The following is a 1,153,433-nucleotide window of genomic DNA, read 5'->3' on the forward strand; positions in this document are numbered from 1 at the left end:
GATGGCAAAGAACAACATAAAACTGCTAACGTATTAACAGGGAGATTTAAAGATGACGTGGCACAGGCATTTGTGTAACTGTGCTTTGTTGAGCTGAGCACGGGTACAGTTCTTGGCTGCTTGGGTCATTTAACTGGCCTAAGACCAAAATATACACTTAATATTCAACAGCCACTTATGCCCAGTAATGACAGTGTCCTCCAGTGACACCTTAGCTATGTCAATAGAATATTAGCTAAATAGTAGCTGGGGTTTTCTGGTTAAAAGAAAACTAGACTTTCATTAAATTCTAAGATAAGGCAAAAAAAACCCCAAACAACTTCTTTCACTATTTAATCTGGTTATCTGCCATGTTAACTTGGTGACTGGATAATTTGAATCTGCTAATTTATTGATTTAACTGAAACTCCAGCCTAAATCATATAAAATATAGAGCATTGCTTTGTTTTTAATCAGTTGGGTGAAACAATTAGTTTATTAGGTAAGTATTGTCCTTTGTGAGATTCCTGTTTGTGCATTCACCCTTCCTATGCAACCCATACATGGGACATGAGATTCGTTTATTTCATCAGACCACAAGCTGGGTCACAAACTCTGAAGGTGTACAGAAGCTCTGGTGTGGAATTCCAGGCCTCTAAAGTGATCACCTACATCCCTTACGTTACACAGGCTGTAACATCCCTGATAAAATGACACTGATAGATACTGATCTTGTAATACTGAGAATTGCAGAATCACAGAATGTTAGGGATTGGAAGGGACCTCAAAAGCTCATCCAGCCCAATCCCCCCACCGGAGCAGGAACACCCAGATGAGGTTACACAGCAAGGTGTCCAGGCGGGTTGGAATGTCTGCAGAGAAGGAGACTCCACAACCCCCCTGGGCAGCCTGGTCCAGGCTCTGTCACCCTCACTGAGAAGAAGTTTCTTCTTAAATTTAAGTGGAACCTCCTGCGTTCCAGTTTGTATCCATTGCCCCTTGTCCTATCATTGGTTGTCACCGAGAAGAGCCTGGCTCCATCCTCCTGACACTCACCCTTTACATATTTATAAACATGAATGAGGTCACCCCTCAGTCTCCTCTTCTCCAAGCTAAAGAGCCCCAGCTCCCTCAGCCTTTCCTCACATGGGAGATGCTCCACTCCCTTCATCATCTTTGTTGCTCTGCGCTGGACTCTCTCCAGCAGTTCACTGTCCTTGAACTGAGGGGCCCAGAACTGGACACAATATTCCAGATGTGAATGTAGATCACAGAATCACAGAATGTTGGGGATTGGAAGGGACCTCGAAAGATCATCTAGTCCAATCCCCCTGCCAGGGCAGGAACGCCTAGGTGAGGTTACACAGGAAGGTGTCCAGGCGGGTTTGAATGTCTGCAGAGAAGGAGAATCCACAACCTCCCTGGGCAGCCTGTTCCAGTGTTCCGTCACCCTCACTGAGAAGAAGTTTCTTCTCAAATTTAAGTGGAACCTCTTGTGTTCCAGCTTGAACCCATTACCCCTTGTCTTGCTGTTGGTTGTCACCGAGAAGAGCCTGGCTCCATCCTCGTGACACCTACCCTTTATATATTTATAAACATTGATGAGGTCACCCCTCCGTCTCCTCCAAGCTCAAGAGCCCCAGCTCCCTCAGCCTTTCCTCATAAGGGAGATGCTCCACTCCCTTCAGCATCTTCGTGGCCCTGCGCTGGACTCTCTCCAGCAGTTCCCTGTCCTTCTGGAACTGAGGGGCCCAGAACTGGACACAATATTCCAGATGAGGTCTCACCAGGGCAGAGTAGAGGGGAAGGAGAACCTCTCTGGACCTACTAACCACCCCCCTTCTAATCCACCCCAGGATGCCATTGGCCTTCTTGGCCACAAGGGCCCAGTGCTGGCTCATGGTCATCCTGCTGTCCACCAGGACCCCCAGGTCCCTTTCCCCTACACTGCTCTCTAACAGGTCATTCCCCAACCTGTACTGGAACCTGGGGTTGTTCCTGCCCAGATGCAAGACTCTACATTTTCCCTTGTTATATTTCATTAAATTTTTCCCCGCCCAACTCTCCAGCCTGTCCAGATCTCGCTGGATGGCAGCACAGCCCTCTGGCGTGTCAGCCACTCCTCCCAGCTTGGTGTCATCAGCAAACTTGCTGATAGTACACTCAATTCCCTCATCCAAGCCATTGATGAATATATTGAATAGTATTGGTCCCAGAACTGACCCTTGAGGCACTCCACTAGGTACAGAAACTAGATGTTTATAAATTATAAATATGTGCTATGGATCTGCTAGTGTGCCTTCAGTCACTTGCATTAAGTCAACATGAGGCACAAAATTGCCAAATATTTTCACCTGTTAGAGCATCTGACCGCCTGCTGCAGCACAAACCAGCCCCAGCCTCCCTTCCCGGCCTGCTGGGGTAGTGCCTTTTCTCTTCGTTTTTACTATATATCATGTTCCCTGGAACACGGTATGTAATAAAACACACAGGGTGATGTTTTGGCACCGGGGGAGAAGGCTGCCTCTGTCTTGTCTGCGATGTTGCAGCTGTGGTTGGACCCCTAGAAGGGGACAAGATGCTTTTCTTTAGTACAGTTAAGCATGATGAGTTGGGTGAAATATTTTAAGAGCAGGATGGGACAGAAAGAAACTTTTGAAAGACAGGACCTACCCTACAAGGAGTTAATTTAGAAACCTGTTTCTGTTTTGCCTCATTTGAAGTGTTCTCTCCTTTAAAAAACAAAACAAAACAAAACATTCCTTTATGTTTTAATGAAATCTAATTACTGAAGTCAAGAGCTTTGTGTTTTGGAACATTTTTTGCAAGGGAGAACTGGAGGCAGGTCCACCTCAAAGATCTGCTGCCCCTACGAGAGAGCTAATGTCATTAAATCTGTTTGTTACCACCAACATTAATTTGCCTGCCTTCAGGTGCCTTGCAGGATTATAATGTGAATTCCTTAGTTAACTGCCGAAAGTGCGGTTCTTCTGCCCTGTGCTTAGTGCATTGATTTGCACACTTACAAGGCAAGAGTAAACTGCAGAACATAGCGATTTCAATTGAAACCATTGCTAAACTTTGGCCTGGAGGCACCAAGTTGTTGTCCTGATCATTCCCATTACACATGCTGAGTACAGAGGTGAAGAGCAATGAAAGGGCAAGGGAAAGGAGAAAGACTCATAAAGCACCTTAGCAGAACTAACTGCATTAATCAGTCTGATTTTTGCCCTTTTAAATGCTGGTGTTTTTGCAAAGTTTGCAGCATGAGGCCCTTTATAACAGAATAACAAAGCACATTTGCTGCCCCTCTACTTATTTATTCGCTAGTATGTAATTTTTACGGTGTTTCACATGGTGTGGGTGAAACAAATAGGAACCTGTGTACATCCTTATTCCTGTGATGGAAGCAGTGAAGGGGGGAAAGGGAAAAAGGAGAAGCCAGAATTTCTGCTAACAGGAAGAAAAAGCAGATAGATGCTAAAAAGATTTTATGAGCAAACTATTAATGTGGCTGCTTACTGCTGAGTTCTGCTGCAGCTCACCAGTCCATCAGATTGTATATATTCTGCTTATTTGCTATATTAACTTGGTGACTGTATAATTTGACTCTGCTCATTTATTGTCTTAACTGAAATTATAGCCTAAATCATAGAAAATATAGAGCATATATATATATATGGATTATCGAGGGTCGGTTTCATTATGGGGCTAGATGCTGGCTCCTTTCACAGCACTGAAGTGGTTAATTAGACACAGGAATACACGACTTTAACCCTCTGTCTAAATATATTTAAAATTATGTCAAGCTGCCCAAACAAGGTGTTGTCTCATATAAACCGAGCTCAAAGCAAGAACTGATCCTGACCAAGCTAGTAACCTGTCCTAATTCCTGTCTCACTTGGCACATCTCCAAACCCTGATTCTCACTGTATGTCCCAAGACACCAGCTGCTCCCAGTGTCCAGAGAACAGTTCGTTAATTCCTTACAGATTGTTTATGACTGACAATATTTAAGTATTTTTTGGACGAAGTGCTGCAAACAGGGATACTAGGCAGCTGTATGTTCTTACTGCATGCAGATAAACTGTAGTTGGAGTTTTTTTCCCTGCTAGCAATTCAGGCAAAGCAATTGTAAAAGCGCTTGGGAATTAGCCGAGGAGTTTTATGATGGCTTGGAGAAGAATATTGTGAGTACTTCTTTAAACATCCCCACTTGGGGGATTGCTTTACTGTAGGATTTACAGTGGATTGTTTTGCTGTAGTGTCTATGGAGTCCTTAAAAAGATTTCACTTTGGTTCAGCGTTACTGGGGCTCAACTGGAAAGGCAAGGGCTTTAGGCAGCACCAGTCCAGGTAGAAGTCCTTGTGCTTTTATCATTTTGTCTTGCAGCCTGGCAGAGCGGGCTGTCAGGCACAGATCTGCCGCAAGGCCCTTCTCTCGAGGCCACATTCGCTGTCCCCTCCGTGTCCCCTCTACCAATGTGACACCATTGCACGAAGGCGATGAGCAGGGCCTACTGAGACCATGGATGAAGGAAGGGCTGGTTCACCTGGGCCTTGTGCAGGAGCCCTCAGGCAGGGTCTGAAGAGGCCGTGGCTTCATGCCCCATCCCACCCACCCTCAGGCACATTCCACCTCCTCAAAACCTTTGCAGCACAGCCAGGGTGGCTTTCCTCTTCCTATAATGAAATAATTACTCTGCTACAACCAAAATAGGACTTTTTTTTTTTTTGGAAGGTGGCATGTGTATGCAGCTACGAGGCTTTGGGGATCCTCCGGCGATGGATGCAGGCAGGGCATTCCAACTTGGAAGTCCTCAAGAGCAGCACAAAAGGTGTATAATCATGTCTTTCTGGCCCTGTGTAAGGTGCATTTATGTGTCATATACTTAATATTAAATGGACTAACTAGGTCACTTGGCTTCTCTTTAATTCTTTTAATCTTACAAGATACAAAACGGGCTTAAGTCAAAAATTGTTCCTTAATGTAAAGGGTTGAGGGGGGTGGCTGCTGGCTTGGCTGTTTGGTGATGGTGACAGCTCTCCCCCTGGGTTTGCAGAGCGCTGATACCCGTCTGCTGAGCAGGTTTACACATCCTTACTCAATATCCATAAAGATTCCTGGGAGGCAATTACAATCATAGCAGTAGGAAGAGTCAGACTGTAGTTAAACCTTCCAGCCCACACACGGTAACAGGAAAATCCTGTTTGAGGCATCAGGGAAGAGCCTCGTCTGGATAACACGAGATCATGTGCTGATAATGCTGCAATCCCTCCACCTTCTATGTAGTTACTCCAGTGTAAGTGACCACAGAGTCCGGCCCACTGTGGGTCTTTTTTTATATATATATTCTTTTATACCAGAGGGCTGTCCAGGCTGGGATAAGAAGAGATGGTTTTCTTGGAAGCATTTGTGCAGTTGAGCTAGCAACAATTTGATGTAATGACCACGCAAGCTCAGGTCAGTGCAAAAAATAATTGTTTTCTGACCCATGCATGAGTTTTCCAGGCTGAAAATTAGGAGAGGTGTGTTGGTAGAGAGGTGCAGAGCAGTGCAAACCATCCAGCACGGGAGTGGGAAAAGCCCCTGTGCAAGGTCCTGTAAACGTTAATGTTGGTGGAACGCAGCTGGGTGAAGTAGGTAAGAGTTAAAACACCATCCTGAGACCAGATCTGCCCTTCTCAAGAGAAACGCTGGAAACCCTTTGCAGTACAGTACACGGAAAAAGTTTTTTCACCATAATAAGAAGCTATGGTTGGTCTAGTAGTGTAAGCTGAATCCCAAAAACTGACACTTTCAGGCAAGTGAGAACAGATTTTTAACCACAAATCAAAACATTTTTCCCAGATAAATGCCCTGAGGAGCAGTATCCAATTCTTGGAGCTTTCTTTTAATCTAACTGAAGAGCTAGAAAGGAGCACAACCCACCTTATCTACTGATTGGGGAAAACTACTTTGCATCTCACAGTCCAATCATGCATTTTCTGATGGACAGCGTGCTTTTGTTTAAGAAAATCCGAAGATTTGCTTTTAGTTAAAAAAACCCAACACAAATGTATATTTTTTTAAAAATCCTTGCAAATCTTTGCCAACATTTCATTTTTTTTTTCGACAGTAGGTAACAAAGACATTAGCAACTGGCAACATAAATTGAGAAAACAAACTTATCAAACCAATAGAAATCCTTGTATGGGTAAGAAGCCACTTAGGGGGAAAAAAGCACTGAAGGTGTCCCCTTCAGTAGCACTTTTGTCGTACATAACTGTCCCATAAGCAAAGCAGCTGAAACTTCTGTGGGGCTGGTGCAAAACCGGTTGTGTAACAGTACTCAGAAAATATTTATCAGTGATTCATGGGCAGAGCAGAGCGGTGCCCCTGCAGGGGTCCATCTGCTTCTGCAAAGATGTAAGGGAACAGCTCTTCCTTTTAAGAGCTTGCTGTTCACATTGGCTTTTTCTTTTTTTTTTTTTTTTCAACAGTGTTTTACAGTATCGGTGCAAAGATCAGATGATTCTCTGGTAGTCAGATCCTGGCTCACTGGGAGCATGCAGTTGTGCAGGCTGTAAATTCATTATGTAAATCGCTTCCAGCATTTCTCGTGGGTTAATGTAAAGCGTGTGACTTTAATGCCAGCAGTAAGAAGCGGGATCTGATGGTTTTGCTCTTTGGAACTGACGAATGAAAGAGTAGCCATCTTGATTTCCTTCACTTTGGAGCAGATAAAAAGTTATTTGCAAGCATTTGGAAAATAACAAGGAGAGGAGTAGCAGCTACCATAGATTTGTCAGGTAGAAATTATATCAGGTAGAAATTGCAATCAAATTTATTTCCATGATAGGCTAAAGACTAAGAAATAAAAAAAAAGCAGTACATATTGGGATACGTGGACTTCAGTGAAATTTTTGTGTCCTGGTGCATTCTCATAAACGAACCTGCTGAAAGTCCTGCAGGGTCAGTACAAACCTGGTTTCACAAATTTTCAATGCAGAAAGGTGGCTGCTGGGGTCTGTCCTAGTGCGTTTGATGTTTTCACTAACAATGCGGGTTATAGAATAGAAAATATGTGATGAAATTTGCTGATAGTGCAAAACTGTGAAGGCTGCAGTTATAATGGAGATGGGATTCAAAATCAAAGCAAACTTGACAACCAGACTGATGTTTTGAGGATTAAAACTCAATGGGGACCACCGCAATGTTGTACATGGGCATGAATGATCAGGCACATGGATACAAGCTGAGCAGGGACTGGTTTTCCCAAAAGTTGGTTTCCCAAACGGATCTGGAAAGTAAAACAGATCACAACATGCCTTCCATCACCCGTCGTGCCCTGCAGCTGCTTTCTGCGTCAGAAATGAAATAGGACTTTACCCTGACATGGATCCATGTGCCATCGCTGTTTGGAGCAGAAGCTACAACCAGGAGTCTTGAGCTTTCCAGTCTCTTTATAGTTTACTCCACAGACTTGGCAGGCTGGAAACATTTCTAAAAAGGGATCTAGGAAAAGCACCTACATTCTCCCACATCAACTTCAATACGTTTACTAAGATGGTGCAATGCACAGAGGTGCCAAAATAGAGAATATCCTGCAGACAGCTGCAGCTGCGATCAGGACAGGGAGGCAGGAGGGGCTGTAAATCAGGTGGCAGCTCCCAGCACAATGACCTGGCACCCACAGGCTCCAGCAGATGCAGCTGACTGCTACAAAAGATAAATAACTTGTAAGCACTAAAGGACTTCTTTATTTTTACATGAATTACATACCATACGGTGTGCTTCTTATCAGCCCACACCGCAACATAATAAAAACATCAGTCCATGACTTGAGCAGCGGCCAAGGTAGCTGCAGTCATGTTAAAAACAAATACAACCTAAACGCTATTTAACTGCATGGAATTTATTCACAGAGCTCTTGAGCAATTGACTTGCTAAAGGTGGATGAGAACTTGACTTGCCCAAACACTGCTGCAGACTACCCCATCTATCCCGTATTCTCGGACGTGTATCCTGCATTCATTGACATTCGTCCCATATTCATTGAAAATAGTTGGAAAAGGGGATGTTGTTGTTGCAGAAGGAAGAGTTGAACTCCCAGATCTGAAGAGCAGAAGCCTGGCTGAGAGGGGGATGGATTCAACACTAGGCTGATAGTTTGCATAGACAGGAGAAGTCAGAGTGAGAGCAGTTTACAACTTGTACAGAGGGAATCCTCATGAATTTGTGTATAGAAGAGGTATTTTAGTAGTTATACAGCTTAACATCAAGTTTTGATGGGCAGTTCCAGCACCGTGAGCCAGCAGAGCCCAAATCTCATGAGAGAGATGTCTGTGCCCATGGGTAAGGATGGCCAGGCAAATCTGAAACGCCGGGGCATCTTTTCCAGGTTAGTTCCATGGTGTTGCGTGGTGTGTGCTTTATCAGTCAGAGAGGCAGCTGCCTCCTTGGCGGCTGTACTGCAGCGAGGGGCAACTCCTGGAGCGTGATGCGATGTGATAGGAGTGGGTTTAGTTAAACAAAGAGTCCCTCCCGTTATCTTTCTGAAAAAGCGGTTTACAGAAGGGCTTGCTGGTGCTGCCCATCTCTAAAAAAATGAGGCTCTGAAGCGAAACGTTGTGAAAATATAATATACTTTAGCAAACATGCCTTTAATTCTCTGGGTATGTGTTCCAGCTAATCACAGCTGCTTTCCTTTGAGCCACCAGCCTGCTCGTTGGGAAGGCACGGAGAGCAGGCCAGCCAAAATGTGAATTATTTATGTTTCTGCTGAAAGCATGAGTCTTGTCACTAGAGCCTTGCTTGACTGAATGGATCCGCAGAGACAGTTTCTGTAGCAACCCAGAACCTTGCCCAGCAAAATGTTGCCCAGAGATAACACAGAACAGTAATAAGTATCTGCCTGGGAAGCTGAAGATGACACAAAAGTGCCACAGTAAAATAGATCTGGGTTTTGAGTCCTTCAATCTCCCAAGATCCACCAAGATGTCATTTCAGAAGCTGAGTTAGGAGCACGCCAACTCAGGTACCAGTAACAACCTGGCTGTGACAACATGGGGTTTTGAAAGATCACACGAGCTTTTGTGGGAAGTCAGCAAGTCCTTTGCACCAGGAACATGAGCTGCTGCGGTCAGGCCCTTCCTGATAGTTCAGCTGGTTCGAGTCAGCGTAAATAAAGATGTGGTTCCCGAGAGCCTCCCATCACATATTTGGGTGTTATGTCCACATACTGCATTTGATAATGTTGTCCAAAATATTTCAGAGATCTGGTTTTTATGCCACAGTATTTAGCGTAGGTCGACAACGGCAGGAATATGTAGATTCGATAGTTTCTTCCTTCTCTATCTTTTGCTTTTGATCCCGGCTCGTTGCTATTTGTAGTCTGCGTGCCTTCTTGTAAAGTTGAACCCATCACAATGAAAATGTTACGGAAATTACAAGCTGTCAGGACTGTCTTGTAAAGCTTTGAAGGGCAATATAGGTTAGTACATTTGTTTAGACATACTAAACGTATTTTTCAGTATGTTAGTATTTGGATTTTTCCTAATAACATATCAAATTATTTTTTCCTAAATATATTCAGTTTGTCTTAAGAATTTCTGAGCCTGTGAAACCCAAACCATATTAGAAAAGCTACATATGCAGCATTTCGTAAGTACAGGAATGTTAGTAGATGGTTCCTTCATTATGCGTCTCCAGCTCTGTTCACCACCAGGTACTGGAAGAGTAAACTGCAATTTTTTGTGCTTTTCCTGAGCCTGTAATTCCAGTGTTTCCTACATTTTGACCTTACAGACAAAACCAGGCTCTCTGCTTAGCTCTAAACAGGAGATAATCCAGTTATAAAAAGCTTATGACAGTCAGAGGTCACCAAGGTGTGACTCTAAATGTGAATAAAAGTGAGGGAAACTGCAAGAGACCTCCTTAACCTAGACCAGGAGCAATCTGGCTGGCCGATGACAGAGGCCTGGTTTATATTTACAAGTTTTGCCCATTTAGCAACACCAGGACTATAACAACATTTATTAATCAATACAGCTTTGCTGGCTAAAACCTGCAGATGTAGTTTCAACAGCGGAACATCCTTTGCAGTTCGCAATACATAGTCATTAAAGCAATGTAAAGTAGATCCCGTCTCTAGGAGACTTCACCAGCTCTTCTGTAGCTACATTGGCAAACTTTCCAGTCGAGGCTGTTCTACAAACCGGCGGCTGAGGAGCGCGAGGCCGATGCCAGCGGAGCTGCTTGGGAGGCAGGAGGAGAGCGGGAAGATTTCCACCCTTTGGGAGGAACCAGAGAAACACCGTCTGCTTCCTTCAGTCAGTCTCGGCTGGAGAACAAAGGGCCTCAGCTCATAGCAGAGGGGTAATTTACATCTCATTAAACCAATATTTAAAAACCTACACTGTGTTTGTTTCCTTAGTGTCACCGTTCTTCTTTTCTAAACATGTCAAAAAAGCACGCATTTTAATTTTTTTTTTTTTTTTTTTTTTTTTTTACTTTTCCAGAATGAAAAGCAGCAAGCACATTTCTGGGCACCTAGAGATCCTTTTTTTTTCCTATCCTCGCCTAGCTATGGAACACTTGAAAGGAATTTTATTAAACTTCCCAAGAAAATTCACCTCAAGCATTTTACACAAGTATGAGTATTTTCAAGCACAACTACAGATATTTTAGAATGTAATATACTCTTGAAAGACTTCTTACTTCAATATATTTTCTCACGTAGCACTATAATTTCACAACTATCCAGCAAAACTTGTTTAATTATCAGTTGCTGGTGATTCTTGACCCAAGTGTGCTACACGTAGTTCTAGTCTAGAGGCTTTTCAGTGGGTTTTATTCCAGAAAAACCCCTACCCTGTTTCCCGGAAAATAAGACATGGTCTTATACAATTTTTGCTCCAAAAGATGCTTACTTGTTTACATGCATAGCTGCCTGGACACTATTTAAATTGTCTTTTTAAATGAACTGTAACTAGGGTTTATTTTTGGAGTAGGGCTTATATTTCGAGCATCTTCGAAAATCCTAAAAAATCATGCTAGGGTTTATTTTCGGGGTAGGGTTTATTTTCAGGGAAACAGGGTAACTGTATCTGTAAAACAAACAAGCAAACAAAAAAAAACCCCAGAAACAAAGCTTTAACTGACAGCTATGTAAACTGGGATAAGAAGAGGTGGGAAGTAGCTGTACCAGAAGTATTTCTAATGAATATGCTTTTATATCCTATGCTTTTAGATAGGACATCATTTCAAGAACACACATATGAAGCGTGCTTTTGCAGACAGAGATAAATCCACACTCTGCACATATTGCTGGTACGATATAATTCCTTGCAATAATAAACAACTTTTCATTAGAGAGCCCAAGGACAGACTCAATGGGCATTTCTGTGCCACCTTTAACGAGCTGTTTGGAGAACTGCTTAGAGCACAGAGCGGTCCCACAGCTCATCATCTGGGGGCCTCACGGGCAACTTCTCCCTAGCAGCCTGTAGACCTTGCTGGGGAACTTCTGGCTTCACACAAAGACCAGTGAAGATGAGCCAGTAACATAGTGAAATACTGGATGTGCTCAGGCACGTAGGGTGTGCTCGGTCTCGGGGCGCCGGGTGTGTTCTGGAGGGCAGCAAATAATAAGTAAACAGCAAATCTGGTTTTGAGGGTGGCCTCGGACCACACGGCATCCTCATCAAGGCAGTCTTGCTCGTGTTATTGGTTTTGCTCCTGTAATTAGCGCGAACGAGCATTCTAACTTATAAATGTAGTAATCTGAGGAGGAACTAGGTTTCCCCACCTGCACATTTTTTCCCCTACGAGCAGCACAATATGTATTGGTTTTGCCAAATAAACTGGGTTTACATGGTGGCTCGATTCCTGGTGCGTAATTAATATTCTTCACAGACAGCGTGCTTTTGAATAGCCGGTTAATATTTACACTGAGAAAAAGCCTTGCGGGCCCAGCTTTGGTCGGCTGGAGACAGGAACTTTAGTTTCATTTTCTTATCTGGCGGTGACACTGTCCGGGCCGAGCGGTGTGTACGAAGTTCAGCATTGGGAGGCTGGCAGGAACAAACACCAACACACAGTTCCACGGGCAGATAAAAGATGCTGCTGCGTTTCCTGACCCTCCTTCCCTGTTTGGAAGGTCACTTTTTTTTTTTTTTTTTTCAGGAAGAAGATAAAAATATGAGCATAGAAATAACATTTTTAGCCACACCAGCACCCAGCAGTTTTCACCAGGAACTCGCCCAGTCTCCGGTTTTGGTCTCTTTCTGCTACATTCGCAGAATTTGCATTTTAAAAAATCTCTCATGGAATGTGTTTTTTTTTCAAAGCGTGTTTTAATGAAGCATTCACCCATGGCCTACTTTCAAACGCCGGCAGTTCTCCACGGTTAATAAGTAAAATGCATCGCGGCAGGCGGGGGGAGTTACGGCTGTATTTTAAAACACTTTGCAAGCAAGTTAAACTTCCAGGAGGTACCTTTGGGCCAATCTCACAACCAAGAGCAGGTTTTGTGACTTTTGCCTACACCAGGACTCTCCTATGGGGTAGTAGGAAGAAGAAACGCTGCTCGCGGCTCTGTTTAGCGGGGCCATGACTGAAAAACACTGGCGTGAGGGGTAAGCAGATAAAAGGTGTAACACAGATGGGTGCCAGAGATTTAGGGAGGCCAGCGTCGCGGCCTCCCACCGCTGCAGAGGCAGATGAATTCCCGTCAGGTACGGAAAATGCGGCTCTGCCGGGCAGCACCGGGACCCTGTGAGGCCCTGAGGCCGCCGCCCGCCACTAGGCCGCAAACCCGCCCGGGGCGGTGGGCGCCGGCGTTGCCATGCCAACGGCTGAGCCAATAGCGAGCGGCGGGCGGGGCGGGGGGGGGTGGTCAACGGCGTTGCCACGCCAACGGCTGAGCCAATAGCGAGCGGCGGGCGGGGCGGGGCCGCGCGGTCACAATTGAGGGCTCGGCGGACAGGCGGGAGTGCGCGGGGATACCAGTTGGAGCTCAGTGCAGTGCGGGAAGGTGGTAGGAGGAGGCACAGCGAGTCAGGAGCAGCGGAGTAGGGAAACGCAGCCAATTGCAAGTCGGGACTCAGGGTTGAGAGCGGGGCTTTAGCGCAGGGGCCAATCAGAAGAAAAAAAAGGCGGGCCTAGCCAACTAGGGGCTGCCGTGGTGGCGGCTGAGCCAATTGCGGGCTGAGCAGGCGGAGCCGCCGGCCAATCAGGGCGCAGTCAGGGAACAAAAGGGGCTTTCCAAAGCTCCGGCCCTTTTCGTGAGAACAATTTCACATGACGCAACGGTTGGAGGAAGAGGTTTGCGAACCGTAGCCGCCGCCGCCATTTTGTGAGCGTTGAGACTCGAGCCGGCGGCGGCCGAAGGAGCAGCAGCACCGACGGCAAGAGCACAGCCAGCGGGAGCCGCAGCCCGGAGGATGCGGTAGAGGAGCCCAGCGGCAGCGGCGGGGGGGGCGGCGGCATCGCTCGGCGGCGGCGGCGAAGGGGCTCGCGGGGAGGGGGCCGTCGGTCGGTGGGTCGGGTCCTGGTGCGGGCCCCGGGCGGAGCAGCATGTCGGCCCCGGAGAGCAGCGCTGGTAGCAGCGAGGCCCGGGAGGACGCGTGCCGCGATTACCAGTCGTCGCTGGAGGACCTGACGTTCAACAGCAAGCCGCACATCAACATGCTGACCATCCTGGCCGAGGAGAACGTGCCCTTCGCCAAGGACATCGTCTCCCTGATCGAGGCGCAAATCGCCAAGGTTTTTATATTCCACCGACTACTACTCCTACCTATACTGCTGGGGGGACTGGCCGGGGCAGCGGGCTAGGGCGGCCCCGGGGGCCAGGAGGAAGGGCCCGGGGGAGCGGGCCTGCTGAGGGGCGCGGGCGGAGCCGGGCTGAGGGGCGGCAGGAGGCGGAGGAAGCGGGGAGAGAGGACAGGGAGAGACAGCGGAGCGAGAGGGCCCGAGGGACGGGAAGCGGGCGAGGCCCGGGGGGAGGCAGCGGCGGGGCGGGGTGGGTGTAATTCGGGGAGGGGAGGACTCAGGTAGGTAGTGGGGGGATGGCTAAATTAGGGGCCGAGGGGGGAGCAGGCGGAGGGAAGCGCGGCCGGAGGGGTGAGGGAGCAGCGGGGCCAGGCAGCGGGGGCTCCTCCTTGCATCGCTCAGTGTGAGGCTGCTGCTTCTTCTACCCCCCACCCCAGGGAGCAGGGGACTCGAGGGAGGGGAACAGCCCCCACACCACCCTCTTCGGAGTGGTGGGGGAAGGGTTTGGGACTCGCCCCACCAAAAGCGCTGGGAGGGCAGCGTGCCTGGCGGTTTTCGCCCCGTGTAAATAGCAGACACAACATGGCGGCCTGGCAGTGACTGGGCAGCTGCAGCTCGCCCTTGGAGCTGGGCTTTCCCCCTTACATGGAGCCAGGCTTCAGTGTCTCGGATCTAGTGTCTAAACCCTTGCATTTAGCGATTTCGACAGTAAGATGAGCATCGCGATCATTAGACAGGGAGATTTTGTGGAGGCTTTTTTTTTTTGTGGGTAGTTTATAATAATGAAAATAAGCTTAAGTTTATAGCATGCGAATTATCCACTTCTGAAGGGCTAAATATAATGACTTCTAAGTATCAGTTAAGATAAGGCTATTTTCCCAGTGCGGTCCCTGTGAGATATTAATTTGGGAGCGGTGGGAGGGGGCACCCTGATCTGATAGGAAAGTTTGTGGGTGAAAGGTGATCATCTGCTCTGGATAGAGAAGTGTGCGTGGTGGTGATGGGGGTTGTTTTTTTCCGCCTGATTAGAGAAAATTCTGCGGGTTTGGGATAGTCTGTTTGGATTTCAGGTGGTCTGTGCCCTGAGTGATGGTAGTGTTGTGTGTGTGTTTCATTTAATTTGGCTAGAGAAGTTTATTGGTTGAGGATGGGGAAGAAATTCTCCCTGACTGTAGAAACTGCAGCAGCCTGTAGGATCCTAACATGGCGTCTGAAAGGCACATGATATAAAAAGAAGGGAAAGAGGAGGCTCCCTCTGAGCCCAGCCCAGGCAGTTGCTGACATCAGTCAGCCACAGCACATGGATGGGGGTTTACTGCACCTTTTTAACGAGAGCATTCTGTAAGAAAAGGGTTCTTCTTTCAATCTTCCCCCCCGCCCCATTCCTGCCAGTCACCCCTCCCTCGTTGTTTCCCTTGCTCCCTCTGATCTCAGGTGTTGAAAGGCTTTTTTCCTTTGGCTTTAAATCGTGGTTTATAATGGTGAGAATTGTACTGTCTAATGATGGGGAGGGAAGGATCTCTTAAATTATTTAATCTGTCTTTCTATCAATGCAGGATGGCTTTTTAGTGTTCCACAGACCTCTTCCAGTCTTGTTTTAAACGCTGCCAGTGGCTGACTTTTGCCATTCCTTGGGGAGATGACCTCATAATCTAATAGATCTCACCATTATATCTCCTAAAGGGCAGTGGATGTATATGAAATGATCTGTGAAAAATATCAATGCTGTCATTTTTTTTCTTTTTCATTTCTGGGTGATTTAGAACTTGCCCTGAAGTGTGTTGTTGTTTTTTTTTTAAAGATGTCTTAAATCCTGTACCAATGGTTAGTTTTGCCTAGTTACTGTTTGTGACTGTGGTTTGTTCAAGGCAAGTTTTTAGTTGTTTCTGGGAAAGTGATCTCCTTTACTAAGCCACTTTTAAAAAGTGTTGCCTGGAGACAGTTTGTTTAGTGTAAAATTTGAGTGGCCTGCTTTACATTTTATTAAATGGTTCTGAAATGTGTGACTGGTATTATAAAATATGTAAATAAAAAGTGTGAAATATGTATTTGTCTTTTTATTTACCATTGTATAGCGCAGAATTTGTTTGCAAGACCCATGTTGTGTACAAGGTTGTTTTTTTTGAAAACAAGTTTTTGCACAAGTTTGTGATTTGGAGTTCAATTGCCAGATATGACTTTAAACTTGAAAACTTTTAGGAAACTAATAAAAAAGAGCCACACATTTCCAACAATAGCTTTCCTACGTTATTTGAAGGAACAGTGGGAATTGTGTAATGAAGTCTTTCATATTATGCTGGCGAGCTCAGAGTTAGCATTCGTCTGTGTTCTGGTGGTTATGTGGCGCCTCCCTGCCTCTGGTTAGTGTCATGTGGGCATCTTTCTTGCTAGGGGGTACCGTATAGACTGCCTGGGAACAAAATACATTCAAATCTGGGATTCTCTTTGTGGTTATTAGAATATGCGCTAGGACCTTGACATCATAAACATTTCCAGAAGAGAAGACTTAAATATTCCAACTGTATTTAAGTCATGGTTCTTAAAATGCAAAACCTGAGTTGCTTACGTTTGAAGCAGGGTACGCTGCTCAGCTGCTGGTTCTGTGCCGTGGTTTGCAGTAGATGACGGTGCTTCCATCTATGAGGACTTTTAACAACGTGATGCATAACGGAAGTGACTTAAGCTTGTGCCTTTGCTACTAAATGCATCTGAAAACCTGGAACTTAGTGGAGGGTAGTGAGCTAGTTCCATACATTGGTGAAATGGAAGAACATAACATGTAGCTCTTGGATGTAGGTACTTCTGAGGCAGCTCTTTGTTTCCCTAGCAGCTTACTTCAAAAGTCAGAAACCGTGCACTGTCAATTTTTTTTTTTATAAAGGCAGGCATTCAGAACTTAATGTAGTGTTTTTAATCTGCCATTGTGCAGGCTAATTTAAAGAAGAAACCAGTATTTCACAGGTATTTTAAGTAACTTTAGATCCACAGTCTTTGATTTTTGAGGCTAGAGATATGCTTTTACTTTAACACTTGCATATTAGTGTGTTTACAGCTCAGAGTTAGGCTGTATGTTCAGCACTCAGATTAGGTAGTACAGCTAGTGTAAGATGTGCTTTTAATGTAGTGCAATTAGTTTTAGCTAACTTAACTCTGCATTTTTTTTGTCTTTTTATGTACAAAGTACACCACGTGCCTATTAACTTTTTTCAATATGCTGGAAGGCAGTGACACCCCCCCCCAACTAACAAGGGATTCTACCCTCTTCAATACTAAGCTTCAGGTCATGGCAAATTAATACACATTTAAGGGGGAGGATACATTGTGATTTACCCATATAAAAGTATTGTTGACTCGGTGTCCTTCTGTGAACCACCTTAAAGGGGAAGGAATTAAATCTGAAATTGTAAAGCAAGGGCACTTCCACACACTTGTCTGGACAATGGGGCTGTGAAGTGAGGCGGTGTTAATTAACCGAGTAGCATGTCCTGTTTAAAATGAGCAGTGAATGAAGTTACTTGGATTTTATCCTGATCTTACCAGATGGTGAATGGGACCCAAAGTATTACAAGTGGATGCTCTTCTAAGGCGATCACGGTCAACACAGGGCTTGTGGTGTTGTCTTTCATGTTGTCCTCTTCAACAAGGCTGTGTACTTGCTGATGTTTTTGAGAACTTTGCCTTCTGCTTGTGAGAGCCAGTGATGGGCATTAAAATCACTGTGATTTGGGCCAGTAGTGCTTGGTGTACATTAGAAGTTGCTGTGGCGGTCCAGTGTCACCACACTTCCATCGCATAAACTTGCTACAAGTTTTGAAAATGGATTAAAAAACCATCCAACAACAAAAACCAAACAACAAAATCAAAGCCTCCTCTTGTAGCAAAGATGTGTCTGGAGTTTGAAGACTCCCTTCCGTGAAAATTGTGGTTGCAGTTCCTGAGCTTGTCTGTGCATTTACCCGATGGACTAGATGATTGAGTTTTGCCTGGATTTTGGACTTTGTTCTGACTGTACATTTTTGCTTGCACTCTGGAAATTTGAACTGTCAGTATCTGCAAGTGCCAAGAGAGAATGGGACTCCTTGCTCCGTCCGTTTGGATTACAATGAAATAGTTGCGTCCTCTGCTGCGTGTAGTTTATGAAAAGACTGTGATACTTGGCATATAATCTACATCTACAGAAGTTCACTCCTTTGGGCTATTTGCCAGAAGTCTGATTTGTGCTCTGTGAAACCCAGAAAAACAAGCATTCAGGAGGCTTGAATTATAAACTGTTTTTTAGAAGTTCCTTGAAGTGATAAGGATGTTTCCTGCTAAGTTAAAGTTACTTTCTCAAGTGGATTTTGAAAGGTTACACTCAGTGCACTAGCGGCAATACTGTCTTGTGGGCTTCTTTTTTCTTCCTTTTTTTCCTTTTTCCAAAGCTTTGATACGCAAATGAAATAACCTAAGGTGTTGCTTTTTTTTTTTTTTCCTGTTTTTGTGTGATAAACCCACTGCATTATACTTTGAACTTGAGTATCGATTTTCCAGATTAAGTTTTTGTATAAACACAAAATCCCAAGCCAAATCCCTTGGTGTTTATAGTGGCAACCAAAAAGAGAGGTCTGTATTTCTGGGATTGGTAATCCCTTTATTTAAAAAGCTTAAAATATGTTTTTGTTGTACTAAACTTCTCAGTTTCTTCTTATTACTCCAGGCTCCTGCATCAGAGAAGCTCCCAGTTATGTACCTTATGGATTCCATTGTCAAGAACGTGGGAAGAGAATATCTTACTGCATTTACTAAAAACCTAGTTGCAACATTTATTTGTGTATTCGAAAAGGTATATACATTTTCAGAAAAGTTATGTATTCTAAGCAGAATGTGTTCCGGGCAAAATAAATACATGTTTTTGGTTTGGGGTTTTCTTGGGTGGTGGATGATACGAATTGTTGGTTTTTATAAATCTCAGTACTGTCTCTATACTGTGGAAGATTATTCCTGCTGCTATCAAGCATGTCAGTTACATGTTAGCTGAAAGATGCGAAGTCTTACTTAATTTAACTTTGTTCATAAAAGTCTGTAATTTTCCTATCCAGGCAAGATTTTACTAACAACATTTTGATTACTGATTGCTTACCTGGATGGACTTTCTGTAATGTATAGACCAATTAATTATGAATTGTTGGTTTATTTTTAAGACAGTAAATAGTCTTTATATCAAGAGCAGACTGAGAATCAATTTCTTGTGGATTTCTCAGAGCTTCTCCTGTAGTTATCTGTCTGATTTACTTAATTCATGATGTGCAAAATCAGTGCTTAAACTGTGAAGAGTGACTAGCACTGGCACCTGATTCTCTCCTGGTGGTCTGGGATTTGAAAAAATTGCTGGGAGGGGAAATTATCTTAGAACATATTTCTATATTACATCACAAACGTGTTGCCACACACTTTAATTTTTGCTCTTAATCTTGAAACCCAGTAAAGTAATCGCGCTTATTTCTCAGTGAGAAAGGCAAATCAAAGTCCAGTTTTTGAAAGGCTGGGCTTGAATGAGTTTAAGTTGGATGAGAAATGAAGGGTTGACTTCTATGGTTTTCTGTATTGCTGTGGCATCCTGTATCATAGAACCATAGAATGGTTTGGGTTGGAAGGGGCCTTAAAGATCATCTAGTTCCAACCCCCGTGCAGTGGGCAGGGACACATGAATGCGGTAAATGGAGCTTTTGTGTATTTATCATTACCTATCAGCGAGGATCTAAGATCCCAGTATGCTTATATACAGTTTTCAGATGTAAAACATGATGAAATAAGAGATGGATTGTAATAATGACCAGAGAAGACTTAAACTCCTGTGTGTAGAGTAGATTGGTAGATAGTCACATGTTTATTCACTATTAAATTGTGAATGTTCTTACTGAGTTGCATTTAGTGTTGCAGCTGAAGCTCTGGGTACTAAGCTAGCTAGAACTGCTTAATGTGTATTAAATGTGCAAAGTGACATTCACTTCTAATAGCCTAATGGGTGATGTTAAAAGATGCAAGTAGAATTCCAGGACTGACATTGTTAAAAATGTTGTTTTATCAGTAAATGGTCACTAAGATATCATTAGACTCTTGATGAAGTCAGGAACTTTTGCTCAGTCACTTCTGCACTTTTGCAGTGAACTTCATGCCCTCTCGTTGAAAATTGTTTAGAGGCATCCCCCCAGTAGCTAAATATGGATTTTTCTTGTTGAAGTTCTTGCTCCTCCCCGAAAGAATCTCTGAACTTTCCAGACTGTTGTATGTCTTGCTGTAACATTTTAAAAACCAAACTGCAGCAAAAACTGCACAGTCAATACTTAATGATTGAATTGGAATATTGACATTAGGACAGCTGCATATATTTTGTCCTCAAATGTTTTAAATGTATTGTTTAATCGAACTACCCAAGTTGTGACATGAACTAAATTTTGCTTTACTGTAAATTTCTAACTTACCTGTCATGAGACAATCCAAACTAATTGTTTGTGAAGAGATAAAATGGGCACTGGTCCTACAAGAACACTTGATCTATTGCTCATAGATGAGTCTAGTTTTGCAGCTGAAGTGAAATATAATTGACTTTATTTTTTATAATATCTGTTTTGTTGCATTTGTTTTGAAAACAATAATTCAGTGACTAAACAGCTGAGCAAAACACCTTTTTTTTGTTCACAAAGTTGGTTGTTTCATGATTGATTTGTCATTGTTATGCTCCATTCAGCACAAACACTTGACTAATGTATTGTCTTAGAGGCTGTTGCCTTTCAATAGTTCTGTAACTGTATTTTTTCTACAGAAATTGGTCAAGTAAAATGAGAATTTTGGTAATGGAAAATTTGAAAGAAAATTCTCAGAGAAGGTAATACACAATAAAACCTTCAGATGGCCTTGAAACAACAATGTCACATTTGAGCTTCTGTTACTTATTCTGCTGGTATAGATGTATGATCTGCCCTTATAAATTCTGTTCAATGGGTTAAAATGGCAAACTGTTGATAAAAGTTGGAAATAAATCTTAAGTGGTACATAAAAGTTTAAGAAATCGTTTTATATTAACTTAACAAGCCATAGAATTGTTTTATTGTTTTAGGTGGATGAAAATACTAGGAAAAGTTTATTTAAATTACGCTCCACCTGGGATGATATTTTTCCTTTGAAGAAACTATATGCACTTGATGTCAGAGTCAACTCATTAGATCCTGCTTGGCCAATTAAACCTCTGCCCCCAAATGTGAATACTTCTAGCATCCATGTGAATCCTAAGTTTTTAAATAAATCGGTAAGTTTTTCTGCCTACTGTATGAACAGATGGTAATATGTGTAGTTTTCATTGTTTATGTGCTGCTTTTTGACAGTTTAGTAAGAATGAAGTGTCTGACCTTTGTAGGCAGGTCAGAGGAATTTTCGAATTCATAATATTTGATGCATTTGTTTTTTATATTTCAAAACTGTATTCTACATTTTGGAACAACGATGAATTTGTGTTAAACACCTGTCACAGCAGGCAAATTCTAGCAGGGCACAACTTTTAAATTTAGTTACATTTTGCATTAAAAACGCAATTTATAACTGCTGTGGAAGCGAAGTCCCCTAAGTACTGGATCTGATAACAGTTAAAGGAGATGGAGTTAGTTGATTTCATCAAGATTTTAAATGTAACTTTTTAAATTCTATTTCTAGCCAGAGGAATCTGCTGCACCTACCTCTGCTGTCACTTCTGGTGCCTCTACTCCTCCAGCTGTTCCTGAAATGCAAAAGAATTTGACACAGGAGCAACTGATCAGGCAGCAATTGCTTGCAAAGCAAAAGCAGTTGTTAGAACTTCAGCAAAAAAAATTAGAGCTGGAGCTGGAACAGACTAAAGCACAGTTGGTGAGTAGGATAGTTGATGAAACTTTTGTAGTTGGGTCTCACTTTTATTTGGACAGTACTTAGCTGTCCTGGTAGCTGCAGTATGTTATCTTTTCCTCATGGTGGCCAAGCGTAGCTATTTTAGGACTAGAGCAATGCAAGTTGATCTGGGGTTCCTGAGCAGTATTTGTTACCTAAAAAGCTTAATACACTCAAAATAGAGGTAAAAAGTGAAGTTCTTGGGTTTTTGTTTTTAACTTCTCTCCAAAATGATACCTGCCTATGGTCCTTGTCTTCCACCTCTTCTCATGGTTCACACCCAACTGGGCTTTTTCAAATACATTTACTCCTACAGAACAAGGAAACGTGATTGTTGGACATAAAGACAGTTTCCTCATTAGGTCAGTTTGGTTAGATGCCACTGTCTGAAGGTGGCTGTTAGGCTGTATTGTTTTACATTTGTAATTTAAAGTCTCACCATGTTGACAGTTGCTTATACCAAAATAAAGCATCTTTGAAGTGTAGAAATATGAAAATTTTATCAGATGCTTGGCAGCTTGTTGCTTTGAGCCTATGAAATACATAGAAAAGCTGATGTTGTAATGAGAACATGTGCCTGAGTTACGTGTTTTTCTGTATTGACTTCGTAGTACTGATTTTGCATTATATTTGAATTCGATCATTTGTAACAGTGCTACGTTATTTTAACACTTGTAATTAGCAATTAACAGATCATTTTCAGTTTAGTGGCTAAATCTCTTTAACTTTCAAGACAGTTCTATTTATAGTTTTGGTTTTGAAACAGAATACGATCGTCTTTGGGTAGGAGTTGGATCGTGCAGATTAATGCTGGATTTTTTCCTATTTCAGGCTGTATCTCTTAGTGTTCAGCAAGGATCATCTACTATAGCTTCAGTTCCAGCACCTTCCAAGCAACATATGTCTCCCACACCTCATATGACAGTTAAACCACCTCATCAGACTACTGTGCAATCTGAAAAAATAAAACCATCCCCAAGTCCTCCACTTCATGATATCAAAATAGTAAACAGGGATCCTCGACTTAATAGGATGACTCAGCATTCTTCTCATGCTAAAGATCAATCTCATAGGAAAGAATTTCCACCAAACGCGACCAGTCAGTCTGATAGCAAGGCAAGCAAAACACAGGCTGAAAAACAAAACTCAACAAAGCAAGAAAAAATCAAAATGAGTGAAAAAACACAGAAGAAAGAACTTGACCAGTCAGAAGCAAAATGTAAATCACCATCCCCTTTGAAAAATAAGCTGCCCAGTACTAAAGATACTAAAACCCAGGAATGTGAAAGCACAAAAGTATCTGAAATTAGTAAGCGGGATCCAAGACTGAAAAGACATCTTCAAGATAAGTCAGAGGGCAAGGAGGAGGAGGTGAAAGAAAAGAGGAGAAATACAGAGAAAAAAGAAAAAGATGAACATAAGACTGGTGAACATAGACCAGTAGGCAGCAGAAATAAAGTAATTAATGGTGCTGTTCAGAAACAAGACATGACTACAGAGGAGTCAGAAAAACAAAGTGGAAAACAAGGGAGAACAAGTAATAGAAAACGGTCACGATCACGTTCTCCTAAGGCACGGTCACCATCTACACATTCTCCAAAAAGACGAGAGAGGAGATCACCAAAAAGAAGACTGAGGAGTTTATCTCCCACTTCTTCAACTCCTAAAATAGGAAAGATACGTCAGATAGGCCCTAAGCAGTCTCATGCTGAAGAAGGCACACAAGCAGCAAGAGACGAACGGAATTCTAATAAGAGAAATGCTAAACAAGAGGTGCGAGATCCGAGGAGAGTGAAAAAAGCCCAAGAAGACAGGCCCCAAGAAGCAGCAAGCCAGCATTCTACAAAAGCTTCTCCAGATCCGAAGGAGAATGCAGAAAACTGGCAAGGATCCAAATCAGGCAAGAGGTGGAAATCTGGTTGGGAAGAAAACAAAAAGTAAGTTGCTATCTTTTAAATAACTTCTGTTTGAATTCAATGGAAATTCTACTGCTGACTTCAGTATAGTCAGCTTCAGGAGGCAATGTTCAGATGGTTAAAATTGATAAGTTTAACTTATTTCTGCTAATGAAATACGGATATCATGCATACTTAGATTTGAAGGCGATAGTGATATTTTGCCATCATAAGTTCTAATAGGAGTTTAAGTTGTGTCCCAAGTAAGTAATCTATATTTTAAATGTGTTCTTGCTTTCAGCTCACAGCAGAATGAAGAACACCAAGCAAGTAAATCCCCTCACCAAAGACACCGGGAAAACTGGCCTGCTGGTAAAGGAGTTTTGTCACCCCGAGCACCAAAGCAGCAGCACCGGTTAAGTGTGGACGCCAATTTACAGATTCCCAAAGAATTGACATCTGCAAGCAAGAGGGAATTACTTAAGAAGGTAATACTAATTAATTTGTCTTGATACGAGTGTCCTGGATATAGTTTGCTTTTCTCTCCCTTTTTTTTTTTTTTTTTAAATCTAAACTTTATATTATAGGCCAATGAACGCTTAACATCTGGTGAAATAACACAAGATGAGTTCCTCATGGTAGCTCACCAGATCCGACAGCTGTTCCAGTATCAGGAAGGAAAACACCGGTGTAATGTCTGGGATAGCCCGACAGAGGAAAAATGTGGTTTGAAAAAGAAACCTCTTCTATCGGATGCGGAATTAACATATTATGAACATAAGGCTAAACTAAAAAGGACACAAGTTCAGCATTCATTGTCAAGGCTTGATCTGTTGGATCCTGATGATATCTTGGATTATCATTTACCTGATGCCTTGCTTTCTGGCATAGAATGTGAGCAAGCAAAAGCCAAGCGTGGAGTACAGTTTGACAGAAAGGAACCATTTGGAGAAAGGTCACGGAGACACTCTCCTGTAAGTGGCACTAATAGACCTTTTGCTGAGAACCTTTCACCGCTTGAGAGTCGACGAAGAGTTGAGGAGCAAAATGCTACTAAAGGAACAAGAGGTTCTAAGAACTTCGATCCTTACGACAGCTGGGGAGAATCAGATGAATTGAGAGATGCTCTCAGACAACAGGGGAAAAGCACAACAGAGTTCCAGAAAATAGATGGTGATGCAATTGGCAGATTTGATAATCGTGAAGAAAGACAGCTTCTTGGGAAATCTGGTATGTGGTTTCGCATTATGTTACAGCTGTTAACCACTCACTAAAATGTTGCCAATTATTTTTGTGGTGTTTTTGGTTTTTTAGGTATTCGAGAGGAACCAAGATCACCATTCAGTGAACGTTTCAAAAGAGCTAGATATGAAGATCCAGAGAAAGCCCCGTTTCCGGAAAGTCCAGGATCGAGATTTGGAGCTGTTGAAGCGAAGCAGAGGATAAGTGCACTCATGGAAGACAGACCTCTGTTTGATGGCTCACCTAGACCAGCTGCTGCAAGGGTTGGGGTAGATGGCCCAGGAAGTCCTTTTGTTGATGGACCTGCCACTGGTTCAAGTTCCAGAATTGATGGGCCACCTGGGCAGGCTGCTATGAGATTTGAGGGGCCTTTGGTGGGGACAGGTGCATCTCAGTTTGATGGACCACTGGCAGGAGCAGGGGGAGCTGGAGCCCTAAGATTTGATGGGCCACCAGGGCAGCTGGCAGGAGCCCTGAGGTTTGAAGGACCTCCAGCACAGGTTGCTGGAGGAGGTCCACTGAGGTTTGAGGGACCTCTTGGGCAGATAGGTGGGCCTCTGCGGTTCGAGGGGCCTGCAGGGCAGCCAGTAGGTGGTCCTAGATTTGAAGGACCTGGAGTTGGTCTCAGGTTTGAGGGTCCCCGTGGTCAGCCTTCAGGTGGCCTCAGGTTTGAAGGCCCTCATGGCCAACCTCTGGGGCCTCGAGGTCAACCAGGGGGTGGTCTCAGGTTTGAGGGACCCCATGGTCAGCCCTTGGGGCCTCATGGTCAACCAGGGGGTGGTCTCAGGTTTGAGGGGCCACATTTACAGCCCTTGGGGCCACACGGACCATCAGGTGGTGGACTCAGATTTGAGGGGCCGCATGGTCAGCCTATGGGGCCACATGGACCATCAGGTGCTGGACTCAGATTTGAGGGGCCCCATGGACCATCAGGTGCTGGGCTCAGATTGGAAGGACCACATGGACAGCCAGGTGTAGGTCCTAGGTTGATTGATGGACCAATACACCAGGGAGCTGGTGGACTTAGATTTGATGGTCCTCTGGGTCGAGCCGGTCCAAGATTTGATGGTTGCCACGCAGCTGGATTTGATGGCCAACCCAGTCAGCTATCTCTCTTGCAAAGATTTGATGGAATTCATGGACAGCCTGGGCCGAGATTTGAAAGGGCGCCTGGTCAACAGGCACAGCCACGATTTGACACAGCCATACCTCAAAGATTTGATGGACCTCACCAGCCAGCCTCTAGATTTGACTTGCCCCTTGGCCTTCAAGGTGCACGTTTTGAAAATGTAGCTAACCATCCTGCCTCAAGACTAGAAATGTCACCATATGGACAAGGTGGTCCATTTGTCGACCATCCTGGCCAGGGCTACAATGGGCCGTCTCATGGGATGCAGTTCCAGAGGCCTGATCTATTTGATGGTTCACCTGGACCAAATTTCAATGGGCCAGCTGGCCCAGGAGCACAGAATTTCCCACTGAGAGCAGCTGGACATTACTTTGAGGAAAAAGGTCTTCAAGGTCCTCAATATGGAAACTTCAATAATATGCCAATAGGGAGCAATCAGGTAAGAATCGATTGCGTTAAATGATTTGCATGCAGAAGTGGTTTTGTATAGAAAATTAGCAGTTTTTCTGCCTCTAAACGTTGAAGATTTTTCTGAAGAGCTGTCAGACTGGGAGCCAGTTGCAAGCTAAAAAAGTCATCCTTCACTAGTTTCTAGATAATTTAAGAAGGATGTGCACTGCTGTTTTGCAAGAATATTTTTTTAAGAATTAAAATAGTGGCTCTTTAAAATCACTTTTTAGTTCAGAATATGACAGTGAAATTGGTATTTTTAATTTGAAAGCAACATTGGAACTCTATGGTATTTTCATTAAACTTGCATAAAAGTGAATTTTGTATAAAACATGAAAGATAATGTAAGTGAATATATGTGATTAGTTTTTCTAAGAGGTGCAGAATTAGAATGGATCAAAGGAATTCTGTTGTCTTTTTTCATCTGTTGGTACTGGTGACAAGCCAGTTTTAAAGAGATGATCTGTAACTTGGGGGAATTGAGAAAAATATGGACCATGTGGAACTGCAGTCTTTTAAAATTATCTTAGCTCCAGCATGCTTTATAAGTTCAATTGTCTTTGCCTGTTGGAAATACTTTCTTCAAAAAGGGAAAAATGATACTTGATACTCAGAGAAAACTATGTCATTTCTTTCAGTAGATTAGAGATTTTAAAAAGCATTTCTCATTTGGGGCATATGTATTGAAGATGAAGAGTTAAGTGATTGCACAAAAGCAGGTGATGTGTCCTGCTAGTCTCTAACGGGATAAAATTTTAAACTTATTTGTAAATCCAGAAAGCAGCCAGTTAAAAAACACCCACACTTTTATTACAAGTGTGTTATAAAAACTTTTTCTGTCTGAATCTTACTGTAGATGGTTTGCTGAAAAATCCTGCTTTCAAGATGTGTTTTGTGTAGCGGATGCTGTATCAGTCCTTAGACAAGAATGAATTGTGGCATTTGTTCATAGACTTTTACTGGTTTCTTGAGTTTCTTTTCTGATGAGCTCCATTTTGGTGAGCAAGAGTAATTTAAAAGGAAGTACTATGTTTGGAAAATGTGATTTAAGGCTCCATAGGTAGAATAAAAGGTGTTTAGTTTGGGAGCATTTGTTTTACTTTAAATGTTAGGCAAAATGAATATGTGTTCTGAATTTTTTCTAGTGGGAAATGAAGAAGAGGGAAAGGTGGTATTATTTGTGGACCTTTCAATACCAGACTGATGTGGTTCACTCCTGAAAGGGGTTAAATATATATAAAATCATTGAGAAACATCTAGAAGTTAATGATAAAAAAGTTTATAATTGCGTTATGATGCAAAAAATACTTACACATATACTTTCACAGGTTTCTCTCATATCTGGTCAACCAGGGCCTTATGGCCAAGGTCAACAGTATTTGCCAAATCCTGGAAGTTTTGCTCAGAACCCTGCAGGTGTGTAACAAAATAATTAACTTAATTTTATTTCCTTTGGATTGTTCTGTTTGTTATTGGCCACAAAAATTACCCTTTTGTAATGTCCTGGTGTACACAAGTCTGTGTGGACTAAGAGAAGCCTCAGTGTGGTGGCCATAGATGTGGTTTCTGTAGTATGTTCATCTCTGTAGGGGTTTCCCTCAAACAGCAAAGGCTTTTATTAGTTTTCATTCACTGTGTGGTTTTGGTACGTAGTTGTGCTAAAAAAAAAAAAAAAAAAAATTGGTCTGCTTTCCTGGAAGGCACTGATGTGCAGGTCTGGCTTGCATTTGCCAGGGTGTGTGAACATACCCCGTGTGTGAGTCGTTAGAAAGAAAAGCTTCTAAAAAATCATACATGGTTAAAGTATGTGATGGAGATTGGTCCTGGTGAAATACTTAAGTGTAAAATAAGGAAAATACTGCATTTCAATAGACACTATCCAGTAGAAATCTGTGTGTGGGCAACCAGCTTAGATAGGACTTCAAGAGTACATTATGAAGGAAGCTGCCGTAAAGGAAGAAATTAGCCAAGGACTAGACATAAAGCAAAAAGAGTCAATAAATAGTTTGAAATGGAAGAGACAGGAGGCAGAAGGAGAAGTATGTTGTGAAATACAGTGTTAAAAGTGAAGTAAATTTCTGACGCTGACCTTTTGTCTCCTTGAATGTCATTGGTTTTTCCCCAGGAACCCTTCCACATTCATATCCTGATAACCACCTTGGGCAGCTTGATGTCAATGAATTATTTGCTAAACTGCTGTCAACAGGGATCCTCAAACTGTCAAAAACCGATTCCACTTCAGCACGTATGTAGATCCATTATGTTCTAACTGCTTAGCTTATCCACAGCTCAAGTGTAAAGCTAAGTATAAAATCTTTCGTGAACTCCTGCGTGTTTTTTTTTTAAACTGAACTTTGTTTTTTGGGAAGGGATTTACTGTGTGTGGAGGAGTCAGTTCTTAGTATCTTGTTTAATTTGTACGCTTCAGCTGTCTGATGTATTAAAATTTTGATAAAACGATATCTTTGTTTTCTAGAAGCAAATGAAACATCAGCCCAGCCAGGTGCTGAAGAGGAAGATGATGACCAGAATGAAGATCAGAATGTTCCAGACCTCACTAACTTCACAGTTGAAGAACTTAGACAGTATGTATAGCAGAATGAGTTTATAGTGCCGTAATAATAATGTAGTATCTAGGTTAATTGAGTTAATCAAAGACATCTGAGAGCTTTGAGAAGATTGCATGTTACTCTGTGACTAAGAGGACCTGAAGTTTTTGATGTTGGCCTTGGAGAATTTGAGGGAGGGAAAATTAACCCGAGAAAACTATCTTTACACAAGTTGCATATTGTTACTTAATCAGCAAGGTTGTGAGATGAAGTCAGTGTTTCTTGCTTTGTTACTGATTTTACCACCTTTGTGGTAGTCTGCAAAGCTGAGCCAAATGCATGCACCACCATTTTATGCACCCTTAGGCGATGAAGCGAGTAGGCATGAAACACAACACTGGTGTGATTCTCAGGAATAGTTAATATGAGCCCATTGTTTATTATTTGAATGAATGTTTCAATGTATTATGTTATGAAAATCAGGAAGAATTTAGCTATATTGCGTGTATTAACCTTGCAGTAGATTGATGCTTTTCCTCTAGTCTTGTGGGCATATGAAGCAGTTGCTTTTACTGAGAAACTTCTTACCTGTTGCTTTTCAAGGAAATGTTAAGACTCTTCTTTTTTCCTTTTTTGTAGGCGTTATGATAGTGTAATAAATCGACTGTACACTGGGATTCAGTGTTACTCGTGTGGAATGAGATTCACTACTTCACAGACAGATGTTTATGCGGATCATTTAGACTGGCATTATCGTCAGAACCGGACAGAAAAAGACGTTAGCAGAAAAATTACACACCGAAGGTGGTACTACAGTTTAACAGTAAGTAATGCAGTATACGTCTTGGTAAATTACAGGCTGGATTCTGTGTTTTACTTATGTACATGCTGTAGAATTGCAGTTGAAATGACATCATCACAGGAGTTGGCCTTTGGTAAACAAAGATGTCTTAGATATTTCAAGTAGTTTTCATAAATGCCTGTTAAAACACAGAAGGCAATTATATGATGAACAATAAGTGATTTGAAGCTGTTGGTACTGTTTTGATCACACTGAGAATGGAATGGAAATAAAAGGGTAGTGTTTTTTCTGGAAAAAGCTTTTTTTGAAGTGTAGCATTGTGAGAAAGAGTGCACTGTGCTAATGCTGTGTGTAAGGAGCATTTCAGTGTTAATGAAGTAAGATTTATTAGATGTGGTACTTTTTTGATGTCTTTTTTTCCCCCTGAGATTTATTTTAAACATTTCTGGCTATTTGTCCATGTCCAAATATAAATGAAAACTTTTTCCTTAGGACTGGATTGAATTTGAAGAAATAGCCGATCTAGAGGAACGTGCAAAAAGCCAGTTTTTTGAAAAAGCTCATGAAGAAGTTGTGTTGAAAACACAAGAAGCTGCAAAAGAGAAGGAATTTCAGAGTGTCCCTGCTGGACCAGCTGGAGCAGTTGAGGTAAGTCTCAGTATGTCTTTATTAGCCCAGATACTGAGAATGATAAAACTTCAGAGAAGTTTACAGCATTTGTTTGTACAGTGGGCTGTATGCAGACTGAAGTCCTGTTGTTGGACCTCTGTGCAAGACACTTTATAGGTGGAGTATTTGTGTATGTAATGGTTGTTGCCCAGTGGCAGATAGTACTGTAAATTACAAAAAAAAAAAAAAATCTACAGCCACTGGCATTCCATCATTTTAGCAAAATGGAAATGGGGAAAGTGTGTTAATTTACTGAAAGAGCAAATAGAGCAAATGAATTTGAAATGGTCCTTTGTAATTCAAATAATGATTTGGTTTACTGGGTTTTGATACTTTTATACAAATATTTATTTTTCAGTGGAAGATAGACATTAAGACAAATGTCTCAAAGTAACAAAGAAATATCCTAAAGTAACCAGTAGATCTGTGTTTTGGTAGATGAATCAATGTAGTAATCGAATACACGTGTTGGTAGAATTACAATTTAGTTTAACATGCTAAGCCTCTGAGAAACTGGCTATCAAGCTATGAAGACCTTTGTTTAAATTTGTTCTCAAACTTAGTTGTTATGCACAGTAGTACTAAAAATATTAATAATTCATCTAGAAGTTCTGCCTTTTTTCATTTGAGACTCCAGATTAAGGGGAAGAGTGAAGATAATGCCATAAATTAGTTAAATCCCTGTACTCAATTGTCTTGCATGACAGTAAAACAATATTGGATTTTTACGAAGTGTTTTGCAGAGACTTTGTAGCTACAAGGGCAGAGCTTAAATTTCTCAGACTTCAAGGCTGGATGGTGATCGTTGCTCATTCTGCAAACTATACTCAAATTATAATTATGTTTTCTAAAGTTATCTTAAAAATGCGGAGGAAAGATCATGTTGTAATCTTAATGTATTTGTCTTCATTTAAAAGAACCTGGTTTGACTGTTACTAGGTTCTTGAAGTTCACGTATTCAGTAAATTTTTGCAATAACTTCATTTATGTCTTTTATTCCAATAACTTTCCAGAGCTGTGAAATTTGCCAAGAGCAATTTGAACAGTATTGGGATGAGGAAGAGGAAGAGTGGCACCTGAAGAATGCTATCAGAGTAGATGAAAAGGTGATCTCATCTTATTTACATGTGATACTTATTTATAGTAAAAAATCTGAAAAATGAGCAAAAAATGGGAGAGCCAAGTGTTGTTTCTCTCCTGAAGGATTCCCATGGTAGTTTTCCTGACTACCAAGTACATAACTATCTCAGCTTTTGGAAGCGCATGAAGTCCTGGTCTCATTAGTATAGACTCACTGGACTGCCCTTATACTGCAGTGCTAGGGAAAAAAAAAATTGTTTTTTTATATATGTGTGTCGATACTGGTTCAATTATTGCTGTATGCAGCTGTACACAAATAACTCCCAACACTTTCCAGCCTTCCTTATGGTAACTTTTCCTAAATAAACATACACAAAGTATTTTCCCAGTTGTATTTGGCACCACGCTTGGCCTGCTTGTACCATTGTTTTTCTAGACAAGTTGTGTGATATGTGGAATTGACAGTGTTCTGTCCATAACTAGTGATCTAGCTATAATTTGTTATGTATTTAAATGTGTTAACAATTCTCTTCCAGATTTACCATCCATCTTGCTACGAAGATTACCAAAATGTAAGTGAAACCTCCTTCCTATATTTTTAAGCATTTTTGTTTTCAGTTTGTTTGCTTGATCTCTGGCTTTGCAGGGAGCAGGTGTGTTGAGAATGTGCTGCCTGTTTGTCTTGCCTGTGACTAGAGTGAGACTTGGAGGCCTTGGGCAGGGCAAGTTCATAACTCGCAATTAGCACAGGCGTATTTCTTGTTGTGATGTACTGTGACGGCTTGTGTGTCATACACGACTAAAGCGAAACCATGGTTTGAGAACACATCATCCATTTATTGTTGAGTAATGTGTGTAATTTTAGGAATTTGTAAAAATGGAGCAAATGGGCGTTGGTGTGTGTTACATTTTTAATGCTTTGGGAGTTACAGTTTCCCTGGGGAGAGCAGGGAGTAGTTTATGGCAATGTGTTCAGCATTTCGTCAATGCTTGGATGATACCTTTTCAAAGCAATTGTGAAAAAATAACACTGTTGAAGAACGACTTTGTTTTCTTACGATCTTGGTTAAGTAGAAGTTTGGATTTTGAGTGCCTATCAATTGTGTTTGCATTTTGAAAAAGAATAAAAGGGATATAAGCAGCTAAAAATGATTATTTTAATGTGTGTTAACGCTACATTGACTTTGACTTGGCAGACATCATCGTTTGATTGCACACCATCTCCCAGCAAGACTCCTGTAGAAAATCCACTCAATATAATGTTGAACATTGTTAAACAAGAAACAGAAGAGCCCTGTGACCCACCTAAAATCAAAGAGGAGCCTGATGACACCCCAACAGCCTGTGCAGAAGAGAGCACACCTGCATCTACAGAGATAAAAACAGAACCTGAGGAGTCTGTTTAAATGAACTGAGGTATTAATTTTGTTTTTTTACAGAAGAGCTGCTGTGTTAATTCTGGAAGGCAAATAACTTTTTATATGAAATAAAGATGTTCAACTGAGGCAGGGCCTCAACTACTGTTTGGTTAATAAATACATTCTTGTATTTGAATTTCTTATTGCCTGCACAGTTTCAGGTGTCATTGTGTGAAAGTTCTGTAGATGCGTGAAAATTTAATGGAATGAAATGGTATATGTAAAAATGTACAATTTTCACTTGTGGAAATGTAAATTATAAATAAAAGATATTTTTGCTATATATGGAGTGTAATGTTTATGCACACCATCAAATGAAGACAGTGTTTCTGTACTTTTTTCAGTTTAAATGGAATTTAAAAAATTTTGCTCAATAAGATTCAGAAAAATGAAAGCAAATAACTTCAGTTATCCCATAGGTGGGTTATCAAGGGAAGCAGTGCAGGAACTTCTCAGACAGACGACCGTAGATTTCTTTTCTTTTTAAACTTATTTGAACAAACTTACATATCCAGATATTAAGGAAAAAAAAAAAAAAAACCCACACAAAAAACACCAAAAGCCACAAAACTAAAAAAAAACCCCAAAAAGATAGTCCTGGGTAGCAGGGGAGAATTTAACAAACCAACCAGAGTGCTTGATTGTGAACACAAGTGCCAACAAACAATTAACAAACCAGGATGCCTGGTAGTTAAGACATTTTTAATGAATTTTTTTTCTTTTCCATTAGTTAAATGCGTAAGAATTTAATACAGCTAAACAAACTTTTCTTTACAGGGGGGGAATGAATGTAAGAATGCTCATTTGAAACATGGTTAACACTTTTTTTTTTTTTTGGTTGCTTATGACTGGACTTAGATGGCAAGCCAGATATCCTGAGATGTTAATATTTCTTAAATGTAATAAATAAAATTAAGCATATATTTGAGCGTGAGTCTCTTCCTTTCAGTAGTGGGTTTGCGTGGCTGGCATGTTTGTGGGATTGAAAATAATCATACAATTGTGTGTTTTAGGACAATAATGCATTTAATGTATTATTCAGTCTGCTCTGTGTGTGTGGTGCATAGTTTTAAAGCTGCTGGGAGCAAGATGTCAGCAGTAGAAGTCGAGGAGCGATGTCAGAGTCCTGGTGTGTTTCTCTTGCAGTGAGGACACTTGGGAGATCAGAATTCACCTGCAGTGTGTGATGTAAGTAGAAATAACCAGCTGTGCAGGTGATGTTGCTATTGGCTGTGACACTTCTTCCCATCTTCACAGCCAGCTTTGAGCAGCTTTTAGGATGTGGATAATTCCTTGACTCATGTTAAGGTTGTAGCTGTTATTGTGAGTGAGCCCTGGTCTAGATGTCCAACCTTAAAAATATCTTTCAGCTGGAGAAAGCCTGGAGGAACAGAAATGCCGAGGAGGTTGATCAGGGCTAAGCCAGCCTGTAGGATGGTGTGTGTGGCTGCTGGCTGTGCTGTTGGGAGTTACTGGTGTCACTGGTGGCAACTTCTTCCTGAAACAGGCATGTAGGCTTGGTGCATTGACACTTTGTGTCCTGGGACACTGTAAGCTTCTCTTAAGTGATACAAAGTCCAATTCAGACCAGGCTGAGCAGGGATGTGATGTATTTAAATATGTAGAAGGCTGTTAGGAAAAGAGAGCTAATTATTCAGTCCTCTGGGGACAGAACAGACCTTTAAATAGCAGCAGGAGGATTTGTGGCGAATTTCTACTGACAAGGATAGTTGATCTTTGCATGGATCTTACTTGATGTGTGTTTACCAAGGCACACCCGTAGATCTAATGGGGAAGGGTTCATTCTGCCTGGAAGCAGGACTGGAAATGCAGGGAGCTTTTCTTTGCCCCATCAGAGGAACCTGGGTTCCCTCCAGGGCACCAGCTGCTTTTGGAACAGGATAAAAACCGTGTACCCTACGAATGTCTTGGTGCAGACAGGGTTAAATGAAACAAATTGGAGCTGGAGGTGCGTAGAGTGTGAACTGGTTAAATACCTCATGGTCAATACATCCCTGGTGGCTTGGGAGATGAGGATGCTGACTAGCTACACTTCTGCCTGAGGACATTAACATTTTCAGCAAGTTTATGAGAAACTTAGAGTTCTGTTTCACAACGATTAGAAGTGGCCCAGAGTTGAGAGTATGAGCAACCACATTTCTTTCATGTCTAACTCCTGCCAAGCTTTACAGAAAAGACATTCCTCCTCTTGTTTAGCTTGAAATAAAAACCCAAACCAGCAATAAAAAAAACCCCTCAAAACCCTCGACTCCCCAAACCCTGCAGTATCCCATTTTTAACACATTAGTGTAGGGATCTTGTCTCGGCAGCCTAGTTTCATCCAACGCGCCTGAGGAATGTCATGGAGAGGCTGCCAAAGAGCACCGCCCGGCAACGCAAGCCCCTCACGCCCACCTTTCCCTGTTCTCCCGCCCCTCGTACGCCACAGCGATCCCCAGCCAGCGCTACTGCAGCTGGGACGGGTGAGCGCCGGGCAGCCCCTCCTCCCTCCCTCCGCCCCCTTGGGCGAGCGGGCTCCGCCGCCCCGTTCCCGCGCTGCCCGCGCCGCCCTCAGCGGCCACGCGCCGCCCTGCGCCCCGCCCGCCGCTTTCCTCCCTCCCGGCAGGGCGGCAGCGCACACCGTGCCCATGGCAACCCCGCTGCGGCGTCGGGCGCGGGGAGGAGGAGGAGGAGGAGGGTCCGCTGAGGGACTCAGGCTCCCGCTGACGGTGGCGGCTCCCGGCCGCGCTGCTCTGAGGGGCCGCCGTGCCGACGGCCGCCGCGCCGCCTCCCCCTCCGGCCGGTGAGACCGGTTCGCCCGCGCTCCTTCTTCCCCCGCTCCTTCCCCCTTTCCTTCCCCCGCTCCTTCCCCCTTTCCTTCCCCCGCTCCTTCCCCCTCTCCTTCCCCCGCTCCTTCCCCCTCTCCTTCCCCCTTTCTTTCCCCTTTTCCTTCCCCTTTCTCTTCCCCCTGTCCTTCCCGAGCACCGCGGCGGCGGCCCCGCTCCCGCCCGGGCCGTGAGGGGAAAGCCCGGCGGGGCGGCCGTGGAGCCGAGCGGGACCGGGCCCGCCCGAGGCCGCGCTCCCGCGGCTCTGCCTCTCCTGAGGTATTTTGCCCGAAATCCTCAGGCTGTGACACGGGCCTCCGCCGGGATTCACACAAAATACCGAGATTGCTCCATATTCGCTAAAACGTGTCACCCCCGGGGAACAGGAGCCTCCGCCGGCTGCGGGACTAGGCCGGGGCTGGCAGCCGCCCCTCGGCCCTGGAGCTGCTGCCGACGTGTGCTGCATACCTTTTTTTCTTTTTTTTTTTTTAATGTGTGTGTGTGTAGAAATACTGGAAAACGTAAAATTATCCCTTCCCCTCCATTTTGAGCCATATTCTTCTTCTTCACTTAGTTTCTTTAATGAATTTCGGGCAGGTACTCAGCTCCACGGAAGGGGCTGTCGGGCATTGGAACAGGCTGCCCAGGGCAGCGCTGGAGTCACCATCCCTGGAGGGGTTTAAAAGGCGTTTAGAAGAGGTTCTTAAAGACATGGTTTAGCTCTAGATTTAGGTTATGGTTGGACTCCATGATCCTGAGGATCTCTTCCAGCCAAAATTATTCTATGAAATACTTAATTATCTCTACAAAGGAATTTTCTAAGAGAAACGTCCAATGAGCATTTGATAACAGTTTGGGTCAAAATCAAAAACTGTGGTAAAATTATGGAAACTGAAACTGCCCTTCACTTTCAAAGTCAACATGTTTTGTACAGAATTCACGTTAACAGCTGTTTACTGAGCTTCAGTCCCGGGGCAGCTGCCGTCGGCGTGTTGGCGGTGGCCCGTGCCAAGAAGCCGGAGCGCTTGACATGGATCTCTGTGCAGTTGTATGTCTCCAGCGGGAGAAGGGAGACAAAATTCACTCTGCTGGTGGGCCTTGTTGTTTGCTTTTCTTCTCTATTAAAAAAAAAAAAAAGGGGTTACCTTGAACTCACTGCACTGGAACATTGTGTTAAACACGTTAGTACTTTGGCAAGTAGTGTGATTGGCCAGATCTTCCCCTGATGTAAGTCTGTAAAATTGAGATGAAGCTTGTGACCCTCACTTGGCTTAATGAGAAATGGCTCCCATGTGGGTAAATTATGTCCTGGTGTTATTGTCTCTAAAATAACGACTCAAACCACAAAACACGTTTCTTTGGAAACAGGAACTAGATGACCTCCTGAGGTCCCTTCCAACCTGAAGCATTCTATGTTGCTGCTGTTTGTTCAAACAATATTTTGCAGTATGGCATTCTGGTTCCTGACAAGCTGCGCTGTGCGTGGCAGCGCTGACAGCCTGTGGAGCTGGGGGAGGTGGAAGTGGAGCGATCCACAGCCACGAGAGCGAGTGGTGTGTTACAGCACAGGGTGTGTCATTGTCAGCCTGGATTACTGAAACAGCGTCAGCCCGCTCTTGCTCTCTGTGGCAACCCCAAATCTGCCTGAGCGCTACTGTCATGCTGCAGATCACATGAAAACAGGCACTGGTGAACTGTGAAGACTGTTTTTTTTAATCATATTTAGTGCTTTGCACATACCACAAGGATTTTCATGCAACCTCTTTAATATTGCTTTAATATTTTTTTATGTCAAATTACACGACAATTTTAACTACTACTACCATTTCCTCTCCACAGGTGGAGAAGCTGAGGCACTAATACCTTAAGACCAACATTTTCATGCTTGACTTGCAAAACAGCAGCCCAGCTCTTCATGAGTTCTAACAGCGTGAAATCTAATGAAACAGTGCTTGTGCATTTTGGTACTGGAATGATGACTACTCTAGAAGGTGATTACTAATTGTTTTAGGTTCCTCTTGTGCTTGACTATCTGAAGTTAGCCCCCTCAGCCATTAGATCTACTTACATCACTTATTTCTGTTTATGAATTTTGGCAAGATTTCAAGATGTTGCAAGGGGATTTGGATATGCAACTCATATTGTTTGTTGTCATTTTTCTTCTAGATCTTACTGTTTTGGGCCCTTTTCTGGGGCTTGACAGGACATGGCTGTCTCAGGTTTTTGCATATTGCTCTGTTTCTGACAAACAGAAGTGATTTAGGATTCCTGCTGATACGAACCTCAGTCTCATAGGTTACTCCCAACATTTTCATTGGTTCCCGTGAAGCTGACACCCCAATGTTTCTTTGATTCATCACTTATTTCCTATCTCCTAAATGTTGCTGAACTGACTAATGCCCTTTTATTCCTCCTCACTAGCTGTCAAGAAGAAGCAAAATTATACCAGTGTACATGAGGCAGTGAGAGCTGGTGATGTAGAACAGCTTGCGTCAATGATAAAAAGTGGAGCCAATATTAATGAGGTGGATTTAGCCCACAAATTCACACCGTTGCACTGTGCTGCCCACTCTGGAAGTCTGGAGGTAAACCAGCATGTTAGCGTTCAGACACAGCTAGGTTTTACTTGGTTAATGTCTTCTGTCCTTGGGAGACGCTGGACACAAAATTGCTAGTTTTGATCAAGCGAAATCAATAATCTCTGCCTGTTTTTCTCATTAAGTGTATTCACCAAGAGCAGAAGTATAGGATTTTAGGTTTTTATTTTCCCTTTCCGAAGCCCCAGAGTGTTCATATAGTCAACATTGCTAGATTTTACAAAATCAGTGATTTTCTTACTCTGAGCAAAGCATGCCCTGTGGTCTCCCTTCCAGACCTTCTTTTGTCCCTGTTGTGTTTTCCCCTTCTCTTTGGACAGCTAGAAAATCCTGCAAAATGTGTAAAATGTTCTGCAGGCGATTGAAACAGGTGAGAAATGACATGAAAAATTGTTCATTCTGTTTACCAATGTCCCTTCCCATGCCTCATTCTCTGTAGAAATAGCCCGATATATTTTATTTTAATAGATAAAACCATTGAATATTGATGGCAAAATCAGAAGGTTCTTGCATGGATGTTTGGAACTTCCAGGAGGATGGAGCTGCTGTATTCAGCACAACATTCACCTTCTTGTCGTAGTCTCCTTGTACAATCTTTACAGCAATCTGACCTTGAAGCAACAAGGCCATGAATAACCATATAAAAATTCATGTCCCGAGGGAAAGAATGTAAAGTTCTTGCGAAACTCAAGAAATACTAAGTGCAGTGCTGTTACTGGAATGTACAGGAACTGTCAGGAAAATGCTGATCATCATGTTGTCAGCCCTAAGAATGGATTGCTTGCCCACCCTTTCCTGCCTCTATAAATTCTGCCATTTTTCATTTAACTCTCCTACTTTGAAATCAATGCATTAGACTTTATTAAATTATCTGTCATCTATTCATCACTAAGCTCCTTTGTGGAAACAGTGGAGGAACCAGAGCCATAGGCTGGCTTAAAAGAAGATAATAAATCATAATAAGATATAATAAAAAGTTTTAACTTGTCCTCTAGCCATTTTTGTATAGTCCATAAAGCTTTCCTTTGCAAGCAGTAGTATCTGCTGGAAAAAAGTGAATAAGCAAAACTACTCTGTGGCAAGATGAAAAGAGAGATGGGAGCCTAATAAATTAAATGAGGCTTTAAATTTTGTTCATGGTACTTTTCTTGCCAGTAATTTTAGCTGAATTCAAGTGAGCATGTTTGTATTGGTTTGTCCAATGTGTTTACCTCGTGCCATGTGAATACTCTCACAGGTTACATTTTAAATGTGGAAGACTAAAATTAAGAAGCCACACTGTAAAATCAATGCTAGGGTCTGAATAAGTAGGTTATTTGCACTTTTTGTACCTTTGGGTGAAACTTGGAAAGTATAACTTACCTGTAAGTTCTTAAGGCACAAGTACCCTATTTCCCCAAAAATAAGACCTACCCCAAAACCAAGCCCCAGCATGATTTTTGAGGATGCTTGAAATATAAGCCCTACTCCAAAAATAAGCCCTAGTTACAGTTCATTAAAAAAAAAAAGTCAATTTAAATAGTGTCCAGGCAGCTATACGTGTAAAAAAGTAATAAGTTTTGGAGCAAAAATTAGTATAAGACCCTGTCTTATTTTTGGGGAAACAGGGTATCTGGCTGAGGCCGGCTCTGGGGTGACATATTCCATGATGAAGTGTTGCGATACTGCTTTGAAATGTAACGTTGACTGATAAATTAGAGTTAAAATGTGCCTCAGACACACGATAAGAACAGTTAACTAGAAAACCTCTGGTTTTGGTTGTGCAGTGCCTTCACTGGTTGCTCTGGCACGGAGCTGACACCACATGTGTCACCGTGGGAGGCTGGACAGCCGCTCACCTCGCGGCCATCCGAGGGCAGGACGCTTGCATGCAGGTACGGGTAAATATTCACTCTCAGCAAAAGTAAGCAGGGCAGACCTTCAGTTTAGACAAGTTCATTATGAAGATCAGCTCAGACAGGTCCTAGTGGAGCGACGAGTGTCACATCTTGATGTCTTTACATCTGGAATCAAGTCACTCTTGTTATTAATAAAACCAGTGCACCCATCTGCACTATCTGTGCGAACAGATTTATTTTGTGTAACGTCATTGCCTTGAGGTCAGCCCAGAGTTCTCCTGCTGATCCTCTCAACTCATCCTGCTCGGCAGCGTTTGCTTTTTCAGCTTGTGAACTGAACTCCTGCTTTGTGTTTCTTTCAGGCTTTGTTAATAAAAGGAGCAAACGCAGAAGCTCAGGATGATGGTGGGTGCACCCCATCCCACTTGGCTGCGGCCCATGGGCAGTCGTACACCTTACAAACCGTATTGAGAACTGGAGCGGTGAGAGACTTGTACCCCAAGTTCCCTAGTGCAGATCCCAAGTCCGGTGTCTTTTCCCAAACAAAACCCTAAATTAAACCGAGAATTCAGACTGTAGATTAGTTACTGTTGGTATGTTCTTGTTGGCAAATTTATTTTTGGGGTAAATTTCCAATTTTTTTATTGTAAGATGCATTAGGGAAATGGTCCAAAAATCTAAAGAGAATGAATAATGTGAGTAAATCACATTCCACTGAGGATGTAATTAAATGAAGATCAGGCACTGTGGTAGTTGTGACTTTTTGTAGTCGTGCAAATCCTCTATAGTGAAGGAGACAAACTTAAAAAAATCCAGATGCATATTTGAGGAACAATGACCAATGCAGTGAAAGAATTATGTCTAAAAATTTGCCTTTTATATGTGTATTATTTAAATAGAATTAAAAACCTGTGAAAAGTACCTGTTTTGGAATGGGAACTGCACACATGGCTTGAACTTTGAAAAAAACTATTTGGTTTTATTTCAATAATTTAACACAACGAACAGCTGATTCCTGTTTATTAAAATTTGTCTCATGTCTAAGATTCATAAATGAGTGAATTAACCTGCTGCTTTTGTTTTAGAATGTAAATGTTTCAGACAGGAATGACTGGAAGCCTGTTCATTATGCTGCTTTTCATGGTCGTTTGGGGTGTTTGCAGCTTCTTGTTAGATGGGGAGCATCTATAGATGATGTGGATAACAATGGAAACCTTCCAGGTATGTCAGGAGAAATCATACTTTTTTTTTTTTACCTTAGGTTTACAGTTGTTGTATGATATGATAATTGTAGCGAGTGGTAAGTAATGCACACCAGCAGCATTTGCTCTTTGATTCCGTGCAATCAACATAGTGATGCCATTTTTATAATGATGGAAGAAATTAAAAAAATCCACAGTATCGGTGACAGTTCCCTGTTCACCTCCTGCTGCTGCTGGCAGGGGTCAGAGCTCCTGGGTGCTGGGACAGGGAGCGGGTGATCCTGGCTGGGAACTCTGGGGCTGGGCAGCATCTCCTGTGCCTGTGCTGGAGCCCATGGAGGTCACAGGAGGAGAAGGGCGGGTGGACCAGGAGGCAGTTTCAGCTGCTGTAATATATGCTTCTTTCTGAATTTGTGCCAGGCTTTAATGACGGTGCCAGTGTGATCAGATTCTGTCATGTTCATACACAGGTTTTTGTTCCCCACTGTTTCTTAACTGATTTGGTAAAATCCTTGTTCTCATTTGCCTGTGATTTCTTCATATTGATTTCTGGAATACTGGTATTCTGTATTATCTGGAATCTGTACTCTTTTCATAATCATGCACATATTTAGCACAGAATATGGGCTTTGTTTATTCCTCGCTATTCGTACTTTCTCCAGTGTCCCTCTGCCTACCGTGCCACTGCCTCAGTACCTCTGTAAGTTGAAAGGTGTTGTTCATACCCTGTATTCTCATTCCATCCTTTCCCTTTCAGCATTTTCCTTCTTATGGTTTGTCACATTTGTTCCAAATAGCATTTTTTTTCCCTCTATAAGTGGTTTAGAGTGATCTTTTAAAATCCCTTCTTAAAATTTTTCGCCCTCTGTTGAGCATCACTTACCTAGTAAACTGATACCTGTGCTCTGTTTTGTAAACCTGGGTCACGTTAAAGGACGTGAGGCTCTTGCATCCCAGCAGGACGTCTGATGGATTAGCAGTAAGGGGTCATGATGGTAGGCACCCTAGTGGCAGTGTAGAATGTGGCTTTATTTGCATTTGGGAACACTTCCCTGAGAACAGACTGTTATGGAGAGGTGGCAAATGCCAGCACAGTTCTACTTAAATGCTCTGTATATACTGGTTACTGGAAAATTGGTTTTGTTGTTATCTTGACATCTACAGAAGCTTGATCTTCCAGCCTTTGTTCTGTTTAATTGGATCTTACTATCATCCAAAGGAAAGAAAATGCTTTGGAGCATTGCTAGTAAAAGATTAATAAAATGATGTGGTGTACAGACCGACTTTACCTCAGCCTCTGAAACAGGGGAGCGAACTTAAATCATCTTTTTATATCTCAGTTTCAAGTTTAGCTGAGAGTGCTATAATTTTTCCCAACAGCATACTGAAAGAAATTTGCTGAGGTTGCGATGCTGTACACCTAAAACCTGGCTGCACCTTTTGCATGTGTGTGTTATGGTGGAGGTTTTAATTACCTATAGCATGCTAATTTTGGGGAAAAACTGTGGCTCATGCAGTGTACAGAATGGGCTATGCTCATTTATTCAACATTTTGTTTTCTCTTTGTATTTAGTTTTTGGCCATATCCATGTTTCATTTATTGCTCACTAGTTAAACCTGTTCTAAATATAATATTAATTTAATTGTAGTGCAACATCTGAATTTTTCACAGACACTTTTTTCACTCAGCACTTTGAGAAGAGCAAATAGCGTTCGCCTGATTTTATAAAAGGCGAGATGAAACACAGAGAAGTTGGGACACCAGCACCAACTACCCAGTGCGTATTTGTGATGCCTGAGACAAGATTTTTCAAGGTTCTCAGCATTAAGCTGCATATTTTGTGTTAGCATCACAGCACTCTGTCTTTGGTCTCAACTGCAATGCTCAGCATGCCTGAGGATGGTACAACGTACGTGTTGGGCACTAACTAGTAAATACACAGGTTAAAAGCCACCTATGAAAAGTTCCTTTATGTGTCTTCCACACTGAAACTGTGCAAAAAGACTCGGACAGAATACAACTCTTTAATCTATTTTCCCCTTTGCATCTTTGCAGAAAACATTGAGGTTTTCTGACCACTTTCTGCACTGGACAGATATCTGATTAAAAAAAAAAAAGGAAAAGTTCATCCCCAAAAGTGAAGTTTTATCCCTGAGATTCTAGGTATCTGAAAGCGGGTTCATAAGGGTTGAGTCAGTTTTTCACCAGCTGACTAGTAATCAGTACTTACTTTTAAGAAGATATCTCTTCACTTCTGCCTGAGTAACTAACTCATGGAATAAAAAACTGCCCTGATTTCAGTAAAGCTCACATCTTGTCACATTACATTTTAGGAATCATGTGTACCTAAATATTGTCATCTTGCCATAAAACCAAGATTCGTCACCTTTTAGAGCGATTACGCTCTGGAAAGCTGTGGATGCTTTGCAATAGAGAACTTGTGTGTGCCAAAAATTAAGTTATATGGTGGGGTTTTTTTTGGGCCTGGGTCCATTGTTTATTAACTATGAAGATAATGAGATTCTTACCTGGAGACAAACTAATCCTTTTGCCTGCAGAATGTCAGCCAACTTTTACAGACTATTTTCATGGAGCAATAACACGTAATCAGCATTTATTTGGCAACTTCTTCCCGTTAATGGGACTGGACAACACACATAATTTCAAAATAATGAGCACGTGTGTTGTACCTCTTATTTTGTTATGGTCTTTGTTGTGCCATGTTGGATGGTTCAAGAGCTGGTAGATGAGCCAGATCTCACTAGTGGTGAGAGCGCAGCTCTCTCGGTGGGCAGCGGTGCTCTGCTTTGACATAATTTGTTTCCCCTGGTTCTGTAGCTCACCTGGCGGCCATGGAAGGACACTTGCATTGCTTCAAGTTCTTGGTCAGTAAAATGGGCAGTGTCCCGCGTACGCTGAAAGCCAGGAATGACCACGGAGAGACTCCAAGGGACTTGGCTGAGCGGTTCTATAAAGATAATATCCTGCAATATATTGATGGTATGGAAAAAGAGGGGGAGCACCCAGAGGCACAGGAAGGTGAGTATGGATCAAGATACTGTTAAAATAGGCTTTGTCTTTCTATAGAAATGCTTGATTCTGAAAACTTGTATGAGCATTTAAATTACCAATATAAGGCAGGGCTGCTTCTTTCAGTAATTGCTACACTTACTGGCAGCTAAAGACTGAGATACTCAGTATGATTTTGTAAATGTCTTAAGTTTACCCATTATTGAAATAAAACTCGTCACACTGCGTTGCACTACGAATACCAAGTTATCCATGTGCTTCTTAGACTCCAGTAGGCATCCAGAAGAGCCGTATAATTTTCATGAGTTTTCAGATGTTCAGAATTGCATCGAATAGCAGCTTACCCTGAAAACGTCCCACTGCAATGAAGGTTACTCACTAACCAGCAATGTTACTGCTGTCAGAACAGCTGAAGGATGCAAGTGTGGCAAGGTCTGTAAGCAGAACCTTCAGCAGAGCAAGGCTATGAGAGCTGCACCTTCACCTCTCTACTTTTTCCAGGGACTTACTGTCCTTATCTGCCAGTCTTTTGTCATTATACATAGATGTATACATGTCAGCACTCCCTGTCTATAGAAAATAACTAGAAAAATCAAATTGTCTCTATGGGTAGTTTTTAAGCAAGGAGAAGTAAAATAGTTTATATATTTGGTTAGACTGGAATTAAAAATAGGCAAATGACTCTGGTTACCACCAGTAATACATCATCAACCATGAAACAAAGGTATGCTTGTTATTTCAGGTTTATGAAATTAATTTCTTAACTGTTTAAGATGCCTGTAGCCATAACCAAGACATGTTTAGTCAGGCCTGTGATGAACAGTGCTAGTTATGCAGCTGCATTTTAACTGTTTAAGGGTGCATTAACCTCACAAACTACAGCTATGAAGTGTCCATGAAGTTGCTATGAAAGAGGCAAGTTGTGAGAGGCAAATACAAGCACATTTAGTGGAATTACTGGCATCTGTTTGGAAACACGTGCGTTTCATTTTCAGTTTTAGCTTTCCCAGGTCATGGTGCTGCTTTCGAAGGGGACTTGTTAGTGCTTAGAAAATTAGTGAGAAGTGGAGTAATCAATATTAATGAGCGGGATGATAAGGGATCCACTCTCATGCACAAAGGTCAGTAATTATGATCTGTGTTTCAGCTTGTTACTGTTTGTTGCTGACTTGTTTACATAGCTTTTCAAGTGGCTGCTTGTCAGATAAACTTTATGAAAAACAGTGTCTCACTTCCTGAGGGCTCAAAAGGGCAACCCTGAAAACATATTTTGTGATGTATGTGTGCGTGGGTGTCTCTTTAAAAATGAAATAACAAGACTGAAGTCGAGAAAGAAGAGTTTGTATTAAAGAGAAAATGACGTCTAAACTGAAAACTGAATAGTTTTTTTTTTTTTAATCAGAGGAGATGTGACTTTTAGAAACATTGGCTAGCTAGCCATAACAATGATCTGCATTGTGGCCTGAGCATTTATTTACTGAACATACCAGTACTGTGGCGATGTGTTTTAAAAACCACAACAAAGTCATTTGGTGGTAGGCTGTGAAGGAAGGTAAACTGGTATGTAACACCTTGATACATAGTGCAGTGCTAGCATTACAGAAAAATGGTCCTTTTATGTTTGGGGGTTTCATATTAATGTCTGAAAGAAGAAATAGGAGATGAAAGAAAGAGGGAGGTATTTTTGCAATATGCTTTTAACACTATTTCCCACATTTCTTTTTGATTAGATATAAATGGTAGAATTTTAAAAACATAACTGAAGCTCTCATTATAAAAATTGATATGTAGTGGCTTAAAAAAGTGTTTTCTACATTCTTTCCCACCCTCTTTTCTTGGAATGGTGCTAACCTACAGTTGTTCTGTCACCAATCTTTGCATGCAATGTTGGTGCTATGGAGAAATACTATGGCTAATTGTAACTTCATTTCCTTATCTCACTAAGAAAACAAATATAACAAACATCCAAAGGGAGTGATGTCAAGACATGGATTTATTCTTTCTTGAGAAAAACAGCTTACAGGTTTCAGTTAGACATGCCAAATACTTCTGCATGTGAGACAACGTTCCTGGCACCACATGGTATGAGCAGCAGCCATGGCAGATAGAATCAGAGAATCATTTAGGTTGGAAGAGACCCTCAAGATCATTGAGTCCAAGCATAACCTAACTGTGGCACTAAACCATGTCCCTAAGAACCTCGTCTAAACACCTTTTAAACCCCTCCAGGGATGGTGACTCCACCACTGCCCTGGGCAGCCTGTTCCAATGCCTGACAACACTTTCCATGAAGAATTTTTTCCTAATATCCAATGCAAACCTCCCCTGGCGCAACTTGAGGCCATTTCCTCTTGTCCTATCACTTGTTACTTGGGAGAAGAGACCAACACCCTCCATGCTACAACCTCCTTTCAGGTAGTTGCAGACAGCGGTAAGGTCTCCCCTCAGCCTCCTTTTCTCCAGGCTGAACAGCCCCAGCTCCCTCAGCCGCTCCCATCACATTTGTGCTCCAAACACTTCACCAGCTTTGTGTCCCTTCTCTGAACTTGCTCCGGCACCTCAAGGTCTTTCTTGTTGTGAGGGGTGATCGTATGACCAGCCCAAGCTATGGTGTGAGGCTGCAGCTGAGAAGTGTTACCTTGAGTGTCCGGCCCAAGAAGTGATGTACCTGTTGCTCCAGCACAAGTCCCTGGGTTTTCTCCTCCACCAGACAGCACCACACACCTCAGCTCAGCTGTGTCGGACATGTGGGAGCCCAGAGCCAGAGAGAGGTGATGGTGCTTTGCCACAAATCTGTGACATATAAGCCTTAGTGCCAGAGAGTGTGAGGCAGCAGTTATTTGTGTCTCCGTGCATGAGTCTGGGCAGATGTAGTTTAACTCCTGTTTAGGAAGAGTTGCCAGTAAATTTCTGGAACTCCAGAGAGTCACAAAACTGCATATTATCATCTTCCCCAAAACTGTGTGTACCCGTGTGACTTGAGCATCTTGAAATACGTACCTCTCTTGAAGTAGTATCTCCTCTGTGGTGTCTTAGTGAACCCAAGCTCTGGTGTGTCAAATAATGACAAAAGTGGGACATTTTAGGTTTGAAACGCTTCAGTTGTTCATAATTGACTTATGTATATTTCCTCCCTTAGCTGCCGGACAGGGGCACATCCATTGCTTGCAGTGGTTGATTGACATGGGAGCCGACTGTGGCATTACAGATGATGCTGGAGAGACGCCAAAGGATGTAGCCAAGAGGTAGCAGTACATACCCTGTAGCTCTGTGGTTTATTTACTTACTATTTATATATCATCATCATGTCAGATGTGTTGGAATTAATCCTGATTTTCAGTGATGGCGCAAGAACAGATTAGGCCTAAGAATTCCAGTCCTGAGTGATGAACAAAGTTGTATTATAGCTATAAAAGGTTTTAATTTTCACTTTATTTTTTTTTAGCAGGATCAGACATAAAAAATGAAAACTAGCTCATCTGAAAAAGCAAAGTTGTGAGGCAGTGTGCTCCAACTGCACAAAGTAAATGAGAACTAGTGAAGGCCAGCTGATTTCTGCATTAATAAAAAAAATTGCAGTCTCCGATGAGATTAAATTAAGAAATCCTGCAAAGGAAAAGATACCTCTGACGTGGGAGTCATTGTCATAAGGTTCCATTGAGGCAGATCTCATGCCATCAGAATACTACAAAAAGCAGATTAGCTGCTCGTAGTTTGTTAACCAGCACTTCCTTCCTTGAATCCTGAACTCCCTTCTGATAAATGGGAACATGAAGAGTTTCAGAGCGTTTTTGTAGTATCACATGCAGGAGGCATGGCTGCATTTTTCTAGATGACGGGGATATTTCAGTGGAGGTTCACTGTTCTCTCTGCAGATTTGCTCAGCCGGCAGCTGTGGAACTTTTGACACAAAGAACGGGAGACAGTAACTCCGGCAATGAAGAACTAGATGCAAACAACATAAAGTTTTTTGAAAGACATGGTGTGGAAGGGAGTACAGACAGCAAAGAAGATTTAACCCTGGATAAAGCAGAGAAAAGGAACGCACGCAGTAAGTATTGTCTTGCCACCACTCCTTATTTGAAATAGTTGGTCTTAAGACATTATAGTCCTAATTGCACAGTTTCTGCCAACTGCTGTGACTTTTCTGTTGTCAGATGAGGTAGTTGACAGGATATCTGTACCACTGAGCCTTCAAATAAATTGTAGAAAATTAGAAAGCATAGCAGAGGGCAATCAGAACATCATCGTTACGCTGTTTTAATCTCTGTTGCTGAAACCACATTGGATTGCTACTTGTTTTTGAGATCTGTGTGCTGTGTGGGTGTCAGGTGTAGCTCAGTATGTGCTGAGCAGTGTGATTTCTGCTCTGTGTTTGTCAGACTGTTTTCCAGACTATTGGGTTCCAGCATGACTGTCCTCTCTGTGCATTTTACTTACCTGCAGAACTCTGTCTTACAGTAAGGGCCTATCGCAAGATTCAAGAACTACAGCAACTTCTAGAAATTGCCTACAGCAACTACAGACAGCTGGGAGGAATAACGGAGGAGGAGAAGAAGAAGAAAAAAGAAGAAAGGGAAGTTGAGAAGTAAGGTCAACACACCCTGCTAATGTTTAACTTTGTGAGGCCCATTTTAAAGCCTTCTTTAAGGCTAACTTAGATTTCAGTTGCTTTAGCCATTCTGTCCTTTCCACTTACCACCTTTAGCCAGGCCAGAAATCCCCAGACTTCAGGAACTGGGCCATTTCTAGACTTCTACCACCAGGATCAGCCCCACAGCACAAGACAAGTGTTCGGTGGGTCCACAACTCCTATGCAAGATTGTCTATTTGGCCTTCAGGTTTTACTGCAGCATATGTGCAGTAGGTCTGAAAAGTCCTGGCTGTTTTATTTGCACTGAGGATCCCAAATACATTTATGCACTTTCATAAATCTGAAAAAAAAAGTCTTAGCATTACTTGGGTGGTAGTACATATATAATAGAAATCATTCAATGACCTGCTACATTTCTGTGTCAAGTGCAATATATTTCTTTGCTCAAGAAAGCATTAGCTCATATCCAGAACACAGAAAAAAGGAATCTCAGCAAACCTACCCTTGCACGTGAAGCACTTTTCATAATGTCTGTCCAATTCTCTGGGTCTCCATTAAATGAAAGGGTTCTGTTTGATCAGGTGATTTGATGGGCAAACTAAATTTCAAGAAAAGCTCTTCTGTCTATCAAAGATTTAGAGCTTAAACAAGAACACAGCATCAAAAGGACAGCCCTGTCTCCACCTCTACCTGTCAAAGATTTGGCTACCCACTGTTCTCAGTCTCTCTAGATAACCACGGCCATTATGTGCTTGGGCCACCCCAAACCAATGTCTTTATTTGGTTGCTGGGAGGAGACTGTATCCCGAGGGCTTCTATGCCATCAGGAAGACATCAGGCTTACCAGTCTGTGTAGATCTAGAGCAGGTAATAGGTGTCACAGCTTGAAGTTAAGCAGTTCATTTTACAACCCCATATGAGCCAAGAAACTGAGGTCAGGCTTACTTTTAGTTACAGATCACCCTTTGACTCAGCTTAGGCTGAAAGCCGGTCTTCCTTAGCTTGATATGTCTGCACTGTAGGAATCCACATCTGATAAGCAGATCTGCAATGCAGATGTCTGCATACCTTGAGCTCCTTTTTAGACTCCTTGGGGAGATGTAGCTACTTTCAGGGCATAATTAGATGTGTACTTCAGGATGAGGTTCATCACTTCTAGGAGTGTCTCTCCTGGCTTTAAAGGAGGAGAGTGACCCGCTCAGGTGTTGGTGCCCATGTTGGAAGGTCAGAGCAATCTGCTGCAAATGTGGAAAAGTTGTTGTTGCTTAATGGCAGAAATTCGAGTTCATTTTGGATAGAGCAGCTACCCAAAAGCTAGCAGTGTCTATTGGAGGGCTCTGATTAGGCTATATAAGGGATTTTGCTTTCATAGAATCATTTCAGTTGGAAGAGACCTTCAGGATCATTGACTCCAACCATAACCTAACTCTAGCGCTAAACCATGTCCCTAAGAACCTCATCTAAACACCTTTTAAACCCCTCCAGGGATGGTGATTCCACCACTTCCCTGGGCAGCCTGTTCCAATGCCTGACAACCCTTTCCATGAAGAATTTTTTCCTAATATCCAATCTAAGCCTTCCCTGGCGCAACTTGGGGCCATTTCCTCTCATCCTATCACTTGCTACCTGGGAGAAGAAACCAAACCCATCCATGCTACAACCTCCTTTCAGGAGGTTCTGTGGCAGGTGCGGTTAAGCTAGAAAAATCGTGAGGATCTCTGAAGGGTCTCTCTCATCTCTGGAGGCCAGAGAGGATCTCTAGCTCCACACTGGCCTTTTGAAATGGAAATACCACTTCTCAGGGTACCTGCCCGTGAATAAACTCCAAGATGCTTGTATCATATGCCAGAAAACCCTCATTATTTTAAAACATTTAATGACAACACCATTTTGCTAGATGAAAAGCAGGAGTTTCCACTTGGGAAAGCCACTGTAGCAGATTTTGAAGATTTCTCCTTTAGTCTGGGTTTTCTGGCTGTAAGGCCTGGTGTGAACCACTGCGCAGTGCTTTCACTAGGCTGCATTGCATGGATAAAATTGCCACTGTGTGCCACACAATTTATTAATCATTAATCCGAAGTGTGCAAGTAGCCAGCCTGTCCGCCCGAGCGCCGAGTTCCCTGCGTGAGCACGGGCTATTCGTACGGTGTCAAGAAGGCTGATACAGCCTGGTGGCTTTGGGCTGCGTGAATCAGAGAATGTCCTGAGTTGAAAGGGACCCACAAGGATCATTGAGTCCAACTCGTGTCCCTGCACAGGACAACCCCACAGTTCACAACGTGTGTCTGAGGCCGTTGTCCAGTCTCTTCTTGAACACTGTCAGGCCTGGGGCCGGGACACCTCCCTGGGGAGCCTGTTCCAGTGTCCAGCACCCTCTGGGGGAAGAACCTTTTCCTCATGTCCAACCTGAACCTCCCCTGGCACATCTTCCTGCCGTTCCCTCGGGTTCTGTCACTGGTCACCAGAGAAGAGCTCAGCCCTGCCCCTCCTCCTCCCCTGGTGAGGAAGCTGCAGCCACCATGAGGTCTCTCGCCCCTCAGTCTCCTCCAGGCTGAACAAACCCAGTGACTTCAGCCGCTCCTCATACGGCTTCCTCTCCAAACCCTTCACCAACGGTTGGCAATATTTCAGTCCAGGAAATGCGGTAGCTCTTGCTGAGAGCTTTCCTGCTGTGCTGTTTGAATCCACAGGGCAGATGTCTCCCTTTTCCTTTTACTGATCTTCCATCTTTGTAGCTGCACTAATTCATCCTGATACAGAGGAGAGCCAGCTCAACTCCGGATGACTCAGTTGCTGAGGTTAATTGCTGTTATAATAAGAATACATGTGAATTATGTCTCAGCTAACCAGTTCCAGGAATCGCAATTAATTTAGGAGCCGTTGTGGGTGTGATGGATCAGGTCTTGTGCAAGTGTGTATCAGCCAGTGCTTCAGTTTCCCTTTCACAAGTGTCACACAGGCTGTCATTTGAGCATTCCTCATCTGTGGCTAAGCCAATCAATAGGAAGGATGTAGAGGTACCATATGTTAATGAAAAAGCTGCCCCTGACCACTCTAGAATCTTAGTTTTGTGCATTTTCTCTGTTTCAGACTAACCTTTTTGCTCCTCCGGCACATCTCCCTCCTCCGCAGCTGGAGCCACAGCCTGCCCAAGAGCTTTGTTCTGTTCAGGGTGCGGGAAGACATCTCCATCTCGCGGCCAGATTGCGCTGAGCACGAAGGAGGAAAACCAGCTCTTGAGAGCTGTTAGAAGGGGTCTGGAGCCAGGAGCACGCTGCAGCTCACACCGCTGCTGCCAGGAGTTCTGCGCCGCTTTCTGCTGGGACTAAGCTGGTCCTCAGCAAAGGCACAGGACCACGTGGAGCAGCCAGGCTGGGTATTTGGATGCACTTCATGCTCCTCTTGTCTCCTTTGCTTTCGGCAGGGCTGTGAGGGAGCTGGAGGTGCAGCTGGAAGAAGAGCGAGTCAGGCGGGAGAAGCTGGAGAGCCAGCTGGATGAGTACCGTGCGGAAATCAGCCACCTGAGAGACAGCCTGGCGAAAACCTGTGTCCCTCCCGTGGTGAGTGCCACACCAGCTCCCCCAACGCGTGTGACAGAGGTTGCTGCCTGTCTCTTGTCTGTATTTGTTCTCACCAAGATTCCCAGGCATGGTGCAAGGAAACGCTGGAGTAAATGTGCTGGCAGCTTTTAGCGTGGCACACTGAAGGGAGCAGTAGCTTTGTTGTCTCCTGTCTCTGCTGTGAAAGGATATCGGTTTCTCTTCGTACCCTGGCAGAGAAGCACCGATATTCTTCATCCTCGTATTAACAAAAGGGAGCGGGCTGATCCCTACGTACTTCCCCGCTGTGTGTGCCGTGACTGACAGCTCAGCGTGGCTGGTACCTGAGCCTGGACTGGTGCTTCAGGAGAGGGGTTGTTGTCCAGGCCAGCCAGGTGTCTCCACCTGGGAAAGAAAAGCCACTTTCTGCTTCCACAGCTCATGTTAAGACATTACCCATTCTAGTCCCTGATAGGTTTAAAAATCTAGGGCAACTATGGCCCCGAGCACTCCAAATTAAACGCTGTAGTTAAGTTTTTTCACCAGTAGCAACCTAAAAAAGTCCAGTTAGGCATTAGGTTAACTAGCTGGGACTGGAGAGAACCTCTACTGTGGCAGGTTTGTTCTCAAAAACGTCTGCTCTGACTGCTACAGCCAAGGGGCTTTCAAATCTTACCCTGCTGTGGCTGTCAGCCCTCAGCTTCAGTTTGAACACAATACTCTGTGCTTACTCAAAGCCGTGTATTTTTAAATCCTGTCTAATGAGGTAGCAGGTTTACGCAATTGTTATTTAATCGCTGCAATGTGTTTTTTGTTTCAGGAAGCTGAGATCATCTCCAAGTCTTGCAAAGAGAAAAAGAAAGTAAAAAAGAAACCAGCGTGCAGCCCTGGAGGAGTGTTTGTGAGACTGCGCTGAGGAATAAGCCTCTGACCGGGGCACACAGGCTGAGGCTGTGGGATGGTGACGTTCCGGACAACGCAAAGTGTTTGCACAGCCCAGCTCCACAGCTGAGTTGTGGTTCCCTGCACTTCATTGAACTAGTTTTTTAGTTCTCTGGGATAGAAAACATTTCCAAATCACAGCAGCAGCATTTTTATTAAAAAAAAAGGACTTCTCTTTCAATTGAGGTAGTAGTTTAGCAACAGCGTTGCAAATTACAAGGTGAAATTTCAAGAGGTAACTACAGCAATGTCACAAGTCCTACTAGGTCTGAGAAAAGTATCCCCATCTTTGTAGTACTGCCTTAAACAGTAATAATAGTTATAATTTAAAAAAGCACCATACCTCCTAAAATAATCAGACAGGACCTTCAGTGTGGGACCACAGTGCAGTGTCTGGGGGAACATGCTGAGCTGCAGACAGGTGCCATTTTCAAGTCATTCCTAAGTAAGGCTGGAAGCCATTCCTGTCACCAGGTGTGAGACAAACTGCAGCAGAAGGCTCAGGCTGACTCAGGGCTGAGGAGTTCACTAGGGTACGAGGCATGCTGTGGTTAGAAATGCCAATCCTGACCTCTCCTCCATGCCTAAAACACATTTCATGACTTCACATATATAGATTTTTCTCTCATCTGTGTGATATTGTGATAAGATTTTCCTTTTGGAGCCCTCATGCTCCCGTAGTCAACACTGGTGAGGCCACATCTCAAATCCTGGGGTCAGTTTTGGGCCCCTCACTACAGGAAAGACCTTGAGGTGCTGGAATGAGTTCAGAGAAGGGAACAGAGCTGGTGAGGGGCTGGAGCACAAGTGTGATGGGAGCGGCTGAGGGACCTGGGGCTGTTCAGCCTGGAGAAAAGGAGGCTGAGGGGAGACCTTATCGCTGTATGCAACTGCCTGAAAGGAGGTTGGAGCATGGAGGGTGTTGGTCTCTTCTCCCAAGTAGCAAGTGATAGGATGAGAAGAAATGGCCTCAAGTTGCACTACAGGCATGTTAGGTTGGATATTAGGAAAAATTTCTTCCTGGAAAGGGTTGTCAGGCATTGGAACAGGCTGCCCAGGGCAGTGGTGGAGTCACCATCCCTGGAGGTGTTTAAAAGATGTGTAGATGAGGCTCTTAGGGACATGGTTTAGTGGTGGACTTGGCAGTGTTAGGTTGTGGTTGAACTCTATTACCTTGAGGGTCTTTTCCAACCACACTGATTCTACGATTGTGAGAATCTCAGAAACAGTTTCACCTTACAAGAAGAGGGACTCACAGACAACAGCTACAACAGGCACAAGTGGGGGCTGGCCGCCTGCTGAGCTTCCCACTGCCAGCGCCCACGGCTATTGACAAACACACGGACAACAGAAAAAACAGCCCCAACTCCCCATAGAACAGCACTGCGCCTGTTGTAAAAGCCACGTTTTCACAGTCTGGTAATCTGTATACCAGTCTTTCAGATAGCAAATACAAGAAACTAAATTTTATTATCTTAAATGAAGATGACAAATAATTTATTGCACAGAAGAAAAAAATTGGAAGGATACCAGCAAGTTCAACTGTAAACAGAATAAAACTGCAATAAAAATGCCGCTGGTCATACTGTATACTCATAAAGGGCCTATTCTTGAAAGTTTAATCCAGGAAGGACTTTTTAAATTATTATTTTATTAAAAGAATCAAACCGAGCATATGTAATTGTACTCGACAAGGTGTAACTGCTTCAGTTATGGAAGGCACCCACCTGCTATGTCCCATCTCTTCTCTGCAAGAAGAGTTGTGTGGTCCTTGCAGAGGTAGAGGGGCCACCACCAGCCGTGAGAGGAGGACAATGACCACACCAGCACCACTCAGATGTGGAGTATTTGCATGTTACAAGCCAGATCCTCTGCCCATGAAATACCTGAGGTGTTTTGGAAATACTCTGCGCTACTTGAAGCGAGGAGTTAAGAGCACTTATCTGCCCCAGGGCTGTACGCAGCTGCCGAGACTGGAGACCTTTCTCTTGGAAAGACCAAGATGGAGAAGTTCTCTCATTCTGTTGACATCTGGGGTTATGGAAATTGCAAGAGATACTAAAGAAAATAAATCTATGGAGACATTTTAGTTCTACATGAGATTTTATATTTACATAAACCTGTTTTCAAGAAAAACAAGGATTCTTTACTAAAGGCCTCGGAGTGTGTGTTTATATGTAAATAAAACCCCCAAAGGGCCAGGCTTCAATCCATCAGAAAAGAGAGGAACACACCGAAGGCAAAAATCCAGACCCTACATTTAAGATAAATTTACTTGGATCAGAGCAGATCTGTTGGAATCTGGCATTTTGTATTCCCATATTGAGAATACTAATTTGGGAAGAGTATCCCCATTTCAAGGGCATATCAAATGTTTAATATTTCCATTTTGAGAGGAGACGAGAGTGAGGATGTTCCACTGAGAATGTTCCAAAATGAAAACCAAATTAATTCTAAAACACATTAAGATTTGCGATTCAGCATAAGAAATCCTTTGAAATAAATACAGTATTTGATAGGGGACAATAAAATATTACTATTTGCCTACTTGCTCCTCCCCAGTTATTTTGATCGTTAGTGTTACATATTCAGAAAACACTTCAGTGCACAGTAAGAACATCAAACCAAAAAGGTACCAAGGTTATTTACAGCATGAACATGCTTGAACTGCTGTTGCCCGGCTGGCCTTTTCTCCATCCATATTTGATGCAGTCATTTCACTTCTACTTCCAGAACCTGTAAAATCCCAGCGCTATTGCTAAGCAAGTGAATACTGAGGCTGTTAAGAAAAAAAAAAAAGAAATAATTACCTGGATGCTAAATTGTATCAACTACATACAGGAAATTAAGTGCAGACAGATGGAAGAACGGTAACGACTCCAGCGCAGAGCCTCCTGAACTTCCCGAATTGCTGCAGGTGCGATAGAATAATTTTAGAAGATAATAACTTGTTGTAGATGTAACTTCCTGCAGGGTCTCCGCTGGGAGACGAGAGGTCACCCTTGGCAGCCTGAGGAACCGTGTTTTCAGGGACACATCGGAATGACTGCGATGGGTCAGACAGAGCACAACAGGTGACAGTGACTTTTACTGCTGTCACTCATCGATCGGAAATGGCGTTACAGGAGAGACGGCTGCACCAGGCCTTGCGTTAGACACAATAAAAAGGACTTCCCACTGAACAAAACGACAACGAACTAAAAGTACACGTATCCAACACGAGGATATCGAGGCAGCACCTCTGAAGCCTGACGAGTTGTCTTTCAGATTTGTAAAGCTGCTGTTTCAATTAGTGCTCGAGTAAAGCTAATTATGTTTCCCTTCGAACTTGTTCTCACTTCCAACTAGAACACGTTACTCTCTTTTTATCCAGCTCTGATACAATAAAAATTTCACTGGTTAAGTGAAGAAAACAATCTCAAATGAGACTGCAATTTGTTCTGCTTGGCCACCCTGAAACTGTGTCTGGGGAGGATGGATGGGAGGTTTGGGGGGATCTCCCCCTCAATCCCACCAGTCTGCTGCTGCACAACTGACTTCTTGAATTCACTTTGCATGCACTCCTGAATAAAATTTTATACACCCAACACTGGTACTCACCTCCTCGCCTATTACATACCTGCCAAATAACGTATCGTGTCGAGTTTATTCGATTCCATGAGTGTTTTTAAGGAAGCTATTTCAGTGTCAATTTTATTACTGATTTCTGAGATAACGCTGTTGGTGCTTGAATCCTGAAACATTAAAAGAGCATCTATTTGACGATGATCTCTAATCTTTTTAGCTCTGCAAAGTCAAGCAGGAATACCATGCCACGAGCAACAAGAGAGAAACAAATTTCCAACCTATTGCTGAAGTAAAATGTGTAACAGGCAAGAGATCTGAGAAGACACAGAACAGCATTTAATATGATGCAGGAAGAATATTAGAGAAGGAGACAGAAAAAAAAGAAAACTCAGATCATACAGATTTTTGTCCCTGATATGCCAGTGCTTCCTAAAGGCGGCATTCTACAGCGCACAGGCAGAATCCCGAAATGTTTGCAAAACAAAAGCTGAAGCATTCGCAAGCCATGTCCAGAAAAGGGAGGAGACGCTGAAGACAGGACACGGCCACCTTCAGCCTCTTGCTCTGCAGCACCCGCCAGCAGCTTTGGGGACTTGCAGCCCTTGAAACAGCCGCTCGGCTGCAGGCGCCTGAACCCCACCCCGGTACAGCCCAAATCCCATCCTGGTACAGCCGATCAGCTCATCTGTCACCGCTGGGAAGGGCAGAGGGACAGCGCGCGTCCTGCCTGTCACATCCCGCACACAAGATGCTGGGAAGCAAGAGACGAGACTTGTGTGTCTCCTCCTGCCTGGACAGTGCAAATCCCACAGGCCTCGTACAACAGACAAGAGCGACACAGCCCAGCCTTTGGCTTTACCGCATCCGAAAATAATAATTTTCACGGAAGTCTGGGGTTTACGTAACACGTGACACATAACTGTATCCTGCTCAAGACAAAACGAGCCTTGTTCAGTGCTTACTTTTTTATGAAACTCTGTAGTTGCTTCCATCAGTTTCCGCTCCTGATCTGTAAACTTTGGATAAAAAACAAATTACAATTGTAGTAATAAAAAACAATACACAAAACAGATAAGGGTATCTTCACAGACCAGCTTACCATATCTGTCACTCTGCTCCTCTCCAGGTTTATGTCCAGCTTGCTGTCAGCTCGGATTTTACCGGTTTCATTCTTTAAAGCAAAGAAATATTATTAAAATAACTATTTACTTTCCCTAATAGGAGTGTGCAAGTACTTCCTGTTTACTTACCATTAGCTGCTGTTTAACTTGATCTAATTCAATTTTCATTTTCTACGTGCAGAGGAGAAAAACAAAAACGATTTTACAAATTCAGAAAACTGCTGACCAAGTCAATCAGTCATGTCAGTGTTACCACCGCATGCACACAATTATTCTTTCATAATTGTTCTCCCAAAGGGGCGATTTGTTCTTGATTAAATATCCTAACTGGTGTGTTCAATTTGTACAGCCATATATAGTCTGCTGGGAATTTTGCTCAAAATAAAGGGGTTATTTTGTAGTGGTGATGATCTTGTTATTCTGAGACTGAAGATAGCAGAAAAATACCAAAATGCTGTCAAGCAAAAGCAAAACGTGTCTCAGTCACCAGTTTAATTAAATTCCTGCAAAGAAACAGCTGATTACTCTCCTTGCATTGCACAGTTCATGGTGACAAGACTGGACCAGAATCATCCTTTAATAAAAATTCAGAAGACCATTCTAAGATGTGTAGATTTTTTTTTCTTTACTGAAGAACCGAACAAGTGTTATCACGTGAAATACATTTTTATGGAATCACAGAAGCTGTAATCTATAAACACCTCAATGCTGATAAAAGTATCCATAATTACTTTTACATTTATATTTTGTTCCACAAAAATGTACAACAGGTATAACACAACCTATATCGCAATTTAACTGCTTAATTAAAAATATTAGTACCTCATTCTCTGCTCTCAAGTTTGCAAATTCACTTTTCTCCAGGATGACCATGTCTTTTCGAATGGAGTCCAAATGTGCCATTATCTGCTGTAACGTTATTTCCTTAGAAACAATAAAACATGTCAACAATTAAGTGGCAGACTTTCTGGCAAGGAAGGAGTTTTAGGTCTAAAATTACAAAATTAGCTACAGAGCACAAAAATAGGGAGATTCTCCATCAAGGAAGTGACACAAACACAGAATTTTATAGCTGTAATTTGCTTGAAAGATTCAAGAGGTTTTGGCTTTGTGCTTTTTCTGTTGCTTTAATACACAAATCCCGAATTTAAGCAAAAAAAGCCAGAGGGATTAGTCCAAGTAGCTGTGAAATGAAATAGACCCGAAACTACAGCTTAGTCCTTCATTCAGTTCCATTTTCAATGAACATCCAGTAGCCGATGAAGCTTTAACTGTTGGTTTGGATCCAGTTCCTCAGTCCCCAAAAGTCATCCAAAGCCGAAGACTTAACGATATGAATATCACACTGTCCTTTTGGCGTTAAAAGCGCGAGGCAGACTAGTACAGCATTGTTGGAAAGCAACGAAAAACGCCTTCCTGGTGTTTGGACTAACCAGTTCCGAATTCCACTTCTACAGAGTCAAAAAAAAGAAAAAAAAAAAAAAGAAAATAAAGGAAAAAAACTTTGTATTTTAGAATCTCTAAAGCAACCCTCCTCTGGCTTGCATCAGGAAGTTACAATTTAGCGCGGAAAATGACATTTCTCTGTGGGATTCTGCTTTTAAAGCCCAGAGCCAGCAAGACAATAAGCTGTTATTCAGACTCCAAGCAAACCGTATTTCCCAGGTCCTATGTTGAACTAAATTCCTTAAAATATGCCCTGACCCAGCTTCCACTGAAGTCTGGCTACTTTGTTAAACACAATGAAGTTTTCACAATTCCTGGGAAAACTTCAGTTGCATTTACACTGAGGAGCTAATTTGCCTCATCCCAGCTCAAAACATTCAGCCTCAACACTGACTGCACTACAAACCTCAGTGTTTGTAACACAATTCCATGCAAATTACATACGGGATACTGACTTTCTTTACATATAATAGGATTTCCAAAAAGCAAGATTAACATTTTGATGAAGAAAACAGAGAGACAAAAGTTCCTGTCTTCTTCTGAGATTTATATGAAAAGGTTAAATAACTCTTATTAAGAATTAATGCCAGTAAGATAAAAATCCCTTGGAAGTAAGGCTCGGCAGCTTAAATAAAATCGCGATGAACGCTTAACTGCATTAACTCACTGAAGAACACTGGTGAGACCCTGGCCCAGGTTGCCCAGAGAGGTGGTAGATGCCCCGTCCCTGGAGACATCCCAGGCCAGGCTGGACGGGGCTCTGAGCAACCTGATCTGGTGCAGATGTCCCTGCTCATGGCAGGGGTGGCACTGGGTGAGCTTTGAAGGTCCCTTCCAACCCAAACTGTTCTATGATTCTCTGGTTGTGAGCAGAATGGCACATAATTTCAGCCTTCCTGAATAATTATTAAAAGCATTCATGTGCATCAGAGCTTTGCTTCCTGGCCCAGATGTCCAGCCTACAAGAAAAGCTAATGTTTTTTTCTAAATTTTGGCAATTTGTTGAAACAAACCTTGTCACCACCTCGATGATCAGCAGAAAACCCAGTGATGCTGCTTAACTGATTCACCACCTCCATGCATCACCCACCAGCATGAGCCTCAACACCAAAGTGGAGGAGACACCTTGATGCTTTGCTGGAATGTGGGCTGAGGTGCTGACCTGCCCGGTGCCAACAGCCAGATTTATACCAACAACCACATAATTCAGAGCCCGCTTTGTCCTCGAGGGCACATCAGGTGCCACAGGTGACATCCAGGTAGCTCAAATCTCTTCCTACTGAATCACAGCAGCTCTGTCCACCCTGCCTGTTGGGAACAGCTCCTGGCCCTGCACTTTCACACCAGCCCTGTGTTGTGTTTGTGTGTGTTTGTGCCCACACCCTCACCACATTTAGCTTTTACTAAGTGCAGAATAAAACAATAAACCACTTTTACTAGTAGTTTTTAGTTTATGAATAGGAAAACAGGCCAAATAACAGCGTATCTCAAAAAAAGAGCTGACATCTTTATTAAAGTTCTATAAAACCCCCGAAAATTTTCTGATATTCTAGGTGGTTTTTTTATGTCTCAGGATCCCCTCCTTGAATCCCTCTTCTGCCCTCTACCGCTGTAAAGCACAGTTAAGAGTCTGGTTTCCCTTCAGAGCTTTTCAGCAGCAAATGACACAATCTCTGCATTACATTTATGTATCGTGGCTGCATCTGAAAAACACTCCTGTGAGATGGAAGGTGTAAGATATTACTGTCCTTAATACCACCTTGAAACTTAGGAAAACCTCTCTCAGCGGAGTGCTCACAGTACTAGAGTTGCTCACTTGTCTTTTAAATACGCAAATATGAGCCATTATAGTTATACAATGCTGTATACGTACGCCATAAATTACTTTTTACCTGCTGAGCCTGTGTAACCATGTCCTTATAGACGGTGTCCAAGCTGACGTTCGATAGGGTTATCAACGCAGACACGATGGTCTCCGCTTGTTCCTTCCCAAAGCCTGGAAGATGGAGGATGACAAGTGAAGGGGATTGTAGAAAGCTGGATGAAGAGCAAGAGATACAGAATAAAGTGGACCCTCCAGTGCTGCACCTACAGCGGCAAATGGGAAGTCACACAATTCCTGAAAACTGATGGCGAGGAGTCAGTCACAGGGACTTTTAACTAGAAAAAACCACAAACTTAATGCTGCAAAAACCTGAACCACATTAACTTCCGATATACCGAAAAGGTCTGTGCATGCAGCTGATGGAAGGACTGAATTTCTGTACAATGTTTAACTGCTCATGCGTTTTATAATTTTATAATGAACTTTCACAAATTCTGTTAAAAATCAAACTTACCTTGACCTACAAAGCATGTATGATATGAGTAATAAAATTTAAAAGTCTGCATTTATTGAAATTGTTCTGCACAGATATGAACACGTGCAAAACGGATTTTAAAACTGCTACATCCATCGCCTGCAGAACAAATTCAAACGGGGACTTTTGCTTTCTGATGATAAAAATTACACTTTGTCCATAGCTTGGTGCAATTCTGAAGTGTTAAAGATGATTTGCGGTGAAGAGTGAAAAAACAAAACAACAGCTGTCATTTTAGCCACATCTGATCTAGTGCTGAGAGCTTTCACCCTAAGGATTTCTTTCCAGCAGCCTCACTGAGGTGTTTTATTTCAATTGACCTGTTTTATAAAGTAGGATCAATTAACTTTTCGTTGAAAAATGCTTTCAAGGCAAACTATTTAGAGCAACGTGCCACTGCTCCCTTCTAAAATACTGGTACTGTCAAGCTGCACCATTGGTTCACATCACTAGAAAAGCTGTGCGTGCTTCGTGACAGTTTCCCTTCACTGAGAGGTGCGATGCTTCCGTCCCTCTGAATTTTCAGGGTTACTTAGATTTTTGCCGCTTCATTATTTTGTTCTTCCTTTGTAGCAGGAACTGTCCTTGTTGCATGGAAGTTTGGGAAATGTGGAGAAATTCACACAAGCAAGAGAACGGAGCCTGAAAACTGCCCGCTGCCAGTTTGAGAAAAACTAAACACCTCTCTCACTTTTGTGATATGTATAGCTTTTACCTATAGAGCCCTGTCATTGTAGTACTGAAGTATTTGTAGGAGTTAGGGAACAAATTAAACTGAATACAGACAGACTTTGGTGCAGCTTCGGTTAGCTGAGGACTGGAAAATGGCAAATACAACGTCAGTTTTTAAAAACTGTTCCAGGAGAGATGGAGGGAACTACAGGCTGACAAGTCTGACATGCACAAAAAATATAAACATTGTTAGTGGACTATTAGGAGTCTTCTAATACCTATTATCATTAGACCCAAACAGTGGAAAAACCCCTATCCTCAGACTGGATAAAGTTCCAACTGTCACTTAGGAGAAAGATCTTGGGATTTTAAGAGATAGTTGCTAGTTTGATGAAGATATCAGCTTAATGCTTAGTTGGGATCAATCAAGCAAGCAAAATCCTTAGGAATTACTAAGAAAAGGAGAACAGAATGAAATAGATGCCACACTATGTCACTGTTCGAATCCAAGCGACACTCAGCTGTCAGATAGTGCCAGCAGCTCTGTGCCCTCCCCTTTGAAACAGGATGTGATGGAAGTAGAAAAGATTCAACAGAAGGGCATTATGAATGATCAAAAGTGTGGGAAAGCTACTGCTCACGGAAAAATTCAACAAGCTAGAACTCTTCTGTTTGGGAAAGAATGATGGCGGAATGTGACAGAAATGTACATAATCATGAGTGGCATAAGATGTCAAGCGTTCATTACCTCTTCCCACAAAAGAGCTGAGGGGGCATCAAAATAACCTTGTAGAAGCCAGGTTGTTCTGCTTGAACAAAGGGAGCGGATGTTTGAAACTCCAGGAGAAAGGGCGTTTTGGTACTAATCGATTTATAGTGGTTCAGGGACTGGATAAGCTTGTGAAAAGAATTCCGCTGAAGGTTACTAAAATTCATATCTGACCCAAAACACCTCTAGGGTGAAAACAAGCAGAGGCTTAGAAAGTACAAAAGGATGCGTCAGACACATCTGCCCCGTTCTGACCCTCTTCTGCAGGCACTGACTCACAGCTGCCGTCAGGAGACAGAACGCATGGCCAGAGGGACTTTTCATCGGACTTAGAGGAGCCCTATGAGATGGGGACAGGCTTTTTAGCAGGGCCTGTAGTGACAGGACAAGAGCGATTGGTTTCAAACTAAAAGTGGGGAGATTTTAGACATGAGGAAGAAATTTTTTACAATGAGGGCGGTGAGACCCTGTCCCAGGTTGGCCAGAGAGGTGGTGGATGCCCCGTCCCTGGAGACATCCCAGGCCAGGCTGGACGGGGCTCTGAGCAACCTGAGCTGGTGCAGATGTCCCTGCTCATGGCAGGGGTGGCACTGGATGAGCTTTGAAGGGCCCTTCCAACCCAAACTGTTCCATGGTTCTGTGATTTGGAATGCCACACTCATAAAATAAAAAGTAGAGGTACTAAGAATGTGTCACGGCACTACGCTGCTGCAAATATCTCTAGTTAGAAAAAAACCTTAAGTTACTATTAGCAGGCTAGTAGAAAGAACTTCTACTAAAGCTTCGTTTTTGCTGGAAAACAGTTCTTTAACTGTTATTGTAGCTTTACATTTGTTAACTGTATTATGTTCCTCAGCTGGAAGACACTATAAACTTGCCTGCAGGTACAAAGAAGGTAAATCTAATGTAATAGTTATTTGTATGGTCACAAAGGCATCAAACAGTGTCAGATGCCTCTCCTTCACCAGCCTCCTCCAGAGGCTGCCAAAACATTTCATAACACCAAATATTGGTACTTTGGGAAAACTGACAGTTATAGCACTTAAACTAAAAGTTTTCCTTTGAATTATGTATCAGACATCACTTACCATGGGCTTCCAGATCCCGCACTAAAGCATGGGTATCAAAAGTTACCTTCCTCTGCTCCAGGGGAGTGATTTCAACTCTTCTGACATCATACGAGTTTCTAATGAGCGAGGCAGCAAAACCTGGAAGTGACAACACGTGCTTTAAACTTAACGTGGTTGGTTTATCCTGCAATACACTCATTCTAATTTCATAGGAAAGCTGTACGGAAGTTGCAACAAAAAGCTGTGTCCTTTTGACAGCTGGGATACAGCACATGTCAGGAACCATCAATCCCTTTTCCATAGGAAATCTACACTAACTAGGACTCATATCTCAATCTTAATTGCATTTGTGTAATTAGGAAGCTGTACAACAGACAGGCATCCTGATACACCGAAGCCACCACAATCGTTTTATAATATTTCAGAAACATCAAATAATGTTCCTACTTTTAAAGCATCAGCAGTTCTAAAACATCACCAATTTCTGCTGGTTACAGCCAACATCATTCATTTGGTTCTTCAAAGAGTCCCTCAAACACGTTCTTTTTACACTTTCTTCTACGACTATCCATTCCAACAGGGAAAGTCCCATGTGTAAAGATAAAGCTATAGATTTTTATTTTTTTAGAAAGTTATGCAAATCTAGTGTTCAGAATTATTTCCTGATTTACCAGTAAAGCAACTGGGAAACAAAGCAATACGATGTCTGTACCCAAAACCTCCAAGACAGGTATTAGTTAAAGTACCACCCTATTTATTACATGAACGCCTGCCCAAAAGGTGCCTCACAACTTCTCCTACTTTATTTCAAAGATATTTTTTCCCTTCATCTTATCTCTGTGGGGCCCTGAATGTTACAGATTGTGTTCTGATAGATTCTTTGTTATCTAAAAAGCCCTGTTACTTCTAAATCAGTACTTACTCGAAACCTTTCTTGCTGCTGGATCTCTGCCTTAACCGAGATGTTGTTCTGTATCTTATCTAGACTTTTACTCAAAAGCTTCAAGCCATCTAAACAACAGGGAAGTTCTGTTGTGTCACTTGATAAACCAAGTTACGTGCTGCTTTGTGTCTGCTCTAAATAAGTGACTATAACTAAACCTGCTGTAGTACCCAAACCAAAGTCTGCGTAAGATTTAAGATCAAAGAGACAAAATAAATCTTTGTGTTTGAGTGCAGGAGCACCGAATACTATGTACAAATAATTTAAAATGACTCTAAACCTCACTGTGGAATAAAACATCCTTTTTTCACTGAGACAGAACAGCTTTTACACACACAGCTTTTGGTCCTCTAACTATGTTAGTGTAGTAAATGTTAGAGCGACCTAGTGATTCCTGTTGCTAGTTAAATGAGATGGCAGATGGCTCATGTTATTGATAAGGATGTTCTGAGTCTATTTTGAGGAAACCAGATGTACCGAAACACAGGAACAGGAACAGATAAATCGTGGACTGAAGGACAAGAAGATGATCAAATTGGGGAGATAATAGAAACGTCAGCCAAAGCCAGAAGGACAGTGATTTTTTTTCTACAAGGACCCCCGAGTTCAGATAGAGGACAAACTGAGGAAGATGAGAGCCTTCATCCTGATGACCACCAGATGGGGAGAGAAGACCCCAACACCAAGACAGAGCATGCGTATCTATTAGTATGAATATGTATTAGTAGGTGGGATAATTCCCAAAAATAGAGAATTGTAATAACAAAGCGGGGAGTATATAATGACCACTAAAAACTTTGTCAGGTGTGCGTGCAGGTGGAACGCTGATTCCCCATGCACCCAGCGCTGCTTTGCTTTACTACAATAAACTTCTCTTGAGCATAGACTCTGTCTGTGTTGAGTAAGTTTATCTGTCACATTAGTACATTTTTTTTTCATTGGATTGCACATATACACTGTAGAGCCATTCACTCAGAAAAGCTGATGCTGCAGCGTGAGGCTTTTGGCTGCCTGGAGATGCTGCCCCGCTTCCTATCACTTCACTCCTGTATCGACTTGATCATAGAATCATGGTGGTTGGAAAAGACCTTAAAATCACTGATTCCAACTGTAAACCTAACGCTGCCAAGTCCACCCCTAAACCATGTCCCTAAGAACCTCGTCTACATGTCTTTTAAACCCCTCCAGGGATGGTGACTCCACCACTGCCCTGGGCAGCCTGTCCCAATGCCTGACAGCACTTTCTGTGAAGAATTTTTTTCTAATATCCAATCTGAACCTCCCCTGGTGCAACTTGAGGCCATTTCCTCTCGTCCTATCACCTGTTCCTTGGGAGAAGAGACCAACCCCCTCCACGCTCCAAGCTCCTTTCAGGCAGTTGCAGACAGCGATCAGCTCTCCCCTCAGCTCCTGTTCTCCAGGCTGAACAGCCCCAGCTCCCTCAGCCGCTCCCATCACACTCGTGCTCCAGCCCCTCACCAGCTCCGTGAGCCTCCCAGCCCAAACCTGTCCTCCAAACTCGCTGCTGGTGTCACAGGCCGAGCGGAGCCACCATGCTGAGGTGACTTTCTGCAGCCCTTGGCTCGCTCCCACTGCTCCCCCCTCCTCAAGCTGCCCCCGCCCGTCCCCGCAACCCGCCGACCCGGCCGCTCGCGTTCCCCGCCCCACACCCGTGTCACTCTCACCTCTCCGCGGGGCGGGGGGCATTAGGACCCGGGGCGCTCCCAGGCTGGAGCCACCGCCCCAGGCGAGCAGCGCGGCCCCGCGCGCCGCTCCCCTCATCGCGCCACGAGCCCGCCGCTTCCGCTCCGCGCCGCCGCACACCGCCCACCGGCCCCACTGCGCAAGCGCTGGCCCCGCCCGTTCCGGTCGAGCCCCGCGGGGCGTGCTGGGTACTGTAGTCTTCAGGGGCCCGGGCTGAGGGCGGTGGCGCTGCGCCGCCATGCGGAGGGGAGGAGCGACAGCTTCGTGGCATCTAAACAACGGGAAGTTCCGTTGCGTCGCTTGGTGGATCAGGTTACATCGAATCATAGAAGCATTTTGGTTGGAAAAGACCCTCAGGATCATCGAGTCCAACCGTTAGCCCAACACTGGCACTAAACCATGTCCCCAGGGGCCTCATGTTGCCTCATATCTGCTCTACAGCAGTGACTGTAACTGAGCCGGCTGCAGGAACCAAACCAAAGTCTGTGTAAGATTAAAGAGACAACGGAAATCCTTGTGTTTGAGTGCAGGAACACTGAATACTACATACAAATAATCTAAAATAACTCTAAAACTTACTGTGGAATGAAACAATCTTTTTTCACTGAGACATGTCAGCTTTTAAACACGCAGCTTTTTGTTGTCTAAATGTGTTAGTGGATTTGTTTTTTCATCGGATTGAACATACATACTGTAGAGCCATCCACTCAGAGAAGCTGATGCTGCAGTGTGAAGCTTTTTCTTGCCTGAGGTCCTTCCTCGCCGTTTCCGAGCTCGAATTGTGTCAGCAGCCTGGCTGTGTCAGCCCACCAGCGCTTCCCACGGCTCGGCTGAGGCGCGGGGACGTGCAAGAGGCTGATCTGTAGCAGGTCAGTCTGGGTCGGCTGGGATTTTAGGCCAGCGGTGGCAGCAAGTCATAGAATCGTATCATAGCAAGGCCTGAGCTGGAAGGGACCCACAGGGATCATCGAGTCCAGCTCCTGTCCCTGCACAGGACAACCCCACAGGTCGCAACGTGTGTCTGAGGCCGTTGTCCAGTCTCTTCTTGAACACGGTCAGGCCTGGGGCCGGGACACCTCCCTGGGGAGCCTGTTCCAGTGTCCAGCACCCTCTGGGGGAAGAACCTTTTCCTCATGTCCAACCTGAACCTCCCCTGGCACATCTTCCTGCCGTTCCCTCGGGTTCTGTCACTGGTCACCAGAGAAGAGCTCAGCCCTGCCCCTCCTCCTCCCCTGGTGAGGAAGCTGCAGCCGCCATGAGGTCTCTCTCCCCTCAGTCTCCTCCAGGCTGAACAAACCCAGTGACTTCAGCCGCTCCTCATACGGCTTCCTCTCCAAACCCTTCACCAACTTTGTAGCCTCTTCCAGACACTCGCCAGTAGCTTTATATCCTTTGTGTCTCATGGTGCCTAGAACTACACACAGTGCTCCCAGTTTGAAGTGATAGATCTGTCTGAAAAAACCTGTGCAGGTGGGGTGACCGTACCCGTGCTGTGGGGGTGACCGTACCCGTGCTGTGGGGGTGACCCTATCTGTGCTGGGCTGTGGAGCAGCAGCTGAGCAGCCTTGGGGACAGCTGGTTTGCTTGTGTGTGTTGTCAGTCTGATGGAGCATCCTTGAGGTGCACATGGGACTCAAGGAGGAGGTGCCCAGTGCTTTGAGCATTCTCCAGAGAGCGCTTAAACTGAAGTTTGACTAAGACAAGCTTCTTAATGTGGGCAAGGACAGGAGAGCTTGTCTAAGACCTTCCTTGTAAGAGCCCTGACGATGCTTGCCTTCAGGCCAGAATAATTTCTGGCCAGGTAGAGTCTAGAGAAAATTCAAGTGGCCTACAACAGAGGCCATACAGAATTAAGAACAATTCAGATCTGTACAGATGCAGGCGTGGAGTGTCCATGCAAACAGTGTGAACAGGCAAATTCAGCTTTGGAGGTGCAAACCTATTGACCCAAAATGCAGAGTCTGGTGACAGGAGGGCTGAGCATTCACTGCACACACACAATCCCAAGACGGACTTTGGGACAAAAGAACAGCCCTGAATTTTTCTTACATAGAACTAGATTTGTGATGGAGAGGACTGTGCAGACTCTAAGGGGCCCTATTTTCTCCCAGCTCTACTTGGATGATGTGTACTGCTCCTGATTTAGCCTGGTTTCCCGTTATTCTCTGTCCTGAACTTACTCTCACCTCGGAAAACTGCCATAGGTGAACCTCTCTAAGCCTGGCCCTGCCAATGTCCAAATATTCCTGACTTTAAATGCAAACCCAGCCCTGGCTCCAGTTCTGAAAGGTGAAACTATAACTCTGGATCATCGTGATTTTGAACTCTGAAGCTTTCAAACTGCAACTTGTTTCCATTTTACTCCCTATCAATGCAAAATGCAGATTCCAGAGCCTCAGAATATTTTTGCGAAATTGAATTCTCGCTTTTCAGTTTGTGCTAGTTACAATAAAATACATTAGGCTCTCTCAGACATCTGTTTCACTGTAGAAGTCCAGGGCTGCGGAAGTTATGCCTTAAAATAAAAGTGCAGACCAGAAAAGAAGATTGCTAGCAGTACTTTTTAGAAAAAGCTCTAACTGATCCAGTGAAGTTTGAGAGACATAAAATAAGACATGAAATAAGGCATCTGTGAGTAAAAAGGATGCGTTTTTCAGCAGTCACCAGCAGGTGCAGGTTGTCTGAACTGGTCCCCCGGTACTCTTCCCAGAGGCCTGCTTCTCCCACAGCTCATACGCTGTGATGCTTTAATGCAGGCACATAAAAATTCAGGCTTTCACAGCAGAAGAGTCTCCTTGGTAATAAAACCCCTTTGACTTTCAGTTACTTGAAGGTCCTTTCTGCTACCAGGTTGGCTTCAGCCTTCGTGAGTTGCTCGTCTCCACTCAGTGGCAGGGGCTGTCATTTCAACGCGGAGCTTTGGTCCCACCTTGTTTCCTTCTGTTCACAAGAGCCAGTTGGGCGAATCTTAATTTGCTCAGAGATACTTCCTCCTTCAGGGCATGGCTTTCATTCTGATTTCATTCATTCTAGGATGAGATGGAAGGTGGAGCTAAGATGTGTAACGGGATATTTGGGGGAAGAAGCATTGCGACCGGTTTGAACCAGGGTGACAAAGAGGGCAAGGAGCTGAGGAACTCACTGGAGGAGCATTAGCAAGAAAGCAAATGCCTGATACCTGCACTGAGGTTTAACTTCATAGTCCTGCCATGGTAACAGATGCAGGATTCAGCAGAAATGCTTGAACAAGCCTCGCCTTATTTAAAACACTGAGTTGCCAAGTCAACAACTCCCGTGTTGCCAAGAGACAGACATTAGAAAAAACCACCACCAACAACAAAACAATAGCAACAAAAAGCTGTCACTAAAGGAGAAGAGACCCAGATCCGTGCCCTCTCTGTGGGGACATTGCTGTTCAGTGCTACTGATGTCACGCAGGCTCAGGATGGTGATTGCTCCTTAGCAGCACACAGTCCTTTCTGTCTGCAAAGGCTTCCTTCGCAGGACAGAAAGGCTGAGTGCTCCATGGTGCTGATTTTCTGCTTCAGACAGACAGTGAACTGACAAAGTGGGTGTTTAGAAGCTGTAATTCCTGACAGCTGGTACTGAGCCGGTACTCAGTTCATCTTAATAAAACAGAGAGCAGCTCTGGAGATCAGCGCGGCCGTCCCAGCTTGCCGTAGGAGGGCAGCAGCCTACAGGGTCTGACGACGGGACTGCAGATTCTGACCAACTCACCCATCTGCTCTCTTCTATTTATTGTCATTTACACCAATACAGTGGAGGGCTGCTATTGCTATGCTCTCAGCCAGCCATCCTACAGCTTTTACAAATACACAACGTACAAACCTCTGTATTGTCTGTTCATCTGTCTGGACGAGGGCTGCAGCAGGGATTGCTTCGTGCTGCCACGCTCTGCAGAGATGCCGTGGGGTAGGAGGCACCTCTCTCAAACAGGTGAAAATAGGTAGGGCAAGCAGATGTGGACCTGTGACAGAAGACTGTTGAAACCACTGAGGTGGTTGGAAAGAGAGAAACTAACGAGGCAAGATAACTAATTTTTTAACCTTCCTCCCCTGTTTTTCGTACAGTATATATTTTTCAAAATCTGGCATCCTTCATGGGATCTCCCTGTTGTCTCCCTTGACTTCAGGATACAGATCAAGGGTTTAGCGTTGTTGATGGTGGTGCTATCTAGTCACTGGTACATGGAGCTAGAAAGGACCATCTGTCTTGAGTCCACTCTGCAAACAACGAGCACACATGCCTCCTTTTTTCTCGCTGTTTTCTTCGAGATCTTTCCCAGCTTAGGGTTAATTTTCCCTCTGGATCAGTAGCAAGTCCACTGAGATGAGGTGAACCAAACATTTTCAAGGCCAGGTATCCCCTGATCTGTAGTTAGAAACCTAAACTGCTGCTGGATTTTCATAGTTGTTGAGTACAGAATGCCCTTTCCGTCTGCTCTCTGAATATTTCAGAGCCTCCCAGCCCCAGAAGAGGCAGCCTCTGTATTGGTCATGTTACTGAGCACAGGTCCCTGGACTGAACTCTTGCAAACCCCTTCGGTGGCCTGCGACCAGTGTCAAACAGAGTACAAACAGCCACAGCAAAGCAAGATACTATTTAATCTCAACAAACGGAACAAAATGTAAGGAATGAGGAGTTTAAAGTAATAAAACTGTCCAAGTGATTGTTTACACACCATAAGTTGTACCACCTTACCAAAGACATGGTTGGGGGCCTCATGTGGATTTCATTTCCATGGATGCTCTGGGAGGATCCATCCCTTGTTAGTCCATTCCATGGGGAGACCTTATTGCTGTCTACAACTACCTGAAAGGAGGTTGTAGCATGGAGGGGGTTGGTCTCTTCTCCCAACTAGCAAGTGACAGGACAAGAGGAAATGGCCTCAAGTTGCACCAGGGGAGGTTTATATTGGATATTAGGAAACATTTCTTCACGGAAAGTGTTGCCAGGCATTGGAACAGGCTGCCCAGGGACGTAGTGGAGTCACCATCCCTGGAGGTGTTTAAAAGATGCAGAGATAAGGTTCATAGGGACATGGTTTAGTGACAGTGTTAGTTAGGTTAGCAGTTGGACTTGATGATCTTGAGGGTCCTTCCAACCAAAATGATTCTATGATTCTCTGCTGTCAGCCTCTTGCCAGTCTCTGGTGGTCAGATACTGGTCACACAGCCTTTGTTGAAGCCTGGAAGCATCACGTTCTCTCTAAAAGATAGTTTCAGTATTGTCTTTTCATGGTGCCCACCCTGTTTCCTAGGAAACTGCTTCTGAGGAGCTCTTTCTGGTCATTTGGGTAGTTTTGTAGCAGCCCTGCTGCTAAGTGATTCAGCATGGAAAGGGATGGTCAAGGAGACAGGGAACTTTGGTAGGTGATGCCTGTCTCCTTGAATCCTTCAGGATTCCACCTCAGTCCTGAAACTGGAAAAAGTGAGTGTCTTGCCACCACCGAGTGTTGCAGCACTACTGAGCGTTGAGGTAAAGAGGCCAGACAGGGACTTTTGGAGGAGGTTGCCTTCATACCTGCGAAACTCTCTGCTGGGACTTGACCTGTGAGATTTGCCATGCTACAAAGTGGCCCAATCTCTTGAGTGCAGCACTAGTCCCTCATCCTCTCTCAACTCATCATCCATCTGGTAGTGGGACCACCCATCTATCATCCCTGCCCCAATGTGCACCTGTACATGCCCCCTCCCCACCCCGTTCTCCTACATCTCATGAGGTAAGAGGGAAGTAGTGCTGGGGGTTGTGCCATGGGAAGCAGAACTGGCTCTGATGTCACCCTCACCGCAGTGCTGAGACAAAGCCAAAGTGCAAGACACAGCTTGGGAGGCAAAGGTGTGCAAGGTGCAACAGCCTGGAGTGGGACAGAAGAGAGCTGGTGTCTAGAAGACACTTGCTATTAATCATAGCATTGTCCTTAATAATTTCAGCTCTGATTGGGATCGTATCTATTTAGGAACAGGAGAACTCTGCAGTGTGACTCTGTTTTCCAGTCACTACTCAGGTCACAGTGTGGTGCCCTGTCTCTCTTTGGTGTCCCAAAGGCAGGCTGCGCCACTGCTGGCTACTCAACGGGCTATTGTGCTTCAGCATTTTGCTAGTGAACATCTGGCAGAACTTCACTCTCATTTGCCATTTGAGGTACCTTGCAGGCAGGATGTTGTTACCCAGCAGATCTCCAGAGTTGCTCAAGCTCTTTACGGAAAACCCAGAGGAAAGGGCTGGTATGTTCTGCTCAATTTTGAACTGAATTGGATTTAGGAGCTTAACTGTGCTTCAGAAATATATTGAGACAAAGAGTGGGGAGTGGGGGACTAGTTCCAGTGCAGATCAACAACAACAAGAAAATAGATTCTATATTCCTCCCATACAGGAGTTCACTGAGCCATGCTTTCTGGAAAGATTTCTTCCTTCTGAAGTACCCATCACAGCCTGCTTTCTAGCTAGATAAGCACATTTGCAGCAAAGTAGATTATCTTTGAACTAAACGTGCAGAGTGGGGCACAGGAGCCTGTGGTAGGATGGGTCAGTGCTCTGCGTGATTAATTTAGTTATATCAGGCTCAGATAAATCTTACCCAATTTAGTTCAGGTGGAGTATGGGCAATGGACAGACAGACTTTGAAGCTGTGGTTGGTATTAATGACACTCTGTTGACTTTCATCCTTGTCAGTGTCTTGAATAACATTGAGACCCTAGTGGGGAAGGAAAAAATAGGATTGTGAGATAAAATGTGTGATCGCAGATGTATTCGATTAAATCTTGTCTGAGTCAATGGGGTTGCTGTAGTCAGTGGAGCCACACTGACTCGTGTCAGCAGAAACTATTGCTTCTTCTGTAGTAATCCTCTACTCCTGAGAAGCCCAAAGCCTGTGTCAGCATCTCACCATTGTGAAATCTCAATACATAGATTCTGCATGTAGCTGAAGGCAATAAAATCTTAGTTCGGAAGTCAGGGAAAGAAGTCTTCAGTGCTGGGTTGCCTGATGCTCCTCTTGCCTTTCCGAGTTATCTTCTGTCTGCCTCCCATAGCGCTGCCATCTACCACTGGGGCAATAGCCTCAGTGGTCAGGTCCCTCGATCACGAGCCCATATGTATGTTGCGTCTCTCTCTAGGTGTCCTGGTGTTTCTTGGGCTCACCAAGCTACAGATGACTCACCCTTACATTCCCAGTCTAGGTCACTCCAGAAATCCAGATGGGTTCTGCTCCCTTGTACTCTGATGGCATGAGGGTACCCTTGCACCAGTGCCCACCAGAGCCTTCTCCTCCTGTGAATCCCATGTACCAGGCCATCAAATCCAGAGCATCCAGTAAATCTGGTTGTCTCTTTCCTCTGCCTGGCCAGGGCCAGGGACTCTTTATTCCTGATTAGAGTATTCACTATCTGAGTCCTGTGGTCTCAGACCAGAAGTTCCTTCATCAAGGCCAGGAAGAGAAGAGTTCTCAGCTCTTCTTCTGTGTCTGGGGCATTGGTGGTTGTCTCCAACTATCTTGGTGGCAACTGGAGTGTCAGCCCTCTTGGATGGGTGTTTCTTAGTGGTGGTCTTCCTTGAAATTTGTGCTTCTAGATTGAGGTGGGCACTTTGTTCCACTTCTTCATGTCCTCCTCCTGGTCATGCAGGAGGAACCACAGGGTGGTCTCCCTTCAGCCTCCTGTTCTCCAGGCTGAACAGCCCCAGGTCCCTCAGCCGCTCCCATCACACTTGTGCTCCAGCCCCTCACCAGCTCCATTCCCTTCTCTGAACTCGCTCCAGCACCTCAAGGTCTTTCTTGTCATGAGGGGCGCAAAACTGAACACAGGATTTGAGGTGCAGCCTCACCAGTGCCCTGTACAGAGGGATGATATGATCAAACAGCATGTATAAGGATGTACAAGAAATTTGGGAGCCCATGCAGCAGAGCTGGACATCTCCAACCCGGAGGAGCAGTGGGAGGTGTAATGTAGCCGACACAGCACCAGAATACCATCAGCGCCAAGGCCATAGGCAAGCCCTGGCATATGGCCATTGCTGTTATCAAAATGTGTCCAGGAACGGTGGATTAAAGCGATAAGCACCACAGCAAACAGCAAAAGCAGCCGCTGACAAGCTCTGGACTCTGATATACAGCAAAGCAAGCAAATTCTGTGGCCAGCACAGGACCCTGCCAGGTAACAGCTGTAACTGCTATAAAAACTCAAATCAAAACTCCTGCCATCTCAAGCCCCATGCAGAGCTTGAAAAAGACTGTTGTGGGTTGACCGTGGCTGACAGCCAGACACCTGCCCAGCTGCTTGCTCACTCTTGTCTCTCGTGGGATGTGGAGAAAACAGAAGGAAGGTGAGGAGACTTGTGGTTTGAGGTAATAATGACTTTTTAGTAGGGAGAGCAAAAGCTGCATGCACAGGCAAAGTGAAAAGCAAAAAATAATTTATCCACTACTTCCCATTTGCAGGCAGATGTTTAGCCACTTCCCAACAAGGACAACATCAGCATTCCTAACACTTGCTTCAGAGGACAAACACCATAACCAAAACCATGCCTTCTTCCTCCTCTTTTCCTTGGACTTTTGTTGCTGAGCCTGACATGGTACGGAATATCCCTTTGGTCAGTTGGGGTCAGCTGTCCTGGCTGGGTCCCCTCATACCCCCTTGCCCACCCCAGCCAACCGCTGGGTGGAGTGGGCAGAGTAGGAAAGAGAGAAAGCCTTGATGCTGTGCAAGCTCTCTTCAGCAACAGCCAAAACATTGGTGTGTCATCAGCACTGTTTCACCCACAAATCTGAAGCATAGTGTCATACGGCCTGTTAGGAAGAAAGTTAACTCCATCCCATCCAGACCCAGCACCCCCATCTAGCAAAGATCTTGAAGGACCCAGATGTACTGGAGAAGCTGGCACAAGTTCATAAAAGCTACTGCGATCTTATTTACAAGTTATTTTGGAAATGGCTGACAGGTCCCAGGGAGACAGTTTTTCATGGCTTTTGAAGTTGCTCAGAAATTCTGATGGCATCCAAAATACTTTGCCTTGGATTACATAGTGCACTTTTAGTGTTTTGAGACCACATAGACATCGATGCATTTCCATGTAGGCATGAAGAGCACCCACTTAGCCACAGCCTCTGTGTCATGGGAACAGCTTGCAGACTATTGTTTTCACAGATCTTCTTGCTTGAATAGGTTATACCAGGACTAAGAGCTTTTCGCAAAGCAGTCAAGTATTTATGAGCCTGGAAACAGAGCAAATATAATTCTTTGCAAGTTAATGTAAATCCAGCTGGGATCTTAAAAAATTTAACAGATGAGCTTCAGAAAGGTACACTGCTTGCTTCAAGACAAGTGGAGACGTTGAGATGTCTCCATTTATTGCTCCCTCAACACGCAGAGGGTACAGTCATCCTGGATTGGTGAGGCTGTGTCAAGGGAGACATGTCACTGTGGCAGCTTCTCATTTCTAGATGCTCATTGCATCCATCTGCCCTGCAGCCCATCGTGCTGTTAACTACATTTGCCTGCAAGGACATTTGTCTTCTCAGCAATGCCGTGATGTTTAGATACGGTACAGCCAACAGCAAAATGCCACAGACCTTCAGAAATGACTGCAGCGAGTCATATGTGCCATTGCAAATGGAGTTAAATGAGGTAATTTTCCTCTCCTGTTCCAGGTACAGCAGTTTATGCTCTGTCATCTTACACAAATGTTAATTAAACATGAAGTGTTTAAGGCACCAAAATAAGAGAGCCCATGCCTGACTTTCGGTCTCCAGGAGCCTGTCTTAGTAGCTAACTGAATTATGGAGTTGCTGACTTTATGATGTGAATGCACCCTTTTAGGTAAATTCAGTTCCCATTAGCATGGTTATAAATTAGGAGTGAATTTACTGCAAGACTATTAGACTCATTTTGTGCCAGACTCCGAAGTGCTTTATGCTAGTTGAAATTCAGTTGAAACCAAATCTCTGCTGATGTCATTCAAGTTCTGATCGCTTTCCCCAACAGGAGGTTTGGCCCCTGCGTTGTTACAGTGCATGAATAAAAGTCTTTTGTTCCTGGCCAAGAGTGCACAAGCGGTGTGAGCAAAGGCTTTCTGCACTGGTGACCTCCAGGCTGGTTTGCTGCAGTGATTGTAAATGCGGATGAATAATAGACTCGGGTTTTATTCTTCTAAAGGAGCAGAAGTTCATCACTCTGATGTCATGCTAATTCCCCAGCAATCAGTCTAATTTCAGGTTCTAATGAACATTTTCAACAGTTTTACCGACTTTAGGTGACAGACATGCAGAAAATGGAAGCCATCTCCCTGATCAGGTTGTTCCACTGTTTCTCACTTTGGTGGCAATAGGTTTGTCCCCACAAGGGGTAACATTACTGGATCTAATGATAAGTGTCTTTAATAACCAGGTTTTGGCTATTTCAACTTCTCTCTCCAGGCTTAATTAAAGCTTGAGTGTTAGAAGCTCACATGTACAGTCATCTGCCCTTTCTGGTTCTTGGAGTTCTGTGACGTGTTTGCAACCTCAGCTCCTTCTAAAATGAAAATACAGTTTTTGGAGGTGTGAAGAAGAGCTTGAAGCTACGAAATACTTGGTAACTGCTGTCTCAATTTACAGAATGCATGAAGTGGTTACTTTGGGAAAGGTGCACAACAAGTTCCATTTCAGCACCATCTATTTACATGGAAGGGCATGAAGAGCACATCCAACCATGAAGAAACAGGCCTCCCAGCAACCAGTAGAAGGCTAGCCCTGAGCTGGAGTTTCAGACTCCTTTAAGATACCTCTATTCCCTTCCTCAGAAATTAAATGCTTCTCCAAATGTACAGGTGACATGTGAAACTGAACTGTCTCCCATCGCAAAAGAAAATTCTAATTAAAACCTACACAAGGTGTTCAAGGTGTTCATCACTGCAAGTGTTCAAGGTGAGGTTGAATAGGGCTTTGAGCAACCTGATCTACGGAAAGATATCCCTGCCCATTGCAGGGAGGGTTATAGAATCTTAGAACCATTTTGATTGGAAAAGACCCTCAAGATCATTGAGTTCAACTGTTAATCTAACACTGTCACTGTACCATATCCTGAAGCACCACATCTACCTATCTTTTATAATAAACACCGCCAGGGATGGTGACTCCACCACTTCCCTGGGCAGCCTGTTCCAATGCCTGACAACCCTTTCCATGAAGAAATTTTTCCCAATATCCAATTTAAACCTCTCTGGTGCAACCTGAGGACATTTCTTCTCATTCTAACTAGACGGACTAGATGATCTTTAAAAGGTCCCTTCCAACTCAAACCATCATGTGCTTCTATGATAAACCTCTGAGTTTTGATGTGACAGGAGAGTTGCTTCTGAATAAACGTTTGGTAGATCATCAGTTCCAGTCTGAGTCTATGAGAAGGGAAATGATGCTCAAGATCAAAAGAGCAAAAAGATCAAATAAGGGGATGCCAATGGAAAGCTGACTTTGGGAGGGCCTGAGCTGGAATTCAGACTCCTTTATAGTAAAGTCAGAACATCGGGAAGGAGAAAGCATGTCTCTGTACAACAGATGAGGTCTTTTGTCAGGAGTAGAGTGGAAACCCTGCGTGCTTGTACCACGTACAGAGAGAACAACTGAGGAAATGAGGGCATGACACTGCTCCAAGGTCTGCGGCTGCTCAGTGACAAAGATGAGAGTAGCACAGAGACCTCTTGGCTGTGATGACAGGGTCTAGTCACTTCTTGGTTTAAAATCTTTTTCCTTACTACAGTTTAATCATTTGGGCTGAAATTTTCGAAATTGGAAATTCTGTTTGTGGCTGAATTAGAAAACTTGAGACAGAACAGTTCAGGTCTTTCTGAGCAGGCAGCTCTGGTACTCCCACACCTGGAAGCAATATGGGAATTTTGGCAGGGCATGAGCTTGTGTCAAACCCTTTGCTTTCTCCATTATCTCTGTATTGTATGATGGAGAGATCAGAAGATGCCACAAGTTCATCACAGTTCTGTGAACCACAGAGCTACATACTTGAGCACTGAATGGGCAGAGGTTTTAAGGAAAATAGCATGTGGTCATGTAATTTAAAACTGAGTCATAACGTGCACAGCATGAGCATGGGTACCCTGAAATCTGGCATTGTCATACTTGCGTATGCTTGGTTTTGCAGTTTTAATAGTATATGTATAATATACATTTATGTGTGCATGTCTATATAGACACACAATATATATGTTTAAGCTTTGCTGTTGAAAAGCAGGCAACCTCTGTTTCAACAGCAATTGGAAACAAACCATACAGAACACTGAAATAAACCTGAAGAAAGGGTTGTTTTGATCTGAAATATTATTTCTGTTCTGATTCCTCTTTTCTTTTCCTCCTTTGCTTTAATCAAAACTATTAACCTGAGATCACACCTCAGAGCTAAGACAAGCCCATGGGGAATTTCTGAAATATCCACAAGGAGTGCAAAGAAGCAATTTTGCTTTATTTTGCTATGATGGTAGGATTTCTGTGCCAGGTCTAGTGTCTCCTGTACGCTCAGGAAAATTACTCACACAATCCTAATTGATGAACACCAATTAACTGGCATAGGTAAACTGGCATTACTATACCATCCCCTCCATGCATGAGATGAACCACCCTCTGGAATAGACTCCACCTCGAAATTGTGCTGCTCGGGGAATTGTAATAAAATGATTTGAGTTTCCACATTTTAAAGTAACTATCTCAGTGCTGATGTGTGGACACAGCTAGCAGCAACGATCCTGGTTATAATAGGATTAAATTAAGCAGTAATAGGATTAAGTTAAGGAATGGAAAATGGAACTTCTGTAACAAATTTCCTGATGATGAGACTCAGATAACCTGACCAGTAAATCTCATCACCTGACATTTAATCACTTAGCAAATATACAGTACAGAAATTTCATATAGGAAGGGATCAAATCTAATGACTCTTCTCCATCTCTGAGTCTTAATGATTCCCGTCTTTGCAGATTTATGTAATTTAGTATGAAGAAAACAATTAAAAAGAACAGTGTTGCAAGTTTACCTTTATAAATTACCCCTCTGGAGAGAAGGTGGGCCTCTCCTGTCATTGGCTGTGAACAAAATGATCACGATTTGAAGTAGAGATTGGAGCAAAGCGTGGTCCTAAAGCTCGTGCGGGTCATTCACTTTTACACAGGTGAGAGGAAGATGTCCCAGACTTCCAAGGAATTCAGGCTGCTATGCTATAAACCTGCTTTCAACTGAGGCAAATCCTTTTTGTTTATTTCAAATGCCTTGGAAATATCTTTAGTTGTTTGCACATTGCTTCCTTGAAAACCAGAAAAGATACATGTGTGCGAATGACTCACCAGAAAAATAATCTTTTAAATGGCCGTTCTCATGTTCCTGATACACAGACAGCATTTTGCTACTATTTGTTTGCATTACAGAAGTTCCAGCTGAAGGTAACTCTCCCTGTAGCTAGATAAGACACTTGCTCAGGAAAAGGTTAATCTGGGTCCAGGAATGTCAGTCCTAAATCAGAACCGTACCCATCTGGCAGTGCATGGGATTTTTCCCTCTCATCTGCCAACATTCTCCATAGAGGAGCTAAAGACCAGGTTTACAGACAGCAAGGTGGAGAAGGTGAACAATTCCTTTTGTCCTCAGAAACACCTGGAGAGCGAGATAAAACGCAGGGTGCATCCTCACTTACGCACTGTGCTGTCCTGCATCTCACACAATGCCTGAGGCTCTTAGGGGCACCTAAACCATGAGGAAGGATGTGCAGGGGCTTTTGCTAACAAGTACACAACTACACCAAGCTAAATTTTTTTTTTTTTTTGGAATGTGCTCAAAACTGATAGCTGAGAGGAATGAATTTCATATTGAAATAGTTGAGAGCATGGGCTTAGGCTATCAGTTAGACACAGCCAGGTTTGTTATGTGGCTTGGACTGAAATCTCTTAAAACCTGGGCCAATATCTTAACCAGAGACACTATTTCCCCTTTGAGTCATAGGATCATAGAATCATTTGGTTGGAAAAGACCTTCAAGATCATTAGGTCCAACCATTAAACCAACACTGCCAAGTCCACTTCTAAACCATGTCTGTAAGAACCTCGTCTACACGTCTTTTAAACCCTTCCAGGGATGGTGACTCCACCACTGCCCCGGGCAGCCTGTTCCAATGCCTGACAACCCTTTCCATGAAGAAATTTTTCCTAATATCTAATCTAAACCTCCCCTGGTGCAACTTGAAGCCATCTCCTCTCATCCTATCAGTGAGTCAAAGGGATTTTATCCACCAGGGCCAAGAATCACACTACTCAATGGTAGATGTATGGGCAGAACCTGCTACAGTTTTTACTAGCTTAAAGCCGTGACGTTTGCCTTCCTTGAAATTGGGCCTGGTGAGGGGAAGGAGCATAAAGTTAACAGTTTTAGCTTCCTTCTTCTCTACTTTCTCTCTCTTTTTGGGAGGAAAGGAAGGGCCTTTTCTTTTATAGGTTGAAATTATCACCTGCCTTCTTCAGGAAGCCTTTGGCACGCCAGGGGCATGCGGAGAGACGTGTGGACATCATTTTTTCAAGGGACGCATTTGTGGAGGCTGGACATGATGGTTGCTGCCTGGTCCTGGGACAGATCGGCCACATGGACACATCAGCTGTGAGTCTGGTCATCGGCACCCAGGAGGCAGCTTCAGGAGACAGTGAGCCAGTCAAAAGGATGTGATGAACATCTGTTTTAGAGCCAAACATTTATTCAGTTGCTCCTGTATTAGGCATAGCTAATGGGTTTGAATAGCAGATGCAACATGGGCAAAATTGGTTAACAACTTCAATTTCTCCATGGATCTGTGAGCAAACACTTTCAAAAGTGTTTCCTAACCTAGGAGGTCTTGGTACCTTCTGGTTTCTGAGACCAGAACATCGGCAGAGCCCCATAATGTTATTTCTATTTATATCAACCAAAGACCAAATGAGAGTGTTTTAGCTTGGCAGATATGAAGGCCAGGTAGGTAACTAGCTTGAATCAGAGCAAATCTGCAGGCAGAATGATAAGCATTGCATCATAAAACAATTTCCTAAGTCACTGATTACAACTAAATTTGAACAGCTTCTTTATGCTGCCAAGCAAATCCAGGAGAGTAACAGGGCAAGGCCGTCGAGTTCAATCAAAAAGATCAATTTTCATTTAACTCTGCTAGGAGTTAACTGGAGTGTGAAAATCTGATGGTCAATTCCTACTATAGAAGGAAGCTGTTCTTGTTGTCCTGAGGGGCAGAACTGTGGAAACAGCTGATTTTTTTGTATTCACAGCCTCAGTGAAAATCACTAAAATTAATTTCTTTGGGCTTGATCGAAAGCAAAAAAACCCAACAGTAAAAGCAAACTTAATGTAATTTGGGACAGTAAATTTTCTTTTTTAACAGTTGAAAAACTATATTTAGGTAAAACATAGGTCTCAAAACTTTGTTTCTGTAACAGAAAATTCCAAAAGTTCCATTAAAAAAAAAAAGTGGAAATAGAACTTGACACTTTTGGTAGCTGAGAGTACTTGAATTTGTAATTTAAGACAATTACACTATCTAACCAAAACATTTCATGCCAGTCTGCTCAAGGAAGTCTGGTACAAGAGCTACAAGCTGCATAGGGCCATGTTTCTGTATGCCAGAGCGGACACAGATAAACAATCCTTCCACAAGAGAAAAAGGAAAATGTTCAAAGGAGACGGAGGGCTATAAAAGATGAATGACCCCTGGCAGTGTGGTGCTTTCCTCGTGATGTAGGTCGTCCTTGCAGCGGTACCTGCAGGGAGGACTGAAGAGCAAGTCAGGGTTGTCAGGTTTTACCTTCGTGTATAAAGCAAGCTGACATGAATGGAGGGGCTCTCCTGGGTGTGGAGAAATTATGCAAGCATCCTTCCTGTTTGACAGTAGAAGGGGTGAATTGTTTCCTTGTGAAAACAAAGGAATATATATATATTTTATATATATAAAAATAAAATAGCTCATGTTATCAAAAAGGGAGAATCTCTTTCATGGATGGGATGTGCTCAGTGTGCTGAGCGTGGACTGGAGCGAGCGCTGTTTGATGCTGTGCCACTGGGGGTTCCCACCATCTGAAAGGGCATGAGGTTATCTGTAGTGTTCTTCCTTTCTTACATACAATATGTAAGTTGTGACAAGGTCACAGGGTGACGGAAGCTGGAAGGACCCTCAGGAGGTCTCTAGTTGAACCTCCTGCTCACAGCATGGTCAGCTATGAGATCAGGCCAGGTTGCTCTGGGCTTTATTCAGTTGGGTCTTGAAAACCTCGAAGAATAGAGACTGTCCAGTCTGTGGGTTACCTGTCCCAGTGCTTGACTTTCTTCATTATGTATTAAGTGAACTTCTCTTCCTTCGTCTGACAACCATTGTCTGTCATCCTCCTGTCTCCTCACCACTGTGAAGAGCTTGGCTCCGTCTCCTTCATTACCTCCCAATAAGCACTGGGGGTAGCTCCTAAGACCCCTGAAGCCTTCTCTTTCCCAGGCTTAACAAGCCCAGCTCCCTCATCTTCTTCTCACAGGGCATGTGCTTCAGTCCCAGCCAGCTTGGTGGCCCTCCTCTGAACTTCATCCCTGTTAGCAATGTCTTCCCTGTATTACCTGTATCATCCCAAAACTGGATGCAGTTATTTACTTAAAAGGGGCCTGTAAGAAAGATGGGGACAGACTTTTTAGCAGGGCCTGTTGCGATAGGACAAGGGATGATGGTTTTAAATAAAGGAGGTAAGATCCAGGCTAGACATGAGGAAGGAATTTTTTACTCTGGCCCAGGTTGGCCAGAGGGGTGGTGGATGCCCCATCCCTGGAGACATCCCAGGCCAGGCTGGACGGGGCTCTGAGCAACCTGAGCTGGTGCAGATGTCCCTGCTCATGGCAGGGGTGGCACTGGGTGAGCTTTGGAGGTCCCTTCCAACCCAAACCGTCCTGTGATTCTGTGTGGTTCAATGAGTGCTGAGCAGAGGGGGATGATCACCTGCCTGGATCTCTGGCTCTGCTCCTGTTGAAGTGGCATAGGAGGCTGTTGATCTCTTTTGTGCCAGGACACACAGCTGGCCTGTGCCCAGCTTGCTGTCTGCCAGGACTCCCAGGGACTTCTCTGCAGAGCTGCTCCCCAGCCTGCCAGTCCTCTGCCTCTGTTGTTGCCAGGGGCTCTTCTTCCCAGGGGCAGGACTTTATATTTGTCCCTGTTGAATTTCATGAGGTTCCTGCTGTTCCTTCAGCCTATTTACGTCCCTCTGAGTTGCACCTCTGCTTCATATTGACTCAGTGTGGTGTCATCTGCAAACTGGATGAGGTACATTTTGTCTCATCCTCCAGATCGCTGATTAAGATATTAAACAGGATGACTCCCAGGACAGACACCTGAGGAATTTCACTTGTAACTGGCATCCAGGTAGAGTACAACCCATGAACCTTCTGAGTCTAATGATACTCCTCCTTTGTAGCTTGTTCTTACATCCACCTCCCTTTTTGCATTGAAGCTCAGTTATGAGTTCCCTGATTAGCCAGACTGGTCTCCTGATACATCTACTTGTTTTCCTGATTTGAATGGACCATTCTGTCCAGAGGAGGTTACCCTTAAAAATTTGTCAGCATCCTTTAGCGTATTTGCCCTTCATTGAAGGACCTATCCCAGAAGGCCATAGGTACTGTATTAAAAGGCATTTAAAATGAGTAAAATGCTTCCAGTACCTCTTTTAATGAATAATTAGAGAAGCCAATATATTATTATAAAGTTAATGGAATTTCCTTTATTGTATTTGCAGGTCACGTATAAATATTTTTTATTTGATCTCAGAAAGAAAAAGCCCTCCTGGACTTATGCAGTTCAGAGAGTTTTCTATGAATCCTGTAGAAAGAAGACATTTATCTGTCCTGCATGTCCAAAAGGAACTATACAGGCTAATGTGAAGTGAGGCATAGAATGGAGATTAACACCTCTGGAGCAAATGGCAAGTCCTGCACTGAAGCTGCTCTGGCACAGTGGTAACCAGAAAAACTATGTGCATTGGCAGAATTAAATCTTGCCAACTTTTAAGTTTTCATTTCTCAGACAGAAGAGTGACTGTATACCTTTGCTAACATGGGTTAACATGACTTGCGCCACATCTTATCCAGATATATAGTGTCATCATAATCTCTTTTCCAGAAGTGGTTAGAGACCACTAAAGAGCTCTAAAGAGCTCATCAGGAGCAGTGCAAGACAGGAGCTGAGGGAAGACACAATTAAAATACACACTGCAATACTCACATCACTTTTCTTCAGCCTTGTCTCCCTAATGTCCCTCAACAGTTAATGACGAGATAGCGTCCTCCAAGTTTTTTTGCTGCTTGGCATCAGTATCTTCCTACTCGCCTGTGAAGGAGGAGATAGGACCAGCTGCCTGAGCTGTGCTTTCTGAACGCCTGGTCCATCACTCATCTCGCCAGAGTTCACTCCAAGGAATTCGATGGTGTAGGGCTTGAAGGAAGAAAGGGAAGGTGTTAGCATCCAAGGAAAAGCAGGAAGCTTGGTAAAATAGACTGCCTCTTTCCCCACTTTCCTTGTACTCACTGCTTTTCCTGCTTTTGGGGTTAAATACGGCAGTCTTGGAAGGTCTCCAGGTAGCACTAGGAACAAAAGAAAGGACCTGGGTGCACTTGCTGAGTGCGGGGTGGTCCTTTCCCTTTCCATGTGGATTCTCCACCACTTACTTCTACAAGGGGTGGTCAGCAAAAATGTCCATGGAGGTTTTCTAACCAGTTCTGCGAAAAAAACCACTTGTGACAAATGCAACTTTAGTCATGGTCAGCATCTTACAATTGCCTACTTTGTTGTGATTATCAGACAATCATCATTATTTGCCAATTAATTTGTGTCAAAAGAGGTTAGGAGAGAACTTTCTCCATAAAGAACTCAAGCCACCATACAGGACATTACTGTTCATTGTGCTTATATTTTACGGTAAATTCAAAGCAATTGCTTTAACAAATCATTGTGAAGTGAAGAAATTGGGATGTTGGTGTTTCTGCCTCTCCCTTTTGTTCTTTCAGCTGCAAAGAGGTTCCTCTGGGGGACAAAATCAAGAAGCATTTGCTAAAAAATTATGAACCGACCCTCTTTTTAGCTTCTTCAGAGCTACGGGATACTGTAATTTATAGGAGTTTTCAGCATTCAGTAAATTAACTGAGAGCATATCTGGTCTATAATTGTAGAATTACAGAAGTGACATTTATACAATTTTCATTGTGTGCTCTCAGACTGGGTCTGCAGGCTCTCTCTGCTTCCTTTGAGCCTGTGGAGACGATGTGATAACACACACTGTATTTTCTGCTTATTTATTATAGATGCAGCTTGTAGCCATCATCACTGCTAGATAATGTGGAGTAAAACACATCTTAAGTCTAGGTACTGATTGCATCAAGGACTTTCAAGGAGCACCTCTAAGATGAGCTGATATCCTCATTAGTTCACTCAGCAGTTTTCAGCAGGAGCAGCTCAGCAGCCTTCGTAACCATTGACTGGAAGGTTTCTTCCTGCTTGCAGGGAAAAACATGAAATAATGTGTTATTTTGCAATGTAAAAGCTGGATTTTCTTTCTTTTTTTTTTTTTTTTTTTCCACATTATGAAACCATAAGTGTGAGATGGTTTAAGTCAGCCCCAGGAATGCTGATTAAATGCAAATAAAGGAGTGAAGGATATATTCTGTTCAACCCTTACTTATATATATTGCTAATACAGTTCGTGTTGAGAATTTCAATGCAAGAGTAGCTACGGTTCATCTAGCAGCATAACTTTAACTGTGGCTGTAACTGTCCCCTTGCAAATGTGTATATGGCTCATAAGCTCGAAGCATTTTTGTTAAAGATCATTAAACTGATGTGCTGATTCACACATGCAAAAGGTTCAAGTTTCAGTTGCTGCATAATTGAAATACTCATTATACATATACAGTCAGAGTTAGACAAAATGGCAAATACTGCATTTATTGATGTATAACCATCATATTACTATTCAACTTATGCCTTGACTCCAGGAAGAGCCTATAGACATGGAATGAATTTGCTTGGCTAAATGGTTGATGTGGTAAAGATTGATTTGAAATTGGGATGGAGGAGGAGGGGCTGGAAAAAAAATATCCAACAGCAACAACAAAACACAGAAGACACACTCCTGAATGTACAACGGTGATTGAAAGTGTAAAGCACATCTTCAGTGTTGCTGGGTGTGTTTCTCTTTGACTTTCTTTTGTTTGGGGATGGCTCATGGCTACAGGAGATATTCAACTACCCAGTAGAAGAGTAGCCTGGGAAAAAAGGATGAAAAAGGCTGAGACAAATCATAATATGCACGAATTTATTGTTACGAGGTATATTAGCATGCATGATGTGTATCATTTGAGGTCGTCTCTATTTCATTCAAATCACTCTGGGAAGTCTCTAGTTCGACCTCCTGCTTAAAGCATGGTCACCTAGGTGTCAGACCAGGTTTCTCAGGGCTTTTTGCATTTGGGACTTGGAAAATCTCCAAGGACAGTGACAGCACAACCTCTCCGGGCAACCTGTCTCAGGGCTCAGCTATCCTCCTGGGGAATTTATTTTTTTCTTTATCAGTGTCTTGTATTGGGGATGTGTGTATATGCAAAACTGGGCACTCTGTTTTAGATACGATCTACAAGCACTATCTAGAAGAGGGGTGATCACTGTCCTGAACCTTCTGGTTCTGCTCTTGTTCATTCAACCCAGGAGGCTGTTGGTCTCTTTGCTTGTCATCTGCCAGGACTCCTAAGGTCTTTAAAGCAGAGCTGCTCCCTAAACCATTGGTCTCCAGCTTATCCCTCAAGGGGCAGGACTTTGCATTTGTTTTTTTTAACTTCATAAGGTTCTTGTGTGCCCCTTCCTCCAACCTGTTGAGGTCTCTTTGGATGACAGCCCTGCCCTCAAGAGTTTCAATGGCTCCTCCTGATGGGTGTGAGACTATTGTGGGAGGAAGGGATGAAGGCCTTGCTACAGTTGAGGTAAATGATGTCCGCTGCTTCCCCTCATCCACAGATCCAGTCATTTTATCCTAGAAGACAGTCAGGTTGGCCAGACGTGATATATCTCTGGTCAACCCATGCTGACTGTTTTCACCCATCTTCTTCATTTGCCTGGACATGGCTTCCAAGAAGACTTGCTCCAAGAGGATTTTCTCCATGAATTTCCCAGGGATTGAAGTGAAGTTGACTTGCCTTCTGTTCCTTGAATCATCCTTTTGTTTTTGTTTTTGTTTTTTTTTAAAGATAGGTGTGATATATTTGCTGCTCCCCAGTCATCTCCTCATCTCTAAAAAACTTTCAAAGATGACTGTGTCTGTGGTGTTCACCAGTTGCCTTAGCCCTCTTGGACAAAGCCTGTCAGGTCTTTTCTGTCTCCTGGTAACTAGAGCCAAGCATGCTGATGATCACTACATCCCCAAGCAGTCTTTCCATGGCAGTGAGCAGCAGATCCAGCTGTGTGTCACCCCTGACTGGCCCCTCCACTATCTGTATCAAGAAGTTACCTCTGAGACATTCCTGAACTGCTTGCATCCCACCGTGTTGCTCTTCCAGCAAGACATCAGGAAGGTCCCTGATATCCCGATGGGAACAAGGATCCAGAGGAGGCTTGTCCACTTCCTTGCGGTGATCGGGTGGTCTGTGACTCACTCCCACTACAAAGTTGCCCTTACTGGCCTCTTTTCCAAGCCTGACCCATAAGCTCTCAACCTGACTGTTGTCCATCCCGTAGAGAAGCTCCCTACATGTGTCTGAGCTGCTTCTTCGCATGGTGACCCTCATCCTCAATGCTTCTGCCCATCCTTTCTGAAGAACTTGGATCTGGCCGTGGCAGCAGTCCAGTTGCGTGAGCTGTCTCATCAAGTCTCTGTTGCTCTTGCAATGACATAGTTTTGTGACTACACGTGGAGCTTTAGATGTGGAGCTTCGGATGCTTTGTTTACCAAAGTCATTTCGAAGCTTTGTGCAGATAGATGTCTTTGTGATTTTTCTTTTTGTTGAAAAAATATAATTGCTTTTTTCTCCAGGTGACTGATTCTGATTTATTTGGGTCGTCTCCATGTTAGCTTAGGATTCCACTTGACCTGACACTCTGGAACATGCTGGAAATCTCAGGGTTTAGTGGCAGAGAAAGAACAGAAAAGGTGTAATAAACAAGCCCCAAATCCCACCTTAGTCCTGTGAACATAAAAGAGTTCAAGGAGGCTTTTATTGATTCCCTCAGACCACAAACTTTATAGCATGTGTGAAAACAAGTTCTTTCTAAATGGTCATTGCTACCATTTTTCTTTGTTGACAGCCAAAACGAACAAGGGAAGCTTATATATTTATATGTTGGCCATAGCCCACAAGTTATTGGGAAGGCACACTGAGACGTCTATACATACAAATGACTTTCAGTGTAAGAGTTATTGCAAGGATGATCCTCCAGTAGTGATAAACAGATTAGCTTATCTCATATATTATAGAAGAAAGACACTGAGTAAGAGCAATCGGATTCAATAGGACAGGAGATTGAAATATTAGTCATATTTCTTCTCCCATAATCAACAATGTCTAGGCAGCATTACAGAGGCTCCAGTTTTCCTTTTCTTCTTGGCTACTTTGTTAGAAATTAGTAGCTAAGAGGTAAGCTATAGTAGAATAATATTTTTTAAATTAGGTTTGTCCTTAGGAGTGCTATGGCAATATGGAAAAAAATAGGCACGTGCACAGCAGAAACTAGATACAGGTTTAGCACTAGCATCAAGTAAACACATTAACCAAGTAAAATCCTTGCAGTTATTAAACTCACACTTCCAAATGAGAAATATCAGGCATCTTATCTTAGGCAATCAGTTCTCTCTTTCTAAGCTTTTAAGAATATTGTATTTATCCCTAGACCATACATTTTCCATATAAATTTGTGGAATACAGCCAATAGTTGTATACTGCCTTGTGTAGTGTAGTCTGTTCTTTGAATATTGCAGTGCAATAGCTGTTAGTATACTTACATGCATCCTTTGCTGCAATCCTTAGCACCAGTCACAAGTGCAAGTAGTTGTAAGATTTACTGTCTGGTGAGCACATCTTAATCTAAAATACCCTTGTGATTTAGTATAGAGACATTTTAAACGCTAACGTATTAATGTCTACAGTAATGCTGTTATTAACACTAATGGTCCTATTAGTCAATTAGGAAAAATATATGCTTTCTTATTATGCACTTACGTTGAAGGTCTTACATTTATTTCTGTTCTGCTCATTTTGTGCATGTGATACATACCTCCTTAATCAGTAATAGGAAAAGAACTAGTCTTGTTAAAGAAGAGATGTTGCTGACCTTTCTTAGCATAACTGAAGGGTTAATGAGTTTCCCCAGGATGTAAATCTGTGTTTAGGTCACCCAAAGGGACTCAAAAAACACACCTTGCGAGAGAGTGGTTTTCCCAGCCTGATCAGGGCAGGTGTTTTGGGGTCTCTCACCCCCTAGGTGACTGCAGTCACATGAGGCTGCTATATAAAAGGTGAGCCATATGCTGATGTTGACTCCTGTGTTTTAAAGCAGTTACACCTGTAACTTTAAAGCAGTTACACCTGTAGGTTGTTGGAGCATTAGGCATGCTGTGAGAACATGTGCTGATCTGATCAGACCTCTCCATGTTCTGTGAGCTCCTTTGTGTAGTTTTTGGGTCTGGTTTGAGTAGAAGTGGGCGCCAAACTACTGAGAGGGGGCGTACACAGAGCTCTGTGCACCTGGGGAACTTTACCATCTAAACAAACCAGATGAGCTGCATGTCTCCAATACAGTCGCAACGAGAACTGCCCTGTCGGGAATGATAAGATGGTTTTGGGAAAGACAGGGCTGATGCTGGTTGAAAACAGTTTCTCGCTTTATGGTGGGGATAGTTGCACTGCAATATTGCTCACTACTGGAACAATGACATTTGCATTTATGACATCTGATGGGAGTATCATAGGACCATAGATTGGTTTGGGTTGGAAAGGACCTTAAAGATCACCTAGTTCCAACCCCCCTGCCCTGGGCAGGGACACCTTCCACTAGACCAGGTTGCTCAAAGCCCCGTCCAACCTGGCCTTGAACACTGCCAGGGATGGGGCATCCACAGCTTCTCTGGGCAGCCTGATCCAGCACCTCACCACCCTCATGGGGAAGAATCTCTTCACTTGGAAGACATCTAAATGGCTCTTCTCAACACTTAGGAACATAACTCCAAAGAGTAATCAGGGAGCAACAGCAAGTTTATTGTCCGATAGTTGGTGGGAGAAGGTGTGTGTTGGTCTGCCCTGAACATTTCCAGAGATGTCAAGAGAAATTCTGAGAAGGGAAAACATCCCTGCTGTTGTGCTGCAACCTAGGTGCCTGCTGAAGACTATATATTACACAAAGGGTCCTCCTTGGGGTGGCTCTGGTGACAGGGAGCTCTGAAATCCAGCTCCTGGGGATTGCCTGGCACCACAACATACAGGGAAAGGATGTGAAGTTTGTACTGACACATGCTAATATGGTCTGGAGACAATCAGAAGCCCAGGATCCAAGGCACTGTGGTCTTTAGAGTCACCTATAAATTATGGATGTCTGGTATGATGGGCAGGGAAGGACACCCCAAAGCCATACTTCAAACTAAAATATCTCCTCGCTGCTATGAACAGCAAATAAATCGTCACAGCTTACACCAGCTATTCATGTCGTGAAGAGGTTCACAAGCTTTTTAGGGGAAATGCTGTTAAAGAGATCCTCCACATCAGCAGCACTGAGGCTAGGCTTTAGATGGGGAGTTGAGGCTTCTTCCAACTATGGCAAATATGTTGTCTCCTATGCACTTCCCACCTAGGATAAAATCCAAAGTTGTTATATGACCTGACCCAGAAACTGCCTGAGAATGTCTTTTTGAGGTCGAGGGGTAGCTGGCCATGCTCAAAAGCAAGCCCGGGACTGTGCCAACAGGCTAGCTGTTATACAGCCAACGTGGTCTTCACTGGCAGGCTGCCTCAAGATAGGTGGAGATGTCCTGTCTCTGAGACCAGACCAGAGCCCATGCAGCGTGGCTAAGCCCACTGGGGCCAACAGGTTGTCTGCACATCACAGAGGTGCTTGCGCCACATCGTTCATGTGAGATGAAAGTTAAAATAACTCCTGCTTTGGGAGCAAGGGCATCTTCTACAGTTCGCAGCATGTGCAATGAAAGAAAGATCTCCTTGCTTCCATTGAAGATTCTTGCTGAATCAAGCACTCCTTTCCACCCACAAAGGTTAAAAGAGTAGCACTGCTTGCCAGGTCTAATACTAAAGGCAAGATGAAGCATTTTATAGAATTATGAGAGATGTTAGTGCAAACATCCAATTTTCATTGAGAAACAAGAGCTGTTAGATATTCCACTGTCACCTTTGGAAATTCTCTCCTTAAATTTTAGCCAAATGTATTTTTCAAGCATTCATAATATACTTTAACTAAAATGCAGAATTGTTATCTGGACGGCAGTTTATTCAGTAGTTAAGCCTGTAACTGTTCATTTTAGTGCAGTTACAGATAAAGAAAGCCTAATCCACACCCTTGCTGACTCAACAGATCTGTCCACCTATGCTGACGTATTTTAAATTGGTAAATTGAGTCCTGAAGTTTAATTCTATTAATTTCCATTAAAAATTCATATGCTACAGGAGAATGCATTGCAATCTATTTTAGTTTTTGTATCACAAAATCATTATTACTAGTGGGTGATTTGTAAGTCAATAAAAACCAAGCAACTTGCCTTCCTGATCCTCTGTGAATATGCTGTCAGTTAGGAATAAGACCCAATTGATTTTACTTGCAAAGTGGACACATTTGATGTAGAGTCATTGATCAAATACAGAGGCTCCAAGAGGTTGTTGGATTTTTTAAAAATTTTTTTAAGAGACGAATTGTATTAAAAAGTTAATTGTGGCTTTTGAAACATTCACTCATCATTGCATTGCAAATATATAAGCAACAGTAACGTTATCTGGATGTTTCTCGTCTGAACTCTTGGTAAATAAAAGGTGGAAGAAGTGACTTTTGCAAGTGCTCAGCATATATTCTGTGTTACACCCTAGACAGCATGAAACACACAGCTACTTATTTTCTGTGACTAAAGCATTTTCATACAGAAAGGGCCACGTCTTTGCTGCAAGCACGTTATCTAGAAATCTGGCTTCCAGGTTGCTGCTGGCAGCGAGCTTCTGTTTTATTCTGTGAGCTGGTAGCTGAAGAGGCTGAGCTTAGTGGAAAACAATGGCTTGTATCTGTACTGTGGACTCCAGGGGACTCTTAACATTAAGGCTTTCGTTGCTGGCAGCACAAAAGGAGCTGCTTTAATGAGCTTTAAAATCACATTAGAAAGTAATAAAAATCAAAGTTCTCACAAAGCATTTTTAGCAAGATGTGCTCCTTGATTGGCCCCTGGTTAAGAAAATCCAAAATGGGTTTCAGGTAAAAAATCTTCTATCCTCAAGTTCCTCTCCTCTATTTATTTCCAATTTCCAACTCATCCGTTGAACTATTGCCGAGCAATTTAATCAGGAATGATTTATTCAGTGGACTTTACTGGTTTTAGGTGTTTGTTGCTCACAATTTTCTCAGAGTTCATTCCTTATTTAAAATTAGTGAATGAGTAATTCCAGAGTGATATTTGATCTGTAATTAGTTGGCAAAGAGTTCATTGTGTCTCCTGGATGTGACTGATGGATGAGAGTTTAAACAGATGTGTATGGCACATGGTTGGTTAATTCTTTCCTTGGATATATTTAATAAGATAATGGTGTTCTGGTATAAAAAATTCCATTTAATTTAAAAATTATAGCAGAGTTCGCTGCATCTTAGCTACAATGAGAAACATCCATGTCAGTGGGGATGGGTCATGTGTGATCAAATTTAACTGTGTTACAAATAAATACTCCCCTGGTTTCATATTGTCTGTTACCTTCACTTCAGGTGGGTCAGTACTTCACCGTCAGACTTAAAATCAGCGTTTTGAAATGTGCAGCTCTAGTCTGGTTAAAGGGAAGAAGCCATTGAAAGGCAGAGTCCCCCAGAGGGTATGTCAGGGCTCTGCCCTTCCTGCCTCTTGCTCAGGAGGAAGAAATCACGAGTGGAGGTTGCTTGCACAGGGAGCTGACCTTGCATGCACGCCTTGCGTGCTGGGGGAACTGCAGGGGAAACTTCATTTCAGAAAGCTTTTAAAAGTGCAAATTTGAGGCTCCCGAGTTGACCTGCAGTGAATGGTGCACGGGTGAGTGGTGTGCGGGTGGCAGAAATGCCTCCCGTGAGAATACGCGGCTTGCAGCCGCTATTTTTGGAACAGTCAAAAGCCATTAAGGAAGCAGCTACTCCCTGAGATCTTATTTTACATCCCGTAGTGCACTGAGAAAGCAGCTGCCAAGAGGCTGCAGACACCTCCGGAGTGGAAGAAATGAAAATTTTTGACTTTTAAAATAATAAAGTAGGAAAGATAACACAACATTTCAATTCTTTTTAAGTGGCCAAGACATGCACCCCATCTTGAAGCCATTATTGGTCTATGCAATGTCACCAATGCCAGGTTGCTCACAGTGCGCATGGAGTAGAGCCACTTGTTTTCCCTTGGGCTCCACGTAGCCTCCCTGCCTCCCCTTCTCCTGTGCTGTTCCCCCATCCCTCACACACACTCTTTGTCCATACACAGAGCAAATCATAGAATCACAGAATCATAGAATAGTTTGGGTTGGAAGGGCCCTTCAAAGCTCACCCAGTGCCCCCCCTGCCATGAGCAGGGACATCTGCACCAGCTCAGGTTGCTCAGAGCCCCGTCCAGCCTGGCCTGGGATGTCTCCAGGGATGGGGCATCCACCACCTCTCTGGGAAACCTGGGCCAGGGTCTCACCACCCTCAGTGTAAAAAATGCCTTCCTCATGTCTAGCATGAGTCTCCCCTCCTTTAGTTTAAAACCATCATCCCTTGTCCTGTCACAACAGGCCCTGCTAAAAAGTCTGTCCCCATCTTTCTTATCGGCCCCTTTTAAGTACTGAAAGTCCTCAATAAGGTCTCCCTGGAGCCTTCTACAGGCTGAACAACCCCAACTGTCTCAGCCTGTCCTCGTAGAAGAGGTGCTCCATCTCTCTGAAATCAGTCAATAATACCTGAATTGTAGGCTTGGCAATTTATTCAAAATAAGAGTCATCCCTGCATCATAGCCCAGGACAACATACAAACCTTTTAAATTGCATTTTAAGGAACAGACCCAGAATGACCAACAGCACGGAACCATATCACACACCGTGTGGGCTGAACTGGTGAGCTGGTGTTGAGGGTCTGTGATGATCCATGCTTTCAGGTATCTGCTGAGAGAGCAGAGCAATGGCAAGAGGGAAAGAAGGTCCAAGTGGTAAGGTTGGGACTGCAGAGCCATGCCGTGCACCGTGGCAGCTTCCTCAGCCCTCTTGCAGATGGCATCACGTAGCTGACATTTGCCTGCTGCTAATTCTCATTAATGCATCGTACCAGCCACGGTGCACCTGATGTTATCAACATTGGTAGCCAGCCCATGTTTCGCTGTTCTTCACAGCCTGCCAATTTCGGCAGAGCCCAGTGGGTGCCAGGCAGCCTGGCCTGGCAGATGCAGGATCCCGGGTGGTGGGGGATGCTCTGTTCAGCAAGAGAACCACTTGCCATGTTGGGAAGAGGTGGGTTCACAGCTGAGGGGCTGCCTTGCCTGGGCTTGGCAGGAGCGTTGTGCTGAACTCATCCTCCAGACAGGAGTGGAGGAGATGGTGGGTGCAGATGGCAGCCAGGGACTCGGGTTAGACAGGAAAATAAGAAGGTTATTGAACTCCTTGTAGAAAGGACATGAGTGAGGGCAAACAATGGACAGTAAAAAACGAAAAAAATGTTTAAACATATAATATGTAGACTGATGGCAAATAGGATTCTCAAAGAATGAAAATCAGTGCTACTGAGTATAGTAGACATTGAATCTTTCCATTTGTCATCACCCAAATACCTTAAAAACTCATTAACTAATTGAGTTGCCCCTATATATGTCAGGAATCAATTCAGTTCTTTGCCCCAAGAAAAGTTTTCCTCCTGTTTTTATGTGACTGAAAACATTCAGCTCAACGTGACATCAGCTCTCGTTCCCCAACAACTGTGCTAAGATTTATGACAGTGTTTCCAGCATGTTTCTCCTGCTATTAAAGAAGAGACAGCGAAGATGAGCACATCAAAGACATGCCCTCATCTAGCACAAGGCAATGAACTTTCCATAAAGCAGCACATCATTTTTGTCTTCCATTTGCCACTGATGTGTTCGGTAATGTGGCAGCAGCTGTGACAGGAGCAGTGAAGGTTCCTGACCCGTAATCTCCAGTCAGTGCTGGTGAATGCAGCAGAGATGCTGTGGGATGATGGACATGCAGTTTCTTCAGGCAAAAAGTTGTGCTCTGGAAAACCTTACTTTCAGGGTTTAATTTGGCTGCGTAGACAAGGGACTTCCATATAGCTGGGATACTGCCAGCTCTTCTTCCTCTCACTTGGGTGAAGGAGATTCACTTACTTTGACAATGGTATCTGCTTCTCTAGTGTATCTTCCTCATGCTTTTCCTCATGCTGCCCCACGATGGCTTGCTGATGCTCTCCTTCCTCTTACCCTCCACATCGGATAGCTGCAAGTTAAGTAACTTCACATATAGGTCTTTTCAGATGTACATGAAATGTAAAATCCGTATTCCAGATACGAAATGAGATCACTGCAGTAGAGAACCAATTTGTCGCAGCATGTGACTCTAGATAAGGATGAAGTATTCAAATCTGGCATTACAGAAATCAGAAAATAAGGATGAAGTGAGAGACTTCAGTGCAAAGTCAACTCCAACGGTGGTGAAGTTCATAATTAAGTGAAGTCAAAGTAAACAATGAGGCAGTCAAGAAAGCCCTCCCACCATATGGCTTGAAGGCCATCAAGTCAAGGATATGGCAAATGAGAGAAGGCAAGGATGTTTCTGAAGACTGTAAATAGAGATCAGAAGGAAAATTCAGAGACAGACCACATCCTGTTGAAGTACCATCAGTGTGATTACTCAAGCTGGAAGAGAGGTGACCATCATGAGTTGTTGGGGCCAACATGATCATGATTAGTTTCTCCTTTAAGAAAGCACAAGACTTCCTTCACAAAGCTGATACCTTCGTTGGTGTGAAGGAAGAATCTTTAAAAATCTAACTACTGCTTCCGCTAAATAGGTCTTCCATCCAGCTCCTGATAAGATAATGTTTTTGATTTTCTAAACTTCTAAGCTTATAAAAAGGATTCCACTCCAACATGATATGGCTTCATATTAAAGGAATAATTAGAGCTGCTCTCATAATCAGCACCCCACACAGGGCAGAACTGTGGAATTCCCCAGTGACTGACGGGGATCAAAGGGTTCCAAACATATTTATTTTGCACTTCTTTTTTAGTTCTTTAAGATCTTTTGCTTATTTACAGTGTTCTTTAAATCAAAGTCATCCACTATTTTCACACACATCAAAAAAGTCTATCCATATTTAAATGCTTTGTCATCAAGCATCTTTCAGTTTACTCTGTTTTGGAAATTATGAAAAAGAAACACATCACATTTCAATATTAGGCATGTTATGACAATTATTCTTTCTTCCATGTTCCCTATGACAGCTCTTCAGGCAAGCATCAATCGATAGAAGTTTTCCAACTTCAAAGGCGGTGTTTGGCCTATGACATCTCAGAGTTGCTCATCAATCAAGATATATTTGAGAAACAAGGCAGCATTTAGATACTATGACTGCCCTGTTAAGCATACTTGTTCAATAAACAATGCAAACAAATAGCGTCGTGCTCGGAGCTTCCAAAAAGTGAAAACTATAAATTACCAGTAACCTTTGACAAAGCTTAATTTATACATTCCCATTCATGCAACACTCACGTCTGACTGGATCTGTTTATAAGCGATCTCAGACTAATTTGTTCTTTAATTCCACTGATGCATGCAGTAATACTCTCTGTTTTTGCTAGCGCATGTAGAAAGTGAATCAGCTCCACATTATTCTCAATCTTCTCTCCCACCCTTGGGTTAATTATGTATTAGAGGGAGATGAAGGTAGAAACTGGGACTGAACCGAAGCGTTGAATTCTCAGCTTCAAGTAGGGATATTCTGATATATTCCTTTAAAAGAAAATTTATGCCACTTTTTCCTCCCAAAGTTGCAAAAGATCAAAATGATAGTGAAGGAAGTTTGAGATGAGGAAAAGAACTAATCACCCATGTTACTTACTGCCGTGTTGTCTTTTTTGTGGAAAATAAACGGTTAGGACTTTTTAGAAAGGAAAAATTAATGGAATTTGGAGGCCCCTGCCAAGTTAAGCCATTGGAGATCTTAGTCTCTACCTCCACAGTATCCCCAGGATAAGAGAGAACCAGATAACAGTAAAAATAAGACAGATATCTAAGAACCTTCCTGGGTGGATCACACAGGACTTTTGCTGTGTAACTCTTCCAATTACTGCAATTTTAATCCATGTTAATCTTCTGATTAACAGAATAAGATGCATCCTTTTACCCTAAATCTTATCTGAATAAAATGTAGGGACCTGATTAAAATGAGTGCCATTCCCAGCAAGAGATGAACATTGTTAGCAAGAGTGGGACTGCTTTGGGTGTGTTGAGTTTACCATTCTTCGGGTTTGCTGGATGCCCTTCAACAGCACTACAAGGGCCAGGCTGTAGGTCGCTGATCCAGTGTCAAATCTGGGGCAAGGGTTTTCCCTTGTTGTTTCTCATCTGTAAGTCTTAGCTGGAGAGGAGGGACAAGAGATGAAGCTCTAGGATCACTGTGAACATGTCACACTGTGCCATACATTCGAACAGGAAAAGCCTACAGAAAGTTTCTAAGACTTGTAAGATTTTGTCCCTCTGCTGGTAGTATGACTGCCTTGACCACCCTGGGTCTAGCTGTGCAATCCATTAAGGGAGTGTAATTTATAACTAACACATTTCAGAAACCCATGAAAAAAGGCCTAAAATAGAAATTCTATCTACAATGCCACATTTTTAGTGTCGAAGTGTTAGAAGGAGTTGAGCATTCCCTGCTGGAGAGCTGGAATCTCATTTTTCTAGTCCAGTAGAATTATAAGACCTTATGTTGTGACTGATGTGGGACTTTTTCCTACATACGTTGTCTGCGGGACAGTGTAAGACATGGTTGAGCTGGATGTTTGAGTGATTTTATATGGCGGCCATCAAAATCTGGAGGAAGTGCTTTCGTATACATGGGAAGTACCTGAAGCTACATGCCCACCACTGACTCTTACCCACTGAATTGTATTTCTGAACTGTTTTAGGATTTGTAGTTCTTTGGTCTTGGCTGTTCTTGACCCTGGAATAGAATTGAGGAGGATTCAGCAAACCTCTCTTGCATCCCATATTAGCATCTTGCCATCTGTGTGTTATAAGTGAGGCAGCAGACGTGTATGCCCAGAGAAGTTGAATGGCGATTTGGTGGAACAGACTGTCCAAAGCTCCTTGTATTTGTACAGAGAAATGTTTGACTGATGCTCCCTGGTGAAGGACAACTTAGACTGCTCCCTATGTTAATGAGTTAGTCAGTGTTATAGATTCAAACAAGTTCACTGTGATTACTTCTTCACATTTTCCTTTGAAAAATGATATTAAAAGGTGGGATTCATCTGACCAAATGGAGACACCTACACATGTGATCTCATAATTTAATCTACTTTAGTAATCAATGGCAGAATAATGGGCACTTCAGCTCTTTCTAAAATAGATTCTGAAAATATGCCAGATGTGTCACAACTTACAAGTAACTGTTTCTCCCTGATGAGTAGAAAAAAGCCTATGGGGAGTATTTCAGGTATAGATATTGATACTGTGGATGTTTAAGACTAGATTAAGACCCTAGGACCTGTCCTGGCAATGCTTGTAAGACCTTTGGAACCGAGATTTGCTGCTTAGGTTTTTTTTTCATGTTTTTCTTACATGTTAGTGAAATTGCTGTTATGAATTTTTCATAAAGGGATGCATATTTTTTCCAAATACAAAAGAGTTTAAAATGCTTTTGACACAAAAGTTGCATAATACTAGTATACTAATAGCTATAATGGTTTATAATTAATATTTCCACTATGTATTTTCAATAATATCTACTGTATTTATTGTAATGCATGCAACAGAGGCACCACCAGCTAAAGAGTCTCTTTCTTTCTCTGTGATGCAGCAGTCTTTGGAAAACAACGTGAGACATGGCAGATAACATTCTCTTCATAATTTGCTTGATCCTGGTGTACACTAGGTAAGGGGTAATAAGAATGAAATTGATAGAATTATGCCAATACAAAACTGCATGTTCAATATCAGAATAAGGCTCTCTGTATTTCTTCTGAACAGATAGGTCCCTAATTAAACAAATTCCTGTGCAGTAATACCAATGGGAGTAGTATTGAGGATTGGCTAAATTACTCGGTAGCTTTCTTACTAGCACCCTTGCTTCTTGGACATACTGAAGATAATGTTAATCAATATACTTTCCTGCATTTACTGTAATAACCCTTTTATGCTAAAAAATTCTTTTTCCTTTGAAATGTCAGCAGATAATAATATCCATTAGTGAGCTATGTCTTTGAAAACTGGAAGGAAAGCTTAACAACACAACAGAGCAGACATGGGAATTTGAATAAAATCCAGCTTTTCCTTCCAAGCTAATGTTTTGTTTATTATCTGGAGCAGTGAGTGGAAATCTTTTGCAGACATCCAAACTGAAAATCAGAAGAATGATTCAGATGTCAGAGGACTTGCAATTCAACAGCAAATACTGATACACTAATTGCTGTGCTGCTCTTGGGTTAATTGAAAAAAATCTGTCACTATTTATTCTCCTAAGACTCGCATCTAGTTTACAGGCAAGGTCTATTAGTGCCTGCTTTAAAAACTAATTGACCATATCACCGTATTGAGAAAAAGCTGCACTCAGAAGAGTTGCATGAAATATCTCATTGTATTTCTCTGCAAAACCAACAAGGATAAGTCCCTAAAGGGCTCTTAAGCCTTTTCACAAGTCAACTGCATTCAGAATAGAAATACACAGAAACACAATACCATTTAATGTGGTGACATGTTGTTCATACAAATTAGTACGATACAAACAGCTACAGCATTTTGTGACCATAAAAGTCCTAGACAGACCAGGAAGCAAAATGTTGGATGATCTGAAGACCCATAGAAAAACAGTCCCTCTCATTTGCAACATTTATCTCTCAGGCCTGATTTGTTAATTTATAAATGATGCCTTCCTGTACAGAGGATGTGCTTCTGACTGGCTCAGGTAGATACCGCTTCTTCCGTCTCCTTTTTTAAGCATCTGCTTCATGGTTTGAAGGACCTCTTGAGTCCTGTGATTCCAAGGCTGGGTTTGCAGAGCCCAGCCCATCTCTGCCTGATGAGCCCCCTGCAATTCAGAGCAGCATCAGGCTGCAAGGGCTTTATGCAAACCACTAAATTCTATTTACTGGGAAAGATGTGAATGCAAGGGCTAACCTAGCATTGCCTCCAGGCCCTAGTGCCTAAGTATTGTGCTTTTTCACAGAGGAATGTGGATTCTTCTGGAACCCAGAGAGCAAAGCAAACTGGAAAACATGCAGAATCATAATAAACAAAGATCAGAGGACCACAACTGGAGAGCAGTTAAAGCCCTCTATGAAGGTTATTATTCTGCTTCTTGTTCATTCTGCTCACTCAAATATGCAGCAAACAGAAGATACCCCATTAATTCTGGGCTTATGCTAGCAAATATAGCAACTTCTGGGAGATTTTTCAAAGATGCTTATGATATGGGTCCCTCCACGAATAAAAGCTTGCTGTGCTGATTTTTCATGTTTAAGATAGACTTTTATCCAGCAAACTCCTCAAAGATTTGCTCCAGCTCTCTCTGAGACACCAACAAAAGTAGGAACACGCAAATTAAAACTGAACTCTTCAGAGTTCAAGAAAAATCAATTGTTATATCAAAAAGAAACTAGCCATTTGGATGGTTTCAGCTCTGTTATTTTTTCTCTTATCTAAGACATAATAGCAATCTCTTGAATACTCAATACCATAGAAAGCAACACTGATCCAGTTCAAAAGCAATTATTCTCATTAACAGAAATAAAATTATTAATTTGGATGCTTTCCATGTCCTTGTGAAATGTTCCTTCTGATATATCCCAGTCTTCATCTATAGGAAAGGAAAGAAGAAAAGATTGTTTTCCTAATTAAAGTGGCCTGGTCAGAATAGAGTCAATAGCAAAAGTCCAATTAATGGCAAGAGAGGCAATACTGGATTAAGGGCCTTTGAGAGACCAATAGATTCAGCAGAAATTCAGGTCATGTTGCCCTCTCATTCCTACCAGTGTGTTTCAGAATTTTTAAGCAGTCACTGTCATTCTTCTGCTGATTAGATAACACATTCAAAGAAAAAATAGAAGTCTGTTTGATATCCAGTTAATAAAGGGAAATTGTCTAGTTATTAAAGCAGGAGAGTCAAGACTCATCCTGTTTTGGAGTCTCCAGATGTCCTTTTGCTGTCCTTGCTCTGATTCAGATTTTTGGTCTTTACTACGGGCATAATATTTAGTCACCATTCAGGAGTGTTGTGTTTTCCAGTCGGTTGGCCCCCAGCAGGTACTGGCGCCTGGGACTATCCCACCCCAGGGACAGGACTTTCCATTTTCCTGTGTTAAATTCCGTGAGGTTTCTGTTGTCCTGTTTCCCCAGCCCGTCAAGGTCTCTCTGTGAATGACAGTGCAATTCTTGGAGTTCTATATTCTGTTGTGTAAGACAAACTCAAAGAGGAGTTTGAGAGTCATCTCCTAACAACAGCTTTTAGTTCTCTGGAGATGCCCATGGCTGAAAACTACCCTGCTCGCCTGTCTTGACACTGAAGTATTTGTACTTAACGAGGAGAAGAATAGCTGCAAGGTCTGTCTTTCTTCCTATCCTCAGCACGAGAAAAGATTCCTTCAGCAGTGTATTTTTTCCCCTTGTCTGATCAATGAACTCTCCTATCTATTAGCCATGGTCTTTACCCATTAATCTCCTATCTAGTAAATCAGTTTGATTTTGACATTCTCTTTCTCTTGAACAGATCCTTCAGGGTAGAATCAGAGATTTGCTTTCTAATTCTGGAAATTAGTCAAATAGAAAGGTTCCTCTAACTTATATGACAATTTCGGGACTGTCTGCGTAGAACTTCTTTATTCTTTTGGGCATAGGAGATTTTTTCCATGCCTGTGGCATACTGCATAGCTCCATTTGGAGCACAGGGCTGTCTGTTGCTCTCATACCTGCTGTGCTGAGCTGAAACTCCAAGGAATTGTAAGCTTGATAATTTTCTGTCTGCCAAAGACAGAAATTTAATAAACACTTTGGACTTAATAAGGTGGTAACTCAGCAGCATTATCTCCTGGTGTATTTAAAATATAAAATCAGTAGGGGCCAACTGTTTGATGGGATGGTAGTGTTACATTTAGGTGTGGCACATACAATACACCTCACAATGGTATTCCTGAAAGGCATGAAAAGAGCTTTTATCTCTCAGGATCTGTCACTACTACAGATTTCTGAGCTGCTGTGCAAGCTGGAGGAGCTTCTTCCCCCAGATTTACCTCTGCATTGTGCTGACAGCTATTTGTGGGGCCACAAAACTTCAGTGGTGGGAGTTCAGCTTGCTCGCTGGATTTCCCAGACAGTCCTTGCTTGGTGTATTGACACAAATGAAGGGATGTCTTGGAGATGTGAATGAGGGGTCAGGGTCAGACTGTGCTTAAAGCAGCAACGATGCTGAGGAAAAAAAATGATGTTGGATTGTCTCCACTAAGGCATCGAGAGGAAAAACATCACAGAATCATAGAGTCATAGAATAGTTTGGGTTGGAAGGGACTTTAAAAGGTCATCTAGTCTAACCTCCTGCAACGAGCAGAGACGTCTTCACCCAGATCAGGTTGCTCAGAGCCCCGTTCAGCCTGGCCTTAGTGTGTGGTGGTTTTAAAGGTCACCAGGATGCAGCTTGAATGGAGGGGACTCCCAAGTAGGAAAAAAAGTTCCAAATAAACAAAATCAAACCAACCTGCTTAGTGCAAGGCTGCACTTTAGAAAAATCAATAGGCTCCAGAAATTCACTAACTCAGAGGGAGGGTTGACCTTGTGAGCAAGGCATGAAAGCCAAACATGTCAAACCTCGGTCTCCTTAAATAATAACAGACGAGTGGGAGCCACAGCTTATATCTGAGAAGGGTGACCACCTTGTGTCCCAGCTCTTTAGATCTGGGCTGTGAGCTGTAACACCTCTGCAGATCACCCCATGGCATGAGTAACGCTTAGACGAACTCACTAGGCAAGTGGTACGGCTAAACAAATCCCTCGGTAAGTGATGTAGTGGGCTGGAACATGTGAAGCCATGGGCACCAGGCTTTATTTTCTTTGGTCTCTCGTGATCTCCTCATGGACAGCTCCTGCCTTGCCCAAAGCAAGATCACTTGGGCAAGGATTTTGGGAACAGTTCTCCCCTGGGGGAATTCTTCTCTCCTGACTAGTTGTCTTCAGTATTTCTCAGCTGTGTGTCCATGTGCTCAACTGGAGAAATGATGGTGTCTCTACAAATTAATTGTCTCTTATATTTATTCTTCTAGAATAATATATTTATAGTTACCTGAGCTGCTTCTGACATTGCAGGCTAGCATGAAGTCAATAACTCACTGCCACCTTTCATCACACTGTTTTATCAGTGGATTGCTGCAAATGCACTTATCTTGCAAATTGCACAGCAAGAATTCACTCTTCCTTAAGGGTCATTTTAAAAATAGTTTCCAAGAAGCCATTTGCTAGTCCAAATTGCCTCTTTTCTTTTTTGAAATAACGGAGTACTGCCTGCAACAGATGAGCACACATGAAAATCCTGAATCCAAACATGCTTGGATTTCAGGCTGTTTGAAGCCTGGATATAAACTAGCTGGCTAGAGCTTTTTAAGTTTTCCTTCACCCCCTTTAAGATTTATACATTTTCTCAAGGCTTATTCACTGGCAGTAAGCAGAGGAAAAATGTACTCTTATGCAAGGGAGGGAACCTTTTAGTGAGTAATTTGCTTTGGGAATAATCCAATTATAAGAACGATTTGAAAAAATAATGGATTCTGAGCTACTTTTTTGCACAACCAGTGACTAATTTTGAAGAAATAGAGAAATCTGTGTAAATCATAAATCTATTGTGTTCCAGGGCTAGTGCTTAATATACTGGATGGCAGATGTAATTTATTTAAGCATGAAACAGGGCAGTCCTTTTCTTACCAAAAATAAAACTATTTGTATAAGCATCAAGGCAGTTCCAGGAGATAATTGCCCCACAGGAAGAAAGCATTAGGAGCATTCACCACCACTTAGTGATTATGGAAATGCTTAGCCCATGATTGCTGATAGCCTGTGCCTTAGCACGTACCAGAGACTGATGGACAGTGAGCTCACACTCCTGGTGAGCTTTATCTTCTCCCTAAACTCATGGTCCTTAGCTCACGGTGGTTCTTTGCTAAGCCTGGATGTCTACATCTCTGCTGAATAGAGTCACCAAGGTTATGGACGTCTGTGTTCATGATGGAATCCTTCACTAAGGTGGGCCAGCAGGAGAGCTTGCTTGTCTCCAGGACTGGCTGTGCCAAGGTAGCTCTGCCGGTGCAAAGCATTCAATTTTCACACAGCAATTCACCTTTCAGAATAGGAAACACGAAGCTGTTGGTCTGCCTCCCTTTCACTCACCCTGACCACTAGATAAAATCCCACTTGGGATTAATCATAGATATTTCTGAGTGGTTCAGCTTGTCTTTGTAGCTCAATCTGGCAGCTGAATTTGCTGACAGAGCTGAAGGACTCCATTAAGCTATTTAAGCTCATAGTTTATTAGCAGTCTTCCATCTTCTTACCTCTTCACTTCATTTCCAAACCGTTTCATTTTTTTTTTTTGTGGGACACAAACAACTTTGAACTGCCCATCTTGTTTAGCACATACACTTGTTTATTCTTTCTTATCTTCCATACGGTGTTGCAGAGACAGGTGCCATCTACACAGCAGTTACAGCCTGAACTTCTACCAGTCCTTGTAATAACCTTCTTCCACCTGATCAATCAGCCTGTATTCGCTGGGGGCTTTTTATGCTTGCTACATGTCACTGTATAGTGCAAAGCAAGATATATCAAATGGAAGAGGAAGAGATGACAAAGGAAATGAATCATGGTAATAGTCCAGTATAATATGTATGCATTAAGTAACAAATAGTGCAGGATGTGATTTTGCTTTGTTTCTCACTTAATGCCATGATGGAAGAGGCATTAACATTCACACTCTCCTGCAGACTCTCGACCTTGTATTTTTGTCTGCCTGTGATAAAGTGAAATCATTGAATAGGTCTGAAACATCTGCAAAATGTCTTAGTGACCATTGGAGAACCCAAAGGCCAGGAAGAGCTTTGAAGATGAACCCAGCACTCCAGAGTTACTGGATCTGAAATGCAAGCATGTGTTATAGCCAACAGCTGACCCAGCTAGGCTGCCTGCACCATGATCCCAGTTTCAAAAACCAGGGAGCCCTGTGTGAAACCAGCTTGGGCCCAACAGGTGTATTAATGCCAACTGTGCACCACGAGGAAGCAGCTATACCCAAACCAGCCTTTATTTCTGTAGAGCAATGTCTGAGCTAACATATAAACTTCAATATACCCTGGCTTGGCATCCGTGGCATGGGTAACGTGCAGTCCAGATAGTCCAGTGCTGGGTAATTCAGAAATGCCTCTGTAAGGGCAAAAGACTCCAGAGCTGGTCAGTGTTGCTCAAGGAAAGAAAGTGATGGGGGGACGCTTCAGTTCCAATGTGTCACACATGTTGCCTAAACAGACAGGAACCTCCCGGGGGAGACTCGTACTAAAATTTCCACCACACATCTGAATCTGTTACGTAGTAATGTAGTCAACATGGAAACACGTAGAGCATAAATATAATGTGTCCCCTTTTCCCTTTCCATCTTGAAAAAAACTCTCAATATTTCTGTTAGGCTCCCAGCAACGTTGCTGGCTTCACATTGTTGCCTTCACATCAAGTTCTTTCTGAAACACCTTTGAGTGAAACAAAACTGACTGATCTGCCTTGGCACTTTGGTGATTTTTGTAAATCATTGTTCATGAGCTGCTCAATCTCCTGTATTATTTATGCTTTTGTTACTCTGATGTACAGAGATCTTTCACCCTCTCTTTCTCATCCAAATTGCTGAATATTTTCTACAAACCGCTAAAATAGATAGCTCTATGCTATTGCTAATCCAGAGTGTCTGAATTCTTCAGAGCATGCAAGAGATTTGCTGCAGCATTCAGAAAGAGTAGGGTTGCCAGCTAAGGTCTATGTATTTACCTAAAGAAGCTCTCCAATGCTACGTGGATAGCATGATGCAAAGTTGATGAATTTCCTAATCCCTCTAATTTTAGTAGTCCCTGCAATGAGCTAAAGATAGATATAGTAATCAAATGTGAACTGATTTGTGCTGTCATCACCCCCAGACAGCAGCCACGTGTGTTTGAAGGCAGAAGCTTTAAAGCAGTGTCACCACTGTCTGTTAGCAGTGACAGCACATCACATGAAGACTTGTGCTGAATGAGGAGCTCTGGTAGAGTAAAAAACGTCTTGTCATCGTAATAACCGCTTTGCGAGTGTCTGCCTCCGTGTAGAGGTTTTGCCTGGAGCTTTCTCCAACCATTTGCGTCCCATTTTAAAGGAATATAATCTGTTTGAGCTTAGACCTGTAAACCACCAATCCCTGATGCAAATCCTCACAATTTGAGTACTCGTGGCTCCTGAGAGGACACACTGGCTGAGTAATGGCATCCTGAGAGGAACCAGGTTATAAAACAGGTTGAAAAAATTTAGTTTCGGAGACAGCAGGTTTGATCCAAAACAGAGACAGGGATAGAGGCAACAGCTGAGCAGTGGTGAAGATCCAGGGTCTGGTGTCTGAGCTGTCTTCTTAACCCTTTTTTACTTAGCATTTGTGAGAAACTATGATTTTCTCAGGCTGACGCAGAGTTTAATCACAAGTATGTCCCAAGAGCCTTCTTAAGATCAGGGAGATCTTGATGGCAAGTCTCGATCCCTGAAGATTTTACATCTAAAAAGAGGAGGCAGAGGAAGAAATAGGAGAGGGAGAGGAGCCCTGGCAAGGAGAAGGTTAGATCACCTGAAAGGGAAAAATAAGGTCAAGCTAGATTTCACTTTATACATTTTGTTGTACTTAATGTGGTGTGCAGCAGCTCTGAAAAGGCAGGTAAGCTCAAAGAAAAGTGCTCCTCTGTGGTCTGCGGGGCGTCTTTTCATGGTTGGACTAGAAAAGGTGACACTGGAGTCAGCCCCTGGGGCTCTGCTCTGTCTCTGTAAGGTGATGAATGCGGGAGATGCCACAGAGGTTAACACAGCAAAAAGCAGTTTTTGAAGCCTCCAGCATAACAATTAACTACTCAACCACCTGGAGATATAGGACAACAAGAGAGGAAGTGGCCAAGAGACTGTGATTAAATTACCGAAAAGACAAGAAGAGGAAACAGAAGGATGAGCCAGGCTATGGAGGTGCTTGGACTTAAGACTAAACCATCTAACTTGTGGTATGTGAGTCCAGAAGGCAATGGGAGACAACAGCAACTTTTCACACATGTGCAGACTGTCAAACCTTGGTACCCTCTTACTTGTAGAAGGGAGTTTATGGTGTGGTTGCACAGTCATGCAGTGGAGGAAAGTTAGATAGATGGCATCACCAATTAAGGATAAGTTCTAGGAGCCAAGCTACGTGCTGTGCTGTCCACAGAACTGCATTTTTTTCCATGCTACTGAGAGAAGGGCTCTCAAAAAGCAGCAGGTTGGGTGGGGTGTGTATCAGCAGGGATAGGAACTGGAGCAGCAGAAGAGGAGCTGAGAGATGGGCAGATGAGAGAAGACATGAAGGCTGGGAGGATCAGTTTGGCCAGGGTGAGGAGAAGAGCACTGGGACTCAGAAAACCTGTGCAGCCCCCAGAGTGCTGCACAAAGAGCTGCACAACCAAGCTGGTGGCTCCCAGTGAAGGAAGGAAAACCCTGGTGGAAAGACCACCTTGGTCCTGGGACTGGAGTTAACTCTCTCAAGAGAGTTCTGCACGGCGTGTGTCACAGTGCTACTTGCCCTATCTCGGAAAGATCAAGCTTGAGGGTTCTGGCCAAGGTGGTTGACTTCCAAACACTCATATGCCATCCATTCCTGAAAGTCCTGTGCCACAAGGTTGGCTGGGGTAGGGTGGATGGGACTTTTCTCCCTATTGCAGCCTCTGCAACACAGAATTGCATAATCAGTGAATGCAGTGGACTTCAGAGAACTGTTCTTCGGGTGCCTTTCAGGCCTATAATACAAACTTCAACAACTAAAAGGAAAAAGGAGCTTCTCTGTTTTGTCAGTTGATCACAGCTATGCTTGCTTACTGCCAGCTTGTCAAAGCTTAGTGGCAGCAGAAGGATCCTGCCAGTCTTGCTGCCAGTTCCTCTAATAGCAGCTCTCAAAAAATCGTTCCTTATGTTTTCTCCCAAATGGACCTGAACTAGAACCCTGGATCTGAATATCTCCAAAGGAGATGAGAGAGGAGTGTTCAGTCCAAATCAGAATCAAGTGCTGCTCCATTTAGGGTTGGAATTAGTCTCAAAATGTAGAGTGAGCCACCAGGGGACTTTGGGATGTCCAATACCCAGAGCTAGATCTGGATCTGCACAGTCTGCCTTGTCTGTCACAAGGCAATGGGAGAGCCTGATTTGCCAAGGTATTGCTCATCTGATTAGCTGCAGAAAATGTGTGCTCTCTGGCCATCGTGAATGTGAAATAAATTCCATTAGCACAAATCTCCTGCTTTTATGTCAGAAAACACTTTCACAGGGGTTGAAACAAGCGCTTTTAACTTCTTGTTTTCTAATGGGCTGAAGGCCATCCATCAGTCCGCTGAGTCATGAGCAGCAGCTCATTATGCATCTGTATCTTGATTGCTTGTTGCTTTGATGAGTGCTGCTGCTTGCACTTTGATATACCGATAGGCTGTATTTCCAATGCCAATTGCTTTTAGCTTCCTTGCTATTATTATTGCCACTCTTAATTGCAATCTGGTGGCTCTCTGAAGTGGCCCTATCCAAAAAGTCAGAAAGTCTTCACCTGGGAGCTGGAACCTAAGGAACCGTGCCACTCATCCAATGCATCCGTGCATGGAGGTACAGTGACACAGGTCACAGCTCAGAAGCAGAGCAATGACAAGGTTGATGGATGTTGTTCTGTCCATGGGATGGGCAGTGCTGTCACTATGTGAGAAACAACTTCAGTTTGCAGGTCTTAAAGAAATATCCTCGACCCTAGGTTTCCTGTAGCATAGTCTCAGATGTCTGCGCTTAAAAAAGAATTTAATTAAAAGATAAAATAAAAAGTAAATTGAAAGGTACAGCAAAGAAACAATCCAGACTGGGTGTCTCTCAAGGGGAGAGACCCTGAGACAAAAGAAGGTTGGGCTTTTAAACCCTCACAATCTGTGTACCCGCTCTTCACGCATCCTTCATGTGCTGTCCATGCTCCTTTTGGTCCAATGGTAGTGCTGGGTGTGGAGGCTTCTTTGTTTCTAATTGGGTTCTCTTTCTCTGTCCTCCAGGCAGCTTTTTTACTGTTCTATCTAGATGATTTGCAGCCTCTGCTGACAGAGTTTCCTCTTTTTTCCTGGTACTGGTTTTCAAGGTCCATCTAACCAAGCAAGCAGGTCAAGATATGTGGCCTGGAATTCCGGCGAGCCTGGCCACTCATGCCAAGTTTGGCTACTCATGCTAAAATAGGTTATTCAATCCAAAGAATACAGCTAGAAGAATAGAGTATATTTTGAGAGAGTTAGTTTGATTAAACGTATTCTACAACACAGAGGCAGAAGTCTGAGGTCTTTAGGAGTCCTGGTGCCCTGGGGAAGGAGGAGCGTGGGCAGATTTGCTCTTGTTGAGCTTCCAGATGTCAGAGCAGAGCCAGGCAACAGTTGTTTCAAGAACATCTCATTGCAATTGGAGAAATCCCCCTGGGTGAGGGGTTCTTCTCTGTGCCTGTGTGGGTATCCTGTGTACGGCTGCTTTTGGGTAGAAAAGGATCGTACACAGAGAGGCTCAGGCAGCACAGAAAAGTAACTACTGAAAGCCACATCTCAAATGGCACCACAGCTAACTACCCAGCATTACAGCCAAGTTCGATGGTGTATTTTAATAGTACTGGCCCTGCACATTGTAGTTACATTCTTCTGGAAGAGAACTTGTCCTTAAATTTATCGCTGAAATTCATTATTGGAAAACATGGAAATAATTACTCGGTACACTGAATTTCACCTGATCTTTTAGTCCTGAGAGAGGCTTGCACCCTAAATGGGTAAGATTTATTGTCTTCTATTTTTATTTTATTATTTATTTTAGCTTTTAATTCCTTTGAATTTATTTCCATTTTTATCTTCTATTCTTCTATTTGTAATTTTATAATTTAATATAAGTGTGGTTGATAGCATATGAAAATCCTGATGAGCTGTTTCTCCTGGGATATTTAGCCTTAATTAATTTTATTTTGTACCACTAGCAGCCCGTTCCTCAGATGTGCTCCATAAATGTCATCAGACATTCCCTTGTTCCAGTTTATGGCACTCTGGAGATAAATTTACCTGCTCAAGTCTGAGTCACCATTTCAACTACATCATGTCATGTACACACAGTTTTCTCTCTAACCCAGCCATCCCAATCTTCTCAGCTCTCTTCCTATGTGCCATTAAGCATTTTCATTGCTTGTCCCCAGTTGCTCTGTGTTCCACTGCATTTTCTGCAACAGCAGAGCTTGAAAAGAACAGAGTGTTTCAGGTGAGGAGTGCATCAGGTTATAGAAAGGAACTTACAGATTTTTCTGCTATTTTTTGACTCAGCTGAATATTTTGTTTTCTTTTTGATTTTTTTTTTCATAGTGCAAAGCACCAGGCAAAGCATCTGCAGCAATGTACTTTCAAGTGAAACTGGAAAAGTGGCTGAGTAATAACCCAGCAGTATAATTCAAATCACTCATTTACTTGTGAAGATTCATTGCTTTGCTCCTGAGCTGGCCGGTTCCTGCCCCTGAGCCTGTCCCCATGCCTGGTGGGACTCCTTCTGCTCTCCCTCTCTGCTGTATCAGTGGTTTGCTGGCATCCACCGTCCTCTGTTGGATGGAAGAGCCTCATTTCACCCCAGCACAGTGTCACATCTCCAGACCATGAGGTCTTTTCTTACTGAAGACTGAAGGTGACCTGTAGCCTCTTGACAGCACCCCCCAGCTTCCCACCTTGTGGCCATTGCCACGACATTCATCTCCAGTTTCATGCAATTATTAGATCCTTGTTTTTCTTGTAATGAGACTCTGATATCAAGTCTCATTATCTTTTTACCCAGAGGAAGAAGGTCCAGACTGTTTCAAAGGCAAATAATTTACAGCAGTGGGCAGGTGCTCACAGGGTCTAATTTGCAATTTGTTAACACCAGTAGAGTTTTACTGGGAGGTTATTTCACCTTCTTGCAGCTGCTGTCTCTCTGACAATAATTATTAAAAACTCCTTTTGTTTAGAATGGTATAATTTCCTTGCCAGCGCAGAGAGGCTTTATATTTGAGTTTAATAACATGTAACGTTTCATTCCAGAGATCACAGTTTGTGTCTCATGCTGTAACACTCTTTGCTTAGAAACATTTTCCTCTGGGGTGGAAAATGCCTAGGCAAAAGCGTTACCCAGAAACACTGCTTTTGAGCTGTCCATGTCTATATTTGCTTCAATGCAGAGCCAAAAAGGGGACTCCTAGGCTTTGCAAGCTGCAAAGCTTTAAGAATTACAATGAGCTAATACAACTGGACAAAAAATGTCAGAAGAATATATGTATTTTTCAAAAAGTGGCAAATGAAAGTTTCTTTTACTCTTAAAAAGTTGCTTCCAGTTCAGAGAGATTCTGATTTCAGGACGGGGAGATGCTCTGTGGCATCTACTCTGCTGTGAGCTTTAGACCATTGACTGAAGGAGTCAGTTTGCTGTCTGAGTCCTTACCCAAAAAAGCAGGGTGCTCCTTGACTACAGTTAGATGAACACAGAAAATACGGACACACACACAAATCTTCTTAGGAAAGTGAGACTCATAGCCATAACATGAGTTTTTCTCCCATTTCAGGAGAAAAATAAAGGTGAATATGGATAATGGAGGGAAGGGCGAGCAGCTCAGAGGTCCAGGTTGGGGATAATATGGAAGAAAGAGCTGCCTCTTTGCGTGATTCATTCACTGCTTTTAAAACATGCAAGGCAATTCTGCTTTGTAAAGAGAAATACAATGGAAGAAACGAAGATGTAGGAAGAAAATAAGGATTTTTGACATTAGATGTCTAGAAGTGTAGCGTATGTTGAAGACATGCCATGGGAGGGTAGCAGCCGAGAAGCCAGAAGTAGCAGCAGCAAATCCATCTTGTGGTGCTGAAATACAGTGCAGCTTCGTTATCATCTCACAGTCTCATCAGCTCACAGTTTTGCCTGGTAACCATGTGCAAGAAAAATGTCATACTTTGAGAAAAAACCCCACCTGAATGAAATCTTTGCTGTTCCACTTTATTTGAGCAATCATAACGTTTCTCCTACACACATGGACAGTTCTCTATGACTTTACTCAACAAGATCACCTTTGTTTATGTAAGACACCATTAACTGCCCATATGGTTTTGGAGCAGACCCGTGCACACCTGCTGTGTTGCTCATGTACAAGGTGGAAGGAGGAAATCTCAGTGAAGAAACTGAAACAGCCCACACTGAGATTGCTTTTATTTCAGTCTGATAACATCTTTTTCATCTCTTTCTCCAAGGTGCTACATAAATGGCGTATCATCATCCCCATTGTATTGATGGGGAAACTGAGGCACTCAAAAAGTCTGGAATTTGCTCTGGATTCCAGATCTTAAATACATCTGCCTACAACTGGCTGGGGACCTAAACACCTCTGATAAGTAATGCAGATGTGAGATGTGATTTGGCCACTTAAACATGAGCACCTGGTGCCACTGGAGTTCCTTGGAGTCTGCTCTCCAGCCTTGCTCTGCCACTGCAGAAGGTCAAGTGCCTCTGTTTGGTCTTGCACCATAGATGGCAGCCCCATAGGGCTGCTTCAGGTACCTCAGGACATGTAAAAATGATAATTAGTGCTTATGTGTGGGCAACTGATTCAAGCCATGGCTGTCCAAGTCTGGAGCTGGTTCTCCCCTGTAGAGACTATCACAAGGACACAGAGCAGAACTAGGTGGAAAAGCCAGGCTACAGCCCGCTGCCAAACTCGTGGCATGAAGACGAAGAGCAGATGATGGGAAAGGGGATAGGAATGACCTCTAGGAGTGTGAAAAAAGAGTTTTCATCAGATGAGGTTTTAACAGTTGTTTTGAGAACCTGCTGAGATATTTAATGACCAGAGTGATGGACCTGCTCAGTTGTGACCAGCCTCCAAGACAGACTGACCCACAGTGTCCCAGATCTGCTCTCAGTAGTTGTCTCTGCCAGGCCAAGTGCTCTTTTGTGATGAAAATGTCTGTGCTTGGATTCGGAGTGGTACCTTGTCAGGGCAAGTGATAACTTAAATACCACTTGTGTTCTTTTATGAATCAGGGACATTGCATCCCAGTGTTTCATATGGATTCAGACTAAAAGTAGAAAACATTTTCATTTTTCTGCTTTTACTGACATTATTTCTGCAAATCCTAGCTTTGCAAACTTCATCTGTTCATGCAGTTAGTTTTCTTCATGCACCTTTAAAGCCTTGCAGCTCGAAGTGTATCTTCCACAACACTGATATAGTGCCCTTTCCACCTCACAGAAGGTTCCAAAGGTGGGGATAAAAGGAAAAAGTGACCATGGACTCTGTGGTTAGAAGCCATTAGTGGAGAAGGACTTTTCGCTCTTGTCATTTCAAAGCCCCAGGTCCTGCCTCTGTTTTACTGTGAAGTGTCATGTATGAATGAAGGCATCTCAGCAGGTCTCACCTAAACTGAGAAAAGTTTGAATGGGGCACTGTCTTTACACTTCTAGTCATAATATAACCCATTACAATCATTCCACTAGAGACCCAAGCTCAGATTTTATTTGGGCAGTTTCATATTCGAAGACAGCAATGCTGCTTTCTCTTCTCATAAAGCTGCAGAATCTGGCTATGGGCATCCATGCAGGCACCCGCTTTGTCATATCCATTATCTCTGTGTACAGTCAGAGGGCTGGATTAGTGTTGGACATGGTGAGAAGTGCAATATTACCTGTCAGATAGACCCAGCCACACGACTGTCACACTGGGAATCAAAGTGTATGTGTGAGTTTAACAAGACAGTCTTGTTTCTACACTGAGGTTTTGGGCACTTGTGGGTTTTAGAGTGATGGAAGCTTCATGTTGCTCAGGTGCAATAATCACAGAATCACAGAATGTTAGGGATTGGAAAGGACCTCAAAAGATCATCCAGTCCAATCCCCCTGCCAGAGCAGGAACACCCAGATGAGGTTACACAGGAAGGTGTCCAGGCGGGTTGGAATGTCTGCAGAGAAGGAGACTCCACAACCCCCCTGGGCAGCCTGTTCCAGGCTCTGTCACTCTCACTGAGAAGAAGTTTCTTCTCAAATTTAAGTGGAATCTCCTGTGTTCCAGCTTGAACCCATTACCCCTTGTCTTACTGTTGGTTGTCACTGAGAAGAGCCTGGCTCCATCCTCGTGACACCCACCCTTTATATATTTATAAACATGAATGAGGTCACCCCTCAGTCTCCTCTTCTCCAAGCTAAAGAGCCCCAGCTCCCTCAGCCTTTCCTCATAAGGGAGATGCTCCACTCCCTTAATCATCTTCGTGGCCCTGCGCTGGACTCTCTCCAGCAGTTCCCTGTCCTTCTGGAACTGAGGGGCCCAGAACTGGACACAATATTCCAGATGTGGTCTCACCAGGGCAGAGTAGAGGGGCAGGAGAACCTCTCTCGACCTACTGACCACCCCCCTTCTAATCCACCCCAGGATGCCATTGGCCTTCTTGGCCACAAGGGCACAGTGCTGGCTCATGGTCATCCTGCTGTCCACCAGGACCCCCAGGTCCCTTTCCCCTACACTGCTCTCTAACAGGTCATTCCCCAACCTATACTGGAACCTGGGGTTGTTCCTGCCCAGATGTAAGACTCTACATTTTCCCTTATTATATTTCACGAAATTTTTCCCTGCCCAACTCTCCAGCCTGTCCAGATCTTGCTGGATGGCAGCACAGCCCTCTGGCGTGTCAGCCACTCCTCCCAGTTTGGTGTTATCAGTGAACTTGCTGATAGTACACTCTGTTCCCTCATCCAAGTTGTTGATGAATATATTGAATAATACTGGTCCCAGTACTGGCCCTTGAGGCACTCCACTAGATACAGGCCTCCAACCAGACTCCGCCCCATTGACCACGACTCTCTGGCTTCTCTCCTTCAGCCAGTTTGCGGTCCACCTCACTACCCGATCATCCAGTCCACACTTCCTCAGTTTTGCCGTGAGGATGCTGTGGGAGATGGTGTCAAATGCTTTACTGAAGTCAAGGTAGGCCACATCCACCGCTCTGCCATCATCAATCCACCTTGTTATGTCTTCATAAAAGGCTATGAGGTTGGTCAAGCAGGACTTCCCCTTGGTGAAGCCATGTTGACTGCCCCTAATGACCCTCTTATCCTTGATATGCCTTGAGATGGCACCAAGGATAAGGTGTTCCATCACTTTCCCAGGGATGGAGGTGAGGCTGACCGGTCTATAGTTACCCGGGTCCTCCTTCTTGCCCTTTTTGAAGACTGGAGTGACATTTGCTTTCCTCCAGTCCTCAGGCACCTCTCCCGTTTCCCAAGACTTGGCAAAGATGATGGAGAGCGGTCCAGCAATGACTTCAGCCAGCTCCCTCAGCACCCGCGGGTGCATCCCATCTGGACCCATGGGTTTATGGATGTCCAGATTGCTTAACTGGTCCCTAACCCAGTCCTCATCAACTGAGGCAAACTCCTCCATTGCCCTGCCTTCCTCTGGGGCCTCAGGGGTACGGGGCTCCTCAGGACAGCCTCCGGCAGAGTAGACAGAGACAAAGAAGGCATTCAGTAATTCTGCCTTCTCTGTATCTTCTGTCACCAGGGCACCCACCCCATTCATCAGTGGGCCTACATTGCCTCTGGTGTTAGTTTTATCTGCCATGTATTTGAAGAAGCTCTTCCTGTTGTCCTTGACCCCTTTTGCCAGGTTTAACTCTAAGGAGGCCTTAGCTTTCCTAGTTGCCTCCCTCAGGGTGATGTAGGTGTCCAGGAAATGTCTGAATGCCCTGGAAGGAAATGGCTGTGACATGAGCTGTTGTGATTTTTTGTGGCTCAGAGCAGCGGAAGGTCACAGAAACTGCAATACAGAGTTCAGGACCCCAACCTTTTTGACACAGAGGCTGACTCTGCAGTAAGACCTGAGGCAGGAACTATCCCTTGTCTGCATTTGGCTCGTACTAGTCTCTGAGTGACTTTTTTATTCACAATCTTTTTTGCCAGCAGCTCATTTTACTGTGTCACGTGAAGTATTTCCTGATCAGGCTGATCAGGGTTTTCTTTCTTATATTACACTCTTGCCTTTCCACATTTTGGCAATGAGGTGAAGCTATAATTTTTGCCTTGCCATTGATCTGCATGGCCTCATCTTCACTGTCTTCATCTTGCTTCCGAGAACTGAGCCCTATAAGGGTAATTGGGATAATCTCCCTGAGCCAGTAAGTGGTAAGAGCTCAGACCATGGGATGGGTGACTCAGGGAGCAAGAGCCACCTCAGAGTACTAGCTCAGGGAAGAAGGAAGGCTGCTGCTGCTGGCAAGGCTGGATGCACAGACACAGATTTATTCTTCCTTGAGAAAAACAGTTTACAGGTTTCAGACATGTCAAATACCATCTTCTGTATGTGAGACATTGTTCCTGGCTCCACATGGTATGAGCAGCAGCCATGGCAGATAGACTCATAGAATCATTTTTGTTGGAAAAGCCTCTCAAGATAATTGAATCCAACCATAGCTTAACACTGTCACTAAACCATGTCCCTAAGAGCCTCATCTGTGTATCTTTTAAACACCTTCAGGGATGGTGATTCCACCACTTCCCTGGGCAGCCTCTTCCAATGCCTGGCAACCTTTTCAGTGAAGAAATTTTTCCTAATATCCAATCTGAATCTTCTCTGGTGCAACTTGAGGCCATTTCCTCTCATCCTATCACTTGTTACTTGGGAGAAGAGACCAACACCCTCTGTGCTACAACTCCTTTCAGGTAGTTGTAGAGAGTGAGAAGGTCTCCCCTCAGCCTCCTTTTCTCCAGGCTGAACACCCTCAGTTCCCTCAGCTGCTCCTCATAAGATGTTTGGAAGATAGCTGCATTAATCAGCATCATTGTTGTAGCCTGTGGCTCGTGCAAGGGTGTCCCTGAGCAAAGGGTGTGTGTGGGGCTGAGCACGTTTTTGTGAAACCATTGTTCAGCCTTGGGAAGAGAGGCTTGGGTTTGTCCTCGGAGCAAGTGCATAGTGAAGTCACCTCTCCTGCTTTGGCCTGGAGTGTCAAGGGCGACAGTGCTGTATGTAGATTTGCAAACCAGGGCAGAAGGAGCCTGGCTGCTGTGTACAGTGCCAGGGAGGTGGCCCATGGCTGAGTACAGGAGGCACAGATGAGCTCGTGATTTGCCCCTGCAGGCTCTCAGTGCCAGGGGACCCTCCTTGATGGGGACCTCACAGTCTGCCCTTGCAGTAAGGCTGCTCATTACTGGTATCCCTGACCAGGAGGATAGTACAGCGCTCCTTCCCCTTCATGAAGGATTCCTGCAGCGTCCTTACAGACATGGCTGTTGCTAGTGGTCTGCTTGAACTATATTCCTATACTCTGTCCATGCCCAGAAGAAGTGCACAAGTTTCTTCTGAATCCAGCATGCCCTGGAGGTGACAAACCAGGGACTTGCAATGATGGCATCGTCATCTCTGTCGGGGGTCTGAGCATTGTGCAGTTCTGTATTGAGGGTCTCCACGGTGGCTGGCCAGGTAAAGATGACCGTTGTTGATGCTCCCCTTGGTGGCCCGGCTGCAGTGTATGCAGGTGATGGGCACAGCTCGACCCAAGAGAGATGTGGTGAAAATGGCCAGGGAATTTGAGCTTGAAGTCATTGTCATGGGCATAGTATCAGGACAACTTCAGATGCAGCCTGGATGTCTCTCCAAATACTGAATATACCACACAAGACACCCCTGAGTGATTGGTTATGGAAATGATCTTTCTTTGTGCTGTTTTGGTTTTTGCTTTTTAGCCTTTGGGAGAAAAATCCTTCTATTAGATTACAGAAATGAGTATCTGTGTGTATGCAGGTGCATGTGAGAACTATGAAAACTTATTTAGGAAGATCTGGTAACAGAAGAGCTTTGCTTTCTATTTCAGATTGACAGAGATGTTATGAATGGTGGAACAGTTCCAGAGCTGGTCAGCATTGGGCTGGGACAACCAAGGGAGACACCGGGTTAGCTGGGTGAGAGTGTGGCTTGGAGTGACACGTCCTGCACAGGGCCAGGGTGAAGTCAGGCATTTTCTTTAAAATTAAAGCTTAAAACTTAAAGCTGTTGTCCCACCCACTGGCAGTTGATGACAGGTCTTTGTTTTTTTCCATTAAAGAATGGACATTGGGACCTCACTGCTGTGTCCTTGGTCCTGCCAACCTCCTTGAATTTCCTCTTGCTGTTAGAAAGATTGTTCTCCTCTTCTGGATGCTACAGGAGGTGGATGGCTCCACCACCCAAAACCCTGTGAAAGCTGAGAGCTACAGTAAAAGAGTGGGCAGTGGAGGAGGTAGAAGCAAAGGCTTATTTTTGCGGAGTGCCACTCTAGGTGGTGTATTTTAGACAGATAAGGTCTGTTTCTCTGCCAAATGCAAACTTAAATGTACACCCCCCACCTCATAAAATGGTATTCGTATTTTTTTCCTTTAAAATTACCATAGTCTCCATCTGGTAGCATCCTGCAGGACTGAGCTGTATTTGTGTGGATACCAGGATTGGGACGCAGAGTACAGCCTCTTCTTGCACATCCCGTTTTGGGTTTTGTTTTCTGTTTATGCAGTAGGAATAAATGAATTCATGCCATCTGCCCTCACTTCCAAATGAAACGCATCTGTGTGAGACAGCAACAGAAGGACGTGCAGGGCCGGTGAGGTTTCCAGCAGACGCAGCAGTGTCAGCGTGCTGCATCCCTGCACGTCTCCAGGAGAGCAGCCGGGGTGCTCTGCGCTTCCAAAGAGATGCCAAAGGATGGATGTGGGAGCCAAACTGCAGGCACCAGGTCTGGAAAATCTTGCAGGAATCTTGGCACTCACCTCCCAGCCTCGCCTGGATATAAACAGCAGTTTTTGTCAGAGATCTGCCTACAGATTCCCCCTCTTCATTTTCTCTCCTGACTGCATCTCCAGATGAGAGCTTTAGCACTTCACAGTATTGCAAGTTGCTTTTAATTCCAAATGCCAGCAAGAGGTCTTCCTAACATACAGTGCATATATAAATAATAGATATATGGCTTTTGACTGTTGTAAAATTAGGCGGGCCATACCTCCTTTCTTGTATAACACTCTTCCTCCTAAAAAAGGTGTCATTTTCTTTGAGAAGGTCTCCAGTCCTAGCAGAAGGAAAGGAGACCAGATTGCTGAATGCCTGCACCACCAAGTCTCTTTTTGAGACTTGTTGAAACATCAGCACTACAATTATTTTTGAATTTTGCATAAGAAAGAAGGAGAGCAAATGCCCCTGTGTGCAGTTTAAAATCTGGCACTGGAGCATTTCCTCTCATCTTCAACTTTCCTTCTCCCTGCTGCACTGAATATATTTCTTCTGCTGTGATGGTTTTCACATAACCTCTTTGGCAGCCACAGGAGAAGTTCTCACAGCTCAGACTGTGTTGGCACTGAGGCCCCTTGAAACATCAACCACTGCTTCTTACTAATTAAACACACCGAACAGAATGGAGGGAAGCAGTTTGTCAAAAATAGGTTTGTGCAAGTGGTTCTAGGTTATATCTAAGCTGACGGTAACCAAGAGCACTTCTGTGCTTCAAGGTCCTGGGATGGTCTCCAGACTGCAAGTCACGCCGAGACCCAGGGATGCCATATCCCTTTGCTTTGCTTTGGAAGAAAACACCAGTGGATGGAGGGGGAAGATGCTTTGGTCTGTCCTCAGTCTTAGGGTGAACCAGACTGCTGGTGTCCTGGCCCCATGGTTTTGTCAGCGACTTTGTGTCCTCTTTAGGGCTAAGCCAGGTGCATTGTAGGAACAGGGAGGGAGCTATGGGGTGAAAGGAGGAGAGCAGACCAGGGGTTAGTGGCGGTTGAGCTGAACACAGGACCCAGCTCGAGTAAGATGATGGCTTAGGGCTGCTCTCCAGCTCACTTCCCTGTGGGTAAACTGGAAAGAAAATTGTCCTCTGCTTCCCAGGTATGTTGTGAGATGTTCCAAGACCATAGAAATAGTGCTAGTAAGATGGGTCAATGTGCTGTCAGGTAAATTAGCATAGAAGAAAACCAGAAAATAAAGATAAGCATTCTCTTTCCTTTGTGCATCGCAAAGCCCTTTAGAGGCTCTAAGGTCTGATTTATACAAGAAACATCCATGAACCTAACAAAGGTATGTTTTTAATAGGAATGAACTCATTAAACAGAAGAACAGCTCACACTGATTTAGGTCAAATCCTTGCTAACTCAAATTAAAACGATATAACCTACTGCTTAGCAGAAAATAAGAACACTAAATTATTTTTAAATGGCTTTAATGTATACCATTGCACTTCTCATGTGGAGATAAGCATCAAGACCGTGATTTTCAGAGGAGTTAATCTCTAAGCCAGCTGGTTTTGGGGGGGCAGCAGGAGATACTCAGTGCATCTGAAAATGGGTTCCTAATTAGCCTCTTCTCACAGAATCACAGAAAAACAGGTCTGGAAATATCTTCAGAACTGCTTTGGTTTTACCACCAACAAATATGTACACATAGATTATGGTCGTAAACATAAATACACACACATGTATAAATCATTGCTCTGTTTTGTGCCTTTGAGGACCATTTAACTGTAAAAACCCAACTTCCTCAGAGAGGTAAATGATTCAAGTGGATACACACTCAAGGGGAAATGTTTGCATTAAAGCCAATGAGCGGTTCAGTTTTTTTACCAGGAGCTATTTATTTACTCAGTCTTACTTTTTTTTTTTTTGATATAATCCCTTTGCAATTATCAGAGTTATTTGTGCACGGACTGTGCATAATCTGGGGTTTGAGAAACTACTTATCAACGCTGTGAAAACTGAAGTCATGCCTCGTAAGAATAGAAAATGGACACGAAGAAAGCAAAATCTGTTGAAAGGCAGAGCATTTGGATCTGACCTGTCTGTCCTGCAAGATGTCTTGGGCTTTATTGAACACTCATTGTTACATTATTGTGTGGCGGGGGGAAGAAGCTTAAGACATCAAGGCTGTTCATCAATTGTTGGCACTTTCTAGGCTTGGTCCAGAATAGGGACCAAGATTTGGAGATGCCTGGGGACATGAAGAGATAGGGCAATGGCTCAGAGGTGTAAGGTCCCGGAAAGAAAGAGGTGGGGCTAAGTATCACCATCAAAGTACCTTGTTTGTCACCATCTACATTTTCTTTTCTCAGATCTCACACTCCTATCTGGTGAAGTTCACCTCTTCATTCTTCTTTTCCAAAGGGTTCTGAGTGGTTTTCCCTAAGGAAAAAAAAAAAAACCTTGACTCCTATTGAAACACCATGGCTTTGGTTTGATTATTTATCAGTCTACGGTTTCCTCTGCCCGTTGACCTGAGCGTTTCATGTTTGGATGTCACGGCGGTCAGGAATGGGTTCTTCATTCAGCTCCCTGAGATGTGTCCCCTCTGCTGTGGGGACAGCAGGAGCATTGCAGCAAGTCAGTCATGTTCAGCCAGCCTTTCTCCTATTATTTTCCAGTGTAGTCTCTCCAGTTACCTTCATATGGAAAAAGAGCTTGATGGCTCCAGGGATACTGGTGACATCCTGTGGGAAGTTTGGCTGGGTACAATCAACTGGCAATATTTTTCTTGTTAGGAAAAAAAGGTACTTACAGACATTCTGTGTCACTGCTGTACACAGCTCTTCATCACCCAGTTCTGAACCATTGCTGGTTTAGAACAGGTTTTCACCTTTTAAAACCAGGACCTTCATGCAGGTACATCCTGCAAATGGACGAACGAGACTCTGTGCTCCTCCATGCTGGTGGTTTGCAATTAACGCTGCTGTAATCCTCTTTCCATGCCCAGCAAACATCAGTCTAAATGTATATTAAGCTTATTTCCCTTTATTGCAAAGGCGTGAGGAAAGGAAAAGAAAAGAGGCTCCACAAAGAGGCGAAGTCACGCCACTAAAGTCGTTTTCCCTTTCTCCATGAGCACTTTTAGGAGAGGACATGCCTGTCCCTGAGCAAAGTTAGGCAGTGGGGAAAGCCTCATGAGTACCAGCTGTTGAGGCTTGGATGCAAAAAGCTTCTGTTTTGTAGGTAGAAAGCTGTCCAAGATGGTTCCTTGGGAGAGACCAAAGTAGCACATGTGTGGAGGAGGATCGACAAGAAGATTTGGGAAGTGATTTCAGGCCGCCGATGCAGCAGATAGTTTGATGTAGCAATGATGGTGAGAGGAGGCAATGAACCAGGGGGGAGGATAATGTCATTGCCAGGGCTGAAGGGAAGAGACAGTGGCAGAAGGCTTAAGGAATTAGAGTATTTACTCTTTCCTTGCAGGTCTGGGCAACTGAATGCATTTAGTGCAGGCAATTTGCCTGTCAATCAAGAACTGTGCTTGTGACACTTAATAAAGGTGGAATGAGGCTGGCTGAGATTATTCTGAATTTCCATATTGTTCACAATTCAGGTGAGCATCAGGGATTTCAGAAAGCTGATGCCTCTGCCCTTTCCTGTCCATGTGGTACATGCATATGCAAAAATGCACATTCCTTAGAGAATTCACAAATGAAATAAAAGAGAGAATAAAAACTGGTTTATTGGGTTTTTTTTTCCCTTTCACAGTGCTAATCACCACGGTATCCAAGTGCCTATTTGTTAGGCTTGCATAAATCATCATTGCTTTTGTAACAGCCTCTCTGGGGGAAGTTTTATCTAATTTATTGGAACTCTCCTAGAGGGAGCAACACAGGAGTGGGCTGGCTGGCAGGGACCGTCGGTGCTGCACTCCGGTAATCATAGAATGGTAGAATAGTTTGGGTCGAAGGGACCTTCAAAGCTCACCCAGTGCCACCCCTGCCATGAGCAGGGACATCTTCACCAGCTCAGGTTGCTCAGAGCCCCGTCCAGCCTGGCCTGGGATGTCTCCAGGGATGGGGCATCCACCACCTCTCTGGGCAACCTGGGCCAGGGTCTCACCACCCTCCCCACTGCTTCCCAGACCCCTCCAGCCCAGAGCAGGGCTGCAGAGGGAGAGCCGTGGGTATGGATAGGGTTTGTGAGGGATGTGTGTCTCGACAGGTGTTGTCCTGCCCTGCAGAGGGGAGATCTGAGGAACGCCACCCACCACATCCTCCCTCCTGGGCTGTGGCACTGCATGTCCCAACGGGGTTAGGGAAAATTGGTGTGATGGGACCGGAGTATCACTCGGCTCCTGCACAAAACTCCCTGGACCTGCACGTGGATGAAAAGCAGCAGAGGGAGAGTGGCAGTACGATAAGGATGCAATGGGGACACAGGGTACGATGGGGAGATGGTGGGGAATGGTTGTTATGGATGCACGGCAGCAGCCTTTAATCCTACCTGATCAAAACATAAGGCTGGCTAGCAGCAAGTGTAGCTAGAAACAGTATTCTCTATCCTCATACAAAACTGGACTAACTTTCATTTGCTGTCTTGATGCCTTGCTTTAGCCAGACTCCCTCTTTTGGGTAGCTGCCTCTTGTTTTTCTTCCTGTGCCTTCATCTCTATGACTCTTGTAACCTCTGTGCCAGAGGAACTGATAGAAGTGACTTGTGCTCTTCATGGCTACTCTAATTTTAAACGATTTTTCTGAAGTCTGGGAGCAAAATTATGGTATGTTTGGAGCTACATACAAAGTGTCCAGCATCAAAAGATGTAAGGATTTGAAAATATATGGGCTACCTCAAAGGTAATGCTTTGAATATTAAAAGCAGAAAACCTGCCAGACCACTTTGTATAATGTGCAATAAAATCTGTGAAGTAATTCCAAGTTGCCTGTTACCATGGCATCTCTTGGAAAAGCTTAGTAATATTAACAGGAACAAAGTGGTGGTTGGTTAAAGCAAGAATTGCAGCTTCAGGCTCAGGCACACCGTTGCTGTACCTCAGATGACCGTGTACTGAAGTTCACATGGCTGTGATTATTTTCTTATTCCATCACAAATATATGTTCAAACTCATAATCTTAAACCTCTTGTACTGAGGTTTTGAATTGATCTGGGCTCACAACTAAAACCCAGCCACCGACAGTTGTGCTGCTTGACTGGGGCTCACAGCGATCCACCAAACCTTGGCGACTTGGCTGTATCTCTGCAGTGGATCTGAATTCACATTGGAGCTCCCTTTGTGGCTTGGGTGACTCCTGAGAGGTGGGATTCAGCTGGCCAACTGAAATATAACCTAAAACTAATTTTTCCTTCACTGTCTGTAAAGAAAACGTCGGATCATTAGCTCTGTTAGTGAAGGAAACCATATTACAGATATTTCCACAACTCAGTTAACCAGATGGAGGCTTTTAGTATAATTTGAGATGCACTAGGGACCTGAGGCAGCTGCAATGGATTGCCAGGGGTGACATGAGGCTGGAAGGAGACACATGTCTTTCAGGAGGGGCAGCTGGAGGCCAGGTTGCAGAGAGTGTCTCAAATGGCACTAAATGCTGATTGCTGGAAACTAAATAGGGTCCTTTGGGTGGGGTACAGCTCCAGACTGACATTTAAAGTTAGGGATCGTCAGGTAAGTGTTTGCATGAGAACTCAGTCTCTAAGCACCCAGGATGAATCATAAGAGCTCATCTCAGCTGCTCATACATAGGTATGCAGCACCATTTGAGATGTCCCACTGTTCCCACCTGGCTTCCAGCTGCTGTTCCACAAATACGTTCCAGAAATACTTCATCATATCTGTGCGCGTCTCAGACACCCTAGGGTGTATCAAATAGCAGAGGACATCCTGATGAACTGAATCCCAGCCCTAGTCAATACAGCCAGTGGATCCTGGAGAATAAATCATTTCACCTCAGAGCAGACACCCAGTAGCTAGCCAGCTGAGTCACTCTCCAGGCGCCATTGACTATGAAATCACTCAAGGAAATTTAAATGTCTTGAGCTCAATTCAGTGACCCACCCATAAACATCTGTGGTTTCTTAGGGCCTCGAGGTATTTGGGACATCTGCATGGGGTTGGTGAATGTGATGCGTACCCTATGGGAGACCTGTGCCCTTCTGAACCAGCAGCTGAAGGGAACCAGCAGGTAAGGTACCTTCAGGTGTTTCAAACTACTCTAGACATCTATCTGCAAGCAACTGCATAAGTGTAGATACCTAAATGGAGACATCTGAGTGTCTAATTGAATCCTACTCTTAAAGGCAGATGCAACAAATTTCACTCTACACTTACCTTTCCTTATTTATACTGGGCTTCATTTATGTGATGCTCACCCTAATGGGAAACTTGGTCTTGGTTGAAGCCTTTCAGAACTGCAGTGATGACAAGAGGAAAATAATGCCATAGTGGAGGCAGTCTACTCTGGTGTACAGCCCCCAGATTATGTGCCATACTCCTCAGCGTGGAGAATGTCTTTCCAATATGGCCTAAGCATGTTGGGGCTCCTCAGCCATCCAACCATCACTAAGAAAGACTCAATTAACTTCGTATCTCAGTGCAAATACTCTTAGGGAAGTGCAGCATTTTTATCTGAGCAATGAGACAGCACAAATTAATTAGGTATAGGTTCTTTCAGACACTCAGTTGTTCTTACAACTTCAAAAAAAATGCACTATGTTGCTTGTAAACTCCTTAGATATACTGAGAAACAGTACCTCATCTGCTACAGCCCAAACTTCCTCATGCACTTGCCTTTCATCCCAAGAGAGAGCATGTTCTGCATATCCCCAGGGCTGCCGTAAAACTGCTACTGTTTTCGTGGAGTGAGATTCATCTTACCTGACTTCTGCTATCTAAAGCCCATCCAGATGTTGTCCAAATTCCCTTACGACTGCTGTAGCTGGAAAATATTGATCATCCCACTCTCAGCCCTAGTTATTCCCTTGTGGAATGAAAGCAGAAATATTTACTGTTGTCTCTGTGGTTTCTTCTGTGGCTTAAGCCAATAAAATTTCTAAAGGTATATATGACCAATATATTGCTATGGTGGTTCACGAGAAAAGTTAGAAAGATGCAGTTTTTGCCAACTCATTTATACATTTTTGACATAGCTAGTGACGCAAGTTTCGCCAAAATGTACAAAGGACAACATCCTTGGGTCTGTCGGGGTGGAGACAATACATCAAATATCTGCTTGGATGGGGTTACAGCTCACTGTCTGTGCAGTTATCTCCTGTGACCACTTGTGGTTTTTGCCCGGTCTTGATCTGCTGCCAACCTGCCAACTCTCTCCTTTCTCTCAGACACATTCGATTTTATTTCACCACCTTCCAAAGAATAGGCTTTGATCAGAGTTTGGATGCTGAAGAAGAAAGCGGCTGCTTCATTCTCCCCTCTGCCACATTAGCTTCATAATATTCCCTTCACCTGTGGCATCTCATCCCACAATACAGTAACTTTGGTAAAAAATCCGCACCTGGTTATAATGCACATTTACCTGCAACAGCTCCATATAGTGAAATACTTTCTTAATGAGTTGTGTCTGAATATTTGTAGCATTTTGCCTTGATTTTGTTTGTTTTGATCCCTCAGAAAATCCCAGTTTTGTTTTTGACATTTCAGTCAATTGACTTCATTATGAATTCCACTGGAAATGCAAATAATTTGATAGTTTTTATTTGAAATTTTGTTATTGATATCAACATTTGATCATTTGACATTTGTTTTCACTGGTTTTTGACAGATGAAGACTTTCCAGGGGAGAAAATGTGGTTGTAGAAAGTTTTGATTCTGTCAGATCTGTGTTCTGGGATGTGCCATCATGCTCCAGCATGAGCCGAGGCTTTGCTAAATTATGAACGCTACAATCCAGCCCGTGGGGTAAATCAGCTGCACTGCATCTTTCAAGAGATACTGCCTCAGCTCAGACAGCCAAAGATTTCAAAACATGTTCAACATCAGTGGTCCTGGTGGGAAAAGAAAATCTTCTCCCTAAAGACTTAGATTATGCAGAAACAGATTTTTTCTTTATCAAAAACATTTTGATGGAAATTCCCTATTGCTCTTCCGAGAAGGAGAGTTATCGTGAGGCTGGAAACTGTGAATGATGTTAACATATCAATGGCGTGAGGGCTCGTGTGGATTTCATCATGGATTTTCTGATTCTTCACGATGATGCATCCAGATGTGCCAAGGTTGGTGACAGAAGTGGAATGTTACTCTCTGCTGCAGAGCATCACACCATTGCCCTGCTAGGGCATTTTTACTACAATTCCTGAGACAAAGGGTTTTTCTGACTTTTTGTGGTTTTCTATTGACGAGGAGTCCTAAATTTTGCTCTAAGTAGTCAAATAATAGTAGTTAAATTTCACCCGTGGTTTTCAGGACATTTTTTCTCCTCCTGCCTCAGCTGCCCTTACATCCTTTAGGATATCCAGGTTCAGCTCAAATTCTGGTATGGCCCAGATCACTCAGAGGCAAAAGTGCAACGATAGTGTGTGAAAGTCTTTGTGTTCTCAGAGGTCAAGGACAGATTCCAACTCTAAAACTGTTACCCAAGTTGCTGAGACATTAAATATCAGATTTTGTTCAAATTCAGTATAAGTGCATTTTACAACACAGAAAAGCAGAAGATTTATAAATCATTATGTATCACTGGTAAATATCTGATGGCTTGAATGCTCACAACGTGGAATCTGGAAAGAAAACCCGAATGAAAAGCTATTTTTATACAGAATGGAAAGGCACTGTAATATACAATAAACCCTCATGAATCATTTAATTGGCAGTTTGTAAGCAAAATAAAAGCCATGCTATTTTATTAACAATGTGTAGGAATTAATTTTTCCTTTGATAACAGAGCAACCTACTGCAAATATCATGGCAGAATGTATCTCTAGTAGACGAAGGAAACTTTCTTTGCTATCAGTCAGATTTTTTTTTCTTCTGAATGACCCAGGAGATTGCAATACTTTGTTCTGTGCTGCCAGCAAGAATCTATGCATTCTCAGTTTGCAAGAGGGAAGATGAATTTTTGCAAACCTGGGGCAAAATGAGGGGCTTTCTCATAGGAGAAGATGCCAGGGCTACCTTTTCTTGTAGGACTGTCTTGTTTTCTTAATTTTTCTTAACTACTAGTACAAAAAAAAAATCTTGCACCATTTCCAGCAGTCTATGTTGTTGAATGGGTGAATAGGTTTTGACATCCATTACTAGTTCGTCAAACCTAGCAGTAGATGATGCTTCTAAATACTGGAAAATATCCTTAATGTGCCAGCTGTGCAGTGATGAGTGGGAAGAGGTTTTTTCCTGATTCCAGGAAAAATAGCCTGAAGTAAGAGATTTGACTGTCCTTATCTTATAATGTGTTAAACATTACTCGCCAGAAAGTTCCCCAACTCTTTCAAAAATCTGTTTGTGGGGATAAGCATGAGATCTGGAATATTTCCCAGAACTGATTCCTGACCATTATGAATTGAATCTTCTCATTTTCAGAAGCTGATAAGCAGCATTTGAAGGCTGCTGGGTTTTCTAGGTTTATCAAAGAGGAGACCAGTATGTGAAGGTATTCTGGATCTGCTGCTGTTCCCTGGAAAGCTAGAAGCAAAATTTTTGACTAATTTCAGGAGGAACAGTAGTAGGGTCTCTGCATCGATGATCTTGCTGCTGCCCAGCCCACTCCTATATTCCCAAAGTGCTGTTAAACTCTTCTAATGATTTAATTTCTTAATCAATATGATTTACTTATTGACCAGAAATGTTCGCAGTAAAATTTTACCACAGCTAGCTGTGTTATTAGTGCCATTATCATTAAATTACATGATTCCATACATCTGCATGGCTGTACTCTTGCTGGAACAGAATACTGGGGAATACTCTGACCCATCCTAAGTGCTCCCTGAAGACAGCTAAACTGGTAATAACAGCCTCCTCCTTATCTAGCTGAAGTTTTTGTAACAGAATGGTAAAGGAAAGAAGTGTTTTCATGAATACCTTTCACAGATAATGGGTACAATTTTCCACCTCATTCTCTTTATTTAGTATTGTGATTGACAGTGAACAAGTGCATTTGTGTTTATAAAAAGACTTGTTTTGATTTGCAGTAGGTTCAAATCCTATCAGCAATTCTTGTCCTTCAAATGCTATGTGACATTTGCTCAGCACTGTTCAAGTGCACCAAGTATTCTTTGGATGTGCCAAATGGATGAAGGTCCTCAGGGCCTCAGTTCTTTCTCTGAGAAGTTGGAAAGTTTGGGTGGGAGGTTCCCAATTAAGCTGATTAAGCGTGTTTAGGTGCCCAGTGAGTGCTCCAGTTAACACCAGGATGCCATTAAATTTTTATATGCTGACAAGTTTAGAGGACCCTGGACACCCATGAGAGTCATGCTCTTGGATCTAGGCAATAAATTCCACCTGAGTCTTGGAAAGGGATGTAGGTAGTCTGAATACCATTCAGGCTCCCAGTCCTTACTCAGATGCCAGACAGCCTGTAGTTAACTGTTAGAGCAAAATGAAATCAGCCTAGCGGCTGGGGATGCAAAGCCATCACTGCAGCTAATCCTATTGCACATTGCTCAGGAACCAGGCTCACTCTGGGTCTGCTGGCCTAGTTCTGGGCAACCTCGGGCTTTAAAAGTCACAACAGGCAGCTGTGTGGGCTCTTCAGGGTGGGCTGGATGGTTCAGGTCCTCCTCTACTGTCAGCGCCCTGATACAGATTAAGTAGGTGCTTCCACAGCTCCTTGCAAAAAAATAACTAGAAAATTTAAATTGTAATTTGCAAAACAGGAAACTTAACCTCATGTTACATTGCTGTAAGAAAAAAAAAAATTGAAGCCATAGCTTCAAGTTGTGGGACTCTAAGAATCACAGGCTGATAGAATAATTTAGTTTTGAAGGGAGCTCTGGAGGTCATCTGGTTTGACCTCTCACTCAGAATGGGTCCATGTAGAGCAGGTAGCTCAGTCAAGTCCAATCTTACTTGTGTCCCAGTTCCAGTGTTTCACAGCCCTTGTGGTAAAAAAACCAAAACAAAACAAAACCATATATCTAATTGCATCCATGACGCAACTTGTGTCCATCACCTTTTGTCATATGATTGTGCATCTTTTAGCAGAGTCTGTCTCCATTTCTCTACGCTCTTCTATTACATAGCTGTAGGTAGCAGTAAAATCTGTAAGACCAGGAATTACTTCTGCTTGCTGAATTGAAAAATATTGGACTTTGCTGCCCGCAAGGCATTTTTCCTTACAGCTTTAGTGATATTGAAGAGTATCATTGGATGACAGCTTTCTGAGGAGCACTTTATTTCTGAAGAGAAATCCTATTTAAGGAAGCGTCCTTGTACAAGGGGTTGACAGGCAATTCTGCTTATTGTCACCTACTTTTAACTTCTCATCCACAAACTGAAGGTCGAGAACTGTAGCTGTCATGCTGAGCTCGTGAGAAGCTGAGAGGAGCAGGAGATGGCTTTACCACCAACATGTGAGAAGCATTGCAGAGCTGCCTGAGTGAAATCTTTGCCACGCTAAAGTTAAAAGGAGACTTCTCCCCATACAGGTCTTTTGGAAGAGTAGGAAACAGATAGCTGCTTGTGGGATCTCATCCATCATATTGGTGGGACACCCATGCCACAAATGCCTGGAAACACAGTCTTGGACTTGGTGACACAAAAAGTAGAGAAACACGGTACATCTGCACAAGTGACAGCCCTTCATTGCCCCCTGCACCAGGATCGCAGACTGGTGAGCTCTCCTCATCTCCGGCAACTCATACCTCTCTGTAACTCTGTCCCAGGCAGATGTCGGCACCCTTCAATGCTTCTGATGGAACTCTTATGTTATGCTCTGAAACAGAACTTTTTCCCACTAAAAAAATAAAAAAAAGAAAATATTTGGAAGATACTGATAGATCACAGAATCACAGAGTGGCTGGGGTTGGAAGGGACCTCTGGAGATCATCCAGTCCAACCCACCTGCTAAAGCAGGGTCACCAGAGCAGATCACACAGGAATGTGTCCAGGTGGGTTTGAATGTCTCCAGAGGAGACTCCACAGCCTCTCTGGGCAGCCTGTTCCAGGGCTCTGGCTCCTCAAAGGAAAGAAGTTTCTCCTCATGTTCAGATGGAACCTCCTGTGCTTCAGTCTGTGCCCGTTGCCCCTCATCCTGTCATTGGGCACCACTGAAAATGGTCTGGTCCATCCTCTTGACACCCACCCTTGGGACATTTATAAGCACTGATATGATCCCCTCTCAGACCTTCTCCAGGCTGAACAGCCCCAGCTCTCTCAGTCTCTCCTCAAAAGAAAGATGCTCCAGACCCCTTCATCTTCATAGCCCATTGCTGCACTCCCTCCAGTAATTCCCTGTCCTTCTTAAACTGGGGAGCCCAGAACTGGACACAGTATTCCAGATGCAGCCTCACCAGGGCAGAGTAGAGCAGAAGGAGAACCTCCCTCGACCTGCTGGTCGCACTGTTCTTGATGCACCCCAGGATCTAAGGGAGCAGATTAAAACTAGATGCCAGATATACATTGCCCAGCAGATCTTGAGGGAGGCTTTGCAACAGCAAACATGGGCCTCATAACTGTAAGAGAACAAACACTAGTTTACAGGATTTGTTTTCAGAGAGAAGTAAAAACTTATGGCCCGCCAAATTGGAAGAAACCCTTGTAACCTCCCCCTTCTCTGCTACCTGAAGGGAAGCAAGGCTTGCTTTGGATTTGGTGCCTCCTTCACTTCATTTCTTGGCACTAGGTGCAAGTTCTTTGGTTGCGTTACTGCAAACCTCTTATGTATATGTTCACAGCTGAACATATGCCTAAGCATTTTGCTCAGTTAAGCTTTAGTGAGGTGCAGGAGCTGAGAATATTAACCTCCCCTCTCCTCCCAGAGGGGCACTATAGGATACACTGGGGAACAGACAGCTTGCTTGGCCCTGGGGTTTCTCTGGAGCTACTTATTTGCCTTGAGTGGTGCTGCCACCATACATGTAAAGTCACTAAAGTGACCTCGTTGGTCTTCAGTTTAGGAGCAGCAATGAAACAAGCTTTGTTCTTCCTCCTCATATTGTACAGCTTGTCCTCAAACTCCTAAAATGTGCCTTGATTCATATCACCAAACAAAGATATCGGAGTAGGGATACAACTATTTTTGTTTGAAATAGGGCCCAGTCGATAATCCCTTTATTGGTTTTATGTGTGCTAAGTACCAACAATAAGATTAAAAGAACGGGAAATGGATTCTGAGCAGGTAGAAAAACGTTCCAGATGCATCAACTTTGTTGCTGAGCATTTTTAATTATCCTGGAATTAAATAAGGAATAGCTGTATGGCAGCCAGGGGAATCAGAAGTAGGTAAATGTGCTAGATGAGGCCAGCAGATGCAGTCTTAGCATATTATTGCTCAAGTCACTCTCAGAAACTCTCCTTTTTCCCCAGTTGTTCACTAGGCAGCTTTTTCTTGTTATCGTAAAAAGGGATTTCACTGATCCTTACACAATTTTCATTCTTAGTCTTCCTCTGAAGAAGTGTAGCAATAGTGCCCTATTTTCAGACAGGAAGATGAGAAAATGATCAGCAAGAGTCAGAGTTCAAGCAAACCTTGTCATTCCCTTAGTCCGTCCTCCAGGGAGAGAATTCTTCTCTGATGCATGTTCCTTGACTTTATCCAGTCCACTTTTTAAACAAATCAAGCTACAACATCAATTTGAAAAGTCCAAAGAAACTCACTATAGAGTTGAAATTTCCTCTTGTTTCTTCTCCATTATCACCAATTCCTCTGCTTCACAGGAGCACAGCAGAAGGGGTTTAATCAGTGATGGGCTGGTAGGACATACTTTGAGATCAGCAGGTTTGCCGCCACACCTCGAGGATCGATGGGTATCAGGAAGAAATGCATAGCTGCAGATCTGAGGTTAACACAGCAGAATTTACCATTTATTTCCGTTTGGGTATGTAACATTGCAGCTCCATTTATACAGTGCAGAGAGTTAGTGCTGCAACATGCAGACAAAGGAAGCAACAATAATTCAGCCAGTTTTCATGAGTCTTTTCCCTCTCAGTGAGAGATAACACCCCCACAGCCAGCACATTAACATTATCATTTCTATAACAGCAGGTCCTCCTGGGCGCAGTGGAGATCATGGCTGCATGTGCTTGGAGCTATGGAAACATGAACTTTAGGTCTATCTCTATTTCACTGTGTTTGTGCACTTACAAGAAAACTAAAGATATGGGGAAGTTAAGTATAGCTATCATCATTTTATGGGGTGGGGGGGAAGGTGGAAGAAACAAAGCATAGAAAATGTTCATAAGTGTCCTAAAAACTACTAAAGTCTATCCTGGAACCAAAATATAATACAACCAGACTGATGGTCATACATGGCTGGGTAGTGATGAAGAGCAAGGGTAAAGGGGAGATGCGTGAGTCATTAATAGCTTAAAATATAAGATCTACAATATGACAATAAATGCACAAATGCACATACCTGTGTGAGAAAGGCTTCAAAGATCAGAAATGAAATGGCAGAAATCACATTTAAAAAGATAAATGATCTTACTTGTGGCATTTTGAGCATTTTGTGCATTACTGCCTCACTCGCGGTGTTTTGAGTCAAAATGATTTTTTTTTTTTTTTTTTTTTTTGGCTTTCACAAGCATAATCAACTAGATGCTGAACTGCAAAGTACAAATAGTTAAAGGTTTTCTATAGAGGATCAGTGTCCCCTGATTCTGGATTACAGACAGAGAAACCAGTTCACAGAAACCTCCCTTTTCCAGTAGTGGCTGTTTGCTCATCTCCTGGCTTGCATTCCGCTAATGAGATAGCAATCAATAGAAATTACAACACCTGCTGACATGGAAGATTAATATTGGAAAATATTTGTAGCCTTTCCATCGAATACTTCTGGCAGTATAAAACACAAGCATCGATTGCTACTGGTTATACCTGTGTATCTGAGCAATAGTCCTGCAAGCTCCACATCTGAGGGAGCAAATTATATCATATAGATGCTCAGCAATATTAATAGATCAGCAGGGAGGCTGTCACTGCTATCTCAGGATATTGTGAGATAAAAAATCTCCACTCAGCCTTTCTCCCATGATGGCAAATGGATTCTGGGATAGCAAAGAGTTATCCTCATGCCTTGTCATCCCCGAGTGTGTCTGGATTCAAGGTGCCTGTGATGCTTAAGGGGTCCACCTTACTCTCAGAGAGACAACAGCAATTTGTGGGCACTTCCCAGCCTAGACCAGCAGAACTGGAGACCAGGTGTGACCAAGTAACTCCTGCTCCGCTGCTCACTTCAGTTCAGTCTCTGCAGTGCTTCAGACAATGGAAACACAGTTGATTCCTAATGACAGGAAGGTGGCATTTCTAGAGGGAGTCTGTCCCTCTTTCTTACCCTGTTTCCTTGTCCCATGCCCCATCGCTCCAGTGTTGCAGCCTGCAGCACACCACATATGCCGGACATGCTTCTCCAGCACGTTTCTTTCCAAAGCCGTATAAATGAAGGGTGAAGGGTCTGGAGCACGAGTCTGATGGGAAGCACCTGAGGGAGCTGGGGCTGTTCAGCCTGGAGAACAGGAGCTGAGGGGAGAGCTGATCGCTGTCTGCAACTGCCTGAAAGGAGGTTGGAGCGTGGAGGGGGTTGGTCTCTTCTCCCAAGTAACAAGCAACAGGACAAGAGGAAATGGCCTCAAGTTGCACCAGGGAAGGTTTAGATTGGATATTAGGAAAAGAATTCTTCACGGAAGGGGTTGTCAGGCATTGGAACAGGCTGCCCAGGGCAGTGGTGGAGTCACCATCCCTGGAGGGGTTTAAAAGATGTGCAGATGAGGTTCCTGGGCACATGGTTTAGTGCCAGAGTTAGATTAAAGGTTGGACTTGATATTCTTGAGGGTATTTTCCAACCAAAATTTTTCTACGATTCTAAACATGTGGCCCTAATGGCTGTCTGCAACATGCTCTAAGAATTGAGTGCAAAATTGTCCTTGGCCTCAAGGCCACCTCAGGAGGAGTTGCTCAGAAGCTGCAGAAACTTCTGTATTGCTCATCCTCCTCACCAGCCTGCAGGAACGGCAGCAACCATCACTCACCCAAGGATTGGAGTTGTGTGTGTAATGTGCTCTCAACATCCCTCAGTGCAATGCAGCAATTGAGAATGAACATGAGAGTCAAAGCCCTGGGCATCCAACTAGTTAAGAAGAGAAAGTGACCCACATCATCTATCAAACTAAATGTACCACGTCCAGTTCTGGGCTCCCCAGTTTAAGAAGGGCAGGGAATTAGTGGAGGGAGCCCAGCAGCGGGCTACAAAGATGATGAGGGGTCTGTAGCATCTTTCTTATGAGGAGCAACTGGGAGAGCTGGGGCCGTTCAGCCTGGAGAAGAGAAGCTGAGAGAGGATCTCATCAATGTTTATAAATATCTCAAGGGTGGATGTCAAGAGGATGGATCAGACTCCTTTCAGTGGTGCCCAGCAATAGGATGAGGAGCAACAGGCACAGACTGAAGGACAGGAGGTTCCATCTGAACATGAGGAGAAACTCCTTTCCTTTGAGGTGCCAGAGCCCTGGAACAGGCTGCCCAGAGAGGTTGTGGAGTCTCCTTCTCTGGAGACATTCAAACCCACCTGGACACATTCCTGTGTGATCTGCTCTGGTGAACCTGCTTTAGCAGGTGGGTTGGACTGGATGATCTCCAGAGGTCCCTTCCAACCCCAACCGTTCTGTGATTTTGTGACTGTGCATGGCTCTCATGAAGTTTTCCATTAGGACAGTCTCAGACAAAGAACAAGGTCTCAGCAGCTCTTAAGTGACAGGGCTATATTACACCCTTCCACCGTTTTTTCTATTTTTCCTCTTTGTGTATTTTCTTTGGGGAAAAAATATTTTTAAGGGAAAGCAGCAGGAAATTTCCGGCTGACACAGCTCTAGAGAAATTCCCCCAAGATCTCATTTCTTTATGTTCTGCTTTGCATCCAAAAGTATACAGACTGTGTTTGCTCAGTGTCTGTGTACCTGCAAGATCACTGTTATGTATGTTAATTTGTTTAATAATTTTTCTCCTTTCGAAGTGATTATTTGGCTGTTCAGATCAGATTTTTCCTTTCTAAAGCCGCTCTACGTATTTACTGAGGTGATCCCTTCTGCTCATACTGATCAGAAGAGTTTACCTTTGACTTAATCATCTTGCATATGCTTTTGCTCAGATTTGTTGATATTTCAAGGACAGAATTTTCTCATTTTGTTGGATGATGCTGAGATGAAAACAAAAAATGTTACATCTGGTGAGAGTTAATTATACTTCAAATCTGCTGCAACTGATTTGGCTTGGCCTATAAATGCTAAGTAGAAGGTGTTCAGTGTTTGAAAACTGAGACTATGCTTCTGTGGAAGTTGGGTTTGTAAGTTAATGGCTCCATGGAGGGACAGCAAGTAAGCTTTTGGTAGCCAGAAACCCCCTGCTGTGCACTGGATAAAAACCTGGATAGAAATGAGACCAAACACAGCTGAGGTTTAGATCCTTTAACAGGTGTAGTGTTGGGATGTGCAGTCTTATACACAGAGCAAGAGAAGGTGAGAAGTCACTGTCTTTCCTTATTCAGTATTATCTTACACAACTGAGGATTTTAAGCTCAGGCTTCCTTCTGAATAAGAGCTGAAATCATTTCGGTTTTGCTTTGGTCTGTACCATATATCATCTTATAATCTCTCAAGCATGGATTTCGTGTTACAGGAGGAATAATTTTACCATGCGCATGTTCCAGATTCGGGACCTGAGACATGGAAAGGAGCCAGAATGGAATCAAGACATTCCAGGTTTCAGTCCATCATCTGCCTAAGAAGACTGAAGGTTTAGGTGTCCTCTCAGCCTTCAGCAGCATAGAGAGGAGGAAGGTGCGCCAAGCAGCAGGCTTTTCAATAGCAAGAGAGCTTCATGGTGGAAACAGCATTAGTTTATTTATGTCCACAGGCAAGAGACAAGAAGCAGCTGCCAAAACAACCAAGAAAGAGCTAAGACATCATTCTCTGAGTGCCAGGTGAAAAAAAAAAAAAAGGCAACAACTTGAATGGCATATATATAATATTTTTCTTTAATACAGGAAGCATTGTGTTAACTAACTTTGAAATTAACTCAGTAAACTTAAGAAATCACATGCTTTCTGACCATGCTGCTTAGCAATAGACTAATAAAATCTTATCTTGATTCATTCTTAGCCACAGTCATGGGTTAGGGTCACCAATAACAGGCTGTCGTCCATCCTCAGGCTGCTCATTAGTGGCATGATTTTTGTGATGAAACAGTGGTGACAGATACATGCACAACCAGGGCTGGGCAGGCCAGACCAGTGCTCACCTCGTCCTTGACCTGAGGTACCACTGTTGGTTTAATAATTGAATGTGGTGTGGTCAATGGTGTGATGGTCTATCTGCAGATCATGTCTACCTCCAGAGAGGTCAATGACAAGATGCCCATGAGTTTTTAATGCCCAGGACCTGTGTGAATTCAGCAATGAAATAGCAATTGCAATGGGTAAGAAAATTTGATGTGGATGTCTTTATGACGTGAAGATCTTAATTTTTCTGAAGCAGTGATACTCATAAAGACCCATAAAGTGCTTTTGCAATCCCCTTTATTTTCCTAAATGCCTGTGTTTTGCATTTTGAGTCACCTCTGCCACAGTGGTATGTGCTATATTTCCTGCAGGACATAATTACATCTTCACTGCAAAAGTGGGTTGAAATAGGAGTTGGATTGCAAAGACAACCAGTCCTTGAGATGGTACAAGCTGTTAAGGTCACTTAATGAAGCTACTGAACATGTGGTATTGATCTTGTGAAAACATCCAGTAACAGATACCCTGTCACACGAAGAACCCCATCAGTGGTAGGAAAACAAGGGACCACGGGTGTCTGTTGGCTTGCATGAATTTAAGGATCTAAAGTTACTCATATCAGTGTAAAATCTGCATGAAAATGTCTTTCAGGATCAGGTTACAGATGTATATTGTGACCTGTTCTTTAATTATTAATTATTTTTCTCCCTATGGAGGTATTAAATTTTTAGACACTTTACAAAGCAGGCAGCCTTTGCAAGTATAATATCGTTCAATGAGATTTGCCAAGTTACAAGGAATATCGAAAATTCATGCTAACACAAACCAAGAAGATTCTTTATATCAGTTGACTTATGACTGCTGTCTATTTTATGTATTTTTCTCCTTCTGTCTAGATCTCTCAGCCCCAAAGAGGATCTTTTGTTAGTAATCTGTAGATGATCTGATTTTCCCTGGGTTTCAAGCACAGATGGGCATCTAGTGGTATTTTGTGACTCCTTGTATTTTTTGAGTGCAACAACAATTAAGTGTATTTGGTGAGATCCACAAAGTTTTGGGCAGATGTTTTGTTTCTGAAAAGATTTGGCGTGGGTGTGAAGCTAGGCATGAGAAAAGGAGATGAGCCATAAATGTTGGATGCTCAAGTTCACCAGTGTATCTAAATCTAGAGGTGGATCTCCTCATCACTTGTAAGTGCCTGAAGAATGTATGAAGGCTGCCCCAGCTTCTTCCCATGGGGTAAAACATTCCAGAGAGCTCATTCATTTTAAAAATAGACGTGTAGAAAATGGAGGGGCTGAGACAGGCACTTAAGCTGACACTGTCACTGAAAGAAGTGAAAATGGAAGAGTTTGGTGACCTTCACTGTTAGTTGTGAGTTTTGGGCAGATGTAGGTCACAACTAGTATTTCTTAGGAATAATCTATTTTGTAGTTAACAGAATCAAACTGTTATTAGCAATAAAAGATCATTAATTCACACAACGTGCTCACCCATGTAGTTAACAGACACCCTCACTCGCATCTACGTGGTCGCAGTAAAGGTTGGGAGACCAAGCCCAACTGTGTGCTCAGAAGTTCAGGCTCAAACTGACACATGTGGTTGTTTGGTAGGTATTTGGAAAATCCCTCCAAGAACACCCTGGTTTATCAGGGCTGTGTATATTCTTGCGTATAGCAACCATCATGCTCCTGGATGTGATTCGAACCATGCAAGCCCTTGCTGCTGCTGGTGGGTGCTAGTGCAGGTCCAGCAGACTCCTGTTCGCCGGGTTTATTGCTTCTTCTGGATGACACGACACTACTGGTGACTAAAGCAAATAAGTGCCTGCGAGACTTTTAGCCCCTGCCTTCTCAGCATGTACCTTCCCTCTCCTTGTTTTTCTGGTGATGGCATCACCTGATCAGTTTCATGAATTTTCATGAATTTTATATGTTTTAAAGAAAAGCAAGCAAGAGAGAAACATCAACAAAATTACCTTGAATTTTCCATCCAGGACCAGTCTGTGAAGAAGGACTAGAAAGGTCTTTTCCTCCTGCCTGCTGGGCTTAGACTTCACATATCGGACTGGAACATTTAGATTTTTTTGGTAATAAGCAGAGATAGTGTTGCCTTTAAAATAATGAGTTCTTTAAAAACCAAAATCAATTTCTTAAGTTTTTAGCCCACAACTAGAATTGTAACCACTTTTAGTCTGAAGTTTCACTGGTTGAACCTAAATGAACTTGAAATCTGCCCGCAGCTCTGGCACTGATGTGTCACTGATGGGGAGCAGTAAATGACAACAGAGATAACCCAAATGCAGTCAGGACCATGGCTCCTCCACTAAAAATATGATTGACACTTTCTATTATTTGTTGAAAAACTCCATGGCTTAAAAATGTGTGATAGGTAAACATCATATTTTACTGCATTGCCAAGCTGAAAAAGCAGCTTACGGGGCAATTTTTGGCAAAAACTGACATAAACTTACTATTACTCTTGCAGACCAAGTGAGAAACAGTGAAAGTATACTGTTGTAAGAAAAACACATATAGACTAAGATTCACTTGATTTCTGATGAACAATGGCAGTTTATATTTCAACAGATCTTTATTTTGCTAGATCTTCATGCTTGTCATCTTCAATTTCTTGTTTTTCAAAACATTTTGCTGACATGTTTTGGGACTTTTTTCAAGCTTCTGATATCCCATCAGCACCTCTCACACTCTTGTATTTTACAGGGCTTGGCTGACAGTATTGCTATAATGTTGTCTTTTACACTCTTTACCAGTCTTTACACGTGGAAAATGCTGAGGTCAGAATTTATGGTGTTGTCCTCTCATGACCTCAGACGACAAACTTGAAACAAGATTTTTAGGGGGGGGGAGGGGGGTCTTCTCAGTTATTTTTTCTATTAATTACTACTATAATACAAGAGTAAGAAAAAATAGCCAAGAAAACATGCCTGGATTCAAGTGTGGGAAGGCAGATTTGGTTGTGTTAGGGGTATTATGCAAATGTGAACTATTTTGCAGTATAGTCTTTAAGTTATGGGACTGAAAGTCAGAAAGGGGGAATTCCACGGGTAATCTTTGCTGAGTAGGGAGAAATATATCTCGTATGTAAGAAGTACTGCTTACTGCTAAATTCAGGGGCAATGATGGGTATGGGAGTGTGTTCTTGGATCCTGTCCCCAACAAAGGGAATTTGGATTAAAGAAAACTCTCTTGAGAAGTTGTTGGGCCAGGGTTCTTCACAGAAACACCATTGCTCTGTCGTGGCTACTGGGACTGTGCCACGGAACAGGCCAGAGACTGGGACTATGTACAAAAAATGTATGTCCCTTGATTTAGCTATATCTGTGATTAATGCTTAGTGCTAGTGGCCATCGCGAACGATTGAAGTGGTAGAGATGAATAATTCAAGGTTGACATCTGTTGCAAAGCTCCTTTACCCATTTTGGAAAAAACCTTTTAGATTTAGGCTGGTTATGCAAACAGTGCCTGTTAAATAGCAGGATTAGTAAAGAGGCCAGAGTCTCAGTCAGGGAGAGTCAGAGGCAAAACAATGGGATTTGGCTGCCGTAAGTATCTCCAAGTGGGTCAGGCTGTGGTATCTGTAGTATGATATTAGGCATATTGCCTGTTGCATGAGGGGTGTAGGGAGGTCTGTTGGATTCCTGGATGGAAAAAAAAAGGGAACATGAAGTTTCACAGCTCTGAAACCAGTTGGAGCTGTTTACCAGACAGCAAGGCATTCATATGTGGTGTTCTCTGAATGTTTTGAAAGCATTGGGTTAACAGCTTACTGCAGATGAAGAGTGTCAGTCCTCTCAGAATACCAAATTTTGGTGAGCCTTTTCCTAGGGTTTATGTTTCAAACGGACCCATGTCTGGGCAGACTCATTCTTCACTGCCATCCCTTTCTCTTTTGACCATGCCGATTTTTACTACATTGATTTCCACTCCTATCTAACAGATTTTCTTTTATTGTTAATCTCCCCTTAACCTGACTGCTATATTCTGTGTCATAATTCATTCTGCATTTCTTATAGTTTTCCTAGGCCGTCACCATAGATGGTTGGTTTCTATCAGTCCCTCTGCTTCAACACCTTAAATCTGATTTTTCTACAGCTTGAAACATATCCAAACAGTTTTATCAGTGCTATTTTATCCTTGTTTCTAGTTGGGAAGCACTTATTGTTTTCTGGTATAAACACAGGTTATTTGAAAATATATGATTAGAATGACTCTTTTATGGGCATTAATTAGCAGAAAAAAATCCTTCAATAGGTGTTTGACAAGGAGAAAGATTCTGGGATGCTTGGTATTTCTCTGATATACTCACTTCCAAATCACTTTTCAAATATACAGTACCATTTGGGCAGTCAAAGTCTCTAGTCTCTGCTCTATAACACATTTGTCATTTATCTCCTACTTTCGTTCTTGGATGGGAATTGATCTGTGTAAGTGTATGATATGGTCTCTTATTAATGGCTCACAAATCTCTGTCTCTGTCAAGTGAGTTTCCATATCAAAAATAAACTTCATGTTCCAGTGCAGAAACTTCTCAAGGGTCTGGGCAAAACTGGTCACACTGTCTGGAACAAAATTTTTCCCATTAGATGATGGGTTTATCTAAGTGAAATGTAGCCAGACCAAACGACAGATTTTTTTAAAGGTGTTTTTATAAAAAAAAAAAGAACCATCAGCTGAAATGGGTTTGCCACGGTCTGTCAGTCTGAAATGATCGATTCTGAGTCCAGAATGTCAAAATATGCGACATTTTTGAACTGGCATTTTGGAGGCATTATTTCTTCATGAAAAGTTCAAGCACATTCAACTATCCGTCTCTTTGACATGCATCCAAACCCCTGAAATTTCAAACTGGGCAGAAAGTCTTTACTTTTGTTGTTGTTGTTATTATTATTATTATTTTCCTCCTCCTCTTCTTCCTTCTCCTCATCCTCCTCCTGTTTAATTCTGGCTGTGTAATTTAGTTGACATGTCCTAGGATCAGCAGGGTCAGCAGCCAGTAAAGATACAATGCTGTAAATGACTGGGAAGGCATGGATTTAGAATAACTCTCATTTTAGCTCTGATGCTGCCACTGAGTCAGCTTTCCACGGCATCAGTTTTCCATGGCCACACCAACTCTTCAACTTTCTGTACTGCTTTTTCCCTTCTGCTCTTGTGTCCGCTGATCAGGATGTCTTTAGGACAGCAAGTTGTTTAATATAACAGTGACCTACAGTGCAGCTGCACCCCGTAAACCTATAGAAATAGCATGAAGTGCTAAGAAGTACGTGTTAGTGAAGAAGGTCGGTCTCTTAGAATCAGAGAACGTCCTGAGCTGGAAGGGACCCACAAGGATCATCGAGTCCGGCTCCTGTCCCTGCACAGGACAACCCCACAGGTCACACCGTGTGTCTGAGGCCGTTGTCCAGTCTCGAACACTGTCAGGTTGGGGCCGGGACACCTCCCTGGGGAGCCTGTTCCAGTGTCCAGCACCCTCTGGGGGAAGAACCTTTTCCTCATGTCCAACCTGACCCTGCCCTGGCACATCTTCCTGCCGTTCCTTCAGATCCTAACTGTGTCCACTTCACACAGTTAGAACAACCAGAAGTGCTTGGCACATTGTCTTGGCCAAATTCCAGCATGCTTGTAATTTACTGCACCAATGTAGTGCCTGTAAAAGCTTTACTGACGTGAAATGGAGGCTGAGAACTTGCAGGTTTCCAGCTCAAGAATGCTAGGATGGGACAAAACCAGGCAAGACCTGATGGCCCTTTTTCTCTTCTCCTTTCCTCCAGTTTCCATAACGTTGCCCAGTGTCTGGATTCACGACATGTATGGGGCTCGATGCTGCGCAGCTGTCACTCCTCCATTCCTGGTGGCAAATGGTGCTATCGGCGTGGTTGGCTCACTGCTTGTGGGGACAGCACACGTTGCTTGCAAGAGCTGTGAACTGTGTGTCCAGCAGCATCCAAGAGCAAGTCAAGCCAAGGAGATGAGCAGAGCCATTGTGGAGAGAAATCCACGAGCCAGGCACAAGCATCCCAGCTGCTGTTCAGAGGAAGCCTGGGTTTGGCAGATTCCTAAGGGAGGCTTTGTAGCCTCTCTCGTTCTTACCAGAGTGGGTTTCTGGCTGCCGTGCCTACCCACCCTGGTTAATTAGCCAGCTCCACCCTGGTGTGCCAACAAAATACAAAGGAATATTTCTTCGTCTTTGGAAGACGCTGGAGAAGAAGAATAGCCAACACAGCTTAATTTATATTTTATTCTACACTTATAAATGCTGTTCTTTGTTTTCCTTGAAGCAAAAGGAAATACTGTCCTGAGAGGCCAATGCTCCCTGTGAGCACTTTTAGCCCTTGATATCACTTTGGACAATATCCTCAGGCTCTGTGACTGTTGGCTTCTCAGCCCCCTTCCTCCCTCTTTGCTCAAGGCCAAGTCCTTCCTCTGCCACTGGCTCCTTCTGTTTGCCTCACCTCCCTGTTCTCTCTTTATACCTTTTCTACCCCTCCTCAAAGGCATTTATTATGGCCTTCACAATGAAACATCACTCTCTTGTCATTTTTTTTTTGTTCCTTGCCTGCACTTCTCGCACCTCTGGCTAAAAAATAGCAATAAAGATGCTGTGGTTTAAATTATTTCTTGCCTACACTCTCATAACACAGCAGAGATTGTGCAAGATAGTAGGATAGCGTGAGGTAGTGTTATTGCTTCCTTGCACCGTGGGCACACATCATATGGATGCAGATTCCCCAGTCATACACCAAATGGCAGCAAACGCCACCCAGGGCAAATATAAATCTTTGACTGTGTTTCTATGGGAGGCTTGGGAAGACTTAGCTCTAGCTGCTATCAAAACAATTAATTCTTAAACGACTTGTACCTCCAGCACTCCAATGACTCTGCTCCAGCCAAGGGTGGCAAACCCTCCATGAGATAACACTGCCTGTCTGTCTTTTTTCCCCTTTCCTTCCAAAAGATTTCCAGCCAGGCTGGGTGATCCAGCAGGACACTGGCTTAGTTGCACTGAATCTCAAGACAGCTATAATACATAGAAAATCTATTGGATGCATTCCCTGCCCTGGGCTGGGCTGTGCTGGGTACATACTGCCTGGGTACCTATGTGTGGGACCTTGAAGAGCAGCCTTGTAAAAGTTTACCCTGTAAGATATTGCAGAGTTTTTGGGCTCTGCACATGAGATTTGTAGATGGGAATGTGGCGCTTGCAGTCCCAGGAGGGATATATGGCACTACTGCCCTCAGCGTTTGCAGCTGAACCTGTGCTGCAGCAGCTGCTCTGATGCCAAGACACTCGAGCTGCTCGGATCGGTGATTTGTGTCTCTGGATGCTCTGTATGTGCACATCGTCTGCATGTGTGAATGTGGGGAAGAACAACCCTGCAGCTCTTCTGCAGAGCTGGTGGAGCTGGCTTAAGGTGATGGGCTGGGACACTGGAATGGATGGGTCCTTTTCTCCTCCCAAGTAGCAAGTGATAAGATGAGAGGAAATGGCCTCAAGCTGCAGCAGGGCAGGTTTAGATCGGATATTAGGAAAAATTTCTTCACCAAAAGGGTTGTCAGGCATTGGAACAGGCTGCCCAGGGAAGCGGTGGAGTCACCATCCCTGGAGGGGTTTAAAAGACGTGTAGATGAGGTTCTTAGGGACATGGTTTAGTGCCAGTGTTAGGTTAATATTTGGATTTGACGACCTTTGTGGTCTCTTCCAACCAAAATGATTCTATGATTCAGAGAACATTTGAGGACGGTGAGATTGTGCCTTGGGTGCACAGGTCGCTCTTGGGCACACACTGTGGTCCCTTGATTCCTGCTTAAGGGAAAGCAGTTGCTGTATTTAGGGCAGAAGTTTGTGGTCACTGAGGATTTGCCTCCATGAGCAAAGGCATCATTAACAACTGGCTTCTTCCATAGGACTACAGATTACTGCTTGCTTGGTCCCTAGTGTTTTATTTCAGGTTCTTTAATGCATTGAAATTGGTGTTTGCCCTATCTAATGTTGCGCTTAGACACCCCTTAACCTCCATCTGAAACTCTGCTGGTTAATGGAGTGAAGCAGGCACTGAACAATGTGAGACGTCCCACCACACCTCTCCATCTACTCTGTCTGAGACCTATGGCCTCACTTATGTACCTGCTATAGTTAACGAGATTATCACCCCCTTCCCACTCCAAAACCAGCCGGCTGAATAAGGCACTATCCACTTACCTCATACAGTGCATGCACTCTCCAAATCCAGCTCCACCATAGATTAAGATCAGGTGGACACCTAAGTTCGTTTAGTTGGAAATGCTCCTTCTGCTAATTGCCTTGGAGTTGAGGATTTGCAGGGCTTTTCCCTATTTAGCAAACACAGCCTCAGAATAGTGTTTTCCTTCTCATTTAGTGTCTCTAAAATAGGACGACATGGTGTCTATTGAAAAGAGAGGCTCTGGATATGCTGCCTGTGAGATTATATTGTAAGCTGATAAGCATACTTACCTACAGCAAATGCCAGCCCTATTAAAGAAGGATTATATACAGACGGGCAGTTAAAAGCTTAGGAAATATTTGCCTAATATTTTACTGGAGGTGTATGGCCATTACTCAGCAATTGAAGCCCAGCAAATCACATCCAGGCAGGCAGAATACGGCCACTAAATGCACCACCAGAGGAGGAAAAAGGATGCTTTGGTGGCTCCTGCATCCTGCAAAGCCTCTCCAAATCCCCTTATTGTGCACAGGTGATGACAGGAGCATAAGACAAGCATTTACCCTCAGACCCTTTAGATTCATTCTGTAAGTCATCAGGCTGACAGTGTTCTAAACACTTTCTGTTGAAAAATAGAGAAAGAAATAGGTGTTTGACATAGGTTTGACACTCTTAGTACTTAAACGTGGTGATGACTCTGACAATTTATCTCCATGCTTTGCCTTTGAAGATAATGAGCAGCCCCTTGACCAGCTGTTACTGCAGATGGCACAGGGGCAACACCCTTTCTTGGGAAAAAGGGAGAAGGTAGCAAGAGGACCTCAAAGAAAATATTTCCTTGGAACCTGGCATGGTTTTTGTTCAGCCCAGCCTGCCGGGGCAGGTGGGTCTGGCAGAGGTCAGATGGTTTGGCGGTGCTACTGGTGAGTTTCTGCTGCAGAAGGGGACTTCGTGTGAGCCGTCATTATAAGTGGATTTAACTCCAGTTTCCCAGCATCTTTGTACTTTTCTTACATGTTTAAAGCCCATCCCAGAGTTTTACAGCTTAAAGACTTCTGCAAACTGCAATTTATAGTTGATGCCCTATTGGATTTCTAGACTCTGCTGCAAGGTAAAGTCTTTGGCAGTGCTGGGGGGTCACTGCATGGAAGGGAAGCCAAAAGAAGCTTAGGTGAAAGCTCTTTACCTTCCATACATACCAGAGCAAGTCCTCAAATTCAGGCTAGTTGTTTAGCCTGAGACATTAGCTAATCAGTTGGTGTAGTGTAGAGGCCAGCTGTGTATTGTTTTTCTACTGATGTTATAACAGCCCTATCACTATTACACTAATAACGTATTAGACCTAATTCATTTTCCCTGGTTGCCACCACCTGCTTCTGCTTAGATCAAGGGCTAATGAGCAGTTGACAGCAGTAAATGAGCTTCTGCAGCAAGCATTTCAATTCATTCCCTGACTAAAATTAGTTATCTCTTCTGGGCACCGTGCTCTGCCTTCCTGGGATATTTGGCACCATCGGCTCCCCAGTGTGTCAGGGAGGAACCATCTCCATCAGCAACAGACTGTAGTGGTGGGTGCCATCCAGAACCGCCTTTCTCCCCTGAGCAGGGGAGCTGCGCTTTTGTCCTCGGCTTTCCAAACTGGTCTATAGACCGGTTCAGCTGTGGCTGTTTCACTGGTGATGTGTCCAACCAACCAACCCAAGCAGCCTTTGCTCTGCAGCCGTGGTGTCACCTTCCTTGCAGCAATGGGCTTTGTAGTGGGGCTGTTGGCGAGTCCTGCTCTGGTAAGGGCTATTATGGTAACTATTCCTGCGTTGTTCAAGATTTTTGATAATAAAGATGGCTGTATGGATTGCTGGTGGGGAGGAGGATTGGATATGTGCCCAGAGATTTAGGAAATTAATTGCCATTTTCCTGCACCCCCACAGGTGATATAGGGACTCAGGTGTCATTGCCTTGTTATGTGCCAGCTGTAAAGTGCTATGATTATAGTGAAATTAATAATTTGCTGATGCCAGATAGGCACCTAAATTCCTTTGAAAATCAGTGTAAAATGACTTTTCCAAGATGGATTAGGCACTTGGTAGTATCTGTACATAGAAGCACTGCTCACCTACCTTGCAACTCTGGTCCCAAATAATTTTTCAAACTGGGACATAGTGTCTTTCATGCCAAAGGGGTGAAATTGGACAACTGAGTCCAGATATTTGGCTGGCTGTGTGAAGGGACCATTAAAAAGCAATGGGACAAATGAGAGAAGGTGTCTGTTTAGGACATACCCCAGGCCTGGCTGAGGCAACAGGCTGGCAAGAGTTTCCACCACTGCCTGACTCAATAGTCACGGTAAGTTTAGTTTCCTGCAATTTTACGTATCTCCTACGTCCCAGACATTTTATAAAGATTGTTTTCCAAGTTTATCTCTCTTTTTTTTTTTTTTTTTTCCAGAAGATAGTCCGGGGAATTAGCTCAGGTTTGCCTAGATATAGGATGACGAAGAAAGTACTTTAATAAGAGATGCTGCTCTGTAATGAAGAGCCCACCTACAGACTGCTTTGTACAGTCCTGTGCTGGAAAGCAACTTCACTTGGTTGCTAGGATTGTTGGAGCAATAACTTACTGATGTGAAAAATCTCTCAGTAAACAGGATGGCATCTCAAAAATAACATGCTAACTTTTTTTCCCCTAAGTTGCGCTCATCTGCATATCAATGTGAACCGTTGTTTAGATTCTGTCCCTCTTCTGAATCTATTGGAGAAGGCTAAAGCATCACAATGAATGTTTAGATCATTAACCATATTTATGATGACGCATGTAAAACTCTGTGGACAGAGTTTTTCCCCCTATAGTGTCAGTTGTGGATCCCAGAGCCATACGGAGGCTCTGTGGTTCTCTGCAGACTGAATCTTGCACTGTCTCTGTGTTGAAAGCAGTGTCCCTGTTGTGTTTCTGCCTCTTCTAGAGACTGACAATGTTTACTGGCCTCCCTGGGGCCCACGAGCCATCTGCAAAGACATTCCTGGGACAGCCAAAATCCGTGGTTCTTGGGCTATTGGGACCCCATAGCACAGCTAAAGTTTATGGTCCACTAAGCTGCTTACAAGCGTGTAATTATTACAATCCTTGTCCCAATGGCCATGCTGTCATGTCAGAAATATGGAACAATCCTTTAACTTAAAAAAACCATTCTGATAATTATTCACCAAGATGTTGATGGTACCCAATACACAGAAGTGTGCTAGGGAGAAAGCAGCAGTACTTCACCAGAGTGAATCTTTTTGATGGTAACTTCCATATCAGTGTGAAAAAGAAAAGAACAAAAAAGTGCAAGAAAGGAAAAAGTCTCTGTATCCTCAGTCATTTTTGAAACCACCATCCCACTTCCAGACTTGTGTCTGTCTTGTGTGACAGATGTGATAGTGTCTCAAGACATATTAAGAGCATATTCATTTTCTTTTACTATTCTGTTTTAAGGAAAAAAGACAAATTATGCCTTGTGAAGAGGCCATTTGCTATAAAGTGTAAAAATGCTTTAATATTAATATTTTATAATAAAATTCATGACATATTTATAAACACTCTATCAAGCATTTACAACTGAACCACAGCTGAGAGCTTGGACCGGAATAAATAAGCAAGGACACAGCTAGTATGAAATATACATCTTAATTTTTATAATTGTGTGTGCTTTATTCTTTACACAAATGGAATGGATGCGCAGAGTATTTACACATAACAGGAGTGTAAGCTGGACAGGGTATTTTTGTAAACTCCAGTTCAGATTCTGAGTACCCCACACTACAGCTGGACCGAGAAACATCCTGCTAAAGAGACGCGCGCCGGCCAGCATCCCGGATGGAGCCGCCTGCTGAGCACAGGCTGCTGCACTCGGAAATTTGGACTGGCCGATTCAAATTCAGGAACACAAATTAAAAGGTTGCTATCCCACTAAGAGCCAACAGTGTTGCCTTTTTTTTTTTTTTTTTCTTTCCTTTTTTCCCCCAAAAGATCTTGCCTAGGATGCTGGCTGCCGCCCACCCCCAGAAATGCTGTTTTACACCAGGGCAAGTTGCCTGCGCTATAGGTCAGGGCCAGGCGGCGGAAGCTGCTGACGCGGGGTGAGGGATGATGGGTCACCTCTCATGCTCCTCGACTTAAAGACAGAATCTCAAAAGGGCCAACGGGGTAGTGGTTCCTATTGCTCTTGGTGAGATGCCAGCGGGGCTGAAGCCTTCTGAAAATCCTGCCACAGCATTTGGCCCATGGGCGTCTTTTAGTTCAGCAGTTTCACAGCACTGACCTCAAAAGGTTCTTGGTCCATGACTTGGCCCTCTGGGTGCTACAGTAATATAAGCACTAAATAACGATGATGATGGAAGGTGCTGAGCTGCTGTTTAATCGTGTGGCCTTGGTGTTTTACAGTAATGCTAAAATGCCAGTGTAATGGGGAGAATGTGTTACTTCAAGTGGTGTAAATGGGACAGACTCCGCTGATGTCCCTGCTCATTGCAGGGAGGTTGGACTAGATGACCTTTTAAGGTCCCTTCCAACCCAAACCATTCCATGATTCTATGAAATCAATGGAGTCACCATGATTTATACCAGCTGAAGATCTAGGCTGGCTATACGTTGAATAGATTTGAGATGTTATTGACTGTTAGCTTTGATACTGATTTGTGCCATAAATTGGGAACTTTTTTTTTTTTTTGAATTATAATGACAACCTCATTCTTACATCTGAACTAATTGACAAGATCTCTGATTTTTAATGTAATAGGAAAATACATTTATTTCACCAAGGCATGGGCTTGAGCACGTGAATGCAGTTGCACAGTGAACTGCATGCATAACATGGCAGGCAAAATGTTCAAGAGAAAAAATGTTAAGATTAAAAGCTGTGGAGGATAAAAGACCACTTTCCGTGAACATGGCAGATATTATGGCTTTAAATCTGCAGTTTAAAAAGAAGCTTGAGACTTTTCTAATGAACACTGTTTTTCCTACAAATATTCTCTTCTGTTATCACTCACTGAATCCTTTCCTTTGAAAAACAAAAAATAAAATAAAAGGAAACCAAACCAAAATACAATTTGACTGAGTGTTGATGAGCAAGTTAACAGTGAAGGTGTAACACCTTTCTCCATAGAAAACTCATGTAAATAGGTAGGTGGACGTTGTAGAACTAGGACACTGTCACTGGCTCGTAGTGGTTATTAGCTCAGGTTCCACACTGCTCTCCAGGATGAGGATTTGAAATTTCAGTGCAACGGAGAGATTTCTTATCCTTGACTTTCACAGGGTGGTTCCTGGGACCCTATCCACACCGGAGCATCAAACCATGCTAGCTACAAACACAATTACATCACAGAATATTTATCTAAAAACAGCCTTTACTACCAAAGAAATTACAAAGCGCTAGCGTGGACAGGGTACCTCTGTAGGAAGGGGGATTAAGCAAACGAGGCTTTTTCACTGGTTGATGGTCGGACCGTCAGACCAGTACAGTGCCGTTTCACTGAGCCCTGCTAGCAAGCTCCCAATGAGTCAGTGCACGGAAGATGCTCTGTGGCAAGGAGAAATAAATAGGTTGTAATATTGCACATCTGCACAAAGCTAGCAAGATGTCATTGTGATCATTCATGGGTGGACAAAAAGCTGTGATAATTTTGGTTCTGCTTAGACCCTACGGTGCTACACACTGTGCCAGAACATGAGAAATAGCACCAGGGGTGTGATCTGGCACTTTTCCTAAAGGGTCCAGCATTTGCATTTGTCTCATGTTTAGATGCTCACAAGTCTTTACATGAACAGAAAAGGAAACTGATTATGCTAAGCTGTGTTAGCACCAACACGGTCTCAGGTGCCAATTGCTGTGGGTTGTGAGTTTGGACTTTTTCTTCTTTTTTTTTTTTCCTCTTTTCTTTCTTTTTGCACCAGATGTAATTCTGCCTGAATCTTATATTTCTCTTCCTCCTCCCACTGCCACCCAGTATGATCTGAACAGCTGCAATGCAAAAATGAACTGCAGCTCTGAGGATGCTGAAACATGAAACGCAAAACATCAACGTACAAAACAAATGGGACTATAAGTCCTAAGGGAAATAAGACCTCTCACCGCTTCTCTTGGTGATTTGTTTTTAAATATACTTTTTATTCAAAAAAAAAAAGAAAAAAAAAAGAAGTGCAATGGCAACTCTAAACTGGAAGCACAAACAACAGACAGGGAAAAATAAATAATGTTACTACAGTAACCAAGGACTGATGGAAAAATTGATTGTACTCAGCCATAGTGTTACTGTTCACTGTAAAGCACAGCACATGACAAAGCAAAACAGTTACTAGTAGGATAGTACCGTAAAAGGCTGCATGCTGAACTAAGAAACAAAGAAGCAGATGTGATCGATTGCTTAAAAACAGAGCTGAAAATTAGAATGAAGTTCCTGCTTTAGGATACTTGGTTTTTCAGGTCTGGTGGGCTATTTCCCAACCTGGGGCAATAGTACTTTGCCAACATGGAAAAATCCATGGCTTCCAAAGATCTGGGGTCACTCTGTGGATTTCTGCAGAATTATCCAAAATCGAAGCTTTCATTCGTTTATAGTTTGTAGAAAAAAGTTTCTAGCCCTTCTGGTTACGAAGCTCTTTTGGAGACATAACTGAAACCCTTGTTTATAAATCTGTGCTGGCCAGGCAAGAAAAATAGTAGTTAAAGAAGTGCAAACTTCTCAAAGTTACCATAGTAGGGCAGTAAGTGGGAGGCCACCTCAGGGCCACCAAAATGCCCATATTTTTAACCCTGTCAGCTCTGGTGGCTATATTGCGAACATCCAGCTAGTGGTGCTCTCCATGGAGGTTGGCTGGATATACCCGTCAACTTGACAGGGTGTAGAAATGTAAGCTTCAAATAGACGAGGAACTGAGGAGTCTATTTAGCATTTGCCCTTAAAACGTCCTTAGACATTAGGGTTCCTGTAGCCACCAGCTAATAAGCACTGGACTCCTGCGGCGTAGCGGGCAGGAGAGTGTGGGTTTTATAGAAAACATGGTCCAGCAGCAGCAAAGGCAGTTCAGTTAACTTCATAATATCTCTTGCAGTTGTCCCCTTGCGTGTCAGAGTGAAGAATGGCATCAGTGTACAAAGGAAGGGCATTGTGAAACGAGAAAAATATACCTCCCTCTCCTCTTCTATTCACCCCGAACTGCAATTCCACAGACTTTCCCCAAATCCCTCACAAATGTCCATTGCCTCAGTTTTTGCTTTTAAGACCCTTGTTGACTGTGAAATGAATGAAGATACAAGTTAATTGGTGACCTGTCTGCCTACAAAGAGAGGAAAGATCAAATGCTTTTGGTATTTCCTTTAAAGAAACATGAAGAATCATAAAACATTAGGGGTGAAGTGTGACTCCTTCCAAGAGAGAAATTATTAACTGCATTCAAGCACTGACATTTTTGCTTCTGAAAAAATAATCCATTTCAATTTAAAGATGCATTATCCTTCTGTGTTCAGAAAAGGTCCTACAGGGCAGTCAGTTCAAGAGATCTTCCCACAGGAGTTCATCGTGATTATATAGAGGCAAGGGAGAGGATTAAATTGAAAGGAAAATAAGATGACAGCTACAATTTAAGGAATTATCTTGCTTGTCATTAATAGTAGAGAATCTCTTATGGAAAAGGGATAATGCAACTTGATGGTCCTCTTTACATTTTACAGTCGCACAAGGGTGTAAATATTTAATCTTTCAATTAATTAATCTTTACAAAATATCTCGCAAAAACATTTTTACCTATAGAAATTAGTTTCTATACATCAATATATTTTTTATTTTTATAAATTATTCCATCTTTAAGTGCCTTCTATCAATATAAATGATAAAATAGACAATCAAAAATGTTAAAGCTTTTCCCAGTTGTATCCCTCCTTGTCAACATAGGTACTGTGAATCCTCATACATGTGTGTGTCTGCATGGGAATGTGTTTGTGTGCACACGTGTGATGTGAAATGCTTCCATCCTCTCCGCCCCCAAACTCCGTTAAAACAAACTATATTGTTATTAGTTCCTGATGCTATAGTGTTTCCAAAGGGGAAAAAAGAAATGCTTGACTTGGTTTCAGAAATCAAAAGATGTGCATAGTTACCAAAGTCGAGGTGTACCAACCACAAATGTGCAATGACAAGCTTAGAATAGGACCCACCTCCCAGACAAGTCAAAGAGCGTCCTACCAGTGACTTCAGTAGGAAGTGGACCAAATACTGAACTTGATTTTGCAAGGTGCATGTGGCCCTGATCTAGCAAAACGCTTAAGCCTGTGCTTAGCTTTGAGCCCATGAATAGTCCTACTGGAACTGGTGGGACTGAATGGCATAAGGAAGGATCACAAGTGACTCCAAGTCAACAGGCTACTCATATGTAGGGACTGGGGTCAAGTGCTGAGCGCCTTGCAGGATCAAGCCCTATATGAGGTTCAAGAGCTGGGAACTTCTCTTTAAAGCAATCAACACACTGAGCTCAGCCATTGAAATCAATCAAAATGTCCGCATGGGCACAGGAGGTGGCTAGCTCCCCTTGACAGAGGGTCTCCATGTCAAAAGTTTATACCTACAACTGGTGCTCTGAGCACACAACAGATTTGCTTTTTATGGTAGAAGTCTTTTTGTTCCTACCCTTTGACCCATCAGTGTCCTTCATGGCTTCAAACACTTTGTGTTGTACATTCATCAAAATTCACATTGACTGCAAAGAACATAAATGCAACAAAAACAGGAAAGCCTCCAAATAGTATATTATAGTTTTCTTCTAAATATTCTCCCATCGTAATCAGAGGTGCAGTGGCTAATTTATAATTTTTCCTTTGAAGGAATCCAGATGAAAGGCCCAGATTGTTCTTCAATTACAAGTTTGCATTGATTATATATATCTTCTAAGCTATCTCCTTGGACAATGGCTGCAGTAAGAAAATATAACAAGACGGCTTTTAATTGATATATTCTACAGCATCCAGTGTCATCAGATTTTCAGTGTACTCATAGATACTGATGAAATGAGAAGCAATACTAGCACACTGTGATATCGGTTATGGAAAAGTCGTACCCCTGCAGATGGCAACTAAGTTCAACCCAATGGCACCTTCCCATGTCAGAGACCCGTCCCACTGCTTGTAGTGAGAAGACTGAGCTAAGTCAGTTTAGAGAACTGGCAATTCTGTCTCAGAGGAGGGCAGCATGGTAGGTTCCCACTGTTGCCAGTCAAAATTTGAATTTAATATGATTTAGAAGCTACGTCAGCAGTGAGTAGCTGATTAACAGCCTATTCTTTTCCTGACCTGGTTATAATAAACTCACTCTGGGTTGCGAAAGTTAACTAGGTCAGGCCCAAGTTGACAGAAGATAAAGCAACTGCAACACAAAGCACAGTGTCTATACTCTTAAAATTCCTTGTATCCCCAGCAGAAATCTGGAACCGCAGTTCATTTTATGCACACTGTTAGCATGCGGAGGGACAACTGGGGACTTCTGAGCGTTATTCACAAATACCAGTCCCCTGAGTAGGGAACTGCCTAAACCCACTCAAAGGAAATGCTGGAGCAAGAGCAGGTCTTAAATCTTGCTGTTTTTCCAGGTCACAAAGAATATGCCTTTCTCTTTCACTCCCATAATCCATAGCTTGAGTTCTTACTTTGAACTAGTGAGGAATTCTTTGGTCTGTACAGATGCAATGATGTGACATTTTCACTGACTTCATTAAAAGCAGTTTTGGGTCAAGAAGGGAATCAAATTCATTCATAGCTATTCCTTCAGGGCACCAAACTTCTGAGGATTCGAATGCCTCAACTGCCCTTGAATTTCAGGGAAAAATTACTCTCAAGCTAGAAGTCCTTACTATGGGCGTGCTACACTGATATCTACTCTAGGCCAGAGACAGAGCTGATCCAGTTATTTTGCAATAAGAGACTGTGCCTTGGGAAAAAAAATGTTTTAAATAAAAGCATACCTGTAAAATATTCTCCAAATTCTTGTTCTAATTTAATTGCTCGATCATAGGTTTTCTTCGCTTGCTCCTCTGTGAGACGTTTATTCATTTCCCTAGAAATACAAAGGAAGTCAAGAAGTTTAGATTCTTACTAGAACATCTTTCTAAAAGATATGTTCAACTGAATTGCAGATGGACTGATATCGATATCAAATCAAACAGTAAAATTCTTCCGTGCCATGGGAACTGGGAGCCAGGAGGTCTCAAGGTCTGCACACTCACAGGACTCCTGTCTCCAGAGCTGAAGCTCCTTCAAGAACCCCTCTGTCTCCCAGGCCCACAGCCTGAATAAGACTGTCCAAACTGCTGAAATGGAAGGTCCATTTTGACTGAGGCTGGGGTTATGGGAGTGAAATCACAACTAAAGGCAGGTTTCAGCACAGGGAGACTCCTGACCCTGTAGGAGGAATCCCAGAGTCATTGTAATCCCTGTATGGAAGTCCCAAGAGGAGCCCAGCATGTCTTCCAGGGAGACTTCATAGTTCAGATGTGGGCATGAGCTCCAGATAATCATGAGAAATCAAACTGAGTCTTTCCAATAGGAAGAGTTAAGATTAATTTATTATTTGTACTCTCTGTTCCAGTATTTTCTGATTAACTATAGAGATTCCCAGCCAAATGTGACTTGTAGATTCTAAAATATGCAGGGTATCCATAAAGGTGAAAACATAGACAGTGTCAGTAACATTCTGCTATTGCCAATAATTTGTTACTTGGTGGAGCATTTCTGTTTCAACAGAGGCATTATTTAATAACTTGAAGAAATGGGTTGTCTTGCCTATGCACGCTCAGCTTTTAATGCCACTGTCTACTTGCGAAGAATCAAGTTCATACTCATTCAGAGCCTTACACATATATGCCTGTAGATATCCAAATTAAGTAGCAGTAATAAATAGAGTTTTCCTGTTCTAACATTTTTCACAGCATGGATGCATTTTTCTTAAAATGCAATGGCAGCTTTTTGAGGCAACTAGGAAAGCAAGAGAAGGGAGATCTTCTGTTCTACATAAGTCTGATTTAATGCCTTGCACTGAATCATATGATTATGTGGTAATGGACTATATACAGTGTGACAGGGGTGATGCATGTAGGAAATTATGTGCACAATGGTGCACAAAAAAAAAGATCTATGAAGTGCACAACAGTATGAACTTGCTAAAGCTTACTCCTACTCAGCTTCTGAAAAACAACCTGTAACGTGTCCAGGATGCAAAAACATATTTCTAGAAATTGCTTAGAGATTTCTGTCTATATAACTAACTGTATAGCTGGGAACATTGCTTAGAAAATTCTCTCTGGAAGTACCAATGCAATGCACAAAGCAGGTTTATAAAATGAAGGATAAGAAAGACTTCTTTAAAAATTTTTGACAGTTATTAGTGAATTATATAAATAGGTTTAACATATGCCAATCTGTGTCATGCTGCTAAATTTGTAATACTACTAATTCTATTTATTGAAAAGATTGATATGTAATTGAGTTCAGGTGGGCTTCTCATCAGCTACGCCTACTTGAACGTATCTTCGGGTGACTAAAACAAAACTCTGTCTTGAAGTGGGACATATTAATACCATTGCAAATTCTTACGCAAGCTTAACATTTTCATCTTAAGGACACTCAGACAATATTCTAGTGCTAATAACATTCTTCTCCTTCCAGATTTATTTCTGGTAATTTTGTGAGAAGCCTTTCTCTTTTTAATATCTGAGGAGAAAATACAAATAAAAATATAAACAAGCATTTAAAATATTAAGTACTCTGAAACAGGTAGAAATGTGCATTAAATTTTCAGGTGGTAGATTTGCCTGGGGTATAAAACTGTGTTAGTTGTATTCATGCCTCTGCCCACTCTGTGCTTTCAGAACAGAGGATGGAGAAGTGGGAGGACCATGATGTCCATTTTTCATGATGAGCTGAAAGTGCTGTCAAACTGCAGTCCCTTCTAATTTTTCATTTCCTAGCCAGGGACCTGCACAGCTGGTGAATTCAAAATGCTTGTGGAGAGCTGTCCCTCCAGGGACATTTTCTTCCTCTCCCAGTGAGGAGCTCACCCAGGCAGGCTCTTCATCACTTCCAGCTCTCACCCCCATGATCCCACCACCGTCCTCCTTCTAGAGAGAGAGGCCAATTGAGAGGAACCAACTGGGACCCCTCTGGGATTAAACCTGTGAGGTGGAATCATCTAGAGATGGGAAAGGAAGGGAAAGCCCTTTATTTACAGCAATGTGGTTGCCTGGACTGAAGAACGTAGGATCAGGAGACATCCAGTTCAGGCCATGTGTACTGGTTACTTCTACATCAAATAGTCCCTCATGGTCTTGTAGTGCTGTGGTCATTAGTGTTAGCAGGGTATTTCCAGAGAACCAACAATAACCAAGTTCCAAGTGCAGGTGCAAGCTTAAATTATGTTCCTTTCATTCTTCATACCTTCACTGTTGGGTGGGTGCAAAGGAACATAGCGTAAATGAGGATTAGACCCTTTGAATTTAAGTACTAGTTTTGCCACAAGTTAAATCTTTTGACCCTCTCTCTGCATCTTTTGGTGCATTTTTTTGTCTTTTATAGTTTTACTTCCCTATTATACTAACTTTCAACTCCTTTGTATGAACAGGAGTAATCTACATGGCAGATAAACTGATAATTGAAAAACCCGAGCGAACACAGTTACGCTGTCATAAAAACATCCTCTTTCTGTTCCCATAGAGCACTGGTTTACCGTGTTAAAGTTCTCCATACTAAAATAGCGTTATCTATTAGAAAGAGGTTATATCCGTTCATCTATGCACACCCTACAACTCACTACTGCTTACGTCAGAGTATATGTTTAGCCAGACCCTGAGTGATTTAGCTTCATTATTGAATAAAATAAATGATATTCACAAGCGAGAGGCTCAGAATGGCATCATCATTCTCAAGACAATTATTCAAAAAGAATGATACTGTTTATATTAACAGAGTTCATATTTCTGTTAGAAACGAATTTTGGGTGCTGTTATATTAGAGAAATACACATCAGATAGCTTAAATAGACAAAAAGATTACTTGTGGAGAGCAGGCTTCAGGGGATAAACTAATTTAGGATGCCTGAATTGATTACATTTTTCTCACTCTTTTTGTTTGTTTGTTTGTTTTGTTTTTTAGAAGTTTTATTGTGTTTACACAATTTATTTATATAAGCCATTTTACTGCAAAAAATCCCAAACTAGTACTGATATATAAGGACTTTTGTTGTCCCATGAAAGTTTGGATTTCTAATTCAGGATGTCTTCCAGAGGGTATTTGTGGAACAAGGAACTTAAAATCATATAATGGATTTCACTTTGTTTGTCCATACTACACTGTCAGCACTGAGGCAAGTTTAGATTTGGGGAGTGAAGAATAGCTTACTTTTGCTTTATATCTGTAAGGAAAATTCTGCTAACTTTGCATAACTTGTTTTCTCCTAAGTGAAATATTAACATGGCTTTGGTTTAATAACAGGATGATTGTCGTGATATTTTGCATCTTCATAACACTTTTCTGTCAGTCTGTTCAAGGATTTGCTCTTACAACAAATCAATGAAGTCTTTATGTTATTGCCACATTTCTGGTTCTGCCTAATGTATTTTTCAGACTAAGGGACACTTTTATTTACTACCTTTTTTTTTTTTTTTAATCACTCCAGATGCAATGTCAGCATTAAACAAATAATGGAAATATTTTATGGGTGGGAAAGCTGTAGGTTAAGATCTATCTTAAAACAATCAATGCAGAGTGTATACTATCAGACCACCTTTCACCCTCTACACAGCAAGTTAATCAGAATAAAACTGAATTGCAGGGCTGGAAGAAATGTCAAGAATCATCCAACCCAAGGGGGCTTTGGTCAGGGTGGGGCTGTTAAAGTACCACATACTGTCCATCATTTATTAAGCTGAAAAGTTCTTGCATTACGATGGTTGCAAATGGAAAATTATTGATCACAGTGTGTTTTATCCTGAGCTTTAACCAGTATGAAGGTCACTTCCATACTTCCTTGACACTAGGTAACCCCGTTCCTCCTCCACTTCCATGGCAGTACCCAGCACCTGACCAGCACTCCAGCTGGGGCCTCATCCATACCCAGTAAAACAAAATAACTATCTATTGTGTCCTTACACAACACTGATGTTAATACAGCCCACAGTGGCAGTTTCTTTTTCTGCAACCGCATTTTCCATCCATTCATATTCCTGTGTGATCCACCCCAACCACCAGATGCTTTTCTGCAGTGCTGTAGCTTAATTATTCTCTGCTTGTACTCGTGCATTTCATTTTCTCCCCTTTGTCTGTGCTGAATTTCATCTTACTGATTTTACATTGAGTTGTAATCTTCTGAAGTGCTTGCCACCTCACTCAGCCTTGAGTGTTTCACAAAATTTACAAAAGTACTGCCCAGTTCATCATTCAAGTTATTCACGAACAAGTGGTCCAAAACAGTGACACAGCTCAGGAATTTGCAGGATTTCTGTTACCCCCCCAGTTTAACAGTTCTATTTTCAATTACAATGTTGTACACATGCTGTCTAGATTCCCTTAGGACTATATTTCCCTAACCTTATATTTCCCTAAGTATTAATATTTTATTTCCCTAAGCTGCTACTGAGAATGTTCCATGGAGCCAGAAAAAAGACCCAAGATGCAATACAATTATTGATATCCATCTCATGAATGAAGGAAATAAGACTGAGTTGATTTTCTCTTGATGCACATATGTTGGCTACCTCTTATAACCTTTTTATCCTCAGTTCTTACACTTGAGTTCCTGTATTGGGTTTGCATGGCAAGATTTTTTTTTGGGGAGGAGAGGATAGTTCTACAGGAGTGGCTTCTATAAGAAGACAGACTGGCTTCTATAAGAAGACAGACTGGCTCTGACAGAGCCAGTGCCAGCTGGCTCCAAGATGGACCCACTGCTGGCCAAGGCTGAGCCCATCAGAGGTGATGGTAGCACCTCTGGGGTAACATATTCAAGAGGGGAAAAAAACCCTGATGTGCAATAGGAACCAGGGGAAAGGAGTGAGGGTAGTGAGGTGCTGGATCAGGCTGCCCAGAGAAGCTGTGGATGCCCCATCCCTGGAAGTGTTCAAGGTCAGGTTGGACGGGGCTTTGAGCAACCTGGTCTAGTGGAAGGTGTCCCTGCCTGTGGAAGGGGTGTTGGAACTAGATATCTTTAAGGTCCCTTCCAACCTAAACCATTCTATCATTCTATGATTCTAAGATAATATGTGAGAGAAACAACTCCGCAGACACCCAGGTCAGTGCAGAAGGAGGGCAGGAGGTGCTCCTGGCAGCCCGTGGTGCAGACCATGGTGAGGCCGGCTGTCCCCTGCAGCCCATGGAGGTCCGTGGTGCAGCAGATCTCCACCTGCAGCCCAGGGAGGACCCCACGCTGGAGCAGGTGGATGCCCAAAGGAGACTGTGACCCCACGGAGAGCCCACACTGGAGCAGGCTCCTGGCAGGACCTGTGGCCCCATGGAGAGAGGAGCCCACGCTGGAGCAGGTTTGCTGGCAGGACTTGTGACCCCGTGGGGGACCCAGGCTGGAGCAGCCTGTTCCTGAAAGACTGCACCCCATGGAAGGGACCCACGCTGGAGCAGTTCATGAAGAACTGCAGCCCGTGGGAAGGACCCACATTGGGGAAGTTCATGGAGAACTGTCTCCTGTACAAGGGACCCCACGCTGGAGCAGGGGAAGTGTTTGAGGAGTATGAGGTGTCCTCCCCTGAGGAGGAAGGACAAGTGGAGACAATGTGTGACGAACTGACCACAACCCCCATTCCCCGTCACCCTTCGCCACTCGGGGGAAGGAGGCAGAGAAATCAGGAGTGAAGTTGAGCTTGGGAAGAAGGAAGGGGTGAGGGGAAGGTGCTTTAAGATTTGGTTTTATTTCTCATTTTCCTACTCTGATTTGATTGGTAATAAATTAAATTCATTCCCTGAGTCGAGTCTGTTTTGCCTGTGATGGTAAATGCTGAGTGATCTCTCCCTGTCCTTATCTTGACCCACAAGCCTTTTGTCATTTTTTTTCTCCTTTCTTCAGCTGAGGAGGGGAGTGATAGAGCAGCTTTGGTGGGCACCTGGCATCCAGCCAGGCTCAAACCCGCCACATCCCATTTCCTCTTGTTATTGCTGATTTTAGAGGACAAGCAAAATGTAGACTTAAGACCTGTGTTGTGCCACTTGCGACTGTTGCCTGAAAAAAAAATGTTACAAGTAGTTCATACTTACATCAGAGGCTCCCATGATTTAGGCTTGATGAAGATAGCGATGGGATAGAGTTGTGCAACTTGTAGTCGTTTGATAGCATTTCCTGACACATCGAGTATACAGTGCTTGCCCTATTGGAAACAGATGAGGGTGTGTTTATTTTTGCAGAGTTTGCTGCAGACCAGCCAAAAGACGGGAAGCAATTCTGCGATGCTGCGCTCTGGAACGGGGCCGTGACTGGCACAGCAGGGAAGGGGGACCCCAGGGCACGCACTCTGCTCCTCTGCTCTCTTTCCTTTGCTTTGGTGCTAATATAAAATATACAATGGAGATATGGGAAAAAACTTGGTTTTTATTTTTACTGGGGTGAACTCAGTGAGAGGGAGAGGATTTTTTTCAGAGATGAGGAAAATCAGTTCATAAAAATAATAAATGTCTATGTTCTGACGGGTTAGTTCGGTTCTTCTTTGTGTCAAAGACTCCCTGTGTCACCTGAGGCAAGTAATTTAATCTTTCTGTGCTTCATTCCTTCACCTCTGTGAAAATGAGGTAAGTTTATTTATCTGACAGGAGGAATAGGGAAGGCTGTTTTGGGGTGCACTTGAGGCTCTGTGTAACATCCCTGAATCCACGGCACTACATCCAAGTACAGAAAGTGCCAAGTATTTAGTCATTCAAAGTCAGAGACTCCACTTGTGGAGTCATTATAAAGTCTATAAATATTAGGATGTTGTTGTTTTGCAGATATTTTATATTTTTGGCAGAGGAACCATGTCTGAGATAAAATGCGGAAACAAACCAGATCATGTTGCATGGGGAATAAAACTAGTTTAAACCTACCCTTTCTGCCACAAATCTCACGGACTGGACGCTAGTTCCATATAAATTATCGTTGTACTGCCCAGCTTCTATAAATTTGTGCTCTTGGATATCTTTTTCCATTTGTTCTCTTGAAATGACAAAATGATAATCTCTCCCATCCACTTCATAGTCACGCTTTGGCCGTGTGGTATCTGCATGAAACAAAAGACAGAAAATCAAGTAGTCTATAAAAAAATTTCATGTAGAAAAAAGCAGCAATTAAGGTTTCCTCAGGCAGCAATGCTGTGTGTGCTGTAAGTGGAGGTGTTCCACATCTGGGAACAGATCTTTGGCTACCATATATTGTTTTCAATGGAGTTCCAACAATAAAGGTGTCTTTTTATAGTAATATCTTCTGATATTTACCTCCAATCAATACTTACACTCTAACATAAAATTAGAATTTACCACAATCCTACTATTTTTCCAGCAGGATCACACACAAGCCTCCCATTCCAGATTGTAAATCTAATCCTATTACAGTGATAAAATGAATTGCAATCTCGTCAATTTAACTCAACCTTAATTATAAGCCTGATTTTGATCTCATCTCCAGCAGTTTTAAGCTGGTGTATTTGTGGAGACAACAGTTTAAAATGAAGTAAGACTGCAATCAGACCCTGAAATAAACACTCAGCAAACTCTAATGATCCAATATATAAACAATGCTTAATTCAAGGTCCAATATTGCTTTCAGATTAGACAGCCTTGATCTCACACAAATCACAGATAACTCCATATTTTTATTGGTGGATGCTGTGTAATTGAGCTGAAACATTTTACATTTTACCACTATTTCAAACTTTTATCTTGTTTAAGAAACAATAGACTAATTGATGAGTCAACTGAGTTAGTGGCTAAAAGGCTCCTTGTTTAAAAAAAATCTACTGCTTTTGAGACAATTCGATTGAGAAATACACCTGCATATACTTCACAGATGTTGCTTACACAGCAATTTACTTAATCCATGACACCAAAGGATACAACTTAGCTGAAGAACAAGGGGTAAAATCATACTTACGTGGTACACACGACCCGAACTTATCAGGGAATTCAGATATCAAATCATCATTGATCCGATCTTTCATAGGACCCAGAATAATAACCGGCCTGGTGTAATTAACTGAACAATAAAAAGAAATTATGATATTACTGGTAATAACAGTAAATCTTCCCAAAGATACACTAACCGGAGTTGTTGCCTTTATGTATGACATAAAACTTAGGTGTACATTTTATTGATAATTTATTTATTGACATGTATAAGGACAATGGAATGAATACCACTCATTTTGCAGAGCTCTGTGGTGGTGCATGGATATGTAGTCAGACGACTATGTGGAAGTGCTATTGCTCAACAAGGGCACTCCCAAATGCTTGCAGATGGACTCTCTCATGAGCCATGGAATGGAGATTGTAGGATTTATTTTCTCCTCTGTTATAGGGGTGCATCCCCCATTAAATTAGGTGGGTGTGCTCCTATTTTTGGTTTGCTTTCCCATAGGTTCATCTGCCCTGGTTAGAGACACACATCACATGAGAAGGAAAATGATGGAGGCTTCGCATGTAGCAATATTGCAGTAAATCTAGAAAACCTGCATCAATGTTTTGTAGACTGACTAATGTATTTATTAGTAAAGGCCATGAGAGCTTACTGGCGAAAGTCCTGAGCACTTCAGGGAGTGAGGGCTAGCGAGGCAGAGCTTTACATAATTTCTTTTGTATGGCATAGACCGAGCGGCCAAAAAAAAGGAGCCACAGAGAGTCTGGGGCTAGCGCAACAACGTTTACTGCTCTGCTAGCCCCCAAAATGTGAAATGAAAAATATAAGGAACAGTGACAGAAAAGCAGACGAAACTTACTTTCCTGTCTGGTGACAGGTTCATAAGAAAGGATGCAGTCTTCTTGGCCTCCTGATGAGAGAAGAAAGAGAAGAGATTGAAGCTGACAAGCAACACACCAAACACTAAAGCTTGATAAAATACTTCACACAGAGACAGATTGGGTTCAACACTTCTCTCTGGTAATGCTCTCACCTGAACCATTCCAAAGTCCCTCACAACTTTAAAGTGTGGAGGTCACTTTTTTTCATTACTCTCCATCTACTGCCACATGTTTCAATTCTCTTTGCTGAAATTAGGCTTTGCTGAATAAGGCTTTGTTTATTGATTTGATATCAAGGCTGTTTACAAGGATAGTGCAGAAGTTTAAGATGCAATTCCTTTGCTTGTCTGATTGTTAAGGCCCTAAGATGCTGCTGCAGGGCAAATCCACAAGCTACCTAAACTGAACCATTTTTATCCTCAGAATATATACATTTTGGCTGATGGTCTTTCTGTGCATAACCTCCACAGCCTAGTTTACTCACAGCCTGGCATCTAGCTATGAACTGTTAGCTGGCCCTTATCCTTTCCCTGAACACAAACCTCACAGCGTCATATTTTACTCACTTCTCCTCCCACCACTCTTGTTAGGAAAGTGCTGTTTCTTCATGGTGACATTTAGGGAACAAAAGCAGAGAAATTTGCCATGAGAAACAATAGGCACTGGGTGGACCATGACTTGGGTGTGGGTGAACAGCCCTGGTGCACCACTGTCATCTCCTCTATGAGAGTCCAGGAGGACAGGGCGGGAGGATTCTTCTACTTACTGCATGAATAATTCCTGGGCATTTCTCTTTCTGGGTCACTGTTACATACTTGGTACCACAAAAGGGCTCTGGCAGGTTCTAAATATGGCTTAGGCTTAGCAAACTTAAAAATGATGATTTTATTTTTACCCAGTTCAGGGCTTATCTCTGAGAAGATCCACAGATGGGATTTTGCAACTAATTTAGATACTACAGAAGAAAGATTGCCATAAGGGCTGCCAGGGCTTTATAAAATAGACAAGGTTGCCTTCATCTCATCTGCTTGCACGCACATGGGTCTGTGTTACATTATTCTGGTGGGCTCCTGCCAAGCCGAAGTGTTCACGCGCAGGGGAAGAGTGCTGCCTGACACCCGATGGACGACGTAGGTAGGATTCAGAAGGGGCTACAATTCACCCTGAAGTAGTCTGGCCACAATCTGAGTCAGTCTTGAGGCTCCATTAACTATTCGAGAAGATTTGGATTGGGTGCAATGCCTAGCTCCCAATTAGGTATAAAATGTTTTGTGGTTTAGTCTTAAGCTGACTAAACATTGATAGATATATTTTGTGATATACTATCTAGACAGCTTTGAGAAATGTGTAAGAAAGCTTTTCAAGTAAAACTAATGTTGTAATTCAGGACAACGACAGAAAAAGCAAAAACCAAAAAAAAGTACTAATGTGTTAGAAGAGAGGAAGAAACAGACAGGGCCAAATCCAAACTAGCAACAGTGCTGAAGCAGCAAGGGAGAAAACATCACTTTTAATAAAAGGAAGAGATTAGACAGCTTTTGAGGGCAAGTCAACGGAATGTTTGAAGAGTGTGGATAATGGATTTTCTTCTCTATTTGCAAATGATTGATACCGTAATCACTTGCTTAACTTTGGCTTATTGCAAAGTTAAAAACCTAAAATTATTGTTACACCAGGTTTCATACATTAGATGCATTATTTTCCCTTAAGTTTTTCTGGGAATTTTGGGGGTGATATAAAAGTCAGGGTGGCCCATGCCGTGGATATGAAGTCATTCACTCTTCAGGCTGGATGAGGATGCTCGTGCACTGCCTGCCCTCCAGCACCACAGAGCCAAGCTTATGCTTTTCAGCAGTGTGAGAATGTCAATTTTGGGGTGGGCAATAAAGCCATCACGTACTAAATGTGGGGATGGGAGTCTGTCTGTACAAATACAATCTGACACTTGAAAATTCTTGTTTCAATGGCATACAGATCTGCAGAAGGGGATTAATTTCAGCTGATTTCAGAAACCTGTATTGTGAGTGCTAATGTCTGAGCTAGTCCCTAGGTACCCTTTAGAGCCAATGGGTGTCTACAAATAGGCAAGTGCTTATTCTAAGACATGAGTCATCTGACCTATTTTAGATGTCTACTTTGAGATGAGAGGAAAAAGTCAGAAGGGCACGTTAGTCTCCATTGTCCCATAACAACATTTAAACAGCAAGGTCAGATGCAGACATCTGCATTGAAACAGTAGAATCCCAAGGGAGTGGCAGTGACAAGAGCAGCTGAAGGAAAATAGCCAATAACTCTGACACTGTTGTTTAAGAATTTTTTCTGTGGGCTTTGGCACAGAATTATAACCAGCACAGATTTTACCTTCTGTTTTGCCCAGTCTCTGGCCGACATGTCCACATGCTAAAGCTGTCATTATGTCCACGCCATCAGCAGGGTATGGGCTACAGAGATGAATGAGCCAGTTGTTTCAGAGAAGTCTTGTGAATCTGTGGTCAGACTGAAGGCAGAGAAAAAAAACTCCAGCCCACTCAAATTGTGCTGAAGCTTGAGACATTGGAAAGGGACTTGAAGACAGACATTTTCCTGAGCTCTTCAGTGCAGGGTTTCAGACTCAACACGGAGTGTGAGCCTGGGGAAAGCCGTACCATTTTCAATACTTTACTTTTCTGGAAAAAGGGCTCAGGAAGCTCAAGTTTCTAGGTGAATAAAATCCTTCCAGGTACTATCCAGACAAAATCCTATAAGCCCTCAGAGACTAATACGTATGTTAACTGTACCAGGTGGTATTCTTTAATGATCTCTACTCAGTCAGTACTGCATGGTTTTGAAGTAGTCTAAAAGCATTAAGTATAATGAAGAGCTCTAGAGTCAATGAATAATTGGATTACTGTAACCTTGCAATGGCTTTGAGGTGTGAGATATGGTGTGGAATCAGCAGGATGTGGGCTCATATTTATCAGCAGACTAAGCCTCATTTACCACCCACATTAATGGCTTAATTAGCACAGGTTAGCTATATTGATCTGCAAAAATAGTTTTAAAATTTAACAGACAAACAAAAAGAGAAAAAAAAGCACCCTTTCTGTAGGATTTTGGCATGATCTCTTGTTCTTCACTAAAATTCCACAAAGTCAAAAAGAGAAGAAGATAAGGAAAGAGAAGAAGAAAAAGGAACCCTTCCTAAATCTAATATTTTTATGAGCAAAATTATTGGAGGGCTTTCACTTTCCCAGGATCACTATGGCTCTGCTTTCCTTCGTTCTTGGTTTGCCTGTTGGTGAGTTCTCGTGCTCAGGAAGAGAAGAAGAACCTGGAGTTTGTTATAACTCGCAGCTTCTATAAACTGGGCAGAGAGGTTTTATGTGGTCAGATGACTTTCATAAGGATGACGGATTTAATCTTTAAAAAGATTTTATTGTGTTTCAGAGGAGTAGCCCTAAAATGGATTTAAGGTGTTGCCTCTGTTTTCTCTTTCTGGTTAGATGGCAGTCTGTGACTCAATATCATAGCTTCAGGGTAGACCTGGCAGATATTGGGCATTTTTAATATTAAAAATGGCCCTATTTCCTACTGTCTTGCCAGAGTATCCAGAGCTTCCACAGTGCTGGTGTAACTGCACCCAGAATGTGTGTAACGGGGCAGGAGAGCTGCTGTGAGCTGCCAGGGTGCAGCCACCATGTAACTGAACAGACCTTGTGCAGTGGGAATCCGTGGATTTTGGCATCTTGTTAATGGCTGTGAATGAAAAAATCTGCAAAGGAATCCAAGGCAGGGAATAATAAAAAAGTAGTACTTAGGAAGACAGCTAAAAATTATTTATGGCTTTATAAAAATCAAAGGAAATTTTTGCGTTCATTAAAATTGCTGTACTAGTGGTGCTTACCATCAATACATGTGTGAAATACATGTAGATGAATCAAATTCATTTTGGTTTTGATCCCTGATCTGAATTTTGTTGCTGAGCTGGATCTAAAATCGAAGACGACTTATTTTGGTGTCATCATCCATTTTGGTTTTGGGCTAATGAATGGATTACCTGCGTAGGACTTGCAAGATCTTGGAGAAATCAATTTCTTGTTTTGTTTCCTCTGCACTGCCTGCAGTGGACAGTCAATATCCTTACCTCTATTTGGCTCAAAATCCCTTTCCTGGGCATCTATGTAAGTAAACGTATGAGTTTTGGAAATACATTGATAGCTATGACAGGTGGGAAATCCAATACATAAAAAGATCATCAGTAGTTTCAGAATGAACTTATGACTGAAAAGTGGTCTATTGGCACTAGATGTTTAAGACCAATGTAGCTTGTGAAGGCATAAAATGAGACTTTAATACTTGTGCCAGTTTGAGTGTGCCTGAATAATACAGTAATCCTTGGGGAGTGTAAGAGCCAGCATAACTGTCCTAATTAATCAGTGGCCTAACATAATAATCAGGACTCGCTTTAACCTTGTTCTGAGTCTTCAAATCTCATTACAAGAGTGACTTGCTGACAAAGGGTAAAAATTTTTGTTTCTAACAGTCTTCCCTATTTTTAACTTTTAGTCATGTATTGCCTCTCTAGGTAATTGGTGCAATCACAACCAGTTATGCAATTAGGCTAAACAGATGTGGTAATGTGTGTGTAATTTTGATGACAGCTGTAAAACCTTTACCGAACTGTGTGTAAGAACATTACCACACAATTGCAGTAGAGACTTGAAATTCATGGCCATTATGTAAATCATGTCTATCAGAATAAAAACTGATGAGTCCATGGTAAAAAAAATATGTTCTTACAAGCTTGGTTTGAAAAACAAATCAGAACATTTAAAGTTACAGAGCTCAAAATAAACTTTCAGTCATGGTTTGATTAGCTGGTTCAGGGATAAGTCAAAGTTGGCTCTGTGTGTCCTTATCACAGCAAGAACAACTTTCTGTTACATCAGGACTTTATATACCATTCTGTAAACTTGATTTTACTGCTGAGAACAGGTGCGAATCAACTAATATGGTTATAGCCTTAGTATTAGCATGGCCAGCGTGATGCAGCAGCAGCAGCTGGGTGGCAGCTCAGCCCCTTTTAGATCAGGCCAGAATTTGTTCTTGGCTCAGAAATACTTTTTAATTTTTTATAAAGGGCCAGGTTCTGCTGTCAAATGTGTTTGTGGTTCGTCTCGAGGTTAATGGAGCTGAAGGTTATCTGTCAGGATAAAGAAAATCCCACTGTCGGCTCCAGCTCTTTTGCTCATTACAAACCCAGGGCTGAGAGCTCTGGCAGAAGAAATCAGGTTTACTACCTGCAACAGCCTTGTTACTGAGGAGTGGTCCAAGAATTTTCTCTTGAGACAATATTGGAGGACTTTCAATTATATTATTCTATTGAAATACAAACTATCTGACTTCTATAGAAATGTTGATTTTTTTTTAACTCCTAAGCCCAAGATATGAGCAATGGGATACTTCATCCAAATACTCAAATTTTTAAGCAATATAATTTTCTAAATAAATATGAACATACCAGAATATCTCCTAGAAAAAGCCGAGTTAATTTGTAACCCCTCTGTTAATCAGTGTACAGGGCACAGCCTGGACAACTCTCAGAAGCCTTCCCCATCACTTTGCGTGGTTGTACCCCGATTTGGAATGGCTCTAGGGATGATCAAACAGTACAGATTTCAACACTAGCTACTTTTCGCTAAATGCTCATCAAGAGAAGCAAAAGTTAGAGAAACATGTTAAAGCAATTGCCAGAGACCCACTAGGAAAAATGCAGAACACTTCACTCTGAACTCCAAGTGGTCTGTTTTTATATGAACAAATACGAACACCTGCAGGAGAACATGGGCCACTTGCAACTTATTTCTTACCTACACACTTCTCTTTTTACTGGCCAGGGTGTGAATTGCTGATTTCCCACAATTCAGAAACCAGTGGGGCAAGAAACCTTTTCTTCCTTCTCATTTGCTTGGGAAACAGAAAAGAGGCACCGGAGCAGGGTCACAACCCCATGCAAAGCCCTTGAGCTCTCCAGCAGTTTTCTATTTGCTCCCCATGAATTTTTCAGTTTTACTTTTTTTTTGTCCTCTTTTTAGTATGCCCCATTTCACCAGTGCACAGACTGAGGGGTAGATGGGCTTGCAAGTCAACACACATTGTGTCCTGGTAAAATAACTTGCAGTGCCTCAGCTTAAACAGAGAAATTCCCCTCAAAATGGCACAAAATCAGACTGAAGAACAGCTTTGCAATGTGTCTGGCTCCAAACGGAGTTAAACCAAACGTGATTCTGTGGCAGTGACTGATGTTGGACCCTGTTCCCAGCTCCCCAGGTGCAAACAGAAATAATAACTGGATGCCGTCTTATTCTACCAGGAATGAGCTTTACCCTGAGCACCTATGTTTTTTTCCTTTCATTAGGAATAAATAAATTAAAAAGCAGTAAGGAGTACTTCTTTAGGAAATGTTCACAGAGTAGGTCTGATAGTTACTTTTCCCACACAAGGGATGTTGATAGGCTTCTCCTGTGCAGTGTCCTCTCTCAGCAGTCCCAGAAGATCAGAGCAGAAGTGAAAAAAGAAAACTTCTTCATGTCAGGCCTCTTCTCTTTTATCTCTGTGCCCTCACAATTTGTTGACTGCTCTCTCTGGCCACCTGTCTCTCACTCTGTCTGATTCTTTTCTGCTCCTGAGTCTTAGTTCTTCTAGGTGTTGCTTTTTTTTTTTTTTTCTCTACAACGAGCTGTGCGATGAGACATACTGTTGACATAAGGTAGCCTGGACATAACCAGAGAGTAACCGTCTGGATTCAGGAGGGGTTTAAGTCCCCACAGGAGATATGCTGATATACCATGGCCATGTAGTGATTGAACACACAGTCAGGATAGAGTTGACACGCCGTCATGGCCATCTGAAACAGTAATTTCCAGAAGCTGGTGACCAAAGTTTTTGGTAGCCCAGTGTCATGCCTTCAAATGTCATGTCAGCACACACCAGTGAATCATTAGCAAATGAAATCAGGCCCTTTGAACACCAGCCTCTGGATTTTGAAGGCACTTTCATTTGGCAAAACCTAAGATTGGCTTGCTCTGCTGCGAAATGGCAGAGCTCTCCCACGGGCAAAGAAGGAAGCCCTGTCTGCATCTTCTACACTGGGCAGCAGTTATTGGACCCACCAGTAATGTGTGGGGAGCTCCAGCCAACACGATGTAGTCTGGATGCAGATGGGGGGAGACAGGAGCTTGCCCAGATCAAACCCACTCTGGAAGGAGAGTGCCCGCCATGGGAAGTTGTTACGCCAATACTTCTTTTCCTTCCAATTATCTATATCTCGACTAACTTCCCCAAACCATTTATATCCCCTTTCTTGCTCCTCAAAACATACACTTTGTTTCAAGGTATTGCACAGTCGATGAAGAACTGGCTACCTGGTCTGTCCGATGGAATTTGGGAACTAGTTTTTGTGGACCTGCCCCAAATGTTTGGCTGCAACTGGGCACCCCTGTTAAATCTCCTGTTTGGGACAGTTCATAAGGCATAGGATGTGCTCAGCCATCTGCCGAGATTCTCCTCTGGGCTTTTACCCTGAGCTCACTCTGAAATAAACACAGCTGGAAGAGATTTGACTCATGCAAACTTTTGAAAATTTAGCCTATTGAGTCATTCCTGATTGTAATGTCAGTATGGGGAAAAAGCATCTTATATTTTAAACATAAAGTCCTCTTCTCCTCAGTAGAGGGCACATTAAAAATAAAGCGGTTCAGAATGGGATCTTGGCAGTTCAAGAGCTCCTACTGTTTTCTTGTGACTCTGGCAATTGCTTTCCAAGGAAACCTTTCCAATACAACAGAATACAAACTAATTTACCATTTCTGAATTGTATAAGATTAGCTGTTTTACTGAAACAAACCGGTATTTATTTACAGAGCTCAACTGCTATGCACTATATCAAGACTAGTAAATATGAGGTATGATACCAGTGATTACCTGAATGTATGTGGGTGCTTAGCACGAGTGCTGAGGGACTGGTGAAAAACTTGATTTGCTAAGCAAATGGCTTGAAAAAATTGATCAACTGGGTAATTTAGTAAGCAATCTGTCATTTTAATTACCTTTTATTACATTTCCAGTCATTTATTTAATGCCTTATATTTTTTTTTGCTTTTCAGCACTTTCAGAAAAATGTTACCTTGCTTCAATTTTGAGGTATTGTTAATAACAACCCAGAATGTACAACCTGCCTTTTGTCTATATGACCACATGGAGTCTGTAATTCCAACCAAATCAGGTTTCAGGGTTGGGACGTCCACTTACAGGGAATCGGTGACAGTCAGTGGCAGTGCCTAAGGGGTAAAGGTCTATCTTACCTTTTATTTAAAGACTTCAGTATGCATTAGGAAACCTGCACTGCTAAAATTGAGGGCTCAACAAATTTTTTGGGACTATATCTTAACCCTTCATACAAGCATGCAGAAATGCAAGTAAAAATGGTGACACTGTAAAGAGGATGCCTTTTGCAGATTTGACTATAGCTATGGAGTAATTTTAGTCCTAAAAGACCATCAAGAAACTGCCTCCTCCCCGCTGAAATAAAGTTATTGTCACTAAATCAAATAATCCTGACTTTCACAGGTTATCCAAAGCCAGGTTTGGTTTTATGTTGCAGAATACATCCCAAATAACAATCTTCCTCGCTTTTCTCATAGAGGTTGCCAGTTTTCTTTTACAGCTATGTACTCAAGATGTGGTTGTAAATTTGAATTCCAAGCCATTTGCTCCAGCCGTCTTTTTAATATTAACAAAAAGAGTAGCAAGGAGAGAAACAAAATAAAAGAAACAAACAGAACAAGCAACGCAAAGCAAAAGGACTCTAATGAAAGCAGTAACTTACTGTAGCTACTTTCACTATCGCTGGCATTAGAAGAAACATGTTCTGCAAGAACAGTACAGCAAATTAAAGAAAATAACGAAGCACCACAGAGCTGCAAAAACTTAAAAGAACTGCCACAGTCATGCAAAGGTAGTTGTGCAGAAAGAAAATAAAAATTACGCAGTGAGATCACCTGAAAAAATGTAGATAATTTACACCGATAAAATGAAAGCTTTGTCTCTTGTGACATTTCAGAAAGAGACTGTATGTATTAGCTAGTGATATGCAAAGCCGTGTCTTTTCTTGATGAGAAAGTTAATGACATCTCAGATAACCTAATAATTTGAAAATACACTATGTTCCATTTGCATCTCACTGGACATCTCAAGTAATTTAATGAAACCTAAGTGTGTTCTCATATTATTCTGCACTGTCAGTAACACACATCATTCACGCATTAGAACCATTCCTGCTAAACTTCTAACCAAATATATCAAATATTGTAACTATATGTATTTTACCCTGTCCAAAAAAAGAAGACAAAGTCAATGAGACAACTAAGGAAAAAAATAGAAGAAATCCTTTTTTTCAGATATTACTTAGCCTCAGGATTTGAGATAGAGTACAAAAGCCCTTACCAGACCAGTCTGGATGGGTGAATAAAGACATAAGAACTATCATGATGGGTCAGACTTGTGGTTTGGCAAGTCTGGTGTACTGTTTCTATTATTATATTATTTAAAGGACGGTGCAATCTATATCATGTGAGGTGGCTGTTCCTAAACTGTAGTCAGCAAACTGATGCTGTATGGTCTCCAAGATGTCTGCAGAACCACGTTAAATGGTAGTTTTAGTCTGGTAGAAATGCTGAATATCTTGCACCTGAAAGACCATTTGAGAGGCTGAAACTTTTTAGCTGGTCCAGGACATTTAGAAGCCAATGGTATAATGGCGATATAGTGGGGGGCCACATTGGTTAAGAAGAATGAGGCACAGTGGTTAAACAGGCAATGGGTACAAAGTCACCTCCTGACAAATGCCAGGAGCTAAAATTGGTCATTAAACCAGTAGGCAGACTAAGCTGCGGGTGACCCACTGCACCCACCTGCAACTGTCTCTAAACATCCCCAGTGAAAGAAGGAACTCATAAAAGCCAAGAATTCCCAAGGATGAACCCAGCATAGACCATGCATGGGTGTCATGAAGGTTGACTATGTGAACAGTGCTGAGACCAGCCCTTCTCTGCAAGGTGCTGCGTTTCCCCATGTACCAATCTAATGGCTTGGGGTTCACAGAGTGGGACTGATGGGGTTATTGGAGCAGCAGAAATGAGAGGGGATGATATCTGATAAAAATAATAATGGAAAGCTTTGGTCTTGGGCTTAGTAAGAAGCTTTAAAAAATTAAACTTGCATTTTGAAGAAAACAGTATATTGACTTTTGGACATTTCATAGCCAGTTAACAAAGGGTTGTCTCAAACCAATATGTTATACAGGACCCTGAAGAACTTATTAAACAAGAACAAATATCCTTCATAGTAAGAATTATCATTGAAAAGCATATCTGAGTTGAATATTAGCAAAATTTGGATGGGTGGTAATGTCTAGAGATGTGTCAGTAATTGAAAGCTAGATGCAACATTAATAGAGAAACTAGAGCCTATATAATACCTCTGTGCTACTTTTCCCTTAGCAATTTGCAGAATTCAGTTATCTCCTTTCAAATGGCTGGATGTTACAGAGATTTGCCTTTGTAAGGACAGAGATATTCAGGAGGGTTATCTGATCAGAAGCATTCTTCTTTTCTTAAGGCAGGGAAGGATCTGCATTTGTTGCTAATGAGCTGCTATGATACCTTAAGAAAAGTAGCAGCTTTGGTTAAAATTCAGCTTAAAATTCAGCTGGCAGCAACATTTGCTGTGTACTACCGACAAAATGTCTTACAGAACTGTTCTTTTTGTACAAGAGATGAAGCTTTCATCTTTAAATTGCGGGCTACTGTATGGCTTGAAGTTAAACCATTAAAATGTCCCTTCAACAAATCAGTCAGAAACAGAACAGTCTCTAAAACTGTGTGCATGGGTGTGCATTCCTGCAATAAAAAGCACATGCAAAACAGTAGGCGATGCAATGTTAACTTTCACACACATTTTGCCCCAATTACTTGGCGCATAAGAAAAATAATAAGAACTGAGGAAGAAGCAGCCAAACACATGCAAGTGGATTTTGTTTAAATTATTTAGCTCTGGATATGGAATAATGTAATGTAGCTATTTATATAGAAATCATCTGCAAATATTTGACTCCATACATTTTTTCTGGTCTAACTTTTGAGGAAGCAAAATTTTTTCTGAACAGTTATCTGACACGTTACACATTCTGCAATGCCAAATCTTGAGATAGGATTGCTGCATCGTAAAAAGAGGTTGATTAAGGTTGCATGACAGAGAATAGGTTGCTAATGGTGAAATGGGTCCAAAATTAGCTTTGGAGAAGGCATGGTCTTCTCTAGCCTGTAAATGACTTCTTCCATTAATAACGAATACTAATCTAAAATCCAGCAAAGTAACAAACACTCCCATGCAAAAAGCTGAAAATGCAGAAGCAACAGCATAAAATAATTTTCTATTGATCTCCTCAGGATGTGATCAAGTTAAAATGTTTATTTTTCCCTTGAGATGGAGCGGGAGGGATTGTTGCTGAAAAGAACAGTCTAGGCAGCAAAACGAGTTCTAGGTATGCCACTCTACAGAACTGCCATGATGGGAACAATAACATACTGTCAGAAACAAAAGGTGTTATTTCAAAAGAAGTGAAAGTGTCCACTTGAGACACTGTATGTTATCTAATACTGTCATGCAGAACAAAACGATTGAAACATTTTTAATGCATTCACAGCTGGGTAACAAATAAAACTCTATCTTGTGCATGCTAGGAGTGGAGGGTCCTCAGAGAAGGAACAGAAGCCAAAACAAAACAAAAACGAAAAGAGGATTTACAGTGACCATTCCTGGGAACTTACTCAGAGTCTTTGTTCCATAACCGTCGTCACCTAATCCGGGGATGTCCTGCACGGAAGTCCCCAGAGAGAGCAATGAGAAAGGAAGAACAGCCGCAGAAGAGGAAGGAAGAAGTCAGTGGAGTTGAAATGGATACTACCATGACTGACCATGTTGATTGAGCAATCTGGATCCCTGCTTATTCGTTCTGGAACAACTTAAAACCCGTATTCTATGGGAATGCAGCCAATGAAAGAGGCAGTGACCGTTATACATGGTTTTGTAGCTGTGAGGCAGAAGAGACAACCCAATAAATAAAGTCTGAGAAATGATCCTCACCAGATAAATTTATGAGAGAATTTTTAAGAAAAAAAGTGAATATTTGGGCTTGGAACTAGCATATACTTTTAATAATGCTGGTTCTCTGTACAATTTAAGCAAGCAGTAAATGCCCAGAGAGGTACACATTCCAAGATCTGACTTTCTTCTTTAAGGTGTTAGCATGAATGCTTCACTTAATTGTTAGTCTTTCAGTGAAGCTGCCCATGGCAATCAACTTCGAGAATGCCAAAGGCAAAAAAGATATTACAGAAGACCTTTTAAATAGTAATAATTTAGTTTTGTATTGTGAAAGAAATAATGTTTGCATTATTTTGAGCCAGTTCTGATCAGGGAATATTTAATCAGAGACAAGTTCGGATTTATGACAGGTGCCACAACGACTCTGAGGAGCCACATTTGCTCTTCCAAAAGTTAAGGTCACTGTTTTATTCTACTGAAAATGGTGTTTTCAGGGAAGGAAGGACCAGCTGGATCCAAATTGCAGTCACACATTGGTCACAGTAGTAATACCTCTCCTGCCTGCCTACGACAGATATTTGCCTGGATGTGTGGGATACTGGTATCATGCGTGTCACCCATTTTTTGTGCTGCTGCATGTGACATCGTCTCCAAGAGGTTACTTACGTTCTGGATCACTTGTTTCCTGCTCACTCTGCTCCTTGCTCTTGTAGAATGGGAATTTTCGTGAAAAGATGAAGTTCTTTTTACGCTTGTCATTGAATGACTGTGAAGGAGAAAAGGCATGGGGCAAAAACAGGGACGTCTAATTGTTGTCACACTCATGCTGACAAAACAACTAGTTTGTAAAAGTGGAGAGAACTGTAGTGACTCAAACCAGCCCAAACCAAGAGGCTGCAAAGAATCAGAGGTAGCTGCGGTGAGGTCTGCAGGTTGAAGGCAAAGCCCCTGGAGACTGGATCGATTTGATTAGAGAGGTCTCAAATCACAACCTTCAGCTCCTTATTTGGAAATTATCGTGTTTGGCTTGTTCAGATAGAAGGCTACAGATGGCCCAGCATGCTTGGAGATCAAGCCACTCATCTTTAATCATAGCAGACTGCGCACAGAATTAATTAACTGGCTGAAAAAGAATAGGCTGTAAAGAGGCAAGCGGAAGGCTTTGATTTGCTTGTAGTGTGTATGTGAATTTAGCCCTCTGCCAATTACATTTTTTTTTCCTGGTTACTGTTGCTGATATCATAGTGTTTCATTTGGCCTCTTAATCGACAACTTCTTAAGTCAGTTTTAATGCTTTCTTTTTTGCATAATTTAAGAAAAAACACTTTGTTTTATTTTATACAGGTATATTTACTCATTAGGTTCCTCTGGATATGCTTTTAGTTTTATGTGATTTAGAGATGGAATTCTGCTCATAAGCAGTATTTCATTACACATTGAGCAGTTGATTTAATTCTTCAATGGGAAATTAATATGGAAGATGATTTTTTTTTACATGATAAAAGCTTTTGAATTTACAGACAATCACGAAGGCTTGTGGTGCTGTACTATGTAAAAGCAGGATATGCCTACTTGAGGTATCTATTTGAGATACTAAACGGGGAATTAGGGACCCCATACAGTCATTTGAAAGAAGCTGGCATTTCCAGAGGGCATCGATGCTGAGCTGCAGATAGTGCTTATCTGAAGTGATCTGTGTTATCCATCAGACAATGTCCTACACTGAAATGGAATAGATTTAGAGTTTCAGAATACAGTTTATTTTCTTACATTTTGGAAGCACAGCATAAAATGTGGTTTAGAATATGTTTTTCTGAAAGATGTGAAGATATTGAAAATATTAAAATACTTGTCTACTTGTGTCACAAGAGTTTCATGCCACTTTTACATTTCAAGCATATTTAAAGTTCAGTAACTGAAAACAAAGGAAAAAAAATGCACATGTAGAATAAACGATCCATGAAAATCTCCCAGAGTATGTAAACATTCAGTGTGAAATTAATGGGGAGGTCATGCACAAATAATCCAGACAGCATGCAATTTCAAAACAAAGCAAATATGGAAGAAAGCCAGAGAAAAAAAAAAATGCACATGAATGATTAAAGTAATCTGTGGATGAAAAGAGGACTGACATGCGTATTACATCACTTTAATGACCTAAAGGACATAATTAAATTAAAATGTGTTTTCTGTGATCATTTATTTTATATTTCCAAAGAAAGGAAAGTAGCGTGTTAACATTTCCCATTGTGAAAATATTGTTTGTCATGATCAATCTGAATTTGTCATAGTAATACTATAGGCATTACACTTTAAAAGGGGAAAAAATATATTTACACAATAACACCTCAAAACCAAAGGGGTTTTAAAATGACAATCATTTCGTTACCAAATGCCATTTTGCTTTGGAATTAAAGAGAATGTTATAAAATTGATATATAAATATGCTGTGTTTCACAGAGATTATATGATAAATAAGGCTTATAAATATTCTTTTTCAATTTTTTACCCATCAGTCTAGAGCAAAAACCTCAGAAAGTCCATTTTCACCAGAAAAGCATCATTTTTTTCAAGCTTATGCATGATCTAACTACATATTCCAAATCAGACAGATACAATATAGTGTTATATCAACTTTTTCTCCTTTTGCAATTTCAAGTATTGAATTGCCTTTTTAATAAGATATTGTTCCACTTCAATTTGGACAATCAAAATCTGACCATTCATAGCAGGTGACTGTTATGTCCAATTGTGTCACTGCATTTACACCAGTAAAAAGCCTTGTTCCTAAAATTAAGCTGACTCTTAGTTTACTGATACCCATAAACCAATGTTTATGCACGTGTTAATATTTCTATAGATTAATCAATGTGTATATTCATGTTAATGACCATATATGCTATCACAGTCTAGTCATAGGGGCTATATTCAAAATAACAAAAACCTGCAAAATATTGTAAAAGACTAAACTGCATCTGATCCTGCAAACTTATAGAAATAATTACTTCTTCGTATTAACTGAATGGGCTTACCAAGTATTTATTTTCTTGTGCATTAAGTGATGTTGCTTAACAAGAAACCAAAGACAGGAGTCTTTAGTTTTGTGTCCAATATAAATGTGATTATAATCAGGCTGATGGTCTCCACAATAAGGATATGAAATCCAGCAGACAACCAGCAAAATGTCTCTTACAGATAACAGGAGAGAGAGGCTTATACAGAATAAAGTCATATTTTCATTGGACACACTTGTTCTGATTGTGGAGGAGTAGAGACCAACACTGAATACATATTTTCTTTTTTAAGATGGAATCGTGCATGTGTGGAATGGTCGTAGGGTTAAACTACAAAATTCAGATGTAGGTTCTTGAGAGATTTATTTCTATAAAATGGAAACTTTGCAACCTGTCAAATATTCTGCAGTCAGTTTTCACAGAGGCTTCCTATGCTGCTAGGGGGCTGTGAAATAGCTGTAGGATAAATGAGAGAGGTCTTTGCCAACATCTCTCAGCCCGATGCGAAAGGTGTATGCAACTGGAATTGAAATTGTGATATCAAGCTTAGGTTTGATTCCACAGTATTTATGCAGGCAGAGTTTTTGAAAGTCCGTGAAAAAGTGTCTGGAAATGGATTCCTGCATGTCACGATTTATTTGCCATGAATATTGTAAAATCCTGCAATAGCCAATAACTTGGGCATTTCAGTCGCAGTGAAAAACCTGTACAATAAATTACTTTTCGACTTGACTGCCATCCATTCACATAGACTGCCACTAACCTAGGAACTGGCATCAGTGGGCGCTTTACATAGACAAGACATTTTCAAGTACTGTTTGACAACTGAACAGTGAGGTCATTTTTCACAACATTTGAACTGTGATAAAAAAGGAGAGTATTTTCTCAGCAAAAAAGAGGAGAAGAGCTTTCACCAATGTCCTGGCTTGAATTCTTGTTTGATACTTCTTAAGCATAGACTGTGTTTTGAAGAAGCCATGAAAAAAAAATTGTGATGTGTATTCTTGCTTGACCAAATGTCCACAGATGTCTCCAGTTATGTAAGCCTGGCTTACACATACCATCCTCCCCTGGTTGTGACAGACATTAAGACACTGTGTGTTTCTTCTTCCTAAGAACTCCCTTCAAGTATACTTTTATGTCAACATCATTTTTATATTCTAAAAGCTTTTCCCTAGGTGCAGCAGCCATATGTATGTTACTCATCAGCTAATAGGATAGGGATTTTTTAAAAGGAAATGTTCATGTAACATTGAATAAACAATCCAATTTCAAAACTTGCTTCATAGTGGTAAACATCACAAAAAGTAGTGTGTCATTAATTTGCTAGTTGTACCATTCTGCAATTCGTAACTATATCATTGTTTACTTTAAGCATCTTCCCAATTTTTTTGTAGCTGATCCAGTCCATACTGTTTAGTGCAGATGAGCTCTTGGTAGAGGTTGTCCTCTTTGCAGAAGGGCCTAATATGTTGGGGAAAAATTTATTTTGATGCTCTAAAAGCTCAAAGAGCAACTATATCTTCTAAACCCCATTAAACTCCCAAATACGTTGGGAATACTTTATTTTGCTATTTCATTCAACCGATGCTAATCCTCAGCCATGAGCTGGAACTGGTGTTCAGGGATCACCTGAGAAAAAGCTGTTCCAGAGCTGTGGAAGGCTGTGAAATTCTTTTATACAGGGTGTAGATGAATTTCATTTACCACCTATTTTTAGGCAGGTTTGCACTAAGCTTTAGCCTAGTTTTTATGTTATGTGATTATCTATACCAGTCTTGTTCTGGGATTGGTCTAGCAGTGTATACGAGTTCATTCATTTTACTGCTTCTCACCTGTCATGTTTTTTTTATGCTTCTCCTTTAATATCTGTCTTTGGCCTAGCTGGAATGAAAACCACTTACTTCTACAGCATTCTACTAAAATCTACAAAGTTTACCATCAATATTATGTCCCTGCAATCCTTTTCCTCTATATTTAATTCACAGTTTTTGTCTTGGAGACATTCTTTTACTCTGTTTGAACACTGACTTTAAAAAAGGTTTGGACACTCAAATGCTGTTAAATCTCTACACATTAAATTTCTCCCATCATACTGAAAAGTTACACTGGCACCAGCAAGAAAAGTTTTGTACTGCAACAGATACTCCGTGTTATTTCTTTTTTCAAACATATATATTACCTCTCTGCTTTTATAGTGAGATTTTTACCTAGCAATTCCAAGAGCATGAAGAATATGAAGTCTCCAGAACAAACTTTTGAAGATACTCCTGTGTTACTACGTGAAAAGCGGTTTTGCAGTTAGCATGGCAGCACGGAGTGGGGAACATGGGTCAAACCACACTTTGGGATCTTCTGCCTCATTGTCCCATCTGCAATACCAGCACCGCAGCAGTGCCCTCCTGATGGGCACTTTGTGGGTTCTGGGTCAACACTACGACCTGGTGGATGCCATCACCGAGGCCAGGGTAGTTTCTTTTATTAAGAAAGGTAATGAAGTCTACCGAGGTTAAGTGACTTGACTGAATCTAGAAGAAAGCCAATGCTACCGAGCCATTCTTGCTTTCCTGGTATAACCACAAACTTGGCCATGGACTGGGTTCACACACATAGAAAGCTCGTAATGATGACCATGCAGACATGCAGAAGATAAGCTAAGAAGTTCTTAGTGGCAGCTGTAGGCCTGGTTGTATAGTGACCACACAGTATATTCTTTAAGACATATAGCACAAGTCTGATGGGGAGCGGCTGAGGGAGCTGGGGCTGTTCAGCCTGGAGAACAGGAGCTGAGGGGAGAGCTGATCGCTGTCTGCAACTGCCTGAAAGGAGGTTGGAGCGTGGAGGGGGTTGGTCTCTTCTCCCAAGTAGTAAGTGATAGGACAAGAGGAAATGGCCTCAAGTTTCACCAGAGGAGGTTTAGATTGGATATTAGGAAACAAATTATTCACAGAAAGGGTCGTCAGGCATTGGAACAGGCTGCCCAGGGCAGTGGTGGAGTCACCATCCCTGGAGGGATTTAAAAGACATGTAGATGAGGTTCTTAGGGACATGGTTTAGTGCTAGATTTAAGATATGGCTGGACTCGATGATCTTAAGGGTCTCTTCCAACCAAAATGATTCTATGATTCTATGATCTTTCATTCTCAGTCTGACCACACAGTTATATGCTGGCAAGCAACAACTTGCCAACATCTCTATGTCTTTTTACGAGATGCAGGAGGAAGGATGTCCGTATTCTGTTTAGTTCCACCTTAAATTTTCTAAGATACTGCAAGTATTTCAAAAAAAAAAAAAGAAAAAAGCCTGGGCTACAGTCATTCCTTATTGAAGTTTTGCAACATGATCTGTTTTGATAAGTGAGAATGAACTGGGTGAGAAGAAGCGCAGATGAAGATAACTCTGCTTGCTTAGTTCTCCCACGAAGCTGCAGGAAGATTTGGATCTTGGAAATCCAAAATGAAAAAGTACAAGCCTGATGAAAAACTCCATGCTCTCTAGCTTCTATAGACAAGGGCAGCGTGGTTTACTATTCATAAATATGAAATTTTACTAATTCTTTTTTTTAAGAATGACTTAATGCCACTTGTTGGCCAGCAACTCAATTTTAAATCCTAACAAAACAACAGTTAAAACCAACAAAGAATACTGGGAGAACAGAAAGACTCGTAGACTTTCAAGAAAACAAGTAAAAGTGGTATTTGCAAACTTGGTGCAAGGTATGAATCACAGTAAAAAGGGATTATTCATCTGTGCCAATTTACATTGCATCATTGTCGGCAGAATTGAAACGCCGTCATAAAAACCTTGTGTATGCGACAGCCAAGGTGATTTACAAGTATCCAAAGGTTGTACACAAAAAGGGTGGGAAGGATTTGTTCAAGCAGCAACACTGAAATTAATAGTGTGAAAATAAGAAAGGGCAAAGCTCCTTGACAGTGAAATCAATTTGGATGTAGAATAATCTGCCCCAAGGGAAGAGAAAAAGCCTAGATAATATTTCACATTTGAAACAACTCTGCTAATCTTAAGTACTACAGGGAGTAACACCACAGTGCTGGGAGATAAAGGCAGGGCAGAGGTGAAGGAAAAAGAGCTGAACAAAAAGCCTCTCCCAGCTCCGGTTCCTGTGTTTCTGTGACGAGATGCTCACAGACGCAGCGTCGCAGGGTTGTGCTGGGGTCCAGCACAGGCTTTCACCTCGTTGGGCTCAGTGGGAACGTTTTCCTCTCCTTTCTCAAGGCTCTCTCTGGAGTTAAACAGTGTATTTGACGTTTGGCAATGTTGTCCCAAATCTCTCTCTACCCTTTTAACTATTTTTTTTTCCCCAAAAAGTAACTTTTCCTGTTAGAGCTGATGTATGCCATCAAATACTAATCGTGCTAACAAATATTTGCACATGTAAACCTATCTCGGCATCCTTGCTGCAACAACGATGGCAAAAGAGCCTCAGAGATGAACAGTAACATTGGTGTCCACTTGGCAAAGTTTGGGACTGTCTGATCACCAGCCCAGCCCCACAGATTTTCCTACAGTGTACACCATAGGACCTTTATCAGCTTGATCTTCATTCCTCTGCTTCAATCAGATATTTTCTCCTATCTTTTTCTTAACTCTGATACCCTGTTGACTGCTGGTCCTTCTTTAGATTTGCAAATGAACTTGAAGGTTTTGGTCCCCCCTATGCAATGTTTTGAATTAATCTCACTAATAAATAAAGCTGGAGAAGGCCTTAGTTATCTGTGCTGTTAAGCAAACAAACAAGTAAACAAACAAAGTAAAAACTAACTGGCTCCTTTATCACTGTTTTTTGTGGAATCATTTGTTTGTGCAACCAAGTGCTGTGCACTTGGCTTGTGCAAGTGTAAACTACTGCGCAAAATCGACCACTGCATATAAAGAATAAGTTGCATAAAGACCTTTATTACTCTTATTTTATGAAGCAGTAGTGGAGAAAGATTTACGGTACCTACATGCCTTCAAACTATTCACTGAAAGGTAATCGGAACAGACTTATCTTTTCAACGGCCTTTTGAGTTAAATGAAGAGTATTTACACTCACAGGTGACTGATGGAACAGGCTGAATTATGGCAAAGATCTGGCTCAGGAGACAGTGAATCATACCAGGCTCATGGTTTTCATTTAAAACATTGATGTATTTAGGCCTTACAGATAAAATTATAAAAAATAAAGGCATGGACAAACAAACCCAAAGTCAGTCTCTAAGAGACTGGCTCTGCTGGAGCTCTGTGTGAAATCTTACTAGAAGAAAACTTCATTCTGTTTCTAATTATTTGGCAATGTCTATTGCCAATACTATACATTTTTCTTTTCAATCACTTTTTAAGAAGAAAAGCCAAGTAACATCTATAAAATCACAGAGTCGCAGAATGGTTTGGGCTGGAAGTGATCTTCAAAGCTCATTTAGTCCAACTCCCCTGGAATGAGCAGATACGTCTTCAACAAGATTATATACATACATGCAAATTTCCTACCATCTTATTCAGGGCATTAGGCAGCAAGTTGTAAAAATAGCATGCACATGAAGTTAAACAGCATAAATTTCTGCTGGAACAGCTTAGAAGAAAAGCAATTAAGTCTCAGCTGTAAATTTTGGTATTCTACCTGTGCTAGCAAATTTTCACGGTGTTATATCTACTCTGTTACCAATTTAAACATCACGTTACACATCACGCTTTATGTCAGTGACTGTCCGGATCATTTGTCTTACCTAAGCAGGGATGGCACACACTTGTGGGATAGAAAACAGTGATGCTGTAGTCCCTAACATTACGGCCACCTAAGAAAAAATACTATCTTATAAATAAACTCCACACAATTATCAGACTGAAGAAACTGGAAAATCTACTGGATCAAATTCAACCTAAAGCCTTTATTTCTCACTTTTTCTGCTCTATTACATTATGCTTACAAGTTGCAGATATTTCGAATTTGTACTTCTCCATAAAATAATTTTTCTTTTTTTTTTTTTTTTTTTTTTTTTTTTAAACTGGAAAACAGACCCAAAGTTTTTTTTGTTTAATTTGAAAATAAAACTTCTACTGGATTTTTAAATGAAAGCTACAAAACCATATTTCTTTGCTTCAGCTAAGTAAAAGCCTGAAATTTGACCTGACAGTATTTTTCACAATTTCAAGAATTGTTTCACCTCTTTAAAAAACCTGGTTCCTTAAGGTATTCCAGTTCCCTGCTAGAGTCAACACTGCTACTGTGGCAAAAATTAAAACTGAAGACTCACTTGTTTTCCTTTACTTTTAACTGTGACCTGGGCCCAACAGGCATTATTATTAAATTATTGCATGTCTTTGTGGAGTGCCTCAAGATATCCTGGAGCAATAAGACACTGTACAGTTAAATTTTCCTGGCTATGTGCTGTTTTAACATCTGAATTTCATTTGATTATTTCAGCACACGAGTGAACTAGTTGCTGATGACAGCAGTATTTCTAATGTACCTTGCAGAAATGCTGAATGAAATGTGTTCCGCTCAAGGGGAAGAGTCAGGGCAGTCCAATAATACGGGCTGAGGTCAAACCAGATGTGCAGCCGGGTGTCCATTACCTGGCCCCAGCTCCAGCCACCATGAAATGTGAAGACAGGACTGTGGAGGATGGGAAAGAGCAAGGGCAGCCGGACAAATGAGACCCAGCTTTTTCTCCAGCATGGGGAGCAGAAATGTCCTCCAAGATACAAACTGCACCAGCAGGAATGATGCTGAGATCTGACTCTTCCATGACATCCAGTGCTACCCCCATTTCTGAGGTCTTGCAGCCTTTGCCAGAACTTAAATGCAACAGGGAGAAAACCAGATGCAAGAGAGCAACAAAGGCAAATGGAGAAGAGCAATTTATTCTTCCTCTCTGCATTGGGCAGTTTCACACAAAAGTTCTGAAGAGTATCTTCAGATGTACTAATGCCCTGTGCCAACAAAAAGTTTTTGTGCAGAAAGCATCTCTACTCAGCCATTTGATTTTAATAATTTCCATCAGCTTTTTTTTGACTTCTTATAGAGATCTGTCTACAAGAACGGGATGCTGAGGAATTCTCGCAACGTGATTTTCTGTTATGTTTTTATCCTAGTCATTAATTTCCATTTTATCACAAAGGAAGCATTCTTGAATGATTGCTAGAGTAACAACTAAATTCCAATATTGCAGAAACAATGCTTTTGTAAAAGATTTTATGTTAATTAGTAATGGAGATGTAAAACCAGAAATTTCATGACACGAATGATTTCCAAAGCTTATTTTAAGTTGCATACAAGAAAAAACGTTCTTATTCTCTGGTTATAGCAAAGCAAATTTCAATCATTCTGAGATGTGGGAGTGTACAGTAAAATACTGATTCACAACTCTTGCAAATAAATTACATGCAGAATGATTTTCTATAAAAAGTTCTCAGCAGAAGGGGGTTTTCTTGTCTGTAATTTTCCCACCTGTAGCTATACAATCAAAGAAGTTTGGGAGCCTGCACCACCTCCACAGCAATAGTATAATTTATATTGAGACTGCAGGAGCTGTATGCTGGTCTGAGCAGGGGGCTTATCCTTATGCATGTCTAGATAGTTTTGCCTAACCTAACCTAACCTAACCTAACCTAACCTAACCTATCCAAGCATTTATATTTTACACTTGGCAAAGTAGTAATGCAAGAATATATCCAGAATACCTGTTACAAGTTCCTAGTTTATTCACTGCAACCACTAGAGCAAAGATTAGTCCAAAATAAGTGGCTGAGGTGTCTATGTTAGGCTTTTAAACTGCACAGTTTAAATAAGGCCCTGTGGTTCCTAAAGTTTAGTTCATCATGTCTGATCAAGATAAAGCAGATCAGGACTGCAAATCCCTGTCATGCCTTAGCCTTGTGAAGCACTGAAGGGCCATAACCTTGTCCCACCATATCTTGAAATTGAGGTTTATGTTATCTAGAAGGTGCACCCAGCTAAGGCTCACAGAAATGGGATTTGCTGCCTCTGGCTTTAAACATTTACCCCGTAGGTGCCTGGGACAAGGCGGTGACCCCAGACTCCCTTTGCAGTCTGTGCGTGATTCATCACATCTTTTTTTGACAGAAGTGGCAGCTTTGTGCTCTTGACCATCAAGAAGGGGAGAGCTGTTCACTTTGGGATTTTTGACGTGGAGAAATATTCATTTGGGAGACAGCAAATTAATATTAAGAAAAACCCAGCTAATCTTTTTCAGTAATTGTCCCAACAAAATAATATTTCTGCAAGAGTCATATTTCAGGCTTTCCAGTTGTTCAGGTTAAATATTTTTGTGTCAAGTAAAAGCCAATCTGGAACATTACAACCCATCTCTGCATGTGCTCCTTAGACATTTTCCAGAAACTTATAAATAAATGCCTAATGGAAGCAAATTTTAGCTAGAAATTATCACTCTAAGCAAATTATTTTTAATATCAGTGGGTGTCCAGTAATTGTCTGGCACTGAGACAATAAAACATTTTTGTTTTGGGCAAATCGCAATGTGTTTTTTTGAATGTTATTGAAGAGTCATTTTGTTTATGCAGCCGAGGCCATGCTGTGAACCATTCTAGATGCTAAATGTTACTAGGAATACTAAAATGTTATTACAAATCAGATTAGATCAGAGTGGAAATACTCTTTTTTTTGGGGGGGGGAGAGGGCGGGGCGGGCCGCTTAAACCAAAGTTTCAATTCAAATGTCTCTAAGCCAGAGAACGCAATTCCTATTCTAATATTTCATTCTGGTTCATGACTACTATTTTTAATGTGACTAAGACAATATAACAGTCCTTAGCAAAAAACACATACTAGGGCTGAGGCCAGCTTCTCTGGCATTTAATTGGAAATCTCTTTGCATTCAGCACATTAGAAACACAATGTAATGGAAGTAAAAGAGAATACTGAATTCAGTGCATACTGCAGGTGGAAGTAGCACCAAGGAATGGAAAAAAAAAAGTAAACTAAAGATTGACATTTTATTTCTAACGATCAAAATTAGTCAGAATTGGTAGTATAAGCCTTATGTTAAGCTGTATAAACTGTTTGTGTAAGCCTAACATTATCTTTTGCAGGCTACTGGTAGCAAATACTGTTCAAATAGTCATAAGAGAGGCAAGTTAGAAAGTTACAGACCCAACTAAACCCAACAGAACAAAGTAAACAGCATGTTCATGGTCTCATCTGCGGTCACATCGGTGGGATGTGTGTCTGTAGGTTGAGTAGGTTTGCCTGTGTCCTGCTTTGTGTCCTGCCAGCCCCACCTCACCTTACTGATGTGACTTCCCGGCTTGATTTTGGACCTGACTTATCACCACGGACTTTCTGGGAACCACAAGGCTGTGGACCAACCTTGGTTGCCACCACCAGACTTGCTGCTTGTGCCCTGGTACCGCACCTCTTATTACGAGGGTGCTGTCACCCTTGGGTGCCAGTGGAGCAGCCCTCTCCTGCCGCTCCCTGACACCAGCGCTCCTCCATCCAGGTTATTGTCCTCCAGCTGCTCTCCTGGGCAGCCAAGAGCTGACTGCAGTTCACTCTGCCCTCTTTAACCCAACATCTTCAGAAGCAGCGGTAAGTATAGAAATAGAACAGCGACATTGCGCCTGCATTATTCATTGGCTGCTCCTTAAAAACTACAGTAGTGGCAAGCTAAAAAAAATATAAAAGGGCTGGATTACGCAGGCAAGTACACACACGCGGATTGCTACAAGGCATGTTGCTCCCAGGCATATGTACCTCCAGGTCTGAAAGATTACAGCTACACAAGTTATCATTTTTTAAAGTAATAGTCAGGATACCAGTTGGAGGCCAATTTATAGCTGAGCTGAGCACTTACTCCAGTAGGAGTGCTCAGATTTCTTTGGAGAATACCCCACAGGCATCCATTCCCATTAAATAGCAACAAGAAATTAGAAAGACTGGGAGAAAAGAGTCAGGCTAGATCAGTAAGGAGGGATAAATCAGGCTGAGATTAAGACTAAAGAATATTTAATAGTGTGCCTACACTACCTTCACTAACCCTCCTCCATATCATCCTTGCTGGTAGGTGTATGGTGCTTAATTTATGTTCAACACCTCTTCTTCTTCGTAAATCACGCCACCTGTGATCCCACATGTTCTGGTGTTTGACATTTCCATTATCTTTTACTTGGCATCTGTTGCTATTTCCTAACCACCAAATTTAGAGGGGAAAAAAAGGCCGAGGCCTCTCCTTTTCTCTTTTCATACACATGGACAAACACACCCCAACATGGACAGGAGTGCTATTCCCAGTCCAGTATCTCTCCTTCCACTACCATTTTACTACTGACTGGAGGGAACTCAGAAGACAAGCATGATTAATCGAGTGGATTGTTTTATAAGGAACACTTAGTGGTCAATGAGTGCAATTTTTGGGGCATGTCAGATAATCTGCTCTTTCTGTCAGTGCAATGTAACCCACTGGAGAGCGTGTATTGCCAGGCTCTCCAATCAATAGCTATCTCCACAACAAAAGATGCAGGTTTTCAAACATGCTCAGACTGTGGATTTTGTTCTACTTCTATTATCGTCCCAGTACCAGTCACTTTAGGAAATCCATTTATTATGTCAAATATTTTTAGAAGAGGACTGCAAAGAAAAGTTGGTAAAAATACACTGAATATGTGGAAATCTTTCTGATTACGGACTACAGAACTGTTGCACCCTAGAAGCGGTGAAACTTTATCCCCTCTTTCTCCACATAGATCTGCCATGGTGAACCACCAGCACAGATGCTGTACCTGAGACCAGGGCACCTGTGACTGCAGGTTCTGCTTGGTGAAGATGAAGACAAATAATCCAGTCTCCATATACATTGATAGAAGAAGAAATAACAACAGGCTTAAAATGCAGTAGTTTAGCCATTTCTAATGATGAGAAGAGTGAAGCACTGGAGTGGGCTGTTTGGGAAGAACACGAAATTTCTGTCATGGCTGGTCTTAAGTAGAGATTAGGCAAATCTGCCAGACAGAAGGTACAGAAGACACCCTCAGCCCTGAGGTTCCTTACAGACCAGTTTTTCTCTGATTTGATGAGTAGGGCTGAAAATACCATGGTTAAATCGTTTAGAAATAGCCTTTTTTTTTTTTTTTCCCCCCAAATACTTACTAGGCTGTGAAAATGTGTCCTATGTATCAAGTCCTGACTGTCACTGGATTTTGACATTTGGAGGAGAGCTGCACTGAGTATGCAGAGGGTTTTAGTTACACCACAATACTGAGTTTGCTATCCCAGTCAAGTTTAGCTTTTTTCTTTCATCAGTGCACTGCTGCTAAAATGCCAATAAAGCAAGAGGGTGACCTTACAATGCAGGCAGGGCTCTGGGATCCGTAAACAGAATCTGCTCATAAGAAATATTATTTAACGCTATCAAGCTTTTTGACTGTCATAATAAATACATTCAGAGGCATTTGAAGGGGCAGGCTGAGTGCAAGGTAGGTGGTCTGACTGGAATATGAAAAGAACTGTGGATGACAAGCTAAACAAACAGAAAAAAGACTAATGCATAGTGATGGAGCAATCTGGTGCGGTTCACAGCCCAGGACCTGCACTGCTGACGTGCAGCAGAGCTGCTGGGAGAGGTTTCGGATGGATGGGGCAGTCCCCTTTCTTGGCAGGCACCTCATCCCTGTTTGGCACCCCACTGAGCAGCCCCACCAGTCACTAGTCACGGGCTGAACACCCCTCTATGCACCCTGACACACACGTTAAAAATTGAGAGATTGTGAGAGGCATGACGTTCATTCCACTGGGAACTGAAATTGGGTATTTGTCCATGAGAAAATGTTCTGGAGTCAAATGGCCAAATAAGGTGTGAAATGAAAAGTCATATGCTATAAAAAACTAGTTCTCTGTGTAACATTAATTTTTACCTAAATATTGTTCTTCAAGATAGTGGAAAACTTCTCTGGGAACAGGCAACATCCATGAATATAAGAAAAAAGGTGAGATGTTAGATAAAGGTGAGATGTCTTTCCAAGAGCTACTGTTTCCATTATGAATTATTTTCAAGAGACAGTCAAGAAAGAGTATGTGACCTGGCAGGGGGAAGAGCAGAAGAGATGCTGTTTTTGTCTCCTGAAACACTGGTTCTAATTGCAACAGTTGGGAAAAAAGCAGGTTACTGGCTTATCTCTTTTCTCTCTGTGTATTTGCATCATTCCTTGACATTTTTTTCAATTCAGTAAAAAATCTGAAAAACCCTCAACCACTGTGGGGTTTAGGATTATAAAAATAAAGGCTATTTTTGTTTAGCCTGAAGCCTACGGTAGAAGAAATTACCAAGAGGTCAGTATGCTGCTTTGGCAGATACATAACCCTGCCTACAGCTACTAATGTGTTCTGCTCCTTTTGGTGCAAAGGTGAGCATTGAAAGGTACTTGGGATATGATCTTGAGTTCAACATAGCATAAAACATACTTTTTAGTTGAGTTGGTACTCACAGAAATCCTGTAGCTTCCTCCAGCATAAATATCAGACATAAACCTTTGGGTTGCCCTATTTTCCATTGATTACACATAGACCATTGGGCCCCATAGACTGAGACAGCAGATGCAAACGACTTAGCATCTCTAAATGGTTTGATGTCTTTAAAAATGTTAATTGGACCTATGATTCTGATGATTTTTTAGCTTACCATAAGCTGTACTAATGTTTCGTTTACTGCTTACACTACACATGATATCTCTGAAGCTGAACAAATAAATTTCTCTTGGTCAAAATAAACAGAACATGAAAGAAAAGTAGTCCTATTGGGTTAAGCCAGAGATCCAGTTAGCTCAGTAACTTTTTGTGAAGTTTTCTGATACAAAAGTTTAAAAGAAAAATAAACATGACACTTCCCCTCTTATAACTTCTCTGCTTCTTGAAATCAACAATTAGTAGGTCCTGAGTTACTTGAGCTTGCAGCCCAGAAGAACAACCGTATCTTGGGCTGCATCAGAAGGAACGTGGCCAGCAGGTCAGGGAGGTGATTCTGCCCCTCTGCTCCGCTCTGGTGAGACCCCACCTGGAGTCTTGTGTCCAGCCCTGGAGCCCTCAGTGCAGGACAGACATGGACCTGTTGGAGAGGGGCCAGAGGAGCCACAGAAATGATCTGAGGCTGGAACAGCTCTGCTGGGAGGACAGGCTGAGAGAGTTGGGGCTGTTCAGCCTGGAGAAGAGAAGGCTCCGGGGAGACCTTATTGTGGCCTTTCAGTGCTTAAAGGGGGCCTGTAAGAAAGATGGGGACAGACTTTTTAGCAAGGCCTGTTACGACAGGACAAGGGGTGATGGTTTTAAACTAAAGGAGAGGAGATTCAAGCCAGGCATGAGGAAGAAATTTTTTGCAATGAGGGTGGTGAGACCCTGTCCCAGGTTGGCCAGAGAGGTGGTGGATGCCCCATCCCTGGAGACATCCCAGGCCAGGCTGGACGGGGCTCTGAGCAACCTGAGCTGGTGCAGATGTCCCTGCTCATGGCAGGGGGGGCACTGGATGGGCTTTGAAGGTCCCTTCCAACCCAAACTAATCTATGACCAGAGCATTAAAACTTGCCCTCAGATCCATTGCTTGCTGACTTATGTAATTCCTTTTAAACTTGTTTATTTTTTATACAATATCCTGTAATATTAAGCATCAGAATTTAATTGCGCGTTGCAGGGAAAGATACTATCAGTTGCCTGATTTAAACTTCAGACCAGAAGACTTCGCTGGAGCTCCCTAGTTGTGTTTTGCATTCCCTGTTTTTGTATCCATCCTGATTTTGTAGACTTTTCTTTTACAAAGCATGGATTAGAGTAGTCCAAAGAAATGAAATAAAAGTGATATAAATATTCTAAATCACATTTTAAAAAATGCTGAACTCATTTTCTAGATGAGGTAACAAACACATCCATGTGTGGCTGGAAAAAGAGGATCTTTTGGGCCTTTGGAAAGATTATCCTTCAGCTGTCCCTGTATTGTTGAACTGTGTTCTTAAACATCTTTTTAGGAAGACACGAGAAGCTCGTCAGCTACAAATGTCGCAATATTTGTAATACTTAATTTGTATCTTGCCTCTGGATATGTGATTAAAAATAAGGTGTAAAGAGGTGAAAATGCATGACTTTCAAAACCTGTAGAATAACTACACAGTTCATATTTTAAAATCATAGCTCTAAAATGTTGGTACTATCTCAAGAAAATTGGCTGTGGTTTATCAGCTCTTAAACATGTTTTTTTCCCCTTGATTCTACTGGGGAAGAAAGGAGTTTGGGCCAGCAAAATAAGTCAGGAAAAATGACAATAGGATAAATCTTTTATCTGTGCAAAAAATCCCCAAGCATTCTGTGTTCAGTTAAATTTTGTTAAAAAAAAGCTTTCATGCACATCACCTGGCCAAATTTAGAAGTATGACATGAAATGCTATTGTCCCAATTTAATCTGTAGAGTAAAATAAGACAGTTTCACTTGCCCACATGTTCACGAATTTATGAGCACAAAGGTACAACAGACACGCATAAGCCCATTTGTATCTGAATTTTAGCTTGATTTTGAAACAAAAGAACTCTCTTGGGTCTACCACAGCCTTTTTTTATCTGGACTGAATTTCTTCCAGATAAAAAAGGAAAGCATGCACTGTTAGAGAGCTTACACCACTTTTTCTTGAACACGGAAAGACTAAATAGAAATGCTGATGCCTAAAACTCACATACGTATCTGTACTCAAACACCTTGTTTTATGTGTTGATGCTTACTTGAGCACTTCTTCCCTTTATGCACTTTCAATCACAAGCCTACATTATCTCTTCCCCAAAAGCCTTGAAATTGTGTGAATTTTTTTTATAGATGAAAGCAAATTTTAGCAAAACTAACAATAGAAAGTGTGCTCCCAAAAGGGTATAACAGTCTTGGTCTGTAATTACGCAATTTCCTGAACACTGAAACAAACATTGATGTAAGTGTCTGGAAGATTAATGTTAAAATGGAAAAACAATTTGGGGAATCAAGAGGTAATTAAATACTTGACAGACTCACTTGAATAAGAACCATTAGTTACATGAATGAATTATTCCCCCGAGGCTTTGATTATATACAGGAAATAGACATTTAACAAGTGATTTAATTGCAATAAAAAGCTTATTATCTCCCAAAATAAATGACAACATGAGAGTGGTCATTTCAAACAAAAAAAATTGGGTTTTGACTCCTGAAGGAATGCAATAGATGAATAAGTCCTTTCACAACGCAGTTTGTTATATATTTTATAACAAGTTATCTGCATGTGCAAATAATGTGCAGCAGCTGAACTCTGATTCCACGTACCTTATAAATCTGGAAAACTGGTTTCGGTCAGTGCAATTATTCTGCATTTGTATTGAACACAGGAACTGTTCTAGAGAGCAGTAATAGGGAAGTATTTTCGAGTCTGAAATATTATTTTGCTGGCATGTAGAGACTTGGCACTCACTGTGCTATGAAGTGGCCAGAGGAACTTGTTACCCTGCTAATGTGTTACAGTCCAAGTGAAAGGACAGAATAAACCCGGATAAAGAGAGTGTTTTTATTTCCATTACAGAGGGAAACTGAAGCAAGAAGAGACTGAGAATTTCAATGTAGGCAGAAAGCCACAGGAACAGCAGGTCTGGAAGGGACCTGCTGAACCACTTGGTTTCATCCCTTGTTAGCACCTCCCTACCACTGTGTCCTCGCATCACCCAGGTTTGGCCCTGCCCTGTGTTTTCTGCAGCCAAACATGACTTTTTGCTGATGGTTTCTGAAGCTCTGTCTCTTGGTTTGCTCACAGAAACCCTCAATTGTAAATCCCATGCCTGCCAACTGGACCGATTTCAAAAATAAATGCCTGCAAATGCAATGTCAAGTATTTACTACTGCTACAAGCACAGGCTACACTTCAGCAGAACAATACACCTCAACAGTCAGGACTGTGGGCATTTCTCAGGCTATAACTCTTGCCAGTCAGCCAGCAACGTATGAATATTAGACATGAGGCTGGTGAGAGCTGTTGGCTGTTGGGCACAATAAAATGACGCTGCGGAGCGGTAGCAGCAGGAACGCTGTTCTGCAGATCGCACCGGGGGAACAGAACTTGCAGATTTTGTGTTGGCTGCTGTGAAACACACCTGTGTTCAATGTCTGTCACAACTGTCAAAGCAGAACATCCAAACCCTAAATTTTGCATCTGGGACCCTTTAACTTTCAACCTATTGTTTGAGATTTAACAGCTTTTGAAGCCAGGGAATTTACACTTCTTGCCCTATTTCATGAAACAATTATCCATCTGCATTAGTTTTTGACATCTTTTCTTCTCTAGCCATCATTTAACTCACAGAATGTCTTACTATCTTCCAATTACAAAGTACTGTCAGTCAGTATTACTATTAAAAAAATATGTAATTATTCAGAAAATTCTGTCATATTATACTCTTGTATCTGTTTCACTATACTTTAGTCTTGGTTGCAACAATATAAATATTCCTTATGTTGCTAAAATTTTCTCTACTCTGAAACATTTAAACCAATTACAAAATGCAATTTCAAAAGGTTTCACTATTTACATACCCCTTTTGCATCAATTACACCAGGTTTCGCGTTGAATTTCACCGTCTTCAAACGTGCACGCTCCTTTCTTTCAACTCTGGGGAAAAGAAAACACAAACAAACGTGTGAATTATAGAAGTGTTCTGTATGATATGCTTGTCATCTCATGTCTCAAGACCATTGGTGGTTTACTATGCAAATACATGGGATGGTGGTAAAAGCACGTTAAGGACAGATTTACCCTCTCTAATTTAAGCTGTCCAAAAATCAGGCAACATTTAGAGTTCTTCTGTGGTCAGAAGAATTGAAAGAAGGACAGAAAGAGAATAAGCTGGTCACGTCACTGCTTTCAGATGTGCACTTTACGATGGAATAAATTTCTGTCTGCGCAGGCACCTTTTTGCCTTTCTATAGAGGGAACTTTGATTCCCTAGCTTACATAAATGATGAACTTTTAGATCATCCCAATTAAGGTAAAATGAATCCCACCATTTCTCATTCTATTTTCAAAAAAACCCTCATGGTTTCAGAGTCAAGAATTGGTTAAAAAACACCAGTTGCTCTCTAGACTGCAGAGGACCTTTCTTGAGGCTTTGATTATTTAAAACTACACAGTTTTGCGAAAAAGAGCATTTCTGAGGAGTTCTACAAATGCTCAGGGGTAGAAGAGCTAGTTGCAGCCACTCTAAAACACTGTGAACTGGGTGGGTGGTCTTATTTAAACCATGTCCTCCACAAACACCTGCAAGCAGATAGAATGTAAATTATTTGTTTTTCTGACTCAATTCAGGGAAGACTTCATTGTGAGTGGGAGAGTTCTGAGAACAAAGACGGGCATGTTCACATCACCAAATAGTGCAGCCAAATAGGAGAAGACACAAACTATATATTTCAGGAGGTTTTTTTGGACTAGTTCTAGTCTGTCCCCATGAACTGGGTGGACGCACTGGGTGAGATAATTTTCAAGATGAGTTTAATACAAATGAATCTAGTATGCATTCACCAGGATCCCCCTGTGGGATGAACCAAAGTGCTGAAATGAGGACAAAAATGACATTTGCTTTGAAAGATCATTCCTGATTTGAAAAATCAGAGCATGGAGCCCCTGTGAGGCAGCTCCTGGGACCTGAGAGCCCAAACTGCAGCGTGGTATGACCCAAAATTTGGCTTAGTCTGTACGGTTCCAGTATTCATATATTTAAAGAAAGTTGAAATGCTCCAATGAAAAGCCTCAAATGTTATTTGGTCCCAATATCCACAGCTGCAGTAAACACAGCTTGAGAGAGGAGTTGTTATCTTGTATATGCAATACCTTCAGAGTGAGAAAATACTGAGATCTAAAAATTATATTTTGGGAGAGAAACACATGCCAAAATCATTTGCAATGAGCCAATGCCAGACAAATAAATTCTAAAGAAAATGCGGACAGTTTTATTTTTTAATGTTTAACATGTTTAGCCACCAAAATAATATAGAAGAGGAATGTTTGGCATCTCAATCCATTCGTATCTTAGAATCAAGTCTGGACAAACACAAGCTATAATACACTCCTCAGTACAGAGGGAAAAAAGAGGCACAGAAGGCACTTATAAAAGACATTACATGAGATTAATTCTGTGTTTCTGTTCCTAAATATTATGGATCGATATCCTGAATTTCCATTATTCAATGAATGAGCATTATTTTAAAAACGTGTTACTGAAACTTAAACCTATAGAGTACTGAATTATGCGCGGTAGATATTTTACTTGTGGGAAAACGATATACTCTTAGTATATTTGGAAAGTTCACCATTACTGCAAGATTTCCATGTGTTGTATATTTAAACTTTTAACACAATATGCTTAAATAATAATGTCAGGAATTTAAAAAAAAAAAAAATCTAAGAAGGGGTGAGGTCTGACCTATACAAAATCAACCCCCAAGAAAAAAGGTACAGAGAGAGAAATCTGAAGAAAGCAAGAAGCTATCCATGTCCTTACTCACCCTGACTAATACGGTCATTACTGTAAAAGTGACATTTACTACCTTTACAAAATCATCTATAGAATCTATCATCTACTAGCCCAAGAAAAAAAATCTGATCATCTACCTATAATTGAAACAGTAACTCTATTTGTCCAAGATTAGGAATTGCTCTAGGAAATACAAGTTGAATCCTGCAAAGCTAGCTTCTAAAAGCTCAATATTGTATTTTTATGAGACAATAAATAGCTGGGAAAAAAAGCGAAGTTTATTATATCCTCCAAACTGGTCCAGACATGACCTTTTTTTTAACTTTTACAGTTTCCCACAAATGACATTAGAATGCATTCCTGTAAATCTCTTGGTTTCTAAGTCTAAGATAATTATTTTCTGATAATTATTTTATCTCTGATAATTATTCTCTGATAATTATTTTTTTTAAATACAAACTCTAGTCTTTTGATAGAATGACAATTAACACAATATGTTTCCTTCTGTCTGAGTGGGCTTATATATTTCCTACTGAAACACAGTGAATGCTGGTTACTATAGTTACAGTTTAAATATAGAATAAATGCATTTCTCTGTAAATGTGGAATATTCACATGGAAACAGCTCAAATGCAGCTTTCACATTAAATCTATGTTATTTAAAACACGTGAACAGCCTTAAACTTAAACTAGCAGATGAAGTCCCTTGATAGTACCGGTAAGAAATGAAGACTTGAGGCTGTGTAATTGCCTAAATAGGATGGATGCCTTCTGAGAAAATAATTAACTCAAAATAACATAGCATTTTACTTATTAATCTGTGTTAACATTTAAAGTAATTCCAGTCCTGTCTAACTTCCTAAAACATCTGCTCGCAACTTCATTTCTTATTCACTGCGTAAAGAAACTTGAAATTAACCCTGAAGAGTGGATCTTATTTATGAAATTCATCATAATTCCATTAGCAGCCATGGAGGCATTGGTGCTTTCTGCGGGCATAGCAGACAGATGAGGAGCTGCAGAAACATTCTACAGCGCTTTGAGAAGTATATAAATAATGTCTTTAAGTGCCATTAATCCTCCAGGCAAACATAACACAACATTCATACACGCTCAGCATGCCTGCTGAATATTACAAACATTTCATAATCTGGGGCTGTATTAAGGACAGCTCACGGTGTCGCCTCCCATTACAATTTTCCTGACACCTTCCACAATGAAACTGTTCTTGATTACTTATAATTTAGCTGAACGGTAAATTCCCAAGCTGAAATTTCACGTGTCTCAGGGTGATTATAATGGTTTTTTCTGCCCAAAGTGTCAATGAAATGGGTTAGCTGTCAGAGAAAGGCTGAGATAAAATAAATGGTTTTGCGCAGTTTATAATATACTCTTAAAGCACTTCAGGTGCCTTCATGTCTAGAACTTGACGTATGGCAGGGGGTTGCTCTGGTGTCAGGAATATACCTCTCTTTTTCCTGAAGGAATTAACCCAATATCTGAATGTCTGAAAAGCTTTTGTTTTACGTGCTCTGGAGAGCTCTGCTCAAGTTTAGCTTGGTCCTCCAAAAAATGAGTCTTTGTTGACGTGGTCAGGGTGCAGGACTACAGTGAACTAAAATGTTCCCCTATTTTCTCATCTGAGCTACTCAGACACTTTTGCCATAGACTGAGCTAAAAAGGGAACTAAAATGATGAAGACAAAAAGGTATTGAATATCAGTTCTTTTGGCATCATTGATCCAACTCTTAGAAAACAAATTTTAGAAGGAACATTAATTCAAATACTTTTAGTACTTTTTTGAATCTTCAGTTCTGTAATTGCTATACTTAAAGCAAAATAAACTTTACCTCCTTTTTCCCCAAGACGAAGGAAGTTTAGGTACAAAAATCCTTTTGCAGCAGCTGACATTGTGAATGCCTAGATAGCATGTGAATGCAAATTCTTTACATCACTTTAGCTGACAGCATATTTACCATGCCTTGGATGACATTTTGACCAATCAGCTGAAGAAATTGCTTTTAAAGGAAGAAATGTTTCACTTCAAACAAAGCTGGATTATGGGGGGTTGTGTGAGAAATAAAGTGAAGGGGGACGATTCCCATCTGCCTCATTTGCAGAGGCCCAAATTTGAAACCTTGACTTGCCTGATATAAACATTGCTCTCATGCCCCTTTCTAATTGTATAGCCCCTTTCTAATTGTATAGCTTTGTGATAGAACTATGCCTAAGGGATGAAGGAAATCACAGGTGTGATTTCCAAAACTACTTCATGGCTCAAGGCTCTCATTTTCGAAAGTGCCTGGGGGCCAACTGCAACTCAGAGAGATTTTGAGGAATGTTCAAAGACACCTACATCCAGCATTCAAACGTGACTTGGGAGCTGAAACGCTCTGAGTCCCACATGGAGACAGCATCTCCTCGCACAACTGATGGGGATTTCACCTCCAGCTTTCCACCCACTCTCCAAGTGTAGCTGCCTGCAGAAATACTGAGGTGTACAGGGAAATAGTCTAAGACCACCTGAGATCTTGAACAGTTGGAGTTTATCCTGTATACTCACTTTCTCTTGAAACCTTTCTTGGCAGTAGACACTTCATGGCCCTTTTTTTAAAAAATGGTCAAGATTCATTCTTGCCTTCCCATGTAACAGCTAAAAGAGTGGAGAGGTACGTTGAAAATACAATGCGGCCTTCAGTTATTTCCTCACTAGCAAGTTCAAGACCTTGCTTCTTTGGGACGCTGTTCTCTTCTGACTCCTCTTCTGAGGAACTTACTACTGGGATGCAGCACCCCGTGCCCTGCAATGTCTATCTTGCTCTGTGTCTCTGGACACAAGTTGTTATTGAAAATGGACCTCTGAGATTTTTCAAAATGAGACTTTCTGTTCTTCGTGTGCACTGCAAAGAAGAACTCAAGTGTAACTCAACCAGATGTGAACTTTCATCCTCCGTTGTTGGGGATTAATGGAACACTGGGAGTTTTCTCAGTGCCTTTCTAAAAGAACTATTCAGTCTTCACAGCAGAGATGTAAACTATTGGGTGAGACATGCTTTAATCTTCAATAACAGTGATCATCATGGATGTAGAATACAGTTGCAAATTACAAACTGGTGTCAATAATAAAATAAAATGGTTACAGTAGACTAATTCGCACAGATTTGACACTGAGGTGCTCTGCAGAATGTGTAAACCAGAATGAGAACTGTAGTAAGGAAAGTGTTCAAATAGAAGAATGCAATGTAAAATGGATAGTTGAAAGACCTTCCTATATTTTACGTATTTGTTAAAGTATTTCTTCTTGTCTTTCTTTGCCATTTCCAGGTCATCTGCATTATATTCTTTTTGCCTGCCCATCAAATGAAAGATAAATGAAAATATATATTACTATTTTTAGTCTAAAATATTGCTTCCATTCTCTGCACAGCTTAGCCTTGTTTATGTGAGGTCTGAGCTTACCAACAGATTCTCATTCTCAAAACTATTTTTGAGTGTTCCTGAAGTGGTATTTTTGCAGCAGAACATGTATTTTTCAGTAGGAGAGAACATGCTCTCATTCAGCTCTCCACCTTCAGTGACTTGCTTATACAGAGCAGCTCAGCACCCGGTCAATATTTTATGAAAAGAGTAGACCTAATGCCATTAGGAGATGAATTCTTACAAAAAAGTAAAATGACTTTACCCTGTTTAACAGCTAAGGTCAGTTTTTCTTCAGCATAAAAGTTTCCCATGTTTGCAAGAGAACAGGAACAGGTTTATACATACAGATATGCATCAATTTTATTCCATATTTATCTTTTTTGATTAGATTAATAAGTAAAGTCAGGTAACTTATATTAGATGAAGTTTACGTGACTATGCCATGCTAAAAATTTTTATCACCTAAGGATTAAAATCTTAAGGGATGTTTAGAAAAGTAGACAATTTACAGAAAACCATTAAAAATAAAACTCACTTGGGTGGATAAACATGCCCTTCTGCCAAGCTGAGCAGAATAACAAATTTAAGTTGGCTTTTTGCTTACAGGGACTTATATGCTGGGAAAGCCTCTTGTTCCTTGTCCTTCAGTGTTTGTGAAACACTAGTTTTTATGTACTTTTCCCCCCATTTTGCTCTGAATGGAGAGCATGGTTACATGTATTTGTGGGAAGAATGCCTAACAACACAAATACCAGGCCGGTACATTTACAGACCTTCGGCAGGTAATAGCAGAGATACGACTTGCATAACCTTTTGCAATCAGATGTACTTAAACTAGCTGAAAATAGAAATCTTAGAATGATGTCCAATCTGAGAGTGGTTCTGTGGCTGCACATCTTAAAGACAACAGAAAGATAATTGTAAATAGAAAGATAATTGTAAATATTTTAGTGTTTTAGGACCAAATCCTTGTTGGCTACAGTAGGAGCAGCAGTAGATAGGGTGACAATTTATGCCAGGTTATTCTGGGGCAGTCTGTACCTTCAGACCCACAGATCCCAGTCAAACAGATGTACACATGTCATTAAAAATAACGAAGCTTGACATTCATGAAGTGGGAGGTTGTTTGTGCGTAGGGCTTGCATTGTAGGAGCTTTTCTGTGTGCAGAGACTCAGCAAAGTAAATGCAAAAAGAAATGGTGATTTAAAATCAGTGCTACAATAAATTAAAATATCTTTACTGCTGAATTAGAACATATTTCTAGGAATTTAATACACTCTACCTTATGCACATTGGTTTAATGCTTTTTGTTGATTTGCTTTAACTAATTTGTTTCCATGGGGAAAGAGTCTTAAACATAGGCTGCTCAGCTTGCTGCTGCCCTTTATGGGAAGCTGAATTTGTTTTGCTTATCCTGACAATAGGAAGGACAGTGAGGCAAATAAAAATTCTTGTGATCAAAAGCGCAACGTATGTAGAAATTCAAATCTAAATAGATGCATCTATACATCTAAATGTACGAAAAATCTAGTGTAAATATTATTCCGTTGGTCATTCTAGTATAGAATAGTAATTTTTGATGATAGGGCAGTAATTCACATGCATAAACATAGTGCACAGGTAGCACCTCAGGCTGCCTAAGACATTGGTACAGAACTGGTGTTTATGTCCCCTCACCTTGGATACCCTGCCCAGTGTAATAACTGTGCCCTGCTCTCACCTTCCACATAGCTTGGATAAATCTTTGTGGTGGATATGGGACCAAGAGAAATTTGGCCTGCAATATTTATTCATTAATATGATATAATAACAACTATTCGGTGACTGTTAAACCACAGCTGAAGTCATTTGCAGCCTCTTATGCCAAAGTCCTACCTTTCCCAACATCAATATGATACAATATCACAACATCTTTATGGCATTACACTCAGTTTCTACCCAGTTGGCTACTCAGCCCCGTGGTTGAGAAAAATAGCTGTAATCAGACAAAAAAAAACATACTAAGAAATGGACAAAATGTTGTTTTCAGATGTAGAAATGGTTGCAATGATATTTTAGCACTGTAGGATACAGATAATTTTCTTTTTTGCTTATCCTCACTGAGGTCATTGGCTCACTAGTTCATGAGATTTGGTCCTTGCACAGATCAGGGGAGAAACATGGGGCCACCTTCATTTCTTTGGACTGCCTCTTCCCACAACCCTCCTCCAGCTGCAGTGCCACCCTCCAAAGCTCCCTCTTAAAGCCTGACTTTACAATTTAACAACCAACAAGGCAACAAGTACACACATTGGCACCAGCACTGAAATCTAGTGACAAATACCTTTCTAACTCTATTGAATCACTAAGAAGTCTGGTAACGCATCCAACATTCTGCAGAGAATTATGAGTGGCAGCTCCCCTATAGTTATAAATTATGATTTTTTCTGGTATATCACGTATATCACTGAGGATGATTTATCATTCAAAATTTCTCTTATCAGCTCATGCTAAAATGTCACTGCTTGAAGGGCTCTCCTCTAAAAAAAAGTAAAAAAATGCAAAACCAGATACTTGGAAAGCAATTAGTATTACACAATAACTTAAAGAGGTAATATAATGTACTTCTTATGGCTTTGTGTGCATGTATACATATAATCATATATTTGTATAATTACATATATATATGTATACACATCAGAGTAAAATTGAAGTGGTCACTGGCTTTCAGAGCTATTCTGTAATGATTTCACTTATTAAAAATGCAGGAATTGTACATTAGCTGTTGCTGGACAAGAGACAAGGGAGCAAACTAGATAGCTGAAAGTCTCATCGTGACACTAATAATCCTTGGATCTGTACAGCTTCCCTTTGACCCAAAGTGCACACAATGTTACAGTCCCACAGGATAATATACCTGCATATACATATATATATATATAGGCAGAGGAAGGTGTCCAAGCATAACAACAACAACAACAACAACCCCCACCAAACAAACCTCCCAAAACCCCACAAACCCTTAAGAAAAGGAACATAAATGAAAGATTGAAAGTACAAGCCTCTTCAGCCTACAATGTCATAGGAAACTGGTCTTGCAGGACCAGTCACAGCCCAACAAACAGCTACAGGTGCTCTTTTCCTCCTATTCTATCACACGGCATATTTTGCTGCTAGATATTACATATGCTGTATTACACATAATACAATGCCAATAGAAACAGTCCCACGTAAACTATAAGAGATCTAGCAGCCTGGAGTAAGCAGCTTAGATGAAGATTTCCATTTCGTAGATGCCTACATTTGGTCAAGTGAATCTCAGGACTCGTCTGTTTTAGATCCAGCCTCTCATATTCAATAACCCCCACTTGCAGAGGAAATTTAACTTTGAATTAGCACATTCTGGCAAGTATGATGAGCTTTTTCTCTGTAGCTCAGCTCTGTATGCACTGATTGCTCACCCTCCCCTTGGGTGGTGTAAATGACCACAGAAGATGCTGGCAAAAGCACATCAGTCTCACTGTCTCTGAGGGATCATCCAGAATCCACACAAAGGAAAATAATACTCACTTTTCAGTGTGCTGGAAAAAATAACCTTGTACAATTGAAACCTTTTATGAAATAACAGCAACCACCCCCCAGTCCAGCTCAGGTGTTTCATATCATTACATTAATGCGGACAGAAAATCAGATGCCATTGATTTTTCCAGATGGCTCAGATTCACTAGAGAAGAATCAGGGTGACAAGTGGAGAGCATGGTAAAGGTACCTGCATCTTTTCAAATTCAAGACTCTTATTTTTAGACTCTAACCAACCTTACCTTTTTTTTTTTTTTTCCCCCTCTTTTCTCTCAGAGTTTCCTAAGCCACATGTTTTTCCTAGGTTGTATCATAGGTCTGACCTTGACTAGAGAGCCTCTGTCTTTTGTCCTTGACAACATCACTGTGCAGGTAAACCAATAAGCTTTAGGCACTCACATACTCTCCACCTTGCAGAAGATACAACTCCACATCTTAAACAGTTGCTTTGCCCTTCTTTCCCCTATTGATGTTTTATTATGTGTGACAGCTTTTTTCTAGCTTTTCATAGTATGCACCACACTGTGAGCTTTGTGCACATACTTGCCTCTGTTATAACTGAACAGACTTTCCTCTTTTGCCATATGTGATCCAATCATGCCATTACAGGAGTATTTACTGTAGCAATTAATGGTATGCAAGTATTCTTTTCTAAGTATCTAGAGACTGCATCTGTTTAATGAGCACATTTTTCCCATCTTAAAAATTATAATGTGGTTTTTATTTCTATCTATTATACAACTCCAAAATTGCTTTTTGCTGCAAACCCTGGTGTAGTATTTGAGGATGGTCATGATTAGAGAAAACAGGCTCCTTGCAGGACTCATGTCAACAAGGTATTTAATGGCCTTTCAGTTTACTTTTCCATGATTTAGAACAAGGAGCACCATGAGCTCTATTAGCACCTGGGCCAACGCTCTAGGAATAGCAGCAGGTGCTCTACAGAGCTTCAAATATCCCATTTCTCCATTATAAAAAAGAGGCATGATCATTTTTATACTAACGCTACAATAGCTAGGAATAGAAAGTTTATATGCAGCATGGGAGCATTGCTGCAAAAGAGAGATGTAATGTGGTTTGACAGATTTCATTTTCCTCCTACCCTTTCCGTTCTTGACCTTTCTATAGCAACTACCAACAGAGGCAGAAAGTAATACTGATTTGTGTGGTAGTTCTGATATTATGGGAGACTTGTGGCCAATTTTACATAAGCACTGAAACAAAGTAAACAACACAAACAATGAGAGAGATTCAGATGTCTGTTCTTTCTCTGTCAGTCAACATGAATCCATCAGAGCCAAACAAAGATTCAGATTTAGCTTGGAGAGTAGAAGAATGTTCCTTCATTTACATTGTATGAAAAATTTACTGTGATATTGATTATCCATCAGTTTCCAGGCAGGCAGAGATTAAGTTAACAGATTTTGAAGCCAAAGAGGACCATTATGTAATTTAACATCATTTTTTACATCACACAGGCTGAGAAATTTAATTCTATTACTCACGCACAAGAAAGACATACAGTCTTGATTTGAAAATGTCAAGACATTCATTACATCCCTCAGCAGTTTGATGCAATAGCTAATCACCCTGACATTAAAACATGTGCTCTACTTCAGTTTCAGAACTAATCCCCAGACTTGGGTTCTGCTTATTCCTTTTTCTGCTGAAGTTCTTTAGTAGGTGGTGGTCTCTCCCCCTTCCCCCTTTTCTTTGGGAAGATACTAATCCACTATAATTGAATCACCTTTTCAGTTTCTTTTCAGTACAGTTAAACAGCCTGAACTCTTTAAATCTCAGAGCAAAAATCTTCCAACTCTGGCAATAATAACTGTGGGATTTTCCTATCATTTCCACATTTTTCCAGCAGATTGATGCAACAGTCTCTTTGGAATAAAATGCAATATTTTAACATCATGGCCAAGAAGGTAGGAAGGAGGAGGCAGCACTCACCTCCTCTTGCTGGGTATAACTCCCATCTCCTCGCTGTCTCCCTCCAGAGTGACCCTCCTCGCCTGCCACCACTCGTCGTCCGAGGCGTTGATAACGTGAAGGATGTCTCCATACTTAAAACTGAGTCCTTGGCTTGGGAGGCCACTGTCTTTGCTCTTGTCATAGTCAAACATGGCCCTGTGGAAAGAAATAAAGATATGAAGGCAGGTGATTATATCAGTCTTGGAAACATTTACTTGTAAACAATTTGTCATATTTTATGTTCCCACTAACCTTTACTTGTTTCCAAATGTAAAGGTCTTGCTCAGTGGAAAACTATCCACTATAAAGTTAATCTTTACAGAATCCTTTTTATTTTTTAAGAGAAACTGAGTAGTGAAGTATGGTATTTAGTGTTTCACTTAATAAAAAGCAACCACCATACCAGAGTATCTAGTAAGCAAACCTGGTAGCCGGAAGACCCTCTTGTCACCTTGCCAACAGCAATTTGTGGCTGCTGAGCTTGGCCTTGTCCCACACATCCCTGTGCTCAGGCAGGATTGTGTCTGGCAGACAGGTGCATTGGAGGACTAAATAAAAGGGACCGAAACTGTGCTTGGGGTAATTCACTCCCTCACTACAGGGAAGACATTGAGGTGCTGGAGCGTGTTCAGAGGAGGGCTGCAAAGCTGCTGAAGGGTCTGGAGCACAAGTGTGATGGGAGCGGCTGAGGGAGCTGGGGCTGTTCAGCCTGGAGAACAGGAGCTGAGGGGAGAGCTGATCGCTGTCTGCAACTGCCTGAAAGGAGGTTGGAGCGTGGAGGGGGTTGGTCTCTTCTCCCAAGTAGCAAGTGATAGGACAAGAGGAAATGGCCTCAAGTTGTGCCAGGGGTTGTTTAGATTGGATACTAGGAAAAATTTCTTCCTGGAAAGGGTTGTCAGGCATTGGAACAGGCTGCCCAGGGCAGTGGTGGAGTCACCATCCCTGGAGGGGTTTAAAAGACGTGTAGACAAGGTTCTTAGGGACATGGTTTAGGGCTAGAGTTAGGTTATGACTGGACTTGACGATCTTAAGGGTCTCTTCCAACCAAAATGATGCTATGGTTCTATCCTATGATTTCTTTAGGTGAATGGGTGCATCTGTCTTAGCATCTATTCCAGACCAGAAGTGAGCTTTCAAAGGGAACCTCTTGATTATTCGCGCTTGCAGTTCTTTGGTTCATGTCTTGGAGCTGCGTTAGGTTGTACATGCTGGCTTCCTGAAATTTGAAACTAAACTGAAAAATGCCCTGACCAGAGTAGTGCTAGTCTGACACGCATCCCTGTCCATGTCCAGTTCTCCTGAGCTGCACCACCTGCTGAAGTAGCCCTGGCTATTTCCTTTGATGTTGTAGATGTTTTCCACCCGTTTGAAGTAGACCTCTACCTTGGGTATGCCTATGCAAAAATGTCCCGTGTATCGGACATGTATGTTAAGACAGGACGTACACAGAAGTCTAGGGACTCCATAAGCACAAACTGAGAGCTAGCTTTAAGGTACCTGGCTATCAGACTGTGGCTCAGCGTAGTTCAGCATGAATTTACTGCATAAGTATTCAACCCAGATCCTGGGAACGGTCTCCAGCCCGCCCTGAGCTCTGTGTTACCAAGCTACAGTGACACCACATCTCAGCCTCATCCAGTCCTATGCCTGGCACCTACACCAGCAGTCCTCGGCGTAGGTGTACTCCAGTTTCTCAGGGGAAGACCCCGCACGTGAATCCCAACGAGGCTGTACCTGAGTGCAGCTTGTTCATGGGAGTTACCTAGCTAAAAAATCCAGATCTTGGTTTCTTACAGGAAAAAATACATGCGAATATTTTTCCCATATAAAATATTGTTTAAAGATCATGCCTGTCAAGAACCGATGTTTATTTTCCTGTAGGGAAAATAATATGATTATAATTCTGACTACAGAAATGTTAGATCATTAAAATCCCAAGAGGGGTATAATAATTCCTACTCTTTTATTGTCAGAAATAAAGCTGTGGCAATCTCTGCACTGGTAAACATTTCTGTGTGAAAGATTTGATATAATTAATTGTTGTGCATTGTAGTATAATTTCAGAGAATTATTATAGGAGTTTTATGGGTAGATTTAAAACACTCAAAGCTACCTCTCATAATGGGGAGAACTTAAAAAAAAGTCATCAGTGTTGTAACTATGCAACCGAAAAATTTAAAAGCTCTCATAAGCACTCATTCTGCATGAAGAGTCTGGTTCAGGAGGACAAAAAATCCAATTTGAATACTTCTTCTCTCAAACAGTTTACAGTCATGGCCTAATATCTTCAGAAAAGCCCAGATAATACCCTTCTCTGAGGATGAAGACAGTAAATAATCCTGCTGAATTTTACATAATCCATGATCTTAGATATGCTTGTGCCTTTCTTGGTAAATGTTCTTGGATTACATGTACCCTTTGAAAAATTGTAATGGCATAGCAGTCGAAATCCTTTAAAAACTTGGCTTCATCTTAGTAAAAATTTACTTTCATAAAGTAGCAGGTCATCTGCTGCCTTCTCAAATATGGCTTTCTGTGAGGATTTATGATGAAGCAGCATATAAATCCAGAAGCAGCTAAGTATCATCAGTCAGCACGTCTTAAACCAGTTAATGACATTTGATCTCTGGAGAAATGTCAGTGCACACACAAACCAACACACAAACTACATTCTGCTGGTATTGCCCTTATCAGCATGCAGTGGTCTGAGTTTTATCACTGTTTTGAACATTTGTTGTCTTAAAAATTCACAGAATTATTGTGTACCTTGCCATGGAAGCCTATTAACATCTCAAAACCCTGACCGCACAGCTGGCAACCATGCTGAACACTGGGCAGGTGTGATACAATCCTCAATCCATGCATAATTAAATTACTCAAAACAAATGACAATATCTTCTCTTGCAGAGAATATGCAAGACTGTCACATCCCAGATGAAAAACACATGCCCAATTGGAAATGCTCCATATTTGGCAAGATGAAAGGTGTGTTTCAAAAGCAAAGCAGTAGAAAGTAGGGCAGTGTTCTTTGTCCTTGAACAGACATTTGTACCTCAGAGCCCACATGGTAACTTAAAATCGCTGACTGCCATCGCGCTGGCTGATGTTAACGTTGAATACAGATGGCAATGTTTGCCACTGACTTTCTTTGATTGTAGTAATCATGTGCAGTGTTAATTAAAATGAGATTATAGATCTCAGACAAGAGAATTTTTGAGCATGCTTTTCACTGAGTGAAACGTTCTGTGGCTGCATGCTCTACAGATGTTGATTACTCCGTTAGTAAATGAAAATGATATGAGAGCTGACTTCAGTGCTCTTTCCTAAACATTTCAAATTAAGAGCCAGGCTTAAGTTGATAACATAACTGCATTTAAGCTGACAACTTTGATAATGTTGCTGGCTGTAAAACATACTGTTGCAAGTTGGCAGTTGGCCCAACTATAAAACAAATGGAGATCTTCATTCTAGGCACCATTGTATGCATGCAGAAGTTAACATGACTGCCTTGGGCAATGCTCATCTTCACCTCCTCCTTTCAGTTCTCAGGCTGTAAGTACAATTTGGATCTCTACATGTCCAACTGCAAGCTCTAATTCTACTTATTTAAGAGGCTCACACGTCATTTTGAATTTTCTACCTGATGAACAGCACCCACTTCTCTTTCTGGTTGGTCTTGCAGACGTACATAAAAATAACACACCTGCATCTGTGGAGTGTCAACTGAAGTGATACAAAATGAATATGGCCAGACCTCTCGTTTGGTGAAGGACTCGGGCAAGGCAGACAGGAAAAGATGCATTTTTTTGTTTTCCTTTCACGACTTTGGACAATGCCAACCTAGTTTTACAGTATACCACATTACATCCTGCAAACACTGAAACTTCCGTCATAGAGGAAAGTTCAGCTCTCAGCAAAGTCTATCTGATATGTGCAATCTTACATACAATACCAATGATAACATCCCGAGGTACGTTAGATGACACAGATAAGTTGTGCCGTACTAAGGGAAATGCCAGAAGAAAGGCCAAAATGTAGTAGCGCATCTTTGCAGAATATGATGTGTTGAGGAGTGGACATAAGCAACCCAGTCCAGCAAGAGACCCACTCTGTCACACATCACCCGCCATCCCTCTCTGAGAGATGAGCACCATATTATCCTTTCAGTTAGAGAAGGACCAGCATGACCAGGACCTTACTGCCATAACTCCCCCAGACAAGTACTCTTCCAAAATGAGATGTCTAAATACAAACAGCAAAGGAGTATATCCAAACCAGCCAGAGGATTCAAGCCATGAAGACATGTCACAGTGCCTCTCTCTGTGACGAGCTAGAGGTATCTCCACATGGTGCAGGTCCTGGAGTCTGCTCAGCAGAGCTTAAGAGCTTTCTGAACTTGCTTACATGACTGTATGTTTTCATACGGCTGAGTCTGCTTATTCATGGGCTGCTTGGTCAATTCTTCAAAGCACTGATCCATAACTCATTTTTAGTGGCTTTTACTGCAATTTTAAAGAATAATAATCTCAATAATCTTACAGCTTTCTAATGGCACTTATCTGACGGCCTTGGTTACTAAGAGCTTCTTGCTTTTTTTTCTCCACAACTGATGAAAGTGCATCTTAAATACCAGTTCTTCTTCTTTCAGGTATTTTATATCCTCAGTTAGCTTCTTGAATCCACTGTTTAGCCCTTTTTGGATCACACAGGACAGAACCAAGAGCTCTGCAAGACTTTATGATAGTAAGAGCTCTTTTTCCAATCAGCTGATTAAATCTACTTTTGAACTGGTATAATCAATTTTTAATAAAAAAGGAAATCAGTTTAAATTATTCAGCTTTCATTTTAGAGCTGTCACCAATGTTGTGATCACACCAGTATCAGAAAAATTCCTGTTTAGTGTCTTCTAGACAGTGCATTTCACAAACAGGACCCTGGGTTACACAGGATAGATAACACATTTTGATGTTACAAATATAGCAAGTCCAGTGACTACTGTAAGATGTGGATCAAACACTGAAACAGGGAACAGAGGTTGCTAGAAACTAATTAAACATATGTAGTGAAACCATGACTTGGCCATCTCAGTTCCTTTCTTAGAAAAATAACAATAGGAGTGGTTGTGATTATCAAAGGCCTAAAGTGTATGCACCCATTTTCCATTAACACCTTTACATTTTTTTACTCAATTCCCAGTTTTTGCATGAGTTTGGGCAAAAGGTTTCATATCTGTACAACATTTTGAAAGTGAGAAATGATATTCAAGTGTTAAAAGCCTCCTGCTTGTAGAAAATTAAGAAACACTGTTCTGAGAAGTGAAGCAGAAGGTGCAAATTTTTAGAACAAGCTGGATATCACAAATATATAAGATTATTTCAGTCTTGTTTCCTTGATATTTTTCCAAACTTCAGAAGTGATCATTGCACTAGGCTAATCCCAGCGCTAATTTGGACAGAGCCTAGCAGGTTTTATTTTTGTGCTTGGGTGCTTCTTAATAATTTTAGGAACCCTCATCAGCGTAAAACGTGAGACAAGCATTTCATAACAGCATCAAAATACATTGCGGAAAGTTGTTCGAAGTGAAAATACCACCAGTGCCTAGTTTTAATATACTGCCAAACATGCATTTGAATTGTGCCCAAAAGCTAAGTAGCATCACGCAGTAAATTTCTATTTCTGACAACACCTGTTCTTGCAGCTAGAGTAATAAATGTTTGACATAGGAGAAAATATATTATCTTTAAGGAAATGGCAAATGAGTTCATTGTAAAATCCCATATACTGCACCCTACTGTCAACCGCCACACCTATGTTGTTACAGCATTTTAAGAATGAAAAATAGGTTACGGAAAAAGTAAGCAATCTAGCTAAGCCCTGCGGCAGAAAACGGAATTTAACAGAGAAACCTAGCTTCCGTAGCTAATGCCGTAAACACCATTTGAAAGATAGTATTCATGATTTTCCTGGCAAGGTAAAGGATATTAATGCATTTATAACACGGCAATATATTTTGCTGAATGCTCCTGTGTGTTTGGTGCAAAAACCCTCTTCAACTCCCAGATCACTGCTCTGCGGCCAGTAATCTGAGTTTGATACAGTTCAGGTACTGCGTGGCAGCTTTATTTGCATCTTTGAAATTACTTTCTTCTTCTGACACAGATGGGAGTTTGCACATAAATTTACTGACTGCTCTTTGTCATTTACTTGATTATGAAACGACAACAACATTTAGCAAGAGAGATCATCAGCTTCTGTAAACATTGCCAACTCTTCTGCAATCTGCCAGCGTATCTGCATTTACACCATTTAAGGATATTATTCTTTTCTCTGAAAATTTCCTTAGCAGAGATTCTCAGACATCAGGCTTTATAGCATCATCATAAGGGAGAGATCCTTCATTCTCTTTCTTCTCCACATCTATCCTACCCTCCATCCTATTATTTTTTTTCAGATGAGGAAATCCAATGCACAGAGGTTGAACATTTGCCTGATTTTAGAGAGTAATTCAGCATCAGAGTCAGAATTAGACACCAAGTTTCATAGCTGTCTTTTCTGCGTTATCAGTAATAGATGTATTTCCACCCACTCGCAGGCTCAGCTTGAAGAAAGCATTAGAAGAAAGTAAAAGAAACCCCGGTGTAATTCATTGCTATAGCTACAACAGAGAGCAGCAGCACTGTGATAGAAGCAGCCATTGCAATACAAGTAAGACACTATTAAAAGGGTTAAAGTTTCACATAGTGGCATGTCAATAAGGACTTTCCCCTCCTCCAGCTTGTTTCCATCTGGAGACGCTGAACAGGTAAACCCTATGTGTAGAGCGTGTGAAAGATTTGCTCTCTCCCTGTGAGGTGTGGGAAGCTCTGAGGTGTTCCTTGCTGCGTTCGACAGCTGCCAGAACAGCCCCTGTGCTAGGGGTGATCCTGTCCTACACTGTCACCTCTGAAAGAGTGGGAGAGGACTGTTCTGAAGAACAGTTTTTATTAGGAGTATACTACAACAATGTGCTTTCAACAAAAAACATCTGCATGTTTGACTTACTATCTCCTCTCCTCTCCTCTCCTCTCCTCTCCTCCCCTCTCCTCTCCCTCTCCATCCCCTTTATTTTATTTTCTTCCCTGCATTTTATTTCCTTTTTACCTTTCTTTTATTTTTTTCCTTTATTTTCTTTTCTTTTCTATTTATTTTTTATGTCTTCTTTTTTCCTGTCTCGATGTCGTGACGCTTTGTGAAGCTGATCCCCTCAACCTTAATTACTGCAGCTGGGCTGAGAAGGACAGTGTGAGCAGCATCTGTGTTATCAAATTCAATCACTTCATGGCCCTGCAACACAGCTGCCATGTTCCCTTTGGAAGTCAGCACAGGTCAGGGACCATTCCCACCAACAGTTTAGATGCATTTCCCTTTTATTGGAGGTAGCATTGGAGGAGTGGAGAGTAGGACACAAAGGAAGGGATATGGGCTATGGAGAATGCTGCCTGGCACGAGCAGTTTAGGGTATTCAGGTAGCTGATAGCACTGATGGAGACCCTGGGGGAGTGGCGCTGCCCCTAAGGGACCTTCACTGTAGCAAATCCCATCTCACATTTGCATCCAAGCCTTTGCCATTTGCTACTGTCCTGTTTCTGTACTTCATTCAGCAATTCCTCCACTCAGTCCAAGTCATTCTTCATTGTTTTGCTCCTAGTGGGAATTTGGCAGAGAGTTATGCCATGGACTTCAATGAAAAAAGGATTGGAGACAGCAGTATTAGTTCCAGAAAAAATTCAGTAAGAGGAGCGAGCTCTTTTCTTTATGATGCTTACATCATGAGAGAGGACTGTCACTTGTCCTTGGGGAATATTTTGTTCATTTTGCATGATCCGACCATGATTCTTAATATCAGCTCCTATGAACCAATGTTTATGTTGTTGACGAGGGGTTTTTTTTGGTCTTCAGCCAGTGCTCATGTTTTCTGAAGGAAATGGTTTCTTCTGTACTGAAAAGATTTAAGTCAACATTTTCAGAAGTATGGATCAATGAATGTATGATGCATTTTCATGGTCTTGCTATGCAACAGCACGCAAGGTTCTGTGCTAAAGGGAAAATCTCTCACAGCCCATGGTGAGGAAGGGCTGATGGCTTTAGCCTTTCAGCTTTGGGCATGGACAGAACTCATTTTCTCACAGGTTTGCCTGGATTTAAGTTCTTCCAGCAGGAACTGAAAGGTGGCTTTAGAAAGTGAAGCTCTTCCTTGTCTTCTCTTGTGCCAGCACAAGGGGAATTCCTTGCAGGGTACACCCCCTTTTATTTCTCTGGGCATAAAAGGGCCAAACAGAATTCCCCTTCTGCTCGCAAACATCTGAAATCAGTATCAAGACGTGAGCATGTGCCTCGACCCTTTCCATAATTTAGTGCCTAACCTGGCTGCCAGTTTCATTTGTGATAAAAGCAGAACTTTTAAATTAATCTGCATTGTGCTCAGTGTATTCCAGATTTTCAGCCTTGAGGTTTGCTTTAAAACTGGGAGACTGCATTGGGTCAGAACACTAATTCGATTTAGCCTTAGGTATTTTGACAAACTCCAGAGAAGATCTGCAGCAGCATTTTGATTCTGAACTTGTGTGTGAAATTTCACAATAAACCCCAGAATTTGTGAGATTCCAATTTCACAGCAAACTGGAAAATTTAGACCAGGTTCGTTCTAAGTGTTCTTTTTTTTTTTTTTTTTTTTGTAGGTTGGTTTTTTGTTTTTTGTTTTGACTGACTTTCAGCTGGCCTGAAGATTATGCATCAAAATTATGGGAAATTTGCAAGTTGTGTTTGGTTTTTTTTTTTTCTTTCTTTCCCCACATAGACAAAGTGAAGCTTCTGCCTGAGGAGCCTGTGCAGTTTCTCAGCACAGATTCCTATGTTGTGACATTTAAGTTTATCCATATCCAAAAAGGAAAAGGAAAGTGACAGGATGTCAAATCAGGGATAGTTTAAACTACCGGGTAATTAAACTGAAATTACAACCTGTACGTTGCATGGTTTCACATAGGAGCCAGACTCATTCTGTAATTCTTAGTTTTTAAAGAATAGTAACTTATTTACTGTCTGAGAATATTCATTTGGGGATTTCCCCCCCACCCCCGCCCCCACCAGAGAAAACAAAATAAAATAAAATAAAGTAAAATGTTTCTTTCAAAGACAATGAGATTTAAAGGGAATATTGTGACTCTGTGTAGCAGAGCCTGTAGCCAAAACCCCTCCCTGCTCCCAAATGTGTCTTCCTTCTAATACAGAATACATTATAAAAAAAGCAGGTTTTATTAAATTTATTTATTTATTTACAAATTGGCCTACAATAGTTTTAAGGATGTAGCTCTGAAGGATCTTGGGTTTTTCAGGTAGTTTTCTCAGGCACCCTGTAGCTTGCAATTGCTTTATCTTAGACCTAATTGCAATCTGTACCAGTTAGCAGCTTTTAAAGTTACATTGTGGCGAGGCTGCCCACAAAATTCATTGTGCTTCCACTAGATTATAATCAAAAGGAAATTTTCAGCACACGAAAGAATCTCAACAATAACAAAATTATTACTACCAGCCAGATACATGATGGCTTCTTTCTTTTTTTTGGACAAGGATATTGGACATCTGGAGAAATAAAGGAAGAGAAAGATTTCCTATGGAAAAATGATCAACATTTATGGTTTGTATAATTTAAACATAATGGCAATAAAAAAGTGGTAAGACATGGACTGAACACAACGTATCTAGTACTGAAAAATACCCCACCCGCCAAAATTCAGATAATTATGGGAGTAAAATGAATTTTTTTTTTTTTTAGAAATTATTCCACAGACTTCCCTAGCATGGAAGTGCTATTTTGTTGATGTCATAATAAATCTCTTTATACATCCCAACATTTAGAGATTATTTTTGAAAAAGAATTGTTCTCCAGCTATTGAAAAAGTGTAGACAAACAAAACTAGGAGAAAATATTAACAAGACAGAACATTGGCTGCTTTGTCTTTAATAAGAGAGAGTATTTTGGAGAAGTCAAGATATTTGTTAGTAACGGTTTCTGCTTGGTCTTAAGTGTTGTCCTGTGATAACAAAAGAGTCAAAAGTTGGATTTGCAGTTGTTATTGCCTCAGCTGACTAGGTTCTTCTGAAATAATGAGGTGTCACTTGCATATGGGAACTACACCATGGAAAACCACTGACAGTTATTATGGAAATTAACTCTCCTGCCTAATGTAGAGAAATGTACTAAATCCATAAACTCTGCTGGATGCAAGTATTTCAGAAATCATAAAATCCTTTTGTCTCTAGGCCAAAACTTGAAGAGCTCATTAAGACTTTACTCAATCAGTGGGAGCTTGCTGATAGAGTGAGTCCTTTATGTTTTAGCACAGAATTCATCAGGAAGCAATGCAATTAATTTTTTGTTTTGATTTTGTCTCTTTTGAAGGAAGTTGATTTTGCAAAGATCCAAATGCTGCTCAAGTCTAAAGCTGTGTTTTTATGGCACAAAGTTCAAGCCACTCTATATAACCTCAGTTTCATGAGGCCAAACATGAAGTCTCTAAAGGCTTAAGATTTGCAAGGTGTAACTATAGAAATCAATAGATATGGAACAATGATGAAGGTCTGAGCTGAGCTCAGCTGAAATCTTCTAAACTGTAATGGAAATAACAGAGAAAGCTTGCCTGAAAGAGCAGCAGCTATGAGATGTACCACTCAACCAGTTTCGCAGACTCCTTGAGCTGCTATCTGTCAACCCTTACATATCATAAAGAGGTTTATCCCTCTAAGTATTATTTCGTGACTGGGTTGAATGTTTGCCTGGTAGATGATGTTTGCCTGGTAGATGATGTTTTCTATAAACTTCCATCTCCTGGAGTCAAAGGAATACTTCAAAAGCTCAGTTTTCATTCACTTCCCCTTCTCATGGAGAAAAGCTTGAAAATAAGATGCCAGAGTATGCAAAAGTAGAAATAAACAAATAAAAAGGGCAAATAAAAAGAACAGTCTTTGGTGTCACCTCATCAATGTCAAAACATTGTGATTGTTTCTTCTTTTTAATGGTCAGATATGGTGCTTTCAATCTGTGTGTAGTTGTCAATCCTTTTTAGAAACGGACTTTGAAGAAAAAAGTGCTGATCAACCGCTCTTACCAAAAATATTTAACAGCAGCAATATGTACTTTAGTATTTATTAAACAAAGTCGCAAGAGGATGATGCTAAACTTCTTAGCTTCTGTCCTTTAAGCATGAAATTAAGCCCCTGCTGCACTGAGCTCCTTGCAGCTCCTCATTCACTCTGTTGTGTTACTCACACCCTCCTGTCCTGGGACCCCCGACCTTCACGCGCTCAAAAGCAGGATTAAGGGTAACATCAGAAGTTCCTGCATCCCGTTTTCAAAGGTAAATAAAGAATATTTGAGCCTAGGTTTTGTTGACTTTCAATGAAGATTAGACTTTGAATTGCTAAGTCGCTTTGAAAACGTTACCCTAAGCAGCTTTAAGATTGACAGAATTTGCCTTAAGCTGCTCTGAGGCTGACAAGACAAAGGTCTGGTACAGTAACAGAAGCACTTTGATTCCTTGCTTCTGGATGGTGCTAGGACATAGGATAAGCCATTTTTTCCGCTACCGTAAACGAAGCTCAGAGTTTTGATGTTTTTGTCCATAATGATACTTCCTCGTTCTGTGTGTAATTCTGGATTTAAGCAAGGACATTAAGCAACAGAAGTGGGACCTTTCCTTTTAATACTTTCATTTAAAATGAGTCTCATGACAATAAAAAGCCTAAAAATAAATCTTCTAGAAAAATCAACTGTGTTCTTCTCCCTCCTCCTGCCATGAAAATTTTCTACCTATAGTGGCTTAAGGGGAACAAGTGCACCATCAGTAAGTTTGCAGACAACACCAAGTTGGGTGGAATTGTTGATCTGCTGGAGGGCAGGAAGGCCATACAGAGGGATCTGGACCGGCTGGATATTTGGGCTGAGGCCAATTGTACGAGGTTCAACAAGGCCGAGTGCCGGGTCCTGCCCTTGGGTCACAACAACCCCAGGCAGCGCTACAGGCTGGGGAAGAGTGGCTGGAAAGTGCCTGGAGGACAAGGATTTGGAGGTGTTGGTTGATAACTGCTGAACATGAGCCAGCGTGTGCCCAGGTGGCCAAGAAGGCCAACAGCATCCTGGCTTGTATCAGGAATGGTGTGGCCAGCAGGCCCAGGGCAGTGACCGTCCCCTGTACTGGGCACTGGTGAGGCCCAACCTCGAATCCTGGGGTCAGTTTTGGGCCCCTCATGACAAGAAAGCCCTTGAGGTGCTGGAGCGAGTTCAGAGAAGGGAACGGAGCTGGTGAGGGGCTGGAGCACAAGTCTGATGGGAGCGGCTGAGGGAGCTGGGGCTGTTCAGCCTGGAGAACAGGAGCTGAGGGGAGAGCTGATCGCTGTCTGCAACTGCCTGAAAGGAGGTTGGAGCGTGGAGGGGGTTGGTCTCTTCTCCCAAGTAACAGGTGATAGGACGAGAGGAAATGGCCTCAGTTTGCACCAGTGGAGGTTTAGGTTGGATATTAGGAAAAAATTCTTCCTGGAAAGGATTGTCAGGCATTGGAACAGGCTGCCCAGGGACTGGTTGAAGGCTGGAATGATGCTGGCTTTCTTCCAGTCCTCAGGCACTTCTCCTGTTCTCCATGACCTCTCAAAGATGATGGAGAGCAGCTTAGCAATAACATTTGCCAACTCTCAGCACTCGTGGGTGCATCCCATCAGAGCTCATGGATTTGTGGATGTCCAGTTTGCCTGATCGCTTTTGCGTACATCAAGAATTTTTAATTTATATTTGCTGTGTAAAATGACAGTTAGACTTCAAAGTCTGAGAGACAACATTTTCTGTGGTGGGTACAAATAATACACTTTGCCTAAAACTTCCTTGGTGTATGCAGCTGAGGATGGTACAGAGATGCTCAAGCTATGTGCAAGTTCAATTGATGTTCTCCATAACTGTGCACCAGTACTAACCCACTCTTAAAAGCATTATAGCCATGTTAAAGCTATACCTCACCATGGCTGATAGTGATTTGGGAACTACAGTGTGTCTGGCAGCTCAGCCATCTTCCAGCACTGTAGACCCCCCTGGTGTGACTGTGGGCTTCTATTAGGGAGGGCTTTCTTTTGTTCATATGTTGGGAAAACAAACTAGGTGCCATGCAGAGATTATTAGAGGAATCTAAACTCCCTAGACAGTAAAGGAGAAAGGTAGGTACCCATGGGAAATGAATAATTCAGAGCACTTAAGTTAAATGAGAAAAATAGGCTCATATAGGTGGTGTGAATGTTTCTTTAAATCAACATCCTGTTTCCTTACTTGTAAAATGAGAATACTTAAGGACAGTATCGTGAAATGCTCAGAGAATACAGTAAAGTGGCCATATCAATGCCTATGATGGGTAAATTAAACATAAAGGGTGAAATCTCTTTGATTTCAATAGAAGAAAGCATCTATTGAAGCTACACATTTTGTCAGAAAAGCCTGCAGTGTAAATTACACTGTCATTTAGCATTTGCTTATACAAAGACTGTGCCATTAAAATGAATTGAGTCTTACAGAATAACAGAATAGAGACCCAAAAGTAAGCTTTTTTGTTTGGTTGGTTTGGTTTTTTTTTTTGGTGTGGGTTTTTTTTTGTTTCGTTTTGTTTTGTTTTGGTTTTTTAGATTCTGACATCCCAGGAAGTAATGGAAAAACAAATAAGCAAGAAAGCGAATGAACAAATGTCTCTGAAGAGATGTTTTTCTTCCACTTCACTTGTTCAAAATATTCATCAACAAGATTTTTTTTGCCTGGACCAATTCTTAGAATTTTTTACTATTTTATAGCCTCATTTGCAAGCTCTAAGAACTTAATATTTGTTCACTTCTAACATGGAAATAGTAATGCAATTTACTGAGTGATTTAGAGGCTAAGGATGCTGTCTTTGGAGAAGGGTGTGATGGAGAAGAGAGGATCAGACCATATGTGCCCCGCTCCTGTATGTTCCCTAAACATCTGGTACTAGCTACTGTCACAGAAAGGACACTTAGCTAGATGCACCTTTTTCCTGAGGGAGGGTAGCAGAACAACAAAACTGATGTCACTTTTATAGAGGAAAATGAATACAGAAGTTGGGAAACAAATTGCCTGCGTGATTTGCGTTAGTGCCGACAGGAGCAACTAACAGAGAATCAGGTTGAGCTCTTCATTTTGCTGACAGTTTCCCTTATGTGTAGGTGATGCTTCTCACCAGTCACTCAGTGGAAAAAGGGCAATTCCCAGTTCCCAGGATCCTGCACAAGCAGCCCATGGACTGCCAGATATCTCAGGGAGCTGGTAAAACTCACAGGGGCCAGGGAAGAACAATTACTGTGGAGATGTGCAGTTTCCATGTATGTGTCTATTCCAATGCTATATTAGGAAATGTTTGACCAGGGCTACCTTGTGTCTCCTTGATCGAGGGCTGAGTTTGATGATTAGGATTACTTCAGCCACCCAAAAGCTGCTATAGCATATAAAGTGCTGTGTGGCATTGAACAGCAATAAAAAATGTAAATAGGAATTTCAAACCACCTTTTGCCTTAACTTTGTAGACGACCACACCAGAGCACCTGATTCCCAGATGTCTTGTCTTTAAACCATTTTACATCCAAACAGTTCTCTCATTTTCAGCTGTATCATTCCTACGTCTGGTCTTACAGGATCAAACTCCTTCTAGTTGTTTAATACAACTAGTGACTAGCAGTGCAAATGACATATTTTTTATAGTTTTCCTTCTGTCTCTATCTCATTAACTGAGCACTTCCCATCAAACATCAGCCAGAGAAATATCTGTTTGTTTAGCAAAGTCTGAAATATTTCTGTTCCACAGCTATGATTTATCACTGCAGTTCTGTCATTAAGCTCTGTAAAGTGAACCAAGTTGATGGAAAGACTCTAAACAGAGTGAGCTTATATTGTGTTGAACGGCTTTCAGTTTTTCTGTGTAAACAAGCAAGTCGGTACAAGATACAATGTGATGAAATAAATATAAATAAAAAAGACTTAAAAAATAGACTGTATAAAACTCAATTTATCTTCAAAGGTTCCTTTGCCTTATGATCTCAAAATATGTATCTTAAAATCCTTATCTGAAGTTAAGAGCAAGGGCTTCTCTTCCTTTAAATAACAGATGTAGGCACTATCTTCTTCACCAGAAAGTAAATCATTAAGCAAACCCTCATTGCAGAATGTGACTGCCTCTGAGGGATAATTTCAAAAATTCTTTCTAAGTGTCCCACACAGCAAGGCCACATCTGAAAATCCTCCCATGTGTCTCATGCAGCTGTAGTAATAATTTACTGCCACTAATTTATCAGTCCCACTGCATAACTGGTCTTTATTGAGGTGGGTTGAGATTTTTCATTTTTTGGATTTGTTTTTAAGCATTTGTATTAATGTTCCTCCCTTTACACAGGGTGAGGGATCTCCTGCATGCAACAGTGGAGATGTCTGTGCTTTCAGACAATCTCCAAGTGAGCCTATGCTCAAGCCCAGACTTGCTGTTCCGAGACCAGCAGATGCTTGGGGCAGGTGTGACTCCGCATTGCCAGACTCTGCACACACTGAGGAGAAGAGGATGTGCCCCCTCAAATAATTTCACAGCCAAGGTGCAAAACAGGACAAAGAAAGGCTGTCCCAGCCTTGAGACATTATTTTCAGGACCTTTGACAGACTCTTCTATCTCCTCCAATGCTTGTTTGGAGCTTGTGTAAGACCAGCCTGGAGGAACTGGGGTACTTAACTCCCACTAGAGCAGGAGGGGGGCACCAAAATAAGGCTGGCAGCAAGGAGTCCCTTCCAGCTCTGAATCACAGATACCAGCAGAGGTCAGAGCTTCAGACTCATCTCCAGCTTTTTCAGTTGGTTATTGTAGGTATCCCAACTCCCAATGTACTTGCTGCCATGAATCCAACCCTTGGCACCTAATTCTTCTCCCCGCTCTAAGCTGATACCTTTTAGGCGCTGAGATCAGTCCTTGGGAGTTCTGCACTCCAAGCTGGAGACAATTTTGAGGAACTGCAAACTTGAGTGTTTCATTACTCAGCGTCCTTTACCAAATGCCTGTCTCTGGGACATGGCTTCTCTCTTTATAAAGGAAGGATGGATGGCATTTCCCTGCGATGAAGGAGAACAGTGAGGATAACTACAGTAAGGACTGTGCAGCATTCAAATACTAGATGGCAATTACTCAGGGCATTGGGGTGTAATGAGAAACCTCAGGAAGAAAAGGCCATAGCAATAAAGCTAAATGAATTATTTACAGTCAACTCCAGGACGTGTTTAAGGATGAACCCACAGAAGAGCCTTTCAGATCTGTCAAATCAATGGAACTGTCTGCACTTGATGTGTCAGTAGACAAAGTTTAATAACAAATCAATAAAATGAATAGTAATAAATTACCAGGACAAGATGAATGACTCAAGTGTGTGGAAGTGGAAAATACAAAGCCAGTCTTTTCAAGACAGACACAAATAAATGGAATCTGACTTGAGTAACAGGTGGATCTATACTTAACCTCTTTAGAGGAACAGGGACCGGGATTTCCAGAAAGCTTATGAAAGGCTTCCCCAACAAAAGATCATAAAATTTAAAAGATACAGTGGTCTAGGAGTGAAGGATTAGTAAATGTTTAAAGGATAGGAAAAAAGGGTTAAGAAACAATATTTCATTTTCACAACAGAAGAATTCGCATAAGTGATCTAAAGAAGGTGGTACAAAATGAGGCAATAATATTTACTGAAGACACCGAGGTATCAAGTGTAGCAAGCCCAAAAAACTGACTGAGAAGACTTGCAAAAGGATTTAAAAATGTCAGGTGACTGGATGATAAAATACTTGATGAAATTCAATGTCAATAAATGCAAAGTGAGTCATGGAGAATATCAGTCCTTGATAAACATACATACTGATATACACTAGCTAAGCAATTACTCCCCAGGGAAGAAATGCTGGAGACTTTGTATATTGTTGTAGGAAAACATGAATTCAGTGCTTGGCCATAGTGAAAACAGCAAATTTGTTCCTAGCATTTAGGGAAATGAAAAAAAGAATCAAACAGAAATCATTGGTATTATACCATGATACAGACACCCACACACTTCTACGACAGACAGTCCTGATCCCCCTGTCCTGAAAAGGACCTGGAAAAGGCAGAGAAGGAGCAGAGAGGCCAATAAGGGCAATTTTTCTCACAGGGGCGGATTATATGGACTAACACTTCTCAGCTTTAAAAAAGATGGCCAAGAAAAGAGTATACTAAAAGTATAATGAAATTATGAATTTTAGGGAACAGGGAATAAGGAACACTTGTCCACTGTTCTCACAGTACAAGAAATGAAGGGAATTGTAATTTAACTGCTAAAAGGTAATATAGAGTATGCAATTAACCAGTGGATGTTGTAGAGTCTGAAGATTTAAATGGACTTCAAAAAATTCTTCCAAAGAAAAGAAAAATCTACTAATGATTATTTTTATAGTCTCAGAGGATCTGCTATAAGATACTATTTGAAAAAGAATAATGAGTGGGAAGAACTTGTGGTCCAACTGAGTTTGGTGGTTGTGTTCACCCTCAGAACCAAACTGTTGAATATGTCTAATGTCCTAATACAGCACCGTATTTCTTTTTGCAGTTAATCCAAGTATTCCTTGTTTTTAGAGAAAATCACCCACTATAAATCTAGGTCCTTTTGCCTTTGGGTAAAGATATGAACAGAAGGGTACTTTCCTGGAAACTGTTTCTCAGACCTCATTAGTAACAATGTTTGCATTTCTAAGGAAAATAAACCATAAAATTGGATGTTAAATAAATGCTGAAGCAGCATCATCTAAAGAACTGTTTCAAGAAAGACTTTTATATGCTTACACCTCATAATAAACTCAATAAAAGAAATATCATCACAATGGTCATGTAAAAAAATGCCTTAGAGAAAAAAGATGTCGTGTATTCCCTAAAGATATCTTTGTTCTTGTGTCTTGCTAAATGATTGACAGGGTACGAAATGAAGTGATTAACTTCTAGCTGTCAGAATGCAGTAACACGGGTCTGTAATGATGGCATCCACAAGTTGCATAGTGTCCTACTTATCTGCATTTTAAAGCAACAGCTGCTGGGTCTTTTGCAATGTCTGCAGAATTTTAAAGAGAAGCAAGATTAGAAACAACAGTACATCTTTCCTGCAAATGCCATGAAACTGGCCCTCAAAAGACGAGAGATTGAACAGAAAGTGTAGGAAATATGTGAAATAATTATATTGAGGGGGGGGCAAACTGCTCTTATAACTCTTGACATCTGTGTAAAAATACCCTGATGTTTCTGAATCCACACAACCCCCAGGTATGGTTTCACTGTCTACTGTCTTCCTCTAGACTGAGGCATTTGTCTCAAAGTTGTTTTTGACTCTGGACACTTTTCCTAAAAGAAGTTAATCATAAAAGGATGCAGATGCCTTATTATTAGGCTACATTTACACAGTTTTACATATCTGCACCAGACACTGCTCAGTAAGAGTTTGCAACCTCACTGTCCAAGACCAATCCCCTCTGGCACATCAGATCCACACACCTTAGCCTTGGCCTCAGGTCTGCTTTGAGCCTGTGTCACAGCCTACGGCCCTGAGAAACAATTATTTTATGAGTGTGGTATTCTTCCTCTTCAGAGCAGCTGAAGGAATGTGAAGGGTGTGTTGTGGCCTCACAGACCATGTTCTAAAGCATGACACCAAAACCGTGTTGCGTGTCATGAACATGAGGGCCTGTGGAGATCTCTTAGGCTGAAAGTCTATGAGACTGTGTCATGCAAAGGGAATCAAACCCAGGGATGTCTTATCCATACTGCCCAGAGAAATCTCCAGAGTGACTTCACCTAAAAATAACCTATCCACGTTTGGTCTTGAAAGGAACTAGTTAGTTTACTTCAAAAGAGAGCTTGGGAGTAAACTACCAATACAGCATGAGCAATCAAAGCCCTAGGTGCAAACTGGGCTGCTAGATTACCTGGATTACATAGTCATATCCAAAGAATTTTGCCACATTAACATATTTTTAGAAATCATATCATTGTTTTGGTGACATAAAGCCATATACAACATATCACATTGCAGCATCTGGAATTCTTATTTTGGAGTGAAATGCATTCATTAATGCGAATGTGGCTCACAAATTAACTATGATATTTTCTTTGCTAATCATCGACATTGTCTTTAAAATGACCTGCTAGTTTAAGGGTCGCTTTGGGAGAAAATGGCAGCTCTGAGAGCTCTACAGCAGCATTAAATTCCAGACTAGCATATGATTTGGTTTAGATATAGCTATGGCTGTGATTGTAATTGCCTTGGACTTGCTTGATGATCACTATTCAGAAAGCTTCAGATGATCCTGAAAATCTGAACCGTTTCTAATCTTACCTCTTTTATAGTCACTTGAAGTACAGCAAGGTAAAAGGGTATTGAATACAGCTTCTGATGAAACTTTCTGGAGACTGATAGGTTAGTCAAAACTGCGAATAAGATTCAGACTTACTATTTTTAATGCGTAAAATGGACTTGGATGAAGTTTAAGCACCATGGTCTTACTGTCAAAAGTCAGAACTCCTACTCCTTTCAGTAGACCCAGCGTTTTAGGCTAGAATTGCTCTCACATATTTATGAGAAGCTGGATGTCTTTCTCATTCAAGCGTTTGTGGAATTTATGTTTAAGGGAGAGAAATATCCAGACTACATTTAAACCCTAGAGGGCTCAATCTTATTTTGCTTTGAATATGCCTAACTAATATATACAAAAGTGAAAGCAGAAAAAAACACAATAAGAAAGGCTATTCCCATTCAAAAATGTAGTTATGATATTTACTTTTTTCTAGTAGCTTAGGGGTTAGAGAATTAGGTATGGGATATTAGAGATATTAGAGGTTTTGCCATATCATTGACTGAGGAAGTGTGAGATGTAAATTCAGTTCCCTCAACAGACTGAAGGGGTTCAAAGCCAGAACTCTCTCATTTTCATAAAGGGCCCTAACCTCCAGGTTGCCATTTGTGGAAAGGACATTTTTCACCCTTTCCCTTGAAAGGGCAGTGTGACCGAGAGGTCAGGAAGGTTAAAGTTTGGGAAAAAGAAGCTGGTGGGCACCCCTCAAGTGGAAGCTGAGAATGCAGTGGTGAAGGAGCTATCCTGGCTGTCTTCAGTGATTCCAGGCTGGTTTTGACTGAAAGTGCAATAGTGCAGGGAAAAGGGATATGCACCTGCCAGGGTGTTTTGCAAAATGTGAGGAACATCATCATCACCACTACCTCTTCCTCTTACTTTATAAACAGACATTAAATAGGCACTGCATGCATACAGTCAAGTGCCTGGCCTCACTTGTACAACTTTGGTCTTGAATTCTCGGATGAGTTGGTACCTAATACAGAGACTGAACCCAGGCTTTCAGCAAGAGTGAGAATTCAGACATATTCCAGCATTTAGTTTTTCCTCCAAGCTAAATCCAGGGCAGGGTGATTGAATCCCCCCCTAAGGCATTGCCCTGCTCTGTAAGGGAGCTCCATTAAGGATGCATTTGGCAAAACTCCCTGCTTAGCACAGCAAAACTGAATTCCCTACTCAACACATCCATTTACTGTACACAGAATTTATGTAACTAAGTTAGGCACCTTGGATCACCCTCTATAGACCCTCTTTTATGAGATGCTGCAGTGCCAGAGCTTGGTTCTTGTAGCTCATAATATGGCCTGAAAGTTCCGTGAATTTTAGCAGTTCCATAGGTAATATTGGAGTCAGCTGTTCTCACTGCCTCTGCATCCTCACCCTGCTCCCTGAGGATTGCTTACTCCTACAAGCCACCTTGGAAAAGGCTTTTAACAAAGTCAGTTCCAAGCTTCTCCACCCATCAATCAGCAATAATGTTCTCTATACAGGCTGCTAAATTCTCTGCTTTGATCAAAAAGTCTTTTCTCCTTGAGCGACACTGAAACAACTATTCAGTATGGAGAGTGGCAGTTCAAGGTCTGACCCGTTTTACAGAGTGTTTCGAAAAGAGGGAACCAATTTCAAAGATATAGTGATTTAAACTCGGGTCCCTCTTTTTGAAACACCCCTATTGACTTGAAGGAGAACAAGAGTGTACCGTGTTGCTGAATGGCAACATCAATTCCTTAAACACGGTGCAGTGAGATCAATGAAAAAAAAATCAATACGTCACTTTAAAAATGGTGCTGTGGAAGGAAGTCTCATAGGCTTTCCTTTAAGAGATAAAAGAGGTAAAGAACAGTATTTGCTCCAAATATAATAAACCAAATACTGGAAAAGTCCTACAAAAAATTGCATTAACCTCCTTCACAGACTGTCACCAAATGGGATTATCTCAAAGCTCACTTACTTTGCTCCCTGTGATTAAGAGGTGCAGCTCATCCCTCAGTTTTACTAAACAAAACCTAGAGGTTTACCAAATAAAATGAGATTATCTTCTGCCTACATAGCATAAGGAAAAGGATGAGAATAGGATTTAAAATAAGGCAGGAGTGATGTGAGAGCAATGAAAACATTTATGTTATTACAAAGATCTGGGAGAGCCCGAAAAAATCAGAACATTAAAACACGGGGACTATCACACTACCATGCCTTGCTACAATCTAAGCATTTCTTCATTTTCAGTTCATATGAATCTGAAAGGAATGCTGTTGAAACAGCACTATTTATATGGTTGTACTCGATGAAGAAATAAGTTTTCAAGTAGTTAAAATTCTTCTGTTTCCCTCATCCCACTTAATTAATTAGGAGGGTGATCTGTTTAAGAAGACAGACTGGAAGCAGAAAGCATTCATGATACTTTGAATATGGTTTAACTGATGCCTTATGAAATTTGAGAAAATGGCCAGATTAGTGAATGGATGAGAATTTATTGTGATGTATCTTCTTTTATCGAAGTGAATTGTGATGTTATTCAGCCGAGCAGAATTCTTAGAGCACTAAAATATATAATTGATAAAGGTGTACTTTTTCAACTACCATTTTATTTGCATATTGATGCAAGGATATGAATGGAGTGATCTTTTAGAGGAGTGTAATCCCACGCTTTCTGAAACCCAGCAAGGACTCAATCCAAATTAAGCTAGAAAAATTCATTTGGAATACACAAATGGACTGCAAGAGGGGAAATCTATATCAAGGGATGGTCTACAGCTTCAAAACACTGCCCCAGGGAAGAGGTAGCGAACAGTGGAGTCTCAATAATTTACTTCTCACTCAACCCCCAAAAATAGCTGTCTGTAGCTATAATCACCATGAATATCCTCTAGGTTTGTGCATTACAGCCTGAGTCCTAGACAGCTAAAATCCCACCCACTTCACAAGTTCCAGACAGATGCAAAAGCAAGGCTGTGAAATGTTAAATGTAATGACCATAACTGTGTTATTGAAGTAATGAAGAAGTGAAAAGTGTGACTGATGAGCTCTTAGATAATGGATTAATGAGCAAAATGCCTGTAGTTCATCAAGGGACTAAAGGAAATCTACACAAGGTACCTGCCATATACGTATGTGGAGACCACGAACCATCCAAATATAGCATTTAGAGATGAACAGAGTAAGAACAGAACATACGTTAATCACTTCAGCTCATATCTATATTTCATATATGTTAACCAATTAAAGCATAAAAATAACTTGCAGAAGACTGTGAATAAATTTATAGAGAACAGATAAAACATGAGTAAAAGAAAGAGGCAACTTGAAGTTTTTTTCAAAAAATGAGCTACTAGGCAGATACTATTGTATGAGTCCTGGAGGATGGCAAATAACGCATGAGCCAACCATGTGCCTTGGCAGCAAAGTCACAGGGGGGTTATTGCTTGTGCCTAATCCTGAAATGCCCAGGAGATCATGGAAATGGCCTGGTAGAGAAGGAAAACAATCTCCAGCTTTCTAAATCCAAGACTATTGAGCTAACCATAGGACTGTCCATTACTAGGTGTTTGTGGTGGTGACTATGTGGTAGTCTTCCAGGCAGATTTAGCCATCTACTGTCCTTTAATATATAGAAAATATCCACAAGAATGTGCATTCATCACTGGGGGAAGCCACCTCCTTATTCCATGTCCCTTTTTGGGACTTGTGCTCCAGGAGGCATTTAACCTTTATGTAATGGGAATAGGAGCCATTTCTATCCCAGAAGACAAGGTATTCACATCAGGTGCCTACATGGGAACAGAAAGAGAAAATACATCTTTCTAACATTACATTTTCTTGCCCATATGAGAAGCAGGATGAATGAGGCGATCACAATTATCCAAATTTTGTCATTTTATGCTGCAAATACACTGGAGTCAAACTGCAAATGCTCTTTGTCCATTAAAGCATGACGTACAATTTCATAGGCCTTCAAGAAATGTAATGAACAGCCCCCTTCTACAGAGAATGATTGCTCAGCCACTAAAAACTATAAACATCTAATTTTTTATTTTATCAAGCACAATTACCAATTTATCAGTCACTAGGGAAATCTATGTCAAAAAATTGGCAGAGGAAACTTTAGCCTGCCGCTTTTATCAGTGGAGAATGCTAAGAAATCAGTAAATAAATTCTAAAATTAGTTAATCAGGTCAAACAAAGTTTCAATTATTTTTGTAATTGGGGATGATTGGATTATTCTGTACACACACTGTGAAAAAATAATTAACAGAAGCACAGAACCTTTAAGACCCAGATCATCATGGTTATTTTAAAAGTATTTATATTTTCAAACAAGCACTCCTCATTGGTTCTAATTACTAAAGACTAAATTAGACTAAATTACTTCTGCTGGTACTTCATTCTTCCAATAATAGTCTGCATAGCTGATTTTTTTAATGATCTTTACCCCATAAAGTCCCATTATCATGTACTCAGTGTGAGCAGAGGTAAAGCACAGCAAGAAAAACATATCTGGTATTTGGCTTCAAGACATTGCAATGCTTCTGGTAAAAATATCACTCAAAGAGAACCTTACCGAAGCATTTGACCTAAATGTCAGCAAGTCTACTTTGTAGCAATACTCAAAAAGAGCAAAAGTGGTGTTTTTGCCCACACCCCAGCACTCCTGAGCCTCTCCTGTGGGTGTAACCTTTTTGGTATGTAATCAAGACACAATTACAACAAATATTCCCTGTTTGCTGACTGAGAAGACAAGGTCCTTGACTTAGAAGGCTACACCTCTACATTAAGGGTGGAGACAGATCAGATTCCAACAATCGTGGATGGCTATCAGCTCATTTCCAGACCAGCTCTGCAGAGAAATAATAGCACTGAAAACTCCATGGAGTTTTACTTTTGTTTCCTCTGCCCCTCATATCAGAAATGGATGAAAGGCCAGATATGTGATGAGCTTTCAAAGGAAAGGGTATGGTGATGTGTTTTCGTTGGAGTTTATTAGAGTCAACATGGTTTCTTCACGACTTGTGGTTCCAGGACCTTAATAATATGACATTAGGGAGCAAGAAACTGGTTTATCCTTTTCTTAAACCTGTGGGGGTTTTCTTCTTTATCTACTATCATAACTACATCCAGGACCTAGGTCATATTGACCTGAAACTTAAGCATTAAACATACTTTTCTGATCCCATTAGAAAAACTCTCTCTGGTGAGTCTCCTTTTCCATTTTGGCTGCAATAAAAAAAAAAAAAAAATCCAAACTCTTTTCACACATCTAATTCAGAAATTTCAGATAAAGTTTGATCTCAGACTCTTCAAAGTTCTCAGACTTAAAGAGTCACACATGATTTATTCAAAACCTACTTTATCGCAAATAACTCTAAGCAGGTGTCCTACAATGAAGAAACAGCTCATTGCAGTGCTTCAGCATCACTCCATATCTCTCTACCAATATAACTGTGTATTTTTAGGTCTTAAATCAATGCAGAATCTGAGCTCCTCAACTCCACAACGATACCACTTATTTTCTTCCAGAAAAAGCTCAGATAGGATGGAAAATTCTTTGTGGTCATTAAACAGGCAGGACACTTCTAAACAGTAATTCAGAGTAAAATTTTTGTTAACGCCAAGATTTTTAATTGACTTATGACAGCATATGACTCCTTGATTCACACTACATTTACATTTAGTTATACTGGCTGCAGGTTGGTTTTACTGCTGTTTGTAGAAGGCATAATTATTACTGAATGTTTAATAAACGCTTTCAGAATAATTCCCTTATTCCATATACTGATCTCTCTGCTCTTCCCAAATATAACAAAATTCCATTTCAAACTGATGTCCCCCATATCTCTGGAATATATTTATTAATAGAACCCAGGGCAACTGACAGAAAACTGAATGCAATTCTTTTGTGTAATGCATCAGGATATGCAGTGCATTTCTGTAGATAGAACACTAAAAGTGCAACTGCAGAGACCTAATACTTCATAAAATTTCCTAACAAAGCATATTTGAAACCTGAGTATAATTGATGTGTCGTTTCTTAAAAATTCAAACCTCAACAAACCAAGTAGGATTTTCCTTTCAATCATCTTAATGAAAATTAAGAGCTACTGCACTGAAGCAAGGAAATTATAGCAGTGAAAAAGTTTAGGAAAGGGAACTTTGACCCTTCTGCAAAATGTCCGTGTTAAAGGGGAATATATTCTTATGTCTGTCCAGTGCCTGATGGCTTTGGTAATACAGAAAAAAGAAAACTCAAGGACCTTAAGAAGCACCTACCATAGAACTCTTTCACACTCTATTAAGAGGAAAACAACCTCAGCTTTTACAGGCTATAAATTCAGCAATGGTCCTTGCATTTAGTTGGATAATTTTCAAGCAATTAATTCAGTCAAATTCCTTATTATTTCATACCTTTAGTGAGATGAATATCCTGTCTGCTGATTGCTATTTCTTTTACATTTTTTCTCCAGATTTCCTGCAGTCAAAGCTGATGAAATCCCCCTTAAATGAAATACTATCTGTTCAATTTTATCTGAACTCTTAAAATAGTTTTGATATTTTTAAATGGAGCCTATAGGTGAGTGCTGCTAACTGAATCACTGTCTACTACTTGTATAGAAGACAGACAAAAGCAAATAAATTGATTACTGAGGACAGGGAATTAAAAAAAAATCCCTGTATTTCTAATGATGTTCTCTTTAGCCATTTTATGAATCAGAGCAGTAACAACCAATTGAATGAAAGTGAACTAGAAAAAAAATTTAAAAATATGCAATCCTGAGAGCATCAAGAAAATAAAAGATGTCTGTATTAACACAGTAGCTATAATAAAAAGTCATACTTATTTGCCTATCTAAGCAGGCAGCATATCATTCAGATATTGAAATAAATTCTCAGGGATTTGCTGAATGAGACCAGATTTACAGGAAAGAACACTTATTTGCCACAAAACCAGGGAAACTCACCTAGCCTCCAGGTTTAATTTCTGTTGTGCATGGAAGTTTATAACCTGTTGCGGATGCCTGGGGTTACTGCACCTTCCTAAGGAGATGTGGGCTGTGAATTTCTAGCAGTAACCATTAGTACTGGCTGGATAGTGAGCCCAACACAGAAACCGAGATGCAGTGTGTAAGAGTCCACTTCTATTAATTAGTATTTTGTTTTTTCTTACAGCTACTCTAATTAATTATTAAAGTATAAGTAGATTATTAGAATTCCAGACACTTAACGAAAAAATTCAGGTCCGGGTCAGTTTTGCTGAAAGATCTGCTAAACTTCACAATATGAACCCCCACACAAATATCAGTGATGAAGGAAGAATTCTGATTTTTAGTCCTGGAACATCTCATGGTTCTGACTTGAAACCAGGGTAAAGACCGAATGAAACCCATGTGAATCAGATCAGAAGAAGTGCTGTGCACTGAAATCATGTCGTTCCTCACAACTCTAGAAGAGGCTTTAGAACCCAGTTCTGACCACGCTAATACCAATGTTGCTCATCTTTTTTCTGCAAAGAAGAGCAGGTGTGAAATCACGACCAGACACTAGAGTGCTAAACAACAATATACAGTATTAAAATGCAAGTTATTTAATAACATGATAAATCTGTTATTAAATTAATAATAAGTCGATGTCATAAAAATCTGCCTGTAATGTCACATCTGGATGAAACACCGGGGCAGAGAGTGAGTGCACTTTCTGGGGCACCTCACTGGGCATGACATTCACAGCTTCTCCCTGCTGCAGAGCCTTCTTGTCGCAATAGCTCTCCATGGATGTGGCAATGCTCTGACTGTCAGTATAGAAACGACAAAATCAGTTTCAATGCTTGTACTGAAAGGGTAATTGCATTTTGAACCTGCAAACCACATTAGAAACATCATTGCTTCTGCCATGTTTCCTGCAGTCCTACTGAAAAGGTTTTTGATGCTGTTTAGTCTCAGTTAATCTGTTGTCAAGATGAGTTCACATAGATATTCATTCCTTATACCAAAATACTTGAAGAAACCACAAAATTTCTAACCTAAACTTCGATTCTGGTACAAGAATAGTTCTTGCAGTATTCTCAGCAACACAGATCTTGAGAGACAAACAAAATCTGACTGGCTGGTATCAAAGGGGAACAGCCAAAAGGACTGAACTGTGGCTTTGTATCTTGAACCATCTGCAAGAAAGTGGCAGAAGACTGCTTGATGGCCATTAGGCTGGGATTCCATTATGTGATTGATATCCTATGATTCTTATCTGTAGAAATTGTCTTATGGTCTCTGCAGAAAGGAGTAATTACAACAGTCAGTCACTGCAATCTCTACCTGGATTCTAAAATGTCTCAAGGACATCAAGAAGAGAAAGCATGTCTGCAGAGACAGTGCTTTTTAAAAGGGAAAATTACAGACCTTTTTGGCTTCCAGAAAGAAAGTAATATTGATGCTTCTTGGAAATGGAGAGAACACATATGATTAGCAGCATGCCAAGGTAAAAACTATTCCAACCTGGCATAACTAAAATCTAAGCAGTTAGAAATATGAATTTACAAAAAAAACCAAATCCTTGTATTCCATCAAGCAACTGCCTCTGTCCTAATTTCTCACAAAGCTTTCAGCTTCTTCCCACTATGCCAGGACCCTTTTGAACAACTAGGAGAAAGATGTGGGAGCAGAAATAGCAACACGCTATTGCCTCCTCTGTAAGCAGTGGTTTGTACAGCAGCAGGTATTGTGTGGTGCTAGCAGGTGTGTTGGTAATTATAGCAGCACAATATACTGGGTGAAGGAATGAGGTTGCCTGCAAGGTCAATTGAAAAGCATAAGAAAAAGAAATAGAACTTACAGAAAGTGGGTGAATGTTTCATTATTACAATTCCTATTTAGTGAGGAACATCTGGCAAACTCTTCACCAGACATCTCTGTTTGTTACTCTTCTTTTTTTGCTGTATTTGTACATAAAGCAATTAGAGTAAGTACTTGTAAGAGAAGCGTGACCAACAATCAGAGTCTTCACAAGAGAAGTTGGAGACATGTCAGAATGCAGATGTATACACACACACACACACACACATATATATGGACACATAGAGGTACACTTATCTCTGATTTTTTTTTTTACTTCATTTTCTCTGAATATGAGGCACAGTCAGAGAGGATGAAATCCCACCTGCTGAGGCTGGTGTGTGAGAAGGACAGAGACAGGGCAAGCGGTGCAAGCCCTGCACTGGCACAGCAGCCTGCTGGGACGTCCCTCGGACACGAGCTTTCCCTTTTGACCAGCACCACGCAACCACCACTCACAGCAAACTCAGCAAACGAGACGCGTCTAAACCAGGACCTATTCAACATGACGCCAACGAGGCCTGGGAGGACCTGGTCTTTCTGTTTCAGGACTTTGTTCCTTGTTACAAGAGTGATGTGGCAGGGAATGGTCAAATAGAGTTTCTGAGGAGCTCCCTATGATCCCCAACTCTGGTAGGCAGTTCACCACATCCTCCCCAGGCTCATTGTAGAGTTAGTACAGTCATTTCTATTTTTAATAAGAAATAAAAGGATTAGCAAAGCCTACTAGTCCCACACAGCCTCATCAGCTAACTTGGTTGGGTTCCCTTCTCATAGACGCATGAAAGATATTCCTCATTTATCTTTATTGGAAGGCGTTTCAGATGGGAATTCCCACTGCCCTTTTCAGCAGAGTTATGTCCCCTTTCAACAATGTTCTCAGCTTTGGTCCAGTGCAGCAAATTTGGAGAACCTGTTCTACAGAATGTTGTTACAACTTTTCCAGCTAAGATTTCATAGAATCATAGAATGGTTTGTGTTGGAAGGGGCATTAAAGATCATCTACTTCCAACTCCCCTGCCATGGGCAGGGACACCTTCCACTAGACCAGGTTGCTCAAAGCCCCGTCCAACCTGGCCTTGAACACTTCCAGGGATGGGGCAACCACAGCTTCTCTGGGCAGCCTGTGCCAGCATCTCACCACTCTCATGGGGAAGAATTTCTTCCTTCTATCTCATCTAAATCTCCCCTCTTCCAGTTTAAAGCCCTTACCCCTTGTCTTATCACTACAGGCCCTTGTAAAAGTCCCTCTCCGTCTTTCTTGTAGGTCTCCATTAGATACTGGAACGCTGCTATAAGATGCCCCCCCGAGCCTTCTCTCTCCAGGCTGAACAACCTGAGCTCTCTCAGCCTGTCTTCATGGAGTGGTATTTCAGGTAGAAAACTCTTCAATAGGGCCCAAGCAGTCTTATGTCTTTATCTCACGTCGGCCGCTATGCCAAGAGCCTCTGCTAGCTTGCACTGTGACAGTGCAAATATTTATATCTCTATCTTTTGACTGTATTCTCAGAAGCTTTTATCTCAATAAGTTTTCTGCTCTATGTTCATGGTCTAACTTACAGTCTTGTACTTTTCCAGCTCAGAACTGCACAAACTGATGGTGTCCTATTATAGCTGTTGACATGGAAACATCATAAGACACTGCTTGTTGGATAAGACTGCTTTTCCACATAGAACAGACACAGCTTAAATGCATGTTTTGCTGACTCATTTTCAACCATTTTAAGCCACAGTTTATCTGTATTGTCACTTCCCCCCTCGCACCGACGGATCATGTTCTTCGTCTCTGCTTCGAAATGAGGCTGTCTGAAACCGTGACTGTCTTGGTTATAGAAATCTCAAACAAATCCTATTCCCACACGTGGCCAAGTTCTTCATCATCATCATCTTCTGGCTTGGAAATTATTCTGGTTGACACTTTCCTACCGAATGAGTCTCCGAACCAGAAAGTAGGCAGTCCCACTAGGGAACTGGAAAGCAGAATATAAGTGCAATGAAAAGCTATTAAAGCATCTCTTAAGAAAAGAAAAAGGTGTGCTGCTTCTTTAGAGCAGACATCACATGTCAAGCACATTACCTGTTCTGGGACATTATTTCAATAACTTATGAAACAGAACAATAAGAAAAATGGCCAGATGTACTACTTACTCCTACTGAAGCTGCTAATAGAAAAGCTGTTTCTGCAGGCATTAATAATTCAGCACTGAGGACATGATTTCAGGTCTCAGCCAGTTATTTAATATCTAATAAGTTTTACTGATAATGTAAAGATAAGATGAATTAGACAAGACTGGCTTTGATAAGGAGCTCCTTTACATTCTATAGGCTGAGCTTGTTATCTGAGATTACTATAGGCTGCGGTTTATTCACATGGGGCTCCATCCTTTGAGGTGCTCAGTATTGCACGTGTTAGCTCTTAATCTTGAACACAAAGTATTAAATGCTTTGCAAGGCCACAACCAGATAGAAATAAATCTGCTTTTTGTCCCTTTTCAGCACAATTGCAGAAACACCCCATGCTAAAAGCCTTGCTGGGCAGTTGGTTCATGCTGCAGCTGACAATGCCTTGGACCATGTCTCAGGAAGGAATTGGTTGGACTCATTTCATAGCGCGTACCTAAGACTTATAGATCTGATAAACATGAAGATGTGAAGGAGAGAGCTGGTGTCAGAAGCAGAGATGAGACTGTTTTGACTGATGTGTTTACATGTTCAGTTTTCACTCTCCATTAACTGCTGCTTCTTTGTCTGTGAAATGTTATTAAAAATTGCGAACTAACCTCATTTTTCTTTAACTGTTCATTAGCATCAACACTGTGAAAAAATATCAAATGAATAAGAAACATAGAAAGTGTTAGGAAAAATTGTAGTAACTTGTGAGGTGGCTAATAGTTTCAACTGACTATATATCAAATATATCGATTTTCCCAGTCCTCGGGTATAGATGAGGCATCTTGTTATATTTACAGCATCACATTTCAGGGTATTTTCTTTAGTACCAAAATGCCATCAAAGTATAAGACTAGGGGCCTTTGAATTGTGAATACTGCAAGATTAATAATTCTCACATCCATCTTTCAGCTGAGAGTGACAACACTGCTGTGTGTCTTAGTTAAGGTGCTTCAGTTAAGGATCTATGAAAACTTCATGGGCATAATACAAAAAAGTGTGAAAAGCTCACAGCTTTCATTGACATCAGTGAGAGGCCACCTCAAAAAAAAAAAACAAACCCAGGCCCTCTCCAGATATTCCTTGCTCTTCAATATTTAGCTGATTTTTTAATTTTATCAGGTAGGCCGTAATTGGTGTAGCAGGATGAGGAAGATGGTACTTTTTGTAAATGGCAAAAAAAGATCCTCCAAGCATATAAAGAGTCTGACTTTCATAAGAAAACATTGTATTTTCATTGCCAAAGACAAGATTTGGTCTCATTTTCCTTCCTCATTTTACAGATAATCACAGGCTCTGTGAGCCCAAGATTTTTGCTCTAAAAATGAATTTCAGAATAATAAATAATAATTACTGGATTTATTGGCCATTGTGTTAGGTGATTCTTGTATTCCAGTATATCCCTCATCCTTCTCTGTTCCTCACTGTCTCTGATAATTAATAAAGACCTGAGTGAATAGTTATTCAATTATACTGTTCAGCTTCTGAACATCTACCTGGGGAAAAAGGTCTCTCAAGCACAAAGAGTGACCCTCTTTGCTTTGAAAACCAAATATTTGCACTATTTCTTTAATTCTGAATCTAAGCAACTCTCACTGAAGCCAGTGAGAATATTGGTGCCAAGAGAACCTGGAGAAGACTCTACACTCAGAAAAAGAACAACTAAAAAGTAGTAATTGAATATTCAGAAAATCATACTTAACCAGGACACATGAAAAGAGTAATGCCCTGAGCAGATTTCAATTTTCCAGTCTGAAATGGCATTTGAAGTGCAACAGCCCATTTCACGAGTGCAGGCTGTGTCCATACCTATCTCACCATTTCCAAACATGTCTGCTAAACACTATAATAAATCCCAGCTTTCTTTATTATACCATTTAGCACAGATTTTCTGAATGCAGGTTTTCTTTTTGTGCTATAATTTGGACCATTCAATTGACTAGGAATAATCTGAGGCAATTGAACAAACTGTACTAAAATTCCATTTTCCTCCACTTACTATTGAGAGAATTCTAATAGTTTCCATCACGCCATTAAAGTACAGGCACAGCGATGTACACTCTAGCTATTTCCCCATCAAAACCAGACAGTAATGCCCAGGTGCCAAACTCACTTATATTCACTCTCCAGAAATCTAGATTGACCTACAGCGCTCTGAAGCTTGAAAGGAATGTTCACCATGATCCTACAGCTTGAATCATAAATTCATCCAGCCTGACGACCATGCACTGAATATGTGTGGAACCTCAACAGTGCTAGCACAAGTGGCAAATTAATTTAGAAGGAACCCTGGGGAATAAGAATATGGGTAAAAAACCCAGCCTATTTAAATAGGACTGGCAGTGTTTCAAAGCTATGTTGCCGTGTCTTACCGAAACACACATTCACAGTAGAGACAACAGCCAGAGAGCCTGATGTTACAGCTTCTCCAAGATACGTGTATGCACACTCTGTGTGTGCGTGTGAGCGACAGAGAAAGACATTCTGTGGGATTCAGGTCACACAACTTTAAGTGTCTCCAACATAGATGTTTACATCTCAGCTAATCACCTGAGGCTCCTTCCACTCAACTGTGAGAAATAGACATTTTTAGGGCATGATTCGCGTGAGCTATTTCAGACGTCTACTTCTGGATGAGATGAATGGTACTCTGAAAGTGCCAAGTATGCTCCACTGACTCAAGAGAAATACTAAGCAACTAGCTTAAGTGAAGATGTTTGCAATGTACATGTGGATATAGTGTATATTTAACACTAACATATATCTGTTTGGATTTCCTTTATCTATATGCACATATATATAAATTCTCTCTCCTTGCAATGAGTATTTAGGTATGACCATTTCATACCTTTTCTCTCTGGTTCTCTCAGTACCTCCCTCTGAAAAGCCCTGATGAAATTGTATCTTTATCACATTTCTCCTTCCAGAGCTACACAGAACTTTCCATCACCTCGTCTGATGTTCTCGCTTGTTCAGATTTCACTACTAGGATGTCTCCAAGAGTTGCATTTCTCATGTGGATTGCAGACTGCATTGCAACCTGCTGTGCAGCTCTCCCAGGAGAATTTTGCCCATGGAGCCTTGACCTGGTGTTCGCTGGCCTACAGGGATTCACTGCCTCAAAAAAGACAGAGAGACTGAGTGGTGGCTGTAAGACACTACATAAAACCAGGCCCTGATGCCAGATTCAGTCTTCGCAAACTGCCTCAGCCAAACTTCAACTGTAACCCAGCAAAGTTCCCAAGTGAGAATTTCTGCGATTTGTTGAAAATCAAAGTCTCTCTAACTGATATGGCATCATGCTGATTTCTAAGAAATTTGGGAAAAGTGTAAAGAGGTATCTAATGCCTAATGGAGAACTCATTGTGCTGGAAATCAGAGTAAACAACCCAAAGTACCTCAACCTTAACTTCCTCTCATCTGCTGCCAAATCGCGATGGCAAATCTTCAAATGCTGTTGCTTGTGGTTCGAAAAAAAATGAACTAGAACACACTCATTTTTAACACATAATGCTTTGTGTTCGTACAGCACCTATCAAAGCTATGAAATGCTTAGCACTTATTCCAGCTAGAAAAAGACAAAAATATAGTGGACTAAGAGGTACCTGTTTGCACTGTGCACAGTTTTTACAATTAGTGAGACACAGGATGGAACATAAAGACTGATCTTAAACTTCCTCATCTTACTGGGATTGCACTTCCCTGGTTGCACTTCCCGCTGTAGAGTTCTCCCCTGGGCAGCTGGAGGAGAGGCAGCTGCAGAACCACTTCTGAAATCACAGCTGGATCCAGCCCTGTCCCAGCTCTGGTCTCCCACCTTTATAACTAACTGTACAATTCACATTGTGCTGATATATTTGAAAGTAGTTCTGAAGTTGAAATATCTGCATTACAGTAAGCTCAACCAGTCGCCTTTATACAGGGCAACAAGTAGCCATGGTTATGTGCAGTGATTTTTGATCACCGATGGTATCAAACATATTTTAAACAATGAAGCAGCAATGAAAGAGCTGGGGTGTGTGTAAAGCTTTTGAGTTGTTCCCGCAGCGTGATGCACCTCCACAGTGCCTGTTTGTGGCTTTGGACAACTGGAATTTTTAATTATAGATATTATTTCAGAAGCTGTCTGGTTTGAATAAAGATTAAAAGATGCTGTGGCTGTTTATTCCAAGCTTATCTAATTATTTTTCAGCTGTAAATCAACAGCAGACTGTAAGAAGGCAGTTCTTGGATGCCAGATAATTCCTTGAAAATCTTTTATTTGTACTTCTAGTAGCAATTACTGAAGTATCTACTTCTACCCTCAGAAATCTAGCACAAGTACTTTAAGCTCAGAAGAAATATAGTAAATCAACAGGAAAAAAATCCTTCATCCTGCTTAAGCTCTCAGTTTCCTCCAAAGCTTGGCAATTCTATAGTAAAGTTTCAATGGCTGCTCACATTCACCAAACTTTGTAAAGGACTGTACTTAACTCTTCAAACGGCTGTCATGTTCCCTAGTCTGCGGGTCAAATAACATGATCTGGCATTTCCTGAAAGTATTGATGGTCATACATGTTGATTGAAAAATTTGACTGTGGATGTGAACCTAGAAAGACAAAGCAAAGCACGTACCTATTTCAAGACAACCAAATATATAACCTTACAGGATCAGATTTTAAAACCTTAAGCCAAAAGACAAAAAGGAAGATATGAATTTGCATAAGAAATGCTAAAAATCCCCTGTGTATGTACATAGCACATTATTTAGCTGATGATGGGTTTGTTGGGTTTGTTTTCTTTCCTCATTAATCATGAGCTGATGGCTGAATTCCAACGAATTAAAAAGGATAATAGAAGAATTTTTTTTAGCTTCTCACTTCAGTTATTTAATTCAAATTAAGTTAATTCACCTTCATCAACAAATGAATAATGAATAATAAAATTTATTATATTTCACATCCATTCTCTCACTTTGTGCTCTTCTTTCTCTATTTCTTTTTCTCATTGGCGAGATTTAGCGACAAAGAGGATGTGGACTCCCAAAAGCCTTAACAGCATTTCCTACTGCTCAGTCCTCCTCGAAGACTTATAATACTTTGCCTTTAGTGTTGTGGACTTTCTGATAACATCCCAAATAGAGATATAGGGTCTATAATACAAAAGGAACAGGTAATACTGAATAAAAAAAAATAATCAGGAAATTCCCGAGAACTATTCCAGGAGTCATTGGAAGGTCTTAAGACAGACTGGGATAAAGAGAAAAAAATAACGAAAATAAGAAACACCAGTTTATGCATAGATAAAAGATCAAGTCAAAGAGCTACATAATTTCTTCTGAAAAGGTGATTTTTGACCGCTTTCCTGTGGTATATACACTGCTTAAGTGTGCATTTTAATTGTTTTCAGCCAACAATTTTTAGTCCTACATTCAACACATTATTCTCATATTAAATTTTACCTCACTTCATTCAATAGAACTTCTTTTATATATCTCAACTGAAAATGCTATGCTATTTTAGTAAGGGCTGGACGGGGAAATCAGAGACTGCAAGGTAAAGAAAACCCTGGGTCCAATGAATCCTGCATCCACTGGCAAATCTGCTTACAGAGCTTTGCTTTTTCCACCATCTTTTCTGTTGGCATTTCTATGAGCAGATAATGACACTTATTTTCAATTTTTATGACCTAGATGGACCTTATTTTCATTTTCTTGCACTGGCTAGAACACAGTTATTTACTTTGATTAAGCTTTCTGGCTAAAAAGTAGCTATGCTTGTATTCAGTGAAGAACAGCAAAATCACTACATCCCAAAGAAAGGAAAACAGCAAACTTGACTCATAAACTCGGCAGTACAGCTACAGATTTGCAACATATGGTAATTTGCCTCTGATTCTCTTGCACATGCTGACCAAAATAATCCATTGAAACAGAAATGTCCTGGGTTGTAAGAAAAAAAAAAAAAAAAGCTAAATCCCAGACATTTTACATGAGTCACCGGCTGTAAAGAGTTTATCCATAAAGTGAAAATTTCAGTCTCTGAAAACAAGCACATTTCTGAACCCACATTTATTTTTTCCTTAGTGCCTAATGTAAACATAACCTACCTTTGTAATTAGTGAATATGATTTGAAATAACAGTGCCTAGCACAAAGCTGCAGGCTCTGTTGTACCACAACCACATTATAATAATATGTAAAACGCAGAGCCTCTCGAACGGACTTCTGAGGGTTGGACACAGCCAGTTGTGTGGGTTTGACTGAAAAAAGCTTATGCTAATAAAAGTGACTGAGGCTTTTGAGGTTTTCTGCTTGAGAGGTTTGGGCCATTTTTTGGAACAACGCTGGAATAAAAGAACAGGTTTTGCATTTATGGTTTGGGAAGTGATATTTAGATAGGCAGCTGAGACATCAAAGATTACAGCAGTGAAGCACCAGGGCATGTCAGCTTAGTGAGACACACCACATCCAGAATTCATGAACCAGCAGAAAACCAGGCTCATCGGCGCACACAGAGTGATACCGTATGGAAGAACAAGGCTGGTCCAGATGCAGCACAGATTTATCAGCCTGGCTCAGCGTGCAAGAGAATAAACCTCAGTTCTCAGCAGGGCTTACCATGTCGGTGCTGACACCGGGGTAATTGAGCTTTGTTGCAGCTCAAACCAGTAAGTTGTTCAGGACCCTGTGTTAGACCTTTGTGCGCACACCTGAACTGAATTGTGGTTGCTGGCTTGGACTTCTTGCACCATTGTTGCCCACATTTTGGGTTCCTGGCAGAGCTTGGATCTGTCTCTACGTGTCCAGTGACTGTAGCTTTTCACAAAACGCGAATTCAGGGAGCTGACCCAAGCTCTTGACAATAAAGTCACTCTGTGTTTGGTCTGGAAAAAAACTACTGTAGGTAGAATAGCTCCAGAAGTAAACACAGAGCCGGAGAGGTCAGAGAATGTTAGAGATTCATCGGCAACCATGACATTTCCAATCTGAGCTTGGCCCATAACAAGGTCACTGGTAACAGTGATCCATACCCTTTCAGTCCTTGCTCTTTCTGGCAGCAGTACCAATTAGTGCTTCATGTGGTTGCTGCCCAGTAGAATAAGACCATCCATGCTAACATTTAAGCTTTTCTTTCCTTCCTTCCTTCCTTCCTTCCTTCCTTCCTTCCTTCCTTCCTTCCTTCCTTCCTTCCTTCCTTCCTTCCTTCCCTTCTCCTACCTTACCCCTTCATGCTGAGGGCATAATGACAAAATGTAGAATTTAGCCTTAATTGGATCTCTGCAGTGTTATCACCTGAATTAGCTCCCCCATGAATAATTATCACTGCCTGGAGGCTGACAAATTGCTTCCCTCTACTTCATGATTGTCAGGAATTTCAAATTATACCCTGAGCATGGGGGTTAAAAAATGAAAATGAAAAGCCTACAGAAGCATAATTAAGATTATTGAAATATTTGGCATGGAATCCCAAAAGGAGTGAGTGACAGCAAGAACTTTGCGAGGGGCAACTGGGCAATACCCAGTCTTTCTGCCAGCAATGACTAAGGCAATAGACTTGTACAGTCAAAGCAAAACTATAACCACTGCTACTGCCTGGCTCACAGCTGGGAAGTTACTATCTTATTCATTACCCCATTTAAGCTATGTACATCAGCTTGTTTAGCATCTCATCTGCATATTTGATCTTGCTATGTAGATGGTAAATTCTTTGTAGCGTAGACTGATAGCAGGGTAAACATATGCACGGGGAGAGCAGCAGATTTTCATGCATTTAGAATAGCACATAATAGTCGCTGTTTTGTAAGAACAAGGTCTTGGGGAAAAGGTTCACTTCATGAGATCAGTCATTCCATGTCTGGGCAAGACCTTGCACAAAAATGCAATGCATCACTACATCCTGATATCCATTTCAGATACCAAAAGAGCTGATAACCGGTAAGAAATCTTCATATCACAAAACCAAATCACTATAAAGGTATAATGCTCTTTGACAATGGCTTGAAATGATCAGATTAAGGAATAGGGCATTATCCGATTTTCACATTAATGGTGCTGTGCTATAAGATTGATGCATTCTTCAGTGCAAATCAATGCAGTTCCTCAAACTTCTTTCCCGCCTTGCCGAACCCAGAACACACAAATCAGGCATAGACAAGGTAGCTGCTGACGTATTCCCAGGAGAAAGTTCTCCCTACTTACCTGACATACAGTGACCTCTTCTGATTAGTCCTCAGGGATCCGGACCCAGAACTCATGCTGTGATTCATCATCTGCTCACGCAGGTCATGGATTTTTGCCTCAAACCGAGCGTACTCTAAGGAGATAAAAAAACAGAGAATAAAGATATTTTAGTTTTCTTGACCTATATAATCACTAGGGCTGCCAAATGCAAATTAATATTGAATTAATGAGTGTAAGGTATGTCCTAAAAATTGAGGTCAAATAGAACTTTTCGTTAATATACAAATAATAATAATAGATATACCAATAATCACCAAACACATTAAGTTTAACAAGGGCAAGTGCTAGATTTTGTACCTGGGACACATCAACCCTGGCTGTACATACAGACTGGGGGATGAGATGCTGGAAAGCAGCTCTGCAGAGAGAGATCTGGGGGTTCTGGTCGATGGCCGGTTGAACACGAGCCAGCAGTGTCCCTGGAGCCAAGAGGGACCCGTGTCCTGGTGCATCCAGCCCAGCACGGCCAGCCGGGCAGGGAGGGGATTGTCCCGCTCTGCTCTGCGCTGGGGCGGCCTCACCTGGAGCGCTGGGTGCAGGGCTGGGGACACAGGATAAAAAGGATATAAAGCTACTGGAAAGTGTCCAGAAGAGGCTACGAAGTTGGTGAAGGGTTTGGAGAGGAAGCCGTATGAGGAGCGGCTGAAGTCACTGGGTTTGTTCAGCCTGGAGGAGACTGAGGGGAGAGAGACCTCATGGCGGCTGCAGCTTCCTCACCAGGGGAGGAGGAGGGGCAGGGCTGAGCTCTTCTCTGGTGACCAGTGACAGAACCCGAGGGAATGGCAGGAAGATGTGCCAGGGGAGGTTCAGGTTGGACATGAGGAAAAGGTTCTTCCCCCAGAGGGTGCTGGACACTGGAACAGGCTCCCCAGGGAGGTGTCCCGGCCCCAGGCCTGACAGTGTTCAAGAAGAGACTGGACAACGGCCTCAGACACACGGTGTGACCTGTGGGGTTGTCCTGTGCAGGGACAGGAGCTGGACTCGATGATCCCTGTGGGTCCCTTCCAACTCAGGACGTTCCATGGTTCTAATATATTAGCTTAGATAAATTAATGACCTCTTTGTTATGGTACCTGAACATTTTAGCACTGACTGTGTGAAAAATCGAATAGCTAGAGCTTCTCTTCTGGAGTTTCAGGAAAGGGAAGGAGGCTTAAAGTGTGTTGCTAAATATCTTATAATTTGCAAAAAGGATTTTGAAAGCAGTTTTCTACTATATCATTCGTCTTTCCCTTGTTAGGGACAGTGGGATGATGCACTGAAGTTATTACACTAATGAGTTAAGCATTTAGTGTAAAATCCCAGCAAACTGCAGGAATCATAGAATTTTTGGTTGGAAGAGCTAACTCTAGCACTAATCCATGTCTCTAAGAACCTAATCTATATGTCTTTTAAACACCACTAGGGATGGTGACTCAACCACTTCCCTAGGCAGCCTGTTCCACTGCTTCACAACCCTTCTCATGAAGAAATTTTTTCTAATATCCAGTTTGAACCTTCCCTGGTACAACTTGAGGCCATTTTCTCTCATCCTAAAGGAGAAACACCAAAGTCTGATTATCCCCGAAGAAGCTGTGAAATTGTTGTATGAGCAATAAGCCACATTATTTGACCAGCCCATTGGGGACGGGGCTCTGTTTCTTTTAAATAAGTGGAGTCATAGCTGGGTCTTAGGCTGGGTGATCCCAGGAACTCCAGACCTGTTTAGCTGCACAAAAATGGTACAAAACCACCTCCCTCGCCTTGTTCTCCTCTATAGCTGGAGGCTTTGTAAAATGTGGTGACATGCTGACCAGCAACATGGGACCAGCGCTGGGGCAAGAATTCAGCCGGCCGTGTTTCATTTGGTGAGGATGCATCCCTTGCACAGCCTGGCCAACGGTCCCTCCTGCTGGCACATTCTCCTTGCGCGTTGTGTGACCTAATGGGCTGAGTTTTGGTTTGCCAGAGGAAAAGTCGAAGTTTTGGAGACAAGCTCTAATTCCTTGAAACTGACAACCAGCAACACAGAGAGTCATAATTCAACCAACCCCAGGAAATCTACCTACACGAGCTAGAAGACTAACTTGAGGGGGTGTACAAAATCCATTTCAGTGAGTCAGTGACACTTTGAAGAGTAAGATGTTGCAGACTGATGCTAGCAAAGAGAAGCTGTTCCCTGCACCTCTATGTTTTATTTCACTGCCTGCTTCAAAAGGAGGGTCTACATTTCCCCGTATCAAGTCTGGGGCAGAAATGAAATGAGCAGGCAAGGTTTCCTTCTTTAGAAGGTGGAGGTACATCCCACCAGGTCACACCGCTTCTCAGTTTACACAAATAAATGTTTACTGTGCATTTATAACGTGTTGGTCTGCTCTCTGTTTGTTGCTGTTTGAGCCATGTGAAAATGCTGTAAGACAGCAATATTCTCATTTTCTCCTAGCAGAAATCTCAGCATTATTTTTGTTTGACCATTTGCCGTTCACTCTGGCTCGTTTCCCAGAATGTCTAGATGCTTTGCAACAACAGCTAATTAATTTTATCCAGTGCCCTTTAACTTTTCATTGGATAATAACATCTGACCTTTCCAAGATCCCACATTTTGCATAGATGCTAGCTACCTTCAAGCTGGCTTAGCAGAGTGGTTTGATTTGGGCTTTTTTTTTCTCCCCCCCACTTCATCTTCTTCTTCCTGTTACTTGAGGTATTTTAACTCCCTTTTCATTGAGTTTCTTTGGTATTACCTACTGAGTTTGTGACAGTGGCCACTTTGCCAGTCAGCTGGGAACCACCGCTGTGGTATAAGAGTTTTCAGTCTTCCCGCATACCTATGACTTCACTGACTGCAGCTGAAATTCTGTATGTCAGGAGGAGAGACACTCCTACATGCAGACTGCATTTCAGATTTATTCTGGAGCTTGTTTCTTGCTAATTTCTTTCACCTAAGGTACATCTTTAAGCTTCTCAGTGATTTAAAAACCCAGATCCTCAGAGGAACTAAGTTTCCTACAAACTTGTACTGTTTTTTAAAGTAGAGTTTAGTTTTGAAGTGTTTATCCCTGTGTAGGATTTAAGTTTGCTCTACATGAGTCATATTTGTTCTGTTCCCCCGCTCTAGAATTTATTTAGTAAATAATCATCTTCCAAGCAAGGCTTTGTTTAACTTATATTTCATTATGACAAATTTAACATTTCTTCTTGGCAAATAGGAAGGGTGATCTAAAGAACAAAAAACTTGCATTTCTCTTCCTGATACAGTGTCAGTCCTCTGCAGACAGACAGACTACTACAATTTTAAGGGTTGTTACTAGGTGTCTTTCATGTGTGGTGGACACACTGAAGGAGACAGTAAACATACAGTGTAATTCAGCTTCTTTGATGTTTTACATCTGGGCAAGGCCAAAGATATGAATGATTTACGTCAGAGCAGCTGTATTGGCAGCTTTCCCTTTAATGAGCAACCATATCCCAAGCAGAGTCTGTATGTGAGGTGTGGGAGTAACTCCCAGATTTAGACACCGATCTGGAGAGTGAGAAGAGAGGACTGAAAATCTGACTCTCTCTAGCACAGCATCCAGCTATTTGCAACTTGAGATACTTGCTCATGAGATACTCGAATGACTACAGCTTGGTCAGATGATGGTATCGTAGCTTGTGTTCTGACTTCAGAGCACACTTGAAATTTAACTGATTTTAACTGACTGTAAATTTATTATAATTTAAAAAAAATCTCTCTCTTTCTAGAGAACATTTTGAACCCTCAACACATTCTTAAAAAAATGTCTAATAAGTCTGTGATGGAAGTTCAGGGTTCAAGCTCTTGCTCCCTGCTTGATATTAAAAAATACTGAAATAGTAACAATAGTTCTGTTACTTCATGCTCTTCAGATGTTTTTTCCTTAGCATTGAAATACATAGATAATTTGGAAATAACCACATCTATGGGCCTGTATTTTTGGACACTACCTTCTCCATATTTATGCAACAAAAAGTACTGGAAGGTACACCTGTCCTTTCTTCCTGACAAATGCCTGGACCAAAAAATGCAAGGCCATTAATGCAGTATTGAAGTATTGTAGTATTGAACCCAGCTCAGATCAGCTTCTTTAATCTCAGTCCTTCTAATTCTACTGATGCCTAGATGCTACGGCAATGGCTACATCTGAGATGTAAACAGAAAGAGTGATGCTCCATTTCTGCCATCAGAACTGCTACATTAGTCCTGCCCACTGGGAAAAATTTCCTTTTTCTTAACACTTTTTTATACACGGGGTCATTCCAGAGAAGCCATTTCCTAATAGCTTTGCATTTGCTAGGTGCGAGTAAGTGGCAGAGCTGAAGTCCAGAAAAACACTTCATCCTTCCTTCAAATTCAACACTGAATCTAAATAACGCACTTTCAAGGCTCCTACACAATTAAAAGGACACTGAGGTTGTAACGTGCTGACAAGAAATACAGTTAAAACTGATTCATTAATTCCATGCCCTTTAAAGAAAGGTAGAACAAAGAACTGTTGCTGCTGAAGTGCATCATGAGCGAAATTTCCCAAATTTGACTTACCGAAAACCATCTGCAAAGGTCCTACCCCTTGCTTGATTCACTAGTGATCCAACAAACTAAACTGGTAGCTTAGGAAAAGGATAAAGTAATGCATTAGACTAAAAAGGGCAAACGGGTGAGCAAACTGTAACTTATAACATTACTGGGGTCAGACCAGATGATATAATGGCTGATGCTGGCCTGTGGCTCTGGAAAAGTTGGTGTAAGAAGCAGGACAGATGTGATGGAGGGAAGTGTCCGTTCATACTTGGCTTTAGACCTGGGTCAGGGCTCATGGCAGTTTAGGTAGGCCTGGATTTAGCTGTCCCAAGGACACAGATACAACTCGCTAACCCTGGAGATGTGGGGATGTGGAATAGGAGGTGGCTGCTCTGAGGAATGGCCCATCTACAGGGACTGCAGGACCACCTTTCAGGGTTCTGGCATTGGCATGTTGGGGTCTGCATGCTGCCGCAAGCAAGTGCCCTTTTTCCCAAGGGTCTGTTTTCTAAAGTTGGCTCTGCTCAACACTCTGGGCAGTCAAGAGAGAGAGAAGAGTCAGCTTGAATTGCTCCAGTGGGAGTTGTCCCCAAGCTCAACCAAGGCCAAAACTGAGTGCATTTATCAAATAGAGACACCAGTTTGAACAACTGATGTTTATCTGCTTCATACAGGACTTTTTAGCTTGAATACGCGAACAGGGAACTGGTGTTTTTCCTTCTACCTCATTCCAACAGCTTGCCAAGCACTATATCTGGGACTCACACATATTCTAACCTTTGGATATCAATGTAATCATTTACCTTTCAAAGCACTTGCATATGTTGAAAGTATTGGATAGACCTTTGGGAGTAATCTTCAAACACCTTGAACCTTCTCCTTAGTTCATATACTGAGAAATCGAAGCAAGGTAAATGGCCAGCCCCATTAAAAAAAAAAAAAACCCAAACCCCAAACCCTAACAGTAATGCTCTTAAATTGAAACTTCCATTTTACCTGGCCAAGGTCAAAACTATGATCTACATAATCTTGCAGGCACCAATATTTTTACTGCTGAAGTGATTTAGATATCTCAAATCCTGACACCCCTTCTACAGCTCTGCAGGTGGGTAGCTACGCTGTGGGGAGGAGTTGTTTTAACCCCCTTGCCCCCTTCCTCTTTTGAGTTCCTATTGACTTGCTTTGGTGGCCCATGATGACTCAGTATTGAGCTGCTGTGAGTCCAATTACTCAACGCTTAAGACTCTTCACATGCTGTGAAGGAAAAAATCATGAGTTTGTGAGATCCATGCTGGATGCACAGTCACTAAGGGCAGCTGGGATGAGTGTTGCTGTGTCTTAAGTAATATACATGGAGCAAGGACTTTTTCAATTAAAATAAGCAGTATATTGAAATTTTAGCTTGAAATTCTCCAGGTGACTTCAGAAATGGCCTAAAAGGCTATGATACTTGAACATACAAGAAAGTTCTTGGAAGTCTTAGAAGCATTTGGGAGACTGAAAATGAATGCAAGAAACCAAATATCAAGAATTTTTTAGAAAATCCTGGTGAAAAAGTCAAATAATTTATTGATCTAAAAATAACAAAGACACAGATTTTATAATTGATGGCTTGATGCTACTTTTTGGTAATGTAAAGAATAAATTTGATAAATTAATAAATATTCTGCAGCTTTTCTATGAGAAAGAGTTGCAGAGTTTTACAAAGCTACATTACTGTTATTTTTCACTTATAAGTTTATGATAAAGATTGTAACTTTGATCGAATTTAGAGAACATGGAAACATAAAAGCCCTTATCCTACAAGTAAAGCATAGTTAAGTAACGGAAATGCTGACGTATTATACAATACGGAAAATAATAGTTCAGCATCACAGTCCAAGTCTTTATTAGTTTGAATGCTTTTAGTGCTGGCACCTTTAAAGAGATAGCAATTCTTTCTGTCAGCAGGTATTGAAATTTGCTTTCCTGTGTAATTCAGGATCATCACTGTTTGCTTGTAGATGATAACAGATTCCCTAATTGCTGCTTTTGTGCTTCTAAAATAACGTATCTCTAACCCACTTCAGTGAATGGTGAAGCAATGATGGCTATAACGCAAGCGGGAGGTTGGAAAAGGCAGCATATATCTCCTGGACTCTGTCAGGGAGTGAAAGGGAAGTAAAACTTGAACCGTGCAATTTTAACAGACTACACTGCTTAAGAACAAAATGAAAGAAAAACCTAGGAAGGCAGTAGTAAGAGGCAGAATTTTCTTACTTCAAAAAGAGTTTGTCAAATAACTCTAGACACTATAACAAAGGAATAGATGCCAGACCAGCTTCTCCATCAGTATCAATTTGGCATAATTTCAGTGGATCCAGGCCAGCTTAAACCTTCTGAGATTTTCTTCTGTTTATGGGAAAACAAATTATATGCCACTACAGCATGTCATGATCTTATTGCCTTGGACATCTGAGATAGAAATGTGCATACTATTACTATGGTAACATTATTTATGCTATTTGTGTATTTTATTTTTTTTTCCCTCTGCCACCTTTTAGCAGCTATCTTGGCTGAATGGTTTAAGATTTAAAATAATAGAAGAACATGTTTCGTCCTGCAGTGACTGTCTTCCATGTCTGCCCTTTGCCCACAGTGCTGTCCAGTCACCACTCTTTTACATACGAGGGTAAAGGAAGGTTAGCAGACCAGTTTCAAGCCTTCAGAGGACTGGATCTGATTCTTGTTTTTCAACAGATTTACAGTGTGAACCCGGATGAGTCACAAAAAGTGAAGGCAGAGATTTAGGTGCTAGGTTTACATTATGTCTTTGGATATGTCTGCCAGGTGGCCACCATCCCACAGCTCTGGAAGACTTTGAAACTACTGTAATACAGACAAAAAGTGAGTATACAAAAAGACATGAACTGCTATTAGTATTTTATGTCTTCTGTTTACAGTTTTTTTGTTTAATATTTATTTTGAGCCAATTTTTGCTAACAGTACCCTGACTGCTGTTTTCAGATGACTAGGGGTTCAAGTCTATAGCCATCAGAGTTTGCAAGTAATTACACAGCAGGTTAATGAGGGTGAAAAATCTTCGTGGTCTGTAGTAGTTGCTGAAGAAACGAACAAACAACCATAATATGGTTATGTACAGTTAATTGTACCTTTGTTTCTTAAATCTTCCTCTGCAATATCTGGTGTTGGACACTGCCAGGGACATGATTATGGACAAAACTGACTTTGGATCTCATATTGTACGGCAAATGCTATGCTTTTAATAAGTCCTAAAGATCAGTTAGCTTTAACATCAGCTAAATTTGTCACTTGACAGGAAAAAATGCACACCATTCTGATGCCATCAATAGGCAGCGCAATAGTGTGCATTTTTTATTGGATAAAGCGTTGTTCAAAAGGCCTTGCTCCATTCATGATGCACTGAGCAACGGAACACGTTCTGCTGCTATTTCTTATCAGTCGTATAACTCCCCTGAGCTCACTCAAAGGAAATGAGAAACACAGATTTCAATACTGGGAAAGGGAACATACATTTACATTTTATTAGTTTTTATTAGTTTGAATATATCTGCTTGTTTTTATCGGAATATTTTCAACACACCTTTTCAGAAACCTTTTCAAAAATAATGACACAGGTGTATTTACTGATTTTAGTCATTGCTTTGGCCTTTAAAACTTCAGCACAGGGAGGCCATTAATGTTTTTGTTCTTCGATATTGGTTGGTTGTCTTCCTTTACCAATATATAGAGGTATTTACACTTGAGCTTGTCTTCTAATTAAAAATTCACCCTGTGTATTTGCTCTGTAGCTGGCTTCATTGCCTGAATATCAACACTAACTTTATTTTCATTTGCTTTATTATTGAAGATAATGCTTCTTCCATCTGTTGCACCATTAGATACAGTCCTCATATTGTGTTAGTTGTGAATATAAATAAACCTGAAAAGATATCTTCCTCCCACGTTATGTTCAGGAGACTAATATCGTGCTCTATTCTTAGTGAAAGGGAATATAATTCCAATCCAAATTAGTCTCTGAAAGAGATGTACTGAAATAAATCAAGCTATTAGTGAGCAACAAGGACTTTGTATCCCACTGAGGTGTTATTTTACCTGTTCCCTTAAAGCCTATCCTTGGCTTATGAAGTATCAGCCTGTACTTTCTCAGCTGTGAATTTCTTCCAACGACTGAAGAAAACTGCAAGAAACTCAATAGCTTTTAAAAACAACTCCCAAGAGTTTGGGAACTTTTTCCTGTACAGAATTTTACTGAATTCTCACAAATGCATCCCCCTGCCGTATTTTAAATTGATGCATTGCTGAACTAAGTGAGATTGTTTGTGGCACTTTTTCAAATTCCCTGAGGCTCACGCTGAGGTAACATCTCGAACAATGTTGCGTGTACACATGCCCAAGGAGGCGCAAGGCAAATGAAGAGCAGAGAGTCAGATCCGAAACAGCCATCTCACAACACATGGTCTGCCTCGGCAGCACAGTGTGAAATCTTGGAAAAGTTGGGCATCACTTCACCCCAGGCACCCAGCTTGCACAGCCACGCTCGCCCAGCACAGCAGCATATGTCTCATTAACCTTGATAGCTTTGTAGGAGTTACTGTTTTGTACAGCGCAGAAATGTTTCAAGATACCTCTGGTGTTTTAGGCACAAAATGACTGTCAAGGTGAAGGAAAAAAAAAAAAAAAAGCTTCCCTGCATTGGAAACCTCTTTCTTACAACAAATATTTATGTGGGACATTGCAAAGAAATAAAACCTACTTTCTATTAATAGCTAAGATAATTCATTTAGCTATTTTGTTGCTTCAGGCTAGTGGTGGAAGGTCTTATTTTCCGACATTTATTCAATTTCCACTATTCTCCATTCAAAATCATTGTCCTGGGGCAATTGTTACTTATTATTTTTGCTTCATTGCTTTTTCTTGCTTCTGCTTTTTACCAAGATAAGTTCTATTTCTTGGGAGTTGAGCATATTATACTGATTAGCCATATCTTCTTAGTGATGATGCTGGCTTAGCCTCCTTCCAGCTCTTAAAGACCTGAATTGACATGAGGAAACAAAGTGCAGAGCTGACTGCTTCTAGAGTTTCCTAGGGAGGTAATAGAGGGAAAACATATTCGTGGTCTTGACTAACGCTATATCTACATTGGGTAGATACTCCTCTTTTTCAGACTCAGTAAATGATTCCTACCTGCCTCCAGCTGCTTATAAATTTCCCCCTTCCAAAAGTCTCCTGAGTGCCCAACTTACCAGCTACATGGCTCATGTGAGTTTTCCCTATTTTTCAATAAGAATGAACTGGGTTAGCCTGTTTAGTGTATTTATGCTGACAGATGCAGACTGGAAAGCAGCTGGACACCAAAATGCCTGCAAATGTAGAAGAGGGCAGGATACAGAGATAAGGAGCTGGGGGCAGACTGGAGCAGGTTCTATCTCCCCCAGAGCTGTTGTGTGTAGAAGATGCCAAGTGGATTCAGTTTGTACTAAACCACATTGGGAAAAGAAAAAAGGTACAATCCTCCTTCATTATCTCCAGAATCAATAACAACTTAATGTGACTAAGGAGACACACAAGCTGCTTAGGAACTGTGCAAGAACCTTTTTGAAATGAAACTGGAAATGTAGATCAGTCTGACCTGCCTGATTTTCAGACAAAAATAAAATTTAAAAAAAGACACTGCTAAATCAAGGCTCAAAACTCTCAAGTGAACTTTTATGAAAATTTTCACAAAAACTTCCACAGCTAAGGCATCACATGCCAGTTTTGTACTTATACTCCATGAAATTCTAATATACTTAGAGTGGGAAGAGATGAAAAAAGGGGTTCTTAAAAGAGACCTGGGGAAAAAAGTTTCTCTCTGAAAACAGAGTGATGGGGAAGCTAACATGATTTTATTAATTCCATAAACTGGCATGAAAGCTGTAGCCTACAGTAAAAAACAAAACAAAACCATAACCCGTAAATCATTCAAAAAGCTTAAGCTAAAGCAGAAGATTCAATAGTAGCAAGAATACCAATACTACTTGATGTAATTATTCATATAACAGGATAGCCTTACAGACTAGCAAAAGCACAGAGATAAGAAGGACCATCAGTAATGCAACCAGAATCTTGGCAGAAGTGTCATGAAAATAAACATGGATATATCTCATTGGGTTAAACTGTTTTGCTATTATGATTAATACCATCTGCTAAGATTGAACAATACCAATAATAAATGATTCACTCCCTGACTTCAAAATCTGCCAGGTGAAAACTACCTCCCCCTGTAACCTTCACTTTCCTATACGAAGCTGTGCTGCTCTTCCAGACGAGATCTTCAGCCATCTCCTAAGGCTGTCTGGGACACGCAATTGAATTAAAAAGAAGAACTGAGCAAAGACTGGAAAAAAACTATCCATTTTTACCATTGAAAAAACTTAAAAAAAAATCACAAATGTCTTGAACAAAAAAAGAAAAGTATGCAGAAAGGAATGAAATGGATAAAAACATTCCCACGTGTATATTGATCTTTTCTAAGGGGCAACACTGAGAGCAGCTGCAGAATTATATTAGTTTGCTAGAGCTTCCTGATTAAGGGGGATTACTGTTTCTAATACAAACAGGTAATAGGGAATGGTTGAGCACATTACAAGTCTGAGCGAATTTAAACGAGATAAATACATATATTACTTCAGGATAAGTCATGCTCCCTGCATGCCTCTTAGCTTATTAGAAGGAATATTTTGAGTACCCTGCAATGAGGTATATAGGTTGCAAACATGTATGTTGTGCAATTGGCCACTAATTAGACATGGGGGCTATATTTGATGGTCTGGATGCTCTGAAATGTTGATTAACTTGAGCATCAGATCACGTAAAATTGGAATAATATCTGAAAAATCAATGTAATACCAACAAATGTCGTGCAATTACTGCTGATACTCTTGAACTCATCATTCACAGAACCACAGAAACCCATTTTTACGACATAAAAGACTTAGCTGGAAAACGCCTTCTTAATCAAGTCCAGTTCCTGCTTTTACATAAAATCAAACCCTAAAATCCTGTGCATAAACTGCTCAAATACGTCTTACAATTAGTTCAATTTTGGCCTTTCACACAGAGAATCCAGTCCTCAAATGGTTAGAATCATTCTTCTAAATGCAACTGAAGCCTACTTATTGGCTTTTGCACCGACACAGTTCCTCTGTGTAAACTGCTCTTTCCCGTTGTATATTGATTCTCACGACAGATTTACAGAGAGAACACAACTTCACCTACCAATCTCCATTTTGCTAAATAAACAATCCAATCTTTGTTTCAGGCTTTTCTGCTATGCTCGCCTCTCCTATGGCTGGCTTTTTTATCCTTATTACAGTGTTACAATAGCTATGTCCTATATCATGCAATATCAAATGACTTCCTGAAAAATCAGACATATTGCATCAGTCATATTCCTCTTTCTAAAAATTAAATGTATTATCAAAGACTGATATCAAGAAAATTTGCCAGACTATACTATATTATTTTTTTTTAATCCCATTTTGGATTTAGCTCCCTGTTTTGTTTCTAAAGCTGTGTTTTATGCATCTCCAGATCTGCTGAAAACACATCATTCATTTTTTCTTCTTTCCTGATGGACACTGTAGATGTCATTTTACAGACAAAGCACTATCTGTATTTTAATAGGTATTTGAAAGGCCCTTCCTACTCTCTGTGCCAATTCTCCAGCATTCTGTGGTGGAGTAACGAGGTCTCCCTGACCTCAGCACAGCAACGTCTTCCAGTTATTATCCATCCATTGCTGGTTCTGTGTACTACAGAAACAATGTAGGGCAACCAAGCTGGTCAGAGGCTGGAGCACAATTCTGATGGGGAGCAGCTGAGGGAGCTGGGGCTGTTCAGCCTGGAGAACAGGAGCTGAGGGGAGAGCTGATCGCTGTCTGCAACTGCCTGAAAGGAGGTTGGAGCGTGGAGGGGGTTGGTCTCTTCTCCCCAGTAGCAAGTGATAGGACAAGAGAAAATGGCCTCAAGTTGCACCAGGGGAGGTTTAGATTGGACATTAGGAAAAAAATTCTTCCTGGAAAGGGTTGTCAGGCATTGGAACAGGCTGCCCAGGGCAGTGGTGGAGTCACCATCCCTGGAGGGGTTTAAAAGATGTGTAGATGAGGTTTTTAGGGACATGGTTTAGAGCCAGTGATGAACTCGATGATCTTGAGGGTCAGAATGATTCTGTGACTCTATTGTATTACAGCCTTTCCACTGAGTGAAAACAGAAAATGCAAAGTTAATTTGACAATGTGCACCAAATATCAGTGATTACTACTAACCACCAAGTTGTTCAAGGTTTATGTCTACAGTGTCTTCATCAAATCAATACCTTCAGTGATTTTATTCAGCTCAGGTGTGCCAGACACAAGTATTTAGATAAAAAAGGAAAAGATCAGGGTCAATCCTACAGGAAGCAGAAGACTTCTGCTGTCTCCCTGCTGTGCCAGTGAGCCACATTACAGACAAGGCTTATGGATTAGTAGAAAATGGAAGGGCTGAAAACTTCCTGCCAGATACCCAGGTTTCTTATATTCTTTCGTGATTCTGACAAGCATCTTAGAATAAGAACAACAACAACCTCAACAGGTTTTCCCAAGGACCAGCTGTTTGTTTGCCGCAGTAAGTGAATGCTTTGTTATCCTAACATGGTGGGAATTACTGGTTTATCAGTGGTTTACATTACCTTACAGGAAGTTAATTCCATGGAGATATAAATATATGTATACATATAAAATTGAATTCAAATATATATATAATGTTTAAATATGTATATATACGGAATGCAGAGAGAAATAGGGAGAGAGAAAAAAAAGGGGTTGTGTTAAATACTATTTATTGGTGCAGACTCTCCCACAGTTTCCAGCCTACAGCTACTGACAGAAGTTGGACTGCAGTGCCATGTGCTCCCTTGAAAGCCAAATTCTTAGATCCATTTTCAGTGGGAAAATAATAATCTTTAATACAGTGGCAGTTTTTCACGACTGCAATCTATGGCTTTACCCTAAAACTTATTTGACATCTGCAGACTGGCTTTCCCTTTCCTGAAGAGGTTGTTGACAAAAATGGTGATAGTTTGTAATATTTTGTTAACATTATACTTTGGTTCAGTCTTGGTAGGCTCATTTCTCCAAGGCTCTCTGATTTCCTGCTTCTCTACTTGTGACTGTCAAGGATGATCCAGGTAGGAAAAAAGCAGTGGATCAAGATTATCCCTTCGCTTATGTGATTAAACAGCATTTAGCTCTGATAAATGTCATATCCATATAGCTTTCAGAGGCAGTTTGGACAGGAACGGTCAAAACCCAGAAACACTTAAGAAATTTCATGCTGAACAAAGAAAGACTTAAGTTTCCCATACAGACTCTGCTAAGAAAGAGATCAATGAAACGAGAGACTTGTGTGAGATTGTCTGGGAGCGCGTTGTGGTCTAGGATTTGTGATCAAGTTCCTAAATGTTGGCTGTGTTGGGGCAGCTGACTGCACTTTGCAAAACAAATGGAGATGATTTAGCTTAGACTGCAATGATAAAGAATCGCACTGAATGGCACTGCGTAACATTTTCCAAGGACAAAGTGCGCACGCTTGCATGGGTGCCAGGCATCAGAAACCTGCAACTGGAACATGAGCCTGAGCTCTCAGGTTGAAGAGGAGATAGAGAGGTTGCCAGCCTCAGAGCCATGTGGGAGTAGAAAGGTCTCAGAATGTGTAAGTCACAATTGTATCTTTTTACAGATGTCTGACTAATTTGTTCTCAAAGATCCCCAGAGGTAGACACACTTCGACCACACCAAACAGCCTATTCTGGTGCTCCACTCGCCTTTCTGAAGCTGCATTTTTTCATAAAGTCTCATCTGAAGTTTTTAGGACCATTCCACCTAGATCACAATAAATACAAGAAAACAACATGGCCATTTGAAATATTTAAAAAATAACACTCTAGTAAAATTGCAAAAAATAATGAAAAAAGGGGAACACAGCTAAACAGGCAAGCAGGGATGGTTTTGTAAGTGAAAACCTTTTGAAAAACTCTTCAAGTGCCAGAAATGAGACCTTAAAGAAAATTACCGTGTACCAATTAGGATAAATGAAGCTCATTACTGCCAGTGGCCTACATGCTACCAAATGGGTTAGTATTGCTACAGAAACCTTTTTGGTGTGTCCCTGTAATTAGTACAAAAGTATTATTACTCTAATTAACTGAATCCCCTAGTACCTAGTGCAGTGTTCATGGCTGTAAGCAGGTTAATGTGAAAATTAATTTGTGCTAATCAGTAATGCCCAAACCAACCTGGCTGCAGTGGTGTTTTGTGGAATAACGGTGTTTTCCTGTTGACTTACACGAGGCAGTGAAGCTTCAAGAATGTCTAAACCCATCTTAGCTTTCACTTGTGATAAAACTCTTATGATAGTTCTCTATCTTCTTCGGATGAATTTATTGTGAAACTCACTCCAAAGCGAATAAGCAATGTAATCGTTCTGCACATAAAAATTAATGAGATAAAAGATCTGGGCAGCTTCTTTAGCTTTTTCAAGTGGCCGGTTGGTTTCAACACAGACTGTTCTCCAGGATGAGTTACCTTTTCATCTTGAAAGGGTTATGTTTGACTTCTAGGGGAAAGCACAGTGCCGCATACGCACAAGAAAGAAGAAGATAACATTCTTTCATGCACAAAACCTTAAGTGCAAGAGACTGTAGGAAAATTCAGAGGGGCTTGCACTCTCCCCTTCTTACTTACAGGTAAGATGGGAAAATAATAAAAAAACATTACTTGGGGAACAGGGGCAGAACATGGCTGAAGTCAAATCAGGGGATGGCTCAGTGTTGAGAGACAGGGAGAGAGAAGATAACTGGTACCTGCGCCTGCTGCTTTTTATTCTTCCACTAAAAAATAATGTCTTGCAGTGGACAGAGAATTTCTGTTGCCTGTTCACATTAGGCTGAAGAAAAACTGTCATCACCTGCCAGTGCAATAGGGCAAATTAAGCTTCACAGATTGAACTAAGCCATCTTGTAGCTGTAACTATGGTTGCACTGTCTGGACAGACTAGCTACACCAGGAATGGCTAATCAAGGGGTTTTTTTCTCTCTCTCTGTAGTCTGTGTTAAACTAAACTTTTGCAACTTGCCTAGCTCGCCTTCTTTCAAAGGACTACAGTCCACTATAAATGTTTTTCACGAATACCTAGAACCATCAATCCTTAAATTTAGAGCTTCAGCCTTTGGTCATCCTCCTGCAGAGATGTGCTACCACAAAAATGTGAAGGAACCAGAGCTGAATCCTCACAATTTAGTCCCTCTCCTGGATGCCTTCTTATTCCCTGCACCTTGAGGTGGGCAGATGACAGGGGATTCATAAAGGCTGATTTCAGCCTATTTGGGTTAATCTTCTGGGCACCCTAAAGAGAGGCTCATCCACAGCTCAGTTCGGGGCTGCCATCCTCTGGAGTACCACCTCTCCGCATCGAGCACAGGAGGAGCCCGGTGGACCAGCTTTCTTTGCCCTTAACAGTAACAGCAAGGTTCTTGTCTGTGCCATGTCTTTTCTGTCCCCTCTCCTCAACATAACAAATCACAACCCTGATTTCTCCCTGTGTTGACCCTTTCTGTTCTGACCTTAGGATGTAACTTCACAGAACACTGCATTTTATGGCAAAAGTAGCCCCAGTGTCTCTGTCCCCACTGTCCCATCAGTGGGGCTACACTGTCAGTTGGGACTAGAGTTAAAGTTTGCAACGGGCACAGACTGAAGCACAGGAGGTTCCATCTGAACATGAGGAGAAACTTCTTTCCTTTGAGGTGCCAGAGCCCTGGAACAGGCTGCCCAGAGAGGCTGTGGAGTCTCCTTCTCTGGAGACATTCAAACCCACCTGGACACATTCCTGTGTGATCTGCTCTGGTGACCCTGCTTTAGCAGGTGGGTTGGACTGGATGATCTCCAGAGGTCCCTTCAACCCCAACCAGTCTGTGATTCTGTGATTAGCCTTGTTGTTAACAAGCGTAACAGTGGGGTCAGTGAGCTGTGGTAAGGAGCTGGGTACAAGTGTGCAGAGGAGAGATTTTCTTAGCAGTTTTACCAGCACAGCCCCTGCAGAGCAAGGAAAGCCAGAAAGCTCCAGGCTTCCCAGCTCCTCCATCCCCTGGGCCCATCCATGACCCACTGAAGGCTCGGCAGAAGCCGGACATCCCCCCCACACCTCGGGGCTTTGTGGGCTGACTGGCCGGCAGATGCTGACATGCCCTGTGCCAGTTCTTTGCCCAGCTGGAGTGGTTAATCCCTGCATTTTTCCCTCCTTTCAGTTATCTGCCTCACGTCCCCACTATCCCTCCTAAATTACCTGTTAACATTTTTTTTTTTTTAAGAATACGTAAGAATGCTTTCTTTTCCCTTTCTTCAGCTTAACTGCTCTTTGCATTTTTCCCGAATGTCCTACCCATTCTAGATCTGTCAGGGTCATGAGTTTTTTGAAGAAAAGGTAAATTTGATTTTCCTTTCTACATATGCATCTGAGGCTTTTTACGTGTTTTCCTAACTTCTGCCAGGTATTGAGCTTGTTGGGCTCAATTTATCTCCATTCTCACAGCAGATATCCATCTGAAGAGTGGCCCATGATGATTTCAGGTGCAATTTGCTATCATTACTTTAACTTTCCTTTTCACAAAGCCATTTAGTTGAAAGACAATCAAGCTGAGAGAGCCTGAGTTGGGAGTGGAAACAATAAAGTGAATAAAGGGCAGTGAAACAAATCTCTATTCTATAAAATGTAATATGAATCTTGCTGAAATTTAGCCAAGTCACATTGGTTTAGATATTTTTTTTTTAAATATTATTAGATATGTATTGTAAATACGTAAAATTGCAAAGGACAATAAATAAAGCTTTTTTATTTTATTAAAGGTAAACAGAAAACTGAGAATATTTTATGTATCTTCTAAGCTTGGAATAGTAAAGGAGGTCCTGATGACACTAGAAACACAAATTTAAAATCTTTTATAGTCAAGATTTCAACAGAACATATCAGTTCAGTTCATTACAAAAAAAAAAAAAAAGTCTTTGAAATTACAAGCCTAGTTTGACTTTCATGTGTTATTAGTTCTCGGTGGAACTGAGGCATTTAAACTGATTGTAATGAGACATTAGCAGACACTATTACTGCAGCAAACCATCCCTGTTTTTGAGATGGCGGGCTCAGGAGGCCTCTAAAAGTACCCTAACAGGCAGTGAGCATCGTGCACTGACAAAGGGAAACAAAAATCGGCTTTGTGGAGGTTTGCCACGCAGCTGGCATTGCTCTGCAGAACGTGCCAAGCGGCTGCTCTGAAGGGCACCAGTCAAGGAGGGCAGCAGCCCCTCAAAGGGTAGGAAGGCATGCCAAGGGGTTTGCCGGTTAAATGCACATATGTTTTTAAAATATACACAAACGAATTTCTGCCAGATGTTAAAACAAAAAGAATTAAATCTCAATGAGGGGAAAAAAAAAAAAAGAGACCAAATCAAAGCAGACTTCTCAAAGCAATAATAATAATAATTACTCACATATCTCTCTGACACCATGATCCTGAAGGTGAATCTATTCTGAGAATTACAAGACTTCTTATCTTCTGACTTCTACCTCAGCTCCCTTATTTTCAAAGCCTCCCTCACCTTTGTCAACCCTTTCTAGTTTCCGCTACCGTTTAAATACAATTCAACGAATGACCTGTGTCAGTGACTCTCTTTCTCTTTTCTCCCCTCGTATTTCTCAATTTCTTTGTTATCTAATCATGCCAAAAGCCTGGAATAGTCTTCCACAATTACCCTGTTTTCATGAAGCTTTTAAGAATCTCATAGCTTTAAGACTGTCGTCAACGCTTGTGCGTGTATATACAGATTTTTTTTGTTTATTCATTTATAGCGATTGCATAACCTAAATTTCTAAGGCAAGTACAGTGGAAAAAAAAAAAAAAGGATTATGAAATACTCTGGAGAGAAACCATTGCAAATGTGACAGCTGGTAAGAATCACTATGACTTTCATCTTCCTCCTTCCCCGAGAGGTTACTGCCGTTGCTGGCCGAGGAGACAGCTGTAGCATGCTCACGAAGGGCAGAAGAGGCCTGGAGAAGGCAGAATTGCCCTTTGGCAGTTTGATGTCTTGCTGGAAAGCTTGTCAACCTTATTTACATTTTAATTTGCACGCCAGCCTCTACGAGGCTTTATATTCAGACTCCGCTTTAAAGTATCTCCTTCACTATAGTCACGACCTTTACATGTCTTAGGCCGTCACCCTGCGGGGCTGCAGGCCTGGCTCGCTGAGCTTTCCATAGGACCAGCAGCCAGAAATGCCCGGCTGAGCATGACATTTATCCAAACGCTTGGCTGCTCCTAAGGTAGCCTTTCTTAATTTAAAAATCATTATTTCCTGTAGGAGATTAAAGAGTGGCGTGGGCAATGGTTGCACCCCGCTAAAGGAGAGTGCTGAGGGAAATTCCCTTCTGAGCAAAACCGGCAGCGTGCATCACCTGTCAGAGGCTGCCCTCAGAGCAAAGGAGGTAGGAGGGATGAAAGTGGGCATTGACTGATTACTATTGACATTATTTTTACTGACAGGCTGACAACAGAACTTGGCAGGATTAAACCCACTGGCTAGTTAAGGGGAACACTGCCATAAACATGCCCTGCTCCAGATAAATCGCAGCACAGGCACAGAAGTACAACGCAGGCATTAGCCCCCAGCCTGTCCAGCTGCTGCAAAAATACGTGATCTTTCTTACAACCAAAATAATGCCAGTTGAAAACATACACAGATTATTCAAGGTTTTATGAGAATTACCTCTGCACCTTCTGGTCATTACAGAAAAGACTCTAGTGAATATATTTTGATCAAGTGAAGCTTTCAAAGTCTCTGAAGTATCCCTGGCGTACGGTGTGGTGTTTTCATTGTTTGTGGCTAATCCCAACTTTCTAATGAATTCACCACTTTGGGATTTTGAAATACAGAAGCAGTCTCTTCTTGAAGATATAGAGAACACCTCTGGGGATATGGATATCAGAAACAATTTCTAACTCTATAACTTTTGCATTTTGGATTACTTTATATATATATATACACACATATATATATATATAATCTTTGTACCTTGTGACTATGAACAGCCATTGTAAGAATGAGGCCAAGGTGGGCTGCACTGCTCAGGGTTATATGAAGTGTTATATTTGGGGGGAAGGAGGATGATTTCCTTAGATCAGATTGCAGGGACAGTAAGACTGGGTCTCCATCACATATCTGCTTTCTGGGACCATCTCAGAGTTTTATTATCATATTCCACGGTATTACAGGGAACTTGATTTTCCCTTTCTCTCCGGTGTCCACTTCAATGCATCATCATGGAATCCCACACTGAATAAATAGCATCAGGCCTGAGTCAGAGTTTGTCAGTCTTTCTAAAGAAATAAATGGGAACAGCATCAGGGCAACATTGGAACTTTTACATTGAAGAGTTAATTTGAACTGTTCAGATATCATTGAGGTGGCGTTATCAACACTGCCTAGAGAAGATTAAAACATTACACATCTGTGTGGACACAGAAACATTTCTTCACTTTAAGGCATAAGAAAGTCCTGTGTTGGCTTCAGGTTTGAGGAGAACCAAGATGCAGGATAATAGATGCAAACTGACTATATTGGCACCAGTCCTTTCTGTTCCATAAGATAGTGTGTGTCCACGATAAGAGAAACAAACTATTTATTTTTTATTTGTTTTTGACTGCTTTGGGTGTTTGACTGCTCCATTTACCCCAGGTCAGAGACCCTTTATCATAAGGATCTGTCATTGCAAGCATGAAGATATATGGATCTGAAATGCCATAGTTTCTGGTGGATGACACCATGCCATCAGTCTGTAATTTCAATGCTGGAGGTTTCTGTCAACCTCTCTTATGTCTGATCTGCCACAGATTCTTAACTCTGAGAGTGCTGACCTAAGAGCAGAGTCTGGCCTGGCTACGTGATGGCTGAGACTGAGGACCTGGGCAAGAAATGGCTGCATGGAGCACTGTGATGATGTCCCTATTTTAATCCCTGTCATTCTTCATTACAATTCACTGCAAAGTTTTGAAGGCACCAAAATGGACAATGACAGAAGAAATGAAACATTCCGAAAGGGCTGTGACATGCTGCCTACAACTGAACAGAAACTAAACTTCTGAAGAGATCCAGGATCAAAGGACCTGGGAAATGTCAGTTGGATGGTAGTTCTGTCACGTTACAAGTCTCCATGCAGCAAGTATGGGAGAACAAGCTCTGCAACAGATCAGAGCCAATTATCAAAGTAATCCCATTTGGCCATAAAAATATCTAGTCATTTAATACTGCTAAGCCTTGTTTGTAATCACAGAGCTTGTAAAGGTTTGTAATCACAGAGCTTAATGAGAACAACTTAGACTGAAAGGAAAAAAGGGAAATCTCTGGAGTAGAAAGGCTGCTAAAGAGGACGTTAACAAATGCAAGTAAATTTGAGGTTTTAACTTCTTTTATATAGGCCATACTCTATTCATAGAGGATTTTTTTTTTTTTTAATCAGCCAACCCAATGCTGAAGCCAGCTTCAAGATTATGAAAGCGCACTTTTGTTTTCACACTCTGTGCCATGTAGGCAAGTCTCTCAATTAAGGAAAGGTTTCTTTTGTTTGAATGACATTCTGTTTAATTTCTGGCAGGCAGATTTCAGAAATAATTACCATCTATAGAAGGGTGAATAGCAGATGAATCTATGATTTTCATTACCCACCAGAATTTCAAAGTGAACTTAAATCCTAAGCAAGCATTTGGCAGACCTGAACAAAGGGGAAAAGGTATTGGACAAAAGTAGTGTTTTTTAATTCAGATCTTGAACAAGAATAATATTTAGCAATTAGAGGCACTTAACATCTGGGAAGGGCCTGAGAAACATTCTCAGAATACTGAGAAGGACCTACACACCTTTTGAGAAGTCTGGCTCCTCCTTGACATGTTTAAGGCATATTGGATGTCACGCCCCTAACACTAGGGAATGGTTTGGTCAACACTAGATATCTCCAGAGGTCACTTCCAACCCTAACCATTCTGTGATTCTGTGATCAGTGCTACATATTAAAGATTTTAGCCAGCTTATATTGCAAATTCCTAATGGAAGAGAGCAAAGAAAATGATTCTTGGTGATTTCCAGTGACAGGACAAGAGGCAATGGGGACAAATTGAAACAGAGAAAATTCAATTCAAACACTAGAAAAAACTTTTCTTATGCTAAGGATGATTGGATACAGGAACAGGTTGAGCAGAGAGGTTGTGGAGATATTCAAAACCTGACTGTACAGGACCCTGAGCTACTTGCTCTTGCTGACCCTGCTAGAGCAGGGCATGTTGGAGTAGATGACCCAGCTGCCTTCCAGCCTCAACTGTTCTGTGAATTTGTGAAACAAAGGGTTTAATTCTCTGTGGTTCTATACAAATGTAATACACAAGCAAACCTCTTTCTCCTCTTCCACTTAGAAATACAAAGTTGGTAGACCTCACTGGCAAAATAGTCTAGGGTTAACAACTTCATTCCTTTAGAATGTAAAGATCTTTAGAAAAAGTAAAATATTACACTTAGCTTTACCAGTGTCCCCTGGCTCACACTATCCTCCCTGGTGACAGTGCTGTTGAATAACTGGGTACAGCAGTATAAAGGTTTAATATCTGGCTATATTTAATATCAAATGCCCTGATATTGGCAGTGCCCACGATGGCTAAAGGTCTGTTAGCATTTTAAAAGCTTTATAACATCCATAAAAACTCATGGAGTATAGAAATGAGTCAACCACTACTTATATTTGCTGGTATTTAGCACCAGAGATGATGACTAAGAAGCTATATTTGAAATACCTGGAGTTGGTGGAGTCCAAGTACAAATCCTGGGGAAGATCAACTAAGCACTGTATTTTTGTGAATTAAGTACACTGAACTGTATGCAGCTTACTGGTTGTAGAACTTTTAAGTGAGCACTTAAAACCACATTTATTCTGCACATGTGCTACAGACATATTCAATTATCTTGGGAAATTAGTATTGTTTTGACTTGGTTTTCCCTAAATGCAGAATATTGCCATGTTTGGCATTCAGATTCCTGCCTGTTCATCAGCTGCATTTCACATTTTCGGAAGTAATGTTTATGAAATTCCCTGGGGCATCATTTTCAATGGCAGATGTCATGTGTTTCATATGCTGAAATACAGTTTGACAGCATTTCAAATGGTCTTTCCTTTCCATATTAACCAACTCTACAAAACATTAAGTTGAAACAAAGGCTTAGGCTATTAGTATCAAAATATCTCAGATGTTTCTCCGTTAGAGAAAGAACTTCATTAAAAAGGATTTCTTAGCATTACACATTAAATTTGTTTATATATGGCAGTTTATGCTATGTATCTATATGCTGCTTATGCAATTTATCTATAAAATAGCTGATATTCCAAACCACATGCTAACATAGTTTACAATTATATTGCTTTTTATACAAAAGAATTCTGATGTGTTCCACAAACTCAATGCAGTACAAACACCATATGCCAATGGTATCCACCTCAGGAGTGTCAGTCACAATTACAGGAGTGATGCAAGTAAATCGAAGAGCAGAACAGTGGCTAAATTAAAACGGTGCTTGATCTGCAAATTGCGTAGATTAATTCAACTACAACTTTATCTGAAGGACTTACAGATTATTTCAGAATTACACTTCCACCAGAAGGTGAAGGGCTGAGTCAGCCCTCACAGATGTTAACCAGAGGTTAAGGCAGATGTTGACCACATTCGTGTTCTCAGCCTGGCTGTTGATTTGCATGGTTTTAGGCATATGTAAATGATGTAAGCAAGATCAGAAGCAGATTCCATATGTTTCCAGATCAGTGCTTAGGCCTTTCCAATTTTCATTATTTAATTGACTGAGTGACTTAAATATTTGATTTCAAATTATTGTGTGCTGAACTCAAATGTCTAAGTTTTGCTGGGAAAATCAGTAAACTAAGTATACTTGTCCAATGAAAAATAGACATTTAAATCCAAATATAATTTGCCAGTATAGGGATACTATTTTTCAGCACAGGTATTCAAAAATTAGCCCCTCTTACCCCTCTTTTCTCCCTGCCTCAAATGACAGTTTTGGGCAATTGAAGATTCAGGAGGAGAAAAAAGAGGAGCAATGTAGTAAATAAATTTTCAACCAGCAATTAAAAGGTTTTCACCAAAAGTTTCCAGGTGTTATTGCAATTTTCAATTTTAAAGGTGTTGCCATAAATCTGGAAGCTTTGCAGCAATGTAGGTTACGTTTTTTTTCAGTAGTATATACTCAGCGTTTTATTTTCTCATTTTTCTCTCTTTTTCATAGTGATCTCTCACTTCTACAACTATTTCTATTTATATTCTAAAAATGATAACAGGAATAAGGAAAAAAGAGTTTATACCTATAGGTCTGAACAAGCTGGACATATCATATTTGGAACCTCACAATGACAGGAAATATCAGGCACATTTTGCCTTCATTGTATACTTTTAAAACGACTCTTAAGTATAGAAAATTCATCATAGTTTCCATTGTCGGGTAAGATAACCTAGCACTGTGGAAAGGTATAAGGGGTAAAAGAAAAACAGATGATAAAAGTGTTATTTATTGTATAGATTCAAAAGAAAACATGCCAGGTTGCTGACTAATTTCAAGTAAAACAGTCTTCCTCCTGTTAATTCCTGTGTTTCAAATCTTAAAAATATCTCCCATGATAAATACAAATCAGTAATTCTTGATCAAATATTTTTGTAAGAATTAGTTGACAGGCCTGCAGACAACATCTACAGTCTAAGCTTGTTTCTTCCTCTATTAACCAAGCATACCAAAAATAAACTGAAGCAGAAAATGTCAATGTTTCCATCTTGTTAGGTTTAGATTCTTCTTTAGCCAGCCACAGATTCACACTTTATATTCAATATCTCAAACATTTCAGGTAATATGTTGGATTTTAAGGCTTATGAATAGTGTAGGGCAAAAGCCAGAGTAATTTATGAATCTTAGATAAACCTGAACTAAGAGTTAAAAATGTCTTTCACAGTAATTCCACTAGAAAATGCCTAAAACATGCAGTCTTACCTGCTTTCTGCCCTCCGGCCCTTCTACTTTTGCTATTTCATATCACTACCACTCAATTCCTATGCACTGAAATAAATTTAATAAAAACAAAGCCGGATTTATTCACAGCTCTGAAAAAATGGGAGAAAGCTGACTGTGAGTGTTGTCATTTCAGCAGTTAGGTGAGAGCAGCAAGAAATGAAAGTAAAAACAAAGGAAGATATGTGAGTACAAAATATCTGCACCACATAAACTTGCAAAGGTCAATATGAAATTGCCACCATAAAAATATCTGAGTTGCTCCACAAAGTTATTTCAGGAGTCTTGTAAAACCAGATCAGTCTACCGTTATAACTCAAATATGATAAAATTTCAACTAAAATAGAAGAAACCAAATATAAACAGGAATCATTTAAATTACATTCAGTATTCCTGAATGATTTCTTTAATTCAAACAACACTGTAGAACACCTCTAGAAAATTGTAGCATTTTTGACTGACAAATTGCAAAATATTGTGAAATGAAAGTAATTCCATTACTGGAAAAAGTGTTTTGTATGTAGGAGTACTATTTTCTCCCTCCACTGAAACTTGGTTCTATGCTGGGTGGGTATATTTCACAGAAGTATTTAACTCTTGTGGTCGTACCTCAAGGAGGAGAAATGGAGAGAACTGCTGGTAACAGCTGAATTTCACCTCATGCCACCTGCTAATATTTTTACTTTTCATTTCTGAACTACAGCCCAACCCAAACCCAACAGTAGCCAACCTACACTGTCATTTTTCTAGGCAATGTGTATCAGACACACCCACCGAGAAGGGCAAGGGTAGCCCATGGACCGTCAAGCAGATAAGCATTTTGCCCATTCCCAGTTTTCCATCTGAGATAACAGATTCCTTTCTCAAGGAATATTTTGGTAGTGGGAGACACAGATTTACTACAAACAAATGGAGATCCACAGCACTGTACAGAAATACAGAGAGAAGAAAATTCCACTTACGTAAAAAAGGTGGTGGATACTGAGAGTGATGGTATTTATGTTTATACATTCTTCAAACAGCTACAAGTAGGTTTTTTGAAAGAAAGTAGAGGTTTTTCTGTAATGAGTAATACTTTCATTGCATTTCTTAGACACTGCTAGGTAGAAACATTCGCTCCTCAGTATTACTAGCTGCTTTGAATGTTTTTTTTTTAATTGTTGTACACATTATTGAATATAGCAAAGCACTTCTGAGAATATAATTTACTTAAAATTTAGAAATACTTAGCTATAAAAGACAACAAAACGACCAAAGTGAACAGATTACAGTCTGCCTGACTAGTTCACTTGTTCAGTTTCAGCATGTGGCTGCACACAACACAGTTCAATCCGTTCTTTATTATTTCATAACGTTAAAGGTTATTACCACAACACAAAAAAGGGATAATAGCAGGTTCCTAAATTAGCATTTGCTTAGCTCAAATGCCAGTTCACTAATCTCTTTAAAACCTAGCATAAATAGTATTGTAAATCATGCTTACAGAGTGGTGGGTTTCTGTTGTCTTCCAAATAAGAAACATCTCATCAAGAGTACAGTAATGAATTAGAAGGGACACACCATGTCACACTCTGTCACTTTGCAGGCTCTTCAAACACAACACACTGACCAGCGTGATGTAAAGATGACATTAACTCTCAGGATTTAAAAACTGTTGTCAATTTAGACTGCAGTCCCGCCTGGCTAAAATAATAGGAGATTTCTTCTAACACTAAGAAAATATTCTGGGAATGAGCCCTCCATCTGCAATTTTATCAGGCTGACTTTTGAGTGAGTGCATTGGTAATTCCCAAGTAGAAATACCGTGATGCCATAAGCATTTCCCTGTAGTACAAAATAAAAACTCTATATTAATATACAACTTTAGGCCACCAACCAATAACTTGAAATTTGCACAGAAGAGAGTCTTTATGAACACATTCTCTTTCTGCTCCAGTTGCCAGACTTGTTCCTTTCATGCACTGCTTAATAATCCTTTAAAATGGTGTTTCTCTGCCCATATCTGGACATACAAAACCCCTACTGTTCTTCATTGACACGTTGCCATGCTTTACTATGTTCTGTCTCTTCCCTGCCATAAAGTTATGTTGACTATTCTCAACATTGAGGATACTCCATTTCTAACCTATCGTTCCAAGCCATTCTTCCACTGAAGGACTTCTCTCTGAAAGGCCACCACTATGATTGCTGGTGTCTGCACAGCATTGTTTCACGCCCATCATGAGTACTGAACCCAAATCTGAGAATGCTGCAAAGGAGCATGCAATGTCGCTTTATCAGTCTCTTCAATAAAAAGTAAGAAGACCTTTAATATATGGTTAATAATTTTCAATTCTATGCACTAGAGCTCTCTACACTTGAGACTCAGTAATATAAATTGATTCCTTTATTTAAAAGTATAGTTTGTGATGCGTGTGTGCTTGAAAGATGAAAATAGGGGTGTTACAGGCACAGAAGCATGTGAGTTTACAGACTGCTGCTGCAATCTTCAGCCACTTTTGAGACAGACTAAAAGCACAGTTGCACAGCTACACAGTCACATATTAGCTATATTTACAGCAAACTGAAAAGGAATTCTCCAAACAGTAATGCTGGGTTATCCAATACTCTGTTTCACCAAAAATGTCAACCGTCAGCTGCCATGGGACCTCACAGCAAACTTGAAGGTCAGTAGACCTGAGGTATTTCAGACCAAAGAAAAAAGAAAAAAAAAAAAAAGATAAATTCAAAAGCTAAGGACATTTATTTAAGATTATTTCCCCCAGGCATCTCTTATTTTATACAAAAGATAATCTGAACATCAGTGCCTTGGCTTGTTTCAGCTGTAGCCAAAAGGCAACAGCCGAGAAAGATTCCTCTTGGACAGCACGTTTCTGCTACTCGGGAGTGCTATACATCAGTCCTAAAATATTATCTCTATTCAGAAATGAACAGGAATCCAACACGGTTCTTGGCATTGTGGTGTAGTGCAATTCCAGCAGGATGGACCACTAACCACACGGATGCTGTCACCTGGACCAGCCCCGGTAACTAAGGGGATTTAAGGCACACTGCTCCGTGGAGAGCACTGCCGTCCTTGCTGCGAGCTGGGAGGCATGGATCGCAGCAGCAACCTCATATCCAGAGAAAACAACTGTGTTCTCCAGACCAGAGAGGATTTAAAATACAGTTCTTAGTCACTGTTGTTTTTCCTTCAGCATCACTCCTGGACTATGACCACAAAGAAGCAGTAGGCACGCACCCAGGATAAAAAGTTAGTTTTGCCACATCCTCTGGCTATTTTCCTTGGTCTTATCTGGACAGAACTTCAAGAAGCTGATCTCATCTGTGCCCAAGCCTCCATCCCACTACCTGCACAGTGAACTAGTTGGTAGCTTAATTTATTGTGTTATAACAAATAGTGAGTCTGGAGCTCTGGTGCTCACAAGAGCCATGTGTCCATATCATAACTTTGTTCTTTCAGGGTTGCTTTTCCTGTCTTAATTTATACTTCCTCAGCTACAGTACATACACTTACATGGTTAACGTTCAGATTGCTGAGATTACACCATAGTGATGCATGCAATATAAATGCCTAGACAGATGGATGCAATATCACAGATTTCTGAAAGGAGGAGAACTTGCAAAGCCAGAAGCTCACACTTCAAGAAATCTCATTTGCTAGCACAGGGGTCACTGAAAATAGATCTGAATGCTTAAAAAGCAGTGAAACACTGTAAAATAAAGCACTGCTGACAAAGGTATATACTCTTTCCTAGAAATAGGCTCTCGTCTGTTAGGCTGCCAGGAAATGATCACAAGAAATTCTGATTTTTTTCAGATTTATGATTTATAAAGAGTAAGTGCAAATCCGTTCTGCAAAGGAGGTCTGTGGCAAAGGCCACTTTGCCAATAGCCTTTCTCTTTAAATAAAAAATGATGCTAAAATGAGACGCCTTATTAATTAAACCAGGATCTGTCCTGCAGATTCAGTGCTTCACATATAACCCACAGAATAGATTATTTCTAAATGAGAAGTCACAACACAAGTTTAAATCACTACAGAGTAAACAGTTTGGACTGATGACAGATGAGAGGTTCCTGGAAGAGAGTGTCTCTCTCCAATTACTAATAATACAGCAATAAGACAACAGGTGATGTTCTGCCAAGCCCTCTTGATATTTTGATAAAACAAACTTGGCTCTTCAACCCACAGAGAGAAAAAAAAAGCAGGTACAGAGAGACAGGAGCAACGACTGCCCCTTTGTTAATACTGCTACCGATACAAGGAAAAGTAAAATTATCACTCATGACCACCTGCCTTTCCTGAGGAGGGGTACAGGTACTGTACAGCAATGCTAATATTTCAGTTTCATAAACTCTGCTTTTGAATTCCTTCCTGGTTAAAACAACAATAAAATTGCTGGCTTACTGATCTTTAAAGGTTACTGGCAAGATAATACGGCCAGATATCAAAGGAGCTTTCTTGAAAAGATGTAGAGGTTATAATGAAGCAAGTGATAATTAGAGCAAATAATCTAAAGCTGATGAAATTCAAAAAGTAATGCAGACATTATAGGAAATATACCTTTCCTTTCCTAGCTCTGCTAAATCATGTTTCCCAGTTTCTTTCAAAGTCTCCCTTTGCCTTTCATCTTACACATATTTCAGCACTGTTGTTATGCAAGATGGGGAATCATTCATTTTAATGTGATACTAGGCATATTACCACAAAAACAGAGAGAGGCTACCATTTTACTGATTATCTAATTAAAAAAGCTCTACAATATAAATTCTTTGCAGCCCCTCGCTGCACACAAAAGATTTAGTGCTGCATCTGAAAAACCACATGTACATAAAAGCAAAGAATTTGTAATTGCTTCTGATTTTTGCTTTTTTGTCTTTTTCTTCCTCTTGTTACAAAAGCCACAGCTATCACTCTCTTTAACTGCTAATAAAAGCAATCTAATGGCAGGTAGATTTGCTGGTTTGTAGCTTCTTTGAACCCTCAACACAGTCACTAAAGGAAAGTAACTTTAGCTAGAAAAGAGATCCTCGCAGCACTATGGTGAATAATTCATCATTGCATTTTTCTTTTCATCTCATTTTGTGCCAGTAACGTACGCAACTGAAAATATTGTAAAAGCTAAAAACAACCACAGACAAGGACTTCCAGCAGCAAAATACACATAAAACTAGCAGGCAGGTTTCCCCAGCTTATATAATAATAGCTTTAGCTCAACAGAACCCCCATCACTCACCGAGGACTGAATTCACTTGAACAAAAGCAGAGCCCAGTCACCAAATGCAGCTTCGCAGGACTCTTAATGCGAGATGCTCCTGTCTGCTGTTCAGTTCACACTTGCCTTTATAACTAAGCCAACCAACAACATTCGGTTGCTGAACCTGATGAATTATAAAACGGTAGCTCCCAGACTCTCATATTTTACATCACAGGGGGTGGTCATCCAGCATACACACTGCCTGTGTACATATATTCTGCTATAACTCATCCCGATAAACACATCAGTGCTGGCAGCAGTGACAGTAATTGGTGCTCAGGATGTACAAGCACAAACCAATAGAGCACACTCCCACCTTCTGCTCCGTGCCACATCTCTACCTGTCAATCACTGCACCTTGTTAAGGTGGAATGATCAACTGCACTTCAGAGGAGAAGCAAAACTCGGGGAAGAAAACATTTACCGATATGGATTCTTCGCTTAAATATTTCTTAGTATAGTGGTAAACATAGCTTCTATCTCCTCGAGATACAATGTTCATGATTTTTCTTTTTTGAATCTTCATAAAATCTTCCCTTCTTAAAGACACAGTTCTTATTTAGTGACTAACACACTATTTCTAACTTCCACTATCATGAATGGAAATTATTCAAGCAAATTCCATGGACATTAACAATAATAACCTAAAAAACTTTGCTCCGGGCAGAATGACTGTTAAAAGCAATATACTTGTTAGGTGAAATTACGTGTATGTTTTAAAAGCCTCTTAAAAAAATGCTGATTCGTTTTAGGAACATCCTCTAAGTTATCAATATATATTTCTAAAGCTCTTCACTTCTCTTATGCTTTCTTTTTTCCCGTGCTTGCATTATTTTCAAAGCAAATGTATAGATACAAAATAACAAAACCGAACAGCTAAAACTTAGACAATCAATTAAATTAAACATTTTCAAACGGGAGTCACTACAGCAATAGCAATTACAATTGTTGCACATGCCACAAATTAGCACTCACAATTAGCCCCTAACAAGCAAAACTGGTGATGGTAATGGTAATACATAACCAGGATCAGTCACTGGAAAGGGCTTTGTATTGCAAGTCTTTTATGATTAAGGAGAAGTTGGTCTTTCAGAGTTGAGCTCCTGGAATTTTATATATGTTTTACACAAACTCAAGGGCATTTGTCACGAGTGCAGTGTGTGAAAGAATGCTTTATTCGGGATGGTTTTCTATTTCTACATCACTAGTGATGACTCTCAGAGGGCTCCATTTGGAGCCTGAACTTGATCCAGCTTCTTTCACTCTCCTGTAAAACTCTCCCAGCATTTGGTACCACGACAAAAGGTTGTGCTTGGGAAGGTGAGCGCAGTTGTTCGAGCCGTTGTGCATTGCCTGGATGCTTTTCCACGAACAACTGGGCTGAGGAATGCAAATGAAGGCTGAGCCGGCAGCCCGAGGCAGAAACCCAACCCTTCTCACCATCTGGACCAACCGATGTGCGTCACCACGTGGGAATGGGGTGTTGCATTTCATGCATAGCAAAAGCAAGTCCTATATATATCCCTTTTCTCCCTTCCTCAGCTGCTCGTTCCCCCCCATTCCCCACTTGTCTTTTTGTGTTCAGCACCTTCACTATCCAAGAAAAAAAATATTCACTGAAGGCCAGAGGCACGAGCAGTGTTTCTGCATGTGCTACTGGCTTTTGCTGTAGCGGTTTGTATGAAGGAAAAGCTGTATATAGTTGGGTGGCAGAATGTAGGGGAGACAAATCAGGACTTAATCAGACTAATGGTTTTGATGTCTCTGTCTTTCTCAGAGGAAAGGGCAGCTGAGATCAAATAATTGGATCCTCCAGTGATGCTGACTGGGAATAATCCAATATGGGCAGAAAATCTTCCAGATGACAGACCCCGGCTCATTGAGAAGCAGCAGTAAGGTCTGTACCACTGGGTTTGCCTTGTAGAGCCAAATTCTATTTTCATGTGTTTACAGATTTCACTTGCAAATTATGAAGGTTCTATACAATGGCCCAAGCACAGCAGTTTGTTATTTTGTGTGCTAATTAGGGTTGTCTGACCTATTTTTCATGAAAGACAGGTTTCAGGCCATATGTGCCAGAATGCCCTAAATGGCATCTATTTTCCTTTTTGTTTTGCCTTAACTATTCAGATTTGAAGAGGCTTCCCAAGAATCTGCGTAAACATGACACTGCCTTATAATAATTTGGTGCAGTGTGATTTAAGAGACAAGCAATGCTTGATTGAATCTCCTTGACCAATATAACATTCACCCTAAAATTCAGCTTACATTCACTGAAGTAAAGGTTTGTAAAACTGATCAATATCACAATAATGTAAAACATTGCAATATTTCCTAGCTGTGTGTAGGTGGCATTCATAAACCACAGTCTGTGGTATTACACAATTCCAAGAAATATTGCTATCCCATTTCACACTTACTTGCAATTTTTATTTAGCTAGCCTGGCTTCCATGTTACCTTTCCATGGGAAATATTTCAAAGCTGATAATGTCATAATATTCAGTAGTGTGGTGCTCTGTAAAACTGCTGCCTTCTCAGTGAATGGATACACTCATCGTACAACCCGTGGCCTTGGGGCTGTGTTCATATGTTATGGTGCAGAATGTGAGATTTCACATTCGAACCTTCTCACTTCACTGACAGGTGTGTGAAAATCCCATATGGCTGCCAGATTTCTGTATACTTACACAGATATATAGTACGTATTTTTAAGGCATTTGTAACAAACACACTTGCTATTAACTTTGAGGTTCTTTGCTTCAAGCTGCAAACTAGAAATGATCTAAAAATGATTAAAAAAATAAAAAAGTGTTCCCATTTGCTGCCAAAACATGACTTCTTTCTTCTATAATCACATGTTCTATATTGACTACACATCACAGACATCCTATTTGCTATCTAAAGAGAGAACACAGATCACTGGGGAAAAATCAGGGCATTCTGCTGGAATAACAAGAGTAGTTACCTTTGCCGCTCAAGAAGCAGCTAAGGAAACTTCGAATTAAGAGTAACTACGGGCAGATTTGATACTATCAAAATCATGAATTAGGTAGTACAATTAACTCGCTGCCCAATGAAGCAAAATGAGATCTCCAGGATCTCCACAGTGTGGACCCAGAGTGCCAGGTGACTAAATGTGCACCAAGAGAGATAATGTCCAGGCTCTGCCAGCTGGAACAGATGATGAGTGCACTAGTCACTAATTCCTGCCGTGTGGCCTGAGGAGCCAACATGCAAACTAAACGAGTGTTTATTCAGTACCTTGCATTTAGAAATTATGCTCTTCAGTTCCTTTAGTGAATTTTGTCAGATTTACACTGACTAAAGCATATGCTTTTTCATCTGATAGACTGTTGATGGCCATGTCAGAAGGTATGGCTAAAGCAAAGAGCCCAGCCGGGTTTTTAAAAGGCTCAGGAACTTATCAGACAACGGCATCCCAAAGTGCAGTAATAACAAGAAACTGAAACTCTTCAATGACTAGGGGATCTAAAAAACCTTTGTTTCTTATGGATGCTTCTCATTTGATCTCAGACTCAACCCATCGCTATACCTCAGTCTGCAACATTTCACAACAGAACAGCTTCTCCTGAGCCTCTTGCAAGACAAAACCCAGGACCTCGATGGCTGCAGGTCACTAGCCAGGTCTTTGCCCACCTTCCTTGCAGCAAAGGCACTAACCTAGCTCTCCTTCCCTAACCCAGCTAAGAGCTGCCGTGAAATCTGTATGAGTGTAGTTAATTCTGAGACCTTACTTTTTTCAAATCAAAATCAGCTGAGCATACTTGTAAAGGTCTTCCATTAAATTTGATAAAGATAACCACTAGTTACAGGGATTTTCAACACCTATACTGTCTGAAGGGTAGTAGGATGAGACAGGGTCGTCATTGTACCTTTTGTGTACAGAGATCTGTTAAACTTTTAATTCCAGCTGAGACCACTGAGGATTTATGAATTTCACAAGTTTCTCCACTGTCTGTGGTCTGAATCCAAATATAATTTTGCCTTTTATATATATACATGGTAAAAGAGTACCACACATTGATTCAGATAGAAGATCACATTGCTATAGCCTACATATATCATACATTGCAAAATAAACAGAAGTCACAATGTAAATGAATTTAATTGCCACAGCAAGGCAATGAAGAAATTCATGACCTCTCAATGTAGCACACTTGCAATTAGAACAGTTTTTAAACAGAGCTTCAGTTTCTAAGATTAAGCCTCATAAATACAAATGAACAAAACCGTATATTTAGATTAATTAATAAATTAGCTCACACAGGGTGTCGAAGATGTAAAGGACTGTACAAGTGCTATTACTATAATAATATTTTTCTGAATTACAATACTTTTCTTCCTCAAGTGACCTCTTTTTTTGCTGCAAGTGCAGCGTGCAAGCTCAAGTCCTCTTTCTGAATGAGGACTGTGTTTGAAAAAATACAGAAAAAAAGAGAATTAAAGAGGATATTCAGCTAGGTGTGAATGAACAGACACCCAAGAGAGAAATTCCCATTGATCAAGGGCAATGACAAGAACTTGCTTTGCTAGTTAGGAAGGCTGAACTCTCTTAATGGTGGCTTCACAGTCTCAAGAATATGAATGATCATATCAGTAATAAAGAAGAGCTGCTAAAAGGAAGGAAGGCCAGATGGCACTTTCCCTAGAGCCCCTGGAGGGGTTGCCTGGATTTGATTTCAAAAGTCTCTTATAGCACCCCATGAACCTGGAATACTACAGCAGCCCATTTAAAAGCCAGTGAACTTCACCCAAATGCTGATTTTCTGTATGGATTAGATTGGGTCAGCTGGTTAAACAACTGAGAAACGTGGATGATGCTCTTCATCATCCAGAATTGGGGTGGTGGTGTTGTCTGGGCTCTCATTTTATCTTTAACCCTGTGTTTCCCATTGTTTTCTTTCTGCTGTTTCCTTTTAAATGAGCTGAAGTTGTCTGAAACTTGATAATGAAATGCAAAACAAACCACAAAGGATTTACTGACTCCAAGAGATGGAAATGCAGTCCAAGATCCACTTTCTGTTGGGTAAAAGATTAGATTCAGAAGCAAACCAGACAAGCATCTTTTACACGTCTTTTACACAAAGAGAAGGTCCCACAGTCAATTCCTCGTAAGCCTGGTGCAGGGATCAAATGAGTTAACAGCTTTGCATGGCAAAGAATGGTGGAGTGACATGAAGAACCTCCTGCAATTTGCAGTCTAACTCTGTGTGCACTCTGTGGTGGGAGGAGTAGGTGGTTGATTTGGGGAAGAAGCACAGCACAGGAACGATACACTTGACTCCTCTGAGGATGGTGACAAAAATCTGTCAGCTTGGCATAGTCCTTCACATTACCTACAACAATTACTGATGCATGGAGAAAGTAACAGCTCTACAGACACCACGGTAAGAGGTATGGTATGTGCGGTGGAGAGGGAAGATCTGCCTCAGTGAAGAAGCCTATGGCAGTGCTGCAAGGGACCATCCATGGAAAGGGACACAAGGGTTGTCCAGCCTGAAGAAGAGAAGGCTCTGGGGAGACCTTATTGTTGCCTCTGGGTACTTAAAAGGGGCCTGTGAGAAAGATGGGGACAGACTTTTCAGCAGGGCCTGTTGTGATAGCACAAGGGATGATGGTTTTAAAATAAAGGAGGGGAGATTCAGGTTAGACATGAGGAAGAAATTTTTGACCCTGAGGGTGGTGAAACCCTGTCCCAGGTTGGCCAGAGAGGTGGTGGATGCCCCATCCCTGGAGACATCCCAGGCCAGGCTGGACGGGGCTCTGAGCAACCTGAGCTGGTGCAGATGTCCCTGCTCATGGCAGGGGTTGGACCGGATGAGCTTTGAAGGTCCCTTCCAACCCAGGATTCTGTAATTGTATGACAAGCACATAGAACAGTCTTAATGAGAAAACTGTGAAATTCAGGCCTGTATTTGTGGTAGATTGCAAAAAAATAAGCGGCATAGCTTGAGGATGCCTTCTGCACTGAGTGTGACAATGAGCTAGAACAGGAATCAGTATGCACATACTTTTAGATTAAGTTTTCCCCTCCTACAGTTTTCTTTCAGGAAAGAAAATTTGAAGCCTGGATGACTAACTACAATGCAGATGGCAGAGCAATGTAGAGGTACCCATGCTAGCTCCAGATGAACCAGCTTAGATGACACCATGAGTGAATTTAACCTACTCATATTGAACTCCATGGTTATGCTGTTCCTGGAGCCTGAACATTTGAAGCAGTTTGTGATGCAGAGAAGCCAAGGATGGGCAGCAGGTGATACTCAAGCCAGGTCTGTGCCAGCTATTCTTGCAAAATTTACTTCTGCAGTTTTTTTGCCATTACTTGTAAATGCGCCAAGAAAGTACCTCCCAGCAAGGAAGAATATATGCAATTGCAGGAGTATCAGAGTGAAATATCCCTCTGAAAAGAAAGGAAGAAATAACTGCTCTGCTGGGAGATGGCAAAGGCTCCTTCAGCTCAGCAGGAATCATCTGTATCCTTGCATGGTTCACAAGACTGCTGAGACTGCAGATTTACTGCCTTGGCTCTATATGTCAGACCAATTAATTCGGCTCTCACCAGAAAGCCTTTTGGTTGGCTAAGGGTGATGGCACCCTGGTGAACCTGCTTTGAGGGGACTCTCATGGCCAATCATTCCTTTACTCGCTGGCACTCTGAAGGCACGAATGGACATAACACTCCATCTACAGGTCAGCAATAACCACGATCAGGGAAATGTCCGTCATTCCACCACATTTGCACCTAATTTCCACCGCGTCTTAGATGAGTTGGGCACTTAAGGACAAACCACCATTTTGTGAGGACTGTGTCCGATGGGACCCAGGAACCAGGACATGGATTAGATGCTCTATTCTTGAACTACTTACAGCTCAATGATTAATTAGGAGTGGGAAAGTGCTCTAAGACCTTTAACTGAAGAACTGGAGAATTAAATGAGGTGAAATATAAATACTTATTCTCAATACAGCATCAGAATCTCTGAGTGAAACCCTACTGAAATAACTCACATTATGTAGATACAACAAGAACATTTGAGTAATAATGTTTAAATTCTAAAATCAGGAAATAGTGAAGAACTGAAGAGAGAGACAGTGCATGTTAAAGCTGAGGATATGCAGTTCCCAGCACTTAGATTTGTAGCTTTTTCCTGACCAGCTTTCTGCTAGATACACGAAATGGAAACAAATCAAATGGAAAAAACAGACCAAAGATAAAAGAGTAATTAAGGGCAGCAGTGAGGAGAAGGAATCTGATTGCCTTATCTCCCTTCTGCTTACAACTCCACAGCTTTTTTAGCAGAGAGCCTTGGAAAAGGAAAGAAGGGGCAAATGGCAGCTGAGAACGTGGGGTATTTGGTACAGGAGTTTTTTTCCTGTGTGTTTGTTCTCAGCTAGCACTGTTTCATGCAAGTTACTGTGAAGATAAACTGAAAATAATGACATATTTAAACATTAATGCTGCAGGCCACAAAAGCGCCTTCAAAGCAAATAGTTTTGGAAGAGTTGGAGAGTCCAAGCAGTGATTTTCTCCATTTTTTTCCTGCTTTTAACCACAATTAGGAAAAAAAAACCTTTGGTCTTTCCTGTGTTAATACTGCATACAGTAATATACGTCAGTCGAAGAGATGTAAGAGGAAACAATAAAAAAGCACTGTCACTGAGCATGGATACAAAATAAAGGAACTTTTTCAGCACCAGTTGAGAGACAACATGCTTATTGGCCTTTAACATGTAGTTTGGGGATGGAATAATCAGAGGTGACATACTTGAATGAGAACTATAAAAACAAAGTGACCCTGAGGTGACCATGGGGAAAATGGGCAATCCATACTACTTTGTGTTGGTACCAAACAAGGACTTCAACAAAAATGTATAAAAATGCGGTAAGTTGATGAAAATGGGCTACTTTGCTTTTTACCACTAAATTTAAATTTTTCTCAGTAAGCATCTCACTGGACTACTGTTCTTCAGCCCTTACTCAGTGAAATAACAAGGACCATCAGGAGGATGAAAAATGCAAGTCCTGTGTGTGTGTTTACGCTATACTACCTATATCCTAGCAAAAAGAAAAGTCTAGTAAACAAAGCTTTTCTGAGTATGACTGACCAGCAGAGCTGAACAAATAATTTGCAGTGAATATATGCTTTCTTCTCTCTCTCTTTTTTTTTTATTTTTTTTTTTTTCGTTTTCACAAATTAATGATCACACGGGAACTAGTAGATGCCCTCTGCCTATATAGTTGGTTTATGAACATTATGTTTTTAGTATTTACAATGGGAGTTTTGCACAATCATATACTTCATTTTCTGACTGGTGAGGTGTAAATATTGCCCATTTTTTGGGCAAATATTCATATGAAACATGTTAATTATAAAAATATTACTAACAATAAATTCATCCAGATCTTGGATGGATATTAAATGCAGATGATCACAAAAACAGATTAATCGTTCAATAATATATGCATGGTCTGATAAAGTTTTTTTGGTGTTTGGCTTTCTTTCAGAAACCTAAGAAATATAATTTTCAAGACCAACCAACAACATTTTTCTTCCTGTAACATAATTCCTATACTAATACTATATAGAATAAAGAACCAACACTATATAGAATAAAGATGCACTTTTACACACTTGCTTGGTTTGCAGTTAGTCAATTTTCAAATAAGCATCTGGTTTTAGAGTACAAACTTGTTGACTTAATAAGACTTGAAAAAAGTTAGGGAAAATCTATTAAAATCAATGCATGTAAAATTTAAAGCATGTTAATATTCATGGAGTCACTTCAGGGTCTTTCTTTGAATGAAACTACTTTTTTTTTTTTTTTTCCCCTGGAAGGAAGAAATCCACTTGAGATCTTTATATACGCTAATTTAACACAGTGCTTCCTGCAAATAATTGATTTTCTCTAACTTCCCTTTTACGTGTGGTCAACAAAGTTAAGATCAACTAGTATTAGATTGGATGTAGCCAGAAATTACTTTTGATCTTTCCAATCAAAACAAAATCCTCTTATTTTTTCCTATGTCATAGCAGTAAAAGAGACACACCCTATGTTCAGTTCATTAAAATCTAGGAGTATACATTCTAAAGAGAAATGACAGAGGGACAAGCCATTGAAAAACTCAGATTAGTCCTTAATATTGTACTGAGGAAGAAAAATGCCATCATACAGTATATAATCACTGATGACAGCACTGACAGCTGAGAAAATATCATTTTGAAAAGCTAACCTTTTTCTTTGAAATAATGGTACAATAACTGAGTGTCCCATATTAATTTAAACTAATTATTTGTTTGATCTATGTGATAGACATTATGACTACTGAAATCTAAACAATGTTTCACATTATTTTCTGTATTTGAGGACTCTTTAATTACAGCTGAGAAGCAATCTGTTATGTGAAGGCATGTCCTGTACGTACTGAACTTTATTAGGACTAGGATAATTTTAGAGTCCACTTGGTAAGTCCAGGTGAAACTTGATGAAAGACTAATGGAACTAATCCTGCCAAAAAGTACTTCATGTCTGCAGCTTCATGCACACATATGGGGGAAGAAAAATGACACAGTTCTCTACTTCCGGAGATCTTTGATGCTAACCATAACATATTAGTGGCTATTTTTCATTCTGATTATTAGAAAAATTAGGATTTTTTTTTGCAAAGAAAGCTACATCCTCAATGGCTGCCCTAGGAGTTAAATTTCCAGATACACTAACGTATCTGGGCTCAAGATATTATGTTGTTGATGGTTCCTAAATCAGTGTTTTATGTAAGAAGTTGATCCCTTTGTTCATTTTTTCCCCTCTGTAACAAGCAAACAGTGCCTGTTGATAATATCCAGATGCAGCATTCTCAGTGAACAGTTTCCTCTATTACATGACATGTGTCCTTTCCAGGAACAATAAACATTTTATTTATGGAGTACATGTGACAAATAAAGGCTTGTAGCTGATCTTTCATGATTTCTATTTTGCTCACTTAGCCGTGATTTTATTGTTTTAGCACTAAAATGCTACTGTAAGAGAGAAAATCAAAATAAATATCTTATGGACAACTTCTCTTCTGAAAGTAGCATTTGGGGCTTTAGAATGGGAAGAGGTTCCTCAGCTGTTTCATTCCAGATTCCTATACAAACCCCAACCATCTTGGCAAACACAAACCAACCTCAGTTACCACATATACCAGCAAGAAATAGAATTAACAGGCAATCTCTCTCAACATATTTTATGCAAGTTTTCTAACGTCCCCTCTCACTTCATGATCTTCTTTGCCAGCAGTACCAAAAATGAGCTGTTCTTATGGAAAACATGGTTGTTATCTGGTTGTTCAGCTGCACAAAGCAAATCCCTAACCAAGACCACCTATAGACATCTTCTGTCTCCAATAACCAGATCTTCAGGGATCCACAATTCAGTGCAAGAAATATTGTGGTATCTGTCTTTAAGAACATATTGTTAGAGGAAAGTCTCACCCTTTTTTTTCTAGGAGAACTTTGATTTAAACTTCTTCTAGAGAACTTTATTACCAGCCTCCAAATGATAACCTGAACCAATAATTCAACAACAGCTTTGCTAGAGCAATTTGCTACCATAAGGTTTCTAAATACTTAGCTAGCTATCCTGAAAGGCAATTTCCATACAGAAGAATCTTTCACTCTGCACACTTACTTCCTGTACACTTAAATGAAGAGACACTACCTTATACATGTGCAATACTTAAGTTTTCACTGAATGGATAGAGCCTTAGTTTTGCAACACAGTAAACCTTTTAATACACCTCATGCAAAATAAGCCACTCCTGCAAAACAAGCCACTCCTGCAAAATAAGCTGGGCTTTGAAGGATAATTTCTTAGTGCCTTCATTAAGTAATGATTATCTACAAGAAAAAAAAATCAAGTGTCACCCTTCTACATATCACTCACATGAAATGTGCTTCAGAACACAGGTAGCTGAGGTCTCTCAAAGTAATTTCAGCACAGTACCCAAGCATTATTTATACAGCTACAGATTTTCACCGTGAACTGCACCGCGATATGCACTGTTGAATCATCACCTATATTTATTTTATCAAAGTGGAAGTGTATCTTGGAAAAGATCTATTCTGATTCTTACAAGTCTACTTGATTCTCATAGAATCAAAAACCAATTCAGGTTGGAAGGGACCTTCCAGAGTTCATCTCGTCCAGCCCCACACTTGAAACAAGTCCACTTACAGCATCTTGCTCAGGGCCTTGTCCAGTTGAGTTCTGAAAATGCCCAAGGACTGACATTGCACAGCCTCTCCGAGCAACAACTTCCAACATCTGACTGCTGTGACAGTGAAGATTTTGTTCTTAATAACAAACTGGAATTTCCTCTGTTGTAATTAGTGTCCATTGCCTCTCATTGCACTGCTGTGCATCCCTGAGAAGACTCTGGCTCTTCTCTACACTCTCCTTTCGGGCAGCTGAAGGCAGCAACAAGATCCCTCCTCCCTTTGAGCACAAAGCTTCAAGATTTATTTATTTACTTGAAAAACAAGCTTAGAGACATTTAAAACAAGAACCTGTGTTGAGTATTTTTTAATATTTTATGGCTATGAAACATTGTGGAGGGGTAAAATATTTGATGGTGGGTTTGTAAGGATCACTTCCTCCATCAGTTTCATCCTTCTGTTTCATATCTTTTTTCACATTCTGACCTTCTCTATGCCAGGAAAGAAATACTGCACTTGAGGAGCAAAACAGTGCTGCTGATCGGAGTGCTCTGTAAGTGAGGAAGAACAATTCACAGCAGTTAGATGGACTTGTATCTGTCTGCATGAGCAGACATAGAGGCATTCATAGAAGGTCTGTGCTAAGTAGAAGCAGGGAAAAATTAGACAATGTGGCTCATTTCTTCAGAACTGCTGTCAAAAGCACATCAGCAGCGGGGAAGAAAGGTGGATCTTAGGTCAAAAAGTGCTATTTGCTCCTTTGGCTTTGTTCACCTGGTTTAATCTCCCTGTAGTTCACGAAATGGATTGATAGCTTATATTAAAAATTGTAAAAAAGATAGGCATTAATTAAAAATTAAAAAGCTATGCAGATTTATGCAAATTGGCACATTGTGCAGCATTCAACCAATAATAAATACGCAAATTAGGGGTGACCCTCAAGTTCATGGCAGGCTGCCAGTTCAAGGGCTGCAAAGCCTGCACAGTGCTGGCAGGTTGCGCAGAGCACAGGAGCATCCAGCTGCCTGGAGATCTCCGGCTGAGCATTTGTTCCTGGTGCTCTGACATTCTGACTGCAGGGGAAAAGTCTTTATACCGCATGTTCACATTCTGCATTCCTTGAAGCTCTAATGATATAACGATAGCCTTTGGCTTCCAGTCAGCTCTGCTTTCACCCTCACATGTGCTTGTTGGAAGCTGCAGATGCTTCCAGGGTTGGCTTAACCCCAGTGCCACGGGACCCCGGGCTGGCTAGAGCTGCGAGGTAGATTTGAAAGGCTTTTGGACTCAAAAGATGGAGGTTTTATTAGAATCCTGAAATTTTTAATTAGAGAGACCTCAAAGGCTATGTTTATAATTAGTAACTCAGATGTTTCCAAGATGATTCCCCAGCCCTGAGGCAGCTAGTTTGGAGCAGCTCACGTCTGTGCCATCAAACCCTCCTAGCATCCCAAAATTTAACCTGGCTCCTGGGGCTGGACCTGCACCCGGGCTGGCTCCCAGATCATGTAGCACTGGCCTTGGACATAATGTGCCAAGGACCCTGATAACAGTTTAACAGCAAGGGCAAACACATTCCAGTTTGCAAATATTGCCAAACATTGTTTACTAGACTATATGCTATCAAAGTGATAATTTAAAATCAGAGATCTTGCAAGTATTACACATAGTTTTCTTCTGGTCCATCATGGCCCCATGGGACAAGAGGCTCCACACTTTAAGCCATTGCTGCTTCTAACTCAGGGGCTCGGTGAGATGCAGCAGACCCCATGCCAGCATTCCTGTTCCCTCCCTGCTCCTCTCTGAAACTCTTGCAGCCTGTACCTGAGCTGCAGGCTCTCATCTTCTTTCTAGCATCCTTTTGCCTGTCAGGCCTTGAAGTTTCTCCTAGCTTTTAGCACCTTCGGTTCTCCATCATGCAGGAACTCCTTCCATCTCACCCCAGGAGCTCCATCTGGCCCAGTCCTAAAGGAACTGAAGGCGATGGTGAACAACAGAGTAAAACCCCAAATATTGTCTGCCACATCCAGGACTAATTTTGGGCCTTTTTTCATGTCAGAATTGAACCAGAATAAACTGATTCTCTATGGTCTTGTTTTCAGAAAGCTCTGATTTTGGATATGTATCAAGGTGACATTTGTTTCTTCAAAATTGTCCTCTCCCTGTACCCAAAATAAGATGGTCATCGACCTCTTAGTCCTCTTGCAAATATAAAAAATGTTGTAGCTCTTTCACAAACATATTCTCTTCAAGGACAATAATTGCAACATATACTTTGCACCCATTGATTAAAGAATTAGGCACGTGTCGAGCAGGTATCTAAGGGCTGGACTGCTATCCTGGAACAGGACACGTGAACTTGGCTATTTAATCTCTCCCTTGTTAGTCACTCTTGATCCAACTCTGCTTTGTTTACACACCTACATTTTCTCTTGGGTTGCATGCCCTTAATTTAGGCACAATCTCCACACTGAACTCCCCATGTTGTCAGGCTGAATTTATTACATTATTCCATGTCATTGATCAGCATGTCAAGCACCTAGGTGAATGCTGCAGGAGTACTTTAAAGATGACAAACTATTATTATTGTATTCCCTCAAAGCTCTGGTGAAAATTCAGTCACCTTCTGCTTTCAAGTGAAAAATACCATTTCTGTTAGCCACAGATTTGTGCTTGCAAGCCTCTAGGCAGAATTTACCACTCTGACATCCCAGGACAGAGGAACAGGAATCTGTTGTCAACATTTGCTGGGTTCATCTGAGGAGACAATTTTGCCTCTGTCTTTACATATGGTTTGTTGTTGTTTTTTTTTTTTGTTTTTTTTTTTTTTTTAATATAACCATTCAAGCGAAAACTACAGCAGAACTTGCCTCCAGAGGAAGTAAACAGAAAACCGCCAGGCACCTTCACGATAAGAAAAAAATGCTACAAAAAAAGGCAATTTCAGTGCCATGGATGCAAGCAACAGTCATCAGGGACTCCAGGTTAACTCTGGCCACAGCCACAGAGTTTAACCCCATCATCTGCACCTGCAGTTTATGTGCATGTGGCTGAAAAGTTGGCCAGGCCTTCAGGTAGCATCGTACTAAGCTATTGCAAATGGATCCTACAGCTCAGTGCAGATCCTGATGACCAGTCTTTAGCAGTGGCAGACACAGCTCTACAAAGGGCAGGATAGACTCACAAGTTCTTCCTGGTTCCCCAGTGAAATAAAGGAATCAGAAATAAAAAGAAAAAAAATACAACGCCTGATGTAAATCAAAAGGCATTGAGTATAGAAAATTATACTAGGTTCTAAAAATATCAAAGCAATGTATCTGGCAGGACTAAGAACAATAAAAAGGACTGTTTCAGTCTAGTTGGATGAAAGAAAGCTCTGAGCAATAGTATAGATCCATCATTAGGTGAAGATGATAAAATATACTAATGCAGAATGCAGGGAACTATTCACTAAATAATTCTATCTGGGTTTCGGAAAGAAATAGGATACTACTTTTTACACGAAAGGGATGAAATACTTGTCTGTAATTAGTAGAGTGCTTATTAAAAACGAAGTAAAAAACTAAACACTATTAACTGGGAATAGAAGATTATATACAAATAGGCATGACTAAATAATTGTGTAAGAGTTCTTCAAGCTACAGATGAGGATACATATTGTTTATAGATTTTCTTCCTTAATGCACCTTGGGCTGCTGAGGAAACTCCAGCAGGCTGAAATAATCATGATCCAGATGGGCAGAAAAGATGCCTAGGTGAGCACAGAGCAGTCAGCCTAATCTCAGTGCAAGTCAAGTAATGAAAAGGAATTCAAGACGAGAACATAAAAACATTCTCATTGTTTTATTTAGAATATGCCTCCTGAAAAAAGCCTCATTCCTGACTTTAAAAAGACGACCAATTAAAAAAACTCTCTAAGTGCAATAGTGTTCTGTGAAATGTTTGAATTAAGACTACAGGATGTGTGCCACGCAGTATCAGTAAAGTCCATATTAAGTTACAAGGAAATGATTTATGTCTCAAAATGTTATTTAAAAGCACAAAATGATTCCTGAACAAAGATATTTTTGGGAGGGTTTCAGAGGAATGAATACCAGAACACACATTTTTCAGCATTTTGATCAATGCTTTTGAAAACTAAGCCTCTTTTGATTGCATTTGAGGCTAGAACAAAGACTGGTATTTAAGGTAATAGCAATTAGAGAACATCAGACATTTTTAATGATCTGGTTCATTTGTTAAGCTAGTTCCAGCTGAAGGAAAACTGTCTGAATACACCAGCTAATACGATATATATAAAGAAACAAAGAATGAAAACCATTGTTATGAATGCTTGAAAAAAAAAAGACTCTAGGAGAAATTAACAGTAAAAATAGCTGGGCAATTCACATGGGTTATGTGTGCTTAGACTGAGCAGAAAAAGGAGTAAAGTGCAGCCTAGAAATGTGTATTTGTGTACTGAGGTCACTGGTACTAAAACACTGAAAGAAATTCTGTTGTCCAAAAACGACAGTGAAACACTGGGGCAGAAGCCAAACCAGACATAAATAAAGGCAGCAGAAGAGCTGAAGAAATTGTTATGAAGGTTTTGAGCTTGGCAAAGAGAATCATAGAATGTCCTGAGTTGGAAGGGACCCACAAGGATCATCGAGTCCAACTCCCGTCCCTACATATGACAACCCCACAGTTCACACCGTGTGTCTGAGGACGTTGTCCAGTCTCTTCTTGAACACTGTCAGGCTGTGGCCATGCTCTTCAATCCCACCTGCAGCTGATCATTTTGTTTTGACCAAGAAACACCCCCCTGCGGAAAGAAGTTGTAATGTAGAGCCACTTTCACAGGACAAAATAGTAGATACTTGATGGCTTTCATTTAGAAAGGCATGAAAAGAAGAGGTTAGGAATTGGAAGACAGAAAAATCCACATGGGAGATAATGCACACATTTTAATATCTATTAAAACGAATAACCACGGGAAAAAATTAGCACATGAAATCCCAAATTCTCCATTTGCCTGGGTCATCAAATCAAAACAGGATGAATAAGCTTCTCAAAGACAGGTTTCATCTTTGACTTCACCTTCATAGAAAATACGGTTTTGTTCTACCCGATTTTTGTCCTGAGCAGCACAGTAGCAGTATGAAAATTAAGAGCACATAATGGGCAGGTATAACTCAATTGGTGATCCAAGCCCATATCATGGCCTTGAAGACTATCAACTGAATCCTAGGAAAATTATAACATTGCGATCCTTTAAAAAGCACTGAAGGGCAGGTTTTGCCTACTTCCTCCTTAAATAGTTAAAAAGAAGGTATAATTCTATAGTAATATAGCAACATGTTATATTGTATTTTCAATACTTTCAGAGATCCTCCTTTTTCTCTCTCTCACTTTAGAAGCTGGGATATTTTTGCAGCTCCTCCTCAACCCTTTTCTTGTGTCTCCTATTCCGTGGGTGATGGTAACAACATCTATGTGTCTGGTGGATCCCAGGCCCTGGCAGTTTGCATTACAGCCCCCAAAACTGTGGAGCAAAATCTCCCTTATGAAAAAAAGAGGAACTGAAAAAAATTGAAAAGTTAAATATTGCAAATTCAGCTATCATGAGTTAAGCTCATCCTAAATGCGGAAAAAAAGCATCAACATATAGTGGGAAAGGAGAGACTAAGAAATTATCTCTGATTTATGATTTGAAGGATGCCTACAATGGTAACATTATTAACACAAACAAGTAAAATAGAAATATATTCTTAATTCAATTTGTATGATTTGAAACACTCTGTGATCTATTTCTCCTCTAGATTTTTACATCTGTGGAAATGTAATTGGTGCAGCCCTCTTCTGGCATTATAGGAGTTCACAAAATATGGGTTTTACTTAAATGTTTGAGGGTTTTTTCACATTTTAATAGTTCTAGTGTCTCAAAAGCAGTATTTTGATTTTAAAAAAAGAGACTCTCAAAATTCACTTAAAAACTCTTGCATTGCATAAAATTAATCTGATTTGTAGGCAGTTTCAGGTAAAAAGAAGTGCCAAAACCCAATGTATATGAGAATCTCTGGAATATATGAAGCATAACAAAAGCAGCCAGAGTGCATCCTCCCAGTTTTGCCTCCTTGAAGGTATCAACATCATCATAATGGGGCTCTGGGTGAGCTCTTCATCTACCCCAAAACCAAGCTTCGCTCTCTTTTCTGTGTCACTCCTAGTTCCCTTTGCAGTTCTGTACCTTAGCGAGTGTAACTTAATCCTTAATATTCCAAAGCCCTTTGGGATCATGAAATGAAATTTATTCGAGATACGTAGCTACTATTATGAACTAATTAACGATACTTTAAGGAAGAGAAAAGCAGGCAGCAGCAATGTGGTTTGCTCTTTGCTGCAGTACGGTTTGCAATAAAAGGAGCAGTCACACGGAAAAAAGGTGTTCTCGTGTAACCAAGAAATGCACATCTCTTCTGTCATCTACAATCGGCAGTAATTCATGTCAGAGCTCCACAGGGCTTCAGGATAAAAGTGGGCTGGCAGCGTTGCCCCTCTCCTTGGAAAGTGAGTTAGATACTCAGTACATCAGGAGATCTGCCTCTCATACATAGTTTACTTCAAATAACCCTGTGGTAGGTATTCATGCAGAAGGAGAGGCTGGGACACTTGGGTTTGCTCATCCTTAAGAGGAAAACACAAAGAGGAGATCTCGTTGCTGTCTGTAGCTACCTAATGGGAAGGTCTAGAGAAGATGGAGAGACCACTCGTAGAGGTGCACAGTGAAAGGATGAGAGGCAAAAACCAAGCAAGGGCAAATTCTGACTAATCATAAGGGGAAAAAAGCTCTGTGCGGGTGATGAAACACTGGAACAAGTTACCTAGAGAGGCTGTGGATCTCCATCCTTGGAGATACTCAGCCTTTGACTGAGCAAGGCCCTGAGAAGCCTGGTTGAGTTGGCCCCACATTGGGCAGGGGGTTGGAACAGATAATCTCCAGATGTCCCTTTCAATCTAAATTATTCTGTGATTCCATGTAATTATTGGATAGTTTTCAGAGCATTCCCTGTTGGTTTAACTCTGCTCCTGTTAACATCAGATCATTGAATGTTTTCAGAAAACTCCATCCCCTAGCATTAGTAATATATGTCTTTAAAGGAAGCAGCTTCATCATCCTATTTTTTCTTTCCTTGTGCTTCAAAAAAGTATTTGTATGTACTTTTCCTTCTGTTTAAGTCAAGATTTTCAGCTAGAGACATAATTATTTCCACAGTATTTAATTGTGATAACAAGTAAAGAGGTTGGCATTGAGCCTTTCAAAAGAGGCCCTACTGACATCCATGCATTTCACAGAGATCTGCTTCTCTTTCTAAAACAAACATAAATTCTTCATGTTTTTAATAAATTTGTGTTTTGTTTTGTTTTTTTTCTTTTGCTCTTCAACCACAACTTCCCTCTGATTCTGTCACCTTGGAAGATGTGATGCAGCTCTGAAGAGCCAACGTCACATCTGCTGCTTTCAAGGAAGGACACTCCTTCCCCTTTTTTCTCTTTCCCTTCCCTTATGACAGGTCTGATGCTAATCTGGCAAGTCACAAACACCAGAATTTGGTTTTGATTTTGTGTTTTAGTTTGCTTCATTTTCTAGGCATTTAGAAAGCTGAATTAAACAGTGCAGAGGCAGAAGAACACCAGAGTTCTCAAACGGAGCAAAGAAGAGCAAGAACCTTCATTAGCAGTAAGCCCATCATATTGGCTTGCACCGCTTAGCATAATTTCATATTTAGGCTGAGATTTGATGATGCAATGACTTCTACAGCGTCTATAATAAAGACACATATATCTGGCCCAGTCATTTATGCTGCCTTAATAGTCAATGCATATAAATTAATAGATGCTTGAAACAGACCACGTGGAACTTGGTCTACAACTGCTTGCTCTTCACCCTAAAGAAAGTCTGGGGATAAGTTTGGGTTGCCTAAGCATGGGAGGCTGCTACCACGTGTGATGTCCCAACTATCTCACTTGACCATCGCCGCTGTGAGTTCCTGCACCCTATCTGCCAGCCCCATTCTGGTCCCTCAGACACTGAGGTCCATCATCCACGCACGGTGTCACTCCCTGATGCAGTGGGAGCTGGATCACTACAGGTATTCACATGGAGGAACTCGACATTAGGAATCTTAATCTTAAATTGATGCTGACACCTGACATTAATTGTGAGCTGAGCCACATCTTCCATGTAAATGAAGCATTTCCAGGCAAATGGAATGGCACAAAGAATTTTCCTATCCCATTCTCTATAATTTTGAGAATAAAAAAGTGCTTATTCAGGTATAGTTTGAGTTATTCAACTTGGGAGATTTCCCCCCCTTTTTTTTTTTAATAAAAATACAAGAAAATGCAAACGTAGTAAATGAATGTATTTTCTTTGCTGTAATCAAATCCTAAACTAAAAGTGTTCCAGAAACTTTCAGAAAAATAAGATAGAAGTAGAATCCAAACGCCTAATTTTTTTGCAGGAAGCATTTTTATTAAACTGACTTAAGACAAAATATGCAAGCTTTAAAAAAGAAATATGTACCTCATATAAAAGTTAGCTTATGGTTATAGTTACATATGGTAATATCTCCAGATTTGTATATTTTCTGAACCTCCTAATCCTGAAGAAAAGAGATTAAATTTTTCCTCACTTCACACCTCCACATTTTGAAAATCAAGATACAAGCTGCTAAGCGTGTACAATCAGTTCTGAAGAGTTTCACAAATGATACTGATCTCTACTTCTCATTTACTGATCACAGCCACTGCCACTAATTTCTGGGGAAGCACAAGATGCCAAACATTGCTTGCTTAAGTCTTTAAATAATCACCAGTCAAATGCCTCTCCAAAGAAGCTCATTATGCCTCTGAAGTGTGGTAGTCTGGAAAGATTATGAACAGCATTTTTAAGCATGCCCAGTGACGTAAGAGCTCAAATTACCCACTTTGACTCTGATTTGCGTAAGTATGAACATTTGTAGTTACCGGACCTGCACATACTCTCAACCTCCAAACATTAGTTGAGAATATGAAAGTTAATTGTGCTGGAATTACATCAACATGACTCACACTGAGCACCCAAGAGCTGAACCGCAATTTGACGGGTCAGCCAGTGGCTAAGGAATGAATTCCTGACACAACGGAGGTATTCACAGACCTCACCAGACTTCATTTTAAACATTGCTTTTCACCTTTCTTTAAATAATATGAGTATCTAGTAATATGCCTCTACAGATAACTTCAAAAATCCAACCAAAACACTTCTCTGCCCACACTGTTTTCCTTCAAAAGGTGAGATGAGAAGAACTGTTGCCGGCATATGTTAGTTACACTAATTAATGCAGACCTGGAAGGTGTTTTGAAATTGCAGTGATGACACAAAAATCATCAGTTTATAGCAATGTAAGATCAATAGCTCTTTTTTCAAAAGTTTTCTGCTTTGCCTGCCCTTTGGACACATGATAATATACACTCCATGTCTCTGATAAAGGAGACCGATGCTAACCACAGACAAGATCTCATTACTTTTTGTAAGTTTTATACAACTGAGTAATCATATTCAGCCTCAACCAGTACATGTAAGAATGAGTAATTTATATTCTAAATAGTATGCTAAGAGACAACACTTCCTACAACTATTGTCCTATAAACATCTGACTTCTGCACATAGTGGCTTTATTGCATAGTCTAAATAGCACCGGTTCTACTAAAGCTTACGAAAAAGTCTTTTCAAGATTACTGCTGTCACAATAGCATTTTTGATAAAATAAACCAAAGAGATGAAAGTCATGAATCAATACACATCACAGGCAGAGCAACTTCTCATCTGCCTAAACACAACATGCAGACATAGTTTAAATTATGAGCATTTTGTGATTTTTTTTTTTTTTAATTCTCTAGCAAGTCAATTAACTACCACGAAATGGAGAAATGAGCATTTGATGGGAGCTACAACAAATTATGAAACCAGATTTGTAAAATAGTTAAGCAGTTCTATGGCCCAGTCATAACCTGGGACAAGTCTAGCATAAAAGCTTAGCTAAAAATCTAAAAAAACCTTAAATGGTCTCCATTCCAAACATTCAAACAGTAGTCAGAGTCTGAAGATGCAAAGTACCCACTCAGATTTGTAAGAACATTTAGGTAGATGTCTAACCTGAAATCAATAGTTGTTATTCAACGTACCTATTTGGTGGGTTCTTGGTCATCTTTTTAAGTACCTAAGAAGAAATATTTTTAATCTCATCCTTAGAAGCCTGTGTTTTCACTCAAAGCCAAACACATATGCACTGTTAAAAACTTCAGTCATTTTTGGGAATGGAAGGCATTCTCCTATGGCTGCTGTGGTTACATGGATGATTTTGAAAATTTTAGCCAAAGTCTTTTAACTATCTATAATTAAAATAATTTTCCTGACATAGGTGGGATTATTAATTCTTAGCAGAGTAAATTCTATTCCACACAACTAAATAATTCTGCTCAGGCTTTCGTATTACGTTTCAATTACTGCAATTTCTTTTTCTCTGTCACTGGCAAATGAAATCTTGTTTCACTGAAATCTATCCAAAATTAATTTTCCTAGATCTTTGCTTTGATCAGCTTTTCCAGGAGACTTACAAAACTGTAACAGTGTTTAACTTGGCAGTATTATTAGCTTGCAGTCCATTTTACTGATCATTATTGTCTTACTGCTTTCCTTGCGCTCGGTCTCCTGCCTGTCTGGAAACATCTCTAATCACATCACCTGCATAAAATATAATGGGTTTAGGTTTGGGCAGGGCTGACATGTAGGTTTTGTACTTCTAAAAAATATGTAGTAGGAAAGGAATATGTAGTTAAGGCTTACTGGGATAATACAAATTAAAAAACCCTATCAGTCTCTGGTCTTTGGAAAAAGTGAGTTGTTTTTGAAAAGCTGTTTTTATATGTATCCATGTGTGTGCACATACCTTCACCTATATGGATAACGGGATACATTTTGTCCCATCTTCTCACATTCAGATGAGTGGACATTGTCAAATATTATTGCGTAAATATTTAAAGATTGTTTCATCCGAAGAAAAACATCACATTGGCCAGCAATGCGTTCAAACGCTCGCAGAGCAGCCCAGCACTAAACATCTGACGGGTCTGTAACAGACTGTGTCATTGCTGCCAACGGGAACATCTTGCTGATTTTGTGATAGACTTGTTGATGGATTGTGAGGGCTGGCTGAAGGAGATGATTGTTATTTTGTGAGCACGATTTGTACCTGCGTGTGGAGTAGCAATGACCATCTTGCTTGACTGAAGCCAGAGAGTCCGAACCAGGACCTGCCGCAGACCAGGCCCAGCATGGAAGTGCCCGGTGGCCTCTGGAAGAGGCTGTTTTCTGCGGCATCCTGTCATAACAGGAACACTAATTTTCAAGATTAATGATAAATCCTACCAGCCCACCTACACTGCTGAAGAAGACAGCAGAAAGATCACAGAATCACAGGATGGTTGGGGTTGGAAGGGAGCTCTGGAGATCATCCAGTCCAACCCTCCTGCTAAAGCAGGGTCACCAGAGCAGATCACACAGGAATGTGTCCAGGTGGGTTTGAATGTCTCCAGAGAAGGAGACTCCACAACCTCTCTGGGCAGCCTGGTCCAGGGCTCTGGCACCGCAAAGGAAAGAAGTTTCTCCTCATGTTCAGATGGGACCTCCTGTGCCTCAGTCTGTGCCTGTTGCTCTTATCCTACCATTGGGCACCAATGCCTATGCCTATTAAGTATTTCAAATGAGGACAAAACCAGGTTTTATAATTGCAAACACATTTACATGTTAAAAAATCCACATTGCTCCAAACAAACAGGTTTGATCCACACCCCAGAGCAAGTCAGGCAGTATTACATGGGAGCTTGGAGGTGCCTAAGCCTCCATTAAACAGAAGAGAGCCTGATACAGTTGTTTTTTATGCTGAAGCAGAACCTAAGGTGTATATGGAAAGTGTGTTGCCATAGGAACCACTTTGCTGAAATAGTAGGAGGCGCGATGTGCAGGGGGAGAGAAGCCTTTAATGAAAGGGAGAAATTATTGAATACTACCACATATGAGAAGATGTTGAACTTCGAAGATATTACCCAGATGTTAATAAGGTGATTACTTTCAAAAAAACACAGCAGAAAAGGTAAACATAATCCAGTGACTAACTGGGAGGAAAAGAGCTAATTGTAACAGAACAAATCAAAACAAAAGTGTAGTCAGCTTTCAGCACTTAGAGCTAACCAAGCACCAACAATAGCACAAACCCATCACATTGATGAAATTGGTTCCAAACCAAGATGACCTGTAAACTTCATAACACACACACACACACACAAACAACCCAAAAAACCAAAACCAAACAAAAAATATTCGTTTTGATTTTCTTGTAGGAGCAATTTAAAGAAACATTTTGTAAACCATTTATAAATAAGCTAGTATCTATAACTCAGTCACTTAGCCACACAGTGGGTACTACATATGAATAATAAAGAGTTGCTGGAGAATGTGAAACCAGGGTTATATTCCCTTGGTATACATCCCTCTAGACTCCAAAAGATGAAGAGTGTTGCCCCCAACTTGAGTTGCAGTAATAAGGAGAGAAGCACCTCTAAAAAACTTATTATCAATAACCACGTTACTAACGGTTAATAGCTCTAGGCCAACTAAAAGTAGAGACCTGCTGTGCTATGGATTATATAGCTAGAGAATAGCTGCCTCCTCCTTAGAGATAAATAGATGAAAAAGGCACAGGCTGTGGAAAGAGTATAACATGCAGAAACAAACATCACTTATCTTGGTATCTCTTGTGCAGACAGCTAATTAATGGGGAGAGAAGTGTCGGTACACGAGTCCTTTCAAGGGATAATGAGAGATGAGGTGAGGATTAAAGAGGAAGGCAAATAATCCTGGAGCAAAGGGGGAGCACAAAGACCAAGCGAGAGGGTAGGAGATGAGGAGACACGCTCAGAACTGCAAGACCTGCAGGGGACAGAGGTGTCCATGTGGTGCTCAGGGAGGCTGGTGAGAAGGACTCTCCAGCTCGCTCCTCTGGGCTACTGCTGCCTCCTGAGCAGGAGAGCAGAGATGTGGGCTGGTCGTGCTGTGGCCGTCAGGTCAGGACAAACCACAACGGCAAAGGCACCTGAAGCCCAAGGAGGAATTCACAATGCATGAAGAACGAGCGGAGGAAACCAAAGGCTGCATTATGCAAATGTCTAAGAGGTCTTCCAAACTCAGACATACGGAGTATGTATGGTACAAGATTAATGAGCACGCAGAAATAATCCTTTATTTTTTGCTTGCAGCAAAGAAAACACCCCGAGATAGAATATTGGGGTTGATTTACTTGTAATATTATAAAGGTGGGTTACATGGTTTTGATTTATTCCTTGTATCATAAAGGAAAAAGGAAATGCTAGAATAATGCCGATAAGATGTACCACAATAATAGAATCATAGAGGTTTTTAGGTGTGTGTGTTTTTTTTTTTTTTTCCTTTGTTGGGAATAGTTATACCAATAAAACTACCAAGATCAAATCATATTTTATTAATTCATGCAAAAATGTGTCCTGTTCTTAAACTGTAACCAACAGACTAAATCTGGAAATTTTTACTTAATTCTCAAGGTTTTTTTAGATTGCAATTTGCTAAATAAGTGCTAAATTAAACCTTACGTTTTACTGTCTATTTATACTATAATTTTGTGTTCACTGTAGAATATGTTGTCTGAATCACAGAACTTCAAAGTATAGATTCAGATAATATCACATATGTTGATATCTTTCAAAATCTATTAAAATGTATATGTATTTAAATATATGTGTAAAGTGAAGGATCTGAATAAATTCTTAAACTGCATATTATCATTAAACAATGTGAGATGCAAATAAAAAGATTCTGTACAGTTTAAGAAGTGCATAGGACAGATTGAGTTTTCATTTTATACAGAGACGCAAGGGAGGATGGAAGAAAAGGATCATGCAGCCCTTAGTGGTTTGGATTTTCAAGGCAACTAACCATTTGAAGTCATGGGGCTTTGACAATTTACAGATATTGATCATCTGCTCTTCAATTTCCAGAACTCAGCTGCATTGAAAAGGCACCAAAACCCCATATGAAACGAAATGAAGGAGCCACAGCTCGGAACATCAGTGAGGGAAGAAGTTCACAGCAAGGAACGGTGGTAGTTCCTCACGTTTCAAACCTATGGTTTCCTACAGTGACATGACAAACTTTATTGCCATGGAGTATATGTTCTTTTTCATTAATTTCTGTGATTTTAAAGGTCTGAAACTGGATCTCAGCAGCAAAACTTCATCAGTATATCTGCGTCTCACATTGGAGAAGTTTTCCCACCTGATTTGTTTTTCTTCTTAACTGTACATCTCAAAGTATTATTAGCATTTCCTTTCTAAAACCTGGGATAGCATTTAAAATAATAATGAAATAACTCAGTCTTGGTAAACTACAATTCCCAGAAGCCTTATTGAATTAGCATTATCATCTGAATTTTCCAAAAAGAACTGAAACTAGAAAGGAGTATGTTAGCAGCCCTTCATTTCAGAAACATACTCCATTATGAAAGTTTCTCCCAGACTTGTATCTGAAACAAACTGGTCAGAATAAACTGCCTTAGGGTGCGTCTAAACTATATCTTTATCTATTTTTTACTACTGTCCATCCTAACTAGGGATTATTTTTTTTTTTCTGTGTAGTTTTACACAAAGAATTTACATTTGCATGTTAGCTGTGACTGCAGTAAAACTCACTGACCTGCATGTAAAAGAAACAGCCCCTGCAGGGCAGAAAAAACAGCTGTAGAAAAATATCTGCCACACAGACAGCCAAATAATTAATCACGATTAATGTTATTATCATAAATCCCATGGGAAGGAATAATGCTTTGCCACTTCTTATAAAACATTATCCTCAGCAGAATATTTAACATTGAAGTTGATACAGGGCATGCCACTGTACTCCATGGGTCCCTCATTGAAACCTATTCCCCATTGGAAAATACAAATTACAGGTGAGACCCCAGGGATCTTAGGAAGAAGAAAGCCCCTCAGAGCCAGAATCAACAGCAGGAGGATTCTGCAATAGAATTCAAGTATTATGTGAGACTACAGTAGTTAACTGAGACTACAGTGTGGTATAACCAGAACTGATCTCCTACTGCAATCAAACATCTGTAGTAACATGAGAAAATAGCCACAGGGCAGATTTCCCTGTTTATCACCTGTAAGCAGACATTGGCATCTCTCCTGGAGAACAGATCCACGCAACACCCCTGCTGTGCCAGCACCCCCACTAAAATAGCCAAAAGTTTCTCTAATGGAAGTTCAGCACATCAGCCCATCACATTGAAGCATCCCTGGCCAAGGAGAAATCACAGAAATATAGTCTCGGGCTCCTCTGGCTTCAGTCAGAATGACCTCAAAGCACTGGGAAACATATAAAATTCCTGTCTTTAAATGACCTTTCACACGCAGAAGTTGCATCACAACCCACAGCTGGACAGATAACAAACTATGCTGACCTTTCCCATCCTCTTCATATGTCTAGATAGATTTTTTAATTCAACTAGTGCATTTAAAAGAGAAGGCACAATCTAACTGTTGCTGTCCTTCCCCATCCCAACCATTTTAGTTGCTGCCGTTCTTCCCCGGTATGTTAATTTTGGGTTCAGCTGGTACCTGTGTTTCATAGGGCTGTGAAGCATCATGAATGCTCATGGAATGGCTTGAGCACGCAAAAGCAATTGTGCTATGAGTATCCTCTTCCACCACACTCTGATTTCATTAGCTGCTAACATGGAAACTGCTAATAGTCACAATCGAAGCTGAATTTCCTCAGAAAAATCATAGCAGCAGCTTTCCAGAGGTGCAGAGCACTGAGAACACAGAGCTTTCTACTCTAGAGTGCTGCTTGCAGTCGCTGTAAAGAGGAAAGACAAAGGCAGTATTTAGAGATATTTTTATTAAAAGCAGGGAGAAAACAGGGAGAAAAGTGAGGAGCAAAACTATCAGATAAAACTTTGTGAAACCTAAGCTCTTCCTAGAACATATGTGCATGAATCAAGACCTTTGGAAGCAGAGACACTAGCTATTTCACACCTATCTCACCAGCCTCTCAGACCACCGAGTTGTTTTCCCTTTTGCAGCCAGACTCCCACTTGCTCTGGAGCTTTCTGGGCCAGCCAGATGTTAACCAGCTCTGAAGCAAGAGCTACTAATAGTCCTACTACACCTAGGCATCTGTTAGTATTTCTAAGAAGGATGATTTCCCTGCCCACAGTGCTCTGCTAATCCTCCTGTGCAGCTTCTGCATCGGAACTTGCTGCTAACCAGATGCTTTGGGGTGGCCAGTGCAGCCAGCGTGACCTTGGCCTCTGATTCTTTCTCTCCTTTTTTTTTTTTAAATTTTCTTTTTCTAAGTAAGTTTAGTTTTCTGTTGGTTCTGCTCACCGGGCTCGTTCCATAGCATCACTCAACTCTAACCCAGTTGTTCTGGCATTGCTGGGGAAAGTCAGCCTTGGATATGTTTCAAAATCAGTAGAAATACACTGTGTAGGTGCTTATCTCTCTGTTGTCCACAACGGAAAATCAGATAACTAAGTTACCTCTATTTTACACCGCTAAAATTAGATGAGATTAATATTATCCTCTGAGTTCCTGTCTTCCTGCTGTTCTCCATAATCCTTCATGTAATAGGGAAACTTCTGGAAGTATTCATGTTGAAAGCAGTACAGTTTTGCCAAAAGATTCAGTTTCAGTTAATTAGGATAATCTCACTCAAAAAATCTTTAAAAATCCTGATCTGTTTTACTTGGGAATTATCTTCTTTATTATGATTTTTCAATATTTTGATTTTCAGTTATAATTATTAGTGGCTTCTCCTTAACTTTTCTTCCTAGTTTTTTGACTGCAACAGCACGCAGAAGAAAACTTATTTCCCAGAAGGATCTAGTAACTATCATGGCTGATATAGTCAGGAGAATTTCTAAGGAAAAAGCAATCCTATTTTTGCAACAAATAACAATTTTGTGAATTTGAAAACAATCGTGTTTCTGAGGGCTGGTTTTCCTCCAGGAAAAGAAATTAATCAGAAACACAGCAATTAGCAATCATGAAAGGATTAATTTCATGAAATGACAAAATATGAACGTAGGTGAACAATAAAGGATGCCTTGCCATGCCATATATTCAAGATCTGCATCTCTGACATTTAATTGGAAAAGAGCAGCATTCCCCTCCCATGTGTTTTCTCCTCTCCCTTTTGCTTCTCTCTGGCTGCTTTGCCACATCAGGACTTAATACTCAGATTAATCCCTTCTTTCTGTATTTTATTCCTGTTTGTTTTCTTTCTTTAGGGCTTAATATTGCTTGATTTCCCTTTCCTACAAAGAAGCACACAGAGCTTTTCCACAATTACCTCTCCCATAGCATCCAGCTGAGACAGACTCCTCAATTTCACATGACATCCAACAGCCTTTAAATTCAAATCACCTCCTAAAATTACCCTTTTACTCATAGCATGCACAAAAAAGTCTGCTTAGCCTGTGTCTTACTCAAAACAAGGGCTTACTAAATTGTAAACGAAAGAAAGTATTCAAATAAACAAGTAATTTAATCAATTTTATCCTCACTAAAGTTTTTCCAACTTCCGTATTTTCTTAAGGTTAGAGGCAATGTCTTTTTAATGTAATTGAGCTGATGAACAATTTTAGTCTTCTAAACTTTCACAGCTAGACTTTCCTGTCATCTGTAAATTAGTTTAAGCTGACATGAAAACATAACAGATGCATGGAAACCTGTGGTCTGAATCAGAAACTTCTACCTTCTTGACTGAATCATATGCTAACATAAAGAACAATGTGCACTTTCTGATTTACCAAAAATAAATACTGCTATCCTTTTTTTTCCCCTAGACTTTATTCATAACTCGTAATCATTGTCTAATTGCAGTAAACAAACAAAATCCAAACTCACTCAGAGCACAGAGCCAGTAACAGGGACATTTCAAGAGGACTTGCTAGTGATACAACAACAAGATTTAGAAATGGAATAGATAGTGATGACTCCGTCAGTTGGCAATTACAATCCCTGTGCTTGGAATGAATGAGGGCAAAAAAATAAAGAGACTGGCAATGGTCCAGACTGTCAATCCAGTTCTGTGTTAGCCCAGTTTAGCTGGGCTTCGTGGTCATGTTAGGTGGTGGAAAATACACCACTTTCTCCCACAAGTGCACTTGACAACATCTCCCTGCGTCTCAGAAGGTAGTCACTGATGTTCCTGCCAGAAAAATACGAACGAGCCTTAAGTGAAGTTAGGGTATGAGAATCTCTCTGTTAATAATCATATAAACATCAATTTTATGCTATAATAGTATATTATAGGGATTATCCAAAATAAAAGGATTCTATGAGTTTGCAAAATCTTCCATTTTCCCAAGTTGCCTATGCAACATCATGCCTTTAATTGATACTCTGATTAGTCACTTCATTCTCCCAAACCGTAGCTGTGAGTCTCCCTGCTTATTACTACAGTTTCTTAAGGTTCATGAGCAGAATCAACAGGAAACATTAAATTAGTCATTATAAACAGAATGTTAGCTAATTGGAGAACAAACAAATTAAATCTTATTTTCAGAGTCAGTTGAAGTCTGATGTCTAGCAAAATTTTAGCTACAGATTCAGGAGTTGCACTAACTACGTATTTAGGAGAAAATTATTTTAAAGGTGACTGAACAGCCTCTCTATAGTAACAGACAAAAAAGCTTAAATCTATTCTGTTGAAGAGTAGTGACTCTGCCTTTTCTTAGTTCTCCGCTTCCAAATCTAGACAGACAAATCTAGAAGACAGGGAGCAAAAGGAGGAGACAAATGGATGACTCCTTGCCTTGGTTCTCCATGACTTTCTGTGGCACCCACTTCTGCACACTTTGTCTTTCCAAAGCTGTAGAAGAGGAATCCAGTACCTATCATCACCCAGCAGAGAGGAAGCCACATGCTGACAGATATCTGCCTCGTTACCACCTCCACACAGCTTTTTGATTTCAATTTTCTCTCTCTTTACACTCCATGCCAATTCACTAGGGGACAACAAAACAGAAAACCTGTTTTGAGTGTGAAGTCATATCAAAGATAGGCATCAAATCACATCAACTGTCCATATACTGACAGTCAATGAGGCAAGGCTTCTAGGAATTTGAACTTTTGGTCGCAATAAATGCAATCTTTGTATTCTGGTTCATGATTGCTTTATGGAGTAGTGTTATTTGCAGTTATCAAATGTTGTGATCACCATGGCAACTCCCCACTCACTTTTTCTACTATTTTGCTTGTCAATCTGTTAGAGGTACAGAGTCTTAAAGCACAATCCTGCAAAGGGCTGAGCAATTTTGACATCCTTCTTGTGCTCAGAAAGGGAATGTTCTCATCACCTCAATAGAGCAGCTCAGCCCCTTACAGTCAAAGTCATCCTGCACTACTTTGTATTCAGAAGGAGTCTGTCTCAAGTTCAACCAGGGTGAGATACAAGAAGTAGTCATTTATACACAGAGGTAATTTTGTTGTCTCTGTTACAGCAGCCCCAGCTGCCCTGAGACATCACATGCATTAAGACATCACTTAGAGTGCTAATTAATTAATTTAATGTATTTTTTAAAAAAGGACACCAGATTTTTTTGCACTTCTTTCATTTGTTCCTGTAGCATGGGAGATGTCATCCTTCCTTCTGCCCACCTCTCTGACACGGGAAGAGCAGCAGACAAGGTGAAGGAGTATTTTGCTCTACCTGCATACTACTTTCTTATTTGTAGCAATTTACAGTGAGAGCGCTCTAAACCTGGATTGACCTGTCACAGCTTATCTTCTCCGCTTTCCTGCTGGTGATGGGAAAAGGGAAAAGGGAAGAACATCATGAATGAAATGAAGCGAAATTAAGCCCTCAGTTCAATCCTGTCCAGTTCAACTATCGCTTCTTCCAGGGAGATAAGCTTCACAAAAGGATGCCCTGAACTCCACGTCTATGCCAATGCTCCTCCAGGATCTGTCTACAGGGCAATCACAGGTGCGAGTGTCACCCACAGAGCCTCACACAACCTGTTCACGCACCACTAGCAGAGGTAGCGTGTGCTTTAGTGCAGGCTCTGCAAACTGACCTGAAAAACCATAGGAACACGCGTGAAGCTCAGGTGAGCAGTCGGTAGCAGAAGTTATAGCTAGACTCAGTGTATGCATGCAGGCTTCTGAATCCATTTGATCAGGTGTTACCGGAGTGGTTATTGTTACTTCCATGTTTTATCGCTGGGAACTAAGGAGCAGGAACATCTACCAGAGAGATTTGTCTACCCAACACTTGTTAGGATAGGACCTCCATTACCTAAATGTAAATGTAAGTGCAACTCCACTGGTATGTGATTACATTATACTTACTTGTTTCATACAATGGTGATGTTGAACTCCCTTCTAGCTTATGAATGTTTCTAAACCTACAGGAGCATCTAAAATGAGGTAATGTGCAAGACTATTTGTTTTAGTCTGACTAGCCACAAACAGCTCCAAAATGCTGAGCAACTCTTCTTCAAAACTCACGTTTAGATGTTGTCAGATTAAGTCACCCAGCCATCACTGAAGATTATAACATCATTTGTTTGTGAATTAAATGAAATGTAATGTTTGGACCCTGAACAAATATGAAAGATTTAGTTTTTCAAACTTGAAGAATTGATGAACAATATCTGGATTTAACTGTTTATCAGTCTTTCTGAAACACATGAGCTTATGTGTTTAATTCAAATATGGTGCATTTTGGTGCAAACGGATTTTGTTAGGAAAAGTTATATAATTTAAAACAAATGCTAGAATTCAATGGCAACCAGAACATTTGATGTGTTAACATGGTAAAATCATGAGTTGATGCATTACAGTACAGATGAATAATTAAGAAGACAGAATTTGTGGTATCAAGTTAGAATGCTCTTTTAGGCTTACTAGTATATCTTTAAAAATACCAGGTGGCGCATTCATATCAAAAAGTGCACTTGCCCAGTTCCTAACAAACAAGCATAAAAATGCTGCTCGCAACTCAGTAATGCCATATATCAACATAAAAGCTCTGGATACCTTGCCAAGCATCTAAACGTTTGAAATAGGAAATTTCCACTCTGTGTTACAAGCTGATCAGTAACCTTACTGCAAAATCATTCTTGAAACATCTGAAAAACAGCAATCTGCATTGTCCACTAGAGAACCCAACAATTTCAATGCCATCACCCATATTTCATCAATCTCTTAAAACTGAGTGCCATCATAACTGGCTTCTGGTAATAGAAAGCACAAAAGACAATTAAATGGTGCTGTTAGAGTTCAAATTTGAGCCCTTCCAGTGATGAAGGGTAACTACATGCTGGGCCGTGCTATTGAGAGCATCCCAAGTGGGTTAAGAAAGGGATTAATCCCTGCTATGCGGTCTCTTGAGGCTACCTCTGGAATATTGTCCAATGCAGAAGAACATTAATAACTTGGAGAGCACCTGGCTGAGGGCAGGAGAACATGATATACAAGGAGAGTTGAGGGAGCTGGGTTAGTCTGACCTGGAGAAGGCATCTAATTACTTTCTTCAGATACCTACTAAGTTGGTACGAAGAAGTCTTATTGGAGGTACTCAGTGATAGGACAAGAGGTAATGGACACAAGCTGCAGCAAGGAAAATTCTAGTTAAATATAAAGAAAAGAATGCAGTTACTGTAATAAAAAAATGGATCAAGTTGTATAAGTGTCACCATTGCAGATTTCTGACACGACCTGGACAAGTCCCTGAGAAACCTCATCTAATTTTGAGGGCCGTAAGCAGGAAGATGACTGCCAGAGCTCCCTTCAACGTAAATTATGCTGTGATTCTACAGAAGCAATGTTTCAACTGAAGTGAATTTATTTACTATTACCAAAATGTCTCTGAACAGAATTATTTTTAAAGCTTAAAAATAACTGAATCACCCGTTAGCACATGACTAGTTATAGAATGTGGTAGATGTATCTCACATACTGAAAGGCAGGTAACATCTGTGATACTGTCAAAACCAAAACAGAGTTAAGGCTCTGGTACAAAACTGCACATTTGGTACATGCAGTACCTGTACTGCATTAACCCATCACGGCGAATTCCATTTCTAGACTTCATGTTTAGATTTTGAAAATGCCCTTATCCATGAGAACTAACCTCTTTTTCCATATATATCTGAGAGCAGACAGTAAAATTGAGGAGAGGAAAGGATAAAAGAAGCAGAAAATGTGAAATTATTTTACCTATTTATGGGAACTGGAGACAGAAATATGAAAAATATTTCACCCAAAAAGGGGTACTAAGTTTTTTTTGTTTTATTTTTTTACAAGAAAGTTATAACTTTGCTTCTCAGGAACCCAGAGAAAAAGAGGATTAATGCAGAAACTGAAAGAAGGATAAGGAATTGGTTTCAAGGAAGATGGCAGTGTCTGCCTGTCAGGCTGGAGCGTCCTACGGACAGGCTTTGGACTCAGCACAAAGAGAGAAAAGTGTCTTCATGAAGCTTGCTCAGGATGCTTCACTGCAAGGAAGCTGAGAGTGAAGCTGAGATATGGGTGGGAACATCACACGGAGAAGCTGGAGCATCCAATGACTTCACTAACAGATTCTCTGAAGTTCGAAGGAACTTGAAGCAGATACTATGGTCTGAGCTGTTGGAGGGGATATTTCCTGGTTTCAAAACAGCATTCCAAATACTGTCCTCAACACAGAGGTTATTTCCTCCTACAGGGATTAGCTTCATGGTTGGATGCACAGCTTGATATTTAGGATTTTTTATTTTTTCCACGCCTAGGAACATCGGTTTTGAAGAACTACAATGGATTCCATGGCTGTTATTCTTGTCTTTCTTAGCAGAAATCTTGCAAACTTATCCAGAAATTGGATGCATATTGCACTCCTCGAACAAAAGTTTCACCTTTAGCTAACTGAACTGATTTTTTACCCCTCTGTTCTGTTGGAGAGAGATTGATTATGTGCTTACGACTGGGCAAAGGCAGTACCAAGTGTGAGCAACCTTATAAAGAACACAGTTTGACTCAAACGTTTTCCTGGATGATTAATTTTTTGCATGCTGCTTTGATGGGGTTCAGACAGATATTAGAATTTCCAGGTTGCTCTAAGAGCAAAGTGTATTTTTGCAAAAATCAAATACCAGTTTTGAGTATGCCTTAAATGTGGTTCCAGCAGGGGCACAAACTTACAGGATTTTTCAAAATATACATCTATTTGTTTAAGGAGTAAGAACAAGAGAAATGAAAAGTAAAAATTTCAAGATTACTATGTTTAGAAAAACACTACTTTATTATGGCACACTGCACTTAACCTAATAAGCAAATACATAATTTCTTGTGAATATTTTTCTTGAAAATGGCATTTACTACGTTTTCTCTTATGAATGTTATTTGAGAGGCTAAAATAATGTTGTAAAACAGGATGGCTGAATTTTCTTTTGATTGCTTTTGCTGAGTTTGGACAAATCACAGTTCTTTTGTCCCTTGTCTTGCTAAAAAAATGAATCCTGCAGGCTTCTTACACACTTTCATTGCTCAGCGGTTGTTAGAAGTCTTTGAAATGTTCAGATAAAAATTGTTATTGAAAATCTAAGAACTATGATTATTATGGCAAACACCCACCATTTACTTTCTAGAAATATATAGTTCATATATTTTCTGCACATCTATCATTTTCAAATGCTTATTCCATGTGAAAAAAGAACACAGCCATCATACATGCATCTGAATGTATTAAGTCTCCGAAGAGTTACTGGATGCGTAAGAGGTCTGGGCACTGCAGTTCTTGCTACTTACACTGAGATCAATTTATTTATCAGCTTAAACAGAGAAATATTTTCAATTCAAGAGCAAACTATGTTCACTGGCAGAACCCCCACCCCCATAATTCAGAGGAACGAAAACAGTTTAAAACTGAATCAGAATATAATACATTAAATCCAAATTCAAACCTTCTTCCAGCTAATTATATTGCCACAGATGGAGGTATGCAATTTACTGAGCATCTGTGCATAGCAAAATTTTGGACAACGTGGGTGGTGCAACTTTTAAATCATACACATGCTGTGACTGAAGCAAAGCAAAAAGTCTCATTGATGAGAGTTATTTTATGATTTCAAACAAACCCAATGTATTGAATTTCATAGTGCAATTAAATGCACAAAAGCACAGTGGAAAGTCAAGTGCAAACCTGGCTTCATATTGGGAATTAGAAAAACAAATGTGTCCTTTGGACATAGTTCTGCTCCCTTTGAATAAGTCAAAGACAGACTAAAAAAGGAGCATGTAGATAAAAGCAGGGTGAGAAGCAGAGCTGGTCAAAGAGCAGGAAATCCTGCTCACAAACAGCATGCCTTCATCAGAAAACTGACTGTTCTTGCCATCTTTGTTCTCCTCTAGGATGTACTGCTTGCAGATTTCTTACAGCTGCAGCTTTGCCAGCCTGACTCTTCGGCTGGGGAGCCGGTACCAGAAGATTATGATCAGATATGTAGGCAATACTTCCTTCAGTTAGCCCTCACTGTTTGGACCTGCTGTAACTCAGGCGTCTCAGTAGAACTCGAGAGTCAAGGAAAGAAAGATGTGATCAAACATGCCCAAGCACAGTTATTTGGCATCTAGATCTCTGACATGCTACTAAATGCATGTCAGTGCACCTCATACAATGAGCTCACAGGATGTTTTGTATCGGTGGTATTTTGAGTAATATTTGATGTGAGAGCATGTATAGTCACCCTCTAAATTTACTTCAACCATCTAATACACCTGGTTAGAGGCATCAAGGATACTTTTTGTCATGTAAACTAAATCCAAGAGAAAAAAAAAAAAAAAGCCAGAAAAGTCACAAATCCATGATGTCTGCACCATCAAGAGAAGGTAAACACCTTCCCAACCGCCAGCTAAACCTTGTGCTACAGCCTTTCTGCTGCTGTTACATGTGGTTGCTGGCTTTATGCCTGCTGTGGGAGGACAGATGATGTTTGATTTGGCATGAAGTTAAGACTCAGGCACAGAGAGTGCCATACCAACACAAAAGTGGTCAGGTTTTCTAAGTACAGCTGAGTCGGCAGTCTAGGCTTACAGGGCATCAGCAGATCAGACATCAATAAATATCTCCAGGGCGGGTGTCAAGAGGATGGACCAGACTCCTTTCAGTGGTGCCCAACGACAGGATGAGGGGCAACGGGCACAGACTGAAGCACAGGAGGTTCCATCTGAACATGAGCAGAAACTTCTTTCCTTTGAGGTGCCAGAGCCCTGGAACAGGCTGCCCAGAGAGGCTGTGGAGTCTCCTTCTCTGGAGACATTCAAACCCACCTGGACACATTCCTGCGTGATCTGCTCTGGTGACCCTGCTTTAGCAGGTGGGTTGGACTGCATGATCTCCAGAGGTCCCTTCCAACCCCAACCATTCTGTGATTCTGTGATTTTGTGATTCTGTGATTTTACATCACCTTGCAGCAGGGGGTTTGGTCCAGTACTCAGAGCCCTACGGATGGATTCCTTGTAATGTCAAACCACAGCCCGTGAGGCTACGTGGTGCCACAAACACAGTGTCCCCTTTACCCAGGGTGGATGTTGAGCCTTTCTATATTCCCACACAACTCTGCACAGGAAATAGGACTTTCACAAATGTTATATCTGTGCAGAAAACATGGACAATTTAGCTGAAAGGGTGATTATGTCATTCATTTGCTTGTAACAACAGTATGAAACTAACAATATATTTATGCACAATAGTCATGCTAAGCCTGTTTCCCATCTGCTCCCATGACAAACATGACAACTGTAAAAGATTAGTGGATCTCAGAGCAAGCAGCCTGTACCAAGAACGCAGCTCTTATCCCTGCTACCAAGTGTTCCCCAGTTTTCACGGAGAGCTGAGTTCTTATTGCCCCTGCTCTTGTGGTTCACTTTTGCTACTGGTTTTTGCCCCTTCATCTGCCTCATCCCTCCCCCACAGTCCCGTCTCCTTAGCTGTGGATCTCACCATACTTGGTGCTGAGAAGAAGGAACAAGATCTGAAGCACAGGAATTATACCTGTAAGGAGTGACACTTGCCGTCTCTCTTCTCCCTCACAGAGACACTACTTACCCCTCCCTTACCAGCAGCCAGAAGAGCAAATGCAATTTTGTAGGGTTTTTCTCACTAGCTTTTTATCCTTGTCCCAATCTTATCTCCAGTCTTTTCCCATCCCGCAGCTGGAGCATCTTGGGTGTTCCCCAGTCCCACCCCCTTCCCTGTGGAGCAGTAGAACTGAATCTTGATGTCTGAGCAGCCCTTAGCTGCTTCTGGAGATGGATGCAAGCTGAACAAAGATTAGGCTAGTTACTTAATGAGTTTAGTGAGGAAAAAGCAACAATGCCAGGATACGCAGCTGACCTGCCATAAAAATCAAACAGAAAATTTCGTGTAATTGCCTGAACACCTCCTGTCATTAGTTGGCAAACAATACAGAGCTACACAGTGATCGCAAAATCTGTTCACTGAACCATATCAAGTGTGAACAAATTCATAAACACTGTAATCTGACTGAAAACATTTAATGAAGAGAAGAAAAGCAAACCCTATTTTTTCCCAGTAAATTGTTTACCAGTAGAAATTTGTGATAATGCAGTTATAGCAGTAATATACAGTATCATCTTTTTTGTGAAAAAAAAAAAAAATCTGAGTCCATCCAAGGTTATTGTATTAATCAAATAAGATAAATAATTTAAATGTCTATTCAAGAGTATCAGTTTCAGTGCAAAGATCAATGAAGGTACAAAGTCTGAGTGCCATGTATACATCTATGTTTATAAAGGGTGAAATTAATCTGTATCTGGCCAGAGCACAGTCTTTGGGGAAAAAAATGCTATGAATCGCTCTGAATATCTATTTATATGGTGTCTGTTTTTCTCTCTATGATATTTAATTAACAGCACCTAATCTTTCTCCCTCCTTGGAGTCCACAAATTAAAGTAGCATGATGATAATCTACATGAAACGGAGCAAACCAATCATTTTTAAGTATGACAACACTTTCAAGAACTTTCAGGTAGTTTTATATATCCTAAAGAGGAGAAAAGTAGTTTTTCATATCAGATTATTTAACTAGCTGTCATGCCTATATTGAGCATTTTCTTGAAGGGGTACATAAGCCTCAAACTTCATTAGATCTCAGCATCCAAATTTAGAAGAAAATATTTTTGAAGACCTAGGTCTACTGAGGTAAGATATCACTAGATATATCAGTACACATCCTGACATTTGAAATCTGTCCTTGATATAGGCTATGAAAGCTCTGTGCCTCTGAAAAATTAAGACTTTCTCATGACAGTGGTTAATCCACACTTTAGTATGTAATACACTACTTTTATTGTTTTAATATGTTAAATGGAAAAAACCCAAACCCCAAGCTAAACCAAACCAAACCAAAACCAAAAAACCACAAATCATACTCTCCCACTACTTCAGCCTTCTCACTTTTGACACAAATTGTTGCCTACCTCATGTGCATCAAAGAGATATTGTTTGTTGGGGTTTTGTAAAACGACTTAAGACCCCTGTTTGAAAGGTTGTGCAGAAATGCAAATCATTTTTACTTTTCTCTGAATGTAATTGGTGGACAAATGCAGACAAGCCCAAAAGGTTTATATCAATAAACAAATCCTTTCTTAAAAAAGACGCTATATCAGCATCTGAATTGTAAGTAAAAAGATAAAACTGTTGGTCAAAGAACACTACTGGAAGCAAGGGATAAACAACAGGTTAAGTGGATCTGAACAGCTCTATCTGTCACACTGAAAATACAACTAATGAAACCCAACCACATACATAAATGTAATAGTTTTAGTCATGTATCTACTTAAAAATCAAAGGAAAAACGTTAAATACAATATATTTTAGACAAGAAAACAAACCCAAAAAAACCCCAAAAAACAAAACCAGCAGCTTCTAGCATTAGTTTTCCGAAAGACCTGCTTTTGCTGAATTGTTTTGCATCAGAATGCAATTATACCATCTCTACTCTGCACTTTTTAGGCCACAGCTGGAATACCATGTCCAGATATAAGCCCCCTCCAAGCCAAAAGAGACATTGAGAAACTGGAGGGAGTCCAGAGGAGGGCCTTGAAAATGATTAGAAGCTGGAGAAAATGATGAAGAAAAGTTGAAGGAATTGACTTTGTTCAGCCTAGAGAAAAGAAGGGTTGGGGTCATCTCATGACTGTCTTACAATACCTGGAAGTTTGTTCCAGAGAAGATGGAAGTGTCCTCTTCAAGACATGCACTGTGACAGGACAAGAGGTAAGGAACATGACTTGCTATGGGAGAAAATCCATGTGAATATAAGAAAAAAATTTTCACCATGAGAAAAAATTAACATTGGAAGAGGTCACCCTGAGAAGTGATGGAATCACCCTCGCTGGAAATATTAAAGACTTGACCTGACAGGTGCTTGGATAATCTAATCTAAGGCCCTGCTTCAGCCACAGAGTTGGACCAGATGATGTCCCTTCCAGCATGACCTTTTCTGCAATTCTATGATTTATAGCAACATAACGATTGCTAAACAGGAGAAACATTTGACAATGTAATAAGGGAAAATCATTCTTTAATGATTTGGGGCATATGTTCTAAAGGCTATGCTCCATACGTTTCAGAAGCAGTCCATTAGTTATCAAATATTTGGTGATATTTCAACAGAAGAGCCAGCCTGAATAATTTAAAAGGGATTTTAGGAAAAAAATTGTTAACAAAATGCCCATTCATCTATCACCAAAACCCAACCTTTTTTAAATTTTTTTTTTTAATATTTCTCTCGAGAGCCACTATAATTCAGACTATTTCTTCAACTTTCTCTATGCATTATACAGCTTAAGAGGATTGGAAATTTTATTGCCCCGTCACTGTAAGTAAGAAGAAATACCCAAGACTGATCTTTGGAGAATATCGAAACAGATGCTAATACATTAAAATAAAGTTTTCCAGGGCATAATGACACAATGAACAGCACCAGAAGTCATCTGTACTGTTGGTAATTCTGTGTGCTTTTAATTTTGCAACTAATGATTTTAGACGATTTAGTCAAATACCTTTGAGAGGTATGAAGAAACAACATTAACTTATTTGAATTTGTCAAGGGTAAAATTAAAAAAAATGATTTATGGGAATATTCCCAGACCTAGTGTGTGGATAATGAACAAATTACTCTCTGCTCTATATGCAAGTTTTTATAAAGGGGAAAGGACAGCTCTTGCAGGTTTCCTTTTACAAGTCTGGATCACTGACAGTTCCGGTTCCTCAGCTGCATATAGGAATTGTCTTTTTATACCCATCAGCAGTGTTGATGCTGTCAAGTTACATCAGACAGTGAAATGCGGGAAAGTTATAATGCATCCTCTGGGAGCTGCCAGTTATCAAGTGGTTTTCCTCAAGCCCTTCATTTCCCCAAAAGCTGTGGTCTAAAGAAACACAACTGAAATCACAAGTCCCAGATTTCACTTCCACTCACATTGCTTATACAGATTTGGCAGTTCAGAGAGGCTTGAAGCTGGTCTCTGGTGAGTGTGAGTATAAATTTTGTTCATATAGTTAAGAAGATGGTAGAGAAATAATTGAACATATTATGAGTTGTGCCCATTTTCTACTTATCAGTAATATGAAGGCACGCTGTTTTTTGTAAATTATTCAATTGTCTTCCATTCCGTAGGCAAACATCTCATTAAGTTTAAATGATAAACTGAGTAACAGAGCATAGACAAAGATTTAAATTTAAAATGCTGCAAAGACCCTTTCCACTACCATCTGTTAAAATACCGTGAAAGAGTAACACCAGATAAGTGCTACCCATGGGAAGGATCCATCTAAATTAGGGTGTAGACATGAAAATTCACATAAATCCTAAACCAACCTAAATCTCAAGTCAGCAGCGATGATGCCATTCTGCTTTTTGGGACTGCCCAGCCACGTAAGCACGTAATCTCATTAAACACTTCCCCAGCTGGCCAGAAAGTCCCCTGTGGTCATCTACATCTCCTTCAGCACGCCAACTGAACGGGATCCTGAACAGGTGAAGTGCTTCACATGTCCTGTTGACTCCTCGTGTTTTCAGTTGACAAATGCATACTGGGCTGGAGCAGACTGTGACGAACTGTGTTCCCTGTGCACCCAGTAGGATATATGAGGCACAAAAGTTCTGGATTTACGTACCCAAAGACACATGCCTTAAACTGGATTCCACGCTAGAACAGTAGTACTTCCCAATTGTCATCACTATCCTAATATTTCACCTCATCTGTTCCATCAAGTTCTTTATGTAGTTCCAAAGTTATTAGCGCAAACCAGTTAGTAAAAATAACATTACTGAACAAAAGCTGATGTGAAAAAACTTAGCTACTTGTTATGCAGTGTAAGATAACAAACAAACATTTTAAAAAATTCTTATTTCTGAGTTATTTAATGATGACTAAGTCTCCATTTGGATTATTGCCTTTTGTTTAATCCAGATATTAGGGAGTCACTAATAGACCCTGGCTATGCATTAAAAATAGAAAAGTCCTATATTTGCCAAAAATCCTGAAATCCTCTAACCCAGATGTCAGACACTCTTAGACACTTGGCATTTCTGAATACAAAACTTGAACATTATCAGTGATTCACAAACAACTACATCAAAGCAGCAGCTTAGTTTAGTATTAAGTAATCTGAGCACAGGAACTGCTGAGCTGAATCAGAGGTTGTCCTTCATGTAACTGCTTTGACAGAGCAAGAGAGGCATCCCAAATGGAATGCTCTCCCAAATCTCTCCTGAATTTCACAATATTTGAACTGTTCTTTAAGCTTCAGCACTATATTCTCTGATTACATGAAAATGCCAGTTCTAACAAAATCATTGTACATTTTTAGCCCCCGTCACAATGAGCTTCCTGGCTTGTTCAGAAATGGGAGCTGCGCTTCTGTGCCTCCATACACCACCTTTTGCTGCTGCTACCTGATGGTCCTGGTATCGTCACCGGGATGTGCTGTGTCCTCAGTGTGCAGATCCCCGCTATCTCTGCAGGTACGTGTGGGGTCTCTCATCACAGAACCACCCAGTTCCTCCTCTATCTGATACCCACTAAGTCCTCCCACAGCCCCTAGTCCTCCTTCAGACACACCCAGAGCACGGACAGACACCAACACCACTCTGCAACAAAGGTGTAAAAGTTCTTGTTTTTTAAACAATACTATTAATTTTGGGGTCTTGACTTATGTTTTTACTGCTGTAAATAAGTAAATGAAAAGGGGCACAACTATGCTATGAAATTATATTGAAAGATGTCGTCTCAATTTTCCCACTGTAGGGCTGTACATCTGCCGTACATTGTTAATGTTGTGGAGTACCTAAAGGAAGCACAATATAAACCTTCCAATACAGTGGATGATACAGGCAATTAAAAATTCAAACGTAGCAGCTTAAATTCTATTCTATTTGGATTAATTTGTGTTAACTGACAATCATGTGTCAGTCTCCAAAGACAAACTCACAGCATTGGAAAAATCTGAATTGAAATTGCTAAGAATTTGGAAGTCATGTAAGTGATGTGGAAAGCAGATCCACAGTATAAAGGTGCAGGTTTTCCAAACTCATCACCATTTCTCCTTGATTCTGAGCCTCTGTCCTCTGACATAACCTCGCCTTCACAGATCTGAAACATTCTCAGAACAAGTAATTACTTTGTGCTGCTAAAAAGCAGTCTATTAAATCCAGAACATCTAAAACTAAATATCATTTTTTTCTAAACGTGGCTCATATTAATCTCCTTGGGATATAGGCAGGTCCTAAAAAACTACCTTTCTGGACACATTACTCTTAACAGCATTTACTGTGGATCTTAAGCATGTTTGCAATTGAATTCCACTGAATTTAATAGTATTCCTCTTGGTGTAGGAGAGGAAATAGGACTGCAAGGGAATACCACTGGACTCCTTGGACTTAACTTGCATGGAGAAACACTTTTGTAGTACAATAAGTCCGTCCTCCTTCACCTTATTTAATCAATAGATCAGAAAAACAACAAGCAGGAAGAACAAATAAAAGTTTTAAGATCAGGTGTCCCCTTTAAAGTTTTTCCCTGGCTGAGGCCTTATTGGCATACCTGAAGGCTGACTGTCATCAATGCTTACAAATATCTGAAGGATGGGTGTCAAGAGGATGGACCAGACCCCTTTCAGTGGTGCCCAATGACAGGATGAGGGGCAACGGGCACAGACTGAAGCACAGGAGGTTCCATCTGAACATGAGGAGAAACTTCTTTACTCTGAGGTGCCAGAGCCCTGGACCAGGCTGCCCAGAGAGGTTGTGGAGTTTCCTTCTCTGGAGACATTCAAACCCACCTGGACACATTCCTGTGCGATCTGCTCTGGTGACCCTGCTTTATCAGGTGGGTTGGACTGGATGGTCTCCAGAGGTCCCTTCCAACCCCAGCCACTCTGTGATTCTGTGATTCTGGTTCTGATTCACAGGGTCCCTATATATCTACACTGAGTTTCTACAGATGGGTAAAATAATGTCAAAAATATCCCATCAATCCCTTTCCTACCCATTCTGTACCCATTTTAGGAATATGCTGACATTTTGCACTTTCCAAAGAAGCATACCTTCTTCTTCAAAGTTCAGCTCATCTCATACTCCATGTAGTTCAAGACTTCGTCTGTAAAGATTAAGCCTAACAGAGTACAAAGAAGTCAGATTCACTCATCTTTCAAAGCTGTGCCACTGTGGCTAAAACGCAGCACTTCTGAGAGGTGCTACCAGCAGTCATCGCCCTATGTGTCACCTCCTGATGTGTATCTATGAAACTAGATTCCTTATATGGACAAATTTCAGTCTCATTTCCCATTATTCTATAAGCTATAGGATATATGAACACAACTTGGTAAGGAAAAAAAATAACAGCAAAATCTGTATTAGAAATACCTCTCATTTTAGTACATTTGCACTTTGTTTTCTTCCCTTTTTATTTTTAGTGTTTGATGGCACAATAAAGCCTACATTTCTCAGTGGCAGTAATCAAGAGGGCTGCAACCCGAAAAGTAAGTACCTCATACTTAGGTCTTGACTTTTTAAAAATTAGTGTTATTTTTACATTTTGCTGCCTGTGTTGTTTCTTTTTAGTGGCTTTTCATTTAGTGGCTTAAATCCTATCTGCTTTTTTAGCACTAGACACAGATCCATTCAAGATGAAGATGATGATGACAATGAAATCAATTGAATAAAATCCACCATTTGTAATATTGATCAATGCTTTCCTCTTTGCTGCAAGCAGAATTAGAAACCAACAATGTATTTCACTGAAATGCAATGCTTGTGAAAACTGAAAAAAATGAGTTGCTATGGTCAGCAGGAAACAGGAAGAAAAACCGTTATTGCTCACTCTGTGCATTTGCCAAAAATTTTTTGGTACTAACACATCAAGACACGAATTCACAGAAAGACTTATTGCCCCTTGTTTGAAATTCAGTAGTAAGGCTCCTTCCTGGCTCACACACCTTTTTCTTTATGCTCTTAACGTCCTTTATGTCCTTTCAAACTTGCCTATTGTTCCATAGGAACAGTGCACAGATTTAATCTGCAGCTTAATGTTTACAGTATAAAAACCACCTCTGAGTAAACTTCACTTGAACAAAAAAACAGAAAACAAAATCCCAAATATCTGATAAGCCAGCCTCATTTCTGCTTTCACTTGATGTTTCTTCGTTGTGCAAAGAAAAGGAAGATAGAAAAAAAAGCGAGAACAAAAGAAATTCTTCCATCTTTTCCCTTTTAGCAACAAATGACTTTCACAACAAAAAATAATAGCTCACCTTCCTATCTGTAATTCATTTTTTCTGGCAGGTGTATTACATGTTAATGAAAAAGAGGAAAACTGAAGTTGCATTACATTATTTATTACTGTAAAGCTGCTAGAATAAGTTCTAGTAGGCCTGAATATAGCAATTTTTTTTTTCAGAACATTAACAATAACATATTCAGGCTTCCTGGTTCTCATTTACTCTCCAGGTGGATTTAACTACACAGAAAAAATAGCAAATAGGTAATCTGATACATAGCATACTAGAAGGAAATCCTGCTCAAGAAAAGCTCTTACCAATGGATGGAAATCCTCATAATGTAACTTCGAGATCATATCAATTATTAACAAATTACACAACCGATGGAAAATTCCTGACTGTTGCCTCCTCCACTGGAGGTGGAGAGGTAAGAAATTTCACCTCGTGCTTTCTGGAATTTGTTACTATGTGGTTTTTGTTTTACGTAGATCACATCTTAAATATTTACCACTGAGGAACTTTTAAATAATTAGCTATTTCATAGCTAAGCTGCACTAGCAAAGGCTATTTAACGGTGAGGCAGCCAAGCTTAATTCATAGTTTGCTTTTGTCACCCACAAATGTACTTCTTTGCTAGGGGTCATAGCAGGTCTAAATATTACAATATTTGCCACCTGCTGAAAGTAAGTTCCACTCTCAGGTGGTCTTAACCATTGGTTAAAAACTGACCGGAGCTTGTAGCTACTCCATGTTGTCCAAATTACCTAACCTGGGGATGTAATGTCTGACAGTAGCAGCTCTGAGATGAATGAATATTATTGACCCATCTGACATGTCTGTGAGACACAAGCTTTAATGCCTTTGTATTCTCCAGCACAGGAGCATGTGAGCTGCCGTTTTTACCTATAGGAGTAGGAGCAGGACCTAACCGAAGGTCATATGGTAAATCTGGTAGAGCCAGGGAGGACTTAGAGCTCCTGGTTTTAAGACTCAACTACCAATTGTACCATCTGACTGAGAGAAGTTAAATTTCAGCACAGCAAATATTCCCCCATGTGGTATTTGCAATATTTTATAAATATGTGAACTGAAAATACATTATTGTAGAGGGTACGAAGGCTTGCTTATAATCATTTTTTCAGAATGTGGTAAAATAATATTGACAAAAAACCCACATAATTTGAAATAACAAAGAAGCGCTGGCATTCCTACAGGACTTCTCTTCCTGCAAGTACAAACTAGAAACGTACCTCTAAGTGAACTTTCAAAACTGGTCGCGGTTAACTTAATCCCACTAGCATGAGCGAGAGCAAGGGCAAGCAATGCAGAAATCTTTAAGAATCTCACCGGGAATGTTTCAAACCACTCATAGTGTTTATAAATTGTTCAGAAACGCACAGAAACTACAGCCAAGAGACATATATACGGGAACGGGGCCGCAGAATTCAAAGCGACGCAATCCGAGAAGGGAAGACATAGAATAAGAAATCCACTTAGCGCTGCAGACACAATGTACGACACTTCCTTGAAAAAGCAAATTTTCGATCGCTCCTCTAACGACAAGCATTACATAGAGACGGTCCTCGGCGGCCCGACAAGCGTTTGCTGGGGGAGGCACATTGTGTATTGACTCACGCGGCTGGGACCACCCCAGAGCTCCTGCCAGCCCCGCGGGACGCGCAGAACGCAGCTGCGGGCACATCACACGGAAGGTGGGAGGGAAGATGAGCAGAGCCGCAGCGTGCTGAGATATAAACTTCACCCGAAAGCACTTTCTCAGTAAAGCTCACCTGTAATACTTGCGTTGCAATAGCAGGGAACACAGGGATTTGTTGACAAAATGAAGACTTAAAAGCAAACCCCCAGATGTGGGGCTGGCCTTGGGCTGCTACATCCTTATACTGGTCCCTAAAAAGGCTGTTGGGGCAACAGCAGAGAATAGTCCTGAGGACTCACCGGGTATCGATGCGATGGCTCAAGGTGAAAAGCACTATTCAAAATGAGAACAGAATCCAGCCCAGCTGCTGTTTTTCACTAGATAAAGTGGGAGTCAGCTCTGTTTTCTAGCTAGCGTGGCTCGTTAAAGAAAATTTTGCAAAGTGTCAATGAGTACAAAGCACAGGTTTTCAAAGGAAAAATGCACTGAAGATTCTCTGCAAGAATTAAGAGGCTGCAGTCTTCCAGGGGGTAGATATACAGATATTTTTATATTTCATATTCTACTGGATAAATGCAATCCCTCTTTGCAATGCAGCTATTTCTGAATCTTAATGGATTATTCGAGTGATAACCAGCAGCTATATTTGTCAAGAAATGATCATATTTATGTGATAACACTGTATTTTAATATTTATGAAATTTAATCTTCACAGAAACATTGAAATGTGATAAATATCAGTGAAAGCTCTTTCCGCTTGCTGAAACCGAGATTAGAAGAATGTTTTGGATTGTGGTTTATTCATTACATTTCAAAGGAAAAGACAACAAAAAGTCTAAACTGCCCTCACTGCTTTCAGGCCTACAGCAGTAACGAATGATTTACAAGAAACTTTCCCCAGCTGCAAACCACCAAACTCTTATTTTCCAAAACATTTGCCTTTTTTTTTCTCCTGTTTTTTACTAGTCACCTATGCAAGAGGTTTACAAGCAGGATTTGTAGGGTTGGCTAAACACTGGAGGCAGTAGCCTGTGATGTACACGTAATCCAAGTCTTCCCAATACTTACTGTTTATATTACTCCATAAGATTTTAAAAAAGATTTTGAGTGGACCTACTGAAAATCATCACAACTTTCATTGTGATACAATTCTAGAAAGCTCAAAAGATGCTTTAGCTGCTCTACCTGGACTTGTGCCCTCCAGCGGCATATCCCACTATCTGTCTCCCAGCCTCTCCAACCAGGATTATTAAATGAACCAGTTAAAATGAAAAAAAAAAACCCTCAATTTTTAATTGCAGTCTAATTTTGCCTTTTTTAAAGAAATGGCTCATGAGCCACAGTGTGCAAATATATCACTCCACACAGGGCTTGTGGGTGTCCCACCTCTCACAGCAGCAGAATACTAATGCTTCCCAAAAGCGGTTATTACATATTTATGGAAAAGACAGATAATGGAATGAATCAATTTATTTGACTACATTGCCTCCAAACCAGCTTAAGCCTGAGTTTCGCAGTGCGGTTCTTTCCATGAGGCCAGTCTGATCGGTGTTTGTCCGAGGGTCCCTCCCCGAGCACGGGCGGTGGTTAAAAACACCAAAACGCCAAACCAGGCTGGTTGTAAACTGCCTGTGGGAGGTCTGGAAGCCTCCTGAATGTCCATGGCGTGACTCACTGCCTTCCCTGGCAAAAAAAAAATTACCAGAGCAAGAACTTCAGCAAGCTTAGATATACCGATAAAACATTGAGGTCTATAACAGACAAAAAAAGATGATGGTTGCAGTGATGGAAATAATTAATGAACAAAAGAATCTATTTTTTTCCACTGCTGCTGAGGACACATTTAGCTACCTGAAGAAAACACGGCCAGATTTAAGGTCTGATGCAACGCTCAGTGAAGAAAATAATAAGACCCTCTACTCTTGCATTACAAAATCGATTTTTAAACATTTTATAAATGTTGTTAGAAATATGTCTTTATAAATGGAATATTGCATATACAACATAGGTTTATGAATACTTGTTGTAATATATTATTTATCAATTTTTATACTGAAGCTAACTAGTATAACCTTAACTCAAGGAATATGAGGCAATAATTCATACTTCTCCTATGATATTTTTTCCCAGTGTTTTATTTAAAATTCAGTTTCCTAAATAAATCTGCATATAATTTTGATGAAATACATTTTTAAATCCAACAAGGCCACTTCAGCACTACCTTAAAGGAATTTGCTATATACAAAGTATGAATGCTAATAACACAGCCTAGTGTTTCTATAGAACTGTAATTCCTGGAAATAATGTGGTTTTGTTACATCGAGACCTTTATTTCTTTTTTTAAAAAGTGCTTACCTTTAATACATTCATATTTTATTTTAGACATCTTATTATATAGTTGTTATCTTAAACTTCTGGCATTTGAGCACCCATTATACTGTCCCAGCACATCCTGCTAAGTAGAGCTGGCTAATTTTGACAGCAAAATTAATAAAAATGAAGAAAAGTGCTAAGCCTTCTTCTTAATTTAAAACTATAATCAAGATGTCAACTTAATAGTATTCACAAATGACTACAGCTTGAATATTCTCCTTTCCAAATATTCTTTTCTTTGCATTAAACATTAACTGACAAAAAAAAAAAAAAGTAGTAGTGAATAAACATAGTGAAAAGCTTTCCAACTGAAAAACTAGTGTTTATCCAATGAATAACCTTCACGCAGGCAAGGGAAGCACAGTGTGACTGAGGAAAGGAGAAAAAAAAGGGGAATGATTAAGTGATTTAGATCACAGTAATCTATAATCTGGTTTCCACTCAGTTCCATTTGCACAGGCTACAATCTTTCTTATTGCCATAGCTCAGGAAAGCCTATTTTTCTTTGAAAAATAAATGTAATTATGCTTATAATTTTTTTTTATGCAGAAATATACTGGGTTACTCATTGCTGAGCGCATTTTCACGGTGTTTATATGGTACAGTTAGACTGCCAGTTAAAGCCCATTAATTGGTAGGTCATATTACAATCTGATTTTTTTTAATATTATGGAATGTATAAATATTTCTATTTTACTGCAACATCTCTAAATGATAACTAGTCCTTTAATCAATGAATATTACAGTACTGAATAGCCAGTCTAATTCTGTTTAATTTTTTACAATAAAGCTTACTGTCAGAATGATGGGTATGCTAGTGCTGTAGAATCTCTACTACAAATTAGAGGAAATTAGACAAATCTAATATCACACTATTTTTTTTGCATGAACAGAGGTAATTTCTCATCACCCCAAAAAATTCTCTTGCTGCTTTCCACACACTTCTCCAGTCTCTCCTCAGCACACAGTTACTGTTGGTTCTGAAGAAAGGAAGGTTTCCCTTGGTAGTAGTGACCTCAGAGCAAATAGACATGGATAGCTGGTTTGAAAAGACAAATTTTAGCCAAAGGGACATTCTGAAGTGAAGGTCCCAGGTGGAAGAAGAAACTTCATTGACTTTCAGAAGTACATGATTAAAAGAGCAAGTTTGGTGCTTTCTGCCATCTGACTCAACTGTTGGCCAATGAGTCCCCCCATCTTCTCCCATCCAAAATCTGGCTTTCAGATTTGGATCTTTGTCTGGCTCCCAGTGAATAAAATCCAGCACATTTGTTTTCTTTAATTCCCGTTTGCTTCCATGGTCATGCACAAATTTCTGCTGTCTCACGAGTTGCTGGAGCTCTTAAGTCGAGTTTCAACCAGCTAGAGTCCCCTGCTTCAGCTGATGTTTTAGTAAAGAGCTCTGCTTACTGCAGTCGAGGCTTTTCCTGCCCATATGGAAGGAAAAAACATCTACATATGGGAGACAATATACCGGGAAAATTGTCAATGCGAGATATAATTTATGATGACATTTAACTCTCTTTAGTATTGATTTGTGAAGGCTGGATGCTGGGTATTTTCAGAAAAGATCTCCAATAAGGGAATGCATTTCTTGTTTGGGTTTAAAAAAGCCCAAATTTGAAAATTCTATGTCATTCCATCAGATTTTGTTTGCCTGTCTCTGTGACTGGTAGGTGCAAGTGAAGACAGAGTCTGAATCTTGCAAGTTTAGTTTTCTAGGAGGCCTCTTTTCACACTTATTGCATGGCTTTTTCTCCAAGAACTCTACTGTCTGTCAGTTTACGGCACTTTGAAAGGCAATACTGAAGTAGCCTGTTAGAGATGAGATGTGCATTCATACTACCAGTAGCTTTATTTTTGTCTGGTTTCCTTGCTTTACTATATAGCTAAGACAGAGCTTTCTAATTCACTTTCTTAAGGCTGAATTTGGTGATTACAAATTATTCTGAGGACATCTTGGTGACACTGTACACCTGCTCGCTCAGTCCCACAAACCACAATATCTCCATTACAAGATGGCCATGCAGTTGGCTCATTGGTTGAAGATGTTCTTGCTCATTGCAGAGGGTTTGGATCTCTCCTATCAGGACAGGCTGAGAGAGTTGGGGGTGTTCAGCCTGGAGAAGAGAAGGCTCCGGGGAGACCTTATGGTGGCCTTTCAGTACTTAGAAGGGGCCTGTAAGATGGGAACAGACTTTTCAGAAAGGTGTGTTACTACAGGACAAGGGGTAATAGGTTTAAACTAAAGGAGGGGAGGTTCAGGTTAGACATGGGGAAGAAATTTTTTACTCTGAGGGTGGTGAAACCCTGGCCCAGGTTGCCCAGAGAGGTGGTGGATGCTCCATCCCTGGAGACATCCCAGGCCAGGCTGGACGGGGCTCTGAGCAACCTGAGCTGGTGAAGATGTCCCTGCTCATGGCAGGGGTGGCACTGGATAAGCTTTGGAGGTCCTTTCCAACTCAAACTATTCTATGATTCTATGATAATATATTTTGGGTTATGCATGTTTGAGATCAAAGGACTTCTGTGATAACAAAAGGGCTGTAGAAATGGGAGGGAAGGGTTTCAACTATTTCTCTTTACATTTTTGGGGTTTTTTTTTAATCAATATAAATAAAGCAGAGTATTCCAGGTGTCGTAACATGTGGAAAGAGTTCCTATAATCGATATCTTGCAATCCTTGCAAGCATATTCCTAATTCCTCAGGAAAGATAAGTCTTATTAAAGCTAACCAGGGAAAGCCGTGATTTACCACCACGCCTCCATCCTGGATCAGGGCGCCAATGCGTAACCAGCCGAGAAATCACTACTGAGCAGCCCAGAATTGACACTGCCTACCTCAGGAGGCACCACAGGGGAACAGGATCTTTTCTGCGGTCCTGATACTGTTATGAGCACAAGGATAGAAACATAAAGAATCAAATAAAAGGCACATTGAACTCTCTTGCTCAATACAAGAACTATAGGCTTTCAGTGTTTTAAACTCACTGCCAATCTTGATGAACAATGTATTGAATGATGTTGAATTTCCAGCTCTGCTCTGGCAGGACGGATGAGAAATATAACACAATCTGGGGCACAAAGATGTTAGGACATTGGAGATGAGCAAGAAGAGTGAATTAGAAGGGTTCATTGTCTTTTTGCAGAAAAATTACAGATGCTAGATAGTGTAGACTGTTTGCGTATGTGACATTCAAGCATGATCATGATAACTGTCATTGCAGCCCAATTTGAAAATGTACAAAAAGAGAGGATAAAACTTGACTAAATAGTGTAAAGGAAACATAGAGTAATCATGGGTAATTGGGGCTAAAGGTGGGATTGTTCATATTGTAAAATTTTAAAGGGAACTAGATAGAAACCCTATGTCTGGGACATTGCTGTCCTCAGAGTAGAAATGCACAGCAAATAAAATATTAAAACCCACATATCACTGGTAGGAGGATCAGCTACATGGGATGCCCTTTCTGTTTTTAAAGCCTCTGAGCTTTTCCAGTTCCTGAGACTGCATCACAGCATCTCAGGAGGGTTTTTCAAGGCTTTAGAGAGGCAGAATAACCCTCCTGGCTCCCAGACCTCATTCCCCTGGCAACGTCGCAGAATGTAATTCTACCCCTGAGCTCCCTTACAGCAGTACAGGAGCTTTCTGCCTTTACCTTCTACATCCTCTCACATGCTATTGCTCCTTCAGTGATGCTGACTCAACTGTTTTTGCACTAAACTGATTTTGTGAAATCATTTGTGTTACATAAACCCTCCACCACCCACTTTCCTTTTTTTTTTTTTTGAACTTGGTTCTTTCCACTGTTCTGATGAATTATTAATCAGTCAGGGTAATAAACTATAGTCTATGTGAGAGGAGAAAGGGATAGTAGTGACCAAAGGCACTACAGAACAGGAAACTCCAACCTGCTTTCCCATCATGTTACCATTGTGAAATCATGTTTTCTCTCTGAAGCGCATCCTCCTCTGAGTAAAACAGACGAGCAGAATACATTCATTTTGGTTTTGAGCAGCCTGAGCATGCAGATGGCACAAGGAGAAGCTGCAGACACCTGCCAGATGAAACACTGGGTAGGACAGAGAGAGTGCCTGAGATGTTCAACACTGCAGAGATATTCCTGCCTGCTTTAGTGAGCTTGCTCCAGCTACCTCTGTAACAAAGAAAATCATTAAAGGAGTTTTAAGTACAGTCAGTCCATTAGTTTCAGTTTCAGAACATACAGCTCCTATTCCATTAAAATTTGGCGTGGTGAGAAGGTGAAGGCACAGCTGCTACACTACAAGTGAATCCCAGGAATGATTCTGCTATTTACAGAATATCTACTCTAGAGATTGACAGAAGTGAATAAGGTGGGACAATTAACTGATACAGTACGACGCTAGAAATTGAATCAGTCAGGTGCAAACCATTTAATGAAATATTTGCATTACCTGAAGCATGTATTTGTATTGTGAGAGGCATGATGTTATCTTATGAAAGATGACTGGACAAGGTTATGTGTTGCATGACCACTGAATAAAACAAACAATCCTGAGTTTACAGGAGGAGAATAAAACAATGGATTGATAGGAGTGTTGCTGGAACAGAAAGGAACATGACCTCTAGTCAGCTGGACAGTTTGCAGTCTTTGTCCACTTACTACATTTATCTTCTGTTTTGTTCTTTTCACAACAAAAGGAAATTTTTCAGCGTGAGACTTAAGGAGGATTAATAAGATATCCCAATAATGGGAACAGCAGAATCAGCAGAACACAGCCACAGCTAACTCAATTAGGTGAATTAGACCTGCTCTATAAAATCTTGTTTAAAACTACAGAAATTGCTCTGTCTTTTCACTCCTGTACAGGTAGCTGATCGCTACCAAAGACAGGATATTAGTCTAGAGAAGTCTTTAGTCTTTCCTGTTATGGGCATTCTCTTGCTTGGATGTTCTCAGAAATGTATGAATTAAGGTCACTAAAAAATTTGTTTTTCATACTGAAGACAAACTACAGCATTTTTAACAACAATTTTTATCTACTACCGATACATTAGCCTGGAAAGAAAAGCGTTAATTTTCTTTGCTGGTCTTAGGCCTTTGCTGTCATTACAATATCCCCTAAAGGAAGCCCCAAGGCCCTTCCACATTCAGTGTCCAACACCCTTCCTTTGACCAGGCTGCAAAGTGAGTGGAAAAAAGAAGATAAATTTCCACATACTCTAAATGAGCTGCTGGCAAAAACAGCTGTTAGCTTCATAACTGGTTATCATAAATAATTAACTTAGTGAACTATTATCCAGTTGAAAGGAGCTAGTCTCAGTAGGTATCTTCTGCAGACCATGCTGGTACTTACTAGATAGGAGCATAGGTCCCACCTGAGGTGACAATTTCTGTTGGTGTTTTGTGTGTAGCTGAGACTCGAAATTAGAACCTCCCTTCCTTCATTCTGCCACATTTGAAAACAAATCAAATAAATATACAGAGAAAACGATTGAGGCACTTTTTCTTTCAAACTGTTTGTTGAATGACTGCCACTCATTCCATATTGCCCTTCTTGCAAATGTCATCTTTCCTGTTTTGAAGTATTCCTCAGCTGTTTTCTGCTTCTGTACTACATTTGAATGGTTCCCTACATTTGTTTTTAATCTTTTCACTAAAACACCAAACGTTTTGCTTGTTGGGATGAATACTGTATAACCTAAAATCCCCTCACTGTTTACTCTCTTCTGTCTCTCCTGTCCAGGCACTTCATCCTTTCCCTTACACGTATGTATAATGTTTTGATTTTGTAAAGGATCCAGAGATTATCGTATTCCCAAATGTCACTATCCAGTCATTCTGCTACTACTTCCACAAAGTTGTTCCATTCAGCAAAAATCTCAGTTTTGTGAATAATTCTTTTCAATTAAACAAATTGTTGTCTCTAATTAGCATTTTACTTATGAAGTTACTTTGCCCTTTGTACCACTGAGTTTTTCTCTCCCTTTCTTACTATTCAGGTGATTGAAGCTGAAGATTTGGCACGTTTACCAAAATTTGTACCAAGATTTTAGCTGGAACACTGAGAAATCTCTCCATCTTTCTGAGAGGTTTTTTTTCTGATTTCAAAAAATACACCTAATTGGTCTTTTTTCCTTAGATTTGTAAGGATAAACTTTGCTTAGTTTTGGAGTTGAATAACCTTTTACCATTCTCTTGTTTCTTATTGATTCTGCTTGGTTGCTAATTTCTTTCTGTCTTTTCACACATGGAAAATGAACATTGGGTTCTACTGTACATTTGTTTTATTGTTGTAGGAAAAAACCCCAAAAACCAAAATACAAAACAGTTCAATGCAGTGTTCCTCCCTGTTTTTAAACAAATTGCCATTACTATCTCTAGAAGCATTTCTAGGTTGTTGGGGTCTTCTTATAACACACAATTTTGGTTTTTAACCAACTTTAATTTTTCATATTTATTTTTCTCTTCCATGTTGTTAAATTTATTCTGTCACACTGCCAGCATCAATCTCCATCTACTTTTCTTCAAATTATTTTATTTGCATTTAGCTCTTTACTGTATTGCTGCTGTAGATGAGTTGCATAATTTGGGAGTGCTTGTTTAATCATGAAACAACCATTTATTTGATTTTTCTACCCACTGCTTTCAAACACTCATCAAAATAGTCCAAAACATGCCCTGCTGGACTATAGTAACTATGCTTTGGAAAGGAACAAAAATAGTATCTGGGGGTTCACAATCTTCAATCATAACTGTGCATTACTTTCCTGAAAAAAATATTCTATTTTGAAATATTTGTTACGAAAATTCAGCTGCCTTTTCTTTAGTTATGATGAATCTCTCTTTCCTCTCCTAACACAATTGGGTTTTTTTCTTGAAAGTTTCCTCTTCTATTAGTAGTGGGGATGCTGAGATGTTGAAGGAGAGTTGTATTATAATCCAGAGCATATACTGAAACAGAAAGGACAAATATGGGGGTAACTTATCTTCTGCTCTTATCTCTGTCTGTGGAAATGTGTTCACTTGATACAACCACAAATCTGAGAACTTCTTTTAGGGGCATCAGTGTACATTGGGGTTAAGGTTTTTTGCTAGTAAGGCAGCTGTTATGTACTAATTGATGATGTCATTTGTTTTCATCCACCACGATAGATATGATGTTCAAATATAATAAGAATCACTTTAATAGTATTAGAAGGGTTAGTTTTCTTCTTAAAATGTCTGAGGATCACTTATGCTCCCAGATATTGCTCAGAACAAGCAATTGCCTCTTAAACTCCTCTTTTGAGCCGCTATCCAAAAATTCAAGAGTGTACACAACCAATACTAGCATTCAGAAGAGATGAAAGGCCAAATATAAACAACCTGTCTATGACAAGAAATATTTACCTGCTCATCTAAATAAGGATTTTGTCTGCACACTTCCCTCATATTGTACAGGATTGTTTCCAGTCAGATTTGATAGAGAGCACAGAAACAGTGAGAAAAAACAGCTGAAGACAAGATGTCAAGCACAAGTTAATCAAGTCATAGTGACCCACACAGGATAAAATAAATTAGGAAAATACAGCACAGAAGGTAAAATTTTATAGACCAAGAACAGTTCATGCTCTGTTGGAAGCCTGGGTATATCAAGATGTCTGAAAGACAGTACAGAAAAACATTTCCCATTGTAAATTGCAATATTGTAAGAAATTAAATTCTGAGTCTACTTATTTTATGTCAGGACATTTGCTTTAAATTATTGATGGAATTACGCAAACCCATTTCTGGTCTTATGTATTTCATAATTTTAATTCCTTCAGTTCATTGGGCACATCAAGAAAGCCAAAGTAATGTACAGTGATACAGAAGAAAATCAAGGCATTTTTGAGACTCTGATCAGAGTATCACCTAATGTCTTCATTGCCCAGATAATTTTCTGAATTCACATCAATTGAAAAGGAGCATGAAAAAACCTTTCATAATCTAGGAACTGAGGTAAAAATAATAAAGTGTTGCTAAGATTAGGTTTGGAAGAGAAATGTCTTGTGAGCATGTTGCACAATTAGCAAAATAATAAATTATTAAGTCTAGTGGAAACCTTTAATAAAAGACTTAAAAATACCATCAAGATTTATCTGTGTGTTTAGTTTCTAAAATAAATGGAAACATTGCTTGAGTACAGAAAATGGCTGCTGGATCATTAGTGTTTCTTCCTTACTGAAATGGAATAACTACCAAAAAATTGACTGCAATTGTCCTGTCTTAAAGTCCTCTTGCAACCTTCTTATCCTCTGGACTCTGAATAAACATAATTCATATGCAATCCTCTACAATGCCTTTCAAAATTTTAGAACCCTATTGCCCTTTTATCTAATCTTACTTTACACATACCCCACCCAACAGAGAGCGTTGCCCTGCAAGGAGGGCATGCAAGTGCCAGGAACAATAAATGTGCCAGGAGAGAATCTGAAAGAGCTTTCTAGCAGAAGAAAAACCAGACCCACTGGCCCCTGCATAGTAATTGAAAACCAAACAAAAGGCCACCAAACAAGCATGCAGGTATGGCACGATCTGACATATGTGACAGGTCCGTGGGCTGCTCTCTTTGATACATCTGCCCCACACTGAGGACAAGCACTACAAACCTAGAGCTCCTGTCCACAGCTGGAGCAGAAGTGGAGAGAGATGGATCCATGTCCCACTCCTGAAATAAAACTCACATGTAAGATGAACTCTACTTGTATGAAGGAGACCTCCTTGTGGTCCCTACATTCACAGCTGCTTCCTGTATTTTAAAAACAGTAAAGAAAATTACACAACTCTTCCCCCAGAATCTTTTCCATACTTGTCTCCAATTTTTTGGCTCTTTGTCTTGGCTGGTATATGGGATCAGCACCCTGGGGTCCTTTTCTGTCAAGAAGAGTCTTTGTTTCATTCAACTAAATAAAAAATATGCACAGAAAATGTGTGACATAACATCTGCCAGCCATGACCTTGTGCAACCTCCAAAAGATTTTTCTTTCACATTTTGTTTTCTGTTCTGTTTCGTTTCACCCTTCTTTTTAAAGGACATCTATATGACAAACGGTATTCATTATCCATAATAGAATACTGTTCAAACATTTAGTAGGTAGTTATATATTTTCCTTGCATATAAACAATAGTAAAACCTGTGTTGTGACTAAGTATTTTTCAGTACCCCATTGCTGTGCTTTTTTTACTTTGCATGGACAACAGTACTTAGTGCAGAGTGATTTTGCCCCAGTTTGAAACGTCAGATACAATCATGACAAAAAGGCACTTACATATTCAAGCCATCACACTCTCTCCCTTGTAATTCCTTAATTCCTACTTCTAACAGAGCTACCATGATATAATATCAGAAAACATTAAGTTTAGTCTAGTTAGAAGGGTCTCCTGTAAATCCCTCAACCCATCTATGTAGGTTTTCATGATGCCAGAGGAGAGCTGAGTACAAGTAGCTCTTGCTAGCCCAAGTGCAAGGCTGTAATGAAAATCTTTTGCGTGTCCATGGGAAAATAATAAAACTTCCTGGCAGCATCTCGTGCTGTTTTCCACTTATTTCTGCTGTTCATAAGGCTCTGTAAGTTTGAGAGGAGATATCTGGATTGGGAGCTGGACTAGTGTTTGCTTCTAAATGGCATCTGCTGACATACTTAAAGTTTTATTATCATTTTGACAGCAAAGTTAACAGGCCCACCTCCAGCCCACCATCATCACTTGCTTCTGTTTCTGCAGTGTTGCAGAGACAGGTGAGTCAGTACAAAATCCCCATCTTATGGCTCCTTTGCCTTGGCCAGTGCTCTGGCTGACAGAATAGCAGGTACCTCCACCCCGTTATTAGACTTTGCTGCTGTGATGCTCCCACTTTTTGCAGTAGGTGAGCTGTCTTTTGGACCTGGAGTAATTAGCTGCTCCCTATGGGGTGGGGTAACCTTCCTCTGCTGATATTAGCCGAGCACTCATATAGTTTAGTTACAGGAACTGCAGATTGATTGCATAAATTGCAATGCAGATTTTTAAAAGCAGCCTCTCTATGTTAATATCCAGAACTGGTTAAAAAAATAATTTGCAGTTGATAAAAACTACCCATTGCGGAATGAAAAAACCCTTCCCTGCTCATACCAATGCCCTTGTTCCTTCCTGATAAACAAACACATCCTGAGATGTGTGTGAAGCTAACAAAACATCTATGCAGGCAGCCACTGCAACGCTTCCCACCCCCCAAAATGGCTTATTTCCCCAAAGAGTCAGTTTATGAATGATGTGATTTACCATGGTTTTGGATGTAACTGCTGTTTTGGCTTCTTGGGGCTGGACAGCACTTGAAAACCTGATCTCAGGGGAGGAAAGGGGTGAATCAACCCTGCTGCAGAGGGAAGGAGTGGTACCATGCTCCTGGTGATGCAGAAGACCAGGGGGTTGGCAGGAGGGCAGGCACCTCTGCTCCCTCTGCCCCAAAGACGGAAAGATAAATGCTTTCATCATGCAGTTTCTGCTTCAGAAATTGATTTGCTTACAACATTGTGTCTTCCCAGGAGATTGTGACCCACCCATAGAATGGAAAAGCCTGTGGGTTTTGAAAAAAAAAAAAACCCAAAATACAGAGAATTTAGGCAGTTGAGCGGAAATGGAGTCTTGATTGTCGAGGAGGAAAACCTGGCTCATCTCAGAAAGAGAAACAAACCATATATTCCCTCTTCAAAATAATTCCTGCATTTGTGAGAGCCTCAGAAGAACGAAATAAGCATCAGTTGGGGCAGCCAAATGAGATGCAGCACTGCTGCACTGTGGAGCAACAGCTGCAGAAAAGAGAGTGAACTGGATGGAACCTAGAAGGAACAGAGAGCGCAGTCATCAAAAACTGCCATGAAACCTGGTTTGAATCCTTATTCATTTGCTACTTTCTTCTCCTTACAGTTCATTATTTTGTACGTTACTTGTACTGTAAAAGGCAAAAAATAAGCAGCACAAAATTTCTGTGTTGAAGGCAGACTTGTAGCCTACAGCAGAAGAAAGTCCATGCTGGAAAAAACAATGACTAATAACACTTGTGAGACATATTGTGTCAACACGTGTGACAGATGCCAATCAGTAGGACTCCAGCTGAGCCTCAGCTAGAAATCTAAGACCAGAAAAATTCTGAAGGAGGGCTGAAGACAATAATGTCTTTTCACAGAGATCAGTTTGGGCTCTTTGCACCTGCTAAGCTGATGGGAGTAAACCTTCCCCCAGGCACGTGCCTTGTGGGTCAGGCAATTTGAACACAGGACACACATTTAATTGCTATGTGATTTCAACTAAAGTCTTTTTTTTTTTTTCTTTTTTCGAGCTATTAATTTTTCAGTGCCTAGTGGGTGCAACAAGCTCCGACTCATTAAATCCAGCCCATGCTGCTGCCTGTTGCCCTGGCTTTGCTCATCCTTTGTCCATCTCTGGCATTGTACCCAGGTGTGGGGCTGTGAGACCACAGGGGCTGGGATGGCCCTACAACATTCGTTTATACAGCGTGGAGCCAAATTTTGATTCAGCGGGCAGTACAATATTGAAACAATGCCATTAAATAGTTATAGTGGTGTGCAGGCAAAGCACTCAGGAAACTTAGTATTGGAGAGGTAGTATATTAAAAAAGGAGCAAGGTCCACATGGAGGAGGTGCTGAGAATCAGCTACAGTGTCTCTTGAGGTCAAATTCATCCTGGACTAAATTAGCTTTCAGTAGACCTTTGAGCTGGTATGTTCAGAAACCAAACTAATGTCACTCTTTGTGTTAGGGAGAAAAGCCAGTCACACGCTGGGGCCACACACCTTGGGCACAAACAGCTGAGAGCTGGAACAGATAGGTCAGCAGGTCCATCCTCTGCCAAAGCAGCGCCGTTCTGAATGACCGGCTCCCAAACTGATGTGTTCGGAGAAGACCTGAGATTTGCATGGTATTAGGAAGCCCTTCGGGAACAGATGCAGTCCGTTGGGATACATCTTAACAGAAGAATCAATAGGCAGAGCAGAAGAAAGAAGTTAAACTATAAGACAGCTGGCGAATCACAAACAAATGGTAAAGGACTGTGCCAAAGCAGGAAAAATGAAAAGAAGTTGAAGCAGGGAGGTGAGGTAAATCTGTGGTTGAGGAGGGGCCGAGGCACAGGGATTACATACACCAGAAATATACTCTGAGATTAGGTGTCCAGAGATAATATGGAGTATAAATTACAGTTCCTTGGTCAGAAGGGCTCTCCATCAGCACCCAGCTCAACACACGCTCTTTCAGTGGATTGGAGAGAGCAGGAACTGCTGAGCTCTGCCCCATCCATATTACGGTTGTATAAAGCGCCAGGATGGAGAGGTTTGCAGAGCCAGAAACGTGGTCTCCATCTTAACAAAAAACTCGAATTTGGGAGGAAAAATCCTCTTGATTTGGAATTGAAACTAAACTACCCAAAAAAAAAAAAAAAACAAACAACAACCCTCTTGTTTTTTCACTGTCAGGCTTGATCCTGAAACTGCCAAAGCAACTCGAATTGGATGGTCTCCAGGAACAGACTACTCTGAGTAGAGAGAGATGGTATGGGAATAAGGAAATTGGGAGACATAAACTCCGACTTCCACATGTAAAAGCAATATTCCTCATTTCCAGTTGCCATATAGGGTTTTCAAAAAGCCAATTCTGCACAATTGACATTTTCTGATAAAACCTACTCCACTGAAAAGTTTTCAACCAGTTTCTACTTTCTCATTACAAGTAATAACAAAAAGAGAAAACAGAATTCTCTTAGAGGACTGTGGGGAAAACAAATAAATTAAGAATAACGGAGAATTTGAACTAGTTAGACTTAAGGATAGAGACAATAAACAGAAGCAATACATCAAGGATGATATCTGAAAGTATAACAAGATTGCTTATTTATACAGAAAATTATAAAGGATCACTGGGGAGAAACCAGTTCTTGCTTCGACTATAGTACAAAACAGAGGTTGTGACTTGAAATGAAGTAAAATTATGCATGGATAAAGCACCTTCCATAAAAGTGGTCAGGTAGTTGCCAATGGATCTAAATGACTAAAACGAGTCCCAACACAAGGAGAATAAAATAGAACATTTTAGAAGTAATGACAGGAAGTGTAAAAAGGAACCTGAACAGAATTAAAGTAAACAACATGCAGCAGTACTGGCCACAGAACAAGAAAATGAATTCAATGTTGAACCAAATCTGTGAATACCCAGGGTTCAGTGATACTTGAGCGAGACTTCTAAAGGCCACTGCAGTTCTCTGATGTGTCTCCTCTCTGGGCTATGCTCAGAACTGGACCAAAGTTGTTTCAGGTCAGTTCTGTCAAATTCTTGGCATTTCTGCTATTTCCTTTAGATTCCACTTTCAATTAAACAGAGGAGAATCAAACCTAATTTAAAAATTAAGAACAGCTTTATCTCAAGGATGAGCAGAGAAGGCTGTAGTATTTATAAAAGGTCCATTAAAGAACTCAGATGATTTGTTCCTAAGAGCAAAGTCCTCCAGATTTAAATAACAAAAGATAGGCTTAACCCAATACAATAAGCACTATACCTAAGACATATTACAAATCCATCCTTCTACAAATCAGTACAAAATCAAGATAAAATATAAAATGGAAGGAAATGAAAACCGGAGAGGGAAGAGGAAGAAAAGACAAGACCAGCCATATGGCATCTAGAAACAAAGTTCTTATGACATGTGATATTGATCTCATCCTGATAACCAGTATTAAATTTCTTTTCAAAGTAATCTGCAAGCTAATACTGATAGAAAAAAAAAAAAATCTGAGTTTACATATAGAATGTCAATTCAAATATGCTCTGACATTTAAATCGTTTTATAAAATTATGAAACCAAAGCTGCTAGAAACATTCACTTACAGGCAAATAAACATCCGCTGTAGCATCCACAACCCGAACAAGAGGAAAAGTTGGTAAAAGCATGAGAAACAGCCAGTGAATTAGTCAGCTTCTGGTCAATAAGTAAAATGATTATTCTGTACTCTTTGCTTACTTTGGCTAAAAGGAATCACACTGGGAAAACTAATTGGATTTTGTAAAGCACTGTGGTTTGAAAAAGACCAAGTGTTCTTTAGAATAAAAGTTATTTTTTACGTCATGATTTTTTGATTGCTTCTTAAATGTGAGGCACTGTAAGAAACAATTGTTTTAAAAGAACGATAGGTCAGTGAACAGAAACTCGAAAACAGCAAATATCAAAACCAAATCAGTGGCAGAGGGGGACATAAAGAAAGCAGAGACCATAAGGAATGGATGTGAGAATAAAATAACCACAGAAGTCCGCTTTTTGTCCAAGCTTTTTTTTTTTTTTTTTTTTTTTTTCCCCAGGAGGTAAATATTGATTTAAATCTCAAGTTCAGAACTGGAAACATCACCAATGCTATTATTCGGTTATTAGGAAAATATTATACCCATAGCAAATCATACAAACTCAACTGGAGTCTACCTGCCACTAAGATGACTCATGCAATTCCATGTCTGTAGGAGTTCCATGTCTGTAGGAGAGGGCCCTATGGCCATACATACCCTTGATACTGGGCCAGGGACTGTCTTCTGGCTTTTAGACCAGGTGATGTATGTTCATAAGGCTAAAATAGTTTGCCTGTGTTTAAAATGGTAAATGGCATGTGGTTTGAGCTACTGCCTACACCATGACCGTTGTTTGTTAGCAAAGGTATCTCTTTGTCCAAGCCTGATATCAGTTTAAGACTAGATATATCCCTATGTCTTTTGCTAGTATAAACGTAGTTAGGACTACAGTCATACACAATTACATCTATACAGTGCTAATGCCAAAAAAACGTTTAAAATTTACCTGGGTAGTCTGAAAATTGCCACAGAGAAAATGCGTTTTCAGTGCTTAAGGCATATAAGGAGCTGACATTTTATTAGATTCACCATCTTAAAAAATTCTTGCAACAAAGAGAGAAAAAAAAATATTTTTAATGTTAGTTAACAAATTCCTCTAAGTTCCTCTCTAAAGCTTAATGTGATGATTGTCAGATTCACGAGGCCATTCAGAGACACAAGTTATGGGCGGCTTTGCAAAGGCCTTTGTCACAATCCTCCTACATGGGCTATGATATAGTGGTCGCATTTGTGTAAAAAGTAAAACGACACCAACTCCTTCTGGCCGAAAGATTCTACCATAATGTTGTGAAATGGAATGACCTAAAGACAAAGTAATGAACGGTGTTTTTAACAAAAGATTTCTCATAAGGTCCAAACAATTCAGTTCTTCCAATGCAGATCTGTAACCACTTTTCATAGATAGCTGTTTATTCTTCCTACTTAGCTCATTCCTGCAGCACAAAGCCAGATGCATGCTGGAGATGGTATGTATAGCAAGGTAGCTGTTTTGCACCAACCAATGCAAGAAAGTAATTAAATCTGACTGTTTCAGACAAACTTATTCAGAAATCTGAGTAATATCAAGAAAAAAACCATACTTTGGTTGACACATATGCCCATCATTTTGGATGAAGCTACACAATGTCCCAGAGTGTCAGATTGAATTATATCTTCTCAGCAGCATTTTTCAGTTGTCAAAACAACTTGTAGAAAAGGCTTTCCTTTTGCTAAGCTTCTAAATCAATTTCTTTGGAGTCACTGAAAATTTCTGTCCATCTCTTCTGAGATGGATTCTCAGTTAAATGTCTTGGCTAGTCACACTAAAATGTGAATGGAAAAATTTAAAGGGAATAACCTGAAACATGCTGAAGTAGAAAATCTTTGTGCTTTAGAATACTAAACGCAAGAAGATCCTCAAACAAAATGAGCCCGCTGGTGAAACTGAAAGAGTGACAATAAAATAATTTGCTTCATTATTTTCAAACAAAACCTAAATGAAATAATTTTTATCTCTATATTTTTCTTGTTCTTCTATTCATGAACACATCATAATTTTTCATACGCTGTTCATTGTCCTCCTATTGTTAAAACTGCATTTTAATTATTTGGACAAATTAATAGAAATACAGTACAAATAATAGGATTGCTAATGCTGTAGGCTTTGCAATTATATAATACGATAAGTAAAAATACCAGTTTTGTACTTTATTCTATATTGATTACTGTGCATTTAAAACTCACAGTCAGGAAAGAAATCAGTGTGAATGCATTTAACATGCTACAAATAATTTTAGATTATTTGATTTGAAAAGTTAGTTTTTATTTCACTTATTAAAAGCCTAAACAATAATTTCATATTATGCATTAATATTGTTTATTTTTTAATTTCAATTTTATATTCATATTTTGAAGAACCTCCCTGTGACCAAAAGCATGACAAGCCATCAAACACAACATCACCATCAAGAGATCCTTGCAGTCTCACAGTAAATTTCCAAACTGAAGCTTGCAGAAGTGGTCTGTATGTCAGCTCTCTACAATGATGAGATGTATGGTTGGAGTTAATGCCAGCAGTGACACTGGAATGGGTTTATATCAGGTTAACTCATGTTCACATTTGTTGACTCATTTTAAATTTGTTCTCTTCGCTGTTGTTATGAAATTCAAATAGGAGCCATGACTGCAAAATGTTTATATGCTGCAATGAAAACTTTTACAATTTTGATTCGAAAGATCCAATGTTTTCATAGCATAAAAAGAAATTGCATCAAACAGTTTATAGGAAAAAGCCAGTAAAAAGCAGAGAGACAAGGGATAAGAATTGGGAAAGAGTTACGTGCATGTGTGCCCGTATGTCTCACATTTAGTCACGTAACCCTTCTCATGGGCACTGTGGGCGCTGGGAAAGACCGTCATTGACTTGGAGAACTTCGCTTGATGGTATTTTTCATACACACATTCAACACATGACATTTTGTCACATTTGTCACCGTAAGACCTTCCTGCGGCCTTGAAATCCCCTGCCGCCTGCCCTGAGGCCTTGACAAAAGCAATGGCATCCCTCTGGAGCATTGCAGAACAGCACCAGTGTGCAGGTGGCCGGCCTGAGCTCCTCTCTGCATCAGGCCTCTATCCCAACGCTCATAATTACTATAATTAGGGCTATACGCAGTCCTCTGGATACTTCATGCAGTATCTGGAGGACCCCCCTAACTCTGCCTGGCCCATGAGGTTGGAGGTCTGATATTGACCTGTCACATGCTCAGACAGGTCCCTCCTACTTTCTTTCGGCGATTTCCTAGCACTTAGAAGGAACAGTTTGGGAATATTTTCACCATTCTTCAAATCTTCATGCTTTATCTATGCTACTTGCCGGAAAACCTGACGTAGCTGGGCTCCCACCCTGCCACGTTGGCCAACTTTACCTCACTGCTTTCTTTGGATACTTGGCTGTCTTTACCTATTTAGTGTTTTTTGTCAGCTGTCAGAGACACACAGAGTGTTTATACTCTGTGTTTTTACAGTGTCTTACTGCTGTCTTTAAGTGGGCCTTGTAGGTACTATAGCAGTACAAATACTACATGCTAAATTAAATAAAATACTGTCCCATAAATGAGAGCTACACAAGCCCCAGCAACCTCTGTTGCAGACATGAAGTAAATCTCCCCAGTCAGTAAGAATACAAAGAATACTCTAGAAATTTATCTCACTATTTAATATCTAAATTTCTTACACAAAAGGCAATTGAGGACTTCTTGAATAGCATTATATAATAATTCCCAGACAAAAACTGCATTAAGATAGAGTTACAATTGAACATACATATCAATAATTTAAGGTAAAATACATTACAGGGATATATATTTAGCCCCAAGCAAGATTTACAAATCTAGGAAGTTTACAGATCTGGTTATAGTGAAAAGAAAACCAAGGGTGTTTAAGAATTGGAAATGTGAAAACAGCTGCCTCAGAACAGTGTAATATGATGGCCACTATGAAAAAGGAGGCAGTATGCCTTTGGCATCAGACCCATTGAAAACATTGCTTCCATTTTCTAAAAAGGAAAATTCTTTGTGGAATTCTTTGAAGGAAAATATATGGCAACCACTATTGAAGAAGGCACTCAAAAAATCTGACTTCAAATATTGAATAATTTAAGAGACCTATTAATAAAACTGTTTTATAAGCATGTTTCATTATGAATTCTCAAAAAAAATATTTATAAAGTAAGTTATATCAGTTTGAATAATACATTGTGGTCTTGAAATCCCAAGCTTTAGGCATTAAAACTCAACTCACTATAGAACCATCAGTTGTGCTTCCAGACTTTGTTCATTTTTGTCTGGAAAACACCTGGGCTATACTATGGTTTAAACTAAGGGACCTAGGATCCCAAGTTGCATAAAATAAAAAGACTTAGGGGTCCTATTTTCCTGAAGTCATAGAAGGATTTTTGAAAATTGCACACAAATAACTGAATACACAAACATAATTAAAACTCTTAAAATACGGAATTATACTTAATGCAGGTTTCTTGTCCCAAAAATACATTGCTAACCATGGTGCTCACAACCATTTCTTATGCCCAAACACAAAATCAGCTCACTCATGGCAGTGCAAACTAAAGCTTGAATAACAGCCTTGTTCTCCAGCAGATCGCAAAGTACTTTACAAATGAAAATGGACTGATATGACAATTGTTGGACATGCACAGCATCCACTGAAATCACAAAATGTATTTCAGGATTAAGCCATAGTCAAAGAGCCTGTTTTTGCACATTACTCACTCAAACTCCCCCTGGCTTCAAGATCCAGTGAACTCAGCAGGGATGCTTTGGTGAATGGGAAGTGCTGAACAGGGCTCTCATGGAATTTCACAACGTTCTTGTTATCATGCTGCATTACTCTTTGCTACATCACACCTCATCTTACAAGCAACACCATATAAAGGACCAAAGTGGTCTGCAATATCATAACAGTAGAAGAATCAAGAGAAAAAAGGCAAAAAAAAAAATCCCCAAAACCTTGTTAAGCAATGCAAATGTAAGTGGAAGAGTTAAGAAGAACCCACGATGCCTGGTTGTCAATCTTATGCTTTAACCTCGAGGTCAAGAAGCCCTCTTCTGCTGTCATTGCCACAACAGACCATGAACTGAGAGTGAAAATCTGTGGGGAAACAAGGAAAATATGAGAAAGCACCTCTTCGGTCTTGGAAAAAAACCCTCACAGAACTCTTCTTTCTGATAAACACATTGCAAGATTTGGGACCAGCGTTTTATATACAAAGCTAGTTCAAGACTCCTTTGAAATACAGGAAAAAATTATCTTTTCTGCCCCAGGGATGAAAGGCCAGGCCACTCCTGCAATGGAAATGAGGTGGACAGAGAGAAGGGGCAGAGCTGGGATGGAGAGGAAAGGGAGAGCCTTGGAGAGCCAGGCTCAGCCCTCCTGCCAAGGAGACAAGGGACATTCTGATCCCCCCCATGACTTTCCAAGGCTCTGGCAGGGGCAAAACAGCCAGAGGGGTTATTTTGCAACCCTTTCTTTCTGCAGTCCTAGCCCTCTGCCTGCTCTTTCTATGTTTTAACCCCACCTCGTCTACATGCCCTGGTGTAAAATTTGTCATTCCTGTTAGTGTCTACCTAGTCCTGACTTTACAAGTGTCTAGGCTACTATTTTCCCTGGAAATAGGTATTGAAAACTGAACACTGCATTCTTCCTATGCAGAGTTTGAAATCTAGACTGTTAAACAATCTAAATCATATTTTATTAATAAATTTACGTATCTTTTTATTTTTTAACACTATCCACCACTTTAATGGTGTTAGCCATTAATTATTTGGGAGTTTTATAGCTTCTTTTGAGCTCATATTTGGTTTTCCAGCCATTATATTTTTAATTTCACAAGCAGAATTTTAATACACTGCCTACTGCAGCCATAAATCACTTAATGTGTTAGAAAGCAGATTGCTCAGTAATTGCCATTTTATTTACTATACTGATGTAAGCAATTTAAATACGATTGACTTTTCAAACTTAGAAACAGTGTAAGGAGACTGAGGAGGCAATGAAGTATAAGCGTAAACAGCAATCAGCAGTCATTGTTTTCACTTGCATTAGAATCAATGTTTAAAAAAAAAAAAAGTACCAGGACAATTTTATGAAACACTTGTGACTCAATGGCTGCTGTTCAGGCGCCAGTATCAACAGCTCATCTCACCTTATTGTTTTCCAGATATAGAAGAGCTAAAGGAGACAACACGCCCTCCCTTGGATGTGGTAAGAGGAGCTGAGAAACATGCTGTGCTGTTTTTCAGGCACTCTTGGGTAAGCCAGAAAAAAATTGAGAGATATCAAAGGCAAAAAATCTCTAAGTAGAAGACAAGAGACTCTTGGTAGACAGTGACAGGGAATCTACGTAAGTGGCACGGCAATACTCTTTAATTTCTTCACAGAAGTTAAAACTCTAAACCGCTAAAACAATTACACCAGTGGTAAACATGGGCTTTCCTGGTAGATGTTTTTTACCAGTCTCTTACCATAATATTTATCTTATCGGACAGCACATCTGGACCTTTATTCACACATAAGAGAAATATAAATCATTCTGCTACGGCTTTTGGATCCAGATTGGGACAGCCTAAAGCTTCTCTGTGCCTAGCCTTTCCTACTGAGTGTCTTCGCATCCTCGAAAAGATAATATTAAACAGAATAATAATATTTGGCATATGCATATCAGTAGGCACATTGGCTTTAAGCCATCTGAATCCGGACTTCCAGCGTAACATCCTAGCGCAGTGAATATTATAAGACTTTCAGCACAGAACGGCGCTACCAGCAGTTTTCACTCTGAGAAGGACTTAGTAACATCAACAAAGCCACTATCTTTATTTCCTCTTGTTTACATGGAAGGGAGTATGTATACCTATAAATAAATATATCAATTGTTTATTTTATCTATAAATGACTTTTTTTTTTTGTAATTTATGGTCAATTCTAACACTTACAATACTGTTTACCTCCTCAGCACCCTCAGATTTCACCGTGTCTCTCTAAACACATACGGACTTATTTAGAAACACCACAGAAAGATCTCCAACAGCCGTATGTCAGGAAACGCAACTTACGTAGCATAAACTCAACTTGTTTCATAATGGCAGTCATCTGTACTCCTTTTTCAGAAGACCGAGCTTACAAGAACAGGTTTCCCTCTCTTACTCCTCCTAAAATGTTTGTATTTTTTGGCCCTCAACACAAAATATTCCTAATTGGAAAACAGTTCTGTTGTGCTCCTACACTTCTACTCTACTTTCAAGGCCAAGAAATGAGGCATCTTATGAGCTCCTGTCCATGGGATATCCAGGGAGAAATGATCACAGCCCAAGGACCAGAAAGTGTGGAGATGAGGTACCCAAACAGTGTAAACCATAGGATACCACAAAAGCACTTTCAAATGGAAATATTTTTGACTTTTTCTGAATTCCTGTGATTTTGAAGTGAGATGTTTTATTTGGCAGATAAAAATTTCCATGGAAACCAGCTGGATTTGTGAAAGAGCCCATTTAGTAAAACTCCATAAATGTCCATTTTGAAAGGATTTAAACAGAAAACAGGTGACTGAACTTCTAATCGCTTTGCAAACAGCTCGGAGGTGAAGCCAGGCTCCTATTCACACGCTGGACTGCTGTTTCTTTTGCCCAGAATGTAGTCGCTTTGCTTCATTCCTAGTACTTTAAACTTGTTTTATATAGTCGCTTACCAGACATAATTGATGCAATTTTATATCTTTTAGTTGAAATAAAATATTTATGGAGAAGGCACAAGCAAGATAGAATAAGGCAGTTGCTGATACGTTGCATTTTCCATTGCAGCAGTTATTTCCATCAGGCTGCAGATACTTCTCCTCTGCTTGGGTTATTATATGACAAGGCTAAATGTGTGAAGTTTGAGAGTAATGAAATTAATTTATGAATTCTTTATTCCAATGCAGGTCGAGTCCTAACATCAAAACTTACAGTTTCTCTACGATAATTAGCACTTATATTACTCTCTATACTTTCAAAACACAATTATTGGCTGATTCATAATACACTTTTCTGATCCTTAAGGGTGGCTGTGCTGGTTAACAAGATAATCAGAAGGGAGTTATGCAACGTCAAGGAGAGACTCAGTACCCACTGACTGTCAACACTCCGGTGTTCTCTTTCCCAACACTGTCATCTATTTGTTACAATTGGCTCTTGAATTTTCTTAACTGCAGACTGCATAATTTTACATTTTTACTGAACCCAACCCAGGAATGCTAAGAATATGAACTCTCTTCTGGTAGTAAATACTGAGACAGCCCTACAAACAGCTGGGAAGGATTAGTAGCAACCCATCATAAAGAAGATACTTCCCCTTACACTGAGTTGTCTTCCTTTATAAAGGAGCTGAATGTCTAAGATAGATGCAAGTTTCAGAGCACCTACCAGAGATGCAGGGCACATAATTGCAGGAAAAACTAACGCAGCTACATTACTCTTGGGACACAAGCTGGATTATATGTGTATTATCCTTCAAGCCTTGTAGGCAGATCATCCTTATTCAGGCCAAGCTTGGATTATTTATATCAGAGGCTGCTCAAATGGTTTAGGTGGTGGGCACCTCCACACAAAATTTTGCACAAACACACACATACACATGTATAACGCAATGGAGGTTTAAAAGGACAATATTGAAAAGTACTGTGCACACATACATACAGAAGTGGCCAGACACACACAAATTCTCAGCACTCGCATGCAAAATGAAATCACAGAATGACAAACCAGAGCATCAGGTTCTTGCAGCTCTCTCCTCCATCACCTCCTCCTTTCACGCTCAGTCCCCATTGCCACATGCCTGTCTCCACAAGTTTGGGCACAGCCAGCAAAATCCCCACTGAACTGAGGGCTACTTTGCAGGCCCATTTTCATACAATTTTGTTTGCACTGGCGCCCAGACTGGTGCAAAAGCAAACTAAGAAAATGAGGTCTTGGCACTTGGTCTCAGTCACCCCCTCTGCGTGCTCCCACATGTGCTGTCCGTGTGTGGCACGAGACTCACGGACAGCCCTGCAAACGCGTGACAACTCGGTAACGTGCTTAAGTGATATACGTATATACATAGAAATTTGTTACATGTCACTATTAACACAGTTAGAGCAAGATGTTAGGAAGGTTTATAAAGTTCTGGTGGGGATGGACCCTGCTATCCACAATGCAAGAGCTGCCCTGATCTGTATCGTGCAGTTTATCACCACATAAAGATATCCTGAAATGTCGAGCAGCGAGACTTGCAAAGGCAGCTGATGAGTTTGACATGAGTTTTGGGGGCCAAATGGAGACAAACATAAGGATGCAGATTTATTGAGGGAGAAAACTCAAACAAAAAAACAGCAAGAAAAAACCCTACTCTCGGTCTCTCTGAGAAAAAGAAAAAATTCTTGTATAGGAGGGATATACATTATACTGAACCTAAAGTAACCTGACTGACTCTTAACATATTGCACATTTGTGTATTTAAGCTTCACACAGCACTGAAGCAACAATTAAACTCAACATTACAAATGTTCAAAGTTTGTAAAATCTGATTTTTCTGCATGATTCTGAGCTATTCTGTCTAAACCAATTGAAAGCAAATATGGAAGATGTTAAGTGCTAAAAATAGTAACTATTACTTGGGTTAGTCTCACATGTTTCTGTTGCAAACTGCAAAGGGAATTAGAGAGTCGCTAGAAAGTACTTCAGGATGTCTAATAACAAACTTTCCAGAAAGGTGACTAATGCCATATTTCTAAGTCCATGTTTAAGCTACTAAATATGATTAAAATTAAAGAAATGATCATTCGCATAGTTTAGCAGTGCAGCAGATCAGAATATTTCTATTCCAGAGATTAACTCTGAGCACCTGGCTTAGAAAATATTAACTATAATACCTTTGAAACTATCTTCAACCCTAAAAAATTACTTAAGTTCAATAGATACTAGAGCTTCTAAAAGAAGATGGATTCTTAAGGTAAAATATATCAAAATTTTTACTTTATAGATAAATGATGTTATATCTTTAAAGCCTTCTTCACACTGAACTATGGTTAATATTTAATTGTAAAAAATTTCCATTTAATTCAGCTTTCACTTAAGCCATTATACAGTAACCCACACAGATGAGAGAGGCTAAAATCTATGATAATATGTATATTCAGTGCATTCGTGTATTCTGTAAAAGGTTTTCTTACTCAAAATTAATATTAAAAAGAGGGGATTTTTTGAAGGTGACATATGACATTCTTTCAATGATTCTGCAGTTAATTAAGTATTTTCGATGAGTCTGTAATTAAGTATTGAGATTGACAATGAAGCCTAAATCTGATTCTTATTTCTCTTGTGAACTGCCAGGTTAACAGCCATGAAAAAGAAAGCAACGCAAGAAAGAATGACGTAGAACAAGATCATGGAAAAAGGAGAATTTATTGTACAAGTAGCTCAGTAGTAAAGATTTTCAGAGGCTTTGAACTGACTTGCTGAAAAATAGTTTTATCTTGGGTACAGCTTAGCATGTGATCTGATACTGTATAAATTCTTACTTATCTTTCACATGCACTTACAACCTAAGAATGTGTGTCATATTGACAGCTGTGAAGAAATCTATTGCTGGCATCCAATGCAGCTCTTAAAACCTGTCTCTGTGGACCCTAAATTCCAGTTCCCAATGGCTGCATATGTTTATGTGTGAGCACACGTAAAAGTCTACTCAATAGCATTTCTATTCTTCGTAAATAATGATATGGTCACCTGCACATTAAGTGCACTACAGATCAGTATTTATACTTTCACTGAATATCCCTCATGTTGCTTCTCTCAGCAAGCAGAGATAGGAGCTCCGAAGGCACACGGAGCAGGGTGACTATTCACCCTTGTGAGTGAAATCCTTTAAAAAGCTGTGCATGCAAGTGCAGTGCTCAGGAACAGACAAGAGCAAATCCTCCCTTTACTTCTTTGTCCCTCTCTATTTAAATAGTGCATGCTTTATTTTTTATTTCTTACACTCTGCCATCATTCTCACCCACAGGTATAATAAGAAATTCAAATCAACCAATGAATTTATCTAAAATCATGTTACAAGTAAATAATTATTTTTAAATCTCCTATCTGATATTGAAACTCTTAATTTGATATTTTTCTACTGGAATCAGAGCCTTAAGTTGCCTCTGATTTTTCCCATTTTTTTCCTACTTCCATTAAAATAATGATTATACTAACTTGCCTCAAGACTTATTTCTGAGAGAAAGTGTTGCCTAGTGATTAAACCAAAGGCATAGGGCTCAAAGAATTTATTTCTGGCTTCATTAACACTTCATCTGGTGAGCTGGAGAAATTTCAACTGTCTGTTTACTAGTTGCTACTTCCCAGAGACACCAGAAGAGTTTAATTCACCTGGTCTCAGCTTTGTCCATCCAGTCAAAGTTAGTAATTGAAGTTCCCTCTATAACTTGTGAGAAGAGACTCAGCCCAAATCCTGAACAAGCTCAGAGAGCTTGGGCGACCAGCTTAGCCAATGGCCCAATTAAAAAAAAATAAAATTAAAAAAAAAAATTACTTTTTCATTTGTATTTGCCTAGCTCGTCAATACAATTAAAAGAAAATCACTGTATGCGCCAAGAACTATAAACTTTAAAAATAAGCATGATGAAAGACTGCCCCTAACACCTGCATTGACCTCACTGTGAATTTTGTGCTGACAGCAGCTGCAGTAGCGGGCCAAGAAAATCCCTGATATGCCATCATCTTCTGTGATATTTAGCAATGCTACTGTAACAGCTGTCACTGTATGGCAGACTTGCTGTCTTTCCTCAGCATGAGAGATCCCCATAAACAGGCTATAATCCCCATATCCTTTGGGAAACCTTCATATCATGGATCTCGATTCTCTCCTATAGGTGCTCTTTTGCCCTTGCTAATGTTTTGGAAGGAGAGAAATGACAACAGAACTTCTCTCTTCAATTTGTTTCTTTCTAAGTAAGCACTAAAGCAAATCCACTTTGAACTTACAGGAGGGACTTGAAAGCCATACTTTTTTTTTTTTTCTTTCTTTTATCAGATTCAGGAGTGGTTCTCTAGGAAACCCCAGGAGAATATACTTCTAATTTCAATTCAAAACATCTTCCTTGCTCAGCACTTTTACAGAGAATCATTGAATCGTAGAATAGTGTGAGATGGGAGGGACCTTCAGAGCTCACCCAGTGCCCCCCCTGCCATGAGCAGGGACATCTGCACCAGCTCAGGTTGCTCAGAGCCCCGTCCAGCCTGGCCTGGGATGTCTCCAGGGATGGGGCATCCACCACCTCTCTGGGCAACCTGGGACAGTGTTTTACCACCCTCGGTGTAAAAAAATTCTTCCTCATGTCTGGCCTGTATCTCCCCTCCTTTATTTTAAAATCACCTCTTGTCCTGCCACAACGAGCCCTGCTAAAAAGTCTGTCCCCATCTTTCTTAGAGGCCCCTTTTAAGCACTGAAAGGCCACAATCAGGTCTCCCCGGAGCCTTCTCTTCTCCAGGCTGAACACCCCCAACTCTCTCAGCCTGTCCTCCCAGCAGAGCTGTTCCAGCCTCGGATCATTTCTGTGGCTCCTCTGGCCCCTCTCCAACAGGTCCATGTCTGTCCTGCACTGAGGGCTCCAGAGCTGGACACAGGACTCCAGGTGGGGTCTCACGATAAATTACTGCAGAGAAAGCTTAAATTTTTTAGTATTCATATTCTCTGGGGATGTAAGCTGAAAACATAGGGGTTGTACATAACCTGTATTTTTGTATTAGTTTAAGCACATGATCATCAGTAATATTGACTACATTGTGAAATTTCCTCCAGTTTATGGAGTGTTTTCTATTTTCAGTCATGTCCCTACATGGAGTAGTTCCCCTCAAGGCAGAGAAAGCTGGGTTTCTAGTGATCTTCTGAACTTTATTAAAAGAAAACCTGTTAAACTGTTTGGATAAAAAATATTTTTGTGAAGAGTCTTCAGTGTCTTTAATAGCCCAATCACCCAGGAACAGTTTCAAGTTACCATAATAGCATCTAAACTTAAAGTTGTGTAAGTTATCATGAAGACTAGGAAAAGCAGTAGCAATGAAACAGGACAGACTTATACTAACCGTAAGTAAAGAAGGAAAAACACCTGACACTGAAGGTAAATAAAAAGCAACACAACAAAGAAAGAAACTGCATCTTTGCAAAGTGCAAAAATAAATAAGAAAGAAAAGAGAACACCTTTAAAGTAACTAGATGGAAATAAATATGAGCTTCTAAAGTCCTGTGATGTATGAAACGATGTCACTGTGAAAAAATTAAAATAGCAAAAGTGTTAGTAAAATTTATTGCTTAAAAAGTAAAAAAGAAAGTAAACACAAAATGTCTTTAGCATGGAATGCTTTCTTTTTTTTTCAGATAAAAGCACAATTAGAAATTGAAAAAAAGAAAGAGAGTGAGAGAAGAAAGAAACACTAAAATGAGTGCAGAAATAATGTCAAGATTTTCTCTCAATCTGGTGCTAAAGTGCATTATCCCTGGGCTCCCCTCTGCTATCTCAGCAGCACACTCCCAACTGCAGCTCCCGCTCCTTCCACTACGGTGAGACTCAAACATATGGTTGCAAATGTTCCTCTATTGCCAGAGATATAAGCCCAGGGTTTTAATTAAAAAGAGAAACTATTCCTGTACTATTGCTGCGGTTACAAAATTGTTATTCCTGTTACTTTGCCGAGAAACTACTAAAGGGCCAGTACACAAATCCATACATATATTTTCCATTGTTAGAAGGTCTTGCTTTCTGAAAAAGCTGTAACGTAAGGAAAAAAACCATGGGTGAAATAGATTTCAATTTAGTGAACACTAAAAGAGGGAAGAAAAGGAGAAAGACTTCATAGCACATACTTAATGGTTAAATTAGCAGCTGCAAATGTAACAGCTGTTGCAAAAAGAAAAGCAACTCTTTATTTGTATTCCCAATGAGACTTATTCATGGCTACCTTAACAAAACAGTAAAAAGAAGAAATTACTAAACTTTAATTAATAAATTGCCAAAGAAAAGCAAGTAATAATCTCTAGCATGAGGATTTAACAGATACACAATCTTTTGTGTATGTATAACTATAATAAAGCAAAGAATGTTGTATATGAACAATAAAAAAATAAACAGGACCTGCATTATAAATGGAGCTCAAAAAAGCCCCACAGAACTTCATGTCATCACATCTAAAATGAAAACAAGAAAAGATAATGCTTTTCCTGCACAATTTCCTACAGTTGACATTGACAACTTTATGAAAGAATACGCTATTTATAGAAATTTAAGCCTGCTGATGGAAACAAGCTAAATATGACTGAATTACAAAATAAGTACTTAAACCGAAACATTTATGAAAATGAGAAATGAGAAAGCTCAGGATTCTGTAAGGAAACAGCAAACACAGTCTAGCAGACTGAGATGACTACATTAAACACAAACGAATCTGCACAAAAACATTAAGAAAATATATCAAAGCCATAACATGTTTTATATACAATGAGTGCTCAATATTTTACAGCAAAAAAATTAGAATTCTGCTTTTTATAAAATATTCAATGTTGGATGAGTTACACTGTGTAACTCTACTGGGAATGTGATTTTTAAATTTAAAAGATGAACTAAAATACAACCTTTTATGTCTTAGGAAAATCTTCCAAAGACCTGTCTTTAGAAGAACATCTCTAATTCCTGGTGCTTCTTCATCTGCGGCATCTGAAGAGCCTAGAAATATCTGTCCGTGCTGGGGCAATGCCCATGTACACAGGCAGAGTCACTTGGGGACTGGAGTTAATCTGCAGTAGAGTGGATGTTGTGGTGAGGACAGCTCAGGCAAACAGAGAGAAAACACTGGGCTAAGAGAAAATAACTTCAAAGTGGATCAGGAGATTTTTAAACCATCCTTTTCATTTTAAACACCGTTTATGGTAGGCTTGTGGTTTTGTGATTTTTTTTTTTTTTTTTGACTTCAGCTAAATATAGTGTAAAGCTTGCAACAAAATTATAAAGTTGAAGACTTTGCTCCAACATTGTAAAAATAAAAGCAGTGTAATATAATAATATGCAGCAAAAGCTATACCTGAGGTCAGTATCTGACATGGCCAGACAAGTGGGGTACTGTCTTGGCAACCGCATTTGTCTTGAGGGAACCATAATTACTATATCGAAAGGAAGAAAATGCCAATGACAACCTCTAATCATGTACATTAACTGCTGACATAACCTGGAGTACTCAAGGATTAGTTTAAGTGCCAGAATTTTCGTTCTGAGCACACAAATATAATATGGTATGATTTGGTACATTTCACAAAGTTGTGTATTACAGCCACAAAATACTGTTAAGCATTTTAATTTATATAGAAATCTTTGCAACAAATAGGGAATTTTTTGCTTAGGGAACTTCTGCACTTCCGTTGAAGCAAAACATGTTAAAATTATTAGAAGAAGGAGAATAGGTTGTGACTTTATCATCTGCAACCTGGCTAACCTCTTCAGTGGGCACTTGATGGACAAGCAAGGGAGGCATAGGCCTGACTTTTAATCAGCTGGAGAAAACAGTTTACTATTCTGAAACTTGGTATGAAAACTTTATGAGCGACTAAAGAAACACTAGAGTTACAGGTGTCACCGTGAAAAGAGAGGTAAAAAAAAAAGAGAAAAGAAAAAACCACAGCCTTTGATATTGCTATCTGAATGAGACTGCAGTCCTTGTCTCCTACATAAGAGAACTTTGGTGTATTATCAACTATTATGCATAAATTAGGATCTGAAAAAAAAAACCCTTCTCTGGTTTTGGAACACAGAAAAATAAAATATACTACCATAATGTTGAGCTTTCTCATTTCTATTACTCCTTCCTTCTCAATTTTCCTAATTTAAAAAAAATGCACTGAACTTCTCAACAAAATTCACTCCCTGAACCTCAGCAGGACAATCTATGAAACATACCTCTAAACTGGTTTTGGATTTTATTAATCTTTAGAGTGGTGATATTTTCCAGCTGAGAACAAGGAGAGGGTTTTTCAGCCCCCTCTGGTCAGTAGGACAGTATTCAGTGCAAATACCACTGTGCTTGTCCTGCTCTTTCTTCTCTCTAAGCTGTTGGCAACAGGATCCTCAGCAAATGGCCTTTGGTCAGATCCAGCTTGGCCATTCCAAGATTATGTTATATTCTTTAATACACATGCATGAAATATAACCTTAACAACTTGCATTCTTTTGCAATTGGATACAGGGGCTCCAGATGAAAGTCAACTGCTGTAATGCAACTTTATACAAGTAATTAAGCTACATTGATTTTCGACAGCTGGGAGTAGGAGCCTTTAATGTGAGTATTCACATTTCAAACTATAGAAGTGACCTAGACAAAGATGAATAAATACGATTATTTCTTCTTCCCATATATTTTTAATCTACCTCATTCCTGCTGTATCTGGAAAGGTTAAACATCTGAATCAAGAATACATGCGATTGTTGTACCAAAACAGGAGACAAGTTTTTGTATTTTGAGACAGGAATTGGGAATGAAATGGGGGAAAGAGCTAAAAAGTATCCATGACTGTTCAGGGAGAGACCTGTAAAAGTGATCCCTGGATTGCTACTCTGAAATTTTAAAAAGAGCAGATCTCATGCACTAGTAGGTCAGACAAGTATATAAGACAAGGAGCATGTTTTTATAAAAGCTGATGCTGCTTATGAACATTGGGTCTGTTGCAACACGCTTTGTGAGCCTCTCAGATTCAGGAAGGAAAGAACTAAAAAGTAAATTTATTGCCATTGCAGCCACGAGATCCCTATAACTGTAGGTGCAGCTCTCTAATAATTTCCTGAGCTAATGTCTGCAAAGACACACACTGTCTGTCAGCATCTGTTCGATACTCTGACTAAATCTCAGCTACTCACCGCACAGCAGGTGCAGAGCCCCCGAGCATGCAGCGAACAGCTAATTCAAAAGGTGATAAAGCAGAAATCTTCTTGCTGCAACCACTTTTTGACCTCTTCATTGTCAGCTGGCCTAATCAAACTGCAATCAATAAACGTTTTCCCTCTATGCAAGCTGTTAAGAAAGGAAGTTAATTGGCTAGCTTGAAAGATTTAAAGCACATGGAAGTTTGGGGTGGTTTAACAGTTTTTCAGGGATATTGTGAGGGAAGAGCTGCAGAGACACTGCAATGCAGTACCACGGAGCTCGCAGGCCACTGACACCGAGTGTTGTGCAAAAATCTTAGGGCTAAGTTCTACCCTTTCATGCTGCCGCAGGGGGAACACGAGTGTTAGAGACTAAAATGTGCAATAAAGCTTTTGAGTGGCTTCGTTAGGAGTCCAGCGTTCTGTCTAGCCCCACTCCCAAGCTGTGTCTTTCAGGAAAACTTGTTGATATTTCAGTGAAAGTTCACTTTCCATTCAAAATGTATTTCAGTTTCACTGAAAAAAATGTGTGTGTTTGTTTTGTTTGTTGTTTTTTATTTGTTTGTTTTTGTTTTCTTAACTCCTTCCATACTGGGCTGTAAGTTACAGCTGTTACCATTAAAATCAAAGTACGTCCTGCATAAAAACCTGGAAGTGTAAAGTGTTTCCCTATGTTTTATATATTCCCCATTTTAATTTCTAATTTATTGCTGGATGAGGACACACTGTTCCAACCTCAGTTTATTTTCCAGGCTCAGGTTGTTATTTTGTAGAAGAGAATGGCTTACTCACTGGCTCCATATTTGTATAATGTTTTAAAAGAGATCTGAGAGTTGCTAAGCTGGGAGGAGAGTTAAAACGCTTCCAAGAATATTAAAAATCGGAGAGCAAAGCTAAATATAAGTGATCGGTTCCTCTTCTAATTTTGTTCTAAGTAGGTTTTGGTCTTTAAATCCTCTTTAATTTCATTTCAACCATGTGCAGAAGATTTGAGCAGCACATGAATATAAAAAGTCACCTTTCTGAAGCCTGCAGGATGGCAAGTGTGCTGTGAACACACGCATAACCCTCCATATGAACTACACCCCCAATGATTGTTAGAGATCATGATGCTTGACATTAGTTGACCTCCATTTACACAATACACATGTACATAAGATACAGTACACAGGTTATTTTCAGTTTTTAAAATAAAAGTAAGGAATGATTCAAAAAGCCCAGGGTTATGGCCATTGTTCCTAAAGCTATAAACATATACTCTCACTATTGAGCTCTGATTTTTTAATCTCTGTGATTGATTTTCCTCTTGCTTTTAAAAATATTTCTATATTTTTGTCCAGAGAATTTGCATTTTTGTTTGGACTTTCATACCTCTTATTTTCTCTTCTGTTTCCCAGAGGGTTGAGGGAAACAAAGACGGTGAGTGTACGTGAGGAAAACGTTCTGAAGAGCAGAGGAGCTGCGGAGTTGTTCTCCATTCTTCATACTATCCCTTATGAATTAATATTTCCAAGCAGCTTCTTCTCATGAAATTGCTGCTTGTACCTTCCACTCTCCCTTTGTTCACTGTATCTGTGCGCTTTAATGGAATTTTCTCCTCTTTCCAAGACAACTGTCAAGCGAGGGGCAGGCAGCGTGGTTCAGATAAGCACCATCGCCAGCCACAATTCTGAGAGCATTCAAAACATGCTGTGATGACATGCTATTTTATCTGAGCTAGTCTCTGTATTTGCATATTCCAGACATGATGAGAAAACAAAGTGTCATAATACCAAGAGGAAAAACTATTCAAGTTGATGGCAAGCACTGGATTTTTTTTTTTGCAGAAGTTGCCATTCTTATGAGATTTGTTGCCCAGGCTATACACATAAATGTGAGGGGAGTTCATATGAGGCTTAGATGAACTTTTGACTGTTTGAAACAAGGAAAAGGCAATTTAGACTTTGAAAGCTGTTTGTACAGTAGTCACCTCATTTTCTTCCCACAGCAAAGTATATTATTCTGTTTTCGAGACATTGCCAAGATATGTGCTGTAAGCTTTTCTTTACCACATAAAAACTAAATTATTGGAACGTGAGCTTTTTCTACTCACAGTCTTAATTGCTAATCATCAGCTGGCTTATAGTATTGACTGGTACTTATATTATCATCACTTAATATCTGAAATATCAATAGCTAAATGTTTCGTTGAATGTGTTTGTTTGAAACAACATCTAAAGGCTTAATAAGCTGGAAAAGATTTTTTAAAAAAGGTATTGGTTAGCATTTGCAGTGGCTATTCTTGGATCTCCCCAGAAAAACTAAAGCTGTAGTAACAACAACTCAGAACTTCCAGTATGGAAATGGAAAAATCAAGCTACAAGCCCACTATGCTTATATACTTTACTGGTTTTAGAAGCATTTTAAAGTGAGGAGCCTCTGAGGAAAGCACAACCATACAGTTTTAAGACTGTGTTTTATGACTATGTTCCAATATATGCTTCAAGATAAAGTACAGTAAATAAGAGATCAGGTATAAATTGCAGAGAAAGGACAAAAAGAGTCGTGCAGGATCTTCAGAATAAAATAAATATTTATGCTGATATAGAGTGTGTTTGTCTTTCTGTGTGACCTGTAAATTCTTAAATAATTCTCTGGGAAGGTTATTTAAGCAACTGTTTTAAATCTGCTTCATCTCTTTTTTCCTGTTAGGGATTTTTTAAAGAAATAAATACTTCATTTCACGTCTGTATTTACACAGTTTGTACTAAACAGCATCTCAGATTAAAGTTAAATACTCCAGCAGTAAGATAACACATTATGTGGTACTACTATCTTAAAATATTCAATCATTTCCTATAATAAGGATAACTTTTGGGCCTGTTCTTCACTAGGTCCTCTCTTCCGTGTGTCTTGAATGATTTGGATGAAACAGAGAACCAGCTGTGCTTCACTGACAACAGCCGGGACTAGTCTGCCCTCAACAGGGAATTTGGTGAACGAAGCAGCACTATCAGAAAAATAGAATCAATATGCAATATGATACTTGATGGATATTATCAGCATCATTTGAATTGTATGTTCACCAAAACTGAATTTGACATATTGCAGAGCTAGCGAAATACAGGAGAAAAGTATGTCAACTAAAAGTTCAAATATAACAGGAAAAGTCTGTCAAGTGATGTATTTTGCTGTGCATTAATAATGACATAGAACAACTCTGAAACGCCAGTGATTGCTACAAGTACTCAGACACCATGGTGATAATTGCAGTAGAAAATCACCAGACAGCAAACGACTGCCGGAACTAATGGGAACACGGTTTTATTCAGAATCCAGTGTGGATAGCTATCTGTAATGGAATTGCTTTTCAATACTTTTTATTTGAAATCACTGATTATTGCTTATGCATTTTTATATTAATATGTTCCATTTATTTAACTAAAAATAGATACTTGCAATTTCATTTGCTCTTATCTGCCCATTTCTTAGTATGGTCTAATTTATTCTGCTTGGTGACTCAAGTGCGGATAAACCAATAAATGGATGCATGATACCAGATCTGAAGCACAATTGTATGTTTGACTAAAATACCAGCTGTTTTTCTCTTTGTGTGCCATCAGAAGGATCCAGAGAAACAAAAGAAGGTATCATGCTGGATAAATTCTGGCACTACTAATTAATCTCCACAGTGTCTCTGAAAAAGCTGACTAGTTGAACCTGTTATTAGAGCTGTTCTGTTTCACCTGAGACCTGCATGTGTCCTAGGCTGGGCTCAATCGGGCAGAATCAACAACTTGTGTTGACAGGTCATAGCAGGACTTGTGAATTGGACTTGAACAGTTTACTGAAAACTGATAAAACGGTGCCAGCAAGTCTTCCCAGACACCTGTGGTTGCTGAATTCACTTGGAAAGAGTTTTGAAGTAACAGCTACTGCAGTGGAAAACAATCTTTAGTTCCTATCAGAAAGTAATATTCCTTCATTAATTCTTTGAGAGCCTCAGACAGTTGTATCAGGAAAAAAGCATAGTTCATGGACAATGAGGAGGAGTTCTGTCACTTAACTCTGGACTCATAATATCCATCAATGTCTACTTTGTCCCACTGAAACTAGCTTAAGATCTAGAAGGCTAGATATCAGATACCAAAAGGTGGATGAAATACATTCCACTCTAAATGTCTGATTATTTGCTGAATTTCCTGTTGATGCTTTTATTTAGAAAGCCATCATTTTCCCTAATAAGTACTTGTTATCTGGGGCTAATTGCTCTGGAGGTACAAGGACACTCATCCAAAAGTAATGATGGGAAACTCTGTGCATTTGGCAGGAAGCATTTATCTTTGTTTAAATCTGATCTGACTTTCTGAAGCAACTTCAGATCTTCCTGGCATTTCTCTTCTTTCTCAAACTGTCTTTTGCACTCTCTCCAGAAGAATAGAAAAGAACGTAGATTAAGCAATAATGAAACTAAAATTATTAACTAAGTTTTGATTACTGTCTTATTCTATGCACATCTAAAGTTATTTCTTATAGTTGCATAAGCTACTATATAAGACAAAAATACAGCCATTTCCTTGGGATAGAATTGCCCCTTGAAATTTCATTCCAGATGACTTCTGACAATAGCTGAGAAAAACGCTATCTACCGCAGCCTCATCCTGTTAAATGGGTGGCTTTAAAGCACTTAATCTTTTACCATATGCCTTTAAGTGTATTATTTTGCTTACCCTCCGGCTGGTATTGTGCTATGATTGTTACCGTCTGCCCTGCTCCTTTTAGCGCAGCTGCAGCCTGCTCATGGGTAGCACCTCGAAGATCAATACCGTTCACCTACAGAAGGGATGCAAACAACAACAGGTCTGAGTAGTTTAACATTAGACAGAAAAACAGAGGTGTTTTTATTTCTTTTTTTCTTTTTTTTTTTTTTTTTAATGTCTGATGGATGTTAAGGTCAGATAACCCAGATGCAAAAGTACGAAATCAAAAAGTCTGAGAAAATGTTACCTGTGACTGGCCATGAGGATCTGCACTAATACTGGATGCTATAGTTTATGTACACTTATCTATGTATATTCTCTGACCACTGCTTTTGGGGGGTTTCCTGCTCTACTGAGTTCACATTTTTGGTAATCTCTTCATCAATCAATTTCATTTTATATCTAAGACTGAAAAGATAAATTTTCTGTGGTGCTTGAAGGTCGATGTAGAATACCATGGGCAAGAAAACCGTACCTTCGGCCAGACTCTGCAAGCCCCGTCTGTAGCATCAAGGGAACCTGGAGGTATATAGAGCATCTCTAACAAAAACTGCTTGTTAGAGAACTTCCAGATCAGAAACCCCATCTACCATTTTGTTTTTCATGCAGCCCCTCCTCTTATTGCCTAGAAATATCCCTGTATCTTGCACATCACAGCAACGGAGTCTCTGCCAGGTACAACTGTGCACCTCTGGCTGTTGGACACTGAGTCTCCATGGGGTTCCTCTGACTTTGTTGCAAAAGCAGTGGAAGTGGAACAGAACAGAACAGAGTAGGGAACCACCTATGAAATTCATGGGCAGTTTCAGATCTCTTTTGATCTGCAGTTGTGACATTCAATGTTTTGTCAACAACATCCCAAGAAACAGACAGAATTTGTATATAGAATTATTATCTGTTCCAGTAATTTGGATCTAGCTTTTCAGCGGGAGTGTTACTGTCTGAATATATTGAAGTATGTGAGATTTCTTTGATTTATTTTTTTATTTGACTTTCCTCCTCACTTCTAAAGGTTTCACCTTCATAATGTTTCAGTGAAGTAGAGGAAAATTTTGACATATAAACAACCTCAGCAGGACAGAAATCCATTTCTGATTGTTCAAGAAAATAAAATAAAAAAGTAAGGAAATAAAGGGTGAGTGGAAGAGAGAGAACAATGCCATAGATTTCACAGACAAGCAGGCCAAAACACAGGCCCCAAATTCTCAGCAATAGCACGTTTCTTTGTGTTTATTTTTGTCAAGTACTAACACACATTGGCTAAGCACACATTGAAAATATGGATTTTATTTTATTTAAATGTTAACAACTTTTTAAGCCTTACTAAAATAAATTTTGATTCCATAGAACTTCACAAATAACAGGTATTGAATCCATTATGAATATATTTATTTTGATCAAATACATTTAGAAACTGTCCCTTCTTAACTTGCCATCTTTCACCAAATTTTAGAGAATGTGATGCTTTTGGAACACAATTTTTTAGCATAGAATCATAGAACAGTTTAAGTTGGAAGGGACCTCCAAAGCTCACCCAGTGCCCCCCCTGCCACGAGCAGGGACATCTGCACCAGCTCAGGTTGCTCAGAGCCCCGTCCAGCCTGGCCTGGGATGTCTCCAGGGATGGGGCATCCACCACCTCTCTGGCCAACCTGGGACAGGGTTTCACCACCCTCAGCATAAAAAATTTCTTCCACATTTGCATGACAAAACTATGAGTCTTAGAAAAACTAATTTGTGATAGCAATAATATGAACCTCAGGAGATCTCACAGTTTCTGATCCAGAAGACTGCATGATGCTGTAGAACTTTTGACTGTACACAGAAGTGTAATTGTCTAGCTGAGGTTTCAGGTTTCTGAAAATATAATTCCATAAGAATCAAAGTTTTCCCAGTTCAACCTGTCTAGAAAAACATCTTTCCTCAATTAGGTTGTTTTGTTTTGTTTTATTTTTGTTTGTTTGTTTGTTTCCCTTTGTGTTAAGGAAGGAAAAAGCTCATACCTAAAGAAATACTCAAAGCAAATGTCTGTGTCAGAACATAATGCTTTATGAGAAGAGGTATGTGTGGATCCCCTTGTTGTTACAATCATACAGACAATCTGAAGGTAAGCTGTGACAATAACTTGGTAATAATTCTAGTACTGCTACGTATTAGTGTCTTTGGCTTGTATATTTCAAAGCATTATATGCTGATACACTCTGATAACTTCTACTTTTTGTCATCTGAAGTGCACAAAATTCATGTTGCTTTTACAATTTCCATCTAGAGTATGTAAAGGGAAGTGAATATCTTTATTCACAAGTAATGCTCTGGTGCTTCTAAAAAGAAACTCTGAGCATAGGGCAAATGTAAGATAATAAACTTCATAATTTGTCCAACACAAGAGTTATCAGTTGTCCCATCTTCCTGTTTGGAAGAAATGGATGTAAAACTGGCTGGTGGAAGCTTTCAAAAAAAATCAGCCAAAGGTTCAAATGCTTTCATCAAAATTGTGTACATAAACCTCAAGTCTGGTGGATGGCAAGACTAACATAGACCCCTGCAAAAAACTCACTGAAATTCAGTCTAGGAATAGTTCATTCTAAGAAACAAAGGAGACAATCAGAGTTTTCAGTGCCATCGAATTTAATATATGTTAAGGCACAACACTATAACGTTAAGTAATGACCTGATCACACCAGGATGCCAGAATAGTGATCTCCCTCTTGAAGATGCAACAGCCACACAATAAAATCAAACATTGCCAAATAAGTTGGTAGAAGTCTGTTTGCATGCTATTTAGCTCACCAATACCTGACAAGATCTCACCGCAGAATAATAGATGTTAAACTTAGAAAGGACTTATAACTTGTCTGACTTTCTAAAGAACAAGAAGAATAGATGCTAACTTGATTTCTGGGTATTATTTCCCAATATGTAAAAGAAAACATAATCAAGTCCCAAATCTTCTAGTTGAAAAAAGCATAGCCAAGTAGCTTGCTGAAAGACACCATTAATATACACATTTTAATCAAATTCTTACCTTCGGGCCAAAATGAACATGAGTTTCGGAAGAAATAAAACAAATAACACTCTATCTTGCCTCTTCCTCCAAAATAATGTCTGAATTATAACAATTGTGTACAGTGATATTTTTCCCTGACATGATCACATTGCAAATTGTTAAATTTGATTTCAGTTACCACTTTCAATTAATTTAATGTTGTTTATGTTTGTTTATGTTAAGAACAGAAAAATGTTTCCAGAAAAATTTGCAAGTGTTTGCAGGAAAGTTTAATACTTTTTTTTTTTTTTTTACTTTATTAAATGGGCTGGGTTCCTTTAAGAAGTGTTACACAACAAGCAAAGTAGCACTGCTGCTTTGAGCTTGACTGCACAATCCTGATGTCTTGGCCCAGAATGAACTTGACTGCACAATTTGTGATGCCTAACTCTAAAATGAATTTGACATAATGGAAATATGAAGAGCCTCCAGCTTATACAGAAGTCTGTCTCTTCTGTAGCTGTATGTCTCTGCTGTAGCAAAAAGCAGTTATCTTACAAAGAGAAGACTAAGAAAAAGATGCAACTATAGTTCATAGTAACTATAGTAATTGCCTTTGCAGTCATTGACTCAAAGTAAAGCGTGATCTACTTCATTAAATACTGAATCATAATCTAAATGAAATATAAGATTTCTATTTTTCATAGATCAAACTCTTCTAAAATTGGAAGAGTTATATTCCCTTTCAAATATTTGAACAGCCCATATTAGTAAAAATTGGTTCAATTTGGAACAGTGCATTTTAAAAACTTACTACAGTCTGGCTGTCTTCTGTTAGACTGCTTGAGTATGATTCATATGTAGTTTGTTCAAACAGAGGCTGGCAAAATCATCTGTTTTATTTAGCCATTTATTTATTTAAGCCACCTTATTTTGTGTTTGTACAGTGATTAAAGGAACACTTGGAATGTCTTGTTAAATGCGAAAGGAAAAGAAAAATACATCCCTTCTCTGGGGAGGAAACATAAAGGATTTATTTTAGTTTCTTCTTTGAATTGTCACTGATATAGTGAATTTATACAGTAAATTAAAAGGTGATGATGAAATGGCACCTTTTCACCACGGAACAAAAAATACAGGAGATTTATGAAATTGTGGCTGAGTTCTTTTCTTTGTTGAACTCATAAAATAAGAGCTTTTGGTGTCTGAAAAAAAGCAAACAGAAGTTTGAATAAAGACAGCTCTCTATAACTAATATTGCCATTGTTTGCATTAAGATAAGATACAAAGAACTCTATTTATCTGCCTTAAATTTGCATGTCAACTTAAGTAATCTCAAGCACATTAAGAAGAGATGAGAGGAAAGCTGAACCATGTCATCCAGCAGTCCTGCTTAGTCATTAGAAATGGAATATATAGCGCTGACCCTTAGGTGATGGAAATACAGTGTTCCAGCAAGAGGGGGAATATTGGAAAAACACACTTTAGGGATAACCTGCCCCGAGCACATCTGGGGAAAACTTTCCTGCCAAGCAGGTGGCATAATCATTCTGCACAATGGCCCACCCGACTCTGCCGACTGATACACTCCAGTGAAAATACACGAATTAGTAATTTTGCAGATGACACCAAACTGGGAGTGAGTGTTGATCCGCTGGAGGGCAGGAAGGCCATACAGAGGGGTCTGGACCGGCTGGATTGTTGTGCTGAGGCCAATTGTACGAGGTTCAACAAGGCCAAGTGCCGGGTCCTGCCCTTGGGTCACAACAACCCCAGGCAGCGCTACAGGCTGGGGAAGAGTGGCTGGAAAGTGCCTGGAGGACAAGGATCTGGGGGTGTTGGTTGATAACTGCTGAACATGAGCCAGCGTGTGCCCAGGTGGCCAAGAAGGCCAGCAGCATCCTGGCTTGTATCAGGAATAGTGTGGCCAGCAGGACAGTGATTGTGCTACTGTACTTGGTACTGGTGAGGCCCCATCTTGAATCCTGTGTTCAGGTTTGGGCCCCTCATCATAAGAAGGACATTGAGGGGCTGGAGCGAGTTCAGAGAAGGGTGACGAAGCTGGTAAAGGGGCTGGAGCACAAGTGTGATGGGAGCGGCTGAGGGAGCTGGGGCTGTTCAGCCTGGAGAACAGGAGCTGAGGGGAGAGCTGATCGCTGTCTGCAACTGCCTGAAAGGAGGTTGGAGCGTGGAGGGGGTTGGTCTCTTCTCCCAAGTAACAAGTGATAGGACAAGAGGAAATGGCCTCAAGTTGCACCAGTGGAGTTTTAGACTGGTTATTAGGAAAAAAACTCTTCCCAGAAAGGGTTGTCAGGCATTGGAACAGGCTGCCCAGGGCAGTGGTGGAGTCACCATCTCTGGAGGTGTTTAAAAGACACGTAGATGAGGTTCTTAGAGACATGATTTAGTGCTAGAGTTAGGTTAGGTTATGGTTGGACTCGATGATCCTGAGGATCTCTTCCAACTGAAATGTTTCTATGATTCTATGAATTCTAAGAAGCTCATGCATGTAGCCAAAGCACAGCCCTTGAGCAGCAATCGGTTTCAGCTTAGATGGGCCATCTTTTTGCAAAGCGAAGCCCACACATCCAGCTTGAGGCTGAAGCTCTACAGAGCCCTGCAGGAGGGAGCCGGCTGGGCTGAGAACACTCAGCACCCCCGACCACTCCGGAAACCTTGGCCGGGGCACGGCCGTGGGAAACAGCACTCCAGGGGAAAAAAAAGTTGATCTAGGGGAGTTTTTTGCCTTGCTAGTGAAGAAAAAGCTTAGAAATAGAAAGAAAGGAAAAATGCACAGGTGGATAAGGGTCTTCACTCTCCAGCTTAGCTTCTTTTAATTTTTCAGGCTCGCTTTATTGCTTTTCTCTCACTTTTCTCACTTTTCCTAATCTTTTCTCTGCCTACACTTCTGATCTGATAAAACTTCTTAGTTCGGCACATATAGGCACACTGGTTATCTCATTCTGAACTCCACTGAAAACATAATACTGTGTCATGTCTGCTGTTCTCCATGCCCAGCATCCTCCTTCCCTCTTCTTCTCTTTTTACGGGCCAGCAATTTCCATGACCTTTTCAATTTTCCTTGTCTTGCTACCTCAGAGTTATGACTTTTGCCTCTAGGAAGCTGGTCTTTATGCTCTGGTGAACCGGGTATTCTAGAGGCAAATTCTTCTCTCTCTGGAAAACAAGAACCACTGTGGGGGTACGAGCTTTATCATTTAGTATGCCTTTTTCTGCCAGGAAGTTTAAGGAGGCAGATAAACCAGCTGAAAGAGGCATCAAAGCACTACATCTTTGAGTCAGGAAGAAAATTAATATTATGTTATTGAAGAGGTGTCTTGCACACACACTGCCTTTTCCAGTAGGAATCAACAAGCTTTATGACTCACCGGACCACATGAATCATTCCACATGGTACTTGTTAAACCTATAACCATAGTAAAAGACTTATTTTTTTAAATCCAGACTGTACAAAAATTCTTCTGATAGAAAATCTGCTTCAGATTGAAGTTTTTGTGAATGATGCCAGGTTGGCAAACTTTGAGACTGAAATAATTTCACTGAAGAGTTCACTGCAGTGCCATCTTAAGAGCCACTTCTTCTCAGTTCTATCAGAACTTCTCAAAACCTGTTTGAACTGGGTTTGAAATAAATGATAGCTTTTGAAAAGGACACATAGTCTTACTGGAGCCCGAATGAACACGAAGCTTATTTCATTCGGATCACTAAATAGCCATCAGTTAGTTCTATTACCAACCTGGACTGGATGTGATCCAGCAACTATGAAGTGATCAATGGCATTTTGTCTCATTGCTAAATGGTAAAATTTAGACAGAGGCACACATGTAATCTTTTCATATTAAGACAACTTGTATTACCAGTGAAAAATATGAGTGCAGTGCTAGCTAATAACACAGGCCAATATTTATTGACCAATTCTTACATAAATATAAATATAAATATCATTTTCATTAATTCTAATACATAAAACACTCATCTACCAAACACGATACTTAGTAAGAGTATCCATTTATGTTAAAATGCAGAGCTCACCATTAGCTCTTAAATTCAAATCCAGTTGCTGCTTTTTTACCTGCCTTCCTCCTGCATGGTCACTCAAACACCCTTACATTTCTGCCATCTCTAATCTCCTGGATCTCACTACATTGTCATTTTTTTCACGCCTTCACACATTCTTTCTCCTTTGCAGTTCCTCCTGTCTTCCTACTCCAAAATGATAAGATATCGAGCTGTTCCTCCTCCCTCCTACAGCTTTTACTTTACACAACTGTTACTTCCATTCACTTTCCTGCCTTTCTGAAATAATCCTCTTTCTCCTAATTTCTGTATTTAGCATTTGGATTTCCCTGTCTCCTGCTTTCATCCTGGGTCATTCACAAATTCCGCTATTAGCAGGATTTATTCCAAATACTTTGGCTTCAACACAGTTCTAAAAGGTATATTTCCTTCCATCACATGTATATAGCTAAACTACCATTGATCGGTTTTCCTCAAAATGCTGCAGGGTTCTTGTTTCACATTTGAATTTCAAAGGATGGTGTAAGCAGAAATAATTATTGCCATTCTTCTGCTTCTGAAATGAAGGTTTCCATTTCAACAAGTGCCTTATAACTCAAAGATGATAAGAACTTAATTGCATCTAAAGCCAATAAGCAATTGGTACTCAGGAACTGAAATAGCAAGTTAAAACAATTTTAGTGGCTGCTTAGAGACAGAAGGGCTTTGGTGATTTGTCTGATGCCAAGCACGGAGTTAGCAGTGAGTTCAAAAACTGAAATCCTTGCCTCGATCTCTACTTGATAGGTTTTTCCATAGTTCCATGACCACAGAATAAGGCAATGTGGCCTGGAGAGGTGAGATGGCCATTGGCTTGTGTCACAGCAAATCTACACCGAATTCAGTCCAGAGACCATGGGGCAATGTATCAATGGTTGAATAGCAGCTGACTGGGTTCCTCAACTCAAGATGAAGTGTTCAGTATTCACATTTTATATTAAAACTACCTGAGTTACAACATTCATAGTTTCTTTGTGGCTCTACAGATTAGGATTATGTGACACAGGCACCTGGAATAGATGATGCTCCATGCTCTCAAATAAAGCATGTTTTTTAAAATCAATGGAAAGGAAATAGCTTTTGTATTCTATAAGTACTTTTGCTTTTGTTATTTTCCTGGTGGCTTGCTTGTTCAGATAAAGGCATATCTATCTTGTGATCTATCTTGTGGGGGTTTTTTGGTTTGATTGTTTCTTGTCGTTTTTCAAAAGGATGTCCAAAATCTCCCCCAACGAATTATTGCAGATATCCCTCAAATACTTTATTTAATGGATGGCCAATTTCTATTATTTTGCATTTCATATCACGCAGCAATTTTTTTAATCACTCAGGAACCCAAAACTTACTGGGCAGTAGAGCAGAATGATGGCTGGAATCTAGTCGAAGTACAAGACAACAATCCAGCCTGGGGCAAATCTCTGAATGAATAAAACTTGAGAATGTAGCCATTTTGTCCAGTGGTAGCAGTTTGGCTTTCAAATTTGCGTGTTTAGTTTCCCTTCATTGTGAGGCTGACCGTAAAGGTCACTGAGGGGTGCAAAGCTTGCTCCAAATCTTCAGCGTATCAAATGTGACATAATTCTGTTTGACAGTCTTAAACCAAAATTTGCTAAATCAGAATGTTTGAACCCATCGTGAACTCCTCCTTAAACTATTAGGAGCTGAAGAGCAATCAACCTGGCATCAGATCATTTCTACTCATTGAGGGAATTGTAAAATGAATGTTTTAGAAGCAACTGATGATTTAATCACAGCAAAAATACACAGTGTCTAGTCTAGGTCTATTTACTAGCTTTGCATGACACAAAACTGACAGGTCTGATAGCTAACACTGCCTGGCAAAAAGAACATACCTTATTCATGAGGATCATTAGCATAATTTATTAGGTTCCGATCATGTGCTTGGAAATGCCGGTGTTAATTTAGAAAATGGTTACTGCATCAAGGCAATTACAATATATATTACAGATTGCAGAAATATGGGTGCGGGGAGAGAGTGAGAGAGAGAAATCCAGCTGGAAGACAGATTCCTAGATTAATAGAAGACAAAAGGGAGCTCTATAGTCACCAATGTACATAATTATTCAGCATACACAGGTGGTATTTTTTTTCCCTAGAAGCTCCATTGAGCTTGTATTTTAGAAAGTCATCTGTTTTATTTCGACGTCCTAAAGCGAGAAGTCTACAAGCTTCTATGGCAATATAGCCCAGCTACCCTGACTACAAAACAAGTGCATCATGTTTTGAGGCTGAATGTCTAAATTCAACCTGTAGCCATCAGATCATGTATATTTATCAAGAACACTGAAAACCAGTTTGCTACCAGCTGTCTTTTCCAAGGATATTTCCAAATGGTAGTATTTGCGTTGACACAGTTCATAGTTCATTAAAGTGAAATTTTGTGGTCAAGGAGGATGCTAGAGCTGTCCTGACATAGGTTCTAAACTCCATGGTGGAAAAAAGATTTTTTTTTTTAATAATTTATTTACATATATAAAAAAGCAGATTTTCAAAAGAATAAATTTCCATTTGCACCCAGCTCCTGTTCATTTGGTGTCCAGTTGCCTTCTCTGCTTCTAAAAATCTCCTCTTGTTGTACAGGGAAGTTGCATGGGTGATTCAGTTTTGTCATGGGTAAGGTTTTTGGTTCATCCTGATGACAGCAAGTACTGAACATACGTCTGCATGCATTGTAAAAGGTGTTTATCTGGAAAGGTGGAGCACGGTGCAGATGATCCCATATAAATGTAAATAGGTTGAGGACTCTTAGAGACCTACTGTCATTTCTAATGCACCCTCAAATCCCAGAACTTCCCAACGTCGTTGGCAATGTCTGAGCTTGCATTAACCCACTGTTTGGCCCAGATCTTCTCATTAGATCATGCCAAGCCATCATCTTTGCTTTTCTCTGTTTGAAGATGTTGACAGGCAGCTTACAGGGGCAGCAAGTTGTAGCAAAATAATATCTATTGCTTCTTCTCCAGCCCTGTGGCTGTTGTCCTTTCGGAAATGAAATCAAGCTCAAGAATTTATTTCTGAACAATTCACAGGGGTTATTACTCCTCCTTCTGTTGTATTCTGAGAAGCTCCAAATAGACTGCTTATTTCTTCCAGAAGTTTTCACTGAAAAGTGGGCAAGCTTCTCTATTATTCCCACATATTCCTTGAGTTCTTGAAGAAAATTCTGAAAAGTTCCTTAAGTATCTGAGGATAGTTTTCAGCTGGTCCTAAGCATCTTGTTTGTCAAACTTCTAACTTGGTTTTTGCCTTTGCCTGGTTTAAAGACTTACCTCTGTTTTCTTCATAATTGTCCTAACTGGATGACCACTGATCATTTTTAAAGAAGACAAAAGCAAAAAAATGAACCAAACCTTTGAACTCTGTCAGTCTCACTTTTAAGTAGTCTTTCTTCCAACTGTTTAGGAATTTATTGCTTGGTTTTCTATTCTTATCAAATACTTCTTTGCTGCCTTTCCTAATCCTTGCTACTTACAGTCCATTTTACATCTTGCCCTTCTTAGTTTGTCCCAAAATTTTACTTAGGTAAAATTTTATAAATTTATAAATTTTTAGGACTGAAGTTTTTAGAACTGCAGTAACTTGACTCAGCTTCCACTTTTCAAATGTTGATTACTTGAGTTTCACAGCACCAAAAGGCTCTCAAGTACTGAGGTTTATTTCTTACTACACTATCATTCCTTTTTTTCACTGTGCTCTCGGTATTTTTTTCTTAAAAGAGCAGCTACCACTTCTGAATTAGCTGTTACTTTAAAACTTGCTCCTTGCAAGATTTTCCACATCAGCTGTGAATGCACAGCAGATTGTTTTTGAAGTTCATGTTAGTTATTCTTCTGAGCTTTCTCATTCCCCTCCAGCACAAAATGATAAACTTTGCCACTACACCATATGGTCACTCAAGGGCAAGTTGTGTTTCATTTTCCCATTTTCAGGCAATTCTTCCTTACTGGTCAGAATAAAATCTGGAATTATCTGATTTATACTTGCTTTTTACATATTGCCCACCAAAAAAGATTCACAAATGTTTGGTCAGTTTGAGTGGGATCTATTGCAATGAAAAGGTGTCATGCCAAATTCTCTATAATCAGTGAAAATGAATATACATTTTTACAGCACAATGGTCATCTGACCTGTGCAAAATGTCTACTTTAGGGCAAGGTAAATTATAGTCCAGAAGGGGCTACATCTTTCTATTTGCTACAGAGGGAGCCTAAAGGGTTATATGCCTGAATTTAGATTAATCCACTATTCGTTCCTATGGAGCTTAACCTACCTGCACTTCTAGCTGGTGTTATCCTATTAACATAGGACAGCTCCCTTTCTCTCCAGAGATTTTCTTTTCACAGATCTATCACAAATATCACCTACCATGCAGTATTGATCATTTGGATGTTTAGCAACACATTCTCCCTTGATTTTCAAACAAGTTCTACTTCTTTAAAACAGTCCAATCATGGGAATCTTTATGGACAAGTGCAGCTAAAGGCTGCAGAAGTTGACAGACTTTCCTGTGTTAGAGGACAGTCACACATTATCCACACCACCTCAGGGAAGTAAGCATCCAAAGTATATGGTCAATTCCTCTGCAAATAAGTCTTGCAAGGCAAAAATATTATCTGTTTTAATCCTAACGCTATTACACAAGAGTGACAAACTGGTGCTCCATGGAGAAAAGACTCCATGCCCTATAAAGCTGATTGAAACATTTTCCAAGCCAGTTACAATTTCACAAAACAACAACAACAAACCACAAAAAAACAAACCTCAAAAAACCTGAGAAGCAAGTATTTGCCATTTTTGTAGTTTTGCAACTAGGTCACAAAACGCACTCTTTGCCCTAAGTGGTTTTACTGCTTTTACCATGAGCAAAAAGCCATTTTAAATTAGGAAGCTGAAAGCTTCTCTGCACTAAAGTAAGGGAAGTCAATCTGAAGGTCAGTTCTAACTGTAACAAATATAAAGCAAAAATATTTGCTATAAATAAGCACAAGGTCCTTAGACTCTGTTCTACTCCATAGTAGAAATTGAGGAACATTATATTTTTTCAAATGCATATTTGCTACAGATGTGAGTGAGAAGGTGGGTAGGAGTTGTGTGGGAGGTACTAAGTAGAAAGAAGCATTTAAATTGTTCATAAGGGAAAGCAAACATCTCACAAAAAATGACAGCAGGACGATGTACAGACACAAGACAAAATCTGGTCAATATAAGAGTTCACCCGCCATTTACAGGGGAGAACTTTGTATAAAAGACCAGAGACAGGACTGAAGGGAGACACTGAAATATCAATACCAGCATTGCAAACTAACAGTATATAATGTAATGAACCAGTGACAGAGAACCCCACAGATTACCTCTGGTAGCCCTGTCCCAATGAATAGTTTTTTGGCTCTCAGAAAGTAGCTGGGGAAAAAAGATACTGTCTCTACCCATATAGGAAAACATCCTGGTACTGTGCTAGATCAAGGGGAAAACCTTACAGAATTTAGTTAACCTCATTCATCTGATTCAGGTTAAGCAGTAGGGAAAATGGAAGCACAACAAGAGTACTACCTGCATCTTCACAGTGCAGCCTGTTTGTTTTCTACTCTTTTTCCTGTTGCTACTCAGCAATTACCTTTCAGGAAACTTGTTTTATTTCCTTAAGGTAACCTGTGGGCTCCAGAACAAGAAGTCTCCTTTTTCTCTGGATTCTACTTTCAGGCTACCAGCCTTGCTTCATCCTGCCATTGTGAACCACAAGATGGTAAAGCATTTCTCCAGGAGAATTACATAAAACTGATACTGCTTTTATGGTCCACAATTTAATTTTACTCTTCTTTGTAATGAAGAAAGCGTGATGTTAGGTGAAAAAGCAAACATACATTATACGAGCAAGCACACCTAAATATAGACATGCACGCATGTGGTAAGTGTTTAAGCTTAAAATCAATGGATACCCAATCAATACAGGCAATAAAGCTTACAGAGCAATTCAACTTGCTGAACACCACTCATAGCTGGCCAGCTGAATCGCTCTCCAGACTCCATTGACATTAATGGCAACCAGACACCCAGCAAGCATGGAGGTGTCTAAATTTAAGTATCTTAATCTGATGTTTAGTCTTTTCCAAAGACACAAAATTCAGTATTTTCAAAAATTAATATTCAGATGCTAATACTTGCTGTTACCTCCTTATGGCTATCAATTCACCTTAATTCTCTCTTTCATAAACATTTGGTGCAGTCTTATAAAAAATTACAAAACTGTTTGAAAAACAATGTCATCTTAGGAGTTCAAGGAGCAATATGCACTGATTATTTATTTGTAAATTGTAAATCTGAATTTTGCTGCTGAACTTGCATGTGTAAACTAACTCTCTGTGCTTTAGGTACTGTACCTATAGATAAAGTTGCCCATTTGGCAATGAAAGTACTTCGAAGCATACAAGTTAAGACATCTAAAATAAGGAGATACATTTAAAATTAATTTTCATTTGAGATGGCAAACCAAAAAGTGTTGTGGCAATTTTGTTGGAATAGGACCATATTTCTCCTCCCGCCTCCCCAGGAATTTTCCCTAAAAATTACAATGTATTCACCTTGTACCTCTTTCCTGAAATGACAAGATTTTTAGTGCTTTCTGTCAGCAAGGGTGCGTGAACTGTGGGGCCATTTTTTGCATATGGCTCTTGAAAATAATTTGTTCTCATGCCAGTGATATTTACCAAACAACACCGGGTCCCCATTGCTATTTTAATAGACAATATATCCCTTAGCACTGGAAGTAGAATTTTAAACGGTGAGGATGGCATCAAGGAACATTTTATTTGCACTGGAGCCTGCATTTTCCTAACAGATGAAGAACCCGGGTCTAGATCAGAGTTCAAGCAGCCTCTAAGTCTAGACTTGGCCCCAACTTCTCAGATGATTTTAAACAAATCAATAATCAATAATACTTCCATGATATTCTGAGCTGTTTCATTTGGGTTGTACACACATGAGACAAAAGTTAATCTGTGCATACAGAGTGTCTAGAAAATCAAGTCCTGATGTCAATTACTATTCAAAAGGCTACTTGATGATATTTACATTACGTATGATAAAAGGACAGTACTACAGGGATGGATATAATCTGTTATAGTGACGAACATACACTGGTAGTGTATGCATTACTGCATTTTAAAGACGTTCAGAAGTGAGAAGGAAAATGTTTAGTTGGATGGTAATTCACAAGAGCATAATGAATTATAGCAAGAAGAAATTAGCATTAAAAAGTCCTACCTTTTACGGGGAAAAAACAGCCAATTTTTTTTGCTATTTGAAATTTTTTACCATTTGAAACAGAACATTTTCTGTTACTTTTCAATTTGCCTTCAAGGTTCAGACATGATTCATTTTGTCTCTGCACAGAAGCATTGGGAATATCTGCCTGCTTCCTGAGATAAGTTTTAAACATATCCAGCCAGTGAAGTGAAAACAGAAAAAATACAGTTATCACTGCTTTTCCTAAGTTTTAGCCAGCTGCCAAAGGCAGATCTCGATCATTACTGATCCTGTAATGCCATCTGGTGGCATTTGGGGGAAAAAAAAAAATTATATATATATTAAAACAAATTTCACTCATCCACGGTGGTCAAGGTCTATCACAGCGAGCAGGCAGAAAGGTTATGGGATTCATCCAAACCCTGTAGGCTGACTCTGGGGCTATATATATCTCCAGTGCGTCACCCAAAGGCAACATATATCCTTAGGTTTGTTGGGTGTAACTCATGGATTTGCAGTCTACTTAAGGTATTTCTATAGGTACCTTCCCGAAGGTGAGTGTACACATCTCAAGCGATCAACACTTTGCCATATTCACAGCACAGGCATGAATTAGGGAAGAGCTGTGATCCTCCTCTCCCACATGGGATACTGAGGCTTAAAAAAATCGAACACCTTGCCTGAGGTCACAAAGACAGACAACAGCAAAATCAGAGGATTAAATCCAGATCATCAAGGTTTAAATCACTTACTGTGCTTCCTGCCTGAAAGAAATGTAACCAAGCCCGGGTTAATTAGAAACATTGGCTTTGAGGGTACTGTTTGTTCTTGGTAAATCAGATTTGCCATGTTTTGAGGAACAAACGGAAAAACTATTGCAGTAGGGAAATTGTTTCTGGGGGATGAGACAAGAAAGAATAAACAGAGAGAAACAGACCTACTTTGCACAGCCCTTATAAAATTAAGGTGTCTGGGACCCTTCTCCAGACAATGGTCTAAGGTTAATCAGCTCTAAAAGTAGCCTGTGCATGAAAATTATTTCATTTGAATACGGAAAAATGGATTCATAATAGTTATTTGTAGCTAAATAGGTCAGCAGTGCCTGACTTGGTGATTGCCTGGGGATATGCATGCAGACTAATTTAGTAATCATTTCCATCCCCCTCTGCTCAATGAACAAATAAACTACTCTTGCATGACGAGTAAGTGCTGCAGCAACACTGGTCACTTTAATTAGAACTTATGGAAAATATTGCTATGAAACACACAAAAATCAGAGTTAAAAATTCAACCGTGGCAGTAGCCGACAGTGGTAAACATAGCTCTACTTTAAAATAATGGAAAATGGATTTTTAAATTTGCGTCTAAGTTGCTGGATTTCTGAATACTATATACTGTGAAAGGCTTTGATCTCATAGTTCTCTTTTAGTCAGCCTTCTTTTGCTGCATCTAGCTAAAGAAAAATAAATTGCATAATTGCCTTGAAAAAATTTCCATTTCTATTCTTCAGGTTTCTTGTCTGTGTTCTTCTTGGCACAGGCCTTTGCCACCTTTATCTCTTCATGTTAATAATCTTACAAGAGTCTATTTTGATTTTCTAGCAGTTTCCTAAAAACTTTCTACTCAGGAATCTCTTTAAGGCACCTAAACATTTTTTACTTGTCCTTTCTCAATTGTTCTTAAAGCATTTTCAAGAAATAGAGCTAGATAAAATATACTATTTTGATCCTCACAACTTCGGGTTACTACATCCCTTTGGTGCTAACTCATCGGATTTTCACACACCAAAACTTTGACATATGGAGGGCAAATGCACTTTTCACAGGATGGGCCAGTGGCCACGAAACTCCAAAGCAATGTAGGAAAACCAGTTCCAGCTTCCTCCTGAAGGCATTTAAACATTGACCAGGGATGTGCCACATAACCGTGCACCAAACCATCCAGGCTACAGCCATGCCCTGCCCTTGCTGCCAACCGAGGGACAGCAAAGACGACAGCAGGAGTGTGACATGGCAGCCTGGTGGGTCTGTCACTCATCTGGGATGAATAATTCCTGTGTTTCAGTTCTTTGCTTTAAGGCTGTTTATATACTTTGCATGAAACAGCCACAACTGTATCAATTTGGGCTAGTGAATGGATATTTAACTACATTTTCAGGGTTTTCATTGTCATTCAAAATCCTTTACGTTCAGATTGTTTCAGTCAGATGTTCAATTACTTGACAGGGCCTAAAACATAAATGCTTTGGTTTTTAAATGTGTGCAAGAAATATGTACATGAAAGAAAAATTAGAAGAGATGTTTTTGAGACTAAGTATGCAAAATACAACCTCAGGCTACAAAGCCTTTTATCCTCTAAAATTTGAAAATTAATTTCAGAGTGATCATCAAATTCATTAGAGGCACAGAGATAATTAACATAACCTAAATAATCTACTTTTTGTATTGGGCCATTTGCAAAGCAGTTTAGTGCACACTAGATGGCACCCGTAGTCTAGATTATTTCAATCTACTGCCTTTTCTCAAAGCTGAAATTGGGAAGTAGCTTTGAATGCAGCAGTGCAGTTTGGGCAAAGTGGAATTGGATGATGGGCTAAACTGGCAGATGCTGAGGTCTGTACTGTGTTTAGGTCTTCTCAGTGGTGTTGCCATACTGTAAAAAGCATTAAGCAGGGAAAAGTCTCACTCTGAGCTAATGTATAATAGTGGTTCAGACCTATCATTCTGGGCCACTTGTGTACCTGGATACCTGGGCAAACAGGGCATATTGGGGAGAAATATTTCTCACTATGCAAGTGCAGTGAGATGAAGCACTGAGACACCCCCTCCGTGCTCCTGAAGATTGGGAAAAGATCCCCTTCTGCCTGAGAAAAGTAGGAAGCCAAGGGAATGGCAGGAAGATGTGCCAGGGGAGGTTCAGGTTGGACATGAGGAAAAGGTTCTTCCCCCAGAGGGTGCTGGACACTGGAACAGGCTCCCCAGGGAGGTGTCCCGGCCCCAGGCCTGACAGTGTTCAAGAAGAGACTGGACAACGGCCTCAGACACACGGTGTGACCTGTGGGGTTGTCCTGTGCAGGGACACGAGTTGGACTCGATCATCCTGGTGGGTCCCTTCCAACTCAGGACATTCTATGATTCTGTGAACCTTCCATCACTACTGACAGCTTAATGCACCTGTGGCTCCCTTCATACCTGGATCGAAGCCTGAGCTGGATGGTACAGAACTATATGATCTAAAAAGTTCTGGACATAGATAAACAGTGAAAAGCACCAGAAATTACCTCATCCTAAGTGCGGCCAGAGTGGAAATTTGTTGACTAAAGCCAATGATGTGGCAACCCTATAAATAGCGATGCTAAAGTGAGACACTTCATGCTCTCCGGGGTTGCAGAGGGCTGTGACCAGAATCTCCTTATGGGGACACCTGAAAGGCCTGACTGTGAAAACTCAATAATTGTCTGCTGATGGTTCCATGAGGATCCAAAGACCTCGCTCAGCACAGTCTGCTGTCACAGTTAAGATTTCTCGAGATCCAACAAGTGCTCATTGAGAATGAAGCACTAAAAGAGAGTAGATTCACTGAACTCGAGAGGGGAATGTTAGCAATTGGTATACCTACATATATATTAGACATATATTCACATATCCATGGATTAATGTAGTGTGTGTGTATGATTTATAACCCTGTATGCGTGTTTTATTGCCATATTTACATATGTGTTTACATGTATATTATTTGATTTATTTCTTTTGTAAGCATAGTGTGACCCTGCCATCGTCAAATCTTTAATTAAGTTGCTGTAGTGTTTATAACAAATTTCATTGAATTGTTTTAAATAATTTTGTTAATCACCTGTTGATTAAGAGTTATTAGAAATCATATATTAAACTTTCATCCACCTCAATAAATCTCAAATGGCAGCTTAACCAAAATAGTGTTATAAATCCATTCCATGACAGCTAAGCATTAACAGAAGCAATAAAACCCAAGAGCAAATAAACAAAATATTCAGTGATAAACTGTTTCCATTTTGGATTTCACAGCATGGAACCCAAAAGGAGTTATTTGAGTGTCCCTTGCAATATAGACAAAGAACAAGTTGGTCAGCAAAGCCCGATGCAAATACTTACAGACAAAATTTGATCTCCTCTCTGCAGTTCTCCACTGAGATCGGCAGGCCCGCCTGCTAGGATGAAAGACACGAAAATGCCTTCCCCATCTTCTCCTCCCACAATGTTAAAACCAAGTCCTGTGGAGCCCTTGTGCAGGATGATTTTTCGAGGCTCTCTGTATAGAAACAAAACGATAATGTTTATCCATTCAACACTCTGCGTGTGTATGCATTTTTCAAGGCGTCTTAAGCACACTAAATTTTGTTTAAGCCACAATGGCCTATAATTGCCTAAAGAAACCATTTAACAAATGAGATAAATCTGTTAAGTGGAGAATATACAAGGTAGGAATTAACCAGCATTTTTTTTCTTTTTTTTTTTTTTTGTCCTCATGGTTGAATCCAAACAGCTCTATTAATTTCAGCCTACTGGAGTCATCTTCACTAATTTAAGTGATGGATTTATTAGAAAGAAAACCCAAAACACTGAAGATATTTTATTATCTAATTTATAGTCATACTATATATACAAGTAGAATCCATCTTCACATGCTACCTTTTTTATTTTAAGTTCTAGTCTTTCTTTTTAAACAAATGAACAAACTAAAATTTCAAAACTCTAGGCAAAGTGATGGCAAGTCTGTTTGATGCTGACAGATTTGAAGCAAGTAACATTTGTATGATCAAGCTAATAGAGCAGAAACTCACGAAAAACTCTGGTTTGATATTATCAGGAGCTTGTAATTGTAAAGTCACACAGCAGCTTTCATAGAATCACAAACTCATAAAAACATAGAATAGTTTGGGTTGGAAGGGACCTTAAAGATCATCTAGTCCCAACCTCCCTGCCATGAGCAGGGACACCTTCCACTAGACCAGGTTGCTCAAAGCCCCGTCCAACCTGGCCTTGAACACTTCCAGGGATGGGGCAACCACAGCTTCTCTGGGCAGCCTGTTCCAGCGCCTCACCACCATCACAGGGAAGAATTTCTTCCTTCTATCTCATCTAAATCTCTCCTCCTTCAGTTTAAAGTCATTACACCTTATTCTGTCTGTACATGCCCTTGTAAAAAGTCCCTCTCCAGCTTTCTTTTAGGTCCCTGTTAGATACTGGAAGGCTGCTACAAGGTGTCCCCAGAGCCTTCTCTTCTCCAGGCTCAACAACCCCAACTCTCTCAGTCTGTCTTCAGAGGAGAGGTGTTCCAGCCCTCTGATCATTTTTGTGGCCTCCTCTGGACTCATTCCAACAGGTCCATGTCCTTCCTATGTCGGGGGCCCCAGAGGTCTATGCAGCGCTGCAGGTGGGGTCTCATGAAAGCAGAGTAGCGGGGGAGAATCACTTCCCTTGACCTGCTGGCTGTGCTTCTTTTGATGCAGCCTAGGATACCGTTGGCTTTCTGGGCTGCAAGTGCACGTTGTTGGTCTTGTTGAGCTTCTCATCAACCAACATCCCCAAGTCCTTCTCCTCTGGGCTGTTCTAAATCCATTCTCCTCCCAGTCTGTATTTGTGCTTGGGATTTCCCTGACCCATGTGCAGGACCTTGCACTTGGCCTTGTTGAACTTCATGAGGTTTGCACAGGCCCATGTCTCCAGCCTGTCAAGATCCTTCTGGATGAAATCCCTTCCCACCAGCGTGTTGACCACACCATACAGCTTGGTGTCATCAGCAAACTTGCTGAGGGTGCACTCGATCCACTTGTCCATGTTGCTGACAAAGATGTTAAACAGTGCCGGACCCAATACCAACCCCCAAGGAATGTCACTCGTCACTGGTCTCCACTTGGACATTGAGCTGTTGACCACAAGTTTTTGAGTGCGATTATCCAGCCGATTCCTTATTCACTGATTGGTCCATCTGTCAAATCCGTGTCTCTCCAATTTAGAGACAAGGATGTCGTGCACGACAGTGTCCAATGCTTTTGCACAAGTCCGGGTAGATGAAGTCAATCATCAGTGAACCAGTCGAGCTTTTGTCTTACTGGTTTAGAAAATTGTTCATTATGATGGGAATCACTAAATAATAACAGCTACATCTCATATAGCAATTTCATCTCTAAATCAAAAATGGGCCCTCAAAGGGTGTAAACATAATAACATGCATTTTACTGATGGGAAAACTTACGTCCAAAAAGAGATTACTTTCCTAAGCAATCAAAGTAACACCCTTGAGAAAGTGTCCCAGGTATTCCAATTCCCCATCTCTACACTACATACCAGGCCTCAGATTTGTCTCTGCCGTAGATACACAAGCCCATACAAGCATATATACGTACACACAGATCACATTTATTGGTACTTACTCAATTTCAAATCCCTCTAACAATTTACTTTTCAGAATAAGTTGTAAATGCTCTTATATTAGTAAGTGTAAATCTTAAGACCAGCCCTGCAAACACTCACAAACACCTACACTTACATACTTGTGACTCCTCACAGACAAATAGGATGTGCTTCTAATTCACAATTTTTACAAAAAAAATTTACCAGCAAAGTGACAATTGGAAACATGCACACACAACACCTACAGAAACATGCTCCACAATGATTACTGTCAAAAAGGTCTAATATTTCCTGGGTAATATATGACAGTTCTACATCATACAAATGTTTTTTTCATTTCCATTTGGTTTTTAGAGAAAATTAAAAAAGGGGAGAGATAAAACTGATTAATCTAGGGATGTATTATTTGATGTGAGTTAAGTCTTACAGCTGCATACATGGGGACTGAACCTTTACATGTTAATTCCAAAATCAGTAGGTGTTTGTTCACCTTTGCCCAGTGCTAATGTTCAGACAGTATCCCCAGCTTGATCATGACCTTTAAATAACATCTCAACTTTCTGAAACCCAAGCTTAATATTTTTGAAAGAAAAAAACTAAAGCAAATTGTTATCTTTTTAAAGGTGATTGTAACCTTTAGTGGAAGTATTAGCCCTACTCCATATGGTTCTCCATCTTGTAATGTTTTCTTAACATTTTGTAGTCAGAAAACAACCTTCTAAAAATACAACTGTGAGAAAAAGACGTATTGTCCTGAGTTCCTATATTCTTGAAGTATTTTTAACTGACCAGGACATAAAGGGGGTTTTCTTTTCTTTTGGATCATTGCTGTTGATTTGCCTTGTAGCAATGCTTTTAGGACCTTCTTAAACATAAGAAGACCTTCTTAAACATAAACATATGCACGTAAGACATAACGCAATCCAGATCTAAGAAGTCTAAACAGGTTTTTAATTAGGAAAGGTGGCCTTGGGGTTGGAGCAGAACTAGGGCAGGGAAGGATGGATTCCTTCCCCAGCTTAGCCCGCGCTCTGCTGAGTGATCTTGGCAAGTCATTTGTTCTTCCAGCTTCAGTTTCCTCATCCACAAAATGACACGGTGACACTTGTCATCTTCGCATCCTACAGATCAAAAACACTTTGCAAGGGCTGAGCTACTGCCATTTTTATTTACCTGAGTATTCAGGAAAAAGAGGCAGTAAAGTCAAATGCATTTGCATGCTCAGCTGGCAAGAAATCAGAAGAGCTCTTGTTCTCAATGAAACTTGAATATTTCCACATGACAGGCAGCTTGGATCATAAAGTTGAAAGCCAGTGCTATGGGCAAAACTAGGTCAACACAACTGGGTATCCACTGCATAGTAAGCTGTGTAGCTCAAAAAAAAATGTTGGCCCAGTTATTAATCCCTGTCTCTGGTGAAGTCAGCAGATTTATGTCTAAAATGCTGTCAGTGCTGTTTTGTAATTTTGGCCTGTGGACAGCAAAATTCACATTCTGCTCCTGCATAATTATGTTCAGAGGAAGCTGAGACAATAACAGGGAAATGTCACAAGCCGTGATTAGAACACAATGGGTTTTGGTTCCTGCTCTGTAGCCTAATCAGGTCATTTTGGTCATGACTCAAATTTGGCTGTATAAAGACTGACAAGCCATTAAATGTCTTCATATTTCTTTCATGTCTGAATATCCTGCAGGATCTGAAAGGTGGATTCAATTGTCATCATTGTAGATATAACCTTTAGCCACAACAATATTGCAAAAACTAGAGGAAGTAGAAGGTATACGCTGATTCACCACAACATAATAAATGACCAAGATTTTTTCAAATATATAATGGTTTACACTTGCATAGTGTAATTAGTATGAAAAGGGAAAAGGAAAAGAAATAACTTATGATGATAATAAAGCGTCGTAGCATGTTACGAAGTTATTTCTTAAGTAAACAAACTACAATGCCAGCCACTAACCAGATGACCTCTTAAGAGCAATGCAGAAATAAGTTATTAATATCTGTCAATGCTTCAGCCACAGTTGAAGAAAAGGCTAGTTTTGATAAAGCTAAAGATGAGGATGTTACATATTTATTCATCTGGTATAAAAGTTTATAGTCATCTCTTTTAATATGATGGTTAAGGAGATCTAAGGACAGGTGCTCCAATTTTCCTTGAATATTTGGGAAGCAACATAAGGCCTTTATTAAAATTCTTAACGAATGTAATTCTAACACACATGAAAGAACTCCAGGCAGAATGCAGATAAATGTGGTAAAGGAGGTAGTGGAATCAAACACTTAAAGGTGATATGGTGATGGGAAAGTAAGAAGTGAAAGTAACTTAAATGTGAATGATGTTTTCTTGCAGTAAATACACTCAGTAAAAATGTGTAGTTCTCTCCAGAATAAAGCAACTGAGGCGAAGGTAATTCGGGGTGACTTATTTTAAAAGCTCAGTGGTTTTTCTTGGAGGCAATAGGTGGCACTCTGTAGCTACCTGGTAAAAAGGAACAGTCTAACATCCAGATTCTCTGAAATGCATCCTCCTGCCTCCAGCTTTAACTACTTATCCCATTTACAATTTCTTCTCTGATAAATACGGCTGAAGGTAAGTTTCTAGGTGCTAACAAAGCGCACTAGCACTTTAATTCTGTGTGTGCATGTTTTATGCCCTCCTGCAGCTTTGTACCAAATACAAACAGAGAAGAACAGCAGGGGAAATCAAGCAGGAATTAGAAAGGAGTGCGAGATGAAAATATTCCTGGACTGACAGAAGGCAGCAAAAGGGGAAAAAAAAAAGCAAAGGAAAAGAGAGAACAGGATGAAGGGAGACAGTGCATCTGTAAAGGAAAAGAGGGAAGGAATTTAAAAGGCAGAGCAAGAAGAAAGGAAGATTTACTATAATAGAGCCAGGAGCAAAGGAGCAAATAAAGTGCTGCAATCCACACAAATTTACAGGCTCAGAAATCAATGGGAGAATCAATTTGTATGGACTTGGTTACTTGCTTCAGGGAATGCATCAGATCAGATTCTGTAAAGCACATTATAAATTGCAGGCCTGATGTAAGAGCAAAGTATTATTAAATTAATATTTGAAACCAATAAGTAGTAACAAATCAGAGTGGGTGAAATTTTGACACTGAAGGAAATTTCTCCTGTCATAAAAAACGTGATTAACAAAAATAAATCAAAAAAGTGAGACATATTTCCTCCTTAATTTTTTTCATTGTGTTTGGTTTATTTGTTCATTATCTTGAAAACAGCTAAGTGTTCTATTTGCTACATTTGTACTGAATATTTGTTTTGTTCAGTTTACTCTTTTACAATAAGAAAATGGTAAGACAAAAAAAAATCCCTATCACTCTTTCATAGATTGTGAATCCATAGTAATTATAGATTTAATTCAAGACATTAAAAACTGGCCTGATAAAGGAAGGGGGAAAGCTTTCTGAAAACAACTAATTTTTATAATAATCACCTGAAAGAAAATCCATTTTTAATTTGCTTATTTTGTGCTGTGGGCTACATTAAAGAATACAGTCAATTTTAGTGTGCATCTCACACTGACACAGCTCTGTCTCTGTTTCTTTTGCACCATCTATAAAATTGAGGTGTTGATTTTGTACTTTTTGGAACATCAACAGAAACATTAAGCACACTGGATGCTCTCGAATATCAGGCCCTGGAGAGGGTGTCACATCCCCTGTGCAAAGCACTACACCCATATAATGCAACAAAAACCATCGAAGTGACTTAAAGTAGCAAAGAGCAGGAAGGAAAATTGAAGTAGAGAGAAACTGTATTAGTTGTTTAAAAAGTCACGCATCAGTAGTACATCAGGGAGAAAAAATCCCCAAATCTAAGGGCTGAAAGCACCTTTTTCTTGAGCAGTGTGGTGGTTGGTTCTGACAATGCACTGCGTGAGCATTGAGCTGTGTCTGCTTAGAGTCAGTTGGCTAATTAAGCCATTTATTTTTGAGTACAATACTTCTAGTTTTCCTCTGAAGCTTCAAAGAATGTTGATAAGTAACTGCATGTTTCTTTCAGGCAGCCAAAGGGAGTTTATACTGGAAGGACCTAAAACGGGTAAATAGACTGAGCGTTCTTCACAGCATTTAGCACAGAAAGCTAGGATGGACAGAGAATGTGCCAGTGTGGATGATGTTTTAAAATGCGATTGATCACACAAGAGAGAATTTGAAGTCCTAAGTGCCTGGGTGCCTGGAACACGCACACACACCTTTTCAAAAGACATCAAAGTTCAGGCAAAACCAAACTTATTCGGCTTATTTAAATTTTCTTTAATACCTTCCACAATTCTGCTTCACAACGATTTAGAGAAAAATCTGTCCGTGGTGCTCTCATCTATTGTTTTATTGCAATATCACCTTGGCTTTTACTTTTCCCCTTGTTAGTTCCCCCTTAGGCCTGGCAAAATCTTTCCATCATGATATGAAACAGCATTACCCCTCGCTTTCCTCCCCAGCCCTCCCTCTGATCTGCCTTTGCTGTGACATTTCTAAAACACCACGTCCTGCGGTGGTGGGGACCTGGCAGAGCCTCCTTCCTCCAGTCCCCAGCCCTCACCGCCGCAGAGCACCACTGTTACCCCGTGGGGTCTGATCCCTGATCTGTGACTTCTTTAATTATTATTTTCATGTTTTCAATTATGATTGAAAGTAACAAAAATACAGAAACCTTCTCCGTATCTATTGCTGTCATCTTAAGCATCACAGTCCAGAGGGGTAACTTTGTCTTAAACTGAGACACTGTTCTGGTCACGTGCAGAACATTCATTTCACATATATATTTCATATAATTGGTTAGTGACTTATTATTTTATTATACTAAACATTGATATACTAAGAATTCAGCCTTTAATGCAATGTTTATTTATCACATCACATAGAAAAATATAATTTTGCTTTATACAGTTACCCATTCTTCTTGAAGCAAGTATTTTATCTGTTTATTTGACTATGTTTTCATTGGCATTTCTTGTTGATGGAATGTTGGCATTAATTGTAGAAGCAATACTTTATCCTAACTTTAATAGTGACTACATTTTTACTGCATTTATTCTGCAAACATCATGTCTAACTTGTCACAGACTTTGAAGTATGTTTAATATGAGAGAGCCTACTGGGACCCAGGCTTCAACCTGACTGATGCATGCATGAGGGCACTGGCTCATACATGTGCAACTGTGTTTTGTGGGAGCCCCTCTGGACTTCAACAGTCTTTCATTTTGCCTTTTGTAGAGAAATTAAAGCCTGCACACCAGGCAGTGTTTTCTGCTTGCAGATGGCGAGATGGAATTGGCATACGGGAATAATCTCTTATTCAAAAAGTGAAACTGGTCTGTATTTTTACCACGATGCCTGACATTTACTTTAAATGCACAGGAGTACATCTCCTAGATTTGAGAAATCTTACTAATTTCTAGAGCGACAATGTAGGACAGTTAATATGCTCTTTAACTTTGAAAGGGAGATGATTATTCATTTATGCTTTGTCTCAACATAAGCACTTGTCTCTGTTCCCTGATCCAGGAGGTGCATTATTTACATGATAATAATCAAAATAAGTCCTGAAAACTGCATCTGTTCCACCTGCTATCCCCAGCACAGGCAGCTCCATACCAGAAAGGTTGCTTTGCATCCTGCTTTTAATAACTATAGGTTTCATATTATCATAGAATAATAAAATCATTCCAGTTGGAAGAGACCCTGAAGATCACCAAGCCCAACCGCTAACCTAACACTGGCACTAAACCATGTCTCTGAGAACCTCACCTACATGTCTTTTAAATCCCTCCAGGGATGGTGACTCCACCACTGCCCTGGGCAGCCTGTTCCAATGCCTGACAACACTTTCTGTGAAGAAATTATTCCTAATATTTAATCTAAATCTCCACTGGTGCAACTTGAGGCCATTTCCTCATGTCCTATCACTTGTTACTTGGGAGAAGAGACCAACCCCCTCCACGCTCCAACCTCCTTTCAGGCAGTTGCAGACAGCGATCAGCTCTCCCCTCAGCTCCTGTTCTCCAGGCTGAACAGCCCCAGCTCCCTCAGCCGCTCCCATCACACTTGTGCTCCAGCCCCTCACCAGCTCCGTTCCCTTCTCTGAACTCGCTCCAGCACCTCAAGGTCTTTCTTGTCATGAGGGGCCCAAAACTGACCCCAGGATTCGAGGTTGGGCCTCACCAGTGCCCGGTACAGGGGACGGTCACTGCCCTGGGCCTGCTGGCCACACTATTCCTGATACAAGCCAGGATGAAACCACTTTCCTATAAACTCTTACTTAAAGTATTCAATGGCTCTACTTACAAGGAATGCTCCAGCTTTTTGGTTTGTTAGCAAAGCTGGATGAGATGGAAATGTTGACAGGCAACCGCATTGCACTGTCAGGAGACAGAAAGTGTTCAAAGGGCCAGAGAACACCTAAAAATAGCAATGCCTCTGAGCCATCTTTCGAAATATCCATACACAGTCCGTTAGTAGCAAGCATCCAGAATTACTTTTATGAGACGCTCTTGAAACACGAAACAGTCTGTAATATCTGTCCTGTACAGAATAAAAATTCTTACCCTTAGTCATGGTTCAAATGCTGTTTATTTACATATAAATATTTATATATATTTGAGATATCCAGTGACGTTGATAAATTTATTTAAAATTTCCATAAAAACACTCTTGATCAAATAAGTTGAAATCCCAGTTTCTAAGCAGCTCAGCAGAAGAGATTACTGGTAGCATATAAAATACAATTTAGTCTGAATGTCAAGTGCAGAGAGAATATCAATTATACACCACTAACGATATAGCTTCATGCAGGATTTCCAAATAACAGGTTTTAGTTTTCATGCAATATTTTTCCTATTTTGGATACTCACAGTTAAAATGGTTCATTAAAACTCCGACCAACAATATTGTCAAACCCAACAGTGATAGTTTTCTAGTTTTTAACCCATGCAAATAAATCATTAGGGAAGTTACTAATTAGACCACACTAACAATGACATCAACTGCCAGTGAAGTTCATGATTTTATACATATAATCGATCTGTTCATGTCATGTACAGTTATTAAACTATGAAGAATATATGGCTTGAATATAAAGAAAATATAATCTTTAAAGACATCTTGGTTTTTTTTCACCTTGCTACTCACTTTTTTTTACTGTGTATGAAGTCCACAAAAGCCCTTCTTTAAAAAAAAAATGTTTTCACATATTAATCCATTCCCTAAATGAAGAAAAAAAATTTCTATTCTAGACAGCTCAATTATCTCATATTCAACAGGGTGGAAAGCAATAAATGCCAGCAAATGCAATTCCTCTTGTATTTTTTTAACCCTTCACAGGACGCAATAATTATATTATTTCAGTGACTACACAGCCAGTCACAGTCCCAGAGCCAGCATGCAGGCCATTAATCTCGGTGTGCACCAGGGATGCCTTGCCAATAAAGCAGCTATTTACAAAGTGCCTCTCAAAAGCAATATGATGAGTCACCTAAATACAGGACTCTACTTATGGAAACCCGGTTCCTAAAAGAGAAAAATAACTTTGTTTTGACCTCAAAGTGTATTAGTTATAAACATACTTAGCAACGTGGACTTCACAAAAACATTAGAGTAAATTGAGCCATAACATAATGAAATATTTAGGGCTGAGCTGATTACTTATTTTTGCTCAGCGGTATAATAGGCTAACAGCCCCACTTTCCTATGTGAAATGAAATATGACTCAGTGTAAGTTGATTAGTAATAATTACAAGCCAGATATTCTCTACCCCCTGAACAGCAGGAGACCTGTAATATCAATTGCAGATTTCCTGCGCTCTAGTGATTCACACACAATATATGCAAGTTGTCTGTGTTGCCAGTACAGATTCTGCAATTTATCTAAAAATTCACGTATACAGATTGGTTTCCAAATTTCAATAGGAGTTTAAACCTGTAGGATACTTCCCTAATTGTGGAGTCCAGTAGGCCAAGTCAGAGACATCATAATATAATTTCTTTCCTTAAATCTCAATTTAGCAAATTATTTCTTTCATTTTTCCTTTTTTTTTTTTCCAATCCAATCATCATTTTGATTGGTAAGCTTGTTCTTGAAGCTCAGGTTTATTTCGAATATCAATTTATTCATGAAGTGATTTGAGGAAAAGACGGGGCAATTTATGACGGCTCTCTATTGCTTAGAGAGAGAAAGAAATCCAAAAAGAGGGTGTTTAACCACTGCGACTGGTTGCCCAGAGCTTGTGCAATCTCCACATTTGGTCATGGTCACAGCTTCACTGGACAAGACCCTGAGCAACCTGATCTAAATTGAGAGTATCCCTGTTTTGAGCAAGAAGGCTGGATGATGAGGGCTTCATTTATAGAATTACCTTCCAGATGACAGCCCTTGAGCCATATGCACCTTTCCTTTCATAATAATAATTCATAATCATTTCATTATTCAGTCTTGGTTTCAATGAATAATAACTATAGCTGTCTTACACATTTTAAATAAAAAATTAAAATCTTAGATCCTAGATCTAGATAAGAAGGGAAACATTGAGACTTGTGAGAAAAACATTTCAGGCTTCACTTAGTAGTGGATTATTTCACATATCTACCATTTTATTTGCTGACTGCACCACAGTAAAGTTGTAACATAAACAAAATACAACAAGATAACATCTTTCCTCTGTGGAAACTTTAGATTCTCACTTTTATCACAAGAAAGAAAAGCTTTGAAATAAGACCCGAGAGCAGCCAATAACTAGTTATTACCCATGCCTACAAAATATTTCAAGCAGTTCCACACTTCTGCGGGAGGGAAGAAACAAATCTAGCATGTTTTGTGAACTACAATAGCTAGTGCAACCAAAATCTGTGTTCGTTAAATATCAGCTTTTCCTAATATCATAAAGGTGCAAAAATATTAACTTGTGAATTATTCATATTTTACCCAATTATTTCTGTTAAAATGGAACCAGTACTCAGAGCTATCACTCTACAATTAACACATTAACACAGACATACACCAGCACAGGATTATTATTCTCTATCAGTACTTCATCCTTAGTCTGGGATACCGCTTTATCAAAAAGAACTCATGCACATATTAGGAAAACAGAGTAAGATTTCACTGGGTATTTCTAAGATGAATGGGAACCATTTTACAGCTAACATGTAAATATTAACACTAGCCAAGTGAAATGAAGAGATTGTAGGTAATATATCTCCATGACAGATATTCTCATCCCCATGAAAACCAAAACTTTAAGTGTCTAGGAAGGATCAGTAGTAATTTGAAAGTATTTATTTCTACATTTCACAGACTTAAATGCTGTGACGTGCAAAACCACATCTAGTTCACAGCTACGTGTGTGGGGGTAGTTCAGTTTAGTGGTATCTGAGAGCTCTACAGCAGCTTCAACAGAGAATCATCTTACCCTTCCACAGAAATGGTCCGCTGCAAGCTCACCGTGGGAGGACGCGTTGCAGTGCTGTGCTGGGAATGACTGGATGGCCAGGGAAGAATAAAGAAAAGCATTCGTTAAAGAAATACAAGTTTCTCCTATTCTGATTGTCTCTAGCAGTACAGCTAACGCCAAAACAGAATTAACAATCAGATTGTTTTACACGTGCCTAAAGCATTTTGACTTCAGTGATGCTCATCGCTTCAAAAGAGGCCTCAGCGCTATAATCTCTCTTATTTAAAAATAGGTTTCATTCCTCACTAAGAGCAGACAGTGAAGAGAATAATTCCCCCTTATATTTCTTATTATTTTAAATATATATATGCACAGTTCAGTGACTTAAAATAACTTAGATGCTAGTTTTTCTGCTAAATATACTAACCATAAAACATAAAGTCAATTTCAGAGCAGAAAGTAAAACAGTAAACGATTATGCTATCAGTTTAATTCTCAGTTTTCTCAGGCAGAATGCTCAGTAAAAGAGGGCAAGCACTGCTTATAATTGAACCATAATGTAACTTTGCATTTTACAATTTCCAACTAACATTCACTATTTCTATCAGATTTTAAGTAGCTTGAGTTTTTTCCACATGAAATTATACCAATCTAAGACACAACATTTAGAGAAAAAGCATGATATTTTCTAAGCAAAACACAGATTCTGTCAAAGAAACATCTTCTTGATCGAAAATCCTGAGGTCAAATAACTTCTCATATATGTTTTCATGGTTGTGGAACCTTGTTACTGTATTACGTGAACCAAATAAATTAAACAGTATGAGTTAAGTTCAGTATTGTACTATTGTATAATAGTATTGTACCATTACTATTCCTGTAAATACAAAGGGATAACAAAGTAGCATCAGTCAAATGCAGTTCTATGATAACAAATTGCATTCCTTATCCAAGACAATGTGTTTAAAAAATAAAAAGGAGAAGCTTCTGAGTGTATCTTCTGATTAGTTTAAATGGCTACATCGCATAGTGGAGGCCTAGTATTAATAAATCAAAGCACACAGTAAAAATAAATCTTTTAGTCATTTTTATATCACTGATTCTACTAACTGCAGATTTTGTCTTGCTTTCAAGCTTTGTATACAACTCAAGCTGTTTATTCAGAAGCAGCACACGTTATTTTCGTTAAAAGCCGAGACATTCAACATTCGTGAGCAACACCTCTGTTTTCCATGCATTTTGACTTGTAGTACAGCCAATACTGTCTGTCTGACAGAAGAGATAAATTTTTTCTGTGTATCACATCGAGTTGTGACACACGGTATCACGCCACAGGATGAAAAAAAGATCTGCTGGGATTCCCTGCTGCGACCATTGTGCTCCTGTGTCATGTTCGTAAACTGCTGCACTCACCCTTGTTCTGAGTATTTCAGAAAGCTTGTGGAAAGTATATTCCCCTTATGAGAAGAATTACAGAGTTTTTTTACCATTTTGATAGCAAAACACAGGATGCACAGGAGTATCATGAGTATCCGGCATCATGGTGTGAACAGAATAGTTGAGTTGGACAAACATGGAAGAATAATACTTTAAGAATATTGGTTAAAATTTGCATCTTGCAAATTTTTTAGTGTTTATGCATTTTTAAAAATTGAAAGTTTAGGTTGTGGCTTGTCTTCTGTCCCTCTACAGAGCTGGAAGGGAACATACGTCCTTGGATTCATGTACTGGCTTCCCACACAAAATTAATAAGAAAGGGAACAGCCTCTCTCCTGAATTTCCCCCCTCGATACATGAGACAGAATGGGCACAGCAGAGCCATAACTCCTCCGTGTTTTCCCTGTGCAGCTTGACTCTCAGAAACTTTATTCCCTGAAGCTGCATCAAGAGATGCAAAAATATGGCTGGTACAAGGAACAAGGACCCAGCAGAGAGGAGGGACGATGACGGATGTCACGGCCCTCTAAGTCACACTGTGTGTCGAGGGCTGTTTCTAAGAGAAGGATGGTAAAGCTGTGCCTGAGCTATACAACCGATGCCAAATCCACTGTGGAGACTTTAAAACAAGCAGCTCAGATACTTGCAAAAAAGATTTCAGTATTGCCCTGTTTTTACTACAGCAAATTTATTTATATAACTCCGACCAGCTTCAAAATGAGCAAAATTATGAGAGTGTTTAAGGTAGGCTTTTCAGCTGCTAACTACCAAAATCAAATAATTTCCCTTTTATCTACAGAATTATTAACTGAAGACGGCCACAAAAACATATTGAATAGTAAGCACTTGGGATGTGACTATGTTTGGGTGTTGCAAATAAAAAAAAGAGCCTACATTCACCCAAGTCATTTATAGACAGTGAATTATTGCTTCTTCACTGGAAGTTTCAAAATGAAGAAAGGGACCAGTCTGATCACTGTAATAGACTCAGTCCCCACAGCAAAGGTACATTTTACTGATGTGCCTTTCAGGATTGATACCTAACCCAGGCTACTTTGTGCAAAACTTGAAGATTATAACCTCTCTGTTTCTAAACATTGTATATAATGGATGAATAAAAACTAAGAATTTTGTCACCATACTATTCATAATGGCCTTTACAAAATTAGCAAAACTGCTTAGCCTTTATAAAAGATCTCTGATTGGCATCACACATATGGAACAAATTGCTTTTCTGAGCAGAGACCTTCCTAAATCTAAAGTTGGTATTGGTTGCACTCTCATAAATTTATTACTGGTTTTCACTATTCACTTATGTTAAAAAAAATTGGACATATTTTTACAAATGCAAATTATGATTGTTTAAAACATATGATTCTTATTTAGAAATGTTGGTGAAAATGCTATTTATGAACTTTAGAAGGAAAATAATTGTTGAAACACAAAATCGAAATGCGAGCAAACAGCATTTCCAGAAGTGATTAGGAGAACCAAGTTCCTTGATTTTGAGTGTCCACTTCCGTAACCACACACCGAAACGCCAAAAGAGGATATTCATTCCCTTCAAAAAATCAGATGTGTAACATCTCAGCTGAAGGGCAAGTACCTAGAACTCACTAATTACTCTCCTCACCTACTTGAGAAATCACATCTGCTTGGTATAATAGTTACCCTCACACAGTATTGTTATGGCTGGGGCAAGAAGCAGCAAATTAACGAAAGGATTATCCAGACAGGCTGGCAAAAAAATATTCAGAGGGAAGAGCAGATTTTTGGGAAAACAAAACACATTTCCATGATGGAGTGGAAAAAAAAAAGACTAGGATGGCAATATAATTTTCTATTATATCAGGTGCTCTATTAAGTAATGTGATCCCATAAAAAGTATGAATTAAAGCAATGACTTCAATTCAATATTCTCCTGAAATCACTAAACCATTCAAGCACTAGATGTCAGCAGTATCCCTCACTGGAATGATTACTTTGTTATGCAAAGCTGCGGATGGAACCTTATACCTCATTCCATCCAAATGAGGGGCTCAGCTATTGGCAATATTTCACTCATTAGAAACCCTTTTCCAATCCTAGGTATTTGTGATGCAGAGTTCAAATGAGTCTTTGGCTCTTTTTCATGAAAATAATTCATAACTGGTGATATGAAAACTCATTTTTTGTACATGATTATAAAAATCAAGTTTGATGCTCAATATAAGCTTACGCCTTCTAAGGTGTCATCATGAATACGACACCTACAAATCAAAAATGTAGCTTAATCCCTGCTGGACACAAGTGGCTATCCAGCTGGAGACAGAAACCACAGTCTGATATCATTCCTAACAGACTTATTTAAAAGATAACTCTCTTGATGGCTTCTGTCAAAGTGGTGGAAGCAACAGAAAGAAGCTGTTTCCATCATATACTTAATACACTTCTGCATGTATAATTGCTTCTGTAGCACAAAAGCAAATAAAAGGTCTGAGTTATTGCCACCAACATTTTCTGTGTTGAATGCCTAAACACAGACATTTACATCCCTGTTGAGACATGTAGGTAAGTAGCATATTTTTACGTTCACAGATCTAAGTATTCAAAGTTCGACATTTAGGCTTATAAAAATTCTACCCTTTCCCTGAAATTATACAGAATGAACGTCTCAGTAGTTTCAATAATAAAAAGTAATAATGTTTCAATATACTACTCAATACTACAGCCACACAAGATGGATTTTCCCTGAAGAAATGAATCTCTCATTCTGTAAAATACCACTTTTAACTTAATTCCATTGAAATTTAGTTCATGGAGACAAGAGCAATATACTGTTCCTGTAAGACAATTCATATGAGCGAAGGAACAAAGAATGAGATTATAATTGAATAATAAGGGGCGAAACAGGGAATAAAGAATCCGAACTATTTTTTTTATATGAGTTTAAGGTTTTTTTTGTTTTAAACCTATTTCTTGGGCAAGGTCTGTCCTTTCATAACTTTGTTAAATATTTAAAACAGAGAAGCCTTCTGTCAACATTAAAAAAAAATTATTATGAAAATAATAATACCAATAAGTATTCTAGTAACAAGAAGGCAAGTAGTCAATCTCCTTAGTTTTAATTCTGTTCTAGCTCAAGGATGCTCTGAAGGCTCTTCCTGTTGTGTGGGTGATGCTGAAACTGGAGGCAGTATCCTAAACCCGTATTTCCCTGTATCGACCACATGAACCACTGCCTTCCCTTCACAACTGGCACTTTCACCAACACACAATATCCCAGAGACTGCCTGTTGCACTGAGGGTGGAAGAAAGGAGGTTGTTACAACCTAAATTTTTCCTGGTCTCTTTTGCTTGTATAAAAACAATAGACATTGCCTTTACACACAGAGTACTAGAAAAGTCATCAGCTTTCCTCTCCCAACCAACCCCCTATTAAAAAATAACAGCTGCCCTCTGTTTGCTATAGCCCTGATTCAGGAAACCTTTTGTTTTCATATATCTTTGATTTGACAAGTCAAAACCGACAGTGTAAAAGTAATTATTTGCTTCCTAAATCAGTTGACTTGCATTTTCTCGTTAAGAAGCAGTGATACAGCAAGTGGCACAAGCTGGATAGAGACTCCTTGAATGCTGACTTCTGAGGAGCATTCTCGAGGTCTCAGTTCTGAAAGTGCCACAAGAAAGAAAAGAATATGAACTCCATTTGCCTATCAATAAATTTGGTGCAGAAAAACAAACAACAAGAAGAAAAAAAAAAAAGCAACCAAACAGAAAACCCCCAAAACTAGAGTTCCAAGTTATTATTTGTTATTCACAATACTAAAAGAAAAAAGATCAATAAATACATTATTGAAAAAGTTTCTCTAGAGGACAGTGAAGGGAACACTAACACTGGTTGTATGATGTATTCTCAGAATGTTGTTTCTTATGTCAAGGATTGGAGGTAGCAGTGCAGTTTTTTATAAAGCTTCTAGGCCTTTGCTTTGATCGATGTGAGAGTTTAAGAAGGCAACATGCTTTAATTCCATTAATCTGGAGTTCTAATTCAGTTCAGTGAAGTGAAACCAGTTTTTCCTGATGCTGCCAACAGCTAAACTTCAAACTTAAATGAGTTTTTGCTCTCCTGTGGGATTAATTAGAAGACAAGAGAGTGCTTTTTTTTGGTATTAATTTTATGTCAGCTACAAACAGCCTGATAATATCCAGTACTGACAGTTACTGACCCGTGTTAAATGTGTCAAACTAACCAGACAATCTCCCATCAGACGTAAATAGGAAACTTCAGAGAAAAGGACGTTCAACCCTGCTACTTTCAGATCACCCTCAGGCAACAAAGCCATGCATGAGATGTAATGCTCTTTTCATGCACAGGCACATGCAGTGAGGATTTTTGCAGTGACTTAATAACTATAACTATTTTTTTTTAAATGGCATCTGTACATATATTCTGCAAATAGTATTGCTAGGCTAAATACCTACCCAGTGGAAAACAGAAAAGAAACAAAATGATTAAGCTGTCACTCTTGTCTACAAATATGGAGAATAAAGATCACGCTACACCTTTGTTCACGTTCGCTGGAGTAATTTCACTTGCAAAAGTCAATAAGGTTGCTAATCGCTTCCTCCCTTCCTTCCTTCTTTCCTTCCTGCCTGCCTGCCTTCCCCAAAGAGTATCCGCAAAGAAGTGGTACCCACATTCGCAACATAAAGTATTTGAGTTATTGCAGCCCTAAATTAGGATCAAATAGCAATAAGGAATAATGCAAGGTGAAACTGTGACTCAGAGGAAGGCTTCAGCTCCTGGAATAAAGCTAATTATCCACCTTTGTTAGCAGCGCGCCCAAGTCAGCACCAGTCTTCAAGTGGTGAAACATCCACTGACTTCAAATCGGCATCCTTATGGCTGAGGTAATTGCAGGACATAATGATAAGCTTTAAAATATAAGAAGTATTCTTAGCTGAGAAGGAATTGTTATTTTAGTTTGGAATATAATATCTAAAGCAGCTGAAGTTTGCAATGATGTGGGGGGAACTGAAAATAATTAGGAATGCTGTTTAAAGGAATAGAGTGGAGAGGATATAGTGTTGGTGAAGTTTTGCATGTAGCCTAATTTTCCCATGTAGGGTAAATACAGACTTACACAGCGCTGTGAAGGACACAGCAGTGAGCAAACTAGGCATACCAAGGGAAAATAGTACCAAAAAATACTGTGACAAGTTGATACAAAACTAAGTGGAACAAATTTTAGGAAACGTGAGACATGTTTTAATGACAGAGGTGATACCTTCATCTTTTGGGAGGTTACTCTGTTCTAGATGTCACTGTTAGGTATGGATTTCTGTTGTAACGTACATTTTAAAATTTTGCTTGAATTCTTCCCTTTGATCCCATCCTTCTTCTAATTCATTACCTTCTTTGTTCATATCTTAGACTTTGGACAGACTTGGGTTTTCAGAATTGGGACACCTAAGCCTCCATGGCATTCCATGACATTTTGTTACTCTTAAAAAAAGTAAATACGAAGTCTTCCTACTAGCCTCTCCGTTGTTTTAGTGTTGTTGTTGTTGTTATTATTATTATTTATTACTGAAATGAATATGAGTAATGATAAAGTTCCACCTGGGAGCTGAAATACTCCCTGATGAACTCAGTTTGACAGTTATACCAGCTGAGGGCTGACGTTTACACGCCAAAATATTTGCAACAAGTGAAAAACATGCAGGTATGCAGAAAAAAAAGAGGGAGAATGGTAGAAGAAAATCTCACCTTCTCCATTGCTTAAGTAGTATCAGATGGACATGGTCCATGAACATAAAAACTGAGTTTGGCTCTAGTTACAGTTATAGAAGAGGATGTTGTGCTACTTTCATGAATTTAAATAGGGACCGTTTGTTTAGGAATGACAGAAAACTTCCTGGCGTGCTCTGCATGGCCTCCCAATTACCTGCATCTCCTGGCACCAGCATCTAATACAGTGCTGAGTTTTCAGTTCCTCATGGAGAAAGCAGCTGTCACCCTTCTCCCTACTCTTTGACATGATGCTTTTGTAATTCAACATCACTAAGGGTTTCCAGTTGGTTTTGTTTTGTTTTGTTGTGGTTTTTTTCTGTGCTGCTACCCTCGAATGCCATACCTCATTTACAGTTTGCTATCACTCCTAATTCTCTTCTGGCATCAGTGCTTTGCAAACATTACCATTCCGATGATTCACACAGGGTGTAAGACTATTGGAGAGAGTTTGATTTCTATGTGACAGAACAACAAGAATTCTTGCTGGGTAAAAAGAAATCAGCCTCAGCAAAGGAAAACACATGCTATAGTACAGAAAAATGTCTTAAACAGTCAGGTCTTCTGTAATGTAAAAGATGCACTTCTACTAAGGCTGTCTGGAGACACTAAATAACCAGAACATGTTGAAAAATTTCAAAGGCAGAGTGCCAAAGCTTGAGGCTTTATATGGCTGGAAGAAGTCACTCAGCTTCCTACTTATTTTATATATATGTATTGGGTTTGCATAGCAAAGAGTTTGGTAGTGGGGCGGCTGCGGAAGCCAGAAGTTTCCTGTGTCTGAAAGAGCCAGTGCCTTCCGGCTCCTAGATGGACCTGCCGCTGGCCAAGGCCGAGCCCATCAGCAACGGTGGAAGCACCGCTGGGATGACATTTTTAAGAAGAGGAAAAAGACTGCTGCGGAACAGCAGCTGGAGAGAGGAGTGAAAATATGTGAGAGAAGCAACTCTGCAGGCACCAAGATGAGTGAAGAAGAAGAGGCAGGAGGTGCTCCAGGTGGTGGAGCAGATCTCCACCTGCAGACCACGGAGAACACCAAGCTGGTGCAGGTGGATGCCCAAAGGAGACTGTGACCCCACGGGAAGCCCATGCTGGAGCAGGCTCCTGGCAGGACCTGTGGCCCCGTGGAGAGAGGAGCCCACGCTGGAGCAGGTTTGCTGGCAGGACTTGTGACCCCATGGGGGACCCAGGCTGGAGCAGCCTGTTCCTGAAGGACTGCACCCCATGGAAGGGACCCGCGCTGGAGCAGCTTGTGAAGAACTGCAGCCTCTGGGAAGGACTCACTTTGGAGAAGTCCATGGAGAACTCTCTATGGGAGGGACCACATGCTGGAGCAGCAGCAGAGTGTGAGGAGTGTGAGGAGTGTGAGGAGTGTGAGGAGTGTGAGGAGTCCTCCCCTGAGGAGGAAGGAGAAGCAGAGACGTGTGATGAACTGAGCACAACCCCCATTCCTCGTCGCCCTGTGCAACTCCAGGGGGGAGGTAGAGAAATTGTGAGTGAAGTTGAGCCCAGGAAGAAGGGAGGCATGGAGGGAGGGAGTTTTAAAATTTGGATTTATTTATTAACCTACTGTGTCAATAAATCAAATTAATTTTCCTGAGTTGAGTCTGGTTTGCCTGTGATGGTAATTGGTGAGTGATCTCTCCCTGTCCTTATCTTGACCCATGAAGCTTCTGTTATATTTTCTCTTCCCTGTGCAGCTGAGGAGGGGAGTAATAAAAGCGGCTTTTGGTGGTCACCTGGTCTCTAGCCAAGATCAACCCACCACAGTACTTATTTGCCATCTTTGATTTCAAATGTCAGTTTTTTTCCTGTTAAAAATGTACAGAAATAATACATCCATATGTGTCTAGGTTTTTTTTGCATGTTGATTTAAGTGATAAGAGTAAGAAATAGAAGTTTTCAAGTAGAAACTCGAATACCCTGATTTTCAGCCACTCCGCCGGCCCACTCTCCTTCCCACTGCACACAGCTGGTGTAAACGCGTTTACCCACAGCACCAAGAGATGCTGCAGGGCACCCCTTGAGTTGGATGCACAAGGAGTACATAGCACAATTCCCAGGAGTAGCTGTTCCATGGCAACTGCAACACACAGCACTCACCGCTGTCCCATAACACCACTTCTGATGTATTTTTCTAGAGCTGTGCATTGCTTCCTTAATTAAACATATTTATTGCACACAAAGATTATTAGGTTTCCTTGCAAGTAACAACACAGATATCTACACCAAATTCCCCTTGGAGTTTAAGCAGATATCAAAAGACATCAGCAAGGACTTGAAAAATCAGTCCACTTTTAAGAAAGTTTGAATGGCAAAACTTAGAAATCAAGGAATATCTCAGAAGTTTTAGGAAAACTCATACAGGCACACTAAGAAGACTCATGTAAGATTTGCAGCCCAAAATACCAAATTGCACATGATACATGTATTTACCAGTCGCATTGTTGCAGGGGAGAAAAAAAAAAGAAAAAAGAAAAAGAAACGAGTAGGGAAGTTTTCTAATAAGGAACTTGCTACTATTGTCTAAAGAAAAAGCTCCTCTACTTTATAGCCTGTGAACAGAGCATAAATTCTGAAATACTGTAAACTAGTAAATTGTTCATAACGATGGTAACAGCCAGTAAGACCTTGAATTTCAGAGAGTGTTAAGAAAGTGTTGTTTTATGAGCTGGTTTATTATCGTCAATAGAACTGGGTGAACTGGATTATTTTTGTCAAAATTCAATTTCATAGGACAAAGTTACTCAGTAGGAGGATAAGAAAACAAGTGGTTAAACAGACACTAGAAAAATCTGGAAAGACCTCACATTTTCTTGTACTTTTCCTCCACAGTCCATAGAAGTTCATTTGAAGTTATGAACACCAGCAATCTTGTCATTAACAAAATGGACAGAGATTAGGTCTTAATGGTTACACTGATCTTGCAATGCAGCATTTAGTGCCTGCAACAGCTTAGCTTTCCTTTCTCTTCTCAAATGAGGGTTGACTTTCTTTGTACTGAAGATGACACTTGAAAAATAATTCAGAGGACTTTTATACTGCTTCTTTTTTAAAGAGTAGGGAAATCACAGATAAATAAGCCTAATGACAGAGCTCAAATAATTTCAACCCATTAAACTAATTTGCAAAGTTTCTGTCTCCATCAAAAGAAAAACAAGCACATAAAGTTCTTTTCGTGGTAGAGTCGTTGCACTGAATTTTACTCATTCAAGATAAAGCATGTGGGTAATAACAATTAATTCAAGTGGTTTGAAACAGCAACGAAAAACTGTCTGATGCCAAACCACGACATGGCACTGACAAACATTTCTATATCCCGTGAGATTCTGTATCATTATATCTGGACAATAAAAACTTTCCTATTGGAATTAAAGTTTTAATATTTTTTCTACATAAGACCACGTTCATTTCTTCTGTACTTATTAACTCTTCTGTGTGCATTGCAATGACTTACACTGACTGTCAAGGTGAAGCAACCAGAAAAGGAATGTATTCAGCTCCCATAGAAGTGGTTCATTAAAACAGAAAGAATAATCACAACACAAAGAACATTAGTTTACAATTATGATCTAAAATCTACCAGAACGGCACACTTTATATCGCAGTTACTCCTGTTACAATGTTTACTGCACCTGTGTGATACCTTCTGATAATGTTATCCCTCCTATTTGGATATACATTATCTCTGTGCAAGCTAGGAATATGGGTTGAATATGTTTCTTTTTTTTGACAGATCGGAGGTGAGAATGTAATCCTACATAAGCTGCTAGTGATGATCAGAGGGCTGGAACACCTCTCCCATGAGGACAGGCTGAGAGAGTTGGGGTTGTTCAGCCTGGAGAAGTGAAGGCTCCAGGGAGACCTTACAGCAGCCTTCCAGTACCTAAAGGGGTCCTACAAGAAAGCTGGAGAGGGACTTTTTACAAGGACATGTACAGACAGGACAAGGAATAATGACCATAAACTGAAAGAAGGGAGATTTACATGAGATATAAGAAAGAAATTCTTCCCTGTGATGGTGGTGAGGTGCTGGCACAGGCTGCCCAGAGGAGCTGTGGATGCCCCATCCCTGGAAGTGTCCAAGGCCAGGTTGGACGGGGCTTTGAGCAACCCGGTCTAGTGGAAGGTGTCCCTGCTCATTGCAGGGGGTTGGACTAGATGAACCTTAAGGTCCCTTCCAAACCAAACCATTCTATGATTCTATGATGATTTAATCTGACTTTCTGTCATTCAAATCAGGCCAGCATGCATGTGCATGTGTGCAGCTATACCAAATACACAAAAACCCAAAAATCCCAGAGAAAAACATACAGAGAAAAGCAAAAAGCAGAAATAACGCAATGCACATAAACAAATGACATCCCAACACAACATATACAAACAGCAGTGAATGGTAATTTGAAAATGCAGAAGTATAAAGAATGTATTGTCAAAATGAAAGATGAATAGTGCAGAAATTCAACAGCTTAAGCTTTTCTGGTTTTAATCTAATCCATTTGAACCATGATTCCTGGATATTTTTAATTTGATAGAAGCTGGTGTTACTCAAACCATCCAGCATTTTACACTACGAGGTCTAAGAACAAAGTATACGCTAGAACTAGATACAAAAAAAAAATTAAAATCTATTAGTTTTTCTCATTCTGGGGTACTCACAGTGGGAATGTCAGGCATAAGCATCTCCCATAGTAGACCACTATTGTCCAAGCACATTAGTAATTAATTTTGCCTGCCTTTGATTATAGGTCATAGATTGGAGTAGCTGAATGATGGGATAGATAGATTATTTATATGTTCCATTATGTCAATCCTTATATTCCTAATCGACATATAAAACACCATTTATTTAAAGATGCTTCTTAAATTCAGTCTTTGAAGGGAAATTTAGCTATTTAGGAAAGAATTGTGAAAGGAATTTATGAAGGATTTTACTCTAAGCCTGTGATAGTCATTAAGGTGGATTGTTTAGTCACAAATTTAAAAGAGAAATCATTTGAGTAAAACGTTGGAAACTAGTTTTAAAAGATTTGCAAAATTAGCAAGCATGCATACATGACTGAGCTGATAAACAGTCAGTTTGTCATCCTCTGCGAACTGATTTAGTGTCATTAAGACACTTAACAGTATAAGTCCTGGACAACAGTCTGAGTTTCCCTCACTAAAATTTTCAAATATTTCTTGTAGGTTAGGGATCATTTCTTATAATTACAATCTTCTCATCAGTCAGACAGCAAACCCAAGGTTCCTGGGTTATTTCAAGGTTATTTTAGCGTGAAGGGCGAAGATGCTGCCTTGTTTCTTTTAGTTTCAGCTTTCATTTATGAGATAAAGGGCTTTATCTGGAACTAAATCTGTCTTTGCTGCTTCCAATTAATCATTTCTCTTTGCAAGTACCTTTGTACTTTAGTTCCCAAATATTTTGGCCAGAACCAATTGGACTGGGTACACTGAGAGAAAAAACACTGCTGTTTAAAAGAAAACACATGAATAAGAGACAGACAGGGAAGCACAAAGCAGCATAAATCCATCAACAAAAATGCTCACAGTTGGATTGTTGGATTTATACTAACAATTCCTCCAACCTCAACAAGGACTAAAAATAGAATTACATTATCATTTAGCACTCTAAAAAGAAATAGCCATGCAAGGAAGATGTTTTTGGAGGTGGGCATCTTGTGTCCGTATTTATCCTGAGCACAGGAACTGGGCTAACATTGCAGCTTTTTGCTTCAGTTCTCCAGGCATTATTTTTGAGAACAAAGCAGTTCTGCTGAAAACCTATGAATATCCTGCGATCAATGAAGCACTTCATATATGAAATATGGATTACTCAGATGATATAAAAAATGATGGAGTATAAGCCCATGCATTGGTTGGTCATCCACATTTTCAAATCTTACATTTGCAAGACTGGCAGGAAATTCCATGGCAATAGGCTCTTGAGCTTAGAATTCATTTGATATACTATTTTATACTTATGTCTCTCTTCCAACTTATCAGGGATGTCTACTATTGTAGAAAATATCTGTTTAAATAATCATATCTTTAACCAGCGGAATTCTCCAATTAGATTTGGGTAAACATACATCAAGAAACCCAAAGAAAGTTCTTTCACTCATCAGTTACTTCTAGATATAAAATTTGGTTTTTATACTCAAGTTAAGTGGAACAGCCTGATTGATGTTTTTACTCCTGGCCAAAAGATAGGCCTGGAGACACTCTACACTGCTGAGGCATCTACATTCATTTAAATTTGCATCTTATTATTAAACCTATGATAGCTACTGTAGCTGCAGAATCCTTTTGTATACCAATCAGACATTGCTACACATCAGTCCCAAACACCAGCTCTTCCCTTTTGATAGGAATGCAGCATGTACAAATTAACATTAGAAAATATTAATGATTTCAATTTATGTATTTCACAGATTGCAATCCAGACCCATTAAATACTCTTACAGTAAATGTTATGCTATGCATCCCTCTGATTGAGAACAGAGGTAAAACAGGCAGCATTTCACAGAAGAAAATATAACTTCTCACATCAGAGCTCATCTTGTTCTCTAGAGACATGAAATGCTAATACTCTCTAAAACACCATTAAAAGTATTAGGAAATATTGCTATATTGGTTAACCAACCTGTGAATCAACATTCCCAAACCAAATGGCGGGTTCCACTTTTTTCCATCAATTTATTTTACAAGTCAATTGAAGCTATCTCAAATCTTCAAAATATGATGACACTGATTTAAATTCATATGTATGCTACTAAAATTTGAACTTGCAAAACATATTCTTCATTTGTGTGCTTTGTTTGTTGCTCCTTTTGGCAACTGAGTGTGAAACATCCCAGCCTCAATGTAGGATTACATTTAGGACCTTAGTAAAGTCATTTACTCTCTCCATTTGTCAGGTCCGGGTCTCTAAAAAAACAAAGATAAATGAGACATCCAGACCTGTACAGTGATGGGAGAAATACTAATACATTTAGGTACACAGGATTAAAATTAATTCATACTATTTACCATTTCTGTGATTGTATCATAAAAAATGGAAAAGAAATAGGCTGAAGATGATTTTAGTGTTCTGATAATTGACAGTATGGTTTGGATCTTGAATATTTTTGGTTCTAAAGCACAACCTTCCAGCACCCTAGCTGAAAGACCCAGTTCTGTAATCCATGGCATAGCAACACTAATGCTAATTGTTGAGTGATGACTACAAAAAGTATCTGGAAAACAAGGCAAAATCTGTAGAAAAATTATACTAAAATTTTAATCAGGAGTAAATTTCCCTCTTTGCATACTTCTCTTTCTAATTGCTGTGCACATAGCAACCAGGAGAAGTTTCAATCATTTGAGCCTCAGGACTCTAGACAGCACCTGTGATTTCAATGGCACTCATAAATTTATTGCCTACTTTAGATGTCTTCATAAAACAAGAGTTTTTCTACACTTTCACGAGGTAGTATAATATATAAAATGACTGTAAAGACTTGATAAGAAAAATTAATGACCTTCATTCGTACCGTTGAACCTGAAATGTCAAAAGCAAATTCTCTTTTGCATGGTGCAATGACAGTATTACGTGAGTCTGTGTCCTAACCAAACCTGTATGACTTCTGCTTCCAACCAAGCCTATATGGCCACACTCTTGCCACAGATGCTACATAAGTCCTCCTACCTCTAACTCTTAGTCACTGTACCCTGAGTAGGCTAAGAGTTCTGATTACAGCTGATGCAATCTTCACCAGATCGACAACTGCACCATCCCAAGTCAACTATTAATCAATGTCGGCATTTAGTGGAAGCAGGTTAGACTGCTTTGTCAGCTAAACTAGCATGTCTAGAACCAGCTCAGGAGTATCCGAGTAGTCTTGTGTTGGGCTGTGCAGATGCACCCTACTACCAGTGAGCAGTAGCAAATGATGTGTGGTTTCTGCACTGTGCACTCCCCCGACATGGGATTCACTGTGTTTCAGGTTACCGTGCTCATGTGTTTTCTCTTTACACGGTGTAACACATTATAATGGTTTCAATCTGCTTTTTAGGAAAGCTTGTCTTAAGGATAAGTCATTGCCATTCACAATTCAGACGTTAGAAATCAGTGTAATGAAATCTACAGCAATTTGTGATGTGCAAGACCGTATACACAAATGTAATTCACACTGTAGCGTTTTATTGCTTTCCCTGCTCTTCACTTCATCAGTGTAGTGATTTCAACAGCATAAAAACAAAAACTATAATGGTCCTCAAAAGATACAGCAAGTAACTTCAATTATGTGTGGAATGATTAATTTTCTGTGTGGAATGATTAGTTTTCTGTGTGGAATGATTAGTTTTCTGTGTGGAATATGGAAATACTCTGGAAAAAGAAGTTGCCTATGCATCTCCCTGGGGATTGTAATGTTTCTGTTCCAATATTTCCTTAAAAATACTGAAATTTTAATTTTGAAAGTCAAACTAAATCTTCCTCTCCTTGCCTTTGTCAGCTAAGAAAAATGTGTTTTAATATCTTGTCACTTCCATTCATATTGCTTTTTATGCAATAACAGTAGTGGGTTTATGCACTATAAGCATTATTTAAAAGTAAACTAGTTGCTTCTAGTGTTATTCTTTAAAAATGAAATAAAAACCTTTTAAAGAATAAATTGTTTAAGATCCCAAAACGTTAACAAATTCTACATGTAAATTTACAATGACAGCTTAGCTAAATTTAGGTTCAACCCAAAAAGGTCAGTTGTGTAACTAGACTTTCACAAAGTTCAGGGATGTTCAGAGCTTGTAACCCTTTCTGCACACCTAATGTGTATTTTTTTCTTTTCTGTCTTAGTAAAACCAAACCAAACTTTTCCCCATGACTTAATATCGATATAGCAATTTATAATGACTATGGCTTATGATAAACTCCCATGTCCATTTGTCTTACTATTGCAAATTGGCACTGAATATCTCTGTATACATACATATGTTTTATCAGCGGCAGTCTTTTCTTGTCCTTTTCATTGTCTCTTATCAAAAACCCAACTTCAGGATTTTGCATTTCCCATGTATTTGTGAGTAATAAATAAGCATCCCTCTTTCTGCCCTCCCTTTCCTGCTCTGTGCCCCTCTGCCTCATCTCAGGTACTACTTCTTAAATTTATAGTGTATAAATGCCTGACACTTAAACTGTGGTGAAGTACAGTAATGATATAACTTACATTGTAAAATTTTAACCCTAAATCTTCCCTCTTCATTTTTTCAGTTGCAAAACAAAGTTTTAGTATTTTCAAACTCCCAAAGATTTTGGTTCATGTCCCAAGGTCCTCCATAGGAAGTAGGAGGAAAAGCATCCTCTCTTCTGGGGCTATTGATAATTAGTAAATCCAGAATAGCTTCTTTTTTTTTTCTTTTTTTTTAAATCACATTTTGGTAAAATTTCAGATGGAAGTATTGAGACAGTATAGTGATAGATGAGCTCTACAATCTTATAGTTGCACACTAGTATATGTCTGAATTGCTCCCAGTGATGAACCAATGTTGTTAAAATTTTCCGTGTTCCTGTATAGTAAGGCTTCGTTATTTCCTACACACACACAAGACTTTTATAGTATTGAACTAACATATAAAAAGATCACAGTACTTGTTCAAATCCTCCAAAGAAACTACAGAGTTGGAAAAGAAACAGACTGCAAATAGGCACAACCTGAGTCCACTGAGATAACACAAAATATCCTTCCAACTCCTAATGTATATTCTGAACTGAAGCAGAATCTTTAAGAGAAATTTTAAAGATTGGAAGTCATACTAAGATCTCACTGCAGGTTACATCATTAGAAGTTAAGTTGACATGGAAAAAAATAAAATAAAAAAGAAAAAGCAACTAAACAAATAATTTTTAAATAATGACCAGATAATTTTGGTGGCCAAACACATAGCACCTCCAACCAGCCAAGAAATGCAGTAATAGCTTTAAAATATTCTTTGTGAAGCACTGAGCTACTATTCCTCACACCAAACACTGAAGTGACAAAATAGAGACTAATAAACTGGAGTGAAATTGCTTTAATTAGGATATAAAAGGGACAAGCGTATACTCAGACTAATTTCTGTTTGAAACGCGAAGAGATGGAAAATTCAATATCCAAACTGGGATACAGATCAAAAGAGTCATGGTTTGCAAAGTAACCACATGCCAAAATATGGAATTTAAGCAGAGATTCTTGCCTATATATCTTTGGTCTGTACTTCTTCAGTAGCTCACATTTCACTTTCAAATGTAATTTAGATACTTCCAAATCTGTATTTTATTGGAAATCATTTGGACTTCAACTCATGAGATCATCTGAAAGCTCACTTTGCATTTTACAACAGCAATTTTCTCACTAGGCTAGTGAATCACTTAGTAATTTTTAAAAATGTTATTCAGTATCTCCTGTTTCTCTTAAACATTACAAACATTTATAGTTATATTTACATGAAAATGAATTTAAATCAATAACAAAAAAAAGTTCAGCAGTCTTCTCCACATCCAAATGAAAGCTTAACCTAAAAGAAGAATGGTATTTATTCAATGCCCATATGGTATTTAAAAATGTCTCATTAACTTTAACACATGTACGTAAATGTGCTGTGTCGGCAAAAGGGAGTTTAGTTTCCCACAATTCTTTATTTTCCTCTCTGTTACTTTCCCTGTTTTCATAAAGCCCTTTGTACTATTTGTTTTGCCAGACTGAGTCAGGGAACAACATACAACGACCCCTCAAAGTTTTGTTGAGAGTCTCAGTCCAACTCAAATTTAGATAAGCATCTTAAATTTTTGAGGGTTATGGTGGTCATTTCTTGTATCACACTCAAGACTCTGCAAACAGATGGTTCCAATTATATAGTCAATCTTTTCAAAGAACAACAAATGCTTTTTCGAAATAGGAAATGTAATGAGTACCGATCAATAAATATTTCTGCAGTAATGTGAGCAATATGTAACCATTTGGTTACATTTTTGCTAATGGTGTTTGTATACTGTCTTTGTCTCAGCTGGGATAGAGTTAATTTTCTTCCTAGTAGCTGGTATAGTGCCATCTTTTTGATTTAGTATGAGAATAATGTTGCTAACACACTGATATTTTAGTTGTTGCTAAGTAGTCAAGGACTTTTCAGCTTCTTATACCGGCCTGCGAACAAGAAGGTGGGGAGTGACAAGAAGTTGGGAGGGGATACAGCCGGGACAGCTGACCCCGACTGACCAAAGGGATATTCCACACCATACAACATCATGCTCAGCAGATACAGCTGGAGGAAGAAAAATGACAGGAGAGACGTTCAGAGTGATGGTGTTTGTCTTCCCTAGTAACCATTAGGTGTGATGGAGGCCGGCTTTGCCGGAGACGGCTGAACACCTGCCTGCCCATGGGAAGTAGTGAATGAATTCCTTGTTTTGCCTTGCTTGCAGAAGCAGCTTTTGCTTTACCTATTAAACTGTCTTTACATCAACCCGTGAGTTTTATCGCTTTTACTGTTCTGATTCTCTCCCCCATCCCACTAGGGGTGGAGTGAATGAGTGGCTGCATGGTGTTTTGTTGCTGGCTGGGGTTAAACCATGACACATGTCCTTTTATAAACAAAGAAATGGCAGAAGAATCTGATCCCACAGTTTTAGACTTTGGCTACCGAAATCAACTTTTCCTTTACCGTGAGAAATAATTATTCTCACTGACCCATGAAGGTACAGATACATTCTGATAGTGGGAAAAAAATCTGAAATGGAAAACAAAAATATGTAGAAATTTTAGAGTAGACCCAGAGGGTGGATACCTTCACAACAGTATTTTTTTTTAATCTTAGTGTTTTTGTGCTTCTCTCTATTCTATTAATTAGTATTTTAGACTTTTTGGACAGAAGATGTAAAGTGCTGTGAAATCAGCAACTACAAGAGATGAGGATCTAAGTTAAGAAGCTCATTCGGTTTTGCAACTCCTATAACAATAGTGTCCTCAAACAGGCTTGTAGTATCATTGGCCTAGCGCAGACTGCGCAGAGTGCTGCCTCCTGATTTCTATAGCACAAACATATTTTGAGACATATCTTGTTAAGTCAGACCTTACCTGACTTGGTAAAACTCACAGAAATGGACATATTTGCAAGTATCTACATATGAGGCTTATGTCAACAATAATAAATGGTGATAATTAGATATGAAATAATCTGGGGGGATGAGTCAGCACTACATTACTCCAGTGGGATAAGTGTCGTGTAAAACAAGACTAGCACAGCACTGAGGAAATGTTCATTATTACTGTTATAATTCTCTTGCATTACCATGACAAATTACACTGCTGTAATTAGAGGTCCCACTTGCTTTTCATGATGCCTCCTATCAGACCGCTTGGTACTAATGATCACTCTTTTTTATGCAGTGCAGAAAATAATGCATATCTGCACCTGCTGGAAATATCTTTGAACTCTGAGGGCTGATGGTGGTGTCTATGGATGCGTGCCATATATTTCACTATTGGACGAAACTGAAGGAAAGTCTCAAATTTGCCAAGGTCATACAAGCTGTCAGTGGTACAGGCAAATTTCTCAGTTCCCAGCTCTTTGCTCTAAGCTTTCTTGCTCTTTTGCGTGCAGCTACAACTCTGGGAATTATTATTTCCCCAACAGGTACAGCATAGGTAGCCACAAGGTAGCTTTATTTACCCTGTCTCCACAGTAATATTTCATTTCTAAGCTCAAAGAACTCTCTCTTGGGGTAAAAAGAGTAATTTGTTCTCCAGGTTAAATCTATTATTGGTTTCTCTGATGAGCCGGGAGTCCAGCAATTACCGTGACAGATGGAGTGATGATTTTTATTATGTCGAAACTTGTCCGCAGGAATGAAACTGAAATCTCAAACCCCATTTCTCATATTGGCCTTTAGACAGTTGTCAGGTAACAATTGTCATTAACTTTTGTCACTGTGGACAAGATTTGAATCAGTGAAGGGCTCCATTAGCTGTTACTGGAGCACTCCTATGCAGAGTGACGCTTTCTGTCAATTTTTTTGTCATTTAACTTGAATACACTTGAAGCAGATATGGAACCATTATTGAAGATGCGGGTTTAAATTTATCCCAACACTCAGAAACATTTGAATAATGTGTCTGGAATTTTAGTGCTCTATCATTTTGGAAAAACTGTTTCGAAGGGATTTTCAGAGACCAGAACAAGATGTTTGAAAGGGCGCTTACATATACTGAAAACAAACAATAACGTGGTTTACAGAAATGACCGTTTCAAACAATGAAGTTATTGTGTGGACTGTCATGAACTGATTGGATTTTCATGAGATAATCTGAGGCAACATTCCTGCCTTGTATCTAGCCAGATGGTGTCATCTGAAGCACACATCAAGCAAAATGACCATTTTGAGGGTCATAGTCCACCTGATCCTGCCCACGCTGGATGGCTGATTGCTCTGGCCAAAATCCTCAGGCAGGAACCAGTTAAAAGTGGCCTGAGAGCTTTCTAGTCTCCTGGTTCCAGTCTTCACCATTAATCTAGAAAAGACATAGGAACTGGCATTCGATACTTTGGGAGCATTTTCTGTGACTTAGAGACTGAATTTCAGGGCTTGCTTGTGAGCATGGAAAAGAAGGAGGCATCTTTCCTTTGTTCCTTTGTTTCTCTGTAGCTCTGCTTGTAATCATAACAGCAGGAAAATTTTAATAGTAGTGATTTACAGATGCTTTCTTACTGCGAACTTATTTTTTTTTTCTTCTCTAAAGACATTGTAAAGAAAATACTGCTATTCAGCTAAACTGAGTTAACATTTCTGTCTATTTTTTGAGCTAAGAACATGCAGTTTAATTTCCATGGGTGCAGAATATGAATAAAAGAGAATCCATAGCACAAGAAAGCACAGTATCTGTGAAAATCAAACTGTATATTCCAAAAATAGGAAACATTTCCCAAATGATGGAACAGAAAAAAGCACATTAATTTTTCTCTTTTAAAATTTTTCTTCTGTTTAATAATATTACTTACCCTTCTCAATATAACTGAATAAGAAGACCATTTTGCTTATAGATAAAGCAAGGCAAATAGAATTAAGTGATGTGCTCAACTAAAGAGAATTAGTCAGCAGCACAACTGGAAACAAAGCCCAGCAGCTCTAACCTGAAGCATCCCATCTCAACCTGAAAGGCTTCTGTAACTTTACATAATCAAACACTTGAGCAGGAGAGATTTTATGCCTTTACAGGTTAAGATTCTCCTGCAATCATCTCTCTGAGTTTTCAAAAGTTTCATCTTCCTAGTCATTTTAATTAATAGTGTCGAAAATAGAAGACTCTTCATTAAAAAAAGGAAAGAGCATAAGACAGTGTATAGGAATGTTTGTGCTTATTAGGGTCAGCGATTCATCCATGCAAAATAACACTAAAGATGAGGCTGAAAGGCAACATAATTTTTCTTTCATTAACAGTTATATGACTGGATCATTTACTTGAAGAGAACACTTCAGTGAGGATTAGCAGGAAATTATAGGAAACTGCTCCAGTCAATACTTTTTAATTTTTTAATTGAAAGTCATAAGGAAAATCTACAATTAATTTGTATCATTTCCAAAAGATCCTATGTAATTTAAAGGCCTCAGCAATCTGATTCACAAGCAGAGACAATCTACATTGAGACGCTGTATTAGAGTTGTAGACAGTTAATCAACACAGTTTATGCTGGGGTTTTTGGGGGGTTTTTTGGGTTGGTTTTTTTTTGGTTTTTGTTTTTTTTAATCTTATAATATGTAACTATAAAATACTGCAGTTCTGGAGGTGCTTTCAGAAGCACCACAGCCAAGTCAAGCTTGATGGGTATGGAGTTGTGCGCATCTGGGCTACGTCTTGCCAACCACCACAATGTGTGTTCCTGTATGTGAGTAAAGGACTCCAAGCTTATTTTCAAAAGGCCTGGGTGCCTGAGTTAACGAAGTACTTGAATGTCCAAAGATGTTGTTTAGGAAGTGTAGGCCATAGCACTTACATACCTAATTCTCACTGAAATCAGCAATAACAAGATGTTTCAGTTCCCAACAGTATGAACATCAGTACCCAAGCCAGCCTCTGTGATGACCAGTTTAATCTTTGAAATTGCTTAGGGTTCGATATATGCTCTGTGCCTCTGAATGCCTAAATTTCTGTCTAGATATACCTTAAAGTCACTTCTCAAAACAAAAAGTCAAAGTGTTCATTTTTTAAAATGCCACCTTATGGTTTTAGGGAGCTAGTTTATCAAGGTATTTTAAGCAGATATCTTTTATTTTCTAAAGTTTTTTTTTCTTCGTGACTATAGGAATTACTTGTTTCCATTGACAATGAATAAGTTGAACCTCAGTATTGCGCATTTTACCATTCAGAAATCCACAGAAATAATTGTGCACTTATTCCTTTCCAGTGTCATTAAGCAGTGCTATTTAGTAGTCCCAGTTCACCATATATAATCTTGCTGTCTGTGGCTGGATTGTGTAAAGTGCAGATCAGTCCGGAAGTAAATTCCAAGGTATTAGAATAGCAAAAAATAGAGATCTGCTCCAATTCTGATTTTAAATATTTAAGTACTTAGACCCATTTGCACGAAACAGACTAATTTCCAATTCTGCAATTATTATTTGAAATTTTCACAAAAAATAAGTAAATGAATACAACAACAAAGAGTAAAAGCTCATTTTAAATTCAAGAAAGATGGTTGTGTTTATGTGGGGCAAGTTGAAGACTCAGTTTCATAATATCATTGCTTTTTACTGCTTGTTTGATAGGTCCCATTTTCAGGTTGCCAGGCATTTCGAAAAAACTCAAAATATGGCTAGATGTGTTTTGGGAGATATAATTCCTATATTAAACACATGGGATTGAAACAGGGACAAGTAGTCCTGTAAAATGCGAATTTCAATAAAGATGACAAGAGCCTCCCTGGAAGGCAGCCACACACAAGTACTATTACAGGCATCACATTGACAATAAGCTTGTTCCCAGCAGATTATTGTGAAGAATAAGGCTGAACAGATATTAACAAATGAGAAAGGACACTATAGCAATGAACCAGTCACATCTCCAGCTAGGATCAGTGAAGAGTGACCAGCACCTTCTCAGCTGCCCCTTCATGGTCAATGGAGGGATCCCAGGGATCCCTCAGCTCCAGTGAGGTGACCACAAGCAGCAGCATTTGCGTTGCAGACATACATGAGTCTGAGTGTAGTGAGGAATTCAGCCACACATTGTCAGAAGCCTCCCGCATCAATTCTTAAGATTCTGGATGTTATAGGGCTCCTTACCCCTATGTCCTCTGTACATTTCAGTAAAATTTTATTTGCGTAGCTCTTTAGAATCATTGAATCATAGAATAGTTTGGGTTGGAAGGGACCTTCAAAGCTCACCCAGTGCCACCCCTGCCATGAGCAGGGACATCTGCACCAGCTCAGGTTGCTCAGAGCCCCGTCCAGCCTGGCCTGGGATGTCTCCAGGGATGGGGCATCCACCACCTCTCTGGGCAACCTGGGCCAGGGTTTCACCACCCTCAGTGTAAAAAATTTCTCCTCATGTTTAATCTGAATCTCCCCTCTTCTAGTTTAAATCCATCACCTCTCGTCCAATCGCAACAGGCCTTGCTAAAAAGTCTGTCCCCATCTTTCTTATGGGTCCCTTTAAGTACTGAAAAGCCACAATAAGGTCTCCCCGGAGCCCTCTCTTCTCCAGGCTGAACAACCCCAACCCCAATATAGAGTTATACAATGCTTAGTTACCCTTGAATACCTATGCAAATGGTGCACTGTTTTCTGCCAAAGACACTGCTCTAGAGCTCTGTGCCAATATGTTCTTCTCTCCCTAATCCCCATTGGTGAGAAAGTAGTGGTTGTCCCAAAAACTCGTGTCATTCATCTAATTGAAATACCTTAAAATCATTTTCATGTTATTAAATAATAACACAAATTGCCATTAGGGATAGGATGCTATTGTCTCTGATCGAATCAGTTTTCAAAGAAGCCCTAAGAGATCATTGATAAACCTCTTTCACAGACTGGGAAAACAAAGCACAATATCATTAACTACCTTGACTAAGACTCCAGATCACAGTGTCACCCAGAACTGAGGATCTCTTCGAGAAAATAATCTTGATTTAAAAAGCAAGCCAATACTTTCAAATGAGGCACCCATGGAATACAATGAGGATCTGCTAGATTTAAGATGAACAAAATTTTCACTTATTTTTATTTTCTTGGGAGGAGTCATGTTCCCCAGCTTTTCTCCCATGACTACAAAGCTTGAAACTCTACCTACAGTTCCTTCTCTTACATGTAATCAAAAATTGTTGATGCAATCACATAATCAAAGGCTTAAGAGAAAAGAAAATCACACAAACCAACAATATCAGGGCCTCCTTTTAGCTAAAACTGTGCTGGCAGCTAGAGTGCCCAAAAGATTTCAGTGAAGACAGGGAATTTAGTTCTGGGCAAAACTGAAGCATTTTTTAAGTGTGTCTATACAGTGTTGAATGTAATGACGAAGACTGAAAACATAACATTTCGTGTTACATAATGCAGAAACAAAGTCTCATGTTTGTAGAAAGAGCTGTGATTTTCTTTCACTGCCAATAATCTTCTAATTGTACACATAATTGTCAATTATGACAGAGGCCAGAACATGAATACCCTACACCTGTTCCCATGTGGTGTTCTCAAAGGAAAACCTACTACTCTCTCTATTCCTGCCTTCGATGGGCCAGATTTTCAGCTGTTGCACATTGACATAGCCATGTTAATATCAATTCACATGAACTGATAATTCAATCAAAAAATGAATTACTTTTATCCTAAAATGGGAGTATATTGTTCTAGACCTCCAGATCTCTCAGGAGCTAACACAGGCCACTATAAAAGCAAGGGTTATAAACTTGAATTTATTAGGCTTTAGCCTATGAGTTCTCTTTGCCTATTAAGTTAATGAGCCTTGAAAAAACAATCATCTGAGGAGTAGCTGACAAATTGTCTGGAGCAGCAATTTGAAAGGTGTTGGCTGGCTTAAAAGCATTTCAATTGGGAGAACATGGCATCACATTCCTCTTCCTCTGGAAGAGTTATTTCTCAAACCAAATTTCTTGCAGTTCAGCAGAAGAGTCTCAATATTGGAGCACTGAGGTACAACAATGACTGCAGTTACCAAAACCAGCAAATAATCCCTGTCCCTTCCTCCTCAAAACGGAGGCTGACAAATTCTGATGAAAAACTCTTTCTAGAAGGACAGGGACATATCTTTTTATATTTGACAGGAGATGATGGAAGTGCATAATGTAGAGGATGAATTCAGGTGAGTAAAGGGAGATCTTTCAAAATAGCTGGTCAATATTTGGAAGATTGTTTTGTAGTACAACTTCCAAAACAGGTGGTGGTATCACAGCTGTGGATTTAAAACAAAGACTTTTTATGGATTGATTTTTCCAAATAACAGAGTACAGTCCTGAGACCCATCACTTTGTGAAATATAGGACTGCATACAGTGAACATTTCTGCAAAAACAGCCACTTGGATTAGGGTTAAAATGGAATTAGTACTTTTCTAAAATTTGTTCTCCAACTGTGAATACTAGTCCTTTTGGAAATCAGATCATGGTATGTGTTGTAAAGCTGTCACTTTCCTCACCAAAGGCATTTGGTGAAATATGACTTCAAAAGTCTTACTCCACAGTCAACTATTCCTGTGGAAAAGATGACAGTATTTGAGAACATTGAAAACTGTCATCTTTTCCAGCTGAATGTTATTTCACAGTGGGAAGGAAGTCTGAATTCTAGCAATCAGTTCCCTCTACCACAGCATGTAGCAGCACATAGTGCAGAGCAGTTAACCATGAATTGTGTCTTTTCTCATCTTTCATGTTCTTTTTGCAGTTTTTGTTGGACCATTGAAATAAACAAACTGATTAAATATACAGGGACTAGAGCTTACTTTTACACCAAAGTGGAATGAAGACAAATGAAACCTTGTTCTTGAAGAGAATTGTTCTCAGTAAAACAAAACCCAGCTTTTTACGTCCTGATGTCAGGTCATCAAGTGTTCGATGATCAAATATTCAATCAATCAATCAATCAACCAATCACACAATAAAGCAAAAGGATGTAGAGAATTATACCTTCACCTGGCAAAATGGCCTAGTTCTATGAGCTCTCCAGAGGTTCACTGATTATCTGGTCTGCAGGAAACCTTAACAGGTTCATCCTTTTCCCCCATCTATCCCCACAGTCCTGACAGTTGTGTCTATAGAGATCAACCACTTAGCAATGAACTGCATCTCTGTTTAGCAACACAGTCTAATCCTCAGTGTTCCCAATGCACACCTCCATGGCCCCAAATTCCCCTAGAACCCAGTTGTTCAACTTTCTGGTTCAAGTTGGTCCTTTCCTTTCTAAAGGGACCATTTTAAAAGTAAGCCTTTTTATAATGATCTCTTCTGTTGTCGGTTTCTAAACACACAGAAGCACTGAGATGCTTAACAGATAAGTTACTCACACGTACTCTCTACCTAGAGACCTGTGGTCTAATTTTTGGCTAGTTATTTCCTTTAAGGTAATATTTGCAGAGAAATGTAAATATTGTGGATAGATCGGTTAGTGCTTGACACTCTTCTAGAGTTATTTATACCTTTATAAAACATTGCCCTTATCAGTGTTATTCACCTATATTTGCATTGGCCTAAACAGCTGGACTAATCACTTTGTCCAGCGACTAAGCATCTTTTTACAAATTCTAGAAGCTACACAGTTTTCATTCTAATAAACTGACAGCTTCTGCATGGTCTTACCACATCTGTTGCATTCTTCACTAGTATTTGTCTTATTATTTTTTAAATTCAGCTCCTATTTCATAGCACTGCAATGACTTTCACAGCTGTTTTTCTAATCCCTTGGGTTTGTTTCCTATTATTGTATCTTATATTAATTTACCATTTTACTTTCTACTTACACATCTCTGCTCTCCTCTTCCCACATTACCTTTTTCTTTGAAAAATGTTTTCTGTGGAAAGTCTCTATGATCAAAGCTCCAAATACAATTATTTTTCTACTGCCATAGAATATAGAAGATGATAGTTTTTTTCCTGACAAAGGAAGCACTCAACACCTTCTTGAAAACTTGTGCCTAATTCTTCCTCTATCTCCCACGTCTTGTTTGCAAGTAGTTTACTGCTATCCTAGTAGAATATAGAAAAATAGGTGGGTTATGCTAGCATACAGTTTTGAACAGTATGTTTTTCTCTATTAAATATTTCTTAGGAGGCAATCACTGACTATATTTTATAGCAAGGTGTTCCATTACTTAAGTTACGGAAATGTTCTTAATTTCAGATTTTGCTAACGGTCCTCTCAGAGTTAGCCTAGGGAATATTAAATTTTAAATGTACTCTCAACCATGATCTGGTGAGAGAGGTGATTATTTTTTGCTTAATTTCTTCTGAATGGCTTAGGCAGCCACCCTGTAAACCCAAAGACGCTCAGTGAACAAAGTATTCGCAACACAGAAATAAAATGACTGAATCAAATCAAATTACTACAGCTTTCAGTGAAGACTTAGTCACTTTCTGTAGAGAAAAATGAACACTGAATTCAGTTGTAAAATGTAATAGGCAACATGTAACCTATTTTAGAGCACCATTCCAATGGATCAAAACATTGCCTGTATTCATCACTGGATTTTGGATGACCAAAATTATATACCGAGGCAGCATACATCTTCCAGTGGTGCATATGTGAAAGCATGGTTAAAAACAAGCGCGAGCTGTAGAAAAAAAGATCTGTGGTGAAGCCGCAAACTAAGCAATAAATCTAGCGATGTTCATGCACTAAAGAAGGAGGTGAGGAAGAAGCGCATGCAGTACCTGGTGATCTCAGAGTCAGGGAGCAGGCCTACGTGGTAGTGGGGATAGGGAGCTGTAAGGAGGAAGCTTTTGTCACACTCGACAGGGGAATAGTGCCTAGGAGAAGGTGGTTTATCACACAGTTTGTTCACAGTGCTGTAAACAGGTTCAGGAGGCCTGGTGATACAGAGACAAGAGTAAAAGATCAGGTGTGTATTAGTGGCCGAGAGTATCGAGAAAACACAGCAATCATTTCAAAAGCATGCACAGCAAATCTGTCAAGACCTTTTCAGCAGGGCTCTTCTGACAAGCAAATTGTGCTGCTAAAGGAAACGTTACAATTTGAGAACACAGTATTACGGCATACAAGCAACTGCATATAAAGATATACATAACATAAGTGGGTCATAAAACTGGCTTATGGGAAGTGTGGCCATGAAAGGGAATATCTTATCTCTGAAGTTCAGTGGTAAATCTTCCCACATACTCTGCTTTCTTTTTTTAAAATCTAAGGACGTTACTTCTGCACGGCTTTCTGTGACCTTAATTTTGAGCATTACATAAAAGAAACTATGATGTTTATTACCTGAAAAAGGTAGTATTTACCCATCAACTTAAAATAAAGATGAAGTACATATCCGTTTTTAATACAACATTCTCCTGCCCCAATGAGCTGGGGTTTTGCAAGTAGAGCTGTGGTAAAAGCGCGCTATATCCTATAATAACACTGACAATGACAATTTTTGTAAGAAATTCATCTCTTTGGCAGGCAATTGAATAAATTTCAAGAGTTCTTTGCTCTCTTTTCAGAGTCAGCCTTCAAAATCTGATTATGCAGACCTCGTCTCAACCAGTTAACCTTGTTGACAAGGCTACAGCAATCGACTTGCAGTACTGCTCCAAATGACAGACAGCAGTCTGTGAAGATAGATATGAAGAATAAGATCCAAAAACTGAGACTGAGAGGTCACCCAGCACTTCTCTCCTGCTGCCCAGAGGGCAACCACTTGGCAGAGTCAATACTTACCATGAGCCTCCGATGGAGCCGCCTGGGGAGAGGGAAGTAGGGGATGCAGCTTTTGGTACCAACCAGCCAGGATCCACAGGAGACAACCAGCAGACAGTTTTCAAAGCAATGCACCACATATAGTACATTTCCCGTCATGCAACTTCTCCAGCTACTGTGTTGGCCCCGGCAGATACCTCCGGGCCTAATGGCAGATACCTCCGGGCCTAATGGCAGAATGCAGCTTGACTCATAATTTCCTGAAGTTTCTGCTCTAAACGCTGCCAAGGCTCAAGTGCCACCACATCCATGCTTCTGCCAGAAGACTCAGGGTCTGCCACTGTCTTTAATCACAGCAATACAGTATTAACTGGATGAAAATCCTATTTCAGAACTCTGGAAATATGAAGAGGCCAAGCAGCTAATGAACTCTTTTCGTTCTTCTGGCTGCACTGTTCCTCATATGTGTTTTTTTGCAGTGAGTTTCACCGGTACCACAGTTTATTATGGTTGTGGATGCACTGATATACAGAGAACAAATTTTCCTGTGTTGTTAGCTTCTGGTTTTGTCCTTTAGGGGAAAAGTAATAGCTGCTGTACTTGAAAATTGATCTCACTCAATGCCAACACTATTCATAGCAATCTGACATATGATTTGAGAGCTCTCTGTGCCCGAGTTTCCCAGTGAAAACTTTACTCTTAAAAAAAAGGCAATTTAATATTACCCTACATCAAAATAGCAAAGCTGTCACTCATTTGGTTCTAAAGCATTCTGTCAAGCGTTTTGTACAATTGTTTTACAAATATTTAAGGTAGAAATTCTTTTTTTCTCAGTATATTTCACACTTGTTTCAGAGGAGTGGATTTAATAATTTATTTATCAAATCAATTGCTACTTCTAATACTAAAAATCCAGAGGAGAAAACAAAACAAACCCAAACCAAACCACTTCTATTACTGTATTTTAGACCAATACTGCCTTTTATTCTCTCAACAGTCACTCTTAGGTAATATATTAAAAAACAAGTACAAATATCAAATATGAATGATATACCTACTGTGAAAATTGAAGAAATACTTCCCCAGTGAAAGAAGAAGAATACAAACTGTAGATTTTGCATGGCTTAGAACTCTAACCAGTCCATAATTGACTTGCTAACTTCTATATTCAAGTTTCTCATCTCCTCTAAGTGGTAGATAACATAGGCGCTGCCACTCTTTGGATATATTGTGAATGCTCGAACTACGCTGAGTCATCAATGACTGACCATCCAACCTTGTGCCAAGACACAGGTCATGCCACAGACACGGACAGATACAAGGAATTGCTGTGCTAATTGAACGATACAAACTGCTTCCAAAAGCAAAAATGAAAGTAAACATTTAGCATCTACCTAGATATGGAGACTAGTCCAAGTATAAACACGAAGCCCTAGCAAAACTTCTTGCAAAGCCCAGCAAATTTTGAAACATTCAGCATTTCTCACTTATTTTAGTCTTGCTGGATGGCAAAATAACAGAAAACTGGAACAATCCTTTCTGAAGTCACTGCATAAAGTCCTCTATTCATTAGTATTATACAAGTGATGCTGCGAGCTAGCTAACAACACACCCTCTGTAACTGAGCCAAACAGAAAGGTCTTAAGATTAAGAAAAGGAATTCAATTTTGTTATCATTTTAATGTTTGGACTCTATGCTTAGAACAGGATTTATGGTATCAGCTAATTCCAGCTATGAGTGCACTTCTCGTAAGGCCTATGAACTGGTCTGAGATCAGCATAGCCATTTGTTTACCATCAGATGCCATTCTTTGTGGTCATTAAGATGATGGACTGAACTGTTTTTTCAGATACCTTCAAACTACTCAGATGCACAAGCCATTTCTGCCAATTGCATAGCTGGGCCCTGGCTGCACATTTCATTGGCACAGAAAAGCCAGAACTTGAAAAATAAGCTGTACATGACATCAGGGGTGCAGCTCAGATGTGTATAAAGTTATTTTATCTCTCAGTTTGATTTAGTAAATACCAATTAAATAGTATAAAAATAATTGAAAGTTGGGATGAAAAATAGAGAGAAGAAGGAGTAAACTGTACTGGGCAGATGACTGTCCTACTCATACAAACTGTGCTTCATGTAGGCCAGTAATCCTTAAAAATAATATGAGATACTTGCTGCAATAGACTATCTTCAAATATCTTTGTGACTCCTTACCTTCTCTATGGCAAACTAGTACTTATCTACAATTGTGCCTGCCTACTTTGGAAGAAAAAAATACCAAACTATAAAAAAAAAAAAATAGAATTAGTAAGACCACCCAGCTTCATTAAATGATTCTTCTAATGCAGCGTTTTCTCTTGTTATTTATATTTCTCCTCACTGGAAGAAGAAGGAACTTCCCTCTGATGGCATCAGCCCACCTGGTAAATCCTGTCCGGCATATCTTCATCTCCAGTGCTATGACAGAGACAGGTTGTCTTCTATCAGAGCATGGAGTAAGGAGAATGCAGAAGACTGCTATTTAGAAAAAGTTTCTAAGGTGGCATTCTGAAAAAATACAGTCAAGGTCAGTTCAACATTTCTTGCAAAATAATTAAGAGACAGACTGAACATAAACATTGAGGCCTTATTTGATGACACATTAATTGTCCAAATGAATTTTAAAACATGTAGCAGGCCATTTAGCATGCTGTAACAGAAGTTATGTAGATATATATAACTAGATATATATTATTTAAGAACTGATTTACTGTAGTTTATTTGCAATCAGATCACTTTCAGATACAGCAGGTATGGCTTCAGAGGTTTTGCCTTATTTGAAATAAATACGAAGCATTTTTTGTAATTTTTTAACATGAGAAACAACAAGGAACTATGTTATGGAACTTATTTTGTCCACTATCTTCATTTTTAAAAAATACTTATGCAAAAATCCCCTTAAAATGCCAAATATGTGAATATTACTGTATGCTTCTTGGATAACTTGGATTACTAAGTAATTATCCAACATGGTTCTACTCTGAAAAAATAACTAACTGCTGCTGTAACTTCTTAATTCACAGATGTGCTCCCTTTCTGTCTTTAAAATGTTTATTTAGTGAAAAACATACAGAACAGTTCTCTCTCTCTATCAGTGAGCTAAAAACCAAGCTCTGTGATAAATGTGAGCAGCAGCTGCTAGGTCTAGATGGACAGCAATAAATAAGTTAGGATGAGAATCAGGCACACGACAGTAGAAGAAAGGCAACAGAAAATGTAAGTAGTAGCACAGCTTTGTTTGAGTAGATAATTCAATCACAGGAGAGAGCACCAAGTCACTCAGCGCCACAAGGTAAGCTTTTAAATGGTAGTATGAACAGCAGATAGTCAGAAACTACCTTTCTAGCTAAAACAAAACGAAACAAAAAACAAACACAAAACAAAACAAAACAGAAAACAACAAAAACCACAAAACAAACAAAAATCCCACAGACCAAACCAAACAACAACAACAAAAAAGAAAACTGGAATTGTTAATTAGTATAGACCTAACTGCAATGGGGCACAATTTCCACAGAAAGGTGTAACTAATTGATAGAAAAGCTAACAGTAATAGTGGGAGGTAGAAGATCGATCTGACACTGGTTTTATTATTTATTTCATAACCGTGCAAAGAAAGCTCTTTGTAGTCCTTATTTTTCCTTGTTTGGATTGTCACTGAGTTATTGTTTCAGATTGGCTTTCTTGCACAGCAGAAGTTACAAGAAAATGGCATTATTAAAACCGTTCTCTCCTCAGCATTGTGCTGGGTCCTCAATTTAATTATAACTTTTTTAATTGCAGAATCCTCTTTGGTAGGGTTCAGTTGCCAGCACAGGACATTAAATGTTAACAGTTTCATTTTTCTTTTTAATTTTAAAACCTTTTATGATATGGAAAGAAACCAGCTAAGCTCTCCCAGCATATTGAGTGGGCAGGGCTAGAGCCAGGAAATACTAAATTTAATCTGAGAGAAAATAAATCTCACAATTCTGTAAGTTCCTAACTTTTTTTTTTTTCCCTAGGTAGCAATTTTTAATTGTACACAAGTTTTGTAAAGACAATTAATATATTCGTATTGCTAAGATAATGTTTCTGGGAAGTGTGAAATGAACTATCTTACTATCTTTAAGAGTACATCACTATTAAAAAAAATCAATCACAATTCATTACATAAGACTCTTCCAGTTCTCATAACCAGTGATTTGTATATATATGTCTTGACTTTTAGTGTCTTGTTTATATAACCTTCTGGGAGAGTCACGTACCTTATTGTGCAATAGGTTTATTTAGAATTGAAAGTTGTTTTTATTTCATAGGTTATGTCCTAGCAATTCAAATAACACCAAATCACTCATATGACATTTATTTCAACTAAATGAAAGACAGACAAGGAGTGTGAAGAGCTGGAAGAAAATACCAGAAGTACATTACCCTAGTTCTTTCTGGAAATCCTTCTATAATCAATGATTTCTCAGCTTTTCCATTATTAACTGCTATTTTCATGAGCCTTAAAGTTTTCTGTAACTGCAAACCAAGTGCTTAAGATGATGGCAATTTTTTTAGCACAATAATGAAGAGTAAGGGTTTTCAAATGAAATGGTCTACAAGAAGGCATAAGTATAATTTAGAACTTTTAATATGCTACACCCAATGCTACACTCATTATTCTTAGCCATTAGGAATTAGAAAATGAAATTACTGCTTAATTTGAAAAAAAAAAAAAATCGGTAATGATTTTCTGTCGCGGTAATGGGAAATAAACTGTTTTGCATAGCAATGGTGAGACTGTGAGACCAAAGGCCCCAGTCCCTTCCAGTGACATTTTCGGAAACAGGGTCAGTAAAGAATGGCCCTTCCCTGCTCAGCTGCTGAAAACCAGCAAGTTAAGGTCCATGTAGACCAGAAACTAAATCCAAGCAAATTGTGGTCAGTAGGCCTATCCACCACGAGTTTCAGCACTTATCCTCATCCGTATTTGAATGTTTTTCTATTCTTAGGCTTCACAACACCCTGTGGCAATGAGTCCCACAAACTAATCACTTGACATACCAAAACCTTCTACTTTTGCGAACTGCAAGCCTATTACTTGGTTTCACGCTGATAACGTATGGTAACATTAAATAAAAAATCCTTCTATTTTTCTGAACTTTAAACTTGGCAATGTATTGCAAACTGAGTTGTGAGAAAGTACTAATAATAGTTGCTTGTTGCCTTCTCTATGTCACAGGTACTTTTGCAGATCTCTGATCTCCCTCTGACATCTTTTATCTATACTGGAATTACTGGTTATTAAGCTCTGCCTGGAAACTACGCTTCACCCCAATCAGCTCTGTCACCCTCTTCTGTGGCTTTTCCCAGTTGCCTCCATGTAGGATTCAAGACTTGGTTGCATCAGAGGTTCCTACAGAAAACCACTGTTTTGCACTCTTTTCCTCTCCTATCAAATCTTATTTCCATTCTTAATTAACTTTCTGACTGCTCTTGAGTACTGAGCTGACAATGTCACAGAACTAACCATGATCCCCCCGAGGCATCTTTCTGAAGTGGTAACAGCTGCTTTAAGAATCCGTGTCCATGATACATGTAGTATGTACTTAGGGTTATCTTTTTCCTCTGGGCACTATTAAATGTTACTATTTTTGTGCACATTATCACTGTTGATCCTACTATCTCATTTCAGAAATCTCTATTTAAATAGTAATGCAGATTCTGATTTTTTTTTTTAATGCTAAATAATAAGTAGCTTCCACTGACTGTATTAGAAATAATCAAATCCTATTATTTGGGGATCTCTGACAGGACTGTTTAAATACACGTGGATTGCTCAAATAATACATAACAGATTATCTGGTGACTTGACAATAACTGAATTTTTACTTAAACATAAATCATTCTCCCAAGTTAGGACTTATTATTTAAAATAAATTTGGCATAGCAAAATGAGATCTTATAATAGGCAGACAATTATTATGCATTTGTAAAGTTTAACAATTAGTATAAGATAAAATTTGTGCATGAAATATATGAAATATAAAATGGTTGCTTTGTAATTTAGCAATTTAATGCTTTATTGAAGGGAATTAATAATAAGATACAGCTAAGAAGTACAACTATGACTTTTTTTTCTAAAAAGCTGTTGACAGGTGTTCTACAAATAGACATTTTTAGATGATAGCATAGCTAAATACTGCACTGCTGTATCTCACCAAGGGTCCAATTTAAGGTTAAACAGACAAACTTATTTTTTTATTTTCTTAATTGAACATTTAATGTGTAACTTCAATAGTGTCCTTTTAATAGTTTTTTTTTAATAATTCCTGAGATTGACCAAACATTAAACCAAGAAAAAAATCCTATTGTTGGACACCATATTGAATTCGACATAATCATCAGCAGGGCCACCAACTTATGAGCTAGAGCATGAGAATTCTGCCTCATGAGGGACGGGGAGTAACGTCCTCCAGACGTTACACAGGTGAACTGTCATGACAAACTGCCCAGTGGGATCATGTGTGCATTGTGCAACCCCTAGAAACTTTGGGTTCTTCTCCCTTTTTCTAGAGAGAAACGGATGTAGACTGATCCTGCCAGCATCTTATCAGCAACTTTTCCTACCTGCTCTCTGTCTCTGCTCCTTGCCCAATTCTTCTTGCACAACTTGATTATCCCAAACCTCATGTCTCACTGTCTGACGGAGTTGTTGGTTCAGCAGTCCTGGAATTCATTGCTGCTCTTCTCCAGGGTATTTTTCTCCACTGCTTCTTCATGCCTCTTCACCCATTTCTCACATTCTTCCCTGTCCTAAATTCTTCCTCCAAATCCAAGTTTTCTTACCCAATAAATACCAGTGTTCCCTTCTTGTGATTTCCGTTCTCACAAAACCAGTGACAAGTTCTCCATCATTTTCACACCCCATCTCACCATAATTCCTTGCCAAACACACTCCCTCAGTTTCTCCAGTCCATTCAGTGTTCAAATCTAACAGGAACAGGCATTCAGAGCACAGAACAGAATCACTCCTGATTATGTTTCTATTTCAGAAATAACCTGAAGAAATAAGTAGAGAGAAAATCTTTGTCCTCAATCATGCTGGCTTTTTAAAATAATGTAGTCAGTATTATAAAATTGTGAGAAGCTTTGATACACCGTAGTGTGAGTATGGAATCTTAAAGAGTTCTACTGCAAAAAAATATTAAATGCAGTTTTGAGGATAAATGAATTACAGTTTTTCCACAGACTTATATATGTTGGCATTTAGAAAGATTTTCACAAATGCAGTAGAAATACTATGTGGATTCAACTTCATCAGCTTCCATATTTCGACACTCTGAAGCTATGTATGGAATATTCCACCATTTAAAATACAACATCACCACTATTTTTAACACAGAAACACAGAATAAAACATGAACTAAGCCATGTAATTCTTTCTCCATCCCTTAAATGACCAAGCTGCTATGGCTAAAAATAAATGTAATCTAATTTAATGATAATAGTGGTTAAATGAATTTATTTTTAAAATAATAAATATCATTTATACTAAAAATTAAAGCAAAACAAATATACAATCCTTTCTATCCTTGGGTGAACAAATCCAGCCCCAGGCAAAAACTGAGCATGGAAATATAACTTGAACAATTAGTCTGCCAAAGTTACAAGTGATTTAATAAGAAGAATAAATAAAAGGCATTATCAGTCTCCCTATATTACTATATATATTTTATTCTCTTTAAGGCATAGTTGACATGCTGAGTTTGGATTAGGCCTGGTTATATGATTGTTGAGACCTCATAATTACCTGTCATATCCATATAACTGTATCAGTGTTCTTCTGCATATCTTTTACTCATCACTCATATAGTAACATCTGATCAAAAACATGGTATAAAATTTGCTATCTGAAAGTTCTACCTACAGTATTTGATGATTTTCTCCATCTGGGAAACAAAAGTTTCACTTCTGTTCCCCCAAAAAAACTAACAGGAAATGCAGTGAACTCCTTTCAGCAAACAGACACTTTTAAAACATGCAGAGTATTTTGTCAATGGAAGATCTAAGTCAACTCATTAAAGGTCCCAAAGGAATAGTTTTCATGACTCATTTCTACTGCATTACGTTTCACAAAACCTTTGTCAGAAAACAGTTTTCGATAGTTCTATAACACACAAACCATAACATTAGTTGTAATGTTTTAATACTGAAAAGTGAAATCTGTGTATCAATATAAATTTAAAGGTGTTTCCGTAAAATATCCTCAATTCAGCTAGCAAGTTTATGTAAGTAGACAAGAAACAGTTGAGAAATGCTACTTTCAATACAAGGAAAAATTCCTCTGAGAATTCAACTTAATGGTTCTTTTTCTGTCTTCCAATCCCCATCACCTCCTCCTCAACCAGAAAATATTATTTTTCAAAGATGCATGTATAAAAAAATCAAACATGCTTTTCACAGCAAAACAGATAACTCAGACAGCTTTTTCATCTATGAATCTTTAATATCTAGCCAGAGTTAAACGTGAAAGCGAATTTTTTATCAGCTAAAGAACAGAAGTTTGATGTAACCATTTTCTGAAGTTAAAAAAGAATTAAAAACTCAAGATGGTAGTTCTTTATTTTTGTTGATCTTTTGTCTATGTTGTTCATTAAGACAGAAGGAATGAACAACTAAAAGCTACAAGATTTTTAGACCGTAATTTTGTTGTTGCTGGAAATATGAAGGCAGATATTTCACAACCCTTCTAAGCAACCTGCTCCAGCACTACTCCGCCCACCCGGTCTCTTTTTTTCTTCTCAAATTGAAATCAGAACATCCTTAGGCAATGTTTGCACCCATTGGTCCTTCTCTACTGAGTTTGGTTTCATCATCTTTGCTACTTTGTACTTATAAGGTGCTCTTAGATTGCTCCTTAATCTCTTCTTCACAATATTAAAAAAGCCCCCTTTCCCTCAACATCCCTTCAGTCTCCATGTGATTTAGGACTCTGAGAATCTGTTGGACCACCTCCTGTTTTTTTTCACATCCCTCTTGAAGTCAATGAACAGGAACTCGTCAAAGTCTTCCAGAAAATAACTCATCTTTTTCTGCTGGCCATGCTTCTCCTAATATAGCCCAGTATGCTGATTACCTGACTGGCAACGAGAGGGCACTCCTGGGTCCATGTTCAGCCTGGCATCCGCTGTGATGTCCAGGTCATTTTCAACAAAGCTGCAATTCAGATGTTTGATTCACGACCTGTACAAAAGTTCCAGCTGAGGTGCATACTTCTTCTTACTAAAATTTGTGAGGTTTCTTCTGGCCCAGTCCTCATGTATATCTAGATCCCTCTGAAATACAACTCTGCCATTTGTCATGTTAACCACTCCCCCTCAATTTATTATCCTCTGCAAATTTGCTGAGGGTGCACTCTGTGTCATGATCTAGGCCATTAATGAAGTTATTCACTGGCACCTGAGGTATCTTGAGCTACTCTGCTCGTCACTAACCACTTGACAGATGTCAAGTGATGATCATTACCCTTTGAGCCTACTGGTTCAGTCAGTTCCCAACCCAGTTGCTTATTTTAGTCCACTCTTCCTCACCTTTCAAACAAGATAGTTGTTGGAGACTGTCAAAAGCCTTATCAAAGTCTGCCACTGCACGCAAATCAGCATAGCCATGATGGGAGAAGGCTGACGAGGAAGGTGACAGCATATAATCTAGGAGATACCCAAAAGGCTATCCAAAAGGTTTCCAAACCTTTACAAATCGCATCTTCTTTCCAGCTACTGATTAGTTGTATGTGTTTATCCAACACTTCCTCATGTTTGGATGAGAGGCTGCTGGAGGAGGTTTCAAGGGTACTCCCTGTGTTACAGCTTCTCTTGCCCACAGAAGAGGTGTGAGAAATACCTTTGAAGCCACTCCCCGGGGCAGCTCATGGAGAGGAGGAATCACAACGTTCCCCACAGCAAACCCCAGATGCACAGCTGTGGGAGTTCTGGTGTGGGTCAGGTATGTCTTTGGAGTCAGCTGAATTTTCACCCACCAAAGAGGCATTCCTGCTCGAGGTACCACCTGTGCCGTGGCACCGGTTGGTACAAGGCAGTCACTGCTCTCCCCTCATCCACGCAGCAAGTCATTTCATCAGGAAAGACAACCAGGCTGGACAAGAACATGATTTACTTTTGATAAATCTATGCTGATGGTTCCATTTACCTTCTGGTCCTGTAAATGCCCGGCAAAGATGATGTTGAGTAAGTCAGCTTTTCTTATATTGTCTGTCATTACATTGTCTTCCCCATTCATCAGTTTTTTCCTTAATCAAATTTTACCTTCATTTTTGAAACTAGCACACCTGCAGAATCACTTTTTGTTATCCTTTATGACCCTTGTAAGTCTTCGCTCAAATTGATCAACTTTCTGATTTTGTCATTGAGCAGTCAAGCAGTGCTCGTCTACATCTTGCACTTTAAGTCATCAGAAAGTTCTTTGTTCAGTCAAGAAGAACTTCTGCTGAATCCCCCTCCTCCCTGCTCAACAGGGTGGTTCATTCCTGAGTTCTCAATAAGATTTATTTAGAAATCATCCATCTTTCATGGACTTTCTGTCTCAGTGGCAGCATCCCAAGAGATTTTGCTTAGCAATTCTCCAAAAAGGCTGAAGTCTGCTCTTCTGAAATCTACAGTCATAACTTGCTGACTGACTTTTCAGACTTCCTTTGAATCATGAACTGAACCAGCTTGTGGTCACTCTGATCCCAGCTGTTATTTAGCACCATGTTTGCCACTAGTTCTTCCCTTTTCGTAAGCAGCTGGTCAAGCAGAGAATGATTCTTGTTTCTCCCTTCTAGCAGCATTAGGAAATTGCCACCAGTGCAATCAGGGAATCTCCTGCATTGCCTGCACAACACTTTAATCTTGCTAGAAACTGAAACAAATAAGGACTTGCTTGCAGAATGATGATGATTGTATTGACAGTTACTTGCTATGTAGCTTTTATCCACTTTGGAACCCACATTCTACTAACCTGAAGCTGTGCTATTTAAATTTTAGAAGGTGCCAATCTTTATAAAAAAATACAAGAAGGCAAACCTTCCATCACAAGCAAATTCAAAATGAATCCAACAAAACAAAAAGTAAATTATGCCCACTACTAACAGAATTTTGGACCAGTGACATACACAATTTACAAAAGCTCAGTAATTTAAAGACAACAACTAACTTCATTAAAACTTGTGACAAAAGACAATTTATTATTTTTCTGTCCTTTGTGTATAGACGAAGTTATTTTTCCCCAAAGTTTTATTAAGTAAAAGTTGTATTGATTTTATTCAGAAGGAGAATTAATATCAGACTAAAATATATAAATTTTTTTTTAATACAGAAAAATTTAGAACTGAAGCAAAAAAAAAAAACACAGAAAAGGCAAGAGAAAGTGGACAAATTAAGTTGACTGTTCAACCATTTAAACTTTACCAACAGATTCATTATAGCAAGTAAGTTAAAAGAAAGCTTGTTTCAGCCTCACTCAAATCACACGTACAAAGAACTACAAAATTGCAAAATCCTCTTACAGTGGAGAAATTACTGTTCCAAATATTTGTAGCTGGCACAAATAAAAATCTGCTGGAAGTGTTGCCATGCTATGACTTCAAGGCTAATAAATTTCCTGTATGACCACCACATAAATTAGCCCTGAAAACCTATTATAGCAAGAACCAGCTAGTTTTAATGGATACCACTGGAGAAGTTTGCCATCATCTTAATTATAAAAAAACATATCAGGAAACTTAATTATAAATGCTGTAATCGAGGGATCTACGGGGGTTCACTAGAATTATCAGTATGCTAATCAGCTTCCCAAAAGTCTTTCTAAACTGATCAGCAACAAAGACTTTCCAAATATCTTCTTATTTTAAAAGCAGACTCATCAGCAAATCCCATGGCATTGCACAGAGACAGTGCAATCACTATTCTCAGCTTATAGCTGTGAGAATTGAGTCTGGCATTTTCAATAGTCCCATTTCAATCAACAGGCAATAATTAGCTACCTGGACATTTAAAGGAAAATTGGTGCAGCATTACTCAAGGGTCAAATGGTTTGGTTTTGAAGGTCAGAGCTTCTTAGTCATTGTGGTCAGAGGAAAAATCTGGACTTCGGCTCTTGTTTGGGTGTCTCTCAGGCAGTGCTGAATGATGGATGTCCAGTGAGGAAATGCAATGGCAAGAAGTGCCATTTTTCTTACGACTGCTTTTATTTTACCTTTGTGCTTTTGTACTCTGGATATCAGTGTAGCATATAAGTTATTATTACTAATATAATTAAGTTGATTAATAGCTTCCTCCTTTTCAATAGGTCAAGGTAAAGGCTTGTTTAGAACCATGAGATTTTCATCTGGTTTGCTCTGTTGCATCCAGAGTCTGCTCCTATTACTTGAGACCTTTATTTCTGCCCGTGCCATGCACATTCCACAGAAGGTCACACTTGTGGAATGAGCCTCTCCTGTCAATAGTGCCAACGTCACAGAAAACTTCAGATATCAGCCCTTCATTAGACAACTCACTAATGATGCAATCCCAACAGGAAGAACACAGGAGTATTTCACAGAATATTCACAGCTTCTCTGGGCATTTATTTTTTTCCCAACATAACACAAAATGAAGGTTGGTACGAATACCTCAGTCAAGAACTGGACTGTGTCAGTATTTAGTTTTATTGTCAGGAGCGAAACCAACAAAATTAACTTGTTTAAAAAGAAACTAAATGTATAAGGATAGGAATACATATTTCTTCCTAAAAAGATCAAAAAAAGACATACTAATTAATTTCAATATATATCCTGCATGGTTTTTGAGTAGGTATGGTTTCTACTGGGTACGTACCAAGCCAATGCGCTGGGACTGTTACTGCCTTCTCTTCTGTGACTATATATATATATATTTATAGAAGTAATTAGAAATTTTAAATCACCTACATGGAACACAAGCACACACAGGGCTGCCTAAGGATACTTCTTCATTACCTTACATGTCTTCTAACAGTTTAAATGGCCTGTTAATTCTCAGGGCAGTTTTTCTCCTTCTTTTAGGATTACTTCCTTCACTTTCTGTGACTTCTTGGTCTCCTTAGCTATTATCTACTTTTAAGGTGACATTTTTTTCTGTTTTTAAACTTTATCAACTCTTTCTCAGTAATAATGGTGCTGACATCTCAATACAAAAGGAGAGATATCAGCAATACAGGCCTATTCACAAACCCCACATCATAGTAACCTAGATATTATATTGGTATTTTTCCTATATATAGGCATTTTAGAAATTCTGAGGACAGTACTGGCCCAGGTAAAGTCTTGATGCACAATTTAATGAAATCAATGTTTTAACTATTAATTAAAATGTGTAACTTCTTGGAATCCTTTGGAGAATATGTATCCTAATTGAATGTCTTAGAAGTTCAAGGAAAGAAGTCAGCTCTGCACCCTCAATCAAAACAAAGGAGAAATTCTTTTAGCCAAGACAGGGAACCAAGGTGTGGTTTCCATTAATCTATGTCCTGATTAAATGCTGTATCATGATTTAGTTACTCTGAATCTGTCTGATCCAACAAGTTAAGCAGCTTGAGATTGTAATCATATGCAACAAGAAAAATTAAATGCAAATTAGCAAGTTATGAAGCTGATGAATACGTAAGTGGGTGAGATTCTTTTCAGTAGGTCAGATTAGACGATCAGAGCAGACCCCTCTTAGCTTTAAACACAATGAATTTACAAACACTGAAGAACAGAAAAGAAAATAATTTCTCATTTTCTGTGGCGCTAGACGTTATAACGAGAGCTCATTTTGCAAGCTTAACAACTATCATCTCCTAAGTGAATGGTAGTGCTCTTCAAACAAAAAGATAAATACACACTGTCTCATCAGTGACATTCAGTGTGGTTCATACACAAGGCATAACAACATTTTCCTCTGTGTCTTTTCTACCTGGAAAGCAACCACATAGATACAATTCTGTGACCATATTTCCATATAGTAGTCACAATTCTTTTGGGATTATTAAAAAGAAAGAAACAAACAAAAGGATTAGAAGCAATTTCCAGGGTCTTTTGCTGATAATCACACCAAAGAACCCCTTTTATAAAGGCACCAAGTGCCATTGCATAAAGTTTTGTTTTAACCTCTGTGCTCTCATAGAAGACTGTTTCATGATTGCTCTAATAGTTAAGAAACTTTATCCAGTTTCCCTCCTATGTTTTCAGCCAGTTTGTACTTCTTTTTTTTTAAATTTTCAATTTTCCCATAGTGTTTTTTCTCCATGACATTTATCTCTCAAGGTGTGTACACAGAGAAATTACAGCCTATTTCAGCCTTGCTTTCACTAAACTAAACAAGCTGGACCTTTCAGAGAGTTCTGCCACAGACAGGTACAAATACACATGCAGTCCCTCCACCCATCCATGCAGTGAGGCAGACGAGTCCCCGACCCTGAGAGCTCCTCATTATGTTAAGATGCAGAAAATTTTGTGTAGTGCCAGCTGGGTTGCTTAGGAACTAGTACAGGCTTGCACCCAGACAACACAGACCTCACGTCAGCATTCATACGTGTGATCTTCCTCTTAGTTGTCTTCATACCTGTATCAGTTTCCACTCATCTTCCCTTGAATAAAAGTGAAAAGTACTATAGGCCATATTCTATTTGAGGAGCTTTACCTACCTCCTTTGCAATTGTCATGAAAAGTAACAAATAAAGAGAAGTGTCTGACCTGGTGTAGTCATCCTCCACAAGCATGTGCTTTGGAATGGGTGAGTATCTTCCTGGTGAGATAGGGGCCAGGGATGCCTTGTACTCTAAAGTGCCATTGTTTCCGGAAGAGAGTATATGATTTTCCATCGGTGGAGAATAAGCTGATGGTAAGAATAAGCATTTCTAGTTAGACACTTTCATATTTTATTAGATGTCACAAGAGCACCGATTTTTAGTTGAGTACCAAGAATGTCCTCATTGCTGTAAAAAACATCAAAACAGACAGTCCTTGCCTGAGAGACCTTAAAATGTAACAAGAAAGAATGAACAGCTGAAGTTTTCCTGAAAGGTTCATACTACTACTACTACTACTAATGTTGGCTCATTTACAGGGATTGACTCTTTACAGGGAATCTGAATAAGAAACAATAGTTTGGGAGACAGGAAACATTTTTTTTCAATTAACGACTGACTTGAAGAAAGAAATGTGTATAGAAGAGAATGAGAATAAAAACATGTTCCTCTTTTTGGCTCCAACATAAAGCAATAGGAGTAATATAGTAAGAGCTCAATGCAGGATAAAAGCAGGAGTTTTATGCATGGCAAGAATTATGTATGGTGAAGATTTAAAGCTATGATCTACTAAAGGTGCCAAAATTCCCAAATAATTGAAATTTCAGTACCAACATAGATGGTATTTAGATCACAGTAAATCTGTATATTTAAAATAGAAAGTGGATACGAACCTCTTACATATTAATGATTAGTAATGAATATTGCAGTACTATGCTGTCTGATTCTATATTGGGTCTGTGGGTTTTGTTCTTTGCTTGCTTTTTGCTTTTCCGAAGTTACTGGGGATATTTATGACGGAAGAGATGTAATAACACTTGTACTCAAACCTCTAGTTAATGTCATTAGAAAACGAAATGATAGATAGGAAAAACAATGATACACGCTTCTGCAATGAGCTATGATTAATTTTCTCATGAGAAGAAGAAAGCTAAACTTTCTAGTACTAGTTTCAGTCTTTCTTTCAGATGCTGAGACACAGAACATTTCAAAGCAAAATATCTCTACAGGGAGATGCCGTTAGTCGTTCTGAAATACTCTGAAGGTGTAGGTATAATGAAAGGTTCCCTGAGGATAAATGAATCCGTATGCACCAACAGCCTGGGATGAGCTTCTGCAAATCTTTTCAACCTTTACTGTCCCGCTGGAATAACTTCTGTCTTCTCATATGCTGCTGATCTATAATCTGACATAATAAAACACACTGTTTTAGAACTCTCAAATTATTATGTTGGAAAGTATTATAAAGCAGGAGATTGGATAGGGACATTTAGCATTTTTACTTCTTGGGCTTTGCTAAGATCCAGACCAGACTGCTACTGAACAACATGATTGCCATCTGTTGTAACATTTGCTGAGTAAATAGGTATCCTCAGCGAGGCTGAGTATACCACCTGATGTGCATGTTACAAAATCTTCCCTTCTATTTTTATGGAGCAATTTGAATAGGGAGGATTATAGATATTTATCTTTTTCCCTCAACTTCATCAGTCCACAGTAGCAACACTATGCAAAAGTGAAGAAAAATTTAAGTCTCCAGCATTTACTGGGAAAATCTGCCTTTCCCAGCCCTTGGTTGGCCTTAAGTGCCCCTAGGATTATTGGCAGGAGATCAAGATGGGTATGGCTCAGTTGCTGAAGCTCTTGTCAAAAATTAAACCAGCACCTAGATTCATCGATAGGTCATCAATACATAACTACATGTAACTTATCAGGACAGCCTACACCCAAACTGAAACAAATATTACGCCATTAAGAGATGATGGTAGGAGATAAAGACTAGATTGGAGCCTAGGACACTCAGACAAGGAGGTGAAAGAGGTGAAAGAAGAGTCCTGAAAACATGCATATGTAGGACAGATGGGAGAGACAGAAGATCCTAATTGCTGTCATCTCCATAAGGGTGCAAAAAGCAGATCTGCTAGGAGGCTGTCAAGCTCAGGAGAAGGTATATGTGCACGATAAGGACTCCACAGTCACCCACTCTTGTACTTGGTCATCTCAGGGAGTCCTGGTGATGCACCTGGATGCTCACCTTTCTACCTGAATGCTAGACATGAGATGATTTTGAGTGCGTAGATATGACAGCCAGATTGAAATCAGTGTGTTTTAAAATTAAATATCTACCTTTCCTATGAGATCCTGCACTGAGCTTTACTACATTGTTTCAACAACTTTTCCTACAGCAGAGTATATATTGAATGCAAGGACAAATACGGCCTTGGTCCTCAGTGAAAAAATAGTGGCTAAACATATATAAAATTAATGGACAGACAGAATAAAGCAAAGTGGAACAATCATTTAGGAATTGGATAGACACAGAAAATAGGTAAATTTGTGTAGGTAAAGCAGTGATTTTTACATTCCAAGTAAATATTTTATTCAAATATCATATATATTTCTCTCCAGCTTTTCACTAACTTTCTACAAGATGGTTTGCTGCTTGTTCCATTTTTTCAGTGGACAGAGGACTCCAGTCTGCAAATCTAAGCATATTTCAAAATATATTAATAGTTATCACAAGAGTTACAGTTCAGTCTGGTCACCTGGACAATGCCTGATTGGAATCGGCAGAGCAGTACATGAGCTGCATTTTTACCTTTGTTGCAAAAATACCTTAGCAGAGATATTGTTTATAATACTCCATGAGTATAGCATGCTTAAGTGGCAGTGAACATTTCATTTTTGCAGCCTTCCAAGCTGTTTCACAAACTTTAATGTGCTACTTTATACAAGCTAGGAATAAAACAGTCATCTGACAAACTGATAGCTCCTACAAAATGAGTTGCAAAAATCACTTACAATGAGTAATATCTGGTGGGCCATAAGGATCAGTCATGTAAATGGTGGTGGGCTTTCCAACTTTCAGATACACTACATCTGATGTGTTCTTCAGTATTGCTACTGCCTCTTCATGGGTAACTTCTTCTAAACTGTAATTATTTACCTGAAGGGAGAAATCAGACAGGTGAGTTGGGATGCAGAAATAGACACAGAAAATGACACAGCCTTGCAGTTATCACAACATTGGGAAAAATGCTGTAGACAAAGAGCACTGAGGATTACAGATGCAGTATTGCAGCAAGGTAAAATATATGGTTTTCTTAGTACCTGCATATTCAGAGACTGACATAGCAATATTGATAATATCACAGAATCACAGTGGGTTAAGGTGTCACTTGGTCATTTCAGTAGATAAGTCCTTTGTGATATTCTGCTACCAGCAGCATCATTAACATAAATCTATATTAAATAATGATTTAATAGCTTAACACCGCATCATTTACGGAAACTACCTATGTTATTTGACCCATCAAGACAAACTGTCCAAATTCACATCTAGCATGCATGGCTGGGACCTCGGAAATAATTAACACCTCCCAGTCTTTCCATCTCTGATATGACATTTACCATTGAAATAATAAGAGGTACAGAGTGGCATATAGAATAAGGGGCTGCCTATGAGGTACAGGAAATAAAAAAGGGCAGTTCTGGATGGGGGAAAAGGGAGTTTCATTGTGAAAGTTTTGATTTTCTGGTAGCACAGGAAAGAGACATTGAAAAATTAAGAGAATATAGTACTAGTTCTGTGCTTTATCAGAAAAGTAAAACACAAAACAAAAGCAAGGATAAGAGGACAGGACTAGAGATTAAATAGGGAAGGAAATGGTGGCAATAAACCTTGCCTGTTTCTGCTTTACTCTCAGAAAGAGAAAATCAATAGAAAAGTTTCAGAAGTAGTTTATTGTAGAGATGTATAAAATTTATTCAAGTAAAAATCCCCAATATCCATAAAATGTCAATAATAGATTTTCCTCCTATAAACAGAATAGTGAAGGGCCCGAGCCCCAAAAAGCATACATCCTGAACAGAGAAATTATAGGATAGAGGAAAGAAAGACAGGTGTAGATACGGGTTTCAGATATGTGGTGTAAGTCAATAGAAATGATAGAATCATAGAATATCCTGAGTTGGGACACAAAAGGATCATCGAGTCCAGCTCCCCGCTCCTCATAGATTTACCTAAAATTAACAATATGACTAAGAGCGTTGTCCAGACACACCTTGAACCCTGTCAGGCTTGGTGCTGTGACCGCTTCCCTGGGGAGCCTGTTCCAGTGACCAGCATTTCAAGGTGAGTGTTGTATATGAAACTTTTTTTTTTGATGTAAAGTGCCATCCTCCAACTTCTACAGTTATTGCAAGGATTCATTGTAAAGCTTATGCAAAATGGAAGAAAAAGTAGCTCCTCAAGTATGGTATAAAATAGTACAGCTGTAATTCACAGAAAAAACCCACACACTTTCTAGGGAATTTAGTATCAGTATATTATCAGAGACCTGGCTATGACAGTAAGATACTGCCCAAAGGTTTGGTAACTGGAAAGAAATCCAGCTATTATCAATCAACAGAGGACTCTTCATACCCAGACCATTTTATCAGCACCAAGAGAGAATGATTGCTATGGGACAGTATTGCTAAACGTAAGGATTCTATTTAAACTTTGTTCCTTGTATAATTCTAAGACTTGTTTCTAAGGTTAATTGAAAGATGCAATGACAGGCATGTTGTGACAATTTGACATGAAGAGCAATGATACAACATAACACTCAGAAGAGAGTTGATGACACTCAATGCTGTATTTTGACAGGTCTCCTATTTAAATAAAAATCTGATCCCTATCTTCTATAAATTTCTCTGTTTTTCTTTGTTACTAACAGCAGTAACATATATATGCACTTCTAATGAAGAAATGTCTTTTAAATTACTAGGCTGACAGCAAGAAGTGACTGAAATTATGCCTTTCTTGTTTATGTATTTCAAAGCTGTCAAATACTGAAGATTCACAGTTTTGGAAATATTACAGCACAGTTATCCTTTACCTTTTCTCCTACCCACGCTGTCTGTACATTGTACCCATCTTGTTGTGTTTCATCCTAACCACAAGCTTTTTGAAGTAAAGAAAATCTCGCATAACTTCCCACTATACTGCTGCTGTAAATAAATGTTCTTAGCCAAAAAAGACACAAAATGAAATATCATTGTACTGTCTGGATTTTGACTTTTCGCCATTTTAGGAGTGTGTAAAACAATCAAGACACAAAATTATTAGTTGTAATATTTTTTCAAAGTTTTTTCCTGAAAATCTAGCTGATAAAAATTGTGGTTGGGACTGTTGTACTTCCATCACGACACACTTGGATGTCACAGTTGTGCAGTTAGAGGATAAACAGCCATTTTAGAAACAGAAAATATAGTATAATACATATAAAAATTATATTTGATATGACAGGTCCTACTTCTTATCTCTCCAACAATAACTTTACAGGACAGGTATTTTACCAATGCCCTGTACAAGTTGTCCAAATCTTAAAGTTAAGAACTGAAGACCAAATGATTCTAAACTAAGAATTAATGTCTGAGCAATTGTGCATTATGTTTATCTTCAGACACTTTGAGATCCTAGAGATCATTGCAAAGTTTATGTACAATGACTTTTTTTCCTCATTTCTAGTAGGTATAAGCCTAAGTGTGCAGAATATGAAAAATGAAATATGTAGAGCTGGAACTCGGTAGAACTTGAATGCATGAGTGAAATCAAGTTACAAAGGAGAACTTCAGAGAAAAGGCACTGGAAGAAAATTTGAGGAGAAGAAAGAAACCTTCAAAGTAAACAGACTTCTGCTATAAAAAGTATTCCAGCAACATACACCAAAATTGCCATTCAAACTCATCCCAAATATACAGAAAATCAGAGGTTTCTCATCTCTGGAGAGAACACTCCTGGAAAGAAAGTTTGCTGCTTTTTAATTTTGTTGTGGACTGCTCAGTTTTCAGTAGACAAAGAAATAAAGACAGACTCAATGTACATCAAGAGCAAATAAATAAATAAATATAAACCCACACTGGTTCATTCATTGAGACAAAGATTCTCAGTGGTGCCATGGGGTCCCTTTTAAATGGGAGCTCTTTGAGAATGATATAAAACATGCTTCCTTAGTCATTACCAGCATCAGTTTAGATTTACTGTGTACAAAATACACTATGCATTTCCCAGTTTCCTTCAGAAGGTAGTCCTTGCTTTGGACCTGCAATTTCCATTAATATTGATATGTGCATATATGACTATATTTTCTTGTTTTTGATGATAAAACAATGATTACAAATGAAGACATCTGTATGTATTCTGATATACAAAAATGAAAACCTGAATACACTGAAGAATTATATTATTCATCTCTCTAGATATTATTGCAAGATGTCTGTAGTCTGTAATTATTTTCACAAGGAAATCTCTGGATATTGTTCTTCAAAACATCATGCCAGAGATGGTGATTATTAGGAAATATGATGTTGCAGTTGTTTTTTATGGTAAGATTTATGGAGAGGAATCTCTCAGAATCTCCAAGAGAGACTGTTCAATGAGTTTTTTCTTGTTACCACAGAAGGTGCCTCTTTTTACAGAAATTCGAGTACTAAATCTGGTATTTTCAGTGGTTGTGGCACAGTCAATGCATGGTACCAAAGGAGATAAGAACGAGAGATGCACACAAAATAATAAATCCAAGTGTAAATAGCACACAACCCTCTGAGATGCTGAAACTTTTGTGGAGAAGGGCTGACACCAGAGCTGAGTGGGTAGAACAAGTACTGCATGTCAACTTTCTGGCTCTAAGCAGCTGACTTAAGCAACATCGAATTAAGGGGGGAAAAAAAACCCTAAAGCAAATGCTAAAAACCAGATTTATGTGAGTGGTCAGTTTAGTTAGAAGAGTCGGATGCTTGAGCCACAAAATGCTGTGACAGGTGCCAAAGGACAGGAGTCAGAAGGAAACCAGGCATGGAGCAAGTGAGGCTTTTCTAATGGGAGAAGTTCCACATACAGAAAATTGAGAAATACAAACAGCACCTGAAGTAATAAAGAAAAAATTAAGAAAGCTGTTTCTTTAAATAGAAAGTATGTGATACAATAACATACTGATATTACAGGAAAAGAATAAGAGCAAGAAATAATATAGCAATAGAGAAAAAATTAAAGATACAAGTCTAATCAAAGAAGCTATTTGAGTGATGGGGGAATTAAGTAAGAAATGCTGCCAAAGAAATATAAAAACACTGGGGTGATTTTTTTCCTAAATAGCGTAATCAGAGTAATGAAGTGTAAACCTAAGCAAGAATTATCTTTTTTGGATTTTTTCCTAGATTCATACTGGAAAACAAAAGCACTGGGAAGTAGCTAGAGTGAAAAGCTTAAAATTCCCTAAATGACTGTATAAGTGCTCTAAAGAATAACTTCATTCACAATAGCATAAGCTGATAACAGAATAAGAGCTCTGGAGGAAGAAGTCTGTTTTATTTAATATTTTTTTTTTAGGAAAAAAAAAGATAATTCATTTCTTCCCTTTATTGATTTAGGTTAAGAGAGATTTGATTCAGTCAATGAAGAACTGGTGACCTTTACCTTGCCAGTGGTCATGTTTACTCTTGTGCAATATTCTACTTTTCATTCAGAAAGTGGATTTTTCTGAGTGAATTCTGAGCGAACATTTGCCGGTAAACACATGTGAGTTGCCAGCTGTAAATCTAGAATGCTGATGTCATTTTTTAAAGCTCACTATGATTTAAAAAGCTGTGAAAAGTGAAAGGTTTTTCTGAGTTGAAGACCAGTCATTTGTCCTAGAGATCTAAAACTGTTTGCATTAACTAACAATTTATAAACCTGAGGATTCCTGAGTTAGTTGTACAAGTGCTGAACTCTGAGTTGAAAGAAACTGGCTATCTTTGGATGACACAGTCTGTTAATCCTTCTGAAATTAGCTTGCTTAGACTATGAATAGTTACGGATTAAGTGTCCTAAACCAGAACAGCTCTTTACAGGGAAATGCAAGATTGTGCTTCACAGACAGAAACTCAGTTGTGGGCTTAAGGCTTTGAGCAGTGTAGTGCATACACAGTGCAAGTGACACTGTACTATATTGGACCATCATCTTCCAATCACAGTTTACATGATTTTGTTAAAAAAAAAATTTTTTAGGATTAATGAAGTGGCATGAGAATGATACAATTGTAAAGGAACAACGAGATGAGATTATCATCAGGAATAAACTGGGAAGCTTATTGCTAGGGTACCATCTAAAGACCAATCCTAGAAAATCTGTGTTTGAATGCTAGATGAAGCCTTACAAGGCCAGGGTCAAATATGGTGTAAATCTGGCTCAGAACCCAACGCTGTGTCAGAAAAGATGCAGCCACTGAATCCTCTGTGATAAGTCAGTACTAGTTCAGTCTCTGCCTCAGTACACTTTATTTTTTTTCTAGTGTGTTTCCTTTGTGCTACTCAACCAGTACAACCTACAGATCAGGTACTACCTGTTCACACTGTTTTCTTCCTTTACATCTAACTGGGTAACGCCTGTACTCCATCAACTGGTGTAGCAGCATAATGTTGCATCTGTGGATGCAGCTACACGAGTGAAGAACGTGTGCACTAGGAGCAATTCACAGCAACAGACGGTCTGGATGAGAAGACATTCATGCTATACATATTTTGCTCTTGGACCACATTTTTTGTTGCAGTTTCATTTAAAAAAAAAAAAAATCCAATTTATTTTCTAAAAGATCATCCCACAAGTCAGCCAAAATAACTTTAAAAGAGGACCTCTGATCGGAACCAAATACTAACCTATATGCATCTTAAATTATATGCTCTGATTACTTTAACACAAACAGGATCCTGCATCCATGTACAATCTGAAAGGAACAGGTACTGGTAGGGGATTCTGTAGGGAACAATAGTGGAATCACAACCCCACTGCAGCCCTATGAAATCACCTAACAATAATATGCTTTTTTTTCAGCACAGAATTGGATAGGAAGCAAGCCTAAATTTCTGAAAAGGAAAGTTACTTCTGTTTCTTCCTTCTGTTTTCAGCAAGAAAACAGAATCAAATTAAATCTGTTGGTATGTAAGTAACGTCGCTTTTCCTACAAGTATAAATACCTCAAGAAAAATCTGATCTCTCTGACTAGATGGGCCAAGAAGCAATAGGCTAATGGATATGGCCCAAACATGCGAGGGTATTTTGGCACAGAAGACAAATTTTTTAAGAGCTAATACTTATAAGATGTAAATATTAGCTCAAATTTTATTTCAAAGCCAAATGTTTTTAAAGTGTTTCCTGAAGAATACCTTGCTTCTAGCTATGAGTGTTGTTTATAGTAAAACCACACAGCTTTATACTGATTTCTCCTTATCCATTCTGTAGACAAACTCTTCCAAAGTGAGACGATCAAATCGGATAAAAGCTAGTAATTATTATCTGAAGTAATAACTCTTACAGCATTTTTCAGTTCTTCCTGATCATCCTTATCAAAGAAATGGAAGAGGTGAGGAGTGCGCTCTCCTCCAGTTTGCAGATGACACTTCACTGTGGGGGCAAGTCCCTATGCGCAAGGTCAGGGCTGCCATTCTGGCCAGGCTGGAGGAAGAGGCCAACAGGCACTTTAGGATATTCAACAGGGAGAAACGATAAGTCCTGCTCCTGGCACAGACTAACCCCCTTCAACAGCACAGGCTGGGCACTGACAGCCTGGCAGCAGATCTGTGGAAAAACTCTTGGAGCTCCCAGTGGAAAACAAACTGGGTATGAGCCAGTTGTGTGTCCCGACAGCAAAGAGACCAACAGCATCCTGGGCTTTACGAGCAGGAGCAGAAACAGGAGATCCAGGGAAGGATTGTTCTCCAACTGCAGCTAGATACTGTGTTCGGTTTTGGTCCCCTGCCACAGGAAAGATAATGAAGTGGAGCAAGTGATAGACAAGCTCTTCAGAGGGATCTGGAACAGCCAGACATTTGGGCTGAGGCCAATTGTACGAGGTTCAACAAGGCCGAGTGCCGGGTCCTGCCCTTGGGTCACAACAACCCCAGGCAGCACTACAGGCTGGGGAAGAGTGGCTGGAAAGTGCCTGGAGGACAAGGATCTGGGGGTGTTGGTTGATAACTGCTGAACATGAGCCAGCGTGTGCCCAGGTGGCCAAGAAGGCCAACAGCATCCTGGCTTGTATCAGGAATAGTGTGGCCAGCAGGCCCAGGGCAGTGACCGTCCCCTGTACTGGGCACTGGTGAGGCCCAACCTCGAATCCTGGGGTCAGTTTTGGGCCCCTCATGACAAGAAAGCCCTTGAGGTGCTGGAGCGAGTTCAGAGAAGGGAACGGAGCTGGTGAGGGGCTGGAGCACAAGTGTGATGGGAGCGGCTGAGGGAGCTGGGGCTGTTCAGCCTGGAGAACAGGAGCTGAGGGGAGAGCTGATCGCTGTCTGCAACTGCCTGAAAGGAGGTTGGAGCGTGGAGGGGGTTGGTCTCTTCTCCCAAGTAACAAGTGATAGGATGAGAGGAAATGGCCTCAAGTTGCACCAGGGGAGGTTTAGATTGGATATCAGGAAACATTTCTTCCCAGAAACGGTTGTCAGGCATTGGAACAGGCTGCCCAGGGCACTGGTGGAGTCATCACCCCTGGAGATGTTTAAAATATATGTAGATGAGGCTCTTAGGGACATGGGTTAGTCCTAGATCTAGGGTATGTTTGGATTCAATGATCTTGAGGATCTCTTCCAACTGGAATGATTCTATAATTCTGTTTCAGGGGAGTGCTGCTGGGATGGCTGGCTTTGGAGCACTTGCCCAGTGAGCAGAAGCTGGATGAGCTGGGCTTTTTCAGACTGGAGAAGGGATGACTCTGGGGACAATAACAGCAGCCCCCCGGTGCTAGCAGAAAAGTCATCACGACAGAGCTAAGCTTTTTAGAGTGGCATGTGGTAATGGAATGAGAGACAAAATGCATATGTTGAAACATGAGAAGATCAAACAAGTTATAATGAAAAGTATTTTCCCCGTGCAGACACTTGAGTAGTGGAACAGGTTTCCCAGCGAGGCTGTGCAAACCCCATCCTTGGAGGTTTTTGAGATTCAATTGGAAAAATTCCTGAGCAACCACGTTTGACCCTAGAGATGACCCTGAATATCATGTTAGCCTATGATGATTGGTATGTGACTTCTCTTTGCTCCCTTCCAACACAAAGAAAAGCAACCTAGCTGAGACACACACTGCAGTCATATTGTCACTGTGGCCATTTTCACACCAGTAGTAGACATTACCACCAGAATACAGTAAGGGACTATTTTCCTTCCTGTAAGTCTTCCTCCAGTTATTTCACTAATGGGGACCTCAGGATTATCTTACAATGGAGCATTTTCTTGTGGAAGAGCTCAGGATAATAAGCCCTACGTGCAGGCTCGGTGCCACAGAAACATAACTGCACAGACATGCCCTTGTATAGATTTCACAATAATCACAATGCTCAGTATTTACAAAACATATCTTCTGAACGCTTAACACACTATTAGCAATCTGCATTTAATAATGGTAGGGTCACGAAACTGCAAAATGGACAGATAGAACATAATTGCATTACATTTCAATATTAGTTTTGATTTTGAAGCATCTCTTTTATTACATTTTACTGCATTTGATCTGGTTGCTGTTTGGGATCTGAAAGCATTTCAAACTTATCAGAACACAGATATAAAAATGAAACAAGCTCCCCAGCAGCTGCTGAGAATTCCAGAAGGATGACAAAATCTGGTAGACTTTATAGAGAAATGGTGGAAAAAATAAAGATCAAGAGAGGACACACTACTGAGAAGAAAAAATGAAAGGAAAAAAAAGGAAGTGTTCAAATATATAATCAATAAGGAATCAGTGAAGCAGAAATAGGGCTGCATAGATGAAAAGTGTTGATACATTGCCAAAAGAAAGTAATAAATTCTTTCACTCACTTTTCACAAAGGAACATGAAGTAAATGCCATGAACTGACAGATACTTCACAAAATAGAAGAGAAAAAATATTGAAGGTACACAAGTTGTAAAGAAATCAGGGACTCTTGCTGGAGAGAACCAGAAAACATGGCTGTAATCTGCATGAATTTTAGAAACAGATTTTGATATTTCAAACTCATCTCTGTTGTGTATTGTTAAGGATCATGGCCAAAGCCATTGTGCTATAGAAAAAGCTCACCTAAGACAGCACGGGTAGGGAACCCACCACCCTGAGGACCCTCTGCCAGGGAACCCACCACCCTGAGGACCATCCGCGCACCAGCCTCGCCACGGGAACGGGACCAGAAACCAGAGGATGCTGCGCTCCTGAACTACAAACCCCAGCATCCTCACCGTGGGACACTGGAGGACACACATCATCATACAAGTCTTGTCATCCACGCTGCGGAGCTGTAAGAGTGGCTGGATCCCTCACCCTTTCCTTTCTTCTTTTCTCTCTGCTCTCTCCTTCTCTCCTTTTTTCTATATCCCTATTTCTTTGTCTCTCCTTATACCTTAGTTTTCCTTCCCTCTCTATCACTCTCTTTCTCTCTTTTCCTTTTGAACATATAAGAGTAACATCATCTTAAGCTCTGCTGTTGGATTCTTGTTAAGTTTTGTATTGTAGCTACTAATGGTTGCCAATACATTGCTTGTAGAAGGACATTTGCTGTTAATGTGTTGATAAGTTCCGTGATATCATAAAATACTTTTGTCAAGCCACTATTCGCTGTAACCAGTATTCCAACACGTATTTTTAGTAAAATTCATAACTGAATTGGACCCCTGGAGTGATTGTCTGTCATTCACTTCACATAACCGCGCAGAACTAACCCAGAGTTAACTCACACCTGGTCTCATCTGTTGAGTCAGGGCACGTGTCGCGTTCAGAGTTAACTCATCCCTCATTCCATCTCTTGGGACGGGACAGTTTTATTGGAAGGGGTGCAATCCCCGGGGTGGTCGAGCTGTCGCTTTGGGGGAGGCAGCTCAGGAGCTTAATTGTGGTAGCATGGGTCTGGTGGGGAGAGTCACAAAAACTTCTGTAGCGAGAGTGGAACAGCAAGTAAATCAAACTCCTCCCCTAGGTGTCCCAGGGACAAAGAGAAACCTTTTGTGGGCTGAGGGAATAGAGAAGGGAATTCCCCAAGATGTAGTAGATGGAATGTCTACCCTGGCCCTGGAAAAGCTTATCAGGACATGGAAGGCACCCCATGAAAATGAACTGCTTGCCTGGGGGAGCATGAAAGCAGAGCCCCGAGCCGGTGGGACAGTGATTGTCCCTGAGACACCCAGTATTCCTGAGGGTGGGTAACAGATCTGCCGCCCCCAGTCAGTGAGCCGGGAGGGGCAGCCAGTGCGTTCATTTAAAGAGGCTCACAGAAACTGCCAAGGGGATTTGCTGATTGCCTTTCCCCTTAACTTCTTTAAAATGGATCCCCCACTGCCGAGGTGGTCCAAAACCAGACGAATGGTACCATCTTTTAAACCTGTTTCATTTTATGTATTTGCAGGTTGTCGCAGGAGCCTTTGCGGACCTAGTGATTATTTACATAGTGTTGTTGTCATTGTCGTTTTATAAAATATGATGTTTTGGAGAACCCTCTTCCTTGCCTTCGCCATCCTCAGTGGCGGAAGAGGAAGTGAGTCCCCCAACCTTGCCTGGGAACTGATTCAAGGGTTCATGCGTGTCTGGAATCACACCAATCAGGGAGTCTGTGTCCCTATTCCCCAGTCTTCAGGAGAAGGTATTGGCTTTTCCATAGTTAATCTTAACTTCTCCAAGTTGCTGGAGAGTAAACTGTGTGCAGTTGTCGAAAACTGTACCACCAATTGTACCTGGGGCAGAGTGAAAGCTCCATTTGAAAAACAATATGCTTTTGATGGAGCCTGGAAGGTGGATAAAGAGGCATTCTACCAAATTCCCCCCCAAAACTGGACCAGCCTTTGGAATGAAACGTGCAATAGATGGTACCTGAGTAACCCATGACCCCTTTAAAGGGCACGCCAGTAATATTACCAATATCTCCTTGTCCTGAAGACTTAATGAATATACAGAACTCCTCAGGTAAATGGTGGAGCCAAACTCATTGTATAAACCCACACCGGATATCGTGTACCCAAGTTCCCTATTGGCCCCCTCCTCCTGAAACTGAGCCTTTTGAGAACCCCTACACAGTTAAATAGTCTCCAGTGTGGTGTATCCAGATTCCAAGTCGTCTAGGTCAGGAATATGATAAAATGGATAGAAGTAGGTATGAGTGGGCTTGGTCTATCAAGCATATGTGGTACGGAGACACCGACCTTAATCGTCCGGTTGATGAGAAATATGTTGAAGCCCCCTTAATAGAATACTCCCCATTAATGAATTGTACCACAGTCCTAAATTGTACCACGGGTTCAGGAGACCCCATTGAGACTTGGTACATCCCCGAACTCTGAACCTTTATACAGGACATGTGTACTTGCTGAGGATACCCTTCTTTTGGTTTCCGAAACTCAGACAAGAGATGCAGTGGAACCTGGGTAACAGAAAAAACTGCGGTTAGATGTGGTATTCCTATGAGCCATGGCCTGGAACACCGAAAGGTGTGGGATAGGGGCCTTCGGTGCCCAAAGATGATAGTTACCAGTGTAACACTGCATGGTATCCTGCCCCACAAGGTATGTTATGAGCATGCTCAGATGGAAAGCTATATTCTCATCTTAATATAAGATGACATGCCGGGTTACAGTGTGGAACAGGAGTCCCCACTATATGCCTTTCTAGAGTATTCAATTTCTCAGTGCCTCATCAAAGCAGAAGGTGCCGAGAAAGCAATGGACCCCAGGAACGACCCGAGTGGGCAGTGCGAAGAGTCAAAATACCTGATTACTATACATGGGGCATGAAGATATCTCTAATGTTAGAAAATGTATTTCTACCATATGTAACCCTTAAACGGCACAAATTTGTCTTAGAAAATTTAACCTGGCAAGTACATGTCCTAAATAATTGGACTGATCACGCTTTTGGGGAAATAAATTCACAAGTTCAACAGGTATCGAAAATCTCTTTACAAAATAGGCTAGCTTTGGACATGTTATTATTAAAAGAACAGGAGGTATGTGGTATGTTGAACCTCACTGACGGTGAATGCTGCCTTACCATACACAACGCAACCACGACCACAGAAGAAGCACAGAAGGAAATGAGAGAAGTGTCAGAACAAACCAGAGAGCTTTTTCAGGCAATGCAGCCAGAAGACTGGAGCCCTGGACCTTGGTTCAACTCCCTCCTGGAATCATTGGGACTCACAGGGTGGGGAAAATGGCTTTTAAATATTGGTATAATGTTAATTTGTGGCTTCTTGTTTCTAACGGTTGGCATTGGTATTGTAAAATGCATGATTTCGCTGCTCACATCTCTACCCTCTATCGGTTATGTAAAGATTACTACTATAGATGAAGATCACATAAACAATGTGTGAAATCCACTACTCTCACTCTTCCCTTCTCCTCTCACCTTTTCTGTCCTTTATCCCTTATGCCAGGGTCTCCACCATGGAGCAATGCATGATGCCTGTGGCCACGGGGTGGTGTTGTGTATTGATAAGAATCATGGCCAAAGCCATTGTGGCAAAACTAGCTCCTCCAGCCCCAGGACTCAGGAGATGACACATTCAGTACAGGTTGAACTGTGTTTTACATATCAAGGACAAGCTAACGAGCCACAGCCCAGGCCGGCCCCTACCTGAGGTGGGAGATGTGCTGGGGGGCACACAGCTCCATCTTCTGACATGCCCACCTTGGCACACAAAGGGGAAAAGATGAGACCCTTCAAAGCGGCCCGGGACTTGTCCAGACTTCTCGATCTTTCGCAATCACCCCTTTGTCCCAGACTTTCCTTTACTCGGAGAGCTATAAAAAAGGCTCACCTAAGACAGCACTGGGCTTTTTTTGGAATAAAAATGCTTTTACTCTTCCTTTTTTGTCCTAAAAAAGTGCGGGAGGGGGGTGGGCAGCCCCAGGTGCCCCCCCGCCCTGCTCAGGCCCCTTAAAGTTCTGCAGGAGGTCAAAGACCAGGCTGGCGGGGTCCAGGCAGGCGTGGAGCCGGGGGGCCATGGCCTCCTGCTTCTTTCTGTGCTGCCACTCCAGCAGCATCTGGAAGTTTTGCAGGACGACGTTCTAGGGATAATCCTCCCTGATTTGATCCAGGTGGCTCCTCTCCAACCCCAGGCAGACGATGCCCACCTCCTGCCATTGCTTTCCTAATTTTTTGGCTATTTGCTTCAAATCCTTCCCTGTTAAACGCCGAGGATGCGCAGCCGGAGGAGGATGCGCGGCTGGAGGAAGATGCGCGGCTGGAGAAGACACGGATGGCGGCGAAACGGGGTGACCCCCCACATCCCCCTTCTCACCAGGGGGTTCCCGCTTGGCGCTGGGGAGCCCGTGAGGCCGGACGAGGTCGTGGCGGGAGATTGTGGGGAGGAGGTCGTTGAGGATGGCAAGGGCCTCTCCCGGGAAGCACTGGAGCAGCAGGCGGCAGAGGTCGGGGCGCGTGGCCGGGAGCAGCCATTCCTCCAGCAGGAACCTGAGGCTCGGGAACTGCTCCTCACTCAGCTCCTGCAGCAGTGACAGCAGCAGCTCCCACTCCCCCTGTGCCATCGCCGCTGGGTGGGGATGGCACATGTGGGCACCCCGAAATGGCCTTGGGTGCCACAGACTGCCCTGGGCAACCCCAGACTGCCCTGGGCACCCTAAACTGCGCTGGGGATTCATCAGACATGGGCCCCCAAAACTGCCCTGGGTGGCACAAACTGCCCTGGGGCTTCATCAGACCCGGACCCCCCCAAAACCACCCTGGGGCTCCATCAGTCCTGGGGTCCCCAAACTGCTCTGGGGCTCTGTCAGCCCTGAACCCCCAAAAACTGTCATTGGGATCTGTCAGCCCTGGGACCCCCAAACTGCCCTGGACTCCCTAAAACTGCCCCGGGGCAACCATTAGTAGCTACAATACAAAACTTAACAAGAATCCAACAGCAGAGCTTAAGATGATGTTACTCTTGTATGTTCAAAAGGAAAAGAGAGAAAGAGAGTGATAGAGAGGGAAGGAAAACTAAGGTATACGGAGAGACAAAGAAATAGGGATATAGAAAAAAGGAGAGAAGGAGAGAGCAGAGAGAAAAGAAGAAAGGAAAGGGTGAGGGATCCAGCCACTCTTACGACTCCGCAACATGGTGTATGATGATGTGTGTCCTCCGGTGTCCCACGGTGAGGATGCTGGGGTTTGCAGTTCAGGAGTGCAGCGTCCTCAGGTCTCTCGTCCAGTTCCCGCAGCCAGGCTGGTGCGCGGAGGGTCCTCAGGGTGGTGGGTTCCCTACCTTGCTGTCTTAGGTGAGCCTTTTTATTGCTCTCCGAGTAAAGGAAAGTCTGGGAGGAAGGGGTGATTGCGAAAGATCGAGAAGTCTGGACAAGTCCCGGGCCGCTTTGAAGGGTCTCATCTTTTCCCCTTTGTGTGCCAAGGTGGGCATGTCAGAAGATGGAGCTGTGTGCCCCCCAGCACATCTCCCACCTCCGGTACGGGCAGGCCTGGGCTGTGGCTCGTTAGCTTGTCGTTGATATGTAAAACACAGTTCAACCTGTACTGAATGTGTCATCTCCTGAGTCCTGGGGCTGGAGGAGCTAGTTTTGCCACAATGGCTTTGGCCATGATCCTTATCAATACACAACAATCTCGTTAATGGTTAAGGTAAGAGCAAATTGACTAGGATTTTCTTATGCAACTTTGAAAAGCTTGGCCTGGAAGTACATGACTAGTGGAGAGCAATATTATGATTTTTTTTTTTTTTTCTCATTACACATGCAGTGATAAAAGGATAAGATGCTAAATCAAGAACTGGTCCAGACTGAAAGGAAAGCAGTCTAAAGATGTGACAGCAAACACACTGAGAATAACCTCTGCGTATTTTCAGAGGCCAGATTCAGGAGTTTAGACTTGTCACAATGAAGAAACTCTTATTAATATATCTGACTGCAATGAATCACAAGTTCAAGACTGAGAAGAGATGCTCAATAGGCAAATCCTATAAAAATCTGGAAAGAATGAATTTATACATAGTGGTGTATAAAATAATTATTGGTGAATACAGGTTCTTTTTACTTTTGTATTTGGTGGGGTTTTTTTCTGTATTTTTGTATATAATTACCTTAAGTGCTTTATAAGAGTAAGGTAAGAAAACTTTACAGATGACACAAAAACTGTGAGGAATTCTCATCATAAAAAATACAACAGTTGAACACAAGCATATTTGCTACACGGTGCAAAATAAAAAAAATAAGCCGCAGCTTCAGCAAATGCAAAAATACATTTCTATAGAAAAACGAGCCAAAATTTCATTATAAAACAGTGACTTGAATTTTATTGTGCTGATATCCTGCAAAGAAGAAATGCCAAAGAAATTTTAAGTTCTAGTTTCATTTTGCTTTGAGTTTGATAACACCATTTGATCCTTAAGCTGCTTTATCTATCCACTTGGGTTAATTAAGAAAAGTCAAACAGTCACCAACCCAGCAACCAAGTGACTTTCCTGTTCTGTTTAATACCCTGTATAAAATCAATAGTCATCTTCACATGACAGGAACACAGTGTCTCTAGCCAAATAAAGAAAACTTCAATTAGACACAGTTTTGCAGGCAGCAGGAAAAGGTCACGGCAATTTTTTACTGCTTAGATATCACATCACAAAACAGAGCTACTGCAGTACATTTTTTTCATGGCACTCATTCAGAAAATATTTCACTGCCTGCTGAAATCTAAGCAATTGCATTGACATGAATACGACTTGACATAGATTAACTTCTGCTGATTCACCAGGGTCAGGATTTCCCCCTTAACAAAGAATTAAACAAGCTCTGAGAGTGGGAAAGGATTATCTATGGGGAACAATGTACTGGCACTGCAGATATCTGGAAGAATTTCCTAATATGAGATCCATCAGAAGAATAAGTACATTTCCGCAAGGAAAAAGATGGAAAACATATATTTTGGGACATCTATAATGTATAGTTCATATGCATAAAGCATTCATACGTGTACTGAAATGTAGACACTGACAGTGGCTACACATGAGAGTTTAGTGACATGTTTTCACATCTTTCAATTTTCTTAAATGATCAGTAGAATCAGTACTGCCATAATTAACAGTTCATCTAAAACCCTGCTGTAAATCTTTGTGGTACATTTTGACTTTTCACTAATATGCATAATATGTTTATTTTCTACGTAGTTGAAGGATAGTCAACGTGATATAACCCATTGCCTTCTTTTCATAAAATGTTGGTTCTCTAGTGTAATGCTTTTTAAACTGCAGTCTCAGAAATATATATACAAATGGGAAAAATGAAGATGACAAACATATAAAATAATTATAGATGTTTTAATAGTTACCTCTAGCTAAATGTATGCTGAATTAAATTCTCTGTATTAAACAATTTTCAGACAGATAAAATGTGAATTAAGTTTGCCATACTTACCATAAGAAGTCTATCTCCAACCTGCAACCTCCCATCTTTTTGTGCAGCTCCTCCATCAATAATCTTGGTGACATAAATGCTGTTGTCCCCAGGGATGTGTTGGTTTCCCACCCCTCCTGCAATACTGAAACCCAGACCTGGAAAAGATATGGAAAGCAAAATATTAGCAATACAATACATAACATTAGAGAGGAGTGCAAGAGTAGTATGCATTTAAGCTACTGTACAATTACAATATTTTTTACAGAAATAAAAATAACAGATATTTGTGGAGTCAGTACTCTCACACTTTTCCTGAAAAGTCAGGGATAGAAGTAAATTAAGGAAATTCTTTCTCATGTACAATTATAGAAAGGTAGAGACAAAAAGAATTGAACCAATGGTGATTCTAAACCCATGGCTTGTCCTTGTCAGGGACCAGTGTCACCTGCGTCAAGACATTTTCGCACAACTTGCCATGACTACTAATAAAACGCGGAAGCTTTGAGTTTCTTTTGCTAAATATTGGTATAAAATACTTCACTGTCTATCAGAACAAAATTAAAGTTATTCTTATTGTCCACACAATTTGGAAAATCCTTGCAGAGTTATACAGCAGATTTCACAAGTTTCTGTAGTATCACAGTAAAGAGTCTGTGAAAGTATAAAGATAAACAGTGTAGATATTTGAATTTAAATCTGCTTTGCATGTTTTTCTAGCACAGAAAGATTGGCTATGGGTATATAAAAGAAGAAAGTAATAGTCCTTTGTACATATATAACTTCTGCTCAGTGATCTATGAAATTCCTATATAAACACCCAAAGAACCAAATTTTGGAACAATCTCAATAACTCATGCCAATATGATTCCAGAAAAAGAAGGAAAAATAAATAGGTGTTGGGGGAAGGGGAAAAAAAGACTGATTTACCCTTCTCCTAATTTTTCTATCCTCTGGCACATTGCATAAACAGACAAATCACTGCTTTCATTTATAATAACATTTTTATCTCTCAGAGAAAAGACAGAAATTACTCTGCTTTATTTCCATAAAAATTTACTTCATACAGCTATTTTTTCATAGAACATATAGCTAATGGCAAGTTACAGCTGAACAAATAAGCTGTTACTGACAATAACCTGCTTAGATTGTTGCTTCAACCAGGCATTTCTCTTTTAGCTGTACAGAAAAAAATAGTTATAGCTATTTAGAGAATAATCGCTAGTTTTATCTATGAAATCTATGCTGTTCAGTTGTTTTTGATACAAACATGCTAGTAATAGCTTCAGCCTGGGCAGTAAAAGACAATAGTAAAAACTGATTTGCCTGGAATTTGGCATTTTATTGCAAACTCACCAATCTGACTGCTTGTGGAATAAAACTTAAAGCAGGGTATCTGTTATACACACAGGCTATTTAGCAGCTGCATGAGTAGGGAGATTAGCTTTTTTGAGTGAATTATTATTTTTTTTCTCACATTATATTCATTTGATATTTCAGCTTAAAAAAGATTCGAGGTCAGATAACATAATGGACTACTTAATGGATAGTGCCAAACCAGTAAATTACAAAAACCTCTGAATTTATATCTCAAATTGAAATACTACTGAATTAATTAAGATGACTATTAACAATACACATGAAGTCAATTCAGAAGCATAGGATAATTAAAATAAAACTTGATTTAATTTCTGGCTAAAGCTGGTGATCACTGTTACTATTTATGTACTACTGCCAGAACAACTACAAGGATAAAAAGATTACAATTTCTTCAGCATTGAAGAATTTGTTCATTACTCCAGGATCACTCACAAAGAAGCAAGAAGATATTCTATGAAAACATCAGGAATTGAAATTTTCCTTAAAACATTAGTTGCGGACAAGGAACAATGATTGAAGAATGTTCCTCGGTGACGTAATTGTTATCCTTTTGATCCCCAAAACATCTGCATACACTGCTACCGGTAAAGTGAAGATCTGAGAGTATTCCAGAATGATGATGAGAGCAAATGAGTGGGCTGGACTGCAGCTGGAGAGCTTTCTTCAGCTCCTCTGCTCACCTGGGGCATGACCTCGGAAGATTAGGTTGGGGTGAGCTTTGATCCTCTTCTCTCCCCTTTATTAACACTGTACACTTGTAAAGGGCAAGGTCGTTTCTGACCACATAGCTGTTCTCTATTTTGTGCAAAGGGGCTCCGAATGCAGCCTGGTCCTGCTGCAATGTAAGTAAATAGTAGTGAAGATCATCCATTTTCTGCAGTGCTGAGCGAGTGCTGGTGTTTTTGCTGTTTGCATGGTTATATCGCAAATGGCTTGTGAAACTGCAAAATGAGAGGACTGAAACAGGCTACCCCCATTACAGAAGTGATGTTTACAATGATGAAAGGAGCATCTTTTTCTGCTTCTCTAGTCTACAGAAAATGTAGCTGTGTTGGGGCGACATTGTGTTTATAAGTAGGGCCTGCCTTTGGGATCCACAAAACCAGCACTGAATATGAAAATATAAAAAAGGTGTAAAGGAGAAAGACAAGGGGCAATATTGCAGGGTGAAAAGGGAGGGTGGGTGGGAGAGACAAATGAGGGAGTTTTCTTGGCTTTTCTGTCTATAATGATCTAGCTACATTGCCTAATCACACTTGCCTGCTTTAAAAGATTTCCTCTTGGGATGCATGTGGAATGGAACAATGGCCCATTTAATTTTACTTAAATGACTTTTGCTAATTGCTAGGACACTAGGAAAGTATACTCCAATAAAATTTTTGTGTAGGATTCATTTGGCCAAATGACATCAGACAACTACGTTAATCATTTATGCTACCTTTATAATCAATGAAAATTCATTAAAGGCTTTTAGAGTATGATTCATCTCATCTGAGAGACATCTGAAAGAGATGAGATGAATCACAGTTTTGGTTTCTGAAAGGTTGGAGACTGGATGTCAGAAGTAGTGGGCGGGAAGATGAGTTCTACAGAAGTTCACAACTTGAGTTAGAGTCTCACCTCCATTTACATAGAAGGTTTCTCTTTTGTATTAAGACCTCAGAAAGGTTTGTGCATCCATGGTGTGAATCCCTCGTGTCACTAGCTACATTAGGTTAGCTTCATATCACATTATCACTCTATTTTGAATGCAGAGAATCATTCAAACATTTGGGAACAATGGGAGCAAGGCACTTTTTTTAAACTTGGCCCTTTTCATTGCTTCATTGCATTAAAAAAAATTAGCATATTTAACTTGCAGAGCCTTTTTCTTACTGCCTCCTGTGGTCAGGAAGGTTTTGCCATCAGAACGTAGAAGATTGGGAGTCGCATTGTGGAACGTCCTGCATCTCACTCTCTGTTCTACTCACGTGCAATCTGCTTCACAGCAGCACCTCATCTTGGACAGAAAGCCCAATTTCCTCACAAGAGGTATTAGATGGAGGGAATGTTTAGAATGGATATAAGGAAGACATTTTGTACTATGAGGGTGGTGAGACACTGGAACAGGTTGCTAGGGAAGTTGTGGATGCCCCCTCATGGAAGTGTTCAAGGTCAGGTTGGCTAAGGAAGCTGAACTAGTGAAAGATGTCCCTGTCCATGTCAGGGCAGTTGGACTAGATGATCTTTAAAGGTCCCTTCCAACCCAGACCATTCTATGATTCTGTGGTTCTATGAAGAAGACTTCTCCAAGAGGAAAAAGGAAAGAGAACTGGATTTAATACTGGTGTATATCCAAGTCACACTTGGCTTTGTTCAAAACCACTGAAGAGATTAGGCATATATAGGATTGGGACAATGTGCAAACTGGGGAAGATCGATTAAACTCTATTTCTTTCCATTGCCACTGGATAGGTATTAGTAAAATTCATCTACCTTTGGGTTCCACAAATGCAGGAGCTGGTCCTGTCAATAATAACATGTAATAGTGCAATGAGACAAGAGACATTACTGTTATCAGAAAGAGGGAAGGAACAGGGGAAAGAGCTATTTCATCAAAACTGGAAACTGTAGAAAAACTGTTGATACTAACAACAGTCAAGGATATTTTTTTTCCCCTGGATTGTCAGCAAACAAGACATTAAAATATTTGAAAAGGTAATGAAGTCATTAAAAAAAAAAAGTTGCAGCCAAAACAATTCAAAAGCCTTCCAAGTCTCAATCCTAGCTATTTCAGAAAAAGGTAACCAGTAACTATTTACATCTGTTTTGCATTATTTGCTGCATCAGAGACATGTTTTAAATGCATCACTATATTAATAAAAACATATATCCTAATATATTTTCTGGTAAAAAGGAGGCATGGAGGCACCCCTATGATTAGTCCCGCAACAGGTGCTTCTATGTGATAATAAAATCACTGTTTAAGACAAGGGATAAATCACACTGTGGGCATTTCACTTTCCAGTAACCAAAGAGGCTCCCTCCTAAAAGATGAACTGCAGCTAGTTAATGTCAGCTTTATGATAAGTTAAATTAAAAAAAAAAGTCTCACTCATAACCCAAAGGGGATGTTGTATTTTGCTACTATCCTACACAGAAAACCAGGTTTATTATAAGCCAGCAAAGAGAATGAGGATTTTAGAGGGTAAATCCAACATGAGTTTCATAGTCCTAGTTGGGAACTTCCAAATAATGTGGCAGCCAAAGAAAGCCAAATGTAAGTCACGACCTTAAAATGTAATTAAGAAGTGTTTGATCTGCAGGTAGTTAACCAAAACAGTGTGATCTAGAGACACAAAAGGCACAATTCTTAATTGCTGGATTTCTGTCTTTACCACAGTGTCCCTTACCACCATCCAAGTGACCTGTTGAACATAGAGTGAACTGGTGAAGCCACAATATGCACAGAACATGTAATAGAAATATTAGGTTAGAAACAAATGAACTATGAATGGAAAAGTGCATATAAGCACCAGAACTAGTAACAAAGCTTAGAGGCATTATGTGTATTGACAATACAGAATATTCCTAGCGATAAAACTAAAAATGATTAATTTCTGTCAAGCTTGGGCAGAATGTCTGGACTCTGTCAAGACCACAGCACAGCTGTCTTGTCAGCAGAAGACCCTGCACCATAACAGTGGGGTGTTGGTAGTAAGATTACAGCGTGTGACATTTGTCATTCCCTTGCCTGTAAGCCCAACAGGAAAGCAGATGATAACAAAAAAGACAAGTGTTTACTAAATTAAGAAAAACAGGCAAGAAGCAACTGCCTTGTCTAAGACTTAGAGACTGAAGAAAGAAAGAGCAAAGTGAATGGCCATCTCTTAACACCAGTGGACTCTAGAGGCTTTAAAACATCTGTCCAAAAAGTAGTTTATAGTCACGAATGAAGAAAATGCCAAAAGATGTGGTGAGGTTTCAACGTCCCATGTCTTTTGTGTCATGAATGAGCCAGACCACTTTGGCATCCTGGGGTTTGTGAAGATATGGGTGACATGAAGAATGAATGAAATATACGAGAGAATGACCACAACTAGGTAACTTATTTGGAGATTTCATAAATAAATATCACTCTCCTTTCCTATACTCTCTTGTATTTTGCCACAATCATTTTCTACAGGTGTGAGACAAACTGATTTGCTCCAGAACACTGTATGAACTCAGATTTTTCAGAACTGTTTCAGGCAGCAAAAGAAAATAATACAACTAGAAAGTTCCCATGCAACAACTTGTCCCACTGAGGACCTTCCCTGGCACTGCCAACCGAGCTGTGCTGTGGGACACGACACGTGGACCACACTCCTGTCAGCACCTCGACAAGTCAATGAGGAACCCAAACTGAGGTAGCTCCTGCCTTTCCACAGAGCAGCCACTTCTACAACACTCAGTTACAAAAATATAGCTCACCATTGTTTTATTGTTGAAATTACTTAAGCTTACTGATTCAATATTTATACATTTTTAATTTTTTTTTTAATATATATATTTTTTTTCCCCTCTGAAATGGAGAGCAGTATCAAACTGTTGGACCTACTGAGGAAATCACCAAACCTGGAGCACTGAAGTCCAATCCAGGTTTCCAATTAATCAAATTCCACTTAGAGGGAGAAAAGGAACATCAGTAATATAAAATGCTTTGACTGGTATCATTTGATTGATTTGTTTTGACAGGTATCACAGCTATATCTAGTGCTATATGAATAAACAAGCTGAAACAAGGTTAACTATAAACAGAGGAGCAGCCGGAAAAATCTCCTCCTGCGCCTTTGTTCAAGCCTCTACTTTCCAATTCTAGTTTTCCTGGAGGAGAGATAAAGCACATATGTAAAAGTAGCACCTAACAGTTGTGGAAGTTTAGTAAACTTGTTATAGTTGTGACTCGTGATTAGTGTTCGTTATTGACAGTGGATTCCTTTATTATTTGGTACACAAAAATAATGAAATACATTACAAATCAAAAATTAAAATATGTTTCACAATAATTATACAACGCTACAAGGAGGGATTGATCTTCCTCTATAGAGATCTCCCATTCTGTTTTTATTTTTCATCTCATGAATTAATTTCTGAGAAACTATTAATCCCAAACATAGGAAATATCACTTTATATATCTCCTTCTATGTCCTTCATTTTGCAGGGGGGGATTCAAATATCAATTTATTTGAGTGAGTTCTTGTAACAATTCCTATTCCTGACTAATGTGACAGCTTATACTAGAAGGGCTCAGATGAATAAAATTTGACTACATTTTGTTCTGTGGATGAAAAAGTCAATCTAAAGTATGGCATGATTTATAAAACTTTAACTAATATTCACAGCATCCTTAAAAGCTGCCTCCTTTCACTGCATCATTAATTCCTATTTCAGGCCCTGCTCCCAGATCGCTTCAGAGGGCTCTTTTTGGAACCAAGAATTTGATAATAGCTTTGATCAGGAGAAACGTCCAGTCCTCTGCAAATCTGGCTGGGCCTATCGTTATCTAGTGTTTCTAACGGCCTTGAGTTAAAAACTTCAAGCATCTTCCTTATCGTTTTGACATATTTTTGCAGAAATATCTAGTGTTTTTGGTTATTTCCCAGTTGTTGTCAGATAGAATAAAGATGATGTACACTGCCAGCAGGTAGGAAGAATATTCTCTGAAACCACCTTACACAAGGAGAAAATTATTGTCCCCTCTATACTGTGTTTCATTATATACTCATGCCTTCAGCTATTTATCCAGCAGTTGTTACACAGTTCCTTTGTTCTTGCCCACAGGTATTTTTATAGTTATTATTTTCATTAGTCCTTATATTCTGGCTGCCAGTGCATCACCTTTCCATACTACTGAAGCAATGGAGATGTCAGATTTCAGAAGAGCCTTTACACACACAACACAATATTTCCACAGAACATGGCCAGTATGCTCAGGACAGACGCTATGGCTGGGTATTGTTTGGCAGTTGTGATTATACAGGAGGAAAAAAACCTCTTTTCCTTGCAAATGAGCACTGATTGCACAGCAACAGTGACACTTCTCTCTGAGGGACCAGACCCTTCTACAACCTCAGCAGAGAGGGGGCTTAGGACTTTTCTACATGGAGGCAGATTTTGGTCAGAGTTTTTAGTAGAAAGTAACTAGTAAAATTTTTCATCTTTCATGTGCCTTTATCTGCATAAAGTTTAAACACTTCAAATTCAAATTTTAAAAATAAATTGCAATAAAATAGTTAGTTCTAATTTCAATTATTCTTAATTTAATAGAAAGAAAAAAAAAGACATTTAAAACATTATAGTAACACAATCATAGGATCACAGAATGGTTGGGGTTGGACGGGACCTCTGGAGATCATCCAGTCCAACCCACCTGCTAAAGCAGGGTCACCAGAGCAGATCACACAGGAATGTGTCCAGGTGGGTTTGAATGTCTCCAGAGAAGGAGACTCCACAACCTCTCTGGGCAGCCTGTTCCAGGGCTCTGGCACCGCAAAGGAAAGAAGTTTCTCGTCAGATCCAGATGGAACCTCCTGTGCTTCAGTCTGTGCCTGTTACCCCTCATCCTATTGCTGGGCACCACTGAAAGGAGTCTGGTCCATCCTCTTGACATCCACCTTTGAGATGTTTATAAACACTGATGAGATCCCCTCTCAACCTTGCTGCGCAGCCCAGTGCAGGAATCTGCAGAGGTCTGTTCTCATTGCTTGCTTGATGAGAAAGAGAGAGCAGAGATAATGATCTCACACAGATTAAAATGTCTTTGGTGCAGTTTAATCTATTGGTTTACAACAAGAAAGAAAGGAATCTGTTCTCATGATACAGGGCTACACGGCTTGGCTCAAAAAAAATTTAACATTTCCAGCCAGAGAGGGCAAAATGGAAAGTGAGAATATGGTGCAAATGTCAACATACCTGCAAGGTAGAAAGTGCATGTTTAAAAACAATCACGCTGTAGCTACGGTAGATATAAAGTTGGTTTTACATTATCATAACAGTAAAGCTAATCTTTCTGTAATCTTTAATAAAGCCTTGAAAACACATCTTGTTACATTACACTCTTATTTGTAGGAATTTGTAAAAAAACCTGACATGCAAATGAAAACAATCCCTTCTTTTCCATTCAGTTTTGCAGTTAAATGTTTTTCTCATTATGATTTTTTTGCCTGCATATATTTATCCCTAAAGATACATTCCCTTCAGATGTAGTTGAAAAAAAAAGAAAGAGCAATCTAGGAAAATACACTTAGACCCTCATTAGAAGTTGTGTTTATTCTATATTTTTACATTTATTCAAATTAATTAGGAATAAATTGCCCAGAAAGCACAGACAATGAGCAGTGGCCTAATTGCACAACAGGAATTTTTAAGAATACTTTAAAATTTGTCTTGAAAAGAGAAGGCAGTATTCCTAATTATTGACAATAAGTTGATTTTTAAAGCATTCATCAGGATTTAAGTTCACTGAAAGTCAAATTAAATCACACTGTCACAATTTTACAAGCAAGAAAGAGAAAGAGAAAATTGTTTCATTTTTGAAACATACTGCAACTCCAAGAATTATAGGACGCAGTTCAGTGTTTTTAGGAAAAGCCACATGATACACCAAGTCTAAATATTTCATGTTAAAACCAATAAAATTAATGTTTTTTTAAAAAAATGAAGGTAAATGTAAAGCAGATAAATCCAAGATCTGCCACTTAGGACCAGTATTAACTGCTTGAACTTTGATTTTTTAAAATGTCTTTTCTCTTCTTACATTTCCATGCCAGGTTTGCATATGACTACACAGAAGCTGCACATGCACATCAACTTCCTGTTCATGCAGGAAGTTTTTGCACATTTTTGGTGCACCCACAAGGACAAATAGTTCTCAGATCCAGAGTCACTAAAAATCAGAATTTTCGACTAGGGTAGACATCACTTGTCTGTCACTCTGTGTGACAGAATCATTTACACCTTGCAGGGAGTAATGCATAAGTGACTGTGTATAACTGAAGGCGATACGGACTGTTAAAAGGTACCATTTTATTCTCATTCTACTTTCCTTGGCACTAGCAGAATTTTTCTTAACAAGAGGGTTTGTATTGTATTGTTTTATTTTGTTTTGACCCATCTTCACCCTTACCCTTTCGTTCACTTGGGCAAAAATCAACTGGATTGTGCATGACTAGAGATGAAGAAGACATCCCTGGAAGTGTTCAAGTTCAGGTTGAATGTGGCTTTGAGTAACTTAATCCAGTGAAAGATGTCCCTGCCCATGGAACCGATGTCAGACTAGAAGATCTTTAAAGGTCCCTTCCAAGCCAAACCATTCCATGATTCCATCATTCTAAGCACCAAGTTGTCCTAACTAGAAGCCAAATCCAAGCTGGGAGTTGCAAAGTGCATTTTTAAGATTGACATACGCTAATCTAAAGAGTCACTACTGCCAAAAGAGATGACTCTGCTCTCCTCCATGCCTTTGGCCACACTTTGCCACTGCCTGCCTTGTGTCAGCCGTGAAAATTTTGAAGCCAAGCGGATTGGCAAGCTGAAAATGGCATGAAAACCAAAACTAATCAGTCTCAATCACAGACCAAGTGCATATTCACCAGAATCTACAGAGATGGCAGCAATAAGAGCGGGCAGCTGAGGATGGTGTCGAGTCCCTGTGTTCCCTTTCCTGGCAGCACAGTTTTCTACAAGGCACTTTATCAGGAGTTGTGACTCCTATGGAGAGCACTGTAATCCTACCAGTGCTGTTCAGCGAACTCAACTTGGGAGATGTGATAAGAAGGAAAGATGCAGGAACAGGAGCAAGTAGCTGCAGTGAGTAGGAAAGAAATGTCTATTTAGGCTAGCAGTGAATCTGACAAAAATTCAGTAAAAATATGTCTTTAGAGCATGGGTCCTAATGTGTGGAGAGGGAAAAATAAAACAGCTCTCCAAAGCTTAAGAGCGAGAAAGAAGTCAGCGATCATAGGTTTGCAACGGTCCTGAGAGCTAAGACAAATCTAATATTGCTATAGGGGAAGAAAACAGTGTAATAATGCTTATTCCATATTTCTCAAATTTTTGCTTTGGCAGATACACTGGTACTATGAACTTTTCTGATTAGAGAATGAAATATAGAGCCTTTAACTCACCCTGTCCAGAGAAGCACTGGGCTTGAGAGAGTTGGATTTAACCACCTTTGGCTGCCTTGTGAGAATGCTTCATTCAGAGTAGTTATGCACATGACTTGAAAGCAGTGGGAAATCAAATGAAGTCTAATGTCCTTTTTTTTTCCTAACAAAGATTTTAAGGCAATTAGCCTCATTACCATAAATATGTTCTTGTAACTGTATTTATTTTAACTACATACCCTGTTAAAAATCCCATTTTCCCTTAATTCGTAGGCAATAGTCAAGGTTTTCATTTTGAGGAGTATCTAGAAATGGGATCAACATGGCAGAGCTTGATCTTACTGGTGTAAAACTGAGAGAAGTCCCCATTCCCTGACCGTCTCCTCTCTTCATGAGAAATTTCAGACAAAAATCTTAAAGGTTTTTTTCCCTTTCACCCACAGCTCATGCACTTAAATTTCACTTGACCCTATTTAAATCCTGGTGACAGTCGATCATAGTTTTTCTGTCATTAACTAATAGTACATACATAATTTTCTGCATCAATTACTATAATTACTGACAGCGGCACAAGTTATTTCACCTCCTAATAGCATAAACGAAAAGCATTTGTTCCTGTAGATGTGCACACATAAATCTGTTTTAAAATAGTTATTAGTTTTTGATGAGATGTTAGGGTTTTTTAGTCATGGTACTATGTAAAGCTGTGCTTTTCCAACCATTTTTTCTGATCAAGGTTCATTCTTGAAACCTACAGACTTGACATAGCAGATAACTCTTCTAATTCATGAACAAATGCTATTCGCTTTATACAACATTAGGTGATATATCTTTAACTGAGTACAGCTGGGTCACTGCCTTCTAAGTTGGGTGGCTCTTCTAGACAAATATTTAATAATTTGCCACCAATAAAATGGAGACAGAAGGAGCAGACTGTCAGTTTGGGATCTGTTCAACAACCATAAATGTCAGGGAGAGACTCATCGGTTTCTTTTGTTCATCCTCCATCTGATGAGGGGAATTTAGCATTTATCTTCTTATCCTTGTTGCAAAGCTGAACAGAAATACTTTCTTAAAAAGCTTACTGACAATTATATTGAAGCTTGAAAGTACAAAATGAAATCGAAGTTCTTATCTATTTGCAATCAACCCATAAATAATTTGCCATCCATTCAGTTACTTCCTTTTTAAAAAATGGAGAGAGAAATCATGACACAAATTTACAATAATTTTTTTAAGTAAGGCAATTTACATAGCCCTGATGCTAAAAGTCCATCAATGACATAGAGAAAGAAAAGAGACAGTGCTTATTGAACTCTAGTAATATGGTGAAGACACTCTGAAAATGGATTCATGAGTCATTGCACTTTGCTTTGACTCTTTTTGTCTCCCTGAAACTACGGTCCCTTAGTTCAGTTTACTGATGATGCTTTCTTGCAATACTCTAAGAAAGTGAAACAAAAATGTTTTATTTGCCAGTGATAAGCACCCTTTACTCTCACAGAGTAAAATGAGTAAGAATGGATGCTTGCGAGTCCTCAGAAACTACACTAAATATTCGCTAAGGGAATTGTACTCTAGCAGACATAACTAGAAAGATAATGTGAACCCATGTTTGAAACATGCGTTCAGAAATACAGATTTTTTCAGACTTGTCCAGGGTCATGAAAGAATTTCTAAGAGCTTGTACTTAGCAGCATTGACACTCAGACCTAACACTAAAATGTGATTGTTTCAGGCTGGGTTATGCTACAGATTTTCTCTGAGTAAGGGTTTCCCCGATATTTTTCGTGAGGGCTCTTAATGAGATATAGTATAACATAAGACCCTGCTATTAGACCCTTGAGGGGTTCTATCTAGGAGGGGTATGAACAGGGTCTTTCCATCAGCTATTTCATTTAACTTCCCTTCAATGCCAGAGGTAAGGTGTTGGTCTCAATCTCTGGGAGCAATGTACACAGAATTCCTAATAAAAAGTGAAACCCTCGGGGAATGAATGAATGCATGAATGAATGAATGAATGAATGTACTAAAGTGTTGATTTATTCCCAGACCACTTCTAGGCCACCCTTTGGAAATATTAGGCAGCTATTTGGATGAGAAGATTCATCCTAGTGAGACCCACAAACGTAGAACCCAAAACCTGCAGGACTGATTTTAGGTGCAAAGAAACCCAGCTCTGCCTAAAGTTGGACAAAAGTGTTCCATATGAAGTCAAGTCTTAACATTAAAAGCCTTAGTATGGCCCAAGGCAAAGGAGTCTTGACCAGCCTCCAAATACTGAGACCTGCTTGGGAACAGCCTTTGGTGAAGAACCAGCCACTCATCTGAACAAAACGTTTCCTAAGGTGCATGATTCTGGCGTGAGAAACAGAAAAGTTGGAAAGCCAGAGAAGTCCTAGCTGGACGTGAATAAATAAATGCAGATTGAGACTGCAGTTTATCTGTTCTAGTATTCATTAATATTTTCATGTGTGGAGAAGTTTCTTTTCTAAAAATGTTTTAGCCCTCCTAGCCACAACTAAAGCAAAAAAAGAAGAAAATAAAAAATACTAAATTACTGTTGAGAACAAGTGTCCTGGTTTGGACCAGGGCAGAACAAATTATCCTTTCAGTGATTTTTCCTCTTACTTAAGTTTCTTCTAAGTAACTGCCCTTTCTGAAATTGAACACATTTGTCAGACAGTGCCTGTTACTAGGATTGATATCACCTGATGTTTATAGATGCTACCAAGGTAACAATAAGAATGCTAAGCAGAAAGGCCCTGGTTATACTTGAAATAAGTATAACGAGTAGTAACAAAAGGTCACAAATAAATCTCTTATGTTCCACAAGTGAAAGCACCATATTAGGGTTTCACCTGCAGGGTGGAACGGACAGAACAGGTGGCCAAAAATTGACCAGCGAAGTATCCCATCCCATACATGTCACTCTCAGTTTAAAACTGAGAGATTACAGGGGTCGGTCTCTCTTCTTTTATGGCTGGCATCTGAGGAATATTCTGCCTGTTCTTCTGCTTCTGAATCCTGATCCAGATCCATGCATTCATGAATCCAGTTCCTGTCTGCTGCCGGATCCAGTCCAGGACTTCCTGGGTCCTGCCCTGCAGCATCAGTGGTAAGAGCCACTGTGATGTGCAATTCCGCTCAATATTGGGTTTGTATATTTTTTTAACTTTTATTATTATTTATTTCATTATTATTTACTTTTTAATTATTATTATCAGTATTTATTGTTATTGTTTTATTAAAGCTGTTTTACTTTTTGAATTCGTAAGTCTCTCTCCCTTTTCTCCTTTCCTTTTCTCTTCTGGGGCGGGAAGGTATTAATAAGGAGCATCTGTCATTCTGCTTAAGTTCCAGCCCAACCTTAAATGGTGACAACAAGCAAAGGAAAAGCCTGTGTCTTTTGTCTGGAAGACACCCATTTTATTTCTGCAGGTGTAGGACTTAAATATCCTTATGCTTACTGTTTGCCTTCATACTGCAGTGAAAAAACAAAATATTGTTATGCTCACTGAATCTTGGGGCTGGAAGAAACTCAATGGATCATTTACTCTGTCTTCTTGACTTGAGGCAGAACCAACTATAGTTGCATCATGGCTAACAAATGGCTATTCAGCACACCTGGATATTTCCCATGCTACAGACCAGGTTACCTGCCTGGCAATCCATCACATCACAATCTTCACGTCCTAAATCCAGTCCAAATCTCACTTATTGCAATTTGTCTATTAAATTTTGTTCCCTGCCCTCCCTAGGGGGCACACAGAGCAAACTCATTCTTCAAAGATGTGCTGCAAGGCAAGAAGATTGTTATCAGGAGCCCATAACTCCTCTCTAAGTCTTTGGTATTTCAGATAAATGACTTCAGATCACTCATTCTTCCCTAGTAGGACAGGCTTTGTAAAACTCTGATGATTTTTACAGCTTTCCCCTGGAGTCCTTCCAACTTTCCTCCAACTGGCCTACACCTTTCTTGAAGTGGAAAGCTCAAAGCTTTACCTGTGAAGGATGAAAGGATTGCTCATATGTCTTATAAACCATACCTCAATTTATAAATCCCAATATAGCATCTGAATGTTTTATCACAGCATGATGTGTAAAGACAAGCTGCTACAGCTCATCAAGTTCTAGATACTCTTCTACAGGATTGTTGTTTTGACAGTTTTCTGTTAAGTGCTATTTACTAGATTATTTGCTTATTTCTGCTTAAGGCACCTTGCAGTTGTCTCTGCTAAATTACACCTTTTTTTTTGTTGTTTTCTTTTTCACACCACTTTCAGTGTTAAACCCTCCCAACACATGGCATCACCTGAGAAAAATGTGAAAAAGAGTTGCAAAAGAGGAGTATGGCATCCTCTGGTAATCATTACTCTTCAAACGTTTTTCTAGGTGCTTGTAGAGAGATTTACTGCTTGTTCCAGTATTCTGGGGTTCTGAAAGCAAACCGATGGCTTTATAGTCCCTTGGCTCCTTTTGTTCACTCCAATGATGATAAGTTTTCTGCTTACCCTTTCCAGTTTTTCAATTTACCTTCTCCACACAAGTGTTCAAAACTAGTAATTTTCAGCACTCATATCTCATCGGCTAAGTTTCTGTCTCGGATCAAGACCATCAGGACCTGCAGGTGCAAAAATATCTGACTTCTTTAAGTGCTGCCTGGCCAGTATCTTCTTCATTTGAGGCTGAGGTCTTGTCCCTCCGTTCCTGGCTTTAATCATAACAGCCTCATCACAGAGGACCTTTCTGCGAAAATTGATGCCAGCAAGAAGGTGGGCACTTTTTGTATCTTGTCTCAAAAGCACCTATCATCTCAACATCTCTCTGTAACTACATAGTACAATCGTAAATTACATTTATTTTCACTGCATTAAAGAGGGGATGTGATTTGCTATAACAGAATTTTAAAATATTACTTTAAAATAACTGTCAGAAATTTTGGCTATGGCATTCGATAATTATTAGAATTTAGAAATCATACACATCTGACCTACAGACTGTGGATAAGATTTACCCTTGGCCTACCATTTAGACCGAGTTCATTTTTCAGTTTCCCTATATAAAATGTAGAAGTGCCTACACTAAACAACTTTATTAAATTATTTGCTGTAAATTTATGTTTTCTCATTTCAGGTCTCTCTGTTGGAGTGGCTAGTAGTTCTTTTTATTGATTTTATAAGAAATCCTACACATTGTTTTGCATAAGACACAAAACAAACAAAAAACCAGAACATAGCTTAGGGTAAAAAAAAAAAAAAAGTCTGTTATGTCCTTATTTGCAAATATCACTTTCCAAAATAAAAACTTCAACTGTGCCTTGAGGATAGTGTTCTTTTAGCTTATACAACATATCTTTTATCATATCTTAAACACTTTTTTGTCATTGTATCCTTTTTTACATTCATTCACATCTAAAATCTTGCTTTGTTACTGTTTCTTCCTCTCAAAGACAATGACTGGAGAAAATTCTTTCTAAAGAATTTTAAAGCAGGTTTCCTATTCATTCATATAAATCACTACTGAAAATTCAGAAGCCAGCATCTGGGATACTGAAAACAGGGCTTTGCGGTCTTGGAATACTTTGGGTATTCTAATTAGTGTTTCTGGTTTCACAGGAGGTTCCCTCTGCAGATATAATTTGCCTTTTTAAGCTTTCAGAGTTGCATTTGTCTCAGAAATGAGACACTAAAGACATAAGCGTTAAGCTGTCTCCTCGCCTTTCTCAAAGTCAGACAAAAATATACCCTGGAAGAGGTCACAGGATTTTTTTTCATTTACCAAGCACACCAAATGCTTCATGTTGAGAAAAGCATATCACTTTGCTGTTGTTGCAAGTGGCAGAATTTCTGAATGAAACAATCTTAAATGAGTCTCTGCAAACAAAGGAAAGGAAGGGATAGTCTCTCACAGATCACACGGCTTTACTGTTCACTCGAGAGAAGAGTCGAAGAGCAGCTGTCGATGTGTCAGGGAGCACAAGTCTTTGACACAGCAAGACTGGACTTTGCTTCTGCAGGAAGCTTCATCTCGCTGTGTCTGCAATACAGGAACCTCTACGTGTCCAAATCAGTCGCCCTTTGAACATGTCACTGATGCAACACATGCAGTACCAGAGCTTTTGTGCGCAGGAGTCCCAGTGCCTGGGCTTCGTGGTCCTTAAGATGGCCCAACTGGAAAGTATGGTCATCTGCACAGACCACTTGTTCCATGGCAAATAGCAAAGGACCTTCTTCCATCTAAACTCCAAAAGAAAAGCTGCCATCTCTAGGAATATTAATATAATATGTAAAGAAACAAAACAAACAAACTGTTGAAGAAAAAGCCATTTTCCAAAGCTGTTGAACAAATTATCTAAAATAACGAATTAGAAGTTATAGGTAAAATACTATGGGGAAATTTCTTTTTGCCAAATCATGAGATCTGGTTGTCACTTTTTAGCTAAGTCACCCGAAAAGAACCCAAGTTACATTCTTTCTTTTGTTTTCATTAACCCTAAATACAATTTTAGCTAAACTTCAGAATACTGAAAGCAAAATAAGGATGACAGACCTGCAGAAAGGACTAGGATATAGTATGGGAAATAGTCAGATGAATGACTATTTGCAATTAAATAATTCAGAATCTGGCTTCTAAGCCAGCTATCCCCTTCAGATGTTCAGAGATGCTTTAATGTAACTCCTCCTTTTTTTCAGCTAGTGGAAACTAAAGGATAATATTGACAATCTAGAATATTTTTAAATGGGCTGCAGACTATATTTTTTTTTACTATACCACTTGAAAGTTTAAAGCTTCACCCAGCTTTGTCACTCCACCATCAGAATCTCAAATGTCCTTCTCATAAGAGTTAAAATAGTGTCTGCCTTCGCTTAAGATTACAGCAAAAAAAAGAGACAGGAACACAAGAAAAATGAACAGCTACAGCTCCCCAGGCTATAAAAATTTAATTAAATACATTTTATTCTTCTAATGGTGGCACTGCAATATTTTGCTGATGCCTGTTGTCTTTCAGACAGCAGATTTTTTGAGAAAGATCTGGACATCTAAAAAACTATCACTAAGACAGAACTTGCTATGTAGATAACTAACTGAACAATAAAGGATGAAATCACTGTGCTGTAATTTCACCTGGTTAATTTGCACATTTGGTTTATATTTGAAAAAGGATGAAGCTCTGCAAAGAAGTAAATATAAGGATTTTCAGACTACTTAGTTGCAAGTGACAGATGATGTGTCACTGAACATATTCCACATAGGACTCTAAAGCCTCACTGTATCTTCTGTTGCATCAGGATGTCACATCAGGCTCACAGCAATTGCTGTCATATAATTGTGTATTTATTAAAGTGGTGACAGATGAAGCATAATCATTCTCTAAAACTTACCTGTGTAATTTAATCCAAGGAATATACAGGTAGTGAAAACAGGCCAAGAAAACTGCCACTCCTTAGAAAATTCCTACTCCTCCACAAAGAAAACGGAAAAAGATACTGTCCTACTGTCTACAGAAGGACTTCTTCCCACACCCACCCAGTAGTTTAGTAAATGAAGCCATTCTTCTTCCTCATCTTTTGATTTATTGTGTATCTGGAAATACTGATGAGACAATTAACACTCTGTTATGCTGTTAGCTGCATCTCCTCTCTTTCTTGCATTTGCCTGATGAAAAAAGCGATGGCAAACGTAATGAAAGGGAACTCCCCTTTTAACTCTCACACCGCACTCTAGAATGGAGAGGGAAATGATGAAACTATTCCCTGACCCATAAATTTACAACCTAAAGGAAAAAAGGAGTACAAAGGCATGTTATAACAACAAAATTATGAGACCTACTGTAATTATGTTACATTTGGTTAGGAAAAAAAATTTGAATTGGAAAAGAAGTTGGCCAAGATTCACTGGGAATTTGTATAACACTTGTCATAGACAAAAAAAAAAAAAATATCACTTAGTGGGGGAGACAAGTCCTTGGGATTTTTAAAAATGTCGCAGAGAAAAAGGCAGCAGTGTCAAATAGCATCCCTAAGCACAGACACCACAGTTTTCCATACAAGCCCAAGACAAAAGATGTTGCAAGAAACTTTTCAGCAGTGCCCTAGAGATCAGTATGTAACTGGGAAACCCATTTAGTAAGTGACTTCCTTTGAAGTGTGTCCACAAGGACAGAATAAATCACAGAATTTCTTAAAATGCTCTGCTTTATTCTCACCCAGAAGTGAGCCATATGAGCCAAACCTGGAGATGCACCCCTTACTGATCCAACAGCTGAGCACAGAAATTAAAAGCCATTTCTTTCTGTATGGGTAAAGGAAATGGACAAAGAAAAGAAAATGCAACATCTTCCTCCCTTCAAATTTCCAGTGTGAGCTTACACCTGCCAAGGTGACAAAAACAGCATCAGGGGAAATCTAGTAAGTCCTGCTAACTGCTCTTCATTCTCAGCAAAAGTCACAGAAAGTAACTTTGACCGCAGCAAAAGGATTGGCATCTCACAGGAATGATAAAAAACAAGGTCACATTGCTACACCACATCGCTTGCTGTCTCTAGTCACAGCTGATGGAACTATCCAGGCAACTGCATAATAATGCAAAATTTCTACCTAATTCAGAAAGGACAAGCACAGAAGATTTTGTCAATTGAAATGTCAATGGTCTACTTGGCTCTAAAGATGGTTGAATTTGCCCTGACGTGACAACAATTTGAGATGACCATCTTCTGCCATTCAGCTGCAATTGTAACAAACAAGATGACAGATTTACTTTCTTTCTCCACTGAAGATGAAAAGAAACTAGCCAAGGCTTATTCGTCTTGAAACAAAATCTCAAGCTTTCTGGCACCCAAGATCACCTGCACATCTTTCTTTCCCTGTGCTGCTCCTTTTCCTCTATTGCAGCCACAGTTCATTAAGATGAATCGTGTTCTGTTGAAGCTGCCTCATCAGTAAGTATTGCTGAAGCAATTTAGTAATGATCTTAATGCGCAGTGCTGGATATTTATAGCCATCTCAATTGGCTATTAAAATACAGCCCTGCACTTTGAAATTGCCACTGCACCACTTCAGAAATAGTGTGATGGAGTTGCAGAAAGTACTACTCATTTTGGTAGAAACCTCATCCTTTGTGAATGATTTCTGGAAATTGATACTTAGAATCTACTATGAGATTAGATGTTCGTTTTGCATATTAACCCAGGATTCTTAGAACTGCTTGGAGAGTTTTTAACAACTGAATGGTTTCGAGGGAAAAAAAAAAACGAAACAAGTATATGTATATAAAATTGCTGCACAGTCTTCCAAGTCATTTTGTTTATTCCTTTACTGCTAAAAATGAGAGTGAAACACAAAAGGGAAATCAGAATTATTGTGAAAATGTAAGACTTCAAAAAGGTGATATCCTGCAGCTCACAGGAAAGCTCTAGTTTTAGGTGAGATAACCAACCAGCTGGCTGGCTTTTAAATTGCATTTGAAATTATCTTTGTTTGTCTGGAAATTCATTACTTTATCGATTGACTACTTAGCTCCTAAGACGGTTGATTTTGATCCAATTAGATGACAATTTGATATCACCATCTCCTGCCATTTGACTGTAATTGTAACAAAAAACATGACAGATTTACCCTCTCTACTGAAGATAACGAGATGGTAGCTAAAGCCTGAAATACTAGAATTGAAGTGCCACTCCAATAACAATAACTATTATTATGTGAGATTACAATAAATAAGCACTACTTTTTTGCACAAACAGGAGCCACTCTACAGAATGATGGTTTAAAAGCAATATTTCATATGTGGTAATTTATACAAATGAGATGGTAAGTCTGCAGTGACCAAAGGCAGCTAATACATTTAATATCTTATTTGTGCCATAAAGCAGAATATGATAATAGCAGCAGCATGCACATATCATCACTTAAATTATAGAACAGGATCCTCAGCCTGTGAAATATGAAGGTACAGATATAACCTACCACTTTTTCTCCATCAGGCATTAGCAACACTAATATATCAAAATATTTCTGAAAAACAGCAAAGGCTTTTATAGCAATATCACGGAGCTTTCTAATTTTATGACTTTCAAGAGAAAGTAATTTTCATGCGATAAACTATGCAGACACTCACATATTCTTACATTAGACAATCCTACCCTGCAGCAAAATCATACCTTTTAGTGATGTTAACTTATAAGTGATGTTTTTTGAATCACTATCTTAAAACTGGAAGATTATGTATTAGTGCTTGACAGAGCACTTTCTGCTAACTGGATGAAATGCAAGTCCCTTCAAGCAAAGGCACTTCACAAAACATGATATTTAATTTCAGTTGTGGTGGTTTTCTATTTATACCTGTAGTAAGTGATAGTGTGCTACAGTAACATGAAGTGAAGCACTTACATTAGAGTTGAGAACCTAAATTGTTAAATCTAGGTTCGGGAAAGTTTATCTGCTTCCTCATTTTTCTACCACTCTCTTTTTTAAGTTGTCCCACTTCGTTCTGTTTTAGATCAGAATTCAAAAAAAAGCTTATAGCACAGAAGGAGAATAACACTCAAAACCAGAAGTAAATTCACAACTCATGAGATCATAAGACTGAAGTTCTTAAAAGACCATAAGAAATGTTTTAAGGTTCTGTTCAAACTGTGAAAACTCAATTTTGTTAAAGACACTTTGGAGCTAAAAAAACCCACTTCTTTGCATGAAATCAAAAATATTTTGAAGGTTTTAAGTGATCATAAGTTAACAAAACATCTGCCTAACTTCCCATAAAACTCCCCCTCCTCAAATGCCAAAGTTTGCTATGCAGTATTTAGTATCCCTTAAGTTAGAGTAAATCAACCAGTACAGTACTAGAAGTGATAGCTATATTAATAAGAAAAAAAAATCATCATCAGTCTGAAGCAAGCACTTAAATCAGTTCTCAAACAGAACGATCTGAAAGCTCTCAGTGTTCTCTGAAATTGGGAAAGAAATAATTGGGGCTCTTTGTTTGCAAAAGCTCCTTCTTTCATTTTAAGTGCTGTAGCTATTACTCAAGATAAAAAGGTAACCTTTGGCTTTGCTTTAGTAGATAAAAATGATAAGATTTCTCCTATCCTTAGCAGGAGCAGCACTGGTAAAAACTAAAAGCCCTCTCTATTCCACTGTTCAGAACTGAACAATTATTTGGCAGACATTTTAAAATACACATAATTCTACTGTACTTTTTGGATTATTTCAGTTGCCACTGCAAGCTGGGATGCCATCTATGTGACAAAACACAATATTTTTCCAATCGAGCGAAACTAAAATATGTCAACTTCTATGAAACAGAAGGATGGACTTCTATGAAGCTATTGACAGTAGTGGAGTACAGAAAACTTCAGTAACGATTCAAGGTAAATCTACAGTGAAATCATACCTTATATTGATGGTGAAAATCTCTGCATCTTCTCAAGAAACTTCCATAATTAAACAATGAGCTAAAAAATATGCTACTTAAAACATACTGATTTGTTTCTTAGTGTAGTAAGAAAGCTTAATTACTACACAGTGACTTTATTCAGTGTCATCAAGAATAAAACAAATGGTTATGTGAAAAGGAAATCTACCACGTGTTGCACAGTCGCTTCAGGCCAGCACAGAAAACAATGAAATGGAAACTCTGGAAATGGTTATGCCCAATGACTTCATCTAACATTTAGATGGCTATATATAATTAAAAAAATGAATGCGTATTATCCCCTTTGTATTCATCCTATCTTATTTTTGAGTGTTTTATTGAAATGCCCGGTTTAGGAGCTTAGTCTTTGCTGATTAAGAAGAAAATTAAGATAAGGAGGATAGCAATCCAGAAAGAAATACAGACTTAGGCTGAACGGTGCTTAACAGATACATTAATTTCTAATTTAGAGTCCCCAAACATAATAACGCTCCAAATGGATTAAATGAAAAGTCCTGATATGACCTTAATTCTGAGAGCAGGAAAGAATAGAGGAGTCAGCACCCCCAAATATATTTTGTTAAGTGCCCAAAGCTGGGTAGGATGAACCTGATCAAAATGTATCATTGGCTGAACTCACCAGGAATGAGAAAAAAGCATGTTTAGAGACCACAGAAAAGGGACACAGCTGCTGACCTGTGCAGAGGCTTTCCCTCTAAAACAGTGAACAAAAGGGCAGCTCGAGCCATCACTGCAAGATTCTGACGCAGTTCAAACACTGCAAGGATAATTACTGTTGAATTATGATGGAGGGTGTGAGAATTCAATCCTGTTTCTCTATGATTTTATACTTAAGCCACTAGAATATCTGGATGGAAGAATCATCTATCCTTTCTCTTGTTCCTTTTTTGAGTGTTTTTAAGTCTGCCATTTTTCCTCTCAAGTTTCCTGGTACTCAGCTGTTCTCCATCACATACTCTAAACTTCATTTCTGCAGCTGTGTTGTCTTTTAAGATGTCACATTTCCTATCGAATTGAGGTTAGAAGTTTATTATGTGATCCAACACTTCTGTAGTTACTGGAAGAATTATTATTTTTTTTTTCTGGTATATAATATCAGAGCTTAAGTTATCAGTTAGGTATCGGTAGGTAAAATGTTACACAACCTCTGTGTTTAACTAGGTTTCTGATTGCCAGAAATTAGCTACAATGGTAGAAATCCATTTTACTGATTGATTCTTTTAAAAATGGAATTAAAAACCCCCATAATTTCTATAACTAATCTTACATCAAGCATGTTACTCAATACTTCTGATTTCAGTAAAAACTCAGTTTGCAGTGTAACGGGACAGCATGGAAATCCCAGAGGCCAGTGGAATTCCTTTGGTTTAAAATCTTCCAGTCAAATGCAATTGTATGGGTTTGAGCTCTGTCATCTCTGAGTAGTGACCGAAGCTTGTAATTCACTGCTCATACACAATTCTTAGCAGGGTCTTACAGAGAGCTAATACATGAGTTATATTACAAAGCCAAATACCACCAATAAATTCCTTTGGTTTGGGTGTCTGCGTGTTTGTTCCCCAGGAACAAATACTGCAATGTACACAATCCATTCTCGTTACTGTTAGTCTTGGTATGTTTCAATACAGAGCAAGAAGAGCACATCACTTAAGGACAGGATTTTCAGTAGTGTCTAAATCCTATTGATTTTTAATAAGAAAGCTGCACTTTGTATCCTTCCTCTGTTACAGTTCTCAGCTACTGCAAAGACTCTGGCTGCTAAAATCTGTGGTGTCCTGAGAGTGACTGAAATAAAACACCTGCTGTTTACTACTAAATGCTACGCAAAGGCAAACAGTGGATCGCTAAAATTGTACATCTGACTGAAGAGGCACACACGAGGCATACAGAAGACAATCTCCCGAGCACAAGAAAGAGAGGAAGATCCTGCAATGATCGCAGTTTGCAATTACCTTGAAGACACAGACTATAGACATCAGCCAATATTATCCATCAGGTGTGGCAAACTGATGAATGCACAGCATTAAATATCCACACAGCTGCAGTTCTGCCAGAAACCTTGTTTTTTCTGCTCCACAGCTCATTCGTGTCTTTGTTTACCTCTTTTCCCAAAACGTCAAGTTGAAGGGTTATATGGCCTTTTAGCACATATGATGCTAGGGCAGCTTTTTTGTAAAGTGGCAGGAACAATTGAACAGGGATCTGTGTTCAAAAGGGACCCCTTGGCAGCACACGAACATGGCATTTCCCCTGCCATGTGCCCAAAGCCATTGCTACACCATGCATACTTCTGATGTTCAAAATAGATTTGCAAAATTAATCTGCGTCTTTTATATGGTGGCAGCCAGCTAGAAAAATTAAGATCCACTTAAAAATATCTAACCTTTATGGTCTCAGAGATGTAAAGCCCTCATTCTGAATTCCTCAGATGAAATTAAAAGAATATTTCTATAAAAAGCCTTGCGAATTTCCTTCTTTATCACCTTCAAGTGCTGAAAGATATGATCTACTACACGTACATAGGCAAGCCAATGATCTCTGAGTTTATTTGGCATTATGGCAGACAAGACTTGCTTTCATGAGCTGAATTCTCAACAGAGTGAGGAATGAACTCAGTATATACTGACAGACAGGGAAAGAAGCAACTGAAAATATATTTGCTACCCCAAGTTTAGAATGGAACGGCCTTCTTGTCTAAATACAAGGTTCACTTGCTTTATTCACTTTGCGAGTAGGAAGGAAGGATTGGTGTGGTGGGAACTACCACACCGATTTTCAGGTCCTGTTCTGGACCCAGTTTCACTCTGAGAATTAAGAAACACTGTGAACATAAATACTAAGTTGTTCTTGCACTTTATAGCAACGGTGTGAAAGAGCAGTTCACAGATAAATCACCTGAAATATGACTAGATAAGTATCACACGAGTGACTAGCACTGAAACCTACAGCCAAGAATCCCAAGTTTTATTCTCAACTTCTGGTGTGAGTTTGATATGTCTCAGCAGCTAGTTTATTTTTCCTGGAAGATTTTGAAAAATTTAAAGGAAAACTGCTATGGATATGATAATTAGTATTGATAAGATTTCCAACCAATCTATAACCTATTTTCTTCATCTGTGGAATATAGAAAGCATACAAGGTTTTACTTCCTCACTGCCTAAATTAAGAAGATACAAAACCTGGCTTTTGCAAAGAACTAGCCCATCACCTTTTTTTTTTTTTCCATCCATGTTTCCAGTTAACTTATTTCTATAATATTGAAGTGAAAATTAAAAATATATATATTCAGCTTAACAGTAAAATTCACTATTTATAGTACATATCTGTGGTAAACTTCATATAAGAATATAGCTGTAAAACTGATGTTTGTAGCACTAAGCAGTAAAGCTTCTTAGCTTGTCATAAAAGCCACTTGTTTGGTATCCACTCTCTTTTATGAAAATAAATGTAAAAATAAATAGTTTCAGGCATACAATAAAAAAAAAAATACGATGCAAAAATGTTACTAGATAACGATTGTCTCTTTTGTCCACTTCCACAATGCAGCAAAAATTTGGTCATAGTGAATAATTTTCACTGTGTCATTACAACCTGAAAGGATAAGTTAATTCTGGTTTCTTTAGCCTTAGGTTACTCAAAATGACTATCGTATCACACACTTCGTTTAATTCCAAAGCTTTAAAAATACTGCTGCGTGCACTACTGTTCTGAGTTCATACACGTACAAAATCTCATTAGAGATGCTTTTCTATTAAAAAGTCAATTTAGCATTGTAATTGACCACAAGAATCCAGACTTTTGGAGGTTTACCCTCAGATGCGTGTTTAAATATATCTTACTGTTCACCAAGGTAGGGGATGATGAACATTCTGCTATGTCATATAACCATGATATACATAGAAGAGGCATAGTGCAATATTGAAAACAGTGCACTATCCTTGCTTACTGTGAATGGATAATCTCAGCGACTCCAAGTGTGTTAGAAACAAATATACTCCATTATTGGTATAAAAACCTATTTAGAAATATACTGTAGTATTCACATGAGATGAGATGAGATGTAAGGGAAACCACTGAAAAAGTTACCGGCTATTCAGTTTATATGAAATAGGCAGAATAATCTCATGCGCATGGCAGATATTAAAGTATATGCAAATTTCTTCATTTCATGTAAGTACCGTTAATTAAATACTTGCTTATGAAATAGTTACTATGGATCTAAAAATCTACTGCTGTTCATTCTGTTCTCACATACTGTGAAAATATCCATTTTCTTTGCCCAGAAATCAGCCATGAAAAAAAAAATATATGTATAGCAGTCAGAGGGAAATTTCAGGCAGGAAAAACAATAAAATGAAATTTGTTAAAAATAACACTTCTGCAAATAAATCTTTTTGCAAAAGGGAAGGTGAAAATATAATGTTCACAATCTATAGTAATGCTTCTAGGAAGGAATTTGACAATTTTTTTCTGTAACCAGAAGGTTCTGTGGAAAGCGATAAAGCTGATTTAGACTAATAAAGGTTTCATGCTAGACTACTAGGTAATTTTGTTGAAGGATAAAATAAAATTCTTCTGTGTATTGTGGTAAGCTAGTATTCTCATCTTCTTGTTCCAAAGATAACTATAGAAGAAACCATCAACATGAAAGTGGAAAGGATAAGTTCATAAAACCTTCTGAAAAGAGGGGCAATTCAGAAACTCTGTATTAAACAGCATCTGTGTATGTGCTGCCAATGTAAAGCACAATATTCCTGCATCTTGTATTTCTTCAGGAGGTAACAAGCCATCTCTACAGTAAACATTAAATGAAACAAACCACAACTCCTTTAATTCCTTTACGTTTCAGGAAGAGGCACACAACCATGAATTCAAGTTCTACCAGTCTTTCAGTATTTGACAGGTCAAACAGTTAAAGAATCAACCCAGTCAGATGCCATTTGAGCCACAAAAGAGGTTAAGCATCAAGATTAAAATGGTTGTCCTTTCATTTCCACATTTACCTTTAGGTCCTTTGAACAACTTGATCTCTACTACGGTCTCCAGAATAGGTCTCCTTCGACGAACGTACAATCGTACTATGGAGCCGGCCTCTTTTAGGGCCTCCACGGCTTTGCTGTGTGAGACTTCTGACACGTCGACCTCATTCACTCGCAAGATGCAATCATTGACCCTACAAGAAAAGCAAAGAACCATCGATATTAAATGCTTCAGCTGTTACTTTGGACAGAACAGAGCTTTGTCATTAGTGCTGTAAAAGGAAGAATACTTCTTTGGGAAGTCTGACAGATGACAGAATTAAGGCAATATGACTAATCAGCAATGAGACAGAGACAGAACTTTTAGTCCCCTCAAAAGACACACCTGATTCAAACTAAAGTCTATCAAATCACCTACATTTACCATCCTCCTTCATAAATTGGGGTGGCTTCCGTAGGGTGATAGAAATTAGTAATAAACATCTTGTCTTTACAGACTTCATTAAACCACTTTTTACTAAACAACATAATTGAGTTACAACATTCATGCTGCATGCTATTACTGCTATGGTTGCTCTTAAGGAAATCAGTTGATTTAATTTAATACAGAGACCAGTAATCTTTCAAATACCTCCCTAAATCTCTCATGTTTCTTCATCAGAGCCAAATAATTCTAAGTTATCAAAATAAAAATGACATGCTACAAAAAGCAGACAATTTAAGAGAGAATGTTTCATGCTAAATAATTAGGAGTAAATTTAATTGCATATCTTTTCACCGCTGACTGTGGGCTCCAATATCTACTGTGTGGTAATAGCAGCTATTTTTCACAGTTTGTTGATAAAATTCCCTCATATTCTTACTTTGGGCATTTAGTATGTTATCTGAGGATGAATTTATTAACCCTAAAAATCTCCATCTAACCAGATGGAGATATTCTCCTTATCTGACAGATTTGTCCAAGTTGGAATGGAAGTCTACAACTTGAGAGCACTAAAACCCATTTCCAAAGCAGCAGGCTAATGACACAACTACTGAATCATCCTTTCTTTACAAATGAGGACAAGAAGAGCAAATTCCAAAGAACTAGGTGATTTGAGACTCTATCGTTCTTATGTGAAGTCCATTTATTATGAGATCCCTAAAAGTATTTTGGGTAGAGAAGAAATAGGCATATGTAAATGAATGTGTTGTTCTGTGTGTCTGAAAGGACAATTGGTGAAGAAAATATTGGTTACTAAAAATATTCTCATTTCCGCTATGTTTCTATACATAAAGATCAACCATCGAATGTAACTCTTTGCAGCAAAAGAACACTTGAGCTGGCTATTTCTCAGCAGTCTTAGCACATGAAGGGAGAATAAAGCTTTACTAAAATTTTATCTGAACTCTGGAGAATTTAGGGTGGATTTTTGTTATGTTATTGTGCTGCTGATTTTGTTTAAAATACAAAACAAAACAACAAAAAGACCACAACTATTTGAAACCAAGACTTTCTGTGTTATCAGCCTTTTGGAAGAACATTTACAAGGTAAAATGATGATAGCAGTCTTCATCTGACAACTGGGTGAACTTGGAAGGGTCACAGAATAGATAGTTCCCTTATGATAAAAAGTATTGTATTGCAAAGTTTCCAGTTTTCATTAAATAGTTGGGTTTGCTGGTTCCTTCAATGCCAGAAAATGTTCTAATATAAATTGCTTTATTCTTTTAAATAAATCATGAATACATCCTCCTACTGCTTCCAACTCAGAAATATAGTAATTATGTCTAAGCTGCTAGCCTTTCTATTAATATCACTACATATCTGATTCTTGTCAAATTTATTACTCTTATTGTTGTCATATATGAAATACAATTGGCTATACCATGCTTAATGAACAACTGTAGGATCCTAACCATTGGATGGTTATGAAGATGACAAGCTAGGAAAAGGTTGTAAAAACACCAAAAATGAGAATAACATTTATTTTGTTTTCATATTCTCGGTGCCATGCATTGATAAATATTGATCTTAATAGATAACCATATCTACCTAAAACCTCTCATAAAGGCTCTAGTGATGCCTCCTTTTAAGGGAAAAAGAATCTTTTCGAGTAAGTCAATAAACAACATGGAATTAACTTGCCAAAATCAGTAAGCCACATACCTCCATTTACTGAAAAAGCAAGACCCCTTGGAAAAGGACATTTACACTCCAACAGGAATCTCACCTTACTGTCTAAAATTTGGCCTTTTAGAGTTAACTATATCTTTAAACCAGTAAGACTACCTTTAATGGAACACACAAAGATTAATGCTGCTGGTGCAGGATTAATAGAAGAGTGAGAATATAAAGCCAATCCAGTGATAAAAATACTTTCAGACAAAGTATTTTGTTTCATATAAATAAAAACTTCGTCAGTGCAGAAGAAGCAGGACAACAATTATCCAATCTAGTCTGCTATGACGAACACATCCAGCACTAGATGTCCAGCTATACCCACCCGAACCTGCAGGTTTCTTTTCTCCTTCACAAAGGAAAACAAGAGGTTTTCAGTTTTCATAAATACAAGAAATACAATGCTCAAGAACATACATGAACATGCATAAAGTGTGTATGTGCAGGCACATATATATGTGCCCATAGAGTTCTTTGAGCTTTAACAAAATTATTTGGAGAGCGTGCTGACCAAATACTAGATAAACAGAACAGAATGATCTCAGAAGTCTACAAATATTCTTTGAGAATATTCAAATCTCTAAAACAACAGGTCCATGCTACAATTAAATAAATTACACAAGCTGGTGAGCTGTCTCTAACCTTAACCATAATGGCTAAATGATTCTTTTATCATTATTAACTTAGAAACTCCATAATGTTTTTTTTTAATTTAGAAACACAGAGCACTTGGAAGTTAAAAACAAATCATTATTCACTAAAAAATAAGACAATTTCTGAGAAAACAATAAAGCAAGAAAGCTGAAGAAACATCTCAAAACACAGACTGTGACATGGTATTTTTCTCCTTAAATCTATGCGGAAGGTTTTCAGGGCCAATACTTGTCTTGGTTGTTATTATCTAAAGAAAGAAGTCTCTGACAGTGGCATTAGAATACTTCTTCCTTCTCTTTAAAATTTACAGTACAGTTCCTACTCTGCAAGAACTCTGCTCTTTTAGTGACCTATAAACGCTGCAACAATACACACCTAAAATAATAATGGTAAAAAAGTCAGTAAATCCAGTGAAAGATCATTGTTTCAGATGAGATGATCAAGCTGTCCAATGCATCTTCCCAGATTCATTGAGATATTCATGAAACAAATTTATGGCAAAAGTGTATTCCGGTTGATACATGGATTCCTTCCTCCATTTATCTCTAAATGTTCCTATAGTCTGTAGGTGGGCATATACTATATGTAGAAGTTAGTGTCAGGCACAGATTCAGACCTGTGCCAGGATAGTAATACACAAATCCAGCAAAAGAGATCCCTGTAGTTTTACCAATACCTATAATAATTCAACACACAAAAATCCAGGTAGGAGGAAAAATGTTCCAAGATGACTTATTTTGTTTCCACAAGAAGATACCACAAATACATTTTTTTAGTATTAAAGGATTCATCTAACACTCTTGGCACTTCTAAATTATTGCCATTCTACTTGTAAACCTTAACGTCATATAGTTCTTCAAGCAAGATCTATTCATAAAGTTATTTTTTAAGATTGAAAAAAAAGAAAAAAATTCTTGTGAATTGTCGAAAGTTCTAATGAGAGAAGAAGCAGAAAATGAAGTTGTATTTGAAGCTATGGCTAATGACTGAATACAAAAATCAAGAAACTAGAAGAAATTGCATTTTCTCTAATTCTATACAAAAAGAACTCTTAAAAAATATTCGTAAGATTTAGAAAACTTTAATTGCTAAGATTTAACAATACAGTCTCAGCATCTGCTGATGATACAGATTCACAGACTTCTTGACTCATTTTACTCCTGTTTCAATGAAAAACAATGTGTGATAAAAAGTATTTTGAAAACTGCTGGAAAGAAGAAGGAAAAAAAAAAAAGACCTAAAAGCAATGTTCACACTATTGTTTCCTTGGAAAAAGAGGGACTTCACATCTCAATTCAGCACAGCATGTAAGTCTCTGATTAATTTTTGAGTTGCAAGTAATCCTATTTCTATTTTAGCTTGGGGACTTGACATTATGCATATACTTAAATGTATTCAAGTCCACAGAATCACCCCTGCAGGTAACGGCCAAGTTAAAATGAGTTAGGTAGCTTTTCCCATGGCTCGCTGGTTCATCTAAATACTTTAACAAAACAGATATATCCTACAAGACTTTTGTAGAATAATACAGATATGAAGGACTCTGGATCTTAAAATATAGAGCGTACGCTATAATCATGCCAAGACAGTTAAAAGTGACACAAGAAATACGAGAGAGATTTTGCCATCAAGGGGGAGGGTCAGAGACACAGAGATTTACCAATAGTTGTTGCTATCTTCAAAGCAAATATTGGGTTGGGTTAATTAAGGAAAAGTACTATTCTTTAAGGTCTTATTCCAAGGTTGTTCTAAACTTGACTAGCTTCATCTGGATTTCATGCTTAGTCTTTTCAAGAAATTATGCAGACATCCTTGAAAAGCTTCAGTCAAGGTGTAAGAAAACAAGGCGAGTACAATCCTTAGGCACTTACCAGAAATATAGTAGGTGACAACTGGTAATGATCATTCTGTTCACTTGTTCTGTGCAATATGGTGCCCTGAAGAGAAACCCAAAAGCACCCTAGGATGACAGCAAAGAGCTCCAGGAGACCAAATGGTCCTGCCATGACACATTAGCTCACTTGCAGCTCCATGAAGAGCTACTTGGAACCAACTGTGGACTCAAGAACAAGGGAATGATCTATCTATGCTCCATGGGAAATCTTGACACTGAAAGCTGCAGTGATCCATGGGTTTTAGCTGTCATCCAGACACCACCCTTTATAGCTGCCTTCTTAGAAAAGCTTAAATGGATATGGATTTTATTTATTCTTTAGTCGAAGCTCAGAAACCAAGGAAAAAGTACTGTTATTGAGGCAGAATGAGTGCAAAGCTATGGCATAGACTAGGTAGATATATATCTCCATGTAACAGTGTGGAGGTATCAGCTAGACAACAAAAATAAGAGAGAAAAGCACTAAACTTTCACTTTGTTTCTTTGCTCCTGCTTTGTCTAACCTTTTTAGACAAAGTTTCCCTATAGATGGTTGATGCTTGCTTTCTTCCAGAAGTTGCAAGAACACAGCACTTTAAGCAGAAGCACGAGATTATAGGTGACAAGCTGAAAGGATTTATCCTTTCTTCAAGAGATCAGCTAATAATAACTTAAATACATTATCTGACCCTAGGAGAATCAGTCTAGTCCTTTGGTTAAAGGAGACTGACTCTCCCCTACTTCTTTTTTATTTTTTTTTTTAATTCTATACACATCCTTCCTGTCCCACAGTAAGTAAGACTTCCAGCATATAGGGGTAAAAATGTAATTATTGTTTCTGGCTCATAGAATTTACTTACAAGAGGAATAATTTTTTTTTTTTTTTTTAAATTTCAACTAAGAATTCAGAACAAAGGATCTCAAATTTACTACAGCAGTCTTCAGATCTGTCTTTCCAGTTACAGAATACAGAGCTAAACACAAATGACAATGATATGTGTGTACCATAGAGCATGCTGTTTCCTTAGGAATAATGTTCCTTAGACACGATCCAATTTCTGTAGCAAATTCATATATGGCCTCAGGCCCCTTTTTGACGTTGTAACATAGTATAAAACTACGGCTATGTCCAATTTAAAAATAAAGGGATAAAACTTAAAAGTAGAAGAAAAGTTCAGATCTCATTTGCAGTTTCTGACTATTTCTGGAAACTGGAGAGGATCTAGTGCTTATGGAAATTTCTGATCAGCCAATCCTCACTCAAAATTTGACACTTGCATGTTTCATAATGAAATTCCAAATATCTCACAGAATGGTTACAGGCTGAAAATAATACTTGATTAAAGTTATTATTTCAGGAAGGAAGGAATAATTTATGAATGACACAGCAGAATTTGAGCTTTTGAAATTTGAGAATTTGAAATTAATAAAAGCCTGAAATCCTAGGAATGATTTTGATTTAAATTATGTGGAAATATTGGTACAATAAAATGGTAACCCAACTGTATTTAACTTGAAGTATCGAATCTAACCTATGGTTCTAGCAAGAGCAGAATTGTCTTTAGTTCTGAGGAAAATAATAAGGACTAAAAACATAATATTGCATTTCTGAGAGAAAAAAAAATCCTTAAATCCACCAAATTCTTTAGTAAGTAGCATTAATCTATGACAATGAAATCAACTGAAAAAAATTTAATATTTTTCCTCAAAATGCTGGCATGGTGCCACCCTAACTCTTCGCGTGCAACCTTGAGCAGGTCACTTAACTTCTTTTTTTCATAATCTTCGAATAAATGATTAAAACCCCACTTCCTTTGTCTCCTGTTTACAGTCTAAATAAACTTTGCAGAGGAGAGTCTACACGCTCTTGGCTCGTCTCAAACAAGGACTAACCCTCAGTGCAGCCTCTAGGCATACTCAGCATAAATAATAACCACCAAAAGCAGCTCCCTGCCTTGTCTTGGCTGTGTTCACCCCTACAACCAGCCTTCAGAAGTGAGAGGTGAAGGGCAAACACTTGTACCACACACAAAGGTTCTGTTCTGGGTGCGCATTTGTGTGTTTGTATGCAAAGACGGGCACTAAGCTCCGGCACAGCATTCCTGTCAAGTACATACACCTGGATTGATTCTTTCTCCACCTGTACTGGCAAACCAGCTTCGGTATGTTGGCCGCCCAGAGCCTGAAGGCTTTAGCGTGGCAAAGGTAATAATTCTTGCCAAAAAGCAGGGTGTGCTTGTTTCAACCCGGTGCTGTGCATCTGCAGCCTCACGATTCATACCGGCAACTGGCTTGATTTTCTTTGGCCCAGAGACCGAAATAAAAAATTCTACAAATGGTTTTAAGTAATGAAAACCCAGTCTGTCCTTCAGCGTACCGCCAGCCTTCAGCTCACAGCTGCTGGTGTGAGGTTTTGGAAGGTGACCTGAAATGGTGTTAGTTACCCCCACAGTTCATGGTTCACTCCTTTAAATTTTTGCGGTGTTTTTTGCCATCTGTCTTTCCAAGGGGAAGCTGATCTCTAGTGTTTTCCTGGTGCGGCCTCACCTGGAGCACTGTTTGCACCACAGGATAAAAAGGGTATTAAGCTACTAGAGAGAGTCCAGAAGAGGGCTACAAAGTTGGGGAAGGGTTTGGAGAGGAAGCCGTATGAGGAGCGGCTGAAGTCACTGGGTTTGTTCAGCCTGGAGGAGACTGAGGGGAGAGAGACCTCATGGCGGCTGCAGCTTCCTCACCAGGGGAGGAGGAGGGGCAGGGCTGAGCTCTTCTCTGGTGACCAGTGACAGAACCCGAGGGAATGGCAGGAAGATGTGCCAGGGGAGGTTCAGGTTGGACATGAGGAAAAGGTTCTTCCCCCAGAGGGTGCTGGACACTGGAACAGGCTCCCCAGGGAGGTGTCCCGGCCCCAGGCCTGACCGTGTTCAAGAAGAGACTGGACAACGGCCTCAGACACACGGTGTGACCTGTGGGGTTGTCCTGTGCAGGGACAGGAGCTGGACTTGATGATCCTTGTGGGTCCCTTCCAGCTCAGGACATTCTGTGATTCTATAAATAGCAGATGGCAAAGGAAGTGGAGGAGCGGCAGAAAATGCCTGTGCACAGCAGATCCAGCTCACTCCCTCCAGCTCGCTGCAGTGTCCCCGTCACTTCTATGACTCTCACTAGTACAAAGTCCTAGTCCTTGTCCTCCAGAAGGTTGCATGAGAAAACAAAAAGGACAAAGGAAATTTCTCCTTTGTGTACCAGGAGTCCAGTGATGGTTTAGGAGGCAGAAATGCCTACAGTAACGCAGTCAAAAATTTCAGATCACATCCAAGGAGGAGTTAAGGTCACACCAGTGTGACATGCAGGTGTAGTACCAGAAGACTTTGGGCTCTATTTTGCTTAAAGAACAGAGACTGGACCCCAGATTGTCAGGGAATAATTCAGATTTCAGAAAATACCTCTGAATTTCAGAATGGGTTATTGCCTGAAATGACTGTGTTTCCACATCCTGTTAATGACATGACCTTGCTGAGACCCAAGACACAACCAGCACAGCTACCAAACTGTCATTAAGACATTTACCTTTATTGTTATTTGCTATTTTTTAGTTACTCATTGATTTTTTTAAAAAAAAACCAACAGTCATCTTAATTAAATGTCAATATATTAAGGGGTCTGCTTAATAGTAACTGAATTTGAAACACAAGTGACTGGTAACAATATCAGTGAAATATTAATGGAGCAGCTCATCATACACAGCGTCTCGTTACTCCTCTCCCTATGTTTCATTTAGTACTCTAATTTCTATTTTTGAAGTTGCAAGTCAGAAACAGACAGCACACTGCACTATATAATTAGGAATGGAAAAGTCCCTGCAGCCTTTAAACTGTTAGAAGAAAATATATTTAGAAGCGTGAATATGTTCCTATTCACAGCTTCAATACAAGACATATCAGCATTTGTCTTTTTTTTTCTTTTTTAAAGGTCTTAAACACAGCTGTAAGACTTCACTCCAGGCACAAACTTGGCTAAAAATCAGTTTGTCTGCTGTTTAAAATACTTTGGAACATTTTGGCATTCTAGCCTAGCACTGAGAACTTCCTGGGGCAAGGCTGGGGCTCCCCTTCATTTAACCCTTTCTGCCACAGTGAACACATCCTTTTAGGCAACGTGCCTTAATCACAGGGTTTCGGTTTGGTTGAAAATACCTACCAAGTTAATTTCTAGAATCCAAGAGAGTCTGACCCCAAAGACAGCTTCCACAAATTTGTTTAACTGCTTTCAAGACCCACATAAACTTTTAACATCCACAATGTTATATCTAAATGAAATCCACAGCTTTGCTACCAGTTCAATAAATATCTCCTTATGGATATTTCAGTCTGCTGCTTAGTGTGTTCATCTGATGTTCCCAAATCCTTTCATTAGAAGAGACAGAAAATGTTGCTCCCTGGTCATTGTGTTTCTGTCCTGTAGTTAGGGAGCAGGACATAATTTCTTACCTCTTGTAACTGATTTTTGCCATAAGAAAAGCCCTGCTAGCAAACTCTTCAAGCCAAAGGCATATAGCTGAACTACTAGCAACACTAATTTAATTTCAGAGATGGAAACACCACCACTCATCTTTCTATTTATCTGAATGCCTCTTGGCTGTAGCATCTACAGATTTATAACTGAACTCTGAAAAAAACCCTGCAGTTCAGTTCAAAGTTGTTTTTATTATGTTTTTTTCTTGACAAAAATGACATTGTTTCATCCTGAATAAATTTTCCAGGGAAACAAAACATAAATTTCATTCTAATATGCTTTGAATGAAAATAAAATTGAATAAAATAAAAGGTTAGACAGGGAAATAAAAATCAAACTAACAATCTGCTGTCTTATTATTGAATATCATCTCCTAGAAAAACACTTTCACTACCTTTGCTTCCATCACTGAAGCTGTTAAACTTTATATAATATAATGCTCTTCTTAAATTGCAGTCAAAATCTCCTATTATTCAGGAAAGCATCCTCAATCATAAGGCTAAAAGAGAGATTCTGCCTCTTGCTATGACTTGATTTAATCTTTAAATAGATTACAAATATTGTAACAACAATGCAAACTGATGCAGGTGCACGTGAGCTCACCCCTGAGCACTGCTCAGGACATCCATAGAGAGAGGACCCTGCTCTACGGTTTCCACCCGACTCCCAAAGCATCATGCTCACTGCAAGTTTGCCCCGACCCAATTAACATTTACTTGTCTTTGGGGAAGTGAAATTTCTTTGGAAGGAAAGAATAAAATACATCGATTTCATAGCCCCACCAGTTTAATTGTCTGATTACTCTGGAAGATGTGGGCTCATGTTACCCAGAGGGAGAAGGATGGTGAGTGCAGGTTTCCCTTCAGGTGATTTTGCTACTGCTTTCATGAATGAAGGAAGCCCTGGTTTACTCTCTTTGCCACCATAAAAGCAATTTGGACCTCATTTTGTATCAAAAAAATATTTGCTCAGCTTTAGTATAGTATTCCAAAGTCTTCTTCAACCTGAAGTTTGTAGATAGCAAATTTATATGCAATGATGCAGCTGGCCCTCCATTGAGAATTGCTCACAGGGCAAGGGAGACTTAAAAAATAGCTTATTTAAACAATTACAAGTTAAATTACAAGGCTGTATAATTTAAATAAGTTGCCACATCTATTGTAAGCTTTTAAAAATTTACTACTGCTAAATGCACCAAGCATTTATATTTTAAGTTATTGATTTCCAAAAAAACCTTGGCAAGCAGCTAATCTGAGGCAATTCTTAGCTGTAGGAGTGAATTTGTGAATAAAATTTCAAAACTCATACTAATTTCAAAATCAATAACTTGACCTTATTATTATTATTATTTGAAGCTATATAAAAGCTAAAGTTTCATAAACTATAGGAATGCTCACTGAATGGTATTGACTTGGTATTACTTAAAATTTACTCATGATGAGCTCATGCAACATGCTCAATAATATCCAGGAGCTAAAAATGGTGGTAAATTCCACATCAACTCCGAATATCACTCTCTGCGTCCTCACCTTAGGGAAAAAAACCCCCTCATACAGTTAAAGTTTGTCACATATCTACTTGAAAGTTTAGCCAACAACAATGCTACAGAAAAGTGCTGTTCTTTTTGTATCTGATAAAATTCAGAGAGGTTAAAGATGCTTCACAGACAAACACAATGCAGAGTGAGGAGAGAAGCAAAACCCCACTTGGTTTGATGCCTCCCAGAAGAGCCTCACCTCCCTACACACACTTTGAGAATGGGAAGTAGTTATTAGCAAAAGGCAGCTCATCTCCCAGGGTGTAGCTATGTGGGGTTGAGGGAGGAGTAGCTAACACCCAGTCAATTTGCACACAGACAGACTCAAGCATAAACTTTTTCAAAAGTCAAGTCTAAGCACATCTATAACACGAAGACCTGTTTTTTCTTGTCTTTTTTTTTTTTTTTCTTCTTCATCACAAACATTCTGCAAGCAGAATGATATCCTCTCACTATATAATGCTTTTGGAGGTACAGCTGATCTAAATCATTTCTAATGAAATTATTTTCTGTGACATCAATCCTTCAGTTATTGCTTGGCTGGCATAACTCAAGGCAAATTAACTCTCTTTTGCTAGGTGAGCCACACCTGTAGTTATTTTCTACAGAGTTTATGATCTTTCACTTCATACATTATTCCTTTTAAAATGCCCCCTGCATAAGATAGAGCCCTCTCCCCGCTGTGTAATTCACATTCTCTTCAAGCAGAGTTAGGGACCGTGATACACAAAAGTATATCAAGGTAAAGCTGCTGCGGTGGGGACAAGCCCTTCCCTTTGCCAGACACACCAGTGCCAGACACACCAGCATAAAAGACAATTCATAACAAATCTCCACCCATAAAACACCATTTTGTACTTATCAGACCTGAGATTCCCACCGCGACCTACCGAAAATCAAGTAGGACTTCACTAAAAGCAAGAGAACTGAAATAGTGCAGAACAGACACAAGCGTGAGGTGACTCAGGCTGGCAGCTCCGCCAGATAAAAGTCAGCGGTCACTGGCCAAACGCCCAGCTAGCGATCGATCAGCCGGGAGTCCTGACGAGCCCACGCTCTTGTTTAAATGTCGGTGTTTGATTGCGAGCCCGGGACAGCAAGGGGATGAGGGGAAGCAGACGGGTGAGTGTAGGCAGGAGCGGGCAGGATGGGGAGGGGGATGCAGAGGGTGGGCAGCAGGGTGGGCAGGACACGGGGGCTGGCAGGCGACCCACAAACGGCCTCTCAAACTTGCGTCAAATTTTCTTTATTAACCACTTTTCACGAGACCTACCGGAACCACTATTTCCTTCTTCTATTCCCCCCTCCCAAAATTAGGCTGCTTCTCCCACCCTGCGTTTCTTTTCCCCCTGCATTTCTCATCCGCCTCGGTCCTCAGCTTTGGCATCCTTCGCTCTTACCACATTTTTCCATTCCTCCGTCCGTTCTCTAACTCCCCAGTTATCCTCAGTCTCTCTGCGTCTCGTCTCCTGCCACTGCCATGTACGAGGCTTTCCTTCTGAAACTACTCCCACTAGAAGCCGAGCACCGAAATTCCCAGCGCATCCAGGCAGCTCGGCTGGCTCCGGGCGGCTCTGCAGCCTCTAATGGTGGCCAGAAGCAAAACTTCTGCTCACAGAACGAGTATTCACGTCTGCCCTTCAAAGCCAGAGGCCAAAGTGGGACAGTGGAGAGGCAAAGAATGAGAAAAAAACCGAGGTGTAGGTAGCTGTGGGGTGTTGTGAGAGGAAGGCGTTGGGATAAAGGAAGGGGAAAGAAAAACAAAATCCTGTAAAGTCTGAGATGAATGAAGGCACCAGGAAGCTGCAAAGCTCCTCCCAGCTGCAGGGCTGCTCTGCAGGTACTGGGAGATGCCCCAGGCCAGGCTCCGTAGGTGTGGTAGAGGGCAGGGACGGCTTCCCAGCCCTGACTTACCCTCTGGTTTAGCTGGTTCCAGCACTGGGCAGGGGCTTTAAGGTCCAAAGCGCCAAGGAAGAGGAGCTGCCACGGCCCGGCCTCAGCGAGTCCAGCCTGGGGAGGGACGAGGCGATTCCTTGGGACCCAGATACGCTTTGCCTGATAAATACACCGAACTGCTCGGTTGTTCTTCAGCTGTGGTTAAAATCCTCCCGACTGACACCAGCACTGTTTGAAGCATATTCAGGTTTGTGCAGGAAAACCAGTTACAACAGATAGCCCAGAAGGCAATTCCAGATTCAGTGTTTTTACAAGCACTTTTCATCTGGGGCTCTCAAAGTGCTTTGCAAATATGAACTCGTTTAAGCTTCACAACAAACCCCGTGAGGCAAAGATAATGATCACTATACCCATTTTACAAATGGGGAAACTTTAGCACAAAAGAAGAAAATGTTGCCGCAGATCAGGCACAGCAAGTTGAGAACAAAACTGAGCAGTCCTGCCTCGCTGGCGCTTGCACTGACAAGCAGAAAACCCTCCCTTCTGCTCTGGTTTGATTGAGAATTGCTATTCCAAACAAAGGTGTAGTGTTAAAAAAGATGAAGGAGGAGAAAACGTGTAGTTCAAGTTCAGTAAGAAACTTGAGCAGCTCCAGAGCACCAGTACCATTAGGCTACACGCTTAACATGGAGTTAGCTGCAACTTTGAGTAGAATGCAAATAGGTAAGTGGGAAAAAAAAATAAAAAAAAAAAGGCAAAAAAAGAAAAACAAACCCAAACAACAACAAACCAAAAACAAAACAAAAAACCCCCTTGCTTTTTGTAATGATATGGTTTAGAGCAATGCACAGAATAGCACAATGTAAGCAACATGTCCAAACGAAGTGCGCATCTTGCAAGTTTGTATTAAAACTTGCATGCCACAGGGAAATAAATTCAAAACCCCTGCTCTAATATCTGTAGTAAAAGCAGAGCAAGAAATGTGACAACAGTGATGAGGTACTGCCAGGAAATATGGTTTGGGTAAAGTCTGAAAGTCCAAGAGTTTATTCAAACCACAGCCAAGAGTTTTGACAGCATATGAACAGACTGTCTTATCAGGTATTAGTGGTTTTGGCTGTCAGAAGCAAGAAGTTGAACAAGCCTTTTCTTTAAAGTTTTAGAACCAGATCTTTGCTGATTGTAAGGAACTTAATTTTTCTTGTGATAGCTTAAGTCAGTCTCTTTTTCATCCAAAATCTTATTTTCATGTTTGGTGGGAATTGAAAGAAATTAAGAATTCCTCAGTACCTCAGAGGGTTACACCTGTCAAATATAGGAACAGATGTGAAATATTTTTTTCCTTGAGTAACGCTAGACTCCACAGAGATCTGATGATTTCCAAGGTATGTCACCACAGAAGGCTTCTTAATCCAGATAAATTATCACTGAGCTATGTAAATTCGTAACTGCAGTAGTAGTGCAAACATGTTGATGAAATAATCGCTTGGATTTGGCTGCATGGGGCTGTTCTGCTGCTGCAGCACTCCGGGCGATTGCAATTTCAGGCAGGATGGGTACCAAAGGAACCCTTGGGAGAGAGAGAGACCTGTTAACTGGTTCAGTACCACTGCATGAAACACCTTGTGCAATTGGGTTCCATACAACTGCAGTGTAGCTAAAGTCCTAATAACAAGCTACTTTGCTTAAGTGTTATTTGCAAGCAGGGGAAACAGCTCAGAAACTTATAGGGAGAAGAAACGGATCTTTTGTGATAAAAAGAAGACATCTACAAAAATATCCATTGTGACTGTCTATAAAAAGGCCCCTAAAATTCACCAGTTTCAAATGCCACAAGCCAGAGAAAAATATTTTTCTTCCCATTCAGAATTCAGCATTAAAATGTGATTTTGCTTTCCTTTCTTGCACTGCATAAGAGAATGTTTGCAGCCTACCAAATTATTTTCAAAGTAGGAAAAGCAGAAATACAATAACATTCAGAGACGTGCCAGGGCTCTGTAATACCAAATAAAGTAGGATGCAGCTAAAGAAAAGTGAAGTGGTGAAAGCAACAGAAAAGATAATTACATGGTAACCTATTCCATTGATGAAAATAAGTTGATAAATTCAAACTTGAGTAATGGTAAGGCATCCTCAACTTTAAAAATAATGTATGAAAATCAGGTTTTGATTTAGTGACCTGCCTTTTTCCATGTAGATCCCCTGTAGTATTTTTTTAAAATTTTTATTCCATAGTAGCTCAAAAATGATACGCACAGATACACAGACAAACAGAGTTAATAAGATCAAACTTCCTAACACAAACCAGGACAGAGTGAGCAGTCAATAATTCACGATCTAATTTATGACTGTCTGCAAAGCAAACATGTTTTTCCTAATGGGGTGAATGTCTCTTTATTAACTTACTACTAAATTATGTACTGAACTAATAGCATTGTCAGAGGCCTGTAAACAGTGCAGATATGAATCAGTATTTTGTGGCAGCACTGTAATTATAATAACATCCTGAACAAGCTTTGTGCCATTGCAATGCACACAGACCTGGTACTGATAGGCTTAATACAGGAACAAAAGTTAACAAATAGGGACTTGAATCACAAAGCAGACACACTTCTGTTTTGATATATTATGGTGGAGAAATAAAGCCAGATGCCAAAACTGGATTAGTGACACATGACACACTTGTAAAGAACATGATCTCTCCTGGCAACATTAATCTGAAAAAGCTCCTAGTTTTTTGCTGTTATCACCTTCAATTCTGTTCTTCTTACTAAGCAATCTAGAGCTAAAAATGGATACCAGCAGGCAACAACCGTGTGTCTGCTGCTGCTGGGGGGATTTAGGCTTCCAACTTTTCATGAGAAGCAAAGCGCTGTGAGCACAGCCCGCGGGGCAAAGACTGAAGAAGGTCCTCTACCCAGCCAGCTCTCAAGTGGGGACTCGCTTCTGTTTCCTCCATTGCTTCTCTGCTTTGAGTTTCTCAAGTAAACTGCACACAATAGTTAAACCAGTGTGTTTCTTAATTCCAGTTTTCAAGCTTTGAGCAAATAGGATGCAATTGGAATATTTCCTCTCTGGTTCATCTTTAGTGAAACACGGAAATATTTTTAAAACTCTGATCAAAATGCAATTTTTACCTTTACATTCATTTTTCTCTTTTTTTTTTTAATTAAAAAATTGCATGAGAAAGGGTCTTATCTTCAGAGTTCCTCTCTTGCTACTTACATTTAGCTATATTTACAATCCTTTGACACATCACAGTGGGTTAGTTGACAACTGAAGGGAACACAATTCAAACTTGTTTAAAACCTTTGCTCGTAGGCTTTTGACTGAAGCCTGTGAGGCAGAGAAATACGAGAGGAGGAATCACTATTCTATTCCAAGCTTTCTCCATGATTTACTAGATGACTGAAGGCAAGTTATTTTGGCTCTTGTCTGCTCCCATTAGTGTGTGCATTATGTTATTTTCCCCACACCAAACCACTGTTAGAGGTGTGGGGAGGAAAATCCAGTGGGGCTTAACTATTATGGTGATGGTAGAACAACATAGCATGCCTTAAAAATGTTGCAGTTTCACAATCCTAAACTTCCTGACAATCAGTAATTAGAGTAATATCAGGAAAGACACATTTACAAAGGAAAGATAAACATTGAACAGCCTAAGTACTCCACCTCACACCAGCCCTCTTTCCTTGTCAGTACAGCTCAGACTCAGATACCAAAATAACATTTCGTACAACATTAACCCTGGAAATTCAAGCTTAAGGCCATCCAAATCTCTCTCATCATCCTGCAAATAAACTCATTTGTCTTCAGTCACATATGCGGTAACTGGTTTTTGAATCACAGGTTCAGTAAGATTCTTATGCCCAAGAGATTGGTATAAAACATTTGAATTCTTCTTTCCTTCACAAAAAGGAAAAGCATCTTTTCTGATAGAAATAGATAAGGAACTCATACGACCACTCATTCCTGCAGACAGAGTTTTCAGAAAAATATCTCCACCATAAGATCAGAATTCAATTGTGAGAAACTATAAACAGAAAGAATGATTCTTGACTCAAAACAGTTTTGGTTTATGATTGCTGAAAGTAAATTAGTATTTTGGGATTCATCGCTCTTTTAAACTTGGTCATAATTGAAAGCTTATAATTATTCTTTTACTAATTTTTTTTTTTTGAATCAAGTTATACCACTATACTGTGCTTCTAGTTCCATAAGCTGATCACTCTTGTTTTCACAGTGTGATGTACTTTTTAGATGTCTGTTGCCTTTTAGAAGCCGGAATTTCACTTATGATCAATAAGTGTCAATAGAAAAAAATACTGAGATAGTGTATTGAAGTTCTTTACTTTATCCAGGCAATTGAGGCAACCACTGTATTTTTTTTTTCCTCTGACACACACTCAGATAAAACAAGAAGAGGCACTGAGACATAAATTACTGAAATTCTCTTTCTTCCAGAGAGTAAAAGAAGTCTAAATTCAGAGCTTCTCTATCAAAAAGTAGACATTTGCCCATGGACAACTGACATTTGTGAGATAGAAGCAGAATTTTTTATGTATCAAAAGTCTTAAAAGATCAAACTCTTGTGAGAAATCCCCCTTCAACTCAGTGGGAATGGTTGCTACTTCTGGAGGTTTTATATGCTCTGTCTGTCACTGACTTGAAACTCAAAGCTTCAAAGAAATATGGTATGCGGCATTCAGAAAAAAATTATTTTCAGTTAGTCCCAAGTTTATTACATTCACATTTAGCGAAAGTAATCAAATCCAAAAGTAATTCCTTTTTATTCCATGAAATTATTTACTATATATTATTTATTACATATGAAATTATTTTGCAGGTATCGTACGGACACCATAAAATATTCCACAGCTTTCTGTTTCTTGCAAGATTAGGAGTTACCGTACTTACATAAAATGTCTTCTCAAATCTGAATTGAACAGTGCATTGGTTCTTATACTAGTTCTAGAAGTCACCACATTTCAGGGAGGGTAGTATGTAAACACAGGAGTTATAAATTCCTCACGGGGGGCAGCGGAGGGGAAGGTGCTGATCTCTCTGCTCATGAGAAAAAGGGGCGAAGCTACATCAGCGAAAGCTCAGACTGGACATTAGGAAAAGGCTCTTCAGGTGGTTGTTGGTCACTGGAACAGGCTCCCCAGTGAAGTGATAATAGCCCCAAGCCCAACAGCATTCAGGGAGTGTCTGGATGATGCTCTGAGTCATATGCTTTAGTTCTGGGTTGTACTGAGAGGAGCAGGGAATGGGACGTGATGATTTTTATGGGTCCTTCCAACTTGAGAGATTATATAATTCTATGCTTCTATGATTAATATTTGAAAGTTCAAGAAGTCTTTCAAAGCCAAGTATGTTTTATTAAAGTAAATGTAGTCTAAAGTGGCTGATAAATGTTACTATTATGTTTTTTTAAGTAGAGATCTGGGCCGTGAGGCAATACTAACCCACACTATACATTGTACCTACTGTCAATAAAAGTACTGTTCGCATTAAAGGTAAAAATTCCAGGAATTTAGTCACCTTTGTTGCAATCTCACACACAGGTTAGACGTATAAGAATAATCTACAGCATCAGAGAACAATTCCGGTTGGAAGGGACCTCTGGAGGTCATCTAGTCCAACCTCCTGCTCAAAGCAAGGCCAAGTTGAAATTTCAGTTACATCACTCAGGGCTTTGTCCAGATGAACTTTGAATCTCTTTGAAGATGAAGCTCCTATAACCTCACCGAATCACCACTTACGTTACTCTACTACTCTCATTAAAAAGATTTTTTTTTTCCTCAGACCCAACTGGAATTTCCCTTATTGCAACATGTGACTGTTGCCTCTAGTTCTTCCTCCGTGCATCCCAGCTGACCTCTTGCTGGCCTTCATCACTGCCAGGGCACACTGCCGACTCAGGTGCCAATTACAGCTTCACAGTATCATTTAGGTTGGAAAGCACCTCTTGAGATCACCTTGTCAGACCCTATCCGGTGGAGCAAGGTTAGCTGGAACAGGTTGTCCAGGAACATGCTTGGTGGGGTTTTGAATATGTCCAAGGATGAAGACTCCACAACCTCTCTGGGCTACATTTGCCCAGAGACAGTCACCCTCACAGCGAAAAGTGTTTCCTGATGTTCAGATGAAATTTCATGTGTTTTGTGTCCATTCCTTCTTGCCCTGCCACTGGAACTGCTGATAAAAGTTCGTCTCCTTTGTCTTCATTCCCTCCCATCAGGTATTTATACCTGATATTTATGCATTTTTAACTATAAATTGCCCGCCAGGACTCCCGAGTCCTTCCTTACAAAGCTGTTTTCTCTACTGCTGCCCTCTACTACAACAGTTACTCCTTCCCAGGCTCAGGATGTTGCTTTTGTTGGACTTACGTGAAGCTCCAGTTGACCTGCTCCTCCACTTGTAAAGACTTGTAAATGAGTCCGTAGCATTAAGTCCATTTCTTGCAGGTCGCTTTCACAAGCTTGCTATTTGAACAACTTCACTCAGCTAAGTTAGATCAAAGGGACTACATGTAAAATGCAGCAAAAGTGATTTTACAGGCTTTTATGATTTGAAAACAGACAGTAGATTGAGAAGCCAGTTCAAACAGTCTACACTGCTATATAATTCAGAGTATCTGGAGGCAGTCTGAGGCAAAAATGGGCACCAGCAAGTAAATCGTTTTCTGTCCATAAACACCAATCTCCCATTCTCAGGTTATCGCTGTTGTTGGCAGATGTTACTGATGTGGTTGGGCTTTTGTTCCCATAGAGTGGCCTTAGCTGACAAACTCTGTTACGTAAAAATAATTATAAGGTAAGTCAGCGGAGACTGCCCCAGGATAGCTTTTCTATTCAGTGGCATATCAGTAATGATCACTGATACATATATTTTCAGGTGTTCCTAAAAGGTGACAGGATCATGTCTTTGCTGACATTGTAGCGAAGTGAAACCCACTTACCAGATCAAACAAGGAAAGGGGGAACCTTCCCCTATGAAAACCTTTGTGAAGTAAAATAAGGTCTCACCATCAAAACCTACAAACTTGTTTCTATGCAATTCAAGACAGAATTTTTAATTGGAAATCATGGTGAGGTCTTTTGAGTGGTCTCTGTCATCTCACTATAAAATACTGAAAAAGCAATGTTCTATAACGTTAAAGCACAACGTAAGTATGCAACTTGTGTTTGACTGTAAAAGTGAGAAAGATGGATCAGTGCAAATTCTCATGTACTATAAAGTTTTACAAGAGCTTGTGGGAAACTGCACAGAAAAAAAAAAAAACAACCTCCTTTGAGTATTGAGGAGCATACATAACTCCACTCTGCATAATAATTCATACTGTGTGATATTCAGCTAAAAAAAAATACATATATTTTCCTATTATTTAGTATAAACCCCACAGGACTAAGTCAATCCATTTCCCTAATGGCAGTTTCAGAGACATATTTCAATGTCCTTGCAGTTTTCTTTGAAGTAAAAAAGTTTTGTAGATACAATTTGAATTAATTGCATCCAGATTTTCAGTATTAACAAGAGAGGAGTTTGGTGTAAACTATGTTTACAAATGAGAATATGAAAAAAGATCATGCTAAATATATGTTTATTATTTATAACATTTTACTTCAAAATGTGCTAACATATACTACACTCAGAATTTTTGCTAAGTCTTGGTCATAAGATAACTACACTTGTACTACTAAACTTTTATTACAAAACACAAAGTTTGCCAGGTCTAATCTTAATATGGATTAAGGAGTTGCATTAGTGTGCTATCTTTTGTGGGGTTAGAAGGTCTAAGACAGTTACAACACTGTAATTACTAAATGATCATGAGTTAAATTTACAGTAGTTCATTAATATAGCAAGGGTTGTGAAATACTTGGTTTTATACAAAGATAGCAAGACAAATACTACAATGGCTTTTGTATTTTTAATGGCTTAAGCTAGAAAAGCTTTCAAAAGTAATCAAAAACTCTATTGAAAAGATATTATTAATTTTTGCAAGAGATTCTTTCTTATCTGTAGAAAAGTAGGTGCAGGTTTAAGACCCCCTTATGCTGTTCACCATGTCGAATTTGATAGCGCAATTTCCAAATACTGCTGTTTCCTCATGCTCTGTTTTGCATGAAGCTCATCTGGCCCAGTGCAGACATTTACAGAACAGATCACTAGAGCTGAACCAGTTGAAGAAACTCCTTTTCATTTGAGTTACCAGTGAAAATATAGGCCCTTTTCAGATGTGAATCTTCTGTTCTGTTTTAGACATTGACTTTAGGATGAGATTAATCACAACCTGGAAATGCTTGGGTTTTTCTTCACTCTTAGGAGACTAAGATGACTAGCTCAGGGCTAGAGAGCTGCATTTTAGTCATAAAGTTATGTGAGACTATTCCTACTCCTTTTGTCTACAATCTTATTTAGACCATAAATTCTTCAGTCACTGCCAATCACCATGACTCTTCATCACTATCGCAGTAAAAATAAGAATCGTTTCCAAAATCACATCACTAACCTAGTATAAGAAATATCCCAAATTGCTCTAAAAACTGGCCAACTATCTCTGCTTTTAACTTTGAATTAAAGGGAAAAGCTTTGGAAAAAAAAAAGTTATTGCTGCCATCTGGTCACATTTCATGAAATTTAGACCATCTGTTTTTGGCAAAGGCTCCCAGAACTTAGATTCCAGTGCTGAGATCATGAAAACTCCAGAATTTTATCCCAAGCCTTTCCAGCTAAATTGCCTTTCTGGAGCATCACCAGGCTTTGCGATAGGCAGATGGAGGGCAATCTCTGTGATAGACAGAAGCCTTTCTGCATTCAGTGCATACAGAAAGATAAGAACAAGCACTTCTGGGCTTCCTCTTGTTTAGGAGACCTGCCACCGTGTATTTCAGAACCACAGCTTCCAAGTGACCTGTGTGGCCGTTTCAGGAGCTACAGCAATCACTACTCTGGAGGTGACTCAGAACACAGAGAATAGCCATTAGATCCTCCCAGAGCAAAACAACATTTGGAAACAGAGGTGAGGACACCTCACCACTGCAGCTAAATAACAAGGAGTGTCTACAAATAGCTATGAGTCTATAGCAATGTCTCTGTAGTTTGGGAAATTTTGATAGACTTCATGTGTAAGACCAATGCATAATTAATTCTGCAGTCATGAACATACAAAGACCAAGCAGAGAAGACTCTCATGCTGTTTTCCCTGTTTCCTCCTCCTGTCTCCGTATTGCTTTTTGTACTAAATGAAATGACTGGTACGAAGTTGGCAGTGGCACCAGCAAATGCCCCTTTATACAGGACTTAACTAACCTTATTTAGTTGCTTAAATTAGTTCTTCTACCTTAGCAGAAAGGAGACTAGTCATGTCATTTACTTACCCTGGCCCCATGAAAGACCCGGTTTGCACCTGACTCCTACATAATAATTTATAACAATGATGCATTTTGTTCTCAAACATATGTAATGAGTTAGTTTTTACCTGAGTCTTCCATCCTCTGCTGCAGCTCCTCCTGGTATAATCTTAGTAATGAATATCCCAGGATCATCCCCAATGTGTGGGTTATCTGTTCCTCCGGCAATACTGAACCCCAGGCCAGAATTCCCCTGAAAATATATAAAAAGTAAATGTATCACCAGATGCTAGACTTCTACAGAATTCATTTGCAGCTCATGAGCAAAATATCGTTGCTTCTTAAAGAAAGCACTTTATTTGGCAACACCATACTTGAAGGCGGGTGACTTAGTCAGAAAATATGAATTGTCAGTTAAAGAACGAAGACTGTGAACACAAAGATTGCCCAGTTAATGGCAGAGTTAATGGATGCTTCAACAGAAACAGGATTCAACCTAAATTTTATTGTTTACAAAAGCAGTCACAGAAATTAGCATCTGAACTCCAATATGAATTTATCCAAGTCAATGAGAGCTAGAGGCTAAAAACACTTTAGAGCTTTGATAAAAGACTTTAAAACCCACTGTCATTTATAAACAGAAAGAGTGAATAAGATTTAGCTCTAAAGTATTTTAGTACACCATTTTCTGTTGAAAAATAATCATTGCTCAGATTCACATGCTTTAAAAAAATATACAAAACAAGACTATTTCTTTCATCTTACTGATTTGCTAGAATGAAATATTTGGAAGACACGAGAGTCTAGTCAATAATCCTACTTATTGCTTTTACTGCTTGTGAGAATATCATGAAACATAAATAGGCAGGTACACACAAACACAGGCAACTTAAGTCACTGTTTTTCACATATAATTCAAACCCACAATTCTAACCTTTTTTGGAAGTATATATTAATTATTATGCTTTTCTGTATAGACTCACATTCATCAGAGATGTTCTTTTGAAGAAATTCAATGTAATACTTCATCCTTTATGTCTCTCCCATCCCAAAGTGTTTCTATAGCAGATATTTAGGCAGATTACAGTGATGTAGCATTATTGATATTGCGGAATATGTACACTTCTGTGGATGAAATATGTTCAGGGTGCTAAAAATACTTCACTCAACTTCTCAGATTATTGGGAGTTTGTTTCCTTGACTCCTGCTTGTGAACAAGTATCCAGTTCAGTCCTAATGAGAAAAGGTACTAAGAAAAATAGCACTTATCTGCCTTTTTTTTTTTTTTTTTTTAAATTTAAATCAAATCTCATTTCTGCATTTTTGAACTTAACTTCAATTTGTAGGTCAGGCATGCAATGCATTTTATGTGCCAAAGCCTGTCTGTTGCCTGCCTGCAGCATGTCCAGTGCTGAATTCTGTTATCAGTATTCTACATTCACAAGCAATGCAGTTCTCGTTACTCTAGAGATGTACACGCAATCTGCAGCTCTGCTATCAGCATATAATTGTGAATAAATTTTCAGTACTGAACTAATTTATAATCCAAGGAGAAGGATTTAGGACTACACATATCTTAATACTTCTCAGCTAGCTATAATACGAGAAACATTATAATACTTAAACACTCTGTATATATTTTCTGTAGAGTTAATAAACATCTCCAGGCCAGCATTACAAATCTTTGATTTAATCTCCCTTTCATCATTAAGAACATCTCAGATTCGGGTTATTTTCCCAATATTTTAACACATGCCTAATTATACAGTGCACTATACACCAACATGCACTCTAAAAATACTTTAAAAATATTTTCCTGTAAGTTTTTCTACGTGTCATATTATTAATGGAGCTAATCTTCCAGCACATAAGAATGAAAAAATGTGTACTTATACACACTTCAGGAAGCCTGGAACAAAAGCCTTAGAATATTACTAAAACCAAGGACAAATTTCTAGAAAGTTTGAGTAAGCAATACATGATTTTTAAGAAAAAAAAAACCTCTAAAATTGAAAATAAAATTGTTGGGTTTAGTCTTAACTCCTAAAGAGATTGAATAAATATGCAATAATCTGTGTGTCTGAATAGAGTTGCATTTCTAAATCCCCAAAACCTACACTTGATAGGGGAAGAAGAAAGCAGGGTAGCAAGGAGAAATTTAGACATAATTTTTAGTTGGTTAGGGTGCAATAACAGCTATATAATAATAAAAAGACGTGCCTGAAGAGCTTTAAAAACTATCAAATCTTGCCTGTTACGTGGGGTGTGCTTAGCTGTTACAGTTCTTCACGTAAAGTTCATTAGATTTCTTAGCAGGAAATAATTTCTGAAAAGGTTTCAGACTTTCCTTGCACTCTTTTCCTCCTACTATACTTTTTTCCATTAAGTTTTTAGAGCTAAAAAATATAGCAATGCTGACTGTAAGCAGTGATGTGGTAAAACTGCTAGAGGAGAATCAGTGCTAGCCCTTGACATTTATCCATAAATGTGCATCAGTTATACTGCAAGACTATTCCGATGATGCCCCTTAGTAATAACCTTTTAAAAGAACCAGGCAGCACTCCTCACTGGCACTTCTGTACGCAGAAAATTTCAAGAAATTACTCTGGCTGCAGTCCTTGACTTGATCAACAGGATCTACAAGCCATCAGACAGTAGCTGCCTCCGCAGCCAGGTATATCCCTGCAAGGCTTTCTGCACCAGAAACTGCACTGCAAAAGCTGAGAGCAATTGCACATTTTTATTTCACCGTGGTTCTTGGAGGGTCTGCATCGGCTGCATGAAAAAAAATCTTATCTCTTTGTGCTCCAGCTCATGGCCAACAAGTCTAAAGGCAAGACTACCGTCACTCATGGCTTACTGGCCTTTTAAGAGCCTTGGGTTGAAAAATAATGCAATAGAAATAGTTTGGTTAAAAGCTACTGTATTTCAGTTCTGAACAGCAATACTGATGTACAGTTCAGTCCTCTCTCCTCATGCTCCGTCTTACAAATGTGCAGGTACATCAGCTTATGATTGTTATTAAAAACTCATCAAAGTTGATGAGCTGAGCTGTATATCCAAGTTCTAGTTAAGTGCTGTCTACTACCACAACGCTTCCTGAACCTTTCTTCAAGGGTTACCTCACCATCCTTTACTTTTTGCATCTCCTTTGTCCCCATCCCAGAAGATAATTTTTAAAAAAGTGTTAATTATCTTCACAGCTTTTCTTGGTATATCTCTGTCTCCCTGTCATTTCATGTTAACCACTGAAAATGTCTGCCTTCCTTCAGCCCAAAACAACAGCTGAACCATCACTTATCCACTGCACTTTCCAAGGTGGGACGTTCACGTTTTCTCTCATGCTGGCTCTCATGTTTGGGAGTGGTTCCCCATAAATATCTGTCAAGTTAATTTACTGCCCTCTTTCTATTCCAAGCTTTACTTCTCTTGGATGCTTACTAATCAAGTCAACAGTGAGCTCAGAGGCCTGGTGGCAGTGCGGATAAATGTTTAATAAGAACTAATAGCAGCAAGAAGAGGAGAAGAGGCATAAAGCAATAGAAGTTTTCCTCCTTTGGGATTCTCCATTGATACTTTTAAACTGAGGTTCCTATTTAGGCCTAAGCATGCTTGCCTGCTTTGTTTCAGGATTCTTTGGTAGAAGAGACTTAACCAAAAATCCCAAAATATATGTAGGGGACAAAAAAACTCTGAGAAAGTCTCAGACCTACTAACTTTAATGACATTCCTCAAACATAATTATTTGCGTGTCCAAATATATGAGTGTCCCAATGAATCATTTTATATTGAATTCCTACTAGCGAAATTATCTCTTCACCTAAATCTTGCATCTCTTTGTCCAAGTTCCCAATCGCTACTACTATAAAACCCTCACATAATTAGTTACTGACTATACAGAGAAGATTTGCATAAGATTATTCAGCGATAGATACATTAATGTATTTTTTAATTGTCAGTTTAGTTTCTTACTAGCTTCCCTGTGTTTTGTTGCAAGGCCTCAATCATATCCGCATCCCAATAAAAGGCTTAACATTGTACAACACACCTAGCTTGGCTTAAAAAAACATTGCCTCGGTTTCCTCCTATTCCTGCTGGATATCTCATGCTTCTCAAGGATTTACGTTCAAGCTCAAATTTCTCTCTTGGCTCAGATTTACTTTTCAAACAAAGAAACATAGGTCAAACTACCAAATCAAAATAATTTCTTCCAGCCTAGCCTCAGAGGCCTCCTTCCTGTTTTCCTCCAAAGGGAAGGTCAGTACTAAAGGTTTACTACACAAGCCAGTGTCCTTTATACCTTTCTCAGACGAGACTTTGCACCTCAACAAGAATCACCTGAGTTCTTTATAGCTCAGCCTGATCAGGGAAGAAGCCTGGCTGTAATTCTTCTGGCCCTGGAGGGGCAGACAACCTCCAACACAGACAGTATCACTTCACATTACTGGTGTTATACCTTCTGCCAATGCTGGAACACAACATTTAGGGTCAGAATAAGATGATGGATGATTCACATGCCAAGGAAAGAAAATAAAACTTGCAAGTGCTGGCCAGTTCGAATCTCTTCCCTCGAGACTTGTTATACTGTCAACATAAAAATCACAAAAAAGAAAGTAAGAATCCCCAGCAGGTAATGGTTTTGGGTAGCCAGAAGGCCATGAGACTCATCCTTCTTCTTATGTACCCTTACATCTTGTGGTCTTCTCCTTTTGCATGCCACCATGAGCAGCCATATAGCAGGCTGCTTCATAAGCTGCAGCATTTGTTTTTTGCCAAAGAGCAACCCACAGAAGTGCTCCACACTGACTTGCATAGAAACAGAGTTAAGCCAACACTGAGAACTTCTGAGGTTATTTTCCTCTGACATTACAACTCTCCATGGAAGACAGCCTTCCATATACTTCATTTTTCCTTTTTTTTTTCCTGCTCAAGAGCTGCATTTTGCTTTAGAGCAGAGTTTGATTACAAATGGTGTAATGTCATTCAGTCTTTAACAAAATCACAGAAGAATATATGCCCAAAAGGAGAAATTAAATCAGAAATGCACATCAAGGGCAGACTGGGTTTTTCCTTGTATAACAACCAAGCCCTTAGTATTTTAGCACACTAAGTAAACACACCACGTTTGCATAGGGGTTGTTTTCTCCTTTTTTTTTTTTTTAAATTCTAATTAATAAGGTGACAGCAGAACTCAGTGGCTGACACCAGCTTCACACAGACCCTTTTTGAATGATTTTATTACTTCAGTGCTCCTAAAAGAGTTTCTGATAACCTTCTGAAGAGACATGATTTTGAAGCTGTCTGGCATTTAAATTAGAAAAATAATAGATGCTAATTGCACAGAATTCACTTAACTGTTGCTGCAACCTCACCCTGTCATGGCAGTGTACCAGGAAGCCTATATCAAGGAGTCTGTCAGTCAGCAAAATGTCCAAGAGAGAACGAGGAACTGTAGAGTGGAATAGTTTCCAGAGGCTGAAAGATGTTTCAGATGACAACACATACTTCCACCGCCTCTATCACTGAAATGATCTTTGCTTAAATATTTTTTTAACTTACAGGTTTAAGGGAGCCCTTTTGCTCAGTTGTTAAGGAATATAAGTTAATGTAATAAAGCAGCAATGTGCTGAACGATGCAAATAGTAAATAAATAGTAATATGTAAATAACAGAATTGACACAAGTCAAGCATACAGTGCCTTGCACAGTTTTCAAGATTAGTGCCCAAGTAGGGACATCAAGTTTCCCTGACATAAGATTGTTTTACTGCTTCCCGGAAAACCTAAATCCAAACACAATATCACAGAAAAGTGTTATGATTCTTTCATTAGGCCCTAAAAAATGCTGCTTATCAGTAAGTACAGGTGAAGTTGAGTGGTCACCGCGCACCTGTTTGTGGATGAAGCCTTGAAGTCCATACATGAAAACATACAAAAGAGAATCAGCATTCTTGCCCCTCGCTGCCTTTGTGAGCTCAAACTTGTTGCTGTTTCTTTGTGGAAAGTTTATTATTTGGGGAAGAGAGGAGGAAGGAGAAAGACGGTAATAAAATACATCTGCGAAGGGCTGCAAACTTTTGAACAAAAGTGATAGGCAAAAGTGATTAATTAGATAATAAATAACTTAATCTGTGATTCGTAATCTTGTAATAATTCTTCTTCTTCTGTTCCCCTATAAAATTTTGAGACTTAAAAGAAAATCTTCTCTTGCCATATCACATGTTCATAAGAAGCAGTATTTTATGCATTAAAGAAAACACAAAAACTCTGCCCATGTTAATTATTCTTAATAGTGTACCTAAAACACTAAAAATTTTATCTGAAGCTTTTTTTTTTTTCTCCTGTAGGTTTCCTACCTCTACTCTGGTGTTCACACACAAATTTATGGAATGGTTTTCTCTCTAACATCTTTTACAGATGTCTTTAAAGTATGAGTTGCTGCCTAAATTTGCACGATTTGTCAGAGCAAGTTTAGTCAAGAGAAAGCTCCCAAAATGATAGATGACTCGATCCTAAATACATGGTATATTTTTTTTCTGTCTTTCATTGTTACCAATTTAAAAGACCCTATCAACTTTGTTACTTGATACCGCTTAAAAGAAATTGCCTGTTGAATTTTAGAATGTAATTATCCTTCAGCTTTTTAAAAGCAGTAATGACCTGTAGGTTCAGTAAATCCTCACCTTTCTTTAATCTAAGTAATGCTGGTTTTCACTTGTTTATGCAAAATTTTCAAAATACTTTAATACAAAGGTAAGTTACATCCTCTGAAGTTAATGTAGGCTTGGTATGCATTTGGCAGAACTTCAGAATTCGTCATATATCAAAATCCTAAAACTTTTCAGCTTTGGCTGCTATATGCAGAGCTCTTACTCTGTGTAAGTAATGCACCCTTTTCTGATGGTGATGTTGGCTTAGGAATTATGCTATTTTTGTTAAAAAGGACATTTCCTTGTTTTGACTTTTCAAGTCTAGTGCAGCAAGTAAATGTTGCTGTGAAGAAATGTTAATGCATAAACTACTGTTGAGTTTATTTCAGATGGTGGAAAAATACGTACCTTGCTTGAGCTATGGAATATACTCTGAGACATAACATGAAATTTGACTTTTTAATACATTTTTAGTATGTTTTTCTAATCACTGCATACCCATTTTTAATTTTTACATTTCTGCTTAAGTGAAGTCATACTTCTGAAAACTTACAAAAAGTGAAATACAAAACTAATAGTTGTTTTCTACAGATGTTTAAAACAGTTTTATTGGAATACTCAGCAAATTTTTGTTATGTCCAAAATTAATCTCTCACAAGATACCTTTTTAATAACAAAACCAGTTTTACAAAACAGCAGTACCTGGGTCCTGGCTAAGGCTGCTACCAACTTTGGCTCCCTTTAAGGTTCTTCCCTCAGGATACTTCCGTTTCAGATGAAAAAAACTCAACACCTTCTCCCACAAGACAAAAAAAATAACATCTCCTTCCATAAACCACATTCACCCATGTTCTATGATATTACATTTCTCCAAGAACTACTCAACAGCATGAGAATGTGAAAGCTGAGTATGAGTCAAGCTTAGAAAATTGTAGGGAATTAATTTTTTTTGGCAAGAGACAGGGGAAGAAAAACAACCAGAAGAGCTGTGGGGCAAGTAAAGTGAATCAAGTAACATTGTCTACAAATGAGACAGACGACTGAAAACTCTGACTCTAATTGACAGGTATGTGAGGATTAGATACAGACCAGGATTTGCTGCTGCTCTGAAATACTCCTTCACTGGCTTTCTCTTTTTCCCTGTGCTGAAGCATCTAAGATTACATAGTTTGGCACCAAAGATGGCTATATAGAGGGAATACCTCTAGATATACCTAGCCCAAGAAGAGGGTGATCATCTGAGATTACTGGAAAGATCAGTGGGTGCTAAGTACTTCTGTAGGCTTCGTTCGATTATTTTTTTTCTCCACAAAGTACTACTCGCCTAAAAAATACAACTCTCCTTTATTCATCTAACAGTGATGCAATGCAGAATTTTTTCTACCTTTCACTCAGCCATGCTTAGTTTAATGGCACATATATATTGGGGGCGTTTTACCCATCACTCAACCGTGCCCTGTTAAACGGCACACAGCCACGTTGCAAACAACAGCTTAACAAGTTAATGCTTCATCCCACTGAAATGAACAGGTGATTTTATAATATGCAAACCCCTTCCATCTAATTCAAAGTTTTGATAGAAAATGTTTGTTAAACCCACCTACTCAAGGATCTAAGATCTTCAAGACAAGACAGGGTTCTGCTTTGCAATTCTTTCACAATCTGGCATTTATACTAGCATTGTTTTCATGTTCTGAAGAAAGAGTGATACATGATAAATAACCAAATTGTTTCCTGCCATACAGTATGTGGTTCTCTGGCCATTTCCCGCTCTAATGGTGGAACAATCTAACCCTGCCACATCTAATCCTGTCTTTAGACTTAAATCATTCCAGCAACACTTTCAGGTATTTGCACATGCTATACTATATTGTACTTCTACTGTGTTTCATCCAAAGCTCAAGTTTCCAAAGCCTAAGCATCAAAGCCACATTTCTGCCTCATTCAGAGAATAAGGACATCTGCATATTTATCACAGTGCTTTTGAACTCTTTTGTACTTTCAAATCTACTCAAGAGTAACATAATTCACGAAATTCTCACTTCTCCCACGTATGCTGGCACACTCCCCAGAGTCAGAGTTTTGAGACTCCATAGTTATATTATGCTCCATATGGTACAGATTTTCATCTCTCATTGTGCCATTTGTTGTTTTCAAGCCCCTTATCAGGTTCAGCACATTCATTACAAAACCACAATACACACGACTACAACTGTTTCAACTACAACTACTTCAGCTACAACTGATTTGTGTGCTTACTCTCAGTTGGTATCTATAGAGTGATATTGTTCTCTCAGCTCTGTCCAGTTGAAGTAGAGCATTCGAGGAGAAGAATTTGAAAAAAAGATCCCATGGATTTGTTTTTTCCTAATACGCATGAAATCTACAACACTGTAAACCAGCAAATCTAGACAAGGAATGAAATCTCTTGAAAAAATGCTAATGTGTCCTCTGCTTGTATGTAGATTAATGCAAAAGGACAGACGTGAACTCTTTCAGGTTTGGTTTTCACCATTGTGTCTCTATAATAAACTCACATTAACAGCTTCTGAGCTGCCTACTTCTTCCTTCAATGTGTTTCTCATCCTACTTCAGTATTATTTGTAGGGATAGTTGTTCCCAACATCATAGGACCATCATGACCTTGCCTACTCTGTCTCCTACAGACAAAATTATGGAATGTGTCCTCTTTTAGTTAGCTACATACAATGAAAGCAAACAAATGCCACAGATAACACAGTCTGATGAGTAACTGAAAAGTAGTATGGGAGAAAAGTAAATATCCAAAATGTTTCATCAAAACATAGACGCATGTTCTTTAGAGGAGGGAAATGGTTTTCTGGGAGTGAAAAGTTTCGATTCAATTGAAAAAATCTTTGTCATATTGGGTCACTCCAGGCCAGCACTAGACTTCTCATCAACCAGACCCTGAGAGCTTTTTGAACTCCCAGGACTACACAATCGAAAGTGAAAAATTCAGATCAAGGCAAGGAAAGCACCCACTAAGTGGTAATAGTAACTAGACGTAAGGAGAGGGGGGCAGAGGGGGAAAAAATAGGAGTAAAAATAGAGGTAAAAAAATAGGAGTAAAACACTAACAGGAAGTAGAAGAAGAGCAAAATTTCAAGAGAGAGGCTACTTTTAAAACTGTGACATGATCATCACTGAAGCTTTCACAATGCAATTATCTGCAAAAACCGAGGAAAATGAGACATGTTTAAATGTAACTCTTCAAGAGAACTAGACAGTCACGTTCTGTACAAGGACTTAGGGAACAGAAACCTGATTTTACTGAAGCTATGGAAACAAACGGCATTTCACCACATAGTGCTAGCAATTAAAGGGAATGTACAAAACTCTTACTGCTGAATCCTCTCTAAATGATGACACCTCTCATCTCTTTCTACTGATAATTCAGTGCTCTGAAAACCCCAGCGAGTGTCTTGAGACTATGTGGAAACTCCTTGGTTAAACCAGTTTGTAGCTCCAAGTCTTAGTGTTAAAAAACTGCTGCGTGACTAAATGGGTTTATTTGGACAGATCGCACAATCACTATAGCATTGCTTTGTAAAGCACTTAGGGGAATTTGAGACTCCTTGAATATTAAAGGTGCTAGAATAAGCCGGATTTCTAAGCTATTATCTAAGTATTGTCTAAGCTATTTTGTTGGTTCTTTGTGGGTATTTTTCCTAGTTGACTGTCATATTCACATATATGAAATGAGTATATTAAGTTGTTCTCATCTTGTGATTATTTTTAGCATCTTTTTAACATGTTATAGTCCCAAAATTTACTGGATTATATTTCTTTACAAAAAACCCCCATATATGTTTAGCCATTTAGATTAAAATCCTGGAATGTTTGCATCCAGTATAAGATTTTGATAATATTTTCTTTCCAACTCTTATGCAACCCTACATCAAAGTAAATGCATGAGTAAAACACTTAATTTTTGTCCTTATTCAAAATCATGATCTTCGGGGCATGTAATCTGGAAGAAAAAGCTAAACTGCTAATGAACTAAAAGGCCCTTAAGGCTTTCAAGTTCAAGCACAAATCCCAAAGATAAATAACTGAATATTCTTGCTATTGCATCACTTACCTTGCCATCATTGCACTACTCTAGTGGCTAAGCACACAGAGCTTACCATTACCTTCTATTTTAATACACATTAAAGTAAGCTTTGGAAACACTTTCTTATTTTGAATAATACTTATGTCTTTTCTTTCAGGCCCCATGATGCTCAATTGTAGATTTAACTGAGAAGAAATACAAAGAAGGATAAATCTTAAAGTCTTTTCCAACCAAAACGATTCTGTGATTCTGTAAGATTCAATTCATTCTTCTTTGTTTTTCACAGACACACATCTAAATATAATCATTTTTTCCAACTTTGTGCTGACCCTATTTTATTGTAACATTTCATTTTAGTGTCCATTTCATTTCTTACTCTTAATAAACCTGACTGGCTACGACCCTGAGCAATCTGACACAGCTTCAAAGCTGTCTGTCTCTCAGTAGGAACTTGGACTAGATGACCTCCACAAATTCCTTCCAAACTGAATTATTCTCTGCTTCTATGAAATACCAGTGTCATAAATATAAAACAAATTTTCAAAATTTGTTACCAGCCTAGGAATAGTTCAGTCACTAAAAACTTCCCCTCTAATTTTTTTTTTTAACAGTTACATGATATTTAGACACTTTGCATGGATAAGTCCTTACACAAAAATCCCTTTTCGAAGAATTGTACCTTTACATTCTTAAGTGCAGAGGCTTTCTTGGCATGGTATCTATGAAAGTCATATGAAACTCACAGATAAAACTGTACCTTGAGTTCTTTGAAACTAAGCAAATTAACTTTGTCATATGAGTGAGAGTTCCTTTACATTAGAAAAATCAGTTTTACAGGTGTCCTCCTGAGTGAAGGAAGGGAAGAAGAATCTTTAACCAGGTATGTTTATCAATCTTGGCCAAAAACATTCCCTAGGGAATATTTTGCTGCCCTTCTAAAAACCAGTTGAGATAAGATTCACTGTTCCTTTGTTTATATCAACACTTTAAAAATGCTATTGTGCTGAATACAGTATGCACATATATAAATAAATACGCAAGAACACTGTGCAACAGAACTAGACTACCATTCCCAACAATATTTATGTAATAAAACATAACATCACATATTATTCCTTAAAAATTTAAAGGAATTCTAAATTCCAATGTCCTACTTCAGTTATGTGTCATGGCAGTGAATCATATTGAATCATATTAAAAATTTCTAGGATAAGTTAATAACAATTTTCAAGTTCAGTAACATTATTTTAAAGGTGGCTGTCAGTGACTCATTGGCAGAGAAGAATGGTTTTGTGATTCATGGAAAAAGAAAGTCCTCTCCTCCCCAGCTGTACAGATGCTAATTTTGCTTTTTTGGAGGTGGTAGGAAGACAGGCTGGGGAACAGACAGAGTCTAAGCCAAGATTTCTACCAGACAAATAGAATTTAGACTCAAAGTTGACCAATGTACCCTTTTTAAGGAGAAAAGCAAAAGCCAACAAAGACAATTTCACTTGATCTCAGTCTCTTGATGGAAAGATCACAACCTGAGATGCCTCTGGGTCACACTCAGATGCTGCTTACACAGGGAAACCCATTCAAGTATAGTCATAAGTTTGATGAGTGGAATTTTCAGAAGAAACAAACTATTCTTATTGATGTCTGACACAGTTACCACCTATTTCAAAAGAAACAGCGAGGCTGAAAGCAAATGCTTTTGAAAATCCAGCCTTTTATCTGAATTTCTAAGGTTTCAGATCTAGTTTTCTTAGTATTAGCAGTAGTTTTTTGTCACTAAAGGCCTTTCTTTTTGTTGATCCATTTTAGGAGTAGCCAGTCTCAGAAATAAAGCTGAAATTCCTGTTATTGGTAACATGAAAAAAAATCAGTCTACTTCTACTATGTTCCTGAAATGTATTCTACATTCACCCCCCTAGAGAGTAAACCCACAATGCCAAATAAAACCTGGAGGAAATTCTCCTTCAGAAAGGGAAAAGGACTGTGTGTCTATACTTCAGCAATGCAAGTAGATTTGAAAATTTACTCATAAAATAGTCACAGAAAAATCAGCACTATGCTCCTGATACTATGGCCTCCTTTCAGTAGAAATGAAAATTATTACTAACTCAACATTTCTAAGTTCCCCTAGAAGGGAAACTTTCCCTGTCTGTTTTTGTCATGAACATGCACATGAATTATTGCCATTTCAAGACTTTAATTCCCATATCCTCCTCCTAAAGCAGAGAGAATTCTCGCACCCCCTTCAGTGCTAAGGAATTTTAGTGCGTTTTGAAGCAGGGCACTGAACATTACTCTACTGACACGCTAAAATCCTCATGAATAACACTCCTAAAATCCCTATGCATAATATCAGCAGAATATATTGAGCTGTTAGAATGAGGAAAGATAAACATATCTTTTTTAGATGATTGTATATTTTTGTACAAAATAAGTGGCATCCATTTTCCCTGGCTTTTAAAAAGTATTCAGTAGAACATTTTCGATTAGGCTGGGCATGCTACATACCCTCTCTATATACCGTATGGAAAGAGACACCTCTGCACTGCAATTCATCAACATGCAAATTGGTGCAAGTCAAAATGTTTCACATACATTTATCAGTTGCAATCAACCTTCATTTAATAGTTTCTTAGTCCTGGCATGCAATTTATGCTCTAAAATGAGAGAGTAAATTGAGGTAAGAAAGGGTCCTAAAAAGCAAGAAAGAGACAGAATGAGATCAGAATAACCAGCAGGTCATTGATGAGGAACTCATCGGTGCTGCAAAACCTGAAGCAAACTACTGCTCTGGAACAGGCACCACCGGGGTTTACATTTCAAAGGAGTGGCTTAATCACCAGGCACACTAGCCCTGATCTAATGAATATATAATTGTATATTCAAAGTGGAACAGGTCCAACAGGAGAAAGACACGCCTCAGCAAAGCTAGGCATTCACCGCGGAAAAATCCCTGTTACACATCAAGCAGAGGAGGCATGTCAATCCCATTTTCCCACACCCTAGATAAGTACTTTTATGATTGTGAATCCTTTTCCTTTCACTTAACATATTTCCCCCAAGAAAACATGTGAAATAGATCACATTTCTGCTAGTGTGCAGTAGAAGTGAAGAAAAAAACAACCTCCCCAAAAAAGAAAATACCTCAAAAAAGTTTGTAACATAACATTTCACATCCAGCTTTCACCTCGACACCAGTGATATACAGCCAAAGGTATAAAACTTTATGAAAAACCATGGCTGATACCTTGGCTGGCTTTTCTCAAGACTCATTCTGGAAAGTCACTACAGAGACAATAGGTATAACCCCAAAATATTTAAAACAAGGAAACAGTATTATTTGTATTAATACATATTAAGTATTTATTTTTTTCTCTTTTCAGATTTTGTTTAAAATCTTGTTCAAAGCACAACAATGGTTATTTTAACCATTAAACATCTCCCCATTCCCATGATATGCATCAACTTAATCTAAAGTCAAACATATACTAATGCATGTACTTCTACAATACATTGTCCTTACATTTTGGAAAATCCACAGACTCCATTCAGCACCAAATTTTTATTTTGCATGCCTAAGTATCCTTGTATAAATCTACTGTTAATAGTGGCAATGTCATTAAAAAAACAAGGGGACGACTGCATTTTCCAGATGAAATAGTATTTGTCATTAAAATTCTATAGCTAGAACATAAATTTCACATTGTCATTGCAATGTAATCTACTTGTGAAAAAAGGCATGTGAAAGGTAAAAATCCATCAAAGAAATACTGTATCACATCTAATTAATTTTTAACATCTATTAAGGTTTGTCATAGTCTCCAAAGTTATCCAGGAAAAAAAAAAATCCATGCAAAAGTTAAAGACAGACATTTGTTATTGAGAAACTGGAGGGATCCATATAAACATAATCAAAACAATCTCTCCACCGAACAGCACTTTGGACACAGGAAGCCTGTGTGATATCATAGGTGGTAACATAAGAAGTGGCCAAAATACCCAGGACGTGCATGTTGCTTTATGCCAAAACTGACACTCTAGGAAGGATTTAGATTCTGAATGAAAGCATCAGTCACTGAGTTAACAAACTGCTTGTAAACAGACAGATGAAATGGCTATTAAAGTCTGGTCTTAAGGGAAACAAACTTAAAAAAGGTATTTGTTCTCTCAGTAATCCCATGTGGGATGTTACATGAACAGGGAAAGAAGGGACAGCTGTTCCACACATCAATCCATTTCAGTGCCTACTTCAGCTTTGTCTGCAGAGCAATATCACTGCTTTAATGTACCTGAAATGATACATACTTTTGGTGTACATCAAGTATACACAACATTTCAATAAAGTAAAATAAAATAATTTCTGGCAAAGATTTTTCCTATTATGAGAATTTTGGAAATATGGGGTAGAGGGGTGGGAGGAAGTGGAACATATCTTGACCCTTTTTTATTGATTCTTTTAAAATGTTTGGGATATTTGGCAATACAGTTAATAACAACTTATAGAATCCTGATGCATATGAGTCTCTCCCAGATCTTCCCTCCTGTAGTCACTTCCATGAGTAAGGATTTACAAGGTTTAAAAGCATTCTCTCCTACAACATGGAGATAGTCCAAGAGGACAACAGCACACAACAATGGGCAAATATTATCACCTATTCAAGACTTAGAAACACATCATGTGCTTTGCCTATTCTGAATTATTAAACTATATACGTCAGTACAAAGGGGATAAGAGATGTTGATGCATTTAACAACTTAACTCTTTTAAGCCACAGAAATATAAAACCAGAAAAGAAAAGATTTGATAAATATACCCTTATACAAAGGGAGTAAATTTTGATTCTGATTAAGAATTTGGTTTGGTGACACAGAAACATTGTAGTTACTCAATGTTGAATACATTTACAAAAATACTATATATGCTACAATGTGCATTGAAATTCATTAAACAAGTGAATTTCAAAATATGCTCTCAAAACAACAAATGTAAAAACAATAAGAGGATTTGGAATAACATAAGAGAAGCTTCTGAAGCTTTTGAAAAGGCATTGAAAGTTTTGCATGTGACTGGACTAGACAAGATTTCAACTTTGGCCTCAAGCAACTGTTAGATCTGTGCCAAAAGCTGCAACATGATACCGAGATTTTAGAGATATTTTACAAGTAAATCAATATTACAGTAAATGAATTGAATGTTTGAGCACTTAGGTAAAAAATATTTGGCTTGACCCTTTCTAACAAGCCTGATCTTACAAATGTCCCGTCTTTGCGCTACACCACTATCACGAGCCAGCGCCAAAGACAGAATGGGACATGTTTGGCATCACTGCCCACTCTCTCTTGTTCCAAAGTGTTCAATACTCATTTTGAGACAAAATTCTTGCAGAGCTTTGTTTCATTTATATTCAAATGTTTCTGCAATAGACATTTTTAATTATTTTTAAAAAGTTATTTCCTAGTCAAATTTAACAATATTGAACACACAGCCCTTAAATAAAACTGAACAAACATGGGTAAACTTACTTCACTAAGAAGTACCTTTGTAAAACTTACTGACCGACAAGAAGCAACTAATCTTCCCACTCTTGCCATGGCTAACCACTATTCCTAACTATTAGGATGTTTTTTTAATACTGCCAGGACAAAGATAAAAACCATTATGATAGTTAATGAAAATATCTTCATTTCAGCAAAGTAGCATGGCATGCACAGAGTAGCAAGTCCGACTGCTTTGTTAGCGGCATTTAGACAGCACAGCCAGGAAACCAAGAAAATTTCAAATCTGAACTGAAGTTTGTTCTGCATTATCTGTGAGTGCATATTTGTCTGTGAGTCATCCACAGAGTGAACCCACAACACAGACAGAACAAGTGCTATGAATACAAAATTTCAAAGCGTACAGTGTTTATCCACCATCTGTTGTTCAAGATTCCCATAACTATATTTCATAAAACTTTTCGAATCTAAACTAACTGTGTCAGCATATGAAATAATATAAAAGAGAAAACTTGTTTTCATTTATTTTAACTGCAAACTTCTCCAAACAAGGCATTGAATTGAAAGGTGGGTTATTTTTTCTTGGGTGAGTAAAATTGAAATGGAAGAGTTTGAGCACATGGAAACATGACTAGACCACTAATTATCTCAGAGAACAATACCCCAGTGAATGTATAAGTTTTCCTCCAGATTTCATATCAAGCTCAGTCACTACAAGCAGATAAAGAGAATGGCCTTCTTTCTCAGCTTTGTTCAGTGTAAAAAATTAAATTCAGCTCTATTTAAAGTGGTCACAAAAGAAACTCTCTATTGAAAAATTAAAAAAAAATATATTCAAACTAGTGAGCTGTACTAGTTCAACATTAATGTTATACTTCCAGAAAGCCTCTCCCTTGCCCATCCACTGAAGAACCAGTAAACCAACTTTTCATAGGAGCCAGTCTGAAATTTATAAGCTCATGAGAATGCTTAAATCATTAACCGACAGTGTTTCCTAGTGGAAATGTGGCCAGGGAATACTGTACTGCAAAAAGCAACAGGCCCCTGTTTTCAGAGATACACAACCTTCCACCGCTGCAGCTGAATCTTCAGTGAAAACGCTTAAAGGTATTCCAGCTTCAGGAATGAGTCCTGTACTTATTTACTCCACATGTACTTCTTCTGTCATAAATAATCGTATTGATTTTCTACAGATAAAAAGACTCTGGATCAGGTTCCTACACTGACTATCATCTTTCACATATATGGCATCCTACCCAACTCTCTCAGCAGGACAAATTCAAGATCAGTTAGTATTGATCAGTACTGTACAGTTAGACTTCAGCTCTGTTTCCCTTTTCTTAATAAGGTCTTCACAAAATGTTTACTCTCTCCCCAGGGATTAGAAAGACTACTATGTTGACTTAATCAGTCCACTCTTCCTAATCGTGCCTGCAACTATTTTATTTTTTTCTTTATAGCAGAGTAATTGACTCCTGCATAATAGTTCTATCATTAAAAATCAGAAAATTCGTTCATCTGAGTTTGCATCTATTACATCTATTCTCAGGACACTTTCACAGATTACTTTCTAGTCTTTTTTCCTGTAGAGGATGTCTGGTTTTCATTTTATTTAGAAGCTAAAATTCCGTTTTGCTTTGAATCCCTTCAGCTCTTTTTCAGTATCTGAAGTCTTACAAAAATCTACTCTGACAATCTATAGCAGTAATTTAGCACTTCAGATTTTAGTTTTGTACTTTTTCTTTCGAGTAATACCTAGAAAAACATGCTATTTTCATGGAGTTCTTTTTGCATTAGCATTGGTACTGTTACCCTACAGTTAAAACACATATTCTTGTGGAAGAATGAATCAGTCTTACGACCTAATAACCCAAGAAAACAGAACAGTGATTTTCCTCTTAAGGTTTAGAAAACTCATAGTGACTATAATAAAAGTATAAGGCAGCCTTTCTTCCAGATGGTGCAACCGACACCAGAATGCATCATATGCACCTACGACTGCTCAGGGTGAACTTACCTTTTCAGAAAACTTTCCCTTTTGCTCAGCTTCTTATCAACAGAAGGGAGGGAAGTATTTAGAGGCTGTCCAAAGGCCTGTCCTTGGTGGAGGACATCTGATGAGATAGGATATATCACCACGTTCTCTGACTCTTTTTCCCAGGACTGCTACTTCTCCCATGATAGGATAAGTTTGCCTTATCCAAACTACTGGGTCAGATTCTGCTTTCACAGCTCAAAAGCAGGCTGTGAGATCTATTGCTCTCTTTTACGAGTTCTTCCAGCAGAGGATGCAGAAGCCAACAGGAGCGCTGGAGCAGCAGTGAGGAATAGCAGGAGGTACCTGAGGTACAAAACGACTCCCTCAACCAAAAGGACTCTGGTGTTGAAACAGCACCCCAGGTACACATCACAATACTAAGTGAAAACAGGATGATTAAGAGCTCCTAACAAGGTCCAAATGTTCTTTGTGTCCCATTGGTGTGCCTCCAGCAGCAGGGCAGCTACTCACTCGTAATTCAATTTTGCCCATTGTTAAAGTAAACCTTGGTATTAACCATTTCTGCAAAGTAAACTAATTTGTTCCATATCTTCTTGCAACACTTCTCTACTCCCTGTTTAGTCTTGCTCTTTGCTTAACCTTTGTAGTATCACTACTTGAATTCTCCAACCTTATGATTCTTTCTTCATATGTCCTTTAAAAACACAAAGCAAACATATTTTTCTGCTTTCTTGAGTATTTTTCTGCATTTAGTTACCATATTTTCCTGTTCTTTAACTCTCTAGCAAGTTCTGTGATTAGTCCTTTTTGGGTTTCTTATTTTGTCTGATGTTGACTTTAATGTATTCAAGATTTCTTGTTGTGTCAAAATAATGTAAGAAACTGCATAACCTGTATAATTAAACCTAGCAGGAATCTAAGGGAATCTAACACCAGGTCTTGTTAATCAGCACTTGAAATGCTCCTAAGTAAACTGGAATATAAGAAAATAAGCTAAGTTCTAGAGTTTAAGGTTTAATAAATATTCAGTAAAACTGTCTGTATGTCTTTTTACTTTTGATATCTACTAATTACACTGCCTTACACAATCATAAAGTTAAAACCATATACACAAAATTCTCCAAGAGAGAATTCTTATTCTTTCCTGCAAAGGGAATTTTTTTCCCCAAAGTAAGTCACAAGCTGAATATCAGACCCTGCACAAGGCTGAACTGATTACTCGAGGTAAAGAGGGACAATAAGGACGTTTATGAACACAGAGGCACTTTAGGAGAGGGAAAGAGAACTGGCAAGAAGCCTGAGGAAGTCTCTGGGAAGCTGAATAAAACAATAAGAAGGTGAGAGTAGACCGGAGGTAGGGAGGAGATTGTGTCTCTTGACAAGAGGGCAGGAAGCTGAGACAAAAGGATGAAGAATGTAATTTTCAGTGCCAGAAGGGTTTGTAGTGCTTTTTCTTTGGAGGAAAAAGCAAGCCAGACCACAAAACCCCACTTCTATTTGAGGCTTCTGCATGATGCTACGAGCATTAACATTTGCATCATGATAGTCATTAATAATTGGCGAATTGGTGCAACAACAGACAAGCCAAGAAATATCCTCCTCTGGAAACCACAATACCTTCACTTATCCAAGCTGCTCCTTAAAGATCAGTGACACATTGCTGAACACAAACTGAAGCAATCCTGAAAACTTGTGCTGATATTGCCCTTGGTTCTGGTTTTTTTTTTTTCACCAAAGAGGGAATGTAGTAACTTGACATCATCATCGGCATTTAAATCATGAGAGAGGGACAGTATAAGAGAAAAAGAAAAGCAGTATTTACTTGCTATTTGACACATAGGTATGAGATGAGAAGAGACAGAAAAATTCTATCTGCAGGAGTTCAGCAATTCTTAGGAAATGGTTGAAATTTGAAGAAACAATTGCATATTCTTACCACTGGTTGTAGTCAAAACCATCTTTTGAGCAATGATATATATACAGAATAGTTGAGTATAATGAGATAGTAGAGATGAATAGAAACAATACCCTTTTCTTTTTTAACTTTACTAGGATGGAATTAGGCTACAACTAGTATTAGAAAAGCCTCCTGATAAGATTCAGCAAAAATTAGAATTGATAACTTTGGAAATTTATGGTCAACGGAAAATGGTACAATCCAAGCAAATTGCTCTCAGGTCAAATCAGCAGAAAAAATATTTCTGATCTAACAAAATCAGAATGATAATTAATTTAAAATATTTTTGTAGGAGGTATCATAGATAAAGTTTCATGAAAAAATTCCGCTTGAAAAACTTCTTTTACAAAAACATCTGAGAGATCTGTCGTATAAGTGCACAGAAAGATATGGTCTTGTCTTTCTCAACTTGTTACATCAGGAACTCCTTTTTGTTTGAATGATTACTCAACAGAAATAGGGGTGAAACTTGGGAACACAGTTGGCAAATGAGAGAATGCACATAATCAAACCTATAAAAACTTGTCTGTATAGAAATGGCAATGCATTTATATAACAAAACAAACATATAATTAAATGCCAGCCAAACTCATCTACCCCTAAAGCCATCATTAATTTCATATAATTTAATACACTAGCTGCTGCATGTTTACCAATGTTTTCAGAATTTCATAAAATATGCATGATCTGAAGTGTCTAACTGGCAAGTGAAAGGCTTTTCTTTCATTTCTTATTGACCACATTCTTACCCTGCACTGATTCTAATTAAGAGAGGGCTTAGCATTGCACCTCCACGAACTGTGCTGTAGCCGTCAGGTAAAACTGTTCTGTATGGGTAATTTTATTACTGTCTTTTCTATTTCATAGTGGTCTCAATTTTGCTGCTGCAAATACATTGCTTACTGTTTTAATTACAGATTTTATCGTACACTGCAACAAGTACTAGAAGCCATGACTCATGAAGAATATGGATATGCTCAAACTGGCCTCTAAGCATTGAAAGCCACAGGGTCCCTGCACTCTTACTGCCTAAAATCAGATTCTTGCAGCCATCTATGGTGTCCACCTGTATGTCATGCTTTCCTTTATTTTCATAGAATCACGGAACGTCCTGAGCTGGAAGGGACCCACAGGGGTCATCGAGTCCAACTCCTGTCCCTGCACAGGACAACCCCACAGGTCACACCGTGTGTCTGAGGCCGCTGTCCAGTCTCTTCTTGAACACTGTCAGGCCTGGGGCCGGGACACCTCCCTGGGGAGCCTGTTCCAGTGTCCAGCACCCTCTGGGGGAAGAACCTTTTCCTCATGTCCAACCTGAACCTCCCCTGGCACATCTTCCTGCCATTCCCTCGGGTTCTGTCACTGGTCACCAGAGAAGAGCTCAGCCCTGCCCCTCCTCCTCCCCTGGTGAGGAAGCTGCAGCCGCCATGAGGTCTCTCTCCCCTCAGTCTCCTCCAGGCTGAACAAACCCAGTGACTTCAGCCGCTCCTCATACGGCTTCCTCTCCAAACCCTTCAACAACTTCGTAGCCTCTTCTGGACACTCTCCAGTAGCTTTATATCCTTTTTACCCTGTGTCCCCAGCCCTGCACCCAGCGCTCCAGGTGAGGCCGCCCCAGCGCAGAGCAGAGCGGGACAATCCCCTCCCTGCCCGGCTGGCCGTGCTGGGCTGGATGCACCAGGACACGGGTCCCTCTTGGCTCCAGGGACACTGCTGGCTCGTGTTCAAATCTATTAAGGCACCTTTTCTGGTCAGTTCCCTTTGTACCTGTACCAAAAAATTATCATCCAGCTGGGGCAGAAATCTTCTGGACCTGTTTGTACCAGCTGTAACATCACTGCATGGAAGGATTTTTTGAGGAAATAAAGGGTTATGGAGCTGAGATGCAACCAGACATACTTGGGAGCTTTCCCACATACTCTAATATAAATGTAGATTATTCTGTTAAGTGATGTGCAGACACAAATCCCAAAGAACCTAAAAGTTTATAATTTAAGTGTAAGAAGGTGCACAGAATGCTGGTGGTACAAACAAACAGATGGGCGAACACAAGGAACCGGTGAGATGGCTATTGATGCCAAATGAAGTTGGAAGAGCACAAGAAGACGGTCCTGGTTTGGTAGAAGGGGTTGAAAAGAGCTGTCAGTAATTTTGAGGATAATCAATTTGTTCTTACTAATATTTAACACCATGTTTTAGGTAATTTCTTTACAAACATCCTCTTCTCATGTATGTAGTATTTTGCAAGAAAACATCCAGAATGAGATACTCACCCTGCATAAATCAGCAAATATAGGCTTTAACTCTCCTCCCTGTCCTCCCTACTACCTCTTCCAGCCTTGCCTGGTGCACAGTGAGCATCCCAGGCAATGACACTGCTGTGGCCCCAGTTCAACCTAGGGAGCTCCAAATTTGACATTTTGCAATACAATATCTGAATTCTGACATGTGATGGCTAAGCCGCTTGGAATTAGGAGAGGGGGAAAAAAAAAAAAAAAAAAAGAGATAGAGAGAAAATAAAAAAAATTGAATGAGATTGACCAAAAAGCTCTATGCACTAAGCAGTGAATTATAAATTAAATTAAATTTTACTCACATGAACAAAGGAAAACTACCTTACTCCCATTGAAATTCAGTGTATTTTCAACTACTTCAATGAAATTCTGGCCATACAGAAGATTTCCAACATTTTTAGCATTGGGGGTGGTGGCGATGAATGATACAATGAATGGAAGAAGACTTTTGTTCTGCACTTATGGACAAGAAAGAAAACAGCAATGGGATAAAAAAATCTCTGGCAAAATAAGCCAGGTCAAGGACAAATCATTGACACAGAGTGCAGAGTAAGAAGTGTGAAATTTACCTCAAAAATAGAGAATATGTAGTCCCAGAAGCACAATTGAAACTATTAGTTTCCTATCTGCCTTTTCAGAAGAGAAGAATGATCAATGGCAAAGATGGATTATATCCCCTGTTCTCATTCAAGGTAAGAACTGGAGAGAAAGTAAGGGGATTCTCCAGTTGTAGCTAAACTTACACAAATGAAAAGCAGAAAGAAAAATAAATCATGTTTCTGTCCATGCAGTGAAAGCATTTGAATGAAGAGGCATGCCCTTTTGAAGATCTCCTTTTCTATACTTGGCAATGGACATTTGTTTTCATTATTTGATAAAGGTACTTCAGGGATAAGTTTCCCTTTTCTCAAGTCCATTAATAGCTATTTAGAAAAATAACATGAACTGAAAAGCCCAGATCTATTACCTGCACGCCATGAAGAAAACTATTTAAATCAGACCTGTCATATCTTTCCAACTTAAGAAACAATAGTAGAATCAGAACAATAATGAAACAATAGTGAAATACTGCAAAACTACAGGCACCTGTAATTCCGTGAAATCTGGTCAACTATATGTAAATGAATGCAGTGTTAAAAGAGTTCCTTGGACTTCTTTAATTCAAGTGAATGAATAACAAGTTACTCATTTATCATTTGTATTGTGCTAACTCCAGGAATGGTAGTCACAAAGCAGAACTTGATTATCCTAGCACTTTACAAACAAAGGAGAAGATGACACTTTCAAGGTGCTGAGAGTAGCATAACATAACTTTGGGAAACGTGTATGGGTACACCTATGCTGCCTTTCAACACAGTCCCGATCTGGTGGGGGTGTGTTAACCACAACACTCAGAAATAGTCCTCGTGTGCCACAAGCTTGCTCCTCTCCTGACTTCAACACTAGCGGCAAATTATCTTGCCTCACCGTTCTGTTGTGATGCACGGGCAAGGGTAGCTGGAGTTACAAATGCAGAATCCAACCACCTGCTCGTGTGACAGAGCATGACTGTGGTTCCACATAGCCCGAGGAGGAATGTAGGGGATGCTTTAATGCATCTGGAGCAGGTGTAGATTTAAAATCTCAGTCTAGGCCTGGAGCACCAATTTACTACATGATGCATTCTGCATGAAAATGAAGATTTGATCTGCCTTGTTTCTACGTATAGATAGATTTTAAAAATGCGAATCTTAGATTGTTGTCTAGGGAACATTCCCCAGAATCACAGGAAAAGAGGTCCTGGGTTTCTGGGTTGAGCCCTGTGGCTCCTGCAGACAACTGTGTAATGTTATCCCATTCATAAACTGGTCAACATCTGCTTCAAAAATTATTCTTACTGGAAGGCTACACCACAAAGTCAGTGTTAGGACAGACACTTAATGGCTTTGAAGGTTAGTAATTTTATTCAGTTTTCAACCTACATTTATACATGGCCAATTCAGACTCATTTGTTATTCAGCCAACAATTTCCTTTGATCTACCTAATTAGCTTCCCTCTCTGGTTTTCACCCTCATCAAATATATTTACAGATGGCATTCATCTCTCGTCTCAGTCTTTGCTTTTCTAGACTTAATGGGACAAGTTTTTAGACTCTTCTCAGAAGCCAGCCTATTACCTGAACTATTCTAGCAGCCATTTCCTGAGCCCATCTTCATTTAAATTCATTTTGTTTTAACACAGGAAACCAGACTCAAATGCAATATTCCAATATACCTAATGACACTTGGGCACATAGCTTTAATATCTCTTCATATCTACAGGAAATACCTCCTTTGATATTGCTAGGCCTGCACATCTTTTTCAGTTTGTCTTTTTTTACAGCTACTTTACATTAATTTACTTATACAAGACTACTTCATGAAAATCTTTTTCACCTTTGTCAGTTATATAGCATAAGTTCTTGTTCTTAGTTACAGGCACTTAACATATCACTTGGTATGATTAAATTTAATTACCTTTTTTTACATTAGTTCTTTAGATTACGCACTGATCTCTTTCGGATACTTACATTCTCCCCATACTGAAAACTCTTCAAAAAAACACTGTGGTAAAAGGTAATTTCACTGACATAAGAGTATCTAAAGTGGAAACATTTTGTGCTAAGATCATTACTAAACAGAATGCATCTCAAGAACCATCCTAGAGGAGTCATCTTATAATATTCCAACCTGTCAGTTACCTCTTTAAAGCAATCCCTGCTATCCCCCATAATAACAGGTACTATCCATTTCACAGCTTTTTTACTAATCCCCACATTCTCCAACATAATGCTTACTATGTTTAAGTCAAGAAAGGGACTGTAGATTTTCTTTCCCTAGGAAGTCAGTTACAAAAAAGCTATCAGACTAGTCTGGTAGATTCTAGCTTTACTAAACTGTGTTGAATTTTACCAGATTTTCCATTTATTTTCATGACCTAAATATCAAAGAACATTCAAAGCTGTTCTAAGTTTAGCAGGCTGTTTAGCTGAAACTATGGGTTACAACATATTTTACCTTCCCCATTACATGAACTTGCTATATTCCACTTCAAATGTGTGATCACTGACTTGATGATGTGTTAAAAACTTTAATTAGTTTATTTAAAATTCTTGAAAGGAAATCACCTGCCCTCGCACAACTTGAATGCAGTTTTGGCTCTTGAAGTTTTCCTTGCTCATACCTTCTATTTCTGAACAATTTGCTGTTTTGTCTTTTATCCATATTCAGAATGATGGTCCTAAAGAAATACAGAGTCAAAGTACTAGTTTGAAGATGGCAAAAAACTAATCACTATTTTATCTCACTAGGTAGTGCTCCAAAACTTATTCACTGTTCTTTTGCTATTTAGAAAAGAAACTTGTAACAACTAAATTTATTTTTTTAGCAAGGTCTATTTCAGCTTGATATTTGCCAATTCTCACTTCTCTCTAAAATACTGATCTCTCAGATGTACTTTTTGCCACAGACCAATCATTTTTTCTACTCTCAATCATCTTTTGCTCCACATAAGGCCCAAGATCGTCTTTTTTCCCCCACTAAGTTGCAAAACTCACTGAAAGCCTTTCGAAGCCTTCTCCATTTCCAGTGTTTACCTCCACAACTTAGTTCAATAACTGCATCCTCTGGTTTCTTAGAGTTCTCCCTTTATACACTGAGAAACTCAAGTAAAACATTTTCTTTTAATTTAAACAATTGATTTGATATGACTTGGTCCTAAGTTCTTCGCTAAACTCAGGTCTCATATGAGATCTTTATTAGTGAGATCTAAAATATCACCATTTCTTTCTGTTTCAGTCACTATCTGGTAAATAAATAAATTGGCTATGAAATCCAGGGATACCTAGTATCTGTTATTAGCACCCCATGTCCTCCGGACAGAGAAGTTACGTCTCTTGTAATTTTACAGTCCCTAGCATTACTTCTCTCAGTAACCAGAAATACTAAAATTGAAACAACCAACCCCCAATTCAGCTAGAATAGAGGGAGATCAATAAACAAATTAATGATGATACAGATGCGAAAATAATTACCATACTAGCATTAGTCTGTGTATTTTTAAGGATCAATAACACACTAGAAACAGGCTAAGTGCATGAAAGCTAAATAATCCTATGGGTAATTTTCCCCATTGCACATGTACAAAATGATTAAATATAATATTTATAAAATATTTGTATAGAAACATGAAAAAATACATAAATAATTGTTGATTGAAACACAAAATCAACAAGAACAAACCTCTGACTGCTATGCTTTCTGTGAGCTCTCCACCCTGTAGGTATTAGACCGAAGAATTTTATGATTTTTTTTCACTTATTTGCATTTATGAGACCTCATCTATCAGCTCTATCAGCAGACTAAGTAAGGCAATTAGCCTATCTCACTCTCTTCATTAGGGCCAGATCCAAAATCCATTAGTGACTGCGAAGAGCCTCCTATTGACTTCATGAGGCTTTGGATCACTTTATGAGTGCGTGCCTAGAGCAAGATGAACATCCCATCTGTTGTTTTCTCTGATGGTCTGATTTCTACTTTCTGTCCATTCCTTTATAGTTTCTGGTGGGTGCCTTTTATTTTTTTCATTTTTCGCGTTTTCTTTTTCACCTCCTACAATAGAATTCTCTTCTTTGCTACTTCCGTAAGTTAAAATAGTACAGGATATTGCCCTTTCTCTGGCTTCTTTTCATAATGTATTTTCAGGTTATAGCTTGCCCGCTTTGTTTGTTTGTTAAATGGCCACATACTACTGCCTGAGATCAAGCAAACAGCATCACACTCTCCTCTCTGACAAATAAGACAGGACACTGCTTTTGGTTAGAAGAAAAACAACAACAAAAAATAATCGGCTGAATTTGGTCAGCTTGCAGGTGTAACAGAAGAGCTATTTCATTCTATTCTAAACAATACTGTTGCTTTAGTAGGCTTTTTTCACAGAAACTTTATTGCTAAGTGCTTTACTATTTAACTGATACATTACAAAGATAAAAAGAATGAGAAAGAAAATGAAAAAAAAAAGAGAAAGGGAAGGAAAGTTACAGGTGCTTGTCTATGCCTCATGACGCTAGAACAAAATAATTAGAAAGAATGGTTTCTCCATACATTTAAATTTTGCGTACTGCAAATTTACTGGGTTAATGTCTACTTTCTCAGTATCTCCAGAACAATGAACTGTTTTCTCAAACAATTTACTGTTACAATAACAAAATGGTTTAGGAATTACTTACTTTGTCACTTAGTCTTGCCTGTGTCTATTTCCTTAAACTTGCTTCCCAGCAGCAGTACAAGGAATTCAAACTCTGCCTTGCAACACAGACATGTTCACTCAAAAACCACAAGAAAAACTTATAAAATCAGCTTCTGTTTTCTGCAGTAGTCTCTTCAATTTGCTGTTGACAGCATTCGTGCCACTGATCAATTAAATGACAAATGTCTAATGACTGGGTTTTCCACAGTATAAATGTTAGAGATCCCAAATGGTGTGTGATGGGGATATGCTGCCCTTTCTTACATCCAAAGAGAACTCTTATATATGCTTTCCTGGCAGCACTTTTGTTTTGAAGCATACACCATTGTCTGTGATGCAAACATTGTGACCTTCAAATCCCTGAAATGCTTTGCAGTGCAGTTTTAAAAGGCCTTGCTGTTGCAGGAGAGGTTTGGATCAGTTGTTCTGATCAATGCAACAACTCATATAATTTCCCAAAAGTGCTTTTGATACTGCCAGTAACTCTGAAAATTAATCTGAACAGAGTGTCCCAGATGTGTGCAGGTTAGAAATGTCAAAAAGAAAGACTTAAATCCATCTGTTAAAATTTCCAGCAAGATTTGTCCAGCTGGTACTACTGTATCCAGGCAATGATGCAAATGAGGATTCTCTTATTTAGAAATGAAAACAAAGCCATAGTCCCCACTCTACATAGGACCAGGAGTCAGTAAACCAACTATCATAAATAGCATCCTGAATAACTACTTCAGCAAATCTTTGGAGTACTAAAAAGCCCAGCACTTCAAGAAGGGACAATCCATTGCAGTTGGAAATAGAATGAGAACCGAGATCCAGTTTTCTACCCACTCACTGAGTGCACACCTAATGGTTGCCTCTGGATTTTAGATTGGAACTTTTTTAAAATGCAAAATGTCCTACTAGTCTCTTAAATCATTGCCAATCTCCCTGGGAAAGATCAACATCCCTGCGCTACAGAAACAAGTTGCTTCTTATTTATTGCCTTCCTGGTCCTGATAACCGTGAACTCTTGCCTCCACGGAAGTTTTTCTTTGAAAGGAAGGCTCAAGCATCTCCATACGATATGGATGCAAATTGCCTGGGGACTAAAGTGCTTTCTTAGGAAATGGAAACTTTATTCGTAGCTCCCTGCATTGCGATCTTAATCACCCATGTCTCCACCTGAATGGTAGGGTAGGAACAGAGAGGCAGCTACTGTGTCTTTTCTTCCCTCTCTATTAAAAGAGCAAGTTCAGAAATCAAACTTCTTAAGTGACTCAAACCCAGAGACATCATGTTCATGAATCTCGTTTGGTGCCAGTTGAAAGATGAGTGATGATCTATGAGCAGCAGCCCTTCCAGGAAAGTACAAGAGTGGAATTAAAGTCACCAACATCAATTGCAGCATGTTCTGAAATGCACAGGGACCCTCTGGTACCCAAATTGCTATGCACTTCTAGAGAGTTGGAAGCCTGCCTTTCATCTATGGGGCTGTTTTGGCCATCTAAGTCCTTTTATGAATCTGAGCCACAAATACCACCTTTAAAAAAGGTGACGGCTCCCTTTCTCCCAAATGTGGAGAAGATAAGTGCATTATTGTATTATCCAAGGGAACCACTTCCTTTGTTGGAGGACTTGTAAAATATCCTCTCCACATAAACAGTATCCTCTAGGGCAAAACTTCGAGATGCTTTATATCCAACTATGAATCTTACCACTACATTTGTTCAAAGAAGTTAGAGGTTTTCTAGTAATGTGGCTCTGATTGATAGTTATTTACAAGGCAAGCACATGCAGGATAAACAGATGCTCTGGAATCCTTCATTTTTTTTGGAAAACCTAATTGAGAATACAACACACACCAGTCCTGAGAACCAATTTACCGAGTATCTTCATGGATGTATAACTTTGCTCTTATTATTAAAACTAAGCCAATTTGTACACTGTAACATCTTCAATTTTTTTTTTCAAAGATAAGAAGAAAACAATTATCATCTGGCTATAAAGACCTTTGAAAGCTAGAGCCTCAATAAGATAAAGGTAAACCCAAAGTGAAATAAACATGCTCATTGGAAATGGAAGAAATAGAAAGAAGAAATGGAAGAAATAGAAAGAAGAAATGGAAGAAATGCATTGCATTTGCTTTTTGACGGCATATCCTGGAGTATCCTTGTTTGCACATTGTCCCTACATTTTTGTTATTCCATATTTTTCAAGAATAAGAGAGGATTTTGGGCCATTGAGATTTTGATAAATATTATGATAATGTTTACAGTTCTAGTTCCATTTTAAACTTAAGCTTTAAAAATGTTGGTTTGCCATTCACTTTCACAGGTTACAGATCTCCATGCAGTCTAAAATTGACCTTCAGCTAAACCCACCTGGTTTGGTGCTTTTGTGCTCCACCATTCTCAATCTCCTATCAACCTCTTCGTGACTTGGTTTGTCACTGTACGCCTGACAACTAGGGATTTTTGTGGGTTTTGTGGACAGAGTTATTCTTTGAATGCGTTCCTATGCAAAGAACGCCAAACTAACACTGACTCTGCAGTGTACAGCGGACTATATTGACTCTATTTAGCCTCACAGTGTTGTCAGTGTATTGTTCCACATGTTCCTGTTGAGAAATAGTTAATGTGGTTGTGGTTCCTTTAGCGCAGCCGGCCTCCAGGATCCAGCTCAGTTGCTACCCTGTGCTTCATTATTCACTTTGACTTGTGCATTTTTCATACATACACACACTCTGTTTTCCAGTGAACCAAGAGCTTTTGTATTTATAAATCACTTTTGCTAGTTAGCTATTCCATCTAGAAAGTAGATTTACCTGAGAAAATACAATACAAGCAAAATATGTGTTAAGCATAGAAGAATAATATAACAGAATGAAAATCTGACAATTTTCAAAGCATATATTTGTGTCTCATAACAGCTGTTATTGTTTTTATCTCCATTTCAGCTAGGTTTCTTTCGTCTAATATTTATTCCTATTTTAAAATTTTGTTTATTTCAATCACGTGTTATTTCAACCACTTTTTCTTGGCAATTGTGTTCAATGAGCATGTATTTTTCAGAAATCTATTACTTTTTCTTTAATCTTATTGAGGTTTTTCTCTATCCCTCCTCCACTATATCGCAAGCAAATTTCAACAAGCTGAAGACTATTCTTCCTGAAGGTTTCAAAAATCCTATAAATAATCACATCGGCCATAGAGAGTTCAGTCTTCATTTATGGAAGACTGGTTTCCAATGAAGAGCTCTGATATATCATCTGGTAAACATTAAAAACTTGTTGTTTTGATCTCTACTGACTCTGGTTACCATTGAAATTATGGAATTTTACATGTCGTTATGCTATGGCACCTGAAATACACTGTTCCTCAAAATAAGGACACTAAAATATTTAATTTACAAATACGGTTTTGGAAAAATGTCACCTTTTTAATTATGTCCAAGTAGGTAATCAATGCCTCAGAGGTAATGTAAGACAAAGGACACAATTGGATCATTTACTTTGAACTCCTGCATAATATAGGTTTAAGAAACTACTTGAATAATCTCTGGAGAAAAATATCATGTATTTCCACAATGTCTCTTCCTTATGCAGAAAAATGACTGCAAAAAGGAGACAAAACCCAAGATAGGTCTTGTAGTTTTCCTCCTTCTTACAGAAAATGAGCACACATCTGTCTCCTTGTATTCCCTAAGAACTTTTTTTTTCAAACCAAAAATGTAGCTGTAATGCCTTCTTAACTTAATATATTCTACTTTTCAAAAAGTAAAGGAAGGATGGCAATAAAGTATGCTATACTGCTTCTGAGCATTCGATCTTCCTTGATGATCTCTCAAAAATATGCTAAACACACAGCTGTGTGTCACACATATACACTAACGTAATTGAACCTGATCTTAATCACTAACGTCCTGCTGTGTCCCCTGTCCTTCCCATAATGTTAATATTTGCTCTCTATCAATTTGGTTAGTATTTGACAACCTTTTTTTTGCGTTCATTAATATCTTCTCCTTCTTAGTACTTATATTATGCTCTTTTTTTTTCCCCCTATCAGCTACTGTATTTCTTGCTGCCAAACATCCTTTTTTCTTTCCTAAAAGTTTCACCCAGTCCTTCTCATTTGCCATTGCTAACCTATTAACATATTTATGTCCAGTCTCAACCTGTCTAAATTCCACATCAAACCACCATCACCTGCTATCTGCTTCCGGGTAGGATGAAGAAAACTCTCTTAAAGGTTATTTCCCATGTAAATGCGTTTTCTCTGACCAAGTCAGCCCTTAATTTCTCCCCCAAGAAGTTAAATGCATGAAGCTTCCTGTGTCTCTCACTAAGACAGTGTGTTTTCAAAAGTCACAATAACCCTCAAGGCCTCCCCTAAAGACACTTCAGTATGTTTTTCAAGTAGAATTAAGGAAGATATTCCAAGTTTTACACATCAAGTCCCAAATCCTGTTGTATTCCACACCCCAAAACCTGTTGTACTCTATGGTCCTCAGTTATGCACCTGAGGTCTTCGTAAGACCTTCGGCTACAATCCCAGACTGAAAATTTTTTGTTTGGCTGATGATCAGACAAGGATGTCCAGGACTTTATGTAGATTCTTTGTTTTCCAGGCATGAGTCCTTGACTTCATACAGAGGCTGTATTCTCTTTCTTGACATATGACTTCGGATTTGGCCAGGTTATGATACTGTCACCATTTACCCACTCTGTTTTACCCAGCACAGGCTGGCACTCCTTCTGCTCTGTCCTACAGATACCATGATGACTCCCACCACCCCATTTACCCTTTTTAATCACCACCACAGCATTAGCTCTCCTTCAATACCTTGAAATTTCTTCAGTCCTCAAAGATCTTTTGAAAACTCAGCAGGACAAGTGCAAACACTGTTCAACTAACTCCTTTAGAAATTCTCACAATTAAAGATAGTTTGGGACTTTATTCCTGAAGAGTTGCATTAGACTCTAAATCCTTGCTACATTTTAATTTTTCTGATTTCCTTCACCCAGTTAGACTAGTACTGAAGTTTCAGGATGATCATAATTTTCCTCAGCCCATTTCGATAGATATTTTTCTGCTGCTGGAGGACATGACTGATGGCATTGTTTGCAGGTGGAAAATCAGGATAGACATTGATTTTTAATGGCTTTTATTACTTTAGCTCAAAATTTATAGCTCTAAGCAGTCACAATTCCTTTCTAGTGTAGGTCTGCACAAACACACACACACACACACACTTACTGATTTCTCCCTCAGCCACTTTATAATACACCTAGAAATGTCATATTCTTTTTCTAAACTTCCTCTCAGAAAGGTATTCCCTCCAATTTGAATTATTGCAATAGATCTCTAGATTGCCATGAGAAAGCTTAGTATGAAATCTCTAAGTGGATTCATTATAATATAAGCTGCATAGGTATAGCATTTCTCCTTGCTTAAAAAGCCAATTATGATTTCAATATTCAATGTTTTAATGATCTTACACATTTATTGACAAAACCACGTATAAGTATCTCACTGTGTAATGCATCCTTGTTTCTGCTTTGGAAATATAATAAAAATATATATTCGTCAAGTATTTATTTTATAACTACACTTGCCAATGTTTTGCATAAACTACTTATTCGTATTACATTTCTCGTTCTTAAATAAATATTGGATGGACAAGTAGGTGGTGCACATATTTTAGCATTTTTAAAAATTCAAGGGACATCTTAAGAATATAAAACTGCTCTCTTCCTTCCTAATTTTCCTAAACTTCTGTAAATTTTGCAATACTATTAAGACACTTGATATCAATGGAATAGGTACTGTCCCCTGTGTACTCTTTAAAGTGGACTTCAATAAGCAGGCTGCTAGACTACAGATTGGGATATGTGTATTTTCATGCTACTTTTACAGCTGGCTTGCTCCTCTGTGCTTTAAATTTCCCCATAATGAGAGACGATAAAAACACTAGATACTTTAGCATCATCATCACCGCAGTTAGGAGCAATATTTTCACTTGGAAGCATGATTTAACATTAGTAAAGATTAGAGTTACAAACTCATAATTTATTTTAGTGGTTTTGTTTGTTTGTTTGTTTGCTTGTTGCTTATATAGTTTAATTCCTGTTTATGGTAATCTAGGTATTAAACTTTCGCAGTGAAAGTATCCTCCTACCAGGACCTTTCTTCTGGTTTGCAGGTGAGGTATAGGAAATGTGTGTTGTGCTCCAAGTGCAACCTGTTAAACTTTCCGAAATTAAAAACCACTCAAAAATAAATTATTCATTGAATTCAGTCAAAATTCATATATCACATTAAGCTGCAAAAGGTGACTTTCAAGCCATACTTAAGACTCACCAGCTAGGTCAAATTCTTGGGGCAAAGCAGTGTCTTGCAATATAAAACATGCATGAGCAGCATACAATTGCTTTTCAACTACTTAAAGCTTCAGATACCTGAAGTTACCTTCCCCATTTGACATTTAGTTGCAGTTTTAAACACAGGGACAAATTTGAGAGGAAATGGTCTATATCATATAATTCCAAAGAACTTCTACGTACTACAAAATGGGTCATTGTTCCTGCAAAACTACTCTGCAAAAAAGTATACCAGATCAATTCTCGACTGTCTTTTGATGAGAGAGAGATTTTCTTCCCTTCATAGAGTCATAAAGAAGTTGGATAGTAGTTATAAGTGGAAGACAAATGATCTTCTGACCACTTCAAATATAACTGCATAAGAACAGAAAGTAACTATGATGCTGCATCCAAATAGCAAATTAGAAATTTTTGTTGTGATACTGTGTTCCTATATTATGATGCACAGCTATGTCAGTTGTGGATTTCAGCCTGGGTAAATGATCAGATTATTTCTTCATTTTTTCTTTTCTGCCTTATTTCTCTCTGTCTTTGCAATACTATTCCCTACTGTAGTGGCATGCTGATTTCTCAAGGTTGTGTGGCCCTCATTTATGCATTACAATTGATTCCAAATTAAAAACAAAAATGAAAGGCAATTTTCTGCAACGCAAAACATTGCTTTTTCTGAAGAGACAAATGCAGTACATCAAAGATGCCTTTTAAAAAGTCCTGCCTTGAAAATGACCATCTTTGCTGCAAGATGATTGCTATCATCTCCAGAATGATTCATTTTTTGCCAGTAAATTGAGGTTCATCATTCTCATTCATTTAAATGTACATATCATTTTCAATCTACATATTATTTGCCAATGGCAGTTGCAAAACTAAGTGAAAACTGAGTCAAACCACTGCTTTGTAGCTCTTTAGTTTGTAATTTTTTTTAAAAATTTATTTTCTTTTCTGCTTTCTCAATCTTTCTGCAAGAAGATTCCTATCTACTTTCTTGGAAAAGTCAGCATCTCAGACACACAAAATACTCCTTTTTAGTGTATACGTACTCTCCTATTAGTGCTCCAAAGGCTTTGATTCAGAAATGGTATGTTTATTTGGAAGTCACACTTCTGCACTGAGAGCTCTGCTGACTCTGTTCAGTGCTGTTTGATTTAAAGTAGTGCAGGGTGGGACACCTCAGACTTGCTTGGGTGATAACGCTTAGATTGACTTCTGCTAGTAGACTTTTTTATTTTTTTGGAATAGCAGAACTGTGTGGAGAACAATACCCATCTGTTTGCTCTTCCTGAAAACAGAGATGCTCTCTGAGCACTCAGAACACCCCTAAATCTGTGCTACATTCTCAAATCAATAAAGGATTTATTCCTGCAAAATCACTTCCAGGCAAAATTATTGTCTAACAACATCAGAAATTATAAGCTGGTGGGAAAAGGTCTGCTTCCCTGCATCAGTCTAGAGGACTAGGATACAACTCCAAAAGGCTGCCCTCTTTCACTGCGCAAACATTTCTTTTATTAGACCAATGTTATCTATTGCACACATAAGTATTCACAGAGTCACAGAATGTCAGGGATTGGAAGGGACCTCGAAAGCTCATCCAGCCCAATCCCCCCGCCGGAGCAGGAACACCCAGATGAGGTTACACAGGAAGGTGTCCAGGCGGGTTGGAATGTCTGCAGAGAAGGAGACTCCACAACCTCCCTGGGCAGCCTGGTCCAGGCTCTGCCACCCTCACTGAGAAGATGTTTCTTCTCATATTTAAGTGGAGCCTCCTGTGTTCCGGTTTGTCCCCATTGCCCCTTGTCCTATCATTGGTTGTCACCGAGAAGGGCCTGGCTCTATCCTCGTGACACTCACCCTTTACATATTCATAAACATTAATGAGGTCACTCCTCAGTCTCCTCTTCTCCAAGCTCCAGAGCCCCAGCTCCTCAGCCTTTCCTCACACGGGAGATGCTCCACTCCCTTCAGCATCTTCGTTGCCCTGCGCTGGACCCTCTCCAGCAGTTCCCTGTCCTTCTGGAACTGAGGCGCCCAGAACTGGACACAATATTCCTTTCAGAAACCGCAATATTCTGTAAGGTCAACTCTGCAAAAATCTCGGCTAACCAGTGTGATTTGCACCTACCCAGGGAGTTCACTCTGCCTGTATGACCCTGTTGCCGTGGGATGCCATGAGGCACCGTGTGATGTTTTCTGCTCTCCTTTCATTGCCACAGCAGCTTCACACCCAGCCAGCGGCAGACGCTCACTCTCCAAACACCAAACCTGAGTGAGATACAGCTTGGACTTCATCAGCTGAAGGTAATAGAGTAAATAAGATGAAAAGCTACGTCCAAAAGAGCTACATCTAAAGTAAAGGCAATTTTAATGTAAAGCTGTAAATAACACAAAAAGGCAGGAGAATTACTCACTGCAAGCTATCTGGTGAGAACGAGTTAGGATATGAGAGGAAGGCAATAAATGAGTGATATTACCTGAAAAATAAAATGTCAATATAATAATAATTTAAAAGAAACATCAGCAGATGCTGCCTCTAGGCAGCTATGATTTGCATGAAATAACTTTTCATGTATAGGTAACTCAAGGTCTCAGTGATCCTGGCAAAGTTAAAGGAATAACTTTAAAGTAGAGATGAATCTAAATAATTCCTTTTCCTGTACTCACATAGGCAGGTTTTGAACTCTTAAATAAATGCTGCTTAACTTTTCAACTTAATTTTTGATATGGAATATGCATCATTACTACTGGGGAATTTTTTTCTGCAGTTGATTTTTTATTCATTTCTATCACTTTCAGAATACTTTCTAGCACTGTGTTAATTCCTTCTTTCTGGTGTCTGTATTTTCTATAGACATGCTCTCCCTGATCAAATTCCCTGTGAGTTTTCAATGCAGAGTGTTCAAGTGACTTCAGACTTGCGATTCTATATATTGGAGTATGAAATTTCTTTTCCTCCTTTGGGAACAAAAAGTCTCAGTGTGTCGAGTGACTCTTATTAAATTTAAAAAAATATATCAAACAATCTCCAATTTTCTTCTTCTGCTTGAGCATTCTTCAAAGCTTCGAATTATTTTGAGAATGTTAAAATACCACCGTGAGCTTTCAGAATAGAATATTCAGTTATTTAAAATTTCTTATGAAACAGACAAACTCTTATAATCTTCCCTGGACCTGAGGACTCATTGAAACAAATTGTGAACATCTCTGAAGAAATACTGACAAACCACTACATGAATTACTAAAGCCATTAAATATGCAGACATTAAAAAATAAACATATAAATGAATAAAAACCTAATTTATAGTAATAAAAATATTCTTTGCCTTGGAAAGCTTGAACCATTCAGTCTAAATCATAATATACATTTATCTCTTGAAATATAGAGCTAGCACACACACATGGGGGGCGGGGGGCATCATTCACTCAGATAATGCCCTCACAGGAGCTTAAATGGCATCGCGGTGATAAATCCAAGGAAATACACTATTCTGATTTAACAGAGCTAGCATCCATGTTATGTTTTTCAGATACTTAGATTTAAAAGCAAGATTCTAAGATGACAATACGAAAATACAAATTTCTTTGATAGGGACCCAAAGGGAGCTAAATGTATAGTATTATTTCAGCTGCTTTTCCTAATCACAATGTAGCTATAAACTGTAACAGTTAACATATTTTTTCTAGTCACTCCTAGCCTTTTTCCCTCCTTTGTCTTCCCTTTTGTGGCCTTGCAGATTTTCTGTTGTGACTATTGGGATGAGAACTGCTGCCACTGCTATCTGAAAGGAGGTTGGAGCACGGAGGGTGTTGGTCTCTTCTCCCAAGTAACAAATGAGAGGACAAGAGGAAATGACCTCAGGTTGTGCCAAGGCAGGTTCAGATTGGATATTAGGAAAAAATTCTTCATAGAGAGGATTGTGAAGCATCGGAACAGGCTGCCCAGGGAAGTGGTGGAGTCACCATCCCTGGAGGGGTTTAAAAGGTGTTTAGATGAGGTTCTTAGGGACGTGGTTTAATGCTTGATTAAGGTTATGGTTGGACTTGATGATCTTGAGGGTCTCTTTCAACCAAAGTGATTCTATGATTCTATGAAAGGATGCAGCCTCTGTACAGTTGTAGCAATGATGAAATATAGGACATGCCTTGCTTATAAACAGGCACTCAATGGAAAGCCACGTATGTTTTAGCACTTGCCCTGGAGAACTCAAATTCTTCCAGCAGTGCATATTTTGAAGCAGTGAAGATCACCCCTATCCAGAGAGGACATTAAATGGATTAGTCCTCCCAGTCCTATCACTGCTTTTGGGAAAACTGTGGCCAGCTCACCAGTCCTACTTCACTGCACTCCCAACCTGTAGCAATGCAATTGTTAACAGCAGTAACAATGAATAAAAATATTTTGTTCACGTCTCTAGGAGGGATACAATACTAACAGCTACTCCTTCACTTCTCTAGCCAACAGTCTTCAGTAGGACAGTTGTGTGGGTGTATTGAGTTTCCAATCACTGGACGTGGGGAATGACAGCTAACAAAACCTGGCAGGAGCTTCTGTCCCTCAAAAGGTACAGCCCTTCCTCTCCCAGCTTTTCTGCCTTTCCACGCACAACCGACTGGCACGTTTTGTACCTTTACCACGCACAGGTGGGACAGGCCCCCACAAGACACACACGGCTCTAGAACCAGGAATAGTTTCAGCATAATGACTCTCTGACAGAATAAGAACAAAGAACAAAGTTTTCCAGTGATTAGTTATATTTTGAGTGTCAAATTAGGGCTGCTCTGAGGTAACAAAGTCACATGGTTTGGGTGAGTAATGTTGTAAAAAAATCAGGCTGTTCCAAGGAATCTTAATTTAGGTCATTGAACTAAAGCAACCAAATTCTGCAGTTGCTTTGGAAAATGTTGACCTGGTATTTCAGTGTCGCGTTACCAGGACTGCACACCAGGCTCCTTCGGCTCCTTTCCTCATCTCGCTCCTGCACAACCTAAGGTCAAAGCAAAGTCTGGTAAGGCACAAGAGATGAAAGGAGAACGCAGACCTTGCTTAAACCGTTGCATCCAGAGGCCAGAGAGTCTCTTCTCTCCAGCGCTTACAAATCTCTCTGAAGGTGGACAACAGCCACTATCACAACCGCCTGTCAGTCGCATAATCTTTTTTTAACTCTAAACTAAGCCGTGATTGGAAATAGAAAGCAGAAGAGAAAATCCTGTGCTGTATTTTCAAGGAACTTTTAAAATTTCTTTTTCATTTTACAGGACTTTGTGCTACACATACACAGAGAAATACACTGCAAAGACTCTGTATGGATACGCAAGAGATCAGTTGTTCGAATTGTCTGCACAACAATAAAAAAGATGCATTTCACATTTTCTGTTTGCTGATAACTCAGCTCCATACATAGACAATTCTGCCTCTTCTTGTAGGCAGTATGTGCTAGCCTCTTCCAGGAAAAAAATATTGTACGTGAACATTATTGCAATAAACACCCATAGGTCACTATTCTACTGTAAACCTGACATAAACTAGTTAAGAAGAAGGATCCTGCCTTTGAATTATAATCTATTTCAGTCTGAGGCTGCAGGAATAACTACCACTTCCTCTCACTCGGGAAGCAGGTAGAGCCTAACAAAGAAGAAATGTAATAAGGGCACCCAGTCAGAAAGCTCTCAGCAGTGAGGAAAACATCCACAGCTCTGCAGAAATAAACCCTCAGAGAGCAACACTGCATTTGGAGGAGCACTGGGGGACACCCACTTTAAAAGATTTACTTTCTCCTGTTGGAAGATGTCAGACGACTCCACTGAGGCTGTTGATGGTTGGATATTGATTTGTGCACTCTGGGTTCTCAAAAGGCATGTGTCTACAGCATAAGCTTTTAAACTTTGAGAATACCTTTTTCCTAGTGGCCATTTCTTGACCAATTCTTTTCACTCTGTTGTTTCTGAACCACGTAAAGGACAACTGCCCTGGCACTGCATTGTCTTCCAGTCTCATTCCTGAGAAGTCAAAGCATACCGACGCATGAAAAACTGGTATCTAACACCTTAACAGAAGGCAGAAAGCAGACACGTTACTGACTATTAGTGAAAACCTTCTTTCCCAGATATACAAGTGGTGATCTCTGCCAAAACAAGTTGGATAGATATAAAAAATAAGACACTGAGTTGAATTAAAATCCTTGTGTCACTGAATACAATCTAATTCCCACTGCTCTTCAGCATTCAGTGGAATGCACATCTTTATATTTTTGCAAACTTCTGTATTTTCACAAAGGAAATTAGTGATGAAATCAGCATAATAAATAGTCCAGTAGTAATTATCTCTTAGGTTTATAAGGTACCAAAGTAAAAAACAGCCCAGGTCTGAAATAAATTTCTTACTCTACCAAAATGTACGAGGTTTGCTTTTTCACTGTTCCCTCAGGATTTTTAAATTTTACTCTTTAAGTTTACTTAGGATTATAGTTTTAACCTTTCTAGTTGAGACTTGAACAGACAGAAGTGTGGAAGTCCAATATTCTAATATTGAACTAAAAAAGTTAAATCTCCTGGAAATTGGTGTCACTGAAGTATCAAGTCAAAGGAAAAGAGAGACAGCAGGTTTTCTGTCTCTCCAGTGAACAGAGCACGTTGTGGTTGGAGGATAAAATTTATCAGAGTCATCACAGCAAATGCCCAGATGATAAATCATTATCCAGATTTTACTCTTTTGGAATATCTTTAAACTGGTTTTCTAAGGAAATAATTATGCTACGTAAGCATCCATGGCCCATCTCTCCCTCAGCATTACTAATCTCAATAGCCAATTACAATCAAATCTGAAAAAGAGAGGAGGAAACAAAGCCGTAAGCTCCTAAAAACTTTGTAAAACAATGTGGTTCATTAAAAACAGGGACATTCTGCAATATAACCTGAATTGTTATCATAGGAGTATAAAAGAAGAAGAAATAGAGGCACTTCATGGATATCTCAACCTCGGGAAAATTCTGTCAGAGCTTGACCTGTTCAGATACCAAGGTCAGTTAGTCTCATGATGCCAATGCACTGGAAACTAAATGTTTTTAGTTCCAGTGTCGAAAGAATATAATTTTTCTAAACAGTCTATTCCACAAAAAGTAATATAATTTAACTTTTATACAGATACAGAATGAAAATCTGTGCTGAAGCATCAAAAGATTATATGAAAACAGGTTTACTAATCCTAACTGCCCTCTTTTCTCTAACATCTAAAGAATAGGGAAGGTTAGATGAGTAAACAGAACTGAGATCTGAACTCAGACCTTGAACTCAGCATGAATCCAACATGAATCATTAAGTGACCCACTGTCTTTACTCTTCTTCAAGGTAACCATTGATATCATGTGATATACTGTCAATTACTATCAAAACCCTCTCTTCAGCATGTGTCTCCAAGCACAGTGCTGTACCAAGGAGTCAATCACTTAAAAATTTCTTCCACCTTAGAGCACTAGGCTAGGCTTTGTCACATAGTCTCGTCAGTTATCTCTTGAAGTGACCACTGATTTACAAGTGCCAATCGATCTCTTGACAACAGTGGATACATTTTTCACGTCCTGCAGCAGTGGAAGACTACCATCACTGCACTAATATGAGTCATTTATGTAGAGTTTCCTTTTTATGGTGTCTTTGATATTCAAGCTAGAGCAAGGTAATGGCTTATTTTAAGAAGTTTTGTGTAAGTGTCCATTTGGGTATTGTTGTTTATTACAAATTTGCAAGTCTCAGTCTACACCTGGATCTGCATTTTATGCCTGTAAGTTAGCAGAGAAACTCACACATTCTCTGAAGCAGATGAAGGAATAAAAACTGGGTTTTTTTCTAAAAAAAAAAAAAAAAGAGAGAGAGAAGAGAATTCGTTTGCTTTCTCTTAACTATGTAATTGTGTTGCTCAAGTAGGCTCTGCAAGGCCTCTAAATATGGGACACTTATTTAACAGTGATCCTCTTGGGCTCAGGGACTGGTGATGGTACCTGATAAGTGGTTGGCACAATTCAAAAAGAGTAGAAGGATAAGAACATGCCACTAAGGAGGGAGCTGGCAGAGGTGTACTTGCAACTTCCTTAACTCCTGGAATGGCACCAATCACAGCTTTAAGGTGGATCTGCCTCAAATTCATCGTCTTTGTGAGCTCTCACTGAAGCCATTTAAGCTTCAAATCCCAAGTCTTGTTAAACTAGGACCACTCAACATTTTAAATGGAAACAACTTAACATGATGACACATAGCAAAAATACAAAAGCTTTCTGCACAAGCCCCCTGTATCGTTGCAGTCATTTCTTGGTACATCAGCTGACCCTCAGGCAGCCTGGTGATGCTCAGCATGCTCTGCACGGTCAATCCCCCTGGTCCCTCAGCAGGGTTTCCTTTTGGCATTTTTGAGACCCTGCTGATCTGCTCCCCAGCTCCACATGGGATGTATTCTGTCAACATGCACGCAGTGGTCATGTGTTACTCAAAAGATTGGAGCCATCTCTTCATCCTGGGACAAGGATCAAACCTAAGCCAGTAACTCTCATCAGGAATACATCCCACAAATCTATGTCACCTGTGGATGAAGGTGACCTCCTACAACTAAATTAATGGTGTCCTTGCCAAGTCTATAGAGACTGGGAGATGCTCTAAAGTATTCAATCCTTTGCCACCTTCCCTTTCATTCTGCTATTAAAAAAAAAAAAAAAGCAGGAAAGAGTGCAAAAACCCTAATACATATTCAACCAATTTATCTTTTATGTTGTAAAATCCTTTGAATTATATTGAGCATTTCAAAATGTGGATAAATGTCATGAAGAAAATATCTGATTGTTTTGGGCATGCAGAATTCCGTAACTTGGATAACTGGACTGAAATGGAAAGTTTATTACCAACTGTTTGATATGGGCAAACTGCATTTTTATCTCTCAACAGCAGCAACCTTAATACATTTTGCAGTTTTGCCATTAAATACAAAGAGATGATTTTCCATCTAATTTCTAAAAGCAGTTTTGTGGAAGAAAATGGGTAATCAACATAGAGAATGTCTTTCTTCTGAAAATGCTTTTAGTCTAACATAAATGACAGCTATTTAAAGGCAATCACTTGTGTTTTATATCTCACACAAAAACCAGCAGACGCAGTACCCTGCCTTTGAGACAAAACACTGATACATGTGACAGAACATTTCAAGCAGTAATAATCAGAAGCCACAGATTCAGCAGCATCCGGAAAAAAAACCTGAAATATCCTCCATTAAAACCTGTAGCTGTTTTTGCTATTGTGGGTCAGGCTTTAACTGATATTATGTGGTATTATATTATGAATAACTAAATATTCGCATCAGACAGGTACAGGAGATGCAAATCATATTCGTTCTGCAGTATGTACACTGATAACTTACACATCTATTAAAAATAAAGTGGTTTTCAAAATATCACCCAGGAGGCATGTGTTCTGTTCAGTGACCTTTGGAAACTCTAGTCCAATGAATAACTAGTGATGCGCAAATAAGTTGAGAGACAGTAGATAAAAAGTGCTCATAACTTTATATGTTATCTGTTATGAGGATGGCTATGGTAAAAAGATATATTGCTCTTTCATAATTTGCCTGAGAGAGCAAATCAATGAGAACATAAACTTCTATCCCTTTAAGTTGAATGGTTATGAAATTCATTATCCTGGACAATTAAAAACATAACATGCAGAAAACGTGCAATGAATTGTATAATCTAAGTATCTAATTTAATGGTAGTTTGCTACCTTACAGGCATTTGTTCACATGGCATCAGTCATATCTTGGTAAACCCAACCTTGCTTTCAAACGTTTTCTGTAGAAAGAAGCCTAACTGCGTTTGCTTCAAGATTATAAATCTTCATATTACCAGGATGTTCGCAGAATATTGAAGGAATTCACCAATGACATTAGAAATCTTTGTAAGCAGTAAACCATAGAATCATAGAATCATTTTGGTTGGAAGAGACCTTAAAGATCATCAAGTCCAACCATAACCTAACTCTAGCACTAAACCATGTCCCTAAGAACCTCATCTACACGTCTTTTAAACCCCTCCAGGGATGGTGACTCCACCACTTCCCTGGGCAGCCTGTTCCAATGCCCAACAACCCTTTCTGGGAAGAATTTTTTCCTAATGTCCAATCTAAACCTCCCTGGCGCAACTTGAGGCCATTTCCTCTCATTCTCTCACTTGTTACTTGGGAGAAGAGACCAACACCCCCCATGCTACAACCTCCTTTCAGGTACTTGTAGAGAGCAAATACATGATACATGATAAAGCTTAGACTTTATCACACAATATGTGGTTGCTCTAGTCTTGAACTTGTGACAAGGAAAGTCCGCAGTCCAAAGAAAATACTTATGTAACAAAAAAGCAAGGAAAATGCAGCGAAGCCAGGAGCTATGATGCAGCATAAATTTTAAACCTTTATCTCTTTTTTTTGTGTGTGTGTTACTTTTAAACCACACTACCAACAAAGCCTTCACTGCCAGCCCTGATTATAGCTCATGTAATTAAGACTTGCATAAACATATCCTTTACACATAGTTATGGTCTACAGCTTTTATATAGTCACTCGAGAGTTAAAAACACTTTTGCAATTTATGTTTTATAGCATAAGACTACATGTCTTATATTATCATGCATGCATGAAAGAAAATCAAGGAGGCTGAAAGATAAAAGATTTCACAATTCCAGTTTACAAGTAAAAGGGAGTTACCAAGTCGCACAGGCTTTTCTCAATAATCAAATGCCCAGTTGAACACCGACATAGTTATGGGGAAGAAAAGTATTCTGTACACTGCTCCGCAAGTGGCTACACCCTAAATTTCTTAAAAACATGAAAGTCTTATCCCGTAGTATAACTCACATTTTCATAGTTTAGAGAATTGCACATCTTTAGTCAAAATATTAATAATTTTATTCTTAACCACTTTTAATTTCATAAGAAATTGCATTTTTTTTACAGATTAGATTTTTTACTACTAGAGAAGGACAAATTATACTTACCCTCTCCAGAGTAATTTCTTCAAATTCATATTCGATTTCTGTTCCATTAACCTAAAGAAAATAAAATCAGAAAGTTCCTTAAATGCACAGGCAAGATAATTTGGTAGGGATACTGTACACATATTCCAGTATTACTAGTTTACTGAAGCACATTTTTCAACATATGGCTGAGGCTATCTGAATTATACCTACTTAGTTCCCCTTTGTCTGGCACGGCATGTAATCAAGCCTATAAACTTGAAAACAGTAAAACAGTAAAACACTGAAATAATGGATAACCAAGTCATCTACACAATATGACTGATATTTGGTATAGTTCGTTTGTGGCCTTTGTGCAAATGTTTAAATAGATTCCAAGGTAAAAGTTTCATGTCAAAAATAGAAGGCCTGTTGCTAAAAATTATTCTCACATGTGGAAGAAAGATTAATTATTCATTGCCTTACAAGCTCCAATTTACTTTGCAATATAAAACCAGACAGGAAATTCGCAGTACTTATGTAAAAATCACTCACTGATACATATAGTGAAATACATCTCATTTACTATATTAACCCAGGGCAAGAACATGACAGAGGACCTTTTGCAATAGGCAGCTGAATGGCAAAAAGGCACAGAATGTTAATGCAATTCATACACTGAGTTTCAGTGTCAAAATAAATTAAGCTACAAAATGTAGAGAACCAAAATGGATTTCGCTGGACAAGAAATCTATCAGTGGAAGATGACACTGATTTAAGCAACATTCTGAAACCTTATTACAGTCTGACATGGATTTTTTCTGTCCTTCTAGGCACATCACTTAACATCCCTTTCTTAGTTTCTTCATTTCTTAAAATGTGTAGACTGTCATATTTAGAAAGCTGCAACAGCTGACTATAAGTAAACTGTGTAGTAATGAAAATACTTCTATTACTAAAATCTCTGAAGAATTTCAAAGTGTCCCTTAGTTACAGACACTCAGCAATTTTTTTTATTTGGACGCAAAATACTAATTAATCAAAAATAAAAATTTATGCCAGTCAATCAGGCTGTTTTTGTGGTGATAGGATATTTCTTGGAAAATAGTTTTACTTTAGTGTTTTACTTAATTTACGCTGAAGTGAAGCATTAGGATTGACCTAATCTTGGAGGAACACATTTGTTATTTGTCAGAACAAGACCATTTATTACTCTTCCCCACCCCCAGCTGCTAATTTTCTATATTAGTTTCCTAACTGCAATCAGAAAATACTGTATGCAAATCATTCTTTATCTAGTCAGGCACCTTTCAAATGTAATTAGGTACTTCTCTGGTGAATATTATAACTAGGTACATGTATCTACCAAACAAAACCTTCCTATACAAGCCACTAACTATTTAATTTGTCTGCAATTCAAGATCTCATAAAGCATGAAATCAGTAATAGAAATACAATCCCCAGAATTCATGTAGAAAAGGAAAGAGAGGGAGAAGTCCAAACAAATAACCCATGCTTAAAAATGAAATTAAAACACAGCATCAATTAATAAAATATTTAATACATACATAATATTTGTATTTTTACATTATTACAATCTGATAATAGCGTTACACTATATTAAAAACAGCTATGAAGAAAAAAATTATTATAGGATATTTTCCTGTTTTATGTTATCATTTTAATGCTTTCTGCATAGACTCTTTTATTAATATAAGTAACTTACTAGGTATGAACAGCTTTATAACTATTCCATTTTTTATCCTTTCTTGTCTAATGATAATGAAATCAAAGCTATCTATATGGCTCTGTTTCATGAACTTCTCTTTTATCTTAGCCTGGTGGATAGCTCTGATCTATGTCTTCAATTCCTCAGCCTCGCTCTATAAAGCTGTCTTTGCTTCACTGCTTATAATCACTTTTCCTTTGCATTAAAAACTCATTAGTGCAGCAAAATGGGAAAAAGAGGGACATGAGAAGTGAGCAACCTCTGCATAAAAATGAAAGGAGGAAACACAGGCTGAATACTCAATTTGTATTTGCACACAAACAATATCTTGATCACGATCATCTGAGGGGTTCCTTTTATCATCCACAGTCACGATTCCAAAAAGGTCTTCATTTAAAATTGCCATTAACCGCAGCAGAGGTCCATTATCAGGTTCCATAGCAGATGGGAGGATATGAATTAAAAAGCTGATCTTGATCCAACTCCTTTTGTGATTTAAGTCTATATACCTACACATGCGGCTCACTGCCCTGTTTTTCTTTCCGGTTGCTCAAAAGACCAGTGCAGTTATTTCGTAAAGGATCTAATAAGAGATTGCATCTACCTGAGGCAGGTGGAATGATGATGTATGCACTGCCATTCATTGCTAGCACCATTTTATTACATATTTAGACTCTCTGGCTGCGCCTACGCTACTAAATTAGAGTCAATTTTCAGCCAAGTCTCAGTGCTTAAGGCTGTTTCTGTCTGAAGCCTGCTGGAAACAAATAGCCAAGGAGTGAGCCAACAGTTAAGCAGGAGAATCATGGCTCCAGTGCTGGAACTGGCTTGTCGGTCCTCTCATTTAGCAGCACACGAACATACTCTCTGTTTTTGTCCATTTTAACTTGACAGTCTCTGGCCTGACAAACCACCTAAACAAGCTGCCTGAATCTGCAACTTCCATTTCTTGCAAGCATTGGGAAACTGTTCTTATGTATCTCTTTACAAGAGTTTTCTGAATTCTGCTTTCATACCAGATTGCAGCAAGAACACCTCAAAATTTACTATGGCCTGCATGATTTTAGATAACTATGAAAAATTCCAAACATTTTCATATGGTTTTCTCTTCTTCACAGTGAAAGAAATCATCAGCATTTCCAATTCAGTTTGGGAATATTCTTTCCCATCTTTCAGGAGTGCAAGGTTGACACAACGGATACCTTTACTCTCAACAAATTTTGATATTTATAATGCTGAAATGTGAGAATCGTAGAATCATGGAATAGTTTGGGTTGAAAGGGTTCTCCAAACCTCATCTCGTTCAACCCCCTGCCATGAGCAGGGACATCTTCACCAGCTCAGGTTGCTCAGAGCCCCGTCCAGCCTGGCCTGGGATGTCTCCAGGGATGGGGCATCCACCACCTCTCTGGGCAACCTGGGCCAGCATTTCACCATCCTCACTGTAAAAAATTTCTTCCTCATGTCTAGAGGTTATCATATAGCTCTCTTTATACTCAGTGAAAAGAAACTGCCATCCAGCGAGACCTGGACAGGCTGGAGAGTTGGGCAGGGGAAAAATTTAATGAAATATAACAAGGGCAAGTGTAGAGTCTTACATCTGGGCAGGAACAACCCCAGGTTCCAGTATAAGTTGTGGAATGACCTATTAGAGAGCAGTGTAGGGGAAAGGGACCTGGGGGTCCTGGTGGACAGCAGGATGACCATGAGCCAGCACTGGGCCCTTGTGGCCAAGAAGGCCAATGGCATCCTGGGGTGTATTAGAAGGGGGGTGCTTAGTAGGTCGAGAGAGGTTCTCCTTCCCCTCTACTCTGCCCTGGTGAGACCACATCTGGAATATTGTGTCCAGTTCTGGGCCCCTCAGTTCCAGAAGGACAGGGAACTGCTGGAGAGAGTCCAGCACAGAGCAACAAAGATGATTAAGGGAGAGGAGCATCTCCTGTGTGAGGAAAGGCTGAGGGAGCTGGGGCTCTTTAGCTTGGAGAAGAGGAGACTGAGGGGTGACCTCGTTAATGTTCATAAATATGTAAAGGGTGAGTGTCACAAGGATGGAGCCAGGCTCTTCTCGGTGACAACCAACGATAAGACAAGGTGCAGTGGGTACAAACTGGAACACAGGAGGTTCCACTTAAATATGAGAAGAAACTTCTTCACAGTGAGGGTGCCAGAGCCTGGAACAGGCTGCCCAGGGAGGTTGTGGAGTCTCCTTCTCTGCAGACATTCCAACCCGCCTGGACACCTTGCTGTGTAACCTCATCTGGGTGTTCCTGCTCCGGCGGGGCAATTGGGCTGGATGAGCTTTCGAGGTCCCTTCCAATCCCTAACATTCTGTGATTCTGTGTTTCTAGGTCTTAACTCATTTCATCCTACACTAGAAATCTCAGGTACATTAGATAAGTTGTGCCCTTGAGATTTCCTTTCACTACATACAAGACCCTAAAAAAGATGTGTTAGGTTTGGTGAGCACTTGCCTCAAATATGTTTTCTCTGCATTAATCCTAGCTATAGACTGGTACCAAACTTCTAATTAAGGGATGCCATATGTTTTTCATAATTATATAGCAGTGAAAGGCCAGATCTCTGGTTTAGCAGCTTTTCTGATTGCCTTTTTGGGCTTGTCTGCACCTGTAACTGGCAGCACATGCACGGCATGATATCCAGCACCTGCTCCCACAAGTCTGACAGGTTAGGATGTTTTCAAGGAACAACTCAGTCTGTCCCCTTCTCTTAAAGCTCAAAGCCAAGATACGTTTCTATTGGCTGCCAAGATACATTGCTGTTGACTTTCCTCTCTTATTCAGGACATCGATGTCCCCTCTTTGGAGAAAGAGTGCTTAACAACACCTGTGACAGTAATAGGCCTAGGGGACTCTGCCAGAAGAAACAAGTGAACAAGAAGAGGTCCATGGGAGGATGCAAACAACCACGTCCTTTCTTGAAGACACAGAATCTGGAATCAAAATGTGTCTCATCCAGGAACATATTTTACCTCCAGAAGAAGAAAAAAGATACTGTTGACCAGGACAAAACGTGTAAGTGCTACATGAAGGAGAGGTCTACAAAAACGTTTAGATAACTTGGAGGGCCTTTGTTGCCCTGCTGTTCAGGAGCAGCATCACCAACATACACTTCAGATGCAAGAAGGCTACTCCATCTCCTGACTGTACATATATTCGTGATATGGAACGTGATGAACTTACAGCCCCTGTAGAATAAGTTACCATAATTCAGTTAAGACCCAATGTTTAAAACAACTACTTACAAAGACGAGGTAAAAGTTACCTTTAATTTACAGCTGCACCTGTTGTACTGGAAGACTCTCCCAAATGTTTGACAAGAAGATGTCTTTTAAGAAAAAGATGTAATGTATGGTAACTATCTAGATTCCATCATTCAAGAGAGACTTCCTGGTGATGCTCTAATCACTACTAGAGTTTACTTATCTTTCTAAGAAGAAAGTACTAGTCATCCTCAGGTGACATTTTCTTTCAAAAAAAAGAGAAATAAGGAACAGGTAAAAAGAGTTTTTTATATGGTATTTTGTGAAAAACCTGAAATAAAGAACAGCACACGGAAGACCAAAATAAGCACCTGACAAACTTAGAATTTTACTCTGACTTTGCAGGAAGTTTCTCGCATTTAGTGCAGTTTAAGGATGACATAGGCAGCTGAGTAAGTCCCTTAATGAAAACCAGTTCTACAGATTATGATAGATTCCTAAAATCCTGGAGAAAACCATTCTGTTGGGTTTTTCATTTTCACGTACTCTTTCATTTTGTTAAGATTTCTACAGATAAGTTTTTTCTCTTTTTATACTTCTGCAGTCATTTGATTTGATAGACCTGTTTACACTCAAACAAGTAAGCATTGCCTAATTCTTGCTTGCTATATTTCTACACATCTACAACTGCATCCACCCACTCAATAAGATAAAGATGTCATCATATGAATTTTAATTATAAGAACTGTATTATGATTGTGGCAACAACAGCATCAAAATACAATTTATACAACTGTAATATTTTTAAACCACTGTACCTATTCTTTCAAATGAAACTTGTCATTAGAGTTGTTTGTTACGCTTAGTCTCATTTTCAAGAAGAGACTAGTTTGACTAAAAGATACAACATCTGTAGACTTTTATTGCAAACAAACCCCATTTTAATTATATTTAATTGGATATTGTTTTTCAGCTGTCTTCAAGAAAGAAGACTGCTGCTTCTACTTCCATTATCATACACATAGGAAGATAACTACCCTGTCACTGATTTTCACTTAACATGCGAATTTTATTCTTTTGGCTGTATGGTTTCACCCACTGCCTAACCAGCCACACCTCACCAGAATAGACGGTTGCCAAATTCTCCTTGTACAAGTAACCCTAGGATATATTTTCCTTTAAAAATGTCACATTTGCTGCATAATTAAGATGGTCCGTTTTACATTTCAGAAACATCAAGGTCATTTGAGTAATTCAATGAGTATAAGATTTAAATAGCCCTTCATGATTTCTGTTTTATCAGCAAGACAAAAGAGTGATCCTTATTTAGCCCTTCTCCAGATTTAGCTCATTTCTTCATTAATTGTCAAAAGAAACCTGCTGATGTCCTTTTGATATTATTTTCAAGAACATTAGAAGCTTCCTTTCTCACTGCATACAAACAACAGGAAAGTCTCCTGTGCTCTCGGATTTCAAATATGAAGATTTTGTGTTTTAAAACTGTAGTAAAGAGGCTACCAGAAAGGTTTTTCATGCTACTCCGCTCTATCTGAGGGAGTGCATTTTATGGGCTTTTTATATAGGATACCCCACATTTATTTTTAATCACAGTCCATAACTAAGCCCACTTTTTTTAACCCATATTTCCTTTAGGAAACAAGCAAAATATGTCAAGATCTTTGAATTAAAATTTACCATAACTTAAAACTTTCTTGTCATAGTAAGACTGTTCTGGTGTGAAGAGTGAAAAGTGGAAGACTGGTTTTGAAATAAATTCATACTTTATCAGGAATAGGTCTTACAGTATATGTGCCCTATGATTTGTGGATCCTTCCACAGACATCTACAGGGCACTTTACCACCAGTCGCTGTACATCCTTTAGAGAAGATATCACCCTCAACACACAACTAGCAGAGCTCCAAGAATCCAAATCCAGCCCTTGGTCAACACCTGTAAAGATCTGCAGCACAGTCACGATCAACTTGTACCCTGCTAAAAGGATGGGTTTTGCTCATTCTTTTCTTCTTATGTTTCCTATATCCTTCTCCAGGTCCAATTTTAAACCAACCTTCTTCACTGTTTGTGTACCATACCCATCCTCTCTTTCTTCCTCCTTCACTGTTACCCTGGGTTTTCTTGTTTCCATTCTCAAGGAGAAAATATTCATTTAGCAAGTAACCATTATAACTCCGGTTGATTCCCAAATCTCTAATTTTATCTTGCCATACCTCATTTTTCAAATCTTGTTCAGTACAAAATAATGTTTTTACTATCTCTTGTGAATCACCAGCCCCTAGCACTAATCGAAACTTCTCATGTCTGCACCTCAGCCTCCACTGCTTTCTCTGATTCTCGTATTTTACTTGTTTCTTACTACCTCCAAACCTGCTCTTTACTCTTTTTCTCAGATGCAGGTGCACACACATACATACTGAATTAAACATATTTTATCTCATCCCACTTCATCCAAAGGATTATTCATGAGTTCATGTTGTATTCATACAAGTCTTATGAGGAGCATCTGAGGGACCTGGGGCTGTTCAGCCTGGAGAAAAGGAGGCTGAGGGGAGACTTTATTGCTGTTTAAAGCCACCTGAAAAGAGGTTGTAGCATGGAGGGGGTTGGGCTCTTCTCCCAAGCAGCAAGTGATGGGACAAGAGGAAAAGGCCTCAAGTTGCACCAGGGGAGGTTTAGAGTGGATATGAGGAAAAAAACACATAGTTTCAAAATCTCGTCCAAATAAGGGATTCTCTTTTGGTTTCCCCTATTTGCTGCTCTCACTCCTTACAATACTTTATCCTATTCAGCAACAATTTAGATCTTTGTAGCTGTTTTGTCTCCATAGATCTGACATTTTCTACAGTCCGAAAAACTTTATACCCTTTTCATAAAGAAAAAAACTTTATACACTCCACCTGGGTATTGTTGTTCTATGCAGCTTACATATTATGTGATAACACTCTGTTCTTCACCATGTAAGCCATCAAATTTTCCTTCTTCTCTTTGTTTTGTCCGTATTCTGATGTTGGCCATATACACGACAGAAGAAAAGTTTCTATATGTTCGTAAGTGTAAGCACTTGATACCTCTAATGCAGACCCATCACAAAACTGCCAGTTCCACGGGCATAATCCACGGAGCAGATCAGAGCAGAGATCATGATTCGAAAAGGGGTTCACAGTAAATGGGAATGAAATTACATCCCTGTGTGAATTCTGTTTAAGTTAGCACTTCCAAGTTGTACAAAATTAGTATCAACAAAAGAGAAAGAATGCAAATTACAGCTTTTGCAATTACAGCCTTGTCTCTTACACTAAAAGAAACTCCTATGCCATGATATTAGCTATCTAACAGGTAGAAATCTAAGTTAAGCCATTGTTTAGGCTTTTATTTTACAGGTACTGGAGAGAGGAATCAAGAAGGGGTGATATATGCCATGTGCCTTAGTCTTCGGATGAAAGTGCCATTTGAGGAACTTGTGTTTGCCCACTGACTATAAAGAAACTTTAGACTGTCAGGATTTGCATCTTAAAAAACAAACCAAAACAAAACACAACACAAAACAAAACAAAACATAAAATCCTTATATTTCTGCATCTTAAATTTGTAGTATACATCAGTGCAGGAATTTAAAACTGTGCATTCCAGAGAAGTGGATACAGTCTTTTCTTTCCACAAAATTGCATTATTTCTTGTGCAATCCAGGTCATTTACTGTAGGGCTTCAGAAATTCCCAATCACTCTGCCTTTCATTTTCTTCTGTGCCGTTGCCATTCCTGACACCCTAACAGATGAGTTATTATAAATTCTCTTTTTGTCAGGTTCCTATATCTCTGGTCCATTTCAGTTTTAGAAGAAAATATATCAAACTTTTCAACAGTCTGAACAGTTCATACATTTCTAGACATGGTTTTCCTGTGTAATATCTCATTCTATTTACAAGATACATAAAACTGGAAAACTGCTGTTGCTTGATTGACCTTATTTCATCAACAAAGATTATGAAGTACTTGTAACTTGAGACTTACAAGGTCATTTTAATAATGTTTAATACTGTAATTTGCATGATTTTATTTAAAAGGTTGGTAACTGTAGTTGGAAGGTTTAAAAGGCAGAAATTAATGCATAAACTGTGGGTTAAGTTTGATTTATTTAAACATTTAAGATAAAATTTTCTCTCAGTTTTAGGGAGAAATCAATAACGTACTAACTGGCAAGATTTTAGGCCAGGCAGGAACAACAATTTACTGCATTCTTTGACATCCATGACATGTTTATGTAGCAATCATATAATGAAATATATGTAATATACACAATGGGCATGCCCCACTTCCTCAATAAATAAATATATAACCAGCATAATCTAATCTCTTGCAATTTGTTAAATGACAACATACTCTGACTCATACCTTGTACCTAAAATTGTCTCCCAGTAGCTTTGTTTATGTTTGAGAGTTTATAATCCCTTCCCTGCTCTCTCACCCCATTGCCTATGAACAAACCGCAATCAATTATTTCCTCTGGGTTCTTTTCTTCTTGTCTGTTAACTCCAGCACAAGTACTGAAGGCTAAACTGCGCTCTCAGTAACACTGGTGCAATCCCTCTGGTGTCACTGGGCTTGTACTAGTGTAATTGATGTTACATTTAATCATGTGTAGATGTACTTACACTTGCAGGAAGGGGAAGTCCCGAGAAGGTAAAAAAATATACTTGCACAAATAATAAAAAATGAGTAATAAGAAATATTTACATAAATAAAGTGTATGTACATTTATAAACAAATATTCTTGTATTCCACAGGACAAGAATTTATGCACAAATCACTTGCTTTACAAGTATTTTTATAGCAGCAGAAAGGTTCACTGTTTCTCTTAAAATCTTGGAAGACACTTTAGTGTATGTCTGGCCAGGGAGCCACGGTCCTCTGCACTCTAAAACTAAAAGCATAGCAGAGCAGCTCCCTCATGCCCAATTAATTTTGCTGCAGGGAAGAAAAAAAAAAAAAAGACAATCTGAATGGCCGAGACAAAATCAAAGTGGTTTTCTGCTCCCTCTCACAAGCTCAGGGAAAGAAAACTGATGTAACTGTTTTTCACAGGGATTAATAGTGCACACCCTGAGCAGCATCCAATACAGCACAACTGATCATCACCAATCACAGCCTAAGTCTAGGCAAAATTCAGTAAATTGCTTCAAATGCCTTTCTGCTTTCTTGGTAGGAAAAACTAGTTTGCATCATTTTGAGAGAAATTTAAGTTTCTCAGAAAAAAATCTTCAACTTAAATCTAAGGAGAAAGGGAAGAATCACTTTCATCCATCTTCGGTTTCATTTCTGATAGATAGATGAAATCTTGAGAGGTGAACCTGAATGTTACTTTTAAAATTATTTCTGCGCATTGCCTCAGTACTCTAGAAAAAAAAGAAAAATAAAAAGATAGTGCTTTTAAGGTTACCTATTAACTACTGCATACAACAGTGCAGATGCTTAGAAGCACTAAGGAAAAAGCCTGAGAAAAACGCTGACACGTAATGCTCTTTAAAACAAGCACAAAAAGCTTGCACTGCACAATAAACTCCCTCAGGTTCTCAGGTTTGGAAAGCAGTGTTGGAAAAAAACCTATGGCAGTAAAAATATAAGACTATTTTTAATACACTAAAATGCAGAACTACAACACAGAAATACTTTGAAAATGTTTGATGTTATGCAACAGCACTTTAAAGTGTCAAGTATTACATCATCTCTTTTCAGAAGCAGAGCATAATTTATCAAATATATGAAGTATCTTTAGTATGTGCTCCATAGGTTTCCTGACATAATGAAGCCTATGATTTCCACATATAAACTGTAAACTCTTTGCAGCAGAGATCTGGAAAACATTCTTGTTCTTATCTCATCAATATATAATAAAGTTAGTGGGCAGTGATCATCATAAGTAGATTTGTGTATAATGTATGTCCTGAACATTACAGAATCGCAGAATGGTTGGGGTTGGAAGGGACCTCTAGAGATCATCTATTCCAACCCACCTGCTAAAGCAGGTTCACCCAAGCGGATCTCTAATATCCATAAGCCACTAAACAGCTATTCCTTGGCTTTACTACACTGTACATGCTCTAATGCTCCACAGATGTGTCATTTTTCAGGATAAATTCTTTTTTCTGTTTAATCCAATATTTGGAATCTGTCAGTGTATGTGAGAAAAGCTCATCTGCACTCCTAGGAAAGAACGGAAAGAGTCAGTGGCAGGTGAGGGAGCCCAGACAACACCCTGCCTGGCTGCCCCCAGGCTCATCACAGGACCCATCAGCCCATCAAAGCCCATCACCCCTCTAGCCCCATTGGAGACCTGTCCCTTCCCAGGGAAACCTCAGCCCCATGGGCTAAAGGTAACATCCAGCACCATGGGTCACCTGGAGAGCACCTTACAGACTGGGAAAGCTATCGCTGCCTGTGGGGTTGGGACATCACAGAATCACAGAATGTCAGGGATTGGAAGGGACCTCGAAAGCTCATCCAGTCCAATCCCCCCGCCGGAGCAGGAACACCCAGATGAGGTTACACAGGAAGGCGTCCAGGTGGGTTTGAATGTCTCCAGAGAAGGAGACTCCACAACCTCCCTGGGCAGCCTGTTCCAGTGTTCTGTCACCCTCGCTGTGAAGAAGTTTCTTCTCATATATAAGTGGAACCTCCTGTGTTCCAGCTTGAACCCATTACCCCTTGTCTTACTGTTGGTTGTCACCGAGAAGAGCCTGGCTCCATCCTCGTGACACCTACCCTTTATATATTTATAAACATTAATGGGGTCACCCCTCAGTCTCCTCTTCTCCAAGCAAAAGAGCCCCAGCTCCCTCAGCCTTTCCTCATAAGGGAGATGCTCCACTCCCATCATCAACTTCGTGGCCCCACATATGCATGTGGGGTTGGGACCATGCAAACATGGTCAGTGCACTTCCCTGTCCATGTCCTGCATCTGCTGAGCATCATCTGTCCTGTCCTATTAAACTGTATTTATTTTCTTCAGTGACCGGTGCTCTATTCTTTGTATGTGTGTGGGGGGGTGCACATGAGGGTGCATATGGCTCAGATGATTGCCAGCAAACATCAAGCTGGGTTGGCTGGCGAGTAGGTTAAGCAGTCAGAAGCCAGGGGTGTGTAACTGGGAGTGAGGCAACTGGAGGAGCTGGCAACTGGAGGGACAAGGGGTCCAAGACAACTGGGATGGACATGATGAGGCCATTGGTGGTGCTTTTGTTTGTGTGAGTGCTGATTGCACCTGTATTCTGTTCAGCCCTGTGCCTGTGTATCTACATGTCTATGTGTCTGTGTGTATATGTGTCCGCATGTCCTGTTTGTGTGTGTGCTGACTGGGAACACACACACAAAGCCTTGCTACTGATTGGACATCGCAGCATGGAGCTGCAACAGCCTCTCCTCTATCAGGCTACCAAATTCAGGAACCCCACAACATCATGTAATAATTCATGCATGCATACTGCAAATATAGTATTTTTTTTCTCTATCACAGACAATGCAAGACTAAACTGAGAAAAAAAATGCTTACATTTGCAGGCTTATGTTCTTTGCTATGTATCTCCTATTTTCGCCATAGCAGAAAAATTAAAAATGTGACACGGAAAACTATTCTCATAATCTCTTTGAGTCATACTTTACCAAGAATTGTCAGGGAAAGAACAATGGCTAGAAAGAGACCTGGAAATAAGAAACTGCACTCAAAGTGTATATGATGGAAAACTATATACGATGTTAGAGCTTTAGTAAAGTAGCTTTTAGGTACAGCCAAATATTAAAAAGATACGGAATTCAAGAATGGGATAGAAAGTCAAGAATCATTTATTTTTCTCCTACAGGTTTGCATATAGAGATAAGGTTCCTTGAGACATGGAACTGAAATTGAGGTGCCCAATCCTCACTGAAGACCGAGCTGTCTTACTGATGAAATCAATCTCCTGAAGTCATGAGAATGGCTCCTGGACATTGGTCCCTATTTTGAAAGAAAGATTGACATCTTTCAACAATGTCAAGATAGATGAAAAAGGGAATATATTTGTTTCCTTCTGTATGAAAATCAAATGCCTGGAGAATGGAAGAGGAGCACTTCTCCAATTTATTTTGCAAACAAATTAAAGTAATATGCGATGGCTCTAAAAAGAAATAAAACAGTATTGAAAGCACCAGCTGCAAGTATGTTTGTCCTCCTCTGGGGGAATAACAAGAGGTCATATGGACAGTTGGAGACTTTCATAATTTATAGAGTGAAAAAGAGCACTATTAAGATAACAGCAATCTGCTTCTACTAAAGAGAAAGATGATGGTGAAATCAGAGTGATCAATCAAACTTGTATCCTGCACGTTATTTGAAAAATTATTATAGCTCAAGAGCTTCCAGATAAATCCAGTGTGCTATGCTCACCTTTTCATCATCTTTGCAAAGTCCAACTCCTGAATTTGGACATTTGGACTAATTTTGTAATGACCACACTACTGCTCAGTTAAGCTGTGTAAAGAATGAGACAACCACACCAAAATCCAGCAAAGTGAAGTTTTCTGCCTAGCTACACAAACGATCGAAAATTCAGCACAAATAATTTGTGACTAAAAATAATCCAAAGTTTTAAACTATTGCCATCTTCATGCAGAACAGCTTACAGGCAGAAATCACTTGACAACTGATGGAATATGATAAGGTAAGATACAAAATTTGCACTTCAGTTGTGATTCCTTTTTATTAATAAACTCCACAAAGTGGAAATTTATCTCATGTAGGCATCTTTACTTTCTATTACTATCAAACGAGTCAATCTTTCCTAGAAAATTATGAGAGCTGGTATTTTTAAGATCAGGAAAACAGATATTATCTGTTGAATATTTGGGTTTGCTACTATATGCAGAAAGCCAGGTCATCTAAACACTGATTAAAAATATCATTACCATTGAGGCTGATTCACCAGATCACTGCATTAAAAGTAACATGGGTTTTTATATTGTAAAATGTGGATTAGAAATGAGTCACATTCCAAAACAGTCAGCACTCACAACTTGCAACAGCAGGGACTTTGCTTCAGAACATTTCCTGAAACTGTGCCAGAGGTGAGTTAGTGTTACAGCATGGATCAGCTAATCCCTGGCTAACAGTGAGGGACTGTGAGAGACAATTAAAATTCAAATATGACATTTTTTATTTTTATTAAAGCAAAATTTTGTTCATTCAGATTTATTTATGTTGCTGTAGGAAAAGAGTAAGAACACACTGCAGCTATTCTAAATTTTTTAAAAAGTTAACATATATAATGTGAAAAACCTCTCATAAAAACTGCAGTGGATAATGTTAAGAGCGATACATAAGAGATCATAAGGGAAGGAAACCTTTTCTATCCAATGTTATTACTAATGTTGCATTATGTGCTGCCAGGATAACAACTTTCCCTTGGCTGAACTTTAAGAGGTAGTTTGCAAAGCAAAAAACCAATCAATACTATACATAAAAAATAAATACCCTTAAAATTCCAAAGGGTACTCATAAAACAAATTTCAGATGTATCTCATCTTAAAGGACTGACCGTCATAGAAATTAAACCCTGCCATTTCCAATAAGACATGAAGCCAGTATTTTTATTTTCCACTTTTCATCAAAAATAGTTTTCTATTTAATACTGAGCAGTTGCATTCTCATTACTTCTTAGGTTATCAAGGTAAAAGGAACAGGTCTGTCTCTGACAACAGTACTCTAAATTTTGCCTAACTCAGGTCTGAAGTCCTTTAAAATGAAGTCTTATGGAACAGGGAAGCTCTTCCTTTTGTATAATTAAAATTATTAAGATAATGACATCTGTGCTAACTCTTCTTTCACTTTCGAAAACAGCTTTCAGTTAAGTTCTACACCTTTCTAACACAGCGAAAACTACCTAGAAGTACCATTGTCTCAAATCATGAAGAAATTAAGTCTATAGATCAGTAGTTATTCACTTGTAGTCCTTATGCTTTGTTCAGTAATTTACAATAAAGCTATCATTGTGGAAAACTAGTTTTATCAATTTCTTAAATATATAGTGCAGTTAAGCCTTTTATGCAAAAAGAAAAAAAACCCAAAAACCAAAAACCAACCAACCAAACAAAACAACAAACCCCCCCCCAAAATCTAAAATGCGCAGAAATATTTAAGGAAGACAATAGGTTTAATGGCTTAAGACCATGGATTGTACTACAAAAGCATATTTTCAAGAGGTTACCTTAACCACTGGATCCTTTCAAACCTACAGACCCTACTGATTTCAGCTTACTGCTACGAAATCCAGGAATGTTAACTGTGGGTCTGTAGTGTAATATATCAAAAATGACACAAAAACAAAAGCTAATTTAAGGCCAGGGAGAGCAAGATAAAAACAAATTCAGACTACATTTAATTTAGGTCAGTTCGGACCACGCACTTCTAGGCTAACTCAAATCTCCAAGCACTTCAAACAACTCTAACAGACATAGTCTGCGTTCTGCAACACATACCAACCCCATGGATAAATTATCTTGCATGAATTACAAATGAAGTATAGCTGGGCATAGAGAAGGGGTATGTACCCACACCCCCACACCCACAAAAATATATGGGATTTTTCTCAGAGTGATGAAAAGAGCTGATAGAGCAGTTCCTTGCTGGCTTCCCCATGGAAGAGGCTACAAGGACAAGAAGAGCAGCCCAACAGGAACAGACCCACAGGGCGGAGCAGTTGCAAAACCAAAGCATGGTGCCTCTTTCCGGGGGTTTATCTCAGTGTGGTCCAAAGGACCAACATCCTGACGGCATCCAGAAGCCTGTTGCCAAGTTTAGTTTTTTGTCAGAAAGTCTGCTTCATAAGCTCCAGTGTGTGAACTAAAGACTGGTAAATGCAGGGAATTCACTTCTCAAGCACAGCCATTATCTGGACTAAAATGCTAAAGGATGTGTACTCTAAGGAGAGCAAGTCCAAAAAGTATGAGGCATTACACATTTTCTATGCTGTGTCCACCTGCAGCAGAGGGACACAGACAAGTGTATGATGTGCTCTCTCTACAGTTCAATAAGCTAATGGGAATGTTTGAATCCAACGTCTGTAGAAAGAACTTCTTGACTGAATCTAAAGGCCAGGGTTATTCACAGATGATTGAAAACTGAAAGTATTATAATTTTGCAGAATAGAAGTGTGAAGGAATAATTAGATACATGACCAATGGATGCTTTTACTTGTTGGACCGACAGGATGTTGATATTTCTACCTACATTCAGACACAATGAAGGTTTTCTTCTGATTTCTTTGTGTAATATGATACATAGCACCCAAATATGCAAAGTAATGCTCATTCCTGAGGAGAATTAAAGAAATCCACCCCTAATTTTTAAGCTATTTTACTTTAAAGAGTTGTTTTTTCCATAAGTAAAAATTATGTCTTTGATGAGGCTTAAATATTCAAAATTGTATCCAGAATTCAAAAGAGAAACCCAGGAAAACAATTACATTTTTACTTCAAAATCACCTTGGCCCCTTTCGTAAGGAGGTTTCTTTCTAAAACAATATATTTTAAAAGAAAACATTTGAAATATATTGAAATTCAGATAGAAAAACAATGTATACGAAATAGAGGCAAAATAAATCAGATTCGTAAGATCCATTTTGTATTTCTGCTTTGGGTTTTGGACAGCAACAACGTATTTTTCTGATATCCATCATACTAAAATCCATTTAAGTCATCAGATGGCAGGACAAAGATTTTTCTATTTTTGCATGATTAAGGGGAGTTGTTTTATGTTAGTTAATTAGTCTTGTGTTATGTTGCACCTTTTTCACCTCAAAATACTTTATAAACATGATTTGAATCAATGTTGTTGATACTGGTATGATCAAAGAGAAACCTCTTATCCCACTGCAGAAATGATGACATGCAGAACACAGCAGTGATTGCCAGGGCAGACAACATTGCTGTGATACAATTCAAAGACTGAAACAGAGAAGCCAAGCCAATGCAGTTTTTAAAAGCTACACAGAGCTCTACCAGATTTTGCTTTTCCATTGTAATCCACATTAACTGGCAGACTGAACGATGAGTATAAAAAATAAACAAAACTGGTGTTTAACAATCAGGAAAACATAAGAGTTATTCAAGATAATAAGATGTGCAATCTGACTTTCAAGACTATGATCAAATTAATTAAGAAAGAAGCAACGAATTTATTCTGAAGAGAAGTAAATGGGAAGATAGATAAATATATAATTATATGTTGATATTTTTATATATGTTAATATATTTATTAATTAAAAAGTCCCGACTCCAAGAGCTCCTTACTTTTGTGTAAATCCAGATCATACTCTTTTAGACAAGAAATTCTTTTTAATCCTCTATTACCACTGTCTTGAAAAATTTGCTCATCAGTGCTGGTTATATATGACACTTAATATTCAATATGTAGTGCCACGTTACTTATGCTTTATTGTAGAAATACATAAGGTCACCTCCCTCCTCTAGTTTATTTATTTAGGTCTAGGCTGCACCTACATTCATATTATCCAATAAAAGTCTTTAGAGTACTGACCGTTTCTTAGAAATTTGAAAATTTTTCCCATTCTTTTTACAGTCAGAAGAGAAAGAATTTATTTTTCTTCACACCCTTTGTTTAAGTCTTCATGTGCCTTCTTCTAATGTGCAAAATCCAGGTGTGCTGGCTGACCGAGATGACAGAGAAACAGTAATAATAGTAACAAAAATAATAATTATTTGGAAGAATAATGGCAGATTGAAGAAATACAAGGAATTCATTTGGGCCAAAAGAAGAATAAAGTACCTATACCCTAGATCTTAGCACTGTGACAAGGCAGAAGGAGGAAGGGAATAACCACAGTACCTGAGTGAACTTATATTAATGTTTTATTAAGGGAAAAGAAAAAAGAAATTCCATCATGAAATAAATAAGGAGATTCCCATCAATTTCTGAAAGTGTTGCAGCAAATCCAGACTTATAGCTACTTTTAACTTAACTATACAGCATTTTGGAAACGAAAAAATAAATAAATGAAGCTTATTCTGTACAACAGAGAAACTGAGATGATTCATACGTTAATAAATTAATGCTTCTCATTATACAAAAAGATCTAAAATTTACAGTCAAAGAATAGAGAACAAACAAACTCCCACAAATGTTTAATTGTGCTTAAAATGCCATAGAATAATTCGTTTTGTACCATCGAAGCTTCTTATCAAATTTATTCCCACATCCAAAGCTTGGCAAGCCAAAGTTTTCAAGCCACTGAACCTAGAAACAAAGCTAATTAACTGTTTCTTCTGTTGTACACTGCAGGCCCAAATTATAAGGAATAACATACAGTATAACAGAATGAGGCCTTTTCTTTTATCTCATGTCAGAAAAGCATACTGATAAAAACAGTCCCTCACCGGGTGATATTTTTTTTCCAAACTATTGAGCTGAAAGGTTTGAAGAATGTCCACAGTACCAAAAGGTTTAATTACATGAATTTAAATCATTAGAATGTTAATGAGACAAATCACGCAGCTTACCAGTTGTATACCAACTGTAAAAAGGAAATTTCATTCTGGTGGACCAGTGGAAATGCTTTGTGAATGTTAATAGTTGCTGTGAGGCCCCTTCCCTCTGAAAGCACTCAGGAATTTTTGAAGGAAGATGGAAAAGATGATGAGCAGAAATGCTATTGAAATGGAAATGCATTGAAGGTACATCACATAAATAAAACAAAGAGAGAGGTTTCTTGCACTGCTGAGCCAGCAGCTGAACAAAATCATGGAAAGTCTCCATCTGGTATGTAACAACATTAAAAATAGCCTGACCTTATTTAGGGATGTATCAGGCTATCAGTTGTGGCTACTAATGTCAGAGATAAGTAAACCCATTTTGATTCACCAACATTTACAAATCTAGACTTATTCCTGTGTTTAAAATTTGAAAATAAGGCATAAAATGGATTATTTAACTTTGTTATTGTGAATACAATGAAAATCAGTTATTTAAGAAAAAATAGATTTTCATAAAAGAAAAAGAAATATATTGTTTTATTTCTTTAAAGTAGCTTTCTTTTTTTTTGCAAAAACATGAGCAAACAACACTAGTTGTCATGAAAAGCATTTTAGAAAACCCCAACAGTCAGAAATCAAAAACTAGTATGTCAAAATTTTCATGAGAAGTATCACTTGCATATATACCCACTTGTATTTTAATTTTATTTAACAAGTTAAATTAGAAATGATACTCAGATTTGTGGAAGGCACATTCAAATGGAAGAATTAAAGGACAAGCATCTAAGACTAGAGAAAAACAAGATATGAGAAAAAGAATGTGATCATAGGAAACATTGTCCGATTGGTAAATTCTAAACATTTCTGCCTGTTCCTCCCACAAGAGGATTCCTAGACTCTAAACGTGCTTTAAGGCTTGAAGAGGGGCTGAATAGCAGGGACCTAAGATGACTCAGGCCCTGAAGATCAACACTTCTGGGTGTTTTAGACTTGCTACAGTTATGACAGAGGATCAACTACACTATGCCCACTCACATCACGGCTGCTTTCAGCTTTGGACAGAAAACATCATAACTGAACTTGACTTCTCTGATCCTCCTCTTTAGCGACCAGTGACAGAACCCGAGGGAACGGCAGGAAGATGTGCCAGGGGAGGTTCAGGTTGGACATGAGGAAAAGGTTCTTCCCCCAGAGGGTGCTGGACACTGGAACAGGCTCCCCAGGGAGGTGTCCCGGCCCCAGGCCTGACAGTGTTCAAGAAGAGACTGGACAACGGCCTCAGACACACGGTGTGACCTGTGGGGTTGTCCTGTGCAGGGACACGAGTTGGACTCGATGATCCTTGTGGGTCCCTTCCAGCTCAGGACATTCTGTGATTCTGTGATTCTATACTGTCATCCTTAGTGACAAATCAATGGAAGCAGATGGGCATCTAAACTTAACTTTGAAACTATTTCTACACAGCCAAAACAGTAGATAGGAAGAATCTGCAAGGTGAATTGGTGATACTGAAAGACTTTATACCTTTGAATTTTATGTAATGGAAATTTCAAGATCTCATCTAAATTCCTGCCAAATTCAGGATCCATATGCATTGCTATTAATTAATTTGAATTTGGAACTTAAGGTGTTACTTTCTTCACTTGTGTATAGTATGTTTGATAAAGACAGATTTGTCCCTATAGTATTATATGCTTTTTCATGGTAACTAGAAGAATGACACCTTTCTGAAACTTTAATAAACAGCTAGCTAACTCTGAGGATACTTAAGTGTTAACCAGAGATGTTCCTAGGCATTTACAGTTTTCCTCCAGGCATGTCTGGAAGTCCTAACAGTGCTGAAAAGGCAAGTGCTTGACTCATGTTCCTATTTCAAAATAATAATTAAATCCAGCTTTCTGTTATCTCTCTGAACTGACTTGTCTGAAAACAAAACAAAACAAAACAGAAACCAACAAAAAACATTTTAGGACATATCTGCTAAATGATATTTCCTGTAAGATAAATGACATCAGTTTTGGAAGATTTTCCTCTAACCCACAGTGTTACCAGCTGTGTTACAGGCCCCCACATGGTATTCTAGGCTGCACTGGGTCCGCCTGGGATGGAGTTAATTTTCTTCACAGTAGCACACATGACTCTCTGCTTTGATTTGTGGCTGGAACAATGTTGGTAGCACACCAACGTTTTTGCTGAAGAGCACCTGCAATGTCAAGGCTTTCTCTCTTTCCCATTTTGCCCTTCATCCCCCAACAGCGAGTTGACTGGGGATGGGTAAAGTGTTGGGAGAGGACCCAGCCAGAACAGCTGACCCCAACTGACCAAAGGGATATTCTATACCATATGATGTCGTGCTAAGCAATAAGAGCTCAGAGAAAGGAGGAGAAAGAGAAGAGATTCATGGTTATGGCATTTGTGTTCCCAAGTAACTGCTACACATGATGAAATGTAGCTTTCCAGGAAAAATTTCTTCCTGGAAAGGGTTGCTGGGCATTGGAACAGGCTGCCCAGGGCAGTGGTGGAGTCACCATCCCTGGAGGGGTTTAACAGACGTAGAGGTGAGGTTCTTAGGGACATGGTTTCGTGCCAGTGTTGGGTTAATGATTGGACTTGATGACGTTAAAGGTCTTTTCAAACCAAAATGATTCTGTGATTTTATTTGCCTGACGATGGGAAGTAGTAAGTGAATTCCTTGTTCTGCCTTGCCTGCCCATGCAGCTTTTGTTTTCCCTGTTTAACTGTCATTATCTCAATATACAACTTTTCTCGCTTTCCTTCTATTTTCTTCCTGAACCACAGGAAAGGGGAGTGAGAAGAATCTTTGGCTATTGGCCAGAGTCAACCCACCACATGCTGTCTGCAAACCTGTTTTTGAAAGGTTCCCTGGGCCAGGAAGAGATGCACACACAATCAAACATGTATCTGGCCCGGTGACTACAGCACCTTCGTAGGAGGAAATACCGCAAAATGAAACCAAACTAACCTAAACTGAACTAGTCCTGGGAGCAGGAAGGACAACACAGGTCTCCCAGCCCACTCTCTCATATATTAGGTTGGAGAAAGAGGTCATTTGTCCATATGTTAGTCTATCTGTCTCATTTTGGAAAATGTTCAAGCATTCAAATCCTGATCAGAAAGAAATGCCTATTTGTAAAGCAAAGATCCCATGCCCTGCGGTGCACTATTTTTGCCTGCACTCAGCACATATGCTTCGCCTTGATATTTCTTACTTGATAGTCAAAATAAGTCCCTCTTTGGTATCTCTGCTGTGTCCCATATTTAAGAGACATGACTCTTCCCATGCACCAGGTAAGAACAAGGTGACTAATTCAGACCTGTCTATTTTTACAACTAGCACCTTCTGTTTATTCATCTAGTTCACATCATGTATTGGAGACTCAAACAGCCCACAGGCACCTTTCAGTCTACTGTCAATATTTCTCTTGAATGTGTTTTGTCATTTTTTCTTTTTCTTTTTCTTTTTTTTTTTTTAAGAGAAAGGAACAGTAGTATAAAAGTGGTACAAAAGTGTATAAGTATTGCTAGACTGTGTTATGGGAATAAATCATGTTGATTGAACGTCTTGTCACTAGGGTAATTGCATCTGTATTTAGGAATTCTAACACCATAGCTGTAGAGTATCCTGGGCACAGGTCCAGTACTGGAAATGAGAAGTGAGGCTCACAATGTCCCTCTTCGTAGACCTAGAGAACACTAAGTGTAAAATGTCTCATTAAAACAGAAGAAAAGCCAGACCTGTTGAAAGTGAGACCAGAGCAGATGGTTCTGATGTTAGGAAGGAAAACAGACTTAGAAATGATAGGAAGTCTTTTAATAAAGCTGAATGTAAATGAAAAGACTAATGTTATTTAACTTTTCCACTCTTCCCGATGGCTGAAATTCCCAACAAGGGATTTAATTCTCTTCTGCTTTACAGCACTGTCGTTCTTCTAAATTGCTCTTGATTGTGATCTTTACATGTGTTCTGCACAGTAATTTCTAAGTTTTATGAATTGTCAGAAAAAAACAAGCTGTCCAGGACAGCCCTATTAAACTTCTTCAGCAATAGTCTTCTGAAAGACAGAACCCAGCAATGTGATTGGTGTAGGTGGATAAATAATTAGGCTTATGCATTTGTATAATACGAAACAGATGTGGACAAAACATGGCGAATGAGAGACGTTAATTAGGAGCTTTAGAGAGATAACTAAGGGTATGCAAGGACAAAGGTTATATACTGTCTGGCTAGCTTCTTTTTTCTTGCTTTTCTTGCTTCTGGTCATTTAAGCCTCTTACCCTATTATGTATTCACTTTATCTTTGTCTCCCTTTTCTGCAACTATAGTTGCTTTTACAGTCTAAAATAACAACAATATCAAATACTTGTAGAAAAGCAGATCTTTTAAACTCTGATAAAAACATGCATTTATTTTAGGGTAAAATTGTTTTTTCTAGAAGTCAAAAAAGTGAAGAGATATTAATAAGAAAACATGGAGTCATCTAGTTTGTGCTGTTATTTATCACTATCAGCTTTCCTCTACAAAAGGAATACAGACAAAAGGAGAGCTGTTTGCACCACTTTACTAATACAGTGTGCTTCTAGGTATCTTCTTAATAAGCTAGGAGGTTGCATGCTGTTCTGAAAGGAAATATTCATACTATATGTTACTGGTAAGGGGGAAAGGCTTAATGAAATCACAGTTTTTTTCAAAGAAAGGCCATCTTTACTAAGTTACAGTTTACATATTCAAGTCTAAACTAAAAATTATGTGACTAGATTATGCTATAATTCATCTGAGTGCAATTATCATTCCTGATTTCTTCTTCTAGAAAAAATTAACCACATAACTGTAAAAGACGTGATTAGTTGTAAGATTTGTTTATAACTTTTATGCAATACTGAATAGAATTGCTGTGGGAAAATAAACAGTTTCTATGTATTATTAAAAAAAAAAAACTTACATAAGGGATTGTGTCCAAGGTGTCTGTGTTGACAATTATAGGTGCAGGGCTTGCCTGAAAGAGGAACAAAAGAGAGAAAATAAATTTCAATATATGAAATTCATTCATATTGAAATGCCCATAAAGATACATTAAATTAAAAGTCTAAAAGCCTGTCTTCCCTTTGAATTTATATCGTACAACAGTACATAACTTTGAGTACTGTTCAATCAATTAACGTTGAAGGAAATAGATTCTCAGCCTCCAAATCAGAGCTCACTGTGGTCCTTCTTTTCAATTTCATTAGGCTTCAGATCACATCCTGAATATATAATAACTAGTCATTCATTTTTAATAGAACTATAAGAAATACGATGTATTCAGCTTACAATTAGGCAACCTTGGGGGTGAGGATTTCAGCCGCCCTTACCTTACAAATCTACTTTTTGTGTTTGAACAAAACCAAGATGATAAACCACAACATTTTTTGTTTACACTACTTATCAGTATGTAGCATGTGTATATGCACATATACTATGATATTTATGTGTCCTGGTTTCAGTTGAGATAGAGGTAATTTTTTTCTGAGTAGTTGTTATAGCACTGTGTTTTGGATTTAGAATGAAAATAATGTTGAGAAGACACTGATGCTTTGATAGTTGATAAGTAGTTAAGGACCTCTCAGCCTTTCACACCGTGCTAGGTGCATGAGAAGCTGAGAAGGAGCAGGGCTGGGACAGCTGACCCCAATTGGCCAAAGGGTTATTCCATACCATATGATCATGCTCAGTATAAAAGGTGTGGGAAGAAGAAGGAAGGGGGAGATGTTTGGAGTCTCCTTCTCTGGAGACATTCAAACCCGCCTGGACACATTCCTCTGTGATCTACTCTGGTGAACCTGCTTTAGCAGGTGGGTTGGACTGGATGTCCCTTCCAACCCCAACCAATCTGTGATTCTGTAATAGCTCAAAGACTCAGGAGGAGAAGGATCAACATGTAGTCAGTGATGGATAAAAAGTGATGGAGAGTACCTGTTCTCTGTCTGACCGATGCCTGCTTGGTCAGCAAAGACTCTTCAGCCATTCTAGTGGGCTGATGAATGTAGTCATGCCTAGTACAGTAGCTCATTTGCTCTATTAATCAACATTGTGTATTAGTCAATGAACGGCTATCTGTACTTCAAAGCTGTATAGACCAGAGTCTCTTTGTGCATGGCAGAGATGATTACAGAACTACTGAAAACACTGATCATATGTCTATTGCCAAATATTCACTGCAGGATATCAAAACCTAAGTAAAGTAACCCAAACTAAGAATGTAACATTAGTACAGCAATTCACATGCTTTGAGGATGTCACAGTTTCTTTCCAATTTTGGTGTAGTTATTGTAAGATAATTCTTTCTTCAGAGAAATTGTATGTTACTGCACAACAGCTACTTATGATAATGCCATTATTTATATACAACTGTGTAACCTGTGAATAAAAAAAAACCAAAAATGGAATGCATGCAATTTAATGTGTGTATATTTCATGGCATGTATCAGTTATCATAGTAAGGTACAGTTTAATATTAAAATGCTTAGTATCTGCAAATACATTATATGCCCATAGCCATTTATTCCCATTGTGCCCTTTAACACTGGACACTTTGGAGTAACAGAAAAAAGCTGAAGGCCGTTTGATTATAATATTTTTAGCTTTAGGCATATGGAATTATTTATAAATGTGTTATCACTGAGGGATTAAAAAAGGGTTTCCTTTTTAGAAGCATAGTTTTTAGTTACATGATTATTTAACTCCATGCACTTGAAGATTGTCACCTTTGCTAGAGGAAGAAAAATATTTCTTTTTTACAGTATTCTGTTGTCTCAACCAAATTTAGCCTTTAGTTGATTTTATCTTATTTTTATTTTTACACACTGTGAGAAGGTCTACTACCAAATATAAACAAAATTTGCAATCTCCAGAATGAAAGCATCTTTCCACTGCTTTAAAAAATAACACCTAATAACAAAAAAAGCACATATTTCAGAAGTCATTTTCCTATTACCAACCGCTTCTAACCCATTGAGGAACAAAGCCTTGCATCCATATCAGATTTTCCTGAAGTAAAGGTAAAGATATTTCTCAATTGGAAACTAGGAATTGTGGGAACACTATAAAAAATAATATTTGGGAGACTCAGATTTTCTTTTGAAAACTCAGTTACTCCTTTTACTTCCTCTTACAAGCACAAGCAGAAGCTGCATGTCCTTCACAGTATTGGTCATCCTTGCTTTCAGAAGGACTTTCACAGCCTTTCTGGATCTCTGTTTCAGTGCTTCACCACCCCCACTGAGAAGAGTTTTCTCTTATATCTAATCAGAATTTCCCTTGTGTCTTTATCCTCGTACTTCTCCCGTGCAATTCTGAGAGCAGTTTGGCTTTGTCTCCTCTCTAACCATCCCTGAGATGGTTGAAGACAGCAATTAGATTATCCCCACAGCCTCTTCTTCTTCAGACTGAACAAACCGATCTCTCCCAGCCTTTTCTTTTATGTTCTGTGCACCAGACCCAGTCACTGTTGTGTGCACTGCTATCTTGGTTATCCTCCACCCAGCACACTTTGGCATATTGGGGAGCCTAGAGCTGGACACAGTACTCCTGGTGCAGTCTCACAGCTGATGAGTCCCTCAAACTGCTGCCAAGGCTGTTATCAGTGCAGGTCAGTTTGCTATTAGCCTTCACCATGGCAAGGGCACATGGCTGATTCGTTGCAACTTGTGATCTACTCTAGGTAAACCTGCTTTGGCAGGTGGGTTGGACTACCTGATCTCCAAAGGTCCCTTCCAACCTCAGCCATTCTGTGATTGTGTGATTGTGTGATTCTCCGATTCTGTGATCCTCCAGACTGCCAAGCTGCTGCCTGGCCAGACCGTGCCTGGCTGGCACTGCTGTATCTTTTATTTTGTCCAAGTACAGGAACTTCTGCCTGTTGTCATTGAACTTCATGAGGTTCCTCTCAGCCTATTTCTCCTGCCTATTGAGATCCCTCTGAATGGCAAGTCTGCAATGTATCATCTGCTGTGCCCAATCTGGTGTTATCTAAAACCTTACTGATAGTACACTCAATCTAACTATTCTTGTTCTTAATGAAGGTGTTGAACAGCATTAGCACCAGCACCAGCTCTGTGGAAAGACCACAAGTAACTTGCCGTCAATTACTGGACTTTGAACTGCCGACCTCTGCTCTTTGGGTCTGGTGGTCTAGCCAGTGTTTCACATCCATCCATTTGCTCTTTCTCTCATTTGGCTACAAGACTGAGAATTTGTGCTGAAAGACTTGCTAAAATCAAGGCAAAAGACACCTACTGATTTCCCCTCATCCACGGAGCTACTTATCTCATCACAGAAAGTTGTCAGGTTGGCAAGCCACAATTTACCCTTTGTCCTTCACGAGCCTTGACAAGGTTTCCAGGAGGCACCCGCCAGGATGTTTCCATTTGTGAGCTTCTTACCTACTCCTGGCACCCAGGTTCTCACTTGGCCCATCAGCCCTTCCACAGCAAAAGTCTGAGCATTTAAGCTGCTCCTTCGAATAGCATGATCCTTCCCTGCCTGACCTTCCCACAGAGCCTGTAAAGAATTGGCATCCAAGCAAGAATATCTTTCAGAGCTCATTTTAACCTGGTGCTTACTGTATTCTTTACTGATTGGAAGAGTTGAACTTCAGCTATCAAACTGATGATTTTCTGCCACCGTTCAGACAGACAGGCGTGAGAAAATTCACAGAACAATAGTTTCAGACGGATATAGTGACTATAACTGTTCACTCACAACTAATATAATCAGTGCATTTTTCTTTTCTGTTCCTTCTGTTCCTATCTCTGCATGTGTATGTGCGTGTGCATGTGTGGGGCAGCAAGTCTGTGTGGTGATTTTTTTTTTTAAATGGGAACACTGATTTAATACAAACATTTTGCTTCAGTCTCTGTAGCATACGGTAGCTTGAAGAACACTGACATCCTGAGCTACAACATTGCATTTAAGTGCAGGAAATTGAGGCGTTTTTATTGGTTGCATCCTGTTTGTATCTCATGCTTTAAAGTAGGAGACTTTAATCATGCAGAGTTGAGAAGGCAACCACTGGAGAGAGCCCTAAATATAGCGCTAGCCGTGGAGTACGCAATAGCATCAAAATAGTCCTGTTATCACAGTGCAGTTACTCAAGGGACAGGTCAAGAGGAGATCAGTAGCAACAGGGAGTCAGAAGGATTTTGCCTTCCAGGATGATGTGTCTCTATCTATTCTGACTTAAAAACACATCACATACACTGATTCACCAAATTCTCAAAAAAAAGTTAGCCAGATATCTATTCACTTCTTAGAGAGAACACTGACAAATCTATCACAGCCGTTCATCAGCTCATCAAGAATACTTCCAACTGTGCATAAATTAAGAAATGCACACAAAAAAAGTTTCTAGATTCTTTTGAGAATCTCTGCCTACTGTGCCTTTGAGGCAGTGCTGCTTCTTATTTGTCACACTCTATATACCCACACATAGATAAAGGATCTAAGTTTGAGACTGGGTGAGAAGAAGTAGCTTTCTGGAAGACAAGGATAATGACTTCTGGAAGACAAGGATAATGACTTTATTCCTAGCTCTGCCCTTTGACCTGCTCTGCAGTCTTAAGCAAAGCATTTAATTATTTTTTACCTAGCTGTTCCCAGCTGTGAAAGAACTCTAGAAAAAACCGGCTTAATTTGTTCAAAGTTTTAAGAGATGTTGGTTGGCAAGAACTAAATAATCCATCTAAATGTAGGCAGTTTTAAATTTTACATGTCTAATTTCCTTACTTGCAGGATGAATTCAAATCAGTAGTAATCAGTTCATGAAGGACCCAGCCCTCTTTTAAGTCATGTAGCATACATAGGGCTCCCAGACTTTGCAATCAGATGATAAAGATGGGAAGATGCCTTCATGAGCACATTCACAATTGTCCAGCTGCAAAATAAATCCAAACCAATCACTGAAAGAGGGAATTTTACTGAGTGTAGTGAATTGAGTGATCCTGTTTTCCCCATTTCTCCTGCACTTTCCTTTCTGCACTAATCCTTACATTTGAAGTATTTTATTTTGCTGACAATGTACCACATGGCCCATCAGCCTTATAACTACTGCTTCCTGCACAGACCTTTTTCCTGCCCTTGACTTGTAGCAGGGCTTTCAGCTGAGCCATCTCTGTGCTTGGAAGAAAAGGCATCACACTGACAGCTGCAGTGACAGATTGCCATAGCTGGGACAAAACTTGAATAGCTTGGGGGAAAAAAAAAAAAAAAAAAAAAAGAAGGAAGATTTTTTTTCTTCTTTTTAAAGGACTTGAGCACAACAGACTTTGCTTCCAGAAATATATATGAGATTGTTCTGCTTGCAGCAAGCCAGACAGTCTAGTTGCTTTTCCACCAAAAGCACAACTTGAAAGCAAGACACAGTGAAAGCACTTGAAGCCAGTAGAAAGAGAACAAAAAGGCACACGCTCTACTTCATAACATTTATTCTGCTACCAAATTCTCTACAAGTGTATGACATGACTCATACCTCTCAGACGAGATGAACTTTCCCTCTACCATGAGTGCTAGCATTATCTTGGTTGACTCATTTTACTTAAAGCATTCACAGTTTTATAGATTATCCATATTATATTGGATTTCATTCTTTTTGGATCATCTGTTACTCCTTGCTTTAACTGTTCCTACTATGCAGCGCTGTATTCAACACCAGACTGTGAAACTACTTGCATAGGTATATGGTAACTAATTTACAAATAACAAGCACAGCGCATTACTTCTTAACCAGAAAAAACTGAAACAACTACATGATCATTTTGAAACTAGCCGCATACAGGTATTCCCAGCTGCAATTTTGACACAGAATTCTGAATTGCTTGTTTTCCTGCTAAGGAATCACCATCATTATCTACACTAATACTTCTAAGTAAACTCAAAATAAAGAGGTGGTGAAATTTAGAGTAATACAACACTGTGTGTATTACCATTTTAAAAGTAAGTTGAGTTGTCAGTGGCTTATTACCATCTTTTGCAAACACTTGACTCTCTAGACTGTACATCAGAATTAAGGGCTCATTCTCCCGGGTAGCCAGGTCTAAATTCTAAAATACCCTCTGTAATATTCAGCTGCAGTTTCACTTTATTTTAAAATGTTAACAACTTTTGTCTTAATAACGTGAAGTGGAGCAGCCCCTATATTTGTACATGAATAGGGCATGCTGCATCTCTCAGATATAATGTGTCAGACTGTTTGAGGCCTTGGGAAGTTAACACTGAACTAGTTTAAATTAAGTTCATATTTTCAAAAGTTTCATAAATGTAGAAAAAGATCTACACTGACATACAATGGCAGAAAAGATTAAATGATAATTTAGATGTCAGAACAGTAATTCTCTGGCATGCTATGAGGCCTCGAGATCACAGAACACACAGAATCTTCGTTGCATCTACCACTGAATTACAAACTGTAAGACCAAGAAGGAGAAAAAGTCATTTGCTTTTTATTAAACAGAAAATGTAAAAAGATAGGGAGTTTTTTGAACATCTAAAGAATCATTTTTTAGCAAACAATCCTGCCTCTACTTAGAGACATAAAACAAAAGTCAGAAGCAGCTTTGCTTCCAGGCTGCAGCTGTCAAGAATAGAAGAAAAATGCCTCAAGAAATCCTTGAGGCTTTTCCCTACATAAATAATACAACCCCATATAAAGCCATTTAATTTAAAGGTAAATAGTACCTTTCAAATAATGTGGCCTTACATTTGAGCTTGTGGTTTTGCGTTGGTTTTTACTTAATCTGTAGGAATAATTTCCTATTTAAAATTGCATTAGCTGTGACACTGTTGAACAAAAAAATAATGTAGACCTAAGGAAAACCTAGCATTTCTGTGCAGATCCACAGGTTGCCAGAAGGAATGGCAAGAAAGCACCTACTTTACAGTGGTTGAGTTTCACCAGGTACTGCCTGTTAACAGTTTGAATTAGCAATGATTAACATAATGGTGACTTTTTACCCAATATCAAATCCAGTGAAGGACACAGAAATGTCAGTGGGAAAAGCTCCATAGAGAATGAGGGATAATTATGATACATCTGAATTTCCAGTGAAGATATTATTCAACTAAATGTTATTACTCATTAAATTTTGAGGTGTTAACCTTCCTATCACTAGGCAGGGTGGATCCATCTGTCTCGTTCTAGGATGCCAAATGCCATACTAAGACTCACACGGAGGTCCCATTATCACATCTCCACTGACTCACAAAAAAAATTGATGCAAAGTGTCTTACCCCAGTGCTCTAGCTTTGAACAGAAATTTAGGCCTAAACCCTGTATTTCGAATACTGCTCCAGCACATGTTCACAGCCTTTTGAAAGTGAATGGGCCATAAACATTCGTTACCTAAATCTCTGATCTGATCTCCACTGCACTTCAGAACTTTCCCCAAAGTCTGTGTTAAATCACATCTCTTACAAAAATAACAGATTTAACCAACCCAGGTGATGCCAGTTTCTGATATGTTCTTAAGTCTGGATGTGGAAACATTAGAATTGAGAACAAAAATAGAAATACATTCCATATGGTCTTTTTATAAGTGTATTATCATCAAAACTCTGACTTCCGATACGGATACATGTCTTTCAGATCTTATTCATAACAATTTTATAAAAGGTTGAAACATTTGAAAAATCTGCCTTGACACTACAATCAATATTAGTGGAAAGATACGCTGCAAAAATAAAGTGTTATGGCCTGATGCTACTGAAAACCTAAGAGCTAAGCTAACTTATATTATACTGCGAAATTATCAAACTGGATACATCTTCCATTTTAAATGCCTTAATGACATTCTGCTACATCTATCAGATCTAAAAATTTCTGGGTGAAAGTCTCTGCATAACTGAAGTTAATGGTCAAACACTGATCTGCTTCGATGGATTAAAAATTTGAGCAAATACGTGTATACTCAATATTAGTTTTGTTTTTCTCTTGGCAGGATTTATAGTGGATGCATGCATTTAGCCAGCAGCTCCATGAAAGTAAGGTAACGCCAGTGCAGTTTTTCAGATCTGGGGGATCCCCTCCTCCCTAAGTTGCTTGTTCTTTTGTATTTAATGTCTATTATAGGCATTACTCTGACATATAAAAACATGAAATTTTTATGTGATTTTTAATGAATATGTGATTTTTTTATAAAAGACTGTTACACTCAAGAAGAGATGCACAATAGAACACGAAAGTAATCCCAAATACCTGTCAAGTTCTTTTAACTGAAAAAAGTTAATTTATTGCATTACTCAGGAGCATAGACTCCTTCATACTTTTATACAGAAATATTTTTTCTCTCCAACTGGATTTTAACCTTCTACAGAAACTATCAAGACTAAGTGACAAGTGCGTGTACATATGCATATATAGACACCTGTATGCATACAAAGATGCACATACACATGTATACATATACACTCAAACACATACTATGACAAAAGCATGCACCTGGTTTTAGGCATCCTATTTGACCCAGGTGCATGTTACAGTGCATGATTCAGTCTTACTGTCCACAAAGATCAAACTTATCTCAGAGGAAAACAAAATGAAAGCAAAACCAAAGCCATTCTATCCCTCCTTTCTCCTCAAAAGTGAAGGCTGCATCGTCCATGGAACAACTTTTTACTTTTAAAATCATGGTACACTAAGCTCTCAAAGCAGTTTTGCCATATCTTATTCTGTTACCTTCTCACAGCCTGAAGTGCCCGCAGGTTGAGTGTTACATTTATTCCTGCATGGAGAATTTATAACCAGTCCCAAAAGCACAGAAACAAACGGACTTAAAATTACAACTCAGGCGAAGATGACAACAAGAAAAATGAATGTAAAACTAAAAGTGAAATAGGAAAATTACTTTAACAGAATTCGCTATCTATTCAAGAGGTTTATCAGAACATAAATTCCAAAGAACCAAACATCTTCTTTCAGGAACTAATCAATCACATCAAGCACTGTATACAGTAGTCCAGAAATAATGGAATCAATATCAACAAGCACTTGCCTCTGCTTGGTAAGAGCAGAAGAGACCAAGACTTAATGGTGCTGCATCTAACTCTCCATAGACAGGAAAGAATAAGAAATACAGAAGAAGCATCTTTAGGGTTTTAGAAAGGTTCTCAGGTATAACAGAATCAGCAAAATCACCACTGATCCTGTTCCAGCACTGAAACTGCCAGGAGAAGAGCTGGAGTTTACTGTGGTTCATAAAATGCATCAACTTAACTCACTGATTCTAGCTAAGCATGTGTAGGAACAAAGCTATTCTGCAAAATGCTTTAGCTCAATGAAGGTATATTTAACAGTATTTAGGAAGACGTTAAAGAATTAAACTTGACTTCGAAAACCTGCAACAAATTCAAAGTTAAATTGGGTTGTGCTGGAGCAAAGAAGGTTTTGATTTTTATGTCAGTAGAAGTAAACTTCTAACGTCCTCTGGAAAAGTTTTAATTGATGTCCCAGAGTGTTCCTTCATGTCCCAGAATCACTACACGATTAACAAATTTAACAAAATAATTTCAGATATATTGCTTGCTGACAGCTTTATTCAAAGCCTAAATTACTGCAGAACCACTGCTCTCACAGGATGTTATTTCCAGAGATAAGAGATATCAGTGTTTAAAGTGAGGCTATCCAGGCTTTAGACCGAGTCAGGCATTTTACAAGGTTTTGCCTCGTGTGGCAGAAAATGCATTTTTCAATGGAGATGAACTGTTACATAAATTACAACTATGTGGTATTTTACTATGGGGCTTGCCACCCATTTTTAGTCTCAGTTTTCTCACTGACATCCTTCTGCCTGAGAGACTGGGTGCTCTGCGGGTGACGTGCAGGACAGCACATGCCAGAACTGCCATTTTTTCCATAATTTTACAGATTGTAGCACCCAGCAGGAATGTCACAGGCTGCCAAGCTTAGCAAGGACTCTCCACGTGAATCTGCGTAATACCATCAAGTGTTTGGTGAAAAAAGAGAATGCTCCTTATAGGCTGATGAAATCTTGTTTTAGGATACTTGGTGGAAATACAGACATGTCATTTTCTTTTGTTTTTAGGACCGATTTCCCTCAGTTTAAAAAGTTGCAAATAGGAAAACAAAACCAAATCAATCCAGTTTCTAGACTTTGTACCTTGTTATTGTCCCAGGGAGGTGTCACAGCCCCAGACCTGACAATATTCTAGAAGCGATTGAACAACACCCTCAGACACATGGTGTGAGTTTTGAGGTTGTCCTATGCAGGGGCAAGAGTTGGAGTCAGTGATCCTTGTGGGTCCCTTCCAACTCAGGACATTCTATGATTCTATGATTCTGTTCCTTAATCTGCTACATTCAAGCTTTTCTTTTAAGGAATATGCCCCACTTGAACACGAAGCTCATATTATTCCTGCCTTCTTTCCACCTTGTACTGGGCACAAACAGCCAGAGTGTGGTAGTAGGTGCTGCAGGCACCTCTGCGAGGAGAAGAAACAATTAATAAGGAAGAAAAGAGTGAGGAAAAAGGAGAGGCAGAGAGAAACCACCATGCCCTGACCCCAGGCCCTGGTGCCACCCTCACCTCACTGCAGGGACTGAGTTGGACCTGCAGTGGTGACCAGAGGGAGGAGAGGTGCAAGCTGAGCCTGGCAAAGATGTGTTCTCCCTCTCAGCTTAACTAATTGTCATCTTTGTTTCTCAATACCCAGCTCAATAATTAAATGTTCGCGTTAACTGGCAGTAAAGTTAAATTCCCTAAGTCGAGTCTGCTTTGCCTGCAAGACACGTACTCTGAAGTTTCACGGGAGAACAGACATTTGTTCAGTGTCTTTTATTTATTCATCCTGTTTTCTGACAGATCTACAATCATGTATTGGAGATGAGACTGGAACATGAGAAGGTAAAAGAACAAGGTTTTCAATTATAAAAGAAAATGTTGATTTGAGTAGCAGAAGCAACAAAGAGGAAGTGGAAGCAGTACGCAGCCACAAGGAAAGTTACGGTGTAAAATAGAAACACATAAAGTAGCAACTGGTTATTATTTGTAGAGGAGTTTTCCACAGAGAAGGAAAGCTACACCCTCTTCTCCTAGCATATAGTCTATTAAGATGATATTACTGTCAACCTCTGACTTCTTAGAAATAGCATTTACCCAAAAATTTCAAAATGCAAAATCAACGCAACGTGGCACCACAGGTTTGTAGAATAGTGAAACCATGTAAAGGGACTGAACTTGAGATGAGTAGTAAGAGTGCCATAAAAGCAGCTCTATGGTATGCCATTGCTTAAGAAAAGAAAGCGCCTGGGGCCATTACAAGTCTGAGAAGCACAAAGTGGCTGGAGGGTAAAGCAAGACTGACAGTCTTTCAAATAACTTGCGCAGGACCTCAAAAATACAGCTTACTTATATCAAAATTATAAGCCTCCCCAAAAAATGAAGGCCATTCCTGATCAAGAATTAACAAGGGAAGAGCATCTTTGTGAACCTAACAACATTAGATTAGGGGTGTAAATAGGTGTATCAATACTAAAAAGACAGACTTAAGAAGATGGAATAAAACAAAAGGAAGAAATGTCAAAACAAAATTTATTTGATGTTATGAGTGATGCTGAGAAACACTTCATATCAGAAAAATTATACTTCCCTGTTTTTCAACAAATATTTTGTGATTTTTAACATGGGAATATTTTTCAATTTCACGCCAAGGGCAGGCAAACAGATTTTATACACTGATACAACTGTGTGACAAATTCAACAAACTACAGCATAATCTCCCTAGAGGAGGGATAGAAGCCTCTCTGTATAAACTCAAGCTAAGCACTAAAATATATACTTTAGGCAGTACTCACATTCTGGCAGATGGGCAACATGACCTATGAAGTCTTTCCTCATCTTTACATTTTAAAATTCTGTCATTTCTAAACAGTGTTGTTTTGGCTAAAATTGGATGCAGAAACACTGAGTAAAAAAATTATTATCTTAACCGGAACTAAACTGGATGGGGGCAATTTCAACAGTGACTTATTTACCAGCAAGTAACATGGCACTTTTACTGATGAGGCAGTCACAAAAAGTAACACAAGGCACCACTTTGATATGTGACCGTTCTTAGATTACATAATATCTTTTAGTTACTGATTTCAAGACATGTTTTCTGCTGTGTAAAACACAAAAATCTAGGGTGCTACTATTTGTTTACATTAATAACAGTGACCTGGACAGGACTGGGACAGTTCTGCACTCTCTGGATTTACTGTGTGAATGTGTATAACTAAAAGCCGCTTAATCCACAAAATGAAACAAACTTCCTTGTACACAGAGACAACATTGACCTCTCACTGTCACTGTATTGAACAATAAACACAACAATCACAGAGACATAAATCCTAAAAACTGTCAGAACTGATCTACCAAGATTGAGAAGATGGGTTTGCAAATCAGTTAGGAGAACTTCAAATGTCACAACAACCTTTCATACATTTACATGATCCCCCAAAACACTGGAATATTAAACAGTTCATAACGTCAAGGCAGCTTCTTTCTATAATAATAATAACAATAATGATAAGCAGCTCTGGGATGACTGTCTCTGATATGATAGTGTCTCTTTTTTTTTTTTTTAATAGAGAAGCTCCAGGAAAGGACTTTCAGAAATAAGCTTTGATTACTGTTAGAAGGGAAAAAAAACCCCACAAAACAAAACAGCATTTCCTGACAAAGCAAGCAGTGGAAGTTATGCACTATACATCAGGTGCTAGGACAGAACTCCTGGAAGAGGACTAAGCATAGCAATTAATAACACAAAAGGAGCAGTCTGCTTAAGGCAGGACACAGATTGAATACAGGCAGCAGAATCCAAGAGTGCAGTCCTGAAAATATTCAGATTTAGGAAATCAGATTTCCCTTGCCCCTGTACAAAAGTTCTTCAGCCTCAAAAACCAACATCTATCTCATGCAACCGACAATCAGACACGAGGCAGCCTCTACCACAGACCCATTTGGACAGATCCAGTCTCCTCCTACCCTGTGTCTTTAGGCACCAATTCCACCCTCCAAATGAAATGGAAAATTTTCAACATATCCCCCTCAGACAGTAAATTATGATGCCTGACAGAAATATCGTCTTTACCATTCTCAGCCTGCTGTAAATCCTGACTTTCGCCATAGGACGTCTGGGGCAAATTAACACCTAATCTGACGGTCCTTTCCATAAGCTACCCACCTTCACAGGCAGGCGCACCAATTCTGAGCACTAACATATAAAAACCCCACTGTAGACCTGACCCTGATACTAAATAAATGTTTGGTTGGGAGGACAAGAAATGGGAACATCTTGTGCTTCAGAGGAGCGGGAGAAAAATGACATAGAAAATATTACAGCAAGAATAACACAGAATCTGCGGGAGGCTCTAGTTTTTTTAGGGCAGCTGTAACAAGGAGAAATCAGGAGACTCCAAAGTTAAAGTCAGACCATCCTTCACATGCCACTATATGCTTTGTGACACATTTTGAAATGTCATCTTTGATTACAGTATAAGCTCTCTAGTGATACACAAACAGAGGTCCAAACATGTTTTCCTATCAGCCTGTCTTGTATTGAAGGCACTTAGTTTTGCTCACTTATTAGCTTACTACTAACCTGATACAGTTAGTAGCTGAATAATTCTTCAGATTGTTGATAACATACTTAACAGTTCAGATATATATCTCTTCCGCACAATATTAGTGTATTTTCATTTAAAAATACCTCTTCAAATTTACCTTTCGCATGGAAGAAAACAATTTACTATTTTCTTTCATTGCCAGTGTGCTCTATCTGACTCATCTAACCCCGTCACCAAAAGCATCATTCTGCATATGGGAAAATAAATATTTCCAGTGCACACGACACTAATATAAGTGAAATTTTTTTTTCAAAATATTTAAAAGCAACGAGATTAAAATTAGTAACACATATTGATGTAAACATACAAGAGATCAGTCAACTTAATTGTTCTATTTTATACAAAATAGACAATAGCATATTATTGTATGTCATTTGGTGATAAGCACTAATATCTGTGTGTTCAATTTATATTTATTAAATTCAGTTGATAAACACCCCCTCATTTAAAAGCTATATCTCAATTATACAATTTTCTGGAAATAAGATACATATGCAATCTAGCTATCTTTTCTCTTCATCATTAAATTAATGATAAAAAAGAAATGTTGGCACTATCTTTTAACTCCAGATATTTAGAACTGTGCATTTTCTCCCCAGAAATCACCAGATGTTATCAAAGGCTCTTCTTTCCCACTCACCCATTCATCAGTAAGAAACACAGAACACCTATGGTCAGAAGTCTGCATTCATTCAGCTCAACATAGAAGTTCAGTTTAAGCCATTTCCAACCCCAAAAGAAGCCTAACCCACAGAATTTAAATTTTAAAAACCTGACTTATTTTAGAGAACTATTACAGTTTTCCTTACCGGCACTAAAGAATCAAATGTATCCCATTCCCGATTCTCAATAGCTGAAATTGTTTTCAACCAGAAGAGATAGCTTGAAATATCAGACATTTCTGAATGCTTCATACTGAAAGCTGCAACATTAGTAGGACTGAGGTGAGACAGACTTGCAAAAGGAGGACTTTGGCTGTGTTACATAAAGTTCTTAATTAGATCCTTGGTACAAATTGCTATCCTAAGAATAAAAAGTTAATCAAAAAACCTCATTGGAAGGATAGGAGGGTGAGATTAGAGCCCAGACAGCTGTTTCACTTTGGGATAATAGTGCAACCGCTGAACTAAATGGTGTTCCACTATTCAGAAGTGAAAATATATGTGTGAAATTTAAAATGTTCCCTTTGTGTTACTTAGGATGAAATTCTTTATAGCTGATTTTTCTCATTGGAACTCAGGAGATCTCCCTATATTTATATTCCAATGCAATAAGCACCTAGCTCTCAGATCCTCTTAAAATCACAGCCAAAAAATGTTCATGAAAAAAGGGAAAATTTGAAAGGTACTAAATACAGAATTGGCACAAGAAAAAGTGCTGCAAGGACTTTGGTGAAAAACCTTAAGAATCAACCTACAAAGATTTGTTTACTGTGACTAAATCCAAGAAAACTACTCTGACAACCACAGGAGAGTGATGGATGATTTCTTATCTCTCCCAAAGAACACTACTCCAGCCTCCATTGCCAAAGAGATGTTGCACAACTTGGATCGTTATTTACCTGTCCAGGTTTATTTGCACTTAGGGGTTGCATTGTCATACTGCAGAAACTACATGACTTCCGTCCATCAGTGAACAGACATGCTAGTTTTACCCACGGTAAAATCCAGAGCCCACAGAAGTCTTGAATATTTCAGTAAGTTCACGATTTTAGTGACAACATATTTTTGAGAGGAGAGTACATCATACACAGGGGCTGTCTGCTCTGACAAATCACACAGATTTTCTGGAACTAGATATCACCCTTTGGCTAAGAAACTCTAAAGCAAATCTGAATGTCAGACTTGCAAGGTAGTCATGATGAAATGGAAATATCAGGTATGAAGGAAGAAATTCCGGAAATAACAACATTTATATTCCCTAATTCCTCACATCCTCATAAAAAAACTACTTCCAAAAGGAAGTAGGAAGTAATTATTTGTGGAGAGAGAGAAGGGCTGAGAGGAGAGAGGTTGAAAACTACACGGTACTGGGGCCAAGGGTAGGAAATAAGTGGCCTTAAACAAGATGTCCTTCCCTGTGTATTAAACTGTCTCTTTTTGTCTACTAGTAACAATTAATTTTAGGACCCTAAATACTCATGGTCAAAGTTGACTGAAAAATAATGTCAGAGGGACCAAAAATAATTGAAAAATAAAGCCAAGTTTAGCAATTAATACTCATTTAAAAAAAGGAAACAAAAAAGAAATATTAAAAAATCCTAAAGGTTTGCCTGGTTTAGAACAAAATATTTTATTTCAAAAACCAGAAAAACTTTCACAATTGAGCACAAGTACATTTTTGATGAGCAGTATCTTAGGAAAAAAAATGATATAAAATTTATCAAAGAAAAAAACAAATGGTAAACAACCTAAGGTAAAACTTCCAGGCAAACCAATTTCTGCAAAGATCCAAAGAAGGCTTTGCAACAAAATCCGTGTAGTTTTGCAGAGTGGAGGTGACAAAAGAGAGATTGAAAGCTGCTTCCCCCCTCCAGCCCTGCACCTGCTATTGATTTGGTTAATGAGAATATTCTACACTAATTTAAATGTTGCAAAAATACTTCAGTATGAACTAAAATGCAATATCCTGCAAAGTATATTTCAGAAAATATCTTATTTGAGCAAATGAACATGATAATTTGTGGAAATTCTGAAACATGAATCACATATAGCAAGGAACAGGTAACTTTTCCTTTCATTTAAAACTCCTTCCATAAACATTCTGTATATTATTTAGTATAATGGCTTGAAGAGACCTTTGGTTTGACCAAATACCATTGTTCATATGATCTCATAACATAATTGGTACCATTTACTTCTCAGAGAAGTGGAAGACTTAAAAGTGAGAGCATAAATAATTAGCCAATTCTTCATCAGCTTGAACAGCTAAAGATTAAACCATCATCTTTTAGGACATAAAATAGATCCCTTATTGTGAAAGTGGTTACAGCTAGTCTGTTATATTTCTTAATGAGCTTATAAAAAAAGTTTAATTTACAGAGTACATTGTCCTGTAAATCTGAGGTCGAAACAGACTAACAGACCCAGCTGAGCCCATCAGCCAAACTGGCGACACCTCTGTGAAAACATATTTAATATGTTGAATATGAAACATATGAATTTGAAAACATATTTAATAAAGGAAAGAAAATGCTGAGGAGGAGAGAATGAGGGAACAACAGGAGAAGGCACATTCCCAAAGAGGCAGTGGCTGATGGAGAAGTTCATGCTGAAGCAGGGACTCTGCCAAAGGGACAGTGGCCATGGAGGACCCACACGGGCGAGGAGAACATAAGTAAGGAGGAAGGAAGGGTGAGAAGGAAGGAGAAGCAAAGAGAAACCACCATGTCCTGACCTCAACCTTCCACACCTCGTGTCACCTCAGCACAGGGACTGAGGGTGACCTGCAGAGATAACAAGGAGGGAAGAGAGGTGTCTGGAGTACTGTGTCCAGTTCTGGGCTCCCCAGTATAAGGACAAAGAACTACTAGAGGGAGTCCAGCAGCAGGCTATGAAGCTGATTTGGGGTCTGGAGAATCTTTCTTATGAAGAGAGACTGAGAGAGCTGGGCCTGTTCAGCCTGGAGAAGAGAAGCTGAGAGGGGAACTTATTAATACTGATAAATATCTCAGGGGTGAGTGTCAAGAGGATGGGACCAGACTCCTTTCAGTGGTGCCCAATGACAGGATGAGGGGCAACGGGCACAGACTGAAGCACAGGAGGTTCCATCTGAACATGAGGAGAAACTTCTTTCCTTTGAGGTGCCAGAGCCCTGGAACAGGCTGCCCAGAGAGGTTGTGGAGTCTCCTTCTCTGGAGACATTCAAACCCACCTGGACACATTCCTGTGTGATCTGCTCTGGTGAACCTGCTTTAGCAGGTGGGTTGGACTGGATGATCTCCAGAGGTCCCTTCCAACCCCAACCATTCTGTGATTCTGTGATTCTGTGAGTGAAGCTGTGCCTGGGAAAGTAGGAGGAGAGGTGTGCTCCCTAACTCTTTTTTGTTTCTCAGTACCTAACTCAGTAATTAAATGTTTACATTAATTGTCAATAAATTAAATTCTCCAAGTTGAGTCTGTTTTGCCTGGGACAGTAACTGATGAGCAGCTTCCCTATTTTTAGTCCAGTTCATGAGCTTTCTCACCCCTTTGCTTCTTCTTTTGACCCCTGCCCAGCTGCAGGGGCATTGAGGGAGCCGTTGTGTGGGTGCTTGGCTGCCAGCTGGGGCCAACCCACCCCTACTTGACCAAGCATACCTCCAATTAGAGCAGAGACTTTCTATCTGTGTTGGCAGTTGCACTTTCCTCCCCCCCACGCCCTGAGAACTGGTGTGGCACTGGCACTGGTAGCTGCCCATCCTCCCCTCTCAGAACTGGGGCCTTCAATGGGGCAGCTGACGGCTCTTTGTGGAGACCCAGAGCCGGTGGGCAGGGTCATCAGCAGAGGAGGGGCCAAGAGAGCCCACAGCCCAGAAAAGCTGAGAAGCTTCTTGGAGGCCCACAGTCAGATCTGAACAGACTATAAATGGGGTTTCCGCCGGAGATCCCCTTTGTGTGGTCTCCTCGGAGCTGCGGGTCTGCCGTGCTGCCGGAGTCCCTCCCCTTAGACGGAGAAGCCATCTGAGGTAACCTCCCGGGATGGGGAGCGCCTCACCTCCGCATGCGGGTGAGTGATAAATTACTGAATATATGCTTTAGTAAGTCCTCGCCTGGTAGGCAAGTGTACCTTCCTCGTCTGGGGCAGGTGAGTGTGAGTCCTGGCCGCAGTAGGCCAGTGTTTATCTTTTATGGGCAAAACGGGGCAGAGAGGGCTCTGGTTTGTTTTTCTTGTGAGTGCGTATATGCACGATGTGGATCCTCATTCTTATTTTGCTGCACCCCAAATAATTTCCTAACCTAATATCCGAACCTTTATCTTATGTTACCAGAGTGCTAGTCCGCCTAAACTTATATTTGGGATGCCTCCATGACACTATCGTATTAATATTTTTTTAAATGATCTTATGGAATACCTCAAGCTCTTCCAGTATCTCTGAAAAAACACTACAGCTGTGTAATACCTCAGGTCAAGACAGTGATGACAAAACATGAATAAAGAACTCATAACAAATAAAGAACAAAGTATCACAAAAGCTGATGCAACTAGATCAAATAAAAAACTCGTACAGTTTATACGCAAAGGCACAACTGTCCCAGGTACCCCCTTATAATTTATAGGAAAAATAGCATTCCAGGTTCTTTTATACCTTGTATGTATAATGTCATTTATAATGCATATTTATTTCTATGAAAGCAAGTACTGCTATGAATCAAATAAATGTTAAATAATTCAACCAGTAAGATTACTTTTTTATAACTTGATATAACATGACGGCTGGGAATACCCCACTATGTCTCCAGCAGAGAATTACTTAACTGTACCTCACCCTTTTCCACATTTCCAACTAGATTTGCCTTCCTATGAAACATTAAAATGTTTCATTTTAAAAATTTTTTTTTAGTGGACAATACCTTCTATAAAGCTTCATTGGAGTTTTGCCAAAGAGTTGTTTACAAACCTCTAATACATTAAGAACAAATGACTGAGATAACTGAGACATTCACTTTATAAGTCTTTTACATTAGAAGCATAAGAACAATATAGCCACACAATTATACGTGCAGGTGTGTTTACTTATGGTTGTAGAAATGTTTGTCCTGTTTAAGTCTGAAGGGCTTTGGTGGTTGTTCTTATTGAATGTTCAATCAAAGGGAAGTAAGAATAGTATGATGATTGCGAAGTTCCATCCCAAAACTCTTGCATAATGATGGCTGAACTTTTGCATCCAGGAATCAGCAGCAGTAATACAGTTTTATAATACTTTCAGATCAACCAAAAACTTACTTTATTAACTTTTCCCACCACTGCTGCTGTAGTAAAAGATCAGTCGTTGCAGCAATTAAAATTGGCTTCTGTGGCCTTCGAACTCCTTTAGTGGATTGACTCTGAGTTTGAGATGTCTACAAAAACACAATTTTCTTTCCTCCTCTCCTTTGCCAATTTTGTTGCTGTGGTTTGTAAATTAAAAGATATAAATAAATTCAGGAGTTACATTTTGTGTGTATTTGACATATTCAACTTCGAAAACACCTTATTTTTTTTTTTTTTAATCCTGACAATTTACATATCAGATGGATTTTTTTAAGGATTTTCATTCTTTTGCTTTACTTTTACATGGAAATGGAAAGGACAATAGCATGAACTACTAAAAATTTCTGATCAGTCAGTCTAATTGCCAGCTGGACTACGACTTTGGTCCCAGTTCTGCAGGGTGCTTAACTTTTGGGTTGACTTCAGCATTTGAAGTATTGCAGTAATGCCAAGTGCCACTAACACAGCCTGTTCCAGTGTGCTTAGGGAACTGTTAAGCTGTATGCAGAACTGTGATCCACAGTTTTCACTTTCCTCTCTACTGGCATGGCTTCTTATTGAACTTCAATTTTGCAGATGTCCATGGAGAAAAATATAATTTAAGACATTATAGCTACCTTTAATGGCTGTTTGTCGTTGTTTTGTTCTTACATTTTCAGTATTTTCTCTTCTTATTCCAACTTTACCAATTTAATAGTACAGGAACTGCTTAAACTGTGCTGTCCAGCTCTGCACAACATCCCAGCAATGAGGTCAGCCCAGAAGTAGTGCTAGTTGAGTAACTGTTTTGTACCACCAAGCCAATATGTCCATCACCCTAAAATTACAGCCCTCCCTTTAGCTGAAGTTTCTTGTAGGTTGAATGAGCTGATGCAAACTGACCCACTTCAGCAGAGACCCACTACAAAGCTTTCTTCAGTAATATGAAGAACCACTAACCTCAAAAAGATGGAAATCCTATCAAAACATATAGGCTCAAGGATCCCTGAAGTCACTGAGATTCCCAGCAAGGGCACTGGGCTTGACATCACAACTCTGTGGTGGGCACAAAGGCCCTTGAAGGTCCAGTGGAGAATAGATTCCAGATACCCTTCCACACAGATGTGTTAGCCAGAAGCCAGCATAAAACAGCTAAAAATCAGAGTACTTCAAAAAACAGTGCAGGTTGGTCCAGTCTAGCTGTTGCCTACAGGACTAAGCTATGACAAAGGGATTTTAAAATACAAAGCTCCGTTCTGTTTTATGTGCAATCCACAAAATGTTTGTTAGCCTCCCTGCCTCAGCCTTCCCCGTCTGAAATCAAATGAACATTGACCTAACTCACAAATGTATCAAAAGAACAAAAGAATCATATAGCTGTTCCTTCTGAGGTGCTTTAAGAAATGTCAAGACATCAGGCAGTAATGACATCAGGAGAAAACACAAACAGGAACAATTTTGCTTTGATCCCCTTCCCTGCCCCTGGTTATTTGTTTAACTCCAACTAATACTTGAGTTTGTAAAAAAAAATAAAAAAATGAAAAAATGAAAAAAAAAATCTTTCATCTTTGCAGTTTAAATATTGCTAATATTATTATAAAACCAAACTCGAGATCCTTTACCCCTTGGCCCTCTGCCACCAAATATTTCTGATGTGGCAATTCTGCTCCCTTTTGCGTTTTGCTATCTTGTCAGATTTGCTGAACCCTCAAGTGCAAGAGGTAACATGATGAAATAGAAACTGGCAGAAAGTACATTAAAGTTATTATCACCTGAGGACAAATCCTGACAAGCGAACCACAAGAAAAAAGACTTCCATTTGGAAATAAGACAGAGAGCATACAGGTAAACTCAGTAATTCCACTACTGTTCTTGGAAGCAATTCAAAAATGTGAAAATACAGATGAGGTATGAAAAAAAAAGTCACATAAAAGTAATGGGGCTTTTCAAAAAGAAGACAGAAAGGGGCAAAGGTGAGAAGGAAAACAGGAACTAAATTTCCCCAGGACCAAAACAAGTTTTGAAAGGGTGTTACATAAAATAAGCAAAAGGCAACCTTTTAGTTAGACATGACAAGGGCTATCATCAGAAGACATAAGGACCTAAGAATTATGGATCTGAAGAGCTTTTTAGTTTTTGGCCATTCAGCAAAATATTTCCACAATTCTGCATTTTCATCCACTACAAAGAGCTGATTTATTCCTTTCTGTATTCTCCATATAATTTAAGCAATGTTTTATGTCTTGGTTCATGGACTAGTTTAGCTGACAGACAGCAACCAGTGTTTAAAACCAAAGCAACTAGGAGGGATAACCTCAATTTTCACCACAAATTATATGAAGAGTAATGTATCAGTTCCAAGTTTGTGCTGGTTACATAGAATTAAATGCATCTCAGTAAAAACAGAAGATCCACTGAGAATACTGCCATGACAACTCAAAGAAAAAGAGAACTACAAAAGGCAGTATTTTTGTAGATTTATGCCCACAGAGGTGATCAGATTGCTACTACTTCTATACATGCAATGACTGAGCAAGCTAATAACTGCCCCAGAAGCAATGGCAGTATATCATGACTCTGCTTATTACATATAGTACATATACATGTGGTGCATTGTATCTTAAGTATGTTATAGTCGAATTGCAGCAAACTGGTATTGCATGTCCTCAGCTTTTTGTAGGGTTTCATATCTTTTAAATCATTAAAGATTTAAATGATCTTGATTAAAAAGTTAGAATTATAATAATAGCAACCTGTGTTTTCAGAGTTGTTGAAAATCCTGTAGGCCAGGGTTTTCACAAATGCCCAATGATTAATGTGTTCAGTGGATGCCTAATGAGTGTTTCCAAAAATCAGACTCCTTGAAAGTCTGAAGATGTGGCACCTTTTCCCCCCATCACTTTCTAACCTCCTTCTCAAATTTTGCGTGACTATGTCTCTAGCCAGTTGTTACTAGTTATTCGCCCGCAGACAATTTGTACCCATAATCAATCCCCTGTTACTGTTATTCTGCTCTGAACATGCAATGCTAAGAAGTAGTTCCCAAAAAATTAAATCAATGGGTACTGAGGATATAAGGTTCTTAATATCTGAATGAATAACATTGCTGCAAAAGTTTTCATGTATTTCATGTACAAATGCATACACACTAGCAGGATGAATAGTCAGAAAAATATTAATCAGCTGCAGTGAAACCTGAAGTTCATTCTCATGTTTTAAGGATTCTGAAGCAGTTTGGTTTTCATTCCACACGTGTTTTCTCTGTGTGTTAGGAAGAAATGCCATAAATCCTCGAAGTCTGAAACCAGGAGCTGTACTAAGTTCTGATAAGTCAGAGATATACCTGCCTAATGAAGAAAACTGATGATGACCAAATTGTTTAGATACTTTAAATAACTCCATATCCTATCAATTTTTTAAAAATCCTTGCTTTACCCATCATTAGATGATGTGACCTGAATATCTGGCCTGCTTCAGTTTATGCATAGCTGCATAAAACATCCTTTACCTATAAATGTATTCAAACATTATATGTATTAAAACATGCATGCATAAAGCTTTTTACACTGTAAATGTGCATACTCGATGTTACTCTTTTTCCATTTTTATACACACAATTAAAATACAGAGAAGATTTCATAGGAGTAAGATATTTTACTGATAGAGCAGAAATAGCAGCCAGCTAAGAAAAACTGCTGCACAGAGACATAGCTGTATTCATGGAAGATGGATATTTCGGTACTACATAGAGTAAGTTTTAATAACTGTGGTTGTTTGGGGTTTTTCTGTTTTCACTTTTAAACAATGTCTTACTAACATTGCATAAAAAAAAGTTGTGTTTTAGAAGTAAACTGTTGGAAAACTGTCAGTCTCACCTCCATCTCTGGAAAGGTGATGGAACAGCCCATTCTGGACATCATCTCCAAGCATGTAGAGGAAAAGAAGATTATCAGGAGTAGTCAGCATGGGTTCACCAGAGGGAAATCATGTTTGAACAATCTGATAGCCTTCTATGATGGTATGACTGGCTGGGTAGATGAGGGAAGAGCAGTGGATGTTGTCTACCTTGACTTCAGCAAGGCTTTTGACACCGTCTCCTGCAAATCCTCATAGGCAAGCTCAGGAAGTGTGGGCTGGATGAATGCACGGTAGAGATAGAATATGAACTGGCTGGATGGCAGAGCTCAGGGGGTTGTGATCAATGGTGCAGAGTCTGTTTAGAGGCCTGAGTTAGTGGGGTTCCCCACGGGTCAGTACTAGGCCCAGTCCTGTTCAATCTGCTCATCAATGACCTGGATGAAGAGACTGAGTGCACCCTCAGCAACTTTGCTGATGATACCAAGCTGGGAGGAAGGGCTGACACACCAGAAGGCTGTGCTGTCATTCAGACTTGGGAGTTCTGGTCGACAACAGGTCGACCATGAGTCAACAATGTGCCCTTGTGGCCAAGAAGGCCAACGGTACCTGGGGTGCATTAGGAAAAGTGTGACCAGCAGGTCCGGGGAGGTTGTTCTTCCCCCTCTACTCTGCCCTGGTGAGGCCGCATCTGCAGTACTGGGTCCAGTTCTGGGCTCCCCAGTTTAAGAAGAACAAGGAATTACTGGAAGGAGTCCAGTGGTGGGCTACAAAGATGATGAGGGGTCTGGAGCAGCTTTCATATGAAGAGAGACTGAGAGAACTGGGTCTGTTCAGCCTGGAGAAGAGAAGCTGAGAGGGGATCTTGTGAATGTTTACAAATATCTCAAGGGTGGATGTCAAGAGGATGGGACCAGAATCTTTTCAGTGGTGCCCAACAATAGGAGGAGGGGCAATGGGCACACATTGAAGCATAGAAGGTTCCATCTGAACATGAGGAGAAACTTCTTTACTTTGAGGGTGCCAGAGCCCTGGAACAGGCTGCCCAGAGAGGTTGTGGAGTCTCCTTCTCTGGAGACATTCAAACCCACCTGGACACATTCCTGTGTGATCTGCTCTGGTGACCCTGCTTTAGCAGGTGGGTTGGACTGGATGATCTCCAGAGGTCCCTTCCAACCCCAACCATTCTGTGATTATGTGATTCTGTGAAAATAAAACAAAAGACGTGTGTCTTTTCTACAGATTTAAAGCACTTGCCTCTAAATTTATGCTTGAGCAAGCTGGTGGTGTACAAAGACCAGAGACCATTCAGAACATGGTAGCAAACGTGAAGACAGCATCAGCCCCAGAGAGAATGTGAGACCAGGGCTCTGTATTTCCTTTTTTACTGCCTTCTTATTGAATACCTGGATAAGAATATTTGGTTCTTCTTGCAAAATGTTATTTGCCTGCTCGAGTCTCTCTGCCTGAGCACAGTCTCACAGGGCTAAATTCAGTTGTAACAACTGACCTGTGGCAAGTGATTTTTATACTGACGACTGCAAGATGGACAGATTTTGAGAGAACACAGGTGTGTCTCACAAGGTGTGAGAATAGAAAGGGAAAGAGAACAAGGTGTCCCCAAGAGTCTCCGTTCCCTAAGTGAAACATTTTTTTCTGAGTTCTTGGAGGCAGCAAAAAGCTTGGTACAAGTTTCTGCACTTAGCACAGGGAGGCCCCCAAGTGCCATCGTGTTGTCAAAACCGAACCACACACATCAGATGGCACATTCAGCATCACTGCCCTGGAAAGATGCAGCTGTGCGCTATCTCCTGGGACATGTCCCCTGTCACACTCTTCTCTCAGCCTTGTGCTGGTGCTAGAAGCTGTGCTCATGGACATCAAGCTGGGCCATGAAATAAGTCTCTCAGACACCTTTTTTTTTTTTTCTTTTTTTTTTTTTTCTGGTTTAACTTTCTGATATATCAGTTCTCTGAGCTCCCTACATACCAAGCAGCACAAGGAAGGAAGCAAAGTGTAGGGCCAGGACCCCACTCCTGGCAGCCACTCTTAAGTGGAACACAGCTGTATTTCTCCTTCACGAAGCTGTCAGAATCACATATTTCACAAAATAGACCCTACAGAATGAAGAAAAGTAAAACCAGAGCTTAGCTCCTACATTTTCACTAAATATTTAATGTGCTCAGCTATCAGGAGAGTGATGACTGCAACATAAAAACTTGGACAAACCAGCACATGGATAAATAGCAAGTTTCTGTGATCAGGAATGCAACAAATACTAGTTCAGTATGGAGGATGTGTTTATCAGAATTTAAAAGAAAAAGAAATGTAAAGAAGGAGTTTTAAGAGCCTCTGTTAACTGTTTGTATCCGAGTCCAGCATAGCTGCTCTAAGAAGTCAGTAGCTGGAAACCTATGACACTGCTCCATTCTGCTCTCATTTGAAATGCATGATGAAAATCATTTGTCTGATGTTCTGTTTGACCAATTATATGAGCAATCTCAGCTGCTGAAGTAACCTGCTTCTCCTTGTACAAATACTTAATCAGAAAGTTAAAACTTCATTAAAAGTACAATATATCTAAATGAAAACCAGACGTTATTTTGCTAAATTGGATTTTGTACTGCATTCGTAACTGGCTCCTGTGACTTAAAAGAAAGCTTATACCAGAATTGGAATTTACAAAAAGGATAATTTTGTTTGTTTTTCTGATGTTCCATTTAGATATTACAGAACCTCTATTTTGAATACATAAAGAAGTCCTTTTTGATCCCTATATTTCTAACTCTCAAAACAATGGGAGTTTTTGAAATTAGGTGACCATTGAGCCGATTCATCTGATTAAGTGCAGTTATTTATTAAAAAAATACTTATACCAAAAGGTAAATGAATATATGTTATTTAATTTATAAACTCTATTGTAACAATCTATGGCTTATTTCAAAGCAAACATAGTTCTTAAAAGCAAAGTAATTTAATCCATAAATCTTTTTTGACCTTTTTGGCTTCACTTTTATTATCTTTTATCCAAATGCCACATGCAGAGATGAGGAAACAGAGCGCTAAATTGGCAAATTCTATAAATCCTGTCATTGCTACAACCAGAAACTCCCTTCAGGTTTTTGTTTTGTTTGTTTGTTGGGTTTTTTTGTTTGGTTGGTTTTTGTTGTTGTTTGTTGTTGTTGTTGTTGGGTTTTTTTAATAGGGAACTCTGACATTTTCACAGTTGATTCAAATAGCCCAGAACAGTAGAGACAGCCATTTGCAAAACAGAAATCGATTTTCAGGTTGTGTCTTCAAGTTGTGTCAAAATAGCTGAGACAAATTCTATGTCAATCTTAGACATCGCTCAGCATCCAGCTATAGACTGTCATGCACTGTTCCTCATTTATTTTGTTTTGATTAGACCAAAACCATCTTGTTGAGATTCTATAAAGGTTTTGCATCTTTGAATGCCCAACTTAAACGTAGTGGAACATGAGACAGAAAGCACAACCAGGGCAGCAAATCTTATTCTTTAGGCAAGCCATAAGGCAAACGTTTTGGTGGTGGTGGTGGTGGTGGTTTTTTAATTCCCTCTAGTCCAGGGAGTGTTCAGTCTATCAGTCCTGCTGACATGCCACAAAACAGTTCCAGCAGCCTACAACCTCACGAGTCAGTGTAAGAGACGTGAATACTAAAATCCTCTTCTGTGTCATGTACCACCAGAGTAATAGAGGACAAGATCAAAGACTTTCTTGTGTTTTAAGTTCCTGTGATGGTAAAGAGCTTGTTAGGTGAAAACTCCAGGATATTCATAGAGGTGGGTTACATGGCAGAATGTAGATAAATATATATATATATATATATATTTTTTTTTTTTTTTAAAGGGTCTTGAATCCCTTTGGCCTCTGCCAGTCTGGTGCTAGGGAAATGCCGTTCTGTTCTCAAATATGATGAACAGTTTATCCACAGGTGAATACTCATGCCAAGTATTAGATAAATTTCTCAACAGCAGGACTATCAGAGCACTTGTGCAGTTGTGGCCAATTACCACAACGTTACAAAAAAACCCCTTCCAAATTCTACTATTCCCTTCAAATGCCCTCTTAAATCCCTCCTGAAAATCCCAGAAGCCAAATTATATGTCAAGGGGAGAAAATGTTCTTGGCTTCTTGAGGCATCTAGGAGGAGAAGCTTTGAAATATGGGATTAATTAAATGCAAATCTAAATATGGTGCAACAAATCATGCAAATTAAGCATTAACATATTTATGACTGAACAATCAGCAGGAGCCAAAATTTGTGTAGATAAACTATAAATCACTACAACATTGGTTAGTACAGTACATAGCAGGTATTCATCCTTTTCAATATTTATAGGAAAATATATAGAATATCTTGCACACGAATGCTTTCATGATATGTGTAACTATGGCTATTTCACAACTGTCTTTGCTGCCACTTAAAATTATGTGTTATCAAAAATATTAACACTGATGAAAGACCTGATACATTAATAGAAAGAGACAAAATATTATACAACAAAAGAAAAGATTATCCAGTTTTCTTTTGCTCCCAATGGTCTTTGCAAAGCAATGCCATGTTATCAATCCAAGCAGATGTGGTTGAATGCTCCCCTGAGACACCGTGGAAAATCTGCAATGAATGACACATCCCCAGGTTCCTGAGTCACAGAGCACAAACCCCATGACTAGCGCTGGGGTTTTCTTTCTCTTTTTTTTTTGCCTTGCCATTTAAAAAAAAAAAAAAAAAAAAGAAGTTTATATTCTAGAGAAAGTCTCAGCATGTTTAATTTCTGATCTTTTCATGACTCACCATGTCCATCTTTCAAACCAGAATCACATGAACAATCTTTACTCTAAGGAAACTGTATTTGCCAACAAATATTATGCAATGTTTCATGTTACTTCTGCGTGGGAACGTTCCCTACATCGCTAACAGGGGACTCAAAGGCCACCGCTGCCAATCTTTGACCTCCTTTTTGTGCCAAACATAACCTAAATGCTATGAATTCAGTATTAACAATTCTTTCCTGCTTTTGGTAGAAGAAATAGGTTAAACATGACTGTAAAAGCATAAAGTTTTCTAAGCATCTGCCCTGGGAGAGTGTCAGATATGAATGTCACCCAGAATGCTGGACTTCTTGAAGTCTTCTGTCCGTCAGTGGGACTGGGTACAAGAATCAGTAGAACAATACTACTCATCTTGCAAAAGAACACGCTAAAAGATTTTGTATTTCTGTTCTGAAACATTGTCAGCAATCTGTGCAGCTGTCGCTTAAAAGATGTTCAAATGAGCTTACTTCTACGAATGCAGAAAAATGATCCTTGCAAAGTAGGATGCTGAATTAAGACATAACTTCCTAAAACTTAGGAGCTGTCACCTAAGTCCACTGATAAGAGCATACCGGCCTGAGAATGCGATATGTACTGCTTTCTCCATTAAAAATTACCTGGGAACTCATCTCTATTTTATCCTTCTGAACAGCATCAGGGTTACATCAAGTCTTTAACTCTTGACTTGTGACATCTAGCTCTCAATAGCCTTGAAGAATAAATTAAAAAAAAAAAAAAAGTTAAAAGCCAAATGAACAGCCTTATTTGGCTTTCCTTTAACTGCCATTTTACTGGCACTTGAACATAGTAAATTAGAGTGAAAAGATCTCCCTTAGCTAACTAAAGTAGCTCAATGTACCTTCATTGCTGGGAGTGACTTGACAGAAGAATAGCTGGTTACATGCAGGAATCTGTGAACCTGAAAGGAGTTGTCTAAGCTTTCAAAAACAAAACTGATGACAAATCATTTCTTTATACAGTTAGGAGAGACGATGTCTCTTGGAATAGACCTTCTGCTCAGTTCCATATGGGAATGCCTCAAAGCTAACTCCTACCTCAACTCGCCACTCAAAGAGCTCTCAAACAAGGTACTGAAATTTCTGCACTAGCACCAAAGGCCTTCAATGTCTAAAGATCATTCTCAGCTCATACTTCAGAATTTGGCTGCTCACTGTATTTTTCAAGTTATGCCACATCTATAAACTGGGGTTTAGCTCACAAGCCTCTCTACCGGGTAACAAAACAGATCAGTGATGGTATTTCTCTTAAAAGACATTGACAGTAAAAAAAATCTGTTGTGATATTGTTGGAAAAAAAAGAATAACCAACCAAAAAAGTCATCAAAGCTGACATTGACCTAAACTATTTAAAATATATGTGAAAATCTACACTTCTATGTAAGTTTTCGAAACAAAACCTATGTATGCATTTTTGCAGATAACACATCCCGGAAACTATCTGAGATTAGATGCTTTTCCTTGAGAATATTTTGAAACAGAAGGGTCAAAAATTTAATAGGAAATAAAGCTAGCCGAATTAAAGTGTCTTCTGAACTGGGAAACAGCCAAAGATGGGAATCCACTTCTGCCTCTTCCTTCTCCTTTAACAATATTGAGCTCTAGGAATCTGAAACCATGCAGTTACATATTTGAAACTTGTTTAGAAGTAAAATTAACACCTTGGACTTCTTAAAACAAGCACAACAGCTCAGTCTCTGCAACTGCCTCTTCAGCCTGTAATCAGGGTAACACAGATTCCTATCCTTCCATCCCTTCTGCACAAAGAATAGCTGTTCATTGCACACCTTCAGCTACATGTATCACCATACATTTCGAATCTGTCTAATCAGTAGATTACATGTGACAGCAGCCTGTATGTGCCAAAAGTGAAAGTACGTCCAATGTTACAGACTACATCCCATGCTAGGATGACCCACGGAAAAGTTCAGATCACTGCCTTGGCTCCATTTCACATCCCTTCCCCTCATTTTGCTCAGAGCTCTCACAGTTAGCACAACACTAGAGCCTTAGATATTAAATCTCCTAATGAATTACACAAATTGTGTGACTTCATGATGGCAACAGTGACCAAGCTAGCCAATGCACCGCAGAGATGCAAGAAATACTTCCAGGCAAGAGGGACCTATGAAATTTGCCTACTAACTTACTTTCTTAAAGGAAGCAGAACTGTAAATGACTTCGTCAAAAAGGACTGGAAGTAAAAAACAAACTAGGTCTTGAAATCAAATTTCCATCTAAACTTGATTTCAACTCACTTTCAAAATTAAGAAGGTTTTTGTTTGCAATTCCAGATGAATTTCTGGTTGGATAGATTGAGAGTACTTTTCTACCCACAGCTCAACATGAAACTACAAGTAAATGCAAACATACAAGCTAGTCAAGTAGAATTTCTAAGACAGTTAAAATATCAATAATACTAGAGATCTATTACTTGCTCTGACATAACTAAAGAAGGAGGAACTGGTAAATAAAATGAAGCCATGCCCTCAACAATAAAAATCAATATTTTTAGCAGGATCAGGATAATAAACTGTACATTAGTAACAGCTGTGTAGTACACACTCCAGAAATTAAGGACCCATGCATTAAATTTGGTACTGTAGTGCTAATCAAGAAGCAGGTTTTCCAATGTGTTATGTGTCTTTCATAGAATCATAGAATGGTTTGCGTTGGAAGGAACCTTAAAGCTCATCTAGTCCAACTCCTGCCATGGGCAGGGACACCTTCCACTAGACCAGGTTGCTCAAAGCCCCGTCCAACCTGGCCTTGGACACTTCCAGGGATGGAGCATCCACAGCTTCTCTGGGCAGCCTGTTCCAGCACCTCACCACCCTTATGGAGAAGAATTTCTTCCTTAAATCTGATCTAAATCTCCCCTGTTTCAGTGTAAAACCTTTACCCCTTGTCCTTTTGCTACGTGCCCTTTCCTACACTTGAAGAAGGTAGTCTCTCCCAAAAATGTCAAGCAGAAGAAAAATCTGCTCAGAACTTTATAGAAAAAACCTCCACCTTTGAAGTTGTCACTAGCTTATTTATTATCACAGTCACACGTAAGATGGAAATTTCAAATAAATTTTCCTTTTTTTAGGCCAGCAAATTTCAGTACTGCTCCTTATTTTGACAAGAAAGACAGCGGTTTTCTCAGCCAATATAGCCCTCTTAAAACGTCACTGACTTCAACTTGTATCCCCAAAGTAAGGGCAATTATTAAGGGCAGCTTTATTATATTTCCCCATATTGCATGTATGCAATATAAGTGATAAAATGATTGTCTAAATGTGCATACATACAACAACATAGATGCACACACACATATACACAGAATCTTTCTTCCCATAGCTTGCAGGATGCTTACTTTGTACAGAGAAAAAAAGATAGATTATTATTTGAAACAAACTACCTCACAAGTCTATGACATAAAAACCACCAAGTATTTGCCAAAGTAAGCATATCAGTCCATCTCTAGTCACAGAACATCAGTGTGATTGGTGGTAAATTGATTCATTATAGGTTAAACCCAAAAAGGAACTTTCCTAAACAGAATAAGGTAGTTGGCATTAAGAAAGTAAAGAAAGTTTACAGTGCACAGTGCAAAATTTAAAAAAGTACATACACCCGAACAATTTGGCATTATCTAAACACAAGCAGATGTGATTACAAAGGCAATGAAAATACTGAAGGACCTTTACTATGCATCTATAACTTAGATACTGAAGTAGTCTTAGAAGTGGCCTTTAATTATTTTTTTTAAATCACTCAATTTTCTCTTTATAAATTCTATACCTTTGAAAACCAAAGAATTCTCTGTTTTACAGTATTTGTTTTTTCTTCAAGCTTTTTCCAAATCAAAATTCTTCAGAGCCAAAAATAATGTTTGGAGCTTTTTATAATTAAAACTGGAACAAAGTCTAGTTCCATGTTTTATATATAATTTTAACACTGGCTTTATTCAGGCATAAATAATCGTATGTTCTTTGTACATGAAAGCAAATGTATAATATATAGTCACATGCAACATTCTGGTCACTCCAAAATATATCAGAAAGCTCAGTTTTTCCACTTGATAACAGATTTGAGGCAAAAATGAAGCTTTTTATATATAGCAATCACTTTCAGTCAACAAAACATCACATTTTTAAGACGAGATAAAGTGCAACTACACTATCTGACAATCCTTTGCCTTATTGCTTTTCTGTTCAGTGAAAATATATTAAAACCATTTCCATCAAAGAATTGATTTAATCTCTAGAGAGGGTGCACATGTTCAATGTGGGCTAAGGCTAGTTAAACTCCAGTGTATGCTATTTCAGTAAGTACACGTATATCTCAAAAACCTATTTCAACATTAAATTCTGCTCTTTTAGTGTGGAATTATGACAAAAAGATTTGATGTTGACATAATACAGAGCTTTTGAATGAGGTTAATGTCTTCTAAGGGAGAAATTAAAACATGCATCAGTGGAGGAAGTGTTAATGCTTTTTAATATTAAGCATCATATGAGTGTCACTGTGATTTCTGTTTCACAGCGCTGGCTTATCTGGTATGTAATTCTCAGTCTAATTGCTCACAGGTATCTGTACACATCCTAGACCTTGGGTGTTTTATATTTTAAAATACACTACCATGCCATTAAATAAAAATCTATAAATTTGTGAAAGCTAAACAGCTATTTTTTATTTATTAAAGATTTCAGCTACATTTGGAGTTCAAAAGAGGAAAAACAACTCACACTTTCTCTTATTAATAAATCTACCCCCCCTTCCAACGTTGTCTATTTAAAATATCCGTATTCACACAATATTTGAAAACAAACTATTTACAGAAACAGGCAAAATCCATTACACAGGGGGATAAACACTGCATTTCTTTACACAACACAATGGAATACAAAGTCTGTAGAAACTGGAGATAAAAAAACCAAAACATTTTAGCAAGAAAACCTTTCCAAGAGGATCTCACAAGTTTCCACAGGACACAGAGCACCGATATTCAAACAACAGACATTACCAACCCACAGCTCAACCTTGCACATAATTTTTTTCAGCAGGCACCTCTAAACATAAATCAAGACAGCACGAAAAGTTGCCGGCACCACCAAACCTCACTTTCTTTCCCTGGAGCATCCTCTAAGTCGCCTGGCGAGTGAAGAACGGGCTCACCTGTGCTGGGGTGGACCAGCCGTGGGCACAGGTGCACTCTGGCCACCGCTCCCCGGGGCTGCCCCGGGGCTTGGCCGGGGATTGCTGGGGGCTCTTCCGCACAGTGTCCCACAAAGGGACAAACTTGCTCCTGCTCTGGCTCGCACCCCCAGGCCCCCAAGAGGCAAGCGCCTGAGAGCCATACTGGAGCCCCGGAGGATGCTGGTGCCAAGGACAGGCGCAATGGGCATCCCTCGCTGCGGGAGGCACCTTCCTGCCGGCGTCCGACCCCTCGGACCCCCTGCCGCAGCTGTGCTGCTTGGGAAGGTGTGCGTGCATGGCGCACCCAGGGCTTCCTTTGGCCAGTTTGCGTGGAAATGCTTCTCCTCGCGGTGGTGAGGTCCTTCTCCGGGGCCTCTCCAGCCCCCTTGGCAGCAGTCAGCGGCAGGGCATGGCGGGAGCGGGCGCAGCAGGAGCTGCTGGCCAGCAGCTCGCTGTCAATACCGGGCTCCACTCGCGCAGCGACTTGACAGCATCCCCGCTGCAGGCAGAAGCAATCAATGCTCTGCGTGGCTGGGGCGCGCGCCTGCATCCCCTTCTGGATGACAAACCACGGGAGAAAAAGAAAAAAAAAAAATAAAACAAACAAAGCAAAACAAAAAAACCCCATACCAAATGAAAAAAACCCACAATTTTCAGGAAGATTAAGTCTTTTTCCAGCTGACCCTGACATAACTTGCAGGCACCCTGCTGAAGCAGATTTACATGTACGAGCTTTACAGGCAAAGTGCATTCTTGTGGAAATAGCACCTAGACAAACTACTGAAAAAGATACCCCTTTGCCAATGATCAAACCAGACATGGGAGTGTTTGTTTTGGGTTTTTTTGTTTTTTCCCTGCATGCCTGAAAAGACCTTGTCAACAAAATTGCATCAGAAGATGCAAATGACAAGTTCAGGAAGAATGTTATCTGCCCTAAATGCTAAACCGTACCGTAGACTTCGGTACGTACAAATGTACATAAACATAATGGAAAAAGTGCAAGAGGCTGAATTTAAAAATAAAGTAACTTAGAAAAGATCTGTGTAACAAATTAACAAATCTTCAGAAGTTTATATATAGAAATGTGAATATATATATTTGTGCCTAAGGTCTTGAAGATTATGATTAATGTATCATTTTCTCCTCTTCTTTCACTCTTTACAAATTCCTTAGTGAGTGTCAACAACCTACTACAGTAGGTCAACAACCTACACAGTTTTTTGTAAATCTCCTCTTGCATTTTTCTTACTAATACAATGTCTTTTCCTTAATTTTTTTAAATTACTTTTTTATTATTTATATTACTTATATTTTATATATATTATAGTAATATATTTATATTACTTTTTATTATTTTTATTTACTTTATTTCCAAGTATTTCATTTTCCTTATTTTCATAGAAGTGAGAGGGGTGTAAAATATATGAAATCTGGCCTGAGCCTTTCAAGCATCTAAAGATATTCAGGGATATAATCCTGTCTCAGGTGACTAAGATTTTAGCTCCTTAAGGCTCAGTGGGTCTTGGAACCCCATGTATCTACATTTTTTTGGATATTTGCTCTTTTTTTTTTACCCTAAGCCAGTCTAAGATACATTTAACCATAGAAAATACACAATTAATTTAAAAAAAATACAGGATGATGTGACAGAATCCCCTTACATCTATTGGTGTTCAACTAGGATTTAAGTACACAAAAATTAAACAGAATTCATGTGATATGCATAGTTTTACCATCCAAAAACTAAAGCAAATTTACATTTAAAGATTTCAAAGACAAAGAGACAACTATGACTATCTGAAAATATACTTTCAAATGAGATAAATGAATTTTTACAAATGCTTTGTTGCAAAAAGACTTGATTCAATTATTTAACTCCTCCTAAATTACTAACCTAAAACTCCTCAAAGCTTAGACCTTGCTAAAATATGTAACAATACAACCTGACAGTAATTCTTAATGAAAAATTATGGCATTGCCCTAACAGCAGAGAAAATATTTTGACAACATTGTAATTCAAATTGTCGGATATGAAACTAAGATCACTTTTAACTGTATTTTAATTCAGATTCCATTTCATCATCATAGACCTACATTAGCAGTATCCGTCAGTTTAAGACCATCATCTTTCTTGTCACATAGCAAGCTACCCAGTATACTCCAGAATATACTGATGATGCAGCTTTCTCAAATGCCAATCAGAATCTAAAAAAACTCGAACAGTTTAAATATGTCTTTCAGAGCCATTTGGAGAAATCTGTCTAATTGCAGAAGTCAAAAAAACTTCACATATAAATTTTAAAAAGGCCACTCAAAAAAGATTAAAAAAATAAGCAGGGCAAGCAACAGCTACAACTTTAGAGATTGGGAAGAAATTACACATTCTGTGATCAGACACATCTCTATACTAATAATATTGGGTAAAGTCACCTGTACCAGAGCACTAAAATGTCTATCACAAACTCCCATAGTCCTATATTTTAAAGCAGTAGGTGACCTTTTAGCAACCTTACTACACCCCAACCAGAACAATCAGGACTGCAAAGGCATCCCCTTGAGTGTAAATGTATTCATCGTCTGTTAAAACACTATATTTGAAATGGTCTCTTATCAGAATGTGGAAAAAGGTTTTTTTTCAAATGAATTTCACACCACTGAACTTACCCTGAACCTACCTGGCAGTTCTAGGCTATTTCACACTTAGAAAATTGGTAAATGAAAAAAAAAATCCCTTTTAATAAACGATTAAATCTCCATATTTTTCAAAAATGTTTATCACTGTCTATGTGAGCCAAAACCACTTGAATATGGGATGTATATGTGCCACTAATTGCTAGACAACATGGAAAGATGAATTCAAAAGATAATGCAATTTCGTCGGCTGTAATTGAACCATTGCATTAGACAGGATGGCACACGCTTCTGGATGAACTTGGACTAACACATGGCTCAAATCCACATGCCCAACTATCATCCTAATTTGATAATAACTGGTGCACAAAGCAAAACTGAATATTGTGCAGTACACTGTGTGAACTGTATTTGACCCAATACTGTTGTGGAAAAATCTCACTAATTTTCTTTCTTAAATTTTAAGTAGGCATGATAAAATGGAGCACGTAGATTTAGCTGATATTCTACCAGCACAAATAACTGTAACTGGATTACAGTAATGTTGGACAGACACCAAAAATAAACACTGAGAATAGTTTGCTTCGGGCAAAAATGTGCATATGGGAAACAAAAAGTGCATATGGGAAACAAAAATTACTAATAGAGTTCTGAAAGGGAAGCTAGAAGCATGAGTGAAGATGATTTAGATGTAGTAACAGATTTTTCCCTCCAACCAAGAATGTAATGTTATGCAACCATAAAAAATACAGAATGAAAGAAGACTAATAAATGTGGTGTTGATCAGCTTATTTAGTGGTCCTAAAATTTCTACAAATATTTTCTAGAAAAAAAATAATGAGAACAATTATGAATATGATTGCAAGGCTACTGAAATAAGTCAAATGCAATGTCTTTGCAACCATTTTTTTCAGTTGCTTGTTTGGTGAAAAGCAATTATGCTTGTATAAAAATAATAGTCTTAGTGGTGACATAGGCTAGAAGGAATGGTTGTGATCAGTCCAAGATTAGGCCAGGAGCCAAGTGATCTGGCACAAGTCATTGCTGTCACAGGGTACCTCGGAAATCTTGGGCAAATTGCTGGATTTCAGTGACTATCCCATATGTAAAATGAAAAAACCCACTTCATTTAATGAAAACAGAACATATGTGTTGGGAAGGACACATCTGAAATAAAACAGCTCAGCTTCTATTTCTGGTCTGCCTACTCCTCCCATCCTTCAGGTGTGCAATACAAAATAGACATGTAGGATGACAACTACAAAAATAAAACAATAAAATATGAAAAATATAATAAAACATTGTTATTTAAATATTTCACCATTAAGGAAGTTTCATTGGAAATATGTCAATCATCTTTAAGAGTCTATCTACTTTAAAAGTAGCACAATCCCCATACCCTTTAAGTAGAAGGATGAATCTCAAGCTTTGCATTTTTATGTAAAAATATCAGTAAGAGTTGCAAACACAAACATACCCATTCTCAGTGTTAGCTGCATGTCCTAGGGTTAACATAAGGACAATAATTTAGAAATCAAGATACAATGAAAAAGAAAAATGACAAGGGGTTGGAAGGGAACTGTATCAACAGAAGAAAACAACACTCAGCTGGGAATATTAAGTCAAAGTCAATCATGTCAAAGCTGGTGAAGAACAGAGCAGCAGATTTACCAATTTCATATCCAAGTAAATAAAAGAAACATAAAATTGCCGTGGAAAGACTGAAATACAAGAGCATTTCCATGTCAATACAGAAATATCCCTTACAGGAACTGCTATTTTCAGATAGAGGTGTCTGATAGTTTATGGAGTTCTCTCCTCTGGAGAATTCTGTGCACTTTATTTTAGTGCTTTGGTTCACCTTAAACTAGATTCACATAAAGCCATTAAGCAAAATAACTTAGAAGGTACTGCAAAAAGATCTGTTTAGGAAAGATAGATTAAATGCATACGGCAGAAAGGACAGCAAGGGTTGTTGCAACCATCATTTTCCCTATGTGGAAAATATTTACCGACACCTCTTTTCCACATGCTGTTTGAGGACAGAGAGGGCCAGGTTCAGGACTTTCCCAAAATACTTAAACGTAACCTTAAAGTTCCACCCACTACCATAAGAAACAGAAGTCCTTTGCTCGAGGTAGTTTGTGACAAGCACTTCTGAGTCCAAGACCTTTAACCCTTTAATAACTCTTCAGTTTACAGGTTCTAATATAAGCACTTTGGCAAATTTAAGACAGCTTTTTTAAGATCTGATTCTGTGTTTCCAGATTTTTAGGAACTGCATTTCAGACCTTCAGTATCAGCCTAATACTCCAACATCGTTTTGCAGATAATAAAAAAGGATATAAAGAAATGTTAATGGGTAATAGTTACTTAAAGTCAATATGCCCAGTTTCAACAGCATGAAGATCTTCAGTACCTTAACCTATTGTTATTTGTTTCTCTGTTAAATTAGAATAAAACAGCATGTTATTTACTATGGCTGATATTTGATTTTAAAAGAGAAAGTCAACAATGTTGGGTCTCTATTCAGGTAGTAACCTAAGTAGTAAAAGCATACCATAAACACACAGAAGATATCCACAGAATAAATTAATGAGGATTTTTATTACAGAGTCCCATTGTGTAAAGATAGGTGAACTGCATACATTGCATAAAGAAAGAGGACAATATAAACAAGCTAGAATTTTTGCGGGAGTGTATTTTTTATTCTAATGTTGGCAATCCACGCAGAAAATAAAGAATGCCAATTAGCCAGCTCAGGCAAGTTCTTTTTAAGTACAGTGCCTATTAGAGCACCCTCTTTCCAACTGATTGCTTCCCATTGAAGTTATTTTGAAAGAATTTCAGTCAAGTTTATTAAGAGATAATAAAAATTATTTCTTTCCTATGAAGATATTTGTGTTTTGTTCATAATACACATCTTTGAAGAGTTTGGCACAGTTCTGGCACTGTCTTATTAAGAGACAGTTGTAATATTTCACTGCAGATGAATGGAAAGCAGAGAGATGTGATCACATAGCACAGCCAAAAAGAAAAGACAAGGTTTATAGCATATATTACTGAGAATCCAAGTTACTAAGCTCCTTCAGCCTTTGGAAAAGAGTCACTTGTTTTAAGTGAACATAACTTCCACAACAACAGCAAAGCCATTTGACTGGAAATCAACTGGTTGAATATTAAAATAATAATGAAAATCAGTGATGTTTGTCCACATATCTGAATCGATCCTTACCTGGCCAACCCTGAGATTTAGTTTCAGTCAAAAATAGTGTCTAAAAAGATTTCCCAAACAGAAATATCATAGTGTGTTTTCATAAAGGAATCACATACATGTCCATGTGTTGTGTATTTATACGACGACGATGGAACATGAATCAAGAAAAGAAGTTACAGAAGCAAGACGAATCCTCGATGGCTTTCTATTGAAAAGAACTTTATCCATAAACACAGTCTCTCTAGACATAAGAGGTTTGTATATATTTTAGATTTTTTTTTTCCTGATATCTGTCTTATTTACTTCAAAGAGAAAAAACAATCTATTGGCATTTCTTGCAGCATCTATAACATTATACCGTATCTGCACCAAGTGACCTCAAGGGCCTGGACCAATTGCTCTTTGCTTCAGTACAGCTAGAAGTTATTGAGCTCAATGCAGGAATGGTGGGCAAAATTCTGGAGTCTGTGTTGTACAGTAGGTCAAGCCAGATAATCACAATAGTCTTGCTAGCACTGTACATGTGAATGAAACCAAACCAATGGCTAAGATAAAAAGTAGTTTCTCTGTATTCGTGGATGTAAAGAAAGCCTGCTATTCATAGCTACTTTAGAATTCCACTCAATATTAGGAACAGAAGGCAAGATTAAATGTGCTTCCCAGAACAACACTTAGGAGAAAGATCTGCAGGATACAGCAGGTGAAGGCACCAGGCATGTGCCTCAGCCATCTGCAGCTGTGTTGGTTAAAGCAAGAGGAAACATGGTGAGACAGGAGAGCACTTCTCTTCCTTTTATTTTTGAGGATTATTTTTATTCTTATAAAAACATCCAATAAAGTAAATCCTCAGTAACAAAACACATGAATTCTTTTGGAACCACTTGCTATCTTGGGAAAACAATCTGGTCTGTAACAGGATCACATGGAAAGCACATTAGCCTGTGAAGGAAATAGAGATGTCATATATAGTCAATTAGCAAATTACATTTAGATAATTCAAACAAGTCTGGTCTGTTTCTCCTTTTGGTAGAAATCTCTGACATTTTGCTTTTGTAAAGTGCAATGGTAAAAAAGATTAGAAGAATAAAGGCCAGAAGAAATGAGCAGCTTGAAACTAAAGCCACAACAAACTTCTGATTTCATAGAACTGCAGTCTACAGTCCTAAAGGAGATGTCAGAGCAAATCAAAGAATGGTTGAGGAGTCATATACTGAAAAGTAGGTAATGAAGTCCATTGCAAGGTTTTCATTTTGCTTTGCATAATTTATTGAAGCAAAGTCTAACTTTTAGCTAGAAAAGCGGCTCTTCAGTCAAATAGCTCACGCTCTGAGAATCATTTGGCTGAGTTACTTTCCACTTCCATCTCATCGTTTTCAACAATTTATTTCTGTTCTCTTATTTTACTTTAAATCATTCCTTATCCCTCTCAGTAATCATTAATTTCAAATGAAAAGATCAGTATAGCTCCCATGGTTTGTTACTTTGTTTTTCCAGTTTGTTAACTAGTCCCTTGTAAGTCATCTCTTCTATCCTACAAGAGTTTTACTATTTTCTTTAAAACATATGCAGTCTAAAGTTGATCACACCTGGCAACTTTATGTGACCGATAGCTGTTAGTGGCAGGTTATGACCAGAACCATATTGAAAACAAAACAAAACGAGAAACAAACAAAACCCCACAACTACAACAACAAGCAACGAACCAACCAACAACAACAACAAAATGAACAGCCCCTGGAATACTGATAAAAGAAGTTTGTAAAAACAGTCTGCATACTTGGGGATCTCTTGCAAGAGAGTTCTTGGCAAATTGTATTAATTACCTTAATTTCCTGGAGTGTGTGTACAAATAGAGATACTGAAAGCATAATGCATAGAAAAAACAGTCTCAAACCAACACATGCAATACTATTACTATAAGGTGCATTATTTCAAAACAGAGATTGTTAGCTTAATAAATTAAGCCAACATGTAAACCAAGACTCTTTGTTCTCAAAAAAGATACTTTCTATTCTGAAGGATTTCACATAAGTGTTCACAGAAAACAAACAAACAAAGAAATGGAAACAACAGCAACAACAAAAGACGAAAACTTGCTGAATAATTTTTTTTCCTTCAGAAATATGGTCACGAATGTTTCAAAATTCAGTATTTTTAATTCCTCTTTGAGGACCCCAAAATACCTTTTTCATTCTAACTTCCCTTTATTAAGTGGCGTTTTAACATTTTTCAATGTTACTTGAATTCCATAAACAGAATAAATTTCTTGTCTCAAATGAAAACCAAAGAAAGATATAGAAATAAATATGGTAAACAATTAAATATAGCTGAAAAGAAATGTTCCTCATTGCTCACTCATGGAACTCAGTGTCTGTAGATAAAACAAAAGCTAAATTTGCAGTCTTGGTAGAAACTATGGTTACAGATCTTTTATAACGTATATATATAATTATAGTCCAGGACACGAAAACAAACAAATAAATAAATAAATATTGACTGGATAGTCCCAAGAAAAATAAGCAGCGCTATTGGCAGATAACTCTGGAAGAGTAGTCTCCACTTTTCCTGGATTTCTGTCTCTCTGCCACCAAGCACAGAACATTTGTCTTTATTAAACAGCAAATCTGAAATTATGTAAAGAAAACTTCACACAAATGTGAAAGTATATTTTTAACTAGTTCAGAGCAAAACATGACGACACGTTCATCTACCATTTCAATCAAACATAATTTTGTTCCCTCATGACTAATGACTGATTAGTGAATTGCTTTTATGCCAAAATAACTTTTTCTAAATATGTTCTTAAATAGATATAATGATTGCAAAAATTACAACAGGAAAAAAGAGCATATATCAACAACAATGATCCAGATTTCTTTCAGCCCATGTATATATTGACTTGTGAATGCAATACAGAATTTTTTAGAAAAGTTGTCATTGGGGAGAATAGGGAAATTATTACATGAAGTCTCTAATATTTAGTGCTTCTCAGAAAATATTTCAAAGCAATGAATCTGATCGGATAGTGCTATTTGCAAAGATACTTTCCCAGCTCTGTTTTCTTTGTTATTTAAATTCTCTACAAAGGAGCTACTGGAGTTCAGCTGAAGTTAGAATTGGAGATCGACATGAAGGGTAACAAGAAAGGTTTCTACAGGCATACCAGCAAGACAAGGAAGATGAAGAAAACTGTGGGGACATAGTGACAAAAACACGGAAAAGCCTTTGTTGTGAAGTGACTGCTTTCTCAATGTTTATAGGCAAGGTCTGCTCTCCAGCCTTCCTAGTCCCTACAATGAGTAGCAAAGTCCAGGGGTGGAAGTGCAACCTGCAAGACAGGAATATGAAGCTAGAGACCACTTAAATAAATTGGATGCACATGAGTCCATGGAACTGGATGGGATACATGCCAAAGTGCTTAGGAAGCTTGCCAACATTGTAGAGAGATCTTTCTCATCTCTGAAAGGCTGTGGTGTCAGAAGTCTTGATAACTGAAAAGGGCAAACATCACATCCATGTTCAAGAAGGGCCAGAGGATGATCTGGGGAACTACAGAATGGTCTTCCTAATGTCAGTCCATCAGAAGGTTATAGAGAAAAAAAAAAAAAATCACAGTTCAGAAATTGGAGAGAGTTATTGATCTACTGGTAGGCATGGCTGTCACCCACGAGAATCCTGACCAAGCGGAGAAATACACTGACAGAAACTTCTTGAAGTTGAAGGAAGGCAAAGTGATGTCTGGCACCTTGGGAGGAATAATTCCATGCAACAGAACTGTTTGGGGACTGACTGGCTGGAAGCCGCCTTGCAGAGAAGGACCTTGATGTCCTGATGGACAAATTGAGTAGGAGTCAGCAGTGTGCCATTACAGCCATGAAGGTAAATCATATAATGGTCTGCATTGGCAGAAGTGTAGAAAGGACATCAAGGAAAGTGATTCTTCTCTTCCACTGAGTATTATGAAAGCACATATGAAACACTGTGTGTGTTTTGGGCTAATAAGTAAAAGAAAGAGATGAACAAAGTGAAGTGAGTATAGTGGAGGGTCTTCAAGATGGTCAAGGGGCCGGAGAACATGATGTATATGGACAGGATAAGAAAACTTTTTTCAGGTCAGGAAAGGGGCTTAAGAGACAAATCTAGCTGACCCTCTTCTTAAATGGATGGTTACAGAGAAGCCAGAGCCAGACTCTTTTCAGAGCTGTGCAGCAAAAGGCAAGGGCCAATTAACACAAGCTGCAGCAAAGGAAATTTGATTAGATGTCAGGAAAAAAAAATTACTATGAATGCGATCAAGCACAGGAACAGGTTGTCCAGAATAAAAAAACCCCACTAATGCTTATACAAGTGTTAAACGCTTCCTTAACTCAACAAATGTCCCCTAGTGTAGAGCACATCTTTTGATGTTTGACTAGTCAGTCAGTCTTTGGTGTCTCTGCTTGAGACACTCACCTAGTGTAAACCACATTAAAAAGTTACCTTAATGTAAATTTACCTAATTGTTTGATAGAAGTGACAATTTTTTCATATTTCCAAAGTTGGCAAGAGTCAACTCAGCCTCATTTACCTCATTCTTTCCTCCCAACTATTTTATTTAAATACTGATTGTAGATCTTGGCAGGTGAAGACAAAATATTTCAGTCTGGAAAATCCACTCTGTGGAACTGCCAACAAGCTGAAAGAATGTGAGAAAACTGAATAAACTATTAAAACAATCTAAAATAAATCAGCCTCATATTAATTACCAAGGACATTCACATGGCGAAAGAGGACACTAGTTTGTGTTAAGTACTAACAGCCCATTCTCTTTCAGAAAACAGTATATTTTTTGTGAACATCATTTAACAACTCTTAGTAGATTGTCAGGGGACTAGATTTTTTGAACTTTGCAAAGTATTTGTTTCACAGAGTGAAAGGTGTGTGAAAGTTTAATTGCGTATCTTTTGTCTTCTAAATCCTTTGCTTATTGTGGAGTGGTCTGAAAGATAATTTACCTATAAACGGCAAGCTGAAGATAGCAGCGTCAGGGCCGTGAGGGCACTAGGAGACTTGACTGTCCCTGCCCATCTCCTCCCACCTTGGGGCCACAGTCCAGGACCCCATTTCAGCCCAGCCTGGGGCCATCAATCTTCAAGTCCACCACAGTTCTGCTCTGCGTAGCCATGAACCTTGCTGAGCTTGGACCACCCATTGGGCATCTCAGCCTGGCCTTGGCCCAGTCCCATCCCCATGGACATGCCTGGTGCCCAGGGCTGCGGCTGCCCCTGGCTGCCCTGGCCGGGACAGTGACACCAGGCCTGGCCGTGCAGCCCTGATCTGGAGGAACCCCTGCAGCTCCTGTCCTCCAGCAAGATGTGGGTCCACACAATGCCCTGACAAGCTGTTGTATTATTACAGAATTTTTGTGTGTGTCCATGTTCATGGCCCACAAATTGAAGGAATCGGGGAATTAAATGCACAAGTACAGTCCCTGGAGAACCTGGTCCCATACATTCTGTTGTATTTGAGGGTATACGTACACACGTTTTTGTTACAAATTTTGCTTGTGCTACAAGTTGAAAGTAACCAGTGCAAATTTAGAAAATAGATGGAGATTTTTGTCTCCTCACAGCCAAATAATTTACAAAACTTTTACAGGCATAAAATCATTTATGTCTAGCTGGAATTTTGGCAGCAAAATTCAAAAGCCAATTATCTACATAAAGCCATGCAAATAACTTCTGTATTGAATGTCTTCTATGACCTTCACTCATCTTCATTATTTTTTCTCTTCTAAGACATTTGAGATTCATTTTTCTCTGGATAGAAGGCCTTTTTAAATATCTGTAAGCAGCGTTTGGCCCGTATATCTGTATTTGCCATCCAAAAGCAATCTGCCCACCCAATTAAAACAGAGGTTCATACCAAATCAATATTAGAAGTTAATATTTTGCTCTTACTGAAATAAGCAGCATTCTGCTTCAACTAACACAAAACACACACCATGGTTCAGATTGTATTTGAACTACCTGTTTAAAAAAGGAAAACAAAATAAAAGCTATATTTATAAAAATACTGCAAGTATGACCCAAGTTTCCACAGTAGGGCACCATGAGAGATTCATCCAGGACAAGGTTGCCATGGAGTCTAACAGAGAGTCTTGAACTTATTCTAGATGGGACTCAACAGATTTATCTTGACCTAAAATCAAGTCTTTGCACCCTTAAGAGTATCTCAGTTCTGAAAACTGCTCAGTTGTCCAGCAAAAACAGATGATCCCACCTAACACCAATGAGACCCTCTATGTGAGGATGCCTGTTTCCAAAGAGTAGCGGATAGAGCACAGTCAAAATATATGATCTCACTGTTGTTAGGAAGAGCCTGACAGTGCAGAATGTCTTGCCTGAGCTCATCTCACCATAAGTTGATTTTTAGCTAGTTTAGCAGAGATAGCAATTGCCTAGCAATCAGGTAGTTATTGCCTGAATTTCATCTAGCTTCATTTTGGCTAATAACAAGTGGTTATTCAGCATGGATTTAATTGACTAAGATTAAAAGAAAATATGGCATGACAAGAGCAGATAAAGGATGACACCAGAGCTCCCGGAATATGAATGCAAATTTTCAAAGAACAAAAAAAAAAAAAAGAAAAGGTCCCGGTCACTTCTAAACCAAATGTGAATACACTTCACATTGATTGTCCCCATTCTCAAACACACACCTTCCAGAATCTGACTCCTATCCTAATCACTTTGCTAAAAGGTAGACTGAAAGTTGTTTCATGCTCTTCCTTTCTCTAAGCATCAAAATACAGACGAATAAATACTGCAGCATGCATTTAGGTTTTGACAGAAATAATAGAACAAAAAAAATCTCTGGTAATCATTATGTTGATACATCATTGTAATTTTTTTTTTTTTAAAATGCCAGCACAGAACATCTCAAACCTCCTTTATTACTTCAGGTACAACGTATAACGTTAATTTACTTTGTACTTCACCAGCAAACGGAAGTGACCAGCCTGACTCTTCCTCACTCTAGGTATGTTTTCCTATTTTGCTCATGTCAACAAGCCAAGGACAGTGCATACACTTTTATGTACTCTCAACTGAATAGTTGAGGTGGGAAGCAACAAGTGTTAAGCAGAGGGGAAGGATCACCTCCCTCACCCTGCTGGAAATTCTCTGCCTAGTGCAGCCCAGGAGACTGTTGGCCTCCTTTCCTGCTAGGGCTGGTTCATGGTCAACCTGGTGCTCACCAAGACCACCAGTTCCTTCTCTGCAAAGCTGCTTCCCAGCTAATACATTAAAGGCATTCACCTCCCATTTAATTACTTGAATAACTTCGTGGCAGACCTTTGCTGTCAGTGAGGGTCTAGAATGAAATGAAGAAAGCCAACATCGGACTCTGCTGAGCGATCAGGGTCTTCATCTGCTGAAGACAGGAACTGCACGCCAGTGTAGCTCAAAACGAATTACTATTTTACAAATCTCATTTGTAATGTTCAAATTTCTTTCCTTTGGCTATCATACATCTGGAAAACTGTAACGAAATGAACCCACAAGTCTGGAGTATTGAGAAATGGCACATATATGAATGTAAGCCAGCACTGTGCCCAGGTGGCCAAAAGGGCCAACAGCATCCTGACTTGTATCGGCAACAGCGTGGCCAGCAGGACCAGGGCAGTGACCGTCCCCTGTACTGGGCACTGATGAGGCCCAACCTCGAATCCTGGGGTCAGTTTTGGGCCCCTCATGACAAGAAAGACCTTGAGGTGCTGGAGCGAGTTCAGAGAAGGGAACGGAGCTGGTGAGGGGCTGGAGCACAAGTGTGATGGGAGCGGCTGAGGGAGCTGGGGCTGTTCAGCCTGGAGAACAGGAGCTGAGGGGAGAGCTGATCGCTGTCTGCAACTGCCTGAAAGGAGGTTGGAGCGTGGAGGGGGTTGGTCTCTTCTCCCAAGTAACAAGCGATACAACTAGAGGAAATGGCCTCAGGTTGCACCAGAGGAGGTGAAGGTTTGGGTTGGATATTAGGAAAAATTTCTTCACAGAAAGGGTTGTCAGACTTTGGAACAGGCTGCCCAGGGCAGTGGTGGAGTCACCATCCCTGGAGGAGTTTAAAAGATGTGTAGATGAGGTTCTTAGGGACATGGTTTAGAGATGGACTTGATGGTGTTAGATTAACGGTTGGACTCAATGATTTTAAAGGTCTTTTCCAACCAAAATAATTCTATGACTCTATATCAGGATTCATGGAAGAATTTTCATAGCAGGACCTTAACAGCAGGTTTCGATCTTAAAAAAAAAAAGTTAGGAAAAGAACATTATTTCACTCGTGGCCTAGAGGACTCAACAGAAACCAGTGAGCTCAAACACAGCAAACAGATGAGTGACTAGCACATGGATTTTGCCTACGATTGTGATATTTTAATGCAACTTGCTGCAAGAAAAGTGCACAACATAACAAACACTACCACTGTGGCAGCTATTTTCAGTTACATTCTTAAAGTTGTCAATTCACCTGTACAATGGAAAAAATATCAATGCATTTGTAAGGCAACATCTCAGACCCAGTTTAGTTTCAATCCTGAAAAGTAAATAATTTCATCTCATTTTTAAATCTACAAGCTTGGTGGGATATTGAAACCCACTTAGCCAATTTACAATAAGCAAAACTCATTCAATGAGGGAAGGTCCCTATTTGCTCGGGCTTGTAAATGTAACCCTATTTCACAAATGGCTGAATGACACTGTGACCAGAACAAAGCTGGGCTGGGCACCGCACAGCGCTCTGAATTGCACCTTAGCACGTATGGACTGCACTGGGTGCAACTAATGATATAATACAGAGGAATCAAAGATCTGTTTCCCTCCCCATGTGCAAATAAATACCACATTTAAACAGTCACAAGCAGTTGAGAATCTGGGCCTTAGTATTTCCATCTTCATTACAGTCACATTTCTGCTTCTAGAGCCAGATCTCATCAGATTCTAAATCATTCTGATTACGGTAATTTCCATATTTCACAAGACCTTTTGCAATTCTGTAGTTATTGATGTTAACTACAAAAAGAATAATCCTCAATTTCTCGAGTAATGAACCACTGAGTTATCCCACGGTATTCTCTCTCCAGACCCTGGGGGTGACTTCGAAAAGAATGTTAGTTATCTCTAATGGAGATATGTAAACAGATGTTATATTTGCCATCTGATTAAGCTTTTCAGAATGATCATTAAAGTCACTTACCCATATGGAACATCATATGTACCTACTGTTTAACTGGGCAAAGCACATTCCTTGGTTTGAAGAAAATACACGATCTGTGATAGCTAAGGAAAGACTAGGAATCTAAAGTTTATTTTCTCTATTCTCCTCTGAAAATAAATTAGGATTATCTGAATGAAACTGTTTTCAAGACCTCTATCTCATCTGCAGCAGAATAGAGAGTGTATGATGATAATCAAGAAGATCTTACAGTTAAAATAACTAAATCATCCCCTTGACAGCTGGCTTTGACCCCCTCTTCTGCCAAAGTGTTTCTGTGTTCGGCTGGGGAAGCCATTTAAAACAACATTATCACATGTGGTCATTGCATATGCCTAATTTTCTCACTATTCAATTTGAAAGCATTGGATCTAATTTGCAGCGAGTAAAGAAAAAAAAAAAAACAGAAGCAGCCGATGTCAACATTAATTTTCTTATATACTTCATGTGCTTTATAAGGCTGAGCAACTCCTGAATTATCAAGCGTGGATAAATCAAGCATACAAGACTAATGCAAAGGCAGTTGAGGTTTTAGGTTTTTGTTTGCTTCTTTGTTTGTTTGTTGTTATTTCTCAATGCTTTAGTTTTCCCTAGAATTTGTTATCCAAGTGATCATGTTTCCCCTCTCCCATACTCATTCCCAGCTCCACTCTTCTGACCCTTTCTTTCCCAGCATCCATCGAGACAGGTGGGTTCATATAACCACTAAGGCCCAGTTTGTAAGATACTTGGACTAAAAATGTAGCTGTGTTAACACAGTGCTGTTTCAAAGCCAATACAGCGTATTTCTCAGTTTGACTTATTATTCTAGGGCATAAAAAAGAAAGACTCTGTGCTTTCAGTTCCAGCGCACAAACACATCCAAGGATGGTGCAGTTGTTACAGCAGAAAGCTGATTTCGTCTTGGAGTTAATCATGCCTAATTCCTGGGAAAACAGTACTCATGTACATTGGTTAGCAGGAGGATCAGTAAGGACCTTCAGCATGTGCAAGAAAAATTAGCTCTTTGAAGACTTAATTATTATCTCTAGCAAATAGCCTGTGTGAACTCTGGATTGTAACTCAGCCAAATTTGTTTGCATTTTCAGAAGGAATACATTTAACAAAAGCCATCTGGCTCTTCTAAAAGTGCTGGAAAATCAGGAATACAGAAAATAATTCCAGGCTTAGTTAGCTGTTTTTGAAAATACATATCTTTTCACTCCCTAATATGAGTCTGTAAATGACTAAATCATTCTGTCTGAAGCTCTGAAAACACAGAAACAAATGATCAGATAAATTACCCTGAGATGCAGAAACAGAGCACAGAAAATCTTAGCTTAACATGTAAACTTTGTCAAAGTTACAGGCTGAAAAGTGATTGTATAGATAGACTCAAGCCACTGTACCAGTAGTAGTTGTCAGTCCTACACACCGCAGTCAGTTTTGATAGCTATGGCAGAATAATTATAATGACTTTCTCCAGGGAAGTAACTTTGTTTTGTACTAGATCTCTAATTTACCCTAATCGATCTTTTTCGTTGAAATACACTTATAATAAATGTTTCCTATATAAAATATATAATCTGGTTTTTTATAGCATCAGTAATATAAAAATAAATGTTGACTTTTTTCTAAATCCACTTGATCTGGATTCCCAGAGGATGTGCTGCAGCAGGCACAGGTTCCTTTGTCCTCCTTGCAGTTGCTCCTATAGGTTTTGTTCTCCTCCACCTCCCCCTTTCCCTCCTTCACTCTCCACATCAGCTCGTTTCAGTCTCCATTCCTGAAGTTTCCGTTTACATTCCCATTCCCCTAGCTCAGACACCCTGACACTCACATCTTACCATGTTTCTGCTATTATAACTATTTCTGTCATAAGAGAAAAAGCATTTCCCAAGCCTTCTTCTTGCCCACATTTAGATATTATAACAGATACTGAGAAAAACATTATCATACCTTCACCAAGAGATTGTCTAATCAAAACTGAGTTAGTGCTTCTATTACACGATGCTTCAGCATCCGACTGGGAGTTAATAAACATATTAAAAGGAAGATACACTAGCCAAGACACTTTTAAACACAGCTTGGATGGTGCTGTAAAGGGGAAACCAGCCACCAGTCACCAGTGCATCTACACTGGATCCAGCAAATTCATGTTAATTAATTTTAGTACTTCATTAAAGAAACTAGGATTCACAATTTAATAGGCCTTGGATTTTACTTCCCTTCCTTGTTCTGTGGCAGTCCAGAGTCTAAGTATCTTAATGACTATATGCAACCAATTAGCACAGAATTTCATTTATTATACTCATGTTGATATTAAAAGTAATGAGATAAAGTGCGTAATACTAAAACCAGCAAAATAAATAAACATGAGTTAGATGTAAAACACATTGCATCTTTTAGAGTCCGTAAAATATTTCATAACTTTTTTCCAAGGATACCTTCTAACATGGACAAAGGATGGTTACCATTAAATACACATAATCTATCACCCCATGATGCTCGTTTTTGACCAGAATGGTGACAATATAACTCATTCTAAGATAAACAGACAAGTCTGTGCTATTCTAACAGGTACACTTGACTGATGATAATTCCCCCCCCCTACTGAATATTCTTAATGACAATATCAGATTTGATTTTACTGTGCTGTTAGTAACTAATAAAAACAATAAACAAGGGAATATGAGTTTCCAAACCAAACGCTGTTTCATTTAGTGAGTCTGTACTGGCAAAGCCTCTGCAGTAGTAGGTGTTAAGAGCTGAAGTTCAGCAAATACAGAACAAAGCAAGAGATGAAAGTCTGCGCTATGCCTCTGAGAGATTGTTTACATAGCACAGGCATCATTAAAATGAGCTAAAAGGACAACAAGAAGGGATTCTTCAAGCCCATCAGCAGCAAAAGGAAGGTTAAGGAAATTGTAGGTCCGCTGCTGAATGAGGAGGGTGCCCTCGTGATGGATGACACAGAGAAGGCAGAGTTACTGAATGCCTTCTTCACTTCTGTCTTTGCTGCTAAAACTGGCCCTCAGGAATCCCAGACCCTAGAGACAGAAGAGACAGTTGGGCAAAAGGAAGACTTTCCCTTGGTTGAGGAGGATCAGGTTAGAGATCATTTACGCAAACTGGTCATCCACAAATCCATGGGCCCTGATGGGATACCCCTGTGAATGCTGAGAGAGTTGGAAGATGTTGTTGCTAAGGTGCTCTCCCTGTTCTCTTTGAGAGGTTGTGGAGAACAGGAAACATGCCTGAGGACAGGAAGAAAGCCAGTGTCACTCCAGTCTTCAAAAAGGGCAAGAAGGAGGACCCAGGAAAATACAGGCCAGTTAGCCTCACCTCCATCCCTGGAAAAGTGATGGAACAACTTATTCTGGATGCCACCTCCAAGCATGTGGAGGAAAGGGTTGACACACCAGAAGACCGTGCTGTCATTCAGCAAGACCTGGACAGGCTGGAGAGCTGGACAGAGAAAAACCTGATAAAGTTCAACAAGGGCAAGTGTAGGGTCCTGCACCTGGGGAGGAACAACCCCAGGCACCAGTACAGGTCAGGAGTTGACCTGCTGGAAAGCAGCTCTGCAGAGAAGGACTTGGGAGTTCTGGTCAACAACAGGTTGACCATGAGTCAACAATGTGCTCTTATGGCCAAGAAGGCCAATGGTACCTGGAGTGCATTAGGAAGAGTGTGACCAGCAGGTCGAGGGAGGTTGTTCCTCCGCCTCTACTCTAAGGAAAGACTAAGAGATCTGGGTCTGTTCAGCCTGGAGAAGAGAAGGCTGAGAGGGGATCTCATCAATGCTTACAAATATCTGCAAAGTGGATGTCAAATGGAGGCGACCAGACTCCTTTCAGTGGTGCCAAACGATAGGATGAGGGGCAACAGGCACAGACTGAAGTATACGAGGTTCCATCTGAATATGAGGAGAAACTTCTTTGAAGGTGCCAGAGCCCTGGAACAGGCTGCCCAGAGAGGTTGTGGAGTCTCCTTCTCTGGAGACATTCAAACCCACCTGGACACATTCCTGTGTGATCTGTTCTGGTGACCCTGCTTTAGCAGGTGGGTTGGACTAGGTGATCTCCAGAGCTCCCTTCCAACCCCAAACATTCTGTGTTTCTGTGTAAATCTCGAATCTGAATTGCCTGGCACAAGCTCCCTCTATTATTCTGCCCTGAGTGCCTTTGTTCATCCAGGTCAAACCCAAGTGCCAAGGGCAAACTGCAGAAGGGCACTGGGAAGGTGGCACGACATTGTTCATAGAATTATAGAATTATTTTGGTTAGAAGAGACCTTTAAGATCATCAACTCTGACCATAACCTAAATCTAGCACTAAGCCATGTCCCTAAGCACCACATCTATATGTCTCTTAAACACCTCCAGGGATGGTGACTCTACCGCTGTCCTGGGCAGCCTGTTCCAATGCCTCACAACCCTTTCCGTGAATAATTTTTTCCTCATATCCAACCTAAACTTCCCCTGGTGCAACCTGAGGCCATTTCCTCCTGTCCTATCACTTGCTACTTGGGAGAAGAGACCAACCCCCTCCACGCTCCAACCTCCTTTCAGGCAGTTGCAGACAGCGATCAGCTCTCCCCTCAGCTCCTGTTCTCCAGGCTGAACAGCCCCAGCTCCCTCAGCCGCTCCCATCACACTTGTGCTCCAGCCCCTCACCAGCTCCGTTCCCTTCTCTGAACTCGCTCCAGCACCTCAAGGGCTTTCCTGTAGTGAGGGACCCAACATAGGGAGCCAAGCAGCCCACAGGAGCTACTTTGGGCTATTTTCCAGTTCTTTGAGATATAATCCATAAACCTGAGGTGTAGTTTCAGTCAAATCCAGGTCACTGCCTATGGAATGACACCGCATGAATAACTGAAGCCCACGGCTATGGTACGTGTGTGAGAACATACTTGAACCCACCAGACCCTCCGGCAGCTCTGCTTTGCCCAGGATTCCTGATGCCAGCATCTGCAAGTGTCCCCAACACGAGGATATCACAGACTTCCCAGCTCAGTGAAATCCTGTCCCCCCTCCACAAGCCAGATGGAGTTTTGTGTAGGCAGAATCAAACAATTCTAATAGTTGTACGTGCCATCAGTTATACATTTTTTATCAGTTCTGTAGATTTTTTTAATGTTCTGAGGGTTAGCTGTCAACCCAGAATCAGAGTCTATAAAATCCAAAATCCTCATGTACTGCACTTGTAGTACACAAATTTACTTTCCCCATGATATCAAGCAAATTTTTTACACAAAGGAAATCTAAGAACACCTTGAAGTCCAGACTTTTCAAATTAAGGGTTTTTTTCCATATTAATAGCTAATACCTGATATGAAAGCCACTTTTGAACTCTTTTGATCCCAGTCAATGAATCATGGCAGATTATTAAGAACAGTTCTCTCTACACAAAGTGCATTTACATTTAAATTAACCTTATATAAATGCAACTTTGATTATTTTAATACTAATATACCAATTTTAAAAAACCTTATTAATTTTTTTTCTCACCAAATGCATTTTTAAAAGGAAGTGTTGAAGTAGTTTTCAAAATAATGGATACAACAAATCCAAATAAATTTTGCAAAAGAACTAATCAAACATAATGATTCATCAAGAGCAGTTTCAAATGATTAAAAACATAAAACCTGACACCTTCCAAGATGGTCTTAGTAAATAATATTAACTTTGCTATAAATTTATTTTGAAAGTGACTTTAATGAGTGATCCATCTTTTACCCCCGCTTCTGAAGAGTCTTTTAGACTGTTACTCCTAAGTGCCCACACAGTAAGTAGATATATAAGGTTCATATTAGTCTATCAGCCTCCTGAAACAGTTTCAAGGAATATACAGAATTCCCTTGTGATAGAAACTTTCCAGGTTTCAAAAATATCTTTGAAAATACAACAATTTAATCTATCTAATTTTGCATATAACTATCCACATATGCCAGCTTGTGTCCCTTTAATTAATGTTCACTGATTGTGCAGACGCTTAAGCCAGACCAAAATAGATATGTTATTAAAATATATTTTCAGATGATTGCATACTTGAAAAGATCACAGTACAGACAAAAAAGCACTACAAGAATCAAAAAAAAGCAAAATTAAGCAAAACCGACTTGTATTTTTCAATATCGTGCACTTGGCGTAAGAATACGTTTGCCTGTAAAACTGCTACAGCTGCTCTAGTAAAAGAAATATTTTCAAAAACATTTAATAAATTTAGAAGCTCATATCACATTCCTAAATATTTCCTTCAAAATACACTGGCTAATTATTGATTTGCTTCCTATATTTCCTCACTTGGCTTCAACATTTTCTATACTTTCGGACATTCACTTCCTATTACTCCCCAGATATCAAGAATTAAACAGAGAGTAGAAGTTTTCAGAAGTTAACTATTGAGATCTGGCAAGTGGTTCAAAAAAAGAAATATGCAAAAGAGCTAAATATTACTTGCAATTACATAGTATTTTCAGAAAAAAAGGAAAAATACTGGCACAGATTAACCTAATATACATTATGCAAAGCACTGAGGATCAAGGCAAGGAAGGATGAAATCAGTTCCCAGTTATTAACAACAGAGAAAAAAATCATGTCAAAGAAATTAGAAAATATAATAATCACAATAAATGGCCTAAAAATGGCTAGATAAACTCAGTAAAAGAAATGGGATAAGTTAAATGGCAGACAAATTATGGTTTTTTGGAGACATTTTTTCAACACCAATCTCACAGTAGTTTTCTCCTTTTCTGGCCTCAACTAAGACCAACTGAACCAAACTGGAGACTCAGATTTATAAAGAAAATAAGAAGAAGAAGGAAAAGCACACAGTGGATATCCTGATGACCACTACAAGAATTTAAGCATTGGAACAGGTTGTCCAGAGAGGTCTTATTATCTCCATCCTTGGAGATTTCCAAGACCAGGTTGGACAAAGCCCCTAAGAAATGTCTCTGAGCAGGAATGTGGACTGCTACAGTGCTTCCATGGAGGGCTCTAACATCTGTATAGGGTATTTGTGCGATGAATCTTACATAGCAATTTATGAATTTGAAACTTCTATATGTTTATCTATATAGAGAATAATATTTATCAGAGATGTTTTCTGTAGTATACATACATACATAGTATACTCCCATTAAAACTCTCCACCCAGCTTGCTGCTTTCTTTTCTTCTTTTCTTTTTCTTACCTTTTTTTTTTTTGATTTTTTTTTTTTCCTCTGCAATATTTCATACTGGCAGAGATATTTGTCCTTCTAATTTCTTTTTATGAGGTTGATCTGGACTGCAAATTCCTGAACTTTCTAATTCTTCACAAATTAATTCCATACAACTTTTTGTGTTTTGTAATTTTGAGCTTTTTGTATAAGAAAGTTTGCCTTTCTGTTGCCCAGCAGTTGTATGACACCCTTTTAAAATTTCAAAGGTGAAATTATGACCACTGGGACAGAACATCTTTCCAAATATTAAGTATCACACTGAAGCATGTGTTGCAAATAATCTCTGTGTTTCATTTCAATACAGAGATTAAAGAGAAAATGCATTTGCTCATAAAGACCAAACCATGCTGTTGCTTTTCCAAGATTAATATCTAAGACCTCACAACTTTCTCATTCAGCAATAATTAAGTGATATCTGATTAGAAACATGTGCAAAAATAATCAATCCGAAGGCATGAGTCACACAAAGGTGTCAAATCATCATACAGTCAAGTAACGTCACTGCCAAATTCTGGCTGAAACCAAGATCGATCCAAATGTGCTCTGAGTTGGCCAGTGCTTGCACAATAGTTTGAATGACTGGAAATTTGCAAAATGCTTTACTTTCAAAGAGAAGACATAGTTCTGAATTCTGAAAAGTATTTGTGCAGATAGAAAGTGTTTCTTTATCCTGCTTTTTCATACTTTTAATCTGACATAACGGGATCATTCTCAGAAGTATGAATATATTTAGATCTTCAGTTTTCATTCAACATTTCATGTATTTTTCAAGCAATGAGAATCTAAACTTGGAGCAGAGGGTCAAGAATGTATGATTTCTCCACATCCTGCTGCAGTTATTCCATCATAAACCTGTCAGACATCTGCTCCATAAAAAGAACGTCAGAAGTAGGTACATTTTCAGCAAGATAGTGAAAGTCTATGTTCCATGTCTTACAATGGTTTCCTCAAGAAAGGTGGTTAAACTATGAATTTCAAACTTCTCAAACAAGAGAGGATGTAGCTTTAGTAAACGGGAAGGGAATTACTTCGTTGGAGGGGGAGGGCAGGGGAAAGAGACAAAAACCTGGTTTTACTCATTTACTAAATGGGCATGTTTTACATATCCTTTCTACAAGGGTTTGTAGTGACAGGACAAGGGGTAATGGCTTTAAGCTGAATGAGTAGAGATTTAGAAAAAAACAGAAGGAAGAAATTCTTCCCCATGAGGGTGGTGAGGCGCTGGCACAGGCTGCCCAGAGAAGCTGTGGATGCCCCATCCCTGGAAGTGTTCAAGGCCAGGCTGGACAGGGCTTTGAGCAACCTGGTCTAGTGGAAGGTGTCCCTGCTCATTGCAGGGGTTTGGAACTAGATGAACCATTCTATGATTCTATGGTTCTATTCTATTTCCTCAGAAAGGAAAAAAACCCAACAACTTCAGATACACCATTTCTTCTACAAGTAAGAGAAATGCTTGAAATTAGGAAAGACTATCATCTCCCAGAACTGCAGTATCATCATTGTGGTTCTGGTCTTGGACCCCATAGCTGGATTTCTGGTCACGGTCTCTGTCACAGGAGCCTCTGGGGCAGCCGTCTCTGGAAAGGCAAATCCTTTGCTTCCTTCCATAGATCTACTATCCTCTTTTGCTTTTACAAACCGTTATTTCTGTGCTCTCTGCAACACTCACTCCCACTGCAGAAGGTATTGCAGCGAAGGGAATCCTCTTCTCTCATTCCTTCTCCTGGAAACAGCAGGTCACTCTGCAGAGAGCTTGTACCAAAGTGGTCTGGCATGTTTTTTAATACATTAATTGATCTGTCAGTTGAGTCCTGCATGCAAAAATGCCCCATTATATGTTACATTTTTTGCCACTCTGGCGCATCCTCCCTGACACTGCAGTAAAGCCTTACTGGCTATAACTCGATGTTTCTGTTTAAAGACATTTTAATTCTTCATGAGGTTCTGTTTCACGTTTTTGCATAGGTAAACTGTCACTATATGCCACAAAATTAATCACAAGGAGGACAAAGCTTTTCTTGAAAATACAATCTAGGGCTGGAAAATAATTTGGTTTGGTTTGGGGGTTTTACTATATTGCCTTGCTCCATAATCCAGGCAAAACCTGATCATTGCTACATTGTTTGCAATAGAAAAATAACATATTTGATTGTCTATATTGGAGCTAGTCAATTAAAACAATGCACCCAGTTAAGCTGTGACCTTCTGTTTATACGTTGCTAAAAGCTTCCATCTAAAAGACACAGCAGCCAGCATGGTAATTGTTTTAATTATGGAGTACAAGTGGAATACACAAACAAAAGCTGACTCTATCATTGCAAAGAGCATTACATTTAGATGAGTGAAGAACAATTATAGCAAATTGCTTCAAGGATGACATTATCTGGTAGAAAAATAGGGGGAAGGAAGAAAAATAAAACATTCCCCAATTCCCGTGCTTCACCTCAATACATTTCCAGTGGCTTACAACACGCTTTCCCTCCAAAAAAAAGTCCCATTTCCCACTTCTTCTCTCAACAAGAGCTTGTATGCAACTCATCAGTTAAAAAGAAAGGGCATGAAAAATATTTTGGCCATCACTTGACTCTATTAAACTAACTGCAGTTGCTTCAGAAGCCACTAGATGGCACATTGTTTTGTTCCCTGTTTCTCACAGTATGAACAGGCGGCTGTGTTAGGAATCAGAATGAACTACCGTAACTTTATTAGCTCCACCACCTTTTCAACAACAAACACTTTCCTCTGTGTGCAACATTTAAGATTCTAATTGCAGAAAATGTTGATGTTTCAGGATAAAATGTAATCCAAAATTACCATGTTTGCATCCAAGGGCACCATTCCCACCTCCAGAAAGTATACACGTACCATGGTAGTGAAATATTTCTGCTTTTACATAAAAGCCCGCTGCAGTGTGTTCACAGATGTATTTTGACTAGTGTAATCTGACTACAGGATACAAAACAGATTTGTAAAACTATCTGAAAGATCAAAACACTAGTACAACAGGCAGACCCCAGTGAAAGTAGTATGTAACTTCCTTCCAGTCTCTCAAATTATTTTATCGAATGCATCCACCACCCAAGAAATATTTAGGAATCCTACACACTTGCATCATTACTACAGCACTGTTGGTGCCCACCCTGTTTTGTGAGCACATTTTCTTCTCCATGGAAATTACCTGAAATATGACAAGTGATACAAACAACTCCATGGAAGCCCTATATGACCTCACTCCCAAATCTTACTCAGCATTTGAAATGACCACAAAGAATTGTATCTCATGAAAGTTTTCAGGGTTTGGTCTAGAGTTTTATTCTGTATCGGAATGCAATGGGCACCTCTCAACCTGGAGGGAGGCAGGGAAAGAGGGGGGAAGCAGAACAGTGACCACTTTCTGCTTAAGTACATCTCCGTGGTCCTTTTGTCCATCCTTAATAGAACTCCTCCTTCGGCTTTTCCAGACACACTTTGTGGCATCATACAGTGGTTTGGCCTCCTGAAGAAGGCAGATATCAGACACTTGAAAGTAAATACCAGCTTTGCTTCTGCCATAGTTCACACTAGACTGGGATGTCAGGAAAGACACTCCTATAGAGAAATAAACATTGACTATAAAACTACAAATGTCTCTTCTGAGTGTTTTGCAGGCTAATTTTATTTTTAACACAAATAATATAATTAAGAAATGTATCTATAAACGCCTTTTGAGCGAAGTAGAAAAGCAATATTCCAGCTTCCTTAATAAAAACTCTTCGAGCTGCAATGTTTCTGTGTTTCAAATATTAAAGCTACATTTTATGTGGTGTTTATCTACCACAGTGACAGGATTCTAAAAGACAGATTTCAATTCAATCCACAGCAGTCCCATCTACTGCTTATTGATGTTCCTAAGCTTGTGTAAAATTATATCACGTTTCCTTTACAGTCTGGGAATATTTCTCTGGTTTGGATTTTATTAAACCTAGTAATTTAAAAAGCTAAATTCGTCTTATACAAGTCAGACTGTAGTCAAATACCCGAGAAGAACATCATGAGATGAAATGCTGTTCTCCAGCCCTGTTCCTTCTGATCTCTTCAGAGGAACTTTGCATCCTAAAAGGACAGGACACAGCTACAAGTTCTTACCTTTACTATTTAATTTTCTAGAATTGATTCTTATATTTCACCAGAGACTTTTATGTGGTGAAGTGGTACCGGAACAGAAGTATTTAAAAAATCATTTGGTGCACACTATTTATCATTATGAAATGTTTTGTAACATTCTTAATGGCCCTAACCCAAGTCTTTTGTAATATTGACCTATGTGCATTTAATACAGTAGTCCAGAAATATCTATATGACTAATCACCTCAATATAGCAGATTAAAACCAGTTATGAAGGGAGTTGCAGTTTCTGCCTCCAGAACGCAACTGCTTTGTATACGTTAAACAAAAGAAACATGCTTTTATTGTCTCTGGTTCTTTGCTTTTGAAACTCCCTATTTTGGCACTTCAAAAAACAAAACCAGAAGGCAAGATGAAGAAGGTGACAGCAGGGAAAGACTCAGGGAGAATGGGAAGGAAGGCTGGATTTCTTCCCACAAGGATTTGTTGTGGCCATGAAAGATTTATGCAGCAAAGCAATTATATATAGTACTTTCCTTTCCCTATCTAATTAGAGTAAAATCACATTAAGAAATGGAATACATTTTTTTATTCTATTAAATTCTGTAATAGGGGACACTGGCGTTAAACAAACTGCAATAGCTAGAAGGAGAGACTTACTACATCAGACTGCTTTCAAACATAACTCATATGGAGTAGCCTCAAAACAACATAGAGTTTTTGCACACAACTGGTGGCACAGCATGCTGTAAGTTACATAAAAAGGAAAACACTTAATTTTTTTTTCCCCTTCTGTTAAAATTACACCCTACAAGATTTTTATGGCAGACACTCAGTTTAAGCTGAGGCTAAATACATGGCACGTTCCGTGGTGAATACTGGCCCCTCAGGGGAGCTAAAGACTGGAAAAGTGAACATAAAGCATGATGTGCACACAGCATACGTGATCTTTAAGTCAAAATTGCTGCTATCATGATAGCATCTGTGAAACAAAAAAGCTAGGTTTGCCAGTAAAAGGGTTCAGGAGAGACCTTATTTAGTCAATGAAGAACTTTCCTGAGTTCTCAGACTTTAAAGAACTTTAAACATCAGATTTTGAACATGCAGAGTGATAAAGGCCTATGGAGATGAGGTGAGAAGGGCTCCAATCTCATTATGAAGCACAATTAAAAGCAGTCTCAATTGAATATCCATAAGACAGTAATTTCTTTTGCTCAGAAAAAAAAAATCATAAGAAGAGGACACCTAAAAAGCTGTTTCCAGACTGAACTTCTATTCATTAAAGCACGGTATTGCAGGTGAAATACCTGCAGAGGTTAGTGAGAGATTACAGAAACCAGTTGTGCTGTTTCATGAGTCCCTGGTGCTGATCCAAGGCCACAAGGCACGACAAGCAGCAGCCAGTAGCCGTCCCAGTCTTAGTACAGCAGACCGGAGACAATTTGATTAATCACACTTTAACCAAGGTTCGCGAAGCAATAAATCCAATCACCTACCATGGTCATTCACAAACAAATCTTAAATAGAAAACCTTTAAAAAGGTCTGGCCTGACTGTATGCACACCTTCTGTAAGGCATGATGAGCCTGCTTATGTTTGTCAGTTTCTATTTTTTTTCGCTTCTGACAGGCTCTTCAAAGTATACTGCAAATTGTATAATATTATGATTTTTAATAAAAACTTACTTAAACTGGAATAAAATTAGTTTTCTGCTCTCAGGTATTTAAGTCATGATAAAATCCATTGTCTGCTAAAAAACTCTTATAGTTCAACCCCAGATGCCAACTAAGCACCACAAAGCTGCTCACTCACTCCCCACCGGTGGGATGAGGGAGAGAATCAGAAGGGTGAAAGTGAGAAAACTCGTGGGTTGAGACAAAGACAGTTTAATAGGCAAAGCAAAAGCCTCACACGCAAGCAAAGCAAAATAAGGAATTAATTCACTACTTCCCATGGGCAGGCAGGTGTTCAGCTATCTCCGGGCAAATGAGGCTCTGTCACAGGTAACAGTTACTTGGGAAGAAAAATGTCATCACTCTGAAAGCCCCTCCCTTCCTTCTTCTTCCCCCAGTTTTTATTGCTGAGCACAATGGCATATGGTATGGGACATCCCTTTGGTCAGTTGGGGTCAGCTGTCCCAGCTGTGTCCCCTCCTGACTTCTTGTGCATCCCCACACTACTCACTGGCAGGGCAATCTGAGGACCAGAAAAGGCCTTGACTCTGTGTAAGTGCTACTCACCAATAACTAATACATCAGCGTGTTATCAGCACTATTTTTATAACGAATCTGAAACACAGCACCATACAAGCTACTATGAAGAAACGAAAATCAACTCTACCCCAGACAACAGCAGTACAAAACAAGAACAGCAATACTAGTTGGACCAAGTGTCCATTGCCCCAATAACCTGTGTCCCATAGTAGCCAGAAGAGAACAAAAGACAATTCCCACTCAATTTCTTTAGCTGGGTGTGCTAACTCCTGCTCTAGGAGCTCATCTCCCACTATCCTCTATGTGCAGAAAGGAGAGTGTAGGAAGGTCACTACTGCAATTTCCTAACCAAAATCTGCACCACCTCAGTCACCACACTTTGGAAATGGAGCCTTCCTCCACCTCTAGTAGCATGGCAATACGTAGCATAGCAAAGCATAGCAAAGCATGGCATAGCATGGCATGGAATATAATGGAATATAATGGAATATAATGGAGTAGAATAGAATAGAATAGAATAGAATAGAATAGAATAGAATAGAATAGAATAGAATAGAATAGAATAGAATGGAATGGAATGGAATGGAACGGAACGGAACGGAACGGAATGGAATGGAATTTTAGTTGGAAGGGACCTACAGTGATCATCAAGTCCAACTCCCTAACCAATTCAGGACTGACCAAAGGATAAAGCAAATTATTAAGGCCATTGTCCAAATGCCTTTTAAACACTGACAGGCTTGGGGCATCGACTACCTCTCTAGGAAGCCTGTTCCAGTGTTTGACCACCCTCTTGGTAAAGAAATGCTTCCTCATGTCCAGTCTGTAGCTTTCCTGATGTGGCTTTGAACCATTCCTGTGTGTCCTGTCACTGGATCCCAGGTAGAAGAGATCAGCACCTCCCTCTCCAATTTGGTGTTCTGTAACCCTCCAGTGCCACCACCTGGCACCCAATACTAACTTACACAAAACAGCTGCTCTATCCAGATGTGCACCTCTGTCATCTGTCTCTCTCCACCAGCTAACAGATGAGTTGGAGGATGGAGTGTCTGAGTTGTCTAATACTGGGAAGGACTCTGCTCTGGTTGTTGCACCTGAGGATTTTCTTGGTCATTTTTACCAAGCTCATAGACTTTCTGGTCTGCTGAGGTATGTGGTCTCCATGCTGTGTTCACTGTCCTCAAGATGGCCCATACAGCGCATCTCCCCATCACTTGCTTGAAGAGGTGAAAATCCCCTGAAATCCTATTTCCTCTTGCCTCAGGTTACCCCATTGAAAGGGTGACTCCTGCATGTTACCCCATTTCTCTTCACTTCTGGTCATGTTGGCCTTATTTCAGGCTCTCTTCCTAATAATTTCTAGCATAAGAGAAAGGTTTTAGGAGTTGAGTTTAGGGGGTTGCTGGGATTTTTCAGCACTAGTGAGATGATTTTATCTGTGAACTATATGACTTGAAGATCTTTGTCCTGGCTACCTTTTTAAAATTGTTCACTCAGTCTCCATCACCATATGCACTGCTTCACAATCATTCACACTAAATTTCATCAGCCATTTTATCTCACGGTCTTTTAAGATCCTTTTGCAATTCATCATCCAGACTGTCTTTGCTGCCTAAACTTGTAATTTATTATCATCTAACAAATACAATACTTAACTATTCATCCCACACTCAAATTAAGCAATATATGAACCCAAGCTATTTTGCTCTTTTTCCCTCCTGCTAAGACTCAATCACCTACACTAAATGTCAATACCAAGCTACTACAGAGATTTCGCAAATAATTTCATACTCATCATAATATGAAAATTCACATAGCATCATGAAGTTTGTCTTGTTTATATTGAATGGCAAATCTATCTGTATTCCAGTATATATATTTTTTTCTATGTTATGTATGACGATATTTTCAATCTCTCTATTTTAGATCTCTCTATTTTAGATTTACACAAAGTTGCCTCCTTCAAAAATTTTTCCCTCTGCTAGCACACACTAATGATGGAATGATACAAAACTTACATATTTGTTTTAATCAAAGTAATATGTGTTATGAAACGTTTAAACATAATTCTGTTTTATTTAATGAGAAGGAGAAAAAACACATTTAAAAATATTTCACATCTGGAATTTGTTGATTTTCTTTTTCCACAAGAGAATGTGGAATAAAAAAACATTTTCCAGAGGGTTTTCTGAATTTGCTGCTTAACACAGTCAAATGAATACAAAGTAGTTCATTCTGTAAATGATTATTCTTAATAAGAACAGTACAATAATTCTTCAAAATAATCCTCTATTAGAGCCTGCACTGCATTTAATTGTAAAAAGAGAAGCTTCTGAGAAGACTGGAATTGTGAATCATTGTTATGACCCACTCACCATTATCAATCAAGCACTACTACCAGAACTACAATATAATCCATTCCTCAATTAAAAATGCTTTATACACTTTTGCACAGTTAAATTTTGTCTTCTGAAATTTAAAAGGATTTCTGCTTGAAGGTTAATTTAGAACAAGATATCATTATATCCACAACTTTTGAGTGCCCATCTACAAGCAACAGCATTGATGAGAATAAATTTATTAAATCAGAGTATTAATATAGCAGGAGAAACTAAGTTCACTACACAAATATCCTGAAAACAGATGTACATACTATTATATACAGTTTATTATATTAATGCCTAACACAGCTAGTAATAAATATTCCAGTGTTGCATTTAGAGATTATTATTGAAATCCCGCTTGCACTGAAGTCAGCAGAAGACTTTGAACTCAACCAAGCTCTTACTGAGTCATACTGAGATACCATTTTTATTGTATTTTTGACTTTTCCGAATATATATTTATTTCAAGCAGTTTAATGTGTGACTCCAAACTGTGAAGTTGAAACATGGTGACAACTTGCACACATTACAGGGACTGTCAACATTCTTCTTTCATAATTGCTATGTTTACAATAAACATTTTTATTTTCAATTTGCTTCTAATCGAATATGGAAAAAAAATAATATAATGCAGAGCGAATAAGAGTTCATTTGTAATCTTCAAAATACAATACTAAATAACACTTATTACACGCACTACAAAATTAATATAGCCATATCTATATTCAGAATGAATTATCCCTTCCTTCAGAACCCTCATTGGAGAAGTTGCAAAGACGACTCCATGATATTCAGCAAAATGTCCTGTTACAGCCTTTTAAAACATCATGTACTGGGTTGTACACTAATAAATTTTGGAAAACGTATTCATAACAAGTTTCCAAACCATTAGTGCATATTAGGAATGATATATGACAGATATATCTGACGCTAATCTCTAAGACACAACCACATGCAGTTGCCGGTTATGTTTAATTACATTACTTACAACAGCCAAGATATTGTGTGACTGCCACATTACCTGAAAACAATTCAGCCTGGTTTTGTGCTTCTTCAGTAGGCGCTCTTCCAAACTTTGTCTCCACTTAAAAATAGTAAGAAGAGATGGCCACTTCAGCTGGCTTGACTCCTGGCTTTTTCCTTTCTGCCCATCCAAAGAACATCTTTTTTGGTAATGTGGGTGCGAAACCTCGTGAGATGCGGCTTTTACACTGGGTACACTTCCTCTGTGATTTATCGAGGTTGAGTTATTTACCATTAGATAGTTCATTTTTATCCCCAGTCTTCTGACAACTGTTTTCTCAATTTTAAGAAAAACTATAATATTAAAAAAAACCCCACCTTTCCCTTACACATCTGTTTTCAAAGCCTCATGAAACACCTTTTGTTTTCTATACACAATAGTATTCCGCACCCTAAATTATAAACCCATAAAACTTGCTGTAGTTTGTGGTATTTGTCGTTATTAATTGCGCAATCCCAAACTGAGTTTATGTCATGCACATGCCCCAGAATTGGTTAGAATTCTTATCTGACCTCTCTCAGAGCCTCAGAGAGGGTCCTAGTCCATTATTAACAGCTGTTATATGAGACAGGCTGTGCAGTAGCTGTTCCTTCTCACTCATGTGTCCTGCGCTGTTCCTCTTCTATTGTACTAATGTTACTGTTTTCTATTTTATAGTTGCCAAAGGCAGATCACAGCATCAGTGCACTCATGCAGCACGAAAAACAACTCCATTGACACATATTCAATGTAGCCAATAAAGATGTAGTAGCCTTATGAAAAGCTTGGGGGAAAAAAATAAAATAAAATAAATTTTTTTTAAAAAAAATAAAAAGCTTCCTGAACATCTCTTGCAGAGCCACATAATTAAATGCCACAGGGCTACGAATTCTGCTGGATGGGCTGAACTAGTTCTTCCTTTTTTTTTATTTTTATTTTTTTTAAATCAATCATGCAAGCCTGAGCCCATGCAAGGACACACACACCAAAACAATAATAGGAAAATAACGCCTAAAGCAGAAGCTATAGCTGGCAAAGTTGCAATTGTGGAAAAGCTATCTGACCTTTCTCTCCCATTCTGCACCCTCCTCAAACACATTAGAAACAGAAAGAATTGGCTGCAAATTTCGCAGCATCTGACTTAATTTTCTGGAAGCTAAGCTGGTATACTTGTCATTAATAGAAGTTGTTCTTGCTACTTTCACACAGTTGTCTTCATTTCACGTGACATTTGAGAACAAGTTTTCCATGAGTATTAACACTAAATGAAAAATAAATGTACAGAAAAGCTTTTTCGCTGCCCCCACCTTTTTGCAGGCATAACTTAAGAAACTCAGTGTCCAAACATCTATCTGCTGGTACTATTGAGCACTGAATTCGATAATTACTGAGACATTTCTGAGCAAATTTGGACAACTCTCAAAGCTCCTGTCAATGTTCGTGGGAACAGCAGGAACATTGAAAAAGGAGAACAAGTTCATGCGTATAGTGACGGAAAGGCTGCAGTGTTGCTACATTTTTAAACACCAGATAATCCACTCGGAAGTGAGAAAACTGGGTATAAAACCACAATGACAGCATGCACCCAATACGTTAAAGAATCAAATAAGGAGACAGAAGACTATCAGAAATTAAACTCCACCATTCCTTGTAGTTAATTCATATCATTAGAAGTAGGGGACCACTAAGGAAACAAATTCAGCAGTAGCACCAGGCAATATTTAAGGGAGGTGAACGAAGCAACAAAAAAGAAGTATTTCTGGATTTTGTAATGCAAGACAGATTTCGTTTTGGGCTTGATTTGTTTTTTGCATGGATAACGTAGAGGGATGGGGAGGATACACACCATATATGTGACTTTAAAGTCTGAGTACCATTAGTTCTAGAGCAATGCCAACCACCTCCTTCACCAAACTATTAGAAATGAAACTGCAAGCAAGCCAGAAAGATTCTAGTCATCCCTCGAAGCAAAGCATCTTTTTCAGTTGGAAGACGTGTGTTGTATCTAGACAGGTAAAAGAAATGATGACTGTCAAGTAGCACAAACTGACTTTATCATTATTATCAGAAGGCACATAAAACAGTCCAAGGGAAAACTAATTTTGTTGCTTGGCAAATTTTGGTCATGACTTGCACAACGTTCTGATTCCTTAAGGTGTTTTAGTATCTTCATTATTTTCAACATTTGTACAATTTTTTTTGTTTAAAATTTCTAAAATCATCTTCTGCTGAGTTTCAGCAGTGAATTCACATGCTAGTTGTAAATATTGTGTCATTGAGAAAATTCTGTGATTTCTCCAGCTTTAGGATAAGAAATCATGTTTTCACTCTGAAGCACAGGTGGTCATGGACGACATCATCAGAGGATCATTTTAGTCAGAATCAGACTTGAAGGGGTTGCCTCCCATTTCTTTTTTCCTTTGCCAATGATATCAGCAAATGCAATGAAAAAAATGTCTTCTTATAAACTTTCTCTACTCATTTACACAAAATTCAGTATGATACTTTTGTAGGGTTGGTGGTTGTGAACAACATTAAAAAAAAAAAAAAAAGAAAAGAGGGGAGTTGGTCCTTGCCAGCAGGAGATCTCAGCTGGAAATCCTTCAGTTGTAAACTGAGTTTTCAGTTGAAAACTGCATAAAACTGTGAAGTGGCTACTTAGAATCCAAAAGGAAGACAAGAGGAAGACCAAAGGTCTTGAAAATGTAATATATGGAGAAAAAAATGGATTTAATTAATCTAGTGAGGGAAGAAGTGATAAACAGGTATAGTAGTCTTTAAAGAAAAAGATTGCTGAAATAAGAAGAAACTATATTAAAAGAAGAAGACAAAGTGCTTAAATTTCAATAAACATTTGGAAAGGAAATCTTCATAAATACAAGGTGTGCTGGAGTAGATAGCCTGAGATGACTGTAGAAAAATGTTGACTTTTCAGTGCAGTATAAAGATATCTATCAGGAATAGCTAATCTTGTCTTGAATCAGGGGGGTGGTTAAAGTGACCTTTTTTGTTATTCCTATCTTATTTCCTTTGGTTTCTACTTACTAGTGACTTATTTTCATCAGCGAACACAGGAAATCAAGGATTTTTAGTCTTTAGTTTTAATGATGAACAGATCAGCAAAGGTTTGAAGAACCCCCCCTAATCTGAAAATGTAAAAAAAAAAAACTCATGCTATTAGTTATTTGCAATGAATCTTTCAAATTTTGTATAGAAATTCACTAACACCTAATTCTGTAATGCTAATAAGAAAATACACTGCCCACGCCCCCAAGAACAAGGAATTTCTTCTTAAATAAAAATGATTTTTTAAAAAGAAACCACTGAAAGCTTGTCTCCCCACTCCTCCAACGAGAGATTTAACATAGAGTGAAGACAGTTTATAAAAGGAGTGCAGATACTAAAATTTCAGTCATTTTCAAGAATAGATATCACGATTTGAATTCCTTATTAGCTAAAAAGCCACAAAAACACTGATGTTCATTACTCCTAACTCTGTATACACAACAGGAATTTGAAAACAGTCAAAATACTGTTAATGATTTATTTTTTAGAAAGCTTGCAATATCATATCCCTTCCCTGTTAATGGTTGAGACAATGTATATATAGCACAGAGGCCACAAAAATCACACTTAAAGCAAACCGGCACTTTCAACAAAACCCCATCTCTAAGGTGCGTTGGGCAATACTGGCAAAACCCAAAAGAGTATTTCCCAAAATCTCAGCTTTTGTGCATAACACTGCAAACACTGGTAAGACTGAACATCAAAGTGTTACAGCATGTTAAGAGCATGAAATAAAAGACCTGGGGTGGAATTCAGCTGGCTAAGAATTTAAGACTAGGAATATGTTAGATGCCCCAGGGTATCTTGCCGAACCTAGAGCCCCCACTCCAGAAAAGGTCAGATTTCTAAAGGTTCTCGTGTCATATGTGTCAGATTCTCTAAAGTACCTAAAATGCATGAGAGACATACCTAGACACACAAATTGTGCCAATTATGTTCTGAGATCCCTTAAGCAGTTTATGACTGCTGGTGTATTACAGCCTCATAATTGTGTTAAACTCATTAACTTGACCAGAAGCCTTTGCAATGAGTAAAAAGAACCGGCACATTCCTTAGTGAGCTTCTGAGTCATTGTTCAAGCAGAATGCACTGAAATATTAGTAACAGAAATCACTTTTATGCAGGTTAATGCCACCAGAAATTTCAAATGCCTACTGAAATGAAAATAAGCAAGGAATAGAAAATAAAAGAGAGAGGGAGGGAAAAAAAAATAAAGAAAATATAGATAAAAGAAAGAGAAACTCCTCTTGAGTCTAATGAGCAAAGTAATAAATTCACCTTCCAACACTAACTGGAAACCAGTTCCTACCAGTTTTTCAAGAAAGCTTGAAGATCAAAGAAATGTAAATAAAATCCAGCTAGGGTAAGTATGCTAATTTCTACCAAATTTAGAGGAAAAGTAATCAATAAAAAGGAAGCAAGGATATCAAAAATAGAGAGAGGCACAAAGTGAAAAATGTCATTGGAGAGCTGAATAAAAAGGGATTTTCTCTGCACCATTCTGGGAAATCTTAATATAGAGATCACAGTATGTAAACCATTAAAAAAAAGGGGTAAAAATCAAATAAAATTAAACAAACAGTGAATAAAATAACTGCTTTTAACAAGAGTAACACTCTTAGCTGCAAAGCTGGAGACAATACTATCACATACATGTTCTCAATTCTGGTATAACTCCCACCTGCTTGGTGTGACACTGGGCAGACCCAGCATAGCTATTCTTCTAATTAATTCAAATATGAATAATAAATTCTGGGTGTAACCAACATCTTATTTCCCTACTTGCCAAGAAAAAAAAAAAGACACAAAAAAATAAGGCAGCAGAGCCTCATATAACAGGGTGGATATGACTGCTCTTCGAGTTTGTCCATCTGCTCTCCTTGCCTCACAGCACAGGCAGGGATTTCTTTCTTCAGTTTTTGGACTCTATTCTTTTGCTTCCAGAGGATTAAAGGGAACATTTTTTTGAAGTGAATAACAGTTTTAAAATGTTGATCTTATTTTTCAGAGTTGTTTCGGAGCTTCTGCATAACCCGCATGGAGATTTTCATCACAAGGTTGCTCACCATTTCACCTGGCCAGTGATCACAGCCAAGAGGAAAATAGAGTTTTTTCCTTTCCCTCTTTTTCAAACCTGTCTTCATTTAATGTGAAGTTTCGTTTCTGACTCTGCTGACATGAACATCCTTCTTTCAGACTTGATCTATACTTCTAAGAGAAGATATGATAATATCTCAATTATTCCTAAAATATATTCATATCTACTATCTTTTCCTTAACACATAAATTATTGATAACCTCTAGGCAAGAACATTACCTGAATATGTGACTGGAGCTGTTATCAGTTTCAATTCTTAATTACAGAATTTCCATTATTCTCTGTCAGTAGAGATTTCTGGTTAATGGCAAGGAAAAAAGAGCCAACAGATCGACTAATCTGCTGATTAAATGACTTTTTAATTTTCGGCTATGTTACATGCATACAGTTACACCTGGCAGAAGCAAATATGCTGCTGCACATTAACAGGTTCTTTCAACATTTAAAGAGTACAGGATGAATAATTCTTTATATCTGTTAACCATTTCATTGAAGAATTGGATCTACCAATTACAAATTTTGCCGTGGATGCTATAAACCAGAGTTTATCCATTAGATGCTTTTTAAGCAAGTCAATATTAAGTATTCAAAGAGTATAAAGAACCACATAAAATGTATGGTCTTTCTCAAATGTTATTTCAAAGAACACTATCTGAGCAACTTAAGACTATGCTTTTTATAATAGCTACATTTTTCATACTTCCATGACAGAAAACATTTTTGCTCTTTTTTTTTTTTTTTTTTCTTTCTCCTTCCAAAAAGTATACGCACTGTAAACCGCTTGCTGTCTGGTACACTTAACAATTTTTATTTCACATCAGAATTTATGTATCACCATGGTAATGAAATAAAAATGCTTAGTAGATATGGAACTACGAAGACTATTCAAACATTGAGTCATCCTTATAATTCTCTGGAAAGCAGAGAGAAATCATTCTCGTATTATCAGTAGCCAAATAGGGGCTTCATGACCCACTGAATACTTCAGTACAATCTAAATTAAGACTTCAGTAGAGAATGTAGGGTTTCAAATGCATAAATTTTATCTCTAAAACATGATTGATGGCCTCTTCTCCACAAGATTTTAATTACATCATTATTTCAAGTGCATTATATTAGTTCTTAGAATTTTTTATAGTGCTCATCACTGTCATAATTAAGCATCTGTATTACAATATAACTTAAATAATCCATCTATATTCAATTCACAAATTATTCACAATCTAAGTGTTTTTATTCTTGACAACCCTTTTGTTTTTAATGGTTTAAAATGTTAGAAAAGGTACTAGAGCAGCCAGTTTTATCCTTTGGAATAATTTCCCACAAGTCTTTTCATTGGAATCAGCATAAGCAGCTGTGAAATATAATCAACACCATTTTGATAACTGACATTTTTGTGCTTTGTGAAATCAGAATATTAACACGTTGCTCTTCATGTCAAACCATGCTTCAAAAGTTCCTTTGATTTACTAAGTACATCAGTCTCCTAACAAAGCAGTTTTACACAGAAATTCTAATTTGAACTGAAATGTCAAATCTAAGTATTAAATCCTGTGTCTTCTGCTTTACTTTGTCTGTTTACAAGAGATTGTGGATAAAATGGTAACATTATTAAAATTGCAAACTTCTTGCTAATTTTCTTTATTGAGCTACCTACGTGCGGATAGTCATAATCACATGTTTTTGAGTATGTTCACGTGTATAAATCCAGATTGGAAAAGTGACAATTAGAGAGGAATGCCAGAGTTCCTCTACTTCCCATAGCTACAAGAATGAGAGCAAAATGGAAAGTGCAGGAGGTCTGCAGATAACACAGTTGCTTCATAAAACAGAGATGATGCTAATTACCACAATAGGTATCTTCAAACCAAGGCGTTTCACAAAAGGCTACAGATTATAAGTACAAACTGCTTTTGGATTTCTAGTTGTTCTTAGACATGAAGAATGAGTAAAAAAAGAAATATCTTTAATCAAACAAGCTCACTCTAAAATGCCTATAAACCTGTGTTTGTAGATTACATAAAGATATTTCATTCAAAAATTTTAGCTTGAAACAGGGTTCCTCAGAAAAGAACAAATGGAATAGTCTAGGGAAGGAAGTAATTACTTTTAAAATGCATTTTCCTGTGTTTCCATTATAGAATGGAAATATTATACCGTAGTATGCTCTCTGTAGCCTCAGGACTTTGAGACACAGAAATACTTGAAAACTACTTTCTACTTTCATAAAACCAGCCTGTAATTTACAGAGTTCCTTTTTTTCTTTTTTTTTTTCCAGTAGCACCTGCTCCTGTAAAGCTGCTGGGCAGAATTCAGTTGCAATTTCAATACTGGAACATTTTGGGACACATCTTTCCTCTGCGATAAACATTTAAAATGCCAGTGTCAGGCAGGTACGGGAAGCTGTAACACTACTGCCAAAGGGAAAATCAGTCATGATAGTTCCCAGGTAAATAAAAAGCACAATATATGAGAGAGGCTGTGAATTCCTGAATGAGGTCCATGCACCCATCTTACATGGAATGAGCCTTAATAACACTTCGTCCTTTACTTTTTGTAGGAGGATTGCAGATTAAAATCTTATTAGTATGATAACTAGAGTTGCAGAGACATTTATACAATAGAACAGCTGCATTTTTATTCAGAACTTCATTTACATCTCTCTGGATAAAGCGTAGCTTCAACTTTTATTTTCTCAGGTTGAAAAATATGTGCATATGTGTTTGGTTTTCTATTAGCTTTTGCTTCAGCAGGTCCGTTCCTTTTCTGCTTGATTATACAAAAATATCAAATAATTTCTTCAAGCTTTGAATTTCTGCACGTCTTTTGTACCATGGATTGTTTTACCATGCAAGAATGGAAAGGGTTCAATTCAGAATGTGTTCTGGTAAATTTGTCCCTCCCAAAGTCTGGAGGGACACTCTCAATCTTCCATGCAGAGCATTAGTTAAGCAATTTACACTAATATCAGCAGGTCTGGCACATCTACAGCTCTCCACATCAACTTCATATTATCACCATGTCAACGGAGTTAAATCATCACTCTAGATGGAGGCATGAACTGGGCAGAAAATTCACTAGGAAAGCAATAAAGCCTGTAACGGCAAGATGTACAATGTAAAAAACCCTTGCTATTTTGGGTTAAAAAAGAATAATGAAATCAGACTGCCAATGTCAGGTATTACAAAATATTAATACTGAAGCCAGATGAGTTACTTTACACCATTTCCTTAAGGAGAATTTATCTTTGAACCACAGCTGAGATTAATACCCAAATTGATGGATTTTATGCATTTCGCTGTTTCACAAAACTTTTTCTATTAACCATTAATACAAAGTGCAAACAGTCCTTCACATGTCAGAATCTTATCTCTTTTATTCTAATTTGATGCTTCAGAGAGGACAGAAGCCCCAACCAAGCTTGGAGATAGTGAATTAAAACAGACAATTCCTACCTTCAAGAGAATGTACAGTAAAAATATCCACACACATATGAAGAAGAGAAATAAAGAAAAATGTGAGATAATTTGAAAAGCAGGTCAGAGGCAGAATCTGGGAATAGTGTTTCAGTCTCTCAGCTTTCACAGTAATTCTCCATTAGGGACCAAGGTGACCTTGCAAAGCTAGAATTAAGACTTTCAATTATAACAATATTGTATAAACTGATAAATGTGCTCAATTACACCGCAAGAAATATTTTTGTCTACCAAGAGGCGAAAGCGTGTTTTTTTCCTGAACCAGGAAACATTCAGCATTCGTATCAGCATGATTTCTTGTTTTCTAAGGAAATACCTGGGTAGTTCTAAGGATAAAATTTGGCCTTTTCTACCATGTATTCCAGTGGATCAGGCAGCCCAGTGCACTTACCTTTGTCCTCCCGGTGCTCAGAAAACTACACGGGAGTGAAAATGTCTCATTATACAGAGAGATGTTTCCTGCATGTTTGAAAGACTATTAAAGTATTCCTTCGTGGTTCTTTATTTCAAGGTCTAACCATACGATCACATCTTCCTTCCTTGAACAAGCAGGAAAATACATTCACTTCACCTGTGATGAGATCAGCAACGAGCAAGGTGACAAATATTTTCAGGAGTAAATGTACATTCCCTGTTGCTCAGTATCACTTTGAGGCCATATTGCTATTCATCTTAATGGGATTGGTTCTGATGGACAACATTAGAAAATAACAACATTTTAAACGTAATCTCTGATATAAATTCTACGTAGCTATTTAAAGTTAGAAAGAGAATTCATTAGCCTGTGGGATGGGGAATTCGAAGCTGGAGGACTAATAAAAATCTAACTAGATCACATTCACAGAGATGACAGACTTATTTTGTGACATTTATATAACGAATTGCTCTTATGCCAGAAGACAGCAAATCTGTGCTGGTGCAATTGGTGCTCCTGCTGGTAGGTAGATGAAGGATTAAGTAACTAATATAATTTTTTTTTTTTTTGGTAGTAATTTAACCAAACTAAGAGATATCTGGTAGCTTTAGAAAAGAGTTTTAAATAAAAACTCTAGGTTTGTGAATATATGCATTTTGCTTTTATGAAAATTTGTCTTTATGGATGTGCATTCAAGTGTGAAACGTAACCGTGTAGAATTTCAGAAATAGGTGCACCTATATGTAGAGGTCATTTTAAATAAAACAGAATGGGAACGCTTATCCTAGTAAGCGTTCTCTGTGATATCAGCTCTAAATTACCCTAAGGACTGCAAGCATCAGCATTATTGCAATGTTCTGTAAGTTTTTTTTCTGTCAGTGTAGGAAGTTTAAGAAACAAAGTAACATTTATTTTCTAAAGTTTTCCAAACATTTCATATCCTAAAATGTGGACAAACAGAAAATGTCAGCAACAAAATGCTACCTCTTAGACATAACTAAAATTAAAAAGGGATATGTTTTTCACAAATCTGGGCTCTATCTGCATAATAAAAAACTCACCTCCACAAATGACATCAGCTACCGAGAGAAACCTGGGAGAAACATAACTAACAAGGAACAATGAATAATTCAAGACATCTTTCATACATCACGACAAGCTTCACAGAACCGCAAGGGTAACGCCTCAATTACTGATATACTTTCCCCTTCAGGGAGCAGTGAAAATTAACTTTCAGCATTAGTGTAGTAGAATATCACTTTAATAAATTTATTTTAGTAGCACTTAATACAAGTCCTTAGATACAAACAAGACTAGAGTAAAAAGGCAAGGTGGGGAAATAGGCTCTTGGCTCAGAAAGACAACGGCAGCAAGGCAGCCTTCAGATGGAGATGAGCTTTCTTCACAAGGTTATTAGGAAATACACTTTGCCTCCTCCCTGTTATCTAGAGACAGTGAATGCTGTTAGAATTACAATGTAAATCACAAATTATGACATTTGTCTTTTTGGAAACAGGATATTTAATGCAAAGGCAAATACATAAGGCATTACAGAAAGTGAACATAAAGGATTTAAGGGGGTTCAACAGAATGGGAGAAAAAAGTTTGTATTTTCTTCTTACCAGTCTTTGGCACATTTCAACTCTAACACACACAAGTGCTAAACCACAACAAAGTCCATCGACACTTTCCTTTCCAGCTAGGTATGATGGGGTGTCAGGGAGAAATCAGAAGATGACTGAACAGGAAAAATTATCTTGGGCACACATACTCCTGGTGGAAATAGGTTCAGTTCATATATATGGGTTCAAACTGTATCTCATCTGCCCTATGTGAGGCATCTGGCTCAGTCCTGAAAATTGTTTACTTCCTCACTTGTTCTCAAGAGCAAAAACTATCTGAGCTCTTATAAACACCAAAACCAAGTTTATCTGTTCTAGGTTAGATAACCTCTCCAAAGTTAGATATTGTTCTATCACATAGTAGAGATGAATAACCCATCTGTTTTAAAAGAATTCTAAGCTACTTAAAGTATCATTAAAAAAAAAAATAAACCTTAGCATATAAAACTTCTGAATGAATTAAAGATGAATAAGAACACCTGAAAAACACTCATGTTTTTTGTTTATGTTGTAAACTTCATCTGAGAGTATTTTAAAGTTAAATAATTTTCAGCTGTCTCCTATGGTCTCCATTCAATATATTTGTAAAGAAGCACAGCATTCCTCGGGTAAAACAAGGAGACTCAACAGCTTGTGCTATCCACTCATGGAAAAAAAAATTAAAAAATATTTTTCTAATTTCAGATTAGACTTCTGACTCTTTCTGATATTTCACCAAGTGATTTGGACAAGAGTCCTGGCTTACAAATTCAGTGAAATTTTAGATATTGACAAGGAGGTCTGAAAAACAGTACTTTTAGAAATCTTAACCGAGGGACTAACAGAAGTAGATAGCCAAAAAGGTTAAGATTTAAAAATATTCTGAGTCTCTCAGAGTAGAAAGAGGGAGACATCATAGGACTCTGACAAACAAGTGATGTTTGGTCAGGAAGGTAACGTCCAGCACCACTGAAACATCATGTTGTACGAACTGAAGAATCACTCTCCCTGGTTTTGAAGTTGGACCATAGCTGGACACCATGGTAAATATAATTCCAGTCCCAACATATGTAACTATGTTCAGAGAATTATACTGAAATTATGTCAGGAGTCCTCATGAGACCAGGTACCGTCAAGAATCAAGAGGAAAATACACTAAGCAGACACAAGGCAAAGTTGTACTCATTTAGGTGATGCACGTCAGAAAGTCATATTCTTTTAATAATGGTAATACACTGTCAGGCATAATTGCTCTTCCTTAAGTTCTGTTCTGATAGCAGAAAGAAAGTAAAGAAAACCTCACCAACTATTTCCAGTTGTAGGAAATCAGTTCCATCATTAAATTCTCTGACCACCAATTTACCATCTGTAAGTGGTATCACACTTAAAAGATTAGTTAGAAACCAAGGACCATACTGACAGCTTTCAGAACTGCAACATTTCTTCTGAATGACATTCTGAAAGAAATGTGAAAATAAGGAAAAGCTAAAATGCAGCTATATTATGACGAAGCTTCATAGGTAATTTGAACCTATTCAGTGCTCAAAACAGATTTTATAAGACAGGAGTTTGCAAATGTGGCAGTGACATTTCTCTGTGCTGGGCCAGGAATATATATATACATATATATACACACTTCACACAGTCCTGTACTATCTCATTAGGACACAAAATTTCCAGTAGTAGTCAAAGTTTCCTTTCAGGCTCCATGGTTGGGACAAAAAAATCTGCCAACAGGCCAGTAGAGACTACGGAATATCCAATAAACAAGCTGACATTTCATTACCTGAACAGTTTACCACATATTCATTACCCCAAATATAAGAACAATCTGGAAAGTACAGGCTGTCATTTGACTGAATCGATTCTGACCCATGCAAAATTAAGCTGTTTGTCTACATGATGTAATGCAAGTACTTCATAAAAACGTTTGCAATGCCGTTTTCTTTTGTTCTTTTCCCCTATCTAACAGTGGGAAGAAAAACAAAAGAATGCAAGCTAAAACACTGCATAGATTAACAAATATTCTAGTGTTTTCAGTATACTGTTTTAGTAGATTTTCCTTTCAGGTTTTATATCTTCCACGCAGCTACATTATGGATAGATTTAGAGATATAATTTCATGTGATTCTCCCCTTCATATAGTCTGAATAATTTAGTATGTTTATACTTTAGGGGAAAAAAAAGAGTAAAAATTATGTTTCTTCTTATTCAGCATTCATCCTCCCTTTTCAATTTCCATATTTATTCCATTACCATGCATAAAAAGTTTGCTTTAACTGCTAACAAGTCCAGGCTTATGCTAAAAGTTTAATCTCCATTCTTTATGCCCACATAATTCTCAGGAAAACCTTTGTGATCTTAAAGTCAACAGTGTGTGCTTCAAACTATCTTGTCAACTAATGCCAATACAGAGATCTTGAAATAAGAAACTGGCTTGTAGTGAGACTCATTCACAACAGAGTAGAATTAAGTATTTTCCTCTATAATAGTGCAAACGACCATTTAAGAATTCAGGATCTAATATCGACTTACACTCTTCATGCATCAAAGCATTGCTTTTCACTAATGATCACATGATGTTTTTTTAAACTTTATACAGTTTAAATGATCTAATTCAAATTGCATAGTGTTTTAAAGAACTCTGTATCAGATACCTTATGGAAGTCATCTATATGAAAAGTACTCTGTGATCATGGAACACCTACTACTTGATCTTTAACAAAGATTAATGAAAAAAGTAGTATCAGTAGATGTATCAGGCAAGTCAGTCACTGCTAGAACAGCACCTAAAAAGAAGTGGGTTTCAGTTCACCAATGGATCACTTGGTAGAACGATGTGAATTTTTCAGCTTGATGAATGATGTAGAATTTTTCAACTCAAAAGTCAGAAATAGTTTTATTCATAGAAGATAAATTCAAATTTATTGCTAAAGATAACTTTTATGAAAAACGTAATTAGTGAATATCTCCCAGAAAATCACATTTAAATACAGAAGAACTAGGATAAGTCTGGAGGGTATAGCACTGTTTCCAGACCTGGTTTAGTGGACATTTCAGGAGTTTATAAAAAGAAAAGGGAATTCCAAATCATTAAATTTACTTTTTTTAAAAAAAAAACACTAGATAGTAACAGTCATAAATATTTTTAAAAAGCCCCATATCTTCACTGGAACAAATTCCAGTGTTTCCACTGTTGTTGATTCTGCCTTTTATAGTGAGCTAACAAGATAAGCCATTGACAAGCTGAAAACTATATATTAGCCTTTTTGAGATGGGAGAGCATAAGTTATTTTTTTATTTTAAAAATCATAATGACTAGAGATTCTTAATTTAATACTGCATTTGTGCTGCTCAGGAAGTCTTCTAGATGGTCATTTAGTAACTGTAACCTAACTTTTCACTGGAACATTTAAAGATGTTACTTTTAGTAAAGACCAACTTTTTTGTTCTAATTAGCTCTTGAAAAGCTTCTGCAGAAATCCAAGCCCTTTATTATCAAATATCAAGTGTACGTCATCTTTTTTCATCCCAGTCCTGACATTTCCAATTAAGGAAAAAGGAAATAAGATACAACAAAGACAGGGAATGAAAGGGTCTTGTCATAGGATTAGTTTTTCTATGAAAGTATGGTCAGGAACATATTTTTGTTGGTGACCTGTGACATATATTGTCTAAAAAGTAATGTAATAGCTGTTGTAACTTATTTGTAGTGACTATGGAATACCATATATTTTTTTCTTAAATTAAAGAAAAAACTGTTTAGACTAAAACAAGAGAGGGAAAGAAACCCTGTTGATGTACCATTTTTATTATGCAAGTAAGTTAAAAAATAGCAACCTCTGACATAAAAGTAGACTGCCTACATAGACATCCTAGAATTTGTATTCTTATTTTATGTTCTCCCAGGACAAAAAAAAAATGCTGATTCCAAAACCTTTGACAGAAGTGGAGTATAGGAATTAATATTAATCACTTGTTTTGGGATTAGCAAGCCTGCTGTTTGTGCTGCTTTTGTGATATGCATATAAGGTCTCCAGGGAGCTGCAGTATATTATCTACAGAGGAAATGAGTCTTAAAGAGGTGTGAGTCTGCCTGCAAATGATTAAGGTATATCACACGTGTGAATGAGCAGCTAAATTCTGACAGATACAATGAAAATCAATAGATGTGGGATAAATTTTGCATTAAACACAGACGCCTAGCTCACTACTAATTACGATTCCTATTTCTGAACTGCTGAAGAAGCACTGAATGCAGTGGCTGAGGTTTACCACCTTACTCAATCTGAAATTCAAATAATATTTTTTTCTGAATTCATCTACTGTGGACACTATAGGAAATCCAGCATCATATTCAGGATCTCCATATGCACTTTCTACTACTGTTAACATGTTTTCTATTCGCATTTTGACTTTCTGCCAACCAGTTGCTGGGTTTTCCTAGCCTCATTTTAGTAAAAGGCAGTGAGAAAACTACTGACATAAGGTTTGTTCCCCAGGAAACCCAGAGTTTGCACAATTGTTCGTGTTATCCACCACAAAGATCTACCGTACATATGTGAGGACTAGTCATACGGGCTCTTAAAATACTGTGAGACTTTATAGGCTTCAGAAAGGAAACCTTTGTGCAAGGTGGAAGTTTGCTCAGCAGGAATTATGCCAAAAGCTACAGAGGAGCACAGTGTTCCCTATAGCAGTCTCATCTTTGTGAGGGAGGAAGAGCAAAGAGGTGAAAGAGAATGTGTACGTTAGGACCTGGACAGATTTCAGCTAATTTTAATTGCCTGTGTTAGAAGCCTTGTCAACTTTGTCTCGCCATATGGTGAATAAAGCGTTTCCAGGGAGCAATTCAGCATATTTAAATGTGAATCACACCTGAATGTGACCGTCTCCACTGGCAGGGGCAATGTGATTGTGCTAAAAATTAAGCTATGCAGACCTTACCAAACCAGCGTGCATGTGTGCAACATTTTTCTCCTGTGACCATACAATAAATAAACCTAACTAGTTAAACAAAGAATGGCTATTTATGATATGAAGGTGTTTTTACCCTAATACATATTGCATCTGTAATCACTCAAGAGTTGCAGGTGTAGTCATCCAACAGATCATGAGGACCCACAGTACAAAAAGTGCACAAAAAAGAAGATAACTTCCAGCTGTGAAGAGCTGACAGCCCAAATGGCAACTCAGAAGTGAAAGGAGAAATGGAAGAGGAGAACCTGGAGAGGAGGACGGGACAAAACATAGATGTTCTTATTCACCATTTGCCTCTCCAGTGAACATCAAGTTTATAAATACAAATTCTGAAGTTCTTGTGTTCTGTGTCAAAAATCACACGCACAGAGGAATATGTATCTTGCAAATTTTTTATTATAGAGATTATATACGGATGTCTATGTATAGAATAATTTAGTGCAATTAATGTTGTCAAATATCCTTAGTGCTTTTCTCTCACTCTGTGCAAACAGCAGGTTAAGTCTTTTAGCACACGTTGGGATTTGTCATTTCATATCTACAAGCAGATGTGCATTGCATGTTGACAACTATTTCCCAGATTAAAGTCACTGCAGTCTGTTAAACTCAGTAAGTGTGGTAAGGCTCATACTAAGTGGATTTTTTTTTTAATGAGATCTTCACAGGGAAATTGAATTTAACAGGCGACTTGAATGAAAAAAGAACATGAATGAGATTTGGATATTTTTCTATATTGTCACCATTTAAGGCTGGGCTGGCAATTAAACAGATGACAGATGCTCTCTATTAACCCTTTGCCACCCCAGAAGGGAAAGGATAAAAGGAAGAGATTTATGGATTGGAAAAGTCAAACATCTTTAATAAAAAAACAGCAATGTAAAAGAATATAATAATATTTATACTATTACTAATAATACTAATAGTAGTGATAATGAAAAATACACAAAACAACAACAACAATATACGACACTGAGCTTCCCCATTGATGATGGGGGAATTGTGCATCGCAGTGGTGAGCGCTGCTGGGCAGGTGCCAGGAAGTCCCGGACTGGATCAGCAGCAGACGGGAACTGGATTCAGGGATGCATGGCTTGGGATTAGAGGCAGGAGAACAGGCAGAGTCCCTCACGGGTGGCAGTCATGAAAGAAGAGAGCATGACCCCCTTAATCCCTCAGCTTCACACTGAGAATGAAATCTATGAGATGGAATGCTTTGTAGGTCAATTTTTGGTCACCTGTTCTGTCTGCTCCTCCCTGCAGGTGCGACTCTAATATGGCCCTTTCACTTGTGGAACATAAGAAATTTTTCAGTGACCTTGTTTTCTATAAGTATAAACATGGGCCTTTCTGCATACCATTCCTGCTTTTAGCTTGCTAACAAGTGTAAACATCAAGTGTTATCAATTCCAGGTGCAGATATTGACTGAAAAATGTAGTTAGCTTCAGAAAGTGCAGTTAATTACAAGGAACTTAACTGAAAGGAAAAATTTACAGAATAGAGAATTGGTTCTGTTCAAGCCAATACCAGGATATATATATATTCTTTTTAAGTGTGAGTTTTCTTGTTAGCAATCCACATTATAATATTTGCCTAGTAAATAGTAATATGTAATTAGTAATATCAAACAACTTTAGATCTGGATTTTTTATTAGTCCCGAGTATTTCAGTTCTTGTTACCCAAGAGATGGGAAAGCTTATATTTCATGAGGCTTCTTTTATTTACTTTTTTTTTAAGGAAAAAAGTCTTAAACATTTATGTGAAATTTTGATCATTCGGAACAGAAGCCATCCTGAATTGCTGACTGATTGCCTATTATCTGCTCGGCAAAGGCAAAGTTTAAATGGTGACAGTACACATAAACCAAAGAGTGATGAATGATCCGTGTCACGGATTTATTTTTGCGTCTGTGTAATAATTTATTAAAAATATGACTGCACATTAAATAGAACCATCCAATGGTAACTATCTTTAACATATTTGAAGTATTGTAGTGTCAGTTAAATGAACTTAGGTTTTCTCACAATTTAACTGTATAAGAATATTAATCTATATACTTATGATTTGGTGCTGGTGAGGACGCTTCTCTTATTAGTAGTTACAGAAAACAGCTTGTTGCCAAGTCTTCCTTATTGAATCTTGATTAATCACGATAAGACAGCAGTATTCATCTTAACATATTTTTACTGTGTTTCAAGATTGCATGAATATCCTTCTATTATCTGTAAAATCATGAAACATGTTTTCAAGAAAAAAAAAATTAAAAAAAGATCCAGGAATCTAAAAGAATCTAGGCAGACTGGCAACAAAAAAAGTACAGAAAGCTTGGGACAGCCTCAGTAAATCTCTATGGTAATTCAGTGAAAAAATGCTATGCGTCATGGTGGAAGACACATAACTATCAGGAAAACAGAAAGATGCACAAAGGTTCATAGGTTCACAAAGCATTACTAGAAAAAGATTCTCCAAACAGTATTTATAATGTAGATTGCCATCATACAAGAACGCAAACAAAAAAGTTGCCACTACTCATTTCAATTCCTTTTCACGCCAGAGTACAGCTCATAAATCTGACTTAGCCTGACCTGCTTCAATAGGGAGTAAATCTTTTGGCTTTAATCTTTTGTAATGCAGAATATCTTGTAAAAGACATCATAGGTTCTGTCTTTCTGAAAAGTCAATACTTCCATGTTTCAGGATAATACCATAAAAAGCAGACACTCAAGATTTTTACTCAGTTTTGAAGCTACCAGCTAAGGTTATTAAAAGAATTTCACAATGTTGTTACCCTAGTCCTGTAAAATCAGAACTGGGTGATTGGGTGGGATGATCAAACTGTTATTGCTGAGCTCTTCTCCCTGGTACCCAGTGACAGGATGTCTGGGAATGGTTCAAAACTGTGCCAGAGGAGGTTTAGGCTGGATATTAGGAAACATTTCTTCACTGAGAGGGTGGTCAAACACTGGAACAGGCTTCCAAGTGAGGTGGTCGATGCTCCAAGTCTGTCGGTGTTTAAAAGGCATTTAGACAATGCCCTCAATAATATGCTTTAATTTTTCTTCAGCCCTGAATTGGTCAGGTGGTTGAAGTAGATGGTCCTTGTAGGTCCCTTCCAACTGAAATTTTCTAGTCTAGTCTAGTCTAGTCTAGTCTCATCTATATTCTATTCTGTTCCATTCCATTCCTTTCTGTTCTATCCCAGAATGATACTAAATTATTCCATAAGAAAATATCTGTAGGCAGTCAACATCCTATGTGTTCTGGATAACATTTCAGAAATGTGGTTTATCGGTGCTAGAACACAATTAAAGTGTAATGAAATTCCCCAGACCTCATTTTTTTAGGATACAGACAGGCCTAAATATGATCTAACTGTCAATTTTTTTCTTTAGAAATACCTTCTTACTTCTTATGTTGTGCCCAGAAGAGGAAGTCTTGTCAGGAAACAGTTACTATTGGAGCCAGGGAGTCTCAAGCTAATAGCATACCAGATTAGGCCAGACTTATTTGTCCTCATCCACTGACTCCACTTGCAGACCTTCATAAGTGTGCACTGTTCAGATACTTGTTTGCGTTGCATCCTGCGACTCAATACAGCTGGCTCCAGAGCAATCTCATCTGTCGAAATACATTTTTTCAAAAATGTGGTTTTGTTCCAAGACAAAATCAAACACAATTTTTCAGAGTTGCAGAAAGATTCTCACAGCAACTACAGCATGATACCACTTGATGATGCTTCCAACAATGGAGCAGTAGCCTGGATATATTTTTTTTAAATAGTAAAGAAAAAACAATTAAAAAAATCAAAACTATTACCAGGAGATATTCTCTGATGGAAAAGCACAGATTACTGAAGATACTTGTAAATCATAATATGGAACTAGTTGAAACACATGGCAATTTACAGTCATTATAACTTTGTTTAACAAGCACTAATCTGGTGCATGGTCATGTTGAATGTACAGCTGCTTTTTTAATCACAGTCTCTAGCGACAAATAAACTATAAAATAACTAACTATCAAAGATCTTTCCCCAAGCTAGCAACCACATGTGACTAAGGAAAGCCAGCATCTATTGCCAGAAATACTCATGGGTGTATATTTCCAATGGTCTGTTTTGTCCTTTAAAGCCCAGCCTAAATGAATGGTTACCCATCAGCATTTCAGCAAACTGGGTGCAACTTTTGGCACAGGCTCAGTTCAAGGCTCATATTCTCGATTCATAACAAGATAACTTAGCCTCTCTACCCAACTTGTTCCATTAAATGATGAGCAAAATCAGTCCAAAGCACTTAAATCTATTCAGAAAAACAAGAGGAAAAGGAAACAATCAAGAAAGTTGTATAGCTATTGAAAATTGTCTTCCATTCACTGGGGATTCTGATTCCATCATATATTATGAAGTACAATTTAATCATGCAATTTTGTTATCCATAACTCATGAAAATTAGTGATCATTCCTTTTAATTTAAGTAAAGCATATATTTTTCTCTTTAGGATTACAAGGTTCTTCTTTAGACATATTTTATGTATTTGGGAAAACAAAAATCAATGAGTAATGAAAAAGATATAATTAGTGACGTAATCTGAAAAAATGAAGAAAACTTTTTAAGACAAGAACTGACAGGTTCTTTATTTGAAATTGCATATGGTGGGCACAAAACCCAGCATCCTGCTGTGCATTCTCAGCATCTCACCTTCCTCTCTGGCACATCTGATGTGGCTCTTCCCAGGCTGGAAGTTCCAAGCCCTTCATTTTCCTGATCTCACTTTTGCTCAGGTTACTAACAACCTCCTACATTATAAATATAGGTACATTTACACAGTATCTTTATTCTCAGAAATGTTTTAATGTTTTAATGCATTTCTATCCTGCCTTACAGATTTCCAATTTCCCTCAGTGACTGACTGCCTTTGCCACTTGTGGTTGTTCATGCTTCAGCATTCTTGTTCTTTCTCCCTCTTTTCTGTATGATCTCCCTTGGTTATATTTTGCCCTTTCCTGTTCTTTCAGTTGGCATCTATAGTGAATTTTTTGTGTCGTCTTCTTCAGTCCTAATCTATTTAATTGCATTTAGCTGGCATGATTCCATAGCTGAGCTCAGTATTCCTGTTTCTAACTCCTGTCTTTTACTTATTTTAATTCAGCTCTCTTGGGAGCCAGAAATATTACCTGTAAACAAAGCATTTCACCATGCAACACACTTTGCACTGTCTAAACACACTTCCAAAACAGGGGAGACTGTCTGGCCAATTGGTAGTAATATTTTACACTCCTTTACATAATGCCCTCTCATACTGAAGAAGAAAAATTTAAAACTAAACTCCACATCCAAAAGCAATCAAGTGAGCTGATTCTGTGTTTTCTTCCCTCTCTTGTCAGCTTCTCATTCAGTTCTGGGTCTTAATTATCTTTAATACACGAGATCTTTAGCAAAAAAATTAAAAGCGTTAGTGAGTGGATTTTCTCACTCTAATTACTTATAACATCTCATCTTGTTTCACATCACCCATTCAAACTCCTCAGACTCAGCAGCCTGTTGGAAACTGATGCTCACACTACAAAGCCAAAAGTCATCCAGCCTGTTACAAGAAATAATGCCTTCAATTTGGAGACAAGAAAAACAACTGTAATAAGCTATTTCTCGAATTCCCGGTAAGGTCAGATTCTGACCCCAGAAAGTGGGCTAACTGATTAATGGATTGAAAAAGATTATCAATTCTGTGGTTTTGATGGGTGTAGGTGTTTTAACCAGGGCCAATGAACTGTCAGAATGGAAAGTTATTTTAGGAATGGAAGGCAAGAGGATGAACTGGGTGAACAAGCTACAGCCAGGCATCTGCAAGGCATCTTTCATGGTCTGTCTTCTTAGACAATGAATCTAATGAAAAAGTGTTGGGTCTTCAACATCATAACTAAAGCAGAAAAGATAACTAACTATTGCCCTTATTGACTCTGTTGCAACCCAGAATCAACACCATATTTTCTTTTCAATAATTCTGTGTTTCCTTGCTTTTAAACTGTCTCAAAAAAAACCAACCAACCAACCAGAAACAACACCATCACATTAATTTTTCCATAATCAAGATAACATTTTTCTTCATTAAATTATGGGCTTGAACATCTCCACGCTCTTCAACAGAGAAAAAAGCTCCTTCATTCTGTTGCCAGTATCAGAGTCTGAAGCTACTTCAGCATGCCATCGTTAAAAGAAAAAACAGGAGAAATTCCCTATGTGGTCCAACTGGCCAAATTTATGTACGGATAATGAAAGGAGGAAAGGTGTCAGGAGAGTAAAAGAAACTTTTAAGAGATGTGTGGGAACGTCACTAGCAAGAACAAGATAATGGAGAACTTGCTGAAAGTTGGGATGGAAAATATTAAACAACTTTCCATCCAGGAAAAGGGAGGGGAATACATTGCCAGCTTTTGCAAATTGCTCTTATATTGCATATGCCCTGACACAAAGGCAAGGCTCTTTGTGAGAGGTCTTCGCAAGGGGATAATCCTGAGGCAGACACAGTTAGGGCAGTTAAAACTGAGTTTAGACATATATTCCAGATCTTGTATTTCTTTCTTTCTTGATGTCCTGTAACTTCTCTCATACATACAAATGACAAGAGCTTTTTTCTTTGAATTCTTCACGTCCTGCTTCCAGAAGTTTTTACCTTGCATGACATACAATCATCCTTAGCAGTAATGAAGAAAAAAAAATTGTATCTGAGAAGACGACAGGTAGAGCTGTGATTAAAGGTTGACATTTTTACCTAGTATGCAAGATTAGATTTTCCATTTTTACATATTCCCTCAAGAACAACTTGTACAGATTTATATGAGTTGGCATCTTTCTGTCAGTTCTCGGTTTGGCAAATGATTCTTAAGACTGGACCTGAATTTTCTCTAGCAATAAAATACTTGAAAATGAGCACCATGCATAAGCCAAGCCTATGAATATTTTTTTCATGCGATCTGCTTGGAAGAATCCCATGGGATCCAATCCAGAACAGAACAAAGGTCCAGGACAGCTGATTATTTTTTGAAGATCATCTCCCCCAAGCTCAAGAATGATCTATCCCAATGAGAAGAGGTTAAGCAAGAGTACCAGGAGGCCCGCATGGATGAAAAAGGAGCTCCCAACAAAACTCAGATTAAAAAAATAATCATACAAGAGGTGAAAGCAGGGACAGGGGACCTGGGAAGAATATAGAGACATTGAGTATGCAGGTTTGGGGTTAGGAAAGCCATTCAGAGCTAAATCTGGCAAAGGACATGAGAGGCAACAAGGAAAGGTTTCTACAGGTACTTCAGCAGCAAAAGGTACAGTAGAGAAAATGTGGACACACTGCTGAATGGGGCAGGAGACCTGATGATACAAGACATGGTAACGGCTGAGGTATTCAATGCCTTCTTTACACTATACTGGTAAGACTGGCCTTCAGGAATCCCAGGTCCCTGAGAAAAATGTGAAGGTCTGGAGAAAGGAAGACACTCTCAGTGAAGGACGAGAGCCAGAGTCTTCTCGGTAGTTCTCACTGACAGGACAGAGGCAATGGTCACTAACAGAAATACAGGAAATTCCCCTCAAATATTAGAAATCTTTTTTACTGTGAGGGTGGTCAAACACTGGAACAGGTTGCTCAGAGAGGTTGTGGAGCGTCCATCCTTGGAGATATTAAAAACCTGACTGTACGCTGCCCTCAGCAACCTTCTTCGAGCATGGGATTTGACTAGATGATCTCCAGGGGTTCCTTTCCAACCTCATCCATACTGTTATTCTGTGATTTCTTTTTTTGTCCTTTCTTGCATACATTCCTCACTCAAAGTAAAAAGAATGAAATTACAACAGCAGCATCTCAGAACATTCTGAACTAACTTTTTCATCTTAGTTTTAGTATTTCATTATGCATTTAGCCTTAATGTAAACAAACATAACCTTTTCAGCCTTCTTTCTTTAAATTAAGAGAAACAGCATTTTTATAAATGTACAGTATGATAGAAGAAACTGTTAATCTATGATGTATACTCATAGTATAGGCAAATCCCAATCCATATATATCCTCTAGATAAGGATATACCTTATGGCCCAATAAATAACATGTCCTAGGTACTGCCATAGCAGAACTTCTGGAAGTGATCTAGGAGGGTTTGCAACAATTGTTGAAGGCAGTTCTTTTCAGTACAAACTTTGACTAAGGAAAGAAGATACACACTTTAATTTACTGCTTTTCTGAAGAGAAATCCTTGAAAGTGGTAATGAAAAGAAATAAAAGAGCATCCAGAGGGACAACCATATTATATCCCAAGCACCAAAATAGTAATCACATTTAAGTGCTTTAAAAAGTTTGAAAATACTCTCTGTTATTATGAAGATTTTCACAGATGCATATTTAAGGACAAGAAGAACTCCTAGGAGAATTTTATGTGGATGCCTGCAAAATTTGGGTCATAAACACGCATCCCATAATTCCTAAAACATTGTAATTCTGCAGTTTCAGCAAGAAAATATTCTTCAGAAAAAAAGTCTAGCCTTTATTTCCACGAAGTATAACCAGGAAAAACAGTAGAATCATTAAAAGCTTTCACAAAGATAAATGTTCAAGTGTATTTGACTGTGACTTTTCTTTTGATTTGACCTTGACCAAATTGAAAGCACATAGAAAAATTTACAGTGAATGCCAGATGCGAGCTATACTAATATCTGTCTAAGTGTCTCAGCTGTGAAAGCTCTTTCTATTTGAGTAAAATTTTATGCACAAAAGCATTTTCCAGAAACTGATGTAGTATGTTCAATACATTTTTATATCCAAGCTTAATTACTAAAGCTTTTTCATAATAACAAATATTGTCCCAAGCAGAGATTATATTTAATAAATATGCTTATTATTTTCTTTAATGAAAGCAATGTTTAAAAATTGTAGGTAATCCCATTACACTGTACTTCAATTATACAGCCCAGCTCTCCTACCCTCCTGCTGATAGAAGACTACCTCATCTTAGTTTCCAATTATATACATTAAGTCCTTCCAAAACCACCTTCATTATTACACACAGCATGTTTAGCTCTATCAGAGAAAAAGCCGTAATTGGGAAAGAGCAAAATGCATTTTCAAGCCTAAGATAATCACAAGAAAAGTTAATTATGTCAATTAAAATAATCTTCTCTCCACTCAACAAATATGACCTATTTGTACAGAGAAACATAGTGGGACAGGTTCTGATCCTTGATAAACTATGGTATTTCTACTCAAGTCATTCTTACCAGAAAATCTACGCTAGAGCTAAATTTTGTATATAAATCACATTGTAATAAAAGTATAGCCAAAAAGAACTATTGGACAAATCCAGGGGAGTCCTCTAAAACAAAAACCATGATGTTTCACATACAGAATCAAAATTAAACCTGAGTATTTCAGTTATTGGATTAAACTTCTACTTCATAACAGCAGAAAAGGACTACTGACACAAAAGGACGATGGGCAGAAAATGTCCTGGAAGAGTATGAAATTAAAAATGGTAGATACAAGAAGTGAAATCTGCATGTTTGCTCCCAATTGTTCTTGGAGAAGAATTTCATCTCAACATCAGGAGACAACCAGATGAAGCCATGAAATATTGGCTTTAATTACAGAGACTACCTCAAGTCAGAGCTTTAAGTGTTGAAACTACTGCATACATCAAAACCAGACCTGTTATCCCTAAACAACATTAGAGAAGGCATCAAACAGGAGGCTCACAGACCCTATAACTGCACAAGCCCAGTCTGAAGGACTTCAGGTTGTAGAAGGAAGAGCAAGATGTGAGACATCTCTTTATTAGCTATTTCCAACAGTTATTTTTCCTTTCTCTTACTTTGACGTTCAACTTGATCAGCCCAAACTTCACCACTTTTTAGAATGTGCAAAGTTTTCAATACCCTGCTCATTCCCATATTTTCACAGTATCTAATTGCAAAAACACAGCTATTTACAACCCTAATTTTGCTGTGTTGAGCTTTTTACATCGCACCTCACAACAACTTATTTAGACCATCTTACTTTTGAACATTTCCTAAAATACTTGTTGTTCTATGGGGATCAGAAAAATAAGTAATATTCTAGGGAGTATTACAATTTTTCTACAATGGCACCATAAACGTACTGTAACCCAGGTAGTTTAGGTAGTTCTTTGATTATACCAAATTCATATTTCTTTATCTGATAAATTACTGGAAAGTGCTGTACAAATTTTGTACTGATGATTTGCAATATGACAGGAGAAGTCAAGTGCAAATGCACTGCAGTTTAGAAAGCATTTTCCATTTTCACAGGGAAACGCTTCTTCTCGAAGTTCCAACCTCTTAATTACTTTTACTCTGATTTGTTTTTCCTTATCACTTTGTGACTTTTTCAGAGAACTGGGATCACTGCCAAAGATGTTTACCTCAATTTTGTTTCCAGTCCTAAATTAAATTCCTTCTAAATACTAAATTAGATTATTAATCAGTTAAAATCTAAATCTTCATTATTAATTTACTAGAAACAATACAGCAGCTTGTAAAACATTTATGCAGCAGTAAACGGAGAACCACTTTGCAAAGATCATGACATGCTTAATTTACTACACAACTAAATATTTAATTACAAATAGTAGCAAAGAAGGTGCTTTGTTGAAATTAAACAATCTTTTAAATGATAAAAGTCTTAATTGTATTGTGGGTTGCAATGGTTAATTTCTAACACAAGCGGTAGGAAACATGCTCACTTTTGTGGGGTTTGCCCTTAGCAGTTAAGTGAAGAATCATGTTCTTGGCTATCCAGTTTGCTATTTACTGATAGGTCTGTTCCCTGCAGCACTTACGACAGAAATAATTTTAAAATGGCATTTTAAATTAATTGAAAACACAATGCACTTCATCTGCCAGTTAAATAGAATTTGGAGGAAAAAAAAAAATGTATATTCTTTACAGTGGGTTATCTTTTGCGTTTGCAATGCAATTTGCAAATTTTGGCTCCTGAGCAGTTTAGGAAATTGCACACAGATCTTTTGCGAAGCCATTGCAACATGGATATATCCTTCCCAACGTTGAACCTGAACAACAAATATGCAGCATATTGATTTACAGTGCGCTTTCAAAATAGCTCTTCTTAGGTCAGTAAATGTAGCTGAGTGTTTCAGAAGTTGTTAAATGTATAGCAAGATGAACAATAAGGAGTTCTTTTTTTTTTTCCCTAAGAAAAAAAACCCAAACTATTCCTTCCCATTGTCTCACTGACTCAAATAACACAGCTCTCAGATGAGGAAGGCAGCAACTTTTTTTTAACCTTATGAACAGCAATGAATGTGAAGAATGGAGAGAGCAAAGCAAGACAGGCTGGAGGAAGGTAAGAACAATAACAGCGTGCCCCAATTCAAGAGGAAGAGGAAGGTTCATTCAATAGAATATTACATCAAACAAAACAGTGATCCTGAAAACAAAGAGTAGCGACAGGATTGCTTTCACTTCGTCTTGAACATATATTTCAAAACAGCAAATTGATACTTTTTATCTATCAAGCTGTTTTTATTAATAATATAGAGCATCCTGACCTTTTGCTACCTTACAAAAATACATGACAGTCTTGTCAAATATAATTCACTGAAAATCTTTAGAAAACCTGTCAGCTAAGAAAACCACATCTATGTATACATAACTCGTCAGCTAACTGGAAAGCAGTATCATATTTAGAAAATGAGTGAAACAGTTTTCTACATCTTCCTTATACAGCTATACAAGATTCTAAAGAGAATAAAGTATATACTTGGTAGCGGGTGTCTCATTACACTTCAGCATCCTAATGATACGACCTTGCTTCTCAAGGTAACTTGTAAGGTAAACTTTTAAAATATGAGTAATATCACTGTTTAAACATTGCTGCATGGAATATCGAAGAAGAACTTAATGGAAGACAGACTGAAGTAAATTAAAAAATATCTTAGTCTAGGACTGAAATACTGAGTTTACATGCAAAGTTTGCTCTTCAAATCCAATTTCAGTTTTATAATGACAAAGTTATTGCATTGCCAAGCTTCACAAAAGGCATGTGATAGCCTCAGACTAGTTAATAGTGGCTAAGATTAGCTAATTCTTTAACTAATATGATATAATGAACACAGCACTAGTATCATCACTGGTCATCTCAGAAGAGCTAAGAGTTGTGCAAACTATGTCGCTTCACGTACTCTCTCTGTGTCTAAAGGCTGAAATTTCTGAAGAGACTTGCAATGTGGGGGAGTGGGAAATGTGAGGAACCTTGTTTTGCTGTTTTCTGAGGTATATGTAAGGTGGTGTGAAGAAGGGACCTTCAGTCTTCAGAACAGCTTGTGAATGCTTCACATGATACTTGGGCCTCCTTCCTGGTGGTAAAAACTCTCGTACTGGATGTCCTAGCTAATCCCTTGATTCTTTCAAAGTGTTCATCTGAAGCTGTTAACATATATTAAAGCTATAACCAAGCCTTCCCTGACATGCATCAACATTTTAAGTAGTTTATGGCAGAGAAATTTTTTTGCACCACAAAAAAAAAAGAAAAAAAAAAAAGAAAAAAAAAAGGTGCCTCCTTAAAAATAGACTGTCTTGAGAATCACATTACATGACAATACGTCTAAATTTTACTGAAGCTGTTTGCACACACACATCTTTGGCAGGGTGCCTTCCAGTGGGAGCTAGTGACATACACACCAGCTGTAATGGTCCATATAGTATATTAAAAACATATAAAGTATAATTTGATAATCTACCTTGGGAACTAGTGAGAGAATTCTCATCTCGGTTTTCTCCAGGGACTCTAATGCCAAAGGACAGATTGTTTCTTGTCAGTGTTTCAAACTGATCTCAATTTGCAAACATAGTGAGTGATGCCAAATGCAGTTCAGAACGTAAATCAAACAACTATTTTATTATGCACTGGTTTGAATTGCATATGCAGGACAGAGAGGCAAGTAATGACAAAAAATTTAAAAAAAGATACCATACTTGCACATCACATGAGCCATTTTCATAATATACTTGAACACTGCATAAAAATGCAAAGAAATAAAACAATTCCAATAAAATAATGAGTGCCTCATGAATTAAATATTATATTCACAATGCTACACACTGGGATTTAACAGAACGTGATATACAATGTAGACCAAGTATGGAAAATCCAACTAAATTTACGAATACAGTAGATATACTACTCCTTATCTTTCAAAAATAAAATAAAACAAAACAAGGGAGAAATGGTAAATTATTTATCAAATGAAAGCAGGAAAAAAAAATCAAGAAATTTTTTTTCTTTGAAAAAACGACGTAGCTTGTAGCCAATTATAATAAACCTACTTATTCATTAGAAGCAGGTCCAAACTGATTCCATTTGAGTCACAGCATGAGCACTTAGAGTAGCAATTAGTGCAGCCGTCGGCGTGGCAGTTGTTTCCTGAATGTCTTCCTGTCCATCCTGGTTTTGTTTTTAAGCAATCAAGATAAAATTTAACTGGAAAAGTCACTTAGCCTGTTTCTAAGATGATCACAACACTGGCTAAATCAGCAAAGGAAAACCATTTTAAGCAACATGCTGTAGACACCTATGGATCATGAATTAAATACTCTGTTGTACCTGAGAGACAAATACATACAGTGGTGTGTACGCCAGAATGACGATGTGTGGGGGAAAAGGCATCACCAATGGATGGTAGCCAGCTAAGATTAATTTAGAGTCCTCTTAGCTTAAATTGGAGTCAAAGAGAGAAGATATTCTGTTCCTTACAGAGTTTGCCCATATCTGATTAACAGATATTTCTTCAATGAACAAAGCTAATTTAAAAGAGGAATCTCCCTTATTGCTCATTAATCACTCCAGGTAGGTGCCTGGCCTATGCAGATAGAATTGACGAGGAAAACAAGAACAAACCCCCTCGCAGATGAAAAAAAGAAAAATATTACTTTGAAATAAAGGATTGAAAAGGATTAACTTCAGTAGTTTACTGTTGATCAGTATCTTATTTTAAAACATCGCTCTTTCATTTTTTTCGAGATTAGTTGAATTTATTATTATTATTATTATTATGGCGAAAGTGAGGGGGAAGTGAGTTATAAACATAATAAATCTCTCCTTAAGCAGCTTATCCCTACTGTTATATATTAATCATACTGCATATGGGATTATAACCAACTGCAAATATAAAAGGAGAAAAAAAAAAAAAGAGTTGAGTAGCTATACATTTCCGGATTACATCACAATACAAGAAAATGTCTTCAAATTCCAACTGTGCTAAAGCAAAAGGCACAACACGCTGTGAATACAGGAATACTCATGTATTTTTCTCTACACAGTTCTGTGTGAAAAGATAAGATCTCTCCATAAGTCTGTAAAAGAAAGCACTTCCAAAGTCCATTTGAAAAGATTCCTTCAGGGGTCTGAGACAGCTCCAGTATCTGTTCGAACAGGTAGTTCTACAAACAAGTGACTCACTTTTGTCGTCCCATTGAACCTGGTCAACGTGGGCCCTGCTTTACCCAAATAAAAGTAAAACTATCTACTTGCCCTTACAGCATCTGGCAGCTACAGATGTCCCTTGGTGAAGCAATCATTTCACCTGTAGCCACGGCAATAACTAGACCTGCATGTTTTATCACTTCATTGCAACCCCAGTGGACTGGAAAGAATTTGGTAAGCTCTGGTTTAAAAGAAAACCTGTTAAGAAATCTAAGGTACACATGCAAATACTGAGAGACTTTATCTTGTTTCGAGTTAAATATATATATATATCTAAAAATAATGTAAGGAAAAATGTGTTCAGCTGGTATTACGTTTTATGACTCCTTAATCATATAGTTTCTATTCTATGTTTTGAGTAATTACTGTTTCAAGTGAACTTCCTATCTCTTTCAAATAAGATTGCTGGTCAGCTACTTGTAAACAAGGTAAAAATGAAATGAAGCCTAGAACAGCCTACTTTGCAATTAGCTACATTAAAATGCAGATACAAGATTGATCAATATATCTTGTGTTATTTTGACATGAAGAGTTAACTGTCACTATTGCCAGGACACTGTCAGAAAAATGATTAAATGTGTCTATATTTACAGGCAATATTTTTTGGTTACACATCCCAGTTTTGTTAACCTCTGAAGACAAATTTTCCCGACTTTTTGCAAATATTTCATTGTAGGCTGACAGTCTACCAAGGATGCTCAGTTTACCCAAAACAACTCTAAATTCAGGCACACAGAATAAAAAAACATCTACTGGACTATGTTCTACTTATCTAGTCCACACCTCACTACATTTAAAACTACTCACTTAAAATGATAATGTTCAGTTTGTTAATGTTGCTGATGGCTAATCTTTATTTTTATTTACAATTGATAGTCCAGAAACTGCATGGTATTTGTATGATTATATACACACCTGTTTTCTGTCTTGAATTATAAAATTAATAAATGAGTTAAACTGGAATGATAAACTAAACCTTCTGGTGTACAACTTACATATTTTCAGAAACAGGACATCATTTCTTAGAACTGATAACATCATAAGAGCACTTTGGCATCTAAAAGCTAGAAAGAGAATTCTAACAATGTTATTTTGTAAAAGGATGGTGAAAGACAAATTGTTTAGACTCTTTACATGGGCCCTGTTGTTTTGCTCCCAATGATACCACATAAGGAGAAACTGCCTTTTGAAGTGATTCCGGTCTTCAAATGTGAAAATTCAATAACGTGAGTAATTCTAACAGTGTTTATAATTTCGGTCTCATGTTTGAAACATGTTCCACTTCTGAACAAGCAGAAAAAACCCCACTATTCAGCTTCCCCATTTAAATTAAATGATAGAGTGACTTTGGCAAGTCTTTTCTCACTTTTGATACTGAACTTTGAAAACCAAATTCTATCAGTATAGTGAAGCATTATCAGAAGCTTTTTCACACTGCTTTAGCTCACCCTCTCAGATCAAAATGATTAATTGCTCAGTTAGTTTTCTGTACCTCTTCCAATCATTTAGAGTACTTATTTTTTATAGCATAACCACATGCAGTTAACATCTCTTGATTTCTGCTTGATTGTGGTCTAATGAGAAAAATTCAAGACATCAATCTTTGCCTTAAGTTATTCTAGTTCCAATGTTCGAATGATCACATTTACTCTCATAACAATAATCCTTTCATGTGACAAACTCAAAGCATTTTAATAACTTTAATAAAATAGGTGAGAGTGGAGCTGCCTTGAAAGGACTTCATTTGTTCTCAGGCAATATTAGAGGCAGCATTCCCTGTACGCTGAATATCTCACTACTTGAGGGCAAGAGTAACACTAGCAATCAAGCCAAGACAACCAGATCGAGATAGAATTTGTAGATAACAACTGCAACATATGCCAGAAAAGTTTGTGATCCAGCCTAATAAAAACAATAAAGTATAAGGAACTTTGACATGTTTGAGTTTTCCATGGCAAAATGAGAACAGTAAAAGCAGTTAATAGGCATTATCCAGTTTTATTTACAGATACAAGAAGCTTTAGCTAGGGCTGGTTGGGAAAAAGAATAGTTCCATTTTCCAAACTTTTAAGGTTTTTCAAAATATTTTGTTCCATTTCTGAATTAAAATAAGGCTTTTCAACATATCATAAAGATATAACTCAAAAATACTGGTGCACACTACTTAACTCGAAAAATACGTTATCGTCATGGTTAGGACACCTAAGGCCACCAATCATCCAGTTCTTCCCAGATGTCTTCTCTACTCTCCGGATGAAATTTTAATGATAAGAGTTCATGTCTGGGTTTTAGAAGTCTAATATCTATGAGGAAGTCCTTAAGTTGTGTGTAGGAGTCAATGACGCTGTGCCCCAGCACCCTGTGGTGAACGTCTGAGCGCAGCCTCCCAGGAGACGCCAGGCCGGAGGGGAACACGGACTGGAAACGCAGGCCAAGAGCAGTGCTGGCACTCAGCAGCAGGTACGGGTTAGGGCGCTAAGAAAACCAGCCCAGGAGCTACCACAGGTCTTAGCGAGCTAACAGGTCCGCCTCTTCCCTTTAGTGTCCCAGCTTACTAGAGCCCCTTATCCTTTCCCTTTCACCAAGCCTCCAAATGGCTTCTTCAGCACAGGCCAAGTTTTGGCTCCTGAGAGGTCCTAGTCTTCGGGCGGCAATTCGGCATGGCTCACGGTGTCAAAAACAAGCGTGTTCCACTCATTTTGAGCAATTTGTACGTCAGGTCTCCCAGAGCAGGGACTGCCCCATATTATATTCAGCTATGGAGAGGTGAGGACCTGGGAGGTATGGGGAGAAGGGAGCTATAGGGATGGGAACTCCAGCTTTGGAAGAGATGGGGAGCTCTGGAGACACCGTGAGCCAAGTCCACCCACATCGTCACAACCAGACACCCTTACGCAGGTACAGAGCACACACAGAGGAGCACCATGCTGTCACGTTAATGCCCTCTTAGCTCTTCCCCCAAAGGACCGATCCCATCATCACCCTTTTGCTTGCCTTTGTGTGCACCCCCTGGCAGTGCACACTCTGGTTTGCACCTTGCAAACTCTGCTTCCCTAAGTAGTCACCTGGGAAATCCAAATTCAAGTCATGTCTCTGCACGGTTCAGGCCCAAATTTCCAACAATTTAAGGAACTCTTCTGTCAGATTGTGCATATTTGTGTGTGCACACGAGTTCATGCTAGAACCCTGTTCTGTCAATTGTCTTTCTGATCCTAAGAAAACAGATACAAAATTTCTGTTTCTTAGAAATACTCCTTGTGATATTTCTTGACTTCTACTCATCCAAAGAAGCTTAGCATAACAGAAAAAGCTGTTATGGAACCATACTCTTCTGATTCCTGCTATCCAGATTTTAACTGCAAGAAACTATTTTTGCATACACGGGCTCTTAGAAATTATTGCTGTATGTTATTACCTCCAAAAGCACATTAAGAAAACAATGTTTAATTCAGATCAGGCACACAGAGAAAAAGCTAATTGTTCTTCCAGAAAAAAATACGTAAGTTAAAACTGCATAATGATTTGATTATTTAACCATTATAAAAAAAAAAAAAAACAAACAAAAAAACCCACCAAAACAAGTCATGCAGTGTTATTTTTAATTTACTTTTTGATAGGTCTGTTTTCATATCTGTGTTTTCCTGTTCCCAAGGTATTGTACTGAAGATGTCAGAGTTGATCAGCTTCCAATCATCAATACCACTTATTGAAATAGCATTCTGCTAAGAATAGGACTTTCTGCCTTTACTGAAATACGCTATTGATTTATGGAGAAAATTAAAAAAAGAAATAAAAGTGAGCCCTGACTGTGGCATAAAGCCCCAAGAAAGATATTTTATTTTTGATATAAGACAATAAGTAAACATTTTACAAGACGTTTTCTTGCATACTTTTCTTCTGGGAAAAAATAAAATTTCCTTGCAAATATGCTAATAACATGCTCGAGAAATGTTTGAAAAGCGCTGTTCTTTAAAAATTATGATATGGCTTCAAAGCTGAATAGCACAGACCTGAGTCTTGATTATTTTGAAAGTCCTATAGAGCTGAATAAGTAGCATTATAATAGATTTATACAGAAATATTTCCAATACCTTTAGACAAAAAGAGCCAAAATTTGTAAAGCATTCTTTTAGTTTATGTTACAAAACTCTATAGAGAATATATTTTCTTAGTGAATATTCTGGCACTGTTTTATGGAAATTTTCAAGGTTATTGGAATAATCTATACACATACATGCTTCAAACAAAGCATACTAAACGTGTTTTTAAAGCTGCTGAGTGAGCCCCACTATGTCAGGAGCGGAATGTGTCCACTCATCCTGCCTCTGTCATCTTGGAGGAAGCCTGAAAGAAAACGTTCCTCTGGAGGGAGCCCCTCAGGACTAACGAAGATCCAGTCTGCAACTTTTTTCCCTCCCATAGCAACACGCGAACGGCAGGAGAGTTTCTATGATGCTCTCTTTGTTGAAATATGATTAATGACACAGAAAGTTTGACAGTCCCCTGCATAGCTCTCTGCATTTCTATTTTCCCTTATGCATACGACGTGGAATATATAAATCGCTATTATTTTTGGATAACTTTCCAATGGCTTGGATGCTCACATTTAAAAATTACCACACAGCACCTTTTTAACCACTGGGAATAATTTGCAGAAAAGGCAAATCTGTGCCCATTCTCCCCTCCCCAGCCCTAAACATAATGTATTTTTGCTAATAATTTTTTCTAGGTGAAGAGCTTTTCCAGTTACAGAGGAATTCAGGCAATGGATAATTACTCAGTGGATTGATGGCTGCATTACATAGCAGAAGACATATCAAAGAAATAATAACGCAACCCATTTATAAATTCTCAGACTACATTTAAGATAGCAAGGAAAAAAGGAAGTCGTCATTACCAGACTAATGAGGTAACTTCATAACATTACATTGAAGTTTGTTGTTTTTTTTTTCCCATTCTAATGCTGAGTTTATAAAAGAGGAATTAGTCCCATTTTGAAAATGGTTTATATGTTAATTTAGACAAAACTGGAATGCAGGTCTACTAACTAAATGCTTTCTATATTAAGAACAAAAGACAATTGCCTTGATATCCCCCAGTTATTATTACTGAAAATTCTAAAACGATTGAAGTTTTGTTCTTCAAGAAAGAAGGCAGAAGAATCTTACCTACAGGGACTCCCAGAAAATATCTAGTTAAACATAGTTAAATTTTATGAGAAGAAAAATACTGAAATATAGTATTGACCATTTTTACATATCTTTTTTAAATGAGAGATCCATGCTGCAGCACAGTTTCAACAAGTACCATGAAACAAAATTCCCAAACATTATAAATCCTTAACATGTTATTACATTCTCATTCGTCCCACACTAGAAAAAATATACAAGCAGCAAACAATCAATGGTTGTTTAAGAGCCTAATATTGTGCTATGAAAAATAATGCAGCACAGCAACAAGTTCACTGGAGTGCTTCCTTAACACACAACATACCAGATATACAGCTGTTTATCTTGAAAAGAAAAAAAAAAAAAAAAAAAGGAGCATAAAGACTTTTGAAAGGATCTTCTCCCCGACATCTAATAACTAATATGCAAAGTATTCAAGGATTCTTGCTTGAAAGCATGAATAGCAATAGGTTATTTTTCAGGGTATTAAAAAAAGCTAACAAGACACATAACAGGATGCCAGCAGGCAGCTTGCACGAGACATAAGGCTTTATATTCCCATTAGGAACATACCTTCTCTGCTTTTGCTTTCCTGGCGTTATGCACAAACCTGCGTCCCAGCTTCTTGGCATACCAGATAGAAGCAAACATTGTGGTGATGAAGATTTCAGTCTGAATATGCAGCACACACACACAAAAAAAGAGACAACCACCAAAAAACTTCCCCCACAACTGAGATACAAATCTAATGCTGGTTCAGGTCTCTCAACTACGCTGTTGCTTTGTCAGGTCTCCTCATGCTGCCTTCTGAAAAAAATAAAAAAAAAAAAAACCACCCAGTGTGGCCAGTCTGCAGGTGTATTTACATACTGCCAGCAGGAAGCTCAGGGTGAGGCATCTTTGCATCCAGCTCACATCCAGTCTGCTAAGTGCCTGTCTGCAGTTCTTTAGCACTGTCACCACAAACTACATATGTGTCAGTATGAAAGGAAGCTGCAGTAAACTACTGTAGCAGACAGCTCACCTCCTCTTCTCCTGTTCTGAAATTTAACTCCTTGGTTCTCCTCTGTTTGCCAGCATGCAACAGAAGCAGCAGCAGTTCAAATATGAGATACAGAGCACTGCAGGAGAGGAAAGGGGTACAGAAGTGCCAAAAATAGAAATGTTTATTAACCGTTAAGGTGAAGGAACAGGTGTTTTACATGTTTCAGTGCAATTAAGATATGAAAGGGAGATGGATTTGACTTTGTTCCAGTGGTTTGGGATATATTTGGAGATATTTTTGTCAGCTGGTTTCAGTTTGCAACAGAAAGACATCATAGTTGTTCAGTTCACTTGCTGATGTCAGACATGCTTCGTTAAAGGATTTAAGACTCACTCAAGGACTTCTGTTTTTCTTTGATAATGGTTCCAACAGAAAACTGACTTTTTGTTTTTAAAGTTCATGTTTAACTTCTGCCCTACATAAGCTTGCTTTTTCTTCCTTTAATCGTAAGTTATTTTACATTAGGAGTTGATAAGTCCTTATGAACGCCTATGTTTGAAGTGAAACTGTGCTGCACTATATTCCTTTTGTCACATACTTCAGCTTTAACCCCTGCATCTCTCTCCAGTTATAATCTCTAAACAATAAGCAGGAACATACCCTTTTGGCTCCATACATTCGACTAACCAGATGTTGCTCCCAGCCAGAGTTGGTATCAAAGCTGTAAACTTAACAGGATTCATATGTATGTGTTGTATTTGATAGTACTTTGCATTATAGGACAAATCCTGCCCCTTGCCCTCCCACCTATAATACTGGAGATACAACCACTGCTGTCCTGTATGCAAGATTGCATTTAGGATGCACACATGTGAGAGTAATTTCTGCTCTGCAATTCTGTGGTAAAGAGCAAGTAAAAATTAATAGATGCACAGCAAAGGAAACACAGTCATAGCAACCTAGTATATGGCTCTTGGGGCCAAGGAAACACTTTTTCTGCCCCAGGATTTTCAGAGGATGGCTGAAATTATTTTCTCCAGGGTACATGAATTCAAAAGGGAATATATTACACTCCCACTTACAACTTACACATTGAAGTTACTAGTGCTGGTTGGCATTGCCCAACTTTGGGCCTGAAGGCATACATTGCTCAATTCCATTAAGATTATAAAGAGTTCAAAGAATTCCTTCAACACATTTAAAAGTGGTAAGTTGGTCAACTAAATTGAAATTCTTAGATAGTGACTTTTTTTGTCAAGGAACCTCCAAGGTATATGTTTGGTTTTGGCTTGACACCTAAAACCTTCTGACAAAACACCTGTTACCTCGTAATGGGTCTGGGAAGAGAATAATTTCTAGCTGCTTCCAACTGAGACATTTAGTTAATCCTCACAGTCAGAAAGCTATAAGACCACAAGAAAGAGTAAAGCCATGTCTCCTCTGGAGTATGATTGATATAGAAGAGCTCTCTGTCTGTAACGCCACTCCAGCTCTCTGAACTCTGGGTTGATGATAAGATGGGTTCTCCAAGGTGCAAAAACCTTTATGACACCATGTGGCAGACTCTTGCCACTCTCCACATCTGTGCCACGACCAAGTGTGCTGTAATGGAGGGAAGGGAGGAGAAGGGAGAAAGATGGCCTGAAAAATGTAGGAAGAAATCAGAGATCTTGTTGCCAGCTGGGATTTCACTTTAAGGAAATATGGATGAGAAAAAAAAAAAAAAAGTGCAGAAAAGGAGAAGCAACATCATTACACAGCTTAACCAACACTACAAATGTTAAAGGAAAAAGAACAGGAAAAAAAAGTCTTATATATTATATGCATAAACAATAGAACACCTCTCCCACTCTCCTCCCATGTTTTTATGAAGAGAATTAGTATAATTTGAAATCATTGCACTACAACCAAAAAAGGGTACATTCTCTCAAGCAACTATTTATATAGTCGTATGTATATTCAGCTGCTGAGAAAATCGAAGGAAACACTCATTAAACAATAAAACCTCCTTTTTATGACTTCTATCATCAACATTAGCAGCTTTACTGAACTATTTATTCATGAAAAATAGGGAGCCATAAAAAGTCACAATTCATTCCACTTAAAGGAAAAAAATAGAATACATTGTTCATTTAAGGAATAATGACAAAGCAATAGGGAGGTAATTTTCTCCACCCACTGAAAATGATAGATCAGGAAGAATAAATCTCGGCAAATACCTAATTCTAATTCTAATCAGTAATGCATTTTAACTGTTTGCATGCATTTGCAGATCTATCCAAACCCTACAACATAGCAATGGCCAGACTACAAGCCATTTTCTTACAGTTACATCATGCAGTATTCTGCCATACATTGTCCATAGCAGGTTTATTAGGTCTGTACTGGTACTCGGGGATTTTATGATTATTAATATTTTACTGTAACCATAACGAAGCCTGCATTTTACAGAAGTGCTACAAGCCGAGCTGCTTTAGAAGAAGAATTGGAGTTCCCAGCTGCTGTCTGCTCACAGTAGTAATATACACTTTAGCTTGCTCACTGAAGTGCTACATTACAAGGGCAGAGAGATGCATGCAATTGAGCAGCAATATTATCACAGACAGGAGATAATCAGTTAAGAGCAAATTTTACAAGGGGTTTTTTGCTGCAAATGAGTGGGTGGATTTCAGTAAAACAAAGCACATCTATACTACACATTAAATTGCATTCTTGCACCTCTAAGAGAAGAACTGGTCTTACCACAAGTGGACACGTGGGTATAAGCATAAAGCAACTACGGCGTTGCATTCTATTATTTTTATGACATGGCTCCCTAACATTCCAAGCAACGGCAATTGATGCTCAGTACCAAAACAGATGGTCGTTTCAAACACCTTGCCAACTGTTTGTATGCACTGAGTATCACTGGTATTTCTGACGGTCAGCCTCCACTTTCATTTTTAACGTGGCTGTTTTACTCAAGCAGCACATGGGAAGAAGTGCAGCTTAGCTTTATACAGGGCATTAATCTTCTCTTGTTAAGGGATAACTCCTCACAGCGCACACGTGGGGTGTCAACCTCCCCCTCACACACCTGTGGTGAAGATAGATGTTAGCTGTAGATTCTGTTTCTCTCCTACCTCTATCTGAATATATACGCACGGCAGTCATAAAATGTGATGACAGGGCCATGTAAAATACAAATACAGTTCAGTCATAAATAATGCCTTTCTTTTAAGAGTAGAAAGACAGATGAAAAGATTAGTCACTCAGAGTTCGCAGAACTCTGTTTCCAGTGAAATGGACAGAAGATGGAACAAGTTAAAAATGAAACACCAAAGATTTAAAGCAATCACTTCGCTCCAAGGTTAATATGTTAGCACTTGGCACAGCTGTGGATACAGAAGCAGAGCTGATGATGTGAAACTGAGGTAGCTAGCTTTTTTTTTTTTTTTCAGTATTGGCAGAAGCAGATATCAATTTGGCTGATTGTACAAGCAATCATTTCCCATCCCCAACACAACTAATTATCTTAAACAGTTAGATGATGCCAAGGCATGTTATTTAATGACCAGAATACTAGGAAAGACAGAAACCTTAATTTCTGTGATTCCATCCAGAAGATGTACATTTTAGGCATTCAGACATTGCAATAGTTAAAGTAGGTGGAAGTCCCAAGTCATTCTTTGCCATAGACAGAGACAAATAGACAAATGTTCTTCCTCCTATTGCGACGGGCAGTATTCTTATAAGAAAACCATGGCTACTCGTACAAAAGGGGTAGTTACCCCAGCTGTCACTACTAAATCTCATCCTGACTTCTCTTTTGTCCAGGGGAGAACCCGCTCTGTTGCAGTTACAATACAGATGAAAGATTATCGTAGAATAGGATCATGGAATCATTTAGTTTGGAAGAGACCTTTGCGATCACTGAGTCTAACGTTAACCTAGCACTGCCAAGTCCACCCCTAAACCATGTCCCTAAGCACCACATCTACACGTCTTTTAAACACCTCCAGGGATGGTGACTCCACTGCTTCCCTGGGCAGCCTGTTCCGATGCCTCACAACCCTTTCTGTAACGAACTTTCTCCTAATATCCAATCTAAACCTTCTCTGGTGCAACTTGAGGTCATTTCCTCTTGTCCTATCGCTTGTAACCTGGCAATGAAACAGAACCTCGCCTCGCAACTACCTCCTTTCAAGTAGTTGTAGAGAGCGAGAAGGTCTCCCCTCAGCTCCTGTTCTCCAGGCTGAACAGCCCCAGCTCCCTCAGCCGCTCCCATCACACTTGTGCTCCAGCCCCTCACCAGCTCCATTCCCTTCTCTGAACTCGCTCCAGCACCTCAAGGTCTTTCCTGTAGTGAGGGGCCCAAAACTGAACCCAGGATTCCAGGTGTGGCCTCACCAGTGCCAAGTACATGACTTTCTACTTATGACATTTTCTAGCAGTTATGACATTTCCTAACAGATTTTTATAATAATAAACCTTTTAAAATTCTATCACGCCTGAATTTTAAAGATGAGGAAACCTGGGTGGCTTAAAAGCTAAATGCTTCCTTGGAGCACCTAAGTCAACAAATTTTGCAGAGAAGGGAAGGAGGAAAAAAAAAAAAAAAAAAAAGAAGGGAGCTGGGATAAACATGTAAAAAAGAAGGGAAAACAAAATGTTGTACGTAAAGAGTAGCAGAGGTTCACACTTTTCCAATTTAAATTTTCTACTCCCTTAATATTTCTTGTGCCAAATCTTTTCTCTTTAGAAATTATGCATTCACAAATCCAGCTGTGACATCACAAGTTTGCCCCAGGTCTTATTTCCCCTTAAAACACAAGATACTGTATGCAGGCTTCTCCTCTGTCACCTTTTCTGATGTATGGCAGAACTGTTTCCTAGCAGAGGGCACAAAGAATTTCATATACAGTGTCACAGGACTTCAGAGCAGTAAATAAATAAATGCAAGCATTTCCTCCTGTGGATCTCCTTTAAGTGTGCGGCACCCAAAATTGTGTACCTGCCCTCTGCCATGCAATTATCACTTCTATTTTTCTACTCTTCTATTATTTGATACGGTACATGGCCCTTAACCTGCTACACGTGGCACAACAGGTCAAGAGAAGAGAGGGTGAGGTATTGTGCTACATGACTTCATGAAATAGAGTTTTAACTGTGGAAGCACAAGAAATGGAAATGGAATAAGTCGTGTGCCAAACACGGAGACTCAGTACATTCCTGCAAACAGGGATGTATTCTAGCACTTTACAATATAATAGCATAAGAGACAATGTTTTAAATATAGGCAGTTCTTTTTCCTCTTTTATTTGTTAAGCTTTGGAATGGAGACAAACCTAATTATGGTACTTAATTTTGATTTTAGAAATTGATTTTCCAGTCTTGTTTCTGCTGGTGCATAGGAAACTCTAGTGAGTCACACAAGTAATAGAACAACCATTAGCAGCCTTAAAAATAAATAAAATCTAGAATTATGCCACTTTATCCTTGTCTTTGTCCCTAGTTCAGCACAAACTCCTGCTTTACATTTCTAATAGAAATTTTTAAGTTTCTTCCTGCTATGTTGAGAAATCACAACCAAAATGGTGTATGAAATCCTCAGATGTGCCATTATGCTGCTCTGATTCTTGTATCAAATCAAAGCACAGTGTATGTAACACAGTTATGTATTTGCATGGCAAGTACTCCCACAGGAAATAATATAAACTACAAAATTTATCCTTGGGGAGGGAAAAAGAAAGAAAGATCCACACACTGCAAGCAGTGCTTATCTGTGTCACCAGTGTGTTTTGCAAGGGACTTGCCAAATACAATCCTGAACAAAACTGAATCCAGTGTAGAAACACTTAGATTACAGCACTGTGTATATGCCTCCCATCCTTCAGTATTTAAGTACCTTTGTTTTCTTTATATGTACAAATAACTCTGTGTGATGCTGGAATATTATCTCTCGTTCAGAAAGGGATGAAGTAAGGCACAAAGAAGTAATTTGGTAACAGCCATACAGGAAATTAGAGGATCTGCACGCTGCCTGGGAGCCCCAAATCTCCTCTCTCCCAGCACGTGGCCACAGGCTTTGCCATGGCCAAAGCCAAGCAGAGGTGGGATGCACCCTCCATGACTCAGTCCCGTGCCAGTCACAGCTTTCTGTCCAAAACAGGCCAGGAGCAGGAGGGCTGGCAACTTGATTTTACCTGCCCACAGAGACCACTGAGATACACCTTTTCCACATGATATTTTTTTTTTTTAGCAACAGCAAGTGAGGCAGCCTTCAGTGAGCTGTTCATCTCACTGCTAATCACAAAAGAACCCCCCAAAACAGTTTCAGGAACAAGTATGGGAATATATATCAACCTATCATAAACATTATTTTATTTCTGGCTGATTACAAGCTGCCTTCTCTTTCAAAGCCCTCCTTAAATCTCACTTTCCTTTTATCACCCCCAAGAGCAAAATTAAAAATTCAGCTTAAGCAGAATCACCACAAGTTATAGCCACTGTATCAGTGAAACACATGAACTCCTCTGACCCAGTGTCATTTAACCGTTTGAAGTGAATGAGCCTAGCCCTTGTCTTTATCCACACTCTCCAGAAAACCCACGTGCACAAGAAACCAGGTTTTCTTGAACCGTGAAACACTAAATAATTACAGGTGATGAGACCAAACAGCATAGCTATAGGCTAACCTCATGCCACCACCTCCTTGCAGGCAGGCACGTGTTTACCTGCGTGGGTTGAGCCCACCAAGCACATTTCTGAGCAGCAGGAGAACCCATGCACACCATGCTCTGTCACCCCAGAGCCTGGGCTGCCTTTGCTTGCTCTCTGCCAAAGCAGCAGTCTCCCACTCCCAGATGTGACCCTCTCCAACCATATTCTGCTGTCGGTTGGGCCGTCCCCAGCCCAAACTGCCCCAGTCACCCCCTCCTCTTCAAGGGCTCCCACCTGACATTATACAGAATCACAGAATCACAGGATGTCAGGGATTGGAAGGGACCTCAAAAGCTCATCCAGCCCAACCCCCCCGCCGGAGCAGCAACACCCAGATGAGGTTACACAGGAAGGTGTCCAGGCGGGTTGGAATGTCTCCAGAGAAGGAGACTCCACAACCTCCCTGGGCAGCCTGTTCCAGTGTCTGTCACCCTCACTGAGAAGAAGTTTCTTCTCAAATTTAAGTGGAACCTCCTGTGTTCCAGTTTGTACCCATTGCCCCTTGTCCTATCATTGGTTGTCACCGAGAAGAGCCTGGCTCCATCCTCGTGACACCCACCCTTTATATATTTATAAACATTAATGAGGTCACCCCTCAGTCTCCTCTTCTCCAAGCTCCAGAGCCCCAGCTCCCTCAGCCTTTCCTCACACGGGAGATGCTCCACTCCCTTCAGCATCTTTGTTGCTCTGCGCTGGACTTTCTCCAGCAGTTCCCTGTCCTTGAACTGAGGGTCCCAGAACTGGGCACAATATTCCAGATGCAGTTTTAGTGCCTGTTAAAGAACACAACCCACACGTGAAGAACAAACAAACACAACAGATAATGACTTCTGCCACTTTTCATTCTAGCTCTTGCTCTTTACCTCTGTCCTCAGCTTTCCTAGGCTGTGATCCTCACAGCTCATGGGAAGAGGTCCTACAGTTCAATATCAGTTGGGAAGTTAAGTAATTTCAGAGGCGAATCATTAAGAACAACATTGCTGAACACTTTAGGTGCTGAACCCAGGTTTAAAAAAGCAATGCGTTCTTGCTGAAATGCTAAAGAGAAACAATATGGAGGAAAATGTTCTAATTAGTCTCCCCAAAAATAAGATGGTCTACTACTAAGTAGGATGGATAAAGAAAAGCAAGTCTTTATGCAGGACTGGCTGCAATTCTTGCTTCCTACAGGCAGAGACATGCAAGGGGTCTCCAGGCTGATGGAACAGCCTCACCACATCTCTGCTGCTCATGCAAAGCAGGGAGAGGACAGCCCAAACCACAGCAGAGCCGGCACCAGGCTGCCTCCCTTAATTCTGCTGCAATTCTTCTACGTGAGCTTAATTATTCTTTGCAAGCCAGCTGCTCGCTCTTAAAATGAAAAGAATAATGCTCTACCACACTGGGATGGTCTAAAGGTAAAAGTATTAGCAAATGTGAAGTAATGTGATAGAAAGCGTTATAGAAAAAGGAGCATCTACCCCCACGCTGGCAGATACAGAACCTTGCAGAATTCTGCTGAAAGGTCTGTTTGAGTCCATAACAAAGCTGATTACACAAATGCTTCATTGTAATGCGACACATGAAAAGTTCCATTTTAGCAACAACAGTAATAAAGGAGGGTGTTATACACATTTTGACCGGAAAGAAAAAAGAACTGTAAAGGAATATGAGGTCAAAGACAAGAAGTTATTCTTTTCGCACCTAAGAGAAGATCTTCAGAAGTAGAAAAATACACAGTAAATATTAAAATATAAAATATAGGTTTACGTGTCCAGAACATATTTCAGTTAGTTAATTAACTATATACTAACAAAGCATAAGAGAAAATTTATCACACCGTGTTTTCTTAACAGTAGTGTTTGAGTGCAACTCCCATCCATTTTACTCCCATTCCTTAGGATGAGCATGAGAAATACAGCTGTGGAGGGAAAATTTTCATTGCAGAGGATTTTGGCATTTTGAAAACCAAAGGAAGAACTGACGCAGCATATGGCTAGTGGGATATACTTTGATAACAGATGACTAGAGGTGATAAAAAAAAAATCCACAAAAAATTGTTATAGCTTTTTAAGACAACAATAAAAAATAGCATCTTTTCAAACATTTCAAAGTTTTTAAATTTAATCTGAGTGTTTCAAGAAAACAAAACTTTTTCAGCTCTCTAACCAGTAGAAAATTGAGAAAGTGTTCTTTGAAATTGTCAAAATATTTATCTTTCTTTTTCATCTAAAATCAGAACATTTCAGCCTTCTCTAGGGCTGTCAATACTGCTGTCTATATTGCATTTACACTTAACTTTCCCTTGGGATCCCAGTCAACAGATACTTTTAAAATTTCTGTTCTGCACATCTTGCTGGAAATTCTTTGGATTCATACATCTAGCAGCCTAAAAGATTCTCCCACACCTTTCTGCAAATTGATTTTTGCCAAGCCAGGCACACTGGTTGTCTTCTCACATGTCACCCCAATGCCATGAAGATGCTAACATGAACTTATCTGAACTTCTAGAAAAGCATCACAAGGAGAGAAAGTACCACGAAAGCAATAAATTAGCTGCTTCTCCTTTTTAATGGATACTGGTAAACACCATAAACCTGCCTAGACCTCCCAGAAGCAGAATAGAAGTTGAACAAAGGACTGTTTCTCCACTACTCCCCACAGGAAAGCACATAAAAGATTTAATATACTCAGATTTTTCACAACTCATCTTTGCCCTCCACATAATGATGCACCAGATTAGGTGTCTAGAAGGACTCTAGTTATTTTTTATATGGCTCCAGGGGAGCCAGCTACATAGTGAACTGAACCAAAAGCTCTAAAATGCTTCTTGCTTCCAGCCAAGAGAATTAAATAACGAGCAATGTGCCAAAATGCTATTCCCAGCATTGGAGGGGAACTCTGATCTTAGGAGAAACAATCTGTTCTCTTCACTTCCCTCCTCTTCACCATTCAAAGTCTTGAAAGGTTCAGTGATGAAGGTAAAAGTGATAAAAGGGCTCAGACTTCCAGGAGTGCCTTATCCTAGCAGGTCCGGGCTCCCAGATACTGCTGAATGTCACAACCTACTGGTCCTGAATTAATGCCAGCAGCTGGTCTGGGTTATGGTGAGCCCCAGCTCTGATCCAAACCAGATCTTTATTACGGCAAGTCCCACAAGCAATGGATAACAAGGGGAGTGCTTCCTCTTGCCTTCTTGTCTCACACTAACCTGCCTAACACTCCCACGGTCGTCATTTTAATCAGTTAAGCACAGCCCATTGCCAAAACTGTTTTGTTAAAATGTCCTCTGACATGTCTATTTCTTGCTTTCAAGCCTCCCCTTTCAAAAATATAATAAGTATTTATGCTTCTGTAGCTCCTTAAAAATAACGGATTAAGTAATACTCACCTGAGAAGATACTCTGGCTACAGTAGTACTGTAGGAAGACAACAAAAAGATGGCAGATTGCAACCGCGTTACATAAATGTATTGGTAATTTGTTGTGATTTAAAGATGAGACAAGCAGAGAGCATAATCTTCCAGTCTCAGATGGTGTCAGTCTGAAGAGGACTAAAGCAATATACCTTTTGATTATCTCATCTTTTATGAACAATAAATCACCATTAAGGCTTAGGACATAACATGACAACATAAATGTGTTATATGAATGCATTATCTCAGTATACTTTGAGGCAACAGCACAGTAGCAAAATGTGGCTATTCCTATCTATGGGATTTCCATCAGAACAAGCACAGGAAAGAGCGTACTGACCTTTTGGCTTTGATTGCATCCCCAGTGCACATTCCAAGCAACATAACATGGATAAATGCTACATGTTAAATCTCAGGTTTCTTCGTTCATGCGAAGAGATACTGAACACCAGACAGTACTTTATAAGTCACGATTTCGGCTGTGTTTAGGACAGGGCACATAGCCTGGGTTTCAGCCTCCACAGCTGTACATTTAGGAATGTGCAATGTGCCTTGCTGAGAAAGACCTGCATTTTTAGTTACACAAGCACTGAACGTGGTGCAGTGGCAAGGCAAACTGCATTACAAATGCAAATGCAAGAGACTGAAAAAAAAAAAGAAAAGCAAGCAATTTCAAGAAATGCTTGAAATGTATGTAAACAAAGTCACTTACTTAAGTTGAAACCGGTCCAAAATTACAAGAAGGTATATACCCTTTGAATACTTAAGATAACAAATTGAATTACAAAGTATTTGCCAAATTCTGGCCTTTAGAATGTGAGGTAATTTCCCACAATGCTTTTCTATGCATAGTATGAGGGAGGCTGTTAAAGCTGATATACTGTAATCTGAGTTACATTTAAACATCTGGTCCATTTGCTTTATGTGCATTGATAAGCTTCAGTCAGAGCAACCAAGAGAGTCTTAAAATGTTATTTGATATGATTTTTAATGACTGTTTTACTTACGTGTCCTTCTTGAGCAGGTTTTAAAATCAGGATTATAAGTAAAATATGACTCTAAAACATCATCATAATGTATAACATTGTTTCCAATTCAGTATTTTTCTAATGCGGATTTTGCTACTGTAAAAGTTGTAGTTGATTGATATTATGCACCACAATTTTCCCAATGATAATTTCAAGAAATAGACAATTATACATAGGATGGATACAGTTATTCCTGGGGTGGTCTGCAGAGTGTTTCACTTCTAAACAAACAAGCATCAAACAAACAAACAAACCCCTTCATAATAACTAACAGTTATATTCTCTTCTTCCACTGATTTAAATGGGCGTTTTCCCTGATGAACAACATTTTTTTTTTCTCTCATTTGATTCTGGCAGACCCTCTGTTCTTTTGTTGAAGTTATTTCAGAGTTTTAGGCACTATACAAGAATTTATAAAAGATGGCATATTCACTTGGAACTGGGCGCCTGACTATTTCCATGTTTCAGACAGTTTTGGTTAAAATGGTAAAAAACTAAAGGCTGCCTAAATGGTTTAGGCATTTAAAACATACTCAGCTACTGTCATCACCAGCCACCAAATAATCTACAAATAATTATTCAGTTGGGAAGAAAGGTCAAACTATGGCCTGCAAAAGTCACACTCATTTGATTCATCCAACCGCACTTATTTAAAAAGCAGAAAGCCTAAAATACATCAGAAAGCTACAAAAAGTAATATCTTTCACTTAATTAGGCTTCTCAATACATGTGAAAGTACTTTGAAGTGTACCATAGGTCAATGAAAATAAAAATCGACAACCATAAAAGCCCTGAATTCATTTATAAATAAATAGCGATTCTGGCACTGAACTCTGATGTAATTTATCCCACACAAAGGGAAGAAGCTATGCAAGAACTTGCAATTTATCCTTTGCTCAGCTGTGAGCATAGCCCATGGTATTAAATAATCTGAGTGATACCGTTTTTTCTAAGACTACTCACATATTTTTTGTGATTAAATAATTTTCCACATCTGTGTTACGATATATATTAGTGTTATCTTTTAAAATCCAAATTTTAATCCCCACGTATGATAGAACATTTCTGGAGAGATAACATAGATTCTATATCACATTTTTAATGTGAATGGAAGCATTATATCTACAAGATTTGAAAAGCAAAACTTCAGTAATGTGCATAACTCTAATTAGACGGCAACTGAGCAGATCTGTTCAGCTGCCTTGCTTAACAGCTGGTCGAAATCTCTTAGGGAGGAGCATATTTTTACAAAACATTTTATGAGGCCACACACTGAGAGCTACAGGAGTTTATTAGAGAGGCAGACAGGTTGATTAATAAAGATCAATTTTGCTTTGGGAATCAAAAATCTAAGTGGCTTACCTGTCCAAGATGCCTAGGCAATTTATGGATTTATGCTTATTTACGTGCGTGTGATTTAGTGACAAAAAATGTCATATTAAATTAATAGCCTCATGCATAACTAGTCCAGACCTTTTATCAACTTCTCAAACGCTTATACTGGCAACATTCAGGAGTGAATATACCCATCCTCAGACAAAAAGATTTGGAGAAAATGAGGATAAAATAGCTGAGCCAACACGTAGCAGCAATCTGTCTCCAAGACACGTTCACCGACAGTCTGGCAAGATAACTGGGGTAATAGGAGTGGAAAGAGAGAAGGCCAAAGATGGTGGAGTGTCAGATATGCAGTTGTGAGTCAGTTTATTTTCTAAGTTACAGCACAAGATAGATGTTATGACCTTTTACACAGCATTGCTGAATAAAGTGTTAGCAATACAAGGTGTCTGTCTGGACAATAACTTGATCATTTTATAAAAGCTCAAGAATATTTGAAGTTTTCCAAGAGGTACTCCTTTCTGGAGGCCACTGGTTCTGTACTCTGGACACAACGGTGCTGCTTTGTAGACTTAGAGAATGATGCATAAGCCAGATTTTTTTTTTTTTAAAGGAAATCTATATCTGGCAGTCACTCAGAAAATGCTTAATAATAAAAATGAAAACATTTTCTATATACCTGCACTGGGCAAAAGCTCTGGCTGTAGACACGGTCTCAAGCTCCTGTGACTTTATTTCCTTCTCCATCTCACTGTTATTTTCTCAACCTTTCAATTAATATTATAGATTGTTACTATTTTCCACCACGCTTCACACCAGAACATTATTCTGCTAACCAATTCTAACTGACAGCTCCTGGCACTGCTATAATATGGACAATTGTTCCCAGTCATTGAACTCTATTAATTCAGAGCATCCCTGGGAGGGCATCCACATTTATTTGCCATGTTTCTCTCTTCTTTAATCCTCTTCCATTAAGGTGGCAGGTAGCATATTACCTGTATGAAGCACAATATGTAGCTTTTGACACAGGTAGGTTGAGGTGTATTAATTCTCTGTTAAACCCATCCATGCAAAACAAACTTGCTATGACTGAACAGACCGGGCTGTCTTTTCTTAGCTTACCTATCTGAAATTGTCAGTGTCCCTCCTCACTTTCTCTTTCTTTCTTATTTATTTATTTTTCATTTATAACATCTCCCTGCTTGGTACAAATTGGACATAGTATCGTTCCTTTCAACATGCTCTCATTACCTTTACTCTCCAACTCACTCAAGCATAGATCCCTCACAATAGCTGGAAGAAAGTTATCTGGCATTTTGTTCCCCAACCTCCTTTGCCTGTACTTCCACCCCATAAGACCTAAGCAGTAATTTATTTTATGAAGTAGAAATTAGATAACTTTCTGAAATGCAGCAAAACATCTACCAACTAAGTTGTTTAAGAAAAAAAAAATCAATACCGCATCCATAATTCATTAAAAGTCTGTCACTCTTCAAGCATTTTTAATCACCTCCTTCTCCTTCAGAGGTTTTCAGTTTATGAGAGAACCTTTTATGTCTACGACGCAGGAACCAGAGAGAGTGTTGCTTCAAAATTTCTTTACCATGACTTAACAGATTAATCCAAGAACAGCTGATGGGACATTCCTTTGCTTTGATAGTACATTTTTATTATTGACTGCGTAGAGTATATACTTATCCTCTCAAAAGAAAATGCTATGAATAAAGCAGAATATATGAAAATATGGAAAACTAAAGAAAGCTGACCTGTATTTTATCTGGGCTAAAGCAAAAAAGCTGACAGGAAAAAAAAAAAAAAAAAGAAGAAAAAATAAATAAACAAACAAAACAAAACACCAACAAAAACCAGCACCTCAAACCAGCTTATTTCTAAAGTTAGAAACTTCAATAAGTTTATACCTGGTCAACAAATATTAACGTTCGTGACAGATGCACCACTTCCAGACAAAGTAATGTCAGTTTTGTATGTTATACCGGCTTTGCTATAGGCATGTTTCCTGATCTCTCCCTTCCATAAAAGCTGATAATTATTTGGGAAGGGCAGCACCTCCCGCTCTGCAGTGCTGTTCAGGCACTACGGTAGAGCTGTCACTCACTGATGATACTGGGAAAATTGCCACGACCAGAGAGCTGCTACTTGTTTTCTGTTGTTGTCTGTTTTGTTTTTGAAAGGAGAAGCCAGAATAGCTCTTATTTGGCTCAAATTATTCTGTGCCTGGATATCTTTACAGTTATTCAAATAAACTCAGTATTACATTGTATTGATGGAGATCTTAAGCTGTAGCTGCAAAATAATTTTCAGAAATGTTTGCAAAGCTATTAGCTATCATAAATTGCACAATTTAGCCCTAGGTCAAGATTTTTTCAGGTTCTGTTGCTCCCTAGATAATCAAACCCTGCTTTGCTTCCAAGCAGTCAATTCCGTCCAAATGCTCGCCTGCAGTGCATCCTTCCCAATTGCCAGTTTGGGACCTGATGTGGGCTGCAGCATCCCTAAAAATCCAACAGCACCTACAAGCTTCACTCCAAGGCCTGTGTCCTGCCAGTGCGGAGCTTCTGGGATTTCTGAGAGTGTTTCATCACTTCTCACATAATCTCAGACTAACCATCACACAAAACTGGCAACACAACTTGTCTACTTTTTGCCAGTGAGTATCATGGGATCTGTGATGTTAAGGTTGGACTGAGATACCTAACTTTTAGATGTCTAAAAACCAGGTAAATCACGTCTTGACATAGCATTCACAAACATCCTATAATACTGAGCAGAAAATATTAATTTGTGTTTTTTCATGAGTTGACAGACAGGAACATGTAATCATATCCCTTCTGTATAATTAATTATGGTAGTTATGCGTATCACTCAGATGAACATTTGGTTTAATAAGATTAGCGGCATTCAAAGACATCTTTGTCTCAGTATGCTTTTTTGACTCTTTTTTCCACTGGCTTTCTAAAAGGATGAAATGAAAATATTTGGGTTTGTCTTCCACAGACACAGATGTTCAGTTAAGTCAAGAGAGGTATCAGATCATCCCAGTGTACTTTAAAAGTCAAACTATACATTCATGCTATGGGGCCATGTGCCCCCACATGCACATCCTCTTCCAACAAATTTGTTTGGAATTCTGCTGGACTTTCTAGCAATTATTTAAGGAAAAGAGCTTTCCTTATACAGGACCATCAACATAATCCTTCCTTATTGCTAAAGCAATTCATGCCTACAGTTTGTTTTGGATAGTATATTTGATTTCTCAGCCAGAGTCTCTGACTGCAAGTGTAATCACATATTTGAAGATACTACTTGACAATACCCAGGCATACAGCCATTTAAAGTTAGTCCTTGGTCCCAATATTTACGAATAAAAAGTTCTACAAAAACTTAGTGATTTAAACATTCACCATCCTTCCTGTCCGTACAGCTCCAGGAGATTTAAAAGGATGGCACCTTATCATGCGCTTTCCACCAGGGACAGATAACCCTTGCAAAGATTAATGTGCTGCCAGACTACTCTATCATCCACAAATGTATCACTTTAAAATTTCATAAGACTTTTTTTTTCCCTCACTAAGCTGAATAATGCCCATAGAGCTTTCTCTTGTATGCTGCAAGGAAGGAACTGTAAAATATGCCAATACCAAACATATTTCCAACATTAACATTCATTTCACACACACGCTCTGAATAAGTAGACTTACTGCAGAATCAAGACTTCAGACTACATTTTTCTGCCATGTTAGACTTCATGATGTTATGCATTACCTTAAAAGGTATATTAAAGATATCTTAGTGAAGCTTATTAGCATTGATTTATGTTATTTTAATGCCTGACATTTTTTAGTAGAAGTATCTACAGAAGGCAATGAAAGAGTTAAGTTGGATGCCACTGCACTTTATTAACTCATGCCCTGATTTTAGTATTAAAATGCAAACTTGATCTGAAAGATGCAAAAGGCAGGAATCTATTATGCATTAACGCTAGAAGTTATGTACTAATTCCAGAAATCAGAGAAAGATTTAACAGGAAAAAATTGTGTCAGTATGATCCCAATTCTGTGAAGAGAATTGAAAGCAAGCCTCCAAACCCAAACATTTTTTACTGTGATACCGTACTTTCAATAAAAGAATTTCTGCACCTTTAATTTATATATTAAAAACTGTAGCTAGACAAGGTATAGAAAATGGAGAAAATATAGTGAACTAATCTTTTAGGTTAGCCTAGATAAAAACTAAAATTATTTCCTCATTTGCCTCCTTGCTATAGAGATCAAAATCATGTTTCTGGCTTGCTGATGCAGTTATTTGCTTGTATGTTTGCCAGGCAGTGTGATACATATCCATCTTCACTACATGCTACACGCCAGCAGTTGCTCTGCTTGTGCTGGCCAGTTGGAAAGCAATCTGTTGAAGTCCACAGTGTGACGCAAACCCATTCTCCTCTGCTCTTAACACCTTTCTCATTGCGAGCTGTCCTGAAAAGCAATCTCTCTCCATCAGCACATCTCCTTCCTAGGGCCTGGCCAATAGATCTTACAGTCTACACACAAGTTTTCAATTAATGCTTTCTTTGCTGAGAAGGTTTTTTTATGGGTTCGCAAAGCAGCGCGCAGATGAAAAACTACTTGGGTCTACCTCAGCTAGCTGTATATTCTGTTATAATTTAGATGACCATTACCCAGCTAATTCAGCCCAAGCTGAAGAGCTGGGCAATTCATCAGTCATCTAACATAACCCTGATTTAAATCCTCATGCAAAGTGGAAAGTATTTAATATTACAATCCATCACACATCTCCCTTGCTGGTGTCACTACACAAGGAGTCTTTTGATTTTTTTTCATTTTTGAGATCTACATTTAAAGTTGCATTAGAAAAATGCTTGCACTTTGATTTCAAAAATGTCTGCTTTGCAATTTACACAAACTTCTAAACTGGGTGCTCTGACAATATGTAATCTCCATTGCTAGCACAGGCAAGTTTCCACCGACGTGTTAACATGACTCCTTCAGCACTCACCTGTCATGTCCTGCTGTCCTATTAAAGCAACTCCGACTTGTCACAAACAATTTACTTTGGAACAAAAAGATCATTTTGTTATGTACCATGCTGAATATTAGTGATGGGACAGAATTGCTGGAGCACTGAAAGAGACTTAGGAAACTGGGATGAACTGCTGGCTCAGCCATGAAATTATTGTGCAACTCCTGGCCATTCCCTTAACCTCTCCATACCTTTGTTTCATCAAATTAGAAGAAAATGGTAGTACTAATCTCTACAGAGCCTTTCGAAATATGCAGACTAAAACTACTTTATGAGTCGATATAATGAAAGGTGAGATTCTCTACTATTCATTACATCTAAAAGACATAATGCATAAAAGCACAGTAATTTCTTTAAATTTCCAAGAATATATACAAAGATACTTTTAAACCTCTAGCCTTTCCCTTTAGCCATTTTTTTTTTAAATTTTAGTTTGAGGAAGTCAAGAAAGAGACCCATTCATTGATCACATAAGTTTTCCTCTGGCCTACTTCCAGTTGATTCATTTTAAATTAGTAATCAAAATTAAGAAAGGAATGTAGAGCACAGATGAAGCCAGTATGAGTTTTGCACTTGTGATTCCAGAAGAGCTTAAAATGAAAGTCATTTGAGAATTGTGTAGAGCTGCAGAACAGCTCTGTAAATAACACTGCAACAGAACAGCTTTCTCACCAACAGAAGCAGCAAAATTCAGCAAAGCTGCATTTCAGTGCAGTTATTTGAGGCACTTCTGCACAGATTTCTGTGCTGGAATTGCAAAAACCACCATAAACATTAAATAAAACAAAAATAACGAGTTTCTCAAATTGCAAGTACATGTTAGTCATAAAACTGACACTGAAAAGCCAAGAAGTTCTTTCCAGAAAAGGGGTTAGCAGAACTTTCATTTTCACTTTATCTTCATTAATTAGCTTTTAACAATCAGAAAGTTCCTCTCACCCAGCCAAAATGTATACAAAGGCTTTAGCATGCTATTTAAAAAAAAGAAAAAAAAAAAAAAGAGGTCTAGTTAAAGCATGTGAAAGTACTACCTTCTAGTCACAGGCTTCTCTTTTATCTTACTACACTCTAATTCCTATACTTTATTCTCTCCTTTTTTTCTCCCAGAGCTACACTTTTATGTCCTAAGCTAGATTCGGAATTTTGAAGCAACTAGGACCGTGCTTTAGGCCTACTCTGTAATTTAGCATAATTTGTTATAACTGCTAGAATTATTAAAAAGGTTTCAAGGCATATTTTTTAGAATAAAATATGGCTATAAAGATTTCTTGCTGACAGAGGACCCAGAGGAGTTCAGATTTGTCTTTATATTCGGACGCCAAGTGATGGTGGTTTATCTATATAATATAATACATTTTATATCAAATTGCTTTTCTCTGATTACTATAATTTTTATCTGTGAAATCCACCAGTATTCAGCACAACTGAGAAATAATTTCAGAATAACTGTTCAGTATCTTGCCTGTATATTTGCTAACATATGGAAATGCAACAAAATCCAAAATGTAATGGAGCAACTTAAACAGAGAATGAAAGGGGAGGCTGCCTCCATTACAACTCTAAGTGGTAGAAATTGTTTTTTCTCTCACTGTCTGCAACAGTACAGCAACCTTTATCTTTCACTCTACTTATTTCTGTTTATTTAACTTTGTTTATTTAATTCTTTAAGAAACACTTCCTTTCTTCTCAGTTTCATTGTTTCGTCTTATCCTGGGGGTCTCTTCCAACTGAAATGACTCTATGATTCTATGATCTTCATCTACAAAGAAGGTCTGCACTATATATTGAGGAAAAAAGAGGTGCTAACAGTTAAGGAGGATTAAAGTAAGAAAACCCAAAATGTTGCTTAAAATGGGTTCTGAATTCCCTCATGTGGGGTAGAATATATTTAGTGTCTGAACAGATAGCGTGCCCTTGGTGAGACTCAGGACACAGCAATAGAAGATAAGTAGAGAAGAAAACTTTTCACTAGGGCAAGTGAAGACAGAAGGCACTAATCTACTACTCTCTCTCATTTTGTGCAAGGGAGAGAAGAAAAGGCAAGAGTTGTGCAAGGTTAGCATAAACATGTTAATAGTTTGGTATTGATACTTTTTGGCACTGTATCAGAATACCTGGAGGTCATTTTGTGAGGCAAAGACATTTATGAGAAAGGCTGATGGATAATAAACAAGACTTCCCTCAACAGCATAGTGGGAAAAGTGCATTTACCCAAAGAAATGGTCATCAGAGCACTAGGAAAAGAGCTAGAAGAGCTGAAAGACAATACAGTTGCAAGAAAATCAGCAGCAGAAAGATCAGTATGGTCGAAAGGATGTGAATAGGCCCTGATATTTAGCCAGGATTTACTGAAAACATCCATAGTGGAGCTAGGGAAACAGAACAGAGAACCTTGGCTCTGCTCTGCAGCCATGGATAGTTCCCACATTCAACAAAGCAAAGTCCTTTAGGAGCATGTTTATGAATTAAAGTCCTAGCACAATAAATCAAAAGCACCATTAACAAATACTTCTTCTTAATTTATGTGTAAGACCAATCCTAGCATAAATTCTGGTCAGGATCAAAGACAGGAAAAATAGCCTAGCAAATATGATAAATCAGCTTCTTCTTTCAATAGGATAAAGTTTAAACTGTGCCTTGCTATGTAACAAAACCACAAAGCTTCATTATTCCTAACGCAATAGGTAAATATTTCCTGGATACTATATCAATTTTATGGTTCATTTCTAATAAATGACACTGAATAAAAAGAAGCCAACCCTGAGAATTCTCGAGTGCATATTGAATCACTGGTCATTTCACCCTCATAAGAATTTGAATTTCAACAAGAATTTTTAATTGAACCCCCTGGATTTTAGCTTATGATTTAATCTACCATGTTGCTAAGGCAACAAACGATTATAGCTGCTGGGCAAAATTCACAGAATTGTTAATCGATCTTAATCTGGATATGCTGCATCAGTAGTTCTTTCACAGGGGAAACAGAGAACGTTAAGAAAAAAATTGCATTTAATCCTTAAATTACAATATACAATGAAACCAGAATTGGAAATATGCTTTTCATAATAAACATCTATATTAGAAATGCCATCTTTTCAAACCAGTTGTTCCAACAGAGAGAAATCCCTCACTGATGTTTGTACATCTTCCATCAGTGTGTGTCTCAGATACATCTAATCAATGAGCTTTTTAATGTGCTTGACTCTCCCTCTGTTCTGAAAGTGGGAGAATGGATTTACCCTAATCGAAAGTTGCAGTCATTATTCTGATATGATTGTGTTAGAGGATAACCTTTGTATGGGGCTATTTTCAAATCTATGTACTATGTGTATGGCCCACTATATAAAGTGTAATGGTCAAGAAGTTATGCAGCTTTATTCTTTATCCTATTTTCACCATGAGCGTTAATCAGTCACTTACGATCTCTGTTACTGTTCTAACTTCCCATTTCATCAGTAGAAGGGTGTAAGTAGACTTAGTTGCTACACAGGGATGTTGTGAGATTGCCTAACTTTTGTATTTTTAAAATATTCTTATCCTCAAGTGTTATGATTAGCTGATATATAGCATATTCATTTTAATGGCCACCAGTAGTTAGCCAGAAAGTGTATTTTCTGTTTTATGGTTTCATTAAGTGTCCATAAATTTATGCGTCTAAATTTAGCTAACTTAGCATTTATAAGAGCGCTTTCACTCTGGTTTGATCTAATTCACTTTCAAAGAGAGCAGCTAAACTCTTCTGAACATCCCAAGCTAGTGTCTTATTCCTGATGTATTTTTTGGAAAATCCTTAGCTATAGTAGACTAGGACAGTATTTAGCAAAACAAATAAATGCAGTTATGAAATAGCTTTACTTATTATTTCTTGAACTTACATTTCTCATTTGGTGACTGTTCCTCCCATGCTTTTGCTGTTGTAATCTAGAGTAACTCTCATCTACTTCACTTTCCTCAACAAATTTAGCCTGGAATACCCAAGAGACAAAAACCTATGAACAAGTTACCACAAAATAATGTTCTAGGTGAAGAACTCGAAGGACCAGAATAAGTTTCAAATAAATGCCTGTGTAAACCCATTTGGACTCCCCTTGTTGAACAAGAAATTCTACAGCTGAGGAAGAATTTTCCCTGGGTGCTGATACAGAAAGAAAATTACATGGTCTTTCATTACATCCTGAAATTCTTGATGGTAAACTAACCTATCACAGCCTTCAGAGATATGATAGTTCATAAGCCTTTTTGATACTTCATAATCAATTAACATTGTGGAAATAAGGATGTGGTCCTCCCCTGTACCACCTGAAACCAGAAGCCCTATTAATGCAAACACACACATGAGTGTAATTCACTGATGAACTGTGAGAAGCCCTCATGATTATGCTGCATGATATACTGAATGAGATAATGCCCCAAAAGAAAGGGAGAAAGAGAATTTTCAAGATCCATTTCAGCTGGAATTGTACAAGTAACTTCCCTTTGACTTCACACTATTTAAAAGGTTAATCCAAAAGACACAATTTTTCCTATCTAGATCTTGAAATCAAAACTATTTCTGAAAAATATTTTTGAAGGAAAGAGTAAAGAATGGAACTAAAACTAGTAGCACAACACAGCTTTTTTATTCCATTTTTCTCATTTGTATTTCTCGTATCTTACATCACCTTCACAATAACTTATTCATTTCTCCCCAGTGTTTATTACAAATTCCTCATTTGTTCCCGTTCTAGTCTCTATTCATTTTGTCTACTGTGTGTTTTTTAAAAGACTCTACCCCTCTTCACACCTTGTAGATGTTACCCATTACCTTCCTTTCTACCTTACAGTAGTTACTGTGTTAAAATATATTTTCTATATACCTCAATCTGGAAAAGAGAAGGCTCCGGGGAGACCTTATTGTGGCCTTTCAGTACTTAAAAGGGGCCTGTAAGAAAGATAGGGACAGACTTTTTAGCAGGGCCTGTTGTGATAGGACAAAGGGTGATGGTTTTAAATTAAAGGAGGGGAGATTCAGGCCCAATATGAGGAAGAAATTTTTTACACTGAGGGTGGTGAAACCCTGGCCCAGGTTGCCCAGAGAGGTGGTGGATGCCCCATCCCTGGAGACATCCCAGGCCAGGCTGGACGGGGCTCTGAGCAACCTGAGCTGGTGCAGATGTCCCTGCTCATGGCAGGGGGGGCACTGGGTGAGCTTGGAAGGTCCCTTCCAATCCAAACTGTTCTATGATTCTATGATTCTCTGAAGAAACTTGCCTAGCTGCTTTAGCTAAAAGAAGCACATACCGCACTGTAATGAGGATAAAACTCTGGATTATTTTAAAAGATTGCAGTTAAGAATCATATATAGGCCTTCATTAAAAAAAAGATAGGCTTCTTTGCAAATATAACACATGTACATATACATTCACGTGTATATAAATATGACTGTCAACTGCTTTACAGTCTTCCTAAGAAAGTTAAATAAGATAGAAAATTTTGAACAAATTCAGGATCTCTGAAAGATGGAAATCAAATCGTGCATTCAGCTGAAAATTATGATACATTTGAATTTCTTAATAACTCATATGCAATGTCATACAAAACACAGGATGCTACTTGAGCAGAATGCTTAAGAAATCACAGCTGAAACAGTATAAGGTGCTTCATCCCTTTTTCAAATCATTCATATGTAACAAATCTTCAAAAAGACTCTGAACTGGAATTCTCCAAAGCTTTTCCCACAGAACAGCCCAGTTTGAAACTTTTTTCCTTCTTACCTATACAAAATGAAAAGTAGCAAAGTAGCCAAACAAAACATACTAGGCCTACAGTTAGGCGTCTCATACCATAATTGCTTTTTCTTTTTCTCTAAAACACATCAGTAAAATGCCCTTTGAAACTTTATTTTACACCAGGTGCCTAATTGAAAAGTAATTTTAACAATACTCCAAGTAATGAACAATACCATGGCATTTAGATTGAATACCTCATTGACTTTAATCAGGACTTCTGCACAAATATAGATATGTCCAGTAACACATATGCACACAGTTACGACAAAGTATAATATTAAACACTTTGGGTTTGATCTTTTCATCACTTATTTGACCATCTTTTTTCCCCATTCCAAAAAGACTTTCTCACACTTGACAATAGCTATAATTTGCCTGGCTGATTCTCGATTTTTTCCTTACTGTAGTTAATTCAAAATGTCATGATGTCATCCGTTTTGTTTTCGTTTGTTTTAAATCACCAAATTATTTAGAAAGCTAAAGTCTAGAAAAAGCAAATAGTGTGTGAACGATATTTTATAAAGTACTTGTCAGAGTTTAACTTCTACATCCTCTGTAATTAATTACAAGGTGTGTTATAAATGTAAAACTAAAGAGTTTGTCATTTCCTTTGGATCTAAATATAAGAAGCTTTAATTTATATAGTAGTATAAGTAGAACCAAGTATTATTCATGGAAGGTTGGATCTTACAAATCCTTTCTGAACTAATTTAAATCCTCTCTTTTTTCATTTGCTGAGGGGTGGGGGAAGAGAAGGAAGGATTGTAACCAAAGATTGTGGCAGAGCAGAGGAGCACAGAACTACAAACCAGTAATTCCAATATTTGGATTAAAGCTACAGTGGAGTGCACCATACCTGATGTCCATTAGGGACTTTTTTACACTACCTGACCGTGTATCACCCTGATCTCTGAGCTGGATGTCAGCACACCAGATACCTCAGCGGGAAAACTTAAAGATTGAAAAACTGAGTCATAACAATTTGAAACTATATATATTCAAGTGCATTCCTAAATACAATAATTAATTATATTGCCCTATTATGTATGTCGATATTAAAGGCAAGAAAATTGTTGCACTTGCCCTGGACTTAAAGAAACCCAGAAATGGCACATCTTGTCTCTCCCAAGCCATATTCTCCTTATTCTTTGGAACATGGTGCTGGAAGCAGACATGATGACTTATCCTTAAAAAGCCTCACAGGTGTGCAACATTAAACAGTCAAACACTTCCAGGTTTAAACCTCAGTGATGACATGATGAGTCTCTTTTGTTTCTTTTTGAGGGGGGGAGTGTCTCATGAACATTTGGAAAATAACCCAGCGTATCCTTCCAAGAGCAGAATGGGAATGCAGGACTTAAGTGGCAAAACTGCAGATTTTGCCAGTGTCACCCATAGATGGTTCATTGCATACACTGAGTTTACTGTTCTAGAGTTCACAGTATTCAGTGTGGAAATTGTCCATAGTTAAGGTGTGAAGGTAGCTTTTATTCTGTATCTTCGTAAATCAAAATAAAAATTCAAAGCTAAAAGGTTTGCTGCATGTGTTCTCAGAAAGTCCGTACACATTTTGACACGTATTCCTCATAAACTTGTGCGAATAATGGATTCTTCATTCACTAACCAAACAGGGATAGAAATCAGGTCATATATACTTGAAATTTTTCATTCAGTCCAATACAGAAGTTTTTATCTGGGAGAGCAAACATTATTTCTTTTACTAAGCTTACTTTTGAATATTTTGTTCTATTTTGGAATGCCAGTTTAAAAATGCAAGTCCAAATTTATTTTGCAGTTTTGAAATAAAATGTTTTGACTTTTCCAGAATGAACCTTACATTAAAAATGTCAATACAAACACTGTAATTTCTGGGGGTTTTTTTCTTCTTCTTTTTTGAGATGAAATTGTTTGTTGACATTGACTTGAAGCAGCAGAGAGTTTTAAGGTAAGACTCAAATAGCATTTGTGGCAAATTTACTATTAAAAATGATTCCATTTGTACTCATGGTAAACACTCCATGTAGTTAGATTCTTAGCTTTAAGCTATGATTTCTGACAATAAATATGCACATGTGGATTTTTTTTGTACTGAAAAGTATAGTTTAGTTGCAGTCATGTCACCTAAAACCAAGAAAAAAGGAATTAGTATTTTCCCATATGTAAGCATGATACAACTCCTTAAATATTTTAGAAGGATCACAAAATGTTTATTAATTTCAGGACACTGCTTGAAGAACAAGATGAAGTATCAAATTGTACTGCAAAAGCCCTAAGAAGGTATCACCATCTTGTAGGATCTGCTTTTTTTTTTGGTTGATTTGATCTGAGACTAGTAAACTGATCGGGAAATCTTTACAATTTTATTTGCTCTGTAGCAGTAACTCTTGGTCAAGTGAAGTTGTGCATTGACTTGTGCGACCCCTAAGGTTACATCAGAAAATTACTCCTTCCATGTATTTAGGGCTTTGTAGTCTACACTAAACAAGACGATTATCATCAGCTTTTACTAAATGAAATTAGTAGATGACCAGACTACTTCGACTAAAATATCTTTTGTTTCCCTCAGCCCCTGTATGATCGCATCGGTCAATAATGCAGAAAGGTAACAGGAATGTTCCAAATGCAATTCCTTCTCAATGATCTGTTTGTTAGAAAAAAGTCAAAGTTTTGTTAAGACCATGATCAAAATACAGCATAAAATTCACAAGTAAAGTTTCGAGAGATACACTTTATTTTGATTATACGTTCTATGTATAAAACATGTATGTATAAAACATACCACAAGATAGCAGTGGGGATTCTTACACGAGTGAATTGTGAAGAACTGAAAACAATACATCACATTTCCCATCCACGAAGAATTTAACACCATACTGCCACTGATGCCTATGTTAATTTTTTGAGAGTCTAATTCACAGTTCAGTGTGCCTAATTCACCTCTTAAAAATCTGCAGATTCCAGAAATTGCCACTGAGCTAGCAGATTTCTGGAGTTTCCAATCTGCACAACCTTGAAAATGTTATATTCAGGTTATTACGTCCTATTAAATAGAAACCTATTTGATCAGAGAGAGACCTATGGGACAGCAACATGCATTATACTCTACGGCTTAACTGAAAACTTTCTGAAAACATAATTTCCTACCCATCTGCATGTTGCATATGATTCATATGTTCTGACTTTTTTATCTCCTATCTGAAAGCTCCTGATTTTTCATGTTGTCTCATGAAATATTTCCAGATTTCAGACAAATAGACTCATGAGCAGCAGAATAAACAAGGCCGCCTCTCCTGTGCTTTTGAGTTGTCTTGTTAAATTCTCACGTCTAACAAGGTGAAGCCAATAGAAGCTTCTGCTGTGGTGGAAATTTCACACTTTCTAACTCTGACGCCTCTCATACTTACCTGTATTGATTCACTGATATCTAATTCCAGATGAGTCCATGCTGCATCTTTCCTGTATTTGCTTACCTCCAAAGTGGAAGAAAAACAGAGAAGGGAGCAAAAATCGGCATCATGGTCTAATACAGCATTTTGTTCAGAAAACATTAAAAATGATCTTTTTCCTTTTACCATTGCAATCTGTGTATTTCCTTTTCTTTTTTATTTTTTTTAATTTTTAAAAGCTTTATGTTATATAACTTCTTATGGCATGAGAATGTGTTCAATTTTTCAGTTATTGATTTTTGCCATTCATTTGTAAATGTTTTGCTTAGTGAATTCAGTCACTACTGTACTTAAGGATTTGTCCACAAAGCTATAAGCCATTGCTAAAACATCCAGTTAATTAAGTATGTATGAGTAATTTATATTTCCATTTCCATTGCAGATTTGCATATTTTTCAAAATTATATTTTGTCATCTGCCTATTCTTCCAGATCTGTTTAATTCATCTGAAATGCCTTACAGCTTTGTCTTGTTTTCACTATCCAGAATAATTGTGTGCCATCTGCAAATTGCCCTGTGCCTGTCTAGCTATTTCCCTCATAAATAATTACAACATTTGTATTTCTATAGCCCATTCTCGGCCAGATTTCGAACTGTGTATAGACTTTCCCTGGTCCAGATTGTCTTAGAATAACCTTAGCTTCCCTTTTGCCACACTGCAAATAGTCCATTTATTTATTTCAGTTGTTTTGATTACTTAGATTTTAGTCTTCCATAGTATTTTATTTTTGGAAATATTTCCTTAGCACCTTAGAGTGATGGGACTTTTTCAAAGTTATTTGGTAAGTACAAATAAATGACTTCAGCTTCTTTTCCCCTTATTTAGTAATACACTGACACTATCAGAGATTCCATTAAGTGAAGATAAACCTGTTTTTCCTTTGCAGAAGCTATCCCTGTTCCAATCCCATTACCTTTATCTCATTAAAAGTATCTGGCACAGATTTTCTGATGTGTAATTCCCAAGATCATCCCTAGCATTTCTTAAAAGACAGACAAACATTCGCTGCCATCCAGTTCTCTAAATAGAACAGCTGTGATACTGCAAATTTTTATTAACTACCCATCAGTCATCTTATTCTACATAATTAATACTACTTGTAAGAGAGAAATATTTTTGTGCACCTTTTTTCTTTTGCAAAAATACAATACCACCAGGTCTTAAAAATCTAGAGTTAAATTACCTCAACTGCAAATTGGAAAACAGACTTTCTCTAAAATTCTCTGGAAAACAGACTGTACCAAGCAGATACAGTTCTATGCTTGTAGAATCAAGTTTCATCTCCACAGTCCTGGGACCCTTGTAGCCTGCCTAACAAGAGACCTGTTAACACTGATAGTCCAAGGCTCAGCAAAGACAACGAAGGCAAGTTAGTGGTAGATTCCTTTCACAATGAGGTGTGTGAAACCCTGGCCCAGGTTGCCCAGAGAGGTGGTGGATGCCCCATCCCTGGAGACATCCCAGGCCAGGCTGGACGGGGCTCTGAGCAACCTGATCTGTGTGAAGATGTCCCTGCTCATGGCAGGGTGTTGGACTAGATGGGCTTTGAAGGTCCCTTCCAACTCGAATTACTCTATGATTCTATGATTCTTTGACTCTATGATTATATTATTCTATAATTCTACGATTCTATGATTCTGTGACTCTATAATTCTATGATTCTACTCTATGACCTTAGTACTTCAGAAAAATGGATGAGTCTGGATGAAATACAGCATGGATACACAGGGTCAACATGGTCTGCCACTGCACCTACTCTACTTAGTCCTTTAGTACTGTTAACGACACAAAACACTGTTGTCCAGTGCTCCCAGAACTTTCCTCATCTTTATTTGCAAAAAGAGCATTGTGTGAGCTGCCATAGAAAGGATAAATTGAGGATAGGGGTGGTATTGAAAACATGAAGAATGTTATTTCCTGTCTTCTCCATCTTTTTAGTGTTCCATCCGATGTCCATTCTTGCCTCAGACGCAGCTGCCTGGGTAGCCTCTACCACCACTTCCCTCAGCAAGTGGACCTTCTCCTTCCCCACAGTCAAACAGATGTCAGAGGAGTCCACACATTTTACAGGCAAAGGGTAGCCAAGAAAGACCCTGCCTGCCCAGGCAAATAGGCAATTCTGGAGGAAGAGAAAACATTTCCAGAGCATAAGGACTTTTTGCAAGTTCTGCATTTTGGTATTCAGTAAAGTGTTGCCCTGGTGATTTTTCATTTTTTATAGCAAACTGTTAACTTATTTCTTCTTAGTAGGATCTTATCACAGGTTCAAATGCCAGTGTAGCCCCCAAGACATTGCCAGAGAACAGAATTACCGTACACCATGGTGCCTTCCACAAGTGCTCCCACAAGGCAGATAGTGCCAGTACGCTAAACCCATTACTAAATAGTAATTATAATGCTCTAATAAATAATATTATGGAGAATTTGGATAAGACCATCTACCTAGCATAGGTCTTCAATATCACACTTAGTAAGTCAACAGACATCAGCTGAAACTTTTTGTGATAAGAGAGGTGAAGATGGGTGTCCCCGTGAAAAAGGGGTCCCCACAAGGATGTGCCAAACACTGCTACGCTTTATCTCAAGCCTCTTAATGAAGCGTTCACACTACCATCATTAAGAAAGCTTATTTGTACTAACCATTATGAGGAAAATTATGTTGAAAACCCACTTAGTCGAAAGTATAGTAACACTCATCAACTCAGTTCGACATGTAGAGAATTAAATCAAGGACATTAATTAACACATTCACTTGGTTAGGGGGTTAATTTTTACACTAGGCAATCATGGCAGATTCTAACTGTTTAGATATCTTAAGTTAAAAAAAGACTCCTATATTCTCAGACCCGTTTTCAGTTAACACCAAGGGTCTGGGTTTTTTTTTTCAAAATGAGCATATTTGTCTGTGTGTTTCTCACTCAGTGAGATGCAGGGCATCAGTGCATTGCTAATGGGAAAAAGCCAATAAATGTAATAAGATAGCACTGGTCTATAATTCAGCCTCAAGATATGAACATCTCTAGCTAAGGAAATTAGAAAGGAATTATGCAATAGTTTAAAAGTAGATATAATTTGATTATAGTAGATTGAACACTAGATAAAATTTGAATATACACATGGATTCCTATTAATTTCTGCTCACTTGTGTTGGTTTTAGCCTAGACAGCTCCGTGGTATTACAACATTTAAGCTTTTCCTCAGCTTAGGACAATGGAACCCTGCACTACAATCACAGCCCCTGGGTAATACTATAACCTACATTATCATAATCATCATTCAGATTGAATTAAGAGGCTTGGAAAGAATATGCATCTAGGGAGGAATCTCCAGACCAGTCTTGCTTGGATCATTACTGATAGCTATAATGAGAAAGGCAGTGGAATATTTGCTTTGATGTATTCAGGGCCCTGGAAGGACTGCACTAATAACCTGGTCAATAATCTTGATGTAGCAAAGACAAGACAATCTGAGCTTTGCTACAGGAGGGTGAATTCAAGAACGGATGAATTTCATCTTCTCCCACACCTCTCATTTTATTATCAGATGAGATTCTCAAAAAGAATTTAAAAGAGTTTGTGGCTTAGAGTCCTTTGAAAATCAAAGGAGCTGTATTGCTGCTTAAATTAGGCTGAAACCTACTTTTCCCAAAAGCCTGAATATAAAAGGATCAGGCTTTTCAAGATTATATATAAACACAACCATCATCCCCGGGTTTAGCAGTGTTTGGGAAAATTTTGTACTTATCCACCCACACATGATCTTACTGAAGTCTGCAGAGAGTTCTCCCACAGATGGATGTGACCCACCGTGTTAGTATCTAGAATGGCAGAGCAATACTAACAACCCCAAATTTCAGTCAGGAAGGTCCAGCAAAAGTCACTTGAAGGCTGCTATTTTTGTTAAGGTTTCCTCCTTTGTAATCCCCAGTGGCAATGCAATGAGCAGCTACTACATAGGCTCAGCCTCCTTTGAATATTAAATTACTGAAGTTTAGAAGAATTTAATTAGTATCTCACCTACTTACCATCTTCCAAGGATGCCTCTGCTACAATTATGGCACTACATTACAAGCAATTTCAGCTTAATTGAATAACTTGAGCAAAACCTGGGTTCCAATTGCCAGAATTATGTGTATTAAGATAGCTATAACTGAGTTAAAAAAACAGAAAAGGTGAGATGATCACTATGCATGCTGTGATAAAAGGTTTATGGCAGATACTCTAATTTATTCACCCCTAATATTACCGTACTGGCAAAACAAATATGTTTAAATAACATTGCAGGTATACCAGTGGTCTGGGTGTGAGCAGTTAAAGAATTACAAAGTCAAATCAGGCTGTCAGGTACCAAAATGTAGGGTCTAACATTTTTTCAAATATCTCCCTTATTGTTTTAACAGTTTATGCATCTTTGCCCCCAAGGTGCATATACCTGTGTGCACTTTGGCCACTGACTGCCAACCTCTGTTCTCATGGTATCTCACACACAACTGTTTGTTAAATGCATTTTCCTTCAAAAACCTTGAGCCAGAAGCAAGAAATTTAAAAACTTTCAGAGACAGTGAGAGCGGGACAGCAAAAGAATACAGGGACAAAGCGCAGATTTGATTTTCCTCAGGCTGTTTCTGTACCTCACTGCATTTCATGTAGCTCCAAACTGGCTCAGATCCCGCCCTGGTCTGAGATAATGACCTGGCATAGGAACTCAGCTGCTGAGTCATTCGACTTCAGCAAGAAAGTATGAGAACAAAAGACGTGGTGGTAAAGTCAGTATATGAAAAGTTATGGGAAGCCATAGATGTACGTTTCCGAGGGCTCAACAATCCAGCTGAGTATATAGAGTTTCTAAGTCATTCTGGTCTGAAAGTTAAATCTGTAGTGGGATCTACTCTGCTTCTCTGCAGCTGCGCTGTAAAAAGTTTGACTACAGAGCTCTCCAAATGAGGAAGATAGAGCCCCTAAACACAGACACGTACAGTCCTCCAAAGGCATAAAAGTGGAAATTCCCAGTATGTGAAGTGCTGAAAGAGAATATGAGAAGCAAAGTGAGTTTTTTAAACTAATCCCAACACTTCACTTTAAAAGCAATAATATGCTGACATACTGATGCTCTACCGCTTTGCTCAACACTTTTTTTTCTGCTGTTTAGAAACATAAATACTGACACGCTGCTCTGCCTGTTTGATTATCGCCTTTCTCTGTATATGCAGCTCTTTCTTTCTTTGTCTTTGAGGTACAAGTGTTTAGTTGTCCTTATGGCCTAGTTCACACTAACGGGATTAAAATTCACTAATCCCAGTATCTTTAGGAGAGTGTAGGTAAGCAGCACTTTCAGAAATGGAAACCTGTCTTGGGTATTTTATCTGAGATTGCTTGAACCGGTTTTTCAGACATTCTGTGACATTACAGCTGTTAGTAAAGTATAAGCAATTCAGAAACACCCTTGTCTGCACTTTAATATACACATTCCCATTTGCCTTACGTAAATATCAACATCTTCGAGATACTGAAAAAACAATGCCTTTTCAAAACAGAAGTGAAAGTAACCCAGTTTCAGCTGAAACCTCTAATTCAGTTCAGATCTGCTCAGTTTGCAGATTCGTTGCAAAATAGTAAAAGAAACCAACTGCCTAACGACTGCTAAAGAGGAAACAGCAGCAATTTGAATGTGAAATCAGATGCAAGTGTGGTCTTCAGAAGTTGGTTGATGACATTAACACTCCTGGAGTGTTAAGCCGTTAACTTCGAGCTTTCTTGGCCAATTTATAGTAATTACTATAAGCCTTTGTACTCACATGCTATGTGCTATCACTGAAAATTCTATTTCCCTGCTTGGCATTTGCTCATCTACTTAATCAGAGACACAATTTGTGACACTGACTTCAAAGCAGAAATTTCTTTATTTGTTGAAAACTTCATCACTCTTTTCAGCCTTTCCAATGTCATGTTATCAATTATAACAATTTTATGAAGTCAATTATCATGTTTAATGATTTTTTTTTTATTTGGAAGCAAAAACTTCACCCACTAAGGGCTGATTAAATCCAATGCAGCAATCCAGGCAGATGCTTATTATAACTGTAGAGGAAGGGAGGCTTTGAAACAACTAACTATGCATATTTTCTTTGAGAATGAGATCACTTTCTGCATAACACACTTCAATGTAAAAAGCTAAGTTCTAGCTCTTATGTATGTAAAAGACAGGTTCTTATCACATTTGGAAGACAACAGATGCAAGTTGGTGTTCTGGAGTCTGTTGGTTGAAAAAGTCAATTGCATCTGCTGTGTACAGAGCTTCTATAAGTCTTAGTAGAATTAAAAGCTGCCCAGAGCGCTGCCATTTCAGTGGGCAACTCTGATCCCCTGGACTGGATAACATTCAACTGTATTTCATATTGCTTTTGCTTGTGAGGAAGAAAACCCACCTTCCAGCCTAAGAGAAATCAGCACAAACTGTGCATAAGGGCCATGTACGACAAAGGGGAGACACCGAGTCTCCTCCCCAAAAAGCAAGATGGTCAACAAGAGTGCAATTGTATTCAACAACAAAGGTATCAATTGATGCATGTTAGCAGCTACTGGGTACAAACTTGTACTTTGTGGATGGCTCACAGTATTAACAAAATCCATGTGCAGGTATAGGAATGGATATCATAGAAAAGTAAGGAAAGAATACCTAAAGGAGAAATACAGGAATAGAACTTGAAGCCAATACAGAATTTGGAAAAAGGTATGCTGATTAACTATGGAAAACGAAAACAATAGCATGGAAACAGAAAAGACAGCAAACAGTACTGTGGGAAATCACATTAGTAAACACTGGAGATCTTAAAAATTCACCTGAGTCATCAAGCTTGCTGACTGTTTTTTGACATTTTCCCCAATTGCATCAGCTTCAGCAGCAATATTGTCTTTAAAAGATTATTAGAAAGCAAGTAACATGATCTGCTGAAATAGATATGTTGAAAGGAACCAAATGGCAAAAAGCATTTTTGTTAGGAAATATAGACTCTCTTAGCTTATTGAGCTATTTGGCATACCGCTTCTTATAAAACTTGCTTAGAAACTGCTTATATAGAACTTGTTTGGCATAACTTGGTGTAAGTAACTTAAGTTTACTTAGGCTGCAAGCTGTGGACTTAGGAGCTTTCTGCCTAGAAGGGCTCAGCATTGGTTCAAGCTAGAAGATAAGGGAGCTGTTGATCATCAACAGGAGCTACATCCCTAAAGATAAGTTAAGGAAGGGAATGGCATGTCTAAAGAAGTCAAAAGCCTGCAGAATGTGAGAACTTCTGAATGTTTTAGCTATTGCTAAGGACTTATTTTTCTTCCGAGCTGCAGGTGCCAAATAGCAGCTAACAGACAGCACCTAGTTTGGTGCATGCAGAGATAAGTGATGGCCCGTCTGATGAAAATCAAGGGATCCACTGGAGAACCTTAGACTCTTAATTTTACAATTGGCCCAAATTGGCATACGAGGGGTAGGAAGCTTATATTGTAAGGGTATAATTACCCAGGGTTTTCTTTGCTCGGGGTCCCTCTTCCATAGGAACCTGCTATCTGTGCCGTACCTTGCCAAATAAAATACTTATTTTAGAGTAATTTCTGGAATACTTGCCTGACACTGCTTCAGGATACCTAGGGTGAAGAAACTTCCTTAACAGTTTTCCATTTAGAAGTCTTTCTGAGAAGTCACAATTAGCTGTTGATACCAAGATCTAACACCATAATAATCTCTAAACCACTTATTTAGGCTAGATTCTTGAAAAGACATGGAAAATAATAGCAAATTCATAAAGATTTCTCTTTTTTCTTTTAAATGCTGAAATTCTGGTTTTGGGGTTTTTTGTTTGTTTGTTTGTTTGTTTTAACAGCTCCACAGTGCACAAAACTACATTGCAGCAAGATGAACAAAGAGGCATGAGAAAACAGGATTTTAAAAAGAAAGCACTTCGAAATAAAATGTGTATTAGCTTAAGTGCTTCTTAGTCAGACTGCCAAGATATTCTTCCATAAAGTCTGACTAAACAGATTCTGTCCTCTTCACGCTGGAGGCTGCGACCATCCAGATCTTCTAGAGCTGCAGAATTCTGGTTTGTACTTTGTTTTACACCTGATACTGACAAAATCCAGAATATTTTTCATGTATCACATCGCTGGATGTATAAATGCATATATCTTCTGTTGAGTGAGCGAATTATCAAGATATTCCTCAGCGGAAAGGTATTACGGCAGTTTAATGCTTAATTTAAAATGTAGAGTACATTCCCAAGCGTCAGGAGTAGCTGAAGTCTGACAAAAGGGCATTACAGCTACTGAGCTCAGGGAGAAGCCTGGTGTGAAACCTGTCTGACATCTCTGAGAAAAATCCCTCCTGTTATGGTCTGACTAATAACGCCAAGGTGCTTTATTGCATTTTTCATCAGTAGGTCACAAAACACTTTGGAAAGGTGGCAAACATCATTACAGATACTTTGCATATATACTGATATTCTTGTACTCCTAGAGTTGAAGAAAGGAACTGAGAGAACATACAAATCTTATGTCTATAAGCATCTAGTACTGATTCCCATGGATTTATTGAATGTATTTCATCTACTTCAGCTGGAAAAACACTCACCTTCATAATAGCACGTCTCTCTCTGTTTATTTTATATTCTATAACTATTTCATATGGCCAGTACATCAAGTTAAAACCAGTTCAATGAATTATAGGGAAGCAAGGAGTAACTAGTACCATGCAAAACATGGCAGAAAAACAAGGAGAAAAAAAAGGATTTCTAGAATCTCTAATTTTCTGGACTATAAGTGAGTGACATGTTGAAGAAATACTTGCAATATATCATAATTTTTCAAAAAATAAGTCCCAGGAACAAGATTATCCTTAAGGAGAAATCTGTAACCCGAAAAGAATAAAAGATAAAACAGCTAATTAATCCTAATGGATGAAGCACCCAGTAGATGAAAAACAGAGAAAATCTCCTCAAACTGCAATTCAGATTAACATTTGAAAAGACCTTCAATACTTAGGAGGCCCATATAAAGCAAACAGAGTCCATAGCCTGAAAATATCTTCAGATTCCTTTGAAAATTCCTTTATTCTTCAGATAAATCTAACAACATATAATGGGCTGGTAGATACAGAATTTGCTTTGCTTGTGTCCATCAGAGGCCATAATTCTATTTTGCCAAAAAAGAAAGGATTGCAATGCCTGAGGTTTACCTTAAATTGTGGAGATTTCTCCAATTAAATCACCCACTGACAGAAGCAATTTTGTTTGGTTTCTTTTTAATTCTGTCAGAAGCTAGAAGGATAACAAGATACTGTCTGCAACAACATCAATCATGTGGAAAACATCCATCAGAAATCCAAGGCAAAGAAGTCAAGCACACAAAACAACAGTTATCTACGATGACAAAAAAAAATCATAAACTATTATTCATTAGTAACTATTCTTCGCTGTAACTTTTGAATTTTTCACCGCTTTAGGACTTTCTTCACAACAAGGTTTGCAAAAAATGAAAGACATTCCTTCCCACATGAAACTGGGATACAAAATATTCTTCAGAATACTAATTCATAAGCTGCTTATTTCACCCTGAAACATAATGAAGTAAAAATTCAGAACTACTTTTGGCACTTCTCTAAGAGTAAGAACACGCGTAGGCACATTTGTGTGTTTCCTTGGTCTCTTTTTAATCCGATTGCATTTTTGTATTAAAAAACACAGATGACAGATACAGATCTGTGATACATGCTTATCTGTTGCTAGAGTAGGAGATAAGAGAAAAGCAGCACATGATTAAACATGTAACAAGCGTTGTATCTTAATTAAGCAGTCTGCTGAATATTCAGTGGAACTCACTAACGGATACAGACTGCAGTGTGGGGCTTGGCAAATAACTGCATATTAAAAAGGAGAGGCTGAAAAAAAAATACAAAAAAACCCCAAAACAAAAACAACAATAACAAAAACCCATGAAAGCTAGGAAGCTACCAGGGCAGAGATCAAAAATATTATAATAAGATCATTGCTGCTGGGCTGAGCCACCCCAGGGCTAAAAAATGGCTCATGCAGATTAGCTATACTTATGAAATCTAGCCAGTGTAAGCAAAGAAAATGATGCAAGTTTAACTTTTAGATGGCTTGCTAATATATCCATGGGTACATTAATATGTCCTCTATATAACCCCAATTAATTTTGTAACTGCAAGGGAAAATTTCAGACTTCTGTTGCTGACAAATGACAAAGCATCAGCCTCTCACAGGCTTCCACGGCTCTTTAAGAGCCTCTGAAATGCAGCATCTTGATCTGGAAGAACAGCTCGTGCTGTGGCACAGTCTCAAGTGTTTGTCACACCTGAACAACAGAAATTAAAACAAATTCAGCCTTATCTTGTTCTCTTCCCTATCTGAACTTCACCTGTAACATGAGACTATTCGCCAGTAATAGGAATTGAGGATGTTTAGCAGCTCCGGAAAAACAAAACAAAACAAAGCAAAACAAACACAGGGTTTCTTACCACAGTTAGGTGATCCCTGCAAAAGCACTAGGAAATCTAAGAACACAGGAATACTGGGCACGGTAATGCTAAAAGCTGAAGCAACCAGCTTCTCCTGTGCAAACCTGATTCCCTGGTAGCTACAATTACACGATCAGAGGAATTTCCTGCAATTGCTCACTTAGAACAGCGACACAGGTGAGTGTATTTTCTAATGTTGTTTTGCAGCTCTGTGCAGCAACCTTGCCAGTGAATGTACAGCTCATGTGATCCACTGCAACATCATGAGTCTTGGAGTTTGCTTATGTCCGCAGCACTTGTGACCAGTGGATGACTTTAAATTATATACAGGATTCAACGGTAAAAAAATTGTCCCCAAACTTTTTGAATTGTGAAATGGACGCGTTGCATCTGGGGAAAAAAAAAAAATCCATACAGAACATTTTGTCCTCCGTTTCCAAAATGACTTTAGAACCCAAATTTTATTGAAGTCAGTGTTAATTCATGAAATAAACAGCTCTTACCTAATCTATAGTTTTAGTCACAAAAATTACTCTTTATGATAGTTTCCAGGAAGCTCAGGCTAAGACATTTTCTACAGATTAATTAATCACCCAGGCTCATCATCAGATCCTCTTTCCCTATCTTTGCTATTAATAATTTGTCAGAGAAGCACGGCAACCATTGTAGTGAGGTCTGACCCACACTTGGACATGAAAGGCTTCATTAAAGACTGAAAAGAGGGTATGCCAGGTTCCAGGAGCTTTCCCAGGGATGGTCTTCCTGCAGCCAGGTGGATAAAAAGAACTATACGAGTGCAAAGGACTCTTTACACACTCACCAGAAGATGGGAGTTGGCAAATAGAGAGCTCTGGCTTAGAGCACAGAGAAAACATGTTTTCCCCACTAGATAAAACCAATCTCAAGAAATGGGTGAGATAGGGGCATTTCCCATCAGCAAGGAAAAACTAACAAATGCAACCTATGTGCTGTGGTGATGGGAAAAGCAGATCTCCTGTAAAGCAATTTGCAGGAATGTCAGTTCACGTAGAACCTTAATTTTGGAGACCGCTAAGCAAATTAATTTCCCATTTGCTCCATGTGGAGATGTTTTTTTTCCTCCACTGGAAAGCCATTCCGTCAATCCTGACTTTCTCTAAGCGATCAGCAGCTCTGCTGGGCTGCAGGACAGTGCCCTGGGACAGAAAGAAAAGGAGGAATATGCAGAGCGACTCTTTCCCTTCTAGAAAGTGAAGCCATCAAAGAGAAGACAACTGAAGGGGTTACAAAACTTCCTTGTTTAAAAATATCTTAGGCTAAGATAATAACAGTAATTTACTTGGCTACTTGTTTTTGCAAAACTGCCGTTGATGCTTACACTCAAACCTTGCATTAAATTAGGAAATGCAGATAGTAGTTGGAATAGCCTGACATTGAAAACGTTCAGGGACCAAGGAGATACAAGATCCTTACATGGATTTTTACTTTTAAGCTTATTTAGATAAAGTGGCATATACTTAAACCAAAAAGAAGTCTAACGTCACAATAATACTAATAAGGTTCATTTAGAAGCCAGAGTTATCGTTCATTTTACGAACACTGATTAGCTCTCTACCAAGGAGGAAGGGAAAGAGAATCATATTTTATTTAGAAACAGAACTTGCATGTCTGAATTTCAGGCACAGCTGTGTTCTATTCAGATTTCCCAACACACCAGGGATTCAGAAGGCATCTAATTTCTAACAAGGTATTTTTACTGAATTAGCACTTTCTAAGCCATGTACGAAAAAACTCCACGTCACTGAAGCGTTAAAGACGCAGATCAAAGAATTCCAAGCTTACTGCACCATCTAGTGCCAGACGACGGAAAGTGCGAGAAACCAAGTTAAAACTATTCTTTCATTACATTACATACTGTTTGCTTTAACAGATTAATAAAACACAATTTCATCACCTCCATAAGCTGAAAAGAGCATTTGCAACCTTAATATGGCAAGTCTCACAAAACTTCTCAAATTTTAGCATTTTTCCTAAATGTTAATACAGCCATGTAACTGAAAATTTCCTTTAACATTTTTGTGTTTGACATTAAAAGTTGCTGAGGCTGTTGTAAATTTTATTTCCTCCACACTAATAAGTAGATCAACCTTTAACAGAAGTTCGCAGCTTTCTAAAATCAAGCATTTTCTAGAACTAAGTTGAGGGTATGGGAAATGCTAGAGGAAGAAAAGTAGTAGAAGAGCAAAGTTCATGCAAGAAATCTTCAGTTAAAAAAGTAAAAATCACAATGAAAAGAGGCTTCACTTTTGAACAGAACTGTGCTTGCTCATTGTTTTCTTGTGAAAGGAAGTGATCTGGCTAATGCACACTATATTTTAAGTACTTGAAAGATAAGAGGACATTATTCAGCATACAAAACTAGTGTTAAGGTCATTAACAAAAAGTAACCAATAATGATAAAACTCCACTAGGATATTTCTAGGCTACATCAAACCATATAATCTGGAAGTTGAAATCACAGCCAAATTCTTTAACAATATGTACACAGCAACATGATGCCAAATTTAAGATGCATCTGTATTATGCAACACAGTCCCATGTCAGGCATTTTGAACCACGTATCTTCAAAACCATGTTCTGAATCCTTCCATCCTGGGGGTTAGAAAGTCTTTCAAGAATCCCTGGAATGTTTTGCTTGGAGATGTACACAGGGGTATAGACAGGGCCACGGTTTCTGTGCCTGAACTTCAGTCAGCCACAAAACTTGTAACTGTCATGATGGAAGTCTGTGCTCAAGCTGTTCAGATGGCTGATGGATGCACACTGAGATGTTCACTGGAAACTAGGGAGCACATGCAGGGTGAGGGTAGCCTGGAGAAGAGAAGGCTCCAGGGAGACCTTATTGCGGCCTTTCAGTACTTAAAAGGGGCCTGTAAGAAAGATGGGGACAGACTTCTTGGCAGGGCCTGTTGCGATAGGACAAGGGGTGATGGTTTTATACCAGAGGAGGGGAGATTCAGGCTGGACATGAGGAAGAAGTTTTTTACACTGAGGGTGGTGAAACCCTGGCCCAGGTTGCCCAGAGAGGTGGTGGATGCCCCATCCCTGGAGACATCCCAGGCCAGGCTGGACAGGGCTCTGAGCAACCTGAGCTGGTGCAGATGTCCCTGCTCATGGCAGGGGGGGCACTGGGTGAGCTTTGAAGGTCCCTTCCAACCCAAACTATTCTATGATTCTACAGTAGCAAACAGATGGCTGGGGGCACCCGTCAGTTATGGGAGCTGGAACAAGCCACCTGAAAGGAAGTTTTCTGATTGTGTGTCCTTTGCAAATTTCTTTCCGAATGACTACAAACATACGGAAACAAGCAACTCTTTCCTCTGCCAAACACAAGTCGCTTGGGAAAAGTGATGGGATTAAGACGGATGTGTGGCTTGGCCTTGGGAAAACACTTCAGTTCCAAAGCATCTTAACTAGATTAATTTTACGCTCAAATATTTTTATTTTATGCTACTATTTCGAACACAAAAATATTGAGCAAATCATCCTGTCATTGGTGCATTTCGAAGCCACTAAACACGAAAGACTGCCTCAAAAGTTTTTGGGGAGGTGCGCTCTGATGCCGCAGACCCCCCAGTGAAATTCAGACAGTGAAATGCAGTCAGGCCATGACTTAACCCCACTCAGTCATACATCTACCCCCTGCTCACACGACGCGCTTGCCGGCTGCATGGCTGGTTAGACAGACAGTCCTAGTGACACACAGGAGGTGATGTGATCCCTCTCGTGGCAGAAGCAAACTCGCGGCTTTCATTTACACACATTTTCCCTCTGCACCAAATGCTCCGACCTGTATCCAGAAAACTGGGGCAGGATGAGTCAACCTTTCCAGTGCAAACAGCTCTTGGTGGAGTTTCTTGACAGCTTTAACCCACTGCAATCACCAGCATCTTCTCACTCCTAAGACTAGAGTTGACAGGCTGTATTTGGATCCCAGCATTTGTTATGTATCCTCAGAGCAGGATTCCAGCAGTTCTGCCTCTCATGAAAGGCAACAAAATATTGAAACTGCAGGCACACTTATCTAGCAAACCTTTAAAAAACAGTATTTACATATCCCTGGAAAAGCACACTATCATTTGAGAGGCAGTATGCCTCACATTTCACCATTGTTCAGTGCAGCCATGTTTACACAATAGTGCTCAGAAGGGAGTGGAATACTTAATATCCGACTGTATGTTGGAAAGTCTATAATTCAAGACAACAGCTGATTCGGATTTGATTTTGGAGCATTTGGAATGCTATTTTTCAACTATGTGGAAATCACTGTGACAAAAAGCTTCTGAACAGGGATTTCAGTCAATTTCCAGAAACAAAAGTGATTCTAAAGCAGATATTTCAGATAGGGAGGTACTACAATGCTATCAGCTTTAGGAGAAGGTTTACTCCATCCTCCTGAGCTAAATCTCTACTGAAGGTTAAAAGACAGGACATAGACTACAGAAGAAAGCAAGCAGAGACTTCAAAGCTATCTGAAGAGACAAATCACTAAATTTAGATTAACTGGCAAGCATGAGACACTGTGAATCTGAAGGAAAGAAGGGAAAGGAACAGAGTCAAAGACAGAAATCCTCAGGCTAAGGAAAGAACTTGCAAAAGACACTTATTTCCAAGTGGGAACACTATACAGCTCCTCTCCTGCCATCACTTCAGAAAACAGCAACGGAAAACAACTGTCTCCTGTCACAAGAGCAAATTAGACTGGGAGCTGTTTTAAGGCAACTCTAGATGTCTGGGGAAACCCTTCACCTCACTTCACAATAAGCTTTTTATCATCATTGCTACATTATCAGCTTGGATCAGGCAGCCTTACTTGAAAGTCTCCATCTGTGAAGCAAAATATCTGTTTTTGACTTTAATGAATAAGAAGCACCACTAAAATCCTAATCCACCAGGAACCCTACAGGAGTGGGGACGTTTCCCTTACAGGCAAGAAATTGCTTCACCTGTGTTTGTTCCCTGAGGTTACACAGAGGCCACATGGAAGCAAACTCCTCCAAACAACTAAGTTGATCTACTACAGCATAGCAAGATATATCACTGCTTGATACTGTTGGCTTCTGCAGTAGATGTTAGGTAAGCAACCTGGAAAGCTGCTGAAACATAAGACAAATGGCATACAAGCTACACACTGAAACAACAAGAGCAGAGGACAAAGATTAATTCACATGGCTATTCCATGAAGGATTAATGAACAGCGGCCACATTCACATCAATCTTTAATACTAAATATTTCCTTTCACTTGTAACCGCACTGTAATCACTCCGCTAGGCAAGCAATGCCCATTTCAAAGGCCTGGAGCACCAGAAGGAGCAAAGCCTATCTGCCTTGTTTGCTGCTTAGTTAATTGCCTGAATAAAACCATTGCCCAGAACATCACCACCTTTAGTAAAAAAATATTATTTTTTCCCCTTCCCAGGCCTAGTAGAAAATAAAAATAGGAAAACCATTATGCTCATCACTCCATCCATGCTCCTTTCATTACAGAAGCTTTAGGAACACCTTCAAACTATTGCAGGCTTATTGAAGAACTAATGTAATTTTCAGAAATTGCTTTCTTTTTGGTTAATATACAGGTTCACCATGAAGATAAACACCTTTTGCCCAGCAAAATATATCAGAGAACATCAGACACACATACTGAAAACCTTCTATACTTTATGAATAGTTGCCTTAGTTAACAGCGAGATGTCTCTACATCACTCTGACTTGCAACAAAACCCACAGAAAACAGCAAGAGCTTGAGTAGTAAGGTTCTGAATAGTGGCAAATGAGCTCACTTTTCAGGCATAACTTATGAATTTGATGTAGCTTTTTGAGAGATGCAAAAACCAGGACTCCATCAGATGGTTACATTTACAGTACTTCAATTTCTGAACAGAGACAATCAGGAAGGGAAGTCTGCCATTCCAAAATCACTATGACATTGAGGCCAAGAACCTGCATTATTGCTTTCTCAATGTGCACGAAAAAAAAAAAAACACGCTTACTTGCCCGGAATGATTTTTGCTCAAATGAAAATCTGACTCAAAGTAAAAAGGTCACATCTCAACACAAAGCTCTGCCAATGAAACCATCACCTGTTACACTGCAGTGAGCCTTAAAAACCCATCACAGGACAATCTATCACATCACAGGACAATCAATCTTCTTTCAAATAGAAGCTTGCCTGTTTGTACAACAAAATAAGTTTCCCAAGCGTTTCATGCTACGTGTTTTCTCGTATTTGAGGACCAAAGCTACAGTGAGTATCAGTCCTACCTTCAGAGGAGAAATGTGCGACTGTAAGACATATCCATGGACATTCTCTATTTGAGACAAGTTCTTCTCTGACACATGAACAAGCTCAGGGCCTCTCACTTCGTGGGTTAATCGAGGCAAAGTATGATCATGTGGAGCGTCCTCATCTTGATAACGATATTTCTGGAGAAAAAAGATAGCAAGGAAGAAAAAATAAACTTTGAGGAGGGAATCTGCATGTATTAATGTAAATATGGAATAACAGGTAAAGTATCAGACATTAGACTGTGTAACTCTTAAATTTCCTAATCTGTTCTGGAGAGAACACCTCATTATTTTTTTTAACTTTTCATCAAAGAGAGAAAATATAGTATATCACACTGATACACAAAACTTTCACCGTACAGACCGTACAGCAGGGAGCAGGAGGAGGAGAGGAGAATGTAAATCAGAAATGGAGTTCATAAGTCTTTGACAATGACAGAGGGGCAGATAGTGCCATTGTAAATGTCATTTTCAGCTGTTAGCAATATGCTAAAATATTGGAATGGACAAAATCAAAGACTAATATTTATTTGGAAGGCCATATAGAATCATAGACTCAAAAATCATTTTGGTTGGAAGATATCTTTAAGATCATTGAGTCACAGAATCACAGAATGTTAGGGATTGGAAGGGACCTCAAAAGATCATCTAGTCCAATCCCCCTGCCAGAGCAGGAACACCTAGGTGAGGTTACACAGGAAGGCGTCCAGGCGGGTTTTGAATGTCTCCAGAGAAGGAGAATCCACAACCTCCCTGGGCAGCCTGTTCCAGGCTCTGTCACCCTCACTGAGAAGAAGTTTCTTCTCAAATTTAAGTGGAACCTCTTGTGTTCCAGCTTGAACCTATTACTCCTTGTCTTACTGAGCCTGGGTCCATCCTCGTGACACCCACCCTTTATATATTTATAAACATGAATGAGGTCACCCCTCAGTCTCCTCTTCTCCAAGCTAAAGAGACCCAGCTCCCTCAGCCTTTCCTCATAAGGGAGATGCTCCACTCCCTTAATCATCTTCGTTGCCTTGTGCTGGACTCTCTCCAGCAGTTCCCTGTCCTTCTGGAACTGAGGGGCCCAGAACTGGACACAATATTCCAGATGAGGTCTCACCAGGGCAGAGTAGAGGGGAAGGAGAACCTCTCTCGACCTACTAACCACCCCACTTCTAATACACCCCAGGATGCCATTGGCCTTCTTGGCTGCAAGGGCACAGTGCTGGCTCATGGTCATCCTGCTGTCCCCCAGGACCCCCAGGTCCCTTTCCCCTACACTGCTCTCTAATAGGTCATTCCCCAACCTGTACTGGAACCTGGGGTTGTTCCTGCCCAGATGTAAGACTGTACATTTTCCCTTGTTATATTTCATTAAATTTTTCCCTGCCCAACTCTCTAGCCTGTCCAGATCTCGCTGGATGGCAGCACAGCCTTCTGACGTGTCAGCCACTCCTCCCAGTTTGGTGTCATCAGCAAACTTGCTGATAGTACACTCAATTCCCTCATCGAAGTCATTGATGAATATATTGAATAATACTGGTCCCAGTACTGTCCCTTGAGGGACTCCACTAGATACAGGCCTCCAACCAGACTCCGCTCCATTGACCACGACTCTCTGGCTTCTTTCCTTCAGCCAGTTTGCAGTCCACCTCACTACCTGATTGTCCAGTCCACACTTCTTCAGTTTAGCCGTGAGGATGCTGTGGGAGACGGTGTCAAATGCTTTACTGAAGTCAAGGTAGGCCACATCCACTGCTCTCCCATCATCAATCCACCTTGTTATGTCTTCATAAAAGGCTATGAGGTTGGTCAAACACAACTTCCCCTTGGTGAAGCCATGTTGACTGCCCCTGATGACACTCTTATCCTTGATATGTCTTAAGATGGCACCAAGGATAAGGTGTTCCATCACTTTCCCAGGGATGGAGGTGAGGCTGACCGGTCTATAGTTGCCTGGGTCCTCCTTCTTGCCCTTTTTGAAGACCGAAGTGACATTTTCTTTCCTCCAGTCCTCAGGCACCTCTCCCGTTTCCCAAGACTTGGCAAAGATGATGGAGAGCGGTCCAGCAATGACTTCAGCCAGCTCCCTCAGCACCCGTGGGTGCATCCCATCTGGACCCATGGGTTTATGGATGTCCAGATTGCTTAACTGGTCCCTAACCCAGTTCTTATCAACCAAGGCAAACTCCTCCATTGCCCTGCCTTCCTCTGGGGCCTCAGGGGTACGGGGCTCCTCAGGACAGCCTCCGGCAGAGTAGACAGAGACAAAGAAGGCATTCAGTAACTCTGCCTTCTCTGTATCTTCTGTCACCAGGGCACCCACCCCGTTCATCAGTGGGCCTACATTGCCTCTGGTGTTAGTTTTATCTGCCACGTATTTGAAAAAGCTCTTCCTGTTGTCCTTGACCCCTCTTGCCAGGTTTAACTCTAAGGAGGCCTTAGCTTTCCTAGTTGCCTCCCTACATCCTTTAACAAGAGCCTTATATTCTTCCCAAGTGGCCAGCCCCTCCTTCCATGATTTGTAAACCCTCCTCTTCCACTTGAGTTTGCCCAGCAGTTCCCTGTTTAACCACGCAGGTCTCCTGGCTCCCCTCCTTGACTTCCTACATGTCGGGATGCTCTGATCTTGAGCTTGGTAGAAGCAGTCCCTGAATGTTAACCAACTGTCTTGGGCCCCTTTACCTTCAAGCAGCCTTGCCCACGGGATTTCCCCCAGCAGTTGTTTGAACAGGCCAAAGTTGGCCCTGCTGAAGTCCAGGGTTGCAATTCTGCTTGCTATTCTGCTCCTGCCACACGAGATCCTGAACTCCACCATCTCATGGTCACTGCAACCAAGGCAGCCCCCCACCTTTACTGCTTCAACCAGACCCTCCTTGTTAGTGAGGACAAGATCCAGCAGCGCTCCTCTCCTAGTCGGCTCCTCCACCATTTGCATCAGAAAGTTATCGTCAATGCACTGGAGGAACCTCCTAGACTGAGGCTGGCTGGCTGAGTAGTCCTTCCAGCAAACATCAGGGTAGTTAAAATCCCCCATAACAACCAGGGCCTGTGACTGTGAGGCCACGCTCAGCTGCCCGTAGAAGGCCTCATCAACTTCCTCACCCTGATCTGGTGGCCTGTAATAGACTCCCACAACAGTGTCACCCCTGCCAGCCTGCCCCTTAATTCTCACCCACAGACTCTCAACTTGCTCCTCAACCGCACCTGGACAGTACTCAATACATTGTAGTTGCTCTCTCACGTAAAGAGCAACTCCACCACCACGCCTGGCTGGTCTGTCTTTCCTGAAAAGGACATGGCCATCCATGACCACATTCCAGTCATGTGAGCTGTCCCACCATGTCTCTGTTAATGCCACCAGATCATAATCTCCTGACCGAACGCAGGTTTCTAACTCCTCCTGCTTATTCCCCATGCTGCGCGCATTGGTGTACAGGCACTTCAGGGAGCGAGCCGAGTACACCGATTTCACCCTAGGGGTATGGGAGGCCTCCCGGTCTTCACCAATTCCAGCATGCTGCCCCAATGATGCAAGCCCAGCTACAACCCCATTCCCCTTCGGATCTAGTTTAAAGCCCTGCAAATGAGCCCTGCTAATTCCTGTCCCAGCATCCTTTTACCCCTGTGGGATAAACCTTTCCCATGTACCACTGACCGGACTGGTGTCTTATAAAACCAGCCCTTATCAAAGTCCAACTGTTAACCTAAAACCATGTCCCTAAGAACCTCATCTACACATCTTTTAAACACTACCAGGGATGGTGATTCCACCACTGCCCTGGGCAGCCTGTTTGAACATCTGACAACCCTTTCCATGAAGAAGATTTTCCTAATATCCGATCTAAACCTCCCCTGGTGCAACTCGAGGCCATTTCCTCCTGTCCTATCACTTGCTACTTGGGAGAAGAGACCAACCCCCTCCACGCTCCAACCTCCTTTCAGGCAGTTGCAGACAGCGATCAGCTCTCCCCTCAGCTCCTGTTCTCCAGCTGAACCCCCAGCTCCCTCAGCCGCTCCCATCACACTTGTGCTCCAGCCCCTCACCAGCTCCGTTCCCTTCTCTGAACTCGCTCCAGCACCTCAAGGGCTTTCCTGTAGTGAGGGGCCCGAAGCTGAACACAGGATTCCAAGTGTGGCCTCACCAGTGCTGAGTACAAGGACACAACCACTGCACTAGTTATAGAAATCCTAAGTTCGGGTATGCTCGCAAGGACATTGTGAAGTAGACCTCTCTGCTGCTCCTGCATTTCATTTTAACCGCTCAGCTCTGGGGTGTTACTTCATTTACTCATCCAGCCAAAGGAAATAATCCCAGTTTATTCCTGCCTTCACTCTCATGCATGGAAATGGTTCAGCAGTTGCCAGTTATTTTCAATATACATATGTGACACGATTTATTCTCTTCTTTTCTGGAATATGCCTGTGACCCTTCACATATTCACTTTTCAGATAATATAATTAATGAATCTATAAAATGACTGGCACCAGACAAGTATTATTTGGGCAAGAAGCCATCAGTCTAATAGATGGTACTCCAACCAATGTCACATTAAGGGCTTGGCACACAGACCTTTAAGCCCCAAGCAATTAATTATTTTTTGAATCCAATGAGTATTCTTTCAAAAAAGATGACTACTAAAAGACGCCCTCTTTAAAGTGAGTCATTTGCTACAACGTGATTAGGAGAAATAACCACAGAATACCAGTGCCATCCTATCTCCCCGGGAAATGGGAAAAACAGAAATGTCCAGTGACAGCAGTGATAGAAGCCATAAGAAGTTTTTGGGCAGATCATTCATGCAGCTTTGCACTACAAGAAGCAGTGTGAGGTGGCATTAAGGAAAGAATATCTCTTGACGCCCATCAGTAAGTCTTTTCCCCAACACGGCACTGCAGTGTCGCTGTTGCATAAATGAGAACCAAGGATCAAAACAAAGTGGTTCACCCTGAACCTTGTGCTCCCGAAAAGCTGAACACTTCCATGAATGTCCAATGGTAGACTTTCCTGTTAAAACCTATGCTTCAAAATTATAATCGATCATTTTATCTAATAACTGCACATTCCCCTAACAAATTCAATGATATCACTGTTCATGTGCCATAAACTCATGCGCCTTCTCGTTCTTCACAAAGTGCAAGCCTAGAGCATTTCTGGGTCAGTCCTGTTATGTGTTTGCCTCATGTTCTCAGCACCAAACTTATTGATTTTTATACATCTTTCCTGTCACAGCGTCTCTTCACTGAAATGCTTTCAGCTGTGAGCCAAAACAGCTTGACACAGCAAAAAACCAGTAGTAAGGCTGAAAATATCAAACCAAAATTGAGACTATCCTGCAGAAATGCCTCATTCCTCTCCATCACTCTGTCTTGGTGGGGTCCTGCAAATGTCCTTGAAATTACCCCATTCCCTAGAAACCAGGGTTTCCTCTAAGGATTAATTAAAATTTCTGGAGGGAAAAGCATGATTGCACGGAAATGCTACTTTTCATTTGACAAAAGAACAGGTGGATGTCTTATGATAATTAAATTACAAATCAGTGCCTGCTGCTGACAGGGTATTGTATGCTGCCAACTAGCATCAGATATTTAAAATCCTCCGTAATTACCTATAATGGGAAAGAGGAGTGCACTGCTGTGAATTTTTAATATGAATGTGTGTTTTTATAAGCTATCATTCTCTCTACAATGTGAGATTATTCCAGTATTACTGGTCCTCACATGGTACTGTCTAACGGAGCATTTCTAAGACTGTGTTTGCCAAAGATTTGTCAGCTAAACAGGACTGAAGATACAAATCCAGCGGAAGGTAATGGTCGAAAGCCTTACATTTCAAATAAAATAAAATAAAATAAAATAAAATAAAATAAAATATGAGTGGGAAGTTACAATACAAGTTATAATAGCCAGACTACTGCACTGTTATGGAAATACAGATGCTCTTACAACCTACATTTGACAGACTGTTACTCAATTAAGATGGCTTGGAATTTGTCATTTGATTTTGGGCCAAAGAGAACTGGCTTTTACAAAAGCCTTCAGTTTGGGGTGGTTTTTTGTTTGTTTGTTCATTTGGGTTTTTTTTTTTGTTTTCCCCAGTTATCACTGGTTTGCTTTGCAGAAAATGCAAACAAAACATTTAATTTTAGATCGACTCAAATCGACCTGTGTCCTGAGCTGCTAAATGCGGTCCTACTGGAGTTGCCATTCAAAAGCACATGCCCCTCTCTTCTCTACATGCCTCTTTGACTGGACCCCGCTCCAATCCATCACACATTAGTTCTGCTTGCAGTGAGGGGGCTGCAAAAGGAGGTAGCAAAGTGTTTCAAGTCTTGAATGCTATTGTTCTTTTACATTCCTCAGGAGGGGTCAGAATTCTGCATATTAGAAGCTGTGGGTCTCCATAGAACCCACATAACTTAGAGACAACAGGGAAAGGAATTTCTGCAGATAATTTCCCACAAGAGAAAACGACCTCTTACAGGTCCAGTTGTCTCATTGCAATTTGGGTACAGAAAAGGCATACAATTGGGACTGAATGCTGCCTGCTCCTTTTCCTTCACCCACCTTTTCCCTCAACCCGGCATCTGAGCTACTTTGCAACTCCCACACAGATTAACCACTGCTGGTCATCTGCTGCAACCTTGACATGGTGTAAGAGTCAGTCCGAAGAACAGTTTCTGCCTGAACATCACCATCAGGGACTTGGAGATCAGATGGACTGATAGAAAGAATTGGACAATGACTTGGAGAGAGGCCTGAAGCAAGGAATCGTGTTGTGCAGGTCTCTCCGACCTGGGGGCTACAGGTAACAATGGCTGCTCTATGGACTCTGCCTGCTGCCTGAGCCAAACTTGCCCCCACCTCCTGAAAGGAATTGTGTTACGAAGGCCTCTCTGACCTGGGGACAATAGCTGCTGTCCAGAAGATGGATTTTCACCTGTTGCCTGAGCCAGACTTGCCTCCCACCTCCTCCCTGTAATAAAGGCCAACGAAGAAGAGCACGTGCAGGGGCTTGCCAAGGGTCTTGAGGTCACTCAACGGACCAGCAAGAGACCCCCGAACCGAGGCGACGCAGGCGCAGACGGGTTCTGGCAAGCGAAGCGAGGACTCTTTGGGCCTGCGCAGTTAAGCCTGGATTGCGCAACAAAGGCAGAGATTGGCCTCGATCTACGGGAGTGCGAGGGGGTGAAGAAGCATAAAAGATGATTCCCCACGGGATATCATCAAGATCGCCACACCAAAGGATCCTGGATCACGACAGAGGACCAGCAGGACTCTTCCCACGGGACCTGAGACTAGAGGGATGCCTTTGGAACTCGTGGTGGTAGCTATACTCCTATTCCCCCCACTTTTTCTTTCCTTTTCTCTCCATCTCTCTCTCTCTATCGCGTGCCGCTTTACGAGCAAATTAATAAAGTAACACTGTTTGATTGAATTATAACCCCTTGGCATTTTGGTTGCCTTAATTTTGCGCTTCAAGATCAAGGTAAACAAACCATCACGAGTCCATCACCGAATGGACCGTGACACATGGGAGCTACCTTTGAACAGGCTGAACGTCACCTTCCTTCTATATGATATAAGGTCCAGCATTCAATACACCGCATTTTTTCACAGTTTTAGCAACAGGAAAAACCTAAAAACATAATGGACTAGGCCCATTTAGACAAAAGTTTAATCTGCACAGTCCCATTAAAGAAATGTTAGTGCCACTTTGCTTCTCTTTTTTCAGTGGTCTTCAATGTGTTGAATTCTGCTGGCACTGCTCTCCAAAGGCAGCAAATTTCAATGTCATACAGACAAGTATCTTGAGAAAACAAACTTTACAATTTGCACACACAAGTCCTTGGGCATTCATCCAATCATGAGTAGAAATAATGTTACTCATTCAACTGATTGCAAATGAGCAACACAGCTTGAATTCTGAATATTTGCAATCAATCTATAGAGTAAAAAGAGAAAAAAATACTCTTCTCATTATATAAAATGGAAGAAATCACAAACTGCTTGCCAAGACTGTGGAAGCAGATTAAGACACTTAAATCATTGAATAATTATACTTATTGTGAATGACTTGCTCTTTTGCTTATCAAGTAGATTTCCAACAAGCTTGTCATGATATCACAGCAATAACCTTCATCCAAGAAGCCCAAAGAGCTTTACAAGTGGTAGCCAAGCCTGATAACATCCTGTTGCAAAAATGTACATCATCTAAAGGTGGGTAAAATTAGGCAACGAAATACAACAACTCACTCAAGGTCACAAAGATAATCAATAAATTAAGCAGTGGTAGAACTCAGGAGATTTTTCCAGTCTTCTAAACCCAAGTCCTAGTGCAGCTACACTGACTTTAATAGTAAAAATAATAATTATTATTAAAAAATAAGGTTGTAGGTTGGCTACTGCCATTACAATTTATTTTTATGGTTTTGTTGTTCTTGTTGTTGCTTTCCCATAAAGGTTCCAGGAGACAGCAGACTTTCTAAGGTCAGGAACTAGGTTTTTCTTTGTGTTAATATAATAGCTAGCAGTTCTTTGTGTAATTTATATTGTGAATTCATATCTCTGAGAAACACATAGTGATTTTTAGAGGACAAGAGGTTTCCTGTAAGAACCAAATTTTTTCACGTAAGGGACACTATCAGCACTGAATACTGAGAACTTGCATAACCTTTCCGTTCAGTGCAACAAGAACTTCTGGTTTCTTAAGAAGGGAAAAAAAATAATGTATTTGTATGCATATATATGTTACTCTCTGAGTTTACTGAAAAAAGCAGGTATTTGCCCATTTTAGGGAATATATGTTCAGGTTTTTTAAAAAATGCAAGTACAATGTAGTGGAAAAAATACACTTTGCAATATTCTCCTCATCTGCTTTTGAAACTCTAAATTTTATTTTTCATGATGAAGACATGAAATGGACATTAACCAAAGTACCTCTTCCTTGTATTAGCTGGACGTACTTGCACCTTTTGCTCACAAGATGGCACAAGAACCATCAAGTTAAAACATATGCTCATATTTGGCTATGAAGAATTGCAGGAAATAACAGGTAGCAATGCAATGTCATAAATTCAAATTATTTTTATTTTGAACTGGCCTGGTACAACATTAATAAAACAAGGTGGCAATATTTTATAGTAAGTACATATGAACAGGTATGATTATACTCAAATCTGTTGTCAGCTGGAGGAAAGCCTAACAGTTCGTATAAGCATCAAAAGTTAAAAGCAAGTAGGAACCTATTGGATTTGCAGGCTTTTGCATGAACAGAAACACAATGTATTGACAAGACTGAGACTAGCCCAGAATGCTGCATTCCTCCAGGAATTCTAAGTCCTAATTAAAACCGCCTGCATGCAAATCTGTACCATGAGGTATTCAGCTCCATATGCTGCATCACATTTTGGACCTGTTAACAGCATCAGTTTAGCCCTCTGGAGGTTGCTACTTGCTATCCAATAATTTAAAATAGATTTTTAACTTGAAGTACCAGTGTAAAAAAAGACACTCTAAGAGGGTGGCTTTGCTAGTATTAAATGGTGAATGTGGCTGAAGGCTATGAAAATCAGTAACTTTAAAAAAAAAAAAAAAGAGTCCAGCTAATACTGATTGTTTATCTAAGTGGAGCAAAGGAAAGACGTGGGCGAAACTGTACATTTTATCAGCATCACGCTGTAGCCACCTCTCCATCCCTTTGTCCTGCAATAGCTTCACTTGCATACTCCTTTTTATAGTTTTCAAGTCTTCCTCTCATTTTTTTTTTTTTCCTGGTATGTGCACTACCACTACAGAAGTCTTCATGCCTCATTAGCTCCATCCTTCTCACCTCCTTCCCCCCACAGCTCCCCGTGCAGCCCCAGACGCACCATGTCCCCACTCCCATCCCCTGGTCCCTCTGGTTCTGCTGCTGCAATCCTCCAGTGTGGAAGCACTGAGCCTCACAAATTCTCCTTTTCCACCCCTTGCCTGACCTGAGGAACAACAGCTTCTGGCACGGGCCGGCTGTGCTGAGGTTACGGCTGAGCATTTGGAGAGGCAGAGCTGGGAAATGCCACCAGTCGCCGTGTCTCAGTATCCCTGCCAATAAGCCTGTGGTGGGAATGCAGCGCAGCAAAACAAACACCCTGGGTTTATATCAGAAGATTACAAAGTGATCATGTAATGTAATAAATAAATAATATATTATCGTTGCCTGAAACAAATGATACAGCGAAACAAACGGAAATCACAGAGCAAATGGCTTGCCCTTCGTATGTTTTCTGTACCAAACCCACAGATTTTAATTTAGTCCAGCTCTGCTCTGCTCGTGACGCAGCAGGGTATTTGTGTTTTGCAGCTGAAACCCTCTCCCCGGTCTGCACACTTGGGTGCCCTACTTAGTTGAATTTATGCAAAAAATAGGACTCCTTTTCCTCATGAACACTGCTAGTGACTTCTTCACAGTTATCCAACCACAACAAACAAAAAATGTAAGTGATTTGTATCTCTTAGTTTTGCACGTGTCTAGGTACTGATTTAACTATGTATTTTCATTATATTATTTCCCAACGCCCTTCTGAACATCAGTCAGGAGGACAGCACCTCCCGAGTTACTCCAGAGGATAACCAGGTTTGTCCCCTAACTCTGCTTCTTAGCCCTCATGGGTCTTGAGTAGATGTAGTTGTGATGGGCTTTTTGGGCCCTCAAGCCTGCCTAGTTCCATAGTTCTCACTTGGGACACTGCCTGGCTGTGTCAGCACCCACCGGTGGTCACTGTGGAGAGCCGCAGATTGAAGGGATACTGTGAGACCGTGCTAATTCCAGTGTTAATTACGATTCCCTGAAAGGTCCCACTGAAGGGGGTCTCTAGGGATGGCCTCTGGGCATAGTGTCTATTGCTGTACTCTTGCCTATGACGCCCATGAGTTCATCTTGTGCCCAAGTATCTCATGCAGCCTCTGGGTATATTTTTTTCCTGACAGCATGGGTGGTTCTCCATCTCCTGCATCCCTGTTCCCTGTGCCAGCCCTCATCTTCCATCCTGCTCCTTTACTTGTATTGGTCAGTCACCGATCAAGATCAGGGGTCTTTCTAGGTTTGTCTAAACCTGAATTATGTATTTATGGAGCTGCCAGCCTCACAAATACGTGCTGTAGTGGAGGAGGCAACACAGGAGAAGGAATGGAAAGTCAAGGAGGAGCAGAGTAATTCCTTGAGACAACACTTCTGATAAGAAAAAGATACATGAAATTATTACGCTGAGTCCTCTTCTCCCTTGGATAAATACATAATCCAATACGGTGAGATTTACATGTCAGTGCTAAGATAAACCAAGCGTTCTATAATATGTTAATAGCACATCCAAGAAAGCCTGACTTGAGATTTCTCTAGGGAAGAGAAGGAACAGAAAAATCATCAAAACAAGATCTGGAGCAAATGGTGATAAAGACCAAAGCTCAAGTGGTAAAAACAGAAGAGGCAGAGAACTGCAAAATCTGTGCTGCTCTGGTGCTGAAAATTACTTGTAAAACCCCTAGGGAAAGCATTTGTCTTATCTCCCTCCGGGGCAGTTTGCATAGCGATAGCTGCTCCCGGCAATTACTCAGGTGGCAGAGGCCCTTGGCTCTGCAGATGGTGGCCTTACCCCGTGCTAGGTTGTGTGGACTTTCCATCTAGGGCTGTGGAGTGTCGTTTTAGAATTCGACTCTTGCACTGCTCACACATTCCTATTTCCCAGGTTTCTGGAATATAAGTGTTCCCATTGATACCCTCGCTTCTTCTGCAGTCCCAGCTCTAAATGAAATCTAGGAGGAAAACTAGACTCTGCTTTTTTTGTAAATTAAAACTCAACTCATGGGTTAAAAGAAAGATGGGTTTGCAGAATAAAGTGCTGAACAGTCAAGGATGTATGGATTCTTCATGAACCCTATCACATTCACTGTGGAGACAGGACAGTCCCTTGGGAATTAATTGTGTATTGAAAGACACAGGAATTGTGTGTCTGTGGGATTCCAGTATAATTTCTTCAATAAACTGGAGAATTCTGGAGAAAGGCTATAGGGGGCAAAAGGATGCTCTCAGGCTAAGACAGGTGAATGCTACTGTAGCTAACTGGTTTTGCTCTTGCTTTTGCCACAGAAATCTCATGCAATGCTGGGCTTTTCACAAAACCAAACTTTCCACAGGTGTAGAATTGAGATATTCCTCACTCTGAAAGGTCGAGGTAGGCACAGATGGCTGGTTTTTTTTCAGAAGTGCTGAGCATCAGCAGCTTCAGCTGAAATCAGGGGGAGCTGGACTTTGTACAGAAAAAATGCAAAGGAACCCTGTGTACTCCAAGAAGCCAAACTAAGGTGGAATTGGTATCGGCTGATGCATAAAACTTAAATTTCTAGTATAAGCAGATCAGCCAGATTCCCTTGTAAATAACTGAAACTTCACAATAATATGTGTATATTTATCAAAGAACTTCTGACTGAAGGCACTTTTTCTCTTCTTTTTTTTTCCTAACTTGGACTGCAAGCATCTTAGGATTTAGGCATTCTGAATGAGATTAATTTCATTCTCAGTATCACAACCTGGACACAGGAACCAGTGGACTCATTTGTTCTTAATCATTTTGTTAAAAGAGTAAAAGTTCTAATCACACAGGAATATTGTGAAAATAAATTCATTACTGTTTATGAAATACTTGGATACTGTGGTTAGGCTTGCTATAACAGGAAAATCAATGAGAAAATTAGTAATTCTGCAAATGGAATACAGTTTAAACTGCATGTATTAAATAATGCATGGAGACATTTGTTGAATGTAAAATGCCACATGACTGAAAGAAACAGAGGGCCCGTGAAAACAAAAATAGCTGTAATTAAAAATGTATTTGAGTTATATTATAATACTGCATTACAATATATGGCTTCAGAGGGCCTGAAATAAAATTGCTTAGACCATCTTAATTCTTGCATATCCTAAATCTGAGTGGTTAACTTTATAACTCTGCCATCCCTTAACTGTTCTTTGAACATAATGTATACACACATAAAAAACCTCATAAACTTTAACAGCATTCCTGCTTTTTCTACTGTGAAAAAGGTATAGAGATAAGTACTGAATTTTTCAGTGTTTGTGGAAAACTACATCTTCTTAAATAAAAATACAAATGTCCTGTGTGCATAAACTTGAAAAATAATCTTGCTGTTGCCACTCTGATGAAACCAGACCATTACCTCTGAAGATAACATCATTTTTGTACCAAACCAATTTTTGTTGGTGCTGGAAAAGTTATTACAAGTCTCAAATATCTACTATTTTTATCAGCCTCCTCCTTAAAAGCTATGAATTTTTACTAACGAAAAAATGGATTCAGTACATTTTAACTAGGTGTTCAATAGGCCAGCAAAACACATTTGCGCCAGGAGAATTTGCATGTACTTGACACCTGTAAGAGTCAAGATCAACATTTCTAAAGCAGGGCACTTACTGAAAAAAAGCAGGTTTGGACCTTTAGGTCTTAATCCTTCAAAGCCTTTCAGTACAGCATAATTGTAGTAAAATAATCTGTGCTTTCAGATACTTTAATAAAGCCCTGGTTAAGATGCAAGCGGGCAAAGTAGCTGTCATTATAAACAGAATGTAGAGAAACATGAAGCTATTGCATGAACAAGTGAATATTTGCTTTACTGAGGCTAAACCAAAATCAGTATTTCCACCTTTCCACCTCTCCACAATCAGCCCAGTTCTTGATGTAAGGAGTTCATGGCTCCAGGGGAAGCTCCTTCAGTTCACTGATCTGATGGCAACACATTGAGGTAAAATTATTCCCAGGTCAGGAGCTGAGCAGGAACCCAATATCCCATTAAATTACACTAGCTATGGGTACACCGAGTTTAGTGTAATGGGAAAATCTCTTGGGCTTGCATCCTTTGAGCCCACAGAGAAAATGAATCCAGCACTCCTCAGGCCATAAGGGAGCAGCTTATCACCACCACTGCTTATTTTATTTAAAAATAAACTTATAAAGGTATTACAACTGCATTTTCTGAAGGGCCAAACAAGCCTGCCAGCACTGCCTCCCTTAGTTTTTCAAGTCCCATAGGGCTTAGACTGGACCAAAGCAATAAGTTGGTCATGGTGAACAGAACTGCAGGTAGCTAGCAAAATTGCAGAATAGAAAGGGATATATGCCCAGATTTTTATTTCCAGTAGAACTGCTGTTAGATCTAAGCACCTAAACTTTGCCTTTGTCCTGTTTGGACAGGTACGCATTTTTCATGTTTGAATTTAAGTGTGAAAATCAGCCAGTAGTTACTCTGCTTGATGTTTTTTTGTTGGGGCTATTTTTGTTTTGGGATGTCCTTCCATAGTCATGTCGGAAGAAACGGCATTTTGGTTTTTTTTTAATTTCTAAGTGATTTGGAGCACTCGTTTTAAATAAGCCAACTGAGCTCTGAGTCTCTGCAAACATAAGCTGGACTCCATGCCTAAATGATCAGGCACTTGTTTTGTATCATGTTGTAGTGTATATCTGGCAGCGTTAGTAATGACTGAAAAGTCCTTTACAGATGAAAAATGTTATAAAAATTCAAATTTGTATTATACAGCACAGAAGACTTTCTGGGCACCAGACAACACTTTAGTTGGAAATTTAACTATCAGTCCATTTTATTGAAAATCAAGATTCTACGTCTTAGCATGGATACCTCAAACCTTATTGCTTTTGAAAGTTACTGCCTGACTCTTCTGTCGCATACAACTGTTGTGTCTCACCATAGTGTCTGCCTGACTTTGTGCCAAATTCTACAGTATTTTGCTCCTTGCTTCTTGATGAGGTTTTTGGTTGTTTTTAGAGCTGCAGAAAGCAGGGGAAGACAAAGGGGAAGGTTGAAGGCTTTAGAAGTTAGTGAAGTTAACTCCTAAGCAATAACAAATGTCTTTCTTGCAGACTGACCTTACCAATGATCAAAGCCATTCTTCTTTGCAGTAACACTTAATTAAAAGGTTAGTGCCCTACTGCATTCACTAAGAATCCCTATTTGAAAAAAAGTCTAGATATATTAACAACTTTTCTTCAATTTCTTTACATTTTCAGCTGAAGGAAGTAAGTATCTTGCATAAAATATCATGAAGAAAATAAAATCTAAATTCCTTCGGTCTCAATGACTAGCTTTCAAGAAGGCTGCATAAATGACTGTCAGCTGAATAACAATGTCATGGTACATTTTCTGTTGTTCTTAATTACTAGAAAATGAGGACAAAGCAAGACCCATCCTGGTTAAAATTAGATTCAGCCCAGATGATAAGGCAATCATGAGGCTCTGTTAACTTTGAAATGAAAGACAGTATCGTAAAATGATACCCAAAACAAAAATCAGAGACAATCCCAAGCAAATAGCTTGGTCTAGACACAGCAGTTTTATTATTAGGCAGAGAGGGTTTTTAAAGTCCCGACCCAACAAATGGATTGATTGATTATATAAATAAATATTTTCCAAAGCTTTATATGTGCAGTGGGCCAAATCCTCAGAACTGCAACATCTATCTGGGAATACGGTCTACTTAGAGCTATTTGATTATTCATTTTTCATCTTTTTTTAGTATTTGGCTAAATGTTGGATGGATAGCCAAAGACATATATCTCTATGTTTTCTGATGAAGTAGCAATGTGAACTCCCCCAAATAAAAGCTCTTTTGTAAAAAATACATCTTTTTCTCCACATAAACCACCTTTACAAGAGAAGGCAAGTCACTCTCCATTTTCTGTCAATCCTCTGCTACTCAGCTGATAATACCACCAAGGAAAACAATTTCTCGAGTCTGGAGCTGTGATTTTCTGCTGAGGAAAAGAAATGCTCCTTGGGAACCAAACTAAGAGCTACAGCTCATTTTTATCTTGACAATGAGAAAGCGAGCATGACTTTAACTTGTTGACCTTTGTTGCAGTTGGATCACTGATCTAAAAGTCAGCGGCTATATATATATGTAACATTATTCACATCCAACTATCATGTATCAAGTGGGAAAAACACATTTGACTATTTATAAAACTTCTCTGCATGAGCAAAATTCTGCAAACATTAATCACAGCTGTGTGAATGACACCAAGGAAAATGCACCTTTTTGAGTGATTCATGTCATCTTTGCTGCTCAGGAAGGGGTGGGCTGCCCTTTTGTGGTGCCACATGCTTGACACTAACTACCCAAAAGCTGAGATATTGACACTGGTGAACCTCACCTGGAAGCTCCTCTGGCTCTCAGACCTTGAGATAACCCATGGACATGTGCTCCCCCATGGGAGGTATGTTTATTTTTCAGCCTAGTGACTTGGCATTTTGTCCTAATTGCTACGTGACTAAACCAAAGTGAAAACTGCCTATGTGGGAATTGCCACAACCTGTTGTGAGCATACATCTGTATTTTCGAAAGCTGATAATCTCCGGGTGGTGTTAAATTAGCCTGGTTCTTCTGCAGCTCCCTTGGGAAGGGCAGTGCCATCTAATTTCCCTTGCTGCCATGCAAACTATTAGACTCAAAGTTGAACATAGCATTAGTCAAATCCCAGTTGCGAGTAATATTTTGGCCGTATACGTCCATGTTCTCATAGATACTTTTCAGCTTTATTAGCTTATTAAAAGTGTGGCCTTATTAACTTTTTTTGCCACCAAAATGATGATTAAGTGGTGCAGCAGGAAATGTTTGGAACAGCTTCTTTTACAGATGATTAACTAGCGTTATGAGATGTGCTTTAGTTGTCTGAACAAATGTAGGATGATATTTTGCTTTTGTACTAACTGTCCTCAATGTTTTAAAAATAACATTACAATAGTGAAATAGCTAGAAACACAGCATCTTAACACATTGTCTTCTTGAGCTTTCCAACAAATGAAAGTGCCATGGAAGCACTGTAAAAATTTTTCTTTCGTTTCTTATTCCACTGTATTTACAAGAAAATCCAGTAAAAATTTACCTCTTAAGAATCTTGATGAATCAGACCCCCAAAATACGTAACAATAACAGGACAAAGTCTATTCTCAAAGCTTCCAAAGGACTTTGTTGAAGTCAAAGTTTTCCAAGTGAAGTGCATCCAAGTGTTGTGCAAAAATTTCTGAAGCGTTTTAGTTATTATGCTTATTGCGTGAAAATTCGCAGTTTTTCATTTCCTCCCACCTCACTAACTTTCGCACATCAGTGCTGCTTATTTGCAAATGCTTGGCACTCACCTGGAAATAGGTCAGATGTCTGCATTTTCCAACACCCTTGCAGACCTCCTGGCAACTCTCTGTGTGGTGTCAGAGCTGACCTGCCCATGAAATCACTTGAAAACTTGCACTTTAGATATATATTGCCAAGCTATACTAGCTAGCATCAAATGCATAAGTGGCTAATCACATATTCTGGGTCCATTCTCTTCCTTGTTCTGGCTTCAGAACTCTTCATATTTCCCAGAAGTATTTTTATGTAAAAAACACTGGCTTAGAAGAGACTATGTACGGCACATATTTACAGTTTTATACAAAAAACATGGACCTCTTTTTTGTATACTATACATCTGAAGCTGTAAAAGGTGCCCTAGCCAGATTTCTTCTTTAAATTTATTTTACAATAAACCAAAGAAAAAGGGTAGCCATTTGTTTCAAAACATACTCACAGTGAGTTTATATCTGACATTTCTATCCTGTCATGTACTCGTTTATTTTTATATGTTTGCTGTCTTTCTAAGCTACATCAGAAATCAGTATTTGGCTCTCGTTAGTAGGATGTGGAATTTAGATTACTTGTTATCAGTAAGAAAATGTAGTCAGGAAGCTCCCAAAAGACCATATGAAGGATAAAAACCAGAAGATATCCCAAGTGGAATTAATGCTAATATCTGTATTTATATATATCACTACCCAACGAGGTTTCACATGAAATTGTACTATTTAAAAAAACTATTTATGCTGCTTTCATAGTGAATCAAGAGGAATTCCCCCCCCCCCAAAAAAAAAAGGCAAAGAAAATCAACATATCAGTCAACTGTTTTACTTCAACTGGAGTGCCTGTTTTTAAAATAATGCGACAAGCTAACACGTAATGCAAAACAAAAGTAAAAGGAAGATTTGAAATACATTATTGTGTTTGTTTGCAAATGTGATTCTAATTATTTTTTAAGGAAATTAATGAAGATGGATACCTTTCCATGAAACATTTCCAGAAGGAAAAATGTTTTATCATCATAACAGTTTCGACTAAATTAGAATTGCACCAAATCACATAAGCAGCCAACATATATACATATTCACACAAATTTCATTTTCTGTTTATTCCCTGCCTTCAAACAAGAGCTTGTTTTATAAATATGTTCAGCTAAAACCCATTTAATGTACCTATTTTAGATTTCTGTGTATTAAAATTATTGAAAAAGAAAGCTTAGAAGAGAGAATAATACTATTCATTAGACCTAAAGATCGAGAAGGGATAACAATGTAATTTATTAGAGCTTTAATATAGCTAGAAAAAAAAAAGGCAAACATTTGGGCACACAGTCTCTACTATTAAATTAAATTTGTTTCTATCTTTTGACATTACTAAACTATTTGCCAATTAAATCCCAAAGACAGAATTATAAACAAAACAAAACAACAACAACAAAAAAGGTAGTTCAGGGATGATGTTAAAATCCACATTTCCCTCAAGGACGAGGGTATTAACAGGTATCTTAAAAGTGCAACTGCCTATGACAAACTTGCTTGAACCTCCTTGTCTTATGCAATCCCTTATATTTCCAAGTTTCAAAAGAATTTTAAAGAGGGGTTAAATTATTTCTAAGATTGTTAAGCCACTTACAACTCATTAAGTGCAGAAATTCAGCATACACATCTGCTCTCAAGAATCATTCTATTTCTTTAGCCTTATCACTTTCAGTGAAATTCACTTCACAAAATTTGGCAAGTCTAAGGTGAGATGCACAGGTTTCACAGTTAAGGTTTTGCATTCATCCCTTTGTGTGAGATGATTTGCAAAAATTGTCCTAGTGACAATTAATTTAAATAACATGAAATATTCAGTGAACCTAATTCCTTCTCCCTGTATAAATGGCCATTTTAGCCGACAAAGAACACAAGTGGTGAGCTGAATATTGATGGCAAATCTTTTCCTCCGGATATGCAGAAACCATCGAATGCAGAACTTTCTTCTTCTGTGGAAAATATGTTCTTAATTTCCTGAGGGTCATTAGAAAATCCCCAGACATTGCTGTGTCCAGCAAGTATACACGTTTGTGATCAACACCATTTGAATGAATGATTTCTGTTAATGGAGGGAGGTTTCCTGTGGTCTCAACCCTCTGACATCCATGTATGACTTATGCTGCTTTTTGCCCTGCTCCAGTCTTGCAGAACTGCCCGAGATGCCTCCAAGGGGTGCAAAGATCACCAGGAAGAAGCAGACCTAGAAATGGAATAAGAGATGGAAGACTTGCCCCCACCAAATAAAGGAGTGAGGGGGATTTGAATATTTTTGAGTTCTCCATCAGCAGCACAGGCTACCTGAACAGTTAGGGAAGGTCATCACTCAGCAAGCAAAAAAAAAAAAAGGCCAGAAATTTCACAAACACACGAATGGCCAAAGAGAGTTCGGAAATTAAAAAAATAGATAACACTCAAATCCCTTCTATTCAACACAATCTTTCATAAAAATTCATTATTTGGTGGCTAGATGGAGGAATTTGCAGCTGTTGGGAATGCCAACATATAGCAATAATAAACTCTGAGGAGGCTGGGGAGCTGCAGACGGAAAGCAAGGGCTTGAAGAATTGACATAGGTCAACATTGTATGTATGCATAAGAACAGAAAGAAATTAAACCAGCAGTACTGAAAATGCCTTTGTCAATTGTAAGAACTGGGGAGATAGATATAAATAATACTAATTCATGAAAACAGACAAGGTCAGAATGGTCCATGATCATAATATCGCCAAAATAGCAAGAGCAAGAGTCTCTCTTTCAAAGGAAATGTTATGGCTCTGACTTACAGAACTGTGATACCAACCTTACAACAGAACTGTTGTCAGAGACTACATGCACACAAATATATACACCCTGTATGATATAATGTAAGCAAAGTTATCAGTCTCAGCTTGCACTGGAAAACCTGCATGGACATCAGTAATAAGCAATATTAAAAAGGCTTTAAGGAGGTGTTAGTAAATTTATTTTACTGAATTTGAAATGAAAAGTCATTGGGAATGTCAGCTGCAATTTGCCGTCTTTTTTTCGTGTTTTATAGTTTCTTACGCAGAGAGAAGACTACACTGTCATAGCAAAAATACCTTCAGTAAGACATATAAAGTGGTCTTTATAGGGAACAAGAATGCTATTACTGCAAAAGTTAAAACATGAAGTATCTGGTTTATCCAAAAGACTTCTACTAGCTGAGTAGGACCATGAAGACCAAATGCACTAACTTTATTGATATAGGAAAATATTTTACTTCACAATGACAAGCTCCCTTATTAGTTTTGTGGTGATGTTGAGAATTACCAAGAGTCTAAACTCCGATGAATTTGTAAACAGATTTCTTTCCATAAAATAAGATACTGTAAACATATTTTACCTCTATTTTAATTTATATCTGTGCCAGACCTAAATCCACACCTGCATTTTCATTGCACCTTTCTGTTATTGTCTGAGGTATTTATTCAAAATTTTCTCTGGGACACTGATGTATGAAGGGGTCTGACAGGTTCATAGATATCAGAAGCAGCAACGGGATCAGCACCCTTCTTACTGTGGATAAATTCTTTGTCAGGAAAATCACTTTCACCAAATGGAATGCTTTAGTTCACAGAAATTACTTCTGTAAATTGTCATCTTTTGTCCATAATCCTGGCTTGTTTGTTCATGTCTCCAGTATGGGAAGAACAGATATCATTTAGGGGTCAGTTTGTATTAATCAACACTATTTACATATTTTCCATCTCACATCCTCATACTTACAAGATCACCGATGGCTGCAAATCTGGGAACAAGCATGGGGCATGTGTGGGCACTTGCTTTCCATAACCAAGTTTCACTTATGACTTTGTTTTCTATATGTTAACTTTATTTATCTTCCAAGCTAAACATATTCCAAAATATGGAAGAGAAGAGAAGAGAAGAGAAAAAAAGAACCCAAAGATCCAAAAGTAAAGCTTTTGGAGGCAACAAGTCCCCTAACAGGATTCCTATGAGACTCCACTGTTCTCTAACATCCTTCAATTCTTGTTATCTCTGGATAACAAGCTACTTTCCAGTATCTTCTGAAGGTTGAAAAATCTTGCTCCCGCTCAGCAAACTGAAAGGAAAGATCCAAAGCTGAGTCCTTAGAATGTCAAGCTAAGTGCCTAAAGCTGTATGCCGGGCATTACTAGTCTAGATTTAACACCTCATGTGACTGCAACTGTCAGTATCCAAAAAATCTACAGCAATGCAAGGATTTGAAACCAAGTCATATACTAATGCTCAGTCACAGAAAATTCTCCACTCAGGCTCCTGGGAGAAGAGAAATAAACTTAATGCTGTGCATGTGATTCCGACCCAAGTTGTTGAAAAAGAGTGTTGTAGTCACACTCTTTTTTAAAGGAGGTAAAAGAAAGCAATGAAATAAATTGAAGGCACTATGGCGAAGAGTTCTTGAAGTTTTAGGTTTTTAATGGCAGGCCTGTGTACACCAGTGGATATGTCAAAGTAGCATCTTTGCATGCAAAACAGAGTCCATCCACTGCACAAGTTTGTAGCTTATCCAACAGGGAACCGGCAAGGTAATGTTAAAAAAAAAAAAAAATCCATCGCCATCTGCACACAAAGTGAAGCTGGCATTTTAAGTTCTCATCAATGCATTTCCTTTTCTTCAAGTTCTATTTACACTTGCGTTTGACAGGACTCTTACAGGGGATATAATCACTACCACTATGCTGCAATTTAGAATGAGAACAAGGACATTATTAGTAAAAGGAACGTGGGTGAGTTGTAGTTTACTGAAAATAAAATTGAAAAAAAAAAAAGGACTCTAAGAAACTATATGTAAAGCCTAAAGAAACAATTCAACTCCACAATGAAATATTTTTCATAGCAATATTGCTGTAGGCAACAGAAAATATAGCTTCATTATTAAAAATTACCAGGTTAAAAGAGGACTTGAAGATATAAGCAGCACAACTTTTTGCACTTCACTTTTCTACGTGCAGATTCTACGGAATCAGTAAAAATAGAAATGGGGAGAATGAAGGAGCATTTTGCATAGTGAAATGGGGCTGCTAAGGCGTGCTAACCTTGAGGAGGAGATTTTCCATGGAGATGGTGCATGAAGGCAAGCACCTCATCGAGCGTGAGAGCAGCTACTTTTGTCCTTGCTGTGATGTTCTTGCTCCTACAGGCCACAAGTTTTGCTATCTTGCCACACTCCCCTGTAAGCACTAAGTGATTAGACAACAGCTACCTGTTGTTTCAAGATCCGAAAACCTGACTGTACGAATACGGCACTCAATAGTGCCACTGGGATGTTAGTAGAAATCTTAGGTATGTGTGGGTGGGAAGCAGAGGTTTTCCACAAGGCAGCCACAGGGCTAATGATAGAAAATTGTGCTGCTGGACATTCCCAAGGTTACTCTTTAGAAACAGTGTACATGTAACCAACTATTTGATGCCTCCTGTAGGACTGCAATCCGCTTATAATTTCAAAAGCAATTACCAACTCTGTGAAAACAATGTATTTCGAGTGCATATAAATGTGCTATATGGAAAGAAGGATAATTTGAACAAGGTTTCACTCACGATTTTTCAAAAAGCTAATTTATTTTCTGGATGTTATTGGCTTGAAATCAATCCCCAGCAAGTGAAATCTTATAGTCTTAACTTATTAAATGTATGTTAAAAGAAAGGAGATAAAAAGAAAGACAGTGATAGCAAAATTTTCATTAACTTGAACCCAACTCTCATTTACACAGAGGCTGGTACTCACGATTCTAGTTGTGCAAAGAGCTTTTTAACTGGGGGTAAATGCATAGTTTTCACCCAACTTAGCAACCTTTTGTGGTGGCAAAGCTGGGTTTAACCATCTGAGTGCAAATAAGAACGCGGTCAAGTATAAAATAATTAAGGATGGAAGCTTTATTGTCTGTGAAGGGTTCCTAACACATTTTCTGCAAAGTAAAGAGCACACTCCAGTTTTTCTTATTTTGTTTCTCACAGATGATTCTGCAAGGTATAGGAAGCATTACACTGCTAACGAGCTTTCTTATATTTTACTGGATGCAAAAGCCATTCTGTAAAATATTTGCAAATAACCGAATTTTAAAATCTGTACCTTAGCAGACTCTTCTCACTGCTATTTGAAGAATCTCACCAAACCCTGATATTTTCTGTCTTAGATTATCAGTAAAAATGTGGAGTTTAACCACTGCAGCATCTTAATGTTTAGAAATGCAATACTGAGACAATAATGGACAACCGTCTTTGGTTGTGATTTTGACGAAATCTCTATGAACTGTAGTAGCTCTAATGCTTCAGATTCTAATGCTTCAGTCACTGCAGGGTGAACCCGGTTCTGTCAGCTCCTATGAACTTTGGTAGCATTAATGGAAACATGGCTAAGGGATTCAGGTTATTAGTAATAAAATTGGAATTAATGGGCTAAATAATTAAATAGATAGAGATTCAAATATTTTAAAATATTTTATGTAGTCTTTTCACTAATCTAGCTTAAAAGGACTGCATTTTAGAAGTCAGTTGTATAAGCCTATATTGTGAGGGAAAATAAACATATGGTAAACTAAGTGGGCCATGTTCATCTACAAGGCAGAAGCAAGTTAAAGCAAAGCACTGTTTTCTCAAAGTGGCAATCAAAGCTTTACTCTCATGTGTATGGTGCCTCCTTATATATCCCAGCCTTCACTAACTGAAAAGAAAAAGGTTATCCCATTTATTATTGCGTGGTCAGCCTCAAAATGTAAATCTAAAATGCTCAATCTATTTTTTTTAAAGTTATTTTATTTTTTCTTAGTATTTAACAAACAATTCTCAATGCTTAGGGTTAGAAATTCTCTACACATTACTCTGCATTTCCGAATGGAAAGAAAGAGGGAAATTAAAAGTTTTTCAATGAATAAAGTTCGGACAAAATTGTCCAGAAGCATGTTTTACAATATTGAAACATTAAAATACAAACTGTTAAATAGAAAATATACTAATACATTAAAAATATTCGTAGAACTAAGCAAATCACAATAAGAAACTAAAGTAAAAAATTAATGTTATCATGTCCTGAGGGAAAAGGTAATTAAAATGGGTTTGTTCTTACGAAATGCTCTAGTCTCAATGAAATTACATTTAAAAACGAAAGGGAATAATCAGCCAGATCTAAGGCAGACTGTATTTGAATAACAAAGCTTTTGCTGTTCATCATTAATACAATATTTAGAAACACATACTTACATTTGCATTGCCATTTGCAAGAAAAAGCTACTTGTTCTTAATAGGCTAGTTTCTCTAAACTCTGGCAAATCTGATCATTTTAACTTAGCCTCTGATCATTAGTAAATCTGGGAACTAATTTTTATAATGATGTACCACTGGACTTACTATTTCTCTTTCAAATCAAAAAAATATCAAGCACTTCTGAAATGACCTACAATCTATTCGAGACAGTGGAAAGACTTTCATTTCTTTGGGCTTTCATCCAGATTTCATGTCTTGTTTGAAATATTTGGCCCTTGAATTGTAAGCGAAGAACAAATAGCGCTACTGGACTGGCTGTATTAAAGTGCTAAAAGGTGGGGGCAGAGGTACATAAAGAATCTTTTAGTCTTTTCAGTAATGACATTTGAGAAATGCAGCTGACAGAGGCTTAAAAACTTTAGTCTTCAGAAATGACTTGTAAAATCTGTACCTGGATACACCTGGGTTCAGATAATGAAGGCTTTGGGAACACGTCACAATTATTCCACACTGCTCCCTACAGACAAGGGTCTCAACAACTCGATCTTCGACGGGTTTATTGATCTAGATCTGGTACAATGAGAAAACAGCTTAAACTCCTAAGACAGAGGCGATGGACAAAAAAACCCAGTGCACTCCTAGCACAATAGATTTGTCCCTCACAAGAGGAAAATCAACCTGTCCAACAGTTTATTGAATGAAGGAGGCTGGTAAGATGTTCAACTAATGCCTGTAAAATCAAGGATCTATTTTGCACTAGCCTATTCTTAATTCTTTCCTAATAAAAACACACGATCCAACAAACTGAAACAGATATTTTGATGTTGTATAAAAAGCCATATGAATTATATCCTTTAAAGAGAGAAGGGTGAGAAGCAAATATTCAGTAGCCTCCAAGGAAAAGGAAAAAGCTGTAATTTTGTACATATGAAAAGCTAGTGAAAGATGGAAACACCAGTGTATTTTTTAATCTTTGGACTTACCCTCTGAGCACGTTCTAGAGTTTACCTTTATTTAAAACAGGACCCTTTTCTACTTAATTCTCCACATATTATTCACGTGAGTTCTATGACTCAGTCATAGCATGTTAACAACTCTGTTATTTTATATAATTGCTGTACACAGGTAATCAGAATGCTTTACATTACAAAGAAAATTATGATGGTGTTTTCTGTTGTTGTGTGATGCTGGGAGCCTCAGCAGCGTTTTTTTTCTAACACCCTGCATTTCCTATGGATGGGGAGGAAATTGTCAGGAATTTCCCACCATTCTGTATTTTTCTACAAATACATAAGTTACACAAGAGATACGAGATTAGTGACAATTCTTTTCTAGTGGCCAAGTCATGTTACAGAAGTCTATTATATTTAGGCAAATACTTCCTTAATTTGGGGGCTTAAGCAATGCCACAAACATATTTTGGAGCAATTGCATTATTACCTTAATGAGCAACCTGCACGCAAGTTCCTTTTCAGGGTGTGTATCTGTGCATAGTGATCATGAACCAGTAGAAGTACAGGGCAAATTTTGGTTCATGAATTTTAACCTCAATAACACAAACTTTCACATCCTATGCAGCCAGCATTTGGCTTATATGTATGTAGATGGTTTGGTATTTTTTTTTCCTTCCTAGAGACAAAGATTTATAATAAATATTTATCTGTCCCAAGATGGAAGAACTACTACTACCTTCAAGTTTTCCCTTCATTCGAAAACTTCAGAAGGCAGAAGCCTGTCAGAAATGTTTCGATACATGCTGACCTCATGCTAGCAGGTACCACATCAACAATAATGTATACAGCGTTTCTTCACTCAGGTTTTCTGCAATGCCAACTTGTTTCTGTTAGGTAGTGACTGTTTTCACAGATAAGCAATTAATATGAAATTAAACATGGTGTGTGAGTTTGACACCAGTTAACAACAGTCAGCAATTACAGGATTAATTTCACCCCCAATCTACTGTGATATATAACATTTTTTTAAAGTTATAACTAATATTAACTGGAAATTGCCAATGAGGAAAACCTCACAGATCTTGTATTCTATCCCCTCACCAGTGCAGGCTGGTTTTTAATACATCCAGTACTTAAATGCATGCAAGATTACTATTTTCCTGACAACCATGTGTATTAATATGCATACATTAAATACTTTCAGTTTACCAGGCAATGACTTAGAATCTATTAAAAGGGTAAATGATTCAGGGCACAGTGCTTAAGAACACAATATTGTATTAAATGCATTTTTTTCTACCACTTTTCTAATGGTCTGTTTCCACTTATTGTGAGCAGGATCTCTTAGAAATACAGTATCTTTGGGGATTGAGTTTGCTTCTGAAGTCTACTGGAAAGCTTCTAGAGCTGATAAATTCAAATCCCTAGGCAGCAGTTTACAAAATATGTAGAGATCTCATATGTGTATGAGTTTTAGGAACTTCCCTGGCAAAATATGACTGCATTCATATTTTAAGATGAAAGATGATCATCAGTCAAGTAGAAACATCCAGGAGATTGCAGCTGGGTCAGGCTAGTACAGGGTGTGACAATTGTCACACCTTGCAGTGCGATGTTGTCATGTTTTAGATAAGTTCTTGTAACACTCTATAAAGCTATGAGCTTCATGTCCTTTGACTATGACTTTCACAATTGGATCACTTTTCACTGGGAATCTTCAGACTAGCACAGTGGTCACCCCAGAACAGGCAATGAACTCAAAACCTGTTGAAGAATGTCCAGAGGAGCCACAGAAATGACCAGAGGCTGGAACAGCTCTGCTGGGAGGACAGGCTGAGAGAGCTGGGGTGTTCAGCCTGGAGAAGAGAAGGCTCCGGGGAGACCTGATTGTGGCCTTTCAGTGCTTAAAAGGGGCCAATAAGAAAGATGAGGACAGACTTTACAGCAGGGCCTGTTGTGATAGGACAAGAGGTGATGGTTTTAAACCAAAGGAGGGGAGATTCAGGCCAGACATGAGAAAGAAATTTTTTACCATGAGGGAGGTGAAACCCTGTCCCAGGTTGCCCAGAGAGGTGGTGGATGCCCCATCCCTGGAGACATCCCAGGCCAGGCTGGACGGGGCTCTGAGCAACCTGAGCTGGTGCAGATGTCCCTGCTCATGGCAGGGGTGGCACTGGATGAGCTTTGAAGGTCCCTTCAACCCAAACCACTCTATGATTCTATGATTCTAATCTATTATAACCTATTTTAATAACTCCCATGGACATTCTAGCCTCCTGAAGCTATTGTCACATACTGAAGTAGCCTTCTTTTTTCCAGTACTTAGGAGACAGTAAAGGAGTATTCTGGGGATTTGCTTACTCTGTCTTTCCCAAAGCTTCTGTTTATTTGTAGGTTCTGAAATTGGGTGCTCTGCTGTTTACCACCCTTACACCCACCACAGGTTAACAAATAACTTGGCTCCAGTGAGCTTAGAAGCATTGAGGAAGGCAGTGTTGGTCTTACTGTGTGCAGGAACACGTTAAAACTCTGTGAGTCACAGTTCTGTTGCACTCTCTTCTTTATGTAGAGTGAAAACCATCTTCCACCTTGCTCCTCCTACAGAAATCTGCATGGCCAGGTCTCCAAGCCCCAACCACTTTTTTAAATTAAATTCTCATTGTTCGAAATAATGCTGATACGCTTAAAAAAAAAAAAAAAAAGGTATATATGGGTATACACTCTTCTTTAATCTCTGGGTTGGTATTTTTCTCATTGTTCCCCTTTTTATAATCTGTGTTACAGACTAACTTTGTGTTTGGAGTTCTGAATGCAATGTCATATTAGGACAATTTCATACAATATAAAAATATATTTTTCCTTCTAAAATTATTTTTTAAAGTATTAGTATTGCTCACATAATAAAAATATCTAACAGTGGCAGCTAGTATTTTTTTATTTTGCCATAAATAGATTACAACAGTTGTATCTGTCATGTGGATTGTAACAGTTCAAAGTTGTACATGGATGCGGATCTTATGAAAGACGAGTCATTGTTCACGTTCCAGGGTAAAGCTAGCCATGAGTATAAAATATAGGAATTATTTTCAAGTTCTGTTAAACTTTACATGTAAATGGAAATGTAGAAGCTTGCTTAAAAGTTTTAAGTATTTCTTGTTTAGCAAAACCACACTTTCATATTATTGTTAAACCATGAGAGTTTTTGTAAAACATGTCAATATGTATATTGTTTTTGCGTATCTTAATAAAATTCTTAAGTTAAAATAAAATATCATTTTTAATTAATATTGGCCTATTCTGTGATCCAAGACCATAAACATTTTCATATATTGGAAGGCTTTCAGCATCGGCATTTTATCCTTAATCTTCATTGTAGCAAAAACAAAGTGCTATTTGTAGACATTTATTAACAACCTCTAAACCAGTTATTACTTTAATGCAAAGAGACTTTAACCAGGATTGGTCCATGGTTTATTTTACATTAATGATCATAAGGATGAGTCCAAAAAAAAAAGAAGAAAATAAAAAAGATGTATTTTATGTATTAAATACTTTCCTTGTAAGTTTTTCATTACCCAAAACTAAGTAAGCATTTTCTGCTGGTTATGCTGTTGCTTTCATTAAACACTCTAAACTTTCCACTAGCTTTGAGATACAGTAAAGAGTCTCTATTTTAATAGTAACTGGATTTATTTCATTATTTTCAAGGGTTTGGGAATCTAAAATTAATATTTATGACTTAAGAAGGACATGGAAGGGTAATGATGATGATGAGTACAGATTTCTTACTGATACAGTTACTGAAAATTCAAGATTGTTTTTCATATTATATATTTGTGACCTTGAAAGCCATAATTTGAAGCCACTATATATGTTCTGGTTCACCACATGCACTTGATCTGTTGAAGCACTGACTCATGAAATTCAAGTGTGATGACTGTATAAAGACCATTCACTATGGATCTAGGAAGACTAGAGAGGTTATATAGGGCAATAATTTATGGGTGACACAATTGGACTAGGACTGGAAGCCTGCCTACATCATTACAATTATATCAAGGCTAGAAGAGTATATAAAAAAATTATAATGATAAAAAGTCAGATGATAATCCAATCTTATTTTTCATTTCAGAAAAAAAGATGTTTTTGGGAAAAAAAAAAAAAGTAAACTGTGTTTTACTCAATGCTTTCACCTCCATATCATATGCCATGGTGATTAAGTAAGCGCATTTTTGCTTTCAGTGTTCTTCATGTATTTCTTTCCTAAGAAAAAACAATCAGTTCAAACATGGCAGACCTTTTATTAAGTAATGACAGTATCCATTTTAATGCAAACTTGAAAATGGCCAAGTGTGTCTATAATATTGTTCCAATGTTCTGATGTCTAGAAGTTAATGAAATATATAATAATTTAATGTTACTAATCTGCATTGAAGTCTTACCATGGTAAATAATATGAACCAACTTTTTTAGCAGTGTATTCCAGACTCAGTTCCATTGGGTTTTTTCCAACTTAATCACAACCATTTGCTACAATACTTTTTCTATATTAAATAATGGGATTTTCCAAGAGAGTACATGTTTATTGTTGTGCACCCTAACATAAAAAATTGGAAAAGTTGATTTTTTTTAAATGAAGTTTGTTGCTTTTACACATCTACTGCTTTTACGCCTCTGTATTAATGATTCTACACTTTTGTGTTTTGAGAACTCAAATAAAAAGCTGTTATTTAAGATGTATAAGTGAAAATATTCAAAAGATTGATTCTTAAGCATAGAATATTGCTTGTCAATTGCTTTTATACATATATACATAGTTAATAACAGAAGTCTATACTTAAAGATTTTTTTCAAAACTGAATCATATATAATTTATTTACAGATATCTCTGAAGAATGATTCAAATCAGTGTTTTTATTTAAATAGTTTTATCATGACAGACTGTATGGTGATGAGATCTTCAATTTGTGAAGAACTGAGGCTGGAATGGTCAAAAGAACTTGAGGGAATTAGTCAGGTAAGTTTCATAACATAATTATTGTAACAAATCCTTACACATTTAGTGCTAAAGAGTCAGCATGGTAGTGCATAACATGGCTATTTCTACCTTCACAGCAACTGCAGGGGCACAACTCAGTGTGTTATGACAACAACGTGCTTTTACACATCTGAGTAATAACTGTTTTGCCACAGGGTTATTACCACAATGTGGTGATGGCACTGCGGGGCTACAACAGGACTGAGAAAAGAATTATCAGCATAAAATTTTACCAGACATTTGCAATGCCGGAGTTTCTTTAATATACGAGAACTAGATAGCATAATAAATGACTTACACATCTAAATCGAACAGATCTTTCCACCTCCATGGAAGAGCACTCAGGATGCATTTTGAAGGCCAAACTCTAACCGTTCCTCTTGACTTTGCAGTACAATGAAGTGTGGGTTTATGGCCTGCTTGAAATGACAGGTGAAAATTTCAGGCCCTCTGGATGACCCACTGGCACCGTGGGGGTGTCCCCACCTCAGTGCTCTCCTGTTCTCCAGCTCATTCCCAGAAGCAGAGTGGAGGAGCTCCAGATCATGCTCCCCTGGCCCTGTAGACTCAGACATGCTGTCCTTTAGAGCAGAGGTGTTACACACGTGCTCATAGAATTCTTTAGGCTGGAAAAGACCTTTAAGATCATCAAGTCCAACTGTAAACCTAATACTGCCACGTCCATCACTAAACCACGTCCCTAAGTGCCACATCTACACATTTAAACCCCTCCAGGGATGGTGACTCCACCACTTCCCTGGGCAGCCTGTTCCAATGCTTGACAACCCTTTCAGTGAAGAATTTTTTTCTAATATCCATTCTAAACCTCTCCTGGTGCACCTTGAGGCCATTTCCACTTGTCCTTGTTATAGAGTGCTGAGAAGCTTTTAGAGATGCATTTAAGGACAATCCACACGCTTGAAAATGTGGGATGCTCTGGACCTGGAGACAGAACAAAAGCATAAGCACTATCCATAGAGCACAGTTAATATTAGACTGGATAGAGTATAAGAGATATTCAGGTGGAGAAGCTGTAGCACAGAGATATGGTGTCTGGGCCAGGTTTGCCCCCTAGCAATAGTAGCGTCATGGGCTGAATGTAGACCTCTATGTTTGCATGTAGCTTAGAGTCTGGTATAATCCAGTGTATAGAGGTGCTATGACCAGTACAAATAATAAGTGACAATTTATGTGAATAAATTGCCAAATAGAATTTGAAAATGCACAGGTTTATAGTAAAACAATTCGTGATTAGTCAGTTGATTAGCTTAACTAGGCTATTCATCTACAAAATGTGAAGCTTTTCAAGGTTATTTGGGGCTGCCTGATCTCATCTATCTCACTTTCCTTGGAAATGTGACATGACTACACTCACTGGCTGAATAGTTACAGGCTTACTCAACTCTGTCTCTAGAAGACTACTTGGGTTCCCTCCTCCATTAAACTGAAACCAATAAAGACAGATCCGTATATGGTATAAGCAGGGAGAGCGACAAAAAGACCTCAGCAAAGTTGTATAAGAATAAACTAGATAACAATTCTTTCCATAAAAGCTAAAAAAATAGCAAAAATATCAGACAATCCAAAGTTACCCAATGTCAAACTATTTCTTTAAGCTTGATTCAGACTTGTGTTTGGGTTCTTCTCAGATCTGTGTGAAATTATGTACCTATGAGCCACAATGCCCTGGCACTAAAATGAAATTAAGTGTCCATCTGCCTTAGCTTGGGCTCTGATTTCTTGCTAATAAAACTTGTCTCAGCAGAAAGCTGATAAACAATTTTCATTTGCCTACAGTCACTTCTCGACAGACACGCACATTCTTTTGAGCTCTGTCAATCACCCTCTAATTCTTCCCAAATCAAACTAATGGTAATTTAAGCTGTAAGTGTATGTACAGACATGTAAGAGCAATAATAAGTGTGTTATGCTTGAAGTGGAATCCAATGATTGTCAATGATAAATCTTACAATAAAAAAACCCAAAAACCAAAAAACAAAACCCCGAGTTTTCCTGAGATTGTAACTAATGGTTACAGCACATTCACCCAAAATCATGAGCACAACGGGCACATGGTGCAAGAAAAGTGAAGGACAAAGAGTACAAACTAGAAAAGAAAGTGTCTTGGCATGAAAAACCTATTCTGATCACATCATGGTGCTGTATTTGAATCTGAAAGTATGAAAGAGGCTGTGCCTGTTGGAACCAGCTTTCAAAATGTTTTTCCACACCCTCATCAGCTCAGGTCTGTCCCGGGTGAAGTATCACAGAGAAACGGGTCTGAGACAGTATTCGCATCTCCCACCAGCAGCATCCTGCCCTGGGATCCTTCAACCCTCTGTCTCCACCTTGGCAGCAAACCGGTAAGAAATGCTGCCTTTAAAATAGGCAACAGCACATGTAGTCAATGCTATTTTTAAAACCATCCCAATTAAAGGTCTAAAATAGAAAACATGGTGATTGATTTAAAAAACGAACAATATGAATCAAGCACACCATAAATTACAGGCATTAAAATACATAATTTACAGTAGGAGGTATCTACACTTCCCTATGTTAAGAAGGCAGGATGCATAGCCTATAATATGAATAAAATATTCTAAACCATTTTATTCATAGAGGATACAAGATTGCCACAGGGTAAAAATTTTAGGTATCTAAGCAGATAAAATCTTGTTAAATGTTCTGTTTTTTTAAAAAGCCTGATCCAGAGAAGACCATATTTTAATATACTGAAGTAGACAACCATTATTCCATTTCTTTCAAGGTTATACGAGGCAAGCCAGCTACAATGGAAATTTGATGTGAGCACAATGTTTATACAGTAGGAAATTTAATGCATAGAACGCAAAACATAAAGTTTGTTTCTAATCACTCTTTATTTACCATTCTGTAAAGCTCAATGAAAAGGCTGAATGGTTATGTCGTAGTTGATTAGACTGAAATCAAGTGTATAAGCAGTCACCGATAAAGCTGATGCATAAAGCATAATGAGAATAGGAACCACTGGGACTGAACTCTAAAATGCATTCTGACACATGGATTCATAGACTCAGCACAAAAAAAAAGGAAAAAAAAAAAAGATTGGACGTCCAAACTAACTATTAGATTCAAATATTGCCCCCAAAATTGTTACAATACATGATTTCATGAGTGCTTCTTTGATGTCTATTATTGCTTATGTCCACTTTCGAATATTGATTTGAACTTTAAAACAATGTATTTGCATAACACAGGAAAAGATTCACTTGTAGCATTGTGAACAATGTGATCTCTATGAAAAAAACATTATGCTACCAGTTTGCTACCCTAGGGATAATTTTATTTTGAGGAAGAAACTCTGTAGTAATTTACATACTAGTCATATGTGACTTCAGTACAGACAGGATCTAACTATTTAACAGGCTTTTTCATTCCCATGTTTGGGAGGATATAACACCACTATGTTAATGGAAACTGGCTATACGTTATCCCTTTTTCCAATATAGCAACAAGCTAAGGAAAAAAAAAAAAAAAAAGAAAAATCAGTCAAAATGACAATGAAATTGCAACCATATATAAGTTTTACTTTTATAAATAGGTACCATCTCCCAAAATCATCTTTAAATTAATCCTAAAAGGAACAGATACACAGACACAGTTAACTTTAAAAGCAAGATTCTTTCAGACCTCAGAGAAGAGTCCAACATCAGATACATTAGCCTTCACTTCTAAGATCACAACAGAATTGTGTTAGAAAAATCTTAGGTAAACGGCATTATGGACCCAGGAAAACCAGGCATTCCCTGGTAAAAACATTTCTATTTTACCTCCCAAAGAATATCAGAAAACAAATTAAGATGAAACTTTGCCAGAAAATTTATATGTTAAAAACTGCAGTTACTGGACAGGTAAAATTAGCTCAAGATTTTTCCATTTTTTATGGAATATACCAAGACATACATTTAGGGCAAAAATATGGAACTTTATTCACTCAGAAATATTTAAAGTACACCAGATATCCCTTTATCTGCTCTCTTTGAGGTATGCAATATCTAGTTCTTACATGAAAGGATCTTCCAAACTCTTTTGCAGCAAGTTACTCTTTAAAATTCAGGGTATTTCTTCGCACTGTATTTGTACCAGTTATGAATCATATAGGAGCATAGCAGTGGCTTCTTTTAACAGGCAAAACTGTTAACAGGGGTGGTGACAGGCTGTCGGTTCCTAATGGTACTGGCACCCTGGGATTCCCGGAGTCCCTGAATCGAATTCTGATTCCAGTTGTACTAACTTTATCCTGTATGAGTGAGTTTTGTCGAGGGTAGGCACTCCTAAAAGTCATGAGTATTAATTTAACGAGGGCAAACACTGTTGCTGATTTGGTACTCCAAAATCTCAGCTTTCCAGCGACTGCACTTCAGTACTGCAAAGGCTTATTGCAATCTGTGCTCTGAATGGGACATGAAGTATCAGGACCATTAGTTTCTGCAGGTCTTTCCCTCCTGTCAGTCTAAAAGAGTGAACAGACAGGTGTGATTATCATGAAATACATGATTCTGCCTTTACATCTTATCCACTGAGTATTGAAAAGTCATAAGCTAAAGTGCTTTTATGAAAGTTGTACATGAGTGGCATAATCTTAGATTTTAAAAAATGAAACTGTCAAGTGTTCAAAAGATGAAAGAGGTTGGCAAAAACAAAGAGAAAAAAAAAGGAAGAAAAATACAGTCAGAGGCATTTATCCAATACTGTGAAGCAAAGGCCATCATTCACTGTGTACAACTTGCCCTTGATAGAAGGAATTTTTATAGAACATAGTGATTTCACTATAAAAAGAACTCTTTTGTAAACATGCTGAGATAGGAAAGAAGAACTGCACCTTCCATCATACTGATGTTCAATATACAGAGACATGTGTGATATTTTACCAAAATTATGCTGAAGCATATGGCAAGGAGTTGTTGCAATTTTTCTTTCAGTTGTTACACAGGTTTTGCTGTTTTTCTTTTTTAACAGGGAAAACTCTGGTACATTATTTAGACTTTATCAAATAGAATGAAAAATACTATTTGATTGCACCGTTACTAAGAATGAAGAACAAAGGTCACACAGGGAAAAAGAAAGTAGAAAAAGAAGAAAAAATTAAAATTTCCGTGAAGAGATCAACTGTTATCCTAAGTCATACATAAAGAAAATGCAAATAAGTTCCTGTTAAAAAATGCTTTTGAGATGCTATAAGACTGCTAACTAATATGATTGCTAACACTGGAATTATTTATGCCTTGATCAGACTTCCTAGAAAGAACGGACTGTCATGATTTTTTTTTAATATGAAGTATGTATGAAGTCTGAAAAGATAAAGGTGACTTGTCTAGAATTTTTTTATCTGTCTAGTCATCACAGAGTCCTATGAAAATAGCATTATGTGGGATGAAGAAAGACTTGAAGAAGCTACATTATTACTAGAAGTTGTAGGCAAGAAAAATTGGAGGAGTTCATTAATTTCCTGAGGAATGTGAAAGTTCTGACATGTATGTGTGTGTGTATCTATGTACACACAAGCACAAAGATACACATGGAAAGACTAACGTTCCAAGTCCATCCACTGGTTGTCAAGTCCATCCACTGAGTTGGGCATGTTTAAACACCCGTTTTGAAATTACATTCCCAACTTCCACTCACATTTGGTTGAATACAGTCTGTCCCTTAAATGTCTTCTATGGGACTTTTTGTTGTTGTTGGTTTTTGTTTGTTTGTTTTGTGGGGTTGTTTGTTTGTTTTGGTTTGTTTGGGGTTTTTATTTGTGTGCTTGTGGTGTGTTTGTTTGTTTGTTTGTTTCATATATTTAAAGTGTATGTACTCTACCTACCTGTTCACAATGCAGTAGGAGAATGGAAGTACCTCCAATAAGATTGTAATGTCATCCTCCTTAAACTATTCTCTATTAAATCAACTGCTAACTCCAAAGATCGTACTTTGGCAATAAGTTATTAAATGTCTGAACAACTATATGACATGTTAAGGAGACTGTCACAGACAAAACTACACTTTATCTTATATTTCACAGAACCTTTTAGCAAAGAAGACCAATTATTCTGTCAGCTTCATTGTGGAAACCTGGAGCAACACTGCCTATTTCATCTAGACTAATGCTGAGCCCCTCACTGGGACCGATTGAACTGATTAGAGTCTACAGCAGCCCCCTTACTGAATGCAACAAGGACTGAATTTCAGCTGTGGCATTCAAAATTAACAGGCAATGGGTCAGCCAGGCAATGACGAACGCTATGTCCACAACTGAGCACAGAATTAGGCAGGAATACCTGATCCTCATTAACGTATGTTCATTTTTGCTAATGCTGACCGGTATTGTGCTGTATAGTGCCACCGTAATGGTTGCTGTTTCTCTCCCCTCTATTCAGGCAAAAAATTGCTTCTCCATCTGACTCCCAGTTCTCATGGCCTCACTGCTGCAGTTTCCCTTGTCTTGCATCTCATTTTTTCCCTGAGAAACATAAAGTAAAGTGCATATTGCTCCTACTCCTGATATTCCTGGCAAGTTACTTGACATCATAGCTAGGTGCCAAAGAATGTGCTGGTTCTGTTGGAGAGGATACATTATAGCTTGAACGAAAACTCTGAATTTGCTTGTCTTTGCTAAATCCTAGGAAATGTCACTGACTCTCCATGTCTGACCTACTGTACTTAAACATCTGTAAATTTGATTAAGTTTTCTTTCCTCATACTGAAACACAGCGTGTAACTGCTTGGAGCTGTTAGCTGGACACTGAGGGTTTTTTCTCCCTTCAATCTCTTTAAGGCTTTTGAGTTTTGGTATTTTTAAAATCCAAAATGTACAAGAAAAAGCAAGTATATTAAATGATAAACCAATAGAGTTTTTGTCCACTTTTGATCACAATCTCCAAACAGGGAGAGAGGAAGGAAAACAAACGTAAATGCAAGCAAGACGATATCTCTTATGCATGTATTCTCTCTCTAATTCCATAGGGAGATGTCATTAAAAGTGAGTAATAACTCTCATTCCATGACGTTCATTCAGTTTCTCTGAACTCACTGAAGCACTCTATGAAATGTCTTAGAATACATCTTATTAGCCTTATGTAAGAAATACATGTTGTTGGTTTTTTTTTTTCCAGGAAAAAGAGTGAGACAGACAGGAAAATGGAATATGCTGAAGAATCAGCATTTTTCAATTGACCATAATAAAAGGAGGTACAAGCTATTAAAAAAAATATCTAGAATTATATAAGAGAGGATTTTGGTTCACAAGCCTTTATATGATTCTATTTGACAATATAAAAATTTAGAAAAGAAAAATGAACTATCACTTTATTTAAAAAAATCCACATTTTGAAGTCTCTTTTTCTGGAGCACTGAAAACTTTCAGACCTTTCCTTCTTGGATTAATAGAAGAGCTGATAGAATTAGCAGATTGTTATTATTGACATGAATCAGACCTACTGTGACATGAGAGACTGTTGTTAAGCTTAGACGCATTTAGTGAGTCAAAAAGTGTGGTAAGATTCAGTAATCTTGAGTTGCCTTTCTGATCTTAAAATTTATTCAGTTGTTCTGTTCTTTGGTCATTTTTATATTTGTAGGGGAGAGCTTTAAAATTGAACGAAAAGTAGGAAACCAGACACTGTCCCAGAGTCAGTTCCCTTTGGCACCTACATATGCACTTCTACTTCCTGAAAGATTTTACTGAAATAATCTGTAATGTGTCACTTATCCTCTAGGTTATTTTTTCTTTTCTTTGTAGTGCTTCTGTTGGGTCACTATCAGGTTTCATTGTTGTTGGGCATTCTAAAGTAGTTTTAAAATACTAAACATGATCCAAATAAAGTTGGTCTGAGTCAGGTTTTATTCTGAAACTTAAAAAACAAACAAACAAACAAACAAACAAACCAAAAAGGCACACACACAAAAACCCAAACAAAAACCAACCAACCAACCAAAAAACCCAAAACTACAACTAACCAACCAACTGAAAGCCCAAACAACAAACAAACAAAAAAACTCCAAACTCTTCCACAGTCATGGGTGAACAGCTACAAGCTTTTATTTCTCATCTTTGAGCTACCACCCATAGAATAACAAAGCAGGATAATTCCTCCTACAGAACCGAATTTAAACATTTTTAAAATGCTTTTAAAATTCTAGCTGAGGAATCCAATTCCTCTGTGCAATTACTAGCTTGCAGGTGACCAGGAGTTCTTTGCTTTCTTTTATGTTTTACCTAAATTATCTGCCTAGGAATCAAATTCCTGCAGCAGAGACCTGGAACAGCAGTAGACTCAGGCTGCATAAATCAGTGTCCTTCAAAAGCATCTTTGCAGCGAATACACTGGTATTTTAGATAAAATGGTATTTGTAGGTGTAATCTTCACCATGCCTACTGTTAAATAATACTAAAATGGAAATGAGCTTCACCTTATAGCCCTGAGCTATGCTTTGGATTATCTAGGCCAACATATTCACTTAAAAAGGTGCTTACGTGGTTTTTTTTCCACGAGGTAGTCACCTATATCATCCTAGTTCATATATAAAAACCTTCACACTTCCTACATGCCTACTAAGCACAAGTCAAGCAGAACTTGACAATTACGCAAAGAGCACAGTCAGACAAGGGTGACCGATGGCCAACTAAATCAACGATGGCAAACCTATGACCCATGGGCCAAACCAAGGCCATTAGAAAGACTCATAAACTCACAGTCCGCTCACTGTCCTCTTTTCTCAGTAGCACTGCAGGAAGGAAAACTATGTCACATGAAAAATACATCTGCATATGATAGATGGCTTGTCAAGGCATGTAGCCACACAGTTGACTAATTCTGAGGTAACTAAAATGTTTAACCATTCTTATTTTTAATAAAATCTCCAAAAAGTGTGCATAGATCGCAGGTATGTCTGGTTCAGAATATTATTTTTCATCAATATACCTCTTGATTTTAATCTCCAATTTAGGTTGGAATAAGTTGAATAAAATATATCTAAATTCCAGGGAAAACAAACAAACAAACAAATAAACAAAGAACAGACTTTCATTTCTGAAAATTGTATGAGAGTTTGTAGACAAGCACTGTCCTTACAATTGTTCTGATGGAAATAGCTGTAACCCAAATATTTAAAACCATATGAGTCCAGAAATAACCCCAAATTTCAATGACCATCATTGTCGAAGTGACAAAACCAGAAAAATTAAAATATTTAGCTTTCATTATCCACTCTTATTGAGTTTCAGTGTAATAAGTACTACAAAATCAGAAGCTAGAAAGTCATTATCACTTTATATAAAAATACCAGGTTACTGGTCACTTTACTAATTACATTTACATCATCTTAACAAAATCAGATCACACACATTCTTTTTTTTTATTAATTTTATTAGTAATTAATGGTGTATGATTGCATGTTATAATCAGTTAGGGTTTTTTTGAGTTTAGTAAGAGAGGAAATGGCCTCAAGTTGCACCAGGGGAGGTTTAGATTGGATATTAGGAAAAATTTCTTCATGGCAAGGGTTGTCAAACATTGTTAACATTGGTTGAGTCCCCATCCCTAGAGGTGTTTAAGAGATGAGTAGATGAGTTTCGTAGGAACATGGTTTAGTGGTGGACTTGGCAGTATTAGGTTAATGCTTGGACTCTATGATCTTAAAGGTCTTTTCCAACCTAAATGATTCTGATTCTATAATGACTTATTGCTGGGAACTAGACTAGACAGAAAAATTAGGTTGAAGTTATGAAATACTTCAGCTTCTCTACATACAGCAAATAAACTCTATGAGCAAGTTGTAGTAATGTCAGATGCCTTACAGTGGCTGAAAACATCATATAGATTTCTTAGTGTGGGAAAGTTGATCCTTTCTTTCTGTAAATAATAATAATTATCTTCAAGATACAATAAAGAGAAATAGAAAGCTTCTAACAGTGAAATATGTACAAATTAAAGCGTTATTGTGTTATGCAAGAAGGAAGATGGCCAGCGCTGTGTAACTGAGCAAGTTTGATGCAGCTGGGGCAGCTGAATTTTTACTTATGGGAAAAGTGACTTCTGAACTTATCTTGTTCTTAATGGATAATGCGATACTCATACTTATCTTAATGCAAGTGTTCTCAAGTGCTTTCCAACAGACATTGTGTTTCCTGGAAATTATAGTCAAGAAAATGTCATCGTTATTGCTGCTTTAACAAATTAGTCAATTTAGGAAGTCTTGTAGCAATTGAGTTACTTGCAGATTGACTGCTGATTGCTTCAACTCTCATAGTTTAATGGATCTGCGACCATCATGACCTTACAGATATATTGCTTCAGGACCTCTAGCAGCCTCGGTCTCAGCATTGAGGGAGAGGTGACTCAGCAGCCATGTCAAACGACACGATTCACTGGGTTCCTGACTTAACATTTTGCCTTTCATAGTGTCTAGTCCTATGCTGGAGCCAAAGCTGCCACTGGGCTCTTGGGGTATTTAAGGGAAAGTCAGATACACTCAACTTACCAGAGAATTCACTCAAAGTCTTAAAAAAATGGTATAATAGAGACTTAGGGGAGACTGCATGTAGACATATGTGGTACTCATATACTTGTTAAAGTCGCAAAACCATCTTGTATAGGGCACTTTAGGGTATACCTGGGAAGAGTCTGACAATATTCAGCAGCAACAAAACACTGAAAAACATCCCTGAAGGCTACAGAGCATGACCCTTGATTTAAGGAGATGGCAGCTACGTAGCAAAACGGGCTGCAGTTTCCTTGGCCCCTCTCCACCTCATCCACAAGGAGTCTCCTAGGCTCCCACAGAAACCTCTGATAATAATGCAGATAAAAGTAAAATATCTGGTCTTTAGGTCTTTTACCTGCAGTTTTCAGAAGTGTTGAAGAAATGACGGAAATAGTTTTTACTTACATATAGTAACTTTCAACAGGAGTACTATGAATCATCATCTGCACTTCAGGAGAGTGTGTCTGAAGTGCAAATAGAAGGGTGGGACTTCTGGCACTTTAAGTCAGTGTAGGAGGTTTCTTTTTTGTGTGTTTGTTTGTTTTTTAATTTTAGGCTGTGTTGAGACTACAGGAATGCTGCACCATAGGATAACTTCTGAGCTTTGTCCCAAAGAGTCACTTCTCGGGCTGAAGTCTTTTCAAGTCTCTTTTGCCATTCACAGGAACTCTACATCCAGTATTAATGAGATGATGCGTTCACTAAAATGTTTCTAGAGGAGAAGAGTGTTTAACCAGCAAGGTATGATCAGATCTTTGTGTGAGGCAGCTTTTTGCTAAGTGTGAAAGAGTGAAAACTCTCATTACAATCACCATTTGCACAAAGCTAGCTGGTTAGCCAAGTAGTTAGAAATAATGCTAATTGCTTCCATATAGAGTTTGCATCTATACTTAGCGTTATTTCAGTCTAACATACAAACTGCAACATAGATCCTTCTTTACTAGAACTGCTGGTTTGATGGAATGCTGATTCGTCTCCCCTAATTCTATAGATTAAGAACATGCAGTCAGAGCTTATTTGGGATAACTTACATTAAAACTGTTACATGTGGTAGAAAGCAAAAGCTACAAGATGTCTACTAGAAATAATATAGTTCTTTGCGCAGAACTCCTTAGGATGCTCATTAACACTCAGATGCAGTTTCTGTAAACCAGCAAGCAACTGTCAATATGTTATAAACATGTCAACATGTTACTTGTTCAAATCTGTACTTGCTGTGATATGGTATCAAATAGTAGTAGGGATGTTACATAAATATTTGTTCCAGGAAAATTATTATTTTTTCCTAGGTCTTAGCAAGACTAGACTAAACACCGCATCTAGAATAGTATTGCTTTTTGGGAAACTTCCGCTTTGGAAAAACCCTATAAAATCATTTCACATGATCACAGAATGGTTGGGGTTGAAAGGGACCTCTGGAGTAACTATGCAAGATTCAGGTGTAACAACTGACATCAGCATTACCTAGTATCATGAGAAAAATAACCAAAATTTTCCCATAGGTGTGGGATTTCCTATATCTATTTAACTAACGGACAATTATAATATAAAAAGGCTCCTGTATTTTTAATAATAATGTAATTAAGCATCTCTCAACTGAAGTAGTACCTAGAGGCATTCACATTGATTTCTGCAGATTTTATACCAATCTTTTGACCATTTCTGCCACCAGGTAACCATGAGACTCATCTGGCGACTGTGTCTCAGTTGCGTATGCCCCACAGCAAGAAAGATATTGGAACAAGTTCAGTGTAAGGCCAAAAAAGATGATTAGGGGCTTGGAGCACATGATGCAGAGAGGTTGAGAGAGGATTTTGTACAACCTGGGGAAAAGAAGGGCAAGGGAGGAAATTCATAGTCTTTTTTACACAGATGAACGGTCATGCTGCACCAGTGCAGAGCCCAGCGTGACAGTCAGCACTCACTAACTTATGGAAAAAAACAAGCCGCAAACAGAAATTGTCAACAGCAAAAATAAAAGTACTAACAGAAGTGAAGAATAGAGATGCCTTAATATAGATCCACAGAATTGCATTGTAATGTAAGTCAGCCCTGTGGTCTTGTTTGTCCTGGAGCTAGAGAGCCTCGCTAAGCTACAGAAATCTCATTAGGGACCAGTGGTACAAATAATCAGCATTTCCTTCACTACGGCCAAATCCTCCCTCTTCCAAATTACAAAGGCTGCTCTCCTTGGTGCAGACAACGTTTGATTGCCAACCACTACCAGATCTATGCAAGATATAGCCTCAGTTGCTGGCAGAGATGGTTTAATGAATTTGTGGATTTCTCTCTTCACTATCCCAATCTGCCTGATGGTGGAAGAAACCCAAAAGCTATTGTAACCCCTGGACACTGAGCTTGGCACAACATTAATGCTGGACAGTTTTATGGAGCGCCTCCAGAAGAGCTGGGCAGGCGACTGCAGCATGAGATGCAGGAATGACCTCTGCAAAAGCCCAGGATACAGGGAGGAAGAGAGCGATGGTGGTCCTGACATCCCAAGGGTTCCTCCGTGCTTGCCCAACACTGGGCAAATCCATGTCTGAGGTGATGACATTTAGCTCCATCTGCCACAAAGCTCTTTGCTTGAGTTCCCACGGGCTCAGGCTGCTGCCAGGGCAAAGCCTGGACCTCTGCCACACGGGAAGGAGTCCATTACAGTATGAAAATCGGTTTTATATCTCCAGAAGCCAGCATTTCCCATGCCAGAGGGAAGAGCATTACCTCTGTCTGTTCCATTCATTATTTCAAAAAATGTAAAAAATGAAAGAAGCTTAATACCCAGAATCTTTTTACAGCTACTGCCAGTTTAATTACCCAATATAAGCCATTTTATCTAGGCTAAGGTTTAAATGTTGCAGTCAAAAAACTGAAAATAATAATGCATAAAATAGATCTTTTTATTTAAAATATGTTAACATTACAAAAACCTCTCACCTGAAAATAGTGTAACAAGTCAGAAACGTCAAAAAACAGTGATGAAAAGGAAACAGCATTTACTTATGTTTTGCTTCATGTTTTCATAGGCTTTTCCTGTAGACATGATGAGTAGAAATTCTCCTTCAAAAGGAAAACAAAGGTTCTTAAATCATCATACATTTTCATTAGCTGGGGCAATAAGAAAAAAAAAAATTGTCATTGCTATGGGACAAGAGCAGAAGGGTCCAGATTCAAAGCAGAATAATAAGGAATGTGGCCAAAGGGACCTCTTTTAATTTTGTGGTTTAATATATTCATCTTAATTAAACAAAAAAAGGAACTTATATTTTCAATGTTGTAACTCAAATGAGCCCAAGTCAAACAGCTGCTTTATTGGCTCAAAGCACACAGAAGAGAGATGGAAGGTGTATAGCTGGTGTCAAATGCTGCTGGCATTCTGTCACATTTGTAAGTCTTAATTTACATATATGCACCTATTTGCACTTCGTAGGTGTGAAGGTCAATTATTGCAAGCATAATTAACATCTTACTGCCAAAAGTTGTTAAGCTATTTAGGCAAAATGAAGATTTGAATAACAGAGCATGGTAGCTAGATGTTGCATTAAAGGATGAGTAATAAAATTAGGATCTGAAAAACTTGGCTCATTTAGAATATTGTCCGTTCCAAGAAAAAATAATTTGACTTAATAAACTCAAAAGTAATAGAAATGAATGTATTCTGTAGCATAACTGGGGAAAAAAAAAAGTGTGTGAAACTCATGCAAATTAGCATGAAAGAAGCTTAAAGCAAATGTTCCACCAAGGAGAGAAATTGATGTATGTCTGTCTCTAAAGAGAAGGAGTCGGAGAACTTTTAGGGGCAGGTTTTCAATATCTGAAAGGAGGTAACCAAGAAGGCAGAATCAAGCTCTTAGATGCTTGTTGGAGAAATATACAAGTCATAAATGGAGTCATGAGAGGTTCCATCCAGACATAAGGAAAAAATAAATTATTAGGAAGATAATGAAGAACTGGAGCAGGGTTCCAGAGAGGTTGTGCAATCTTAGTCCTTGGAGGTTTTCAGGATGTAACTGGATAACCTTGAGCAACCTGCTCAGATTTCAGTGTTTACCCTGCTTTGAAGAGCAGGTTGGGACAGAGACCTCCCAAGGTTCCTTTCATTGCAGCAGTTCTGTCTCACATACGGTGATGGTGAAAAATAAAAACGCTCTGAAATCTCAGTATTGAAAGAAAGTCGATGTGTACTACATGGCTGTCTTGAAAATGGAAGCACTAGCAGTATTTATAGTCACAATCTCTAAAGGACTTCTCAGAAATGATAAATAAGTTCTGTGCCTGAAAGAAGGAATAAAAAACAAAGGCCTGTATCTCAGAGGTTGACTGAGGAGTGGGTGTTTAAGCAAATTAATTCCTCTGTATTCATAATATGACTATATAATTTTTATTGACTTTAAAAAATCCATAATAGCCACTAAAGTCTTATGGAGCAAGGGAAAACATGAAGCTAATGAATAGTAGGCGATTAAATATGCATTTTATTTTTAAAAGTAACAAAGTAAAGCTGAATTTAGATTTGGATAGCTTTCCAACTCAAAGCCTATTCACAAGTTCAAAATTAAATTATCCATAAAATCTTGTTTCTGCAACTTTGGAAGATTATTTAAACATCTTTCATATATTAAGTAATCTCTGTCTGGCACATGGCTCAGCTATTTTGAGCAACAGAATGTACCTGTCCTGGCAAAAAAGGAACACCAGTTTTGTCATAAGCGTGAAATTATCATATGAGGATATCAGAAGTACAAAGACTGATGTCACGACAAATAAAAGGTATTGCTCACAAGCCGTGGAAAGCAATGAATCACCACAGCTTGGTGTTTTCAGAACACAAAACATAATGGAGTAAGTTGGAAGTCTGGATGAATAAAGTGGAGAGATGGATATTCTGAAGTGCTTAATTCAGGTATTACCAGTCACTACTTTGACTCCAATGTCACCTGCTCTATTAGAACATAAAAAGTGAAGATGTCTTGTTGTCTCTGGCTGTTCTGAGAAAAAGAACAAAATATATTTTTATATACCAGGCATCCAAAACCTTTGATAGAGAGCTCTCAGAGTAAGAACACTAAGTTACAGCAGCAGTTGTACATCTTAATGTAGCTCACACACAATGTTTTGAGCACTATAATCCAATCTACCGGAAGACCTGATAGTCATGACTAAGATATATATTTTCTTTCTAAACACCAGGTTTTCAAGTAAGCAAAAGAAAGTATGTACACCTTCTGGTGGAAAAGATGATCTGAGCAGCTGAACTGGTTCATGACTTTAATAGAGAAGTATGGTTGATTATTGTGTGTCAGCCTTTCAAATGAAAAGAAAAACAAACCAACCAACAAAAAACCCCACAAGAGAATGACCTCTAAACCTATATTAATCCTGTTAAACTCGTATGGATAGATACAGCAATTAAAAAATCCGTATATACACACTTTCCAGCTAAACTGAAAGTTTCTTGTTCTTATATTAAGCAACTGATAAAATATTCCTACAACGATTTTATATTCTATGGCATTACGTCTGCAGCAGATGCTCAGGTTAACCTATTAGGAATTTCATAGTGGAATATAAAAAAATTACAGAGCAATGATGTGAAGGATCATAAGAAGTATATTGTTATATGTGGTCTTTCTGTCAAAACTTAGAAAAGGCACATCAACAGAAACCAGAGATTTTCAGTTCAACAGAAATTAAAGAAAAATGTTACTAAGTGCTTGCTCTAGATTTTATGGAAAACAGGTCTTGCTAAACCTGATTTCATCCTCTGGTGAGCATACCACTTTGACTGTCAAAGATAACTGTCAAATATTAAATATTCAGACTTCTGAAAGGTCTTTACATGAGAACCACACGTAAAATTAGCACTAATAAATAGCACTAAAGCATAGATTTAACAGACAAAGAACTGACTAGACGATAAATATAAAAAGTAGTCAACAGTGGAGTAACATGATTTGAATGAAAATGTTTCTAATGTAGATTTGTAGCTATAGCAGCAATCCTGCACTGCTGAACCATTTCATTAATGGGTTGAAATACATAAAATTGCTTCTGATGAAAATTTTGAATGATGCATGGATTGGCATAGTTAAGAATACTGAAAGCAGAGCTGTAGAGGTCCATTCCTGAGCAACCATGGGATTCACCTGACCAAATAAAACTGCCCACTTCGTGTATATCTGAGCTAGTCACCTCATTGTAAGAGTCACCTACTTTTTTATAGTCAAAGGAGTGAGATAGGCACTTATAGATGCTGGATAATTCAGATTAGTAACATGCTAAAAGTGCTTATTTCTCTCCACTGATGGCAAAGAAAACATAGGCTGACTCAAGACATTGTTAGTATTTGAACTTAGTTGAAATTATTCTTGCCTCCTTTTTTTTTTTTTTGGTAAAAATAGGTTGTTTATTTGGGAATAAAGGAAATAGGTAAAGTCTACAGAAAGATGGGTTGAATATTGGATAGAGTTGAGGGCTTGTGGTGGAAATGCAGAGAAACTCCTACCAGGTTTATGAAACTTGAAAACCATGAAAAATTGGACATGAGTGAACAATGTGTGCTTGCAGTCCAGAAATCCAGTGGTATCCTGGGCTGTATAAAAAGCAGTGTGGCCAGCTGGTCGAAGGAGTCGCCTCTCTCCATCTACTCAACTCTCACAAGATCCCACCTTGAGTCCTGTGTCGAGCTCAGTGGTCCCCAGTACCAGCAAGACCTGTAGGAGAGGGTCTGGACAAGGCCACAAAAATGATCAGAGGGCTGGAACGGCTCTCCCGTGCAAGTCTGAGAGAGTTGGGGTTGTTCAGTCTGGAGAAGAGAAGGCTCCATGGAGATCTTAGTACAGCCTTTCGGCACTTCCAGAGGCTTATAAGAAAGTCAGAGAGAGATGTTTCACTGAGGCCTGTAGTGACAAAACCAGGGGCAATGGTTTTAACTGAAAGAGAGTGGGTTTAGTTTGGACAACAGGAAGAAATTTTTTTATTATGAGGGTGGTAAGACACTGGAATAGATTTCCCAGAGAAGTTGTGGATGCTTCGGCTTTGGAAGTGTTCAATGCCAGGTTGGATGAGGCTTTGAGCAACCTGATCTAGTACAAGGTGTTCCTGCCCACGGGAGGGGCTTGGACTGGATGATCTTTAAAGGTCTCTCTCAAACCAACCTACTCTATGATTCTATGATTATATTCTTAGTTTGGAAAAATTGAACTTAATCCCTAGATATACATATGAAGAACAATAGATCCAATTAGTAACAAAGGGCAGTACAGAAGTAATTTTACTTCAGTACTGTGCACCAAAACTCCAATACAGGGATACTGCATAAAATTAAAGTGTCTACATTTTAATAAGGATGTTGTAAAACAAGACCTAAAGAAAGAGAAGAAATGAATGATTCAAAAGACGGGGAAATTTTTTCTTTTAGTACAAGGCTAAAAAGCTCAAGCTGTTTAACTTTCCATCTGATGACTGAGAAGTGATTCGAATGCAGTGTTTAATACAGTAGAAAAAGCCGTAACAAGAACTACTGTCTGTAAAATGCGGCCAGACAGCTTTACACTGGAAACATGGCCCACACTGATAGTGGGGAAAACAGCCACCAGCACAAACTGCCCAAGGAAATGACGGCTGCTCTGTTATCTGATCCCTTTCAAGACTGAAGTCCTTGCAGGGAGATGTACGTCTTTGAAATACAAACATTTTTTAGTCCAGTGAAAGTTGCTGTTTTAAGGAAACGTGACTAAATCTAATACCTTTTCAAGAAGTCTGTTCTTCTAGACCTTCCTGGCCTTAAGCTCCCCAAGTCTTTGTTTCCTGTGTATTGATGAGTGGAGAATAAAGATCAGGCAAGTACACATGGACTGCCTGTGTTTCACTTCTGCCACAAGATCTATTGGCACCAAATCCCTGAATTTACATGTGAAAATCACCTAAACAGGTTATCTGAGGAGCTGGTGCTTTAGCAACATATAACAAAGCCTGAAGAGAACAAAAAAAAAACCCCGGGAAGAACATGCAATGAAGAATATAGATGAGTGTACAAGTTGTGTTAGCTTATGTGATCATCTGCACAAACAAATAGAAACACCCAGAACAGTGACAGGTGGGGAAACCCCTGAGTTTGCATATGAGAAGACCATTAGATCATCAGATCAGGAAGATTTTGAAGAACTGTCACGGAGATAGACAAGGTGGGGATCACAATTCAGTAGGTAGAAGACTTCCTCCCACCCCCCTGTCAGTACTACACTGGTACTTGATGTGAAATTAAGGACAGTATCATCATTCTGGATGGTGGCATTGCTGAAAAAAAAATAAAAATTGAATAGCATTTTCCGAAAAGTTAGGAGTTTTAATCGCAGTGTCCTGTGTAATACTGATTTAAAATTTAAATTTAATGAGTTGATTTTCCTGGCAGTTTCAATTATTTTTATTTCTTGTTAGGAGTTATGTGCACTGTTCGAATAGCCGATTGATTCTTTCTCAAATATCCGTCAGATGCATTTCAGTCCCTGGAAAAGTTTTTGAAATATACTTATGTCTCTCTAAGTTCTTGTGCTGATGACATCACCTGTTAGTATGCATTAACTCTCAGAGGTGCAGGGAGATGTAGATTGTATTGTTGTGTTTTGGATTTAGCATGAGAAGAATGTTGATAATAAATTGGCGTTTTAGTTGTTGCTAAGCAATGTTTATACCACGTCAAGACCTTTTCAGCAAGGATGCTGGAGATGAAGATGGGAGGGGAGCACAGCCAGGATGGTTGACCCAAACTGGCCAAAGGGATATTCCATACCATATGACATCATGCCCAGTATATAAATTAGGAAAAAGTTAGCTGGGGAACCACAGCTCAGGAACTAGCTGGGTATCAGACAGCAGGTGACGGGCAATTGCATTGCACATCGCTTATTTTATAAATTATATTATTATTATCATCATCATCATCATACATTTTCACTTTCTGTCCTATTAAACTGTCTTTATCTTAACCCATGAGATTTATGTTTGTCTGTTTGTTTTCATTCTCTCTCCCATCCCACTCCAGAGGGAATGAGCGAACAGCTGTGTGTGGTGTTTAGCTGCCTGCCAGGTTCGACCACAACATATGTTAATTATTTTCTATTGTCCATTCATTACCGAGATTGGATAATGGGGATCTTTCATACAAAGAGTTTCTTTATTTTGTGAATACTGAAAAGTCTGCAATGACAGGTCCTTTCCAATCCCTAACATTCTGTGATTCTGTGACAGAAGGCTGAGAATAAACACTGAGTTCATGGGTCTCCAGTCTGTGCTTCCAAAGAAAAGCCATTTCAGTAGAAAAACCCAACACCTCTTCCCTTGGCTGATGCCATTACTCAAGTCACATATTCCTCTGCACTGACTGCCTAAGACACTAAGAGGAACCAGTTTCTTCCTTTGTAGCTTATCAGGTCTCATTAAGAAGACTTCTTTCCACTGATTCTAAAAAAAACACCCCTTCAATCTGCTTGCGGAAATATGTATACTACTTAGGCTGATACAAAAAATGTGTTTGTTCATAGCATCAAACCTCAGAATTTATGTGTGTGAAATATATATATATAGCTTATACATACAATCCTTACTGTTGCAGGATCTGAAAATGATACCAATAACAGGCAATATTCTTCGCAAGTAATATTTGTTTCTAAAGCACTCAGGCCATTAAATCTGGAATCAGCAAACAGAGATAAAAAACATATTTAAGACTTTATGAACTAAGAAACATTCCAGTTGAGAGAAGATATGGCAATAGTGCTGAGAATGAAGGACCTTATAACAACTTTCAGAAGAGGAAAAGAAAAGAAAAACAAAAAAAAAAGCACTATGAGGAATACAGATCAGGAAAAGCATGAGATAAAAAGGAGGTGATTACAGAAAATGCACTATACCATCTGGATAATGTTTGACATCAGCAAAAGCAAACAAGAGTCTGAAGGAATACATGTTCCCGATTATAATTATACATAATATATCATAGCTAGCAAAATGAAGACTTCTGTAGATAAGGCTGGTTTCTAATTTCCATGCTATTCCCCACTTTTTCAGTTATTTGTAACATTTCATTTCCTTTTGGAGGCATCACGTCCTTTCTCTCTGACTAGTTCATTAAGAAAGTTCCTCTTACTAATATTTCCTGAAAGTGTTTCACACAGATGAAAAATTGTTTCAGAAATATCACTGGAATAAAAAGGTGAAACCAAATGAGAAGCAATTTTCTCCCTTCCACACATATTGTCAGGGTATCAGATTCAGTATTTTGATTTCTTTTGGCCCATAGAACAATTATATATAAACTATGCTAAAATATCTGAGAGTCTGGCTTTATTATAATAATCACCACAGTTGTTTCCCAGTGTTATGTGCCTGAGACACCCATATTAAAATAGGAGTCCCAGTTTTTCTTGCAGCAGCATTGAAAAGAATATCCAGTTTTGCAGCCTGAGGTGACTGATTGCCTAGACAGGCTGAAGGCTGGATGAAGGTTATTGTTAGAAAATTCCATGTTTATAAAAACAATCTGAAAAGTGTAAATACTTTATTCCTATGTCTTGGAATAGGCAACTGTATGGAGTTTTGGATATATTAGATAAATTGGTCTAGCCACTAGACTGAGAAGCTGTATAATTAATTTAATCTTGAATCCTCACTAAAATGAATATTAAACCACTTATCTTCATCAGTTCACCAAATATGTGCAACGGTGGTAAATTAGATATGTTTTAATTGACTTATCCTTTGGGGAATTGCTGGTGTGTGGTTTTCATGAACTTCTTCACTATGAGCAGGCAGCATTCACAATATAAAGTGATGCAGTTTGAGCCCATTCCCAGAATAAAAAGAAATAGTAAGTCTGGGTGAGATTTTGTAGTTCATCAAAATTTCACTCAAAGGACAGAATGACGCAAGCAGAAATTTCCAATTAGTTGCTCATAAGACACTGCTGAGCTGCTTTGATATCTTCTCAATGTAGAGGCTGAGATGAATATTGCTCTTTGAACATTTTAATGGATATTAACACGTGTATCCTGTGACAAATTTGGACATCATCACACCCCCACTCCCTGTATTTTATAGTAAAGGTAGAGGTGTCAAAGAACGTATGAGTGTGAGAATATACTGATAAAAGAGCACTCAATCTGATGGGCATCTGTACAGCTATAACCAATGTAAAAATTGTTATTCAGCTGACAATGAACTTATAAATATCAGGATTTAGGCAGAATGAGACCAATTGCCTGAGTAAGCAGAAGAGGGTTTAGTAAGATTTTGTCACAAGTTTCAGTCATAAGTCTGTCATAATCAATGTCTATTGTTATTTTAATTATGGTATTTGAAACGAGACAAATGCAGCAATATCCAAATGCAATTAAAGGAGAAACAGTTTGCTCTCAAGAGAAATAACGGGACAGGCAACCAACATACTTAATTTGGGAAGATACTTTCAGCAAAATCTGAAGTGTAATTTGTGAGCAAGATGAGAACCTCAAATGTTGTCCACCAGTGGAAGAGACTAAACAGTGTGCTGATTGAAAATGTAACATATTTAATAAGGCCTTGATTAGAATTTCCAATAGAAGCTCCATTTATTCAAAATATTTTAGTGCATGCCGTATGTGCATTTGATATGCATGCATTTAAAATTATTAGACCAATTTTCATTAGCAGTCCCTATATCGACATGCTTTTGAGTGCTAGAAATGGTTTACTCTGATTCATTTGCTGCGTCAGTATATAATTTGATGTCAGAATTAGAACTGATTTTTTTTTTTTTTTTTAACCTCTTCTCTTTCACAATATGCTTTTACTCAGGTTTGGTAGACCACCTCACCACAGTGAAATACGTATTTTGTTTACTGAGGTGAACATTCACAATGCTAAAATAACTCAAGAATCCTGTTGTGCTCCAGCTAGTGGAATGAGATATATATGTGAGCGGGCAAGAAAAAGCTGTGGATAATCAATTTGTCTCAGTTAGTGGTGGGAGAGGGGAACTGGCTCCCTTAGCTTAGTGACAGTGCAAACCTATGGTAAAGCCGTGCTGGACGTGGTGGCACTGGCCTCCTCTTTGTCACTCAGTGACAGTCACACGGTGCCCTCCGGGGCACTGCTGGGAATGGGATATTTAACACTGTACTATTTTCTGAATATTCTTTTTAAAGACAAATAAAATATTCTTTCTAAAGATTAATAAGGGCACAGAAATAGAGGTGCAGCATTCACTAAGTAAATACTGAAGTCGGTGCAATTCTATGCTGACTTTTTGGAACAGCTGAAGTCTGCATATTAATACAAGATGAAAACAAATGACTAGCCTTGAATTAGCCATCAATTGCAAGTCCTTAATCTCTCTCTACATAGTACAGTATGAAAATCTTAAACTTTGTGACAGCAATGACTAATTTTAAGTGAACAGTTACAGCTAAACTAGCAAAGCTGCAGTATTCAGCAACACTCCACTGAACCTAGTTTAATGCACCTTGTAAAATTTGTGCTTACCCCACAAACCTATTTATATTTCCTTCACATCAAATACCTAAGGGCCCATAAAAATATTGCTTTTAATCTGTGGGACCCTCCTACATCTAAAAATATGCTTGTCACCTGATAAGTCTAGATTTAAAGCCAAAGGTTCATAAAATTAAATTAGATTAAAACTAAATTGCCTTTTAAGAGAATGAGACACCACTTGCCCAAAGCCTAAGTCTCTCTACTTTTCATCATGACGAACTGTATGAGAACTGAGACACAAACTCTGCAGTGTGTCTCCTACAAATAGGTTTTCATATATAATCAGTCATTGTCACCCTTTATTCCCGGGAGACATCTGATTAGACATTCCTGGTACACCAGCATCCACATAGCCTGTAGGCACTTAAAAGCTTAAATTACAGCACAATTGGTAACTCCCTCTTAACTTTGTCTCTTCACATTTCTCACTATGGCAAGAAAAACATCCACATTCCCTTGCTTTAAGAAAAAAATTAAAAAGCATCAAGATAACCCAATAGAAAATACACGTTTTCTTTATGAAGCTGATCCATTTTTTTGCCAAGCTACTTCTTAATCTCCCTCCTCTGAACTTTGTACTGTATTATGCCATTAGATCTACAGACAGCCTAGGCATGCTAGAGATATATAGCACCATGTATGTTTATGATACTCAGTGACAATAAACAACTGGTTTGTGTACATGCAATATCATTTTGTGCAAAAAAAAAAAAGCCTGGAAAGAAGAAGAGGTTTCACTACGATTAGGACTGTTGGTCAACAGCTGCATTTAGCTAGGCATCTTTCAAGAAAATGAACGATAATTTTGTCTTCCACCTGGAAGTGCAACGTGAGCTTTGCTTAGCCTCAGACTGGCAGCTCAAATAATCTAGACTGTCACATCTTTAGCCATGGTCTCCATTTCCATTTAACTCTTCAGTTGATTACGAATTCTCAGATCTCCTAGAATCATCGAATCACTGAATGGTTTGGGTTGGAAGGGACCTTAAAGATCATTTGGTACCAACTCCCCTGCCCTGGGCAGGGACACCTTCCACTAGACCAGGTTGCTCAAAGCCCCGTCCAACCTGGCCTTGGACACTTCCAGGGATGGGGCATCCACAGCTTCTCTGGGCAGCCTGTTCCAGCGCCTCACCACCCTCATGGCAAAGAACTTTCTTCCATCTCATCTAAATCTTTCCTCTTTTAGTTTAAAGCCATTACCCCTTCTCCTATCCCTACATGCCCTTGTAAAAAGTCCCTCTCCTTTCTTGTAGGTGCCCTTTAGGTACTGGAAGGCTGCTGGAAGGTTTCCCTGGAGCCTTCTCTTCTCCAGGCTGAACGAACCCAACTCTCTCAGCCTGTCTTCATAGCAGAGGTGCTCCAGCCCTCTGATCATCTGTAAATGAAATGCTGACAGTTATAGAAAATTTCTGTAATATAAGCTTGTAATAAGGATGTATGACAAGCACAAGATACATGTTTCAGGCATCAGATTAGATTACTTACATTCTAATAAGATCAAGGCTTTAATCACTTAGTTTGCTAGTTTCAAATGCACAAAACTGATTATTGTGTAAAGTTCAGGTCACAGTGTCACAGGTTTTTTTGCCTTTTTTTTTTTTTTTTTTTTACATAAAGTTCATCAGTAAAAGGCTCCGGGTTATTCTGCATTATTTCTCCTTTCATCAGATGACTGTCTCACGTAAACACAGCAGAGGACTGAACCCTGAATTTGCCTTCTCCCAGCAGAGTAAATATGCTGAACTAAGCAACCTCTTTACCAGTATAAGGTTATATACTGATTTGTCTTATAGAAACAGTCAGTCTCGATGTACTTAACTGAAAGAGACAATCTGTCTCTGAACCATGCTCTGCAAGCCTGAGAGGGCGCATATTTCTCTTCAGTCCTAAGAACTTTGGCCTGACTTGCACTTGGAAAGTCACATGCACCTATATTTAAAATTAAAAAAAAAAAAAAGAAAGAAAAAAGCCCAGCTACACAAATTATTCTGAGCAAATAATTAGCTCTATATATTTGTGAACATATTATAAATATATTATACAGGTATAAACACTCTGTTTTTAATAAGTAATATTCCAGCCCATTCAATCACAAATGCAAGAAATTCCGGTGGTATGTATGTGACAACTCTTAGCTTTGTACAAATATCCGCAGGAGAGTGTAATATGGAGCACTATTCCAAAGTTGTGCTTTATTTTAAATATTTGCTTCACAAACCAAATGACAGGGCTTCATGCTATTCTGTCCTAGAATTAGTTTTAAAAAGTTAAAACATATTTATTTGTAGCAATCTAAGAATATATTGCGATAGCCTGTTTCCTTACAGTGGCACAGCCTGTGCACTAAAACCAGTCCCACTGAAAATAAAAAAGTTGCTGTCAAGGGCAGGAGTCCTCACGTACTCTTAAAAATAGGAATTCGATCAGTTTTGAGTTCTTCAATCCACTGTTACTGAATAACCACTGACAGTTGCTTGGATAATGAATTATTTGGGTTATACAAGATGCCTGGTCATGTTTATAGTTATTTTTTATGAGATCTGAAAATCAGAAATAGCAAAAATGTCCCATATATTGATTTTTCAGAAACAGTACCTTTGCATGAACCTATTGAGCCTCCACTTAAAACCCCTACTTTTTATCCTGAGTCATTTATTATTTGAAAAAAGATCAAACAAAGAATGTTTTTAAAAAAACAACAAAATGTGTTACATCATATGAAGGCAGATCTATATGAAGTACAACTTAACTACACACACAATTCTGAGGCATAGATAATTTTTACCTCCCTATTAACCTAAACATTAAGCCAGGATACAAATTATATGTTTTGCTGCAGTTTATGTGTCCTCTTTGTGCCATATCACCCAGCTAATTTCTAGGACTAAAATAGCAGTGTGTTTATGTACAGTAACTCAATGTAACTTGAGTTTTGTATTCACAGCCTTTTTAATGTTGTCATGGTTCTCAAATACCACCACAACTGCACAGATACCATAAGATTTTATACACAGTTGCCATGCAAAGTCTCATTTCTTCAAATAACCAATAGATAATATAGATAGATAATACAATAATGTAAATTATCACTTGACTAGGTAATATAATGCTTGACCTTTTAAACCTGCATCTTATGTGAATTTGCTGGTGTCACCTGCTCTAAGACAGTAACAAAAGTCAGTCCACCTCCTTCTCTAGGGGTTTTCCCAAGTTAAAGTATAAAAGCTACTCTGTGGATTTAGATGTGATTCAATCTTAGCCTTGCTGCACATTATGGTTGCATTTCTATGCAATATAGTCAACATAAAACTAAGAGGAAAGGAATTTCAACCAGTTAACATTATACATCCTCCACTCAGAAAACAGCAGACACACATTCCACAGGCAATTTATTAACAATTTTTTCTTCTTTTTTTCCCTCCATTCCCATATATTTCTTTTTCACTTTGTTCAGATTCACTTTTCCCCATATAGTGCCACTCTATTGAGCCTTTTAACCTATGTGTCTGTAATTTTTCGTGATCTGCCCCAATATACCCACTGTCACTCTCTCATCCTAAGCCATCCTCTTTACCAACAGACACACAAGTCAGGGGAAAAAAGTTAGCAATGCTATTAGAAAGCTAAACTAAGAAGAGAGGTTTCAATCTTCAAGATCAACTACTTATTCAAAAGGTACCTCTCTCCACCAGTTAAGAAGGCAAGTGCTGACATTTCATAGACCAACTCTGGAATTTGCTCAGCAATAACTTAATTTAAACTGCTGAATTACTAGGAAGAAGGGCAGCAAATAGTGAACCCTCGAAAGATTTTTAAAAATATCTTGACTCAGAACTCAAGAAGTCATCTGTTTACTTCAAATGTCACATGAAGGGTTTTATACTTTGCAAACATAGGTAAAATTTCTACCTGCTGAAACCAGACTCCAACTATCTCCAAATTACAGTTCTCTTTTCCTTCTGTTACACCGGGGAACAATGAGTAAGATCTAGCCATTTATTACAGATCTAGTTTGTTTGGTTGGTTGGTTTTTTGTTTGTTAGTTTTTCCCAATACTGCTTCAAATGGCCTTATGAAAGCCCTGTTAATTCAGAAGAAATGAAAAAATAGTTACTGCCAGAAGTATGAGAATCTAGAAAATGTGTGGCAAGCACACCTTCGGGCTGGTGAGCCAACTCTTGGCCTTGGGAGCACCACCCACATCCATCACAATGGAAAGAACTTTTTTTCACCCATAAGGTTGTGTTGCAGAGGTAAAAATAAATGGTGTTAACAAATTCTTCAGAATGGACAGGGAAGAAGTTTTATCCATTTTATCCCAAAGCGTCTGGCACACTAATATCATGTGAAAATGTCCTTGTGGCTGCTGTCAGTATGTACTTTTGGACAACTTCTGTAAGTGAACACCTACCGTTTTCACGTGTTACAAGGGCTCATGAGTTTTCCCAAAAAGGAGAGTAAAATTTGATCTTGTGCAAGTTCAGTTTCCCACCAAGTTCCCAGGAATGGCACTTGAAATCTGACAGTGAAACAACCCACAACCTACTCCTTTATCATCTTTCTTTGGAGTAATAATTATTTAAAAATATCATTAGTTGGTTCTTTCTTGATACGATTTTGTACTTCTTCTGTCCTTCTTCACCTATTTTTTTCCTGTTTCAGAAGCTATTTGGGAGAGGGTATGCCTTTTTTTTCTATGTTCCTATGACACTATTGACTTATAATCTAGTTCCTAGTTTTCACAACAGCTATAAATATATTAGGGAAAAAATATCTCTGAAAGAAGGAACTGATTTTGCAACCTTTGTTAACACTGACTAATGAAATACTCCTTAACTGCTTGAAAAATAGACTTTTTTTTTAACAAGTTCTGCCTTGGATTTTAAGATTTCACAGAAGGATTAATTTACCTAAGTTTTAGATGCAAATTATATCAGGAAACATATTATACCAAAGTTTACTCCAGTTCTTGCATTTTGTTGCATAAATAATATTGGAAAATTGCACCATCAGTGCCATCACTGTGATACAAAAAAGTTTCTAGTGTGGTTTTGCCAACAGGAACTTGGCAAGATCAGATGAAGACAAGGAAAACCAAAGCAAAATGGCTAAATATTTCAAGGTTACCAGAAAAAAAGCAGCTTAGCACTCTGAGACTGGAAATGAAACAGAGGAAAGGAAAAGCTCAACTAAGCAGTAAAAGTGCAGAGGAGGGGCTAAGAAACAGGGGTTGGGATTTTTAGATTTGGACACTTACAATGTTTAGTCCTTAGTCTATAATTTCACTCTTCAAAATCAATGCCTAATTAAGTGAAAGTCACAGCATCATAGAATGATAGAATTACAATTTGGCCTGGAAGTGACCTGTGTCATGTCGTCCAACTCCTTCTCCAATTAGAATTAACTTTAAAGTAGGTGGCTCAGGGCCTATATTATTTCAGAAAGAATTTCAGGCCCTTATTAGTTTAGAAACCTTAAAAGGGAGCTTTGAAAATCTGGAGTCAAGAAGTTCCGTGGAGTTTAATCTTAAAGGCAATTTAAGCTAGGAAAAGACAATTCTTTTGACAGAACTTATAAGAAAATGAAAGAATCTGGCCATTGAAAATTTAGTTCAATGAGCTGAATTGCATATTTCTAAAGGGGTGGAGGTTTTCAGAGGTCATGAGAATGGGCAGAAACCTTTGAATATGGGACCGACATGAAGAATGAGCTGTATTTTTCTTGCATCTGTAAAGCTATAAACATGTAACTGGAAGAAGTTTTATCCATGAAAACAAAAACTGCAATTTTCAAATACCTATGGCCAAAATGAGCTATAACTGTTCTTAGATAAGTAGAATACATTACAATTATATGTGTGTGTGGGAACATGTAAGGAAACTCATTCAATTATAATTAAAACCTGCAGCAGTACCGAAGGTTTACGTAGTAAAGAAGTTCTACATATTCTATCTCTCAACAACATAATTTGCCTTGTAGAAAACCAAACAATAGCAAAAGTATAATTTTCTTAATTCTCTGGGTTTTGTGTGTTTGAATTAGACAATTGAGCAACCTTTTATTTTTATTAAATAGAGTTGGATTAAAGACTGTATTTGGCTCACGTTCAGGGTGCTGAACATGGAAAGGCATCTTAATTGCCTGTGCTTTATGGGATTCAACTATTTCTTGATATCTAAAATTTCGACAGGTTTTAGCTACAGATTAAACTAAATTCGGTCATTCTTCATTTGCAATGCAATTAGTAACAATGATTTATGTGTAGCAAGAACAATCATTATTTCCCAACAAAACAGAAGTGCTGCTTTTTTGTTACTGAGAGTTGGGTGCAAAAGGTATTGTAGAAAACAGTCTCCCATGGTAGAAGCTGACGCCAAGCAAGTTAATAAGTTTGCTTTTTATTTTAATCTGGGGTTTTTTTGTTCTCTAAAATTCTCCAAATTTTCTACTAATTCCTCTATCTCTTTTCAATATTTCACTGAATAAAGGGTCTGAATAAAAACATTTTTTTAAACTAGAGTCCAACATCAAGAAAAGATTTAAACCAAACATCTTTTTTCAGACACACATTCACTTGATGTTATGGAGAGTTCCACATTTCTCTATTGCAAAAAAGTACAATTTGATATGAGTTTCCATGGAACACAACTCTATAATATAAAGATATTGTTTTATTATGATTGCTTTTACCCTGGGAAATACTTTTTCAATAACATATGAAAATAATTCCCCTTGCAGTTTTATAGCTCCTATAAACAGCTTATATAAACAATCAAAAGGCTTTGGGCTATCTATAGAAAGAGAATGTATAACCAATAAAATTAAAGACACTGTTTACAAAGCTCATATTTCACAACATGCTTTGTGCTTTTCTGAATTGGTGAAGATTTGCAAGTTTGAAGCAAAGAGAAAAATCATTTAAATCCCTTAGTTGGAGACTGAATAAATTACAAAATTAAGTAGGACAGTTTACTGAGTCAGCAGGCATCAACATAAAGGCACATAGGAGTATACTTTAAGATATGATATCCTTCTTTTTCAGAAGGATTTTTCCATTGTAATAACTATTTTACCTTGAGCTACAAGTTAAATTATGGCTAATTTCTGAATATACGATCAGAGCAAAGAAAATTACATCAATCATTCTCAATGGTCAGGGATATCCCAACTTTCTAACTTTAATAACTAACAACATTTAAAAGTATTTAATCAGGATATTTTCTCCAGAAGCAATCAAAGCACTTATATTTCTTAAGGAATATTACTGTTAGCTGCAAATTTTTTAAAAGATCTGAAAAGGCAGGGACTTCAGATTACAACTTGAGGCTTCTGAAGTTTTCAGAAGTCAGGTTTCTCAGCTCCTTAGTGCTATGTCATGATGACTTCACGCAAAAATATAAAGATTTTCTAATAGCTTGCAAGATTACAAAGATCGCTGCTTTTTTGATTCTTTTACACTGGAAACTCTGGGCCAGTCTTTCACAGTCAGGAAACACTTGTAGATCTCATGACAGGTAGCTGCTTATCTAACCTAAGTTGACTTTATACCTAAGTAATCAAGAAGTCCTAGATGTTTCAAGTAAGCAGGTTATAATCAAGCAAAGTCTGCTTTAGCCCCTTCCAGAGTAATCTGACATTAAAAATTAAATGAAAAAAAATTATGTCTGTCATGAGCGAAAAAGAACCCTCTCAAGGAAGTTAAGAACAGTCTGATATTACAGCTTGACCACCTTAGCTTCTCTGTGTAAGAATGGGACTGAAGAGGATCTATAATTAATGTCTGGCAGCTCTCATAATTTACTGTCTAGTGATGAGAAATAAATTTTCTATTCTTCAAAAAGGTCTGACTTCTTTAAACTAATGTAAGCCATCTTTCATCCAAGTCACCAAAACACATCTCACTGTTTCTATGAGGCAGATGGTATAGGGACCACAGGACACAGGAATGGACGTGGTCTCCTCTGGGAGGAAATATGGGCTGTATTCAGCAGAAACCAGGGTTAGTGGACAGTCAGAACCACACATTTGCTCTACAGCATCCTATGGGAATTTAAGCAGACACAAATATTCAGCAATTTGGCTTCATTTCTCAAGAATGTCGAAAGCGCCTTCAGCAACGTCACAGCTCCACAGGTACCTCTTGGAGTCCTCAAAATTTATGGGGTACAGAAGCTGTGACTGTGAGACTAAAGCCATCGGCATCCCAGAAAACAGTTTCTTCTGAGGTACCAGCCTCAATGGCAAATCTTTACCTAATGTGATTTAAAATAATTGAACTAAAATCCCCTAGTTTTTAAAGTTTATATAATGGAAATGACAACTGACCCAGCACCACAGAGTACAGTTATAATTAACAGGAGACTTTTCTGAAAAATGTCTGTGGTGCCTTAGGGAACAATGTAGGTCACAGCATCAATTAAAAGCAGAACAACCTCTTCATTGCCTCTGTAACATTTAACCGCAAATCATATTGTTGCTGTAAATTAAACAACTCATGCTGTATTACATCAGAGGAGTGAAAAAATCAAGAATAACTAGTTTAAAAACCCATTTCAAGCTCCAGCACTCTAACCCACATAACATGGGCAAGCAATACAAAATGCTGATGTTACCACTATTTTCCTCAACTTTGTTGAGCAAAACTACTATATGTATATTCAGTGTTCTTTTTACATTATCTAGACCTCTGCAGGAAAGTATTTGAGAATTACATAATTGATGATTAAAAAAAGCAGTTACCTTTGCTGCTCTTTGCAAAGGAGATGTAAGATTGTTTAGAACTCCAGGGTTCAGTTTTGGTAACTGGAAGCTCTAATGAACACTCTTCTATGCAGGAAAGTGGAATACAGAAAGAAATTTCAGATAAAATGTGTCTGCTGGGGCCACTGCGGACAGTTTACCTAATTACTTTTCTAATATTACAAGAAATATCGATGATGACTGTTAATAGAAGCCACTCAACAATTTAAAGACTTTTACTTGAAAAGAATTTCCCACAAACAGTGTCTTTTTTTAACATCAATAACTTCTGTTTTCTTAACAACAAAGACAATTTTCAGTAACATTCAAGCCAGAAGAAAGGTCTTCAGTAATAAAGCCTCTCAAATGCTGTCTACCTTTGTAAATACTTGTTCATCTACAAATAGTGGGCAATATCTTGGATTCATTTAAGTCATTTGAAGTTTTATCATTTGCTTCAACGGGAGGGGAACCAAATGCTTCTGCTCAGTTTGTGAGGTTGGAAGGTCAACTACATAGCAGTGATAAGCTGGATTTCCTGAACAATATCTGACAAGGTCTATGAGAGAGATCACAATGGAACATCAACTGGCACCAAAAGGAAAGGCAAAGTACATTTATGAAGTGCACCTCCAGCCTTTCTACTACTCATGAGTAATCATAAATAATGAAAAGTTAATGCAGACAAAATTAGACCTCTTGATACCCATGCAATATTTTTAGCACAAAAATTCTTCACAGAGAAATCAGTGAGTTGATAATTCTATAGGGGTGTACAGGCAAGAGCAAAGACTCATTTCTGAAAACTGAGCAGGGGAAAAAGCTAAATAGCTATGTTAGTTAATGAATATGTCCCTGAGTACACAAAGGAAGTGGATGTGTATATCAGAGACATTCCACTTTAATTCAATCAGGTTTTGAGACTTCAACTCTGCCTATGTTCTCTACTGTATACAATAAAGGCTATACTGTACACAATATTGTGTACAATAAAAAGCTGTGTCTCCTTTTCCCAGTTGAAAAGTTAAAGTTAAAGAATGTTAACTTCTGATTAACCCTATATCCATTGTTATAACATCTCAGTGTCAGTGTTAAGGACTGAAATTCCCTTGGTGGAGACTTTTGGAAAATCCAGAAATTAAAAGTGGAGTGGCCATGCTTCAGACAGTTTACAGTCTGAGTGTAAAACAAGAGACAACGGACAAACCATTGCTCAACAGTTCTCCTCAGGATCTGACCAGTGTTAGACTCCTAAACACCTAGCCATTGAATTTTTTTTAGATGCTAAGACAAAGAGAGATTTTGCTGGTGAATGGAACAAAAAGCATGAAAATGTGGGGTTTTTTTGAAAACTTCATAACTGAACAATGGACCCTTCCATCCTTGCCTGACCTGAGATAAAAGTCACTTTCTCCCAGTGAATGATATAGGGTAAGTACAATGGGAATAATGCAAAGGTAGTTTATTTTAGCTGCAAGTCAAAGAAGGGAGCTAGAAAAGAATTGCTATACTGAGGTGTAATGTGGGCACAAAATAAAGCTAATTTTAACTATACTTTCTCTAGGAGTTGATTAGTGCACCTATAGACTTTTAGACTATGGGGCCTCAGTTTCTTCTTACCTCTAAATGTGCTAGAATGTTATTGTATGAGAACATATCATTCACTGCTCTGAGGATATGTGTAATAGTTGTGCAATAATGAATTAGCTATATGTAAAACAGATAGAAAAAGTCTAAGGACTCTTCAGGCAGTATGATGCTTCTCAAAGCACTTCTCAAAAGAAAGGAGAATGTTATCTCTGTTTTACAGATAGAAAAACAAACGCCAAGAGAATGAAGCAAGCTGCCCAAGATGACTCAAGAGACTAGTTGCAAAGCCAGGAATTGAAACAACATATCCTAAGCCTAGAATCTCATTTTAAAGACCACCCGATCTTCAACAAGTTATACAAAATATCATGGAAATGTCGATGGCAGACAGTCACACAGAACTGAGACAGCATACCCTCTCGTACAAACCTTGTTGTTTTAATCAAAATTTAGCTATTCTAGAGTACAAATCAATGAAGGAAAACTAACTCAGAAATCAGTGACCTTGGGAGGATTCGAACTCCATTCTCCACACATGTAGGCCAGGAAATGCATGTACCTCTTATATGATGTGGTGTGTTATGGAGTTAAGGAGGTAAGGTAAGGAGCCAACAGCAATTATTTCTACAGAAATTTCAAAAGGTAGCTGTATGGAGCAAGACTTCTAGCTTCCACTTCCAGTCTGGTTGATTCACGCCTGCATTAAAATGCAAGCTGCAGTTCTCAGGCCAAGCAAAATGTAAAATGAGAAAAGCAATGAGAGCCTCCATTCATCCCTGGGAAGGAAGTAAAAAGGAAGTAAATACTCTCATTAAAGCAAATAATAACAGCTCCACATTTCTTCATTTAAACTAGTGGCTGGGGAAGAAGGTGATAAACTGCGTTAGTTGTGTCAGTTGAATCTTCCTCAGCTGCATCATCTGATTACACATTCCTGTGTTGAATAAGTTTTGTTGACTCTGCTGGAGCAGAGAACAGGCACCCAAAAGGTTCAGGGTTTAAGGCAGAAAGTATCATTAGATCCATGAGCCTAATGTGCTGTGGCTCATAATACTGACAACAACAACTTGTCTTAAACGAAAGTGTGTGTATCTATTTTGGAAAAGCATCTAATCTGGAAAACATAGTGAGATTGAGACCTACCACTTCCCTTGGTAGTTTGTCCTGTCACGTATTTTCACTGCTAAAAACACCTGCCCAACATTCGTTTGCGTTCACCCTGCTACGTATTCTTCTTCACTCTGCTATTCTGAAGAATTCTCTTATACTCAGTCTCCCCACGGAATACACTGTCAATAAGTCATGTCTCTCTGTGAGAATGTTTCTCCACTCAAGTCTCTTTTCTCTCTCTTTATACATAGCTAATATCTTTTAAAAGTAAAGACTGCAAAACTTGGCACGATATTCCTACAACCTCACTTTTGTTGTGCACACAAATAAAATCACCTCCTTATTTTTAACTTTTAGTATTTTCTTTAGCACTCAAAGTTCATAGTATAAACCCTGCTGAGTTGTCTGTTCTTTCCTTTTCTTAGTGTCATTTATTTCCACTGTAGGGATCCCCCCTGTCTGAGTAAGGCTGGCATTGCTTCCTTCTGGCTGTGTAATACTTCTCTTGTAGGTAATAATAATTTTGTTTGAGTGGCCTCTGTTTACCAGACTAGACTGTAACTGGATTTCTCTGACTGCTGGGTCTTTTTTTTTTCACTTTTTCAACCTTTGAATCATCCAAAAATTTTACCATCTAAGAATTCATGCCGCATTCCAAATGATTTATGAAAACATTGAAATATGCTGTCCACGTGCAATTCTAAATTGTGGAAATCTATCCCTCAGAATTTCCATGTAAGATCCATTTCTCACTGATTAGTACTTTGAGACGTCAGATACTCAGTCCTTAAGGAATATTATTTTGATAAAGCATACTGTTATTTATTTATACTAGATACAATGGAAAACTAAATCAAATGCCTTACAAAAGCCTAAACAACACCTAGGACCATTTATCAAGCAAATTCACATTCTGAAATGAAGTTTATCGAACATAATTGCTTTGCTTTAAAACTATGCTGACTACCACTAATTTATTCCTACCACTAATTTATTGTTATGCTTGCTTTCTTAGGTAAATACTCATTAATTTTCAGTACTTTTTACAAGGCTGACATACAGCTAACCTGCTCTGCAGCTTTATTTGAAAACAAAGATAGAAACAATAGCATGTTCTCTAGAATCTAAAAAAAATGTATCGACACGTCTCTTCATCCTCCTTTTTAAAGGCTCATAGGTGAAAGTTATGAAGTAATGAGCCTTCTGATTTACTTATTTTATCACTGGCAGATGCTGTTTTACATGCTTTTAAAGATTCAGTGTTGTTTGCATAGTAGGGACACTGGATCTCCTACCACCATATGGGCTTGTTAAGGAGCAAACAGCATTTCACTCCTACTGTGTGCCACTCAGTATTGAAGAGGTATCAGAGGTTTTTTTCAGCTTTGCATGAATAAATGACACGATTAGTTAAACAGTGATTGACTAGCTTCATTTCTTCTTTTAGTTGTTACAAAAAAGCAGCAAAAATGAGTTATATGCATCCAAAATAAATCAAGAAATGAGCTTCATTAAACCTTTCTCGAAATCTTAAGAGGCAGACATTGAGATACATACTGTAAGAGTTCTTATCCATTATACTTGCCACTGAATTCACCCTGGGTTGCCACCTTAAGCACCACATATTTTTGGCCCTTATATTTAGGAAGATTACATAGACATCTTAAGCCATTATAAAATGATGTCCAGCTGGCAGAGAGCTGTGCTAGGGTCACTCAGAATTGTCATCTTCCCTATTTATCCCAGTGTCTTTTTAACTCTGAAATCAAAGGACAGCAATTTGGACATCAACAATATATCACTTTAGACTACTTTTACCAGAAATGTCCCATTAGTGTGCATTATCCCGGTATCTTAAACTGCCCTCTTTTCCTCCTGAGATTGCAAAGGACCCAGCTGGCAAACAACCAAAATATCAAGTTTCTCACACATCTATTATCATAACGGCAGGAGGTCAGACACTGAAAACTGAGAACACAAATGCAACACAAACTAACCTGAATATTTTGATAACAGAAATTTATGGAGGTTAGTATCCTGGTGCAATAGAGTCACTGGCATTTTTGTTTGATTTGCGTTTTGTTGTTTTTTGGGTTTTTTTTGTACTACTTTTTCAATGGTAATTTCTCTATTGAAAAAGGTCTTTGATAAAATAAACAACACACTTCAACAATGCTCTTGTCTGTCAGGCTTTTCACATCCATGATAGCAGCACTATTCAACATAAAAAAAAGTAGTCTTCCTGTCCTATATATCCCAGGTTGTTCCTGCCTGTTACGCCTCACAGGTTGATTGTATCTCTGAAAGGCCAACAGACAATAAAAAGAAATTTCAGAAAGATGAGGGTGAAATTTTCCTGACCACATGAGATATCTAAAGTCTAGACATTTCCATCTAAGTTGTTTGACCATAAAGAATGCCTGGACAATTGAGAGAGACAATAATTTTCAGGATACAATCCACCTCCATCTAAAGGGGACATCCAAAACAGGTTAGAAAACTGCATTCAGGAAGTCTCTCCACTGATTACCATGGCAATATAGTTGACTTCCTGAGATGCCAGAAGTCAGCGGAGGCCAAATTGTTTTCCTAATAGCCCCAACTGTTTTCTGTTTTATCAATATGTAGCTGAGGCTTCTTAGATGCCACAGCATCTTGGCAATTACTGAGGCATTCGCACAATTATTTTTTGAACTTGAAACAGGTGCTTCGGAATCTAGGGGAGCATTGGTGAGAAAAATTGGCAAAACCATGAAGCAGCAATCCAGAAACTATTTCCTTTCCTCACTTATTTCTCACAGCTAAATTCACTACTCTCACCTGTGCATTAGTCCATTCCATTTCAGGAAAAGGTCCCAGCTGAAGGCCTCTACCTGTGGGATTTTCTTCCTCTTGGCCTCTCTGGAAGTACATAGAGACATCTGCTCAGGACATGTTCCAAACTCAGATTTTTCATTGTGTTTGCATATGGTGTCTACTTGTGTGGTTTTGAATCCCAGGTTGTTTTGGGGGGGTTGGTCTGAGGGGTCATTTTCGCTATAACTGTTTTGGGAAATAATCTGGCATGCCACCTATTCCCTTCAAGCTGTAAACATGTTAATACATGCTGAAATGCCCAGAGGCTTTTTAACAAAATTGAAATAGCATTATATTATATAATATTCAAAATGTCAATGAATATTGTTGATTTTAAATATCTCTGGAATAGCTATTTATCCTTCAAGGAAGAACAAGCAAGGGATATTTATTTTACAAGAATTAACACTGTACTACTTTATTTCAATTTATTTTTAGTATGCAACATCTACCAATCTCAAGTAATTATTAGCAAATCAAGCAAAAAGGCTATAAGGAATAAATAAACATTCCCTTGACAGTCCACCTCTTTCTAGCCAAAATTAGAAATAACTCCGTTGCTTCTAAATTTTAAAACCCACTCTAATTATCACTATGAGTTTCTGAAGTTTCAACCGTAAGACACTATACCTTTGCTTTTAATGAACAGCAGGCTTCATTTTTGTGAAGCAGAAAATCTACAATGAATTCAAGCTCCTGCCTAGGAATGAGTCAACGCCGTTGTAGAAACATATGAGTTCTTAACAAGCAAGAAAAATATGGAAGCGCCCTGTCAGTAAATGGGACACTTACGTTGCAAGAATCAAAGATTTTGTTAGTAGTAAAACTAGTGTGTCTGTAGCTATGCATCCAATTGTTTGGGGTTTTCTTTTTATGTAATGTTTAACATCTAAGGTACTGAAAAGTGTTTTTAGAAAGTCCACTTTCTTTATCTAGCTTATGTAATGCTTATCCTTCTCATTCACTATATTACATTGGAGACTTTTTAATTCAATATTACTAAAGGACAGAACTTCTCAGAAGCAACAAAGACCAAAAAAAAAAAAAAGATGTTTTCACTCTCACCTGCAAGATTAATTCTTTTTTTACCAGCAAGCATAAACCCACAAGGCTAACAAGCCATTCAGGGAAGTCTTGAAACACTGTTGGTATAAGGAATGGCTACTAAATGTCAAAAATCCCAGAGGATAGTTTTTAATGTTAAGTGTAGTCTGAGTAAAAGGAAGTTTTATCTCCACTTTAAAGGACTACTGCTGTCATACAACAGTATTCTTAAGAACTGAGGCTTATATTGCTGTTGTTAAACTCCAGGCATTTAGATGTGTCAGCCAGGAGCAGAGTCCTTCGAGACATGGGAAACTCCTGAGGTTGGTTCAGAGCTCGAAAAAAACCTGAGTCACTCTTTGGAGGATGCATTCCCACCTCGGTGAGGTGGGATGAATTGAGATCTGAATATTCAATTGAGCTCATACAGATAGGACTTGTTTTAACATGACAAAAACTGGAGTAACTTGTCTTACAGTGTAATGAGTGGCCATGAGTTCCCACACACGAGGATCAAGCCTGCCAGGAGTGACTGGGAGGCATTAAATGGATGAATCCATCAGGGCTGATGCATTTTGACTGCAGGAAGGTTCTGCATATACATAGTTTAGTTTGTGACTTTGGTTCTGGAGATTTTTGAAAAAAAAAGTGTATTTTCATAAACAACAGACAGAATACATTCTCATAAAGCTGTAAGCACTACTCTAATGGAGGAAACTTCAAATGCAAAAATACAGAGTAAGGATCGTCTGTGTGGAGATCATTAACTCAAGAGGAGACGAGTGAAGTTCTGTTGAAAAATGATCTTCCTTCAAAATATGAATGATTACTATATATAAGGACATGGGTTATAAGTGTTGTGCTGTAATCATTGATGATGAGACATCAGTAGAACTTTGTAATTTTAGGGGTACTATGTTTTAAGATAGATGCTGGGAAAAAAAAAAAATCTACAGGAGAGGAAGAGTGATGAGGGACTGAGAAATTGTAGCGTAGGAAAGACTGAAAATGGAATCTTATATGGAGATACTGATCAATTGTCTCTTCTGAGGACAGAATCCAGAAAAAACATCCTAAATTTTCTGCTGTGAAAAAAAATCTCTAATTGCAGGGGTGCTGAAACATTGAAAAAAATCCTTTCCAGTCATACATGTTGTGACTCTCTAGCTTTCACCCATGGGAAGTTTATTCCTTACTAATTTCACCAATTTTAATTGAGAACCAGATGATTTAGAGCCAGCTAACAGCAAAAGACACATTCTTCTCTGCTATTTAAAAAAAAAAAGAAAAATCTGTATACTTATTTCAAATTAAGCACTAAGTAGATATACTATACAGAAATGTAATCCTCTTTGTAAAAACAGACTTTTGAATAAACTCTGCTCAGGTGGAACTGCAGTAGCATTTAAAAACAGCATTCTTCATAGGCATCATATTGTATGTTACAAATTTGACAACCCTAAAGGTGAAACTGAGTTTTCCTGATAAATTTGTCTTGTGTCATTAGATGCACTAAGGTATCACTTTGTCTCTAGCTGCTGTTTCATAAGGATATGGGTTTCCTTCTGTCATTTCTGACAGCCACATGTTGATCTCAGATCCTGCAGGACATCTAAAATAGCACTAGATGCCTGTCTTAGACAACTGAACCTCACTCCAAGTCTTTTTTTGTTTGTTTGTGGGGGGGAATTTTTTGTTTTTAAGGAGGTGTTCTATTTGCTAATAGCCATTGTCATTGATACCAGTTATTATTGAGTACGAACATATATTTTAAATATAAAGTTTGGGGGTTTATTGCATAGAAAAGCTAAATCTCCTGCTCTTAATTTTATATATATATATATATATATATATATATATATACACACACACATATATAAGTTCCAAGCTACCTTAGATGTTATGAACTACCACGACAGTTGCGATCCCTTGGGAGACCTCACTTTTAAAAATCCAAAGTTTTACGCAAAACCTAAAGACAAACAGGTTTCAGTGTCTAAGAATTCCACATTTAAAAGGAGTTAAATATACCTATAGCTGGACCACAGCCTAGAAAGGTTTGTAAATCTGTGGATTGAGGAAGGATCAATCTAGTGCCATGAAAAAAAAGCCACCTATTAAACACTGGGAAGTTCCCTGATCCAACAAAAATTACCTTCATACAAGAACATAACACAGTATCAAACAACAAGTCATCAACACAAAGAAAACTGAGGAAAAAAAAAGTTTTGCTTAAAAAAAAGTCTTTGCAATGTGAAGATGATCTCATTAAAATCTCAGGGGACCATGAAGTTCTCATTAATCTTATTTAGAGGGCACTGTAGTACTACTATGCCAAGTAACAGTAACAAAATATGAATATAGGGAGAAGAGATGTAAAGGAAATTGTGATAGTGTTTTTAAATAAAGCAGTGAAAAATTTTGGCACTTACAGGAGCTTCAATATACTGAATAGAATCAGTGATCACACTGCTAAGTTCAAGCACGTTCCTCATGTCAATGATGTAATTACTAGATGAATTCTGCAGAATTTACACATATGCAATTACGAGTCACTAAAATCGATACTTAGCGTGAGGTGATGAGCTTTTGTGGCAAATAATTGCTTTTAAACTAAAAATGTCAGTTATTTGAGACAATGAGCGGAAGGCAAGTTTCAATGAAAGGCTCAACAATATATAGGAGTCTACAATTTCTTTCTAAAATTTGAGTCATTCTTCTTACTGACTTACAACAGAATAATAAAGAGTTGATAACACATTGGTGTTAAGTCCAAAAATACTTTTAAAACAGGCTTGTGAATGAAATGAAAATTCAGGAGCAGCAGATGGGTTTAACTGCTGTTAAATGTGGAGTGGCTTCCAAGAACATGATGTATGCAATAAATAGCCAGAGACATAAAGTTTCCTTGGTAGTTTAAATCCTGAGCATACAAGCTAAGTGAGGGCTTTCAAGCTTTGGCTCAGTGCAACATCTTTACATTTTACTCTTGTCTGCAGCAGCAAAAATGCTTGTTATTGACAATGTGTGTCAGCAATGGGTGCAATTAAAGCGACGCTGAACACAGTTTCATGAGTAGGCAGGTTTAACATGGGCTTTTTGAAACAAGAATAGTTGTTGGCTGTGCTTGCAGGTTAATCACATTCAGCACCAGCGTGTTCATTGTCAGCGGTGGATAATTATGCTGGTGTACACAATGCCTCAGTTTGTGCATATGTTTTACATAATAACCATGTTATGAATTGCCTCTCCTCCTAATTCTTGATCTGGATGCGGGAATTGGGATGGCATGCTGCATCTAGGATTTCCGCAGTCAACATCTGACCGTCTCCGTGTCTCGTGCCCTGTTGGTTTGGAGCAAAAGTGAAGTCCTGGAGCTCCAGGAAAACAGGCAGAAACTTTTCTGTGGGTACTTAAACCAGTTCTAGCTTCATCTCCTATTCCACGAAAAAATGGCTTTGTCAGGTGGCAGCTATGACTACGTTAAAGTTTCTACACTTGTTACTGTATATCATTATACTTGACTGACACAAATGTTTGTGACAGGGAATAAAACTGGAATTTGTAAAGCCATACAGTATTGTACAGAAGCACAGACAAAGATGGGTTCAAAGGAATGAGCAGAACTGATGTAAAAAAGAAAACTACATTGGGATTGAAACCCAGAAAAAATCATTGCTTTTATTTTCTCTTAAGCCAATTGCTTCTGTAAAAACAAAGAGATTGTGAGGAACTGTGGAAAGGAGCATCACGGGGTCTGACAGAGTCTCTGGAGTTCAGTGCAGACCTGTGTTTTAATATATGTACCTGCCTGCATAGATGCATCAAGGTTGAGTCCAGTTAGCGTACGGTATCTCTTCAATACTATCTTGAATGAGCTGGAGGGAATGGGAGAAGCAAGGGAACAAGTTGAAGAAAGGTGAGGAACCAAGTGAAAGAACCGTATCAGACAAGACAAGAGATGTCAGGTCTTCATGTGGGTAACCAAGTATATTCTTGCTCTGTAGCTAGCCTATCACTTTCCACTGCTACTCTAGAAAATCATATTTTCTAACCTGTCATCCCATAATAAACAACCTCTTTTTCAATTAATTATATCCAAATAAATACTGAGATAACTAGTGCAAAAACACATCTCTCTAATCCTATCATTATACTCCATTGATGAAATGGATAAAATGAATTCAGTCTACTGATGCTTGTGTGGCATTCAGTGATCACTTGGTTCCCAGGGGTCTTCTAGGAGATCTTTCTCATCCTTGTCTGGTACTTACTGCGAATCTCAGAAGCAAGAGATTACTCTATTGCCTGGGAAACTCAGCCATTGAAGCAACAGTCCCCAAAGCATTCCTTTCATTCCCAACCCCAAATTAATGGATAAAAAGCACCAGCTGTATAAGCTCCCATACTTTTCATCAATCTGATAAGTAACCTTACCAGAGGAGTATAATTAGTTTGGAGATTTCCAGAGCTGTTGCTTCTGTCCAGTGTATCTCGACTGAAATGTCCTTATTTCTGCTGTCAAATGGATGTAGAACCCCTCGTTTTGTTTGCTCCCTGTTCAAGTTTCTGCCTCTGCTGGTCAGTTAAACCTGCTGCAGTACTGTAACACCACTCCTCCTGTACCACCAAAAAAAGGGGGCTGAATAACACACGCAACCCTACACCCTCACTGTGCTCACTGCTGGGTGTGAGTTGAAGCCCTGGCTGTTTCGAGTCACTCCAGCTGGCTCCTTGCAGGTTAAAACTGCTCTAGAAGGGGCCAGACTTAAGTAGTGTGGACATGACCCAGATGGTGCAAACAGAACTTCTGTTCAGTAGCATAGACACAGCCACTTTCTACTATTGGAGGTGCACAATACCATCACCTAAAGTACAAGTACCCAAGACTTCAAATAGTATCCATTATTTTGCTGTGTCTTTTTCTTTTCTCATTTGCAAGTCTCCAATGACTTTAGGGGTGCTTTCTATCAATGCAAATATACTTGCTGTCAAACTTCTATTAACCAGAGTTATCAGTGACGACCACTTCATTTCACTGGAGCCATCCTGGAATTTGAAAGTGCTGGATACAGATCACAGTCTGACTGATTTTGCACTAGTGTTTTTGAGAGTTTATTTGCATTATTTTCATCAGCCATTTAGACAGGGAATTATAGGGCTAACAGATTACATGATTAAACCTAACCTTTCTTGAAAAGTACTTAAACACATGCTCAGTAAACTGTGGTCTGTTCTCACATATTACTCAGCCAGTTGTACTGTCTACAGCAAAAATGGATTTGATATGTATGAGCTCCTCTTTCACAGAAGCTTTGTCTGATAAAGTAAGACAAATCAAGCACAAATACATAGGTTCGTAGGATTTTTGTGCCCCCTGAAAATGTAAACAAATAAAGGCCTTTTTTTTCCAGGGGCTATTTCTTTTCTAACAACCAATGTGAACCTCTTGCATAACGTAGGCTTGCATACCCTGCAAGACTTCAGATCAGCAATACTGCCCTTCAGCTGAAGCCAATTCAATATATTTTGCACTTTCTTTTGTGGGTTGTTCACTCTAAATGCCTGCCATTTTAATATATTTTTTCTGTAATATTTTGGAGATCATCTTTCTAATGCCCAAATCCTATCTGCTCCAGGTGTTCTTCGCAAAATTGGTAATAAGGGTTAAATACATGTCAGTGCCAAATGTAGCCATTTTCCAGTGTCTTACCTTGAATATGCTCTGGCAACCTCTGTGCACGTCTCCTCTGAGACCAGACTGGTTATTAAATTTCAGCTATTAGGAAACAAATTTAGGCTCGGGACAATTTTTTCTACTAAACCTTTGTTAAATGCATGAGAGACTTTGTCTACAACCATCAGGTCTCTTACACATTTATATTTAGTTCATGATAATACATTTTAACAAAAAAAAAGTTCTGTATCTGTGGAAAAGTGGGGATTTCCTAAGCCATTTTGGCAATTGGTTTGTGGTCAATATTAGCTTAGATTTATTTCTGAGGAACAGGGACATGAGATATTTGCACCCACAATCAGAAGACTTCTTCTGTATTACAGCAAACTATTCAGTCTCTGTCACCTGTAATGCCAAAGCTACTTCCAGGCTTCACTGTGTGGAATAAGATGATTGAATGAAACTTATTATTAGTATTTCACTTATGAAGATCACAAATGAAATAAGATCCTCTAATTCCCAAACTATATAGTAAGATTAAAACATTGATGTCCAAGTGTTGCTCTCCCCTCAACAAAACCATGTGTGTTGAGGATATAGGTGTCAACATGAATCAATGTTATGGTCTACCAGTACTGCCAAAAAGCAAATATACAAGCAAATTTAGTTCAGCTTTGACCCAGCAGCCCACTTTTTTCCAGAGAGCATCTGCTCATGGCTTTCTAACCTTTCTAGGTCTCACTGCTTGTGAGGATATCACAGATGTGCTTCCTGGTGAAACATTTTGGTTGTCCAGCACAACTCAAACTGCAATATATGAAAATATTATCTTCTAGGGATGGAAAAAGTAAATGTACTGTTTTTCTAAGGTATCTGCTAATGCATCAAGCTCATAAAAACACATGGCATAAATTTTCACTGAACCATCATTCTCTTTTTTTTTTTTTCTTACCAAAACTAATGACTGTGCTTGCTCTGCCAATACTTAGGCTATGGGACCTTTACCCAAACGTGTGAATTGGAGATTGGTTGGTCTCTATCGTCTCTTCTGATGCCTGTGGAGACTATAACCATGCTTATCAGTTGAGAAAAGGATGTTTGTGCCATTTTAGTACCAGAGATACCTGCCTGGCCTTCAGCTGCCACTGGAGAAAGGCACAGGTTTCCTATAGGTGTGGCAATACATCTACCACAGACGTATTGAGGGCTATCTCAGATACCCTATGACATTTAAAATGCTGCTAAATGTCTGTGTTTTGGCAGGTTTATTCCTCCTGGAGAATATTTTTCCAGCCTCCACTCTACTTCCTTCATTTTTAGGAATGCAGCTTCTTGATGAGGAAAAGAAGTTCCCATATTTTCTGCTGGTAAAAGAAGTATCTTTGCCATAGTACCATTACATGATGTGTCTTCCAGTGTGCTGGTCATGCATCCAGTTGGCTCAATACTTCTTTAATGTGGGGTCTCCAAAGTAAACTCTGCTCTTCAGAGACCTCTCTCCCTGTTTAGCTTTTGCACACTGATGTGGCTTTGCTTCTTTAATGGCAATAGGAGCAGCACTTAACTACTTTACTATCAGTAGTAAATTTACTATCCAGTATTCAAGCCTGTACTTTTCTAACAATGAAAACAACTGTTCCTGGCAACATAGTGGTGTGTGTGCCATGTCCGGCTTCATAAATGCCCCATTTACTTCCAGTTCAATAGTGTATTTATCTCCTAATGAACTGCTGCTCATTGTTCCTAAGAGGATTCATCTGAGCAAAACACATTGTTGGCTCTTGCCAGCTTTTGCAAAGCAATATAATCCATCGTCTTTCTCACATCTTTCCTTTTGTGACACCCAGTGAGTTGGCTTCTGTTAACTAACTCTGCTTCTAGAACTCCACACGCTTTTTGCTGCAGTCAGAGTTGTGATGCTGTACATTTAGCTCTTTCCTCTTACAGTGCTGAGGTTCTCAAAGGATGTAATTGTTCACCTGTGGCCCTGAGTCTGGACTTGGTCCCTGCTTTTGTTTGTCAAATCCTTACATCTTTCCTCTAGGGACTCTCGGTGATATTCCTAAGTAGTATTTACACTCCCAACCATAAGAGCTGTGTCGGCATGTGACTTGGGCATGCTCAATCCCTCCTCCACTGTTTTCTGCTACAGGACAGCTAAGCAGGCTTGACATGCTCTTGGAAGAGCTCCAGATGAATGACTGGGAGAAAACAAACACAGGGTGTAATACAGAATATAGAGTCAGCACGTGTTCACGCTGCACACTGAGCATCAGCAGTGTGGGATGCATGGGAGACTACGCTTACGTCTCAACGCGCGTGCAATCAACGTGGTCTCTCATCAGACACTCAGCCCCCCAGCAATGCCACACAGCTCTTGTCTCACAGAGTTACCTCAACCCTTTCTACCTCTGATTAAAGTCACTATTGATATTTCATACTTATGGGGTATAGAGCATTCCTTATCCTTTCTTACTTCAGTTTTATAGGCTTTTTGCCTGAGGCAACAAAAAGTATCAAACATATCAAGGATTTCAAACCAGTGGTCGTAAGAAAAGGAGCTGCCATTTGCTGGAATTCACTGCTTGCAAAACTGGAGTGGTTTTGCTGTCATTGTCCTTCGCCTTCCTGGAGAATTTCAGTCTTGGAGAGGTTGGCTCTCTGTATTTGCTCTGTTCCCTTTTAACTCGTTCTGCTGATCATGCTTAGCTATCCCTTAGTTCTGACAGCACTTGCAAGAGGTCTCCTTTAGATTAGGTCTGGTTTCAGCTAGCTGGGAATAACCAAAGAATTCTGATGTCACCTCTCATGACCCTCATGTCTTACTGACGTGAACACAGAGGCATTCACTGGTCATCTCAGAGAGGACTAAACTAAAAGAGGTCGAGACTTCTTTCAAATATATCCTACCTGATTTTAAAGTTTAATTTCAATACTATCTTTCTAACAAAATACAGCGAATGTTACTACAAACAAAAGAAAAGTAATTATGATGAAATACATTTTGGGAGGATAACTATGCTGCATTTTTGAGTGCCTTCAGAGGCATAAGTATACATTTTAGCTTTTGTGCTCTATCCAAGTAAATAAAATATAGTAATTCAGAAATGCGTTGGCAGGAAATCTTGATGTTGTTTCATTTTATGAGAACACAACGTATTAGACATTGACCTCATGATTCACAGGAAAAAAATGTATATTTAAAAAACAGAAATAATTGCTCTTCCTCAGTAGGTCCAGTTTTCCTATATTTAGAGAGTCACTGTTTAAAGACATTCCCAAATTTAATTGTTCTAATATTTAATCCCTCCAGTTACAACAGAATAGAATTTTTATTAAGTTTCTTTCTTAATATTTCTCAGTTCTCTTCATATTAATTCTTAGTGAGTTAATTCTTATATCTGCTTTATATACTCACAGCTCTTAAATACAATGAACTCTTTTTCTGTCTTAGGTTTATATATTTGGATTTTAGAAGCCTGCAAATCTTCATATTATTCTGTGAGTCTGCTCAGATTATATTTATACATACATTATGCTTATGTTATGCATATATAATGTTATCTCTTTTGAATTTATACAACAGCTCAGCAAGAATATGGTCATTTTCAGTAGATGCAGGGATGTGTATTTATTTGTATAGGAACCCTAAATTCTTCCTCTAAAGTAATAATCCTCTTTCTGAGCAACTACCCTGAAGAATTATGTCACTGAAAACAGAGTTACAGGGCAACCATAGGAAAAAAAAAATAAATAAAAGAAGCTGTAGTTTGGAAAAGTACTTCACATAACACTTATAAATCTCACTACCACAAACATGACATTCGCTGAATCTCATGACAGTAATAAAAATGAATAGTACCCTTTAATGTCTTCACCATCTAGACACATTTCACAAGAGTATAATATATGGGGTTTCTTTCACAAAACTTTCCCTTATTCACTCTTCCTGCACAAAATAGCTCAAATTTCTTACAGCCGTCAGTCTCTCCCCGTATCAGCACTAGACACCTTCCTTACCCTGGTCATCAATGCCCTTGCTCTGCTAAGACTGTCATTTATGAAAGACACTTTCTTATGCTTGATGTGTACATTTTTAAAAAAATTGAACACGGGTGAGGTGGGGGATGAATATGAAGAGACTGGGAACATCTGCTGGATACTCTGTTCCTTCGGGTGATATGAGAGGACTGGAGACAATTCTGCTACGTCACCAGCCCTCTGCATCCACCATAATCCTTGATGGATGGGCAAATGATGCCGAACCCTTTTAAAAAAAACTTTATGGGTGAAATTAGCTCTGCAGTATTAAGTGCTAGCATCAAAGTGTGTAGTCAAATGTCTGATACTACTGAGCTCAACAGAAAAAAAATGAATGTCAATTTCATCTTACAAGGTCTTGAGATTCATGGTTGCAGGGTGTCTGTCACAATCACAGCTAAACTTGAAAAATGATAGATCAGATTTATGACAAGATATGGATTGTTCAGGCATTATGCTTTAGTATGAATACTTATCAGACTGGACAGAAATTAAAAATCTCCTCTACATTGTAACACTTGGCTAGAGAAACAGCAAAAATAAATCACTTCTAAAGATGAGATTTCTGGTCTGATTAACATCTTCCTGATCAGTCCTAAATCACTCTGACCATGATAGTGAATAATCCTATTTTACACAAACATACACTCACATCTACTGCACATGGGAGACAGAGCTAAGGTTGCCATGGGAACTTTACCTCCAGACTTTTTGGTTTTGTATAATTAAAATAACACAAGTCTAATGTTTCAATAATTTAGTTTTACCTTATAATTAATTGTGTTCATGTATTCTCTAGGCAGGAACTCAGTTTATATGACAGGTACAGCCCGATTCAATAACTTTATTCAACATTTCCAAAACTTGGTTTTCTGAGGAGGAGATATTTTAAACTGAAGTCACTGTGCAAGTATGACTACCACACAATATAGAAATAGCTGTGTCAGTGATAAACCAGGTGGTTCAGCTGCTGCTAAGGTAACCTCCATGGCAGCAATGAACTCAGCACAAGCTGTGTGATTGCACTGCAGTGCGTGCCAGCTTTTGACACGGATTGATGCTGAGGGATGGGAAGAAGGAGAACAATGGAGCCAGCAGAACTGCGTGGTTATACAAGGAACTGCTGGGTAAGCTCAAGTGGAAGAGGAGAGTTTACAGATCATGGAAGGAGGTGCTGACCAGTTGGGAAGAATATAAGGCTGTTGTTAGACGATGTAGGGAGGCAACTAGGAAAGCTAAGGCCTCCTTAGAGTTAAACCTGGTGAGAGGGGTCAAGGACAACAGAAGGTGTTTCTTCAAATACATGCCAGATAAAACTAACACCAGAGGCAATGTAGGCCCACTGATGAATGGGGTGGGTGCCCTGGTGACAGAAGATACAGAGAAGGCAGAGCTACTGAATGCCTTCTTTGTCTCTGTCTACTCTGCCGGAGGCTGTCCTGAGGAGCCCCGTACCCCTGAGGCCCCAGAGGAAGGCAGGGCAATGGAGGAGTCTGCCTCAGTTGATGAGGACTGGGTTAGGGACCAGTTAAGCAATCTGGACATCCATAAATCCATGGGTCCAGATGGAATGCACTCACAGATGCTGAGGGAGCTGGCTGAAGTCATTGCTGGACCGCTCTCCATCATCTTTGCCAAGTCTTGGGAAACGGGAGAGGTGCCTGAGGACTGGAGGAAAGCAAATGTCACTCTGGTCTTCAAAAAGGGCAAGAAGGAGGACCCGGGCAACTATAGACCAGTCAGCCTCACCTCCATCCCTGGGAAAGTGATGGAACACCTTATCCTTGGTGCCATCTCAAAGCATATCAAGGATAAGAGGGTCATTAAGGACAGTCAACATGGCTTCACCAAGGAGAAGTCATGCTTGACCAACCTCATAGCCTTTTATGAAGACGTAACAAGGTGGATTGATGATGGCAGAGCGGTGGATGTGGTCTACCTTGACTTCAGTAAAGCATTTGACACCGTCTCCCACAGCATCCTCACGGCAAAACTGAGGAAGTGTGGACTGGATGATCAGGTAGTGAGGTGGACCGCAAACTGGCTGAAGGAGAGAAGCCAGAGAGTCGTGGTCAATGGGGCAGAGTCTGGTTGGAGGCCTGTATCTAGTGGAGTGCCTCAAGGGTCTGTTCTGGGACCAGTATTATTCAATATATTCATCAATGACTTCGATGAGGGAATTGAGTGTAGTATCAGCAAGTTTGCTGATGACACCAAGCTGGGAGGAGTGGCTGACACTCCAGAGGGCTGTGCTGCCATCCAGCGAGATCTGGACAGGCTAGAGAGTTGGGCAGGGAAAAATTTAATGAAATATAACAAGGGCAAGTGTAGAGTCTTACATCTGGGCAGGAACAACCCCAGGTTCCAGTATAGGTTGGGGAATGACCTATTAGAGAGCAGTGTAGCGGAAAGGGACCTGGGGGTCCTGGTGGACAGCAGGATGACCATGAGCCAGCACTGGGCTCTTGCGGTTTAGTGGGTCGAGAGAGGTTCTCCTTCCCCTCTACTCTGCCCTGGTGAGACCTCATCTGGAATATTGTGTCCAGTTCTGGGTCCCTCACTTCCAGAAGGACAGGGAACTGCTGGAGAGAGTCCAGCGCAGGGCAACGAAGATGCTGAAGGGAGTGGAGCATCTCCCGTGTGAGGAAAGGCTGAGGGAGCTGGGGCTCTTTAGCTTGGAGAAGAGGAGACTGAGGGGTGACCTCACTAATGTTTATAAATATATAAAGGGTGGGTGTCACGAGGATGGAGACAGGCTCTTCTCAGTGACAACCAACAGTAAGACAAGGGGTAATAGGTTCAAGCTGGAACACAAGAGGTTCCACCTAAATTTGAGAAGAAACTTCTTCTCAGTGAGGGTGACGGAACACTGGAACAGGCTGCCCAGGGAGGTTGTGGAGTCTCCTTCTCTGCAGACATTCAAAACCCACCTGGACACCTTCCTGTGTAACCTCATCTGGGTGTTCCTTCTCCGGCAGGGGGATTGGACTGGATGAGCTTTCGAGGTCCCTTCCAATCCCTAACATTCTGTGATTCTGTGATTCTGTGATTCTGTGATTCTGTAATTCTGAGACCTGACCTCCCCTCCATCAGCAGCCCGTGCCCCACACGCATTTAGGCCACCACAAGGAGCACCAGCAGGCCCAAACCTGCTTGCCAGGGTTGCCCTCCACTCATTCTTTTTCGGTTCATCCCTTTTCTTCTCCTACGCTCTTTCAGACCAAGTCCCAACTTTGCCTGAATGTTCAGAAAACCTGAGGTAGCTGTGAATGTAGGAATACACTCAGGGTCCTCACTCTAAACTTAGGCTCTGGGTTTTCAGAAGAGGTGACCTACAAACCTCATTGATGTTAATGACTGAAAGTATGCAGGAAATAGCCTTCCTCAATGAGTCTTCTCTCAGATAGGGCTTTTGCGTCTTAGAGAAAGCTGCATGAAGATACCAGAGAAAAAATAATGGTCATTGGAGTCATCTGTCTTTTCAGTAAAAGGAAACTCAATCTTTTGTGCTATCCATCTCTAGAGCAAGGCGTACTATTAAAAAAGCAACACCCTTTCCTACATGTTTAAACATCTTTCTTCCTCTAGAGACTTGGACCTTGTAGTAGGTTGTATGTGAAACAGAGGGTACTTGCACTGTGCAAGGATTATTGATCTAATTGCAGTAACAGAGCTGCAACCGACCTCAAGAACATTAGCTTTATATCCTGCAGTTGATATACATGTACAGATACTGCCATCAGTGTTGCAGACATGGAAAATGGGCTTTCTGAAGAGCCAGCTGATATATTTAAGGGGAAAGGAACTGAGAAAAACCAAATCTTTGGCACTGCGATGAAATGAGACCCTGCCATATAAATGTATATGGAGGAAGCAGTTTAGTTAAAATATTCAGTATAAGTCTCCTCCCTAAAGGAATAGCACTTAATACATGTTAAAATATAATTGTATAATTGGAACTCAAGTGTTTGGGTTATGTAAAAGGTGCTGTAGGCGTATCAGCTCAGACAGAGGTAATTAGATCTTGTATATTAACATTTTTCCCTTAAAGGTATAATCAGCAATATTTTTAGTAGTGGGGATGGTTAAGCCTAGGAATTTGGGGAAAAAAATATGTTGTTTGGACCTCCTCATTTAGCTCTGTGTTTGCTTCATTCCTACCCCTGTCATGACTGGACTGTAAGAATATTTTTGCAGTAGATTGCCTGCTTAATGCAACCCCAGCTGGGTGCCCACACAATGGCCACACTGCTACAGCTTTTGGTGAAATCAGCATAAAACTGAATTCCCTGCAAGCATCAATTATGGTGCTGAAAATAGGACTAGATAGTAGCATTAAAGAATACAATACTTGGCATGTATAGATAGTAACAGGTCATACACTGAAGCCACAAAAATGTCTGTGGCAGGGCCAGGAATAGAAGCAATCAGAGATTTAATCCCTCCTTGAGGCAAGGGTTAACATTTTATACAGAGAAGAGTAAACAGCCACACATCACTGCTTAGCTCAGTCAGTTTGAAGGGTACAATAAAAACAAATATGATTTCACTCACTGTAAGTCAAATGGCAATCAATGGCTCTACAGCTTTTGAGTATCCAGTTGCAGCCCTTGAAAAATCAAGTATCATGTACGGGAGGATAGGTTACCACTCCATCATAGGGTAAAGGTAGGAGAATGTCACTGACTTCTTGGATTTTCAAATAGATTAAAAAGCTTTCTAGAGAAAAGGACCCATTTATTTTTAAAATGGTAAAACTGCATCTCTAGAAAGTGGAACAGCAGAGCACAAATTGAAGCTGTTGTCAATTTTTTTAGACTTTTTAAAAAAATATTTTTTGAGATAAGAGATGTACAATTCCTCAAGCCAGGAAAACAAAATAAAACCAAACAAAACACCCGCATACAAGACCTACACCAGGTATTTTCTAATTTCATTACTGTTTTCCATGCTTACCTTTTAAAATACAAGAAAAACACTTCACAGAGGAAATTCCAGGAGAAAAATCCAGACCTTAAACTCATTATTGAGAACTTTGTACCAAACTTTGGAATCCAACAAAAGTCTCAGCTGAAATCAAGAGAAGATTGATCCAAATGAGAAGTATTTGCCCAATTTCATATTTCTCCATCAATGAATTGCCCACTGAAGACTTCCTTATCTTTCCTCATGTGAGGCTTTCTGAGGAGTTTGAGAACAGTAGAGGTATTTTGTTTCTAGGTAAGTCAAAGCCTTTCTTGATAAGTGAAAGGAAAAAAACCTACTTTTTGGCTTTGTTCCTAAAGTCTCAAAAGATCAGGACCTGTGGACTGAAAGAGCCTGGTGGCCTAAACAGAGCTTTCTTTTTCAGTGTTCACCTGCCCTGACATGAGAGGCAAGAAGAAGCAAGGAACGGTCACTAAGATCCATAGGACAAGCTTTCCTGTCTTCCCTTACAGTGACCTACACTATATATGTGACAAAGAGATACACAACCCTTTTCCAGGTGCATTCCTAGCACAAATATCAAGCAGCTCAACAGAATTTTACCCTAAAGCCAGTGGCTGGAAGTTCTCAATACTCTTAATAAAGGACTTTTTAAAAGGCAGAAATTCATACACAAAAATACAGCAAAAATTAAAGAGCTCCTTAAACAAATCAGAGGCTTTTTCACTTGCCAGTTTTTCAAGGTGCATTTGCTCTAAAATATGTGTTCTGTTGTGGGCTTGCACCTGAAACTGATCATTGCACACAGCAGCCGAGCACAATGGCGCGTTTGGGAACGGGGAGTAGCAGCCATTCGATGTGTCTTAGGGCTGAAGCAGCAGCTCCGCATCAAGCTGCTAAATGCTTGCTTGTAGCAACTCTGCAGGTAAGGCCAATAGGTTACCCAGAGCCAAAGCAGCAATGAAAACAGCTGTAGATGACAGCAAACACAGCCAGAAGTCCACCACCACCTGGCGACTGGTCATTTCCAATCACAAAGCTGCCAAGTCCTCAGGTGTCTTTGCTCACGTTTATGGTGTTTAATGTTTAGTGATGGCACACTGAAAAAAAAAAATACAGTGTTTTGCTCTTCTTTTGGGATACCCGCTAACTGGTACATATGATAAATGCCTACAAGGTCTTTCTGGTTTGGGAATGCCGTTGTAACTTTAAACATCATTATATCAGCATGTGTCAGATGTAGAATTGTTTTGCTTTGCACACTGTAGGCTCAAGAACATTATTATAAAGGTGAGAAATTAACTTCATTCTCAAAGCTTCACACACAGAAAATGTAATTTGCAGAATTACAAGTACAAAAACTATTCAGCTCTTTCTGGTTTTCAGCACCTTCTCTTTTGTCCTGCTACAGCTTCATCATATTCTTATTCTTTGCAGTACACACTAGTCTTTTTGGATGGAAACAAACCCTTCCTTATTAGACACACCAGGAAAATAAATTTTGGCTTGCAGTTGGTGAATGAAGATCATTAGAACTTTTATTCTCACGCAGAAAATAACAATATAATAGCTAAGGAACACCAAAGAAATGCAGTGTTTAATTTACCAGTTTTGCATACATTGACTTGTACTAAAATAGTCGTCTAATGCATGACTACATTAGTCTTCTTCGGAAAATTTTGTACCAAAACTTGTTGGCCCTAAGTCCAACTAAAATCCAACAGATACCAATGAACCACATGTAGTGTTGTAGTTTATACCCATTTGATGCTCTGTGGGGCTTTTGTCAAGATAATCTAAGCACAATAGAAAAAGCAAGAGAAGCCAATCTTCTGCGGCCTTTCACCCTTTAATATGGCAGCAGTATTTTCAAACCAAATAGCCATATTACCTTAGGTATCAACCCTGACTGAGATCTAAAAAAATTTTCCATGTAAGCATCTCAATAAAAAGCCCTAACCCTAATTTCTGAATCTAAACTTCACCAAAGGACAGAAATTTCAAGTGCTGTACCTTGGTCTTTACATCAGTCATTTATGTGGTTTAGCCAAATCTGGAATTACTAACATGGAGGTATTTCATTATGATATGCTTTATCAGTCTGACTTTGGTCTCTGCATCAGCTTCTCACTGTCTAACTAGGTGAATAAATTATGTAGGAAATTCAAAGCAGAATCTGCTCCCTTTCCCTTTCTTGGCTTATTTTAATTTTAGTTGCTCCTAATTCAAGGAGTTAAAACCTTCTTAAGAAATAAATGCTTTAAATACATTGTCAGGATTTATCTTATTAGAGTTTTTGACAACAAATAATTTTATTTTTTTACTGCACTATTCAAATTCTTGTTTGACTTCTCACTCTTGCATAAGAAATTTTAGGGACTTCTATATAAGACAAATAGACCTCAGTATCGCAAACATTTTTGACACTTTTGAATGAAGCTTTACAGACTGAAACAGACATTGCAATTCTCCCACCCACCCACCATCTCATCCAAGGCCTACAGTCACCAAATTTTCAGAATTTAAGAGAGGGAGTCTTGCTAATGTACCAGGTAAGTACAGAGTTTAGTGACTTGTTTGTGCGTATGCACATCTATGTGAGAGGGTATGGACACATTTCTCTATTCCTGTCTGTCATTTGCTTTAGAAATGCTCCATTAACTTAATTTTCCATCTCAACCACATCCACTGACCTGGGGTCTAGCAGTGAATTTTAAGTGAGAGCTAAAAACAGCAAAGAAAGCACATATGCATATTTGAGAAGTAAATCAAAACAAAGTAGGAGATAAGACATAAGGGCTGAATAAAGGAAGCCCTGGAGGAAGAGATGAACCGATGGTCGTCAGACACTCAGAAGTTGCTTAATTGCCATCAAAAGCCAAGGGGGCTGGTACCTAAGTCTCTTGAGCATCTCAAACTCAGAGTCTCACAAAATCTACCTGAACATTTTTACTAACAGAGAAACTGAAGCACAAAAGATGAAATCCTAGTCCCTGTGACAGCAGCCCCTACAATCCTAGCAAGCCCCCGGCAATACTCTCAGTTTTATCAAAAGGGATTAAATTGACTCTCTCCACATCTTCTTGTGGATCAATGGAAGAAGAGGGATTAATGCACAGAACATTTAACCTCTTTTGCCTTGTTTTAAACCCTGGATTATGCTTCCCAAATTTCCTTCTGTTTTAGCTGAAGAGATATTTCACCTGGCACTGTTTAAAACCCAAACCATTTCTTCTGCAAAGTGAGGTGTACGGCTGCATGCTAAATCAACTCTCATTTCTCCTGCTTTCAGTGAAATTTGGATTAGGTGACTTATAGAGGTCCTTTCCAATCAACATTTCTATGATTCTGTGATTACTTTGTACACATTCTTATCATGTGAGCTGACCCTTTCCTATCTAGGCTCCTTTCTTTTATGAATAAACTGAAAACAGAAGAAATATCATCAGACTACAGAACAACTAATTCTGATTTAATAACAGAAACTTTATTAACTAATGGAGCCCTACGCTGTCCCCACTGGTGAATACAAATAGTCAAGAAGTAGCTGGTGTTTGCACACAGAATGTGGATTAGTTTGAGAGCAGCTCTGTCTCTCTGGCTCAGCACACTGAACACTTTTATTCCAATTATACTGGAAAGTAGTAGTTGCTAATGCTCTGTGAAAAGGTGCTACAAGACAGCACCAGTAAGGGATTTATACATCACATCCATAAGGATTAGGCAATAGTAGACAGCAGATTAAACCTCTGATTTAGGAAGCCAGCTCCAGCAAAAGATGCAATAGCCTGAGGTTCAGCTCTCGGATCTGCCAGGGAGATGATGGTCCTTGGTCCCTACAGCTGTACCCGGCCTGAGGAAACAAGCATGAAGCTCAGCTGCCCTAAAATAACAACACTTTTAATACAAGAGCTCCTTCTTCATAACCTAATCCTGCAGGAGGTGCAACAGGTTCATCTGTAACACATCTATAAACACAAAATTAGATCCTCAAGTGCATTTTCTATGTCGTCTTCTCATCCCTCCTCTGCTTTCCCCCTCCTCCCCGGAGTTTTCTTAATTGTGCTGGGTAGGAATACATGTTTCAAAATGTATCACCAAACTTTGTCTTATGAAGAAATATTGTCCTGGTTATTATATATCCCAAACTATTTTGCGTGTAATATTAGCCCTCAGTTAACTTCATCAGTGTAAAAATGTTTTCTTATGCAGTCAAGTGCTTAGTTCGTACCACACTGATTTATTGTCTTATTTAAGCCAAAAACCAGAAATCCAAGTGCAAACACTAACACAGGCAAGGGAATGTAGTGAGTAGGAAAGGTAAAAATTTTATTTATTTTATAGGTGCAAAACACTGTTACTAACAGTACCGAAAAGACCTTCAGTCACAGCTCTGCAGATTGTTGTGTCCTGGATTTGATGGGACTCTACCGTGCTTTGCTTAATTTATTGTAGACTGCAGAATCTGGGGTTTAATGTGTAGTTTAAGAGAGCCATAAGGCCCTCTGAACTGGGCTGAATGTCCCTCCTAGTATCAGCCTAACAGGAATTCCTGAACAGTCACAAAATTTGTGTGATGCAGTTACTGATTTGCCTCTTTGCAACAGGCCTATGTCCCTCTGCTTGTCTGCTTCATGCCTCACATCATCCCATGACTATTTTTAAACAATATCTTTACAAAACAAAAACTCAAATAACCAGAGCTCCGGAAAATGCTTCTCCCCTACAGCAAGTCTATATAGTAAATTAGGTGATAGTAGCACCACTTGATTGGGTGGAGATAAGAGCCTGACAGCACTTTCTTTTCAAACCCCCTTTTCCAGGGACTTGAAATTCAACCATAACAATTTGCTATGGGCAAAAATTGGGATGTGAAAGCTCAGACTTGGAGGAAAAACTTTAAAAAAAAAAAGATGAACTGTAGTATTTCAAGTTATGCCTGAAATAAATACAGTGGGGAGAGGGCTGGACAGCAAAAACTGAGGAGGAGATGCTTTGATTTTCATTAATGTCATTCCATTTTCACTTATATCCTCCCCTGTCTTAGCCTCACCATGGCTGGATATTGGTTCTTAAAACCAATAGTACATTGCACTTACACTGTTCATTTCCTTTCAGTGCTGTGTACCTGCAATAATTATTATTTCTCAAAACTCCTCTGAGGCAGGTATTACCAACTTAATTTTCTAGAAAGAGACGCAAGGCACAATTTTCCCCAGGCCACAACACGAATTCTACGTGAAAGCCAGGAATAGAAATAAGGAGTTCCTCTTCTCTGTCCTAAATCGAGGCCACAGACCCCTCTCTGCCATTGACTGTTTTCTCAGTGTTTTATGAAGGTGATTATTCTGTTAGGGAACTATGTTTACTACAGACTGGGATATCCCTTGGATATATGAGAATTTCGAGGCATCTCACTGCCAGCTGACAATACGTCTCAGAAATAGTGTAAGTGCCAGGACTAACATACTTTCACAACATACTTTAACAGGTGGTGGTTTTAAGCTATATGCCAGTCTTACAAGGTGGTAGACAAGCATGTATTACTAATATAAATGCCTTTATAGGTATGCAACCTAGTTTCTTAGCATGACCCTTGGTTCCCAGGCCAACTGACTGAGAGAGGCTCATGTCAGTGTTGCAAATAAAGTGGCATTTTTATTAAATTAAACCGAGGAGATGTGTGGCAGGCTTTCAAATATCAATTAAAGGCAAGGGGCAGAGGTGGGAGGTGTGCAAGTAATCTTCCCTGATGCAGTCTGATCCATGCTCCCTCTTGGAAAGAGTCCCTGAAGTGAACAATCCTTCAAGCCAAGCCTACAGATTGTCTTGAAAGAGCTTGGGAGCACACCAAAATACAGCCAAATAACAAAACTAACAATTTTGCAATATGGAATATCAGGAGTCAAATACTTGAGTATGCTCGCTAGCCCTCTTTTGTTTATATAGCCTAAAAATTTTGCAGCTGGCCCAAGGTCTGTAGTTACAGGTCTGTTTCCATAGGGGATAAAGTCACATCTTGCAAAGAAAGGGACATTATATGTGTCTACATTGTCTTCTGGAGGCAGCTTTATATTGACACAGGCTCTGTACTGCACTTGCCACAGCTACAGAGCCTCCAGGTGATTCGTTGTGTGGAATTTAGTGCTGACACCAGGTTACATCTTTCTGAAAATTCTTGTTTGGCATATTTGATCTTAATTGCACTGAACAGCTGTGACCATCTCTTAAAGGAAATCTCCCCAAAACGATGTGTCAGGATTCCCAGAATCAAGGTTTGTGAAATGTCAGTTTGAGTGAAAACTGAGAAACAAAAATTTTCAGTTTCACTGAGGGTCAGACATTTTCCCAGAAAGCCTGATTTCTGTCCACATACAACTTCATGAGGATCATTCGAGTAGCTAACATGTGCAATTACTCATTGAAGCGGGGTGAAGAGAGCCATTTTTATCTTACAGATTCATAATGATACTCTCAATACACTCAATAGCCAAGTGACTCAAAAGAATAACCCAAGCTTCCTTGATACTTCTTTAGATCCCTCTATGCCGTCTCTCCTGTGTTTATAGATCACTAACTACTACACAGAGTAGAGGAATTCCCATCAGTAATCCTTATTCCCATTCAGGTTTCCATTGCATTCAGTGTGGCCCTGAAGTAAACTCTCTTGAAAAATTCTGTCCCTAGTGATTATTAATATTTCATCAAATGTTTAAAGCTGAAGGAAATATAATCAGAAAAGTAAAAGTGATAAATACCTATGTTTTAATAATGACAATATTTCTGACAGCTACACTGGAAACATAAAAGCTACTTTTCAAAGATCAGGAGAACTGTTCAGTGACAGTTTTCAGTTTTATTGCTATTATCACTTAAATATATTTATATAACACTTCTTCATCACCATTCTCTTCTATGACATCCTTTGCGGTTAAGATGAATGTCTATATATAGCCTTCTCTTAGTCAGTAATTAGTTTGTAAAATCAAGCAGCTCATGTAACTGCATCAAGTCATTCCAGTATTTGTATATTTCTATTTGAAAGTACCTCATTTTACGTAATTATTATGTATAATTTAAATCAAAAGTATATTTCAAAAATTGAGTGTCTGAGCAAACCCTGAACTTCTCCTTCAAAATAGTCAGTAACCCTAGTTACGTGCTTTCTGCCCTACTTTTTTCACAGGTACACTTTATTGTCATGTTTCTAATCCAGTGCTTGTAAACCACAACAACTGACTCTGCTTTATTACCAGATTAAAAAAGAAACCCACTTCCCACCATGGCTATAATGCACAATTCATAGCATCATTTACCTTCAGGTGAATTTTAAGTAATTTAGAATGAAGAAAATCAGACTCCATTGCTGTGCTACCGGCAAATGTTGTTGTGGTGACAGGAACATGCACAGCAAGTACCGTGGACCACCCAGTCCAGTGTCCAGCCCCTGACGGCTGCTAGAAGCAGATATTCTGGCAAAACATGGAAAAAAGGCCAGCGATTCAAATTACATAGGAATTGAAGATCCCATTTACAACAGAAGTTTCTTTTAGTGTATACACTTTCCAAAAAAACCCAAAACTTTATTTAAAAAGCCACTTTTAGTGCTGTTTTCTTAATTTAAACTGTTTGCATGTTTGTTATGGAGTGGTTTCTCAGGGAATCTCCTACCATCCACCCATCCGCTTTGCAGCATACAGGGAGCTCGTGGGCAGGACAGCGGCGAAAAAATGAGACACAGCATTCTCACTCAAGCAGAAACATTTTAAACATCTGATCTTGATGCTTTTAGAAAAATGCCTGGGCATCGCCCGCCCAAACATTGGCCAGTGCCAGAGTGACAGCTCACGAGTGAGCTCACTCCAAATAAGACTGAAATGGTAACACTTGTTTGCATTCCCTAACCGGTGACTCAACTCCTACGTGATTGAGGCGATGGGCCCATCACTTCAGAAGATTCATGATCTAACAGCTGGAGTTTTTTTCCATTTTCAATCTAGCCAGACCTCACCGGTGTTGCTTTCTCTTCTGCTTGCCTCCTCAGGATCCCTGCCCAGTGTCCTACCCCCTTTCTCTGCACTGTCATTCCTCGTGCCCTTCCTCCACCTGACCCACCTGGATCATCCTGCTGCCACCTCCTACCTCTCCTTAGGCTTCTACCATCCTTGTGCCTCCTGTAGCATTGATTTCTGCAGCACCCATGCTAAGTTCAAGATAACAAACTCCATACCACTGACGAAGATGCAGCCCACTCCCCTCAGATACCAGAGTACTTCACCAGTACAATGCTCCTCAGTGGTTGGGGACAAGAAGTTCTGAAGAGCAGGACCCACTTGTAAAATTTTCAGCATTATAACTTGGTACTTTGGCCTCAGAAAAGTTCCGTCTGGTGGCCTTTGAGCACAATGTATAGTTCATTTTTTCCCCCACACATCAGTGAAGGGTGGGAACTGCTGGGGCAGGGGTTGTACTTGTTCTTAAGCCAAGAGTGTTAAAAGCATAGGGGGTTAGGCAATGCCTAATAGGCAAAAAAAAAAAAAGATATGGCCAGCTGAATTTGCTTGAGCCTACACCCCATGTCTAGCTTGAATAGATGCTATGCCAGAGAAGAAAACTCTCCCTGCCTTGAGCTCTGTACACTAATGCACAAATCCTCTGTGACACAATTGATCATACTCAGAGCTTCTTGCCAGTGGCAATCCTGCATCTCTTTGCAGCTCCTTGTATTGCTGAGCATTTTTATTTTAACACCACGGTGGCCTAACAAGAGTAACATGTGGAAGTGGGTTTCTCAGTGCCACTGTCAAATGTTATGCATAGCAAGCGGCAGTAATGTTCCAGCTGACTTACTCTGCTGATTGTCTATGAATAGGCAGTAAACCCCTTCAGAAAATTCTGGAGCCCTATGCAATATATCAGTCTCTATAGATGGATCACAGAAGTAAGAATGACCATGAATATATTGTATTTTTACATCTGTTTGGTTCTGGCCCCCAAAAAATCAAAATTAAAATATGTCAGTGTCATATGTCAGTCAGAGTTTATGTCCACATCAGCAAGCAGCAGGAGTGGATCCACAGAATGAAGAGCTGGTAAGAAGGATTCAACCACATTATTATACATATTTTGTGGTTTACTTTGAAATAGTGCTAATCTGTTCTTATAAACTGAATACCCATAAGATTTTGCAAAGCACTTGGTGTGTTCCTGGAGTGCATCTTTCTGCTCAGTTTAATCAAAATGGCATTCCTTTTGTGTACTCCAAGAGTACTCCATAATGCAAAACAAAGCAGAACACATAGGTAAGGCTGGGAGATTATTTCAAAAGCTCACAGAATCACAGAATGTCAGGGATTGGAAGTGACCTCAAAAGATCATCCAGTCCAATCCCCCTGCCAGAGCAGGAACACCCAGATGAGGTTACACAGGAAGGTGTCCAGACAGGTTTTAAATGTCTCCAGAGAAGGAGACTCCACAACCTCCCTGGGCAGCCTGGTCCAGGCTCTGTCACCCTCACTGTGAAAAAGTTTCTTCTCAAATTTAAATGGAACCTCCTGTGTTCCAGTTTATACCCATTGCCCCTTGCATTATCATTGGTTATCACCGAGAAGGTTGTCCATCCTCGTGACATTCACCCTTTATATATTTATAAACATTGATGAGGTCACCCCTCAGTCTCCTCTTCTCCAAGCTCCAGAGCCCCAGCTCCCTCAGCCTTTCCTCACACGGGAGATGCTCCTCTCCCTTCAGCATCTTCGTTGCCCTGCACTGGACTCTCTCCAGCAGTTCCCTGTCCTTGAACTGAGGGGCCCAGAACTGGACACAATATTCCAGATGAGGTCTCACCAGGGCAGAGTAGAGGGGAAGGAGAACCTCTCTCGACCCACTAACCAGCCCCGTTCTAATACACTCCAGGTACCATTGGCCTTCTTGGCCGCAAGAGCCCAGTGCTGGCTCGTGGTCATCCTGCTGTCCACCAGGACCCCCAGGTTCCTTTCCCCTACACTGCTCTCTAATAGGTCATTCCCCAACCTATTCTAGAACCTGGGGTTGTTCCTGCCCAGATGTAAGACTCTACACTTGCCCTTGTTATATTTCATTAAATTTTTCCCTGCCCAACTCTCTAGCCTGTCCAGATCTCGCTGGATGGCAGCACAGCCCTCTGGCGTGTCAGCCACTCCTCCCAGCTTGGTGTCATCAGCAAACTTGCTGATAGTACACTCTGTTCCCTCATCGAAGTCATTGATGAATATATTGAATAATACTGGTCCCAGAACTGACCCTTGAGGCACTCCACTAGATACAGGCCTCCAACTAGACTCTGCCCCATTGACCACGACTCTCTGGCTTCTTTCCTTCAGCCAGCTTGCGGTCCACCTCACTACCTGATTGTCCAGTCCACACTTCCTCAATTTAGCAGCAAGGACGCTGTGGGAGACTGTCAAATGCTTTACTGAAATCAAGGTAGACCAGACCCACTGCTTTGCCATCATCTATCCACCTGGTTATGCCCTCGTAAAAGGCTACAAGGTTGGTCAAGCATGACTTCTCCTTGGTGAAGCCATGTTGACTGTCCTTAATGACCCTCTTATCCTTGATATGCTTTGAGATGACACCAAGCATAAGGTGTTCCATCACTTTCCCAGGGATGGAGGTGAGGCTGACCGGTCTGTAGTTACCCGGGTCCTCCTTCTTGCCCTTTTTGAAGACTGGAGTGACATTTGCTTTCCTCCAGTCCTCAGGCACCTCTCCCGTTTCCCAAGACTTGGCAAAGATCATGGAGAGTGCTCTAGCAGTGACCTCAGCCAGCTCCCTCAGCATCTGTGAGTGCATCCCATCTGGACCCATGGATTTATGGATGTCCAGATTGCTTAACTGGTCCCTAACCCAATCCTCATCAACTGAGGCAAACTCCTCCATTGCCCTGCCTTCCTCTGGGGCCTCAGGGGTACGGGGCTCCTCAGGACAGCCTCCGGCAGAGTAGACAGAGACAAAGAAGGCATTCAGTAACTCTGCCTGAAAAGCTCATTTATAATGTGACTTAATGTTCTATCTAGTTGTATTCAGAAACCATCTCAGACTGCCCCATGAAATGGAAAATCCCCCTTGAGTTCATGGAGATGCATCAAGAAGCTAAAGCATGTGAGGCTTTGAGTATGATCTACTGTGTATCGTACCTAGTTGGAGAAGCATTTTCCTGCCATCTCTAATTACTGTTTCTTACAATACCCAGGTCTAGGCTGTGACTACATGGACACAACTCTTAATTAAGAACCAAGTAACATACTAGTGTTTATTCAAGAGACTAATAATGCTGGTACAGAAAACTAGTAGTTTTCTAGTAGTTTAATCATGATAAAAATAATAAATATGAACGTCAAGACATTCAGTTATATACTCTACTATTTTCTAATACTAAAACCTTCCGCATTGCAATGGTTTTGTAAAACACAAAACTTTGGCAGCTTAAATAACAAGCAGTTTTACTTTCATGCTCACCTTGGAGAGTGGAATAGGTCACTATTTGGCTATTTCAGCTAAAACAGAGGAATCATAGGAAAAAATACCAAAATCAGCTATTGTGCTGGAGGACTGGTTGTGACAAATGTGCTAGGAGGAAAGAAAGGAGGCAGGAAAGAGAAGGAGGTATATCTTATCCCCTTAAAAAGAAACAAACAAACAAAACTTTCAAATTATTCCAGGACAGATATAAACATTAAGCTAAATCAAAAGGAAAGTAGGATTTATCAAAATACCTTGTCAGGGTCAACCAACAGGGAAGTCACTCATCTTTCAATGGAATTTCCTCAATAAATACTTTCAATATATCATAGAATCATAGAATGGTTTGGATTGGAAAATAACCTAGTCCACCCACCTGCCATGGGCAGGGACACCTTCCACTAGACCAGGTTGCTCAAAGCCCCGTCCAACCTGGCCTTGGACACTTCCAGGGATGGGGCATCCACAGCTTCTCTGGGCAGCCTGTGCCAGTGCCTCACCACCCTCATGGCAAAGAACTTCCTTCTATCTCATCTAAATCTCCCCTCTTTCAGTTTAAAGCCATTACCCCTTGTCCTGTCACTACATGTCCTTATAAAAAGTCTCTCTCCAGCTTTCTTGTAGGTGCCCTTTAGGTACTGGAAGGCTGCTATAAGGTGTCTCTGAAGCCTTCTCTTCTCCAGGCTGAACAACCCAACCCTCTCAGCCTGTCTTCATAGCAGAGGTGCTCCAGCCCTCTGATCATCTTTGTGGCTTCCTCTGGACTTGCTCCAACAGTTCCATGTCCTTCTTTTGGTGGGGGCCCCATCACTAGACTCAGTATAGCAGGTGGGGGTCTCACCAGAGCAGAGGGAGAGAATCACCTCCCTTGACCTGCTGGCCACGCTGCTTTTGATGCAGCCCAGTATGGGGTTGGCTTCCTGGGCTGCAAGCTCACATTGCTGGGTCATGTTGAACTTCTCATTAACCAGTACCCCCAAATCCTTCTTTTCAGGGCTGCTCTCAATCTATTCTCTGTCCAGCCTGTATTTGTGCTTGAGGTTGTCACGACCCATTGAGGTAAAGGAGATAAGACAGAAACACTTCCACGTTAGTGTCAGAATTTTGGCTAAAATGTAATTTAAAAATTCTCACTCCGTCTGAAATCCCCTCCTGGCACTCCTATTAATAATAAAAGCAAAATGAACAGGATATTAAGAGTCGGGAGATAACTCTTCTGCAATACTCAGCAAACTATTACAGGGCCCAATTCAGCAAAGTGAGTAAGCACATACTGGCATTTAAGCATGCATTGAAGTCTCATCATCTTCTGTGAGAATCTGATATATGCCTTGGCACTCCTCTCGGTGGAGATCTATGAACGCAGGTCTATCTTACACACAAGCCATCCTTTCATCCACAGACACAAATCTGTCCATAGCTCTAAGACTCAGGGCACATACATTCATGTCCCAGCCCTGCAAGATTATGAACAAGACAGTTCTGGAAAACACCTCTGGCACCTGAAGGCCATATTTTAGAACCTGCTTATTCCCTCTCTGCTTCAGTGCTGTAACACTGTGATGAAAACACTGGTACTTCGCTACCAAAAATGGGTAGGTTGGAAGAGTGGCACTTCAGGTAGACATTATCTTGCCTTTCAAATTAAACTGCTCTGAATTCTTTGCAATTTCAAGGTCAAGGATCATAAAACTGAGCATCATTGAAAGCAAAGGTCCAAGACAAGGTCAACTATCGAAGTCCGGGAAATCAAGCTGAAAAGGAAAGATTCCTGCAGGCACAGTAAAACTCCTCCACTGCCTTTTTTGCAACATATGGTGTAGTAAGACATGCACACTCTCTTCCTGCCCCCCCAAATTAACTCCCTGGCACCACCTGTTAGGAGTGAGCAGACTTGAAAATTATTGCATTGGGAACAGATAAAAATGGTTGTGATGGTTCTGATGTGGTGCAATTCTCTCACTCGCTTCTGTGCCCATATGAAGACTGTATTTAGCACAAAATTAAAAGTAAACACTGTAAATCAAGAGCATAAGCAATATTTCAAAAGGACAGTGCAAGTTATAGGGATGAAAGGAGCTAGTTAATAACCTGACCTGGTTATTTTTGTCACTTGGAGGTATTTATCTGAACTTTGAATTCCTTTGTTGTCTATCTATATTTTAGCACTCTCCTTTTACTCAGAGGACCTATTTTCTCCTCTGTCACCACAAATATAGTGTCATTCCTGTATAATACTCTCCTTCTTGAGTTCAAGAACCACGTGATTGTAGGAGTCATAATATTGTGAGCATGCTTAGATCTATGATTTCATGACATATAAATAAAAGATTTTCCAAAAAGAAAGGTCGTCTTGTTTAAACTTCTTTGCTTGTTAACACTGGATTTGCACCCATAAATCTAGAAATATAACCCTATGTGTACAAAGCAAAAAGTTATGTATTTAGATATGAGCTGCAGAACAAAAGTAAATGAGAAAAAGATATTTGAAGTGAGGTGATGCACTGGTATGTGTAGAGAATATCTCATGTTTGCTTGATGGTGGTATCAAAGGGCATTAATCTGACATGTGCTGAACCAACCCAAGATAACTCAGTTCACTTGTGCTCTTTCTCATCTTTCTGAAAATGATCACTATCCTACACATCCACTTTTCGTTTGAGAAGTAGTTCATACACCACCACAGGAAGATAAAACATTGACTGTGACTAATTTAATGAGCCTGAAGCACTAAAGACAGAGGAGGATAAAAAAGTTCAAAATTTATGATTCTTATACTCCTGCTTTTTCCTAACAGGATCTGAAAATCATGAAAGAACTTAAGTGCATCAAAGAATACCCTTTGAAAATCACGCTTACAGGCAAGAACACAAATTGAATACTAGTCCCTAGGCCACTGGCCTACCTTTGTAGAAGAGTGGCTTGCATTAATTTCCCCTGACTGACAATTCACCTTTATTAATTAGAATTTGACACTTGAAAACAAGACAGTTTAAGTTCTTAAAGTTAAAATAAAAAATAAATATTAAGTGTTCTTATGAAAAAAATGCAAATTAAAGAAGCTTTTAAACTGTTAAACTCTTGATGCTATTTATAACACTAGTGGCATCATGACACAGCAATTAAATTATAACCCTTTCGCTAATAGAACATATTTTTGCCTATTTAAAATGGAAGTGAAGAAGCAAGAAACTTTAGTTCAGAAGAGTCTCAAGTAACCAGAGATGTAGGCAGGCTGTAGTTTGAGGAAAAGGAGAAGGCAGACAAATAATAAATATTTGACTGGAACTTAGTTTATTATATGAAGCAGTAGATGATCTGTCATTAACCTCTAGCTGAATTACGTTTAGGGAGCACTGGGTCATCTCTAACCTTTTTCATAAAGTTACTTCATTTTATTTAGGCTAGTCTGTCACACAGGAACTTAAAAAATTACACTGTGTTCCCTAGTTTATGGACTGTACAACTAAAATTTGATTTTTGTAGCTTAGCCATTTTTGAGGATTAAAAAAGTTACACCAATGATTTAAAAATAGTTACTATCACTACCATTTTTTTAATATAATTGCTCATTTCCTACTCTATTTAAACACAGAGGAACAATTTTAACATCATCCAGTATTGAAGGATAACAAGGGAAAGGAATGGGTCAAAATGTGTTACCCCCCTGTAAAGTCACCATGATCCAGTGATCCAAGAACCGAACTTGTTTACCCAAAGATAATAAGTTTTAAGAACATGTCACCACTTTTGAATTATTTCAGTAAAACAACAAACAACATTAGTTAATGTCAAGTCATGATCTATATGGGGAAAAATACAGTCCAATCCAACACCTTGGTTTAAAAATTTGGAGTGGAATTGCATTACACAGCCAGAAAAGAAACTTCTATGGCTAACTGCGCCACCTTTTGATTTAAATTTAAAAGAGAAATTAAATAATTGTGCAGTTTCTAGAAGAAAACACTTATTTAAAGATATTCCTGTAGACTTAAAAATGTGTTCAGGAGCTTACTTTATTTATCTCTCACAGAGAAGTGCAGGGCTGTATGCTTTAGTATTGCTCTTATTGTTAAAAGCCATGTCAGCAATATAAATGGAAAAAATATATTCATTCTAGCTGGTCTGTGTTTTTGTAATAACAGTATACACATCAAAATCAATAAAGCCAGGCAAATGGCAGAGTAGTGGTTGAGTAATCTTAGCACTGTTAGCTAAGTATACAATCAACTCTAAAACAAATGCTTCATAATCCGTTAGATTTTCCTGTGTAAATCTATGCTCGTACAACCCTGGGAAATAAGAAAGCTTTACTTCTCTTTTTTTTTCCTAGCATTTAAAACGTATCGGCTGTAAGCCCTAATTTACAGCCAACATATCGCAATTTGCACTGAAATCTCTAGTCAGACATGAAATTAAACAGCACAGATATTCAAAGGAGTTACAGCATGCATTTAAATACATTAACCACATCCTACCTTGCATCCAAACATCAACGATAAAGTGTTGTTGGTGCATGCAACTTTGCAGTGGCAAATCATTGGTGTAAAGCAGTCAGGATTTTTAACAATAGGGCACATTCCTTTAGTGCTGCAGTAGTTGCAGCCTACTGAAGGCTAAAAACAAGTAGCTAATCCAGCACATGGAGTGGCAACATATGCTGCTCAACAGCTAGCTTTTCTCTTGCTGGTCAGAAGCAGCCTGCTTGAATCTCTACCTGTGTCCCATTCAGCCATCCCCTCCGTTGTTGATGAATCAACGATGCAGCATTGATCACGAATCTCAGGATTTCCCTTCCTCCGGGAAATTAGTTTTTACATCGGGGGGAAAAAAAAAAAAAAAAAGAGGAAAAAGAAAAAAGAGAGAAATGGAAATGAGGGGGACTAGCAGGTGTGGCAGTATTAGCATGTAAAAGGATGTAAACGCCTACTCATAACAATCACATAAGATTGTCATGCTAGCTGAAGTGGGCTGAAATTATTCCATCGGAAGAAAAATACTGCAGCTCCTGATTTGGTAAAAAGCCAGTGAGTTGCTGCAATACATAGTCATTGTGGGGAGAGAAGAGAAAAAAAAATTACTTATCTAAGAAGCCAGAATCCTCAGCCTTTATCAATATGCATTCCAGTAAGGATTCCCTTCCCAGCGCCTCCCCGAGAAAAAGAATCAAATCAGTCGCAACTCCGGAGAAGCGATGACCTTTGCTTTCCCCAAAAAGATGAATCTCAGCATGAAACAAACTGTACTCAAAGCTGAAAATCCCAGATGCTGGGAGTTTGCAATCAGAGAAATACAAGTAACATTTATCCAATCCTGGCTTGCCACATGGGAGCTTTCTCCAGGCACAAATTTACAAATAGACAGGTTGAAGGATTGCAGGAGACACTGAATAAAGAGATGAAGTTACGTGGAAAATGCACCGGCATGAAGCTTAAAAACTTAACCCTCTTTAAACTCTGCTTTTGAGGCAAAGGAACTAATGACTCCAGCTAGTACTGTTATCCTATAACCTGCACACGGCTTGCTCTATTCCAGAAATGCAGTAATTAAAGAAGTTTAGGAGCATAACGCTGGTTTGGATTCAGTTACAGCTGTCGCTGTTCCTTCAGTTAAAGCAACACCAGCCAAAAATGCATAATAAAGCATTCGGTTGAACAAACCGCTAGCTGTGCTTTTTAAGAGGATTATTTATATCAAAAGTTGGATGAATATTCCCTCCAGTTTTAGGTTCGGTCATGGCAGACACACAACTATAAAATGAAAAAGGCTACAACATAGAAAGTAAAGCGATGTCTTCAATGATTTCACAGCTGATAGCAAGGTAAATCCAGCAGTTGTTTCACAGTGACTTGACCCTGTTTTTTTGCGACTCACTAAGCTCTGCCCATCAAATTAGAAACTCTTTCTAAAGAAATGAGAGCAGCTTGTCTCCCTGGCAATTGCGAGTGAGTTCTTAAGGCACAACTGAAACAATTTTCTGTAATAAAATCAAACTAGAAATTTGTTATACAATAGGCTGGAGAAAACGGTAAATAGAGGTCTCTGCATGCAGCCAGGTCAAGCAGTGTAGAGGGTGAATGGTACAGAATTTTTTAAAATATCTGCCTAACACTGCAGACCCTAATGTAGGAGACCTCTTCTATTAGGATCTTATATTTATGTAAATATATATACATGCGTGTGTATTGCATGGATGTATATATCTAAATTTTAAGTAGAATTTCTTCAATATAACCTACCCTTGCTTTGCAAAGTTCAAAAACATTAAAGAACCGTTTCCTTAAACAATTTTCATCCTACTTTTTCTTTTGCACCATAAAATAACTTTATTTTTATGCGATTTCTTTGGGTAGCTAAATTTCAGCTTGGCATAATATTTTCTGATTATTGTTTCTCACTCTATATTTTCGAACTTTGAGCTTCCAAGCTCAATAAACTGACAGTAGTTTCTAGATTGAAATGACAGATAGGACTGCTCCACAATTAGAGTTACAACCCAGTTCCATTTCTGAAGATTTATTTCTTGCAAATAACAGGGCTTTACAACCCAGTGTCCTCAATTCACTCAGCTCATACTTTTTTTTCCTAACAGCCTGGACATGAGTACTACATGTCATGGGAGCTCACTATGCAGATGCCAATCAATCAGCTATCAATAATTTAAGTTTGTCTGACCTGTTAGTCCAAAGTGCCATCGCAGCAGCGCTTCTTTCTGACTTGCTGTGCTAGTTATCATCAGAAACAGTGACTGAGCCTGTTTAGAAACGTACTATGGTGACAAACAGCAGCCGTAACATTGCTGAATCTTTGATCTGTTTATTCCTAGCTTGCCTGTCTCGTTATTAAGCTATATATTATACAGGTTTTCTTTCAAGTACTGTCTCTCGCATAACCAGCACTGGTGTAAATATAGAAAAGTGTAGTTTCCATGACAATACATTCCATAGTTACAGCCAGCAGGCACTATCATTAAAACATGAATCACAGGGCTACCTTAAAGTGTGAGCACACTACATTACTGGCCTTAGAAGCGTTAATTTGGGATGGGGGTGGCATGACAATATTTTTAGGAGACATTACTACAAAATGCCAGAAAACTGTGCTATTTAACTGTTTTAGCAGTTCTAATATCCACCCATCCTAGACATTTAAGTGATCAGTAACACTCTCAATCTGTACTAATCATCAGCATTTTTAATGTAAGAATACAATGCATCTGCCCTTTCAATGTTTTAAACACGTCCTGATTAAAAACTGGACTCATAATCACAAAAATATGATTCCAAATTAATATTCACAAGACCTAACTAAAATCACCTGCATTTAATTCCAAATTCAGATTTCAAAGAAGGGAAGGAAAAATCAGCCAGTTAGCCTCTTGGATCTCTTGGATCTGACTACATTCAGCTGGCTCATGCTCCCAACAGGGAGGACATATCTGTTCATTAAAATTCCCACTTCTTCCCCAGTCCCTGACACTATTCCAGGTTCTCAACCAGAACAGTTTTCACCTGTGATTTCATTTCAGTGTTAAGATGCATCAAACACCAACTGCCTGAGTGTTGCGCAAGGCATGAAATACATCTCTTCACACTTAAACTAATTGTTGCTTTCAAGCGAAAAAAAGTTACCTGATGCACAGTCACTTGGGAAAAGATCAGAAAAGGAAGAATCATTCCAATGACAGATTGGAATAATATCACAATTGGCCAAGACATTTATTTCAATTAAGTGACAACCACATATAGCAAACTGCCATAGGAAAGCATTTGCTCAGAGATCCTCCTCTACCCCTTTTTTTTTTTTTTTTCAGTAGCACTCATCAGAGACACAGAAATAAACTGATAATTGCAAGGAAAGGCATTTAAATCCAAGTCATACTGCAGGAGAAAGGGTTCTTGGAAAATCTACACCCACATTTTCGCTGTCTGATGGGATACGCAGAAGAACATACATTCTGTGTCTAACCGTATGAAAAAGAGTCCACAGGTCAGGGATTGGATTAGGTGACCTTTGAAGGTCTCTTCCAACCCAAACTATTCTATGGTTCTGTGATCTGCTGGGTTTTGTGAGCCCTCCACCTTTCTTTGGACTTGAGTGCACTGGTGCAGCCTCCTTGCCCACAACCACTGTGCTGCCACATGAAGCGCACCTCCTCTGCTGGTAGCAAACAGGGACATGCCCAGAAAACTGCAATGGGGCTATTGTCAGAAGCTTTGAGTAAAATGACCCTGTCAGTGAATAAAAGTCACCTGCTGCTGCCTGAGCTTAGTCTTTGCAAAAGTTACTCTCTCCCTGGGTTTGGGAGGAACAAGAAAAGTTGTTCTACTTGTCATTTCCATTTGGTCTGTCCAGCTGATAAAATTTCTCTTGCTCTACCCGTCTCTCTGGCAGTTGCCTTCACCCAACCTTTCCAGGTTCTCGGAGGATGTCTGCCTTTCACAGTGCACCTCTATGTGGAAACAGGTGAATTAACTTGGAACAAGTGAGTCGCATTTCTGGAAGTGTTTTCACTACTCAACTTTTTGTTCCATTGCTATACCATTAAAAATTCTTCTAACCCCTCACAACATTCATTAGATACCAGAGGATCAAGATGATCTATAGACCCTTGGCCAGGCTATATGCATTGTTAACCTTCTCCTAATCTTTTGTTAGAATTCAAAATCACCTTCTCTGCTACTCTTCTCTGAATTCCCTGTACACTAATCAAGCCTCGTAAAAACTAAGCCTGTTTCTGACGGTGATTAAAGAGAAGTTGTCTTCTCAAAAAATTATATTAGATGAAAGAAAAAGGGAAAAGGCTTGTTACACCACAGGCAGCAGGCACAAAATGAACCAGAGACTATAAATATAAAACAAACTTGAAAGATCCCCCATTGAAATAGAAATGACTGCACACCACTGTGTTATATATTCCTTAAGAACAAAACAATCTCAGACCTCTATTCCAAACCAAAGGGACTCTACTTAGGGCATTTCAAGGACCTCAGCTATATCTACTGCTTTATTTTGCTGATATTTGTTTGCTGGTGAGTAAAATCCACTTGCCTTTGGAACCATTATCATAGAATTATAGAATCAATCACAGAATAGTTTGGGTTGGAAGGGACCTTCAGAGCTCACCCAGTGCCCCCCCTGCCATGAGCAGGGACATCTGCACCAGCTCAGGTTGCTCAGAGCCCCGTCCAGCCTGGCCTGGGATGTCTCCAGGGATGGGGCATCCACCACCTCTCTGGGCGACCTGGGACAGGGTTTCACCACCCTCAGTGTAAAAAATGTCTTCCTCATGTTTGGCCTGAATCTCTCCTCTTTTAGTTTAAAACTGTCACCCCTTGTCCTGTTGCAACAGGCCCTGCTCAAAAGTCTGTCCCCATCTTTCTTATCGGCCCCTTTTAAGCACTGAAAGGCCACAATAAGGTCTCCCCGGAGCTTCTCTTCTCCAGGCTGAACAGCCCCAACTCTCTCAGCCTGTCCTCCCAGCAGAGCTGTTCCAGCCCTCGGATCATCTCACTGGCCTTCTCTGGACCCTCTCCAACAGGTCCATGCCCTTGTTATGTTGGAGGCCCCAGAGCTGGATGCAGCACTCCAGGTGGGGCCTCACAAGAGCAGAGTAGAGGGGCAGAATCACCTCCCTCGATCTGTTGGCCACATTCTTTTTGATGCAGCCCAGGGTATGGTTGACATTCTGGACTGCAAGCCCACCCAGCAAAGACCCTACAGTCACCGATACCAGCTCAAGAGCAGCTATTGACAGAGGAGCTGCTATTTTGTGATCTGTCCACCCCTAATGCAAAGCTTTGCTTGAACTTGCACTAAGGGGTAATAAGAGTTTGAATTTTCAACCCCGCTCTTAGAAATGGGAATAAAGTGACTTTTTTGTATGTTCAAAGGCTCAAGGACTAGACTAGATCTGGTACAGTCCTGCCATAAGAAGGAGATGAATATGACCATTGAGGTGGAGGTTGGACAGAGAGCCCCAGGGACATCCATGTGAAGACAGGTTTGCTTCTTATTTGTGATGCTGTTGCGGCTGCTGGGATCCACCTCTTCCACTGATGCAGCTGATACATCTCACATGGCGTTTTGTGGCTGCTAGCCTGGCTTTTCCAAATCTCTGTATATAGAATCATAGAATCACAGAATGTCCTGAGTTGGAAGGGACCCACAAGGATCATCGAGTCCAGCTCCTGTCCCTGCACAGGACAACCCCACAGGTCACACCGTGTGTCTGAGGCCGTTGTCCAGTCTCTTCTTGAACACGGTCAGGCCTGGGGCCGGGACACCTCCCTGGGGAGCCTGTTCCAGTGTCCAGCACCCTCTGGGGGAAGAACCTTTTCCTCATGTCCAACCTGAACCTCCCCTGGCACATCTTCCTGCCATTCCCTTGGGTCCTATCACTGGTCACCAGAGAGAAGAGATCAGCGCCTGCCCCTCCTCCTCCCCTCTTGAGGAAGCTCTAGACCATGATGAGGTCTCCTCTCAGGGGATGAGTTGCCAGTTGGTTCCTGCCAACAGCAGACTCTGCTAGTGCAGAGCTGCTTTGCTTCATCTAGAGATAAGGGCATGGACAGCTCGTGGAGGTAGAATGTTCTCCTCGAGTACCTTGAGATCACAGCATGGAAGAAAATAGATAGGCAGAGGACAGCTTGGATGCTCTGAAAAACAACTATGCATCAAGAATTCAGATGCGGTAGGCAGCTTGGAAAGTATTATATGACTTAATCTCTCCACCTGAAGATGGAGATAATGCCTTCCAATTAAATGCCCATATCTGTAATACACAGTCATATAAACAGTGATTTTTAAGTTAATGGGAATACTCTTACAAAAAGTACTCATGCTTATAAGTGTTTACACGTTTTAAAGTGCCATATTACCAGAACAGTTTTAAATTTTTAACTAGTGGAAAACTGTCTGAATTATTTCTGAAAATAATTTTGATCTGTTAAATCATTTACAAAGTCACCAATGGCATATATTTTTTAAAACTTCTTTAGCCGGGTATAAATTCAAAAGATAAATGAAAGAAGGTAGAAAAATTACTCCAATTAAATATCAGCTTGAAGGACAAAAAATGAGCATATTACTGCCAGTCCTCAATAGCTAGGAAACAGCTCTTCTTTTCTGAAGATTCCTATTTATAACTTGTGTTAGAATTTTTCTGTGACAAATTCAACAGAAAAAAAAGCCTGGTCCTGCCAACACAGTGGGAAAACATGCACACAGCACATTCAGAATATATATGCCCCACTTTAATGTCATTATATAGACCTACTGATTTATTCAAGTGATTATAGTGTAACACACAGGCACCTCAATGAGCATGAAACAATCCGTTGAGCCACGACACGCTGGAGTTCACCAAGGACTAAGAACTCCAGCATTTACCCAGACTGCTGGGGCAAAAGAGGAGTTAGCCTATACCAAATTTGGTGTTACTACACTTGCTAGCATTGAACTACCCAGCTCAGTTATGTCCATATGCACTGAAGTTATTGCACCATTCACATATTTACTACATGCATTAAAGGCCTGGCCACAGTCCTACTCATGGCCACCACCTCTGCACACACATCCTTCCTGCTGTGTGCAAGTGGGACTCCCTCAGTAGGAAGCACAAGAATTATTAGCAATTTTCCAGTAATTTCCCTTGAAATCCATGTAAACTTCTACTTTCATAACATCCTTTGGTGAGAATTTCCTCAGACCTTCCACTTCTCCTATGAGAGTTTCTTTTTTATTTTGGATCTTGCTCCTGATATCTTTATCAGCTGTCTCAAAATGTTGCAAAGTAAGAAACAAGGAACAGTCAACTCCTTTTCGTCGTCTCTGTGCAACTCATGATTTTATAAACCAGTGCTGTATCCTCTCTAACTGGTCTCTTTTCCATAATGAAAAGTTGTAGCCTAATACATCTCAGTTGTTATAACAACAGGTTTTACACATTTGAAGATGTCTGTTGTTTATCCCAATTTGTTCTACTTAATTGTTTCAAACTTCACCATAGCTTGTACACTATAAAATCCTTAATGTCCTCGGTCTTTTCCTCTAAAATCTCTCCATCTCTCTCAAAGTGTGCATCCAAACCTTGGCAGTGCCCAGCAGAATAATTCCTTCCATCTCTCGCTTACAAGAATTCTCTAAACATAGCCCAAGTATTTTTCAGATGAGCTTTGCAGTAGCCTCACCTACTTCATTGAGACTCACTCTGGGATTCATTTCTATCCAACCCCATCCCATCCTTCTCTCCTGCGTGGTTAATCAATACACATTTGGTATTCACACAACTGGATATCCCTTCCTACATGCAATACCTCACATTTATATTGCATGCAATTGCTTTCAGGCCATTTATTTACGTTGACCTTTACACATGTCAGTCCTCCAGCAAATTCCAAGGTGCTCAGGATATAGACTTTAATAAAAAATACTTGGAAGCAATTCTTCCTGGGATTAGACTGTTTGGAGCACAGAGTGTTACATCCCCAAAAAGGGTTTAAAAGGGCAAGTCCACTTTCAAGAAATGTGTCTCTGGTTACTGAGAAGATATATACATTGCTTAGACCTCATTGCCTTTGAATCATATAGAATTCAAATTTTAGTGATCATTAATGGCCCATGGAGATGAAGAGTCAATAGGGACTACACCTGGCTGAAGTAGCATAAGGAGTCTATCTCTTTTAAGAGTCATGTGTGAAATGCTGTTATGACCTAAATAAAAGTTAGGAGGCAGAAGAAATCACAAAATCAAAAACAAATAAAAAGGCAAGTAAAAAATCATTATTATTACTTTGGCCATTTCCTGAAAGTGTTTCCTAAAGGCCTGGCATTAATTTTCGCATGAGGTTCCCACAATTTGCTTTTACTGGAAAGCCAGTACCTATACTACCATCTGAGCAGATCAGACTGCTGCTGGCAGCTCCAGGGAGGAACCACCGGAAACCAGCCTTCATTTCTTGTGTCATATGGCACTACTATTTAGAGATGAATGATAAGCCTAAAGAAAAAGTACTTGATGAAAGCAGAAGTAAAAATAAAACCGATGATGCATCACAATTCACGAGAAGGTCTGGCTTTTTGGCACTTCGGAGGAATGAATTTTTCACAACATTACTAGCTTTTTGCAGGGAAGTCTGATATCTTGATTGCGAAATGTCATTAAACAGAGCTATAATTTCAGGCAGACAAAAATAAATAAATAAATAAATGGACCAAGCCTAAAACTAAATAACATTTTATAAAGTCTTACATTACTTGCTCCATATTACTATTGTTCAGACTTGCTATGGCTAAAGGTGGAGGCACCCTGGCTGGGTGCAAATCAGAAACACATTTCATATGAGAGATGAACCCAGGCTGGTGCCACATGTGCTACAAGCAGGAGAACACCTTTGGTTTCCTCTGTGAGGATTTTCTTTTCTCAGAAATACTCCCTGATATACAGAGAAGGTGGTCTTGATTAATCAGATGTTTGATTTTTTTTTACAATTTTTCTATGGATAAAAGTATCCATTTTTCCCAGTTCCTGTTAAAAGTGGGTGTTTTTCCAGCAGTTCCCAGCACTCAGGAGGCTTATTGCTGCTTTGCCTCAGATTTTCTTAAGATGAAATTCTGTGTTCATTTCTGGCAAATGCCACTATTCTCACAGCTTTCAGCGTTTAATGGCTTTTCAGCTATGAAATTCTCATTCCACAAATAAATAATTTTTTTTTTAAAAAAGAAAAGAAAAACAAACAAACAAACAAGCCCCTATACTTCTATGCTTTACTGCAACATCAGCAGAAAGCAAATAAGAGGTGAAATTGTGATCACGGCTAAATTCTACAGCAAGTTTTCCAACAGAACTTGGGCAGAAACTGACACATGACAACATCTGTTTAGGCTCTTTGTTTGCCAGCTCTTCTAACTCCACTGTGCTCAGGACAGGCCATGAATGTTGGCCCTGGACACATCAGGTACACAGGATCCCCTTATGCGACCCTGACAGTGTAATTTGGGGAACAGAGACTGCAAATGCCACCGTTAAATGCATCCATTCCACAACTGGGAAACAATTATTGTCACTAACTGAAAACCGTCAATGCCCATCTTTTTATTTTTGGAAAGGGGGCTGACCTTGACTCCAAACCCCACAGAGATACCAGCCAGCTGACCCACTAATAGCAGCAAGGGCCCACGGGAGAAAAATGCCTCTGAAAGACTTTTTCTCCTCTCAATTGTTGTTGTGTGTCTTGCTCTGTAGCCTTATCAGTTTTTTACAGCGGGGAAAGAAAAGGTTACCCGGTGAAATCTGAGATGGTGTTGCTGTTGTGGTTTTAATATTGCGGCATGGACAACGGCTGCTCTCTGTCTCCATGGGCTCGTGCCCATCATCATGGCTATAAAAGCAAGACTGTAAAGCCTTGTGGGATACAAAAAAACAGAGGGAGGGTGAGAGAGCTTAACCTTGGGTTGCCTGGGAATCCCACCGGTCTTCCCATTCATGCGAGCTTCTGGACTGGGCACTGTCACGGTACAGGTGCTCCCTCAATGCTCCCAGTCCTCACTCAGCGCAGAATTGATTATTCCTGGTGAGCATTGACCACTGGCCCTTTCCAACATCTTTCTCTTTCTAAAACGGCATTAAAAGTCGGGGCAGGGATTTTCCACCCTGCTGGCACTGCACAAGTGCTCTGTGTCCCCAGGGTTGGGGGAATACCAGCAGGGTCTGTTACTGTTGGCCAGGGTAAAACGGCCGCATAAATTGAAGTAATTAAGGAAAAGCACGTTGCCTCCAGCTCTGTGTTGGTCAGGAACATCTGCTGCCTCCAACGTTCTGACGTTCCACCAGCTGCGGAGGGGAAAGGCCTTCATAAAATGAATGTTATACAGACGGGATATCTCCTCCAAAGCTTCCATGGGAATAAGAAGATGAAATGAAGCTAAACTTTGTAGAGTTATTGGAGTGCCCAGTTTGCAGTCCTCTAAAGATGACACTTTTAATGCCTCAAAGAAGAGGAGCTTAGTGGAGAATCAATGCATTTCTGAGGGAAAGGAGCCAATGCAGCTTAAACTGCTCCCGGTGGCGGCAGGCCTGCAGAACCTCTCCAAGATAATTCCTCTAGCTCTTTCCAGTGACCGAAGACCACCTCCTCACCACAGGGTAGAAAGGCTGCTGCCGGGACCCAGCATGGCCTCGGGACCATCATGCCACAGGCAGCTCCTATGTTGTTCAGTACCTCCACAGAGGTGATGCTGACACAAAGGAACATGCCTGAGATCAGCTTTGGGTGTGGGATCAGGAGTTTCCCTGTCCTGGTAACTAAATTAACACCAATCAGACAGGAAAGAAGTATAAGAGAGCAGAGGCCCAGGGCTGTTCGACTCTTTCCTGGCTGAGAGCTGTTGTGAGTCAGCTGGAGACACGGACAGAGAGGACCATAATTCTCAGGATGGCAGCATCCTTGGTGCTGCCCCATCCAGGCGTGGGAACGAGCAGCTTTGTGGTGGTGGTAGCTTACCTGGGGAGAGCTGCCCTCCTGCTTCTGCTCAGTCTGCAGTGCAGCTGACTTGTCTGGAGCAAGCTTCCAGGGAAAACAAAAAAAGCAGGCTGGGCAAAGTCTGCTTGCAGGCTGTGCTGCAGCAGGAGCATCCATCTTAGATCCAGTGGAGGAGGAGAGCTTGGACAAGCTCCCTTTTTAAAGCAACAGTGCTCCTACAGAGCATGGCGAGGACGGGTAGTGCTACGCCACGACAGCGGTTGCGCCAGATTCGTGCAGAGCACGTTATAGGCGTTAGCTAATTGATCTTTGCAAAGCCACTGTGAGCTAGGCAATTAAACATCATCGGTCCAGTTTTATGGGTGCAGAAACTGAGCTGGGCTAATGTAACCTTATGCAGAGGTAGCCCACGATTTTAGGGTACTTGAGCCAAAAGGTTTTTGTTCTGATTTTGTAGGTAAAAAACACTTGTAGGTCCGACTGACTTTGACAGCGCGAAGTGTCTGTAACTCTGCTTGTAACACAGCTGTTTTTAAAAGCCAACCCCAGGAGTATTTCAACTTGGAAATCCCAAAATGGAGTCACCGCAAACCACTAAGCCTTTGGGATAATGTTATTTTTTCTGCCTAAAGATATCTAAGGAGCAAAGTCCGGAGTCAGGTTTAATTAGATTTTGTTGCCGCGATTTCTCTTTATGCATCTAGACGTATTTCTCTGTGGGCTCCCTATGGCCTCCTGTGGACCTGTTGTCAGACACTTGGGGTTTAAGAAGGAAAATAAAACTTTTCTTGCCCAGAGACCACTTAGACTGCATGACCTGAAGGACTACAAGACGGGACACCCTGATTCTATCCACCACCGCACTACAAAAAACGCCACTGGGTAAATAGTACAGTTGTTCTGATAATGGCATTAAATATCCTATCCAAATATCCTATCCAAATTATCCTTTCATGACCACTGACCAGCCTAACTCTGCATTGGCCTTACAAAGTGGAGAAAACAGGCAACACAGGTAGGAAATGGGGACATGGGACACATCTGGGACACACTGCACGGCTGGGGGCTGATGTTAGCAGAGTGGTATGCGAGGTTTGTTTAATTTACTTTTCGTTACCCTGAGGGCATATTTTTGTTATGTGGCAGACCCTTAATAAACATAACACCTTTACCTCTAAGTGTGCTTGACCAAGTTGCTGTAAAGGACACCTCCGAGGCTGCCTCTCTCCTGACTTGCTAATGCTGTCGCAGTAGTCTACCAAGGCCCAGATTTTTAAAGCCAGATAGATGCAGGCTGCTACCTCGTGGGATTTTCACTTGTAGGCTGAACAAGTTTGGAATTAAAATTAAAAAACAGGGCAAGTCAGAACACCCACTAGTGCCTACTTGTGATTGTAGGTACATAAATAGCTTTAAAAACCTCAGGTTTATCTCATGCAGGGCTCCAAGATGCAGAATTTGCTTCTCTTACAGCTATAAGACAACAGCTGAAGCTCTTGTTGTCCTTCAAACCATGCTTCAAGGTACATCCACGTATTCATGCAGCCTTTTTCTCCTCCAAAACTTCCAGATGTGTGAGAGTTGCAAGCTGAGTAGTCTCCAAAGGGACAGGCCTGAAGTAATTCAAAGTCCTTTGTTAGGCACTCTGTCAATGCTGTAAACATTGCTATTTAATTGATGTACTGTTTTTATTATATGTGCCCTAAGGGACCATGCTGACCAGAGCCTCTTGTAGATTGAATAAATAAACAAATAAATAAGCAAGCATCTTTGCTTCTACCAGCTCACTGTGTGACAGAAAAGTCTGTGTGGTTTAATGTGGTTTCTGCACAACAATCTTGCTGGCTGGAATGGCTTGTTTGATCTTCATTAACCATGGCAGGCTCTTCCAGCTCCTTCCTCCACCTCAGCAAAGACAGAGAATGCCACTCTTTCTTTCCGGATTTCTAAAGTCACTTTGTTTATTAAATATGGCATTTTAGAAGCTTCCTATGAACTGAAAACTGCCTATTCCCTTCCTTCACCTGGAAAACGGATGAAGAATTTTGTCGTTTTCTGTTAAAAGGGATGAATTTGTATGCTGCTTTTTCTCCCACTACTTCCCTTGCCTTCATTGTCCATCTACCCCACTTCGCAGCTCTGCAAAGCCATGATCTCTCATTTGCTTCTTACTTGCATATTGTCAGGACTAAAATTCTTTTCAAATACTTGTCTTTTAGCAATAGCTGCACCCGTCAGAGTCAGGACTACAGTGGAAATGAATGTGTGCCAACTAGGGAGGTAAACTAGCTAAGCCCAAGTACCGACAGCATCGTAGACGTGGGAGCCATCAGTGAGGTCTGGCCACCCAGATCTTTACACTGATGCTTGAGTGGGTTTTACAGCCCGTGTTCATCTCTGGGCTGCCTCAGCAAAAGCACCATGGGTTCCCCGGCTGGCTGGCTCATGTCTACAAGAACGGCAGCCACATCAGACTTTCATGCTCATGAATGTTATGCATGTGAGCAATTTTACAGCTGTGAGTCATCATCTTGCCTACATTCATATGTTCCTTTGCACTCTGGAAGAAAAGCGTTTTCATTCACCTGAAGAAAAAATAGGTTTCAAGCAGTATCATGATACAATCACATTCTCTTATAGTGTTCAGCTCCCTGTTATGAAATTTGATTTCTCTGAGGCATGACTGCAGCTTAGAGTGTGGAAAAACGAGTTAAGATGGAAAACAGGTTGTGCCAGCTATGCCTCCCTGAATGCCCACATCATTTCACCTGACTGTAGATTTGACTCACAAAAGTGCTTCAGCTTTGCAGGACATTTATCCTAGATTGTCTTCACACTTGAGAGCAATAGATTACTATCGTCAGATGGTCTTTAGTATGGGGCTTAAGGAGACTGAAGAAAGGAAGGTAGACTGAACTAGAGACTGAATAGAATCCAGTTGTGTGCCCTGCTGTCCCAAAGCTCCTTACCCTTTTCCCCTTAACCATATTGCAAAATTATTTTGGGGCAGTGGAGGTGCTTTTCCCATAGCCAGGCTTTTCTGTGAGTGAAACAAAAAGAAAACAACATACCCTCTTTCTCCCAAATACATGAGGCCTCTGTTGCCCTTGGGCTAGATATTGGCCAAATGAAATTAAGATAAATTCAAGATCAGGAAAAGTGTCATAGAAGGGGTGTTTCTCACGGGACATTCACAGAATCCTTGGATCTGGACATATTCCTAACATCTTTTCACAATAGGAAAATCAGATGGGATGTCTACTTCTTTCCCACGAGAAACTGCTAGTATTTGACCTTAACATATGATTAGCTGTTAAATGACTTTCAAGGAGACCTTCCTAGGATAATCTGCTTGGCCTTTACCACCCATTTATCACTTCATGGTGGAGATTAGGGTCAATTCTAAAGAACAGAATTACTTAAAGTATCAACTACATTTTTTTTTTCAGTTAAGTAAATTATTCCTTTATGGGAATATTGAGAGAATACTTTTCTTCCTTCTAGCATATTGTTATGGCATAAGTAACTACGAAAGTCATTTAATTAATGATGGCAAATGAAATACTCTACAATTTAGAAAGGATTCACCAAAAGGACTGACGGACTTATGGTCATCCAGACTGTTCTTAAGACATTTGTGAATTCTAGACATGATGTTCACCACATTGCTGCTGCCAGGTATTGACCTAGGCCTGGTCTTAGGAAAAAGTAAAGAATCCAGATTAAATCTTAAATAATTAAATCAAGGTAAGACTTAGTGTCTGGACAATGGATAAAGATTATTGTTAAGTTTATGATTCCTAGACATACTCCAGACCCTACCATAAAGTATATATCCAACTGCATCCACATCAGGCTAAGAAATGCATCATATCTCATATTGAAATTTATCCAGGCTCTTCCTCTACAACTCAGACAGGCCACATCCACACTAAATAGCACTTGAATTTGGGTTTTTCATGACAGTGGAGATCTGTGTTGCATTCCTGTGCCATCTGTGTCTGCGAGTACAAAGCATTCTGGGATTGTGCTGGAGAACTGTGTAGTTTCCAGACAGTTCACTTTCATCTTTAGCACTTCTAGGCTGGTGTCCCATCAGGGACCTGCCCCAGCATTCTCAGTTGGCTTCAATAGCCCATCAAAGAGTGAGTTAACATTTTTGCAATAGGTACAGCCAGAGGACCAGGACCCTAAATGAGCTGGGAAGCTATGTGAACAGTGAGACTAACAGTGGATTTTTACCAAAATAGGTCCTTGTAACTAAGCAGGAATCACATTCGGGTCCTAGGGAGCCAGCTGAGAGATGGCACCCAGGATCTCCAGATTTGGAGAATAGTGCTTCTCACTAATCCTTTGCTCAAAAGCACATGGCTCTAGTCTTGCTCTGGGACATTCAAACACTAAATGCCGTCTTTGGCACCACTGCTGACCACTTGCTTGTAGTTTGCCAAAGAGTACCCTGACTGCTTTAACATTTTAATTCTGCAGACACTCCATGTTCAGAATGATTGCCAAATTACCTTAATTTAACAATTGATTTTGCAGGAAATGAAGTGTGGTAACAGTCCATATGTTTACTCTTAATCCATAGCAAACTCCTTTTTTACTGGAAATGAACTTATATCGGATTACTTTATATTTACCGTAGGCAAAGGGCACATGCACAATCAATCGCATGCTCAGTAGACAAGACATCACGTTAATCTGTGGGAGCCTGTCCATGAGTTCAAATCATCATATATATGTAGCCGAATGTGCAGGGTTTTATTATTGGTTTTTGTTATTACCTCTACTTCTGTTCCAACAGTATTGTTTTAAAGATCTTTATCCTCTGATAAATATCTCTTTTACCTTCCTTCTGTCACTCCCTAACATATTAATTTTCCTACATTTTTAAAGGTGAATGTCAGTGTACATCCAGCCTATGTTTCTACTCTCAATCACATTATCTCTGTGTGTTATTTAGTGATTGCTACTAATGCATTTTGTACTATGCAGTACAAGATATTACAATACCTCCCCAAAGGCTTAGTAATCAAAGTTAGATCAATAAAAATTGTTATAAAAATTGTTCTGTAGAGCTGAAAAAAATATATAAATCTTAAAAATTAAATAACTCGTCTACAGGTATTATTGAAAATTACAGGGTTTGAAGAAAAAGATTCATTCAACTTTGGATATATATACTGGCTTGTTTTACTCTCGATGGTTAACAGAAATGCTGGAATTCTGTTCTTTTAATATGAAACCATTTTTCTGAATAAAACAAACTGCCAGCCACAACCAGTAATTATACCTCTTTTAGTAAGGATATGTAACAGTGGTGTCTGTTTTAGACTATCGCATTTTCAGCCATAGGAAGGAGCTAAAGTTACATAAATTTCCTGGAGGAGTACTTACACAGCTGTTTACCTGGAAATGATGCTCATTTCTTGTGTCAATGTGACATACAAGTTATTTTATAGCTGTAGCAGAGAATTAATAAATAAATTGTTGAACTATTAGTACATAATTTATATGCTTGTGTATGTACCTCAGAAGAAGATGCCTATATATTCTTTGCAGAATATTGCTAGTGATAAAACCAATATATGCCTTCAGTTTTACTCCCCTCACTGCATTTTTATGTGTAACAACAGATTTAAACAATTTAGCACCTAAGAATAAATGTCAACAAAAAGTACATATGCAGTTCCTCAGAGTTTAAGGATGCTCATGTGGTCAAATCCTCTATCAATGTATCAGGGACAAACATAGTTACCCTTGGCTTTTAGGGGAATTACCTGTGTTAATGTCGCACCCATCGATGCCAGATTGAAATTCAGTACTGTCTAGCTTTAAAGGGTGCTGTTCTGTAAATTGGAGTAGTCAGGCTGAGTCAGGCACATGCTGGAAAGCAGACAAGAGTCAGAAAGTGGGAAACTGCCTTACAATCAAGAGCAGAACCACGAAGCCACAGCTGAGCCTCCCTCTGACATCCACACAGGATTTCTGACTACAGGCGAAAGTGGCTTTCCTGGATGACCTGATTACCCCTAGAATTCCCCACCTCTTCATGTCCTATATTTGGATGACAATCTGGGAAGGCTTTATGCCTGTAAACCTGAGCTGCCTTTAAATTAAGAGAACTATTTGCGGCGCTGCCATAACTGCAGGAAACACTGCAGACACGTGAAGGTGGGCTGGCATCCCAAGGCTCCATCAACTCTTCTCTCTTGCCACCTGTACCCTTCCCTTCACATCCCAGGCAGTCTGCTCTTCCCTCCCTGCTGGCATAACCCGTCTCTGCCAGCATAGCATGATGCTTGTGTCACATCTTGGCACCAGAACATAAAGAGGAGAATCTGAACAGGATTCTGTAGCTGTGGGAGAATTATATCTACTACTGTGGTTGCTGATCCGTAATGAATATCACAGCCAGAAACGCCCATCTGGAGTCTCCTACCAACTGCTCTTGGGCAGACTTTGATGCTGCGATATCAGCCAGTTGAAATCTGACCCTATGAAGGAGTAAAGAAGAAATGGAAACTCTCCCCATAATCTGTTCCTCTTATTTGAGATAGCAGACTGAATGTGGGTCATATTTTAAAGTACTTCTCTGCAATATGTGGATTAGAAGCATCCTACAGTGAAAGGAGGGTTAATTTTAATTTCTACTAGTCTCTTCTAAAGAAAGATAAACTGAAAAATATCTTGAGGCAAAGAAACACAGTTCTTCTGAACTGACCATTCCTGATGTTTCTGTAGAGGTTTCTTACAGCTCTTTTGCACAGTGGAATATATTGCTGTTGTCATTATCACTTAAAAGAATGAATCCTGTCTGCAATTGTTAACCTAAAGATACATAAATCCATTCAGTTTTCAGTCCGTCCACTCATTTAACAAAGATAAGACTGACTTGCAAAACGCCTAATCAGAGAGACTGACCTTGCGGCTTTAGACATTTTGAAGCCTGCACAATTAGTTGAGTCTTGCTTTGACACATATCAAGACTGTTGGATAAAGTGTCCTTTAACTGAACATTGGTCATTATGCACTAAAATGATTATGTAATGCAATGTGCAAATGTGCAACCAATTAGCTCTTTAGGACTGCCCTGAGTAGCAATAAGATTTTGTGTATAATGGCTGTTACTTTTCTTCCTGGAATGTTGGCTTTATTCCAGCATCCAGGCTTGCACAACTCTGTAACAAACAATACCTCATCTCTGTGTGCTAACTTTGGCTCGTTTGTATGCACATAGGGCAAAGAACCCTTTTTTTGGGACAACATTGCCATTTTTCAGTGCAGACACATTTCTCATACCATAAGAAAATCTGACAGTTCTAAAAATATCTCTTTTTTTTTTTTTTTTACAGGAAGGAAGACTGAAGACCAGGCTGTTTTTACTAGGAGCAAGGAATGTTCTATGCCATGCATTATTTAACATGAAAAAATTTAGATCACAGAAGCACAAGATAATTCATGTTGGAAGGGACCTCAGGCAGTCTCTGGTCTTCACTCCTGCTCAAAGAAGGATCAACTATGAAGTCAGACAATGTTACTCAGGGGTTTATCCAGCTAAGTCTTGAAAACTCCCAAGGATGGAACTGCACAGCCTCTCTGGGAAACCTGTCCCACTGCTTGACTGTGGTGAAAGTTTCTCCTTATAACCATTCTGAATCTCTTTCATTTTAATATATGCCCATTAGCTCTCATCCTTCTGCCACATGCCATTGTGAAAAGTCTGGCTTCATCTCCTCGAGGAACAATCTGCAACAATTCAGGTATGTGGTTATGTCAACCAGTTTGTTACTTGTCTAGTTGTCCAGCCATTCAAACAACAACAGCCCAACTTGGATATAAAAGGAGGTTTGTCAAAAGTCTTGCTAGAGTCAAAGTAAATGATGTTAATGGGTACTCCTTACTCACACGTTTATTCATTTTATCATAGATTTGTGGCAATCATGGCCCTGTCCGAAGGACACCACTGCTTTTTAACAATAGCTTTAATGACCTTGAAGAAGTTGGATTAAGAAAAGAATGGAATCCAGGATGAATTTGTAGAGATCAGAAAGATCATTGAAAGCTGCCATGGTCTCATTCTCTCTTTAAACAAACTCTCCTACTGCTACTGAACCAAAGAGCCCTGCCAGGGAGAGAAAGGATGAAAGGAGAAGAGTAAAATGAGAAAAAACCAACAAATTGGGGCATGAGGAAGGCACAAGTGAGAAAAGAAAAAGGGTACAATTGCCACAGAAACAAAAATATGTTGGTAGGGAACCAGAGGGGCAACCTGAGCTGAGCACTCACAATGGCACTGTGCTCCCTGGAGGTACCCAACGAGCCAGGGGTCATCACTCCCTGGTGCTCTGCCCACAGGTGGGAGGATGAGGGGAAGAAAACAGGGCTCACCCTCCATAAAGCCTCCACTGTCAAATTCCCTCTTCCAGCCAACATGCATGCCCAAGGCTGGAGGAAGTTGGTGAGGATGTCTGATGTGCACCTTGGGCCTTGATGAGGAGACACTTCACATCCAGAGACAAGATATGGGGCAAAAGAGGCCTTGGTCCATGTCAGAAACTGAAAAGGATAATGGCTCAAACATTGTGGCAAAAACAGTTCATCCAGCACAGGAGATGGGACATCCCTAGTAGCAGGAGATGGGACATGCGTGATAAGGTGAATTGTGATTTATATATCAACGACAAGCTAAGGAGGCACAGACAAAGGCTGATATAGGAGGTGGGAGACGTGTTGGAGAGCATGTAGCTCTGTCTTCTGATAGGCCCAGCATGGCACTAAGGGAAAAGCTGAGATCCTTCAAGATGGCCTGAGACCCTTCAGGACTCTTCTGTCTTTTGTAATCATGCCCCAGTAATGCCGGCACAGAAGACCAAAAATTACGCAAGCAGGCAATCCAGAGGAATATAAAGGCCCACCTTGTGCAAGCACTGGTGGCACCCACCCACCATCCTGAGGGCCACTCTGCCCACCCCTCTTACTAAAGGGACTGAACAAGACAACAGAGGACACCACACATTGCTGGATCCGAGACTACGAACCCCAACATACACAAAGTGGAGCCATAGGGATGGTGAAATCTTTCTCTCTCTTTTCTTTTTTTCCTATACTTATATTCTTTTGCTTTCCTTTTTATAAGTAATATAGTAACATAAGATTTACAGCTCCACAGGTGCCGCAAACTTTTTATGTTTACCAATTGAACCTAAAATAACGTAAATCCTTCTGCCACCAAATCATTTGGCAATTAGGCCAAGCTGCAAAATAAAAGCCTTTTGTTTACGGAGCTTAAGTACTGTGTGTGCTGTTTTCCAACCAAGGGAACTCTCCCTCCACTCATACCTCTGGGCAGGACTTGGAAGTCCATAATGGCCCAGTGCTCTAGTAGGGCTGTTAAACTTTTTAAAACTAAAAATCTAAAAGCCATAACTTAAAAATCAGATGTGTCATGATTTTAAATTGAATATATTTTTGGTTTTAAAAACAGAAGCATTAAAATTCAGACCCATGACAACCTACACTAAGCCTAGCCTTAATAAAATTATTACAATCAGTTAAAGAAATAACAAAGTGTATTGCACCAGTTATTCATCTCCAGAATTTAAGGAGCTAGGGAGTGCTACCTTTTTCATAATGACAGCCAAAACTGAGAACTTGCTGCTTTTTACGACAGCTCAAGCTTTATAAATATGTCACATTACCCTGTATTGTAGTTTTTACAAAAGACTGACTGCAAATATTTACATGCTTTCCAAAGGCCAGTATTTTCTGGTTTTGTTGTGTAAATAAGCATTTGCCTTCATTTCTTTTAGTTTCTATTTATTATCAGATGCAGCGAGAATATTTTCCTCCTGCGAATTAATCCATTGAAATCTGAGAAAATTATTCAGAAATGAATTAAGAGACATGATGTTCTCCTCTTCCATTTTATAAATAAAAGCAGATAGAAGAACATGAGATCTACAATAACTAAAATTTAAAGAACACATGGCCAGTTTTTTAAAGTATCTAAAAATGTGAGACTTTGAAAAGTATCTACCAAGACTAGGATCCTAATTCTGATTTAGTACAGATGCATTTATGTTATTGAGAATGAAGTGTCTGGCTTGTGGGTTTTGAAAATCCCACTGATTACCTGTTTTCTCTGCTAGACACCAACACATCAGATTTGCAGTCCACCATCTCTCTAACTAATTTAGCTACAAGTTAAATTCAAATGCAATGTAAAAATCCAAATATTAATACAGAGAAAATATCTCATAAATTATATAATATATTCAATGAATGTGTAAGTATCATGCAGCCTTCCCAATGCATCCTTCTCACTAGGAAATAAGGAGAATCAAGTTTTGTGTAAAAGCCATATCTGTCTGCACATTCCCACACTTAAGTCAATGGACCAGTCAATGAGAAAGATTCCTTAGGACATTAAATGCAAACAAAATAAAAAGTCACAGTTTAACCAAAGATTTCCTGCCTCTGATTTAATTCATTATTATAACCAGTGATTTAATTCACTTCAATTTAAATCAATCTATGTTGCCTCGGGTCCCCTATTTATCTATTTCACATCTATAAAATGGGTAATATTAGGATGAGTTTCTTCCATTTGCCAGCGTGCCTCATTAGGAAGAGTGATGTGTCTTACAGCAAAAGTGGATTTTGTTCTTCTCCACGGTCCCTTGATCCTTTGCTGATTTCTGCCTGCAACAGTCAGCCAGAAACACGAGGTTTTTTGTGATGTGGACATTTGTCCACTAGATGCTGCACTAAGCCCACCTACTTATTTTGCACTGCCAGAGACCTGCACTCCTCTGAGTAACACTTGAAGGTGTCCAGGCTACCTTGGCAAGACATGGGGTGCTTGAGCCTATGGAGGCAAGGTGCCTACATTCAGTATCCCAGCCGGGTTTCATCTTTGGTCTTGGACTGGGTGATAGCGAAAAACCTTGTTTGCGACTTGCCAAAGTGATGTACAGGTTAGTAATTATGAGTTAAACTCCCATATATACATATATACTCAGAAATATTCACTTTGTCATACTGAATGAGGATTAATATCTCTTTCTTGAGTTTCTTCCCTCTCGAGGGAATGCACATCTCTTGGCTTCTGGAGCGTGCTGTGATGTAAAATAAAGAAGAGCTGTAGACTTTGTTGTTTGTTCCTGGGGTGCAAGATTGCTGAGGTGATGCTCAGCTCCAGCAGAGTAGCTGAGGCTGTGGGTCTCTAGCAGAGAGCAGATCCTACAGGATCCCTACAGGAACGGGAAGCTTTAGATATGTTTCTCTCTTCAGAATGTTCTATTGCCCAGCTCAAACAAAACAGGACACCCTGTTGTGACTTTCTACTATTTAACTGTGACTTTCTACCATCTCATTTTTCCCACTCAAAAAACCCCAGCCAGCTCAAACAACTATTTCAGGAGGGAAGATGACACTGGGGTGGAAGAGATGCCAAAGTAACACCAAGGCCCTGTCACCAAAACCACCCACGTTATAGTCAAAACCAGGGGTCTCTGCAGCTTTCCAGTGTGTCCAGGATCAGGGGAACATGGAGGTGGTTTTGACAATACAGTTTAGACTCAGGTGCCTAAAATCTACTGCAGGTTTAACCTTGCCCAAATGTCTTTCAAGTCCTTTCCTCGGGAGGTGATTTATTAATTCAAACAGATATTTCCAAAGTGACAGAATAAATAATTCTTTCCTCACACTTTTACTCTGTGTAACATTTTTGTTTATACAACTGCCATGGGAACCCATGCACTGTTTTACCTCCCATATTGCTTTCTCAATCCCTTGAAGAAGATAGAAGTTCCCTGCTCAGTTACTTTTCAGCCTATATGTCCTTATTGGGACAGATCAAGCTATCATAAGATGCTTAAATTTCATTAGCTTTCACTATATATTTGAATATCTCTTATTATGTGCCCCGGTGATGGAACTTAAAAGTCTTGGTGATACTGAAAAATTGAATATTATTCTCCTTTAGCTTAAATTATGTCTGTCAAGCACAAATACTGTGATTTCTATTTCTCAGACTGCATTTGTGTTGTACAACTTGTTTCAGTTAGTCCTTAAATGGAACTGATTTTGGTAAATGCTATGCAAAGCCAAAGTAATTTCCTAGTAAAACAATACACCAGTACTTGAACTCCAGTCTTCCCCTTACAAAACACTTTAGCATTTATTTTGGAGCTAGTTATTTCATTTAAATTTGCAGCCAACCAATGGATAGAGAATGAGCTGATTTCCCAAAGTGGCTTTGCCTTCTTGATTGGAGAATTAAAGCAAAGGTAGGTGAATGCATTTGACTGTAATCCACCTTGACACAGGATCACGAACCAAAAGACGGCCACTGCTCCTTGTGAGGGCCAAAATCTCCTGCCCAACACTGAGTTTCTTGTGTGACATTTTGCTTCTCACCAGGGAAAGAAAAATAAAAGCCAGAACTCGACTTGAGAACCTCTGAATACTGCTCCTTCCCCAGCTATTTGTCCCCTGCATCTGAGTGGGGAAACCATCAACACTGGCTGCTTTTCTAATATTAACTTAATTCCTCTGCTCGTTTGTTGTTCCTAGTCTGTGATTTTATAAGGTTCTAAGTATGTTCTAACACAGCATTTTTTTTGGAAAAAAAACCCCAATTTGTTCTTCCTGAGCTGTAATTTGAGTTCTGTCTGGGGACAGCTTAGACCAGACCACTAAAATTATGTCTGAAGGATGTGTCCTCAAGCCCATCCTACATGCCGGAGCACATCACACACAGACTCAGCTTTCTGCTGAAGTATCAAACGGCTGGACTGCAACACCACGTGCTCTGGTATTTTGTACTGAAAAACCTATTAAAAAAAGGTGAAGTTGCTCTAGGTTTACAGGGAAGATACATCAGAACCAGAAGATTTGGGTATGCAGTGTAGGTGTGACATACCTGCTTTCAAGGAGTCAGGCCGTATGTGCCACCAAGCCTGGGAACCAAAGATCTCCTCTGGGAAGGTTTTCTTTATGGGGTAGGCATATTCAACATGGTTAATATCATGCTATCCATGGACTTCCCTACCAAAACAATGGTAACTATATACTGCCATGGCAGACAAATACAGCAATGAGGAAACTTATCCTGGTTCCGCTATATGCAGTGGTCACTAACTGTCCCAGGAGCAGACAGGTAATTTTCCTTCAAACGTTGTTAGAAGGGCTCGCCCCAAATTGTCTCTAAAATGAACTGCAAATTCTAACTAAATTGTTGTTATTATTGCATTATATATTCTGAAACTACACCTTCAAGTACCTTTAACCACACGGAAAATTTGAAATAAAAATATGCAGGAAACATTAGACAAAAGTTTTAATTTCAAACTGAGTTAGTCACAAAATAGAAGCAAAAAAAACCTGACAGTCTGTTTTCAAAGTTTGCAGGAAAACTCCCCACAACCTTTCTGAAATTCCTTCCACTTTTGACTTTTCAGGTCAAATTAATTTGCAAAGGTGAAGTTTTTTGTTTAGTACCAGAAGGAATGATTATACGAGTCAGGCTGAGCTCTGTAACACAAGACATTAATTTTCTTCCATTTACCTTGTACTGAGCCCAGTAATTTGAGCTAAACTACATCATTTCAGCCCATGAAAAACTAAATTATTAAGTGCCATAGGCAGGGAGTAGAAAAGAACAAGGTGTTACCTTGGGCTTCAACAAAAACAGGGAATTGATTAGGTGAGAAATGATCCACGCTCCAAGCTACAGCAAAAACTGAAAAAGAATCCCAAGGTTCCTTCTAATTTGACTTGTGGAAAATTCATCCCTGTCCCTAAGACTCATGATAAATTTAATCCTCACCAGCTGGCTAAGATGTACCAGCCAAGCATTTAAAGCAGAGGATTCTCAATACCTCCTCGAAGCACTGGCCTACTCAGTCTGGCATGTCTTCTCTAGTTACATCCAACATTGATGTTTTAAGGAAAGGGAAAAAGTATTCATTTCTGAGCATATATATTCAACTTGGATCACGGAGGAAAACAATCCTTCCTGAACCTTGTGATCAACTGGATATTCTTCGAATACGAGGTTTAAGGACAGAATGGGTAATGTCCTGGAACAAAGAACCACCTAATCTTCTCTTCTGGTTCTGACAATAACTATTAATGAATATTTGGCAAGGATTTTGCAAACGATGTATATATGATCTTTCCTTTTGGTAAAGTGTCCCAGTTCCCAACAATTAGTAGTAGATGCAGTATTCATATCATTATGTTTAATATCCATTGACAGATTTATCTTCCATAAATGCATAATATTTATAATTATACATTTATGCAGCATAATTAGGCACTCTGTCAGAAAGCATGGATTCTAAGTTTTAAATCTGATACTTAATGTTTTTATAAGGTACACATTTTGTAATGTAAAAAAAACCAAAAACCGACAAACAAAACAAAGACATGTTCCCTTTCCATCTTTTCTAGACCTTTCAGTATTATTATAATATACATATATACATGAAGACTTGATTATAGCTATTGACTACAAGTCATTAAGACAATGATGAGAATCATTATCTTCGTATTGACCAGGAAGCATCGGGAACGTGTTGAAAGCAATGCTGATCTTACCGTGTTCTGGCTACAACCCAGAAAACGGGTAAATGGGATATGTATTTTCATTGACAGCAAGGTCAGAAGGAAGGAGGCAGCCAGACCCCTGCAAGCACAGGGCACAGGATGTCTCCCAGAAGCCCGATTTAAGGCAGATCTTTAAAGAAGGTTATCTAATCTCATTTTAAGAACTGGTAATGTTTACCCTCACTGCTAAGTGGTGCTGTCTTATCTGATTTCTGCTTTCAGCTCAATGGGTAATTTTAAACCTTTCCCAGTGAGCCGGAAAACCCCTTCATATTTTCTCTTGATGCAGGAACCCAAGCCCAGTAATCAAATCACTTCCACCCTTTCAGCAAGTGGAACAGATTGAGGTCCGTTAGCCTGTTCTGGAAAGGATTATTTTTCCATCTTCTTTTTAATTCTCTCCACTGCTTCCACATCTGTCTTAAAATAGCAACTTGGACAAAATTCTAGCAAGTATCTTATTAGTTCTAAGTAAAATGTTACACCACATTTCTATTTCTTGCTAATTTTTTTACACACCCAAGGGTCACACTGCATTTTCTAGTCACAGTATTGCACTCAGAACAGCATTTTGGAAAAATTGCTTACAGCATTATTTGAGTCCTTCTCTGAGACTCATATCTGGATATCCAAACTAGGATTTTTCCTTGTTGTTGAAGGTCCCAGTGTGTAAAATGAATATCCACCTATACACATTTTGCCTCTCATTGCTCCTAATCTCAGCAGTCATACACATTGTGTTGCTGTCTTTTGCCTCCTTTGACAACAACAGTTTTGTATCTTCTGCACATCTTTTATCTTTTATTCCACACTTTCTGCAACACTTCTGTTTTACTGTTGTTTTGCATTCCCCTTTAGTCTGTTTTGGTTGGTTGGTTAGTTGCGGGGCTTTTATTTGTTAGTTTGGGAGGTTTTGTTTGGTTGGGTTTGGGTTTTTTTTGGTTTTTTCCCATCAAGGAAGCATTTTTCACCATGATTTCTGGGACATGACTTTGAGGACACTCAACACTTCCAAGTTATGCTAATCCTTTGAATTTCAAAGATATTACCTTTTCACATACATGCCAGGAGTTGTTTCAATATTTGAAAAATAATGCATTAAAAATAATTATTGGCTGATGTTACGTTCTGTTTGTATAAAAATAGCCAGACCATTATTATTGCTACCAAGGCAACTACTAATTTTTGGTTCAGCAGTTAAGCATTTGTGTGTCACAAAAACATCTCCTGTTGAGTTACTGGAAAGGTAATGGAACATATTTGGAAGTTGTGGGGGCCACTGCCTTCTGCAATATAGCCAGAAATGATGTAGCTAGAATTTATACACAGGCATCCAGGCATTGTGCTGGAGTGAAATGCCAAGTAACAATGCCTTCTAATTTCCACAAAACATTAATGCCAAATCCTTCAGTTCATTCTAATTTCTGGGGAAGTGCTAGCTGATTGCAATGTCATTCCAAAACACAGGAAAATCAAGAAGGAAAAAAAAAAATCTAAAAATACTAAAAACACTAGCCCTGGTAGAGAATCCAATATATTTTCCCACACAATGTTTGTGATTGTAAAAAAAGCGATGCCATCAGCATCTATTCTGTTAGCAATTTTGGACTTGCTGTGCTGGAGCTGTAGAGGAGGAGTGCCCAGTGTATGGTGCTGGCAGAGAGTTGCCATTGTTCCTTCAAAATCAAGGTGTCAGGAGCAAAGAGAGTCCCTTTGTCTGCAGAAGGAGATGTCACTGACACCATTTTTGCAGCCTATTCATTCGTTTAAGGACAGGCAATAGATAATGAGACGAGCCAATGTACCCCAAGACAAGGAAAGAAACATAATGTCACCAGAAAAACCAAGATACTTCAGAATCAGAAAGGTTAACATTTAAATTAAAATGGAGAAAAGGGACAAAAGAAGTTACGAAAGCAGTCTTTCAGTCAGAAGGTACTAGAAACTCCTTAATACATAAAATCTAAACAAGAAAAAGGAGGCAAGAACACCCTTGACACCAAAGACACAAAAGCAGAAATTTTTGGCTTGGAAGTGGATGTTTGTGCTTTTTTCTTTTATTTTGACATAGCAGAAGCAAAATTCGAAGCTTATAAATCTCGCTTCTGCCCTCAAGTTGTGCTTCCAGGAAAGTAACCATTGGCAATACTGAAATGGGTCAGCACTTTCACCGAAATTTTGAAAATACTAGATGAAGGGGGCAAAAGGCAACTTGCTTTAAACAAGGATTTATGAGCAAAAATGGAGAACATGAGGTTTTGAAGTCAAAATCTGAAGTCAATTCTTCAGTCTCAGAACGATGCTAAATATTGGGGTTTGGGCTCTTTCACAGTTTCTGTAGCAGTTGCTGTGGTGAGACTGTGCCACCGCTGCAAATGCCACTCAGCTCAGCAGGTATTCCCAGCAAAAGGACACCAAGCCCAAGTATGTTCATTATTTACCAGTTTTCACAGAACATAGACCTTTGTAGGGCTGCAAACAGGACCATTGCTATGTATTTCACTCTGTCCTATGCTCTGATGTTAAACAACTGCATAAAAAAGGATCTAAATTTTGTTTGGTTACAAACTAAATCCTTGGAAGTGTGCCAGCTGAGCTATAGACTTAGCTGGCTTTGACCCCAGAAGGAAAATGTAAAGGGCAAATTGACTTTCTAAGTGACAAAGGGAACTCACTAATTCAATACAATGACAGCAGCAACTCACACTCATCTAGGTTATCATATTAAATGGGTCTTTAACTAGATCACTGCTGAAATGCATGAGATGTCTGTCAATAGAGAGCACCGATCTCACTGCTGGAATGGCAAACCACTAAAGCTGGTTTTGGGGATTGCTAAGCCCTTCTTGAGATACAGCAATGTCTCAATATAGCCTATGAGCTAAGTGAAAATCGAAAATTCTTAACATGACTCATTTAGAGCTTATAAAGCACTTACTAACCCTGATTGCTATAATTATAATGCCAAAAACATCAATAACTTGGAAAGAATTATAAAACAATTTGGATACTAGCTGCCAAGCTCTAAAATAAAAAACTTGTATAGCTTATAACCTGTAAATTCATGAAGTACGCTCTCTCTGACTTTCCCTCCATCTGAGTATACCCACTGAAAACCCAATACTGACTCCAGCCCTTGCAAGAGGTTTTTTTCCTGGACAAAAGCTATCTGTGTATTTTTCAAGTCTGAATTTAGAGAGCCCTTCTCCAATATTTCTAAAAAACTTTGTCCAAAATGTACAATACCCCTTCCATTAATATGTCTTCGTACTTCTTACCTTTTTAAACACATCTTTGCTTGCTAAATTACATATAGGAAAGGGTCAGTTTTTGAGCTTTTCCAGACATTCCCGATGTGTCATGAGTGAGAGCAGAAAAGGGAAAAAAAAAAAAAAAATCATCATAGACAGTGTTACTAAGAGGACAAATGTTTTTGAGTTATGCTTTCTCTTCCTTGTGTAATGTGCTGCTTATAATCATTAGAGTTCTCCCTCGCAAACCTTTCTTCTTGAAGAGTGCTGACCCTTACCCTGCTCTCCCATCTATTCCTCTTCCACTCCTCTTTCCATCTGCTCTGGTAAACCCGTTAAATCTGCATTGAGACCTGTGAAAAGGAGAGTGTTTGACAAACTGACTTGTCTGCTGCTGGCTCTGGTATCATCTGCTGTCATTTGCCTGCATTGCTGTCAGCATTAAAGGTCAAAGAAAAGAGTAAGCGGAGCTCCTGAGGGGCGGCAAGTTGGCATCTTCCATCGTCTATAGCAGCTGAGTTTGTTGTAACAGCCTTAAAATGTTCAAAGGCTTTCGTTGTCTGCACCTCTCAAGTTGCAACACTGGACCCAGATTTTCACACAGTTTGAGTAAATTTTTCTGCCTTATCAGTTTTCATGTACCAATACACAGGTAAAAGTTCTCCGAAGCTCTAATTACAAGAGAATTTTGAAATCCTAATCACTTGTCCCCAGGAGAATGAAAGATGTATGAGCAGACACTAATGTACTAACCACTGGTACTTAAACACAGAAATAGACTCCTAATTTTTACAAGAGCTGTCAAGAAAGGAACATTCTTGCAGTTCAGAACTGGAGTCAATTAATTAAAATGGCAAATAAAGGCCCAAATTTTAAACCTAGCTATCCAAACATAAGTTTATCTGCTGATGTGAGTGACAAAAGTTGTGTATTAAATGTATACCTGTAAAAAGATTTAGTCACATAATCTTACACACAGACATTTGAAAATTAGTCTCTATTTAATCATTACCCATGTGCACTTATGCAGGTAATGGATAGAGACAGAAAGCTTAATATCATACAACCAAATTTCCATATGACACAGTTTAAGTAAGGACTACCTTTTCTATATCTGTCCACTTCCCAGACCCCAATACTGTAAAAAAGTCAATATACATGATCACAAAATGTTTTCATTTGAGACCTCAGTGACACCGGTTTTGCAGTGGACAAAGTTTACAAATAGCAAATGTTTATCTTGCTGTTTCTAATCCTTAATTTGCATTGAAGCTATAATCCTTCCCTTCAATTTTCTATGAAAGCAGTAGTTAAACATATTTTTCCAGTTTTCTGACATTTCCAGAGTGTGCTGTTCCTTAGATCATTATTCTGGCTATCTCTTTTGATACAGTCTTCTCTTTTGCAATTCTTGCCAATTTTTTTCCTTTTTTTTTTTTTATTTAATCTAGTTCCTGTCAATCTATTACAAACTTTCTCAGAAGTTGCATTTGGCACAGGATTTTTTTTTTACTATAATCTTAAACTTTCACATCTTTCCCATCTGTTTTATATGACAGTAATGAGAGTCTTAAAATGGGACTCTATTTTCGCAGTGTTCCAAAAATGCCTTCTGTGCTGTATATTGTTTAGTGATACACTTTACACAGTGCCATTAATCTCTAAGGGCCAGATGCTGATAGTGGGTTTTAGTGCCCTCAACTTCCATTAGAGCCAGAAGAGGCAAGGAACCTTCTCTTAATGCAGGAAGAGATCAGTGCTCGGCAGAAGCAGATGCTAATTGGCCTGTTGGGAGAAACATAAACGCACAGATATGTGTAAGTGTGCTTGTTTTTGTTTAAGACTAACCACAGACTAACCTCATGGTTTTACTGAAGTAAATAGCAGTTGCTATTTTTTGCTGAACTTTTATAGCCCTATATTTACAAGCTGCAGGAAAAAAAAGAAAGAAAAAAAAAAGCTTATCTTGTTACAGTTTCCTTCACTGAAAACTGCTTTTTTCAGTAATAAAAATGTATTCACTGAAAGAATGAAAATGAGAAAATGTACCTCTCAACTTGAAAGCGTGAATGGTAAAAACAGCACAAAGCGATATTACCAAATCTTCCGTGTCTAAGCTATAATCCAGACATTTATCAACTTGACTAGTTTCTGTTAGGTCAAATGGAGAATATCTGTAAACATACCTTACTTATTTTTTCTCATAACAAGGAAACATAATGTCCATTTGCTCCAGAGCCAGGAACGACCCCTAGATATTACTGACCTGAACAACATAGAAAAGGAACAGATTCCCTTTACATGCCACTGTATTTCACAATAATAAACTAACCCACCCACTGGTAAATATGCAAACATAGACTTGGTCTGCTCTTTCAAAACAAAATAATCCTTTTTAACCGAACTTTATTTAGTAACAAGGAGTTTGGCTAAAAGGGTTATTGTAAGAGGAAGTATAACTCTTAGATCTTTGTGAGTCTCACGTATTTTATTTCCTTCCTTGCTGGTCCATCCGCAATTTTTATGACAACCCATCACTTTCACTCCCATGCATTTCATGAGGGAGAATCAAGCTGTACTATTCAGTTTTATAAGATATTACCTCTGAACAGGAATCAAAAGGTTTCAAAGGCCGGTAGAGAAGAGACACAGGACTGGGAGTACTGAAGTACTGGGCAACTCCATCTTCCACGTTACTCCACGCCTCTAGGCATGACATGAGGACATTTGTCTGCACTTTTCAGTTATACAAAGTCAAAAAATGAATGTTAGTGATTCCTTCCTCGTATAGGTGATGAGGTAACATTCACCTCCAGAAAAAGAGTGAAACTAATCCATCTACAGAAATACCAGGAGCCAACTGGAGGTAGGTTTATTTCTACCAGAGATAGTGGATTATTCATTATTTCATGGGATTACTGGCATGATCCCTGTCATTCCTGCTATATCATAGTCCTCCTTGTACAGCATCAGCAAAACTCGAAGAAATTATTTTGCAACACCTTGCTAGAAGCAATGAGAAAATAGGTGTCCTTGAAAGAAATCTTTGCACTGGTCAGCTTCTGCAACTGCCGATTATTTGAGAAAAAGAGCCCAGTTTCATGCTGAAGGTATATGCTGAAATGTTTTACATTTATATTCACAGAGTCGTATTCCCACTTATAGACTGAGAACACTGTATATGATAATTGTTAATAGTAAAATTAACCTTATTTAAACCGAGTTCTTTAAAATATCGGTGTTTAGGTCATGTTGGATACACCTACATGAGCAAATCTAACAGCACTACCAAATTCTGCTGGGTACTAGAAGTCAGTTGACTTTACTGTTACATTATGAAAACTTCTATCAAGGTTTTGACCCAGGTGAATGAACATTGCCCAGGCAATCCATGTAATCAATGACCACCATCTCTTATTTTATTTCCTTTAGTTTGTTTTGTAGAGGTTATAAATATGGAGCAGTTATTCAGTTTCTTATGATACAAAGATGGGCATCTCACAATAAAATTGACAGCCTCGAAACAAAATGTTTCAATTCTCAATGATTTCCCTTTTTGCTCAAAATTATTCACAGGATTTAAGTGGGATTTATGTGCAGGTCACATTCAGAGCCTTTCTGAAATTTATTTCAGTAAAAAAATGTTCTTTATAAAAATAAATACATCCATACATCCCATGTAATACTCATAAAAAAGAAAAGCATTGCCTAGTTGAGAAGACACATCCTGACTGAGGCCTCCTCCCACATGTTCTCTCTCTCTCTCTAAAAAATATCTGCTAGACAACGGAAACTGCTTCTACTTTTTGTCACACTAGTATTATCTGGAATAACTGCTCATATTATTTGACTCAAACAACCATAAATTATACTAGAATCAAGTACAGTATTTTCAGACAAATAATAACACTCAAAATTATCTATAATCTTTCTTTTTGTGGAGTTTTAACACACAAGCAAGAGCTGGGAGAGATATCTGTATTTTTTTACTGATAAATTGACAGGGTTTAGTAGGGTTTCTTTTATTTTCTTGTAGAAAACATAATACCTAGCACTTGCCCTACTGATATTGACTGTATGCTGAAAAACTTTCCCAGAATTAGATTTTATAGCAAAGTTGGGGACATATTTCTGAAAAATTTAAAGCTGATATTAGGTAATTTAGTTTTGGTAATGGCCTCAATTACTTAGTGGCACTCCATCCTCAAAAGGTCCTCAGGATCTGCTGAGGTAAGGAGAAGTAAACTCCTTTAGCTAGTCTTTGAAATGTCTTTCTTCATAGAGCCATAAAATAACTTGGGTTGGAAGGACCTTCCAAGCTCATCCAGTGCCACCCCTGCCATGAGCAGGGACATCTGCACCAGCTCAGGTTGCTCAGAGCCCCGTCCAGCCTGGCCTGGGATGTCTCCAGGGATGGGGCATCCACCACCTCTCTGGCCAACCTGGGACAGGGTCTCACCACCCTCATTGTAAAAAATTTCTTCCTCATGTCTGGCCTGAATCTCCCCTCCTTTAGTTTAAAACCATCACCCCTTGTCCTGTCATAACAGGCCCTGCTAAAATGTCTGTCCCCATCTTTCTTACAGGCCCCTTTTAAGTGCTAAGCACTTAAGTACTTTTAGGCACTTTTAAGTTCATGCTAAGGAAGACTCTAATCCTCCAACTGAATGAGAAAAAATATCTCTTCTTTATATATCCCTTTTTCATGGGACGGGCATCATCTCTTCCCACATGAGAGTTTTAACTACCTGCCTGTTCCTGTCTCTGTGCCTCTGTGTCAGGCAGCTGGGCCACCCATGACTGCTCCCCTTCCCTCTTCACATCCCTCCTTGACCTTCACCTCACTACACTCTTTTATCTCTATCTCCTTAGAGAGTGTGGGTAGGAGGCTCAGGAACCTCTTCAAGAGCAGTGAGAAAGCTACAGTGGTGGAGAGTCCACCCTGCCTTATGTAAGAAGATGGTTTTGACATCAATCGGTGATGACAATTTGACTTGTCAATCGGTGACCTGAGAGATTAGTTAGAGTTTTCTTGCATTATATGATGACTTAACCATTCAACACTATTGAAATTGATGGCAATGATGCAACTAAATCTTTCTAGTTTTAAAATCTCAGTTCTCCTGTGGAACTCTTTTCCCTATGCCCTGAAGTACTTTCTGTTTGTAAGAAGAAGATAATTTTTCCAACACTGGTATTAGGACCCTAAATTTTTTCTAGGTCTATTGTTCATTCTTAAACTGTAGTTGAACTGGTTTCTTAAGAAACTATTTTACTTATAATGGAATTAAAAGCCCCTGTCAAACGAGATGTTAGCAATGATGGTGTCTCAACTCCCAGTCAGGAGGGTCTCTCCTCTGAGGACAAGAAGATTAAGTAAATTTATGCCTAGGCTACACAAAATGATAGAAGTGGCAGTGTGGAGTTCTGTCTGTTCTGAGTCTCCACACAGGATGAACTCATGATGAAGTAAAAGTGATTGTTGGACATCTACTGCTTTAGGAGGCAATGTACATGGTAATTTTGTAATAATCACACATAGATGTTGTATTCATTCTTTACACTTAGAAGTGGCACACACCACTTGGATGGAAGAAAAAACCCCAGACACCTGCTCAACCAAAAACCCCACCTAAACAACACAAGCAAAACCTGGGACAAAACATAAATCACAAGGTTGGAGGAAAGAGCACTAAACATCAGAGTGCTTTCAAAAGCAACCAAAATTTCCCAAAGCCATATTAACACCACAAACAGCTCAGAGCTGGAACAAGCAACCTGCCTCAAGCAATAGTGACTGCAAAACATGAAAAGAGCAATGAAGTCTTACAGTGTCATCAAAATAGGAATTCCTGAGGTTTAATGAATAAAAAGGCACTGGCGGCTGAGGTAACTGCCAGTGCAACTTCATTTAAATATTTTTGGACTATGATACACTCTTGGCTGGATTTTCAAAAGTTTGCTAATTCGGACTGACATTTCTTGCACCTCCAATAGCATTTACGTGACTAATAACTTGGCCGCAGTGACAAGTTTTCTGCCTGTGAGTCATGAAATGAACATAGTTGAAAAGGGAAGATAAACAGACAAATTCAGACAACTTTGGAAACATAGACTTCTTTCACCAAAGAGATGTAAGATAGCGTATCATGTACAAGTCTTGTTCAGTAATTAAAAAGAACTATGTGTATTTGTTTACACTGGCTTCATCTGTGATTATCCAGCTCAGTATAAACCAGCTAGTACTACCACAATCTGCCTTTTTTTTTTTTTCCAGATTGTCTTGAGACTTTTAGCAAAACTTTCAAAAACACTGAAGTAGCATAGAAGCTCAGGAGCCATTTTCAAAAAATTAAGATGATGTCTAAATAGCAGATTGGACTTTAGACATGGCAGCCTGGAAACCAAAAGCAAGCTGTTAGCGTGAAGCTCTGTGTGGGTTAATTTGCCTTGGCAGGAGAGAGGCAGGCAGGGGCTGAATCCCCCCAACTTGACTCTTTGTAGGATTGTTGGTTATTTTTTTTTTTCCTTTCATCTCCACCTCCCCTAGATATGAAGTGTCAAAGAAGCAACACAATATACAGAATTTATGGAGAGCATCGGTAACTCTGCCAAGTGGAAAATGCGGAGTAAAAACTGACTCTGTGTACCCTATATACTACTGAGGAATTGCTGCCAAGGAATAATGTACCTGCATCGCACACCCTGGCGGGCAACTTGACCGCCATTTCCAGATACCCTGCAGCTGTGTTTCTATATCTCACATTTGTACGCAAAGATAGCTAAGAGTTTAAGGTCAAATTTTAGGTCAGGTTTTGTCCAAAGAAAGTCTAAAGAAATCCAGAAAAAGTAAAATATTTTGTTTTAAAAGACTGCAGAATAAGGGCTGTTGGCTTTATTTTTTTGAAAAGTATGTATTTTAGTTGCCAAACTAAAATGTAAAACAACACTAAGGAGGCTTGATATGTTTCGGTTCACAGAAACTATTTTATTCCTCTTATATCGTGATTTACTTTGTTTTCATTGGCCAGCAAAACTGAGAAGTCAGTTATTCCCACTTTCCTACATGAAAACCTGGGTTCTCAAATGGAATGAAAGAAAGAGTGTGGGTAATAAATAGTCAATACATTGAAATAAGACCTTTTAAAAGCCCTGATAAATGTACTAAATAAGCCACCACCTGAGTTTTCATTTCAATCACTGCAATATTCATTGTGTTTGTTTTCAATACCTCAGTCTTATGTTACATAATGTTTTATTTGAATATATTCTGAAATATTTCTTTTCCTTTGGTGATGTTTCCAAAATGAATGAAGATTAAAGGGGAAAAAAAAGAATATTCTATTCTGTGCTTCCGCAATAAGTATCCAGCAAGTTTACTTCTAGGAAAACTAAATAATTATTAAAAGGAAATCAGTTAACATCTGAGGAATAAAGGGCCACGAGAAATAAACAGCAGTGGTTTATAAAGGATTATTCCATAGTGGTCTGCTATTGCCAAGACATCATATTCAGTCATTTGTTCTCTGGAAACGGGTCAGCAGCAAGAGACTCTGTTTTCTCCAAGATCACTCGCAGTTCCTGAGGCCAGATCCTTCTGCATTTGGAACAATCACCAACCTTTTAACAATATATAGAGGTGATTTCGTTACGAAAAATGCACTACAGATTTAGTAAGTATTTATCCTGCTCTAATGGGAACCCAGGGCCATTTTGCAGAAATGGTATCCAAAGACTTGAGTTTTAACTTACAGAATTATAGAATGGTTTGGATTGGAAGCGATCTTTAAAGATCATCTAGTCCAGCCCTTCAGCTACCAGCTAGTACAGCTACTTCAGGTAGGTACATAGTTAGTTCTGTATTTTGCCTTCATTCCCCACTCCCAATGTTTTGGGTTTTTTTCCTCTTTTTCACTTACACAAAACACTATGTGTCATATGAAAGAGTTTTGGGCTTAACATCTTCAGTGGCAATGAGCTCATCTCCCTAATGCTGTGCTCCAGACTTTGGCCTCCTACAGAATATCACATCCAGTTCAAGCCATGGAGGTTAATTTCCAACGTACTCTTTAGAGCTGGCCTTAAAAAGAGTGAGAAGCTCCTCTGAGAAGAGCTCTGATGATGGCAGCTTCAAAGAGGGCACTGAGCAACAGGACAGGCATCTATGGACTCGCAGAAGAGACACGAGTGGTGAGAGGTCCCACTGCTCCCATCACACACAGCGAGAAAAGTCCAAGGAAGAACAGGGGAAGAACAGAAGGAAGTGACATAAAAAGAAAAAATGTAAACGAAAATATTAAGTAGTACCTTGGGCTGCCTCAGGGAAAGTGGGAAACGAAGTTTTGACACCTAACTCCATGACAAGGGTGTCAGCTCTTAGGGAGACACCACCACAAATGCACAGTGTGATAGTGTCTACACCTGGGACATTGCAACCCTGGCTGTACAGACAGACTGGGGGATGAGGGGCTGGAAAGCAGCTCCGCGGAGAGGAATCTGGGGGTTCTGGTCGATGGCAAGTTGAACATGAGCCAGCAGTGTCCCTGGAGCCAAGAGGGACCCGTGTCCTGGTGCATCCAGCCCAGCACGGCCAGCCGGGCAGGGAGGGGATTGTCCCGCTCTGCTCTGCGCTGGGGCGGCCTCACCTGGAGCGCTGGGTGCAGGGCTGGGGACACAGGGTAAAATTGATATGAAGTCACTGGCAAGAGTCTGGAAGAGGGCTATGAAGTTGGTGAAGGGTTTGGAGAGGAAGCCGTATGAGGAGCGGCTGAAGTCACTGGGTTTGTTCAGCAGGGAGGAGACTGAGGGGAGAGAGACCTCATGGCGGCTGCAGCTTCCTCACCAGGGGAGGAGGAGGGGCAGGGCTGAGCTCTTCTCTGGTGACCAGTGACAGAACCCGAGGGAATGGCAGGAAGATGTGCCAGGGGAGGTTCAGGTTGGACATGAGGAAAAGGTTCTTCCCCCAGAGGGTGCTGGACACTGGAACAGGCTCCCCAGGGAGGTGTCCCGGCCCCAGGCCTGACCGTGTTCAAGAAGAGACTGGACAGCGGCCTCAGACACACGGTGTGACCTGTGGGGTTGTCCTGTGCGGGGACAGGAGTTGGACTCGATGATCCCTGTGGGTCCCTTCCAGCTCAGGACATTCTGTGATGCTGTGATTCTACAGAGCCCCATCACTCCAGCTCACGGCGTGGGCTCCCCTGCTGCTGCCCAGTGATAGAACTGGTTTACGCTGCTGAAATTAACTGTCTGGGGCTTTTCTGTGCAGCCTCTGGTGGGAGCATGTGGCATTTTTAAAGGAGTGGCAAGTTCCAGTTCATTGCAGATCCAGGATGCTGATATAGGGGGTTTTATGAGGAGGTACTGTTTTGCATTTTGCTACATTTGTTACCTCTATTATGTGCTTTTTCAGCATCCTTCCTATTTATTCCTCTCTTCTGCTCTCACATTCCATCTTCCAAACCTCCCTTATTCACTTCTTTATACTTTCAGCACTCTAACTGCACTGGTATATTGACAGGATCTCCTGTAGTTGCGTTCTCTCCAGAACACTCCTATTGCCTAGTTTTAGTATTTCCATAAGGAACAAGATTTTTTTCTTTTTCCAGTGAACTAAAACGATGTTTTAATGCAGCCCTGTTGTGTCAGAGTTAGGCTGAAAGTAGCTCTAACACTTAGGTTTAGTAAACTCATATGGAGTTTCATGTCACCTTGCAAGGTGAGTACTACAGTATATAGTCTAAAAAAGTCATTTCAATTCATACCTAATGCAAAGGTAAGGGGCAAGGAGAAGGTTAGTGAAGTAAAGCTGGATTGGTACTGAGTTCAATCTGACTAAGTCCCTTTATTAATTATACCCGGAAGTGGCATTTAAGGCACATAAATAAAATTAATCTTTGGGAGCTGCTATAAATATTCATAGTCAAACATTTAATAAAAAGACGCCTGAAGAAACTAGAAATAAAACCATCATCGGCTTGGAAAAAGGTAAAAATGCACCCAACAGAGGGAAAAGTCTGAAATCTTGGCTTAATTTTTAATAAGCAATTTAATAAGCTTGTGATAATGAAATAAACTAGATCAGAATATTTTGTGCACAACAATTACAGTTCAAACTTACTAATTTTGCATATATTAGCCTATGTAACCATCAGAAGCACTAAAGGGCAACTGGATATTCTTCCAGCTATCTGTAGACAATCCCTCAAGCAGCCTTTGCTAAAGCACACTTTCAGTTTAATCTGATTAAAAACAAATCAAAAAGCAGATGAAAGGAAAAACAGATTTTGTTAAGTTTTCTCCAGCCTGTTTGTTAATTACCGAGTGTTTCAGCTGTGGTCTGATTGTTCCCAGCCTGCTGTACCCTACCTCCTCCTCCCACTCACTCCTGCAGAACAGCTCTTGTTCCGCACCTTTTGGCACCAGCATCACTTCAATGGCAGACTGATCCCCCCCTCGGCTGCACACCCCCACTTCCAATTCATCCCTCGTGCCGTTACACGCATACACAATGTCTACAAAGCACAATGCAGCACTACACACAGATTAATGCTGTGCTCCAGCTAGGATAATAAATATTGTTTCTCAGCAAGTGCATTTCTCTTTGCTACACGTACCAAGCCCCCTGCTTTCACCGCAGACCACTGTGCCTGTCCATAAGCTGATGCTGTAAAATGAAGCAGAGGAGGAGACACCGGACTGAAGAAGAGGTAACCTCATTGACACCTGGATTTTCTCACTCATAGAAAAGGAAAAATAACTGTCGCGATAGCTAAAATTTCAATAAGGAACTTTTCTTTTTTATATAGATTCCTCATTTGTTCTTGGAAATAGAGAATCTAGATCACATACCAGTGGAGGAACCTATGAGCAGGTAATTTATATACATGTTTATATACATCATATATATTATATATATTTGTACACATATACAGTTGCACCAGGGAAGGTTCAGATTGGACATTAGAAAACATTTCTTCATGGAAAGGGTTGTCAGGCATTGGAACAGGCTGCCCAGGGCAGTGGTGGAGTCACCATCTCTGGAGGGGTTTAAAAGACATATAGACGAGGTTCTTAGGGACATGGTTTAGTACCAGAGTTAGGTTATGGTTCGACTTGACGATCTTAAAGATCTCTTCCAACCAAAATGATTCTGTGATTCTATCTATGGCAAAATATCTCCCAATACTCTATTAGGAACAAAAGAATACCTCCTCTAACATATTTAGGTCCATTTGCTACAATTTCTATATTGCTGCCATCAAAGTAAATAGTTTTCTTTTGAGCCCTGCTGCATAAATTTCACATGTTCATCACTAAATTCTACAGTGCTCAAATAAATGTCTAAGGTTTGATCTCATGTACATATATTCTCACATATCAAGCAGCACTGATAGGACTAGGAGTACGATGCCATGTGAATGCATCACTTCTTGGTGCACAGACTCTGCAAAGGGACTTCCCAGCCAAAATGTGCCAAGAAAGTTTGGCAAAATTCTGTGTGGCATTTTTGTTTAAGTTAGAATTCCATTTCTATATTTCAATTCCACATTCTCAGACAGTATTTCTATTTTCTATTTCAGTTTCAGATTTGCTATAAATTTAAAATACAGGTTAATGCATTTGACACAGTTTAAGAAATATGACATAGTGATTTAAAATCTTGCAAATTCTTAGTAACATTTCCATTTACTGTTTTTAACAATCACACAAGGAGCAAATCTCAGTACATTAAAACAAGAGAACACAAATTTAGTGTGGTCAAAATTTTACTGCTGATTCTCTGTGAACTCTGACCATTCACTTGTTTCTTAATTTGCTTGTACCATATTTTTGTTAATGATTTCTGTTATAGCCCATGCAATTCATTAGCATGCATAATGAATACCAGGGAAGGCTTTTTTACATAAAACCTTTGGCAATAGATTGAAGACCCTTCCAGTCATGCCTTTTTTATCAAAAACAACGTCTTTATTGGATGATCTTAAAAGTCCTTCCAACCTAAGTTATGCTATGATTCTATCCTAAGTCAGGGCTACAACTACCTAGCCACCTACCCTGAGCTGCTTTCTTGAAACCCCTCTCTCTTTTCAGAAGGGCAAGAATTTCCCTTTTTCACTCTGTTATAATGTGGACTCTCTTCTCCCACTTAGCCCATTACTGCATAATTAATTCTATGCAATCACAGGGTTACACAAGAGCAGCTCTCTTTAGACACCCCCAGTTCAAAGGTGAAAAAAATCACTGTAACTTAGCGTCTTCAAGTTGTGTGTTGCAGTATCACGATCAGAGCCACAGGACATATGGAAATGACTTTCCGTGCTTCAAAGCACAGTATGTTTTCCAATGCTTTTGGTTCTCACAGAGCTAATGCTACTTTTATTGGAAAAAGGGAAGGTTTCTAAGAGGGGATTGTGTTTCTGGCATGCTTTTAACATGGGAACAAGCTGCATGTCTCATACCCACACTATAGATAAAATTACCACTGTGAACTTGTATGTCATGTTTTACACTGTTTCTGAAATTACTATGCAGAATTACTGCTAGTGACATTTTGAAAAACTAATGTGATTTTAATTGTGCTAAGAGTTTCACACAGAGCAGAGGTTCCCAACCAGGGCTGCCATGGGGCCCTTTGTAACTAAAGCCATAGTTTTAATTATATATGGTATTGTTGTTCAATACTTGCCCTTCCGCAGCTTTTTCAGAAAGAGAAAAAAAGTGCATTAATATGTTCTTTTTTTCTCAGTTGTGGTGTGCTAAGACACTGATTTGTCACCTTCCTATTGGAAGGGTTTTTTTACAACTGAACCATAATTCTATTTTTTTTAATTTGTTTATTTACTTCACTGTTGTTTAAATCTGTAAAAAATATATTTAAAAATATGATGCATATTCACTGCTTACGGGAAAGAGCATTCAAGTGAGGCAGTGCTTAAGCACCCATTCTTTAGGAAAAATCAGAACTGGCATATCTTAATTCAGTTTACGCCCATCAGACTTTTGTACAGAGCAAAGAAAACATAGAAGAAGCATAAATAAGTTACATTCATAGAAATGGCATACATATGTTCTGTGAATATCTTGCTGTTCTTTCTGAACCATGTAGTTTCTTTGCCACACCATTAATTTTTACACAACTCCAAAACCAAAGATGCCTATAGTGACTTTCTTTTGTATCACCTTGTAAAATATATATGCTGTGTTATGATATCTCCACAGTGCCATGAGACCTCCATTTGCTTCTGCACAGAGCGTTTGCTGTTCGGCTTTGCCCTCCGTTACCAACACTAAAGCAGGAGCCAGTGCTACATGGCTAAATTTTTAATGAACTAACAGGGAATTTATCCTGGGATAAAAGCAATTTAGTCCAAGCACTTGCATATTCCGTTCCTGGTATAGCCAGGATATATTCACTTGAATTTGTAGTTTAATATGCAATTCTTGTGCACAGCTCTGCAAGCATACCGTATGTGACTAGTTACCACAGCCTTCACCCAAAGCATATTCTAACCATAGCAACATGGGCATCAGATGTTGCATAAGCAACCTGACAAGGGCTGTATTTTTAAATTTGCACACACAACAGTTTCAAAGCCAAATGCCTGCATATTTGAAGCTCCTGGGGGAAAAAAAAATGAAATAAGGGTTTTAAAACCACAGTTAGCAGCTGGGTTTGGACATTTTGGACAAAATGTTTGAGATCATGTTCCTAAGATTAAATGCCTCAATTTGAATTTAAGTAACTAAATAAGTGGCCTGGTTGAAAGCATTGAGCACTGAAAACATCTCTCCTGTTTGCTGTAAGGGGTGAGACTCCTTGCAAACCTGTAGAGATGTAAATTGGACACCACCACAGCTCACCCTGAAGCACCCAGGCATGGAGAGCTGGGTTTCCCTGTTCAAAACTGCATTTTGCATGCATCTGTGACACCAAACCTGAACGTAAATAGGCAGTGTCCACAACTGATGCTCTTCTGTGCAAAGCCAGGAGTATTCTTCATTGTCCCAGAGCACCTCTTGTGTTTGCTCAATTGTGTGCACAGTGTAGCATTTCAAATTGACTCTGTTACTGGGAACTGCCCACATTTTGGTGTAGCTGTGAGATGTTCCTGGTGCCCAGCTCTCATCTTGCTGCTTCACTTGTCTCAGGCACCATCCTTGTGCAAGCAGCCTGGAGAAGAGAAAGCTCCGGGGAGACCTTATTGCAGCCTTCCAGTACTTAAAAGGGGCTTATAAGAAAGATGGGGACAGAATTCTTAGCAGGGCCTGCCATGATAGAATAATGGGTAATGGTTTTAAACTAAAAGAGGGATGATTCAGGCTGGGCATGAGGAAGAAATTTTTTACACTGAGGGTGGTGAAACCCTGTCCCAGGTTGCCCAGAGAGGTGGTGGATGCCCCATCCCTGGAGACATCCCAGGCCAGGCTGGACGGGGCTCTGAGCAACCTGAGCTGGTGCAGATGTCCCTGCTCATGGCAGGGGTGGCACTGGGGGAGCTGTGAAGGTCCTTTCCAACCCAAGCCATTCTATCATTCTGTGACAGTTTATCACAGTGCACATCATTGCACCAGGATTGTCTAAGGGTGCTGGGGAGGTAAACTGTGTCATCGCTTGCCCTAGGGCACAATTCCTCCTCGAAAGGGCTGTATACCTCTGCCTGCCTTTTCCCGCTTCTGCTATTCCTACACAGCAAGAGGGAGACGAGAGAGTCAACTTCACCCTCTTCCTCTGCTCAGCGCTTTGTCTGCGCCAAAAGTCTCTGCCCCTCAGGCAGCCGTGGGAGCCATTCTGGTATTTTTACAAGCTAATTGAGCTTAGAATTAAGCTAGTGTGGCACATCTCTCCTAACCAAAAGGCTCAGCTGTTTAGAGATACTCAGCTGTGAGTAATGCCTTCAGCATTCACAAAGGATGAAACACTAGGCTGTCCACCCTGTTAATGTGCTACGGTGAGTGCCCTCATGTTGGCCAGATCCAGGCCTTGAGGGAGTAACTCCAAAAAAGCATAATGCTGTAAAAGATGGCATTTCTCTAGGAAGTCTTCCACTTTTGATTGCCAGCAATAGCTGTGCTTTGACCTGGAAACCCACTTCTCACAGGAGGCTGCCTAAAGCTAGCAAAGGGGTCAGCACAGTGCAGGCTGGAAAACGAACCAAGCAAGATCTGAAAATTCAGAGAAGCTGAATCAATGCATTTCTGCTGCAGAAAACAAGAGAGAGGCTAGAGGGAGTCCACGCTCCACTGCTTAGGAAATGGAGCAAGACTCGGCTGGCTTTGAAACAATCTCATCCCAAAAGATACCTGGAGACAATAGTGTGACCATGGGGAAGACCTGGCAGACACTTCAGCAGGCCACCATGTGTTAACACAGATGACAAAGGAAGGTCTTTTCACACTTAGGCATGCCTTTCTACAATAAAAGAGCTGGAGTTTAGAAAAAAAGACCTTCAGTGAATCCAAGCACAGAGCAGAAAAAGAGGAGAGGTAAACGTGGTTGATAGTAGCAGGCAGAGCAGTGGGTATGAGTTGTCCTTTATGAGAATTTAGTTTGGCGTTATAACCTTAGCAGTAATTTCTGCATTTCCATTACAGATCACCAGCGCTTGCCTTAACCGTAATGACCTATCCTATGTTTTATATGTCTACCCATCAAGTCATATCAGAGCTCCTGTCACATAACACTGATAACAGTTTTAATATTCATGATGGATTTTATGGAATGGCTGGCACATCTCCATTTCAGTGATCAGAAATCTGCTTGAGGCATGCTTTCACATTTGGGGATTTTATTATTTCCCCCCCGCCTCTACTTTTTCTGTTGGCTAAAACAAAATCAGTGTCATGCCTCTCTTTTAGTGGAGGGTATCTTGCAAAAAGAAAGACTCTGGAGGATTTTGATCAGACTCTGGGTTTTTCTGCATGACCATCTTATGCTATCCATAACCAAATACCCTTTATGCATAGCTCACATGCACTGTGGTCTGCTGTTTGCAAACTGCATTGTCCAAAGAAGTGTCACTGTCATGAAGGTTCATCTATCAGCATCTCCTCTTTGATACACCTGAAGACTACTTCATTAATTATTTTAAAAATCAGGACAGAAACTGGCATTGGAAATGAACTGAGAGGAGAATTTTGAATTTCTTACCAATCTAGAGGTTAAAGAAAGTGGTTATAAAACCTGACTGTACCAGAACACCTCCCTTTAGGGGGATCTGGGAAGTATAGGAGACCTTCCTGTTAGTTCTAGCAGAGCAAACGAGTAATGTTTTCTATTGGAATACATCTCCTAACACTACATTATTTGACCTGGAAGAGTCTTTCAGCATGATGTCTAGTTCACACCTTAGTGAATATTTGGTTATTTTTTTTTGTTACTGGAGGGTTTAAGCAACTGTGCAATAGAAGAAAATCAACCTGTTCTTTTGAACACAAGAGACATGATGGGCTTTGTTGGAAATAGTTACAAGGCTGTAAATGCAAGTTGTGAAAAATGTCAGTTATTTGGGTTTTTTACTTTCTTTTCTTTCTTGAAAAAGAACCCCACACAAATGAGTTTATTCATAACAGGCTGACCGGGGCCAGCTCCAGACACAGACCAACCAAGCAGCTGTGAAGGACAGCAGACTGCCAAGAGACAGCAAAATAACCATGACTTCACTTCTTATTTTGACCATGACAAAGCTCTAGAAGGCCAGGCTGGCGAATACCGTTGCTGTAAAACAAAAGTTATGGAGTACTAGGGACATTCATGGCTGCTGCTTAACCTCACTAACAGGGAGCAGGAGCAGAAACTCCAGATCCTTCAGATTTTTCCCCTCCCTGCCTCAGTGCCAATTGCCTCCCTGGTGCAGAAGGACAAGATTTCAGCTTCTCATCCTTGAGCCAGGAGGAGATAAAGTTCAATTTTGCCTACAATGCTGAGATGTTTTAGTGGTATTTACAGCAATCAGACATGAGAGATGGTTAGTTTGCATTTTTATTCTATCAAAGGATATGTTTACACAGAAAAAGGAAGGCAGATCTGACCTCCCTCTGATATGCCTGATCCAAGCCAGCTCTGGTCCAGGAGCTCTGCAGCTGCAAGCGGCTGCAGCGTCCCGTTTATTGGCAAACTTGGCCACCCTACAGTGGGAGGAGCTGATCCATGACCACCTACCTGGCAGCATCACCCATGGAACCGGGACCTCAAAACCCACTGCATGAACGAGAGTTTCAACACAGGGGAATATATAACTTGAGCTAGTTAATTTCTAGCAAGTCCCAGTTAGCAGTGAATAAACTTTATTTTCCCTGGAAAACTTTCCATCTTGCACCTCCTGACTATGTTGTTCAATTTATCCACTGTTTTCTGGCCACATTGTGAACTTTTAAACTTTTGGAACAGAGTCTTCCTTTTTCTTGCACCTCTGCACAGCATGTGGCTTATTAGGATCCTTGAGATCCACTGCATCGGAGTGGAAGCCAAAGAATAGCTTAGCTGATTAATGTGACTACTACGAGCTATTTTTTGTTAGCTATTCCATGTGATGATTTGCAAAGCCCTGTTTACTGTGTGATATACTTGACCTAAATTCTTCGACACTCCAGTGCAAGAGCCAGGAGATTGTGTTGGCTTCAGATAAATTGAGGAAATGTGTTCTCTTTCATTGAATATAAACAACACAGGCAGTAAAGTACATCTGTCTTATTTAATTCAATATCAAGTTTGGTTTAGGTTACTAGTCTCTAAAAAATCTATATTTCCAGAGGGTACGAATTTTTTTCAAATAAAAATGCATAAGATAATTACAGAACTTCTCTGGAGGATGCCAAAGGCACCAACAATTAGGCAAGAAACTGGGATTTCAGTACTTGGAAATTCATAGTATATGTAAGCTTCAATTTCAGGTAATTTCATTAGCTGGGCAGTAAAATGATTAAAGGTGGAAAAAACAGCCATGTGGGAGACTGAGAGGACAGAGTACAGAGGTCGGGTGATGGTGAAAAAGACTGGCATGGAGACTTACACAAGGAGAAGCTGAGTTCAAACTCACTGTCATTTAGTCCTTCAAATCCACCACCTGGTGAGCAGGGAGACATGGAGTACAGGAGATAGATCTTAACTCTCAACGGAGTGGCATTTTTCCTTTGGAGTAAACTGTACCAGAATGGAGTGGGAGGAGGGGTCGCTTGGACTATGAGTTACAAACTTGGAGGTACCGGTGAAGACATCCCAGGCCCCAGTGGAGTGGAGAGTCAACAGGAGACCAATTCCCACAGGTTGGGGTACTCAAACCAGGAAGAAATTTCTTTATGCAAATATGTATGTTAGCCAGCCACTTACTTTTTTCCAAAGCAGAGAAATGAAGACAAACATTTGTAGTCCCCCAATATTTGGAGGTGACATGAAGACATACATATGAGCCAAGAAGGCTTGCAGAAAGACAGAAAAGCCAACTGTTTGAGAAACTAAGAGATTTGGTCATGCTCTGTGTTACATCACCTAATATTACATGTCTTGTTGTATCGTTTCTCATCACCGATGACACACATGAAATCAATAATAACAATATGCTTCAAGTACAGAATATTCATTGAGTCAGGCAGATAGTTTTCGGAGACGCAAACCATGTCAGAAGTACCCAGCAATTGTTGTATATTCATGAAAACCAAAGCAGAGGACCTGGCAAAATTTAGTATGCTACACTCAGACTTAACATTCACTGAAATATTTGTGAATCAGTTGCACTATTTTACCTACAGTATGAGTAAACAGCTTCCTCTAATTCTTCTTAAATTGGATGATTGGTATAGAAATGAATGAGTGAGTGCCAGTCAAATGGAAAAATGAATGACTGAGATCAAGCTTTAGATCACACACATTAGAAACTTATTCATAGTTTTAGAAAAGGGTGTAACATTTGCAAATTCAGACATAGACAAAATTCAACGCTGGAATATAGCTAAAAGGAGACTCATGCCACTCACAACCAGTAAAGTGAAGATATTAATATTTTTAAGACCACTTCCTAGTGCTCTATCTTCAAGTCCATAAGAATTCTTCTCATAAACGTGTTCATCTTTGTGCAAATTCACATTAATCTGTCAGACACGCAGGTAGGTAATTCACTCCAGCAGCTGGAATCTAAGGGCATTCCCTTCAGATTTGTTTTGATATTGACTCCAGAGTGTGTGGTTCTTATGAAAGTGCCAAATAACTTTTGCATGAGGAAGAAATGACCCGGAAACCAAAAGCATTCAGTGTGAACCCTACTGAAAATCTTTATCAATAAAGTACCCTATCTGCGTTAGGGCTGAGAGGGATTTGCATGCTTTTATTCGGATTTGTCCTCAAATGGCAGTCACACCCTAAACATTGTTACAGTACTGTCTGTTCCTTAACACTGTCATTAACGAAGAGCTGGCATTTCCATTTGAATCTTTTCTTCTGTTTATAGTGTACAGAATGCATAAGGAAATCTATAATACCCATCCCACACGATTTCATACATCTTTCAGCAATATATAAAACATTGAAGTGCATTAATATCACACTAACTATACAATATATATGTATTTTTTTTAAAACATAAGACTAAAGTCTAGGAAAAAATAAATTTCTAAGTTTCTGTCTGACATGGACTTGCTTGATACAAGTTCATCATACCACATTGACTTTTTTTGGTGGATTTCATCATACACATAATTTTCTTGCCATTCACAATGATGCCCTGGACAAGAATTGCATTGATGCTGATGAGGGTGATATAGCACTTGAGCATCTTTAGGTTACTCTGAAACTTAGATTCTCTCGCATCCTAATAATAGCAAAAATATTTTTTTCTGTACAACTGTAAATGCTGTTGCTTAATTATATTTCTTTTTCTCTTCAGGAACTTCTCTGTGAGAAGAGAAGGAGGTAAGTAGAATAGAACCAGTAGAGTTTTCATGTAAATGCAAAGTCTAAATATCTAAGTAATAGATCTTTTTCTTTGTGAATTTCATCTTTATGGCTCAAACACCATTTTAGTCAGTCTTGTCTTTGCATCTTTGAAATCTGTTCCACTTACTGTCCAGCAAAGATCAGAGCACTGTTGTAATCCATCTGTTCTGAGACTGCTCTTCCACTGGGATAAGACCTGCTGTTACAATTTTGAGGCTTCAGACACAGAATAAAACCTCCTTCCTTCTCTAAATATAACACTGTTTTCCTGTAATCACTGTTATTCTGTATGTCAAAGATAAGAACCATGAGCCAATTTTTGGTCATCCTGCTGCCAACTAGCACTCAAAATTTCATAGATGGCCTATGCCACACTAATCGTGAGCTTAGCATGGATGTTAGACACAGAGAGGTAATGTGCAAAAGTTGCCAAGTCCCATTCTGAGTGCTGAAACAGTCTGGCTGTGACTGCTGAATGCAGATTCAAAAGCAATCAAACTAAGTGAGTCTTGGGGAAAGGGAGATGGGTCTGCTCACTCGATGAAAACTAAAATAATGCCAACTGAAACTGATCTGGAGGGCTGATGCAAGGTGATTGACTTCACCTTCATTTCTTTTTCATTTCCTGGAGCAAAAAAAAAGAAAAATCATAAATTCTGCAGATAATGGTAGGATTGGCGCCATGTAGAAATACAGTTTTAACATTACTGCAATGCCCAAACAAAGCACTAAATCTAACCTTGCTAATCTTGTGTTGCTGATTATTCCCCTAATGAAGAACTGGGGATATCCTTGTTACTGTAGAACATGCCTCTGGCCCAGCTGTGAGCAATACATCTATCCACTACTACAACACAGTAAGTGTTAAAACAACAGAGTGATAATTTAATAGGGAAGACCAAGCTGAAGATTTCAAGGATCATTCATGCAATTTTTAATCACACCAAGAGCATCCATAAAATAGACTCAAAGTTATTCCTTTAGAAGCAATGATCAGTTACTAATTGTGGTCTCTCTAACCAGGTCCGTGTTTTCAACAAAGAGCTTTAAATAATTGCTGCAGGTTGACATAATGGAATAGTTCACAGACTGATCACTAAAAAAGAGTACGGATGATCAAAAAACTTTACATATAAGCTCAGTACTCACATTCCCCAAATATCCAATGTACAAACGCAAAACACCTAATGTTAGCTTCAGGAAAGAAAACATTTGAGACACAACAGTATTAGAAGGATGGCTTTCACAACATCATGGCAACAATAAAGGATCTATCATTCATGGAAAAATTAAAAACTTTTAAAAATAATTGGGAGTTAAACTGAAGCTATGGAACCTTTCACTGTGAGCTATTATCAACTTAATAACCTGCTGTTTTATCACCGTGTCCTAAAAGTGGAGCATGGCTTCAATAAAATTCTAGTTCAATACAATTAATTAAAGTGTGTTCAGTCAAATTGTATATGTTCCATAACTGGAAATCCTATTTCACCTAATATACACTGTCCCTAGACTTAGTGATGAGCAACTTATGAATAACAAATTTCATCTTATAGTAATAATTTCTCTTTGAAAACTTTCTATTAAAATATTATTATTTTTATTAATTTCTCTGTCATGTGTCTTCAGCAATGAACAGGACCAAAGAAAGTAAAAAAAATTGTGCTGGAGACAGCTTCTGAGTAGTGATGCCCACAAGAAAGTCTTTTCTCATCTTCTCTATGTAAAAGACAGATCGGCTGATAGTCTGAGGTGTGCAGGTTTGTATCCCTTTCTAATCCCCTGATGTCTGTTCGTTTTATTTCTTGTATTAAAGACACTTAGCTATTGTTCAGAGAAAGCAGTCTATCAAAAATGAGATTTGCTATATGATAATGGCACGACAGAACTAAAATTAAAGTTGATTCTAAAGAACTGGACGTTATATCATCCTTACATAAGATGCTGGAGACAGCAAGATCATCAAACTGGACAAGCCAAAAATTTCATACTTTATGCACCTTGGCCTCCACTGTGAAATGTGGACTTACAAAACAGAACAGCAACATTCTCAACTAAATGGTATTTCTATTTTTACACTTCTTTTATGATCTTATTGCTGGATAACGATAAAAGTATTTTCTAATTATGTAAATCCTATAGCACAATTTGGATATGCTTTGCTTGTTTGTTTATCTTTGGCAAGATATAGAATCGATAACCTAGCTTAAAGTCTTTAAGAGTTTAAAAGAAGCTAATAAGCTCCCTATGTTGTTTTGTTTTGGGGAGTTTTTTGTTTGTTTTGAGTTTTTTGTTTGTTTTGTTTTATTCTAGTCTTAAAGGCTGCATAAAATAAAATTTAGAGCAAGAAAAGAGAGCTTTTTACAAGAAAAAAAAGGAGTGTTTTACCATAAAATTATTTCAGGTCTTGACATTTGGATGCTACCTTCCCTACTGTATTATTTACATTGGTATTAGATGTTGTTTTGGCCAACACTAAGATATCAATACAAGTATCTGTGAAAGACAAAAAAAGACCAGGGCATAAATTAAATTTTTCAGTGAAACCCCACCTCTTGCTTCCCTAATGACTAGAAAAATCAATGCATTTTTGGTTTTGCTGATCCATTGCTGAGTCACAGTCCTAAAATAAAAATCATTTCCTGTTTGTTCTAGAAACTTCAAAATTGCCTCTTAGCAACAAATCAGAAATGATAGAGTCACTTTGGCCATTCAAGAGATCTTCAGAGTGATTGCAATAATCAGGCAAACTTTATAATGAAGTACAGCTGTAATGAACACTCAGACATTTGCACTGCAGAATTTTCCATTGGGAGACAATATTCTTCCTAATTGTACATTTTGCAGTAGCCAAGTGACAGTAGTGTTGGTTGTGTTGTCTTCCTTCCTTGCCTACAGCTCTCCGCTTTAATAATCCTCACAGATCATGCTGTCTAAAGATGTATGGAGGCAAGATGCAAGACCAAAATTCAGGAGATGGGTGGCTCTGCCATTGGTTTAGAGAATCACAGAATGGCTGGGGTTGGAAAGGACTCCTGGAGATCATACAGTCCTTCTCACCTGCTAAAGCAGGTTCACCAGAGCAGATCGCACAGGAATGTGTCCAGGTGGGTTTGAATGTCTCCAGAGAAGGAGACTCCACAACCTCTCTGGGCAGCCTATTCCAGGGCTCTGGCAACCCCAAAGGAAAGAAGTTTTTGCTCATATTCAGATGGAACCTTCTACGCTTCAGTCTGTGCCTGTTGCTCCTCATCCTATTGTTGGACACCACTGAAAGGATTCTGGTCCTATCCTTTTGACATCCACCTCTGAGATATTTATAAACACTGATTAGATCCCCTCTCAGCCTTCTCTTCTCCAGGCTGAACAGCCCCAGCTCTCTCAGTCTCTCCTCATAAGAAAGATGCTCCAGACCCCTCATCATCTTTGTAGCCCTCGGCTGGACTCTCTCCAGTAATTCCTGGTCCTTCTTCAACTGAGGAGCCCAGAACTGGACGCAGAACTCCAAATGCAGCCTCACCAAGGCAGAGTAGAGGGGGAGGAGAACCTGCTTCGACTTGCTGGTCACACTTTTCCTAACGCACCCCAGGTACCACCATTGGTCTTCTTGGACACATGGCTGGCTCATGGTCAAACTGTGGTCCACCAGGACTCCTAGGTCCGTCTCCACAATGCTACTTTCCAGTAGGCGAACCTCAAATGAACCCCAACTTCTATGAAGTGGCCTTCAACAACTTATTTATTTACCATATGTGTGCCTTTGCTCTTCCCATAACTTTTGTGGCCTAAGCAGACCATTGGTTCCACATATGTGTGTATGCCAAGCCTCATACTGGGAGGCCTTTATATCCTGCTGTATATTTGAAAGAATTTTTTTATGCTGTGGTTCTAGGATTATCTATCTCTCTGTTCTCTTTCCTAGTATCCCTGAGTATGCTCACCTCAAGTCTTGGCCTTCTGAAGTCTAACTTGAGGTTAATAGCCTCTGTATCATCTTATCAACCTCTCCTGATCAAACCAGTTTATCTCACTTTACTTTTTCCCCTTCAGAAGTTTGCAGCCAATGGAATTTATAGTTGCCAGACTCGTTTGTGTGTGTGTGTGTGTATATGTCTAGATACATAAATATTTATAACATGTAATGATAATAAAACAATTTATAATAGGAGTTTATATGTATACATACTTTCATTTTTAGCTGGATGAATAAGCTTTACAATGACAGAAATGAAAAAAAGAAAACATCATTGAGCTGACACGCTTACTGAGTTTCCCGCTTTTCTGTAAGATCACCATGTGTCACCCATAGTGGTGTGTGTGGGTGCTTATAAACAGTCTATGTAAAACGAGCACCCAAAACCTCAGCGGGTGTTTGCCTGACAGTGATCGTGCGAAGGAGGAAGGCAATCACCAGCTGGATTAAAGAGTAACTAGGGAATTACAAAGCCTTTTGAAACAAAGGAGTCACCCTGAAAAGAAATTTAAAAGAAGCATGGAAATATATAATGGTGGGGAGACACTTTGTTATGGGGAAAGGACAGGAGACAACCCAGGTTTGACAGTGCCAGAAGCTGTCCCATCAACATCACAACCTCCATCTGAGGCCAAACAGAGCATCCTCCTTGCCAGACACCATGGAGGGCCTGCACCCAACTAATGGGTTCACAGTGCAGGTCAACAAGTACCCACACCTGGGGTGTGTGGGTGTCAGTGTGTGCGTGGTTTTCTCATCAGCAGGTAGATTAACAGAATGCCAGGGCAGCATGGTTGGCCATGAAGCTGGAGCACCCCTGGCTTAACAGTAAGCAAAGAGGGGGACCCGCTCTCCAGGAAGAAGGAAGTGGTTGATCTGTGTGGGGAGTGTGTGTGACTGTGTGTGTGTATGTATGTTTAGGACTTTATAAAAATAGTTGTAGAAAGGTCTGTAGAAATTTCTAGGTGTACATTAGCATTTCCTAAGTCTCTGATATTGTGTCTTATCTGTACAAAGCTGATAAAGATCCTGAACTGTTAATTAAAAACCATTAATAGATCAATACATCACTTCAATCCTGATTTGATTTATTTTATGTGAATTGAGCAGTTTTTTCTTGTGATAGGGGTGACCCAGGCAAGAGTATCTTCTTCAAGCACCTACCAAGCCTATCCCCTGTGTTTGTTTGGTGGTGGTTATTCACTAGAAAACAATCGTTTTAAATACCATATCACTTCTTTCTCCTTCTTTGTCTACTGAATCTTGACTGTTTCTAAACATCTTAGTTTTGAAGGCTCTTCAGAGGCCAAACAAACCAAATTGGCAGCTCTCTAATAATGCTCCAGATTGTTCTGGAGGGGGAGGTGAGACCCCTATTGAACAATTCTTTTTCCATTTGTATCTGGACAATACCTTGTTGGGTAACTCAACGTATTTATACTGTAAACATGATAATCCAAATAACCAAGCCAACATATGGTACTTATAAATCATTACAGGAAAGTCCTATACCTGTCACATGCTGTTGGTGAGTAAGTTTCAGGGAAAGGCAACTGTCCCCTGAGTTACTGGATTCTCACAGAGAAAGTATTTTGATTTATTTATTGAGAACACAGCTTGAAATATTTTATTTCTAAATGTAAAAACAAGAGAACTGTCCACATTCCTCCCAGACCTTTTTAGCATGTGTGACTACCCACTTCCTTCCTTCTCCTTATCCATCCATATTCCCTCAGGCTGACAGCCTTTAAACCATGAATATGGCAGAGTTGTTTGGTCCAAAGCCTAGTCCAAGTAAAATCCTTGAGATGCATATTGTGTAGATTTAGGGACTTCTGTATCGGCTGCTTTGGTCTTCCGATCTGTTTGTAGTGCTCTGAATTGCTAATACAGACCCCAAGGACTAACTTGGTTTTGCAGTGATGCCCCCAAGCTCTCTAAAAATCTAATACTGCACAGTAGTTTCTGACACCTGTAGTATTACATGGCTTTAGTAATGTAGCTCTTGTTAAAACTCTAGCTCCTGGAAATGCCTGATTTTTGGAGGCATTTCGGCTTTTACCCTACGAAGAGCAACTTTTCTAGAGCTTCTGACTAAACGGAAAAGCTTGAAAATGTGACATGAAAGCAACCTACTAACTTTTAACTAGCATGCAAACGTAATAATCTAAAAGTCTAATGTTCCAAAGTCTCTTGTTTTGTTTCTGAGGGTAGATGTATGATTTTGATTGCTTGTGATCAAGACTGCAAACTAAGTACAGAGAAAGTGACAATACATGAAGAACTCCCAATGGGCAAAGTAAACACATTTAATTATAGAAGACATTTTTTTCTGTTTTTCTCCCCTAGCTTTTAATAACCACAGGTGAATAAAACACTAGGTACATCCTTATATCTATATTGAATTTCTCAGGCTGTTTTCTTCATTTTACAATGAGCTGCTGGAAAAAAAAAAAAAAAAAGATGAGTGCTAGCTCTTGTGCTGGCACTGGCTGGGTGAGGAAAAAAATCCTCGGATGTCCTGAGGAACAAACTCACTGCCAAGTGCTCCTGGTGCACTGGCTGATGGGCATGAAGACACACTGTTGTAAATCTTCACAAACAGTGTGGCCAGCAGGACTAGAGAAGTGATTGTCCCCCTGTACCGGGCACTGGTGAGGCCTCACCTGGAATCCTGGGGTCAGTTTTGGGCCCCTCATGACAAGAAAGCCCTTGAGGTGCTGGAGCGAGTTCAGAGAAGGGAACGGAGCTGGTGAGGGGCTGGAGCACAAGTGTTATGGGAGCGGCTGAGGGACCTGGGGCTGTTCAGCCTGGAGAACAGGAGCTGAGGGGAGAGCTGATCGCTGTCTGCAACTGCCTGAAAGGAGGTTGGAGCGTGGAGGGGGTTGGTCTCTTCTCCCAAGTAAAAAGCAGTAGGATGAGGAGAAATGGGCTCAAGTTGCAGCAAGTGAGGTTTAGATTGGATATTTGGAAGAATTTCTTCACAGAAGGGGTTGTCAGGCACTGGAACAGGCTGCCCAGGGCAGTGGTGGAGTCACCATCCCTGGAAGGGTTTAAAAGATACGCAGATGAGGTTCTTAGGGACATGGTTAAGTGACAGAGTTAGGTTAACAGTTAGACTCAGATGTTTTCCAACCAGAACGATTCTGTGAAATAAATCAAAATATTGTGCTTCCAAGGGACAGCAGAATACAAAAGGCATAATATTAATATTACCAGTGCCACGCCTGGTGAATATGACTCCTTTTGTACAAAGGCCAGGCCTATGTGCAGCACAAGAACAGGTTCTGCAAAACCCCTTGGCATGATCTCCACTACCCATAGCTGCTCTTTCCCAGGGACCAGAGGGATTTCATCGCAAGCATGCACCATTGGTTACACAGACTTACAGCAACCAAGACAGAGCCCTGAGAAGGACAATAGCCTGGTGAACCATGAGCTCCCTTCTTGCCCTTCCCATACCAAGATGCAACAGGGCCACCCTACACTCCTCCATGGAGCACCAAGAGAAGGGGAGGCTTCCCGCAACGCTGCTGCTGTGTATACTGCTCACCCACACAAGGAGCAAGGACAATCTGGCTCTGTATGCTAGTTTGCAGCATTGCTAATATTCCTCTATCATATCAGCATCTTCTTAAGCCTGTGCCTATTAGTTTTTTGGCTTAATCATCTCTTCAGCATTGCTTAATCTTCTTGAAGACTTGATCTCCAGAAATAAACAGCTTACAATAGAAAAATGTCTATCATGGCTTTGTACTAATAAATTCATATCTTTCTTGCCACATTTTATTAATGTGTTTATTTTAATAGATAAGATCCAGCTTATGGAACCAATGTATAACACACACTAGCATGTTCAAAATTCAAATATTGACGTCCTGATATTATCATGCAGAGAATTTATTGAATATCGTTGGTTAAATTATTTCTCTTATTTAAAGAAACAATTGGATTTGAGAAATACTGAAAACTCAAAATAATTTGAAGTAGTCAGTGAACTGTAATAAATACTAGTGTACAGGCAATCTGGCATTTATTGTCTGACTTCTCTTATGCCTACCAGCTTTTGTTTCAAAGTGGTAAAATTATTAACAGCAAATAACTTTTTAAAAAATTTTAGTTCCACTGGTAAATTAGTATATGGCAATACCTTGTACTGCTTTTTTTACCAGTGTTGCAATGTAATATTAAAATGTAGCTGTAGTCTGAAGCAGAGTCTACCTTTGGAGAATCCTAATTTTCCCGTATCTTAGTAATTTTCATCCTAGACTTTCAAAGTTTAAAGCCAAAGAAAAAGTACTGTTTTTCCCCAATTGTCGGTTTTGAAGACTCACCAGGAAATAGAAATTCACAGTGAATTCCTTGAACTTTAAGCTGGAAAATTGCATTAACTCAGCAATAAATGGTCTACAACTGGATGTGATAACTATCAAATGGTTAATGATGAACAATACAACAAAGAATTTGGCAAACTTTTATTGGCTGTGCAGCAGTAACAGCAAATCCAAACTGTCACTGGGATCACATCCATGTAACATAACTATTTTGATCTCAGTACTACAGTGTGTGAATACATTGATCCTGATGATGCTGTGTGAGGTTGAATGCTACTGATATTTCTTTTTTACAAGTGGGCAAGACAAATACCAAGAAGCCAAGTAGCCTGGCCAAGGCCAAACCACAAGCAGGTAGCACCTGCTAAACCCAGCACTATAGTCCTAAACTCTACACATTGGACTGTTGGTCATCTTCTGTATCCTATAAGGTATCTGTGTGCCAAGAACTGGAAAAAATAATCAGGTACTACAGGAACATGAGCAAGGTGTTGGTGATTACTATTGTAAACTAAGGTCACAGCTACCTCTCTCTTGATGTGTGTTTTTTATGACAAGAGGATGGTATTAGGAAGGAACCATAGTATGTATGTTTTTGTGAACAGCATGGTTAACATAAAACAAACCGAACTGTCAAGAGATCTTGGACTATTCTTACAATATTTGTAATTAAAATGAAACTATTTAGTACCTGTAATTTTGCTTATTCACTGTCCTGCCCTGTGTAGAATCACAGAACATCTCAAGTTGGAAGTGACCCATGAGGATCATGGAGTCCAACTCCCTGCCTCTTGCAGGAATACCTGAAATGAAATTATATGACTAAGAGCATAATCCAGATGCTCTTTGAACTCTGACAGTCTTGGTTCCATGACCACTTCCCTGGGCAGCCCGTTCCAGTGACCAACCACGCTGTCAATGAAGAATCTTTTCCTAACATCCAGTCTGAACTTCCCTTGACGCAGCTTCATTCCGTTTCCTCGTGTCCTATGGCTGGGCACCAGAGAGAGAAGTTCAGAACCTTCCCCTCTGCTGCCTCCCTTGACGAAGTTGTGGACTGTGATGAAGTCACCCCTTAGCCTTGTCTCCAAGCTGAACAAACCAAGTGACCTCAGCTGTTCCTCGTAAGTCTTGCCCTTGAGGCCTTTCACCATCTTGGTCACTCTCCCCTGCACACACTCTAATAGTATGATGTCCTTCTTATACTGAGGTGCCCAAAATTGTACACAGTACTCGAGGTGGGGCCTCACCAGTGCAGTGCAGAGTGGGGCAACCACCTCCCTCAATGGATTAGCCACACTGTGCTTGATGCACCCCAGGATATGGTTGGCCCTTTTGGCTGCCAGGGCATGCTGTTGGCTCGTATTCACCTTGCCACCGACCCAAACCCCAAATCTCTTTCCACAGGGCTGCTCTCCAGCCTCTTATTCCCCAATCTGTATGTATAACCAGGATTACCCCATCCCGGGTGGAAAATCCGACACTTGTTAAATTTCATATGGCTGGGGATTGTCCAGCTCTCTAGTTTATCCAGGTCTCTCTGTAAAGACTCTCTACCTTTGAGGGAGTCCAAAGCTCCTCCTAATCTAGTGTCATCAGCAAACTTACTTAATATACATTTGATTCCTGCATCCAGAAAAATTAAAGAGCAGTGGCCCTAAAATTGAGCCCTGGGCAACCCTCCTGGTGACTGGCCACCAGTCTGCTGTAACCTTATTTACTATAGTTCTTTGAGCCTGACTCATCAGCCAATTGCTCACCCATATATTTATCTGCTTTTTCTTTGTCCTATATGTTGCTTCCTACTGTTTTCCACTAAGCAGATATTTAGTGTGTGTTCTCTTGCTTTCCACAAATCCCTGAAAATAAAATCACTCTGGAGAAACTTGGATGAACAGAGATGGCTATCACTGCAAATAACCTTTTTTGTCAACTTCATGTTCTTCCTAATGTATTTGTGTCCACAAATGCTCCTTCTACTAGGAGAACTACTTTTCCTGTTCTGTTACTCCACTGATCTTCTGCCCTTCCAAGTCTGTTCACCACTTAATCCTCCAAGACCTGCCCTTGGGAATTAATAACATTCAACCCAAAGTTATCCTGATGGTCCTTATGCTCCTGGGATGTCTCACACAAAAGATGCAAAGCTCTATAAACCCTCAGCAATCCTTTGCTGGCAGAAGGATAGACTAGATAACCTAAGACGGGAATAGGACTCAGTGAGAGGTCATTGCAACACAAGTGACGTGTTCTGGGAAGCGACTTCAGCCATCTGAGGAACACGCTGATAGTCAATGTATGTGCTGCTCCTGAAAAGGCAAAGTGCTGTAGGGCATTCACAGCAGATTTCTAAAAGAAGTTTAAATTATTTTATTCCAGTGTTTTGGCAATATGTTCCTCCCTTCTTAATAATAGCTCAGGAAAGTACAAACTAGCAAGGAAATCAACCGGGTTTTTCTGTTTTCTCTACACTTATTCATTCATCGGATTTTTTTCCCTATATTTTTTTACAAATCAGTGATCTTTCTAGGGTTTTTCTTGCTCTCCGCTAATCAGATTGCTCTTTTAGCAGTGCTGCTTGATCCATATACTGCTTTCAACATTAACATTATACTTTAAAATGCGAGTCAGACTTCTGATTGAAATTTCACTATAAAAATACAAATTAAAAAAAAAAAGTCCCTTTGAAAGGAAAACAAGACTTTAGGGACTAATGTAAAGATTGGCTTCTGTAAATCACTGGATGCTTGATTAAAATGAGGGAGGAGGGGAAATGGAGTACTAGTAAATTATAGACTGATTGTGAGCCTTCAACACAAAGTCTTGTGAGAAGGTAATCATAGTCCTAGAAAACACTGAGCAAGGCAGTTCTAGAGAAGAGAGCAATACTAATGCCACTGGCAAGACCTCATTAAAAAATCAAAACCAATGGTTTTCATCTATTTTCAAACAAAAGAGTTTCAAACTGAAAAGCTGCAGAGAAAGTAAAAGTTGAAAAAAAAAACCCCACTAAAAAACCCAAACCAAAACAAACCAAAAAAACCAACACAGAATATAATCTAACTATGAATCATTCAGTCTGGAAATTAGATTTCTAACTTTAAAAGCAGAATGAACCTTTCACTTGCAGGACTGGGAGAAAGAAACCAAACATAATAGGATGGAGTTATCTAAATGATGAGATGGGTATTGTGTTTATGTCCATACCGATGGACATAAAGCAAGACAGGCACTGATTCTGAAAGTCAGGTGGCACAAACTGGCTACTGTTCGTGTTTAGGCTTAGTCCCTTCCTGGTCAGCTTCATGTTGGAAAAAATAGTTGAACTTACCCCAACAGAGGCATGGAGAAAGCTAACAGTTGTCCTTTAGAGATGTAGATGTATTTTATTAGAATACATCATCCTTGTTGTTCCTCCTTTGCCTCTGTCCTGGCTTAAAATATACCTCTCGAACCAAAATTTCCCCTGCCCCAAAAGAGAAGTGCTACTTCTATTTTCCTCTTCCAAACTTGAATTTGCAGCACTGAAGCTGCTTCATATGCTTTACAGCAGCATCAGATCCTTTGTAAAGATGCTGAGCATAGTGACTGGGTTCTGATGATGCCAGATTTGTTCTGATCAATACTTCAAAGCCTGAGCGTCAGAGGGAAGATGTGGGCAGTGGGTGATGTGGAGGGTAAAAGCTGACCAGACATAAAGGATGGAGTGAAGCTGCACACGGAACCACTAGCTCTGCTCTTGAGCCTGACCTTCGCCTGCTCACATAAAGACAAACTTACTTTTCAAAGCTGAATTTCTTGGAAAATCACTGCTTCTCTTTAAGAGGAGAATGCTGTAGGGAAGCAATGGGAACAGATTAAAAGAACGTACCAGCTCGCATTGCTGTGCTGTATTGCAACTTAAAGGGGCTCTTAAATATCCCAACCTCTCCTATTACTTTTCAAAATATCACTCAAAATAATGAGTGTATAAGAATCTTGTTCGAGGATTGGGGCTTTCTGGCGCTTGGTGCTGCACAAACACATTTAGAGACACAGCCTGTGTCTGCAATGGGCATATGGCTAAAGCAAACTGGGAAGGTTTCTCGTTGCAGTGCAGTAAGTTATACTCAACACATAATGCAAATTATGTTTGTCACTTGAAAGGGAAAAAGAGAGTAACAGTTTCAGCTCATTGTCACTCAAAATTATTGACAGCTTTAATGCTTCGTATTATCTTTAAGCAGTCATGGTGAAATTAAATGCCAAAATAAACGATGTATTTGCCAGTTGATGTGGAGTTCTGAAACGTGCCAGTTGCTTTGTGGGAGGAGAGAGGATTTCTTCCTCAGGGAAAGGAGATTTTCTGTGCTACAGAAGTGGCTCTGCAGCACATCCTTCTCTACCTAAACAATGTGACTCATCTGCTCTCAGTCTGGAGCTCTGCAAATTATGGTATTGTAAAAACATGCAAAGTTCACACCAAGTTCACAGAGCTACAAAAATAAGCTCTTTTCCAAGCAAGGGTTGATCCAGCAAGGAGAGTTCTGCGCTAGAATTCAGCAGTCCTGAATCCTGCTCTTGAATATGCTGCTGATTTTTTGAGTGATTTAGGAGAACTTCATTCTCTTTTAAATCTCTTTTCCTTCCCTGCCCTTTTCTTGCTAAGCTCTCCGTGCACAATGTCTCAGAGGTGAAGTGTGTGCTAGCCATCAATACTGATAATCATTTTTCCAAACTCATCATCTCTTTAAATGCTATCTTCTCTTTGGCCGTGACAGATCCTAACTTGGCCTGTTCAGATCCATTCTAGATGCTGTCATAAGATCATTTTTCCAGCTCATCAATTTGACCATATCATCTTTCTCTCCATGCTCCCAGCATGGGCTTTTACTTCCCTGCTGTATCTAATAGGGGCTTGTCTTCTCTGTCAACACTCTCTGCATGCTGTCCTCAGTCATTATCTCCAATTCAGTGACAGAGGGAGATTCTCCTTCTGAGTGGCCAATGCTAAACATTCAGATAATCCTTTTGTGCCTTTTCTCACCCTGCATCTAATGCTGGGGAGAGAGTTTCCTTGATACCTGCAACTGAACTCACTTTTCTCTTGTAAAGTCTCAAAAACAATTCACTTCCCCCACTATGTATTAAAAAAAAATAAATCCCAGGTTTGCCTCCTCGCATGCTGTTTTTACTGCCTAGCCAACATCACCTTCTTGTTTCCTTTTGTTCCTCATCTACCCGCTTGTCTACTTTTGTTTTCCCAGGCTTTTCACCTTGATTGTAAGGTCTTTGGAACCCAGACAGCCTTCTGATCTGTGCTTGTACTGTGCTCTTCTGATTCCTGTGTCAGGCTCCCTGGGTGCCATGGCAATATGAGCAGTAAAGCACTGAATGACAACTTGGTTTAAGCGTCACAGGAGAAAAACAAGGGGAGAATGAGAGCTGGGAAATGCAGGAATAGTCTCCAGGTGTGTTTTCCTTTTCTCAGCCCATTCGCTGTGGAACTGAATTAACTAAAGAATAAAGCAACAGCAGGTCACGAGAGATTAGAGTAAGAGCTTGAACATTTCTCTGGACTCCGACACTACCTCATGACCAGTTTCTGGGGAAATCCAACCTTTTCCAATGCTTCCAGATGTGCTTGCACAGCTGGCACAATGCGGTGGGGAACAATGACATATTACCCATCACTTCACTATGCTGAAGGTTTTTAAGCACGTTATACTCGATTTCGGGATGTCTAGTCCAAAGCTTAATATTTACAAAGTACCAAGAATGGCTGCCAAATAAACAGAAAAAAATTGTAAATCATATTTAGTGGAAACAAGAAGAATGATTGTGGTGAAGGCACTGGCCTGGGTTCAGGAAATAACCCCAATAATCCTCAGGTGTTGGGTTCTTTTCCTCCTTTGCCACAGGCCTTCTGCAACTACGAGCAAATTACTCATTATCTGGAAAATCAAAAATGTTCTTTCAGGTCTTCATGGAGTCTGACTAGTTGTTCCAGTGGTCACCGTCTGCCCTACATGCTGTGGCTTACAGAGTTTTTACAGAGAGGGTCACTTTTGCATGTCTGCTCAGCTCAACAACTGACCATACACAGAAGTGTATATTGCTGAAATAACAATGCTGTTCTAGCACCTAGTAGAAAATATTCAGTGGAAAACACAGAAATGGATTCTGAATGAACATTTTAGCCATCTTCTAAGTGACTTCTGCCTGGCAATATTCCTTATCGATGCACTATTCTTGCTTGACAGTGTATCTACACCTTTTCATAAGGTTTTCTGTCCCACGAAAGCTTCTAGAACTAAACTCTGATTTTTCAACTGAGCAAAGATTTTCTAAAAATAGATTAGAAAGGAGTCATAGGGGACAAAGTACTTGTATTACTACTAATGCAATAGTGTCACTGGAAGTTTTGCAAATCACTAAGTGGTGAAATGTGTGAGTGTGCAACTGGTTCCCTCTAGCTGTTCTGATAAGCTTCACATGATCCAAAAGAACTGTGCTATAAACCTTCTGTTAGGTACTTCCTGGTGAGATCAATACTCTTTTGAATCAAAATTAAATTATGCATTTATTGGAAGTTAATATCCCTGAAATTAATTTCAATAGTCAATTTAGTATACATGGCATTTCAAACAGCCATGGTAGTGTCATTGCTAAAAAACCCACCCAGAAATCTATGACTGTAATGTTTATCCAGCTTCTGGATAATAAAATCTCGATTAGGAGGATTCAGACAGTATGCCCAGAATGGTAAATTGAAAAGAGGTATAATCAGTTTATTAAAGCTTGTATTCCCTTGCAGTTGTCTGATAAATGGGCAATATGGAGATCCATAACATATTCTGCTCTTTTTCAAAAATAATGTTAAGAGCTGCCATAGATAGAGACTGTCTATTATCTGCAGTGTATAATTTAAGCACAACCACCTTCACTTTTTACAATAATTACAGTTCTTAAATCTGTCTTTTTCTCCAGGGTTACTGTACAGCCTTCCTAATGCAGAGCTCTCTGCCTTTGATCAGTAAGAGGAGTGATAGAGAGACTGCCAGGGAACAGTAACTATCTACATGTCACTTTGTAGATTTATTCTCTCCAAATATTGTTTGAAACTCTTTTCAAAGTGGAGTCAGAAAGCCTGCAAAGTCCTAGACCTTGTTGCTGTTATAAAATCAACAGCACAAACAACAAGAAGGTGTCTTTCACTGGCATTAGTAAATGATAAATCAACACCTACATACCAGTTGCACCTTTGAAAATCTGTCCAAATGTCTCTACTTGATTGATTCGACTGTGCAACTAGTTCTGGGACAGGGTGGAAGAGGCAAGTTTCACAATACATTTATTTGCCAAAGCTAGTCTGCAATAATTAACCTTTAATTGCATAAACTGGTAGCAGGCAGAGTCCTCAGAAAGGGTAACGACTGGCACCCCAGCTGGACACGGTATTTGGTTAAATAATATAAATCCTTGATAACAGGCTCCACTTCCTTTCTTCCAATGTCTAATGTTTTCCCATGACACAGAGGACACTGGTGTGTGCATTCGTACCTAGGAATTCAGGCTTGGACAAGTACTAAGGAACCAGCAGGGTTAATTATGGTCCTCACTGCTGGTGAGGACTGAAGCATAGAAGGTTCCATCTAAACATGAGAAGAAGCTTCTTTACTTTGAGGTGCCAGAGCCCTGGAACAGGCTGCCCAGAGAGGCTGTGGAGTCTCCTTCTCCGGAGACATTCAAACCCACCTGGACACATTCCTGCGTGATCTGCTCTGGTGACCCTGCTTTAGCAGGTGGGTTGGACTGGATGATCTCCAGAGGTCCCTTCCAACCACAACCATTCTGCATTTTGTGGTATTTTCCAATGTACGAGAGGAGGAACACGAGAAGAGGACAGTGCTCTGACATACAGTGCTTGCCTCATAACAGACCTGCTGCAACCGGGTGTCCATTCACAAGGCAACTTCCATGGCTGGAGGTACAGCTACTTCTACCAGCTTTCCATCCCTCAGGAATTCTGCAAGGACAAGTGCCCTCCAGACACCATTGGCCATTCCAAACACCCTCAGCAGCACACAGAATCTGGTCGTAGGCCCTGTAGTCCCATAGGCAACGCACTTGGAGGATTGTCTATACAATTCATACTGCAAAGCATGTGTGCTAATATTCTTCCAAGGATGTACCACGTGTCACTTATATAAGTATTATAAAATAATAATAATAATAATAGTAATAATAATAATAATATTGTTGCTATTGTTATTGTTATTATTAAATTCGCTTTGTATTTACTGGAATGAATGGAAATTGTTCATGGAGTATAAGTCTATTATTATTTCATTTCCTTTCTCTTCATACGACCTTACAAACCTGGCTTTTCAAGACAAGAGTACCAAATTGGTTTTGAAGATGAGCCGGACTGTATGAAGAGAGTTTCAATACTTCTCATCAGCATTTTTTCACAAAGTAAACAAAAGAGCTTTTTAAAAACTTGTGCTCCTTCAGTGATCTTTACAGGAGAGGAGATAAGAAAGACCATGAACAAAATTAATGGATATATGCTTGAATACAGAGTTAAAGTTATGCTTAATCTAGTAAAAGTTTAAAAAGAACTGGTCAATTCAACCTGTGATTACATTGGAAAACCTCACTTTTTTTTTCTCTTTTCTTTATTTGTCCCTTTTAGACATGATTGTTATTATCAGGCATGAGTGAAGAGTGTTCCTCAACTGCTCAGTCTATCATTGGTGGGCTGTGCATTTGCAAACATAATTATACTTCCCTGTACTGCTACTCCTCACATTAAATCAAGCTCCAAAGTGTTTCCTTCAAGAGACTGCTAATTCCCCTCTCTTCTCAAGTTGTCTCAGCAGCTCCCTCGTGCTCCGTGCTCTTTCACAGCTTCTTCCTCTATACACAGCTCGCTGTGCTTCCTTCTACCTTCTGTACCATGGCACTTTTCACTCAGTTTAACTCAGCTCTCTTGCTGTGCAGCTTTCCCATATTCCCTCCTAAACCTTCTTCCCAAAAAGTATTTCATGTAAAGATAGTCTCAGGAAAAGATACTGTCCTGTCCAAGTCTCTGTCCAATTTGCATAAGATGTGATTCTCTCTTCACTGTCATCCTATCCAAGAACTCCACTTTCCCATCTTCTAAATCTTTCAGCCAGAGACCTTGGTGAAATGGCAAATATCATAAGATCTTTATGTGATATCCTGCTAGAAAGAGATTCCTCCTATGTCTACGTAATCTACTGAAGAGCAAACACTGTGTTCTCAGCACTGTGACTGTCCACAGTCCTCTATAAATCATCAGCACTTATACATACAGTTATCCAACCAGCTTTGGGTGATATGCACTGCTTTTTCCCTCAGATAAAATATCAAGAAAACTCAGTGATCAAACTGAATATTAAGTGGACAAGTCAGAAAAGTAATCTCTAAACCCTTATTAAGAGAATGTGGGCATAAACGGATAATGGGGGGAAACATTGTAGAGCTCTAATATTTGGAATTTTTTCACACTACTAAACCTAGGGGGAATTTCTTTCTAAAGAAAAGAAGAATTCTGTTTCCATAGTAACTCAGTGCTAGGGCCCCCTTACAGTCCAAATTTAGCAGAATTATATGTGAGGGTTTATTCAGCATACTACTGTGTACTTGAGGCTACATGGAAACCACTAACCTCATTGCATTCGGGATGTCAGGTTGAATTTGAACTGGGACTGACAATATTTTGAGCAAGTCCAAGTATAACCCTGAGAAGTAACATCATGCCTTAAAGACAAGGAAGAAACTATAGGCGATAACAGGGCAGCTTGATAATGACTTGAAATGTCAAAATATGCTACGAAATGGCTTAGCATTTAAAAATGACTTTTTATTCCAGTCCTGACATTAATTTACTTACTCCTATAAAACAAGGTACATCAGTGATTGTTCTTTCCCCTGTACTATGTAGGCTGTCAGTACATAGGAGCCGTTCTGTCTTTATTCCAGAGAGGTCACATAACCTGTCCACAGTGAGATATTTTACTTCAACTTTTTGAGCAGTTCTAAGTGATACACGAGGACAAGGCATTGAGTTTATAGAGAAATCTCTGCACCTTACCTGGTGGTGCTTTACCCATGGTTTTGAAATGGCTAAAAACCAAAGAGCCCAAGAAATAAAAGCAAAACCTGTCTACCCAATGCATTTACTGTCCTTAAAAACACATGGAGGAGGGTATGGTAGCTCTGAAATATGTTGGTTCTGTAATCAATTGATGGGTGCTCAGCAGAGGAAAAGTAAAGTTCAGGTGGCAAGAAAATGGAGGTAAGAACAGAGGTACCTTAATGAGGATGAGGCTCATTAGAAAGGTTGAAAGTGCTGGTACGGAGTTTTAATGTCAAGTCCTCAAAGCACTGTCTGAGCTTGGTAATGACTATATGAGCTGTAAGCTCAACACGTTTGGCTGGAACAGATAAGTGGAGTCTTTCCCTGCTCTCAGCAGTACTCAAAAGCGTTTTAACCACATTACATACAGACTATGGCCAGCTCTGCAGTGTTAACGGCCAATGAAGTATTGAACAAAAAGTGTTGCTGATTTTCCCACTGTGTCAGATATTTGAGAAACCGTCAGCAAACTGAGACATCTAAGTGTGGTGTGTGTCAAATACCTCTCTACACTAGAGGGAAGAAGTAATTTACAAGAGACATCTTGCTTGGGTTGTTGGTTTTTACATCATCTATCCAATTTCAGGATCAAATCTGTAAACCTTTAGCTTCATTTGATCACAGTATCATTTTGCTACACACTTTGTCCTATGCTATCATGCTTTCTCTCTGTCCCAAAGCTGATGAGGGAGAAAATGACCATCATAACCTTGAACATCAAATGAGCAAAAGCCTGACTTCTGAGCTAAAGAAAAAAAATTAGATTAGTTATTAGTAAGTAGCTGACTTCTGGGTCTATGTAGGTAGGAGGCAATTATATACAAAAAGTCAATGTTCTAATACAAACTGCAGCTAATTCAAAGTTACAGAAAGAGCAAAATGTCTCATATGTGGGTGTAAATATGCCAATAAAGTGAGACCACCTACCTATACTAGCAAGCTTTATCTTTGCTTCAGTATCAACATTTCAATTGCCTTTTGCAGGAAACAAGAGGAAAATAAACACATTTCATTTGATCATCTTTCAGGTGATTCCTAAAAAACCTGAAAAGACAACTAAACAACAAAACAAAGCTCCTTTTAACACTTTCACCTTTGTCAGAAAGACATATTAAGGTACTTAAGCAACAGTCTCTTGGGAAACTGCTTAAGCTGCAGAGAAAACTAATTGGCTGACTATAATTTGCATATAACTATTAAATATTAATAAGGTTAGTGTTTTGTGAGGTTTAAACAGGAGTGACTACATAGCAACCATCTAAATGCTTTGTGCAGAAACAAGGTGCGATGTAAAATGCTGTGTCTAGCTAAGCACCGGTGCAACCTCTTGTAATCCTAGTCTGCCAGGTCCAGCAAAGGCCATCAGGAGAAAGAGGAAACAAGGATATAAATTCCCGCTTTATCTGCCTCCTACCCCTCCATGGCAGCTCTGACTCAGTTCATTGAACCACTCAGGGCAATGTGAGCAATGTTGGCACTGTATCCTCGCGGTGGTGTTAATAATTTCTCCATGCCCAAAAAAGCCCAGGGTGGCCTTTCTGCCTAATTACCATCACACTTTGGATGACGGCACCAGGGGATGCAGTGCAGACCCTGTGTGCCAGCTGCCTGGATGCCTGGGAGCTTGTCCCGCTCTTGGCACATAACAGAGAGAGGCTCCAAGCCTACTTATTCCCCTTCATGTAGACATTTTGCTTCTCCTTACAGAGCAGAATGAAAGATATGTCTTGGCTGTTGCTGAGGATTTTTGAGGGTCAACAATCCGGTCTCATGCTCAAAGCATCTTGCGGGTTGCATACAATATGTATCTTGGCCATTCCATTAGTCCAAAAGTAGCAGTTCCACAGCAAAGCCACTCTGTTTTACAGGCCCATATATGTTCAAGATCACTTCTTGTGCCAGGAGGGAAGACATTTCCACAGGAGCACATCAGTCACAGGAGAACTTAATGTATCAGCAGCATCAGCAGACGAACATGGACTGGAGATTGCTTCTGAACTCCGGCCTGCATGCCTGTTTACAAAAAATGTGTGCTTTCCAGCTAACTAAGGCTTAAAAATGTCTAAAAAAGGATTTACATCTAAAGTTCAGGCTAATTGTGCAGTGAAAAGCATCCCTTAAAGGCAATCAATAAAAGGATTGAGTCTGATAACATAGGCTAATCTGTTTTATATTTCTCTCCTTCCCACCCGGGGCAATCAGACAGCAGATGCGGGGATGTTTCAGAAACCCCACAGTGCTCCAGATCCCATTTCCTTGCAAAGTGTCATTCCCATGAAAGCGATGACTTCCAAGCCTCACAATTCGAGGCAGATGCCACCGCGTTATCAGGCTGCCACCCTGCACGGCTCCGAGGCCACCAGGATCCGCGCGGGAACAAGGGCAGCAGCGGGCAGCCGGGCATGAGATAGCCTGTCATCACCGAGCAGCTCGCGTGAAACAAAACAAGTATGAAGTGAAGAATAACAGCTACGTTTCAAAAGGTGCTCAATGAAAGCTTTTAATGGTGCACGCCTTTCCTTTTCCGTGCGGTTCTGCCGCCTGAACTGATGATATGGTAGCAGGTAAGCGACCCGATAAATCGGACAGCCATCTGCACAGGCATTTTAAGGAAAACTGTGTATTATTGCCAGGGTGAAAACAGCAATGCAGAGTTTTCTTCGCCATTCCTTCAACTAGGGGAAAACCTAAGAGATTTTGCAGTATTAAAGACATTGGAAATTTGGTTGAAGAGTCAAAACTTCTTCCTGCCAGTGACCTTGTGCCTAAAAAATGGCATGAATGAACATGCAATTTTCAAAGGCTGGGTTTTTCAACACAGAAGAAAACAAAAACATAAAAATGAGTCAGCCTTTTGAAAAGCAAGGTCAGAAGATATTTTCTAAAATAAAATCCTTTCCATCCAATCTTGCCCCAGAATACATGCACAAGTCTTATTGGCCATCTATTTTGGACATCCACCCCGACCCTCTGGGTGTCTCCTGATACCCCGCTCTTCTCCGGAGCAGATCTTTACTTTTTCTAATGCAGCTGCCACTAGAGCATTTAAGAAAGAGATAATATTCACAGAACTCTTTCAGGGAAAAAATTACTGCAAATTTGTTCTATCCTTCTCATCTGCACTAAGTATTTTCTTCCTTTCTCTCTTCCACGATGACCACAGCGTAGCTGCACACACACGCCTGCCCATCATGCTGTTGGGAAGCAGAAGGTGGCATGTGCACGTGCACATTTAGGCACCTAGTTGCAAAGTGTATTGCAAAAGCAAATTGCTGCCTGAATGAAAAGAAGTCCTGATAGATATGTATCCATTGGTTATGCCATGGGCTACTGTGTGTGAGCAGCTGCATCTACGGAGAGAAGCGTATTTCTGTTTGGGAGTCTCTTGACAGAAGCAGATACAGATGCATTGAGCATCAGGTGTGCACAGTGACTCTAATGCTTCCAGGAAGGATTGGACCTACTGCTCCTGTGTAGACCATCTGTGTATCTGTGAGCCCATGCTGACTGAAAATAGGCAAATATGTGTTTCAAATAATTTGTCTTTCTAGGATTTTCATGAGTGGCTGCATTTACTTTATTGTACAGATTTCTTTTTTTAGATAGTAATTAATGAGAGCATATTCATCTGTAACATAGAATCATCTATTCACAGAACTTCCAAAAAAGTACATTTCAACAGATGAACCACATTTACATTGTGCAGATTTACTTCTAGCTCTGTTATGCTTGTGAGAGGCTGGTGAAGTCAAAAGAGTGTGGCGAAAGGTTATTTGTATTATTGCAAGATTAGTTTACCCTGAGGAGTTTTAATAACACTGGAGGCAATCTTATCCATAAGATATCACAGCTTCTCTAACAGAGAAAAAGCAATAAATTTGTTTGTAACTCATCTAGATGCAACACCAGGACTTCTCTTAGAAACTGAACACAGTAAAATAAATAAGCATCCCAAGAAGCAGCCTCTATTCAAAGTATTTTCCCTAGTTCACACACAAAGCTCTAGAAATCTGCAAAATCTGTTATCCAAGCTTAATTTACTCTACAGTGCCCGCTCTGTTTTAAACTTTGGTTCACAATGGCCCTTTAAGGCAAAGTAGTTTATAAGACCATTTTCTCCTTGTGTGTGTTGAAAGAAGGCAGATAAGAAATGAAAAAAATTGCAAGCAGTTCTTGAAAGCAAAGAAAATTACTCAAGGGAACAGCTGGTATTTCCAATAAGAAAGGCATCAGAAACCATAAAAGTCTCTATCTCAAGAGCTTTGTTCCTACATTATGGCTGGTTCAAATATGTTGGGGCTTTATACTTGCTTGAGACTGAATGACTGAATAAGTAGCTGGGAGGCTCAGCCTGCATGGAGAGAAATCACTCAGCAAAGATGTAGCTTTGAGATGCAAGGAAAGATGTGCTACTGAGAAGAATGGACAAGGACACCCTCACTGTTGAGCCATCCCTTTCCCTGAACATCCCCTCCATATGTATAGTCAACTACATCCCTCACACCTTCAGGATCTGGAGACTTCTCCAACCATGGGGAAAAGAAGGAAAAGGATAACAGAGGTAAGAAAGCACCCATATTGGGTTTGCATGGCAAGATTTTGGTAGTGAGAGGGCTACAGGAGTGGCTTCTGTGAGAAGCTGCTAGAAGCTTCCCCTGTATCCAATAGAGCAAGTTCCAGCCAACTTCAAAATGGACATGCTGCTGGCCAAGACCGAGCCCATCAGTGACAGTGGTAGAGCCTCTGGGATACCATATTTAAGAAGAAGAAAGAAAAAAAACCAAACCAAACCAAAAACATGCTTGGGAACTCCAGCCGTGGGGGACCCAGGCTGGAGCAGCCTGTTCCTGAAGGACTGCACCCCATGGAAGGGACCAACGCTGGAGCAGCTTGTGAAGAACTGCAGCCTGCGGGAAGGAGCCATGTTGGAGAAGTTCATGGAGGAATGTCTCCTGTGGGAGGGACTCCATGCTGGAGCAGGGGAAGAGTGTGAGGTGTCCTTCCTGAGGAGGAAAAATCAGCAGAGACAATGTGTGATGAACTGGCCACAACCACCATTACCCATCCACCTGTACCGCTCAGGGGTAGGAGGCAGAGAAATCAGGAGTGAAGTTGAAGCCGGGAAGAAGGAAGGGATGGGAAAGCAAATCTTAGGTCAGAAAGAGAACATAATTGTAGTCTCCCTAGCTATTGACAAAGAAGAACTTGGTCAGGACACAACATCAAGAAAAAGAAATGTGGAGCCCCAAGCTTGAGAGCAAAAACAATGTCTGGTCAAGGGAGCTCATGGCAATAAATAGAGAGGCTAAGGAACGACTATGAAATCCAGAATACAGAAAAAGACCTAATGAATCTGACTGTAGAATCCATGCTTAAGCAGAACAGGATGTATCTTCCCAGTCCTCTGCTAACATGTTATAGTGATATAGTGATAAATTAGCAAGTACAGCTTTCCACTGTAAGCAGAGAAATTAAATGACTTCCCAAGGCAAGTGTCTGACAACAGAGCAGGGATTCAGGAAACTCCTAGCTCTGTGTGCAGTGATCAGTTCAACTAATTATTTACTTTGTCATGCAGTTACTGCAGAGGAGAAAAAGACAAAAAATAGTATTCAGTTAAACTTTGTGTCAAATGCTGTATCTGCTTAAGGAAAGATTAAGTGCAATAGAAGGCACAAACCTCTTGGAAACGGAGGAGGAAAATAGATCAATATTTGGCATCACCAATCCTATAGATTTTACATCAAGTAAAATGATTTCGAAATAGAACTGATAGCAACTTTTTTTTTGTTTGGTCAGCACCCAAGTCTCAATTCTTTGTACATAGTAATAAAGTGATGAGCATTGCATACTACATAAAGACAGCCAGAGCATCTTTCAATAGACTTGAATGCCAATCTTTTACTCCAGAGAAGCATGTTCTTACATTTAAAACTACTACTCTTCTAGTTCACTTGGAAAACTGAGGTGCCTTTGTGGTTACTAAATTACTGTGGGACAGACTTACTCGGACATCTTGTCAAGGGCTTAATGGCTGAGCAGAAAAAGTTGGGCGAAGACCTAGGAATGGAAAACAATCCTTAGTTTTCTATAGTTTTCTACCATTAGAGTGGGGAATCTAATTTTATTCTATACCAGGATAAACCAATTAGAGACGAAGTAATTATTTCTTCTCTGTTTCTACATATCACACTGTGAAGTGGGGAGTTGTTATGATTTATTTGATTATCTCCCAAGCAGAACTTGAGAGTGAGAAAGTTTAGCACAACCTTACTCCATGAACAGAAGGTCATGCTGCTGATTGGTCTTCTTTCCACATTTCCATACCATAAATCCACATTTACATTTAAATCATGTTTTTCTTACAAAATCTGATTACTAATACAACAAAAGCAAACTAACAAAATCCATGTGGATATTGACAATTAAAATGTTCATAAGATTAGGACAGGCAGGGAAAGGGAAAGGGAAAGGGAAAGGGAAAGGGAAAAGGAAAGGGAAAGGGAAAAGTAAAGGGAAAGGGAAAGCGAAAAGGAAAGGCAAAGGGAAAGGGAAAGGGAAAGGGAAAGGGAAAACGAAAGGGAAAAAGAAAGGGAAAAGGAAAGGGAAAAGGAAAAGGGAAGGAAAAAAAATTAAGTCAGTCTTGTAAATATCCAGTATACATCACAGTCATCAACCTTTTAACAGAGAGATATGCAGCAAAAATAATCCTAAAAAGAGATGTCCGAGCAGTGCATGTAAATGTTAGTTGTGCAGGCAATAATTTATCTTGACCCTCAAAAGCATTGATGCTTAAAAATAATGTTAAAAAATTCTAATTTATACAGATTTATAAAGAATGGCTTTTTTTCAATAAAAAGTACTGTAGCACCTTTAAGGGATTTAAAAGAAAAATTGTTATATAGAGTGAACTTGTGGCACAGGAAAATCTCCAGTTTTAACCAAAGCTCAAAATAGCAGAAGCACAAGTAGAAGAAACTTCTATTTTGTTTACCAAATAAATCAAATGTACCCAAAGGAAGGCTGGAGCTGGATGTACATGCCCCCTCCTGTTACACTCCCTGCAGGTCTGGCATGTTCCTCCATGTCACCCCTGCAATGTTCCTGTGCCCTAAAAAACTACCTGTGTCTGGACATCGTACAAAGTCTGGGGAAAAAATACACTTGACTAATTCATCTCCAGTTGGTCATTGATTAAGCGTCTACACAAAACACTGATATAAAAGTGATCGACATTCAGCCACAGACAGGAACTTTCTATTGCCTTGTTTTCTCAGTTTTAAAAAATATTCCTGTAATACATTTCTGTGCACAGCTGCTATTGGAAAGTTAAATTGAAGGAGAACTCTTTTGCCACAAAAGCTACCTTTACCCACCTGTGGTACATCACAAAACAAACAAAAGAGGTGCTGTGATACAGCTGTAGAAAAGGAGCTTACATGTAACCAGTGAGCCCGCAAGAATAGAAACAGCACAAGGGTACCAAGAGAACACAACCAAAGTAGCATCAGAAATATTTTCCTCAAGGTATTGAATTGTAGAGATCAGTTAAGTTGGAACTGTGTTTCTGTACCTACAATTGCAATATTCCCAGGGAGATACAAAACAAGTATCTTCAGTCTATATTTGCCCATCTAAGAGTTAGAGCCCTGAGCCCTCTAAGAAGAGGATGAGAGAAAAGATCAGAGAGAATACCTAAAAGAACAAGAAAAAATATTATTTGGAGGACATGAAGAAACACTGCAAATCCTTAGGTTGATGTGTTTATTTGTGTTTTAACTCCAAAAACATTACTATAGAATACCCTTTGCCACACTTAGTCCAATGGGTGACAGTCTTCTACCAAGTATAGATATTTAGTTGTCATAATCAGGTCTGTAAAAAGAGAATCTAAACCCCAGGTCTGGTTTGCATATCTTAATGCCAGTGTGTGCACACAGAGACGGAGAAAATTCCAGAGGCTGCAGCCGGAGACTGCAATTAGCTTCATTACCACTTGGAGAGCAATTGGAGGAAAGGGGCACAGAGGCTCTTTTGTGTATTCAGCACAAATAGGCTGAGTGAGACACAATTTGGTGCAAGCTCTTTCAGTACTGCTTGCTTAATTCCCCCTACACAAAAGATTAATTCTTGAAATTGGAGAATGGCTAGACTCCTGCTTTTGGGGAGTGACTTGAGTGACAAGAAAAGTGGCTGCTGAAGGTGACATTCTCTTGAAATGTGAGCCTTGCCCTCTAATAGCAGAGAAAAAAATATGGTATGCTGCTTATTTTCCTTTCCCAACATCAGGGAGTATTTGATCTTATCAGCTTTCCAGAGACAACACCAGGCATCTTACTGGCCTCAGCTCTCACAAGAGATGAAAACGTGTCCCACTTCTGCACAGTGTCCCATATCATCAAATAAGCTCAGCATCTTTGAGTGCCTCAGTCTCTCTGCAACAGGAAATATGCTAAGAAACATTATCAACAGGAAAGAGGATCACAAGCTTTAAAGCATGATTAAACAGGATAAGAATTCCTCAAAGATACTAGATTACATGAATATTCATCAGTGATTATGCCCAGTGTCAACTCAGATTCACATAAATTATAATGAAAAGAAGACTAGCCAGTGATGGTCGACTTCTTCTTGAGACAGAAAATCAACCATCCTTACAAAAAGGAGACTCAAAGATGAGCAAGAGGGTAAAGAAAAGTTAGGAGACAATGAGGGAAACCTTTGTGAGTGTGCTGGTTTTGGCTGAGATAGAGTTAATTTCTTCATAGTAGCTTTTATGGGGCTCTGTTTTGGATTTGTGCAGAAATCAGTGTTGATAGCACAGGGATGTTTCAGTTATTGCTGCGCAGCACTTACACAGAGTCAAGGTCTTTGCTGATTCTCACCCCATGCCACCAGTGAGTGGGCTGAGAGTGCACAAGAAGTTGGGAGGGGACACAGATGGGACAGCTGACCCCAGCTGACCAAAGTATATTCCATACCATAGGGCATGATGCTCAGCATATAAAGCCAAGGGAAGAAGAAGGAAGCGGGGAACATTTGGAGTGATGACATTTGTCTTCCCAAGTAAGCGTTACACGTGATGGAGCCTGACTTTCCTGGAGATGGCTGAACACCTGCCTGCCCATGGGAAGGAGCAAATTAATTCCTTGTTTTGCTTTGCTTGCACGTGTGTCTTTTGCTTTACCTATTAAACTGTCTTTATCTCAACCCACGAGTTTTCTCACTTTTACTCTTCTGATTCTCTCCCCCATCCCGCCATGGTGGGAGTGAGCGAGCGGCTGTGTGGGTGTTAGCTGCCAGCTGGGGTTAAACCATGACAGCGGCAGATCTACCGGGCATGTTCTGAGGTCACACTAAGTTTTCAAAATTGAGCCAAACCATGCCAACCATGATGACCAACACAACAAGGTCATTATTCACAAGAATAACTTCTTCAGCAATATTTTTCACTTAAGTGGTTTATAGAGTTCACTTTCCTATGTGCTTTCTTTACTACTATGCCCTGAAAAAGACTGTGTCTCCTTTCAGATATCTGTCTGTACTTTCCTGATCTTTCACAGTTCATTAAGCATTGTTGCAATGCAAAAATCTTATTTGCAGTTCTTCAATTTCCATGCAATCCCAAATTAGTCCATTATCCTGCTGAACGTAATTTTTATTTTATTTTCAAATTATTCTAGGGTCCTAAAGTGGGGAAAGAAAAGCAAGTGATTAATGACTCTCACGAGCTTATATTACTTAGGCGTAATTTAAACTCAGCACTGGAGTCATGAACCCCGAGCTTCTAATCCTGGTTCAAGCAGTTGCTTGCTCTGTGATTTTAGGGCTGTGAAAGCTACCATTTTGCTTCTTCTACCTCCGAAACAAATATTTCCTTTATCCCTTTATTTTATCCCTGGCGGTTTGAAAGGACTCACCATTCAACATCAAACTTTGTTACAATTACTCAGGCTCTACTTTGACTTGCAAAGTAGCCAACAAACTAGCAATGAGGACATCTGGTTTGGATCCAGAATCTGAAGGTATACTGGACAGGAGTTGGAGCTACAGCAGATGTATGGGTGTGATCGCAAAGAACATTCGTTGTCTTGGTTACTTTTTATATTTCGCTGTTCAGTGCTTGAATGTTATTCTTCATATAGATTTTCACTATAATACTCTTTTGGCCTCACAGAAACAGCTTTACATTTGCTGATACATTTTAGGAAATGGCATCAAAGTGCAGAGACAGATTCAAGGGAAAAGGGCACAACAGTTCTGCCTTGTAAATTTTTATGTTCTAATGGTCAGGAGAAATGAATTTTCTCCAATCATATTTGAAGTGCAATCCACTAAGCTGTTGTTATTGCAGATACTGTGGGGTTTACATTGACAAAATACTGTGTAGCAACAGTTCCACTCAGAGACAAAGAGAACTCAAGTAGAAATTAAAGTCTATATGGGAATGAATATTGTAATGGCAACATTACTCATTTACATTACTCCGCTGAGCTCCATTGGCAAATTCCTGCAATAACCTTACTGTAGCTAATGTCGATAGGTTTTGAGTATATTGAGACTGTTCCATGTATGGTTTTCTGCTTAGAAATAAAACCAGTTCACTTTTATAGTAAATGTACAGCTATAATACTGACATTGACTGATTTTGTTCATCTTTCCAAATGCAAAAGTACTGCATTATTTTTTAAGATCACCATAACTGCAGAGAGAGTGACCATTTCAATAGGCAGAGGTGCTATTACTACATAATTACGTCAAAACTTCCCTTTATCGCATCACAACATTTGTTGATGACTGTGTCAGTGCTGCTCAGAGTTATCACGCAGAGATTTTGCACTGTGATAGGTAAAACTGCAAAGCAATGCTAGGCCATCATTGTTACTGCCTCATCATTTCACTAATTTAATTTCATTCAGTGGTGCCTCTATTTCTTCTTACCAGATATCAAAAGGTGGAATAGCGTTTCTTTATCCCTCTCCAGACTGCAGGAGGAAGAGTTTTCGGATGTGCTTTATTCCCTAATCATTTCCCCTAATGGTTGCAATTTATCACAGAGGCTCTCTCTTCCTGAATTCAAATGAAAAGGGAGTTGCAAGCAGATCCAGGTAGGCTGAGGAAGCTATAGCTGAGAAGGTGGAACCCCTCTGCACCAGACAAGTGTCGCACGTAACTCCGAGGTCCTACTGAATTCTGTAGGACTTCTATGCACAAATACAAATGCCCTCACAACCTTGGGCATGTCCATTTGAGCACAGTGAAATCACTCTAGACCAGGGGTGTCAAACTCATTTTCACCTGGGGACACATCAGCCTCACGGTTGCCTTCAAAGGGCTGAATGTAATTTTGGGACTGTATGTATGTAACTACACCTATACAGTCCTAAAATTACATTCGGCCCTTTGAAGGCAGGGCAATGGAGGAGTTTGCCTCAGTTGATGAGGACTGGGTTAGGGACCAGTTAAGCAATCTGGACATCCATAAATCCATGGGTCCAGATGGGATGCACTTGCGGGTGCTGAGGGAGCTGGCTGAAGTCATTGCTGGACCACTCTCCATCATCTTTGCCAAGTCTTGGGAAACGGGAGAGGTGCCTGAGGACTGGAGGAAAGCAAATGTCACTCCGGTCTTCAAAAAGGGCAAGAAGGAGGACCCGGGCAACTATAGACCGGTCAGCCTCACCTCCATCCCTGGGAAAGTGATGGAACACCTTATCCTTGGTGCCATCTTAAGACATATCAAGGATAAGAGGGTCATCAGGGACAGTCAACATGGCTTCACCAAGGGGAAGTCATGTTTGACCAACCTCATAGCCTTTTATGAAGACGTAACAAGGTGGATTGACGATGGCAGAGCAGTGGATGTGGTCTACCTTGACTTCAGTAAAGCATTTGACACCGTCTCCCACAGCATCCTCACGGCAAAACTGAGGAAGTGTGGACTGGATGATCAGGTAGTGAGGTGGACTGCAAACTGGCTGAAGGAGAGAAGCCAGAGAGTCGTGATCAATGGGGCAGAGTCTGGTTGGAGGCCTGTATCTAGTGGAGTGCCTCAAGGGTCTGTTCTGGGACCAGTATTATTCAATATATTCATCAATGACTTGGATGAGGGAATTGAGTGTACTATCAGCAAGTTTGCTGATGACACCAAGCTGGGAGGAGTGGCTGACACGCCAGAGGGCTGTGCTGCCATCCAGCGAGATCTGGACAGGCTAGAGAGTTGGGCAGGGAAAAATTTAATGAAATATAACAAGGGAAAATGTAGAGTCTTGCATCTGGGCAGGAACAACCCCAGGTTCCAGTATAGGTTGGGGAATGACCTGTTAGAGAGCAGTGTAGGGGAAAGGGACCTGGGGGTCCTGGTGGACAGCAGGATGACTATGAGCCAGCACTGTGCCCTTGTGGCCAAGAAGGCCAATGGCATCCTGGGGTGGATTAGAAGGGGGGTGGTTAGTAGGTCGAGAGAGGTTCTGCTTCCCCTCTACTCTGCCCTGGTGAGACCTCATCTGGAATATTGTGTCCAGTTCTGGGCCCCTTAGTTCAAGAAGGACAGGGAACTGCTGGAGAGAGTCCAGCGCAGGGCCACGAAGATGATGAAGGGAGTGGAGCATTTCCCTTATGAGGAAAAGCTGAGGGAGCTGGGTCTCTTTAGCTTGGAGAAGAGGAGACTGAGGGGTGACCTCATCAATGTTTATAAATATATAAAGGGTAGGTGTCACGAGGATGGAGCCAGGCTCTTCTCGGTGACAATCAACAGTAAGACAAGGGGTAATGGGTTCAAGCTGGAACACAAGAGGTTCCACTTAAATTTGAGAAGAAACTTCTTCTCAGTGAGGGTGACAGAACACTGGAACAGGCTGCCCAGGGACGTTGTGTAGTCTCCTTCTCTGGAGACATTCAAAACCCGCCTGGACGCCTTCCTGTGTAACCTCATCTGGGTGTTCCTGCTCCGGCGGGGGGATTGGACTAGATGATCTTTCGAGGTCCCTTCCAATCCCTGACATTCTGTGATTCTGTGATTCTGTGATGTGGCCCCCAGTGAAAATGAGCCTGACACCCCCGCTCTAGACAAAGTTCAAGGGAGATTTACTATGAGGAACAGGACAAGGACACCAGTAGGTGCCCCACACACTGTTAGCTCTGGAGTGGCCACGCAGTTGAGCAGCCATTCCCCTTTCTTCCTCCCCTGTATCAGACCTGAACTCACTTATGAGAGGCTAATAATTTAAAAGGAGTGACAGTGATTCACCACAGTGGGTTGAGCTTTGCTTTCATTTAAACCCATGGTACCTCAGTAATTTTGATGAGCTTCCAAGGACTTAACTGACAGCAAAATTACATCCAGTATACCTCTTCTAATGGTCTCCTTACACCCCTATTTTCTGCACTTTCGTCTGAATAAAAGCAACAACATGAATGGTTTTCAGTGTCAGTAAGTGCACACAAAATTAATATGGACCTTTAATCTTCATCCTACATCTTAAGTATAAAATTAGGAGGTCTAAGAAGTTGAATACATTGCTGGAATAGCATTATGGATATTTGTCTCATGATGCGTGTTATTTAGACCAAAAAGCGCTACTGGAAATAGTTTCAGAACAAGGTGTTGCAATCTGAACTAACCATCGCTCCCATTACTGCAAAGAGGTAGTGAAAGGTAAAAAACATAAGAAAAAAGAAATTGTAAGATGAGTTTCAAGTCAAGTATGCTTTAAAAGCAGGAGGTCCACCCAGAACCAAAAATCAACAACAGCTTATAGCAACCAGATTTTCAGTCCACTGACCTAAAAGCTGCCCTTGCAAAACCTCTTGGAGAGATTCAGTCACAAACAAGCAATCTAACGGCATTAACTCAGGAAAGACGCGAAACTGTTACTATTGGACAGACACCAAAAGAACAAAAATCTAAATAAACAGACACACTGGGACTTCAGCTTCCCCAACTCTCACTTTTCTGGAGTCAAAGAACCCCAAATCCTGCTGAGATGGAATACCTGCAGCTTGCGCACGAGTGAAAAAAACACCAGGTATAAACCATATTTTTTTTCAAAGTGGTACGATCTCAAAAAACAGTGATGAACACAGTACTTCAACAGTCCCAAAAGCTATGACCACAGAAGTAGAAAACAAGATGAAAACACACACTGTCATGCCCCTCTCTTCCCCATTGAAACATTGCAGATATTAATGGTTTGGAACAAAGTGATGACCTATAGACAGTAGCAGATGAAGATGCATGAAGAAGCAACTAATTGGAGTACAAATACTTACATTAAGAAGACATCACAATGAGACTGCACAAGAGGAACACCAGTATCCTGATCAAGAGATACAATGGGAGACAATAAGCAGGAATATGTCAATAGAGGGCAGAATTAGAGGATCACTGCAAGAGAGAATGCAAAGAGATTTTTTTTCACCCGCAGTATTTAGAAGAACTCACCCAAAAAACATCAACACGCTAAACTGTGATATCACCAGTGCAGTAGATCGCAAAATATTGATGAGACATGAAGGCACCAAAATTCCAGATCATCTGAATAAATTCTTTCAGAACCTGGGCCTCAGTCAACGCGCAGCAATCTGAGCTACAAATTAAATGATACAGTTGTTCAGGCTGAAGCGGAATCAAGAAGGATTGCTCTCTCTTGCAATAGGTTTTCTTTCAACAGTTCTACTAAAACGGGAATGGAAAAAATACGATGATGATACAGGTATAGATGTAGGTGATGCTAATACAACATAAAATGGCAGTAAGAGATACACAGCTGTTACACAGTATATACCAATGTGGGAAAGAATAATATTATACCAGTCTGAATTTAAGTCCTAAGGTTTAAATTCAAGGTCTACAATAATAACTGACTTCTCTATCATGGTAAGTTTCAGAGCTGCATTTGATGGCATTGATTGATGTGATGAAAAATGCCATTAACACTCACTCAGAAAGCTCTGCTCACTGAGACTGATAAAACCTGATACGATCAAGGCATTTTTAATAAAAAAACTCAACACCAAAACCTGGGGTGTCCCTGAAACTCAAGCTAAATTTGCTTTATCAAAGTTTGTACATTTTGGTAGAATAAAAGACTGAAGATGGTTAAATTTTATTAAATGTGACACTATTAGCAATTGCAACATACATTTATAAAATGGAAAACACAGTACTTCAGACAGGCAAGACAAAAAGACATGCTAAAATGGAAGTTAGCCTCCTTCAAAGATTGGTAAAGCAAAAACATAATGACACGTTGGAAAGTAAAACAGAACCTATGGACATGACCTCCATATTGGTTGTTGTGAAGGTGTTGTCTGTGTCTTGCCAGAGAAACAAATGAAAGGCTGACACCAGTGTTCTGGTCTGGGAAACCATGCAAGTTATTCTTTAATACTAAACCAAGTCCAGTCTGTCATTTTATTCTTTCCAAAGAAGCAAGCCAAATCCAAGGGAAACAGAAGATGGCAAAGGCTTACGATAAGGTTTTCATTGCGCTTTTTGATTCCACTTAATCACTGGCAATTTTACCCGACTTCCTTAAGTGCATGTGTAAAATCAAATTTAGCTTCAAATTACTAGGTAGCCAGCACCAGTAATTTCATCGAACATGAGTCATAGCATGCCTTGAACAGGTTATTATTCTTGTATTAAAAAAAAGAATCAGCAGTCTTAATTCTTTGTTGCCTTACATCAGGCATAATTATTTATACCAGGGTAGAGTGAGGGTCAAGTATCTTTACATCCAGCATTAAGGTCTAACATCCATTCACTGCTGGGTAAACATCTATGCAAGGTTCAGCGCAACAGAAAATCAGCCCAAATGACTTCATAGCTGCCAAAGTCAACGATTTGACTCTTGCCAGAAAAAGCAGATATTTCACCCAACAGCAGACCACACTGGTACCCAATTCCCCGTAGCCCCACTGTTTCCTTGGCAGTGCGGAGCTCAGCACTCTGCTGGAGGGTCTCCCACCCGCTCCTGCCATTACCGTTCCCCTGCCATGCCTACACTCAGCAAGATAACACTGACAGCTACAATGCTGTATTACTCTGTAAAAGTTTGGTAGGTATTGGAAAGACAAATGTTTGGGAAGTCAATGCCTGGCTCGTGCCCTGGAAGCAGAGAGATATTGAGGAGGCAGCTGGAACTTCGTGCATGTTTTATGCGCTGTCTGGCTGTTCCCTGTGGCAAGGGAATGAATGACATACATCTACAAATTTAAGCCCAAATAAAGATATGAAGGTTTCTGTTTGCTTAATTTAATCCCTGAAATAAAGAGTCTAACTAGCTGAGGACACATATGCAACACTGACAGATGTTTCATTTAATTTCACCCTTCTACTTCTCAACACTCGATACACATATATAAATTCAGGGCCTCACCTTCTTTATGAAGTCCTGATATTGTACCATGGCCGTTTAACCACAGCCTCTGACCTGTCATGGGTAGAAAGTCTGAAATGCATTTCCCAAAAGCAGTTGGACTGACTGTTTCATTGGCTTTGGGATAAGCAATTCATGACTCTCCAGGCAAAGCTGACACAGTGTCTCATGAGCGGGGTTTCTGTTTAATTTTCTCACTCACCAGTAGCCCCTTGGTGACCTGACATTAAATTAAGAAGCAGCAGGAACAGGATTGAAAAGTTCTCCAGTCTGCAGCCAACGTCCAGCATTTAAGACTGAAAGCAGCCAACTCTTACGAGTGCTCGTGCAGCCAGGACACAACTACTAGAGCCTTGGGGAGAGGAAAAAAGAGAAATATGAAACCTGCAGAGAGGGAAACACTGCATGGACATCCTTGTCCTGATCATGGGGTGGGCTGGGAAACTGAGGAACAAGTTCAAACAAATTGCGAGATAGCTGGGCTTTCCTCACCATCATGTTAGAGGTAAAACACAATATATTTGCAAAATTTCATTTTAAAAATCCATTTCCGTGTCCGAGTTTCATTTTCTGTATCATCTCATTAAGCAGCTAGGCTGATGGACAACAAATCCTCTGAGTAAATTGTCAATGCTGACAGAAGCTGGAGATCCATCTTAAACACCGATGCCCTTTCCCAGCTTCTACTACAGTAACTCTATATCTTCTGCACTGCCTATCTGAGTTCCTAATACACTAAGCAGTACCCTTCAGCAATAATACCCTATAGACATTGCATTGCACCATCTCTAATGTCATCTCCAGGCTGCCAAGCAGCCCATTTCTGGAGGAAAATTCATATTCCTTCAACCTGTCTCTGTCTGTGTTTATGAAAGTCATTAATTTCAGCCATTCACTTTCCCTTATTTTATAAAAAGGAGTACAATCCCAGCAAAAGAGAAATCTAGTTAGAGTCCAAGAGAAAATGAGATGGCACAAAAAATTAGGAAAGAAGAAAAGGGAAACAATATGTATTTACAAACAGAGACTTGTCCTATGAAGTGATGATGCAAAACGCTGCAGTCTGGCTGATTTGTCTTTTCACTGAGTATGCAGGGCCTTGGGACTCTCATTGTTATCAACATATGATCACATTGGACAATTCACAGTATTAGGTACCTATTCAGACTTCTCTATTTTCATTCCACAAACTTCAAAACCGTCTTTACAGTTTATCCAACCAAAAGTGATTTCTTAACTTTTTCTAAATTAAAAAAAAAAAAAAAAAAAAAGGCAAACTACTAAAGGAATTCAATTTTGCTATTTGCTAGCCATGGGTACACAGCCTTGACTGTCTGGTAATTCTAGTGTGAAAAGCAATGCAAATCCTTCTCTGTCTTCTCCAAGGCTCAGACATGCCCTACCAGTCAGACAAAGGCTTTCCAGATACACACAGCTCAGTAACGCGTTCACAGTTCATACAACAGCAAGCCCCAAATCCTGCCCTAGAGGTAAGCAGACACTTGGTTCAAGATGTTTTGTTCTGGCTGTCAAACAGAAAAAAACCTCTTCAGCTGACAGATAATTGTTCATGAGCTGGCGGGGCAGGATCCACAGCATATTAAAAAAAAAACCCAACATTCTAGGACAGAAAGATAATTGTGTGCTGTACACCATCCCCTCATTTTAAAAAGCAAAATAAGCCTCTAGAAAGTGTTTCAGCTTCCCACTAAAACCTGGAGTACAGATATTCATTTTTAAAGGCACATATTCCTGACACCTCGCTCATGGCTTCACATTTGGAGAGGCCAATGCACACTGGTTGCTCTATCTACAGTTCAGAGTAATTCTCTTACCTCTTTTTCATTGAATGGTAACGTCTGCCTTCACCCTCTGTTTTCCAGATAAGCCACCAGCATCTTCCACAAATTTTTCGTCCTATGTGGTCTGTTCGTATATCCTTTTCCCTCAGGGCTTGCATTTGCTCCTGAACATGATTCCTTGGCTATCGCTTGCGTGACAGCATCCCAAGGCTGTGGAAAGCTTCCTTGCAAGTCAGAGAAATCAGTGACTTCTCTGAAATTGAATCCCACCTCCAGAGTCACAGTGGATGCCATTGCTGTGAGCTCTGTGCAGCACATGAGCCCAGGATTAGACAAGACGAGCAAAGACAGTACAAACATAGATAGTCTAATCTGTGACCTTCGGGGACAGCAGGTCCCTAACAGCAGTGTTAATAATAAAATGCTTGCAACAGCAGTTCTGTAACTTAAAAAAAAAAAAATTATTTGACTTAACCCATCACTGCTGGGGGAGAAAAATGCCTTACACTGCATTACTGCTGAAAAATATCCCTCTTTTCCCAACTGTTGCTTGCAGGGGTAGGCACAAAGGGAAACAAAACAAAGCAGAAAAGCTGCCCCCAGGTTCTGGCTGCAGTTATTTGAATTACTGGAGGCAAATCCCTGAAAAGGTTTAATCCTGTGGCACCAGCCTCAGTGTAGGTGGAAGCAAGGAGAACTTTGCACATATACAGCTTAAAGGGTGGGAGCATGCTGTGGATCCCTACTTGATGACTACAAGGAGAGAAAAATAACCTCACGGTTCATCTGCTTTCTGAAATCCATGCTGTGAACCCAGCAACAAGATCTGACTTTCAAAATGCATACAAAATTTTAAAAGCAAATGCCTTCCATAAAATAATCTCTTATATGGGACCAGCATAACTGGGTGATATAATTTATAAGGTTGATATCACTTCACTCGCTTTGTTTTATTTCATTCAACAGATGTTGTCTCTGTGGAAGGAAACCAACCAAGCTATTTTTACCAAGGAGATGATATCTGACAATGATGACTTTTTCAATTATTTGTGTGAGGGTGGGGTTTCAGAGGTGCTGACAAATGTCCAATCTCTGCAATATAGTCTTCTCTACCTTTCCTTAAAATGTAGGCTTGTGACACACAACTACGATGCTAAAATCACATCAGAAAATTATATTTTATTTCCAGGATGCTTTTCTCTGAAGAAAAAAAAAATAATCCACCACACCACCTCACTAGCTTTGATTTGTCTGTCCCAACTCTACTACACAGGTTGTGGGGTTTCTTCTCCAGTAACTCCAAGCCCATGGCAGCTCAGACCCCAAAAATGCAAACTGAAACTCATTTTCCTTAAACATTTGAATGAAAACTGTGGCTGTTAAGGGGTTGCTCCAAGAACAGCCCAGCTGTACGTGCAGCCAGAGGCAGGACTGGACAGTCTCTCCATGTATATCGCCCTCAGAGCTGTGGAATGAATGGTCAGTCCACCAGACAAATGGTGCCACCTTCACTTTTCCTCTGGTAGCTTGTTGCTGTGCCTTTTCTTATTTCCTTGGTTGCTCAGTACACTACAGGACTCACCTCCAGAGCCACAACAGGTTCTGAATGTAAGTTGTCGTACTTCTAGTCAAAAAGAAATTACCCTGGTAGCTTAGTACACACACAGCTCCTATAAAAAGCCTCCAGTAATGACATAGCCCCTATGAAGTACAAATGTCTTCCGCTTTTTTCTACTGAAGAGCTTGTTCAATAAGGTTTCTTCTGTTGATTACCATTCATGTGCATCTGTTCTTAGGCTTTTATTTTAGTGAATTACTGTGACACTGATTCTGAAGCCAAGGCAAAGTTGCCAAGGTACATTATTTATATGCACACATGTCCTAACACATGCAGATTCCAGGAAGAGTCCTAAAATCTTATAACGGCAATATCAATGACAAGCAATTAAGAGCAACATTACTTAAAATACCTACACTGTTGATTCTCACTAAAGCTAGAATAACCTGAGCTGAAAGATCAAGGAGATTAGAGAGTGTCTGGTTTTTCTTTCCAGAAAGTTGAGTATTGAAAAGTACTAAAGCATGATATCACAGGAATATTAATAACATAGTGAATTGAATAGTGACAATAATACTAACAGTTGCAGTAGAACAGGAACAAAATCTATTTAGAGTTAAAATCTCACATCCAGCCACAGTACAAATGGGGAAAAAAAGACCAACCCTTAGTTAGGAATTCAATTGCCACTTATTCCATTTCACAAACCCATTTAGGGGGACAAAGTGCCTGGAAAGTGTTATCTTTATAGAAGTAACTTTGTAAAAAGGTACCACCTCCTGTTTCTATTTTGAAGGATGCAATATTAAATTCAAAATTAAAAGACACAGGTATAATCATCTATTTCTTGCAAAAGACACAGAGGATCATTTGTACAAGATGAGCAAGGGCTATTTTCATCAGCTTGTCTTAGCAAGCAAAATACATTTCAGATTTCATCCATAGTATCAGCAAAACATCACAGGCAGAAGAAAAAAAGTTGTATATCCTGCAACTCCTCTTCCCCAGAGATTTTTTTACGAGAGTCTTATTCAGCCACTATTTATGAGCTTCCTTTTTGCCACATGGTACATAGTGTAGACTGATGCTCCGTGTTTCCACAAGAACATAAACAAACAAATAAAAAAGAGTAAACAGCAGCTGCAGGCACCAATACACCATTTCACTGAAGTGTGATGCCTGAATCCAGTTTAAACGCCTCAACTGTGGGAGTTCACAAACTCCTCTTACTGACAGGCAGAGAGCGAGAACCTTCCCGTGATACATCTTGGTTCAGAGAAGGAAAGATTTTGTTTACTCTGGGATTTGATAAGGAACATAATGAATTCAACCTGCCTTCAGGGACTTAATTCAGAAGTCCAAGCTAAAAAAAAATATAAAAATCAAGCCTGCTTTTATCCAGTCTCTGCTCTAGCGTAAACTTTTCTTTAGAGCCGAATGTGTCCTTCCAAAGGGCCCTTATGGCAGCTACGGTCCTAACTTATGCTTCTTGATTTACTTGAAGATGGTTAGAAGACTCCAGAAAAGTCTAAATCCATCCTAAATTGTCTACTGGAAATATTTTACCAAGTTTCCAAACAGAATCAGAAATTCAATTACCAGTCCTGTACTTGTTCAGAAAGCGTAGCAAGGGTAAAATGAGCTCAGAATGTGATGAAAATAATATTTTTCTTCAATATATTTGCTTCTAGCAGTCAGACAGAGCTGCTGAGTAAAAATTGTTGCCATTTCTAGCATTGCTGAACCTGCTCAGGCTGGGACAGTGAGCTGCCTTTTGTCCTCAAAGGCTGAAAAGTTCCAACTCATCAAATCTCTTTCATTGGTAATGCAGAAGGGATTGACAGTTCAAACCGAATTTCAGAACTGCAGAATCAAAAGTTAGTATGCTTTAAATTGTAAACCAGAGGAGGGAAAAAAAAAGATAAAAATATAAACCTGGAGATGTTCATTTTAGGCTGAATAGGTATATTTTTTACAGGGGGTGGTGGAAGCAAAATCTTAATTTATTGGTTTTGTTTTTCTTGTTTGTTTTATTTTTTAAATAAAATTTTAAAAAATTATGGGAGAAATATAGTAAATAATAACAGCACAATTAAGACAGTAAGCTACAGATTGAGTCAGCTTTAAGAAATACAGATAACTCTATGTCTGACTGTTGAGTAGTACTAAATTATTTAATACAGACATTTCGATGCATGTGCAAACTTCTCACTTAAAACAGTAGTATTACATGTAGAAGGTTTCCTTCTCTTAGGCTCTCTATTCTCAGGATGGTACTCTTCAGACAAAAAGCATTCTTTCCCATTTACAGTCTTTTATAAAGAAAATCAGAGCTGGAAAAGGGTTTGAAAGAAAACCCAACCTAATTGCATATCTGTTACAAGGTCTGAGTCATAGCAGCAATTAGCTGAATGGAGTTGCCTTTCAGCTTAGTCTACAGCTACCAATTTAAACAATAGAATATTTAAAATGTTGCTTACCTTATAAACGTAGAGTAATTACTTATTCTAAGGAAGATTCAGTCTGGCATAAATAGTAGGTACCTAAGCAAAATCACGTATGAATCTTGCTACTAATATTCATAATTCCTCATTCTGTTATGTGCTACTGATGGTTATCACCATTGACTTATTTATCTAGCTAAAACATCTGGTATTAATTACGATGTAAACCTTCAAAACTAAGGTTCATAACATGATACAAACTAAAAAGTGGAGCAAACCACTGAGATATTTTATTTTTTTAAAAGGAAGAAACTGTGGTTTTCAAAAGGTAGAAAAAAAGTATTATGAAAAGTGCACAAATTGGTGTCATGGGGTATCACCATGTTATTCAGTGACTCCGGAGCAGATGTGCTCCATTTGCAAAGAGGAAAATCACTTTCTGTTTGCCTCTGTCCCTAACTCAGGCCTTGGAGACCCAACTGCATCAATGTTCTGCTGGCTGCTTGAGGTCTTCAGTGCAACACCAGAGCAACCCCACAAACTGCAATTCATGCCTCTGTGATACCTCCAGGTCTCCCATTGTTTTCGGTGGGAACTTACCACAGGAGACAATTCTGTCGATGATGTGCAAAATGGGACAGAGGTGTCTCCTCACTCTCATTTAGAGGTGTTGGCTCAGCAGGTCTAACAGGAGCAAAAAGCAGTGAAAAATGGATTTTCACCACTGAAGTGAGCAGCTGTGACACAGAATATATCAAAGCAACAGCTTTCTTGAGTTAGGAGGTATCATTCTCAATGAGTCAACTTTGCTTATAAATCCTCGCTGCTCTTGTTTTCTGGATTAGGAACGTGGAATTACACACACTGCATAACAAGGCGGCGTGTTTGCATGAATAACCATCATGAACAAGCCTTGAAATCACACACATTTGAAACAGAAAGAATTTGAACAAATTCCCTCTCCTGAGAAGACAGTTCTTAATACAGCATGTAGCTATGTTCATTTGTCTTTTGTTTGTATTATGGTCACATGTGAAATTAATTGTGTGAAGCAGTATATAACTGTAACTGGTGATGTAATAATTACAATCCATATAAAAAAAATAGAAAGCACGTTAAAGTAATATTCATGGCTTAAATCAGCAATTTGTTCTATCTAATAGGGCAGGCAAAATAGTATGAAACAGAATTAATGAAAAGTACTGCAAGTTACACATTGCAGGGACTTCTGGCAGTTTTCTAATGGGTATATGCTAGAAACTGAAACCTAAGAGCAGCAGGGCAATAAAACAGATTTCAGTTATATTTCTGTCTCCTTGGTCCTAGGCTACTCAAAGCGGGGGGAAGCACCTGATGTAACGGACAGCCTTGGGCATTGTAGTATACAACGACCACCCAGTGCTATTCGAAATTTTGCAGGGCCGTGGGTTGTTTTCCCACAGAGTTTACAGTTGTCTTCTGCAAGGCTTTTGCAAGGGAATCTTCTTAAAGCTGGAAAAAAAAAAAAAAAGCCTTGAGGGCTTTGTAACATCTGTGGCATTTTTTATGTGCTGTAAAGTAGATAGAGAGAGGATGAAGATTTTACCCGAGTAGTCACTAAAAAAATGTTTTAATCCTGCATTAAATTATTGTTAATGTTTGTAGAGCATTTCTTACCTATAGAAACAGAGCATCTTGCATTCTCTGTGAAGAACTTATTTTAATTTCATGACCATTTCTTCATAAAATTATAATGACCTAGGATTCAGACTTGAGGAACAATTGGCATTTTTCCCGTTGAGTAAAAACTAAGCTTTTATTGCTAGAGGTTCCCAACCCTATTTCTACTGCAGCTTATCTACCAAATGGGTTAGCAGAGAGAGATCTTTATCTCTCTCCACAGACAATTACTATTAACATTTTCTGGAGTAGATCTGTATAGTTCATTATTCACCATAACAGTTCAAGGCTTTGCATTCCACCCAGGTTGTTTCTTCTTCTTCCAGACAAATAATGAGCGTTTTCTAATAAAGTCATTTCTTACAGCAAGTATATTAGTGCATTTTCATAGCCCATCTCAACCATCTGTGTGGATGAATACTGCCTCCAAATACAACTCTCCAACTGAAAAGGCTCACAGCTGTTGTCTGTATTCACCACTTGGGTTTCATTTTTACATGGCATATTTTTTCTGGTTAGCTACCATTTGAAAGGTGTTTTTGCTGATAAAAGGTGATAGAAGGTGTCCTGGGATTAGATCACTACAGAAAAAAAAAGAAATTATTACAGTTGGGCTATGTAAGGATATAGACCTTGCTGACTGAACCAGGTCCAGGAAAGGTGATGTAAGAATCACAAACACACGGAATTCCTCTATGAAAGATTTCGGTTCGCTCTAATTCTCAACACAGTTTGACTGATCCTGACATTTTCTGATGACAGAAATATTACGTAAATTACAGCTACCACCATCTACATTCATTTAACAACAAAGGCAATTCATCTGAAGACTAAGAGGAACGGCACAGTTGAAACACAATTAAAGGTATTATGACTCCCAGTTCAATATTTTGGTGTCTTCTGATGTATGTGTAGATGAGTGTGCACAACCAATGCCACACACAAGACTTTTAAAATCTCCAACTGACATGTAAAATTTTGGAAGATTTGGGGAGCTGGGAAAAAATAATTTCTACAAGTATTATTGTCTTACATGGAATGTAAAACCATGTAATCCCAAATGTGTTTCTATTTTTGCAGAGCAGGTTTTTGCACTTCTGTGTTTTAAACCTTTACAATTTTCTGTTTCCACCATGAATGTTTTCTAGCAACTTTTAAATAAGTGTTTTGAGGAGGGGTTTTTTTGCCTTAAGTCCTTACATGTAACTGCATCATGAAAGAAAGTGGGTTTGTTTTCTTTTTCTCCTCCACATTCCTAAGTTTTTTGATGTTGACTTTTAATGTTTTCCATATAATTTTTTAATTTATCATATTCTAAAATGCACTGTGAAATTTAAACCAGTGGTTAAACTAGTACTGGACAGAGTAGCTCAGAAAAATAAACCACTGTAACAAACGAGGATCAAAAGGGAAAAAATGACATGACTTACAAAGCTGCTGAACAAGGAGGGATAAAATGACGAAGGATGCACTGACCAAGGGTTCTTGCAATGAGCTCTAGGCAAACATAAAAGTACTTTGGCAGATATCTCCTCCATTGCCTGCTCTAGATGGGTGCTCCAGACAGAAAGGAAAGATAAACCAAGCCTTGGGGAAAGCAGGAAAAAAAGCAAGTTTACCAAATGAAATGGCAAACGAAGCTCAACTACTAAGTCAGAATCTCTTTTATAGTATTGTTCTCGCAGATAGTGTGAAAGAACCACAATTCTCTGAAACCTCAGCAAGAAAAAGTTGCACATGGGAAGTTAGTAATACAGATCTCCCTGCCTTCCTTACATTTAAGCTTCCAGAATAACTCACGGTAGAAAACCGGGTGTGAAAATGGATACTAAAACCATGCACAAAGTACTAGTCTACCTTCAGACAATATCTGCCACCATCTCACAATATAACCCTACCTGAAAACATCTAACAAATCAAGTATAGTGCAATAGCTTGAGCAAAATCTGACTGTCAGCAACAGCAAGGAAACCTAAAGTGATTTCTAAACAACATCACTCGGATTGAAATGGTTCCGATAACTGTCACATGAAGGACTGTTTTTCCTAAGGCAAATTCCACTTCTTTTCCAGCTAGAAACATACCTTTCTTGGGCTGTCTTTATTTTAAGGCACTTGCAGTTCTTCAGAGGCATCCAGTCAATATTCAATGCAACTCTAGCCTGCCTGTACTCTTAAGTCATGTACACTACCACTTACATTTAATTCGTGTTCTTTTGTATTCCTACTGACACCATATTTTTCTGACAAGGTTGGGAATGTATTTTCAATCAGCTGTGGTTATGGCAGATAAGTAAATCTCAGAAGCCCTCTGCCAGAAACTTAAACAGAAGGAATAGAAAGATAAACTTAGGCCAAATATTCCAGAGGTTATAAATTCCCTCAGAGAAAAGGAGGCAAGAGAAACTCTGTTCCTTGGTTCCAAACCTTAATTTCATGAGGCTTTTCTTGAGGCATTTAATTTCATCACTGCATTTATAATTTGGTTCTTTTCTCCTAATTACTATTATAACACAAAACAAAAAACTGTCATGAATCATCTTATTCATTGACTTGTGTCTGGCAGAGAACAGTACCAGCTGCTTCAGAAGAAGGGGCAAGAAATCTGAAGAACAATAGAAAAACTTATCTAGTTCGTACTTTTAAGACCATATATTGAAATCATATGTTGCTTTTCTTTTTTTCCCCTCTTTTTTAAGTCTTTCCAAACTCTCAAGATTCAGGGCATTTTGTCACTGGTTTCCAGTGATGTACTATTGCTTTCAATAACATCTCCTTTCATCTGGTTTGGGAGTGTTGCCTTTCAGCCTCACTGAATGCCCCGTTAGTGCGATGTGTAGGAAAACTGAAACAGGAAGAAAATTTATCTCGTTTAAAATGTTTAGAACTGTGGCCTCTTAATTCGTGTATTTTCTTAAGGAAACAGTCTCAATCTTTAAAATCTCACATCCTGAAAGCGTTTTTGCCTCTACTCACTGGTGACCTTCAGATAAACAAAAGCTGATGAATTTTCACACAGGTGCTGCAGGTTTGTTCTTGCTTTAGGCTGATAATATTTCAGACCCAACAAGTAATTACAGAAGGAGGAAAAAAAACCACCAAACTTCTCTTTATTTGTTTTTAATTTAACCAGGAATTGGTATTACATGGTAGAGAAACTGAGGAGAAAAAAGTAACTTATTTTCCTTGGAAGAAGATATTAAAGAGAGCAAAATAAAGTCTTCCCTCATGAACGAGAAGGATTGATCAGGAAATCATCTTAGTTATTTGAGGGGAAAATTGCTGAACATAGGATAAATTCCATGAAAAACACAGGGCGGTGGTTTCTACCTGGTAAAGTATTTTGTTAAAAGAGCCCAGAGAGGATCCAGTTGGGAAAGGCAAAAGGAAAGAAAATAGAGTGGCACAACTCTCTGAAGTGATGAGGAAGGAGCAGCAGTGGTCCCAGAGCCAGGCTAGAAGGGAAGGATGGGGATGAGATACCCTTATAATGATGAGAAACCACCATACAATGTGTATAGGTCCAAAATTATCTGGGCCTTTCTGCTATCATTTTCTTCAATGCAAAATGTGTTGATATAGCATTGATGTAGCATTGTTTTGATATTGCATTGCCTTAAACTCACTATGCAAAGGCAAATTCCCAGAGGACAGATCAGTCAGATTCTGAGAGCCACAGAAACGAAAATAAGGAAAACTTTGGAAGAAGATCTGGAAGATTTGAAACAGTAAGGCTAGCATGTTTTTTGAGCTGTGTCCCAAGGTACCCGCTGAAAGATGCGCACTGCAAGAGAAACAGACAGTATTTCAACGAGAAAATATCACTGGTGGGATCAGAGATGCAGGAACTGTGTTGAAAAGTAGCGCTCTGTAGATAAGTTTGATGCAAAGCCAGGAACTAGCATCAAATGTCAGCAGTGGAGAGACTGTACATGTGTGTAGAAGAGACAGTCATGGCAGATGCAATGTAGGCATATTAAAACTGTAGTGAATAAGACCAGAATAAACCAGGGAAACCCAGCAGTGACTCATTACTGTTTACAGCTAGCAAGGGGAGACAAAAGGTACTTCTGCTGGGGGACTTGGGAGTGTGTGCGGAGGGCTGAAGGGATATTCTGTGCAGTCAATTGCAAAATTGGTGTCAAGGGGCTCCATCCATTGAGGGTTAAGACGTCTGTATAGTCACTAATTTGGAAAAAATAATACAGTCACTTTCTCTTTTTTTCTCCTCCCAACGGGATTTTTTTTTTTATTGGTTTCATATGGCCTTAATCTGTGGAATGCTCAGGGCTTTCCCTTGCAGCCCTTCATGTCAGCTTCTCCCCTTGACACATCCCACCTACGCACCCCCAGTTGCTGCGACACTACCTCTAGTCCTTGTTTTGCAGCATTTTAATTCCTATTCCTTCCACTCACCCTTTGCCACTCCCTAGACCTTAGGTTTTGGTTTATAACCCAGAGCTTAGCAGATCATACCAGTAAGATCTAGCCTTTAGACAGCAATTGAGTATTTCCCCATAAGATACATGCACAAAGCTTAAGAGCTTTGCAATGTCTCTGACGGATTGGCAAGTGCTCCAGTTGCTCCTGTTGGTGTACTTGGCAAGAAAAAAATGGAGGCGATTGAGAAGGTCGCAAGGAAACTATAAAATTACATTGGAAAAGGTATTCAGGGAACACCTGATGCACTGGAGAAGACACTCAGAGGGGTGTTCCATTTGGGGACAGTCCCACCACTTCTCTTCCTGGATGACCATTGGGGAAACTTTTCTCTTTCTCTTTTCTCTTATTTTCTCTCCTTGGCCGTTAAAGCTGATACATGCCACCAACTATGGACCACGTAAGAAAATCTTTTTGCATCTTTTTTTCATCATCCTGTGCGAAACTACATCCTGATGGGTGGAAATCCAGCCATTCGTGATTTATTACACTCTCACGAAATCTTTAAAACATTGTTCTGTATTAAATGTATGAATTCTTCTAAAAACAGAAGACATCATGCCTTAGCTTAATACTGTTAAAAACAATTGCATGGCAGCAAGCTACGGGTTACGATTAAATTTGAGCTTGTCTTTAGATTGAGAAGTATTGCATTTGCTGTGTGAAAAAAAGTGAAATAAGTATTCACTTTACTGTCATAACTTCTGTGAAATTTGATCTGTTTAGACGATCATGTCAACATTCAAATCAAACTAGTGGAAAATCTCAGGATCAAGTCACCTATTTTGGTCAGATAGCTAACGGTAATTAGATCTTCACAAATCCCCTGGTAACCAGTTCCTAACAACTTTTGAAAAGTTGGTAATTATCTGAAACAGTCCTTGACAGTCAAATTGCTTGTTAATTTTAGCACGTATTATAGAGACATGACAAATTTACAGTGGATGTACTGTACAAATATTTGCTAATTAATCCATACAAAATATCCCCCTAAGATGCATTAGTGACTCTATTACTTCTATTGACGTTTTCTGGTGAATCCGTGGCAGGAGTTCAGATCTGGAGTCACATCTACACTTCTAGGCACACGTTCAGTCCTTCTTCTTGTGTTTCTAGCCACGTTTGCCCCTAAGATGATCCCACAGTCCTGGGTCAGCTTTGAGATTGATGATACAGTTAGATGTTCAGCTGGACAGCTGTGGGTGTCTAATTTAGCATGAGCTGAACTGGTTTCTCAGCTATCTACTTTTACTGGCTGATAGGGACCAAACTCAGATAGAGATGCCCTACCTCAAAGACACCCAAATTTAGCTGTCTGACATGCAGCCCAAACATTGCTTAATGTGTGTGCTGTATCTCTCTTTTTTTCTTTTCTTTTGCTTTCTTTTTTTTTTTTTTAATGTCTTTGCAGCACTTGCTTACACTGTGAAAAATGTACGAGTCTGAAAAAAACCAAACCAGACATGTGTGGTCCTTAATTTGTTCTCTCATAATTTTAAGGCCACTAAAATAAAATATAACAATTGAACATCATTGAAATAATGGGCTGATCTACCAGCTGGGCAAGAGGGAAACATGCTGCAAACAGTTCAGTTCAATTACTCACTGCTTATTTTTTGTACATTAATTAAGTAATTTAGAAGCAAGAACAAAGACAAAAACAAAGGAAAACAAATCAGATGATCTCATAGTCCCAGCAGCTCTTGCTCTTGCCTCATCTCCAGGGCATCTTGGCTGACCCTTCACAAAAGCTTGCTCCTCCTCCCCATATTTTTAAGTTTTCCTTCTGTTACACGCAAAAAGAAAGGAGAGAAAAAGCTGCCTGACCAGTCTTAAAAATCCCATCTTTGCTGCTTTGAATGATGGGATTAATTTGACCAGATGGAAATGTCTGTAAGAGAGAGAGACATACATCTAGGCTAGTCCCCTAAGCTCTCTCTGGTAAATGGAGAGAAACTGGCACTTTCAGGACACAATTAATCTCATCCCCATGTAGATATTTAAACTAGGTCGTATGAATCATGCCTCAGAAGAGACAATTCCTCTCTACTGACAGTAAAGGGAGCCTAAAATCACTAGATATACATGTTTACATTGATTATTTCTAAAGTTAAGCGAGCTGAATGCCACCTGAGTTCTACAGATTGCTTTAGAGGTAAAATGCTTTGTATTCACTTCCCAGTTACACAGGTGGCTAGAAAACAGCATGTGGCCTTCATGTCCTCATTTTCAAGAACTCAAGCACTACCAGAGATGTATGAATGTATCATGTGATTCACTACAGAGGCAGGTTTTCATGAGAAATTAATAACATCTCAAAAGCACACGGGAAGAAGAGGGTATGAAAGTACTGATCAGCACTCCAACACCTTCTCAGGAAGAATTCGGATTCTTGTCTTCATGGGTTATCTAGTGGAAATGAAATAATCTTTTGAAGTCCTAACGTTTTCCTTTTCTAAAGGAACTATGTAGTATGATTTAATTTCTAATAAAATGATGTTTCATATAATGTCTAGCACTGAGTTGCCAGCTGCCATCATAGCCATAATAATCTAAGATATATAAGCGAGACCAAAGGGCATTCTGTACCCAGAAGCACATCCACTGGTTTTCAACCACTGGAGACAGTCCAATAAAAGAAACCATCTCTTCCACACAAGCTTTGTTTTGCTCATAGTTTATTCGCTTTTCCACTTTAACCAGGAGATCTCTATTTTGCAAGAAGATCAAACCTTCAAGAGTTCCTGATGTTTGCTTGGTGCTCAGCTAGAGAGAGATTTCTAAATAGGGACTTAAACGAGGTCTGGGTTTAAAGATATTCATTCCTAGCAATTTCTATTGTGCTAGTTATGGCTAATTTTTCAAAAGCATTTAGCACAGAGTTTCTGATAAAATATATATTCTTTTCTGAAGGAAAGAAATATACATGATGCCAGGTTAATGGAAAACAGATCCTGTCAAGCTAACTAACATGCTATCTTTTTTCAGATGGGATTACAAATTTGGCTGACAATGGTAACAATATTGATATAATATATTTAGACTTCTGTAAATCATTTGACATGGTGCTGCACGACATTTTATTAAAACCAAAATCAAAATGGCACACACTAAATGGATTAGAAAGTGCCAAACTGACAGAATTCAGAATGTAATTACAAGTGGGACAGTCGATCAGCTGCGTTCAGTGGGATCCTCAGGGGCTGGTCCTGGCCCTGTGCTTTTCAAATGTTGATCAATCTGAGAGAAAACTCAGTCACTTACTACTGACCAGATTTAGCAATGACAGAAAAAAAAAGTAGTGTGGTAAATGGCACAAAGGGCAGGTCACTGATACAGATCCGTGTATTTTTTAACACAGACAGCAATAAAGTCCTAAATTTGAGAATAAAGAAAACAACCCTTCCTTGTGGGCACTTTCCAGAGATGTCTGCTGTTAAGCAGATGGCAATCCTCCTAGATCCGGGGCAGAACATGAATTCCAAGTGCAGCAACGTGGCTAAAGGAGCCGGTGTAACCCTGGACATACTCACTGTACCTTTAGTGGCAGCCAGAACATTCATTACTTCTGCACGGGGCTGCAACTGCTCTGAGGTTGTGTCCAGCTGTGGTGTGCACGGATCAGAAGCCTGCTGTGAAACTGGAGAGAGCTCAAAGACAAGTCATGAGAGGGATGAGAGCGCTGGCAAACACGCTTTGCAGGAAGAGATGCCAGGAGCTCAGTTTATTTGCTTAATCAAACAGCTGATTAGGTGATGCCTTCGCCGCAGCCTGGAGCTACTCACAGCCATACAACCCTTTGCAGTGGATTAAGATGCAGCAAAAAAACGAAAGTGGCCCAAAAGCTGGAAGCTGACACTAGATTAGTTCAGACTAGAAATATGGCACACACCTCCAACAGAATAATTAACCCCTGGAATAATACATTTGTAAAGGTTGTGAGGGGTTCTCTCTCATCAGAAATTATCCAACAGAAACAGAATGTTTTTCTAAAAGGTACAGCAGGTGTCAAGAGATGTATCCTTCCTCCAACAATTCGTGGTAGTTTTACAGTCTGCACTGACAGACTAGATTAATTATGATTGTTCTGTCCAGCTTGAAAACTTGGCCACTTATTGTTGTTTGCAAATGAAAACTGAAGTTTTGAAAACAAATCTGGAGCAGGCTGAAAATCCTGTCCAAAATGTCTGCAAATATGTGTGAAGTTATCTACGATATTTTTCTTCATCTATCCTGCAACTTGGATGAAAATGCTTTTCTGAGTTTTACTTCTCCAGTCAATCCTCCTTTTCTAAGGTTTTAATGGTCCTCTGTGCTATCAAAGGCAGGCAAGCCTTTCCAATTACTTCTCTGCAGAGATTCCTATTTGAAATTTGAGAGGTTTACCTCTTTCGTGAAAGTCAGACTAAAACAAAAACTGCTTTTTCCTGGGTTTCTTTGATTTGTTTTCATGGGATTCAGATTTTGTTTTACTTGTCTGTCCAGAAGAAGTCTGGAAGTTACTCAGTTGTCAGGAGAATTTATACAACTTCAAACACTCAGATCTGTCTGGAGATACACAGGGAAAAATCAGCCACCGCCTTATCCTCTGAGAAAACATTGATGGTTATGCTTTTAATAATAGATTTTTTCATTCTGTAACTTTCGTATTAGTCATTAATCTGTAGCTATCAGGCATTATTTTGGCTGGGGGCAACAGGTGGAATGCAAACTGTCTGAATGGGTTCCAGACTTCATTTTTTTGGTGTGTCCATAACTGAAAATTTATATTTTTCAATTCTTCTTTCAGAATTTTATTTTGCACCTCTACTTCCAAAAGACACTTTCTTTGTCTCCCACCACCTGTAAGGATGTCATGGAAGGAAGGAGGTGGTGGCTTCCAAAACAGGTACATGCATTTCATACACTCATCCCATGCCAAAAACATGGGGGGCCTGGATAGGATAGGAAACATCTCAAAAACATCTCAGTGTGCCCAAAATATACATACGAGTAGAGATGACATGCCTGCGAAGACATCGTAGGGCAGCTTTTAATTGTGACAAGCTATTAAGAACTCCATCCACCACTGACTAATGGTCTTTCTGCACTTCTCCCCATCTGGGTTGATAGGATTCACAGAGTTTCCCAAGAAAAAAAAGAAAACTTACTTTTGCCTGGATCCACTGCACATTCCTCAATATTTTGTAGGCAGCATTGCTGTCAAGATTGTTGATCTAATTTCTCTGCAATCTCATAAAAATCACGCAAACACTGGCATCTTAAGTGCATATGGCAAGCCTATCAGCAGTGATTTAACAGTAGAGGATTTAACTTTTCATTATTTCTATGTAAACAAAAAATTGTCACATATAGACACGATATTATATTCTAGCTACTTGCACATATTAAAACCCCAACAAATTTAAATACTTTTATAGTCCTGGATCCTTTCAATTCTCCTCTAACAAAAAGGCCAATTATATATCTCTGATGAGAATAGCTCATCAGATAAGCTTTAATGAGCCTATATTAAAATATGAGACACAAAATAGAATTGCAAAATTTCTTCTTGGTTCTAGTATCAATCCAGAAATTTCTGAATGAAGAAAATAGTGACCAGCTTCTGTATCTTCCAACCTTTATTTTTGTGACTATCTCTTCTAACTTTAGATAAGTGCCCCTTATCCCCATAGCGTAATCTTCATATTTGTTTAGTGTTCATAAAGAATTCTTCGGAGCGGATTTAATATCTTATAGCGTCCTTGTCACTTTAGCATCTCTGTACCTATTCACCAATTTATAGTGGCCTTTAAGGGGATATTATTCTGGTCTATGGGTTAAATATAGTCCCAATCTTACAATATGTACAAAACCAGAGCTGCTGCTGTGTTATTAATCCATTCTAATTACTGCTCTCATTCATAACTTGTTATGGCCATGTATTGTAAATCAACACTTGCAGCTGGGCGGAGTGGTAAAGTACATACTTAGGTATTTTAAATGCTTGCAAATCTGGCCAAGTTGGATTTCAGAAGTGGAAAAATCAATCTTCAGCATTCAAATAATGTACTTCTTTTTCAGACAGAACTACTATTTGAAATGTATGAAACTGGATTCAGTTCTCCTATTTACCAGAACTCTTATTAACATCACTGGTGTGATTGCAAAAACCAGGCCATAAATGAGAACTTTTAACTTCCTGCAAAGCATGAGAGTGGGCAGTAGCAATATATTTTATTAACAGGTACAGCAAGCTACCAAAGGAAAGAAATGCTGTGGTATTATTACTCTCATAATTCTGAGAAAGCTGTCTTTGTACAAGCTTGTCCAAGAGATCACTAACCCCTTTTTTGCAATGAGTGATCTCTTCTCTAAAATTCCATCTTTATTTAACAAAAGGATGACAGCAATACAAACAGCTCAGCTGTTTTTAGCTCTCAAGGCTAGATCCCACAGTTGTTAAACAAATCCCTTATAAAGTTCAAGGTCTTACTTCTTTTATAGCCTAGTCAAACATTTTATAAACAGACGACAAGAAATATTACAGAAATGCAACTAGATATTCACAGCCTACATAATATTTTCCTTTTCTTTGTCCCCAAACCTCTCAGGGTGGAAATTCCACACCAACTCTGCTTTCTAGTACTAACCTACATTTTGCCTTGGTGTCCTACAGTAGGAAAGGAACATATTGTAGTTATGACTATGCAGCTATGAGTACAATAATTCAGACTGTCAGACATAATCAGAACTACAAAAAGGAGCAAACTCAAATAAAAGCTACTCCTAAGTCTATTCTTAATTACATTATAAAATGTGAGAAACCAATCTTCCCCGCTTACTCCTTTTAAAATGCTACATCAAAGCCATGTGACTTCTGAACTGTTCCTCACTTAATAAAGAGGTGCTAAAGATAGTGCATGATACAACATTTAAAGGAAGAAAATATACATGAGAGACCAAGGACCATGTCTGGAAGCCCGTGCTAGCTGGGAGTCCAAATCCTTTTTACTTCATCCCCCATTTGCAAAGAATACCATAGGACTACAACAGAAAATATTTTGGCAACACAGGCTGAGGTCTGAAAGATCCATAAGCTCTTTTTCTTTGGAAGACCAGAACAATTCTTGGTATGGGTGGTGAAATATGAGATATACACAACTTAATTGTGTAGCTATATCATTAATAGGTTGGTGCAATAGGAATTGCAGGTGTTGCACTGTTGAAATTTGTCATTTGATATTGGAATACATTCTTAAATAAATGTGGTTATGTTATACATAATTTTAATGCGCTTTTTTTGCTTTAAGGTTTTTGCTACTGACTTATTACTTCCTGTTTATTTTATATTTATTTTAGGCTATGGAAATGATGTTAGACAAAAAGCAAATTCAAGCCGTTTTCTTATTTGAGTTCAAAATGGGTCATAAAGCAGCGAAGACAACTCACAACATTGACAACGCATTTGGCCCAGGAGCTGCTGATGAACAGACAGTGCAGTGGCGGTTCAAGAAGTTTCGCAAAGAAGACAAGAGCCTTGAAGAGGAAGAGCATAGTGGCCGGCCATTGGAAGTTGACAAAGACCAGCTGAGAGCAATCCTCGAAGCTGATCCTCTCACAACTACACAAGGAGTTGCCAAAGGACTGAACACCAACCATTCCATGGTTGTTCAGCATTTGAAGCAAACAGGAAAGGTGAAAAAGCTCGATAAGTGGACACCTCGGGAGCCAACCGAAAATGAAAAAAAATCATCATTTCGAAGTGTCGTCTTCTCTTATTCCACACAACAACAATGAACCATTTCTCAATCGGATTGCGACATGTGATGAAAAGTGGATTTCATATGACAACCTGTGATAAACAGCTCAGTGGCTGGACTGAGAAGAACCTCCAAAGCACTTCCCAAAGCCAAACTTGCACCAAGAAAAGGTCATGATCAATGTTTGGTGGTCTGCTGCTGGTCTGATCCACTACAGATTTCTGAATCTGGGTGAAACTATTCTATTTGAGATGTATGCTGAGCGAATCGATGAGATGCACCAAAAACTGCAGCGCCTGCGGGTGGGATTGGTCAACATAAAGGGCACAATCCTTCTCTATGACAACGCCCGATCACATGTCACACAACCAATGCTTCAAAAGTTAAATAAATTGGGCTACGAAGTTTTGCCTCATCCACCATATTCACCTGACCTCTCACCAACAAACTAGCACTTCTTCAAGCATCTTGACAAGTTTTGCAGGGAGAACACTTCCACAACCACCAGGATCCAGAAAATGCTTTCCAAGAGTTTGTTAAGTACTGAAGCATGGATTTTTACACTACAGGAATCAACAAACTTATTTCTCATTGCCAAAATGTGTTGATTGTAATGGTTCCTATTTTGATTAATAAAGACATGTTTGATCCTAATTATAATTAAAATTCACAGTCCAAAACTGCAATTACTTTTGCGCAAAACTAAGAGATACTGGGAAAGGGGAAGAGCTACAGCTGTGTGTAAAAATGGAAACAGAAGTCAGCAGCTTGGTTGGTATTTGTGACATTTTGCAGCTTCTGGCAATGGAATATTTTGCTATTTGTTACTATGATTCTTCTGCTTTTATTGCTTAATTCACAACTTACATTGCAATTGTAAATGAAGGATGAACAGAGAAAGCTAACGTGATTAAAGGATGCTAGCTCCTATCACCCTCCAAGAATTCTGGCCATACTCCATTCCTACCCCAACAGGTCTTCTGCCTCATCTGAGATCCTCCAAAAGTGACAAAAGTTCAGCCATAAATCATTTAATGGTTACAGTTTGACACGGGCTAGCATAATCTTTTAGCCATAGCACAGGAGATACAAGCAATCATATGTAGAAAGCTTCTGTCACCTCCACCATGTCCCAAAGTTAGAAGTCAGAACAAAAAAAGGCACTTAGTTAATGCAGTGTTCAGGTAGGAGCCCAGTTCTGTGAGGTGCCAAGTGTACCCACTAACATGAAGACAGCCTTGAACTTCTGCTGAAGTAACTCGGAGCCTCCTGGGAAGCCTTTGGCACTTCAAAGGGTATGGATCTGCATTCATAACAAAAAAACCCTGATCTTTACATGAAGCTCTGATGACCCCAAAGCCAGTGCTGAGGGCAAGGTACTTCAAGGTGGGAAGCCCAGCGTTCACATCAAGTCCCATGCTAAGGTACACATGAAAGACGTCAGCTCTGCTGCCCAAATTCCCAAAAGCACCAGCTGTGCCTCCAGTAAGACCCTTAAACTGTCAGCCAGAAAGAGCAGCCCAGATTCACAGTAAAATCTGTCAGAACTACACACAGAATTCATCAAGGGAAGGGAAAGACAAATTTCCTATGAACTTTAAAGAAAAGCAAGACCCCAAGTCCATAAAGTTTTTCAAGCTTAGCTCAGACTGTGGAATCTAAATATTTGCAATGTTTCCCATAGTTTTACAAGAAATACTGCTAATACTGAGGGAATTTAAAATACTTGCCTAAGCCAAGACCAGAAAGTTTTAAATGGCAACCTCTAAAAACCTCTTGCATAATAAATACAGAAAGTATTTTCAATACACAATGGACACAATTAAAAGTACAAACATTTGACACTGGGCAGCCCCCTGCCACAGTTAGCCTGTGCTCCTGAGACTTACTCATGCTGAAAATACAACAATATATTTAACTGCTGCACATAGCAGGAGTTCACTTTTTCAGGCACACCGCACTTTTCCACAAGAGTACTTCTGATCTTGGAGACACTGCTTTTAGATTTTAATTCCCTGACTTCTCTGCTTATTTATGATATCTTCCACTGAGGTACAAAATCGTGCACAAATGAGAGAGCAAGAAAGAGATCAGTTAAAAAAGTAGAATTTTAACAACACTGTGTCTAGTCGACAGGCAATAGTAAGCAGTGGTTGTATTTTCTTCTTATTTTTTTAATTCAAGATGAATGTCATTTTAACATGAAGGTCCAGAAAAACTCTGGCATAGAAAGATATTTTGCTCAGAACATCTCAGACATTCTTCTCCCTTTTTTGACCGCTGACTTTGTTCCTGCTCGGGCAGGAAGAAATAATTATTCACACAGGCAGGTACGTGTTCATGGTCAGTACTATTCTTTAGTCATCTGTGAAAACAGCCTTTAAGAATGCATGGGGTAGACCTCTTCTTCTAAGTCTGCATGTGCCAACCAAGTTCACATGAACAGTTTCAGATAGACTGGCAATTAAGAAGTGAGAGTCCTACCTTGAACTTGAAAAATCTGCTTTCTCTAAAGCCATAAACTGCAGCTGCCATCAGAAACAGACCCAATTGCTTTTCTTTTTCACTTTCCAGGGCAAGCAAATCTATTTCCTGTTACAGCCCGTACTTATAGTTTAATTCTATCTTATGACTAAAAGACTAAAATATTTGAGAACCGCTGAGATTTTTCCATCCATTTTAAAAGGGGAAAATACAAAACTCAAAACAGATGTTTTATAATGTATTTCATTTATTTTGGCCACCCATAAAGCTGTGGCTTATGTTAGGGCCAACCAAGTTAAAAGCAGCAGAGTTCTGCAGAAACATTATACAATATATTTTAGAATGACCAGGCATGGGGAGCACCCTTCACCAAAATCCTATTTATTAATTTTCAATGTCAGGAAAAGAAAATAGGAATTACTGAAGACAGAAGTGGCACTGCCATACACAGGCAGTTACTGAGGAGATTTGCAAAGTTTATGCAGCTTTTTAATGTTATTGTGCCCCAAAGTACAGCCTGGAAAGCAGATGATCAAAGTATACATTGAAAGTGGATGAGTTTGATGAAACTAGAACAACTGAAGATAACATCCTTAGAACAATATAATGTAAATAACAGATATTGTATATCAAACAATTATTCCAGAGACACTTAACAGTTGAAGAAGTTCCAATAAATTAAAATGATCTTATCCAAACAATCGTCAGGCTTGGGCTAGTACAAACCTTTCACTTTTTTCTGTGTTTATGAAAGGACACAAAGACATTTCAAAAGTTAAACCCACGAGACTCTTAACAGTTGCTGTGGTACTTACTGATAACGTATCTTGTGGAAATTACAGTAAAAATGGTCATATTGAAATTTCCTCTGTACCTATTCTTATTTATACTGAGAAATAGTTTCTCAACAACAGACTCACTTTAACACCTTCAGCACATCACTGCAGGCTGGGGGACAAAATGAGCAATAAAGAATGATTGGTCTCAAAATATTTCTTTATTGACAATTTACTGTGTAGAACACAGGGCATATAATGTGAATATAATTTACTAACCTGCCAAAACCATTATAGGGAAAGCATAAGGAAAGGACAATGGATGCATTTTAGGAAGACAGAATAGCATTAAAAGCTTTAACCTGTATTTTTGGCTTGTTATCCACATATTTAAAGAAAATATATTTTTGACCTTCCTCCTCAGAAGTGGCACAGAAAGTGAATTGCAAAAGTTAATTACAAAGTAATAATATGTGAAAGCTTAGCAATTCAGTACAGCAATCAGCAGTACAGACTTTGACCACATACACAAGAGCAGACTCTTAGAATGTGAGTCTTAATACAGAATACTTTTATAATCCAATGGCTAAAAATTATTTTCACCTAATAAAAAAATAAGAAGTTCATTATTCTCAAACCAAGTGCAAATACAGAAAACTCGCTTTAATTCAGAGGCATGCTTAAAGCAGTTTGAAAGCAAAATATCCTTTACAATTATTTCTCCAGGTAAAAACGGTTCTAACTGTGATTATCCAGCATTTGTCAGTGCTTTCTTTCCCAGACAGGCACACTCATTCGAACTTGAAAAAGCGAGAATGCCAAAAGTACCTCCCCAATATGTTGACTAAGGACTGTAATTCATTTAAATTATGCAACTGGATTCCCACAGCTGGCCCACAGCGTGGCTTAGAGCTCAATTCAATGCCAATGATCCTGTCTGCTAATATTGTACTACTTGCAGAGAAGGTAATATATCCAGCAACTTATATTGAAGTTCTGACACTAATTATCAGAGCAAGCAAATGTTGACATGAGTGGCAAACGCTGGTTAATAGTTACTGTGAGACCAGTGCTGCCAGCTGGCATTTTTCTGTAGCATTTTTGCAGTAATAATCTCTTACTTATTTCTTAGGATATCGATTATAATTTGTTTCTATGCATTTTGTTTCAAGTTAAAAACAAATCAACACAAAGAAACAACACAGATAACTGCAGCAAGACCCCCCGATTTACAGACAAGTAATCAAGCAGAAAGCATGCAGGCAGCATCACTTGGAGGGTGCACGGGCACGAGAGTATAGGAATTCTTATCCTATATAAAGCTATGTAGCCTTGCACAAACAGCCTTTGGCATCTTGTTTCTGGCCTACCTGGACAGTAGCAAAACATGTTTATCAGATCAGACAAGCCCAGAACCTGAACTGCAAGCAGTTAAAAACTGAAGGTCGCTAAGCTGCAAAATTAAAACATGCTTCTATGCTTTAGCTACACAGACAACGATAAAACAAAGCCTCCACAACCACCTGTAATAATATGCCTGTTCAGCTAGCAATTCCAAAGTACTCAGCAACACAAGGTAGACATTTTCTGCAGCTGGCTTTACATGTACATTCCTGTCCAATTGTTGTCTCGTCTCCTCTTACCTTCACATTAGTCCGGAGTGCACAGTAACATGCAAAAAACATTGCAGTAAACAAGGAGCATATGGACCAGTATTCAGCGTCTCTGCTCTGCACAAACGGTACACACACGATCCCGAGCATGTGCTACTAAGGAGCATCCGTTCCCTCTGTCAGTTTGAAAATGCATTGATCTCTGTTTTTCTGACTACAAAAAGACATGTCTTGAAGGCACTGAGTGAAAGCTACATATCTCTTCATCGACTATATATAGAAATATGCCCAGTAATTTCAATTAGCAGAGGATTCAGCATCTGAAACTTGGACCTCAGTTGCTTTTCCTTCCAGCATTTTAAATTCAGGGGGGAAAAAGGAGGGGGAACTCACCCAGAGGGGAAAGGTGAGGAATTAAAATGTAAGCAGCGAGTTACTTATATTTCCCCCTGGCTTTGATGTTTTTCTATTCAATATTTTCCAAATGTTATACAAGGAAAAATGAAGAAAGGTTTCTCTTCCAATTCTTAAAATTACTGTAGATTCTGGACTCTTTCTGTCTGCTCTTGTTAAAGATGCAGCAGCCCTTTTAACAAAGACAACGTCATCAATCATGACAGATTCAACATGTTCTACTTATAAATACAGTCTCTGATTAAGGACAATGGCTGGCTGGCTTATTAACGTTTCCTCAAATGCAAGTTCAGTCCCCTGTGCTAATCTATTTTTAAATAAAAAAGTCCCACCTACTCCTTCACTCTCATTTAATAAAAATGCAGTGGACTAGTTCTAAAGATCCTGAATTGCATTGTGCTCCCAGCTCAGACACTGGACATCATTTTTAAACTGTTTTCTTGCTTGCTGGGGTTAGAAACACAGAGAAAATTTAAAACGATAGCAGAGAAATCCTGGAGAAGGCTGTGCCCTCACATTTCTAACTACATATTTAAAACGCTCAAATATCTTCCAGAAGGAGGGAACTCAGAGCCTAGCCAGAAGGCAAAGCTTTAATTCACAAGCACAAAAATAAAATCAAACCACTTCTTTCACTCCTGTCAACCACTGAGATGCTACAAATTAACTGATTGTTTACTAGACTGCAGGGACACAAAGTCAAAGACTCAACTCTTTGTTTACAGCACCGGGAACCACCGATATTCATACTGAATTATGAAGCAACCTTCAGGAATGAAATCAGAAAAGAGCCTTTTTTTTTTTTTTTTTTCACTGCAGTAGATACTGTGGGAGGCAAAGAGTGGAAAAGGCTTTACTACCTCCTTCTCTATCAGCACAGAGCAATTTGTGTAAGATAAGCATAACTTAATAGAAATATCTGCAGTGACTATTAGGATTTCTTTAAATAATGCTTTACGTAAACCCCCTCGGAAATCTGGAGAAATTCTGAAGTCCTATCAAAGTCAGTGGGCATCTTTCTGTGGGCAATGAGGTGAAGCAGCTTAAACAGAAGGACGTGCATTTAAAGAAGAAAAAAAGGGAGGAGGGGAAAAGACGGCAGGTTTTTTTCCAACATCTTCCTAAAGACAAGCTCTCAGAAACTGTCGTCAACTCCAAGTGAACAGCTATTTTTAGCCTGTCATTGTTTGTGCCTTTTTTTAGGAACGAAAGAGGCAGTCGTGTTTAAAGCTCGATATTGCTCTACAATGTATCCTAAGACAGCTACTTAATTTGATCCCCAGCTCCATCTGTCATACAAATTAAGCAATCAGTAATCACAACCTTTTTTGGCAGAGGCAATGACTTGCAGAACAAAAGAGATGAACCCTGTTCTTAAACCTAATTTGCAGTTTTCATTAGTAATTAAACTGGGGTCTAGATGCCATAGTTCATAAAGCCAGGATATCCCAAAGTTATGATAGTTCAGACTCCAGCTGCAGCAATACCCATCAAATAAGCTAAAACATAGTAACGTGTTGCTCAGCAAAAGCATGGGAGAATTAATTGATGCATTTTTCTGACACTCTTCAAGCGAATAAAAAGGGAAAGGAATCATGGTTTATTTTGCAGCATAGTACATTAACCATTAAAATTAAGCATCTTAGTCATTGAAATAATATCACAGATCTTGGGGAATTCTGATCTACCAGAGAAATGCAATTCAAAAAGGAAAGATGAATAGATACACAGTCCTGAAGAGTCAGGCAAGGCTCAGGCAAGCATGTAGCTGCATATGAAAATCAAATTCAAGTCTCCTTTCTGCCAAAGGAATTACACAAGGTTTCAGTCAGCAAAGTCTTTGAAACAACTTTCTTTCTTCACGATCCTAAAAGCTAATGTTTTTGGTTTTAGACAAACAAACCCAACATGGGGAAAATAAGAACCTCAGTAAAAGAAAGCATGGTTGTGCAATTATAGGATTCCCAAGTGATCACCTGTATGTAAGACTTCAAATTCATTTAGGAAAACACGAAGTGATGCAAACCCAAAATCTTCACTCAGAAAAACCTCCCACGACTCCTGAGTGCCTGGGAGGAAAAGCTGTCTAGGAAATTCCAGACCCCGAGCCTCATAATGCCGTAAGAGTGAAAAGGGTGGATGTGGCAGATGCCTCCGATGATAATTGTGGGACATTTGAGAATTTGCTGGAAAACTGAAACCTCTGTACCAGGCAACAAGGTATGAATTTGATAGCAGCCCAACCTAACACGTTTAGCAGGGACTACTTCAGGTAACCTACACAAGCAGATCCCTGCAGGGCTTCTTCACCTCTGCCAAAACATTTCTTATTGCAGCAGTTTAATTTTCAAAGGCGGCATCAAATCAAGGACATACAATATTTTATTATGACTAACAGCTACTCAAAATCATCACATACTGGCGATATTTACAGTCTTTGACATAGGGTTGATAACAATGAGTGAGCAAAAAGCCTTGCCCGAATGTGCCAGACATGCCAAAAATAGCAGAACATTTCAAGTGCTCAGGGCCCCTTTAAACAGGACACCACAGGGAAGAACCCCACAGATAAAAGAAGTAACTCCCTTAAAAAAAATAGGTTAAGTGTAAAAACAGTAAAAAAGCTGCATTACAGACCCTCTAAATAAAGACACACAACCTGTGACCTGAATATTCTTAGGTGAGGGAAACCGCTGGAGCTGCTATCTTGAGCTGTGAAATTTCATTACTTTATCCTCCTTTGCCTTCAGAAGGGGAAAAGGGAGCACTTGGAAGCAAACCCTGGTTGTCTGCATAGGTTCAGAGAGAGAGGGGGAACGTGCTGCTGTGGAACACCTTGATCTCAGGAGGCCTCGAGGGCAGCTGGCTTCAAAAGATGAGGGCGGGACAGCCCTTCTGCACAGAAGAAGAGCAATAGGAGCTAGTAGTAGCAGTAGTAGAAATAGTAGCAATAGTAGAAATTTCCTATAGCCATTGTATCCCAAAGCTATGGTGAAGGACCCCCATGGTGCTATGGCACAAGCATAAGGCAGACAGTACTAGGAAAACCTTGTAGGGGAACAGTGACACCATACCAGAGAGTAATATTTTCATCCTTGGCAGCCTATTTTCAAGATTTTTTCTTTTCCAGGCATCATGGAAAGCATTTTAAAGGAGAGTGACAATAAAAGCAATAGACTGAAAATGCAGTAGAGAAAGCAAAATCCTCCAGTGTTTGCTCTACGATAGTGTAACGTGCCCCACTTCACTTAACCCATCTTTAGGGTCTGGCTATGCAAATCCTATTCATATCAACACTGATAATCCACGCTACTGACTTTCATCAGCCAGGGGTGTAATTCTCCCTCTTTTTGCAATGATGCTGGAGGTACTGGCTTGTGCGGTCGTGGCACTATGGCTACAGTCATGCTCCATCACACCCTATCTTTGCACACCGCAGTGATACGATCTGTATAGCACCCTAGTCCTACATTGCTTAGATGTCTCTGATTTCAGCACTTGAGCTTTAAACTGGAATGATTCTACTCCTTTCCACATTTCTGAGACCTTAAATTGTCATGAAAATGTTATTTTCCACAGCTACAGGAAGACCATTACACTGAAAATATCTGTGTCAGGGGGTGGGATATTGCAGAAAACATTGATGTAGGCTGTAGGTCTTGGGTGCTGTGGGGTCTACAGTTTCTAGATTGGAAACGTTTACTCCTAAAGAGTGGAGGCATCTGGAAACAACTGCAGAAAGAAGAGCATGGAACAAAAGCCACGACTGGCAAAAAGGCCTGCTTAGGTTTTCCATTATAGCAAAGTCTAGTAAAATAAAACAGACAGGGGAATTAAATCAGCAGCTTGAGCTCAGCAAATCTTAAAATGTCCAGAAAAAAGAAAGAAAAAGGCTGAATAGATTATTTACAAACTCTCATCTCCAGTATTGCAAACATCTCTCTGGCACCCTGGCATTCTGATGCAAAAGTTGCTGAGTCAAATATTCTTCCTCACTTCCAGGCCAGTAAACAGTAAAGACCTTCCCCTAGGCTGATTTAACTTAAGCCACATTTTTTCCTCTAAACTTTTTGTTTCCTTTTTCCTGCACAATCTTGTAAATCTAACTGTCTGATTTTTGAGCATTTAATACTTTTCTTCCTAATGTCTCAGCTCTCTGCTTTCTGTCCTCTCTGGTTGCATTGAAGAAGGTTTTGATCGGATATATGAGAAATTAGAAATCATTCCTTCTCAATACTGAATTTATACATGTTTTATGAAGCAAGACATTGTTACTGTTTTAAAACAGCCATAAAACCATTTATGATAAGAAAAATCGAAGAAATTATATGGCCAAATAATAAACAAAAAATAACTGAACAATGGCTTGATCCTGTCATTCTTCTCTATGACTGTGAATTTTGCAGGAACAGCCTCCTCATTGCTCCCCTTGACCCTAAAACAGAATAAACAAAACAAGGAACAGAGGCCCAGAAAGGAGGAATTGGATTAAGCTTCACAAAGCATCTTCAGTTACTCAAAGCCCCATTTTAATTCTTCTGTACTCATAACCTGTGGAACAAGTTTATTTCATAGTTCAACCCATCTAACTGATTGAGAAGACATGACTTTTTTACAGCCTTCATGGAGAGACCCAAGCTTGTAGTTCAAACTCTGAAGACTTTTTCTGTTCTGAAGAGCCCTGGTTGAATTTCCTGAATGTCACTCAGATTGACAACTAACATGTCTCCACAATGTGTGTTCCATTTTGTGACTATGAGAAGACAGCTGCCTTCCTTCTTGACCTGAAGTGACATGATATCGTAACACCTTTGAGAAGGTATTTCCACCCGGAGTCAAGTTAAAGGCCATGGCAACCTGGAATCCTAGCAGACTATCTAGTCTGTCTTCCTTGCTTGAGGAAAGATTAACCATTATTCTTGGCCAATGTTTGCATAACCTGTCCTTCAAATTCTCTCATGAAGGGAATATAGTCTTTGCTTTGGGTGGACACCTATTCTTCTTATGGGAATGTTTCTGTGAAGACCAATATGATCAACAGGAAGGTACAATCTGTTATGCAAACGAGATATTAATTTAGCAAAACTGCTCTTTTTGGAGTGTTTGTTTTGTTTTTGTTTTTGTTTTTTAATTTTCCACTCCTTTCCACTCCTGGGAGGTTGTAATGATGGACAAATTAGCAGGAAAGATGTCAAGTCCTAAATTTTATAGTAATGAAGCGCTGGAAGTGCAAACGTATGCTGACACTTGCCATCTGTGCATGGCGCTTTTTCCACATTCACCTTTGCAGGGTTAGATCATAACCTTGATAGCAGCGTGTGTGGACAGCCAGATTCCCATGTATTCTGTATTGTTTAGATGCAGACACATCCACGTGTACACAGGGATTTGCTTCTATGCAAAGTGCATGTTTGCAAGACAGAAAACAAAGAGTAAAATTAGAAAGGGAGTATCTTCATTGTTGTTCCCTGTAGAAGATAAGGTGTGAGGTAGTTGGGCCTTTCTAATACATACCACCTGTGACAAGCCCAAAGAGATGTAGAGCTCAAGACAAGCTAAGAAGCTTAGACCATTAGAAGCCTATACTTCTTGTTCCCCAAAAAAATATTTTACCATGATTGTTTGAAAAACTTGGGAAAAATGAAACTTGGGGAAGATGAAACTTGGGGAAAATGATATCTATCTTTTCATGATTTGCCATCACTCCCCAATTATGAATTAACATTTTACTTTTATAATTTATGAACTATAATTTATGAACTAAGCTAATTCATTTAAGCATAAAATCCACATTTCCATGGTAACAGCATGAATGAAGAAGGAATGAACTTCCAAAGTTCAACTGCATTTATTACAGTACTTAAAAATAAGACTCCAGCAATTTTCAACCAGGAAATTACTGTGGTCTTTTTGTATGAAAAATAAAATAAAATTGAAGCTCTTATTGTAAATGTGTATAAGAAAAACTTGATTTTGTATTGCACTTGATAAAAAACTGTATGTGTCAAAACACCTAGGATTTTATTTTTTGTACAGCAATTTTAGATGAGGAAACTATTTAGAGGAAACCTATTGTTAGACTGAGAAACAGAATATAAAATTGTGTAACAGTGGAAGTAACCTATGCTTTCATGAAAACATAGGTTTAGGTACTTTTTTGATGTAGCCAGTATTTTCATCAAACAAGCAAAGAGTTAGGTTTTCAAACAGAGAGTACAATGATGGATATTCATTAGCCATGCTGTAATTATTCCTCTTCATTCAATTGTTAATAATTATTGGCTTACTATATTAACAAACCTCAGCTAGAAATCTGTTCAATGACATAAATACCTTGTTTTGAAACTATGTTTAAACTTAGCCTGTTCTTGAAGTTATTTCAAATCTGCATAGCATTTGAAAACAACGATAATTAACGAGTGAGACCATTTACAAGGGTATTAGTATGTTTGCTATGTTTTAACAATTTCAATTCAAGAGTCAAGATATTCCTAGAAGATTTATGAGTGAAAAGCAAATTACTTGGCTTAGTAAAGAGGTAATCTAATTCTAATAATGTAATTATTCTAATAATCTGTTTCTTTCTTTAAAAAATAAAAGAATATTCAAAATATGTGCATTACAAAAATGAAGAAGGATAAAAATCTCTTAGTGGAGAGAATTCTTTTTGAAATAAAGACAAATAAACCAAAATAATGTACCTCTACAAATGTGAACACATGACACCCTTGTAATCAGAGCTCTTACAAATACAGTTTGCCAATTGGTCTATGGAATCTAAGAAAAGCATGCTTAAATAAGGCTTCCATATTACTTATGTATAAATGTAGACTTAATGTTTTAAAAATCCTTGTTAGTCATCCGTGTCTGTGAAAGTTGGTGATACCTGCTACTTCTGTATCTCCTCTGGGACCTGTGACTCCAAACATTTGAAGACACCTGGGCAACCTAGGTACTATTAAAATAATAAAAATAATCCCCAGACTACGACTTTAAAAACTTATCGTGGTAGGAACAATAAAATTAGCAAAACACTCCCATGACTCATTGAGACTTTTCCTGTAGAGTTTTACCAACAATTTCTTTCATTACGTCACCTTCTCTTTTAGCCATCAAGTCAAAATATTTTCAGGTGTATTTCAGCTGTATTAGTGTCACCTGTACACACACAAGTCCATGGGAATAGATGAAATGCATCCCGGAGTCCTGAGAGAACTGGCAGATGTAGTTGATACGCTATTCTCCATCATATTTGAAAAGACATGGCAGCCAGGCAAAGTACACAGTGACTGAAAAAAGGGAAATATCACACTCATTTTTAAAAAGAGTGAAAAGGAAGAGACTGGGAACTGCCAGCCAGTCAGCCTCATCTCTGTGCCTGGTAAGATCATGGAACACATCCTCCTGGAAGCTATGCCAAGGCATTTGGATGGCAGGGAGGTGATTAGAGACAGCCAACATGGCTTCACAAAGGGCAATTAATCCCTAGATAATCTTCTGGCCTTCTACAATAAAGTGATGGAGTGACTGCCTTGCTGGATAAGAGAAAACCAACTAAAGTCGTCTACCTTGGCTTCTGTAAGGCCTTTGACATGGTCCCACATAACACCTTTGTCTCTAAATTGGAAAGATGTGGATTTGGTGGATAAAGAATTGGCTGGATGGTTGCATACAGGGAGTTGCAGTCAATGGCTCAATGTCCAAACCAAGATCAGTATCAAGCGGTGTGCCTCGGGGGTCCATACTGGGACCAGTACTGTTCTTTATTAGCAACACAGTAGGATTGAGTGCATCCTCAGAATGTCTGCAGATGACATCAAACTGAGTGGTGCAGTTGATATGCTAGAAGGAAGGGATGCCATCCAGAGGGATCTTGACAGCTTTGAGGAGTGGGCCAATGTGAATCTTCTGGTGTTCAACAACACCAAGAGCAAGATCCTGTCCCTGGGTCAAGGCAATCACAAGTATCAATACAGGTCATGGGATTGAGGGATTGAGAAAAGCCCTGAGGTAAAGGATTTGGGAATACTGGTGGATAAAATCGGACATGGGCTGGCAACGTGCACTTGCAGACCAGAAAGCCAGTCGCATCCTGGGCTGCAAAAATGAATTGTGGCAATTAGGTCGAGGGGCTGATTCTGTTACTCTAACCTGCTCTGGTGAGACCCCACCTGGAGTCCTGCATCCAGCTCTGGGGCTCCCAGCACAAGAAAGACATGGACCTGCTGGAGAGAGTCCAGAGAAGGCCATGAAAATGATCCGAGGGCTGGAACAGCTCTGCTGGGAGGACAGGCTGAGAGAGCTGGAGTTGTTCAGCCTGGAGAACAGAAGCTCCGGGGAGACCTTATTGCGGCCTTTCAGTGCTTAAAAGGGGCCTGTAGGAAATATGGGGACAGACTTTTTAGCAAGGCCTGTTGCGACAGGACAAGGAGCGATGGCTTTAAATCGAGAGAGGGTAGGTTTAGATTAGATACAAGGAAGGAATTTTTTCTGATGAGGGTGCTGAGACACTGGAACAAGATTCTCAGAGAAACTATTGATGCCCCATCCCTGGAAGCATTCAAGATCAGGTTGGATGAGGCTTTGAGCAACCTGGTCTAGGAGAAGATGCTCCTGTCCAAGGCAGGGGAGGTAAACTAGATTATGTATAAATGTCTTTTCCAACCCAAAACATTTTGTTATTCTATGGTTGCCCTTCCACTAGTACCTCTAGAGCTGTTTCCTATTTTTTAAAATATAAATTAATTACAGGAAATTCTCAGAGTATATGTCTTCCTCAGAAACATCACTATTACCTATGTTTATCACATCATTTCTGTATGGTACCTTACAACCTCATTGATGGCTGTTAATTGCTTTGCCCTGCTGAAGTGAAGTGTCCAGGAAGCCAAGTGACTTGGCAAAAAGGTTTCGTCCTTCATGACCTTCTGTCACTTACAAACTGATATCACTCTGCTGTTGCTGATATTTTACAGCAGCTGTGATGCAATTTTACTTGTCTCCACTAGGCACTCAGAATGAGTTTTAAAACTTTGGCACCATTGAGAATGGGGAAGTGTATACACATATATGCATTCATATAATACATATGCGTAAATATGCATATAGTAATCAACTTTTTGGAACCATTAAGAGGTTAATTTCCACACGCATATTACCATAATGAGAAGAACACTGCTCGCACTTGTCCCCTCCCAACTTTCTGTTACATCCCCCTATGCCTCCTACATAGCAATTGAAATATTATTTCTAAACTGCTAAAATAAAGTGAATTTTGTCTTCTTTCAAACAGGATTCCTAAAACAAAAGTGCACCCTAGCAGCAAGTGGAAAAACCTAAATCCTCTAAATCATGCCCAGCTAATCAGACAACACGGTTTTGACTCCACTGTTGCTTTTGAGAATTTCACCTGCTGTTCCTAAAAACTGCTGTTAAGACAGCCTATCCCAGCAGACAGACATCATCTCTTTAGGGTCTGTAATTAACGGGATCATGAAAAAAAGTTAATTTTTTAAATTTGCCACTGTCTAGTGACACCCAGCATGTCCTGACTGAACCACTATTGTCACCATTTTGTTGCTCTAGATTCAAGGAAATACCTCAAATGTTGTGAACAAAGCATGATTATTTCCATTTGGACACCAGACTCTTTTTGATCACTTGAGCTGTGGAGAACTGGGCACAGAAAGCCAAAATTTGAAAATGTCCTTAAGAGATTTGTCAGTTTAACCCAGTGGGATGTTTTGTTTCTGCAAAGAAAAAATGCTGACTATGTGAAAAATAAATTATAGAATATTAACATGTAATACTAGTTTAGTATCAGAAAGTAAATGTAAATAACAGCACCAAAATACAGGATTTCAATATTATCAAAATTATTCAAGAAAAGTAAAAATTATTCACTTTCAACTTTTTATCACTAAAAATTTTATCTAAAACTGCAAAATCTTTTCAACAAGTTACGTTTGTATATAATTTTTTTACACTGATAGTATCTAAGCAATTCTATTATTTTCCAGCAGTTAAAGAACATTTTTGCACTGATATTATTTAACCAATTCTATTATTTCCAAGCAGTTAGAGGTTTCCTTTTAAAGTACCATGCCTGGTAAATTTCTTCCACAGATGTCGTCTTCTCACTTCAATATTCCGTTGAGTCACATGCACTGAAGATCAGATAAATTCAGAGAATGTCTTCACTTGAAATATCTTATGCAAATGACTGTTATAATCTGATATTTCACAAGCTAATCGACTTTAGCGCCACTTTCTCTGTAACCATTTATAAAAGCTAAAAATCTCTGGCAATCTTTCTGGCTATGGGGCTGTCTATAAACATTCTGTTCTTACATCCACATGCAAAATTATTCTCAGTGTAGTACACAGGGTCAATATCTCTTTTGCATGGAGGACAAGACTGAATGAGACATGCATGCTGACAGCTGAATATCAATTGACTAGAGCCGTATTTGTCTGAGAGGAAAATTTTCTGTTCCATTAATACTTTGTTTAAATAGTTTTAGAAATAGAACTCCCCTTGACCCAAAGAAGTTATAGCATACCCCATTTCACACATTAACCAAAAATAACATTGTATCTACTGTCAATCATAATACAAGTAATCTTTTAATTCCCACAGGGTCATAAAGATCTACAGTTCTATAAAATATGAGAATCTGGCTCAAAGAGTAAATAAAATCAGAGTAATATATGATATACACTGAGTAAAACTCTACCTCTACTAAAGTCAATACTAAAAAAAAATCTTACTCATTTCAAAGAATTTTATTTATGATCTTTAAGGTATAAAATAAATGCTAATGCACGCACCATGACAGTGAGTTTGTATGTAAGCCTCAGTTGTGAAGAGCTGGTGCTCCCTGGTATTCTTTTGGCTGATTATCAGCTCTACTTTAGCTATTCTACAAAAGCAGAATAATACAGTCTGAAAGTATCTTTTTCTATCCCCTGCTCGTCACCACATTCAAAGTGGAATCCATATATTGATATATGCTTTAAGAGGTATTTGTGAATATTTGTCCAGTCACAATGACTGGCACACTGGATACAGTATAAGGACATCATACAATTATCAGAGAGTATTCTGAACACAAGAATATTGTCATCTGAACAATTCAATATAAGTCCACCGTTCTTGGGTACCTGTAATCCAAGTGTAGTTTCCTGATTTGGTTTCCTCCATGGAGTTTACTCTGATAAACACTGCAAAAATTATGGGAAGTATATAAACTAATTAGCAATTGCTCAGGAAGTCAGGGAATTTAGTCCTGATCTAGATGACAGAAATATTGTGTGGGTCTCTAGCAGAAGTACATTCGAAGGGCAGGTGGGCAGGAAATATTCCAGCCTGTGTTTATCAATCAGAATCAAGGAAAGGCTACTAAGAGTTGTTAGTGACTCAGCAAGACAAGTCAAACTCAACCATAAAAAGGGAGGAGGATAGGAGGGTCTGTTGTGAGAGGTGACTCATGTCTAGAAAACAGAAGAATTCTTTAGTGAGCTGGAGAGATGCAATACAGCTGTTGATTTTTTTTTTTTTTTTTTTTTAACTGAGTCTGGAGAGAGAGAAATAAGTTAAATAAATAAATAAAATAAACATACATGATAGCAACAGCTTTTTTCTATCCTCCACCAAACCAGCACAGGAATGCAGATCATCTCCCCACCTTTAATGACTCTTGGTCCTTCAAAAAACCCATGATATATTCAGGTAATGAGAATTAAATCTAGTGGTTGACGGAGGGTGTGTTTATGTGCATGCATAAGTTTGTCTTTTTTAATGATAAGAATGTATCTCTCTGAATATTGGTTCAGAAACCTGTTTATTAATGGATGCCGTCGCTGTATGCAATGCTCTTGAAAATCAAGCCAAGCCACAAAATGCACTAAACGGGCAGACGATTGGTGCCTGCTGATTTCAGTGGAGTTCTGGCCAGGACATGAGGCTAGATGATGGCCCAGGCCTTCTGGCCCAAATCCAGATGTATCTCCTTGCTAATCCACACACACAAAAAGCACAAGACTGGAACAATCTGGAAAAGCTTTCAGCTCCCCAGTTGTTACTCTCTGTAACAGAAAGCTATCACTTCATATTTGTGCTTTGCATTGTTCTTTGCTTCTTGCCCTATGTTTTCTATAAATAGCGGAATTTCACGCCAATTTATGAGATGGATTTTTGTAAGAGATGCGTGAATTACAAAACTATAACTGAAGTTGTTCAAACTCAGAGTTAAGCTATCCAATGCTCAGAAATGTTGGCCAACTGCTATAATTAAAAGTTTTAAACAGTTCTCAGTACTTCTGATACGTTAGTTTTCTCTGTCGTTTGACAGTCCTCTGCACTGAAATAGCTTGTTGAATATTTTAGAATCAACATTACAGTACCACCACTTCAGTGGAAGAGTTATAATTAATTTTTCACAACTGCATAATTTCAGGGCATTGTGAAATAAAACTTCAGTGGGTTTCTTTAAGCAGCAGTGTCCTGGTGTCATATTGAACAGTTGTGTCTATGGCAACATGTTTCCATTACCATGGATCTCATATATCTGCCATCTTTTCTGAATTTCTTTTTCAGATAATTAACACAGAATTCAGTGTTAATCCTTAGAATGAAAATTGAAGTTCGTGCATAAAGCACCTTCTGCCTACATATTGCTCTACACAGCTTGAATAGGTACAACTATTTTTGCATTAATAGAACTGGGAAACATTTGAGACCAAAACAGATCACTATTTACTTTTCATTTCCTGGCTTCTGCTACTACAAGGAAGATCTGTTTATATATTATTTTGCTACTGCATAGTAAGTAGTGTAAGATAGAACGTTATTTCTCTATACTAGAAGACAAACTGGTAGCAGACGGAGCCTGGACTGAGAGCCAGGGCTTTCAGGACCTCACTTTCAGCTCACCAGGTGTGGTAAACAGGTCTACCACTCAGTTTACTCACCTGCAAATGGTTATTTCTGGTATCATTCCCAGCAATCACTCTCAAAATGTCAATGTTCTTATTACAGCTCCCAGTCCTTGCTGCTCTACAACTGGACTGCAACTACATCTTCCCTTTCAGTAAGGACATGCTTCAGTCTGCAAAGCTTTGGATGACAAATGTAAGTAATAGTAGTTAATGTTTTCAAGTCATTTTTAGAGACTGATTTGAAATATTTGATTTCGTTAATCTGAGCAAACACATCTCCATGCTCGTTGAATCTTTCTGCTCTACCATCTACAGTGTTCAGTTTTCTGCTCTATCACCTACAGCATTTCCCAAAGTATTTTCCCTACATTAATGCATTTATTTGTGCCTCCCTCCTCTCCATGACAAGTAGCATGCTTGATTTCAAGAATGGAAGTTGATCTTGCTCACAATCCTCCCAGCACATACTGAAGACATCTCCATCTTGGCACCCCTTATTTCTAGAAAAAAACAATGGTCAAGCATTTAGCACTGGTATATTCTTAGCAAAATACCAAAATCAATGAGACATCATTTATTAATATTTCTCTGGACTTTCCACTAGAATATACCATCAACATACTCATATCTCTGTTCAAATAACCTCTAAATTTCTGGTTGAAGCAGTAAAGGTGGGGGGCTGCCTTGGTTGCAGTGACCATGAGATGGTGGAGTTCAGAATCTCCTGTGGTGGGAGCAGAATACCGAGCAGAATTGCAACCCTGGACTTCAGCAGGGCCGACTTTGGCCTTTTCAAACAATTGCTGGAGGAAATCCCGTGGGCAAGGCTGCTTGAAGGTAAAGGGGCCCAAGACAGTTGGTTAACATTCAGGGACTGCTTCTACCAAGCTCAAGATCAGTGCATCCCGACGCGCAGGAAGTCAAGGAAGGGAGCCAGGAGACCTGCGTGGTTAAACAGGGAACTGCTGGGCAAACTCAAGTGGAAGAGGAGGGTTTACAAATCATGGAAGGAGGGGCTGGCCACTTGGGAAGAATATAAGGCTGTTGTCAGAGGATGTAGGGAGGCAACTAGGAAAGCTAAGGCCTCCTTAGAGTTAAACCTGGCGAGAGGGGTCAAGGACAACAGGAAGAGCTTCTTCAAATACATGGCAGATAAAACTAACACCAGAGGCAATGTAGGCACACTGATGAACGGGGTGGGTGCCCTGGTGACAGAAGATACAGAGAAGGCACAGTTACTGAATGCCGCCTTTGTCTCTGTCTACTCTGCCGGAGGCTGTCCTGAGGAGCCCCATACCCCTGAGGCCCCAGAGGAAGGCAGGGCAATGGAGGAGTTTGCCTCAGTTGATGAGGACTGGGTTAGGGACCAGTTAAGCAATCTGGACATCCATAAACCCATGGGTCCAGATGGGATGCACCCGCGGGTGCTGAGGGAGCTGGCTGAAGTCATTGCTGGACCGCTCTCCATCATCTTTGCCAAGTCTTGGGAAACGGGAGAGGTGCCTGAGGACTGGAGGAAAGCAGATGTCACTCTGGTCTTCAAAAAGGGCAAGAAGGAGGACCCGGGCAACTATAGACCGGTCAGCCTCACCTCCATCCCTGGGAAAGTGATGGAACACCTTATCCTTGGTGCCATCTTAAGACATATCAAGGATAAGAGGGTCATCAGGGACAGTCAACATGGCTTCACCAAGGGGAAGTCGTGCTTGACCAACCTCATAGCCTTTTATGAAGACGTAACAAGGTGGATTGACGATGGCAGAGCAGTGGATGTGGTCTACCTTGACTTCAGCAAAGCATTTGACACCGTCTCCCACAGCATCCTCACGGCAAAACTGAGGAAGTGTGGACTGGATGATCGGGTAGTGAGGTGGACTGCAAACTGGCTGAAGGAGAGAAGCCAGAGAGTCATGGTCAATGGGGCAGAGTCTGGTTGGAGGCCTGTATCTAGTGGAGTGCCTCAAGGGTCAGTTCTGGGACCAATACTGTTCAATATATTCATCAACGACTTGGATGAGGGAATTGAGTGTACTATCAGCAAGTTTGCTGATGACACCAAGCTGGGAGGAGTGGCTGACACGCCAGAAGGCTGTGCTGCCATCCAGCGAGATCTGGACAGGCTGGAGAGTTGGGCAGGGAAAAATTTAATGAAATATAACAAGGGAAAATGTAGAGTCTTGCATCTGGGCAGGAACAACCCCAGGTTCCAGTACAGGTTGGGGAATGACCTATTGGAGAGCAGTGTAGGGGAAAGGGACCTGAGGGTCCTGGTGGACAGCAGGATGACCATGAGCCAGCACTGGGCCCTTGTGGCCAAGAAGGCCAATGGCATCCTGGGGTGTATTAGAAGGGGGGTGGTTAGTAGGTCGAGAGAGGTTCTCCTTCCCCCCTACTCTGCCCTGGTGAGACCTCATCTGGAATATTGTGTCCAGTTCTGGGCCCCTCAGTTCCAGAAGGAGAGGGAACTGCTGGAGAGAGTCCAGCGCAGGGCCACGAAGATGCTGAAGGGAGTGGAGCATCTCCCTTATGAGGAAAGGCTGAGGGAGCTGGGTCTCTTTAGCTTGGAGAAGAGGAGACTGAGGGGTGACCTCATCAATGTTTATAAATATATAAAGGGTGGGTGTCACGAGGATGGAGCCAGGCTCTTCTCGGTGACAACCAACAGTAAGACAAGGGGTAATGGGTTCAAGCTGGAACACAAGAGGTTCCACTTAAATGTGAGAAGAAACTTCTTCTCAGTGAGGGTGACAGACACTGGAACAGGCTGCCCAGGGACGTTGTGTAGTCTCCTTCTCTGGAGACATTCAAAACCCGCCTGGACGCCTTCCTGTGTAACCTCACCTAGGGGTTCCTGCTCTGGCAGGGGGATTGGACTAGATGATCTTTCGAGGTCCCTTCCAATCCCTAACATTCTGTGATTCTGTGATTCTGTGATTCTGTAAATTATGGTGTCAATATTTTCCTGGTATGTGGTTTTACATTACACTGAGCCATAGTCACCAAAGGTAGCTATGCAGTACCTAGAGCAGCCTACAATGTCTTCTTCTTGCCTATAAGAAGAATTTTTCACTGCCGTACTCCTTCTTAACTTACTATATTATTTCCAGCTACTCTACAATCTCCATGCAAAACAAGTTCAAGGTGAAGGGCATGAGAGGGGAAGGGAATTTATGCCCTCTAGCCAAATTTTCTGAAGAAGCCTCTGACAGTTTCATGCCTGAAACAGAATTCAGAGCTATATAGGTAACATGTCACAAGGTCCAACTGCAGAAACAGGACACAGAAAGAAATTAGTAAAGGAATAGTCTTTAATTCCAAGAAAAAGAGAAATTACATATGAAAAATCTTAGTGGAGTAGTAGCTGATCATTACCCTTTGCATATCAGATGTTCACTGATTTGGGCAACAGCTCATGGTTCTTAAGACTTAGTTTAACTCCCTACTTTGTCATAAGCATACATCAGTGTGATAAAGAGTAAGATGTTTAACTTACAAGATCGCAGGTTCTTATATACCAAGATTAGCTCATGAGCATCATTAAATCTTTTAGATTTTATAGGATTAGCAGATGCTATCAAAACAACCACAACAAAAACAATGTTAGTTCAAGCCTACCTAATCCCAAATAATCTGGGACATATTCTGACAGCCTGTTGCAACTCACTTTTGGGGAGATAGTCAGGGTTCAAGTGTCTAAGTTTTCCCTTGACCTCTGCCTAATTATCTCTAAGAAGCATAAAATCTAGATGAGGTCAAGACTACCATTAGCATCACAGCAGTGGTGCAGCAGCAAAAATGATGCTCTCTTTTCACTTGAAACCCTTGTGTTTGGATTACTCACTCAGGACCACCTAGGTCACTCACCATCATTTCCAGAGGAGGACTATATGGTGAAATGCTGAGCAGATATACTTTTCCTCTTGGTTCCTCATTACCCACAATGGAAAAAATACAGACCTAAATTAAGCTGACAGTATGGTTCTTTGGAGTCTTCTCAGTTCCCTCTTGCAATGGAGAATGACAAGTGCCTGAGCTAGGCAGGTTGTTCTATGCATGTCCTGGGAAGCCCACCTCACTCCTATTCTTGTCAGAAATTTAGCTATGGCAGGCAGACTCATCATCCCCTCTGCTTTCAAGCAGGTGCCTAAATTACTGAGAGTGTGCCCAAGTAACCACTGGGATTAAACTGAATGCAACTGGTAGAACCACGCTAGGAAGAATTGTTGTATTTATTGACATGGCACAAGTCACACACAACTGTATTATTAAGTCTACAGACAGCAATCCAAATAATGTTTTCAGTTAACAAAATGAAAGTTCAATAAACTGAATCACTCTACATAGAAACTAGAGTAATCTACTTCACATATATAGCCACCATTTTCATGTATGATTCCAAGTGAAAAAGGCTTCTTAAGCGTACAGGGAAAGTTAATCAAAACTGCATCCCATTTCTACACGCACTTCCTGGAAATGTGATTCATTCCCTTGCTATGCTCTCAGAGAGCTACAAAAGTGGATGGAGGATTTAAGGAACTCCTTTCCACCTGTAATACAAAAAGCTGACTCACCTCTTGATAGTCAGTCCATAGCCTGAAGTAGCCTAACCTTGAGAGGAAACAGCCAAGATTTATAGATAAAGAAGGTGAAAAGACCAGGAAAAAAAAAAAAAATCGTTTATGGGGATGCCTGAAACCTGATAATCAAGCCGGTGGTGAACGGCCATAGCAGAACTCAGCAGCTGGCTAACAAAAAGTGCAGTCCTGCATCAGGCTTGACTGTGGGGATGTTAAACACTAAATTAAAATCTAGGCATTGACAGGAGACCATATGCAAGGATAGTCATTTGGGAGCTTTTTCAGTCTATCGTTCTCTCTTCAAAAGCCAAGACAAAAAAGACTCTCCATGAATCAGAAAAGGCTAGAATAGTCACCATGGCAATTCGGCAGCTCAATGCCTTCTAGGTGAAAAAAGTAATTTTCAAAAAGGAAAGTCAAACTTGACCTCTCCAACAGCTGCAGGCATCTCCTCTCCTGGAAGCCAGAAATGTTCAATTTCCTTTAGTAAAACAACATCCCAAGCATATGACTGACTGCCTTGGAACTGGTCATTATGTACATCCTACCCACCTGGGACCTACACTAATTTAGGATATGTACATATCTTTCCAATGCTAGCTGACTTTGTGCTTTGTCCCATCTACTTTTTATTGCATGTCGAAAGCTGAAAAAGCAGCATCTTTCATCTTAGCACTGAATAATCTTTCATGTAATCTTCTTTTCTGGAACTGGGAGTTTTTTAAGATAATGTGCATATTGTCTGAAAATAATGTATGCACAACAATTTTTCAATGCCGTTTAACAGTATTACTCTGGCTCATGCCAGCTGAAGTGTGTTTCAGTAGATTTCAGACCAGATTTCCACAATGTAATCTACTTAGTACTGCTCATGGCAAGTATATGGAAACGTCAGTAGATGTGTAATATGATGGCACAGTGTCTACCAATGCTTAAACAACATGACAGGAATAAATGTAAGGCATCAAATAATTTTCCTGGGTCATACTACTAGCCCTAAGCCCTAAATTTTCAGTTATGACTTCAAAGTATTGCCTGTAGGTATTGTCTAGCTAGTTACTAGTGAAATCATATACAATGGTGGAAGGTGAGAGCAGCAATTGTCTGTAAATGCATTGTTTCTGTGCACTCTTCAGATAGTCTCACTGCTTTTGCACACCTTGTTTCTCAGGTTTACTGAAATACCCAGTATAATAGGGAAGAAAAGTGAAAAGGTGCCTTCATACCATCTTTGTGATTTGCTGAATTTATCCATGTCTCTAGGCAGAATTGGTCTGGGCATTACAAACTCATATTGGCCACTGCAATATGGTAGTCAACGGTCTCGATAGGTTGAGATTTATGAGGATGGGCTCAACAAAGAATGATGCAAACAAGCCAGGGTACAGTCTCACTCCAGGCACCGTAACCCCTGTGCCAAGTAGCCTTGGGATGTCATTTGAGGTAACTACTCTGCCAGTTCTCTGGAAGGCAAAGAAATATGTAGCTGACACATCTACCACCTTGTAATGCAAGAGAAACTTCATCCTGAATTGCTCTTAACATAAACTGTCCTCTGCGGATGCATTAACAAAAGTTTCCAGAGTCCAGGCCTGATTATTCCCAGAAAAAAGCCACGTACTTAACAATAGCTCCCAGCTATAGTTGTAATAGATGTTGCATAAATTAAGGGATAAATAAAAAATCTACAATAATAAAAATAAATAAAATATAACAATCAAATTGTCAAACTACAAAGAGACATCAAATGGTAATGTGAAGACTATAAATAGATTACTTCAATTTCAAAAGCTAATACAACGGTAATTCCTGTGATTATGGCTTTGATTTAAGCACACACAAAAGTACCAGGTCAGCTTACAGAATTACTGACCTCTCTCAATCGTTAAGCTAGATATGTACTAATGTAATGTATTTTTGGTGTCATGAGCAATAAAAAGAACAGGTTTGACCCAGGTGACTGATATAACACACTTTTTGGAAGCAATTTCTACTAGTCTGCTGTAAGATAACCGTGGTGGTTCTTAAACTACCTGGGAATGGAAATCCACATGGTTAATATATCCATAATGAAAGTATGAGGCAAATCTTGCCTTGGAAAGGGATGAAATAGAGAAATCTGTTTCTGTGGTTCAATATCAAATCACTGCAGAAAGATATAAATATCACAGTGCTTTGGTTTTTCTCCGACCCTTAACATAACTTTGTCTGTTTATCCTTCTCTTTTTCTTTGGCGACATATTCCCAGAGGCAAGGAAAACTAATGGCTTGCTCACAGCTCAGTTTGATAGGACTGACATTTTCTTCCCACATCCCTAGAAAGGACATAGTGAGACACCCACCTTACAGCACATCGCCTCGTGCCCCCTTGCTGGTGAGAGACGAGGGGATGTGGTCCACAGCAACCAGATCCCAGGAAAGCAAACATTTCTGCACCCACCTCGCTCCATGGGACCCAGCTGCCCTGTTTCCCAATCCTTCATGTCACAGGGGCTCACAGGGCTGGGGTGCAGGTTCCCACCCACCCCATTGCCCCCCAGTCCCATGCAGGACCAAATATAGATAGGCAAGGGGAATCCTACTCTCTCCTGTGAAGGAGCCAGCCTTACTCCCAGTCTCACATTCCCCTGTACACTTGCTGTGACCCTGCAGCCTTATTTCACAGAAATATTAAGGAGCGAAGCACTCTTCAGCCAAAACGATCCTCAGGCTTCACACTCCAGCATACATTGAAATTGAAGCCTGCAGAGCAGTGCACTGGTATCTCTTCTAGCTCTAAATAAGCCAACTGAGATACTGGAATTAGAACAGCATGGTGTTTTCCATAGGTTAACTTCTTCCCCTCCACCCCAGGTGGATAAATTAACCTAGATCAAACATATCCTTGACTGCAATCTACATGCAGGACTGTGCCTCCCTGCTGTCCAGCACGCTGTCAGAAAATATCCACTTAGAAGCTGAAATGGAATAATTCTGATGTTCACAGCTCATTTCAGCCCTAACATGTCCCATACTAAAGGCAGAAGGTGGCACTAAGAAAATTCAGTATTGGTTGAATTTTCACGTATCCTGCACTGGCATTCTCCCTGGAGGTCTCCAAGCAGCAAGGGTAACTTGCAGCACAGAAAAGCATTAGACTGAAGAAACCATTCTGCTGTGTAATCTAGTTTGTAAGTAGACATTGTAAACAGGATACGGTGCACATGTGCACAATCCTACAAAGATTAATATACCTAAAAAGTGATTAGGCAAAGCTTAGTCATCAAAAGAACACCATCCTAGGAACTAGGTTTTCTTCACCAGAAAGAAGTGAACCAGAGAATAGGTCAGATATGACAGATGATGTAACATTGTTTAAATAACTCACTTATTAGTCTCCTCTCCTTGATATTACAAAAGCAGATGGAATTAAAGATCAATTATAAGAACACTATACTTGAAACTCTGACCTGACTCAAGTCTTGTTAAAACTTTACCAAAATTGCACACAACCTCCTCCAAGCAATGGCACATGTTGATGAGAGTTTCTTAGGAGAAGACTAGCAGTGAATTTGAATCTGTTATGGATAGGCACCAATTTGATAGTAAATAAGTTATTTGAGTAAATAGTGTCTTTATTGAAACTGCCCATACATTACTTACATGCTTATCCAAATTATTTGTTCTACATCAATTACACAACCAATGTTTTGTGCTGGTATTTGTTTACCCTGCCGAGAGTTACCAGCAGTTTATTTTGAATCTTCTGTATTCCAAATGTCAGTTATAGTGGTTAATTCTGATGGAATACCCATCAGTTAAAGGGTAACTTTAACTTCTTTGATCAGCCTCTTAATGTGGAACCCAATAATCTTCAAAAAACTACTGGATTTCTTAGGGATTACTGCTAGTAAACATGTTTGCTAGAATAACTGGAAAACAAACATGGAAGTGAACAGTAAACAGCCAGAGTCCATGTGGTTATTTGCCCAGTGGATATTCACAGACAATGCAAAGGGTTCACAATACTCTAGCTCTCACAAATGTATAATAAAATACTGAATAGAAATCTAGCATTATAATCTACACATTTGAATTTCTTTTCCTGCTTGTTAAACTATATTAATTCAAAAACCCTTTTATCTCCCTAAAGAAAGGTGGGTGAGACACCACAGAAGAGAAGGTGGGAGTAAGTCTGTAAAGAAGAGGAAAAATACCAAACTCTAATCACTGAGAATAAGAGCAGAGAAGATGGGATGTGAGTCAATTAAAAGTGGATAAAACTACCTGTGGTAATGAACAACATGTCAGTTAGACTTTGCATTGGTAGAGGGCAAAATGGGAGGGTGGGAATGGCAGTGGTGCCTCTTGCTCTCATCCTGAACGTAGATCTCTGTATGAGGAGGCTTTTCTGTTTCCAGCCCTTCAGGAACTGATATTTGTGTGGGAGAGCAGAATGCCATTCTTTATTACTCATCCCTTTCAACTGGCACAGCACAATCCAGCTCAAATATTCTGCTTGCCCTGTGCATGCTGCTCCCAGGGGAACACAGAGAATCCAAGAAACTCCACGCAAATCCCCAAGCAAAGGTCTGTTCTGGATTCTTAGGTTTTGCCACATAGCCATAGAGACTCCACAGCTCATAACTTCCATTGAAACCTCCGCGTGAAATTGAAAGGCTCTTCAAAATAATTCATGCTATGTTGCAGTGCCTGCATGATGCAATCTTCAGGTTTTTTGGTGAGGTAGGAATTGCAGCTGGAGAAAGCAGTATGTATGAATTTTGGATAAAGTTTGTGCATCCCCAAAGAGCACTGGCTTGGCTGTCCTCTCTACATTATATCCTGTCAAAGTTGACCAGCGTGCTTCCTTGGATGCCTCTTTTTGTCCTGCTGTCCTGATGTTCACCATTCTGTACATTCCACTCATTATTACTTACAATGTTTGTATCATTTTTTTCAACCTTCTAGACCAGTCTGTTGCATTTCCATCTTCACTTTTAAAGTATCTTTCTTCAACTGTAAGGAATTTTTTAAACATAATTCATAGCAAGTAACTCCATTAAGCTCATAGCTTGAGCTTAAGCTTAGTCCCAAATCCAACAATAAAGTCCTCTTAGTCATCTGTGTTTAAATCATGAAACAAAAGAGCAGCAAGAGCACAATCAAATGTCATATAGCAAAAGAAAAATCTTCATCTTTAAAATGCATCACCAAGTTATTCAAAACATAAGTAAAAGATACCCATGGGTGGAAGCACAGTTCTCCCACCTAAAATATTCATAAATTAATCTACGCCAATATACCTAGGAGAAAAAGCAGGTCCACTGGCATTTGAGTTATATATATATGTTAGAAAAAAAAGTAAAAATAAAAAAGAGCCCTGAGTCCTCCAAGAGGGAATACAAGGCCTCTTTGGTCATGTCCCTTGTGACTATCAATTGGGACATGATGTCTCACTGGTTGCTGGCAGAATGCTAAAATCCTTGCTCCCCTGTATCTCAGGCTGCAGTGAGGCTCTCTTAGCTGTTGCATGTCATATACTTTCAGTTCAAAGTAGATACTGCTCAATGGAATCTACTTTCTTCAAAAGAGGTGGACACTCACCTCTTTGCTTCTCATTCATACATTCAATTGTCCTGCCACTGCTCATCAGTGTTAAATGGATATTTTCTAGCAGTAAACCCATATATGGGTCATTTAGTCTTCAAAAGGTTAACAGAAGAGTTAACAGGCAGGTAAGAGTAATAAAGTAATAGCCCTCCCAATTTCACCCAATCAGCCTACGTACTTGCATTATTAACTAGGTTTACAGTGCTCGTCAGGGATCGTTACGTATCCTGTTGGCAATGACCGCATGCTTTTAAATGGTTAAAGAAATTCCTGTGTTAAAGTGCTGTTGCCAAATCCCCAGGTTACCTATTAACATTTGATGTCCTGCAAATGTCCAAGGGCAATAAAGTGTGTGCAACACTCACCTATTGCAAGTCCAGAAACAGCAGTGAACCCATGGAAGATATCCATATGTATCAAGTTTAAATGTATAAATGCAAGCCAAAAAAAAAAAGCAAATCCTCCAGACAGAGCTGGCCAATGTGCCACATACCACCGAGTATTTGTAAAGTCCTGGCAATTTTTGAAATCAATGCCAAAGGGGTGGATCAGGTGGTTATGAAATGGAAATCACCAAGGGAATTTGAGACAGCTCCCAGAAATGAAGTTTTTCCAGTTACAATCCCTAATACAATAGACAGGAGAAACTACAGTGTATAAAGGCAATGGTATGATGAATGAGAAAGGAAGGTGCAATCACAAAGCTCATTATAAAAGGCAACACACATTTATGACAGATATAAGTCCTTCTTGGGAACCATTCCTAATTCTGAACTCTTTCATAAAGATTCCCATAAACTTCATTCAAGTTTCCTAATTTAGGTCTGGAAACAATGGAAATAACTACTTTTAACTACTCTGAGGAACAGACTTTCTATTCACAACTCCCACCTCCAAGTTCCTGAATTGGGTATGGCTAGAGGCATGCTGCTGTTTCACTTGAATTTCTATCATTTTCTTTCCATATTGCACTATTGGACACAATACTGAGCTCAATCTAAGTTAAACTAGATACTGCGATGATGCTCATACCTAGTATCTTCTGACTGCCTGCGTTACATTAATAATAATATAGTCATTTACTCACTGTTGGCTAACAAAGCTGAAATTTTAAATAACTTGTAAATCAAAACAGTAAAATATTTTGCAAAGTCAATTAACAAATATATTAAACAAGGAAAAAACCATTTATGCACACTAATGATGTCACCAATTTCAACTTTCAATTTCTGAACAAATATTAATATCAATTAATAATGCAGGCCACTTACAGAGCTCTTTTCATCTTGAAAGGGCTTTATAAACATTAACTAATTAAATTGCCTGATCTTTTTCATTGTAATTATATATATATATAAATATATATGAAATCAGAGGCCAGGGAGAAAAAGGCCGTTAGATACCTGGACACTTCAGTACCACAAAGACAGTATCAAAAAACTGTTTTTAATTTATGCACAAGGTGCTGCTTCTTCTTCCTCATGAATGTTTTTCTTCTTCAGAGAAGCGCCCACCCAGGTCAGATGACCAACATAGGACATTCCCACTACAATTACATTAAAATCTTTTCAAGGTTGTTCCAATTCATAAGACAAAAATTAACTCACTGGAACTATTTTTGTGCCATTTAAGAAACAGCAATCTTCTTTGTCCTGTGACCTCTCTGGGTTGTTTTTATTGGGTTTATTTGTTTGTTTGTTTAATGAGGAACATCTCATTCATATGAGACAGCTTAGCAACTAGAAAAATATCTTGTGGGGATGTAGCTACCTAAAATAATCTCCCTTTTCTAGTGGCCCACACCAAGTATTTTCATAGAATCATAGAACAGTTTGGGTTGGAAGGGACCTCCAAAGCTCACCGGGTGCCACCCCTGCCATGAGCAGGGACATCTGCACCAGCTCAGGTTGCTCAGAGCCCCGTCCAGCCTGGCCTGGGATGTCTCCAGGGATGGCGCATCCACCACCTCTCTGGCCAACCTGGGACAGGGTTTCACTACCCTCAGTGTAAAATATTATTTCCTCACGTCTCACCTGAATCTCCCCTCTTTTAGTTCAAAACCATCACCCCTTGTGCTATCATAACAGGCCCTGATAAAATGTCTGTCCCCATCTTTCTTACAGGCCCCTTTTAAGCACTGAAAGGCCACAATCAGGTCTCCCCGGAGCCTTCTCTTCTCCAGGCTGAACACCCCAGCTCTCTCAGCCTGTCCTCCCAGCAGAGCTGTTCCAGCCTCGGATCATTTCCGTGGCTCCTCTGGCCCCTCTCCAACAGGTCCATGTCTGTCCTGCCCTGAGGGCTCCAGAGCTGGACACAGGACTCCAGGTGGGGTCTCACCAGAGCGGAGCAGAGGGGCAGAATCACCTCCCTGACCTGCTGCCCACGCTGCTTCGGATGCAGCCCAAGATACGATTGGCCTTCTGGGCTGCAAGTGCACACTGAAGGCTCATGTCCAATTTTTATCCACCAGAACCCCCAAGCCCTTCTCAGCAGGGCTGCTCTCAATCTCTTCATCCCCCAGCCTGCATTCATTCCAGGGGTTGCCCTGACCCAGGTGCCGGACATTGCACTTGGCCTTGTCGAACCTCATGAGGTTCACATGGGCGCACTTCTCAAGCTTGTCCAGGTCCCTCTGGATGGCATCTCTCCCTCAGGTGTGTCAACTGCACCACTCAGCTTGGTGTCATCCACAAACTTGCTGACAGTGCATTTTATCCCACTGTCTATGTCATTGATGAAGGTGTTAAACAGTACTGCTCCCTGTACAGACCCCTGAGGGACAGCATTTTAACTCAATGTTCAATCACTCTTGTCTCTTTTTCTCATATGTAGAGTCTAACTTTGCAATGCAACTCTTATGTGTCTAATAGGAAATTCCTGTAAACAAAGTGCATGAATCCCAGAGGGGATACAGCATCTATCAGCTAAAAACATGATTTTCTCAGTCTTGAGAAAAGATCTTATAATCTCTATATTAGTTAAATACTTTCTATAATTGAGTAGTTTTACATATATCTAAGCTAGAAATTTGTTGAAACTGTTATTCAACCTCTTAAAGGATCTTTTCTCACTGCCAGATGAAGAATTTTCAGCTGAATTATATACAAAAACAATGACACTGTTGGACAGTTTTTCTTAAAGATCGTTACAATCACTAAAAATACCACAAAAATTCACATGTTCCATCCTTGTGTAAAGCTGTTAATCAAAACTAGAGAAACTAAGATGCATCAGTCTAATGACTACCAAATATCAAATGTTTTTATACCCCCAGGAATGATTTCTCTTGGTAACAACCTCCACGTAGGAATGATTATCTTACTGGCATTACCTGAGATGCAGATTCTATGAATTCTGCAAAAAAATAGTGTGACCTATTTATGGCTATGCTGAGATATACCTCAGCACTGAAAGTCCAATGTAAGTGAATGACATGCTCTGGCATATTTTTCAGGATCATTTATTATTTATTTTAATACACTTTCAATAATTTTATCAGAATCAGTGACAGACCTGTAGTTTGCGAAAACATAGACATTGTGTCACAGTTTCATAGAATCAGGGCCTTAGTAAATGACACGCCTAAATTCCACAAGTCAGAGTGCTCTTGATGGTTTATGAGTTTCTACATATTTTTCGTATAAACAGATTTATGAACATGTTACATTTTAGTACTGCCATTAAGAAAATATGATTTTTTTATAGTGCTAGAAACACTTGGAGCAACCCAACTTGCTTCACATATTTATGAGGTATTCTTAGTTACAATGTACCCACCAATAGCGAGCACCCAAGCTTCTACATTTAACGGATGTTTTAATTAAGATGGGAATATTATCCAGGGTGACAAACACATTACCTGTTTTACTCCAAGAACTCCAGAAGCAACACCATTATTACGATAACCAATATTGCTGGCTATTTGGATTCTTGCAGCAACCACAGTTCCCAATGACAGAATACAACCCTTTGTGTTAGGTGCTGTACAAATAAGTACTAATAAAGATACAGTACTTATGGTGGGACGTTTCCAGTGATATATAAAAGACGACTTCAACGAAAGCAAGTAGGCCCATCATCTTCTTCAGTTGCTGCTGCAGTAGACTAATCAAAAGGTTTCAGCTGAGTATCTCCCTGGAAAAATGGTATCCTACAACATCATTATCATCACATAAGATGCAGTGTCCCACTGCATCATTGTCGTCCAGAACTGCGTTAGGGACGCAGACAAAATTAAACCTGATATTGGGTGTCCTGACCTAGAGAAATGAACATATACTGCTATAGTAATGACTAAAAGTTACTACTGTGGTTCATACTAAAAAGGCATCATTTGGAGAAATAATTTTTATTGAAGATATAATTTAAAATGGATTGTGAATGGGAGGGAGCAACATGGTTCAGTGTCACTGTCAAAGAGTGGGTTACACAAAAGCTGCAGTGAAGGAAAAAGAAACTGCTAACACACGAAGGCAGAATGCCACTTTCGGATAATGAGAGATTTCAGCATCCTCCTGCTTTTTCTGTCCGTATCCTGGCACTGGTTTCAGAGCTTTCCATATTCTGTATCTCCTGTATGTTCACATCAGCCTGAGAGTGCCATGGTAAAATTTCCTCTGAATGTCACTGCACCACTGCCACCCCCGGAAAATTCTCATTCACATCCTTGACTGTTCAGTCTGCAGATTTCAAAATATACTGAATCTGACTGCCTACTTTCAACACGCAAAGAAAAGCACATACCCAAATATCTGTCCTAGCCACCAGCAGTTCCCTTAATTTCTGTATTTAAGGATTCAGTTCTCCATTACTGTCTTCCAAACATAAATGCTACTGATGTTGTTAGTGTGTTTGTTGTGGATAATATTGTACAACATTTATTATGAGATTGTTTCAATAGGTGTCAGAAGATTTCAGAGACTAGAGCCTGCACATAAAAATGTATTTTTCAGTGGCTGATGAGTCCCTGAAAAGTGTACATTCCATGGTCACATCCACTTTAAGAAGACCTCTCCCATTTTCCTTTGCCAACACAATATATCCCTAAATCAGCTCAGCCAGATGGGTTATGTCCCTTTGCCTTTGTGACATGAACAGAGAGAATGAAGATTCCCAACAACCAGAAGAAGAAAGATACTGTGTAGGAGAGAACCTGCTTGCTGATGTGAAACGAAGCTATTCCATCACTTTCAGTGACATTTCTGCCACTTAAAGAAGCAGGAAATTTGGCCATGAGACCCTTCAGCCATCTGAAAGCAACTGCACAGCTCACAACTTACAGTTGTCCTCTGGGAGGAAGATGATCCCCTATCCTTCATGTCAGCCACTGATTACTGAGTCAAACAAGCTTTCTGCCACGCTTAGCATTCAAAACATCAGAGGAAAACTATCTTCTCCATGCGTGTCAGCGGCTGGTTGACAAAGTCTCCAATATTGATTTTCTTACCAGAAATTGAAAACCTGTCACTCTGAACACTGACTCCTTCTGAGTAAGCTAAGGTAAAGTCCACACAACCACCAAAGGTGGTAGCAGGACAAAACACTCACTTTCTGTTTGAGGACATCTGACTGAAAGAGCTCTTCAGGCAAAATTTCCACCCCTTCTGCTGAGAGAGAAAGGATTTTCTTCTTAAACCTTTATGGATTCAGCTTGAAAGACATTTAGGTTTCTCATTTAAGAAATTATACTGAGATGTTTACTATTGTAACACACAAAAAGGTTCTTTCACAGTTTGAGGTTGTCCATTTAAAAATTAAATATGATCCTAATTTTGTCTATTAAAGGAAAATATAACTTCAAATCAAATAGACAGAGTCTTCAAAAGGATTTTTCTTTCTGTAAGGAGACAAATAATTATACCTTATTCTACTTTGTCTTTTTTCCAATTGATCTGATTTTTTTTTTTTTTTTTACCTGAACTCCATCATTTGTACAGCATAAGCTGGGGTTTTGCTACTCTTGCAAAAATTTCATCATTTGCATATTTGTGCTGGTTTGGACTGGCAGAGAGTTAAATTTCTTCATAGTAGCTTGCATGGTGTTCTGGTTTGGATTTGTGACAAAACCAGTGTTGATAACACAGGGATGTTTTAGTGATTGCAGGAGTGCTTACACGGAGTCAAGGCATTTGCTCCTCACACTGCCGCACCAGCAAGGAGGCTGGGGGTGCACAAGGAGCTGGGAGGGGACACAGCTGTGACAGCTGACCCCAGCTGACCAAAGGGATATTCCATACCATATGATGTCATGCTCAGCAGATAAAGCTGGGGAAAGAAGTAGGAAGGGAGGGACGTTCGAAGTGGTGACATTTGTCTTCCCAAATGGCTGTTACATGTGATGGAGCCTGGCTTCCCTGGAGACGGCTGAACACCTGCCTGTCCTTCCCTGGACCTGAGAATAAATCCATATGAAAATTGAGATGTCTCTTTGAGACTCTTCTTCCCATTTCAACCTTGTTCCAATCCTTTATCCTCCATCAGTCTGGTGGAAATAGCAATATAGCAAGGCAAAACGTAGTACAAAACACGAAATATTGGTCTCCACAGAATTTGTGACTGATATTCCTCTGGTAAATTTGAGAGCTTTAGTGATTGACTTATATCGAAATAATCAGAACAAGTGGTTTCAGACCACTTGTATCACTATCAGTAGGTCACAGATAGTATCACTAATATCAGATCTGTAAGTAGTTTCTGTAGCATGGGTGCAGTGTAACATCTCCTGTTTGGAGGCTACATAGGACTGCCTAAAACTTGTGAAATAGGTAAGAACATACATGAAGGGGATGTCTATATGGGGATGGCTCCACAATTCTCAGATCCAATCTACTTTTTTCAGGCTATGCTTGTGTAAGGAATTTAAATAGGGCTCATACCCACACATGTACATGTATACTGTTCAGCTATTAAATGACCAATTTGGTTCTGACAAACCAGAATTCTCCCAGACTCAGTCTGGGCATGGTCTGGGGGTTAGTATTGGTCACAGAGCACTTCCAACACAGGCTGTCTGGCCACAGCCATCCAGTCTCAAGAAGGTAACAGACATTAGCTGTATAGATCCAAGCCACATTGTGGCAGATTGGGTCAGGGCCAGAAAATGGCTGCTGGCATTTTTTATTTGTTTATTAGTATACTAGCCTCTTAGCATCTGCTCACATCATGAGCAGAGTAAGGACGAAACTATGCCCTAATGTATATTGCAGCATACACAAAACCATTCACCCTCCGAAGTTCCCCTTAGTGCAAAGCACACAAAGATTCCATCTGGGATCACAAAACCTCACACTAGTGATGAAACAGGGTCCTCTCTTTCCTTGAAAGAGTATGCAAATTAATATTTATACTTGCTCAGGAGAATAGGAAGATTTAAATCACATCCTTATGACAACAAAGTCCTGAAACCCTCCTTCTTCTCCATCCTCTTATGGGCCCTTGAGAGACACCTATCCCTACCTTTCAAAAAAAATCCCTGCAAGACATCCCTACCTATATGGCTGGCATCAAGAGAGTTTGGGATGTAATGAGTGACCCATCAGGGTCCTCCAGGAACTGAAAGGCAGAGGAGACTGCTAGACCCATCAAGAAATTGCACTGTATGTCACAAATCTGTGCTGCAGACAGATCCAACTAAAAAGAAAGAGAGAAAGCTGTATGGCAACAGCAACAGAGAAAATCTGAGCAAATGCTGAGTCTCACAGGGATGCAGCCCAAACAAACAAACTCCAGATGTTGGATGGACTCTCCTGTAACAAGACAGAGAGACACAGGACACAATTTAGAACCAAGTCTGAATTTTCCTTAAAATCCCAGGAGTAAATGTATGAAAAGCAGAACCACTCACAGGTATAAGATTTTGACAGTAAAGAGATAGAAAGGTCAAAGATTGTTCTCTGCCTCAATCTACCAGCAAGACTAGATCTGATCTTCCTCAGTGCCAAGTCATTGCACCAATGCCGAGCTGTACAGAGAAATTCAGCAGAGGCAAATACTTCTGTTCCAGTTGCTGTCAGTTCCAAAGTTTAAGTATTCAGATGATAAATTGTCAAAATCAAGTTTGTTTGCTCAGCACTATTTCAGCACTTTAAACTAAATGCATAATACCAGTCTCACTGGCATGGTTCCTCTCTATATTTTCACAGTATCATCTTTTAAAAAACTTGGAAATTTTAAAAAGGAAAAATGACATCATGTGGTAATATACTGAGCTTCCTCCCCAGTTCATCAGCATGGTTAGAGTTGATTGAGCCATACCACTGTCCCCTGCCATTTGTACAATGTGTATCAGCTGTGAGAAAGATGAAGACAAATACTTCTCTACTAGTTTTCACAGCTACATGCTGTATCAATAAATAATAGGATCAGGACTCTGCAGAGAAGTTTTTTTCCTGGAGGCTTTTATCCTCTGAGTTCTTGTTTTTCTCTGTCACAGCTGTCAATCTACTATCTCTGTCCAGTTCATCACCTTGTGGTCTTCTCAGGTTCTGTTCTCATTGCCCTTTCTCAGTCTCCTGAAGGCTTAAATCTTTCTCCCAGTGTTTTCTTTCTGTCACGAATCCCCACTAATTTATTTTCCTCCAACATCATCCTCTTTTTTCCACTCCCTGGGGATGCCTGGCCCAATTTCAGAGGAACAGCATTAACACTAAGAGCAGATAATTTAGACCTGTTCCATTTCTTGTGAAAGTCCTGACCAGCCCTGGGTAGGCACTATAACGCATTCCTTTACAGACTCCTAATGTTCCTGTTAAACCAGCATGAAGGTACTGAGCCCACTCAAAACTGATGGAGTTTCACTGACTGCAGGGCCACAGTCCAATAGACTCATAGCTTTTATTTTTGCCGCATGGGAGCACAGGCAAAGCCGGCTTAACTCAGGTCCTGAATTCCCAGAGACCTATGACAGAGGTGGAATATCAGCTATACCAGTAATTTGACAGGTTTCTGAGCCAGAGAGTCACGAAAAGCTGTTTGGATATGTGATCTTTGGAGAACAAAGGCAGCAGACAACTTCTCGCATGTGGAGATGGCCTCCTGAAAAGGGCAGAAAAGAGCACCCACTAGAATTTGGGAAGAAGCTACTTGACCTAGAGAGCAATCCTGACTTTTGTTGGAGGAAAAAGACCAACCAGCTGAAGTGGCAAAAAAGTGTTAAACTGCACTGATTTGTCTGCACTACTATTTGTCTTTGGTTTCACTGAACTCATCATTTAATATATATCATAGAGCTTCCACAGTCTCTTCTTTCCTAGTTCCATGCCTTTGACGCTGCTTCTCATAGGCAGGATTTTGACATACACATTGAAGCATGACCTAATGATGGAACAGAGTTATCAATTAACAAGAAGTTCTTGTCTTTGAAGTCTTGTCACCCTCTGAAGGACATGTTTTTACTTAATGCTAAATGAACCTCTGGAAGCATTTTATGGACCACAAACAAAATAGAAATTCTTTCAGAAAGCTGCAACCTTGCAGTTCCAGATAAATAAATCATGTGGACTCTATGAACATTCAGAGACTGAAGAAAATATTCTGATTTATTGTGAGGGTTTGGATACTGACTAGACATTAGCTTGAAATTCTTTCATCCTTCGAAATCAAACTTGAAGCTATTCTGAGAAGTACTCTCTCTTGAATAAAATATGATCAAGGAAGAGTATAAAATATATAGTCAACTAGTTAGCTATACAATTGCACAAATCCCAACATCACAGCAGTTATTTGTCTCTGGGTTCCTTGATTTAGAAAATCACACTGATGGGTAAAAGGTAAAATTGAGAAGATAGTAAAGGTCTCGGAATGCATGTCTTCAAAACTCTACTGCGTCCAATGTGCTTGGCAAAGATTCTGGTAGCCAAAGCAATTGGCAAAATGGAGTCCTCAAACTCAGCACTGGAAGTACCTTTGAGGTCCCATGGGTGCAGGTCTATCTGGAGGGGTGAAGACGATGAACCATTTTGATGGTTTTAATACTGTCTGGCATGCAGGCTGGGCTCAGAACGTTGGAGGCAGCTCCATTTTCAGTTGGGTTTGCATCTGCACCGAGCTGACCTGAGTCCCTGAGCTCCGAATACCCCAGACAGACCTTCTGAAAGGTGACTTGTCCAACAGCTCCGTGTAGTAGAGCCACCAGGAGGAGATTAGTCCTCCTCCAATAAATTCAGCACTAATATGGATACGAGTCAATTTGTTGTTTCTAAGGTAATCTAAAATAATACTTTTCATACTTATTCTCTGACCAGCCTTCTACTGACAGTCACAATAATGCTGTTACTTTAGTCCATGTGCTAGGAACCCAGAATACAACCTTCAAAAGTTGCCATGACATTCGGAAAAAGTTGCTACATGCTTATGTGGCATTCTGATTTCAAAAGGACTCATCCCATTTAGTTGCTGTACTTTCTAACATTAACACAGCTTTAGGAGCATAAGAAAAAGCAATTATGAGCACAATATACAAGACTTAGACTAAAAGAGAGGTAAGTTTTCCTTAATCCTCTCCAATTATAGATGTTCTTTAATCTCTCAGTTGTCCTTTAGTATCATAATTATCTCATTTCTTTCTGTTTTGCTCCTTTCCTTCAAGTTTATTTCCCTTATTAGAAGACATTCCACCCAAATTAGAAGTTTTTTATCCCTGCTGGCTCCATGTTTTTCTTTATTGAGATATGCATTCTCTTTCTCTTCTATATTATTCTTCAACCCTTCAGCCTGAACATTCTTTCATGTTCCACATCCACCTTCTTCCAGGATAGTTGGACTATCTGACTCCCAGGTTCATGAAATGAGTTATTTTGGTTATTTGTGTTGTTTTGATTCTGATTTATTATTCTCTTACTCTGTTATTTTGACTAACCCATCTTCAGAAGATAGTTGGTCACACAAGGATGGTTTAAAGACATCAGTTATTTTGTTGTAAGCAACAAGGAAATTCAGCTTCCTGGCTCTTTTGGTGAATAATGAAAAATAAATTTTTCTGTTTACATTAAAGATTAGAAGACCAGTAATTTTCCCAAGGCATTGGGATTATTGGATAAGGTCTATAAGATTTAAAAATATTGACCAGGCCAAGGCTATACTAAAATTTATTGTTTATTATATGTGCACATTCTCCCAGGAGCATCTGGAAGAATTACTTTTTCCAGGAGTAATAAAGCAGAGAACACACTAGTAAATAGAGCTCTTGAATTCAGTGTACTAGCTTTCTAGTCCATAGCACATGATAGCTAATTATACCCCTGGCAAGCTGAAAGCACTTTACTGTATCGAAGTACAGATGATATTCCTAAGAAAGGAATAAAAAGGTTTGCTTTTAGCTCAGACCTGTTACAATGACCTCCACGTTTATGAATGACACTGGAGGGAGCTATTAACAATCCAAAACAGAGAGCTCAAAATACAGAACGTTTTTCAGAAATATTGCTTTGGGCATTTATCTACCTTCAGCTCTTGGTATGATACCAAGAGGACAAAAAAGAGAACTGATGTTAGACAACGGAAGCAACATAACCAAGAATCAGCACGGGAGGTGTTATGGTGGTTCCATGCACCGTGAGTGGTTTTCAGTGCATCTTTCTTCGTTTGCTATGGGACAGATGATGAAAAAGAAAAGCTGATGAAATAAAGAAAGTGCGTTATTCTTGTAAAGCACAGACTGAACTTCTAGACTTCCAAAAAACTACTTTAAATCTTTCCTGACAATTCATTAAAAGCAAGATAAAAATGACAGCTTGACTGTAAGGTGTTAACCAGAAGATCCTGGTCACTGAAAATGTTGCTTCATGCTTTAAAAAAGAAAAAAAAAAAATTCATAATAATAATGGGGAAAACTTCCATTGCTTATCTGTATTTCTACACCCTACAAAACCTTCTGGGTTGTAAAAGCTAAAAAAGAAAAAAAAAGGCTAATCAGTGGTATAGGCTTTCTGAGCTTTTAATTTAAAAGGTCAGCCTTTAAGAGGAAATGTACTGTAAAAATACCTATCTGTTCATAATAAAGGCATACCTATCCACATAGTTATAATCTCAGTGTTATCTAAGCAGCTATTAAACTTTGTAAATACAAAAAGATTGAAAAAGTCTTTTCTATTTTTTCCTTACTATTACAGTGTTTGTCTAAGCTTCTTCCATAAAGAGGGAAAGAAACCCTTCAATCCCCTCATCTTGTTACCTGAGGAAAAGATCAACAAATGTATGTGAAGCAACAGTATCTAACCTAATTCTATACTTTTCTTTATGGAAGAGTAAAGGAAGAAAGGAGGTTATAAGTGAAGGGCTATCTCATTGTAATGGTGCTTACATGGCTCTTTGTAAGTCAAACCATATACAGATATGAACACAAATTTAAAATCATGCTGGATAAAAGTGCTGGATAAACATTAGTTAATACTCCCTAAAAAGGTGCTTTTAAGTAGAACTTATCTTGAAATTCTTGCTTTCCAAGAGCATAGCCCTTCCACATGGTACAAATTTCCTTACGTGTTCACTTTCTATAGAAAGTTTAGAGACAGAATAACTATATTTAATAAGTTTTGTAAATGTAGGGAAAATGTAGGTGGAAACTGCAAGAAGGGATGAATTCATAGAATCAGAGGAAGCAAATCACACATTAAATAATATTTTTTCATTCTTATTATTTTAAATAATAGTTGGAGGCTAAATAACAGTCTGCAGACAGATAATGGAAAAGCTATTGTAATTTTTTTTGTACAAGTGAACTGTTCCCCTTTCTTCTGATCCACCATTGAACAACAGCAGCAACCCCCTTCTACTTCATACCCTTAAAAACAAAGAAAGTCCTTCCTAGACTACAAAGTAAGCAGGAAATCCTCCTTGTGCAGGGAAAAATTGGATGGTCTCTACTTGTGTCTCTCAGTGATTAGGTATGGATTATCAGCTTAGTTATGATTCAGACAAGTCCTGTAGTACATAGATTCAGACAAGTCCTCCAGGTGACTAGCAACACATAGTCATTCATGTGCTCCTTTCTCTGCTCCTGTTAATTCACCACTCCTGCAGCTCCCTTCCCACCTACATTGTCTCTTCTAAAATTTACATACAAAACCTATTAAAAAATGAATGTTCTCAGAGTTTAGCATAATTCTTTTATCCCACCACTAAGAATTGTTCTACATCTGTGGTGGTTTCAGTCCCTCCTAGACCACGTCGATACCTGGGCAAGCCAGGCATGTTGGGAGAGAACAATTCCCATTATGCAAGTGTAGTGAGTCGAGATGCTAAAGCACTCCCTCGGTGATCTCAAAGCTCCTACCAAATGGGAGAAAAAACCCCCCACCAAACAAAACAAACAAACAAACAAACAAATGAAACAAAATAAAACAAACAACAACAACAAATCCAAAACAACAACAACAACCAAACAAAAAAAATTTAAAAACCACACCAAAAAAAAGCCACAAAAAACCACCACCACCACCACCACCAACAACAAAACAAACAAACAAACAAACAAAACCAAAAAACAAAAAAAACCCCAACCAAAAAAACCCAACCTTCTGCTTGAGAATGTCAGCAACAGTTTTGGTCACTCCTGGCAACCTAACACACCTGCTACCTGGATCGTAGCTTGAGTAGGATGGTACCAGAACTTTATGATCCAAAAAGTTCTGGATGTGGACAAATGGTGGAAAGCACCAGAAATTACCTCATCCTAAGTATGGTCAGAGTGGAAATTTACTGACTAAAGTCAATGATCTTGTGACCCTGTAAATAATGATCCTAAAGTGAGACCCTTCGCGATCTCCTGGATCAGAGTGGGCTGTGACAAGAATCTCCCTCTGATGGGAACCCCTGGCAGATTCAATTTCATGAAGATTCAGTGATCATCTACTGATGATTTCGTGAGTATCTGAAGGCCTGATTTCATGAAGATGTGGGTGAAAACAGGTTTCTTGAGTCTCAACAATCGCCCATTGAGAATGGTGACTCGTTAGAAGTGTCCAATTTGCTAAACTCAATATGGAAATTTCAGCAATATGTTAACCTACACATATATTCACATATCCATGGATTAATGCATGTGAGCATGTGTCTGATTTATAAACCTGTATATATATATGTGCTTTATCTATATATCTGTGTGTGTGTATTATTTGATTTACCTCTTTGTAAGTACAGTGTGATCCTTGTCATTCTCAAATCTGTAATCAAGTTGCTGTTTTGATTATTACAAATTCCACTGAATTCCTTTAAATCACTTTCTTAATCAGCTGTCAATTAAGAGTTATTAGAAATCATATATTAAACTTGTGACCCACCTCAATAAATTTCAAATTGCTGCTCAATCAAAACCATGCAAAAAATCCATCTGTGACAACATCACAGCTAAAGGTTTTTTCAACCTCTGATCTGCCTGCTCTGTCCAGATATTAACCCTTCCTCCTTGGGTACAATATATAACAAAATGGAGTAGCTACTGGTTAGAAATTACCAAAATTCTTCATTCATAATGCAAATAATAAAGTAATGTGTACTGTTGGAAATAAAACAAGACAGGCCCTTGAAAGTAAGTGAGAATATCATTCCTTTTATATCATTCATAACAGATGCATTTTTGATTCAGCCTTCTTGGTCTAAATAATATGCAGCATATTCTTTTTGGCAAAGAAAGCAGGAGCTACAACTACACATAAAACTAGTTTCATAGTTATAGAGATGTCTAAAGTATAATGCCATGAGAGGAGAAGAGGTTAGGGAAAACATAATAAGAAAAAAATTGTGAACTAAATCCTTACAGTGATGTTGTTTGTTTAGTTAACCTATGTTTTTGTCCGGATGTGGAATTCACTGTGCAATTTTAAAGCCAGCCTGGGGGGGGGTTAGTGTGTTTATTTGTTTGTTTTGTGGGGTTTTTTGGTTTTTGTTTTGTAATCATTATAAATTAAAAAGTCTGGTAACCTCATAAATCACTGACTGAGATTTTCTTTTACTGCAGTACAACTATGACAATCTGGCAGAGATAGCATATTATGCCATCAACTCATCAGTTTTTCCCTTAGTCTTGCCATGGAGCAGAACTAATAGAATTCAGAGAATCCTCAGGAAAAACTGTGCTGGCACATTACAAGTCACATTTTTTGTTATTATAATTTCAAAGCTGGATATTAGAAAAAGAGATTCACAGTTCTTATGGGAAAACAAATAGCCCTATCCTTCCACATTTTAGGAATACAATACCAATTCAGAGTTTCAGCCCAGATTATTTAACCAAAGCCCCATTTGTATCTCCTTATTTATTAAAATTACCCTTGAATATCCCTAGATCTTCCTTAGTCTCTGTAAACATAATAACGCACATTTCTTCTTCCAAGTCCACCTAAACCTACTTGATCCTAGTAGGTGGGTGTGATTATGGTAATCAGAATTCCAGTCTCAAAATAATTTTCAGAATAATGCTGCAATATATGGATCAATTAAAAATATTTTTCAAGGAAAAACTTGGGGCCATATTATTCCATCATTTTAAAGAGAACTTGTAACTGATCTTTCTTCTCAAGTCATTTTGCCTGAGTTCCTAGACTTACTGAATTTTGCTGTCTTTACCTATTTTTAGAGTTAAATGTCTATGAGAGCTTCAGACTGCTACAGCATCCTCTTCTCTGACCTCCTATTTTATCCTCCGGGTCTGAAAAATGCATCTGCTAGTATCACTTTTTTTCCTTATTGCTTTAATTATGCCTCTCATTCCCTTGAGTTTCTCCCTTAACACTACATTCAAGCCTCTTGCAAATCCCTGTGGAGTTCTGCTCTTGTTTATCTCCCCCCAGCTGTCTCTGCTTTTCTTTCTATGCCAGTCTTGACCAGCCAGTTTGCCAGCAGAGCATACAAAGACCTTGCGGTTTCCTCACTTACTATTTTGGCCACAAATTCAGTCACAAGATTTGTGCCGTCTCTTTGATTAAGATCTCCCTGAAGGCTCATTTCTGCTGCGCTGCCTGTGGGTAATCTCTAGCTAATACTGATATAAATGTTTAACTGTAACCTTATTCCAAAAAGCAATTGTCCACACTGTTTGTATGCTCTCCATACCTAATCTATTTAAATATGTCTATTGTGAACTCCCCAGGAAATGGCATGCCAGGAGTCTTATCAGGGAGGAGCACACATCACAGGAGGCATTTCATCCATCATCATACCCCTAAAGGTAACTATTTCTACTGGTTTAATAGAATTGTGAGTATCTGAAGTGGAAAATGCCCACTGGATGACTTATCCTGTCTCTTAGAAGTGACTGGGTCATTCTCCTCAGGGTACGACAAAAAAGGATGTCCAGTCTCTTGTTAAAAACACCCAGGGAAGGACCTATCCTGTCTCTAGCTGCTTTATATTTCTTTTAGCCTGAGGATCGCCTTTCTCCAAGCTTCCTCTATTCATTGGTGTTTTATGCATACTTACAGGCCACATTTTTTATTGTAAATAATGGAACTACAATCTATTCATTCATAATTGATAGGTCTGTACTCCTGCAGCCTAAGTACATTTTATGAAGAACCAGTGACACATGGCTCCTTTTGGAATATAGTCCACGATCTGGATTTTTTCTCATTAGTCATTTCTGGAGTCCCACAAAGCCATTATCAGAAGAGAGCTGTTCTGCCTTAAACTGAGCATCCATGCAGCTCCAGTCCTTCAGACTTATGGGCACCAGGCCCACAGCAGGTGAGTGGTGGTACTATAACAATAGTATACTTTTCTATTTAGCCATGGAACTCTACCCATTTCAGTCCTAGACAGATGATTCTTACATTACTTGTTAATACACCTTATTTATCTAATGTGATTTTAGGTATTTTTTAATGGTTTTAGTGCCAAGATTTGTAATATGCCTGTTAGGGCTCTCTTCCACAGTCCAGTTCTCCTTTCAATTTTTATATCTCCTTTAGAAACATATATACTTTTGGTCTGGTTGTCTACTTTAATGCATCCTTGGATTTTATCTAAACTTCTCTCTGTTTCCTACTTGTGGTCCATGTCCTCCCTTTTTAGGGTATGTTTACTCCCAAAGAGGCATCTTCCTGCAGATGTGTGAAGACGAGTTCACACACGTGGGCCATTTCTTTTTATTCTTTCACGCAGAACCTTCCTACATTTATTTCCTTTCATCAGCACTAAGGCCATTCAGATACAGCAGTTGACTTACCAGGTGACCTGTAAAAGTCACATGGATAAACTTTTCTGCTTGCCTGGGTTGCTGCAGGGAGCTGGGGAAGCTGCGGTAGATAAGAGCTCACCTGGTGCAGCCACAGGTGCCCACTGCCCCTACACACCAGCAGCCCACGGGACAAACTGGGATAAACTGGGAATTTCTGCCTCTTCCCTCAGTCCTGCTGGATTCTCGTCTGCATCATATTATATTTCCAGGCTTTTTGAAGGGAGGGAAAGAAGACTATTTTGCTATTACAGCGTGGTAACTCAGTCCTTCATTTTGTTGGTTTCCCTTTCACTTAATAAGTTTTGCTCCTCTTTTCGTCCTCTGTTTCTGGAGTTTGGAAAAGAGCCGAAGGCTTTCTGCATCTTCACCACCACTTCCCTCTGCTCTGGGATGCTGCTCACTTGGGATTCCCAGCCAAGGAAGGCATTACGCTAAGTGCTGCACTATCAGCAACAGTCATAGCTACTTTTTTTATTATTATTATTTTCCCCTAATGAAACCGCAAAAATACAATTCCAAGACTTTGTAGGCAGGGCAGGTCTGTAATGGACAGCGGTACAGAGTTGCTGAGTTAGCAGGGATTGAGCTAATTCAGAACAAGAAGTAATAGAATTATGTCAGTGCAGAGATTTCCAGAATATAGCTGTGCTGGTGCTGTGCTGCACTCTCTAATGAGCTCTCCTGCCAGGCTACACCTCACTCGGCTACTCAGGTCCAGGAACCAAACCTCCCTTCTCTGCATGGGCAGTTTGCACCAGTAAGCTCAGAAATCTCTATGTCTCACTCCATTGTTTATTACATTAATATGTTATTAAGTGTTACACATGTATGCATCTATATGTATGTATGCAGCATATGTATATCATCAATCTTCATGGAAGGAAGTGTTGTCACGCATTGAACAAGCTGCCCAGGGCACTGGTGGAGTCATCATCCCTGGAGGTGTTTAAAAGGTGTTTAGATGAGGTTTCTAGGGACATGGTTTAGTGTTAGAGTTAGGTTATGTTTGGACTCGATGATCCTGACGGTCTCTTCCAACCAAAATGATTCTATGATTCTATGATTCTATTATCGTATATGTGCCATATCTTATAAATCATTTATCATTTATAAATGAAAATTCCTGTTCAGAAAAAAACCCCACCACAACACTGTAAAATGCATTAAAAATCAGCAATATTTAAAATCAAACTAGTCTGGGAAACCAACAGCTGAAGCAACCCTGTGACATGGAAAGGGAAACACTTGAGTGAGTCCAGTGACCTTCAGCTGAAATTCTGCACTCACCAGTTTAAACGTTACGTGTTCCCTCTCCACAGAGCTTGCAATATTGATCCCTAGAGCCAGACCTGGGTCTGGCTTAATGAAGACTCAAGCTAACAAATATCATGGCTGGTTGATATGAATTTCTGGGCTGGCTGCATTTTAACTGAGTTGCATTTCATCTGCCTTAACTTATACAGCTGCAGAACACAGCCAATACATGCTACCTTGCACCTTGAATACAGACACCACAGATATAGTTTGACTTTTGTGAATACCCCAGAGTTACAAAAAGTGTTTTCCATTATAAATCAAACAGCTTTAACCTTCAGTTGGCTATTTTTTGAAGTAACTTTCCTCCAGCTGTGTTGTATTTATACGTGAGGTTATTTGGGAAGCTGGACATTATCTCTAGAGGCTTTTTACTATAGAAATGATACATTTGGCAAATTATAATACTGTTCTAGAAATGCCAATTATTAAAAAAAATCACAGAAGGAGAAGGCCAAAGATTTGATCTGCTTTAGCTGTAGCATACTGTTATCTATTGATGTTGGGCGATTATTGAAAATCACTTCTCAACACTAAAGACCAAACTGTGAATGGAAACCAGATCATCTGATATTTAAAAAATGTGTGTGAAGTTCAGAGAAAGGATAAAGCAGAAAAAAAGGTTAAAAAGCAGCATAAAGCTTTTTTTAATAATGGATAAGGGTGGGACAGCTTGGCATATTCAGAGATGTTGGCTTTAAAAAAAACCTAAGCATTGTCTCTGATCCCAAGAGGATCTGCCACACTATCATTTATTTTCTAGCTAATGGGCCAGGTTCACTCTGAACACGGTTTGCATTCAGCAACAGTGCAGCATACACCAGATTAAACAGCCTGGTCCACCCACCCACCCTGCTGTGCTCTCACAAGCGTCTGTGTGCCTGAGCAGCGGGCTGGGCTGGGTGCTGATCTGGCTGGAAAGAAAAGAAAAAATAAAAACAAAAGGAAAATTTTCTGCCCAGATTAATTTGCAAGGCCGACCCCCTGTGCAGCTGCACAAAGAGTAGGGCCAGCTCTAGGGCTGGTGTAACGGGGATGAAGGGGGAGTCCTCCAGCGTGCACGGCCACCCAGCAGCAGCTCATTGCAACCACGGCTCAAGCTGATTTAGGGAACCGGGAATTTCACCTTCTAGAGCTGATCACAGAATCACAGAATCACAGAATCACAGAATCACAGAATGTCAGGGATTGGAAGGGACCTCGAAAGATCATCTAGTCCAATCCCCCTGCCAGAGCAGGAACACCTAGGTGAGGTTACACAGGAAGGCGTCCAGGCGGGTTTTGAATGTCTGCAGAGAAGGAGACTCCACAACCTCCCTGGGCAGCCTGGTCCAGTGTCTGTCACCCTCACTGAGAAGAAGTTTCTTCTCAAATTTAAGTGGAACCTCTTGTGTTCCAGCTTGAACCTATTATCCCTTGTCTTACTGTTGGTTGTCACCGAGAAGAGCCTGGCTCCATCCTCGTGACACCCACCCTTTATATATTTATAAACATTGATGAGGTCACCCCTCAGTCTCCTCTTCTCCAAGCTAAAGAGCCCCAGCTCCCTCAGCCTTTCCTCATAAGGGAGATGCTCCACTCCCTTCAGCATCTTTGTGGCCCTGCGCTGGACTCTCTCCAGCAGTTCCCTGTCCTTCTGGAACTGAGGGGCCCAGAACTGGACACAATATTCCAGATGAGGTCTCACCAGGGCAGAGTAGAGGGGAAGGAGAACCTCTCTCGACTTACTAACCACCCCCCTTCTAATACACCCCAGGATGCCATTGGCCTTCTTGGCCACAAGGGCCCAGTGCTGGCTCATGGTCATCCTGCTGTCCACCAGGACCCCCAGGTCCCTTTCCCCTACACTGCTCTCTAACAGGTCATTCCCCAACCTGTACTGGAACCTGGGGTTGTTCCTGCCCAGATGCAAGACTCTACGTTTTCCCTTGTTATATTTCATTAAATTTTTCCCCGCCCAACTCTCCAGCCTGTCCAGGTCTCTGGATGGCAGCACAGCCCTCTGGCGTGTCAGCCACTCCTCCCAGCTTGGTGTCATCAGCAAACTTGCTGATAGTACACTCAATTCCCTCATCCAAGTCGTTGATGAATATATTGAACAGTATTGGTCCCAGAACTGACCCTTGAGGCACTCCACTAGATACAGGCCTCCAACCAGACTCTGCCCATTGACCACGAAATCTGATCTGAGTGCATCAGCCAGTCCTGCTGCTGCCTCTGAGCCACTTGAACATTTTCAGCAGTTTCTGGCAGCAGATCGAGCGGAGGGCACACCTTCCCCCTGATTAAGGCCAACCTACTTTACAGACGCAGGCGACACTCTCAACTGCTGCTGTGTGTTTTCCCCACCGTAACTTCTCTGCTTCTTCACAGGTGGGCTGGGCTGACTGTGAGATGGTTTATTTTTGGCTGAAAAAGTGTGATTCACTGTATCTACTGTTTCTGAGTGGAGGAAATGCAATGCCCTCCCTAACCTAGAATGTCGTCGATGGTTTGGGTGAAGGTAGACGAGGAGAACAGAGGCGCACACATTGCCCTTTAATCCTGTCCATAATGACTACTATCAGTGCTGCTGCCAGTTCGTGACCCAAGATGTAATGGAAATTCTCTCTGAGTCTGTGAATGAACCAAGGTTAACTGCTTGGTGAAATATGGGAAAAATACACCTCTCTGCATGGTGTCAGCAGCAAGGTTCACCCTACAAACATTAAGTGGCTGCACTGTGGCAGCTGACAAGCAGCTGACTGGTCACCAGTCCCACCACACTGGCCATGGGGCAGGGCTGGGTAGACAATGCAGCCCCCAGCAGCAGGAGGAAACAAGGTGGCATCTCCTGGTGGCACTGGCATCTCCCTGGAAGTAACTGCACATCCAACCCAGCTCCTTTGTGCAATGCAATGATAGGACCCATGGGTGCTTCTGGGCTATGAAGGGCTAGGAAGCTGGTGAAGGGTTTGGAGAAGAAGCCGTATGAGGAGCAGCTAAAGCCACTGGGTTTGTTCAGCCTGGAGGAGACTGAGGGGAGAGAGACCTCATGGCGGCTGCAGCTTCCTCACCAGGGGAGGAGGAGGGGCAGGGCTGAGCTCTTCTCTGGTGACCAGTGACAGAACCCGAGGGAATGGCAGGAAGATGTGCCAGGGGAGGTTCAGGTTGGACATGAGGAAAAGGTTCTTCCCCCAGAGGGTGCTGGACACTGGAACAGGCTCCCCAGGGAGGTGTCCCGGCCCCAGGCCTGACCGTGTTCAAGAAGAGACTGGACAACGGCCTCAGACACACGGTGTGACCTGTGGGGTTGTCCTGTGCAGGGACAGGAGCCGGACTCGATGATCCTTGTGGGTCCCTTCCAACTCAGGACATGCTATGACTCTGTGATTGTCATGTCATGCCCGTTAAGCATCCCTGAAACAATCTTCCTTCCTTCTTTCCTTCCTTCCTTCCTCCCTTCCTCCCTTCCTCCCTTCCTCCCTTCCTTCCTCCTTCCCTTCCTCTCTCCCTTCTTTCTTCTTTCCTTTCTCCCTTCCTCCCCCTAGACCATGCAGTGTGTGTCCCATGACTCTTGGCCCTGTGAAAATTTGGCAGCCGCCCTGATTTAGACCAGTCGTCAGTGATTTGAGCATAACATTGGTCTCAACAGAAGGCAGATCAAAATGAATTTAAAATTAGAAGTGTGTTGTTTCTCTTGGATAATAGCTAGATTTTCTAATGCAATTGGCCTTTTCCCCCCAGATGAAATGTCTTTGATCTTAACATTGAAAAACTGTAATTTCTAGGGGTTTACTGCATGAATATATGTAAAATTTAACAATGTAGCTACTCATAAAAATTATTGTAACACTGCATAAAGATTAGAAAGTTAACTATTTCTTGGTGTTAGTACTAAAGTTCCACCAAAAACCTCTAGACAAGTAAAGATCTAACATTAAATGTTCTGAATAATAATATTCTGAACCTAGTTGTTGAGCTGGAATGCAAACTAGGAGGGGATGTGTCTGAAACTGGTTTTGTGAAGTTTTATTCATACAAAGGACTATGTTTAAAAATGCGAGAGATGCCATCAGTTACCTGGCACTGGGAGAGCAGCACTGTAGCTTTCTGCAGGAGCCAGCTCACTTGGCTTTTGGCTCAAACTGTTACTATCCACAAAACATTAATCTAATTTTTAAGGCTGTTAATATTAGCTACTGCAAACAAGCAGCAGGTTCTGCATTCTCTGTCAAGAGCCTGACTTCTAAGAATAATAAGTTTCATCTTGGTACAAAATGTGAAATTGTAAGTGTGCCAGAGAGATATAGAATGCCATAGTTAATTTAGTGAAAATTAGGCTTACTGGAAAAGTCTAAAGCAGTTAATGTTATACTCAGTCTCCAGGAACCATACAATTTCATGGATCTGGAGAACATGAATAGCCATAATTTGTTTCTCAAAAAGATTTAATCTCTTTTAGAAATGGAAGTATGAAATCCACTAATGTTATTGTATGTCACTAAGAGAATTTTCAAAATGGTTGAGAAAAGGAAGCCAGCTCTATAAAATGATGGAGATTGTTTTGAAGACTGGAGGCCAAATAAAGAGCATCTTGTTGTTCTGCTAGCATGAAGGCAAATCAAAAGAAATGCAGACATAACATGCCTGAAAAGCCAGAGACTTCAAAGAATCTCTTAAACACATAATACGGTAAACTACTAAAATATAATGCAACAAAAATAATGTATCTGAAAAATGTATAGCTATGCAGTAAAATATTTATGAAGCTAGTGGCTATGAATGTAACAAGAAGTCCTAATCCTTCTTGTCAGTAACCAAATTTATGGAGAATCACAAATCACTATTAAGGACGGGTCTGACCAGCTTTCCAGAGTCATAGCTCAAAGGAGGTCTTGTTGCATCTGCAGATGGAAAACTCAGCATGAAGAAAAGCCTCTGGGCAAAATGCTCCTTCTATTACCTTAACACTATTATAATATAGTCTTAAGCTATTTGCAGTAAAGATATAGCTTAAGACACTCAGTAAGAACAGAAAATTTACAGTATGCCTTCATTGCTGGGTTATTTCTAACTCTTGAGGCAGAAATTCCCATCAGGAAGTTGGTGCAGGAGAAAGGGCAGGACCACATCAGACTCTTCTTACCACATTATTTGAGTTTTCACTTGTGCTTACAAGCCAAAATTTCAAAAGTTCCAAGCAAAGTAAAAAAAACCTCATAGCAAAGATGATCCCAAAGTCTGGTCGGTATCAAGTGCACCTGCTCAACGGTTGGGTTTTCTCCCTGTTACATATGTGGTTCTTGTTCCTGGACCACAGACCCACGCTACATCCATGTCATTGTGCTCACTGGCTCTGTTTCAGTTGAGCCCATTTGGTCTCTTCAAAACAATATTGCTGAGAACTGATTTTCACTCTAAGAGATCACATGTACTTCAGGTCAGAAAATGCTAGCAGCAGGTGGAGAAAGAGGATAGAGCTTTGCAAAAATGCTGAGCTCTCCAAAAATGACTGACAGAAGCAAGAAAAAGAGGTTTGCACAGTCAAATGACTAAAGGAGGGAAAGAACCAACATCTAGCCCTATATTTATTTTATTTGCGATTTTTCCCTTATGCAAGAAGTTCCCAGGCTTATAAATTAATGTTGAGAAATGGAACAAATGGACAAATAAATTAATGTGTGTTGCTAGATGCTCTAGACTTGATATTGCAAGCTGCTTTGCACCTTCAGAGCTTACTGAAGTCTTGAGGAACTGCAGCTTTCACACTAAAGGGGAGTGAGTATCTAGCAAGATCAGACTGTTGGTACTGCCTTCAGGGAGCATACATTTCCTGAGCAAGAAGTAAACCCTAATTTTTTCTCTTTGTATTCCCTGCTCCCATTTTGTTGAAGGGATGAGGCATGTTCAAAAAACCTTACCTCATATTATAGTACTATATAAAATAAGGCCAATGAATAACGGAACTGCTCACCCAGTTCTGAAAGACTGTGATGGATAGCACATATCCATTTAGGAGATATGACTTGTCAAAGAAAAAGACACAAGGAAAAACATAATGAAAAGATAGATCACCTTTGAAATACACCTCCTAGCTTTGCCTGCAGATAAAGTAGAAAAATAAGGACTATTTCCCCCTTGTCTGTAAAAGTGATGAGACATCAGGCATATTTTGTTTCACTTGCAAAACTTTTCAGCTAGTTCTCCCAGCTGCCATGCTGGGAGAGACAGAAACAGGCTTTCAGCTGTAATGTTCACACTGACTTAATCAGTGTGCAGCTGAAGCTCCTCCACCCCTGGTCTAGATCTCTCGCTCTGCAGAGGAGCAGTTCTCATGGACTTCAGTGGCGATTACTCATCCTCTTGTATTTCTCTTCTACAAACAGAGCTTTTTCGAAATGCCCCCACAATTAACACCAGGTTTTCAAAAATCTGCAGCACCCAGCAGCTCTCACTGTGCAATATATGGCCGGGTAGAAAGCCACATTAGAGAAGCTGAAGCTGCTTTTACAGGCTCCAGTTGCAGGTCTTGAGGTCATTTGAATATCAGGCCCCACTTACACGTATTTCCAACTGTCAAATAAACCATAGATCCCATGACGGGGCCAGTATAAAGTTTGTATATAATGTCAATCCCATTAAAATCCCATTAGTTCTTGGGATGGCTCATTACATAGATGTATTTTTATCATCCATGAGCCTGACTATTTATTACTGTTTTAAAGCATATTTCACTTCTGGCATTGATTTCAACGGTTTCAGGATGCAACCCAGCATCTCTAAACAAGATGAAAAAAATCTTAAAGCCTGTTGTGCTGTTTAGAAAGACAGTCTGGGTCAATGAAGAATGTAGCATTTTATTTGTAGGTAAAGGAATGCAGTTAGAAACATGGGGGTTTTTTTTTACTTACTTCAGCTACAGATTTTTCAAGATATAATAATCTGTCTCCTCACTGCAGCAAGATGCTATTTTGATAGAATTAATTTTAAATAAGCTCTCAGGCTTTCATAGTTCAGTGCACTAATTACTTCCACACAACACAAACGCAAGATGATGCTTTTTATACACAGGGTTGTAGGGATGCTAGAGCCAGGGAAACAAAGAAAGCAGAGTTAAGACACAGTGTATAATTTGTTCATCTTCTTTTACACACAGAAGTACAAAAGCACATTCAGGCTAAATGCTGAAATGCTAGGTAAGGATATAAACCTGCAGGAAAGAGATACACATAACTAAGGATCTTTGGTTCTTTTAATGTTATAGCACAGAAGAAATAGATAGCTGCTTCACATTGTTAGCCAAGAATGTCCTTAAAAGCTAGCAGTAAGCCAACACAGCTAGAATTGTCTAAGATATATTTGAGTCATCTATTTTATGATCAACAACAAAAAAGAATCAAGACAATATTTAAAGTTTGGGTTTGTTTGGGGTTTTTTTTAACTATTAGTTCAGCACAATTTTTTTTAAATGGAAAACTGTTTTTCAAATACATCGTTTGTTCATTAGACATGATAAATTATCCAAGATTTCTGCACCATTTTACTTGCTACAATTCAATATAAGATTTTTTAAAATTATTTTTTCAATCAATTTCAATTCTGTGCAAGTCATAGACTGGAAATTACAGAATGAGGGCAAAATAATTTTAAAATATTTTAAAAATAATTTTCTGTGAAAAAAATGGGATTGCGTCCTATGCAGATCCATGTTCTTTTTCAACTCTGCTTCTCCCCTAGCCTCAGAGAAGGGAACAGCTGAGAAGGAGGGCTGCATCTCAGTCAGAAAGCTCTCAAATCATAGCGCTAAGATTTAAATGCTGCAGTTCTCTGTATGTTAACTATGTTGGAAACGTTAGCTGGCAGATCCTCTACAAGCCCTCATTAACTCCTTAAGTTAATTTCAATATTTTGCTTGTTACGCATCTATAAATCAATTCCCAAACTCCAAACGTAATAAGGCTATTTAATAGATTACTATGCTTAGTATACATACCAGCTACTCTGAAGGAGTATAAAAACAGCTATCTTGGTCTCCAGTCTCAATTTAGATTAATCTGCTACTCAGCTTGTAATGCCCTTCTCTGCCAGTTTAAAGGGTTTTTCCTCTCCTGGGATGTCCTGGTTTGGGATAGACCTCATCTAGATTTAAATGTCTAAAAGTTAGGACTCCAAGTTGAGCTAGAGTACAAGGCTTTCTCCAGAGTCAGTGGAGAGACAGGCATCCCTGTTGGTAACTGGGTTTAGATAGGTTTAATCACCCTTTAAGCAGTTTTCCCTCTACACCAGCTTTTGAGGGCGTCATTAATTGTGGACTACATGCTCCTAACATTGAAGGCAAAAGTCAGGTCAGCTGAATCTGGGCCGTTGGCTCCATAATTGGGTACAAACTCACTGTAGTTACTTAACGGCCTTTAGAAAGAACCATGAGGACCAAGATTTATACTGATGGTCAGCAGGCAGCTTTGCAGCTGGGTGAGAGAGAAGACAAAATGCCTTCAAGCGGCGGTGGGAGAGAAGGTTGTACGAATGTTGCAAAACTGAAGCTTTTATTGAAAGAAATAGAAAGAAGAAAGAAGCTTCTGCTGAACTGTTTCACACACAAAGTTTTAGCTGCCTGACCAAATAGGGGGCTGTGCACTTCACCTCTTTAAAGTGGGTAGATGGGTAAGTTCCTCAGCAGAGCAACTCTCAACCGTACAGATTCCCCACAGTCTTTCCCTCTCCTTCCTTGTTCTGAGCTAAATGCTATTAACACTTCCTCACGCTAAATAAATAAAAGCTTTGGCACTTTACACATAAAGATGTCCTGGCCTGAAGCATCTTTCACAATTTAGGTATTAGACTTTAAGCAAACAACCACACACCAAGGCATGCTCGCAAAGCTGAGCCAAAGGAACATTCCACATGAACTAGGCCAAAGTTTAAATCTGCTGCTGTCTCACATTTGAAAATTGCCCAGCAATGCACGTGCACATCTGACTGGTGGGGAGACGATCACACAAACAATCCCAAGTGCATGCATGATGGAAATGCCTTTAATACCCCTGAAAGATATGCACATTGATTTTCATAGTCACTTTTGGTCTGTATGTTTGAGTAGTTACCTATATGTGGGAAGAAAATCATTAGAGGCTGCTAGGAAAGTAACCTCACAAATAAACAAGTAAAAGCAAAATGATGCCTTTATTTTTCTTCTCTTAACCAGTGTCTACACCACAGAGTCATTTAAGCAAATCTTTTCAGCTTCATCCTTTTCACAACGCAGTCCTTAAGCTTTTTGGTGATTCAACAAAATAAAAATGTTCTATGCAAATGTCTTGACTTCTTCCATGCTTTCAACAAAAAATGAACAAACAGTATGATTTTAAAAGTGTAAAAGCATCATTTCAAATTCTTTTGATCTTTGGAGAAATATCAAAGCCTTCCTTCTTATATTAATCTAGATAATTATAATACAAATGACAAAACAAGGTGCCTGGATGAAGGTTTCTTGTTATTTCTAGAACTGTATACTTTGCAAAAATATTTTAGTGAGGAATGGCAAAATTTCACATCTTCATTCAGTTCACATGCAAGTGTCAGAGTTTCCTAGGAGCAAGAATTCTGGATCCCACTAAAGTGAACCGTGCAGTGCCACCCCTCCACTGGGCCAAAGAGTCAGCACACTATAGACTATAGTATAGAGAGTATATACACTAAACTTTTTTGGCCTGCAGTCTAACCCAGGGGCCCTGTCAATTCCAAATTTAATACCTTGTTCCTACTGGGAACTATAGGAAGTACTTTTAAATTGCTGTTAACAATTACACAGACAACACTATACTATGGAATAATGAGCTAAAAATTAAGGCTTTCTATGAACTGGTGTTGCCGCCTCCGCTTTCCCTTGCCATCACAAAAGAAAACCGAAAATCACAGCATCCATTCCTAAGAACAGATAAGTGAAACTTCTGAGTTCTTCCCCACACTGCAGAAATCTTAATTAAGAACCCAGGTGGGAACTGCATATATCAAACATAACATATGTAAGAAAATAAACAGGTTGCCAGAATACCTTCAAAGCAGAAAAATCAGTAGTCTGAAAACACACAAATAACTGAAATTCTCACTCCGTAAATGTTGAATTAGGTTCAACCATGGTGAATTGCATTGCCTTCTGGCACTGAGCCCTGCTAATTACTTCAATCCTCACTCAGGGAGTGGTGAGGCCTAATATTACCATCAAAGTACATCCAGTCAGTCCTGCATCAGCCATACAGAAACCACAACTAAATTAGACCTTGAATCCAGGCTCTTTGTTCCCTCTTATACTGCTGGAGTCCTTGTCAACTTGAATTACATGTGAATGAACACAAAGTCTTAAAGACATAGCTGCCAGTGAAAACTTTTCAGCATGAGAGGGATTAATCACAGATAGTAATTAACATTCTAAGAACTAAATGCAACTATAAAATTATATAAATGCTGCTAAACAAACTCGTTAGTACTTAGTTTCTTTCTGTTAACAACATTAATCAAGGGCCATAACACTGGAGGTAACAGGATTCCTGCGATTACCACTCCACTATGCAGTTAAATTACCATAACATTTATTTCCTTTTTCCTATAGACTGCCATATGGCCCTTAAGGAAAAATTAAATATAAAAATAAAAATAAAAATAAAAATAAAAATAAATAAATATAAATATAAAATGAAACTCAGCATTACAGTTAAATCCCAAATTCTGAACTATTTTTAAGCTTTTGAAAAAAACACCCCCAACGATCTCATCTGTCCTTTTTGACATACTCAATGCAATCAACACTTGATTGCACCAAGGTATATTATCTATACTAGGAGTGGAGTAGCACCCAGTGCAGTTTCAATCCTCTGCATTTATGATCTGTGGAATACAATGTGAAAATACCTAAGCTTTTTCCAAGAAGGTTAGTTCAGTCCTGGATATATACAGGTGACCCAGGTAAGGTGCCACATAGAAAAAGCAAAATAGCTTCCAGAGCCAACCTGGTTATATCTATGCAGGATTGACCTGCATCTTCACACCACCTGGACTGCTCACTCAGATCAGTGCTACCTGAGAGCCCAACAGTCAGCACGGTAATAGACCTTTCCTTTCTCCACTATGTCCTCCTGGCTGGTTCCAACAGCTCATTTTGTCAATGTTTTGCATGAGCTATGATTTTGCTTTCTTTCAGATGATTCTGTCCTCCCAGTTGGGCATGAGGTACTACTTTCTTCCATTTATCTTCAATTAGGTGGTAAGTGGGATACATTCTCCTTGTGAAACTCATAATGTGCTGCCCAGTGAGTAATATCCCTATTGTGGTGGTACCTGGAGCCCACCAGAAAGAAAGGAAGACAGTAGAGATGTAGTTCCCGGTGCAGGGAACCCATGCTGTGGTATCAAATCATATGGAATTCACTCCTGGCTGAGGGCTACATAGCATTTCAAATCTTTTTCAGAAACCACATGTGAAGCTTCTGGGCACGGTTCTGTCCTAATACAGCCAAACACTGATTCACTCACCAGCAGCTTGAGCAAGTGTACAGCAGCACATACATAAGCATATAGACATGCCCTAACACCCATATTAACATCCCTTCCCTGCAATCTGGTGACAGAGTGAATGAGATAAGCAACCAGTGAAGGAAAAAAAAAAGTCTCTATTTGAATGGCAGTGAGGCATGAAACCACTGGCTATACTGAAAGCCTAGTTTGACACGGTCTTGCCATTTCTCTGTACTCGTAATGCCTGAAGCAAAATATGGATTGGAAATCTCTATTTTTATCCTTCAGAGTGTCAGGGAACCCACCTCCATTTGCTAATCTGACCAGACTTGAGCTCTTTTTCTGTCCACTCGGGACACCTCTTAGCAAAGAAAATCCCCCTACTGCTTTCCTGATTGATAATAAATGGTAAGAGAGCTGCAGCTGGCGATTGGGCTAGCAGAGATGGAGGAAAATTGCCTTCTTTAAGAAGACAAAAGAAGACGACTTCTGGGGCTGTGGCCAGGTAAACTGAAGTCCTGAGCCACGTGTGCTGTGGTTTATCAAAGGTGAACTGAACTGAAGAAATGCAAACAATCAAAGAGAGAGAGAGAAGTGACAGAAGAAAGAGAAGGTAGAAACATGTAACAACAGCTTCAGAGCCTTGACCTCTTTCATAAGGCTGTTCTTTCAGTCTGTTTATCTCCATCCCGGCAGAAACAGGGAACCAGGATTTCATAGATGCCTCTGGATTTCTGTCCTAGTTCTTCTTCTTCCCCACCATGACAGGAGCAGCCCAAATCTAGTCAAGCTTCACTTTCCACTCCTGGCGCTGCAGAATTCAGTTTTGTCAAACTGTAGAGAGTGTAACTCCACATTATGCTTAATTTCATCAAACAACTAGTTGCTGCAGAAAGGAATCATTTCCCTTTTCCTTACTTCTCCTGATCCCTGCCCCTGCCCATCCAGGTCTTGTTTTGGTAAGTCAGTTTAATCCATTGAGCTGACTGAAAACAAACCTACCAGACTAAACAAATACCTGTTTTTCATGGATCAGCACCATGATGTGCCTTTCTAAGGATCTGCGAGTTCAATGCTTAAGACCCCATAGTGGTCAGTCATAGACCACAGAGCAGTTAAAATGATCAGCCACTGGGGTTCTCTCTCTGTTCCCCGCAAGCAGATGTCTAGTGTCATTTGAGATGCATTAGAGTAACCTGGCTGACTTGTAAGTGCCACACAGTTCTCTCACAAGACCTACAAGAGATCTACCAGCTTTGTGCAGGTCATGAACGTACTAGGGCACCTCAGATTATACTGAGCAGTCATGTATGTGCAACTGAATCAAGCCTTAGGTGTTTTCTTCAGAGGTGGACAGCATTGGCAGTACTAACAAGTTCTCCATCAATAGCAGGAGTTTAGACACTTAGAGTGCATGAAGACTCAAAGAATCATAGAATACCAGGTTGGAAAGGACCTCAAGGATTATGTGGTCCAACTTTTATTGGCAAAAGCACAGTCTAGACAAGATGGCCCAGCACTGTGTCCAGCTGAATCTTAGAAGTGTCCATTGTTGAGGAATCCACCACTTCCCTGGGGAGATTATTCCAATGGCTGATTTTTCTCATTGTGAAAAATTTCCATCTTGTCTCCAGTCAGAATCTCCCCAGGAGTAACTTGTACCTATTACCCCTTGTCTTTTCCATATGACTCCTTGGAAAAAGGGAGTCTCCATCTTTGTAGAGTCACCCTGTAAATACTGGAACATGGTGATGAGGTCTCCTCTAACTCTTCTTTTCTCAAGGCTGAATAAGCCCAGTTCTCTCAGAGGCTTCCCAGTCCTTTGATCATCTCTGTGGCCCTACTCTGGACCCTCTCCAGGCTGTCCACATCTTTTTTGTATAGCGGGGACCAAAACCAAACACAACGTTCCAGGTGTACCCTGTCAAGCACTGAGTAGAGCGGGATAATGACTTCTTTGTCTCCGCTGGTGATGCCCTTGCTAATGCAACTCATTGTCCCGCTGGCTTTCTTTGCTGCAGCAGCACACTGGTCCCTCATATGGAGCTTGTTGTCTACCAGGATCCCCAGTCCTTTTCCACAGAGCTTCTCCCCAGCCAGGTAGATCACAGCCTGTGCTGCACTCCCAGATTTTGTTCAAGACCTTACACTTGTCCTATTGAACTTCATAAGGTTGCCGTTAGTCCAGTCTTCCAGCCTATCAAGGTTTTCCTGCAGGGTGGCTCTCCTGAAGTGTTCACTACCCCACTCAGTTTGGTATCATCGGCAAGCTTCATCAGGATACATATAATCTTTTTTCTTCTCCAGCAATGTTAATCAATGTTATCCAATAGGGACAAATTAAAGAATTGTACATGTTACTGATTTTTCAAGTTACTAAAACAAACTGATAGTGACAAGAACAACTGAGGCTGATGACATAACAAAAAGCATGGTGACCATGTCTCTAGTGTCCATACTTTTGGAACTCCCATTCCCCATTGTCCAGCAGACATACTTAGCAGGTTTTGAGCCAGCAAGTTTTGAGCCACTGACTCCTAATTGTCCACAGGCCTGTGGACTCCATACATGAATCCAGGCACTCATAGGAACTGAAACCCATCATGATGCATTTAAACTGCTGCAGGACAAGAACAAATCTCAACAGCATAGAGGAACATGTAGAATAGATTATAAAGTTTCCCAGACTGGATTTCTATGTCCAAGCATGTTAACTTCTTCATAATACAGAGTTGGTCAATTTTTTCTGACACCAACACAGAATCACAGAATCACAGAATCACAGAATGTTAGGGATTGGAAGGGACCTCGAAAGATCATCTAGTCCAATCCTCCTGCCAGGGCAGGAACACCTAGGTGAGGTTACACAGGAAGGCGTCCAGGAGGGTTTTGAATGTCTCCAGAGAAGGAGAATCCACAACCTCCCTGGGCAGCCTGTTCCAGTGTCTGTCACCCTCACTGAGAAGAAGTTTCTTCTCAAATTTAAGTGGAACCTCTTGTGTTCCAGCTTGAACCCATTACCCCTTGTCTTACTGTTGGTTGTCACCGAGAAGAGCCTGGCTCCATCCTCGTGACACCCACCCTTTATATATTTATAAACATTGATGAGGTCACCCCTCAGTCTCCTCTTCTCCAAGCTAAAGAGCCCCAGCTCCCTCAGCCTTTCCTCATAAGGGAGATGCTCCACTCCCTTAATCATCTTTGCTGCCCTGCGCTGGACTCTCTCCAGAAGTTCCCTGTCCTTCTTGAACTGAGGGGCCCAGAACTGGACACAATATTCCAGATGAGGTCTCACCAAGACACCAACCACCTATCCAAATGAATTTAGCATCTAATAAACAGCTTTCAGCCATTGATTCGTGGTCTCTGGAATCAGTAACAGAGGAGTAAGCCCAAATTTGCACACATACATACACATACATACATTGGACATACTCTGCCCACTGTAGCAACCCACGAGGATGTGCAAATCCTGCTGCTGCTGTAATTCTGAAGCCCTTGAAGCTCATTCTACACACATATATTCACAAAACATTCTTTAGAAGCCTCAAACAAGAAAGGGCACAGCTAACACAGTAGATTGTGCATAATGTGAAGATAAATCATTTTTATTAATATGTAAATTAGAAGGTTGTTATCTATGCACATAGTTTATTAATCACATACATACATGGTAAATTATATTTGGAGTCTCAAGGCTAAGCCTAGATAGCATGTTCCCTAGTAGAACATTTATTTTTTTCATGCAGCTGCTCAGAGCAGCCATGAAGCATGCAAAACAGGCACTTAATAAGGATCTAAGTTATTAATACAGCTCTTAGTACTCCATTTATATGTCCTAGTTGGAAAATTGTTCTTCCAGCATATTTTTGCTATTTAAAAGAAAATCTGTCCCTGAACAAGCCATACTGTAACATCTCTTACCATAAGCACTGGTTCTCAACTTACCTTTCTTTAGATATTTGACTGGGGCACCTCAATTGAGAGACTGCTCTGCTGTTCTGGTAACTGATGGAAAGAGGGAGGAACTTGCACAGGTTGTGCCTCCTGCCTCTTTTCATATTGAAGGGGTCTGTGCTCTTGAGTATTTCAGTTGAGTGACCCAAGTCAATCAGGAGAAATCCAGATCTATGTCTTCTGGGAACAAGCTATATTTGGATAAATAATTATTGCTTCAGGAAGGTCTTTTAACCATAATGAAAATCAAGTCAGTATCAATTTGTCATCAGATGTGTTTGATATTCATTTTGAGTATTTTATAGTAGAAATGCTTCAGGCATATACCTGTCTCCCCAACTCTGGACGAGTGTCACAGAGATTCCTGCATTCACCCAGACAGGAAGAATTTTCTACCACATACCCCATACTCTATTCTACTTCCTTTTATACTCCAGGTTTAGATATAAGAATGTGTCACACAAGAAAAAAAGAAGCTAGAAAGATGTGTTATCAAACTGGTGGCATGTCACTTAATTTACTGTTTTCATGTTTTCTAGCATAGAATTGGTTTAAAAAATATTCTGCGTAGAGAATAAGGGGTTTGGGCTTAAAAAATGGGTGCCCTACTGACAGTAATAAGTAGATGCATGAGGTTTACAAAACTGTGTGTGTAATGTGACTACAAAGAGTCTTGTTATTTACTTACTTTTAATTTGCAAGTATTGTTGTTACACCTAACATCTTGTATACCAACAAAAGGCAGTGGGTTCATCTCAGAATGCTTGTCTCTTCTTGAGAAGTAGGCTATTATACTGTAAGGAATTAACTTTTCAGTCTTTTACAAGCAAAACCAGCAATATAAACTAGAAATAAAAATTTATTTTTATGGTCATTTTCTTCCAATGCTGCTGACAATATGCTGGTGTGTTTAATAAAAAACCATGAATTTGTACAAAGATAACATGGGCTGCACTCCCTTAGAAAGAGGCAGAAAGAGATGTGAGAGAAAGAATGAAATTGGGTTCATGGTGAAACAGGGCATACATGCATCTGAAAGGATTCCTCCTGCTGATAGTCTTAATGACACTATTTCAGAGGACTGAAGTGCTGCTGTCTTTTCATACTCAGTTGCTGCCAAAGGGAGATTGGACTATATAATGTTCTAAACCATATCTGAGAACAATCACTCTTGATCCTAAAGAAGGTGAAAAGAGGAGAAAGGAGAGAAAGACTATCTCCCAGGAAAGGAGATAAGGGAAACAATAACCAGATTTATAACTTTTTTTCCTAGGTAAAAAAAATCACACAGTGCTTCTTCAAGAAGCCCTTGGAGACAGATCATGTTTAGGTATTGACTGCAACTTTCCTAAGATAGTCATGAGTATGTTTAAATTGAGCTGTGAATGTATCTTAAAAATTCAGATTTCCCAGTGGTTTCAAGTTCTCCATCATCTCTGAACAACTCGAATGTAAATTAATTAATTTAATAAATAGTTAAAATAAACCTGTTTGACTTCGCATGGGAACAGAGTGGAGGAGGAGGCATCAGCTTCACGTAGGGACACTGGCAGCCTCAGAGCTCAGACTGTGCATCAATGTTTGAGCCCTTTTCCACTAGCAGGGTAAGCTGCCTCTTTGGCTTTGCACCGGGAAGAAGGAAGAACATGTAGGAACGGCCAGGAGAAACGGAGAGATGGTTTAAGGAATTGCTCCTTGGCTCCCATCAGTCTGAGTTTCTTTGTGACTCACCGTCCTTCCACCCCCTCTGCAGCAGATGGGAAAAAACTCGAATTGATCCAAGAGGATTAGGTATTCTTTAGGCTTCGGCTCCAAATGATTTCAAGACCTGAGAGCTGGGCTCACATAAACCTGGCTTTGAGTTTACAAGTGAAAGACACTAACTGATTTTCTAATGAAGACAGAACAGATCATAGAGCAGGAGGCTGGTTGGCCAAATTTACACTAAGGTGTATGACTGGCACAGTAGCAAAGAAGTGCATGCAATGGTGATGATGAAAACATGCTTTTGGAGGTCTGAAATGCTCTGTGCCAGCAGATGTTTTGGGTAAATGGTAGTACTGCTTAATCTATGCATGCACAATCCAGGTACATGCATGATACGGAGCCTACATAAGAAATACAAGAAAAAAATGACGTATACAGGGGCACATTCAATTCACACATATGCTTTGTGAAGCGATGTCGTGTAATTCTGTTCTCAACTATGAGGGTTCAGCAAAATGGCACCATCTGAGACGAGGGCAACCAGAGCTTCTTGTACACTTTGCAAGTGGCACTAATGCAAACAGAAATGGCGAATCTAAATATGACAAGCCATTGCAACATTAGTGGCATACAGCAGGCACACGTGAGACTCACCAGGCCTTTGTTTTTCAGCTGCAATGTGTCACCAGCCAGCCTGGCACAGCTGCAGTGCAGATGTGCTGTATGCCATTCTTCACTGACGATACATTTCCCACACTAAGATATTGTATTCACTGCCGCTCAGATGAGATTCCAGTGAGATAAATGACTGGGTAGAGGGGACAGATGCTATTATTGCCCTGGTCGATGGAAAAATAGAGATCACCAAAACTGTCTATCTTTGGTGGCAGCAGCTGACCTCTCATCAGCCCATGAATACTTCCTAGATTAATTGCAGCAGAAACGCTTTAATGCCTGCTCATAAAATCAAACCAACTTTCTCTGCCACCACCCCTCAAAAAAAAAAAAAAAAAACAAACAAAAACCTAAGCTTTATTAGATCTGACGCTGACAGCACAACCTATTTACTAAATAATTTGTTAATCATTCTGCATGCAGCTTACATAGAGAAATTTCACCTTGCAGGTTGTTAACACACTGTTCAATTTAACTGCTCATTGGGCACTTGCTATTCACAGCATGTAGCTGCTCGTGTGAGGCACATGGTGTGCTCCCCATTGCCTCATAGGATTTCTGAAGCATTTTGAACAGATTTTGTAGATCTTTTTCAGGCAAGAAGGGAGGCTTTATTTAGTATGACCTTATGCATACCACAGGCCACAAATATTCCATAGCTGACAGAAGGCCTTGTCCACATGCAAATATGGCTATTCATACGAATCCCAAAACACAGTGTGAACAAAACCCTTCTTGCTTTACAAATATAAATGCAATGAATGAGTTTGCATCAAGAAGCTGCTCGTAACTGAATGAACAGTGTTTGACACATGCATTATTTGAGCCATTCTCTCTTAGATAGGATAGTTCACCCTTTTCAATGCTCTGTTCCCAGGTGCTAAATTTGTCAGGCCATGGGTCGTCAGTTGTAAAGCAAACTGGACCTTCCAACAACAACCCCAACAATCCACTTCTTCTATGTCAGTCTGGTTGAGGATGATAGACCTAAGCACATGGAGATGCATGGGTGAATTAGGAGGCATTCAACATATGTCTGCATCTTCCTACACAGCAGAAAAATATTTCAAAAGAATCAGAGAATCATCAATCACATGGGCTGGCTTTGGCTGCCAGGGGAATAGCTGTCGTTTTGGGTAACTTGTCCTCAAAATAATACTTGGGGGTTAACAACAGCAAAATTAATCTTCCAGCACAAAATTTGGAACAAGGTAGCAATGTCTTGTCATAATTGACTTGAAAATTTAAATACCCTTGGTCATCTTTTAACATGAAATCCAGGAACCAAAGTCTCCTTGAAATTCATGCTTCTAAATGCTTATAGCTAGTGCTTTAGAAAATTCTGATGGCAGATTAGATAATGGGGAGAGGAGGAGATATTCACAAATGTTAAACTGAGCCCAGGGACATAAGTCATTGAAGGGCTGACTACAGAAACACGCTTTTTCCTGCAGAAGATCTAGAGAGCCTGGGGAGATCAGATTTAACAGATACCTAACCTCCACAGTCCCATCCAGGATATTGGCCCAAGTTCACTCTTGCCCTTCAGATGTAATTTTACAAGAAACAATGGCAACCAAAAGGGGTCTGTAACACTCCTCTGCAATGGCAAAATGAAACAGATGCACATCTTCTGCCAGGTGTTTGTTGGGCCCTGTTGGAAGGGGCCCAAATAATTAGCTGCTCACCAGATGGGTAGCAAAGCACAAACAACAATCTAATGTGTGTTCTGGGTACAGACAACTCTGACTTCCAGTGATGTAATAACATTAACATGTGACAGCATTTAAGTTGTCAGCATTTTGAGAACTTAATTTGGTAGTCTGCAATCTGCAATGGTTTGATTGTCATAAACCAAACACCTACAGAAAGGAGACGAGGAATAAAGCTGGCAGAGGGAGAATCTCAGCTTCTCAGTGGGACATACAGACTTTGCTTCATTACCAATAAAAGATCTAAGATACTGAAAAACTGGAAAACATCACCATCAGGTGTGAAAGTTATTTTAAGCATTTATAATAATTTGTAAAATTTTCAAAGTCCATGACTAATTATTGGGGGAAAAAAAAAAAAAAAAAAAAGAAATCTACAGAATTTTATTCTCCACCCTGGAAAATATATGTGAAATATGCAGCAGCAGACCAGGGTGACTGGTTTATAGTGTTTGCAAGCAATCATGGTAATAACCTTCACAACTCACCTCTGAGCTTCACTGGTACACAAAGCATGACCTGACAGGGACAAGTGAAGCTTTCCAGAGGTGAACGTTACTTGTGGGAGTTTATTTTTCAGCCTTAGGCCTCTCAGGTTTGCAAAGATGAGGAATCGTGAAGGTTTTTTGTCCAGTGTAAAGACATATTCGAGGTGAACAGAGCAGGCTTCTTATCTGCTTTTTGTTAAATAAATAATGTGGAGATTTCTGCCAGCTGTCTGTACATCCGAGTGGAAGTGGTATATATTTTACTTAGAGCAAAAGTTGTTGAATCTCAAGCTTTATGATTCATCTGAGCAAAGTTGCCAAGACTTGCAATTTCCTCATGGTATTACATGTTTTTCTTAGAGCCCCAGACCTTTGAGTCATGGATTATATGAGAATTTCAGCTTCCCTCTTAATGAATAAATAAAAGCAATTTTCCAACTCTTCTGGTTATACAGAAATATTTGGAAAACACAAGCATGGCAGCCCAAAAGGTTTCCAAACCAGAAGAAAAACACAAGGAATGTACCATCTAATAAGAGGCATAATGAATGTTAAGTCATTGCATGATTCCTGGGACCTAACACTAATTTCTGAAGAAGTGCTGCTAGAAAAACTGTCTGTGTAAAACCAAAATCCCAGACAGATTAACTCCACTCCTTGCCCTGCTCAACCCTCTCTGCAAGTTTGGGGTCTCAGGAGTTTGCTGGCCCAACTGAATTCTCCATTTGTAACAGTCCAGTTTATTATCACGGAAATAGTTGTCATTCCACAAAAGACTGTAATTGCAGATGATGACTCAGCAAAGATCTTGACTCATTTTATTTCACTAAGATTTCCTTTGTAATAAACCAGTAAAGCATTTATATGGGAAAAACCAGTACTAAGCAGAACCAGATTTATTGATTATTATCTAAGCTCTGCTCCCAGAGTATCAAATTCAGGGGGAGCTTCTATATGCTTCCATGAGTTTTGAATCAGACCCTTTAAAGAATCACATTCACAAATGTCTGTCTATTAAAACAGAAAATCTGGAATATTTACCAAACAGAGTTTTCTAATTAATTTTTATTTTTGGCCAATAAGCCCACAACATTTGAATCTCTCCAAAAAGATAAAAAGAAATTGTATTTTCAAAGAATAACAAAATAAAACAACAACAACAACAAAAACTAACTAGCAGTAATACATTTAAGATATGCCTAAAACTTACGTCAATAACGCGATCAAATCAGTAACAAAACACATGTGAATCACTATATTGGGAAAAATAAATTTTGGTAGTAGTTTTTCAAGTTTTTTTTTTTTTTAGAGAAGATAAATTCCTTTAAAAATAGTTATTGATCTCTGTTCATCCAAGATTTTCACTTTAGTATCACCCATGAAAAAGGATGACAAGTGTTTGGATGAAATTAGATCACTTATATAATAACAAAATTCCCCTGAAGCTCCAAATGTGCAATACTGGATATTTTCTACCTACTTATTTCCAGATCTCGGCTTAAACACTAATTTAATTTCTGCTGTTTATCACGTGGCTATGGAGTAATATTAAACAGACATATCTGCGTATGTAGTATGCAGACACTGGGTATAAATAATAATATGCAATTGTGGGTATGTATGTATTATATAAAATATACATATATTCAAATCATGGTAGTCTTGCATTTTGAATTACAGAAGAATCAGAATCTTATGGAATTAAAGAATGTACTGAAATGAATTTCAAATGGTGGAAAAATAATTCTGAAGAACATCTGCTGGAACACACAGCATGGCAGGATGTGCAGTATTATGCCATAATAATACACCTTGGGCGCAGTATGAGGCATGAAGCCAAAAGGCATATTTAGAGGCAAAAAAAATCTGGACCAAAACAAACACCCAGAATTTTATTTAATATATATAATAATAGTTTCCTGTTCAATTCATCCTCTACATATAATTACAGAGCTTCACTGACAACTGCAGTACCCAGATTTATCTGTTAGATCCCATTGAGTATTTCAAGAAATCCAGTGTCTTGCGGAGAGGTTAATTTCTTAATGAAATATACTTCCATATATTTTTAACAGTGCCTGTGCAACCAAGGATCATAATATCCCGTGTCTTTAAATCACTTTGAAATAGAAGAAAATGTTCATCTGTGGCTAAAACTTAGACTGAGACACCACAGGGAGCCAAGAACCATGAAGAAGTCATAAAATCCAGAATCATAGAATGGTTTGGGTTGGAAGAGACCTTAAAAATCACCTAGTTCCAATCTTCTGCTGTGGGCAGGGACACTTTCCACTAGACCAGGTTGCTCAAAGCCCCGTCCAACCTGGCCTTGAACACTTCCAGGGATGGGGCATCCACAGCTTCTCTGGGCAGCCTGATCCAGCACCTCACCACCCTCATGGGGAAGAATTTCTTCCTTCTATCTCATCTAAATCTCCCTCTTTCAGTTTAAAGCCATTACCTCTTGTCCTGTCACTACAGGTCCTTGTAAAAAGTCTCTCTCCAGCTTTCTTGTAGGTCTCCTTTAGGTACAGGAAGGCTGCTGTAAGGTCTCCCTGGAGCCTTCTCTTCTTCAGTAGCAGGGCTTCTCTCTATCTGGACTTCATAGGGTTGTGAAGCTGTGGAAGGGCTGCGTGTATAAAAGGGGAACTGCTTGAGAGAGTCCAGTGCAGAGCCACAAAGATGATGAAGGGAGTGGAGCATCTCCCTTATGAGGAAAGGCTGAGGGAGCTGGGGCTCTTTAGCTTGGAGGAGACTGAGGAGTGACCTCATTAATGTTTATAAATATGTAAAGGGCGAGTGTCACGAGGATGGAGCCAGGCTCTTCTCGGTGACAACCAATGATAGGACAAGGGGCAACGGGTGCAAACTGGAACACAGGATGTTCCACTTAAATATGAGAAGAAACTTCTTCTCAGTGAGGGTGCCAGAGCACTGGAACAGGCTGCCCAGGGAGGTTGTGGAGTCTCCTTCTCTGGAGACATTCAAAACCCTCCTGGACACCTTCCTGTGTAACCTCATCTGGGTGTTCCTGCTCCGACCAGGGGATTGGACTGGATGATCTTTTGAGGTCCCTTCCAATCCCTAACATTTTGTGATTCTGTGGGTAGGAAATTGCATATCAGATGTCTCACCCAGCAAGATAAGACATTTCCCAGTAAGTGAGAACAATGCAATTAAGCTTCTAGTCAAAAAAAGCAGAAAACTTTTTGTCATCATTCTAGCAGAGTTTTACTTTTCCTATTTTTTTACATAAGCGGTTTTTTTTGCCTCCTAATTCTGTAATCTATAACAAAATACTCATTTAAAGCAGTGATTTAAGAATATTATCTTTCGAGAAGTCTCAGGAGTCACAGTTGTCTTTTTGCCGTGTCCCTCAGAGAGAGGGAATGTGATCGGCACCATTGTTCCAAAATATGCGACTGCTCCAATGTTTTTGTAAAATGAGAAACTTGTGTGGTTATGTGGTGGGCTACAGAAAGCTTCTGAACAATGGAAACACTTTGGCAAATACCAAATTACTCAGTTTAAAATGACATTTTTAACACCAACTTCCAGACTGATCTCACTACATTTAATTTGTGACTCTTTCCCCACCTACTTATTACTGTTCTCTGACACATGGTCAGCAGTCTGGTAACTCCATTCACCTAATTGGGGATCTGAAGTACTGACAAAGCAGCTGTCACCAACCGCTGTATCTAATGTTAGAATGTCAACAGCTGCCAGAGGGAAGAAGGGAATAAAAAGTTGCTATCTGTGTTGACTGACTATGCGATACACATTAGGGGCAACAAAGCAATGAAGGAGATTCGAGATTAACTTTAGCTAATTATTTCGATAAGGACACAGAGTCTTGAGGTCTCAATCGTGTTATGCCAGATGCTTACTAATAATGTCTGTTTAAAAGAAGAAACACTATGTCATTGAACCTGATTATCTGCAGTGGGAAGGTCTGAATGTGAGCAGGAGAGTCTGGTTCTGAGTCTATGCTTTAGAAAGTAATTTTGTATTAGCAATACGTTGCATGGATTTGTGAGTGTGTGTTGGTGTTTGCATATGTGTGTGTGTGTGTAACATGAAGAGGTGTGAACTTGATGAGAAAGTGGGTGAACTGATGAAGACAGGCCTAATAATAAAATATACATGTAGAGCGTGAAAAGTCTACTAAAATAAATAAATGCAAGGTAAAATATCTGGAATCTGTTTTCACATTCAAATTAATTGAAGATGAGGACTGCCCTCCATGTGTGAATTGCTATGAATAGCTTCCCGAGGACAGTTTGAAGCCAAGAAATCATCAGAGGCACTCAGAGCACAGACAAGCTGAATAAGTAAGCATCTCTAGTACTTTGAACAAAAGCTATTTAAAATAAAAGGCTAAGTAAAATTACTGAAAAGGCAAATGACTGATACAATAAAATGTTTTCACAATTCATTTGTGATATCAGCTTCAATTGCCAAAACCTAGAAACCTGTAGCATTAGAGAGCTTCTTGTTTCCAGCTGTAATAAAAGTGTTTTGGACTATTCACAGTGAATGAAATGGCCAAGCCCACCTTAATCAGTCATCAGGGCTTACTGGGTGGAGGAGAAAAGAGCAATCCTTCCCTACCAGCATCCTGTGGCAGCCCTGCTCCTGATTACGTTCACATCTTCTTGTTCTCAGCAACATGCAGGATCCATTGCATCCTGGCCATGAATGGGATGGATGCAACCATGTAACACAAAATACATGACACTAGAAGGCACTCGACCGCTAAAGTAAAAACAGATTAGAGGATGCCGAGGCAAAACAACTGGAGTACTTATGTGAATGTGAACAAAAAATTTCTGTACATTAACTGAAACTTTTCTCTCCTGTCTTCCATTTTCATACACAAAAACTGATTTCTATGGTAAAAAGAAGCATTTCCGAAAAAAGTGGATTGACACTGGTACTGATGGGAACAAGAAGGCATGATAGACGATGGAAAATATCTCAAAACAAAAATAAATTCCCTGCCCTTGTGTTTTCCTTTCAGCATAATTGGGTCAGACAGCCCTTCCATTTACAGGAACATGTGTAAATATAGGTTCAAAAGTGGTCAGTACAAGGGATTTGGTCACAGTACAATCATCAAGCTGTCTTGTTCTGTTTTCTGCAAAAGCAGTTTGCCAGACAACCACAACTCTCTTTTGTTGGCTTGGTGGGAGAATATGCTCCCATATTTACTTTTTTTTTCATTTTTCCTTATTACAATAATCAATAATCTGAGGATCTGTAAATACACAGTGGCTGGGTATTTCTGTCAAACTCGCCAGATGCATTTGATAAAGTACAGAGTTTATTTTGCCCCCATTACAATACAATAAACACATGCTGCAACTTCAAGATAAATCTGTGATTAGATACTATGATTGTGGGTGGCAGCATAAAGCTCCTAAGAAAGCAAGTGGTATAAATGTCTCAAGCATCAGCAGATTCCCAGGGAAAAATAAGCTCGAATTTAAAGTTGTAAAACCGCTGGTCTTGACTCATCTCACCAACATTTTCCAGATGCAAACCTTTTAGGCCTTAAATGAAAACGTGGTTCTTAAAAAAAAAATATTACTTGTATGCGTCTTCCATGCTCAACTGCAGACTAGCTCAATACACAGGTTCCTCCAAAGAAAGCTCATCTCAGCTCTACTCAGATCTTGATGTCAGTTGGAAACCTGGAAAATGAAGTACCTTTACTGGCCACAGAAACTTTCACCATGTATTTGCCTACGGGTGGAGATCTGCTGCAATATCAGGTCTAGCTCTCTGCTCTGGTTCAATTCGTGACCCACAAAAACTTATTAAAAAATCACATTTTCTGCCACAGTGACAAGGCACTGAGTCAAAGTTAAAAACAAGTGTATGGTGTAAACATCAGATTTGAATTACAGAGAGTTGGGTCAAATATCAAATCAGGCTACTTGTCCTGAGAAGTGGGAAGGCACAAGCAAAGACATATTTTTATACATTTATTGAAACCTCTAGGCCAGGCCTGCCTCACGGTTGCCTTCAAAGTACCGAAAGTAATTTTAGGACTGCATAAATGTGGGAGTAGTCACATTTATACAGTCCTAAAACTACATTCGGCCCTTTGAAGGCAACCGAGAGGCTGATGTGGCCCTCGGTGAAAATGAGTTTGACATCCCTGCTCTAGGCCTTAGTTTTCAGACATGTAAAACGTAGATATCCTCTAATATGCCTCTGGAAGGCCTGGTTGGAGAGTCTAGCCTGGTTGGGACTTTGAAAGAGACTATGGAAAGTGATAGATTTTTGTTTTCCCAACGCAGCCAGTACCCAAAGGAAACTTGAACACTCGCACACACATGCACACACACAGAGCCACCAAGCACTTGTTCCGGCCTAGATTTAAAATTTTAAGGAAATCCCAAAGCAGCTTGATTCAAGCAGGCACATCAGCGAGTGCCAACTCACTGATCCAGAATCTCTCTCCCTTGGCAGGAGGAACAAGTGAAATCTGTTTCAGGCTTGATCTACTTCATCCTGGCTTACCAAGACTTCTGTGTCTGCAGAGTCAGATCTCAGCCAGTCCCTTTTCCCTTTCCTGCAAGCTTTCAGCAGCTACAGATAAAGCACTGTATAACCTCTAGTATGCCCTTCCCAACCCCATTCGTTTCTCATGTGTCTGAAATGCATAAATTCCATCATGCTGTTCCAAAGGGAATGGGCATGGCTGAATTACAGTTTATAAGAAACTTGGGTGCTTCTCACTGAAGGATCTGCAGAAGTATTCATTAAAAATAAATTTTTAAAAAATACTTTTTTATTCAAGCCACTCAGTAAAAGTCAGTAGCTTTTTTTATCTTACAGAATAAGATACTTTCTTTTCAAGCTCTAAGCTTCTTGTTATATTTTAAGAGTGTCATTATGTTTCACCCTGTGAAAGACTCAATTATTCCATGTCAGAAGCTCATATTTTCTTGCAGTTGTTTTCTTGTCATTTTTTCTCGATGGCTGTTCACCAGCTGGTTTGGGGTTCTTTTTCTTCTTTTTGTATGTATTGTGTTCTAATCCACTGTCTATATAAAGTATTGTAAAATAATTTTGCAATTCCCTTTGTTATAGTGAAACTAAGTGGATTCTTGTCTGTACTGTGCATTTATCAGACACAGGGACTCCAGAGAATTTTGTCATAGTTGTGTTTTCTTCAATTTGTTCAGTAACAATAACATGACAAAGTAAACTTGTGAGAGAAGAACACCACTGAGATAATTATAAAGGTTTATGGAAATTCAGATTAGTCAGTATGACCACTTAGGGCTGTGACTGAACCTCCAAGTGATGTCTTTGGATATGCAGAAAAGCATGATTAAATTCATTGAGAAATTTTCAGCAAAGGCAAAACAGGCACCAGTCAGAAACCATACTGGGAATCAGTAGCTGCCAGACCGAAAGTGTCTATAGCTTTTAAACAAAAAACTATGGTATAAGTTTACTACCTCATACTAGACACCTCAAACTGACTTGTAGAATGAGCATATTGTGCTCTAAAGAGTCCTGTGACACAAAATATTCTCAATAAAAAGTCCATAAATTATAAATTTATCCAGTACTTCTAAGATAAGATGGGTCCCACTCCTCCCAGCCTGTCCTTCGTCAGAGGGACATTGAACAGTATTTGGCACAGGGGGTTCTCTCTTCTTTCTCTTGCTGTTGACAGTATCAGTTCTTTAATTGATTTTCACAGGTCAGCAGGAGGCAGGTATCAGACATCCTTCTTTATTTTTCCAGGCTTATCACTTTAAATGCAGTTTGATGAGACAAAATTCATTTCTCAGTCACAAGGTCCAATATAATTATGAGAATTCTGACTTTAGGACAAATAATATGAGGTTTTGGGTTTAGGTGCCCCCAAAATTGGTATACAGCCTTCATTTATTCAAGTGTTGACTTCAAGAAGATAGGGTGCCCTCTGCCTGACAGATTTAATTCAGACTGCTTTATACATTAGACGAGCACAAAATAAAGCAGTATTTATTTTATAAAACAAATAATTAACTTTCTAATATAAAGAAGGGCTGGATTTGTCTCATCTAAGTGGGAGAGCTGATCATTGTCAGCTCCATGCACAGTTAGTAAAAGAAACAACCATTTCTAGAACATATTTGATCTGTTTTAGAGGTCTGTCTAAGCACAAAATGTGTCTATTTCCCAATGAGGACTGTAAAGGATCCTATATCGCTAATTCAAAGACAAATGCCCACACTACTAAAAAAAAGCCAAATAAACAGAGACATAGTCCTGGTTCATGCTTAAATGCATGTGTTAAGCATGGATATCTTAAACTTTAGCTATTCCTCAGATGCTCTGCTCTCTTTTCAACTTTATCCCCACCTCAAAATGTCCTGGGGATTTCTTTGTGCATACACTTTGTAATCTTCCTCTGTCTTGTTTTGTTTATCCCATATGACTTCAGGATCAGGATTTAATCTAGGCATGCATGTGATATCATATGGTCACCCCCTTCTTTGCTCCCTGTGACGGGGCTTGGAGATATGAAATGCAAGTAGCACACTCCCTGTACACTGTTGCCAGAGATCTCTTTGAATTTTCAGTCCCATTCCTAGCCCATAATTAACATATTCCTTCTGGTCTCAGTGGCTTCCTTAGAAGTTACAATATTTTCATGACTGCTGCAACACTTGAAAATGATAAATCATCGAAGTATCAGCCATACATCCCTCTTATTACATTTTTTACTTCCAAGACACTGTCAACTTTCCCTAAAGGCTACATGTGACATACTAATAATATAATTGACAGATTTGGCCTTTACAAAGCTTTTCTTGTATTACTCTCCTCAGCTCCCACTTTTTATCAGTTTTACCATCACAGCCTCCTTCCTCACAATGGTTTTACTAACCAAATTTGAAAAATAAACCCAAAACTAAGCCTGCTGTTCTCCCCTATTTGATAACTGCACACAGTTCACAACAGCTCCTCAAAAGCCTCTCCCATATACTTTATATCCGAGTTTGGTATTAAGCCACCTGCTAAAGCAGGTTGGGAAGTTGCAAGCTAACACCACCAGCCTGTTGCACACACATGGCAGCCAGAGACAAACAAGCATCACTTGGCAGCATTTTTTGGATGCGTGGTAAGAAAGACGGAGGAGGAGATATTGCCAAATCTACCATGCCTCTGTTCAGTTGTTCCCAAGGTGATGGCCATTCTCAAATGTCATGCTAGTGTGCACATTGTAGAACTTTACAGTCCTCCTTTTTCTGCTATCTTGCTCATACTTGCATAATGCACCCACTAGGAATGATATTTTGCAGTACTCCCCATTCTCTGGGTATCCGTGTTATCCCTATCTCATCTATTTCCTACTTAGCCTATGAATTCTTTCCTGACCCCCATCATTATAAATCAGTGTCTCCTAGCAATGAACATAAATAAAATTCATTTTCAAGGGTAATAAATAATATTTATTTTATTTTCAATATGGAGGGAAGCAGAGTCTAAAGCCAGACTTAAACCCAGACTTCAGAGCTCTTAGACTTTTCCATTCTTCTGCCATAGCTTGTAAATTGGGAATAGATGTAGGCGGCATATCAAAAGGACATTAAGTGAAAGTGTGTTACATATTCTCCCACCTTCCTACACATACTTGCACCACAGAATGTAGATTTGACAGGACAGGCTAAAGGCAAGGCATTGATACTGGTGATTCTTTCCACTGACTTTAGTGATTTTGATATGCCTTTAAGCTGTGATTATTCATTTTGTAGCTACACACAAAATCTCGGAGATCTACAAAGTGCTAATTAAGGAAAGTAAAGTATATTCATATAATCATATTCATTAGAGATCAATATGACAGGTTGTTTTCCCCATCTCTAACAAACACTTCAGAATTAAACAGAATAGATATTTGACAGAAATACATGCAACAAGAGATTTAGCACTGTCAATTAGCTTTTAAATCCGGTAGAAAATACTCTACAACACGCTGATATATGTTCATGGTAGTGTGAGGCTGCAGGACTATAATATCACGTAACCCAATAAAAAGGAACAAGATTTCTTTCCACTTTAAGTGCATTGGAGAGCACAGCTAAGTTTATATTAGCATATCACAAATGTGAAACTGGGACACAGACTCAATGTGAAATTAGAACAGCAGCTGGTATCCCGTTAGCAAGTAAAGTGTATTTGCTTGAGGAAAAAAAAATACCAGTGCAAAATCAAGCCATGCAAATGAACAGAGAACAATCAGTCAGCAAAGGATCTGTGAACTGCACTGCGTATCTCAGGTTGCCTGTGTGCTGTGCTTTACGTCATTTCACAAAAATATATATTTAGTGGAGTCAGATCATGTTCCCTAATCTGAATTATCAAGAATGCATTTTCCTTTATAGACAATCTGAAAATTATTGAATTCAGACTCTGACAGGTTTGGCCATGTTTTTTCATTCTATTTTCTTTCCCGCATCATGCAGTTCAATAAAGCATGAAGCAAAATTTCATATCCGCTTATACAACACAGAATAACGTAGTGAGCAGGCAGAATGCACAAAACATTTTAAATTATATTTCACACAAAAATGTTCACTATTTGTTTATTAAAAAGTAGCACCCCCTTCTAACAACCAACAAGAGGACAACAAACTTTTAAAGCTGTGCTTTCTTCTTTGACTCCCTTTCACACCACCCAAAGAGATTCAGCCATTTTATTCTCCCTTTCTTCAGCCCCTCCTTCTCCACTTCTTCCTCTCCCAGCAAAACAACAGTTACATCTTTCATTCCATCTCCTGTCCAGCAAGATGCGTTACCAACAGTGTGTTGGGGCAGCCCTTGAGGACACACGCAACTGTCGTTTGTCCGTCTCAACCACGACACACAACACTTTGCTCTGACCTTGTGGGTTGGTGTTCAAGACAGGAGGCAAGTGCAAATGCTCTTCCAGACCAGCTGGCTGGTTGAAAGAGTTATTGAAGATCTCCTGTTACATCCTCTCTTTTCAGCTCTTTCCCCTATTGCCATGGGTTTAACAATACTTAATGCTTATCAAAGTAATGAGTATTTAAGGTATCTATTGTCTAGTCATCTAACTTGCCTTCCCTACACTTCAATATTTACAAAATATTCTGAGTTTAATTATTTTAGAAAGAATTCAAAATTATCTGAGGTCCTTCAGAATACATGGGCAGACAGTTCTAAGTATCATCCATAACTTTTAGATTTAACTTGCACAGGTAAAGCAGCTCCAAAGTGACAAGGCAATGGAGGAATGGGTACACAATCCTTATATGCTCGAAGGCAATGACCATGAAATTGTTCTCACATTCCTGGCACTGGATGGAAATGCAGCATTGACTCTCCTAAGCCTTCCTTGCAGCATTTTTTGCCCTTTTGATAAACATCCACTTAAAAGGATCTTGTTATTTTGCTGTAGTATTATCTCACACAATGTGAATCTAGAAATCAGTACTCTAAATAAATCCAGTTCCTGCACAGGGTCTCAGCAGTTCTGACTATCGAGCAGCAGATTCCTCAGCCTCAGATGGCTCAGCTTTCCTCACAGTGTGCCACTAAAGGACATCTTGCATGGCAAGGGAGGGGTAATTTTTTCCACGTGAAGGACTGTTACCCCTTCTGCTTTTGCACAAGAGGAATACGGGTTGGAGTAGACTGGAATATGGACTTTGATGGCCACATTCAGGTTGCTTACTTAGATGCTCTTGTGAGATCTAAGACCAAGAGACTTGCTTTCAAGGCCACAAAACTTGGCTCCTTACACACTTGGTAAGCAGAAGCCAGGAGGCAAGGATGACATTCGAGATAAGTTTCTACAGGAGAAGCTCTCAGAGGCAATTACATGCCTCCACTGTCTCCAGTGACCCTGCATAGCTAGTGTCCTCAAGCACTCTATTAAAGTTAAATATTATAATAGTTACATCCCAGACTGCTACCCATTGCCGCCTGAATACAGACCTGAGTGACTTTGCTGCTTTGGATTTGCTATAGAGCACTAAAATAGAGTGTCGCTGTTTTATAAAACCTAAAACTATGAAATCTTAATTGCACACTGATTTGATGATTTAATAACATGATGTTTTTAATGCATCTGTTCTAGTTTTGTATAAGGCTTTAAAATATCATTACGCATTGATAGACTAGTGTAGTGAAGCCAAAACACCAGCATAAAACCTTTAGTCTCAACAGCCTCATTAACATTAGAATGATTAAGCAATACCAGCCAAGCACCACTGCACCACACAGATCAGTGGGAGTTTTCAATGTCATAAAGAATAAAGATATACAATACTTTACACAAGTTGGAAATATATCAAATTTTTATCATCCTTCCCTAATTTTTAAGGCAAAGAGTATACTTCCCTCCTGCCAATAATAACTAAATTACATGTAAAAAGAATATATTGACTACAACTCCACCTAGACTTTTTTTTCATGCTTTTCATACATGGTTAACTATTGCCTTCCTGGAATAGATTTTGACGTAAATTGCATGGAGATTGGCTGGTTTAACTATCACAGAATAGTCATACCAGTATATCCTTCTAAGTATCTAGCCTCCTTTTCTCTAGATGAGATGATTTAGCTGATGAGATGTCAAAACATCAAACTGAAGGACTGATTTCTAGTTTGGAAGTCAGGAAGGGGGACTGCAGGTAAAGGCTTCAGGACAGAGGTAACAACATTTGAAATAACAGTATGACATCAAATCTCATCTCAGAGGACAAGGCTGATCTACAAACAAGAATGAGGAAGAGTGGTCTGCACAACTGACACACTGTGTTGGCTCAAGAAGAACAAATGTGGCATGCTTACTGCATGACTGGAGATCAATATCCCTGAAAGATGGTAAAAAGGATCTGGACTCAGAAAGGACCAAGATAAAGGCTGAGGATGCATAACTAGCCAAGGTAACAATCAAGCATCTTTAGAATTAATGGTCGGTATCACAGTATCATCCTACAATGCCTGCAATCCATTTAGAAAAAAAGTTTGGGTGAAAATCCTCAGTGACACACAACAGACAATTATACTATTATGAAACAGAATTACCCTGAATATATTTGACTTAAAGTACCTTGGACTTTTGTTGCAGTGACTTTACTCAATAAAATATGTTTAAAGTTGGTACTGAAAGCTTTCAAAAGTAAAAATTGCTGTTAGGTGCCTGATTCTGCATTTGCACAGCTCCTCCAGTTTCTACATAAGCAAGCTGAGCCACTCCTAATTGTGCCAGTAGAACAGAACTAATTTAAGCACAAACAACTTAGCAAAGGCACATGAGGTGACTTGAACCATGTCCTGAAGTGTTGAAATGTTGAAATGTTGGAACCGTGCTGCGTGATTTTAGACCATTCCAGTTGTGATGCTCTCCCACGGCTGAACCCACAGTTCCTGGTACCTTTCCCAGAGGCACCAGGTTCAGACAGGTTTTGAAAGACTCCCAGTGACCTGAGACGCTGCTATAAGAAAAATGCTTAAAGCTTTTGTGCTCCTGTATTCCTCAACAACATTAAGACTTAATCTTAAGACTAAAACTGTTCATAGCAAGATAAGAGATAGCCAAAGAAACCACTGGAGGACTTTGACGTGGAGGCAGGAGTTGGACAAACATTACAAAGAATAGTTCTACTGGAGCAAGGTGCTTCCCTGTCATACAGCTCCCAATAAAATAACAGCTCAACAATTTTTATACGTTTCCTTTATAGCTTTGTGGTTTGCTTGATTCTTGGGACTGGGGCTTACAATAGGGATCAGACTGAGTACTTCATGAATACATTAGCCTGTGCATCTTGAGCTAAAATGACAAGTCGTAGAGCAAGCAAGGACTGCTGTAGGTCAAGATCAGTTCCTAAATGAAATCCTGTTGTTTTAAAGCACAGCATCTCCAGTTCCATAGTCCAGTAGGATGTTTACCACTGCGGGGGAGACACTGGAAACCTCATGTCTGAGAACTGGCCAGTGGTGTGTTGGACAAAGTTGATATGCTCAAAAAAGTGGCTTTAGAGCCTCAGACTGGCCACCAATTTCCTCCCCAGTGTGGCCAGGCACTGCTGGCATGCCGTTAGACAAGAATAAGAATTGTTGCAAACATGTGGGCAGCACACACAATCCAAACTATTCCCCGTGCACTTCAAATTAAAGCTTCTAACATATTTTCAATCTGCTTCAGCGTTCAGTCTGCTTCTTGAGTTAGAAGTCATGGAGTAGGTTAAGGAGAGATTAAGTCACAGCACGATGTCCATGTTTTTCCAATTAATTTAAGTATCAAATCTATATTTTTGCTGCAATTTTCATATTCTTTCTTTTCCAGCTTCTTGATAGCACTTAGGATTAGTATATAGCCTGGAATGCAAAATAACTTGTCTTCTATACCATTAAGTTTCCTAAGAGCTTTACTATTTTAGTGCCATTTGGATTCATTCCCTCTGGCAAGCCCTTCTCAATGTAAATGCTCCAAACTGTTCTCACTCTAATATGCTGCACTACAGAAATTCACTGTAGACAGACTTCAGCATATTCAAAAGGATAATTTATCAATAGAATTTAAGCCCGCTTCAAGTAAACAAAAAGAAAGATCAGCATAACCCTCTAACAGTGCTTTTTTTCTATATTTTAGTAGAACTTTAAAACCCACTGGTAAAAACTGCCAGTGTTTTTTTTTTACTTCCATTTTGTCCCATCTGAAACAAAACACTTTTCATCCTTCATATGCTGTCAATTCTAGTTTTGCATCTTCAAAGATTTCTAGTTGAGAATACATAATGGCAACTGACACAGCCTATGTATATGAACTATCTATGCATGCTTACTTCATCAAACTTAATTGCCTTAAGCATGTCCTTTTTGTAAAAATTAATAAAAATTCTACATCTCTGAAAGCCTGTCAGAAAGCAGTAACATTAAAAAACAATTGCTTATGTATCTATTTCATCTTGAAACAGAACTACACACAATCATTCAAATAGTTGAGGAAGGGATGGTTGAGACATTTTAAAGTGTACAGATGAAAGTAATACAGCTCCAGAAAAACTTTTGCCCGAAAAGCTGAGCAATGGAATTTAAGACTATGTTTGACTTGAGAACAGTCGATGAGGAAATGAGTTGATGATCTGAATCATGAAATAGCCACACTGAAATACATCGCTTCATTTGCTTTCCTTAATGGAAATATGGACCTCCATGATCAGAGAGCCAGATACAAAAGTGTTCAGGTGTGTTTTAATATACTTAATATGGAGATGATTTTTAGACCATTTAAATGTGTAATTATATAGTAAATGGAAATTCTTCAATAAGTTTTCTGACTGCACATACAATTTCTCCCCCGTTCTAGCAGTAGATCTTAGCTCCATTTAGGCGAGCCTGCACTGGGTAGCAAAACTGCTTTTGGAACAGTCACAATTTTTCATCTTTGATCTACTAATATGATGTAAAAAGAAACTACTGCCTTCTGAATTCCATAGAAGAAGAGTTGTTAGTTAATAAATGGGTGAAAAATAAGTGAAAAAATGGGTTAAGAAGACAAGAAGTCTGTGCAGTCAAATATTCAGATATTAGATGATTACCATTCCATGTTTCCATGTAAGCAACTGTTCCCATGCAGAATGTGTACTCACTTGCAATCCTCCTCTCAGGAAGGACAATACTGTCCTCACCGGATCATCCACTAACACTGAAATTTTATTTGAGGCATTCAGCATGGGAAGTATTGGTATTAAAAACTACAGGAAACACAGTCTTATAATGGGAAGACCTTGGGAGTGCTTAAGGTTAGGAGTCATTCCTGAAGATACTTTGATACTTTAGGGCTTCAAAATTCACCCCAAAGTAATAAATATTATGGCTGTAACTTACAGATCACTACTAAGACCTAGGATTTGTAAGCAGTTAGGAGTTCAGCCTTCGTGTCCTTACTTGCACTTAAATGACATTTTCATGAGTATATCTTTAAAATTTTTTGCAGTGGAGCAATTGCAGAACATCAGTGACAGTAACTGTGATAGAAGTGTCAATTCGTAGAGACGTAACAAGATGACAGATATTTCTTCCCAAGAGATATCAACTATTTATAGTGATTCCTTGTTCTCTGCCCCTCCAGCCTCTTTCTACCATTTCTTTTCTGATTTCCAGCCCTCTGCTGCCTACTACCACATTTTTCACCCTTTCCATTCCCTTTTTTCACCAATTTCATGACGCTTTTTACAGCATCTTACCCTTTTCCACCAATCTCTAATTTTTTCATAACTCCAGCATAGCCTACAGTAGGAATGACTCATCCCTTCACTCTTAGCCCTAGACCAACCTGTTACACTTTTATTTTACATAATTTGCAATAGTTACCTTTTTAATTGTGTTTTAAGGGGGTAACTCAATGAAATAAGGTAACAAGTGGCTTTAAAACCGCTTAGGTCTAATAAAAGGATTCCAAGAACAAAGTATATTTCCTCCATCAGCTGAAAATACTAGACACAAACCTACCTTAATTTTCAATGTCCGAAGCCAATTTAACTTTATAGGTTGCAGTGATTGCAGTGGGTTTGAAAGCTTGCAAGGTCGCTTCCCCATTGCTTTGTTTAATATATGCTTTTCTACTTAAATATGTATATACCAAATAATGGTTGACGCTCTGGCTCTGTTCCTGTGATGTTCTACCGAGAAGATGAAAGAAATCCCAGGTGTAATTTTTTGTTCTTGTAACAGAGTGAGTCTGAAGCCAGTAGGAAGCAGTCTTTTCTACCTTCAGCAAACCTATTTTATCCACAACGGATTTTACGTGTTTTTTATTTTTTTAAAGTATTCAGGTTGTCAAAAGTCATGCAAGTCTGCTTAATAAAAGACAGCTTATTGTGTAAAAGGTTTTCAGCCTCACTTTAGAATACTTTTCTACCCGCACAACTTTTACTCATGGGCTAAATAAGTCAGGATGGATGGCTACATGGAAATTCACGGCAATTTTGCTCGTGCAAAACAAAGTGGCTCAGATGCCAAGGTAAAATATAGAGAAATATATTCTGAATGACCTTAACCAGAAACAAAGCCAGAAGGTAACATTCTGTTCTAAATGAAGACAAAGAAAATATTGCCATTTATTTCATCCAGTACAAGATTATCCATGGCCATCTGCCATGCACTTTATACATCCTGTTCTCAGGGTACTGAAAAAGAAGTTCCTTGAGTCTTTCCCACTCACCAAACAAAGTAGCAGGCTAAGGTTCTGCCAGCCTACAATATTATCTTCAAACCTGAGCCCTCTTGTAGCACCTTGGCTGCCCAGTTAAACTGTAGAAACTTTTAACATCACATCGCACCATGTTACAACTCGTTTCACTATATCACAGAGAGGGACTATGGAAAAGAATCTTTTGTCTGGATCACAGTCAACGCTTACTGCTGATCTGCATTACTTACTGGTACAGTAACAAAAATAATGCCTGTCAAACACTGACATTTAATATCTTCTGCCTGCGAAATGGGAGAAAATGTAGTATCTGGAACAGAAGATGGCCCACGTGTAAGTGGTGGGTATTTTTGGCTTCTAAACTAATGAGTAAATGGCATTCCTCTTCATTAAAATTCAAGTATGGATAAATAATATATAGATCTACTGATACACAGAACTATTTTGAGTTGCTTTGGGTTTTACTTTTGCTGCTCTTCTGTTATATCTGCTTATTTGATGGGAGAAGATCTCTACAACTACCTGTGAAAAAGAAAGTGCCTGGTGATTCTTGGCATTGCCACAACCATGGCCTCAGACCATGAGTTTCTCAAAACTAGAATCAAATGTCTGATCCACAAGCTATGATCAGGGTGAGCGAAGCACCTGAGGGTGGGAATCACAGTAAACAGTATGATGAGCAAGATGAAACCAGAAAGGACAATACACCCTATAAAGATTGAGTTCAAACTCTCACACTCCCTGACATTTAAGCTTCATCTAGAAGCACAGCTTAGACTGAGATTCACAACTGGCAACTCCCCTCTTGGAACTAGTGTCTAAGTAATTCCTTTCTGTACACCCACCTCAACTGACCGCACCTTGTTACTTTTTAAGATGTCTAGGAGCAAAACCAGTAGGGTCTTCTTCTGATATGGCACCTAAACATTAGAATCATAGAATCATAGAATCATCTGTGTTGGAAGAGACCTTCAAAGGACATCTAGTGCAATCCTCCCGCCATGAGCAGGGACATCTGCACCAGCTCAGGTTGCTCAGAGCCCCGTCCAGCCTGGCCTGGGATGTCTCCAGGGATGGGGCATCCACCACCTCTCTGGGCAACCTGGGCCAGTGTTTTACCATCCTCAGTGTAAAAAACTTCTTCCTCATGTCCAGCCTGAATCTCCCCTCCTTTAGTTCAAAACCATCACTCCTTGCCCTATCACAACAGGCTCTGCTAAAAAGTCCGTCCCCATCTTTCTTATACGTTACTTTCAAGTACAGAAAGGACACAATAGGGCCTACCCAGAGCCTTCTCTTCTCCAGGCTGAACCCCGACTGTTTCAGTCTTTTCTCACAGGAGAGGTGTTCCAGACGTCTGATCATTTTTGTGTCCCTGAATGAAAGTGTTTAATGTGCTTTTCATGAAGCCACATCTCCAAGCCTCCAGGAGAATCCTCTGCCTCCAGGGTATGGGCCAGCAGCAACAATTCTTCCTCCAGCATCTCTCTCCTGCTCTGTGAATGGCTACAGAACATGCCTGATTAAGCTGTACTGCATGATAAGGATGCTCCTTTATGTCAGGGAAATCCTGGCTACACTTTCATTCCCCCAATGCTGCCTACATCATTTTCTTCAGAAACTTCTCACTGAAGACATCTCTGGGAGCTGGTGGATAACACCGTAGTGAAGGAAACTCCACATAACTCCTTCTCTGGAAATGTTCAAAACCCGCCTGGACACCTTCCTGTGTAACCTCATCTGGGTGCTCCTGCTCCAGCCGGGGGGATTGGGCTGGATGAGCTTTTGAGGTCCCTTCTAATCCCTGACATTCTGTGACTCTGTGTGATAACGTGTTTGGCGCTCTGGATGGCAACCCATTCTCTACATGGCTGCAGGCTGCACTTCTGGGCTAATCAGAATGGAACAGATATAAAAGGTTTTATATAAGAACTTTTTCACACTCCTTTCATAATAACTATGATCACAAATGCAGAGAAATGCATGCAGTACGAGCAAAGAGCTGAGACATGAAGATCTCAAGTTTCCAGCTTAATCTCTGAGTGAGAACCTATGCTCCCGAACAACTTATTCAATGATCCCAACAGTAACTTCCTACGGAAAAAATTGGGACATGCATTTTCTGCCTCTTATTGATAGGAACGGCATTGTATCTTTTTGTCAGACATTTCTTCCTCTTCATATAGCATAGAATATTTTCAGTTGGAAAAGACCTTTAAGATCATGAAGTCCAACCGTTAACCTAGCACTGCAAAGTCCACCTCGAAACCATGTCTCTAAGAACCTCATCTATGTGTCATCTAAACACCTGCAGGGATGGTGACTCAACCACTTCACTAGGAAGCCTGGTCCAATGCCCAACAACCCTTTCTGTGAAGAATTTTTTCCTAATATCTGATCTGAACCTGCCCTGGTGCAATTTGAGGCCATTTCCTCTTGTCCTATCACTTGCTACCTGGGAGAAGAGACCAACACTCTCCATGCTGCAACCTCCTTTCAGGTAGTTGTAGACAGCAATAAGGTCTCCCCTCAGGCTCCTTTTTTCCAGGCTGAACAGCCCCAGGTCCCTCAGCTGCTCCTCATCAGACTTGTGCTCCAAACCCTTCACCAGCCTTGTTGTCCTTCTCTGAGCTCGCTCCAGTGAGTGATATCTAGAAGGTTCTATCCTCTTCTCTGTTAGGCTAGACCAGACCAGAGAGCACTTCCCAGATCAATAAGAGAGGAAAAAATTTACAGAGGGTAGTAATGACTCTGCAGGAAACTCAAATTAATATGGTTAGCCACATCTGGTTTACTATTTTAAAAGACTCTTTTGATAGTCTTCAGGAGAAAAAGTAAAGAGGGTGAATAAGGTTTTATTTTACTTCCAGTCCCAAACACATTTTTGGCTTTTCATTTCCTATTTCCTGGCTAGTCATAAGCGAGCTCTCATCTTTCGATCCCTTCAAAACCCCTGCTCTGTTTTCCCTGGCAGAATCTAGCATTCTGCAGTCCCTGGAGAGGCTCTGAAACCCAGAGTGGCTCTCTAAGTTATGGAAGAGTGGGACAGAATGTGTACTTGGCGTGCTCTTCAAGGGCCATGGTACATTAAATGGCTAATCTAAAGTTTGGAAAACTTCAATTAGTTTACTTTTATGAGAATGAGCAGAAGTCCTGAAACTACTTCACCCATAGAGAGGTTAGGCAAGCTTGGAAAGGACTCCATAAGGGCTCAACAGCCTGATATCCTTAGGGAAGAGTTGTTTCCAGTATTTGAGCATGGAAATGAGACCCAGGAGCCAATAGGTCTAATCCTGCCTCTACTAATATGTACAGGTTTCATCTAAACTAGCCTTGTCTCATATGTATGTACCAATTTTTTACAAGTATTTACAATGTCTTCTGAGTGTTCTGCATGGAAGAAGAGTATTTTTGCCATTCCAGGAAATGTTGATTAAAATATTACATTAACAATGACAAGACCTCTTCTGTCTGTCAAGTAAGTTTTGCTACGTTTACATATGTCCCAGACTTCTCCTTGCAACTTCTTCAAGATCTATAGACTAGTGTTGGCTGTGTTCACACCAGCACACTCTCCTGTATTCCAGGGCTGGGCATTTCCTATGGCATTGAGTAAACCAGTTAAAGAGAATTTCTGATACAGTTCCATATGTAACCTATACAGAGGATTACCTATTCAGTGGTTTACCAGTGCTGACTTCCACAAGAATGCCATGACCTTCTCCATAAAATGGTTGGAATCTGACCATTAAGACTCAAGTGTGCTGCAGAATTTTTTTTCCCTCAACATTTTACAAGTAATGATTCAATCTTTCTGAGAAAACCTTCAGATGCTTTCACAACACTGTTTACATATAGATGTAAGTGTGAAGCATTGATATAAATCGGATAACACAATTTGGACTGAGTACTCATCGTACTCAGAGCACAAACTTTTTAGAACGTCATCAAAAAGTGACAGCCTTCTTCCCATAACCAGTAGGTTAGATCCAAGCATTCAACATCCCAAAATCACAAATTTTACAAGAATCCTAACAAATGAAGCATAAATAAACTAAATGGTCAGTGTAATTATTTTCTGGAGAAATACCACAAGAAACAAATAAGTAGATAAATACAAATACATTTATTTCTAAAGCACTTTCCTTTATGCAAAAGCATGAGATTAGCAACATATATATAACCCATTCTGCCATTAATAAAAATACCTGCTAAGTTCACTGCCCACCAGGAAGAAAGGAAAAAAAAAAAAAAAAAGAGAATCACGCATTTACATGTGCATGCAGATTTATCTCTATACCACATTTAAATAAGGATTAACAGATATAATTATCATATAGCTGGTACAGAATACTTGGCAAGGAAAAGGATATAAGTGGAGACTCAGGAACCAGGCAAAGGGAAATGTTGGCTGAGTAACTGGGAAGAACTTTCAGGCCAGTGATGAATATTAGAATTAAGAATGGATTCCAAAAGAAGTTGTAGAAGACTGACCATTAAATAAATCTGCAAAATTAGTCTCACCTATGTTTTCGACATTAATAACAATGTTGCTAAAACATGCAATGGTGCACTTTTCAGTAAACTGAAATAGCCAAGAACCATTCACTCATATGAATGCTGGAAGTTAACTGGTTTTGGTCACATCTCATTTTTGAAATTTTATCGAACAAGCTTTTGAGTGGGAATAGAATTGATTGTGGGACTATTTTCAATGACTTCGGCAATGATACTTCCATTTCTTGCTCTTTTATTTGCCATCAAGAAGGTGTTCTCTGCAAATAAATGGGCCAGAAGCAGTTTCCTTGTCAATAAAAGCACACTTTACCTCAGTCTCACTCTAGGACACAATCAGTATTTGATCTGTGCTTCACTCTAGGCAAATCTGAGCAGTATTTCTATGAATTTTGATCATGAATAAGTCCACATATATTGATTTCTGTGTAATGAGAGTCTCTAGGTGCGAAAGAGCTCCAAACCTTTAGTAATATATCAATACTTCACATATGTAAATAGCAACATTTCCTGTTGACATTCTATTTTAAGCCAATGTATAGTTAAAATACCGGTAACTGCACAGTTACAATCTATTTTACATCTTCTTGTACCTCTGTATTACTTACAGAAAAGATCCTTAATGTAAATCGGACCTCAGAGAAGCCAAATCACTTCAGCAGCTCAGTTGTCCATATACGAGAGATCCAGCAGAATGCACTGCAATGGGGACTTTTAACATTGCTGGCCATGTAAACAGGCACATCCTTTTCATTAAAGGATGAAAAACTCTCTGAATGAAAAGGAACACAACTATTTTTAATCACCTTTTCTAGATGAAGTCTTGAAGCAATACATCCTTGAGTGGAAATGTCAGTGGGAGGCTAGCACAACAAAATCCAAGGCAAAATATAGTCTTTACATAGACATCAAACTGTCTAATACTTGTGAAGCTGTAGATGTGGTCAGCATCAAGTAATGAGAGCAGATTTACATTTAATAACCTCAGGATCTTTCTGTTTTCTTCCTCCATATTACCCTTCCTCCTTCTTTATGATCTTGCTGTCTTTCCTCCCTTCTTGCTTCTGCATCTTTTTCACCTTAGGAATATGGTGAATTTCCCCTCCACTGATGTGAAGCGTCTTTGAAGCAGTTAATGGACACCTTCAAAGCATCCTCATCTCCCTTTTCATTAGGTCAGCCAGAGTAAAAGATAACAGTGGAGTTCACACCTACTAAACATAAGGCATGGGATCTCCTAGGAAAACAGGAACAAGATCCTTTTTCAGTTAAAAGTTGATATATAACCTGCACAAACACAGAGGCAGGAATGTAACAGTCGAGATGCCTTTGCACAGTGCCTGGACCAAATCCACACGCATTAGGAGCAATGGGAGGTGTAAGTGGCGTCACGGCTTCACGTGTGCTCAGGCCTCATAGAGCACTGTTGTGCCACTTCAGGACAAAGACAGAGTTTAAAATTAATGACTGACAAAACATCGGAGGAAAATGAGCCTCGCCTCCCACCAAAACACCAATCAGTGTAAGAGCACTGGGCTAATGGCCAGAAAACCGTGTGTTATCCTAAAACCTTCTCTACTGATAGCCTTCTATAGCTATGGGCAGAACTGGGCTTTAAGCATTTACTTTAACCCTCTGTGTAAAAATAACAGCTTCAAAGAGGCTGATTTCAAGAGTGATAACTTCAACATATACTGGCATAACACGCATTTTGCATCAAGTAGTCAGTACATGAATAGACAAAAAAGTTCTCTTACAAGGTGGATATAATTTGTATACATCAGAGTGGAAAGGTTCAAGGGGATTTCAGGACCCCAGGAGTAACTCAGTGAATGGCTGGGTTTGCAAACTGCATGTGTAGCTGTCATGCTTCAAGAAGTTGGTTTTCAATGAAAGGTACAATCATGCAAAGGAATGGAAAATCAAAGTTCTTCTAGCATAACAAAGTACTCACTAAAAAAAACAACACTGCGATTTAATTGGGATGTGGGTATGTGCAATTAACCCTGGTGGACTTGAACATGCACATTCACACCAATTAGCAGAATCTGGACATTAGCATGTACACTACAAATGCTCTTTTCTGTCATAATGTTACACTCTCTTCTTTGATCTTCTACAGCCTTTAATTCCATGTGTTGCCTGTTCAATACTTCTTTTTATTTATCCTGATATATCTGCTCCAAGGATTATCCTGACTTAATGTGCCTGATTATTATTTTTTTTCCATGTTGGCTTATCTTCATTTTGAAAAGACAGTTAAAAAAATTCAGTCTTTCATTATTGCAAATAATGAACTTTTTTTTAATAATCTCTTATTTCATAAGTGTCTAATAATGATTGTCTGTGATGAAGATCAATGCTTTTTCCAAAATTCTTCAGTCTCTGTTGCATATTTCTTTACACGTCACAGTTAGGAAGAATTACCCTAAATTGAAGTGTTGGTAGTAAGGATTTTAGGACGGATCCACAAAAAGGGTAAAGGCAAGTCATGCAAGCCATCATATTCACCTAAGAGTTTTGAAGAAAGTTAAATATGACACCGTAAAGTGTTAAATATGACACCGTAAATTATTAAATATGGAGAATCAACTTATCACTTAACTCCTCCTTTGTGTTACGGGATTGCAAATTGGTAGGTTGATGTTGTGGCATCAACTTTAAAAATGACTATGAAGGATCTAAGGAAATACAGAGCAGACAATCTGTGTTCTGTTCTGCAAAAAATGGTAGAAACTTATTAAAGAATAAGTTAGTAGATGGAGCACAAAGATGTGGCAAAACAGAGACAAATCAAGCTGGGTTTAATGTATGGAAGACATTGTTCACAGACTTTTGAAGCCTCTTGTTTCAGATGAGTTTGTTATTCTGCTTGGATTTCCAAAATAGTTAATACGATCCTTTACAAAGTCTCTTAAAGAAATTATGCTCTCAGGATATAAGAGGAGAGATCCTCCAACGAATTAACAGCTTGACAAGAATTGAAAATGAAGGCTAGGAATAAAAGACACTTTTTCACTGTAGAAGGAAGCTTCCAGTGAAGTCTGTTAAGAATCTCTACTGGCGCCTATGTAATTCAAAATAGTCATAAATCATCTGAAAAAGACGATAACAGAGCTGACAATGTTTGATGGGGATATTGAGATATCCACAGTAGCAAAAATTAAAGTCAACTGTGTAAAGCTACACAAGGATCTTGCGATGCTGAGAAATTCTGTACTAATTGCTGCCAATAAAGGGTGGGATTCACCTGCTTGATTATGTCTGTCTTGCATCATTTTCCATGCTTTAGGTACCTTTCCTCACCCCAAGCTGCCTCTGTAGAAGAGAGCTACATATTCTCTTCCCTGAGCCCTCCTGTATGGATGTCTCAGACACAGTACAGCAACTAAAAAAGGTATTCAGTTCTATCCACAGTGAAATTAAATGTTTATCAATACAAAGTAACAGAAACATAGTAATACAATCCTGACCATATATATATATAGAATATATATATGTATATGTGTGTGTGTATATATATATATAAAACAATGGGCTTTAGATGAACAATGACTACTCAAGAAAGTTCCATGTAAGTCCATTTCTTAATTTCTAAGAAACCCTGTTTTATGTTCATTTGGGGGGGGGTTGGGTGGGGTTTTTTTTGTGGGTTTGTGTGTGTGGCGGGAGGTGAAAATATTTACTTGCCATTTATCCTTCCAAGCTACTTTCCAAGCTAATACAGATCTTGCTGAATGACTTAGAAATACCTCTATTACCTCAATGACTGGCATCTGATAAACATTATCTTCAAACTTCAACTCTGTAAGAAGACGATACTAATAGAGAACATTAATTTATTTTGGCTCAAATGATCCTTTAGAACATAACTTTGTGTTACTCTCCTTTTCCATAGGCTCTGTTTAACTTTCCCTTGATGAGAAGCATGGAGAATAAGACATCTAACTCAATGTCTGAATTCACTGAAGTTCAGCCTTAAAGGTATTTCGAGTTTCTTTATTTTATTTGCCATTAAATCACATGAAGTAGCAGTATCATTCCTGTCCCCACTGATCTCAATTCACACTGACTCCATTAAGTTCATTATTTAATCCATTTTAATTCTACCAAAAGAAGAACCCTATAGGACCCACAGCCTAAATATCTTAGGTTTGTTAGTGGTTTTGGTTTTCTTTAAATTAGCTCCTAGAGAGCTGCTGATTTTGCCATGGTTCTTACAAACACCTCACCTCTTTCATTCCCAGATGATTGTCAAGCGGTAAAACCCAACTCTTGATGCACTCACAAACAAGTTTCATCACTAGTCATCAATTCAGTAGCCATTTGCCTCTTACCCTCATTATTTGAGGGCTTCATATTTTCTCCACCACATTCCCTATATTGCCATTGTAAGTAATATATCTAATAGATTGGTCCCAGTTCAATCCTATGGCCCTCTTACACAATTTTCCTATTTCCCCATAGAACATCCCAGAACAATCTCCTGTTTCTTTTCATCTCTTCCTCAGTCTTGACCACTGGCTCTCTGAGGACATTTGTTTTGAATCAGACGTTGTTTGTTTCAGCCAAATTCCCTTCCTGCCATTTCCTTTAGCTTTCCTTTCCTTTTAGGTTCCTCTTAAAATATACACTATGATTTTTCTCCAGTGGAACAGATTCAGTGCCTGCCACTTTCCAATTATACAGTGGCAGAAAACGTGCCCATATTTAGTTCCAAGGAGTTCTGATAGGTAAAGTGAGCTAATTGACTTGCATTTATTTGTCCAAATTATTGGCTTCTCTTCAAACTCCCAGTACAAAAGATTTGTTTTACAAGACTCTGTTATTAGATGTGAGTGCTACTATATTCTTTCTTTGATCTATCTGCATTAGTGATCTCTAAATTTGCTTCAGTCCACAGAGTAAATAGATGATCTGAAAGAATTCAGAAAAATATTCAGCATGACGTAATATTTTTGGAGCACCACTGTTTGACAAAAGAGTCGCCAAAGCTCTCTTTCTTCTCCAGGTGGTATCTGCAATTTCCCACCGCATGTCTTTCAGATCTGTTGTTCTCACAAAAAGTTCTATTTTGGTTTTTGGGTTTTGTTTTGCAGGAGGATTGACGAGATATTTTGGAGGGAGTCTTTGTTCTACGGTATCATATTATCATATTCATGAACACGGCTTACTGAATTTTTGGCCTTTACATTTCAATGGCATGCTGCTTTGAACCTAACTTTACAGTCATTAATGAAAATATAAAGCAAGTCTGCATGTAATATTGGATCTGGAAGCAGTGTCAGCATCCCTCCCTCCCAGTATAAATCCGTTTGGGCACAGTCACTCCTGCGGTCTAAAAAGTCATGTAGCAAGACTAAACTCCAAGCCAATTAACAAGAACTTTTCTTTAAAACTTCAGGAGATAATGTAGGAAGCTTTTAAAATCAGCAGGAGTTGGGTGCCTAACTGCTCTTGATGTTTTTGAAAGTGTACCTCTAAAAAATATAAGCAGCAGCTAATAATTTAGTAATTCTATCAAAACAAACAATTAAGTGTGTCTTGCATGATTTGTTCTCTATAAAAATCATGCTGCTTGTTTACTCAAACTTCTATTACCCTCTAGAATTTACTGATTTCATCTCCGGGTATTTATTCAATTATTTTATAATCTAATTCATGAGCTACTCACAGTGACACATAAATCTTTTCTCACAGCCAATCTGTCAAATGAAGAGAAGATCAGTCAGTATAAAAAAGACTATTTTTGCCAACGCATAGTACTATACTTAGAATGTAGAAAGCAACTGAGCTACATTTCAGTTAAATTCCATGTTAAGAGTTTGCTGAGCCTCCCAAATCATTAGAAATTACCCAGCTTTTCTAACTGTTCTGTATCGATTTGACTAAGCAATGCAATTTAGCTAGCATAGCTCCTGACTCTCTCACAAATTAGCACAGAAATGTCCATCTGCAAAGACTTGGGCAAAGGTCCTGCAGCTTTCCACCTGGCTGATGGGCATTAGGCTGTGCCACAACTCAGTTTCTTGCTGCTCACCCAGTTTGTAGTTCCAGGTGGAATTTGCTCCTTATTTTCGTAGGTAATGTGTCCCAAAAGAAAACCAAGCAAATACATTCAGAAAAAAAAAATGGCAACTGAAGTCCATAAGTGTTACCTCTCCCTACTGTTTTAATACATTCTTCCCAACACAAAACCAAAAAATTCCCACAACACTTCTCCAGCTATCAAGACACAATATTTGCTTACAGGTGCCCTGAAATTAATTAAAAATCTAAGTAATTTTCACTGGAATCACTGATCTATTATACTTTCCAGTATCCCTCTGGGCTCCTATTCTGAATAAAGTCACTACATTAGGGGGTTTCTGGCGCCTGTAAGGTGACACTGCGTATTGGCATCAACATTTCTGCCACACTTTGAGAAGAGCACAATTAATTGCAGATCCATAAAGCGTGGTGATACTAAGAGCTGCCTGATCTGGCCGTTAGGTACTGCTTCCTGCAATGCAGTTCATGAAAATGACTAACAATAAAATTCAGAAAAAGGGGGATGACAAAAGGGGAATGACAGCAGGAAGGGAGATAAAAGGATATTTCTGAAATCTCCTGTCTCCTACTGCCTGGCTGACCTGTGAACCTGAGATTGCAATACATCACCTAAAGCCCTCAAACCTACTCAAATGCCTAAATTGTCCCTTTGGGCAGAGATGATTGCTTCATTCTTTGCCCTCAAAAGACGGATGGAGCATGAGACGCTCTTAATATAATTGCATTTTTGTGAATGGAAGTTCAGAGTTCAGCACAAGTTTCACTCTGGAGGTCAAATCCACATTTCCACCTCCCAGGAAAGTGCCATAATCAGCAGGAACAAATAATGCTCAGACAGAGGAAGTCTCCGTCCCACCTGAGAGAGGTGGCCTGCTGTACGTGGAGAAATGAAAGACGATGGGAAATTTACTTCTGAAAACTCCAGTGCCTAAAATGTTGGGGACACCTGAGCAGGAAGGAAGGGATGGGAATGGGCATGGACTTGATGAATTGCCTACTTGGACTTGGAAACTTAAGTTTTGTCTAAGCTGCATTTCAGCCATTACATTTGTTATAAGAATGCTTCACAATTTTTTTTTATGGCTCCTGTTCAGAAAGGAAAATAAATTTGACGCTTCTGCAGGTGTGACAGTATCTTCAGTCAGTGATGAATAAACAGGAAAAAGTTAAAAACAAAGACATAAAGATTGCAGTAGTAAGCAACTGAATAAAAGACTGAATAAAAGGCTATGGAAAATCTGTTAAAAAGCAACTAACATTTACTTTTATATGCTTTTGAGACACATTATTTTGAAACAAATTTAAACCACTTTGAATATGGATAACTTCAACCTGTATCTATCATACATAGATTCCTGAAACATTCTCTTTTCTAAAATTAGAATATAAAATACTCTATTAAGCCAATGTTTGCTTTTTCACCCCAAAATGGAAACAAGCAATTTCACCACCTCCTGTCTTGCCTAAAATAAAAACGAAATGACAAGTGCTTTGAAATATGATAAAAATACATGTTTATCAGTAAGTTTTCCTTTCATGCTCAGTTTCAAGATAAAAAGATTCTAAATGATGACCCCGGAAAATCACATGTAGAATCTGAAATCATATCACACTGTTACATGTACTGTACGCGCTAAGAGATCTCAAAGAAATTTAGGGAAGCAGCAAGTATTTGTATAGCGTGGTGAAACCAAGGGACACTCTGGGTGATTTTTCTTAGGGTGTGTTGATAGCAAGGGAGAATTTAGATGTTCCTTTGGAAAAACTCCTAGATCTTTTATCCCAATCCCATTCTGACTTTGATCAGCCATGATGCTGTGCATTTTATATAAATTCACTGCTAATAAGGACTCACAAATTAGCTGACAATTCTGTTAATTACCTGTGAACCAGAACACAAAACAATACACTCTCCCACAAAGCTGTAGCGATTCTGTAGATCTGGGTGTCAAACTCATTTATATAATTATACATTTATACAGTCCTAAAATTACATTCGGTCCTTTGAGGGCAACTGTGAGGCTGATGTGGCCCCCAGTGAAAATGAGTTTAACACCCATGCTGTAGATTATCACTACTAAACAAAGTAAAAATAAAAAATAGTATGCAACTTCCATGTCCAAAACACCTTTTGGAGGTGGTAAAATAATCAGATGTGAATGAATAAAGATGTCAAGCTTGGGTTAGTAAACAGACTATTTAATAAGCTCCCTTATCTGGGAGTTTACTGCTTAACAGCAGTTAAGCATATCTAAAAACCCAATAAACATGCAATATGCTAAACTACTACTGTGAATGCTATGAATCCACAAACTTAATTCAATTTTTTTCATTTTCAGAGGTGATAAACTGAGGAGACACTTCTAATTTAATTTCAAAATCAATTTTGGCATTGATTTCACTGAAAAAAAGAAGGTCTTATTCAAGGACCTACCGTTAATTGGAAAAGAATGACTCTGAATAACTTTACAAGAGATCCACAACTTCCTATCAGCCACAATATAACAAAAAATATGCAAAAAGCAACATAAAATAAATGAGAAAAGTGGAAATATCTGCTCAAAGACATTTCGTATTGTAGAGGATGCCGAGCTTCCATAGAACTGATATTGAAGAAAGTTAGTGGCAATTTGAATTTCATGAAAGATATGCGAAAAAATCATTGTTTAAATCACTCCTTAAATCTCTAAAAGTCCTCGTCACGCACATATCTAAAGGGGGAAAAAATGCATATCTGATTAGATTATATTCAAGTAGAATAAGCTTATGTACTACACTAGAAAACTGATAAGCATATACCTGATAAGTAAAAACTTCTTTACTACAGCTAAGAATTGATAAAGTAAATTCCTAGATTTTATCAAACCAGTATTTTATTAAAAAAAAAATCCAAGAAATTATTCAAACTTTCAAGGTTTAATAACTTTTACTAGCAAGAGAGAGAATGAGCAACTAAACCCTGCTCTGTTACACTGGTGTAAATCTAGACGTTCTTTACCATATCTGACAGCAGAGAATTTTATTCCACTTACCTAATTCTTACTTTAATGAGTTCCAGTCTATCAAAAGTAACTGCTCATCCATAACCTCAAATTTAAGAAGCCTCTAAACTCCTGATTGCTGGAAGCAGGAAAGATATTCCAAGGGAAATATCACTCTGTACTTGATGACTTACCACGCGTTATCTCTAAGCATCAGCCACAGACTTGTATCAGCTGCAGGGCTACAGAGATCCTTTGGGACTTGTGTTCTATCTGCTACGGCCGATCTAAAATTTTATGAACCATTTAAAGATACTCAGTCTGCTAATGCCAAATGTGACAGAAATTGGCTTGTTAGCAGGCAGGCTTGGTCTGAGCTTAGAATCAAAGGCTCCACTGTGCAGAGATGCAGTAGAGGACATGCAATCCTGTTTTACAGTAAAGAGGCAAATCCAGGTAGACTACAAACTCTCAGGTGAGCGATTCACCTGGCTTTTTTACTGAGGCTAATCTTTAAATAGTGGCTTTTTGTGTTTTGTACATCTTTATGCAGTAGCAGAGACTAACACAGAACCACGGTGGAGGTTAGAAGAAGTGTGTAACAGTGAATCATTTCCAAATTCTTAAACGATGTTTTACATGACAGTGTTTCCTTTAAAAACAAATGATTGGATTCAATCTCTCAAGGTTTATTTCCTGTCCTTCAACTCAATACTGCCATTCTGCTACTTTCATGACATTTACATATTTCTAAGTGGCTACCCAGTGTTAGAAATCACTGCTCTTCACTCATGACTGTTTTTTTCCTGATTACCTATTCTGCAATGATAAACTGATTTAAAATAGTAAATGTTTACCTCCCTAACTATATCAGAAGCAAGGACATGGTAGGGAATAAGAAAATGTGAGAGTTATTCTGTGGGTGAAAACTGAGTACCAACATAAGGAAGAGCACTCCCTTACCCCTCCTTCCATCCCCAAAATAATTCGAGACCCAGGCTTCACTTGGGAAATCCCAGACTGGTGACAGCAAAGGGAGCACCACAGCAGTCAGACTGAGATGCAGGTGGCACAGCAAGAAAGGAGGGGAGCTGAGCACCACCAGGTTGAGATTAGATGGAGACGAGGCCAGAGAGTTATTTATGCAGCAGAGATCAGTACGACTGGGGTAAGCTCAGGAGCTGGTGCCAGAGGCACAAAGAAGGAGGTACTGAAGTGTCTGCATAAAAATACATATACATAGTATGTGTTTGTGGGAGGAAAAGCTTCAGTTGTTCCATGGTTTTGCTTTTTCTTTAATTATACAGCATCCTATTTTAGAATTTTCTACCATACATTATAAACAATTCAGAGAAATACAGAATGCATAGACTCTAAATGTAGCTGCCCCTGAAACGCAGCTCTCAGCAAAGACAGCAATGATAGAGCAGATTGCAGATCTGGAGGCTCCTACACACTTTGGTTGTCTCGTTGCTCTATAGCGAGAGCATGGCTCACAAATTGAAGGTAAATAACTGAGCAAAGGGGTGGCCCAGGGTGCCAAAATAATGTATCAAAACCCTTTCCTGAAGTTACTCCATTACCTACGATGGTAAAAATTTGTAAATATGTCTCTTCCCCTTCCACAAAAGAATAATGTCCTGTTCTGTCATCCACTGCTTTGTTACAAAGCTCCAAGGTTGTTCTAAGAGCTTGACTGTGTATGGCACAGTAAAACAGTTTACAAAGATGTAGCATAATGCTTGGACTAACTAGCTCTATCATGGGTTAATTACTCCGCATGGTGCACTCGTTCCAGAACTGACACGCTCAGTGTATTTCTAGACAATATAGTCATGTTCTCCACCTCTCTGCTTCTCCCACTTATTTGTAAAATGGGGACGGCAGCTTTTCCCAACTTCTTCACGAAGGTCTTGTGACAACAAATTAATACCCTAAGATGCTCAAACACTAAGGAAACACAGAAAATTATCCAATGTAAGAGAGAATAGGTGGGTCTGCTGTGGGTTAGATGAATAGGTACTGATAGAACGATTGATAGGATGCATCTGAATCCATAACTAATGTTAAACACTTCAAACAAATATTTATCTCTGTGAAGTAACATAAGATGGTGATACTTGATGAAAAAAAGGTATATGCCCACCCAGAAAAATTCATGCAGGGACATGGACCCGTAAAGATGTATACACAAACTTGATTCAGACTGCAAGAGTCAGTAACAAACAGGGCTGAGCCAGCACCTTTTGGCTTTGGCAAGGCTCAAATCCCAGGAAGGGATGATACAAGTCAAGTCTGCTTGCACAGACAACTGAAGCTCTAGTTTTCAAATCCCTGAAAACACAGGATATTTAGATCTATAATTCATAGTCTTCATGTGACATACAACAGTTTATTAATTATATGGTTTACAGGCACTTTCTCATTCGTATTTCTTGCTTCCTTAGAGCAGTCCAAACAAACAAAGCAAACAAATCCTAATTTGCGGGACTGTTCCCAACTGCAAAAAAAAAAAAAAAAAAATTCCCAAACAGCAGAGAAATTAGTATTCCACTAGGAAGAGTAATTTCTGTCAGCCTTTGAAGAAGCTTTTTATATTTATTTCTTCAGAAATGCCTGTGCAACATCTCCATGACATATAGGCTGCCTCAGTCCAAGGGCAGGATTCCCATTCTCATTTATAGTGGCATATGAGTGATACCAACAGGGTCAAAGTGAGGTACCCCAAGGACTTCATGGGGGACATTCAGAATTTTTCAGGAATAAATCTTTGGAGAACACATTGCTAAGATGGCTATTCACAGCCATTTATGTGATAAAGAGAGACCTTTAGGTTTTCATAGCCCTGTAAGTGTAAATGGCATTACACAGTATGTATGTACTGAATGAATAACAGGACTTGCAATCTAAAAGTACAAATGAAAATGTCAATATAACATATGGTCTATTGTGGTTAAATAGATTTTTTTTAAGGTATTAAGGAAAAAAGTGGTTGGTATAATACAAAGTTATGCGAGATGCTGTAAGACCTCTACGGCATGAGTGGTGTCTGAATCCAAACCTGTATTAATTTGCATTTTGCCTGGAAGTCAGTGGCAACTACACCTATCTATAAAATTATAGATATAATAAACTGCTTGTTTGGGGTAGACTAGAAGGAAAATCTCATAGCTGAGTCTGACATAGGCCACCACTTTGCCACAGACTTGTGCAACACTGAGAAAATTCCCTGGCATGGAATACATCGTCTGTTCAGAAGAGCTGGTTATTTAGGTCTCCTTTATCATTAAGAGAAACACAGCCTTCAACAGTCTAATTCATACTTTAAAGACCAGTATAAAGGTGAACTGAACCTCAAAAGTGTTTACATCTCCCCAATGACATAAACCTGGACAGATTAATTTCACTTTCAGCATCTCTATCAAATGTTGCTGAACAAGGCATAGTTCCTTGTCTTCCACAATTGCTTCAGCCACAGGTTTCTCCTGTGGATTTTTACAGTGCCAGGCACAACGAGGCTCCTCGCTACCATGGAGTTTCCAGATATCATCATGGCATGAGTTACTGAATCGTGAGTCACAGGCCTACTCTTCCACTTGAGGTCCACTTCACCTGTTGGTTACGTACACATACACTTTTCTAATTTATAGAATGAACATAGTCAATTTACTAAAAAAATTAAATCACTGATTCTTCTTATGCTGCAGTATATCTAAGAAAAAATAAAGGAAAAAAGTAGTTCACTTTGCTGGGGACTAGAAATACTTCTCAGTGATCATATAAATCACTTCCATGGGATGTTGCAGCGTGTTAATCAAGAGTGGAGCTAACTTTGTTCTTGTGTACATCACCATAAACTCAAAATATTTGAATTGATCATGTTTTGACCTTAGCATGGAATTTCCCACGTCAGGAAAGCATGGCTTTTGGGTAGCAACATCCCCAGGATATAATCCTCAAGCTATGTCTATATTATGAGAATCATAGAGTCATTTTGTTTGGAAGAGACCCTTAAGATCATCCAGTCCAACCATAATTTAAATCTAGCACTAAACCATGTCTCTACAAGCCTCATCTACAGATCTCTTAAACCCCTCCAGGGATGGTGACTCCACCACTGCCCTGGGCAGCCTGTTCCAGTCCTTCACAACCCTTTCCGTGATGAAATTTTTCCTAATATCCAATCTAAACCTCCTCTGGTGCAACTTGAGGCCATTTCCTCTTGTCCTATCACTTGCTACTTGGAGAAGAGACCAACACCCTCCATGCTCCAACCTCCTTTCAGGTAGCTGTAGACAGTGAGAACGTTTCCCCTCAGCCTCCTGTTCTCCAGGGTAAACAGCCCCAGGTCCCTCAGCCTCTCCCCATCACACTTGTGCTCCAGACCTTTCATCAGCTTCATTGCCCTTCTCTGAACTTGCTCCAGCACCTCAAGGTCTTTCCTCAAGTGAGGGGCCCAAAACTGAACCCAGGATTCAAGGTGCAGCTTCACCAGTGCCCAGTACAGGGGGATGGTCACTGCCCTGGTCCTGCTGGTCACTATTTCTGATACAAACCAGGATGCTGTTGGCCTTTTTGGCTGCCTGGGCACATACTGGCTCATATTCAGCTGCTGTCAACAACACCCCCCGGATCCTTGTCCTCCAGGCACTTTCCAGCCACTCTTCCCCAGCCTGTAGCGCTGCCTGGGGTTGCTGTGACCCAAGGGCAGGACCCGGCACTCGGCCTTGTTGAACCTTGTACAATTGGCCTCAGCCCAATGATCAAGCCGGTCCAGATCCCTCTGTATGGCCTTCCTACCCTCCAGCAGATCAACAGTCTCACCTAATTTCGTGTTATCTGCAAACTTACTGAGAGTGCACTCAATCCCCTTGCTCAGGTCATTGATAGAGAGATTAAACAGAACTGGCCCCAATACTGAGCCCTGGGGAACACCACTCATGACTGGCTGCCAACTGGATTTGGCTCCATTCGCCACAACTCTTTGGGCCTGGCCCTCCAGCCGGTTCTTTATTCATCGCAGATACACCCATCCAGGCCATGAGCTGCAGCTCCTCCAGGAGAATGCTGTTGGATACGGTGTCAAAGGCCTTACTGAAGTCTAAGTACACAACATCCACAACCTTCCCCTCATCCACAAAGCAGGGCACTTTGTCATAGAAGGAGATCAGGTTGGTCAGGCAGGACCTGTCTTTCATAAACCCATGACTGGGCCTGATCACTTGTTTTTCTTTTATGTGCCACATGATGGCACTCAGGATGATCTGCTCCATGATCTACCCTGGCACTGAGGTCAGAGTGACAGGCCTGTAATTTTCCGGGTCCTCCTTCTGGCCCTTCTTGTAGGTGGGCGTCATATTTGCCAACTTCCAGTCAACTGGGACCTCCCCAGTTGGCCCAGACTGCTAATAAATAAATAATTGAAAGACTATACTCAAGTAGTGCTTTTCCTCTTATCATAGAATTGTAGAATCCTTTTGGTTGGAAAAGACCTTTAAGATCATCGAGTCCAGCCGTTAACCTAACACTGCCAAGTCCACCTCTAAACCATGTCCCTAAGAACCTCATCTTTGCTTAAATACCTTCAGGGATGATGATTCAACTATATCCCTGGGCAGCCTGTTCCAGTGCCTGACAACCCTTTCTGTGAAGAAGTTTTTCCTAATATTGAATCCATACTTGTTGGAATAATAAATAATAAATACTGTAGAATTTGGATGTGCACACTGTTTTTAAACTTCACTTACAGTGTCAAAATGTTGCCTGGCTAAATCAGCACTTAAAACAGAATTTTAAAATAGTGTCCAGAAGAGTATTAAGTTCTGTTTAATTTTTTGAGCTCATAAACCTCATAAGCTGTAATGATTTTAAGTAGTTAAATCTATATTTCTTTTCTATAAAAGTTCACCTTTAAGTAACTGTTGTCATAAAGATGAATACCAAGTTTCAGGTTAAAGAAAATTTCTATAACCAAGTTAGAAATACTTTGTTCTAAGTTATGCACTGCTACACTTCTGGGACTGGGACTGCTGTAGAAACATCCTGGTGCTTTCCATAAAACAAATAAAGTAATAAAGACAGCAAATATCCTATACACAATGTGTGCTTAATGAAAGCACTCATTGTAAATAACTCATGCAAAATGTTTCCTGATGATGATGTCAAGCAGCTATGTGGGTCAATCTGCAGATAATGGTTTTCTACAGCTTAACGTTTATCATACTGGTTTTTAAGCCAATTATCACCTTACCTTAAGGGTTTCTGAGCTTATTTTGCAATTGTGAAACCCCACCCTTGTTTCACTGGGACAACATGAACTCAAACAGAAAGAAGGACCGCATATGTCATAAATCAAGTATATATATTTCATTGTCACGGTGATATTACCATTTAAAAAAAATCTTTTCTCCCCTTTTTCCCCTACTCTTAACTGAAATAGAGGAGTAAATGGCTTCTTTTGCCCTGTTTCTCTCAAAATTTACTCCTGAGCCCTTCTGTTCACAGCATCTGCCTCTATCTACTCAAGCATGAAGCATTTGCTGCCCTGCTGGGATGTGCTGTGGTTTGCCACTAATCCAACACTACCTGGAACTTTCCCCACTGAATCTGTAAATCAGATTACAGGAGAAATGTCACAACTCTTCAGCACCTCGAGCTACAGCCAACAACAATAGGAACAGCATGTTTTTCTGCAGGGAAGGCTGGGTAGGGGTGGTGCAAATGAGACAGAAGCATTAGAGAGCTAAGGGGATGGGAGATTTAAGTTGCTATTTTAAAGAGCAGCTTCTTAGCTGGGAATTGGTGACAGACTCAGCAGTGCAAGTTACAAACAGCCTTTTTAAATGGTAAAGAGGTGGACAGTAAACTGCCTTGAGCAGGGGTACAGGAGACCTTGGAATGAAGAAGATCTGCAGGAATATAGTGACCCAGCAGAAACATACATGGCATTGCTCTAATACCTCCTTTAAAAATAAAGTTGGGTTTTAACACTTACAATTTTCCAGTACCATCAGTGGCGAGGTGAGAGACAGAAGAACAGAGCATTGTATTAATAGCTCAGTTTTCTAATATTTCAAGTTAGCTACAAAAAACATTCCCCACCACCTGCATTGTCTGTGGAATTTATTAGCCAATAGGGTTTTAATAGGAAAAGACTTAAAGCTTAGAAAGTGAAAAAGACCCTGCAAAAGGCACTTTCTGGAGTGCAGAGCTATTTATTTAGTTTATAGAGCACATCTACAAAGGAGAGGAGGGGACATCGTTATGAGGCACAATGCAAAGTCCCAGGAGAGAGCGGAGTCTAGCCAAACAGAGCCATTTATTTGTTTTGTGTTTAAAGAGAGCAAGACTGATTTCAGAAACTATTCTTCCAGACTCATAGCCTTAAAACAAAGCAGAATATGCATGTTTCAATATGTTCCTGCTTGGCTGCATTGTATAATATCGTGTCAGAACATTCTTTACATAGAACACAACCACCAGAACTAACATTCAGTCATCTTCCAAAAGTATGAATTTCTTTAAAACAGCTCCTGTGACGTGAGTCTGAGTACAAAAACCTTGATTAGCTTGAACCTGGAATGTTTATAGGTTAACTCCCAGATCAGGCTAAATTCAGATATTGTGCAGGGCATCAGCGCGTTCCTGTCCCTCCAGTCTTCCCAATAAACTGGGAAAAGGGAAAGCCAGAGTAACTTTATCCTCCATGTACTGGTCTATCCCACGTAAACAGGGCAATAATATCCTGCATATATACACAGGTTCAAAGAGGAATGACTTTTGCTTTGCTCTCCTTGTGTGATGGATATGGGTGAATCAAGGGGCAGAAAGACTGAGCGCTCAGCTGCAAAGCAGGCTGGCAGCCAAAACTTGCGCTGAATTTCCACAGAATGCAGCACCTACGTAAAGCTGCAGCCCATGAGCTACCGCCGCAGGCGCGGCTGCCGCATTTCCCCTGAGAGGACCCTTGCTCGGGTTCCCCTCACCTTAAAGTCACTGTCCCCTTCTCCACATCGAGGGGACAGCTGATGCTGAGTGATGCTCTGCTTAGGGCATGCACCAAATCCTTTGCCTCTTGTGCCCCCACACCCTTCACCACTCTCTCCTGCTGCTGCTCAGTGGCAGATGACTCCCCAAAGGGGAATCTTTTGGTGGAAGGCTGTCCTGGTTTTGTGACGGTGATAAAGAGGATGAGGACAGGGGGCCAAGGAGCTCTGCTGAGAGTGCAGCAGGGAAAAGCAGAGGCATCCTATTAATGCTAGAGGGTGAGATAAGGCGAATATTAATGCTGAATGCTGAAGTCAAGAAAGGCTGTCAACGGGGCCAGAAGAAAAGACAACCCCAAGTGTTTTTGCGGCACAGGTACAGCCTGTGATACTTCATTATCTTTGCATAATGGATCTTGCTAACAGGCAACTCCAGCAATAGGTAGGTTTAGTATGCTAAAGAGCAGCGAAATGAACTCTTTTTGGAGTATTTTATAATCGAACACTACAAATCCTTTGGAAGACACAACTAAAAGTGCAAGTGCAGACAAAGCCACCCTTAGGTAATTCCCTTGATTAAAACTCTCAGACTTAAAATGAATCTAATTAAGGACATTGTGAAGGCACAGAAAGGCAGTGTGCACTTATTCCCTCTTTTGCAGATGGTGAGTTGCCAAACAGAATTAAAAATCTTAATTGCGAGAGTCATCAGTAAATTCAAAAAGGATGGTAAATTAGGGACTGCAAAAGTCAGGCTGTTACGTAACAGCAAGGCTGCCAGATCTCCTGGTTCTTGCATTAGATGGGAAAGGCAGTCCCAAGAGATGACACAGTGCTTTTTATAAAAACTGCCGAAAAAGGAGGAAAAACCTAGCCCAGACACATGGCATCCTGAGTGACACGGCCAGCAAAATTGATGAAAAAGGATACCCTTTCTCCCAGGTTTTTTTTTCCTTCATTATTTGACACCATTCCCTATACTGCTCTTGAGAGTCTATCAAACACACACTATGATCATCTAGTGGAGCGGTCACAACTGGCCGGATTTCTGCTTTTTTTTTTTTTTTTTTTTGGTCTTTCAATCCTTCCGTAGCAGGCAATATGCTTTGATGTATCACCAGAAATTTTCATTTCATTAATCAGCTTTCTGTCAAAATGCTGACATTTCACAGATATTTTTCTCAGATAAAAGCAAGGCAGTTAAAAATTACTTTGGAAACCAGATGGTGAAAAACGTTGACCACCTTGAAGTTAATTTAATTTTCCCCAACTGCCTGCATTAGTCTCCCAAAAGAAGAAATCTACTGAAGTGTGGTAAAATATGCTTATAAATATCTGATACAGATAAGGTATACAGAAAAATCTGTTTGGCTGCATAGGAAATGATTTTATAAAAAAGAATCAGGAGGTACTTGGGAATTACAGCTTATTTGTGGGATAATGCTGAGCTCCTTCACTCCATTCAACTCTTATAATCAAGAAAAATATAGAAGGAAGCAAGCTCCAAGTAGGCAATTACCTTAAGGGCCACATGTTGTACTGTACATTAAAAAAAATACCAAATAATTGAATGGTTGAACTGTATTGTAATATTAAGTCGGGTTTATTTTCCTAGAATCATAGAATGGTTTGGGTTGGAAGAGATCTTCAAAGATCACCTACTCTAAGTCCCCTCTGCCATGGGCAGGAACATCTTCAACTAGACCAGGCTTCTCAAAGCCCTGTCTAACCAGACCTTGAACACTTCCAGAGATGGAGCATCCACAGCTTCTCTGGGCAGCCTGTGCCAGTGTCTCACTGCCCTCATAATAAAAAATGTCTTCTTATGTCCAATCTAAATCTTCTCTCTTTCAGCTAAAAACCATTGCCCCTTGTCCTGTCACTACAGGCCTTGGTAAAAAGTCTCTCTATATGTTTCTTATAAGCCCCCTTTATAAATTGAAAGGCCACAATAAGGTCTCCCCGGAGCCTTCTCTTCTTCAGGCTGAACACCCCCAACTCTCTCAGCCTGTCCTCCCAGCAGATCTGTTCCAGCCTCGGATCATTTCCGTGGCTCCTCTGGCCCCTCTCCAACAGGTCCATGTCTGTCCTGCACTGAGGGCTCCAGGGCTGGACACAGGACTCCAGGTGGGGTCTCACCAGAGCGGAGCAGAGGGGCAGAATCACCTCCCTGACCTGCTGCCCACGCTCCTTCTGATGCAGCCCAGGATATGGTTGCCTCACGTCCAATCTTTCATCCCCCAGTACCCCCAAGTCCTTCTCTGCAAGGTTACTCTCAATCCCTTCGTCTCCAGCCTATACTGATACCAGGGGTTGCCCTGACCCAGGTGCAGGACCTTGTACTTTGCCTGTTCATCCTCATGAGGTTCACATGGGCCCACTTCTCGAGCTTGTCCAGGTCCCTCTGGATGGCATCCCGACCCTCCAATGTATCAACTTCATCATTCAGCTTGGTGTCAGCTGCAAAGTTGCTGAGGTTGCACTCAATCTGTCCATGTTGTTAAGACATTAAATAGTGATCCCAGTACCAGTTTTCACCCTAACAGTTAAAAAAACCCCACTTCTTGGAGTTATTCTGATCTTAGACCATTTCTGGTGATAACAAAGACAATAAAGCTCGATCCTCAGGTTATCATTTTTTTATAGAAGTTTGCAAGATAGCAAGTCTATAGATAGTACCTATGCACACACACATATCTGGTGTAACAGAAGACATGCAAAGAATACTCAAGCTAAATGCTTTTATTTTTGATGGTTTAAGAAACACATATCCTTAAAAATACCCAAAGCATTTAAAGCCACTATCTGAAAAGTCAGGTCTTGGTGTCTGTGAAAATAATTGAGTGCAACTGCTCCTGACTTACTACAAATGCCCAGTACACCTCCATTTCTCAAAGCACCACACTGCCATACTTGTGCTTATGCCGTAGCCTTCTTAATATTAACAAACACCAACAAGACCACATCACAAAGTCAGTCCAAAGCCTTTGAGTATCAAAATTAATAATTAAGAAGTGTTGCTAATTAGTTACTATGCTAGATCCTCGGCTGGTAAAAAACTGTTTATTTCAGCTGTTCAATGAATGCTTTTAAGTGAGTCTATTTTAATATAGATCAACAACGATATCATTGATTTAAACATATTATAAGGTCAACCAAAACCACAAGGTTTACAGTCGCAAGATTAGCAAGAGGCTGAGGGACAGTGAAAACTTTAATTTGTTTCTCATTCATCTACTCATAAAAGGTGACAAGTTGATAGCTGTGGACGAACATCATGCTGTGGTCCAGAGGCAAAGAAAATGTCAACTAAATCCTGCCAAGTCCTCAGCTGAGATAAATCATCATAGCTCTATTAGTCAGTCCTCTACTCTTAACTTCAGGCATCCAAGGATTTGGCTCTATCTACAATGTATGTTCAGACACAACATAAATCAACGCAGTGTCAACTTGACCGCAGTTTCTTTTTTCTCTACAAATATTACTGTGTCTTTGATAGTTAAAAACAAATCTCACTGAAGACATCTAATTGGCAGAAGAAGGAAAGCATTTACAAAGGTCATTTCCTATAAATCCAGCAGACTAAAGAACACGCACGACCCATCATCCCAAAAGTCACTGTTACCTACACTAGGCAAATTTTCCCACTTATTAGTCTGTAAAGCACTTGGCACCATCAGTCTTCCTTTCTTCCATGAGAATGTGGAATCTAAAAGATGCATCTCCACTCCCTTGTGTCACCACCTGGGTCTGGGCACAGCCTGGTGGTTTAAATGCCAGCTCTTCTAGCAGACCTTGCGAATGAATTCCCCCAAAAGCTGCCCACAACCAGGCAAAACCAGCAGGCTCCCAGTCACCACGCTCAGCTGGAGCACAGAGTTACAGCAAGCAACAATAACTTCAGACTTCTCTGAGCTGGACACCGCCAATAACTGTACGAGGCTTGCCACTGATCCCCATTGCTCCATGTGGAATCCATTAAATTCCCAAAGAGGCTGAACTTCTGCAGAAGCCCTGCTAAGCAACTACCCAACATTTCAACAGCTCCCAAGGAGCTTGGTCTTGCTTTAGGACTTGCTTGTGTTGTTTCTCAAATGCACCAAATATGGAAATTTTACCTGACAGGGCTGCTCCAAACACAGAGACTTACCATTCAGTCTCTCAAATCTTTGTATTAAAAGGCTCAAACTTACGGTAGAGTGCTGAATGGGTATCCAAGCAGGTGTTTCGACTGAACATTTGTGGGATGGGCATCTGCCATGGCTCTGCTGCAAATAAGTGAAAATGGCATTACACACAACACAGTACGTGCTGCAATCACTAGGTGCAACGGGCTCCATTCCAGATGGAGCGTCTATGAGTTTGCTAGTATGTATTACATCTCAAAAAGTCATTTTCCACTGTCATGTAGGGAAAATAATTTGCAGTTCATAGGACCAAAAAGGCCTAAATGGTTATCCATTAATTTTGCTTTGAAGTTCTTGGTTATGTGGGTGAACATATCCTTCATCCACTCTGAATCCCAAGCATGTGCCATCTGGGTTTCCTCCACACTGGAGCATTCAGAGAACAACAGCAGATCTTTAGGTAGTAGACAGAGGTTGGCTTTTTTCTCCCCATTTTATGACAAGCCATTTCCATTACATTCTCTTTGAACTAGTGATAGATGCAGCTTGAACAACCCCAGGGCTATTTTCCAGGAGGAGTAAGTCTGTTCCAAATTTTTAGAGTGTGTTTCTTTGCTCTACTTGCTCCCCAGATTGGTCCATGGAGGACATGGAGCAAGTACCCAAGACTCCTGCAGTTCCCTGAAACTTTGCAGAACCAAAAGAGTGAGGGATTAATTTAAAGTCTAATGTTCCACATGGCAGTGCAAGATGCAACCATCAGGCCTTCAGGCTGATCTTCCTGTAATTTCCCTTGCATTTGCAGTGATTCAATTACATTTTAGCAGAGGTTTGGAGCCCATCAGAACAAATTGCACAGCAGATTGGGTCAGAGTCCCTGAAGAAAAGTTCAGAATAAATTCTGGTTTCTGCCACCATTACTCTCAGCATTTCACATAGGAGTCAAACTATTATTTAGGTCATGGAATTGGAGGGCTCTTGTAATCATGTATGTTCCTGAAGCTGGAAATTGAGCAGGAAAAAAAAAAGCTTTGTTCCTTTTATTTTCATTTAAGCCAGATATATCACAAGCAACTACATTACACCTTTCTTTTCCCCATGCTGAGAGCAAAGGAGAGCAACCTCTGTAAACACTAATGCTTAGGCTTCACACGATTTTCAATCTTAGTCTGATTTAAGAACATTAACTAATGAAGCACTATTAGTACTTGTTCTTTATCTCCAAAAAGTAAATATTTGTAAAGCATTGCAATACTAAATACTGTCGTAAGTTAAAAAAAAAGAAAAACTGTGCATATCAGTTTCAGCTTTACATTCCCCAAACTTTAAAAACTGGTTATCTTCTATGTTTTCACTTAGACAACTTTAAGGAATATTCAAAAAAGCAGCTAGCAAACAAGAAGCATTGTACCTTTAGATGAAAGTTTAGAAAATCTGTGTAAAAGGATTTGAAAAAGTCACTGCTATCATGGCAGCAATATCCTGCAGGTGTGTGTTATCTCCTGTAAGGAAGGAATGAATGCACCAGCAGACTATGTAATCCTATCAAAATAATAAAATTATAAATGTATTTTATCAAAAGACTGCATGAAACATTGGTAATTATTTTTTTCCTTTTTTTAGCAATTATAGTTCTTCAGGCTTTATTCTGAGCCAAGATAAAGGCAAGAAAATTAATAATTTGCTTTGGACAGGAAACACCTTTCTGATTGAAAAGCCTGATCTTACAGTCTCAGGTAACCATGTATAACATGTTTGCTAGGAGACTCCTCACATTCTTAGAGGATACATCTGCAAAATAAAGGCTCCAGATCTCATAGCACGAGGGCCTAATACGCTGCAAGTATTCTTGGCTTTGAGATTGATACCAAAATTGCCCCAGGGCCCAGAATCACATGATATAACCTACATATTCAAAGGCCCAAAAGACAGAAGTAACCGGGAATTGCTGGTAGGCAGCAAGGGCTGGGCTGGGTTTGCATCTGGGCTGTAGAGTGACCTGCAGAGGTTGGTCTTTCACAGCTGGATATTTGAATTACTGTGCTGATAACATGACCACACTGGAATGGTCTGAGAAATGCATGTAGCTCAAGGACTAGGATGAACACTTCATTCCTACAGCTTTTTGGAGTTGGGATTTTTTTTTTTAGTTACAGCTGATTTCTTATTTGAATTATTACTACTTTTTGCATTGTTGTGTAAAAACCAATGCTCTTAATATCTTTCATATCTTACACCCTCACATAGTTGATGTAGTTCTAAGAAATAGGGTTGTATATTAGCTGTTGGTAATGCTTTTCTTCATAAAAGTTCTGATTTTTTATGTTTTTAAATCAGCCAAAAGCTGCAACACGTCACGCCTAGAGACACCGACTACAAAAATATTACCCAAAGGTCAACACTACCTAAAGTATTCTGCAAGCACAAGAAACACAAATAAGCATAAGAATAAATACGTTGGGAATTATTTGCAGGCCAAAGAAGGAACTAATTCTGTTTTATTATTACTGCTAACATTTTCATCAACTTAGGAGCCTGGTGAGCGAAAGGACTAAAAAGCCTGGTCCACCACTATACTAGAAAGTTAAAAATCTGAAAAGTGATGAAAATCCACCATTTGAAATCACTTTTCTTTAGGCAGCCTTCAAGGGAGGACAGAATTACCTGCAGTTTCCTTTTCATGTTTACTAATATTTGTAAAAAGAATATGTCTTGCCTTGCTGTTTGGGAAAATATCCTCTAATAAAAGAGTTCTACATCTTAAATGGAACTAGAGGGGCTGTTTCGCCACAGCTTATGAACAAGTGATTTCCATAGTCTTGTTTTACGCTCTTTTCTTGAGGATACTTGGCCTCTTACACTAAGCTTCACCCTTGAGACAGCTCCAATGTAGTGACAGACACGGCTATCCAGGCGTAGGCTTTGTCACAGCTTCATGCAATCAGAGCCATCAAAATATGCAATAAGATCTTCAGCTTGTGTGATTTTTGTATAAAGAGACCTTGGGACACAAAAGAATAAATCCATTCTCATTGCTGAATTCAGCATCAGTCACAGCTTATTTTCTGCGTTAATGCTTTGAATCCTTGATACATTGCATAGCCATAATACAGGAAGGAAGCAATGAAGCGATGACCCAAGTCAGATAGAGATGCTAGCCTCTTAGCCAGCTAGAGACAGTGCGATTCCTTCAATGGAAGCACTGTTACATGTAACTCACAAACCAGTAGGTTTATCAAGCATACAGAAATGCAGACTCCATAAGTAACCAGGCAACAGAAAAGCACTGACTCCAGAAAGAAAATCCAATGTTGTAAGCCGTTCCGAATCTACCCAACTTGTACCTTTCTAGCACACAACCTTTAAGCCAGCTTCTTCCCTACATGATTTTTTCAATCAGGTGATGAAATAACTGACTGCTATTAGCACTGGTTAGAAACATCGGTATAATGTACCTTGAAGATACATTAACATAATGCAGAGTGGTAGCATCAGTGCTCTCTGTATTGTTGCAGTGGGAAATTTTGCATATTGAATATTAAGTCAGAAGGTGGGAGCTCTGTGGCTGTGCACAAGTGAGTTTTCAGGTGACAGAGACGTAGTTACACATCAGCAAACTCTGGGTAAGATTTCAAGGAAGAATTCTTCAGTGTTATGTGATCAACCATAGTGACTGCTAAGGGTGTTTGGAGGACTTAAAGAGCATGTACATATAGTTTATTGCCACTTTCTCACAGGCAGGGAGAGATTTTATATATATATATAATCCATACCAAATTTTGATAAATGTTGCCTAATGTGACTGTGGCTGAAGATACATTTGGAGGCAGATCTTAGCTCTGTAGGAAGATGAAACAAAATACAGAGAGGATATTTAAGAATATCTTATCTGCTAAACATTCAGGGCTCACTGAACTGCAGCACTCTTTAAGATCTGTCTTAACATTATTTCTCAGAGCAGATATTGGTGATGAGAATCAAAAGCGGTCACAGGTAAGATCCTATTCGTATCCCCTAGAATGACCAAGAATAGGATTTGTAAATTATATACAAGTCCTTGAGTGAGGCCTCCAGTAGCAAAAGAGCTGGCTGAAGATAAACCGAGTGGAACATATCTATTTAATCCTACACATCCTTACAAATTATCTTCTCTGATGCAGATGATTCTCTGGAGAAATGAAAATTGTAGATCTCAACCAGAGGTCTCAGACTGTGTAAGATATAATCATATACTAGTCCATCCCCTGACCTAATGAGTCACTCATAAATATCATTCCTTTCCTGATTGTACACGTCATCTCATTTTTCAGAAGTCTCTCATCAGGTGAAGGGAGACTCAAGGAAAATTGCATGGTAGTAGCAAAGAGATTAAAACACAGAAGAAATGCATGCTTATGTTCAGGATGCATGCCAGGAGACACACATCTTTTCTGCTTTTAGTGGCCTCTTGGACATTGCAAATAATCCATTTGATCAGCTCCAGCTATATGACATGCATAAAAATGCAGATCTCTTTCGCACTAGGAAATTATCTTCCCACCTCCATCCAGGCCCTCTGAATAGTAGAGAAGGGACCTGCTAAGGATGTATAGCTCTGCTGTCAATAAGCAGCACTATCATTAACAGAGGCAGGGTAAGGCTCTCTCGTTTTCTTTTTCTTGCTCACTATCTTGCACCTTTCCCTACATCTGCAGCTCTCCACTGCTATGCAGTAGTATTAGTATTAAGCGCTAACCGTATCTGCCTGAGCAGTTAATTGAACATTTTCTTTTCTCAGTTCATAGAGCTGTTCATAGATTAATGAAACAAATCACCCTTCTCCTTTCATAGTTAAAACCAATCTCAATAAAGACATCTCCCTAAGATCAGCAAATTATAATCTAATGAAATCTATTGAAAATTTCAGTTGCACTAAACAAGGTCAATGCTTGGAAGAAACGAAGTGTCACTCAGAAATGGAGATCAAAGTAATTCCCTTCTATTTCTGCTGCTGCCATAGAGACCAAGGGAGGGGGAAGAGGGGGAAGAAGAGATTTAACAGACTTAATTCTTCCTGAAATTTATAATTAACTACAAGGGAAAAGGGACAATTACCATATTTCTAAAGAATAAAGGAGGAAAAAGTTGAGCTTTTGACAAGATATAATTACAAGATGTTATATATGCAACGCACATTGATTTGTTCAGTGTAATTTTCTTGAGACTCCCCCCCAAAAATGCTATTCTTTTTTTTCTAGAAAAGACAACACGTGTCTCATCAGTTTACATTCATAATGTTTGAAATCCAAAAGCTAGAGCCTTACAATAATCGTTCCAAAATTTAACATTGGTAAATAAAGATTTGGAATAAATACTCGGATACACTCCCCATCTGCCAGACATGTATGAGTGTGTTCTCCAGCTAAGAGAAATGGTAATCAATGAAAAGGATCTTTCTGGTCTTCTAAGACTGTGCAGTTTAGCCAGCAGCCAACCCATAGTCATCAAAGCTGTCCTCAAGTACCGCTTCAGAATAGAGTTTACTAAATTACATGTAAATTGCATGGATTCAGCACTATTACACTTTTAGGGTCTGGCAGGAAAAACCACAGTTTGAAGTGCTCATCAGCACCCAATAATGATTATAGAAAAAGATTTTGACTTTAGCTAAATGTGAATCTCTGAGGGGAAAATTATTATGTTTCCTTTGTTTCGGATGTGTTATAGCCAGGAAATTTAGTACAAAAAACTTAGCTACCCAGTTTATGATTTGAAACGGCAATAATTCAAAGCCTGAAGTCTTGCAAAGAAAAAAAATAACAAATGTTGCCCAGATCTATTTAGCACTATTAACAATATGTGGGCACATAGAAATGTGGTTATTTTGTTGTTTCATATCCAGCTAAATTTAAATCCGATCCTCATGTAGTGTAGCTCTCTACAGCTCTGCTGGTGTTGGTAAGATTATACTTGTCTGTAATACCTGAGGCACTCGTTCAATCTCAGTATATATACCTTGCTTTATAATTTCCTAATTTTGGGACTTACCCTACAGCCTCTCAGACACATACAGCTGATCTTGTAGGAAGACCCACAAAATAAATTGAACCTCATTCTCCAAGTATAAACCTTTTTAAAACTCTGTATCAGCTCAACACAATATAACTGGGCGGGGGGGGGAGGAAATAGGCCTATTTTCATCAGTAAGGCCTGTTACAAAAGCACTTCAACATAAATACATATTCTAAGTATTACCTATTTGCATTAGCCTCAGGACACCATAATCAGTAATCCAAGCTAACCTCATAGTGGATTCACCTATGCAGAGGGAGACCAACAGCTGCCATATAGTGTGTGGACCTGCTCTCCACCTCCAGCAGATGACCTGATCTGATTTACCATCCTGCCCTTCTGAGAGCATCTTGGGACTGGTTTTGCTGCTGCTTTAAATTAGAGAGGCTGGAACGGTGAGGTCACTTCAGCAGTGCCAACTCTGCATTTTTGCATCTTTCAGTCAAGTTCTAAAAACACCCTTTAAATCAACTGGGTTGGTGCTGGGAGTCAATTATGTTGACTAAATGCTAAATGAGGGTTTTCCCCTCACTTGGGGAACCCACAGTATCCTACGGGCACGTAAGACCTGCCTCTAACTTTCCCAAGCATGGCACACAAACAACAGGGATTTAGAATGGTACACTTAATGTAGACTGATAGTTTCAAAGTCAACTAGCCAAGCCACAGCAGCTCCTCACTCAGATTCACGGTGAGGCTACTGAGGAGGATGAGCTCTGAATTTTGCCTTGTCTTCCATGTTGGGATTATGGGGAAAGGGAAGCTAATGCTGACAAAAAGACAAAGTGTAAATTTTACAGCTCTTCTTGGTTTTACTCGTAACTTCATGCTGCAAAGTGGGGTGATGAGTGTGTGGAGTGGGACAGACCAACAGAAGTGTCATATCATACCCAAGGTCTAAGCCAGAAGTTGGTCCCCTACTTGGCTGCAGTGGCTTCTTATTTTCCACAACCATTGTGAGTGTTGAGACTTCTGCTCCCACATCTGTCAGAATTTTGCCTTAAGTACATACATTGATGTCCCCTGTTCCAAAAATATTGCTGGATAAGCAGAAGAAAATAGGATAGACAGATGTTGCTGGCTCCTGGCAACATTGCGAGTCAGAATTGCACATATTCAGTCTTGGTATGGGTTAACAACATAAACAAGCACATCATCCTGCCTCCCAGAACCTTTAAAAAACATATGTTTTTTTCCTTACATCTTTATTTCATTCTTTTAAATACTTGAACTAAATCCATAGAAAAGGTGCTGGACAGACAGCCACGAAAAGAGAAAAACTAGACCAACAGAGAATTTTAAAAGAACAAAAAAACTAAAAACAAAACTCCAAACTTCTTCACTAGTGAAATGAACTGGGTCCTTTTTTCCATTCACATGATAATAACATTTTCATTTAATTGTCTGATCCCACAGAGGCCAGTGACACTTGAATTAAACATGGAAACTGTGTAGTGAGTCTTCCAGCTTAATCCACTACAGAGTTAAGTGGAAGCTGGCAACAAGAATCACTAAGAAGGAGTAATTGTTGCAGACTTTTCAACATTTTGAGGATGGAAATGTATTTTTGTAGGTAACAAAACCAACAAGTTCAAGCTGGGCATTCTCCCTGGGTCTGAAGGCGACCGGTTCTCGGGTTTACAAGCTGGAGGACACAGCTCTGGGTCACAGGAACCTACTGCTGCCAGTGCTCAGTGCTGCAAACTTGGGAGTCAGGCGATAAGCAGCAAGCCGTTTAGGTTTTGTGAATAAATTTGGATTGTTTTATTTGGTGTCCAGTCTTTGTGTACATCTTTGCAAGCTCTTCTCAAAACACAGAAGCCTTCAGGTGATGAAATCTAGGATTTTAAGCAAACCGCAAATTACAACTCCCAAACAAAACAAGAGGTGAGACCAGCGGCAACCAACATTGATGGTTCTGAAGGCCATTACTAATGCTGAGGATGATAAAATATTAGACTAGATTTCCCAGGCAGTTTCAAAATCTGTATCCTAGGAGAAGGTCTTTAGCTAGCTCTGCTTGTGACAGAGGACTGGTTGGCCACTTGCAGTGTTATTCAATTCTTTTCTTTTTTGGTGCCATGATTGCCAACTGCAAGTAACAAAAAGTCTGAATCTGACACCTTGAAATCATGAGATTTAAAAAAAAAAAGTATATTTTGATTTCTCTTTATTCATCTGCTGTGTTTTAAACCTTTAGAGTTTCCACCTCTGAGCTCCGGGGAAAGCTGATCATCTTTTCTAAGCCACCTGATGGCAAGAACTGGGGATTTCAGCAAAGCAGCCCCTGTTATAATGAGTCACGTAGGGCAACACAGATCTGTCTATTTGCTTTTTCACCAGCAGCAGAAACTGTTGTTTTCAGAATCCTGAAAAAGGCAGAAGGATGGAAGGACAGCTGAAAGCTAAGGGAGAAGACAGCATGTTGCCCCTGACTGTTGGGAGGCACAGTGGGAATGTTCCTCCTTTTCAAAAACTCCTGGAGCTCCTGCTGCGATGGAGTCTTGACCTAAGCTTTTGTTTATACTGAATCCTTCCTAATGATAAAATAATGCCACAAATTAATGTGCTTTATGCGACAATAATAGAAAGAAGCTATGCTGGGAACAAGAGCAATTAAAATAAACTAGGAGACCATAAGAAGTCCTCCTTGACCGATTCAGTGTTTAAGTCCTGGGTTCAGAAATGCATGGAAACATGAAGGATGTAAAACAATAGAGGAAGAATCTGTACAAATTAATATCTTAAATCTATCTTAAATATATCTTACATTTTGGCTGAAACAACAATGTCAGTAGGATTTAAGATTTGGCAAGGCACATGAGAAATTAATTTTATTAGATGGCATCTTTCACCATACAGAGTTCAAAGCAGGATCTTTAGATCTATTGTACATAATCTACAAGGGCATGTTCACTCCACCACAACATTTATGTCATTTTCTATAGACTGGAAATACTGCAAATTCCAGAGTAAATTTAATGGCCGTGTGTTAAAAATGTCAACTTTTTAAACAGTGTTCATCTTTTGCAGTTTAAATAGCATTCATCTTTTCCTCCTCTTTTATTATTTATAAGATCTGAAAAATAAAACTGATGTATTTACTTCCTCTTGCCATTAAGATCCACTTTTCCAGGAATAAGAATGGCAATTATTAGAACAAATCAGACAAATGGATATTCAAATAAGGATAATTACCAGATCTGTGGCCAAAACTGACCATATGGTTGCTTTGGAGAATTCATACTTATTGAAATAATTTTTTAAAAAATCTCAAAAGAGGTCTGCTCTTATCCTATCAGTGAAAACTGGCATAAACAGATGCCATAAAAATTTGGTCAGTTTCAAGGAACTCCAATGCACAATAAAGTAAGAGCAGATTATGGATCAATACAATATAATTACACTGGTGCAGCTATTTAAATACGGTACCACAAGAAGATCAGGAAATCAACTGTAATTTATTTGGCTTCGAGCCTTTGCAATACGAAAGTGTTCATGAAACTAGATTTTTGTCATTATTCAGCTCAATTACATATGTTAATATGGTGTTCCCACATGCATCCAAACAGCAGGTCACCTACAATTCACGGTCCTATCTCATTCCAACATCAAGTTGGCAGTGAAGACTGATTATATGGAATTGAATATTTGAGGCTCATATGCTTGACTTTCAGATCATTTCAGCCATTTAGCGGCGGATCTAAGAAACAGAAGAGGTGGGAGGAAAAATATTGTGTGTAGGTGGAGTTGAGAGCCCTGCTCAGAGCAGCAGCAGTAGTGAGATGACCGTGAGTCTACACTTGTTATTGTCCAGAAGGTCCTCGGAAAATGTTCAGCGGAAACATTAATCACTAATTCATAAAATAAATAAAGCGGTGTCTCCTGATATCCAAAAAAAGGCACTGGGCCACATTCTTCTCCCAATTATACTATCTTAAATGTAGACTCACTTCCCTGTCCCAAACCCAGTTACTACAGACCTCCTTGCCAACCTCTCAAGGCCAAGGATGGCTTTGATTGCAGGTCCCCACCGCACCTCCAGACACCCAGAAGTAGAGCAAATCACAGCTGTCTCTTTCAACCTCCTTGCTTATTTTCCGTTGGGAGGCAACGTCAGGGACTAGAAAAAGGATGTTTAGCGTGATCCTGCATCCAGGTTTTGCTCAGCGGTGCTGCACCACCGCTGCTGAGCGCTTTTCACAATTATTGCATCAATGGGCACCCGCAGGCATCTCCACTCTGCTGCAGGGCAGGTCGAGGGTGTAGTCTCAGATCCAGCACGGCTTGTGGGAATCAGAAGGGCCTGGAAAGAACAGGAGGTGAATGAGGCCACTGAAGGAGCGCACGCTCCTTCTGTGGCCTCATTCACCTCCTGTTCTTTCCCCATATGGGTTTCTTCACCGTCAAGATCAGAATGACAGCTCGCATCTGTTTCTGTGGCTCCACCGCACTCCCTGCTCTCTGCAGCAGCCACCCGCCACCCTTCGCTGCTGCCCATGGGTGCCCGGGGTGCCTCCTCCTGCCCTTCTCCGCGTCATGGATGGGGGGCCCCATTTGGCATGGCCATGATGGGAAGAATGACAGCAACGATGACGGCAGTGCTAACCGCTGGTTTGCCCTGTCATTTACGCAGCCTCTAGGTGTTCTGGTTACGCCAGGCATTTTGCAAAGTCCTATTGAAATGATGAAATTCATCAAAAATAAACCAGAACAGGGAGCAACTGTGCTGAATCCCAATGTCTGGACCTCCCCCAGTAACTGCTCCTTATATATACTATCACCATGTCAAAATGCAGTTACAAACATGCGGTGAGTTGCCTGTCCTGTAGCAAGAGAAAGGGAGTTCCCTGATTAACTCCCTGTCATTTAATATTAACTTATTTTGCTAAGTTTTAGGACGTATCAAAGAATCATTTGGCTTATCCCTACCCCAGATTGTTTAAGTCAGGTAGTGCCCTTAACCCCAAAGTCATTAGCCTGCCACTGTTGTGAATAAAAAACCGTTTGCATGCACGTCTGGAAGGAATTTTTTAGAAGGACCTTTCCCAAACAATCAGGTTAGATCTAACATCACTAAAAGAGTGCTGAATTGGGACCAAGGCGTTTTTATTTTTCAGGCCTAGGGATGCAAAGTAAGCTATGCTTTTTCCCCAAAAAAGCCACAATAAGCCATAAGAAACTTGCCTCTCTCCAATCAGAAACATCATGACTATCTAAAGTACATCTGATTGGCCTCTTTAAAATGCTAGGACCCATATAATTCCCCCCCCCGATTTTTTTTTTTTTTTTTTATTCTTTAGTTTACAGAATAAACTGATAAGCTGAGAAAATATCTGGCATATACTGTGTATTCTGAAAGTCCTCTGGTAGCTAGAGATATTAATAGACATAAGCATCGGCTAAGATAAAAGATTAAATCCTTTTCCTTTTGCAAGTGAAAATAAGTGAATTACATATCATTTAGGAAGTGATATAGAAACAAACTGCATAATCTACAGGAAAAGAGAACAAAATGCTCATTGAAGCAACGCTTATTTATTACTTTATCTTGCAACCTGACACAGTACATGCTCAATCTATTTAATTACAGGAATAGAAAAATAGCAGAGAAATATGTACACATAACAGCAATGTTTCCAGTCCTACCTTGGTCGTGACAATGCACAGACAATCCATCCTGTAAATCTCCACAGGAGTATATGTAAATCATAAAAACAAATCAGCAAGGGTGAGGAAAGGCTTTTGAACAGCATGAACAGAACCGGAGGCTTGAATCTGCACAGCCTGCTTTTCCAAGTGGGGCCCTCATAAGAAACTCGAGTCCTCCTCCACAATGCTAAAGGCAGTCATGATGCTCACAGGGATCAGAAAACCCACTAGAAATCGTCTCAAGCAAAACTTCCAGGTGGCTTATCAGGCTTGATTGCTGCATTGTTCAATCTGTGATCAAAATATTCTGTTGAATGGTATGCAGCCTTCTGAATAGGCAGATGAGAACCACAACAAGCACAAAAGAGCAAAAGCATCACATTTCAGCCCTGGCTGTGCTTTCACAATTCTGATCTGCTGTTTCAGTATACCCATAAGATTTCCTTTGCCAAGTCTCTCTCTGTCTCTCTCTCTCTCTCAATCTCTCTCCCTCCCGCTCTCTCCTTCCCTGTCTTTCTTTTTTTTTCCCTCTCCCCGCTCTCGCTCGCTCTCTCCCTCCTCTTTTCTACTAACTCCGAGCAAGCACAACACACACAACTCTCGGGCCCATCTATCACAGCGCTGTCGCTTCTCTGCCAAAACAACTGCTTTGGGTTGTAAGGGGTTTTTATTAAGAGCAATGATTCCTACAACCCCATATCGCTTGGAGTGCATGATTGAAACATTAAGGTGTGTGTGAGAGCTCATGCGTCACATCTACAACCACTCGGAATTACTAGGTCAGATTCGGATTCGGGAAGCGAATGTAAATAACAACTGGATAAGGCGAACTTTCAGAAAGTATAAGAGAAAATAATCAGTCAGGGGGGAAAAAAGGAATTGTGTATCTACACATGCACGCAGGGCTGTGAAGTGCAACAGTGATATAATTATACTCTACCATCCACAGGGGAAAAAAAAAAAAAAAAGAACAAATCACATTGTATACATTATTCAAAGCTACAGAAGGGCATCTATTTTTTTTTCTACTTATGAAAAATACATCGAAGTTTTAATTAAAAGAAAGCACCCCAAATAACAAAGGTAAAACACTCAAGTTCTCTCCCAAACTTTTTCTGTATCTTTGACAGATCCACAGACTTAATCGCTTTATCTCATGTTCTCTATGCTTTGCTCAGTGTTCCACAGACGGTTTAGCCCCCAAAGCCCTACCTTTCTTGCAGTGATGCTGGTGCAGAGCTTCCCTTTCAGGTGCCTTACATGAATCATTCTGAGTTAGAAAGCTCGCTGTCAGCTCTCAAAGTCTTCCCTCTCTTACAGACAGAGTAAGAGAGAGAAAGAGAAGAAAGAGGGAGGGAGAGAGAAAGAGACACAGAAGGGGAAAGATATGTAAAATGAAAGCTCTGGCCAAAGAGAGAGGAAAATCAATGCTCCTATTCACTGGAAAAAAAAATACAGCCAACTGGACTGTTGACAGCAACAAGAGGAAACGTCTAGACACCCATACATTACAATTCACCTTTTCAACACACTGGACAGCACAATTCCCCCTGGGTGCTTTGCTGAGGATCTCTCATTCTCACTCAGAGTTAAAATATGTTTTCAATAAAATAAGCCTTTCCAAGAAAATAAAATGATATCTAAGAGTCATCTCTCTTCCATAAATTACTCAGGTTATAACTCTAATATTCTTGCGATTGCTAAAGCAGCAAGAGGCTCAGTAAATGACACACACTATTTTGCCAAAATGAGGTCACTGCTACCAAAGTTACAAAATCCATAGTGGATCAGATATGTGGTCAGAGAGCAACCAACCCTCCCCCAGCTACTAAAGTCTTGGTGGATACAACATTTTAAAGAGAAAGTCTCCAGAGCACTTACAACTGTGTCTAAAACTTTAACTCAGTCTGAGCAACCACATGTGCACAAAACAAACTTGATTTGTGTTTACAGGCTGCACTGGAACCTGCATGTTTTCCCCCTACTGAGGTTTAGTCCAGTAGCCCAACATCCAGACAAGTTTATTAAACTATAGATAATATGAAACAGAGAACTTTTTTAAGCATCCTTGAAGAAAGAACCAATTAACCATCTACTCAAGAACCAATTAACCCAATAAGATGGCCTAACCTAAGCCACGCTTGTGCTCTAAGCATCATAGGGTAAAAAGGAATTCAGACAACTCTAAAATCAGTAGATATTTTAACATGTAGATGTAAAGCATCCAACGTTTTTTTCACTTCCAATTGGTAGATTCAAGCTGATCTAGCAAGGTGTGAAATATATAATTACCTAATGGCTGTAAAATTTCGTATCGTACTCAAAACTGGCATATGGAGATATATTCTGAAATTGGTCTCCAAGTGCATCATCTGTAAAAGCTTCTACTTGCAAGTAACTCTATTCCTGTGAGCTGGTCCCAGTGAAAACATAATCCTATTTACAGTTTATATGAAAAACAGAGGGTCTGAACCATTTGAGACTGTTTAACTGAACAGCATGACTCATGTGTATGTCTGGGAAAACCAGGCTCCATCAATACCTCCTCCTGCCCTCTTCCAATTTTTGAATGTCACCTCCTTCCGAAAAACAAGCATTGAACAGCACAGGATTTGCCCGTGTGCTACCCGAGCTTAGTGCATCATTGAGCAGCATGGTTTCTGAAATACTGCTGGTTGCTTTTCACCCACAGACCCCAGCTCCATCCTTCCATGGGCTCATTTTTGTTGCCAGGGCTCCTGGTCATAGCTTCTAATACACGTTATCGATGACTCAACAAAGTCAGGGCATGGGAACAGATGACTGTCAGTGGGTCTCTAGTGTTTCTCCCAAGTATATAGTTCCTCATTTCCAATAACTGTCCATCTCAAACCCAAAAAAGAGGCTGAGCTGCTCCATTTTCTTCCTCCAACTGGTTACTTTTTCCATTCATTTTTTCTCCTCGAGCTTAAGATTTTCAAATCCTTGGCACTGCTTTACCCGTCATTAGCAACATCTCATTCTGCTCTAATTTCTGCAGGTCAGATTGCTGCTTAGTTCTATTTTTTCCTCTGCTCTTCCAGCCTTCATGTTATCTGTACATATGATCATGATTGAAATCTACTATAGAATGACTTGACCCAAAAACCAAACAAATTGAGAAGCAGCCATCTGGGGTGAAAAGAGATGGCTTATAGTTGCTCGTAGTTGATTTAGGTGGTCAAAAATAACCTCTGTGATGAGCTCTGACTCTCAGGAAGCCTTAATACAGGAATAATAACAACTATTTCTCACTGTGATACCAGTGCCTCTGTGGACCACTGTGTGAAAATCACTTACCCAGGTGATTGCTTCCTTCTCCTCTAATTTTACCAAGATGTCTATTTTAAAGTCATACAAAACCAAACAATAAGAGGTGAGTGAAATGTGATGGTCTGTATAATGCAGTAGTTTAGACTGGACAATTTAATCCTCCTTTATGGCATTAAAATCCTCACTGTATCCAGATACTTCAACTTGGATAACCAAAGCACAGGGTTTGATTAGGCAGTTATATTTATAAACAGAGCCTGTAACATCCAGCTGAACTGAAAATTTGTAAAAGTAAGCTCCTGGAAAACCAACAGGAAGGATTCTATTATTTTTTAAAACTTTCATGACACACCTTTTTAAACATTTCTTAAATTCTTTTGAAACAAATATTATAGAGTGAAAACTGTAAAGAAACTTATTTAAACAAAAAAATAACAACAACAAAAAAAACCCACAAGCAAAACTGGCTTCACTATTATCTTTAATTCAAACAGCAGAAATTAAGAAAAAACAGGAGTACTAGATCTCCAGTAATGTCGGCATGTTGCAAAATTTAGCCAGTGACTATTTAGAGCTCTGTGCACCTACACAGAAAACACATAAACACACGCATCATCTTACAAATGTGGAGAGAGGTTTATTTACATCTAATGTATCTTAAATTGTGTACTATGGAGCACTTGTTGATGGTATTAAGTTGCCAGTCTTTCACATGGGGCTAAATTCTTTATCTTCTTTTCAGGTCCTATATTACACCCAAACAAGCTACAAATAAATACTTTCCTGATTATGTCTCTTCCAGGAGGGCAATTGGTGTAGTCATGTAGTTACGTCTCTATGGTCAGAGCTCATTTATACCACTTGAGCCCAGTTCCAGCTAGGCTGCTGTGCATCACAATTGGTTAGTAAGTAGGTTAACACCAAGATACAAGTTATCTGAGTAATTCTATGCTAGAAGGGAAAATCTCATGAGCCAGCCTCTTTTTTAGGACTATTTTGTGCCACACAGAAAACAAAAAATGAGAAACTAATAATCTTGCAGATCATGCATATGTAGTTAGGGGCTATATTACAGATGACATGTCAGAATAAATCCTGCTTCAGCCGGGAAGAGAAGTTAATACGAATTTCAGAAGGTGTGAAGTTCTGTATGCTCTAGCTGCTAAGAATTTTAATGCTGTTCCCAGACAGAACCAGAAGCCCATGAGTGCTGGTGTTAATTTAAAAATTAACAAATTAGCAATTCTGCACCTCCTGACTGCAGCAGGCCCAACGGCAGCAGTTTTGCAACTGGCCTCAGGCCCATCAGAGTCTCAGGCAGAAGCTATAATATAACAACCATTTCTCTTCTCCTATGCACGGCAAATTTCATCGCTATTTAGCACAACCAGTGTTGGAGTCCTGACCAATTTCTCTGGTTGGTAGCTTTCTAAAAAAAAAAAATAAAAAAATAAAAAAATAAAAAAGAAAAAGATGGTATAATGGGTGCAGGGAGAATTGAAGGCTGGACAGGCACCTCCACTCCTTCATCACAAGGACTTCACACCCAAGTGGCCACCGTGGCTCAAAAGCCACATAAAGGTTTGTTTTCTGCTTTACAGCTGTGGAGGGGATCCCCTCTCTTTCTGCCCCAAGCACATGCCCAGCATACCACCCTTTTATTCAGTACCTGGGAGCTCACATCACTTTCACCCCAGCACTCAAAAGCAAGAAAAAAGCTATTTTTGTGTGGGTTTTGTTTTAATAGACAGCGTGCACTTTGCGGGACTTGTTTTCTGAGGGCCTTACTGTGATACCTGGCCTTTCACTGCTGCACCTGGTAGTGTCTCTGGGGGTGCTCAGTGGGATGGCAGGGTGGTTGCCTCCCTTCCTCTCCAGGAGTCAATGTAATCAAAGGATCATAGGATAAGCGACAATGGAAAGGACCTGAGGAGGTCTTCATTCCAACCTCCCGCTCAAAAAAGGTTCAGCAGTGAGGTCTGATCAGCTTATTCAGGCTGTTATCCAGTCTGGTCTTGAAAATCTCCAAAGATGGAGACCATGCAACCTCTTTAGTAGCATCACTCCTGCAAACTCACCAGCTTAGGGGCCTGTGAGAAGATGGTCAGGCAAGCTGGGAGCAGATTATGGCTTGTAGGGTTGTAGGAAACACACATTCACAATCGCAAGGTGTGGAGCAGAGGATAAGTAAAGGTCCTTGAGCCATTCGACAGTTCTGAAGAGCCTTGGAGAAGCTCGCCCTTTGAAAGTTCTGCAGCCTTCATTAATTTAAATCTTACGACTAATGTTTTATCTATCTATTATTTCCCATACAAAGCCGTAATTGCTTTCTCTTGCTTCCCACAAGTCCTTTGTTCAGAATGAAACAGAAGTGCTTCAGTTACAAATGCTCCGCTGGCTTTACGTGGGCTGGGATGCTCTGCAACAGAAACACGCGGTACTCAAGGGCAATATGTCCTGAAGTGGCTCTCAGCTCTCAAGATCCACGGTGAATGAAGAGTTCATTTTCATTCTTGAGCATTCTGCCTGGGGAAGTAAATCTAACAACCCATTGATCATCAGCAACTGAAAAGCTCTGATGCATATTTTTAAACATGTAGCCAGTCCTAAATAGCTATGTGTCACTGTCATAGTAGTGTGCCACTGACACTGTCGCTTGAAAAAGAAATCAGACAAAATGACTCTTTCAAACGAAACGACACGCTAAACCACAAGTTCCAGGAAACGAGAACAAAACATCTGCTATCTGCCATTCCATGGTACTGAGAACTGAAGACGATACCACTCACAGCCCTGAATGTCTTAGAGTTTGGCAACAGAATTGCCAATTTTTGGAGTTTACGCTCATGTAGGCTTTGTGCTGGGGAGCTACTAACGGCGTGAAAATGCAGTATGTAGAGTTACTGGGGGAGAAACGCTGAGTCCAGGAGTTCACAGTATCAATCTAAGTAGGGAAGATGGTACATTTTTCAGTTGGTATTCATACTGGAAATGATATTGTGAAATTGGGCTGAGAATCATTACATCCCATGATTTCTACAACATCCTCACAGACACAAAGTATTTAGTGCACAGATCAAGCTTTTGATAATTCCTTGCTTTGGGGGAATAATTTCTTCCATAAATATAGGGACAAATTCCAGTGAGTATACATGTTCTTGTATTTCAGCTCTCAAGTAGTGCCATGGTCCTATATGGTACAGAAGTTTTTCCGATCAACTGGGAACACAGTAACACAAGAAACTCAGAAAGTCATGCTAGACAATTAGCTCTTTAGATCTTGAAAAGTTAACAGAGAAATCGATCTAGAAATTTAAACAAAGCCCATGAAAAAGCCTTAGACAAGAGAAATAATCTGCAAGTTTCCACTGTTAGAAATGACCTTACTGAAGTCTACAAGCATGCCAACTCAATTTATGTCTGTTTTCTTTTCATCATGTTTCCAGCTTGCTAACTTTAAAAGAAAACTTCATAATTTCTTTCACTTAGAAAAGAAAAAATACACAATGACTTCAAGGCCAAAACTCTCCATAATAATCTCTAAACCCAAGAGAATTGTTCCAGCCGAGTTGTGAACCTATGAAAATAATGGAGATATTATAATGAAACACTTATAACTTCACCATTGCAAGCAGCAGGACTGACAAAGAGAGGTGTAACATACCCCCTCACCACAGCTATAAGTCACATTGCTTCGTGCATTATTAAGTGGAGTTTTATGGCAGGTATCATTAGGCTGCCTACATAAAAATCATCACTTTGCTGACATTCGTATTCTTCCGTACCAACTCCAGGCCAAAAATAAACTACAACGCACACTGAGAGATTGAAAACACCTTGAATAAAATTCACTAACTGTGCAACACCTTGGACACTAAAACGAAAACATCTTGAGATCAGCAATCCTGTAGAACCATCACTGATATTAACATTTTTACATAAAAATAAAAAATAAATCCTGCCTAGGACAGCATAAAATGCACAGACCTGGTAATATACAGCAATAAATTGCAGCCATAAGCCTCTATGAATGTGGTAATGTACATACAGTGATTAAGCAAAAAAAAAAAATTACTACAGAAGCTAAAATTCAGTATATTCTACATATTTCACCTCCAGCAAAACTCAACTGAATAAGAATTTCATTCTCCACCATGAAAGAGTAGACCATACCTTTGTCTTCATGTCTACCACATAATTTTCAAAAGTCTGTTTCTCCTTATTGTGTTCACCACATTGTCCAGATCCTTCTGATCCATTGGAAGCTGCAGACTAAAGAGGGAAAAAAAATAATCAAAGAAAGTAGCTGAAGTGTGCACTATAATTCTATCACACTTAAATGTAAAGATTAGCATTACATACAAAAGGGTAGCCTGAATTTAGATAAACATCAGGTGGCTCATACATAAGATTTTCACCTCAGTGTTTTGTCATGCAAAAATGTCTGGGTTTAATCTTATAGCCATTCTCAAGGAAGCCTGTGAAAGTCTCAATAGGCTAAATCTATAAGATGATGCTTATCATCACCTCTAGCTGACTTCAGAAGGCATGCAAGGTGATCTGCAGCTCTTGGCATCAGAACATGGAGATAAGGAAGGAAATCAGTGCCCTGCCAAAAAGGCCCATGGGTGGTAATGGGGTTCTCATCTGGAGCAGCTGCGGGAATAGGTCTCCTTACAGCACAAACTGAGTTGCCTGGTTTGTTCTTTCATTCTGAATTCATTACATTCTCCAAAGCGACATATTTTTTAACAGGTTTCACGCTTGTGTAGTAGCCATAGTTGCAAATCTTCTAAATTCAAATGCTTTTTTTGTTACCTTTCCTTCATTTATGCAGATTTCAATCTTACACTGCTTACAGAAAACCCTCATAAACCAGTATTGTTTTCAAATAATATCTTTAATAGAAGACATGGCAAAAGGCTACATTTGTTTTTTCATTTTTCCTGCTGGAAATCTAATATATTACTGTAGATTTTGTATTAAGACAATAAATACTATAAATGAAATCTCTGTTTACAATGCTCTGCCCGGCAAAAATGTGCTTGAAGAGTTAGCTTTCACGTGAAGCATGATGACTGCCACTAACTCGGACCTCAGAAAATTTCTGGGCACTTTGCAAGAGCACGAACAGGAAAGCAGATTTGAACTCGAACAGAGTACAGTGTCTTGTGTCTGTCGTCACTCAGCATCACAGATTCTGTGAGTGATTTAGACCCATCCTTTTTTAGCCGGTGCACTAGGAGTGCAGTCAGTTTTAACACAACAGGCAAGAAACTGTTAGCATTTTAAACAGGCAAACCATTGCCAGCACAACTTAGAAAACAACAAGCCGGTGCCACAGAAACAGCCAAATCACATCCACATGTGCAAATGTTTTCTCCTCTGATACTACACTGTTTATTTAGGGCTCCATCCAGCAAAAGACTGAACACTGGACCCGGTCCAGCCAACTACTTAGGCACGTGCTTTTAACTTCACTGGGGCCAATGGCGTTAATCTTGTGCTCCAGTTAAAAATGCGTTTAAATGCTGGATCAGGCCCAGCAGCTCAGCACGACATGGGGCTGCGCACACAGGGCTGCATGCGTGTCATCTCTAAAGTTTTTGCTTCTCTAACATGCCTGCCATCGTGGCGAACACGCATTGCTTCGCCTTGTTTCTTATCACCGAAGGGTGTTGAATATCCTCTATTTCGAATTTGGAAGGGAGAGCAAGGCAACCAGGCCAAAATTAGGCAGGAGAGCAAGGAACTAAACCCAGGCCTTGTATCCTGCCTCAGAGCCTACAGAAAACCCAAGCAACTCCCCAAGTGTTTCTTTCAGGAAGGGAAAATTGGTCTTACAAGGATGCATAAAAAAATTCAGTTCATCTTTGCTTTCTTTGAATACCTAAGTGTTTTCCATTGTTATTATTTACAGGAAACAAGATAAAGTAAACAAATCCATACATTTATTTGCCCTAATCATCAAGACTAAACTCTTCTGGATCCTAAAGGCTCTTAGCTTCTGCAACTTCTCAAAAGGGGTTTGACAATTTTCAGCAGAAACTACAGATTGTATGGTAGCATTTATGAAATGAGAGCAGCTGCAAAGCTGGCTAAGGAACAACTTTAGTTTGTTTATATTTCGGATTTTTTTTCCTCAAATTTTTCACCATTAGCTGACTCCAATATTTTGAAAGAATTTAAAACAATGTCACAAGACGCTATGAAATGTTTCAATTGTTTTCCTTAGGGAAATGGGTCACAGATTAATTTTGAAGAGCAGTAAACCAAGTACATTAGGAGAATGTACAAACAGCTCAAGAGTAATTGTAATAAATCTGGAACATCTCTCTGTTCCAGTGTATTAAGGTTCAATAAGCATTAGGAGAATAATATATGGTTCCAAAATTTGAACAAAGTATACATTAGCAATCCATCTGAAAACCAATAATCATTTAACTTTGTGTTATGAAATACATGGGACTGCATAATGCAAGAGGCGAAAAGTATATTTGTTGTGTGTTGTGACAGATTTATTAAAAACTAGCATTCTTGGATCTAAGACTTTTCTTATTCTCGGTTACATACAATCCTCCCTTTAGAGGCTAACCAAAAGCCTACACTGTCTAAAATTATCGGTACACTTAATATCCAAAAGCTGCCTGCTGATCCAAAATAAGAATTTTAGCAACACCTCATTATTCCTGAACCGTGCAGGTCGCCATGCGAAGCAGAACGGGCAGCCCCAGGGTGACACAGTACAAATGCAGAGGAGCACGTGAACCATGTTTTTACCTCCTTGTAGGAGGTTCTGGAAATAATTACTTCAAGCTTGAATTAAAACCACTGACAAAGCTCAAGATCAGTGCATCCCGACGCGCAGGAAGTCAAGGAAGGGAGCCAGGAGACCTGCGTGGTTAAACAGGGAACTGCTGGGCAAACTCAAGTGGAAGAGGAGGGTTTACAAATCATGGAAGGAGGGGCTGGCCACTTGGGAAGAATATAAGGCTGTTGTCAGAGGATGTAGGGAGGCAACTAGGAAAACTAAGGCCTCCTTAGAGTTAAACCTGGCGAGAGGGATCAAGGACAACAGGAAGAGCTTCTTCAAATACATGGCAGATAAAACTAACACCAGAGGCAATGTAGGCCCACTGATGAATGGGGTGGGTGCCCTGGTGACAGAAGATACAGAGAAGGCAGAATTACTGAATGCCTTCTTTGTCTCTGTCTACTCTGCCGGAGGCTGTCCTGAGGAGCCCCGTACCCCTGAGGCCCCAGAGGAAGGCAGGGCAATGGAGGAGTTTGCCTTGGTTGATAAGAACTGGGTTAGGGACCAGTTAAGCAATCTGGACATCCATAAATCCATGGGTCCAGATGGGATGCACCCGCGGGTGCTGAGGGAGCTGGCTGAAGTCATTGCTGGACCGCTCTCCATCATCTTTGCCAAGTCTTGGGAAACGGGAGAGGTGCCTGAGGACTGGAGGAAAGCAAATGTCACTCCAGCCTTCAAAAAGGGCAAGAAGGAGGACCCGGGCAACTATAGACTGGTCAGCCTCACCTCCATCCCTGGGAAAGTGATGGAACACCTTATCCTTGGTGCCATCTTAAGACATATCAAGGATAAGAGGGTCATCAGGGACAGTCAACATGGCTTCACCAAGGGGAAGTCGTGTTTGACCAACCTCATAGCCTTTTATGAAGACTTAACAAGGTGGATTGACGATGGCAAAGCAGTGGATGTGGTCTACCTTGACTTCACTAAAGCATTTGACACCGTCTCCCACAGCATCCTCACGGCAAAACTGAGGAAGTGTGGACTGGACGATCGGGTAGTGAGGTGGACCGCAAACTGGCTGAAGGAGAGAAGCCAGAGAGTCGTGGTCAATGGGGCAGAGTCTGGTTGGAGGCCTGTATCTAGTGGAGTGCCTCAAGGGTCAGTTCTGGGACCAATACTATTCAATATATTCATCAATGACTTGGATGAGGGAATTGAGTGTACTATCAGCAAGTTTGCTGATGACACCAAGCTGGGAGGAGTGGCTGACACGCCAGAAGTCTGTGCTGCCATCCAGAGACCTGGACAGGCTGGAGAGTTGGGCAGGGTTCTCCTTCCCCTCTACTCTGCCCTGGTGAGACCTCATCTGGAATATTGTGTCCAGTTCTGGGCCCCTCAGTTCAAGAAGGACAGGGAACTGCTGGAGAGAGTCCAGCGCAGGGCCACAAAGATGATGAAGGGAGTGGAGCATCTCCCTTATGAGGAAAGGCTGAGGGAGCTGGGTCTCTTTAGCTTGGAGAAGAGGAGACTGAGGGGTGACCTCATCAATGTTTATAAATATATAAAGGGTGGGTGTCACGAGGATGGAGCCAGGCTCTTCTCGGTGACAACCAACAGTAAGACAAGGGGTAATGGGTTCAAGCTGGAACACAAAAGGTTCCACTTAAATTTGAGAAGAAACTTCTTCTCAGTGAGGGTGACGGAACACTGGAACAGGCTGCCCAGGGAGGTTGTGGAGTCTCCTTCTCTGCAGACATTCCAACCCGCCTGGATGCCTTCCTGTGTAACCTCATCTGGGTGTTCCTGCCCTGGCAGGGGGATTGGACTAGATGATCTTTTGAGGTCCCTTCCAATCCCTAACATTCTGTGATTCTGTGATTCTGTGTGAAAAATCTAAACTTCCTATCAGACCCCTGTACCTAGAAGGCTGGTAGCTGGAGTAACTCTATCTTCCTCTTCGCAAAAGAAATATTAAGTTGTTCCCTTCAAGTTGGTCAGAAAAAGAGAACAGATTTTACAAGCAAATGTTGCAAAAGCAAATTAAAACTTCATTCGGTAACTTTGCTCACATGGCTAGTAACCATGAGAATCATAGATCACACCAAAAGCAATCTTACGATTTTGTGTATAATTAATGCTAATCTATTTAGATTATAATTAACAGGGACTATTTAGACTGTAATCTCTTCAGGGCAATGTCTCTCTCATTGTGCAAACTTACGGCATTATTTAAATGTTTATTAATAAAATAGTAATCACATTAGCTGCCTCGTTAATTTTATCTAATTTTAACAGCACTCAGCAAAGCTTTTCTGTGCTTATAACACATCTTCCCTGTAGCTTACTAGGACACGCACAAATGTCAGGGTCAAACACCAAGAAAATTCTTGCTGGTGGTTTTTGGGTTTTTTTGCCAAAGTACACTGTTATGAATTAGGAAAGACTCGTCACTGGTTCCACTTCCAGCAGGCAGCGTGTTCCAGTTCACGTCTGGGCCAGCAACCAGGCAGAAGAAGTATCTGCCTTCATAGGTGATTATGACATATGGGGTTTCCAAGAGTTCCTACAAGAGGTCTTCTTGTAGCAGCTAAATTCTGTAACAGTGGATGAATTCTCCAGTCTATTATATGGCTCCAGAATTTATACCTAATATATCAATAGGAGGTACTTGTAACCATCCACAAGTTGCATTCCCAACATTGAGAATATAAAAATATAACAAAATAAGAAAAACACATGCAAACATTATTCTGCATTTTCATGCTCTTGTACATTGCTCTCAGGATTTTGAATTTATTTACACACGCACCTGTACAGGATATTTTCTAGGGCGCATATACCACTTCATGTTTAGAAAATGCTGATCAGCTTTGCAAAGGCACCCGGAGCTCCGGTGGGAGTGTGAGGGAGCTACAGCCCATGAGCCTAAATAAATCTGCAACTGCCTTAGGGTTCAGAGAGCCGATGCACCTTCTCCTACAGCCAGCAGCGCAGGGAACGCTGCTTTTAGAGAGACATTCGAAACAGAAGCTGATCCGAGACGTCTTTTGGCATTTTGTGTCAAGAATTGGTAGCTCTGCTCCAGTCCCATGAGACCCTGTAGATAAATGCCAGTTTGCCCCAAGTGATTTATATTAAGAGAGGAAAGCTATTAAAAAAAAAAAAAAAAAAAACAACCACCAAAAAACACTCCTCTGATCTATTAACTTTTGGATGCCAATATCTGACAGGAAATCTATCATCTTGGTAACCAAATGCTCCCAGGAATGTATAGTTCTGAGAGATACTGCTTTTATTTAATTAACTTTTTCAAAAGTAAGCATTTTTTAAAATCATTAGAATATTTATAAAAGCTACAGGGGGAAAAGCAAAATGCAACATGACATATGCTGGAATTATCCATTTTACCGGACTTTGATGTAAATTAATTCATTTAGCAGATATGCTGGTGTAGGAAGCAACCTGAGCTGAACCGAGATGCTCAGCAGGATGCTGATACGAGCAAAGCCGGCAGCACACCTCAGCGCCAGGGTGCAGCCAAGCCCGCTCAAGCCATGTGTGAACTAAAACTGGACGCAAGTCAAGTTCATCCTTTGCAATGTGCCAGCAACAGCAAGAACGCCTTCTGTGCCCGTGATCCATCCACCAAGGGCTGCACCTTTTTGCTGTGGGTAGGCAGAGCTGACAGCTCTCCTAAATGATTTGTGAGCCTCTCAGTTTCGGCTCCTTCTGCTGACAATCTTGTACAAGTTGTACATCTTGGACAGTTCGTGGGAGACAAAGTGTCATTGGAGACTTGAAGAGTTTTTTCCTGTGATGCCATGCAGACAAAAATACCTAGAGACCATAAGATGTGCTTTCCTTTTTCTGTACCTTGCTAGTCCTGTTTCTATGCTTCTTATAGTCCTTATTACAGTAAGAAATGTCATTCAGCAAAATTTTGGCAGGAATTAACTTCCAGTGATATCACAGATGACTGAAAACTCAGACAATCCCAGAGTAGGCCATGCTAGAAACTAAAATCAGAAATATAATCCCACAGAAGCCAGTCAGGGTTTCATTTGCCTAAGCTGAACCTAAATTTCAGTCTATAAATGATATAGCAGAGCTCTCTTCTTCTGCAAAAATCCTTTAGAAAGCAAAGGTGCCTAATTAAGTGTTTCTAAAGCCCTTTAGAAAAGCATGGTTCAGTATCCCCAGTCAAATGATTTAGTCATCAGAAAGGATTTTGTTTCTATTTATACGTTAGGGTTTCTGGTTTGTTGTTTGAAGACATCAAGATTTGCTCTACACCACATCACATTAGCTCAGTCTCTGCAGCTGTCTCAAGTCAGGGCGATGTTGCAGATTGCTGCAAGATCTCATGGTCAAACCCTGTAAGAACGTTACTGCAGTCCCTTCTGCACCAGTCTTCCCAATATGACCAGTAAATGTGAATGGATAAAAGAAAAACATACATTTGGGCATAGATTCTACTCTACAAATTGTACCACAAGTGTTTGAATTTTTAAAAAAAGTTATTGTATTGGAAGTGAGCATAAATATCACAATAATATTTATTTTACCCTGGGATTTTTATGATTCCGCTTTAGCTAATATGGATTCAACCTTTCAGAAGATATTATGACAGACTCAAGGAGTGTTACAGCTCAGGAACAATTATGTGGCTGCAGGCTTGCGTTTCAGAAAGGTCAGGATCTGATTTAATGCCGTCCCACCCTCCCGAGAGCAAATCTTGCTCTGAGCATGTTTCTGGATGTCAGAATGTCACCAGCGAACTTTGCATTTGCCCGTCCCCAGTACAGAACTGACCACTCATCTAAGATCTGTTGGCCAAGTTGCCGGTTTCTCAGTAGCCGCTTTGGCTGGGCTAACATAAAGCCTGTACTCAGAACTGGTGTTCCTGATTATCCGTATCACAATTATCCCATTGCACTGTGACTCTGGTCAAGATAACTCATTTTCCAGGCAGGAAATTTAGGCAGGGAGGAGACACCAGCTCATGCTTCAGCTTTTCTCCTCCCAGACAGTTCAGTCAAAGCTGGCTGGAGTCAGTTGGCTCCACAAACTCAAGCCTTGTGACCAACCAAAGACACACTCGGGAGCTTCGTCCTGCTGATCCAGGCTCCATCTCCAGTGTCACTCCTGCAGAGCTTGATTTTCAAGCTGGGGTTCAAACCAAGGCACCTGTGTGTCTCCTTTTCCAGAGAACAGAGTGTCACTAAGGTCACACAGTGGTGGACCAAGCCAGGTGTGATGTTTCATGCTGGTGGCTGGAAGGATCTGCTGACCCGCTGCATGTGGCAAAGAGGAAAACTGAGCAAAAAGAGCATTCCAAAGATGAATCCTGCTGCAAGGATGAAGAGATAAATGAGGCACAGTGCAGCTGAATGAGAATGAGACTCAAAGCATGAGACTGGACAGATCAGTTACAGTTTTCAGGCAAAGACCCACCGTTGCTGCAGCTCCATGCCAGGCAGCGATCCACATAAACAATTGAGACAATTAACTTATGTGCGGCTGAGTTCTTACTCTGATAAGCTATTTTCCAAAACATGCTCAGCAATAGTGTTACTGAACACTGTAGGGCAAATTCAGATGCTTCTGAACATGAGAATGAATGAGCTGAAAACTTTAAACAAATAAATGCATTTCCCTCAGCTCACTGGGATTCAGTCAGATCCTGATGCCCATTGTCCCCACTCCTTACCTTTCAGCTATCTGTCTGCACTTGGCTGGCCATAAAGAAGATGAAATATAAAGGGTGATTTGGGATATTAAAGATCTATTTCTTTCAAATAAAGGAGAAGCTATTACTGAATTCTCCTGAAGGCTGGAGGAAAAGGACTAGAGAAATTAAAAGGCTGAACATAATTAATGAACGCTCATTTAGAATTGGCTATCGTACAACATCTCAGAAGCTGAATTTACAGCTGAAGAGGGCAGGCTTTATGCAGAAACAGGCTGTGGAACGAGTTCCATGTGCACCGTGTCAAGCTGGGGGGACGATAGGAGCTGCTGCTGCTGCAGGGGGGTCCCTTCAAGCACAGAGCAATGACACCTACCAAGAGCCCCTCCGAGCAGGGAGGTCAGCTGCAGTGAGAATTACATGTTAAAGCACATGGTTTGATTCCAGTTGTGCCCATCTGCATCCATTTTATTCATTATCTTCAGCGGAGTCTCTCCACATTTAAGCCCCTATTAGTGAAATCACAATCTTGCCCTGAAAATCCAAGCAGGCCACAGCTGGAAGCAAATGCAAATACTTGGAAACAGAAAGTAAGTCATTAATTGTAAGAGAAAACATGACTAATGATTTTAAATTAGATAATATTTGCATGATATTTTAATTAGCAAGGATAATGTTTATTTTACTTACATAGAAGTTCTGGATACATAGATTCCAACCTACATATTTCAGTTGCCATAACAACTTGATACATTTATTCTCTCCTGTCATTTTTTATTGCATCAGTGCAGCTTTTTTTTTTTATTAAGCAACCAAAAAACACCAGCCGCTTCGGTTTCTACAATAACACAATATTTTTAATTGTTCTTTTCACATTTAGTTATACTTGAAATCAATATACTTTCCCTCCAAAGATGTTTGGAGCACAGTGAACTTCACTACCAGTTCTAGGGCTCAGAGCTGGGTTTGCCAGAAATCCCAAGGATACGTACAGCCCTTTAGCTCAAATCGCTACTTCAGTGGTCCCCCTTAGGACACCAGTCATATGGCTTGAGGTCAAGAACTTAACAGGAGACCTACACAGCAACATCCGCCAGTTGGTGCATTTTCCCCTGAAAACCAGAAATAAATTAAATAAGCACCAGCCTCTTCAGAAAGGTGTGTAGCTATAGTAGATTTGAGGCAGCAGTGGCAGCAAACACAGCTGCAGAGATGCAAAACCTGTAAGTAAATCACTGCAGTGCTCTCCGGGCCAGAAGGATACAACAGAGCAGCTTCCACATTTCATGCACACTGGTGTAGCACATGATGAGCTAGACTTCACTTTTATCCAGGAGCAGAACTGATTCCTGAACTCTCGGGGCCTCCACGGAGCTGGCTCAAATCTTACAAATCAAGACAATCGAGTGGTATCACGACGGTAGGAACAGAGAGGATGAGGGTGGCCTTTCTCCTCCCCACCTCCTGCTGGCTGTGCAGCGCAGCAGAGCCTGCTCTGCTGTTGCCCGTTCGCCTTTGCCAGCTCTGCACCCCCACAAATGGACCCATTTCAATTAAATTGCAATTACCTAACTGCTGAAGCTGCATTTTTATCCGGTTCCCTGTAACAACCATCATAAGAGAGATTGTATTAATGAATAATAATTACATTATGGTGCAAGATGAGGAACTGCTTGGCAACCATTCTTCCATACAGCTGGCATGGAGTGACCTCAGATTAGAGATAATAGGGCATGTATGAATGCAAGGTTAGAGTTTTTGATGGAAAAGAACTAGTGCAATGGCTCCTGTGGATTACCTTGGCCTTTGGGGGCAGCTCTTCATTTACTGCTAACTATAATATCCTCTACTTCAGTTAGGAGAGCTGTGACAATTGCTTTCAGAGGGCTGTGCACATGTATGACCACACACAGTTTAGGACCAGCTCAAGCACTATATTTTTACTATGACAAACATCGTATCACTTTTTGTTTCTGATCATGCCATTCTTCATTATAATAATTATATGTAATATGCTAGAGTTATATATATATGTATATATATATAAAAATAAAAAATAAAATTTTAACAACTCCAAATAGGAGAAACACCCAGTGTTCACTACTGCACAATAACCTTGTAGGAAATACATTTAAATAACAAGTCATTCAGATAATGTGACTGAATTGTGATTTATCTCATGATGCACTGCAGGTCCATAGCAAACCCAAGAATAGAATCCAGTCTCCTGCCTCCACCACTGGCCCACACAGTCTCTTCCTATTTACACACACCTCCAGAGAAATTACAGAGGAGGAAACTACCCACATTTCACTTGAGATGCAATCTTGTGCCTGTTCTTGCCTGAAATGGTGAATTTAAGTCAGTCTACTCAATAGCAGTAATAAAACCAGTCCTGTTTTGAGAACAGAGCTAATATGTCATAAAGCGATATTTAGGAAGACCAAAGGTGTTTTACGCTAGAGCAAGGATATAAAGCCAGTATTAAAGACCAGGGGAAAAAAAAAAAAATCAAAACCCTGGAGAATATTGTAAAGACTTTTACTTCTCGAGATTGTTTTGCTTGAAGCATCCTAAACCGTGGTATAGAATCTTTGTTTCAGTCAGAGCCATAGGGAGGGGAAGTAAGCAGTGGCTGTCATTGCAGTGGCAGGCTGCCTTGCTAAGTCGCGGCTGCTGAGCTGCACAATCATATATACTCGTGCTGACATGCAAAAATACTGCAGCTAAACAAAACCTTCGGCAAAACGCAGTGCCATCTCTCTTCATTCAGCTTCCCTCCTACAGAGCATTACAAATGCTTCACACCGATTTTCGGCTTCTGTGAGCTTGCAGTTGGAGAAGCACAGAAGTGTAAGGGCAGCCGTAAGTGCATTAAATAAACATCCCTGTCAACTGCATCATGAAAAAAGGAGCGAATGCCTCATTTACCAGGAGGTGGCATGGGGGGTAGGAAGGAAGCCTCCTGGTCCATGTAATGCTCCTGCCACACATGCTACCTTACATAGTCCATATGGTTCATGCATGTCCCCCTTGGTTTCCTATAGGGACCAGGCATCCTCCAGAGCTGCCAGCTGAAGCTGGTATTTCTTTCCTTGAGAAACAGTGCCCTTGTCACAGCTCGCTGACACCGAGGTCCAGATGACACTACCAGAAGGGGAGCCTGGATGAGGCAATAAATTCAGTCTCATGAAAACTGTCTCTGACTCTGCAACACCTCACACTAAAGCTGTCTGCTACTTTATGGATTTGAAATGTGTCCAGGCAGTTTCGATAAGTCTTTCTCCTTTTTGTTGGGTTGTATCTACCATCAAAGTGGCTGACTCGGGTAGAGATGTACATATAGGCTTGGAGGAATGCCAGATGAAAAACTTATTTGAAAATAATTTCACTGTTGATGAATAATTGCTTGAAAGATCCTCAGTCACCCTTCTGTACTAGTTATTCTATGGCCTCACTTCTCATTAGCAGGGGCACAAATTCCAATTCTGTTGGTATTCAGAAGCCTCACAAAAACATTGATGTTTGTTAATGTCAACAGCATACAACTCTGCGCTCTTCTTCATATGTAGCCCATGCTTTACAACCTGTTGCATTATTACTACCAAGTGAAATTCACATTTCACTAGCTTATCAACAGAGTTGAAGTTAAGCAAGATCATCTTCTTGACACTTTTTTGTGCAGTACGTAGTAAAACAGGGTTCAAATAGGTGCCCCTAAAAGAGGCGGCCAATTCTAATAATGCACTTAAAGGATAATAGCAGAAACTGCATTTTTGCTGGTAAGACAAATATCTGCAATCAGTGATGTCATTTCACAGTTTGGAAACATCACACTGCCTGTTTTCTTAGCTATGGTTAACTAAGAATCTTCTTCCACATATTTGTGATGAGCAATCAAGTCACAATTCACAAGGACAATCCAAGCCTTCACTGTCTTTTGGCCGCACACTGTGCAGCTGCGCACAAAGTCTCTTGTTTTTCCAAGTTCACTACAATTTTTACAGAAAGCTGAAGCACTCCCCTCTGCTCAGCATTGAGCAAGGAGGTCAGATCAGCCCTCCCCTCTCTGTGATGGCTCCACATAGAACACAGCATAAATACAGGGAGTTTTTTGGTCCTTGTCCAAGGGTAAGGAGATCATCACAAATTGCAAGTGAAGAGCAATATATGACCATTTTAATCCTCAAAATTAACAGAAGTGCCCACTGTGAACACAAAGAGACGTGTGTGTGTCAGGTACATTCCCCAGGTGGGAACAAAAGCAAGGAAGCCAACTAAGAAATGAAGTGATACTGCACTAAGAAACAGCATAAAGAAATCCATCCATAACTGTAGAAGATGGGACTGTTTCAGGCAACAATGTAGTCAACATCCCGAGCCATTGAAAGCTCTAGTTACAGGCTTGCTGCTGACCTAGCTGGGTACGCTGGTACATTTACTGACAAAAAAAGTACAAGACATCTCAAAAAAAGAATACTGATTACATAAGTGGAGGCATATGACTATCGTGAATCTTCCTACTCCTTAGGAAGATTCAAAGTCGGCTATTTTGTTACGTCTTTTTTTCTACAAACTACCACAACACCCAACAATGTGTGAGAGAAGACACCAGTCTGATGTAATGAATGACCTGAAATCTCTCAGTGGGTCTTTTCTCATTGTAATTAACAAATTCCAAATCACACAGATCAAATTTGTTTTAGTGGTTAGACTGAAGCATAGGAAGTTCCATCTGAATATAAGGAGAAAGTTCTTTACTTTGAGGTGCCAGAGCCCTGGAACAGGCTGCCCAGAGAGGTTGTGGAGTCTCCTTCTCTGGAGACATTCAAACCCACCTGGACACATTCCTGCGTGATCTGCTCTGGTGACCCTGCTTTAGCAGGTGGGTTGGACTGGATGATCTCCAGAGGTCCCTTCCAACCCCAAACATTCTGTGATTCTGTGATTCTATGAATAGTTACCATTGCTGTTTCCACCAGAGTTTCAAAAGTCTTCTGAGAACATGGGCTTCAGATCCACTAAACATTACTCCTAATTTAAATTTCTTCCAGCTTGCACAGCAGCTGTTTACCTTGTCTCTTCTCCAAAAGAGACATCTTGACTATCTGAAATGGAGATATATATATATATATATAATGACAGAGCACAGCATTTCAGAAAACCAGGTAGGCTCTCCCCTACACTCATGCAAAGAACTGGAGAGCTTGAGAAACCTTCATCACTTTGGTTTGTCCTTTCAGCAAAGAAACTTTATGCGGTTGCAACAACGAACTGAACACCACTATTAGGGTTATAACTATGTAGTAACAAGGCTGAGTTCTTGACAGAAAAGTGGAAGCAGCCACACATATCAGGTAAGCAGCAGCTGGAATGCTGAAATCATTCACAGGTACAGGGAACCATCAGTGGGTTCAAACATTTTTCCTCGTCGGAATTGTGTGGGTCTATGCAGGCTGATGAAATTGTGAGATTCAGCTAACCTGACACTTCTTAAACATGAGCTATTCTAAGGCATATTAAAAATTCCATTTCAAAACTCATCAGTAAAACTAGTTTTCTGGGGTTTGGGGGTAATAGGCACGTCACAGAGATACGATGTTGCAGATATCCAGCCACAGATTACATCTCCTATGTGCTACTACACGGGGGTTCTGCTCCAACTAACTGTCCATTTCAGCTCAAGACGACAGAAGCTCGAGAAACTCGAGCAAACAATGGGACAATATGGATCAGCAAGAGGAGAACATTGTATCAGGAATGATTGCTCTGGCCTCTCTTTTGGGACAAAACACAATTTTAAAGCTCTTTCTGAAGAGCTCCTGTACACCGGAGGCAGCAAAACCAGGAAAGTTCCTCGCTGAATATATCATGAAGAGCTGAAGAAGCGGTCATGGAGGTCAATCGCTAGCGAAGTACAAAAGATGTGCAGAGAAGAGGCCACGACAGGCCCTAGAAGTGAGACAAGTAGGGTGGTGTTGATATGGTGGAAAGGTGAAAGTCAACAGAGGCTTCCAGCAGTGAGGAGAATATGGTCAGAGAAATAAGCCGAGTAAGCAATCTCTATACAAGAGTATAGTGGGTAAATGGATCTAGACAAATGCTTTATTCATAATCCACATAAATATTATAATAGCAAATAAGCACTAAATTGTCTCATCTCTAAGCTAGAGGCAGTTTTCACTATAGCCTGTTACAGGTTAAAGTGGTACAAGTGATAGTTAAGCACAGTCAAACACGTAAAATGTGCAAGCTGAAAATCCATAAATCCTGTGGTTCTAGCAATGTCATCTGTAACTATATAATACATACAAAACATGGAGAGAAATTATGTTTTCGAGTTGACAGCTTCCCTTTAATTTCCCAAGTTGTTGCATTTTGGATTGTATTTACTATTTGTTAAAAACTGTCCCAGTTTATAAAAAAACAAAACAAAGCCAGAAGGATATTTTCTCTTACATATATATTTATCTTACTGAGCAAAAATATATGTACCTATCCAAGAAATCACTCCCAGGGTGATCTTTATATGATCCAGAAATCTTGGGGTGATAACTTTCTTTATTCTTGAGAAGCCTTTTAATAAAGAAGTATTGGTAGAGTGCAGAGAGATATAATGGGCTCTTAAACCTCTCTATGGAGACCTGTGTCCTTTGCACATGGAGGGCAGTGAATTCTCCTGCTTAGTTGCTCAGATTGGTGAATGATCAGAATTAATAGACGTGTAAGTGAGACAAATGGCTCTGAAATATTTTTTAGGGTGAAACTTAACTAGAGTACATTTGTCCCTGAATATCAGTTTTACAGCACCCTTGCAGTTTTACAGGGCGAAGAACTCTACTTTTAAGAGTTGATGTATTTGTTTTTGCAGGTGGTTAAAATGTAACTTCACAGAATCTTTTTAGAAACAATAAATTATATCACGTATTCTTTGCAGGAACTGCTAGCTCGTGGTAGAAGCTTGTTGGAACATTCTGATATTTTTATGTACGTAATTTTTTCAGATTTCTCTGGTATGACCTCAACCTTTGTTAAAACATATAATGTTTTAGAAAAATTATTTTAGAAAAAAATATGTTAAAATTGCAAGATCTTTCCGTTAAGTGATATTTTCATAGTATCTTTAACTACTAGATCTATCGTTTTTTGACCTTGGTACACAGAAGTGGAATTTACACAATAATCTGGCCTCAATGTTTATCACAAGAGACACCCATTGTTTAATTAAAAGTTTGGCTAATTCTCTATGCTGGTTAATATTCAGGCACATTTTAATTGGGGAAAATTATCATTTTTGGTCCCTAGCAGCTGCTCGGGCCAGCTCCCAGTCCTTTGCAGATGTAATAACAAATCCCAGATCAGAAAACTGCCTAGAGGTTGTTTGATAGCCATATTATATAAATGTGGAAAAAAAAAAAAAAACAAACAAATGTGCTGTAGTGGATGTGACTCGTTCATCACGGCTGATCTGGTTCAGTTTGTTTAACTCAGAGATCCTGGTTCTGTTTCCCCTCCCACCAATGTCAGTAGAAAACAACTATTAAGCTAAATAAGCAATTATTAAATGAAATAAACAATTATTAAACTAAATGAAATCTCCCTCTCGGAAAGGACCTACCGTTCTAGTGAGTCCTCTAAACTCTCATGCAAGGCGCACCAATACGATGCCGACATTAAAAAGAAAAAAGTGAGAGGCGATGAAGAAAAAGGCTTTTTTGTGTGTCTACGCGAGCATGAGGAGATGGCAAAAGCTGAATGATGTCTAGTTCCAAGACTCGCCCAAGGGGATGGAAATTGTCTGTTTAGAGAGGCGCACAACACCCATGCTGCCCTACTCTCAGCATCACAACTTCATCAGAAAACTCCCCTGTAGGGATTTGGGATGTGGAGGCCAGAACGCCGCACTCCGGAGCATTTCTGTCCATGGATTACACTGTTCCGCATGCATACAATTTCTTACTTTAAAACGGAAACATTGGCCTGACCACACTAGAACACACTCAGAAGCAAGTCTGAAGTGACATTTAACAGACGCGCTGGCACTCAACTTATTGACAAGCTCCGGAACAAATAACAAATTTATAAATAGAGACCCAGCATGGATACCCAGTATGGGTAAGACAGTTAGCTACAGCTAGTCAGAAATAAGGTTTTTAATAACACAGTGACTTTGCAGCTACCCATTTCTTAACGTTAGTCAAAGCATTTGAGAAAGCAAGTGTATAAAATAACCTCTGCAAGTAAAGCATACCTTATTAATGCAGAGAAAATAAAATTGCAAAATTACTGCATTAAAAAAAACCCCATGGAGCCAAGTTTCGGCATTGTTGTTAAACAATTATCTAGTTATGGCTGTTACACATCCTTGGGTGCAAAAGGGACATGACCGTAGCCAAACATAAACCAAGATGTCACCTATACCGTACCCCTTAAAAAGACTGCTGCCTTCTTGGAGGAGAACTTAGTGCCAAATAGAATTACACAGGAATTGGCTCTGGTACAAAATCAGCCCACGGACACAAACTGCATTTAGTCAGACAAATGTATACTGCAGGAGCTAAATCTAGTGAAGAAGCAGACACATAAAATTGAATGGTTTGAACCCTTCTAATGAAACATTACGGTTGATCATACCTAATGACTCTTGCATATTAAGTATAATCACTTGAACAGAATCAGATTTGGCTCCTGGGAGTAAACCAAGCCATACAAATTAAGTTGTATCAGCTACAAAGAAAGAAAACAAACAAAAATCCAGGGAAAAGACTAAATTTTTATATGCACTTACAGAAGTGTCTTGCAGGTCCTCATTTTTTTTAGACAAGCTGTTAGTGTGAAAACAGATTAATGGTTTGATAATTGCTCCAGGCAGAAGATTTTTAAGTAAGGGGTTTACTACTGGAACTTCTAACAAGCCAGCACTTAAAGGACAGAGAAGTAATTACAATGTTTGTAATAGCTGGGTACAAGGATAGCAGACATTCCTGAAGTAAGCAGAAATAGGAGGGTTCATTTTGCACGCTGCAATTGACTGTCTTTGCAAAATGAGCCTCTAAACATAAGAAATGCATGAAACAATAGGAATTAAATGAAGAACTGGAATCTTTGGGGACCATCTCAAAGCAATAATATCACACTGCGCTGAATGTAGATTGTGCATGTGAGATCGGTGTGTGATGACCAAACTTGCACAGTAATTGCAAATTATTCTTGTTGAATATGCTGAAAGTATCTGCACCATATGCCCTATAAGTAAATAGTCTTTTCATGCTATGAACAGGGACAAACAGACCTTCAGCTACCAGATTTATACAGAGGCACAACAGCAGATTGTTCTTTTCCTTCACCTCAGTCTTCCATCTGAATAAAGGTCAAAACATTGCTGACCAGAAATAAGTAGCAATAGAGGCCAAATTAATGAAAACAGAGGTTAAAACAAGGGGTAAATTTATGTCTTTTAATGAGTGTCTGGAGCTGAGCGCAAGCCTGTAGCTTCAAGCAGTGTTACTATCGTCATAGCTAAAGAGCAATTCAATTTTTGTTTTACCAGATGGATACCTCCACCTAGGTACTTTTACGTTCTCCGTTATTGTATTTTTCTGAGCATCTCACAGTTTTAATTGTGTCTATCTACACAACATTTAAGTGAAAGGCATCCTTTATCTAGTGACTGTTTAATGCAACGCGGAGAGCCCTGGGAGGGAAGAACTCTTTTTCCTGGGCAAGTGACCATTTGCTAAGCTGAGGAGCTGGGCTCAGACCTGCACCCTCAGACACCAGCAACCCACTAACTCAGCTGCACAATAGCAAAGTGCCTTTCCCCAGCCTTACCTGGAACCAAATAGGGCAAGAACACTCTTCTGAGCAGTGGAAGATCTGAATTTTAAACTACTTTCAGCTGAATCCCTATCTCACATTTCCTAGGGGTGAAAAGAAATCAGTCTTCACTCTCCAACAGGGGCAATTTAGGAGCCCTAATTTCAAGAAAATGCTTTCAAGCTGTGAGTGCTGGTCTTATAAAGCTGGGTCCACAGAAGTAATGAAGCTCTTTGGCAGAGGGAAAATTACAAACAAACCTTGTCTTCGTGATTTTCAGCAGCAGATTGGGCACATCCCCAGTCAGCGTGGTAGCTGCGGTGAATGCCATGCTGAATGTTTGTAAAATAAGGTAATGCTGAGTTTTCCCAGCACTGAGCACTTTCTGTGCTTCTAGTCCAAACAAATTAAGATTAGACTTGCAAAACAGCCAAAGCGCCCATTATACAAGGTTGCCCTTTTCTTACTCTTCCCTGAGCATCTGCTCCTGGCCACTGCTGGAAGCCAGGTATCAGAGAACATGGGCAAGATAATTGTTGATGGGTTTAAGCCAACATGGGTGGTTTATTACTGTGACTTGAAATGACTCAGCTTAAAAGTAGCTGAGATCCTCAGACCACAGGAGACACGGTATCTTCGTTGTGTCAGCTCTCCACAGCCATGTTCTCAAGGTAGCTACCTGGCATTTGTTCGTTCTCCAAATGAGCTTGTCTGGATCATATCAATCAGCTCGATGCCCAAGCACTGTCAGCATCTGCAAGCTACATGTTTCTGGCATACGTTCTCAGCCTGGTCAATTAGGTGATCTCCAAACACACTTCCTCCCCTTTGTGTCACTAACCCTCCTGCTGAATGCAGCGTCATGCTAGCTAGAATCACAGAGTCACGGAATGGTTTGGGTTGGAAGAGACTTTCAAAGCCCATCAAGTCCAACCCCCACCATGAGCAGGGACATCTGCACCAGCTCAGGTTGCTCAGAGCCCCGTCCAGCCTGGCCTGGGATGTCTCCAGGGATGGGGCATCCACCACCTCTCTGGCCAACCTGGGCCAGGGTTTCACCACGCTCAGTGTAAAAAATGTCTTCCTCACGTCTAGCCTGAATTTCCCCTCTTTTAATTTAAAATCATTACCCCTTGTCCTATCACAACAGGCCCCACTAAAATGTCTGTCCCCATGTTCTGGCTCCTGTGAAAGTGCCTAACACACTAGGCATTTGGAGTGGGATTCTTAATCTTTTCCTGTTGAATTCTCTGTCTTCCAGATCTAAATATGTGTGGTGGTGACAATAAGAAGGTCAAGAAGAGTTGAGAGTAAACAAGAAGAAGGGATTTGCATCTATCACTCTTCAACATTGATGTCTGGGCACTTGCTGGGGAGGGAGGATTCCACCTTTGGGTATGCCAAAGAAGACAAAATGTGTTTTTACTTTAATACTCATCATAGTAGCAATAATTATAAAGTCTATGCTGTAGAGTCGTCTGTCAGCACTCTGCCCCAGTAAATATTTAATTATTCAATACAAATTGGCAACACCCCAACAAGGAACAGCAAAATAATACCTGCCAGCATAATGCATAGTGAACTCTCATGGGTTAGAAGAGAAGCACTATCAGCTCCTCTCTGGTCAAGAGGGGAGCTGAATATGGATTTCCACATCCTTGGGAAATGCCCTAACCAAATAGCTTCTTCAGAAGGAAAATTGTATCAGCAGTACCTTTACGTATGTTGCAAGAGAAGTCTAACTATGATTTACAGAAAAGAGATCATGATTCTGAACCTTAATTGGGATAAGGTACCAACATCTCAATGAGGCAGGTTTTAAGGGAATGACACCTTGCCCCATTTTTGGAATGTTATTACAAGTGTGTTCTGATTTTTCTGGACCTTAGTCCTGGACACTAATTTCTTCCTATGCAGTGCTCCACAAGACATGGTCCTTAACCGATATCCAGACATGATGGGATACCTCAGACAGTATAATTTCCATTTCCCTGTGACTCAGTTCTTCAGTCCTCCTCTCAAACCTCACATACAGTCCTTCAGAACAGCAAGGGGTTAAATCCTGCAGTTCCCAAATCCTGAGTTAGTACTTTCATTAATAAACAAGTCTTGCGGAGTAGTTTCCAGGATTTTTTTATATATATATATATACATGGAGAGACAGGGATATGTAGAGAGACATATAGTGATTGTGCTGTCAAGATTGCCTTCCACAATGACACAAGGCTTTTTGTTTTGGAAACTGAAATATTTCATACCTCTAAGTACAGCTCCTTTGAGAAGAGTTTAAGACACTAAATATTTTCTTCCCCCAAAAAAATGATTTTTTCATTAGGACCCGGCACTTATTGTTACGTGGGCATATTACTTAAAATGACAACACTGCTGAGGAAGAGAAGGTCACAAAGGTTATTTTGAAAGAGTGAGAAAAAGGAAGGCAGAGAAGTTGGAAGCTCCTGTTATTATATATGATTAGTTAAACACATGTTTAAGTGTTTTTTAGAACAGAGGTAAATAAACTGTTCTCCATTCCTACTGCAAATGGAGCAAAAACTAATGGGTTCTAACTGCAGTTAGAGAAACCCCAGTCCAGGAAAGACTTTCTACCAGTGAGGGAATAAGTTACCTGGAGAAGTTGCTAACTCTCCACTGTGGAAGATTTTAAAGAACAAATTAGGCAAACATATGTCAGGAACAGGTCAAATACATTTGATCTGCCCTAGGGCAAGAGAATGGACAACATGATTTTTTTCAGGTCTTCTTCAGAACTGTATGCTAGAGTTCCTACATGATGACTAATGTTGCACTTTTTCATATTTCATTTCACCTGATATGTCACATTCCCTGCGATATGTCACATTCCCTGCTTGCTGTATGAATATATTAAAGAAATAAGCCTTCACAAGCAGAGTCCAGTAAACACTTCTAGTGAATAGTGAACTTGCCCCAAACAGTTTCACTGATTCTGAAACTATCCACTAATTTAAGTTGATTTTGTCAAGTTGAATTTACAGGAGGGAAAACAACAGGGATACATATACACACACACACACAAAAATTCATATATTCTTTCTTTCTTATTCACTAACACTCACCCACTGAAATTATTTTGGTCTATGATATTTACAGCTCTGCCAGATACATTACCACGTATATTTAGTTTCTGTGCAGGGTGAAATGCAATCATAATACAATGATAGGTAATATTGCATTTTGCATCTAGAAACATTAATATCACTTATCATTCTAATGACCAACAAAACTGTTAACAGCGGAATAAAAACCAGGGACGTAGGGTTTAAATGCATAGGCCATTAGAACATGCATAGATGAAAATATGTACCAATTTCATTTCAGGGTCAACACTTGAACAGCACAGAGTTTAACTAGAAGTATGCAAGTAAAGAAACAAGGGAGGAAAAAAAAAAGCAGTAATTATCACTGAACTCTAACATGTTTTTTGTAGCCATGGGGTGCTATGTGGGGCCATTCACACTAATAATTTGAATGCAAGTGGTTCTGGCATACATGGTGAGCTCATATACTCCTCTGACTTTTCACTTGCTTTTGCAAAAGCCATTCAAAATTACGGTTTCTGAGTTTGGGAAATGTCTCTCCTCTGAGGCACTCCCTGAGAAGAGTGAGAGATTATAGGATGAGTTGTGACTCTTTTGTCCCCCTTAATTGATGAAGATCCAGTCCCAGTATGCTGTAACATCTACCCCCAGTTTGTTACAAACCACTATGGTGATCACAGATGCCAGGTGAGAGCGTTTAGAGGCCAACCACCTCTGCAATGGCAATTTTGTACAACCTAAAAACTTTTCTGTTATCTAAACGTCTACACATTTGGAAAAGCAAATACATCAATACAAAGGAGGGGTCGTAGGGTACCTGACCTGGACAGTGAAAGCTGCTTTCATTTTTATCAACAATTAAGACGGAACAAAAAAACCAGAAAAAATATATAGAAAATTAACATATAGGCAGCCGAGAAAGGTTTTGAGGGGAATGGCCTCCGGACTGAATGATTTGCTTTTATTGCAGATGGACATTGCATGAAAGAGGGGAGGTTTTTCTTTCCACATTTGGAACATTTAATTGAGGATGCAAAAGGGAAATGCAAAACCATCAGTTCCCATAAGGCATGCAACATGAGTAAGAATTTATGTGATGTGTTAGATTATCCAGTTACAGTTTCATGGGGCAATTTCTCATAGAAAACAAAATACTGCATTGGATTTGTATAGCAGCTGTACATTCAGCATGTGCTAATCAGTTCTGGCTCGGAACTGCCAATAGTATGTTCTGCTGTCAAAAGAAAACAAAAGGAAAATTCTACACTTCTAGTCTGTTTGGACCCTTAAAACATGTATAGGTATGATTTTTAAAGGGACTAAATACTTTGCACACCCATTAGACTGATGAAATTTATGGATAGAAGGCAAATTTGAAAATGAAGGTACCCTGGACTCTGGCTGCCAGCACCCTGGCTTGAAATGGTTACTCCAGTTTCTGAGCAACGGTTTTCTATTGTTTTGCTTTAAACCAGAATGTCATTTTCATAAGATGAGCAAAGTTTGGAGTTAGCCCTATGTGTTCTATTATTCTCAGCACAGAATTTGGAGTTGAAATTCCCCTGGACAAGAGTAGCAGCACACCTCTTAGACAGCAGTGTTGTTCAGGAAGATGGGGTTGAGGGTCAAATGCTTTGGTGATGCCAGAATGAAAAGAGAGTCTGTGATCCACTTTCTTCTCAGGTGCTTCAAGAGATACCCTACTGGAACACACTTGCACCATTTTAAAGCACACAGATTTGTGCAAAAAAAAAAAAAAGACAGACATTAGCTAGCTGTGTCTTCAAGCTGGGACTCAAATGTTAAATCATTCATGGGACATTAATGCTGAGACTCATTTGTTCTGATTTCACTCAAAATCAGAATGCTTGTTCTCATTAATTCTGCAAGCTTCTTTTGCTAATTAATTTTTACAAAAAATTTCTTCACTTCTTCAGAGAGTTTTGGTCTAGCTGCCTGCAATTCTGGTTAATCTTTTTTAAAGAATCACATATAAAATGTCATGTAGAACAACAATTTGTTCATGGGTTTCATATTTAAAAAAGAGGAAAGCTCTTAAAAATAGTCATGCCTATGGGAAGTGTTTTGGAACAACTTTTATAACTTGAAATTCCTTTTGAACCATAACAACAATGGACATTTTTATACATTTCCCTCATCTTTGATTTTGGTCTGGAGATTTGCAGTTTGCAGTCCATGCCCACTCTATTTCTGTCTCACTGTTTAAGAACAGAGCAATTCATTGCTTGGCTCTGAGGGTTTTGTTTTTGTCTTTGAAGTGCAAACATGGTGGATGGCAATTAGTTTAGATTGCTAATTTAGTTAATAATAATCTGGAGGCAGGCAGAGGCAGATTAGAGCTACTGGAGACAAAGAAAGGTTTTGAATCCTTCCACTCGCTACAGGAGAAAAGCAAAGGTGTATAACCTTCTTCTATGTATCTCTCCCTCATACTGAGACTATTTTGGTTGATATCTCTGTCCACTTGGGCCATGGAAAAGTTTAGCCCAATGTCAGTCCCAGAAATACGAAAACTCCTATGAAAATGTTTACACAGGTTACAATCACTGGTGTATTAATAATCTCAGTGGTTATTAGCAAGTACAGGATATATATTCTCTTTTGGGGGTAATTACAGATACCAAGTATCAGGTAAAGTATAGCAAGGATGAGAAAAATAAATTTTTGTACTTCTTTTTTGACAGATGGCAATTGAAAGGATGTTAGCAACATATTCAAGGTCAGAGAGATAACACTATACATCTTCCATATCCATATCCATATCTAATTCCTTAATTAGAGCCATTCTTTCAATCTTATAAGTCACTACATGGCCTTTCCCAGGCTTGAAACATCTCACTCATATTTTGATTGTTAATCTCTTAGATTACCGCTTGGTTTTTCTGCAGATTTTCATGGTCTGTAGCAGATGTTGTCTTCTCCCATTTCTCTGCAACTTGATTTGCTTCTTCTATTTTTTGCTCATAGCTTTTCTGAGAATTTAGCAGTGTCACTTCATAAAACTCTTGAATATCTGTAAAGAGGAACAAGTAAAAGACATTATTTGACATGTTTTTTGAATCCCTGCTGTTTTTCTTTGGCTGATATATACGTACACATGGTCATCATAATGCTAAACACGTATTACATTTCTAGAAGAACGCACTGATATGCAAATTCATTTTCTAAAATGTCAATGAGATTCTTGAGGTATATTCTCATTTTAAAGAGGTCTCTACAAATAATTTCAGAGAAGTGAAGGAATAATATTTATAAGAAGAGATTTAAAGAACATGTCAACTTGCATACCTGAATAATACAGGTAGAACAGACTCTTAATACAGGGCGAAGAAAGTCACAGATTATTTTAACCAGTAAACTAGACATTTGCAGATGTAAAATACCAAGAGAAGCTTGTTGTCAGACACTCATCACAGGCACCTGAGCCACTCCCGGCCCTACCTGCAGGTGCATTTAGGATTTTTTTTTTTTAAGAGGGATCCACTCCTTGAAGGAAGACTTTGTAGATTCACCACTTCAACCTGTTGTCATTTAGGAGTGGCTGGTTAATGTTTCATTTCAACCAAGAGTAAGCAACAATCCAGGTCTTAATATCCTGTTCAGATGTTTCTATCACACTTATTTCCATGGGGTATGAACAGATCTACAAGATCCAGCAGTGAAAACACTTTCACTGAAACCTGTGCTTGTAATGACCTAAGGAGATCAAAAAAAAAAAAAAAGTGTTTCCCTTCCTTGAGGCAAGAAGTTTTTAGGCAGAGAAGGAAGGAAGGAAGGAAGGGAAAGGAAAGGAAAGGAAAGGAAAGGAAAGGAAAGGAAAGGAAAGGAAAGGAAAGGAAAGGAAAGGAAAGGAAAGGAAAGGAAAGGAAAGGAAAGGAAAGGGAAAACCATTTCAGGGAGAAAGATTGCATCTACCTGGACACCCCCTGGGACTTCAAAAAACAGACCGGTTATAAAAACTACCGTGCTTTCAATAAGTGGCTCTTGCTAACGAGCACTACCCAAGGCATAAAGAATATGGGAAGGCACGACTCTCAACATGTAGGTGTCAGGAAAGGCAGAGAACGGGCAGAGAAACCTTTCTGGTATTAAGTGAAGAAACTATAGAGAAAAAAACAAGCTTATTGTACTTCCACAATGTGTTTCATAAAAAATTGGGACTGCGGTTTTTCATTTTATGTTTTGTGAAGAAATATTCTGTTTGCATATTGCCTTAAATTACACTGAATTAATAATAGCCCAAAGGTAACCAGGCAATCAGAAAACATTTCTTACTGGAAGCTGTGATAAATCTATACCTGACAATATCAGGAACCCAAACACCCCAGGATGCTCCAGCATGTCTAAAAGTAAAGAGTATTTTCCCCAGAAAAGCTTCTTGGACCAGAAGAGAAAAATCTTCTAACATTAGCCATGGAGCCCACTTGGCGAAGAGGAAAATATTGATATCGTATCTGAACTTCATAGGCAGCTGGGAACATTGTCATACAGGGTCAGATCCCACATCTGGACCAAGAAGACATCATTTCTAACTGTAACAAATAACCTGCTGTGGAAGTACCTCTGCAATTTCTGTCATATGCTGTCTCACATGATAAGAGGCTGAACTGGGTTGCATGGGACAAGAAGAACTGAAAGAGCAGGAGAAGGCACAGAGGCACACAGCAGAGGCACTCTGATTTTCTGCATCTTTCGGGGACCAGTCAAAAGTAGAATCATAGAATCACAGAATAGTTTGGGTTGGAAAGGACCTTCAAAGCTCATCCAGTGCCCCCCCTGCCATGAGCAGGGACATCTTCACCAGCTCAGGTTGCTCAGAGCCCCGTCCAGCCTGGCCTGGGATGTCTCCAGGGATGGGGCATCCACCACCTCTCTGGGCAACCTGGGCCAGGGTTTCACCACCTTCAGTGTAAAAAATTTCTTCCTCATGTCTAGCACTCAGCTGGGACTGGGCTTGTCCTCACATGAAGTCTCTGGCCTGATTTGTAGAAGCCTCTTGCCCCTCTTTAGTAACAACTGAAATTGATCTTTTCTTCTTGGTCCTCTTACAACTTTCTGACTCATTACATACTCTATTTGACAGGTACAATGGGAAAAAATAATCAGAGGCTTTAATTTTAACATTAATAACCGTGATCCATAGGAAGTAGATACTAATTTCTATTTCACCAATATATTTGTAAGAATTTGTATTCCATACTGCTAAGAACATTTAATTCCACCATTAAAATTAGGACCTACTTTTCAAATAAAAAGCTCTAGGATAGTTGCAATAAGGATGGAAGTTTTGCAATTCCCCTTGAGGGGATTTTTTACAGTCATTTTGCACACTCGCAGTAAAATTGCAAACGGTCGTAATGTATGGTTCGATGCCAGGTCAATTTGTATTGCAACTGCAAGTAAAATATATCAGGCTAATATGTAATTATCTCTAGATAAATACTTTGCAGAAATAAACTAGAAATTGCCCTCCGGCAGTGGCATTCAGCTGGCATAGCTGTCATTATCAGAGTATTAATTGGGTTGACAGTAGTCAGTCAAGAACAGCAGAACAGCACTTTCATTCTAACTTTAAGAACTGCCTTGCCCTAGTGTTTTCTTTAAAAATAACGTGTGAGCCACATTTGCACATGTATGCATGTGTGCAAATAAATATTAAAAACTCAGTCTCTTTGTAAAGGTCCTTATCTATTCTGAGGAGGCTGAGGGTTGCTTTCACTGGAATAACGATCACCGGTGTGCAGAAAAGAGCATTTTGGTGTATTTCTGTGGTTACAGAAGAAAGCACAGAGGATTCACTTAGCTGGTTGCTTTGTTATTCTGTAAGCAAAAATTGCCATTTCTATGGAATAAGGGCAGCCAGCAACTTGCAGTCAATCAAGTTTAGCACCAAATAGGATCTGTAACTTGCTCTGAGTAAAACCTACTCTATCAAGTTATCTCCATTATGGGAGAGGTGCGATCATACTGGGAGGGGAAAATGGCTGAATACTGGTGAGGATGGGAATAGAGGTGTAAAGGAGGTGACGGGATCAAGCAGCTGTAGAATCAAGCTTGCAGCCAAGGTCATAAAAAGTAGGTGTGAGAACATGGTGATGTAAAACGACCAAAATACAGCCTGTCCCCTAATGGGGCCTTACAAGAAGATAATTCAACAAAGAGACTGAAATCTTACACAAATGAAACCTGTCCAAAGTATTTCTTGGCACTATATTCCCTCCCTTTTCAGTTTTCATTAAGGAATGGCAATATTACTATTGATGAACGCCATGAGCACAAACCACCTCTCCAGATGAACTGTTTGGATCTCTGTATCGCCCTAAACATTTTGTTAAGCAATTAATTCATGTTTGCTTAAAATGTCTGCGAATCTCACTGGATATTCAGTCCAACTGAATTTGTTCATTTACCTCTTAAGAGATTACTTACTTTATCTAATAAACTCCACTTGCTCTTCGTTTAGCCTAGCCCAAATGTTTTGTCAGTTTTGCTGTATAAAGATAAATTGCACGCAGTAAATTACATACATTCCAATACGAAGTAATTCCAAAGATACCACGATATTTTATATTTTGGATAATTCCATCACTGGGGAAGTGGGAAAACAATTTTTCTCTACATCAGCATGGCAGAGACCACATCAGTATCACTTTACAAATGCCCATGGACAAGTATACCATAAATCACTGTGTCTGTGCTCTGCAGGCAAATTGCAAGGACCCCCCTCTCCTGTCTTACAGACCTATGCAAGAGTGAGCAGGGTTTAACCTTTATAGATATGCCAGAGAATACTTTCTCTTACTAAAGCCGGAACCATTCCCCGTGTGAAGTGTTATTTTCTTTACTACTGTTTAAGAAATATATATTAATTATTTAGACTGAAATTTGTGTTGTGCTCACTCTTACCTATTTTTTTAAGAAAATTTAAGCAAAAGTTATTTGGACAAAGGATAAGAACTGGAAAAGACACAATGTCATATTCACATAGAAGAGCGACCTTTCAGGCAACAGCCGCATAGGAAGAAAAACATATGATCAGATAAAGCTAAACAGACTGCCTAAACTCTGACATTTTCTGACTTTTGAGTGATTTGTGCTGCAGCCCTGTGGCCCCTATTCCAGTGAAGTTTTTTTTCCAATTTATATGCATCTCAATATCTATTCGTTATAGGAGCACCTTACATCTCTCATGGCAAAGGGGTTAAATAATATGAAAAGGCAAAAATGTTGAATAGCCTAAACTACATTCTGTCTTCTGTGACCATGGGCTTTCACCAGCATTCTAATGAGGAAAAATAAGATAAAGCAACACAATTCCTCATTCATCTGTAAGCACCTCAGCACCAGAAAGATAGAAGTAAATTGAAGGGAATTCAGACAAAGACAGATGATTAAAGGTCTGAGTGACCTAACTTTTGAGCAAAGATTAAAAGAAGAGAATAATAATAACATACACTTTCATACTTCCTTTCATTTCAAAGCAAAACAAACATTAAGAACCATATAGCGTCAGCTGAGGAAATTGCACAAGGCCTCAAAAAGAAGCAAACCAGTAGGGTTGAACTGCAGAGGCCCACAAACCACCACAGGCTTTGTGATCAACAACACACTTAAAAGCGGCTTCAGAATCACCAGCGGATTCAGGACAACGTTATTCCATTTTTAAAAAGTCCTCTTTGCAGGGAAGGGTAGATGCAGATGGACAAACAAATCTGGAAAAATTCCCTGGTCTGCTAGGAATGAGGCAGGAGCCACTTGCTCCTAAATGCTTTCCCCTTTATTCAGGATATTTGCTAGTGTGATGTAAAGTAGAAGGAAAAGGTAGTCCAAATTTGCTCCTATTTATGCATCTTGGTACCCTCTCTACTACTGACCCATCTTCAGCTGTGTAAATCAGTGTAATCTGGCTGGTAGCCCCAAGGCTGGATGAAGTATATGAGATAGCTTGGGCATCTGTATGATTTTCCCCTACACAGAGAAGCACTGACAGGTACCAAAAGCATCTCAATACTTTTATGCCCATTCAGAAATTTAGTCATCAATGCACATGCATCCCAGTGCACTGAGCAGTTGGGATTACCCCAATACATCTCGTTAACACCAGCTGACCTGTAACTGAACTTTGCACATAGCTAATTGATGCAAAGGCTTAGGAAGTGAGAATATCAAAAGATGGGTTTTCCAAGGTAAAATGATGCAAAATGATACACCAGAAGGCTGTGCTGCCATTCAGCAAGACCTGGACAGGCCAGATACCTGGGTAGAGAGGAACCTACTGAAGTTCAACAAGGGCAAGTGTAGGGTCCTGCACCTGGGGAGGAACAACCCCAGGCACCAGTGCACGGGTTGACCTGTTGAGAAGCAGCATTGCAGAGAAGGACCTGGGAGTCCCAGCGGACAACTTAACCATAAGCCAGCAATGTGCCCGTGTGGCCAAGAAGGCAATAGTATCCTGGGGTACATTAAGAAGAGTGTGACCAGCAGGCCAATGGAGGTTGTTCCTCCCCTTCCACTCTGCCCTGGTGACGCCGCATCTGGAGTTCTGGGTCCAGTTCTGGGCTCTCCAGTTTAAGAAGGACAAGAAATTACTGCAGGGAGTCCAGCAGCGGGCTATGAAGATGATTAGGGGCCTAGAGCATCTTTCTTCTGAAGGGAGACTAAGAGAGCTGGGTCTGTTCAGTCTGGAGAAGAGAAGCTGAGAGGGGATCTCATCAGTGTTTATAAATATCTCAAGGGTGGGTGTCAAGAGAATGGGACCAAATTTTTCAGTGGTGCCCAATGACAGGATAAGGGGCAACGGGCACAGACTGCAACACAAAAGGTTCTATTTGAATATGAGGAGAAATTACTTTGAGGGTGCCAGAGCCCTGGAACAGGCTGCCTGGAGAGGTTGTGGAGTCTCCTTCTCTGGAGACATTCAAACCCACCTGGACACATTCCTGCGTGATCTGCTCTGGTGAACCTGCTTTAGCAGGTGGGTTGGACTGGATGATCTCCAGAGGTCCCTTCCAACCCCAAACATTCTGTGATTCTGTGATTCTATGCCTGTAGCCATTCCATCTTGCAAACTCAACCCCCGCTTTGGGAACCTGACAAATCTTAGACAGGAGGAAAAGACTGGGTGACACCAGCATTGCTGCCTTTTGGAAAAATTGTCAAACCAACCTGTCCCATAACACCTTCCTTCTAGGACCGTAGTCACGTATCCAACAAACACAACCAGTTCCCTCCAGAACTATCTTTCCGATCCAGTATTCTGGATGATCTCCAGAGGTCCCTTCCAACCTTAACCATTCTGTGATTCTGTGAAAATGTAGAGAGGCTCAACTTGAGCTGGTACAGGTTTATAACATTGCAATGCAGTGAGGATGGATTTGCAGCGTGCCAAACTTGGGATTCAGAAGACTGGGGCATAAAGAAAACCAGCAGGAGCAGAGAGAAATATCTCTTGTACCTCTTTTGCATTTAAAAAAATAAGGGGAGGAAGACGAAACTCTGTATTCCAGTAACAAACAAGCCGATGCCAGGCTGATACCATGTATATTTTATAGAACACAATTAGGCTTAAAAGGATAATCTTGTACATCGCTTAGCCTGAAGTTGTACTGCATGTGACAGCAAATGCTGCCTCCCCAGTGACTTGACAGTACATGTGACCACTTGTCACAGAGCAGCGCGAACTATTCCACGCACCAACCCTTATCCAAAGTCCACCTACCCGCCACAACGTGTTTTGACCTCCAGGAAGAGTACGCTGTGCTGACGGCTGTTCCAAAAGCTGTTACTTTTGTCTGTGCTTTGCAATGAGAGGATTTCCTTGTGACCTACATCTTGCTACCACCCCTTTCCACTCTATGTAGATGATGTCTTGAGACCATTTAGAAGTGGCAGCAATATTCTGGTAACTGCAGGAATTGGCTGTTGCTTCTGCAGATAGCTGTACATTTTTGCAATTAACTGTAATGTCATTGACAACGTAGAAACCCATTACCCAAGAAACAGGTTCTCTGTGCATCACATTTCTGTAGACTCGAACTGGGAATTGGAACTAATAATCTGTAGGATAAAAAGAAAAGGGTTGGTTGGGTTTTTTCCCTCCTCCTTCTAGAGGTCCTTAGCCATGGGATTCATTTTTCCTGTGCCGTGCCAGTGCCCTGACTTGCTTTGCGGTATAACTCCCATCTGTTTTTCTAGGGCATTCAGGGACAAGGTGGAATGGGGTTCTAAGGCAAGAGGCAAACACAAGCTGTTTCCTTTCTGGGAAATTTGGGACAGTCTTTTTGTCTCTGTGTAGGATAGTGTCTGATATGTACCTTGTAATGTCGTGTAACCCAGCACAAATGGCTACAGTCTGGCAGAACACTGCGAAGCAAAATAAAGTCAATTGTTACAGACTCTTACTGCAAGTCATTATTATTTTTTTTTAACTAAGGGAACATTACAGCGTACGTCTAAATGGCATCGTTTATATCCTGGGGAGTAGATTATGCTGGGTCAGCTTCAGCCATCTGCTCTGAATTAATAGGTAGGAGTAAGGAGGCTTGTGCAGGATGTTGTTCAAGAAGGAAAACCGATCCAGGCAGTGGAAGGAGCAGGGAAGTGATCAGAGATCGTACCAGCCTGCCAGTAAAGGGCTTCAAAGGCCCTGCCTGTGGAAGCAGTCCAGAGGGAGGTTAAATAACATCACCAAACGCAATGATGTTTTCTGTTGGTTTTTTTTTTCCAAGTAAAATGTTTCCATATTGAGTAAAATAGGCATTATAAGAGAGAGAAAATTAAAAGTAGGAGAAGAAAAAAAAACTTAACTTGAAATTGGGTGAGTTTTCAACTAAAGCAGGACCATGACACAGACCCTGCATGAGAAATGGCAGATTTCCAGATATCAAGCTGGTCCATAGCTTTATGGTCATGGTGAGCTCAAACCTGCCCCCATTAGCATTCCTCAGTGCAGCAGCAGTCAAAAATGCCTTTTCCATTTCAGCTGTACCTCATCCCCAGGGCTCCACACATATTTGCCTTGGGTCTGCATTAACAAAGGTGTTGTGAGGTTCAAAAATAAAGGAAAAACTCAAGACTTATTTTTTTGCAGTTGGCAGGGGTAAGACCAAGATACGCCAAGTCAAAATGAAATTTAGGAGCCCTGTGGCAAGGTTTTCAAACATAAGCTTTTGGTGCATGAGAAACAGAGATGCCAACCCACCAGCAACAGTTATCTCAGAAGGAGAAAACAGGTTCTCTGTTCCATGCAGGCAGTGAAACAGTGCAGTGCAAGCCAGGGAAGGAGTCTTCTGCCAAATGCCTGCTGTTGATAAATGTTCCTAAATCTATTAAAAGCATCATACTCCGGTAGAACATGTACCGAAGTAGGCAGCAAGAAATACGGTTTCTCTTATTAACCTGTCTTGATTCTTGAGCTCAGGCAAATCCCTTCTATTTGGCACAGGTAACATTTTGAGGTCCCTTCTGACCTGAATTATCCAATGACCCTATGATCCTTTGTGCAACCAGGTTGTAAACTCTTTGGGGTGGGAACCATTACAAAGCAGGTACATACCTGAGCAAAATTATCTATTTTTATCAAAAAAGCTCTGATGCACTCTACATGCTGTAATAGATAACTAAACAGTTAGCAATTAATGACCTCTGCAAAAACTATTTAGATGTATTGAAAAAAATATGGGGTTTGAGTAGTGCTGTACAATAGTATCATGATTGGTTTTTGTAATATACCCAAAATACAATCAGAGCTCTCTCAAATTTCTCAGCTAGGAATATCTGCCTCAAAGGCAGCTGTCCAAAATCCGGGGAGAATAAAATATTCAGCACAGATTGCTGTGCACAAAGACAAAATAATTGCTGCAGCCCTGTCTATGTGAGCGATGTTTATGTCAACAAGTGAAAACCTAAAAGCAATAAGTCAGACAGTAAAGCCAGTATTTAAGCCCGTTCAGTGATGATATTGAGTGTATTACTACCATTTTGCCTATACATTCTAGCCTCTTATTCATAAATAAGCATCACAGTCTGGATTTGAGCATTCACCATTGACAACACGTTATCATAAACATCTATGGTTGCTAATTGTGTTTCCAGTGGGACAAGAAAAGAAACTGTGAGACGGGTTCAATAATGCACAGAAACACAGTTGAAAGTGGGCACAGTAGAACAAATTAGTAAATGCCGCACTCAGTTCTGCTCATTCTGTTTCTGAAGGTTAAGCTGCAGAAGAGCAGAGCAGCAAACCCCAAATCCTGCAGCGAGGTTTCATTTTAAACACACCAGCCAGGGCCTGCAGATCAATGCCCAGTCTGCAAGAATCAGAGCAGGATCACGAGCATACGCTGCCTGTTTTGCACCTCTGGACTACCAGGCACATAGTTGAACCTGTTCCAGGATTTTTTTTCTGACAGAAAACCATTGTAAACAGAAAGTGCTGTTAATTTTACTAAGTGGTCAAAAGTGACAGCTAAGGAAGCACTAAGGGGCCAAGGCAAGGTTTCCTGTGCTTCAGAATTGCCCTTTCATAAAATGACAGTTTCCTTTGAAAAATCATGTTTTGTGTCAAGTTCTTTCCCTATAAGCTTAAATACAAACCTGCAGGTTTTTTCAGCGCTGTGTATTGCTCTGCATGTAGCAGTCAGAGACTGTGAAAGTTATTTACCGACAACAATATCATATACCTTCGGGAAGAGGCTTTATTCATTGTGTGGAGAGCTGGATGCAAAGCCATTGGTAGGGAGATTTTCCCTTGTTTCTGTGCAGCAGTTAACAGTTATTACTGTGCATTTCTGATCCTGTCAAAGGATCATGCAGCCCCACTGTGGGTCACAGAAGTTATGAACAGACTTTCATTTGAATGGTTCCAACATGCACTTAAATTGTAACAGAGAGAATACCAGAAAACTGTTCAGTTATATAATTTGTTTATTGTGTGATTTGGTTTGTTGCTCAAGTGCTTGAGATATGATTTCTTTAAATAGGGCTAATCAGGAAAATTTGTCAAAATTTGACTGTAAAACATTATGTCAAAACTGCAGGTATATTTTCATCTCTGAGCCAAGAGTAATAGGGGAAAAAAAATAGATCATATATTTCCTTTCCTTTTTTCTTTATTTTAATCTTGGAAAGGAACCAGTCCCAAAGCCAATTTCCCACAGAACACAGAGGGGAAATACTATATACCAGACCAGAACCAGAAAAGGATGCATCATTCTATAATCCTTTCTAAGTCAGATTAGTTTTATATAGGCTTTTCCACTGCAACTGGGCATAAATAGGTTGACAGTAGGTAGGGTAAATACAAGATCTAGCGCTTAGAGCACATATCGTGGGAGCTGCAGGCTTTAGGGCAGCTGCAGGTACTCAGCAGCCCAGCCAGGGGCCATCCCATCAGAGACCTCCCAGCAGCACCCACTTTGCTGAAACTCCAAAAACCAGAAAAATCTGCCTCCCTGTAGAATCATAGAACAATTTGGGTTGGAAGGGCCCTTCAAAGCTCACCCAGTGCCCCCCCTGCCATGAGCAGGGACATCTTCACCAGTTCAGGTTGCTCAGAGCCCCGTCCAGCCTGGCCTGGGATGTCTCCAGGGATGGGGCATCCACCACCTCTCTGGCCAACCTGGGACAGGGTTTCACCACCCTCAGTGTAAAAAATTTCTTCCTCATCTCTAGCCATCTTGCTCCCTCAGGTGTTTTGCTCCAATGTATGAGACAGCACAAGCAGCTGGTGCTGTGCAGAAGGCAAAGGGGTCAAGTTTATGGCGTTTGACCAGAAGTGCATCCCCGAGGTGCCAGCCCAGGTCGATAGCACTGGCCAGTGGCTTCAGGCACCACGTGTGCCAGCAGTTCCTCCAGCGCGAGCTGAAGAAGCCTTTGGGCAAGCACAGAAATCCTGGGGAGAGTTGGGAACAGAGTGATTAAGTGACCTCAGGATTAAGCATAGCTGTTCATTGGTTGAACTCACTGACTATAATCCCTCCTCTGCATTCCCTAAATTATTAATATTCTCTGGTGAAAGCAATTAGTTTTTAAAAAGAGCTAAAGCATCATCTTCTGAACAGGAAAAGAGAAGGGGAGCACAGAGTGTGTGTATATATACATATACATATATATATATATATATATGTCTCTTCCAATCAAACATGGCCATTGCCAGAAAAAAAGAGGTTTGTCCTGGCAGGAGAGCATTCAGGCACACAGCAATGCAGTACCAGCACCTCCCTCTCTGTATCATGGAGAAAGACCATCACAGATCCAATGCAGGAAGAAGGTACCAATAGCTCGGCAGGAACCCGAGATGCTCTTTCATATCAAATGATTTAAAACAAGGCTGATGTTGCAAAGGCCCTCAAAACTGTATGGTGAGGACATCCCTGCAGCTTACCTGACAGCAAGCCCTAGCTGTCATCCAAGGAGAGAAGAAGGCCAGGAAGGGAGTGGCTTGTCTAATGCACATAATTCACTATTTATATTTCCAGGATCTGACCTTTTGAAAAGCACTTGCCTATTTTACTTTCCAACAGTTGCAGTCTCATGGCAAATTATAACTTCGCTGTTATAGCACAGCCTGATAACCAACTCAGCACAGGATGTCTGCATCAGCCTCTTAACACTGTGAATTTCTGACTTCCTATTTACCATGGATTCTTAATGTCATTCCTCCTTTACCCAAACTAATTTGTAATCCCATTCCATGCAGAACTTGTCATCACGACGCCAATACTTGCACACGGCTTGTACTTCAGAGTGTATTACATCTTTTCCAACTGCTTCCAAAGGACAGACACTTATACAATGCTGTCTGTGCTGGGAATAGCCTGGATACGTAGTGTGTCACGATGAAGTGATGTGACCTTCGAGCACAAGAAATGTCATATGCTGATCTCATGCATTTCCCAGCATTTTCCCTCTTTCACCCCACTAAGTTTGTCACTGTGTGGGAATCTCAGATACTCAGCCCTTACCTTAAGGAAATGCTGATGAGCCATACCTGAAATCCAATAATGGTAAAATGGTGTATTCTTGTGTAGGGCTTCAGGGAGTGGTCCATCAGGAACCACAAGAGTTAGAAATCCAAACCAAACACAGTTTCCCAAGGCAATGCAAGAGCATTTTTAGAAAAATCCTATGGCAATCTATATAAGGAACTAGAAATAATTTCTTCCTGGTCTTTTTCTTCACCCTACAAAGAAAAACCTTCATACCCAACCACTTTTGAACATCACTTTAATTATAAAGCTAAGATAAAGCAAAAACATTCCTTCCCAATTCTTTCAGCTACCAGACTCTTTGCCTCCATTAGCCTCTTCACTTCAAGGTCTCACCTAGGTACATCTTCCCCTCTGCATCCTTCTTACCCTTTCACTGCAAACACCTCACAGTCTCATTTTAGTGGAACAGTACATATCTGCTCAGCCCAAGGCTCTGCTTTTTAGCAGGGCATCATCTTCGGAGTCCAGTAACGGGCTACAAAGATCAGGAGGGGTCTGGAGCATCTTTCTTATGAGGAAAGACTGAGAGAGCTGGGTCTGTTCAGCCTGGAGAAGAGAAGGCTGAGAGGGGATCTTATTTATGCTTATAAATATCTGAAGAGTGGGTGTCAAGAGGATGGGACCAGACTCTTCTCAGTGGTGCACAGCAATAGGATGAGGGGCAACAGGCACAGACTGAAGCACAGGAGGTTCCATCTGAATATGAGGAGAAACTTCTTTCCTTTGAGGTGCCAGAGCCCTGGAACAGGCTGCCCAGAGAGGCTGTGGAGTCTCCTTCTCTGGAGACATTCAAAACCTGCCTGGACAAATGACTGTGAGATCTCCACTAGGTGAACCTGCTTTAGCAGGTGGGTTGGACTGGATGATCTCCAGAGGTCCCTTCCGACCCCAACCATTCTGTGATTCTGTGGTTCTGCACTCAATAACCAACTGTATTCTGATACCAAAGCACACAACCCCAGTGTCTCTAGTGCCTGGTATCATACACCCATCAGATAACATGAGAGGCACCAAGTCACAACTCAGTCCTTGTTTTTGTTGAGGTGCTTTGCAAAGTCAAACATACACAACTATGGGGTTGCAGTCTCCATCTTCATCTCCCACCCACGCTCCTGGTGCAGCTGATTGCCTGCTCATAAGCCAGGCTAAGGAATAAGAAGAAGGAATAAGAAGGAATAAGGCACCAAATGATTTAAAACCAATCTATCCCTTCAATATGTGCCTAAGCTGCAGAAAAAAAAGCAAGAAGACGTGTAGAAAACTGGGTTAACTATATTCCAAGTCTCACCGCTTCAGCCGCCTCTTTCTTCCCCTTCATTTTACTAGTGGGAAGTGTAATGTAAGTGGTAAAAACAGAGAAACGAGAACTTCAGGCTGCAGATTCTATTTGCAGTTTTTCCACTGACTTGTGTGACCTCAGGCAAATCAATCTCTCTGCACTTCAGCTTAACCTTCTGTAAAATTGACATACGAATGCTTTGACTTACCCATAGGCTCACAGTAGGGTGTTACACAGCTTAATTAATTAATGTTTGTTAAACACTTTGAATGAATGGTTCTATACAAGTTTAAATTATATACGGGTTGTACTTTTATAAACTCTGGCTTATAACCCTCGAACATATTTGCCACAATGTCTAGTGCAACCCTTAAGATTGCTACTGTGGTGTAATAAATTATACTTTAAATGAACCCTTTCACCAGAGTGACTGTGACTTTAGTTGTCTACACTTAACATTTACAGTCGTTGCACTAATTGGTCTAACCTTGTATTGCAGGTTTCCATGAACATCAAAGGACTTCATTGGTCATGTTTGAATTTGTTTCACTTTATGCTCTCATGGGTTTAGTAACAGCTAAGACACTTCATGTAAATTCACTGACATTTGCCGGTCTCCATCAGAAGAAGAAAATCTTGTATCCCTTACACAAGTCCTTGCAGATCTAGAATTTCTTTTCTGCTCTCATTATGTTCATTCTCATGTAATTGATTTGTTTATGGACTCAATACCAGTTCTTTTTAACTTCACTCATTTAGGTTTTCACTCAGTATGAACTTATGTATTTATTCATGAGTCACAGAACCATAGCATGGTTTGGATTGGAGGGGACTTTTAATGATCACCTAGTCTACCCCACTACCGTGGGGAAAGAAATAATTTTACAAATTTTTTTCACTGACTCTTCCAGGGAAGAAATTCTGTTATGTATCCTGAAGAAGGCTTTTCACCCCCTAAGACTTACAGTAGGCATCAGGATAGCAGAAGGAAATGTTTTACAAAAAACTATGTTCCCAAATTCACTATTTTTTATACCAAGTTTGATCTTTAGCATGAAGTGATTCATGTTATGAGCATAGTACTGTGCTTATTAACAAAATACAATTTTTAAAGAGAAATCATTTGTAAAGTTTTACTACAGCATATTTGAAAATGTCTGACAGCAAAACCCAAGGAAGCAGAAAGGGATATGCTAATTAAAAGCCATTATATAAATGCTAATGAAGGAAGTGACCCACAGCCCATGAATCAGCATGTCGTGCCTCAGTGTCTTATCACAGAAAACAAAGAAAAATATGAGTACAGCTCCATATAATGGTGAGTAGCTGACAGAGGAAGATCCCATCTTAACTTAAGGCATGGCAGGAGCTCAGAGCAACCGTCTTAGACACAGAAATGCTACAGCAAGCTGGCTTCAGAGGGGCGAGACAGGGCTAACGTTGTCAACCTCCTGACATTAAAACAGCTGAAAAGTTAAATACAGGGATTTCTGTTAAGCTTCTCCATGAATCCAGATGTATTCTGGAAAGTACGTTTGCCACATCTGCTGCAAAGGCTTGGTTGGATATCATGGCTGCTGACAGCTGGAGCAGCAGAGATGGGTTTGCATTCGTATGTGCTAAAACCCTTCGTGAGAAGCCACAGCAACACGGAGCAACTCAGGGCTTGCAGACTGATGGGAACTTACCACAGATTCCCAGGGGCAACACCGCATTGTGCACATGGACTCGGGCTCCATTCAAGCTTTGTAAACGCCTCCTGGTTGTATCCCAGCTCAGGGATGGATTCAGTTTAAGACCCAGTAACCCAGGCACAGCTATCTGGGTGTCTCTATGTGAGCCAAGTGCCTGAGCTCCTGTAGGTCTTGTCAGTGCTAAACACCTGCTACTATTCGAGATCCCCACGGGCTTGGCAGACATGGCACAGGACTTAATAGAGATCTCAGCCTTTCTGGAGATGCAAATGAAGTTTGGGCATCTATGGGCATTTATGATCACACAAGGCTCTTTAATTTACATGGAGTGCAGAGGCTGAACCAGCTGTCTATTAGGACGCTGCCACTTCAGTTGCTTCGCCAGTGTTGTTGACTCAACCTCTTTCCATGGCAACAGGAGCTGAGACAGTGCAGGTGTCAACACCTAAAGGCAAGTGTCCTAACCTGCAACTGCATCTCAATCTAAGCATCCTTCATGTGAGAAGGCAATACTGAAAACCTGGGTACATTCCAGAGATTTTGATGGCACTTCTTTCCTTGAAGTCAGAACTTGTTCTTGGGCAAAGGTCTGGTCATTGTATTTGCATTATTTTTCATATTTTTATTGGTTTGCTTTCTCTGTTAGTAGATAAAGATCTAGGACCAATTTCAGTGTCGTAGGTCTTCTCTTTCCATAGTTGTCCAGTAATACATGATTACCTTTTAAAGATTTCACATTGTTAATGAACTTTGTGAAAAACATCAATATCTCAGTAAAGACGGTTGAACAAAATTAATTTTGCAAGTTTTATTACAAAATAATTTTTGCAGACAGCTTCTTGATGAATGATCTGAAGTCCAAGTTGGAGCCTGAGGACAGCGCAGAAAGTGCATGTGCACCTACAGAAGACCGTTGCTAATTATTTTTGCTGTTAAAACAATCTTAAACTATGGAGTGGAATCTGAAGAGCACTCATAAAACCTGGAAAACTGTGTTTTCCTTGAGCGTTGTTTCTAGCACAATGCAAATATTGATACAAAAAATACCTTTTGTCCATAAAAAGCCAAAGCAGGCATAAAGCAGACAGACATCAGAGAAACAGAGCCTTAACAATGATTCTGCTACTAACTCACTGTATTGCCTTGGTAATTCACTCAGTGTTATAAGCACTTACTTAGTGCACGTTAAGGTTGTGAAGATCAATTTGTTAGCATTTCTATCATGCTTTGATGAAATCAAACATGATAGGATAAGTTATCTTATTATATTCCTTTTGCTAAGCTTCCTGTAAGAAAAAGCCAGGCATTGTTCTAACAAGGTAATGATATTCTATCAGTTCTTGGAACAATAAATCACGTCAGAAAGCACAATTCAATTCATTATTTAAAGTCATGTCAGGAAGTGAACTTCATTTTTTAAAATTAAGAGGAAAGATTTCATATTATATCTTGAATGTAAGAAGATAATTAATAAATATTAATTATATGAAATAAATTATTGAAAAGTTCTCTGAGGGCAGACAAACATAATGAGGACTTGCAATCCTGTCTCTAGATAGCAGCTTCAAATTCACTGCGGGTAGGTTACAAATTTTAAAAGTAACACCAGATTTTTGTCTCTTTTGTTGACACTGGCAGAGGTACATCTTCTTTCTATACCTACAACACCAAAACTTTCCCAGAAACATAGAGAGAGGTTTGGGAAGAGGGTATAAAATACACTCAAAAGCCTATGGAGAAGCAGACAAATACTCCCTGCTGCCGAGAGAGTCCTAGCTCCATGCACAGTCAAGTTCAATGTTAGGTGGTCAGCTGCGGTGTTGAGTTCCCCTCATGTCTTGAAAGACTATTCAGAGGGGTGGAGGACAAAATTACTGTCCTTGACTGCTGTGCTAACAAGACTTTGGCCCTTTTGCCTCTTTCTGAAACCGTCTGTAGCCTGAGAGTCAAGGGCTTCTCCCCAGTGACGTGAATTCAGGTCTGAACCTGCTTAAGCTTTAACTTTTATTCCACCTTCTCTTGCCTGGGTGAGTGCTCTCACTTACCGACTTGAGAGAAGAAAGGGTAAACGCACCATCATCAACTGGCAATGAAAGAGGCTATTGCCCCATGGGCTTTTACTCTTGCAGGTTGCGTTAGGCAAGCTCAACCTCCTCACATGTCCATGCACTTTTTAAGATCTTACTGGGCTAATGTGTGAGCTCTGCCAAGGTCGAGGCAGTTCTTTGCACAATAAACTCTGCAAAAAACCCAGTGTAGACAATTAAGCCCTTTTCGTGCTGAATTGTCTCAAAAAGGGGATGTCACACAGGTATGCTATGCAGACAAATGCACGGAAGATAATGAGGGCTAGCTCTAGTAATGGGACCTAGTTTGGATTTTATTCACCTGTTTATGATGTGATGGCTTGTGCTTTTAATTTGAAAGTCAAAGTCTATCAGAAGTAACAAAAATGGGGCTTCTCATGTGAAAGCAGCCTTTAAAGGTGAGTTAGGCTAGAGGAGTGCAGATGTGGTGTTGCCAGGAGATCTGCAGGTGCCAATCAACACTGCGATGGCAAAGGCCGAGTGATCACAAAAATGAGGAGGGGAGGAAAGGAGATTGAGATTATTCCTATTACTACCCACCCATGCACAGAAAAACCTCTCGTTGGTGTTGTGAGAGGCTGACTTCTCCCTGTGAGATTGTCAAACTGCAGGATAATGATTCAGGCAGCAAATAGTCCATAGACATATTTACAAACCAGGACAGAACAAGTTAGACAACTGGAGAAAACTTAGTGCTTTAACAAGGGATCCAACAGTGTCTTTGGCTGCAAACAACAAAGCTGAAAGATGGCATTATGTCTGTATATCTAATTTACTTATAATTTCTCTTACTGTTCTGCATTGCAAACACAGTAGCTGCACAGTGGTGGGAAAGAACATGCCAGGTGGTTATGGGCTCAGAATTAGCATTTTGTATATATTATCTACTTTCAAATGCAACGTTAATTAAGGTTCAGACACAGAAACTGACAAATAGTGGTCTGCAAGTGTACAAGTTCTTCCGAGTAATGAGAATTTCTTTCGCAAAGTAAAAGTGCTACAGCATTGTGTTCAATATGGAAATCTGGGACTCCATTCAATGAACGCATGCAGAGCGCGCCGCAGCTAATTGAGAAGATGTAATTAAAGTACCCACAAGCCGCCAGCATGTGGGGACACCTAATGGACATTACGGAAAGCAGTGCATTATGTTGGACTACTATTCTCAGCGGTTTGTTTCCCAAAAAAAACCGCAGCTGAAAACCGATGCTGGTAAACCAAATGCCATGTGACATAATCCCACTCATTAAGTCATAGGAACAAGCTCGACTGATCAATCAGCAAAACTCACATGGCTGCTCAGCGGCCTTGACTGACGTGACACAAAAGCAAAGTAGCTGCTAAGCAAGTTTCCGAGCCGGTAGACTGTGCGTACAAAATCTGTCGGAAAACCCCACAAATCCTGATATGAACCGGGGAAGACCTAGAGAGAGGCTGAAGGGGCTGCCAACTCCATTCGCTTGCCCACGAGGAGCAGATCCCATTCTGCTGCCCCATGGACATTCATCAGAAGGTACAAACCTCTGGGCAAGACCTCGGCGGACATGTCTGCAGGCTGTGATCATTCCATCTACACCAACTCTCCCTGCCTGCATGGGTCAGAGCCCTGAGATATTTTGACAGAGAGGCCAAACTGGAGAGGTTGCTCTATCATATTGTTTCATTGAGACCCCACCTGCAGTCCTGTGTCCAGCCCTGGAGCCCTCAGGGCAGGACAGACATGGACCTGTTGGAGAGGGGCCAGAGGAGCCACAGAAATGATCCGAGGCTGGAACAGCTCTGCTGGGAGGACAGGCTGAGAGAGTTGGGCTGTTCAGCTGGAGAAGAGAAGGCGCCAGGGAGACCTGATTGTGGCCTTTCAGTGCTTAAAAGGGACGTGTAAGAAAGATGGGGACAGACATTTTATCAGGGCCTGTTATGATAGCACAAGGGGTGATGGTTTTCAGCTAAAGGAGAGGAGATTCAGGCTGGACATGAGGAAGAAATTTTTATGCTGAGGGTGGTGAAACCCTGTCCCAGGTTGGCCAGAGAGGTGGTGGATGCCCCATCCCTGGAGACATCCCAGGCCAGGCTGGACGGGGCTCTGAGCAACCTGAGCTGGTGCAGATGTCCCTGCTCATGGCAGGGGGGGCACTGGATGAGCCTTGAAGGTCCCTTCCAACCCAAACTATTTTATGATTCTATGATTACTGCCAAGAATGGGACTTTTTGATGCTGGTAAGGAACCGCTTCAGTCACCTACAAATATTTGCAGGGTTGTACTGCTGGGGAACCAGTCAAGGGCAGCGGGAGAACGCTCTGACACAGAGCAGCCTGCCCGCAGCCACCACCAAGCTCGGGCTGCTGAATGATTAATGAAGTGACGGGTTTCTCCTGCTAAGAGAAGGGAATAGCTTGTGGTCCTTAATGGCAATAAATTTAAAACTGATAAAAGGAGCGGGGTGGGGTTTGGTTTAAGCAAAGCATAACACCAAATGGGCCTCTCACTTCCACAGTATATTTGTGAACTACACCACAGGAGACAGACATAATAAATAACATGAATAACAGAAACTTTCTCATTTGATTAGCATGATAATATCTTAGAGATCAGTTATAAGATATATCTGTTCATGTGAGCAATATCATCAGCCTGAAGTCATATTTATGAGACAAAATCTTTAAGAAGCAAACTAACCTATGACATAAATTTAGACATAAACGTGAAGATTATGGGAGCTATTTCAAACTATATTCAGTATTCATGCAAAGGGCTTGTGATGTTTAAACTAATAAAAATAGATAAATCTTGTTTTGTTCTTTGATCAGAATTTTGTTTCACTCTGAGGAAACCCCTTGTGTTGGGGATCTATATTGATTAGACAGTCATGTTTGGGTAAAACCACGGAGAATCTTCATATTACGCCCTTAGGCTAATGCACACAGAACTACATTTGTATGCATAAGGGATATAGCTCACCCTGCCACTTGTGAAAGGGCTGCGAAGCTGTTCTACTTAGATTAAAAATAAAAGAAAATAGTCTTCTTATTGCTATATATATTCAGCATGAAAGAACTCATCTACAGAGAAGCCAGAGTGAAAAAATTATGCATTCACAACAGTTTGAAGAAAATTGGACAGGACGAGGTTGTTACAGAGCATGGGAATGGTAATTAACACTAGATTCTGCTTTTCCAAACTTAACTTGAAGTATCAGTACAGTGATATGCTACAGCAGCAGCCACGCAAAACCAAGAACCTTTGGAATGGAGCTAAGACAGAATTAAATGAAGCACCAACACAACTGAGGCAATGAGTGGTCACTTCTCTTCCCTTGGCGTTCATACTGCAGACCTGCATTTATTTCATGGGTGCCTTGATCCTGCATAAAACAGGCAAAGAATGTGGCCCTTAAATGGCCTGTCCAGGACTGGGGAAAAGTGTTTATTAACCAAAAAAAAAAAAAAAAAAAAGCAGCATGCCATAACATTTCATTTCCTGCCTTAGTCATTATTTAAGACTCGATTCAAAATCTCCAAAAGTCCTGGCATTATCATGCCTTTAATATTTCAGATCATGTTCATTATAAATAAGCTTCTTCTAGAATAAAGTGATCTAAAACACAAGCTGTCAAAATCTTTGTTAAATACAAACTGATAGCATTGGAAACATGCTCAGCTGAATAATAGCAAAGTTTATGTACAAGATATTATTAACAGTTCGTGGTCTTTTACATACACTGTTCATTTATTAGAACCTATAGCCTGAAAGTTGCCACCAGTTCATGTTTAAAAAGAGATTTTTCTTTAGCAGCTTTTTCTAAATACCCTGTCAGTGACTGTCCATAATTCAAATAGCACTCTGCCATGTAATGGAAGTATTCAACAAGATGACTCAACATCAAAATATATTGTTTTGTTAAGAAATACCTGTAAAAAGCTATCATTCTTCCCAAAATCACATTAGGCTTTTTGGGAACCAATAGAGGCAAATCTTTTTTGCTTTTTTGCAAACACACCTCCTAATTATGAGTCCTAAGCTGTCTGAGGTTTTTTTTCAGTTTGGTTTGGCGAATGTATTAATCTTTAACGAGCCAAAAAACAGATACTTGAAATAGAGTTTTACAGATGTTTCCAAAATATTTTCCCAAAGACAGACCACAAATGTAGCCTCCAAGAGCCAATCACAGACTTAGCTGTCTGGAAAACGAAAATCCATCATCACGCGTAATGTTTTCTCACCACAAATGGCACTAAAAATCTGACTGCCAGAATAATGCTGGAAGAAGGAGAAAATCCAAACGTAAAGGATGAAAATGTGATTTTTGCCTTCTCTGCTGCCATGCAGGTGGGATGTGCAATTCCCTGATGTCTCCTGATGTGCCTTTAGCAGGACGGTAGGAACCAAATAGCAGATGAGCTGCTTGCCAGGTAACCAGGCCAGTGACACAGGGAAACTAGAAACCTGCTGGGTACCAGCTCTTGCCCAGCACACCACTAAATGTAAGATAAGGAAGGGGATAAGTACATAGGTAGGTGCTGCTCGAGCTGCAAAGAGTTAAGGCCAGATCCCATACAAGCACCTGGCCCATCTGGATCCTGTCTAATCAGTATTTTCTACAAGAGAAAACTTTCTTTCCTGAAAATTCCCAGTAAGTCTGTTCTCTTCTATTGACCTCTCCTGGAGATTTCTCTCTCTGTGAGAACAAGAGCTTCAGTCTTGGTGCTATGAACATATTTGCATAAAACCATGCATAAACATTTAAATTATAAACATAAGTAAATAGTCTTTTTGTTGTTTTATAGTTTCGTAGTGATAATTGGACCTTTTAGTTTCTCACTGTTCAAAATTACATCCCTAAAACACTCTGATACAGACTGATTAGTATATGGTATAAGCTCATGCATAATCCTTTTTTCTTCTCCAGAAGCTATTTTCTCTAGCATCTATTAACTTTCTTCCTTTATTTATTCAAGATTCAGTGCTTAAGAGCCTAAGTCAGATTTGAACATTTATGATATACACACACATACCCCCCCAACAGTCTGACACTGGAGGTTCAGCTACAGAAATTGAAGATTACATCTCAGACAAGTGGTGAATAAGAAAAGGAGCAGTAAAAACCCCCAAGCAACTGGATCTATCCAGAAACACGGGGGGAAACAGAAAATTTAAAGCAAGAGTTTGGCAAGCACAGATAAGAACAGGCAGATTTTCTTTGGATTACTTCGGTCACAGATGTACTAGATTTGTACATTAGCCTGTGACTGAGGCAGAGAAAATCATTTATCAGAATCTGCAGGACAAACATGAATATTGAGCTCCTAGACACGAATGAAGCTATTCAGAGAGATACGTTTCATAAAAGAACTCAAAGGAAAGAGGAAATAGTTGAATAATTTATAACAGATTTGGTACTGCTGAGGCTAATGTGCAATTCTGGAGGGTTTGTGAAATTCCTAATTCTGGAGATCAGATTGTATTGGGAATAATAGCCCCAATTCTGGGAGAAAGGTGGGGAAGTGGGGTTGGAGGGGGAAGTGAAGAATTCTTATCCAAACCACAGAAAAAAAGAGAGAACATTCCCAGGATTTCAGCCCACAAATAAACCTGAGTATATGTTTTGGAAGGAAAAGAAGACAAAGCGGACAAGATTAGAAAAATCTCTCCAGAGGAATCTGCAAACTGCAAATAGAAGGAATTTTCAAAATCAGTGTGGAGGACTGAACCAAAACAGGCCAGAAAGAGTCCTGAGCTCCATCTCACCTTTGAAAAGACCTTCCATATTTGCAAGAAACAGAAGCCAGAATGTACTAAAAAGAAGCAAATTGCTGCCGTGGCTTTATTCAAGAGGCATTCGCACGCAATGCCCGCAGTGAGTTTTTACTGATTAGTTGACAATGGCTGGACAGCTTAATGTGATATCTGAAGTTACAGGAAACCATCTGAAGAGAAAATGTACTTGCACTGAATACAGATGAGTGACCAGAGATAATGCTACGGAGAAATGATTCTGGTTGTAGGTTTATATGAGTTCGACATAAGGATAAAGGAAAATCTTGAAAAGATAAGGTTTGTAATTGTTTCAGGGAAAGAATGTATCGATTCAAGGTCTGAAAACACGGCAAATGCTCAGCCTCATTATGAGAGCTTATGCTGTAGGACAGAAGCTGATGAAGGTAGAAAATCAATTCTATGATGTCTTTAATGGCATTGGAAAGCTGTCAACAGATATAAGATAAGGATGATGAGACTCAATTGTCCTGTCATAAGTGTTGCTAGAAATGTCCCTGCAGTGCTCAGGCAGAAATGTCAACAAGTGGAAAAAACACCCAAGTCTGATGTATGCATGTATGTACGGTCAAGAAAACTTCCTTATCACAGGTGCTTTTGTCTGCCAACGTTACAGTATGAGCTGAGACTTTCCGAAAGTAATACCAGATATTGACACCTTATTTGATAAGTTATAACAACAATCCCTTTAACAATATTGAAGGAACTTTATGCCTCAGGCCGTATTTTATTCAATAATAGTAGACGGATGTGAAACTTGAATATTTTTAATAAAGAGGAAAACAACATGGCAATATTCCCCATCAAGATAATTCAATAAGTTGCAGATCTATGTAGATATTAAGATGTTTGTCCGTGCCAGAAATATTCATGCACTGATTTGGAATAACTATTCCCACTATATAGAAATAGCACTATTAGAAAATACAAAAATGAGATCTCTAGCTTTACATATGCACATTAGCACGTAAAAGACTTTACATATAAAATCCTGGACCTGGCATACATAATGGGTCACAATTTGATTGTTTTTGAATTTAAATGCTCTTCAAAAATTTAAGCACACTACCTTGAACTCAGATCATCCACAATCTGATGGTTTTGTGGGAAAAACCTGTGAAAACTGTTTAGAAGATGCTCAAAAAAACCCCCACATGTGGATATAAATTTGGATTTCCACCGGCATGCCTAAATTAAAAAGCAGCATCTTTGATTCTGGGCCTCAGAAATAACAGCCAGATTATAGAGACAGGCCCAGAGAACAAGCAATTTGCTCGAAAAAAGGTGCATAAAAAAGGCAGAGATAGAACTGAAATTCAGTTCCCGGTTAAGTTCTTGTCTTCATATCCCACTTCCCAGAGACAGAAAATATACATCGAACAAGTTATTTAATTATTTAGAGCATTTTTTCTGAGTTTGATATCTGGTTAAATAGAGTAGTAAGTGGATTCATCGCACCGAAAGTTTGATCATTGTTTGTTTGTTCCTGTTTATTTCCAGAAGAGGGCTATCCTGACATACAGCCAAAGACAATAAATAATTTGCGTACTCTTCAAGTCTGCTTTATTAATTTATACCACAGGAAAATACATTTCAGTATTCATCAAAGCAGCTTTACACCACACTGAGGATTTCTTGTTAAATGATTCACAGGGTCTACAATACAGTATCAGACCACCAACCTGCTGGTCCAGTCCCAGCGCTGTAAGATGTGACCATGACCAGTCAGAGACTCATTAGGGAGAAACAGAAGAACTTCTCAATGGGCAGATGGGACACAGACTATAACCATCCTTGTCCCTGCTGGTGGGAGGCTCAAGCCATGAGACATGAAATTTCAGATCCTTTCTCTCAGTAATAACTCTGGATATTTTTGCTGAACACACGAAATACGCAATCCCTTTTTTGTTTACTCTGTTTGGCGTGGATTTCTTCCTACGGACACTTTCCATTACCAGAAAAAAAAAAAAGAAAAAAAAAAGCTTTCATAATTTCACAATTTTCAGTTCTTAATTATGTAAAATAGCCTTTTGCGTGTTGAAAGGAAAAAAATATTCCAGCTTCTTTCTTGTGGTTTTGGATCCTTTTATCCATTTTCCTCTTATTTTTCTCTTTCTTAAATGAAAAATATCAATTCATTAAATTCCTTTTTCATATAAGAATGTTTCATTTCATTCAGCTCTATCATAATCCTCAAGCTCAGATATCTCTTTCTTGCAATAAAATGGCCAGTCCTGAACAGTATTAAAATAGGCTACACCAAATGATTTATGTAAAAGGCTTTACAAAAACCTTTTTGTTGTTTACCATCCCATTCTTTAGGAATTCTCACAACCTGCCATCCTTTCTTATTACAAACGTGCATGGAGCAGAAGCCTTCATTGTACCTTCTACAATGATGCCATGTCCCTGCCTATTGAAGATATACCAGTTGTAATATGTCTTTTGTTTTTATTATGACATGGGTTATATTATTCAGATACATTACAAACATTCAGAATGCCAAGGTTCAGCTGAAATACTCCCCAGAGAAGGAGAAGCTGCCAGCAAGGGACCTAATAAGGCCAAGAAGCAAATAAAATTACCAAAGACGGTACAGAATACACGGGAGGAAACAAAGAAGGAAGTAAGAAAATAAATTAACAAAGTGAAGCTCAAAGCATTTCTTACAATCTTTCTTTATTTTTCCAATAAAGAAATAAATGGATTGCATATTTTGATTCTCTCTCAACATATATGCAAGTATGTTTCAGTTTTATATCACTGTTTCATGTCTATTCTAGTTTAATAACAGGGATATCTAGTCATCATCATCTTTTAGCTATTGAAGATCTCCATAACACTGGGGGAGCAATCTGCATCCAAAACACTATGAAAAAATGGACATATATGCCAAGAACACTTCTATTTGTGGTCACTGCTTCTGCTGGCAATCCCATCACAGGAACCAAGCATTGATAAAATCAAAATTCATTTTATGTCATGTGATGTCTAAGAAAACCAAGAAATTGTGCCAAACATTTAAACTATGGTTAGTTAAATTTCAGTCTGTATTGATGGTTTATGTTCAGCTAAAGTGTTTAATTAAAATAGTAACAACTTTCTAACTGAGCCTGTTTCTGAGATGTTTGTAAAGTTATTATGACAAAAATTCCATGGCTTCAGTCAAATGCACACAAGTTTAACTTTATGCACATGAAGGGTAATGTTAAAGACAAATGGATCACTCACAACTTTAAATTAAGCACAATGGTACATCCCTGCAGAATCAGGTCAAAATGTGATACTCCCATTGAGTTTAAAAAACATACTTTGACAATCCTGAATAACAGCATTAGCCTGACAATTTATACTGAAAACAGAGAAAAAACTCTGGCAAATGCACTAAGGAGAGCTCATAAATATTAATTTGACATTTTTACCAACACAAATAAATAACAGCTATAAAGTCAAGCATTTACAATAATGGGAGATGCTTGTGTGTTCTGTATCTTATACATTGGGGGGTTTGGTTAGTGTTTTTCCATTCTTTATGTTTCTGGTCCAATTTGCTCTCCAGAATATGCTGTGTCTTATTAGGAACTTAAGCACGAATTTAAATTTTTTTTTCACTTCAAAAAGGTAGATGAGAGAAATGGATAGAGGACCTGTCTGTTTACTTGCCATTTGAAATGCAGATAGAAGTCATGCAGTTGCAGATAAAAAGAGTCCCTCCTTATCATACCAAGTAGCAGCGGATAATTGTGATGCATCAGGAAGCATAAGCATTGTCAAGAAACAGACACATTAATCTTGGGAAATGTCATCAGATAGATCAAGACACACTGGTCAATAAAACCCAAATGGCTTTGTCATTCTGGAGATTAAAAAAAAAAAAAAAAAAAAAAAAAAGGTGACTTAACTTTGAAAAAGCAAGAGGACTGATAGTTCTGTTTTAATGGCACTTTCCTTTATCAATTTCAGAGATTTTTCCTCCTGTTTGCTTTGTTCAAACGACCTAATCAAGGCCTCCCTCCTTGTTTCACACCCTCTATAAAAGCAGCTCCCTCTGAAAGCCTGCTTTGTTTAGAAATATGACATACGGACATTCAACCTCGGAATTTCTAGGATCGGCACCTTTATGAGACACCCTCAGATACCGCATCCACCAGCATGTGGCTAGACGAATGCTCTGACTTTGCCATGAAGCTGAGGGCGTCTACCACGAAATGGGGGTCTGTTGCAAGAGTCCTATGGACAGATTTGTCGCTGACTATAATCATCTAAGGAAAAAAAAAATTAGTTGTACCTGAGACAAAACATAAGGGTGTTTTTACATTTATTATATTCTTCTACAAAGAATATAAAGGGATTCTGGTCTTGCAACAAACCTTTCAAGGTGCATGACATCTATCTGCTTCATGCTTGTGCTCTTCTGCTTGCTTGGGGCAACTATAGATTTTCTGAAAATAATCTTATTTTTCAAGCTGCACAGAATGACCCGTGCTCAGGCCCTGTTTTCCCAAACCTGGAGGGTAAGTGGATGAAGGGACTTGTGAAAACCACCTCTGCAAGAACCAGTCTCTCTTAAGTCATTTGCTGTAATGAGTTAAGCCACAAAGACTTCTTCATTGCTGTGCAAAACCCATATCTACTTCTACCTGCCTCAAGACCAACAGAAGCTGTGGCAAACAGTAACGAAACAAATTATATTGTTTGCCACTAGGTGATGCCCAGATGGTGAGTTTCTAGAAGATGTGGCTTCATCTCGGTTATATCACAAATATAATGAAGCTGAGATGAACAGAGTTGTAGCGTCATTTGGGGCAGAGGAGGAAAGGAGAAAGACAGAGTTGCAAAGGCTTGAGACGGTTTCTCATCCATACCTAGAGTGAAGTAAAGTTTATCTCTGTGTCCCTGAGATCATGGACCAAGGCCCGGTTCAGACAAGTGACTCAAAAAGGAAGATCCCTGTTTGAAACAGAAAACATCTGAGGCTCCCAGCCAGCCAGGGAATACAAGAAATATCAGTCAGCATGAAAGGGATCTGCCTTGGCACACTATCAACTTGTCAAGGTTTCTGTAAGGCATCACAGGAAAAAAAGGACTTCTAAAATGACTTGAAAGTTGCTTTGTTGCTGTTTCAGAGAGCTCCTTCCAAACATGAGGGTAAGCATGGGAAAGGTGATGATTTGAAGATGTGAAAACAAGAGGAAGGGAGCTGGCATCATCAGCCCATCAAAGGTGGAAGCTGACTTTTAAAAACGAACAAGAGATGACAAGCCACATGGGGATGAGACAAGAAGGTTGTTCAAAATGAAAAGATTATGTTGGACAAACAGAGACAGAGGGACTAATAGAAGAATGCAGGAAGGTGGTGATATTGTCAGTGTACTGGGGAAGGAAAATGCCTCTGCAGGTTAATTTTGAATTAATTTAAATGGGAGAAAGCTGGAGAAAACAATCTTGCAGTAAGTGAGGCGCCAGGTGATAAGAGCCAGTATAAGACTTTTAGCTATGTTACAGTTACACAAAAGACCATATCCTTAGAAAAAGGTATGCAGAAGGATTTGCAAGATACACAAAAGCTTGCTTCATGACTTTGCCCTTAAAAAGAGACCAAAAGTTACAGCAGTGCAAAATATTAACATTAGTCATGTTTTGGTGCTGGCTTCGACTGATATCTAGACATCAGTCAGACCTGTCAGAAAAGCAACCCCAGACCACTGTTTGGACGGAATCAAAATGTCCTGGAGTAGGCAGGCAAGTCTGTGACCCATCAACATAGATAAGACACGATAAGATAAATTTGTATTCGTGGATAACAATAGCAAGAAACAAGGAGAAAACGAGTAGAAGTAGATCAAGGGCAAGTGTTTGTGGCATCCTCACAGAAAGATGGAGGACAGTCATAAGATGATAAAATGTGATTCAAAATGTGACAAAAGGTGATAAACTGTGACAAATGTGATTCGAAATATGACAAAAGTGTGACAAGACCACAAAATGTGATTCAAAAGACATTAGAGTCACTAAAGGGGAAGAATATCCTGGGAAAAAGGTCTGGTCAATGGCATCAAGAGCAGCTGAAGGTCTGTGAGGGCAGAGGTACATAGAGACACTTGGCTTGGTAAGAGCCACTACAGACTTTGTTGAAGGCAGGTAAGGAATGCCAGCTGGAATGAAGAAAGTCTAAATCAGAATCAGAAGAGAAGGTTTTATTTTGAGAGAAAATCTCTCACGTCATCTGTTCTGTATTCTTTCATATTTTTGGCTTCATGCACATGCAATTTCCTAATTTTGTAACTCCTGGGAAGGGTACGGATGGAGGAGAATTATTGAGGTTGTGGTCCTAGGGCTGGATAATCTCTACTGGATGGCTGCCAGGTGCCCACGGCCACTTGTTGGGATTCCTTATGGAAATACTGCGGCCAAAGCGGCCGGTCAGCAGCACTGCCTCTCCTCTCCAGGGAAACGTACCACCAGGGTTAGGCTTGTCTTCATAGAAGGGAGGGTTGAGAGCTTGCATAAGTCACTGGTTCTGCGCTACGAAGTCAGGCAAAGCAAGCTGGCAACGTCTTCTGCTCCTGCGACAGCAACTCTTGCTTTCAGCTCTGGAGCTCCCTGCTCCAATCTGCAAGGTGTTATTCAAAAACAGGGGCTGTCACAGTTGTGGTGCCGCTCCTCTGTGCTGCATTGCCTCAGTGGATAAAGACTTCATTTTCTAGAGCTGTGGAAATGGCACCTTTTAGAAGAAACCAGCTTTTGAAAATTCGTAATAAAACCAAAGAGTAGCTTTAATAGCTAAATATTTGTGCTCTTACCTAACTTAATTTGTAAGATTATTCTTCTATTTCTCTATTACTCCCAGTTTCTTAATGGATTCCTCTAGTGTTGATGGGCTTTCTTTTAATTGAATATACTCAGGATCACAGTTTCAGTAAATTATTTAGTGAGAAAGGAGAGAAACCTTTACCTCTCTCAACAGATGAACAGAGCTTCAGTTACAGTGAAATAACCAACACACGCTCATTAAATTGGCATTTAACCCAATGTCTCAATGGGTGTAGTTCCCATTAACAATCATTTAAATGAATAGAGCTGCAAGCTCTGGACCAGTTAGTGATGGATGCTAATTAGCAGCAGTTGAACAGAAGAAGCCATCTTAACTAAACAGACAAATCTCTGCACTAAAAAAGCCATCAAGCTCCCCCTTATAATGAGGTTAATTTAAACCCACTGTTGAACAAAACCAGGCCTCCAGCTTGAAGGAGACACTCATCTTCCTTCTCCTAACTGCAAAAGGGAAAATAAGTTTTAGATTGAAAACCTCTAGTCCTGAACTTGTTGTAAAGTGACAGTATGGGGGCCCCATTCTTCCCTCCCTGCACAGTGGCAAAAGTCACCCTGGCTCAATTGCTCCAGGACTAGCCCACGTTGCTAAGGATAAGCCCACCACAGAACAGTGGGCGAAGACTCCACGTCACAGAAACTTGCATCCTTGGTGAACACTGCAGCTCCAGTGGTCGTTCACCCAGAGCATCTGCTCTTGTTCTGTAGCTTTCAGCTACGCTACAACATCACTTTTCTCCAAAGTCTGAGTTTAAGAAATCTCAAGTGCTATATTGAACATAGTATTAGAAAATTAGGTACATGTTCTGTGAGTTTTCATTTATCTTCTAAAACATTATCATCATCTGTAGTCCTTTGGGCTTTCTCCTTGTGCATTTTATCCCATTTCCTCACTCAACAAGCTTCTGCAAAACTTAATGGGCAGCAGTCAATGCCTGGTGTGGGATCACTTCACGTGTTTCTTCAGCTCCTTCATCATTGTCCTCCTTTATTTTGCTTTTCACAACTGTGTACCACTGGTTTTAAAGTCAGCCCCGAAACTCAGTACGCTGTCCAAATGAGGCTGCATCCCCTCCACAGTAACTCCTCTGGCCAGGTGCAACAGCTCTTAGAGTAACAAGGTCAGTGATGCCACCAAGGTCTGTTTCCAGATGTGATGCTCAGACTCACCCTTGACACTTAGTAAAGTATTCCACAAACGGCGCATGGGAAAGACTAGAACTCAGTTCCCTCTCTCGAAGTGTTTCCAGCTCAGAAGGACCACTAAGATGATACTGGCATTACAATTGGCAGATATGACTCAACGTACAAAAATTTGAACTATGAAGAAGGAGGGTGGCTGGCTCGTTTTTTCCCTAAGACAATTTTTCCGAGTATAGTCATGTCTTTTAAAGGGACATTGATCCATTCCCACCAGCAGAGGCCATTAGGATTAATGTTTAATGCAGACAGACCTCCAGTGAGAAGATTTTCCATATTTGTCAGGTTTGTATTAGTTCATTGTTTCTTGGCATTAGTCCATTTTTTCAGAAGAAGGAAGGATGGGCTGGTTTGCTTTGTAGGATTTGCAAACACAAGTGGGGAAGGTAGGATCTTCCTAATACTGTCTGAAAAGACCACAGGTGTGAAGTGTACAGAGTATCACCTCATTAACATTAAATCTAAATAATTTTTGGACTCTCCGCTGACAGTTTGCCATGCTAAAAGCAAATGTAGCTCAACCGAAGTGAACAATATTGTGCTCGTTCACAGCTGCATTCAGAACTAGCAATTGCCTCTCACAGCAAGGTGAAGTTAATGCCAGATGTTACTAATGCAACTGAAAATAAACCTCTAGAATGAAAACAGTAACATCTCATTTGGGAAAATCTATAGAAGATGTAAGAAGCCAGATTCTCAGATCTTGGGAACTAAGACAAGTCACTTTACATCAGCTGAGAGTCTGGCCCTGTACCTCTATTTCAGAGGTTCACATTGAAAAACTAAATTAGAAACTGATAACTTAGAAGAGGAATGCAAATCAAATGACGAATGTAAATCAAAGGTTAATAAATTTTGCCAGAGGTTACTGATGTATTAAAGAAGCTCTCAAAACATTTAAACAAATTCGAAAGAAGTCTTTGACGTGCCTGAACACAACTTTCAGCTTCTATACCAGCTTACTTTGTACCTATTCAGGGACTTGTACAATTGAGTATGTTTGATACTGGGAGAAGGGAATTGGAGGAGCTGTGTTTCCACTTGATGACAGCAAATAGGAGCCTGCAACAAAAAGTCTTTTTAAATGAGAGAAAGAAAAAAAAAAAAGCAAGCACTGGGATCCAAGCTTGTGAAATTAATGCTTAAGATCAGTTAGAATTAAATGGTGTATTTTGTTAGAAAATGAAATATATGGTTTTCTGCAATTGTTATTTTTCCCCAGACTTTCCTAGACAGATTACAGAAGCAATTTTTAAGCTAATAAATAGGAAATCTTCTCAATACCAGTGAGTTTAGCTTCCGGGTGCTCCTGAGAATATCTAGTCAAAGAGAACTGTCTAATTTATATTTTCTAAGTAGAAGATAAAGCTAATTATTTTTAAGTGGAACAATAATTGCCATCAGAAATTAATTCCAGTAGCAGACAAAATCCCAGACACCAATATATAAAGGCGAGATGCTTCAGTCTTCTATTTATTTGCAGATAATCTAGTGATTCATCAACAATGAGGACTAACCAGCAGTTTGCTTGGTTACAAATGCCCAGTAAATCTGGTGGACTTTTTTTTTTTTTTTTTAACAGAGAAAAATCTTTAAGCCCCTCTAGGAAGGCTAAATAGAAAAGAAACCATGAGGAGAAAGAATAACTAGTACTGGCGGAAAAAAATGGGGGGGGGGGGAAATAAAAAGAAGGGTTCAGAGATTATTGACTCAAGAATGGACTGGTAGGAGACTAGGGTGCAAACACCAGATAAAGCAGCTCCTGTTGCAAGGTATCCAAGGAGCTGGTGGAGGTGTCCAAGGAGCCCTATGCCATGCTGCCTGCAGCCATGAGGACAAGGTGAAGAAGTAGACCTTGTGGTCACTGAGGTCCCCCCATCCAGCTTCTCCTGGTGGCACTGGACCCCAAAAAGCCCCCTGAAGACTATGGATGCTGGAAGGACGTCACAAACCAGAACTCAACAGCTCTTTGTGCACCTCCGTTGAGGTCTTGGGTCTTTTTTTGTCATTCCTTCCACCATGTTTCCGTATCCACCTGTGTTCAGCTTAAAACTAACATGAGCTCCATCTCTTTAACAAATCAACTGCAATCTCATCCATTGCCCGTATGGAAAAGCCCTTAGGCCTAATGCGGCTGTTGTCACCTTACGGCCTGTGCTAAGAGGAAGAAAACCCTCTTTGCAGCAACTTCTGTGACAGTATCACTTTCCTTGGAGCTCAATATAGTTCAGATTTCTACACCATAGTTTCACAGTCAGCCTCTGCCTGAGATATCTGGATATTATTAAAATCACAAGAGCCTCCAAAATCCATTGTCAAGAACACAGATACCTTCTGACTGACTTGCATTTTGCTTGCACCTGTTGTTGACACAGAAAAAAACGCAGTTTAAACTTTCCCCAGTTGTTCTATTACCAAACCCTTTGAGGACTGTTATAATTTTTCAGTGCTCTGTTGATCCACTCAGCGTATTTCCTTAGCTTGTTTTGCTCCTGATAGAATTTAATAATGAAAGTTTACGATCTCCCTCCCTTACCTCAGCAGCACAACTCAATGACTGCAATACACAGAAAATCATTTTCAGGCTGTCCCCAGCCCAGACCCACACACTTACCAGGGAAGGCTTAGGACCTCAGTTTGTAAGGACATAGAGAAGCTTTAACAAAGAAACAAGTCACTATAGCAACACATATTAAAAACAAAAATTCATATTTGGTGGTGAGAACAGAAGCAGGGGGTATTACTCAAAAAATATGGCTCGCAGCCTTTAAGCTTCTGTGTTTTAAACACGTTAATGATCCCACGTGGGAATACACACAGTGTCCTTGTGCACTACAGATTTCTGGTTTCTGAGCTTTTTTCTACATTGCATTCCTGTTTGCAAACCTTTTCTTTGCACTCACAAGGACAAGCATCCTACCTGTTGTTTCGTACAAAACTCAACATCCTTTTGCTATTTTGTGTGGCTCCAGCAGCTGGAGTAGAATTTACACAAAAACTCAAAACAAAATAAGTGTTATACTCCGTGCTTACTTTTAAACATATATCAGCAGAATCAGAGCCCAGTTCACTCAGGTATTTTGGTCACACTGTCTTTGCGTTTCTCTGCCTGCCTCTGTCACTGATTAAAGCCACTCGCAGAGCTGCAGACGTGTCAGACAGAGTTCTCCCAGCGCTCTCACAGCTGCTGGCAGTCAGCTGCAAACATTCCTGCCCAGGGAGGTATGAAATGGAGCTGGACGCCCAGCCACCTGTTATGACATGTTTTAATAATTGAGGTTGGCTGCATTTTCTATAGAAACAGAAATTCTTGGTTAGCATTTATTATCAGAATGCCCCAGAGTTTAGTTGGTGACATTGTTGCTTCTCTAGGTAGACCAGACAGACGAAAGAACATCCGTCCCAGCCAGAAGTGATGAGTGATGGGAAAGTGTGAAAAGTTAAGTTTGAGATCAAGCTTTCAGATAACACAAACTTAATTCCCTCAACTGCAAAAAGCCTTTGCGACGTTGAACAAACCATGGAGTATTTCTTTCTCTCAGCTTCCGGTATGTAATATGGTGATTTTACTACTTTGCAGCTGGACAAGTGCACTGTATGGACAGCACTGTGAGCTCCTTACTGGAGGGAAAGGAAAAGCTCCTTCCTGATGTTATACCTGGAAGGCTATACTCATTTCCAATGGCCAGATAAAAATCAAGGCCAATTTCCCTGCTGGCTCTGACAGCTCTTAGATAGGATAAAAACTCAGAGTTATTGAAATTCAGAGGATAACACTAAATTCTGAGTGTGAGTCAGCGAAATTGATTTCCAGACTGATCGGCATTCATGCATAATTAAGGCTGTTACTGTTCAAGCAGTTCATACGTTTACCAATTATCAGCATTACAGGAGTAAGAATCACTTCTACTGGAAAACACCTCCTGAGTCACACAAACGATTCATCTTTGGGTGCATGAATCTCGAGAGACAGCCCAGTGCTTTGGGAAAGAACCTCACCCACCTGAGTCAGCTTACGGTTCCCCTCACTATCCCTACTCATATGGAAGTGGGAACTTCTTCTTAGAAACTCAGGAAAAAACCTACTTGCAACTAGTTTTTAATAACGTGTCTTGAAAGATGCCAATGCAAAATGAAAACACATTTTTAGTACTTTTCACTATGAGTACATCAGTATGCCTTTTATCTCTTTGACTGGACAAGTGACTATTCTGTCATATCAAAATTTACACGTGACATTTCAGTAATATAGCAGATATATAAGAAGTTTCCAGGATGTAAGCATGTTCCAATCTCTCAAGTTTCACGCCTTGTAAAAAACACAGGAAAGCTCACAAACAAAGGCATTGAATTGTCTTCTAGCAAAAATAAAGATTTAAGACTCTCCACTATACCACAGTTCTTTTCCTGACATTTTTTTCATGCCTTTGCAGATTCAAGGAGCAACTGCTCAATGAAAGCTTCACCCACAGCTGCAGTCAGGCGGTATGGAAAAGCAATCATTGAATGCCATGACTGATTAAAATCATATTATCAAAAATACGTTTCAGAGTTAGTTTTGTCTCTGTTTACTATTCTATTTTTAATACAGTTAGAAAGCAAATTAAGCCACTTACAGTGAACCAAAACTTCTCTTGTTTCCATGGAAATGTTTGGAAGGCTGATCTGAAGTTAACCAGACTGGTGAACACAAATGCTTGTTACCAGCCAGCTCAATCCCCACGGCTGCCTCTCGTGCGCACCATCACTCCCAGGAACCTTTTACACTGCGAAACACTCCTTAATGACAGCTGATTTCTAATCCAGTGCACAGACTGAGCAAGATCCTCTCAAATATGTGTCACACTGATGGGGGCAGGGAGAGACACCAAGCCCACACACTCATTATCTAAAAATTTTGTGTCAACAATAGACCCTTTTAATATTCTACAATTCAAAGGATGACCCGATGTCTTTTTATTATCCAGTTACTCCCTGCCATTCCCAGTTTTCATCTAACTCCTGAAATTTTATACTGGTGTGATGCTCACAACCAGTGGAATTGCTTCTGCTTTATCCCAGGGTAAGCAAGATCAGAATAAGATCGTTTGTGCTTTATTTGCCAGAGACATATGATGGATCGCTATTCAAATATTAATACCAATGTTTCCTGCAGATAGATCATATGAAATAAATCAGTAGTGCACAGCAATAGTCTTGCCTGTAGGTCTGGTTGCAGGGTAGGGGTGAAGGTATCTTCAGAGGTTTTGTAAGAAAAAGATTATATGAATATCGCCACAAAACAACTAATGAAACTCAGTCATTTGTGCCTGTATGAAACTGCAAACTTTGGGCATGTAACTTTTTTTTTCTTTTTTTGCCAATTCAAGGTGGAAACCTGGCAAAACAGAAAATGAGATGCAAGGTCTTCTTGGCCAAAGTTTGAGTGACCTAACAGCTTGCTGCTACCCAAAGGAGGGGTCCTGCTCCTCCATCCCACCTTTCTGCATGCTTCCTTGCCCCCACACCAGACACCTCTTCCAGCTCCATTCCTTGCACCAGCTTTCATGCTTCTCAGGTATTTTTCTCAGGTAATTCAACCCATTAATTTGGCAGAATATTACACACTTTGGTGGGGATAGTTACGTTTCCTGTAGCTCAGCAAGTCACATTAACCCAGCAAGGGACCAGTGAATGCCAAAACCAACATGCATGGCCAGAAATGAATGACCACCTCAGCAGCAGTGAGCCTCAGCTGTGTATGTCAAATGTGCTTTAATTCATTAAAGCACTCTATCACACAAGTCCACATTTAGCCTCAGTTTCTGCCTAAAAATGCCTGAAAAGTGAACTTCTGCAGCAAGAGCTTAAAAAATAAAAGCCATGGCTCTACCCAGCACTGGAGCCACTTAAATTTTCTGAAGTACTTTTGACACATGGGAAACCTTTCCATTGCAACTGTCTTTAGTCATTGAATTAGGTCTGGAATTAACTCAATTAAATGGATTGTGAGATGTTCAATGTGTCTTGTGCTCCTAAGTCCCTTAGGTGCTCTGAGAAATATGTTTCACTTGAGGAAAACACAAGATCGATATGTGTTACTTCTACCAACTCATTGCTCGGCGCTGTCATTTTTTAGTCAGTACAGCAGATTTTCTTCTCTTAGAAGACCACAATAAGTAGTATAGAATATATGATTAAAGATTTCTTTGAGTAAAATGCTACCTTTCTGTACATACAGGCAAATATATCTTTCCATATAAAGGGCTGAAAAACACAAAGCATAATGAACAGTGACTGCTTTTGCAGTTACCCTGTGCCCAGCTCAAACACAACTAGCATTCACAATATTTATTTCACTGAACAACAGGGAAAAGTAGTGGCAAAAAATCTGAGTTAAGCTGTGGATGAGGTGTCAATCCAACACCTTGCTGCAGCAGTATATGGCTCCCAGGAAAAATAAGATCCAGCAAACAATGGACAACTGAGGGGAGAAAAAACAGAGAGCCAAGAGAACAAATATTTGTGTGTGCAAGCCCTGGAAGCAGGTAAAAATCTCAAGCTCTTAGCTGGAGGCACTCAAGCTAGTGTGAACACATCTGTAGAGAATGGCTTATCAAATGTTTTCAGGAGGAAAAAAATGCGATATCTGAAAGTGAATCATAGTAGTGATTCAGATATTTCTGCTGTGTCGCATGAGGTCAAGCCTTTCAACATTTGTCAAGCTAGAAAACAACAGCAAAACTTGAACTGTATTTTACCGTGATTTGAGTCAGAGCAGAGCCCAGCCCTGGCAGCAGCTGCACGAGAAACAGCTGGCAAAGACCTAACATGCCTGAGCAGTCTCATCTCCTCAGATTATCAGTGTCACGAGTCTTCTGTTGGAAATTAAAAAAAAAAAAAAAACAACAAACCAGAAACCAAATGTAATTTATTTCACGATCAAAGTCTTCCAAACAGCATAAATAGGAGAAATGCTCATCTTCCTAGCATACTGTTTCTGCTACTCCATGCAGAATAAAACAAGTGTTTCTTTTAAAACACTTATCCAAAAAACAAACAAACAAAAACCTAAAAGGTAGGGAAGGGCATCTGATTTAACAATTTAAATATAAAATTTAATAAATTTTTTAAAAATGTAAATCAGTGTTGCTGATGTTAATTCCAGGAAAAACAGCTGTACTGAGTGATCAGAAACCTTCAATAAAACAGGTTTTCCTTGAAGCACCTTTGACCATCTGAAGTCTGACTTAGCATTTCCTGAAGATCTCTAAAGCAACTTTCCCTACAAGGGTATACTGAAAGAATTAGATTTGTTCAGCCTTAAAAAGAAAAGGTTAAACGAGGCTCTCATTTCTGCCTTCAACAACTTCATTTGAAGGTCTAAAGAAGATAGATCAAGACTGTTCTTGGAGGTGCACAGTGAAAGCATAAGAGGCAGCACAAGACATGCTCACTCAAAGTAAGGCGGAAAAATCACCATGATAGTGGTCAAATATTCAAAAAGAGGACCAGAGAGGCTGCAAAACCTCCAGCTAATAAGGTCCTGAGCAACCTGATCTAAGTTGGCCCTGCTTTGAGAAAAGGGTCAGACCAGAGCTCTTCAAATGCGTCTTCCAACCTAAACTGTTGTGTGGTTTCATCTCATCAAAGTGGGCAGAGAAAACTGTGTCTTCTTCTTCCCACCGGTTTCCAGGATAGTACGTATGTTTGGAAACCACCTGTGTTGTACAACAGCTTTCTAAGAAGATATACCTGCTAAAAAGTTCCTAGTTTGTCACAGCACCTTCTCCAGAAGAGGAGGGAGATTGCACCACAGTGGCCTGAAGTTAATCATACAGAGGTGAAATTTTGTATTCAGAGTACATCTGAGAGATGTCTGGACTGGCACCATTAGCACCAGGGCTTCCAATGGAGAAAAATATTCAACAAAGAGTCTACTTCCTTCTCCATACATTAATGAATAAAGCCAAGTCCAACTCTGAAAAGCTCATTAGAGGTTAGGAAGCTAAGTGGCACAAGTTAAGTTGAGTGCAACCTGGGGTGCTGCTTTTGCCATTGCTGCACAGAATTTCACAGCTAGCTTGCCTCCCTGAAAATACAGCTTCATGTCACAATTAGCCTAATCAATGGCCCTTTTGCAAAAGGGCAATCCTCTTCCTATTTCTCAGTCACAGCCATATATTTCTGCTGTTTTCCTTGTTCCAGCCTTGGCATGGGTCTAATCCTAAGGCGAGCTGACACGGGACCTATATCATTGGAGCAAAAGTGAATACATTTCTGACTATAACTAACTCATTTGGCTGTGGATCCAGACGAGCAGCAGCGCTGGTGCAAGAGCAGGGGGGCAGGAGAAGACAACCCACACTGCCAAGGATTCAGGGATCAGCTGAGTTACAACTTGAAATTGCAGCTTGTGATGCAAAAGCTATTCAGTGCCAAACGTCACTGTCAAGAGAGGCCCCTCTAAGCGGTGCAGGGGGGCCCTGCTCAGCGGTGCACTGCCGAGCACAAAACATTGCCGGCAGCCCCGTGCCAGAGCGCTGCCAGGAATTGGCAGCTGAGATGTAAAAAGCAAGGGTACTGATCCCATGGAGGCTAAGAGTGAACTTTCTAGTTTAGTGGGATTTGGGACCTATTCAGCCGTAGCACTTCAGAGGTTCCTAACAAACTGCTGTACTTTCCATCTTGGCATTAACTACCCACATCAATATCCTGCTGTAAATGTTGCAAAAGGGAGTTTTGCCACAGAGTTCAGTGGGGCAGGGGTAGATGAAAATAGTGACTTGTGGGAACACCAGGAGTCTGTCTGGCTTCTGGCATGCAGCCCAGCAATTCATGTGTTCAGAAGAAACCATTAGATCATTTAGCCTGACCTGCTGTATATCACAGACCATTACATTTCACCATTTCATCCTTGCACTCAGTCCAACAAATATGTATCAGGTAAAATAAACTGTTATTCCCTGTATATTTGCCAGCCTAAATGAATGAAATAATTTTTTTTTCTGAAAAGGTACCAAGTCATTTCCAGTATCCTACAGCCTGCAGTGGAAAACTGCTTTGAATAACCCATGAAAGGGAGGGGAAATCTTCTGACCAGTGAAGGCTGATAAAAGCTGCTGTTTACAGGGCCAATATATTTTATTAAACCAGCATCTTATTGCAAGGAAATATTCAGTTGCCAGTAGGAATGCTGAGAGAAGTATTTTCGAGAATCCAGGGTGTGGCTCATGATCCAGTTGCGTGGTGCCTGCTAAGATTAATTACCATTTAATTCCAAATGCTTGATTAGTATTGCAGTTTTATGCAGGCAGCAGTGATGTATGGTGACGCATGGCTGACTTCAAGATGGCTTATAGCAGAGATGTCAGGATTGCCATGCTTCTTCTGCAGCCAGCCCCCCAGCTCACCCATATATCTCATCTCCAGTCAAGACTCAAATTACCTGCCCTCTGCCATCCCATGGCTTAGCTCTCTAACACTGACATGAAAGAGTGCCAGAGTGTTCAAAGCAGAGCTAACAGAAAATTTGCAGAATTCCTGACTAAATGACAGTGCCTTCATTTAAACAATGAACATGAGCCTTTTTAGGACATGAGCCTTGCAACTATTCACTGCAAGCCCATGTTAATCCTTCATTATTTATTTCATTGTGTCTGCAAAGTGACAGAAATCTATGTGGTGGTTGCACATCCCCTGATGTGACCCAGAGCCTTCAATTGAGCAGCTGATAGATCTTTAATGCCTTTTATGCCCCAATCTCTAAGGCAACTTCCCAGGATTGAGTGTGCTTCATCTCTTTGTTTGGTGAGTGGTTGTTTTTCTCTTCTGGATACATCCTCAAGTGAGCCTTTGCCTAACCCAAGCAAGTCGTTATTTCTTCTGGGTACCCTTGGGTGAAAGATGCCTCTAGTTTTGTTTCTTGTGAGTGAATGCGTGCACACTGTGCATCCTCGTTATTCTTACATGGTTGTACCCCAATAATCTCCTCAGCTGGTATCAGAATCTGTTGGAGTGCTAAATAATTTGTATAAACCCTGTTTCAAGTCGGTTTATTTACTATACTTTTCTGGCTAGAATAAAGTCTGGTTTGCAACTTGTTGTCCACCTAAAGTGACTTTTTGGGTGCCTCTGTGACAAGCAGCAAACCCAAAAGACAACATTTGTGCAGTCAAGAACGACCTCCTATTCATGCATTTTGCTCAGGTGCAAGATTATGATCATTTGCTGTAATATTATAACTTAGACCAGTTACCAATTCTTGCCAACAAAGACTCAGAATGGGAATTATCTCACCTGAGTTTAGAGAAACACAGTGTAGATATAAACAGTTAAATGTGTTGCTTTCATAATCACTGTAGAGAAATGATTCCTCTGGGACACAAATCATCTCATCCTAAGGTAGAGAGCTGAAAGAGAAAGGCAAATAGCAGTCTGGAAGGACCTATTTCTCTCCATTGGCTATAAAAAGAACACAGTGACTCATTCAGATGTAAATGAGAGTCCTGCAGTTCAAAGAGAAGAATCCCAACCAGTATGATTGGAAATTGGGTCTTGCTTAGCTCTAGACTTTCATTTGGGTTTGTGTGTCCAGTTCAGGCTCCCCAGCACAGAAGACATTGATATACTGGAGGATATCCAGGGAAGGCCATCGAGACAGTCAGGGGGCTGAAGGACAAGGGATACTAGAAGAGGCTGAGGGAACTGGGTTCATTTGGCCTTAAAAAGAAAATGTAAAGAGGAAATCTCAGTGCTATCTACAGCTACTTAAGGTAGTTGAGGGTGTAAAAAAGATGGAGCCATGGTTTCCTGGTGTAAACAGACAAGGTGAGATGCAACAGGTACCAGTTGCAGTAAGGGAAATTTCAGCGTGGTAGAAGGAAAGAACCCCACCATGAGGGTTTCCAAAATACTGCAACAAGGAACCAGAACGGTTGTGAAATCTCCTGTCCTGTCCTCAAAACTCAACTGGACATGGCCTTGGGCAACCTGATCTAGCTGGTCCTGCTTTGAGAAGGAGGATGGAATAGATCACCTTCAGATGTCTCCTTCAACCAAAATTATTCTGTGATTTGTGAAAGTAACTAGACATTTTCCAACCTGATTTTATGTCAAGTCTCAAAGCATTAGCCTTAAAGGTATGATATTTTAAAAATAACAAATAGACCCTGTTTATTCACCTGATTGTGGTGATTACTGCAACTCACAATTTTAATCTTTCCTCTCTTAATTAGAAATTTTGAACTGAAAACTAAATACCCATAGAATCCCAAAGCTTCAGGATATTGTCCTTAAGAATCCAAAGCATACTCCATAAATATGGTTAAAAGAGCTTGCAAGACTGGGGATTGCAGTTAACATCTGGTATTTCAGATCATGCAGTGTGATAGTAACACTGTGAGGTGACTCTGGTCCTGGTCATATTTCAGCTCTTTTTGAGAATGAATTAGTACATGACACACTCTGTACCACCACACCTAAGCAACATCATTCCATACTAGAGGGAAAGACACCACACAGATATACCCACTGCATTTTTTTTTTCTGTGGATTGGATATAAAGTGCACTAACTTCGTGGGGTCCTGCCAGTGACATCCATTAGCTGACTCCCACTCTGAACAGAACTGTTTTCTCTCTCTGCCAGTTGTTTGACAGCTGGCGTATGCTGCATTGGAAGTGTGCCTAAAAACTTGAGTTTATTTAAAATATAACCCCCTTTTTTAGGACGGAGAGGCTCTATTAATAGAGAAGCTCAACATTTACAATGCCAAGGTGCAGAGGAAGTGCAGTCAGTTAGAAGATCTTAGAAGAGGCTCATTTGAGAGCACAATGACCTTTATAGGTCTTGTGTATTAATTTTTCACAGCAAGGTCTGGAGGCAGAATGAGAATGGGAATATCATTTTACATGGAAAGAAAAAAAAAATTATAGGCATCACATTTTGTTGAACATTCAGTATTCCCACTCAGAAAACAAGGCTATATTCTACCTTCATTATAACTTGAAGCTAATGAAGCACAGCTGCTTTGTATGCTTCAGAAGTAGATTAAGACACAACAGGATGTTCAGTTACTATGTTAAAAAAGCAAATTCCTTAAGGTGACTGTATCAGTTAGTCTACAGAAAAAGAAATGCATGCCAAAACTGGCTCTGTACTCTCGCTATCTTTGTAATTCCTTTGGATTAACACATACTCTTACACTGGATTCAAAAAAGTAAAAGCAAAGATGATGACAATTAGATCTTGATCCAAACTCTGTCCTGAGCTGTCTGTATGAATGTGTTCTTAGTCTGAATTTGCATTCTTTCTTATGTAAAGCTCACATCAAAAGAGTGGTGAGAAAATTTGCTTCAACAGCAGCTACACAGTTTTCTAAAATACTGATACTTGTTCAGAGTCTGTTTGTATTTATTTTAATGTTGAAAATTGAAGCTGTAGTTGTTAAAAAATGACAAAATATGAGTGTTTTGCCAAAGTTTTCCAAACAGCTTTAATTTACACTGCATTTTTCATACATTAGTGTGGTGTACAATATTTGCCAACTTATACATTTGTAAGTCAAAGTAGAAAGAAGTAATAGAAAGTTACACGCTCTTGTCAGTATTAAGAGGAAAGTATCCGTAGCATCGTATTATCTTATAAAACAGTCCTGCATTGTAGACATAATATTTTTGACATTTGAGTTGTCTTTTGATGTCTGCAGCTCAGAAACTTCTTTTTAAAACACTTCATGCTGTTTTCCAATCACTGTTTAAATTGCCTTTTTGCCAACAGCTTCGAAGTGCATCACCCCCTAGTCAGATTAGGTCAGAACCTGCTTGAGCTCTGGCAGTGTAAATCTGGGGCAGGTGACCTCATTTAAATTCACCACAGACTTGCATGGGTGTAATTTAGCACAGAGCTTGGATCCCTTGCTATACTCAGTACCCCTTTTAAACACCAATCCTTTAAGGTCTTGACAACTTGGAGATTTAATTATGTGTTACAGTTTACTGAAATGCTGAGAACTATCTCCCAGCCCAACATAAACTGAACTTTATTTTAGTTCTTAGTGGGCTTTCCATTAATAATCCATGCTGTTTCTAATGGTGCACATGCTCTTGACGATGATGTAAACCTAGAGGAGATTCAGTGAAGTCACTGGAGAAACGTATATGTAAAAAGGACAAGAGAGAGCAGAAAGAGTCCCAGTGTAACACAGCTACCATGCTCATACATACACAGACTCACCTATTACTATCATTTATTCATTTATGCATACTTAATGCAAGAATCAGCTGCTTACTTTGCAAGACATTATTAGGGATAATGAATCAGGAGCCTTAGACCCTAAGGAGATGCAAAGGTAGCAAGCGTTTGGTATGCAGATACACAGAATAGACCATTGTGTTGACTAAAAAAAAAAAGCTAGAGAAGCAAACTGTAAGGGCTCTTGCTCATGACCACAGGTAGACAGAGAGGGGGTGGTGAAAGGTACAACAGGTCTCATCCTTCTCTGACAGCTTAGAGTCATAGAATCATAGAATCATTTAGATTGGAAAAGACCATCGAGATCATCAAGTCCAACCATTAACCTAACACTGCCAAGTCCACCCTAAACCATGTCCCTAAGAGCCTCATCTACACATCTTTTAAACCCCTCCAGGGATGGTGACTCCACCACTGCCCTGGGCAGCCTGTTCCAGTGCCTGACAACCCTTTCCGGGAAGAAATTTTTCCTAGTATCCAATCCAAAACTCCCCTGGCACAAATTGAGGCCATTTCCTCTTTTCCTATTGCTTGTCACTTGGGAAAAGAGACTGACCCCTACCTCACTACAACTTCCTTTTAGGTAGTTGTGGAGACTTAAAGTCCCTTTAGCAGAGGTGTCGAGAAACAGTATGGATATCCTCTCCTTAGGCCCGTCACTTTACAGTTGATCATTAATGCAAACTTTATGCAGGGCCAGAGAATGTCCCATTCAGCCACTCCTCCAGCCTCTGTAACCCTGCCTGTACAGACAGACTGGGGGATGAGGGGCTGGAAAGCAGCTCCGCGGAGAGGAATCTGGGGGTTCTGGTGGCCGGCAAGTTGAACACGAGCCAGCAGTGTCCCTGGAGCCAAGAGGGACCCGTGTCCTGGTGCATCCAGCCCAGCACGGCCAGCCGGGCAGGGAGGGGATTGTCCCGCTCTGCTCTGCGCTGGGGCGGCCTCACCTGGAGCGCTGGGTGCAGGGCTGGGGACACAGGGTAAAAAGGATATAAAGCTACTGGAGAGTGTTCAGAAGAGGGCTATGAAGTTGTTGAAGTGTTTGGAGAGGAAGCCGTATGAGGAGCGGCTGAAGTCACTGGGTTTGTTCAGCCTGGAGGAGACTGAGGGGAGAGAGACCTCATGGCGGCTGCAGCTTCCTCACCAGGGGAGGAGGAGGGGCAGGGCTGAGCTCTTCTCTGGTGACCAGTGACAGAACCCGAGGGAATGGCAGGAAGATGTGCCAGGGGAGGTTCAGGTTGGACATGAGGAAAAGGTTCTTCCCCCAGAGGGTGCTGGACACTGGAACAGGCTCCCCAGGGAGGTGTCCCGGCCCCAGGCCTGACCGTGTTCAAGAAGAGACTGGACAACGGCCTCAGACACACGGTGTGACCTGTGGGGTTGTCCTGTGCAGGGACAGGAGCCAGACTTGATGATCCTTGTGGGTCCCTTCCAACTTAGGACATCCTATGATTCTAAGTAAAGTGATAAATCTGGAGGTAGGAATCACGTCAGCGCTCTACCTGCACCTGAGGGGATCATGAATCAGAGCCCCTGGGACTGCTTTGATTCCACAGGGAAGACAATGCAATCCCATCATCACGTTCTCATCATGACAGTTTAATTGTTCATAGAAATAAGTGTTCACTTCACTTCACTACACACTTAAAGCAGCGTGGGTGATCACAGGAGGCAGAAACAAATCTATTTCTGAGATACAGAAAAAATGAAATATTAAAGGAAAAAATATTGCAAGAATAAATAGGCAATTAAAAGTTATTTCTTAAATCTGACAAGCCTTTAACTTACACAGTACTGCCATAATAAAACCATAAAAGACTCATGAAGTGGCTATGGGAACTTCTATCAGATAGATATGAGATTTCATTGACAAGAGAACAAGAACCAACAGATGAATGAATCTTAGTTCCATAACATTTGTAAAGTCTTTGAAAGTTTAATGTACTTTACAAAAAGTTAAAAATTATTACCAAAGTCAAGGAAGACAAAACCCATATGTATCTCCACTTATGGGAGTGGTCAGAGGGGTAACCAAGAAATTAATTTGTCAGATGCTAGTAATGGAAAAATGGAAAAATTTCACGACAAACAAAATAATGTTTGCAAATGCTCAAATTTAATCTCAGTATCCAGCTCAATATCTCCTGCATCCCCTTCCATTGCTTTCTGTCCTTTCCTTTCCCAAGTAGGATGACAGGCCTGGAAGATCAATGACTTGGAGGGGCATATGTATGAAACCATCAGCCTAGGCTTCCTGGGAGCACTAACATGAGCTCATTGCTCCAATTCCTTCTTCTCTAGCCTTCTGCATAGAGCTATCCGTGATTGCTGCATCACCCACAGATATTCCCTGCATAGTGGATTTGACACTAGATCGCTTCCACATTGCAGTCCTGTTGGTGAAAATCTTCCCACTTTGTTCAGAGCAAATTTGGGATACAGATATGGTTAGGACATGGTTCCAGAGTTGATACTAACTGATTGATTTGTCAGTTAAGGTATTTATATAAGATCTATATACAGTGGTACATTATTGAGGGAAACATTCGGAAGAAGTAGACTTTAATATCTAGCTTATATATGTAATCTAATCTAATATATAGAGTACCCATATATACGTGTAAAGTATCTTAGTTATATAGATAAGGAAATGGCACAGAAATTCCTTCAACGGGAAAATAAGAAGGCTTTCCCTTGCTTCAGAGAGATTAAAAAAACCCCTAATTTACTTATCAACCAGGAGAAGCAGCAACAGAAAACAGTTGCAAAGGGAGTCAGAGGAAGTCAGCAGGACATGTTAAAAATATATGCTTAAACATAATGTGTTTGTTCTGCTCAAAGTCTCTTTTGCCATGACTTTTAATACAAAAGGAAGCATTAAATTTGTTCACTGCCCCAGATGTTGCATATTTCTGTGATTTTCTAACTTCTCTCACCATATGCCACCATGAAGGGCTATCAATTCATTAGTTGCTCCCTACTCAAAAAGGCTACTGTTCCTCTTTATCATTAAAACAGCTGAAGCCAGAAAGGGAGCTGCCATTCTCTACAGTCCACCAGGACAAGGTACGTGGGGTAACGACCACTTCTCACGTTGAATCAGAGCCACGGGTAGAAGAGATGCACAGAGGAAATTAAGCAAGTCATGGTTAGGAGATGAGGAGAAAAGAGTAAGAAAGATGAGAATGTGGTGAAAGGCAGCAGGCAGTGGTGATGAGGCTGGGAAACAGAGAAGCTCAGAGAAAAACCTCTTAATCTTGGGAGGAGAAGGTAAATGGAGTTCCCACGAGTGGCCAAGAGGAAGGAGGAATGTGGCTGTATCTCTGCTCCAGGCTGGATGTGACCCTTAAAATTTCAGACTCCCTTGGGACAGCCAGATTCCCCTCTAAAGGCTTAGAAACCAGAACTGAAACACTACACGCATTTACGATATTAGAACATCCAGGAGTGCTGGGGATCTGACTCATGTTTTGAACATGTAATGATGGCAATATTGTGACACTAACAGCTCCAATTTACTATAATGGAATCCTCACGGTACACGTGGTGGAAGAACACAGCTGCAAACACTTTCACAGGGAGTGTTATATGGTTTTTTATTATTTAGGTTGGTTTAATGGCTCAATCCTCTCTCAGATGAAGATAATGGGAAGAAAAATTCCATTTACTTGATGATTGTATACCCAGGCATTATTGGAATCCACAATAAAAGGTATTAGTCACTTTTATTACTGATCAACATTTTCAAACCAGAGCCTAGAGTAAGATCCAAATCCATAGTAAGGTTTTTTAAGCACGATTGGCCCAATTTGATACCGTTGCCACTGATTTTTATATAACCTGTCATCAAACATTTAAATAGCTTCTCCAAAAATTGATCAAAATCACAGAACAGATCCAGTGCTGGCTGTAGAACTATTTGTGCAATCAGAAATTAGAAATTAAGCAGGATAATCTTCAGCTGCAAAGTTTAGTTCCAATACAGTTCCCAGCCTCCCCAAAAGCTACAGGATTTAGGATCATTTAGAGGTTCGGGGGAAAGACGTTATGGTTGGAAGCTATGGATGGTATTTAAATTGAAATTTATATCCTGTTTTATTTTATGCCAACCTTTAGCGTTACTCCATAAAGTTAATCCACAGAATCACAGAATCACAGAATGATTGGGGTTGGAAGGGACCTCTGGAGATCATCCAGTCCAACCCACCTGCTAAAGCAGGGTCACCAGAGCAGATCACACAGGAGGGTGTCCAGGTGGGTTTGAATGTCTCCAGAGAAGGAGACTCCACAACCTCTCTGGGCAGCCTGTTCCAGGGCTCTGGCACCTCAGAGTAAAGAAGCTTCTCCTCATATTCAGATGGAACCTCCTGTGCTTCAGTCTGTGCGTGTTTCCCCTTGTCCTATCATTGGGTACCACTGAAAGAAGCCTGGTCTCATCTTCTTGACATCCACCCTTGAGATTTTTATAAGCATTGATAAGATCCCCTCTCAGCCTTCTCTTCTGCAGGCTGAACTGACCCATTGTAAATGTAAACGTGTCAGCATTGCATGAGCAGTGCCAATGCTTTTGTCCGTAAACAGATGCGGTTGCTGGAGGATCCCAACCAACAGCGCTATTCCCATGCTAATCCCTGTATCTTAGACCCAACGTAATATATTGTTTGTATCCAGAACTTCTCCAACAGTGATAGACAAAACAAAATATCTCTGAAATAAGATGCAGCTCTCACGGAGCCCAAAGGATCGTCAAGAGAAGGTAAGAAACAGCTGAGAACTAACAGCCTCTGAGTACAAAGGCTGTAGGAAGTCAAGTGCATCCTGCCCGTTGCTTTGACAGCTGTAATCCTTACTGAACCCTTTTGCCACTTTGGACACAGGGATGTCACTAACAATATCTTTTAAGTAATGCCTTCTGTTAGCTCTGTTTTACAGTTCCTATTTATTAAATTACTGCCTATCCTTTTTTATAGCTGTTATCAAAACAGAGGAACACAGGGATAGGATTTATCAAAGTAAAAAATAGGTCATGGTTCAGCTGCCCCAGGCTACATTGCAAAATGAACAAAAAGACTGCTACGCTGCCTGTCACCACAATCATCCTAATCTAGGAGTACAAGTACACTTAATGTTACAAAAATTCATGTAACTAAGAAAATATTTATTTGCTATTCCAATGCAAAGGCCACTATTGACATAACAAAATTTTACCTTTGGTCGTTAGAGATACAAGCATTTAAAAAGTTTTTTCTTTAAAATACTGGACAACATCATGCCTTTTAAGAAGCCTGGCTAGTGTTTTCCAGAGCATACCCAGTCTCAATCACTCTTCCTTATCCTCCTCTTCATTAATCAAAAGTTATGTACTATGCTTACAAGCCTGAAGCAGGTTGCGTGCATTTTCCCTGGAGGAGAATGTTGCAGTTGGCAGCCTGTGCACAGGAATCCATATCAGCATCTCATTGGCCTATGGGATGCTGTTGAGGGTCTCTGCTTATACTCAGGGCAGCATTTGGTCTACAGCAGGTCATAGAATCACAGAATCATAGAACAGTTTGGGTTGGAAGGGACCTTCAAAGCTCATCCAGTGCCACCCCTGCCATGAGCAGGGACATCTGCACCAGCTCAGGTTGCTCAGAGCCCCGTCCAGCCTGGCCTGGGATGTCTCCAGGGATGGGGCATCCACCACCTCTCTGGGCAACCTGGGCCAGGGTTTCACCACCCTCAGCATAAAAAATTTCTTCCTCATGTCTGGCCTGAATCTCGCCTCTTCTAGTTTAAAATCATCACCCCTTGGTCCTCCTCTTCCACTACTTGCCAACCCTCACTTCTCTCCCAGTGCAGTATCACTGGTGATACTGCAGGGTTGCACATGCTGATACTGCAGACCTAAGCAACACCTAGTTCAACTATTCAGATGAAAGAGGTTTTCCCGTCTTTCTGAAAAGTTATACAAGCTGCTATTTAATGACCACTCAATTTTTTTTGCAAAGTCATGGCTATAATTGCAAGTATAGGATTTTACTTGTCTTTAAGAATTACTTCTTATCTCCAGTTTTATGATTTCCAGCCTTTGTAACACATATAACACATTTCAGCAATCTCTGATATGCACTAATGTTAAAAACAACCAAACCAACCAAACCAACCAAACAAACAAAAAACAACCAAAGAAACAACAACAAACATAACCAAAGCCAAGACATTCTGCAACGAAGCCCACAAAGTTGACCAAAGAAAGAGTACCATCTTATCACATGATTTAGGACCTGTCTTACTGCTGGCTTGCCAAGAACATTTAAGATTGTGCCTCCCAAAATACATCTGCTCCTCACCACCTCTTCCCCACATGCAACACAAAAATGGTGCATTTCTTATCAAGCTCTGAACTGAAAATTAAAGGCAGTAGCAAGAAGCAGGAGTGAGCTACTTGAGGTTTCATGAAGCCAGTGGAATACTCAGCTTCTGGAAGCAGAGGGGCTGCTGAAGATGCTGCAGCTTAGACCAGGGTCTCCTGCCTGCATCACTCATGCCACATGGAGCAAATCCAGGCCTGACCCAGGCGCAGGTGGAGGTCACTGCCCACAGTGATGGTCTGACCCCATCCTTGTGGTATGGATGCGATAGCCCACCAGCAGCAGGTGCTGCTTCTGTGATAGGATGAGGTGGATATAACTTTCACATTTTCCCCTGTGTCTCCTCAAGCTACGCCAGGGTTTTCTGCACAGCTGGCTCAGGGGGACATCCTGGTGACATGTGTCACTCTCCCATCTCATCTTGTCCTCTCTGTACAGCACGTTCACAGTGTGCTGCAGCGTTACAGGTCCTTGCATTGCTGAGAAAGCAGGAAGAACTGGAGCTTTACTGTACAAAAAATAGAAGAAGGGGAATATAGATCTGATTTTTTTGATTCTCTGGTCTTCAACTTTAATGCTTTGAAATAATTATGTTGTTCATTTGTGCCTTACAGGATGTGTCACGCAGCGAAAATTTAACAGACAAATTCCACCCTGCGGATTTAGTGAGTGAAATGGTCTGTTTGGTAGTGGCTAGGCAACGCTTTCTGAAACAAACATTACATGTACCCCAGCGGTATTGCGCTTTTTTTTTTTTTTTCTATTAAGAAGTATCTTCCGACCATCTCCTACCTTATGCTTTTCCATAGTCAAGAGCACTTTCATCACTGCTGCTAGTAAACACATGGGGCTTTGCAGTGCTGAATAACACAGAAGCCCCCCGAGGAGTCCTGTCCATGCGGTGTGGTGCCCAGCTGACCACCGCTCTGCTGGGACTTTGTTTGCAGATTGCAAAACCCGGCTGATCACAGAATGGTTGGGGTTGGAAGGGACCTCTGGAGATCATCCAGTCCAACCCACCTGCTAAAGCAGGGTCACCAGAGCAGATCACACAGGAGGGTGTCCAGGTGGGTTTGAATGTCTCCAGAGAAGGAGACTCCACAACCTCTCTGGGCAGCCTGTTCCAGGGCTCTGGCACCCTCAAAGTAAAGGGTGTTGGGGTTTCTTTGTTTATAAAATAAAACTGAAAGGAGCAGGGAAGGAACAGAGCCAAATATTTGTGTCATCGTAAACATGGGTAGTTGGCATTCATTGATAAATAGTACACTAAAGAATGAGTGATGTTAATTTGCTCATCCGCTTAGTGATATTCTACTGTTCTTTGTGTTTCTGGTATCAGTGAATACTAATTGCTGAATAATACCAAGGTCCCTGCACAGCTATCAGATGTTAATGACCTCCACTTACTATGCTGCGCTGGAACTCAACCACTGAGCTGCAGTGAAAGGCACATGTTCTTACTAATCCCTCTGTAAAAGTTTCAATCAAAGGCGGCATCGTAGTCTCCATAGAAACAACTGAGAAAAATCTCCATAGATATCACAAATAACCAAAAGGGGTCTGGTTAGAAATCTTGAACTGTGGGTGCATCCCAGGGCCTCCCCCCACCCTCCCAATGGCCCAGGACCCCCTTTCATCCCAGCCTGGGTCCACCAGTCCCTGCCCCAGCAATGCCGTAGGATGCCGGTCTCCAGCTCCACCCCAGCGGTAAAGCTGGTGTCAAGGAGATGCGAATTTGTGCAGTGGTGCTAAACACACACCTGGCCCTGTGGTACATCTGAGAAAAACAGAAATATCTCAGATGAATGGCATGAGTGCAGGGTAAACAGAGCCCTGAACAGTGTAATCAGGTCCTCACGCTCAGACTTGGTTTTGAGGAGATGGGAAGAGGCACAGCTCTCACCAGGGCAAAGACCGCAGCAGCGACCAGGTCCGCTATTCTGCTTGTTTATTCTGGAAAGAGAAAAGCAGCCACATGGTAGGAAAACCAGAGGAATTCTGTGGGCTTCAGTATCATCAGGAGAGAGACCTCGAGGGACAGAGGGCAAGGATTGTTCTCTGTAGTAGCAGAAAAGGGACCATGTCAGACACAACTCAGAAAGGTATCTGAATCTGAACCAGGAGCAAGGAGAAGTGAGGAGCAGCTTTGTCAGGAGGACACCCTTGTCTTCTATGTCTTCTCACTAAGCAGGCTTCCTCTGGAGGACACTGAAGGAGAGAGGTACAGCTGTATTTGTGTAAGGAAGCATGAATGGGTAAGCAAGTCTGACTTGGAAGATGTTTAAGGGCAGAGTCCCATTATGAGCCAAAGCAAGTATCTGTTGCTCACCAACAAAAATGTCTTGCGTGGAGATATCTGCTTAGAGCTCTGTGCTGCTGGGCCAGACTTGCTTGGGCACTCCAGTTACCCCGGGTATCTCTTCATACTACTGATGATACTGAAATGTGCCCATCACAGGCATCTACCACTTCCATTTTAGGGCCATTTCACAATTATATATATCAGTCTTATCCTCAAATAATTTTTTCCTCCCTCTATTGTCCTTGATCCTTTTTACTCTTTATACAGATACCTATTCTGCCACCCTAAATGTATTTTTTCCTCCTTTCTATTTACTGCCTTCCTTTTTTTGTAGAACATTATTCTTTCCAACTTGAATCACCTCTAAGCCATATAAAACACATTTTTAATCTTTCATGTATAAAAAAATTCTCTTCAGCCCTTTCCTTTCTAATGACACTTTTCTCTGAATTCCCTCCAATTCATCCATGTCAGTCTGGTATTGATATGCCAGAGATACTGTTCCACATGTGCCAGATACAGCTGGATCATCACCTCCCTGGAAGATAATGGTTTTGCCTCTGTGTGTAGCCCCAAAATCATACTCTTTAGTGCCAATACAAGTCCACGTCTAATTGGTTTCCCACTGCTATCTCTAGGTTGTTGGATTTTTTTGGTTTTTTTTTTCATTTCTAGTGCTCTCTAAGTATCTCTTTCCTGCAGAACAGATGAGTTTCTGATTATTTTTTCCCAGATGTATGAGACTTCATTTTCCAAGCTGGATATTTTCTGTTACTATTACTCCCTATTTCTAACCTTTACCTTCACTTCCACCGCTTCCACTCTTGTTAATCTTCCCAGCTCCTTGCAAGGCAGCATCCTCTGCTCATTGAGGGATACAGTATATTCTGAGCAGAACACAAACCTAGGAACACAATGTGCCTGGAAGCTGACAATTTGTTCCCTCATGAGAGGCATCTGTTAGCATCTATAGATGACTGGCAAATTATCTTTCCCTCCATGCTTGCTCCTTGCTTCTGCTTGGCATGCTGGAGAGATACAGAGGGCTAAAGCAGAGGGTCCCTCTGCCACCCTTTACTCCCTGTGGCTGTTAACCAGTCTGTGTGAAGGAGACAGAGCTGCCCCATGGAAGCTAATTCTCTTCCCAACTGCAGATGCTCACTCATGTTGTCTGCATGGGGGAAGAGACAATCTTGCCCCCTTTGTGCTGCTTACGGTTCCTTACAGTTCACCAGGGAAACAACTCCACAAAAAATAAAATACAAATCCCAGCAGCATCTTTCTGGGAGTCATTCCCATTTCTCATTTCTCCCTCTGTTTATCACCTTCCTTGCCAGTCTCAGGCAGTGTAAAAGCTCTCTCAGCCAAGAAGAACTCCTAAAGTTGTTTTTGTGATTCACTGAATCAAAAGCTCTCCTTTTGTGAGACAGTTTTTTCTACAAATACTCACTATTTCTATATAACCTCTCACTGGAGTCTACAAGGGCGCAGATGTTTTCTAATCTTCCTCTTGCAATCTAACTCCCATCAGTGCTGATGGTCGGTGCTATGATAGACAGGCTGGATGTACCGATTTCAAGTGTTATTCGTATGTTTTCATTCTCTTGCTCTGTATGTTCCCTAGCCAGGGAACAGAGATTTCTCTTAACAGCTCTCTCAGGATAGATCAGACAGCATTGTATTCAAAACAATATAAATAAAGATGCGGGTAAGAAAAGTTGTAAAGTTTAAATCCTTCAAGTACAACATTGATTTCTAGCAACAGGTATTGAACTTTTACCGATTTTTTTTTAAATCTCACATCATCCTAGAGTGGAAGCAGATGGCCATCCCCATGCTACAGCTGAGGAGAACAACACACAGAAGCACGAGGCATGTCAAAGCTCCCCTTTGAGTTCTGCTGCCCCCAGAAGTGTCAGCAGTATTTCTGAATTTTGCCCAGAAATATTAACATCAACATTTTCTAGAGACTGTTATTTATTGTTGGTATCAAGTGTGAGAGTGCTTCTAACCCAATCTAAAAGGCTACAGAGGTCTGCCCAGGGAAGTGGCTGAGTCACCATCCCTGAAGGTGTTTAAAAGACACGTAGATGAGGTTCTCAGGGACACGATTTAGAAGTGGACTTGGCAGTGATGGACTCAATGATCTTAAAGGTCTTTTCCAGCCTAAATGATTCTATGATTCTGTGTTTCCTGTAAAAGCAGTGGCAGATCTCAGCTTCCAAAATTCACCTCAAGGCATTTGATTGGGTGATATGAGAGGGGATGACACTGGAGGCAAACGTGTCTTTGTGGGTGCTGCTGCCACTCTTCTTGATGAGTAAGAAGAGACTGCAGGTCCAATGCAACACTGGGAACAACCCCTGCTAATGAGGGGATGAGGAGGAGTCGGGGCAAAGCTCAGGGAAGTTGGGGAAAGGAAAAGTCTAAAATTAAGAAATGTGCTTGGACAGCAAAATACCTCCCTATGGTACTGCGGGCTCAGACCATGTACCTCTACATGTTTCTTCCTCTGAATTTCAGGCATTCCTGGCTCCTTTTCCCAGGCAAAATGCTGCTCTGAAATAAGGGCTAACAGCATAAGACTCTTGACAGAGCTACAGTTCCAAAGAGAAATAGCCAGCTACTTCTGCAGCCCAATGTGATGGATGAATGCATTTAGCATTAGGTCTTTGGAACTGCCTTTCCTACCCCTGGGGAAAAAGAATGTAAATTGCAATGAAAACCTCAGGTGTCAGGAAGATGAGGATAATAAGTATGCTATTAATGCCCTAAGAAAGCAACAGAACATAAAATATCCCCTTTATCATGACAGTGATGTGAAGCAAAATATAAATATATATTTTGTGTATACATATTTATCTAAACAAGATATCAAGCACTACTTTAATCATTTGCTTTTATAATAATTAAAAGTGAGATGTAATATTCAAAAAGTGAAGGTTAATGAAATCTGCAAGCATGACTTGGAAAGTGGATGCGAAAAGAGAGAGCAGTGGCCATTTATTTCTTTTTCCTGATGTCATGAATGAAAAGATTAACAGAAGGTAGAAGCAAAATCTATGAGGTCAGCTTTGATTGCTTATTTGTTGCTGTGTTAGGTCTGATACGCCCAATGAAAATCAATGCACCTTAACACCAGAGCTGGGTAGGAATAAAAGATTTGCCCTCTAAAAGGAGAAGACAGAGAAGGGTAGTAATTCAGATGGAGATTGTGATTCAGGGCAGGATTTGTCTTACCAGCTGTAGACACCTAAAATGTGGATGTGTTCAAGAGAGGCACTTCAAAGGCACAACTCCTTATTCTGAAGTCTGCACCTGGAACACTGGATGGCTCTTACCTTGAAAATCCCTCTGTCTCCATGCAAACAATAAAAAGGGTTCCCGTTGAGTATGTTGATCTGTACTGCAGATGTCTAAAGTTACTCACAATGAATATAGACAATTCATTGGTGGCACATGGACCCATCAGCTGAGCCAGGCATGAGCCCTGGATCATTCAGGGCTAGTCAGGGTTGTACCATCTTGTGATGAGCAGCCAGTTAGGGGACAGGGATAAGGGAGCATAAGCATGAGGTTGGGAGCTGGAGAGGATCAGAATCTGAGAATCAAGCAGAAGACTTTTTCCAACCCTGTATCCATATTAGCCACGAAAGTAGAAGAAAGAGAGGATACTCATACAAATGTTGTCTTTCAGCTGTGGGCTACGGCACATTTAAACAGGAAATGTATCAACCGCATCATTAAATCCTGAGAACTTCTCAGGGACTCTTAAGAGAGGAGGAACAGTCCTTTGGATGCAGCTATTACACACCCCGAACACTACTAAAAGGTATCACAGTGCCCTCATATAAATCACTGTTACCCTCTCCTCTAGAACACTGTGTGCAACTCTGATCACTCAGTCTTGAGAGGGACATAGCAGAATTAGAGAAGGGAATATTCAAAGAAGGGCAGCAAGGATGGTGAGCATGAAAATACTTGGACAGTGCTAGGGGAAAAGAAACAAGAAGACACCTGAAGAAATATATAAGATAATGACAGAGATGGAGAAGAGGGGATTGGGTCACACTATCCACTTCTGCTCATGCAACATGTCTGAGATAAATGATTGTTGGTGAGCCAACTTGTAGAAGCCAGGACTACAGAATTGGATCTCATGGGCAGCCTTTCCACCTTCCCCTTTCCATTTCCCTGCCCCTTCCTTCCTGCTTTCCTTGGTTAGCTTTCCACTGGACTGGCGATCAGGCCACCTGCCTGCACAGCTACCCAGGCTCAACTGCCAACAGAAGAGAGGGGACAGGAACATGTGTTGGCTTTGCCAGCCCAGCAACAGCATACATTAAGGTTGGCTGAATCAGTCATGATGTCCCATCTCAGCTTCTCCAGAAAGGGGCCAACATTTTTAGCCAATATAAAATCTCTAAACTGGTTGATTGACAAAAGAAGACCAGACTTGAGAACATCTACGTCTTTCTCTTAGCAGACTGTGAAAAGCCATAATCCTCTGTTTGACTCCAAAAAGGGAATATCCCACAAAGATGACAACACTCCAATGTCACAATTTCAGGGAAGGGAACCCTCTACCACCGATGCAGTTCTGCAAGGCAAAGCTGTAAGCACTGAGGGCAGCAATCATGCCAGTGTTGCTGGTTCACATCTTTGCAAGTTCCCAGGTTCCTCTGGAAACTCCACAGAAATTAAAACTATATCCTCTTGGCTGTAGAAAAAGCCACTGTTGGATTCTTGTGACTCACATGAACCTATCACAGGTGCGGTCGATGCAACTGGAAGTGCGTACTTCCACAATGGAGGAAAAAAAATCTAAATAGAGCAGAACCGGACTGTGAGATTCATTGCTACAAGACACTGCTGAGATCTAGATCTAGTAAAACAAATCAGAAGATTTTTCTTTAAAACAAATCCTTCTGGAATGCTATTTGTTTGATTTTTAAGTACAGGAAGGAACTGCACAGGACACTGCAATGATTCGGCATTGCAGCTCTTGTATTTGTGTATGAGAGAACATTGCCAATAAGGTGAGTAAAATTCTTGGGCAGAAGTACATCATCATTAGATCAGCAGGATAAATTTTGGGTTCCAAGAACAAGTTTACTTAGCAATCTGTGTTCATGTTGAAGAATACATAATCATCCCCATATCTTGTAAATGACATCACTCTTGTATCTGAGTCATTAATATAGAAGAAAGAAAAGTAATAGAAAACTTATTTTAAATTAAATAGGAAACTACAAATTGGGCAACTTTTTAAATAAGTCCTTATTCAGTCATTTGGTGCTGAAATATGTCTAAATAGTTCAGTTCATCTCTTATAGATAGTAAGTAATGGTTTCCATCATTCTTGATTTCCTATTTGCTTTGCTTTGCTCTGCAATTTTTTCTTATTACTCTTTTAAATCTCTGCAAATGGTTTCATTTTTCACATTTATTTTTGCTCATTTCACTTATTTCAAGACTTGTTGCTATGTTAACCATTACTTTTCCTCCCATCTGTGATTTCTCTTTTTTGGGAGATAAATAAATTTTCTTTATTTGTAACAGCTTATGATTAGTAATTCAGTTCTTCTGAGGAAAGGCTTATAAGTTCACATAAGTTCTTTTATAGGTGAAAGCCGTTTATTTTATGAACAGCAGGAACACAGACTAAAAAGGCTAAAATGATCCTGCATGAAATACCTGAATTGCTCAATCCCACTTTGAGTTGCATTGACTTTAATGCATCCCCGCCTGGGAAGAAAATTATTTGATAATTTCGTGCTACGTCCCACATGTGTTAACAAAAATTTCCTGAACAAGCAGACTCATAGGCCGGTGTCATAGACTCAAGAGAATGAAGGAGAGCAGAAATCGAAGAACTACAATGGTAACTTTTAAACAGCATGGCAAAGAGAAGCAGAAGGCAGCTCAGTCTGCATGGACATGCTAAATCTTTATCCAGTTCTCAGCCGGTTCATTGCCTTGTCTTTAGAGGAATAAACCAGAAAACTGCCTAAAACTAAAGTGTGTAGAGTTAATGGATCTCAGAAGAGGAAAACTGAAATGATCTTCTCTGAGATAATTCCAGTCCCATGAGTAAAACAGACAGTAGAAGATTTGGACTTTTTCTTCTGCAAATGAACTTCTAGCTGTGCAGCTGAAAGTACCTGAAGGTTTGATGTCATGTTGGATATTCCACTAGCAAAAGAGCAACTGTGGATGGATTAATTTAACTCTCACAGGTAAACTAGATTACCCAGGTTTGCTACAGCAACCTCTGACCATCAAATAAATGCCTCATGGAGAGGCACTTGAAGAGTTTGTTCTATTTAAACAGCCATTCCTCTAACTCCTGCCTTTTCTTTGGCAAGTTACACGTAGACAATAAGCTAGGTATTAACAAATTCTAACTTACCAAAGGTATAACAAGAAGCAATGTCTGGAAGGTGTAACTGGGCATCTTTAAAAAAGAAATAAGCCATACCTGTTAACCAGGAAAGTAATTAACCAAGAAATTAATGATACAGAGTACCTGTGGAAGTTGCCAGTCACTCCTACCTTGATGTATTGAAGCCAAGACTGAAGACCTTTTTGGCAAACATGCTTTATCCAAATGTAAAAACTGCTGGGCTGGGTAAAGGGTGCTGCATAAAGTGCAATTGCTTGTGATATATGGGCTATCAGGCCAGATGAGCTAATGGTCCCTTGTGGCCCTCTGCTTTATAAATCTATTAACTAGAATTGGGATTTATAGAGTAGAGGGCCAGGAGGAGCAACCGTGATTGAGCTTGTGCAATCAGTTCCCATGGACTCTATCATGTTCCTTTTGGAATTGTTGGCAAAAATCCCACCGCACGGACAGCACTGGTCACAAATCACGAAAGGAAAAGGCTTTTATAAATGAGGGTGAGAAGGCTGAGAGTGGAGAAGCAGCATTTGTTAGTTGTTAAATCTATAAACATTTAGGAAGTTGTTTCTTTGCTAGCATTTAGAGAATTTAGACTCAATGGCAGATGCCCTGATGGAAACAGAGATCTTTGCAACTACCTGATGAGAAATAACAACATGCTAATCACTCCATAAGCTTGAACTTTGACACCTTTAAACCCACTTTCTGTTTTCTGTTCCATTTCTATGAAGGCCAAACAACATGAAATTTGACATGTCTCATGTTACCTTACAAAACATTTTATTTGGAAAGCTTAAACTAATCAAAGGGAAATCACTCTTAGGTAGAAGAACTGCATCGCTCACCCACCAATTACCCTCACTGAAAAATATATATTTTTTTAGATGTCCTAACATTTCCTTTAATACCAAGTCTCTGAATTAATTTACCTATAGGCTTCAATTTTTCTGTAGCACTTAAAATGCAACCAACATAAAGAAACAGCCCACCGGCCTGGGCGTCTGTGAAAGCAGAGTCCAGGTCCCAGATGTTCAGAGCTCTCATGTGAATATCATCATCTGTGTGTTGTGTAATATTACCATTTAATAGGCTTCAGAATGCTGACAGCGCGTTGTCCATGCTCACCCACCCCTAACGATGTCAAGAATAACAGCGGCACTACCACTAATCTCCTGTCATGTTTCCAAAGTCTGCGTTGTGTCCTGGACACTCTGAAAACAGGTGTCTATCCCTCTTCTAGAGGGCCAAGAAAAGTAGAGGACAGGTTTCAGCAGGGTGGACAATAGGTCCAGGCTGGAAATAAAAAGCGTAGAGACAGATAGGGCACACAGAAAAGAAAACCAGCACACAGAGGTGGGAGATGAAGAGTATGGAGACGTGTGGAGCTCTCACTTTTCTAGGAACTGGAGGCGGTGGGATGGAGGGCAATTAACCTCAGCCTCTCACCTCTACCAAACATTTCTAAGTTTATAGGCATCTTTGACCGGTCAACACTTATGGCAGATCTAGAAAAAAAGTTGGTCACTGAGAGGGAAATGTGGGTGGGGGACAGAAGGGAGGGAGTGATTGACAAATGCAAACAGATGACAGATAAGTGTCCTTCAGGTCAACAAGACAACCCACTCTTCCTGAAAATTCCTTTCTGTGGCATGGCCTTTGCTACAAAACTCCTGGCTCCCGTTCTCTGAAGAGTACGACAGATTTATCCCAACTCTTCAGAGTTTTAATTCAATAGCAACTATCTAGCCCTATCATAATATGATATTACTATTGTTAGCAACAGGACTTTAGCTTTATATTGAGTTTTCAAGGCCTCAGGACTGAGCCTTGCTGCTTGCACTGACTGAACTTTTCTTGACTCGCCTGCAGTTTTATTTTAATTTGGTTTAGCTGACACTTCAATTTATTTAATTGGCCAGATGTCTACATCTAATTTGTTTTACTTGTGTTTATCTTCATATGGTACAGCTATAGTTTTATATAGACAAATAACAAGCTTATAGTCCATGTAGAGTGAGATATTTATGACTCTAACACAATGATGTGGTATGGAGAAATATAAGCCTAGCAAAATAGCAGAAGCTTTGAGAAAAGGAGAGACAGGACACAGCGCAGAGGAGTATTGGTAGGGGACTGTAAGAGATGGGGCATGGGCTGGCACTGGAGATCTCATCACTATAAATAACTCACCCATGGTTAATTAAAGGAAACACAAACCTGAAGCTGGGCAAGCCTGGTTTTAGAGGCAAGCAAGTGAACAAAGAAATAATATCTAACATACAAAAATGGCACTAAATATAGAATATTTGAAAGTAACCTGGAGCCGCAGACCAGTGAAGAATGAGCAAAGACATAACAGTGTATTAGAAAACATAAAAACAGCCCCAAGTTGATCCTAGAGGGAGGAAGAAGAAACCATCAACACAAGCATCACATTTCTCCCAGCAAACAATTCTAGACGCTGATGATCTGTCTTACAATCCCACACCCTTCATCGCCACCACCAGACTGAAACTACCAACCCTAGGACCCGAGACGCACTGGAAGAGTGAGTACGATACTGGGAAAAGGGGTAGAAAACAAAAAGTGTGAGGGTTAATATCGTAACTGACCTTTTTTTTTTTGGAAGCAGTTAATTCTAGCCTAACATAATTATTAGACTCTTAAGATTTCTCTTATACTAACAATAGGTCTACTGATATATAACATGTGCTTATGCTTTGCCCATAAACAAGATTTTGAGAGTAATAACTCAAACAACAGTGATTGCTGCACTCCAGTCCATCCCTTTGGGACAAAACAGATATCAGGAATCTGCATCCTGTATGGCACAGGCCCACTGAGGCTAAAGCACTGCGCCTTCATAATAGGTGAACAAGGTTGTTTGAGGTATCCTTCTGTTCTAAGGACAAGATATAAGACTGGCTAGATTCGTCATACCAATTATTTCACCAATAACACTCAGTAACAAATGGCTTTTGCCTACAGATTATGATTTATCAGCTTAAGGATTTTGTACCTAAAGGCAAGGTCCCATCACACACAGGATCTCGACTGGGAAGGACTAATGGAACATCCCTGTAAGAACCAAAGCAATTTATCATCTCAGGTTCCCATCTCTGATACTTTCTGCTTTTCCAAGAACCCACAAGGATTTAAACCTGCTCATGAGCCCCAAGGACTGCAACTACAGGGAGAGAAGTCGCACTTCCTTGCCTCTGCTCTAAAGCTATCAGGATTTCCATTTATTCACTATGAGGCTAAACACTAATAAAGACAAAAGACACCTTTATGATTAGGGGTGCTGACTGTCTTCAACTAATTGCCTTGCTACAAGTTTGAAACAGTTCATTTTAGGGCCTACATGAAAGTTGTTACATAAGTTAAAATATAGATGTTAATAATTAACTTCTGTACATTGTTATTATACCCTTCATTCTGAGGGGCAGACAAGAGGGTGAAAAACAAGCTTTAAAAGAAATTAGTCTCTTCTTCCTCTAATGAACCAGCCCCAAAGCCTAGCTCTTATACAGATGTTGGGGCGCTGATCCTCAAGTTGCTAGAACAGGCAGAAATAACGGCACTTCTGTTTTCTCAAATCTTTTTATATTGGGTAGTTTCTAAATTCTGTCCTTCCTTTATTGCAATAAAAAAAACAGTTGCTATGGCACAAAGCGAATCTGAGCAGCTCTGTTTTTCTAGGGCAAGTAGAACAGCCTGCCTCAGCAAGTGTAGCAGCTTGTGATAGGTCTTTGTCTCAGATCTGGGTAAAAAAAAAAAAACAAGTTTCATTTCTAAGCTTTAAATTCCCCTATGAAAACCTGAATAGAAATACATGGAATACATATAGTCTGGCTGGCAAAAAAAGCAAAACCAATTCTTCTAGGACTGTAAGCTACTAAGATAACTCCCTTGTAAAATGTCTGGCTACCAGAAAATTAATGACTAAATCTCAATCAGGAGATAAATAGCCATTTTAGGAAAGTAATTGGGATCTCAAGCAGCTCCTACTTCACAACACAGGTGAATTGGGAATTGGAAGAAAGAGTACCACCACCTTCAGCAGACAAATCTCAAAGAGATGCACAAACATGACCCGATGAAATCCTTCAGTGTGTTAATAAGACAGATGCTGTCTACCTCCGATGGTAGACTGGGAAATAATGCACAGCAGTTCCAGGCCCTGCTGAGGTCTCACAATAACTCAGCAGGAGCTCTGAGAACTGAACCCAGGGCTTAGAGACACCAGGAACAACGAAGGATGAAAGTTTCAGAGTCATCCTGTGGACACAAAGATGACAGTAGGCCAGTCTTCCTGCTAGTGTGAGCACATACATGTGTGTAATAATTATGTACAGAATCCCCTACATTTCAGACAGGACTTTTCATTGTTTGAAGTTACATATGCACAAACAAGCTCAAAGCATCCAGCCAGACAGCCACTTCCTCAGGCTTGTGATTAAAGGTATTCCTCTTTCAAAAGTAACACCGCAGTAGTTCGTCCTCTGGTGTCTGCCAGAAAAGAATTAATTCACAAAACTGATACTTTTATCTTTTTTAAAAAAACAATTTTTAATAATAAATGTTCAACATTTTAAAATCACATAACAACTCATTTTTTTTTCACAAACTCTTGGAGATCAGCATATTAACAATATATAATACTTCTTCATTTAAGACAGAATGATTGATAGATAAAAAGATTTGTGACTTGCAGTACTGTGCATTCAAGACTGCAAGTTCGTAAACCTGCAAACAAACAGAATTATGTCTTCAATAAAGTAGAAAATCAAAAATTGCATGGAACATTAGATTCCTGCATGCCACCACACTAGTCCCCTAAAAGTGAGGAATGTTGCTTCAGTGCTTTCTCAGCAACTCATGGGCTACAGCATCTCCAGTTTTCACTCCAGAACAAATATGCAGCTTAAAAGAATTTAGGACTGGGAAAGCTCACACACATGCTGAGCAATTCTCTAAAAAATATGGCCTAGTAAGAGCATAGTGATGACTTAGGGAAGATGGAGCTGACTCCTTGAAGAGTGTCAATCTTGTACTCTGTCACACGTGAACGGCATCATATCAATAACTGCTTCTCTATAGCTCCATGATTCAAAAGAATAATGTTCAAGAAGCATGTCTTTCTGCTACTTCGAGATGGTTTTTCTGCTGCTGCTGCTTCTAAATTATGTTTCAGGACTTTACCCAATAGTACACAGCTTTTTCCACAAATGGAAGTAATTCAGGGACACAAATATGCAGGCTGGTCTTTATGTCCAGATTCTTTATAGCAGAAGTGTTGAGTTCTCCTGGATGTGGAAAAAATACCATGGTGCAAGTGATGCAGCAAACTGGAGTGGCCAATAACAGTCCTACGGTGCTGGCTGATGTCTGAAGCTGAACTGTGAAAAACACCAGAGCAGAAGAACCTGTCAAGGAATGAATATGATAAGTACATTCAGAATTAAGGATAATACTTTATTCTCTTACATAAACAAAAGCCATGCATTAGGAATTCAACTTATAAAAAAATGCTAAATAAGAGATCTTGTCAAACCCACGCACATGCTGTACCTACTCCTGACAGCTAAACCTCACAAGGTGCTGAGATGGTCTTGCCCAGTGTTGCTGTGACTCTCTATACCCTACTAGCTCCAATGGGAGTTAAGAGTGCTTAAGAGTCCCAAGAGCAACCATTCCCTTTTGAAAGAGTTGCCTTGAGTTATGCAGCCAAAGAACATTTGCTTCCAAATTAAACTTCCTCTGCCACCTTTTGTGAGCTGGGTTGGAAACACCGCAGCCACATTTAATCATCTCACACCCCCAAGAAGTCACACGAGGTGACATTTTCCTCTACATGAACTCAGGAAGACAGTATGGGGTGGGGGGCAGAATAAATAAATTCATGCAACACCTCCCCATTTGGAACAAAACCATGGCAGTGCATCACATGAGAATGAGAAAGAGAATTGGTAACATAATAATTCTATCTGAAAACTGACTGGATAAAGTCTGAGTCTGCTTCAAAGATTGCTTTAGAGACTATCAAACCAGCTGTCCATCCCTCCATACTGACCGCATCCAAAACTACTCAATTAAAATAGACTGAGGGAAACACTTTTGTACTTAAATATATGACTAGTGCTTGTAAGTTAGGAAAGACTTTTGGCATTTTAAAACAGCTCTAATGAGAAGCAGATCCTTCTCCCTCCTTCTTAGACCCTCACCAATCATTTGGAAAGCAATATGTATTTTTCTGCATATTCTCCTCTAACCAGTAGACTTTGAAAATAATGGCACTAGCAGAACAGAGACAAAACACCCTTATTTTTTCTAGCAAAAGTTCTTCCCATCTAGATTATTCATTCCTCATCCTCGAGTAAAGAGCGAAGTTCAGGCAGTGACTGCTAAGCCTATTGCCATGCTAAAGCACCTGATCATTTGGCAGCCTCAGGAATGGGGCTGAGCACTGGGAAGCTTCTGCATGGTGGTGAGAGAAAAGGACCACAGCCATTGCTTCTTCCCATTCCACCTGCACTCTCTTTAATGGTAGAGGGATTACAACCTCATTTTGGCTCCTAAAGTGGAGCTTGGCTTTACAAGTCATGGGATAGAGGTATCTGCACAGTGCCCATGTGTGCCATGGCAAAGGGGTGTTCTGCTCTAAGGAAGGCAAGTCCATTGATGGAGGAAGGAACATGTTCTGTCCCTCTGAGCTTGTAAGAGTTTGAGCAGCCTGCTCTGAATGTGAGTGTATTTGACCCAAGATGAATGAAAACTCCTATGAAGTGTTGCTTCACGTGCAGTGTTGTTTCAGACTAGACATGAGGAAGATTTTTTTACACTGAGTGTGGTGAAACCCTGTCCCAGGTTGCCCAGAGAGGTGGTGGATGCCCCATCCCTGAAAACATCCCAGGCCAGGCTGGACGGGGCTCTGAGCAACCTGAGCTGGTGCAGATGTCCCTGCTCATGGCAGGGGGGGCACTGGATGAGCTTTGAAGGTCCCTTCCAACCCAAACTATTCTATGATTCTATGATCTGGAGTACTATGTCCAGTTCTGGGCTCCCTAGTTTAAGGACAACGAATTACTGGAAGGCATCCAGTGGTGGGCTACAAAGATGATGAGGGGTCTGGAGCATCTTTCTTATGAGGAGAAACTGAGAGAGCTGGGGCTGTTCAGCCTGGAGGAGAGAAGGCTGAGAGGGGATCTCATCAGTGTTTATAAATATCTGAAGGGTGAGTGTCAAGAGGATGGACCAGACCCCTTTCAGTGGTGCCCAACAACAGGATGAGGGGCAGCAGGCACAGATTGAAACACAGGAGGTTCCATCTAAACATGAGGAGAAACTTCTTTCCTTTGAGGTGCCAGAGCCCTGGAACAGGCTGCCCAGAGAGGCTGTGGAGTCTCCTTCTCTGGAGACATTCAAACCCACCTGGACACATTCCTGTGTGATCTGCTCTGGTGACCCTGCTTTAGCAGGTGGGTTGGACTGGATGATCTCCAGAGGTCCCTTCCAACCCCAAACATTCTGTGATAATGTGATTCTATGCCTGTAGCCATTCCATCTTGCAAACTCAACTCCTGCTTTGAGAACCTGACAAATCTTAGACAGGAGGAAAAGACTGGGTGACACCAGCATTGCTGCCTTTTGGAAAAATTGTCAAACCAACCTGTCCAATAACACCTTCCTTCTAGGACCATAGTCACATATCCAACAAATACAACCGGTTCCCTCCAGAACAACCCTTCTGAGTAGAGCTTCCCACAAGACAATAAGAACAACCAGAGACCTCTGCTGTTCCTGTGCGATTTATGAAGAAACCTTGGCCAAATTAACATCAAAAGGAGTTTTACAATAACATCATTAACACTCTGTTACTGAAAAATTAATTAGCATTGAGCATGCCCAGAAACTATATTGACATACTCCAGCCAAAAAACGCCAGACAGCACATTGTAAAATGCCTGAAGTTCCAAATTAACGCCACAGTGCATTACAGAGAGAAGGTTACCAATTACAAGACTGTGTGTTAAGAGGAAGCTTTTTCCCCCAAAGAGCTTATTCTGTGACCGCTAAGAACTGAATTCAAGGTGTAAAAGCTAATCAAACCGGTGAGACAGAGCCAGGTGTTTTCCTATCCACATTATACTGTATAACAAGTCTTCCCTGAGCAATAGCCCTATCTAAAATGAAACACTAGTTAGTTACAGAAAGGTTGGTTTGGTTTTTTCAAGAATCCTTTTCTGCTGCTCTTTCCCACCATAACAGAGTGCCTAAAACACCCCACCGTGTTTGCTCCCGTCTGTGTTTCTCATTATCCTGCTGTTCTTGTCCCATGATACAAATGTACTTTCTCAGTACTTTAAGAATCCAGGAAAAATTGTACAATTAATCTTGTTTTTCCACAGAATATATCTGACAGTAAGTGGATTAAGGTTCCATATCCTGACTTATTGAGGTCTGTTAGCATTGATTAAGAGAAAAAGATTTGGAACAGTAGATCAATTTATAAGACAAATTCATCTTTAGTTTCTCTACCTGCATTCACCCAATTACTGATAGTTTTGATTCAGTGGTGTGGACATCAAACCACTAAAAACAACAAATCAGCCACTGGAAAGCCACCATATGGCAGTGTCTTTGTTTAGTTGTCATGAGATCGTGACTTTTTTAAAGGTGCCTATGAAAGTTTTGCTGATCATCCCTGAAGGAGCATATCCTACCTTTCCTCTTCAGTGCAATAGGAAGACTTACATTTGGCAGACCTGTAAACTCTACTACAGTTGCAGTAAGTCTTCAAGGACTGCAGCAAGATGTCAGACCAGTAAGTAAATAATAAGTGAAAAAATGAAAGAACAGTGTTTCCTGGAGCAGGTTCTTCTAATTCCATGAAGATCAATATTTCACATGTAGTCTTCTCTAAGATATGAATAGGTTGTCATGTAGGTGGGATGTACCACTGCCTCTTATAGAGCTGCATTTGAATTCCTGAAAAAAAATAATTTTCTGATTTTGTACAGAGGGAGGGGGAAAGAAGACCCAGAGTTAACAGCTTTTCATGAACGAATGTAGAAGACAAACACCTAGAAGGTGGATTTTAGAATGAAGACCTAAGGGAAGAGTACAGTGTGCAATTTCTATCAGAAAATATAAAAAGAAAGAAAAAGCAAATTACACTATAGGAAAGAAATAACCACAAGTCTTTATGTGTGCATTGCCTGGATGACGAGGAACATTGAAAGAGTATGTAGGTACAAAGAGAATCTCATACCCGACCTTTTCATACTGAACTATTAATGCAACTTGTTCAGAAAGGACAAGAAGAGGAGACACTGCAGGACATACATTAATAAGTTGGTCTGAGGGACCAAGGCAAAAAAAAATTTATGTTTCCCATCTGCCTTCAGATAGGGAGAAAGATTAAAAGTTGCAAAAGTGCAACAGAAAAGTCAAAAATGTAAAGCCTGAGATTTCTGGCCAGTGAAGAAACTGCAACTACAAATATACCTCTGGATAGCACACCAACACCGTCTGACCCCTGCGTGTATTGATAATCATTGCTCTAGAAAGTCCAGGTAAACAATTTCTTGGAATCAAAGAGCAACAGCAAAGAATAACGCAGATCTGAAGGAAGTGAAAAAAGAGAATTTATAGCAATATATTATTCACTAAAGAAAAATATCTTTTGTTAATCACTGCCAAATGGGTAACTGTAATAAACAAGAGCTAACAGATATTTAACATCAATTATTCTTTATAGGTCACAAATAATAGAGGGAAAACAGGGTCTCTGCATTGTCTCTGAATTGCAGTGGGAGTAGCGAAGGTGGCTTTGTAAGAAGGTAACACACAACAACTTTGATTTTCTGCTTCCTGTTTGTATTAAGAAAAATATTTAAGCTGCACTCACTGAACATAATTACAGATGCTTTCAAAGATCTTTCAATATTTAACTACTCAATCTTCACAATATCTCTATTAAATAGATGTTTCTTTGTACCCCCAATTTACATAAGAGAAACACCTTTTAAAGCTTATTTTTTTAAAGTGGTTTTGTTTCTTCCATGTGGCACTGGAAACTGCAAAAAATACGATGTAGATGTCTTTGCAGGTGCAGCTTTGTAGATGCAGACACAAATGGGAGGTTTTCAGCTCTTTGATTACCGCTGCCAGTCAAGCCAATATTCACTACAGGCTTCAAAATGTGGATGCAATTATGTAAAAGGACAAAACCATATCTGCAAATTTCCAGTCCAGGTTGAAGCTCCTTCAAAGCTCAGCATGGAGAAGGGCCCTGGTCATGATTGCACACCAGGAACACTTGGCTATGCCAAGAGCAGACTTGGCAAGTACTTGGCACTTCACCTCCAGCTCAGTCTATTGATGGATGCTGCTTTTCTCAGCCAAATTTGCAAGGCAGAGGGAAGGGAAGGGAAGGGAAGGGAAGGGAAGGGAAGGGAAGGGAAGGGAAGGGAAGGGAAGGGAAGGGAAGAGGGAAGGGGAAAGGGAAGGGGAAAGGGAAGGGGAAAGGGAAGGGGAAAGGAAAGGAAAGGAAAGGAAAGGGGAAAGGAAAGGAAAGGGGAAAGGGAAGGAAAGGAAAGGGGAGGAAAGGGGAGGAAAGGGGAGGAAAGGGGAGGAAAGGGAAGGAAAGGGAAGGAAAGGGAAGGAAAGGGAAGGAAAGGGGAGGAAAGGGAAGGAAAGGGGAGGAAAGGGAAGGAAAGGAAAGGAAAGGGAAGGAAAGGAAAGGAAAGGAAAGGAAAGGAAAGGAAAGGAAAGGAAAGGAAAGGAAAGGAAAGGAAAGGAAAGGAAAGGAAAGGAAAGGAAAGGAAAGGAAAGGAAAGGAAAGGAAAGGAAAGGAAAGGAAAGGAAAGGAAAGGAAAGGAAAGGAAAGGAAAGGAGTGGGCTTATTTTAAAATTGACATTTCAGCAGAGAAAACATACAGAATAATTGGAAAGACTTGCAAGAAGCATTTAAAATTTACCCATAGATTTTGACCAATGAATTACTGGTTGATCTAAGACTAGATCGAGAAGCTCTGTACAAAAGAATGTAAAAATAGTATAGCTAGATTAATGAACATGGATGTTTGTAGGGCATGCTATTTTTTCATAGATTATATGAAAGATAAGTCACCTGTCCCTTAATTAAATTTTTAGAAGTTACAAATGAAGAGCAGCTGCCAGACAGCGAGAGAGAAAAAAAAGGAGAAAATGAGTCTTCTGCTCCCAAAGTACATACACACAACTCTGCTTAGTCTTATTGGGTATTCTGCATGAGCATTTGATGGGTAAAGCTGAATCTTAAATGCAATAATATTTAATCAAGTTTATTTTCATTTTAAAAAAAATTATCCAGAAAAAAATAAACTTTAACATTATTAGTTTCATTTTAAGCCTGACAGTACCTAGCAATAGGACAGGACTATGGGGTGACATAAAAACAAAGAGCACACACACAGACACACACACGTGCAAGAGAGTCCTCCATACTGCTGCAATAATAACTCTAAAAGGGCAGTGTGGTGCAGGCCTCATGGCAATGGGAACAGTTATATTGGTTTACTGAGTTGTGGACAGGGCAGGCTCAGCAAGACGTTGAAACTTCGGATAAAACTTAATTGACTGGAAAAAAGCAAAAAAACAGGCAATACTCAGGTAATAATCACAGAATCACAGAATAGTTTGGGTTGGAAGGGACCTTCAAAGCTCACCCAGTGCCACCCCTGCCATGAGCAGGGACATCTGCACCAGCTCAGGTTGCTCAGAGCCCCGTCCAGCCTGGCCTGGGATGTCTCCAGGGATGGGGCATCCACCACTTCTCTGGGCAACCTGGGACAGGGTTTCACCACCCTCAGGGTAAAAAATTCTTTCCTTTCCTCATTGCTCCCCTCTTTTCATTTAAAACTATCACTCCTTGTCCTATCACAACAGGCCCTGCTGAAAAGTCTGTCTCCATCTTTCTTATAAGCCCCCTTACTCATTGGATAAAGTAACACACAATGATTAAGAATATGGGAACAAGACTTTACAGAGTGCTCTGTGATACTGCATAAAAACTAGTGAAAGTAATTAAATACATACAAAATTTAATTCTACAAGTATTTGACAACAGTGAAAACCAGGAGAGGAAATGTTTTCCATAGTTGCTAACAGCACTGCAGTTACAGAGGAGAAGATTAAACAGAGCTTGGCTGGACGTTTCCTTCACACAACTGATCCTTGACAGCCAGGAAATTTAGAAAAAGGGTACAGTGGATAAAAGTATGGTATAAGTTTTCCCAGGACCATTGTTCTAACAGCCCCACTGGAAGGCTTTAAAGGAGTCTTTACTTTGCCTTGGAAACTCTTTTGACTGGTGGCATCACTTCTAGGCAAAGAGAACTATCAAGCCCTGACTATCTGCTCCCCATCTGGACCGCTGACTGGCTGTCCAGTGCTACAGTACCAGTGCAAGTGAGTGACAGACACTATCATATCAAAATTCTCATCTACTTGTCCCAGAAGAAGCATTTTTCACCTACTTTGTACTCACATGATTAGAGCAGATAATGCCCCAGCATTATCTGGAGCACCATCACACCATCATTTTGCACTTCCAAAATCTTGAAGCAGCCATGAAGGTATCTTGCCTGACTGATAAAACCAAATGTAGAGTTTATTTTCTTTGTTAGTGTCTTTAAGCAGCCAAATCACACCTATGAATGAATAAAAGCTGGCCTGCTTTGTACTGATGTAAATGGTGCCCTGAGATACAAGGGTGAACGGGGTCTGACATCTGCTTGTAACACAGCAGAAGACTCACTGGTACTTACTATTATGTATACAAGTGTGGAAATATCTGTATGTAGAGATTTATGACCTTTGCTACACCAGTCAGATCTTTGAAGGCACATAAATAAGCAAGTGATATGGCTAGGGGGATTTACCAATGCATATGTAAACCTTAAGAATTCAACTTCCACCAAAAGTGAGTGTGTGCAAAGATATTTTATAGATCCTGGTAGGTGCTCTCCTGCAGATACAAGCGCTTAAACACCTTCGTCATTTTGCACTGAGGCCCCATGAGGTTGCTGTGAGACAACATATACACCACCATGATTTCTTATAAGGCAAAAACATCTGGAAGCTGTAAATATGTAAGATATCAAGTCTTCTGTCCACAAGTCCACCTGAGTTAAGCTGAAATTAGCAGCACCAAGGGACCTATGTATTTTTGTGCTTCTGGCCTAAAACTCCTATTTCATGCCAAAGTTCTTCATCATGACAAAAAATGTAAGAACAAGGTATCAACAAATACACAGAACTGTCCCTACTTTCTTTCTCAGATGTGTGTGAAGTATCAGGTAGGTGAGTTAATAGCTGACCAAGTTTGTAGAAGCTTTGTCTTGTTTAGGGATCCTTTCTGGAATCCGTTCTGAAGTAGGTTGAGCAGAGTCACTCCATCATTGCTTCCAGATGTTCTTGGAGTGGTGAGATGGTTTCTATACCATTAAGTAACGAACAGCTGCTTGAGGAACCACATTGCAATCAGAGATGACACTTTGCAGATGAGATGTAGAATGGAAAAGCTGATCCATTTGCTTGGCCCAGAGTGAACTTCATAAAGGATTCAGCTCTGTGCCTCACCCAAGCGACTGAAGCTCTTCCAGAATATTTAATCTGAGACTTTTATGCCCTGCTTTCTAAGGTATTCCAGAAGGGCAAACTAGTGGCCTTATGCCAGTTTCTGAACTTGACTAAGCCACATCGTTGCTGTTAGCTCATTGCAAAGTGTAGTTTCATAAGTATATATTCTTCCCTGTAGTGCAACCATCTTTGCTGAACCGTTCTAGAGGCATTCAACATGCTGGGCTATAAAAGGACAGATTACTTCTAATATAAATCTGATGTAAAAGCAGGGCCTTTCAGTAGACATAGAAATAACGTATGATTACAGAAAGCTTCAAGAAGCAATGGGATCTGCCTACTACTGGCAATACTACTACTACTAGCTAGACAATCATTAGCATTCACGAAAGACTGAATCAGAAAGAATAAAGCATCATCCCAGATGTAAATGACACTGCTAGAAGTATTTGTCACTGAACTCGTGTTTGGTTAACCTGATTGCAACTTCGAAAATCGTTGACTCAACATAGCACCTCCAGTTTAACAGGTTCAGGGTCAAAGCCATATGCTCTGACAAGGGCGTGATATGACAGACACTCCCAATGACATGATACAGAAGCACAAATCTGTCTAACGCAATATCTGAAGACAGGCGCTGGTAGGCAGTGATGATCAGCTGGCAAACAGATAAGGTAGGAAGTGTTCAAGAGTCAAAATATGCCAAATAGTACCGTCTTTGTTCAACTAGAATGCTTTAATTAATTTTATACAAAGGAAAATTGTGGCAATGCAAGGCACTTTTGCATGGTAGTTATGGGAAATACTGACATTTTAAATAGTAGCTAGTAGTGTCCTCAGTTGTTTTTAGGATAAACTAAACAGATAAATTAAATCTTCCCACATACAAATTTTATCACTGACTTTCAAGATCTCTTGAGGAAGGTGCTGGCACAGGCTTCATCATATTTTACTTTGGTCTGTTGTGAATGCACTGAGCAGCACAGGGAGAACACAAGCACAATATATTACCGAAGGACATTTGAAGAGTGAGAGTGTAGCCACTTTGCTACTCGTACAGCTTTGACTTACAATGTACAGAGGGATACATTCAGAATTTTAAGTATAAAGCTAACAGGCTCACTGAAGAATGGCTGAAAGGAAGAAGAAGCAATCATAGAAAGGAAAATTCAACAGCAGAGCAAAAGTGGAGTAACTGGTTTGAAAAGAGCTTTGTGTTTCTATGAGGTATGCATATGTGAGTGGAATAGCTTGAATCAGAAAGCGTTTTAAGCTATTCAAAGCATTTTCAGATTTTCACTGTCCTCTAAATGACCAAAAATATCAAGGTCTCATCCATTTGGAGCATTCAGCAACACACATATGCAAAAGTAAAGGAAGTTACCAAAGCCCTGATATTGCGAGATCATAGAACCATTTTGGTTGGAAAAGACCTTTAAGACTGAGCCTAACCATTAACCCAACACTGCCAAGTCCACCTCTAAGCCATGCTCCTAATGTTGAATGTCTGGTGAGAAGAGCGCAGCGTATACCACAGGAGCAGGTCACATCAGTGCGAAGTGATACAAGTGCAGGCTGCAGTGTTATCTAGGACGAGCAATTCTGTGGTCAGGGAAGTTGTTCCACATTTGTATCGCCATAAGAGGAGAAAAAAAAACTTGTCCCACTGTTTCCAGCTACAGCCAGAGAGTGAAAATATCGGCTCAAAAACACTGGCACTGAAAAGAAAAATATCCATAGCCTACACATGCACAGAAAAGCATAGGCAGAGAGGTTAAAAACTGACAGCTATATTTATACGACACGTAGGGCTGAATTTGAGATTACTCTCACCAATCCTAAAATGAGGGTCCAGAGGAGGCCACCAAGATGATCAGAGGCTGGAACAGCTCTGCTGGGAGGACAGGCTGAGAGAGTTGGGGTTGTTCAGCCTGGAGAAGAGAAGGCTCCAGGGAGACCTTATGGTGGCCTTTCAGTGCTTAAAAGGGGCCAAGAAGAAAGATGGGGACAGACTTTTTAGCAGGGCCTGTTGTGATAGGACAAGAGGTGATGGTTTTAAACTAAAAGAGAGGAGATTCAGGTTAGACACAAGGAAGAAATTTATTACAGTGAGGGTGGTGAAACCCTGTCCCAGGTCGCCCAGAGAGGTGGTGGATGCCCCATCCCTGGAGACATCCCAGGCCAGGCTGGACGGGGCTCTGAGCAACCTGAGCTGGTGAAGATGTCCCTGCTCATGGCAGGGGTGGCACTGGATGCACTTCAAAGATCCCTTCCCACCCAAACTATTTTATCATTCTATGATTCTATGATCCCACCCATACAAAGTGATGACTCCAAAACCATCGAGGTTACGCTTAAACAAAGTTCAGGGTGGCCCCTTACAGAAAGCAGGGACAGGCAGCTGGGGGACTGCAGCTCGCTGACTTTTCCTGATCCTAAGTACATCACATATCTCAAGGACTGAAGGGCAAAGATGCAAATAGGGTCAAACATGCTCCTGTCCATGAGAAGTCAGCAGAGATCCAAGGTATAAGTTTAGTGAGAGCTCATGGTCAAACCTAGTTATCAGTATAGTCACAAAAGCATGGGATACAGGGAACCAAAACGCCCACAACTTGCCTATCGATGCTAACAACTAGTTTGAAAAGTGTGAGGAAGTGCAATTTTTACTAGGATCAATCAAAAAGGCAAAATACAAATGAAAAAATAAAACAATTGTGAAAATTTGCCTATTTTACTCAAAAACATTTTTGAAATTTTGCCATATCATTCAAACCAGAACTGGATATCTGTTAGATTTTGTTATTTGATTTTTCAAATTGTTTAGTTTTCTGTTTCATTTCCAATTATACTAAACCACACAAACTTGTCACGATCCATAACCACTTCCCCTTCCCTTACCTACCCTGAATGATGTACTGAATGCTGCAAATGAATAGTCCAATCCTTTCCATGCTTTTCCATAAACCATCTCAAATAAAAAGGAACATTTTCACAATTTTTACACAAAGCATTTTATTTTGACCTTATGAACATGAAAAAGTTTCATGTTAGCAATCCTGAATTTAGATGGTTTTCACTGTTCATGGGTTTTTTATATCACCTTGAGCTGAGAATCAATTCTGAATTGCCAGTACAGAACCCCACTATTACAATACCTTTTTCCATACCCCCTCCTCACAGTTCCTGCAGCACAGGGTGTCACTGATGGTCCTCAGACAGGGGTTCCTCCAAAAGTAACCTTCAAGCTGCAAAAATATTTCCACAAATGTTTCCAGGGATAAAAAGTTCCTTACTTAGAGTCAATCACCACAACACTGCCGTGGTAGGCAGGTATCATGGTCTCTATTTTGCAATTAGGGAAACTGAGGCATGCATTTCAACAATCTGTGAGTCTGAAGGTTTGCAGCAGAGTCCAATATGACACATACTCTTCAAACTTACTGTAGTTATCCAATGCTGTATGATATGAATTAATATTAGCACAGGAGAGCTATAGGACAGCTTGGTTCATTCTTATGACAGTGAATGTTCTGGCTACTCAGCACGGATGATGACAAATGATAACGCTGACTTCAAGGAGTCTTGTGAGGAAGTAACATTCCATTTCTTTCTGAAGTTGTAAATAACCTGTTTTACACTGGGGAAAATCCTGTGTATCTGCCAAATGCATTTCACCTACCACAAAAAGTAACAACTCTGAAGTGATGCATTAAAAAAAGCAGGAGTAGAACATGATTTACACACGCAGAACTTCGTCACTAGAGAATGCAAAGCTTTGGCTTCCACTTATCTTGTGCCTAACTAAGATGCATTCATCTCCGAAGGGCTGGATGTAAGGATTTGTAGCAGAAATAAGAAGGTATAAAATATAGTCCTGTTCACATCCTTGTCCATCCTACTGTTTGGGGGGTAACCTATACCCCGACTCCTTTTTTATTTTGTCACTGACCTCCATTTTTTGTTCAAAGCTCCTAGAAAACCAGCAGCCCAGTCAAGTAGGAGCTGCAATGCAGGCCCCAAAGACATTCTCAGATGGTGTTCCCAGGAGACAGTTCCCATTCCGACTCTGTGGAGAAGAAAACTGGTATTTCTGAAGCTCAGCTAGTTTCTGGCAATATCTGAAGCAGGTTATCAGTGAAACATAACAAGCTATAGAGATCCCCAAGATAACTTTAGCCATCACAGTATTTGTGTCTTTTTTAATAAACGTTTTCACAGAGAAAGAAGAAGTCCCCATGATTCCAGGAGCTTATGGGACTTGCACTACTGGTTTTGGCAGCAGCTGCATTCAGACAAATGGGCATATCTAATATCTCCTGGAATTCTATTAAATGACAAGGGAATCATATAGAACTATCCTAGGTATTGTCAGTCATTTTTCTGTACTAGTTCTCCTTTGCAATGAGCTGAGCTGCAAAAATGGAATCCCTAACGTGTCTCCTATGCTAAAAGACAGGCAGGAAGGAAGTAAAAAACAGTGTCTCGGGGAAGGAGAATACAATAATTCCTTTTTACATGGTCAACATAGAGTAATTATAATGAAAAATATCAATATTCTTGTATACATGGTAAAACAGAATAGGTATTGATGGCACATCTTTCACAGAATCATAGAATCATTGTGGCTGGAAAAGACCCTTAAGATCATTGAATCCAACCATAACCTAACTCTGGCACTAACCCATGTCCCTAAGAGCCACCTCTACACATCTTTTAAACCCCTCCAGGGATGGTGACTCCACCACTGCCCTGGGCAGCTTGTTCCAATGCCTGACAACCCTTTCCAGGAAGAAATGTTTCCTAATATCCAACCTAAACCTCCCCTGGTGCAACTTGAGGCCATTTCCTATTGTCCTATCACTTGTTACTCAGGAGAAGCGACCAACACCCTCCATGCTACAACCTCATTTCAGGTAGTTGTAGAGAGCAAGAAGGTCTCTCCTTCAAATGGGACTTATCTCACTGTGAGGAATGACTTGTGGAGTGTAGTGGTCCATATTTGAGTTAGTGGTCTAAATAAGCTTTTACTCAATAGAGAGAAATAGACTCATCTGTGACAGGATTCATGTCATCCTGAGAGGATGGAGGAAATTGAATGACTCACACCTTAAAAGAGATTATTTCTTTCCACCGATAATAAAAAGACACTTAGACGACCATCTCAGAGGAGGTCACTGCAGACCTCCAAAATCTAGAATGATGAAGCTCACCCTGCCATTATGACTTCAACATCTGTGAGTCACCAGTAAAACACATATTGCGGCAGGACAATACTCTTCTCCTTGACTATCCACCGTTACTCCACCTCATCCAAAGACCATTTACATATATGTATACACACATACACATGGAGTATCTCTTCAATCTCAGTCTTTACTTTGTGAAGTTCTGCTTCCATTCAGATAAAAATGAGAAAAATCTGAAAAAGATAAATCGTCTAAATTGACACACTATTTACAATCATCTTCATGCCCTTCTTTCACTTATGCATTGACTTTTCTTCTTTTGGTCATTCATCTTTAAAGTGTTAATCTTATGACTTTAATCTCCTTCACTTTCTATGCTTTTCTCCTTTTCACCTCTTTTTTTGGCTACATTTTCTTCTCCTTCTCAGTGGGTGGATTTTGGAATCAGTTTCCTCAGGCCACCTCCTCTACCTTTTTGACCTGAAGGGTCCTTTGAGTTCTTTATCTGCCTTTTTTTCTCTGATTTCCCAGTACCCTTTATCAAGACTCTGAGTTTATTTCCCCAGGAATCTCTCCCAGTCTTATTCCTGCCAGTTACTGTTACGAAGTTAGTAAGGCTTAGTCATCCCAAATCTATGATTCTATCTAAACTACGTAATTACTGTCCTAACTGGTCTCAGTGACCTGCATACCTCTGCAACATTTAGATGTTTAAACTAAGAATATTTTATATCATGATGCACAGCTATAAAATACAGCACAATCAAATATAAAATATAAAATTCCATGGATGGAGACAAAGAATCAGAGAGAAGGTGATCTTCATTAAGTCAAAGAGCTATTGCATAGCCAGTATGCTGCAGGAGATGACACTTGGTCTAAGATACTAACACGTCTCATTTTAGCTAAATGACTGAAACCATATTGAATAACTATGAGAGGAAAAGAAGTACATATGTTGAGGATAAAGATTAAACCCATTCAGATCCTTTGAGAGACTTGCTAAAGATCAGCTCTGATAAGCTAATGCTTTCTGCCGGGAACAGGTTCCCTTTGATGCATGTGAACCTGAAATGTAAGACATGCACAGATAAAAGAATTCCTTAGAAGGTGTGCATCAGGAAAGCATTTAGAGCAAGTCTGCAAGATAAAGGGAGACAGAGACCTTTCTGATTTAATCTGGGTGTAAGAAGAGTAAATCTGGCTTTTATT

General features: G+C 39.7%; 4 protein-coding genes across 8 annotated transcripts; 2 read left to right on the forward strand and 2 right to left on the reverse strand.

Annotated features, from left to right (window-relative positions):
• Positions 1–13,009: 13,009 nt before the first annotated feature.
• On the forward strand, positions 13,010–33,739 carry PCF11 (PCF11 cleavage and polyadenylation factor subunit). Its single transcript, XM_065631639.1, has 16 exons — positions 13,010–13,729; positions 18,432–18,557; positions 20,832–21,020; positions 21,422–21,613; positions 22,463–23,568; positions 23,828–24,014; positions 24,114–24,756; positions 24,841–26,336; positions 27,676–27,763; positions 28,473–28,592; positions 28,824–28,932; positions 29,536–29,719; positions 30,191–30,346; positions 31,381–31,473; positions 31,984–32,019; positions 32,644–33,739. Exons 1-16 carry the CDS (start codon positions 13,541–13,543, stop codon positions 32,851–32,853), a joined length of 5,124 nt encoding a protein of 1,707 aa, XP_065487711.1. The 5' UTR covers positions 13,010–13,540; the 3' UTR covers positions 32,854–33,739.
• A 1,858-nt stretch (positions 33,740–35,597) lies between these two features.
• ANKRD42 (ankyrin repeat domain 42) lies at positions 35,598–54,389 on the forward strand. Its single transcript, XM_065648331.1, is given in 14 exon segments — positions 35,598–35,668; positions 37,530–37,657; positions 37,660–37,681; positions 38,112–38,275; positions 40,054–40,161; positions 40,488–40,607; positions 41,211–41,346; positions 44,167–44,367; positions 45,354–45,479; positions 47,498–47,603; positions 48,234–48,409; positions 48,820–48,946; positions 52,377–52,512; positions 53,312–54,389. Coding segments are annotated over 13 exon segments (1,545 nt in total). The 5' UTR covers positions 35,598–35,668; positions 37,530–37,630; the 3' UTR covers positions 53,408–54,389.
• Positions 54,390–54,925: 536 nt separating this feature from the next.
• CCDC90B (coiled-coil domain containing 90B) lies at positions 54,926–67,191 on the reverse strand. Its single transcript, XM_065633479.1, has 9 exons — positions 67,067–67,191; positions 64,457–64,576; positions 61,460–61,563; positions 58,944–59,045; positions 58,251–58,292; positions 58,100–58,171; positions 57,963–58,016; positions 57,053–57,167; positions 54,926–56,212 (listed from the first exon to the last, which is right to left on the reverse strand). The coding sequence occupies exons 1-9, from the start codon at positions 67,161–67,163 to the stop codon at positions 56,157–56,159; spliced, it is 762 nt and encodes a 253-aa protein (XP_065489551.1). The 5' UTR covers positions 67,164–67,191; the 3' UTR covers positions 54,926–56,156.
• Positions 67,192–155,709: 88,518 nt separating this feature from the next.
• Positions 155,710–926,152, reverse strand: DLG2 (discs large MAGUK scaffold protein 2). 5 transcript variants are annotated; one of them, XM_065626935.1, is made up of 25 exons: positions 926,033–926,152; positions 786,145–786,225; positions 718,408–718,569; positions 573,019–573,072; positions 549,618–549,668; positions 504,641–504,765; positions 482,542–482,711; positions 455,618–455,754; positions 439,030–439,174; positions 436,175–436,316; positions 420,431–420,586; positions 392,360–392,428; positions 380,655–380,811; positions 362,169–362,271; positions 247,410–247,524; positions 208,758–208,934; positions 197,892–197,967; positions 178,983–179,082; positions 175,039–175,080; positions 166,151–166,201; positions 165,310–165,411; positions 164,268–164,440; positions 163,449–163,558; positions 157,160–157,251; positions 155,710–156,113 (listed from the first exon to the last, which is right to left on the reverse strand). In XM_065626935.1, exons 1-25 carry the CDS (start codon positions 926,150–926,152, stop codon positions 156,007–156,009), a joined length of 2,817 nt encoding a protein of 938 aa, XP_065483007.1. In that variant the 3' UTR covers positions 155,710–156,006. The 5 variants fall into 5 exon arrangements, with proteins under 5 accessions (XP_065483007.1, XP_065483009.1, XP_065483008.1 ...); XM_065626937.1 differs by lacking the exons at positions 175,039–175,080; positions 178,983–179,082; positions 718,408–718,569; positions 786,145–786,225; positions 926,033–926,152 and adding exons at positions 178,040–178,085; positions 606,536–606,853; XM_065626936.1 differs by lacking the exons at positions 175,039–175,080; positions 718,408–718,569; positions 786,145–786,225; positions 926,033–926,152 and adding an exon at positions 606,536–606,853.
• Between the last annotated feature and the right edge of the window lie 227,281 nt (positions 926,153–1,153,433).

This window comes from Caloenas nicobarica, chromosome 1 (genome assembly GCF_036013445.1).
Source record: "Caloenas nicobarica isolate bCalNic1 chromosome 1, bCalNic1.hap1, whole genome shotgun sequence".
NCBI classification, from domain to species: Eukaryota; Metazoa; Chordata; class Aves; order Columbiformes; family Columbidae; genus Caloenas; species Caloenas nicobarica.

Bases quoted from the DNA above. Each gene is read 5' to 3' on its own strand.
- PCF11 (XM_065631639.1), top strand. From the start codon at position 13,541: ATGTCGGCCCCGGAGAGCAGCGCTGGTAGCAGCGAGGCCCGGGAGGAC. The intron at 13,730-18,431 runs GTTTTTATATTC...TTATTACTCCAG, and splicing joins TCGAGGCGCAAATCGCCAAG to GCTCCTGCATCAGAGAAGCT. The intron at 26,337-27,675 runs GTAAGAATCGAT...ATACTTTCACAG, and splicing joins TGCCAATAGGGAGCAATCAG to GTTTCTCTCATATCTGGTCA.
- CCDC90B (XM_065633479.1), bottom strand. From the start codon at position 67,163: ATGAGGGGAGCGGCGCGCGGGGCCGCGCTGCTCGCCTGGGGCGGTGGC. The intron at 64,577-67,066 runs GTGAGAGTGACA...TGTCACTTCCAG, and splicing joins GCCCCCCGCCCCGCGGAGAG to GTTTTGCTGCCTCGCTCATT. The intron at 58,172-58,250 runs GTAAGTAAACAG...TTTGCTTTAAAG, and splicing joins AAGTTAAACAGCAGCTAATG to AATGAAACCGGTAAAATCCG.
- DLG2 (XM_065626935.1), bottom strand. From the start codon at position 926,152: ATGCTCGGGATCGTGTGTGTACCGTTTGTGCAGAGCAGAGACGCTGAA. The intron at 247,525-362,168 runs GTAAGCAAAATA...TTATCTCCTTAG, and splicing joins AGCACAATACCAGCCGGAGG to AGTACGCTCGGTTTGAGGCA. The intron at 175,081-178,982 runs GTAAGTAACCTC...CTGTTCTTGCAG, and splicing joins GGAAACAAGTGATCCAGAAC to AACATGTTTCTTCTAATGCC.